The sequence below is a fragment of the Symphalangus syndactylus genome, chromosome 2 (assembly GCF_028878055.3).
Source record: "Symphalangus syndactylus isolate Jambi chromosome 2, NHGRI_mSymSyn1-v2.1_pri, whole genome shotgun sequence".
Lineage (NCBI taxonomy): Eukaryota > Metazoa > Chordata > Mammalia > Primates > Hylobatidae > Symphalangus > Symphalangus syndactylus.
In genome coordinates, this window is record NC_072424.2 from 78,234,259 (window position 1) to 79,387,691 (window position 1,153,433).

Sequence of the window (1,153,433 nt, forward strand, 5' to 3'; positions counted from 1 at the left end):
ACAAACGAATGTATAAAGAACAGGATACTAAACAGTATCTACATACACAGTAGGTAGGTAGATAGATGATAGATAGATAGATAGATGATAGATAGATAGAGATAGATAGATAGATAGATAGATAGATAGATAGATAGATAGATAGATAGATGATAGATTGCAATCCAGACAGATATATAGATAGATCCAGATAGATAGATAGATCTGTAGATCCAGATGGATGGATAAATAAATAGATATGTAGATAGGTAGATAGATCCATAAATTCCAGAAGGAAATATACAAAAATTATAATTGTTATCTCCGGACGATGGGATTGTGAATATTTCATAATTTCCTCTTTATTTCTAAACTTCTACAATGAAAATGCATTTTTAAGTCTGAAAAAAATATTATTGTAAAAGAAATAATTTCCTGCTAGTGCATAAAGCAACATTATTCATGCACATGGAACTTTTTCTTGGATCCTAGACAAAGGTTTGAATCAGACTCACTTGCCATGTAAAGTTTGTACAGCATTTGCCCTGCGCTAGGACATAGATGATCCATTAACTTGAACTAGAATATCCAAGTTCAAGTCCTAAACTTGTCACATGTGGGCTCTTCAGAAAATCATCTTATTTTTCTCTTGTTTTCTTCTTTATAAAATACAGATGGTGACATCTGCTCGGTCTTGAGAGGACAAACAAGATACATAAGAAAGGAGCTTGTAAATTTAAAATCATTATGTACATGCTTAGGTGGTATCATTTTTAGTTTAATTAGTGTTAACAATCCTCTTTCCAGAATTGCCTTGTGAATGGTGATTTTCCTCATCCTAGTCATTAGTACGATAACATGTTTTTCCATAACTTGGAAACATTATTTTTTAAAAAACCACTTGTTTCTTTCCTTTATAGATTGTCCTTATAGAAAAATCTTTGTTTCAAAATATTTACTAAATCAATCAAATCAGTTAGATAAGATTATGGGCAAGTATTTCTCCATTGTTGCAAAAAGAACCCAAAGACTAACTCAGATTCTGTGAAAGAGTCTAATTTCACAGACCCAGACCTTTCTCTTTTTTAAAAATTTGTATAAATTTGTGGGGTACAAATGTAATTTTGTTACATGGATAGGTTTCAAGGAAACACAAGGTTACAGTAAAGCCTGCCCTGGGCAAACTGAGATCTGTCTACATGAATATGACCTTTCTGAATATTTTCCCTCACCCATTTTTTCACTTACTATGTTTCTACTATATTTGCCATTTGCCTACTTCCATAACATATAATGTCCAATGAAAAAAACCATGAACTAGTTCCCACTAAGGCACAAATAAATAATGAGGCTATGGTTTCCTATTGTAAGAGACTGTCAGGAAGAAGTGTTAGAGTTTCAGTCTTCACAAACAGGTAGAAAGTCAGAAGGCCTGTCCAGACCATTGAAATCTTACTGTGTAGGCGCAATATTTACTTCTTACCTCTACCAATCTACACAATGTGCTAACACCCTAAAATTATTCCTTATTGCTTTTCTCTTCCATTCCACCAGCCCACATCTTACACCCACACTATACCCACACACACTGTCAGTGTTGATAATATTAGTTATAAATTTCCAAACAAATTTTAATGTTTGAGTGACTCGTATATTAGGCACATTTAAAAAACAGGAACTTTTCAATTCGAATAATTTTTTTCTTCTGTAAAATATATGACTGACATTGTTTGATATCATCAACAAACTCTCCCAGTTATCCCATACACCAGAAGTGTAAGTGGCAATTTAGTGCAATAATTAGAACGTGAGCTTAGGAGGCTCTGGGCCTTGCTTGGTTTCTATGGTGGTTCAGATTATCAGATCTGGAGTCAGAGCCTGTGTTTAAATCTCAGCCCCAGCACTAACTAGCAGTGAGAACTTCAGCAAATATGTTCCCGTGAATCAAGTACTATTATTATCTGCATTGTGCAGACCAAACCCTCAGTTGGCTTGGTCTATACAATTGGATAATAATAGTACTTGATTCACGGAGCACAGGTAAAGATCTGAGAAGATATTATATATAAAGTCCCCAGCACAGCACAGGGTTGGCCATGTAGTACACAGCTGATATTTGTTAATTATTATTATTATACAAGTAGAGGGTTAGGCTAAAAATCTCCTCCTGCACTAGGATGCTATGATATAATTAGGGTGACATGCCAATGTTATTTCTCCCTAAAAACAGTAATTTATTTCAAACATTTTTTATCCAGAATATGCAATGTGAATTCCTTTCTTCTACTCTCCGGAGGGCCTGATGTTTCCTTCTGAATGGGGCATAGTTCGCTACCTTTATTGAGGCACTAAGCAAGACAAAAGAACTTGTCCCTGATTCCCTCACATCATGTAAAAGGATGTGTGAAACTAAGGAAACTTTTCACTATTTCTCCTTACCCGTCTCCTCATCAAAAACCTCTCCCGCTGAAAGTGACTGCGTGCTCTTAGCACGGGCACTGAAGAGCATAGAAAGTTGGTGAAAGCAAAGAGAAATGAAGAGCCCAGTGGTGTAACCTTTCAAAAGGGGATTGGGCAGGACAGGATGACAGTGTCGCAAGCACTTCAGAAGTTCATGCTCATGTGCATCTTGAAAACAGCATCTCCGCTCTGAAACGTCTGGTCCTAATTCCACTTGGAGGCGTTGGCTTTGATACGAAGGAGCACAGCCAGCATCCAGGAGCTGGATCCTCATGTCGCCAGCCTCCTGGGGAGGGCTGGAGGCTGCTTCACTGAGGATCCTGTCCCTCCCCCAAAAACCCCAAGCGTAAGCAGAGCTCAAGCTTACAGGAAAGCCACACGGAGGATGGGCTTTTTTGCAATATGGGATAAACGAATAATGGATGGATTGCAAAAGAGGATTTTCAAATGTCCTTGGTTCTTTTTACTTTTCTCAGCTGGTGTTTGCCATGCAAAGGGTGAGAAGCTTGTTCTCTTTTTTGTACATTGAAGGGTATTAACGTTTTACGGAGAGGAGATGGATTGGTCTTTTTGAAGTGCTTGCTTTGCTATTATTGCTCAAAGAAAGAAATCAGTTCCGCATTAAGCTGCGGCTCTCATAGTAGCCTGGGAGGCCAGAGGGACATTGCTGTGTTTCCACTTTCTGAACTCAACACACACAGCTAAGAGAAAGTCGTGGGATTCCTCAGGTCTGCTTAGAGCCACTTGCAAATCATGTGGTTAAATTGGATCCAAACTACTCAGCTGTTGTTTGTTGCTAAATGGGCGCAGCAAGGAGAAGCCCCTTCTGTCCCCAGTGGGACTATCAGAGAGGGGAAATGCCTCAGCCAGATTGCAGATTAGACAACAGTGAGGCGATCTGTGATCTCTCAGCCTTAGGGAATCTGTATCTTATACTCCAATTTCCCCAATTGTGGTATAATGAGAAAACTTGGAAGCCCACTTCAAAAATGCACCCAGCCACTCAGAGTGAAATGAGAAAAGTGTCATCTTCCATTGGTCTTCCTCATCAACACACCTGAAAACTCTCTGGCCATCCATCCTACACCCCCAATGCCAATATCCTCATCATGGCAGTTTGGCAGCTTCTATTTGCTTTTGGGCACACAGCTCCTGTGGCAGTCCAGGTTTTCCCAACACATTTAAGAAGCAGGTGCCCACTACCCTGATATATGACCACAGCTTCATTCACCCATAACCAAATTGTGATATTTTATCTTTATTATAAATGAAAAGTCTGACTGGTGACCTAAGTGACCTAGAGTAAGTCGTTTAAAAATCTCCAAGCCTCATTTCCTCATCTGTCTAATGAAGATTAAGCATGAAAATGTATGGTAAATTTCCAGGCTTGTTGCAAGCCCTCTTCCCATTGTCTACTGCCATGGTGATTAACTTTATGTTCTGAGCACAATAAAGTACTTTGTACATGCTGGCAAAGTTATCCAAGAAGAAATCTATATAGCCATTAAGAATACCCCACCAAACCTCAGATATTTATATAAATTTAAATACTCAATTGTTCAGTTACAATCCCTAAAGCTTATGATTTCAGCAAGAGAATAATAAATAACATTAAGGTGGAAAATGGGTTGGAGATATGATTACCCCAAACTTCACCTCCTCTAAAGGATTTTATTCATTGTTACAGTCTGGATCAAAGAAGAAAGTGTTTTTTTACTAAAGGGAGAAGAGGAAGAAATAATAATGTGATCCACAGCCATTTTCCCATTTTTCTTTCAAAATGACTCCCTGTCCATCATTGGTAGAAGGCTACCTCTGGGACCCCATGCCAAATCATATCAGTAGAGTTCGAAAACAGTAAATTTCTTTTTCCTCTCTGGACATCAGAACAGCATATTTTATAGTGAGCTATAGATGCTAAATTATTTGAATCCTTGTTCAGATGTTCCTAATTTACATTGTCTGTGGCAAATAAAAAGATAAGTACAATCCATATTGCAAATGTATCATACTATGATAAATCTGTAGCCTTCTTTCTCTGAGTCTTCTTCACATCATGGAATTTATACTGCAGTCATAATAATGTCAGACCTGCACTATGAATATCTTCCTGCTAATTATGCCAAGTTTTTAAACAGTGCCCATTTATGAAGACAGTATTATGGCATCCTTGATTATACCCTAAATAATTCTGTAAACATAAAACATGCTTAATAATATTGGAATTCCACTAAAGAACTGCAATAAAAATAAAAATATGACATACATTCCAACGTTTTCTTTTTCCTTTTATAAAGAATGCTTTTGATGAGATGCAACATCCTTTAAAATCTCATGAACTAAAAAATACCCATATATATTCTGACTTCAGGTTATTCCTAGGAATAGAATTTAGGTCAAAGAACAATGTCAGAATAATAATTATAGTTATGATAGTACTGATCATAATATCTATTGAGTGATGAGCTAATTAAGTCCTGGGTTAAACTATGCTACCATGCTTTGAAGATATTACTTTAAATGCCCGTATCGATCCTTTAAAGTAGAAACTCTTCCCATTTTATGGTTGTGGATACTAAGACTTAGAGAGTTCAAGGACTTGTCACATTTAGGCTATATGATCTTATGAGTTTTCAGATTCCAAAATATCCAAAAGCAGAAATGGCAGAAAATTTCCAGTTGGACTTCCAGCCTATCCACATCATTTTTGGCAGGCAGGTATATAAGCTATAGAGACCTAGTAGGCAAACTTCCATTGGTGGGTCTTGTGGGCAGAATCCTCATAGCTATAGTAATTTTACAATGTAAGTGTCCAAGAATCGGGCTCTGATTCCAGGTCAGATGTGTTGCCACACAGACACAGTGGACAACGTATGAGACCTCTTGCTTATTGCTTTCCTCCCAATGCTCCTGACCACCCAGTCCTGCCTTATCTCACACCTATCTCTATGTTCACACCCTTTCTACTAGAAGAGTTTCTTAGAACAATGGCCACAACAACAGAGCCTACCCTTTTAAAACATGGTCTTACATGACTAAGGCATCTGATGGGACAGCTTCACTTTCCAAACTGTTTTTCTGACATTTTAAAACCTTGATTCCATGTCCAAAGTTTCATTCACATGCAATTTGGCCAAGTTTATAGTTCTGAAGAGCATGTCCAAATCTGCAGCATGTGACAGAGTCTGGGTGGCAATGGGGGATGGGATTGTTACTCCTCTGTCTGTGATGCCATCTGTACTTGCAACATGCACATGAATCTGGGATAGTCCCATGGGTAGTAGGACAGTGGAGAGCTGGGTTCAGAGCACTTGGGATAAAAAGAAATTCATTTTCATTCACATGAACTATCCTAAACATAGAGAACAAAGTTAATAGTCAAGATGTACCACATATGCTCAGGATGCTGAAATGTGATTGATTCACTTTGACATACAAAAATAGATAAATCAAATTTTTCTATAGTTTAAAATTTACAATCTAGTGCTGTAAAAAACGACAGACTAATAGCTTCATTAAAATCCACATTTCCCCCCACCCAACAAAATAGTCTCAAATCTTACTCAGTATAATAAAGTGATCTGGCAACTTCTATATAAAGCATCTTGAAATTGCATGAATAGCTTTTGTGTTACCCCACACCCTAGGACATCACCGCAAACAAAATTTCACACTTAGCAAAGAGAAAATGACTCCATGTGCCTTGGAGAAAATTGGAAACATTAGTAGGAATCTGTGCAAATGAATTTTTCCTGATCAATTATAATATATTAAATAGGACTTGGTTTGAGAAGAATATTACAAGGTTTGGGTACACTAATTTTTAAAATATTTAAAAGGTTTATATTCTTCACATCTTTCACAGATTTTTTTTTCTCCCAAGGATAAATAAAAAAGAAAATCCAGTTCAATTCATTTCCTTCAATATAGCACACTAGGACTTCCTCATTTAAACCACAGACAACGTCCCCTCTAGTCCCCTCCTCCCCTGAGCCTGAGTGGAGGGAGACTCTCTCAATGTATGCTCAGCCACCAGCTACCACAAGTCACTTAAGTAAACACAGAGGCACCTTGGTGAAAGCAATTGCATGGTCTGAATACTATCAACTGACACTTCTATTCAGTGACCCTCTCAGGTCTCAGAAATAGTCTTTTCAAATTCCGGGTCTTGAGGTATTGATTTCAATCAGCAGCTTTTCCTAAGAGCATCATTTCAAAAATAGCCCTGTCACAATTTCTACTATCTCATCTTAGTTTCATCTGGGCTTTGTATTCCTATTTGAAACCATTCAGCGAGATGACACCAGAGGGTTTTACTGACACATTGATTCAGCTTCATGCATAGGCAATAGAATGTATTCTCCTGTATATGAGAAAACATTAATATTTAAGTTTGGTGGAGAAAGGTTTCAGGTTTAAACAATCCAGGTATTATTTTTCTCTTCTTGTAAAAATAAAAAGTCCAAATTAGACCACTCTCATCATAAAATTCTCAAGCTTATTATTGAACTGGTTGGTGACTTAGTAAGTCAGTAGCAATCCTAGTCTTTCAGGGACATGTAAGAGATAGTCTAAAAGCAAAAGTGACAAAGATGTGTATGTATTTCTGTTCATGTCTGCATACATGTGGTTGAAGTAGGAAATATGAAGTAATGACCTATAATTTCAGTATAAATTTCTTACTAATCGACAGCGATATCTATACCATATTAAGGTCTTCTGAAGTTGTAATTATAGTCTGCCCAACAAATATTACTCGTTGACAGTGATCAAAAGAAGGCTGACATCCATTAGTTCATTTTGCAGTGGGAGAGTGAAGGTTTAGAGTCACTCATAATCTTACCTGCAAAGAAATTCTTGGATCACCCTGATAATCCTGCCATGACAGGTAAATCCAGGTTATTTTTCTATTTTAAAAGGAAAGAGAAGGGAGTTAACTTTAATTACTTTCACTGCTCTAAACACTGCCATAGATATTTTACATATGTTCTTCCATTTAATCTTTACATGGGTCCTTTGAGGAGGTAATATCCTATTTTACAAATGAAGAAACAGACACAGTGTCAAGTGACCTGCTCACATTTTTAGGAAGAGTTAGAATTGCGGGTTGAATCTAGGTCTGCAGAGCACAAAGACAAGGCATAGTTTTAGCATCTACTATGTGTTCCTAGAGTTATATGTGGTGTGGGGCATTTACAGCTGAATGATGTATGCTTCCTGTTTTCAAAAGACCCATATTTAAATAGGGACAAAAATAAGAAAATGAATTACAACGGAAAATACAGAAGAAAAGATTTGAAGTTAAACATTAGCACACAATACAGAAATTATATTAAAAGAATAATTTTACCAAGCAGGTTTTGGCTAGGAATTCAAGAACATGTCAACATTAGGAAAGAATATCTCAAATTAGGAAATTAAGGGGAAAAAAAGTACTGTCCTCTTGACTACCAAAAGGCAGTTGATAAAATCAAGCATGATATTGATTTTTTTAAGTATACTAATCTAAAACTCAAAAAAGAAATATTTAAATATTGAAAAATATTGTCTACATAGAAAATCCAGAGAAGGCCGGGCGCGGTGGCTCACGCTTGTAATCCCAGCACTTTGGGAGGCCGAGGCGGCCGGATCACGAGGTCAGGAGATCGAGACCACGGTGAAACCCCGTCTCTACTAAAAATACAAAAAAAAAAAAAAATTAGCCGGGCGTGGTGGCGGGCGCCTGTAGTCCCAGCTACTCGGAGAGGCTGAGGCAGGAGAATGGCGTGAACCCGGGAGGCCGAGCTTGCAGTGAGTCGAGATTGCGCCACTGCACTCCAGCCTGGGCGACAGAGAGAGACTCCTTCTCAAAAAAAAAAAAAAAAAAAAAAAAAAGAAAATCCAGAGAAATGAACTAAAAACTATCAGAAATGATGAAGTCAATGAAAGATTATTTGTATAAGGTAAATATGCAAAAATCAAATGCTTTCCTATACATTATATATTCCAAATGAGAAAAAAAGTTACAGAAAAAGATCCACTTGTTGATATTAATAGTTCAAAAAATTATTGAATACCCAAAAATCAAGTTAAGAAATACCTAAAACTTACGTGAAACAAATTATGAAACGTTATTAAAGGACAAGGGTATGGTCTCACATCCTGTTGAAGGGAGTGTCTACTTTTAGAATGTCTTTGAAGGGCAATTTGATAATACTTATCAAAATTGAAGATACTCTTTGAAGCAGCAGTTTTACTTCTAGGAATCCATTTTGCAAAGATGTTTATTGTACATATGTACATGATGTAAAATAATAAACAAAAATCGGAAAGAAGTAGATGTCTGTCAAAAAGACAGATTTCTATAAGTAAACTATAGCAAGTCCATACAATAAAATACTATAAAGATAATTGAGAGCTATATGAACTCATATAGAATGATGCCTATGATATATTATTGAATGAAAAAAAGAAGTTGCAAAATTGTATGTATTCTCTTTATTACTGTACACATTTGTGTATTACATCAATTTTTAACTAGTCCTTTATTTTTATAATTTTTTAAATCTTATAACTCATAGTACACTCAATAAATATGTAACAGAAATATGAACCATGCACTGTGGGAGCCAAGAAAGGAAGTGTAAAACTTGCCCAACGAGAACTAAACATCACATGAGAACTATGTGCCTTGAAGGGTGAAGAGGAATTTTCCCAATAAATAGTGGTTGTGAAACATTCCAACCAGAGAACAATGTGTGCCAAGGCCTGGGATAGTGAAAGGCATGGCATATTGCATGAAGAGGGAAAAACTCAATACAGTCAAAACCTAGGGTATCCAAGGTGACAGATGGAGATAAGGCTGAGGAGGTAGTTTAGGGCTCAGTTGTAAAGCACCCAATGTGACAGGCTAAGGGATTTAAATTTCATTCAGCTGCTATAGGGACATAAAAGGGCTTTCTAAGCAGATGAATGACATAAACTATTTGGGAAGAAGACCCTGTCGGCAGTGTGGAAGATGTATAGAACAGCAGAAAGGAAATCTGGGGGGATTTGAAGGAAGAAAGCGAGGAAGTTGAATTTGTGGTGGTATCTCACTCAGTAACGGAGTAAGATTTGGGAAAAGTGTTTTTTAAAATGGATTTGTGTCATGGAATACAATTTAGAAATATGGAATATGCATCACAAATGCAGAAAGAGATTTGGGGGTAAATTAGGGGAAAACGTAGATTTGAGAGGGAAGAAGAGGTGGAACACAATGGTGTTCAGTCACCATAAGCCAGAGACTGTGCCAACGTGTCTGATATATAATCTCCTTTACAATGCAAGTTGTAAGTAAAAATCATTAGCATGGATGAGACTCGGAATGATTTCTGTTCAGGTTTTAAAATCAGAATGTTGAAAACAACTTGCAATCCTCCATCTGCCCCCACAACAAAAAGAAAGAAAACATGAAGAAGCTGTAATCCTGTTTATACAAACCAGAGATTATTTGGGGTTGCATAAGCTACAGGAGGTTTTGTAATGCTGACTGAAGACCAGATGAAATAACCTGAAATACATGACGATTTGCAAGGCAGCACATAGTCGCTCACCCAGCATATTTATCATGTTTCTCTCCTGTGTCAGGTGCTGTTATAGAGGCTGGGGCTGAAGGTAACAGAAGGCACAGGGAACAGTCCCTGCATTGAAGGCCTCGCTGCTGGTGAAAGAGCCCACACAAACATACTAGAGAGCACAAGGAAACAGCTGGCAAGCTGGCCAGGAGCATTTGGAGTCAGAAAAAAAGTGCATCCCAAGGCAGTGCATAGGGGTCAGTCAAGGAGGGCGCCATGACAGGCAGGCTTCACAGGAAGGGCAGCATCTATGCAGGTGGAAAGGACTGAAGGGCATTTGAGATTATCCCTCACCACCTTCCCCAATTGTGAGCCTTGTGTGTCAGGGGCTACACGGATTTTTGTCTGTAGTGGCCTGGAACTAGCTGAATATCAGTCAGTACGTGGAGGCACTTGATAAATGTCAGTTAAGCACTGGCTGAATGATGAATGAAGGGGAAGTGCATTCTTGGAGAACTGTAACACTAATAGCTAACATCTATTGAGCACCTGCTGTATACTGAGGGTGCCACAAGCATTGCTTCCTTGAATGCTCACAAGGGTTTTTTGAGATATGAATCTTCTGCATCCCCATTTTACCAAGGAAAGAACCAAGCCAGAGTGTTCAAAGTTGCATCACTAGTAAGTAGCAGGGCTGAGATTCAAATCTAGGTTTGATTTAGCATGTAAGCACGTGCACACAGGCTACACTGCCAGCCTCTGAGAGACAAATGATGTGATATGGGACAACGAGTACACCTGTGTGTTGGGTGTAGACTAATTATGTAGGAGAGTAGTGGAAGATGATTTTGAAAGTGGTAGTAGAGCCACGTGCGATGGCTCACACTTGTGATCCTAGCACTTTGGGAGGCCGAGGTGGACAGATTGCTTGAGCTCAGGAGTTCGAGACCAGCTGGGCAACATGGTAAAACCCCCTCTCTACAAAAAATAGAAAAGTTGGCCATGTGTGGTGGCACAGGCCTTGAGCCCAGAAGGTCAAGGCTGCAGTGGACCATGATCACACCACTGCACTCTAGCCTGGGTGACAGAATGAGACCTTGTCTCAGAAAAAGAAAGAAAATGGCAGTAGAAACTAGATTGGAGGAAATCTTAAATACCAATAAAAGGGGTCAGGATACTATATGAAAGACAATGAAGAGCTGATGATGACTTGTGCACAAGGGAACCACAAAAGGGGAAAATTGTACCTTAAATTTTGGGAGTGTGTGTAAAATAGAAAGTAAGGAGTGTATCATGTCATCTAAGTACATAAATAAATAAACTTTTTTGTTGGTAATAGGAAAAGAGAGGATAGTTTCCAAAGGGCGATCCTTATTTTTGTTATTCTTGTTTTTTTTTAATTGAGGGACTGAAGCATATCTAGCGGAAACAAAGGAGTCAGTGAATAGAGAAAAGAAGGGAACAATTAGCAGTGTCACTGCATCAGTATTACAGGAAAAGGGGTTACTCTTGGAAAGGAAAATCACTTGTTTCATGAGATAAGCAGGCAGAAAAGAAGGGCAAAGATACAGACACATTTTGAAGTGTTGGAAAGAGATACTGAAACATTTCGGGAAGGCAGGACTATAAAGCACTCCGTCTTCACCTAAGATTCGGATTTAGGATGCTCTCAGAATGGAAAACAGCTGCTGTGAGGATTGAGCAGAGTAACCGAGCAGCTATGAGGCCTGTGGCCTGAAGACTGGGCCCATCTGGGAGTGTGTGCACATGTGTGTATGCATGTACGAAGTATGCGTTAAAAGAACACTGGCGTACCTAAATATCCCGGGAAGATGCTGAGAGGGGTCAAAAATGAGAGAAGAGGGAGAAGTGTGAGTAGACAAAGAGAGCTCTGGAAGCATCAAAGACAGAATGTCCAAAGGGAGGCATGAGGACCTTGAGACAGAAGGAAACAAATTCATGCCTGATCATAGCCTCCTTTCAAAAAGTGCCACATATTGGATGACAATAAGTTATTGTTAAGTTTGGTAGGTATGAGAGTGGCATAATGGTTATATATGTATTTTTAAGTCCTTATCATTTACAGATGGTCCCTGAAGTAAAATGACATGATGTCTGAAGGGTAAGGGGAGCTTGGGAAAAAAGTAAAAATTTGGAGCAATGGAATATGGCATAATATCTCTGATGAAGGAAACCTGGCAATAAACCAACTAAAGTGGGCATGAAAGGGTGGCAGAATTCTTAAGCCATTTTATTTCCATTACGAGAAGGAACAGCAGTGTCATGAAATAAAAATAAATTTCAAAAACAAGACATCCTGTGTCATTCATTACAAGGCATCTCTTATATATGTTTTAATTTTATGTAGAGAAACTAACAAGGTCAATTAGATAATAGACATGGGTATTTAAACAAGGAACCCGTGAACCTGGAAGGCGTATTTAAGCAGTGTAAAAGCCAGCCCGCTCATCTCTTTTATTCCCCACCCTGAAAAAAGTTTTCTTAGCTATCAGCAACCCTTAATTATGTAACAGAATTGCAAATGTGAATTAAAAACATGCCTCTGACCTTTTAAATTAAAAAATAGTTTTAGCATGCTACCATGGACAAGCCCTGTCTAGCCTAACTAATGGGGCATGTGACTCACACAAGGGCTGAAATTGGAAATTAGAAATGTAGAAATGCACTGAATAATGAGCCTCAATTATTGCCTGGATGATTTCTTCTTATGTTAGAACCCAATTGCCCATTTCCAAGTGAACCCTAGAGACTTCATCCACAAAGGGCTCCTCAGGTTCAGGCGTTTTTTGTTTGGTTGGTTTGGGTTTTTGTTGTTGATATATATATATATATATATATTCATATATATATTCATAAATATAGATAAGCAGGCATATCTATATGTATGAAAGAAACAGCCTATATAAAGAAAGCAGAATGAAGTTAGTAAAAAATAACTTTAACTTCATTTTGCTTTCTTTATATACATGCACACACACATATGCATATATACATACATACATATACATACATATATATATATATATGAAACATGTATTTTGTTAATTGAGAAAGGATGGCTGGGTGGGCCTGGAAGTCTGCCTCAGTTCCTAAAACCCATGGGTTGCATAATTACCATGGCAACCAGAGACAGACTGATCCCAGCAGGCTGATTTATTATATTAAATATTATATTATATTATATTACATATATAAAGAAAGCAGAATGAAGTTATGTAAAGTTTTAGAGTAAATCGTCCTGAGTTCAAATTTCATCTCACCGCTTACTAGCTCTGTGACTAAGTTACTCAAGTGAGACTTTGAGTTTCAGTTCCCTCATTAATCAAATGGAGCATATTGGTATCTTCCTCTGTGATGGTCTTTATTCAGACTTCTATGATGACCTGAGCTTGATTCAGTGCCTAGCACATGATAGTTCGATAAATGCTTGTTATTTTTATGATTATCTAAAGAATTTATACTTTCAAAGCACATAGAGAAAATCAAAGACCCCTTGTATGTACTTTCTTATTACACCCTGCAATAACAAAGATTCTTGGCGCCTATCCCATTTGGGACACATAATGGGTATTCAATAAAAGTTGTGCATTAAATTGGAAGTGCAGTTATTTTGGAGAATAAACTAGGTGAAAACAATTTTATTTGCAGAAGCAAAAGCCCTAAAACAAGTATTTCAAAGAATCATACTGGAAAAATCTGATAAATGCTGTAATATTAATAACAATGATATCTTGATATTTTGTTCAGCTCCATAAAAAATGCTTTATAAAATACAAACTATATTTCCATTGAATTAGACAGATATTGTGTAGGTTCATTAAATTGGCCAATAGTTGACAATTTCTGAATACTTCAGGGCAAATCAGAAATTCCCAGAGGAGAAAAAGAAAAGCATGTTGGGCATTATGAAAATGCTTAAAACAGAAAAAAATAGATTGCCAGGTAGAATAGATTGCTACCTGGCAATCTATTTTTGTTTGACCTTAATTCTTCATTCTGAATTTTTAAAATACTTTGGATTCCAAAACAAAAATTATTCAGAGAGTATTTTTAAATGACAACAAATTAAATAATCTCAATATTATAGGTTTTCTTTTCACTGAGACGTTAAAAATGTAATCTTTACTTTCAAATTTTCTGCTTTAACAAAGAAGTCCTGTGTAAGTTGTTCTAATGAAATGTTGAAAAACCATTCTCCAGTGTCTAATAAAAAACAGACCCATTATTTAATAGTTGCTGTACATATGTATATGCTTCTATTCCCAGGTCTCTTACAGTATGTGTGTGTACATATTTGTGTGTGTGTGTGTGTGTGTGTTTAGTGCTACCCATTCCAATAGAATCTAGAGCTAAAATGGTTCCTGTTTCTCTATAGTACTCCTTTAGTTGACAGTCCTTTTTGTCCTATAGAGACTTTTCCTTCAATGAATAGCCCAGACTCAAAGTGCATACTGGTAACTATATTTTAAACCAAAAAATTCCTCACATAATAAATACATTTTATGCACATTAACTTCAAATTTACTTCAGAAAGCTATTTACAATATAAATAATTATAAATGGGAACACTTTGCAAGATATCATTGACATAGCTAATATTTTCTACTTTACATTCCAAAGTAAAATTTCAAATTACAGCTTTATACTACAATGTCACTAAAAACTATACATTGCAAGATGGTATTTGAAATATTGGCAATCAGTATCTTTTCTCACGAATATAATCCTTTTTATAGCACATCAGTCAAAAAACAAATGTAAAATATTTTATCTTTTTTGGAGTGTCTACTCATAATGTTTCCTTTTTTGAAATATTTCCCTTTGGAAAAAAAAGAAAAAAACTTACAGTACTTCCAAAATTTTTTTCCAGGCCAATTTCATTTCTTTTGAAATGTAAACACATCAGGGTTATTGGGTATAAGTTTAACAGTGATTACATGTGTCCCAGGTCAGCAAATTAGGGCAAATTCCCCCCAACTCCATATCGATTTATGAAAGCGAAGTCCCATGCAGCAAAGTTGCAATAAACAAAACTACAAATGTTTGGTTTAAAATTAGCAATTAGGATTTCTTATGTGAACCATCATTTATTTATTTGTGTGTGTGTGTGTGTGTGTGTGTTATAATTGGATATGGCACATTTTCATGAATATGATATAAAAATCATATTTTTCTGTGTGTGTATGTGTGCATGTGTGTGTATGCTTTCTGCATACAGTCCTAGAGAAGGAACTCTGAGCAAACTCCTATTTGGCAATGACCACACTCTCACTTTTTGAGTTAAGCACTATCCATACAACCCTTGCAAGCAATTAGCACCACACAGAAATTTCCCCCAAGATTATTTTCTATGTCTGATACCTTTTGCATGTGTCCATAACTGTTCTGTCATTCATTTAAAATTTAGAATGATAACGAATGTTTTATCCACAATTAGTTCCACAGTAAGAACTAGTTAAATAGACTTTTCTGTCTTAGACATAAATCCCTATTCACAAAAACTTGACATTTACATAAAAGTTGAATCATTTATTTGGAGGACCATGGGATTTACGTTCTTTTTAAAATCATTATGAAAACAGGATGTATGTCTACATTTATGATTTGAGTGAACTAGGGAACCAAATCTGGGCATTCAAACATTTTAAATCAGAAAGACTGCGTTTGGTTGTATTAAAGTGTAAGCTATTCCACTAGGTCAGGTGAGTGACTCCAAAATGGTCAAATGCTCAACTTTCCAAATATCAGCATTCACTATGTCACTTCCAAATACTACTAGGACTGATAGATTGCACTGAATATCTTAGTAATATCCTACTCTTGAAAGAGAGAGCTATAAAAATCAAATGTGTATTCAGAAGGTTTCCTTATCTGTGCTGCCTTCCATCAAACTTACTTGGTTTAGATCTTGAGGGTGGAAGTCTTGTATTTCATTTTAAAATGTCTATGCATATTTTCCAAATGGTCTTGTATTATAATTGATCTCCACCATCCCCCATAAGAAGGAGAAATAAAAATTGGAGCACATTACCCTTTTCTAGAAGATCCCCTAAAGCTTATTTTAAGTGGGATTCTCTGCCCAGAGGCAGCATGTGACAACATGGTATAGAGTGAATTAAGAATAGTACCCGATGGAAACAATCTAGCCCTGTAAAATATAACCAAGAAAGAGCAAGTGGTTTTTCTGTGTAAATACTGAAGGCAATCATTTATTGCATCCTGTCTCATTTTGAAGGTCACCTCAGCACTGTCATATTATCTTTTATCAGGCAATTACAGTTTAGGTAAGCGAGCATAATATGACAAAAGACTTGTGGATCAAAGTACACCTAAATAGCTGACCTGTAGTGATTGTGACATTAATATTATGCATCCCAAAATAACACATCAAATCTATATATTCCCAATAACAATTTAAACAGAATTTTCCCAAGAAAGATTGCGGAAACATTCGTTTACTTCTTTGGTCATCCAAATTTTTAAAGTAGGTATGGCAGGTGAAATGGGCAATAAAGATACTTATTATCACTAGAAACCGGAATTCTACAAAACCATGAGCTATGTATCATCTAACGAATTGATACATATTATACCAGTAATTGGATAGAGCACATTTTTATGTATCCCCAAGGTGATATAAAAATCATACTTCTCTATCTATTTCAATCAAGTTTCATGTTTCTCAACATTTGGCGAAGTTATGGAAATCAAGAATTAAAACTAAAGCCAAATTAAGTTTAACTGATTAAATTATCAGGAATGTAATTATTTTATATACTATTTTTAAAAGACACAGATGACATCTTCATTATGAGGAAATATGTTCCTGCACAGAACAAAATAATGTAGATTATAAACATATTTTAACACATTCACATGTATATTAAGAGGGTACATTGTCATCAAATGTCTTAACTTACCTTGGGTCATTTTGAGATAATCATGCCATATTGCAAAAAATGTAAGCTATACAATACAGTGAGTCAATATGACATTTTATGTAATGTAATAAAACTGCTACTATAAAATTACTGACATTCAGTAAATTTTAAAATGGTTGTGTACTTAAAACTGGGTCAATCTACCAAAATTTTGAATCAAGATATAATTTAGTTAATTCTGTATTCTCTTAAAAATATTGGTCATGTCATTTTAAAGAGCAGTATTCCTTCTGATTACTCTCATCTGTGAAATTCATAATTTTTTCCTTTCACCAGTTAACTATCTTCCATATAAAAATTCCGCTGAAATTCCTTTAGTGACAGCCTTTTCTTTGATATCAGTTCATTTTCCCTGGTTCTTAAGTTTCCATTTCTTTTAGCTTCTGTCCCTGGCACATTTGGTAGAATGTATAGCCACCAGAAATACCCATCTGTGAAAATTACCTTTCCAAAATACACCATATTCATCAAATATTTTTGTCTTCCAAACATTTATCAATCTACAGAATTCTACAAAACCTTTAGCATTCTTAAGACATTACTTCATGTTGCAAATTGATCAAAACTCCATTTTATGTATTCCAGGATTGCTCATAAATAATTTTCTCAAAATTACTAAATACTCTTGTTTGTATAATTCAAAATTTAGTTTTTATTGTATGGTCACCCCTCGGTATAAACAGGGAGTTGGTTCCAGGACCACCCCCATATAACCAAATTCTCATATACTCAAGTCCTGCCGTTGGCCCTGTGGCACTCACTTATACAAAACATCAGCCCTCTGTATACTCAGGTTTCACATTTCTCCAAATACTGTGTTTTTTTATCTGCATTTGATTGGAAAAAAAAAAAACTACATATAAGTGAATCTGCACAGTTCAAACCCATGTTATTCAAGGGTCAACTGCACTTTGAATTTTTTGAAAATATATATAACCACTAACTTTCTCACTTACTTGCACTTCTTTGCATTTACAGCACAAATGTTAACATTATTTAATTTTATGTAGTCTCTCCTTTCATATACAAACAACCCAGTATTCATCTTTCATATTATCATTCAGATTGTCACCTACCTATGGACTGTGAAATAACTGTGTCAAATGATGAAAATATACTACTAATCCCTGAGTATTCAATTTCATGTTCTGTTTCCAAAATTATAAGTCAAGTTCTGCCAGTACATTCCCCTCCTTAAATATGTCAAGAGTTTTGGGCATGGGACTCCTAGGAAATATTATCTATGAAATTTCTCTAATCACTTATATCATTTTGCTTTAATTACTAGAGAATAGTGCATTAAATAAATCTTGCTATTTTTCTTCTCTGTCATAAATTTCTACCTTTTGGCTAAATCTAGAAAGTTAACTGTAACCTGCCTAAAGGAGCCCACACATCTGCTTAAGTCACAAAGCATCTAAACTTCTGTGTACAGAAAAACCAAAATGATCAGTTTTGACAACTCATAGCAGAGAGTTAATTAGTTAATAAGTTCAGTTCTGCTTTATCATAGAACATGAACGCTGGGGCTGCCTTACAAACCAGGAAACCAGAGCCCAGGCACGGTGAATGACACAACTGTGGTCACAAAATTAAGTTACAGGTAGGCCAAAATTAGAGTCCAGAGACCTAGTCAGCTGGCCTTTCTACTATGCCACACAGATGTAAGACCAAGTTTGTTGTTTACCAACAATAAGGAAAATAAACATTTTGCCTATTCCTTCAGAGTACTGCTCTTAGCTTTTAACTACTTGTCTATCAGCCTAAGCTTTTATCTTAGACTCTCTCCTGAGGCTTTCCACATGTTGTCACATTGGCACATATGTGCTTTGAAATGTTTTCAAACACACAGCTGTCGTGTGGCACTTCACAGGTTTTCCTTTTATTTTTGCACCTATTGGTCTTTTTTCTGGGTGAATTGGTTTGAATTTTTTATTTAGTTGGTTTTACAAGCAAACCCCAAATATGTTGTTTACTTATGCTGGGCCCTTAAATTGTGTTAAATTTTGAAATATCATTTTATTTCACTCTGCCTCTGGCCTTTCCACATTCATAGAACTACTTCCAATTGAGCACTCCAGGTTTTTGACGTGTGTCCCAACATCTCAGTGTTTTTACTTAGAAACACCCTTAGCGCCATGTCAGTGCAATCCTGGTTCTTGTCTAACTGAAAAGCAACGTGAAAAATTACCTCTTCCTGATTGTTTATAATGGATACCAGGTGAAAACTCATTTTTGCCCCATATCCAGAACCATTTCTCTAATTTATGCCTGAACCAAATGAGCTGGCTGATTTGAAACCACAAAGAAGTCAGTTTATAAGATATATCTCTCTCCTTTCTCAGTTATTTTGGGAATAGAAATTTCTTTAAGAAGTTTAGTGTGATAGAGTCAAAGAAAATTACCCATTTTTGATGTATTTACATTACATAGCCTATATTTCCATGTGTAAAATGTATACCGCAGTTTGTAAGTAATAGTTTGTGTGTATGAGGATCACTGGATAGTCACAATGCAATGTTGTCATTCATCAGTCCTCTCATGTAGTATATATGCACACTTGATCTACATGAATATTTTTCAAGTCAAAATTTATCTATTCTGGTTCCCATATAATTAGAGGGGAAATTTGTGTATTCAATTTAGCTCCCTTTTCTGTGTATAACCCTGAATGCTAGTGCTATGTTTTCTTTGATTTTATAGGAACACGTATCAAATACCCAGTAACTTAAGTTATGCTCTCTAACAATCCGTGGCATAGTAAATGCTGGTAATGGGGTATTAAACTATAAATATGATTCAGACATCCTTAAAGAACAAAATATTTCAGCAAAACATCAGCTTCCATTGGTTATTATAACAGATGTTCCCTTGTGTCCTTGTGCTGGGTCTGGTTGCATCCTTAGATGGGAAGTTACATCAAAGTGTGAGCCATTACAGCCCAAGGAATAGTTTCTAATGGTTTCACTGTCATATAAGTGCTCCAGGGCATATCCAGTTAATGTGTAAGCATGCTTATCAAAATACTGCCGGTGAGAGCCAAAGCAGTTTGGAGAGACAGTAGGGTGGTCTCCTGTTGTCTGATGAGGAGATATATCCGAATGCAGATAGTCTTTAGCTAGGATCAAACTGGATTTTGAAATGCGATCTGAATTGGGACTACTTATCCGAGATAGTGCGGTGGGACTGTTGTCATAGTCATTTTCATGAGGGCTCAACATTTTTCCCTCTCTCTGCTGGATGTGGTCACATGGTGAAGTGTTGGCAAGAGCAGAGCCGTGGCAGACTTCACCTGTTGGTGGGGGCTGTTGATAGTTTGCAAAACACAGGGAGTGTTTTTTCCCAGCCCCATTAATGGAAGCCAGTTGGTCTGAGGGGGCTTTCCTTAGCTGTAATCTGTTCTCTTCTTCTTTAATCATTTGCTGGGTGGCTCTTATAAGAGTTTCAATTTTGCTGGGTTCATGTGGGCTACTTTGATACTGCTCAGTACGATATCGGTCACCTGATTCGCTGGCCGACCCAGGGTCTGGAGAACTGACCACACTATCTTCATCCCAATGACCTCGCCCTAAAAATTTGAAAATGTCAAAAGTAAGTGATCTCAGAATTCACCCTCAAAATAAGTATATTTCCTTTACCTATTAAAATAAACTTTATATCTTTCATTTTTAATATATGCACCAATATTTGAAACAGGCTCACATGATAGACAGAGTGTCAACTCTCTGTACTGGAGTCATATAAAATCAGTGAATTTTAAATGCAGACCAAGTTTACAACAAGTTTTTAGAAGATAAACCTTGTTCACTGTGAATGACAATTAGCAAAATGGTAAAGTGTGTTTATACTTCTCCATGGATATATGTTATTAGACCTGTCTGACTGGAAATAAGAGAAGGATGCATAGAATTTGGTTTATGTTATTCTCTAGAGCAGTGCCATGTTAAATTGATGCTTGAAAAATGTTTTCAATTGGATTTGAGGGAAATAATGATACAGGCTGAACTATTCTCTCACTTCCAAATAAATAACCTAAAATGTTAGTATTGCTAAATACATCTTAAGTAGACTTAAAATAAAGCTGTAATATATCTTAAGTATGGTTACAATAAAGCTCTAATGTTCATTTTTAGAGTATTTGAAGGTTAAAAATATACCTCTATTCACATAGATATATATGTAAGCATGGATGGATATAACTGAAGATTATAGATATAGATACAATCTTCTCCAAATAAAAACATAAATATTATCAAATTTAGGGGTAAACATCTCAGCTTCACAGGTAATCATATAGTAACTCAGGTACCTTAGATTGTTTTTGCAGTAAGATAAAGAATAAGGCCGGGCATGGTGGCTCACACCTGTATTCCCAGCACTTTGGGAGGCCCAGGTGGATGGATTACCTGAGGTCAGGAGTTCAGTACCAGCCTGGCCAACATTGTGAAACCCCGTGTCTACTAAAAAATACAAAAATTAGCCTGGTGTGGTGGCAGGCACCTATAATCCCAGCTACTCAGGAGGCTGAGACAGGAGAATTGCTTGAACCCGGGAGGCAGAGGTTGCAGTGAGCCGAGATCGCGCCATTGCACTCCAGCCTAGGCGACAAGAGTGAAACTCTGTCTCAAAAAAAATTTTTTTAAACAATATGTATAATTTTAATAACAAACTGTTTGGAGCCAAGGAAAGAGATAAAATATGGAGAAGTAGTGCATCCAAAGTATATTCCATAAATCAAATTATTCTCAAAGCAGTCTGAAGTCAATATAAAAAGAGAGAAGAGAAACAAGTAGGAATATATGAAAGCTGTAAACTGCTTAATGCAGCAGAGAAAGCCTGGATCACACTATTTATTGCTTTCCTTTTATCTTTTCTTCTTGTTTTATTTCTAATATTTTCTTCCAGATCCTGTAGGTTAAGCCAGGATTTTCACTTAACTCTATTCTTTGGCAAGTAATTGCCCTTTGCTCTGGGTTTCCATTACCAGTCTACCAAACTAGAGATACTCAAAGTAAGATCAGAAAAACAGGAAAGAAGAATAGAAGCAGATTAAAATTACTCAGCTTCTGAGTGGTATTTGACAGGAAGGTTTATTAATGGAAACAATATTGTCTAGCACATGTCTCATTCTAAAGACAAGAGTAGTAGTATTGGGGCCTTAAGATCAATCAGAATGTCACTGACTTTTAATGAAATAGGGAGGATTCCAAAGACCGATCTGGACCCAAGCTTGGAATGGACGGAATGAGCGCTCCTTAACCAGTTTACTTTGAAATGAACAAAGGGAAGCATTAGCAACAATCAAAGCTTTAGCTATGGTGTCCTTTTCGACGTGTTTATAAAGCCATATAATTATCCCAAGGTGAAAATCCCAGTGCATTCTACGTATTGCTTCATCCTTTACTCACGAGATCATCATTGTGGGTTGTCATAATGATGGGGAAAGGGGAAGTTACTGGCATTTAACGCCCAGAAAGGTTAAACATCTGAGATATGTGTGACTGTCCATAAAACAAATACTGGCCGTCTCCAACATATCAACAGTGCCCTCATTGAGAAACACTGCTATGACCAAATGAGCCTACAGACTATTCAAGTCCACATTTGAAGCACGAAAATACAAAAGAAAATAATATATGAGGAATGTAAATGCTTACACACTACAGGTTCAATAGACATATTCAATAATAAACTACGTAATTTCTATACTTTCCGATGTTTAAAATAGGAATCGTTTTTATTCACTTGTCAAAACTAAATGTATTTAGCAAATACAAACAAAATTAATAACTGAGTGAACTTTTTTTAAAATCCCATTGGTTCTGATTTGTAAATCAAAGAAGATAACTATTTGGTCATTCACTCTAGTGTCACAATGTGATGAACCTGCCCAGGGCCTAATGCTTGGAGTTCGGGAACCCTTTCACCTGGTCTTACCATGGATCCTGTGGACTGAAGCGATGTGAGGCATGCTGTTTTCATAGGCTTCTCTGCTTTCTGGGGAGGCCTTTGTCAGGGGCAACGCTGCGCGAGAGCCCCACCAGGGCTCCCTCCCGGCCTGCGGCGTTCCCAGGAAGTACCTGCCTGCCTCACACCGGCCTCCTTCACAGGCCTGGGTATGGAAATGCCTCTCTTCCACCAGCCTCGAGTGGTCAAGCGCAAAGCCATAGCAGAGAGAGCTGCGGTCCGAAAACTGTCTGTAGGCGCACGATGCGTCGTGCTGGGAGCCAGGCCTGTCGGCGGGGTCCAGAAGCTGCGGAGAGGCCGTGTCGGTCAGGGGACTTCCGCCCCACTGGCTGTCATGATCAGATTCCGATCTTTCCGTGTGAAATCCCGAATACTGAAACCGCGTAGGGGAGAAAAGTCCATTTCAAAAATCAATCGATCAGTAAGCGAAAACAAACAAACAAACAAAAAACAGCCTTTATTTATTCTGCAAGCACCCTTAAGGTCTCATTGTCCTGAGGTCGTCAAAATAACCGTTGCTTTGGCATCATGGCTGTGCACACCTAACTTGGAATTACTTAATTCATTATGATGCTTCCAAAGAAAATCCTTTTGGTTGATGAAACCAGGAGATAAAAATAATAATGGCAACCATCGACTGAAGTACTAGGCGCTGAATGAAGTGCCTCATATGAACTATCCACTTAGCTCCTGTAGTAAACCTTTAATGGCGCTATTAGTATCCCCAGTTTATGGATAGAGAAGCTAACACTCAGAGAGAGAAAGTGATTTGCCCAAAGCCACAGTGTTAGCAGGTGACAGAACCAAGATTCAGGACCAGGTTCTTCATCTACCCTAACAGTATTGCCAAAGAGAGATTCCTAGTAAGTTCCATATTTTATTTCTATTTGCTTTCCACGTATTTTTTTGTTTTGACAGGGTCTGGCCCTGTCCCCCAGGCTGGAGTGCAGTGGCGTGATCATGGCTCACTGCAGCCTCCACCTCCTGGGCTCAAGCAATCCTCCCATCTCAGCCTCCTGAGTAGGTGGGATCACAGGTGTGCAACCATACACAGCTAATTTTTAAATTCTTTGGTAGAGACAGGGTCTTACTTTGTTGTCCAAGCTGGTCTTGAACTCTGGAGCTCAAGCAATTCTCCCACCTCAGCCTTTCAAAGTGCTGAGATTACAGGTATGAGCCACAACACCTAGCCTACATTTTTTCTTAATTAAAACAAACAAACAAAAACCTAAGGTTTAAGCACCAATGTCCTGAAACTTAATCTTCATTAACTCTGTTAACTCTCTGAAGGCCATGCTGGATAGATGGCAGAATAGTTAATAAGCGCTTACCTAATTCAATTGCAATGTAACTCTTAAGAAGTCTTATCCCATATAAGAGTTGGGCCTCTTCACTAGGATGTGCCTCTTGTTTAGAAGATAAAACTTGAAATATGCATAGGGTCACCAGAAAATAACAAGCCACAGGCATTGCTGTGCCTTGTTGGAATTAAATGGCTTACCTACTCCCAGACTATTTGGTCAGATTTTGAAAGAGAATATAAAATGCTTGATAGATCTCCCTAGGAAGTGTGCTCAGTTTCAAGGCCCTCACAAGCCACTAAAATCAGTAATATGACAATAATTTTTACCAGTTTTTGGTTGCCTAATGCCAAACAATTCTAGGTATTGTAAAGAGATTACCTACTATGATAATGATGGATGCCATTTATTCAGAGCTTACTATGTATTCGGCAATATTCCATATACATTCCATATACATTTTGTCATTTAATCATTCCATATACATTTTGTCATTTAATCCTCACAACCACCTAAACATAATATAGCTCCATTTAATAGAGAAAGAAAGGACATTACTACAAGTTTTAATAAGATGCCACAGCCACCTCACAGTCTATCTGGTCTCAAAGCCTGCACTTGAAACCATATTTTACATTTCAGATAAAACACTGCTAAGGAAAAAAGGAGAGAAAAAAAGATCCAATATTAGGGAGATTTGCAGTGAAGGGGCAGGAACTGTTTCACAGTCCCAGGAACCAAAATACAAGCCAATTTTAGACTTTTATTTCTTACCCCAGAATAAACAGGGGTGGGCATGTGTGGTGTTGTGGAGGGAAGAAGAAAAATTCCTAGGCTCCACTGCTGTTCCCTTGTCGCCCATGATAAGAACTTCACAGGACAAAATGAACTTTCCCCTCACCACTAGGCCCAACCTGTGGGAATAAGAATCCTGGCTCTTCCCATTTCAGTACAAAGAGGCAACTCAGCTGAGGGCTCTTGGGGACAGAGAGATGAACTACACAGGTTCCTCTGGGGAACCTCCAAAGTATCCAATGTAGCATGCTCAGAACAGAGTCCTGTGCAAATTCCAGGTTGAAATTTTTCCTTTGCCATTTCTAATTATTACTTTAATTATTTTCCACCTGCACATATGGACTATTAGCATATTCCATCAAGAAAAAAATTAGAAAATCCACCTTCTGTCCCTGCAGGTTTGTAGAATAAGAGACATCAAGGCATCCTGGGGCTCGGTACCTATATCATGCCTTCCACATGCCATCAACTTCTTCTTCCAGTGAACCCAGACTCTCTTTTCACAAGATACCACCTTCACTTTCACCAAAGCAGGGCTGGCACTTCCTCACCTTACCGAGTGGGGATCCAAGTGCTATACATGTGTTCCTTGAGAGTATCATCCATGTGCTTGCCTCAGAGAAACTCAGACCATCAGTGTTATTCCAAGCTAGGAGTTGCCCAGATTCTGCTTGTTTTTATAAAAGTATAAACCAGATCTATTTCTGAGGTACTCCAGTCAAGACTTTTGAGCCCTGTTAAGAGGGGGAAAAGCTTTCCCTGAGTGTGTATGGGAAAGTGCTTTTGGCGCAACAGAGAAGAACGTTCTGTCCTTCAATCACGATGAAAATTCAACAAGAGACAACCTGGGCATACAGGAGGTATACATTTCAAGAGCACCCAAAGAAGAATTTGAAGGATAAGCCTCTTGTCAATAGGCAGGAAACTACAACAATACCAAGAGCATTGCCCTGAGATATTCAAGCAGGTGGAAGTTGGGTGGTTCAGTTAGTCCAAGACCTCACACTGCTTAGGAGATACAGAGGAAAAGCCTCACAGTAAACTTTTGTTTTCAAGACCTATAAATTTGCACCAGTGGGCACCATCAAAACTTGAGCCACGTTCATCCCTTTAAAATGAACTGCACTTGATGTAAACTCTGTTGAGGACACTACAGCCGCATTACTTGATCCAAAATATTTCACGTATTCATTAAATATTTGAGAAAAGAGAGAAGGCAGAAAGAGAGGAAGGCAGCCAGCCAATATATGTAGTGTGTGCGGTGCAATGAATGAATGCTGCATAAAAATGCAGCAGTGGGTTAGATTAGACTTTATCTAACTTGTCTTTCAGCTCTAATACTCTGTACAATATAATAACTATTTGGAATCCTTTTTAGTTTTGAAATGTTTGATTCCTGTGCCTGTCCCTTACATCTCAGTTATTGGAAGAAAACAATTATTGAGAACAATAATCCAAGTCTACAAATTTTTATTGTCATAACTATAAAAAGAAAGTTATTGCGTAAATTATAATTTTACTATAAGGCCAATTTTCCCTCCAAGTATCCTGTTATGACACAATTTTATTAGGAATTACATGCTGCCTTTTGTTCAATAGATTATTACATTCTAGAGGCTTCTGAGTTTGAAGGATAATGGCAACCACTGTAATCTGGATCTGTCCACACATTCTGCCCTCAAGACCAATAAGGTTATTAAGAAGCACAAATTAAGTCACACATGACCCATATTATCAGCATTACTTGGAGGCAGAAAATGTGACAAACTTCAAATATGCTCAACTGATTTTTGACAATTCAGTGAAGGAAACATAAACTTCTCTACAAATGGTGCTACAGTAATTGGACATTCATAGGCAAAAATCAAATAAATCTCAACCTAAGTGTCACAGCCTATATAAAAAAAAAAAAACTCAAAAGATTCACAGACTTACTGTAAAACAAAATTATAAAGCTTTTAGAAAATAACATAAAAGAAAACCTTCAAGATCTAGGACTAGGTAAGGAGTTTTTAGACTTGACAACAAAAACACAATCCATAAAAGAAAAAAAAAGATAAATTGAACTAGATCAAAATTAAAAACTTTTGCTCCCAAAAAGGCCCCGTGAAGAGGATGAAAAGACAAGCTACAGGAAGGGATAAAGCATTTACAAACTACATATCTAACAAAAGACTAGCCTCTAGAATCTATACAGAACTCCCAAAACCCAACAACAAGAACAAAAAAGGGTGAAAGATATGAAGTGGCACTTCACTGGGTAGGATATACAGATGGCAAATAATCATATGAAAAGATGTTCAACATCATTAGTGACTAGGAAGATGCAAATTAAAACCACAATGAAATATCACAATACACCTATCAGGCTGGTTAAAATAAAAAATAATGCCAAAACCAATTGCTGGCAAAGATGTAGGAAAACTGGATCACTCATACAATGCTGATGGGAATATAAAATGGTGTACCTATTCTAGAAAACAGTTTGGCAGCTTCTTAAAAACTAAATGTGCAATTACTATATGTAATCCTAGACATTTATCCCAGAGGAATAAAAACTATATTCATATAAAACTTGCACACAAATATTTATAGCAGCTACCCCCCTCCACTTCCAAGTCCTCTTTAATTGTTTCCTTTCTTTTTCAATGTGGCAAAATACAAATAACATAAAATTTACTATCATCCATTTTTAAATATACAGTTCAGTGTCTTTAAGTACATTCTTGGTGCCGTGCAACCATCACTATCATTCATTTCCAGAACTCTTCATTTTACAAAACTGAACTCTGTACCCATTAAACAATAACTCCCCATTCCCTCTTCCCTTCAGTTCCTTAACAACCACCGTTCTAATTTCTGTCCCTATTACTTTAACTATTCTAGGTACCTCACATAAGTAAATTCGCAGAGTATTTGTCTCTTCGTGACTGGTTTATTTCACTTAGCATTAGGTTCTCAAGGTTCTTCCATGTTTAAACAGGTGTCAAAATTTCCATCCTTTTTAAAACTGGAGAGTATTCTATTGTATATACCACAGTTTGTTTATCTATTCACCCATTGATGACACTTGGGTTGCTTCTACCTTTTGGCTTTGAAGCTATGATGAACATGGGTGTACAAATATGTCTTTGAGACTCTGTTTTTAATCCTTTAGGGTATATTACCAGAAATGGGATTGCTACATCATATGGCAATTCTATTTTGAATTCTTTGAGGACCTGCCATGCTGTTTTTCATAGAAGCTGCACCATTTTACATTCCCATTAATAGTACAATGGGTTCAAATTTATCTACATCCTCACCAACACTTGTTATTGTGTGTGTGTTTGTGTGTGTGTGTGTAGTAGTAGTAGTGGTAGTAGTAGTAGCCATCCTAATGGGTGTGAGAGGTGCCTCATTGCAGTTTTGATTTGCATTTCTCTAATGATTAGTGATGTTGAGCATCCTTCCGCAGGCATATGGGTTATTTGTAAATCTTTGGAGAAATGTCTATTCAAGTCCTTTTCCCATTTTTGAATTGAGCACCTTTGTTGTTATTGAGTTGTTATAGCTTTATTTTTAATAACCAAAAACTGGAAACAACTCAGATTTCCTTCAAAAGATAAATGGTTAAACAAAATATGATATATTCATACCAGGCAATATTACTCAACAATAAAAAAGAATGAACCATTGATACATGCACCAATGTGGATGAATCTCCAGTGAATTATGCTGAGTGAAAAAAGTCTATCCAAAAGGCTATATGATTCCATTTCTACAACATTCTTGTAATGACAAATTAAAGATATGAAGAACAGATTAGTGCTTGCTAGGGTTAATGACAAAAGCAGGAGTAGGAGAGAAGTAGATGTGGTCGTAAAAAGGCAACATGAGGGATCCTTGTGGTAGTGAAATTGTCCTATATGATGATAGTAACAATGCAATATCCTGGTTATGATATTGTACTACAGCTTTGCAAGATGTTACCACTGGGGAAACAAGATAATGAGTAAATGGGCACTTTCTGTGATACCTACATTTTAATTTAGAAGTATATCAAAATTACAATTTGATTAAAAACAGAAAAATAGACAAATCAAGAAAACACATTAAATATAGCATAATGCATTCAGTAAATATTAAATAATATGACAGCATTGAGTCAAACATATCAACCCCATCAATAAATGTGAATTGGCTTAAATCACCAATTTTAAAAAAGAATTTTCTGATAATTTATAGAGCAAACCCAATTCTATACTGATCATGTGACATGCCTGAAACACAGTTTCAAAAGGCTAAAAATAAAGGGAAAGGCAAACATAAACAAGGCAAAAGTAGACAATAAGAAACCAAGAGTTTGGACTGTAAAACCAAGCAAAGTAGAACTCAGGCTTTAAAAAAAGCATTAAATAAAACAAACAAAACAAAAGACATTTTATGCTGCTAAAAGCCGGAATTCACAATGAAGATAGAAATGTTATGAATATTTATGCATCAAATAACATTGCAATGCCATCTATATGAAGCAAAAACTATAGGAGATACAAAGGAGATATAGAAACATCCTGACAAATAAAAGACTAACATACCACTCTCAGTAACAGAGTAAAGTAAATTTTAAAAATAATAACGACTACAGAAGACTTTTTAAAAAAAGAAAACCAATCACTTAAATTGTATGGCTATATATCACTTCACATACTGATAATAAAGAAGAAACCTTCTTGATGTAGATGCCCAATCATCAAAACGAAGCAAATATTAGGTCACAAAGAAAACCTCAGTAAATTTCATGGAGTAGAAATACAAAGAACACCCTCTGATCACAATGCATAAAAATGGAAATTAAAAACAAAATTTAAAAAAACCCTTCGACCTGAAAAAAAACTTTTAAATAACCCTTGGGGAAAATAGGCAAACACAAATTACGTAAATTAAATATAGAATTCTGGAGGTAAAAACTACATATCCAGACCTATGGGATACACAGCTTTGAATAGCTTTACATAGGAATGATAGGGACATGTCAACATGACACAGGAGCCAGCTTGAAGGAATTCCCTTGGGCCAAATACAGAAAAACCTAAGCAAAAGTAAATGACAGTAATGAATAAATTGTAACCCACTAAAGAAATCCATGGGTCCAAACTGATAAACACACTAGCTAATAAATGGGGAAACATAAAGGAATCTTCCTTACAGTAGAGTGCCAACTGATGAATATGGAGGGAGTAGTTAACTTAGAAAATATACTTGCAATCACTTCAATAAAGATTTATTTGGGCACAGATGATCATAGATGATAAATCTTGGGGAAAAACTGTTGAGAAATAGGCTATTTTTATGGTCTTAAAGGGTTTCCCCACAGATTGCTTTTTAATTAGAAGGAAAAAAAAACAGTTATACAGTAAAGAAACCAAATGACACTTTCACCAGGTGATCAAAATTAACATCACCAACCAACTCAGAACAGATGGACATCATGTGCCTCTGGATGTGACAGACACTCCGAAGACACAACCTCACTAATGAAGTATTCCAGTGGATAGTGGATAATGTATAACCAGAATCTAACCATGAAGAATAAGCACACAGACTCAAATTGAAGAACATTCTGTAAAATAACTGGGCTGTGTTCTTCAAAAATGCCAATAATATGAAAGAAAAGGCCAGGCTAAAGAACTATCCAGATTAAAGGAGATGAAAGAGGCATGAAAATTAAATGCAATATAGGCTCCTAGACTAAGTCTTGTACTAGAGAGAAAATAACAAATGCTATTATGGACGTTACTGGAGAAATCTTACATCTTACACCTGTAAGATTAGATAAAAAGCATCTTACGAATGTTAAATATTCTCATATCAATAATTGTGCTGTGGTTATATAAGAGAATATTCTTGTCCTTAGGAAATACACATCGATGTATTAAGGTTTAGGTACAGGCATAATATATGTAACCTACTCTAAAATGGTTCAAAAAAATAAATAATAATGAGGGCAGAGGGAAGGGAAAGAGAAAAAAATGATAAAGCAAATGTGGCAAATGCTAAGCACTGGTGAACCTAGTGTAGTTGCTAGTATTCTTGCAACTTTTCTTAAAGTATGTTATCATTTTAAAATAAATATTTGAACATCAGAAAAATCCCATATAGTAAACTTATGTCTCATTTTTATAGAATCATTTCAGACAAAGCCTTTTTTTAACAACATTTTTCTGAAGAAATGGAAACTTGTTTTAATAAAGCGATAATTTAATTGTTTAAATATCTTTGTTTTTATTTCTGACTATTAATATTTTGCATATGAAGATATAAAGTTATCAACTAGGAATTTCAGTACAAACAAACCTTGGATGACATGGGCGTGTCCTGATCTACTGCCATTTCATATGACTTGTGCGAAGGATCACTTTTCTTGGGCCTTGATTTTCCCATTTGTAGAACAGGAACTGACTACCTTATAGGATTGCAGTAAGAATCAAAAAAATAATACGTATAACAGCACTAAAAAATATAAATGGTACAGATATGTATGTGTCATGTAAAGGTCCTTGATTAATCACTTTCACTTAGGTAAACAGAAATGGTTACCATCTTGTAAAAATCATTTTCTGCTGTAGACTATATTGTCTAGAAAAACCATGTTTTCAGTACCATCTTATAGGCAGGTAAAAGATAAGATATATATGTTAAAGGACTAAAAAAAATTAATATTCCTAACTGCAGAAAGAAATCAGGCCACTAGCCAGTCATCTAAATAGTAGGGCCTTTTCTTCCAAATACTCCAGTTTTCAAAGCTGGAAGGTAGTTTGGTACCAACAGTTTTTATCATTTACACTTTGATTAAGAGCCTAAAGATGTGTTTTAAGAGTGGAAAGGAGGGTAGAATCATGGTCAATTAGGTTCATGCAAGCCTGTGGATGGTTCTCCTAGCCTTTGTTGGTATTGACACTATTTTCTTTTGTTTTTTTTTTGTTTGTTTGTTTGTTTTTTTTTTTTTTTTTTTTTTTTTTGAGACGGAGTCTCGCCCTGTTGCCCAGGCTGGAGTGCAGTGGCGCGATCTCGGCTCACTGCAAGCTCCGCCTCCCGGGTTCATGCCATTCTCCTGCCTCAGCCTCCCGAGTAGCTGGGACTACAGGCGCCCGCCACCACGCCCAGCTAATTTTTTGAATTTTTAGTAGAGACGGGGTTTCACCGTGTTAGCCAGGATGGTCTCGATCTCCTGACCTCGTGATCCGCCTGCCTCGGCCTCCCAAAGTGCTGGGATTACAGGCGTGAGCCACCGCGCCCAGCCGGTATTGACTGCTTTCAAGTAAAACAGTCATGCTCTATGAGCTAGAGAGTATTTGCTCTTCTTCCTTTGAAAAGATAACAATGTTTTCTCTTATATTTAAAGCTGAGAAACTGAATTATTCCGTTATTTTCATTAGATTATACCAATCAATTAAGAAAGTTCAGTGAAAATCTAGCTTTAATTTTGCTGAAACCTCTTTCTTCTTAGAAAATTTTTTGTCATTCTGAATACTATGCACCTTAATTTACCTCAATTTCATATTTAAGTTTTAATTTTCAAAACAAGCATTCATTTTGCAAATTAAAATATGAGTCAGATGATGGATGCCCTTGTTCTCATGAAACATGCAACCAAATGCCAGCCACCAAAGGTGGGCTGAGGCTGGCAGGCAAAAAGCTCAGATGACTGCCAAAACTGGATTTCAGATGACATCCACAGTCCCCCAGCTCTCCTCTGGAATTCAGCTTATAACAGAATCATTCCTTCTAGAAGAGACTGATAGTTCATCAGGTTAAAGGCCTGAGCCATCCCTTGGGGCTTAATATGCACCCAATGGGATCTATTTACAAAAATTCATTCTAACATTCATTCTAATATTTATTAAGTGCCTGCTTTGCAAGGCGGCATGCCAGGTAATAGGAGAAATACAGCCTCACCTTCAAGGTGTTCACATTAAGAGGGATATAAATAATGCACAGAATATAACTTTAATACACTTTAGAAAAGGCAAAGACCTGAATAGAGAGAAAAACAAAACAGGAGTTCAAAGAAACTTTAGTAAATAAGTTATTTAGGAAAAAGGAAAAGAACTGTGACTTATTAAGAAGCAACTTACTATATGATTTGCTTATGCTAACTAATACCCATTACAACAATAGTTACCATTATAAAACACTTGCTATGCATTAGTCACTATGCAGATTCCGTAGACATTGTTTTATTAAATGCTAACGACATCTTAAAAGTATTATTAATCCCTTTACAGACATAACAAATAAGGTTGAAAAAAATTTTTTGCCCAAAGTTGCATGATTACGACGTTTGAGGGGACATGTAATTCCAGAACCCTTACTCTTTTCACTGTCCCATACTTCGATATACTATACTTAGATAAGAAAGACAACAGTGTCCTACCCCCTACGCAGTAATAGATTTCAGGTCCCGAAGAATCTTTTTACAAAGGGGACTTTCTCCAGCCTCTACACCCCGTAAACCACCTCCACACACCCTTAGGTATGTCCTCTAATCACTCAAACAGTCTCGTACCACAAGTACACCCATAGGTATTCTTCTTTTGATTACAGTCATAAGATTAATTCCTGCTTCAACAGCATGTTCCAGACAGGTGCTCTGCATTCATCTGGATGTGGCAGCAACCACCCAGCCCAGGAAAAATGCCAGATGTTCCAATAATAGATGTCACAGTTATCTATTTTTATTCTGGCAGCTCATTGAGGTTTTTATCATTTATAGCTGTAAAATATATAAAGAGACCCTCTTCTGGTAAAGTCCTGTTTTTCATGAAAAACTTTCACTCTATCAGGCATGAGCAGCTTTCCTCTTGATTTGTGTCTGAACCATGAGAAAAGAAAAATCACAGATGCAGACTGCATTGTACTAAGAACATATGCATGCTTTTAAATCACTTTTATCTTTTTTTTTTTTTTTTACTAATGTAACCCTGAAACATAAAATATGTTCTTTTTTTTCATTCACTGTTATGGGAAGAACAGATGGTGAAAGGGTTAGATTAAAGTAATACAGCATGTCCATTAAAATAACCCCCACTTCTCGGGATGCTTCCCTCAAACAGGAGTCCTGTTTACTATAAAGAATGGCTTTGGCTTACACACATTGGAAATTGCCAGGAGTTTTCTCAAGGATAAACACAGGAGTAAGAGAAAAACTAATGTCAGAATCAAATGTATTTTTAAATGACAATAATGCAACTTATTTTGCTAATCTGAGAGGCTGATGGAAACCATGTGCCTGTGATAATGTAACTGAACAGCAAATAATAAAGTTCATTTCTAACTTGAAAAATTTTAGTACCTAGAAAACACAACTAAATAAAGCTGCAAAGAGAATATCAAGTAGAAATTATTTTCTACATTCCTGCACTCCTACAAATAATAGAAATTTTTGCTGCCATTTCATTTCTAATTTATTATCTTATTAATAAACAGCAAGAATAAATCTATATAATATATATTAATAAAAATCAAGTATAATATGATTTATAGACAAGTCTCACAAATTTTTAGCATTGGAAAAGAACCCTCCTGAGATATGTTTATGAAATTTAATTCAATTACATATAGTTCCTAAAGAATTAAGCTTTACAAAAACTTCAAGAAAAGTTGGAGAATATATTCTAAAAGAAAAATTAGATCAATCTTTAGTCACATTCCAGAGTTGAGGATAATTTTGCTAGAGGAACTGAGCAGTAAATATACTCATTTATACTATAAATAATTAGATGGTAAATACTGAATCAAAATTCAGTTAATAGAAGTTTTAAATATTTTGGCCATTTCTTCCTTTATTTTAAAGAATAATACGAATTATCAGCTTCCCAAAACCAATTTTAAAGTATTTATTCACAAGATTTGCCCCCATTATTTTATAATTTGATTCATTTATAGTTTAATCTATTATTTATTGTGATTTTTTACCTTTTATCCATATTTTAGTCATATTTAGCTCAAAAAAATATTCTGGCAAGAAATCTTTTATACCTGTAAATTCTCTGATATATTTCGTGAAGTAGAAACATGGGAAGCTTTAAAAATATGCCTCAAATGTGGTTTAAAATGTCATAGGCCTTCTCTTAATCCACCCCATCCCCCAAAAAAGTTACAAAAATGTTCCTGGGATTTAGTTCACTCATTTTTCTCACAGAAAAGTAACCATAGTCGACATCTCATTAGCTGTCAGGGTGATGTACAGCTGGAAGGGAATCAGTACGCAGGACCCAGCGCTGGGTTTCCTTCAATGTAATTCTATAAGGAATCTCCTATAGGATTCCATATGGAGAGAGTTGTTCCCAAACCATGAAATCTACAATCCATCCCTTTTGTAAATCCAAAGGTGACATCTTAAAGACTTGCAAGCGTTTTCATTGCACTGAAGATTTTAATCACAGCAAATTAGAATAAGTATTTAATTAAGTCCTTTATGTCATGGCATCCACAGCTGTAAATGATTAAGTATATCCCAACTTGCATAGATAATATAGAAATAGTTCTAGCCCACTGGGTAAAATCCTGGATTTCCAGAACCAGTAGCACTAATTTTAATTTAAAGTAGCCCATCTTCCATGATGGGCTTCAGGCATGTGCCAGAATCACTTTGATCCTTTCGCTGATGCTCTGACTCACTCTCTTGATTTTTCACATGTAAGTGGCAGATTAAATGGGTTTGAATTAGTTGGGTACAGGTGGTGCCACCTGCTCCAACCCCTTGTTGCAGCTTTGTTTGGTCTTCTACCGCTTTATTCTGTGTTTGGACAAAGCATGGACTGCCCAAGCTCTTCTTGGAAGTGTCCTAGAACTAGGCCAACAGATTGGCAGGCATATTACCAACCTTCTGCACGCTGAAAGATGAGGTCTATCAGATTTGTAATTTTGTAAAAAGAAATTGAAGCTTAAAGGCCCTCCACCAAGTTGAGCAACTGTGAGTGGAAGGATAAGTCTACCTTTTCTTCTTCTAAGTCAAGTACAGTAAAAATGAGGAAAACTAAAATAATATAAACTATATTAAACAATATACATCAGGACCTTTTCCTCAAGCTTTACTGCAGTATAATTGACTAATAAAATTGTATACATTTATGGCATACAGCACCATAAATTTAATATACTTATACATTGTGAAATGAATACCATAAACAAGTTTGTTACCACATTCGTCACCTCACGTTGTTACCTTTTGTCTGTGTGTGGTGTGAAAACTTAAGATTATTCTTAGCAACTTTCAAGTGTACAATACAATATTATTAACTATAGTCACCGTGCTCTACATTAGATCCCCAGAACACATCCACCTTATAACTGAAAGTTTGTACCCTTTTGATCAACGTCTCCCCACTTCCCCCACCCTCCAAGCCCTGACAACTATCATTCTCTGTTTCTATGAGTTTGATTTTTTTAGATTCTACATATAAGTGAAATCATGCAGTATTCATCTTTCTCTATGTGGCTTACTTCACTCAGCATGGTTATCCATTTTTTTGCAAATGGTAGAATTTCCTTCTTTTGTGGCTGAATAATATTTCATTGTATATATATATTTTTAATCCATTCATACAGTATTCCATATATAAGTAAAATCATACAGTATTCGTCTTTCTCTATCTGGCTTATTTCACTTAGCAGGTTCATTTATTTTGTTGCAAATGGCAGAATTTCCTTCTTTTATGGCTGAATAATATTTCACTGTACATAGATACATTTTTTAATCCACTCATTCATCAATGAACATTTAGGTTGTTTCCATGTCTTTATTTTGATTAACACTGCAACGAACATGGGAGTGCAGACATCTCCTCAACATACTGATTTTTTTTCCTTCAGGTATATAAGAAGTGAAGTTGCTGAATCATATCATAGTTCTATTTTTAATTTTTTGAAGAAATTTCATACCATTTTCCATAATGGCTGTACCAATTTACATTCCACTAACTGCCTGGGTTTCCCTTTTCTACACATCTTTGTCAACACTCAACTCTTATCTTTTTTAATAATAGCCATTCTAACAGGTACAAGGTGATATCTCATTGAGGCTTTGATTTGCATTTCTCTGATGATTAGTGATGTTGAGCACCTTTTCATGTACATGTTGACCATTTGTATGCCTTCTTCAGGAAAAGGTCTATTCAGGTCCTTTGCTCATTTTTAATCAAATATTTCCTTCTTCTTTTCTTTCTTTTTTCTGCTTTTCTCTTTTGTTTATTTTGCTATTGAGTTGTACAAGTTCCTTATATGTTTGCGATATTAACTCTTCATCAGATATATGATTTGCAAATATTTTCTCTCACTCCAAAGGCTGCATTTTCATTATATTGTTTCTTTTGCTATGCAGAAGCTTTTTAGTTTGATGTACTCCCACTGATTTATTTTTGCTTTTGTTGTCAGTGCTTTGGTGTCATGTCTGAAAAGTCATTATCAAAACCTATGTCAAGGAGCTTTTTCCCTATGTTTTTTTCTAGAAACTTTATAGTTTCAGTCCTTACATGTAGGTTTTTAATCCATTCAAGTTAATTTCATTCTTTGTATGTAGATATCTGGTTTTCCCAGCACAATTTATTGAAAAAAACTATCCTTTCCCCTTTTTGCATTCTTGGCATCTTTGTCAAATATTAGTTGATCATATATATGTGGGTTTATTTCTGGGCTCTCTGTTCTCTTCCACTGGGGTATATGTCTGTTTTAAGGCTGTTACTGTTATTGTATGGATTATCATAGCTTTGTATAATAATATTGTTTGAAGCCTGGAAGTGTGATGCATTCATCTTTGTTCTTCTTTCTCAAGAGGTGCTTTGGATATTCGGGGTCTTTTTGGCTCTATATGAATTTGAGAATTTTTTTTCTATTTCTCTCTTTTCTTATTCCTGGTCTCAGAGGGAAAGTTTTCAGCTTTTCACCATCGAGTATAATGTTAGCCTGCCCTATATAATCTTTATTATGCTGTGTTACATTTATTCTATACTAATTTGTTGAGAGTTTTTATCATGAAATGATGTTGAATTTTATCAAATGCTTTTTCAGCATCTATTGAGATGATCGCATGATTTTTATCCTTCATTCAGTTAATGTGGTATATAACATTTATTGATTTGTGGATGGAACCAACCTTGCATCCCAGGGATAAATCCCACTTGATCATGGTGTATGATCCTTTCAATATGTTGTTCAATTTTGTTTGCTAGTAATTTGTTGAGAATTTGGGTGTCTCTGTTCACCAGGGATACCGACATGTCATTTTCTTTTCTTGTGGTGTCCTTTTTGGCTTCAGTATCAGGGTAATGTTGGCCTTGTAAAATGAGTTTGGAAATGTTTCTTCTTCAATTTTTTGGAAGAGTTTTAGAAAGATTGGCATTAATTATTTAAGTGTTTGGTAGAATTCACCAGCGAAGTCATCTGATATCAGACTTTGTTTTGTTTAGGAGGGTTTTGATGATTGATTTAATCTCCTTACACATTACTGATGTGTTCAGATTTTCTTTTTTTTATATACTTTAAGTTTTAGGGTACATGTGCACAACATGCAGGTTAGTTACATATGTATACATGTGCCATGTTGGTGTGCTGCACCCATTAACTCGTCATTTAACATTAGGTATGATGTGTTCAGATTTTCTATGCCTTAATGATTCAGTCTTGGTAGGCTGTATGTTCTGGAAATTTATCCAGAAGAGTAAGTTATCCAATTTGTTAGCATATAATTGTTCATAGGGGTCTCTTATAATCATTGATATTTCTGTAGTATCAGCTATATTTCCTCTTCCATTTATAATTTTTTATTTGTGTCCCCTATCATTTTTTTTTGGTTAGTCTAGCTAAAGATTTGTCAATTATGTTGATCTTCTCAAAAAACCAACTCTTACTTCTGTTTATCTTTTCTATTGTTTTCCATTCTCTATTTCATTTACTCTTGCTCCAACCTTTATTAATTCCTTACTTCTGCTAAACTTCAGTCGAATTTGTTCTTTACCTTATAGTTCCTTTAGGTGTAAAGTTGGGTTATATGAGATCTTTATGTTTTTCTTAATGTAAGTGTTTATACACTTTCCTATTAAAACTACTTTTGCTGCAACCCAGACATTTTTATACGTTGTGTTCCCATTTTCATTCATCTCAAGATATTTTTTATTTCTTTTTTATTTATTCTCTGACTCATTGGTTGTTCAGGAGTTTGTTAATTTCCATGAAATTGCAAATTTTTCAATTCTCCTCCTGTTACTTATTGTTAGTTTCATACAACTGTAGTCATAAAAGATACTTGATATAAGTCCAACCTTCTTGAATTTATTAAGACTTGATTTGTGGACTAACATATGACCTATCTGGAAAATGTTCTGCATGAGCTTAAGAAAAACGTATATTCTGCATCAGAACCTTGACCTTATGGAAAAACAAAGCAATTCCATGCACTATAATACACTAAGGGAGTTTCCTAAAAAATCTGTCGAAGAAGGAAGAATTAAAGAAATCTATATTTCTTAGCTAAAGATATCCAAATTCAACTTCATTAACTCTAGAAGGGTCAAATCCCACCATAAACTGTCAAATGAGGCATTGCTCTCTTTAAATTTACTCTTTAGTTTTAATAATATTTTATTCTATAGATTTTGTTAAAATAAATTTCCCTAGATACATTTTGATAGTATATTCAGCCATTCTCCTCCTCTCTTCTTTTAAGCTGGGGAGCAGAATCGCAAATTGCAGCATCACTTCTATTAAGCCATAAGCAGAGGCTTCCCATTTGATTTAGCACAGTTGCTCCACCCGCTGCCTGATTTCTTTTTTGGCACTAACTCTTCCCCAGATCCAAACCACACTACACTATGGAATTGTGACATGCTGAACATAAATTATGATGTATATCCAGGAATCTGTAAGGATGAGAGACACAGCTGCAGCTGTGCTTTGATGGGTGGATAGGATTTGAGAAGCAAGTTATCCTCAGGCAGAGTAAACAGACTCTAGCTAGAGTGGAGTGCTGACACGGGGGCAGGGTTGGCAGGTGGACTGGAGTGGATAGAGTGAGGCAGGCAATGGGCCAGACTGGCAAGATTGGATGTCATACTCTAACCAATGAGGCGACTCTGTAGGTATTTAAGCAGATAAAGTAAGGCATAATGAAAATCATATTTCAGGAATCTTATCCTGGCAGGAATGATCAGAGACCAAAAGAACAATAAAGAGGCAGATGAAGTTCTCTAAATGTGATGTCCTCTTCCAGAGAGCCTGAAACCAGACAAAGACAGTGAGGAGGGAACAAGAGTCAAGAAACATTATGAATGAACATGACCCTCACAAGACCTTTTATGTCCAGAATATCAAAAACCAAGCCCAACAAACAGAAAATAGTTTAAGATATTTTCCCTTTATTGTGAAGAAAATCTATCTTTCATAAGCATAACACTATTAAAGATGTAGAACAAAAAAATGCATATAAACTATTAGAAGAATAAGAATGTAATCTAGAAAGAGACTAGGTATCATGAGAACTGAGCCCTGGAACTAGGGCTGAGCCCATAAACAAACATGGGTAACTGAGATGGAAGATAGGGTCAAATGGCATTTCCTACACAGCCGCTCAACTGCCAATGCAATTATTTTATTATCAAAACACACATACAAAGCAAATATCAGCTGTCACATATTTCTGTTTTGTACTGGAGATGACAGTGAGGACATGAAGACTAGAAAGCCAAGCTCAGGACTGGAAACCCTGGAGTATGAGACAGAGAGTGCTCATTCAAAGTTTTACTCTCAAAAGAACCCTTAGAGTCTACCACATCTAATTCCTCCTCAGTGCTCAGGTGTTTGATTTTTATTACATGATGTGGCATTTGTCAGACCATCCATAGGTTGTTTTGTCTCTTTACGGAGGTTATACATTTCTTAGTAGCAGTATGTTCCCCTCCTCTTGGGGTTTTTATATCTCCACAGACAATTAACAAAGTGTCCGCACACTTTTAAAATTTATTTATTTATTCATTCATTCCATTACCATTTAGTGAGTAAATACGTGGATGCTGGGGAATGGAGGGGGAGGGAGGTGGATATGAAAAAGACATGTCATTACTTTCAAAGAGATTACAGTCCAAGAGAGGAGATACGACATGTCTAGAAGGCAGTAGAAGGCAGATTATTCTAAATAGGGGTCCAAAGGAGAAATATAACTCAGCAATATTTTATGAAAGAGGTGGCACTCAATCTGGACCTTAAGCAGAATTTTGAAAAATAGGGGCAATGCATGCAGAAATAAATGCATAAGCACAAGCATAGGGGCAGAAAAAGACAAGGCATTCACCAAACGGTGAGTAGGCCAGTCTACCTAGATCACAAAGTTCAGGTAGGGGACCAACAAGAGAGAATGTGGGGAAGGTTATTTAGGGCCCAATTATAAATGACCTTGAGGAACAGCTAGGGCAGTGGTGGGTCTCCAAGCACTAACATGATCAGTGGTCTCTGATTCATGGTCTGGGAGACATGGCAGACTGGGGAGGAAAATTTTCCAAAATAGGGAGAAAATTAAGATGCTGTTACAATCATCCAGGCTGAGGGAGCTCCCAGGACACAGGCAATGGGGGAAAGAAGATCAAATGGGTGAAAGCATAGAAAATCACATCTTGGGCTGGGCATGGTAGCTTGCGCCTGTTATCCCAGCACTTTGGGTGGCCAAGGCAGGTGGATCGCCTGAGGTCAGGAGTTCAAGACCAGCCTGGCTAACATGGCGAAACCCCGTCTCTACTAAAAATACAAAAATTAGCCAGCTGTGGTGGTGGGCGCCTGTAATCCCAGCTACTAGGGAGACTGAGGCAGGAGAATGGCTTGAACCCAGGAGGCAGAGGTTACAGTGAGCTGAGACAGTGCCACTGTACTCGAGGCTGGGTGACAGAGCAAGACTCTGTCTCAAGAAAGAAAGAGAGAGAGAGAAGGAAGGAAGGAAGGGAAGGAAGGAAGGAAGGAAGGAAGGAAGGAAGGAAGGAAGGAAGGAAGGTCACAGCTGGGTGTTGAGAGTGATCATGAGTCTGGTCCTTGAAAGGGCACCCAAGCTACACCAGGAATTTATTAACTGTCATCTTGCAGCCCCTTTGCAAATCTTGTAAACAGGGATAAACCCAATCCTGCTGATAACTCCCCTTAACATGTGAGCTCTCTAAGCCTAGGGGCTACTGGTTCTCTCACTATCTGCTCCCAACTCCTGCCTCCAGATCATTGCTGGAAGGGCAGGTCAACTCCCAACACATACCACCACCACCACAGATACCACACTGACACCACCACGTTCCTTTATCTCATTCATACTACATGTGTTTTAACAACGTTTACATTTTAATCTTCCCCATTGAATCTGTAAGCTCTCTGGGGTGAGGACGGTATCCTCAGGACTTAACACGTCTCATCACTCACTCTCCTGCTTCTTTCTCCATCTACCCCATCACCTTGGTGGGAATCATCCATCCATTCACTCATGCACTCACTCAATATCTGCTAAGGACTTCTAGGTGGCCAAGGCAATCTGGTTACCAAGGGCAACATCTCCTATCCTCGTGAATCTTACCTTTACTGCTCCAAAATTTCTTCGTTTTACCATGTCATTGTTGCTAGGTCTAATTTCACCTTCCTCATTTATGCCACTTTTTCTCATTTTTTCTTCTTACTGGTCTTTTCTTATTCAATAATTCCTGCTGCCTTACTTAGAAAACTAATGTGACTAAATCTAGCCATCCATTTACTTAATTTTTGTGAGATTTGTCATCTTTAAATTCTCACTATTAGGAATGCATTCTAAATGCCATGTATCAGTGTGTATTATGATGTTATGATAATAAACATCAATAAAATATTATACCTAAGATATATACCCACTTAAGTAAACAAACAAAAAGGTATACAATCCTATATCTGATTCCATGTAACTAATTTATCTACCATAAATATCTATTTTATACTGTTGTGCTCCAAAGCAAGGTGAATGCCAAATAAGTTCTCTATAATGGCTTAGATAAACTGCATTGGAAACAACCACTTTTGCCTATCCCTACTGTTAGTTCCCTTCCATCTCTTTACCCTTCTGCACACTGTCTCCTAAAATGTACCCTTTCTCTGTGCCCCTTTACCATGCATATTCACTCAGCAAGATTATGTGTCCTTCATAGCAGACTTCACTATAACCTATTTGAAATAAGGCACCCTGGTTCCTCCTGAGACCCAGGATAGAAAAACAGGATGGTGACAAATACATTTGGGGTTCTAAGGAAGTTAATTAATGGAGAATAGTGTGAACAGAATGTGATTTCATAAAGCAATCATGGAGAAACCCTGTTTGTGAAAAGGGATGGATGGGCAGAAACCAACACTCCCTGGACACCACTGTCTGCCCCTTGACTCAGTCATATGCCAAGAGAATAAAAGGGTAGAAATTGTGGCCTTGAAGCCCTATGACCAACGACATCTTATAATTCTTCTCTAACAGGTTAGCTTTGCCTCCCCAACTAGACCCTAGTCGCTTAAGAATTCACCTGTATTGCTTTATTGCACATCATAGTATTTAACTAAATGCAAGAGTTAGTAAAAGCCAAACTACAGAGGCCTCACCCCATTGAGAAAAATGTTTTCTAAAATAATAATCTGAGATTCATTTATGAAAACCATCTAAAAAGATTATAAAGGTCTACTCTAATAATCTCCTATAATTTCAACAGGACAGGAAGACTAATCTCAAATTTATCCATGGACAGGAAATACAAATAAACCTATCTAATATAAGACTTTCTAGGAAGATAACCTAAATTTTTCTGGCAAAATGCATTAAAAATTTTTGTTGTTAATGGTCAAGGATTACATATTTGGGTGTTACATATAAAACATGAAATGAAGGAATAGCTATACCAATAGAAGTGCTATGTATAAAGGGATAACTATGCTTAAGAAATTATTGACCCTTCTGATATCTGTGACTTAAAAAGTCAGTCTCTCAGCATAGTAGTCACTGGTATATTTTTGAGACCAGAGAAAACCTTTGCAAAGGAAGAGTTTCTACCTTCACCAAAAGGAAGCCAGATTGCAGGCAATGAAAATTAAGAGGTTTCTGTGGGATTATTTAAGGTAACAGATGTGGAATAAAATCTGCAAGTGTTACAGTGTATCTGTAGCAAGTGATTAAATACTTTCAGATTTCAGAAGCATACAGTCTTCTTTAGGCACTGTTACTACTGAATTATATAGTGTATTGGTTATTACTGACTAGGGAAAAGGCAAGAGGAGGGCAGGATGATACGATAAAACAGGATGGCACGCACTTTCTGTAATAAATGTAACTATAAACATGCCAGTGAGAAGTTTAAAAGGAAACTCTGGAATGAGGAGGCAATTTATTCATAATTGACATGACGAAACCATGGCAAGATAACATCCAACTGGTGTTAATGTAGCTATAACTAGTTTTATTAAAATAGACAGAAAATATTGCAGCAATTTCTAGCAGATAAAGTCTTTGAAATAAATTCTATAAACTCAGTATTTCTAATTCAGCAGAACTATGAAAAATACATTGCTATTTTCATAAGCATAACAAATGTCATAATAATAAAATACAACTGTCATAATGGTAAGATTGCCACCATACAGCAGCACAGTAGCTATGGGCAGAATCTTGGAAATTAACTGTAATATTTCTTACAATTTTTCCAAAACCATTCCAAACAATTTTATTTTGACCTCTCCTGTCCCAAGTAATACCTTGGGTACAAAGGTACAGAGGTACAAAGGTAACTGAGTCATTCATTAAGTGGCCATAATATAATCAAGTCTAAAATCATTCCTAAGGGTATCTCATACCAGAAAGGGACCTAAAGTTTCATCTATTAATGCAGACAAACTGAGTGGTGGTTGACAGAGCAGGAGCACCATCATCTTGGACAAACACCGCCACTTTAAGTTCCAGCTCCTTTTCTAGCCTTATGCATTTCAAGGAAATCACTTTCCTTCTAACTACAAGCAGCCAGGAAGAGCAGACAGTAAAATACAGATAAGACAGCTTGGGCACAGAGGGAGGTGGTGGAAAAGTCTCTTGGGTAACTGCCAAACTTCACCCTCATACAATTGGCCCCAGTAAAACAGGGGGCCTTAATAAGCACATTCCTTTTCCTTCATGTTCACTAAGATAGGGAAGCTAAAAGCAGACTCAGGGGGATGCCTGCAGCTGCATGAAGATGTATGGGAACAGACACACAACTCTCCCTCACAGATAAGCACAACAAAGAGACACAGAAGCAGTCCAATCCTCTAATAAACTCTCTCACCCTGAATCCTTAAAAACTCTTAGTCTGTAAGACAGTGTGGCTCTGACCTAACTCAGCCGGAAGTCCCTCTCAGGTTCATTTTCTAAAATAAACCTGTCCTTGTTGACTGGAGAGCCACCCTTCATGTTTCTCTCCTCTTTCTTTAATTCTTACAGTGGTAGCAAATTACAATTTGGGCATGTCTTGAATATTCGTATAAGGATGCCTAAATAATTCCAAAAAGCAGTGTTACTGTCAGCCATTTGTTAGGCATCTGTTAGAAATCTAGATATGCCTAATACATACTAGAGCAAAAAGCCTAATGAATAATAGTGATAGAATCATTAAATCACTATTTATTTAAGTAGCTAAAGAGGCACAAGACATTACCCTATGAGTCCAATTTTGCTTTTGCTCTGGAAACTGCCTCTTGAAAATTTTGATGAGAATTTTCATGCCAAAAATATGTAAATATGTAGATAACAAAAAAGACTGTCACCTTATTTTTGAAAAAAATGGACAGAAATATTTAAAATTAAATACAATTAAAAGCTTTATCATTTAGTCACTAAAAAGGAATTTATTTTGCAGCTATTAACACAGAAAGGAGAATCTGATATGTGTGTCAATAACTACTAAAAGTAAGCTTTAAAAGTATAATTTCCAACTAAATCCATAATGATCAGAATATATTTATGACAAGAAAAGGTACAAGCAACAAAGGATAAAACATTCTATCCATTCTTCCTCTACAGTCCCTTTTATTTCAGGAGAGAACTTTAGTTTAGATCTTCACAGACTCACACCAGACTATTAAAATTAGTCCCCTAAATAGTTTTCCTTGCTTCGATCACATTAACCCTCTCATTTCCTGTCCAAAACCTTTACTAGTTCTCAAAAAAACAAACTCTAAACTCTTTGGCCTAGCATATCGTTGGTACCAATCTATGTTTCCAAACATATCGCTTCTTCTTTGCTTCTCATTAAAAGACACCAACTCTCCTCCACTCCACCTCCAGACCCAATCACATTAACAATTTATTCCTGCATTTCCTCATAATCTTAGGCTTCCTGAAGTCCCCTCTCCTCTCCCTTATGCTCATATACCTGAGTTCTACCCTCGATGCCAGGTCTTTCACAACACTTTCCTCCGCTAGGCCAGAGTCCATATTGCTTACACCACAAGCAATGTCTTTTTTATACACCATCTCCTAGATAATACTTATTCCAGTATATAATTTATGACTTCATCTGTACCGCAAAACTTAAGGATATTTCTTTTACCAATTCTTTATAGTCTAGCACTTTTTAATCCAACCCCTAACTACCAACTATTATGATGGCCAGAGAAGTATCTTTTTAATGCAGGTATTCAGCTAGCGTCAGTTAAGTCAAAGACACACAATAGCAATGATGCGTGAAAATTAAAAGTGAACTATTCCTTAACAATATACAAACAATTTGGACCAGATAAGATTTTTGAGAAGCTAATTTTTAAAAATTTTGAGAATTTAGAATTCAAGATGAAGGACTTCTAAGTTGCTTCTTCCAACAGAAACAGTGATTAGTTTGTCCTTGACATCATGGTTTTCCAGTGTGCCCCAGAGGAAACTCAGCCTATGACAATTCACTGTAAATGCCTGCTCGCTTGTCTGTATAACACCAAGGATAGCATGCTCCATTTCTGATCTCTAGGTTATCAACAACCCATGCAGCAGGAACTCAGTCAATGATTGATTTAGCACCATGATTAACTAAACACAATTAAAGAATAACTTTAACTAGGCACATAAATGTTAAGTAAACTTAATTTATGACTGTGCAATTTCAAATGAGACGTATGGTTGAAATTCTAAGGACTAGTTTATATAAGCATTAACCACAATAACAAATACACAAACTTCAAGATAAATCTTATGTGGACATATCTGTGTGCATGTGCATTTCATAGAACATTTCTAGAAGAAAGAACAATTTTGGAGAGAAAAAATGAAAAATGGGCACTTGGGAGGCCGACGCAGGAGGATGGCTTGAAGCCAGGAGTTCAAGACCAGCCTGGGCAACAAAGTGAGACTCCCATGTCTACAAAAAACAAAAAAAAAAATAAAAATTAATGGGGCACATTGTTGTGTGCCTGTAGTACCAGCTACTTAGAAAGCTGATACTACAGGGAAGTATTGCTTAAGCCTAGGAGTTCGAGGCTGCAGTGAGCTAGGATCTTGCCACTGCACTCCAGCCTGGGCAACAGACTGAGACCCTGTCTCCAAAAATAAATAAATAAATAAATAAATAAATAAATAAATAAATAAAATTTAAAAAATTTTCCATTTTTATCTCATCTGTGTTCCTTTTCTTTAAATCATAGAATGTGTATAACTTTCCAGTTAACTCCTTTCTGCCCACCCTCACCACATGGAAGGGATAGTCTAATGGTAGTTATAACACTTAGCGTCCTGTTAGAGTGAACTAATAGAAATGTTAGATGTTAAGAGCTGAGTATGAAAGAGAACAAAGACTAGAGAGTGAGGATTTGGGGGTCCAATAGGGAGATTTTATTTTTGTGGCTTAATTTCTATATAGCAATAGACAAACTCCTTCTACTTAGTACCTCCTAATTTAAATTCTTCTTTCATCTATGTGTCCAACACATCTATATATTAAAGGAGAGAACTACCCAAAGCCATAATCCATCTTTCCAACAGTAAAAAGAAACCATAAAACTCTCTTGCCAAGGTACAAGATAGCAATAAGAAAATCTTCTCGTTAGATGTTCCATAAAAAGAAGCAGCTCCTGGCCGAGCGTGGTGGCTCACATCTGTAATCCCAGCACTTTGGGAGGCCGAGGCAAGCGGATTTGCCTAAGGTCGGGAGTTCGAGACCAGCCTGGCCAGCATGGTGAAACCCCATCTCTACTAAAAATACAAAAATTAGACGGGCATGGTGGCAGCACCTGTAATACCAACTACTCGGGAAGCTAAGGCAGGAGAATCGCTTGAACCCAGGAGGCAGAGGTTATGGTGAGCTGAGACTGTGCCACTGCACTCCAGCCTGGGCAACAGAATGAGACTCCATCTCAAAAAAGAAAAAAGAAAAGCAGCAGCTTCTTCTCTGCAGTGACTTTGACTAAAATATATATTTTATAAGTTAAGTGCTCAGTACTTATAATGGAAGTTGTGCACTGAAAAACATCTGGGCATCACACGTCTACTCGCCTTTCTTTTGCCAGAGTAAAGAAACCTGATCTTCTGTGGAAGACTTCAAACCATGTGACATAAGTCTCTTAGAGGCAGAGACCATGTTGTACTCATCTTCATACACCAAGCCACTAAAATAATCTAGCAAATAGTAGCCTCTTAGTGACCACTGATTCAGTGAACAAGATTTTGTCAAATAGTATACACTTATAGATATCAACAGAATAACATAACTCTGACAAATAAGAAAACAATAGTTTCTATACCTACTGGATTGTCATTTTTACTTACAAAATATATTTGAAAATAAATGACAAAGCCCACCTTGATGAATAAGTGACTCAGAAACCAGTTTGTTTTTGTTTTTGAGACAGAGTCTCACTGTCGCCCAGCCTGGAGTGCAACGGTGCGATCTCGGCTCACTGCAACCTCTGTCGCCAAGGTTCAAGCCATTCTCCAGTCTCAGCCTCCTGAGTAGCTGGGACTACAGGCACATGCCACCACACCTGGCTAATTTTTGTATTTTTAGCAGAGACAGGGTTTCACCATGTTGGCCAGACTGGTCTTGAACCCCTGACCTCAAGTGATCTCCCACCTCAACCTCCCAAAGTGCTGGGATTACAGGCATGAACCACCGTGCCCAGCCTCCAGTTTGGTTTTAAACTAGTCCAGGAAGCATTTCCTGAGCTACTCTAGTGAACTGCAGGAGGTTTGACACGATGCTATTAAAAGAGAAGGAAGGAGGTGAGGTGGCCACAGGATATTGGGAGTGGGTAATTCTCAGTCCTGTCCTACTTCCTTCAGGCCAGGAGAGCTGTGTACACACCTTGACATAGTCTAGTTTATATGTCTGTGACTGAACAGAAAAATATTTTTTTTTCTTTCAAGAACCAGGAATCCTATTTGTACTTTGCAATGTTTCTAGAATACTTCTCGGGGTCTCATCTTCTCTCCACCTTGCAAAGACGAGAAGAATTTGCTTTTCCTACCATTCCTGCCATCTGGAAGACCCTCTTTATTTCATTCCTTCTAGTAAATAGCCAGTCTGTGTTGAAATTGCATGGGAACATGCATCCTTGATCCTTTGCCTCCCCCTCTTAATTTTCTTCTTCTTTAGTTCCTGTCCCAAGACACATTTTTCTACATCGAGCTCTTGTTTCCCGTATTCTGTTATGCTGGCTACATCATTCTGGTAACTCACTGGGTGGGAGGGAAATTCAGGATCAATCTCCTCAAAATCACAAAGAATTTATAGTTCTGACAACAACCAGACCCTCATGACCTTTATATTAATGCAGTAAACCACAAAATTATTTCAAATTTGTACTAGCAGTTATTTTAAAAGGAGGCAGATAGTTTAGAGAACCTTCCAGATTTATAGAAGTTTTAGTTATTAAAACTAGATAATTCATTCCAAACAGTTTTAATACTTTCTCAACTTCAAGTTCAAACCATGTCGCCAAAATAAAGTTGCAAAACAGCAGTGCACTTACCTGAGGGTATGGGGAAGTCCTGGATTTTGACTTTGAGCTGGAGAGCCGGGATTTGGCCCCCTTTCTATTGTCAGTCATGGTGGGGGTGGAGCTACTGGTATAGGAGAAGGCTGGTTTGGAGGCTGAGATCTGATCCAGGGAGAGCTGCAGCCCTTTGTATTCTGTGTCTCTGCAGGGTGGGAGGACAAAGCCCTTAATCAGCCACCATAGGAAATGGATTCATGCATACTCTCATCAGGAATGATAGTAATCCGAATTTGAAAAGAAGGCAAGCAAAAGTTAGCCCTATAACTAGCTTCCACAAGCACCTGGATTATTCTAGCAAGGCCTAACATTTAACTAGTGTGCTGATAATAATGTATTCATTTTTTTTTTAGTTAAGTGGAAAATAAACACATAATTCAAATTCTCTGAACTTCTGTGAGCTCTTTGATGAGATATGAATTAAACAACCTACTCTACAGGTTCCTTATGTGGGGTGGTCATCTGATGCTACCAGATTATTGGTAGCATGTCTACCACCAATATAAGGAGAATGTCTACTTTCAGCTGTTCTAAGATCAATCATTCTGGTAAACATTCAAAGCATTTTTAAAGTTAGCTAACTAGTTTAAGCAGGATTATAAATACTTAAAAATTCCTCTCAACAGGTTAATTCAGTTACTTTGCCACCGTTCTTTCCATTCCTTCCTTTATTCAATAAATACTTATTGAGTTCCTAATATACACCAGACTTTGTGCTACATGGGGATGTAAGAATAAATAAGATACCTATAAACCCTGCCCTTGTGTGGATTATAAAATATTGGGGAGAAGAAACAGTAAACAAATAAACATACATAATAACTGCAGACCGTGGTATGAAGCTTATCTTAGGAAGCTCATTGCAAAAGTATACTTGAGATATCTAGAGGCTGAAGACGACAGCCTTGGCCTGCCCATAGGTACAACCTCTGCTGGCTTCTAGACAGCAGTGAATCTCGTCGGACTCCTCAGTTTTCATAAGAGGATATCAACTCTTTCCACTAGCAACCAAAATAAAATGTTTTAGAGAGTCTTCTTTATGAAGACTCATGGGAGAATTTTCTCTCAGGTACCAGAACTCTCTGGGCTGCCCCTGGGTAATTGATTTATTTTGATCTCATGAACACTGTGAATCATATAGCTCCTCAGGTTTCCCTCTTTGCACTAAAAGTCAAAAGTCCCCAAGCCTTGAGTCTGATTTATAATCACTTCTAGCAAGTGTACAAAGTCCTCACGGCATGCACTTTGTGCAACAAACTCCACTGGCTTCTTTTATTTTTCTTATTTTTCACTTTCTCTGATTCTCTAATGGGTTTGCCTTTTAAAATTTTTTACATGCATTTTTAATAGTCTTTGGATTGAGAAACATATAAAAACTGATAATTTTTTTTTTTAAGACAGAGTCTCACTCTGTCACCCAGTCTGGAGTGCAGTGGCGTGATCTCAGTTCACTGCAGCCTCCACCTCTTGGGTTCAAGCGATTTCCTTGCCTCAGCCTCCCGAGTAGCTGGGATTATAGGAAGCCACCATAACACCTGGCTAATTTTTGTATTTTTAGTAAAGACAGGGTTTTGCCATGTTGGTCAGGCAGTCTCGAACTTCTGACCTCAGGTGATGCACCCACTTTGGCCTCCCAAAGTGCTGGGATTACAGGCGTAGGCCACTGCACCCAGCCTAAAACCCGACAAATTAATAAAATCATATACATAAAAGTGACCAGCACATTCCATGGATCAGCAAATATTCATTTATCTTCTTTTCTTTGTCCCTATTGGTTCTTCTATAGCAAGATCAGGCAAAAGCAAAAGTATAATTCAGTACTTGAAAATCACTCATAGAGTAGATTAAAAGTATTTTCACCACACACACACACGCACACACACACATAATGATGAGTATGTGAGGTAATGCACATGTTAAATAGTTTGATTTAGATTTTCCACAATGTATACATACATCGAAACATCATGTTGTACATCACAGATATACATTTTTTACTTGTCAATTTAAAATGGATAAAATATAATCGAGACAAGAAGTCTCTTAAGTAAGAATAGAAACCAGCTAAAACAGCTCCAACAATATCACTGCCATCAAACACAGGGCAGTGATGTATATCAGCAAATTACAATGGCTTCCTATCAAATAATCCATCCACTCAAGGCAAGCTTTCTTAAAAAAATGTTCTTTACATAAGCAGTAAAAATTTAGGAAGTGAACCTGCAATTTGTCTTTCAGGCTTGGGAAGTCTGATCCCATCACTGGTCTGCTTTTCAGCTCTAATCAACTCCTTCTAAGGATCATATAGACTCAGCACTCTGTCAGAAATGCAATATCCTCCAAAATGTGGCTCCCACTTATTTTTCTGATAATATTTCAAAATTTTCCTTCATCTACCCCTTGCTTCATCCAAACAGTTGTCCCTGAATTGACTTTAAACTCTCTTGGTTCTTCTTAGCCTATAAAGCTCTTCTTAACTCCCACTTGCCTCTATCAAGCCCTTCTTGACTGCTAAAGCTATTTATTCAATACATATTTACTGAGTGTCTCTTCTGTATGGGGCCCTGTTCTGGGGACAGGGAGACATCAATGAGCACAAGGACTAAGTTCCTACCCCTCATGAAGAAGTTACCAGGGCCAGTTCCTGAGTATTGTGGGGAAGGAAGCAAGAACTATCCTTTTCCACCTCTAGCCTTACTTTTCAAGTGATTATCTCTTGTCTTTCTCAGTGGATTCTAAGTCCCTAGAGGAGAAGAGTTAAGAGATATTTTATTACATTCCAATGGCCATTTGCACAGTATTTCACATAGAAGGAACAGGAGGAAGATAACAAGGATGAAACTAAGAAAGATTGTTTTTCCCAGTGACCACTAATAACTTGCAACCCAATATCCTTTCTGCATGAGAAAAAACTCAGATGGGCTGTGAGTCCTCTGACCTACCTGCCATTGGACATCAGTGAGCCAAGTTAACTGGAGTCTAACAGGAGGTAGAGCCTCCACCCTTGGGCATTTCATGTGTCAAATGCACTTCCGTTCATTGGACAATAGTCCAGTAGACATTTAGTTCCTGCTTGACAGGATCTAGACAGACAATAAGAATTGTGCACCCATGAAAGTTTGGCCAAATAACTTGGTAAACCCGTTCCTGATGCTGCATCTCAGCCCAGGGGTTTTATGGCTATAAGCAGGGAATAAGCAAGGATTTATTTCTCTCTTGCACACTTTCAGACCCCAGCCCCCTACCCACCCCCCGCCCAGGGTATGCATTTCACTGTTGAAAAAGTTTTACCAAAATTTTTGCATGGCTTCTAATAACAGAAACACTTCAAATTAAATAGATTAAAATAACATTTAAAACCAAGACATGGTTTTAAATTTCACATATTCACATGAAAACTAAAAAATATAAGAAGAGTTATACAAATACTCTTGATAAATTAATACAAATATTAATGCTTTGGTACACATCAAAAATACAAAAATAATCCACCAAAATTTAATGGAAGACCATGACAGCAGGTTGATCAGTGGTTTAAGCTAACCTCTGCCTCTATGTATAGGCCTCAATTTCTTTTTTGTAACTCATATGGATTTGGTGAATTTTTTTATTTTGTTCTGTTTTGTTTTGTTTGAGACAGGGTCTTGCTGTCTCATCCAAGTTGGAGTGCAGTGGTGCAATCTCAGCTCACTGCAGCTTCAGCCTCCCCAGCTCAAGCGATCCTCCCACCTCAGCCTCCCAAGTAGCTGGGACTATAGGCATGCACCACCATGCTCAACTGATTTCTTTTTATTTTTGGTAGACACGAGATCTCTCTATGTTACCCAGGTTGGTCTCATACTCCCAGGCTCAAGCAATCCTCCTGCCTTGGCCTCCCAAAATATTGGGATTACAGGGGTGAGCCACCATGACTAGCCTTGGATTTGGTGAAGTTTAGATGAAATATTCTATGAAAAACTCATAGCACAGTGCCTAGAACATAGTAAATGCTCAATAAATAGTATTATATCTTACCTTCCAAATTGTGTGACAATTTTTGGCACCTGCTCTCCCCAGAACAATAGTTTCACTTTGGTAGTGATTACAATACATTTCATTACAAAAACCTTTTACTGTATTTCTTTCCTTTCTATCCCTGATATGGTTTGGCTGTGTCCCCACCCAAATCTCAACTTGAATTGCATATCCCGGAATTCCCACATGTTGTGGGACGGTACCCAGTGGGAGGTAATTGAATCATGGGGGCCAGTCTTTCCCATGCTATTCTTCTGATAGTGAATAAGTCTCACGAGATCTGATGGGTTGATCAGGGATTTCTGCCTTTGCTTTTTCCTCATTTTCTCTTGCCACTGCCATGTGAGAAGTTCCTTTTACCTCCTACCATGATTCTGAGGCCTCCCCAGACATGTGGGACTCTAAGTCCAATTAAACCTCTTTTTTTTTTCCCAGTCTTGGGCATGTCTTTATCAGCAGTGTGAAAACAGACTAATACAATCCTAGACCATTTTAATTTACTCTGTTACTTTTTAGCCTCTAAAATCTATTGCAGTATGGCCAGAATACTTTTTAAGGTAAATTCTTTATTGCTAAGTCAGCAAATGGGGACCTTATGGCAACACAGTCACTCTGAGAGGAATTTGGCCTTCCTGCTTCTCTGTTCAAAACTCCAACAGCTCAAAAGATGTGCTAGGATTGAAAGCACAATAAAAAATACCCACTTAAAGCCATTTCAAATACGGTTGATGTGCTGCCAAGAGCAGCTCTGAATGGCAGATTCACTAAGAACAAAGCATTTGTTTTACTTTCAGAATTCTATTAAATTGAGCGTTTCATTTGTATAGCTTAAAGGGCTAGATGCTGATGGGAATCACATTATGAGCTCCATTTTCTTCTTCCTAACCCAGACACAAATTGTCTGGCCCTACCCTCTTCCTTTCATTTGGTGAGACACTTTCTGATATCGCATATGTGCTCAAAGTTACATGCATGCTCAGTAGAATCATGTATTTAATGCTTCCTCATGGAGTGGAACAAAATAAAAAGCTGCACAGAACTTAGACTCTTAAATCAGTGTGGTAAGAAATTTGACTTATCTGATTTTTCTAAATGAAGGACAGCACTGCTCTCCTTCTAAAGTTTTCTTGAAAAGTGCCACACAAACCCTGTTTGTGGCTCCATAAGGTAACTTTCTCAAGGGCAGTTCATGCTGTTCTCTCAGACATGATTGGCATATGGAAAGGAACTGTGGCACATGCCATTTGACATATCCTTCAAAAGGCTACTGAGGAAAATTTATTTTTTTCTCCCTTCAATGATTTGTAGAGACCTCCAGACATCTTCAGGTGCCTCAGCTCTGAAAGCAGTCTGAAATGGGAAATCTGCAATCACTAGGACTTGCAGCTTGTCAATCTCACCCATATTTACATAGACCAAAGTAATCCTCTTATTCCATTATGGGCAGTCAGAAATCATTCAATTTGCAGAATTAACCATCTGAGTCTACTTTAAACTTTATAATAGTCATGTACATATTTGAAATAACTCAAATTCCAATAGAGAAAATGGGGCCATTTTTGTATCATTGGGCTTCCTCAGCCTCCCCTTAAGCAATGCACCGTGACCACTCATGAGGCAAATGCCAACATGCCATATGGGAAGCTCAGCGTGACACCCTTGGAAAGCCAATAGAAGGTGTCTTCGCCACAAAAAGGCATTGTCAGTTTTAGAGAAATGCATTCACATTATTTCTATCATTTCAACTGGGAGAATGGCCTCCATAATACCAATAGCCAAACTAATTTACAAAGAAACGTGGAACTATTTACAATTTCAAGTGAGTTTGAATGAGTGTATAGAGAAAGCAATCAACAGTATTTTATCAGTTCTTGTTGATTCAAGATTATTTGCAAGAACTTTTCTCTTCCACCCCACCATATTCCACTTTCATTTTAGATTACTTTATTTTTGCTTCTGTCATGTCAGTTTGGAGTCTGCTGGCCAATCTGGAGCTTCTTTGTTGGCTTTATGTTGTGTGGCAATTCTTAAAAGAGGTTGCCAGATTTCCCGATTGAGCTGTTTTTTTAAACAGCTGAAGGTGATCAAATTACCAAGGAAAACGTGGAAACAAAGACATACAATTGATTTGGCTCCAAAGGCGCTGATTGAAATAAGCAAAGAATTGCATTAAACCGTGATCGGATTAGGTGGGAACGACTGCGCCTTACACTAAACTTTTTAATTGGATTCTAGAGTCACTGTTACACGAAGTGCATGACCTTCTTTATATTCTGGCAGAGTTACCGCCTGGCCACTGGGTAAACCTCCGCAGCAGAGAGAACTACTTTACGTTTCATTTTCAAGCTCCTATGGAGCCCAACAGAGAGAGCTGACAAGGAGCAATACTGCGAGGGGCTCACAGACTAAGACAATCTGCTGGGAAATTAGGCTAAGGCACCCTTGGAAATGTAATAGTCTCATACTAATAAGTGGATTTATGTTTGCTCCTTGTAGTTTTCTCCATTTGATCTGGTGATTTTAATAGTTTTCCCAAAGTCTTTGGTTTTACATAAACATACATTGCCTCTGCCTAGAAACCATCTTTCTTCTCCACTTTGAAGGTTTCATCCAACATGCTATGGAGTGGATGGCACCACAAGGGTAAGGAATGGTTCAGACACAAAGTTTGCTATCACACTGTAATTTCAAGAAGGAAAGACATGAGTGTAATCAACAGGCAAACAGTAACAGCCAAAAAGTAAGGCAAAAAAAATTGTGAAATGTTGATAAGATGTGGCAAAGTCAGCCAGCCTCATAACAGAGATTGTGTAATACCTTCATACCAACCCATGAAACAAGTGGAAATATAGCTAAGTCCAGACCTGCCATCACGCTACATCTAAATTTGTTTCCTCACCCCTCCAGGCCACAGTGATTTCTCCCAGCTCCCTCCTCTGAGTTCCTATACCATTCACTGCCTCAACCACTCATCTGGCATTTCTAATGTTCTGTCTTACAGTGTGGTGGCTTCATATCTTGATAACCTCCTTCTAAATTCCTTCTCTTATAACAGCCTTTATTTACTGTCTAGACAGTATCTCACATAGAACAGATGCTCACTTGCAAGAGATTAACAAAATAATTATCTTTTAATAAACTTTTGCTCATCTCAAATCCAAATGAATAAAAGTTCAGATACTGGTAAATATTTTTACCTAAATGAGAGACATCTACTAAGTGAGTTTATGTGAGAGATTCTTAAATTCTCAGATTATAATTAATAATGATCATTCTGAAGTTCTGTGAGGTCTTAAATTTAAAAAAAGCAAATCATGTTTTACTGTTATGCACATTAATAAAATGTACTTATTTTTATGAAATTATAATTCAGGCTCAGCATATGCGATACTTAGCCAAACTGGAATTTTAAATTAATTTCATCCTCAACCATTTATTTGGACTATTACAGTTGTATTGAAGGAGTTAGAAAGATAGTGTTTTAGACGCCCAGAGAAATAACTTCTGCAGATCAATAATAAATACAGTATATCTGCAATAGAAAAATAAGTAAAAGAGGCCGGGCGCGGTGGCTCATGCTTGTAATCCCAGCAATTTGGGAGGCCGAGGCGGGCGGATCACGAGGTCAGGAGATCGAGATCACGGTGAAACCCCGTCTCTACTAAAAACACAAAAAATTAACCAGACGTGGTGGCGGGCGCCTGTAGTCCCAGCTACTCGGAGAGGCTGAGGCAGGAGAATGGCGTGAACCCGGGAGGCGGAGCTTGCAGTGAGTCGAGATCGCGCCACTGCACTCCAGCCTGGGTGACAGAGCGAAACTCCGTCTCAAAAAAAAAAAGAAAAAGATATGACAATGCACAAATTGCTGGGAAACATTTTTTAAAGGTTTAACCTCATGAGTAAAATGAATTAAAGCAGCTATATGAATTAAAGCAGCTAATGGGTGCCATTTTTGCTTTCAAATTAGCAAAACATTTTAAATGACCATAAATCCAAATGAATATAAGGTGAAATGAATGGACATTCTTATATACTACTAGTAAGACAGTAAACTGGTAGTGTTTATCAAGAGTTTTTTGTTTGTTTGTTTGTTTGTTTGAGACGGAGTCTTGCTCTGTCGCCCAGGCTGGAGTGCAGTGGCGCAATCTCGGCTCACTGCAAGCTCCGCCTCCCGGGTTCACGCCATTCTCCTGCCTCAGCCTCTCCGAGTAGCTGGGACTACAGGCGCCCGCCACCATGCCCGGCTAATTTTTTTGTATTTTTAGTAGAGACGGGGTTTCACCGTGGTCTCGATCTCCTGACCTCGTGATTCGCCCGCCTCGGCCTCCCAAAGTGCTAGGATTACAAGCGTGAGCCACCGCGTCCGGCCTATCAAGAGTTTTAAGAATGTTCATACCTTAAATTCAGCACACTAGTCCCCCCTTATCCAAGTGAGTACATTCTAAGATCCCTAGTGGGTACCTGAAATCATGGATAGTGCCAAACCCTATACCTACATTATAGGAAATGTATATATAGGAAAACACACACACTTTATTATATACTTATAGTAAAGTTTAATTTTAAAATAGGGTATAATAAGAGATTAACAATAAAAATTGGTAATAAAATAGAACAATTATAACTACATGCTGTAATTGCATGTGAACAGGCTCTTTTTCCCTCTCTCTTAAAATATCTGATTTTATTGCACTCACTTATTGTTGGACTACAGTTGACCTCATATTACTGAAACCACAGAAAGCAAAACTGTGGATAAGGGGGGACTATGGGAATTCCACCTCTGGGAATATATCTTATAAAAATAATTGGAGATGAGTATCAAGAATCTGTATACAGGGCTGGGCGCGGTAGCTCACGCCTGTAATCCCAGCACTTTGGGAGGCCAAGGCGGGTGGATCACTTGAGGTCAGGAGTTTGAGACCAACTTGGCCAACATGGTGAAACCCTATCTCTACAAAAAATACAAAAAATTAGCCCGGCGTGGTGGCATATGCCTGTAGACCCAGCTACTCGAGAGGCTGAGGCAGGAGAATCGCTTGAACCCAGGGGCAGAGATTGCAGTGAGCCAAGATTGCACCACTGCACTCCAGCCTGGAGGACAGAGTGAGACTCCATCTCAAAAAAAAAAAAACACAAAACAAAACAAAACAAAACAAAAAAACGCTATATACAAGGGTGTTTATCACAGCATAATCTCTTAAGTTTAATTATAAATAATCGAATAAGAAGAACCAACAATAATAGAATTACTAAATTATGATATATCCATGTGATAAAATATTATGAAGTTATTAAATATTTTGACTCTAAGGACATAAAATATACCACAATAAAGTAAAAAATTATCTCTCTTTGACATGTACTGTATATGCATATTGAGAGATAATAAACTAAAATATTTAGTTGATGTTTGAAAATGGATTAAAGATGTCATCTTCTCTTTAAACATCTCTGCATTACATTAATTTTTTCTAGGATATATGACTTTTATAATCAGGAAAATATTTCTTTTTAAAAAAACACTAATTGAGGGAAATTTCAGGTACTTTCATTTCATATTAAAACTTTCTTTACATTTCCAGAATTACTTCTTTCTGTATATTAAATTACAAAAGAGAAAGCACTAGTAAATTTCTTTTTCTCAAGGTTCAGCTCCTCAGGTATACCATCTGTGATTTTAAAATATCCACATGCTGTCTCAGTGCCTGCATGTTTCACTCACTTTCTGATCTGTTTACCACCCTTCCTACCTTATAGAATGATCTGTCTCTGAAGCCTTTCATGTGAGCTATATGACTTTCTGTTTCCCTCTTAAGAGAATATAATTTAAATTATTACCATAATTGAAAAAAAAAGAAAGTCTTGTCATGTAGTTTCTTAAAACAATTTAGTGTCCTGTGGCTTATAAATGGTACATTTGTCATTGTTCAAATGAAGTAAACCCTAATGTGGGGGCCACATTTCTTGTTCTAAGGAACTTTATTATGCTCAGAAATTCATTCCATATTTAGCTACTAAAGGTTAAATATATTTGTGAATCCTTCAGGTTGAAGTTCTACATTCAAATGATCTTATATTTTTTCTGTTTCTTATTTTCTTGGAAGCTGGAGGAGGGTGTTGGTCTTTAAAAGTTAGATCTGAAAAAACACAAAATATGCTGCCTCTTTCAAATGAGGCATATATTTAAAATTGTCAGCCTCTTCTTCCACAATCTAAACCCCTAATTGTAGCCCACTTCTAGAAAAGAATCAAATATAAAGAAAAAGTAATATTAATATCATATTAGTACCAATCACGTTTGTATTAATTCTTTTATTTTCAAAAATAGGAAATGAAATACACATATGTTATTCTGGCCTCCTCTTTTCCATTATTTCCTACCTCCCCACCCTCTGTGTCCATCCCCCTCACCAGACCCTTCACTGTCATTTATTAAGCTAATGTTTTTCAAGTGTATGTTCCCTTTAGAAGTCTTCCAATACCTAAGAAGATAAGTAATGGAGGATCCCATTATTGAACACCTTATGGTTGAGGTTCTGTTATCACAGAAACAGCTTTCCTACCTAGTTCTTAGCAAAACTGATTGATTCCTAAACCCTGAAAGTATCCTCTGGTGGAGGGGTAAAAGGAGCATACCTCCTGTTTTCAGCTCCACACAAACTCCAGGAACAAAAAAAATACCTGTAATAATAAAATAATTTTCTACAACACTGGGAAATTTAGACTCCATACCCAAGGCCACAGAGTCCCCAAATTCCCCACAGGATCTCACGTGGGGAGACCCCATAAGGCCAAACCTCACAGCACGGTTGGAAGCTCTGCCCTTTTCTGTACAACACAAAGACACTGGCATTTCTGTAGATTATAGAAAAGTAGAGCCTCAGATTCTTAACTCCGCAGGAAATGACACTGCAAAAAATGATGGCATGATGCAATGTTTTCAAATGCACAAATCTTCATTTGTTTAACTTAAATATTTTAAAATACATCCTATACCATTTATTCTTGATTAAACCTCTTCTAGATAGTTAATCATTAATGGTTTCTTTACAGTTGCTGTGCAAACAGTTCATTCATACCTATGACATATCAAATCTCATAGACATGTTCTTTAATTGGATTCATTTATTTCTAATCTCCTTAAAGCCCTTACTACTGTAATGCTTGGCTAAATATACATTAAACTCTATTATTTAAATGACTAAAATAAATTTGAGGTTTGTTTTATGAATAAAAATTCACAATTCAACAAATGTCCTACCATTATTATTAGTATTATTCTGTGCTTCAGTATTCAGACATTATTTTAAACTGCCTGGTAGGTAAGTTGTATTTAAACAAAATAAGTTCTGAATATTTGCTAGAGATTTTGGATTGCCCACTAAAACACCAAAATTTTCATTGTCTCTATACTTGACGTCAGAGAACTTGTATAATACTACACAGAATACATAGTTATCAACACAGCCCATTACCAAAGACAGAATAGGCAGCAGCAGCCGGTTTTTATGGTTTACAGGGCTTGAGAAAGTTCCCTGGCCATCATGAAGATGTCTCAATAGTGGTCTAATAGCTGATGCTTAAAATTCGTTTATTCATATTTTAATCTATTTATCTTAAGCCGATGGCCCAGAAAGAGATAATAGTAGGGCTGGATGAGTGATGGTTCATTCATTGGCCAAAGTGGGAGGATTGCTTGAGGCCAGGAGTTCAAGAACAGCCTTGACAACATAGCAAGACCCCATCTCTACAAAAAATAAAAAACAATTAGCCAGCCATAGTGGTGCACATCTGTAATCCTAGCTACATGAGAGGCTGAGGCAGGAAGATTGATTGAGCCCAGCATTTTGAGGCTGCAGTGAGCTATGATCATGCCACTACACTCCAGCCTGGGTGACAGAGTAACACCCTGTCTCTTAAAAAGAGAGAGAGAGAGAGATAATAGTGTATGCCTCATTTGTTCTCATTTATTGATTTAGTTTATCAGCTACTTTCCTGAAAGCAGTAGTTCTAAAACTTCAGCACGCCTCAGAAGCACCTGAAGAGTGTGTTAACACAGCTTGCTGGGCTGTTTCCCTTAAAGTTTCTCATTTGTAGGTCTGGGGTTGAGCCCAACGATTTGCATTCTTAACAAGCTACTGGGTGGTGCTGATGCTGCAATCGGGGGCCGTCCAACACTATTAGTCTCTTAACGGCCTATCAAAATTAAAATGAAAAACTCTGTGTTGCATTTGGCTTGATCTGATAACAGGCAGCTCTTTGCCTGTCACTTATTTGGACACCAATATCAATTAATGGGAGGTATTGAAACAAGTGAAGCTCCTGGTTCAGTCACAAGAACACGTTACAGTCATTACAAGCACGGGAGTAAAATGAATGGCTGAAGGGCAGCCGCAAACCCGTAAGAATGCTCAGAACCAAGGATTCTACCTTTGTTAATGGTTTTCAGTAGGAAGAGGTGAAAGACAGCACATTCTAAGATTGCATTTTACCAGAGAATGTTGCTATTCTTGGAGAGATGTAAAAAGTGGCAAGGGACTTGGGTTTAAAAGCACAAACACAGAGAGAATCCCACCTTAATGGGTACCGTTATGATATCCAGTTCAATATAATGAGGCTATTTCTGCAATCTGCCCAGCAGCCCACATTAGCATGGCTTTACTGATGTGGATACAACAAATTTTGTTTGAACAAGAAATCCCTGGGTGGGGCGGGGGGCGGGGGGAGGATCCATTCACAGGCCCTATCCATTTAGCAATCAGTCAAAGAAAAAATATTCTTCTAGTAAAGACAGCAGCTCCCATTTGAATCCTGGTAAAATATTAAATGTTCTAAACAAAATAATTTTCTGTGGGTGATACGTCGATTGTTGTTTTGTGAAAACATCATGATTGTTGATGCTAAAATTAGTGAAGAAGAGATGGGCTCAGGATATTGACTGGCAATTGAGTAGGTCCCAAGTATACCCAAACTCTGAAGAAACTGAGTCACCTTGTTGAGACCTCATATTTAAAAAGAGGGTAAATTGTCCACAGACCATGCAAAGTATTGGCAAAATGTCATAAATAACTATATAGGTATTAGGTAGAATCATATGAAATTGCCAATATTGAACTGTTTTAATGTATAGAAGTGACAATTTCATATGGTTCACCCTAAAACAGCATTATCCACTTAAAGAAAGCATGCCAAAGAGGAAATCAGGTGGATGCTAGAGTCCAGACCCTGGGTTGGTATGCTCGCTGGACCACTCACTAGCTGTGTTGTATTGGCTGAGTCACTTAGCTTCTCCGACCTCTCACAAAAAGCAGCTGCCCTTCAAATGTGAGTCTGTCTTACTCCTCAGCCTTCCTAAGCATGTAATGAACAAAACAGCGTGCCACGCCTCTTTCAGCTTAGGGCTAACAACCACCTCCCAGTCTCTCCCAGACAGAGCAGCAATGCCTGAGAATTAACTCTTATGAAAGAAAAAAGAAGCGAAAAAATTACAAACATCTAAAACAATTGACAACATATTTCAAAATGTAATACATCTGCAAAGACTATTTTGAATCTAGAATGATTCTTTAATTTAAAAATTCACTGAGATTCATAAACCTATCAGAACTCAACCCCCAAAATTTTGAAAAATCCCATCTGCAGCAGGAGAAAACATCATTACAACAGGACAAAAATCAACACAACTTCTCTCTTTCCCTGAGGCAATGAGATAAACAGGGCCCACCCTGGACAATGTCCTTGAGAGAGTTAAAGTTGAACTCCTTAATCTGTAGCCAGTTACCTTGCTGCCAGTCATGAACTCCCTTACCATACACATCACACACACACACACACACACACACACCACACATCCCTCCCAAGGTGCCCAACTCCTCCTACTGTCTCTCCTCCCTTCTTACTATCTAGCCAGAAAGCAGTCTAACCATACCTGTGAGCTCATTCCTTAGGAGTGACCCAAACAGTGCCAAGGTGCTTTGGGCCCTCTTCCTTCTAATTGTGAGTGGACGCACTTTCCTCCATAAAGGCATCTCAGTTACCAGCAAGCCCACAGGGAAATCAGGCTAGGATACAGGCTAGGATATGCTTATTTCTTTTTCCTGCAGACACTGTCTTACTCATTTTGATGTCCTCTGAACTGTGCACAGTGCTTGACACATAATAGGTGTTCAATAAGCCTTTTATGAATGCTTGAAGGCCACTAGTCCTAACCAACTGAAGGAGGATCTTTCCAGATGCACCAAGATAATTACTGATTTCTTGTTCTTGGGCCACCCTCTGCCTTCCTAAGACTCATGCTTTCCCTCCATTGGTCCAAAGACTCACACACATTTATTTTGTGTTCATTGGCAGGACAAAAATTATTTTATTCAATTTCACTAAAATAACTACTGTAATAATTCACATGTGCTCAGTGTTACTTTGTGTTGGGCACAGGGCCACCAACCTTACACATGATCTCATTAAATGTTCCAGTTGACTCTGAGGTAGAACCTATTATTACCTGCATCTTACGGGGTTTTGTTGTTGTTGTTGTTTGTTTTTTGTTTTTGTTTTTGTTTTTGTTTTTGGGACGGCCTCTTGCTCTGGCACCAGGCTGGAGTGCAGTGGCGCGATCTTAGCTCACTGCAACCTCTGCCTCCCAGGTTCAAGAGATTCCCCTGCCTCAGCCTCCCGAGTAACTAGGACTACAGCCCGCACCACCACACCCGGTTAATTTTTTGAATTTTAGTAGAGACGGGGTTTCACCATGTTGGCCAGGATGGTCTCGATCTCCTGACTTCGTGATCCACCCACCTCAGCCTCCCAAAGTGCTGGGATTACAGGTGTGAGCCACCACACTCGGCCCATTTTACAGATTTTGTAAAAATAGAGAGATAGTGTAGTTAAGCAATTTGTCCATAGTCAGTGGGCTAATGAGTGGCAGTGCTAGGGAACAGACAATAGACTGTAGATTCTAGAGCCCAGCCTCCTAACTAATATGCCATGTCACAGGATAAAATATTATGATATCTATTTGATAACATATTTTTCAAATACCTTGTAATGCATTCCTATGTTTTTCAGAGTTTGAAACATCCAACTAAGAAGCCTAAGGTTTAGACTGCATCATATTCTAATAACAGCAGGATTATAATATCAAATGAGACTCTCTGACCCTGCAAATCTGGAACCAACTGTATAGGGACTTTGAACCTCCCTTTTCTCCAATCTGCTGGTGTTTGTCGTCCTAATATATACCTCATATTTTCTTTCTGAAAATAATTTTTAAAATATACCCATCATACATATGGTAGCACAGTGTATTCGTTTCAATAAGATTTACATTCAGAATATTGATATCAAAAAAAAATTTTTAATGGTGTTGTATGTCTAGATGCTAAAAAAAATTTATTACTAAAGCTGGGTGAACTTGATAATTATATATCAGTACCAATTTGGGAAAGGCAAGAGACTATGCCTCCCTGGCACAAAGAAGGTTCTCCATAAATGCTGACGTTTCTCCCTCTGCATGGAAATCTCCGCTCCCTTTAGAGTATCAATGACAACAGTGAAAAACAGAATGAGCCTGACCAAACTGCAGAAATCACCACATACAAACAGCACAAAGCTTGGAGGTTTGTGTGCTGTGGGACTGGGGAAGGGAGAGAAAATAAACACCTAAATTTGTGGGTTTGAGGATATAGAAAAAATAGTTTCCAGTCCTGATGAAACATGCTCAGTTCTGGATCACCGTATCTCACCTTGTACAAAAATCAACTCAAGATGGATCAAAGCCTTAAATCTAAGACATGAAATCATAAATTCTAGAAGATAACATTGGAAAAACTCTTCTGAACATGGATATAGGCAAAGAATTCATGGCTATGACCCCAAAAGCAAATGCAACAAAAATGAAAATAAATAAATGGGACCTGATTAAACTAAAAAGCTTCTGCATTGCAAAAGAAACAATCAGCAGAATAAACACAAAACACACAGATTGGAAGAAAATGTTTGCAAACTATGCATCTGACAAAGAACGAATATTCAAAATCTACAAGGATCTCCAACAAATCAACAAGAAAAAACAAATAATACCATCAAAAAGTAGGAAAAGAACATAAATAGACATTTCTCAAAAGAAGATATACAAACAGCCAACAAACATGAAGAAATGCTCGACATTACTAATCATCAGGGAAATGCAAACTAAAACCCCAGTGAGATACCACCTTACACCTGCAAGGATGGCCATAATTTAAAAATCAAAAAGCAATAGATATTGGTGTAAATGTGGTAAAAAGGGAACACTTTCACACTACTGATAGAAGTGTAAATTAGTACAATCACTATAGAAAACAGTATGGAAATTCCTTAAGGAACTAACAGTAGAGCTACCATTTGATCCAGCAATCCCACTACTGGGTATCTGCCCAAAGGAAAATAAGTCATTATATGAAAAAGACACATGCACATGCATGTTTATAGCAGCTCAATTTGCAATTGCAAAGATATGGAACCAATCTAAGTGCCCATCAACCAATGAGTGGATAAAGAAAATGTGGTATATATACACCGTGGAATACCACTCAGTCATAAAGAGGAACGAAATAATGTCTTTTGCAGCAACTTGGTTGGAACTGGAGGCCACTGTTCTAAGTGAAGTAACTCAGGAATGGAAAACCAAATATCATATGTTCTCACTTATAGATAGGAGCTAAGCTATGAAGACGCAAAGGCATAAGAATGGTATAATGGACTTTGGGGCTTCCAGGGAAAAGTTGTGTGGGGTGAGGAATAAAAGACTACATATTGGCCACAGTGTACCCTGCTTGGGTGACAGGTGCACTAAAATTTCATAAATCACCACTGAGGGATTTATCCATGTAATCAAAAACCACCTGTATCCCAAAAACTATTGAAATTTTTAAAAAAGAAACATGCTCAGTTTCAACAATGAAGTTCAAGGTAAAGAATGTAAAGAAAGAGAGAAAACCTAGCTTAAACAAGAGCAGTGAGACCATCAGTGTTTGAATCTAATTTGAAGAGTGATACTAATGGTGTTACGAGGAGTGCTTACTGGAAAAGAACAACATGACAAATGTATATAGGTCACTGACCCATCTCAAAACACCCTACTTCTGCCTCCAACCCTTAAAATTCCATCCTTTCCCTGATAGCTCCACTGTCACTTTGAACTCCTTTGTATTCTGTGTCCTTAGCAAATGGTGCAAGTATACTCTAACATTGCAAACTGAGCTAATCTGACTTCTCAAAGATTTCAATGGAACTCTTCTATTTCACCAACTAAATTGTCAACTGCTTGATAAATGCTAAGATTCCTACTTCATGTAATCATGCAATTAATCATTGCAATCTGCTATACTCTGTGAAACACTGGTATACAGCCACACTCAGTCCATGTAGAACAATGAGGAATATACAAAAGGCTCCACTGAACACCATCAGAAATGTCAGTGTTTGGTGTTTTATGCACGTTAAATTACAGCTACTAGCATTGGTAAAGTTGACAAAACACTGATTCCAACTAAATTACCCTAGATATTTGGTTAGTTTCTTATGATCTCTTTTTCCCCAAGAAACTAACCTATGTAAAACACCTTCCACACTCTCTAGCACAAAGAAAGTGCTCAGTAAATGCTGTGTTTTCTCCCTCCACATAGAAATCTCTACTCCCCTTAGAGTATCAAGACTACAGTGAAAAACAGTGTGAGCCTAAACAAACTGCAGAAATCACCATACACAAAGAGCACAAAACTTGGAGGTTTGTGTGTTGAGGGATTGGGGAGGGAAGGGAAAATAAACACCTAAATTTATGGATTTGAGGATACAGAAAGTCAAGTTAAGGAGAAAACTATTAATTCTCTTTCAAAGTGTTTTAGTTGACATTACATAATTGGCAAGAGCTAATAAAAACAGCTAAGAAATTCTAAGCACCTGCTTTCTGTCAGATACTGTGTTATATTCTTTCTATATATTATCTCATTTAATCCTCCATAAATCCCCAAAAGGTGGGTACAAATGTCCCCATTTCACATATGGGGCAACAGAGGGTCAAAGAGGTAGAGTGATCTGCTTAAGGCCTCACAGCTATTATGTAGTCAAGTCTTCGTTCTAACCCAGACCCATATGGCACTAAAGCCCATGCCTTTGTTTCACAGATTACTTGGAAAATGATACTGTGGGTCTTTATAAAAACAAAATCACAATCGTAGTGCAATACCTCTTTCTGGAGATGGCCCAGGCTCAGCAAGACCCCAAACATTGTCAGTGCCCTACAAAGTAACTTCTCCTTCCAGTTCCATGACCACCAAGGAGGAGCCCTCTTCCCCGCCAGGTCCCTGTCCTTGCAATGCCAAAGGCAGGAGAAAGGGAGATGGAGTCAGGGAGTTTACTCCCTCAGGCAAGACAGAATGTTAAATTCCTCTATTGACAGGTACTCAGGAATTCCAATTTTCATCTATACTCCAACCAATCCTTTTTTGCATGAAGGCTTAATTACAGACACTAGCATTTCAACTCCAGTGAATATTCTATGGTCACCTGCTCATCTGGAAAGACATCATAAGCCAAGAACAGAGAAGGAAGTATTGGTTAAGGTGAGAGCAGTGGCAGCCTTTTACTAAATTATGAAGATATGTATAATCCACCCCACCCCCCACCACACACACATCTTGTATCAAACATAACAGTGTTTCCCATGTGAGTAGACTAAGTCAGGAGACAAAAACATGTTTTTCTGGAGTTCAAGTAAAGCCTCCCTTGAATTTCTTCATCCATTCACAATAGCATGGATGGATGCCTGCCTACATATAAGGCCATGATCCGTATTTTTCTACAATGTGAGTCAAAGATCAAAACTCTTTTTTCCCAACAGCCAGACTAAGAGAAAGCCAGAGGAAAGTAGACAGGCTGGTCATTCAGTACACACCAACTGGCCTCTACCCAGGACCTAAAGGGAAACTCCTATGAATCAGTGTCCTTCAGGTCAGGGCAACAACAGTGGAAGGAGTGGAGGCCAGAGAGGGCTGGGGAGGGGGAAGCAGTTGGATAGTGGCAGTGCCAAGGGGCCAGAGAATGGCACAGCAGCCCCAAGAATACTAGGAAGTTCTCTATCCCAGGCCTCTGAATAGAACCCCCAGGGGGCCTCCCCTGCTGCCATATATCCCCTCCATTCTCTCTCAAAGGCAGAAAAGGGCCAATTCCTTCCTCCCATCCCATCCCCATGGGGATGTACACACACACACACACACACACACACACACACACACACACAGCATGTAAGAAATACACCCCTGCCACAGCAGGCAATTTGCATCACATCTGACTTGGTTTGCAAATCTACTGACATTTGGGTTAACTCTTTTGTTTAGCAAAAACATAAAATGTTAAATCTGGTTGCAGGAATAGAATAATTAGTAATAGCAATAATGTATAATCTAGAACCAAGCAATTCAGTAAAAAACTAAAATGTTTGCAGGCTACATTTTCTTCTTACAAAATGAAAATGTCCTTAGTGAAACTTGTTCGGAAAAAAATGAGACATTCTTAATTGAATGTCATTGAGAAGACAGAACAGCTAAATTTTAGCTAGGAAAATGTCAATATCTGCGCACCCTTGTGAAGCAACCACAAAAAGGCAGCTTCTTAATCTTCCATCATGAATTCAGATCAAAGCCTATCTTGAAGTTTTGTGGGCTGAACACTACAGGCCTCACTCATTCAAATCCATCCCTGTCTCCCAGACATCTTTCCCACAACCACCTTCCACTTCCACCCCTATACACAGAGAACAGCAGGATGCAGTAGGAATGACACACCAGCTTTTAATTCTGGCTTCACTACTTACTCAGCATATCTGAGCCTCAGTTTCCACACCTAAAAATACGAAAAGCAATCTCTGAGCCAACCACTGTGCAGAGCCATCAAAGAAGCAAGTCAGGTAACCAATGTGACAGCACTTTGAAACAGATATGCATTCAGCATCTGTTTAAAAAAATACAAAGTCTGTAAGTTCATAAAAGATGAATTCAAAACCAAATATAGATCCTTTTGATAAAATACTGTAATAAGGAAAAAATGTATGAAGAATAAGATTATTTAAGTGAGTATTTAACTGGTATTATGTATTTCAAAAGAGACTAAATCTCCCAGCTCTTCCTTTTAACTAAGTGTTTTGGTAGTTATAAAATTCGTATTACTACAAATATGTCTTCAATTTGTTTTTATAATCATTAAGTTACATGAAAGATCATCTGAAAAGAACAACTGTGACTCTGATGTTCAATATTATCTTAGTAAAGATTAAACACAATTAAGGATCAAATCTAATTTACGGGTATACATTAGTGCATGATTATTATTTTGGAAGATCTAAAGATTAAGGCTATACAAATGCTCCAGAGAGTAAATTATTTTATATTTTCTGTAGCTTGCTAAGTGAAAAGGTGTTTCATTTTATATTGTTTGTATTTATATTTTTGTAATATAAAAGTGATTTTGCTAACCAGGAAAATGAAATGTACTCAATAACTATATATGTTATTGGTCAAGTTTTTTTAAGGCATTCTCTAAAAACTCCTAGTAATAATAATAATATATCACTGGTCTTTAAATAAGTAATTTTTAAAAATTTGAAAACCCAAATTAACCCAGCACCAATAATGTACTTAAAAGAGGAAAGCAATATGAACATATTTTAATGTTTGCTACTTTATGGCAAGGATATGTCGGGTTTTATATTTACAGAGTATGTTAACATTTAAAATTCTTTTTAATTCTAAGAACTACAGTGGTTCTCATAATGGTAAATTGTTGTGGTTAACATACCATATGCAAACAACAATAAAAAGTATAGGATCTTCAGTAATTACAATATAGAGCCCCTTTTTTTTTCATTGACATGAAAGAAGTACTGTATGTCACCTTTGGTATTTGGCCTAACTTTTCTATGAATTCAAAAGGGGTATTTAGTAGACAGCAAATGTTACATACACTACCAATATAAATTGTCTCTATTTGTTCTGCTTTTAGTAACACAGAAATAGAAGTTTTAACACAGAAAACTACTTCCTCATATATGTTCAGTGAATCACTCTAAAACACCATAGGAGATTTTCTAGGAAAGCAATGTTCCATCCTAAACTTAGAAAATAAGTAAGCAGAGAAGCCATCTTTGCTAAGAAAAAGAAGTTGAGATGTTAAATCTGTCTGATTCCAAAATTTCCAAATTACTCCCTAAATCTATTCTCTCTCTTTTACTTTCCAGACATAATATCAGAATTGTATTAGCTTGCAAGTCTTATTAGAAAGCTAGTTTAAAATACAGTATCATTTAGAACTTTCTATCCTACGAAAGTCTCCTCACAAAATATCATCTATCAATCAGCCTAATTGAGATCACACACCAATGAGTACTTGACGAACATTAGTGGCAGATTGTTTTTAACGGCACCAGTAAACTAGCTCTCAACTATATTTTTGCAAGCTCTACACACAATAATTTTTAACATTTTAAATGTGTCATCATAAATGGTACAGTGGCTATGTAGGAAAATGCTATTCAAGGATGAAGCACCATGATATCTGTAGCTTACTTTGAAGTGACTTAGTAGGAAAAAAATACACATTAAAAATAGGCACACATATAGGTAGAGAGAGATATAAAGCAAATATAGGAAAATATTAACAGTTGTTGGATGTAGATGATGTGAATATGGATATTCATTTACTTCGCTTTCAACTTTTCTACTTGCAAAGTTTATGTCTTAAAATATTTTTAAATAGGAATTTTATACTCTAGTGGGTTATCTTTAAAAGTGGCAGAATATTTCTTATTTTAAAAATATATGTAGTCTAAAAACATAAATAGAACCAAGACTCTTAATTTTCTTAGAAATTGTTTTTCATAGTTTATTAGGTGTTCTACATTTTCAATTTTCTTTACATTAAAAACTAAAGCTTTCCATCTGAACTGGCTATGAATAATTAATAATACTAATTAAACTCAAGAAAATATGAACTCAAGAAAACTCACGTAGGTCTTTACACAGTATACTCCATATATTCTGGACTTTCCCCGACATCCTTGTTACTAGACACTAGTTCCATTCACCTACCCTCTTGAAAATAACCAAAGAGCAAGGCCTGTCATACTTAACACTTATTTCAAAGCCTGAGGATACTCATAACTTATAAGAAAAATCTTTTTTAAATATGTAAAGTTAACAGGGTATGTGTGTCTTACAGAAAATCATGAACTGATCAGTGTTTTGTTTAGTTTTCTTTTGTTTTGGAGCGAGGGTTTAATGAAGAGCTATAGAAGCTTCACTGAACCTCGGAGACCTAGAGAAACTAAGGGAATTTTCAGAATTTAATCATAGTATCTTCTCACTCTCCTCTCCAGATTTTCAGAACATATTGTGGGCATACAAAAGTCAGTAAAAAGCACCAAGGCATGTACCACCTGCCTCTAAAATCATCCAGTTTTCCTATATGCCCTATTGCAACTGCTTATTAAAACAAGGTTGCTAAATAACTCATTGTTGCTTTTGTTAGATAATAATAACTTATTTTCTAGGCATATTTTAACTTCAGCAATAAATCAGGAAATTAGAAAATCAATGAGCTTACGAATGTTTCCTCCGCCAAAACATCACAACCTCATTTGACCAAGGCTTATTTAAAAATCTCTACTTTCATGACATGAAAATCCCTTTAAAATGTACGCTATTGAAAAGTTTAAATTTGAAAAACATCTGGCATGTCAAACTATTTGGGAGCTTGTGGTTTTAAGTACTTTGTTTGAGGTGGTATATTTAGAAAGAACTCACTTGTCATTCTCAGGCTTCATAGGGAAGTAGCCCTAAAAAACAAATGTATGTGGTAGTTCACTACAACCATGGGGAATCAATAGCCATCTATTTAATTTGCTAAGACAATGTAAATTAGTAACTTCCAGCCAGATGTGTGATATGCACATCAAACAAACTGCAACCTGTTCATTATGAAAATTCTGTCAACACACACAGAGCCACTTGATGACATTTCATCTAAAGCAATTTCCACATTTGCAGCTATAAAAATTGTCATAAGAATTTTTCTACAAGAAATTGAAGCTGAGACTCATAAAAGGGTAATCAATTTCAGCTTTTCATCTTGTGTGCTGTGTATATATGCTTCTGTGTGTTTATTTCTATTTTCATTCAGAGGTATAAAATGTTTTAACAGTGTGCACCGTGCTCTTTTTCCTTCTATTAATCATTTATTTATCCTCATTACATCTTTTTAAATTTGATGTAAAGTTGATCATCTAATTATACAGTTCTGGAGGAGTATGTAAAGTCAGGAATGACAGAATCAACAGAAGAAAAAATGTACACCTATCTACTAGAAAACAAAACAGAATGTTTCAAAATGACTCCAAACATAAATTAAGTTTACCCATTGGGAGGTCTAACTTGCATTTGGATCATTTATATGGGTCTGTGTGAATATATACCCTGCTGTTTGATAAAAAATGATTACTAACCACAGGCACCCACCAGAGAACAGAGTGTATGTGTAATGCTTGTGATGTCTCAGACATACAAAGCACCTTCTTAAAGAATGTCCGTTTCCTTTCCATGGTAAGCAGACATAATTTTTCACTCTTTAATACTACTGCTTCACAGAGGGGCCTATTTTATGTATTATGTTTTGCTATTCTCTCTTACATTTATTTTAATAATATGAAGAACTGTATTCATAAAATTGATGGTTTCATGAAACCCAAAATATTGTTAAATTTTCTGTTTTGTATTAAAATACATGGCCTTCTTGATATTACAAGAACTATATAATATTAACACTGTTTACTAAGATAAAAAAATTAGAAGATTATTCTTAATTGCCAGCTACTATTCTTGAATGTTGAATCCTCATCTAAGCCAAATTCATTTTCTAAGTCTATTGAATTAAGTTTTCTTATTAAACAAGACACAGAATAAATAGTCTTACCGCCAAGCATAATATTTCCAACTACTACATTTTTAATTTGGCAATTTAAAACAACGTGAAACGAATCTAGTCCTTATCACCTATAGTATAGTCTGATTCCAAATAGCACCCCTTCACCAACTTCGTGATGTCTAAATAGCATTCTACTAAGTGCCTGGTGTGTCAACACTTCCAGCTTCCAAAGTAAACAACCCATGAGATCCCCTAAAATCACAAGAATTTCAACCTTTACCAAAAAAAGGGTGGGGAGAGCGCAACAGCACACACAAAAGAGTTCTTCATAAAGGCTTCAACCCTAAGCAATTCAACTTTCACAAACATTGTACAGAACACGCTTTCTTCACCAGCCACACACCAGGCCACGTGATCAGCCTGCAGGGCCACACTGGCAACCAGAAACAATAAGGCGCAAATGCAGGCCTCTGCAGCCTCCCTGTCATTCGCGCCCGCAGGTGGCACCCAGAGCTCCGCTCCTCACTCAGTGAAGCAATTACACCCCGCGCGGGGCCTGGGCGCCGGCCAAGACTTGCAGCGTTCGCTTGGGTCCCTTAGATCCTCCTGGTCACTTAAGCCCCCTTTGTGGTTCAGCGAGGAAACCACTCTCTCAGAACTCTTAACTTTGATTGGAGACTCTGGTTAAAATTAAGAACTTCAAACCCCAGATTTGAAAAAATGAAACAGATGTCCTGTTTGTTAACCATAAATGCCTCCGTACGTTGGATCCTTTCCTCTCTCTCTCTCTCTTTCTTTCTGCCGCATTAAGTTTTATTTAATGCAGAGTTCGCTTAAAAGGTTAAGAGAGAAAAAGAAAGAGAAGAAAGCAAATATGGACTGTGACGGAAAAACTCCTAAATCTTTCTCCAGAATATAACGAAGAAAGCCTCTTCAAAAAGATGAAAGTGTTCGACCTGCCTCCTCTTGGCGCAGCCAGCACTCGAGGGTCAAAATGGCATTCCCCGTGGCCCGAGCCTTGTCTAACCTGGCCGTGCCGCCATCCGCACCCTCGCAGAGAGCAGGGTCGCCTGGGGTGGGTGAAGGGGTCTCAGTCTTGCACTCACGTGAGGACATAGTTGACGCTGACGATACAGTGTGGCCTGGAGGAGCGACTGTTGTGCACGATGGTCGCGTAGCTCTGCACCCATACCCAGCCGCCGTGTTTCGCCAGGAATCTGTAGTACTTGGTGGTCACCTGTCCCTTCACCAGCACTGAAGGAGACACAGGAGGCAGATGGTGGTGAACCAGCCTGCCCGGGACTGGTCCCAAATGCAATCCCTGGTGGTGAGAATTGAGGGCCCCCTGTGGGCCCTAATAACCGCACCAGGCAGGAGAGAGAGACGACAGGCAAATTCCCAAAGAAACTGATTGTCCCGTTTTATTGCATCGAGCCCTCCGGTCACCCTTCTAGGGATAATACAGGGGTGGCTAGATGTCTTCACCATTAGCAAAGGGAGGAACACGTAGAGCTGGGGGATTTCCTCCAGATTCGCTTTTCTAACTGCGGAAGTAAGGCTCTGGGCAGCTGAGCTCTGGCGCTCACGATCCCTGCCCGGGAGATTACGCTCAAAGCAAAGCTGTATCAAAAGCCAGGCGAGTCAACGCAAGTGAGCGCCAGCCTTGGTTTTTGTTCATCTGTAGCGTGGTTCACAGATGGGAAAAAATACCAATAGGAGAGTAATATACCTTCGCCGGGGGAGGGGGATGTATTTCGCCCAGAAATGCTTCTTCCGCCTATATTAGCGGCCCGCGGATGTTAGAGAATTTAGGTGGGTCCAGTGTCGGAGCAGTCCCTCAGGAGGCCTCACACACCACCACCACCCGGCTCCCTGGGCTCCCACCTGTCCTCTTGCAAGGGACTTAAATCGTGGCTCCCCCACCCCCTAACCAGGGGGACGCGCCAAGGTTGCCTGGGTACTGGGCAGGGTGGCGCCTTACGCAAATGGTGCGCGCAGCGCAGGTGGAAGGTGTCGCAGCCGTGCACGTGGTGGTACAGAGTCTTCTCAATCAGGTCCTGAGGTTCGTACCCCGTCAGCTCCGCCACCCTGAGGAGAGCAATCCCTGCAGAATGAATGCAGGCGGGGGTGCAGGGATGTCCCCCCCCGCCCCACGCACCCTCTACAGCCGTCTGAGACCTAGCTGTCCGCCCTCACTTTCCAGGGCAGGTTCAGTCGCCTCATCTGCAAAATGGGCTCATAGGATAGACGGAAAGCTCTCAGTCACTAAGCAGGGCCGCCCTCAGGCTAGGAGAGGCCCTTTCCGGCCCTGCCCACCCACCTGGAGTCCAGAAAGATGAGCTTCATGTCCAGGCTGGCGCGGAACATAAACATATTGCTGTGTAGCTTGATCTCCGTGACGGCGCTGGGCGGCAGCGAGTGGCCCACGGCCACCAGGCCCACGTTTTGGTAGCAGCCGTCAAAGGGGGACATGTCCAGACTGTACTGGCGGATCTTCAAGTAGCCGCTGCAGTGGATGACCTGAGGCAGAGGGAGAAGGAGGGAGATTCAGCCACAGGTAGGAAGAGCCCCCAAAAGGTGGAGAAGGGGTTGAAACATGTTGAAACTCTACTTAGCCCCAAAGCCGTGCTGACCACGCCCATGCACTAAGGAATCCAAAGTTATTGGTGCTCTAAGGTGTCTTAAGAAAGTGACTGTACAGCCACACTGAACTCACCTGGGAGCGCGTAAAAAATGCAGAGGCCTGGCCCCACCAACCCTAACGCATCCGAATACCGAAGTAGGTCCCTGAAACCTGCTAATGACGTTCAACGACATTCAACGTGAGACCCATAGCTTCGAACTAAAGCTCTGGTTTCTAACCTCTTACGTAACGCTATGCATAAACTCTTAGGGATTCACCAAAGTTACCCGCCCCTTCAGAGGCCTTACGGACCCTAAAGGCCCATCTCTACGGGTCACAAGTTCATAGCCCCCGCGGCCACTCAGTATTGGGACCCAGTCAGACTTTGTCGTTAAGCATAGTCCCCAGCTGTTCACAAAGTTCCGTGGCCCTCGTGGAGAGTCCTGGCCTGCGGCTCCTCGACGCAAGCTGGGGGTGCCCTCGCGGGTAGTCCCAGAGGTAGGGACATTCCTCCCACGCCGCACGCTCCTCGCTTCCCGCCCTCTCTGACTCCACCCGGAGCAGATCTTCCAGCTACGCACCTTGTAGCCGCCACAGGTGAGGCCGGCGTTACGCTTGGCCAAGACGCACTTCATCCGCAGGAAGAAGGAGCGCTCGATCTCATACTCTGGGAGAGAGGAACGAAGGGAAGCTCAGGATGTGTGATATCGGCGGCTTGGGACGGCACGCGTCTCTGCCACAACTAATTGGGGAAAAATCACAAGCGGACTGCGATGGGCCTGAGCGTCGCAGGCACGTGTCTACCTTACCCTGCACGAAGTGAGAGTGGTAGGGTTGATGGGCGGTGAGCACCGCCGTCATCTCGTCGTGGTCTGCCGGGTGAATGTATTCATAAATGCTGTTTCCGGTCAGCTCTACCTGTGAAGAGGAGGATGTCGCCGCCCCCGTGGCGGTGCAATGCCCGGTGAAGGGACTGAAAGATTAGGTCAGGGGTTCTGCAGGACCATGAGGACAGCAGCCAGAATTCTGGAATTGGCCCTGAGTTCCAAAGCCAGCTCTGCTTCTTGCTACCTATTGCAGCCTATCTAAGATTCCGCTTCCTTGTCTATATAATAATAAAAGTAGCAGTAATAATGATGATAATGATAATAGTAGTAATAGTAGTAGTAGCAACAGCAGCAGCAGCTCCCTGGCAAAGTTCTGATAAAGATATCATGAAATAAGCATGTAACCTCCTCTCATGTGGTCTGGCTTGCCGTGGGACTCAAAAAAGTAGCCATTGTTTGGGCCTAGGGTGGAAGGTAAAGGAGAAGGCAAGTGGAGAAATGGAGAGACCCAGAACCATTTAAGAGTCTTCCTGCTAGCTGTGAGATGTCCAGCTCCAGGTTTAGAGAAGCACATCCAGCCCCCAACCCAGCCCCCTACCCCTGCTTCCAGCTCTGGCTGTAAACACTGCAGGTGGGATATGTGAACCACTCACCTACCTGAGAAAGACCCAAGTGGACCGAGGCTGTCTCCGAGATGTACATGATCTTCCCATCTGGGGCTACCACGAAGATGAAGCCATCCAGGGTCTGGGGAGGCACAAATCGAGAGAATAGAGAGCCCTCTGGGCCATCAGGAGAAATGGGAGCAGGAGGACAGAAGTTAGTGACTTTCAGCCAAAAGTGTAGAGAGATGGAGTGGAGCAGGTTTGGCAGGAAACAGGGCATAGAAAACTAGCCACATGAGCCCTTTTATTCATTCAAAATTTGTAAACATCTGGGGCATGCAGCCCAATGGGAAAGATCCAGAGTAATTGGTGGACAAGGCTAGTGCCCTGTAAGACTCAGGATCCACTGAAACGAACAAGGAAAATACATCCATAAAACACACACACTATCTCTCTCTCTCTCTCTCACACACACACACACACACACACACACACACACACACACACACACACACACAGTTCTAGGGGGAAAAATCACAGCCTATGTGTTCTATAATGGAAAGAGTAATAGCAGCGTTTGGGAATAGCAGTGCAGTAGGCATTGGTGCATCAATATTGGAAGGGCTGGCAGTCTAAAGTTTGTAGACAGAAGAAAGCTGGCCAGTGACTCTGGAAAGAGTCCAGGATAGGAGGCGTTTAGGAGATGAGAGGCTTTACAAGGAGCAAGTCCACAGAGTAGTGCCATAGGGTGTATGTGTGTGTAAGTTTACATTGATACATCAAACTGACAGGCTCTCCATGAAGGAGAGTCTTAAGACTTTCACTGTCTCTATCTCTGTGAATAAGGCCTCAGTCCAGGCAGAGACAAGACGAGTCAGACCCTGCTTTCAAGGAGCAGGAAGTCCAACAGGAGCAACTGGCCTAAAGACAGATATAATGACCACATAGCTGAACAGACAGTGCTGAATAGGCAGAGGGCCCACAGCCTGAGTGACCGGAGGCCTGGGGGACAATCAGGCCTTAGAGGAGCTGATGTTTGAGCAGAACCTTGAACAGGAAGCTTGGACTGGAGAAGAGAGAAAGAGCATTCTAGGCAGAAGGAATGAAGTGGCCAAGTCTGCTGGGTCTGGGGATAGGACCAATCTAGTGTATTCTGAGGTGATGAATTTGGTGTACCAGAGACTGCAGAGGAGCTACACTTGCAATAGATTTTGGAGCTTGAAATGTCAACTTGAGAAACCTGGAGTTGCTCTGTAAGCACTAGAGTTCTAACAAAGGTTTCTAAGCAGGAGAATAGCATGCTTAGATGTGGCATTTGTTTAATTTTATTTTGTTTTGCAGAATGCAGACAGTGATCTGAGGAGGAAGGGGAGGGGAAGAGGAGATCAGAGAAGGCAGCTGCAGCAGAGATGGTCAAGCCTGAAATGGGGTAGTCACAAGGGGAATATAGAAAGGAGAGAATCTAATTCAAAGATGGTTCTGGATATGGACTTCATTGGTAGAAGAGAGAGGTTTACTTCAAGGTTTCGGTGAAGGCACTAAGCAGAAGGTGACATCATTAACCAAGATTTAGTGAGATTTTGTATGAGTAGAATTCTGGAGGAGGGAGATAATGCCTCCTTGTTTTGGAGATGCTAAACTTCAAGTGTACGCAGATTTCCATTTAGATGTGTCCAGTTTGCAGTAGGAAACAAAAATCTGGAGCTCAGGAGGAGAGTCTAGACTACAGAACCAGTTGGTTTCATGTGGAGAAAGGAGTTGAGAGGCTGGTGTTGGGTGAGATTACCTGGGTGGCCTTGAAGCTGTGACAGGAGAAACAGAGCTGAAACCTTGGAGAAATTACAGCATTTGCAGGCCAACCAGTGGTGGGGAAATCAAAATGGAGCAGGCAGACAGAGAGAAGAATCTGGGAAATAGTGCTATTTTAGAAACTGAGGGAAGGAGAGAATGTTAAATCACCAGTGTCACCTCCTTCAAGTCTTAGTCCAAATGTCACCTTCTCAGTGCGGCCCTCTCCAATCATCTCTTATTTTAAAAGGCATTACTCTTTCTTCCTCTCCTCCTTATTTTTCTCCACGGCACCTATACCACCAGGTACACTATACAGTGTACCAGTGTGGGCTTGTAAAGCTGCTTTCCTTAGAATGTAAACTCCATGAGAGCAGGGCTTTCCATCTGGCATGCAATTGCCGCTCCTAAATTTGTGGAATGAATGAGCTCCATTAGGATAAGAGATGAGCATCTAATTCTTGCTATCAAAATGTGGTGAAGCCAGTGAAGAGCATGATGGGTGGGAGAGATGCCAGACTGCAGGGATGTGGGAGTGAATGGGGAGGGGGTGGGCCATTGAAATTGGGAATGTAAGTCAGTCCTGCCAGAAATGTGGCGTGAAGAAGAGGAAATAAATTGGCAAGAGCTAGAAAGTGTCAGGGACGTTTGGATTTTGTTTTCTTGTTTATGTTTCTGAGGAAAATTAGTTAGGAATATGAAAATATTGGGGGAAGGACACAGGGAGATCTGATAGAAGATGTCTTAGAGTTAAGTGCCTTTCTAGATAAATTCAAAGGTGTGAAGGCCAGGTCAGTGAGAGAATGCTTGCCCAACCCCTTTCTTTGTCCCACGAAACTAAAATCTTCTTGGTGTCTTGGAAGGAGAAAGGTATAGGGTAGTGGTAGGAAAAGAAGCTCCTGTCAAGAGATGTCCCTCATGCCAGCCCACAGGGAAAACTTGCTTGGATTCCCCAAATGCTGCTTAGGTTCAAGGCTCCCAGGACAGTAGCTCCCAGTGGGCTTGAATAATAATAATGATGATGATGTTGCAGGGTTGGGATAAGTGCAAAATCTAAAAAGGCCACCGGGGTTTTGCAATTTAAAATATTTGTTCTGTGACTTAAGTAGGCAAAGAGCAAGTTAAAACTGTGAGCACTACAAACCACAAGGTAATGGGAGCCTGGCATTGGTTGAACTCATTATCTGGGGGTGTGTATGTGCTTAAGCAAGGTCCTGCACGCAGCCTGGGCTGGCTTGGAGTGAAAGGCAATAGGAAGAGAAGAGGCAGCCTGGGCACTACAGGGACACAAAACCAGTTGCAGATGTAGCTGAATTGGAAAGATGTGGGCTTAAAGCACTGACAGGTCTTTTTACCAGATTCCAGTTATTTCCTTTGGAAATCCTTCATTTGGGATGGTTCTGTGGCGTTGCCTCTTCTGCCTGATCTGTGGTGTTCCAGTTCCCTCAGCCCAATGGAGACAAATGGTGCCCCCTCCCTTGGTTAGGGGCCTCACTGGGCCAGCTTCCAAACCCACCTTCTCACTTGTCACCTTGCCTCCCTCTCAGCCTCTTGAGGCATCATCTGCAAAAGCTAAAATTTTACTTTGCAGCAGCTATTGGGCTCTGAGAGGGCCACGTGCAGTCCAGGTCCCTGTTTTGGGGGAGGGGGTTATTTGTTTGTTTTTGTTTTTGTTTTCTGAGAAACTAAAAGCTCAACTCAGGGCCAAGCCCTCAGACCCTCAAAGCTTACGGGCTGCCGGAAGACCTGCACCTGTACCTGGAGCAGATGGGAGCCCAGTTCTCGGCCAACGTTGTCCAGGGGGCTGGTCCGACTTGAGTGGCCCCACGCCTCGCCGAGCCCTGTGGAGACACAGAAACATCCTGTAGCCACTGAACCCGGACCTGGCAGGCAGTTTGGGACCAAGTCCCGCGACTGTATTACCCAAGCGCCGGCCCTTTGACTGGATACCATAGGGGATCCCTCTCAACGTGGACAGCGGGGGATGGGAGCGTGTACATTTCAGTCCGTCCTCTCAGCTTCTCAGCAGAGGTTACATTTCCTCTTCTAAACTAAACCTGGTTTCTCAGGCCAAGGGCCCCCTGGCAGGACTCCAAGTGGCCCAGGCTTGGAAAAAGCCGCCAACATTGCACCCCACCGATAACTTTCATGTAGGTTCACCCGTGTGTTTACGGGGGTAAGGGCACTCTGCTTCTCGCCCAAAGTTTTCATCGTTATCCGTTTCCCGAGGCCGAGCTTGTCCCAATACCCAGTGAAAGCCACTGCCAGCCGGCAGCGTCCTGAGGCGACCGGCCAGGTCCAACCGGTCCTTGGCGGGCTTTCTGATTGGCTGCGGGGCTTCCAGCCACTCTCCTCCCCTTGGCCTCTGGCTTTAATCCCCTTCGGAAAAATTAGTTCCCTGGCGGATGATTTCCAGCCTGACGTTTACCAGCATCCCTGCTCATCCCATCTTCCTATTCCTTTCCCCTCCTAGCCCTCTGCCCTACACAGAACTCATGCCCCCTACCCACCCCCCTACCACCAAAACCCGCATGGGCTTTTTCTGAAGTCAGTTACTTTGGGTGCTGACAATCTTTTTGTAATATTTTCGTTCTCTTCTCGAATTGAGACTCATTCAACTTTTCTACTTTCCAGGTACTGTATTCTATTAACAAAGACCATCTCTTTCTCTCCTTGGTGTTTCCCCGTTAAGATCTTTGGAGGCTTTGCCGCAAACTTTCTCTGGTGATGCCTAAAAAAAATAAAACGCTCAGGACTCTTGTGGCCGAGTTTTAAAAATTTAATATGGAGTCTGCTAGAGTGCCCTTTGCGGAAAGAAAAAAAAAAGGAGGCAAAAAAACTCTCGAAGATCTGTGTTAAGCTATTTATGGGTATTATCTTCTTAATAGTGCTGCTGCTAAAATTATTTTAACTAGCTAGTTAAATCCTTTTACTCTTACACCATTAAACAAAGTTTGACATGACCTCCCCCACCCCATCCCTCAGAAAGGTGATTTACTGCGTTAAGGAGCAAATCACCAAGAAGTACACAATGATGAACACTCGCCTTGTAATATGAGGTTGGGGGCAGATCTTTCAAAATAAAACATGGAGTTGGATTTTTTAAAAGGTGTTGGCTAGGAGCTGCTTCCTAAACAAGCGATCAAAGCCTTGGTAAGGAGGAACCGTGAGCGCCCCTTAAGCTCAAATCCGGTCTTTCTGGTTGTTTGCACATCTAAATAAATCTAACGATTTCCCCACCACTCTGCAAACACTGATGCTCCCGCCCGCACTCGGGACTCCTCTACCTCTCTGGCTCCCGGTCAACTCCTCCCGACTCTTTAGCCCGCCCCAGGTTTCCTCCCCGGAGTGACTCCACTGCCCTGGTCCCTGGGGTCCTCCTGGACCGTTCTGGGAGGGCCCCCGCCACAGCCACCTGTACACACCCCTTCGCCTTATCACATTTATCGCTCTTCCCGTTTCAGCCAACCTATTCTCCTTCGTTTCTGTCACGACCTGCTCTTTTTTTTTTTAAATCCCGGCTCGGACATACCCACTCAGAAGGAGTGACAGGAGGGATTGGCTGCGAAGGCCACACGGGGGAAAGGAGAAAGGACCCTGTTGGGAAAGCCGAGGACGCCGGCGACCCTGGCCCTTGGGCGCTCTGGAGCCTACGGAGGCCTTAAACCCCAAAGCTTGGAGGGAAGGAAGGGCCGGGGCACTCGAGCGAGCCCGGAGCGGGCGGAGACTGCGTTGCGACTGGGGACAGGTCTCGCGCGGCTCCCGGAGGGTGAGAAGCCTGCGCTGAAGACCAACAAAACGTCTTTAAACTAACATTTTGAGGGCCTCCCAAAGCAGCTGGAAGACACCCCGAAGCGGCCTCCCAACCAGAATGATCTGAAAATCCCCCAGGCTGGGCTCGGGATAAATACCAGTTCTGAACTCCCGGCGCCAGCCTAGGCTGTTTGTTGTTGCGGGTTTCGGCCTCATTAGTATGCGCCTACGAGGGAAAATGAGACTTCCCCACAGGTTAATAAACAACCTGTCCGGCACAGGTTAACAGGAGCCTCCCTCGCCCTCTCCTGCCCCACCCCCCACCTTTTAAGGAACCTTTTGCTTTCCCGGAGGTTTGCCTTCTCTTTCTGTTCCCCGTAGAAATCTTACGATTGTGTCTGGGTTAATGTTTTATAAGGGACTGGCTACTCTCGTCTACCTGCCGGGCTTTCCCGATCTAATATCGAAGGAACCTCCCCAGGTCCTAGTAAGGGGTCCCCCTCCCTAAAGTCTCGAAGTGGGGTAGAGACCTTCTCCCTGGAGCCCCTCGCCTCCTGCCTTCGGTGACGCGCTCTGGCACACCCAATTTCAGTTGGCGAGGGGGTAAAGCTGAGATTTCGTTTCTGCACTTGACCTACCGCAGAAAATTCGCAAATCCTTTGATTGTCTGTTTAAAATGAGGAGGAAACCAGCTCCCTTTGCGGCGGGATTACAGTGGGAACAAGATCTAAAGATTCTCTTGTAATTCGGTGAGGCCGAGGGAACGGGGTTTTGCAAAGGAGAAAAGGAGCTCTGTGAGGGAGGCGATAACTAAATCGGGTTTTAAACAAAAGGATTTTCCTCAGCTAAAGTGGCCGAAGACAAAGGAAAACAGAATCTATTTTGGAAGATTTCCAAGAAATGCCACATTAACCTTAGCTGATAAATTTTGCTTCTCCCAGGCCCCCCTCTTCCCTTAAAGTCTGCTTTATCATATTTACATAAGTAGCATTAGAAGGGATGTATCTATTATGGATCTAAAGGGCTAGCTCACATTTCCTGTGAAACTCAGGCAAGTTTCACTGTGACTTTACCCTCCGTGCTCGGTTGAGCCATTTCCATTTAAATACCCCCTGACCCAAGGATTACCTCAATGGACTGACTGCACGGGTTTTGTAATTTCCTGAAAATGAGATTTCGATTTATAAAACAAGAAACCAATTAGTAACCAAATGAGGCGAAGTAGATCCACTAAAATTGACCTAATCCCACAGGCACCATTTAGGCCCGTTCTTGGCGAATGAATGATGAGCCCCAGTCTAGCGTGAGCTCAAAGCATCATCCAGCTGTGTTATTGCAAGCAGCAAAAATAAATTGATAGAGCTTTTCCTTCGGAATGAATTTCATACCCTTGACAAAATATAGATTACAGACCCGACATCATCACCGCCTTCACTCTGACAGGAAGAGGAGGAAGATAAGAGTGTGTTCTGTTTTTTAAAAAATTTTCTTTATTTTAATAAATAAACGCTACATCTCAATAGAAATGTATCCTCCTTGCAGTCCTTCCCGGGAACCTTCACCTCCCCAACTAATTGAGGTGCCTTTTAGGCAATGGCGGAGGGTGGCGGAGGCGCTGTTCCATGACCTGACCACGACTTGGTGACTGAGGAGGGGAAAGTCCTCCGAGGCCGAGGCCACTGCGGTTCCTGAACAGCTTGTCTCAACCAACTGTGTATCCCTTGAGAGTGTGTAGGAGAGTCTGGCCCAGGGGGTAATCCTGAAAACCCCAAATCCCATGTTATCCTGCCGGGCCTGCGCATCCTCGCTAAATGTGTACTGTCCAAGTCTTCCACGGGCTGAGGCGTCGAGTGGCCTTCATGTTCAGCCTCCGGGCGCCTCCGCGGCCGGGCTCTTTAGAGGAAAAAAGGGACGGCAAATGGGTGCAACCAGCCCGAATCAAGCTCCTAGAGCAGTCACTGGCAGGAGGTCGCTTCACGCACCAAGGCGCACCCGACCCCACCTCTGGCGCTGCTGCCCGCCCTGCCTGCGGCCTTCTCCGGCTAAGGAGCCTGTGTGGTTGACCTGAGGGCATCGGCGAGCGCGCCGGGCCAGGTCTTGTTCCACGCAGCAGCCTGAACCCCACAGTGTGTGCCTGCACTCGGCAGTGCCCTGATCTCTCCTGCCTGCTGATCCCGGGCCAGAGATACCGCGGCCGCGGCCAGGGAATCCACTAATGTTACTGTAAATGTGGGGTGGAGGCCGAAGGTCACACCGCTGTCTCTCTCTCTCTCTCTCTCTCTCTTTCTCTCTCTCTCTCTCTGCCTTCGCGGAGCTCCAGCCCCCGAGTTTGGGCTTTCTGTAGGGATCCAGCCTGTGGGCCAACCTGGCTGCCCGAGTTGGAGCCAGCCGCGAAAAGACTGCAGAAACCCAAGGAGGGCGGGATTCGGCCATACTAAAACTGGGGGCGAAATTCATGCAGCGTTCATGAGACAGTCCTGCGTGACGGCCGAAAAACGTCAATCGATATCGCCCTGGGACTCCGGGTCTTCGAATGCGGCCCAGCTTTGGCGATGCCACCTCCCTAGAAGCCAGCGCCGGCGCGGCCAAGCCCGAAGGCGCGGGCGAATCTCACGTTCTACTTGGCGCAGGGACTCGGACGATGGCACCTAACCCGCCTTCCCGGGAACTGTCCAAACAGACTGGATCTGGACCTAAGGTTTAGACGACTGCTTGCCCTTCGGGGACAGCGGCCGGGACGGCAGGAGGGGCTGCCGGCACACACCTGCACCGGCGGGACCTCTGATGCGGGCAGGGGGCTGCACCTGGGCCGGCCTGGGGAGTGAGGAGACTCTGTGCTGAGGCCACGAGCTAGGCCCTTGGCTGGGGCCACCGCGGACAGAGGATGGGACACACCGGGCAGACCTGGCTGACTGCGTGCTTCGGCCGGTGCGGGAGGCGCGACGGGGGCCTCGACATACTTGTCGCCTGTGGGCCCTGAGCCGCGAGGCCGAGTGACAAGGCGCAGGAACCGCCTATTCGGTGGGGCTACCAGCGGAAGGAAGTTTACTCTGCCGTGGACACTGTTTTAGCACTTTCAGAGTAGCAGGACCATTCCTAAATAATTGAGGTTTCCCCTCCTCCACACAAAATTTTAAAATTTCGCGGATCAGAGACTGGCAATGGGTGGCCCATTAAAATCATTAGGTGTTAGCAAGGTACAAGCCTCATTTTCCTGAGAAATACCTGGTGGGACGGAGAAATGCGGTGAGAATCTACAGGCTTTCATTCTGTGTCCACATTTGGGTCTGTAAAAGCTGGAAGCTGCCAAGATTTCTTAGAACTGGACAACAACTCCCCTAGAAATTAGATTTGTCCTTTAGAAATTCAGCCCCGTTTTATCATTAGAAGGGTGATTGCACCCTGCTTGAAAGCATCCCACCATAGCTTATAATACCAGTTTTTGTTGTTGTTTGTTGTTTTTATTAGGGATCCCTCCCTTTAAAGAAAAAAGTATTCTTTTTTTTATTGGTCTGATCTACAATTTCTAGCATATAAATCCGCCCAGCAAATGCTCTGCATGGAGTTTAGTTGTGCACTCCACATTTTAAGTCAACATCAAAACTGGAATTAAACACAGAAAACCAGCATGGAGATTAAACTGTGCTTAAAGGCCTTTAAATGAGAAAAACTTCTGTAAGAAAATAAACATGGAAACCTAATGCTCAATCATTTCCCCAAGAAGCAAGAAAAACAGCCTTAAATCACCGACCCACGCGGGACATGGGGCCCCTTTTTCTTTTTCAGTTCTCCGCCTCAAAAAAATATAACACCATTAAGAATTGCAATCTTGAGGTGAATATTATAGAAACCATCTGTGGAAGTTTGTTTAATCACCCTTGTAGAGACGATCTTTCCTGAGTAGTTACTAATTTCAACTCTGTGATTATTTTTATTTCTCCAAGACATCTTGTCAATGAAATGGCAATGTGATGTTACCAAGATTCTGAATAGCTATAGATTAGAAAATGTCTGATCCTTTCAAAGTTCATTATGAAAGCCACTACACCCCCAGCCAAAATTGCTTTATAGCTGGATAACAAATATATATTTCTTTCTAGTTGAATTTGTCCTATTTTGCACACAAATAAAGTCATGCTATTTTTTAGATCCTGCCCCTCTGGCTTTGATAATACCAAAGATTTACACATTTCTATATGGCTCAATTTTTTCTTTGCAAGGCTACTTTGGAATAGAATATGTCAGTAATTGGCAGACATGAAGTGTTAGTGATTTCTCAGTTATCTTTCCTAATTTTCTTTTTTTCTCTGAAATCTCCAATCTAATGCTTTATTCTTAATTATTCCAGGTACCCATATCCCATTTCTCTGTTCTCCCTCTCCCCCATTTTCACCTAAACAGTTTAATTTCATCTACTCAGGCAAATGAAAGCTGAAACTCACCCCCAGACAAGGAAGCTACTAGACTTGGAGAAAAAAAAAGTGTATTCGGGAAACGAGAAGGGAAGGAAATTGCCTGTATTTAAGGATATTTCTTCTTTCAAATATAATTATGAAATGATTTTTGTTTGTTCATTTAACTTACAGCCTTTTGGAATTACAGTGTGTTAGAGATGAAATAGTATATGAACAAAACTGAAGTTTTACAGCAATTTTATACCTATAGCTATGTCACCAGATTAATAATTATTTAGATTATATACCTTATAAAATCATTATATTACCCATGATAAGACATTTATACCTATCTTTATCTCATCCTTAAAGCTGTGTTGAGGACCTACTATGTACTAGGGTAGCTTCAAGATAGATGTAAAGATGAATTTCATCTTCCAACAAATTCCATTTAACGCCACTAGAAAAGATTACATCCATATAAAGTGATCAGTTTCCCCAACTGCCTTGGACCCCAATCTTGTCCACTCTCTGCCTTCAGTCAACACTGAAGCTAAATTTGGCACCCCCTACAGGTTGTGCCTGGTCTTGCGATTGTGACTATTTTATTCGTTTGAAAGCTATTGTGTTGTTGTTGTTGTTGTTGTTGTTCTTTAATATTTTAAAGAGCTGTGTTTGGGTTTTGGGTTTTTGAAGCTTGTCCACCGTCCAAATTAAAACCTCATCCCTAGGAGCCAGCTGTTCTGATGACCCTGTCTAGCTCACTGGGTGGAGGCTGAGGGTGAGTTATGAGCTCAACAGTAGCTAGAGAAACAAATGATGTGCCCAGAGTTCACACATCGTCCACCCCCTCCTCCCCATAAACTCACACTCACCCACAGAAGGGAGAGAAAGGAGGGGTCCGGGGCTCAGGGGAAGGTGAGGGGGCTGCAGAAAGCACAGTCGCTGTTAAAGTAGCCAGAGGGGACCGTTCTGGCCACCAAGAGGACTCCAGCGGGAGCCTTCATTGGCGCTCTCTTTAAAAATAACGAGAGGTTGGCTGTGAGAGTTTACTTTTTGTTCCTATTTATTTATAACGCGACTTATAATGTGTAGAGTTAGCACTTAATTAAGCAAAAAGGCTTGCTCTTTTAAAAACAAAAACAAAACAACAGCAGAAAACAGCCCGATACCCTCCCAGCTGCGCCTGCCCCGGGTCTGCACCAAGCCTACTAGCGTCCCTGGCCGGCGAGTCCCCGGGCTCTGCCGGCCGGCTCGGTGCCCGCCCCAGAACGCCGCCCTGCTATTCTTCTCCCGCGATTACTCGCAGCCCCACAAGCAGCACCATATGCTGCTTCTGATCAAACAGCGAGCGACATCGGCACCTATAATTGACGAGACCGGCTGGAAATCACGCAGAAAGGGAGCCCACTGAGACCGCAGGGGCTGACAAATCACTGCTAATAATCCTGTTAGGAACAGTGCGGCCAGCGGAGTTCGCGATAGCTTTATTTTTATAAAGTAGGCGCTGACAGTATAAAAGACAACGAGATCTCTTTTTTAAATAGAAGGCAGTGTGGTATAATGGTAATTATCCCATCAACAATTCATAGCACAGTTTGAATGGGAAATGTGGTTTTTAGTTTATAAGTTCCCCTCTTTTTCTTCTTTTCTTTCTTTTTTTTTTTTTTTTTTACTTTTCAGGTACTTTAGGCTTTGATTTCTTTTTTCCCCCGCGGTGTCCAGGGTCAGAGAAGACTGTTCAAGAAACTGCTTTAGGAGGGAACGACTAAAGCATCACTTGTAGTTTGAAGGTAGAACTGAACTATAATTTGAAAGTTTTCCTTTAGTTTGGAGCATGTTTTGCACGCTCCACTAATTTGGAGCATGTTTTGCAGGCTTTTTGACTTAGATAATAACTTTCATGTCATGATGAAGCAAAGTGAAACTGCAAACCCAATAATGACTGTTTCCTGCCCATCCATTCATTTAATGGAAAACCACAAACCCCAAACATCTAAAATCAACAACAACAAAAACCTCCAGGGGTCAAATCAGAAGTTCTCATTTGGAAATAAACACAATTCTTTCCGTTGAATTTTTGTTCGTTTGCTTGTTTAGTAATCCCTCTTTTACATTTCTGAATCCCCTTCACCCAGCAAAGACATATCTAAAATATTTTTTAAAATCCGTTTGTATTATTTGAATCCAAGTAAAGGAAAAGATGGACAAATAGAAAAGTGTCCTTTTCTAGTAAGTATAAATGGTTTTATACAGGACAGTGTTCTATGAAAGCTGCTCTGTCCTCACACAGTGAATCTTGATAATCTAAATACGAGTTTTAAATCATGTCAATAGCTCAGCTATTCTAACTTCTAGGCCTTATAAGACGATTTTCTCAGGATCTATTTGCCAACCTGCCACCCAGAAGATATTTTCTAAGCAGGCTAGCCATCTTAATTCAATGTTACGTATTTTAGGACTGGCCTATTATCTTACAGATAACATCAAGCCCACAGTTGCAAATCATCAAGCTCCAGAGTTAGTTTCAGAATCTGCGAATGTCTTGAAAACTCAGAATAAATTTGCTTAGAATTTATTTAAGAACCTGAGTAAATTCAGGCATACTTGTTTCACAAATATGCACGTTACTCATTTGCAAAGCTTTAGACATATAGAGAAATTATTATCTGGCCTATCTAGCTCCAGGTACATGGGTCTATCTACACCCGGCAAAAAATACAAAATTAGGCAGCGCTCCTGCTTTTTACTGGACAAAATTCTAACAAGAGGAGTAAAAAAGAAAGTCATGTTTGGATTAGTAGTCAATTGAACCTAGTATCTGAAGTGTTGACAAAAGGACTGTTGGGCTGCTTCCCAACCAAACATATCTGAGGGACTGAAGAGAAAGTATTGATGGGGAAGTAGAGGGAGCCTCAAAAAAGCGACAGAAATTCTGAGTTCAGTGAGGACCTTAGTGAAGCAGCCGAGCTAAACTTCCCTTTGCAGAATATATATGTAAATATGTATGCATTTCTCTGGTCACTGGTGTCGGCTCATTTCCTGGCAAATCCCCTGCCCCTTCTGCCTTTGAAATTCCATCTGGGCAAAGTCACTTACCTTCTGGGAACACCACTCTCATTTTGAGATAGCTGGTAGTGAGTCTGATTATGGATGCTTTGTCCAGCTGCGAGGTGATAGCCGAGGGCAAAGGCAGTAATTTCGCCAGTTCATAAAATTCACTGTTTTCCTTCTCCCTCCTAGTCCGGGCAGCATTTTTGGACTTTTCTTTCATTGTGTCTTGTTCCCCCTTTCTTCTCACAACTTAAGCTCCGCAGACTCATCCAAAACCAAAAATAAACTTTCAATTAGAGATCATATTTGGCAAAAACATAAAACATACTTTGAATAAAGAGGCTGAAGTATTTGCACCAAGAACAGTATATTGATGGCAGTAAAAGACCAACAGGGGTGAACGGAAAATATGTTCTTTGAAAATGCGGGATGCAGCATAGGAAAGTTGCCGATCCACGGAATTTGGGCAATCTTGGGGGTCGTCCGGGGTATCAAATGCCAGTGGGACCCCTGAGGAGCCAGTCTTTTCTTCTACTCCGAGCTGCGAACCCTGGTCCTCGGAAAATCGACATAATAATCCCTGACGTTTGCTCTTCAGTCTCGCGGCATTTAGGGTATCTCCGAGCCCCTTTGGGAAGAGCAGGAACCCCAGACAACTCTTTCAAGGCCCTGTGAAGACAACAGCATCAGAGCATAAGAGATCCGCGGCTCCACAAGTACTCACACACTAGTCCCAATTCCAAAAACACGGCCGGAAAGGGCCTCAGTGCGCCTAGCCAGGCGTTTTGGGTTTGTTTTTAAAGAAACGGGTAAATCGGCAGCGAGACAGTCCCCTGCAAATAATGCTGGCATTCCCTCACCCATGCCAGCCACATCCTCCAGACCCCTGGGAAGTTGCCCAAACAACAAAATGCATATTTTTGAAGACCCGCAAGGGATCTTCCGCCGCGGGTCCCCGAGCCCGCGCCCAGGCTGGGCGCACGCCCCAGGAAAGCAGGTTTCCGCAAATCAGAATTCCTCCACGGCGCAGCGGGGGCCTTTCAGCTCCCGACCTTGGCAGATCTGAACCTTGGCTACCTCTTTAACTTGGGTCTCAAGCCTGAGGGATTCCTCAAAAAGTGACACACACCAAGTCCCTCGGGACTCCCAAGGCGACCCAGGGCTCTGGCTGCCCAGCAGGGGCGGCAACAAGCGGGGCCCCGCAGCGCCAGGTTAACAGGTGGCGCGCTCGCGACAGCCCCTCGCAAGCTCTCCGGGGGTGGGAGGTGCCGCGGCCTCTCCCACACAACCACAGAGCTGCGGGGCTGCTGGGTGGGCGCGGGGTGTCTTCTGCTTCACCTACCTTCAGTCCCCACAAGCGGCAGAGGTTTCGGGGGCGCCCATCTCTTAACTGTTCTCATGCCTACCGTCCAACCCAGCGACTCCGCCGGCCTCTCCGCTTCCCACCGGAGCAGAGCATTCCCGGCTCCCTTTTCTGGATCATGGATTGGAGGAGGGGTGCGTGGCAGAAAGAGGAGGATGCAAGCTTTGGGACGAGTGAGGTGATTTTAGAATCCTGGTCCTCCGTAGTTGCTACCAAGCCAGTTCACTATTATTCCTAATTGGAAGCCGAAAACTGCCCCCCGTAACTTCTTTATAGCTTAAGGGTTTAGCTTCAACTTCACTCCCGGGCCTCCTCTCTCCCGCCCTCCCTCAATGCCACTCACAAGCCTCCTCGCCTCCCATTGGCCTGGCGCGGCCAGGGGCGAGGCGCTCATTGGCCAATAGGGCTGAGTGACACGAGTCGGCCCCGAGCCGCCCTCCGCGCGCCCAGGCTCCGGGCTCTGAATCTTACTACCCGCTCCGCCTCTGGGCTCCTAATGAGCCCAGGGTGCCGGGTCGGCGCTGTCCGGTTGCCGCCGCTGCTCGCGGCCTCCCTGTCCTTCCCGACGTCGTGCGCGACTCGCGCTCCTCTGGCTCCCTGGGGTCGGGTGGTTGAGCGCTCAGACCAGCGCAGCGGCCCAGCAGAGCCGGGGACGTCCGGAGGCAGCGGAGGTCGGGCGGGCGGGTTAGGTCTACTGGCGGAGGAGGCAGGGTTCGCCCAAACGCCCATCCCGCTGCAGTCGGTGGCCAACGGCGTGCGCGAGGCCGGTTTTGGGCTTTATTTTCTCTTTCTCGTTTCTCTGAAACCATGGCGACACGGAATTCATTGCCAGAGGAAATAAATACAGTAACTATCTTTAAATTAATCACAAAGAAGTACGTCTTTTTCGAAATGGCTTGGGTTTAGGGGCTGATTTTTTTCACCGTGGAAAGCTCGGCCGGGGAGTTTTCCTATGGGGAGCAGCGAGGGGAACACTAGGGGAAAAGCTTATTTCATTCTATTTCAGGGCAAAATAGAATGATTAATATATAGAGATGCATAGCTCACAACAGTCCGTTTTCTTAAACATTAGCCAACTCTTTGTCGGGTTTTGTTTCAGGAAACAAAAGTCTAACATGATTATTCCTTACAGGAAGGATAGTCTGCACGAATGAACTTAACGATGCTCACAGTTCCCTAACAGGAGCTGTTTAAACAAACGATCACCAGGACTCTTGCTGACTAATTACCTCTTAGAGACCCTGTAATTTGAAACGCCTTCTCTTTCTCTCATCTGAGAAAACACAACAGATAGCATCAAGAAAAAGTCAAATTGTCCCAAAAACAATTATTGTGCTCAAGAATCACCCCCTACAGACTCGACTCCTGGCTTGGTTTTGGTACTGCCGGTGACCAGATTCGGCTCCTGGAGGTGCGTTTGGAGGGAGTTGTTTCATCTGCCATAAAAATCAGTGAGAATACCAGTGACGGGACACTCATCCTCTCGTTTGTGGTGCTAATTGCCACTGAGAAAATAAACACTTTGAAGAGGGGTGTGTGCCAGTCTGCTGATATTCAGAACAACTTTAAGAGTGTTTGTTCAAAAATACTCTGCCACCTCCTTGCCCCCATGGCAGTAAGATAGTCGTAGGAGGACAACAGGAGCTTTCTGGCGTTATTCACACATCTGGGCAACACCTGACTGGAGGAGGTGAACGTTTTGGATAGAAAAAGAAAGAAGCACGGAGATTTTGTAGGTCTTTCAAAACTGGAATCCAGCTAATGGACTCTAATCTAGGAGGAGTCATTTCCCCAGTGGCTGTAGCCACTTAAATATCTGGTTCTGAGGGCCTTCCAACCACCCAATGATGCACTTTTAACAAGACAAGGCTGGAAGATAGCGAGAGATGCACTGTGGCTCACTTATACACAAGATTCCAGAAAGATCAGATAAGGTCAAGTTGGCTACTACATGTAAAGTCGGGGGTGGAGGGTGAGTGCGGAGAGGGGAAATAACCTTTCTTGACCCTCCTCTCCCCTCCAACCAGGTCACATATAGCTGCCAGGCGAAGAAATGACACTTAGGGTTAAGAGGAGGTTTTCTATTCGACTGTGTTCTAGAGAGGATTTCAGTTAAGACCGCGGTTACTCTAACCCTATCTCTACTTAAAACAACATGCCGGTGTGGAAATGCCTCTCAGGGGTCTGAAACCTGTGTCCACAGCAGGGACTTCCGGGGGTTGGGGGTAGAGAGTCAGGTAATGCTGGGTTTCCAGAAGAAGAAATGCAGTAATTTTGCCTTCAGAAGCAAGATGGGCAAAATGAGTAAGGAAGTCTTCGCACTTAAGGCTGACGTCCTGGGGGGCTGGGCGGGCTGTTCCAATGTCCCAGTGAAGCTCAGTTGTCAATGAGCCGAGTAGATGTCGTTTAATAAACAACGTGAATGCACGACCACGAGGTGACGGCCTCTCGCTAAGTCCTCAGCACACAACTGTCTGAGCCGCGTTTACCGAGAGAGTGAATTAGCATGACGACGTAACACCTGTTTTTCTAATCTTTGAACCTAGGTTGGAGCCGGAACGCTGCTCCTTCACTTCCCCGCCCGGGCCCAGGGACCCGGCTTTGCACCCTCCCCGCGACACCGCCTGCCAGCCCCCCACGTGCCCTGTAGCCGGAGGCGTGAACCGTGAACCGGAACCTCAGGTGCCTCCCACGTGTTCTGCAAATTTGCGTTCGCCTCTAGCATGGGGAATTTTAAATGAATTTCCTGAAGCTCAGAGACTAATCGTACTATCCGCTTTGCCAATATAAGGAGAAAAGCCCCAGAAAGGAAGAGACGGTCACAGGCGACCCACTAACCCCAAATAGAGATCCTTATAGAGTCTAGGCCGCCACCTCCTTGAGCCGGTGGCCTTAAAACCTGGCCTCTGGCACTCAGGCACCCAGAATGCGATCCTGATGTGGAAGAAAACCCAAGCGGGGCTGCAAAAAAAGTATCTCTCTCCTTCCCCCACCAAGCAGGGCGAGCAGCCTAGTGTGATGGCGACCCTGTTCCCCCAAGACTCCCTGCCACCTCTGGGGCAACCCAGGATGCTGCCCTCATGGAGTCTGCCCTGGACCGCGGAGGCCAGGACAGGCGTCCGTGACTCTACCCCAGTGATCGCGGGGAGCCAGCCCCGGTAGATTCTGGAACCAAAGCGCCTGTGTGAGCAAAGTCCAGCATGCCGTGCGCACCCGGAAAGAAGGGGGAGCGGGCATCTCAAGGGCCTTCTGACCCTCCCCTCAAAAGGCAAAATCAAGACTAGAGAAGGTGAACTTTCGGTTGTAAAAGAACGAGTGAACACATACTGGAATTCCGGTGCAAAAGGCCGAACCGGGCTTCAACGCCTCGGCCCCTGACCCTTGCTCTGGCACAGGACTCCACCCTGCCTTCCGAAAACTCCTCTAATGACTCTTCTTTGCTCCAGGCTGTTTGAGCATCTTATCAAAACTAGAATGATTTCTGTCCACCACCATTCTCTTTATTTTTTTCCAGACTGCTCGGGACGCACACATACACTTTTGCATGCTCGAACATCCCACATGCACAGTTGCACAAAGCACACAGATATGGATTTTGCTCAATGTCCAAGGTCAGGATGAAGGATATATTTATAACGAAGATACAAAATCTGAAGATGGTCACTCGAACATATCAGTATGTTATATCCAGATGTTCACTCTATCACTGAAAAGGACAAGTTATCCAGGGACATATTATTGTCTTAGGAAATACTAATATTTTCTACTTCCAAGTATATTAGTTAATGTAATCCTGTCCTATACATTTTTTTTTTTACCACATTTAGACATTTACATCTCTGCGAGTCGTTATGATGTTGAGGCAGAAACAAAGGCCGCTTGTAGCCTTGACCCCAAACAAATTGTAGAAGGAGCCCCCAAAATAGGGTCGTATTTGCTATGTTAGAAGTTATGGTAAATATTACTTGTCTGATGAGGACGTTTTGAAAAGTATATCTTATGTATATAAATATTAAAAAAACCTTTTCCTAGGTACTGCTTTTCAGTTGTCTCCCTAAATTGACCCTTGAAATACCCCCAAATTCACTTCAGTGGTTACACACTGGAAAAAAAAGAAAGAAAAAAAAATGCACCAAGTTGGAAAATGAGGTTGGCGAATACAAGTAAGGGTTTCAAATAGTTTCTCTAAATATTCTGGTTAATTTTCCAGATATTGGAAACCATGGTCTAATATATAACCTTGAATGGCCGCTGGGAAATAAGTGCTTCTTGAATTGTGCACCACTGTATTTGCAGACATAAATTTTAAGCTTTAAAGAATATAATTATTTTAAAATATAATTGCTAGCTGGAAAGAGGTCTGATTCTGTGCATTCTGAGGAGGGGATCAGGTGGGTGCCTGCCGCTCCAGGTGCCTGCGCTTTCACACTTTTCTTTTCCAGAAATCGAGCGGAGGACGCTGTGTGTACATAAATTTCAGCAACGCTGAATACAGGCACACAACCGAGGCGTTCTAACTCTGAAAATGAACACTATTTGGAAACTCGGGTTGAAAAACACTTTGATTCTGAAATCGGTTCCCGAATTTCAGACCAAACTCAGGGTCACTTGGGATGGAGGTGGGGGAGGAGGGCGGCTTTTAAATATAAACCCTAACGCCCCACCTTGATTTAGGAAAAGGAAATCCCTGTCCAAATCGGGAATTGGCATTCCGTAAGGGAGCGGAGGGCCTCAGGCCATTAGGCAGCTCCGAACGCGGGGAAGCGGGAGCAAGGATGAGCTCAGAGCGAGGGTTACCGGCGCCACCCCGGGCTGCGCAGTGAGGGGCCATGGACCCGCCCCGAGACGCAGCGACAGTCGCAGCTTAATCCAGTTGGGGGCGCCGCCCCGCCAAGGTGGTTGCGTCTCCAAGTCCTGAGCCTCCAATAGCTGCTCCCGCTTTCGCGTCGCAACCCCAGGATCCCGGGAAAGTACCACTGTGCTCGTCTGGGCCGGAGACCTGGTGCTTTGGGAGTCTGGGGCACATGCCTGGGTCCTACCCTAGATTCATCGCCTCTGGGCCCGAGATACGGGAATCTGCCCTTGAATATCTGGGCGCCTTTGCTCTTAGCGCGGTTTTGGAACTTGAGCGTGCATGGGAATTGATTGGAAGGCTGCTTAAAACACAGATTGCTGGGCCTCACTTCCATAGTTTATGATTCAGTAGATCTGGGTTGGAACCCAATAATTTATTTGCATTTCTAACAGGTTCCCAGGTGATGTTGCTGGTGAGGGAACTGCACTTTAAGAACCATTGCCTTAGTCTGCTTTTTCTCAGCCTACTTTTGCAGTAGAAGACTGTGAGGAGGGAAAATATTCCAAGCGATGGCCCTAGTATTGTGGGATCTTGAACATACAGCATAAAATGATAGGGCGGTCTAGTTGAGGCCCAGGAGTGAGGCTGTCCTCTCTGATAAGGATGGGGTCTCTGAAGATGGCTTATTCCTGCCTTCTTAGGAAAGTGGTTGGTCTCAAAAAGGGGAGATGAAGCCCGGGCCTTAGCCAGACCAAACTTTCGTGGGGAGTTTGGCTTCAGAAGAGCAGGGAAATACACAGGGTGCTCTCAGAATGTTCCAGTGTTCCAGGGTTCTCAGCTATGTTGCTGGAAATAAGTCCAGAGACTTTGATTCAGTCAACCAGGGGTGGGACACACTGGAAAGATAGCAGACAAGCATTGGTTCTCCTTTTGGCCTCAAACCTGTTCCCTCATTTTTCAAGACAACTTAGGCATAAAGGGCTCAAGGTGTGTGTGTGTGTGTGTGTGTGTGTGTGTGTGATGCTGGTGCAGGGGGAGTGGCCGCTAGAGGAGGGGGCCCTGCCTGGATGCACTGGGCCAGGGAGGTCTAGGCCTCCCCTCAAGTGGCAAGGGCTTCTTCTTGTGCAGGGTCAACGTTATGACATAGCTTTGTTGATCCTTAAGCACTTTTGTCATGTTTTTATGGCTCCATCCTGCATAAGAAAATATTTTAAAATTATATTTTGCAACTGCATTGGTAAACAGATGAGTGTAATTCAGATTGGTTTCATTATCATATATTCGTTATTCTTACATATTTATTTTTTTTCTTCTGATAGTAAAAGAAATAAACATTGAAACATTTTTCTCAGGCCGTAAAACTACATGGGCCCTATGCACTGTGACTATTGTGCGAAATGGATAAGTCAGTGCTGCTCCTAGGTACATCTGGGATGATGTGGATGCTGGGCATGCCTTTTCCCAGCAGTGGTTCCTAAGCCCCTTTCAGAAAACTGGAGAGAGGTTTGGGATGACGATCTGTATCCATGAACCACAGCTCCATTTCTGGAATGAAACTGTTCATCTCCTCAGGGCTCCCACTGCAGAGTCCCTCCACTCTAAAACCCAGTGGAAAATCCAGACAGATTAGACTACCAGCACCATTTCTTATCTTAACACCTGGCCTGCTTCACTTATTTTCCTTACCTAGAAATCCAGATTATTAAGTGAAATCCAATTTTAAAACACTATGCAAACCAAGCAAATGGATCTTGGGCTACCAATTTATGTCTGCAGCTATACAACTACTTAGCTTCTTATTACTCTTCCGGAGTTTCAAGCAAACATTAAGATTTATATTATACACACCTTTCTGCACCTTGAATTTTTTTCACTTTCCATGACAGTATACAGAAAGCTTCTTCATCCTTTCTTTCCTAAACATCTGTATAGCATTCCAGGAAATACCAGTGTAAATTATTTAACCTTTCACCCACTGAGGACATTTAGGTTTATCTCCCATTATTGCCTCACAAACAGTGCTGCAGTGGATAACTGTACACATGTCATTTACCTGTGTACAAGTACACCCACGGGACAAATTCCCAAAAATGGAGTTGCTATATCAAAGGATACATGGATTTGCACTCCTGATAAACATTGCTAAATTGCCCTCCGTGACAGTTTTGCCAATTGACACTCTCATCAGCAATGTGTGAGGGTGACTGTTTCCCTACAATCTTGGAATGAAGCACATTATTAACTTTTCTCCCAGTCTAATAGATGAAAATTGACTTTTAATTTTTTTCTGTTATTAGGGAGGTTTGGCATCTTTTCATATGCCTAAGTGCTGCTTGCATTTTTCTACTGTAAACTGTCAACACAAATGATTTGAGGGTGGGGGCTCTCTTGGCTCTGAGGTGGGTAAATCCTTGGGTAGGAAGATGAGGTGGGGTCTGGTTTTAAATACAGTTGAACCATTCTTGAATCCCTGGGGTGAGCTCACTGGTCAACACTGGGAAGTCGAGACAATGAGAAACACAGGTTCAAGGTTCTGGAGTCATCTACCAACACTTTTACTCACATGAAACATTTAATATTCTTTCATAGAAAATACAGAATAAGATAAATATGCAAATATAATTCTAATGTATCTTCATTCAACAGATCTCCTGTCTAATTATAATCAATTATATTGTACATATGTTAAAACAGTGGTTAATTTCTGGATTCTGTATGTTTTGAAATTCAATTGTCCCAAGTTGATATTTGATCAATCTGTTTCTGTATTTTACCTATAAACACATGGGAGACTTTACCACAGAAACAACTCAAGCATTAACATATGCCAGCCAATCACTTCTCGTGATTTGAAAAAATAACTTGGAGGAAACAAGGGGATAGACTCATCAGCAGTTTCACAGGAGGAAAAGCCATAATGGTCTGGTTAAGAATCTAAATAAAAATGATACGTAGGAGAAAACAGGGGAAAACAAGTGCACTGCAAAGGTGCAGCCCATCTCAGTTTAGATCTGCTTTGATATTTATTTTCACTCCTGGAGATCTGATAACTAGCTTGTGAAGATAAATCTTGTACCATAAGCCATTGTGTATTCTCCTTGAATAATCAATAGTCACAGAAAGGAAATCTTGATGGCAATGTGATTGTTTTACTCCAAGCCAAATAACAATATAAATGGGTATTAAAATTTTACATTAACTTTCCTTAAAACTTTTAATTTTCTATTCATTGTAGGGCCTCAGTGCTTTGGAATTATAACGTAGTTTTATATGAGATGGCACTCTCACTTTCTTTCTCCCCCAACCCCGTAAGAAAGATATGATAATGAGAAACTATTCCAGCAGGAGGAGCCGGTTTAGAAACAAATGGATTCCATGGCAACTCCTGACTCCACATGACTTCTAATAACTGGCATTTCAGTTGAAAATTGTCTGTCTGTTATTCTGCTCAATGCTGGTGCTTTATATGGGGTTTTCCCTAGTTTACGTCTCAGAAATGGAACATTAATCTCCAGTTTCATGAATAAGCAGCAGCAGCAGCAGCGGCAGCAATGTGTCACCACCTGTAACCACAATGTGGCCAGTGATTTGTCAAGTGTTTCTGGCTCCAATTTTCAGACTAGCTGACAGAGGTGAACACTAAATAGGAAATATTCAGAGCTGGTATCACATAGTGTAGAAAATCTGGAAGGTGTGTTCCACTGCAAATTGACGAAAGAGTCAAATGTTTTCATTCAACTCAAGACAATGCATGCGTCAGGCCCCTGACAGCGGGTTGTGAATGTTGGGCTTTGTTGAGTCAGAGACCACTGCACTGGAAGAGGAAAACTAAACAAGGATAAAAATATCTGGCGTACCCCTGTCTTACTTAAAACTCTCTGTTTTGTCCCAAAGCTGAGTGATCGGCTGATCTCCCAATGAGTACTGGCACCACTGTCATGATGATAAATAAGATGATAAATGTCATGATGATAAACAAGAAATGTGTACAGGACAGGTTTGCAAAACCTCATGTATAAGTGTTTTATAGATTTTTAGTCTAACACAGAAAAAAATTGGGTCACAAATGAGTCAAGTGATCACTCTTGGAATCACTATAAGTCAATGATGGATTTGGGTACAAAAGTGATGATGAGCTGAGTTTACTTTTGAGAGCTCCTTCCATAGCTTCTGGATCTTATTGAGGAGGTTGTGTCTCCTCCATGCAGGTAAGGACTGAAATTCAGCCCTGGCTCAGTCCTGTGTCCCATCCAGAAAAAGAGGGGAGTCTTTTTCTGATTTGCACAAAGGCACTGTATAGTCTAGCAACAGCCCTCCAATACTATCCTCCTTGCTGATTCAGGGCTCATGTGACACACTTCAAATAATGTTTGTCATGATGTATTGGAAATAATCTTGCAGTATTTTCAGTGCTTAATGGGTGACCAACAAATAACATTTCATTCCCAGGGAGTATAAGAATAGAGGTGACAGAGCGAATTTATTTAGTGAGGGCATAGCCCAGAGAAAATAGAGAAGGAAAAGAACTGCTACTGTAAGGAAGAAAAAGAGATGGACCCATGGAGGTGGGAAGCACCGAGGAGAAAATTTTACAAAAAGATTGACATCAACGTGTTTAAAATGGTTCCAAAATCTATTGACCAAATTCAGGGGGAAATGCTTTAAAAAGAGCCAAGTATGCTTATTTTGAAAATTGCATTAGAGAATTAGCTTGTGCATTTTAAAAAAGCAACTTAAATATTACTATAGCTTTGACTAATTGGAAATTTGAGAAGTATAAACCCAGTAAGAACTGTTGCTGTTTAGCAATATTATCAGCTATCAGTTCTTCACTGGTCAGCAAACTGACCTTCACATCTTTTTCGAATGAGCTGAAACCTGGCCAGTGAGACAGTGTATTTGAAGTGCCTGTGCAGTGACCAGAATGTGGTGGGTGCTCATTGGAGGAGAGTACTCACCTCACTTCCCACTTGCTCTATGATTTCAGCACGGAAGGAGTTAATTGGAACTTCTGTGAGTTTGTAACTCTCTACATTCCCATGAGGATGGGGACAGATGATATTCCCCCAAATTTCCAAAGGGAAGCCTGAAGAACAGAGAGCTGAGTAGCTTACCCAGAACCACATAAGAATAATGTTCACTCAAGTAAGTATTTTCGGGCTTTCCCTCGAAAAGTGAAAAAGACCAAATAAAAAGAAGGTAAAGTTAGATGTATTGGAAATAAGGAGAGTAACCCCAGAGGAAAACATCCCAATTGAAAGCTGGCCTGGATTTCTTCTTGAAACTTTTTTCTTAACTTTTTTTTTTATTTTTTTGAGATGGAGTCTTGCTCTGTCGCTCAGGCTGGAGTACAGTGGCGCGATCTCAGCTCACTGCAAGCTCCGCCTCCCGGGTTCACGCCATTCTCCTGCCTCAGCCTCCCGAGTAGCTGGGACTACAGGGGCCCACCACCTCACCCGGCTAATTTTTTGTATTTTTAGTAGAGATGGGGTTTTACGGTGTTAGCCAGGATGGTCTCGATCTCCTGACCTCATGATCCACCCGCCTCAGCCTCCCAAAGTGCTGGGATTACAGGCGTGAGCCATCGCCCCCTGCCCTTTATTTTTTCAATTTGAAAATAATTATGGATTTACAGGAAGTTGCAAAGAAATGTACAGGGAATTCTGGTGCACCCTTTACCTTGCCTGCCCAAGTAACATCTTGCATAACTACAGTATGTATAAATACCAAGAAAGTGACATTGGTACAATTAACAGAGCTCATTCAGGTTTCTCCAGTTACACTTGTACTCGTGTGTGTGCATGTGTGTGTGTCTGTGTGTGTGTATCCGTGTGTGTGTTCTCATAGACCTATGCAGTCTGATCACATGTGTAGCTTAGTGTACCATCACCACAATTAAGATACAGAATTGCACCATCACCACAAGACTCCCTTATATTACCCCTTTATAGCTACAGCTTTCTCTTTCCCTCCATCCCCATCTCTAAACCCTGGACACCACTAATCTCTTTTCCATTGATAATTTTGTTTCAGGAATGTTATGTAAATGGAATCGTATATAATGTAACATTTCAAGATTGGTGTTTTCACTCAGCACAACCTCTTGAGATCAGTTCATATTGTTACACGTATCAGTAGTTCATTCCTTTTTATTTCTGAGTAGTATTCAATGGTATGGATGTTCCACAATTTTTTTTAACCATTCACCCTGTTGAAGAGCATTTGGGTGGTTTCCAGTTTTTGTATATTATACATAAACCTGCTATGAGCATTGCTGTACAAGTTTCTGTATGAACGTAAGTCTGCATTTCTCTTGGACAGATGCCTGAAAGTACTAACTGCTGGGTGGTATGGGAAGTCCATTTTAGGTTTTAAAAGAAAAAGTAAAACCATATTTGTGACTGTATCACTTTACATCCTTACCACCATGTATGAGTGATCCGATTTCCCACATCCTCACTACCATTTTATTTATTTATTTTTTTGAAATTGTGTCTCTCTCTGTCACCCAGGCATGCTGCAGCCTCGACTTTCCAATCTCAAGTGATCCTCCCACCTCAGCTTCCCAAGTAGCTGGGACTACAGGCATGCACAGCCACGCTTGACAAATTTTTGTATTTTTTGTAGAGAAGGGGTGTCACAGGGTTACCCAGGCTGGTCCCAAACTCCTGGGCTCAAGCAATCCAGCCGCCTCGGCCTCCCTAAGGGCTAGGTTTACAGGTGTGAGTCACTGTGCCTGGCCGGCATTTGACATGATTTTTTTTATGTTAGCCATTCAGATAGGTCTGATATCATTGTGGTGTTTGTTAGTTTACATCTTCCTAATGGCAAATAGTGTTAGATATCTTCTCATGTACTTATTTGCCATCTCTGTATCCCCTTTGGTAATACGTCTGTTCTTGTTTTTGTTCATTTTCTAATTGAATTGCCTGTGTGTGGTATTTTTACAGTTGAGTTTTGAGATTATATATATTCTTTGTTTGATTTGTGATTTGCAAATATTTTCTCCCGGTTTGTAGTTTGTCTTTTCATCCCCTTTACAGAGTCTTTCACAAGCAAAAGTTTAAAATTTTGATGATGTCCAATTTTTCTATTTTTTTCTTTTTGAAACTTGTCTTTAAAAAGCAATAGGACAACATCATCCACAAGGGAATGACTCAGTGTCAAAACCACAGCTTTTTGAAGCTATTTCACCATTGCAACGGAGAGAGGAATGGCAACTCCAATGCAACAGATATTTATGAAAGATTTTTTCAGTGAACAAAACAGCAAAGATCCCCACCCATGTGGCATGGAAATTCAAATGGGAGAGGTAGGCAATGAACATAATAAAGTTAATTACATAGCAGGTAAGAGGGTTGTAAATGCTCTGGGAAAAGAAAAAGAAGTGCAAGGAGTATAGGATGCTGGTGGGGGATGTTTGCAGTATTGAATAAGGGTATTAGAAGGGCTTTACTGAGAAAGAGAAATTTGAGCCAACTTGAAGGAGGTGAAGGAGTTAGTCAAGTGGATATCAGGAAGGAGAGGACTGCTAAGACACTAATGTGGGGTGTGCCTGGAGGATTCATGGAGTAGCAAGAAGGTCAGTGTCCTTGGCAGAGTACAATGGAGAGGAGGAGAATGTAGAAGAGAATGTAGGTGCAGATCACATAGGCCCCTGGAGGTCATCATAAGGATTTTACAAAGTGAAGTGAGGATACGTTGCAGGATTTTGAGCTGAGGGGTGAAATGATCTGACTTGTTTAACAGGGTCACTCTGGCTGCTGTGTTGACAGTAGTTTGAAGGAGGGCAGAACAGAAGCAAGGAGATGCGTAGGAGACTACTACAGGGATCCAGTGGAGGGGTAATGGTGGCTTCAACCAAGTGATAGCAGAGTAGGTGGTGAGAAGTGGCTAGATTCTGGGTGTATTTGAAAGTAAATCCAACAGAGTTTTCGGTGAAATGAGTGTGGGTTAAGAGAAAGAGGGAGAAGGAAGACTTCAAGATTAAAGTTAAAACATAGGCCCAGGCACAGTTGTTTACACCTGTAATCCCAGCGCTTTGAGAAGCTGAGGTAGGAGGATCACTTGAGCCCAGGAGTTTGAGACCAGCCTAGGCAACATAGCAAGACCTTATCTCTACAAAAAATAATTTTGTAAAAATTAGCCGGGCATAGTGGTATGTGCCTATAGTCGCACCTACTCAGGAGGCTGAGGCAAGAGGATACCCTTGAGCCCAAGAGGTCAAGGGTGCAGTGAGCCATGATTACACTACTGCACTATAGGCTGAGTGACAGAGGGATACCATGTCTCAAAACAAAACAAAAGTTAAAACAGAATAAAAGTGGCCCAGAGTATAGGTTGTGAATAGAAAGTTAATGAGAGAGAGGTGGAGTCAATAAAAAGGCAGTTCAGCCTTTGTGGGAGTTAATTTAACAGTATTTTTTTAAAATTCAAAACGCATATCTATGCTTTGGTCCAACAACTTTTTTCTTTTAAGGAATTTATCCTTCAGAGATATTGTACATGTACACAGGTATATGTAAAAGGACTTAACTACAGACCTATTTGTAATAGTGAGAAACAGAAACAACTTAGACATCCACCAGTAGGGAAGGGAATGGTTTATATATTATGGTACATTCAAACTATAAACCCCATGCCACGTTAAACTGCATAACATATGTCTAGTTAAAGCTCTCCAAGTTATATTGTTAAATGAAAAAAGCAAGCAGCAGAGTACTATATGAATTGGGCAAAGAAAATTCTCTCTATATCCACACTTACCTATCTACATATATGTAAACACTTCAGGATAAGCCTGGGATGATACATAGGAAAATCTTCAAAGGAGCAAGGAATGCACGAAAAAACATATTATACCCTCTTTATACGTTTAAACAGGCACTCAATATCGTTTTAATTAAACACATTTAAATGTGTATACTGTATCAAAAGTTTTTAAAAGTAGGGTGGATAATTATTTCTTGCCGGGTGTGGTGGCTCACACCTGTAATCCCAGCACTTTGGGAGGCCAAAGTGGGCAGATCACCTGAGGTCGGGAGTTCCTGACCACCATGGAGAAACCCTATCTTTACTAAAAACACAAAACTAGCCAGGTATGGTGGTATATGCGTATAATCCCAGCTACTCGGGAGGCTGAGTCAGGAGAATCTCTTGAACCTGGGAGGCGGAGGTTGCAGTAAGCCGAGATCGTGCCACTGAACTCCAGCCTGGGCAACAAGAGCAAAACTCCGTCTCAAAAAAAAAAAAAAAAAAAAGAATTATTTCTCGTTAATAAAGTCTTTTTTTTTCACTCTGTCACCCAGGTTGAAGAACAGTGGCATGTAATCATAGCTCACGGCAGAGTCAAACTCCTGGGCTCAAGTGAACCTTCTACCTTAGCCTCACTAAGTAGCTGGAACTGCAGATGTGAGCCACCAAGCCTGGCCACTGTAAATTAAAGTCTTCACTACTTTTCTTAGAGTCCCCAGGGGATCCTGACCCTCACTCTGGGAAACAACCCCCCTTTCATGATTAGGGAGTAAGTGTTGGTTAGCCAGGGTGAAGGGCAGAAATGAGAGAGTCCAAGGTCATTCTATTTACAAAGTCTCTGAAAGAACCACTGGGGCTTTCCTGTGAGTGACATACCCCAAAGAATTAGTTATTCCTACCCCCCAATCCTGGATCACTTTGTCACTTTCTGCCTTACATTGAAGTAGCATAAAGTGGCAGACAGAGATAGTACCTGGACTCTAAGGAGCTGGGCTCCAGTCTGCCACTTCCTCGGTATCTTTGAGCTTCTGTTTTCTTATCTGTGACATCGGGACAACAGCAAAAGTCAGATGAGAGATGTTGCTGGAAGTACTTTGCGGGTGGAAGGCTCCCAGCTGTCAGCACTCTCAAGGCAGGGCTGTGTCTTTCCCACTCTAAACCAGGGTGTGCTATGTTGTAGGAACTCTGAAATGGATCCTGAATAAATGCATTTGGTGCAATTTCATGAGGTATTCTTGCAGATGAATCAAACTAAGTATCTTGTGAGATTATTATGTGTTTTTTTTCATTTAAAATTTTTGTGAGAAAGTTGTTTCTGGATCCATTTAGATTTCTTGTTTTCTTTCTTCAAATTTCACTTTCATCTCCATTCCCAGTGACATTTACTTGCAAGGGCACTCAAGGACAGAATGACAGCAGTACAAGTTTGCCACCTATAGGTGGACATTTTCATTACAAGTGTTTTTCTCTGACCCAGACAGTGGTCTAAAAACACAAACAAAACCCAAAATCTAACAAAAAAACAGTCATGCACAAAACACCCCCGTGACTTTCACTTCAACCTTACTCTTCACATGTTTGCTTTTATTATTCCCATAAGTGTTGGTATTAATTAGGGTCACCAGCGATGATTTTTGTAACTACAGTCCGGTATAACTTTTGCTCTATAAAGATTTGTCTTAAATATTTTATTATATTTTCCTGTCTGATCAAGGTAGATTGGATTTGACATAAATGTTCTATCTCTTCAGAAAATGAACAAAAAACAGATCTAGATCACTCTGCCTCACTGCATGTAATACAAGTAAAACCATGGGCCTGTGCAGGTATAAAATGTGACACAGACCCTTGAGTAGTGCTAGCCAGTGGCCGAAGGAGCACAGGTCTTGTTTTATATCTGAGTTCTACCACATTATGTCCTGACACCTGAGCATCCATTTGCTCATCTATAAATTAAGTGCTGGGACTGAATTTTCTATGCAGTTCCTTCTAGCTCTAATAAGCTAAACTCGATGGGCTGAAGTAATTATAATAACAATGATTTCTAGCATTTACTAAGGTCTTACTAGCTGTCAGGACTGGGCTAAGCATTATCTCATTTGATCTGCATGGTAAACCTATTAAATAAGTGACACTATTACAAGTAAGAAAAGTGAGACTGAGGGAAATTTAGTAACTTGCCCCAAATTATAAGAAAGTATGTGCTATGGTCAGAAGTTGACCAGTGACTACCTACTGTGCCCATCATGACTTTAGGCACTATCATATATATCCCAATAAGTGCCGTTCCCTTTCATATAGTCCCTTTGGAAGCCCACCCAGATATTCTAATAATATTGCCATTACTATGTTTGGATCACTGTTTTGGACATAAAGTAGCCCAAACTGGTGGGCTATTTTTTTTTTTCTAAGAGACAATATCTTGCTCTGTTGCCCAGGCATGGCATAATCTTGGCTCACCCCAGCCTCAGCCTACTGGGCCCAAGTGATCCTCCTGCCTCAGTCTCTTGAGAAGCTGGGACTACAGACACATACCACCATGCCCAGCTAATTTTTAAAATTTTTTGTGGAGACAGGATCTTGCTATGCTGCCCAGGCTGGTCTCTAACTCTTGGTCTCAAGCAATCCTCCCACTTTGCCCTCTCAAAATGCTGGGATTACAGGTGTGAGCCACCATGTCTGGCCAAGGTGAGCTAATTTGAATAAAACAAAAAAGCTGGCCTTACTGATGTTTGGCCATCTCCAAAATAAGCAAGTGATTAAGCCAACTAGTATTTTTCGATTTATCTACATCCAATGTATGCTGAGCACCTAATTCTTCATACAGATGGAGACAAAAGACACAGGGTCTGTAAGACAGGATGTGCTGTGGGATAAAGATGTGGGGACTACCAAAGGTCATAAAAGGGAGCTATCACCCAGGGCATAGTGTGCCTCAAAGGAGGAGTGGAGCATGGGCAAGTCAAGGCTTGGGGTATGGGAAAGTGGAAGAGCTGGGAGAGTGCAGGTAGGTTTAACCAGAGAAGAGAGTTGGTTGCTGGAATCAGTGAGAAAGAATGCTGAAGTCTGGGGCCCAGTGGAGGAGGGCCTTTTGTGCCAGGCTAGGCATTATGAAATGCCTTGAAATCCCTTGGTAATGAGGAAATGCTCAGTGCAGGGGTCTCGGATGGCCCTGCCTGAGTCTTCATCTCATCTCTGCCCAGTAAGTCCCCTGGGTGATGTCCTTTACCCTCAAGGTATTAGCCATCACCCTACTCCATGGTTGTAAATATTTCTTTCTGGCTTTGAGCCTCCAGATACTCCAGACCTGTGTTCACGTCGCATGCTAGACACATCCACTAAATGATTGTTTCCCTTAGGGCCCTCAGATTCAGCATAGGTGGGCACATAAAACTAATATGTCCCTCCTGGTTTTCCTATTTCAGTTCATGGCCTCAATGTGATCAAAGTCAACAGAATCAACCCCTGAATGACATCTTCAGATCTCCCGTTTTGCTCCTTTCCTAGACCCCACCGATCCCTGAGTCCAGTCATCGGTGCAGCTTCCCTGGCTAGAGCACGCAGATTTTGGAGTCATACAAGGAATTTGAATTTGAATTCTGACTCTATGTGGCCATATTATTAGCTGTGAGGCCTTTGCTAAGACATGTAATCGGACTGAGCCTCATTTCATCATCTCTAAAATGGGTAAGATGCCGATCTACAATTTAACCGTAGGAATTATATGAGATACCGATATAAAAGAACTCCTTCCCCTTCAGATTCATTCTCTACCCTTTCTACCCTGCTCTGTGCCACAGACACTGAACCCATGCAGGGACTCCAGAGGGAAGCGGGGTTTCCTTCAGCTTCTGGTTGGGTTTAACCAGTGGGTAACCATTGAGAGATGGGGGAGAGAAAAGCTGGAATGTTCATTGCATCATCCTCTTCCTGCCATGGCTTTTACAGTGATCATATTTTTCTAGGCCTTGACTTTGGTGGGCAGTCCCTCTTCTGTAGCTATGGCTCTCACCAGTTGAGGGAGTCCACCTTTCTCCCCTTAGCCTTTCAGACCTGGGGCAAGATCTTACTTTTGCTAGTCCCTCAGTATTTGGCATCCTTTGGTAATATCTGAATCCTGATCCACTTCTGTATACAGTTATTTTATTAAACTATTTTCAGTTAAATTTTGTGCATATGCCCATCTGTTCCTGCTGGAATCTGGCTATGACAAGGTGCAAAGGGCCTTTTGGAGAAAATGATTTGGCAGCAACCTGCAGGATGCAGGATGGATGGCAAGGATGAGTTCCATCTAGAGAAAGAGTACCAATGAAGGACTGGGCTATGAGGGGCAGCAAAGTGAGGGTGGAAATGAAGGGCAGGTGTAGATGTACTTTCTTTGCTGTAGAGTGCCTGCTCTTACCACAAGCTACCTTGTCTAGGTGACACGTCTGTTTATTATCTGCTTTCAAAGCCCAATGCTACTGTTAAGTAACCAAGAAACCAAAAAATAAATTTGAGGAATTGAACACCTGATGGGCTCTCATAGCTCCAACAAAGCTCTAAGCTTGTTTAGCCAGCTCCAGCCCTGTCCCAAGCCTGGTTGTAGCTGATCTTGTGTTTAATTAGTGCTATAGAAGCCTCTGTTTCTCTCCCACCAAAAGCAAATATTTACCTTTCATATTCCCATAACACTTCACAGAAACCCTGATTTAGAACTGACCATGTTGACTTTGAGGGCAAGGACAAACCATCTGGGTTTGGCTTTGGTCCCCTAGTCCTCGGCATGCAGAGCCGGCTTATTTTACCCCAGCTCTGTGGAAGTTCAGCTGAGTGTCTAGGTTGAAGAGTGGCTGGAGTAGGCATGGATGAGAATAAAGGGCAGTGAATTGCAAGCTGTGGCAAAACCCACGTCCATGGTACAGGAGGAACCTGGTAGACCTGCTTGCCCTTGTCAGAATGTCACAGCTCACAGGGCAGGAGGGAAGATGCCTTTCTCACCCCAGCTGCCTGTATGCTTCTTAGCCCTTAGCATAATTTTGACTCTGCAGAAGTGCACAATAAATGTTACATTGGTAAGTAAAAGACATCATCCACTGTTTATGCTCTTGAACTGGCCAAAAGATTGTTTCCAGAAGAGAGACATTGGAAGATTTTGTTCTGGAAAAACAGCTGTACAATTTTTGTTGTGTTATGTTTCGTTTTATTTTGTTTGAGACAAGGTCTCACTCTGTTGCTCAGGTGGAGTACAGTGGTGTGATCACAGCTCACTGCAGGCTTAAATTCTGGGCTCAAGCGATACTCCCACCTCAGCCCCCCAAATTGCTAGGACTACAGGTGTGTGCCACTATGCCTGCTAACTTTTTCACTTTTTGTAGAGACGGAAGTGTCCCTATATTGCCTGGGCTGGTCTTGAACTCTTGGCCTTGGGTGATCCTCCCACCTCAGCCTCCCAAAGTGCTGGGATTACAGGCATGAGCCACCATGCCAGGCCAGCTATACAGTTTTGAGTTTTATTTTCTTATCTAGTTTAGGGATTGTTAAGAATAATTAATAATATACACCTTTATTTGGGCAGGATCCATGATGGGTTCATCAATGTGTTTCCTTAGGGCTTAGGGTATAGTACACATTCATAAATTCTTGAATTTATTGTTGTTAATTCATTTCTTAGACTTGTCTACTCTTCCCCACCACCTGCAATAGAACATTTGCAGTTTTTCATTTGCCCTTTGAAGTACCTACCACAGATTCATTCCCCTGAGACATAAGGAGCTCATTGTAAGCCCCGAGATGTAGGTGGAATGGCTTAATCTAGGTCAACTGGAGAATTAGGTAACTCAGTCAGTACTGAGTGTCCATATCTCACCAACGATGTCAACCTATGGCAGGCACTTTTCCTATCACAAACTTGCAATTTGGCTTAAATGAGACTTTCCTAACTGAAGCATACTTTGCACTTCGTTCTCTTACTTCTGGCTTCATGTGCTTCCAACCCACTTTCTTCCTCTGTAGCAGAGAAAAAGCCTGCCCTGGAAAATGTGTGGCCACAGCAGGAGTCATCGGGCAGGACCCACCATTGCACGCTCCGCATCCAGCATGGATTTTCTCCTTTGTCTTTTCCCCTGGCTCTCACTGACTGCCTTTCAGGACTAGGAAATGCATTGTAAAGACTGTTCTAATTGATTCCTGGATTAAAAAGGATGGTCTGAGAATGCTGCAATAATCTCAAGAGGATAGTGAGACCCTGTCCCAAGTAAACACTTTCCTTTTTGTTTTTCATGTTTTGATCTTATGAGCCTTGACTAGTCTCAGTTAAAAACAGTGGCAGCCTCTTCAAAGGGGAATACCAAGCCCTTTGAATGGGCTAATTCTGCTCCAGGTTCCCGCCATCTACCCGCCCTTGACAAGCGCCAGTAGAAGTCAACAGGTGGTTGTCCAAATATAAATGAAAAGGCTTAACTCTAAAACATCGCTGTCTGAGGGGATTTTTAGAAGACTTTACTCTGTGGTTTTGGCAGTGACCGTGTGTTTCTTTGCCAGCACACAGAGAAATTTGACCTGTGTCTCTCAGGAGTTAGAGATTTTCATCACTGCTGTCCCCACAGACCTATCAACCCCTTCTCCACCACAACAAATCAGGAGACTCAAAGATGAATAGTGAGAAGAGAGAGAAAGAGAGAGAGGCTGAAGAAACAAGGGATGGGAAAGGGTACAGGAATGCTTAGTGAGTCTGTATTTTATTCCCTTATTAAATTCACATTTGTATGCGTCAAAAACAGGATATTTTGATGTGTGAGCAGAGTGGGAGGAGAGGTATTTTGCAAGCAGATTTCTCTCAATAGATTTTTCTTTGTGCTGACAATACAGTGACAAATTAGTAGAGTTATCTATATAAACAATGTGTATTTAAGTTACCACCAGCTTCTGAAGCAAAGATTGAGAAACAAGCAAAAGAGGAACAGAGGAGGGAAGGCCCACAGGGTGTGATCTTCCCAGTTATCCTGAGCCTTCCTTGGTACTTTCCCTTTCTTAGGCAGCCAACCACCAAAAAATACTGACTCCAGGCAAAACTCATTTTCCAGAGCAGATTCTGTTGTGTTTCAAAGTGGCAACAAACTTGCCAGTAGAATGTGCTATATACAAATATTATTGAGAACTTAGGGATTCAATTCAGAATCTAACTTTATATTCTCCAACTTCCTGAGCAAGTGATTCACTTGATACTAGTTTAGAAGAATAACTGTCTTCACTTTCCATTTTGATAAGCCATTCTGAGTGGTTAGTGATGTCAGATAACCACTGAAAGGGATAAATATGACACCTTTTTCTAATCTAGAGGCACAAAATTTTAATTATGTAAATAAAAGAATATAAATGTCAAACTCCATTTACATACATTAATAAATTATGTGAATTAAATAAAAATACCCAGGAAAGCATCAGTGACAAAGGTAAACACTCACATTAACAGTAGGTCAGCATGGCATCCATCATCCTCCTTGTTCATGGGGTGGAAAACCTCTACCCTGAATCCCAAAATATCGGGTTGGGTCAGTAGGTGGAACACTCACCCTTAGGAGCTGCCATCCAAAAGACTCTGTGCAGGCCGTTATCTGTGCCTCTTAACTTGGAGTTTTCTAAGATGTCTGAGGCTCCTCCTCTGAGTGTGCTCCTCCGTTATGGCCCAAGGGAACACACACCCTGTTTTAGCCTGATGCCAATTTCAGATGGGCTCATGACAGCTGACCTCTGTGGAACAGGCACCCCTGGTAGCCTCGGTAACTCCACTGTGTTCCCAAACACTCGGCTAGGATCCCATCTCAGCCTGCTGTGGCCTCAGCATGGAGCAGGGAAGATGCCCATGTACGTTCTACTCAACTGAATTTAAAAGGCAGGCTTGGACGATGAGGAGATGCACAGATGCTCCAAAGGAGTCCAGAGAGAACATCATTTCTAAATAACTGTATCCCTTTTCTTCCCAACATAGATCTTTCCCCAGAATATAGAGAAATTGCCACAGGAACTGAGCCAAAAGCATGCATAAACACTGTGGGTGTAGAAAAATTTTGTTCCTTGTCTCTTGTGATGACATGACAGAGATTAGCACTTGATAACCTTAGTGGTCATGCACTTTTGAAATAAGTAAAAGTCTCTTAATGAGCTCCTAAATTGGAGAAGAGAGGAGGACCAGCTAACCTCTACATGTATTGGAGTCAGAAACATGGTAAAGCTACAACTTAGCACTAATCTTAACAGCTTACAAATGCCAGAAAATATTGTAAACTAAAGAATAAGGCTGTCCAGCAAATCCACAGTGGCCTTTCTACTAGCTAATTAGTTCTGTAAGTTCTAAGAGAACTAATTTTCCACACTAGAAAAGAAAAAAATTACTGATCCCAGGTGAAAGGAGTAGTATCATCAAGTGATGAGTGTCTAATTAATAAAGTTTTTGAAAAGCAGCTAGCAAAAACGGAATACTGAGATTTAGGCTCAAAAAGAGAAGGGAAGCTTTTCATAAAGCTAAGTGAACACCATCATCTTGGGAAAGAAAACACCTATTTTAACAAGGCTACCATTGTGCAAAATACACTTTCAAACTTCTCTTTGGTAACTGGTTTTGAAATCAATGACTACAGAATCTCAGTCTCATCTTGTTATTTGACTAAAGCTGTTTTTACCTAAACTGATCACATCGGTTTTGGGCCATTTCCAAAAATTAAATTTTCTCTCAAAGAACAAACGTTTACCACTAATGAGGAGAAATATCCGTCAGGTTCTAAAAATAATTCTGAAACGGAGTTTTTAAAAAACTTGTGGCAATAATTGCTTTGGAGATGATTACATTGAAGGAAATAACAGCAATTTAAATGCAATTTTGGGGGTTTGCTAAAAGTCGGATTGTATTAGAATTATCCTTTGTAAATTTGAGTATCTATATAACCAAATTCAGGTAAGTCTTTTTAACTAAAGGAAGGTTGTTGAAATTTGTACAATTTCTTTTGAGATACAAGAGAAAAAGAAATCTTTTTTCCTTCTCCCTTTAAAACATACTGGCATGTTAAGAATTTTGCTTTCAGGTTCTTCATCTTCTTGAAAATAACTTATATTACCTGCTAAGTCTATAAGTGTTGGCCAAGAAAAATTATCTCCCTATACTTATTTTTCATTCTTTTTACTCTCTGTCTTCCACAGCCTGTTACTATCTTTGATTTATAAATTTTAGAGATTTTAACTGATTTTTTTCCTTGAAATAACTTTCTTGATCATAGTCCTTAAGCTGAGAAAGTAGGGCCCACTTGGCACAAACAGAGATAATAAGCCCTAAAAGGAATCGAGGAAAGTCTGAAGTTCTGTAAGAATTTCCCAGATACTTATCAATTGCAGTAATGTGGGAGCAGAATTGGCCTCAGCTGTAAATCATTGTTCCTTCATTCCTCCCAAACTTCCACACCATTGTCCTGTTTCTGAAAGTTACATTGACATCTCTGGAACCACTGGAAAATTTTCAGAGCCCCAAAGTTTTCCAAAGTGCTGACTTAGGAAGCTGGGTTGCTTGGTGTGCATTTATAGAACTTTTCCACGGATTTTCTATTCATGTGGTGAGGCAATCGATATGCATGAAGTGATTGTATAAAGCTCTGACCCTTGCCTCATTATGAAATAACCACACAGATCAATCATGCCTGGGACCTCACGGGGCATTTGGGAGAACCAACTGGGATGGGATAGGAAGATAAGTGGTGATGATTTCCTGGAAATAAATAAATAATACCTTCAAGGGATTTACACAATCTACTTAGAATCCAGTGGGGCAGAGGTAGCAGGGTAAGCAGGGAGATTCTTGGTGTCAGCACCGCCAGGGCATTGGGGTTCCAAGCAGGGACAGGGTCCTTGTGCAAGGCTACCTTGTTGCCTCATCCTCCCCTCCAAACTCACTTGCTTGAGCCCCAAAGGATGGCAGAGATGGATAAGACAGTGTGCTTAGTGCAGTCAGTTTTCAAGGTGAGAGTATGGGGTGGACAGCGGAGCCAAATTGAACACTTTGGGGGTCAGCGTTTTCAATCTTGCCCTTACCGTATGTTAGTTGCACATTCTTAGGAGACGTACATAGCTTCTCTGGGTGTCTAGGGCAGAATGGAGAGGAATGCCAGAGCTGACGACAGGACTCCAAACAGAAAGGAAGTAACATGTGTGAGCAGTTGCTTCATACCATTATAAACCACCCTCACGTTTAACCCCCGTGAAAGTAGGTGTTATGATTTCATTATACCACTGGGAACTGAGAGTCAGAGGGCCATGCCACACAGGCATTGCAGAATCACCAGGCCTGTCTGACTCCAAGTCTGGTGGCTTTTCTGCTACTCCATGGGTCTCAGTGCAAGTTAATTCCTCTTCAAGAAGATTCCTAAAAGCTAGAGGCAATGCGGGGCAATGGGGAGTCGGGTACTAAGGGAGGAGACAGACTCAGTAATGGTCTGTGGAAGGTGCTGGTGCTTTATGGGGACGTGCTGGCAAAGGAAAGATGTGTTTTCAAACCCATGTCCTTAATACCAGCCAAGGTCAACCCGAGAACAATTCGAAGTGGAAAATTACACCCGGCAAATTCTGTAGCCTGATCCTAATTAGGAGGTAACCTCTTTTATTAGGTGAACTTTTTCTTTATTCGTTCACTGTGGAGAATTGGCAGTAATTTGTTAATGAAATAGAATGCTAATATATGTAGTCCTATAATTTGTGGATAATCAAGAGAAAAATTTTTATTAGAAAAATAGGGCTTTTATTTCTACTTTTTTGTGCCCTCAAAATCATTAATTCTTTAAACGTGTTGTTTTGGTGTTAGAGAAGTGAGGAATGAAACCACCTACTTATCTCAGGGAATGCTTTCACATCTACCCATTTGTTTGGTCTCCATTGTTTTGGAGTTTCAATTCAGCAATCATTTATTCAGTTCCCAGAGGACACTGAATGGCACTGTCTGAGGTGGAGGTTACAGCCCCAAAGGAAAATTATGACTGAATGAAATCAATGCAGATGTACACGTAGACAAGTGAGAGACAATGGGAATAAAAATACCCCAGACAGATTTATAACCTACGTCTGATGCCATTCCTGGGGTCTCATTGACTGTTCTGGGCTCTTTTATCTCATGTGGCCTCTGAGTGGGGAGGAACAATTGCTGCAGAAGTGCTAGAAACACACTAGATGCCCTAGTTTCTCCTTGCTGTGTACTTCTTTTCTAGTCCACCACAAGACTGCTGAGATTCTGGGCCTTGTCTCTTAATTGGAGGTGATTAGAAATAGTGTGTCTCTCCTTAATGGTGTGCTACTGATGGTACTAAGAGGGCTGTTCTTCTCAGGAAAATTCATGGAGCATCTATGTGCTGGGCATTAAGAGTAAAAGATGAAGGAGACCTGGCACCTGCTCTGAGGGCTTGAGGGGGTGGTTGCCCTCCACTGAGCCATGCAGATCCATACATGCTTTCAGCATCATGGCAGGTGCAGCCATGAGGTACAGGCAGAACAAGGGAAGAGCAGGGAGTGAACGTTCAGCCAGCCTGAGGAGATGCCTGTGGGCTGACACTTGAGGATAAGCAAGAGGTCCACTGCCACAAAGGGGTGGAAGGTCTGCCAAGCACAGAGACTAACTGAGCTGGGCTAGAGGTGCAGGAAGCATGAGAGGACTAAGGGCAGTGAGGCAAAATACAAGGCACTGAATGAGGCAAGAGGCTGCAGGCACTGAGGCTTTGCAGGATTCACTGAGAGCCTCTGAAACATAGAAGTTACAGGGAAGGATTGATTGCATTAGTTTCCTAGTTTGCATTAAAAACTATCAAAAACTGAATGGCTTAGAACAACAGAAATGCATTGTGCTACAGTTCCAAGGGTTAGAAGTCTAAAATCAAGTTGTCAGTAGGGGGACCATACACCCTTGAAACCTGAAAGGCAGGGGTTCCAAAGCCCCAGGCCACAAACCAGTAGTGGTCCCTGGCCTGTTAGGAACCAGGCTGCACAGCAGGAGGTGAGCTGCAGGTGAGCCTTTGAAACTTCATCTGTGTTTACAGCTGCTCCCCATTGCTCGTGTTACCATCTGAGCTCTGCCTCCTGTCAGATCAACGGCGGCATTAGATTCACATACAAGCGTGAACCCTATTGTGAACTGTGCTTGCCAGGGATCTAGGTTGCACACTTTTTATGAGAATCTAATGCCTGATGATCTGTCACTGTCTCCCATCACCCCAAGATAGGGCTGTCTAGTTGCAGGAAAACAAGCACAGGGCTCCCACTGAATCTACATTATGGTGAGTTGTATAATTTATTTTATTATATATTACACTGGTAATAATAATAGATTTAAAGTGCACAATAAATATAATGCACTTGAATCATCCTGAAACCATTCCCCTCCCAGTCCGTGGAACAATTGCCTTCCAAGAAACTGGTCCCTGGTGCCAAATGGTTGGGGACTGCTGTTGTAGGGGAAGGATCTTCCTTTGCCTTTTCTGGCTTCTTGTAGCCCCACATGCTCCTTGACTCATGGCAGCGTAACTCCAATCTCAGCCTTCTTGTTCCAGTGGCATCCTCTCTGTGTCTCTTTGCATCATCTGCCTTCTATGTGTGTCTGTCCACACCTCCCCTTTTGATAAGGACGGCAGTCATGTTGGATTAAGGCCTATCCTAATGACCCCTTTTTAACTGTGGAAGGCACTGTAAAGACCCTATTTCCAAATAAGGTCACATTCTGAGGTCCTGGGAATTAGAACCTCAACATATATTTGGGGGGAACACAATTCAACCCAGAACAGGGGTGAAAGGAGAGAAATCACCTTGATATTTTTTATTTTTTGAGATGGAGACTCGCACTGTTGCCTGGGCTGGAGTGCAGTGGTGCAATCTTGGCTCACTGCAACCTCCGCCTCCTGGGTTCAAGCGATTCTCTTGTCTCAGCCTCCTGAGTAGCTGGGATTACAGGCGCCCACCACCATGCCCAGCTAATTTTTGTATTTTTAGTAGAGACGGGGTTTCACTATGTTGGCCAGGCTGGTCTCAAACTCCTGAGCTCATGATCCACCCGCCTCGGCTCCCAAAGTGCTGGGATTACAGGTGTGAGCCACCACGCCTGGCCGAGATTTTTTAAGTAGAAAATGCACAAAAATAAAACCCCTTTCCCAGAAATAATTCAGTTTTTCTCCCTAAAGCACAATACTGAATCTGACTTTGTTTTAATCATCCTTAAATACGGAGTCAGCCCTGGTGACCATCCACTCAGGTTAAAGTCATAGAAGACTTGAGGGCTTTGGACACAACTGTGACATCTCCATACCCTGCAAACCCTTCAGAGAACCTGTGTCTCCTCTTAGGAGGGTGTTTTCACATGTGTGAACAAGAAATAACCCCCTTTCCCCCAAAGCTGTCCTCGGCAGGAAATTAAAGCTTTCTCCTTAACTCTCTACGGAACTCTCAGATGTACAGCTAGTGAAGCAGCTTGTAAAGGAAACACTAAGTGCTATCTTTTGGTTTTGTTATGTTTGTTTGAGGCATATTGTGATTTTGAGTGTTTTTTTTTTTTTTAAATCAAACATTTTCAAACAACTATTTTTAATGGAAAAAACTGTGTAAGCATAAGGTTAAAAAAAAATCAAATGGTGCAAAACATTAAACATTAAGTCTCTCCCTGCAGTCCCTTCCTCAGAAGCCACTGCTCACAAATTCCTCTGATAGCCTTCCAGAATTATTCTATGGAGAGCATTGAGTTCTTTAGACAATGCACATTTAGTAACGAATGTGTTGTTAAATGAATAGCAGTCTGGGGCGGAGGCTGTAAAATATTCTCCAGCAGGGTCTGTTAGACGTCAGGGACTGGGTTTTACCGATGAACTCATTGCCTGAAAAATACCTTTAATTTCCTAGATTCTGTGCTTACTTTGCTCTCTTTCATATCAGCTTTGCCGCCACAGGAAGGCATTTGTCTGCCTAATGACCTGCAAGCAGGAAGGATATTCGGTAACCTCATTTTGTTCTGTTGACCTTCGCCGGAGACACCTCAACTGATCCTTTTAAAAGGAGATGGGACAATGAGCATAATGGGTGCTCAAGAAAACTTTGAGTTCATTTTTCTCTGTCAGTTGATTGTCTATTTTAATCCTTAAGCCTGTAAGTTTAAATTTGTATTTGTTCCACAGTCATCTTTCAAACACTTCTGATACACAAGGCTGTGTGCTATGCAGGTGAGGAGACAAAGTGAACTCGTGTCCTGAGAGAGGCTCTGCTGTGGGGGCAGGCTCCGGGGGAGGCCGCAGTGTGCAAGACCGAGGTGGAAGCTGCGCAGGACCAAAGGGCCAGGGAGACTGCCTATGGCCGATCTTTGTTGCCTCTTCTGTTCAGAAGCATCTGGATAACACAATTTTGGTTGCAGGTTTTGCTTACTATGTATTTCTTTTATTGATGCACATGAGTTGTGGTATATATTCTGAGAGAGATATGGATCGCTTCTAAAAATGATTCAAATAATGAAGGAATGTTATACATGATCTTTTTGATTTTTCTTGAATAAATCTTAGGTTGTGGTGAAATGGTTACTGAGGTGTTTTGACAAGCCTGACATCCCTTTAAATAGATCACCCATTCGGGTGTGCATCAAAATGACAGTCATTCAAGGCTGTTCATCGTGGGGGTGTAACTGTATTTGCATCTCTCATCAAAGCTGTCTTTTCTTTATTTAGCACTTTTATGTTTCAGCGAGGGTGGTAGTGGTGTTGAGGGTGCTTCGCTTCTATGGCTGTAGCTAAAACTGGGAGGTCATCATTTGCTAGTTTCTCTTTTCCTATCAATATATGATAGGAAATATAAAAACAGCAAGAAATATGTTTAATACAAATAACTGAGCCTGCTAAAATGATACCATTTTACCAAATACACTTTATGGGAGGAATAATATTTAATGTCTGCTTCAAAATCTGTAAATCAAAAATAGAAGAGAATCTTTTAAGACCTTTGTCACATCATGAAGCATGCAGGCACGCTTGTTAATTCATGATGACATTTTAACCAGTCCTGTTTTGCCAGGAGAGATCATGACAGGGCATGTTCCCATTTCTTAGGAGGTTTACAACTTCAGCTTCACCCCTGTAGTCTAAAGAGAGTAACAGGCATCTCAGGAGCCCCACTGTATAGCCGCCGGGCAGAGCCAGCCATTTCCTGGCTCAGGAGGGCAGTATGAGGAAGGGGCTCTGCATCTTGACTTTTCTTCATGTGACTACTAGAGAATGCACCTATGAGAAGTCTCCTACTGAGTCACAAAAGAGACATCTATTGGGAAATTCTGCAGTACATCTCAGCTTAGAACAGCAGAGAAGGAAAAGCATGCTAACTAGGTCAACTTTTTTCAAATCAGGGCTAATTATGAGAAACTGCTATCTGTGTGCCTCAGCTTTGGATTGGAATATGCTTCAATGGTCACCTTTATTCTACAGTTCCCATATCACCTACATAGATCAGTTTTTGTGGAGAAATCCGGGGCTTCACCTTGGTAGATTAAATATTGCCTTAAAAGTGTAAACATGTCATACTAGTGTAGACAAATCATAAATTCCTCGTGTCTAATTTATTTAGATTACTGAAGAATCTGAACTTGAATATTAGTTGGCTTTGTGATTTTTATGAAATTAAAAATGATTAGCTGAGAAGTGAGAAAAGTATTTGTTGCAGGAATTTTACTTGTAGTAGCATATATTGGAAACAAATATAAAAGCTCATGAACTTAAAAATGAGTGAATAAATTATGATATATTCATACATGTAGTTAAACTACAGCTGCATGTATCAACATTGATAAATCTCAACAACCATATTCAGTGAAAAAAGTTTACAAACATGCTAGACTCTGTCGTATTAGTTATCTATTGCAGTGTAACAAAATACTTCCAAATGTATCAGTTTAAAAGAATACATATTTATTTCATCATAGTTTCTGTGGGTCAAGGCTCCAGGGGTGGTTGAGCTGGTTCCTTCTGGCTCAGGATCTCTCATGAGGCTGCTTCCAGGCTATCTTCCATGGTTATTTGCAGGCCTCAGTAGATCTACTTCCACGTATACTTATGTGGGTCTTTCCCCAGGGCTGCCCCATGACAAAGTGAGACACAGCAGCTGGCTTCTTTTGTAAGTGATCAACCAAGAGAGAGCAAGTCAGAGAGTACCCAAATGGAAATTAGTCTTCTTATCACCTACATTTGGAAGTGACATCCCATTATGTATTCTAGTCATTAGAGGTGGATCTCTAAAGTCCAGCAGACACTCAAGGGGAAGGGATTGCCCACAGGTGTGAGCACAAGGAGGCATGGATCAATGGGTGCCATCTTGGAGGCTGCCCACCACAACTGCTGTATATTACTTTTGGATATACGGTATGTGAGAATAGTATAAAAACACAGAACAAAATTATGTGGTAATAGCAGTAATAGTTTAAAACATGTACATGAAAGATAATAATTCAGAATAAGGATCAGCTTTGGAATGCAAGAAGAGAACAGCATTGGAAAAGGGTATATCAGGACACCAACTATACATCTAATGTTTTATTTCTCTTTTATAAATTAAGTGTGGAAAATGTTGTAATTCAATAAATTTGGGAGACAATAGAGGGATGTCCATTTGTTAATTTCTCATTTTAGATAGGTTTGAAATATTTCATAAGAAAAAATAATAAGCAAATTACAGATAATTAAAACCCTTTTATGCTATTTCCTTTGGGCTTGAAAGGTTGGGTTCAACTGTTTGGCAAACAGTTGTTGGAAATGAGGGAGAAAGAAGACTTGGCTCTTTGGTTGCCAGTTTTGCTTGGGTTTCACTTTACTGGGGGCTTGGGTGTCACAAAGTGACTGCTACTCAACCAACCAATAGCTTTTTAGCATTGTCTTAGGCTGAGTGTCAGGGATGCTAACTCACCCTCATACTATGAGAAGACCTGACTCACCTAATTTGCGGGTGTGGGTTCTGGCAGAAAAAGGAGTAGCAAAGGATGCACGAATGAAAATTAGTTGCTCCACCCCATTTAATAAAATATCTAGAAACAATGATTTCCAGATCCAGCATTTAATAGATTATTGAAGTATGTTTTCAATGGGATAAACTGGTGAAATGGTCTGGTAAGCTTTCTGTTTAGAAAGTTTGCTTTTGCTTATATAGAACTCTGACTCCATACTGTATTATCCTGAACTTTTAAATAAACCTGTGGGTGCTGTATTAGTCTGTTCTCACACCGCTATAAAGACATACCCGAGACTGAGTAATTTATAAAGGAAAGAAGCTTAAGTGACTCACAGTTCCACATGGCTGGGGAGGCCTCAAAAAACAATCATGGTGGAAGGTGAAGGGGAAGCAAGGACCTTCTTCACATGGTGACAGGAGAGAGAAGTGCAAGCAGAGGAAATGCCAGATGCTTATAAAACCATTAGATCTCGTGAGAGCTCATTCACTATCATGAGAACAGCATGGGGGAAACTGTCTTCATGATCCAATCACCTCCCTCCCTTGACACGTGGGGATTATAGGTCCCTCCTTCCACACTTCCACATGTGGGGATCACAATCTGAGATGAGATTTGGGTGGGGACACACAGCCAAACCATATCAGGTGCCATTTGTTTTTCTTGTAATTTATCATCTTTGATTCAAAGTAGTTGACTTTTATTTTAGTGCACATTTTGTGTTAGGGTAAAAAATGTATATAACATAAAATTTACCACTTTAACCATTTTAAACTACATAGTTTAGTGGTATTAAGTGCCTTCATATTGCTGTGCAGCTACCACCACCATTTCCTGAACTCTTTTCATCTTGAAAAACTGAAACTCTTTATCCTTTAAACAATAACTCCCTATTTTCCTTCCTCCCAGGCCCTGGCACCACCATTTTACTTTCTGTCTCTGTAAATTTGACTACTCATATATATGAGGTAATTTATATCAGTGGAATCAAAGCATATTTTTCTTCTTGTGACTGATTTATTTCATTTAGTGTAATATCTCAAGGTGCATCCACTTCATATCATATGGCAGAATAATATTTCATTGTATGTATATACCACATTTGATTATTCATTCATCCTTTGAAAGACACTTGAGTTGCTTCTAAGGTTTGGGTATTGTGAACAATGCTGCTATGAACATGAGTATACAAATATCTCTTCAAAACCCTGCTGTCAATTTTTCTGGAATTGCTGGATCTTATGGTAATCCTATCTTTATTTCTTGAGGAACTGTCATACTGTTTTCCACAGTGGTTGTACCATTTTACATTCCTACCAACAGTGGATAAGGGTTCCAGTTTCTCCACATTATCACCAACGCTGGTTATTTCTTGTTTGTTTATTTTATTATTTTTTAGTTAGCCATCTTAGTAAGTATAAAGTGGTATCTCATTGTGGTTTTGATTCGCATTTCTCAAATGATCAGTGGTGTTAAGCATCTTGTCACATGCTTATTGGCCATTTGCATATCTTCTTTGGAAAAATGTCTATTTAAGACCTTTGTCAATTTGGGTATCAGGTTACTTTATTGTTGAGTTTTAGGAGTATTCTGGATATTATCTCTTATCAGATATATAATTTGTAAATATTTTCTCCCATCCTATGGGATATCTTTTTACTCTGTTAATAGTGTCTTTTGATGCACAAAAATTTTCAATTTCAATTGTAAAGACCATTGATAATGTGAAGAAACTGCATCAACTAACGGGCAAAACAACCAACTAGCATCATAATGACAGGATCACATTCATACATAACAATATTAACCTTAAATGTAAATGGGCTAAATACCCCAGTTAAAAGACACAGACTGGCAAATTGGATAGAGAGTTAACACCCATCAGTGTGCTGTATTCAGGAGACCTATCTCACATGCAAAGACACACATAGGCTCAACATAAAGGGATGGAGGAAGATTTACCAAGCAAATGGAAAGCAAAAAAAAAAAAAAAAAAAAAAAAGCAGGGGTTGCAATCCTAGTCTCTGATAAAACAGACTTTAAACCAACGAAGATCAAAAAAGACAAAGAAGGGCATTACGTAATGGTAAAGGGATCAGTGCAACAAGAAGAGCTAACTATTCTAAATATATATGCAGCCAATACAGGAGCACCCAGATGCATAAAGCAAGTTCTAAGAACCCTACAAAGAGACTTAGACTCCCACACAGTAATAGTGGGAGACTTTAACACCCCAATGTCAATATTAGATCCATGAGACAGAAAAATTAACAAGGATATTCAGGACTTGAACTCAGCTCTGGACCAAGCAGACCTAATAGACATCTACAGAACTCTCCACCCCAAATCAACAGAATATACATTCTTCTCAGCACCACATTGCACTTATTTTAAAATCAACCACATAATTGGAAGTAAAACACTCCTCAGCAAATGCAAAAGAACGGAACTCATAACAGTCTCTCAGATCACAGTGCAATCAAATTGGAACTCGGGATTAAGCAACTCATTGTTACATTATCTTTATCTGATTTTTTTAAAAAACATTTTTGTTCTGAAGAAGTTTTTCCAGGTTTTTTTATTGTTGTAATTGGTAATGTCTTTCTGCTTCCCTTTTTAGCTGTTTTCTGACAACTTAAAATCAAGCATTTCTGTTCTGATTGCCGATTCATGGATTCATTGAAATGCACCTGCAGATTGCATCTCTGTGAACAGTTAGTTATTTTAAATATGTCAGGATTGTCCCTAGAAGATTTCCTAAATAAAAGCTGATTCCAATCAATTTACTTAAATTCATTCTGAATTACCTCAGACTCTGTCTTTAACACATTCAATATTTATGCAATGCATCCTCATGAGTGTTTCAAATATATTGTTTGGGGATGGGATGAAGCATCAAAAAATAATTAACACAGTGGGCAAAGATAACGAAATGACAAAACTGAAATAGAAGATGCAGATGTACAATCATTTTCAGCATGAAAAGTAACAATCAATTGACAGTAAATCTTTCTGGGTTGGATTGCTGCAAACAGCAGTGGGTCTGATGCTATGAGTTGTAGCATTTTATAAGATGGACAGAAGCCAGGATTATCACTGTGGTATATTACATGATGTGGGTACAGTTATGTTTCTATAATTGATTAGAATTGTCCACGGAGAATGTTCTTTGCAGCAAAACAAGGACTTCTTCAATGTTTCAGTTTCTCCAAAGGCCACTTGTAGGGTAATGTGTTTTTAGAGGAATGCATTTTTCTAAAGGCTCAGGAAATAAGATTGAGATTTTACTAAGATGTCTATATTATTCTCTGTTTCTGGTAACAACAGCCCTATATTAGAAGCCAGTAGCATATTTTTTTTCTCCTTATTTTTTGGATAGAATTAGGCTTCAGAAGTTGAATAAATACTGTAAAAATGGTTGCTTCTGAAAGAAAAATCAGATATTTGCTTTTAAAAGGGAAGGGTTTAGGTTTTTATTGAATATATTTAAATTGATTTTCATGCTTATACAAGCATGAGAGCATCATGACTGCCAGGAAGATTGGACGGAATGGGTATTGCTTGCAATATTAAGGAAAGTACATTAATGCTTTTAAAGAACATTACAGAATTTGCTTAAAATTTTCATTTCACTCTGGGTGCAACATATCTTATGATCAAAACACTCAGAGTGTGAGTTGCCTCCACTCTTGCTCTCAAAAGTTGTTCTGCTTCCAGAGTGATCCATTTCTGATTATTTGGATATAAAAAATGGCCCTTAGCAAGATTCTAAACTTTGTCCTCAGAACCCAGAGGGGAAGTAATAAAGCAGTCAGACTTCATCTCCACTGTCTGGATATCCTAGGTGCCCTTTACTGTCCCATCAAAACATGTTCCCAAAAAGTGCTCTCAGAAGTAATTCACATTCCCATGTGAGTGCCGAGATACACCTGAAAGTGTACATGTATTTTGCATTTTGACAGGTGGGAATCCTGTAGCAAAAAAGGAATGGAGCACAAATCTCTCTCTGGGCACAACGATTTTTCTGTTTGGGGTGGGGGTAGAGATGGTGAGGTGGGGCTCTTAGCTTACCACCCCATTGACACACAAAATCAATCCTGAGGATAAGTTTGTTTGCTATTGATCATCTTAGACTTCCATTTACATTATAGTTACTCTTTATAGTTCTTTATCATTTTCTAAGCATTTTCACATAAATGATTCATTCAACAAAATTGAACACCTGCTATGTTCTAGGTACTGTGTGTACAGCAATGATGTTCACTGCCCTTCTTATCATGATGGAGCCAATGACTCTGACAGAAGCCTGGGCAGGTGTTACCTCTGTTTTTGGAGGTGAGGAAATGGCAACAGATAAAGTTGATCAGATACATTGTCCTAAATCTTACAAAATGTGGCCAGATCACCAAATATAGCACATGGTGAGGTAGCATTTCAGAACCTCATTAAAAAGCAAAAAACTAGCCAGGCATGGTGGCATGTGCCTGTTGTCCCAGCTACTCAGGAGTCTGAGGTGGGAGGATTGGTTGAGTGGGAGGTTGAGGCTGCAGTTAACTGTGACTGAGCCACTGCACTATTCCAGCCTGGGCAACAGAGCAAGACTCTGTCTGGAAAAAAAAAAAAAAAAAAGAAAAAGAAAAAGAAAAAAAAAGCCAAAACCCTAAAGTGCTTCTCTTGATACAGCTAACCTAGCTTAAAAACAAAACTTATTCTTTCCAGATCCCTGGTGAAATTGTGTTCTAATAGGCAAATATCATCTTTTCTGATAATAATTACCAGCTAAAGTAACACAGGTAGAGATGCACATTCCTGGTAGACAGACTGTAATTAGGCCACCTTTGTATGTACTTAAGTTTATTTGAAAGCTCATTTGAAGTTACTGGCATTCTTTGTTAAAATTACTATTAGACACTTCCATGCAATATCAGTTTCAGATATTTAAAGAAGTATGCAAGGATGGGCTTCGAGTGTGTCCAGGAGCCCATTGGAAAGAGACAGCTATGTTGAGGCAGATCATGTTTGATAAATGAAGATCTCCATTGGTAGCTTGCTTGTTCATTATTTTAAAATTGTGTTGTGAAGATTTTGTATTTTTTTCTCTCACTTCAATCCAAATTTTCTCTTCCATACTTTTAACGTACTTTATTTTTTTGGTGGTCCACTCTGGTGACATTTTTAAAAAAAGTAATAACCCACACATGCAATTTGACTAAAAAGCAATCACAAACCTAGAACTTACACATTCAAATAAATTGAGTCATTTTAGGTGAATAAACTTTCAGGTGAACTTTGGAGAATATGCACCAATCCTGGTGTATTGACATAAAGAACATTTTTAGAACCTTTTGACTGCAGTTAGTGTCATCATAGGAAAAGCAGTTTTGTTTTTTATGGTAGTCAGTATTATTCAGTGTTATTAGCTGTCTAATTCTCACGAATTATTTGGTTATTTCAGGATCTCCATTCATCCCTCAAAGGAATAATATTTGGCATCTTCTAGGCCTTTTGGAAAAATGAACTATCAGCCGCAGGTAGTTCCAAAACCAGCTAGAACAATCCTCTACATCCTGTGAAGTACAGTTCTCTGAGGCCAAGAGCCAGCCGCACTTGGGATGGAAGCTCACACATGAAATTCATCTCAGATCAGCTCTGCAATCCTCAAATCATTAAAAACTCCTTCCAATATAACTTGGAACCAAAAAGTATGATCATTCAAGGTGACTGTACTTGTTTTCAATGGTTAGGAGTGGCACCTACATGGCTTAGAAAGTTCCAGTAAAATCAAGGACACCCAAGTAATAAAAGTAACAAGTAAAGAAACGTGGGTTTGGGAGATTCAAAGAACTTTTAATTAGAAGTTGTGATTCTGCTCAACCAACATGGTTTGATCTACAGTCCATCATGTTCTTCAAGAAGTCTCTATGGAATGGTTAACAACTTACAGCCACAGTATTAGGAAACTTTAATCAGGTGCATTTTAAACAAATTCTCCAAATCATAGGGCAATTGAAGAATAACGATACAAATTTAAGTATCCATTCAAATGTGTCTGTCTTTTTAGCCAAAAGCTTGACCTTGGGTCAGCCTGGATCTAATATCTGAACAGCACCTCCACAAGATCTTTCTCAAATTGGAATGCAAAGTCTTGGGAAGAATATTCAAGCAAAATAGAATCCCCGAAACTTCATTTAAAGGCCTCATATTTGAACAACTTTATTTTTCAGAAATAGTACCTACTGAATGCTCCATGACGAAAAGTGGAAGGACTGAAGCTGAAATTGTGTGACTTAATCTTTCCAGAACTCATAATAGCTGTTCCTCCACTGCTTAAAAAACAGGCTTCCAGGGCAATCTGGAATCAGCATTCATTCTCGGCATTTTTGAGTACCTGAAAATAATATAACTAAAACTTATGAAACTCAAAATGTTTTTATCCCCTGTGTTGCTTAGACTTAGAATTTCTATTTCTGAAGCCAGAAAAAGAAAGCTAATCCAAGGGCTTAATCCACATCTCTGAAGCCAAGTTCTATATTCAGTAATATTCAATTGAAAGATGCACAACTTAATTCAGGTTTTTCTTTTAAGAAGCTAGCTGATGAAATAATTTCTGCCTACTTATTTTGGATTATTTCTAAAAACAGAAGGCCCAAAATTATTATCAATCTATATTCTTAACTATATGGAGATCCTATTTGGGGGTCTTTTCACTGTAAATAGCAGCAGTGATGGAGGGAAGGAAAGACCTGGTGAGAGAAGACAGAGAGCTAAAACTTCAGGTGAGAAAGATTCTATGATCATTGGAAATTTTAAAATATCTGTAATATCTAAGATCCATTACTACACGAAAACTCATTCTCCTCTTCCATAAGTTATAACAATCATCATCATAAAACTACCAATTAACTTAAGTATACCTTTCCTCTGTTGACAAAAGATACAAGACGATCAGTTAGTACCTTGCTTTTGGTGAGTGTGAGAGTACTTGTAATCTCTAGAAGAATAGATGGTTAACTGTATGTGTGGAGGCAGTGGTGGTGGTGGGGGCGGAGGTAGTTTAGAATTCCCATGTGCCTCTGTGTTCATTTAGTCATTCAGCAAGTATTTATCGAGCAACCGTATGCCAGGAAATGTAGATCCTTCTTTGTAGCAGTGAACAAAAGTGACAAAAATCCCTGCTTTCCTGAAACATAGTCAGAAGAGACTAATAATAAACCAACACATATTTTAATAGTGTTGATAAAACAATGGAGAAAAACAAAACAGGAGAGGGGGATAGGGAGGTTTTGTGGGTTTGCCATTTAAAATAAGATGGTGAGACATATGTAGATTAGGGGCAACAGTCATCCAAATGAGGGAGTAGAAATGGCAAGTTCAACAAGCAGGGAGGTGACTCCTGTGGTCGGTGTGTAGCGAGTAGGAGGGTCAGAGGGTAGTGAGGGGAGAAGGCAACACTGTGCAGGACTTTTGGTACTGTAAGGATTTTGGCTTTTATTCTGAGATGGAAAGGCACTGGAAGCTTTTGAGCAGCATGAACTCATGATCAGACCTATGTCTCAAAAACAAATTGTTGTGTAAAGACTGAAAAGGGGAAAGAGTAGCAGCAGAGAGGCCAGCCAGGAGGTGGAGTGGATAGGGTGGCAGTGGGGAAGGTGGCTGGATTTCAGATAGATTTCAAAGGTAGAGTTGAAAAGGTCTGCTGACAGGTTAGATGTAGGTTGAGGTTTTCTAATTACATTTCTATTAGATTAGGAAAGCAGAGTCAGTAGTGACTCCAAAGTTTTGGTCCTGAGCAACTGGACGTATGTGTGGAGCATATGCTTGGGAGGTGACACGTAATTTTCTAAGGCTATTGGATTAAATCGCGAGAAGGGGCAGTCAAAATTAGAGGGAGGGGGTCAATCTTGTATATTTGGACTTTGTTGTGTTGTTTGTATGTGTAAAGGGAAAAGAAGACAGATGATTTTTGGTGACTGAATATCCCACCCCTATATCCTCTTCCCATCAAAGCTAGCAGTGGAATTTTAAAGTACGAGAAGGGCTTCTTATTCACGTCAAGGAAATAGGTAGGTTCCCTCTTTAAATTTTCTTATTATTGGGGCTGAAGGATCCCCACACTTAAAGTCTCCTGTGTTTTGGTGTCAGGGGTTGTGGGGATGTGAAGGTTGTTTATGAAAGTTGAATTCCAGTTGTTTCTAAATGTAACAAGAAAGAGGAAGGCCTGTCAGCAAGGGAACTGGAATCCACCTTGACTTGAGTAAGATTAAGGACAACCCAAGTATTTTGGGAAATGTGTGAGGAGTTTTAGTTTTCAGCTTGATAGTGGTAATGACGGGGATGAGGGCAAATACATATATTTGTATGTGTTCAGGAATGGTGGTTGCAGGGGAGAACGTTGAAAGGAAACAAGCTGATTCTTAACAATTCCTGTCTGCTCTATCATCACCTTCTTCAATGCAGGTGATAACACTGGATCTTTGCTGAATGAAGCCTGTAGAATTACTTTCTTCATTCACTGCCTCTCCTTTCTCATTGCCCATTCTGGTCCTTACCTCCTGAAATCTCAGCTTCCTCTCTTCCTATTTAGCTAAACTTACTCTCTTAACAATCATTCATGATCCACCGCTCCCAAAGTCAGGACCCTTGACTTGGTTCTCACTTTCCTGACCTCTTGTCAGTATTTAGTACCCATCACCTACCACAGGCATGGACGCATGTCCTGCCAGGCTCCTGGCTGTCTCCTCTCTGCACTGGCTGGCTGTTTCACTCTCAGAATGTTCTTTGTCATAACCTTCTCTGGTCCTTCCTGATTCCTTACTACAGTTAGGTTTTGAATGTTGCTTCCTTGGCTTTTCTTGCTACACTTCCTTGCTTGGTCATATCATCTCTACATGTAGGCCAGATAAAGTTTCATAAAGAAAACTCCCACTTAGCCAAACCCTAACCTCTGGTGACTTGCCAATAAATTCCATTGTATTCACCTAAGAGTTATGGTCTTTACTCTCTAATTCACAGTCCCTTCACAGACTTTCCCCTTCTTCTTGCCTATTGATCCCTTTCATGTCTCTAAGAATGCAGACATAGCCACTCCAGGCTGGGCTAGCTCCAAACTTTGCTAATGCCATTCTACCTGGAATGTCCTCTTTCGTCTGTGCCTTCCCGATTCTAAGCATCTTAAAAACAGCCTAAATGTCACTTCATGATTTTTCTAAGTAATATTTTACCTCTGAACTCCCATAGCATTTCCCCCCATCACTAGTATTAGTGCAATTACTTTTTTATTATAATTATGACATCTTTTCATGCCCAGGCTACCCTTTTTGAAGGCAGGAATGTTTCTGATTCATGTGGGTATCAGAATACTCAACACAGTGCCTACAACAAATCCTTGACTGGAACTTCAATTATTTTGAGTTGATAAACTCCAGAGAAATACGAAATGACCTGCCATGAAAACAGAGTTGTATAGTGTAATAGCCAGCCCAGAGGTGCATGTTCTGAGATAAGTGGGCTGTGGGTACATCAGTTAAGAAAGCACTTTATAATACAGCCCTGAAACCTTTTTATCACAATATTTCTCTTCACGAAAACAAAACCCCCAAAGACACTTTAGAACAAATGCATTCTCTCAATAATCAGCATTTGGAATTATTTTAAACACTGGCAAAATTCTTGGCCACTAAAAAAGTTATGAGAAGTGAATGACTTGCAGATCTGTAAATAGTAGTACTAATCTGAATATGTTGACATATATTCTGTTATAAGACACATTTAACACTACAATTTTTGTTGAGTAATGAGCGTGGATAAAGTTATAGATAGTGTTGGTCACTCATTGGAATAAGATTAACTTAAATTTGTCACATTATTTCTCTTCTCTCTAAAGGGGACAACAGAAATAGTTTCTTATCGTTTCTATGTCCTGTGTCATATGTCCAGTGAAGGAGACTCCCCAAGTCGGCTTGCTCTCTAATAAAAAGGAATGATGTTGGTAAACATGGAATCAGTGAGATTGTTACCCCTCACGTTCCTGTATGGACTGGTGATTGTTATCTATATATAATCTTCATTTTCTTTTAATTCTACTAAAACAGTGGTTAAGATATAAATTCCAATTAGGTAATAAACTTTGCCAAAGAAAAAACAGAGAGAACTCTTTATATGAAGTAAATTTCTCAGACTGGAGTCCTTGGGACACCTCATTCTCACTATACTTGGTTTGCTCACAATAGTTATTTAGATTTAATTTTGGGAAGTGAATACCTGGTTCCCCTGCAACCTACTTTTATTTCTTCTTCTTTTTTATTTAAGCATGGAAAAGGATATATACAAGCAATATATTCCAATTCCAGAAACACTTAAATTCTAGTACTTGTAACAATGACATTGGAAAATGTTTTAAAATAATTCGTTTTAGGGCTAAGAAAACTGAAATTATTTCACAAAGGTAGAATTTCATTCCACTAGAATGCATATGTATGAACATTGAATTTTAACAAGTTTTTAGTTTGAAAAAGTATTGGACAAAATAATTTGTTTGGACATAGAGAAATTTTCATTATTACAGGTGAAAACCTACCCATAGGGGTGAAAAATTTTCTGTTGCAGATTTTTCCTGGAGAGCATAAAGACAAATAATTGTACTATATGATCTATAAGCGCTACAACATGAATTAGATTATACTTCTCTCCTTGTGTAAATAAATATGTCAGAAAGATAATGGAAATAAAGCCTTGAAGTAGAAGGGAAAGAAAAGAAGAACAGATGAGTAAGGGGATATTATTTAAAGGAAGCAGAAGAAAACATTGAGTCAGCTTGTTTTGAAGTGCCACTCTATATTTTATTTCCCAGTTAACCATATCTACATTTTCTAAGATCAATATATTCTGTTTTCTTTGTTATCATCATTAGGCTCCATGATATAATTTTATATTATATATTATTAAACATTTATGACTACAGGAAATTCTTGAAGCTACTTCTACATGTGATCATATCAAAGTATAAATTTTGCTAACAAGACACACTGTGTATCACCTTACAGATTTATATTTTTATGCGGCAGAGTTAGAAATCTGTGACAAGTCCTAACACTTGTCACACCTCAATGAGGTTTTCCTTAAAAAAGAAAAAGCAGCCAATATCTGTGTAGATAGTACATTGTGAGATGTAAAATTTGATTGATAGTTACTAAATATCATCCCAAATATACACAAATTAAAAGATTATTCTAAATGCTGCTTCATCTTACATATCAAGAAACTCATAAAGATAACATTATAAAAGGCAACATTTGTTAAAAGGCCACTGTGGTTAACTTTATGTCACTGGAGTCAATACTGCAGCCACTGTCAATTTCCTGGATGGTTGAGGTTAGAAGTTGATTCTTTCAAGGCAAACATCAAGTAATTCGATGTTGTCTAGATGACTGAACAGAGAGAATTCTTAGCCACTCCTTTCAAATGGATTGTTCAGGTCAAGTTACTTTAATGCCAGGTCAGTCAGGGAATCAGAGACCTTGGTGTTGACCTGTGCAGAAAGACTCGCTTGTGTTAACGTTGAGATAGATGTCATACTGCTGGTCCAGGCCAAGGTAGCAGTCACTCATGAAATATAATGTGTAGATATACCTAAAATATAAAAATAGAAGAAAAATGTAAAACCACTTTTGTAATCACAATCATATTTAATTCTTTCAGAACTTTGGTAGTAGGAGGCCAGGCGTGGTGGCTCACACCTGTAATCCCAGCACTTTGGGAGGCCGAGGCGGGCGGATCACGAGGTCAGGAGATGGAGACCACGGTGAAACCCCGTCTCTACTAAAAACACAAAAAATTAGCCGGGCACGGTGGCGAGCGCCTGTAGTCCCAGCTACTCATGAGGCTGAGGCAGGAGAGTGGCATGAACCCAGGAGGCGGAGCTTGCAGTGAGCCGAGATCGCGCCACTGCGCTCCAGCCTGGGCGACAGAGCGAGACTCCGTCTCAAAAAAAAAAGAACTTTGGTAGTAGGATTCTTCTTACCTCCCAGGTATTTCAGGGGTATAAAAAGAAAGGGAAGCAACATGATGATTTCGAATATATCCCACTCTTTTCAAAGCAATAAGTTCTCTCTTATCCACTTCTCCTAATATCAAAAACCATCCTTCATCTTTTGATTTGGGAAATCGAGGAGTAACTGCACAGCTCTCTGGCTTTCCCTGTAAACCAGAAAAAAAGATACAACATTAAAAATATCTAGACTTCCTATACCACTTGGTTGTGGTCAAGGCTACGTTGTCTTACTTGAAGGCCATACATCTACATAGTTCAGCATATCTATCTGAGATGTTTTAAATTTTCTTCCATTCTGGTTTGGTGTCTTTGATATGCAATTATTTAACTTACTTCAAGATTCTCAGAGCACATTATAGACACTAGTTCGTAGTTGTAACTATCAGAATATTCGGCCAGTTAGAATAAAAAACTCTGGATCTTGACATCAAATTAGCAAATTCTCATGCTATTCCTACAATTAACTTTAATACCACATTGGTAGATGAACAAATTGAGACATAACCATGTTAACCAAATCTTCCAAAACCTTATTCACAAAAAACGAATGCTTAAGAAAACAAACAAACAAACAAACAAACACACAAAGCCAATCAAGACTAGACTCTGGACCCCAAGATGATGAGTACTATATCAAATACATACTTTCTCCCTCATCCAAAAATAAAACTCACATAAAAAAGCACATATTCTAATAATGGTAATATTAAAGAGTCCCTTCTCTGAGAAATGGGCAATTTTAAGTCAAGCAATTTGTAAAATATATTAATCACCACAATCCAAAATTAGATATAAACATAATGATCACACTTGAGGTCTTTATTTTAGATCAATTTTTATAAAATGCAAGATTATTCTAATGATTCTTTAAGACAATGACTTTATGGCATAAAATATAGTAATAATGATATATTCTCAGACTTCACTCAGTATTCTAGAGGGAGATGTTTCACTTCCAGTATTTCAAAAGGGGGTCAGACAGTAATATATTTTTACAGCATCCAGAAACAAAAATTAAGAGATTTTCTGGCATGATAAATCTAAGCTTTAAGTAGAATATTAAGGTAAAAAAAATCAGTTTTCCCCCATGATTTTATCTTTATGATTATTGCTATTTATTATTATTACTATTATTAGTTTATAACTATTACTTTTTTTTATAAGTTAGAATACATTAAGTCATCTAAAAAATGCTCATATGGCCAGGTGCAGTGGGTCACGCCTGTAATCCCAACACTTTGGGAGGCCAAGACAGGTGGATCACCTGAGGTCAGGAGTTTGAGACCAGCCTGGCCAACATAATACAAAAAATTAGCTGGGTATGGTGGCAGGCACCTGTAATCCCAGTTACTCGGGATGCTGAGGCAGGAGAATTGCTTGAACCCGGGAGGCGGAGGTTGCAGGGAGCTGATGTTGCACCCTTGTACTCCAGCCTGGGTAACATAAGTGAAATTCTGTCTCAAACAAACAAACAAATGAAAGCTCATATTAAGGTTGGGTGTGGTGGCTCATGCCAGTAATCCCAGCACTTTGGGAGGCAGAGGCAGGTGGATCATTTGCGGTCAGGAGTTCGAGATGAGCTGGTCAACATGGTGAAACCCCATCTTTACTAAAAATACAAAAAATTCGTTGGGTGTAGTGGCACATGCCTGTAAAACCCAGCTATTTGGGAGGCTGAAGCAGGAGAAATGCTTGAACCCAGGAGGTGGAGGTTGCAGTGAGCCAAGTCTGGGTGACACAGTGAGACTTCGTATCAAATAAATAAATAAATAAATAAATAAATAAAGCTCATATTAAAGCCTCTGAAATGCCAGAGGCCAATCAGTTAATACTTACACTGACAGATTTTTTTAGAATTAGAAATCAAATGAGGTGAGACTTGAAGGTACAATACTGAAAGAACATCTTAAGAATAGAAAGTTACTGATCATTTTGTGTGTGAGAACAGAAGGGACAATACTAATGAACTACAGCTTCACCCCTGAGAGCTTAATCTAGATAGGGGAAAGCCCTGAATCCACTGGACCAAAAAGAAGACTAATTCTTTCTTATTTTAATTATTACAGCACTAAAAACCAATCTGCCCACCTGCTGTGTACTAATATTCTTAGAGGACCAGATAATCAGAGGCAACAGAAAAGAGCATAGTAATCTAAAATAAAAATACTGTACATTTTTGGCCTGTATGAACATTGACAAAGCTCTCCTATGCATTATAATGAAGGACGCAGGCAGATGTGGCAACTGAGGCTCAGAAAAGCTTAACATCTTATTCAAATTCATAGAGCTAAGTGGTAAAGCTTCAGTCTCATCTACATCTAGCCCACTGTGGTTCCTGTATACCAAAGTGCCTCTAGGGCAGTACTGCTCAAGCTTTAAGGCCCTTAAAAATCATCTGGGGCATTGAGCAAAGGTATAGATTTTGAGATTCCCCCCTCCTTGAGGTTCTGATTCAGCCAGTCTGGAGTGGGGCCAAGGAATCTGCACTTTAAGAGGCACTCCAGGAAATTCTGCTGGCCAGAGTCTGCATACCATACTTTGACAATAGTACTCTAGGCAATATATTCTTATGTAAGGTACATTTTCTGGGGCTGAAAAACGGCACACGAGGAGAACTCACGAATTGCAAAAGACTAACTCTCGCTGCTTAAGACCAGTTGAGAAAGCAGGATTTATGAATGACACGGGCACATTAGTCATATAACAGATATGTGTGGTGGCGCATGCTGGTATTTGGTGTGAAATATTTGAGAATGGAAACCAAACACTATACCTTGTGGAACCCAAAGTGGACTCTCTGCAAGCTGACTTGAAGCACATACTCTTGGTCAGCATGCAATTTGATCCATTTGTTGTCATCTCGTTTGTCTGCAGTCAGAGTTGAGACAGAGAGTTCATTATGTCCTTCAACTAAGTCATCCCACGAGCCTTTAACACTTATGCCAACATTTATCACTGGCAAGTGAGATAAGAAATTCCATGCCTAAATAAAAACAGAAAAGAAACATAATAAAGGAAGAGTTTCTGTGAAATGCAATGATCAATTAAGAAACAGTGTGCTTTTAGAAGAAAATTAACCTTTTAATGTTGAGATTAATTCTAGATCCAATGCAGTTGCAGGAAGTAATACAGAGACATTCTGTGGACCATTTAACCAGTTTCCTCCAAAGGTAGTATTTTTCAAAACTACAGTACTTATTACTACTAGGATATTGACATTACCATAATCCAGTGATTTTGTTCGGATTTCCCCAATTTTTCTTGTATTTGTGTCTATATGCATGTATGTGTAAAATATTGTGCTTTTAGCCTTTTTAATGTCTTTGTAAAAATAACTAAAAGAGGGCTTATCATTATTTAAACTTGTGATTCCTTTATTGTAAATCCCTCCTGATATTGAGCAGCTGTTGACTATACTAAAATAAAACAAGTTAAAAAATGTTTGTTGTCGAACTGGTTTGTTTTAGAGAAGCATCTATTCAGACATTCTCGTGGCTTCTAAGATGGAGAGCATTACTTGGGGATAAAAGGGCAACCTGAAAAAATTTTTGTAATTCAATTATTGATGTTAGAATCCTCCATTGACCACTTATTGTACATTTTTTGGTCCATATTTCAAATGTGCCCTATTTATTCAGAAAAAAATTGTTTATATTCTATATATCATAAGGAATTCTATAAGTTTAGGGTTCCTTCTAGAAACAAATATGAATTTTTGGCATTATCATACTGAGAATGCCAATTAAAATGACACATTAAAAGATATTTTACCTAACTTTATACTTGCTCTTGAAGTGGAAAGACATTTGTAAAAAATCAGTATTCAAATAGCAAGTGCTCACCAATAACGAATGAATGAATGCGAATACCTAGGTCTACAGAAAAGATATAACAAAAAACTTGAGGTCATCTTTTTCTAACATATACAATTATATGGCAATATCACCATCAATCAAGAAAACTTCTCAATACATTGGCTTTTTTTTTTTTTTTAAATCAGTTGTTAACTTCTAAGTTAGTTTTTTAAAGTACATGGTACTTTAATTTTGGTTTTCCTTTTATTCCTTTAATATATACTATAGATTTCCTTATAGGCTTTGATTTTGCTTAGTGCTGCTGAGTATACCTAATTGAAATGAAGTAGCCCTGATGAACCAAACTACCCCTTAGGAATTAAAAAAAATGTAAATTCAATGCAAATTTTCAATTGAACTCCAATCCTATAACCTGTCTTATGAATCTGAAATCATGTCTTGAACTGGATTTTGAAGTAGTAAAGCCACAGACTGTATTTCAATCTGTACAATCTGTACAAAGGATGGTCTACTGCCTGCTAGAACCTATAGTCACTAAGTATAGAAGCTGTACCACTAGATGTTCTTCTAGGACTGGCCAGTCTGGAAAAGGGGTTAAGGGGACTTAAAAACACAATTTCTGTAAAGCATTTGACTTTGTCAGACAGCACAAGTAACATTTACCCCATGAAGCAAGACTTGTTATGTTTCTTTACTTGTACCATTAAATTAGTCACCAATATAATGTTTTGTTATTAGTAACTCATTGGGATTTTACTTTACAAAGTCCCCAAATGTCATATCTGGCTTTCATATATATGTAATTTTTGTAGGACTTAATATTATTATTTTCAATCTACAATGTGTACACATAAATTTATTGGATATATATATATTTATGTATATAAAACATGAACTATTTTTAAAGAAACTGCTAAGACATTTCAATACCAGCCAAACATATTTATCTGAGGATTAATCTTCATCTATTGAATCAGGCAAGAGCACTACCATGCATACAATTATTTAATTAGCAGCCAAATCCTCTGCCAGTCAGCAGCCGTTCCAGGCATACTGATGGGGTAGAAGATGCAAATCTCACAGTCGTACTGCTTTTTCTCATTACTACTGCAATTAGCACTTAAATTGATGCTTTAAACATACTAATTTCTGGAATAATTCAGGATTTGTATGTTACCTGGGATCGCCTCACTGCAGAGCCGGCACCAGATTGCTCTGCAAATTGAAGCACTTTTGAGCCAAATAACCATCATCATATCAGACAGAGCCAATTTGCATTTGGTTTTAAAGATAACAGAATGGCAATTTATGCAAATAAATTAAGTAAGTTTACTTCTGAGTTCTCCCTGAACTAATTATAACAATGTTCTAATTTTTCATCGTATCTAAAACTTGGCTTGAAATCAATGTATGTTATGTTGGGAATCTGTTGTTGCTAACAGAAGCTTTGTTTTGATTTAAATATATTGTTTTTATTCATAATTTTGATGGTAATTTAGTTAGAAAGGTAGGCATTTATTATGAATATTTAAATAGTATTTTGTGCCAATCTTGGGTTCAACAGAAACTGAACAGTCAATCAGACGTTAATGCCTGTTATACTTTTTCCAAGTCTTGCTCAAAAATAAGTTCCACTTGGAAAAAAAAAGACATGGTTTAGAAGTTTCTTAATACCTGCATTTGCAAGTCAATATGTTAATTATGTTATAAATCCTGAACGTTTACTTTGACATGTTTAGGGTAAAACTGCTTAAGACTTAAAGTCTAGATAGCCAAATATTTCTGGCATTGTTCATTCATATTTTTGGTCTTCCTAAAGATTGTTTGGAGACATGATCCTTGTTGTTTTCCACAATACAGATTTAGCTTTCTATGTAAGTTATATGGTTCACACACACAAACACAGTTTATTTGAAAGGATACTTTTGAATCTAGAAGCAAAGTGATTATAATAAGAGAGGGGCATAAACAAATAACTGAGGGCATTGCATGAAAATATACCCAAGCATACAGAAGGAAACACTACCCTGAAGAGAGGGAGTAGAAGGCTAGGATAATGCAGACGAGTGATAGACAAGCTACATGAGGCTTTTCACAGCCAGCTTAGTAGCATTTATACTGAAACAACTTCTCATAATGCCAATACCACTATTAATTACTATTACTGTCATTATTTTTAGTATTCATTTACTGAGTTCTTACTCTATGTCAAGAACTGTATAAAGCAGTTTACATAAGAGTATCTTCCTTAATTTTCACAAGAACTTCTTGAGACATGTATGTTTTCATGTTCATAATCAGTAGTAAATGGCAGAGACAATTTAACTCAAGGTAGCCTGGTTCCAAAATCCATGCTCTAAGTTAGAAAACTCTTGGTACAGCTGGGCGCGGTGGCTCACGCTTGTAATCCCAGCACTTTGGGAGGCCGAGGCGGGCGGATCACGAGGTCAGGAGATCGAGACCACGGTGAAACCCCGTCTCTACTAAAAATACAAAAAAATTAGCCGGGCGTGGTGGCGGGCGCCTGTAGTGCCAGCTACTCAGAGAGGCTGAGGCAGGAGAATGGCGTGAACCCGGGAGGCGGAGCTTGCAGTGAGCCGAGATTGAGCCACTGCACTCCAGCCTGGGCAACAGAGCGAGACTCCGTCTCAAAAAAAAAAAAAAAAAAAGAAAACTCTTGGTACACCTTCTCAGAGTAGGGAAGCCTTCAAAACACTTAACAGATGGTCTTACCTGTTTTGTTTTTGCAGCATGTAGCTCACTTTCTACCATGGAGCTAAATACATGGTCTTTCCCTCCACAGGCATGGATCAGTTCAGGAAGGCACTCAATGGAGGTCCGACCCCTAGCATGTGGGCCCTTCATAATCGGCTTCCATTTCCTAGGAAATAATATCAAACCAACCAAATAATTGTTTCACAGCAAAAAGAAGATTTTCTGACAATGGTGGTTTATATAATGATAAGTTTTTTTGTTTTAATTAAGAAATAACATTTTAAGACCATTATGCTAAGTTTAAAAATTCAGCCAGCATTCTGTATAGGATAACAGCCCAAGGCAGTACTGTTATCACTGCATCAAATGTATTAATTATGTGTGAGCTCAGTAAATACTTAGGGTTCACAGACACTGGGTGTCTTTCCACAGGAAGGCACTAATGTGAAGTAATGCTTCCATGTAGATGAAGTACTGATCTGGACCCCTGACATGTGCTTAATGGGTGCAGCAAATGTCTTTAATATAATTACTTAAATAAAGTTTTAAATTATAAGTTGTTGGGAACATAAAGTTAAAAGTTCATTTTGAGAATTTTTGAGATTTACAGCATTAAGTAGTGCTAGATTCCAGAAACACAGGCCACATAAATTTTCCAGTAAGAAGAAAAATATAATTGAAATTATATTAATACAGCACTCTTAAGAGTGCTGTGAAAACTATCAAATCTCTTAGGCCCCAAGCAGCTACCATAGCAGACCTGCGTGCTATGTGTGGTAGTACCCTAATGTGCGTTCTTTACTGCTGAAACCCTACTCCCATAACTTTATACCATACTGGAAGGGCTCCTGAAACTGAGCTGCAGACACACAGAAGGTTATCTGCCTTTCTCCCCATGCCACCTGCTGCTGGTATGGCACACTCTCTGAGTGTCTTTTAGTTTCTAGGGACATCCCATGGTAAGAACCCAAGTACTATGGAGACAACTGCCCTGGAACCAAATATATTTGAGTCAAATTGAGGGACTTTCCTAAGGAGACTTTGCGTGTGCCTGAGGTTCTTGTTGGCATCTGTGTCTAGATGTCTCAAATAACTGCCACCCCTCATCTGGATGAACAGGAGTATGGAGTGCATGATGGCAAGCTACAGCCAGATTGTTTTCCTTGTCTACATGACTGTGAACCAATATTTTGGCTGCAAAGTATCTCTTAACTGGTGTGAAACACTGGTGTGAAAGAAACATTTCCAATTAAACATTGCCAACCCTGCTTGTATTAGACACTGTTCTTTTCCTTGCAAACATATTTCAGTCATGTACACGAGACTTATGGGTTAAATAATTGATGCTAACATAAACTCTTACGTATAGGTTATATTTTGAGCTCCTGATAGATATAACTACCTAGTTTGGGACATTTTGCAGATGCACAATTTACTTTTGACAATGGATTTCAGATATCTCTGATCTCCTCAACAATAACAGACATTGGTCATTTATTTTGCTTTAGATCACAAAGCATTTTAATGATGTCTTCTTAAATGAAGATTGATACTGTAAAAGAATAAACACAATTAACATAAAAATGTTTCCAATGCTTCAAATGGAAAATGATTTAGATAGGAGAAGTTTAAACTGTAGTTCAGCTTTGGGACTGATGATCAAATTCCAAACAAGAATGTTATGTCACTTGGCCATGTCTCACTCTGGGAAACAGGAGTATTTTCCATGTCAATAATCAGTATTCTCCATAACATAAAAGTTCAGTGACTACATATATAAAAAATATTTTTTTTTGAAATCAAAACAATTACATTGAAAAGTAAAACAATTACTTGAAAAGGTGAAGATGATGGTTTTCTATGTTTGGTAGTGTAAGAAGAGACGAGTCTTTTAACCACCGACCCTGGATCACCATCTGAATCAGGTTGGTGATATTCAGGACAGTCACCAGCCAGCCCTGGTTTGCAGCCACGTCCAGCATTGCCTGAACAGGGAAAATGCACATGTTACAAGAATTATATCATGGTACTCGCCCCCTCCACTGGGATTCTGATGTTAGCTTTAACAAAAAACAAAGAAACCAAGTATTATATCTCTAAATTACTATTCATCAACATAGAAACCAGAAAATAAATCACAGTTGGATTGCAGGGAACAAATCTGATCATAGCATTTACTGTACATTACTTCCTACAAAGGGCCAAATAATAAGTTTTGTTAGGGCAGCAGGGATAGCTACATAATATTGGTAGCTAGCATTAAAACAAAGATAAAAACAGTATACTTACTATGAGAGCAAATACTCATATAATTCACTGTATTAAGAACATTAGCAGCTGCATTTAAAGAATGAATCTTACGTAGTCTTTCAAATTTAAAATCAATAATGGTAAGGAGATAGTTTTTCTTGCCAAAAATTTATTTTTCTCCAAAGAACAGGCTAAAGATAGAGGCCTGGTTTTCAATGACAATAATACACCACACCACATACTAGCAAAGGGGGCAACTGCTAGTGGTACATGTGGAATGATGAGAAGCTATTCATATTAGTCTATACATTTAATCTAATGTTTTATGGACAAACAAAAGGCTGCATTTGCTTAAGGCAAAACTAAACAGTGAAATCTTATTTAAACAAAGGCAAAGTTTACACAGGCAAAGCTTTCAATTAAATTAGATTCTGGAGAATGCTGACTTAAAGACACATAAGTTAATATCATGATCTTAGGTAGCTATTTTATACAGTTTTAGTACTGTACTCTTGTTTTGAGAAATGAGGATATGAAGACAGGAGAAATTAGATATGCCTAGCAAATAATTAAAATGATACTTTAATAGCAAATATCTCAATGACAGCAAAATATTTGTAAAATGTATAGAATCTGTTGCTAGTGGACTTTTAGAAATAATTTTTAAGGCATATTATGTTGTAAAAATTAATTTGCTATACTACTTAGTACTGTTGATGGGGAAGCATTTTCCTTCTGACCGTTGACTATCCCACTCTGTTCTCTAATTTACAAAAAGTGAAAGTTTAGAAAACATCTGGCTAAATGAATCTGTGGTTTCCTTAGTATATTACAGAGAAATGGAACAAAATTTCTGGATATCATGATTCATGTGATGGCATGGTCAAATTGGTCTTTAGCATCCATTAACCTGCTAGATATACATCATAAAGACAGAATGTTGGTATAAACAGGTGTATTTATATATGTGTGTGTATATGAATGTGTATACATGTATGAATGTACTTATTTATAAATCTAGGGAAAATCCACTTATATTCTTCCTTTTTCTCTGTACAGCAGGATAATACACTTTGTCTTTCTTTGAAGTATATAAGACTACAAGTCATGATGAATGCTACTCATAGACAAAAAAAAGAGTAGTTCACAAGTCACAACTCTTGAGTCTTACTAAGGGAAGAGAAAAGGAAAAGAGAAATGAGTAATTATACCTAATGCAGTATTGTGATGATGTCAGAACTTGCAATGTGGAGTAACTATGGCAATTTTACTTGTGATTTTACATTGCAACTTGACTGGAAATAAATTCCAGATCAAAAGCTCACATACTAGAAGAGATAGATGGATGAACCATATGTTCTTAACTTTGAAGTTTTCATGATGAAGTTGAAAGACTTCATAAAACTTATGAGATTTCCCCACAATTTTTCACTGTAGGATCCAGAAGTGAAAATGTAAAAAAATCATGCTCACTACTTATATGAAATAAATAAAAAAGCCATATCATAAATAGAAAACTATTATTTAACTTGTTTAAATTTAGAGAAAAGGCAAGTGGGGAGACCAAGAATCTGTGATGGTAAAAAGTTTTGTGGCTCCTCAGCTGAGTTGAACCAAAATGTTGCTACATGTTTCTCTGCTCAATTACTCCTTAGTTGTCTTGTTCTCTTTGCCCCCACTGCTTTGGTGCAGACCCTCGTTTCTCTCCCGGAAAATTCTAATTATTCTTTATTCTCATCTAATTTCTTTTCAGTCTATATATTGTTACCGAAGTGAATTATAAGAAGGTAAGAGTGCTCATATCATTCCTCTGCTTACGTTTCTTTAATGGTTTTACACTGTATAGGGGATAAAAAAACTGACGCTTCTCTGAATGACAGTCAACATCCTCTGATCTGTCTGGTCCTTGCTTTTCACTCTGGCCATGTCCCCCTCTGTACTCTTAGTAGAGCAAAACGTAACTACTGATATTTTCCCACAATGAACCTTGCTTTAAATGTTTTCTTCTTCTTCTTCCTCCTCCTCTTCCTCCTTTCTCCTCCTCCTCTTCTTCTTCTTCTTCTTCTTCTTCTTCTTCTTCTTCTTCTTCCTCTTCCTCTTCTTCGTCTTCATCTTCTTCCTCTTCCTCCTCCTCCTCCTCCTTCTTCCTCTTTCTTCATTTCTTTTTTTAAACAAACACCATTCCTTCTACTTTGTCTCTCTGGGAAACTCCTATTCATCCAACAAGTCTCATTCAAATGCTACTTTTTACAATGAAGCTGCCACATAGTTGTAGGTACAGTCAAGCACCACATAATGATGTTTTGATCAATAACGAATGAACCTGCATATACAACAGTGGTCCCATAAGACTATACAACCATATACTCTGTAACTTTTCTATGTTTAAATATGTTTAGATATATGAATATCATTGTGTTACAATTTCCTACAGTATTCAGTATACTAACATGCTATACAGGTTCATAGCCTACGTGTGTAGTGGGCTATACCATCTAGGTCTGTGTAAGTACTCTCTATGATGTTCCCACATGAAGAAATTGCCTAAGGGCACGTTTCTCAGAACTCAACCCTGTTGTGCGATGCATGACAGTATTTTTCCTATGCCTCTGCTGTTCTTGACACACTCCACCATCATCCTTTTGTAATCCTCTGTTTACCCATCTGTCCTTTAAAGTATAGGCTTCTTGATGGCAAGAATCTGGAATCATTCCTTGTAATTCTAGCCCCAGCACACTGCACTCAAGAAATATTTATTAAATAATATAGGTAAAAATCTAATTACAATGATTATAACAACATTCGGTCTAAGTTATTGCACATCTACCAAAGACAGTATGGTACAGGAGAGAAAAACAAGTTTTAATGTCAGATAAACATAAAGTAATCCCCCCTTACCTGTGGGGAATATATTCTAAGACCCTAACTTTACTTAATAATGGCTCTAACGTATAAGACTAGTGATGCTGGTAATTTGAATACGCCAAAGGGAAGCTGTAAAGTGCTTCCTTTAAGTGAAAAGGTGAATGTTCTTGATTTAATAAGAAAACAAAAGAAATCATATGCTGAGGTTGCTAAGGTATACAATAAGGAAGGATAGTCTATCCATGAAATTGTGAAGAAAAAATAAATTCATGTTACTTTTGCTGTCACACCTCAAACTGCAGAAGTTATGCCTCAGTGCATGATACATGCTTAGTTAAGATTGGAAAGGCATGAAATGTATGGGTAGAAGACATGAACAGAAACATGTTCTAATTGATGGTAACCAGGTTCTGTACTATCCATGGTTTTAGGCATCCACCGGGGGTCTTGGAACTATGTTCTAAGGATAAGGGGGTACTGTTGTACAAGATGGCAGGGAACAAGGCCAAAGACAGATCCTGCAGCTCAGGCCAAACTGGAGGATGTGGGCCTGGTTTTCAGTTTGAGTGGGCAAGCCCATGTGAGTATTCACAGATCCAAACCTGATAGGGGCTAAGGCCAAGGGATGGTCCAGGCAAATGGATTGGAGAGTCCTGGTAGATTGCACTGATACACTTCATATGACTGAGCTTAGGATGAGTTCCTTGTGTCTCACTGCCTTTAACAGCAGTTTTCCTGGCAGATAAGGACTAATAGGTATATGCTCCTCCCCAGACTGGGGATGGCTTTGGTAACAACTGGAGAGCATGCCTGAGTTTCCCCAGTAACCCCCAAAGTCCTTTATAGGGATCTAATACTCAGCAATCTAAACAATAAAAGGTTGTTTTAGTACATGGAGGATAAATTATTAGCAGCTTAACATTAACATTAGGCAAATACTTAATACCCCTTTACCTCTTATCCACTTTCTACTTGGCACTCTATCTACCAGACAAAGCTAGGATGATTCTGAGTGTTGGGGAAACATGAATGGGGGCTGACTCTGTGTGTGAGACTTTCTTCTACTAAGTTGGAATCAATTTCAGTGAGTTGTTGATTTGGAATTCTTTGTCATCACCAGCCCTGGAAGAATGGAAATATGATTTCAAGCATTGTATTCACTTATAAAATTATACTACAACTAAAACCTTATTTTAGTTAGCAAAAACAATAGGGTTGTCATTTATTTAAGAGAGGTGAACTGGACAGGAGGTGATGAATTTAATTTTGAACACATTTTTTTTTTTTTTTTTTTTTGAGACGGAGTCTTGCTCTGTCGCCCAGGCTGGAGTGCAGTGGCGCAATCTCGGCTCACTGCAAGCTCCGCCTCCCGGGTTCATGCCATTCTCCTGCCTCAGCCTCTCCGAGTAGCTGGGACTACAGGCGCCCGCCACCATGCCCGGCTAATTTTTTGTATTTTTAGTAGAGACGGGGTTTCACCGTGGTCTCGATCTCCTGACCTCGTGATCCGCCCGCTTCGGCCTCCCAAAGTGCTGGGATTACAAGCGTGAGCCACCGCGCCCGGCTTGAACACATTTTAAGTGAGGTGCTACTGTGAAGCCAAGAAGTTCAGGTGAAAATGAGCTCTGGAGAAAGTGTATGGGCTAGAGCTGTGGACTTAGAAATCCCGGGCACAAAGTGCGCAGTCAAAAATAATTAAAATGAGCATGCATGGAACAGAGATAGGGGAAGCAGAGTGGGGTTTACCTGGAGATGACATCTGGAAAGGGAAGGGGAGGGCAGCTAAGGGAGTCTCACAGGCACTGCTGAAATAGTCGTGATTAGGATGGATGTTTGTTAAGCATCTACTATTTGTCAAACACTCTGTTTACCATTTAATGTAATTATTGAATTTAAACCATTTTTCAGATGAAGACACTGTGGTTTACAAAGGTAAAGAAAACTGCCTAAGGTTGCATAGCTCTGGTAAATGGGTACAGCTGGGACTCCAGTTCTGGGGAACCTGACTTCAAAGGGCTTCCTTTAACCAATACAGTATAATGCCTGTGAAGTTCAGGATGAGGAGGAAGGTGTATAGACTTTGCATGGGGCTCTAAATTAGAATTAAAGATTCTCTGAGGAATGTGTATACTAGATAAACTGAAACTTTGTGAAGTTTTCCTGACAAGACAGAATGTAAGCAAATAATAAGTTTGGATGAAGTGTAATCAGTATTATGATTCACGAATACATGATACTGGTTGAGAGGGGGTGTGGTATACTAGAAAATGGTTTGGCCTGAGAGTTTAGAGTATTGTGCCTTTAAATTAGCTGTAAGACCTTGGGCAAATCACTTAACCACTGGTATTCATTTTCCTCATCTGATAAATCAAGCAGTTTGATTAGGTGCTTTTTAATGGCTTCTATCTTCTGTAAGCTTTAGTTTTTCAACAATAAAATGCCAACATACTCATACTATATAGCTATTTGTTTTTACAGAGCTTACTTTCTATTTTTCCAGGTGGACTGTAATATCCCTGAGGTTAGGGGTAGCATATACTAAGCAGGAAATAAGCTGTACAGAGAAAAGACCCTTCTGGGGTCACAGGAAGATAAATTATCTGCTTCCAGGGTATGTGGGCAAGAACTCACAGAAAAGAGGGGCTTCTGCTGGTCTCCTCTAGAGTTTAGAAAATGGGCAGTCTCTGTAAGGAAATTTTTAAAGGTGTGGGGTTCCTGAAGCCAAAGGTATCCCTTATGACTTGGATACACCACATGTCCTCAACATCTATTTCGAATCAATTTTAAGAATTTCCAGCCGGGCGCGGTGGCTCACGCTTGTAATTCCAGCACTTTGGGAGGCCGAGGCGGGCGGATCGCGAGGTCAGCAGATCCAGACCACGGTGAAACCCCGTCTCTACTAAAAATACAAAAAAAATTAGCTGGGCGTGGTGGCGGGCGCCTGTAGTCCCAGCTACTCAGGAGGCTGAGGCAGGAGAATGGTGTGAACCCGGGAGGCAGAGCTTGCAGTGAGCCGAGATTGTGCCACTGCACTCCAGCCTGGGCGACAGAGCAAGACTCCGTCTCAAAAAAAAAAAAAAAAAGAATTTCCTAAGCATAACAGGCTTCGTCTTAGCATTTAAATTCAACCACATTTTTACAGTGGTGCAAGTATTTCTGCAAAGAACAGATTTATCCAAAACTATAGACACTTTTCTTCTTATCTTCCACAGTTGCAGATTATACTTTAAAAAGCTAACATTTTAAGCTTGACAACATATCTTCTACATTTCATATCAAGTAAATCCTATGAATTTATTGTGAAAAGCTCCAAACAGTGAATTATATAAAGTCAGACAGTGTAGAGAGTATGCAGTATGGTGTGATAAAAATATTTGTATACTATTGCACAGATTATACAACACTTTCACTAATAGCTCTCATCTAATACTTAAAAATACTATGAGGCAGGCATTAATATTACCCCCCTTCACAGAAAGGGGAACTTAAGCTTAAAGAAGTTTAGTGACTATGGTAAACAAGTGATGAAGTTAAGGCTGGATTTTGGTTTTCCAGTTTCATATATGTGCTCATTATTACACTGTATTCTATTATGTGTGCTGATTTCTGCATATTCTGTCTTGCTTCAAAAAGAATCTGAGGTGGCTTACATCTGACCTTGTTTCCCACATAGCTGAAAAATGTGAACTTCAGACAAAATTATTATGTATTTAATTCATTATTGTCTCTGTGGGTAAATTTTATCAACATATTTTTTGAAAATCTAAAATTTTAAAATTAATTTTAACCTACCATTTGGTTATAACTACATCTTAACATTTGATCTTCAGGCACTTATCTTTTGAAACACGACTGAATTCCGGATTTAAATAACCCAAAAGTAAAATAGGAACATTGAGCACTGTGATAAAATTATGTCAGTTGCATTGCAAGGAAATAGCATCACTGACCTAGGCTACTAAAAGAAAATCCGTATCATTAAATGTACACAAAGAGGTAGGTTAAAGGGTGGATAATAAAATCTAGCTCTAAGGCTCATTATTTTAAAAATTTCCCCTAAAATATAAACTTCAGTTTAAGAAATCTGTCAATTTAATCCTTAGTGTCCTCAAGTCTCTGTGGCTGTAGGGTGTATGCATGGAACTGGACAGATGGCTCCAGGCTCTCTCCCCTTCTTAGTATTCTTTAGACTTATATTCTCTCTTCCTCCTCCCTTTATCCTTCCTCCTCTTCAAGGAACCTTTCCTCCTTTTCCCCATATCTCTTGTCATCATCTTAATGTGTCTAGTGTTAGTACAGGGATTACAATAAATAGACGAAAATAAGATCACTGCCAGGAGCAGTGGCTCACGCCTGTAATCCCAGCACTTTCGGAGGCCAAGGCGGGACAATCGCTTAAACCCAGGAGTTCAAGACCAGCTTGGGAAACAGTGAGATCCCATTAAAAAAAAAATTGCCGGGTGTGGTGGTGTGTGCCTGTGGTCCTAGTTACGTGGAGCCTGAGGCGGAAGGATCGCTTGAGCCCAGGAGGTTGAGGCTACTATACTCCAGCATGGGTGACAGAGTGAGACCCTGTCTCAAAAAAAAAAAAGAAAGAAAAAGAAAAAAAAAAAGAGAAAATAAGATCACGACAAAGGTTGAAGTGAGGCATGTCTGTTCAAATTAAATGACATGGGGATGATATATTGTCATCAGAGTTTAAAAGAAAGAAATTTATTTATGCCAAAATGAGAAAAATTACATTAATTTATAAAAACCAAGTTGTTATTTATAAAGTATCACAAGAATGCAAAACACTATGGAAAGATCATCAAAAACAGGAAAGTCTGAGAAACTTTCAGAGCCAAGAGGAGCCTGAGAAATGACTACTGAATTTAAAGGGATATCCACAGTGAGACTCTAGAATAGAAAAGGGCATTAGTGATCATCACACACTGTATACCTGTATCAAAATGTTATATGTACCCTCAAAATAGGTACAAGTATTATATATCAAGAAAAAAATTTTAAAAAGAAAAAGGATATTAGGTAAAAAAGAATTGTGAATAAGTATAGACTTTAGTTAATAATTATTTGCCAAAATTGGCTTATTAATTGTAGCAAATGTACCTCACTAATATATTTAAGATGTCAATATTAGAGGAATAATAGGTTCTAGGTATATGGGAACTTTGTACTATCTTTGCAACTTTTCTGGAAATATAAAACTATTCTCAAACAAAAAGTTTATTTTAAAAAATTATGGAAATTGATCCTAGGCAGCTTGCTAAAACATTAGTTGTTAGACATCTGCTAGAAAATGCACTATATAGTTCAAGAGCTCCCAGAAGTTTTACAATGATGGGAAAACCTGAAAAAGCTTTCTTGACAGAAAAGCACACTCCTTTAAAGGTTCAGGTCACTTGCAAGTAATGATACAATATTTTGTCAATAATTAAAATGCTATAAGTACATTTATAAGAATCTTTTTCAATAGCAACAGTTGTTCATAGTAACTTTCTCCTGAACTTTTACCCCCAGAAGGTTAGCATTCAGGAAGCTCAGCTGCTGTCTAACAAACTTAATTAATCAAAAAGTCATTTCCGAGCTGTAACTATGAGTAAAAGCGCTTCAAGTGTGCTAGCAAGCCTACAAGTTAATCAAAATGCTAATGCAGTACAAATTAAAGTTGTGATTAACATTTCACAGTAGCTGCTTAAGTGAATTGATCACACAAATGGGTTAAGCATTACTCATTTCCTACAGCCCCAACCGGGAAAAGGGTTGTTATGTGGGTATAAGGAAAGGAGCAGGGGGTAGAAGGATCTTTCATAATAGCATCATATCATCAACAAACCACCACCAAATTGTTATACAAAAGCTTACAGGTAAAGTCACCCAGAGGGAAAACAGCCTTCCAAATTATATTATAGTCCTTGAAGGGAGATTGGCTATAAATCCACAAGAGTAAGTAAAGGTGTTTAACACCTCAAAATCCACACATTTGTGTTAGTTTTGGGAAAGCTAAATGCATCAGCTCTGTATCACTTCCCTAGTGGAGAATGGTGCTTTGTTTTAGGTGGTGTTTTGGGAGATAAAATATAGCTTTGACCATCTAGGACTAGGATTCGGCACCATTGTGAGGTCCTTTGCATTTGGAAGAATAATCACTCAGGATTAAGTTCATTTAGAATTATTTGTTTTTAAATAGTCATCCACTAATACAACTTCATCAGGTTTTTATGGCAGAATATGAACTCTGGGCAGTCTGGCCAGGAATGCAGCCTGAATTAGACTTCACCTTCATCTCTATGAATTTGATAAAGTCACACTAATATTTACAATAAGTAAACTACATTTGTTTGTGGATAATTCAGATTTGGCAGAAAACCTTAAAAACATTGTAAGACTCCACAAACAAAAAATCTTTTCCAGTCTTTCCTATAAAAGAACTAAAAAGAAAAAAGCGAAATATTTATTTACCTATGATATACTGAGATCTATATACCCCAAGCACTGTACTCAAGTCACCTTAACAGTCGGTGTCATTACAGTTGATAAGTTTCCAGCATACTTTAGATGATACAAAAGACCCCAAATGTATGCTTATAATATTAATGCTCATAGTTCCTTGAAACATATCCATAAATTATTTACTTATAATCTACTCACCTTTCTCTCAAAATGATTAGAAGAAGCTTTCTGAAGCTTCTTGCACAGTACTGTCTATTTAAAGAGAACGTTTTCTTGGTCTAATTATAAGCATTTAAAAATTTGAAAAGATTCTACAAAAATACACAAGACTTTATCTACCGTTTGCTATATCAAAACATTTCGCACAGGTATTGCATTAAGGGTTTGACCAAGTACTTCTATTGTTAAGCTTAGCAATACCTGGACTATTTTCACCACTAAATGTATTTAAACTCTGCAATTCTAAAACTCTTAAATGACACTGACATTCTTTAATACATCACCAACCCACTGAGCCTGAGCTTAGTGCATCTATACATAAACACTCTGCTCCATGGCAATTCTACCTCCTGGCATCATAAAATATTCCTATGCTTTTTAATCTATTACAAATGAGAATCATTTGTTAATTAAAGTATAGAACCAGCTTACAGTCATAATACCTTTCACTTAGAATAATTTTTAATGAAAAATACCCACGTTATATCTTCTTTTTCTTCCCTTATTCTTTCCTATTCTCAGACTCTACTGTGTGTATCCATAGATACACACACATCTATTTTTTTTTTTTTTTTTAAGATGGCATCTCGCCCTGTCACCCAGGCTGGAGTGCAGCAGCATGAATCATGGCTCACTGCAGCCTCAAACTCCTGGGCTCAAATGATCCTCCTTAGCCCCCCAAGCAGCTGGGTCTACAGGTGAGTGCCACCATGCCCAGCTAATTTTTTTATTTTTTGTAGATATGGGGTCTCACTTTGTTGTTGCCCAGGCTGTTCTCGAATTCCTGGCCTCAAGTGATCCTCCTGCCTCAGCCTCCCCCTGTTGGGATCACTGGCGTGAGATACTGCACTTGGCCCATACATATCTTAAGGTTATCTGCTAATATACTTAAAAAAATAGATTAAAGATAAAATGCATTTTCAGAATATCTGTGAATTATAGGAAAAATATAACACTAGCTATGTGAAATGTAACATACTTTTAGTTTATCAGAAGTTGTTACAGAGATTAAGAGGTCAAATTATTGTTTTGAAGTTTAGGCTAAACAACAATCCCACCAGTAAACTTGTAAAGATTTGTTTTTGCAAATAGAGGAAGGTTGTTTGAATGAAGAAAGGTATATCCATACAATTCATATACTTCTTCCCGTTAGTTATGCAGTTGATTAAAGTTATTTTTTTGGCTAGCACATATGACAATTGATAAAGCCTACTAGAACATTGTGACATTACTTGGAGTCTACATAGTATCTCACATGCAAAAGAGTAGAAAGACTGGAAACTCAGTAGATCAAAAAGACTTGTCTGCTCATCCTATGGAGTAGTCATTCTTTTATTCCTTTTCTTTCTTAATAAACTTGCTTTCACTAAAAGAAAAAAAAAATACTTGGGTGTTAAGGAAAATAATATAAAATGAAAGCTCCCCTATTAAAGTTAGAGCCAAGACTATACAAAACAATGGAAACTTATCCACCAGAACGTAACTCCTTAAAGGTCTTCCTTTCAGGCACACTGAATCACCTAGAATACCTTCAAAGCAGCTGTGCTGGCTACTTCCATTAGGGCAATGGAATATGAATTCAATCTATACTGACATTTACCTTGGAAGACAGATCTTTACATTCTTCCTCAATAGTAAAGAGGAGATATCTGCTATCTTTTGGGGGAATTGGTAGTTCCATATCTTGAGGCAAGGAACCTCTGAGATTTCCTATTACTTCTAGAAGTTTGAAGTTTTTCAAAAAGAACCAGTAGGTGGACAAAGCTTGCTATCCAGGTGGCCCCATCAGTGGTGGTGGTGGTGGTTAGACAGTGAAAGAAACCAAAAAGCTAACCTAAGGAGGCAAACCTTAAAATGACAGAGGAACATAAAATGTGTGTGTGTGTGTGTATGTGTTTATTGTAGTAAACCTATGCAGAAATTATTCTAGTGTGCATTTACCTTTTATTATAGGACTATCTTATAATTATGATGTTATTCTTCCTTCTCCGTATGGATCAACAATCTGATCTTTCTCTCATTATTTTCAATTATTGTAGCTTTATGGGAGAATGTGAGGAAACAAATGGTTAATTCATTAGTTTATATAGCATAATATAAAAACTTGAGAAGATGCATAAGCAGTTGATACAAAAAAGGCAAACACCCTACCAACTGGACACTGTAGAGTGATACAATAAAGCAGTTACAAATATTCAATCATAATACCAAGTCCCTCTTAGAAACTGGTTAAAGTAATTATAGGCAGACTGTTGAAAAGGGAATCTGAGTAATTAAAAGGAGCTGATTTAAGTATACATTGAAAAACAGGGATTAAAAATATTATTCATGGTCTAATGGGAATTCTTGGTTAAAAAATGTAGAAATTTTTGTGAAGTTCTCAAATTTTAAAACAAATTCTCACTAGATCATGGGTACAATTTAAAAATCCACCAATGTAGGACAAAGGAAACACAGTCAAATACATTTTTATGGTATATCCAACCTGTGCTGAAGGCTGTTTTTGCCTTCTGATGTGATTTTGGGAAAGTTACCTAGTCTTCATCTGTAAAACGAGAGTAATAATTGTACTGCTTCACTAGACTATTGTAGAAAATGGGTCAATTAAACGCAAAGCATGTACAACAGGGCCTGATAGAAAGAAAACCCTCAATAAATGTTCACCATTACCACTGCTGTCATGATGTTTGCCTTAGGGCCCATCATTAAATAGTGATTTTTGTTTTCTTTTTTGGTAGGAGGTACAGGGATGTTGTGCAGTTCTCCAAATATTCTGGTATAATTTGGTATTTAACATACATTAATTCCAATTTAAATTTGCAAGCATAGGTTTCTAGAAATCTTTCTAATCAGTGTACACTGTCACATTTCTCTATGTGCATGTGTGTGAGATGTGTTTTCTTTTCATGAATTAACATCATTTTTCTTGTAGTCTTTAAGAATATTGCTGCTCACTCGCTCAGAGCCACAGGAGGAGGGGAGAGGCCTGGAGGATATCAACAAGAACAGGTTGAAATCATCGCAGAAGGATAAAGTTTGTCACTTTATGATCTTCACACAATCTAGTGAAAAAAACCGCAGTAAGTTGTCTATCTCAAAATGACTGGAAGTTAGATGTTGCAGCAGATAATTTTTTCCAAAATCCTGAACTTTATATACGAGAGTGTAAAAGGATCACTGGAAAGGAAGAAGTTAGAACAACTGTACAATAGAGACAAAGATCCTCAAAATGAGAATAAAATTGGAATAGATGGTATATAGCAGTTCTGTGACGGCCTGGCACTCAATCCAGCCAGCATTAGTGTGTTGATTATTGCATGGATGTCCAGAGCAGCAACACAGTGTGACTTCTCCAAACAGGAGTTCATGGATGGTATGACAGAATTAGGATGTGACAGCACAGAAAAACTAAAGGCCCAGATACCCAAGATGGAACAAGAACTGAAAGAATCAGGACAATTTAAGGATTTTTACCAGTTTACTTTTAATTTTGAAAGAATCCAAGACCAAAAGGATTAGATCTAGAAGTGGCCATTGCCTACTGGAACTTAGTGCTTAATAGATTTAAATTCTTAGACTTATGGAATAAATTTTTGTTGGAACATCACAAACAATCAACATCAAAAGACACTTGGAATTTTCTTTTAGACTTCAGTACAGTGACTGTAGATCATGTGTCTAATTATGATGAAGAAGGAGCATGGCCTGTTCTTATTGATGATTTTGTGGAATTTGCACGCCCTCAAACTGCTGGGACATAAAGTACAACAGTGTAGCCCTAAAGGAATCTCCTAGAATGTACATAGTCTGTACAATAAATACAACAGAAAATTGCATAATTTCTGCTGGCTGGACTGAACTAAAGATCAATTCTCACAATTCAGACTGAGGGTTGAGACAAAACTTTAAGGATACATCTTGGACCATATTGTATTTCATTCTTCTAATGGTGGTTTGGGCTTGTCTTCTAGTCTGGGCTGCTCTAAACATTTATAATTCCAATACTGTGGATTTCATCTTATATCTGTGGACCATACTACTTTATTCTCCCATAAGTCCGAGAAGCTTTATGGTGATTATTTTGAGGTTTCCATTCTTGCATAAAGCACAATGCTGTCTTCATCAGAAAACAGTTGACATAAGAATTAAACATATGAACATCACAAAGCAATTTATAAGAACTTCTTAAACTACGCTTTGGGCTAGTTGCAAAGACTATGTTAACAGCACTTCCAGTAAGGGTGATATATTTAAGTATACTGGATCTGGAATGGTATTTTGGTTTGGGGGGAATTTTTTTTTTTTTCCTGGCAAATGACATGTGTTGTTGATGTGACTAGAGTATCTGATGAAAAAACAATGTCAGAATAACCAACATGAAAAATTTTTAGGATAACTTGGTGCCTACCTGAAAAATGTATTGTGTTTCAGACTCTTGATTTCAAAAGGTTCCACAGAACTAGTCTGCACTTACCTTACCCATGTATATATATAATTGTCCTATGGGGAGCTTTTATTTAGAAAATGTCCGCATAATGTAAGATTCTACTCCTGTCTACATTATGCACTACATAATTGGACTTAATTATGCTTTTGAAATGCTTATCTGCCTGTCACATAAGTTAAACTATTTAATGTGTTTTGAATGTTTTGGATTGCTACACAATACTCTAAGTTTAGGCATGAGGGTTTGTTTTTTGTTTTGTTTTTACTTTTTTTTTGTCATTGCACTATGGAACACAAATGAAATTATCTTAATTAATTAATTTCTTGGAATGATTAAAGATGTCTTTATAAAGTTTTTTTTGACTTCATTCTAAATACACAGAATAAAAAATGGTGTCAGCTCACTTGTAAGACACCAACCAGATTTTCCTTATACTGTCTCAAAATTTAAAGATCAATTTCCCCAGAGGGTGTGCAACGCATCATAAAATGTCCCTTTTTTGAGGGTGGGAGAGGAAGCGTCGGGCAGGATGGAATATTAAATTGTAACATGATAAACATGCAAGACTGTTATCCAATCTAGATAATTTATATACATTTTGATGACTTAGGAAAACAAAGCAATCATTTGTGACAAGCCTAAAAAGCTTGACATGTTTAACATACTTAGGAACTTTTTTTGTGTGGTAGGAATTCTCTAATTGTATCATGTGGGCCTTTTGAAAGTAACAAACAGAAGGCCAGTCTGTTGCAAGTTCGCTGCTGAACATCAGATTCCATCCTAAGAAAACACAAGGTGGATTGGATCGGGGGTGGATACCTTACCTTAGCACAGAAGGAAAGAGTATGTCAGTGCAAAGTACGGACTAAACTGCTTTCAGGAAAAAAGTTGTAAAAATTGATACAGGTTGGAAAAGGGAATTTTCCTTCCTGGCTTGGAGTCCTCCCAATTTAAGGCAGAACCCATCCACTCCAATTTCTGCAGTTTAAAACTTTCTCTACTTATTTAGTTTTCTCCTCTGAGTTCAACCGCTGCTGGATTCGTTTGGCATAACTTTGTGCCATGGAGTTAATGATAGATAGGATGAAGTAACACACCATGACAACGACCAACTTTTCAAACATCCAGGACAACCAGTTTTCTCCCTGTGGTGTGCCCATTTCGCTTTTGTGGTGAAGCTTCTGCCGTTGAGCCTCCAGGCACTCCTGAAATGGCTTCTGCAGAGATGGACCTATGCCGGGGACAGCACCACTGAAAGCCACCATTTGCTCCACTATGTGCTTGCTGAATGTTATTATAACAAAAATTTTCTGGATATGCATTTTATTATTGCTTTTCCAATTAGGGTTGCACCAAAGAAGGTCCAAAAAGGTACCAGAAAGTGTCCACACGTTATTCCAGCCAGATCAAATAAAGGATTTGGAATTGAAGCACAGGCCAAAATTCCAAAAAATCCAACTTTCTGTACTAGTTTTTGAACTGCCAGTTTGGCCAGGGAGGCAAAGTCTTGTGCAGACTCTGCATGTTCCAGCATCTCTTCAAATTCCTGATACTCTTCATCATCTGGTTCAGCACCTGAGAGGCGAGCTGCTCTGGCCATGAAATACGGAGGCAGCTCTCTGATTGCTGTACCGATACCCCACACGCAGGCCTCAATCCTAACTTTTGAGATGATACTCCACAAAGAAATGGTTCCTTCAGTGCCCCCTTCATCTGGACAAATAATCTAATCAGGATAGGGTGGTTCAGGAAAATTAACTGAATTGCATTCATAAGCAGCTAATGTAACTGAGGCTACATGTGGACCCAGATAAAGCAGAAAGGTGTGCAGCCAAGCCCAACAGAAGAAAAATTCCTAAGCCTATCCAGTAGGCATACAAAAGAAACCGTTTCTCTATACGTTGCACATACTGTTGATGTGCTCCTTCAACATAATATGTAGCTATAAGCACAGCAAGCAGCAGTAAAAAAGACACCACAATGCTTTGATGATGCCATAATTTTGAGGTCCATTTCTTCAAGATTACAAGGATTTCCAGAGAAAAATACTGCAAGGTAATGAGTGGCTGTCTCCACAGGACAATATTCTGCCTTTCTTCCCGCTCCCTCCTCTTCTTTTCATTCACTGAAGAGAGGTCTGTGAAATTTCCATTATGTTGTTCCTTGTTCATTGCTACACGTCTCTGGTCACAATTTTTTCCATTCTCTGCCATTTCATAGATCAGTAACTCTTGAGGAGCCGCTCCGGCCCCAGCTTCTCCGGATCTCCGAAATTCTCTTAATTTATAAGAAGATAGTAGGAGTTAAATTTTGAAAATGGTTGTGATGAGTCACGAAGTTCAATCTTTATAATATAGGTACTGCTCTTTCAGACAAACAGTCTATTTTTGATGACTTCTTATTTTGTTGAAATTGCTTTAATTGCTAATCACTGTGGTTGCCAAATATTTACTTCAGGAGCAAAGAGTTTCAAACAAGCATACACAATGCAAAACACCAATCTGTCTTCTAGTCTATTTGCTGTTTTTGTTTCACTCAGATTAGCTCAGTTTTCTCATCAAAGTAGAATGCTATCTTGTGTGTGTGTGTGTGTGTGTGTGTGTGTATTTTATTACAAGAGCCATGAGCTGCCTTTATGCTGAAAATGGTCATTTCTCTGTTCACTTACTGACACTCAAAGAAGGGTTTCTTGCTTTCTTAAACATTTCCGTAAGGCAGGCTAGAAATGTAATACTTCAAATGTTAGATGATTATGGTCTTTTGATAAGAATAGATTCTGCTTGGTATATCCAGGCACTCTCTAAGGTCTAGGGTTGATATTAACAAAGGAATGTACTTCAGAATAGCAGTACATTTTATGCAAATATGGAAATTATTTTAAGAAACAATGACATATTAAAACTGGTTTTCATTTACATGATTTTGAAATAGACTAGAAAGCTTTCCCTATAAACATATTAATATTCCAATCATAACTTTAATTCAAGAACGCAGTTTTACCAAAAGAAAAGTCTGAAAATTTATATTCAGCCTACTGGAATTGGTTATTAAAAGAAAAAGGAAAAAGAATCCTGCTGCTTTCAGTATTTCTTGATTTCATTTTTGTAAATATAAAGAAGAATTTCAATTATGAAACATTTTTAAAAGATACATATATCTCTATATATATGTACCGTTTTCTTTCCTGTTTTGAAGATTTTGAGTTATGGTTATTGTTTTCAGACTGATTAATTCACATATGCTGTGTTTTGAAATAAGATCCCATTAGCTGTTTTTTTTGTTTGTTTGTTTGTTTTCAATATAAAGTGTTTTCTTTAAAAGTCTGATATTGGTTTGTGGCCTAGTGCCTTGGATTTTACATATTTTTCTTTTTAAATGCAAAACCTCATCAACAGAATAGTGTTTGTCATCAGGTTGGTACTAAACATTTATAATTACTGTGTAATTATAAACAAAAATACATAAAGCTTTGAAGATAGTTATGTAGCATTGAAGTTAAGGTTGTTCACTACGATGGCATCTTAGAATTAAACAAAACTCTTACTAGGGCTGAAAAGAAAAGAATACTGCTGCTAGAATTCTTTAAAATAAATCTTAAAATACATACAAGTGTTTTGATGTAAAATAAATCTTAAAATACACACAACTGTTTTGATCTGTTAAAATGTAGGCTGCAGGCTTGATAACATGAGCTGAAGGGCAAATCGAGCCTCTATGACTTCTGAAAAAAAACTTTCCCAAACTAACTCAGTAAATTGACAGCACAATTAAACTTGGAAACACACAGTCCTCTGCTTCTCAGATCACTGAGTTCAGGCTCCATAAGCCATGGTTTCTCTTTTTGCATAACACATATGAAAGCTCAATTACTGGGAAGTTTTGAAGTAAATACCATATATAGGAAGTAGTGAGAGTGACCAAGATATAAACACATATTCTCATACTATTTGGCTTAGTATTGTATTTAGATGTTTTTCATTTAAATGAAGATTATTTTTTAATTTGCAGACTGGTGGCACATCTTAGAAAGGATCAGAGATATCAGAGCAAGAATAAAAGTCCTGGAATCTCCATTTGGTTTTAGCACAAATTGCCTCAACAAATCACCTTTAGCAGAGCTATTTAACTTCTCTGAAAACAACTGCTTTGTTCTTTGATAAAAAACAGTGCCAGGGCTGGGCGTGGTGGCTCACGCCTGTAGTCCTAGGAGTTTGAGACAAGACTGGGCAACGTGGCGAAACTCTGTCTCTACAAAAAATACAAACAATTAGCCAGGCATGGTGGCTTGCACCTGTAGTCCCAGCTACTCAGGAGGCTGAGGTGGGAGAATCCATTGAGCCCAGAAGTCAAGGGTGCAGTGAGCCAAGATGGTGTCACTGCACTCCAGCCTGGGAAACAGAGCAAGATCCTGTTGCCCAGGCAAAAACCAAAAACCAAAAATCAAAACCAACCAACCAAACAAAAAACACACAGAAAAGGCAGAGAGGTACTCAAAACACTAGACATTTATCATTAGTTCTGGTTTTGTCACCAAATTTGAAAATTTAGACAACTCACTTAAATTTTTGATACTTTTTACTTTAATTTTTCCATAAGAGCTAACATGAAGCTTTTCTTTGGCATATCCAGTACAGAAAGGCTGTCATATCACTTACTACATTTTACAAATACATTTTGCAGTTAATATGATCAAGAAGAGGATTTCAAAGATAAAGGGCAAAGACAACCAATTCCATAAATATGCAATTTACAAATTAGAATCTTCTAAACAGATTTTAAAAATTGAGATATGCATAGTAATTTTGACATCTATTTTTGTTAAGGGAGATAGCAAAGGAAATGCTATTAACAGTAAAATATTAAAAGGAACCATGACAAAAATATCTCAAACCAATAAATGACACAAATGCCCTTGATACATAATTTGAAATGGGATAGAAGAAGCAAAGGCAGGCTGTATTGTAGACTCTGACTTCAAGCCAGGAGGAATAATTCTACTACAACTATGTTTTTCTTTTGTGAAAGACTGCTCAGAACATGAGTAGTCAAGACTACAGAGTTTTCATAATCTGGATGATGGTGCAAATAAAAGGTATGCTTCTATAAAATAAAGGGAATAGTTAAATTACTATGATAAAGCAAGGAAATAAAAGAACTACTAAGAATGAAGATACTAAGACCTATTTCCAAGTCCTGAAATTGTTGTTTACTTTATAAACATTAACTAATGCACTACTCTTCTAAGGTGTTAGTTTTACTCAGATACCAGAGGTTAAGTGACTTGCCTATGGCCTTATACTAAAATGGCAGCAGAGGAGAATTTACAGTCAGAACTGGTGGCAGATTCCCATCCACAGTTCACAGGATCATGCTGATGTTCCATGAGAGCGGTAGTATAATTTTCAATCAGACAGCAGAGCTGTAAACTGCTTGAACCAGTACTTTCTAGGGCCAATAGTACCCGTGTATCAAATGAAAACAACAGGGCACAGAATTAGAACTGCCAATCAGTCATTTTCTCCAAGTCTCCCATTGGCAACTCTAATATTCTTTCCTCTTTCTGGCTTGTTTACTTTCATACAGTTTTGTAGAGAACTTCCAAGAGTGAGAGGATTTAGAATATGAAGCTGGTTTTCATTTTCTTTTTTTTTTTGAGACGGAGTCTTGCTCTGTCGCCCAGGCTAGAGTGCAGCAGCGCGATCTTGGCTCACTGCAACCTCTGCCTCCCGGGTTCAAGCAGTTCTCGGCCTCAGCCTCCCGAGTAGCTGGGATTACAGGCACCCACTACCACCCCCGGCTAATTTTTGTATTTTTAGTAGAGATGGGGTTTCACCATCTTGGCCAGGCTGGTCTTGAACTCCTGACCTCGTGATCCACCTGGCTTGGCCTCCCAAAGTGCTGGGATTATAGGCATGAGCCATGGCGCCCGGCAGAAGCTGGTTTTCATCTCTTTACAATGCAGTTTCTTTCCAGGTGGCTTCCGACAAGCCAAGCCAAACATTTAAGATGGTCAAAACGGATGCTTATAACTTAAAATAGAGGAAAACTGCATACACAAATGTCTAATAACAGATAACTCACTAAATAAGTTATGATATATTACATGAGGGAATATAGCGTGGCCATTAGAAATTATTCTTGAGAACAATATTTAATGCTATAAATTATTAGGCATATGTAAAATAACATAAGATATTTCTATAAGAAAAAAGTGTGTGTGTAAACATATCAAGAAAAAGTCTCCAAAGGTAAAAAAGAACTGTACACAACTACTGCATTTTAGTTAGCATCTGCTTTTTGCAAGAGTAAGGGTTAGTAATTCTAAAACTACATCACTGAATATTCTAGGATTGAGGAGCTAAATAAATATATCTTTATTAACAATAGTGTGATACCTTACAGGTAGAAAGAGGAGTTATTAATAAAAAAGGACGAAGACTAAGTGAACCCTTTGGTCTTAGATTGAAATAAGAGGTATAAGAATGACAAATATAGATGCTTTTACACACACATACATAACACGGGAGGTAAATGGACATGCAAATAAATGCAAATGTCTGTGTATACATACTTACATTTCCTTGCTTTGTACACAGAGGGCCTAGAAGCAAAGTCACCCAAGTAGCAATGGAATGCAGCAAGCACCCAGATTTTCTATTTTTGAGACAGGATCTCGCTCTGTCACCCGGGCTGGAGCACAGTGGCTTGATCATGGCTCACTGCAGCCTTGACCTGTTCAAGCAGTTCTCTCACCTTGGCACCCCCTACCGTCCATCACCACACCCAGATAATTTTTAATTTTTTCGTGGAGATGTGGTCTCACTATGCTGCCTAGGCTGGTTCTGAACTCCTGGCCTCAGTGATCCTCCCGTCTTGGCCTCCCAAAGTGCTGAGATTAAAGGTATGAACTACCATGCCCAGTCCAGATTTTAGTTTCTACAACCATTCTCTAATAAAAGGAACCAAGGTTCTTAAAAACAAAATGGCCAATTCCAAAGCTGGGGCAGGGACAGCACAAGATGCCAGAATGCAAGGTAGTATTCAAGAAACATTGGGGTGAGTCTATACTTATACAAATAAATAACTGAATAAAGTAAATAAGTGGGGGAGAAGGGAAGTTCTTCCTTATAGTATAATTCCAAGAATGACTAAAAAATAAAATCACAATAGTAATTGTTCTGGGCAAATATCACAAATGGATGCTGAAAATAATGTTAAAAACTATGACAAGAGGCCGGGCGCGGTGGCTCACGCTTGTAATCCCAGCACTTTGGGAGGCCGAGGCGGGCGGATCACGAGGTCAGGAGATCGAGACCACTGTGAAACCCCGTCTCTACTAAAAATACAAAAAATTAGCCGGGCGTGGTGGCGGGCGCCTGTAGTCCCAGCTACTCGGAGAGGCTGAGGCAGGAGAATGGCGTGAACCTGGGAGGCGGAGCTTGCAGTGAGCCGAGATTGCGCCACTGCACTCCAGGCTGGGCGACAGAATGAGACTCCATCACAAAAAAAAAAAAAAAAAAAAAAAAAAATTCCAAATTATCTACAATGAAGCATACTATTTTTATAATTAAAGAGAAAACGATTTATCTTTAGATGCTATTTAGAAGGATCAACAATATTTAAGAAATATAAATATTATCCCAGACACTGTATATAAGGATATATATATATAGATATATATACTGTATAAAAAATATCTAATAGAGGCTAAAAGTACCTGGCTGAATCCTTTTCCTTAAAAGTAAATTTAGAAACAGACTCCTTTAAGAAATTTCCTAGATTATTATACAGCTTTTGAATCATTATTGACTGAGTGCTAAAAATGAATCAATGAATTGATCACGCAATATAGGTTTTAGAAGTAATATATATATATAAATTATAATGTACAATCAATATATCTGCAAATATAAAAATTTAATTCATCTTGCCACTTCTCTTCAACCCTTTCTGACCCCAGAGTTCATTAACAAGTTGAGTGTTTGAGAGAGGAAAGGAAGTTATAGGAAACACAAATGAGTATCCAGGGCAACAGCTAAAACTTTAGGACCTTTAACCTTTGTGAAGTGTGACTAATAAGCAGTAGTAAATCACCTTCCTCAATAAGTAAACCATGTGTTAGTTACAAAAGAGTGTAAAAACGTGTTACATGTTTATTATAGCCTTACTTCCCTTCCAATTTTTGATAACTTGAGCTTACTCTATTTTTTTAATAATTCTTCAGTTTCTAAAACAATAAAATTGTTATTTTTGATAATAAAAATGTTTGAGGCTAATTTTAAAACCTTCAAACATTTAAGAACAGCATTAAGAAAAAAATTAAAAATCACCCCAATTCCTGCTACTCAGATACGGCTACTGTTAATCTTTTGGTGGACACCATTCTGGATCTCCTCTCTGGGTATATGTTCATATATAGATATGGACATTCTATACAAATGTAGAGTTCATAAATGGAATTGTAATATTTTGTAGTGTTCTAATAACCTGAGAGATACTTAGGTTATTTCCAAGCCTTAACTTTGCAAATCATTTCATAATGTATATTCTTGTACATATATTTATATAGACTAACTTACTTTACCTTTAAAGAACTTAAATCTTTTGAAAATTTAAAAAATGGGCTTTTATGAAAAAAAAGTTTAGAAACATGTCCAAAAAAGGTATAAAGTAGAAAATCAAAATCCTTTATAATTGCAATCCTTTAGGTATTCTTCCCCCACCAAAACTAGCTCTTCTGACAATCATCCCCCAGTAATGTCAGCTCCATGCTTCTAGTTGCTATGGAGAAAAGCCTTGAAATCATCTTTGGTTCCTTGTTTTCCCTAAAAACCCTTGTTCAATTCATTAGAAGAGTCTGTTAGTTCTCCTTAGAAAAATATTCAGTATCTGACCAGTTCTAATCAACCTCACCCCTACTAACCTGATCAAACCACCATCATTTATTGTCCAGCACTAGAGCACTTAAGGTGTAAAAAGATCATTGATATGGTTTCAGATTCCACATTGCAACTAATCTTCAAGAAATATCACTTGTTAGATTCTAGTGTAGCATTAAAGAAGAATACCCACAATTATCTGAAAAGGCTATAAAAATACTCTTCTCTTTTTAAACTGTTTACCTCTCTAGGTTGGATTTTTTTCATTTACTTCAACTAACACATCCTATGGCAATAGACATTTTATGTTGATTGTAAAAGAAGATATATAAATCTAGTTGGTCTCTTATGAGTTGGATATTAAAGATACTTGCAAAATGTAAAAACTGCCATACCTCTCACTTATTTTTTTATTGTTTTAACCATCGCTTTCGACCTTTTTTACAATAAGCCTCTTTGATATTCCTTGAATATACGAAGTAATTTCCTACATGCAAACTTTCTTAGTGTTTGAATACACACCTCCAGAGACCCTATGGTTCACTCTCTTCTTTGATTTTTAGTTAAATGTTACCTTACCAGTGACATAGTTCCTGAATACCATATTAAAAAATAGTACAAAACATTACCCTCTGTCTTTCTCTTTATTTTATCATTCTTTATTTTTTTAAGAAAATAGCAGTTATTTAAAAATGGCAGTTATTACCTATTAATTTATATATATATATTTTTATTATTATTATACTTTAAGTTTTAGGGTACATATGCACAATGTGCAGGTTTGTTACATAGGTATCCATGTGCCACACTGGTGTGCTGCACCCATTAACTCGTCATTTAACATTAGGTATATCTCCTAATGCTGTCCCTCCCCCCTCCCCCAACCCCACAACAGTCCCCGGAGTGTGATGTTCCCCTTCCTGTGTGCGTGTGTTCTCATTGTTCAATTCCCACCTATGAGTGAGAACATGCCGTCTTTGGTTTTTTGTCCATGCGATAGTTTACTGAGAATGATGGTTTCCAGTTTCATCCATGTGCCTACAAAGGACATGAACTCATCATTTTTTATGGCTGCATAGTATTCCATGGTATATATGTGCCACATTTTCTTAATCCAATCTATCGTTGTTGGACATTTGGGTTGGTTCCCAGTCTTTACTATTGTGAATAGTGCTGCAATAAACATACGTGTGCATGTGTCTTTATAGCAGCATGATTTATAGTCCTTTGGGTATATACCCATCCCATTATTACCCAGTAATGGGATGGCTGGGTCAAATGGTATTTCTAGTTCTAGATCCCTGAGGAATCGCCACACTGACTTCCACAATGGTTGAACTAGTTTACAGTCCCACCAACAGTGTAAAAGTGTTCCTATTTCTCCACATCCTCTCCAGCACCTGTTGTTTCCTGACTTTTTAACGATTGCCATTCTAACTGGTGTGAGATGGTATCTCATTGTGGTTTTGATTTGCATTTCTCTGACGGCCAGTGATGACGAGCATTTTTTCATGTGTTTTTTGGCTGTATAAATGTCTTCTTTTGAGAAGTGTCTGTTCATGTCCTTTGCCCACTTTTTGATGGGGTTGTTTGTTTTTTTCTTGTCAATTTGTTTGAGTTCATTGTAGATTCTGGATATTAGCCCTTTGTCAGATGAGTAGGTTGCAAATATTTTCTCCCATTTTGTACGTTGCCTGTTTACTCTGATGGTAGTTTCTTTTGCTGTGCAGAAGCTCTTTGGTTTAATTAGATCCCATTTGTCAATTTTGGCTTTTGTTGCCATTGCTTTTGGTGTTTTAGACATAAAGTCCTTGCCCATGCCTATGTCCTGAATGGTATTGCCTAGGTTTTCTTCTAGGGTTTTTATGGTTTTAGGTTTAACCTGTAAGTCTTTAATCCATCTTGAATTAATTTTTGTATAAGGTGTATGAAAGGGATCCAGTTTCAGCTTTCTACATATGGCTAGCCAGTTTTCCCAGCACCATTTATTAAATAGGGAATCCTTATCCCATTGCTTGTTTTTGTCAGGTTTGTCAAAGATCAGATAATTGTAGATATGCGGCATTATTTCTGAGGGCTCTGTTCTGTTCCATTGATCTATGTCTCTGTTTTCGTACCAGTACCATGATGTTTTGGTTACTGTAGCCTTGTAGTATAGTTTGAAGTCAGGTAGCGTGATGCCTCCAGCTTTGTTCTTTTGGCTTAGGATTGACTTGGCGATGTGGGCTCTTTTTTGGTTCCATATGAACTTTGAAGTAGTTTTTTCCAATTCTGTGAAGAAAGTCATTGGTAGCTTGATGAGGATGGCATTGAATCTATAAATTAGCTTGGGTAGTATGGCCATTTTCATGATATTGATTCTTCCAACCCATGAGCATGGAATATTCTTCCATTTGTTTGTATCCTCTTTTATTTCATTGAGCAGTGGTTTGTAGTTCTCCTTGAAGAGGTGCTTCACGTCCCTTGTAAGTTGGATTCCTAGGTATTTTATTCTATTTGAAGCAATTGTGAATGAGAGTTCACTCGTGATTTGGCTCTCTGTTTGTTATTGGTGTAGAAGAATGCTTGTGATTTTTGTACACTGATTTTGTATCCTGAGACTTTGCTGAAGTTGCTTATCAGCTTAAGGAGATTTTGGGCTGAGACAATGGGGTTTTCTAGATATACAATCATGTCATCTGCAAACAGGGACAATTTGACTTCCTCTTTTCCTAATTGAAAACCCTTTATTTCCTCCTCCTGCCTGATTGCCCTGGCCAGATCTTCCAGCACTATGTTGAATAGGAGTGGTGAGACACAGCATCCCTGTTTTGTGCCAGTTTTCAAAGGGAATGCTTCCAGTTTTTGCCCATTCAGTATGATATTGGCTGTGGGTTTGTCATAGATAGCTCTTATTATATTGAGATACGTCCCATCAATACCTAATTTATTGAGAGTTTTTAGCATGAAGGGCTGTTGAATTTTGTCAAAGGCCTTTTCTGCATCTATTGAGATAATCATGTGGTTTTTGTCTTTGGTTCTGTTTATATGCTGGATTACATCTATTGATTTGCGTATGTTGAACCAGCCTTGCATCCCAGGGATGAAGCCCACTTGATCATGGTGGATAAGTTTTTTGATGTGCTGCTGGATTCGGTTTGCCAGTATTTTATTGAGGATTTTTGTATCAATGTTCATCAAGGATATTGGTCTGAAATTCTCTTTTTTGGTTGTGTCTCTGCCAGGCTTTGGTATCAGGATGATGCTGGCCTCATAAAATGTGTTAGGGAGGATTCCCCCTTTTTCTATCAATTGGAATAGTTTCAGAAGGAATGGTACCAGTTCCTCCTTGTACCTCTGGTAGAATTCGGCTGTGAATCCATTCAGGTCCTGGACTCTTTTTGGTTGGTAAGCTATTGATTATTGCCACAATTTCAGAGCCTGTTATTGGTCTATTCAGAGATTCAACTTCTTCCTGGTTTAGTCTTGGGAGGGTGTATTTGTCGAGAAATTTATCCATTTCTTCTAGATTTTCTAGTTTATTTGCGTAGAGGTGTTTGTAGTATTCTCTGATGGTAGATTGTATTTCTGTGGGATCGGTGGTGATATCCCCTTTATCATTCTTTATTGCATCTATTTGATTCTTCTCTCTTTTCTTCTTTATTAGTCTTGCTAGTGGTCTATCAATTTTGTTATCTTTTCAAAAAACCAGCTCCTGGATTCATTAATTTTTTGAAGGGTTTTTTGTGTCTCTATTTCCTTCAGTTCTGCTCTGATTTTAGTTATTTCTTGCCTTCTGCTGGCTTTTGAATGTGTTTGCTCTTGCTTTTCTAGTTCTTTTAATTGTGATGTTAGGGTGTCAATTTTGGATCTTTCCTGCTTTCTCTTGTGGGCATTTAGTGCTATAAATTTCCCTCTACACACTGCTTTGAATGTGTCCCAGAGATTCCGGTATGTTGTGTCTTTGTTCCTCTGTTCTCGTTGGTTTCAAAGAACATCTTTATTTCTGCCTTCATTTCGTTATATACCCAGTAGTCATTCAGGAGCAGGTTGTTCAGTTTCCATGTAGTTGAGCGGTTTTGAGTGAGTTTCTTAATCCTGAGCTCTAGTTTGATTGCACTGTGGTCTGAGAGACTGTTATAATTTCTGTTCTTTTACATTTGCTGAGGAGAGCTTTACTTCCGGCTGAGTGGTCAGTTTTGGAATAGGTGTGGTGTGGTGCTGAAAAAAATGTATATTCTGTTGATTTGAGGTGGAGAGTTCTGTAGATGTCAATTAGGTCCGCTTGGTGCAGAGCTGAGTTCAATTCCTGGGTATCCTTGTTAACTTTCTGTCTCGTTGATCTGTCTAATGTTGACAGTGGGGTGTTAAAGTCTCCCATTATTATTGTGTGGGAGTCTAAGTCTCTTTGTAGGTCAGTCAGGACTTGCTTTATGAATCTGGGTGCTCCTGTATTGGGTGCATGTACCTTTAGGATAGTTAGCTCTTCTTGTTGAATTGATCCCTTTACCATTATGTAATGGCCTTCTTTGTCTCTTTTGATCTTTGTTGGTTTAAAGTCTATTTTACAAGAGACTAGGATTACAACCCCTGCCTTTTTTTGTTTTCCATTTGCTTGGTAGATCTTCCTCCATCCCTTTATTTTGAGTCTATGTGTGTCTCTGCACGTGAGATGGGTTTCCTGAATACAGCACAAATATATTTTAAATTGTCAGTCTTCCCCATCTTGAGTGAAAGTCCGTAACAGAAGGGACTCTTCTGTCTTGTTCATTATTATATGCTCAGTGCCTAGAAAAGTATCTGGCACGTAGTTTGCCTTCAATATGTTTTAGTAGAATGGGTGACTAAAACTGTCATCTTATTTCATTTATATTTGCTTGCACTTTGGAAATTCTTGATATGATCAACCAGTTGTTTCTCAACAATGCTACCATGAAGTTGTTAAATGCAAGTACATTTTATCCTAAAACTAGAAAAAAGCGGGCAGGAATGATGGGAGAAAACACACATAGGTATTAGAAATGACTTTCATACCTGACATACTCTGAGAGCTTGGTCCAAGACTGTTTTGGTATCAGTGTCATAATCTGGGCAGGGTAGCATGGCTCGGCTGAGATGTGCCTGTAGCAGGAGATGTGCTTTGGTGTGAGGGCTGTCGAATGAATGAGGATTTGATTCAATGGGAAGACATTTTGCCAGTTCACTATTCATATGATCTTCATTGTGTCTCACTGGCAAATCTGTATATTCTTCTGCATCCTGAAAAAACAAAAAAAAAGCCCCACATGGTTGGATCAAAGTATAATAATGTGCTTCTTAGCTTTACTGACATTTAAAACATGGCTCAGAAAAATCATACAATAACCATATCCTTTAGAATTTTGATTGTTCAATATTATCATTAATACACAAGCAATGTATTAATGACAGTGAATAATGTACAATCTGTGAAATTCATGAATGTTCCTTTGTATTTACAGTCAACAAAAATAACAGAGTATTTACTAGGCATCACATACTATGCATGACACTGGGGCCACAGCGGTGAACCAGAAACTGAGAGTCCATCAGGGAAGGTAGATAAAAAAATTATATAAAGTGTAATAAATGTTATGATATGGCAAAAGTACAGAGTGTTGAATGGAAATTCAGTTTGGGGGACCTTCTTATTTTAGAGGGTGAGGGAAAGCTTTCTGAAAAAGTGATGTTTAACTTAAGATCTTGTGAATGAATGGAAGAAATAAGACAGGGCTGGAGAAAGGGGCAAGGATAAGATTGGCAAGATGAGAAAAGGGTAAAGAGCAGAATTATTACTTACTATTTATTGTAACCAATTAGATCATACACAGAGTTAGATTGTTCTGGAATGTTTTGATTTTTCATCTTAGATTTTTTAGGGTATGGTAGTGAAAAGTAGTCTCCATGATATCAGTCAATAAGTGCCAATTGAACCTACAAGCGAAACTAGAACTGTTCTGTTAAAAAATAGACTGATCTATTTATTAGCGTTTGTTGTGAAACAAAAATCGTATTTTTCCAAACGTGTAGTTATTTGAGATTGTCCATGGATGTTGATATGAATCCTACATCAGACATAGCATTAATTGGATACGTTAATATTCAAACAGGGGCTGGATTTATCCTCCTACTGCGACTGCCCCTTCCTCCAAAAAAAAAAAAAAAAAAAAAAAAAAAAAAAAAAAAAAGACAAAAACCTATGAAACAGTGGTCTTCCAGATGCTGAACATAAAACTATGAAAGACAATGATCTCTGATATATAGAAAACAAACTAGGTGACCCTTAGCATTGCCTCAGCTTACTGCATGGAGAGTTACCATACTGTGGTGTAGTGAGAGAGAATCCAGGTACACCTGGAGGACTCCCTGTATTGAGGAGATGAAGACAACCTTGCCTGAGTAGTGGAGAATAATTAGCTCTACAACAAATATTACTCTAGACCTGCCCAGCAAATCAAAAAGCAACACCTAAAAGGATCAAACAGCTTCCAAGTAAATTAACTGCATTCCAGAACAGAGCTCAAGAAGATTTATAGGAATACAAAAAATATAGTACTCAAGAAGGTGAAAATCACAATGTATGTCATCCAATTAATGATTATCAACTATGCAAAAAAGCAGGAAAAGAGGATCTATAACAAGGAGAATAATCAATCAATGAAAACTTAGGACTGACATAGATCTTAGAATTAGCAGACAAAACAGTTGTTACAACTGTATTTTGCATATTTAAAAAGTTACGACTACTCAATTCAAATTTCTAGAGATGAAAATTACAATGTCTGAGATGAAAAATACACTGAACTTTATTAATGGAAGAATACACATTGAAGAAGAAATTTGTAAACTTAAAGACGTCAATAGACACTATTAAAAATGAAACACAAAGATAAAAAAGAATTAAAAAAATCAACACAACTTCAATGAGTTGTGAGACAACTTCAGGTGGCCTAATGCACAGTGTAGAAGGAAGGGCAGAAAAAGGTTTGAAGAAACAGTCACTGGAAAGGTCTAATTTGATATAAACTATAAATCTATAGATTCAAGAAATTCAACAAACCTCAACCAAAGAAAAATGAAGAAAATCATACAACCATAATTCATCACTACTGAATTGCTCAAAATCCCTCATAAATAGAAAATATGAAAAGCAGCCAGAGGAAACACTATGTTATGTACAGTGGAAGGAAGATAAGAAAGCAGGTTTCTCATCAGAAATAATGCCATAAGGCAACAGTGAAGCAACATGTTTAATTTACTGTAAGAAAAACAACTGTTGGGCCGGGCGTGGTGGCTCACGCCTGTAATCCCAGCACTTTGGGAGGCTGAGGCCTACAGATCATGAGGTCAAGAGATTGAGACCATTCTGGCCAACATGGTGAAACCCCATCTCTACTAAAAGTACAAAAATTGGCTAGGCATGGTGGCACGCACCTGTAGTCCCAGCTACTTGGGAGACTGAGGCAGGAGAATTGCTTGAACTCGGGAGGCGGAGGTTGCAGTGAGCTGAGATGGCGCCACTGCACTCCAGCCTGGAGACACAGCAAGACTCCGTCAAAAAAAAAAAAAAAAAAAAAAAAAAAAAAAAATAATAATAATAATAAAATAAAAAAAGAAAAAGAAAAACAACTGTCAATCTAGAATGCTAAATTCAGTGAAAATAAATCTTTCAAAAGTGAAGAATTTTCAAACATACAAAAGCTAAAATAATTCAGCTGACATGCTTAATGTTAAAGTCATTGTTCAGGCAGAAGACAAATTGTACCAGATGAAAATATGGATCTACACAAAGAAATGAAGAGCACTAAAAGTAATTTCATGGATAAATATGTAATAATTTGTTATTACTATTTTAATATCACTCAATACAAAATGATTGTTTGAACAAAAATAATAAATAATGCATTATGGAGTTTACAATACATGCAAAAGTAAGATATATGACACAATAGCATAACTTCTAGTAGGGGAGAAATGGAGGTATAATATTGTGAGGTTCTCTTATGATACATGAAGTCTTATAATATCATTGGAAGATAGACTGTGATATTAAAAAGGTACACCATCAATCCTAAAGCAATCACTAAAATAGCAAAACGCAAGAGTTACAGCTAGTAAGTCACCATAGAGGATAAGAAATAACTAAACTAAAAAAAAAGAAAAAAAAGAAATAACTAATCTACTCTCTAAGAACTAAAAATAGAACTACACCTTGACTGAGCAGCTCCAGAGGAAAAGAAATCATTATATCAAAAAGGTGTCTGTACTTGTATGTTTATTGTAGTACTATTCACAATAGCAATGTTATGTAATAAACCCAAGTGTCCATCAATGGATAACTGAATAGAGAAAAGGTGGTATACACCATGGAATACTAGGCAGCCATAAGAAGAATGAAATTATGTCTTCTGCAGCAATATGAATGGAGCTGGAGAACATGTAATTCCACATGTTCTCACATATAAGTGGGAGCTAGACAATGGGTACACATGGACATACATACACGCAGACTTAATGGACAATGGGGACTCCAAAAGGAAGAAGGGTGGGAGGGGGATAAGAGTTGAAAAATTACTTATGGGGTACAATGCTCACTATTTGGGTGACGGGTATAGTAGAAACCCAAACTCCACCACACAATATATCCATGTAACACACCTGCACAGGTACCACCCTGAATCTATAAAAATTTTTAAAAATAAATAATCCAAATGAAGATAAAAATAAAGAACAAAAATATAAAGAACATACTTCACATGGAGCAAATGAAGCATGTTTTCATACCATAATGAAATTAAATTAGGAATCAATAACAATCTCTAGAAAACAAATACGATTATATACTTAAACCTAAGCATATCAACAGTCACATTAAATGTAAATGGTCTAAACAACTCTAATCAAAGTCAGACATTATCTACATAATAAAGCATGACCCAACTACAGCTGTCCCTTAGTATCCATGGAGGATTGGTTCCAGGACCCCCTGTAGATACTTAAATCCAGATACTCAAGTCGCATATAAAATGTGTAGTATTTGCATATAACTTACACAGATCCTCCTGTATACTTTAAATCAGCTCTAGATTACTTATAATACCTAACACAACGTAAATGCTATGTACATAGTTGTCATACTGTATTGTTTGGGGAATAATGACAACAAAGAAAAGTCTACACATGTTCAGTACAAATGCAGCCTTTTTTTATGAATATTTTCGATCTGCAATTGATTGAATCTACGAATGCAGAACCCATAGACACAGAGGACCAACTATATATGTTTGCCTACTACCAAACACACACTAATATACATATATAAATACATGTATGTATGTGTAGATATGTATATATTAATGTATAGAGAGACAAATATGTCAAAAGTAAAGGAATAGAAAAAGACATACTATGCTAACAGTAGTTCAAAGAAAGGCAGAGTGGCTATATTAATTTCAGACAAAGTAGATTTCAGAGCAAAGATTATCATCATGGATAAAGACAGTAACTTCATAACTATAAAGGAGTCAATCAATCAGAAGGACATAACAATCTGAAACATTTATGTCCTGAAATAACAGCTTCGAAATCCATGAAAAAAAAAAACTTGTAGAAATACATGGAGAAATAGAAAAAAAATCAGAAGTATTGCTGAAGATTTCAATACCTATCTTTTAATAATCACTAAAACAAGTTGAAAAAATCAGCAAGAATATAGAATTGAACAACACTGTTAACTAAGCTGACTTGATTGACATTTATAAAACACACAACCCAATAACAGTTGAATATATTTATTCTCAAGAACACAGAGACTATTTACTGAGATCATATTAGGGGGCTATAAAAACAAATTTCAAGTGATACTTTGACTGCAAGAAAATGAAATGAGAAACCAATGACAGACAGATCTCTGGAAAATCCCAAATATTTAGAAACTAAGTAATACACCTCTAACTCATGATTGAAAGAAAAAATAAAACAGGAAATGAGAAGGTATTTTGCACTGAATGAAAATAAAAATATAATGTCTCAGATTTTGTGGGATATCACTGGAACAGTACTTAGGAGGGATTTATAAAACTAAACATCTATATTAGAATTGAAGAAAGGTCTCAAATCAGTGACTTTTGTTTCCACCTTAAAAAACTAGAAAAAGAACAGGAAATTAAGTCCAAATAAGCAAAAGAAAGGAAATAATGAAAATTAAAGTGAAAATCACTGAAATAGGAAACAAATACAATAGAGAAAACAAATGAGACCAAAAGCTGGTTCTTTAAGAAGATCAACAACACTGATACTCCTCCAGCAAACAGATCAGGGAAAAAGGAGAGAAGACACACACCAATATCAGGTATAAGAGGGGTGACATAACTACAGATTTTATAGATACTAAAATAATAATTAAAAAATAATATGAACAGCTATATGCCTTTACTTATAAAAACTAAGATGAAATAGATAAACTCCTTGAAAGACAAAAAAAAAAGAGAAGAAACAGAAAACACAAGAAGAAATAACCCGAAAATCTTTACACGTATTAAAGAAATTCAATCTGTAGTAAAAAATCTTCTGACAGCAAAAACTCCGTGCCAGCTTCCCTGGTGAATTCTATCAAACATTTAAGAAAGAATTAAAACCAATTCTATAAGAACTTTCCTGGAACATCAAAGAGAAAGAAATATTTCCCAACTAATTTGATGGCACAAGTTCTGTCCTTATGCCAAAACCAGACAATAACATTAAAGGACAAGAAAACCACAAAATATCTCTCATAAACGTAAAAATTCTAAACAAAATTTTAGCAAATTTAACAAAATATAAATAGAATAATACATCATGACCAAATGAAGTTTATTCTGGGAATGCAGGATTGGTTAAACACTCAAACATCAATAAATATAATTCATCTTATAAATAAACTTTAAAAGAAAAACCACATTATCATCTCAGTTATACAGAAAAAAGAAATCTGACGAAGTTCAACATCCATGCCTAACAAAAACTCTCAGCAAACTAAGAAAAGAAGGGTTACTTTCTCAACCTCATAAATGGCACTTCTTTTTTTTTTTTTTTTTTTTAGACGGTGTCTTGCTCTGTCTCCCAGGCTGGAGTGCAGTGGCACCACCTCGGCTCACCGCAACCTCCACCTCCCAGGTTCAAGCGATTCCCCTGCCCCAGCCTCCCAAGTAGGTGGGACTATAGGCGCGTGCCAGCACACCTGGCTAATTTTTTTTTTAGTAGAGATGGGGTTTCACCGTGTTAGCTAGGATGGTCTCAATCTCTTGACCTTGTGATCTGCACGCCTTGGCCTCCCAAAGTGCTGGGATTACAGGCGTGAGCCACAGCGCTGGCTATAAATGGCACTTCTGAGAAATCTATGGCTAACATCTAATAGTGACAGACTGAATGTTTCTCCCCTAAGATCTGTAACAAAACAGGGATTTCTGCTTTCACCACTAGTACTAATTATTCTCTTTTAAAAAAATAGAGATAGGGCCTCACTCTTGTCACCCAGGCTGAAATGTAGTGGCACAATCATAGCTCACTGCAGCCTCGAACTCCTGGGCTCGTTATCCTCTCACCTTAGCCTTCAGAGTAGGCATGCACCACCATGCTTGGCTAATTAAAAAAAAAATTTTTTTGTAGACTTGGGATCTTACTATGTTGCCGAGGCTGATCTCAAACTCCCTGCCTCAAGCAACTTCCTGCCTTAGTCTCCCAAAGCGCTAGGATTACATACGTGAACCACTATGCCTGGTCTGCTCTTACTATTTCTATCCAACATTGTACCACAGTTTCTAGTCAGTACAATCAGGCAAGAATAATAAATAAAGGCATCTAGATTGGAAAGGAAGAGGTACAACTATCTTTATTTGCAGTTGACATGGCCACCAATGTAGAAGTCCAATGATATTTACAAAATAAGTTTGGCAAGGGTGTAGGATACAAAATTAATACAGAAATAATGCCGCATATCTACAACTATCTGATCTTTGACAAACCTGACAAAAACAAGAAATGGGGAAAGGATTCCCTATTTAATAAATGGTGCTGGGAAAACTGGCTAGCCATATGTAGAAAGCTGAAACTGGATCCCTTCCTTACACCTTATACAAAAATTAATTCAAGATGGATTAAAGACTTAAATGTTAGACCTAAAACCATTAAAATCCTACAAGAAAACCTAGGCAATACCATTCAGGACATAGGCGTGGGCAAGGACTTCATGTCTAAAACACCAAAAGCAACAGCAACAAAAGCCAAAATTGACAAATGGGATCTAATTAAACTAAAGAGCTTCTGCACAACAAAAGAAACTACCATCAGAGTGAACAGGCAACCTACAGAATGGGAGAACATGTTTGCAACCTACTCATCTGACAAAGGGCTAATATCCAGAATCTACAATGAACTCAAACAAATTCACAAGAAAAAAACAAACAACCCCATCAAAAAGTGCGCGAAGGACATGAACAGACACTTCTCAAAAGAAGACATTTATGCAGCCAAAAAACATATGAAAAATGCTTATCATCACTGGCCATCAGAGAAATGCAAATCAAAACCACAGTGAGATACCATCTCACACCAGTTAGAATGGCCATCATTAAAAAGTCAGGAAACAACAGGTGCTGGAGAGGATGTGGAGAAATAGGAACACTTTTACACTGTTGGTGGGAGTGTAAACTAGTTCAACCATTGTGGAAGTCAGTGTGGCAATTCCTCAGGGATCTAGAACTAGAAATACCATTTGACCCAGCCATCCCATTACTGGGTATATACCCAAAGGACTATAAATCATGCTGCTCTAAAGACACATGCACATGTATGTTTATTGCGGCACTATTCACAATAGCAAAGAATTGGAACCAACCCAAATGTCCAACAACGATAGACTGGATTAAGAAAATGTGGCACATATACACCATGGAATACTATGCAGCCATAAAAAATGATGAGTTCATATCCTTTGTAGGGACATGGATGAAACTGGAAAACATCATTCTTAGTAAACTATCGCAAGGACAAAAAACCAAACACCGCATGTTCTCACTCATAGGTGGGAATTGAACAATGAGAACCATGAACACGGGAAGGGAAACATCATACTCCGGGGACTGTTGTGGGGTGGGGGGAGGGGGGAGGGACAGCATTAGGAGATATACCTAATGCTAAATGACGAGTTAATGGGTGCAGCAAAACAACATGGCACATGGATACATATGTAACAAATCTGCACATTGTGCACATGTACCCTAAAACCTAAAGTATAATAATAAAAAAAAGAAAAAAAAATACACAAAAATTGATTGTATTTTTCTGTATATTTGCAACCAACAATCAGAAATAAAAAAGGAATTCATGATAACACCATATATATGAAGTACACTTAGAGATGAATCTGATAAAAATATGAAAACCTGGATACTGAAAACAAAACAAAGAAAACACTGCTAGGAAAAAATAAAGAGGATCCAACTAAATGAAGAGTTATACCTTACTTCTCCCAAATTGATCTACAGATTTAATACAATTTCAGTTGAAGCTGTAGCAGGCCCTATTTTGTGTGTGTTAGAAATTGACAAGTTGATTCTAAAATTCATATGGAAATGTAAAGGACCTAGAATAGCCAAAAGCACTCAGGATAAAAAGACCCAAGTTGAAGAGCTAGCACCACATGATTTTCTTTTTTATAGTTTAATGTATTTTAATAGCAAACTTACAGGAACAGCACAGAAGACAGACAACATTAAAAACGTGCTTGCATGTAGGACAACTCAGAAAAATATAGTGAACGGATGGAATCTACTGTATGATAAAAATGCAACCAACATCATTTAGTTGCTGTCAATAAGAAATTTACTTGTTTTAAAAAAATCCAAATCCTGGCATTGTCCAGAAAAATTTAACAAGTTTATTTATAGTTATCATAAAGTTGAATTGCTGAAACTTGTTCACTGAAACATTTTGATTTGCATTAATGCTTTATGTTTCCACATTTATATTAAAAATTCACACACAAATAAAAATGGAAAAACTGCCAATACCTGATTTTTGTCCCCTATTTTTTCATTCGCAATCATATACTTAGGTACCTTTTGATCCCATGGAAAAAAATATCTAGTGTTCAGAACTACCACAACAGGAAGAAGATAATTTTTTTTTGAGAACGAAATATTTCCCATCATTATGGATTCTTAAGCATGTTCTCCATGAGCACTATGTGACTTATAAAGCTACACTAAGCAAAAAAGTATATATTGGAATGGAACAAGGAGTCCAAAAATAACCCACATATACATGGGCAACTAATTTTTGACCACGGCTCAAAGGCAAAGCAGGGGAGAATAGTCGTTTCAAGAAGTGGTAGTAGAATAACTGGGTATACATATGCCAAAAAAGAATCAACTTCAATCCTTATTTTATACGATAAGAAAATTCACTCAAAATGTATCATAGACCTAAATATAAAATCTAAAACTTTAAAGCTTCCAGAAGAAAACATAGAACATTTTTGTTACCTAGAATTAGGAAAAAATTTATTTGATGGGACAGTTAAAACATGACCCATACAAGAAAAAAAATGATCAACTGAACATCATCAAGATTTAAAAGATATTGTTAAAATACTAAAAATAAAAGCCACAGAGTGAAAGTATCTGCAAAGCAGATATCTGATCTAGGACTTGTATCCAGAATATATAAGTTTCTCTCAAAGCTCCAACAATGAGAAAACAAACAGCCCAGTAAAAGATGGGCAAAAGATTTTAACAGATACTTTATGTAAAGATGTCTTATATCACTAGTTTTAAGAAAAATATAAATTAGAATAGCCAAAATTAAAATAACTGTGACATAGCAAGTGTTGGAGAGAATGGGAAAGAAATGGAAATTTCATGCATAGCTGGTGGGAATGTAAGATGTTCCAATTTCTTTGGAAAAGAGTCTCACATTTTCTTAAAAAATTAAACATACACCCACCATGTGATCTAGCTATTCCATTCCTAGGGATTTACCCAAGAGAAAAGAAAGCATATGTCCATACAACAAAGACTTGTACACAGTAGTTGGCAGCAGCATTATTTGTAAAGTGAAAAAAAAAAATCAGAAAAAAACTTAAATGTCCATCAACAGGTGAGAAGGCAAACAACTGTGTCACATCCACATAATGGAATTTTAGCAATAAAAGGAATTAATGATTGATGTTTGCCAGAACATGAATATCAAAATAATTATGTTGAGTCAAAGAAGCCAGACCAAAAAAAAAATGGAATACATACACTAGGATTTCATTTATATCATACTCTAGAAAATGCAAACGAATCTATAGGAACAGCAAACAGATTACTAGCTATCGAGGGGAGTGGTCATGGTGGGAGGTGTGTTCATAGAGAAAAATAAGACAACTTTTCATTTGCACTCATGGATTCTTGTCTATGAAATAAGACTTAACGATGGAACCCCTTAGAGATTTTATTATTTAGAATGTAGTAATATGAAACAACTAGAATATTCTACTATCTATGCATAATGTCTGCATCTTTTTGTGCTTGACTGACAGTTTCAGAACCCCATGCCCATATTATATGCCAAGTATATACTACAAAAGCACTAAAAAATGGGGCAATGACGATAGTATCAAATCCTTATGAAAAGATTTAGACTATATTAATAGGAAACTTACTATATCAAAACTTTGTATGAAATAATTTAATAAATATTTTTGAGTATCTGCCATATGCCATTGTAGGTTCTTGGCACAGTCAAGCTCCCTAGTGTGACAGACAGACATTATTCAACCAATTACATACATAAATGCAAATTTGACATGGTGACAAGTGCTATGAGGAAGAGATACATGGAAACATGAGAGAGTTTAGTAAAGAAATTTGACCAAGTTAGGAAGGTTAGGAAGGCTTTCTGAAGGAAAAGACATTCAAACTAAGATACACAGGATGAGCAGATATTAACTAGATGAAAAGAGAAGTGAGGAGTGTTCTAGGAATAGTATACAGTAGTTCTCCCTTATCCACAGGGGATACATTCCAAGAACCCCAGTGGATACATGAAACTCCAGATAGTAACAAGCCTTATATATACTATGTTTTTTCTATATATACATACATACCTATGATAAAGTTTAATTGATAAATTAGGTAGAGTAAGAGATGAACAACAATAACTAATAATAACATAAAACAATTATAATAATATATTGTAATAGGAATTTCGTGAATGTTCTCTTTCTCTCTCAAAATACTTAGTGTAATGTAGGCACCTATTTTTGGATTGTGGTTGACCATGAGTAACTGAAACCTGGAAAGAAAAACTGCAAATAAGGGGGGACTGCTATGTACAAAAGCCCTCTAATGAGAGGAAAAATGGTGAGTCCAAGAGACTGAAAAATGCTGTGCAAAAATAGTTTCAACAGATTTAATACAGCAGGCTGAAAAAGTATCTTGAATATTATTTGGAACATTCTGTTTAACTGAATTGATAAATATTTGTTAATTATGTCCCTTGTTTTTCTTGGTAATAATAAAAAAGTTATGGCTATTCTACGCCGTTTTGAATACTGTCTTCACTATTTTGGACTATGTTATGGAAGAAGTATATGCTGACCCATTAGCAGTTGACAATGTTTATTTAACCCTGTGTGTCACCTTGGTTTTCTTCTTGTACGTCATGTTAGTTTTTTCCTTTTTTCTTTGAAGTCATTTGCCAAAAATGAGGGATCAGCTACATAAGACAGTGCTATTATTCTTGGATTTCAGGTGAATCAGGACTGAACTACTGTTACCTGCTGAATGACTCATTTCAACCTGTTTAAGCTCCATCAAAGTCCCCATCAGAAAGTTCACTTATTTTCCCAGCTTTGCCAACTGGTTTAAGAAAAACGTAATAACAAATAAGGAAACCTAAAAAAAAAAATTTTCCTTCAAGGAAATTAAAATAATATTTAGGGAAACAAATTATATAAATGAATAATTATTTTAAGTGAGGAATAAAACATTCTACAGAGAAGAGCACTGCAGAAAACTGGATATGCTGGAAAGTTTCCCAGAAGACATGGCATTTGTTCTAGGCTTAGAACAATTTGTAGAAGAGGAGAGAGGAGAGATTCCCTGCATTCCAGGCAAAGAAGATAGTGTGAGTAGATCCATGAAAACTGATAAGGAGCATCTAAGGTTTAAGCTTCAGGGATAAGAAGAATGATGATGCTATTAGTAGCAGAGAAGTTGGGAACATCCATGAGCAGGAGCTTTCTGTCAAGTATGCAAAATACACTTAAAGAAACAGCAAGAATCCAGATAGTTCGGTGGAGGTGGTGGAAGGAGAAGAAATCAGCTTTAATTCTGTTTCATAGTCTAAAACTTTATTCACATTTTATGTTTCTTTCTACTGTTTGTAAAATCCAATTCCTTCTGATCCTTCATCAGAAGAAAATTCAATAGCTATTTTAGTACTGCAACCTGCATCGGGTCTACAGATTTTGAATGAAAACACTAATTAATAGTATTATCTATTAATTAGATAATCTACTTTCTTCAGTACTATGTAGGTCAACTTAATTACATACACTATACACTCCCATTTTCTCCCGAGAAAGAGAAAACTCTGAAAGTGTGAACATCTTTCTAAATATGTTTCTAGTATTCAAAAGTATACATTTTTCATAAGGCTTGCCTTCTAAATGTAAGCAAACTACTTCATTTGGTGCTAAAGAAACAATGATCTGCTCCAACGCTAGAGGAAAACTTAGGAGTGCTGAACTCACAGAGAATCAGCATATCTGAACAGGGCTGACTATACTCGACCACGCTTGTACTTGTGGGGTTATTTGCAGGTAACTTTGATCATAAGTACTTTTAGTTGTATTTCCCTATGTTAGAATTTCAACTCTGTTAGAATTTCAACTCCATGTAAGATGTGACTCTACTGTTCTCTTCTAAACCATGCTAATTCTGTTATATTTATGTGATTTATTGCATTAATCCCCTTCTTTACTAGGACTGTGTATTTGACCCCTGCCAGTAGTATCAGTATCAGATGAGTCTGCTAACGGTTGAGTATATTTTGGGTTGGAAAGAATGCTCTGCAGTAGAGACATTTTTCTAAGTTTAATAAGGGGGTCATCAAACCTTTTATGTAGTTATCCAGACAGTCATCCTCCTAAAATGTTAACCCAGTGATGCCTTTTCTTACTGTATGAAGTAATCTTTCTTAATTAAGGGTTCCTTAATTTCTTTGCAAAAAACTATAATGCACTTCAATAAAAATTAAAAGTACTTCAATAACCACAAGGTCTTACTGTGCTGGGTAGCTTGTTTACCACGTATTTATTCAGAATATATTATTGACAGGTATACACAATGGTAAACAAAAAGAGACATGACTCTCTGCTTTTATGAAGCTCTGCAGTCTAGTGGGGGAGCCAGACCTTAATCAAAGTTAATCACAAATAAATGTAAAATGGCAACTGGACAAATACAATGAGGAAGAGGTACACATAATAATAGTGGGCATGTAGGTATCTGTGAAGAAGTTATGATTGAATTGAAAGACAATCAAAATGATTTTTTTAAAAGAAAAAGGAAGGAGGGAAGATAGGTTAAGGATCGAATCTGAATTGAAAAGGGGGGACTGGCACTTAATATAGTAACATACTCTTAAAAAGGCTTAATATTATTTTTCAAATATAAGTTACATCTACACTATACTTGATAGTGAGACATAATCCAAAAGTGTCTACACTGATTTTACAATTAAACACATGCTTTTGGTAAGTAGGACATTTTTCATTATCAAATTTGACACAGACAACACTTTTGAGATCTTCAAAGGAGCTGATATTTGGTTTATAAATGTTTATCAATTGTCAAATCAATATTAGTTTCTATATTTAAAAATTATAATTAACAGGTCTAATCAACAGCTATTACTTCCTTTGAGGGTTCTTCTTTTTCTGCTTCCAGTGTTTGAAATAAAGGGAATCCAAAGAATGCGGTAGTAAGTAATTCATTCCTTTAAAGATATTACAGATCTCTAGGGTGGGCATGGTGTTGGATGAGGAGGTGGTGGAGAGAATGTAAGATCTGGGAATTGATACAACAGGTGATCTTCAGCTCTGCCACTTCCAAGCTATATGACCTTCTGAGAGTAACTGTAACTCCCCAGGTCCCAAATTTCTTATCTTAAATTTGGGTTTGGTGTGAGAATTCAATATGATAGTGTTTATAAACCACTTAAACACGGTAAGATGTGCTATAAATGTTAGATATAATAATAATAAAAATAATAATAATGATAATCACATCTGATACTCTAAAGGATGTTAACTGAATTTTAAGAGTTAATTGAATTTTGTTCTACAGTTTTCAGATGTAAATCTTTGTTTATAATTATGTAAGTGTCCTTCACTATGTAAAATAAAATTTAATTAACCTACTTTTAAAAATATCATGATTCTTAAAATATTATTCAAATAAACAAGATTTTTAAAACTTACGCTTTACTAGTAGTTGTACATTCATTTTATTCAAGTAACCATACAATTTATATGTGATTGTATCATTGAAAATATTGGTTCTTTGAAAGACCAATATGTGCTTGTAATATAAGAGACAGTCAAATTCAAGATAAAATATTCAGAAATTGTATCCTCTTGAACTGCAGATTTGATACTGTGAGCTTTAGTCTCCAATCTCCAATTAGGTTTCTTTTAAATCCATATTAATTAAATGCTCACAAAAGGACATCAATATGTGATAAAGAAATATGCTCTTTCCAGTGCACCTCAGTGGAAGTAACTCAAAATAGTGTGGAAAGATAGGGAAAAAGAAGCATTAATACAGCTGGAATGCAACATTTCTGAAAAAAAAAAAAAAAAAAAAAAAAAAAAAAAAAAAAAAAAAAAAGCATTATGGAGTATATTACTCTTAAAAGTCAAGTGCTATGAACCACAAGAAAAAAATAGAAAATATCATTTATTTTAGATTGTTTGGAATGAATAGAAAATATTATAAGTTGTTTTTTTCTTTTCTTTTTGGAGATGATATTTTGATTATGGACTTGAAAAGAGATTTAAAACGAAGACAGACTGAAGACAACTGCTACTTAATCCTCAATTGCTCTGCCAGGCTCTCCTGTGAATACCATGGTCATGTACTCCTGAAATTCCAGTTCACAGTTTCTCTACGCTCTTTAGAATATGACATGCTTGCTTCACCACTTTACTTAGCTCTTACATCCCTCAAGTATTTTCTGCTGGGTGTTTCAGAATACTTATGGAAGAGGTTTTTTACTTAGTTAAGATTAATTAGAAAAGCAGCAATCTCAAGATCAGCAGAGTGAGCTAGTAAAATAATCACAATACCCGGTTAAAAACAAGCAAACAAAAACCCTTTCTAGCCACTGCTTCCTTAGTAGGACACTCTATTTACCTCCAAATTACTCCTCTAATTTTAAACAACTTGTCTAGCTAATTTCCTGTGTGATCACTGACTATCGGTAAGGTTCATTTTCTTATCTACATCATGTAGGTAATTAGAGGAAATTGAAAGTGGGTAGTGAAGCTTTTATGCAACTGGGATTGAAGTTGAATGGAGGGCAGCAAGGTCAGTGGAGTCCATTATATTTTTATGTGAGAGGCTGGTTTGTGTGCCCTATCCTTGTTTATTTAGTGTAGGCTGGACAGACTACTAACTGCAAATCTGTGTCTCTGATTTGCCCAGCTGTCCTTGAATAAAGACATCTTCCCCTGCAAATGTTAAATGACAGTGATCGACAACCTATGATGAACTCTGCTTGTAACCCCCTGCTACTGTTTTTAGATTGCAAAAGAAAAAAACAGAATAAGGAAACATCTTTCATAATCACATCAAATGGTCCCTGCTGTTCTCTCAATACTTTTCATTTTGTTTCCCTTTTCATTACAAATCTCAATCTGTTCTACAAATGCCATAAACTCAGCCACTCCACATAAAGCTAAAAAAGAAAAAAATGTTTAGCCTACTAAATTTTGCTTGTATGTTTATGCTGATTTTTAGTTTATTGGGAATATACACTATTACATAATGGTTTACTCACACCAATATGTCAGATAACTCACTTGCTTGTTCTCCTAAGAACAATATGGCAAAATCCATACAGCTAAATATGAGATATACCTTTCAGCAATTACCTGGCACTTGGGTTTAGTTAAAGCTCTGGTAGTTTTACTTCTATGTAAATCTTACATGTACTTGTGACCCTTAACAATATTGACTGTAACTTTACCTTTTAGATTTGTTAAAATAAGAAACAAATGATTAAATACTTATAATCTACTTTGACTTTTTCTTTACTGAAAGCATGTGAACAAATGAATGTTGGTTGTGTATTTTTAAACATACATATATATTTTTTCTTCCAGGTGCAGTAATTACTAGTGTCTGCTTTACCTAAGCAGATTATTGGGAATAGAGGGAAGACACCACCAGAATGGATTTGTACCTGGTTGCACGTAAACATTATGCAACAGTAAACTAATACTTTTATGTCACTGCACACATGGCTGCCTACACTGAACTCACTAAATCGCAGATAAGAGGGCACTTGTACAGTGGGGATGGCAGCCTGCTCGATGCGAGACTAAAGAAGCTTTATGCTATAACTTAATCTCTGTCATGGGAAAAGTAAAACTTACAAAGTTAATGAGTTCTAGACTTTAAGTAGCACTTGATTAATTTGTAACATTCTGAGGCGTTAAAAGAAACCAAAATTAGTTTCTCACATTCCACTGCTGTCTTTTGGCCACTGAAGCTTTAGAAAAAACATTTCAGTAAATTTCCCTGATAGGAATCCTGTTTAATTTCCGAAGTATTAAATTCATTGGGTATTCTGTATTTAATAATAATATTTGAAAAACAATCTGGCATTTACCACACTAGGTCCAGATATATCAAGGGATAAAAAAATATGCCTTATATTTTTATCTTTATTTATTTCTTCAGATATTATTGGATCATTAATCTATTAAAAACTAAGTGTGATATAACTTTTTTCTATATATTGTCAAATATATATAGTTAGTATTGTTTTCAACACTTATAATTTGGACTTTTATTAAACTTATCTATTCAAACTTAATAAATCATATATCATATCAAACAAAATAAACCTCTAAAATAAAAGACTATTATAAACTGGATTTACATGGTATTTATATTGACTGGAAAATTCACTGTAAGGTATACCAGGAATTAACATTCCAGGTTGAAAAAAGTAAAAAAAAAAAAAAAAAAAAAAATAGCCCTATGTTAGAAAACATTTATTGGAAATGATAAAACTAAAATCTAGCTAATTAAAAATTTTCTAATATGCACATAGTTTACTGCACTATAATAAAGTATCAAAATAACTTTTTCATGTAAATGGTAAAAATATAAGTACTAATGTCTATCATTGTAATTTCTCATAAAAATCTATGTATATTTCCTTTCAGGGCTCATGTGAATATATGTGTCTGACTTGTATCATTGTCTTATAAGTACTTATTGACATATGTTTGGCCCTCAACCAATTAGGACAAGCACATAAGCATTTGTCAAAAATAAATATGAAGAAGAAATGATACTTCATTTTTTCCATTATAAGGACCACCTGGTTGACAGCTGGAATTTAAGGGATCTTAAAATAGTGGGTACAAGCAGGCCTGTTGTATTTAAAATAATTTCAGTGGTAAGAATTCTATCAGGAGCATCTATTTCCCAGGATTTATAGCTAAGTCCTTAAAAAATTGCTCTTTGATGAAACTTGAAAAAATTCCTGTTTTAAAGGCTATAATAAAAATGCCTTACAGCTTAACAATGTTTAGATATTTTCCTTTTAAGAAATAAAAATCTCAAGGCTATCAGGTTTGAATCCTAAAAAGGGATACTGAGATTAACAGCAACATATCATTGTGTAAGATTCAGTGTCACACTCCGTAATCTATCTTAAAAAGCCAAATAGCCAATAGCTGGGTGTGGTGGCACAAGCCTGTGGTCCCAGCTACTCCAAAGGCTGAGGTGGGAGGATTGCTTGAGCCCAGGAGATGGAGGTTACAGTAAGCCGAGATAGAGCCACTGCACTCCAGCCTGGGTGACAGAGTGAAACCATGTCTCAAAAACAAACAAATGAAAAAGCCAAATAATCATTCTAATTACCTTGCTTCTACCTTTAAAACCATATATATTTATTAGAAGTGACTTTCTTTGTAATTTGCATTTCTACTGGGTATGAGAATATATCAAACTTAAACAAAAAGAACCCCACAAGAATTAAACCCAAAATGGAAAGGATTAAGGCATAGCATTAAAACCCTTCTAATGTGTTTAATATTTGCTTAATATTCTTGTTCTAGGAGTTAAGAAATACATATACAAAAAGTTAAATAAATCTAAAAATGAAATATCAAAACAGGCCAATATACAAGAAATATCACAATACAGGCACAATTGCCAAATAAATGAAATGAATGCTGGTGCTACAAATTTAGAAAAGGTAATAATCACTGAAGCTAAATTAAGGAAATGTTAAGAGGATGCCATACCATGTGGATGGATGAATGTCAGATACATTGTCCAGGTGGGAATCATGAGCAAATTCATGAAGTGAAATATGTACACAACATGATTAAAGGTGAGAGTAAGAATGTTAATCAGGAGAAAGGGGAAGAAGTAATTTATAACAGTCTAATGGAAGGTGTAGGTAGAAAACTAAGACTGTGGAGGACCTTGACAGCCAGACTAAGGAAATATTCTTTATTATGTACATAATTGTAGACTGTGGAGAGGAGAAATGATGCAAATGGTGGTTTAAAACAGATTAATTGGCAAGACTGTGTTGGGTGCATTAAGTATGTCAGAGAAACTAAAGTTGGAAGATCACTCAGGAGACTGTCAGCACAATTGTTTAGGAATAGGGTGATGAGAACCCAAATAGGAGCTAAAGAGTGAACATTTTTTTTTTAAGGGAGAAATTTGAAAAAAAAATAATAAAGAAAGGACTGAATAAAAGGCAGCTGGTTTAATATGTGAAATTGGGGAGCAGAGAGGGAGGAGCCAAAGATTACTCCAAAAAATACATCTTGGAAGTATGAAAGACTGTGAATGCAGCACACATAAAACAATGGTAGGACTCCTCAGTCTTCTGAGCATGACGAAGACAAGATTTTAGACATGTTGAGTATGTTCACAGAGGAACAGTGACATGGGAAAGTCTACTGAACAAGTAGAAGCAGACTAAGTTTTGTTGACTTATTCTACTCTCTTTATATTCTCTATTTCATTTATCTCTACATTTATTTTTATTACATGCTCCCTTGTGATTGCTCTTCTTTTTCCAGCTTTTTAAGGTGCAGGGTTAGGTCACTGATTTGAGATAGTTCTTTAATGCAGGCATATACAGTTACGAATTTCCCTTTAAGTATGCTTTAGCTGGATCTCATAAGTACTGTTATGTTGTGCTTTTATTTGAAAGTATTTTCTAACTTCTTTATTACTATTATTATTATTATACTTTAAGTTTTAGGGTACATGTGCACAATGTGCAGGTTTGTTACATATGTATCCATGTGCCATGTTGGTGTGCTGCACCCATTAACTCGTCATTTAGCATTAGGTATATCTCCTAATGCTGTCCCTCCCCCCTCCCTCCACCCCACAACAGTCCCCTTCCTGTGTCCAAGTGTTCTCTGTTCAATTCCCACTTATGAGTGAGAACATGCGGTGTTTGGTTTTTTGTCCTTGCGATAGTTTACTGAGAATGATGGTTTCCAGTTTCATCCATGTCCCTACAAAGGACATGAACTCATCATTTTTTATGGCTGCATAGAGTATTTTCTAACTTCTGTTGTGATTTCTCCCCTCAATTTCTGTCTGTTTTTGCTGCATGGATTTGGGACGTTGATTTTAGTATGGATATGTTTATAATTTGTATATCTTCCTAATAAACGGACTCATTATAATAAAATGTTTGCCTTGTCTCTATTAAAATGATTTTTTTTGTATAAAGTCTATTTTGATTGATATTAGTATAGCCACTGACATTAGTATGGTATAATTCAGCTTTTCCGGTTGCTGTTTACCTGGTATATCTTTTCCCAATCCTTCACTTTTAATCTAATTTTATCTTCAAATATAAAATGTGTCTCTTGCTGATAGTGTATAGTTAGGTTGTGTTATTTTCTACAGTTTAACAATCTCTGCCGTTTGATTGTACTGTTTAATTCATTCACATTTAATGTTATTATTGACATGACTGGATCACATCTGTCACCTTTATTTTTGTTTTATGTCTGTCTTTTTGTGCCTCTTTTCTGCCTTTACTGCTGTCTTTTACATTAACTGAATATTTTCCAGTGTAGCTTTTTAATTTCTTTCATGATTTTGCTGCCTTTTTTTTTTTTTAAATCAGAATCTTGTTCTTGTTGCCTAAGCTGGAGTGCACTGGCATGATCTTGGCTCACTGCAACCTCCACCTCCCAGGTTCAAGTGATCCTCCTGCCTCAGCCTCCCTAGTAGCTGGGATTACAGGCACCTAGATAATTTTTTGTATTTTTAGTAGAGACGGGGTTTCACCATGTTGGCCAGGCTGGTCTCAAACTCCTGACCTCAGGTGATCCACCTGCCTCGGCCTCCCAAAGTGCTGGGATTACAGGCCTGAGTCCCCACGCCCGGCCGATTTTGCTCCCTTTTTATTTTTTGTTTCCTTAATGGTTGTTTTAGGGCTAAAACATGCATCTTAACTTATTAAAATTCATTCCAGTTTTATACTAACCTAATTTCAGTGAGATATGAAAGCATTATTCATATACAGCTCTATTGCCTTCCCCCACCTGCTTTTTTTGTTTGTTTTTTTAAGATGGAGTTTAGCTCTGTTTCCAGGCTGGAGTTCAGTGGCGTGATCTGGGCTCACCGCAACCTCTGCCCCCCAGGTTCAAGCAATTCTCCTGCCTCAGCCTCCTGAGTAGCTAGGATTACAGGCACACATCACCACGCCCAGCTAATTTTTGTATTTTTAGTAGAGATGAGGTTTCACCTTGTTGGCCAGGATGGTCTTGATCTCTTTTTTTTTTTTTTTTTTTTTTTTTGGAGACGGAGTCTCGCTCTGCCGCCCAGGCTGGAGTGCAGTGGTGCGATCTCGGCTCACTGTAAGCTCCGCCTCCCGGGTTCACGCCATTCTCCTGCCTCAGCCTCTCCGAGTAGCTGGGACTACAGGCGCCCGCCACCACGCCCGGCTAATTTTTTGTATTTTTTTAGTAGAGACGGAGTTTCACCGTGGTCTCGATCTCCTGACCTCGTGATTCACCCGCCTCGGCCTCCCAAAGTGCTGGGATTACAAGCGTGAGCCACCGCGCCCGGCCAGGGTCTCGATCTCTTGACCTCATGATCTGCCCACCTTGGCCTCCCAAAGTGCTGGGATTACAGGCATGAGTGACTTTGCTCCGCTCCCCCACCTTTTTATTGCTATTGTTACATGTATTATACATGTTATAAACTAAAAAGTACATGTAATTATCAATTTAAATAATTTTAAGCATTCTACAGAAGTTGAGAGAAGGAAAAAGAACAGGTATAAATTTATATAAATTTGTATGTTAATGTTCTTAGGCATGAACTTCCACATCTTTTTCCAAATAAAGTCAGTTGCCTTAGCCAGAGCTGTGGAGTTCTTTCTTCTTATTGCCTATCTCTTCCCCTAAGCAGAACTTCTGTGCTACTGCGCAGAAGAAGCTGGAGGTGGGGTCAGTGGCCCACTTCTTCCAGACTGACAACCCTACTCTAAGAGTTGAGGTTTCTGGGCAGAGACAGTAGCTTCTGGTCTTCTCAGCTTGCCTCTCCCAGCACGAAACCTCCATCCTTTAAGTGAGCGAAGGTAGAGGTGATAGTATTCTTACTCTACCACAGGTGGAATAAAGCTTCTACCCTAGAAGCGGGGGCTAGGCAGGAGAAGGGAGACTGGTACTCTCGGTCAATACTGCTTGTATTAGAGCTCTAATAATACAAGGAGTTTGTATTAGGAGGAGTTGGGGGGAGTTGGGAAGGCAGTTGAGAGATGCTGGTTGCCTAACCAACCTGGGATGAAAACATAGTCTTTGGACAGGTAGCTCTATATTCTTGACCACAAATGCCTAAAACACAGCTTTTATCACCTTGAGCTAGGAGGTAGGGGTGTGAGTGGATTGTGGCTCAAATCCATAGACATTCACTCTTCTTATTCAGATTTAGTACATTATCTTGAATAGGTGTTTCTTCATTTGCTGCAAGTCCTTAGGACAACTTCCAAAGACTTTAAATATTTAAGAAATAACTTCTGAGCAGTTGAATGGATTTCCCTGTGGAGAGGGTCTGCTGTGCTCCTCACACTGCCATGCAGTTCATCTCCTCAGTATATTTTTAGATTACTACGATAAATCAAAAAAATATAGACCATACTTACCTAAGATTCCTCCCTCCCCCTCTCACTTTTCTTTAAAAAAAAATTGGAGAGAAGGATTATTGAATATTTTCTCCTATTTTGCTTATGGTGAAAGTAAGGTATACTTGCCCTGATTTTGAAATCAGACAGAACTGAGGTGAATGCTGATTCTGCCACTTATAACGTAGACTTTCTTAAACTTTCAGAGCCTCGGATGTCTCATCCATAAAACAGAATAAGTAATATGTACTCCCGAGAGTGCTGTTATGTCCTGAGAAGAAAATAAAATAGGCTCATGTCTGTAATCCCAGCATTTTGGAATGCCATTGTGAGAGGATCGCCTAAGGCTAGGAGTTGGAGACCAGCCTCAGCAACATAAAGAGAGAACCCTGTCTCAAAAAAAACAAAAACAAAAACAAACAAACAAACAAAAAAAGCTGGGTGTGGTGTGTGCCTGTAGTCCTGTAGTCCTAGCTGCCCGAGGGCCTGAAGCAAGGATATTGCTTGAGCATAGAGTTTGAGGCTGCAGTGAGCTATGACTGCACCACTGCATTCCAGTCTGGGCAACAGTGAGACCCTGCCAAAAGAAAGGAAGAAGGAAAGAAGAAAAGAATGAAGAAAAGAGAAAAAAAAAGAAAAGAAAAAACATAATATAGAGAGGGCACAGGAACTGATAGATTGTAGGCATTTTTTGTTTTGAACAAAAAAGGGTGCTCATTACTACCTGGAGTTAAGACTATTTCTGGGGAGTTGGAGCAGATAATTTGATAATAGAAAGTGCTTTCTTTTCAGTGCCTAGCATCACTCTCTATATATTAAGATGACTCATAAAAATCTGCTGAATAGATAACAAAAAAGCTTATTTTTCTTTTTCCAGGTAAAAATGAATTGAAGAATAATGGAGCTAGTGTTAAGCAAAAAATGCCATTTCATTTTATCTATATATTTATATTGATTTTTTCCTTAATCATTTTAATTGCAGTTTGCTTGCCTTCAGTGTGGCATAATAATATTTAAATGGTGCTTAACAGTTTGTCAAGTGCTTTAATCAATGTTATCATATATTAAAAGAGCAACTCTATGAAGCAAGATAGGTATCGTTTTTATTTTACTGGTAAAGAAACAAGCTCAGAGATAATAAGATAGTTATTACGACGATGGTTTGTAGTTGTACTAAATCAAAGTCATCTTCTATTATGAAGGGTGTCTTTGTCATCTGGGTATTCATTATGTAAGTTTCTACAACTACAAAGTTGTGTAAGAAAGCAAGAGTCATACATAACTACTCCTAAACGTGTCAGCCAATTAAATATTAGTTACCAAGCATTCCTCCCAATTTAACATTGTAATCTATCCGCAGCCATCAGTCAACCACTTTGTCAACCTCTAATTGTATGAAATCAATTGAACAATATAATGCAAAGCAATGAAAAATGATTAGAAAGGGTAACTAAAAATTTTGAAAGAGACACATTATTTCATTAAACCAATGAAAGTGTTGCTGGAGAGTGTTTGAATAACATGCAAATCCAGAATCAGGCAAATAAGAATCAGGTCGAGTCAGGCTGATTAACATTGAAAGAGTTTACAATAGTAAGTGGCAGAATTAGAATTCAACTGAGTTCTGTCTGATTCCGAAATTGGGGCATTTTCAAGTATACTTTATTGTCTCTATAAACAAAAAAAGGAGAAAATACTTGATAATCCCTCTCTTCTTTGAAAAAAAAAAAGGACAGGAAGAAAGGTTCATATTTTGGTTTATTATAGTAATATAAGAAGAAAACTACATAAGACTAATGATACTGTAAGTGCTCAAAAGAAAAGACTTGAATATCAAAGTATTAAAGGAGGATAATGAGAAAATTGATGATGTCCTGATATATATATTTCTGGAAAAAAATTTTTCTATATGAGTGTGTGCTAAAAGTTAAACCCAAAGTGAAAAGCATTGTACCCTGCTTTGATTAGGAAGAAATGGGTGTCCCTAAAATTTCTGAATAATTCTTATGAATATTCTAATTCTCTATTTTGATTTGTAAATACGTTGCTTAAAATTAAGTGATTTGTTCTTTCGAAACAATGTTCTTTATGACGATAGAGGGTCAAATGCTGCTACAGAATTAATCACATGGTTTGCAAGCCATATCTCAAAAAGACAACTTTGAAGAAGTCATGATGGAACATGTAAAATAAAGAAACTAGGGATTTGTGGGGTGTTTTTGTTCCTTATTTAGGCTAGGTACAGCATTTGAAGATACCATAGCTTTCTTCTGAGTGGGACAGATAGCTGACAACAAGAGATGGCTTATTTAGTATAGATTGGGAAAAAATTATTTCAATGTATTAGCAATCATTACTATCTCGACTTAACACTGCTCTAGGCTTCTTAACTCCTCAGTTACTTCTCCAGCCCCTCTTAGACTTGCTTGCTTTCATTCCATGTTATGTCCTCTGGCTATTTTATCATGATGAGAAAGCTTCCTGACACTTATGCATCTTGCATTTTTGTAGGAGCTCTTCCATGAAGTGTCAATCTTTGAATTCTACTTAGGGCTTTTAAAAATGTTTATCTTTTCTTGAGATATACATTGAGAATTGAGTATTGAGAATACTCTTGGTAAAACAAGATTTGGACTCAGTATTAACAAAAATCTGAAACTTAACTAAAATAAAGGTTTATATCATTATATAAGGTGTGAATAGAACCACAGGAGAAACTGATTTTAAATAAACATACCAGAACATTTGTATGTCATGTTAACCAAATACCTTGGGAGGTTATAAATGCATTTCAATAGGGCATTCACTACTCAACATACTGTGAAACTTCTTTTTTGGCATTGTAATCAGAATGACTTTAGGAACTACACATTATCTTGTAGTCAAACAAGATTTTTTACAACTCCAAATTACATTGCCTGATTTAACAAACTTACTCACTTGACTTGGCTTCAAATAACTTCCTGTTGTTTTCTCAAAACGAAAGTAAAGGTAACAAACTAAACAAAATAAAAAATCCACAAAAGAAAAATAACCATTAGTGGACCATATTTTGCTTCCCATATAATCAAAAGAATGTACAATAGGGCCTGAAAGAGTTAATATTTTTTTGTAATGGCAAAGCCTAATAAGAACAGCTTTTCAGATAAATAATCCTAAGGAGACAACAGTCATCGGAGGTACAAATTCTGTTACAGGGCTAGGCATGGTGGCTCACGCCTGTAATCCTAGCAATTTGGGAGGCTGAGGCGGGAGGATCACCTGAGGTCAGGAGTTTAAGACCAACCTGGTCAACATGGTGAAACCCCATCTCTACTAAAAATACAAATGTTATCCGGGTGTGGTGGTACCTGTAAACCCAACTACTTGGGAGGCTGAGGCAGGAGAATTGCTTGAACCTGGGAGGAGGAGGTTGCAGAGAGCTGAGATGGTGCCACTGCACTCCAACCAACCTGGGTCACAGAGCTAGACTCCATCTCAAAAAAAAAAAAAAAAAATTCTGTTACATTTGTTAAAAACATCACTTAATTCTATTTTGAAACCCATATTCATTACTCAAAAAGATAAACATATTGATAGATCATATAATAAGATATGGGAAACAGGTGTCACATGGAAATCTTAAACTGGGATAATAAAAATAAAACCATTAAAAATAGAATAGTTATACATTAGAAAACAAAATGACACCTGTCAATCAAATAGCTAATGCTATGTCTTTCTGGTAATATATGAAAGTGGATACACTTTGGACATCTAACTTAGTGTCTGTTTAGGCAGAGTTTTAGTTTTAGTTAATGTTTGCAAAATTTAGATGTTTGAAGTAATTAACTCATAAAATTAATCACTTCCTAATATTTAGAGATATCAATATTTTGGCTCCAGGGCAAACTTTCGAGAAGTTATATTTAAAGACAACAAAGAAAAATAGAGATTTTCAGTACCAGATGTCAGGGAAGATCCCATTTGGATTTGAGCTACTTAAATTTGCAATCATGTATTTATACATCTAACAGAGCTTCTGTTTCCCCCAGAATCAGAAAATTAACTAGCTTTGTAGCATCTTCCTTGATCTGCCACCCGTGCCCTGAGGATTAGAGACTCCACCTGAGCTTGTTTTACAAGCATAACAGAAAAAATTAATCTCTGCTGGCAGCACTCCCACTGGGATACTGATGAATAATGATATCCCTCTTTTGCTGCCCTCTCAGTCCACTAGAAAAGCCACTCTAACCCGGCAACGTGGAAACTGCTGAAACCATTCCAGCTGTGGATTAGCAGGCAGTCAAGCATCCATCTGCTCTGTGTGAATCAAGAGAAAGCAAACATGCATTCTTACGGCTAAAGTCATAGTCAAACCCCAAAACATCTTAGAAGAACACAAACACACACACACACACACACACACACACACACACATGCATGCACACACACATAATAGGCAAGCATATACTGTAGGCTAAATTAACCCAGTTCCTCAATTTAGTTTGCATTTCCTTGGTGCTTTTAACATTGGAAAACAAAGTATATATATGTTGAGGGGTTATAAAGTACAGCTCTTAAGTTTGGTATGCATATATGGGGCTGATTCACTGGATATTAAACTTCTAGGGTGTGATATGAGGATACATCAGGTATATATGCATTTCCAAATTCTCAAATACAGCAACCAACTACTTGTTTTATAAAATAAGACTGTTTACTCAGTGGCTTAACTTTACTGATACATTGATGTGGTGGATATCTGTGGATTTTTGTCTTCTCCAAAAAGAAAAAAAAAACATTGCTTTGGTCTACAAATAGCAAAATTGCATTTAACATGACTCTATCAGCTTCATATCAATGAGCTCTCTAGCACTTTAATATATCCATAATGTGCTGATGTTTATAATAATAGCCTCAGGACTTTGAAAGAGCCTTAGAGGTCTTCTGAATCATCAAAGAAATACATAAATGCACAGACATATATATTTTAACACAGTTCTAAATGTACCGTGTTAAAATTCCTTAAATTCTGAAATCCATATATATGTAGAAACTTCATTAACAAAAATACTTTAAATAACTATCACATCATATTGCCAGTCCATGATTTATAAAAAAAAAAACAACCCTGCTTTTAAGTTTCAGTTTGGTATTACCCATGTCACTTTGATGAGGGTCTCAAATGACAATTTATTCATCTTTTGTTTTTTCCCTGATTTTAGTTGCATTCACTGGTTATTTTGAGGTCTTAATTGATTCTTTCCTCTCTTTCTCTTTCCTTCCTTCTTCACTGGTTAAACTGGTTAAAAAAGTAAAAGTTCCAGGTTACAACCCTTTCTATGGTATTAGTTCAGCAAAGCAATACTGTCAGCTCAGTAACTGATTCTGAGCTGTTCATTTGCTGATCTGTCAGAAAAAGATGACACCTGTTTGGCATTTATCTTACAAATTTATGACACTGTTTAATAAATAACAGAAAATATTTAAAAAGATGATATAAAAGACCTAAATCTAATAAGTTGAAGCAAGTGTACATAGAAGAATAATTCTCTCTTACCAACAGAAATATTTGAAAACTGAGATTACAGTGCTTCTGCCAAATTGCATTATTCTTCTGAGTTACACACAAAACAATGAATAGAATGTAAGAAAGTATAACATTTTATGTATCCAAGGAAGATGATATTTGGAAAATCCCTCTTACACCTCGATTTCTTTTTAAAGCATAATGAGCTCTAACTTTCTGAAATAATCAAATTTCTGAGATATGCTTATATTCCATTGGACTGTCAGTTGGAAAACATTGTGAAATAAGTGGAATCCTTTTTCAGGAGAATATAATGTTAAAATAAAATACAGATTTTATTTTACAGTGAATACTACTATTGTAATAAAGACCATTTCCATGTATTTTATTTGGTAGTAACAACAACATTTTTCAGAAAACATAGTATGAGAATGAAGCATACCCATTTCTTTGGGTTTAGAAATCAAAAGATATCACCGGAAATTCCTCTAGGCTTCTGTCATAAATATTATAAACCAGCATAAAAATATTCATTTTAGCCTTCTCATGGTGGGAAGACTAGAGTCTGCTAAGAATTATTAATCAGCAGGTAGATTTTTTTTCTTGAAAGAGCTTTTCAAAACTATTCAGTTAATTAGTAAGTGATCTATTGTTTGACAAGCATAAATATATTAGAGTATGCATATAGGCCTGTATAAAAACAAACACTTTTTCCCACTGATTCCCTTTCAAGAACTTAAGTTTATGTTTTGATGGTTACAAATTATTTATTCTGAAGGAGAGATACTGGTCTTTATAGGAAAGTTTTCTAGTTCTTTTTTCTATTATAAATAATGCTGTGACGACCATTTGTGTACATTTGTGTACATACATTTTGACAGCACACTTAATTCCTTAGGATCAATTCCTAAAAATGCAATTGAAACACCATGTTTCAAATCTTTTAGAGATGTAAAATAAAAATTTTGATAGATATCAAATTTCCAGGTCAATGAAGACTGTTTAGCAGTGTTATAGAATGCCCAACTTACAGTGTTCTCATTATCAATATGTATTGTCCTTTTTGAGTCCCTGACAATTTCATAGGCTAAAAAGGTTGCCATTTTTTTTTCAATTTCTATTTCCTTTATCAGTGAGAAGGCTGAGTATTTTCTTTATATTTGTTAAAGATGAATTTCTTCTTTTGTAAGTTGTTACCAAATGCCTTCTTTTCATTTTACCACTGGAGTGTTAGTGGCTATTTTTTAAATATTATGATTACAAATTTTTAATATTACCTTTTCATCTTTCAGAATTATGACATATATTAATGCTTTTTAAATTTCATTTAAAGACATGCATATATTCTATATTTTTATGTAGGCAAATTTACCCATTTTCTTTTGCGATTTCTTCAACTCTTTTTTGTGCTTCTTCCCATCTTCCCCTTTTAGAATTTTAAAAGAGGGAAGAATATACAATTTTAACATTATGCTTGGCTTTAATTCTTAATCTAGCTGAAGTTTATTTTGGCATATACTATAGAATTAGAATCTAACTTGAATATTTTTCCTAAAAGTTATACGATTCACCTCCTATTTGTTGAACTAAACCATCCCTTAACCAATGATTTATGATGTTTCCTTTTTATTTGGTTAGTGTTTCACATGGATGATAAGTGAGGTGGGTCTTGACCAAAGTGTACAAACTGTCCTGGCTGTGGTGGGGAAGGAGGCATTCCTGGCACGTGGATTAGCATGAGCTTCATAAGGGAGTAAAAGGGGAAGAGCAGTTGAAGATGGGGGCTATTCTCACTCTGCACAATGCTGAAGCCAGACTCAGAACAATCCCATGTGTCAGGCTAAGGAATGTAAATTCATCTAAGGTTTTTTTGATTAGAACAGAATAATGATACTTGTTCTACGTAGAGATGATTTATATAAGTTATAATACATTGATAATCTAAATTTGCTATAAATATAAAAATATTAAAATTGCTGTCAATATTAAAATATTTTTACTAATGAAAGCTAGCAACAGCAGATATCATACGGTAGGTAATGTACTAAGGCTTTATACATATTATTTTATTTAATTCTCTCCTTTGTTTTATAGAGGAGCATGGATCTTAGAGAGGTTAAGTGACTAGTCCAAGGTCATACAGTTAGAAAATGGTGTAGTTATGCCTGTTTGACGCCAAAGCCCATGTTCTTTTTTTAATATTAACAAAATTTCCTGTTTTTTAAGGTGTTTCACTATGTTTTTATTTTTTCAGTTTTTACTTATGTATAATAGTTGTACATATTCATGGGGTACGTGTGTTTTTTTTTAATATGCGCATACAATGTAGAATGATAAAGTCAGGGTAACTGGGATATCTAAACACTCTAGGTCTTCTCTTCCAACTATTTGAAATATACTACAAATTCTTGTTAATAATAGTCACTCTATTGAGCTACTGAACACTAGAACTTATTCCTTCTATCTAACTGTGTTTGTACCCATTAACCCACCTCTCTTCATCCCTCATACTTCCAGTTCTAGTAACTACTATTCTACTCCCTACCTCCATGAGATCAATTTTATTTTAGCTCTCACACATGACTGCAAACATGTAATATGTGTCTTTCTATGCTCAGCTTATTTCACTTAACATAATGCTCTCCAGTTCCATCCATTAGAAAAGCCCATGTTCTTAATAAACAGAATTGCAGCATATTCCAGATATGCTGGTACCAGTTACACTTTCAAGACTGTTACTATCAAGTTATAATCACTTCTTAGACATAGGCCTGCTCCCTTCTTGAAAGCAGGAATCATATCTTAATTATCATGGTTCCTCTTGTATCTAACATAGTAGGTGCCATATAAATATACTTGTTGGACTGTTGAAGGTCTATGTTTAAGAATTATACATAGAATAGTAATAGGTGTAGAACAAATAATCTTCCAAATAGGAGAAAATGAAGGAGAAACAAGAGGAACTAACTAGGAGAGGTGGTCAGAAATAAGTTGTAGTAGAGGAAGGAAGAGATTACAAAAGTGTAGTACCTGTATAAAAGAATAAATGGACATTTAGTTCCTCATTAAAAACTAAAATGAAGTAATGCTTTGTGTAACAAAAATGCTTATTCTTGAAAACCTACATCTTATAAATACTTTGACTTTAAACATGGTTCCTTGCTGCCCAGTATCAAATAATGTAATATTTGCCTAATTATTCAGGAAGGTAAATACTAAACATCATAGTCCAACCAAATTAGAGTTGGCATTACTAAAGAACTAGATTAAATTGACCAGAGCTTTAACTGCAATTGAATCAACTGCATTTTTCCAGATGAATATATGCCTAATAAAATGGCCAATTTGATTTGCCTGATTTTTTTCTCAGCCAGGTTTCCAATGGGCTCCCGACTGTTTTGCAGATTACTGCTTAGTCCCAAAAGAACATTTTTCTTACAAATACAGCTTCCTCATAGCTTTCAAGCCCAAGTTCCTTATTCAAAGAAGTGCTAGTCCATTTGCAAAGCATCTTAGTGAAGGAGTAATGACCCAGTCATAATCAGTATTACTAATCATAATTACTTTATGATTTTTTCTAATTACAAAGTGGCTTTTAATAAATAAATAAATAAATAGATGAGCACTTGTAGGAGCACAGACGTTGGTCTGAAAGCCAGGGTAATGTCACATTAAAGAGCCTTACTGCTTTTTTATTTGGAGGTAGGATGATGTGGCAGTGAAGGTTCATTTTTTTTTTACAGACTGTCACTCCCCTGTGGTAGTCTAAACCCCAGAGCCATGGCTTTTAGTAAAATATTAACCTGGGGAGAGAGGATGAAGGGAACAAAGAAGTAGAGCAGAGGAACCAAAAAGAGAGAACTCAGAAAATGCCACCGAAGGGGTAACTATGAGAGAGGATGGATATGCTAATTTCCTTCACTACAGCAACCACTTTAAATCTCATAACATCATGTTGCAGAACTTAAATACATACATTGACATTTATTTTTTTAAATGCCTCTTAAGAGCAAAGATTACTTGGCAGCATAATAGTCACAAGACTGTGTATTTTTTTTTATTCCTCCAAGCTATTAATAATGAAATAAAATGTTTCTTAGTGAGTCCAATAGGGCTGCTCTTCTGATAGTTAGGGAGAGACTAAGTGTTCTGAATGCCTAAAAATGTAAAGGCGTCCAGAGTAAAGCAGCTTTGAATGCAAAAGAAAAGCAAAACATAAATAACAAACTTAAAGCAAAACACAGCACAACACAAAACAAAAAACCTGTCTAGAGTAAGGTCAGATATGTTCCAACATGTGTCCCTTAAATATGTATAATGTTTTATAAACATACACATACTAATTATCTAACTACCTTATTGGATACACACAGTAACCCTGTGAAGATGAATAGGGTAGGCATAATCACACATTTTTTAATGAATAAAGAAATTGAGGCTTAGAGGGATTAAATAGCTTGCCAGTTACACAAAGAGGTTAAAATGGTCATGCTGAGATTCGAACCCATGTTTCTGAAATGCAAATACCCGTATTAAATCCACCATACTATGGCCACCTCAATGTATTAACAGCTTTCACCTACATTTACAGGTCATTCCCCACCTCCTCAGTTTCAGCTGATGATCTTGCTTCTTAGTTTATGAAAAAATTAAAGCCAACAGAAGGGTATTACTTAATTATCCCACTATCCAACAGCAACCTCCTTATATCTGTACTCCAACACTGTATCTTCTATTACAATACATAAATTGTCTCTACTTATACCTAAGGCCAATTCTTCCATTTATGTATTGATTGCCATTTGTCTTTTGTTTTTTTTTTAAGGACATTGCTCCTTCCTGTATTATCTCCCCACCCCATCCCTGGGATCATTTCCATGAGCATATAAATATGCTGCAACAGCTTTAGAAAAAGAAAGAAATTTGATTCCATACCATCCCTGCCTCCCTAGCTCCATGTAAGGAAGGATACTCCTAGCTGTATTTGCTGTCTCTACTTTTTTAAAATTCATTCTCTCTTGAATCCTCTCAAATAAGTCTTTTGTCTTCAACCCTCCACTGAAATTACTCATTAAAGATGCCTAGGATTTCCATCTTATCAATTGAAAGAATATTCTCAGCTCCCATCTAACTCTGTATCTCAACAGTCTTTAACTCAGTTAATCACCAACCCCTTCTTTTTTTAGTGATTAGACAATAGGAAAATTTTTATCTAAAAATTAAAATAGCTTTTAAATATATCATTTACTTATTGAAAACATCAGACAATAAACACATAATCAAGAAAAAAATTCTTTAAAATTCCACCACTCAGAGATGACCTGTGTTAATATATTGGTGTACAGTCATCTAAATCTTTTACTATGCATATTTATGCATAGTAATATATATGGCTCAAGCTACATATACTGTTTGTACCTTAATTTTTTTTCCTTTCACTAAACAGTATGTTGTGGATGGCATTCCATGACTAGAGGCATAGGTGTACATCATTGGATTAATGGCTGCACAGTATTTCATTGCATAGATGTACCTTAATTAATTTCAACTTTTAGATTCAGTGGGTACATACACAGGTTTGTTACCTGGTATACTGTGTGATATTGAGGTTTGGGTATGAATGATTCTATCACCCAAGTACTGAACATAGTACCTAACAATTAGTTTTTCAACCCTTGTCCCTCATCCCCTCTAGCAGTCTCCAGTGTCTACAGTCATCTTTGTGTCCATGAGTACCCAATATTTAGCTCTCACCTATAGGTGAGAACCTGCAGAATTTGGTTTTCTGTTCTTGTGTTAATTTGCTTAGGATAATACTGCATCCATGTTGCTGCAAAGGACATGATTTCTTCTTTTTTTTGTGGTGTGTAGTATTCCATGGTGTATATGCACCACATTTTTTTATCCAATCCACTGTTCATGGGTACTTAGGTTGATTCGATGTCTTTGCTACTGTGAGTAATGCTGAGATAAACATGTGAGTGCATGTGTCTTTTTGGTAGAAGGATTTGTTTTCTTTTGGATCCCCAGTAATGGGATTGCTGGGTTGTATAGTAGTTGTTTCTAGTTCTTTGAGAAATCTCCAAACTGCTTTCCACAGTGGCTGAACTAATTTATATTCCCACCAACCGTTTGTAAGCATTCCCTTTTCCCCACATCCTTGCCAACATCTGTCATTTTTTGACTTTTAATAATAGCCATTCTGGGCTGGGCGTGGTGGCTCACAGCTGTAAACCTAGCACTTTGGGAGGCTGAGGTGGGAGGATGACCTGAGGTCAGGAGTTCGAGACCAGTCTGGCCAACATGGTGAAACCCCACCTCAACTAAAACTACAAAAATTAGCCAGGCATGGTGGTGGGCGCCTATAATCCCAGCTACTAGGGAGGCTGAGGCAAGAGAATCACTTGGAACTTGGAGGCAGAGATCGCAGTGAGCAGAGATCACACCACTGCACTCCAGCCTGGGTGACAAAGTGAGACTCTGTCTCAAAAAAAAAAAAAAAAAAGCCATTCTGACTGGTATGAGATAGTATCTCGTGGTTTTGATTTGCATTTCTCTAATGATTAGTGATGTGGAGCAATTTTTCATGTTTGCTGGTTGCATGTATGTCTTCTTTTGAGAAGTGTCTGTTCATGTCTTTTACCCATTTTTAAATAGAGTTATTTGGTTTTTTTTGCTTCTTCAATTGCTTAAGATTTGTATAGATTCTGGATACTAGACCTTTGTTGGACACATAGTTTGTGAATATTTTCTGTAGGTTGTCTGTTTGGTCTTTTAATAGTTTCTTTTGCTGTGCAGAAGCTCTTTAGTTTAATTAAGTCTCACTTGTCAATTTGTTTTTGTTGCAATTGCTTTTGAGGACTTAGTCATAAATTTTTTTTTTTTTTTTGAGACAGAGTCTCACTCTGTCGCCCAGGCTGGAGCGCAGTGGCACAATCTCGGCTCACTGTAAGCTCCTCCTCCCAGGTTCATGCCATTCTCCTGCCTCAGCCTCTTGAGTAACTGGGACTACAGGCACCTGCCACCACGCCCAGCTAATTTTTTTTTGTATTTTTAGTAGAGACAGGGTTTCACCACGTTAGCCAGGATGGTCTTGATCTCCTGACCTCGTGATCCGCCCGCCTAGGCCTAGTCATAAATTATTTTTTAAGGCTGATGTCCAGAATAGTGTTCCCTAGGTTTTCTTCTAGGATTCTTATAGTTTGAGGTCTTAAATTTAAATCTTTAATCCACCTTGAGCTAATTTTTTGTATATGGTAAAAGGTAGGAGTCCAGTGTCATTCTTCTGCATATGGGCTAGAAGTTTATTGAATAGGGAGTCCTTTCTGCATTGCTTATTTTTGTCGACTTTCTTGAAGATCGGGTGACTGTAGGTGTGTGGCTTTATTTCTGGGCTCTCTATTCTGTTCCACAGGTTTATGTGTCTGTTTTGTTATGAGTACCATGCTGTTTTGGTTACTGTAACCTTTTTTTATTTATTATTATTATTTTTTTGAGACAGAGTCGTGCTCTATCACCCAGGCTGGAGGGCAGTGGCATGATCTTGGCTCACTGCAAGCTCCGCCTCCCGGGTTCACACCATTCTCCTGCCTCAGCCTCCCGAGTAGCTGGAAATACAGGCCCCCGCCACAACGCCAGGCTAATTTTTTGTATTTTTTTAGTAGAGACGGGGTTTCACTGTGTTAGCCAGGATGGTCTCGATCTCCTGACCTCGTGATCCGCCCGTCTCAGCCTCCCAAAGTGCTGGGATTACAGGCGTGAGCCACCATGCCTGGCCAGTTACTGTAACCTTTTAATATAGTTTGAGGTCAGGTAATGTGATGCCTCTGGCTTTGTTCTTTTTGCTTAGAATTGCTTTGACTATTTGTCCTCTTTTTTGGTTCTACATGAATTTTAAAATAGGTTTTCCCAATTCTGTGAAAAATGACATTGGTAGTTTGACAGGAATAGCATTAAATCTGTAGATTGCTTTGGGTCATATGGCTATTTTAATGATACTGATTTTTGCAATCTATGAGTATGGAATGTTTTTCCACTTGTTTGTGTTATCTATGTTATCTTTTAACAGTATTTTGAAGTTCTCCTCATAGAGACCTTTCACCTCCTTGGTTAGATGTATTCCTAGGTATTTAATTTTGTTGTAGCTACTGTAAATAGGATTTCATTATTTATTTGGCTTTCAGATTGAACATTATTGGTGTAGAGAAATGTTACTGATTTTTGTACACTGAGTTTGTATCCTGGAACCTTGCTAAAATCGTTTGTTGGTTTTAATATTCTTTTGGTGAAGTCTTTAGGGTTTTCTACGTATATAATCATATTACCACCAAAGAGAATAGTTTGACTTCTTCTTTTCTTGTTTGGATGCCTTTTATTTCTTTCTCTTGCCTGATTGCTCTGGCTACCACTTCCAGTACTGTGTTAAATAGGAATGGTGAGAATGGGCATCCTTGCCTCTTTCCAGTTCTCAAGGGGAATGATTCCAGTTTCTGTTCAGCATGATGTTGGCTGTGGGTTTGTTGTATTATTTTGAGCTATGTTCCTTTGACACCTAGTTTCTTGAGACCATCCCCTTATTGAGATACAGTTTTCCACCTGGTTTCCAGGACAATGCACTCTACTGGATGTTTTCCTTTTTGCTTATTGTTCCTCACTCCTAGTTTTCTTTGTTGTCACACCTTCCCCTCCTTCTCTCCCCAACATCTACATGCTAGTGTTCTCAGAGCTCAACCTTTAGACCTCTGCTCGCCTAGATGATCTCAACCAATTCCATGACTTCGAAACTTGGAAAATAATCCATATGCCTGTCACAGTCCCCCCATTCCCCAAGACAAACACACCCTGCTCTTTATTCATTGCTTTTCATCTCAATTAATGGTATTCTCTCTCACCAAATTGTTCAGGCCCAAACCTAGGTAGCATCTTGCATTCTTTACTTACAATCAATCAATGATTAATTCCTGTTGGCTCAACCTTTAAAACATCCTGAGTCTGACTACTACTCACCATTTCAACCTCTAACCACTCTATCCAAGCCACCATCTTCTCTCATGTGGACTTTCTGCAACAGCCAGTTCTCTATAAAAAAGCTAGAATGGTCTTTTTCACTATCAATAACATCACATCACTTATCGGATCAAAATCCCACCGATGGCTCCTCTGAACACTTATGATAAAATCAACACTCCGTACTATGAACCTAGATGATGTCACCTCTGCCTCCTAGGCCCTCTCAGTGTGCACTCCACTTTAAGCATACTGGCTTTTCTGCTATTCTTTGAAATTTCCAAGCAGCTCCTGCTTCCTTTGCATTTGCTTTTCCCTCTGCCCGGGATTTCTTCCCCAAGGCTTTCTCATGACTTGTTCCTTCATGTTATTCAGTTCTTTGTTCAAATATCATCTTCTCAGAATGGCTTTCCTTTAGCATCATAAACTGTCCTATTAATAACAGCATCCTCTAATTATCTTCTGATTATTACCACATTTTCCTCATATCTCACTTATATTCACCTGAAATTACATGTGTGTTTATTCTTGACCAACTCCACTATAACTATAAGGTCCATGAGTGCTGGAACCATTAGCCTGGTTTTCTGCTGTATCCCCCATGGCTGGAATATAATACGTGGTCAATAAATATTATTATTAAATAATAGCTAATATTTACTGATCATTGCAAATAAGCAAAGAATTGTTCTATGCACTTCACCTATATAAACTAATGCAATCATTCCAACAACCTCATGAGGAAACTGAGGCTCAGTGGGTAAGTACCATTGTCCAAGGTCTAGAAAGTGGCAGAGATAGTATTTGAAACTGTTCAGGTTTGATTTCAGAACTCAGGCTCATAATAACTAAGCTTACATGATCAGAATTATAACTTTAGTGAACTGACTAGATGATAGATGAGCTAATATGCAAAATTTTCTTCACAGCAGCTTTGTTTGTAACTTCGTGGAATATGGGAGTCAGTGAAAGCTAGAGTTATCACCCACAGGCAGAAACTCTTTTATAATGTAATATTATAATGTGAAAAGTTAATGTGATGTGGCAATATACACAAATAGTGGTGATATCACAAAAGATATAGCTCTGGAATCTTTCTGCACATGGACTATTGACTCTTACAAGACTTGTGAGAAAATGATCAGGAGATATAAATCTCTATATAGATGATGCTATAAATTGAATATTTGTATCCCCCCATTAATATGTTAAACCTGAACTCCCAGTGTGATGGTGTTTGGAAGCGGGAGCTTTGGGAAGGGGGTGATTAGGTCATGAAAGCAGAACTCTCATGAATGGGGTTAGTGCCCTTATAAAGGAGACTCCAGAGAAATCTCTCACCACTTCTGCCATGTGAGGGCACAACTAGAAGATGGCCATGTATGCACCAGGAGAAAGGCCCTCACCAAACACTGAATCTGCTGATTCCTTGATTTGGGACTTCATAGCCTCTAGAAGTGTGAGAAATAAATATCTGTTATTAAAGCTATCCATTCTATGGTATTTTTGTTTGTAGCAGCCTGAATGCACCAAGACAGGCTAAATAATAGCTAAGGTATGAGGACTACTGGTGGTCTGATAACAATCAATGAAAAGGGAATAGGGCATAGGGAAATACTGGCAGAAATAACAAACAAACTAAGAAAGGGTAACTGTCCTGTTTTCAATTTTAAAAACTTATAAAAGTAGTATTATATATAAAATAGGATTCAATAAAGCAAGGAGATAAACATAATGATTTGTTTTTAAACACATTAGGATATACTTCACAAAAAATAATTTACAAAAATTTTTGTCCTAATCTGTGTTAACATAGTTGTTGTTATTATTATTGCTGTTGTTTTTTAAAGTACATAGTGAATGAACAAAAAAATGCTGAAATAATTATTTTGTTAGTAATTAAGATCTGTATGTAATACTTATAATTCTAGTTACAAGGTCATAGATAATTTTAAAAGTAACTCTGGTTCTTTATTTTTTAAAAGTATATATCTTACATGTCAATGCTTTAAATTTTTTTTCACATCTGGAATGAAACATTGTTACATAAATAAAAGGTCTGGCATTTTAGCTAACCTAAAACGCTGTCTGTCCCTCAGCATGAAGGGGTACTTTCTATGATTATTTTTTCCTTTTAAAATTCTATGTTTCCAAAATAACATAATATTGTAGGACTCTGCTTATAGTGGGTTGGATTGAATGTTGGTATGCTTAATTTTTCTTTTTCTCTGTTACATAAAAATGATACTGAAACATATTCAGAAGGCCTTATATATTGGAAATGATCACTCCTATTTACCTACAGGGCTGCTTTCTGAGGATAAAAAGTAGGATGATATGATTTTTAGTTTAAACAGCATTTTGGTATTATTTGTACTGAGAAGACATCTGGGACATGAATCATGAATCTTTTGGAAACAGTTCTAATCACAATTCATGGAGGAAGGAGGTCATATTGATTTCTGAATTGCCCCACCTGCTGGACCAAAGAGACCCTAACGATTTTAGAATACTTAAACTTTATTGGGATGAAATCAGAAACATTTAAGCAGAAGCCAATTTCTAGCATAAGAAAATTAGATTTTAATATTCTTAATATTAAAGTTTCCATATTTTTCACTTATTTAAAAAATCTGAACAATGCTCTACTTACTCAAAGTAGAGTGAGAGGTGGTTAAAATTTGGGGAAGACATTTTATTTTCAGTAAGATAATATGCTTCAGTGTTATTTTTATTTCTCCAACATGATTGCATGTGTAACGACAATTCAGTTATTATATCACTAAGCAGAAACTTACTACCGATAATTAAAAAATGTTCGAAACCAGATTAATAATAATTTATTTTGCCAAGTAATTCCTAATAAGGTTCTCTGGAAAGTAAAATACCATGGAAGTTTTATAAATATGACTTAACTTATATAAACCCAATCAAGATTATGTTTGCAATTTAAAAATGTTTACTTGGAGTACCCTTTGTAAATGTTCTTATATGCCCCCGGGAGCTTGGTGTTCCAATCTTGCCCATAGGACAGGCTGGTAACTCTTTGGGGGAGAACAATGTCAGCAACTCTTTTTGCCTTGAATGCTGAAGGTAGAACTAAACACTTGCCATGCTTAGATAAAGCTATATTGAGCAGCAGTGGCACACAGAGCTAGATACAAGCTTATCCCTTTGTTTTCATTAAGCTTTTAGGGCTCTAGTATAAATCTCCTTAAAAAATACGGATCTATCTTCTGTTTCTTTGGTATTCCCCCAAGTGCACTGACTATTGGATAGAATGCATAGCAAATTTTAATAAATGACAAGCTAAAAGTATCTTTTACAGATAGCTTTGGCAGAGAAGTTTATGGGTGCAACCTTTTTATGTACCTTACTTTGTAAATTTAGATAAAAGAGCAAAATAAGATGTAAAAAGAAGGAAAAAAGAAAAGTACAAAACAGAAATGGGAAAAGAGACAGGACATTCAAAAGGTTGCTGGGAGATATAAATTCTAACACTGCCCTTTCCCTGTTGGGAGCTGAGTTTTTATATTATTTTTCCATAGTAGTTGTGTCATCTTGGGCAAGGTTGGGCCATTTTCTATTTTAATGAGACAGTTAAACTAGTATATAATAAAATAAATATATTTTGTTATCTAAACACATTTCTTGAATAACTAAAACTCATTCCTAAATCTAAACTCATTTCCTATTTAATCACCAGCCTTTGGAATCCTGGTAATTGACAGTCCTTAATCTGTGGGACAGTTTAGGAAATGAAAAGTAATTAAGAAAAAAAAAGAATAAAAATTTAAAACAGGACAAATTCTAGATAGTATTACAAATATATTTTATGCTTGTCGGAACATAACAGCTTAAAAACCTATAATCTACTAAATCACAATAGATACATTTGAGATTGAGGACTTCTATTAGGAAAATATTTCATTTCTCTATGTTAAAGAAAGCTTATAAGTGCAGAAAGTTAGAAGTTAAGAAATAATGGACAATATGGAAGGTCTCAAGGGAAAGAGACCAAGAGAAGTAGAAAGATACCTTTTTTCAAGACAGTTGCCATCTGTGCCTCTCCAAAAGATGCCAGGCAGCTCCCCAGCCTGAGGGTTAAGGAAGCTCTTCTCGCAAACCCTGGAAGATATCCCATTAGGTTTCCCCACTAAGAAGATAAAGAGTAGCAGATGGGATCCTGTGATTGTCAGGAGGTTATTTGGAAATGGAAGGCCATGAGGTTGGTGGTGTTCACTGTTATTCAGTTAACCTTCCTTTCTTTCATTTTTCCTTTAACAAACTCTTTAATTTTTTTTTACATGCTGGGTCCCCCACCAATGCTATTCATAACTGGCTTGTCCTTTTTATTTAGTTTTAAATTTCTCCCTTATAAAAACGTTCTTGCTTATTTTTTCAACCTTATATATCTGAGAAAGATATTTTTGCAATTTTTCCTACAAAACAATTTGTAGTTGTGCCTCAAACACGATAAAATTCAAGTATTAAAAATGTTATATTACTGAAAATGTTCCATATACGGGCAGAGCAAAGAATCAGCATGCTTTTAAAGAGAACAGTACAGAGAACTGCTAAACCTAGACATTTATTGACACATAAAAATCCTATTGTTCTGGTACTTTTCTAAATTTGGCATAGTTCTATTTACATTTGGACATGAAGCTCATTCTTTTAGTCAATATCCAAGCTTGTGTGAAAATAAGAATTTCACTACTTTTAATTAAATATTTGATATATAAATAAAATCTCATTTCATGTTGTCATAAGAACCATAACAACCCAGTGTATGTTATACAAATTAATTGAAAATTATTCAGACATAAGACATTTGGGGCATATTTTGCTTTCTTTCAAAATTGTCAATATTATAGCAGCATATTCTGAAAAATCTGTTCAAAAAAATTTTCCCTAACTTTGAAGCTTTTCATTTCTATTCCGGTTTTAAAATAGACTACCTTCTAAAAGTCCACTGAACATACCAGATCATGATCCTGGTTTGCCACGATGACAGGCACTTTCTACTCTGGACTTCGGATTTCAGTGCCAACATCATTAAGAGATTCTTCAAATTACTTTCAAAATGTCCTTTTCCCTCAGGATTTTTACTTATATCTAATTAGACTACTTACTCCATGCCATGTAATCCCTGTTGCCAAAACTGCTAACTGCTTCAATAACTAGGAGGAGGGCATCAATGGAGCAAGACAGATGTAATGTCACTGGTTAACAGTAGAGGTGTGAAGCAGCTGCCTTAATTATGAAGCTTACTAATTCATGGTGTTAGAAAAAACTTGGCAAGGGTTCTTATAAAATACCTAACGTTTTCCAAAATAGCATCAGATTGTTTGAAACTTAAAATAATGTCTTCAATAAAAAAAATGCTGAAATAATTATTTCATTAGTAATTAAGATCTGTATTTTATACTTCTAGTTACAAGGTCATAAATAACTTTAAAAGTAACTCTGGTTCTTTATTTTTTAAAAGTATATATCTTACATGTCAATGCTTTAAAATTTTTTTACAGCTGGAATGAAATAATAGGATTAAGATAGAATATGTCTAAGAGGAAATAAGGTATAAGAAAAAATGTTCTAAGGAGCTACCTTCTATAGAACCTGTAACAACTTAATGAGATTAAAATTCAATTTCATTATTTATATATTAACACTTAACTTGAAGGGTTATTTGATGCTTATAAATAATGTATATAAACTGCCTAGCATGTAATGGGTTCTCAATAAAAAGTAATTATTATTTTTTAATGGCTGTATGGAAAAGACGGGATTAAAATAAATGGGTTTCTATTGTAGAAGGAGATTAGCAAAGAGAAATAGTTTCGATAGAATCTTTGCTTTACACCCAGACTAGAATATTTTACTATCATTTAAAGACGACGATATCTAAAAACATAAGCCAGAAACAGCTCAGCTTCTAGGAACTAAGAATTAATAAAAATAGAAGTCTCAAAAGAGATGTTACAGGAGAAAAAAAAATGAGTGGAAGTGTATTTTCCTTCTCACTGTTGACTGGAGTAGTTTCATATAATGGAATAATCATCAACAGGAATTAGTATCTGCAAGTATTAACAGACTGCCACATTAAAAAAAAAAAAAAAGCCCACAATACTCCGAAGAATAAAAATATTCCTAAAGTATCTAGAGCTCCCCAGAAAAAAATACATGCAAATGCCAGGCAGGTCCAATCCTGATCCCTACGTTGTAAAAAAAATCACCTATCACACCAAATATGACAAGCACAATTCCATTTTCTATTTTAGTTCTTTAGTAACTTTTAATAAATTTATCCCATCTCTTTTTGAATCTATAAATTTTTGGCCTATATTATATCTGTCAATTGAAGTAATAAATCAGATGGAGCCTCCTACTAACTGTGAAAAAGTTACTGTTTTCAAGATCCAAAGAGGGCCTCTATTCATGATTTCAATTTTGGTCCCATTGATTCAAAGCCTTTGCCTCTCTAGACCAAAGTGCTCTAATCACATGTCTTCTAACATTCGAGTAGCTCACTTTGGACACATTCAGACTTTCTCTCTGATGTCCTTTTGATCTGAGGCCACCGGAAATGTATATAGCAAGTCTTCTCCATATGGACGATTAACATAAAGGACAGAATACTATTTCCTGTTTTGTTTTTAGATATTCTTTTTGATAATGGGCAACATCTTCTGTCATCCTTAGAGCGTCACACTGAGCTGCTGACTTCAGTCAGTAACAACACCAAAGTGCAAGTGTCTTTCACGGTTTGCTACCATTGCCCATAATTTATCTGTGTGTGAACACACACACACCCACCCACCCACACACATACACATGCACACACACACACTCTCACACATACACATAGGAAGTTTGTCACTAATGTTCATTCTTCTGTATCTTGCCCTTAGAAAGTGCCTTACACGTTGTAGACACACAATAAATATATTTTTGATGAATCAATATATAGTCTATGGGTAGAATAGTGAACAACAAAATTGAGTATGAAAAAATGGAGAGTAATACTTAAAGTGTGCTATCCAAGATAGGCACACTGCAATATATTCTTAAAATATTTCTTTAGACAATTTCCTTTAGCTTAGCTCTATACTATTTGGAAGAATTCAGTTTCATCTGCAAACTCAGAAACTGTCTGTTGTCTCCATTCTTTGGTCAAAGGGTGATATTGTCAATATAATAGCATTCTGAAAACTACCAGGCTGATCCCAACCATTCTACATATAAAGAAAAGAACATAAAAGGCGAGAATTCAGAGGATAAGGTATAAACAGACATAACATATAGAATTTTTACCAATCCTGACAATCTTCTGCTAATCAATTAAGTAATTAATTAATTAAACTTTAATTTTAGGTTCAGGTACATGACCAAGTTTGTTACACAGGTAAATTGTGTGTTGTGGTGGTTTGGGGTACAGATTATTTTGTCACCCAGGTAATAAGCATAGTACTCAATAGGTAGTTTTTTGATCCTCTCCCTCCTCCCAGCCTCCACATTCAAGTAGGCCCTTGTGTCTGTTGTTCCCTTCTTCGTGTCCATGTGTTCTCAATGTTTAGCTCCCATTTATAAGTGAGAATATGTGGCATTTGGTTTTCTATCCCTGTGTTTCACATAGGATTATGGCCTCCAACTCCAACCATGTTTCTGCAAAGAATATGATTTCATTCTTTTTTTATGGCTGCATAGTTTTCCATGGTGTGTATGTACCACATTTTCTTTATCCAGTCTACTGTTGATGGGCATTTAGGTTGATTCCATAACTTTGAAATTGTGAATAGCACTGCAATAAACATATGTGTGCATGTGTCTTTCTGGCAGAACAATTTTTATTCCTTTGGGTATATACCCAATAATGGATTGCTGGGTCAAATGGTAGTTCTGTTTTAAGTTCTTTGAGAAATCAACACACTGCTTTCCACAATGGCTGAACTAATTTACATTTCTACCAGCAAGGTATTTTGAGAAATCGCCACACTGCTTTCCACAATGGCTGATTTACATTTCTACTAGCAGTGTGTAAATGATGCCTTTTCTCTGCATCCTCACCAGCATCTGTTATTTTTTGACTTTTAAAATAATAGTCATTCTGACTGGTGTGAGATGGTATCTCATTGTGGTTTTGGTTTGCATTTTTCTAATGATTAGTGACATTGAACATTTTTTCATATGCTTGTTGGCCACATGTATATCTTCTTTTGAAAAGTATCTGTTCATGTCCTTTGCCCACTTTTTAATGGGGTTGTTTGTTTTTTTTTTTTGCTTGTTAAGTTCCTTATAGTTTCTGAATATTAGACCTTTGTCAGAGGAATAGTTTGCAAATAATTTTCTCCCATTCTGTAGGCTGTCTGTTTATTCTACTGATAGTTTGCTTTATTATGCAGAAGCTCTTCAGTTTAACGTGGTCTCATTTGTCAACTTTTGTTTTTGTTGCAACTGCTTTTGGCATCTTTTTCATGAAATCTTTGCCAGGGCCTATGTCCAGAATGGTATTTCCTAGGTTATCTTCCAGAGTTTTTGAGGTTTTAGGCTTCACATTCAAGTCTTCAATCCATCTTGAGTTGACTTTTGTATACGGGTAAGGAAGGGGTCCTATTTCAATCTTCTGCATTTGGCTAGGCAATTATCCCAGCATCATTTATTGAATAGGGAGTCTTTTTCTCATTTTTTTTTTGTTAACAATTAGATGGTTGTAGGTGTGTGGCTTCACTTCTGGGCTCTCTATTCTGTTCCATTCATCTATGTCTGTTTTTGTGCTAGCACCATGCTGTTTTGGTTACTGTAGCCTTGTAGTATAGTTTGAAGTTAGGTAACATGATATCTCCAGCTTGGTTCCTTTTGTTTAGGATTGCCTTGGCTATTCAAGCTCTTTTTTGGGCCCATATAAAGTTTGAATAGTCTTTCCTAATTCTGTGAAGAATGTCACTGGTAGTTTGTTAGAGATAGCACTGAATGTATAAATTGCTTTGGGCAGTATGGCCATTTTAACAATATTGATTCTTCCTATCCATGAATATGAAATGTCTTTCCATTTGTTTGTGTCAATTCTGATTTTTTTGAGCAGTGTTTTGTAATTCTCGTTATAGAGATTTTTCATCTCTTTGGTCAGTTGTATTTCTAGGCATTTTATTCTTTTTGTTGCTATTGTGAATGGGATTGCATTCTTGACTTGGCTCTCAGCTTGAATGTTGTTGGTGTATAGAAATTCTACCGATGTGTGTACATTGATTTTGTATTCTGGAAATTCTAATTCTTATTTCAGAAAAGTTAATAGTAATATTCAAAATGACTACATAAAGGGTAAGAATTCTAACTCTTTTTTTAAAAAGAGAAAATCATATAGCTCGGTTCAAGATTATAAATACTTATATTCTCTAAAGGAAGAAAAGGTCCAAAAGAAGATACCATCAGTTAGGACTAGATACAATCAAGAGATCATCACTTGAAACTGTGTTTTGATGATAATTGAAGAGAAATAATGGGTTTATATATTTAGAAATGTTTGGTAAGAGTGAATAGATGTTTTAATATTCGTTTTTTTCCAATTTATGATTACCTTCTAGCTCGTTTTTTTTGTGCCCACAATCATCACACTGCAACATATTCAGAGGACCCAAAATAAAAATCTTAATGAACCTAATTTCTATACATTATTAATACCCCCAAATCCCGAAAACCAAAAGACAAATGTAATGGGTAGCTTAAGAAATAAAACTTTATTCACTAATAAAATTTAAGAAAATATTATGGTAAGTTCAAAGTAATACTCAAAAGAATACAAGTTTTTCAGTTGTAATGTTATCAGAAATACTAAAAATTTAAAAACTAAAGTTTAAAAATGACTTTAGAAACATCAATGAATGTATCTTAGTAAAAGGAAGCATTAACAACAAATGTTATATGAGTGAATTGTACAAAAACATAATATGACTTTCTTAAGTATTATAATAATGAAAGCAATGATAATGGAAACAGATGTTTGAAACACTAACGTTATCCCCACAGCTTTCCTCATCTTCTTATGCTATTATCATCCTGCTCCCTACAGCTTCGGTCTGACTACTACTTTCTCCTTATTTTAAAACCACAATGAGATTAATATGCATTTTTGGAGGTGAGAGTAGGGAGTATACTGAGTTCTGTGAGTCATTTGGTAGTCTTTCCATGGTTAAAAAAAAAAGTCATTTAAAGAAACTTAAGAAGAAGAAGGATTTCTGGAAATTACACCATAATTATACAATCTTGCTGTATTATTTAGCATTTTGCTGGTAGCTACACATAGTGTTCGTTAGTGAACAAAGAATAATTCCTAGGCAAGAAATTAAGAAAACAGTGTGATACCTACATATCTCCTTGTGAATGTGAGTCCTATGGCTCTTCATTCAGAATGAACCCTCATTGAGATAATACAGACTGAGACAATATCTAGCACAAGCTGAGTGTTCCTTGGACTAAACACCACGGGAGAAGAAGATATTCTTGCTGTGGAAATTTTTATGGGGTAGATCAAATCATATCTATGTAAATATTCCCTTACATAGCTTTCCTTACACATATTTTCAGATGGTCCCATTTATTTAGTTATTAACAGGAGAGCTGACTTTATTTTAACAAAAATATACCAGCATAACTGGTTTTATATAGTGTAATGCCAGAAAGAACAGGCTGCTCACAGGATGGGAACAGACCTTTTGTGATCAATACCTTTTCAAAGAGAAGACTAAAACAAACGTTTAATTCCCCTGGGATTGTAAGGGTTTTTTTTTTTTTTTTTTTTTTTTTTGGCTTTTTTAGTGGAGTAAACAGGGGTATAGAATGTAGTAGGCATACGATTTTCACAAACTTCCTTTACAGCATGTATCTAGTTTTAAGTTACTTTGTACCTCCCACCTCAGTGCCTTCCACCTAATTGTGTGCATGTGTGTATATGTGTATGACTTGAGAGGCAGTATAGTAGGATGGTTTCAGGGCCCATACTCTGGTGCTAGACCGCAAACCACTCACTTTGGACAAGATGGTTAATCTTTAAAATGGGAATAATGATGGGATGTTATTAATATCAAATAAGTGGTGGTTGTGGGGATTAAATTAGTTTATTAAAGTTCTTAATGTCTAGCTCATAAAAACTGCTCAAAGGTGTTAGCTGTTATCATACATGTTTCCAAGGCGGAAAAATATGCTTAAATATGAGATTAGATAAATATGAAATAAGTTATATTCTTAAATCTAACAGATACTAATTTAAGAGGCATGCCCAAATTTATTAACCATTATTTTGCTCCCTGTGCTAACAGTCTCTTCCCCAGAGAAATCCTATTTTTATGAATCTTTGGCTAGGAGCTGATATAAATCTCATTCTTAAGGATCTAAAAAATTCTTCATATTTTGTACTCTTCCATCAGAAATAAATTTTTAATTTCTTAAAATAATATTTTTCGGTAGCTGCTTTATATACTTTAGTCCTCTATTCTTTTCTACAGAGCAAACAATAGAAAACTGATTATTACAGGATCTACCTATCCTTCCATCTGTTCATTAATAAATATTTTCATCAATTCATTAATAAATATTTTCAAACTCACTAAAATGTACATGGCACTATGCTGGGCACAAAATTTACAAACTAGTTTACTGGAGGGGAAAAAACTGAGAAATTGAAAAACTGTGACTGGGATATTGAAGCTTATTGAGAATGATAAAGCAATAGGAGAGGAAGGAAAAAAGTTACTAAGTGAACTACCATAGAGTCAATGAATTTATAAGAGAAGGACTTTAAAGACAGAATGGTCCAATTGTTCTTAACTTTTTTAAAAAGCACCAACACATCTGAAGGATTAAGATAACAGTCAGAATATATGAATATCCTAACTAATGTGTTAACAAAGTTTTGTGGTAAATTATTACACTTAAAATCAACAAAGGGAAAAAAGCCAGAAGGGTACATTATGTAGAAGGAAAGCTGGACAAGATGCTTCTAATATTAATTTCTTAGCTATTTGGCAAAAAAAGGAAAAATGAACACAGTATAGTTTTTTACCATGTGATGTATCTGTGGTCATTTTTTTGGTAAGGATGTTTGTGGGGATGGGGGATAAACAGCTGTCCTGACATTAATTCTAAGAACTTAATTGTGTGGATGCTTATGAAAGAAACTTCAGTAGCATCACAGATAAGTATTCAATAGGAACTATCCAAAAAAGTAATATGAAAAGCTTTCAACCATAATTCAAAGAGGCTATTATATTTAAGGATAGGGTGATGACTTACCTTGCTCAGGACAGTCCAGTTTACATCTACTGTCCTGGCTTAAATATTAATAGGGCCTCATTCCATGATCAGAAGGATCCAAGTTTGGATGATAAATTATGTGGTCACCTTATCTATGGGCATCTTAGTCTAGATGTGTTGCTTTGTTTGACAGAGGAAAGGGCTTTATAAATGGTTTCTGTTAAATTTCAAGACAAACTAGGTGGCAAAACTTTAAGCCCTAAATTAAAAGAGAAGATATGAAATGTATGAAAAACTCACACTTAGAATTGAAAGCAATTCTTCAGTACTGCATTCAGGCTTCAAGCGGTCCTTGAACATTTTAACTGTTTGATGCTTCAAATAGTAATAGGAGGCAATTCGGCCATAAGTTAGAGGTTCAATGCTGCGATTATCCTATTTCAAAAGAATAACAAATGAAGAGTACGATGAAGTACATATCTTTATAAAATTAATAATTCAGACAGGTGCTTTCTTTGTTAAAAATTTTGACAGTATTAGAAGGAAAAGACCTGTCAAAAAGCTGGGCGACCTTTTCAATTTGAATGTACATGACTAAGTCGTACCTCTCCAATTTCAATACAGTAGGAAAGTTCCAATTCGATCAGGGACTTCTCAATCAGATGGGACAGAAACTTGTTCACAGAATCATGGCTCACATCACCCAAATTGTAGTAGCTAGAAAACAAGCAAGGTTATTATTATTTGTTTCAAGACATTTTCTACTAAAACTGTCACCTCAGTTTCACAGAATATATATAAATATAATCCCCTTTTATTATAAAACCTATCCTCAGTAACGTCACAAAACTCACAGAAATATTAATCTTGGGTGGTAGATGAGTTCTTTTAGGCAATTTAGTCAATTATTGTTACCCTAGTGCTTAGGGAATAAATGTCATCCTAATAACTAGAAGGGACATCATCAGGGTAAAAATAAAGCATTCTAACCAAGTCTCAATACAGGAAAAATACATAAGTCCAGCTCTGTATATTTTTCAAGCAAAAAGCCTAAAGACATACATTTCACGTGAATGTGCATCCCTGCAACACCGAGAAGTTCTTGGCAAAACCCTATGGCCACTAGGGATCTGTGCCTGGAAACAGACCTGAAGAGCAAGGGACTACACCCATAATCTTGGCAGTTCCCTAATTCCTACTAGGTGAACCCTATATCCTAGTCAGCATGGGTAATTTATATGCCCTACCTCCCTTTTCCCCATCCACATCAAAGAATGGCAGTGGAAAGTGGTCTTAGAGAACAGGTTCTCATCCCTAAGACCCCCTCATGATGGTTTTACATCTGTACAGGACTAGGAAGGGAATATTCATCGTCTGGGAAAAGGGTGCTAACAATTTCAAATGGGAGAGGACTAAAGAAAGCCACAACTTGAGAGCAATAGAGAACACTATCTAGATGACAATTTTTGTGATATTTATCATTCTTCAAAGGAAGAGACTTGGGGTCAGTAAATTATAAAAAAATTATTTAAAAATACACAAAGCAGGACTAATAATGTCAGGACATATTTTCATTAGAAAGAAAAGTTAGTGCAAATGGCTAGGTACACCCAAATATAAGAGGCCCCATTACATAAAAATTATTATAGTAAGAGACTATTGGAATTTATTTGGGAAAATTACTTCCATTAAAAAGGAATAGTTACTTTAATTTTGATCTATCGAAAAGTTATTGCTTTTTCTAGAAAAGCTCTTGGCATGGACCAAAATAAAGCAATATTAATTAAGAGATAAATAAGTACTGAACCTAGTGCTGTCATTAATTTAAACAAAATGTTCAAATTTATGTCTAAGCATATATGGAAGTGAAAAACCAAAATTATTAACCATTAGAAAAGATTTCTTTTCTTTTGGAAAATGACTAAGGAGGAGTAGTTAGAATAATGTCTTCTGCTTTACAGGTGAAAATAAAAATTCTGGACATTCAAGCCATATAAAAGATACAAATCTCCAAAGTTATTCCAAATTTTTAAAATATTTTTTCTCTTTCATTGTTTTCCAAGAAACGAAATTCATCAATCAGTCAAACTTTCTTTCTTTCTTTTTTTTTTTTTTTTTTTTTTGGAGACAGAGTCTCGCTCTGTCACTCAGGCGGAGTGCAGTGGTGCGATCTCGGCTCACTACAAGCTCCGCCTCCCGGGTTCACGCCATTCTCCTGCCTCAGCCTCTCCCAGTAGCTGGGACTACAGGCGTCCACCACCATGCCCAGCTAATTTTTTGTATTTTTAGTAGAGACAGGGTTTCACCACGGTCTCGATCTCCTGCCCTCGTGACCCGCCCGCCTCGGCCTCCCAAAGTGCTGGGATTACAAGCGTGAGCTACCATGCCCGGCCTCATCAGTCAAACTTTCTACAATATAAGTGCTTACTTTGTATTTCACATTCTTTTGGCTTGCTAAGCCTATAAATTTTCCAATACTATTTTTAGCTGTCAGGACTAATACATAGCTGATAAAGTTATTTCTAAATTCAAAACACTAGTCAAAATGTGCCCAGGATACTAAGTAGTGCAATTTGTAGAGTAAGAATCAAACTATTCTTTTTTTAAACCAAACTGTCTGCCTTGATCTTGGAACAAACAATTCTTTATGCAACTGACATTACAGAAAGAAGATATTTTGAAACTATTACTGTGAAATACAAAAAAATTAAAATTCTATTTTTATCTATACATTTACTAGGTCATTTGAAAACTAATGGATCCTGTTACGGATTACCATAAGCCATTGTCCTATATATAACTGGGATGTCAACTTTACCATTTTTATGCTTTAATGAATAAATTTAGTACACTTGCAAATAATATTTAAAACTATCAATGAAAAAAACTTTCCTTGAAAAAATCACAGGTTCTTTTAAATATTTATCTTATTTTATTTACTGTATTTGCTTTATTTTGTTTACCGTATTTACAAGGTATATTTCAATGGATTAACATCCCTTCTAAAGTCTGTTTATTTAAGCCTATTGGGACTTTTTAAAGACAAATTTGTGGTTTTCATCCAGATAAAATATAGTCAGGGTAAATATTTCTTAAACATTTAAAGTAAGTTGCCAAAGAAAAAATCAACCTAAATGATGCTTCTGAGATTACAATAAATTATATGATGATGCCACTAAAATATTATTTATAATCTAACTTGCTAAAAGTTCACATTTTTTCATGCAGAAAACATAAATGTTTCATTGTTATTTATTCTTAACACAGTTCTTTTTTTCTAAATGTGGTCACCAACATTCTTATTGACTTGCATAACAGAAGAAATACAAAATTCAATTCAAGTAAATTGAACTTCACTGATCTTTACCAAATACTATTCTTCGTCAATATTTGGACTGAGATTCTAAAGTCATTTAAAATATTTTCAAATCCTTATAAAAGTAAGATATTGTTACATCTTAATTAGATATACAATTTGTGAGACACTATAAAATAATTTAAATGTAAATGAAGTTTTTTAGGTTACGTAAAATTTTGGGAGTTAATATATTTTGAATTTTTCTGTGAATAAGGAATAGAGTACAGATTTATATGCTCTCCATTAGTAGCATAATATAGCCTTAACTTCTATGAGGTGAACTTTTTTTAGTTACTGTGCAACTTCTAGCCTGAACAATTATAAGCATTTAGCTTAAAACATTACATATCATTAATTTTAATAATCACTTTACTAACTTGAAAAAGCATGCAACAGCTAAGCAAAAAGGTCTGTTTTCATGTTGCACTCTCCACAGTACAACATTTTTAATTTACTGGTTATTTAAACACAAACATTTCACAACTGTTTAATTATGGGTAAAGGATAAAATGTAGTTTCATGTTCACTGCATTGAATCATCAAGTCATTATCTTCTCTCTGCCATAAACAGACAGCCTACCTTTTTGTCAGCATGCTATTTCATTTATTTCACAGAGAAACCCAGTTTCACAATAATTGACTTGTCAGAAGCTCTAATTTATGAGACTGAGCTCTGTAAGACTTCCCTATATTGGACTCAACTTGCACACAAGCAGGGTTGAATATTTACAATGCTGTTAACAGGTGCTGAGTTGTTTAATGATTCTAATAGCCAGAAGCGTACTGAGAAAGCCAGCAGGATCACAATTACAGGCTGTTTGAACACAACAATTACTAGTCCCCTGAGAGGTGTGAAAGTCAAAGGCAGTTTGATACTGACAGCATCTAGCACATGGGCTACACAAGCTAACTTCTATTAGCAGTCCATTGGGAAAAAGTCATAACAAACCTCTCCTTATCATAAAAATTTACAAAGTTCATAAAATTTAAAGAATCAAAAACTAAAAAACTTTTCAAAAATTATCTTTAAAAGATCTTATCAAAGGACAAACAAGAATACTACATATGAAATCTCAAGTTACTTTTTCGAATCTTAATACTGATGAAATTTCACCAGTTGAGAATGAAAGAGGTTTTATATTAATGTAAAACAAAATAAAGTTACACCAAACGGTTTGGATTTAATGTGAATAGTGGCAGCCATTTCCTGTTTGGTTTATGTAAACCTGGCCAGATATCTTGCTGGGAAATTTTTCATCAGTATTGAAATGCTGCTGCTATAACTGTCAGTAGTGGGAAGTCATTTGTTACAGCACCATGTTATTTTATGTTCAGATTATGCAGCAATAATAATGACACAAATAGTGAAAGTGGTTGCAGGAACAGCTGAAACTACCACAACATTTTTGCCTCAGATATATTTAAAAGCTTTCTCAGGGGAAAACAGAGTAAAACTGAACATACAAATTGAATCCAGAACTCAATTTGGAATATATTATATTTTATGAAAGCACCAGTACATGTGTTTATATTCATTTGAACAAGTTAACGTGTGTGTGTACGTTTTATATATATATATATGTGTGTGTTTACATATATAAACATAATTATCTTTATATGCATATATATTTGCACATATACATAATATACACACACACACAAGATTGTAAATAGACATATAGTGACCAACTCAGGAACAGTGGTTGAAATCTTTGTCAACACAAGTTTTACTTTTGGTGTGCTGTGGTGAGGACTTTATAGTAGTATGATTAACTGAAGGGAGCTGGAATATGAGGTTGTATTTCTTTACCTATATATGACTGTATTATAAAAATGGTCTTTCTTTTCTATTGTTAAGTAAACCTCAGTCTCTTTGTTACACACACGCAGATGAACAAGCATGCATACATATTCTTCCTTCCCAAGAAAAGTCAAATCTCAATTCATGGTACTAGATGATAAGGATTATTAAGGAAAAATTAAAACTATACATAAGTGTTTCATTAGAGACAATTACTTTAGCATTTTAAAAAATTTTATCAGATCTAAAAATAAGTGGGAAAAATTTACCAGCTTCCTGTGGCTTGGTTTGCTTCCAGCTTTTGGGAAAAGTGATTTTAAGACAGACAATAATAAAAAGATACAAGTGAGGGCCAATCACAAGAATGTGAAGAAAAGGGAATCCTTGCACATGGTTGCTGAGAATGTACATTAGCACAGCCTCTTTGGAAAACAGTATGGAAGTTCCTAAAAATCTAAAAATAGATCTAGCATATGATCCAGCAATCCCAGTTCTGGGTATACACCCAAAGGAATTGAAATCAGTATGTTGAAGAGACGTCTGCACTCCTATGTTCACTGCAGCATTATTCACAATAGCCAAGATATGGAAACAATATAAGTGCTCATCAATGGATATCCAAATGGATTTGAAAAACATGGTGTATATATACACAATGGAATACTTAAAAAAGAAGGAAATTCTACATTAGCAACAACATGGATGAATCTAGAGGGGGAGGAATCTAGAGGGCACTATGCCATTGAAATAAGGTAGGTAGTACAGAAAGACAAATACTGTATGATCTCACTTATATGTGGAATCTAAAAAAGTCAAACTCATAGAAGTAGTGGGTAGAATGTCAGTTATCAGAGGCCATAGGGGTTGGGAAAGCCATGCAAGCAAAGGGAGAGTTGGTCAAACGGCATGAAGTTTCGGTTAGACAGAAGGAATAAGTTCTGGTGATGCATTGCACAGCATGGTAACTATCGTTAATAATAATGTATTGTGTATTTCAAAATTACTAAAAAGAGTAGATGTTCTTGCTACAAAGAAATGATAAGCATGTGAAGTGATCGATGTTAATTAGCCTGATTTGTTCATTTCACAATGTATACATGTTTTGAAACAGTACATTGTACACCATAATATAATTATCAGTTAAAATTTTTTTTAAAAAAATTTATGTTCACACAAAATCTCACAAATATTTATAGCAGCATTATTTAAAAAAAGAGTCAATCAAAAAAGAAGGTGGCAGAGCTTGACTACAGTCAAGTAAAATATATAAATTGTCAAAATTTACTTAGGCACATTTTTCCACTTTTACCTAGATGTGAAGAAGGTTTATATATTAAAACTGACAGTTTGTTTATTGGGGGGCATCAAAAAAAAGGGTCATTTGAATGAGTATGGCAGAGTTTCCATAAATAACCCACTGTTCAGCATAGCACTGAAAAGAGAAGTGGACAGGGAATGTGGACCTGACAATGAGCACAGTGATGGAGAATGGGATGGAATCCCAGTGTTGCCTCTGTCACTTGGGAGCTGTCCTATTGGGAGCAAGTTGCTTATTCTCCCTGTGCTTCCTTTATTTATAAAATGGGGATCATAACAGTACTAAATGAGTTAAGCTCCAGAAACAGCATTTCAAATACAGTAGACACCCAATAAATATTATCAATGCAGAGTTTTATTTACAACTTTATTAATTCCAATTTTTATTTTTATAAATTTCTTTCTTATATTTACATTTTGCTATTGTTCTTTAGTTTTTTAAGATAAATGCTTATTTTATTTTTAAGCATTCACATTTTCTATTAGGTCTGTAAAGATATAAATATTCCTTAGAATTGTGCTTTGGTTTAAATTCATTGTCTTATTACATTACATTTGTATTTTTGTATAGCTGTGGTCTATACCTTTTGTTTTGATTTCATCTTTTACTAGAATAAAAGTTTTATAATCCCAAGCAGTTAAATTTTTTTGCCATCCCTTTTATTGTTTATTTCTGGTTTTATGATATTACACAATGAGAATGCAGCCTTATGATCTCTATGTTGAGATGTTCTTTGGGGTCTACTTCATGGTAAATTTTTCAAAACAAATCTTCCACTAGTGTTTGTAAGTAATGATATTTTGTTAGGGACATATGTACAAAGATACGATAGATACAAATTCAAGGATATTATTATTTAAATCCTCTTTTTTATGAAATACTTATCTTTTTGATGTGTTAAAGTCTCCTAACATGACTAATTTAGTTGGGCTATAATTTTAATTGAATTTCAGTTTTTGCTTTATATATCTGATGTTATTTTTAGTTCTCTAAAAATCTGTAAACTACCATAACTTTCTAGTGATTGTGTTTGTTACCAATATGATACATTCTCCTTTGTCCTTTGTATTTTTTTGCCTCGAATTTGGTTTTGTATGATTTTAATTCTGCAGCTGCTGTTTTCTCTTTATCATTCTCCTTTACATCTTCTTTCAATCCTTAATTTTCAGCTTTTCTATATCAATCACGTTTGAATGAATCTGAGAATTTCTCTTTTACAACAGGGAAGTTTAAATCATTTACAATATTTATTATTATAGTTGACCTGACTTACGGCATAAATAGATCCTGTCTGTCCCCTGCTCAAAACTCTGCAATGGTTCCTGTTTCATCCAGAATGAAAGTCAAAATCCTCACCATAGTTTCTAAGACCATCCATGCCCTATATCACCACTGGCCCTCCACATCCCCAACCTCATCTCCTGCTATTTTCCTGCTTTCACTTACTCTACTTCAGCCACATCTTTTCTTTGTTGTTCCTTGAATACACCAGGCACGCCAGCCTTAGAATCTCTCTTGTTCCCTTGGCCTGAAATGTTATTTCCTAGAAAGTGGTCAACTTTCTTACCTATGTCAACTTTTGGCTGAAATATCAGCACCCTTAATGAGGCCCATCCTGACTTTCTTTTGAATACAGTATTGTAATCTCCCATCTCCCCCAGGCCACATTCTGGCTCTCCCAATCTTCCTTATCCTGTTTTCCTTCTAAACATCTATTACCTTTTAATAATATTAAAATCTACCGTCTCTGCTAAAAGAACATGAGTGCCAGGATAGCAAAAGTTTTTGTTTAGTTTACTAATACATCTTCAAAGTGGCTAGAGTGGTGCCTGGAACATAGTAGGTACTCAATAAATGTTTACAGAATTAAGAAATAAAAAAATTAATTTTTAAATGCTTATACTTTATAATTTTAAGTAAATTTTAATGATTTTTGAGGATAGAAGTCATTATTTATGTTGCTACTACCTTCCAACAGAAGCTAAGAGTTGCTAATCATAGCTTTTTCTGAAAAACAAATTATTGCTGTATCTATTCTAGATTTATGAACTTACATGGCAACAGCTTGGGCATAGGGTTCTACTTCAGAATAATAATGACAGCCCAGCCAGGTATCTCAACATATGTATTGGTGGCTACTGAAGGAACTAGCACATAAAATATGAATGGTCAAGAGTGGATAAACTGGGCCGGGTGTGGTGGCTTATGCCTGCAGTCCCAGCACTTTGGGAGGCCGAGATGGGCGGATCACGAGGTCAGGAGATGGAGACCACCTTGGCTAACACAGTGAAACCCCGTCTCTACTGAAAATACAAAAAAAAAAAAAAAAAAAAAAAAATTAGCCAGGTGTGGTGGCAGGCGCCTTAGTCCCAGCTACTTGGGAGGCTGAGGCAGGAGAATGGTGTGAACCTGGGAGGCGCAGCTTGCAGTGAGCCGAGATAGCGCCACTGCACTCCAGCCTCGGCGACAGAGCGAGACTCCGTCTCAAAAAAAAAAAAAAAATGTGGATAAACTGTTACTTCTGAAAATCAGTTGAAGCTACATTTATCAACATTGACTGGACTTTTAAGACTGTTTTAAGACTTAGCTATAAGAGCTAAGGAGGGTACTGCAGGCAAGAAGAAGAGTGACAGCAAAAGCGCAAAAGTGAGAGGAACCTCTTATGTAGATGGTGTGGGTTAATATCTACACTAGCCCCTTTGGTGGTAGGCGGGAGATACTCAACCCTCTTTCTGGGGTAGCAAGATGGGAGGCAAAGCAGCTGCCACAACTACAAAGAGTTCTTAGTCAATGCATGAAGACAATTTACCCTTTTGACTTGCAGTCCCCAAATTTCCTACAGCTAAAGAGGTGTGAACTAAAGAATACTGATTTATTTACATGGACTACACTGACTACCACCACGTGTGAGCAGGAGACATCCTAAATTGCTAATACCCAAGAATACTCTGGATCAGAGGCTCACTATAATTTCTATAATTTATAAGCCTCTTAAGATGTCATCTTTTGTCTACTGTGATAAGTCTCCCCAAACTTCCTGTTCTGTCTTTCATTACTACTGTTTATTACAGTTTCATGTGGATTTTCTCACCATAATATTATAAAATAGAAGGCAGTTTGTAACCAGAGCAACATGGAGTCATACCTACCCAGCTCCCTGTGTGTGGGACCCCTGTTCTGACCCGTGTCTCCAACTGTACTCCTGGCTCATCTCACTCTCATGGTTGAAAAAAATGTAAACACTGGACAGTTTCCTACTCATTACCTTAAAGATTTACCGCATTCTGTGTCTGCTAACTAAACCTTATCTAGTTCCCACCCCCTATATAATACATTTAATTTCTGATCAATACTATCTGACAGTTTACAAAGTAGGCAAAATTGAAAGACAGACTAAAAGCAGGTTAAGCAGTTAGAGAACTATGGAAGCAAAGGAGAGGGAAGATCAAAAAGTAAATTTGGAGTTTTAAGTCAAGGTAAACAGATGCAGTGACAATATTAAGAAAAGTAAGAAAGTAGAGAAATATTTTGAGAGTTATATGATTAATTCAGTTTTGGACATGTTAAAGTGAAATGATGGTGGGAAGTCCACGTGGCAACATTCAGAAGGCTGGAGAAATAAAATTGTAACTTGACAGACAATAGATTATAGCCACATATTTTAGAGTCTTTCACATACAAGGTGATATTTTAAATATAGATAGGACCAGCAGAGAAGAACCTTTTCATATTATGTCCTGAGAAGAACACAATATCATTTCTGTAATATTCTTGCTGAATAACATAATTTGCATTTAGTGATGAGGAAACCAGCAAAAGCCAAATTGAAGGACATTCTACAAAACAATTGACCAGTTCTCCTCAAAAATGTCAAGGTTATGACAGACAAAGGAAGACTGAGGAAATATCACAGACTAGAGTGAACTAGACAGGGCAACTAAATGCAACTCAGGGTACTAAACTGGATCTTGGACAGAAAAGGGACATTAGTGGAACAACTGGCGAAATCTGAATAAAGCTTGTAGTACTGTATAAATGTTAATTTCCTGATTTTGATAACTATACATGGTCATGTAAGATGTTAACATGGGGAAGCTGGGTGAAGGGTATACAGTGCTTTGTACTATTTTTTCTTTTTGCAATTTAAAATAGAAAGTTCAACAATTAAAAAAATTTAAAAAGGAGATACACATACAAAGGGCAATGTATCTGTGGATTCAGTAAGGAACTACAATTTGCTAAAGTACTAAATTGGCCTCAGAGAATTATGTCTCTGTGTGCTAATTAGACAAACTGACTAAAATGACTAGGTTCTTAGTCTCTAAACTAGACTCTTTAGGATGGTACAGATCAGTAAAGCAACTGACAGTCCAGAACAACAGCTCAAAATCAACATTATATTCTTTATAATTAATACAGAATTAGAATGGCTTTAATTCATTTATTTAATTCTCAATATGACCCAGTGAGGGAGGGAGGCTATTCATTACTTTCCAGATGAAGAACATTTAGCTCAGAGAGGCAAAGTGACTCAGACTCACACCATTAGTAAAGGATAGTGAGGATATAAGAATCAGTGTGTTGATTCCAAGCCCAAAGCTCTTTCTGTCACACTAAATGCCTTGATTCTTATGTAATAGAAATGATAAATATATCTACAGTTACATGCCAACTCCCATCTACACACACATGCATGCGCACGCGCGCACACACACACACACACACACACACAGTTGTAGATTATGAGTCAGAAAACCTGACTTCGTAAGATCTGGCTTTATCAAAAGAGTGAGGCTTGTGAAGTTGTAGGTGGAAAAAAATTCCAACTGCATCTAAGTCAGTCACTATCATGTAGTTTAGCACATTTCTTAACGACTTCAGGTATCTCATGTCTCAATTATAGAGCAAACTCCTCAGGATGGCTTAAGGTAATTAAAATAGGATAAGTAACAAATGCATACGATTATTGATATTTTAATATACTGTGATACCAGAGATATCATCTGATTCTTTACACAAATTCATATACCTAGAATCTCCAAAGTTCTGCCTTTTTTCTATGTACCTTAATTTGGAATTTATTACTTTCAAATATGTCTTATTTCGGGGCAAAACAGAAAGGTGTATAACTGCCCTTGTACTTACCTGGGATTCATAATAAGGCGTCGGAAAAAGTAAGTCCAGGTGATATAATCCAATGCATCTTGCTTAGATGTAATTGTACCACCAGCAATCTCTGCATTTAAGTGGTCAGAGAGCACTCCTAATAAACTATATAGTGAACAAGACATGGGAAACATACAAGAGCATTAAACTAAAAACACTTAAATTTATCTCACATAGTCAAGATTCAGATTTTATGTTCTAAGATAAAAACAAATTTGTTTTATATAACTTAAATATTTAGTATATAATTTTGTATACTTTGTAAATAATTCATTCCAAATTATTTAGTGGGAATTTGGTTTCAACGTACTTTAACCATGAGTCTATAAATCACTTAGTATCATGAACTCAGGTGAACCCGTATTATTCACCAGTACATATATGTGTTCTCCTTTTCTTTTAAAGAAGTGTTATAATTTTCATTTAAATGTGAATAAAAAGTGCGTTAGTTAGAATGTCACAAAAGTGCTATTATAATAATATTTTTCCAGATTAAGTTAACAGTAGTAATAATTTGTTGAAAGCAATCACTAGTGCCTGTCACATGGTATGTACTCAATAAATGGTACTTATCACTACCAATCATTTTTGGAAAATAAATTGCTAGGCGTAAAATAATACAAGCTGACAAAAAGAAAACTGCTGACTTTCAGGAGATGAGGACAGCCACGAGAGGTAGAGTAAGAGCAGGCAACAGAAGAGATATCTTGCAGAGGAAGGAAGAGCACAGGTACAGGACATGGAGTAAGTATGGAATAAGTACTGAGGCAGATTAAAGGAGAGTTGACATGAAAGAGATGCTATTTAGAACAGAAGAGTGAGCAAATATATTCTCTTCATTAATTTGTAAATATTAAAGTCCCTAGTCATACAAGACATTATTTATCAGGTGTTGTGGAGTATACAAAGATAATCAGAGGTGTTGAAAGACTGGTATAACAAAATGTTCAGTTTAGTTTCTTATGTTAAATATAAAAAAGGAAGCAATGTTTAACAAAAGAAAAAGCTAAGTAAAACTACAATTCATGGAAAAATACGCAGGTATTAAAAATAGTTTTTGCAAAGGACATGAGAAAATAGTTATAAGTTGAATTGAAAAAACAGTTGCTATGTTACTCTCAGGTCACCAGCTGCAGACTACAAATTGGTCCAGTCAATTTTGAGATCAAATTCGTAATATCTATCTGAACAATCACTATGAACCAGCAATTTCACTTTTTCATTATGATCTGCTAGAGAAACATTTACATGTGAGAATAGGAAAGAAGATCTTTCACTGCAACGTTATACTTAAGAGGAGAAAACTGGAAATTCTCTAGGTGCACATTAATAGAGAAATGAATAAATAAACTATGAAATACTATATAATACATAAAATAATAACGGTCATATCAAAGTACAAAACAAAAAAAATTTAGTTAACTTTTATTGAAGTATACACAGATAAAATTACATAAATTATATAGGTACAACGCAATTAATTATTACAATGTGAACACAGTTGAGTAATCAACATCAACATCAAGCATTGAAAGTGTCCCAGAAGCCTTCCTGTTGTGCTTTTCTAGTCACTTTCTTCTCAAAAGAATATTTGGACTTCCATTTCTTTTTGTTACCTTACTGCAGTGGTTTGGGCCTGTAGCTCAATGCTTACTGGAAGAAGTGAGAGCAAAATCCCTGTATCATTCCCTATCTCAAAGGGAAAGCTTTCAATATCTTCTTATAAATTATGATGCTTGATACAGATTTTTTGTAGATATTATCAGATTAAGAATATTCCCTCAAACTCCTGTTTGCTAACAGTTTTATTATAAATAGGTATGGAATTTCATCAATTTTTTTACATCTATGAAATGATTATATAATTTTTCTCATTTTTGTTCATGTGGTGAATTATATTCATTCATCTTTCAAATAATCATCTTTGCATTTATAGAATAAACTGCATATGGTAGTAATATATTATCTTTTTATACAGTGATTTGATTAACTATTGTTTGTTTAGGATTTCTACATCTATATTAATGAGAGACGTCTGTTAACATTCCCTTCTTGTAAATTTTTTATCAGGTTTTGGTATCCAAGTTGTTCTGGTCTCATAAAACAAGCTGGTAAGTATTCTTCCCTTTTCCACTACTAGGAAGAGATTGCGTACGATTGATGCTATTTCACCCTTAAATGTTATGAAGAATTCACCATTGAAGCTTCTGGGTCAGAAGATTTCATTCTAAAAGATTTTAAATTTCAGATTCAATTGCTTTGATAGATGAGAGACTAGTTAGATTTTCTATCTTTTTGTGTCAGTTTTAGTAATTTTTAAAAGAAATTTTACTATTTGATACAAAATTTAAATATTATTTACATTAGGTTGTTAATATCCTATTATTATTCCAGTCTGTGGTATTTTTCCATTCCTGATATTTAGACTAAAAAGTTTATCAATTTTATTCATCCTTTTAAAAGAACCAACTTTCGGTGTTGTTGATTTTTCTCTAGTTATGTTTATTTTCAGTTTACTCTTACTCTTTATCTTTTTCTTTCTTTGAGTTCCATTTGCTATTTTTTTTTTCTAAATTCTTGAGATCAGTACTTAGACTACTAATTTTTTTTTCTTTTTCTTTTGTTTTTCTGCAGATAGTTTCACCCTGTTGCTCAAATTAGAGTGCAGTGGTGTTACGGCACACTGTACCTCAAACTCCTGGGCTCAAGCAATCCTCCTGCCGCCTCAGGACCACATGCATGAACCACTATGCCTGGCTAATTTTTTTATTTTTACTTTTTTGTAGAGACAGGATCTATCTATGTTACCCAGGCTGGTCTCAAACGCCTGGCCTCAAGCAATTCTGCCTCAGCCTTCCAAAGTGCTAGGATTACAGGTGAGAGCCACTGTGCCTGGCTGACTTTTTAAGTTTTTAAAATCAACATTATTAGCACTTATAAAAAATAAAAAGAACCAATAATTATATACAGGATAAATCAGGTGTTTTGTCTTCAATGCAGTTAGAATATGGTAAAGGAGATCCAATATATAGAAAAGGACTATGATAAAAGGTAGAAAGTGATAAGTGTTTATAAATGAAAAATACCTAAATCTGAGGGAAGAAAGGTTATTTCAGCTGAGAATACAAGAGAAGACTTTGAGAAAGGGGTAGTGGTTACTGGGTCCCAAAAGAGGTATAGGATGATTCTCAAATGAGCCAGCAGCCTAAATCATTAATTACATGCTCCCTTATTTTGGATATTTATTTATTAACTGTAAAACTGTACTATGAAAACCCTCACCAAACTAATACTTTATTAAATGTTTATTATGTGATAGACACTGTTTGAAGCACAATGCATTTGATAATTATTAATACTCTATGAGATAGCTGGTCTTGCTACCATGTCCATTTTACAATAGGTGCAATAAGGCAATGAGGTGTTAAGTAACTTGCTCAAGATCAACAAGTAAATGGTAGAGCTCAGATTTTCACCCAGGTCATCTGGCTTCATAGCCAATGCAACTGAACACTGTACTATACTGCTTATTTTAAAAAGTTATTTTTAACATTTAAATTATAATTGAATATTGTCATAAAGTGATAATTATATTGTTTCACATTATATTAAATTCTTTTAAGCTACCTGCTTTACTGATTTTTATATATAATAAAATATAACCAGAAAAACATCAACTTGTGATGAAACAAATCCATTTAAACTAATTTAAATAAGATTTACCTTGATTCTACTGGGAAAGGTTCATAAAGAAATTTTTTATAAAAGTCTTTCTTTATGTCATGAACTAGAATTACAGCTTTGCCTTGGTCATCAAACTGCGGCCTCCCAGCACGCCCCATCATCTGGAGGACATCTTTAAAAGAGAGAACAAAGAGGTATTCTACAATGTGACACATAGCACAAGGTATATTTACTGATTATGGCATGCTTCTATAATCAACCAAATAACAAAAGAAATAGAATATTGTGATAATATGTTTGCTATGTTGATGGCTACTACTACATTGAGTTCCCTATTACTATAATTAACTCAGAAAACAGATAATTGAATCAGCAAGTAACTATGATGAAAAACTGAGTCTTTGAAAGGGTCTTTCTTAACATTTATAGATGTAAGAAAGATGAAAATTCCCTTTAGTGGAATGCTTTAAAATGTTGTTTAATAGATATTATTTTAATTAAATAAGAAAAAGTAAAAAATAAAATATATATACAAAAATCTTTTCAGCAGAGTCATTTGATAATTTTCCCCGTGAATAATGAACCCATTTAGGCCTCGTCCTCCCTGCACCCCGGTATAAAATTTCTTTCTTTCAGCCTACATAAATCTCTGAGGTAACTAATGATTTAGAAATGATGTAGCTTTTACATGTATTCATTTAGTGGAAATATACATTGAATGTATTTCCCTTTTTGAACTCACTGAAAATGCTTTTATCATGTTTTAAAATATCTTAACAGAGTCTTCATGCATAAGTTGTAGCAATAAACATTGGCTCTGGAAATCCCATGGAGGTATCATTTCTAGTGAAACACATTTAAAATTAAGCAAAGCAATACTTAGTCATAATTTACTAAGGAAGTTCACTAATGGCGCCTAAGAAGTACTTTCATCTATTTATAAATTAGAAACCAACTTGGTTGGCTTAATAGTAACTACTTTAAGCCACTTACTTTTTCTTACTTTTGTGTAAGTAAAAGTAAATACAGCAGCAATATTTTGTATAATATTTTAACTGGAAACAAAAAGTCTATAATCACTTATCATCTGTTTAAATGTGACCAATTCTCAAAAGTTAAATTTGTGGAAATTCAAATGATTAATTATTCAAATTCAAATTTACTAAGGGTAAAATAGAGCTTCATGTACTTCTGTGAATTTAAGAAAATTACCTGTAATGGGAAAATCCACATAACGTCTTGTTTTTCCATCATAGTATTCTGTTCCCTTAATAATTACTAAATGAGCTGGAAAGTTTACACCCCAGGCTAATGTGCTTGTAGCAATAAGAACCTAAAAAGCAAAATAAAATATCTTACATCTAAGTAAAATATAACTTTTAAGTTACATTTAAATACGTGTTCATTGGAGAAAAAAAAGTACCTGAACTTTGCAGTTTACAAATAGTTCCTCTACTGTTTTTCGGTCCCTCTCATGTAGTCCAGCATGATGCATTCCTATTCCGAAAGCAAGTGTCAGCTTGAGGTTGGAATCTCTTACTGTTGCAATGATGTTCTCCATCTGCAAGTAAAAACATAATTACAAGATGTAGATGTATAACTTTAGAATTTTCATAAAATTTTCATGTTTCAAAAAACTATTTTGTTTTTATGTTATTATATGGACATAAAATATATGTCCCATATACAGTTATGATTAAAGTTCAATTAACTGAAAAGAATATCTACTGGTAAGAATAAATACTCTAAACACACTGAAGTTTAAATGTTATCCATCTTATTTTTATGCATCAAGAGAAAAAATCTGTAGATAAATGATATGTCCTTTAATGAGTAACAACCGTTAAAAACGATGCAATATTTCAGTGTATCTGTTCATCTCTTGTTATAAAAAACACTGTTTTTGAAGCTCAGTGCCAAAAATTTTAAAAATACAGACCAAAAAATAGTGGAAAAAAAAAACAGCCATAATCTTTGCAGACAGAAATTGTTCCAATTTATGCTTTCTTACAGAACTTATTGGCCCTGAACAAGTCACATAACCTCACTGAGCCTGTTTCTTTAACTGTAAATTTGAAATAATAACAGTAATCTTATATACGCATTTAATCTTCCCTAAAGCCCTGTAAGAGTAAATACTATTATTGATCCTATATGTAAATTTAGTAATGATAAAAGGATACATATACCTATTCAAAAATTGTTTTCCAGAGAGGCACACAGCTATAAACATATTAGCATCTGAATGTTACTGTATTCTCAAAACTCTGAATATTATTTAAAAAATCAAACTGGTGTATTTTTGTTTACTTCTTATCTTCGATCAACAGTACAGCTAAACACTTTATATTTATTGGCTGTTTTATAATTTACCTTTTAATTTTTAACTCGATATGATAGTCTTTTTTTTTTTCTAATTGGCTTGTGATTTTTTTTATATATTAACGATATTAACCCCTTGTCCATCATATGCTATAAAAAAAAATATATATATATATAATATATATATATATATTTTTTGAGGTGGAGTCTCCCTACGTTGCCCAGGCTGGAGTGCAGTGGCGCGATCTCAGCTCACTGCAAGCTCCGCCTCCCGGGTTCACGTCATTCTCCTGCCTCAGCCTCCCGAGTAGCTGGGACTACAGGCGCCCGCCAACACGACCGTCTAATTTTTTGTATTTTTAGTAGAGACGGGGTTTCACCATGTTAGCCAGGATGGTCTCTATCTCCTGAACTCGTGATCCGCCCGTCTTGGCCTCCCAAAGTGCTGGGATTACAGGCCTGAGCCACCGCGCCCGGCCTGCTATAAATATTTTTGCCTCCAGTTTTGTATTTGCACTTCATTTTATTTATGCTTTAACTTTATGGACCTAAAATTGTAAATCGGTCCCTTATGTTTTGTTGCTTAGAAAACTTTTCCTAAATATATACATACATTATTTCCCCATTTCTTCAACTTGTTATAGTTTTATTTTTTAAATTTAAATAATTATCTTGTAATTTATTTTTGTATAGAAACTACGGTAGAAATCTAAGTTTAGTTTTCCTAAATAATTAACCAATTATTCTAGCAATATAGGTTAAATAATTCCTTATCTTACTTTAAATGCTACATTTAGTATATTCACAATTTTTATATATTATAATTTTTACATTTTTAAACATTTCCAGCCTCAGTTTAGCTCACTAAACTGTCATATATCTAAATGGTTTTTGAAATTCATGTTGTATAAACACTCTCTGAATATTCTATCACTTTCCATTCTACATGGAAAATACTTAAGTAACACAAATTTTATGGGAAGAAAGGAAATCTTATTTTCTTACAAAATTTGTTGTAAAGAACTAAATAGTTGTGGCTGGGTGTGGTGGCTCAAACCTGTAACCCCAGCACTTCGGGAGGCGGAGGTGGGTGGATCATGTAAGGTTTGAGGTCAGGGGATCGAGACTAGCCTGGCCAACATGGAGAAACCTCATCTCTACTAAAAGTACAAAAATTAGCTGAGCATGGTGGTGCATGCCTGTAATCCCAGCTACTCAGGAGGTGAGACAGGAGAATTGCTTGAACCCGGGATGTAGAGGTTGCAGTAAGTTTAGATCATGCCAGTGCATTCCAGCCTGGGCAACAGAGCTAGATTCTGTCTCACAAAAAAAGAAGAAGAAAAAAAGAAAGTCCAGTTTCTTTGTTTCAGATAGTTCTCTGTCCTTGAAGCAGAGGATAACATAAGGCACAGCATAAGGAAGTTCTTTCTGGGAAGCTCCATGAGGAGAATAATGTTAAGACCAAGTGATTTGAGAAGACATGAGCACTGAAAAGAAGAATACATCTCTAAAGTTTCACCACCACATTCCAGCAGTAAGCAACAGGGGAGAAGTAACTTGGAAATAGTAAATGCATAATTTTTATATGCCTGAGATAGAAGTATAAAAAAGTGACAATTTCTTCAGATCTTATTTCCTTTGTTTCTTCTATTAGCAACCTCTAATATATATATGTATGCTTGTAATACACTTAGTATCTTGTTGGTGCATAAATCAGTAAGTAGATCACAAAATCCTCAGCTTGAGAAACTATCGCTGCTGCTGCAGTTTAGTAAAAATGTATGCCCAAAATATCCATATAATGAAACACTCCAACTGCTTTCTTGTTCATTTTATTTTCACTAGTCAGAAAAATTTTCTAAGTTTTTTTAATGTGGAAGCAAGCTGTTTTACACTTATAATAATCCATAAAATAGGACAATAAAGTTTAGCTTTATAATAATTACTAAGGTATTAAAAAAGCACTGTACAAACTAGGTGATATTTTAATGACATACACACAAGAAATGTTATTTATCAGCTTTCACTGAACTGAATGCAATGTCTAAATAGTTCATGTATAAATAGTTCATTCTGTTTGGCCACCCAGTATTCTTGTATTATTTAGTTTATGAACTGTTAAGCAGGAATATGGAAATGTATTGACATGAATCCACTTTACCTTAAAATTAGCACAGGATATGTAAGCACACTATAAGTGCATGATATAAGGAAAGGTGCTTGTCTTGTCTCATAAACTACATGTTAGATATTCTCATTAGACAACATTATCCATTTTTTGTTCAATAGTTCACAGCATAAAATGTCTTCAATTTACACTACAAGGAACTAATTCACTGGTGTCCTTGTTCTAATAATTAGTTTGAGAGATTTTTTTTTCACTTTTAAACTTACATAAGTATATATAACTTGTGTAATTTATAGTGCCCCATGGCAATGACAATCATACCCAAACAATAATGTATCATTTGCCACAGGAAAGCTAAAGAATCCTCTGGCAGAAGGTCTGGTGAGGCATTAATATCCTGTCTTTTGCAGCAGGGAAGGCTAACGGTTTCTCAATCGCCTAGACCCCACTTTCACAAAAATCAATGCAGTAAAGAGAACTGTTTGTTTATCTGAACTGGCAAAGACTTAACATCCTCATGAAGACAATTGCACACACAAAAAACTTCATTTATTACATGGTTTCTCTGGATGAATTTCAAATTATTTGAACATCATAAAAAGCAAAATTTATAGCTGTTAATCATTAAGCACAAAATACTACGAGGATGGCCTATACAAATTTGAAAATGTAATTTTTTGGATTATATACATCTTTGTTAATGTGTGTAAAAATAAGTTTCATCTTGATCAAAACATCGTAAGACAAGCAAAAGTATTCAGGAACTTAGGATAATGAAAGTTTAAAACATGGTAATAGATATAATTTGTTGAGTACTTATAATATGCCAGGCATTGTGTTTATCACTTTACAAAGATTATCACATTTAATCCTTTATATAAAGTAATATAGTCCTAATATAACACTCAATTAATTTATACAACCAAGTATATTTCAAATGGAAAGACCCAGTGATTTTGAATACTAAAGAGTATACTTAATTAGCCCTGGTTCCATGAGAGAATTAACCCCCATAAAAAAATACTTGGGTTACCATCTTCCCAATTTTTCCAGTGATAGCTAGTACTTTTCTAGATGGAGAGCAGACAAGTTTATTTTATACATGAAATGGATGCCTTAGTACATTAAGGCTTAATTCTTGTTAAGAAGGGTTGCTATAGAATTTAAAAAAAAAAAAACACACATGATAAATGAAGCACTGATAGAAGAAGTTTTACTTCCATAGTTCATTTTTTTCAACAAATTATTTGTTGTAATGTATAGGTATCTTTCCAATAAACAGCCTTTGAAGTATGTCTGACTACCTGATTGTTAAAAAAATTATTCAATATTATACATAACAGAAAAACAGATCTATGTTATTCTAGGTAGTGATCTTTTTCTTAAGGTTGGGGGGAGGAGGCACATATGTAAACTGTTGAACCATTTACTTTAACTTAATAGAATTTTTTTACATTTTATATTTATTATACTCAAAAAGCTTTTGTAGAAAGATAAGATTCCATTTAAGTAGATACATTACTCTGTGCCTGAAATACATTCCAGTCAGAATATAATTCAGTGAGTTGATGACAACGTTGGCTCCAAAAGAAAGGAGGAGACCAGATTGGACAAGAATGAGCTAACAGATTGTGCAGCCCAATTCTGTCCTTTTGAGTGTGATATATTGTTTCAAGATGCTAAAAACCCATACCTTCTCAAAGCATATCTGTTGTGCTGGTTTTCTCATTTTCACAGAATCCTCATTATCAGAACTCTATACTCTTTTCAAAGCATGTCAGACTCAGACCATATGCCACTGAATAATGCTTATCAATTGTCTGAAATGCTCAGTAAAAGATGTACCACAGAAGAATCATAAAAGTTCTGAAGAGTTTTTTTTTAAATAAAAATAATTAAATCTATCATATCTGGTACAGATGTTAAATGAAATTAAAACATTTCCTTATAATCACCAAATGTTAATTTCTTTTAATACAAGTCTGTATGATAAACCCCATACACCGAAGGAAGAAAAACAATGAAACATTTTAGAGCATTCTACTGATACACTGATAAAAAAGAATTCAAAAAATAAATAAATTAAAAAGAATAGTTTCTAAACTGTATCAATACTCCCAAAATTTATACTCCCTTGCTCTTTCTGATGCTCGAAGACAAGCACACCTCAAAATGATTTATCATACTTTCAATATATAAATATATTTATATGTGATTAAATTACATGTGAAGTAAATATGAGTGAAATATAAATTAAATGTACAAATGAAATACAAACAGTAACAGCTAAATCTTTGTTATTTTGCCAAATAAACACAATACTATTTTCAATGTTTGCTTTTTAGTTTGGCTTAATTCTTATTTTCTTTTTTTTTTTTTTTTTTCAGGAAGGCATGCTTACATTTGTCTTAAAATATTTTTTGAGGGCGGGGTACAAGCAGAATCTTATTACATATCTAGATTGCATAGTGGTCAAGTCAGGGCTTTTAGGGTACCCACTACTTGAATTGGGTACATTGTACCCATTAAGTAATTACTCATAGTCTACCTCCCTCCCACTCTGTCACCTTTCCAAGTCTCCATTGTATATTATTCCCCTCTCTACATCCATTTGTATAAATTAAAATTAAATTTTTTTACTTTTATTTTTTGTGGGTACATAGTCATGTGTATACATTTTTTAGCATCCACTTATGAGTGAGAACATGCAATATTTGGCTTTCTGTGTCTGGCTTGTTTCATTTATGATAATGACCTATAGTTCCATCCATGCTGATGCAAAAGACATGATTTCATTCTTTCTTATGGCTGAATAGTATTCTATTTTGTATATATACATTTTCTTTATCCAATCATTTATTGATGGATACTTAGGTTGATTCCGTATCTGCTATTGTGAATAGTGCTGCAATAAATATATGAGTGCAGGTATCTTTGATATACTGATTTCTTTTTCTTTGGGTAGACACCTAGTAGTAAAATTGCTGGGTGGAATGGTAATTCTATTTTTAGTTTTCTGAGAAATCTTCAGACTATTTTCCATAGAGGTTGTTCTAATTTACATTCTCACCAACTGCGTGTAAAGAGTTCCCTTTCCCCTGCATCCTCATAGATGATAATAGCCATTCTGACTGGGGTGAAATAATATCCCGTTGTGGTTTTAGTTTGCATTTTTCTGATGATTAGTAATGTTGAGCATTTTTTCATATACTTCTTGGCCATTTGTATGTCTTCTTTTGAAAAATGTCTATGTCCCTTGCACTTGGCCTAATTCTTAATAAAAGCAGTATCAAAACTGGGTTGTAGGGTAAGATATTAAAGATTTCTTCTTATTCATGTTTTTAATTTAATTTGCCACGCTATTGGTAGGATATCCCCGTGTAAGCACTTCATATTTATTTCTGACTATAACTTTTATCTTTATTTCCATTGTTGAATAATTCTGATTCTAACTCATATTTAGCATTTCCATATATTGAAAAACTTTAAAAATGCAGATAAAGGTAATGAAATGGACATTATAAAATTTTCGAAAGTAGTATATTGTTAAATGCGTAATTATATTAACATGAATTAAATTTGTGCAGGATCACAGCAGGCAAAAAGGTATAAATATAAGATCAGATTTTACCACAGCTCTCAACAAAAAGAACCTATTTATAAGGTATAATATCATGTTGCTACACAATCACAGTAATAACAGTTAATATTTATTAAACATTTAACTATGTTTCAGTATCTTAAACGTATTAACACATGTAATCCTCACAACATTCCTATGAGGATGGGTTTCTTATTATTCTCTTTTATAATTGAAGACATGGTGCTCAGAGATTAATCCTACCAAGGCCACATAGCTTGCAACAGGCAGTCAGTATTGACCAAGAAGTCTGGCTCCAGTCCATGCTCTCAAGCACAATGCCTCCCTCTAATCACTACATGAATAAGAGGGATATTTAGTTAACTACTGAAAGTAATATTATTAATCAGGCTTAAGGGTGAGCCCCATGGTTTTAGACTATATGCAGAAAACAAGTAAGATTTGAAATAATGAGTAATGTATTTGAAATAATGAGTAATGAAATAATGAGTAACTCTATGCAGATGATTTATAAATCTATTTCTTCTTTATTATTTGAGTATTTCCCACTTCTATGCCTAAAAATGAAGAATATCTAAAATTATTTTCTTTTTTAAACTAAAATATTACCTTTTTCAACTACCTTCATAATCGAGAATGGCACAGCTCCTGCTGTTTGCTCTTGTTTTATATTTCAGCTACTAATTTTTCTTTCTTTTTTTCTTTTCTTAAAAAAAAATTTTGAGATTGAGTCTTGCTCTATCGTCCAGGTTGGAGTGCAGTGGCGTGATCTTGGCTCACAGCACCCTCTGTCTCCCAGGTTCAGGTGATCCTCCTGCCTCAGCCTCTCGAGTAGCTGGGACTACAGGTGCGTGCCACCACACCCGGGCCAGGCTTGTCTTGAAATCCTGACCTCAGGTGATCCACCCACCTCGGCCTCCCAAAGTGCTGGGATTACAGGCATGAGCCACCGTGCTCAGCCCAGCTACTGATTTTTCTTGATTTTTATTGCACTTTTGTCCCCATCAAATTACTCCCACCCCCACCATGACTTTTCCATCTTTTCTATTCAATATTGTTATCACTGATTCCAATTACTGCATGGCAGATTAAAATAACACAGACTCTAGGTTAGCTACCCTGTTTTGAGTTCCTAAGCTGCCACTTGCTTGCTTGTGCTATCTGGACAATCACTTAATCCTTCTAATTTCAGTTTTTGCATCTATAAAACTGGGATAATAAAAACTACCCTTTGAAAATTCATGATAAAATGTGATAATATAAACTTTAATGAATTCTAAAGTACTCTATATAAATACATCACTTAATACTTAGCTTAGTAAAAGTAAACTACTATTAAGCTTAGCAATAATTGATATATTTTGCCTCCTTTTTCAATAGGATATGCATGCTACCAACTAAGGCAAAATAAAATAAAACAGCCTCCTATATTGTAACTCAAGGATACTGAATAGCTGCCCTAAATTGTAGAAATATTTCACAAGGCCCAACTGATTTCAAACATCCAATGCTCAGCAAATCTGTAGATAATGTCTGCTTGACACTCAATATTCTCAGCTTAATAGTTTATTTACTGGTCAGTCATTTAGAGGTATGAGGCTTGATAAAACAGAAAGCACTTGGGGTGGGAATTTTGTACCATGAGCTAAATTTATTTTAGTTCTATAAAAAACAGGCCCTTTGAGTTAGAAATGATGTTGTTATCCTGCATTAAATTCAGCTTAATTTCCGATTTAAAACAATTTCAAAATCCATCTTCAACGTCTAGTACTAAGTTCTTACCTACAAGAAGAGCCCAATATCTATTTATATGTTGAATGAACAGGCAAATTAATCAAATAAAACTACAGTAAAATGTCATTAGAATCCCCACCAAATCTGAACTCAGGATAATTTTGAGTAAAGCAAAATTATAGTTCAGTTCTGTAGGTCTACTAATATTTTACTTGTAATGAGATTAGGTGGATTATGTTTAGCTTAAAATGGTAAACTGCTCTAGCATCTAAAAACACTTTAGTATTAAGCATGTGAAAACACTATCAATCTTACTTTTCATGAAAGTGTTCTTCCTATGCACCTGCATTAGTTTTCATAAATTCACTATGAAGCACCATGTAAAATTATAATTGGCACATTCAAAAAATAATGTTCTGTATAATTTAGAAGAGACTTCTAGCCAATTAATTTGAATTTAAAAACATTAACTATACTGCTGTTCCTTGTTCCAGGGAACTCTTATTTCCCATACCCCTCTAATTTTCATATTACCTTTACCTGGATTTTTTCCATGGTTTGCTCCAGTCAGAAGGCTCTTACCTTTCCTGCTTCAGATTTTTTCCCCCACCTACCTTTGGATGATGTTGTAGACTTTAGAGCACAACTTAAAACATTCACGGCAAAAGGCCTTGCAGAATCCTAATTCATTTCTACTTGTAAGGACAAAAGTGAATAGCGAGTTCTTATTGTTGTATTCTTCTTTTAGCTACCTGGATCTTATTTAACAGTGTGGCAGAAGAAAAGGGCAGTCCTGCTGTTAACTGGCAAGATACACAGAGGAGTTGAGGGAAATAATCTAAGCAATACTAAAGAATGAAGTCTAATCTTCAGCCAGCGTCCTGCTTTCCCACCCCAGAAAAGGAATCTCATCTAAGGGCAGTATTCTGAACTTTGTCGTTGTTGCTGTTGTTGTTGTTGAGACAGAGTCTTGCTCTGTCACCCAGGTTGGAGTGCAGTGGTGCAATCTTGGCTCACTGCAATCTCTGCCTCCTGGGTTCAAATGATTCTCGTGCCTCAGCCTCCCGAGTAGCTGGGATTACAGGCACATGCCACCGTGCTCAGCTAATTTTTGTATTTTTTTAGTAGAGATGGGCTTTCACCATGTTGGCCAGGCTGGCCTTGAACTCCTGACCTCAAATGATCCGCCCGCCTTGGCCTCCCAAAGTGCTGGGATTACAGGCGTGAGCCATCGAACCTGGCCCAGTATTCTGAGCTTTCAATCCACAGACTCACTCAGAAGAAAAGGCCTTCCCTCTGTTCTTTTATCTGTTAGTGCTGGTTGGCAACTATCCAGATCGTAGCACTGTTTTCCTTGAAATACGGGACCAGACTGCAGAATACTGGGTGGAAGGTGACAGGTCATAGTTGCTAGATGTTAAATTATAATATTAATTAAATTACACAGTAAAACTTCTAGAAGTTGTATATGCTATTTGCTTCCATTTTCACCTCCTCGCCCCCCCTCATTTGCTCCTCAGTCCATTCAAAACTGCTTCTGTTCACATGTCACTGACTGCCAAGTTCATCCAGGACCTTCAAATGATAAACCCCATGGGTGTTTCCTCTGCTCTCCTCCACTCAACTCCCATTTACATTTGATATAGCCAAGCACTCCTTCCTTCACAGAACCCTCTCTTCTACGGTGTTTTAGGACACTGTCTTACCCTATTGGCATCACATTCTCAGTGACCTGTGCCAATTCCTCATTTTTCTATCTCAGCTCGCACTAAGGGAATCCCTCAGGGCCTGCCCTCTGTTTCTCCACACTCTGCCTGAGAGTCTCATGTGCTCACCTGGGTTTAAGGGTTGCCTCCATGCTGATGCGTCCATGTTCATATGTTCATTTCACAGTCTCTGTGGGTTTTACAGACTTGTATCTAATTGCCTTGAAATCTCCACTTGAAAGTCTTGGATATACAAACTAACATGTCCAAAATATAACTTCTTTTTTAAAAAAGGAATACTTGGGAGGAGGGAGGGATAGCATTAGGAGACATACCTAATATTAAATGATGAGCTAATGGGTGCCGCACACCAACATGGCACATGTATACATATGTAACAAACCTGCACGTTGTGTGCATGTACCCTAAAACTTAAAGTATAATAATAGAAAAAAATGAATACCTTACAGATTCTGAGAAGGGCTGCCTATGGCTTTGATTTAGAGGACTGCTATTTTTATGGATATTTCGGGGAAGTAGGAAGCGAAAGAAGACTGAGTGCCCAACTATGTGATACCAGGTGACCTTGCAATGAAAGCTGTTGATCATAAACTGAGTATTTCACTGTCACTTTACTGGAAAGTAGAGATGACGCAAGTTGATGATTCACATTTTGCTCTGAAGTTAACCGGATTAGCCAGATGGTAAGGAGCTTGGCAAGAGTATTACTGGAGGACAAGAAAGGCAGAAGTTTTAGGTGGATGAACTCTTAGAACAGTGCCAGAATAAAAGGCTACCTGTATTTCATGAAGATTCGTGACAAAAACTTAAAAGCATTGTGCAATATGCTGGTAATGATCAAATGGGCAAAATAACCACCTCTTAGGATATCGGACAGCCTCCTTCCCAGGCCACAGTGTTTTATGCAATAGGTTATGTACTCAGTGGCCAAAGTAAAAGAGATGAAAATTATGCATGGGTGAAATATAATCATCCTTTTCTTCACAAAGGCCAAGCTATTGCCACTGCTCAGTGCCTAATATGCCACCAGTGGAAACACTGGGCCCATAATAAAGTATCTTACCCCCGAAACCAGACAGTTATCTGGTGGTGAGAAGATTATACTGGACCTTCTCTATCACTGAGGAGACACGTATTCATCCCTGTAAGAACAGGCACTTACTTTGGATTTTAATTCTCTTTTCCTACCAAACATGGTTCTGCCAGTAGCCTCAAGGGTAGAATTACTGAATGCCTTATACCTCATGATGATACCCTGTATAATAACGTTTCTGTCTGAGGAACTCACTTCATAAAGGAAAAGGTAAGACAATGGGATGATGCCATTGAATGCACTGGTCTTATTATGTTCTCATTAATAGAAAGAGCTGGTTTTATAGATTAAAGATTCAGAATGGCAGCTGGGAGGCAATACCTGGGAAAGGTTGGGGTACTATCCTGTAGGATGAAGTGTAGCCTCTGAACTAGTAATCATCAATGATGCTATTTATTCTGTTGCCAGAATATACGGTTCCAGGAACCAAGTACTCAAGGTGTGTGGATGTCTTTTGAAATCATAGATAAAAAAGCACTTGAAAACTTTTGCTTCTCTTCCCTATAACTCTAGCTTTGCTAGTTTTGAGGCTTATTATCCAAAGGATTAACAGTTTACTTGGAAACTGAAACAGCCACATGACCACTTCAGGCTCTCAGGTTCTTGGATGAACCAAAAAAATGTGGTCTCAGTATAGTCTGGGAAATTGATCCTAATGAAAAAATTGGGCTATTGTTTTATAATAAGGGGAGAGAAATTTGGATAGAACGTAAATAAATCTGACACTACTGTATCCATTTGAAAAACTAATTAAAGATTTTACAATCCTATATATTAAACATATATAAAATTGCAATTTTCAATCTATCAGGAATGTATGCTTTTGGTCACTCCACTGGATAAAGAGTCTTGATTAGCTTAGTGACTGGTTGAAGAAAAAATGTACAGATGATGTATGGCAGAGAAAACGAATCATAAATATCTATTTGGCCCCCTGGCTAGTGCAGAAATACACAGTGGTCTCTAATCCTTTTCCCTTGCTGTCTTATGTATCAACATATTTTAACTAATATATTTTAACTAATTTTGTTTCTCTTTCCTCTTTCTATCCTCTTTTACTGTTGAATATGGCATTAGTTAGCTGTAACTTTATAATCTAGTCCGCTGACTAGAGAATATTGAGACAGGCTTGCAAAATAACTAGAGGGTGACTAGACACAAGCAAGAGATCTAGGACTAAGTGCTAAATGGAGTTGATGAAATTTTTACTTGTCTTTCCTTGGAGAGGAAAAAATATTTTTAATTAAGTGTAGGTATAGGAAAAATAGTGTATGTATGAGTTTGAGGGGTGAAAGGGCCATAGTGGACCTTTGTTGTTTATGGGCAGCCAGTATCTGAATGTCACTGCCTATGACAGAAGCCAAAGAAGGGAGGAGATTCCTTTTTTCTGCTGCATGCCAGAGATGGAAACTCAGGCATTCAACTCTTTCTGTCTTGACTTGAAGCTTGAGAGAATGATGCAAAGACCCAATAACAGCTTGAGGTTAGTGGCAGAAGTAGCAGAATTCAGGTTACATGGTAGCATATACCCACAAACTTTTGAAACCACTGCAATGAGGATTCCTAATGACAATATGGAAAGGTATTTCCTTTGGGGTTTCCTGATGCAGTATAACTTTACATCAATGATACACTTGAAGGTGTCTTTCTGCTTTCCTAATACTTTGAAACTATACTGGATTAAGAAGACAGATGAATAACTCTTTTTGCCTTTGCCAATAAATTAATGAGAACACATATACTCTTCTTAGTCATATTCTCTCTCTAGCCTCTTGTGATTTACCCTAGCTTTCTTTACTCTCCATGCCCCCAGCCTGAATATCGATAGACAGTTCTTGACTTAAGGTCACTCAACAGCAGAATAATTTGAATGCTCTTCTATGCCAGACACACTACTTCATAGTTGCCAGGATAACTGCTGCTGTGCTTCCTCTGAATGCTCAAGTTGTCAACACTAGAGTCTTAACCAATTACCCATGTCCTGCCACAGAACATCAATTTAACACTACACAAGGAGCAGCAATGGAAGCAACCACTAAGCTTCCAGCCCATAATATTACGGAAAGTAACCCACACGAAGACCAAAATGTTAAAAAGTTTTCCTATTAATTATTTAGGGCTAATTATCTAGGAGTTCAACAACTAAAACACCTGCTTTATAGTATGCTTCAGTATCATATTGAATTTACATAGTAATCAGTTGTAAAACTTCTGAAATTTTCATTTTAAAGGTGATTGCTTTTAGAGTCAGTAGTAAAGCACAGTTTGCCTCATTCTTGAGATGGGTGTGGTGAAACAAAATGTCTGGAAATGACATAATATTTCTAGTTGTCCTATTTTATAATACATTTAAATAAATAGTACATTTATAACAAATATTTATGTTAATAAATACAATAATAAAACTAACAGATTTAATTTCAGAGTCTACAAGGAACTTAAACAAATTTACAAGAAAAAAGAACCCCATTAAAAAGTGGGCAAAGGATATGAACAGATACTTCTCAAAAGAAGACAATGTGGCCAACAAACATATGAAAAAAGGCTCAGCATCACTGATCATTAGAGAAATGCAAAGCAAAACCATAGTGAGGTACCATCTCACATCAGTCAGAATGGCAATTATTAAAAAGTCCAAAACAATAGATGCAGGCAAGGTTGTGGAGAAAAAGTAACACTTTTACACTGTTGGTGGGAATGTAAATTAGTTCAATCATTGTGGAAGACAGTGTGGCAATTCCTCAAGGATCTAGAGGCAGAAATATCATCTGACCCAGAAATCCCATTACTGGGCATATACCCAAAGGAATAGAAATCGTTCTATTATAAAGATATGTGCACATGTATGTTCACTGTAGCACTATTCACAATAGCAAAGACATGGAATTAACCCAAATGCCCATCAGTGATAGACTGGATAAAGAAAATGTGGTACATATGTAACATGGAATACTATGCAGCCATGAAAAGAAATGAGATCATGTCCTTTGCAGGGGCATGGATGGAGCTGGAAGCTGTTACCCTCAGCAAACTAACACAGGAACAGAAAACCAAACACCCATGTTCTCACTTATATGTAGGAGCTGAACAATGAGAACACATGGACATATGGGGGGAACTACACTGGGGCCTGTCGGGGATGGTGGGAGGGAGAATATCAGGAAGAATAGCTAAAGGATGCTGGGCTTAATACCTAGGTGATAGGTTGATCTGTGCAGCAAACCACTATGGCACATATTTACCTATTGATATGGTTAGGCTTTGTGACCCTAACCCAAATCTCATCTTTAACTGTAATCCGCATAATCCCCATATGTCAAAGGAGAGACCAGGTGGAGGTAATTGCATCATGGGGGCCGTTTCCCCCACGCTATTCTCGTGATAGTGAGTGAGTTCTCACAAGATCTGACGGTTTTATACGGGGCTCTTCCCCTTTCGCTCAGCACTTCCACTACCTGCTGCCTTGTGAGGTAGGGGTCTTGCTTCCCCTTCCACCATGATTGTAAGTTTCCTGAAACCTCCCCAGCCATGCTGAACTGTGAGTCAATTAAACCTCTTTCCTTTATAAATTACCCAGTCTCGGGTAGTTCTTTATAGCAGTATGAAAACGGACTAATACACCTATGTAACAAACATGCACATCCTGTTTATATACCCTAGAACGTAAAATAAAAGTTGAAGAAAAAAATATGAAAATAATACAGTTATAACAAATATTTGTTAATAAATACAATAATAAATTTATAATAAACATTTTATACACATACAAAATAATGTTTTCTAGGTGTCCTATTTTAGCAGTGAAAAATCTACAACAGCAGAAACCACGAGTATATTCTATAGTTTCTACCTAGCCTTGTGAATAACGTTTTCTGCCGATAAAAAAAAATATGAAACAGAGAAGTAATTCTACACAATGTCTGAGCTATCTACAATTCTTTAGGTCTCATATATTAAAATTAAAAAAAAAGAAACAGTAGAAGTGTACTATACCTGATATGAGCACATGAGGTTCACATTTGAGGTTAATGTGAGTCACATATGTGCTAAATGCACAATGTCTATATACTCTAAGCAAACATCCCAAAGTGTGTTTAGTAGGTTTGTACATTGTATCTTAACTTCAAAGAAAAGTGTCCATTTGGAAGACTTTTAGGATAACATATAAAATAAAATTAAGCCTAGAGAGATACTGTACATAAACTGAGTCATCAATATTTTATATATCTATTTTTCATCATTTGCCTCCTAAGTTATGATACTGCCTTAGACACAACAGGTTGATTATTCAGATATCAATTAAATAATACAGGATAAAAAAATCTTTTAACAACATTATTTTGGACATAAATTATTTTCTTAAATATCTAGTATACCCATACAAGTAACAGTAAGTAAATAAAGATAAAATTTAAAAGATAAAATGATCGCTATTACTCTACTTCAAGCAGTCATTTGATAGCCTGCATATTAAGCTAATTTATGAGTCTGTTAGTGAATAAGGTCATCTATAGAACTAAGCAAAAACATTCTGAAATATCAGTTAACTATTACACAATAATGTAATATATACAGTACTATCTAACAGTCCTACTAACTCTAAAGGAGTCATGAGAAGTAGAAGGGGAGAAATATGCTAACTGTTAATCCCGGACACCAGTGGATTTGGAACATTGTTTTTTACTGATGCCGAACAGCACTGCTCTTCTTTAGCCTGCATGAGATCACAAAATGGGAACACTGAAGAGGGTAGGTGGAGAGATCACAATGCAACAATTATGCTACTGATGTCATCTGTTTTCATTGTAACTCAATTTAGGAAAATATTTTTCAAAACTGGAAAAGTGTAAGAAAGAACAATCACTATATATTAAATCTATAGAGAGGAGGAGGAATATCTATATTTAGATGTACTATAAAGGATCATACTAACAAACTGGATTACATAAAATGTAAAGTCTTCTATTTGTAAAAAGACACTATGATAAAAAGACAAGCAATAAACTAGCAAAGTTATCTAATACAGCAGGTGAAAGATTAATATGTATATATGTATAGAAATACATACATATGGAGAAAAGTAATATATAAAATTCTATATATGTACATATTTTTCTAAATTTGGCAAAGCTCTCACACAAATCTACAAAATAAATGCTGTACTGGAATAGATGAAAGACCAAAAGAAATGAAGAGACAACAAAGAAAAAAGAAGACAACTAGTAAATATATGAAAAAAAAAGTTCAACCAATCAAAAATCAAGGCATACATTAAGATAAGATAATAATTTATCTATAATATATCAATAAGTTGCAACAAATGAGGATGTAGTAAAACTCTTACTCTCATATACTTCTGATAATTCATACATCAGTGGTGATGACACCAATAAGTACAGTTCTTTTGGAAAGTAATTAGCAGTGTACCTGAAAACCTGTAAAAATATTCACATTATTTGACCCACTAATTTTATCTTTAGAACTCCATACTGAGAAAATAATTTTAAACAGAGAAAAACCTACAATAATAAAGATGCATGATTATTAAATTACAGGAGAAAACTACTATGAAATAGTTGCATAATGGAATATAACTGCATAGACACAAAAATTCTAATTTAAAATTTTACTGGTAGTTATTACTTAGGGAAAGGATAATAACAGATTTTAAATTTTTATATATTAGTGCCTCCTAAAATTAAAAAAGATTATTATATATTTTTTAAAACCCAAATTTTGCAAAACTGATTTTAACTTCAGTGAGGGCAGTGAATACTCAAAGAATATGAAAATGGTTGAATGTTACAATATACATAGGTGATAATGTTAAAGGAAAAATTTATAAATATGAATATAGAAAATAAATATTAAGTGGGCCTATACTAGAACAAACTATAACAGAATATTAATAGTGTGGTAAGGTGGCGGTATTATGAATTTCTTCTTTCCCTATAATATACTTACATATGTAATGTTCATTCTAATACAATATAACCTGAAACTTATAAGTAGTAGAAGATAAAAAATGTTGCTTACCTCTCTTTCATCCATGTTTAACCACTGCTTTGGATCTTCTTCAGTAGCCAGGAAGGCGATCAATTCCAAAGCAGTAAGACGAGTTTGACGTCTTGATGAGACAAATATCAAAACAGGTTTGGCTGGAGAATGGCTTCTAATTGCTGTTGAAAAGTTGTGGGAAGTAAAATGGAAAGCTACTTAACCCCAGAATATGAATTTCATTAGGATATCAAATGGATACATGAAAACTAATGATGTAAACAATTTAGGCATGAAATGTGGCATTATTGCAGGTACTACATGGATCTGGCAGCATATTAGACAGATAATAGGAAAAGAGAGGTTGATGGCCCTACCTAGAGAGTATATTGCCTGGGAGAGAAAAGATTTAATTATGCTGGGTCCCATTTCTATTCTGAGTTGCCAAGGAAGGAGAAACTTAAAGATTGAGACTCTCCATTAAGAGCTATACATGGACACTGAATCTTAAATCAAGTTTTCTGTGCTAAGTTGTGTTTCTCAGCTATTTGTGTTTGCCTAAGCAGTGATATTATGGAGTTAACTGGTCCTGGGGTCTGGTGAGAAAATCAAGTCCTGCCACGTGATGGAAAATGTCTAGAAAGACCACAAAAAGTTCCTTTTATTTTTGTTATCAGTGATAGAAAAATTAGGAGAGTTTGTACCAGTAAACAGGTTAAGAGATAAATCAGAAGAAAGTTTTCCCTCTGTTTTTCTAAAAGCATATGTGTGAGAAGGGCAGACAAGAGAATGTAGAAGAGGGCTGAAGAGAATACTATGCCTGAATGAGTATCTGAGTAATGGGACATGGTAGTCAACACAAAGAAGATGAGATGACTCTGGTCAACACAAACCAGAGTAACAAGACTGAAGGAAATTCTGTAAATCAAATCTTTAAAAATAATTAAAGAGCCATATAAATCATTTGGTTTATCTTGAAATGAGGTTTTTTTTTCTTTCTTTACATAGGTTCCAAAACCCTGATTAAGATGCCACGAGTAGAATATATATTTAGGTCCACACAACTCTCTTAAAACAGTCAGAGATATTTAAAAATTTTTTATAAAAAGTTCAACCTCTTTGTAATTTCTTGTTTGAAATGTGAGCTGCAGAATTTCTTTTTATGGGCTGGGAAACAAGGTTTATAATGGAAATGTTGACATGACCTTGACTTTATTTACATCCTAACTATGAGAAATAAAGCTATCACACAATCATGTTTCTAAACTCAAAGAAATATAGTAATCACTACAGGTATAATAAATAGTACATAAGTATAGCTGCTGTGCTGATACCATTTCTATGGAAGTGTAAGTACTTTAGTTATTTACTATTGATTTATATAACACAAAATGCTTCCTTTCCATCAATGGTATGCAGTCATTCCATATAGATATATGCAATTTCAACAATATATATTATGAAAAATAAATTCATTTATCTTATTTCTCTTTCTATTGTTTATCAGAATGTTACAGAATGTAAATGATAAAGCTTTGATAAATCATATTAGAGATACACCATGTAAAATACACATATTAGTACAATATTGGTATCATTTGGACACATAAATATAAATGGATCTCTGTCTTTCTTTAAACCTCAACATTTAATGGATTTTTGCTGCTGAAAGAACAGGTGTGGCTGAACAGCTCACGGCAGATTTATTGTTCATTAGTGATTTTGTACAATGCTTCTGTGGAGGTGTAAATAATCTGAACTGCCAAGATTGGTCTCTAGTTCACAATCAATACTTTGCTTCTGTCATAAGGCTAATTACAGCAGCTAAAAAGTCACCTCACAACTGTCACCACACAATCAACAGCAGTTCACATTTGAGGATTTATTTTTGAGGTTATTTTTAATTGATATAATAAATATTCTTTATGCAGCCCAAATAAAACATGTTTCAGTAAAATAGGAGTGCTATTCTTAAATCTTTCCTGTTTGCCTAATTTGGTAGAAGAGGAAAAACTAAAAACAGAAGCACTGTACTAAACTACTGAAATTTCTAAGTTTTATGATTTCTCATAAAAAGGATTATGAGATGTTTTTGACCTGTAGCTTCCATTTCTCATTTGTTCAAGCTACTATCATAAAAACACTTTGATTAATATTAAGAAAACTCTGATAACTTTTTTTAATTACATACTTTTATTCTACTACAAAGTCATTACCATTTGTGAAATGTCTCCAATTTTCAAAAGGTAATTTAACATATATTTGTATTCCTTAACAGTTGAGACAAACAGTTTTAGATATTTGTAGAAGCTGGACCAATATCATCCTTTCAAAGAAACCAACACCAATTAGAAGACATTTGATAGCTACCATAAACAATGGTTACTATTTTATTCCAAGAATCTGAAGCTTACCCTGAAATGCAGGCTTGTTCATACTAGCCATACGAGGACAGTAATGTTGACCTGGAAAGCCTTGAATGTGAACTTCCAGTGGAACTGGGCGTACTGATGGTCGGAAGTTAAACAAGCCCATCTAGAGTAAATATGAGAGAGAAACCATTTTCAATTTTTATATTGAATTTTATAATGTTATAACATCTCTTAAAAGGAATCATCAAAGTTACACTACTAAATAAATGCATAATTTATCAATCTTCTACATACCTGCTTAATATTGAGCCAGTCAGCAAGGTCTCTGGCATTAGCTAATGCAGTAGATAGTCCAACTATTCTAACAGGCTTTTCTGTGTGTGATGAGATAAAATTTGTTCGAGATACAATGACCTCTAGAACAGGGCCTCTTTCCTCCCCTAGAAAATAGGGAAAAATCAATGTTAATCATTTAACAAGTCTGTGCTGGCCATTGCAGCAACTACAAAAGGAAAAGTTCGTAGCTTCCTCAAAAAAAAAAACAACTAAAGATACAACTACCAAAGGATTCTGCAATCCCACTCCCAGTGCATGATGTCACTTGGATGTTGAATTAAAAAAAACTGACCTCATGGAAGTAAAGAGCAGAAATGTGGTTACCAGAGTCTAGGGGCACGGGTTGGAGTTACAAGAGAAGGGAATAGAGAGATGGTGGTCAAAGGGTACAATGTTTCAGTTGGACAGGAGAAATAAGTTTGTCAGATCAATTGTACAGCAGTGTGACAACAGTTAATAATAATATATTGTATATTTCAAAATTGCTAAATTGCAAAATTGCTAATTGCATGTTGAACTGTAATCTCCAATGTTGGAGGTGGGGCCTAGTAGGAGGTGATAGGATAATGGGGGCTGTTTCTCCTAAATGGCTTAGCACCGTCCTCTTGGTGCTATTCTCATGACAGTGAGTGAATTCTCATGAGATCTAGTTGTTTAAAAGCATGTAGCACCTCCCCCACCACCTTCCTCTCTTGTTCCTGCTCTTGCCATGTAAGAAGCTCTCTCCTGCTTTGCCTTCAGTCATGACTGAAAGCTTCCTGAGGCCTCCCCAGAAGCAGGAGCCACTATGTTTACTATACAGCCTATAGAATCTTGAGCCAATTAAACTTCTTTTTAAAAATAAATTACCCAGTCTCAGGTATTCCTTTATGGCAATGTGAGAACAGATTAATACAATAAGATAAAATTTTTTGTTTCACCACAATTTATACATAAGGTGATAGATGTTAATTATCTTGATTTAATAATTCCACATTATATACGTATATCAAAAAATCACATTGTGCCCCAGAAATATATATAAATATTACATGCAAATTAAAAATAATACTAATAATTTACAAAGTTAAAGTTTGTAAACTGGCTTTAGATACAGTGGTACCTACCAAGCAGATGGATCTCATCTATGATGAGAATAGTGACTTGCTGAACATAGTTCCTATTTTGCCAGCTTCTGCTGACTCCATCCCACTTCTCTGGCGTAGTGACGATAAGGTCAGCCTTGGCAATGGATTTCACATCAGGAGTCACATCCCCTGTTAGTTCAACAACTCTGGAGGGAAATATAAAAATGATCCCAGAACCTTTTCAAGTAACAAATGACCTTGGAAATGCAAAAACCTATCTCTTTTAAAATAAAATTTTATAAGGCTTAAAATTACTTTATCTACCTTTGATTTTTGAAATTTTCCAAGTTGAGTCCAAAATGTACATTTCTTAAAAACTCTAAGAAAATTTCTTGCCATAAAATGAAGGTCATATAAATTCCAATCACTGACATATCTAACTTTTAAACAGATATGCAAGGATATCAAACTTTGCTTTAATTATGTTTATAGAAACTCCATCCTAGGTGATTTTATAAAGTTGAACTCATACTTCCTTGTCCCTATGTTGGAATAAAGTTTTTTTTAATGAAGGAAAGTGTTACTTTATGGAGACAAAAAAAGGCATTCATTAAGAATATTTAGGATTATGTGTAAATTTAAAATTATGTGTAATTTAGATTGTGTGCAAACTCGTATCTTTCCTTAGATTGGAATTTTCTGTAGATTTTATAGCCAAAATGAAATGTATTAGGATGAAAACAAGATAAGCCAGAGCAAATATGTACCAACTCATGCTAAGCAGATCACAGTCATATAGCGAGAGAGAAGGAAAAGAAAAACCTATGCAGATCTAGAGGAATTACCTAAGAATTCCTAATTACATAGGATTAGCTCTAGGCCAACACCAAATTTTAAGTAATTACTAAAATAATTTCTTTTCTTTCTTTTTTTATTTTTTTTGAGACATAGTCTCATTTTGTCACCCAGGCTAGAGTGTAGTGGTTTGATCTCAGCTCACTGCAACCTCTACCTCCCGGGTTCAAGCGATTCTCCTGTTTCCAAGTAGCTGGGATTACAGGCATACACCACCACGTCCAGCTCCTTTTTTATTTTTAGTAGAGATGGGGTTTCACTATGTCGGCCAGGCTGGTCTCCAACTCCTTTTCTCAGGTGATCACCCGCCTCAGCCTCCCACAGTGCCAAGGTTACAGGCATGAGCCACCACGCCCAGCCTAATATTCCTAATCTGTGTTAAGACTTGGAAAATAAGAAAAAGGGCAAAACTGGTTCCTCTAAGCATAATGTTCACAAAGTATCTACTTATTCTTGTTTATTTTAAAGATTTACATTTTATATATTATTTTGAATATGGAATATATTCACATGGCTCAAAGAATATAGAGAATAGTCTCCATATCCTATAGACAGCTAGTTCTCATTCTGAAAAGAACCACATATTCATATTCTTTATCATTTTGAAAAAACATAAGCTAGGATACTTAAATTTTTTTTTTTTACATTATCTTTGGAGATCATTCTTTCCATATAAAAAGAACTCACATAGTTTATTTTTTAAAGAGTAATACAATATTTTACATTGTGTGAATGTACTATAATTTACTTACTGATGCTCTGTTGGAAATTCGTTTCTCTGTAATCTTTTGCTATTTAAAATAATACTGCAATGAATAACCTTGTAGTATATTAAATTATTAATTAAAAAAACCCCACATCATGTTTTTCAAAGAACTTCTGCTTTTTCATAAATAATTTACACGCAAAATGCCTTCTAAGCAGTCTCTGGAAGCTATTCTACATAATATGAAAAAAATAGAGAGACAGAACTTATTTTTGTTGTTTTAGAATGAAAATATTTTGAAAAAGTTATCCTGCCAAATAAAAGTACTCACGTTAAGTAATTTAGAAGATTTCATTTTCAATCTTAAAACAATGGGAATATTGATATTATTTTAATAGTAGGTACATATCTTTAAATAAAAGACTGAAAATCACTGTAAAACCATTCAGCAGTTAAATAAAAGACTATGAAAATCACTGTAAAACCATTCAGCAGTTTTATTCAACTCTTATTTCCTGGTCCTTTTAGTCAATTCAAAGTGTATCTTTTGAGTAAAAGTAAGAACTTACTTTTTACCAAGTTTTTCTTCTATTCTAACTTTCCAATCATCCATTCTTTCACGTACTAGGGCTTTTAGGGGTGCAATATATACCGCCTAAAAAGGGGAGAATAGCCAAAAATACTCATGAAAATAGTGATGGCATTTTCAAATAAAAGCAAACTCCAAAAACTTTGTCAAAATATGACAGTGTGGTTTTAAAATGTATCTTTTAATTCTGAATACTCAAATTTTTAAATCAATGGGAAAAAGTCATTAACTCAAACTACATTTATCCAAAATAAGACAGAAATGTAACACATCACAAACATTCTATTCATAAAAAATATTAATGTAGATGAATTTAAATTACTTTTAAAAAAGCATCAGAGGTATTTTCCTCAGGCATTTTACTTGAAATTATATTCTACATAATAAAAACAAATAAAACAAATTATGAGATACACATTATAAGAGAAAATTAGGGTTCTGATGAAAAAATTTTTTTCTATTATTATGATTAATATTTATTTGAGATGTATGTTACTCTTTCATGAATAAATGTACTGATGTTGAAGTTTTGAAGTGAAATAAACTTGTTCAAATTTTAATGCAGATTTTATGAAGATGCTAACAGTACACTTTAGGTTTCAAAAAAATAAATAAAAGCTGGTCTATAGTAATACAAACCTGTACAAAATGTATTCCCTTTATGTTTCTAATTTAGAGTAGAGCTCTACTGTTATATTAACATGTCTCTAGAGATCAATAACCACATATTAGAGAGACTGAAAAGTAGGAAAACTTAGGGTTAAGTAGGGAAGAAAAGCCACTAATTAGGAAACACTACAAAAGGATGTTAAGACATTTCTGAAATCATAAATGATGAAGAAACTAGCCCACAATTCCAATCACAACATCTCTGTGAATGTTTCTATTTTAGTGTGATGTACTCACAAAATTAAGAACAAGAAAATTCTAAATACTACATAAAAAACTGTTAGAATTAATAAATTCAACATGCTTGAAGGACACAAAGTCAACATATATAAACCAGTAGAATATATACTATTAGCAAACTGTCAAAAAAAAACAAGAAGACAGTTCCACTTACAATAGCACCAAAAAGAATAAAGTACTTAGGAATAAAGTTAACTAAAGAGGTAAAAAATTGTACACTGAAAACTATAAAACATTGAAGAGAAACTGAAGAAAACACAAATAAATGAGAAGATATCCCATGTTCATGGACTAGAATAATTAATATTGTTGAAACGGTCATACAACCCAAAGCAATCTTCAGTTTAAATGCAATCCTTATCAGAATTCCAATGGCATTTTTCACAGACATAGAAAAAAAAAATCCTAACATTCACATGGAAGCACAAAGACCTTGAACAGCCAAAGCAATTTTAAGGGAGAAAACCAGTCAGATGCGCCACATTTCCTGGTTTCAAATTATATTACAAAGCTACAGTAATCATAACAGTGTGGAAATATGGACCTGACATAAAAAGAGGCACACAGACCAGTGGAACAGAAAAGAGAGCCCAGAAATCAGACCACACATACAAGGTCAACTAATCTTCAACAAGGGCCTGAAGCATACATACAATAAGGAAAAGATAATCTCTTCAATAAATGATGTTGGGAAGACTGTATATTCACAAGTAAAAGAACTACTGCCATATACCATATACAAAAATTAACTCACAATGGATTAAATAATTAAATATAAGATCTCAAACCACAAAATTCTTAGAAGAAAACATAAGGAAAAAGCTCCTCGATGCTGGTCTTGGCGATGCTTTTTGGGACATAGCATCAAAAGCAAAAATAAACAAACAGGTGTACAACAAACTAAAAAGCTTCTACACGGAAAATAAATAAATAAATAAAATCAACAGACAATGCGAAATGAAAGAAATGACAAAACGAAAAAAAATATTTGCAAACCATATACATTAGTTCTGTCTTAGTGCCTTCCTTTCCACGCTTCCAATTACTTGTAGTCAACTGTGGTCCAAAAATGTTAAATGAAAAATTCTAGAAATAATTAATAAGTTTTAAATTATGTACCCTTCTAAGTAGCATGATGGAATCTCACACTGTCCCACTCAATTCAGCCTGGAACATGAATCATCCCTTTGTCCAGAGTATTCAGGCTGTAACCACTCCCCAACCATTAGTCACTTAGTAACTGTCTTGTTTACTAGAAAGACTGTGGCAGTATCACAGTGCTTTTGTTCAAGTAACCCTTACATTACTTAGTAATGGACCCAAAGCAGAAGAGTAGTGATGCTGGCAATTCGGATTTGCCAAAGAGAAGACAAAGTGTTTCAAGTGAAAAGATGAAAGTTCTTGACTTAATAAAAGAAAAAAAAATCATATGCTGAGACTGCTAAGATCTATGGTAAGAACAAACATTCTATCTGTGAAATCGTAAGAAGGAAATCATAAGAAATTTGTGCCAGGCCGGGTGCGGTTGCTCACGCCTGTAATCCCAGCACTTTGGGAGGCCAAGGTGGGTGGATCACCTAAGGTCAGGAGTTTCAGACCAGTCTGATCAACATGGAGAAACCCCGTCTCTACTAAAAAAAATACAAAAATTAGCCGGGCGTGGTGGCACATGCCTGTAATCCCAGCTACTCGGGAGGCTGAGGCAGGAGAATTGCTTGAATCCAGGAGGCAGAGGTTGCGGTGAGCAGAGATTGCGCCATTGCACTCCAGCCTGAGCAACGAGAGCAAAATTCCGTCTCAAAAAAAAAAAAAAAGAAAAGAAAAAAGAAATTTGTGCCAGTTTTGATGTTGAACCTCAAACTGCAAAAATTATGGCCACAGTACACGATAAATGCTTAGTTAAGATAGAAAAGGTATTAAATTTGTGGGTGGAAAACATGAATGAAAATCTTACAAATTTCTTACGATTTCCTTCTTACGATTTCACAGATAGAATGTTTGTTCTTACCATAGATCTTAGCAGTCTCAGCATATGATTTTTTTTTCTTTTATTAAGTCAAGAACTTTCATCTTTTCACTTGAAACACTTTGTCTTCTCTTTGGCAAATCCGAATTGCCAGCATCACTACTCTTCTGCTTTGGGTCCATTACTAAGTAATGTAAGGGTTACTTGAACAAAAGCACTGTGATACTGCCACAGTATTAAATTTTAATACACTTTTCTTAAGTACATATTTATAAAGGACATAGTACTGTACTACTATACCATTTCTTTTTTTACTTTTTATTTGTTTTTACTTGACACATAATAATTGCACATATTTATGGGTTACATAGTGATGTTTTGATACATATAATGTATAGTGATCAGATCAGGGTAATTAGCATATCCATCATCTCAAACATTTATCATTTCTTTGTGTTGGGAACCTTCAATATCCTTCTTCTAGCTATGTGAAACCATATTATATATTATTGTTAACTACAGTCCTTCTACAGTCGTATACAACACTAGAATTTATTCTTTCTATTCAGCTGTAATTTTGCATCCTTTAACAATTCTCTCCTTATCTCTCCCTTCCCGCTACCCAAATGGGTTCAATACCATCAGGCTGCAGGCATCCATCGGGGTTTTGGAATGTATCACCTGAGGATAAGCGGGGACTAAATATCTAATAAAAAGTTACAATCCAAAATAGAAACTTACACAACTCAATAGCAGATAAACCCAAATTATTCAATTAAAAATGGGCAAAATATCTGAATACACACTTTTTTCAAAAGAAAACACACAAATGGCCATTGGATACATGAAAAGGTGCTCAACATAACTAATCGTCAAGGAAACGCAAATTAAAATCACAATAAGACATCCATTTACACCTATTAAAATGGCTATTATCAAAAGACAAAAGACAGCCGGGCATGTGGCACAAACCTGTAGTCCCAGCTACTCAGGAGGCTGAGGCAGGAGGACTGCTTGAGCCCAGAAGTTCAAGGCCAGTCTGGGCAACACAGTGAGACCCCATCTCCTGAAAAAAAAAAAAAAAAAAAAAAAAAGAAAGAAAAAGAAAAGAAAAAAGAAAAAAAAACACACATGTAGGTGAGGATGTGGAGAAAAGGTAAATGTTACTGTACATGATTGGTGGTAATGTAAGCTGTACAGCCATTATGGAAGACAATCTGGAATTTCTTTAAAAATTAAGCATAGAACTATCCGGCAATCCCGCTTTTGGGTATATATCCAAAGGAAATGAGATCAGTATCTTAAAGAGATATCTGCACTCCCATGTTCATTGCAGCTTTACTTAGAATAGCCCAGATATGGAAACAATCTAAGTGCCTCAAGATAGATAAAGAAATTGTAATATATATATGTATTTATATATGTGATATATATGTACACACACACACACACAATGAAATATTATTCAGCTTTAAAGAAGAATGAAATCAGCCATTTTCAACAATATAGATGAACCCAAGGGACATTATGTTAAGTGAAATACGCCAGACATAGAAAGAAAAATACTGCATAATTTCACTTACACATGGAATTTTCAAAAGTTGGATTCATAGAAGGAAAGAGTAGGATATTGGTTACCAGGGGTGAGGAAGGGGGAATGAGAAGATACTGGTCAACAGGTATAAAGTTTCATTTATCATGAACGAATAAGTACTAGACACCTAATATACAGCATGGTGATTATAGTTAATAGTACTGCATTATATACTTGAAATTTGCTAAGAGAATAGATTTTATGTGTTCTCACCACAAAAAAGATAACTATTTGAAGTGATAGGTATGTTAATTAGCTTGACTGTAGTAATCACTTGACAATATATATCAAAACATCACATTGTATACCTTAAATATACATAATTTTTATTAAAAATAATAAATACTAGGAAAGAGTTAAAAAAATTATGCTTCAAGAAAGCTTTAAAGCAATACTTACTTGACTTGTAATGTTATTTGATATTAAATAATATGGCCATTTGTAGAAGTCATATAAAAGCTACTCTATATTTAATATGTATAATCAAACTATATTAAAGCACTAGCATTTTCTTCATACAGAAAAGATTTGATTATGAATTACTTTGTATTGTTTAACTTTGCTTATGAAGTGGGTTTCTCACAGTGAAATTATCTATGAATTGTAGAAATCTTACAATGAGGAAAGGATTTGTGTGTCACTATGTACATTAGAAATTCAACTGGAGGACTACAAAGTTTAAGGTAAAATTTCTTGCTGCAAATTATCTTAATATAGGCATAGCCCATTTTACTGCACTTTGCAGATTTTTTTTTACCAATTGGAGGTTTGTGGCAACCCCACATCAAGCAATTCTATCAATAGCAATTCTATTGATTTTTCCAACAGTATGTGCTCACTTCATTCCTCTGTTACATTTTGGTAATTCTACCAATATTTCTAACTTTTTCTGTATTATTATATCAGTTATGGTGATCTGTGGTCGGTGATCTTTTATGTTATCATTGTAATTGTTTTGTAGTGTTATGAACTACACCATATAAGATGACAAACTTAATTGATAATTGTGAGTGTTCTAACTTCTCCACTGACCAGCTGTTCTCCCATCTCTTTCCTTCTCCTCAGGCTTCCTTCTTCCCTAAGACAAAACAATACTGAAATTAGGTCAATTAATAACCCTACAATAGCCTCTAAATGTTCAAGTGAAAGGAAGAGTTGCACGTCTCTCACTTTAAATCAAAAGCTAGAAATGATTAAGCTTAGGGAGGAAGGCATGTCAAAAGCTGAGATAGGCCAAAAACTAGGCCTCTTAATACCAAGGAGTTAGCCAAGTTTTGAATGCAACGGACATGTTCTTGAAGGAAATGAAAAGTGCTACTTCATTGAACACAAGAATGACAAGAAAGTGAAAGTTTTATTCCTGATATGGAGAAAGCCTGAGTGGTGCAGACAGAAGATCAAATCAACCATGATATTTCTGTAACCTAAAGCCTACTCTAGAGCAAGCCCCAAATTCTCTTCGATTCTGTGAAGGCTGAGAGTGGTGAAGACGATCCAGAAGAAAAGTTTGAAGCTTGTTTCACAAGGTTTAAAGAAAGAATTCACCTCTATAAAGTGCCAGGTGAAGCAGCAAGTGCTGATGTAGAAGCTGCAGCAAGTTATCTGGAAAATATAGCTAAGAAAATTGATGAAGGTGGCTACAATAAACAAAAGAATTTTAATGTATACAAAATAGCCTAATATTGGAAGAAGATGTCATCAAGGACTTTCACAGGTACAGAGGAGAAGTCAATGCTTGGCTTCAAAGCTTCAAAGGAGAAGCTAACTTTTTTTTTTTTTGAGTCAGAGTCTGGCTCTGTCGCCCAGGCTGGAGTGCAGTGGCGCAATCTCAGCTCACTGCAAGCTCCGCCTCCCAGGTTCACGCCATTCTCCTGCCTCAGCCTCTCCGAGTAGCTGGGACTACAGGCGCCCGCCACCACGCCCGGCTAATTTTTTTGTATTTTTAGTAGAGACGGGGTTTCACAGTGGTCTCAATCTCCTGACCTCATGTTCTGCCCGCCTTGGCCTCCCAAAGTGCTGGGATTACAAGCGTGAGCCACCGCGCCCGGCTGAAGCTAACTTTCTTGTTAGGGACTAATGCAACTGGTAACTTGAAGTTGAAGCCAATGCTCATTTACCATTCTGAAAACCCTAGGGTCCTTAAGAATTATGCTAAATCACCCCTGCCTTTGCTCTATAAATGGAACAACAAAGCCTGGATGACAGCATATCTACTCAACAGCATGGTTTATTGAATATTTTAAGCCCACTGTTGAGATCTACTGCTTAGAAAAAAAGATTCCTTTCAAAATGTGACTGCTCATTGACAATGCATCTAATCACACTCCAAAGCTTTGACGGAAATGTACAAAGAGATGAATGTTATTTTCATGCCTGCTAACATAAGATCTATTCTGCACTCCAGGGATCTAGGGGTAATTTTGGCTTTCCTATCTTTTTACTTAAGAAATATGTTTCATAAGACCATAGAGAGTGATTCCTCTGATGGACGTGGGCAGAGTAAGTTGAAAATCTTCTGGAAAGAATTCACCATTCCAGATGCCATTAAGAACATTCATGATTCTTGGGAGGAGGTCAAAATATCAACATTAACAGGAGTTAGGAAGAAGTTGATTCCACCCTTCATGGATGACTGAGGGGTTCAAGACCTCAGTAGGGAAAGGCACTGCAGATGTGGTGGAAGCAGCAAGAGAACTAGAATTAGAAGTGGAGCCTGATGATATAACTGAATTGTTATAATCGCCTGATAAAATGAACAGATGAGGAGTTGCTTCTCATGGATGAGCAAAGAAAAGGTGTTTCTTGCGGTAGAATCTACTGATGACAAAGATACTGTGACCATTGCTGAAATGACAAAAAGGATTTAGAATATTACATAAACTTAGTTCAGAAAGCAGTGGCAGGGTTTGAGAGGGTTGACTCATTTTGAAAGACGTTCTATTGTGGGTAAAATGCTATCAGGCGGCATCACATGCTACAGAAAAATTTTTCATGAAAGGAAGAGTCAGTCAATGTGGCAAACTTCATTGTTGTCTTATTTTAAGAAATGGCCACAGCTACTCCAACCTTCAGTAGCCACAACCATGATCAGTCAGCAGCCATCAATATTGAGGCAAAACCCTTAACTAGCAAAAAGATTAAGACTCATTAAAGGCTGAGATGACTGATAGTATTTTTTAGTAATAAAGTATTTTCAAATTTAGCTATGTATATTTTTTAGACATAATGCTATTACACACTTAATAGGTTATGGTATAGTATAAACAGAATTTTTATATGCACTAGGAATCCAAAAAATTTGTGTGACTTGCTTTATTGTGACATTCACTATATTGTGGTAGAATATAACCAAACCCATGATATCTTCACGGTATACCTGTATTGATCTGGTCCCCTGAGAAATTCACTGAGAGTGACAAATCTATTCATTGGACCCTGCTAATACATTTAGAACTGTCTAATTTAGAGATTATGAACTGTCTTTTCTAATTAAATGTAAGTATGATTCTTTCAACAGACCTTTGAAGTAGGGTATTTGTTGAAGACTCTGAAAATGGCTAATTCAGCTGCAACAGTCTTTCCCGATCCAGTAGGTGCTCCAAGTAGGACATTACAATCCGTGTGATACAGTGTATGAAATATTTGTGTCTGTACAGGGTTAAAGTGGCTGAAGTTGTACAGGGCTTCATATGCTTTACATCCCAAAGCTGTGATTGGTAAAGGCTGAAGATCCAGTAATTCTGAAAAGACCCAACAGGATGGCTATACAATAATTGAAAAACATGCACAATACTGAATATTGTATTGTAAATAACAGATTATAGTAATCCTTAGTTCCTTAGACAAGGAGAAAAAGCTTAACACAAATTCTTATATAGCCATTACAGATCTGGCATTTCCACAAATATGTCACGCAAATAACCACATTTATCATATTGACATACTGGATGCTTTTCTGGGGGAGTGCCCTATAAGCCAAATATAATGCTATATCCTCTTTTTTCCAATCCGGAAAGTCATTTGAATAACAAGTATATGCATGTTATAGAACAAAACCTAAATCTGTCTCAATTGGTAAAAAAAATTAAAACCATTTGTGGACTTCAACACTGAAATGATTACTAACAACAAATTACTCTTGTTCTGTTAGACACTGACCAAACAAGAGTAGTTGAGTTAACTATTGTTGTCAACGGAAAGTAAAATGAATTTAGGGTAATTCCAGGTAGAAAATCGGGTGGGAGTTTTAAAGCAAAGCATGACTGAGTAAACAAAACCTGCCCTGAGAAAACCTAGAAATAAACTAGATTTAGTTGTTTCTTATTATGTGGATGGGAGGACTAGGGAATTAGAAACATAAAATGATTTAGAGAAACAGTTATACACCCTTGAATTCGATAGACCTTATATTTTCCATAATCCAGAAAGGTATCAGTTAGAAAACCAGAAGGCAACTTTACTCTCAAGATTATTTCATGAAAGATAAATCCAGTCATTTGAAATTCGAAGAAGAAGAAGAAATAATCCGTAAGGTAACATAGTAGTCTGTACTTTGAGTTAGATGTTCACGGTACTGTTTCAAAATGGAAGTATGGCAAATTTTCTTCTTAAAAAATATATTTAAAAGTCAAAAAGTTAATTTAAAAAATTATCCTTTCCCCACTGCTCTATTCAATTAATTACATAGGTAACTGAGGGCTAATGACATGCTTTCTATACCAGACTGTAGGTTTCTTAAATTTTCTGAAGCACTAAAAATTGAGGCCAGGCGCGGTGGCTCAAGCCTGTAATCCTAGCACTTTGGGAGGCTAAAGCGGATGGATCACCTGAGGTCACGAGTTTGAGAACAGCCTGGCCAACATGGCAAAACCCCGTCTCTACTAAAAACACAAAAATTAACTGGGCGTGGTGGCGGGCACCTGTAATCCCAGCTACTCGGGAGGCTGAGGCAGGAGAATCGCCTGAACTCGGAGAGTGGTGGTTGCAGTGAGCCCAGATCACCCCACTTCACTCCAGCCTGGGCCAAAGAGTGAAACTCCGTCTCACAAATAAAATAAAATGAATTTAAAAAATCGAGAAGGAAGGAGGGGAGGCATTGCAAGTTAATGCTTATAATGCTAATCAAAGCCGAGATATGTTCTTAAAAAGATTAAAAAAAAAATAAACTGCATATTGCATATTTACTAACGATGTTAAATTACAATGCTTTACATTAGTGAAAGATGAAGGTTTTTCTTGGCTCATTTGGGCTCAAATGGACTACATATTCAAATCATTGAGGTTACTTTGTATATGTCTAATATCAACTGAGATGTTATGGTGGTACATTTATTGTTTTTAAAAATGTAGTCAGAACTCAGCTAATTATATGAATAGGGTGATATGTTCTTGGTCATTTGGCAGACAAAAGATTAAATGAACATTGAAATAGAATGCTAACGCAAGTTAAGATCAAGTGCTGTACTCAAAGATTAATGATGTTTGAAGCATGTATTTTAAATTAAAGCACCAAACATTTTTTATATAATTTATTCTGAGATTCTAAATATTACATGTAAGCACATTTGATGAAAGAAGACTGGAAAGATTCCCTTCAATGAGTAGATCACTAGATACTATAATCTCATATTCTTCTATGTCGACAAGCCTTTTAGTTCTGTTCTGCCAAGACATCAAAGTGGAATTAAGCTGTAGTATAAAGTATCTCTCTTTAAGAATAAGGTAAGATAATGAATAAGGTACACATTTGACAAAAATGGCAAAGTTTAAAGTCACATTAAGACCTCTTTCAATTCCAAAAGGACTGCCAAATAATGAGTTCATTAAAAGTAGTGAGGACTACATTTTTATTCTGAAAATGACAAAGGGTTTCTCTTTGGAAGAATCATATGAGAAAAAATATGGACTTTCCTTTTTCTATAAATTAAGGCCCTCTTAAAATCAATATTCATCAATTATAATCCTGAAACAGAAGAAATAAACTTATTATACTAGTTAATTAACAAATTAGTTTAGGATTTTTTGAAATAGAGTATTTCATAGGGCACTTAAAAGTATCATTGTAAACATTTATTCCTGAAAAATCTGCTTCTATATTAAGTCAAAATAAAAAGGTATTTGTTCACGTCATCAAAATTTAAAATGGATTTTTGCAAGGTATGACAGTGAAAAACACTATTATGTGATGTTGAAGATTACCATGTACCCCTTTATAATGTTAGGGCAGAGGGATAAAACTAACATAAAGTGTTCCTATTTCTCCGTATCCTCTCCAGCACCTGTTGTTTACTGACTTTTTAATGATCGCCATTCTAACTGGTGTGAGATGGTATCTCACTGTGGTTTTGATTTGCATTTCTCTGATGGCCAGTGATGATGAGCATTTTTTCATGTGACTGTTGGCTGCATAAATGTCTTCTTTTGAGAAGTGTCTGTTCATATCCTTTGCCCACTTGTTGATGGGGTTGTTTGTTTTACACTGTTGGTGGGACTGTAAACTAGTTCAACCATTGTGGAAGTCAGTGTGGCGATTCCTCAGGGATCTAGAACTAGAAATACCATTTGACCCAGCCATCCCATTACTGCGTATATACCCAAAGGATTATAAATCATGCTGCTATAAAGACACATGCACATGTATGTTTATTGCGGCACTATTCACAATAGCAAAGACTTGGAACCAACCCAAATGTCCAACAATGATAGACTGGATTAAGAAAATGTGGCACATATACACCATGGAATACTATGCAGCCATAAAAAAGGATGAGTTCATGTCCTTTGTAGGGACATGGATGAAGCTGGAAACCATCATTCTCAGCAAACTATCACAAGGACAAAAAACCAAACACCGCATGTTCTCACTCATAGGTGGGAATTGAACAATGAGAACACATGGACACAGGAAGGGGGACATCACACACTGGGGCCTGTTGTGGGGTGGGGAGAGAGGGGAGGGACAGCATTAGAAGATTATACCTAATGTTAAATGACAAGTTAATGGGTACAGCACACCAACATGGCACATGTATATGTATGTAACAAACTTGCACATTGTGTACATGTACCGTAAAAGTTAAAGTATAAAAAAAAAAAAAAAAACTAATATAAAGCGTAGATGTTATTTGCAGGACACAAACTCACTTGAGGTATATGGAAATCCATTCCCTAGTGATACCATAATATGATTCCTTAATATTAGCTTTTTTGTTTTTGGTGTAGAAACACAAAAGATGGGGGAAAATTCCCCATAACTCACTGGTATGCTATTTAATTTAACATACTAGAAATAAGTTTAAGTAAACTGGAATAAATGCCAGGGAGAAAATAGAAGTTTTACAGAGAGAACAGATTAAATGATGAATGACAAACGAAATAAAAAGGGAGTTATAGAGAAGTTATAATGATTACAAGTAAAACTTTATAAGGCGTAGACATTTTTCAACATTAATTAAAACAATCATTTTGGAAAAATCAATAATTCAAACCAGCATTCACCATGTTACCTGTATGAGGTGGATGTCTCTCTGGTAGAATTAGATGTTGAAAGTTGATAATACATACTGCCTCAGCACCCAACCATCTATCAGACACTGCTCGGATGTAGTATTGGGAAGGCAAAGGCTCAAAAATAGGGATTGTAAATACCAGTAGTTGAGCTTCTTTACTAATGACCTAATATGAATTAAGTAAAAAATAAATATGGATATTCTTAATAGCATAAAGGCCTTGTTAGTCTATTGTTAAGATAACGGTATCTCTACAAGATATACTAAAGACAAAGTATCTTGAATTTCTAAATAGCAGAGATACTCAGAAACTTTAGAAACTTGTGCATGGTGCCCTTCTGAGGATACTTGATAGAAGGTAAAATTTTATGGCCAATTTATATTATTTACATATGCATATCATCATGTATTAACAAGTTACCAATTTGACTACCTGAACTTCCCAAACATCACTCATTCAATTACGTAACTTCATGATTTTTATCTTATCAAATTACCATATTATTTACTTAATATTTTTCGTTAAGTTCTATCAGTACCTAAAGTGGAATACTGGAATCACTTGGTACAAATAGAAGGTAACCGAGAAGACAAAAGCAATGAATACAAAACACTGCTATGAAATTCTACTGTTGCCTACCCAAGACTCTTACCTGAAGCTTGCTTTCTCTTTGATAAAAACAGAAATTATGAATGAGGCATCAGTTAAAGAACAATCAAATTGAGTCTTTGTCTTGTGATTTATAAAGAAATTTAGAAGAAATGCTCTTTTAATTCAATACTATTCAGTATTTTGTGCATGTGACCCTTAAGATTATTATTGATCCTACCTATTTTACATATTCCACACCTCTGGAACCCATGTCTTAAACCATGGTAAAGATTATCCAGTCATGCATTGCTTAACGACAGGAATGGTTCTGAAAAATGTGTCATTACGCAATTTTGTCTTAAGAACATCATAGTGTACGTAGACAAGCCAGATGGTATAGCCTCCTAAACATCTAGGCTACATGGCATAGTCTACTGCTCTTATACAGCATGTTACCATACAGCATGTTACTGTATTGAATATTTTAGGCAATTATAACACAGTGGTACTTACCTATCTACACATATTCAAACCTAGAAAAAGTAGGTGAAAATACAGTATTATAGTCTTATGGGACCACTATTGTACTGTTGTTGTGTATGTGGTCCCTTGTTCACTGAAATGTCACTATGTGGGGCATGACTGGTAACTGAATTTCTTAAACCATTATCACATTGAATATACCAATACTATAACATTTAATCACTGTATTCTTTTAAAACTAACAGAAAACTAAAACATAAAACAAAGTTTTAATTGTACTATAAAATTACAGAGAAATAAAAGCAGAAACTGTTAGTATACTTTTTTTTACAATAGCAAATAAGGATATATTCACATATATACACTTACTTGTTTTTTTAGAGCTAGAAAATATTCTGAATGATAAATATGATCATTTGTAGGATCTTCTACCCAAATCCACCAAGGTTCTCCCACTGTCCCATGTACCTAGAAGAAAAATAGCATCCTGCTACTATGCATATCATAACTCAAGTAAGGGATAGCATCCAATCTTCTCACTCAAGAAGCTTTTTTGATATATAATTTATATTACAAAGTTTACTCACTTAAACATTTCAAGTATACAGTTCAATGATTTTAATATATTTCCAAAGTTGTACAACCATCACCATAATGTAATTTTAGAACATTTTCACCACCTCAAAAAGAAATCTTGTACCCATTAGTAGTCACTACCTTTTCCTTACAGATTTGCCTATTCTGAAAATTTCAATTAAATACAATCATGTAATATGCAGTCTTTTGTGACTGGATTTCTTAATTTACCATGATGGTTTCATAGTTCATCTATGTTTTAGCATGCATCAATGCTTTCATTCCTTTTTATTGTCTAATAATATCCCATTGGATAGATATACTGTATTTTGCTTTATCCATTTCAATGTGTTTCTCTCTCTCTTACTCTCTCTCTCTCTCACTCTCTCTCTCTCTCGCTCTTCCTTGCAAAACCCAGTCTTGTTCAGCATGCATCTCGCCCTCATGTGACTCAAGAAAAAGTGACCACATCCCTTGGGATAATTTTGATTGGCATAAGTCAATCAGCTCATGGGATTCCCCTCCCAACTGCTGTGGTAAGGCGGAGACACATGACAAATACTGGCCCAATTAGACTGAAGAAAAGGTCTATGGTCCATGCTCTGGGCTGGAGAAGTGGGGATGTGTTTCCCATGCTCTGTTTAATGCAAACAAAAAAATCATGAAAACATTTGAAAAGTATCCAAAAGTGTCAGCAGAGCAAATGGGTGAAAAGTTCCTGGTCCTTGAATGACATCTTTAAACAGAAGACTCAACCATCCTTAGGGCCTATTCTACCTGTGGACCTTTCATTATGAAAGATAATATACTTTCATCCTTAACTCAGTTTGAGGCAAGTCAAGTTTTCCATTCTTGAAGCCAACAGCATTGTGCTTGACAGTGATAACTATTAAAATCATTAAGTACTCTGTCTTACTAATGAATTAAATCAAACTGCAGATTTATTACAGATATTGGTAGGAGACAATGTAAGAAATACAAAACTTCCACTTATTTCAAAAATAGTCTATTAAAAATAAAATTTCAAATATGAGTTTATGGGTAACTATAAATTTATATTTATGTGAAATTTTTTATCTATAGAAATATTAAATATAATTTTGTATCATCTAGTCCCAATGAAAATTCTGTAAAAAACATTATTATTATTATTATAATAATACATGGTTATAGCTGAGGAAACTAAAGGAATTAAAGATTTAGACACTTTTAAGACCAATGTAGAATTGGGTTAAAACCATGGTTGGGTAATTTTGGAGCACACTGTTAAAATTCATTCACATTAAAGATGTATAAACATTAGGTAATGCAGAAGATACTTACTTAATTAGAACTTTACAATAACATGTGAAATAGGCACTGTTATACTATAAATAGTGATTTCCTTGTTTTCCCTGATTGGCTTCTTGAAAGTAAGAACTGAGCCTAACTTGCCTTTGTACCTACAATCTCTAACATAGTAACTGGTACAAAAATAGATCTTTAAAAAATGTTGATTGAATAAAAAGAGAATCTGGTGTGTATCTTTATATACATAATAATATCTAAGCTATCAAAGGAGGAGAAAGAATTAAAACAGAAACAAAAACATGATGGGAATCAAGGATGGACATTTTGAAAAACTGTATAGTGTTAAATATTCAGAGAAGTAAAGAAAATAACTGAGAAAAATCTATTATGGCAAATCAGTCTTTGGAGATCATGGAGAAAGTAGTCTTAGCAGCAAAGAAACAGGTGACCGGGGGAAAATATAGAATACTTTTCTACAAGTCTAATGTTTCAAAAAACGAAAGAATATTAATTTAAGAGACATCAAGATGAAAAATGGCTCTTTTTACCATGAAAAATCTTGAATTTTTTGGAAGGCTAAAATGACAAAGTAGACATGGCAAAAATGAAGATAACATAGAGAAAATAAAAGAAGATAGAACTAATATAGCAAAGTCCCTATGGAGTTAAATCCACTAAACTGTTGTTCATTGTTGAAATTTAGGTTTCCTAAATGTTTTGAAGGAATCTCACTGGTTGACATATTACTAATATACCACGGTTTTCTTGAGGATGACAGTAAATACTGCTATAATTTATTATCATTATTATTATTATTATTATTTTTTGAGATGGAGTCTCGCTCTGTTGCCCAGGCTGGAGTGCAGTGGCACGGTCTTGGCTCATGCAAGCTCAGGCCTCCCAGGTTCATGCCATTCTCCTGCCTCAGCCTCCCGAGTAGCTGGGACTGCAGGCGCCTGCCACCATGCCCGGCTAATTGCTATAATTTTTAAAATAAATCCTCAATACATATTCCTTTTAGAGGATTTTGCATATGCCTTAGGAACAGATGTAGTTGAGCCTGTAGTACAGACATTTTTGTTTAACACAGATATAGGCGTTTTCCACTTCTACCTGGTCATTCCAAGTGAAATCAGGATAGATGCTGAGTGTCACTCGGAGGACAGTCCTTGTGATGGGCTGAATGGATGCTTCCATCATAACAGAAGGAATCTGATGAACACATTGTTTGACCTTCAGTCCAATATTCACATGATGCAAAATGTGACCTGCAAGAAAAATATCACATAGAAGAAATGTGTCCAGGCAGAAAAAAGCAATATAATCTGACTTGTAAATGGGATTTCAGAGAAGGTGATTTTATTGCTTGTTTTATGATTTGCTATGTAGAATAGCTGACATTCTTGACCTGGCATGTTTGAATATTTTGTAATAGTTAACTTGAATTAGCAATTCACAGTTTTTAAAGTCAGTATCAAGGTTTCTTTAGCTATTAATACGGTTCTTAAAACTACTGAGACTTGATAGTGTTTAAACTACTATAAACAGACTCACTTGAATATGAAGAGATTTTCGCTTGATTTTAGATAAATGAAAAAGATTTATAAATATGGTAAAATTTTTATTTTGATTAACGTGGAAATTCACAGTACCTTCTTTTACACCTAGCAACATATTTTATTTGCACAAAACAATACATTCAAACATATTTGCTTCCTTCTTACCTATTTCATCTTTCCTCATGTCTTTCAGCTTATCCACAGTAAGCTTTTTTTCTTCTAATCTTGTTAGGATGTGTGGTGGTAGGATTGAAAACTGTCTCAAAGGGCTAGCCCAACCCCAAAGCCTCTTGTCAATGACTTTACTAAGATTCAGGAGCCTGTAGGTCATGGCAGGCCAACGTTTCCTCAGAGCAATTTCAAAAAGAGCACGGACAATTCTAGCTGCATTCTAAAAAATAATAGGAGGAGATTGGTGGTTATACCCAATGTGCTTTTAAATTTGTCAATAAATTTATTATTCAAACTCAGTCTGAAAAGAAGTGCAAGTCAAGCTGCATCCTTGAATTGTGGGGCAATATCTTTTCTCATATAATCCTAATTATTCTTATTATTTCTACATAAGAATAATCCTATCGTTTATATGTGGATGCTACTTGCTTGCTCTCAGAGGCGAAGCCTTATTTCCAAATTCTTAGAAAGCTCTACCTTCTAAACAGGAATGAAGTAGGAAGAGACAAAAGGCATGCAAAATATTTAGGAGGCTGTTAAGGCATCTGACTATAAGAGACAAGGACGCCTCTTGGTGAATAGTGGAATGATTAAATTTACAAGGCTATTTAGAGGATTAAGGAAGATTGGGATCCAGTCAGGGGAAAAAAAAAATGAGAGAAGGGTGACAAATGAAATACAGGTTAGTGTAGCTACTCATATGAAAGGGCCATACTAATGGCTTCCTATAAACCAAACAATGTGTTAACTTGCTTTACATATATTGCCTCATTTAATTTTTACAAAAACTGCATTTAATTGATATTAATATTATGATTTTATAGATGAATATACTAGGGCTTAAAGAGGTAAAAAATTTGACCACGGTCACACTGCTAGTTGGTGTCAGAGCATCTACTCAAAGCCAGGACTAAAGGACTCCAAATATAACTGAGATTCTAGACTCAGTGGTCTGAGGATAACTTTATTAACAGACATATAGAAAGTTATAATGAATGCAGTCTTTTTTCTTCACATTTCTACAGCTAGCTCCCATTTATTTTGCCTCCACTCCTCTATCATTAACTTTGCAGATTGTTTTATTAAAGATTGTTTTTTAAATGAACTTAAAGATACCTTCCAAAATCCAGTAACATCTGTATTTGAAAATAAAGAATGTTCAATCTGGTTAAAATCCAAACAAGAGATACAAAACTGAAAAGATTTCAAATGGCAGACAAACAATCCAGCCTAAAATTATGAGGTCAAAAATGACAGATGAGTTAAAGGCTTTCATTTCACATTTCATATAAGATACGCGCTGTCTTTTGACAAATTTGACTATTTTGTTTCAGTATTAGAAACTAAAGTACAAAATGGTAAATAGAAGTATGAGGACAGTTCTGATATCCATTAAAAATGACTGAATGGGTCTTTATAAGGCCCAGAGAATAATAAATAAAATTTTGATTACTGTATCTATCAAATAGGTTTTCCTACCTCATTCCCACTTGTTCTTAAAAAAAAACTATCAGGCTAATTTTCCCAACTGTCTTTGAAAGTATGTCATTTTAATATTTCAAGATCTATAGTTGTCCCCTCAATGCTAAAAGAAGTAGGAGAAATTCCATATGACAAGATACAAACAGGACATGTTAATCTAGAATGATATAAATTGGTTCAAAATAATAAGTCTATAACATGGTACAGTCTAGAAAAGTTAAGCATAGGCCTTTAAATAAAATCCTAGAATATTTGAGCTATAGGTTTACCTTAGGGGCTGAGGAGAGACAGTTTAAAAAATATAGAAGAAAATACCATTTTACAGAGTTGAGAGAGTAGTTGTTCAATTACTGATAGCTTAAACTTAAAATGTAATAAAGTATAATTTATCTGATGCATTCAGGGATGCTAACTCCATAATGGCCGTTTAAGAAAAACCAGGGATGCTTTGAGATATTCTTAATCAGAAGTTGATTTCCTGGATACCAATCATGAAGAGAATTAAAGTGTTACATTGTAAGCAATTCTTATGTCAGTCTCTGATAATATCTTCATAATCTTGAAGCAAGCAGAAATGTTGCCAGATTATTCATCCAGAACCCAGTAAAACTTTACCTTTTATTTAAATGATTAACTATTTCAATATGAAATCATTAGAAAATATAAAATGACAATATTACATTACAGCAAAACAATAAAACAAAGGAGATTAGAAAGTTATTCCTATAGAAGCTATAGGGTTTAAAGAATGTATAAATATTTTCACTACATCTATATTAACTTTATATAATTTATGAAATCATCACGTGGTGTCTTGGTTACACTGATTAAATTACTACACGCATTCAAAATGTTTACCAATATGTCTTGGTTTGTGTTTGTAAATATTCCATGTTTAAAGGACTCCTGAGTACTCATGGCTATTAATAATGATTTACTTAACACAAACATTCTTTTTCTATATTTAGTCTTTGAACAAAATTACAAATAGAAGAATCATTTCCATATTTAAAATAAAATTAAGCTTTAATTTCTTCTTAATTTATAAAAGGAAGTACTCAATAAAATAAAATTAAAAAGCCTTGACATGTAAATAATTTTTTTAAAAAAGTATGTCTAGAAGGGAAATCTTTCATTTGAAGCATAAATAGGTTAAATATAACCTACTTTACTTTACATAAGGGCTTGAATATCAAAACACAAATATTTGAATATTTTATACCATGGTATTTTTTAAAAGTTATAAATTAAATGTGTAGTTTAGGGAATAATTTTCTTTCTGTCCTCAATGTTTAAGTTTCAACAGTAGAGAGGAGAGATTACTTTTGTAAAAACCAGAGACTTATCACACTGAACACATGGTAGGAAACATGTTTACTATGCCTTGTTTAATGATTAAAAATATTATTATTTCTAATATTTGGTAAAAACTAAAAAAGTTCCACAATCTTTTCTTTATGCTTGCAATACTCTTCAACTTTTCTCTTTATAAGTACTTCATATTCTTTTACTTTATAAGTAAAAGAAATGAAATTCATCATTTAAAGTAGAAAAAAATCAGGTATCATTTTAAAACTGTATAAGAAACATCAACACCACCAAAAAAAGCCAAATCAGTCACCAAATCTCATCCCCAGTCCTGTTTTATGAGCATAGATTACATAAAATATTTACAAATTAGCAGAACCAGTTCTAAGTAAAATGGTGGTTTGGTAGCATGTCACAAAGCAATGCATTCACAGCACAGCATGAATTAACACCTTGGTCCTCTAAATATATTCAAGGAAGAGAAAAGGGGAATAAGATTCTTACCTGTGCAACATATGCAGAATCTGATATAAGAGAGAAACTGTCGATTTCTCCTCGGCTGATATAAGTTTGAAGTAAGATGTTTATTTTCCCGTAACTATTCTCTACACCTCCAGGAGTGGAGAGTTCACAAAAATTGCTTAATAAAGTATCTAACTCCTCTATTTCCTCTTCTCTGACCTAGAAGAATCAATGTATTTATTGGAATTTGGGGGCTGACTTATTTAGATTTTTCACATTGAAATTAAATACACTGCATGTTTTTAGAGTTTCCATTTACTATAATGCAGCATTTTTCTTTCATAGAGTTAAATAACAGTGATTTTTCCACAGGTAGCTAAAAAACTGCAATATGAAATGATCTTGAGGCTGATACAATTACATTTCATTATTCATCACCAATATTAAATTTGCCATTGACATATAAAAATTTAATATGCCAAAAAATTAAATCTTCCGACCTCACCATCCTTGAATTGATGAGATTTCATATTTTATTTGACCATAGTAAAACCTCTGCCCAACTGGATTAGGGCAAACTTGAATTATCTTCAAATGCATTCATTATAGTCATATATTTTTATATGGTATAACGCATTCATAGCTTAAAGCCATGAAGTACTATGATTCAAAGTATTAAAGTTTTCACTGTTAATAAGATTAAATATTAATACAGGTACAGAAATACTCATATCTGAGGTTTGATTCATACAGGTACTTCTACATTTTCTTCAATGAGCCTTATATTGCAAGAAACCAAAATCTTCATACTACATTCTTTAACAGTTTCATTACTGCAAAACCAATTTAAATTATTTGATGTGGTGGATTCACAGCTGAATTCTACCAGAGGTACAAGGAGGAACTGGTACCATTCCTTCTGAAACTATTCCAATCGACAGAAAAAGAGGGAATCCTCCCTAACACATTTTATGAAGCCAGCATCGTCCTGATACCAAAGCCCGGCAGAGACATAACCAAAAAAGAGAATTTCAGACCAATATCCTTGATGAATATTGATGCAAAAATCCTCAATAAAATACTGGCAAACCGAATCCAGCAGCACATCAAAAAGCTTATCCACCATAATCAAGTGGGTTTCATCCCTGGGATGCAAGGCTGGTTCAACATATGCAAATCAATAAATGTAATCCAGCATATAAACAGAACCAAAGACAAAAACCACATGATTATCTCAATAGACGCAGAAAAGGCCTTTGACAAAATTCAACAACCCTTCATGCTAAAAACTCTCAATAAATTAGGTATTGATGGGACGTATCTCAAAATAATAAGAGCTATCTATGACAAACCCACAGCCAATATCATACTGAATGGGCAAAAACTGGAAGCATTCCCTTTGAAAACTGGCACAAGACAGGGATGCCCTCCCTCACCGCTCCTATTCAATATACTGCTGGAAGTTCTGGCCAGGGCAATCAGGCAGGAGAAGGAAACAAAGGGTATTCAATTAGGAAAAGAGGAAGTCAAATTATCCCTGTTTGCAGATGACATGATTGTGTATCTAGAAAACCCCATCGTCTCAGCCCAAAATCTCCTTAAGCTGATTAGCAACTTCAGCAAAGTCTCAGGATACAAAATCAATGTACAAAAATCACAAGCATTCTTGTACACCAATCACAGACAAACAGAAAGCCAAATCATGAGTGAACTCCCATTCACAATTGCTTCAAAGAGAATAAAATACCTAGGAATCCAACTTACAAGGGACGTGAAGGACCTCTTCAAGGAGAACTACAAACCACTGCTCCATGAAATAAAAGAGGATATAAACAAATGGAAGAACATTCCATGCTCATGGGTTGGAAGAATCAATATTGTGAAAATGGCCATACTGCCCAAGGTAATTTGTAGATTCAATGCCATCCCCATCAAGCCACCAATGACTTTCTTCACAGAATTGGAAAAAACTACTCTAAAGTTCATATGGAACCAAAAAAGAGCCCGCATCGCCAAGTCAATCCTAAGCCAAAAGAACAAAGCTGGAGGCATCACGCTACCTGACTTCAAACTATACTACAAGGCTACAGTAACCAAAACAGCATGGTACTGGTACCACAACAGAGACATAGATCAATGGAACAGAACAGAGCCCTCAGAAATGATGCCGCACATCTACAACTATCTGATCTTTGACAAACCTGACAAAAACAAGAAATGGGGAAAGGATTCCCTATTTAATAAATGGTGCTGGGAAAACTGGCTAGCCATATGTAGAAAGCTGAAACTGGATCCCTTCCTTACACCTTATACAAAAATTAATTCAAGATGGATTAAAGACTTAAATGTTAGAGCTAAAACCATTAAAATCCTACAAGAAAACCTAGGCAATACCATTCAGGACATAGGCGTGGGCAAGGACTTCATGTCTGAAACACCAAAAGCAATGGCAACGAAAGCCAAAATTGACAAATGGGATCTAATTAAACTAAAGAGCTTCTGTACAGCAAAAGAAACTACCATCAGAGTGAACAGGCAACCTACAGAATGGGAGAACATTTTTGCAACCTACTCATCTGACAAAGGGCTAATATCCAGAATCTACAATGAACTCAAACAAATTTACAAGAAAAAAACAAACAACCCCATCAAAAAGTGGGCAAAGGACATGAACAGACACTTCTCAAAAGAAGACACTTATGCAGCCAAAAAACACATGAAAAAATGCTCGTCATCACTGGCCATCAGAGAAATGCAAATCAAAACCACAGTGAGATACCATCTCACACCAGTTAGAATGGCCATCATTAAAAAATCAGGAAACAACAGGTGCTGGAGAGGATGTGGAGAAATAGGAACACTTTTACACTGTTGGTGGGACTGTAAACTAGTTCAACCATTGTGGAAGTCAGTGTGGCGATTCCTCAGGGATCTAGAACTAGAAATACCATTTGACCCAGCCATCCCATTACTGGGTATATACCCAAAGGACTATAAATCATGCTGCTATAAAGACACATGCACATGTATGTTTATTGCGGCACTATTCACAATAGCAAAGAGTTGGAACCAATCCAAATGTCCAACAACGATAGACTGGATTAAGAATATGTGGCACACATACACCATGGAATACTATGCAGCCATAAAAAATGATGAGTTCATGTCCTTTGTAGGGACGTGGATGAAACTGGAAAACATCATTCTCAGTAAACTATCGCAAGGACAAAAAACCAAACACCGCATGTTCTCACTTATAGGTGGGAACTGAACAATGAGAACTCATGGACACAGGAAGGGGAACATCACACTCCGAGGACTGTTGTGGGGTTGGGGGAGGGGTGAGGGACATCATTAGGAAATATACCTAATGCTAAATGACGAGTTAATGGGTGCAGGAAATCAACATGGCACATGGATACATATGTAACAAACCTGCACATTGTGCACATGTACCCTAAAACCTAAAGTATAATAAAAAAAAAAAAAAAAAAACTATGAGAAAAAAAAAAAAAGAACAAAGAATGATGTCAGGTATGATGTAATATTATAATCTAGGACAGTGGGTCTTATTGATAAATAAAGAACATTGCTGATATTCCACATGTGATGTGCCATACAGCTTATACGGTATTAATTAATGAGAACCTTTTATAAATGAATGAATGCATACATGTTGTATGCATTTGATTCAAATTTCAAGAAATCTTACCTTAATTTGATCAAATTCTTCAGCTTTGGAAACTATGGCAAAGATATCACCTTCTGTTTTGTGAGCATCAAAGAGTTCATTAAAGGTCTACCAAAGTAAGCGTTATATTTGATTAAAATCAAAATATTTAAAATATTTTAAATTAAAAATGTGACCATAAATTACACATTTTAAAAGAAATTTGAGCCCTAGACAGTGCAGTTACAATGTCTGTAACAGTATTTAAAGTCATTGCTTTATAAACATATTTATAAAACAAATTTATCAAAGACCAAAGAAAATTCCTAGAACATAATTAGCTAAGGAAGATCTTCAGCAGCAAAAAGATGGATGATGAATAAAAGTTAATAAAATCTACACTAGATACCTTTAAAAAGTTCATAAAATTCTGGTTTTTGCTTATTTTCAGCATGGCCATGTGGAAATCCGCACAGTTCACGAATTCTAAGCTGATCATATATCATAAAATTCAGAGATGTATATCTAGAAAATACGTAGTCTGAAAATTCTCAAAATATTACTAGTGAGGACATACAGAAAATCAGAAAACTGAGTTGAAAAAAATCAGTCAAAGGCCACGTAGATTGAAAACAAATGCTAAAGAAGGGCTAACGTTCCTGCAGAAGAACTGCAAACAGGTTTAGGATATAGAGTGGTAGCAACACACTAGCAAGTGAACAAATTTAAAAAGTTACTCTGACAAAATGAGTGGATGTGAATAGGTGATGGAAGGAATGAAAAGCTAGAGACAATGTGTTGGATTGATTTCAACCAGATCACAGTTCTGAGATAATATATGTTTAAAAGTTTTGAAGAAATCTAAAGTGCTATACAAATAGAAGGTTTATTTGGGGAAAGATGGGGAAAAGTTAGTAAGCACATGAGGTGTTTTCTGAAAACCGTTACATGTAAAAGCAAATGTGCCTTGACTTTTTAGGCTTGGGTGTGTTTATTGCTATAGGATGACAAGAGGTTCCTTAGTATCTGAAGTTTTATTTTTTTCTTGTCTTTACTGAGGGTATAGTGTTGAATTCATATAAGTTAAATGGATTTTGTTCTATTATTTGCTTTTGTTATTTTGCCTTAATAATATATTTTGAAGTCTAGAAAGTATTTGCATCTAAAATTAAACATATTTGCATTTGTATAATACCTCAATGGTGTTGTATTTAATATAGTAATGGCTGGCAGTTCTACCCAAATCAGTTGAGGAAAAATATCCAGTTCGCTCCTCAAAACGAATCATCTGAGCTTTGTCTAGTTTTCGTCCAACTTCAATGACCAACTGTTCTCGATGCTTTCTTAATGTTGGGTCAATCTATGGCAAAAAATATATAAACAGTTGAATACTGCTTTAGAGAGTAACTATTTGCAAACATATATTTATTTATGGAAATTAAAACTGTTCTTAATGTTTTAGTTAGACTTTTTAATTACAATTTTTAAAGTACATTTTTCTACATTTAGGAAATAATTGAAAATATTTTATGCCATTAAATAAAGGAAGCTTAAAAATTCATTAAAATTATCAATGTGCATATTCTTTTCAGATACCAGTTTTTTGGAATCTAAAATTCTTGTATGATCTTATGATCTTTAAAATCATAAAGTTTAAAAATCAAATTTTAAAAACTCAATAATTGTCTTCTTTCTCCCATACTAAAGTAAATAGAGATTTTAAATTATCAAATCATATTCCTACTTTATTATCAGTTATTTGGAGAAATGATAGCAAGAACGCTTTCCCTGTCAAAATCAAGATATATTTAGAACTGCAAAGTTATCCGGCTGGGCACAGTGGCTCACACCTGTAATCCCAGCACTTTGGGAGGCCACGGTGGGCGGATCACGAGGTCAGAAGTTTCAGACCAGCCTGACGAACATGGAGAAACCCCGTCTCTACTAAAAATAGAAAAATTAGCTGGGTACTGTGGTACGCGCCTGTGATCCCAGCTACTCAGGAGGCTGAGGTAGAGAATCACTTGAACCCAGGAGGCAGAGGTTGCAGTGAGCCAAGATCATGCCACTGCACTCCAACCAGGGCAACAGAGCGAGGTTGGAGGGCAGTGGCGTGATCTTGGCTCATTTTATTTACTTTTTACTTCTATTATTATTATATGCAGATGGGAGAACCCGTTCTAAAGTAAATAAAGTTGACAGTGAATTTTTGTATAGTTTTAAAATTATTACTTATCTAATACTTTTTCTAAGCAGAAATAATAAGACATAAGATATTAACAAATATTTTTGCTACTATAGTGTTGTGTATAAATATATGTATGTACACATGTCAATTATTGAGGAACACTCTGTAGTCATGAAGAGTAAAGTGAAATATGACCTTTAATGGAGTAGGGGGAGTATTAAAACAATTTAGAAATCAATTAATCAGTTAACGCTACTACCATTTGTTCTAACTTAGGTATTTATGGCAGCTTATTTATGTACAAAATATAGTTAAAATAAATTTTAAAAATCAGAAAAATGGAGCAAAAGAACATCAACTGCTGGGAAGTAAGATGGAGTCAAGAGTTACATCAGCAAATACAAAAAGTCTTAAATGTTTGCTATGAGTGATAATACATGTATCAGGTTCAACTTATAAAACTATTTTATTAATCACCTATTACTAAACCATTAAAAATATGTTAAACTATTTTATCTGTGTTAGTTCATAAGAGTTTTGTGGCCACAAATTTGTATTGAGTAATAACATTAAAACACACAAATCAAAAAAAAAAAACAGTCAAGATTCTCTGAAGTATAAAGGTACTAGGTATCCAAAAGGTCTTTATACTGGAAAATGATAGGCAAATGACTTTTGATTATAACCTAGGACTTTAAAATCAATTGATGTATTTATCTTGTTCCAAAATTTGAGATGGCTTAGACCGTAAAAATAAATTGTTCAGTTTTTGTTTTTCTTTACTCCTTCAAAACATTTTCATAGTGCCACTGACTCTTCTCAAAATGCCCATATTTGCGATGGGAATAACTAGTGCTGTATTCTTTAAATGTGTAAGGTTGCAGGTTATAATGCAGTTGTATTTTATAACAGAGCAATTTGGCTGTAAATGTAAATATTCATTTAAAGATTAGCACAAATTTCAACTGAGAAGAAGAAAAGTAGTTGAGTCCCATCTAGAGTAAATCTAAGTATAAAAACCTAATAATGGCTTTAGATTTAACAGCCTCAGAACTAATTGCTGCTGCTGCTTTTCCTATTTTTCTTCCCCCAAGCCTTAAGTTTCAATTTTCCCATGGTAAAATCTACTGCATAGGGAAAGAAAAAGAATAAAAGAAATAAAAATTAAAAAATTGGTAACTGCTTTGATAACATAATAGGATTTATATAAAAACTAAGTTATAGTAAATTAGGGGAAACTATAATTTTGAATAAAGTTCAACTTATTTACAAATTTTGACTTAATACTAGTTAATATCCATATGATCATTGTAGAATAATGTTTTCATTAGACAACAACTGGATTTTATCTGCAATTAGGACACATTTACAATATATGAAGCAGAGTTATAAAGGAAAGACAAGATTTCATAGAATCTATAAGCCCCACGGACCACACAATTGTAAAGTTCATAGGAAGAACTCCTATCAAATGCATCTAATTCTCAGTCTATGTATATGGACTTGAATAGTGGAACTGATTCCAGTCCTCAAACTGTTAAGATAGTAACTCCTTAATGGTATATTTAAATCCCAGAATAGGGATTAGAAGACACTTGATAAGAGGAAAAGATTGTATATAACCTAAGCTGACTATCAAATATGGTCTGTAAGTTTCCTCATGTCTAATTTATTCTAAAATGAAATTTCTCATGGTTTAAAAAAATCACACCAAAATATTAATATCAAATAGAAATATACTTGAATACATGGATAATAGTACAAAGATTAACATAAGTATTTGTAGAAAAAGATATTTAAATATAGCCTGCCTAATAACTACAGGGGCCTATATAATTTTTTGAAAAATATTAAAACTCTTGTTTTTCTTCTAGGTACCTCTTTTCAGATGAGGCAAGAGCAGCAAACAAATATCTATTCTCATATCATGAAAGAACCAAAAAGAAGGTCTGAATTTTTTTTTTAATAAATGAGTTTCCTACCTGATAAGCCTTGTGACTGATGCCATATGCTAATGGATTTGCTCTCATCCGTACATAAAGATAAGTGTAGCTTATCCACTTCACTGCTTCTTCCACATTAGTAACTGTTCCCAGAGCAATCTGCAAATCAAAAATATGACAAAAATTAAAGTAATGTATTAAAGTTGAACATAAACATTACATCAAAGGCCATTCTGTCAGAGATGAAGTTTTAAAAACACATCATTATGCAGTATTTTTAAAAAGGTAGGCACAGTGACTGGACACAACACTTTGCCCATTAATTAAAATCAGTCCTGCCTCATTTAATTGAGAATGATACATGAGAAATGCTATCTTTCAGAACTGAACTTCCTCAATATTATGGCAGATGATTATTTTTCTTTAAAAGGAGTTTAATTCTACATAGGATTAAGGACATTTGTTATTTTTTTTTCTTATTCAGTATACAACTTATTTTAGTTTCATTTTATGTGACTACACTGCTGAAAAATGTAAGTGTTAAGTGCATGAGAATAACAACAATGAAACATTGTTAATTCTATTCATTTTTATCCTAATTCTGTATACTGTCATCACCAAAACCACAGAGGTGATAACATTAGCTTTTACCTCTCAAGATATGCATTTGCAGGACTGCGAGTATGAAGATGTAATATGAATACAATAAAAAATTGACTTGTTTTGCACGAGACAAAGCAGATTTTGTTGTGATTTATACATATTAATAATACATACACTTTAACAAACTGATGTACAAGAACAGGGAGTGGTTTTTATCAGTAAACTTAATCTATGGAAAAAATATTCATGCATTTGAACCATAATAAACAGTGGATAATTCTTCAGATTATGTCTTGAAAGAAAATATTATTTTTAATATAGCATTTAATGTAGCTTTGTGATATATTAATTAAATGAAACCAAAGGTTAATAATTTAAAAACACAACAATAGCATATGAGCTGCATAACAAAGAGAAAAAAATTATTAGAAGATGATATTAACAAAGAATTTCAATGAAAAGTTTTTTAGAAATATATTTCCTTGGCCAATGGATCTATAGGTAGTAATTTTATTTTTACTTAACGTACTTATTTTACTTTAAAAATTTACCCACATTGTAAAACTTCATACTTGTTTTTTTTTTCCTGAATCCTTGACTGAAATTGTTTTTAACCTCCTAATACTTTAATTAAAGGAGAAGAGATGTTCCCTACCTAAATTATTAATTTTAGGAGAAAAAAAGGAAAAACAAACCCTCTCGATTTAGTCCTAATATTAAAGAAAGTAAAACCTTCATGTTTAACTCCTACATTGTAATTTTTATTATAATTCTGTATAACTAATTTCATGAAATAAATATGTGGATGGTTAATTGTCTTTAGTTAGTTGAAGATGAGATTTAGTAATGCATAATTTTCATTATAATATTATGATATACTATTTGTTACTAAAACAGAGAAATGACCAAAAGTTGAAATATAATACGGGAGATTCTGTCTACTAACTTTTAAATTTATACTACAAATGGCTAAGCCATCCATAATGTAGGTAAATATATATATTTAGTGTAAACTGTAAGGCTTTCCACCAAAATAAGAGTAGCAAGAACTAAAATTGAGCCAGTGTGGGAGTTGTGTAACAATTCATGAAGATTTACAACTAAAACAGTTAAACATTTTCTAGTCTACTTGGGTAAATGAAACTAGTTTGGTGATATGGCTAAAAATCTGAGAGTTTCTCCCCTTTGTGAATTCATTATTTGACAGACCAAATCGTATTAAACCATAGACATATAACCTATATTCCCGTCATGACTTTATGATGTTACTTTAAAATAATGACCTACATTCCCTATAACCTTAGAATATTACTTTAAAGTAACATCACACAACTCCTATGAGTAGAAAAATTTATAAGGGATAAAATAAGCTTGCTATTATTTTCAAAATCAGACAGTAAATTAACATTAAAAAATTACCTATTGCTACCAGTGATATGATTAAAGGAAAGGAAAAAGTAGGTAGCAAAGATCGGATCAACTAAAGCAAGTCTTGTAAATGTTCACTAAAAAGGACAAGACTACTCAGAAAAATGAAGGTAAATTTATGATGCTATACCTTATTTTGAGAGTAATATTTGAATGCCACCTAGTGACAAAAAATAAAAATGTATTTGTAAATATTTGCTGTCACCTAGTGGCTACTTAGTACAGGAACCTTTTATAAAACAGGAATTTTTTCATAGTGTGTCTTTGAAATTTATTCACTCATCTCAAAATCATATAGTAAGTCAGTAACAAGCCTGTGCTGAGTAAAGCACAATGGATATGGTAACAAATAGAGTATGCTCCCTGGCCTCAGGAAGTTCCAGGGTCACATGGAGGTGAGACATATGTAACTAACTACAATGACTTATATGAACCTACCATCCATTGTGCCTATCACATAATACCTATTCAAAATGCTTTTAGAGAAAAACATCTAACATGACATTTCTAAAAGTGGCATTAGTATATAGTGTGATAGTTTCATGTTCTGTTAAGTAGAAGAGAAAAATAAAATCCACCTACGAATTTGGTAATTTAGAAATAAGACTCAATATCACTTCATATCGAACTTTAGTATTTAAGGTTATCTCAATTGTTTATTTGAATATGTATTTTTAAAAAATGGTTGAAATCATATAAAAACTTAAGCTAATACTGTAATCACCATGAGTATGCACGCGTGTGTATATATGTATATATAAGCTAGTAAATACATATAAAAACTATGCTACTATATTCATTTATTTATTTAACTAAAATTTCAGTGCTGGCAATAAGTATGAATGAGGCTGAATATCAACAGACTATCGGAAAATGGTAAGTGACTCTAATCATTTACTGTAAACTACCTTGGCACAGGGGTTTCTTAAATTTCCACAACAATCCAGTGAGAGTATCTCTATTTACAAGTGAATAGAGTAACAACAGCTTGTCTAGGGCAGAAGATGTGTGTTGGAGAGTAATTGCAGCCAGAATTAGGAAGGTCGCTCAGATTGCGGAGGCCTTAAACCAAGGACAAGGTGTTTGCGTAACATTCTACAGAGATGGGATGAACTCTGTATAAAAAATGTATGTAGTATGTAAAGTGAAAGAAAGATTAACATAGTTTTGAAGAACAGACTATAGGGAGCTGGCACAGAGTATGTACTCAGTAATGTCTGATGAATAAATTTTAATAAGCCTCAGTATTTCTCTCAGTGTAAAGTTAAGTGACTTTATATATGGATGGGACTTGTGACCTTTCAGCATTAGGATTATTTAGTTAGTCTCATTACGCATCGATAAGCAAATGTGCCTCATAACATGTTTGCATTGAAATTATAACTTAATATAATAATTTCTCCAGTTCTCCCAAACTAATAGTCAGAATTGATACTCATGATATCAAAGATATTAATAGAGGCAACATTCTTAATCTAGCACGACTCTAATGTTGATTAGTGCAACTGTAGAGTCTTGCAATGATTTGGGGAATTTAAAGACTTAAAAATTCATTACCTAAAGAACAAAGCACATATTCATTTTATAAACCAATTTCACACTTGATTTCCACAGATAGCCAAATTTAATTTCACATTCAACAATAATTTAAGAGTTTGTTTCCTTAACAGGAAAATTTACTTTAATAGGGAACTATTCCAATAGATTAGAATATGAGCAAGCTAGTTCAACAATGGCTATACTTCACTATATGGGTGAAAAATGTCAAGATATATGTTATATTATTTAAATATCATTTACATCACTAAATGGAATTATGCTTATAGTTAGCTGACATTCCTGAAAATCACACATTTAGTAAGTACTTTATAAATATTTGATAAATTTATGGGCCCTAATTTATTTTTAATTTCTCAGGGCTTGATCAAATAGTTTTAGTGATGCTATTTTACAGTCCATAAGAAAAAGAGTTACTTGAAGAAAAAAGCAGTATTTTACTGACTTTGTGTCTTCTGTATAATATTGCCAACTTGTGTTTATTTTACCAATTACAAAAAGCTATTAAGGACATAAGTTTACTCAGATATAGTCTTCCTTGACATGCATTTTAAGATATCACTTCAAATCTAACTTTAGCATTTAAGTCTGTTCTTCAAAACTACGTTAATCTTTCTTTCACCTTACATACTACATACATTTTTTATACAGAGTTCATCCCATCTCTGTAGAATGTTATGCAAACATCTTGTCCTTGGATTTAAGGCCTCTACATTTGAAATACAGTCTTCTTTGACATGCATTTCATGATGTGCATGAAAGAACCATGCCTTTTACTGTAAGTCAGAAAAATTATGGCTACCATTTTGGAAAATGTTTTTAATACAGGCCTTAGAAGAGGGCAAATGCTATATATTAACATAAGGAAATATATTCACCTTTAACTTACTACATTTTATATAAAAGAAATCTAAGCTATAATGAAAAGTCTAGGTTTAGAGTTAAATAGATCTGAGTTTGAATACTAGTTCCAAAAATTATAACGTAGTGACCTTGGGTCAGTTACGTATCACTCTGAGGATAATATCTCCATAGCAGCAGTATTGAGAGAATAAGATAATGTACCTGAAGCACTGAGCAGAGTCTCTGGTATACAGCAGGTCCTCAGTTCACTGCCACTATCATTTTATACTAAGAGACTTTGTTCTATACATTAGACACTGTTAACCCAAGACCTAGTTATTTAAGCCACACAATTACAGTAGCCAGTAGGACTGAAATTGAGCTATCATAATATTTCCTTTGGATTCAAATTTTATTTCTCAGTTTTTAAAAATGTTCTTGTAATTTTGCTAATAGAAAATGAGGCCTTTCATGCTTTTCTTTCTAACCGTTATCTTCTAAAACTTGTCCATTCTTTGAATGACTGTCCCAATTCTGGCAGTGGATACTCTCTAACACAGATCTTCTGCACTAGACAAGCTGTTACTCCACTCACTTCACCTAAAAGTCCCAATCTTCTCATAAAATAAAGACACTCTCACTGGATCAAATTTTACCACATTCATGAACCACGACTTTCCTGATAGTCTCGGAGAAACCTATTTTCTCCTTCTGCTGAATCCTTCTACAGAACTGTCTTTCCAACATCATTGCACTGTGTTTTCATGTCTTTTTCTCCCCTTTTGGAATATACACTTCTTAATAGAGAAAATGAAATAGTAAGTGTGTTTTTCATTCTCTAAGTAGACATAAATAATATGAATGGAATGTTAAATAAAATTTCTATAAGCTCTTTAAGAAGTACCTAATATAGGACTTTGTACAAAATAAGTAGTATTTGATTACAAATATTTCAAAGTATTCATTTACTTAATATTTATATACTACCTACTTTCAAGTATTGTTTGAGTCAACTTTAAAGGTATGAAAGAATACTAAACTAGCAAAGTGTTGAATACCAAAGCAATAATTTAAAATGTCACAAAAACAGTCAAACCTGATTTGAATGTTCTATACATATACTCTAAATTTTAAGAATATTTATTTTCTTTACCAGTTAAGATGTTACCTAGGCTTCCAGGGTCTGCTATGTAAATCTTAACACAAAAGTCACACACACACACACAAACGCACACACACACAAACGCACACACACACAAACGCACACACACACGAAACAAATGATCATAATCTAGCTCAATCACATTGTGTATAACAAAGTTAATTAACTGACCTAATAGAGCTAAAGGAGTTTTATAAATTTTATTAAACCTTTAGTAAAAATTTCATTTAAAACTTTGTAAAAGTGCCATACAAATATTAATTATTATTGCTATTTCTGTTTCCATATTTTCTATAGTCTTTGTTAGATTTCTGGTCTCTAGCAAAGCCTCATAGTTTAAAAGTATGGTCTTTTAGCAGTAGATTTTTATCAGTTATCATTCTATAATCCTCTGAATTAATCAACAATAATGCCATTCAGCCTGTTTTGTCTTATAACTATATGGCATAGACTGTAATCCTAAACACTACAAAACAGCAACCAACTCAATCTTTATCTTTCTTGGTCATTCTTAAGGCTGATGATTCTATTCCAAACTTTTACTCATTAGATCTTACCTCTGCATTTAGGTTGTCTGCAAGGCTTTCCAGAAACTGACTCTCAATTGGGTTTCGTTGAGTGAGCAAAGTGAGGTAATGGCTGAGTTTATCATGCGTTGTTATAATGATTCCTTCCCCAAATTTGTCAAATTGTGGTCGTCCAGCTCGACCAAATATCTGCATGACATCTAAAATTCCAAGGTCAACAAAGGAGCCTCTTTTTGCAGCATATATTTGTGTTCCCTAGATGAGGAAAAGTTAACAAAAATTTACATAAACACACACAAATATAATCCTGATGAACTGAATACTGAAATTAGGCAAATATGGCAAGATCTCAAAAGTGTACTTTAACTAATCCTTTCATCATCTGTGATAGAGTTAAATTTTCACAATATAAACTAGATTCTTATTGGAGAAAATAATTCTGATCTTTTATAAATAACATTCAAAGTCAAGGAAACAGCCAAATTACAATATTTTTCTAAATAAGTCAACCGAGAGGCTTGCTTTAAGACACACACAAAATCCATATATCAAGGAAGGTAAGCTCTTACCTTAATAATAACAGCATGGGCGGGAAGATTGACACCCCAGGCTAATGTAGCTGTACACACTAGGACTTTGATATGCCCATTAGAAAACAAGTTTTCAACTAAATTTCTGTCCTGCCGAAGCATTCCTGCATGATGAATACTAAAACCATCTGGGAATAATTCTCGTACTTGCTTATTTCTCGACCTTTGTACCTAGATACCAAGAAAGCATAAGAGTATTATTTAGCATGTAAAAGCAATTGTTATTTAGCATTTCTGTTGTATGAGTTTATCAAAGAAACCAGAAAATTATTTTTAAGCATCTTAAGGTATTACTAAGTCTTAGTATATAATGCATTATATAAAATCATAAAAAATGTTACCTATCTTAAAAAATAGGTAATACCAAAATATATCACAAAATTCAAAAGGAAAGAGGTGAAAAGCAAGTGTCTCTTTCATCCAGATGTCCCTTTTTGCAATCAATCAGTATTACCTGTTTCTTAGCCTTCAAAATATATACTATTCAAAATAAAACTAAATCTCAGTGGCTTCTCAACTCCTTAAGAGTAAAGGCCAGAGTCATTACAATGCAAGGCTACGAAAATCAATCTCATCCCCTTACCTCACCCACACTAGCCACAATGGCTGGCTTTTCTGAGTATATTTTCCGACAAGTCCATATCTGCTTCAGAGCCTTTACACTTTTACTCCAGACCCACTGCCTTTGAGGCCTTCTCCCTTCTTACTGAGATCCCCATGATGCTTCCTCTATGATGTTCTTCATTGCAATAAGTCAATAAACCTAGCTTTGTTCACCTACAGCTGTGTTCTTGGTGATCTTTGATAGCAAAGCATTGACCATCTGTTTTAGCTCCTCAACTATACATGTCCATTGAATATAGAGTAGTCCTTCCTTATCTGTAGTTTTGCGGTGGTTTCCATTACCTGAGGTCAACTGTGGTCCAAAAATATTAAGTAGAATATTCCAGAAATAAACAAATCATGTTTTAAGTTACATGCTCTTCTGAGTAGCATGATGAAATCTCACACTGTCCTACTCCACCCAGCCCAGAAAATGAATCGTCCCTTTGTCCAGCATATATAAGCTGTAGACACTCCTCACCCATTAGTCACTTAGCAGTAGGCTTGGTTATCAGATTGACTGCTTAAGTATCACAGTGTTTGCAAGTCACCCTTATTTTACTTAATAATGGCCCTGAAGCGCAACATTAGTGATGCTGGCAACTTGAATTAGCAAGAGAGAAGCCATAAAGCGTTTCCTTTAAGTGAAAAGGTGAAAGTTTTCAACTTAAGGGAAGAAAAACGAAATTGTACGCTGAGGTTGCAACAAATCTTCTATTCGTGAAATTACAAAGAAGAAAAAAGAAATTTGTGTTAGTTTTGCTGTTGCACCTCAAATTGCAAAAGTTACAGCTACAGTGTGTGATACATACTTAGGATGAAAAAGGCATTAAATTTCTGGGTGGAAGACATGAAAACAAAAATGTACTTAATTGACACCAATCAAGTTAGTTCACTAGTATCTGTGGTTTCATATCTTGGATATATACCCCATGGATAAGGGGGGACTACTGTAATAATGTTACTTCTGGTTCTGTTCTTTGGCCTAATCTGAGCCCAGAGGTGAGATTCAGTATACTTATATGTCACCTGTGTAAGTGCTGTAGCAGAAGGTCTTAAAAGACTCACTGAAGATTCACTATATAATAGGCAGAATTTTTAAGAAAAATTAAAGACCTGGCCGGGCGCGGTGGCTCACGCTTGTAATCCCAGCACTTTGGGAGGCCGAGGCGGGCGGATCACGAGGTCAGGAGATCGAGACCACGGTGAAACCCCGTCTCTACTAAAAAATACAAAAAATTAGCCGGGCGTGGTGGCCGGCGCCTGTAGTCCCAGCTACTCGGAGAGGCTGAGGCAGGAGAATGGCGTGAACCCGGGAGGCGGAGCTTGCAGTGAGCCGAGATTGCGCCACTGCACTCCAGCCTGGGCGACAGAGCGAGACTCCGTCTCAAAAAAAAAAAAAAAAAAGAAAAATTAAAGACCTTAGATTAACATTTAAAGAAATGTTTATATAGTTAAAGCTTCTGTTTGGCCATCACATCATGTGTTTATTTGCTATTGGTCTCAAAAATCTCATTATCAATTCATAAGCTTCTTTTTGAACAGTTTTTTCCCTACACTTTTTACTTAAGGGCTGGATAATGGCAGGGAGTAAGATTTCAGGGGATTGGGGTTCCATTCTAGACTTCGCCATACTGATTATCTCTCAGGTCACTTAAAATTTTAAACTTCTAAGTTAATAATATTTAACTAATAAAATTATCTAACAAAATAACATTCCATGAAATCTGCTTCAATTATAAAACCAAAAGTAATGCATTAACAAACCACACCATCTAGTGGCCAGCCAAGTAAATAACAACTTACACATTTTGAGCCTCTTAAGGGTCCAAAACAAAATACATATATTAGCGTAACAAAAGAGGAGAGCTTCTTAAAGTTTCAAGGGGGATGTATTCTTATTTTATTCTTGTGCAGTGCAGTCAGCCTGTTAGAAATTATTTTATACATATACTTTACGACTAATTACACTTGGATCTCATTGCCTCAGCTTTCATCTTTTCAGACAAGCAATATTGTTACTGTAATCTTAAAGCAGCTCTTACGAATATGGAAAAAAGTCCAATTGTGGTGTATTTGCTAAGAGCTCCTTCAGAGGCTAAAGGTAGGGAGAGGAGAAACATTTCACTTACTTCATTTCTTCTCTAATATTCAAGAGTGGGTATTCAAAGCCAACAGAGGAAACTAAAACTATTGGTTGGAGGTGATATTCAAATCATATTGCTGGATTGTTGTTTGGTTTTAGGTGAAGTCTGCTATCTGTGGGCTCCCTGCATTGAAATGTTCTGCTGTCCTTCTTACAAATAGATTCCTTAGTCAAACCCCATTTGAGGGAAGACATGGCTAGGACTGCTGTGGCACCAATGACACAGTAAGATGTTAAACAAGGGAAGTATGTATCTGTGATAGAGATGTTTCTTATAAAGTAGCAGGTGGATCTTGGAATACTGACACAGTACCTCCCACTTGATCACATGGGTTTCACATTCAACCAGCACCAGTGGCCACCAACTGGGTATATCTCTCTGGTCTCTGTGAGGAACTAGGAGGAGGTAGGAGTCATTTCTATTTCTATTTTTGCATACTCCATGCATTTTTTTTATTGGTTCATTACAGACTTGAAGTGACAACAATCAAAATAAGTCTGGGTTTTTTATTCTTAACTATCTTTGAATCTGAATTTTCCATCTGTGGTCTGCCTTAGCTCACAACAAAAATGAACTGGATTCCGGCTGGGCACAGTGGCTCATGCCTATAATCCTAGCACTTTGGAAGGGTGAGGCAGGCAGATCACGAGAGGAGATCAAGAACATCCTGGCTAACATGGTGAAACTCCGTCTCTACTAACAACAACAACAACAACAAAAATAGCCGGGCATGGTGGCATGTGCCTGTAGTCCCAGTTACTCGGGAGGCTGAGGCAGGAGAATCACTTGAACCCTGGAGGTGGAGGCTGCAGTGAGCTGAGATCATGTCACTGAACTCCAGCCTGGGTGACAGAGTGAGACTCCGTCTCAAAAAACAAAAAACAAAAAAAAAAAGACAAAAAATGAACTGGGATCCCTGGAGATGAGGCCCAGGGATATTCCTCATCTGATTTTAAAATCTGATTTTAAAATCTGATTTTAAAAATCATCATAAAGCAAAACTATTTTTCCACTTTTAGTGTACACACCTAAGAATTTTAACACATATTTGTGTTAGATTTGTGTAGCTACCATCATAATCAAGAAGAGTTTCCCCACCTTAAAACAATCCCCTCATGCTATTTCTTTATATAGTTAAACTCTTCCCAACTACTACCACTGTACTAATCTGTACTCCAACCCTATAGTTTTGTCTCTCCAAGACCATTATATAAATTGAGTCAGAAAGCTTATAAACTTTTGAAATTGGTTTCTGTCACCCAGATTAATGGCTTTGAGATTCATCTAAGTTGTTGCATATATCAGTATCTCATTCCTTTTTATTGCTGAGTAGTATTCCACGGTACTACTGATGGGCACATTACAGTCTGTTAATCGGACCTCTCACTGAAGGACATGGGGTTTGTTTCCAGTTTTCACAATTATAAACAGAACATTTATAAATATTTATGTACAGTTTTTTGTATATATGACTATGATTTCATTCCTCCAAAGTAAATACCAGGCATGAAACTTACGGGTCACATGGTAAATGTATGCTTAATTTTATAAAAAATGCCAAAGCATTTCTGGCGAATTTTAACATTTTGCATTTGCATCAGCATTGTATGACAGTTCCAGTTGCTTCCCATACTTGCCAGCTTCCCATACGTTATATAATTATTATTTTTCATTTTAGCCATTGTAATAGGTGTGTGGTGGTATCTTATCATGGTTTTAACATAAGTTTCCTTAACAGTTAATGATGTTAAACATCTTCCATGTTCTTGGATGTGCATATCTAATCAGCTCCTCAAGTTATTCTACTGCACACAAAAGCACAAGCAGCGAGTTTTTTACAGAAGGATATTGGCAGTGATGTTTTTATCCACCTGTGTATAATACAGCTGTACAATTTGACCTCATGAGACTATTTAGTGCTAAGCAACTCATATTCGTTATTGTACTAAATTATTTACATTCCTAAGAAGAGTACCTCCTAACAAATTTATGAAACATGATAGTCACTAACAGACAAAAAAAAGCACTGTAAAGAATCAAAGAGAAGATCAATAAGAAACATGTATTTATCATATATTAGATCCTAGGACTTCAAAGAAATTTAAGACAAAATCTGAGCTTTGGATAATCTGCAGACTGGTAAGGAAGACAGACTCATACACAAATGATTTCTATTAAATATAATGTGTTTATGATACAGGAACATGGGCAAAAATGAAACTTTGTTATTTATGACACGATATTGTCATTTATGACAAAATTATGTCTTATTTACATTTGTATTGCTAACATTTGGCAGGGTACCTTCTTCATACTGATACTACACATTCCCTGAATGAATGAATCAGTGATCTGATAGTTTGATCAAAGAAATCTTTACAGAAAATGTGAAATGTGGGTCTTGAAGGACAAGGGATAGACTGCTAAATGGGGAAAGGTAGGCAGCAGGATATATAAGTACCTAAGCTGGGAATTATTAAAGAGCACACACAGTGTGTTTGGAGGGCATTCTGTTCAGAGGGTGTGGGGCAAAAATTAAGAAAATTAAACTAGAAAAAAGGATTGGGGTCAGGCTTTACATTGTCTCGAACATAGGTGGAAAAGGGGTCAATTCAAGTACTTAAGCAGTATCAGATTTGTTCTTTCGAGAGGTAACTTCACAGTTGTGCTAAGACCAGAGCAGGTATTGGCCACTACAGCAATCTGCAGAAGATGGAGGCAGGGGAAACAGAAACAACCAAAGTCAAGGTGAAAGTTGGCTAGAAAGTAACCAAGACTGGATGACTGTCTAGAAAGGGGGATGAACATGACATAAAAGAAAAGGAGTTAGAATTGTTTCAAGCTAATCCTTATCTTGGTGCACTGAATATATGATAAGGTAAACAGAATGAGGAGAGTCAATGATGTGCCTTAAACTAGGTACTAAGAAGGTCAGGAGGAAATTATGTTTTGCGCATGAGTTTGAAGTGATCCATGATAAAGACTTGGGCTTTTCTTCTAAATAAATGGAAAGCCACTGAAGATTTCTGAGAAGGAGAGAAATAAGGGAGACCAGTTAGGTAACACTGTAAGAATATTCAGAGTGAGATGAGATGACATGATCAGGTGTAAAATATATGAATAAAATAACACAGGCTGGGAGCAGGGGCTCATGCCTGTAATCCCAGCACTTTGGGAGGCTGAGGTGGGTGATCACCTGAGGTCAGGAGTTTGAGACTAGCCTGGCAAACATGGTGAAACCCCATCTATACTAAAAATACAAAAATTAGCCGGGCATGGTGGTGTGTGCCTGTAGTCCCAGCTACTCCGGAGGATGAGGCAGGAGAATCGCTTGAACCTGGGAGGCAGAGGTTGCAGTGAGCTGAGATCTGCCATTGCACTCCAGCCTGGGCAACAACAGCGAAACTCTGTCTCAAAAATAATAATAATAATAATAATAAATAACACACACACAGGCAATGCTCTGTATGTGTGTGTGTCTGTATATTTTGGCTTTCTTGAAAAACAAAGGAGAAATTAAAACTGCATAAGTCTAAAAATTAATCAAAACACTACATATCATAATAGGACAGAGTAAAGTTGTACTATGAAAAAACATCATACCTGCAATACTTACATAACTAAAGAATACAGTAAGTGAATTAAGCATCTAACTCAAGAATCTACAAAAATAAAAACATAACAAACCTAAGGTAATAAGAAGGAAAGCCCTAATAAAGTTTTAACTTTAAATCATTGGTAGAACCAACGATTTAAAGATTGTGAAATTGAGAAAAAAACTAACACTCTTACTTTAAAAGAAAAAAATCAAACAAAAATAGACAGTGGCCATTACTGACTAGAGAAGGAGCTGGGAAACTATGTGCCAACTACCTGTTTTTGTAAATAAAACTTATTGGAAAACAGCCATATCAATTTGTTACAGATTGTCTAAGGCTGCTTGAGCTACAACAGGAGGGCTGAATGAATAGTTGCGGCAGAGATCATATGTCTACAAGCTTAAAATGTTTACTACCTGGTCTTTAAAATAATCTGCATAGCTGTACACAAGTACAACAGCACAAGCACAAGACCCAATATCAGCAAAATGAAAATATCACAGTTTGAAAGAATATAAAAGAAATACATTACAATTTAAAAGAATCAGAAAAGAGCACTTTGTAAAATTCAGTGCATTTCACTCAAACTGTATGGAATGGATGAATTTTCTAGGAAAATATTGTTACTAATATTTAACCTAGAAGTGACAGAAAACTCTAAAATGATAAAAATAATGAAAGAAAATTGAACAGTTAAATTTAACAGCTGGGCTTTCAAATTTTTAAAGATGAATTAATTCTAATGCTATTAAGAGACTCTAGAGGACAGAAACAGAACACTTAAACTGATTCTACAAGTGAATATAATGGCACTGATATTAAAACCTGACAAAGCAGAAAAGTGAATACAATATCTCTCTTATAAATATTACTCTAAATAGTAAAGAACTTTAGAAAACAGAATTCATCAATGCATTAAAACAAAATGCCATAACTAAGTACTCTTCAACCCCAGAATGCAAGGGCATTGCACTTAATATGTTAACATATTTAATAATTCAAAAAAGAAAGAATATTATGATCGTGTGCAGACATTGAATTTTGACAAAAAGCTACATTCAGTCCTGATGGTTAGAGATGACAATATACACCTCAAACTATGCTTAATAGTAAACATACAGAGTATACTAATTAAAATTAGGGAGTAGGCAAGGTTGTTTGGAATCAGCCTATTGATGTTCTAGACAATACTAGACATGAGAAAATAATAAAGAATATAAATACTGAAAAGGTATAATTATAAATTAATTATTTGTTGTAGATAAAGTAAATGTTTATTTAGAAAACTGGGTACTGACTAAAATATACTAAATAAAATAAAAGAATTTGGAAAGATGATAGTCTCAAAAATTTAATATTTTTATAAAGGTATTTCTTTTATGAAAACATTTTTCTTTTCCTTATTATGTAAAATATTTTTATATTACATATTTTTAAAAATGTAAAGAAATATATTTTTCTTTTCTTCAATTTTAATATAAAATATTAATTTTTAATATAAAAACATTTTATAAAAGTTTTATAAAAAGACATATATATAGACTATATATATACACAGACAATAACTCATATAATGTGGAAAAAATCACTTTTATAACAGCAAAAACAGAAATAATAAGAGATAGCCAGGATCTACATAAAGTTTTATAATATTGCTGAAGAACATTCAAGAAATAATAGATTTAATTTTGAGATAGGAAAACTTGATTTGGCAAAAATATCATTTCTCATTAACTTAATGTGTAAAATCAATGCACTTACTCAACTAAAATATGAACATGATTTTCTGGAGGGAATACTAAAATTCATCCTGAAAAGTAAGACTGAAAATTTATCCAGGAGAAATTTTACAACTGAAGAATAATCAGGATGTTTAATCCAATCAGTTACTGAGAATTCTATGAAAACAAAATAACTAAAACAGTTTGATAAAAAAGAAGAAACAATAAGATCAATGACACAGAAGGGAAATTTCAGAAATGACTCAAGTAAATATGAGAATACTGTATATTAAATTTTTTAATCAACAGAAAAAACAGTATTTAGAAAAAGATGATGCACCCACTACTATCTGGAATAAGTTCCAGAAACATCAAGTATTTAATAATAAAAATAAAATATAAGGCTTGAAGAAATCACAGATGAAGTAGGTGTATGGCTTTTATATGCAACACATAAAACCCAGAGACCATAAATAAATTTACAGAATTTCTACATGGTAAAAAAATCATAAATAAACAAACAAAAATAAACATCAAGGGTTAAACAGAAAAAGTTTATGTAACATATATGTACTAAACATGCAGTTTAGTACACAATGGGCCAAGATTATGAACAATTTAAAGAATAGGAAATACAAATAGCCAATGTAAAAAATGCTCAGTTTCACTCAAAATTAAAGAAATGCCAATCAAAATAATAATGAAGTACTGTTTTTTGCCTGTTAATCTGTTATAAACTTAAAAACGTTAACACTACCCAATGCTGGCAAAGTTACGTGGGGTAAAGCACAGTCTTCATGTGCATACAGTATCCATGGGGGACTGATTCAACGAACACCTTCTCTTCCCCTGTGGACACCACAAACCACGGATGCTTAAGTCCCTTATATAAAATGGTGTGATATTTGCATATAATTTACACTGTCTGCCTGTATACTTTAAATCATCTCTAGATTACTTATAATACCTAATATAATGTAAGTGTTATATAAGTAGTTATACTGTATTGTTTAGGGAATAATGACAAGAAAAAGTCATCTGTGCATGTTCAGAACAGATACAACCATCTTTTTTTACCCCCCAAATTATTTTAATCCGGTTGGCTGAATTCATGGAACCCATGGACATGGAGGGCCATCTGTAACAACTGCTGGAGGAAGTATAAATTGGAACAATATCTCCAGTAGGCAGTTTAGGGCCACTCATCAAAATTTTAAATGCATGTAGTACATGACAGATAAATTTCACTGCTTGGAATTTTTCTAATGTATATCATTGCAAGAGCAGGAGCAAAAATGTGTACTGCAGCATTGTTAACAATAAAAGGTAACTGGAAACAACAAAAGTATCCATCAATACAGGATTCAGTAAGTGAATTACTGTAATATCCACATTGTGGCATATTATACAGTTGCAAAAAGAATGAAACCCATCTTTCTGAGTTGATTTGGGAAGACCTCCTTTTATATTACTAAATGAAAAAGAAAAAGACAAAAAGGTGTATATAACATGATGCAATTTTTTTGTATTAAAACATATACCCATGCACACAGGCAAACACACAATGGTTGTTGTACAAATCTTTCCTCAAAAGAAATATAAGAAGCTTTTTAAAAGAAGTTTTATTTGGAGAAATGAAGGGAGAAGAGATGGTTAAGACCATAAATTATGGAGCTAAACTTATTTACTATAAGATGCCTGCTGCTTTCTAAAGTATCAGAAAAATCACTGCTTTTTCTACTCGGTTCTCCAAAGCTAGCACTACATGGAGCCCAGGTTTTGCTACTGTCTGAATTACTACAGAGATATACTTTATCTTGTTCACATTTTGTGAACAGACGATTTGGATTCTCCACAGAAGCCATTTGAGATCCAATACTATACTCACTGGATAAAGTGTTTCTACACATGGAAATCCAGCACAAAAGAATACCAGCTGTGAAAAGGTAAAGGAAGTAAGGTATGTAGTTTCAGAACCATCTAAGTTTGGTTTCCTCTGACTTAATCTTTCCAGTTTTCACAAGTGAACTTTCCACACAGGGCTTTATAGTCAGTAAAATTCAAATGGAATGGGCAACTGCTAAGATAATCCATCAGCACAAGTAAGGCATTATATTCCTTTCCCCCAGTGAAAGCATGCAGAACTTCTTTCCACGACTTTACATAGCATTTTCCTACTCATGAGAGAAAAAACACAATGTAAATGCTTTTAAAACTAAGGTTAAAATGTGACTATTTCCCAACATTTACTTCTAAACTAACACAAATACATGATTAAATAACATGATTTTTTAAAAACTGGTAGGAAGCAACTGAGGGTATTACATCTGGTCCTTGCCTAGATTAGACTCATGCCACATAGTTGCCATCTGCCACTCCCTGTCACTCTTTATATTTTAGTCATTTTAATTTGTTTTTTCTTATTTGCTTCAATGTGTATTTTTTTTATGTCAGCCTTTTCTTTGAATTCTTGACTGTCCTCTTTTGCTTTGTCAACTTCTAGCCTTCAGATCAGCTTAAATGTCACTTTGTTGGCCAACACCATCCTCTAACACCATGGGTCTAGATCAGATTCTCTAACTCAATTTTTTGTTAGCACTTTATCCCTCTTTATTATTTCAAATGTAATTAAAATCAATTATTTAATTAGTTGTTTAATCTTTCTGTCCTTCCAGAATATAAGCTCCATAAGCGTAAAGGGGTGACTACTTTTTCCTCCCTAAAAATATTTCCACTTCCAATTAAAGCAAATAATATTAGTCTACATATAATATCTGGTCTTACCTCCTTCTAGGAGTCTTACTGTATTGCCTGGACCGGAATATAATTTCCCAGATCTCATGTAGTAAGGGTACTAGATGATAAAGTCCATTCTGCTAATTAAAAGCATTCAGGCAAGATCTGGATGATGGAAATGAAGAGATAACTATGTCTTGCTGTGTTTTTCTGGCAAGCAAGATTTTGGAGACAGAAGGGTTGAAAGTTTTAACAGATGTACTATACATTCAAAATTTGGTTTTCTAGTGTGTTCACGAATGTTGGAAGGCATCTGTAGTAATAGCTGTGGCTTTTAAACTGCTAATCACCATCATGTAACTGGTTGTTTAAATTCAAGAGTTGTAGTAGTAGCTCTGGACTTCTACTCCTCTGATTTTACCAAATTTCTAATAAGTACCTAATTTCTTATATAAATTCTTTTCTATTTAAAATGTACCTAGAATGGTTTCTGTTTCCTTTTACTAAATCATAACTGATACATGTGTCTACTTCAATTCACTATAAACATGTTGACAGCACTTTATTTATATTGATACCCATTGATCTATTAAAGTGACTGGTAACCAGCTTACACTGAGTAAATATTTGCTGAGTGACCACGACGAAAAACAGCTTAAGGCTCATGTGTATATAAACAAGTCACAATTACCCAGACTAGCCTAATCCCAATAACTAATTTCCATATGTTATTCTGACTGTGTTAATTATGCACTTTAACTTGGGAGAAAGAAAGTGCCATTTGCTCTGTTTCATGTCATATTCCTTGAAAGATGATCCTAGCTCCCATATGGGCTGTCCTGATTATTAATAGAAATAAGACGGCATTCCAGAGAGAGGACCCTAATTAGAAAAAGATAAATCTCATCTAAAATTGCATTATTTTAATTCATTTGGCCATCTGTAAATAAACAGAAAAATTAAAAAAATTAAATCACAACATGAAATATGTTTTTGATTTTAAATTTTATCATTACAAATCTCTCTACCCCTAGGAATTTCTAACATTATTTATTAATCTGATGTCTTTAGAGTGCTTCCTCTACTCAAGTATTTTCAAATGAGTGAAAACCAACATTCTAATTAACATATTTTTGTCAAAACAGCATGATTCCTTAACAAGATGTATTAATTTATTGTAAGAAATTTATTCTGTGCTTCTAAAATGCATCTTAAAGCACAGAAACAAAAATAGCTACAATCAAAATTTCCTTAAAAGTAATAAAAGAAACAAGGATAAAATTTCAATGCTATTTACTATGTTCTTTAAAAAGAGTCTCACTTATTCAAAGTGAACCATACGTTAGACTACACTGAAATGAACACATGGGCCACAACAATGTCCCTCGCTTGGAAGAAAGTGAATCCTACTTTTCAGTACGTGAATTTTGGTCACACAACTTGACTCTTCAACAATCTTCAATAGCTTCTCGCTGCATATAAAGTCTAAAAGCCTAGGCATGGAATTTAAAGTCTTCCATTGTTTGACCATGCCTAGACCTCCATGCACCTTACATTCCTGTGAATAGAGAACATTCTTATTCTCCAAAGAAACCCAGAGTTTTCCTTTGCCTGTGTTCTCTTTCTTCTCTAAAAGCCTTGGCTTGGCTTTTAAATCTATTATCAAAATGTTTTTTTAAAGTATTGAATTGATCAATACCACAGAAACTCTTCTCAAATCATCTTCAGAATTGGGTACTATTATGTTTAGATTTTGATAATACATTGATGAATATATGTTACGTAATTTTTTAAGAAATTTTTTGTCATCCAAAGTTTGTTTACCAACTTTCTTTTTTATGCTTATTTTCTTCCTGGAAACTTCATGTTTTAAGTTATTAAATTTAATAAGTGTACAAATAAAGATGTAGATATTAACTGGTCTGTTGTTGCTGTTCCTAATATCTCTTCTACCAACCTGCTTACTGCTTTTTACAATTCAATATTATTTTTTATTGTTCCAAAGCATTAAATTTAATTTTTGTCTCATCTATTATTGTTTTAAACTGTTATCTTCTTCCTCTTCAAAGCTCATGGGTAAACATTTACAGAATGTCTACCATATGTTAGGCAAGGTATATGTTACCTTATTTATTACAGAATTTTTTTTTTTTGAGACAGAGTCTCCCTCTGTCACCCAAGCTGGGGTGCAGTAGTGCGATCTTGGTTCACTGCAACCTCTGCCTCCCAAGTTCAAGCGATTCTCCTGCCTCAGCCTTCCCAAGTAGTTGGGACTACAGGTGTGTGCCACCACCCATGGCTTTTTTTGTATTTTTAGTAGAGATGGGGTTTTGCCATGTTGCCAGGCTGATCTCAAACTCCTGACCTCAGGTGAGCTGCCCGCCTCAGCCTGCCAAAGTGCTGGGATTACAGGTATGAGCCACTGCACCTGGCCACAAAAATCTTAAAATATAGGTATCATTGCCACTTTGTATGTGATGAAACGTGGCTTGAGGATGTTAAAAAGGCAGAGTGTGTGAATCAATGTTAAAACACAGATTTGCTTAGATCCAAAGTTTTTATTCTATATGAGGTTACCTCCCTTTGAAAACAGAAAAGTCATGCTCCCAAAAATGCAATTAAACAAACAGTTGTACTTTTTTAAAAATTTTGTTTGATTTTATTTAAAAAATACTAATAAACTTTTGACATCCTATGTGGTGGTAACTGACAGTAAAATTACTATATTAGCCTCCAAGAGGAAAAGAGGTTAAGATATGGCAGGGAAAGAATAAACTCTGTGAAGATGATATTTTGCATATATTTAAAGTAAAAAACAAAAGTAAGAGAAAGAGGGCTATTAACCATCCCTGCTACTACTAAGTCTGTTATGCCATCTTTAGTTAACAGATACCATCTTGGAAGAGAAGATTCTAATCTTGGCCATACTGGCACCGAAGCTGCTCATGCAAAATTAAAGCAAACTGTAATAGTATGCATCAGATAACTAATTCAAATTGGCATTGATTCCAGTTGCCATTGATTTAGGCAAAGACTAAAGCTGAACTTATAAAAACAAAGAAATGACTGACAGATCTACATAATAAAAAGTCAGAAAATTATACTTTAAAGCAGCTTGAGGGTACATATTACTATTGGATTCTTCCTAATTTTATAACTTGTTCAATAGATATTTTCAATAACTACAGACACAAGGCTTATTACATGATAGAAATTCTACCTAAAAGACAAACTCTTAAGATCACTGATATATGTAAAAATACTGAACTCACATCAGGGCCATAAATCAGAAATATACAGTAAAGGGATGGGTGGGAATACTCAATCCAGTATGAGAACAGTTAAAGTCTGTTAAAAATTTGTAACAGAAAAATTTGATTTGATTGAGATCTCAAGTAAAACAGAATCTGAAAATTCTAACTGAAGGATTCATTTAACTTAAAATTAAAATCACAGTGGAAAACAATGGCTTAATAATGAAAATATATGCATCTTTAATTATATACTTACTTTTATAAATATAAATTGCTGCTATTCCTTGAGGTATGTTCTATTTTATAGAAAACAGTGGTTTCTTAAGACACAATCTTTGAGGGGGACAGTATAAAAGTAATAAATATATGGAGTAAATTAAGAAAATTTTATCCATATTATTTATTATCCTTTTGCCATTTTAAAATTTAGTTACTAGTATGTATATTTTCTAAAAATAGATTTCTATGATAGGTAAAGTTTTGTCATTGTTCAGTTTCCAAAATAATTTCATAACATCATTCTATCTGTTTCTCATAGTAAATAACTAGAATAGGTATTATTTACTCCATTATTATTCCATTTGATAGAAGAGAAAGTACGTTTCAGAAATGTTTAGATGTCGAAGGCCACAAACCTTCTAGAGGTAAAATCACAACCAGACCTTTCTGTGAATGTGTCCTGTTGGTTTGGGCATCATTTGTATGTCCTGAGATATTCCTGTGCCCAGGGAGAGCCCCAAGCTCCATTTCTGAAGGTTAAACTACTCTTGGGAGACTATCCTTTCCTTTCCCTACGTTCTTGTTTCAGTGGACAAATCTGGAAATATAGGTAGTTTTTCCCTTGGGGGTGACTTTGATATTAAAGGTGAATATTATATGAGAAGTCCTGAAGTGTAACTGTTACTTACCAGAAAGAAAAGACTCATTTCGGTTGCAGCTAAGGCATAGAAATAGCCTTATTACATGCACATGTGTACACACACACACACACACACACACACACACACACACAGAAAAGGAGGATTTTCTTAATGGAGTTTTGTTGTTTATACAAATAAAAATATATTGTGTTAAATGAAACTGTAAAGAAGTGCTTTTAAAGATCTTAGTAAGTCAGGAATTCAGGTGATTACATTAAACGCTTAGGGGTAAGGCATCACTGTGGCACGGTAGGGATTTAGCCATATAACAGGAGGCATGAGGCTAAATTTCTATGTACTACTGTAGCAAATTTATCTTCTAACTAAATTTTAATGTTTTGGGTTCTTAATTTCCCATTTTTCAAAAACATGGGAAGAAATGTCTCCCACCATGATAATAGCTCCCTTGAAATTGCTAGAATGTTAATACCATTTAAGTTCAAAGGCACTTCAAGAAATATGAAGAAATGTACTACTAGCACTAGAAGAATACTCTTTTAAATTCTAGAGCTTTGAGAAAATATTGAGAAAGATGACCTTATCTTTTGTTATAATATGCACTGTGGAGGGTTTCACTCTTTAAAATCTCTCTTTAGAAGAAGTGAGGGATATAGTTAGGTTGAAGAAATGTTCTTCTATTTAAAAAAAAAAAAAAAGGACTCCATGCCCTAAGGTCTTCAGAAAGTCCCAGATTGGATTTGATCTGTTTGCTTTTGAACAAATAGGACACAGTGTAGTGAAAATGGTGGACTTTGGAGTCAGACTGGCTCAAATCACGGCCTCACTACTTAATATGAGATTCTCTGTGAAAATTATTTACTTTCTCAGTTTTCGTTTCCTTATCTGTAAAATGGGAATAAGTATCTTAAAGGACAGCACAATGGTACAGGTCAGATGAGAAAATTAAGGTGAAACATCTATTATAATGTCAGTCTCAGAGGAATAAAAGCTAAGAAAAAAAGTAATTCTGGGATACCTACCATCAGACAAATACTCTATGAAAGGCTGGGAATATAATGGTGAGTAGGACAATGTTCTTAATAAAGGTGTGTGCAATGCATTCTTCTTGGAAAAAAAAGTCCAATAATAGTTGGATCAGGATAAAAATCAAGTATAATAAAAATATAAAAAAAGCTATAATAAAAATGACTAGGGATTTTCAAGTCTACCCAATTGTATCAAAACTTTCCGTTTCTCTGTTATTTTTCTTCCAGCATAGTGATCTGTGAATAAGTGATTGGTGACATTGCCTTAAATAAACATCATTTAAAAATGTCTCCATATAAATTATTATAATATGCTCTAGAATATTTTATACTATATTTGATTTACACATATGCCATATCAAGGGATAATACCAGCAATACCATAGATTGTAAGGATTGAATGAGTTATATAAATAAAAACAATGCCTGACACCAGTGATCACTTAATAAATGTTAAGCTTTACAATAACAACAATTAAATAATAAACCTGCATTATTTAAATTAGCAATAGTTATCTGAATTGAGATGGATAAAGAAACCAGAAATCCACAAGGTGGCTCTCAAGGTTTGTCTTTTAAACAGCATAGAGTTGTTTTGTATATCCAAAGAAATGAAACAAGACTTATGAATACCAACTTGACTTTTCAAAGACTCATAAATTCAAGATTAATAAATAATTGGAAGGACACAAAGCTGTACAATCTGTACAATAAATGTTATGTAATAAAAGTAAAAAATAGAAAATGAATAAATTTTGTATTTCTAAATTGAAAGAGACTCTGATGTTCAAAACAAATGACATCAGCTTAACAGAATTTAAAATATCAATATAAAATGGTGAAATTTATAGTACAGTCACAAATATATTTTACTAGGATAATAAATATAAAAGGGCATAGCACAATGTCTGGCAGCTAGCAGCTGTTTGGTAACCAATCAGTTAAATCTTACATTGTGTGTTTATATATATATATATATATATATATATACACAAAATTTAAAGTGACTATCATTTTATGCCAACAGATTTTTTTATTTCATAATTTATTTTCATAGCTTTAAATCAGGAGTCAGCATACTTTTTCTGCAAAGAAACAGAAAGTAATTTACAGTAGCTATCACAACTACTCTATTTTTCTCCGGTAGTGCAAAAAAAGTCAGACAATAAAGAAATTGGTATGTTTACGTTCTGATAAAACTTTAATTACAAAATAGACGGACACCTTTGGCCTTTGGGCCATAATCTGCCCAATCTTCATCTAAATAATTATCTGATATAGTTAAATAATACTGATATAAATCTTAAGACACTACCAATACTCAAATTACCTAGAGGAGTGCTTCTTAAACTGTAATGTGTACAAAATCACTTGAGGATCTAGCTAAAATGTAGATTCTGGTTCGGTGAGTCTGGGTTGGGGCCTAAAGGTCTCCCTTTTTAAGAAGGATGCAGGTGACCCCAAGACCTTTTTTGTCCCTTGAGCATGTGTACACTGAGTAACAAGCTGTTTACAAACTTTTTGGCTCAGAATTCCTTTACATTGCTAAAAAAAAAAAAAAAAAAGCCTATTTAGGTTATATCTGTCAATATTAACCTTAAAAATCAAAACTGAGAAATTTTAAAAAAGTATTAATTCTTTAGAAGTACAGTAATAAGCCCATTAGATGTTAACATAGGATATGAAATTTAACTGCATTTTATATTTTAACTATATTTTAAAGAGCAGGACTAACCACTTCAACTATAACCATATAGAAAGGAATGATAAGTGTTACATCAAAGAATGAAACCTTTTAATAAAAGATCATTAAGTCAAGAAAAAAGTCAAGATTATAACATCATAAATCTGCAAAATTAACTTCTTGGAAATTGAGACCGTGGATCTTTCACATATAAAATACCCGGGATATGTGGCATGTTACATGCTTTAGTTCTTGTCCTCTTTGTTTCTTACCTGTTTTTCTGCAAGTACATAGTCATGTCCTTGGGTAGGAAAAAAGAAGGGAATATGGCCACAATTTTTTGCTCTTTCTATTAGAGACATAGCTGTTCTTACAGTGGCATTTCGAGCATGTACAAACACCATCACCTGGAAAAAAGGAAAGCAGTTTATTTAATATTCCAATTAATTAAATTACAGCTTAATAGTAGCCTGGATATCATTCCAAATAAACAACTATTAATTTCTCAAAACAAATCACAAATTTACAAATTCTCCAACATATCCCTATTTTAGAACAAAGTGTATATAGGAAAAAGGCAAGTTAAATGAAATTTAGCTTACAAGTTGATAGAAGTTTGTGGAGTCTATAAAATTTGGAGTTTAATTTGTATGTTTCTCTTTTGAATACATAATTCATTATCATAGTCATTTATTATAGAGACAGCATACAAAAATATTGAGAGCTTTCTCATTGGAAGATTACTACAATCAGTTAAATTTCCAGTTCCATAAAGATGTTTCAAGAAATTGAAAACAATAAAGAAAACTCTTCCTTGGACAAAATCATGTCTAAGAACAATCACTTAAAATACAAAGGTTAGGGGACTGCTGGAGATAAAAATGCTTCTGTAGAAGTACCTGGAATTCTCTGTGCAAACCTTCCTGTGGAATTATTCATGAAGTGACTGAGGATATCTGAACTAGGGGGAAGGTGTGTGTCTGAATGCTGTGTCAAGGAGAAGTGGGGAAAAAAATGCATCTTCAGGGACAGTCACCAGGCACAGTGTGAATACAACTGCAGAGAATAAGGGAGTGTTTAGCAGCCTGCCTTTGCTGCCTGTCAGTACTTGCCTTCTTTCCTCTGTAAGTTTCTTCTTTGGCCTCTACCTTACATCAGAATCAGCTCAACCCCAGCATTCCCAAAGAGCCATTAGTATGATAAAAATTATTTTCTCATATAGACTACTGCTCTTTTTCAATTTTATCTGGTGTGAATAAAAGCAACTTTACATTGTTAACAATCTGGAATATACAATCTAAAGATAGTAAGTGTGGGTGCAGCAAATGACTTAAAGACAAGTTCCCCTAGCCCTGCTTTCAACTAAATTCACACATCTAAATCTCTGGAATCACTAAGGTATTCTGCTTAGGCCTCAAGCAACTTGGATATCCTAATCTTTGCCCCTCTTCTCAATATCTCCCCTATACTCCTCTGTTAGTTACATTTTTCTGGAAGCTAAAACTTTGATGTTTTTTGCAGGCTATACATTTAGGAGAATATTCAAGAATTGTATCTAGTCAGGGAATTGATAGGCTCATGTGAGCTGACCTAAGTAAAAGAGAGGATCATTTTGTGGACTAACAGAAACGAAAAGGGGAACGAGGTCTGGGATTTGACCAGAAAGGAGACAGGGTGACACAAAGATATCTATACTTCTATAGAGGTATCTCTATATTTAAGCCATAGTAATCTTATGTCTATAAACTTCTCAAGGTAAGTGTTCCACATATGAGATGCTTATTAAAATTCACAGTAAAATCTCAGATAACAATCATTCAAGAAACTGGAATGCTTAAATAACTAATATTATTTTAGGCGAATTCAAAGTAAAGGAGAACAGACAATTTGTAGAAGATAGGAAGTTCCTCAAAACAAAACAAAACAAAACAAAAAAACCCAAAATGTTTACAGAAAAACAAAAAGCACTGCAAGTCATCAGGAGAAATTTAATCAGCTAATTACAGTTACCAAGGGCATAAATCTTGAGATTTCATACTTTATCAGAGCTCTAACTTATTTACTGATACTAACATGTTTTGAAAGGAAATATGATCATAAGAATATTTTAAGGCCGGGCGTGGTGGCTCACCCCTGTAATCCTGGCACTTTGGGAGGCAAAGGCGGGTGGATCACAAGGTCAAGAGATTGAGACCATCCTGGCCAACATGGTGAAACCCCGTCTCTACTAAAAATACAAAAATTAGCAGGGTGTGGTGGTGCATGCCTGTAATCTCAGCTATGCAGGAGGCTGAGGCAGGAGAATCGCTTGAACCCGGTAGGTGGAGGTTGCAGTGAGCCGGGATTACGCCACTGCACTCCAGCCTGGCAACAGAGTGAGACTCTGTCTCAAAAAAAAAAAAAAAAAAAAAGAATATTTTAAAAAGAGTACACTAATAGAATTTATTTCAGAAAGTTTTGCAGGTACTGGGACATTCTGTTTTCCTTATTTTTCAACTAAGGAAAACAAATCTTTTGATTTTTGATAGGCTCTCTAGCTTTCATGGGCAAACATCTTTACTTCATAGGATGTTAAGAACTGCCACGTAGGTTCAAATTGTGATATTTTCGTAATGACTGATAAACACTATTTAATGCTAAGATAGAAAATTCTCTTACAATAATGCCCTGCTGAAGATTCATCAGTTCAGAATTTGTCCAATTCTATCATTCTAGCTCTTGCAAATGGTAGGGACATTTCCATTGTAAGTTTCTTCTTAAAGAGCAAGGCAGATTTTTTTTCTCTTACATAAAAATAAATTTTACCACCCAGAAAACCTCATTAACCCCCAAATTAAATTTTAAGAAAATCAGAATTAAAATGAAGTTACTTTTTTGTTAATTTTTTTATTCATTCATTCATGTTTTTGAACATGCATTAACTACCAAGTCCTGATAAAACCGCCATGAAAACGAGAGACAAAGCTCCTGCCCTCATGAAGATGAGAATCTAGTATGATGAATTAAATAATCACAAAATATTTTTTACTTGATAAATATTTACTAGGCATGTATGTGTAAAATAGAGTTAAAAATAGAGATGAAAATAGACAAGCTGTGGTCCCTTCCATTAAAAACCTGTACAATTTAAGGAGAAAGATAAAATTGTACACATAACTTAGGCAGCTGAACCAAAGAGAAGATAACAAATGGATAACGTGGGAACCCTAAACATGGAGCTACTTGGTTTTCTGCATTCATCCATCCCAAGATATTTATGCAGTTCCTACTATGTGCCAAATACTGTACCAAGTGCTTAGTACAGCACCAGGGATACTATAACTATGTTTCAAAGCTCTAAATTCGTACATTACTGTTACGGGGAGAAAATCCTCTGATAATCATTCCTATCATTCCAAGATTAAAGTTGCATAAAGGAGGCTACAGTTGTATTTGGAATATTTAATTTTGTTATTTTTAGTGTGTTAGCTTGAAGGAGTACATTCTCTTCTAAGGTTTCTCACAGTGAGACCTAGGGACTATTACATCTGAATCACTGCCGCTGCTTGTTAAAATAGATTTAAAGCCAGCTGAGTAAGGATATCTAAGGGAGGGATCTAGAAATTGAATTATTAACAACTACTGAAATGATCATAGCATTACTGTGTGAAATTGGTTAATAATTCCTACCAACTTATTTCTCCCCTCTGAAGCTGAAAGAGGAATAAAAGGTAAAATAAATAAAACCACCACTACAAAGATGTTTTAAGAACTCCCCTAATAATATCTTTATTTACCTATACATATGAAATATCAGGAAATTTTAAGGTATTTTATATAACTAATAAGCCCCAACATTATTTCCCAGATGAGCCAGGGTTTTGTAATGCTACCAGATTTCTATTCTCCATAATTCAAATGCCACATTATGTAAATCCTGTTGAATTAACAGATATGGAGAACATAAGGGAAAATAAAATACGACCTAAATCTTCATTAATTATTTCACTCTTACTTGTCAACTTTTCATATTGCAAATCATTTTCTACTGCAGCCAAGAGAAATATGAGTTACAATTTAAAGTAACAATTTCTTTTTATTAAAGAATCCATTATGTCGTGTTAAGTAAAATAAACTTTTTTTTTCATTAAAAATTTAATGTGTTGAAGCTCCAACTGAAGTCATTACAAGGTTTTGGGTCTCTATAAACACACATGATTTTATGGTTTGCTAATTTGGTTAATTAACTTAAATAGACTCATATGAAAATTACAAGTAATAGGACAGCATTGTTTCATTTGACAGAAATAACTCCAAATTAATATTAGAAACACTTTTTGGTAACTGAGCAGCAGTTAAATTGGTGTGTGTCATTAAAATAAGAACAGAATAGTAAGATTAAGTCAACAATGATGGCAAATTTAGATTTTTATAAAACTTTATACTTTTATTTGAGTTTTTAGGTTATGCATTTAAAAATATTTTATATACTTATTTTTAGTTTCAAAAACCATTTTTTCATATTGTTTTATTTTTATTATGGAAAAGTTCACATAGAAACAAAAGTAGGCAGAATGTGGTCATAAACTGCAAAAGCCATTTATATTTAAAATATATGATGGAATCATTCCTGTACTTGGGGAAAAAAAGTACGTAAATTTGAGTTCTGGTCCTGTTATTTGACTTGTTAAAGTGAGAGTTCTTCACATGAGATGCTGATTAAAATTAATAAAGGAGTCAAAGCTCAGAAAATAATGATTCAAAAAACTGGAATGCTTAAGCAACACATACTGTTTCAGGGTGTATTCAAAGGAAAGAAGGACATATTATTTGAAAAAGATCTGAAAATTCTTCTTTGGAGTACTGCTAAATATCAGTGTGAGTTAGAATAAATTATTTAATCTCTTCAATTCTTATTTTCCCCAGAACACAGACAAAGAGTTACAATGTATCACAGGATTACTATAAGAATCAAAGGATATAATGTAAGGGAAAACACTGTGTTTAGTAAAATGGTGGCTCTAAAATTTTAGAAAGCTTCAAAATCACCTGGCAGGCTTGTTAAAAACACAGATTGCTGCTGTTTCCCCCAATCCCCTTCCTGACTATGTAGGTCTGGGGAAAGCCACAAAACTGCATTTCTAAAGAGTTCAAAGATGCTAATATTCTTGTCCAGGAACTTTGAGAACCTCTGTCATAGCTGGTAAGTATTAGCACCATTATTAGGGGAATAAACATAAAATTAATTTTGCCTAAAAGATTAAACAGACCAGTATACAATTGTTATACATTGACAACTATGCACCTATTTATTACTCAATTACATGCACATGTGCTTGTGTGTATGTGTATTTAACATCACACAAAACAATTTAAAACACTTCCCCTTTAGCAACCTTTGTAAGGGGGTTGTGAAAGATGAACTAGGAATAAAAAAATCGGTAGGAATATTTAATGTGAAATCTTGAATCAAACCCTTTTTTTTTTTTTTTTTGAGATGGAGTCTCGCTCTGTCGCCCAGGCTGGAGTGCAGTGGCGCAATCTCGGCTCACTGCAAGCTCCGCCTCCCGAGTTGACTCCATTCTCCTGCCTCAGCCTCCAGAGTAGCTGGGACTACAGGCTCCCGCCACCACGCCCAGCTAATTTTTTTGTATTTTTAGTAGAGACGGGGTTTCACCGTGTTAGCCAGGATGTTCTCGATCTCCTGACCTCGTGATCTGCCTGCCTTGGCCTCCCAAAGTGCTGGGATTAGAGGTGTGAGCCACCGTGCCCAGCCGAATCAAACCCTTTTTTCTAGGAATACTGCTAAGAAGTGAAAGAGAATGGATATATCTGAAAAAGATACAACAATACGGCAGATAGATGTCCCACAGAAAAATGTTGCTGAGAAATGATGTTTTACATTATGTGGCACATATGGCACTGGCTCTCGCAAAAGCTGAGGCTTGGGGTAGGGAGGGTCATGACCTGGCAGTTTATGTTTTCATTCTAACCATCACAGCCACTTATCTGTCTTGCTCTCAGTTCTTCTCAACTTTCTTAACCCAGGCTCTTCAAGAAAATTAAGCCCTGAAGACCTACATAAATAGTGATTTAAAAGTGTGTGGTTCCCTGATCAGCAGAATCAGCAGCAGCAGCAATGTCCCTGAGTCAGAAACTCTGAGGATGGGGCTCAGCCATCTGTTTTAACAAGCCCTCCAGGTTATTCTGATGCAAGTTAAAATAGGAGAATCCTGTATTAAGGCATCCATTATAAATTTAAAAAATTATTAGCTTTTCCTCTGTGCATTTACAATAGTTCTGGCAAATACCATCTTCTGAAGAAGTGGGAAAACAGTGTTGTATGGTCTGAATGGGAATGCCACTACAGATATATTTCAGATATATTTATTTATATCCCATGACAGCATGTAGGCACAGAATAGTTTCTGCTGCTGTGATTACATTACCACATTTGTATTATCAGGTAGATACAATTTTAGAAGGTTTCCTTGTGCATGCTGTAGATCCAAGAGTCATCCATAGTTAAACACTACAAGTCACTACAGAGTTTTTTTTAGATCACAGTGCTAGCCAGCTGAAGATGCTCATGTCATCTGATCACGTTCTTATTCTTCTAGTACTTCCTCTATCAAATAACTTTCCATATTTAGTTATCTGACTTCTCAATAGTGAGCAAAGCGCCTGGCATACAGCAAATACTCAATGTGTCTTAAGTAAATATAAGACATTGAGCCCAATCAAACACACTAGCCCATCACAGCTAATAATGGCAATTTCTGCTTTTTAAAAATAATTTTTGTCTTTTATGTATACTAAAAACATGGGGTTGTTGTGAGAAATGAGACAATATAAACAAAGCATTTACAATAGTGTATGGTACATAGTAAGTGATCAATAAATGTTAGCAGTTGTTTATTAGAATATAATTTTGCTCCTTATAAAATTTAATATACTGTATTAATTTTTTGATAGGGTAATATATTTACATAGTTCAAAATTAGAAAGTATAAAAATGTGCAGTGTCTCTACCACCCTTCCCCCTAACCACTATGTTTCTTGTGTGTCCTTTGAGAGTTTATGCACATATTTAAACAACTACAAATTCATAACTGTAACCCCTTTTCACCATATGGTAGTAGATTATACACACTGTCTTTCCTTTTTCACTGAACCATATTATCTTGAAGATCTCACATCAGTATAGTTTTCTCATTTATATTTTACAGTTGCATAGTATTCCATTACATAGAAACACCAAAACTTATTTATAATAACTAGTCCTTGTTTGATGGGCATTTATGTCGTTTCCAATCTTTTGTTATTAAAAGCAATGTAATAAATAACTCTGTACACAAGTCATTTTACATGTTTATGAATATATCTGTTGGATACATTCATACAAGTAGAATAGTTAAGTCAAAGTACATAAGACTATTTATTGAACTATGTCCCTATTCTGAATATAATCTGTTTAATTTGGGGGCTTTTTTCTTATCAACTTGTTGGTCCTTTTTGTATATGAAAGATAGTACACTTTGCTCCTTTTTCTGTCTTGTGAATATTGTGTCCTAGTCTGTGCTTTATCTTTTGATTTTTACTTTTGGTATCTCATTCAATACAGACATAGTTCATTTTTTCTGTACTTAAATCTCTCTCTCTCTCTCACACACACACACAGACCTGATCTCACACATACACACAGAGATGTCCATAATATACTGCTAAGTGAAAAAATATCAATTGAAGAAAAATTTCCATAATATTATCCTGAGTGTGCTGTTATATTCTATAGAGATGTATGTGAATGTATATGTTTGAAGACAGAGATATGGACACCCTCCAAATTAGTTATCTCACAAAATGAAAATGGGATTTGGTGGGGGATGGGGAAACAGAATTAAAAAAAAAACAATTTTTTCTTTGTATGTCTTGTATCATTTGTTTTACCCATTGAAGCAAATCTTTAATAGTTTTTTGTTTGTTTGTTTGTTTTTTGAGACGGTGTCTCGCTCTGTCGCCAGGCTGGAGTGCAGTGGTGTGACCTCAACCCACTGCAACCTCCACCTCCCGGGTTCAAGTGATTCTCCTGCCTCAGCCTCCTGAGTAGCTGAGACTACAGGTGCGCACCACCACGCCTGGCTAAATGGTTTTTATAATTAAATATATAAATTATTTTGAACAGGAGAAATAATTGATAACAATGAGGTTATAATAATATATTCATAATATATTATGGTAATAAGACAGTATATTTGCTATGGTTATTTGACTGCTATGGGTTTTATGGTAAAAAGCCTAAAAAAACACATATTTAACAATGCACTTAAAAGGGTGATGATAAAACTTGTGGTCTAAGTGGCAAATTTATATTTTAGTTTACCTGGAAATGCTTTAGGAAGAAAAAAGAGACATGACCTAGCAGAAGAAATTAACAGCAGTTCAAGGCAAAGTATCCATATGTTCAAACAGAGAAGACAGCAAATTCATATGGTGGTCAATACAGACTTTTTGTAGAAATGGACATGTGGACAAAAATAATACCACCTGAAAAGGTAAAACATAACCTCAAAAAATTATATACTAAGATAAAGGAAATCATTCATTTCAAGGCTCAGAAAAAAAAAAAAAAACCTGATACTACTAAAAGAAATACCTGAAAAATTATTTTTATGTTAGAGATTTTAAACTTAACAGAGAAAGGCCATCATGGTTTAAAACAATATTGATTTTAATAAAGGAATACATATCACATGGTCAAAAAATATGGCTTGAAGAAATATTTTTAAAAAGTACGCAAACCATGGAAAACACCTAAAGACAATCTTGGAATTGTAATTGATAGGACAGAAGACAGGATAATTTTAAAGTGGTGGAGTTATTAAAAAAAAAAACAACAACAGGAGCTCTTGATTCTTTTATTAAAAATGAAGATGAGCAAGAAAGCATTTAGATATGTATATCTGAGTAAACTTAGTATAAATATTTGAGATAGATCTTATGAAAAAATCTTAGATTTAAACATTTTAAAATACAGTTTTGTGGCTACTAAATTACCTGAAAAGTTTATACATTTTTCATAAAATTTCATTTAAGAAATAAAAAAGAAACTCTCATACCTACATGGAAGAGATGAATATTACTATTATGATTAAGTAGTTTTTCCTGGCTGCTTGCAGATACAAGTGCTGTGATGCCTTATCCTTTTGGGCATCCAAATAATTCAGATGCCTCTCTCTTAAGTGTTTATCACTGTCTATCTTTTATTTTTAATTATTTTTGTGCTTAGCTCCTCTGCTAGTCTGTGATCATCCAAAAATTATGTGACAGGCACTGCGGACATATAACGGGCTCACCTAGCACTGGTCCCTGTGCTTCTGGAGCTTATATCTAATTATATGGTGAAGGATTGGAGTCTAGGAAGATGATGAACACAGAAGCCACCATTCATTGCATGAACAACTATAGGAGGAAGTAACCAAAAATCAATAAATACAATAATGTAGAAATTAATTAGGATCCTCCCTCTCAAAGATGACAAAGTACTTGATTTTAAAGGTCACAACACTCTAAAGTTCTTCATTATTAGCCCTTTGGGTGTTATCTCTCTGAACTCTTCCTGTTGTTTAAAACCTTCTTGCATTTGTATATTTCCAGGACGTTAGCCATGTTTTTCACTTAGTCCTCCTGCCGACTGCATCTGTGTAAATTCTATAAACCTACAAAGCCCAGTTCTAGTGATCCTTCTCCAATCTTGCCAGGGAAAATTAATCACTCCCATCACACGTTGTTCATACTTGCACTCTGTGTAATCATAAGCTTACATAGCTCACCCCAATGTTAAGACTAATCATAAGACACCACTTACTGGGTCATACTATGTGCTAGGCCGATTACTAGGTACAATACACATGTTATCTTACTGTTAACCACATAGCGAGGTAGGTAATTGTATTAGTATTTTACAGAAGAGAAAACTAAAGCTCAGAGAATTTTAATAATTTGCCACTCATTCAGAAGCAGAATAGGGAGTTCATCTCAGATTTGCCATTCCAAAGCCTACTTTCTTTCCATCTAGTTATATCTCTTCCTTGAGTGCTGCCTGAGGGCAAGGCTTACATTTTGCTAATTTTGAGGTCTACCTACCACCCTTCCTGCTATCATCCGATCAGTGGATGCTCAGTAAATATTGCTGAAATTACAATGTTAAAAATGGTCAGTTTCAACAAAGACCACATATTTTTCAGCAGAGATTTGAATTTAAAAGTTTATAAATTATAATAGCTTGTAGGCTGAGTTAATACTTTCCATTCACACCTTTATTAAAATATGAGGTAACAAGCAAACTTCCAATTACTCAAATAATTTTCATGGATAGTTTTATTTAAATTTAACAGCAAACCTCCCATTGATATTTAATCAATTAAAATTGCTGCTGATTAGTTTTTTGATAGTGTTATAGAAATACATGTATGCATATTTTAGTGCTATTACAAGGTGTAAAATTTGTGATTTAAAAAAGAAATTACTTATAAGCTATTCTGAAAGATTAGCTTGTAAGAAAAAAAGATAAAAATTCTGGACTTTGAGGTCAAAATTGGTTTCTAAATCTAAGCTACCTACATTAAAAATTAATCAAATGTATTAACTAAAATACAGTCTTCCTTTGGTATCCATGGGAGACTGGTTTCAGGACTCCTTGTGGATACCAAATGCTTAAGACCCTTATATAACATGGTGTAGTATTTGCATTTAACCTATGCATATCCTTCTGTATACTTTATATCATATCTTGTAATACCTAATACAATGTAAATGCTTTGTAAATTATTATTATACTGTATCGTTTAGGGGATAATGACAAGAAAAAAAGTCTACGTGTCCAGTACAGATGCAACCATTCTTTTTTTCCTCAAATATTTTCCATGTGAAGTTGTTGAATCCACAAATGTAGAACCCATGGATATGGAGGGCCAACTGTAATGTACTACTGAAGAAGACTAAAGAATGCATCCTTACCTTGGATAAAGGTAAAAAAAATTGACACTACTACATTTGGATTACATCAATAAAACTATCATTTACTAATTATTAGTAAATGCACTTATTATTAGATATTCCTGGCAACCAATCAAATTACTAAAGCACATGAAGACATAGCTAAACATATATTAGATATGCCATGAAAATATAAGCTACCTCAAATAAGGTTAATTTATGCTGCCCTGGCTATATAAGACTGTATAATTCACTGACTAGTCTTCATTCATGAAGTTATGTAAATAAGCCAAGGAAAGTAATCCACAATAGTGAGATGTGGTTCCGCAGCTCCAAGCTATGTAATTAGATCCACACTTGGCAGTTCAGAGCCAGTTCAGGACTCTCATGCAGCTCTTCTCACGAAACCCAAGCTTTTAAGTGATAAATAGTTTCAGGTTATTAGTACTGAATTGTATACAGAACACTACTCTGACTGTGAAACATTCCTTATAAATTTCACTTAAAAATCATTTTAATATTTATCAGCTTGTATGTTTGAGTTGAGGAGAGCTTTAACTGCTATATTTTATTAAAAGAAATCAATAATACTTTACAACTCCTAAAATCTAAAAGATACCTCTTATTAAAAAGCATAATTTAAAAAATCAGAGGACTAAGTGTACATTATGTACCATGACAGCAAAAATACAAGTAGTCATATTTCTAAGCCAACTATAAAAAATATTACCTTATAATCAATTCACCAAGACATTGTACAATATATTTAGAAACATAAGACATATTTCAGCAGTCTCTGAAATACTAGGACCCCAGCAAATACAACAAAAAGTATAGTTTATTAAGTATAAAATTTTAAAACAGTAAATATTTTGAATGCATTTCTCCCTTACTGTGAATTTTTTCTTTAATGAAAACAATGTTTTCTTAAGCATATGTATTTTTTGGAGGTAATATAATTTACGTCATCCAACTGATACTTGAATAAATTTTCTATACATTCTTCATATGCATTAAATTAATCTAAGATATGAATTCATTTTTGCAACTTATATTTATAAAGATAAATACCTGAATACTATAATGCTATAAATAAATGTGTATTTCACACCTTAACATTTTCTTGAACATAGACTATGTTATAATTTTTATTTGGTATTTATAACATACAAAAGAAAATAAACATAATCATACATGTTAATTTTACTTGCTCATAATTACTTATACAAATTTAATATAAATCATTATAATCATATAATCATAATCATATAAATAAATTTTTTGTTTTCGAAAAATTTTTTTAGCAATCTAGATTGACTTATCAAATTTTTACCTGAGGCCAGACTAATCTATATAACATATAGACTTGTGCTGAATATCAGCAGTGTTTAAGAATCAAGCAGACCTATGTTCAAATCATAGCTCAGCATTTATATACTAGATAAAGTTGGGCAAGTTCACCTGCACTTCAATTTTTATCTGTAAGATGGAGATAACAGTACCTGCCTTACAAGGGTGTTGTGGGAACAACACACAATAATTACAAAGTACTAGGAAGAAGCCTGGCACATGCAGGTGATCTATTTGGTAGGACAATGTTTAGTTGTTTTACAGAAGTTTCTAACATTCAACCCAGATTTATTTGTTAAACTTCCCATTCACTGGGACCAAGACCAATACTGATCTATTTGTGGCAAGAGGAAAGCAAAACTGAACTTCTATTTACATATAACAATTCTTCAAATATTTGGAAACCGTGATCAGATCTCCAGTATGACTTTCTCTTTCTTGAACTTAACATCAGCAGTTCTCAATGCTGTTTTTCATAAATGATGGTTTTTCATGGTTTGACACTGTATGAGTTTTATTTACTTTATACTTCTTCAATACTAAAAAGTATATGTTCAAGCAAGATAATTTGCTGCAGAAATTTTTTAAAAAATTTATAAATGCTTCATGTCTAAAGTGTTCTTAGCTTGATTATACGGTTTAATATGATTATATTTTCAAAAATACATGAACTTGAACATCAACTCCAGTTAGAAACTTAAAAAAAATTTTAGTAACTTAAAATTATTATGAAACTACAGATCTTTCACCCACACTATTGAAAATTTCCTTAGGCCTCAGATTTTCTAGTTGGAATTTTAAAAATTATTCTTTTTTTCTTTTGTTCCAATTGGAATTTATAAACTTACTCTCTGAATTGTTTTCTCTCTTTAGGGCATTAAGTGGTTAAATGAAGATGTCAGTTTTGTGGTGGGAAAAAACTTTGAAATGGAAGTAAAGAAGCCAAAGTTCTAGTCTCAATTCCAAAGCATACGCATATCTCACTTTGGGCATAGTATTAGGCTTAATTTTCTCATCTGTAAATAAGCAGTTGGACTAGGTGAACTTGACGATGCTTTAGAAGATTTAATGACAAGATCAACATAATGATGATCTGTTAAATATCATCTTTGAAATACTTTTTTTATAAAATAAAATTATTAGGGACCTGATCAGAAGATGTTAAAAATATGATTTAATAAATATAACCTACAATTTAAGGAAAAAATTAGAATATTACCCATTTTAACTCTTAAGTAAGTAATATAACTCAACAGTATTTTTGGCAATGATTCCAATTATAAAGACAGAATCTTTATATAACATATGAATTTAAGATACATATATATGATGACTATAGAGTATATCTTCTTTATATCATATTTGATGGTAAGTTTTGATACACTCATAACTGTTATTTATGTTAAAATATTTAAATTGAAAACTTCCTTTCTTACGAGTTTTTATATAAAAAGCATTTAGCCAAACCAACAAACTGAGGTGTGCAAGTTTTGGTCTGTATAGTGAATATAGTATGAATTGTGAGAGTCTCTATATGCAAGGAGTCCACAATCAGTGAGAAAAAATAACAAAAACTGTAGGTGGAAAAGCTGTGGGAAAAAAAAAGCTTTCAAGCTCAGTGCTGGTTTGTAGAGTTGGGGCAGCATTTTCAGTTACAGGTCTGTCTTATTATATATGCAAATACTTGACTTTATACCTGATTTGAGAAAATGGAGGAATCACAGTTGTTCAATGAATAAAAGATATTATGTTTGAAACCATATAGTACACCCAATCAGTATTCACTTAGTATAGGCAATCAGTGTTCAAGCTGGGATTTTAGGACCAAAAGGGAAAACTACTGATTCGCTTGGTCCAATGCATACATGACAAAGTAGATGACCAAATTCCATTTCTGTAACAAAAATGAAATTGATACTCCATATGTGAAATATGTCTACTAAGTATCACCACAGAACAGAAATTACTAATCTTTACGTAAATTATGAAAAACTAATGCCATAAGGAAGTAGTTTAAAATTTTATTTTAGCTGTGGAATTCGTTCTTACAACAGACTCTTGTAGCAGCTCAATATATTAAACATAAATAAATAAACAAAAAGATTAAAGCAACTGAAACAGATCTGAGAGAAATCCACATCTCTTTTCTCACTTCCAAATAGCACACTTCTCCCTACTCCTAACCTCATGACAGCAATTCCTGTGACATCTCAGAGCAACTTGAAGCAGTTTAAATATTACAGGTATAGGAGGAAATCTTCTAGTGGAAAGGAATTGTGGAAAATTATATTTGCTCTTGGATAAAAGTTTGAAAATTATAAAATCTCATCATCCCTTTCATTTTCTTGAATAATATTTTTGGGAAAAAAATTGGTAAAAATTCCTATTTAAAAATAAAACAGTCCAGGTAGGTGGCTCATGCCTTTAATCCCAGCACTTTGGGAGGCCTAGGCTGGAGGGTCACTTGAGGTCAGGAGTTTGAGACTAGCCTGGGCAACAAAGGGAGACCCCATCTCTAGAATAAATTAAAAAAAAAAAAAAAGGCTGGGCACAGTGGCACATGTCTGTAGTCCCAGCTACTTGGGAGGCTGAGATGGGAAGTGGCTTGAAGCTCAGGAGTTTGAGACAGCAGTGAGCTATGATCACACTACTACAATCTAGCCTGGGTGACAGAGGAAGGCTCAATCTCAATCAATGAAAAAGAAAACAGTTTCATTGTTTCTAAAGAGTTTATGAAACCATTCCCTACTAAAGGGACTAGGTGTGTTTGCAGAAATAGTTAATTCCAAGTCTGAGAAGTGGAAAGTACAAAATTAGATCTTAGAAGATCCTATTGTGCAAAATGGTAAAAACCAGAAGCTAGTTTGAAGGTGCTTCCACTGGCCAAATTTGGGCCAATATTATTTTCAAAGTAAATTGTATAGTGATAGATTGTAACACTTTCAAGATGTCCACAGAGATGTAAATTATCAAAGTCCACAGAGATATACATTAATAAATAGGGGAGAGGAAGCTATTCCATACATATAGTGAGATGAAGGAAATGATGGAGTTAGAAAATCATCAAAAGATACTAAAATGAATGGGTAAAAGTTTGATGAGGGGCACTATATATTTAGTCACAAAAGTATCTCCTCCCTTATTAGAAACAAAGGGGAAAATAATAACTTTATACGGAGAAAATTAGAGGAAACAACCTTTAACAAGTGAGAAAAATGAATGTCAGCAATACTGGACAAATCCACTAACATTTACTACTTGGTGTGAAGTACTAAGACATAACCTCACTTCTGTTGTATTACTGTTACAAAACCAATAGGGCTTAATCATGAAGAAACTTTAGACAAACTCAAATTGGGAGTCATTTTACAAAATAACTGATATATGCTCTTTGAAAAATGTCAAAGTCAAATCCAGAAAGACAATATAAGGTCAAAGAACTGTTCTAAACTAAAGGAAACTAAACGGACATGATAAATTAATGCAATATGCAATCTTGGACAGGGATCTTGAACCAGAAAAAAAAAATCTATAAAAGATATTATTATTCCTTATTAATACAGATGCAAAAATCGTCAACAAAATACTAGCAAGTTTAGTAGACCCTGTGTGTCCCTTCCAGACACCTTGGGACTTGTTGGAAGATAATCCTCCCTGAAATTTCTGGTGTTCCTACTCATCCAGGGCCTTCTGAGTAATAGAAACTAAAGTGCTAAACAGACAGAGAATGTCTTCACTTCCCCAGAGCCATTTTCTCCAATTCAAAGGGTAACAAAAGGCTAGAGACTCCTTTCTTATCTGCCAAGGAGTCAACTGCTTACATTCCAAGATATAGGCCTTCCTTTCCTTCCTCAAGGGAGTCTGTGTAATAAAAGATAAGGTCTCTGCATGGCCAATTGGTCTACTTTTTTTCTCTCCTCTCTTTCTCTCTCCAGAGGAGAGGATGACCCGATGTGCCTATAGCTCCTATACAAGCTCAGAGTTTCATAATTTTAGAGTACCTCTCCTGTGGTGCAACCCATGCACATGCAGTAGCTGGCTCTCACCATGTAGACAGACCAGTGGGGAGTCAGGGAGAAGCAACACGGTCTGTACCCTGACCCAGGTGCCAATGTTAGCCTATGGCAGGCTACCTTTTAGTATGCAGGTAGGGCAACATCTTAGACACTTTACAGTTTCAGACTTATTTAACAGGTCTCTGACTGTATTTCTGGAGCAGTTACTAATTTAAATGCTGTGCTATTTAGAAATGCGCACTTTATTTACCATAATATAGTGATAGCTACATTTCTCATCTACTTATTTATAAAACAAAGAAAAAATGAGATGAGATCTAAGACTATTATGTTATTCTCTTAAAAACAGAACATTATTTTACAATATTAAATATAGACACACAATTTTTCTTTCCATCCCTTCTCAAATATGCTACTATGAAAACAAACAAAAAACTGATAAAAATGATAGCTACAGATAAAGACAGTACAAATGTACAATGGTTAACCATATTTGAATATTTATCTCCTTTTTTTCACATTGAGAAAATACGTGGATAATTGTACCAGATTTCCTTGGCACATAAAATTTCATATTCAGCTTTAGTAAAAAATACTATCTGTTCAATTTTATCAAATGATTTATCTAAAAATGTAGTCAACAAATGCTTATGGTAGTAACCTAACTTATTAACTATATTTACCAATGGCTTAAGTCCAAATATCAGGTGGAAAGCAGCTAATAAGGAGATTCAATACATCATTCTCTAGAATGAAATAAATAGCTGTCAAGTAAACTTCTAATAATACAACGTAAGATACTCCCAATGGATGTTTAGAGAATTTTCTACAACTTTATAAAGACCGAAAAATGACTGCAAGCAAACATTATTTTAGCATGACCGAAGTCTATATTTAAACAACAATAAAAACAATTCAAATAAATAGTATAAAATAAACATGTATACAAGTTAGGTTTCATTTTTGCCAAAATAAATAAAAATAACAAAAGTATGATGTATTTGACAGAAGTGAATATTTTAAAACAGGCTCAAAGGTCCTTTTATATTATTTAATTTGACAATTATATATGTGTATATATATTAAATTACACATATATGCCCACTGTAATACGACATTGTAATCACAAAATCACACAAATAAATTGCCAAATAATCTAATGCATTCAACTCCTAAACCAGAAATATTTGATTTAATTCAGCTTGATCTATGTTGAATCATTCAAAAACCAAAATTTTGAAACACATTTTATATAACAACTAACTTTACTTTTATGTAGCAAGTCAGAAAACATGCGTTTATGCATTGGCTACATGCACATAAAGCACATATATGCAGGGCCCAATAGTAATATTTGCTTTTATGCAAGATATTCTGGAGGTGTGAAACAAAACAAACTAAGATAAAAATTACAAAGTGCTATGGTAAAAAAATAGAACCTAGTTAACAAGGCAAAGCAACTTGTATTATCTTCACATTTTGCTGCTTGAGAGATAAAGATGGATAGTTAAAAAGGGGAATCAAAGAAGATTTAAAGAATGAAGAAATGGATGGAAAAGTTGGTAACTTCTACAAGCAATTTTGCTTCCGATTATTTCCAAAATTATGCACAGCATTTTCTTTTGATATTTTGGGTAAAACTTAAAATGAGAAGACAAGAATGAAAAAAGAACATTTATTGCATACTTACATACCTAGGATATCCAATTCCCATCAATATGACAATTGGAACTGAGGTGGCCAAGAGGTAAAAAGAAATAATTGCCATCAGCAAAAAGGCTGGTAACAGAAGGAATTTTTCCACGAAAATTTAAATCTGTCTTAAGAGATTGTATTAAAATTTCCCTAATCACATTCACTACTATCAACGAAGAAGTTGGGAATAGGTCTATGGCATGCACAAAGGCAGATCTAAGCTTAGTCTATATTTTCAAATTCCTAAACATCATTCGGAGACAAACTGTTCCACTGTGCTCTTTCAGTTTGTGCAGAAATTCCAGAAATCACTGATTAATGGTTTAAAAATCATTTAGAAAGCTCAAATGCCTAAATATAGGTATATTTGTAGATGTCTGTATTTGCAAGGAGGAAACTGAATACACTTCAAAGAAAGGAGTATTACATGTGGGGTGATGTCAGGGGAACTAACTCATTAGACTTTTCTTTTTATATCTTTGCATCCATTCACTTGTTACAAGTATGTATTAGTTCAGTGACATGAAAATCCTCAAAGACTTAGGAAAAAATTAATAGCAATGAAGAAAAATACAATACTAATATTCCTCATTAAAAAGTATTCCTTTGAAAATGAGAACAAAATAACAAGGTTAATTTTAAAAACTGTTGCATAAAATTTCAAAAATATAATGGAGTGCTCTTATGATAAGCTAGCTATATTTCAGAAAAATAAAAATTTTCTCTGCTCTAAAATCTAAATTTTTAAAAGGGCTCCAAATTTAATACTCAAGGGCTTAATGAATAGAAATTAAAAAAAGAAAAAAATACAAACTTAAAATAACTGGTGACAAAAATGAAAAGTCTGTATCATGAAAAAATAGTGAAGTTGGATGGACATCTTAAATTAGGAGAAATTAGATAATTTAATACTTCTAATAGAAAGATCTATAACTAGATGAAATAATAAGAGCAAATTTATGTAAAAAACAGTTTTAAGGAGAATACTGACATTCTTTCATTGATCTTTACAGACCACATTGATCTTTAATTTTTTTTTAATTTTTTATTTTTATTATTATTATACTTTAAGTTTTAGGGTACATGTGCACAATGTGCAGGTTTGTTACATATGTATACATGTGTCATGTTGGTGTGCTGCACTCATTAACTCATCATTTAGCATTAGGTATATCTCCTAATGCTATCCCTCCCCCCTACCCCCACACCACAACAGTCCCCGCAGTGTGATGTTCCCCTTCCTGTGTCCATGTGTTCTCACTGTTCAATTCCAACCTATGAGTGAGAACATGCGGTGTTTAGTTTTTTGTCCTTGCGATAGTTTACTGAGAATGATGATTTCCAGTTTCATCCATGTCCCTACAAAGGACATGAATTCATCATTTTTTATGGCTGCATAGTATTCCATGGTGTATATGTGCCACATTTTCTTAATCCAGTCTATCGTTGTTGGACATTTGGGTTGGTTCCAAGTCTTTGCTATTGTGAATAGTGCCGCAATAAACATACGTGTGCATGTGTCTTTATAGCAGCATGATTTACAGTCCTTTGGGTATATACCCAGTAATGGGATGGCTGGGTCAAATGGTATTTCTAGTTCTAGATCCCTGAGGAATTGCCACACTGACTTCCACAATGGTTGAACTAGTTTACAGTCCCACCAACAGTGTAAAAGTGTTCCTATTTCTCCACATCCTCTCCAGCACCTGCTGTTTCCTGACTTTTTAATGACGGCTATTCTAACTGGTGTGAGATGGTATCTCATTGTGGTTTTGATTTGCATTTCTCTGACGGCCAGTGATGATGAGCATTTTTTCATGTGTTTTTTGGCTGCATAAATGTCTTCTTTTGAGAAGTGTCTGTTCATGTCCTTCGCCCACTTTTTGATGGGGTTGTCTGTTTTTTTCTTGTAAATTTGTTTGAGTTCATTGTAGATTCTGGATATTAGCCCTTTGTCAGATGAGCAGGTTGTGAAAATTTTCTCCCATTTTGTAGGTTGCCTGTGCACTCTGATGGTAGTTTCTTTTGCTGTGCAGAAGCTCTTTAGTTTAATTAAATCCCATTTGTCAATTTGGGCTTTTGTTGCCATTGCTTTTGATGTTTTAGACATGAAGTCCTTGCCCATGCCTATGTCCTGAATGGTAATGCCTAGGTTTTCTTCTAGGGTTTTTATGGTTCTAGGTCTAACATGTAAGTCTTTAATCCATCTTGAATTAATTTTTGTATAAGGTGTAAGGAAGAGATCCAGTTTCAGCTTTCTACATATGGCTAGCCAGTTTTCCCAGCACCATTTATTAAATAGGGAATCCTTTCCCCATTGCTTGTTTTTGTCAGGTTTGTCAAAGATCAGATAGTTGTAGATATGCGGCATTATTTCTGAGGGCTCTATTCTGTTCCATTGATCTATATCTCTGTTTTGGTACCAGTACCATGCTGTTTTGGTTACTGTAGCCTTGTAGTATAGTTTGAAGTCAGGTAGCATGATGCCTCCAGCTTTGTTCTTTTGGTTTAGGATTGACTTGGCGATGCGGGCTCTTTTACAGACCACATTGATCTTTACAGACCACAGGGAGACTACCTTAAGAAGGTGGTCAAGGCCACCTTTGGTAGTGTTCCACATCTCAAAGTTGTTTTCCCCTATGCCTCTACTTTCAGCTTACCAAAGAACTAATAATTATCTTCTTGATTTTTCTTGAAGTTGTTTTGCCCCCTGATCTTATAAGATCAGACTTAAGAAGAATACTTTACCTATTCACTTATTCATCAAACACTGTCTGAGCACCAACTATATGCCAAGTTCTGATGAGGCCATGGGAATAGGGTCATGTGCTAAATAACTACATTTTGATCAACATTGGACAACATATATGACATTGGTCCCATATGACTATAAGGGCTATATCATATATAGCCTAGGTATGTGGTAGGCTATGCCATCTGGGTTTGTGAAAGTACACTCTACAATGTTTGCACAATGAAATAATGCCTGATATGGTTTGGCTGTGTACCCACCCAAACCTCATCTTGAATTGTAATGTAACTCCCACAGTTCCGATGTGTCGTGGGACTAACATGGTGGGAGGTAATTGAATCATGGAGGTAGGTCTTTCCTGTGCTGTTCTCGTGATAGTGAGTATCACAAGATCTGACAGTTTTAAACATGGGAGTTTCCCTGCACAAGCTCTCTCTTTTCCTGCCGCCATCCATGTAAGATATGACTTGCTCCTCCTTGCCTTCTGCCATGACTGTGAGGCCTCCCCAGCCATGTGGAACTGTAAGTATGTGAAATCTCTTTTTTTTGTAAATTGCCCAGTCTTAGGTAAGACTTTATCAGCAGTGTGAAAATGGACTAATACAGTAAATTTGTACCAGTAGACTGAAGTGCTACTGAAAAGATACCCAAAAATGTGGAAGTGACTTTGGAACTGGGTAGCAGGCAGAGGTCAGAACAGTTTGGAGGGCACAGAAGAAGACAGGAAGATATGGGAAAGTTTGGAACTCCCTAGAGACTTGTTGAATGGCTTTGACCAAAATGCTGATAATGACTGGACAATGAAATCCGGGCTAAGGTGGTCTTAGATGGAGATGAGGAACTGGAGCAAAGGTGACTCTTTAGCAAAGAGACTGGCGGCATTTTGCCCTTGACATAGAGATTTGTGGAACTTTGAACTTGAGAGAGATGATTTAGGGTATCTGCTGGAAGAAATTTCTAAGCAGCAAAACATTCAAGAGGTAACCTGGGTGCTGTTAAAAGCATTCAGTTTTAAAAGGGAAACAGAGCATAAAAGTTGGGAAAATGTGCAACCTAACAATGCAGTAGAAAAGAAAATCCTATTTTCTGAGGAGCAATTCAAGTCTGCTGCAGAAATTTGCATAAGAAACGAGAAGCCAAATGTTAGTCACCAAGACAATGGGGAAAGTGTCTCTGGGGCATGTCAGAGACCTTTGTGGCAGCGCAACCCATCACAGGCCCAGAGGCCTAGGAGGAAAAAGTGGTTTTGTGGGCTGGACCTAGGGTCCCCATGCTGTGTGCAGCCTAGGGACTTGGTGCCTTGCATCCCAGCTGCTCCAGCTATGGCCACAAGCCTTGGCAGCCTCCATGTGGTGTTGAGCCTGCAAGTGCACAGAAATCAAGAATTGAGGTTTGGGAACCTCTGCCTAGATTTCAGATGATGTATGAAAATGTCTAGATACCTAGGCAGAAGTTTGCTGTAGGGAGGGGGTCCTCACGGAGAAAGTCTGCTAGGAGTGCAGAAGGAAAATGTGGGGTGGGAGCCTCCACATAGAGTCCCTACTGGGGCACCACCTAGTAGAGCTATAAGAAGAGGGCCACCATCCTCCAGACCCCAAAATGGTAGATCCACTGAGAGCTTACACCAGGCACCTGGAAAGGCCACAGAAACTCAACACCAGCTCGTGAAAGCAGCTGGGAAGGAGGCTGTACCCTGCAAAGCCACAGGGGTGGAGCTGCTCAAGGCCATGGGAGCCCACCTCTTGCATTCAGCACGAACTGGATGTGAGACTTGGAGTCAAAGGAGATCATTTTGGAGGTTTAACATTTGACTGCCCACTGGAATTTGGACTTGCATGGGGCCTGCAGCCCCTTTGTTTTGGCTAATTTCTCCCATTTGGAATGCCGTATTTATCCAATGCCTGTACCCCATTGTATCTAGGAAGTAACTAACTTGCTTTTCATTTTACAAGCTCATAGGCAGAAGGGACTTGCCTTGTCTGGATAAGACTTTGGACTGTGGGCTTTTGAGTTAATGCTGAAATGAGTTAAGACTTTGGGGAACTGTTGGGAAGGCATGATTGGTTTTGAAATGTAAGGACATGAGATTTGGGAGGGGCCAGGGTGGAATGATATGGTTTGGCTATGTCCCCACCCTAATCTCATCTTCAATTGTAACTCCTACAATTCTCATGTTTCATGGGAGGAACCTGGTTGGAGGTACTTGCCAAATAAATTGCCAAATAATCTAATGCATTCAACTCCTAAACCAGAAATATTTGATTTAAATCAGCTTGATCTATGTTGAATCTTTCAAAAACCAAACATTTAAAACAAATTATACATAACAACTAACTTTACTTACTCCCACAATTCCTTTACTCATGGGGGTGGGTCTTCCCTGTGCTGTTGTCATGATAGGGAATAAGTCTCAAGATCTGATGGTTTTAAAAGCAGGAGTTTCCCTGCACAAGCTCTCTCTCTTTGCCTGCCACATCCGTGTAAGATGTGACTTGCTCCTCCTTGCCTTTTGCCATGATTGTGAGGCCTCCCCAGCCATGTGGAAATCTAAGTGCATAAAACCTTTTCCTTTTGTAAATTGCTCATTCTTTGGTATGTCTTTATCAGCAGTGTGAAAATGGACTAATACAATGCCTAACAGTGCATTTCTCAGAACGCATCCCCATGTATTAAGCAACGTACGTCACTACAAGGGTGAGCAAAACCAGAGACAGCCCTTTTTGTAATAGGAATTATGATCCTATAATAAAGGGTGACACTAATTTTAAAAAGCCGAAAAATGTAAAACTATAGCTGGAATTACGAATAAGATATACTCAGTGTTATTATAGCTTATAACAAGGAGGTGAAAGAGTCAGGGAAGTTTAAAAAAAAAAGGGTTTCTCTGAGAAAGATGAAGTCTGAAGAATTTGGCAGAGTACAACTAAGTGAAGAGAATAAGGATGTGTGAGTCATAGGGAATCAGTTGTACAAAAGCCCCAAGATAAGTAAAAGAGCATCACTATGATGAGGGATGAAAGAAGGCATGGGAGGTGGAAGTGAGAGAGAAAGTAAGAAAGAGAGAGAGAAATATGTAATGAAGAAGGAGGTAATGGCAAAACAATATGAGAATAACTGGGCCCTTATACAGGAACTTTAATCATTTAAATGTCATACTAGAACTGTGTTTTGAAAGACAGGTCTAGCTAGCTGCTGTGTACAGTCTGTCAATGAGAGGGACAGAATGAAGGCAGGCAGGGCAGTTAAGAAGTGGCTAGAGTAGTCCAGGAAAGACATGATCGTTGCTTGGTTTAGGTAGTGGTGGCAGAAAGAGGAGGAAATGGAGAGAAATGGGCAGACTTAAGAGATACTTAGGAGGTAAACTGGATAGGCATTGGTGAGGGTTTACAAATGAGACTGAGGGAGAGAGAGTTGACAAGAATGACGTTTTGGTTTCTGGCTTATGGAACTAAATCTATAGTCATGCCATTCACTAAGCCAAGGAATGACAGATTACTACCATTTTGTAGGGGAAGATTACAAATTTGGTTCAGATATACTGTATTTGAGATACCCAAGAGAAACGGCCAGCCACACAGGATCATATTAGTCTAGAGCTTAGAAAAGAGGTCTAGGTTTGGAGTATAAATATGTAAGTTAGTTCTATAAAGGTCACAATTGGGATGGGATAAAACCACAAGAAAGAGAGGTAAATTTATAAAGTGTCTAAGGCCACACCCGGTAGAGAAGGAAAATGCTATAAAGAATAAGGAATGGCCAAAGAGATTAGAGGATACAGAAAAACAGAGTTTTGTGTCAAAAAGAGTAAGAAGAGATAGGTAAAAGTTAAAATCAGCATTTTGCACATATTTCCACTTCTACAACCTCCACCTAGTCTCTTGATTATTTTATTCACAGTTGTGAGCTCTTATCATCAGGGAATTTTACCTTTTTGTAAAAACAACTTTTTATTGAGGGTGTATCAAGCTTTGAATTTTCCTTGATATTTAGTTAAAAAAGTGCTAATCACCTTTGGCTTTGGTTTTGGAAATGTGAATAGCAGAATGCGTAGGTCAACATAATTTTTCGTGTTCTTGAATTAGGCATGACCAATGATCATGTGATAATGTTTATTACCATAGTTTTGGACCAGTCTAATAGCATAATATAAACAAGACATGCAATCTGGATTTTTTTTTCTAAATATCACAAATGTTTTCTGTCATCTTGAAAATCAGTTCCATTCTCCATTGCTACTTCTAAATGAACTGTTCAAGAGCAGCTGCTTTTTCAAATAATTGTGTAGAATAAAAAGTAAACACAAAGTAACAGAAATTTAAAAACATAAGAGGACATTAATTTTCAACCCCTTTCTAAAAATATTTGGAAAACACTATATTTAAACACTTTACAAAGCTTCAGTTTGTAAGTTTGCTTAAATAAAACAGTACCATTTAGCAATGACCAAATCTTCAAGATTAGGAGAAGAAGAGACAAATACTTACTTAAGTAACTTATTATCAGAGAGAAAGAAAAGCTTAATAATTTGGTGACAGTAAATTAAGTCTTGCTCTTCTACTGGTCTCAGCGGAAAATGAGTATTTATTAGTATCCTCAATATATAGTAATATTAATGACAAGATTACTCTAGCAGCTGATGGTGCTAAGAAATTATTGCTTTTGAATTATAATGTCCAATTTTTTAAATCTAACTACTAAATTTATAATTATAATTAAATTCTCTTCGATAAATTTTCATTATATTCTACTAGAAATTCCTTCTATGATGGTGATATTTTCTTTTGGCCTTTACCTTAACCAAATGTTGATGTTAACTTTCAACTATCTGGGATTTGGCCCAAATAGGAAGTTAATGCACTTCCAACTCTATTCCAAACGCCTTACCAATAGAATGTCTATAACAAATGACTGTTAACAAAGGAATGAATAAATGGATAAATGAATAACCTCAATGTCTTATCCTCTTCACTCTATAAAAGGGCCACTGTTAATGAAAAGGTACATCAAGTATCAACTATTATTTTTATATAATATATTAGTTACATACAAATATATTAATGAAATTTTTATCTTATTATATATAGGAAAGTTTTAAATTCTAAGCAAATACTTGTAATATTAACGTAAAAGTAAAACAGAAAGCTCAACATTACCAAGAAGTATTTTTTTTTTTGCCTGTGAAATATGGATAGGGGAATTTCAATTTGATGGAAGACTCAACAGAGATTTTCACTTTTTTAAAAGTAGAGGTCCAGAAAATGATTCCTTTAGATTTTCTTGTACTTAAAAAACACCTGAAATATTTCTTTAGTAGTACTATCTTTAGTGGTAAAGATGAAGGAGAAATATCTTTAATTCCTGTGCTCCTAATTAAAATGTCTCCTTCAACTCTAGCTTTTATATTCCTTTGGAATTACGTCTCAGTTGAAAGTGGGAAGGGGAGTAAAGAAAGAAGCACTCAAATAATTCACAAATAAAAGTCATGCTAGGCAAATTAGATATAGTAGAAACACTAGTACTGAGAATTAGAGATGCTTGTTATATCAGGAGAATATAATCTTCATAGGCAAAGGGCCAATGGAAAGTTTCATTATTTAAGTTAGCATGATGGAATTTGTTTTGATTTTTACATAATTAAGAAATGATTAGAAATAAAAATAATTTTCTTCAGATAGTAATAAATTAATCTGTAATTATTAGTCAATTTTTAAAGGTGATTTCTTAGAAACAGAAATGTCTACTAACAACTTAGGAACAATGAGGAAAGAGAAAAGACACACATCTAAACAAAGGCTGATGTTCAGCATTAATCCAAGATGAAGAAGACTTTTTTTGTCTTTAATATCACAAGGCCTTTTATTCCTTAAAACTGAAGGTAGATTTTGAGTAAGAAGCTGCTAAGAATTTAACTTTTTTGACGATACGGAAAATAACCTAAATTAACTTACTAAATATGCGATAATCTCTGAGGAAGTTTCTAATTTCTTTTCCTATAACTGTAACAAAGTTTGTATAACAAGAAAAATCTCAATAGAGTTGAGGCATTAATTATTTTCCCATTCTGCAAGTTACACAGGAGGAGGGGAATTATTAACCGGAATGATAAAGCTGTACTTGCATTTGGTAACACAAAGAGAAGCTTACAAATGAGACGTCTCATTAGTTTGAGCAGATGGATCAAAATTAAAGGCTGAATCGCCAACTTTTGATTTCCCAATAGCCAAGAAGAGCTTGAAGTCTTGCAGAGTAGGACTGTTGAAAAGTCAACATGAAAAGATTTTCTCCATCTGTCATCACACATGCCTGAGTGGAACACAACTGCCTCCTACTGTTTTTAACACTTTTAAGGCAAAGCTGCACATAAAATCTATTAAGTACATGAGCACACAAGTTTAGATCACTGAAACCCATGGAATAGTATGATCAGAGAATATCAGCATGGTTTTTGAACGTGAAATTTGTTTTAATCCAAATAAGGAGAAACAAATTGAATTCATTTGTTTATTTAAGATAAAACTATTAATTTTTCGCCTAAAAAGTGTTTAGTTGCCTGAGAGTCATAGTTCTTTTGTTTTCGAATGGACATGTATTTCAGTCTTCTCACTAATGGTTTGAAACGTAGCTCCTCTGATAAAACCAAAGTACTTAAGGAAACCAAACCAGGGAGAAATCCAAGATACTGAACAACTTGAAGGCAAGAAAAAAGCAAATTCTGAAGAGTATTCGCTTTTTTTAACTGATTGTGGGGAAGAAGGAGCAGGCAGCATGAGGTAGTAGCAGGAAAAATTCAATTAGTTTACTTAGACTAGAATAGACTGCATATTTCTTTACTGCTGTGCACTGTATTACTATAACTGCTAAGATATATTTGAAAAGTAACAGTTTACGTACACAGCCCCACAAGAAATAATTTGATTTTCCTTAATAATAAAAAAGCATATTTATGAAATATGCAATTGTCTGCTTAATAATAATGCACTATCATTGAAAATTGTTATTGGTAATATTGTTACTAATCATGACCACTGTTAATAACAATGCACTAATGTGTAGTTAAACTACAACGAAATTACAGAAGCAAATCTCTCTCTCTCCATATATATATACACATGCACATAGTATACATATATAATTTACTGTACTTACATGTATAACAAAATATTTAAACAGAAAGAATCTCAGAATGACACACACATACAGTTAGACTTCTCAGTCATCAGAATTAGAATAATAAAATTGAAGAGTTGATTTTGCTGTCAGTTTTTTAGATAACGTGAAAAAAATTGTTGAATTATATTTTTTACATTTTCCGACAGATGGATACATACAAATCACCTATTTAAAGTTATCATTTAAAACCTTATACAAAGACGACCAGTGACTGGGATAACATTAACTTCAACCTCAATTATTATGAGTTAAAAAAAAAAAAACACAGAGGGGGTGGAGCCAAGATGGCCGAATAGGAACAGCTCCGGTCTACAGCTCCCAGTGTGAGTGGCACAGAAGACGGGTGACTTCTGCATTTCTGTTTGAGGTACCGGGTTCATCTCACTAGGGAGTGCCAAACAGTGGGTGCAGGACAGTTGGTGCAGCGCACTGTGCGTGAGCCGAAGCAGGGCAAGGCATTGCCTCACTCGGGAAGCACAAGGGGTCAGGGAGTTCCCTTTCCTAGTCAAAGAAAGGGGTAACAGACGGCACCTGGAAAATCGGGTCAGTCCCACCCTAATACTGCGCTTTTCCAACAGGCTTAGAAAACGGCATACTGCGAGATTTTGTCCCACACCTGGCTCAGAGGGTCCTATGCCCACGGAATCTCACAAACTGCTAGCACAGCAGTCTGAGATCAAGCTGCAAGGCGGCAGCCAGGCTGGGGGAGGGGCGCCCGCCATTGCCCAGGCTTGCTTAGGTAAACAAAGCAGCCAGGAAGCTCAAACTGGGTGGAGCCCACCACAGCTCAAGGAGGCCTGCCTGCCTCTGTAGGCTCCACCTCTGGAGGCAGGGCATAGACAAACAAAAAGTCAGCAGGAACCTCTGCAGACTTAAATGTCCCTGTCTGACAGCTTTGAAGAGAGTAGTGGTTCTCCCAGCACGCAGCTGGATATCTGAGAACAGACAGACTGCTTCCTAAAGTGGGTCCCTGAACCCAGAGCAGCCTAACTGGGAGGCACCCCCTAGTAGGGACAGACTGACACCTCACTCCGCCAGGTACTCCTCTGAGACAAAACTTCCAGAGGCACTATCAGACAGCTGAATTTGTGGTCTCATGAAAATCCACTGCTCTGCAGCCACCGCTGCTGACACTCAGCCAAACAGGGTCTGGAATGGACCTCTAGCAAACTCCAACAGAACTGCAGCTGAGGGTCCTGTCTGGTAGAAGGAAAACTAACAAACAGAAAGGACATCCACACTAAAAACCCATCTGTACATCACCATCATCAAAGACCAAAAGTAGATAAAACCACAAAGATGGGGAAAAAACAGAGCAGAAAAACTGGAAACTCTGAAAAGCAGAGCACCTCTCCTCCTCCAAAGGAATGCAGTTCCTCACCAGCAACGGAACAAAGCTGGATGGAGAATGACTTTGACGAGTTGAGAGAAGAAGGCTTCAAATGATCAAACTACTCCGAGCTACGGGAGGAAATTCAAAACAATAGCAAAGAAGTTAAAAACTTTGAAAAAAAATTAGACGAATGGATAACTAGAATAATCAATGGAGAGAAGGGCTTAAAGGAGCTGATGGAGCTGAAAGCCAAGTATCGAGAACTATGCGAAGACTGCAGAAGCCTCGGGAGCCGATGCGATCAACTGGAATAAAGGGTATCAGGGATGGAAGATGAAATGAATGAAATGAAGTGAGAAGGGAAGTTTAGAGAAAAAAGAATAAAAAGAAATGAAGAAAGCATCCAAGAAATTTGGGACTATGTGAAAAGACCAAACCTACGTCTGATTGGTGCACCTGAAAATGACGGGGAGAATGGAACCAAGTTGGAAAACACTCTGCAAGATATTATCCAGGAGAACTTCCCCAATCTAGCAAGGCAGGCCAACATTCAGATTCAGGAAATACAGAGAACGCCACAAAGATACTCCGCGAGAAGAGCAACTCCAAGACACATAATTGTCAGATTCACCAAAGTTGAAATGAAGGAAAAAATGTTAAGGACAGCCAGAGATAAAGGTCGGGTTACCCACAAAGAGAAGCCCATCAGACTAACAGCTGATTTCTCGGCAGAAACTCTACAAGCCAGAAGAGAGTGGGGGCTGATATTCAACATTCTTAGAGAAAAGAATTTTCAACCCAGAATTTCACATCCAGCCAAACTAAGCTTCATAAGTGAAGGAGAAATAAAATACTTTATAGACAAGCAAACGCTGAGTGATTTTGTCACCACCAGGCCTGCCCTAAAAGAGCTCCTGAAGGAAGCACTAAACATGGAAAGGAACAACCGGTACCAGCCACTGCAAAAACATGCCAAATTGTAAAGACCATCGAGGCTAGGAAGAAACTGCATCAACTAATGAGCAAAATAACCAACTAACATCATAATGACAGGATCAGATTCACACATAACAATATTAACGTTAAATGTAAATGGGCTAAATGCTCCAATTAAAAGACACAGACTGGCAAATTGGATAAGGAGTCAGGACCCATCAGGGTGCTGTATTCAGGAAACCCATCTCACGTGCAGAGACACACATAGACTCAAAATAAAGGGATGGAGGAAGATCTATCAAGAAAATGGAAAACAAAAAAAGGCAGGGGTTGCAATCCTAGTCTCTGATAAAATAGACTTTAAACCAACAAAGATCAAAAGAGACAAAGAAGGCCATTACATAATGGTAAAGGGATCAATTCAACAAGAAGAGATAACTATCCTAAATATATATGCACCCAACACAGGAGCACCTAGATTCATAAAGCAAGTCCTGAGTGACCTACAAAGGGACTTAAACTCCCACACAATAATAATGGGAGATTTTAACACCCCACTCTCAACATTAGACAGATCAACGAGACAGAAAGTTAACAAGGATACCCAGGAATTGAACTCAGCTCTGCACCAAGCGGACCTAATAGACATCTACAGAACTCTCCACCCCAAATCAACAGAATATACATTTTTTTCAGCACTACACCACATCTATTCCAAAATGGACCACATAGTTGGAAGTAAAGCTATCCTCAGCAAATGTAAAAGAACAGAAATTATAACAAACTGTCTCTCAGACCACAGTGCAATCAAACTAGAACTCAGGATTAAGAAACTCACTCAAAACCACTCAACTACATGGAAACTGAACAACCTGCTCCTGAATGACTACTGGGTACCTAATGAAATGAAGGCAGAAATAAAGATGTTCTTTGAAACCAATGAGAACAAAGACACAACATACCAGAATCTCTGGGACACATTCAAAGCAGTGTGTAGAGGGAAATTTATAGCACTAAATGCCCACAAGAGAAAGCAGGAAAGATCCAAAATTGACACCCTAACATCACAATTAAAACAACTAGAAAAGCAAGAGCAAACACATTCAAAAGCTAGCAGAAGGCTAGAAATAACTAAAATCAGAGCAGAACTGAAGGAAATAGAGACACAAAAATCACTTAAAAAAAATTAATGAATCCAGGAGCTGGTTTCTTGAAAAGATCAACAAAACTGATAGACCGCTAGCAAAACTAATAAAGAAGAAAAGAGAGAAGAATCAAATAGATGCAATAAAAAATGATAAAGGGGATATCACCACCGATCCTACAGAAATACAATCTACCATCAGAGAATACTACAAACACCTCTACACAAATAAACTAGAAAATCTAGAAGAAATGGATAAATTCCTCGACAAATACATCCTCCCAAGACTAAACCAGGAAGAAGTTGAATCTCTGAATAGGCCAATAACAGGTTCCGAAATTGTGGCAATAATCAATAGCTTACCAACCAAAAAGAGTCCAGGACCTGATGGATTCACAGCCAAATTCTACCAGAGGTACAAGGAGGAACTGGTACCATTCCTTCTGAAACTATTCCAATTGATAGAAAAAGAGGGAATCCTCCCTAAGACATTTTATGAGGCCAGCATCGTCCTGATACCAAAGCCTGGCAGAGACATAACCAAAAAAGAGAATTTCAGACCAATATCCTTGATGAATATTGATGCAAAAATCCTCAATAAAATACTGGCAAACCGAATCCAGCAGCACATCAAAAAGCTTATACACCACGATCAAGTGGGCTTCATCCCTGGGATGCAAGGCTGGTTCAACATACGCAAATCAATAAATGTAATCCAGCATATAAACAGAACCAAAGACAAAAACCACATGATTATCTCAATAGATGCAGAAAAGGCCTTTGACAAAATTCAACAACTCTTCATGCTAAAAACTCTCAATAAATTAGGTATTGATGGGACGTATCTCAAAATAATAAGAGCTATCTATGACAAACCCACAGCCAATATCATACTGAATGGGCAAAAACTGGAAGCATTCCCTTTGAAAACTGGCACAAGACAGGGATGCCCTCTCTCACCACTCCTCTTCAACATAGTGCTGGAAGTTCTGGCCAGGGCAATCAGGCAGGAAAAGGAAATAAAGGGTATTCAATTAGGAAAAGAGGAAGTCAAATTGTCCCTGTTTGCAGATGACATGATTATATATCTAGAAAACCCCATTATCTCAGCCCGAAATCTCCTTAAGCTGATTAGCAACTTCAGCAAAGTCTCAGGATACAAAATCAATGTACAAAAATCACAAGCATTCTTTTACACCAATCACAGACAAACAGCCAAATCTTGAGTGAACTCCCATTCACAATTGCTTCAAAGAGAATAAAATACCTAGGAATCCAACTTACAAGGGACGTGAAGGACCTCTTCAAGGAGAACTACAAACCACTGCTCAATTAAATAAAAGAGGATACAAACAAATGGAAGAACATTCCATGCTCATCGGTTGGAAGAATCAATATCGTGAAAGTGGCCATACTGCCCAAGGTAATTTATAGATTCAATGCCATCCCCATCAAGCTACCAATGACTTTCTTCACAGAATTGGAAAAAACTACTTTAAAGTTCATATGGAACCAAAAAAGAGCCCGCATCACCAAGTCAATCCTAAGCCAAAAGAACAAAGCTGGAGGCATCATGCTACCTGACTTCAAACTATACTACAAGGCTACAGTAACCAAAACAGCATGGTAGTGGTACCACAACAGAGATATAGATCAATGGAACAGAACAGAGCCCTCAGAAATAATACCACATATCTACAACTATCTGATTTTTGACATACCTGACAAAAACAAGCAATGGGGAGGGGATTCCCTATTTAATAAATGGTGCTGGGAAAACTGGCTAGCCATATGTAGAAAGCTGAAACTGGATCCCTTCCTTACACCTTATACAAAAATTAATTCAAGATGGATTAAAGACTTACAGGTTAGACCTAAAACCATAAAAACCCTAGAAGAAAACCTAGGCAATACCATTCAGGACATAGGCGTGGGCAAGGACTTCATGTATAAAACACCAAAAGCAATGGCAACAAAAGCCAAAATTGACAAATAGGATCTAATTAAACTAAAGAGCTTCTGCACAGCAAAAGAAACTACCATCAGAGTGAACAGGCAACCTACACAATGGGAGAAAATTTTCACAACCTGCTCATCTGACAAAGGGCTAATATCCAGAATCTACAATGAACTCAAACAAATTTACAAGAAAAAAACAAACAACCCCATCAAAAAGTGGGCGAAGGACATGAACAGACACTTCTCAAAAGAAGACATTTATGCAGCCAAAAAACACATGAAAAAATGCTCATCATCACTGGCCGTCAGAGAAATGCAAATCAAAACCACAATGAGATACCATCTCACACCAGTTAGAATGGCCATCATTAAAAAGTCAGGAAACAACAGGTGCTGGAGAGGATGTGGAGAAATAGGAACACTTTTACACTGTTGGTGGGACTGTAAACTCGTTCAACCATTGTGGAAGTCAGTGTGGCGATTCCTCAGGGATCTAGAACTAGAAATACCATTTGACCCAGCTGTCCCATTACTGGGTATATACCCAAAGGACTGTAAATCATGCTGCTATAAAGACACATGCACATGTATGTTTATTGCGGCACTATTCACAATAGCAAAGAGTTGGAACCAACCCAAATATCCAACAACGATAGACTGGATTAAGAAAATGTGGCATATATACACCATGGAATACTATGCAGCCATAAAAAATGATGAGTTCATGTCCTTTGTAGGGACATGGATGAAACTGGAAACCATCACTCTCAGTAAACTATGGCAAGGACAAAAAATCAAACACCACATGTTCTCACTCATAGGTGGGAATTGAACAATGAGAATTCATGGACACCAGAAGGGGAACATCACACTCCGGGGACTGTTGTGGGGTGGGGGTAGGAGGGAGGGACAGCATTAGGAGATATATCTAATACTAAATGACGAGTTAATGGGTGCAGCAATCCAACATGGCACATGGATACATATGTAACAAACCTGCACATTGTGCACATGTACCCTAAAACCTGAAGTATAATAAAAAAAAAAAACTACAATTCAAAAACTCTATTCTACTGGGAAGTTCTTTGTTGACCTTCTAATACAAGCAGAGGACAGAACACTACAGCTTAGTTAAGGTCTCTCTTCAAGGAGATGCAAAAAGAAAAAAATAATCCTTTACGGGGTTCCAAGTTCCTGAAAGCAAACCTCTAAATGAGTCTCAATAATCAATGACTACTATGAAGTACCAGTTCTTGTGTGATGGAATAAATCAAGGGTTGCCAACTTTGTTGAAATGGGTATATTTACCAAAATCAAAATGTTTAACAGTCGTGCTTTCCAAGTACCTACCCGGCAATTTTCTCTGCTGGACATAATACAAAGGCATTCAGCAGAAGCTGCCACATAGTAAGCTAACTGATTTTAGGCCAAATAATATTGGCAGATCAACCTGCAAATAGAAAACTTAAACAGAGCAAGCCTTTTCAGAAGACTGATACAGAGAGAGATTTCAGTTTTGGGCAACTTTTATATAGTTAAACATATAATGTAGTTACTTGCAAGAAATGCAAATGATAGAACTTTGTTCTTCACTTATGTTGCAAAAGGGCTCTTAAGTTGAGATGACTGCATTAATGTAAAAGACCATTGCCTTACCAGCTTAGTACTTAAAATCTGAAGGCATTGGCCTGGGCATCTGTAATACTAGCAACACTAGAAGCAAATTTCAACTAGTGGACCATAGTTCTGATGCGTTTCATATTTCCTATCATCCTCATCTCATTAAGTATGTTAAATCTTTGAAGACAAGGCAATTCATCAAAATCAAATCATATTTACCACAGACTTCCCATGCATACGATGATATACTGAGAACTAAATCAACAGTATTTCCTTATAACCCAGTCTTTTGTGGTAGGACCTGTCCTGCTGGGACACAAAAAGTAAAAGGACAACATTGTAGAAATCAGAAGAACTGATTAAAAATTTTAAATATAATCCCATTATCAAAGCATTTATTTACATTTTAATGCTATCATTTCTATTTATGGTTCTGTCATATTTTTGAATGAGAAAAATATAACAGATTAGATAAACTATAGGAATAAAAGAAAAAATTAAGGGAATAAAATGCATCAATAAAATGGAAGGACAAATACAAACAGAAGCTACCTCTGGTAGTGGAATTACCAGTGATTATTTTTTCCCCTTCATGTTTGGTTTATGGTATGCCTAAGGGTTAAACTCTAAACTATTTCTTTATTCAGTCTATTTTGTATTAATCTATTTATTTATTTGAGTACATTTTATTAAAAGATAAAAATTAAAGTTTACCTCTTTAATAGGGCAAAACAAAAGTGTGCCAGGCAGCTACTACTAAGAGAGTAGAATTATCATAAAATTGTCTACTTAAAATTAAGAATACTTTAGAGGTTCATGATGACTGTCCCAATGTAGACGACACTTTTTACAGTATCCTAGACAAAGCATTGTCTAGCTATGGTTAACAGAAGGGTAGCTCCTTTGCAATTCAGTCTATTTCACTGTAGAAAAATTGTAGTTGCTTATATCTAGCTCTCTAGAACTTCCACTCATTGGTTCTAATTCTCTTTGTGCAAAATAGAACATACCTTCCTTTCATATGACAGCCTTTCCAATACCACCACTTTCCCCCAAACCCCACCTGGATTTTCTCTCCTGCAATGTTAACATTCTGGTTTCTCTTGACCATTAACTCAAATTATATGTATTCCAAACTTCTCACAATCGTAATAACCTTCTCTTGAACCTCTATTCTCAAAATATGATACGAAATGACCACAGTACTTGGTAACAAGCCAAATTACAACGAAGTTTTCACCTTCCTGGATTTGAACTTTTTTCTCTCTGATAATGACATTTAAGATGTCATTAGTTTTTTAAAGTGTATATAATACTTGTTTGAATTAAAGTGAATTTATTCAACTAAAATTATTTTTTCCAAGGCAATGATTCTTTAATTTATACCTATGAAATTTATTATTTGAATTTAAAAGTAGGACTTTACATTTATCCATTAGAAATTTTAGTATGTTGAATTTGAATACTGCCCAGTTGAGATAAATTTATATCTTGGTTCTTTCTTACACGATGTCCTAATGTTCATCATTGGCACATTTTACACACATTTAGATGAAAATACATTCACTAGGAAAGATATCTCAGGGATGCCTCAAGAGACATCCTCTAAACAACACTTTTCAACCAGGGGCACTTATATACCCCAGGGAACATCTGGTAATGTCTGGAGACAGTTTGGGTTGTGATATTTGGAGCGGGGAAAGCCACTGGCATCTACTGGGTAGAGACCAGGGATGCTGCTAAACAACTTAACAATATACAGGACACAACCTCCATCCCCCAAAACACAATTATTCTGTCCAAAATGTCAATATTGCCAATGTCAACAGTCAAAATACATATCAACTGGCTAGGATATATATATTAATCCTATTTAAATCACATTAAAAAAAATTCAGGGGCTAAAAGACCACAGTGTCACAGTGTAAAACAAAAATGCAAGAAAGAATAGATTTTACTAATTGAAAATAAGTGTACACCCAAACCAATACATGAACAAATCATGTGCAATACATGCGTTATTGCAATCATGATTTAGCGGTAACAATTGCCAATTAAGAAAAAACTTCACTGGGACATCACTCTGTTTTCTATGCCTTAAGATCAAAAAAAAAAAAAAAATCCAAAATGGCAAACATATATTAGATCATAACCTTACATAGCACTACATTGATAACAGTATTCAGAAGAAATGGCCTATGTTTATAAAATCCTATGTAGGTCTCCTGTGACAACAAAATGTTTTAATTCATTGGGTATAAATTATGGTCATGTGGCAAGATCACAAAATGTGGCCATTTCTGCCAAAAGTCCATTTTAGGAAATTTATTTAAAGTAAATATTTAAACAAAAATAACAGGTAGAAAGATAATCACTACAGTAGCATAATCTTTAATAACAGAAAACTGCAAACATTTAACTTACTTAATAATGGAGGAATAACCAATAATAAACAACCAATATCAGCTTAATTTCAAAGGGCCAGTGTCAAGTTCTGAAGACATTATGGGTTTTATCAACACAAAGACCTGCATTTAAATCCTGGTGCCTCTCTTAACTAGCTCTGTGACCTTGGGAAGCTGCTTAACATGCCTTAGGTTCATTTCTCCCTTTAACAAAGAGAAATAATCATGTTATGTTAGAGGATTTGGAAGGTTAAAAGTCCAAAGAGACTTATATGGTATCTGAAAATTAGAACCTGAATAAAGATTCTTTTTTCTCTCTTGCAAACATTAAAATTGTGAAGACCATGTAGAAACATTAAAAAATGTTTATTATTCATTATGAAAAAGTGAATATAAAACTGTATATATGGTATAATTATAATTTAGTAATGTAGTATAACTAATAATTAACATTAAGTTTGAAGGAGCAAAATTAAAAGGCACATGTGTGAATGGATAAAAGACTAATGGAAAATGTATAAAACTGCAATTACAATGTTAAAATGGTAAAATAATAGAAAACTATAAACGATTTTAATATTGTCATTTTATTTTTATAGCTAACAAATAGTATAGGAGATATGTAGGTATTTCTATAAAACCTGAAGTCCCACTCTTATGGAAAATGAATGTCATCACTAATCATTCAAAAACAGAAACTGTGAGACCTGTATACTAAACCTTACTTCTTAGGGCATATATCTTAAAGAAGGATCATAGTTATCCTGCTCTAATTCTTGTTTGCAGTAAGGCACTAAAATACAAATCTGGACATGATCTCAGATCCAAAAGTTTGTTAGTAGACTCTTAAACTGCAATCATACTCTACACAATTACCCACAGGGCATTTTTAGCCAGACAAGAAAATAGCTTAGAAGTCACACATTCTTAAACAGCTCACGGATGGCAAAATATGCACACAGAAGATGGAGAGGTGATATTTATCTCTAAATTCTGCCTCAGCTGTGTGCATTCTCCATTCCTAGGTTCTTCATGCCCTAGAGCAACCAGCCCCTGGTAACCTGAAGACTTCTCTTGGGTATCCCATCCAAGTCTATCCTTTCTAACCATGCACAACTACTGTGAAACTAGCCCTCCAACTGACTTTGTCCTATCAGAATTTACCATAGTAAGAGCCTGCCCTCCTCAGTCATCTTTCGTTTTGAAAAGTAATGCAATGAATGGATTTACAATAAAAATAAAAAAGCTGGCAGTAAGATCTCATCTCTACTGACTAAACACCCCTAGCCAGCATCCAAGTTTTATAATTAATGATTCCTAAGGGGGCATCTTAATCCCTATTACAGTGAAGGAATTATAACAGAAGAGAGAGAGAGGAAAGTTCTCCTAGGATCCCCTATATTACAACATATATTTGGGTTTTTATCTACAATAGAAGATATAACTGCTACTTTTCCCAACATTTGGGGATAAAGCTGCATTTTATTTTTTAAATGAATATTTTAAAATGTAACATCATCTTAATAAAAAAGCTAAAGTTGTATAACAAATATGTTTCAATAATAATTATAAATAGTATGATAAAGGCTATAACCCTAAAAGGCTAAGCAACCCGTAGCTTCTAAAGCCTCAAAATAGCTGTGGTACTGGCAGTAATAGCATTATTAAGCTATTTACTCATATAAGCTTGAATTTACAATAGTCTATGTTTATTTATGTGTTTATACATGGCTACATTTATTTATCAATCTCAATAGGAAAAAATTTTCAAAAATTTCTATTTTTACTCTAAAAAAGTAACTTATTCTGATGAGAAGCAATCCTATGTTCCATACTAAAGTACCAGGTACCTCCTTACCTGGTCATTAAGTATTAACTATGACAGAAAAATAACAATTGCTTTAATTTCTAGGGGCAACACAATAACATTTCTATTAGTGGCCTCTTAAGATTTTTTCATAATGCATGCAAGTCTCATCAGTTACAAAAGATACTGTAAGATGTGGTAGGTATTTTCCTGACTAGATTAAGAAGATAAAATATCTACTATGTGTCCCACTGTAAAGTATTTATATTTTAATTTCCATTAATTAAAAAGAGAAGAAATATTTAAGAGTGCTCATTCATAATGAAATCTATAGGGCTGGGCATGGTGGCTCACGCCTGTAATCCCAGCACTTTGGGAGGCCGAGGTGGGTGGATTACCTGAGGTCGGGAGTTCGAGACTAGACTGACCAACATGGTGAAACACCGTCTCTACTAAAAATACAAAAAAAATTAGCCAGGTGTGGTGGCACATGCCTGTAATCCCAGCTACTTGGGAGGCTGAAGTAGGAGAATCACTTGAACCCGAGAGGTGGAGGTTGTGGTGAGCTGAGATTGTGCCATTGCACTCCAGCCTGGGCAACAAGAGTGAAACTCTGTCACAAAAAACAAAACAAAACAAAACAAAACAAAAAAACAAAAAAAACTATTATAGACTAGAAAAGGTTCTCTTGTGATGGAAGAAATGCCACCACAATTAAAAATTATGATGCAAAATGTTATTAATTCACAGTTCAAAATTAAATGGAGACCCAGAATAGCCAACACAATATTGCAAGAGAAAAATAAAGTCAGAGGAGAGACACTATCTGACTTTAAGACTTACAAACAGATTAATGAAACAGAACAGAGATCCCAGAAATAGACCCACATAAATACAGTTAACATATCTTTGACTAAGGAACAAGGAGTGAATATAGTCTTTCAATAAATGATGTTGAAACAACTGGCCATCAATATGCAAAAAAAATGAATCTAGACGCAGACCTCATACCTTTTACAAAATTAACTTCAAATGGATCAAAGAAGTAAATGTAAAACCACAAAATTATAAAAGTCCTAGAAGATAACATAAGAGAAAATCAAGGTGACCTTGGATATGGCAATAACTCTTTATATACAACACCAAAGACATAAAGGAAATAATTGACAAGCTGGACTTTATTAAAATTTATAACTGCTGAAAAACACTAAGAGAAATAAGAGGAAAGAGAATGAGAAGACAAGTAACAGACTGGAAGAAAATATTTCCAAAATATATACCTGATAAAGGACTGTTAACAAAATATACAAAGAACTCTTAAAACCCAAAAATAAGAAAATGAACCACCTGGTTAAAAATGGGCGAAAGACTTGAAAAGACATTTCACCAAAGAAGATGGACAAATGTCAAGCATATGAAAAGATGCTTAATATCACTTGTCATTAGAAAAATACAACTTAAAACAAGATACCATTACACACCTTTTAGAATGGCCAATATCCAAAATATTGACAAAACCAAATGCTGGCAAGGATGTGAGGATGCTGAACAACAGAAATTCTCTAATGGGCATGAAAAATGGTACAGGTATTTTGGAAGATAGTTTGTAGTTTTTTATAAAGCTAAACATACTCCTACCATATTACTCATTTTTTTTTGAGATGGAGTCTTGCTCTGTCACCCAGGCTGGAGCGCAGTGGCACCATCTCAGCTCACTGCAAGCCCCACCTCCCAGGTTCACGCCATTCTCCTGCCTCAGCCTCTGCAGCAGCTGGGACTACAGGCGCCCACCACCACGCCCGGCTGTTTTGTATTTTTAGTAGAGACAGGGTTTCACCGTGTTAGCCAGGATGGTCTCGATCTCCTGACCTCGTGATCCACCTGCCTCTGCCTCCCAAAGTGCTGGGATTACAGGCATGAGCCACCACGCCCAGTGCAATTATACTCTTTATTATTTACTGAAACGAGTTGATAACTTATGTCCATACAAAAACCTGCACATGGATTTTACAGCAACTTTATTTATAATTGCCAAATTTGGAAGCAACCAATATGTCCTTTGGCAGGTGAACAGATAAATAAATTAGCACACCAGGATAATGGCGTATTACTCAATACCAAAAAGAACTGAGCTATCAGGCCATGAAAAGACATGGGGAACCTAAAATACCTATCACTAAGTGAAAAAAGCTAATCTGAAAAGGCTACATGCTATGTGGTTCCAACTATAAGATGTTCCAGAAAAATCCAAAACTATGGAGAGAGTAAAAAGATCAGTAGTTAAGCGGGAGGAGAGAAAAACAGGCTTAACATAGAGGATGTTTAGGTCAGTGAAACAAATTTGTATGAAACTATAATAGCAAAAACATGTAATTATACATTTCTCAAAATTCATGGAATGTACAACACAAAGAGTTAACCTTAACGTAAACTGTGGACTTTGAGTAACATCTGCATGTCAATGTAGGTTCATTGATTGAATCAAATTATCCTTCTGGTACTGGGGACACTGTGCTTGTGTGGGAGTAGGGAGCATACGGAAACTCTACTTTCCATTCAATTTTACTGTGAACCTAAAACTTCTCTAAAAAATAAACTGTATTTTTAAAAAAACTAAATTGAGAAAACATTTAAATATTTACTGAATCTTTTTGATATTCCCTATACAAAAAGAGTTTACAGACTCCACAGGTACATTCCTTAGCTAACAATATAGTTTATATATTTTGTAATATAAAACTTGGAAATAAATGTGCATGGTGATAACATCTAGCTACTTACACTGAATTTATGATACTCTTGCAAAGAAGGCTATACAGGACATTCCATTAGAATCTTTTTTGAAATGCTTTCAAACGTTTCTCTAGATAGCATTTTGAGATCATCACACATTCACTGCAAATAAAATCTCATGAGGCAATCCAGAACAGAGGTGGCAAATTATAGCCAGCAAGCCAAATGCACCTGCTGCCTATTTTTGTAAATAAAGTTTTATTGGAACACAGTTGCACCCACTTGTTCAAATATTGTCCATAGCTGCTTTCATGCTAAATAGCAAAGTTGAAGTAGCTGCAACAGAAAACATAAGGCCCATAAAGCCTTAAATATTTACTATCTGACTCTTTACAGAAAAATTCTGCCAGCCTCTGACCTAGAACAAATTGTTTTTATTTAGTAGGATTTTTTTTAATTTAAAGAAAGAATATTGGCATTTTATATTTCTTTATTTTTAAAATGATAAATAATGCAACTCACAAAACAGTTTTTTATGAGGGTCAAAGGAGAACAATGACATAAAATAAATGCAAGGAAAGTGATATGTCACAATGGTTAGCAGCTCATGGCCTGGATCTGAAAGTGCACTAGCAGAATGATCTGAACATGTTACTTTATTTTGCAAAGAACTCCATTTTCTTCATCTGTCAAGTGAAGATAATAGTACCTGCCTCATAGGTTGCTGAGAAAATTCAATTAGCCAGTAAGTACAAGATAATCTTACCAGCTTCATACATTTATTAAGAACTAGAAAAGGTTAGCTACTATTATTATTGCTAGTATACAACTTAAAATACTTGTGATTTCTGAAAAAGTTACTCTTGGAAAACCAAGCACAGTCTCTACAGATTAGTTATGAACGTGATTTTAAAACTATTTCCTAAAAATAGAAAAAATGCCTCAAGAATGCTCAGTGTTCCAATGATTAAGGAGGCAGTGTCCCATGCACTCAAGTTAAAATCATCTTTGATTTATTTTATATACTGGAGTTGCAAACAAGATTTAGTCTGGGAAAAAAAGGTTTCACTACTCTTAAAAGGAATTTAACAACCTAAGGGCCAGGAAAACACTTTATATGTCATAAAAGGCTCACAATGTTTTAAGAAATGATATAATAAAGTTATTCAAAGAACCATGAACAATTGGCAAGTGGACAATTTTTATATAAGCAATTATTATCACTTCACTTTGTCTTTAACAATCTTGATGGGAGTATACTGAACGATGGAGAATTAAAAAATAAAAGTGCTTAATTTCTAAACACCATCAAACAATACAAAACTTTATTATATACATTACATTTCAATTTATATCGCTTCATGAATACTAAGAATGTAATATTTAAAATTAAAAATGGCAAACAAATAGCACGACCTATCAATATTGGGATGATTATATCTATGAATATTTTTATGACTTACCCATTGGGCTAAAGCAGTTATTAAGAAATAGAACCTCTGAGTCGTTGCCTCAGAATTAAAGAAAAATTTTCTTCTGAAGAGCCTAAATATTAATAATTTTTATCATTAAGCAATCTCTAAAAGCAGGATAAAATAAGTGTACCTGGTGTCCAGCCTTTACTTGCTTCAAAACATTTTCATAACATACTTCATCCATGTTATTCAACTGCTGCATCTTAAAGATTTTAAAACATAAAAAAAAAATCAGATGAAACAATTATAAACTTTCTAACTACAAATAAAATTTTGCCAATTACAATGCATTTTTTTAAACTTTCAGACTACCTAGAATGCAGAGGTAACAAATACCTCATAAACATATAACATATAACAATCCATTAAAAAATATGCAATGCAACTTAAAAGTACAAATAGAATAACTCAGATAATAGTTTCTGAGTACTAACTTTCTAAACCCACCAAGTTTTTAAAATACAATATCTTTAAGGATATTCTTGTTAGTTACAAATATTTTAGAATAATTTTTAAAGTTCTCTCTCCTTTTCCGAGAAGCCCATTCTCCAGGCTATTTTCCATATATTTCATTATATGAACCAAACAGCACACCTTTCCTGTATGATTCTCAATGTTGCGAGAACACTATGGATCAAGTATCAAATGGCACACAGAGTTGAAACATAAGGTAACACACTATTTCTGTAATGTATATTGACAGAGGTTGCTATTCAAAATGCTTCTACAGAAACATATTTCAGACTAATTGGAAATCTAATATAAAATTTATGAATTAAGAAAGGGTCTCTAAGTATTTAAGCTGATGGATATCCCAATTAAACTAATTTGATATTCAGTCAAATAGATTTGACTGAAGATTTTCATGTAAGTTAATACATTCATATAATTATCAATGTATTCATATAATTATGAATGTATTATATACACATATGCCCAGAAAATATGTAAATCTACTATGTATCAATTTAAAAAAATTTAAATGGGTCTCATATTCCTTATTAATGATAAGAAAGCTTCTAACCAAAAAGGTAAGGTGGCTAACCCAAAGGAGTAGGCATGTGACCCAGCCTATTATCTCTCCACTTAACATGTATTAGTAAGAGTTTAGAAGAGGATGAAAAGCCATCATGTACATCTAAAATGACAATGATTTGGATTTTTTGTTTCATTAATGTAAACATTTTAAAATATTGGAATTCTTATGACTTATAACAGCTAAGTAGGATGAGATGATCATAGGATAATTTACTCCCCACGAATAATTTAAAAACAATCCCCACCCTCTACAAAAGACAAAACTCCCAATAACTTTTTCAGTGTACTTTGGATTCATTTCTGGCCAAAGCCATTATTCCAAATTAGACACAACACTCACATCATTCTCCCATTCCTTTCATGATTATGATGGTAACGTACTGTAGTGAAATATACTTTGGATTTAATTAGCTTTAGGTGATTTACCAATTTGTATGATGCAACTGAAAGAAAATAAGGTTTAAGGTGGCTGACAGGCATGTGAAACAATTTTCTTCTCTTTATATCTCTCTGTGATAATCATCTGCTTATCTTCTAAATTATAAAGCTGAAAACATTCTAAAGCTATAAAAGAAGTTCTACATCTATCCTACTGATACGTCAAAAATGAACTAAATAATCAAATTATATTGAAACATAACTGAAAAAAACAAGCAGCAAATAATGCTGAAAAGCAGTACTTGAAACAATTATGAAGCTTAAAATATGCGTAATTGTATATCATAAACTCTCCCTTTGTGTACAAGTCTAAAATGACTCCCTAGAATTCTAAAGATACCTAACTTTCATGCAATGCAGTCCCAGGATATTAACTGTTGTATTATAGTAACAGTCACTTTGGATATTTTTAGGTGAATATTTTACTTATAATAGTACAAGGTAAAAATGGCTCTATTTTACTAATGAAATTGTTTTTAGACAAGAAGTGACTGTAATACATTAAAGACTAAGGTTGACATAGTAACATATGATTCTATCTTGTTCTCTTTTAGTAAAAATGTCAAAAGGCCTGTAAATATTTTCCTAAAACTATTTCTTCTACACAAAAAATAGGTGTTGAATAGGATGATAATTGTTTAAATTTTAAGCAATGTTTTCCTTCATATTATAAAATAAGCCTATCATAAGCACCCTAATAGTGTGAATAGTATAGGTAGTACTAATTTCAAAATTAGATAAACTTTTTAAAGCATAGAATTTTAGAAATGCCATTTATATATATAATAATAAATTATAGAACATTGTAAGTTACACGGAACAACTTCCTTGATGGTTGCTACTATGAAATTATTTTTCAATTGTGTATGAGGTACTATTATTTCTATTAAATGAATATCATCACAATATATATTGCTTGTTTAATTGAAGTTTTTATTATTCCACAATGCCCTTCAATCATTTCACGTCAAAATAACTTAAAACTTTTAACAGCTGAAAATATGTAACATACGTTGAAAACACCAATGCAAACTATGACAAGCTACTTTCTGTAGGAGGACTTACTCTACTACAAATAGTTGAGGAAGTATGCCTGATTTTGTCTAGGATATCACATCTGTAATGTGATTCAGTGTTCTGCAAAAGGCCATTTCAGTGGAGACCACAAAAGACTGAAATGGTCTTTTGGAGTCTCTAACCCCAAACAAGTATTCAATAATAAGTCAACAAAAATATTTTTAGATAAGAATTAAAATGAGTATTTACCTTATTTGCACATTTAATCCCCAAAAATGTCTGTCCAAGAGGTACTGGTCGAAAACGGCCATCAAAGAAGAAAAGTCCAATGTATGGATTAACATGTAAAAATGTGGCAACATCGAGGTAGTTAGGTAAAGTTGCAGACAGTCCGAGAATCCTTATCATACTCTGTGTGGATTCCACCTATATGGATTATTTTAATTCAATGTGGGTTATTTAAATTAATTTAACCAAAAAGCATTATAATCTGTCCTATTAATAGGACTTCTAAAAACTCTAGACAGAGATAAGTGTGGAGGTCAATTGAGGGTCCTATCATGAAAGACTTTATAGCCCATAATTCACAAGCTTGATTTAACAGATACAAAATAAAATTCCATACCCACTATAATTAAAAATACACATGAGGGGTGAGTGTGTTGGCTCATACCTGTAATCCCAGCACTTTGGGAAGCAAGGTGGGTGGCTCGCTTAAGCCTAGGAGTTTGAGACAAGCCTAGGCAAAACCCCATCTCTACCAAAAAAAAAAAAAAAAAAATAACTGGTGTGGTGGCACACATTTGTAGTCTCAACTACTCAGGAAGCTGAGGTGGGAGGATCACTCGAGCCCATATGATCGTGTCACTGAGCTCCAACATCGGTGACAGAGTAAAACTGTTTCAAAAATAAATAAATGAATAAAAATAAAAGTAAAAATGGGAATTAAGAACTTTGTGACAACTAAATGTATTTTTAGGTCACAAAAAACTCAGTAAATTCCAAAAACTAAAAATCATATAGGCCATTATTATCTGATTATGATGTAACATACCTAAAAAGATAAAACCAAAGGATGGCCAAAAACTTCCACTCATTTGGTAATTAAAATATATCAGTATGATTTTCTGAGTAATCTGTTAATAATTTTGCTCAGTCTAGGATACTCAATAGGTATAAGCAAAGTAGTCCAATGTGAATAATATTAATACTTTCAGAGTCATCCATCCATCAACACTGGGTTAGGACCTAATCTGTAGGCACTAGGGATGCAGTGCTGAATAAGACATAGATCCACACATGCAGAGACTATTTGCAGAAACATAACAAGGGAAGGATCAAAAAAGTAGAGATGGGTAAAAATTAAAGTACTAATACATATACAGTATCTTATTATAAATTTGTTTTCACTGAAGAAATCTTATAGATATTGGCAAAACCCCAAACCAAATCCCATCAAAAGGAAGGAACCCTAAATAAGGGGAAATAATCGCCAGACCTATTTTTAAAGAAACCTCTTTCACAACATACAGTAATTAGAATGATTAATTATCCCAGAGTTCTATGTAGTACTAGTGGGGATTTGGAAAGAAATGAAAGTGATATTTGGTTTTAAAATCATTTCTTAAGACACAATAGTTACAGAATATTTTTTTAAGGTTGTTTGATGTTAAAGACACAATACTCTGGCAAATACCAGACATTTTTCTGCTAAAAATCCATTTTAAAACAACCACATTTTTAAGTCTAAAAGTATAATTATAACATAGTTATTTAATATAGTTAAATCTATGTGAGAAATACTTTATTTAAAATAGAAATAATCTGGAATGTTAGGTCTTAAGCCAAACCTTCAAGTCTATACACTATACCTATTTACCTTAAAAGTATTAATTACTGACAATTACAAAAAATTAAAAATTTATGGCTTTCTCCCTATCATCAGCTCAAGATTAGACAGTATATTTCTATGATGTTTTCCTTCACATAAAATTTAGTTCTGATAAAGTCTCCCTACTTACTAAAAGTAGGTTAAGATAATTATTAGCTCATGTTGTTAAATAAAATAGATTTAAGATTTCTTATACTTTTATCTTTTCCAAATTTCTCCCAATCATGCCAAGTGTGTTATGAATTTAGTCCCTAATATCACCATGTAAGTTCAGAACCTGAACAAAATCTACACTGCCTTCCAATAGCTTCGGAAGGCGCTTCTACGTTAGTTACAAATGTTGAAGTGTGATATGATGTGCCATCTACTGGGAATATTTGGTAATCACAAGGAACAAATAAAAATAAGAGCTTTGTTCTGTAATAAAAATAACTATGAGCACTGTACCAATACTTTGAAAATATGAAAAGATTCACACAGACACATCTGTCAAGGAGGCTGAATTCTAGTGAGGCATTTAGATGAAGACAGAATTCACTATAGTAAGTTGTGAAATTACAAGGAAGATCATCATAAGCGTTAAAAATATGTAAAAATAAGGGAGTGCAAACAAAACACAAAAAAGGTGTAATTCATTCTGATTCAGTAACTAGGAAACACATCATAGAAGTGGCATTTGATGGATTCAAAAGAACAGTAAATTTTCCATAGACGGATGGGTGGAGTTACAAAAAAAGAAGGCATTATGTATTTTGGCATTTACAATCCTTATCTCACAACCAACAACACATTCTGCCCCAAGTTAGATTAGTTCCATTTTTGAAAGAGGGTCAATGGTATTTCAAAGGAAGCAGGGAAAAGATCAAATAGTTTTGTGTGGCTGGAACCTTTGGTAGCTGATGAAGATGTGGAAGTTAAAATTAGACAGACAGTGCTTTAATATTAATAGTCTTTAATGTCCAGCTAAACAATTTGACTATTTTTCTTAAGATAACAAACAGCAAGTCAGCAAAGGTATATGGGCAAAGTGGCACAAAACTATATAATTAGAATTTGATTACAATATACAGATGACAATGTGAAGATGAAATTATTATACATATATAATATATATGATATACACATATTGATATACTATATATTTATATAATAATATATTGCATATAATACATAATAAACCTATAATATAGTTTGATATAGTTTATAACATTTATAGATTTTATATAGAAACTATACAATTTACAATTAATTTATATTTTAAATAAAAAATTATACATTTATAAACAATTTACAAAATTATTTGTAAACTTTCTAATGTTATAATGCCTGCTCAAAAATATCATATGTAATGATATATCTATGTGTCTTTGTACATACATACAGAAAGGATTAGCACTAAGACTACAATCTGTTTTCTTTTTATACTGGGGATGCTCAGGAAAGAAAGATGTACTATAACAGTAAAATCCCTTGTAATTATGAATGACAGACCCCTTGGAAAATATACTAATGATATTTACTTGGCCTCTAATGTTCTATAGTTGAAGAAAGTCCTTATCTTTGCTGGATGGACATGGTCTCTGTAGGTGGCTCGCTGCAAATAAGTGTGGTGTATGGATTGTTATAGTATGGCTCCTTGAAAAACATCACTAAGTTAAGTATCAGGGCATAAAATCAAAACATTTCATAATCAAAATAGCTCTCCTTTGTGTAAATCATGACCTGCATGCTTCTTTTATGAGACCTCATGTATAACATGTGGGCCAGAGCACATGCCTTGTAGGAAGAATGGACCTGGAGAATAGAGATGGTAGTTTCGACTTCTCCATACTTCATCTGTGTCTGACTACCTGGCATTTTAAAAATTGCTCTTAAATTGGATTTTAGCTAAAACCTGGTTTTATAAATCAGCTTTGAAAATTTCAGACCTGTGTGTTTTCCATATGTGTGTGCATATACACATATTTTTAATTTATGTGGCAAAAAGTAAACAAGTCCCAAATATTTCTACAATTTCATTTCTACCGAAGAAACCACTTTTTAATTAGGTTCTACTTGTCAAATTTTGTTTTTGTTGCAGTTGCTATCTCCCACTTTTTAGTTTAATTAGGTCCCACCTGTCAACTTTTGGTTTTGTTACAGTTGCTTTTGGGGACTTAGCTAAAAATTCTTTGCCAAGGCCAATGTCAAGAATGGTGTTTCCTAGATTTTCTTGTAGGATTTTTACAGTTTGAGGTCTTACATTTAAATCTTTAATCCATCTTGAGTTAATTTTTGTATACAGTGAAAGGTAAAGGTCCATTTACATTCTTCTGCATATGGCTAACCAGTTACCTCAGCATTATTTATTGAATAGGGAGTCCTTTCCCCATTGCTTATTTTTGTCAGCCTTGTTGAAGATCAGATGGTTGTAGGTATGTGGCTTTATTTCTGAGTTTTCTCTTCTGTCTCATTTGGTCTATGTGTCTGTTTTTGTACCAGTACCATGCTGTTTTGGTTACTGTAGCTTTATAGTATAGTTTGAAGGTGGGTAGTGCGATGTCTCTTTTATTGTACTTTTTGCTTAGGAATGCTTTGGCTATTTGGGCTCTTTTTTTGGTTCCATATTAATTTTAGGATAGTTTTTTCTAATTCTATGAAGAATGACATCCAAACTTCAGCATCATGCAATATACCCATGTAACAAACTTGCACATGTACCCCTGTGTCTAAAATAATAGTTGAAATTGAAAAAGAAAGAAACCACTCTTCAACTTGTTGCATATCTTTTCATGTATATGCACCCAATTCTACACCAGCCTAAGATCTAAGTGTAAGCAAGAACTTTGTTTTGTTTATCACTATATCTGTAGCACTTAGAACTATGTAGCTGGTACATGTTTAGGTGCTTAATAAATGTTCATTAACTGAATGAATGAATGAATAAAAACATAAATATACTGCACGTTTTTCTTACGCAAATGGGATTGTGCTATACATACAGAACAGCTTGCTTTTTCAGTGAATAATATAACATCTTTTAGGCCTAGTTCACATAAATAAATGTGGAATGTATAGATTGTTGTGGTATAGCTCCCCGAATATAAAGAAGAGCACACAGTTCATTCTCACTTTTTTTAAAGGCTGCAAAGCAGCATTTCATTGCATAAATATACTATAATTCATTAAACAATTTCTTCTATTGTTGAATAGTCAAGGTATTACTAAAATATTTTGTACTAAAAAAAGAGCTTCAATGAATACTGGTATTGCTACATCTTTATAAATTTGTGCTATTATTTCCACAGTTTGATATATAGAAGTGAAAACACAGCATTGATTTTGCTGGATGCTTTCAAATTCCATTTCGTTTTTATTTTTGTTAATGTGATAGAACAGAAATGTCTCATAATGATTCATATTCTTTTAAAGCATCTTTTAGATATTGCTCAATAATTTTTTTCTACTGTAAAATGTTCCTTCCAGTTAAGATTATTTTTCTTATTTATAGAAACCTATTAAATATAAATAATATTAAAAAGTTGTTTTACATGTTGCAAATAATTTACTTGGTCTCACATTTAAAATTTTAGGGGTGTCTTACTGATCGGAATTTTAAAATATTTATGCATCCAAATGTGACACAGGTTTCATTTATAACTTCTTGAGCTTGCATATTGCATAGAATAACAAGATTATTTTTTAAAAAAAACTCTCCTATGTTTTCTTCATTGCACTGAGAGCTTTGTTTGAAACAATTAAATCATTAATCCATCTAGAATTTTATGGTGAATTTAGAACATGAAAAACAAACACTTTCGAACTTTTAAAAAATACATTATGTCACTTATTGTACCTACTTCTTTACATTTCCACACTTGAATCTGAATCAGAGGTATTTAGAAAAAAATATAAAGAATTGATATCTAATTAGATATTGGGATGGAAGAAAGTATTAAGGAAGAGGGAAAACCTGACTATGACTCCCAGGGTTTTGGCTTCGGAATCAAGTAGATTATGATACCATATCTAGGTATACAGGGAAGATGACAAGAGTTCTGACATGTTTATGGGCAAAAGATGTCTATGGGATATTAGAGTAGAAATATACAACTGGGTTTGGATATGGCCAGAAGTCAGTAGGGGATTTTATATATATATATACACACACACACACACATATATATATAATATATATATATATATATACACACATGCATACACATCATATACATATTATATATACATAATTTAGGTAAGATGGGCATAGAAGTGTTTTTCCCCACAGTAAATATTTAGAATAAAGAGAGAAGATGGCAAGTGACAGAGTCTTAGAGAACATAAACAATAAACATTTCCAGATTGAGAACAGGGAAGAAGCAAGGAAGGCTGAGAAAGAGTAGCTACAAAACAAACAAACAAACAAACAAAAAAACACAAGTGAAAGTAACCAGGACAGGGTGGCATCACAGAGTCAAAGAGCAAAGAGCTTCAAGACTGAGGAAACAATGAGTAGTATTAAGCATCAAAAATGAGTAGAATCAAAAGTTAAAAAAAAAAATAGGTTTGAGAACTGGTAACTGGTGATCTTGGTAAAAACATCTTATTACTTATGTTTGAGCAATGACCAGACTGCAGTGGTTTAGTCAAAAGGGAAATTGAATTGAGATTAATATTTCCAGACACTAGGTGGTGGTGAGGGATAGGTTTAAGGAAATTTTTTGGTAAAGACAGAAGGGACTTTGCAATCCTTTTAAGTCAAAAAGACAGTGCCCACTGAGAGAGAACTTAAAGACATAGGAGAAAGAAAAGGGGTAACTTACAGAATGAAAGAAATGGGGTCTAAGGCAAGGGGAGAAAGGACCTCTGAGAAACGCGTAAGGGGTGGAATGAAGGGTATGCTTGTGGTGGGAAGGGCTGGGCATCTTCCTGGTTAGGGAGAGGAGGGAAAAGGAATGGAAATTTAGAGAGTTCAAGCACAAGGGACTCTATTTCCATTTCAGTACAAAATACTATTGTATAAGAATAAGGCATGACAGGGTGATGAAGAGTGAAAAAGGAAACTGGTGAAGTTTGAAAAGGGTCACATTAGGGGCACAGAAGAAAAGCTGCTTAGAAGTTACAGGGTAATCCCAAGGATCCATATGAATGTAGTCTAGGAATGTCTACTCTAAATCACAGTCTATGAAGGTCTACTGATGCTAGTCAGCATCTCCAGCAGTCTTTCCCACTAGTAATCGGCAATCTGGCTGGAAGTACAGACATGGCTCAATTGATTCACTGTTGTAATTTTGTCAGGTGCTCAGGGGATAAGTAAGTTAAAGTTATTAAGAAGATGAGTAATTAATCATGGAATCTTAGCTATTTCAGAAGAAAATAAAGGCAAGAGAATATGAATAAAAGACAATAAATGAGGAGTCAAGAAACTAGAGTTCTTGATTAGGTCAAAAAATAAGTGTTCATCTATTTTCTATATACGTACAATCTATCAGAAAACATCAGTTAAAAACTCATGAATATTCTAAAATATCCTGTCCTTTCATTTAGTGAAAAGAACGGTTAACAGAAAATATCTTAAGACTCTTGGTATTAGGAATTTACCAATTTTGGTTTGGGCTATTTATGAATAGCTAGTGAGGTCTAAAACTAGGGACAACAGGTACATTCCCCCTTTTAAAAATATGAAGATTATGTCAATATTAGATTTAGCTTTGTAACACAGGTCTACAGTGAAAATGCTGCATTTTAAGTTGAAAAACATATTTATCCCTTCAAAATAAGCTTATAAATAACTTCCTCTTACCTGCCGTAAAGTACGGGCAACTATGCTTTCTAATACTGGTCCTCTATCTTCATGTAGCAAATGAACTTCATCAAGAATAAGGAGCTTTACAATCTGGGAAAGAGCTACATCCCCAACACTCTTTCTTGTCACTACATCCCATTTTTCCGGTGTGGTCACAAGCATCTATAAGATAAGACACATTTTAAAAGGGGAAAAGTTACATAGGTTATTTAACATTGAACTGTGATACTCAGAAAGAAATATTTTGGCCACCTCTATATAAATCAAATAAAAAGTGTTTAGAATAGCCTAGAATTATATCTAATTTACTATAGACAATAGTCATTTCAAGAAGAACTCTTTTTAAGCTGTGATACTAGGCAGTTTAAGCTCACTGAAGGTAATTTGCCAGTGAATTGTAGGGCAAGGTGTACAAAATACAAACGTTTTTTTAAAAAGTATCTTACAATGTAAAAAAAAAAAACAGTAAGAACACTATTTTCTAAAGTAGCATATACTGATAATGGTCTTTATTTGAAAAGGGACGAAAAAATGATGAAAGCATTAAAAGGAAAGAAAGAAAAATCAACAATTCACTCTACTGATAATCTACTTTGGATAATGACAGATTAAAAATAACCTGAGATATAGTATCATAAATATACCCAGAGATCACTTACTAACAATGCTTTTCATTGAAAAATATGCCCGTATGTTGTAAAACAAAAAGACACCATAATTCTCCTAAACTTTAAATTAATGGCACATTAAAATATAAAATAAAACTAGCTTGTTATTAGTAAATATTAGGAGAGGTACAAAGTAGATTATTAAATGACAATAATAAATACAAACGTGGCCATCTACCTCACCACCAACTTAGAATAGTATGCCAGCCCTTTCTTATTAATTTGCAGAGAAAAAATGTGGTAACAAATTATAAAATCAAAATTTTCAGATATCAGAAAGCATCCCTAATATGAAAATCCAAAATCCAAATGCTCCAATGAGTATTTTCTTGGAGCATCATGTCAGCACTCAGAAAGTTCTAGATTCTGAAGCATTTTGGATTTCAGATTTTCAAATCAGAGATGCTCAACCTGTACCACCAAATCTTAAAATCCTTTCTAGTATTTTGTTTTCTATGCTTTAATTTCAGCACAGTAAGAAGTGGCTTCATTTATAATACTATTTTACTACTTCAGTTCCCTGAACTAAAATGGCTAGAAAATAAAGTGTCACATTTGCTTAATGAATTGGAACTCATGCAAGACATTTCCATCTGCTCTTGCATTAGGGCCTGGGTTAACTGTCAATATTTTTACTGTCAACTTAAATTTCTCTCAGTACATGTACTTAATCCCTTGGCAGTATAAAAATCCATATTCTAAACTGTTCCAACTTTAGGCTGTCCACTGGGAAAATGGCATAGTTGAGATGCTTATAAACCATGATTATGCCAAACATTTGGTGTATTTAATTTTTAAATGCTCATTAATTTGACAGCAAAACCAAAGGACCTAAGACTTGCCAGAACCAATTCATCTTAAACGTTATTATTAAAAACTTTCCTTACGGCTGTATGTAGTAAAATTACACTATTTAGTTTTCTACAATTGTTTAATGACTACTCCATTATTCTTTATCCTAGGTAAAGTGTATTCCTCCTTGAGGAGGGGAAGAGAAGAGAAAAACACAGTAAAAATTTTAATCTGAACTTTTAATGATTATTTGCATAATCTACTAATTGAATACTACAACAAGCCCTATATCAAACACACCAGAGGGTAGTGCTTCACTGAATGAAGAACGTCACGCCCAAATCTGCGTATTCACAGACTTGTCCCAAAAGGAATTTTTTAAATTTTGAACTAAAGAATTATGAGAGAGATCATAAAATCTCTCGTGTAATAAAGCCTCCGAGAGGAATGAGTTTGTTCATTTTACATTTGGTTCTTTTTTCCCCCACAAATTACTAGATTGAACTAATCTAATGCTCCTTGAGAAACAGAAAATGCAAAGATTCAAGAAGGAACTTTTACTGTATCAGCCAGGCAGCAATTACAGGCAGATGACCAGCTCAGTGTTAGATCTCAGAGCTATGGGGCTATGGATCTGAACTTTCTGTTCTGGGTTTGTAACAACAACAACAACAACAACAAAAAGGGTCTAAATATATTTTATTCATTTACTCTACAAATAGTTATTAGAGACAAAGATTAAAAATGATTAATGTTATTAATGTGGCTTCACAAAGAACTGAGCCAGGATGAAGAGAAATAAATCAAAATAGTAGTTTGGAGGGGGAGGGGGGCCAGACAGAAAAGTGGCAGTAGGGATCATTCTAAGAAAAAAATTTTCTATACCTTCTTAAGAGTGTGGCTTACACATTTGCCAAAACACAGTGTATCTCTTCTATTTGACTGTAAGTCAAAGAAAGTCTAAAATAAATTTTTCTTCCCTAAAGATAAACATCTGCAAATATAACATTATTCTCTATGTGTCAAAAGTAACAATCAAATTGTCTAAGTAGACATAACAAATGCAATATGTGAGCTTGGGAATAAACATTAAGGTGCACATAAAAATGTAACTATAGTATATAACTATGCTATAGTGCTTAATATTCAGTTAACACATGAGCCAAAAAATTAATTGAAAATAATGAATATATATTTTTTCATATTTAATAAAAAACACACAAAAAAGGGGTGAAAGAGAGAGAGAGAGTGAGAGACAGATAGAGAGAAGTGACATCACTATACAACTACCATAAAAGTTAGAATGAATGATAGAAAATACTAGAGGATATGTTTACAGAGGATGTGGAGCAACTAGAACTCTCCTAAAGTAATGGTGGAATATAAACTTATATAACCACTTTGAAAAACTGCTTGGTAACATCTGGCAAAGCTGAAATATGCATGCATTGTGACCCAGCAATTCCATTTCCTAATATACTATATACTCAACAGAAACACACATATATGTGTACCCAAAGACGTGTATAAGAATTTTTATTGCTGTATAATTTATAATACTCCAAAATCAAAAACAAACCAAACGTCCATCAACAATAACATGGATAAATAATAAGTAATATATTTATACAGTGAGATAAAATATATACTATACAATAAAAATAAGTAAACTACTAAACTATGTGCAACAGCATGGAAAAAAATTCATAATATTAAGTATAATCACTTTTTACCTTCTCCTTTCCCACTCTCTCCTTTGCCAAGGAGTCTCTTCCAAAAAACGAAAGCATCCATAGCTGGGCATGGCCTATGATTAATCTCATATTCCATGCTTATGGGGGCATATGTTAGCATTTAGGGAAGAAAGCACACTTGGTGATAGCCTGAATACATCAGAAAAAGTCATGCCAATTCAACCTCATTTTCACATTGGATAAAGTCAACAAGAAGGTAGTGAAGAGAAAGCACTAGACGCAGTATATACATCGTTTTGTGTATATACTGAAACTTTTGACAAAGTTTGCCCATGATATATTTATGACTAAGACAAATCAGCTAAGGCTGTTAATACAACTATGGATGTCTGAACAATCTCACTGAAAGACTGGTACTTTAACAACAAGAGCAAAAAGTAAATCAAAATCAAAATAGCCATTATTTTAGAATGAAGGAGCTAGTTTAAGGGGGTAAATAAGAGAGGGAGAGGACTAGAGAAATTAAGAGGAAGAGAAAGAGATAAGGAGGGAGAGAGAATATGTGTGTGAACAGAGAAAGAAGGCAGAGAGAATGTGTGTGTGAACAGAGAAGGCATTTTATGGAAAGGTTTCAACTTCTTGAACAAACTTCTAGAAGAAGATCTTGAACAAAGATCTGACAAAGCAAATGTGTATTGGAAGCTATGCTTCAATTTTTCTTTAGTGAAGAACTCGCTAGGCAATGATGCACCTCAATCCTTAAAACCTTCCAATTTTAATTGTTTCATTATACATAAAATGGAATCCTAAGGTTTTTTTTTTTGTTTTTTTTTTTTTTTTACTATTGAGAATACATATCTGGCTTAAGACACAAAAATGTATGTGATGCATAAAAGTAGCCTGCTGCATGTTTAACTCATCTTGTTATATCTAATGTGAAGTTATGCAAGTCATATTGATATCATATTGAATTTTAAATAATTTATCATTTTGACTATTGGAACAGTTTGTTTCTTTGAAGCACATGGCTAAAAAGTAGATTTAAAATTTTGAATCAAAAGGAATACACAAATCTTAAAGATAAAAGTATACTTTCTTGTCTTTATAGCATTTAAAATTGATTTTGAAATTTTTAGTACTTAGACTGTAGAAAACTAGGAGCAAACTGTGTAATTACATACGTGAGTTTTTTAAAACCAGAATGATAAAATATCAAAACATAGCCACTAAAATTCAACAGTATATTATATATCATCAAATCTCAGGAACCATTGATTCCAGCTATACCATATTTTATTGTCACTAAGAAGGTGAAAAAATACCACTGGGCTGTGTGCAGTGGCTCACATCTGTAATCCCAGCACTTTGGGAGGCCAAAGTGGGAAGATGACTTGAGGTCAGGAGTTTGACAACAGCCTGTGCAGTATGGTGAGACCTTGCCTCTAGAAAAAAAAATTAACTGGATGTGGTTGCACATGCCTGTAGTCTTACAGGGGGCTGAAGTGGGAGGATTGCTTGAGCCCAGGAGTTCCAGGCTGCGCTGAGCTGTGATCATGCCACTGCACTCCAGCCTGGGACACAGGGCAAGACTCCATCTCTGAAAACAAAACAAAACAAAACAAAACAAAACAAAACAAAACAAAACAAAACAAAACAAAACAAAGCAAAACAAAACAAAACGAACACCACTACCAAGGATATTTTCAAAATGTATCTTACAATTGATAAAATATAGTACATTTAGTTGAAAAATGTTAGGAATCTATTAACTAAGCTAAAGAGCAACCTTCAAGAATGCTTGCCTAGTACATCTTCTGTGGTGAAAATAGCCTGGAATTGTTACAAATCACATTCTAACACTATAGGTGTAGACCAGGCAACAGCTTGCAAGATTTAAGAAATACTGTCTTCCTTTCTAAAATACATGATCACATACTCAGTCAACTGATAAGCTTATAAATTATATGAATGTTTTAATTTAAAGATTAAATCTAAGATGTCACATGGTTTACATTCCATAAACATACATATAATTAGTTATACTAACCTCTGATATACAAATGTCAGTTCTGATTGATGGCAACAGTCCCCATAATGGAATCTGACAGCTTGCAGATTATACCTGCCCCTTGGGACTCTACAACAAATCAGTTAGTTCCAGCCACTTCCTCTTCAACATTTTTTATGTTCCCTTCTCTCCCATCAATTCACATGCACGAATGCACACTCACACACATAAAGCATAGTCTCAAATATCGAGTTATATTTATGTCAAGGATGGTGGCTTTCAATTACAAAATAAAAATGTATTCAAGTACAAAAGTATTCTCACAGCATATTGTTTGTTGAAAAGTATAATATAATAAAGCTAAAGCACAAAGAGTGTCACCTGAAATATATCTCGGTATTTTCATATTAGGAAAAATAAATGATACTATTTTTAGCTAAAATTGCAAATTGACATTTACAAAAAAACAAAGTATAATTCAAGAAGAAACTCTAAAGCTTTTGAAGGAACACAGCAGGAAATGCTGGGAATTGGGGAGAGAAGTTCTCCTATTCAAAATTGAACATGTAAAAGAATACTTTCTAGACTATGTGTGTTTACATCTGAAACACAATTCTTTTTGCAGTTCATTCTCTTTGCAGTTCTTTTTGTTAAGACATTTTTCATCAATCTCAGAATATACATACTGAAGTCTAGCCTCATTAGCATAAGCTTGTAAAAAAAGGGACACAATACTTTGTTACCCTGAAACCTTAACTAATTACATATAATTGAGAAAAATACAAAATTGTTCATATTTCTGTTTATACAAACCATAAAGCCCTTGTTCATCACTCTAACTGCTTATCTGTAATACTCCAGGATTTCACTCTATTAACATCTCGTAGAGCAGGCGTCTGCTACAACTTAGATTGCCTCTTTATGTTCATAAAGACAGTTTGTTGTTCACATGTGACTAATTTGTGGTAGCAACTTGTCCTGTGGTGAGACCTAATCGTTACAATTGTGATATTCATAGAGAACAGGTTTCCTTCATTTATTGTAAAGTTGTGTTTTTCAAATCGGACTGGTTTGTGTGCTCTTTGAAAGCAAAACCAAACCAAACCAAAACAAAACACAACTTTGAACATTTGACAGTCACTACCTCTTACCTGCTACATTTGTAAAACCCAGTTTGAGGATCAATCTTTTACTAAAAAGAAACACTTTAAAATGTCATACTGCAGGTCAGGTGTGGTGGCTCATGCCTGTAATCCCAGCACTTTGGGAGGCCAAGGCGGGCAGATAACCGGAGGTCAGGAGTTCGAGAACAGCCTGACCAACATGGCAAACCCTGTCTCTACTAAAAATACAAAAATTAGCCAGGCATGGTGGTAGGCGCCTGTAATCCCAACTACTTGGGAGGCTGAGGCAGGAGAATCACTTGAACCCAGGAGGCGGGGGTTGCAGTGAGTGGAGATCACGCCATTGCACTCCAGCCTGGGCAACAAAGTGAGACTCCGTCTCAAAAAAAAAAAAAAAAAAAAAGAAGTCGTATTGCAATACCACACTACTACATCTTAAATGTGATGAACTAAATAAATGTATTCTGCAGTTCTCCACAAAAAGACTCAAAATAATAAAAATTTTATCTCTTCAAACTAATTCCAGTCAGTCAATATTAAGAGATTACATTTGGCCGGGCGCAGTGGCTCACGCTTGTAATCCCAGCACTTTGGGAGGCAGAGGCAGGTGGATCACGAGGTCAGGAGATCGAGACCATCCTGGCTAACACAGTGAAACCCCGTCTCTACTAAAAATACAAAAAAAAAAAAAAAAAAAAAAATTAGCCGGGCGAGGTGGCAGGAGCCTGTAGTCCCAGCTACTCGGGAGGCTGAGGCAGGAGAATGGTGGGGCAGAGCCTGCAGTGAGCCGAGATCGCGCCACTGCACTCCAGCCTGGGCGACAGCAAGACTCTGTCTCAAAAAAAAAAAAAAAAAAAAAAAAAAGAGATTACATTTATTCAAGAATAAGTAGTCAAAAGTTTGTTTGGGGTGTACTTTGGGAAAGGCAGACAGAGGAAAGGGGGAATCTAAAACCTTATCAACAAATTACAATAAGATAATGGCTCCTGAAAAAGACCGTTAATTAAGAAATAGATGTTTTTGTAGTTCCTTATTGTTTACCCATTTCAATTATTTAAATCATTTCTCTTTTAATTGGAAAAAGAACAAAGAACATGGGTACATCTATAAACTTAACCACAATTTATGTTTATCCAAAACCTTCCTGACAGAAATCTGTGACTAACTCACTCATTCAATGTCATTAGATGTGTGTCTATGGTTAGAATACAAAGATAACTAGAAGTTATACTTTGAGAAAATATAGCAAAACAGAGGAGAAATGTGGTCCAAACTCTCTCTCACACAATGTTATGAAATGCAATGGTCATCTATGTGGTACAGCTGTCCCAATTCGAGTAGCTGCCACTGCCACAACCTATACCTCAAGGTCCACATTACTAATACAGCACCAGTAGTGTAGTGTAGAGCCAAGTGAAATTATACATTTTCTGTATTTTCCCCTCCATTTCCCTTCCATTTCCTATAATTTAACAACATTGGAAAACTAACAACATTAGAAAAAAGATCAAGGAACAATTATTTGCTATTGGTTTTGAAGTGGCTTAACAGAAGTTCACATACACTAAAAATAAGGTTTAGTAAAGTGATAAAGGAGAAAAGCAAATATGACCAAAGTATACATAATATGTGATTATATATAAAACCTTGCTCTAAGCTTTTGACACTATATTGAGAAAGAAAAACTGGCACATAGCTTCAAATAGAGACAAAACAGAACCTCAATAAAAGTGTTATTCTGGCATCAAACTTTAAGAGCGGTTTCTTCTATAGAACACTATTCTGGAGACTGAACGACACAGTATGTTCACTCAGTGACCATCTTGTTCAGTGAAATTTGTTCCCCAATGTGGCAATATTGGTAGGTGGGGCCTCGTGGGTGGTGTTTGGGTCATGGCGTCAGATCCCTTATGAATAAATTAATGCCCTCCTTTGGGGGTGAGTGGATTTTCACTCTATTAGTTCCCAGAAGAACTGGCAGTCAAAAAGAGCCTGGAACCTACCCACCAACAAACCCCTGCACTGGCTCCCCTTTTGCTTTCCGCCAGTTAGCTCAAGCAGCCTGAGGCCCTCATCAGATGCCGATGCCCAATTTTGAACTTTCCAGCCACCAGAATTGTGAGCCAAATAAATACCTTTTCTTTATAAACTACCCTGTCTAAGGTATTCTGTTACAGCAACAATAAACAAACTAAGAAAACAATACTTTCAGAATAAATGCAATAGCAACCTCATGAGGCAATTACTTATAGTTCCTTCAGATAAAATCCAAAAGTTCAGCATTAAAACTCAACCTCTTGAAAGCAATTTTGTTCATTATTTCTTAAATTAGAAAATGCATGAGTTTGTAAAGCATTCAAATCACAGAGACTCTCCCATCTCCACTCCACTAGCTTGTTCTTCTCCCCTAAAACATAACCATTGCTTACTATATATATCCCTTTAAAAATGAACAAACAAAATATATATATGCTCTCAAATATTTTACACAAATGGGACAAAGGACACTGTACCCTGTCTTATGACAGTTCTTGTAGGAGCTACAATGATGTTGTCAGAGGGAGTTGTCCAATTTGATGCAAATTAGTAATCCCCAGAGAAATAATTCTCATTTTTCTTGTTCTGTTTATTTGGGCATAGGAGTGGTAAGTGGGGGCAAGGAAGCTTTTGTAACCACCATTAAGTAAAGCAGAGCCTCTGGGTGGCAGGAGAAGAATTTTTTACCACCATGTGATAATTATGAAGAGGATTCTCATTATTTGATGCACAATGGAAAACACTGACTGAAGATTAAATAGGTACTATGTATTTATATTATCTTCCTTAAATATAACTAATTTATTAAAATGAGTTTTTGATACGACATAAATATCAGATATTTCAACAAGACTCACAAGCACAAAACCTGAAGTCCTTTTTATTAACTATAGTAATATGATGTAATTATTATAAAAAGACTATAACATCAGACTGAGTAGTCTGAGTATCTGCCATGGTACTTATAGCAGTGTGACCTTGGGCAACTTAAACTCTCCCTGCTTCAATTTTCTCATCTGTAAAATGGAGATTAAAACAGCACTTACCTTTTAGGTTTGTTATGATTATGGGAATTATTTCATAAAAAAGATTATAGCACAAAGCACATACTAAGCTTATGTGTCTGCTATTACTATTGCTGTCCCTATCCCCAGTCCTGTACCACCATGACTACTACCACTATTTTGGCCTATTAACTGGTTAAGACACCTCAGGGAAACCACTAGGTGCCACATCAGGGAAAGAATAAAATCATAAGCAAGGTAGTAGCCCAAAGTGTCTATACTGGCTTAATTACAAAATATACTTATGTAACAAAACAAACTAAGCTACTTTGCAAAACTGGTTGATGATAGAAATGATGTAACAGAATATCACCTTTTACTTCTTCTAGATAATATATCTCTATTTCTGAGAACACATTGATTGATACCAGACCAATGTGGTAATAGGATTATTCAATCCTAATTAGAATAAAACCATAGAGCAGGGTATAAAAACTCTACTTTAAACAACCTAAAATCAATGAAAACATTGTATGTTATATATTAAGGAGAAAAGTGCTGCTAAAAGGCATCCTTTTTTATTTTAATGACATATAATTCTCAGCAAGGGTAAGAGCATAATAGAAAGGGCAAAATATCAGTGTATTTAATAGGAAAATTTTCCCCGAGTGATCTGATATTACAACTTAAGATGAATTTCTTGGACACCAAGACTCCAATATCCATTTTATTTTCAACTCTTTCTCACCACATTACCCTGATTTCATTTAAGGAAATCACTTGCCAAAATGATTTTACAACACTATCTGCAATGGTTGAGAGCTGAAATTACACTGTAGGTTTCCCTGCATGGGGTACTTTCATTATCTTTAACTACTACTTTATTATGAGAAAATAGCTTTGTACTTTAATAAGCATTTGTTTGATTGCTAGTGATGTTTAACATCTTTTTTTTTTTTTTGAAACTCTGCATTTTTCCCTTATGTGAAGAGTCCATTTGGTATTTCTATTATCCATTTGCATAAATTCTCCTTTTAATAGAGATATTAAGCATCAAAATAGAGCCATTTTAGATGGTAAATTTGGCAACATTTATCAAATTTAAAATGCACAAACCCTACATTTAGCAATCTTGCTTTCATAATTCCATCCTAGAAAAAGGCACAGACACAAATGAACATTCATAAGGTTCTTCTGAAGACAATAAGATCTCTACATACATACACAAAATTAAGTAAACAAGACAAAGTATTATGCATTTTATACAAACACACACACAAAGTATGATACAATTTTTATTAAAGTAAAATAAAACTACATATAAAAATGTTTCTCTACACCCTTCAGCTCCTGAGCTTACATATTTAGGTGGCTTTTCTCAAACCATATACCCTAGTAATATTTCCTTTTTATATGCTTCTGTGGCATCTCCATACCCTTATTTTCAATTTTAGCATTGACTACACTATATTGCTTGCTCCCTCAATACACCCACAAGTACAACAAAGGGAGGAACAGTAACTCTCGACTGCTGTATCCACAATGCCTGGAAGTGATCTGACAGATGGAACATACTCCAGTAACTGTTGATAAATTATACTTCTTGCAGGTAATAATTATCGATACCACAATATTAGTGATAACTATTCTTGTCTAATGAGAAAATAGAACAAAGTATATTTACATTTAATAATATATAATGTAAGCTCTACTATGTAGCTATGTAGGTTTAAAAAGTTCCTTTTCCTGAGAGGCCGAGGCAGGCGGATCATGAGGTCAGGAGATCGAGACCATCCTGGCCAACATGGTGAAATCCCATCTCTACTAAAAATACAAAATCAGCTGGGCGTGGTGGCGCGTGCCTGTAATCCCAGCTACTCAGGAAGCTGAGGCAAGAGAATCGCTTGAACAAGGGAGGCGGAGGTTTCAGTGAGCCGAGATATTGCCACTGCACTTCAGCCTGGGCAACAAGAGTAAAACTCCATTTCAAAAAAAAAAAAAAAAAGTTACTTTTAAGACACTGTCACATAATAGGATTTGTGACTTAGAGAAGTGTTCTCCTCCCTAATCTGTTTATATACACTTAACCACATTGAAAACTCTAAATGTGTATAAAAGCAAAGAAGCACATTTACTGCATCTTGCACAAAGGCACTAGTACCTCCACTGTCCAGCCCTTGGCCTAATGAGATGATACTTCCTGTGTCCAGATATCATTTCCCTGAGAATGAATGTTGTTAAGGAAAGGTGGGATCTTAATGGCTCCCCTTGGATCTAAGCTAAACTAAGTGGCCTGGATCCTCATTTTTTCAGGAAGACCTAAACTGTATTTCAAGGTATCATTAAAAGAGGAATGAGGCCAGGCACAGTGGCTCACATCTGTAATCCTAGGACTTTGGGAGGCTGAGGCAGGCAGACTGCTTGAGCTCAGGACTGCAAGACCAGCCTGGGCAACACAGTGAAACCCCATCTCTACTAAAATACAAAAACTAAGCCTGGCTGGTGGCGTGCGACCGTTGTCCCAGCTACTGGGAAAGTTGAGGCAGGAGAATTGCTTGAACCTGAGAGGTGGAGGATGCAGTGAGCCGAGATTGTGCCACTGCACTCCAGCCTGGGCAACAGAGTGAGACTCTATCTATTTAAAAAAAGGGGGGGTTGGGGAGTGAGGGTGGGGGTGGGTAGGGAATGAATATAAATTGAACATTCTATGATCAGGACTCATAGTTTTTTTATTTTTATTTTTAAGTACAGGGGTACATGTGCAAGATGTACAGGTTTATTACATAAGAAAACGTGTGCCATGGTGGTTTGCTGTGCAGATCATCCCATCACCTTAGGTATTAAGCCCAGCATCCCTTAGCTATTCCTCTTGATGCTCTCCCTCCCTCACCCCAACAGGCCCCAGTGTGTGTTGTTCCCCTACCTGTGCCTATGTGTTCTAATCATTCAGCTCTGACTTATAAGTGAGAACAGGTGGTGTTAGGTTTTCTGTTCCTGCATCAGGTCACTGAGGATAGTGGCTACCAACTCCATCCATGTCCTTGCAAAGGGTATGATCTCATTCTTTTTTATGGCTGCATGGTATTCCGTGGTGTACAGATACCACATTTTCTTTATCCAGTCTATTATTGATGGGCATTTAGGTTAATTCTATATCTTTGCTATTGTGAACAGTGCTGCAATGAACATACACGTACATGTATCTTTGTAACAGAATGAGTTACATTCCTTTTGTTATATACCCAGTAATGGGATTGCTGGCTCAAATGGTATTACTGCTCTAGGTCTTTGAGGAATCCCCACACTGTCTCCCACAATAGTTAAACTAATTTACACTTCCACCAACAGTGTAAAAGCATTCCTTTTTCTCAACAATCTCACCAGCATCTGTTGTTTACTGATTTTTTAGTAACAGCCATTCTGACAGGCATGAGATGGTATCTCTCTGTGGTTTTGATTTGCATTTCTCTAATGATCATTGATGTCGAGCTGTCTTTCATGTTTATTGGCTGAATGTATGTCTTCTCTGGAGAAGTGTCTGTTCATGTCCTTTGTCCACTTTTTAATAAGGTTTTTTTTTTCTTGTAAATTTGTTTGAGTTCCTTGTAGATGCTGAATATAAGACCTTTGTCAGATGGATAGACTGTGAAAGTTTTCCCCCATTCTGTAGGTTGTCCATTCACTCCAAAAATAGTTTATTTTGCTGTGCAGAAGCTCTTTAATTTAATTAGATAACATTTGTCAATTTTTGCTTTTGTTGCAATTGCGTTTGGCATTTTTGTCATGAAATATTTGCCTGTGCCTATGTCCTGAGTGGTACTGTCCAGATTTTCTTCTAGGGTTTTTATAGTTTGGGGTTTTACATTTAAGTTTTTAATCCATCTTGAGTTAATTTTTGCACTTGTGTAAGGAAGAGGTCCAGTTTCAATTTTCTGCATATGGCTAGCCAGTTCTCCCACCACTATTTATTAAATAGGGAATCCTTTCCCCATTGCTTGGGTTTGTCTGGTTTTTGAAGATCAGATGGTTGTAGGAGTGCAGTCTTATCTCTGAGTTCTCTGTTCTGTTCCACTGTTCTATATCTCTGTTCTTCTATCAGTACCATGCTGTTTTGGTTGCTGTAGCTTTGTAGTACAGTTTGAAGTCAGGTAGCATGATGCCTCCAGCTTTGTTCTTTTTGCTTTGGACTGTCTTGGCTATTTGGGCTTCTTTTTTGTTCCATATGAATTTTAAAATAGTTTTTATTTCTAATTCTGTGAAGAATGTCAATGCTAGCAATTTTTGCACATTGGTTTTTTATCCTGAGATATTGCTAAAGTTGCTTATCAGCTTAAGAAGCTTTTGGAATGAGACAATGGGATTTTCTAGATAAAGGATCATGTCATGTGCAAACAAAGATAATCTCATTTCCTCTCTTCCTATATGAATACCCTTTATTTCATTATCTTGCCTGATTGCCCTGGTGAAAACTTCCAATATTACGCTGAATAAGAGAGGTGAGAGGGCATCCTTGCCTTGTGCTGGTTTTCAAGGGGAATGCTTCCAGCTTTTGCCAATTCAGTATGATATTGGCCAGGGGTTTGTCATATATGGTTCTTATTATTTTGAGGTATGTTTCTTCAATACAGAGTTTATTGAGAGATTATAATAGGAAGCAATGTTGAATTTTTATCAAAGGCTTTTCTGCATCTATTGAGATATTCATGTGGTTTTTGTCTTTAGTTCGGTTTACACAATGAATCACATTTATTCATTTGCGTATGTTGAACCACCTTGCATCCTGATATGAAGCCAACTTAATCATAATCGATAAGCTTTTTGTTGTGCTGCCGGATTTGGTTTGTCAGTATTTTATTGAGGATTTTTGCATCGAAGCTCATCAAGGATATTGGCCTCATCTTTTGTTTTTTGTTGTTGGATCTTCCAGGTTTTGGCATCAGGATGATGCTGGCCTCACAGAATGAGTTAGGGAGGAGTCCCTCTTTTTCAATTTTTTGAAATAGTTTCAGTAGAAATGGTATCAGCTTTTTGCACCTCTGGTAGAATTCACCTGTGAATCCATCCGGTCCTCGGCTTTTTTTGGTAGGTAGGCTATGTATTACCACCTCTATTTCAGAACTCACTATTGATCTATTCAGGGATTCAATTTCTTCCTGATTCAGTTTTGGGAGGGTATATGTACCCAGGAACTTATCCGCTTCTTCTAGATTTTCTAGTTTATGTGCATAGAGGTGTTTATAGTATTCTGTGGTGGTTGGTTGTATTTCTGTGGGGTCAGTGGTGACATATTCCGTATCATTTCTGATTGTGTTCGATTATTCTCTCTTTTCTTCTTTATTAGTCTAGCTAGTGGTCTAACAATTTTGTTAACTTTTTTAAAAAAACAGCTCCTGGATTCATTGATTTTTTTGAAGGGTTATTCATGTCTCTATATCTTTTAGTCAGCTCTGATCTTGGTTATCTCTCATTTTCTGCTAGCTTTGGGGGTTGTTTTTGGTTCTCTTGTTCTTTCAGTTGACATATTAGGCTGTTAATCTGAGGTATTTCTAACTTTCTGATGTGAGCATTTAGTACTATAAATTTCCCTCTTGATACTGCTTGCACTGTGTCCCAGAGATTCTGGTACACTGTCTCTTTGTTCTCATAATTTTGAAAGAACTTCTTGATTTCTGCCTTAATTTCATTATTTAACTAAGATTCATTCAGGATCAAGTTGTTTAATTTCCATGTAGTTGTGTGGTTTTGACTGAATTTCTTAATCTTGAGTTCTAATTTGATTGCACTGTGGTCTGAAAGACTGTTGATTATGATTTCAGTTTTTACATATTTGCTGAAGAGTGTTTTACTTCCGATTATATGATCAATTTTAGAGTAAGTGCCACGCAGCAATGAAAGAAATGTATATTCTGTTGATTTTTGGGTGGAGAGTTCTGTAGATATCTATCTGGTCCACTTGATCCAAACCTGGGGGCAGGTCATGAATATCTTTGTAATTTTCAGTCTCAGTGATCTGTCTAAAATTGTCAGTGAGATTTTAAAGTCTCCCACTATTACTGTGTGTGAATCTAAGTCTCTCTGTAGGTCTCTAACAACTTACTTTATGAATCTGGGTGCTCCTGTATTGGACACATATATTTAGGTTAGTCAGCTCTTCTTGTTGAATTGCACCCTTTACCATTATGTAATATCCTTGTCTTCTTTTATCTTTGTTGGTTTAAAATCTGCATTGTCAGAAACTAGGATGGCAACCCCTGCTTTTTTCTGTGTTCCATTTGCTCCACTCTTTTGAGTTTATGTGTGTCTTTGCCTGTGATATGGGTCTCTTCAAAACAGCAGACTGATGGATCTTGGCACTTTATCCAGCTTGCCATTCTGCATCTTTTAATTGGGGCTTTTAGCCCATTTACATGTAACATTAATATTGTTACACATTAATTTGATCCTGTCATCATGATATTGGCTAGTTATGTGGTTGCTTCACAGTGTCACTGCTCTGTTTAATTCAATGTGTTTTTGTAGTGACTGGTAATGGTTTTTCCTTTCCAAATTTACTGCTTCCTTCAGGAGTTCTTGCAAGGCAGGCCTGGTAGTGATGAATTCCCTCAGCATTTGCTTCTCTGAAAAGGGTCTTCTTTCTCCTTTGCTTATGAAGCTTAGTTTGGCCAGATAGGAAATTATGGGTTGGAAATTCTTTTGTTTAATAATGTTGCATACTGGTGCACAATCTCTTCTGGCTTGTAGGTTTTCCACTAAGAGGTCTGCTGTTAGTCTGATGGGCTTCCCTTTGTAGGAGACTTGGCCTTTCTCTCTGGCTGCTCAACATTTTTTCTTTCATTTCAGCCTTGGAGAATCTGATGATCATGTGTCTTGGGATTGATCTTCTCATGGATTATCTTAGTAGGGTTCTCTGCATTTCCAGAATTTGAATGTTGGCCTGTCTTTTTAGGTTGGGGAAGTTCTCCTGGATGATATCCTGAAGTATGTTTTCCAACTTGGTTCCATTCTCCCCATCTCGTTTAGGTACCCCAATCAGTCATAGGTTCAGTTTCTACCTAATCAAATATTTATCAGAGCCTTTGATCACTTATTTTCATTCTTTTTTTTCTCTATTCTTCTCTGCCTGTCTTATTTCAGAAAGACAGTCTTCAAGCTCTGAGATGATTTTCTCTGGTTGGTCTCTTCTGCTACTGATACTTGTGATTGCATTGTGAAGTTCTCGTAGTGTTATTCAGCTCCATGAGGTTGGTTATGTTTATCTCTAAACTGGCTATTTTGGCTGTCAGCTCTTGTACTGTTTTATCTTGATTCTTAGCTTCTTTGCACTAGGCTACAACATGCTCCTTTAGCTCAGTGAAGTTTGTTATAGCCTACTTCTGTTAATTCAGCCATCTCAGGCTCAAACCAGTTTTATGTCCTTGCCGGAGAGGTGTTGTGGTCATTTGGAGAAGAGGCATTGGCTTTTTGAGTTTTCGGCATCTTTGTGTTGGTTCTTTCTCATCTTTGTGGGCTTATTTAGCTTCAATCTTTGAGGTTGCTGATCTCTGATTGGGGTTTTGTGGGGTCCTTTTGTCAATGTTGATATTGCTGTTTTCTGTTTGTTTTTCTCTTAACAGTCAAGCCACTCTTCTGTAGGACTGCTGTGATTTGCTGGAGGTCTGTTCCAGATCCTAGTTGGCTCAGTTTTTCTCATACCTGGAGGTATCACCAGCAGTGAAGGCTATGAAACAGCAAAGATGGCACCCTGCTCCTTCCTTTGGAAGCTCCATCCCAGGGGGTACTGACCTGTTGTTGACCTGAACGTGCCTGTAGGAGGTGGCTGAAGACCTCTGTTGGGAGGTCTCACCCAGTCAGGAGGAACAGAATCTGGGACTTGCTCAGAGATACATTCTGGCTGCTTTTTGGTTTACCAGGTGTGCTGCATTAGGGGGTACCCTTCCTCTTTTGGACTGTATGGACTCTCCAGAGGCAGGAGGCTGGAATGGCTGAACTGACTGAACCAAGAAATGGCAGCTGCCCCTAACTGCAGGAGCTCCATCCCAGGGAGAGATCAGAGCCCTGTCTGTATAACACTGGCTGGAGTGGCTGAAGCCCCCACAGGGAGGTACTGCCCAGTAAGGGCGAATGCATCCAAGTCCTGTTTAAAGAAGCAGTCTGGCCATGGTCTGGAAAAGCAGCAGTGCTGCTTTGGAGGGGACCTTTCTTCATCTAGACCATTTGGACTCTCCAAAGCTGGCAGGCTGGAGTGGCTGAGTTGACCAAACTGCAGAGATGGCAGCCCCCATCCTCCTCACTCTGGAAACTCCATCCTGTTTCAGGTAGACTCAAGCCTGTTGCCACTGGCTGGCTGGAATTCCAAGCCAGTGGATCTTATCTTGTCAGGTGTGGTGGAAGTGAGGCCTGCAGAACAATGCTGCTTGGCTTCCTGGATTCAGCCCCCTACCTAGGGGAATATACAGGTGGACTTCTCTCGCCTTGCCAGGAATCTCGAGGCCATAGTATGCAAAAGTCCTGGGTCTCTGTGTGTGCCTGAGTGGCTGCTCTGCCAAGACTCTACACAGCTCTGTGTATCAGACCCAAGGCTCTGGTAAAGTGGGTTCATGAGGAGATCTCCTGGTCCACAGGTTGCAAAGGTCTGTGGGAGAAGCGTGGTTTCCTGGGTGGGGTCACACAATAACTCACTTCTTCCCTTGGCCGGGGGTGGGGAGTCCTTTGGTTCTGTGCCACTCTTGGGTGGGCCATCATCCCACCCTGCTTTTCTTCATTATCCATGGGTTGAGTTGTTTGCCTAATCAGTCGCAATGTGAGAACCTGGATATTTCAGTTGAAGGTACTGTTATCACTTGCCCCTTTCATTCCTCTTCATGACTGCCACAGACTGCAGCTGCTTCTAATTGGCCATCTTCGATTTCGGCCATAAGCTGATTCTTGACTCATAGATTTTTATAATGCTCCTGTCTCATGACTTCCCCATCCCCTTCAGTCCTCAGTCTTCTCCCTCACCCCAGGCTTCACCTATCAAAATAGGCCACCTTTTACTCCCTTATCTCCCATAAGGCAACAACTGAGGTCTCCTGGCTTAATTTCCTCCAAAGCAAGAAAGCAGAGTGGGTGGTCCTATTAACATGGTTTCAATTCTATATTTGTATAAATAGTAATTTATTAACATTCTTAAATCTATATTCTTAGAGCCATGCCTCATTTATCAATATACTGTATCTGATATATTATAAAGGTTTAATGAAAACACATTCAATATCTTTCAGTCATGCATTTATCAAATATTTCTTATACACCTACTAGTACAAATCCTACAGTTCCCTACAATGTAAGATGAAAAGATAACAGTACCTACATATCATTGGATTATAATGAATATGAGACACATTAGTAATACTCACAAATCTTTAAAATAATGCTTGACAGATAGGCATCAACTGTGTTTTCTAACATCATCATTACCATCATGCAGGGTTTTTAAACTATTTTAAAAATTGTATTTATGCTTAAGTAGCTTATTAAACACTGGTTGTTAAATGATTAACATACTGAACTGATATATGAAAAAGATACACAGTACTTTATCGAGCTACATAAAGGATTTTACCCTGAATGTCCTTACTTATCCTTAGCAGAAGCTCAAACCTTCAGCAAATCCAGAAGCTGAAACAAATCCTTTTGTGCTGATAAAAATTTACATTGTGTATCATTTTACGTTCCCTTAGTTTTTGATTCCATATTTTATCAAGTAGCTTAAATTTATTTTATTTTTAGCTCGTTATACCAAATAGAGCACTGGGAAGGAGAATGGAGGAGTAGGGGCAAAGATTACTGATTATTATAGGTAGGTTATAAAACTGAACTATATTTTCCAGAGCAAAGTACAATCAACATAGTAACAACAATTTCTGTGCCTAAATATGTAATATAAAGAGACAAGGTCTAGAAGTCAAGCTGGTTTCTAATTTTCTATGAAGACTATAGGTAACTTGATAACGAAGTTTAACATCAAAATTAACTTCTATAATGATAAATTATGAAATGACAAACTAATAAAAATAGTATTTCCAGTTACTAATTTGAATGTGTTAAAATCCTGGAGTTGTACAGGGTCATTTTGCAGTCTTCAATGTTTTATTCAGGAGGCATGTCCATTTTTCAACTTACAGGGTTTTTACTAGCTATTATATACTATTTATTTTGTGGTATGTACTTTTAGGTAATCATATACACTCTGATTTTTCCAATGGGAAGAATTTGGAAATGCTATAAACAAATGCCCAAGGAAGAGTTAAATAAATATAAAATATTCATATGATGCAGAGAGCACTCTGCAAGACCCTAGGAAGCTAAGAGCAGAGAATTCTCACTGTATGTTTGAGAATTGTGTCAAAATTGGTTCAAGAATCAGGAAAGCATGACGTTTGTAAACATTCCCTTAAGCTAAAGCCAAGAGAATGTAAGCTTAACTTCTATAAAAGGGAAGTGGAGTGACTTAGTAACAATTGGCTTTTTTCTGAACTGTGGCAGGACCAAGCAACAGTGTGTCTCATAACGAAGGAAAGTGTGGGCCAGGTGCGGTGGCTCACGCCTGTAATCCCAGCACTTTGGGAGGCCGAGGCAGGCGGATCACAAGGTCAGGAGTTACAGACCAGCCTGAACAACACGATAAAAACCCATCTCTACTAAAAACACAAAAATTAGCCGAGCGTGTTGGTGCGTGCCTATAATCCCAGCTACTCAGGAGGCTGAGGCAAGAGAATCGCTTGAACCTGGGATGTGGAGGTTGCAGTGAGCCGAGATCGCACCATTGCACTCCAGCCTGGGTGACAGAGCGAGACTCCATCTCAAAAAAAAAAAAAAAAAAAAAAAAAAAAAAAAATTAGCCAGGCATGGTGGCAGGCGCCTGTAATTCCAGCTACTAGGGAGGCTGAGGCAGAGAACTGCTTGCATCCAGAAGGCAGAGGTTGCAGTGAGCCAAAATTGCGTCACAGCACTCCAGCCTGGGTTACAGAGTGAGACTTAGTCTCAAAAAAACAAAAAGAAAAACAAAAACAAAAAACAACAACAAGAAAATGTGATGCATGCACATACACTGCCTCTGCTCCTGTTCTGTATTGCCATCATGCTTTCTTTAAGCATATGTTTGCACTGTTGGAAGGGACTTTCTGTGATAATCGTAATGTTCTGTGTATCTGCATTATCCAAGTTGGTAGCCACTGGTAACTACTGAACAGTTGAAATCAGGCTAATTGCAAATGAGGAAAATAATTTTTAATTTTATTTAATTTTAATTTTAACAGTCATTTATGGCTAGTGGCTACTGTATTGAGCAGTACTGCTCTATTTCCTAGTTTAATAAATGAGGGATACGTGGCAGGTTTGTGTGTCTAGTCTTTTCCTCTCAATCAGTAACCTTTTAGTCTTTTCCCATCAATCAGTAACACATTTTGTCAATGTCATTAAATTTCTTTTAGATATATATCTATTGACATAGATAGGTGTTCATGGTATATTTTTAAATAATAAAAAAGCAGGATATAAAGCAGCTTATTTGTATAGCTTTATTAAAAGATAGCTAATACTTATTGAAAACTTATTGTGTGCCAAGAACTATTCCAAACACTTCACATGTATAAAATCAGTTAACTTTCAGGTAAAATCATCAATCCAACTTTTAACAGAACAATTTTTAAAATAAAGAAACTAAAACACATAGAATTTGAGTAACCTGACCAAAGACCTAAGTGGCTGAGGTAGGGTTTCAATCCCGGTGATCTACTCCATAGACTATTTTGCTTATGCCATACTGTCTCTAATTAAATATATTAATCTAATCTATCTTAGAACCAGTTAAATAGTATATGTACTTGTAATAACTTGTGGCTAGATATGTTAGTTTTGTTTCTTAATTTTTCTGTTAAAAAGAATATGCATTGAAATGAGATGGAAAACAAAATGAAAAGTGTTTAAAAAATTAAATATTTTAAAAGCATCACTATCCTAAGGGTTGTGGGTAATTTTTTCCTACTTTCTAAAACTTCAGATTCCTTTCACTCACTTAAGGTTGTGCTACCATTAATGCAATGTTTTCTGGGAGTTCAAGTTTTGCAAATGAATTAACAGCTAGAAGCCTCACTATTTGCACTTTTATAACATTCTTTGCTGTATCGTTACAAGTTAAATTATATAGTAATAGGTGGAAAAAGTTATCAAAAATCAGTGAAAACCATAAAGAATTCATATGGAAATGAGAAGACCTGAAATATTCAAAATAACTTTGAAAAAGAACAAGTTGGAAGACTTAACCTGATTTCAAAACTTAACATATAGTTATAACAATCATGAGTATGGTATTAGCATAAAGATAAATATATAAATTGATGCAAAGAAATAGAATCCAGAAATAAACCCACACATATACAGTCAACTTGTTTTCAATAGAGGTGCCAAGGCAATTTGATGCTGGAAGTTCAAAAGACACTGTTACAAACATCAAAAGGTAAACCTACTAGTTGGAAGGAAATACTTGCAAAACACGTATCCAACAAAGAGCTTGTATTCAGTCATACAACATCTTACAGCTCAATTGCAAGACAAACTACCCAGTTGAAATATTTTAGACAGGGCAAAAGGCTTGAATACACACATCACCAAAGGAAACATATAGTTGCAAAAAGAAAAAAAGATAAAAAGATGCTCAACATCATTAGTCGTTGGGGAAATACAAATGAAAATAACAAGATGATACTATACACCCACTAGAATAACTAAAATTACAAAGAGTACTCATACAAGTTTTGAAGAAGATATGGAGAAACTGGAACTTTCAATACTCGGCTGGTGGAGGGTATTGCTGCTTTGGAATACAGTTTGGTAGTTTCTCAAAAAAACATCTACTGTATGTCAGGCAATTCTACTCCTAGGTATTTATCCCAAAATGAATGCATACGTCCATACAAATACTTGTACATGAATGTTCATAGCAGCTTTATTTGTAACAGTCAAAAACCGGAAGCAAGCCATATGTCTGTAAAAATTAAAGGGATAAACAATCCATGGTACAACCAAGCAACTTGATATACTTAGCAGTACCAAAAAAATGAACTATTAATACATGCAACAACATGAATATCAACATAATAATGTGAGTGAAAGAAGCCAGATAAAAATGTATATACTGTGTGACTCCACATATATAAAATTTTAAAAATGTAAACAAATCTATAGTCACATTAAGCATTTCAATGGTTGTTTGAGGACAGCAGGAGGAAGAGAGAGGGATGAATTATTTTGATTGTGATGATGGTTCCACAGGTATACACACGTCAAAACTCATCAAATGGTATTTTTAAAATGTATATTTTGTGCACATTAGTTATACCTCAATAAAGCTGATATAAAATGTTTAAAGATCAACCAGTATACATGCATTAAATATATCACGTAGTATCTAGTGCTTTCCTTAGAATATAATTGATTACTATGTTCTTTTCTAATAAGAAAAGTCTGAAATTTAGGAATGAATAAATAGCTTTTATCCTCTTATTTAGAAAAAGGATAAAATTTAAAATAAGAGCCTTCTTTTAAATCAATTCTTCAAAAGGTTTTCTCCTAGGATCAATTCTATAGATTACTGTTCTGCCAAATGGGTAAGTCAAAGAGAAGTCTACTTACTTCCAAATAAGTACCACTCACATTTACTGTATTGCCATTTCTAAACAGGGAAGAAAATAATCTACTTTTTCTTTTCTCTATGGATTGTAGGAGCCAGGCCTAGTTTGAACAGTCAATGTAGCACAATCATCAAGTCAATACTTTGGGGCTATTTTTCATGAAGTATAGTAAGTTAGGGGGAGAAATTAAAAAAAAAATGAGGAAGCAGAAAGAAACTAATATTTGTTGAAAGCCAATTATGTACCAACCGTTATCCTCAAATTGTTTTTTATATATTGTATTAATAACAGTAAAACAAGATACTGTTTTTGAATATTTTAGTCTTCTATAACTTGAAGAAACAAGGCACTATCCACTGAAAATGTTTTTAAGGTAAATTGGAAAGACTACAGAGCACAGATATTATTCTTTCAGACCATTAGTTTTGGAGTTGGAGTTCTGGGCCTGCCTCAGACACAGTTGAATCCCCAACAAAAAGCACCACATCTTTCACACAATGTATTCATTTGCTCAATATTTCTTTAAAATATATGAAATACTTTACAATATATAAATTAAATAATAATGAGAACTGAAGTATTATATTTGAAAATAATCTTAATCTTATTTTTTAGACATAGCAGATCTAAGATTAGTTTTCATTCAGTTGTGCTTTCATGACTGGAGAAAAAGAAGAGTTCTACCTGGAACACCAAGAAGTGGATAACCCATAGACCATTCAATGAGTAAGTCTAGAGGAGTGCATTGTATACATGTCTATCATCCACCAGCAGAAAAGACAAAGAACACTTTAAGGGGACCAGACCCAACGAATCTTTGGGCTTAAAGAAATTTAAGCCTATGCTGATGGCTAAAACAGACATCTGTGGTAATGTGACTGATAAATATGAATGTGAGGAAATTTCCTTTTCCTGAAGTCCATGAAGAATCAACTTTAATACTAAAAGGGAACTATTTGTTCTCCTCCATATCAACTTAGTTTTTGAGATACTCTTTTTGTCTCTTCCCCGTCAAACAGTGTTCAATTTGCTGTAGGTGACTAAGCGAAAATCGTTATTCTTAATAAGTAAGTCATCAGAAGTACACAGTTAACTTGGTATATCTAAGATAGGAATACTCTGCAGCTATCAAATGTCACATAATATGAACTAGTATGTAATAATATGCAAAAATATTCCCTGGAAAAAGAATTTAACAAAACAATATACAATCAACTTTCGTTTTTAAATATTTTACTAGAAAAATGATTAAAAGGGTATATATTAAACATCTCTGTAATCTGCCTTTTTAAACTTTTCTACAATGAGAATATTATCCTTTTAGAATAAAAAAATTGTGGGGTATGGAAATACTAAAAATGAAAGTAACTTTTAATTTGAATTGATTTTTAAAAGTGCTACAAAGCCACAGAAATGTAAAACTATGCAACAACGTACCTTGAAAATGACCTTTAGGATTCAAAATGGTTTAAAATATATGATCTAAAATAATATTTATCATAAAGAGGAATGCCCTCTAATGTTCCGGTGACTTCAATTACCTAAGAACAATAGGTAGTAAATATGTCTATGTAATATATTCAACCAAGGTTAAAATCAATGACGAATCCAAGCACAATTAATTTCCTTTAGGAAACTATTTATGAGTATAATGGCACAAAGCTCTGAAAAATAAGATTACATATATTTCTAGTACTGATATATAGAAATAAATTTTATATAAAATCATGTCAAACAATTTTACATATAAAATTAATATTTAATGTGTAAAATAAAAATTCAAAATATAAATTCAAGAGAAACTAGGAAGTTACAGAAAATACAGCTCTCTACAATTCCTTTAATTAACCAGCTCAAAACTTTTATTTTAGGTTTACAGCAAATTTGCGGTTCTATTGCAGTGTTTGTGAGATAAGAGCCTTTTTGACAAAAACTGCCTGGAAAATTGACCAAAATAACTGCCCCCAAACAATAGAAAACTTGCTTCAGATCAAGAACTACTTGAAACTAAAAAAAATTGCCCCAAACTATCAAGCTTTCAGGATTCCAGGATCTCTGTACTTGCTTATCCATGTGACATCACAAGTGAAACTTAAACTTTTAGGCAGTTAATAAAATAACCTTAAAAATTTCAAAGGTATATGATGAGGACAAATAGACAATATGAGAAAATATCACAGATACTAATGGGTATGGAGAATGCCCTTATGTTTTTGTGGATGCCTTAGGAGAAGAAATCTGATGTGTCTGAATTATGAAGTTCCTGCTCTATCAGTAAAGTTTAATTTTTAGAGGAACTGATTGTTTAAAGAGTGAATTACGTCTGCCAAGACAATATAGTTTTCCTGGAACTGTCATGGAATTTCTAGCTACATACCAACATTTGTGAAAAATACAAGCTGTATTATAAGACTCATGAAATGCATTTACCCCAGCAACCTTAAAAACCATTCCTGTATAAGATTCTCACTAACCAGATCTACATCTCCTTGTAATTGCATAGTTTTTAAAGAATATAGTTTATGAAACCTTTTCATCTGCATCTGTGGCACTGAATACCTAGCAATATATACTTCACCATTCTTTTATAAAACATTAGATGCTTAACAAACAAAAGCAAACAAAGTGCCAGAATGTCACAGGTAAAATCTGTAGGGTCCTACTAATACTGTTGACCACTCAAGTGTGTAGAAATGTCAGTGGTTATCAAAGTCACTCCAGAATTGTAATTCCCAAATCAAATTACCCTTTCCTCTGATGGTCACCTTGGGGCAGGGTTTCTTCACCTTACAGGAATGAACCACTACAACAGACTGTGAGGAATTGTACATATTTGTGCTTATTTGCTCCCCTAATTCAAACTCTAGTGGGAGGGAAGTACCACTACTTACCAGATTTTCACTGGCTTATAATCCAGATAAACTGAATAGCCCTTAGACTATTCCCTCATGCTTGCATAAATCTAGATTTACTATATCAAAATCTTCCTCAAGGTAGTTAGACTCAATCACTCAATTCATATGGCTGAGAAATATTTCTGACCCCAGTTTCTTATACAAACTACATAAAATAAAAAGGGTTTTCAAAAATTATAATAAAATGAAATGTTTTTAAAAATGCAAATCCATTTTAACAGTAAAATGTAAGTATTTTACAATGTAAATATTACATATATAACCCATGTAAATGTTACATTACACTAACATATCTTTAGCATTAATGCTAGTTATAGAAAATAAAATTAAATGTCTATCATAAATGTATTTCAAGTCTTTGGAATTTCTGACAAATAGGGTCATAAATAAGGAAAGAGACCCCAGACCCCTACTACAGCTTACAAAAGTAACCAGAGGCAGTGCTATGTTTCTGGCTTCCCAGTGTGTGAATATAAATCTATTTTCCCATAGACATGTTATCATGCAGGTCCATAATTGTACATCCAATAAAAAAAAACAACACTCTAAAAGACAAATTATTTTTTATGCTTGATATAAACACCAAAAAGTTTCACTGTAAAAACATTAATGTGTTTGATTATAGGGAGCTGCCCAAGACCCCATTGTAAACATTTTTCCATTTACTGCTAACATCAAGTTGCAGGGTTTCAGCTTACCTGTTCATTTATATGGTCACACACTACCATGGAAAGCAAGGGCTGCCTATAATTTAACAGTAAGAACCTTAGCCAAGTGTGCTAAAGTCCTCAATACTAAACATTTGACCATGAGGAAATATGCCATATTACTAACTGACTGAAAGAGAAGGAAACACAGACTACCCTTGTACTTTATACAGGTCTATAGATTCCTAAACATCAGACCCATGTTTTTAAAAAAGGTCTATAAAATTTACCATAGCATCTATTAGAGAGATGTTTTTGAGAATTTCTTTCATTATATTACTGATTGTTCTTTTTACAGGAGTCCTTGGGAAATGTTTCTGCCTCTTACCCTTAAGAACAGCTGTGCTTTTCCAGATCAAATGGTCACTGTGATTTATAAACCTGTTTAGTTTTCCTGGACTTTATTACCTGCATTATTGCATCAGTATTGTTCTCAGTTTCTCATTTTAATCCAACTCATATTTCCCTTCTCCTTTCTTACCAATCTAAAGTTTACATTATCTTGCTGGTTTGTGTTTTTTTTTTTTAAACATCTCCATGTAAAAGAGATTAAATCATTTATGAAACAGGACGGCAAAGCTAATGAGATTCAGGAAATGCTAATCTCTAAGTACAGCACATTTAAAGCACATTTAAACAGATAGACTAGAAATTATATATGGAAACCCAAATAAAGTGGCATTACATTTTCAACTTACTCTAAAAATGTTTCCAGAATCCTTTTGAAGTAGTTTGCCCATCTAATTCAGTTTAATACCTTCAGCCATCTTCCTACTCAACATGTTTAAAACCAAACTCACTATTTAACAAGTTACTTTGTCATCCTATGTGCTCAGATTCAAAACTGCCTGCTAGGAAAGTTATCTTGGTATATGACATCTGTTTATCCTCCAACCTTTTAGAATGATGTCCACAACATTAAATGGGCTAAATTCTATTTTCATGAGCCAATCAAAATTTATGCTCCCAAAAACCACTGTATATATTTTGATCAAATTATAAGAACAATGCAACAGAGAGTTCAATACTGTACGTAAGAAGTCCTTAATAAAAAAGTTGTTTCATTCATAATTCAGATCTCTGCTTTAAAATTAAATGGAATAGTCTCAAATGTAGAAAAATATGAGAGTAAGTATGAAAAAAGGAAAGTAAATGATTCAACAAACCCAACATAAGAAATATAATTATTAAACGATTTATCTGCTTATTTTCCTTCTGTATAGTATAATTCTGTGCAGAGATAATTCTAAAGTGAATAGGCACCTTTCAGCGCACAGACATGAAGGGATTTCTAAAGCCAGGAGCTGGGCCAAATTATATGGCTCTAACCTGATTCTTATAAGCACCACACTCTTACCAATCAAAAACTTTGAAGATCATAGCTTATTCAAATTTCGCATTAATATACATCAAAATCCTAAGTAACGTGAACAAAATAAAGTTAACGATGTTTATATTTCATGTAAATTGAAATTAGAGAAAGAAGAGGTAAAAATTCTAATTAATATTTTAAATTTGACCAAGATCACTGGCAAGTAGATTTTTGCTAAAATATTCAATAGCAAAAAAAAAACCACTTATTTTTGACAATAGAATGGCTATCAGCTATCCTAAAATATCACCATTAAAATTAAAGTGATATTTATACTTTAGCATCCAATGAAAAAAAACTAAAGTGACATGATAAGGAGGAAGGTTGTATTAATGTCATCAGTAAAGGGCATGAAAAAATGGACAAATCAAATAGGTGCCCTTTTTTTGTTTTAAACAGTCTTGCTATTAATATGTTGCCTAAGCTGGAGTGCAGTGGCTAATCACAGATACAATTATGGTGCACTATAGCCTGAAATTCCCAGGCTTAAGTGATCCTCCTGCCTTAGCCACTCCAGTAGTTGGCACCACAGGCTCTTGCCACTGCGTCCTGCAAGGTGTCTTCTATCTAGAGGAGAAAATTAGAGTAGTGGCAGTGATCAAAGAATGTGCTGACATTTTGAAACAAGCAATCTTATCTGCAATATGGAGGGCAGTATATGCTAAGAGACAACTGTTTTTGTTATATTATTTGGGCAAAAAGAAACACTGCATAAAGACCCATAATCATTAGGCCTAAGGTAACAGGCTGAACATAAAATCAACTTGCTTTACCAATTTCAAAATATTTGATATTAATTACTAATATGGTCACTATATGACACTGCAATTTCTTAGTGTTTTAGAGAAGACCTAAAGAGCTCATCATCAATTTTAAACCATGACTAAATTCAAATTCCTACTATTTAACTATTCAATAATTGTGCTGAAAATGCACAGCCTTTTTATATGTAATGTATTTTAGCAATTTGTTTTAAGAAAACAGATATTTTGCAGGCTACTACTAACAATGGATATAATTTTATTAAATATCAATTGCGACATTATAAAGCAAAAAAAGTATAATTAGTCATAAAATATTCCAAGAAATTATAAGTGCTGACAAAAAAGTTTGGTTTAAAACAAATGTACTTTTACATAATCTGGTTTGGTCAAGACCAAATGCTTTAAAGGAAACTCCAATGCAACATAGAACATTGGCCTGTGTTAATTTCTTTTAATTTTTAATTTTGGTGGGTACACAGTAGGTATTTATGAGGTACATGAGATGTTTTGATACAGGCAAGCAATGAATAATAATCATATCAAGAAGAATGGGTTATTCATCCCCTCAACTGTTTGTGTTACAAACAATCCAATTATACTTTTACTTATTTTAAAATGTACAATTAAATTATTATTGACTAAAGTCAACCTGTTGTACTATCAAATAGTAGGTCTTATTCATTGTACCCTTTAATGTCGCCACCTCCCCATACCCACCCTACTACCGTTACCATACTCTAGTAACTATTGTACTACTCTTCTATTTCAATGATTTTCAATTCAATTGTTTTGAGTTTTAGATCAGTTGTTTTGATTTTTAGATCTGATATGGTTTGGCTGTGTCACCACCCAAATCTTATCTTGAATTGTAGCTCTCATAATCCCTATGTATTGTGTGAGGGACCCAGTGGGAGGTAACTGAATCACGTAAGTGGATTTTTCCCATGCTGTTCTCATAATAGTGAATAAGTCTCACGAGATTTGATGGTTTTATAAAGGGCAGTTCCTCTACATGCACTCTCTTGCCTGCTGTCATGTAAGACGTGTCTTTGCTCCTCCTTCACCTTCCACCGTGACTGTGAGGCCTCCACAGCCATGTGAAACTGTCAGTCCCTTAAACCTTTTTCTTTATAAATTACCCAGTCTCGGGTATTTCTTCATAGCAGTATGAAAATGGACTAATACGAGATCCAGCAAATAAGCGAGAACATGTGATGTCTGTCTTTCTGTACCTGGGTTTCTTAAAACTCTCAAAGGTAGAATTAACTCTTTCTCACTGGAACACTCTTTTGCTAATTCAGTAAAAATGTTCTGGAACAGCACTTCTCAAAGCAAGTTCTATTAATAATTGTTCTATGAAAGAATGGATCTGTGTTCAAGTAAGTTTGGAAAATGCTAAGTTTATAATGTTAAATAAATTAACCTTCCTGCAAAGCATTGTAATCTCTATTATATATATTTTTCCCCCAATGTGCTTCCTCTTTTTTTTTTTTTTCTTTTTTTGAGATGAGGTATTGCTCTATAAACCCAGGCTGTAGTGCAGTGGCACCATCACGCTCACTATAACCCCAACCTCTAGGGCTCAAGTGATCCTCCCACCTCAGCCTGCTGAGCAGCTGCACCCCCAGCTAATTTTGTTGTCTTTATTAAATTAACATGAATTATGAATAACTCTTAGAGATCAGATTACATGACCATCTGAGTATAGAATTCTGTCATTCATTTAGCAGCTCCCCAAAATATTGTTCTGCTACACACACACACACACACACACACACACACACTGGGCCAACCTGTTATAGAGTATAATAAAAGTTTAAATTTCAAATATTTCTATTATTTTCATTTTCACTCACAAAGTAAGAATACAGACAAAACAAAGACCTCCCAGAATCGTAAAATTAAATAAGCTTTTGCTTTTACCAAAAAGCTAACTACCGGACAAACTACATGTATCAAGATACTTTATATGGTACATTTCACAATATTAAAATTCAAATTTACTTAGAAAAGAACTTCCAAACTCTATAGAAGTAACAAATCTTTCTGTAAAAAAATAGTAAACTTTTTTTAGTTATGCATCTACCTGGAAAAATATCAAAAAATATATATTTATGTTAACAGATATCATTAGGAGATTTTTAAGATTCATATATGTAAAAATCTTGTTGCAATACAATACAAAAGTAATTTATCAAGAATTTTTCTATTAGGTCTGGAACTGCTATTAAACAAAAAACCACTAGTGATTTAAAAATTGGTTTGACTGAATGTTTATTTTCACTTGGCCAAAATTTTGTTATGACAAATGGTATTTCCAAATAATTAAAAAAAACTTCTTTGTACGACAAGTTAAAAATACAGGTAGAATACTTTTGTGCTTCTGAACTTTCTAGTACTTTTACATTTCTGTTTATCAATTTTCTTCCTTAGAGGTAACGTATGTTTCTCTATTTTCAACTTTTAATTTAATTTAATTTAATTTAATTCAGTAAAAGCTTGGAAGTTCGAGACTTATGAGAAAAAATAAACTTTCTTAATAATCTTTGAGATACAGCTTAATCACTATTCTGTGATTATTTTATCTGTTGTTCATTAGCATTAGAATAATAAAATTGTAACCTTCACTCAATAAAGTCAACTGGGCTTATGTAAACTCCCTTCTCTCAGTTCAAAAGTATAAAAAGACAAGGGAAAATATTTAAAATAGTAACGTTATACATGTATATACACTAAGGGAATCGAATGATGAAAACATCTGATTCTAAGGCTGGGCTTCTCTCAAAGTTTTGGTGTCAAACTGCTTTAATTTGCAGATTATGTCATTGCTTACATAGAAAGTCAAAGAGAATTTACAGATAATCTATAACTATTAGTAAGAATACTTAGCAGGGTTGTGGGATATAATATGAATAAAACCAAGTGTTCTTATACCCCAATGACAGCCATTACAAAATATAAATTTTTTTTTAAAATAGTGACAAATAATACAAGATATCTGGAAATTAATCTTTTAAAATGTACAAGACCTATGAGGAAATACATTTTTGAAGAGCTTTAAAAAAGACTTAAAGAGTGGAAAATATGCAATGCTCATAGATGGAGAAACATAATAAAGGTATCAACTTTGTTTAAAGTATTGCAGAAACATAATTCTAATAAAAACCCAAACAGATCTTTTGATGTAATGAAACAGTCTAATTTCAAAATTAAAATATTCAGTAAGTAGCTATGGCTATTCTAATATATGAGAATAAAATAATGAGGCTGAATGTGCTTTATAATCAAGACTTATTCTAAAATGATAGTAATTCAAACAGTGTAGTCCTCAAGGAGGGCCAGATACAGATACACACACACAAACACACACACACACCACCACCACCACCACCACCACCAACAACAACAAACACAGCTCAGTAATAGCCACAAGACAACACTAGAATTGAGAATATGGCAAAGATAATATTATAATTCACTAGAAAAGAAAATATTATAATTCACAAAGATAATATTATAATTTACTAGAAAAAATAATATTATAATTCACTAGAAAAAAGATAATATTATAATTCACTAGAAAAATATTATAATTCACTAGAAAAGGCTAGAGAGGTGATGACAAAATGGCTTTCTTTAGGTAAAGAAATAAAATAATAACCCTGCTCCTACCAAAATAACAATAAAAATCCAGAGAGACTTAAGACTTACATCTAAAAAATAAAACTTTAAATCATTCAAAAGAAAAATGTGGAAGAACTTCATACACTTGGGATAAACTAGGATTTTCAAAAAAACAATGAACAAAAAAGGCACAAACCACAAAAGAAGTTATAAATTTGACTATCTTATAATTTTAAGTCTATATGGCTGAACAAGATAGTGTAGAAATCTTTCGTCTTATTCTTGCTTATTACACCTAATAACCCTAGACAAAATGCATGAAACAGACATCAGAAGATTCCGAAAAGTGAAAAAAGAAGTAGGAATGGATAGGGACGTCAGGACTCAAGGAAAGAGCTGGCAGGGAGTTTCTGGAGTTTCTTTCTATGTATTCCAGACTGGTGAAGAATCCCACAACTCAGAAAGTCAATGGGTGCAGAACTAACTCCCCAAACAAACAAACAAAGTAAGACTTCTCTTTCTATACAAAGGACTGAGGGGGGCACCAAAGAGAAACAGAATCTTTTTGACAACACCAGCCAAACACCACAGAGAATGAAAATGCTCCTCTCCCAACTCACTGTGTGTGAAGACTGGCACTGATAGGTGGGAACATGTGTAAACAGAGTATCAGCTACCAACCCACCCAGGAGATTTAAATAGGGAGCACTCTGATATCATAATACTTAAAAAGTCCAGGATGCAACTGAAAATAACATGCCTACCAAGAGCCGCGAAAATATCAACTCAAATGAGAAGATACATATAGCAGATGCTAACTCTGAGATGACAAAGATGTTGGAATTATCTGACAAGATTGTTATTTTCATTTTATTTTTATTTTACTTTAAGTTCAGGGATATACGTGCAGAATGTGCAGGTTTGTTACACAGGTATACGTGAGCCATGGTGGTTTCCTGCACCTACTGACCCATCCTCTAAGTTCCCTCCCCTCACCCCCCAAACCCCAACAGGTCCCGGTGTGTGTTGTTCCCCTCCCTGTGTCCATGTGTTCTCCCTGTGTCCAATGTGTTCTCATTGTTCAATTCCCACTTCTGAGTGACAACATGCAGTGTTTGGTTTTCTGTTCCTGTGTTAGTCTGCTGAGGATGATGGTTTCCAGCTTCATCCATGTCCCTGCAAAGGACATAATCTCATTCCTTTTTATGGCTGCATAGTATTCTATGGTGTCCATATACCACATTTTCTTTATCCAGTCTACCATTGCTGGCATTTGGGTTGGTTTCCTATCTTTGCTATTGTAAATACTGCTGCAATAAAGATGCGTGTGTATGTGTCTTTATAGTAGAATGATTTCTGTTCTTTTGAGTATATACCCAGTATTGAGATTGCTGAGTCAAATGGTATTTCTGGTTTTAGATCCTTGAGGAATCATCACACTGTCTTCCACAATGGCTGAACTAATTTACATTCCCACCAACAGTGTAAAAGCATTCCTATTTCTCCACAGCCTTGCTAGCATCTATTGTTTCTTGGTTTTTTAATAATTGGCATTCTGACTGATGGGAGATGGTATCTCACGGTGGTTTTGATTTGCATTTCTCTAACAATCAGTGATTTTGAGCTGTTTTTCATATGTTTGTTGTCCACATAAATGTCTTCTTTTGAGAAGTGTCTGTTCATATTCTTTGCCCACTTTTTGATGGGGTTGTTTTTATATTGTAAATATGTTTAAGTTCCTTGTAGATTCTGGATATTAGACCTTTGTCAGATGGGTAGATTACAAAAATTTTCTCCCATTCTGTAGATTGCCTGTTTACTCTGATGACAGTTTCTTCTGCTGTGCATTTGATGAAATAATGAATGACCAAAAAGCTTTATTATATGCTAAGCCATTCTTATGGAATAGTTTGGAATACTAGTGCACTCATTTTAAGACCTATATATGTCCCCCCTCTTAAAATTAAACTCTGGTATTATTTATATCCTCATCCCCTACTGTTTTAAAAGAATAGCCTTACTGCCAATCGACTTGGAACCTAACAATATTTAAGATGCAATAAGAATTACAGGAGTTAGAAGGGATACCAGAAAACAAAGTACCAGCAAAAACTCTTTGTAGTACAGAGATAAGATGTGGTTACAAATAAAAGTTCATTATATTACGTTTGTATTATGTATTCTAGTTATTTAAGATATAGTCGTTTAACAATTTTCACAATTACCTAAAAAAAGAACGGTATTAAACAAAAAATCTAGGTAAACAACATACCTGAGTTCGTAAAATTTCACTTTTTGACAACTGCATGTCACCAGTCAATTCTTTCACAACGATGCCTAGTGGCTCTAGACGTCTGCTGAAGTAATTTGTCATTTCAGCTGCCAAGGCTTTCATTGGAGCAACATATACAATCTATACCAAAGGAACATTAGCTTGATTAATGAGCAAAAACTACCATGTCATTTGTCTTACAGTAGGCAATACAAGTCACAATTTATTGTGAAACATGTTTCTAACTACTTCCAGTGAAAAATCTTAATAGTGATATTTTAAAAGTCTTATCTTTGTGAGATACGTGTGTAGCTGTTTAAAGGACAATAGAATTTGTTTACACAGCTGCATCACTTTGAAAATTGTATAAATGTATTTTCATAGCTTCTTACATGGTAATATAATTTTCATAACACAAATAAGAACTGCCTTAATAGTAATGAAGTAAATCAAGCAGTATTACTTATCTGACTTCAAGTACAATATCTTTAAGAACTTTCAAATTTCATGCAATATTAAAACTGCAAATTTATTGTATTTCTTACCATTTAAAAAGCTGTTGTCTGATTTATTTACTTACCTTAAATTCATTCTTTTTGATAACACCTTGTTGAAAATGTTGGCGAATTTCATGCAAGACTGTAAGCATTGCAATGTTGGTTTTTCCAGCTCCTGTAGGGGCGCAAATCAGCATATTCTCATTGGTGTTGTAGGCAGTCTCAAACACTATTGACTGGATTCTATTGAGTCTCTTCATTCCTTTAAAAGCCAGCTGTCCGATCTAAAAAAAAAAAGGCATCACCCATTATAAATAGTAACAATGTGAAGGACCCATACAAATCATTATGTGTAAACATTTATTTCCTTTGTTTTTTAAAAAAAGACTAATTTGTAGTTTCACAATGTGTCTTTTATTTAAACGGAGGTATATGCAGTTGAGAATAACTGAAAAATATTGTACAATTTGAATATACTTGAAATGGCAACTCGATAAATTTGAAAAATACGATGACACTATACCTAAATTTTAGAACACAATTCTTTTTTTCTTTTTCCTTTTTTGAGATGGAGTCTCACTCTGTCGCCCTGGCTGGAGTGCACTGGCGTGATCTCGGCTCACTGCAAGCTCCGCCTCCCCAGTTCATGCCATTCTCCTGCCTCAGCCTCCCCAGTAGCTGAGACTACAGGCTCCCGTCACCATGCCCGGATATTTTTTTTTTTTTTTGCATATTTAGTAGAGACGGGGTTTCACCATGTTAGCCAGGATGGTCTCAATCTCCTGACCTCGTGATCTGCCCACCTCGGCCTCCCAAAGTGCTGAGATTACAGGCGTGAGCCACCGTGCCCAGCCAGAATACAATTCTTAAGTAAAATAGATGGTAAATTAATAATGTAAGAAAACAAAATTAAATACAGGTATTTTTTGAGTTCATATTCATTTACAAATATCATGATGATGTTCTAATTTATCTAGTCTAGATTAAAGATGACTAATGAAACAGCAAACAAGATACTTCTTGAAGATATAAATTAATAGCAAATTCTATTTCATGTGCTTATAAAAAAACCTTTTTTTAAAATGCAGCAGTAATAGTAGGAACAAAAGCCATAGACTACACTTACACAGAGTTTGCACTGCAACATGTGCAGGTGTAGAGTCTATGATATTATTTTGTTTAATCCTCAAAACAATTCTATGGTGTAGGTACTCTTATTACGTCCCACAGAGCAGTTAAATAATTTTTTCCTAAAATTTTCCTATATAACAGTCTTAGATGAAAAGTAAAAGGTCTGAGAGTAAACAAAACACTGGTTGGGATTACTGGCAGAAACTTGGAATGGCTATATTAATGTCAGAAAAAATAAATTTTGAAGCCAAGAATATTACCAGCAAAACAGAAAGCCATTTCATAATGACAAAGAGGTAAATTAATCAACACGATATAATAGTCCTAAACATTTGTATACCTAATAACAGATCTTCAAAATATATGAAGTAAAAACTGAAGACATGCAAAGGGAAATAGGCAAATCCACCATTATAGTCAAAGATTTCAATACTACTCTTCAAAATCTGTAGAACAAGGAGGCAAGAAAATCAGCAAGGCTACCACAGACTTGAACGGCACTATAAACCAACTTGACTTGACTGACACTTATTCATCTAACAATAGTAGAACACACATTCTCTTCCACTGCTCTTGAAACATTTAAGTTATACTATATTCTTGGTCAAAAAACAAGTCTTAATAAATTAAAAAGGAAGACAGTCATACAAAGCATATTCTCTGACTGCAATGGAATTAAATCAGGTACCCTTATTAGAAAGATACTTGGAAAATATCTAAATATTTGAAACAAAATAGCACACCTCCTTAAATAGCACACTTTCTACCACTGATGAAAGAAGAAATCAAAACAGAAAGTAGTAAGTATTCTTAACTGAAGGGAAATAAAAATTTATTATGTCAAAATTTGCACAGGCTGCTAAACCAATACTTAGGGGAAATTTTGTAGCACTAACTACTATATTAAAAAAGAAGATACCACATGACCTCACTCATATGTGGAATCTGAAAATGTTCATCTCATCGAAGTAGAGAGTATAGTAGTGGTTACCAGAAGCTACAGAGGACAGGGGGAAGAAAAGCATGGGGAAAGGTTGGTCAATGAGTTCAAAGTTATAGTTAGACAGGAAGATTAAGTTCTGGCATCTTATTACACAGAAGACTATAACAAATAATAATGTATATTTCAAGACAGCTAGAAGAAAAGATTTTGAATGTTATTATCACAAAGAAATAATAAATATTTAAAGTGACAGATATGCTAATTACCCTGATTTGATCATTGTGCACTATATACATGCATTAACATATCACATCCTATCTTTATTATTTGTCAATTACAAATAAAACTTTTTAAAATAATCAATTAAAAAAGAAAAAAAGGTTTCAAAAGAAAAACTTTATCCTCCAAAATGAAAAATTAGAAAAAGAAAATAAAAACCAAAGCAGAATAAAGGAAATAATTATAAAGATCAATGAAACAAAAAAACAGAAAAGGGTGATTCTTTGAAATTAATAAAATTGATTAACCTCTGGGCAGACTGATCAGGAAAAATAAGAGAAGACACCAATTATCAATATCAAGAGTGAGAAAAGTGGCATCACTAGAGATAATATAGATATTAAAAGAATAGTAAGAAAATATAATGAACAACTATATGCCAGTAAATCTGACAATTCAGATGAAATGGACAACTTTATTAAAAAACACAAATTGCCAAAGCTCACTCAAAAACAAATACACAACTTAACCCAATATCTAGTAAAGAAATTAAGAATGAGGTTAAAATTATTTCCACAAAAAAACCTCCAGGGCCAGAAAGATTCTCCAATGAATTCCACCTAAAATTTAAGATGGAAATAATATCAATTTTACATGGAGTTTTAAACTATTTCAAAAAAAAATGTAAAAAAAGGAATACTCCCCAAATCCTTCTATGAAGCTAGCACTGCCCCAATATAAAAGCCAAACAAAATAAAATCACAGACTAATACTCCTCAAAGAATAAATTTAAAAATTAGAAACAACATAATACATCATAGAAAAACTACACGCTCGTCTTAATAAATGCAGAAAAAGCATTTGACAAAATCGAACATCCATTTATTATTTATTTTTTTGTCTTAATCTTAGCAAACTAGAAGTAGAGGAGTATCCCTCAACCTGATAGAGGGCATCTACAAAAACGTCATAGCTGTTCCCATCATATTAACAGGGTAAGACTGAATGCTTTCCTCTAAAACCAGGAATAGGAAGGGTGTTACACTCACTCACCAATTAACATTGTATTGGAGGTTCTATCCACTTAACATTGTACTGGAGTGCAATCAGAAAAGGGGAAAAAGGAAAAAAAAGAAATAAAGTCATTAATATAAAAAAGGAAGAAAAAAATACCTGTATTTAGAGATGACCTGATTATCTATGTAAAAAATCAGATGGAATCTACAAAAGAGCTCCTAAAGCTAATGTGTGAATTCAGGAAGGCTGGAGGATGCAAGATCAATAACTAAAAAATTACATTTCTATATATCGGCAATGAAATATCTGAAAGCAATTTATTTAATCAGCAAAAATACGCTCTGTTATGAATTTCTTAAGGATAAATACGAAAAGAGATGGGAAAGACCTGTATACTGAAAACTATTCTATTTTGCTAAATGAAAGATAAAATTCTTAAGATTTTTTTTTTTTCCCCAAACTCATCTACAGATTCAATGCAATTCCAATCAAAATTCCACCAGGGTTTCCTATAGAAATTGACAAGCTGACTTTAAAATTCATATGGAAACACACAGGACCTAGAAGGAACAAAACAACTTTGAAAAAGAATAACAATGTTAGAGAGCTAAAACTACCTGATGTCAAAAATTATTAAAACACTAAAGAAATCAAAACAGCAAGGTATTTACATAAATACAAACAAATCAAGGAACTGAATAGAAAATCCAGAAATAAATCCACACATATTTGGACAACTGATTTTTGACAAGGGCTGAAAGGCAATGTAGATGACAAAGGTCAGCATTTTCAGTATATGATGCTAGAACAAATGGATATACACATGTTAAAAAAATGACTTGAATCCATACCTTGTGTCACATACAAAAATTAACTCAAAATGAATCACTGACTGAATGTAAAGCCTGACAGTATAAAACATGTAGAAGAAAACATGGAAGAAATTCTTTGTGGATGTGAGTTATGTCAAGATTTCTTAAATAAAATAAGATCTATGAACAAATCAGTAAATTTGACTTAAGCAAAATGGAAAGCCTATTATCTTTAAGATACTGTTAAGAAAATAAAAAGATAAGCCATAGAATGGGAGAAAAATCTTTGCAATACATATATCAGATAAAGTACTTACATGTAGAATATATTAAAAAAACCCAACACAACAATAAAGAAAACAAGCAATTTAATTTTAAGAGTACGTAAAGATTTGAAGAATCATTTCACCAAAGAAAATACACAGATGTCAAATAAGCACACATAAAAATGCTCAACATCATTAGTCATTAGGGAAATAAAAATTAAAATCACAATTATGAACCTTTTAAAATGGCTAACATTTAAAAAATTGGCAAAATGTTTAATAATTTAAATTTTTTTAATTGCAAGTATTGTTGAGGATGTAGGGAAAAAAGAATTCACACATACTGATAGCAGATAAACTACATGTACAATCACTTTAGTAAAACAATCTAGCAAGTTGTTTTTTTTTTTTTTTGAGATGGAATCTCTCACTCTGTCCCCCAGGCTGAGTTGTAGAGGCACGATCTCGGCTCACTGCAAGCTCTGCCTCCCAGGTTCACGCCATTCTCCTGCCTCAGCCTCCCGAGTAGCTGGGACTACAGGCGCCAGCCACCAGGCACGGCTAATTTTTTTTGTATTTTTAGTAGAGATAGGGTTTCACCATGTTAGCCAGGATGGTCTAGATCTCCTGACCTCATGATCCACCCACCTCAGCCTCCCAAAGTGCTGGGATTACAGGCATGAGCCACCGCACCCAGCCCAATCTAGCAAGTTTTTAAAAGTTAAACAAACATACACCTAAACTAAATGTACAATCACTTTACTAAACAATCTAGCAAGTTTTTAAAAGTTAAACCAACATACACCTAACATACCCCTTTGAGGCTCTACCCAAGAGAAAAAGAAGTATATGTACATACAAAAACGTGTGTATGAATGTTCACAGCAGCTTTACCTGTAATAGTCTAAAACAGGAAAACCACTCAAATGTCCATCAACAGATGAATGGATAAACAAAATGTTATATATATTCATACAATGGAATACTACATAGCATTGAAAAAGAATTGATTATTGAGACATGTAACAACATAGATGAGTTAGACAACATAGACTTATCTATTATACATTCGCTTATGCTTTCATTTGGACAAACCATAGAAGAGATCACAGTGGTATCTCTTAGGCCTAGAAGCTCTTAGGCAGGCCAATTAAACATCTGAGAGTACCACTGATACTTTCTTCACCAATTTCTCCTGATCACTTAGCCTCAGAAGGACAGTACAGCACATTTTTCAGGATACTGGGCTTACAGTCAGAGACCCAAGTTAAAATACTGGCTTTGCCACTATTTGCAATATAACTTTTAAGAAACTTAAGATCTCTAAATTCTATTTTCTCATCTGCAAGGTAATACTGCAAGTATGACCTACAGATAACTTAAGATCTCTAAATTCAATTTCCTCATCTGCAAGGTAATATTTCAAGTTAAAGGTGTTATCTTTATAACACAAGGAAGTTACAAAAATTAATTTTAAAATAGCTAACAATTATGGAGTGCTTACTATGGGCTAAGCACAGGAGTCCTTTACATAAAATATCCTAATTATTTCTATAGCCATACCAGAATATTTTATAGATGAGGAAACTGAAACTTGAGAAAGCTTGTTTAAGTTCACACAGCTATAAATGGTAGACCTAGTATATGAAGTCATATAGTATAACTTCAAAACCAGTCTTTAATTAGATAATATTTATAAACCATATACTATAAACCATACACAGAGATGGTACTTGTTAAATATGTTGAAATAAATTAATGGTAGCTATTATTATTACTGTCATATTTCATTTTTATATGAGGTTTACTAAAATAGTGCTATGAACGAATGCTATTTCCAGTTTTTATAGACTTATGACAAGAAACAGTATACTATTCCTAAACTACAAATCTGATCATCTCACATTCCAGCTTACAAAATGTTCCAAGACTTCTCATTGACTCTTCATTACCATTCAAGCTTAAGCTCAAAAGCAATTTCTGGTTCTCTCCAATTCCCTAAACAATTGTTATCTTTACTTCTTTGTGCTTCACCACATTTTAGAAGATTTAAGGAACTACCATAGCTTCTCTCAACAACTAGACACTCAGACAACCCTCTTTATATATTATTATTATGACCCTTAACCACAAATATTGAAATGAGTCCTTTATATGTATTTCTGACCCATTAGATTGAAACTAAGGATTCTGTTTTTTATTATGCTTTGTATTACTCTAGTACCTAATCAATTGCCAGGAACAGAATAGGCTGCTAAATAAATTTTTATTGAATGATTTTATGCTGGCTACTTGCAAAAAGAACTATAATTAAATGAGGGGAAAAGTTTAAAGATATACACTGCATACATAATGTCCTCCAAAGAAATACTAAATTGAATCTAGCCAACATATGTAGCATTTTAGCAAAAGCCCTATATTCAACTTTCAGTAAAAAATTTATTTCTTTGTTTTTGAAGGTTATAGTTCAAGAAATAAATAAAGTATCAGAAGAATATACTAACAAACAAAACCTATTACATATATAGAGGTTTATAACATTCTAATCAATTCAACAATCATTTACTGATTGTTATTATACTAAGGAGTTCTGTCAATACAAATATTTGTTTTCATAACAAAAGTTAGACAATGTTTAAAATGATCCTTAAAACTGACTAGTTTCTGGGTTTTGTTGTTGATTTCTGAGATAGCATCTTGCTCTGTCGCCCAGGCTGAAGTGCAGTGGAGCAATCATAGCTCGCTGCAACCTCAAACTTCTGGGGACAAGCAATCCTCCTGCCTCAACCTTCTGAGTACCTGGGACTACACGTGCATGTCACCACACCTAACTTTTTTTTTTCTTTTTTTTTTTGAGATAGAGTCTCGCTCTGTCCCCCAGTCTGGAGTGCAATGGCGCTATCTTGGCTCACGGCAACCTCTGCCTCCCAGGTTCAAGCAATTCTCCTGCCTCAGTCTCCTGAGTAGCTGAGACTACAGGTGCCCACCACCACACCTGGCTAATTTTTTGTATTTTTAGTAGAGGCAGGGTTTCACTATGTTAGCCAGGATGGTCTCGATCTCCTGACCTCGTGATCCACCCAGCTCGGCCTCCCAAAGTGCTGGGATTACAGGCGTGAGCCACTGCGCCCGGCCCTAATTTTTTTATTTTTAGTACAGACGAGGTCTTGCTGGTCTTGCTCAGACTGGTCTTTGAACTACTGGTTCAAGTTATCCTCCCACCTCAGCCTCCCAAAACACTGGGATAACAGTTGTGAGCTACCACACCTGGCCCTAGTTTCTCATTTAAAGGAAGAAAAAGGCATGTTTAAAATTAGATTACATCATTTAGGTTTCTATAAGAATATGAACTATATGCTGAGGTATGCGAGGGAGAGATAGTCACTAAGCATGCCATATCAGGTACAAGAAACAGTGTATTAGAAAAACACTTAGGGCTAGTGAAAAGGAGTAGCAAAGATGATGAAGATGGAAAAGTAGGCCAAGAGCAGACTACAAAAAGCCACATATGCCACACTGAAGGAGCTGACCTTTTCTTCACTCATTTACCAAGTTACTAAATGAGCACCAAATTACTGAATGAAATAGCCAGGGACTTTTTCAGCCACTAGGGATGTAACTGTGAGCAAAAGCGACACAGTTACTATTTAAGGTCTCTTTTAAGCAAGGAAAAAGCATATTATAGTTCTATTTGGAATATAATAAAAAAAGTTTAAAGCCATAGAAATAATAAATTTATCTTCTGAGAATAAGAAGGCTTAGATTTTAAATTATGAAAGAAAAATTCAATATAAAGAAAAGAAATTATAAAGACTCCTCTGGAAACATCTCTAAAAGATTATTTTAGAGACTACATGAAGAAATTATCAGAGGGAACTGAGGCCTAGAGAGGTTAAATAATTTACCCAAGTCCACACTGCTAATAAATTGTGGCCAAGACGGGACCTAAACTCAGTTTGCCCTGGCTCAAATACAAATTACCACCAAATTTGCTGTTTAAAATATGATGATTTATCTTGTTCGGTAAGTATCCTCTGCATTTATTTCAAAATAAACATCTCCAAAAAATCCTTACAATATTATTGCATATATATACATCACTATCAACAGAACATGCTGAATAGAAACAGCAAGTTAAAAAAGAAAAACCCTCCAAAACTTCCGAACATATTTAAAACAGCCCATGTTTTATACCACTCCCTATAAAGTTTCTTTTTATTTCTCATTTCAAATTAAAGAAAATGAACGAAATAATTTTCACCAATAAACTTGTTAGTAAAAATAAAAGGAATGTGCTCAGACAGCAACTGTGACAGCAGTTAAAAAAAAAATCACTAGAGGGCTCAGTGTACTTGATATTGCGAATTGTGTTTGTAAGCCATTGGAACATGAAATAATTAACATCCATTATGCATAGATTTCTTATATTTGAATAACATTCAAATTATATTAACAAATGCTTTAAGTTAAGAAAACAAATGATTAAAGAAGAAGAATAATGTAGGTTATACCAAAACTCTATTTTACTCAACTTCAGAACTACATGCTAATAATATTTATTGTTTTATTTATATTTCCTGCACACACAATACCTAATTAAATGCAGCTAATAATCTTTGCTTCCAAATATTTGACATTCTTCTAACTTAAAACATTTCATATTGATTTTATACATTAATGAATACATAAAGTTAAACTGAAATTATTTCTTAGCAAACCAGCATTTGCTTTTAAACAGAAAACTGAGAGTCTCATGATCATTTATCTTAAGTGCTTTATGTTTAATCCAGATAGTCATTCTAAGTATATACCATTTTCCCTTTTAACTGGTTCTAACTACTAGCCATTTTCAAAACATATCATAATTAGCAGACCAGAAACATTTTAAGTGTTACAAGCTTCATCCTACATCCACTTGTTTATACATATTTGGGACTCACCAGACTACTGATCTTACATACACTTGTCTTACATATTTGGGACTCACTAGACTACTGAAATAAGATGACTCATTTATGAAATTCCATAGAAAGTGTATGTTTTGGATATCCATTTATCAAATACTGGTAATACAGGCTACTCGTGAGTGCACACTCTATTTTTAAAAGTAAACTGGATGATAGTATTTAGCTGGAAGAACAAAAATATACAGTAAACATACCTCATTGTTTATAATAGTCATATATATTTATTTTGTCAGTTAATTAGAAAGCATTAACTAAGTATCTAGGATGAACCCAAGAACATGCTGTCCCTCCCAAACTAGTGTAAATATCATAAGCTTAAGTTTAAGATATTCACACAACAGACATTAAAATTTCAGCATATATTTATGATAAATCATATAGATACCAAGGACATACATTACATAATTTTCACAGTTTTTCTTCGGCTCCCTATAAGATGTGGCTTAGGCTCAAAATTTCAGAATTAGTGATGATAGCCACTCCACACAATCCGTCCAAGTTTTATATTCTGGAATCCCACCACTCTAATATTCCTCACAAACCTGGCTCCATGCTGTAATCTACGTAAAAGTCACGAGATTAAAAATCAAACAATTTACATGAATACCTTATTTAACATACTTGAGTATTCATTAGATCATCAGATGATTTTCTTTTAGATAACTGGATAAATTTTTTCATTTAAAGGTCTTCAAGTACTGACTACTTTACATGTGTGTGTATGCGTGAGTGTATAAAACTGTTTTCGATAATTACTCTAAAATAGATGACTTTGGGCTTTCCTAACAGGATACGTTTTAAAAAAACTCTGATCTTTCATTTATAGGTGGAATCATTCATTTATTTGGCAAATAGTTCTTGAATATCTCCTCTATGTGGCTTTAACTGTTCAAACACTCAATAAGGTAGACAAACTCTCTGCTGTCATGTAGCTTACATTCTAATTAGGGTGAAAGACAAAAAATCAACATGTTTACTAAGTTAAAAACTGTTTCAAATGCTCATATGAATACATTTTAATAGATGGTGTAATGGGGAGTGAGACGTAACAGTTACCATAAATTAGGTTTCTGGGAAGGTGCCTCAAGAGAGGTGATCTGAGTTGAGAATAATGAAGATCTAGAAGCAGACCACTAAATCAAGACTAAGTTGAAATGTTTAAGGAACTGTACAGAGATTAGAGTGGCTAAGTAAGTGGTCACACATGAGATGGGAAAGAAAGACAGTAATTGTAGGTAGGTCATAGCAAAGACCTTGGATTTTTATTCTCAATACAATTAAAATCTCTGCAGGATTTTAAGTAGAAGAATAATATAATACGATTTGTAATTTTTAAAGCTGTCTCTGGCTACCATGTGGAAAAAAGACTGAGAAGTAGCATAAAACTATGGCAGTAATACAAGTGAAAGGTGATGCTGGCGTGTCAGCAGAGAAAATGGAAAGAATTAGCAGAACCCAGGCTATCTCTTCGAGGTACAGCCAATGGATCTGATGATGACTTAAATGTAAGATGGTGGAAAAAAAAAAAAAGAGAGATAAATCAAAGATGACTTTTTTCTTGAGTGAAAAATAGTTTTTAGGATATGAAGAAGACTAAGATGACAGACTGAGAGAGAAAAATAAACACTCCATTTGAAGTACCTATTATACATCTAAGTAGAGATTTCAAACAGGCAATTACATCAGAATTTGAAAGTCATGGAAAGGTCAAGAATTTTTAAAAATTCATTTTCAGAAAGGTAGTGATTCTTCCAAAATTACATAGTAGCAGCAGATTCAAATTTCGAAAGTTTGCATTCTAGTAATCTTTCTAAATTCTGTCTAAAATAAGAAGTTAACAGACACTAGGTAAAGGTTTAGTGGATTCTTCGAGGAATAAAGTATATAAGGTTTTACATAATAACACTACATCTCTATTTTAGTTGTTAGAAATCTTCTTTTTGTCAATTAGGGTTTATCAGCTGTGTTTGTGGTCAATGGAATTTTGTAATATACTACTTAGACTAGATAAGCATTGTTATAAGTAACTAGTCACAAGATTAAACTTCAATCATCTTAATAAAAATACTTTTGATAGTTAACATAACTTAATAAACAAATTTTATTACTGAAAGGCTGTGTGACATACAACAATGCAGATTTTTTAATATTTAAAATCTAATCATGCAACAGCCTCTGAAAATTGAATAACTTGGTGTTCCAAATGTAATCAAAGTCTTGCTTAGGAAGAGTAAACCATATCCAATATAATGTCGTAGATCTCACATATTTGAGAAACGTTTGGCTATTCAATAAATATGAAATAAATATGAAATAAAATAAAAGTTAAGTTTAATATATTCTGATTATTTTACTTCAATAATTCATATGATTACTTGGGCAAAAGAATCATATACATTTTACCACATTAACAAATATATAATTAGTAATTATGTAGATAAAAATCTTTAAGGTAATTTTAAAAGATCAACATAAAAGATGAAGATTGCAAGATATACAGCTATGATAAGCTTTTGGCTTTCCTAATTACCAAGTGATTTCTCAAATTAGAGGAATAGTTAAGTAAATTATGATATACCTATTCAATGAAATAGTATGCATTCATTAAAATAGTAATCAAGGAGAATATGAAGCAACATGAAAAAATCCTACATACATTAAGTGAAAAAAATACAAAATTACATTTTATTTTATTTTTTGAGATGGAGTCTCGCTATGTTGCTCAAGTTGGTCTCAAACTCCTAGGCTCATGTGATCCTCCTGCCTTAGCCTCCCAAGTTGCTGGGACTGCCATCATGTGCCAGCATGCCTGGCTCCAAAATTATATTTATACTATGCTTACAACCATATTTTAAAAGACCACATTAAAAAACTAGAAGAAAATACTTGGCTGGCTCCACTCCTCTATTGTTACCATAGAGTCCCCTTTTCATCTCTCTGAGGATAAACCTAATTTACTGGTGAAAAAGCTTTCAGATAGCAGAAACTGATTCATATTTTACATGAGTGAGCCACCTTTTGCCCTATAATTCTCATCCTTTTTAAGTTTCAGGGGGTCTCTCAGTAATAGATTCAGATAAACAAGTGTAGAAAGTTCAGGACTTCAATTTAGGCCTTAAAGACCTTGGGACAGGTAGGTTTATGGATATGTTAAGTTCAGGTAAACTATGTTAACATACTAGGGAAAGTATCTTTATCTGACCAGTTTGTTTCCATAGAAAAATGCATTTGCGTTGTAAATAAACAACTTAGAAATCAAGGCTTAGACCATAATCTTTCATACTCTACTAAGAACAATAGAAGACAAAATATCAGCTGCCCTAATCATAGAGAAATCTTAAAGGTAGGGACTACATAGTAAGAAACAAACAAATTAATCCTACAAGTTGAAAATAAACAACTGAAAAATATTTAAAAACATTTTAAATATTCCTAGTCTAATTCATCACTGTCCAATGGAAGTATATTAAAAGCCATATAACATATACTTACATTTTCTAGCAGAAACATTAAAAACACACAAAAACATGTGAAATTAATTTTGTAATGTATTTTATTTAACTCAATGTATCTAAAATATCATCTTAATATGAAATTGTAAAATTAGTATATGTTACACTTAAAGCACATTGCAATCTAGACTAGCCATATTTCAATTGCTAAACACCCAGATGTGGTTAATGGCTACTATATCAAACAGTGCAGCTCTGGAGAGTGCCCAGCTAACTTATATAATGCTCATAAATTGATAAATATACTGTCCTAACACAGCAGATTACATTCAGGGAAAATCTCTTAGGGCAACATTCAAAAATCCTTAATGTGGTTGAAAAGACCCTGCCATAATATGAAGTTCATGAAATTCAGATAAAATATATTGCCAGGTACAGTGACTCATGCCAGCAATCTCACAACTTGGGAGGCTGAAATGGAAGGATTGCTTGAGGCCAAGAGTTTGAGGCTGCAGTGAGCCATAATCATGCCACCACACTCTGGCCTGGGTGACAAGGCAAGGTCTTGACTTAAAAAGAAAACAAAAAACTACATATTGAGGAGTCTTTAGGAAAGAGAAAGGACATTAGTTTTTTTCTTGATGTCTTATTCTCTATAGTTATCCTTGGTAAGCATAAAAACAAGAAAACAAGTAACCATTTGTTGAATGCGTTAAACAATGGAATTAATGTTCTTTTCCAAAATTGACTCAATCACTCATACTTATTTCTATATTCCAACCCAAGGTCTAAAACAGTGAGGTTGAAATGTCAACCACATATTACATTAGTGTCCCAACCTAAGCCTCATTACTCACCTTTATTAAAGGCTGACAAATACTTGACAAATACCTCACGTGATCTAATGAAATCACTTGTATTCCCTAAAGTGCTAAACAATAAATATAAGCATTTTCCTTTAAAATATAAGACTACTATGAGGCAGAAATTATGATTTTCAACTTCGTCTCTCTAATTCCTAGCATAGTAAATGGTGTAAAGCAAATACTCAGTGATGTTGTTTTTTCTTCTGTGCTTGCTTCAGCTGAGTCATTTTGATTAAATCATAATTATCAACTATGAACTGCATTGTTGATGAATGTTTATAAATCAACTAAGAGTTAAGATGCTCCATGTTAAGAATAAATTGTTCTACTCACATTATTTATTAAGTTCCACAAGTGTTTTTTATCATATATTATAAATATTAGTCAAATAATTTTTTTCTATACTTATTCACTGCAGTTGCCAATAAAACACCAAGTTAGCTTGGATTGCAACTGCTCCTGGTACACTTGTTTTTTTGTTTTGTTTTTGAGACAGAGTCTTGCTCTGTTGCCCAGGCTGGAATGCAGTGGTGCGATATCGGCTCACTGCAACCTCCACCTCCCAGGTTCAAGCGATTCTGCTGCCTCAGCCTCCTGAGTAACTGGGACTACAGGTACGTGCCACCACGCCTGGCTAATTTTTTTTTTTTTTTTTTAGTAGAGACGGGGTTTCACCATGTTAGCCAGGAAGGTCTCAATCTCCTGACCTCATGATCCGCCCGCCTCGGCCTCCCAAAGTGCTGGGATTACTGGCGTGAGCCACCACGCCCGGCTGGGACATTTGTTCTTAAAACCAAAAAAGGTAGTTTCAAAACATACTTTTAAAATATTTTTTAATCTTCCTGACACTAAGCACTAAAAACTCTAAACATAACCAGACATTTAGCATATCATGGAATTTCCCACATTAAAAATGCATACAAATTATGTATTACATAGGAAATATGTAACATTCTATTTTTTCTACTTATCCCTAAGAAACTGATTGACTGGTTTATATCCAATCCCAATTTACATATCTATATTTTTCTATATTTATATCTCTCTATATATATTATACCAACATATGCTATTATTTTAGAATATCATCCTTCTAGGTCCAAAGGTAACAAAATATTATTTCTAAGAGACTTTATAAAAATTACTAAAACCCATGCTTATTTGTTTGTTTGATCTGCAAAAGAATTATAGGGAATTCTTGGGAGACTGTATAGTCCAACTAGGGATCCTCCTCTACTATACATAACAGAGTTGGTCAACTAAACTCTAGATCAGTGTATTTCACAAAGAAGGTTATGCCTTACTAGTGAGTTATGAAATTAATTTAGTGGATTGTTATCAGTGCTTTTAAAGAACAGAAAAGAAAAAGGAAATACTAATGCATCACATGTGATAAGGATAAAACAATTTCATGAAAATTTTGTTTTAATTGTGTTTGAGTATATTGATTACAATGTAAAATATTTTTTAGATGAGCGCAATAAAAAAATTTGAAACCCAATGCCACAAATAAATACTTTCTAGTGAACACAAATGCATTCTTTCAAAATATAATCCTACTTCATTTTGGGAACACAAAAATATTTCACTCACAAATCAATGCCTATAACCTTCGGCCTATCTAGCAATTTCACTTTTTAAAAATGTATCCACAAATATACTTACACATGTGCAAAATTGTGTATGCATAAGATTATTTATCACAAATTATCTGTAATACCAAAAATTAGAAACAATCCAAATGTCCTCAATAGTGTACCACTGGAATAAATTATGGCATATCCACACAATGAAATTCTATGCCTTCATAAAACAGAATAAGAAAGTTGTCTGTTTTCTGAGATGAAAAGATCTTTTTTATGGCCAAAAAAAAAGCAAGTTGCAGAACAGTATTATAATATGCTATTTTATTGTCCAAATTTGAGGAGGGCAGGAAATAATAATTTATATTCACTTGCAGAAATTCTGAAAGAATACATAAAATTAAATACACTGCTTATTAATGAAAGAAGGCAGGGACCTGGGAAGATAAAAGACATAAATAAAAGGCTTTTCAGTATGTAAAGGTTGCTAGTTTTTGAAACCATATGATAATACCTATGCCAAAAAAAAAAGAAATATGACTGACATCTTTTAAGAAATGGAAAAACTAAAAACATGTCTGATTTAGTGGAAAAGCCTAAATGAGCTCTCATGTATTATATAAATATTTCATATTAAGTTCTTCTCATTATTCCTTGAATTCCACCCTTTAGAAACAAAATAGTAAGTTAAATTACTCTTCTCATGCCCCTTCAAATTATTCTACACCATATGTCCCCTACTCAGTGTTCTTCCCAGCATTCTCTTTTTTGGTCTTAACATGGCTAGTTCCTCAAAGGACTTGCCAATTAAAAGTTTGGGCACAGAAGAAAACAGCAAGTGTTCTTGCTACCTCCAATATTTGTGACATCAGACCTGTGGTCTCATCTAAACCTCAATGGCTTCACCAGAGGACCAGATCTGTTATTAAATGCAAGCCTAAATCACATCTTGCTGCTATCTAAAATGTATCCTCCTACTCCTTCATCATGTACTAAACGCTGCCTACCAAGTGTCAAGCTTTGAGGACATGGTCTGTCCTCAAGAACTCACATTGCAGCAGATGAATCTAGACTACCAGAAACCCATTTCATGAGCTCCAACTATAACTTTGTTTCCACATACCTCCACATTGTAACGTTTAAAGGAACCAGGGAAGATCTTACATACTACTTCACTAAATACACCAATTCCCAAACGACATAATTTGTGACAAGTCAGTAGACTAAACACAAAAACTACAATGTGATTTCTAATGCTCTTGAATTAAAGGTAAATACATAAGATAATATATTCCTTATTTAATTTGGCAAGTAAATTGTTCACTAATCTATTTAGCAACCATTTTTACGGAGCACGTACTAAATATGAGGTTTTGTTTTAAATGTTTTAAGCGCATTATTTCACTTAGCATCAAAAGAAAATTTATGAGGTAGGTCTTTTCATCATCTTTCTTTTAAAGAGGGGGGAAGTAGGGCATGGTGAGTTTAAAGAACTTAACCAGGATAAACAGCTAGTAAATTGCAGAGCAAAGATCGAAACTCAGGTATCTGACACCAAAGTCTAAATTAAAAGTCCAAGTTAAAGGCTTGTAAAACTTATTAATTTCATTACTTTACACTTTTATTTTTAAGGTTTTTTGATTCCTAAAACTGATTTTTAACCAAGTAACATAATTTATAAAACTAAATATGAAAACACAGTCAATGAAAATACTGACTTTACTAATAAATAAATGCAAAATAGAATAAGATACGATTTTATTAATGAGTGGTGAAGATTTTTTAAAAATCTATTGGTCTTCGTAATGTTTATACCTTCAAATATATTGCTTATATCCAATTCATATTACAAATGTGCATACATCATTTAACCTAACTCCCAGACAAAAAAGTATCCAAGTGAAATAACTGAACAAGAATGTCAGATATATAAATAAGCACAAAGATGCTTGCTTTAACATCATTTACAATAAGAAAAAAAAAAAAAAACAGACACAAGCTGAATATCTATAAATAGGGTATTGGAGTAAGTAATTCATGACACATTCTCCATGAATCACGGTAGATAAGAAGAATGAAGGTATATTTGCTTATAGAAAAATGTGTCTAAAAGAAAAAAAAAGTATGCCACAAAATAGTAGCTAATTAAATATATTAATACAAAAACATTCTGGAAAGATATATATCAAAGAATACTGCTAAAGTTGGGGCTATAAAGACATTTTCACTTTCTATTTTATATTATAAATGTAGATGTTATATTTTTGATATTATTTTGGTAATAGATAAATGTTATCATCAGCCCTACAGAAATCTTTTCTGTTTAGATAAAATAAACAAAAAGAGAAAGACCTATTCTGTATTGACTTAATGTATTAAAACAACAATATTTCTTTATAAATAGAAATATCTAACGCTTTTGTAGTAATACAAAATAACTGACTAAGCCTCTTTTTCATTCTGTAATAGAGTCCTACATCTTTACAAACACCAAATTTCTAATTTGTACCCCCTCTTATAAGTACACTGAAAAATTACTAAATTTTATTAAGAGATATGAAAGATAGTACATAGACACTGTTATTTTCTCTTTACTGAAGAGTCACGTGTTTTAATGCTTTATGATAAAAATATATTTTGAATCAGATGATCTGGGTAGAGGAAACTAAGTCTTAGTAACAAAGCACCTCAAAAGAGTAACCTAATATTAAATCTTTGAAAGAAATGAGATTGTTAGATTTTGTGAAAATCAAGTTACTTATTTTCTACAATGAAACTGAGCCAATTTGTATTACATATGAAGAAAGCAGTAAGAAATCCCACCTAAATTAATTAGAAATTGCAATGCATTATTCATATATTTTTATGTTACTTAACTGAGTGCATTTACACCATCCATTCACTCATTTAATCATTTATTAATTTAAAGACAGTGTCTTGTTCTGCTGCCCAGGCTGGAATGCAGTAGCATGATCATCGGCTCACTGCAATCTCAAACTCCTGGACTCAAGTGATCCTCCCACAGAAGCCTCCTGAGTACCTAGGACTACAGGCACGCAGCACCATGTCTGGCTAATTTTTTTAATTTTAAAAAATATGTTTAGAAATAGGGTCTCACCATGTTGCCCAGGCTGGTCTTGAACTCCTAGGCCCAAGTGATCCTCCTGCCTTGGCCTCCCAAAGTGCTAGGATTACAGGTGTGAGCCACCATGCCCAGCTCATTTACACTGTATAAAATACTGACGATACTCAATATGCCTGTGTCAGTTCCTAAAACTTCTCATACAGAAAAGTCTAAGAAGCATAACAAAAACAAATTTCAGCTAAATACAAATGGACCTTCTAAATATACTTCACAGCCTGATGGTAAAATGATAAATAGTAAGTTATTATTGGCCTTGAAGACAAAACACAGGAGAGAAAAAACAAATAATAGCAATACCATGTTTAACAAGAATTTCAGATATAATGGGAGTCAGAGAGGCATACCTTCTTCTTGGGAGGGTAAGAGGCCCTCCTAATTCCCAGGAGAGGTATGATTTGAGCAAAAGCTAAATGTTTAGGAAAACTGAAGAAAAAATACAAAGTTCTCAATGGGGGATTTTAAAAGAGAAACAAAACTTGGGCTGCACCATCGTAACAAGCTCTACTGACAAACCATCCAGATTGTACATCTGGGTTTTCACTAGCACACTCTTAACAATAACTCAACATGTCAGATGTCATTCTGAAACACCTTCTTTAGGGTGCTATGCCAATAGTTACATTCATACACATGCTCATGGTATATTATTATATTAAATTAAGTGTTAGATACAATGTGTGTGGAAATAATGTCTTCCAAAAATTCCCATTGAGGATTCTAATAATGAAATTCTCTTGTTTAAGGAGATGTACATTTAAAATGACATTCTTGCATTATTTAATCAGTTTGGAAAGTTTAAAGTCATATGAACTATAACAAATTTAAATTAAATAATTACCCTTGATTCAACATCTGTAATATTTTGTGGGCTTGACCATATAAGTGCCCAAATATTTTATCCTTTGCAAAGATTTTGAGCAAACTAGTAAAAGTAATTTAAAGGTTCAAGTCAGACCTGAAACCAATTATTATCATAAATACCAGCCAAGAATCTAAAAATGACATTTTCATTGTTGGATTCAACAATTTAACAGAGACTCTTTAGCTTCAGTTTTATTGCCATGATTAGAAGTGCAGCTGTTTATCAGAAGTTAGATCCTACAATCTCAGCCAAGACTGTCTGTAATACCAATTAAATAATTTTAGGCTACAACACTTTGAAACCGCACTTCAAATGATATACCAGAGGCCTACTTACACACACCTGATTCCTAACAGGGATGAAATTGAGTCTTAAAAATGGGTCAAAACGGTGCTAGAGTAACTGATTATCTATATTTAAAAAATGAATTTAAATCTTTATCTTACTTCATATTATCAGTAAGTATCAGTTTTCGATGGTTTGAAAATGTAAATGCAAAGTAAGATTTTAAGTGGCGGACAGACCCTAAGGTAAGCCCAAATAATCCCAGATGCCTGCCTCCTGGTGTTCATGCCCTAGTTTAATCCTTTCCCCTCAAGCGTAGTGGGACCTGTGACTTGTTTCTAACCAATAGAAGAATATGGCAGAGGCTGTCACTCCCATGATTATTTTATGTTATATATGACTCCATCTTGTTGGATTTGCCTTCTGACAAGAAACTGACACACTCTTGTATTTCTCTATACTTAATGAACAATTAGAGGCTGAATTTGAAACAGTTTTAAAATAATACCAGAAAACATAAAGATGAAATACATAGGTATAAATTTAACAAAACAGTTGTAAAACATATGCTAAAAATTATAAATTAATTATGAAAAAAATCAAAGAATACTTATATAAATGAAGAAGTATATAATCTTCGTGGTTTGGAAGGTTTGATATTAAGATTTAAATCGTCGGCCGGGCGTGGTGGCTCACGCTTGTAATCCCAGCACTTTGGGAGGCCGAGGCGGACGGATCACGAGGTCAGGAGATCGAGACCATGGTGAAACCCTGTCTCTACTAAAAAAAATTACAAAAAATTAGCCAGGCGTGGTGGCGGGCGCCTGTAGTCCCAGCTACTCGGAGAGGCTGAGGCAGGAGAATGGCGTGAACCCAGGAGGCGGAGGTTGCAGTGAGCCGAGATTGCGCCACTGCACTCCAGCCTGGGCCACAGAGCGAGACTCCATCTCAAAAAAAAAAAAAAAAAAAGATTTAAATCCTCATCAAATAATCGATAGATTCAATGGAATCCCAGTTAAAATCTCGCAGAAAATTTTGTAGAAAACAACACAATTCATATGGAAATAGAACAAATAGAATAACCAAATACTAACACCTGTTTTCAAGACTTAGTATAAAGCTTCAGTAATCCAGACAGCATAGCAAAGAATAGACATGCAGGGAATCAAAAATAAGCTCACCTGTATGTATATGGTCAACTGATTTTTAACAAACGTTTAAGAAACGTGCAAAAACAAATCAATGTAGAGAGAAATCTTTTTGATAAATGATGCCTACACAACTGGACAGCTATATGCAAAAACAAACAAAAACCTTGACCCTTACCTTTCACCATATATAAAAACCAATTAAAAATGGATTATATACCTAAATGTAAGAGCTCCAACTTTAAAACTTACAGAAGAAAATTACAAAGAAAATCTTAATAACTTCTCACGAGGCAAAAATTGCTTACATATGACCAAAAAGCATAATCGAGTTTTTTTGTTGTTTATAGAATGAAGTTCAAGGGTACTAATACATTTGCTCCACTGAAGACATTTTGTGAAAAAACAAGTCGCAAAATAGGAGAAAATATTACAAACATATATCTGAAAACGGACTGTATTCAGACTACACAAAGAAGTCTCAAAACTCATTAACAGGAAAACAAATCACCCAATTAAAAACTTGACAAATTATTTAAGCAGAAATCTCGCCAAAGAAGAATGACAAGTAAGGACACAAAAAGCTGCTCAACATTATTAGCCATTAAGGAAATGCAAACCAAAACCATAATGAGATACTACTACACAACTAAGTAAAATGTTTAAAAATTTTTAAACCGACAATATTATGTGCTGACAAAAATATAGGGTAAGTAGAATACTCATACATTGCTGGTGGAAATACAAAATTCTCCATTCACTTTGGAAAACAGTTTGCCAGTTTCTTACAAATATAAGTATATATTTACTATATAATGTATCAATTCCATTCCTATGTACCCTAGGAAAACAAAAATGTATGCTCAAGTAAATGCCTGTACATGAACAGTTTAAGTCATAATCAGCAAAATTTGCAAACAAGCTAAAAGTACTTCAAATGCAGAATGAACAAATTGAAGTACAGACACAAAATGTAGTATGTTTCAGCCATGAAAAAAAAACAAGTACTGAAACATAGAGCAATATGGATGAATGTCTAATATATTACATTAAGTGACAGAAACCAGATTCAAAATATTCATGACACTTACATGATATTATACAAGTAACTTATATGATGTATACATAAGCATTACACAAGGAATTGTATACTTATATGACATGTTGGAAAAGTAAAAACTATAGGGAAAATAAACAGACCAGTGGTCTGCAGGAACTGGGAGTGGTGGGAAAGAGTTTGTAAAAGAGGCAGTAGTAAAGTTTTTGACATGATGAAAATGTTGTTTTTGATCATGTTGATATTTACATGTTTTTGTTCGTGTTGATATTTACAAAATCTAGTACACTGTACCCCCAAAAGGGTGTATTTTATGGTAGTCAAATGATAACTTTAATACACCCGGCTTTCAAAAAAGACAACAAAAACAAAACAAAAAATAAAGCAATACAACAAAATGAGGGGAGGAAAGGAAAGGAGGAAGGAAGGGAGGGAGGGAGGACAGGAGGGAGGGCAGAGGAAAGAATTTGGTGGGGAGGCCATTTATATATATGATTGATCATCTTATCTTTAAATTTAGGGAAGTAACTTATAAATCCCATTGACTTTTATGTTTCTCTACATGAGATCTGAAGCTCAGAGTATAAGCTTTCCAAATACACTGAACCCACAATTCAAAAGAGTAGGGGAAGGACTTAGTCACAGACAACTGGAGACGACTCAAAGGAGGTACTGAGGAGGCCAGTGCTTTTAAAAACAGGTTCCTCATGCTCAGGTTAGGGGCTGCTGGTCAACACTTGAGATTTTCATTCATTTGCCGGGGGTAGGAAATAGTAATTTGTACATTTCTTAACAGCTCCCAGATGACTATTAAGTATAAGCAAAACTGACAATTATTATCAAACATCCTACCCATCCACAACACAGTGATTAAGTTTTCTGATTCATCTATGTTTAATAATTTAATACAATCTACTCTGGAAAGAACAAAGTACATTTTACTCAGAAAAATTTCTGTTAAAAACATGTAAGTTTAGAAGAAAGAGGTCCCTATAAGAAAAATATTTTGCTTGAAGTTCTTGTGTAATACGTAAAGATTTGAAGGGACAAGCAAAACATTTAGGGGAAGATATCATGAAAGCTGTGTAACAAAACATGATATTGTACCAATTGCTCAATAATTCATTGAAATCCCTTTATATACTGATTCCCTGGTACATTTAAAATTTACCAAAATTATATGCTTATTTTCGTATAACTCTGAAATTTACCAAGAACGTGAGACCTTATTGAGAATGCAAAATGAAGCAACCTATGTTTACTTAACTACTTTGATATTTGCACCACTGGGTCAAATTTAAACATGTCCTCTCTAAACCTCTTGCTGTCAGGGTTGATGTGGTGTGCCAGGGTTTATGTGATGTTTATGTGAAGGGTTCCCAGATAAAACAACAAAAGTCAGCTATCAATGTGAGAAATTAATTGAAGGGACAGTTTATATAAGCATTTCTTGAGCTGACAATTTACTGATTACCTAAAGTGTATCACAAAAACCGCTATACATTTTCTGTGTGCTAACTCAGGTAATCATCAAAATAAATAGTCTGGAAAGGAAACTGAAACTCAGAGGCATACTTGAACTTGATTCGTGTCACAAAATGTGCAAATGGTGAAGGGGGGAACTCCTATCAGTCCTACCTAACTGGATAGCAAGCTTCTTAAAGCCAGGATCATAGTTCTAAACCTCTGTGTATCCACCGTAACTCCTAGCACAATGCTTTGCATCAATCATGAGCTCAAGAAACTATTACTGATGACCAATAACCAATACACGTGTACTTTCAAACCAAGTAACAAGAAGAAAATCTATAAATAGCAACCTGTAAGTATCAAATATTTCTGTGTATTGTTGTAGGTCTGTGAAACCACAACACACGGATATATTGAAAGACATGGACTAAATCCAGTTCTAAAGCAATTTGAAATTTCCACAATATAACTTAAATTCATTAGATTTTCAGATTTCTGAATTCATTCAAGTTGAAAAGTTATCATTCTGGGACAGTTCAATGTCTTTAAGTTTTTAATCTTCTCCATTCTAATTTCCTGCTATAAAATCAATAAAGTGTAGGTTGTAAAGAAAATTATTTTGTTTGATTACTTTACTCCTAGTTAGAGGCAGATGTTAGTTATAATTTTTTCTGAAGTTTAGCAGGCATTTTTGAAGCAGCTGGTGCCCTTTTCATAGTTATCTGTTTGCAAGTGTTCCCAGTAGACTATACGGTACTGCAATCCTGAAAAGGTTTTGGGCATACAGACAAAATGAATTCTTATTTAGAAGAGAAAACATAGACACTATTTCCCCTCAAATAAGACTTGGGCATTTCATAGTTTTGAATGATAAAGCATTTTCATAACAAGTAAACATTATTTTTTAATAATTTAAATAATTGCTGAGAGTCAAAAATTGATAAAAAATCTCTTATTTATAATTTTATAAGGAAGATTATCCAATATATCATTTTTAAACATATTAAGCATCTATTGATAGCCCAAACAGAAAACAATAATTGTTAAAAGCATGTACCACACTGAATGTATCAAAAATCCCCAATTATTTTCAAGAATAAACTGAGAATTTTAAAAGTTTTTCCTTACGGTTTCCATAGTTGCACACTAAATAATACGCTAACACATAAAATCATGGCCTTCTTGACAGTGACCAAGTTTTTATAACAAAACTTAATTTTGAAGATTCTGTATAAAAGATGCCACAGATAAGACATAATCCCCAACATTTTATGCCAGGTCCACACAAAAGTTGCAACATGAAGTCAAGAACTATTCTTTTCTCTGTATACCCAAAACAGCTCTATTTAGGAAACAATTGTTTAGTTCATTATCACTGTTTCCAATGAAGATCAATGCCCACAGACTAAGCAGTCAAGAAGCAACTCAAGTGTCATGTTCTCCAAGAAGTCTTTATTAACAGCCATACTCTGCAATGATCCCAGTAACCTTGTTCTGACACATCCTATCACAGACAGCGTTAGCTGTCCACACACAATCACTGTTTCATTTTGTTTTTTCTAATGAAAACACTTTTTTATTCAGAAAATCTGGCCTCTTTGACAAAATCATGTGTTTCACTAAGCCAAACATGGCAAACTTGTTTCCCTTGAATCCTGGAAAATATTTCCTCATTCTTGAAATAGACATAGGAAAATGCAGTCCTCATTTCTTACTGGACTTTTTTTGCACAGTGACCCTGGAATAACAGCCATGATGAGAGTTAATTTGAGGAAAAGCCAAAAAAATGAGGATAGCAGAGTAGAAAGACATCAACAAGCTGGGTTCTGAATAACATCATTGAGCAAACAAATGGACGAACCTGGACTATTTGGCTTCCTATGTCTTTTTTGTTATTTATAACATAATAGTATATGTTTTTATGAGTTAGGTTTTCTGCAGTCTGAAGTATTCAAAGTGATAGAAAAACTAAATCTCAACAAGTAATCATCAAAATATAGTTCTGTACTTATCAGTTTTCCTAGTATTGTACTGTGGCTTAATCAGTTTAATATACCTAGAAACCAGTAATACTTCCTGTCAATACACTAAATCATACAAACAGTGCCAATATTTGGGTATATTTCATAAAGCAAATATTTTGCCATACAATACATCTGAATAATTTATTGAAAAGAGGTGGTAAAATTATGTCTATCTTTAAATGTATGAATTTTTTTTTGGTTAAAATATCTCTTCCCTAGCTTTGATATTCATTGCTCTAGAACTAGTAAAATCATCGTGGTCAATTAATTATTGCTAGTGCTATAAATTATTTTTGAAAAACTCCTTATATAGTCCAATTATTTATATGTCTGGAAAGAAGAGAAAATTTACATTTCCATTAAAGTACCCTATAATACCTTATTTAAGGTTCTTTCTAAGAATTTAATAGTTTCCTCCAATGTCGTTTTGTTCAGCATGTCCTAAACAAGTTCATCCAATTTAGAATGAAAAAAATGAGAAAAACTGTTTTTAAAATTGCACTAACAACTGACCTCAAGATACAGGCTAAAACAGAAACTTTAACTTGAGTTGCATGAGAAAATTAATAATTTGGCTTGGAGCAGGGTGGCAGTCCACAAACCAGGTAAGAAAATAAAATATGAAAGGGTTTTTTTCTTTCCATTTCTTAATTGTCACTTTGGAAATTACCTTTATGAAATAAATTATTTTTATGTTCATTTATGCTATTCAGCTACTCTTTCATTCCAAACCCATGTGTAGTAGTAGTGGATGCTATCATACAAGATCTGAAAAGCCTAGCAACATAGTCACCATAGCAAAACATCTTGAACTAGTTTCTAATTAACTGATAGAACTAAAGAAAGCAGTCATTATAATTACTGACATTTGTGGTTATCTTAAGACCGACAATTTGGAAAAAGCCAAATAGAGAAGGTATGAAGAAGTGTGACTTTTCCTTTGGCTTTACTTTGTTCAACATACTTTGATTCAATCAAATCATGAAGGCGAGAAAGTTAAAGAAGCATCCAGAAAAGTACTTCAGAATATGGATCCTTTTCGTGAGATCACTTTGAAGACAATGAAATGTCACTAAAACCTGCTCATACCCCAAATTAAAAAGTCTTTTTCTAAAGCATCCCACAAGGCTGTTTATTATACTGTCACACATGCCACCAATTTCATCAGAACCATGGCCTTGAAATCACAGCCTTTTTAAGAGGTCGTATCAAGAAATATTAACAAATTACGAAGTTTGAAACTGAAAATTGAATTTACCATTTTTTAAAATTTACAGACATCATAGCAAAGATGATTTCATAAATTTCAAGAGGAAGGAGGCTGGGCGCGGTGGCTCACGCCTGTAATCCCAGCACTTTGGGAGGCCGAGGCAGGCGGATCACGAGGTCAGGAGATCGAGACCACGGTGAAACCCCATCTCTACTAAAAATACAAAAAATTAGCCGGGCGTGGTGGTGGGCGCCTGTAGTCCCAGCTACTCAGGAGGCTCAGCCAGGAGAATGGTGTGAATCTGGAAAGTGGAGCTTGCAGTGAGCTGAGATCGCGCCACTGCACTCCAGCCTGGGCGACAGAGTAAGACTCTGACTCAAAAAAAAAAAAAAAAAAAAAAAAAAAAAAAATTCAAGAGGAAGGAAACGCAAATGTGGCACAAATTAAATGGAGCAAAAATTAAATTTCTAATATAATGTGGCAAATACTAAATTTCCTTGATACAAGCCTAGCCTCACCTGGCAATTTGAATCACGGGTTGCAGAAAGGTTAAGTAACTTGCCTAAAGTCTGGCAGATAGAATGTGGAATAGTGAAGACTGAAACTCAGCCTAGATTCAGGGGTCTTGCTCCTAACCAACATTGTATGCTCAACATGCACAAAAGTTTTTCCTATTTCCTATTCCTCACCTTAGTAAATGGTACTATCACTCACCAACACTGCTCAAAACAAAAAGCCTATATCTCATTCTAAATTATTCTCTCTGTCTCATCCCCTCCTATTTAATCAGTCATCAGGTCTTACATACACTAGCAGCTAAATTTCTCTCAGTTGTCCCCTGTATATATAGGCTGCCCCTTTCTTAATTTAGGCTCATAGCTTTTCTTCCTTGAATTATTGCAGCAGCTCTACTCTCAACCTTCAACTTCGTGTTGCAGCCAGAGTAATTCCTTTAAGTGAAAACACCTTATCATTTACTCTCCTATTTTTAAGAAGTAATATTTCCCACAATATTGAGTCTAAACCTCTTAGTATGGTTTTCAAAGCCCTTCATGTGCAGGCAATTGTCTTTTTCCAGACTCATTTCCTGGTGCTCTCCACATATGGCCTACATGCTAATAAGACTGAAGTGCTTGATGTCCAAAGGTAACAGCAATTTCATGCAACATCCTTCATTTGGCATACACCTCCACCTTCTTTGTCTATCTGGCAAAAGTGTATGCCTTCATATCCTTCACGAAAACTTCTTCCTTGATCTCTTCAGTCTGCCTTTTCTGCTGCCATAGAACTTTGTACAACATAACCCAACTGTACCACTTATTTCCATGAAAATGGAACAGATACACTACATTGAGTAACTTAAGATCAGAGATAATATCCTATTCATTTTCCCAGAACTCAGCCTAATAAGCACAGGATTCAAGAAGCTAGGCTCATAGAAAACTTAAATCTTAAATTCTTTACAATCAGATTTTATAGGACTCAATTTTCGTAAATTTTAAAATGAAATATTACATGCATCTTTTATATTACTTTTCTAAATCAAGTGTTATCTTTGGGCCAGTAGTCCATTTTTGCTGAATAACACCCTACTGACTCTTAAAAAATCTAAGTCCCAACTGTGGAAATAGACAGAAGTCAACATATTTAACACCAACAAAGAAGTAAACCTGAGTTTCTCACCAAAAATATCAAAGACATAGTTCTGTCTTCTTAGCATCTTTCTCATCCTACTTTTAAGGGTAATAATAGCACCTCCTTTCCTTTGGGAAACTCCCCTTTGACTCCTAGTGGCTCATGGGGAGCTGATAATAAGGATACACAAGTGAGCAGCCATGTGTCAGTAAGAACGCCATTCACATCACATCACGGGGAAAGGTTCTGTGATGAACTGGTTCCAAAATGAACTGGTGACCTAAGTCAGGAAAATCAGAGTTCATCCTAGGAGGTTTTTTTGTTTTCCTGGCAGAACTGGTTGGAAAAAAAAAAAAACATTGCTTCTGGGATTACAGTATGGGGAAACAGTTATGTTTACTGCTTCTGCTGCCATACATTTTTCCCTGGTTATATGGAGAACGCCTATCTGGGAATCAGGGGATGAAAAATAATAAGAGAAACACAAAAGGGGGTGGGTAAGAGAAAGGAGGAAAAGAGGGGAGGAAAAAGAAAAAAAGGAAATGGAGACAAAGAAAGAAAAAGAGATAAAGAGGAGAAAAAAATCTGATGACATCATTTGAGCCTATATGTCCAAGCTGGGCACATAGGCAGCTTTACTTCTGGACAATCCAGGTAGAAAAGCCATAAATTGTCACCCTTGCTTGCTTTGACTTAGATTTCTAAAAGTTCCAACTGAGTGACTCCTGACTAATCAAGAGATGCATCTACATTTTTTACATTGTTCCCTTTCCAAGAAAGTACAAAACCCATTTAATGACATTAATGGTATTTTTGCATGTACTAGAATTTTTAAATTCTCCTTAAGTTTTTAATCAAATTACAGAAGTTATTAAACTTATCCAATGTGACAGTCAGTAAAAGGACATAAAAGCATCTTAGGACAGTTAGGAATAGTATGCAATTATGATCTCAGTGAAAAACGACAGACCTTCATCTTCAACAGCACTTTCTCTGACACATAAAAGATCCTACCTGGTACAAAAAAGATCCAAGACAAAAGAAACATCTACTAAACTATCTCACATTCTGTTAATGTCTATTTTTTCTCCCAAGGTCTGTATTATTACTCAAGCTTAAGATGTCTGGCATGATCAATATCTACAGTGATATGATAGCAAATGGTTTACTGATTTATAATGACAAATTTCACTTAAATGTATTACTCCGCAATTATTATTAGCCACTAGAAAAGTACAAATTAAAACCACAATGAGAAATCACTACAATCAGATGGCTAAAATAAAAACAAAAACACTATATAAAAATATAAATATAAGTGGCTAAAATAAAAATAAAAAACAGTTACAACACCAAATGCTGGTTAGTATGTGGAGAAACTAGATTATATCAAATTGCTCATGGCTATGTTAAATGGTACAGTCACTCTAGAAAACAGTTTGGTAGTGTCTTAAAAACCTAAGCGTGCAGTTGCAATATGACCCAGCAAATACATTCCTGGACATTTATTAAACAGAATGAAAACTTATATTCACACAAAAACCTGCATACCAGGTTTATAACAGCTTTATCTGTGTTATGGAAAGAACTATGCCCTTCAACATTTGTATGCTGAAACCCTCACCCCTCAATGTGACTGTTTTAAAGACAGGACTTTTAGGGAGGTAATTATGGTTAAATGAAGTCATGAGAGTGGAGTCCTAACCTGATAGGGCTGGTGAACCTGAAAAAAGAGGAAGAAACACCAGCGGTCTCTCTTCATACACACACAGAGAAGAGGCTATGTGCAAACACAGGAAGAAGGCAGCAGGTAACTATCTGCAAGCCAGGAAGAAATCCTCACCAGAAACAGAATCTGCTAGCACCACCTGACCTGTGACTTTCAGCCTCCAGAGCTCTGAGAAAAGCAGTTTCTGCTCTTTAAGCCACCTGGTCTGTGGTCTTTTGTTATGGCAGACGAATATAGTTTCACCAAAAATTATCAATAAAATAAATGTCCTTCAGTAGGTGAATAGTTAAAAAAAAAAAAAAAAACTGTGGTCATCTACATCACGTGTGGTAGGCAGAATGATGCCCCCCAAAAATCTCCACATCCTAATCCACAGAGTCTATGAATATATTAGATTACATAAGATATGCATATTAAGGTGGCAGAGGAAATTAACCTACTCAGAAAAACTCTTTTACTCCAATAATCCAAATAAAAATGAACAAAATACTTATTTAGAAATAAGTATGACAGAAAAGTTAAAAAGCCTGTTTCACTCATTATTAATTTAAATAAATGTCAATGATGCTTTTTTAAAAATTTAAAGATTTAGACCGAGTGCGGTGGCTCACGCCTGTAATCTCAGCACTTTGGGAGGCCGAGGCGGGCGGATGACTTCAGCTCAGGAGTTCAAGACCAGCCTGGCCAACATGGCAAAACCCCGTCTTTACCAAAAATACAAAAATTAGCTGGGCACGGTGGCGCATGCCTGTAATCCCAGCTACTCAGGAGGCTGAGGCAGGAAAATTGCTTGAACCCTTGAACCCAGGAGGCAGAGGTTGCGGTGAGCTGAGATCGCACCATTGCACTCCAACCTGGGCAACAAGAGTGAAACTCCTTCTCAAAAAAAAAAAAAAAAATTAAAATTAAATATTTTATACATAAAACTTAATAAATCTTAATGATTATATTGCTTATAATGATTGATAAGGTTTATAACAATTGCATTATAATTGTTTAGTTTTATTGGCTGTCAGTCCTGGCTGTATTTTAGAATCACCCATAGAGCTTCAAAAAATCATTCCCAAAATATTGATACTTGGACCTCTTCGAAGAGATTAGGACTTAAATAGTAGCGAGGCACTTGGATTATAAAAATGTTCTATGAGTACTTCTGATATACAAGATATAACTAGAATTTTATTTTACTCTAAAAACTTATTGTAAAAGACAACTTAAAACTATAAGTTATTTTAGAATAAAGGCATAAAATGGAATAGTATGTAGTGATAAATTGATGCTGCAGAAATATGTTTACTGACATAGAAAGACACATGTAACTATATATACACACGCAAAACAGTATGTATGATGTAATTCCATTTTGTAAAAGAAAATACATATGGACACATATATATAGAAGGAAGTTCATTTTGGTTGGCTGTGAGTATTCTTTATGATGCTTTATGCTGCTGTTTTTGCTTGCCTGTACTATTTGTTATTTCTGAATGATTCTATAGAACATATATGAAAAACCACAGCAACTTAATTTTGATATGGAAAAGATTAACTTTCAACAATATGAATACTTTAACCTAAACTAAGGAATATTATATTTTGAAATAGAGCAAATGTGACAAAATTTTAACAAATGGTGAATCCAAGCAAAGGATATAAAGATAGTAATATTCATGCCAATTTTCCACAGGTCAAACATCATTCAAAATTTAAAAATTTAGAAAAAATAAATTCTTAAAGCTACTTTAGAGTTCGCCACCCCCTCAATGTATTCTATTTTATTATAGGTTGATCATTTGATATAATCAATACAATAAATAAATCCTTTAACATTTTATTTAAATCAGTTTACATAAGTTAAACCAAAATCTTAGCTGAAAAAAAAACATGGAACATATAAATATATGCACAAAAATACGCATATTTGTTTAATGTATGAAGAAATATACTGTATATATTTTTTAAACTCTCCTACTGTAATTGTCTAGTAATCAACTATATATGTCTGTACTGTATTTGCCAACTAATAATGTTTTAAAACAACTTTTCCAGTATAAATTCATTCATACCACATACCAAGCCTCAAAACTATCAACTCTATAAAAGGCTCATCTCACCTCATCTAAGTCTTGGATATAAACTGGCTTTTCCTCAAAGCTGAGTGGCATTGGTTCGCTGTAGGGAATCCTTACTTCTTCATAAAGCTTGTTATTCTCTCTTTGGATTCCTTCTGGCAAAATCATCTATAAACATCAACAATAAAAATCCAATAATAATAAAAAAATAAAACACTTGCTCTGGGAAATATTCTTAGAAAGAGAGAGAGAGAGAAAACACCACTGGTTTTATAACAAAGCACTAGTAAATAAACTTAGCTAATTTAAAAGAAAACAAACCCAAATAACACAAAAACAAATGCAAAAAACCACTCACACAAAGCATTAACATATCAGGTGTATTATATAACACACAGGGCACAGTATGTTGACAAATCTTAAAGTATACACTAATTAGACGGTATACCTGAATACAAATGTATTCATATAATTAGGAAAATGTACAACATACAGTATAAAGTTTAGCCAAGCAGCGATGCAACTGATAAAACTCAAAAATACAAATTGCAAAAATAATGAAAGGGAGGGAAACATATATGTTCTGAATATCTACTATATGTCAGGAGCTTTACATACACCACATTATGTCATTTTTCCCCAATACTTTAAAATAAAATTTAGCATAGTCAACTAGTGTTAGACTCACGAAGGAACAGGGAAAATCTACACATCATTTCTTTAGAATAGACATATTATTGAACAGTAGTTATATAACAATGACATACCTTTGCACCAGCAATAAATGCTGATGTTTTCATGGCTTCAGCCTGGGAATCATACACATGGGGATAATGCATTTTTTCAATGTCTGCGTCTCTCTGCCTGCTCAGAATTGGAACACTTCTAGCATTCAGAAGTGCCTGCTCTCTGTAAACATAAAAATAGGCCTAATTTGAAATGTTTATCTTGAAAGGTAATGCATACATTAAAACATATATTACTAAAACATATATTACTTCCACCATAAAAAGGAAGAAATTAAACTACACAAAGGAAGATTTTAGGAATCCTGAAATTTTCTGAGTGACAAAATAGGATTCAGTACATTTCTAGATATTATTTATAGATAACACCACCTGGTAAGTTTGATTTAATGCTCTTTCTAATTTTGTTTTTTCACAATTCAAATATGTTTACTTAACAAGGTATACATTTCTTTTTTGAAATGTGTTTCAATGTTTAAAGAATCAAGTACCATAATGCTTATATTTCATTTTTCTCCTTTCTACTTCCAAATAACAACATTTTTTAAAAGGTACATTAAGCACAGAAATAAAATGTATCTCAAATAAATGTACGTAAGCTATAAAAATCTTAACCTAGTGGTGTGTACACAGCACCTAAAAATAGCTTACCTCTATAATCTAAATCTCTTATCTACTTGGATGCGACCAAGAATATTCTAATTAAGCAGACCATTGCTTTCTTATCCCAGAAAATTAGGTATTCATAAAACAAACTTCTATGAAGAAAACGTGACTTGAAGTAAAAATCATCTATACTGCCAAGACTAAACTAAAAAATGATAATGATATGTAAAAGCAGCAATTACAACACAAGCATTTTTCAGCTCCTGGCTTTTATTACCTTTGTATCCGCAATTCCTTAGGATCAAAGCACACAAGTCCTTCTGAAACTTCTAAATCTTCTCCAGCCTTTTTTTCTCGTCTGGCAATTCTTTTTTCTTCACGGCGATATTGTTTCATTAGCTGCTTTTCTTGTTCAGACTGAATAGTGACTTGACAACCATAATTGGGTTTAGCATTTTCTCCTAAAATTTTTTTACAATTGTCTAAGAAGCAAATTTAAGAAACAATGTTTTATAAATCTGAATATGATTTAATCTTCATGAAAACCATTTCTTTCCTCCACCCCACAACATATAATGCTCTAATAATTCATTTTTTAAAACTGGCAAATTCAATTATATGTTTTAAGGTGAGTTTTTAAAAATCACAGTATCTAAATAAAATTACACGGTGGTTTAAGAAAAGCCAGTAGTATTTTCTTCCTACAGACTAAACAGTTCAATGTCACTCACATTAAAAATTCTTACATATAACATTAGGAAACTAAAACTTCAATTTTATCATTTGAAATAATTTGTTTATATAATTTCAATATATATAATAATTATCGATACTAATTAGCATTTACTGTTAATACAGTAATAAAATAAACTCTTTCCCTATTAGACATAAATTTTTACTATGTAATAGACCTTATGTGGTTAAGTTGCACATATGTTACTACTTAGTTATTTATAGATTACATACATTTTATTAGCAGTAGTTCAAGACATATTTGAGACAATTACTAAAGCAAATAAAGCAAAAGTATGGTCTACCTTTTTAAGGAAACACAGTTTTTTAAAAAATGGAAAAACCAAGTGAATTAAACCTCAATGTTTACAAAGTACACTTCAGGTCTGTGGTTTGTTCAACTCAATATTGAGAAAAAATTTTCTTCCAACAGGATTACCTTCTGTGTTTGTTTAAATCTTTATAAGCAACAGTATCTTCACTTACTGAAGCTCTAAAGGAACTAAAAGGAATGTAGTTGAAAGTAATCCAAGTCAATAAACATTTATTTATTTGAGGTCCTACTCAGTTCTAGCCACTGCAGCTAGGCTAGGAGGACAATGAAGAATGAGACTTGGTCCATACTCTGACAGAGCACAGTGCAAATTATTTTATCAAATTCCAACATCCAATGCAGAACAGAGAAGGAATTAAAAATAGCATCAAGATGGGAAAATTAGCTTTCTAATTCATTCTAAGTCAAATCTTCACAATTCTCAGACAACTGTTACTGCCCCATTACGATTCTGAATACAAGTCATTAAACTCTCAATCATAGGGAAAACTTGTATAATGGCTTTATAAGGCCTAAAAAGGAAAATATGTCTCAAAATTATGAAATAAAATAAAATCCCATCTATATTAGGAGTAAATTTTACAGTTCTGAAAAAAGCATTTTCCTAAGTATTTTATCTCTTATTTTCCAATTAAGTCTTACATACCTACTATAATAACAGAATTTATAATTAGTGTTCAGTATTAGAAAAAGAATGCAACATTCTGCCAGTTTTCACAGGTACTCTGAACTCTTCATAAAAGTTAACTTGTCTGCAAAATTACACAATCAGCAACACAGATATTAAGCAGAATGTTTAAAAATGTATTTATCAGAAACGAATGTGAGAGATTTTAAGTGTAAAACTGTAAATACTTTAGGTGACATACTAAATGCTATGCTAATGTCATTAACATTTTAAACAAATGTGACAGTAATAAAATATACATACTTATGATCATCCAAATAAAATTAAAATTATAAGAAGAAAATATGTCTACCTCATAGAAAGCTTAAAAGGTCTTAATTAGAACATACTGGAATCCTGTAAAGCTGAGTATAATAGGCAATTTCAAAAAATCAAGTTGTAAAGCAGTGAATGTTTAAATGTATGGTTCTCCTTGCTGGGTTAGGTTAACTGTAGAGACTGACATGCAAAAATGAAATGAATATCCTTAACAGTAATTCTAACACAAAGTTATTCTGAAGAACTACGTAGAGGCTTGTATCCTTTTAGAACGGTCGTTTAAAAGTGTGTAGAGCCTCCCCCTTGCTCTCATGCTCCTGCTCCTGATGTGTAAGATGCCTGCTCCCCTTTTGCCTTCTGCCATGTTTGGAAGCTTCCTAAGGCTTCCCCAGAAGCAAAAGCTGCTAATGCTTCATGTACATCCTGCAGAACTGTGAGCCAATTAAACCTCTTTTCTTTATAAATTACCCAGTCTCAGGTATTTCTTTATAGCAATGTGAGAATACACTGATACAAAAAGCTTACTGAGTCTAAGAAGCTATCCTAATATAATAAAATTTATGGAATCAACGTAATAAACATAAATAAAACTCATCTACAGTTTCCAAAAAATATGTAAAGCTAGACTTCTATTAAACTTTATTTTAATAAATTACCACTATTAAAAGCAGAATCAGGCTGGGCACTGTGGCTCACACCTGTAATCTAAACACTTTGGGAGGCTGAGGTGGGAGGACTGCTTGAGGCTAGTAGTTCAAGACTACCCTGGGCAACATGGGGAGATCTCATCTTTCCAAAAAAAAAAATTTTTTTAAATTAACCAGGCATGGTGGCACACACCTGTGGACCCATCTACTCGGGAGGCTGAGATGAGAGGATTGCTTGAGCACAGAAGGTTGAGGATGCAGTGATCCCTGATTGTGCCACTGCTCCCTAGCCTGAGCAAGAGTGCGAAGGCCTGTCTCAAAAACAAAAGCTAGAATCAGTAAATATCTCTTTATTAATATTTAGGAGACTGACAAAATGAAATACCAAATTCTCAGAATTTACAACATTGCAGGACTAGATATTTAAACTCATTTATTTTCCTTGGCAGACACCCATTTTAGATGCTCATAAACCTTGCTGGCTTACTGCAATTTCTGATTATATACTATTCAACAGGTGTGATATGGTTAGGCTTTGTGTCCCCACACAAATCTCATCTTGAATTGTAATCCCCATAATCCCCAGGTGTTGAGGGAGGAAACTTATGGGAGGTGACTGGATCACAGGGGCAGTTTCCCCCATACTGTTCTAGTGATAGTGATTGAGTTCTCAGGAGGTCTGATAGTTGTATAAGTGTTTGGCAAGTTCCTCCTGCACATACTTCTCTCTCCTGCCACCATGTGAAGTAGGTCCTTGCTTTCCCTTCACCTTCTGCCAAGTTGCCTGAGGCCTCCAGCCATGTGGAACTGTGAGCCAATTAAACCTCCTTTGTTTATAAATAACCCAGTCTCAGGTAGTATTTTTATAGCAGTGTGAGAACTGACTAATACAAGGTGGGAGCGCTCCTGGAGGAAGGCAGAGTAGAAGTGTTCAATACACTTAAAGAACAAAGAGATCTGCAGACAAAGTTGCTAAATTTATATTTTCCAAGTTTCTTACAATCTCAAAGGAACTTTAAGGCTCTGAGAACATTTATTAGTAATCAAGAGAATCTGTAAGAAACAGAAAATCTGTCAGAAATTTTAGGTTTAAATTATAGCTGTTTTTATCATTTCCTTTTAGTGCCATAATCATAAATATAAGAAAATGAGGACATAACTTGCAAGAAGGATAGATGTTGAATAGTTTGAAGACAGTTGTCAAATTTCTTACGCTCATATACTTTTTTAAAATCCAAAACCATCTGTAAGGCTGGCAAAAAACATTGTGGTAGAGGTAAAAAATTGTTTTCGTATTTATCACTTAAAACCTGAGTTTCGCATCAGCTATGTTTTAAGTCAAGCTTTTATAAAAATAATTTTTCTTCCCTAGCCAACTCTTAATTTTTCTGGGATTTAAAAATATGTGTAATACATGACACTATCAGTGTTCAATTTGCTCAGTGTGCTAACTGTATTGTGCTTAGACATGTGCTAAAGATTTTACAGGTAAAGTATCATGATGTCTAGAATTTCCTGTCATTGTTCAGCAAAAATTTAAAAAGTAGGTGTGTGTGTAAGTGGTCTAGGAAGAGCAAAATGTTAATGACTAATGAATCTATGTGAAGGGTAAACAGTGATCATTGTATTATTCTTGTAACTTTAAGTTTGAAAGTTCTCAAAATGAAAAGTTGGAGAGAAATTACACTACTACCTGGCCCATAGTAAGTATATATATATCTTCTTTTTAAAGGAAATTTGCTATGCAGACGCTCTTCAGTTTAATTAGGTCCCACTTGTCAACAGAGTAAATAGACAACCTATAGAACCATAGAAAATAACTGTATCCGACAAAGACCTAATATCCAGAATCTGTAAGGAACCTAAATCAACAAGCAAAAAATAACCACATTAAAAAATGGGCAAAGGACATTAACAGACACTTCTCGATAAAAGACATACAAGCAGCCAACAAATGCTCATCATCACTAATCATCAGAGAAATGCAAATTAAAACCACAATGAGATACCACCTCACACCAGCCAGAATGGCTATTGCTAAAAAGTCAAATAATAACAGATGTTGGCTCAGCCGCAGAAAACAGGGAACATTTATATACTGTTGGTGGGAATGTAAATTAGTCCAGCCACTATGAAAAGTAGTTTAGAGATTTCTCAAAGACCTTAAGACAGAGTTACCATTTGACCCAGCAATCCCATCACTAGGTATATACCCCCTACAAAATCAATCATTCTACCAAAAAGACATACGGACTCACATGTTCATCACTGTTGTGGGAAGTCAGGGACCCCAAACAGAGGGACCGTCCGGCTGAAGCCATGGCAGAAGAATGTGGATTGTGAAGATCTCATGGACATTTATTAGTTCCCCAAATTAATACTTTTATAATTTCTTATGTCTGTCTTTACTGCAATCTCTAAACATAAATTGTAAAGATTTCATGGATACTTATCACTTCCCCAATCAATACCCTTGTGATTTCCTATGCCTGTCTTTACTTTAATCTCTTAATCCTGTCAGCTGAGGAGGATGTATATCACCTCAGGACCCTGTAATAATTGCATTAACTGCACAAATTGTACAGCGTGTGTGTTTGAGCAATATGAAATTTGGGCACCTTGAAAAAAGAACAGGATAACAGCAATGTTTAGGAAACAAGAGAGATAACCTTAAACTCGACCGCTGGTGAGCTGGGCGGAACAGAGCCATATTTCTCTTCTTTCAAAAGCAAATGGGAGAAATATTGCTGAATTATTTTTCTCAGCAAGGAACATCCCTGAGAAAGAGAATGCACACCTGGGGGTGGGTCTCTGAACTGGCCCCCTGGGCGTGGCTGTCTCTTATGGTCGAGACTGTGGGGGTGAAATAGACCCCAGTCTCCCATAGCGCTCCCAGGCTTATTAGGAAGATGAAATCCCTGCCTAATAAATTTTGGTCAGACCAGTTGATCTCAAAACCCTGTCTCCTGATGAGATGTTATCAATGACAATGGTGCCCAAAACTTCATTAGCAATTTTAATTTTGCCTCCGTCCTGTGGTCCTGTGATCTCACCCTGCTGCCACTTGCCTTGTGATATTCTATTACTTTGTAAAGTACTTGATGTCTGTGATCCACACCTATTCACACACTCCCTCCCCTTTTGAAAATCCCTAATAAAAACTTGCTTGTTTTTGTGGCTTGTGGGGCATCACTAAACCTACTGACATGTGATGTCTCCCCCGGAGGCCCAGCTTTAAAATTTCTCTTTTGTACTCTGACCCTTTATTTCTCAAGCTGGCTGACGCTTAAGGAAAATAGAAAAGAACCTATGTGAATATCAGGGCAGGTTCCCGGATACATCACAGCACTATTCACAACAGGAAAGACACAGAATCAACCTAAGTGCCCATCAACAGTGGACTGGATAACGAAAATGCAGTACATATGCACCATGGAACACTATGTAGCCATAAAAAGAAGAAATTGTTCTGCTTCCTGAATTAAGTCCATAGTAATATTTTTCTTACAACTTACTACATAACAGCTGTCATTTTACAGTTAAAGAACCAATAGAATGTTCTAATTAATCATGACTACATGATGTCCTTTGCAACAACATGAATGCAGCTGGAGGCCATTATCCTAAGTGAATTAACATAGAAAACCAAATACCTCATGTTCTCACTTGTAAGTGAGAGCTAAACACTGCGTACACACAGACACAAAGATGGAAACAACAGACACTAGGGATTCCAAATGAGGAGCGAGAGGGAGTAGGGAAAGGGCTAAAAGACTACCTGTCAAGAACTATGTTCACCACTTGGGTGACAGAATCTATATCCCAAACCTTGGCATCAAGCAGTATACTCATGCAACAAACCTGCACATGTACCTCCTATATGCAAAATAAAAGAAGAAATTTGTGTATTCTAAGTAGTTTTAACTTTTACCAAAAACTGCCATACCCCAACACTGCCCTCCTATTTAAATCACTTACGTTTTTTCATAATATGCCATATCTAAAATCTATTTAACAGAGTAATATCAGTAAATTATATAACAGACCAAAAGATATTTAAAAATGTAATTACATTAAAAACATTTGCTAACCAATGAATATTTCCTTTAAATTACAATGACCGCTGCATACTTTCTTACCTTGAAGAGCCTGAAACCTATGATCATTTGAAGAATTAAGAAATCTATCCACAATTATAATTCTGTTCTGGAGGAGTTTCTCAATAAGTTCAAGTCCTTCAGGTCCCAGCAGTTCAAATAGCTTATAAAAAGAGAAAAAAGTAACAAACATCTGTTACCTCAAAATTTAACTTTTTCAAGTTATTAACAACCTATTCAACAGAGGTGTAAAGCCAAACTAATATAGAAATATTCAAAAACTAAGAAAAATGACTCTTCACATTGCCAAGAAACTTTAAAAAGGCTTTCTGCAATTATATAATTAAAAAACATTATTCAATTTTTAAAAATTAAGATTTGAATATATAACTCCAAATCACAGAATAACAAATTCTTAGTATAACCAAATGAAATTCTAAAATAATTTGCTCTTCAACATATCATTCTGGTTTTCCCAAACAGAGTCCAGAGTACTATTTTTCTTACAACTTACTATACAACAGCTGTCATTTTAGCGTTAAAGAACCATTAGAATGTTTTAATGAATCATGACATCATGCCAATTTTTTACATGTATTTTAAATGCTAAATAAATCTGAAATCTAAAACACAGTGCTGCAAGTGCTTTAAATAATTTTATGAAAATTTCCGAAGCATATCCCACTCTCCTATGCAGAGTAGTTACCAAAGATTAAGTTGATGTCAGAGTTAGAGAACCAGTGTTAGGATTCAGAGAGTTTCAACTACATAATTGCATGATATAACTGTTCTAGGAAGTGTCTAGGTTTCCGCAAGTATGATCTGGGAAGATACATACATACATATATATATATATATATATATTTCTTGTTTAGAAATATAATACTCTAATTTTGCATATGAAGATGTTATATTAACCAAATTCTAACCATTCTCAGAGAATCCACACAAATAAAACCATAAAATAAAAATTTACTTTGTGTATATGGACATTAAAAGTTTAATAAATATTTTCTTTTTGCTGTTTATTTTACTGAAGTTATGCACACAAAGGGACAACAAAAGAAACAAAATGAATTATTAAGAATAGTCCTGTCCAATCAATTTTAATTCTACTGGCCAGTACTTTTTATTGAACACATTATATGCCAGGTATTATGATAGGCATTTTGCTAATCCTATCAAGCAAATCTTCCTAATACTATTTTCAAATTAAGGTATTATTATTGTTATTTTTGGACTTAAAAATAAAGCTTTAGAAAATTTACACAAATTGACCAAAGTTACATAACTAATAGTAGGGTTTTCTAAAATGACATCTATCTGAATCCAAGCCTAAAGAACTTTCCACTGCACTACATTAACAATGTTGAATACTTTCCAGAAAAGTGTGACCCTGAAATGAATATGAAATATATTGTAATAAAAAAGATACCAAATTAGGTAATATAAAAGATATTAATTGAAGTTAAGAAACTTGTACAGGGAAACAGCAGAGGAAGCAGTAAAGAGGCAAGATAACAGGAAAATGGTCAAGAAATATGAAAGTAAATATACAACTTGTGACACCCACCCTCCCTCCCCTCAAAAAAAAGATATTAATAATATGTGGCAGAAAGGGTTTAGGACAGACAACGATAAAGGATGCTGGTAGACAAGACATAATGTCTGTGTTCCCTTACCCTCCATACTTCCTCAAAGAATTATCCATCAACAAAGTATGACATATGGAGTCCCAGACACTTAGGGGGCCCACGTGGTCAAAATTATTTTCATGATAATACTTAGCTATTATTTGCCTTTCTCATTCTGTTGACATTTGTACTGATGGTGCAAAAGCAATCGTGGGTAAAACTGCTGGTGCCTTAGCATAAATCAAGCTAATAGTGTCAAATGAATTAATAATTATTGTATTCTTCACTGTCATACAAGCACAAATACAAACAACAACAACACAAAGCCAACTTCACTTAAGAATGTCCTTAAGTAAAGCAATAAAAATTATTAGTTTTGTAAATTTCATATCATGAGTATGTATCTTTTTTAATATTCTGTGTGACAAAAGGGGAAGTATGTATAAAATTACTTCTACTATATATAGAATAAATGTATATATAAAAGTATTTTATAAAATTTTATAAAAGTATGTATAAAATTGCTAGTGAAGAGGTTTTCTATGTAACATCATTTTGATTTGAAAGAACGACTAAAAGCAAATTGATTATTCAGATTAGGATATCTGACAAACATTTTCTCGAAAATGAAAGTGAGCCTCCTACACAAAGGAAAACAACGGAATGTATTTGTTGCCAATGCTAAAATCTAAGTTTTCAAGAGAAAATTAGAATTTTGAAAAACTTGTATTCACCACTGTAAATCTGACCATTTCCCAATACTTAAGACTTTTCTGATGACACCAGTGATAACATTAATGAATGAATTCTTTTTATATTATACAATCAAATGCGTCAACATTTAGAAGATTTGGATAACTCACTCAATCAACTATTTTCCAAAAGACTCATATATGACGTTATAAAATTATACATGGGTAAAAAAATCCATTAAAAACGAGACCAATAGATTTTCACAAAACCTAGTATAAAAATTCATTGATATGCCAGATTTTCATTGTAACTAAACTGCAAGAAACTACTGCTTGTCAAGTTTTAATTTAGTATCAAAAAAGAATATTAAAAATTATTTGAAAAGGCTTTTAAAATATTATTCTCTTTTCTAACTGCATACCTATGTAAGCCTGGATTCCTTTGCATGCTTAAACCAAAAATATATATCATAGCAGATTGATTACAGAAGCAAGTATGAAAATCTGCTTTCTATTAAACCAGATATTAAAAAGATTGCAAAAATTTAAAATAATGCTACTTTTCTTTCTATATTTTACAGTTTTGGAAAATACAGTTAATTTTCATCAAGCTGTTAACTTCTATTATTATTGTTATTTTAAAATGAATAAATACATGCAGTCATGTGTCACTTAACAACACATATCCTGAGAAATGCACCAATAGGTGATTTTGTGGGAACATCATAGAGTGTAATTACACAAAGCTAGATGAGGCAGTATGCTACACAGCTAGACTATATGGTGTAGCCTATTTCTCTTAGGCTACCAACCTGTACACCATGCTACTATACTGAATACTGGAGTCCACTGAAACGCAATGGTAAGTATTGGTGTACCTAACCATATGTAAACATGGACAAGATACAGTAAAAACTACTGTACAAAAGATAAAAAAATGGTATAACTGTATACTTGAAAGAGCACTTACTATGAACAGAGCCTGAAGGATTGGAAATTACTCTAGTTGAGTCAGTGAGTGAGTAATGAGTGAATGTGAAGGCCTAGGATGTTACTGTACTACCGTAGACTTTATAAACACTATTCACTTTGGCTACACTACATTTATTTTTTCAAATAAAAACAGTCTTCACTAGTAAGTTGACCTTAGCTTACTGTAACTTTTTACTTCATAAACTTTACATTTAACTTTCTGACTCTTTTATAACACCACCTAGCTTAAAACACAAACACACTGTACAGCTGTACAAAAATATTGTCTGTCTTCATAACCTTATTCTATAAGCTTTTTTCTATTTTTAAAATTTTTATTTTTTCAACTTGTTAATTAAAACTTCACACAAAAATACACATTAGCTTAGGCCTACACAAAGTCAGGATAATCAAGATGTCACTGGTGATAGAAATTTTTCAGTTCTATTATAATCTTACAGCACCACTGTTGTATACAGTCTGTCAGTGACCAAACATCCTTATGCAGCACGTGACTGTACTTGAAGAGTTTCTCAGTTTTAGTTTCTGGTATAGTGAATACCAATAGACATAAACCACATAAACAAAATCTTGTAGAGTACTCAATAACTTTTAAGAGCATAAAGAGGTTCTGAGATCATAAAGTTTGATAACTGATGGCCAAGATTACTATAAAACATTTTTAAATGGTCACACTCTACTTACTTTATACCCACATTTCTATAGCTTTTTCATGTCATAGCACATTTGGAAAGTCATAATATTTGTAAAGTATATGAAGTAAATGGACAAGGCTACTCTGACCAAAAGAGACTAATTAAAAGCCCAAGTGATCCTTGGCCCAGACAACTGCCTTGAGTGTTAGTTAATAAGAATAGTACCCCAGCCCACCTACAACCCATTATGTCATATGCCCTGGTACACCAGAAGGAAACCTTTACTACACTAACACGCAAATCTGTTCATATAATACCATGGTTTAAAATCCTTCATAGCATCCTGATCCTTACAAAATAAAATCCAAACTTCTAAGTACCCCCACATGATCGATACCTTCTATTGGCTGGTCCCAATAAGCCAGTCTGGCATCACATTCTTGCTTTCCCCAACTCATAAGTCCTTATCATTGAATGACACCAATCCATCTGCTACTCTGAAGGCATGCTCTTTCACATGTCCATGTGTCTCTACATGCTGGTCCTACTAGGCAGAATGACCTTTCTAATCTCCTCAGCACAGTAACCTAATCTCCTCAGCACAGTAACCTCTCCTTTTAGCCTTCAAAATCCAGCTGAAATAATAACTCTTCTCCAAGGCTTTCTCTATCTTTACTACGTTTTATGGCAGTTAAACGGCATATAAAGCTTCCCCATTACTCTTTGTCTTCCTTCAAGGAAACTTTACTCTTTGTTTCTCCAAGAGTTAAAATACTGCAAGACAAATGGCAAGTGCTAATTAATTAAGATGTATCAAAGACATGTTGTATTCATAAGAATATTTTCTTTCAAATTTTAACCCTTAAATAAGTGTCTTATTTTTTCAAAGGGAATCTTTAGAAGCATATGTTTTGTTTACTAGATTAAACGCTTTCTAAATAAAAGTAAATATTGTCTATAAAAATAATTTCTAAACAGAAAGAATCCTAAGTAGGGTGCTTTTGACAACAAAAAAAAGTATTTTGCCAAACTCCAACCAATACAGGATGAAGATTAAGTTTTTGATCTTGTGTTGTTGTTGCTGTTTAATCTCCTTCAATTGCTAGTAGTTGCAAACACTTTAAGGCCCTCCTGCAACCTCAAAAACGGTTAACATACAACAAGTATAAGAGATGCCACTAACTCTACATTAAGATTCCTAAAAAACTGATAAGAAGTATTAACAGATCTGTGAAAAAATCAAAGTAAATAGTCTAGACAAAATAATAAACACAAGATCCACGTTTAATCCTCCTTTCTTATATCCTTCAGGCATGTGTAAAAGTACTGAAGATGTGGCTGGGCGGGGTGGCAAGAGGAGGATTTTTGTCCATGTTTACCCCCTCCCATACTAAAGTCACCTAGAAACAGTGTCCAACAACGTAAATATTTCTGGAGTTGAATCAAAAAATCACATAAGTGATGACCACAATGGAAATGAATGATAGGCCCATTTGTCCAACTCCAGTTTTTCCACAATTAATCTTGCACAGTCCTGCTCTTACAGTATTAACTCTGTATTTAAAATAACATATATTAGTTTTTATAAATGTTAACATTAAAGTGCTAAATTATAGCTCCAATAAGATCAAATATAGAAAAAAAACACAACTAAAGTTATCACCTCCTTTCTCAAATCTTCTTTCTCCCTTCATCACCAATTCTGTTAATAATACAACAATCCTTCAGTGAAATTCAAGTTCAAAATATTCTGATCAGAATTTATTCTTTATTCTAGTTACACTTAATATCAAATCATACTACAAGTGAAGTCATTGTTCTTATCAGAAAAGTAGAGAAACTTAAAAATATACAAAGGACAGTTTATAGAATGAAATTACAAATAGTCCTTACATATATCAAAACACACTAAAAAACACTCTTTTGTCTTTAACAAGATAAAAAAAACCTTGTTATAAAAAAAAACTTAAAATTACATTGATTTCTATTAACCTTTCATATTGCCAAAAATTCAAACACTCAACAGGGCAAAAATTTGAAGCCTAAGTACTCTATGAAAAACATCTAAGATTGTGGTGAACAACAACTAGAAAAAGATTCATAGACTGAAGGACTAGGTTGTATAGGAAGAGAGAACTGAGTAAAGAGACAACAGAGAGGAGCCCATTGGGTTCGGGATAAATGTCAACACTGACCTCTAAAATCATTCTTTCAAAGGGGCCACAAGCTTATTGGATTAGTTTGTAGAGAAATTTATGTCCCCATGTTGCTAATGATAAAGTAATAAGCTTGAGATTAGCAGTTTCAAAGCTAGTTATAATCAGTAAAAGGAGAAAGAGCCCTGCCAAAACCGTACCAAGGTAACTGTGGACATACCCAAGGATGCATCTCCATAACAAACAACATCAGAAGCTTAATACTGTGAAGTGAGAGGGGATGAAATCATCTCCACTAAAATAATTTAGCAAAGTGATTTAAAAAGAAAAATAAGCAAGCAGGCAACAATAACTAGCCCCAGTGGAAACATGGGACAAATATCCAGAGTATCCACAATATATTAACTAAAATGTTCATTTTCTAATGAAAAATTATAAGGCATGTAAAGTAATGGAGAGGTATGATCCATATACTAGAGGGAAGAAAGCAAGCAACAGATATTGCCTGTGAAGGTAACCACATGTCAAATTTAATAGAAAAATACTTCAAAGTAGGCATTGTAAACATGTTCAAAGAACTAAAGAGAACTGTGATTAAAGAATTAAACAATGACCAAATAAATAAACACAAGTCCAAATGAAATAGGAAACTGAGATAGCATTTAAAAAAATGAGAATTATGAAATTATACACTACAGTAACTGAAATTAAATATTAACTAGAAGGATTCAATAGTAGAGTCAAACTATCAGAAGAAATAATCAGCGAACTGGAAGACAGATGGATATTACTACATTTGAAGAACAAAAACAAGGCCAGGAATGGCAGCTCCTACCTGTGATCTCATCACTTTGAGAGGCTGAGGAGGGAGGATTGCTTGAGGCCAGTAGTTAGAGACCAGCCTGGGCAACATAGCAAGACTCCGTCTCTCCAAAATATAAAAGAATTAGCCAGGTGTGGTGGTGCATGCCTGTAGTCTCAGCTACTCGGAAAGCTGAGGTGGGAGGAATCCTCGAACCCAGGAGTTCAAGGCTGCCATGGGCTATGATCACACTACTGCTCTCCAGACTGCGCAAGAGAGCAACACCCTGTCTCAAAATTGAATGGGTGGATGGATGGATGGATGGACAGATAGACAGAAAGACAGATGAAGAAAAAATGAAGAAAAATTAAGAGAATCAGAAAAATGTGAAACACCATTAAGTGCACCAACATACACATAATGAGCATACCCAAAGGAAAGAGCAAAAAAATTTTGAAAAAATAATAGCTTAAATCTTCTGAAATTTATTGAAAAGCACACATCCAGGAAGCTTAACAAATTCCAAGTATGAGCCGGGCACGGTAGCTCACGCCTGTAATCCCAGCACTTTGAGAGGCCGAGACGGGCGGATTACGAGGTCAGGAGATCGAGACCATCCTGGCTAACACGGTGAAGCCCCGCCTCTACTACAAATACAAAAAATTAACAGGGCATGGTGGTGGGCGCCTGTAGTCCCAGCTACTTGGGAGGCTGAGGCAGGAGAATGGCATGAACCTGGGAGGCAGAGCTTGTAGTGAGCCGAGATCACGCCACTGCACTCCAGCCTGGGGGACAGAGCGAGCCTCCATCTCAAAAAAAAAAAAAAAAAAACAAACAAATTCCAAGTATGATAAATACAAAGAGATCCACAAACAGACACATAATAGTAAAAATGATGAAAGTTACAAACAAGGAAAAAAAATCTTTAAAGCAGCAAGAGAAAAATAATTCATCACTTAAAAGGAAACACCAATAAACTAACTGCTGACTTCTCAGCAGAAACAATGAAGGCCAGAAATTATGCGATAACATATTCAAAGTACTATAAAATAAGATTTTAAAAAACCCAAACCTGTCAGCCAGAAATCCTATATCCAGCAAAGCTACCATTCAAAAGTGACGGCAAATAAGGATGTTCCCAGATGAAAAGTAAGAGATAGGCCGGGTGCAGTGGCTTGCGCTTGTAATCCCAGCACTTTGGGAGGCCGAAGCAGGAGGATCACCTGAGTTCGGGAGTTCAAGACCAGGCTAACCAACATGGAGAACCCCTGTCTCTACTAAAAATACAAAAAATTTAGCCGGGCATGGTGGTACATGCTTATAATCCCCCACATGGGAGGCTGAGGCAGGAAAAGCACTTGAACCTGGGGAGGCAGAGGTTGCAGTGAGCTGAGGTCGTGCCATTGTACTCCAGCCCGGACAACAAGAGTGAAACTCCATCTTAAAAAACAACAACAACAAAAAAAAACAAACAAAAAAAACCTAACAGATTTTGTTGATAGCTGACATACCTTACAAGAAACATTAAAGGAAGTTTTTCAGGCTGAAAACAAGTAACTCCAGATGATAATTCAAATTCACAAATTACTTTACACATTATACAGGGTGTCTGTGTTTGTGTGTGTGTGTTTGTGTGTATAAGCAAAGTACCAAAATATATTAATTGAAACTGAAAAGGAATACAGAATGGAGAGATGAAAGATAAATAATTCAACAATAACAGTCGGAGGGTGCAATATCACACTTTCAATACTGGATATAAAACCAAGCAGAAGATTACTAAGAAAATACAAGAATTTTTATCAGCTTAAGGAGCTTTGGGAACACAACTATGGGGTTTTCTGGATATAAAATCGTGTTGTCTGCAAACAGAGACAGACTGACTTCCTCTCTTCCTGTTTTGATACCTGGTATTTCTTTCTCCTGCCTGACTGCTCTGGGTAGGATGTCCAATACTAATGTTGAAAAGGTGAGAGAGGGCATCCTTGTCTTGTGCCAGTTTTCAAGGGGAATGCTTCCAGATTTTGCCAATTTGGTATGATCTTGGCTGTGGATTTGTCATAGATGGCTCTTACTATTTTGAGGTATGTTCCTTCAATACCTAGTTTATAGAGGGTTTTTAACATTAGGGGAGGTTAAATTTCCTCAAAAGCCTTTTCTACATCTATTGAGATAAGCATGTGGTTTTTGTCTTTAGTTCTGTTTTTGTGATGAATCACATTTATTGATTTGCATATGCTGAAGCAACCTTGCATCCTAGGGATAAAGCCTACTTGGTCGTGATGGATACATTTTCTAATGTGTTGGCTGGAATCAGTTTGCCAGTATTTTGTGGAGAATTTTTGCAACGTTTGTCAAGGATACAGGCCTGAAGTTTTCTTTTTTGTTGTTGTGTCTCAGCCAGGTTTTGGTATCAGGATGATGCTGGCCTCATAGAATGTTAGGGAGGAGTCCCTCCTCCCCATTTTCTTGGAATGGTTTCAACAGAAATGGTACCAGCTCTTCTTTGTACCTCTAGTAGAATTCAGCTGTGAAACCATCCAGTCCTGAGCTTTTTTTAGTTGTACGGTATTTATCACTGATTGAATTTCAAAGCTCATTATCGGTCTGTCTAGGGAATCAGTGCCTTCCTGGTTCAGTCTTAGGAGGGTATACGTGTCCAGGAATTTATCCCTTTCTTCTAAATTTTCTAGTTTATGTGCACAGAGGTGTTCATAGTATTCTCTGATGGCTGTTTGTATTTCTGTGGGTTCAGTGGTGATATTCCCCTTATTCCTAATTGTGTTTATTTGGATCTTCTCTCTTTTCTTCTTCATTAGTCTAGCTAGCAGTCTATTTTATTAATTTTTTTTCAAAAAATCAACTGGAATTGTTGATCATTTGAATAGTTTTTCATGTCTCAACCTCCTTCAGATCAGCTCTGATTTTGATTATTTCTAGTATTCTCCTAGCTTTGGGGTTGGTTTACTCTTGGTTCTCTAGTTCTTTTAGTTGTGATGTTAGGTTGTTAAATTGAGATCTTTCTAACTTTTTGGTCAGGAAAGTCTCAGGATACAAAATAAACATACAAAAATAACTAGCATTCCTATACACCAACAACAGTCAAGCCAAGAGACAAATCGGGAATGTAATCCCACTCATAATTGCCAGAAAAATAAAATATCTAGAAATACAGCTAATGAGAGAGGTAACAGATCTCTACAAAAGGAACTACAAAACACTGCTCAAATAAATCAGAGATAACACAAATGAATGGAAGAACATTCCATGCTCATGGATTGGAAGAATCAATATCATTAAAATGGCCATACTGCCAAAACAATTTATAGATTCAATGCTATTCTTAGCAAAGTATGAATCGCATTCTTCATAGAACTAAAAAAAAACCAAAAACTATTCTAAAATTCACAGAGAACCAAAAAAGAGCTCAGATAGCCAAGGCAATCCTATGCAGAAAGAACAAAGCTGAAGACATCATGTTACCTGACTTCAAACTATACTACATGGTTACCATAACCAAAACAGCACGGTGTTGGTATAAAAACTGAGATATAGACAAATAGAACAGGTTAGAGAACCCATAAATAGGCCCACACACCCACAAACATCTGATCTTTGACATGGCCAACAAAAACAAGGAATGGGGAAAAGACTCCATATTCAATAAATGGTGCTAGAATAACTGACTAGCCATAGGCGGAAGACTGAAGCTGGAAGATTGAATCTTCCTTACATCATATAAAAAATGAATTCAAGACAGATTAAAGACTTAAATGTAAAACCTAAAACTATAAAAATCCTGAAAGACAACCTAGACAATACTATTCTGAACATAAGAATGAGCAAAGACTTCATGATAAAAATGCCAAAAGCAACTGCAAAAATTGATAAATGGGATCTAACTAAAAGAAAGTTTCTGTACAGCAAAAGAAACTATCAACAGGGTAAACAGATAACCTACAGAATGAGAGAAAATATTTGCAAACTATGCATCCAACAAAGGTCTAATATTCAATATCTACAAGGAACATAAATTAATAAGCAAAAGACAAACAATCCCATTAAGAAGTGGGTAAAGGACATGAACAGACACTTTTCAAAACAAGATACACTGTGGCCAACAAGCATATGAAAAAAAGGTCAACATCACTGATCATTAGAGAAATGCAAATCAAAACCACAATGAGATACCATCTCACATCAGACAGAATGGCTATTACTAAAAAGTCAAAAAATAACAGATGCTAGTGAGGTTATGGAGAAAAAGGCACACTTATATACTGCTGGTGGGACTGTAAATTAGTTCAACCATTTGTGGAAAGCAGTGTGGCAATTCCTCAAAGAGCTAAAAAAAGAACCACCACTCGACCCAGCAATTCTACCACTGGTTATATACCCAAAGGAATATAAATCATTCTATTATAAAGACACATGCACACATATGCTCACTGCAGCACTATTCACAATAGCAAAGATTTGCAGTCAACCTAAATCCCATCATTGGTAGACTGGACAAAAAAAATGTGGTACATATACATTATGGAATAGTATGCAGCCATAAAAAAAGAATGAGACTATCTTCTTTGCAGGAACATGGATGGTGCTGAAAGCCATTATCTTTAGCAAACCAGCACACCAACAGAAAATCAAATACCGCATGTTCTCACTTATAAGTGGGAGCTAATTGATGAGAACACATGAACACACAGAGAGGAACAACAGATACTGGGGCCTACCTGAGGGTAGAGGGTGGGAGGAGAGAGACAATCTGTAGAAATAACTAGTAAGTTCTAGGCTTACAACTTGGGTGACGAAATAATCTGTACAACAAACCCACATGACCTGAATTTACCTATATAACAAACCTGCATATGTACTCCTGAACTTAAAATAAAAGTTAAGAAATATAAAAAAAAATTTTAATTAAAAAAAAAGAAATATAGGAATGATCAACACTATAAACCATCTAAGCCTAACAGACATCTATAGAACACCTACCCATCAAAAGCAGAACATATATTCTTCCCTAGCACGCATGAAACTTCTCCAGGATAGATCATATAGCTGGCTATAAAACAAACCTCAATAATTTTAAAGGATAGAAATAATACAAAGTATGTTTTCCAACTACAATGGAATGAAACTAGAAATCAGTAACCAAAAACATTGGAAAACTTACAAATATGTGTTAAATAAACAAAACAAAAAGAACAAACTGAACAAAAAATCAATCAAAAGAGAAATCAGAAAACACATTGAGATGAATGAAAATAAAGATCCAACAGAGCAAAACTTACGGGATTCAGCTAAAGCAGTGAAAAGGGAAAAATTTATAGCTGTAAATGCATATATAAAGAAAAAGTAAGATCTCAAACCAATAACCTATCAACCTTAAGACACTGGAAAAGGAAGAGCAAAATAAACCTAAAGCAAGCAGAAGGAAGGAAATAATAAAGCTTAGAGCAAAAAGTAAATGAAATAAAAAATAGAAAAATAGAGAAAATAAAGGAAATCAAAGATGTTCTTTGAAAAGATTAACAAAATTAACAAAACTTTAGCTAGATTGACCACGAACAAAAGAGAGAAGACTCAAATTAGTAGGATGACATTTGTCAGGACTTCACTACTAAGCTGAAAGAAATAAAAAAGATTATACAGGAATACTATAAACAATTGTATATCAATATATTAGATACATTAGGTGAAAGGGAAAAATTCCTAGAAAGCTACACACTACCAAAACCAACTCAAGAAGTAATAGATAATCTGAACAGACCTATAACAAGTAGAAGATTGAATTAGTAATCAAGAAACAACCCACAAAGAAAAGGCCAGGTCCAGATGGCTTCACAGTTGAATTCCACTAAATATTTAAAGAAGTTAATACTAATTCCTCACACTCATTACAAAAACAGAAGAAAACACTTCCCAATTCATTTTAGGAGGCCAGTATTACTCTGACACCAAAACCAGATAGACACATCACCAGAAAACTATAAAGCAATATCTCTTAGGAATATGAACACAAAATTCCTCAATGAAATACAAGCAAACCAAAAGCATCAATATAGAAAACGAATTATAAACCATGATAGTGAGATTAATGTCAGGGACGCAAGGTTGGTTCAGCATTAGAAAATCAACTGATAGGCTACCTCATATCAACAGAATTTAAAAAACAAATCACATGATCAGCTCAACAGATGCAGAAAAAAGAACTGGAAAAAATCCCATACTCTTTCATAATAAAAACATTCAACAAAGTAGCTCTTGAAGGGATTTTCCACAATGTGATCAAGGGTATCTGTGAAAAATCCACAGCTGGCCAGGCACGGTTGTTCATGCTTGTAATCCCAGCACTTTGGGAGGCCAAGGCAGATGGATCACGAGGTCAGGAGTTTGAGACCAGCCTGGCCAAGATGGTGAAACCCCACCTCTACTAAAAATACAAAAATTAGCCGCGTGCAGTGGCGGGCACCTGTAATCCCAGCTACTCAAGAGGTTGAGGCAGGAGAACCGCTTGAACCCAGGAGGCAAAGTGGAGGTTGCCAAGAGCCAAGATCATGCCACTCTCTAGCCTGGGCGAAAGGGCAAGACTCTGTCTCAAAAAAAAAAAAAAAAAAAAAGAAGAAGAAGAAAAAAGAAGAAAAATCTGCAGCTAACACACATAGCAGCATTTCATAATGGTGAAAAACTGGATACTTAACCCACTAAGATTAGAAATAAGAAAAATAAGTCTGTGCTCACCACTCCTATTCAACACTGTACTGTAGGTTCTAGGCAGGGCAGTTAGGCAAAAGCAAAAAAAAAAAAAAAAAAAAAATATATATATATATATATGGCATCTAGATTAAAAAGCAGTAAAACTACACATAGAAAAAACCATTAGAAGTGATAAACAAGTTGAGCAAGGTTACAGGATAGAAGATCAATATACAAAAATCAATTGTCTATAATTAGCAATGAAAAATCTGAAAATGTCCATCAATGATAGACTGGATTAAGAAAATGTGGCACATATACACCACGGAATACTATGCAGCCATAAAAAAGTATGAGTTCATGTCCTTTGCAGGGACATGGATGAAGCTAGAAACCATCATTCTCAGCAAACTGTGACAAGGACAGAAAACCAAACACTGCATGTTCTCACTCACAGGTGGGAAATGAACAATGAGATCACTTGGACACAGGGTGGGGAACATCATACACCGGAGCCTGCTGGGGGCTAGGGGGCTGGGGGAGGGATAGCATTAGGAGAAATACCTAAGGCAAATGACAAGTTGATGGGTGCAGCAAACCAACATGGCACATGTATACCTATGTATCAAACCTGCACATTGTGCACATGTACCCTAGAACTTAAAGTATTAAAAAAAATTCCATTTACAATAGCATCAAAAACATTATGCATTAGTCTGGGTTCTCTAGAGGAACACGACTAATAGGATAGATGCATACATGAAAGGGAATTTATTAAGGCGTATCGACTCACACGATCACAAGGTGAAGTCCCACAACAGGCTGTCTGCAAGCTGAGAGCAAGGATGCCAGTCCGAGTCCCAAAACCTCAAAAGTAGGGAAGCTGACAGTGCAGCCTTCAATCTGTGGCAGAAGGCCCAGGAGCCCCTGGCAAGCCACTGGTGTAAGTCCAAGAGTCCAAAAGCTGAAGAACTTAAGAGTGTGATGTTCAAGGGCAGGAAGCATCCAGGAAGGAGGATGGGGGGAGATGAAGGCCAGAAGACTCGGCCAGTTTAGTCTTTCCATATTCTTCTGCCTGCTTTATTCTAGCCATGCTGGCAGCTGATTAGATTGCGCCCACCCAGACTGAGGGTGGATCTACCTCTCCCAGTCCACTGACTCAAATTTTAATTTCCTTTGGCAACACCCTCACAGACACACTCAGGAACAATATTTTGCATCCTTCAATCCAATCAAGTTTACACTCAATATTAACAATAATACATTACTGGGAAAAAAATCAAACAAAGGAAGTATAAGAGTTCTACACTGAAAACTACAAATATTGCTGAAAGAAATTTTAAAAGATCTAGATAAATGGAGAAACAGTCATGTTCATGAATCAGAAGACTATTGCTAGGATCATAATAAACGCCAATTTGCTCTACAGATTAAATCCAATTCCTATCAAAATCCCAGGTGACTTCTTCATAGAAATTAACAGGCTGATTCTAAAAATCAGATGGAATAGCAGAAAACTCAGAATAGTCAAAATAAACTTGAAGAGAACAAAGTTTAAGACTCACACTTTCACACTTCTAACTTACTACACAGCAACAGTAATTAAAAGAGTGTAGTACTGGCATGAGGATACACAGACAAATCAACAGAATAGAATTGAGAGTCCAGAAATAAACTCAAGCATCTACGGTCAACCAATTTTTTAAAACAATGCCAAGACTATTTAAAGGGAAAAGAAGAGACTTTTCAATAAATCATGATGGGACAACTGGCTAGTGATGTACAAAAAATTAAGCTGCACCTTTACTTCGTACCATATAAAAAATCGACTCAAATGAATAAATCACCTAAATGTAAGAGCTAAAATGATAAAACTCTTAGAACAAAACATAGGAATAAATCTTTATGGATGTACATATGGTAAAAAAAATTCCTAAATATGACATCAACAGAATGAGCAACAAAAGAAAACAGATAATTTAGATTTCATCAAAATAAAAAAACTATTTGTGCTTTAAAGGATACTACCATGAAAGTGAAAAGGTAACCCACAGAATAGGAAAAAATATTTGCAAATTATGTATCTATCTGATAAGGGATTTGTATCCAAAATATACAATGAACTCTTACAACTCAATAATAAAAAGAAAACCCAATATAAAAATGAGCAAAGGATCTGAACTTCTACATGGACTACACACAAATGACCAATAACCAGGATGATACTCAACATCATTAGTCATCAGAGAAATGCAAATCAAAATCACAATGAGATACTACTTACAACCCACTAGAAAGGCTACAAAAATGGAAAATAGCAAGTTTTGGCAAGGATGTGGAGAAAACAGTTTGCTGTTTCCTCAATAAGTTGTATTGTTGTTGTTGTTTTGTTTTGTTTTTTAAGTTGGGGTCTTGATCTGTCACCCAGGCTGGAGTACAGAGTACAATGGTACAATCATGGCTTGCTACAGCCTGGAATTCCTGGGCTCCTGTTTCAGCCTCCCAAGTAGCTGGGACTATAGGTGCAAACGAACACACTCAGCTAATTATTTTTTTTGTAGAGACAAGATCTCACTATGTTGCCCAGTTGAGTCTCAAACACCTGGCCTCAAGCAACCCTCCTGTCTCAGCCTCGCAAAGCACTAGGATTATAGGCATGAGCTACCACGTCCAGCCTCAACAAATTAGACACAGAGTCACTATATGGCCCAATTCCCTCTAGGTATACACCTAAGAGAACTGAAATATGTGTCCAGTCAAAAACATGTGCACAAGTTTGGCTATTCATAAAAATCAAAAAATAGAAACCCAAATGTTCATCAAATGATAAACTGATAAAGGAAATGTGATATATGCACAAAATGGAATATTATTCAGCTACAAAAAAAAAAATGAAGTAGTAGGAAGGGCGTGGTCGTTCACGCCTGTCATCCCAGCAGTTTGGGAGGCTGAGGTGGGTGGATCACGAGGTCAGGAGTTCGAGGCCAGCCTGGCTGACATGGTGAAACCCTGTCTCTACTAAAAATACAAAAGTTAGCCGGGCGTGGTGGCACAAGCCTGTAATCCCAGCTACTTAGAAGGCTGAGGCAAGAGAACTGCTTGAACCTAGGAGGCGGAGGTTGTAGTGAGCGGAGATCGTGCCACTGTACCCCACCTAGCCTGGATGACAGAGAGAGACTCTGACTAACCAAAAAATATAAAAAAATTTAAAAATGAAGTAATAAACAACATGAACTTTGAAAATGCTTTGCTAAGTAAAAAAAAAAAAAAGTCAAGAAAGACCATATTAGATGATTCCATTTGTAGAAAATGTCCAAAATGGAGAAATCTCCAGACACAGAAAGTAGATAATTGGTTCACTAAGGGTGGAGGGGGTAGGGAGAAGGAGAATGGAAGATGGCAGTTAAAGGTCAAGGACTTCTTTTTGAGGTGATGAAAATGCTCTAAAATTGACTGTGGTAATGACTGCCCTCATCTGTTAATATACTAAAAACAATCATTGATACACTTTCAATGGATGTCTTATATGTTATGTGAACTATGAATTAATTAAGCTACTCTTTAAAGCTTACAAACCAAAATGACTTATAATAGAAAATGTAACAAACAAAAATGCCAGGTGCAGTGGCTCACGCCTGTAATCCCAACACTTTGGGAGGCTGAGGCAGGCAGATCACTTGAGCTCAGGAGTTCAAGACCAACCTGGGCAACAAGGTAAGACTCCATCTCTCCAAAAAACACAAACATTAGCCAGTCATGGTGGCATATGCCTGTGGTCCCAGCTACTCAGGAGGTTGAGGTGGGAGGATGGCTTGAGCCTGGAAGATGGAGGTTGCAGTAATCCCAGATTGCGCCACTGCACTCCAGCCTGGGCGACAAGCAAGACTCCGTCTCAAAAAAAAAAAAAAAAAAAAAAAAAAAAAGATTACACATAATTTTCCCTAAAAGCATTTGAATGAGTGTCTTGAATTGCTGTTAGTGAGATACAAGCTCTGTGCTTAAGCTTAAGACCGGTATTAAAGAACCTTGAAAATTCAAACATAACTACAATACATACCTACATAGTTACTTTCTCCCACCTGACTTGAAACAAATAGGAAATGCTCTCTATATACAGCATGAACTGTCCTTCAAATCCTATCAACTCTCAAAAAATGTGTTAGTTCTGAAAATGACACCATTTCTTCCATAAAAAAATAATTTATCATAGCAGAGATATCCTTACATATCTTAGCTATTCAATCCAAAATGCAATGTTCATACATGATAAGTTCTAGTCAGAAATGTTTAGCCCAATATATACTTCTAGGAAACCACCAGCATATTTGGAAGATAACTTCTAGTGCAAAGTCCCAAGCATAGGATCACCGCACAAAAATGCACATTATTTTTTAAAAATAACACACCTAAGACCTAGCAAAAGAGACAAAAGGAGTGCTCTGCTCTTAATAGGATTTCCACAACTCCAAGATGAAGAATTCCCATCAGAATTCTGAGATCAGCTGCCATTAGATTTAAAGAAATCCCAAAATTATGCTTCCCATAACATTTGCCATTTTCATCCACATTGAGAGCAGGTGCAGTTCTCACTCAAGATTTGCACTACAAACTAATTTGGCACTCAGGATGACTGTTCATAAAAGTACAGCTGTCTGGATCACTGCTCTATGCACAGATACAAGTTCCTGAAGTTATCAAATTAAAAAAAAAAAACAGCGAGGAAGAAGTTAGCTGCGGGTATAGAAACAGATTTCTACTAAAGAGACTTTTAAAACAAAACATGAACGAATGCAGCTCTCCAACAATGAAAAGGCAAGTTTCACTATTCTGGCAATAAACTAAAGATATGAGATTTAAGGGAGACACAATAGGTATGGACGGGTAACATCCTTTTCCTGGTAGAAATTGTTAAAGTCATTATTATCTGTTAAGGTCTTTTCCAATAGACAAAGGTACTTACAGTTATTCTTATTAATATAAAGCCTTATTCTTAAAATTAAATTTTTAAGTAGTTCTTCATAAAATTCATGAATAGAAACAGTCAAAAGATCAACCAGGCCGGGCGCGGTGGCTCAAGCCTGTAATCCCAGCACTTTGGGAGGCTGAGGCGGGCGGATCACGAGGTCAGGAGATCGAGACCACGGTGAAACCCCGTCTCTACTAAAAATACAAAAAATTAGCCGGGCGCAGTGGCGGGCGCCTGTAGTCCCAGCTACTCAGGAGGCTGAGGCAGGAGAATGGCGTGAACCCGGGAGGCAGAGCTTGCAGTGAACCGAGATTGCGCCACTGCACTCCAGCCTGGGCGACAGAGCGAGACTCCGTCTCAAAAAAAAAAAAAAAAAAAAAAAAAGATCAACCAAAAGACTCAGTTGTTGAAATGACAAAAAAATTATTTCAGGGCATGCACAAACTAAAACAGCATTACTTCCTTTTTTCTTGACAATGCAACACATTTAATGAATGAATGCAGCTTTGAATCTCTCAAGAAAGGTAATCCTCATTTTCCACATACACAGAATTATATCACTGTTATTCCAACAGGAACAATGCTATAGTGTATGTTAAATTCCCAATACAATATCAAATGAATCACAGATATCACCACAAATACAAAATTAGAAGTAATGCTAAGCTTTTTAAATAATATACCGTGGAAAATTACATTATAAATCCTATAAAAATCAGCTTAAAAAAAGATATAATGAGCCTAAATATGAACCATAAATCTACAAACTGGGTTATGCAGAGGTAGACTGAGGGTTTGTGAAACCAAAGAATAAATACGACAAACCTAGTTCGATTATGGGTTTACTTAAAGATGTAGAAGCAAAATATTGTATCCAAGTAAAACACAATTCTTGCTATGTTATTGTGCTATTTAAACCCTGCTTCTCCAACTAAAGTGTTGAGGAAATAATTAAGTAAGCACTAAAACAGGCTTTAAAGCAAATAAAACTTACAAAAGGTTTGTCAGTTCCATTCTGTTTCCATCTAGTGACTATTAGAGAATTCATTAAAAGTCAAAAATAAGTCTACTTGGAGTTCCAAAAGACCTCATTCAAATGAGAAACCAACTATTTTCCACATAAATAGTCAACATTCTGAAAAATAGCTGATGATGCACAGTAGGCAGAATATCTTGAAGTGAATGAGACATCCTTGTCGCTTCTCAGCCTTTTGGCTAAGATCAAGAATCCTTTTGAATTAGAATATGGTCAGGCAGATTATGGAATTAATGTCAATAATGAGATCAGCCACTAAAGTTATTATTCAAGGATTGTTCATCGCTCTCCCCGTTCAATAATTTTATCAATGATATACAAACTAGAAGACATTAAATAACATAAATTAAGAGTATTGATATGGTACATGATAATATCAATATTTTCAAACTTTGTAAATAATCTGATATAATCTAAGAAGTAGTAGAGGTAAATATAAAACTCCACAATTAGATTTAAAAACTCATGTGTACTTGCATAAATAAGATGGAGAAAACTGGTACCATAAATACATTACACGAAAGCCTCGAAGGGTAAAGGATTAGTTTTTTGTTTGTTTTTTGTTTTTTTACAAGCTCAATGTGAATAAAAAATACAATAAAGGCTAGGAAAAAATTTAGTATCTCAATAGTAATACAGTATGTTAAACACCCCATGTACCATTCCAAAGGATGCTACAATGATTGAACCATATTTATTGAGTTTTGAATTAAATTATAATCTATACTTTTTAAGAAGACTACAATGAGAAATTGAAATACATTCTGAAAAAAGTAACCAGGATAGTGAAGAGCCTGTTTATAGGATATGTTTCTCAAGCTTGTCCAACCCGTGGCCTGTGGGCCGCATGTGGCCTAGGACAGTTTTGAATGAGTCCCAATACAAATTTGTAAACTTTCTGAAAACACTATGAGATTCATTTGTGATTTTTTTTTTTTTTAGCTCATCGGCTAAAAAAACAGATAATGTCAAGTAATATTCTAGGGATGCTACTCAAGTTTTTTTTCCCTAGGTAAAAATGCATCAACTTCTTACTACTACTCTTATAACTTGGTTTCTAATGATTCTTCATCTAAGTTCCTTTAGAAATGTCCCTTTTACGGAGCCTCTTAAAAAATCACATTCAGTCTGATGTGCTTCCCCTTGTGGGTAATCCCACCTTTCTCTCTGGCTGCCTTTAACAGTTTTTCCATCATTTCAAACTTGGTGAACCTGACGATTATGTGTCTTGGGGTTGCTCTTCTTGAGGAGTATCCTGTGGTGTTCTCTGTATTTCCTGAATTTGAATGTTGGCCTGTCTTGCTAGGTTGGGGAAGTTCTTCTGGATAATATCCTGAAGAGTGTTATCCAACTTGGTTCCATTTTCCCCATCACTTTCAGGTACACCAGTCAAATGTAGATTTGGTATTTTCACATAGTCCCATATTGCTTGGAGGCTTTGTTTGTTCGTTTTTATTCTTTTTTCTCTAATCTTGTCTTCTCACTTTATTTCATTAAGTTGATCTTCGATATCCTTTCTTCTGCTGGATTGATATCCTTTCTTCTGCTTGATTGATTTGGCTATTGATAGTTGCGCATTCATAACTGAACATAGTATTTCAAATATAAATTGATCATCACAGATCACAAAGATTATTACCAACCTTGGACTAGTATTAAGCTTCTCTGAACACAGCACAAAATGGTAATGACAACAAAATGTTGACTACAAACTCAATATGCAGTCAAACAAAAGCCTTAGGTTTTAATTTTTTTTCCACATGAACTTCTTTTAGGCTAAGTCTCCCACAAACTGTACTTCTTTTCGTTTTTTGAGACAGTCTCAATCTGTCACCCAGGCTGGAGTGCAGTGGCGCGATCTTGGCTCACTGCAACCTCTGCCTCCCGGATTCAAGCAATTCTCCTGCCTCAGCCTCCCGAGTAGCTGGGACTACAGGCGCCCACCACAACGCCCGGCTAATTTTTTGTATTTTTAGTAGAGACGGGGTTTCACCATATTGGCCAGGCTGGTCTCAAACTCCTGACCTTGTGATCTGCCTGCCTCGGCCTCCCAAAGTGCTGGTATTACAGGCGTGAGCCACTGCGCCTGGCCAAACTGTACTTTATATAATATTTTTTAAGTCTAAATGGATCCTTATACAGTTCACTTTCGTACTGTTTCCTCATTTTAGTCTTTTGGAAGCTACGTCCGCATTATGTCATCCATCATATAAGTAATACTATCAATGTTGAATCTGACCCTCACAAGTTTTAGACACCTTTATGCAGATTACTAATTGAACTGCTGAGGACAGAACCAAATTTAAAAACTGCAGGATAAAGAATGAAGGCCTGCTCCCACACTGGCAATGAATCAACATTCAGAGTAAGGTTTTTCAATAAAACTGCAGGATAAAGAATGAAGACCTGCTCCCAAACAGGCAATGAACCAATATTCAGAGTAAGGTTTTTCAATCAACTACTAATTCCATCTAAACTGTATTTTACCAATTTACATTTCTCTTTCTTCTGTCATTTAGATACTTCCTGTCTAATATTGTAGCTGCCAGCCACATGAGGCTACTTATATTCTACATAATTAAAATTAAATAAAATTTAAAATACAATTTCTAAGTCACATTAGCCACATTTTAAGCAATCAACAGCCACATGTGGCTACCGTCTACCATGTTGGAGAGCAAATAAAGAATACGTCAATCATCACAAAAAGACGGCATTAGTCTGGATTCTACTGTAAAATGTTCCGCCAAGATTTAGATGGAATATGTTTACATCACATCATTTATCTGTCTAGTTGTATCATACTTACTACCAATTAGTTTTTAGAAGTCCACAGTTTACACTGGGGTTCACATTTTGTGTTTTACATTCTACAAGTTTTAACAAATATGTAACTATTATAATGACAAGCAACCACCATTACAGTATCATTCAGAATCATTTCAGTATCACTCATTACCCTTAAAATCCTGTGTTCTACCTATTCCACCCTTTCTCCCTTTCCCCAAATCCCTGAAAACCATTTATTTTTTCATTGTCTCCATAGTTTTTGCCTTTTGCAGAAGATCAAACAGTTGGAATCACAGAATATGTAGCTTTTTTAGACTGGCTTCTTATACCTAACAATTTTCATTTAAGGTTCTTGTAATTTTTTGTGGCTTGATAGCTCATTTCTTTTTATCACTGAATCATATTCTATGAGATGCATTCACCACAGTGTTTACCCATTTACCTAATGAGGGATATCTCAGGTGCTTCCAAGTTTTGGCAATTAGGTCTTTTTTTATTTCAATAAATTTTGCTCTTTATAAATACTATAATGTCCAAAAAACAAGCAAACAAATCCTATACAGACAAACGCTAACAGGATACTACTATATTATACACTTTTCATTTTTCCTTTTTATGTTTTCCAACTCTTCTAAAATTATAAACATATCACAGAGAATTTTTTATTTTTAAACAATACAAACCAGATTTTATCATTTTTTTCACTTTGTGTCTACTAAGCATACACCATTAATTTAATTAAATGGATTTTCACATTTACTCTATTTAGAATGAACAACTAAAATTTTAAACAAAAATCCATTATCATGTAGACAAAGGCAGTTCAAAACTAATATACAAGGACTAATGATTAAACAACTAAAACCTTATTTCCTTTCAAAACTTATTTCTCATAAGAAAAATGTTTTTGTCAAACACAATTTAACCACTTGGATATCATGTTGACACACAGTATTTTCTTAAAAAAAAAAAAAAAAGCTTAACACTGAAAAAACAATTTAGTAATTCATATTAATAATTATTTCATAATAGCAACAAAACAAATCTTTAACAATGTAATCATTTTAGTTTAGCAAATTCTTTAGCCTAATATCTAACTGGAACTAGTTAAGAGGAAATGGGGATAAAAAAAGTACAAGGTATCTATTACAGTAGTTCCCCTTTATCCGATAGAAATGGGGATTAAAAAAAAGTACAAGGTATCTATTACAGTAGTTCCCCTTTATCTGCGGTGGGGAGATACATTCCAAGACTTCCAGTGGGTGTCTGAAAACTGCAGAAATATCAAACCCTATATATACTATGTTTTTTCCTATATATACATGATAAAGTATAATTTATAAATTAGCCACAGTAAGAGATTAACAACAATAATAAAAGAGAATAATTATAATAATATGGCAGCACCACTACTCTTGGCTTTGGGGGGCATTATTAAGTAGAATAAGGGTTAGTGAACACAGTCACTGTGATACTGCAACAGTCGATCTGATAACCAAGAAGAAAACAGCTAATATGATAATCAAGGAGGCTACTAAGTGTCTACAACCAGATGATTCATGTCCCAGGCAGAACAGAGCAAGACGGTACAAGACTACCCACAACGGCATGTAATTTAAAATCTTGTTGTTTATTTCTGAAACTTATAATTTAATATTTTCGGAATGTGGTTGACTGTCAGTAGCTGAAACCACAGAAAGCAAAACTTGGATAAGAGGGGACTACCACATATTCTTTTCAAGTAGAAGACATGGCATTTAGAGCAAAGCTAGTTAAGAAAAGGAATAGCAACTTATAGACAAAAAAACTAAAATTTTAACTGAGCATCTGAATGACCAGACATAAAATGTAGCAAATGGGAGAGGTATTTCTTTTCAAGTAAGCTCATTTGTTGTATATCAAGAAGAAATGAACATTTATCACAGAAAGCAATACCTAAAACCCACCACATAGATATAACATTTGTATGAGATATATTACATTTCATGGTAGACAATCAGTATATAAGCAATAATGTTTACTCTCTTTCCTTATGAATATGGACAATAAAAGAAAAATCACAGCATTTATATGTGTAGGTACCATCTGTACCTCTTTGTGTTGCCTTGCGGGAATTGGGGCTCCTGGAACAGGTACAAATGCTGATATTTAGGCTACTGCTATTGCTGCAAGTAATAAACTGTCCTTTGTCTTTTTAAAAAAACAAAAACGAAAACAAAGCATTTATCAAGGAATCAATCTTTCTACTTAAGGGATTGCAAGACATAAACTTGCTTCACAGAAATTCAATTCACAAGAATATTATATCACAAAGCACTTTTTCTGGGCATCAGGTGATACGTAAAATGCATAAGCAACTAAGTTATGGGAACCTATACTCATATAAAACTAAAAACGGGGTTAAAATTTTCACAGTAAAGCAAAATATAAATAAGACTAATATAAGTAAGTATGATTTCTTGGTTTTGTTTTGTTTTCCTCAGAATCATCAAAATACTTATAAAGGCTACAGTTAAGTTATTCTTATTAAAACCAACATAACATCATGATTAATTTTCTTTTACCTTGATCAAACTAGTTTTCAATTTTAACCCTAAGTAGAAAGGGTTTATTCTTCTGTTTTCAAGTTTTAGAATATTTATAAAAGACTAAAACAGTTTATCACGACAAAAACATGTGATCTTATAAACAATCATTTCTCTTTAACTAAAAACACTAAAATATATTTTACTTTTAAATTTCTTCTTAAAATTATCTTGAAAAACCCTTTCCCTTTTATGCTTGAGAGAAAAAGGAGGATGCCTGCTGAGAGAACTAGTATTATCAAATAAAATGATAAAGATGGCACAAAATTCAGACTTTAATTCAACTCTTCTGGTTAAAAAAAAAAAGAAAAAAAACAAAAAAGTATAATTTATAAATTATACTTTATCATGTATATATAGGAAAAAACATAGTATATATATTACACTAAAAAAGGTACACTTGAACTTAAAAATAAGACTAATATCTCCCTCAACCAGAAATTCAACAAAATAGGCAAAGCAATGAACACAGCTAAAAGTTGCAGTAAGCTCAGCTCCAGTTCTGGACAGCTAGGCCAGTAGTTTTGCTCCTGCTGGGTAACCTAGATAAAAATTGATCCATGCAAATGGGAACTAGAGCTAATCTTAATGGAAGCCAGGGATAGGCATGGAGCTTCTGTGTTCATGAAAAAAAAAGCTGAACTACCATCAAAATGATTCCTGGGGCCACAGCTAATATAGAAATTTAGGGCATGGAGTAAGGAGGAATGTGAAGGGGGAAGCTTCAAATTAAGATCAGTCTAAAAATTAAAATTCTGAACCATAAGAAATATTACACTAAAACTGGCAGTCAACAAAATCAGCAATGAAACATAAGAAAATAATATGAAACAATATGACAAAGACTTTGAAATAAGTATTATAAAGCTGAAAAGATAAAGCAGTTGCTGTATTAAAAAAGGAATTTATAAAACAAAATAAAAAAGTTAAAGAAGAACTGGTGGATATAAAAAGAGACATGCAGAAATCAAGAAATAAAAAATAATTACTAAAAATTCCTCAGATAATTCTGTGGAAATAGTACAAAGAATCCACCTTGAATGCAAGACAGAAGTAAATAGACTTAAAAAAAAATGTTAAGTATTGAAGAGATGGAAGATATAGAGTGAGAGGTTCCAATATATCTCTGATGGGATTTTTCAAAGACGAAGACTAGAGAGAATGACGGAAAGGCATTATTTTAAAAGATTATAGCCTGGAATGTTCTAGGATTATAGAAATACATGAATATTCAGAAAGAACACTTATAAAGGAATAACAAAAAGACTGCAAGTCTTTCATCAACCACAAATGATGCTGGAAGGAAGCGGGGTGATTAAGTGCTGAGAGAAAGATAATCTTCCTAGAATGTTATCTCCAACTAAACTACTATTATTCTTATTATTCAAGAACGAGAAAAAAATTTAAACACTTTAAGATATACAAAGACTAAAAACTTGGCACCCATTGAAGCTCTCTAAAAGAATTCTTAATGAAGTACTGTAGTAAGAAGAAAAATGAATCTAAAGGAAAATCATGAACATAAGGAAGAGCACACTCATAAAACATGCCAGTAAATTTAATTATACACTCAAATGAATAAATCATTTTTAACTTAAAAGAAAGAAAGCTCTCAAAAATAGTGAGATGGACAAAAGGAAGGTATTCAGCGGTTGGAAGAAGCACTCACAGCTACCCATTCATATTTAAAACAAATTTAAGAGTATGCACCAGACGTAAAATTCAATCTATTAGTTCCTAAACCAGAAAGAGAATAAAAGGGAATATAAAAATATTATCAATCCCACAGACAGTATAAAAGGGTAGGGGAAGAATGATAAACCCAAAAGCTTAGAAACTAAAAGATGTTCATCTAGTTTATGGATTACAATTAAACAATAAAAAGTACACAGCAAATGAAATACAGTTAAAGCACCACTTAGAAATTTTGAAGAGTGGAAATGAGAAAAGTGTTCACAAATAAATACAGCTGAGCTATACTAGAAAAACAAAGAAGGAAATAAAATATAAAACTTAATAAAATTAAAAATCTTATTTTTAATTGCCAACACTTAGAAGCAACCAACATATCCTTCAATAGGTGAATGAATAAATAAATTGTACTATATCTGTATAATGGAGTATTTTATTCAATGCTGAAAAAACACACAACTGTCAAGCCATGAAAAGGCATGGAGGAATCTTAAATGCATAATTCTAAGAAAAGAACCCAATCTGAAAAGGCGACATACTATATGATTTCAACTATATGACATCTGAATAAAGAAAAATATGGTAAGAGTAAAAAGATCTGTGGTTCTCAAGGCTACAGGGGAAGGGAGGAATGAAATGACAGAGCACAAAGGATGGTTTTTAGGGTGGTGAAACTATTCTGTATAATACTGTGATGGTAGATACATACCAGTATACATTTGTCAGGGCCCATACAATGTATAATACCAAGAGTGAATCCTTCTGTAATCCTATGGTAAACTATGGACTTCAACTAATAATAATGTGTAAATATTGGCTTATCAATCATAACAAATGTACCACTCTAATACAAGACGTTAGGAGAAAATAAGGGGAGTAGATATACAAGAACTCTATACGTTTCACTTATTTTTTCTATAAATGTAAAACTACTCCAAAAATTAGTTTATTAATTAAAAACAAAATATGGTATAAAATTCAAGAAAAAAATAATTGTAAAGCTATTATCAATGAAAATGATTATTCCCTTAATGCTGGTAAATGTTTGTAAAACTGAAGGATGTGTCATTCAGAGCGAAGGGCTGCAGTGAAAGGTGGCAGGACGCGCGCTTTTAAAGGCTGAAATCCTGGCGGCTCACGCCTGTCATCCCAGCACTTTGGTAGGCCCAGGAGCGTGGATCACTTGAGGTCAGGAGTTCGAGACCAGCATGGCCAACATGGCAAAACCCTGTCTTTACAAAAAATACAAAAATTAACCAGGCGTGGTGGTGCGTGCCTGTAATCCCAGTTACTGAAGGAGAGAATCGCTGGAACCCGGGAGGCAGAGGTTGCAGTGGGCCAAGATAGCACCACTACACCCCAGCCTGGGTGACAGTGCGAGTGAGTGTGGTTTAAACAAAAATTATCTAGCTAAATGTCTTATATATAAAAGATGCTTATCAAATCTTTGTGGAGAAAATGAATAAGTAATAAAAGGAGGGAATCAGTGACTAATACAAGGTTGTTTTCTATGAGTTTTTGTTATTAGGTCATAAAATATAAATCTCTTTTGGAATTTCACATTAGATTTTATTTTTCACGTACAATAAAAATGCTTAGAATATTTCAAATGTTAGCACAATTATTATTAATAGCATAAGAAAACAAGTATTTGTAAACAGTCTAACATTTTTAAAGAAACCCACTGTCATTGTGAAAGAAGTATATTTGTCATCACTGGGTTTAATTAGAAGACCTTTAGGCTTATCCCAACCTCTTCAGTATTTAAAAACTGGAAAACTGTCAGATATCTTATTATTTAAAAGGAACACATGCTGTATGATTAAATCCCAAAACATATGTGGGAAAAATAAAAAAAAGAAAAGAGCAACAAAAGCAAAAGCTGGTTTTCTGAAAACAAGGCAAACACTACGCTAGCAAAAAGGAGATAAGTATAGACAGATATAAGAAAGAGGCAATATAACTAAAAGCTAGCATAATTTTTTTAAAATAACAGCACATTATAAACAACTTTATAGCAAAAAGCTAAGTACTCAGAAGAAATGGCTAATTTCAAAAAAATATAATTATCAAACAACTTAGCAAGAGAAAGTCTGAATAAACAAATAACTACTGGAAAATTCAAACTGGTAATTGAAGTTGGTCCTCCAAAAGAGATCAGGCTGTATAATTTCAGAGGCATACTAGTATTAAATTTTCATGGATTGATAACTGCTTTCTTACAGAAACTTTTTCAAAAACAGAAGAGAAAGCTCCAGAAGTTTATTTTATGAAACTGGAATAATGTTAACTATTAACACAGAATAATTTACAAATTCTCAAATCTGGCTGAGTTTCTAGGTATAGTATAAGCATCTAAAAACCATATAATGCATCAGTGCCCACCCAATAAGCCTTCAAGGAAAAAAAAAAAGACATTCTGATTCTTACCAATTGAAGAAAACCCATACATTTCCTCTTTAATTACACAGAACATGCATTTTAAAAATTAGCGTTATTCTCAGAAATAGTTTGCAAATATTTTCTCCCATTCCTTAGGCTGTATTTTCATTCTGTTTATTGTTGCCTTTGATGTACAGATGCTTTTTAGATTGATGTAATACAATTTGTATATTTTTGCTTTTATTGCTTATGATTTGGGGGTCTTATCCAAAAAAAGCCTTACACAGATCATTGTCAAGAAGTATTTCTCTTATGTTGTTGTCTAGTAGATTTATCATTTCAGATATCAGTTAAGTCATTAAACTATTTCGAGTTGATTTTTGTACACTGTGATAAAGGTCTAGTTTCATTCTTCTGCACATGAATATCCAGCGTTTCCAACCCCACTTATTGAAGACACTGTCCTTTATCCATTGTGTCTTCTTGGGACATTTCTCAAAAATCAGTTGGCTATAAGCCCATGGATTTATTTCTGCATTCTCTATTCTGTTACATTGGTCTCTGTGTCTATTTTTATGCCAGTACCATGCTGTTTTGATTACTACAGTTCTGAAGTATATTTTGAGGTCTGGTAGTGTGATGCCTCAAGATTACTTTGGCTACTCAGGGTCTTCTGTGGTTCCATACAAATTTTAGGATTGTTTTTTCTATTTCTGTAAAGAATGTTACGGGTATTTTGACAGGGATTGAACTGCCTATAGATCACTTTAGGAGTATACACATGTTATCAACATTAATTCTTCCAATTCACCAGTACAAAATATCTTTCCATTTATTTGCATCTTCTTCAATTTATTTCATCAATGTTTTATGTTTTCAATGTAGAGATCTTTCCCATCCCTGATTAAATCTATTCTCAGGTATTCTGTCTATGTGTAGCTATTTTAAATGGAATTGTTTTCTTGATTTGTTTCTCAGATAGTTTGCTTTTAATGCATTAATATACAAATGATACTGATTTTTGTATGTTGATTTTATATCCTGGAACTTTACTAAATTTGTTTATTCTAACAGTTTTTTAAGAGTCTTTAGGGTCTCCTATACATAAGATTGGATCATGTTGTCTGCAAACGGAGACAATTTAACTCCTTCCTTTCCACATTGGATGTCTTTTATTTCTTTCTCTTGCCTACCTGCTCTGGCTAGGACTTCAAGTACTATGTTGAATAGAAGTGGCAAAAATGGGCATCCTCGTCTTATTCCAGATCTTAAAAGTTTTCAACTTTTCCCCATTCAATATCATGTTAGCTATAGGTTTGTCATATATTAGCTATGTTATGTTGAGGTACATTCCTTCTAATTTGTTGAGGGGTTTTAATCATGAAGTGGTGTTGAATTTTGCCAAGTGATTTTTCTGCATCTACTGAAATGATCATGAAGTTTTTGTCCTTCATTCTATTCATGTGATATATTATGTTTATTTATTTGCATATTTTGTACCATCCTTGCATCCCTGGGATGAATCCCACTTTGTCATGGTGAATGATCCCTTTAATGTGCTGTTGAATTTGGATTGCTAGTATTTTGTTGAGAATGTTTTACATCTATGTTTATCAGCAATACTGGCCTATAGTTTTCTTTTCTCGTTGTGTCCTTATCTGGTTTTGGTATCAGGATAGTGCTTAGCCTGTAGCATGACTTTGGAAGTATCCATTCCTCTTCAAGTTTTTGGAATAATTTGAGTAGAACCATTACAAGGCCTTTATTGGCAGAATTCAGAAGTAAAGCTATCAGATCCTGGAATTTTCTTTGATGGGAGACTTTTCATTACTGATTTCATCTCATTACTTGTTACTGGTCTGTTCAGATTTTCTGGTTCTTCATGATTCAATTTTGGTAGGGTTTATGTGTATAGGAAGGCTAATATCCAGAATAATAAGGAAATTAAACAACTCAATTGCAAAAGAATCTGACAAATAATCCATCAAAAATGAGCAAATAATCTGAATAGACATTTCTGACAACATACAAAAGGCCAACAGGTATAGGAAAAAAAATGCTCAATATCACTAATCATCAGGGAAATGCAAATCAAAACAACAATGACGTACCATTTCACTCCAATTAGAATTGCTGTTACCAAAAAGACAAAAACAAATGAACAAAAAACAACTGTTGGTGCAGATGTGAAGAAAAGGGACCTGTTATACACTGTCAGTAGAAATGTAAATTAGTACAACCATTATGAAAAACAGTATGAAGGTTTCTCAGAAAATTAAAAATACAACTATCATATGATCCAGCAATCCCACTACTGGGTATATATCCAAAGGAAAACAAATCAGTATGATGAAGAGATACCTGCACTCCCATATTTACTGCAGTACTATTCACAACAACCAAGATATGAATCAACCTAAGTGTCCAACAGATGAATAAATACATAGTATATACACAATGGAATACTATTCAGCTGTAAAAAGGAATGGAATCCTGTCTCTTGCAACAACATGGATGAACCTGGAGGACATTATGTTAAGTAAAATAAGCGGGGCACAGCAAGACAAATACTGTTTGATCTCACTCACATGTGGAATCTAAAAAAGCTGATCTCATAGAAGGAGAGAGTACAATAGTGATTACCAGAGGCTGGGGAGATTGGGGGTGGAGGGAGAATAAGGAGAGTGTGGTCAATGGGTACGAAGTTACAGTTAGAGAGGAGGAATAAGTTATGGCCTATCTAGTGCATAGTAGGATGACTAGGGCTAACAATATTGTGTTGTGTATTTCAAAAAAGCTGGAAAAGAGGATTTTTAACGTAACAAAGGAATGATAAATGTATGAGGTGATGGTTATGCTAAACACTCTGATTTGATTTTTAAACAATGTATACATGTATTGAAACATCACACTAGACCCCATAAAGAGGCATAATTATGCGTCCATTAGAAACAAAATTAAAAAAAATTTTAAAACATGGTAAATAGTGTGACCAAAAAAGTTTTTAAAAATTAAAGTTGTTCTATACATTAAAGTAATAAACAGCATACATTATAAATTACAGTAAGCATAGTATGCAAAGAAAAACTGTATGCAATTTAGGAAATGTCTTTCTTTGAGATATGAAGCAATTTTAGATTTGCATGTGAAATTTTAAAATGTGCATATTGAAAACTAACAATATGAAGTATAATAAGAGAAGAAAATGTTAAAACCTGAAAACAGTTTTGAATTGACGGTTCATATGGATCTGAATATGGATAATTATAAAAAGCCAATAATGTTATTTAAAACTTTATAAATTATTCTTACTCTGAATTGTGGCACAGAAAATTATTAAGTATTCATACATTATAAAATAAGGTCATAAATAACATAAGAAAATGACCATGAAAATTATGACAGCATTTATTTATCTCTTAAGAAGAATTTCTATGCAAACTGTGGCTGTTTGCAGAGAATTAGATAAATTATATTTACAGAATAACTAATGCTCATTATTTACAGGTACTTAATCTACATAACAATTTACAAAGCTAAAACCAAAGTCACTTACAACTTAATTAAGACAACTTGGAATGTGAACACTATTTATTCCCCACATACTATAATTAGCTGCATAGTAAATAAGTCAAAGCTAGGTACCACTACATATTTAAAAGCTTACTTTACATTTTCATGTATATGGCAAATTGACAGCTTCCTTGATTCTTAGAAGGATATTCTGATATTGTCTCAGAAGACAAGTTTCAACCATTATGTGTGTATGTATGTGTGTGCTCATGCATGCATACACATATATATAAAACAAAATTTATGTATTAAATCTTAAATATTTGAGTGAATGCTTACAGCAATTTCTAAATCTAATAACCATACTTATTTATGTTTACAAACTGATATTATCCAAAATGTTTTTATCTCAAATACGATTAACAGAAACATATCTTTGTTTTACTAATAAAATGCATTTTTCTTATTTCTTCCCCATATCAATATATTACATGTAACTCTCCATATATCTAATCCAAGTATCCATGTGCTTTTCCAAATCATTCCTAACAACATTCATTATATCACATACAACTTTCCAGCATTCTCTTCTTAAAAGTATGTATGAGGCCGGGCGCGGTGGCTCACGCCTGTAATCCCAGCACTTTGGGAGGCTGAGGCGGGCGGATCACGAGGTCAGGAGATCGAGACTATCCTGGCTAACACAGTGAAACCCCATCTCTACTAAAAATGCAAAAAACTAGCCAGGCGAGGTGGCGGGCGCCTGTAGTCCCAGCTACTCGGGAGGCTGAGGCAGGAGAATGGCGTGAGCCCCGGGGGGCGGAGCCTGCAGTGAGCCGAGATCACGCCATTGCACTCCAGCCTGGGCGACAGTGAAACTCTGTCTCAAAAAAAAAAAAAAAAAAAAAGTATGTATGAAAGATCCAAAAGGAGAGGACTTAAGAAAGCAGGATAATGGGAGGAGGTTGATTAAACTTTGTTAGATTACCTTTTATCTCCCCAAACTTAAAAGTACTTGGCACAGAGTACAGAATTAGTGACTGAATAAATGAATGAGTGAACAGTATCAAACAGAGAAGTAGTATGAAATTTGTCAAACTGTCTTACTCCTTGAGCAACCATTCCAATCAATAGCAAATTAGTTCAAAATCTGTTATTGCCATAAATTGGAAACATATATTTAAGCTCCTCATTGCGAGCTTAATATATTAATAATGCATTTTTACCCACATCTATAACAAGACAATATATGGCCTCGAAAATGCTTCAGGTTGGCAGGTATCTTAAAAGTCATAAAAATCCAACTTTCCACAAATCCCAATAAAAGTGACGATTCAGCATGTTTTTCTACATCTTCAATAACAAGTCTCACTGCTTGCCAAAAGAGGTTGGTATATTTAAAGGACTTTGAAAATTGAAAAGGTTTGACTGAGCTGAGATCTGTCCTCAGATATTTTTTACCCAGAAATCCTAGTTATAACCCTTGGACCACCCTTCTTCCATATACAGCTCTTCGAGTATTATGCTCATCTCTCTATCTCACTGGAGCTTTCTCTTTAAAAGGACTACCAACTGCAGTTTTTTTCTTAAAAAAAGCAACATACAACCAAGATCAACAAAATATATGGCTTGGGTTTTCCTAATACAGATTATAAAACTTAAAAGATCTGTAATAGCAGATAAATTACTTCAACTATGTTGACCTTTCCTAAACATTACAGTCAGCTAAAAGTAGAACACAGGATTCTTGAGTTTTCCTCATGAAAATTTTATCCCTTTTAAAGTAAAAATAGTAATGAATAACCTAAAATAGCAGACAATGTGGAAGTGAAAAGAAACGGGAGAAGATGGGCATATCACTTTAGAGTATACAGTATGAACATATTCAGATATATACCCATAAATTAAAGACAAACAAAAGATACATCTGATCCAAATAACTTTCCACCCAAAACCAGTGAGTACTTTTGTATGCAAAATTTTTAGTGATAGGAGTACATTCAAAAAGTTTATATACACATGAGTAAATATTTAGCATGAGTCTTTTTTTGTTTTTGACAGGCTCTCACTCTGTCACCAGCCTGGAGGGCAGTGGCACGGTCATGACTCACTAAAGCCTCAACCTCCCAGGCTCAAGCAATCCTCCCACCTCAGCCTCCCAAGTAGCTGGGACTATAGGCACGTGCCATGCCAGGCATTTTTTTTTTTTTTAGCGCAAGTCTTTATTGCAATGTTATTTTAGCGTAAGAGTCTTTATTGCAATGTTATTTATAATAACAAAAAACTAGATAAAACTTGAATCTTCAATAGCAAATAATACTACTACTCCGCAACCATTAAAAATTATTACATTATAGATTATTCTCATTGAAAATGTTAAGGAACATAAAAGCAGGTTCAAAATTATATATTCTGTGTGATCTAGTTTTTAAATGTTTTTATTTTAAAAGATATATACTCCAAAATAGTTGCAGTGATTATGACTGAAGAATGGTGGGTTCACAGATGATATAGTTCCTGCATTCTGCTTATACAAGACCTAAATTTTCTAAAATTATGGATATATTTTTCAAAATTAGAAAACGAGTTGTATAAAAAATGAGTGGCAATAAAAATTGAAATTTCCATCACTATACTGAAAATAAAAGAGAAAAAATTGATTGGTATCTAATAAAACACCATGGCTTCATTAGTAGCCATAAACTGAGAAAATTAGAGGGACATAACAGAAAAAATAGTGGCAAAATCACAATAAGAAACAAATAAAAAAAGTTCTTTCCCTCAGAAAGATAAAAGAGTCATTCTCTTACTACTCCTTTTGCTTGCATCTTCTCCTACAGAGAATATTAGCTTAAAACAGAAAAGAGCGGAGCAAAACCCATAAATATTGAATGCTAGCTACAGCAAAGGAGACAGTAGTAAGGAACATCCTTGCCCTTCAAATAAGTTCAGGTATGCAGACCCTGACAGAGCATATCACGAGGTTCAAGAACCACTTACACATTTGATCTCAGAATCACTGCTACCTCTTGAGAAATATTTTTTTTAAAAATAGTAAGTGTCAGATGAAGGCAAAAGTCCCCAATTTGAAAAAAGAAAAGATAAAAGTGATGGATTGTGACAACTACTTAATTGTAAGCTTAACATCAACGAATGGCAATGTGAATTTACAAAAAAAAGTCATGACAAAATAATCTTAATTCTTATGAGATTATTAGGTTAGCAGTCCTTAAATTGGCAAAGCAACTGGAAGTGTGACACCTTTGAAGATGATGGGAAAAAGCATTCTACATGTCAGTACTCTTAGAACACTAAACAGCTGTATCCAAATTGTGTTGATAATGGATTAATGTCAACATAGAAGAAAACTGAAGTTGTGCATATTAAAAAAAAAAAAGACTAAGGAATGAAAAACATGACCCATCATATGTCTAAAAGACAGTCACATAGGAGTTGATGCCTATGACTTTTTTGCCCCATTGCACACATATAGGACTGAATGGCAGTAGGAGTATCATCAGTTAGCAAAAGAAATAATTTACAAGATAACTACTCCAGAAAGAGATGGGATACCATTTGAATAAAAGAAGCTCTTCATTAGAATAAGTATACCTCATTACATGAGGATCACCATTTCCATAGAATTCCAAACACGCAGATATCACACTGGATGGAGAAGTTCCATGATTCTAAACATTCTTGTAAAGGATAATTTTCAATTCAGGCAGCGGGGTAGAGGCTCTCCTGATTATTTGGTGAAAAGACAACAAAAAACCAATACATATTGGTCCTCATAGCTGAAAGGACACTTTTAATTCCAATCTGGCTGATGTGGTATCATAGCTGAGCCGTACTAAGGCTACCAAAAACAATGTACAGCACCTAATGAATGCAGAACCTTTTCATAAAGCACTAATGTGAATCTTTCAGTACAGCAACATTTTAAATACCCTATTCTAGTTACAAAAAAACTACTATACCCTCTTTATCAAATTGTAATACACACATTAAATGAGAGGTCTCAAAGTGTGAGCCAGAATTTCTAAGATCCTTTCAGAAGATATATGAGGTGAAAATTGTTTTCATAATCATACTAAAATATTATTTTACTTTTTCATCCTCATGTTCCCATGAGTGTAATGTAGTGGACCTTTGCAGAGGCTACATAATGTAATATGTGCTATCAGAATATACTGAATGCAAAAGTATATATGGGAATCTAGCTGTCTTCTATTAAGCCAAACATTGAAATGATTTATAAAAATACAATACAATGCCACTCTTCATACTTTTTTTGAGTTTAGAAAATAGTTATTCTTCATAAAAATGTTATTTATACTATAGTAATATGATAGATTTACTATTATTATTTTAAATGACTTGGGGCTGGGTGCAGTGGCTCATGCCTGCAATCCCTGCACTTCAGGAGGCTGTGGCGACAGGATCACTTGAGGCCAGGAATTCATGACCGGTCAGGACAACATCACAGAACCCTGTCTCTACAAAACATTCTTTAAAAAATTAGTTGCGTGTGGTGATGCATCCTTGTAGTCCTAGCTACTAGGGAGTCTGAGGCAGGAGGATTGCTTGCGTCCAGGAGTTACAGGTTATAGTAAGCTATGATCATGCCACTACACTCCAGCCTGGGTGACAGAAAGAGACTCTGTCTCTGAAAGGATAATAAGACTAAAAAACAAATGATTTAATAGACATTTATTAAATTAATATAGTAAAAATTCAGTTTTAATTTCAAATATGGTAAATATCGATAGAGCCCAATAACATAAAGAAAAATTATATGAGGTTCTCAGTAATTTTTAAAAGTGCACAAGAGTTTTGAGGACAAAAAACTTGAGAATCATTGTATTAAAGCAAGCTAATTATTCTCCACCAAATTTTCAAAGGATGATAGAATCATTTCTGATGCAAATAAGTTCCAAAAAATACACAGTCTTCCCTCAGAAGACAATCTAACCAAATAACTCACACTGCTTGACATCAGACACATATCTGGAGGTTCAGAAATGAACTTGCATGGGTCAAGTAACGCCATCTGCATAGAGTCAAGAGATAATACTAACAGCAAATGTCAAATCACAAATGATATAAAGAAGCAGTCCATCTGCACAAAAGCAAACTACAGTTGTATCAATAAAACTCAAAACTCTCTTTTTCTAAAAACTGATTACACAGTAACTCTATCAATATTTACATCAGCATTAATAGCTTTGCAAATAGCATGTAATATTGAAATAATACTGAGATATGTATACTTCAATACATCTCCAATATGCTAGCCTTTCAGATCCCACTTTACATATTTCTCAAGTGTTTTTTTATTAACATCTTTTCCATCTTAACGAGAACTATTAATATCAGAACTCACTTGAAAAACTTAATCCAAAAGATTTTATTTAGGGTAGTCAGACATTAAAAAGCCAGGCAGGAAAAAAATAAAAATAACTAAATAATTCCCTGAATTAAGACCTCGCTTTTAAACATCATTTTATTATTTGAAACATCCATAGATAAGAAGGCATAGATAAAAATTTATTTACTGACATATAAAGTATACACCTAAATAAAAGTTTGATTGTGCAACTATATGGTGCAAACACTTGAGAACCTGGTCTGTGAAACATTATGTCTCATATATATTATCTCACCAATCCTCACAGCAACACTGTGCAGCAAATATTTCACAAATTAGAGAAATGGGGTTCACAGGAGCTTAGTAATTTGCCCATAGTCAATAAGACATAAACAAACAGAGACAAAATTTGGCCTGGCTTTATAAGAAAAGAAATTCCTTCAAAGAGCCTTGCCAGTTAATGTTTTTTTCTTCAAAACATCTGATGACATACTAGATAGATCTATACTAGGTAGATCTACACAGAGAAAAAAAGTCCCAGAATTTCTACCTCTCTCTTGCTTTGTGACTTTAGTAAACAACTGAGTGTCAGTTTTTTTCACCTTTTAGGAGGATATCACTCCTACACATTGCAGGACTGTGAAGAAGCTGGTTAGGTCAAAGAAGAAAGCCTGGTTCGGGTTCATACATAACAGGCACTTAAAACCTGGTAGCTTTACTGTTGTTAATACTACTACTTTCTAGGGGAAAATTTTCTGTTGAACGTCCATTAATTATACCATTCCAGTAGAACGAACCCTACTGCTACAATTCTGGTTCTGCAACAACAGCAGCAGGAAGATAATCTGTACCAATAATGGACAGGTTTTGATTAAGAAAATAACATGGAGTATTCAAGTCTTATTCACTTTCGGGTGTTAAAATGCACTTCTAAAAGTGAATAAAATTCAAGAACATAAAGAACCTTAAAGATTTCTAGCCAATCAAATTCTAAAGCTTAATCATAATGCCTACAGTCTTACCTGGAAAATTACAGAAGCCAAAAGAAGAAATGCTCTTAGAAGAAAGTAACATAGAGGCTCAAGGTAGGGAGGGAAAAGGGGATGATATTGGCAAAAGCTAAGAAGTGGGTTGTTTTATTAGTACAACACACAGGAGAACACAGATGTACTTTCTATGTAATGAATTTCCTGAGGAATAATTAAAACTCATCATAAACAGGTCTAAAACAGGAGAACATAGATGTACTTTCTATGTAATAAATTCCCTGAGGAATTATTAAAACTTATCTTAAACAGGGTCTAAAAGTTTCATCTTTTTATTTCAGCCAACTCCTTACTTGAAACTCTAAAAGAAAAAGATCTTGTTTCTAAAAAAATTGTGAATTAAGAGTAGATGTCAATAATTCCCCTACATAAATTTAAGATGCTTAGCTTCAAAACACAGGAATATGTACAAATCTACTTAAACTTCAGTGCACCCGTGTACTTTGTCAGAATGTCTGAATTTACATCCTGGATCCACTATCTACTCTGTAACTCCAGAAAAATTTCCCAACATCTCTAAACTCAATTTGCTAATCTATAAAATACCTGCCACCAGTGAGCAATAATCTATGGGATGGACAAAGCATTTACTTAAGGTACCAGCAAAGCAGACCAGGAAAGTTAGAAAAACTTCTCAAAATGGAACTTGATGTTTGAAAAAGACAACAACTTTGTCACCACGGTAATAAATGAAATTTTGTTAGATTTTCTTATGTTTGCTTTAGTATACTATTTTTAAAAAAATTTTAATCATATATGGGAGAGGAGGAGAAATGCCTCAGAGTGTAACCTTTTCAGTTCTTAGGGCTTCTAACATCTTAATCCAGCACTGCATATCTCAAAGCACTGCTGTAAAGATTAAATGAAGTCATGCACATAAAGCACTTAACATAATGCCTTATGTCATATATTAATGTCAGTTATTATTATTACTATTGTCATTAGTCTTATTCCTCTCCACGTTTCAGTCAGAAACCTCTCTTACACAGTCTTTGTGGTAAATGTAATCATATGAATATACTTTTTATTCCCATGTTTCTAACACTAGTTTAACAATAACATAAAGGTCTTTTTAAAAAAGACTTTTAATAGCTAGCCCTTAAAAATGGATTTATCATCAATTAGTCATTAGGTCAATTAACTATTCAGAGCTGGGAAACCACAGGTTGAGAGAATTTTAGCCATCAGCATAGAAGTAGCTTTATATGCTTTTCTTAGATTATATGTAAAAATATTCCCATGGTTCTGCTACATTTCTGGAGCAAGAGCACATAGCATGCTACGTAAATATTCCTATTTAAATAAAGAGTCAAGCAAAAGCTTAAAAAGAAATAGAAATTAACTGTTATCATATGAACTGATTGCCTTTTTAATTATCCTCTTTCCAGGCTTAAGTATTTAGAAGTAAATAGACAACACATAAGGTATAGCACACCCTAAAGTGAAAACAACACCGTTCAAGAACAATTGTAGTGAAACAACTGTAGGGAAACAATTATAGAAAACTACTGAAGCATCACTTGGAAATTATACTGAAAATTTGCAACAACAGAATATAACATGCAACAGCAAAGAATTGTATCTAAAATATAAAGCATGAATAACCTATACTGCATAACAAAAATTATGATAATGATTGTCTATTTTCATATACAAACAAGAAAGCCAAAACACTGACTACATAAAACCATACAGAACTACCACTCAAGCCACTGACAGGATGTGAAATATCAACTTACATGTTAAACTGTCCATTAACCTTGGTTGAAAAAAATCATTGAACCAGACTATGCAGGCTTCAGTGTGGCTTTTCATACACCTTAACAAGGTGCACAGCCCTCACCTCATTTGGCTCTTACCTATCTGCATACCCTTGTTTCTCAGCACTCCACCTTTGCATCTTGCATGCTTGCTGTACAGAGCTATGGCTCTCTGAAAACAGTGTTCAAGCCTGAAATATGCTCCTTACCTTTCTGGTCCACTTGAAAGAGTTAAATCTAGTCATATTTTAAGACTTGGTTCAAACTTAACCTTCTCTATGCATACTTTTCCTACCATACTAACACCTCGATAAAATCTATGACTTGTTCTTTTATGCACCCATTTTCTTTGCATGTAGTATTATAATACCTATGATATTTCAGTACAGTTACTTGTTGACATGTCTCCTCCTGCAAGACAATTAATTCTGAGAACAAGTTTGCTATCTTATTCATCCTTTTATGTTCAGTAAATAGCACGGTACCTAGCAATACAATAAGCATACAATAAATATATGACAAATGAAGCTATTATGAAAAAATCTAGAACAAATATTCCCCTTCCAACAAGCAGATTCAGTTACATACTTTAAAATTGTGGTGAAAGACTAAGAAATACAAACTTATTACAGATATTCAGAAGTGAAAGTAATGGTTTTATGGCTTACTAAGAAAATAAAATATCCATTAATGAGATATTTATAAGTTTCAGTTTATTATAATCATAATCGGATAACTGCTATGTATTCAATTATGATAAGCAAATATTAGAAAATTTTCTTCATAAATCACAATTTTTAAAACAATATTATGTTCAGCATGTTAGAGAAAATTTAATAGTGAGAACAGATCTGATAAAAATTAAACCAAGTGTAAAACATTCAAGGTAAATAAGACTGATCACAGAATTAATGATATAATATCTTACTTACAAACTAATGTTAGTTGGCATAACACCTATCACCACCATGGGTTAAGTCCTCCAATACCTATTTAGCTAATTCTCTAAATTAATTTTTATCTGAAAAATACAGCTAGTATTTTTTCTGTATTTCTGATACTCAATGTGATTTAAAAATTCTTAATTCCAATAATAACAAAAATAATCACAGCTACTACATAATGATTATTTAATATGTTACTTACCATTTTGCATATATCACATTCAATCCTTATAACAATTCTCTATCTTGATATTGGTGCCTCCTTGAGATAGCCCAACAAGAAAACTGAGCTTCTGAGAGATTAAGTTACCTAAAGTGTCACAACCAGTAAGTGGAAAGGGAAGAACAAACTGATTTCAAAGCCTGTCGTTTCTACAACAGTAGGCCATCCCTCTTAATCTTTCATGAAATATGTTACTCATTCAATTTGTCCAGTATTAAAATTAAGTTGACATCAAACCAGCACTGTCCCAGTAACCAGGGCATGTGGACACCCAATTATTGTCTGCTGACTCTCTGCTACACTCATTACGCTTTCAGACCTCCTGTAACTATCCACTGGGAACGTATATACAGGCCTGCTATGTGAAACCATTTGGCTATAGATTCAACTACTATACAGAACATTAAAGAACTTTCTTGTCTAACCACCCACGTTTAAAAACACTATTTCATTAAGATAGTTTACATAAATACAAAAAAATCAATCATTTCAACTATACCTCATCCTGAAGTTCATCACCACTTTTAATAGAAGCAAGCATATCATATAAAGTACAGCAAAGGTCTTCTACTCTTGGCACTTCAGTCATTTCCTTCAAAGTTGAATTTAAGTACTTTTCAACTTCACACCACAAAAAGGAGCCATTTGTTTTTTCCACAGGCTTGAGTTCTGGGGTGCAAGCCTCCTGGAGATGTTCATTCAGAAACTTCTTATAATCTAGGCTTATAGTTTTCTGAGTTTCACCATTTATTGGCAGTTCGTCAAAGTGGTCCAAATCATGCATGTCAAATGAAAATGCTAAATTTTTACCAAAAAAAACCCTATCGCCATGTTCTTTTTCTGTCATCTGCACAAGAGCAGTAAGATCATCTTGACTAAAATGAGAAATAATTCGATTAGTAGCATTACAAGCTGCAGTGGCAGATGATGATGGAAAGGGGCCAAACATCTGTTTGATAGCCTTTGTTTCCTTGTGACCAACAGAGTCCTTCAAGTGAAATGTCATGAAGAGAAATGCAGCCCCACTTTCAATCGCTTCTCTCCCATTATCAGTTCCAACTATACAAAGACAAAAGAAACAGTATTAGCTCGATTGAATCATGGTTCAAGTTACGATCTTCCAAAAAATTACCACAAATATTCTCCTGAGTAAATCTAACAGTCAAATCATAGCAATAAACCAGGTGTAATAGCTCCATATAATCCCCACACTCTGGAAGGTCAAGGCAGGAAGATCACTTGAGTCTAGGAGTTCAAGACCAGCCTGGGCAACATGGTGAGAACCATCTCTACAGAAATTTTTAAAAATTAGCCAGGCATGGTGGTGCGCACCTGTAGTCCCAGCTACTCAGGAGGCTGAGGTGGAAGGATTGCTCGAGCCTGGAAGGTTGGGGCTGCAGCGAGCCATGATTGCATCACTGTACTCAGCCTGGGCAACAGTGTGAGACCTTGTAAAAAAAAAACAACAAAAACATAGCAATAAAGATAGCCAATTTAAGGAGCAGGAACCAACCCATTCCTGAAGAACTATTTATTTCCCAAAGAACTACTTTAGGTGAATAAATCATCATCAGTAATTATTATGTATCTAAGTACAGAAACTACCTAGTAACAATCCTTACCGCTTCTTTCTAAAAACAACTTGAGACACTAGCTAAAACTCACTTTAAAACTAATTTTAAAGATTGATTTGATGAGCTAGTTAAGTAAACCAAAGTAAGGTACAGAAAACAATCTCAATTACAGACTTTTGGAGCTTCAAGGAAACCTCAAAAATCTATAATTTTCTTTCCAATTTCTACCATAAACCTGAGATGGCAAGAAATGCTTCTATAGTTCTCATTCAAAAACATTTAATACCATCAAGGATATTTATTAAGCTGAAGATAAAGTTAGTCATATTATAAAATAAAAAAGAAAGCTCCTGTTTAAATAAGGCTAGAAGTAAATATAAGAAGAATCAGCCTCTAATTTATTTAAGGCATTTTCTCATATCCAATTTTCTCAAATAAAAAAAGAAAAGAATCTGTATTTCTGACATGGGTTTCAAAGAATATTCATTTTTTTTTTTGAGACGGAGTCTCGCTCTGTCGCCCGGGCTGGAGTGCAGTGGTGCGATCTCGGCTCACTGCAAGCTCCGCCTCCCGGGTTTACGCCATTCTCCTGCCTCAGCCTCTCCGAGTAGCTGGGACTACAGGCGCCCGCCACCACGCCCGGCTAATTTTTTTGTATTTTTAGTAGAGACGGGGTTTCACTGTGGTCTCGATCTCCTGACCTCGTGATCCGCCCGCCTCTCAAAGAATATTCTTAAAGAAGAATTTAAATCTTCAAAAGGCCCCAAAAGCTATGTGACTTACCTAAATACTGGTAAAGTTAATAATGTAATGAATACTGGTATCTTTCTAAAAAACATGACTCTGCAGTTGCTCCTGCCTGTAATCCCAGCACTTTGGGAGGCCGAGGTGGGTGGATCACCTGAGGTCAGGAGTTCAAGACCAGCCTGGCCAACATGGCGAAATCCCGTCTTTACTAAAAATACAAAAATTAGCTGGGTGTGGTGCTGCACACCTGTAATCCCAGCTACTCAGGAGGCTGAGGCAGGAGGATTGCTTGAACCGAGGAGGCGGAGGTTGCAGTAAGAAGAGATAGCGTCGCTGTACTCCAGCCTGGGTGATAGAATTGAGACTCCATCAAAAAAAAAAAAAAAAAAAAGAAAAGAAGGAAACATGACTCCAGTATCATTATTCACAAATCTTCCACAACTTACTATAGCTTGATCCAAGCTCCTACACTGCCAGAAGCTGACCCCAGCATTTTATTTTCCAGTCTTATTGGCCATTATATATTTCCTGCTCCAGCCAAAAAGAATTTCTTAACCAAAAACCACATTCTACCCCACTCTATGCCTATTTCTATATCATACTGATTCTTCTTCAAGGCCTCTGATTGTTCAAATCCTACCCATGTTTCAGAATATAGCTCAACTGCCTCTTTCAAGATGAGTACAACGTTGAGTACATTGTACAAATACAACGGTATTGATGACAATACCACTGTAGTATTCCTCACTTACTTAGCCCCAAATAGGTAGCTCCACAAAGATTAGCTGATTTAAACTAGACCCAGGCCTCACTGACACCAGACTAGTATTTTTATTCTACATCAAACTGCCTCAGTCACTTTTTACTTTTTTTTTTTTTTTTTTTTTTTAGTAGAGATGGGGTTTCACCGTGGTCTCGATCTCCTGACCTCGTGATCCGCCCGCCTCGGCCTCCCAAAGTGCTGGGATTACAAGCGTGAGCCACCGTGCCCGGCCAGTCACTTTTTACTTTATCTGCTATTCAGTCATGTGTAGAAGATTAACAGTTTATATGTAGGAAAATAAGCAATTTTACAATGTATATTTCCAATTTGTTCAGGTATGAAGTCTACTTTTACTGTTATAATTTACACAATTATCTGACATACAATTATTCTTTCAGTATTTAAGAAAATATATGAAAATCTTCTATAAACAGTGCTTTTAAATTAATTCAATAGGATTTATGTACATTTATTTATTCATTCTATACATTTTACTTATAACTTGTAAAACAGGTTTTGGATAATTTGGGGATTATGGTACTTCTACAGATAATGTAAAAGGGCTGATAGAACTGATACTAAAGTCTGAGCAATAATGGGATTCACATTTACAAACATTATCTACCATTGTAAATATACATTTTTGGTAAAGATAGTATTGTTAACACTTTGCATCTTGGGACCTTTTTTTTAAATAATAATTTACTAAAAACTTTCACATAATTATCTCACTTTGTCCTAACAAAAGTATCTCCATTTTATAGATGTTAAATGGAAACAGAACTTGAATAATTAGGGAAAGATCAAACAGCTATTACGTCATTAAACAAGATTAACATTAGTCTTCTAACTCCTAAACAAGTTATTTCCCCTATGTCACACTGATTCCCTGTAAATTCCTAGAAAGTAGACTTATTTCTAATTCTTGTTTACAAAATAAATTTTAAAAATAAATAGGTCACCTTAAGAAATAAAATAGTGGAAGAACAGCCTTATTATGTAATGTAAAAGTGTAATTAACTTAAATATCCATTATTAGGTTACTGGTTGAATTCTGATACAGCCATATATTACATACCCTAAATATAGTGCAGCAGATTTATATATCTTGCCTTTAAAAAGTCCATTAATAGTGGGTGAAAAAATTATAAGCCCATGTTTGAAGAGAAAATAATTATAGACTCATAGAAACATCAACAAAGATCAAAGGCAACTTTTTTGGAGTTTCAAATTTTTAATAACCATTAACTTAAATCTATAATTTCAAAAATCACAAATATTTAAAAAAATTTAAACCTAGCTGGGTTGTGGTGTTTCATAAATGTTAATATTCTACCCTAATTACTAACTCTCCTTCTGCACAACCTATGCGAAACGGACACGTGTTCATACCACAGAGCAGTTTTTCAACAGAGAATCTCTATATGCCTTACTGTTCTGGGAGTTCCACTAGCCAACACTATTTGTTGACATGGATGGCTACACAACAGAAATAATGACTACAGCATTCTGAAAACAATGAACTTTTTCAGGGCACAAAAACATCAGTCGGTAACTTCCACTTCCACCACCTTCCTGCAACCACCCTGGCTTGTGTTCCCTAAGGGGCACCGACACGCTTTCCAGCACACTAGCCGCATGAGATGACGTATGGAGGCGTAAGAGACTGGCTGTTAGCACGCTGCCCGGATGACAGCTCGGATCAGATTGGAGCAGACGAAGGACCCCAGGTACTGCAGCCGCAAAGGATGCACCACAACTTGCTGGTACAGTCCACTCAATGTTTTTTGGGTGACTAAAATGTATGAAAAGTTTGTAAAATGTAGACAAAATAACTGAAGAAAATGATGCAGTCAGTTGTCTAATTAGCCAAAGCTATCCAAGGCCCAAATTATCCTCAACAAAAATGTAACTGGAAGGGAAACACTAAGCGATCCTCTATTAGCCGGCTGAACCACCACCCAATTGGCCACATCAGAAGGGGGAGATGGAACGGCTTTGCACAACGCGTGTGGTACACTTCTAAAGTAGAAAGGTGTTAGTCATGTTCTTGTTTTCTGACACTAAATCCAAAATTGAACATGTTACATTAACTGTGAGAATCCTGCTCCCAAATAGCCTTTTGTTCACTTCCCTTTATATTCTATATGTAATTTAAGTAATAATACAAACGATTAGGTTTATGATCTTTGGTAAGTTAACATTTGCACCCAATTCTTAAAGTTTTTTCTGTCTGCTTCATATCACTCACTATGGTCACCTTTCGAAGAGGAATCAGGATTTTAAGTTCAGATTTGGCCACAGATAAATTGATACACTAATCAACTGACGAAAAGTTTATATAAAACTTCAGATATAAAACTTAAGAACTCCAAACTTTTAAAGAAGCTACTCTAGAAACCTATGTACTTGGGTATCTAACTTTCTATCCATAAAACACTGAATAACATAAGCTGTAAACCGGAAAACTGGCTCTACCTACCTGGCACTTCAACTGTAATATATTTAAAACGATGCACTTAGAAGGTCCCTACAATACTTTTATTAAGAAATACTCACCCTACTTTGCAGTTATATTGAGAGGAAATGGGATATGAAATGCACAGTAAACTATAAGGCACTTCCCAGAATTTAAAAAAAAAAGTCAAAAGTGAAAGTCGCTTGCCAAAATTCACCATTAAGTAGCAGAGCATGATCAGAACTCAACTTGGCTGGCTGACTGGTGCTCTTTTATTATAAATAATCTTCAAATTAAAAAAAAAACCTTATATAGAACCTTACCATATAAAACGATATATTTGGTAGATTGTTACTATAAGATTATAAAATAATTTTTTAAAATCAGAGTTAAATGATGGTTACAATTGTCAATCATCCTCAACACACAATTTACATCTGTTTTCTGATTCAAAATATTAAGAATTAAGTGGTTGTAAGTTGTCACTTTTTTCTATAGCCTACTTTAATAGTTGAGGAATCTTGGAAAAAGGATGAGTAGAAATTTTTAACTAAAGATTGAATTAAAATATCAATCACTTGCATCCATAATTGATAAGTATTCTTTTCTTTTTTTTTTTTTTTTGAGACAGAGTCTTGCTCGGTCACCCAGGTTGGAGCGCAGTTTTGAGATGGAGTCTTGCTCTGTCACCCAGGCTGGAGTGCAGTGGCGCGATCTCAGCTCCCTGCAACCTTCGCCTCCTGGGCTCAAGTGATTCTCCAGTCTCAGCCTCCTGAGTAGCTGCGAGTACAGGCACGCGCCACTAGGCCTAGCTAATTTTTATATTTTTTTGTAGAGTCATTTCACAATGTGGCCCAGGCTGGTCTCAAACTCCTGAGTTCGGGTGATCTGCCTATCTTGGCCTCCCAAAGGGCTGGGATTACAGGTGTGAGCCACTGTACCCAGCCAATAAGTATTCAATTTAGAAGTTGTCAACAAATGAGTTATTTGACCAGTTAAATCCTCAGAGATTAGCTGATTTTTTTGAATCTGGCAAGTATGATGATGTTTTCTTTTACAAATATGTAAAATACAGGACTTTACCTATAACATTAGATACAACAAAGTACATTATTTAACAAAATACAAAAATGATTCAACTTGAATATAAAATATACCATGTCCCCATAATTTTTCCCTCTATATATTCCTGTTCATTTCCCATTAGTGTAATTATTAAACAAGTACAATATCTAAACTAGTCTCATGAATCTTGCTAGTATTTTCCTCAATTTTACAGAAAAACTCAGATACAAAGAGATTACATAACATACTGATGCTACAAGAACAAGCCAGGTACTTTTTTTTTTTTTTTTTTTTTTGAGGGGGAGAGTATTAAACCATCTTTCAAATGATCACAAAATTATCAAACTTTTGACATAACAGAGGTAGGCATTTTCCATGTGGCTTTTGGGGGAATAAAATGAACAATTTCTGTGATACAATTTTAAAATTGCCTAAGTAATGTAATTTAGTATAATAAGCCTCATGTATTTTAGAGTATATAACTCTTTCCGTGCATGAAAGCACCTTTAGCAATACCTTGCATTAAACAGGCAAAGTATTCAAGAAATGTTCAATATAGTGATTTGAAGGAGTTACTTAAATGTTAAAATTATTACTACATTTACATAAAAACTGTTGCCTTTGGGATGAGCAAATAAAGGAAAGCAAACAAAGATATCTGTTAGAAAAAAAGAGTAGTAGTACAAAAGATTAAAAATAGTTCAAGGCATTTCCCCATGTTTTAAAAACAGCCATTTAATTTTATGTACATTCATTACAAAATGTGAATACTCAACTTGCAACTTTAAGGCAGCAACCAGCCACTATATTACCTTTCCAGTAGTATAAAATCCTGCAGCAAATTACAATGTAACTTCCCAAGCAACCAAATAGCTAACATAAAAGTTTGAATTAGATTTCATATAAAAGCTTCCTATAATAAAACCATCATTTTGAGCATCACTAAGGAAATTAAAACAAATCATATAGCTCACTTGAGATTTAACTTCCATTTCAGATTGTTTTAACATCCAAGGAAAAACAAACAAAAAAGATTATTTTCACTTCAGTGCAATACTTCAGTATTGCATCAGTATATCAGATGCTTATTAATATTATACTCATAATACTACTTAAAAGTATCACTTTTAAAATGCCTCTACTAAGGAATGCAGTTTTAAATTTTCTTATATTTAAGGAATCATAATTTGTTAAGGAAAATGAATCTACTAATAAACTAAAGCAAATTGTCAAGAACCTTTTATTTTTTTTCTTTTTTAGAGACAGGGTCTGGCTCTGTCACCCAGTCTGGAGTGCAGTGGCACAATCTTGGCTCACTGCAGCCTCTGCCTCCTGGACTCAAGCCATCCTCCAAACTCAGCCTCCCGAGTAGCTGGGACTACAGACGTGCACTACCATGCCTGGCTAATTGTTTTTGTATTTTTTGTAGAGATGGGGTTTCACCATGTTGTCCAGGCTAGTCTCAAACTCCTGAGCTCAAGCAATCCACCCGCCTCGGCCTCCCAAAATTCTGGGATTACAGGTGTAAGCCACTGTACCCAGCCAGTATCCATTCTGTTTACAATTGTTTAGCTATATTCCCAGGTAATCTGAATTGCCTATTTAAACAGCTGATACATTTGCAAAGTCCTCTTGATTTTTATAAAGTTATCCAGCTTTTTAAAATTTCTCTTGTAAAATGGACATAAATATAACACCTCTGTCTTTGAAACATTCAAAACACAATATAATGCTGTCCAATGTTACCTTCTCTATGAATTCTTTCCTGACTTACCTAAGCAGTTTCCTGCCCTTTGAACGAGTACATCACTGGACAGATTACATCTGTCACAACATTTAACCCTTAGAAGCAACTATTTGTTTACTAATGGTTATTAGCACATCTAAGTTATAATAAAATTATTAATTGACACCCACTTATCAGTTTAAACCTAGGCACTTTATACTACTACTTAACATCACAACAACTACAGAGGGTGAGAACTGTTATCACCATATTATAGAAGAGAAAAGAGGTTTAGTAATATTAATTAGCCACCCACTAGTAACTGACAGAACTGAATTTGTACCCACATATATTAACTGATACTTTGAAATTATCCCAAACTATAAAAAAGTCAGGAACCTGAAAAGCAAATAAAGACAGTACAAGAAATATAGTTGCATCAAGTACACAGATATAATGCCTAGATGTGGAGCAGATATCTGGTGAATAAAAGGCAACAAATGTGAAGAAAAGGCCAAATCATTAGCACAGACTTGAGCCCTACCATTATCAAGCTGCTGACCTACATAGGGAACTTGTCAGATAAAACAAATTAACCCACTTGGTGTCTTTATCACTACAATAGGTTTTGATATTTGAGCTGAATATATTCCTAATACATATATTTATGGATGTATAAATATGTAACACAAATATAAAAACAGGCATGAGAATGAAAAACACCAATTTAATATACTTATGATACTGGTTACCAGGGCCTGAGCAGGGTACATAGGAGTTCTCCCCATGACAGCCAAACCTTAAGCTAAATAAATACACAAGCATGTGTTACTTATCAATCTGAAATATTTCATTTTTAATCTATGTAATATAAAAAGCACAGTCATTCTTTTTATTGAATATAACAATATACAGTACACATACAGCTCAAAGAATTATCAAAAAATGAACACACCTGTGTAATCTGGTTAACTACTTCAAGAATCAGAACATTATCAGCTCCCAGAAACTTCCCTCATATTCACTCCTAGTCACTACCTCCTTCCTCAAGAGTAGCCACTATCCTGACTTCTAAAACCAGAGACTGGTCATGCCTAGTTTTCAATTTCATATTAATGGAATCATAATGTGTTATATGGCTTCTTTTGTCAACATTACAAGATTCACTTACAATGTTATACATGGCTGTAATCCGTTACTGCTATAAGGCAGTCTACATACTACAACTTAAGCTTTTTAACAATGAACTGGGTTGTTTCTACATTAAGGCTATCACAAATAATGTTGCCATGAATGCACCTATTTTTGATATACATGTATGTACAAGCATTTTTATTGGATATTTATGTTCTAAGATTTAAAATTTCACTTGTCCAACCATAGTAGGTAATAGCAGACACTGTCAAACAGTTACTCAAAGTGGTTGTACCAATTGTAAACTCTAGCAGCAGTGGACAAAAATTCTAGTTTCACATTCTTGATCCTAACAATAGGTATGTCAGTCTTTTTCATTTTAACCATTCTAATGGGCATGCAGTGGCATCTCCTTGACTACCAATGAAGCTGAAGCCTTTTTCATGTTTACTGGTCAATTATCTCCTGTGAAGTCCTTGTTCAAAGCTCTTACTCATGTTTATATAGGATTATCTGTCCTTTCCTTATTGATTTGTAGGAGCTCATATTTAATCTGGATACAAGCTCTCTTTTTGGTTATATACCTTGAAGCTATATTCTCCCACTCTGTTTTGCCTTTTTACTCTTAATAAATAGAAGATACTAATTTTACTACAGTCCAACTTAATCATTCCCTTTGTACTTTTTGTTCTCTGTTTGATAAATTTTCGCACATACCAAGATCCTGAAGATACTCTTTTACATCTTTTAGAAGACGTATTGTTTTGTGTATCATGCTTAATTCTGTAGGCTGTTTAAAATTATTTATAAAATAGGTACTTTTTTTCCTCTGTATATGCAGTTGACTCAGCACCATACACTGAAAAAATAGCCTTGTCTCACTATTGTTTGGCCTTCATTATAAATCAAGTATACTTCTATCTGTAGGTTTGTTTCTGGGCTATATTCTGTCATAGTAGTCCATCTGCCTATTCTTGGACCAACACCACACTGTCTACTTATCTTTATAATAAGTTTTAATATCTACTAGAGGAAGTTAACTCTCTTCATTTTTCAAAGTTAACCAGGCTGCTTTTTGCCTTTGAATTTCCATATAACTTACATATTACGTTGTCAATTTCCATACATACACACACACACACACACACACACACACACACACACACACCCTCAAACATAAGACTGTGCCTGGGATAGCACTGAATCTACAGATCAATTTGGGTAAAACATATATCATTATAATAGTGAGTATTCCAATCCTTGGTATATCCCTCTGTTTATTTAGATCTTCTTGAAATTCTCTCAATATTTTAGTTTTCCATGAAGAAGTCTTGCTTATTTTTTGTTCAATTTACTCCTACGTATTTGATGTTTTTGATGCTTTTGTAAATGTAAAATAAATTAAAGTTTATAAAATTTAAGGTAAAATGTATTAAGTTACATAAAGATAAGTGTAATTTTTAATGTGCTTCTAGTAAGTAGAAATAAAATTGATTTTTATATTAACCTTGTTAAATTCATTTTCTACAGGTACAGTCATGTGAAAAATGGAAAAGTTTTTTTTCCAGTCTTTATGCCCTTACTTTTTCTTGCCATATTATGTTAGCAAGGATTTTTAATACAGTGAGAAACAGAAATGGTAATAGGCATTTGTGTCTAATTCTGTACCTCAGGAAAGCTTCTAGCTTTGTACCATTAAGTATGTTTATTCCAAGTTTTTTATAGCTACTGCTTATCAGATTAACAAAATCCCCTTCTATTCCTAGTTTGCTGAGATTTTTTTTCTCATAAGTAATGTTAGATAATCATAAAATGCTTTTTCTCTACTGAATAATCATGTAATTTTTAAACCTTTATTACTTTACAACAAATCACCCTATCTTCTCATATTTATTAATCCACTCATTATAAACATTTGATCACACACACACATCATGTGTATTTCTTTTGCTGACACATTTGACAGCACATTTTAATCTTCATGAGATATCACTATATATACTGTGGTATGCTTCTCCTGAGATTTAGGATATCCTCTTACATAGCCACAACACTATCACACCTGAGATCTAATATTACCTAATGATGTCCAGCCCATATTCAGATTTCTCCAATGGCCCCAAAAATATGTAATTTTTTTCTGATTCAAGAGTCAATCAAGGATCATACATTACATTTTGATTATTATATGCCTTTAACCTCTTTTAATGTACAATAGTACTCTCATACCTTTTTAAATGACATTATGACATTCTCCATTAAAGCCATCATAGCATATAGATTTCTTTGTAGTTAAGGTTTTTAATTACAGATTAAATTCCTTTAATAGTCAAATATTCAGATTTTCTATTTCTTCTTTTGTCCATTTTAGTCATTTTTGTCATCTGAGTCCTCTGAATCTGTCAGAAACACTGCTCATCTTCTGATTCTCCTCTTTTCCATCCAGCCTCCTCTTCTGGAATGGACAATCCACTTCTAGGAAAAAGTAGCCCAAATGCCAGGATCACATTTTCTAGGTTAGTTTCTGCTTCCACATCTTGGCCCCAAAAATCTTCACTGTTTTGATAACTTCTCCAATATAGTCAAACAAATTTTGTATTTTGCAGTTTTTCTAGGTATTCTCTGTAGACGGTTGTTCCACATTACCCTGTCTGCCACTTTGTGGGAAGTAAAACTCTTTGAACTCTTTTGCAATCTGCAATTTTCAAAATAACTGTCACAAATACTGCTATATCCCTTTAACAGGACTTTATAATTCTAAATGTCTACCATTATGTCCACACACAAAATTGCCAGATTCTGCTACTATCTTTTTATACTTCCTATTCCAGTCATTGCTTTATAAATGGCTTTCCACCCTAGATTTTGATTCCTCATTTTTTAACAGCAAAATCTTACTTCCTTGATAACTCACAAACTACAATGGATTCACAAATGCCCTAAACCATACTTTGTAAGCCACTCCTGTCCAACCTACCTTTTGATTCCTACTTTTCTTAAAGATGAAGTTATTAAAGGTAAGACACATAAAAGTCAAAACTCATATAAATCAGGGCTTATAAATTACAAAAAGCAAAACAAACAGGTCTTTGTATGACAAAATAAGTTGAATAGTGAAATAAACTAGTTCATTTCTGGCTGAGTCTTGATTTGCATCCATACTATAGTAAAATCATTAGATCAATGCACTCTGGGACAACTTCGAACATTCTGTTCTGGCTCTTGACGAGATATTCAGTTTGACAGTTAGAGAGCTGATTAGGGAATGGTAGGGTCTTTCTACCCACTTGTCCGCTACTCCTGGCCCCTATCTTAGTTTCTGTCTGCACTGTGCAAATCTTACTAGCCTCATGAAATAATTTAAATTCTTAAGTAACAGATATATGCCTAATACATATTGCATTTTATTGATTACTAGTCTCAATCTTGACTTCTTTATTTTAAAAAATGTTTATACTTAGAGCACATAAAATATACTGACAAAGTTTCATTGCCAACAGAATATAGACTATATCCTTCAACATTCATGAAGGAGACAGCTATGCCTACAATGAGTATTTGAATACACTAAGATTAAGGACCAAGAATACTATTTTTAAATAATTTATATATTTTCTCCATAAAACTAAATTTTATTATTAAAATAATCTTAAGAGAAGAATCAAACTGTAAAAAGGTATGGGACTATACCACATGTAAATTGCGGGGTTGGGGGTGAGAGGAGGAATACTTAAAAATAACAAAAAAGAGAAACTGCCACTTGTAAGACATCGTCAGCATTACAGGTAGTGAAGACCATAGAGAACTTTGAGTTGGATTCTCAATACTTCATTTGTTTATTGAACATCTACTGGATCCCTTGCAGCATATTAGGCAATGGAGTAGAAAGATGCTGTGATTCCTGTAATATCTGTTTCATTAAAGCATTCAGTCTATCAGAGACTTCACTACTGTCAAGGGAGAAGACAGGAAAATAATTATGAAACAACAAGTACTCTAAAAAAATATGTATAACAGAACACGATGGGGAAAGTTATTTTAACACACAAAAGAGAGAGGAAAAGCAATATGCACTGTTCAGGAAATTCAGACAGTAAACACTGCATATGTTGGCATAAAGGTTGCATGTGATTCAATGGCAAAGAGATAAAAAAGTAAATCGTGTCAACTCATAAAGGAGTTTTACGTATCATTCTAAAGAATCTGATCTAAAAGGTAAGCTGGGAATAAAAATGAGCTTTGCCTTTGACAAAGATCAGTCCAGTGACAGTGAAGAAGGTGGATGAGAAAGGAAGGCTAAAGCAAATGACTACTGAAGTAGTTCAGACATGAGGTGGTAAAAGGCTGAAATGGGGCAATGGTAAATATACAGAGTAAATTTAAGAACAGCTGAAAAGTAGACTTACTAGGATATGACCTCTAACTACAAGGAAAGGTAAAAATCTAGGATTTCTATCATATTTCTATTTCAGAATTTAGATCTAGGCCTACTTTCAACACATTCGAACCACAGGATTCACTTAACTTTAATGGGCCCTTTTTCTTCACATACAAAATGAAGGCATTAGACAAGATGTCCTCTGATATTTCCTCCAGCTTAATGTCAATTGTCCAGATTAAACAATACGCATAGCCTTAAGTGTCTCATAATATTATACTCAAGTGAAATATTTTTTCTTTATTCTCTTGCTTAACCTTTTTAATTCAATTATACCAAAATTATCTATGCTAGAAGATAAATATAAGAGAAATGACAGGGACATTTTCCACGAGACTAATCCTTTCAAAGCTGGTAGCTTTAATTACATTTCCAGTATCAGTATTTTCATCCAGAAGGGACAGCTGACTACTATTCAACTTAAATTTCACTAAGGCTAATAGTTATTCAACTTAAGCACAGCATTTAAAAATGGGTATAACAGATTTAGAATTTGCCTACATCCAACTTAAGATTTTATTTGTCTGAGAAATATTCTTTTGAGACATTAATCTCAAAATAATCCCTTAAATACACAGGCCAGGTGATCAGTCCCTAAGTATGAATCAGATATTTACTTCGCCACAGGTACAATCCCCAGAATTATGTTTAATGACTGGTGTTTAAAACAATCTTTTTTGACTTGTGGCCAGAGATATCTGGAGAAAGCAATCTAAAGGGTTTTCTTTTTTTTAATCTTAAATTCCACATCATTTATGTAAAGAAATAACTTAGTCATGGCATTGAATAAGCTCAGTATGTCATTACATTTTTACTCAGTACTCTGAGGCATTTTTATAATAGAACTAAAGAAGAGGAAGGACACTCTGTATAGTTTTTTAAAAGTACTTTAGTCAGATTCTGGAGGCCTCAACTTCTTACAAATGAAGATGTGATGAAGACCAGGAGGGTTAAGATCCTAGTCAAGGTGATGTGGAAGACTGTATTTTTGCCACTATTTTTCAAACAACCTGCCTCTGTATTCTTAAAATATAAAGTCTAATTCTATTCCAAATGCCATTACAAACCTCATCAAAGTGTGCTATATTGCCCCTAGGCTTAAGCAAACTCAATTTTTACTAATGTCCTTGAACTTCTGAAGATCTAACTGTACAAACATGAGACATTTTATACTTTCACAACTTAAAACAATGAGGACATTCAATTAAATATCATACTAGGTTATAGACCAATGATAGTTAAATGACATATTTTTTAAAGTTGACATATTTGAAAAAAAAAATTTGTAGATTTGATGACCATAAGAAAGTTTTCAAGTCTATGAGATGTAACAGAAACACAATCCAGAGCTGGTACACGGAATAAAATTGCCAACCAGCAAGCATATGGTAAGGTAAGGATCCAAATTCTCTCTCTACCAAGGAATCACCTGAGAACATTTCTTTCATTTATTTAACAAACAAATTTTTATTAAGACCCTAAAATATCCTGGGTTCTAGTATAAGCACTGGGGATGGAGAGTTTAACAAGAGTAAGATCCTATTCTCATGAAATTTACATCAGAGTGATAATAAACAAGTAAAATGTCAGACAATAATACCTCTGGAGAAAATGTACATTTGGAGAAAATAATAAATATGGAGAAAATGTTATGAATGATTATAAGATAAAGAGTGATTGGGGTAACAACTTACTGGCATGAAGACCTCATTAAGGAAGTAATTTTTTAGCTGAGTTTAGAATGACAAAAAGGGATCTACCGTCATTAAGATTAGAACAGAGCATTCCCAACACAGAGAGCAGCATGTGCGAAGACCCAAATCAGGTACTAGCTTGGTAGGTTTGAGGAAGTTGAAGACAGACATGTGTTTGACACAGTAATGAAGGCAAGAATAAAGTGAGGTCAGAGAGAGGGGAAGGCCAGATCATGTAAGACCAGAATAGGAGTATGGACATTTTATAGTTGCAAACCTGCTATATCTGGAAAATCTAGAACTATAATAGTGTTAATTATGCTTTTTAGTTATCAGAATTTGGAATATGATGAATTTCAATGTACAAACACAGGGATTTTACCAGTCATTTGTTTCATTTAGTTTGATTTTTTTTTTTTTGAGACGGAATCTCGCTCTTTCAACCAGGCTGGAGTGCAGTGGCGCGATCTCGGCTCACTGCAGGCTCCGCCCCCGGGGGTTCACGCCATTCTCCTGCCTCAGCCTCCCGCGTAGCTGGGACTACAGGTGCCCGCCACCTCTCCCGGCTAATTTTTTGTATTTTTACTAGAGATGGGGTTTCACCGTGTTAACCAGGATGGTCTCGATCTCCTGACCTCGTGATCCACTTTACTTTAACCTTGGGAAAGTAACCTGAGTTAGTATACAATATTATAATTTCAAATTACATTTTCCTTCAAATATAATCAATTGATAAGAATATTAGTGTGGGAAGGGAAGTGAAGCAGTCAAAGTATAGTTTAAGTGCTGTTATTCACTGTGTACTAGGTGGGCATCTATAATAAGCGACTGAGCTACATGGCTTTTAAGCTTCCTTAGAGCTACATTAAAATTTTAATTTACTTTATCCTTATTTTAATCAAGACGGTGGTTTTCAAACACTGAATTCCTACAAATCCTTCATGCTAGATAGTAATATAATTACTAATTTACTTCTGCCTATCCCCAGCCTGTCACCCTCTATCTGAAGCACGATCGCTGATAGATAAGGACTGTCTTTTTTTTTTCTGTTTGAGACAGGGTCTCACTCGAGTTGCCCAGACTGAAGTGCAGTGGCGTGATCTTGGCTTACCACAGCCTCAACCTCCCAGGCTCAGGTAATTTTCCCACATCAGCCTCCAGAGTAGCTGGGACCACAAGTGCGTACCACCACACCTAGCTAGTTTATTTTATTTGTATTTTTAGTAGAGACAGGGTTTTGCCATGTTGCCCAGGCTGGTCTCGAACTCCTGGACTCAAGCGTTCTGCCTGCCTCGACCTCCCAAGGCGCTGGGGTTACACGCATGAGCCACCGCGCCCGGCTAGGACTGTCTTTCATAATTATGAATACTTACGCCAGGAAATTTTAGCTTTCCTTTATATAGTATGTTGTTTACAAGGAATCTGTTTTTGAACCTTACTGGTTCTCTTTAAAAGAAAAAAGAAAACTATACCTATCTGTTTTGCAGCATGCAATATATCTTTTAAGTCTTCATTTATACTTTGCATTTTACTCTTCTCCAGTTTTTCATTCAAAAATTTTATTATCTTCTTCCATGTCAGGCCCAAATCTAAAACTTGTTCATGAAGTTTAGATCGCTTTATCTGAAATAGAGATCATACTGTAGAAAAATACTGCTTAAAGTTCTTCTCAACTCCAACACTGATTACATATATTTTGCATTACATTATACAACTTGGTACTACCCACAAGAATTCGAAGTTGTATCTATTCGTATGTAAACTGACTACTCACAAAACAATTTTACTTAAATGGGTTTTCATAGATTCTCATTTGTTTAAAAGATACATTTAATAAAAGCTTCTTTTTACAGTTTTAATTACACTGCATACTCATAAAATCATTTCATACAGCAAAGTAAAAAGTTCAACATCCAGATAATAACAATATTATTATTGTTATTGATAACATCACACGTCTTGCCATTTTTCTAACTGCTTGTTTTTAATATAGCTTAGACTATAGTATATATAAATAAGAGCTTTATGTCATGCTTTTTAATGAAACACATTTGTAGAAAATTAGACTCCCATGATAGGTTCAGATATATTCAAGTCAGCATTACTTTCTTAACCGTGATCCTAAACCAGGTGAGGCATTTGGAAGATTCTTTTCTATACACACTCTTTTCTATTAGGTGGCTTAAACAAGAGAAATTTATTTTCTCACAGTTCTGGAGCTACAAGTTCAAGATCAATGTGTTGGCAGGTTTGGGTTCTTCTGAGGTTTTTGTATATTTGAGACTACAAATCTTTCCACTCTCAAGAACTGACCACAGAACACAATAAAAATTTTATTTCAGATCTCTGGCTTTGATCCATAGAGAAAACTCATGAAGCTTTCAAACCAAATGAAAAAGTAGTGGGTCAGGTAGAAAGCAGTAATTTTACTGTTGGTTAGAATGAAGAAAATACATAATTCACCATTACTACCCTGCCTCCATTTTTTAATTTCAAATGTGACTAGTCAATCTGAGTTTGGAGAGAGGAGAATGGGCAAAGGTAGAGATGAAATAAGATTGGCCATAAAATGAATTAAGTTGTTACAATGGAGTCATAAGCACATTAAAGTTTATCTTATTTGTCTCTTTACTTTTGTATATGTTGAACAGCTTCTGACATAAAAAGTTATATTAAAATGAAGCTCATCATATATACCACTTTCCTTCCTCAGGGAAGAAAAAAATGTTTAAAAGTTTATAGGAATAAATAAGATGGGATAAGCTTGTAGTCCTTACACACTTTTAAATTTTAAAATCTTCTGTTGTATCTCTAATACAGAATAACTTGCAAAGGGCCTTGGGGAGGTGAGGAGAGGAAATAATTCAGGTTTAACATAGCAATATTAATACTCTTGTTTTAACTGCTGTGAACAATGTAAAACAGCTACCATTGTAAAGAAGGTTAATTGTTTTGTATCTAACCAAATTTTGTATCATTAGAGAAAAAAAAATCTATCGAAAACTCGTCACAAAACTCTTCTTTCCGGTATCAATCTTTGAGTGAAACTATTAGTTATAAAACTGCATAAGGACTTTTAGCAATAAAATTCTAATCTACTAGGAAACAATGTTATCATTCTACAATAGATTCAAATGAGTCAGCAATTAAAGTGAATGTTGTTTTTCAAAAAAATAGAAAAGGGCCAGTTACTTCATATACTATATTACGTGGTTCATTTCTTCATATGTTTAACTGATAGAGCTTCAGGCCTATAAAATTCACAACATTATGGCTAAGCTTCTAAAACATTTGCCCTTTCCCGGTGACATTTATATGAAACCTGTTATTATATTTTTTGCAAGTTTCAGCAACCTAGAGATAAATAATTTCATTTATTTATTTATTTATTTATTTATTTTTGAGATGGAGTCTCGCTCTGTCACCCAGGCTGGAGTCCAGTGGCACAATCTCAGCTCACTGAAACCTCTGTCTTCCAGGTGCAAGCAATTCTCCTGCCTCAGCCTCCTGAGTAGCTGGGATTACAGGTGCCCACCACCATGCCCGGCTAATTTTTGTATTTTTAGTAGAGATGGGGTTTCACCATGTTGGCCAGGCTGGTCACGAAGTCATGACCTCAAGTGATCCACCCGCCTAGGCCTTCCAAAGTGCTGGGATTACAGGCGTGAGCACCTGGCCCTAGAGATAAATAATTTCAAAGATGTCCAAAATACATTCAAATGACATCAATGGCTACAGCTTTTACTCTTTTGTTTCTTGTGCCTTTTGAAACAGAAGATTTATACACTTAAAAATCACATTCAGGAAGAAACTACAGTAATTTAAAGATTAAAAGTTCATTCGTTCATCATAGTAGTGAAATCATCACATCTACTAATTGATCAGAATCGGTATGTTATTGGCTGCATATATACCCTCAAAATTCATATGTGGATTCCCTAACCTTCAGTACCTCAGAATGTGACTATCTTTGAAAATCGGGCCTTAAAGGGGGTGATTAAGTTAAAATAAAGCCATTAGGGTGGGACTTAATTATCTGATGGATCTTGTAACAAAATTTAGACACATAAAGAGACACCAGAGATGTGCTTGTACAGAGGACAAATCATGTGAGGACAGAGCAGGAAGGCTGCCTCACCTGCAAGCCACACAGAGAAGCCTCAGAAGAAACCAAGCCTGCCAACACCGTGATCTTGGACTTCTAGCTCCAGAACTATGAGAAAATAAATCTTTGTTGCTTAAGCCACCTAATCTGTGGTATTTTGTTATTCTGTGCAAACTAATATACCACATTCAGAGACATTTCTAAGAATCTTTCCTTTAAGTATCTTATATGTCTAGAATTTTCTGGAAGTCTTGACATCATATACTTTTAATTTTTCCATAATATTAAACTTGTAACTATATATGTAATTTATTTTATACCTTTATAAGACTTATATAGGTTTATCCATCAGAAGAAATTACCTGCCAAACCTCATGCCCTAATTTGCGATTCAGAAAATGTAGTCATTGAACCTACACAGGAAAGACACTGAGGGAGGAGCCAAGAGGGCCAAATAAGAACAGCTCTGGTCTACAGCTCCCAGCATGAGCGACGCAGAAGACGGGTGATTTCTGCATTTCCAACTGAGGTACCGGGTTCATCTTACTGGGGAGTGCCAGACAGTAGATGCAGGACAGTGGGTGCAGCACACCGTGCGCAAGCCAAAGCAGGGCGAGGCATCACCTCACCTGGGAAGCGCAAGGGGTCAGGGAATTCCCTTTCCTAGTCAAAGAAAGGGGTGACAGACTGCACCTGGAAAATCGGGTAACTCCCACCCTAATACTGTGCTTTTCCAATGGGCTTAAAAAACGGCACACCAGGAGATTATATCCCGCACCTGGCTTGGAGGGTCCTATGCCCACGGAGTCTCACTCATTGCTAGCACAGCAGTCCCAGATCAAACTGAAAGGCGGCAGCGAGGCTGGGGGAGGGACGCCCACCATTGCCGAGTTAGTTGCTTGATTAGGTAAACAAAGCTGCCAGGAAGCTGGAACTGGGTGGAGTCCACCACAGCTCAAGGAGGCCTGCCTGTTTCTGTAGGCTCCACCACTGGGAGCAGGGCACAGACAAACAAAAAGACAGCAGTAACCTATGCAGACTTAAATGTCCCCGTCTGACAGCTTTGAAGAGTAGTGGTTCTCCCAGCACGCAACTGGAGATCTGAGAACGGGCAGACTGCCTCCTCAAGTGGGTCCCTGACCCCCGAGCAGCCTAACTGGGAGGCACCCCCTAGTAGGGGCAGACTGACACCTCACACGGACAGGTACTCCTCTGAGACAAAACTTCCAGAGGAACGATCAGGCAGCAGCATTTGCGGGTCACCAATATCCGCTGTTCTACAGCCATCACTGTTCTGCAGCCACCACTGCTGATACCCAGGCAAACAGGGTCTGGAGTGGACCTCTAGCCAACTCCAACAGACCTGCAGCTGAGGGTCCTGTCTGTTAGAAGGAAAACTAACAAACAGAAAGGACATCCACACCAAAAACCCATCTGTACGTCACCATCATCAAAGACCAAAGGTAGATAAAACCACAAAGATGGGAAAAAAACAGAGCAGAAAAACTGGAAACTCTAAAAATCAGAGTGCCTCTCCTCCAAAGGAACGCAGATCCTCACCAGCAACGAAACAAAGCTTGACGGAGAATGACTTTGACGAGTTGAGAGAAGAAGGCTTCAGATGATCAAACTACTCAAAGCTACAGGAGGAAATCTGAACCAATGGCAAAGAAGTTAAAAGCTTTGAAAAAAAATTAGACGAATGGATAACTAGAATAACCAATACAGAGAAGTCTTTAAAGGACCTGATGGAGCTGAAAACCAAGGCACGAGAGCTACGTGATGAATGCAGAAGCCTCAGGAGCCGATGTGATCAACTGCAAGAATGGGTATCAGTGATGGAAGATGAAATGAATGAAATGAAGCGAGAAGAGAAGTTTAGAGAAAAAAGAATAAAAAGAAATGAACAAAGCCTCCAAGAAATATGGGACTATGTGAAAAGACGAAATCTACATCTGATTGGTGTACCTGAAAGTGACAGGGAGAATGGAACCAAGTTGGAAAACACTCTGCAGGATAGTATCCAGGAGAACTTCCCCAATCTAGCAAGGCAGGCCAACATTCAAATTCAGGAAATACAGAGAACGCCACAAAGATAATCCTCGAGAAGAGCAACTCCAAGACACATAATTGTCAGACTCACCAAAGTTGAAATGAAGGAAAAAATGTTAAGGGCAGCCAGAGAGAAAGGTCAGGTTACCCACAAAGGGAAGCCCATCAGACTAACAGCTGATCTCTCGGCAGAAACCCTACAAGTCAGAAGAGAGTAGGGACCAATATTCAACATTCCTAAAGAAAAGAATTTTCAACCCATAATTTCATATCCAGCCAAACTAAGCTTCACAAGTGAAGGATAAATGAAATACTTTACAGACAAGCAAATGCTGAGAGATTTTGTCACCACCAGGCCTGCCCTAAAAGAGCTCCTGAAGGAAGCACTAAACATGGAAAGGAACAACTGGTACCAGCCACTGCAAAAACATGCCAAATAGTAAAGACCATCAAGGCTAGGAAGAAACTGCATCAACTAACGAGCTAAATAACCAGCTAACATCATAATGACGGGATCAAATTCACACATAACAATATTAACTTTAAATGTAAATGGGCTAAATGCTCCAATTAAAAGACACAGACTGGCAAATTGGATAAAGAGTCATCAGGGTGCTGTATTCAGGAAACCCATCTCACGTGCAGAGACACACACAGGCTCAAAATAAAGGGATGGAGGAAGATCTACCAAGCAAATGGAAAACAAAAAAAGGCAGGGATTGCAATCCTAGTCTCTGATAAAACAGACTTTAAACCAACAAAGATCAAAAGAAACAAAGAAGGCCATTACATAATGGTAAAGGGATCAATTCAACAAGAAGAGATAACTATCCTAAATAAATATGCACCCAATAGAGGAGCACCCAGATTCATAAAGCAAGTCCTGAGTGACCTACAAAGAGACTTAGACTCCCACACAATAATAATGGGAGACTTTAACACCCCACTGTCAACATTACACAGATCAACGAGACAGAAAGTTAACAAGGATACCCAGGAATTGAACTCAGCTCTGCACCAAGCGGACCTAATAGACATCTACAGAACTCTCCACCCCAAATCAACAGAATATACATTTTTTTCAGCACCTCACCACACCTACTGCAAAACTGACCACATAGTTGGAAGTAAAGCACTCCTCAGAAAATGTAAAAGAACAGAAATTATAACGAACTGTCTCTCAGACCACAGTGCAATCAAACTAGAACTCAGGATTAAGAAACTCACTCAAAACCGCTCAACTACATGGAAACTGAACAACCTGCTCCTGAATGATTACTGGGTAAATAATGAAATTAAGGCAGAAATAAACATGTTCTTTGAAACCAGCGAGAACAAAGACACAACATATCAGAATCTCTGGGACACATTCAAAGCAGTGTGTAGAGGGAAATTTATAGCACTAAATGCCCACAAGGAAAGACAAGACACTGAAGAAGTTCCCTTGATAAAACAAAAATGATCTTCCAAAGTGATAATTGCCCATTTTTGACCTAGTGAGATTTACCTATATTTGTAGGAAGGGTAACATTAGCATTATTTATTATAATATTAACTCATATGAGGAAACTTTTCCATACCATAATTACTAAAGCAGGGGTCAGTCTGTCAAAGCACTCCATGTACATTTAATTTTTGTTTCTTACTAAAATGTATTTCTGAAATTTTAGTCATAAAGTAGCTTTTAAAATAACAATGTTTCTTAAGTCTTAAACGCCTTTCTTACCAATTATAATGACAAATCAATTATGAGATCAGCCTCTGAGTTCAAGAGATTAATATTCATATTTCTCATAAGGTACAGACACTGCTTGTGTTCATTTGATAAGAATTTTACCAGAGACCTAAAAACTTACTCAGATAACCCAGAGGTAGATTACTGGATTAAGTTACAAACTAACTGTGGTAGGGAGCTGAACAAAAGAAAAATTAACAAAGGATTCAATTATCATAGTTGATTATTCCCCTTGACAATATGGTTTTAGGTGCTGAATGTAAGTATTCCCATAGTAAACAGCAGCATACACATTCTCCATCTTTGCCTCACACCAAACAAGATAAAACTTCCATGTTAACCACATAGAATGGAGAAAAAGAATGTCAAATAGTTGTCCATAGTCTGTGTTTATAATAATGTTCAACATTTCTACCTTTAACAAATCTACCTTTAAGTCAGCCACTTCTTCATTATAATTATCTTGCTTGGTGACATTTGAAAAGGAACGCAAGGCTCCTGTGAGACGAGGTAAAGCCATCTATTATTCAATCAGTGATCCATACAACAAGAAACCTGAAACTGAAACAAAACAAGATGATATTTATCTGTTCGGAAGAGGTGGCAACAAATTAGCCTGTACAAGAGAAAAAAGAAAAAAAAATTGTTAAAAAGCAATTGTTATCAGCATTGAAAAATTCTCCTGACATATTTTCTATCCATGAAGTTTTTTTGTTTGTTTTTATAAAGCATTAGCTAAGGTTGGAAAAAGGAAAAAGAAACAAACATTTCCTCAAAATTGGGTTCTGTAGATTCCCAAGTACAGGCATCAAATACTATATTACTACTGCCAATAATATTGAAGGAGATGAAACCACTTGTTCATCTTTTTCCCTAATTTTGTTTTATGCTCACTGATTTCAAATTACACCACTTTCCAGTGGTTTCCTCTGCTTGGAATGGTTTCCCTTGATGTTCGTATAGCTGGCTTCACACTGAACTCTTGGCTTAAAAGATGCCTCATAAGATGGAGCCTTTCCTGACCACCCCATCTAAAACAGACGATCCAGTCACTGTCTATCAAAGCCCAAAATTTTAATTCTCTTTATAGCACTCAGTAATATTTGACACTTTCTTGTTTATTTTCTAACATATGTGTTGTTTCACCCCACAAAAAGTAAGCTTCATGACAGAAGGACCTCTATTTTACTAATCTCCCCAGCAAATAGACAACAGAACCAGAATATTTTTGGTACTCAATAATTATCTGTTAATGAATAAATGGAAGAAAAGGCAAAAATGGTAAGAGACTGGACAACAGGCCAGAAAAGAAAACAGCTGATGAGGGGGAAGAACATACAGGGAAAGAGAGAATTCAGATGGCCTGGTCTAATCTCCTCCTTAACAGGCTGATGACTAAACAATTTCCAGGCAAAAAGATTAGTAATATTTACTATTAGGAGAGCCCTGATCTACGAAAGACTCTTGGAGGACTGTACTAGTTTAAGATTGCTTATTAGAACACTACTATCTACAGATTTATAAGGCACGGCTCCCTGAAGAATGTCACATAAGCTATTTAAGTCTTTAAAACATCCCAGCTAGGAATGATTTTGCCCCACATAGGACATCTGGCAATATTTTAGTTATTTTGGGTGTCACAACTATCAGGGAGGTGGAAGGGGACTACTGGTTTCTATTGGATAGAGGCCAATGATGCTACTAAACATACAATGTAGAGGACAGCTCCCCAACAACTAAGAATTATCTATGCCAAAATGTCCAACGTGGGAAGGAAAGAACTGGGAAAGGGAAGACATACAGAATGTCTCAAACTATTCTCTGCTTCTGCTGTTCCTCTTGATTACCGTATTCCTGAAGTTATCAAACAGGGTAATACTTGGAAAAAATCTATGACCTATATATTAGAATAATCAGATACAAAATACCTATCTATAACAACTATAATAGAATTTTTTAAATAATGAATAATAAAATACAAGTAGGATGATTTGAAAATATAACTTTTAGAAATAAAATTATATACTTGTTAAATTTAAAAACAATCAACAGATGAGTTAAGCAACAGCTAAAAATAAAAGTGATAACATGGAAAAGACTTGAAGAAATAACCCATGCATGCTGTCACCAACAGACTAAGTATAGATAATGCAGGATAAATAAAAACAAATTGAAATATATAAATAATCATAATAAATACAAATTAAACTTACCTCTCAAAAGATTGACAGGATGAACTGCAAAATAACAAAGAAGTAAAACACTAGTGCTACACCAAAAACATAGGAAAGGAAAGGCTGAAAGTATAGGATAAGATCTTCCTGCAAATAACCAAACGTAGCTTGTGGCTATATCAAAAATATCAGATCAGACAAAATTGGCTTCAAAACAAAAGGTATTAGGGAGAGATTTAAAAAAAACCTCTCTACATAATAATATAAGATAAAGCTCACTAAGAAGACAAAAGTTCTGAATTTGTATGCACTGCTAGGATAGTCTCAAAATAAAACAAATAGACCTCAAGGAGAAAGTAATGAGTCTAACATCAAAGTAAAAGTTTAAAGACTTCAATTATTGACAGGTCAAGCCAACCTTCCCTCCAAAATAAAAAATCAATAAACATATAGAGAACCTGAAGAGTACAATAACTAAGTCTCATTTAATGAACAAATACAGAAACCTGATTTTAAAAAATGCATACTCTTCTGAAGTACACTTGAACAGTTTCAAAAATCGTCTATGTATACTCGGCCATAAAGCAAGTCTCAACAAATTACAAAGAATAAGTGTCATATAAGTCAGAAGTTAGTAAACTTTTATGCAAAAACAGAGTAGTAAAAAATTTAGGTTTAGGCCGGGTGTGGTGGCTCATGCCTAATCCCCCCACTTTGGGAGGCCGAGGCGGGCAGATCAGCTGAGGTCAGGAGTTTGAGACCAACCTGGCCAACATGGCAAAACCCCATCTCTATAAAAATACAACAATTAGTCAGGCATGGTGGCAGGCACCTGTAATCCCAGCTACTCAGGAGGCTGATGCATGAGAATCGCTTGAACCCGGGAGGCAGAGGTAGCAGTGAGCCAAGATGGCGCCATTGCACTCCAGACAGGGTGACAGAGTGAGTGTCGGTCTCAAAAAGAAAAATTAGGTTTGGCAAGTGCAGTCTCTGCCATATATTTGTTCCTTTTTTAAAACATGACACTTTAGGAGTGTAAAACCCATTCTGGGGCTCAGGGTGACCAAATCTGTTAACTGATCCCTGATAGAGGTCACATTCTTTGAGCAAAATAGTTAAGATTACAAATCAAAACCAAAAAAATGAGGTATTAAAAACAAACATGATTGCACTGCAAATCAGTAAAGAATGGTATAATGACAGCTGGGGAAAAAACAGTTGGACTTTACATTGGAGAATTTTAAACAGAGAAGTCAAATGATCCAACTTACAAATAAACTTCTAAGTTAGCTGACTTCAGATTTCAACTACCTGTTGGGAGTGAATTCAGGAGAGCCTGGAAATAAGATGATTCAGGGAATCACATTTGGATTTTTCTAACACTAGATAACATACTTCCTGGAGCATTTAGAAGAAAAAAATGAAAGCAAGAGTCAGTGGACAGTACAGAGCAGAGATTCTCAAACTTTATTATATATTGAAACTACCTGGAGGGCTTCTTGAAAAACAAACTGGCTGAGCCCTACCTACCACCTTACTCTCTTCACCCCAATATTCCAATTCAGCAGATCGGATGGCACTGAGATGAGGTTTGAGAATTTACAATTCCAACAACTTTGTAGATGATGCAGCAGGTCAAGGATCATAGTTGAGAACCACTGTCTTAGAAATGATGTCTTTTATTTTTTTCTTTTGAGACAGAGTCTCACTTTGTCGCCAAGGGTGGAGTGCAGTGGCGTGATCTCGGCTCACTGCAACCTCCACCTCCCAGATTCAAGCAATTCTCCTGCCTCAGCCTCCCAAGTAGCTGGGATTACAGGTACGCAGCACTACGCCCGGCTAATTTTGGTATTTTTAGCAGAAATGGGGCTTCCCCATGTTAGTCAGGCTGGCTTCAAACTCCTTACCTCATGATCTGCCCACCTTGGCCTCCTAAAATGCTGGGATTACAGGTGTGAGCCACCGGGCCTAGCCAATGCCTTTTATTCTTAAATCACCACTTAATTTTGTCTCAAGCCAATAATGGCCAAGGAAGAAATTCATCTATTAAGAAATCCATGGACTGGGGGCCAGGCACAGTGGTTCACACCTGTAATCTCAGCACTTTGGGAAGCCAAGCCAGGTGGATCGCTTGAGGCCAGGAGTTTGAGACCAGCCTGGGCAACATAGTGAGACCCCCCAACTCTACAAAAAAATTTTTAAAAGCCAGGCAAGTGGCATGCGCCTGTAGTCCCAGCTAGTCAGGAGGCTGAGGTGGGAGAATTGCTTGAGCCCGGAAGGTAAAGGCTGCAGTAAGCCATGATCGTGCCATTGCAGTCAGCCTGGGTGACAGAAATCCATGGCCTGAATTCAGTGCATAGCCTGGCTCCTACCAGCCTGTCTCAACTGGGGTCTGTAAGAGAATACAACTCTCTTACTGAAAGTGACTTGACTTTTTCTCAATTCTCCCAAGAATTGTACACAGTATCTATGTATACTGTACATGTCATCCATAGAGACGAAGTAAGGTATACAATGGATGCCAAAGCATTGGGGTTTTTATTTTCTACCCACACTGAGACATTGCAAAAATGTATTCAAGACGACTAAATTTAGTCAAGTCTTTAAAGAAAGGCCCTGATAGTAAACTAAACATACTCTGCCTCAGAACCTACCTTTTACCACACAAGTTAGTGCTTTCAAAATGTAGCATCAGAACAAGAAACATGATGTGTTAATACTGTGCCTCAGGCATGGTCTTAACAAATTAATAGGGTACTTGGGACCACTACTTTCACCATTTTTATATACATCACAGTAATGTCCTGAATCCTCTGTGCCTTTCTTTTTTAAAAAGTAGAAAGCAAGACTTCATTTTTATTCTAACTCACAAACCTAGCAAATTCTAACAAGATAATACACTCAACCTCTAAGAAGAGATCTAATATTAGGATTCGGTAATGAGGTCACATTGTTACAAACTACAGTAACTGAAAACTTTAAAGCTCCCTGAGACCTGAGTAGAAAAAAAAAAAAGGGGGGGGGGTGGGGGATCATGGCAGACACGAAGCAGGACTAGACTGCAGCTCCCACTCTAACACAGCAGCGTGTGGAGTCTTGCATCGTAAACTCTCGCTCCAGAATGACGGCAGGAATAAATCAGGAAAGCTAAGAGAACCCACAGATCTTCTGAAGGAAGCAGATTGCTCCTGCAGGACCCAGGATACACCCCAAATACTGTGCTGGTATCCATGACTGAGAGACCCACAGACGGTTCACATCACAGGACTCTGTGTAGACAACCCCCAGTACCAGCCCAAAGCCTGGTAGACCTGCTGAGCGGCTAGATCCGTAAGAGAGATAACAATCACTACAGCTTAGCTCTCAGGAAGCCACATCCCTAGGAAAAGGGGAGAATATTACATCAAGGGAACACCTTGTGGGACAAAATAATCTGAACAATAGCCTTGAGTCCTAGACCTTCCCTCTGGCAGACTGTACCCAAATGAGAAGAACCAGAAAACTAACACTGGTAATATGACAAAACATGGTTCTTTAACACCCCCCAAGAAATCACACTAGCTCACCAACAATGGATCCAAACCAAGAAGAAATCCATGATTTACCTGAAAAAGAATTCAGAAGGCCAGTTATTAAGCTAATCAAGGAGGCAACAGAGAAAGGCAAGGCCCAATTTACGGAAATTAAAAAAAAAAAAAAAAAAAAAAAAGAAACAAGAAATGAAGGGAGAAATCTTCAGTGACACAGACAACATAAATAAGAAACGAAACTTCAGGAAAACAATGGAAACATTTATAGAAATGCAAAATCCTCTGGAAAGTCTCAGCAACAGAATTGAACAAGCAGATCTTCAGAGCTCGAAGACAAGGTTTTCTAATTAACCCAATCCAACGAAGGCAAATAAAAAAGAATAAGAAAATATGAACAAAGCCCTCAAGAGGTCTGGGATTACGTTACATTACCAAACCTAAGAATAATCAGTGTTCCTGAGGAAGAACAGAAATCTGAAAGTTTGGAAAACATATTTGGGGGAATAATCTAAGAAAACTTCGCCAGCCTTGCTAGAGACCTAGACATCCAAATACAAGACGCTCAAAGAATACCTGGGAAATTCATCACAAAAAGATCATCGCCTAGGCACACTGTCATCAGGTTATCTAAAGTTAAGATGAAGGAAGGAATCTTATGAGCTGTGAGGCAAAAGCACCAGGTAACTTATAAAGGAAAACCTATCACATTAACAGCAGATTTCTCAGCAGAAACTCTACAAGCTAGAAGGGATTGGAGCCCTATCTTCAGCCTCCTTAAACAAAACAATTATCAAGCCAAGAATTTAGTATCCAGCAAAACTAAGCTTCCTAAACGAAGGAATGGTACAGTCTTTTTTAGGCAAACAAATGCTCAGAACTCGCCACTACCAAGCCAGCACTACAAAAACTGCTAAAAAGAGCTCCAAATCTTGAAACAAATCCTGGAAACACATCAAATAAAGCTCCCTGAGATCTTATCAAAATAATCAGCATGAATTATGCTTGTCAAGGGAAAGAAGCAAAGCACATTACCAGATTTGCTATTTTTATTTGATGTGTTTTCTTCCTCAGGTTGAATGACCAACGCAAAAAATCTAACAGCTCATTAGCTCACTGTTACCTATAAATCATTTATACACAAATATTTGAGTTTCTCCTATCTACTAGAATCTGGGCTAGGCACTGGATGTTTATTATAAAGTTTACAGTTCCTCAAAACTCATTGTATTTTATACCAGGAAAAAGATTCCCTTTAAGTTGTATTTGAAATGTATAAAGGTCAAATTGAGAAAACAAATTTTAAATCTTATATTATTCATTTACTAAGCAAATATTTATAGATCACCCACCATATATTAGATATTTTATGAAGCCCTAGAGATTAAAAAAAGAAAAACATTTTGATATGATTGCACTTGCCCTCAATGATGAGTTTACAGTATGGTTGGAAAGAAAGAAAAATAGTTGCAATAATTATGCAGCTATAACTGTAGGAAGACAGGGAAGGAGCATCTAAAGGGGTAGGAGGGCACTAGATATAAAGGAAGGAAGCTGAGCTTGAGCTGAGACTTAAAGGACCTAGACAAGGTTATTACAAAGGGTAAACTATGAGGGGGAAAGCCAAAATAACAGACTTAATTACTTTTAAAACACCTACAGAATGTGCATTTGGAAACTGATGATATAAGACCTAAAAATGTAAGCAGAGACCAAACAACATGTCTCAAATTAAGCACTTTTCATTCTGATAATCAGAATCACTGAAAAAAATACCAACATGTTATAGAAAAATTACTCAGATTTACATGTGGTGCACTGTCAAGGTGGGGTCAAACAGGACACAGGCAAACCAGTTGGAAAGTTATTTCAATAAACCAATTGAAAGATAAAGAGGATAGAATTAAGCCAGGGAAATGCATAAAAGGATGGATTCAGGAGATCAGTATACTTGGAAGACAGAATCTATGTGGAATAGGATTTAAAGAAGGAGAAAGGAGTAGGACACTCAAATTTCTGGCTAAGGAAATGTTGAAGAGTGGAGGAGTCTATATGTATAGAGGGCATCAGGAAGAGGAATGATAATTCTGTTTTGGAAAACTTTAATTATGGGCTATCAAGTGGGGCATATGGTTTTGGATTTCCTATCAGAGGTCTGGGCTGGAAATCCAGAATTTCATGTTATCACTTCATCATAGTTAAGACCATGGATGAACATAATATTCATTTAAGTCAAATATACATAAGCCCATGGACCCTCTTCCTAAGAAAAAAGACATACATACATATAAACAACATTTTGTACTCCATTTCAAAAGCTGCATGAATGCCCATTCATGCACTCCACCCCTAAAGTCCTCTTGGAAGTAGACAGTAGAGAGTTAAGAACAGAGTTCTAAGAAAGTGATCTACAAATTAGTTGTCATATGGAAAGAGTGATATGACAAGAGAAAAGAGTTTCAAATGACATGATACAGTCCACTGTACTCAGCCACTCTGAGGTCCTAGATGACTAGCACACCTAGTTTCCAAAAATGGTAGAAGGTAAATCTCAGTGAGTTGAAGGATAAACGCAAAGGGAGAAAATGGGGGAAAAAAAAAACAACCCTACAAATGGGTACATGCTATTCTTTCAAGAAACTGAGAAAGAAAAGGAGAAAAAGCAGGAAATACTGAAATAATGTGGTTTAAGAGTTTCTGAAAATACAGGATAGAGTTGATCATGATTTTATCATAATCAGGGGAGAGCAAAGAGAGAAGGAAAAGTTGAGCAATCAGGAGAAAGACTATGATGGAGTAGGGTCTCTGAGAATGCAGGCAAGAATGACAACCAAAGCATAGGTGTAGAGAGACTTGGAGAGATGAAGGAGTATGGAAGGAAGGATGAGTGGAAGTGCATATGGTTATAACATGGTTAAGCAGAGGGTGAATGAGGAGAGAAAAACATGGTAAAAGGGAGTTCCACCAAAATGACTCCGATTTTATTTGAGATATGCTGAGACCGTTCAACAGGTGATGAGGTGGGATTTTTTCTAATACAGAAGCAAAAGTCTGAACTTACCACCCACAATAATAGAAGAAATATTTTTCAGGTAGCAATGAATGCTCAGCTCATACTGCAAACAATTTAAGGTGGCAATAATCTGGCATAGGAACAAAGGCTGGTGTGAACCAGGGTTAAGGTTTTGTAATACAGGGGCAGTGGGACAATGAAACCTAAATGATGAGGGTTATTAAGTGCTTAACTTTAGGCCTAGATGAAAGGAAAAGATGTTCAACTAGGAGGTCTTAAAGATGAATCATAACATTCATAGTTAAAATTTCTGGTAAGATCACAGTGAATAAGGATTAAGAAAAACTGGCCTACATATCAATTTTTACCACACTAATTTTTACTCCACATTTAATATGGCCCACTAAATGACAAATATATAAAAGAAAAATTCTGTTAATAATAAATATTTAATGCCCCAGAACAAATATAATTTCTAAAGGATTGAAACTCTAAAAGCCTATTTCTGTTCATCAGAAGTACTGGCTGTGGCTATCTGAACAAATCTTTAAATTATTAAACATACGTACAGGTAAAAAGAAAGTCTTGAAAGTTTAACTGCCCTTTTTTACATTCCAAATAAGGAGAAAACTAAACTAATAGTAGCATATTTCCTTTTGCGAGATGATATTAACCAATAATCAGTGAGCTAGAATTCCAGTACACACTATTCTGAAGTACTACATATAAAAATTGTAATGTTTATTCTTCTTAAACCAAACCTGTGTTTCTAAACTCTAAAGATGGTCTGACTGCTTGATAGCAACTTTAGGAAAAGACAGTTACTGTATTTTTTCATTATAGACAAATGAAAAAATCTAAACAGCCAAACAAACTATATTTCCTAATAAGTTTAAAGTCAGCAATTAGTTACTGGCAATTATGGATACTAGGGAATTATTAAAGGGACAAAAATAGTCAAAGTGATATAGTGCAGATTAAGGGATAAAAACACTGACATGAAGGAGTAGGTTGTAAATGGAGTAACATTAGAATTTAAGATTTCAATACTTAAAATAGAATCTTGTACCCACAAACCATACCTTGAAAAATGAACAGTGAATAAAGATTAAATAAACAGTGAATAAGAATATTTATATTTTATTGTGCCTTTTTTAAAAATTGAGTTGTGATATTGTTAACATTAGCAAGATCAGAACTCAGAAAATAGCCATCATCGACACATATTTATAATCCTCCATTATGCGACTTCAAAAGGGGGTGATTTTTTCATGGTAAATCCTAAAGATAATTTTAACCTTTTATTTCTTACTTGTATTAAAACTTATTACCATCAATTGGTTCATACAGCGAAGTCTAGGCACATTTAACTTTCTTGAATCTACCAAACACTGTAGGCCAAAAAAAGGAAGGCAGAGACAGACAAAAACAATAATTACTAGAGATTCTGCTTACCATTTCAGGTATTGAATACCTGCTCCAGAGTGAATGGGGGATGGCCAACAAGAATCTTGCTCTTTTAGTCTGTTTCAATCACCACATGCATCTCAAAATGTGAGCATCTTGCTGCATTGCATGACTCTAGTTTTTAACACTTTCTCTCTTTTTTAAAAAAACATACAAGGTGGTGACCAAACACAGACCAACTTTTTCACTGGGAGTTCATCTAAAGAAACTGTGATACATTCCAAGTCAGGATGAAAACCAGGGCTGTGTAGGACATGCTGAGAGACAGCATGTTATGCCAACTTGATGTCCTCTTAAGGGATTCTCAAAGGTAATCTTAGCTATTCACAGTTTCTACCTAACAAGTTCACTTTAGATGCTAACTCATTCTTAAGCAAGAAGCAATTGCTCTTGAACAGTTCCCAATCAAGTCAGGACACACATCTGAAGCATGCAGAATATGGAAAGCATGACAAAAATAATAAAATACATAAACACTTTTCACACAATACAAAATATATAATGGTTAAAGACAATAAAATTTCTATGGGGCTCTTATTCTCTAACTTATTCTCTAACTTGGTTTCCCATTCAAAGGTGGGGGAAAAAAAATCCTGGACAGGGTCATAACTATAAAGCAGATTAGCCTTTATATTCAAAATATACCCCCCAAAGTTGTGTTAATTTTACTTTTAGCACAGGATAAGGAAGGCTTTTCCTTTAAATGTCCTTGGGAAAACAAATAAAAAAAGTATTTTAGCACCAGATAAGGACAAGCATAGTCAAAAAGAAAATTCCAGAACATCCCACAAAGATGAAACGAGCACACCCATTACTCTCAAGAAAATGTGGAACAGACCCAGCACATATTAGGCAGTATATATTATAACTCTTCCCACAAAAGTCCAGTGGAAAAGGGCCTAGCACAGATTATGTCTGAAAGACAAAATTCTCATTCCACCCTAATCCATGGAGCTCTGGAAGGCAGACTCAAGGAATTTACGCCTGCCCTCTTGTGAGTGGAAAAAAAACCGTTTTTCCTCTGCTCTCACACCACAACCATCAACACAGAAGATGTCTGTGACAAAACGTGCATGAGTTTCTCCCCACGCACCAAGCAAGCAATCACTTCTGCAGCAGACATCATGTGGGGTTCTCCCATTCATTTCTGACACTATCTAGAGATACTGTCATATCCCACAGATTGAAGGCCCAGTCCCACAAGACTGCCCACCACCTCTGATGCCAATTACAAGCTCCAGGCTTTTTTATCTGTACTTCTGACTGACCAGCTATAAATTGGGGATTACATGACCCCCTCCTTGGGCTCGGTTAATTTGCTAGAGTGGTTCACAGAACTCAGGGAAACACGTTTACCAATTTATTATAAAGGATATTACAAAGGATACAGATGAATAGATACATAGGATAGGGTAATTTATAAGGGAAGGGAATTTCCATGCAGAACTTCCAAGTACTTCCCGGGCATACCACCTCAAGGAATCTCCACATGTTCAGCTTTCAGAAGCTCTCTGAACCCTGTCATTTTGAGTTTTTATGGAGGCTTCAGTACATAGGCATAATTGATTAAACCCGTTGGCCATTGGTGATCAACTTAATCTTCAGCCCCTCTCTCACCTCCCCAAGCAGTTAGGGGGTGGGGATGAAAGTCCCAACCTTCTAATAATTCCTTGATCTTTCTGGTAACCAGCCCCCATCCTGAGGCTACTAGGAGCAGCCAGCTAACAAAGACAAAATTCTTAGTCAATTCATTAGCATACAAAAAGGCAAAATGGGGCCTGTAATCCCAGCACTTTGGGAGGCCAATGCAGGGGCACTGCTTGAGCCTAGGAGTTCCAGAGATACACAGGAGATCAATCAGACCAATGTGAAGACTGGAAAGAAACTGATTTCTACCTCAAAAGAAAAAGCTTGGCCGGGCGCGGTGGCTCACGCCTGTAATCCCAGCACTTTCGGAAGCAGAAGTGGGTGGATCACGAGGTCAGGAGATCGAGACCATCCTAGCTAGCACGGTGAAACCCCGTCTCTACTAAAAATACAAAAAATTAGCCGGGCGCGGTGGCGGGCACCTGTAGTCCCAGCTACTTGGGAGGCTGCGGCAGGAGAATGGCATGAACCCAGGAGGTGGAGCTTGCAGTGAGCGGAGATGGCGCCACTGAACTCCAGCCTGGGCGACAGAGCGAGACTCCATCTCAAAAAAAAAAAAAAAAAACCAAAGAAAAAGCTTTTTATTTAATTATTTTTTTTGAGGTAGAAACTCAGGTAGAACTGTGAACTTTATATTTTAACCAGCTTTGCAAAAGAAAAACTTACTCTTCTGAAATGGCAAACCACTGGTACATATAATACTATCTTTTTGATCAAAGGCAGTATCAAATCATGCTGTTAAAGCAAGATCACCTGCTCCTCTTTCAATGCCAATTACATATATACATTGACAGTAACTTTTTATTTTAAAAGCTTTGGTTTGGTCAACTACAGATCCATGGCATGAGAAAGAACCCTAGTCAAGATTCTCTCTTAAAAGGAGGCTGCTGGATTATAGAAAGTTCATGAGCACAGAGATTGTCCCTCTCTTGTTCTCCTAGGCCTAGCCCAGCGTTTGACACATAGGAAGACTTGAATGAATGAATGACAAAAAACTGTTAAGCAGGGATCAAGAAAGCTGAACCATGAAAAATTAATTTACTCATATAAATAAGATTTAGCCTAAGCTTAACAGCATCTTTAAGGATCATTTTTCTCATGTAAGACTATTATAGCCATCATTAAAAAAAAGAGACAACATAAACTGGAACACAACCCATAGTAAAACCAAAAGCTGAATTCTCAACTTTTGAGAACTTTGAGAATCAGAAAAAGGATTTCAATCTATGAAACATAAAATCTGCTGATGGAGAAAATGGCTATCAATCTAACCTAACTTAGGGAAAGAAAGACATCGTAACCATGAGTTTGAATGCACAAGTGACAACACATGAAACTTTTACCAGCCCCTAGAATTATGCTTCTTTTAAACCAAAGAATAGCAAATACCATTAGCACACTGCATTCCATGAATAAGTTAATTTATGATAAGAAACCTATTTGAAATAACTGCCCAGTACTCATAAAACTTCCCTAGCACCCACATACACATGTATTTATTTCAAAATGAAATTCTAGGCTCCTTGATTGCGAAATTCACCCACAATCCACCACGGTCAGCTACCTATTTACTTTCCAGTGTGTTGGGGGAAAAATACGAGGAAGATTTCTTTCCCCAAATCTACGTGAAGAAAACGAAGTTATCAAGGCTTTGTAACAGAAAAAAAAGAAAGAAAACAAATTACCCATGCATGGGACAGAAAAACCACCTGATCTGGTCACGTTGTGGCTTAAAACTTGGACAATATGTGGCTTAGGTTAAGTTTTCTATCCCCAACCCCACCTACAAACTCTAAGAATGGGCGGTATTGTTGCGAGATCGCGGACTCCACCTCAAGCTACCGAAAAGGATGACAGGTCGGGACTTGCCCCGGAGGCAGGAAGAGAATCTCTGGCGGGTCGCGTAGCCCGCCCCGCCGTCCCCGCCTCCAGCTAGCTCCCCTGGCCGCGGCGACCGTTCTCGTCCTCCCACCTCCACCTCCTCACCTCTCGGCCCGGCTCACGCGTTTCCCATCACTCTGTCAGCTCCTGCCACCGCGCCTCCTTCCCTTTCGGTTTTACTTTAACTTCCCACGCCGGGTGAGGAGCTGAGCGCAGGGCCAAAGATGCGAGCGGGTAGATGTACCGCCGCGCCCCGTCCGCCCTCCACGCCGCGCTTGCCGGGGTCGCCCCCAGTCACAGGGAACCGCGTGCGAGGACCATCAGCCAGACAGACAGACGCACAGACACGGCGAGGAGGGACAGAGTGGAGCTGGCGCCGGCCTACACGTCACCGCCCCGCTGCAGCGCCAACGTCGGCACGTCGACTCGTCGACTCCTGGCCCTGCGCCCCGCCTGCGTGCGCGCGCCGCCCCGCCACCCGCCTCCAGCCTCTCGTCCGCTGGGCTCGGAGGAGCAGAGGCGGAAGGTCCGAGCGGCGGCGAGGATGCGCCCCTGGGCGGGAGCATGCGCCCCCGGGCGGGAGCGGGCGCGCGCCTGCGCGCGTGCCGGGACGCTCTGCTTTACCCTGGCTGCCCGCACCGGGCCAGGCCTGCCATGTCGACCTCTCTACCTGTGAGTTTTTCCCCTGCATTTACTTCAGTCGGCCGCGTCTTCTCCCCGCCCTTCTCCGTAAGGTAAATATGTGGAGGAAATAATTCCTATTAAAGGTAAAGGAAAGGAGAGCAATTTGAATGAAGAAACAGGTAGTTGCTGTCGTTGTCTTCAGCCAAAGCCCTCTGGCTGCTGGAGAGTATACATGGTTCTCTGGTGTCAAGGCCTGTTTTCCATAAGCTTTCTGGATTCTCAGCTTAGTTCCCTCAAAGTGATCTCTGCAAGTCGGCCCTTCGGTCAGAAGACCTCCTCCAAAAACAGAAAGCCCGAAGATTCCCTAACTCGATTGAAAAGATAGGAAGATACGAAGAAAAACTAACCTAAAGACCTGTGTGGTTTATCTGCAAAGAGTTCTAGACTAAAAACCAACAATGCAAAGATAGTATGAGTTAATGTGTTTGTTGGGGCTGTCTTCTGCCATTCCTGCTTCCTCATAAGGTAATGTGCCCCGATGCCTGGTAGAACTGTTTTGTAGAGGCAGCCAATAGTGATCCGGTTATTCTCTTTACTGGTCAGACACCTCTGAAGTGCTGTGTTCAGCATTTGAAGAAGACCTCAATCAAGTTGGCATTATATCAGGGAAGAGCTAAATGATGAAGAGAACTCAAAAACAGGGCAAGTGAAGAAGTATTAATTAAACCTTCCAGGACTCACCTAGAAGAGAGAAAACTACTGGACTCTCTCCAAATATGAAGTGACTTATCATGTGAAGTTGATTTGTTTCATGTGATGCAAACTTCAGGGAACAGATTTAAGATCCTGAAAAGAAGATGCCCTTGTAGCACAACCCAAAGAATTGCCTACCTTAGCATGTGTGAATACCTCAACCACAGAATTTTGCTTCAAGGAGATTCTGAAGCTCACTTAATAGGGACTTAGTACAGGGGAGCCACACATCAACAGAAGAATTAGTTGATGGTTTTGTTAAAGGTATTTCTAATCTTGAGATTACATGTGTCTTTGGTCCTGGACTTCATAGAGTTTACAAGTTAGTTCATAAGACAAGACAAATGCATCACAAAAATAAATAATGCAAGGAGGCCATGTGATAATGAGAGGTGCTGATAAGTGCTAGGAATTCACATGACAGATTATTCCCATCACAGTTCCAGAGGCTTAAGGGAGAAGAGAGGAACTGAAAATAGACTATCTAGGACTGCCCTATCCATTAGGGTAGCCACCAGCTAAATATGTCTCTTGACATTTGAAATGTGGCTTGTCCAAACTGAGACATGCAATGAGTTAAAAATGTACACCAGATTTCAAAGACTTAGAAAACAAATGTAAAATGTTGTAATTCTTATGTCGATTACATGTTGAAATAATATATAATGGATCAAATAAAATATGTTAAAATTAATTTCAACTGTTTATTTTTACTTTTTATGTGACTTCTAGAAAATTTTTAATTACATAGGTGGCTTGCATCATATTTCTATTAAATAGTCCTGGCCTGGAAGGAAATTCAGTTAGCCTTCTGTATCCATGGCTTCTGTATATGTGTCAACCAACTTTGGAACAAAAACAATTGAAAAAAAAAAAAAAATGGTTATGTCTGCACTGAACATGCACAGACTCTTTTTCTTGTCATTATTTCCTAAACAATATGGATGTAACAACTGTTTACATAGCACTTCCCGTTGTATTAGGTATTATAAGTAACCTAGAGATGGTTTAAAGTATATGGGACAATGTGCATAGGTTATATGCAAATACTATACCATTTTGTATAAGGACTTGAGCACCCTGGGGTTTTGGTATGTGGGAGTGTCCTGGAACAAATCCCCTGTGGACACTGAGGGATGGTCTTACTTCATTGAACTCTAAGAACTATCTTTGTCCTCTTTATAGTCCCCGGGGTTTCCTCAATTTTTTTTTCAAGAGATGGGGTCTTGCTGTATTACGCAAGCTGAAGTGCACTGGCTGTTCACAAGCATGAGCATTGTGCACAACAGCCCTGAACTCCTGGGCTCAATGATTCTTCTGCTTCACCCTCGCAAGTAGCTAGGACTACAGGTACCTGCCATCAAGCCCAGCTTCCCCAAATGTTAGTGGAAAGACAACCTAATGAAAATGCGCCCTGATGACAGGGAAAGACTGTCCAGAAAGTATGCCATGAGCAAAGCCAAGAAACAAGACTATAACTGCATTCTAGATAATGAGTAACCTATTTATCTGTAATGGAACATTGTTAATAGAAGATAGTGACAAAATTAAAATGTAAACAAACTAGTCTATAAGGAGACTCAATTTTAAATTTAAAGAATTGAGTATAATAGGCAGTCAGTGTTTGGCAGTCACAAAATGGGACTGGGAGATTATTTTGGCAATATTGGGTAGGATGGGTTGAAATTAGCGCATGGCTGGGAAACCAATTAAAACTTATTGCAGTGGGCTAGGCGCAGTGGCTCACACCTGTAATCCCAGTGCTTTGGGAAGCTGAGGCAGGAGGATCACTTAAAGCCAGAAGTTCAAAAGCAGCCTGGGCAACATAGGAAGACCCCCATCTCTACAAAAAATAGAAAAAAGTAGTCAGACTTGATGGCACATACCTGTAGTCCTAGTTACTAAGGAGACTGAATTTGGAGGCTCTCTTGAGGCCAGGAGTTTGAGGCTACAGTGAGCTATGATCATGCCATTCAGCTCCAGTCTGGGCAACAGAGCAAGACCCTATCTCTAATTGAAAAACAAAACAAAACTCCACATTGCATTTAAAAATATATCATATGGCTGGGTGTGGTGGCTCACAGCTGTAATCCCAGTACTTTGGGAGGCTGAAGCAGGTGAATTGCTTGAGCCCAGGAGTTTGAGACCAGCCTGCGCAACATTTATCCAAAAAAGGCTCAATATTGGATTGATTTAAATAAATTGTAATACATCTCTAAATATAGAGGCATTAAAAAAGTATAATGTGAATCTATATTGCTTGATATGGTAATATGTCCAAGATGTACAGTTGTATGAAAGAGCTTGCAACACAATCTATACATAATATGAACACATTTAGGTAAAATTATATATGTTTGTGTGTGTCTTATGTATGTGTGTAACATGATCATTCTGCAAAGAGTGCCTCAAATTATCTCTAAATTGTCTTAAAAACAGAAAATTTCAAGGTGGAAGTGTTTCCAACCTATTTCTTACAGCTCAACAAAATCATTCATGCTTTTGACTTTTTTCATTTCTATGTTTCATTATCCTTAGTATGTTAGCCTTTCATTCTCAGACTTGTCACTTCATGGATTGTGAGGATGGGCTGCCAAGTTTCAGAACCATTTCCAGCCCATCAGTCTCTGGATACCTCTTTCAGTATGTGTGTCCACTAGGTCTGCCTAGCTCACCAGTGTGCCATAGCCTCAGCTTCTAGACCTTTCTTGTTTTATCTATTGTCAGTCAGTTCTTCCCTGCCCTTTTTCACCCCTGCCTCATCCTGCAACACTGAGTCTTAAAATTCCGTCTTTACTGCACTCCAGTGCAGTTCCTGCTCTGAAGTTGATGCTTAACCTTTGGGGAATGCTGATTAATAAAAGACTGAATTCTAAAATGTTATTCCACTCTTTTTTTTTTTTTTTTTTGAGACGGAGTCTTGCTCTGTCACCCAGGCTGGAGTGCAGTGGCGCGATCTCGGCTCACTGCAAGCTCCGCCTCCCGGGTTCACGCCATTCTCCTGCCTCAGCCTCTCCGAGTAGCTGGGACTACAGGTGCCCGCCACCACGCCCGGCTAATTTTTTTTTGTATTTTTGGTAGAGACGGGGTTTCACCGTGGTCTCGATCTCCTGACCTCGTGATCCGCCCGCCTCGGCCTCCCAAAGTGCTGGGATTACAAGCGTGAGCCACCGCGCCCGGCCTATTCCACTCTTTTAAATAAATGATATTAGAAAAGAAAAAAGTTAGATTACTACCATGGCAGACACTGTTGTTTGCCTCCTCAACCACCATTTCTTTCCTCTTTCTTAACTAATAAGATGATTTTTTAAAAGTACCAAACAACTCAAAAAATGTGAGCTTCTCCCAGAGTAATTTCATTTCCCTTTGAATAAGAATGTTGTAGAGGTGGTCATGTGGGCCAAGGGACAATCAGCTTCGGAGAATCCTGCAATATGTTTTACCCAGGTTTCAAAATACATGCTTACAATATATAAAGGGTTTTTCTTGAATTACTGTTCAAGATGGTGAACTTCGCATATCATTTGCCTACTATCCTTTTCTACACACTATAGAAATAAAAATGAAGAAACAGAAAAAATGAAGAATAAGTAAAGGAATAAAGATGATGTGTGCCTGTATGCATGCACTTATATGAGTAGAAAAAAGTAGATGATGTCAAGAAAAGCAAATGAAATTTCAAAAATGTCTTGGGATACAAAGCAAATAGTAGTGATTTGACCAAAACCATAGCCTAAAAAATAGTGGAGAAGCTACACAGGATAGGGCAGAATTGAGAATAAGGGCTGAAAATGGGGATAAAATATGGCACAATTGAATCTATCACCACACATATTCCTCTTTCTCATCCATATAGACTGAGAGCAAGCAAAAGATACTAATATCTGCCACCAGACAAAAAGACCAAAACTGACCCCCCAAATCTTCTCCAAATTAATTGAATAACGAGTACAGAAAAGTGAAAACTTTTAGATTGATGACACAAAGGAAAAACATTCTCATTCTAGCATTCAGGGCCAGCATCCTGAGAGTAAGCTAATTGCCTACTCATCTAAAGTGAAACTTCATATTTGGCATTCCTGGCCCTGTCCTACCTAACCCAGCCATGTATTCACAATTCCTACATAGGAGAAAGAGAGAACTGGCAGATCTCTTACCTACAAAAAGAAAACTGCATCAACTACCAATTTTATATGTGTATATATATATATATATATATATGAACAAACTGAAGAATTAACAGGCAAATAAGGAAAATCAGCATCATGAGAGAAAAATACAAAGAAAAACATAGAAAAACTAACTCTAAAGAAGGCAAGGAAGCATAAATAAAAGATTTTAAAGAAGCACCCCAATTAATATGGAATTCAGAACATATTATGTCTACAAGATATGAATAAGATACTTTGAAAAATGAGCAATGATAGAGCAAAAAGAGCTACCAGACATTAAAAATTTGTTAACTTAAAAACTCAAGAGAAGTACTGGAGACTAAATCAAAGAAATCTTGTAAGAATATAGTATACATAGCAGAGAGAAAATAAGAAAGAAAACATAAGAATGTCATGGACAGCCAATCCAATAGGCTCAACCAGTATATGAGAAAGATTTTTTAAGAAAAAGGGGAGGGGGAGTGAGAAAATTAGAAGTTTTTTTTTTAGAGCAGAGAAGAAAATAACTTTTCAGATTTGAGTAGACTCAGGGTATTGAAAAATAGATTTTAAAAGACTCATGCCTGGAGACATTATCATGTAATGCCACAAATAAAAATTATGAAGAAGAAGAAATCTCCAAAGTTCCTAAACATATAAGACATATTATCAACAAAGGAATAGGGACTGGTGCTATCAACATCACTGCATACCTGAAGACAATGACAGAATATTTTCAAAATTATAATTGTAGATGTTTTTCAGTCTACAAGTCTATACTCATTCAAATTATCAATTAACTATGAGAGTAAAATAAAGATATTTTCAGACTCACAAGGATCTAGAATATTTTTCTCCTGGGTGATCTTTTGGAAAGTCACTAGGCCATACAATCCAACAAAATAAGGACAAAAAGTTATGCTGATGCTAGAGAAAGGCAAGGACAAATCTCTGCAAGATGGCTGTGCAGCAAGTCTAGAGAGCAAGCAGTATACATTGGAGAAGAGCATGGAGGATTCAAGAAGTGAGGTCACAAAAGAGAGAAAAAAAAAGAAGGAATTCAGTAGACTAGATGGTAAGATAGGAAATTTGAAAAACAAAAAAATGAAACTGTGGTATATATATACGATGGAATACTACTCAGCCATATAAAGGAATGAATTAATGACATTCACAGCAACCTGGATGAGATTGAAGACTATTATTCTAAGTGAAGTAACTCAGGAATGGAAAACCAAACATCATATATTCTCAACTCATAAGTGGGAGGTAAGCTATTAGGATGTAAAGGCATAAGAATGACACAGTGGACTTTGGGGACTCAGGGGGAAAGGGTGGGAAGGGGGTGAGGAATAAAAGACTACTAATTGCCTGCGGTGTATACTGCTCAGGTGATGGGTGCACCAAAATCTCACAAATCACCAGTAAAGAACTTACCCATGTAACCAAACACTACCTGTGTCCCAATAACCTATGAAAAGAAAAAATTTCAAATAATAATAATCAAAATTTAAAAAAAGGAAAACAAAAAATATAGTAGATATATTAGAAGATATAGTAAAAATATAGTAGATATATTAGAAGATATAGTAAACCAAATAGTGCCAGAATAAAAGGGAGGAAAGAGTAGTTCCTCAAAAGAAATTTTTAAAAAATATTACCATGGAAAGGGTAAAAAACAGTACATTAGAAGATATAGTAAACAGTACATTAGAAGATATAGTAAACCAAATAGTGCCAGAATAAAAGGGAGGAAAGAGTAGTTCCTCAAAAGAAATTTTTAAAAAATATTACCATGGAAAGGGTAAAAAACAGTACATATCCAGGAAAATTAGTACTGAAAGGAAGAAAGAGAGCCAATGAAGGAGAAAAAGAAAAAGTGGCTAAAGAGTTATAAGGTAAACAAAGAGTATATTTAAAAAGTTTTCTTCAATCACCAAGGTAATTCCTGTTTCAGAGTTAGGGAGGGTGAAGATTGAGTAAATGTCTTTGGAAATTTAAGTGATTGATGGTTTGAAGCAATTTAGTAACATGGTAGGGATGGCATTAGATGTCAAGTGTAAGAGAGTAAATGAGAAGTGAGAAAGTGAAAACAGTGTTGTTAATTGTTTTTGTGTAATAAATGAATGAAAAAAGCAGGGCAATACACAGAGGAAATATCAAGGTCCAGAAAAAAACTGTTACCTGCATGTTGTTTTTAGGATAGAAAAAAAAAAACAGATATAAATAGAAGGAAAGAACCTATAAGAAGTGAGTCAAGTAAGGAAATAATAAAGTAACGGCAGACAAGAATACATTCAAGTCTGTGGATGAAGCTATTCTTAACCTTGGTAGAGAGAAGTTTTCCTGGGACACAGGAGGGAAGAAGTAGAGGATGTTTGAATATACAGGGAATATTTAATGTGTTGAGGAATGTATAGCTACACAAATTTTGAAGTGAATATGCAATATGAAAGCCATGTTTCTTTTGGTGTCCTTGAAATTATGAATTGTTCATTGCAAAAATATTTTAAACTACTTCCAATAAGGTAGTGAGATATTAAATTTTTATAAAATATTATAAAATTTAGAAAAAATCCAATTTCAAGAATGCAGTCATAGGTTGTAAAAAGCAACATCATTCTCAGTCAATATAAACATATGAAATAAAAACTACAAGTCACAGTTGTCACTAGCTAATTTAACTTGGTGTCCAATTGGTTCCCTAAATGCCAGGTGATACCCCATGATAAATGTGGGTATGCCTATGACCATATGTTAGTGTGTGTGCATGGGACCTGGAGAAAAGAAAATTGGAAGTAATTAGCTTCAAAATAATGATTTTTATCTAGCCTTTAATATCTGAAACTAGATTTGACTTTCTTATACAAGCAAATAATCCACCAAAGTTTGGGGCTGAAATATATTTATCCTTAAAGCATTGTGTGAAAAGGGAAGAATCATTCCTTGCCAACTGTTGTCTTTCTATTATTCCTCCAAGAGATAAGTTAGGATATTAGTAAGACAGTATTTAATGAGACCCCAAACCAGCAACTTAATGGAGTTTTCTTCTCATATAATACTCTAGTGATGGGTACTCCTGAAATCGTGTGGTTGCTTTCTCAATTTAGTCAACCCAGGACGAGAGTACCTTCTTTCTTGTCATTTTGCCATTTCTAGAGTGTTGTTTTCATCTAATAGTTCAAAATGGCTCACAGTCACGATCATATATATTTCAAGCAGCAGTCTAAAGGAAGAGGAGAAGAAAAGGACATATCTTTGGGAACATGAGTTGAAAGTGCACCTGTTGAGGAGCCGCGCGCTGCTGGTGCTGTTGCCGCTGCTGCTCTCGCTGCGGTCACTCAAGCTGCGCCCGCTTCTTCAGGGCCCAGTCCCTTGGACCCATCGCTGCTTCTAGACCCTACTGCGGTCTTGGATATTGCCGGGAAAATGTCTGATGAATTTTCGTTGGCAGATGCACTACCTGAACACTCGCCTGCCAAAACCTCTGCTGTGAGCAATACAAAACCTGGCCAACCTCCTCAAAGCTGACCAGGCTCCAACCCTTGGAATAATCCGAGTGCTCCACCTTTGGTGCCATCTGGACTCCCACCAAGTGCAACACCCTCCACTGTGCCTTGTGCCTTTTGGACCAGTACCAACAGGAATATATCTCTCCGTGCCTCCCACCGGACCACCTCCAGGACCCCCAGCACCCTTTACTCCTTCTGGACCATCATGCCGCCCACCTGGTGGTCCTTATCCAGCCCCAACTGTGCCAGGCCCTGGCCCTATAGGGCCATATTCTACACCAAATATGCGCTTTCCAGAGCTACCCATACCATATGGTGCACCCACAGATCCAGCTGCAGCTGGTCCTTTAGGTCCATGGGAATCCATGTCTTCTGGACCTTGGGTGCCAGGAATGAGAGGGCAGTATCCTACCCCTAATATGCCGTATCCATCTCCAGGGCCATATCCTGTTCCTCCTCCCCGCCAAGCCTCTGGGGCAGCACCACCTGTTCCATGAGGCACCGTTCCACTAGGAGCCTGGGGACCACCAGCACCATATCCTGCCCCTACAGGATCATATCCCACACCAGGACTCTATCCTACTCCCAGTAATCCTTTCCAAGTGCCTTCAGGACCTTCTGGTACTCCATCCATGCCTGGTGGCCCCCATTCTTACCATTAAGTTAACAATGGACAAAGAGATGACGCTTTGCTTCTTGAAGTACATATATATGCACATGAATGCATATACAAAAATTGCTGGTTTCACTATTAGAGGGCATTCATGAAAGAACAACTCTTGCACCTCTCAGAGAAGATAACTGCCTCTTGTACTTGGATGTGTAGTACATCATATGTATACAATCAGATAAAAGCATAGAAGTAAATCATTCAGATGTGATTTTTATTTGGTTTTCTTAGAAAGTTAAAGTGATAAAGCATATTCACTAGCTCTTTGACAGAATTTGTTTAAACTATGAAACTACACACTTAAAAATCTAAGATGTGGATTATTATTAGAATCTGTGACTTCATTGGCAAATTATTTCAAGTATTTTTCTATCATCACTTTCCCCTTCTAAATAAATAAACTTTGAGAATAACCCATCATAATCCAAACAAATGATGCTTCAACATTTTGAGCTGCTCTGTCGGACAAATAAACCTAGTCCTCTTGAGGTTATATTTTGGATATCATTTTTAAACTGTCAGTAATTATTGTCGGATGTGGAGTTCAATAGCCAGCCAGTGTTCATTTTTATCCTTGAGCTTTTAGTAAAAACTTCCTGGTTTTATTTTTAGTCATTGGGTCATACAGCACTAAAGTCTGCTATTTATGGAAACTAACTTTTTTGTTTTTAATCCAGGCCAACATGTATGTAAATTAAATTTTTAGCTAATTGATTAAAAAAAAAAGTACACCTATCACTTACAGTCACATTTTATTTACCAGACTTAAGTCACATGGTGACACCCAGTTGCAAGGAAAGCTAGAACATACAGTCCTCATTTTAAGCAACTGTATACTTAGTTAAAAAACATGGGTTCTATTACTGTAAGAGATAAAGAGATACTTAGAGATAAATGTTTCACCCATAAAGTTTTTCCTCAGTTAAAGCAAACATACTGGTATTAAGCAGATAAGGGTAGCCTCTCTTCAGTTCTTATCAGAACTGAACCTCAGGGAACAGAATGGAATGGAATGTCAATAATAACTTTTATCTCTTTCAAGCATATGAAAATTGAACTAGTAGAAGATGGCTAAATAAAATGCTGGATATTAATTATTTTAAAAATTAATTTTTCCTGAAACTTAAACTATTCTTAAGCATTTTTATGATTAAGTGAAATTTTCATTCACTCTGCCCACAACTAATTAAGCATATATCTCATCATCCACACTTTGCTAAGCATTGTGAAACATTCCAAAGAAAAATATGATATGATCTCTATTCTCAAGGAATTTATAAGAACTTACAGTTTGGGTAGGAGACACATTTAAGATTCGCAAGACTTTTCAAGAACAATTAGGTGCTGAGTTGTGTGATACTTCTTTTATGAATACAAAAGGAGTCTAAATTAAAGATAGGACCCTGTTGGCTGCAGGAGATTAAAAGCCTTTGTGGAAAACTGAAATTTGAATTGATCATATAAGTATAGGTAGAATTTATTTATAAAACCTTTCATATGTAAACTCTTAAAAGGTGCATTTGTAGGATTCATTCTAGAGTATAAAGATACTGAATTTTAAAATTCTAATTTGTTGCTGGTGATAGTTTAAAGGATAAAAGTGGCTGATTCAGTGTATAAGCCAGTTTTATTTCTGTGTTTTTGCTTTAGGTTGTATCCACAAGTACCAGCAGAGTGCCTGACACATATTAGACATAAGTAAGTATTTGTTAAATAATTTTCTTTTTATAATAGTGTTTCCTTTATTGTTTGACCAAGAACTTTTAAAAATTGAGCTATAGCTTTTTTAAACATTGAAGTGTTCCACAGTATAGAAACCTTAAGTGAACAGTGCAATACACCACTTCATACAAGTGGTAGATGCAGGAGGACGATAAGAGAGGGTCCCGAGAGAAGCTCCCACTGGCCTGGGCATGGGGATGATGGGGTGGAGCCTCAGGAAATTCACACCATTTGCAGGGGGCAGGAGCCTGGGCTCATCAGTTCCTGTGTGGTGACCTGGAATTCAATCTGTGAGGCCTGTTAACAGGAACCCCTCTCGCTTTGCAAAGTATCTTTTTCCTTTTTGCCCAGTAAATTCCATTCCCCCTCACCCTGCAAAGTGTCTGCATGCCTAATTTTACCTGGTCACATGGCAATAACTTGGTTTTTTTTCTCAACAGTTTTGGCGCCCAGAACTTGGGACATGAAGAAGGGTGAGTGAAATGTGGACCGAAAACCTCTCACTTTCATTTCTGAGTATTTTGTTCCTATGACATTTTTCTTCTTTTTTTGAGGACAGTAACAGCACCTATCTTTCTTCTTTTCTTTTTTCTTTTCTTTTCTTTTCTTTTCTTTTCTTTTCTTTTCTTTTCTTTTCTTTTCTCTTCTCTTCTCTTCTCTTTTCTTTTTTCTTTTCTTTTCTTTTTTCTTTTCTTTTACAATATGGGAGGTGGTCCACACCCACCACAATAGCCACAAGCATACCTGTGGGATGGTTGGGCAAGCAGTGGCTCCCCACCTGCCTTCTCTCCCAGCTGGGTGGGGTGCATGGCCCTGACTGCCAAGTGTGTGCAGTGTCCAGCTGCATGGCAGGAATGAACCACAGCCACTACCCAGGCCCCAGGGCCGCCTTGGGGGCTTGGGCTCTGCATAGCTGGCTGGCCAGACTCCCGCTGGGTCCATGCCCAGGGGAAAGGAACCAATTTGCAAAAGAATATGAAGTTCTTCCCCCAGGCATCTTTCCAACCCTGCACTTTAACTTTTGTTTCCTTTTCTCTATCTAGTCAGCAGTTAATTTTTATGTGAGAGGTTTTTTTTTTTTTTTTTCTTTTTGGAAAACATTTTAACCAGGCCAGGACCCCAGTGATCACTGTTTATATTCTCTGTAAAGTTTTAGTTATGAAAAAGGATTTGTGAGATTGGTCTTAAGCGATAGCCAATCCGGTGTGCTTTGCATGACTTTCTGAATGATCAGCAACAAACTTTGCTACAGGCCTCCCTCTTGTTTTAGGTCCTTGAGGGCATGATGTGTAACCCCGTGGCAATGCTTTGTTTAGTGTCTGCACAGCCAAGATTCAATCCTGGCTTAAGAAATGACTCCTTTCTGCTTTGATATCTGTGCGACCTTTGTCATTTATTGATTCTCTTCCTCTACATGAACCACCTTGGATTTTCCTTTCCCTGAGCTTTCAGTAAAGTTTGAAAGCCAGAAATATTGGCTGCTTGGCACAGCTAAAGTCAGGTAATCAGGGTGTTAAAAGGATTTTCTTAAAGAGCATTCAGCTTAATTAAAAGTGGATATCCAAATTATAGGTATATTTAAAAGATCTTAATGTTTTTCTCTTCTGGGATCTTGTTTGGCTGGAAAAAGTGTTTTTTTGTTTTGTTTTGTTTTGTTTTGTTTTGAGACGGAGTCTCACTGTGTTGCCCAGGGTGAAGTACAGTGGCACGATCTCGGCTTACTGTAACCTTCGCCTCCCAGGTTCAAGTAATTCTCCTGCCTCAGCCTCCCAAGTAGCTGGAATTACAGGCACCTGCCCCTGCGCCCAGCTAATTTTTGTATTTTTAGTAGAGACGGGGTTTCACCATCTTGGCCAGGCTGGTCTTGAACTCCTGACCTTGTGATCCACCTGCCTCGGCCTCCCAGTGGAAAAAGTTTTATTCTCAGTGAATGGAATTCTTTTTCTCCATTTTGCCTTGCCACTTTCAATGCATGCATGAGAAAGGAGAGACCTCTGTTTTCCTAATGGAACCCCAGGAATTAAAAGTGGATAGAAATTCCTCTCAAAATCTGTTTTTGCCCCCAGTTATGCCTGTTTATTAGACCTTAGAGGCTATGTGTTTTCCTGTCCCTGTCTCTTAAAGGACTCCACCAGGAGGCCAATAATCCAAGTAGGAGACTGGCAAGCAAAAGATCTTATGGCAACTGTGTTTTCTTCTGCCTGCCTGTGTAGTTTTATGTATGTGTTGTGTTTGTGATGTCTATAAAAATAGCTCAAATTAATTGGCCTAAAGGAAGATGAGTGCTTGCATCAAATATTTTTCAAAGGGAAGATAAAAGCTGTGATACTTTTTAATTCATGTGACTTTAATCTTTGAGAAATAAAAACAGCCTTAAAGCTTATAGGGGCCAGGTGCGGTGGCTCATGCCTGTAATCCCAACATTTTGGGAGGCCGAGGCATGTGGATCACTTGAGGTCAGGAGTTCAAGACCAGCATGACCAACATAGTGAAACCCCATCTCTACTAAAAAAAATACAAAATTAGCTGGGTGTGGTGGTGCATGCCTGTAATCCCAACTACTTGGGAGACTGGGGCAGGACAATCACTTGAACCCGGGAGGAAGAGGTTGCAGTGAGCCAAGATCACACCATTGCACTCCAGACTGGGCAACAAGAGCTAAACTCCATCTCAAAAAAAAAAAGATTATTGGTAAAATCCCAGATGTCGTCAAAATGTAAGTGAACTAAATTATGCAGGTCTGATACTAGGTTTGCTAAATGTTTTAAAGTTATAACTGCTTTTTGGGTTTTAAGAACTCTTTGAATTGCCTGCTCCACAATTGGTAAGGCCCAGGGACATAGAAAATTGACTATGCCCTTAAGTATGCTGGAAGGAATCAAACCTTGGCTGCACCTACCACATAATTAAAGCTACTTGCTAGGTTTTATATTAAAGTTAAAAATTGCTGGGAGTTACCATTATACCATTATAACATTAAAACATGAAACTACTAGAAATAGATTTACATGTTTGGTGTGTAAGAACAGTAACTTTTTTTAGTAAAAGATTATAAAAAGGCATGGAAATGTAAATTCTTGCCTAGGGTTAAAGAATTGTTTTAAATCAGATAAGATAAAGCTAAAGTTCAAACAAGTGGTGGAAGCATTGTAAAAATTAATCTTGCAAAAATTCCAAGTGTGAACATATTGCCTAAATTCAAAAGGGTGTTATATGGTTTTTCTGTAAATTGAGCATTGAAATAAAAGCACAACAAGGTACTCTTAAGGCACTAATCTGCTCTTTAGCAAAATTTATGAAGAGTTATAAAAGGTTTTTACTTTTTTACATTTCTGAGTCATTTTGGTAAAATCAATAACTTATGGTAATCTGGAGTTTTGATTCATAACATCAAGTATTTTAAACCTCTTCATATTTAAAAGGCTTCCCAAAATCAAACTTCAGTTTCAAAATTGTCTTTGCTGATGCCTGGCTTTTGGATGCTACAGAGGGCCCCTGGAGTATTTAAAAGAGAGGTAAACAGGATTATTTGACATATTTAGCTGCATGGGATTGCCAGAATGGTGTTCAATCTTCTTTAGGTTATATTTTGGTGGATAATACTAATATATGTTCCAAAATTGTATGACATTTCTAAAGTTCTAATGTCTAAAGTATATGCTATCAATCATAATTAAGGTAGTTATGTTATTTTAAAACACAGAGATAATGAAACTTCTATGGACATTTTGTTATTCACAGACAATTGTCTTGTTTCAATCCTTTTCAAAAGATGGTTTATAATAAGCTATTGTACTCTGACAGGTGCTCTCCAATACAGGTTTCTGATAACTTTGGAAGTGTGACATTGGAATAAAGGAAAAATGCACAGGACTCATGAAAAGCCAAAATGTTTACTGATACCAAGCAACACAAGAGTTAACTAAATTGACTGAACTCATAGAAAACTAAAGCAATCTTTTTGACTTTTGCTTGGAATATTGCTGATCCTTGTTTTGTTTTTCAGAGTCAAGGAAATTTATTTTGAACTATTTACGGCCTTTAATAATTGAGTAAAGTATACTCCTCTGAACAAAATCTGGAGCATGTTTGTCTCTCTTTCTGCTTGGCTTTTCCAGAATATGGAAACTAGTTATGAGTATTCTTTTTTTTTTTTTTTTTTTTTTTTGAGTCAGAGTCTAACTCTAAGGCTGGAGTGTAATAGTGCAATCTTGGCTCACTGCAACCTCCACCTCCCGGGTTCAAGCAATTCTCCTGCCTCAGCCTCCTGAGTAGTTGGGATTACAGATGCGCACCACCGTGCCCGGCTAATTTTTATATATTTAGTAGAGATTGGGTTTCACCATGTTGGCCAGGCTGGTCTTGCACTCTGGACCTCAGGTGATCCTCCCACCTCAGCCTCCCAAAGTGCTGGGATTCCAGGCGTGAGCCACCATGCCCAGCTGTTATGACTATTCTTAACTCATGGCAATATAGTTGTTTACATCAGTGCAATAAGAATCTGTTTTCTTTTGCAACAGGATGCAATTGGAGAAACTGGTTGTTTTAACAAGGCTTTGACTGGAAGGGTATATTCTTTCCTTTAAGGAGTCAAGTTCAACTTGCAGAGCTGATAAAAGCCCCTTGGGAAAACTGGCCTCATACCCTTGTCTATGCAGTCCTTTTAGGTTTTCTGACATGTAGTAAGTAAAGAATGTCGCTTCCTGACAGGCCCAGGAGCTCCAAGTTTATCTTGGGACCTTAAGAGGAGAAGATTACCCAACTCACAGGTATTTGAGGGCACAAACCCATGGCTGGGCTTGGCTTTAAAAGGTCTTATCTGAGATTCCTTGTGGAACAGAGTTCCATCAAAGCCAATGTAAAAGCCCTGTTTCTAAAAGAAATAATTATTCTTGCTGCATTTTATGCAAATAATCAGGCCAAGTATAAGACTAAAATCTATTTTGCAAACTTGGTCCTATCATGATTTGTTTTCTTTACAAAACTGAGGATCCTCATGTTTCAAAACTTATCATACATTTGCCATTAGATTCTATACTCATTAGTTGTTTTTAAGACTTTGCCTACATTTTAGACTAACCCTTCTTGTTCCTGTGAACTGATCAGCAACCTCCAGCTGCAGTTCAGAAGGAACAAGAGGGATGGATAATGTAAAAATCTAGATCAATATTCTAGTTCTGAATAATTATCCTGCAAATCCTTCCAGGTCATGGAAATAAATAGGATATCTATCACTTGCAGGTTTCCTTTTTGGGAAAGTAAGACCAAGGGAGCTAACCAGAGCCAAGCACCATGCACCCAAATCTTAACAAGCATAACTATAGCGACAAGTTATCTGGGCACATCACAAGACATCTTTTTCCTTCCCTTGTTGGAGGGGTACTCCATTCCACAGCTATACCCTAGCATTTGGCTCATGATAAGGAGTCCATGCAACTCCCCCTGAGATACATTTTGTCCCAAATTCAATTCTAAGCTTTGGTTCAAAGCCCTAGAAAGAAAAAATGGATCTGAGGGATCCAGAGGCAAAGGATAACAGAAGTTAAAGGGCAGCCGGGCATGGTGGCTCACGCCTGTAATCCCAGCACTTTGGGAGGCCGAGGAGGGCGGACCACAAGGTCAGGAGATCGAGACTATCCTGGGTAACACGGTGAAACCCTGTCTCTACTAAAAATACAAAAAATTAGCCAGGTGTGGTGGCGGGCACCTGTAGTCCCAGCTACTTGGGAGGCTGAGGCAGGAGAATGGCGTGAACCTGGGAGGTGGAGCTTGCAGTGAGCCGAGATTGCGCCACTGCACTCCAGCCTGGGCGACAGAGCGAGACTCTGTCTCAAAAAAAAAAAAAAAAAGTTAAAAGGCATAGTTCAGGTGAGCATGACTAATTTCCTGCCAATTAGGCCAAGTCTCCTATTTCATGGATAAAGGTCATGCTAGTATCCATGGCATAAATGAGGTCTAGGGAATTCAAAGGCTACTGACAGCAGGGGAGATAGTGCGTAATTGGGTAAGAGCAGATACTTCCATTCCCTTCCCCCCCACCCTGTTAACATGGGTGAAAGCCACTTTGACACTCATGGGTGGCACCCTGTCGCAGTTGCCAGGACTTGGGGATACAATGACGGAGGAAAGAAAGAGCAATGCCTCACTTTCTCTCTCTCATGTACCCCAGTTATTTGCTAGGAAGAGATGTGAACCAGGGATGCCTGCTCCCCTCTTTCTAGATCATTAGGCATTCATCTTCAGTCTGTACCCCTTTCAAATGCATCCCGAACCCCTGGGGCTCCTTTGAAACAGGAGTCTTTTTTCCTTTTTCCTCCTCTGTCCTCTCTTAGATAGGTAATTGTGTCTCTGTACTACAGGACACTCTCCTCAGATGTGTACTCCAATCTTGCCAGAGTTAATTTCCCAAACCCTAGACTGGTTGGCTTAGGATTGGGCTCAGGGGAAGGGAACCCAGAAGCCTGACATGCCGGCAAAAGTAAGAGTTTTTTTTTTACCATCTGGGCTTTTGGCCTCCCTCTCCCTGTGCAAATTGGTAAAGGGCCTTGGGATTTGTGAGCTGTCCTTACTCCACCCTTGTTTCATTTCAATACATGTTTTCTAATAACTCGAATTGTCTCTTCTCCCTTTCAGGCCATCAGACTCTAAATGGTCATGCAACTGGGGCCTCGGACAATGGCTCTTTTTGCTAGGGACCCTTAGATAGTCCTCTGAGGGAGCTGTAACTGCTGTTTTCTCAAAACAGCACTCCCTGTCAACAGGAAGCAGTTAAGATCGGTCTTTGTCCTTATCTTTATCCTAACAGCACTTAGATGTACTTCTTTAGTGGAAGGAATGATAGAGGTGGGAGGAAGATAAGGGGGAGGGTCCCCAGAGAATCTCTGACCAGCCTGTGCGCTGGGGGGATGGAGTGGAGCCTTGTGAAGTTCATGCCATTTGCAGTGGGGAGAAACCTGGGCTCTTCAGTTCCTATGTGGTGACCTGGGATTCAGTCTGTGAGATGGGGGCGTGTTAACAGGAACCCCTCTGGCTTGCTGAGAGGTTTTTTCCTTTTCACCTAGTAAATTCCATTTCTCCTCATTCTTCAAACTGTTTGTGTGCCTAACTTCTCCTGTTCATGTGACAGGAACCCATTTTTTTCTACAACATAACCACCACCCAAATCAGGATTTATAACATTCCCAACAGTCCATATAACTCCCTTATGATTCCTCCTAGTCAGCACCTAAATCCCTACCCCACCTCACCCGCCCCAAATTAGCCACTATTCTGATCTCTATAAACATAGACTAGTATTCCTGATTTTGAACTTCTTATGAAGGAAATCATATGTCACTCACTATTTTTCAATTTGTTGCCATCCTGGCCTTAATTTGTGAGGCTTTTTGATACTTGAAAGAGGTATTTCCCACCCTCTATTTTAAAAGACTTTTCTTATGGGAGAACCTAATAACAGTGTGGGAAATGTTTTTTATTATACAGTTTTATACATTAAAGTTGTCATTGATCTTTAGACTTCAAAGACAGGTTGTGCTTACCTTAAGGATAAGCCAAAATCAGCATAACTTTTATCCTGCACCATTGTAGTACAGCTTGGTACTTCTAAAATGACAACCAAGTTAATTTGCTGTGATTTTTTTTTATTAAAACAAACTTGGAAATCCCCTGAGAAGTTTGGGCCAATTACAAACATAGAAGCACAGTACCCACCCTAATTTCTGAAGCCAACTGCAGGTTTAAAGAGTCCCCCAAACCAGATCAGTTTTGATAATTTGCTAGAAAGACTCAAAGAACTCACTGAAAGCTGTTATACTCATGGTTATGGTTTATTAAAGGGAAAGGGTACAGATTAAGATCAGCCAAAGAAACACACACATGGAACATTGTCCAGGAGAGTTTTAAATATGAAATTTCACTTGACTTCTAGCCATGAAATCAGGATATCACTGTTCTGTCATCTACGTATGACAGTATGCATATAGTATTGCAAATCAGGGAAGTTTACCTGAGTGTAGTGTCCAGTGGTTTTTTTGGGGGAGCTTCATCATATAGGCATAATTGATTGACTGTTGCCCATTTGGTTAATCTTAGAATCCAGGACCACTGATACTGTGACACTGTGTGACCCAAAGCTCCCCACTTAAGTTATATTGTTGGTATTTTTGGTTGTCTAGCCCCAAACATAAAACTGTATATGTGTGGCTAGTTCTCACTCTAAATCACATTGCTAGATACCTAGTTTGACCCAAGTCCCCCAGACAAACAGACAATCCTATAAGACTAGGCCTTCTCTTTGAGCAAGCCCAAATTCTTTACTTACTACATGCCTTCTGAATCTTCATTTCTCTATGTGGAAAATTTGTTGCTTTTAAACCCTAAAATTAAATTCTTTTTTCAAAATGTGTCTCCTCAATGATTAATTCCATGAGTTTTTATTTTTAAAAACTCTGAATGATCATGAAGCATCTCAACATATTTGACAAGAGAATTAATATCAAAGTAGGAGTACTAACATTTTCTTCCCCCCCAATTGTCTAATATATATAAGTATGAGAATTCTACCAAGATTACTAAATTTGAGCATTCCTTTTAAATTTGGGCAATAGTTACAAAATAAAATTGAGAGTTTCCCAGTAGACTGTAATGCCAGAACTGTCATGAATGGAAAACAAGGCTAAGTAGCAGCATTTCAGTGATTTTCAGGGTTGGGGATTGGGCAAATATACAACTCTCCCCCAAGAAAGAGTGAAACTCCTAAAGAGCTCTATAAGAAACAGTAAATTCCTCAAAAATTGTATCTAAATTTTGAAGAAAATTTTTTTTACATAAATATGTTGAAGAGTCATCACTATGGAACTATTACTATTATAGTAAAACTGAAATTAAAATATTTAAATGTTAAGGGGCTACTTAGTATTATTCATGTCAAGTTTCTGTTTAATTTTCAATGACTATTTTGATAGATTTAGCACCCTTCCAAGTTTAGATATGAGTTGCCAAGTTTTTTTCTTCTTGTTAAGATATTTAACAAGTTCTGTGTTTCTACAGAACTTAAATGGATGAAACAGGCTGGAGACTGAAAAGCCACCTTAGCAGCTCAAGCAGTACTGGGGAAATTGAAGTCAACCAAATTACAGGCCAGGCAGGCAGCTTTTACAGAATTATGGGTCAGGAAGGGCAAGGCTCAAGTCAGGCGTAAGATTCGGATTTCATAGGCTCAAGAGGCTGAAACTAAAAGATTTATTTAGCTAGTTCTCTTGGTTAATTTGAAGTTTCATCCATTCATTCAATTGATATATATAGAGCAACTACTATGAGTTGACAAAGTAACAAGACAAGAAAACAATGTTGCAGCATTTACAGATGATAGCTGACTTGCTGAACACTTACTTGCTGTTTGCCAGGCATTGTGCTATGCTCTTCTTTCTGATAGTTAAGTTTATTAATTATTATCTAGGTTAAACAAATAAGGAAATGGAGTCTCTGACACATTTACCATTTAGCTGAAAGAAAACATCTCAGAGCCACTTGGCCTATGCTCTAAAGTGGAAACTTCTTCCTGTCAAAGGCCCTTGCCAGTTGTGGTGGTCACAGTTTCTCAGTGTTAGAAAAAGTATCCTTATCTTCTCTATCACTTTCAGCTTCTGTGCTGGATACAGGAACCACATCTTTTGGCAAACTATGAAATTTCATAAAGAAGGGCAACCTCAGGACTGATGACAAACCAATTATGGGTTACTTTATTTTCTTCTTTATTAAAAAGGTTTTTTTTCCACTCAGGATATCAGTATTTTCTAGAAAAGGAGATGCTCTGTTTGGTTACAGCTCTATCACTTGTTGTTTATTTTGCCATTATGCAGAAGAAAGAAAAATAGGGATAATTTTAGCATATCAGTATTTAAACTATATATTCAAGGTTGCATTAAAATAAGATCTTCCCTAATAATGTGACAGTGGTTTCACTAATATCTCATTTTAAAATTTAAAATCTTAATACATTTAATTAATGAACAAAGTGAAAAATTGTCCTTGCCTGAACATAAAGTCTCAGATTTAAGTACTCTGCACAGACTTGGCTATTTAATGACTAAAGTGAATTTTTACAAATAATTGCTGACATATGTGCTCTTTGGGAGAATGTCTCCTTTTTTTAACTTTCACAAAGACACAGCAAGGACTTATAAATACATATATAAGCAAAACAAGATTAAGTGGCAATTTTATTATGTATGTAGCACTAATTATTGTTTTTTCTTTTATGAAAGCAGAAAGAATGTAATATCCTCTTGTAGTTTGAGACTCTGAAAGTGGACAACTATATTCTAGGAATAGCAAGTTTGTGTGTTGAGACAGCCTTCCACCTGATATGAATAGGGGTTACCAATACCCACAGCTGACATCAGTCTCAGAATTTTGTCTTTTTCTGTTTAGCTATCTTCTGACCTGATGGAACCAACTCGACTTGCCAGATGTCACAAGTTTAAAAAATAACATTTTAAAAAGCAATATTTACTAAAAATGTAAATGTACTTTTTATGTTGAGTAAGCATAGCTTTTGACATATCCAAAATTAAACTTTATTTTTTTCTCTTACAGTTTCTTTAAATTCTACTTGGTGCTGGAGGTGGGTGGAGTTGATTGGTGGGGATTTCCTGTACTTAGATGAAAACTCTGGTGGGATCTACGGCTTTGTTGTTGTTTGCTTTTAAGTAATATAACATTTCGTAATCGTTGTAGGTCACAAACACTATTCCAATTAGACTCTTGCAATTAGACTATAGTACTATGTAACAATAAAAATTCAGAATTGAATTTAGTATTAATTCTTTTCCTTTTCCCCCAGCATAAGCCTACTTGAGTCTGAGAGCCTGAACTGAGGAAGTAGAGTGGACCTTCTTCTCTCTCCTTTCTCCATATCGTGACTTCCTCCCACCCCACTTATCTCTGTCATTTCCAAGGCTACACATGTCCCTTAGTAGTTAGGGGATTGAGAGAAGATCAGGAAATCAGGAGATATAGGAAGCTTCTCTATATTTATTTATTTATTTAAGACAGAGTCTCACTCTGTTGCCGAGGCTGGAGTGCGCTGGTGTGATCTCGGCTCACTATAGCCTCTGCCACCTGGGCTCAAGCAATTCTCATGCCTCAGCCTCCCTAGTAGCTCAGATTACAGGCTTGCATCACCATGCCTGGCTAATTTTTGTATTTTTAGTAGAGAAGGGGTTTCGCCATGTTGGCCAAGCTAGTCTCAATCTCCTGGCCTCAAGTGATCCGCCTGCCTCTGCCTTCCACAAGTGCTGGGATTACAGGTGTGAGCCACTGTGTCCGGCCAGATATAGGAAATTTCTTACTTGGTTGCAAAGCCCAGAGGTCTCCCTCTCTGGATTTAAAGGCAAGGGTTCCTGGCAAGTTCCAGTAAAGGATTAAAACAAACTTTTTCTTGGGAAACACTTTTGAGGACTCTTTGAAGGTTCTCAACTAGACCCTCCCAACTCCTGCATTTCTCTGGCTGATGCATCTTTCCTTCCTCCACTCCTGGGAAATCTGCTATGCACCTACACTCTCTTTATTGAGGGGAATTCCTTACTCCTCCAGCTGGTTTTATTGGAGAGAACCTGTGATGGTTAATTTCACGTGTCAACTTGACTTGCCTAAGGCATGCCCAGATAGCTGGTAAAACATTATTTCTGGGTGTGTCTTTGGGGGTACCTCCAAAAGAGATTAGTATTTTTATTAGTAGACTGAGTAAAGAAGATCCACTCTTGACAATATGGGCAGGCATATCCAATGTGTAGACCTTCCTGATAGAACAAAAAGTCATAAGCAGAGCAAATTTGCTCTCTTCTAGAGCTGGGACACCAATCCTCTCCTCCTGTTGCACATCAGTGCTCCTGGTTTCTGGGCCTTGGACTCTGGGACTTACACCAGCACCCCACTCCCACCCCCACTTCTCCCAGTTTTTGGCCTCAGAGCAGGAGTTACACTATCGGCTTCCCTGGTCCTCAGGCCTTTGGACTCAGACTGAATCACACTACTGGCTTTTCTGGTTCTCCAGCTAGCAAACAGCATATTTTCGGACTAGACAGTATCCATAATCACATGAGCTAATTCCCATAACAAATCCCCTCACCTATATCTATGTCTGTATCACCCATATCTATCTATCTATCTATCTATCTATCTATCTATCTATCTATCTATCTATCTATCTATCATCTATCTATCTATCATCTATCTATCTAATCTATCAGTCATCTATCTATATTGACTCTGTTTCTCTGGAGATCTGAGAAACTTCACTAATATAGAACCCAGAATGACCCACACTAGCGATTTTATATTCAGAACAACTTAAATCTATATTCCTGGGAAATAATTTTAAAATATAAACAAAATTTAAACCAAAATAGAATGATCCACCCTAACTCTCCTTTTGGTGGCTTACATTCCTTGCCCTAATAAGCTTTAAGAATGAAGGCCAGTCTTAAAGCAACAGTACTCTCCTGGCTCTACCACCAAGCAGACAGTCATCCTCTTAGCCTCTAAATTACCTGAGGTTAGGTTAGACCCCAATCTGCAGTCCACTTTAGCTTTTTCTAGTGTCAGTGCAGCACTACTTCTTTGGGTTTTCTTTTTTTTTTTTAATTAATTTTTTTTTTAGAGACAGGGACTCATTATGTCTGGTCTCCAACTCCTCACCTCAAGCAATGTTCCCATGTCAGTCTCCCAAAGTGCTGGGATTACAGGCGTGAGCTACCACATCCTTGGGTTTTCTAATTGCATAAAACACATTTCAAAGCTTTGCTATAGTCCCCTTGTGATACCCCTTGCTTCCCTTGAGGTTAGAAGGTAATACTCACATATGCCTGTTCCCCAGAGGGGGTGGGTCCTCACAACACCGTAACAGCTCTCTCAAGAAGTTTCTCCTCTACTTCTCTGACACTTTTTAAAAAATATCTCCTCTACTCTGACACTTTTTAAAAAATATTTCCGGTTGAAGGCTCAAAGAATCATATAACAGTTTCTTGGACCCATTTCTTTAGTAAACCTGTATATGTAGGGAAGAATGTATCTCATACTCAGGTGTCTTATCATCTGTTGGTGCCTCAATAGAAACTAGGAAAGACAGAAAGAAGCCTGTTCTAAGATCCTTTTAAAAATATAGGCATGAATAAGCAGACACATTATAGAACCTAGGTGAAAGCAGCATTATTATATATCACACCAGGGTTTAAATATTTCTTAAATTTATGTCATTTCCCCCATCTATATTTACCCATATCTTTGTTCAAAAGTTCATAATCTGTAACAAGTACTGTTGAAGTCACTTGTCTCTGATTTGGGTTTTATCCCAGTTAAATCTGTTCTTCAAAATACCTTTGGATTTGTTGATCTGAAATGCAAATATTATCTTGTCACTTCTCTGCTTTAAATCTTTCAAAATTTCTCAATAGCGTTACCTCTTACTTTGAGAAGAGGCATGCTTCTCAAACTTTAGAGTGTATAAAATGATTCAGGAATCTTGTTAAAATGCAGATTTCTATTAGAATAACGTTTGGAGTGTGGCTCCTATCTTTGCATTTAAAAAAAAAACTCTGAGGTGATACTGATGCCAAAAACATAGAGAAGTTTTGACCCTTAGCTGTGCTATGTGAAGACCTAGTCTATATCTCTGATTTCATCTCTTATCCATGGCCACAATTCATGCTTTCTTAGCATTATGTTACCTTTAAAAATCATGCTGTTTCATGTCTTGTGACGGTTTCTTTTTTCCTTTTCTTTTTTTTTTTTTAAATTGATGATTTACATGTAGTAGTAACTGGCTGAGATCTTTTTTGCCCTTCAAGGTTTCTTCAGCTCAGAAAGCAGTACCTGTATTCACAAGCTGAGCTAACTGTTTTATATTTGTTTCTTTTAGCATCTGTAGCAAATTACTACAAACTGGATGATTTAAAACAACAGAAATGTATTCTCTCCCATCTCTGAAGGCCAGAAGCATGAAATCGAAGTATCAGGAGGGCAATGCTCCCTCTAATGGTTTTAAGGGAAAATCTGTTCCTTTCCTCTTCCATCTTCTGCTGCCTCCAGTAGTTCCTTGTCTTGTGGCCAAATCACTGCAGTCTCTGCCTCCGTGGTCATGTGGCTGTCTCATATGTCTTAAAACTCTCTGCCTAATATTTATTTTTTGGAAAAGCATATCATTGCATAAGGGCTCACCCAGATAATCCAGAATAAATTACTCCTTGCAAGACCCTTTACTTAATCACATCTTTCACCATATAAAGCAATATTCACAGATATGGAGATAAGGATGTGGCCTTTCTGCAGGCCCCCGTTCAGCCAACTACATGCCTCTTTTAGAGTGCATGGCATCACTACAATAATAGCTCCTATGTACTGGGGACCTATTATGTGCCAGCCTCTAATAGCCTTTTACTTATGTAATAAAAATGTGACTAAACCCTTTAAGCAGCCTTTTCTCTTGCACCCAGTCCACTTTGAGAACAGACTCAGAACTTCTGACATTCTCTGCAAAAGCAAGTCAAACTTCAAAAGCATTGGTCAGTAATGTAAATGTTGTGGAATTTTCTTGGGGAAACTTGTACACACAAAGCAAACTATAAGTAATCTTTATCAGATGTCTCTGTAAATTTAAATATATTTAAAATTATTTTTAAATAAATTTAAAAATATTTTGTGGAAGACAGTGTGGCGATTCCTCAAGGATCTAGAACCAGAAATACCATTTGACCCAGCAATCCTATTACTGGGTATATACCCAAAGGTGTATAAATCATTCTACTATAAAGACACATGCACACCTATGTTTATTGTGTCACTGTTCACAGTAGCAAAGACTTGGAACCAACTCAAATGTCCATCAGTGATAGACTGGATAAAGAAAATGTGGCACATATACACCATGGAATGCTGTACAGCCACAAAAAAATGAGTTAATGTCCTTTGCAGAGATATGGATGAAGCTGGAAATCATTATTCTCAGCAAACTAACACAAAAACAGAAAACCAAACACCACATGTTCTCACTCATAAGTGGAAGTTGACAATGAGAACACATGGACACAGGTAGGGGAACATCACACACTGGGGCCTGTCGGTGGGTAGGGGATTGGAGGAGGGAGAGCATTAGGAGAATTACCTAATGTAGATGACGGGTTGATGGGTGCAGCACACCAACATGGCACATGTATACCTATGTAACAAACCTACACATTTTGCACATGTACCCCAGAACTTAAAACATAATAAATTAAAAAAAAAAATTTTCTTCAGCCAGATGTGGTGGTGTGAGTCTGTAGTCCCAGCTACTCAAAGGATTGAGGAGGGAGGATCATTTGCAACCAGGAGTTCAAAGCCAGCATGGGCAACATAGTGAGGCCCCATTTCTAATTTGAAAAATCTTTTTCTTCATCCCTACAGGATCTCAAATCCCATTTTGTATTGAGGTATTTTGCCACAGTGCAACAGTAAAACAAAATTAGTAAGACAGTAAACTTTAGTTCATTCTTTTACACTTGTTAGCCCATGTATTTTAAACATCACAACTTTAGGTGGTAGCATTTTATAGAGATAGAAATAAACTAAATAACTTATCCAGTGTTACACAAGTAGTAAGTAGTAGTGCTAGATTCAAACCAAGATCGTCTAGTGCCCAAGTCTATGATTTTAACCATTTTATTTTTTTTTATTATACTTTAAGTTTTAGGGTACATGTGCACAACGTACAGGTTAGTTACATATGTATACATGTGCCATGTTGGTATGCTACACCCATTAACCTGTCATTTACATTAGGTATATCTCCTAATGCTATCCCTCCCCTCTGCCCCCACCCCACAACAGGCCTTGGTGTGTGATGTTCCCCTTCCGGTGTCCATGTGTTCTCATTGTTCAATTCCCACCTATGAGTGACAACATGCAGTGTTTGGTTTTTTGTCCTTACGATAGTTTGCTGAGAATGATGGTTTCCAGCTTCATCCATGTCCCTACAAAGGACATGAACTCATCATTTCTTATGGCTGCATAGTATTCCATGGTGTATATGTGCCACATTTTCTTAATCCAGTCTATCATTGTTGGACATTTGGGTTGGTTCCAAGTCTTCACTATTGTGAATAGTGCCACAATAAACATACCTGTGCATGTGTCTTTATAGCAGCATGTTTTATAATCCTTTGGGTATATACCCAGTAATGGGATGGCTGGGTCAAACAGTATTTCTAGTTCTAGATCCCTGAGGAATCACCACACTGACTTTCACAATGGTTGAACTAGTTTACAGTCCCACCAACAGTGTAAAAGTGTTCCTATTTCTCCACATCCTCTCCAGCACCTGTTGTCTCCTGACTTTTTAATGATCGCTATTCTAACTGGTGTGAGATGGTATCTCATTGTGGTTTTGATTTGCATTTCTCTGATGGCCAGTGATGATGAGCATTTTTTCATGTCTTTTTTGGCTGCATAAATGTCTTCTTTTGAGAACTGTTCATGTCCTTCGCCCACTTGTTGATGGGGTTGTTTTTTTCTTGTAAATTTGTTTGAGTTCATTGTAGATTCTGGATATTAGCCCTTTGTCAGATGAGTAGATTGCAAAAATTTTCTCCCATTCTGTAGGTTGGCTGTTCACTGTGATGGTAGTTTCTTTTGCTGTGCAGAAGCTCATTAGCTTAATTAGATCCCATTTGTCAGTTTTGGCTTTTGTTGCCATTGCTTTTGGTGTTTTAGACATGAAGTCCTTGCCCATTCCTATGTCCTGAATGATATTGCCTAGGTTTTCTTCTAGGGTTTTATGGTTTTAGATCTAACATTTAAGTCTGTAATCCATTTGAATTAATTTTTGTATAAGGTGTAAGGAAGGGATCCAGTTTCACCTTTCTACATATGGCTAGCCAGTTTTCCCAGTGTCATTTATTAAATAGGGAATCCTTTCCCCATTTCTTGTTTTTGTCAGGTTTGTCAAAGATCAGATAGTTGTAGATATGCGGCATTATTTCTGAGGGCTCTGTTCTGTTCCTTTGGTCTATATCTCTGTTTTGGTACCACTGCCATGCTGTTTTGGTTACTGTAGCCTTGTAGTATAGTTTGAAGTCAGGTAGCATAATGCCTCCAGCTGTGTTCTTTTGGCTTAAGATTGACCTGGCAATGCGGGCTCTCTTTTGGTTCTATATGAACTTTAAAGTAGTTTTTTCAATTCTGTAAAGAAAGTCATTGGTAGCTTGATGGGCATGGCATTGAATCTATAAATTACCTTGGGCAGTATGGCCATTTTCACGATATTGATTCTTCCTACTCATGAGCATGGAATGTTCTTCCATTTGTTTGTATCCTCTTTTATTTCGTTGAGCAGTGGTTTGTAGTTCTCCTTGAAGAGGTCCTTCACATCCCTTGTAAGTTGGATTCCTAGGTATTTTATTCTCTTTGAAGCAATTGTGAATGGGAGTTCACTCATGATTTGGCTCTCTGTTTGTCTGTTATTGGTGTATGAGAATGCTTGTGATTTTTGCACATTGATTTTGTATCCTGAGACTTTGCTGAAGTTGCTAATCAGCTTAAGGAGATTTTGGGCTGAGACGATGGATTTTTCTAGATATACATCATGTCATCTGCAAACAGGGACAACTTGACTTCCTCTTTTCCTAATTGAATACCCTTTATTTCCTTTTCCTGCCTGATTGCCCTGGCCAGAACTTCCAACACTATGTTGAATAGGAATGTTGAGAGAGGGCATCCTGTCTTGTGCCAGTTTTCAAAGGGAATGCTTCCAATTTTTGCCCATTTAGTATGATATTGGCTGTGGGTTTGTCATAAATAGCTCTTATTATTTTGAGATAAGTCCCATCAATACCTAATTTATTGAGAGTTTTTAGCACGAAGCATTGTTGAATTTTGTCAAAGGCCTTTTCTGCATCTATTGAGATAATCATGTGGTTTTTGTCATTGGTTCTGTTTATATGCTGGATTATGTTTATTGATTTGCGTATGTTGAACCAGCCTTGCATCCCAGGGATGAAGCCCATTTGATCATGGCAGATAAGCTTTTTGATGTGCTGCTGGATTTGGTTTGCCAGTATTTTATTGAGGATTTTTGCATCAATGTTCATCAAGGATATTGGTCTGAAATTCTCTTTTTTGGTTGTGTCTCTGCCAGGCTTTGGTATCAGGATGATGCTGGCCTCATAAAATGAGTTAGGGAGGATTCCCTCTTTTTCTATTGATTGCAATAGTTTCAGAAGGAATGGTACCAGTTCCTCCTTGTACCTCTGGTAGAATTCGGCTGTGAATCCATCTGGTCCAGGATTTTTTTTGGTTGGTAAGCTATTAATTATTGCCTCAATTTCAGAACCTGTCATTGATATATTCAGAGATTCAACTTCTTCCTGGTTTAGTCTTGGGAGGGCATATGTGTCGAGGAATTTATCCATTTCTTCTAGATTTTCTAGTTTATTTGCATAGAGGTGTTTATAGTATTCTCGGATGGTAGTTTGTATCTCTGTGGGATCAGTGGTGATATCCCCTTTTCATTTTTTATTGTGTCTTTTGATTCTTCTCTCTTTTCTTCTTTACTAGTCTTGCTAGCAGTCTATCAATTTTGTTGATCTTTCCAAAAAACCAGGACCTGGATTCATTGATTCCTTTGAAGGGTTTTTTGGGTCTCTATTTCCTTCAGTTCTGCTCTGATCTTAGTTATTTCTTGCCTTCTGCTAGCTTTTGAATGTGTTTGCTCTTGCTTCTCTACTTCTTTTAATTGTGATGTGAGGGTGTCAATTTTAGATCTTTCCTGCTTTCTCTTGTGGGCATTTAGTGCTGTAAATTTCCCTCTACACACTGCTTTGAATGTGTCCCAGAGATTCTGGTATGTTGTGTCTTTTTTCTCATTGGTTTCAAAGAACATTTTTATTTCTGACTTCATTTCGTTATGTACCCAGTAGTCATTCAGGAGCTGGTTGTTCAGTTTCCATGTAGTTGTGTGGTTTTGAGTGAGTTTCTTAATCCTGAGTTCTAGTTTGATTGCACTGTGGTATGAGAGACAGTTTGTTATAATTTCTGTTCTTTTACATTTGCTGAGGAGAGCTTTACTTCCAACTATGTGGTCAATTTTGGAGTAGGTGTGGTGTGGTGCTGTAAAGAATGTATATTCTGTTGATTTGCAGTGGAAAGTTCTGTAGATGTCTATTAGGTCCGCTTGGTGCAGAGCTGAGTTCAATTCCTGGATATCCTTGTTAACTTTCTGTCCCGTTGATCTGTCTAATGTTGACAGTGGGGTGTTACAGTCTCCCATTATTATTGTGTGGGAGTCTAAGTCTCTTTGTAGGTCTCTAAGGACTTGTTTTATGAATCTGGGTGCTCCTATATTGGGTGCATATGTATTTAGGATAGTTATCTCTTCTTGTTGAATTGATCCCTTTACCATTATGTAATGGCCTTCTTTGTCTCTTTTGATCTTTGTTGGTTTAAAGTCTGTTTTATCAGAGACTAGGATTGCAATCCCTGCCTTTTTTTGCTTTCCATTTGCTTGGTAGATCTTCCCCCATCCCTTTATTTTGAGCCTATGTGTGTCTCTGCACATGAGATGGGTTTCCTGAATACAGCACACTGATGGGTCTTGACTCTTTATCCAATTTGCCAGTCTGTGTCTTTTAATTGGAGCATTTAGCCCATTTTAACCATTATTTAAACATAGTGCTTTGACGTTGTATTGTATTATACTGTCAATTCTGTGCTTGGTCCTTAGGTGAATGTTGCCAAGGAGAAGTCTCTCATTCAGGATCACCTAAATGTATTAATGAATCAGAATCTTCTAGGAGTAGGGTCAGATTCCATATTTTTAACAACATCCTTGATAATTCTTATACAGATGAGCATTTAAGGGACCACTGTATTTGACTATAATCATGTCAGTAGTAAACCCTATGGCTTATTTATCTTTGTGGTTATTTATCTTATTACTAACTTGTACAGTGTCAAGCTTAGAGTGTGTATACAAATAAGTTTGTTGAGTTAAAGGAATCTGACTGAGGGATCCTTTTAATACCCTTCATAAATAATCCTTTCAGAATCTGAGGTGGAGATGAATATTTATATGAAGATTAAGTGGCTTTAGATGTAAGATTTAGAAGAAACCAGAACAGAAAACTTACAGGTAACTAGACTACTTGGAAATCTAGCAATGTCTTGCGCTTGCATGGTATTAAATCTAAGTGAACCTTCAGACAGCTTTAGAGCTTGGACCCTTGTGATATTTATGCTGTTGAATGACCCTGACTCCAGATAAAGATTTATCCAAAGGGCATTCACCTTCTTTTTCCACTAACAAATTACTTATAAGAGGATGGGTCTGCAGAAAAACTCTGGTCAAATGTTCTAGATGAGGAAACAAGAGTTTTCAGTAATTACCACTTCCATAGGAGAAAAATTAGTGATAAACTGACTGCATGGAGCCTCCTTGTGATGGTTAATTTTATGTCAACTTGACAGGGCCCAGATTAATTATTATTTCTGAGTGCTCAAATTATTATTTTTAATAATTATTATTTATTAATATTAATGTTAATTATTATTTCTGAGTACCCAGATTAATTATTATTTCTGGGTGCATCTGAAAGGATGCTTCCCTTTGAACCTACAAACTCTGTAAAGTAAGTGGTCCTCCCCTCTGTGAGCGGGCATCATCAAATCCATTGAGCACCTGAATAAAATAAAAAGGAGCAGAAGGAGGAATTACCTCCTTTTTTATTCCACCTCATTGCTGAGCTGGGACATCTCATATCTTTTCCTGCCATGGACTGGGATTTACACCATCAGCTCCCCTGGTTTTAGGCCTTTGGGACATGGACTGAATGACACCACTGGAACTCCTGTGCCTCCAGCTTGCAGGCGGCAGAAAATGAGACTTGTCAGTCTCCATAATTGGGTAAGCCAATTCCTCATAATAAACAAATAAGTAGTGAACAGTTTTCTCCTATTGATTCTGTTTTTCTGGAGAACCTTGGCTGATACACCCCTAAATTGTGGAATACAATTCATAATTCAAGAAATAACACATTTCATTGGGAAAGAACTTTAAGAAGCAGAGATAAATGAAGCATTTCAGGTTCAAGCTCTCCCCACTGCCACATCCCTTCTTCTAATAGAACATAACCTGCTCTGAATTCAATTATATTTCATAGTTTGGGATTGAGAATGAGTATGGGAAGACCCTCCAAACCTTCCATACAGTGATATACTCTTTTTTTAATTATTATTATACTTTAAGTTCTAAGATACATGTGCACAACGTGCAGGTTTGTTACATAGGTGTACATGTGCCATGTTTGTTTGCTGCACCCATCAACTTGTCATTTATATTAGGTATTTCTCCTAATGCTATCCCTCCCCCAGCCCCCCACCCCCTCAACAGGCCCTGGTGTGTGATGTTCCCTGCTCTGTGTCCATGTGTTCTGATTGTTCAACTCCCAGCTATAAGGGAGAACATGCAGTGTTTGGTTTTCTGTCCTTGTGACACTTTGCTTAGAATGATGGTTTCCAGCTTCATCCATGACCCTGCAAAAGACATGAACTCATCCTTTTTTATGGCTGCATAGTATTCCATGGTGTATATGTGCCATATTTTCTTAATCCAGTCTATCATTGATGAACATTTGGGTTGGTTCCAAGTCTTTGTTATTGTGAATAGGGCCACAATAAACATATGTGTGCATGTGTCTTTATAGTAACATGATTTATACTGCTTTGGGTATATAACCAGTAATGGGATGGCTGGGTCAGATGGTATTTCTAGTTCTAGATCCTTGAGGAATCATGACACTGTCTTCCACAACGTTTGAACTAGTTTACACTCCCACCAACAGTGTAAAAGCGTTTCTATTTCTCCACATCCTCTCCAGCATCTGTTGTTTCCTGATTTTTTAATGATCATCATTCTAACTGGTGTGAGATAGTATCTCATTGTGGTTTTGATTTGCATTTCTCTGATGACCAGTGATGATGAGCATTTTTTCATATGTCTGTTGGCTGCATAAATGTCATCTTTTGAGAAGTGTCTGTTCATATCCTTTGCTCACTTTTTGATGGGATCGTTTGTTTTCTTCTTGTAAATTTGTTTAAGTTCCTTTTAGATTCTGGATATTAGCCTTTTGTCAGATGGGTATATTGCAAAATTTTTTTCCCATTCTGTAGGTTGCCTGTTCACTCTGATGATAGTTTCTTTTGCTGTGCAGAAGCTCTTTAGTTTAATTAGATCCCATTTGTCTATTTTGGCTTTTGTTGCCATTGTTTTTGGTGTTTTACTCATGAAGTCTTTGCCCATGCCTGTGTCCTGAATGGTATTGCCTAGGTTTTCTTCTAGAGTTTTTATGGTGTTAGGTCTTACATTTAAGTCTTTAATCCATCTTGAGTTACTTTTTCTGTAAGGTGTAAGGAAGGGATCCAGTTTCAGCTTTCTACATATGGCTAGCCAGTTTTCCCAGTGTCATTTATTAAATAGGGAATCCTTTTCCCATTGCTTGTTTTTGTCAGGTTTGTCAAAGATCAGATGGTTGTAGGTGTGTGGTGTTATTTCTGAGGCCTCTGTTCTTTTTTTTTTTTTTTTTTTTTTTTTTTTTGAGGCGGAGTCTCGCTCTGCCGCCCAGGCTGGAGTGCAGTGGCGCAATCTCGGCTCACTGCAAGCTCCGCCTCCCGGGTTCACGCCATTCTCCTGCCTCAGCCTCTCCGAGTAGCTGGGACTACAGGCGCCCGCCACCACGCCCGGCTGATTTTTTTATATTTTTGGTAGAGACAGGGTTTCACCGTGGTCTCGATCTCCTGACCTCGTGATCCGCCCGCCTCGGCCTCCCAAAGTGCTGGGATTACAAGTGTGAGCCACCGCGCCCGGCCATTCTGAGGCCTCTGTTCTGTTCCATTGGTCTATATATCTGTTTTGGTACCAGTACCAGTGCCATGCTATTTTGGTTACTGTAGCCTTGTAGTATAGTTTGAAGTCAAGTAGCATAATGCCTCCAGCTTTGTTCTTTTCACTTGGGATTGTCTTGGCTATATGGGCTCTTTTTGTCTATTATTGGTGTATAGGAATGCTTGTGAGTTTTGCACGTTCATTTTGTATCCTGAGACTTTGCTGAAGTTGCTTATCAGCTTAAGGAGATTTTGGGCTGAGAAAATGAGGTTTTCTAAATATACAATCATGTCATCTGCAGAGACAATTTGACTTCCTCTTTTCCTAACTGAATACCCTTTATTTCTTTCTGTTGCCTGATTGCCGTAGCCAGAACTTCCAACACTATGTTGAATAGGAGTGGTGAGAGAGGGCGTCCTTGTCTTGTGTCAGTTTTCAAAGGGAATGCTTCCAGTTTTTGCCCATTCAGTATGATATTGGCTGTGGGTTAGTCATAAATAGCTCTTATTATTTTGAGATACGTTCCATTAATACCTAGTTTGTTGAGAGTTTTTAGCATGAAGGGCTATTGAATTTTGTCGATGGCCTTTTCTGCATCTTTGAGATTATCGTGTGGTTTTTCTTGTTGCTTCTGTTTATGTAGTGGATTACATTTATTGATTTGCATATGTTGAATCAGCCTTGCATCCCAGGGATGAAGCCGACTTGATCGTGGTGGTTAAGCTTTTTGATGTGCTGCTGGATTTGGTTTGCCAGTATTTCATTGAGGATTTTTGCATTGATGTTCATCAGGGATATTGGCCTAAAATTGCATTTTTTTGTTATGTCTCTACCAGGCTTTGGTATCAGGACGGTGCTGGCCTCATAAAATGAGTTAGGGAGGATTCCCTCTTTTTCTATTGATTGGAATACTTTCAGAAGGAAAGGTACCAGCTCCTCTTTGTAGCTCTGGTAGAATTTAGCTGTGAATCTGTCTGGTCCTGGACTTTTTTTGGTTGGTAGGCTATTAATTATTGCCTCAGTTTCAGAACCTGTTATTGGTATATTCAGAGTTTCAACTTCTTCCTGGTTTAGTCTTGGGAGGTTGTATGTGTCCAGGAATTTATCGATTTCTTCTAGATTTTCTAGTTTATTTGCACAGAGGTGTTTATAGTATTCTCTGATGGTAGTTTGTATTACTTTGGGATCAGTGGTGATATCTCCTTTATCATTTTTTATTGCATCTATTTGATTCTTCCCTCTTTTCTTCTTTATTAGTCTTGCTAGCAGTCTATTTTGTTGATCTTTTCAAAAAATCAGCTCCTGGATTCATTGATTTTTTTGAAGGGTTTTTTATGTCTCTATCTCCTTCAGTTCTGCTCTGATCTTAGTTATTTCTTGCCTTCTGCTAACTTTTGAATTTGTTTGCTCTTGCTTCTCTAGTTCTTTTAATTGTGATGTGAGGGTGTCAATTTTAGATCTTTCCTGCTTTCTCTTGTGGGCATTTAGTGCTATAAATTTCCCTCTACACACTGCTTTAAATGTGTCCCAGAGATTCTGGTATGTTGTGTCTTTGATCTCTTTGGTTTCAAAGAACATCTTTATTTTTGCCTTCATTTCGTTATTTACCCAGTAGTCATTCAGGAGTAAGTTTTTCAGTTTCCATGTAGTTGTGTGGTTTTCAGTGAGTTTCTTAATCCTGAATACTAATTTGATTGCACTATGGTCTGAGAGACAGTTTGTTGTGATTTCTGTTCTTTTACATTTGCTGAGGAGTGCTTTACTTCCAATTATGTGGTCAATTTTAGAATAAGTGTGATGTGGTGCTGAGAAGAATGTATATTCTGTTGATTTGGGGTAGAGATTTCTGTAAATGTCTATTAGGTCCACTTGGTCCAGAGCTGAGTTCAAGTCCTGGATATCCTTGTTAACCTTCTGTGTTGTTGATCTGTCTAATGTTGACAGTGGGGTATTAAAGTCTTCCATTATTATTGTGTGGGAGTCTAAGTCTCTTTTTAGGTCTCTCAGGACTTGTTTTATGAATCTGGGTGCCCCTGTATTGGGTGCATACATATTTAGGATAGTTAGTTCTTCTTGTTGAATTGATCCCTTTACCATTATGTAATGGCCTTCTTTGTCTCTTTTGATCTTTGTTGGTTTAAAGTCTGTTTTATCAGAGACTAGGATTGCAACCCCTTTTTTTTGCTTCCCATTTGCTTGGTAGATCTTCCTCCATCCGTTTATTTTGAGCCTATATGTGTCTTTGCATGTGAGATGGTTCTCCTGAACGAAGCAAACCGATGGGTCTTTACTCTTTATCCAATTTGCCAGTCTGTGTCTTTTAATCCAGGCATTTAGCCCATTTACATTTAAGGTGAATATTGTTATGTTTGAATTTGATTCTGTCATTATGATGTTAGCTGTTTATTTTGCCCATTAATTGATGCAGTTTCTTTGTAGCATTGATGGTCTTTGCCATTTAGTATGTTTTTGCTGTGGCTGGTACCAGTTGTTCCTTTCCATGTTTAGTGCTTTCTTCAGGAGCTCTTGTAAGGCAGTCCTGGTGGTGACAAAATCTCCCAGCATTTGCTTGTCTGTAAAGGATTTTATTTCTCCTTCACTTATGAAGCTTAGTTTGGCTGGATATGAGATTCTGGGTTGAAAATTCTTTTCTTTAAGAACGTTGAATATTGGCCCTACTCTCTTCTGGTTTGTAGGATTTCTGCTGAGAGATCCGCTGTTAGTCTGATGGGCTTCCCTTTTTGGGTAATCCGACCTTTGTCTCTGGCTGCCCTTAACATTTTTCCCTTCATTTCAACCTTGGTGAATCTGACAATTATGTGTCTTGGAGTTACTCTTCTTGAGGAGTATCTTTGTGGTGTTCTCTGTATTTCCTGAATTTGAATGCTGGACTGCCTTTCTAGGTTAGGGAAGTTCTGCTGGATAATATCCTGAAGAGTGTTTTCTAGCTTGGTTCCATTCTCCCCATCACCTTCCGGTACACCAATCAAATGTATATTTGGTATTTTCACATAGTCCTGTATTTCTTGGAGGCTTGTTTCTTTTCCCTCTTTTTTCTCTTATCTTGTCTTCTCTCTTTATTTCATTAATTTGATCTTCAATCACTGATATCCTTTCTTCCACTTGATTGAATTGGCTATTGGAGCTTTTGCATGGGTCACGAATTTCTCGTGCTATGGTTTTCAGCTCCATCAGATAATTTAAGGTCTTCTCTACACTGTTTATTCTAGTTAGCCATTGTTCTAACCTTTTTTCAAGGTTTTTAGCTTTTTTTGCAATGGGTTAGAACATGCTCCTATAGCTCGGAGAAGTTTGTTATTACCGACCTTATGAAGCCTACTTCTGTCAACTTGTTGAAGTCATTGTCCATCCAGTTTTGTTCTGTTGCTGGCAAGGAGCTGAGATCCTTTGGAGGAGAAGAGGCGCTCTGGTTTTTGGAATTTTCTGCTTTTCTGCTCTGGTTTCTCCCCATCTTTGTGGTCTTATCTACCTTTGGTCCTTGATGTTACTGACCTACAGATGGGGTTTTTGTGTGAATGTCATTTTTGTTGATGTTGATGCTATTCCTTTCTGTTTCTGAGTTTTCCTTCTAACAGTCAGGCCTCTCAGCTGCAGGTCTGTTGGAGTTTTCTGGAGGTCCACTCCAGACCCTATTTGCCTAGGTATCACCATTGGAGGCTACAGAACAGCAAATATTGCTGCCTGAGCCTTCCTCTGGAAGCTTTGTTCCAGAGGGGCACCCATCTGTTTGAGGTGTGTGTTGGCCCCTACTGGGAGGTGTCTCCCAGTCAGGCTACAGAGGGGTCAGGGACTCGCTTGAGGAGGCAGTCTGTGTGTTCTTGGAGCTCGAAAGCCATGCCAGGAGAACTACTGTTCTCTTCAGAGCTGTCAGACAGGGACGTTTAAGTCTGCAGAAGCTGTCTGCTGCCTTTTGTTCTGCTATGCCCTGCCCCCAGAGGTGGAATCTAGAGAGGCAGTAGGCCTTGCTGAGCTGCAGTGGGCTCTGCCAAGTTCGAGCTTCCTGGCTGCTTTGTTTACACTGTGAGCTACTCAATCCTCAGCAGTGGTGGAGGCCCCTCCCCGTGTCAAGCTGCAGCATTGCAGGTTGATCTGAGATTCCTGTGCTAGCAGTGAGCAAGGCTCTGTGGGCATGGGACCTGCCGAGCCAGTCACAGAATGGTATCTCCTGGTCTGCTGGTTGCTAAGACCATGGGAAAAGCGCAGCATTTGGGCAGGAGTGTACCATTTCTCCACGTACTGTCTGTCATGGCTTCCCTTGGCTAGGAAAGGGAAATCCCCCAACCCTTTGCACTTCCCGGGTGAGGTGATGCCCCGCCCTGCTTCAGCTCGCCTTCTGTTGGCTGCACCCACTGTCTAACCTGTCCCAATGAGATGAACCAGGTACCTCAGTTGGAAATGCAGAAATCACCCGTCTTCTGTGTCAATCTCGCTGGAAGCTGCGGACTGGAGCTGTTCCTATTCAGCCATCTTGCAAGTGACCGGGCAATGATATACTGTTTTAAGGTCTTTATTTTGGTTCATTATTTTACTGCTGGAGTTTAATATTTAAGTAAATTATGGTACATGGATGGTATATCTTCTGAACCTTTGAATTGCTAAATATTTTTAGTTGTTTTCAAATGAAATAACTTTCCTGAATTTTAAAGACATTGGTTTAAACAAATAAACAAACACCTTTAGTTTCCTTGTGTGACCAGTCTGATGCTTGCCTCCAGCTAAGACCATTTGTTTAGCTTCCTTTCCGTTCCCTATTCTGTTCCCCTCACTCCTTTTCTGAGAGCATTCACCAAATTAATCACTCCACATAGCTTAGATTATGACTTCTGTGGTCTATGATTTCAACCAGCTAAGAGAGACTGGCTCGCTTTCCTTAGTTGTAGTTTGAAAAACCTTACAAAAGACTTTTGGTGGCTGGCTTAGGTCAGACGTCTTTTCCTTCCTGGATTGGGCATCTATGGCAGGCAGTTGAGGGCTTGGTTATCTATCTATCTATCTATCTATCTATCTATCTATCTATCTATCTATTCATTTCATCCATCCATCATCACCTATCAATTATGTACACTTCATCTCACTGGATGGAGGATCTTATTGCTCTAAATATCATTTGTAAGTTGATGACCCCTAAACATTCCAGATCTAACCTGGCCCCAACTCCAGGATTTTATATCCAAATGTCTACAAATCATTTCTGTTTGAACATCTAATGGTGACTTAGGACAGACTAAGTAGCAATTAACTCCAAAATCTGGGTGGATTAACAAAATGTTTATTCATTTATGCAAAGTCAGCTATGGGTCTGTGCAATTCTTCAGAGCAATTCTATGACTTCAGCTCACAACTCATTAACCAAAATTGGTCTCATAGTCCCACATAAAGTGGTAGAGAAGTATAATCCTCCAGCATGTTTAAGGTAATAGAACCAGATACCAGTGAGCACTAGACATCTCTTTCACAGGAAGTCACTTCTTTAGTGAATCCTATTCCTAATACCTGTACCAGGTATTTCTTTTATTGGTTATCACAATAAATGAGGCCCATTCCTTTTCTCAAGCCAGAAATCTTGTAGTCTTCCTCAATTCCCTCAAAGCCCACATCAAATCCATTTGTATCAATATACAGTCCTGTCAGTTGGCTCACTTAAAAATGTATTCATAAAAGACCAAGAAAGTTTGTTGAAATGTTCCATATTAAAGGAACCTAAAGAGACATGCAACTAAATATAATACTGAATCCTGTACTAGAGGAAAGAAAAAGGACATTACTGGTTAACTGACAAGATTGGGACACAAATGGTAAATTACATGAAGGTATTTTATTATGTTAAATTTACCGGAGCTGATCATTATGCTGTGGTTATGTAAGAGATGATCCTTATTCTTAGGAAACACGGAAATACACACTGCTAAATTTAGAAGTAAAGGGTCATAATGTAAGATGAAAATAACTTACCTTCCAATAGCTAAAATGAAAGAAAAACACTATTTGTATATAAACTTATATATATTATATTACATATTATATATTTATATATTACATACTATATGATATATTAATATATTTGACATATTATTAATATGTTCTTTATATTTTATATTAATACATATTTATATAAATATAAGTTTATAAATATATACATATATATTGAAAGAGAGAAAGGAGGAACTGATAAAGCAGACAGGGTACAAGGTTAGCAGCAGGTGAAACTAGATAATGGGTCTGTCTGTAGGTGTGCACAGCTCCAGAATCTGACCGCACCTTATTACCCCGTACAAAACAACCTTTCTCAAGCCACCATCCTGATTCCACTCTTGCCCAATCTACAGTCTCTTCGCCACGCAGCAGCCAGACTGAGCCTTTGGATATGTAAATATAATCATGTCACTCCTGCTCAAAATCCCCAGACGGCTTACCATCAAACACGTGTAATAAAATCCAAAGACCTCTACAGAGCTATGTCCTGCCCTTTGGTTATCTTTTGATCTTATCTGCTATACTCACCCCCTCAATCTAACTCTTTGCTCCAACCATCCTGCCTCCTTGCTGTTGCTGAATATACCCAGCATGCTACTGCCTTACAGTTACCACCCCAAATTTATACTCACTAAAACTCAGTTTTTTCTAGTATGGTTGACATAAACATCCTTGGGGTTATTTAAACATTTCTTTCAGTATTTTGTATTTTGCCGTAAGATTAAAAAAAGCATAAAAACAAATGAAAACTAGGTCATAGCTAGCAGCCAAAACAATATAGTGGCAATGAGTTTGAAGATATAAACAATAAGCAACAGTTTTCATATAGAATCTTATTTCAGTTTAAGCTGCCACAAATTTTAATACTATTATAAAAATCCCTTTTACTTCATCTTTTTAGAACTGATTTTTAAGAAGTTCTTATGGGAACGGTTCATATTTTTAATAAGCATTTTTATTTCTTCACAATGAAAAGAGTCTATCCATATATTCAATATTATGCTATTGTATTTTATTGAAGTTATTTGTTGGAAGAATAAGTGTTTTCTCAAAGGAAACAAATTATATATTATGAATAGTAAAATAATCATATCTGAAAGTTTTCATTGAATGTATATTAATTTAGTAAAATTGCACATGTAAGCAGGCCTTTATCAAACTGCTACTATAAACTCAAAGGAAGGAAAACTACTTTTAAGAAATAAAAGGTAAGTGAATGTGCAATCAGAATTTAATTTTGTACAGGATTTAAGTGCATTTAAATTAGAAACAAAAAATGACATATCAGAAAGCAGATTAAGGGCCAAAAGTTAGTCTTTTGGTGTTTTCTGCAGGAATATTGAGGATTATAGACAAATTTCAAACCCCAAATATAAACAATGGCTCTTTGCTATTTCAGGAGGATGAGGAAAGTTAGAGTTGGGAAACAGGAGTAATCAGGGACTCAAAGATAGAGATTTACCTGGAACTCAATTCATTCTAATCTAACCATTTGAATGATGCCTTACTTTATCATATCTATCATGGATGAACTTTTTTTTTAGATACATAATGTTACGGTTTCATTTCCTAAAGATACTAGGTTATTTAAAATACTTTATTTTAAAAGTATCACAGCTGAACAGTGGAGCATTTTTAGGGTAGTAGCTCCATGAAATTGGCTGTATGTCCAGTGAGCTCATGCACCATTTTGATAAATATATAAAAGAATAAGAATATATGTGTGAAATATACATTTCATTTCAAGAAATGTAATTAATTGCCCAAGTAACATTATAATACCAAAAATATATATATAATTTACCATTCATCTTTCTTTCTGCATCCCTATGAACCGTATTTTTTTTATACTCTCTAAATATTTTTGCCTAGATGATTACAAAAATTTTACTTAGTTGTAGTCATGGGTTCAGATTTATATTTTCAAATGTAAGCATTTCTTTACCTGGCTTCTTAGCATTTTAAAATATCATTTTAATCAGTGCGTAGTATTTCATCAAGTGAATGCACAATAATTGCTGTTTCATCATTTGTGAATATTTAGGAGCATGTATATGCTTGATTTTTTTTTTGGAGTGTAGAGATTTTTAAAAAATTCAATTTGTGTGGTTTGGATTAATTGTAATTTTTAGTTTAGTGAATAAAATAAAGCAGTTTTATTTTATTATTAAAAATAATAAGGCAGAGTTGGAAATTCTATAGAGGGCTATTGAACCAAAGCAACAAAATAAATTGAATTTATATTCTTTTCATAGTGAAATATAAACCATTCAATTATTTAAAAAAATAAGAAAAATAAACGTTATTTAATAATTAAGAACAATATCTCAAAGTATACTTAGGTTATGTAAATCCTTTGAATATTAAGGAGCAAAGAAAAAGGAGAGGCAGGCAGGAGAGAGATGAGATAGTGAAACATGTGTAAGAAAATGGACACACTGGAAGAGAAATTTATACAGATAGGTATTGTAATCTCTGCTTGTTTTTCCTGTCTCTTCATAGCTGGAGGATTGTATACGTCACTGAGAGATTCTGACGTGTGTGACTGCTTGGAACATTTTGCCCTTTGGGCAGAGAGAATGGGAGGGACCTAAGTCATGAATTAGCTGGTATCACTTTGACTTTGCATCCCAGTTCTTGTCTCTGACATATTGTCTGGTTTCCCTGTGCATGAGTCTCTGCCTTGCATCTAAGACAGAGTAGTCTACCTCTTATGGAGCTTAGCTTCTTTTTTGTTTGCTTGTTTGTTTGTTCACCATTCAGTCCTTACCCCTATGAGGGTTTTCAATTATCAGCTTCTGGATCTTTTAAATGATGAGTATACTTCTGGTCCTTCTATTGCTATGTTTTGTACATCTACTGGAGATCTCACCTACTGTTGAACTTTCCTGATATTGTAACTGACATTGACCTTTGCTGACCATGTCTGAGTTGCACAGGTCTAGTCCACTCACTTGCCTTGCCTATGGATGGATATTTATTCAGTTCAGATGTAGGTCATCTCAGTTTGGTCCATCTGACTGGTGGTCAAAATCCAGGGACCACCCAACAAAACTTTGTAAATAGTAGTACTTAAAACTTTTAATTGACTATTCTAAATATTTTTAAAATGTTCAGCATGCAAATTTTTGAACTCCTTTTAGCAATGGCTTGATATATTAACCATATTGTTTAGCAGAAAGTCAGGTGCAAAAGCTCCAGGACTTGATAGGATAGTTCAATAACTAATTATAAATTATATACAAATGGCTTTCGACAAATGTTAAGAATCAAAGGAAGATGAAAGCAAGCTATGTATGAGAAAAGACTACAGGACTTACAATCTGACGAACAAAGTTGTAGACCCAGGTGTATCCCCTCTTGGATTTTTATTTGTTTGTTTTTGAGACAAAGTCTTGTTCTGTTGCACAGGCTGGAGTACAGTGGTGCAATCACAGCTCACTGCAACCTCAAACTCGTGGACTCAAGCCATCATCCCACCTCAGCCTCCCAAGTGGCTGGGACTACAGGCACACACCACCACACCTGGCTAATTTCTTATTTTTTAAAGAGACAAGGTCTCACATGTTGCCCAGGCTGATCTTGAACTCCTGGGCTAAAGTAATCCACTCACCTCAGCCTCCCAAAGTGTTGGAATTACAGGTATGAGCCATTGTGCCTAGCCTGTATCCCCTTGTTTACTATGACACTGGACAAGCTACTTAACATCTCTGAGCCTCAGTTTCCTCATTAGCAAATTAATGACAATAGCCATCTAAAGGTCTGAGGGAGAATTAAATTGAATAATATAAATGAAGGTATATAACATATAGGGGGCCCATAACTTTTTTTAATATAAGGTAATTGATTATTTTATATAAAATAAGATGTCTCCTATGTACAAAACCTGTGAAACAGTCCCAAGCATAGATGGAACATATTTTGAGTTTTCAGGTTGTAACCTAGTGACACATTCACTTATGCACTAAATATCTCTTAGCTTTTAAAAAATAAAGTCCCTATAGTCAAGTAGCTCATCATCTAGTAAACCCTGTTGTAGTAAACCTGGGCTATGAGGAAATCCTTATAAATGGGACCAGAGAGCAAAAGTGAACTATATCCTGAATGTCTTTACTTGTAAATGCTGCTTAAAGCATTGCTTTGGATCAGATGACAAATGAGATTCAAAAATTTGATATTAGCTATATGATCTTATTTGCTGTAGGCATTAAATCTGCAGAAATGTGGAAAGTAAGAGAGAAAGATCCAACTTCCAGGTATTGATTGTTCTGATCAAGAAAGGAAAAGGAAAACTGCCAGGAGAAGCAATTTTCTGCACCTAATTTGAAAGCCTAAGAAGCCAAAGAGATACTTCTCTATTCACTCAGCAAACATTTCTGAATGCCCACTCTTTGCCCTGTCTTGTTATAGGCTCCAGGAATTCAAAGGTGTAGTCTCAGTCCCCATGTCTAAATGGGAGCCACATATGGAAATCATTACAAGGTGCTAATCAAGATATGTACAAAGGCTGTGGAAGCACTGAACAAAGTGCAGTCCATTTTACTTATTTGGGTATGAAATCTATTCAGGGTCTTAAATATAATCTTGAAGTCACCAAATATCTAGGAATTTTCTAGACCATTAAGACTTAAGCAAAAACATAGGTGGAAAGAAATTACATGGCATATGTAGGAAAAGCGTAAGATACATGAGAGTGAGTGGAAAAGGATTGGAAGCTGAATTGGGGGACTTCAATCGTCTAATTGAGGGGTCAAAAAACAATGGCCGAGGGGCTGGCCCATCACCTGTTTTATTACATAAGGTTTTATTGAACACAGACACACCCATTCATTTAGGTATTACCCACGAATGCTTTCAAGCTGCAACAGTAGAATTGAGTAGCTGTGAAAGAGTTGCAAAACATGTTTATGATATGACCCTTTACATGAAAAGTTTGCTGAATTCTGGTCTAGGTTATAAATGACAAAGACCTGAACTAAGGAAGTAGTATGCATTGGAGGAAAAAGAATTTGTGAAGCATTTTAAAGAGAGTTTTTCCTTAAAGTATATTTAATTTTTTTGCTTTTTATTACTACATATCCCTATAAAAGTAATAGCTATTTATTGTAAACAATTTAAATAATGCAGTGTATATAAAATAGACAGTAAAAACTCAAATAGCAAAACTGTATTAATATAAAGAGAAGGTGAATGTTCTCAGAGGCAACCATTGTTAACAGTTTGAACATTTTTCAAGATGTTTTCAAGAAAATATATTTATTCATATTCGTTTGTTTTGTTTTATAAATGGGATCATTTTATTCAGACAATTCTATAATCTGTATTTATCACTTAACACTATAGCACAGACTTCTTTTCATGTCATGACATACAGATCTGTCTCATGCCCATTAACAGTTTTATGTTGTAGACTTTCCTTTGTAGGGAAGTTTAATTTAATTATTTATTTATTCTTCAGCTATTTATTGGGCAATGAAGTGCACATCTATGAAACTGTCTACCGAGTACCCCACCACACAAATCTTCTGAGGACTGCTATCCCCATCCATTTGTATACCATGATGGCCATCATACTAGTAGAATTTAATTCTGCTTCCTGGCCTCTATTCTTTGGTTCAAGTGTGGGGATTTAACACAAGTCAGCTATGCAGAAATGGCTAATCATCACTAAAATTTAGGCTTTCTGACAACCTACGCAATACCATCTTGCACATGGGAATGGACAATGATTTCTTGACAAAGACACCAAAAACAATTGCAACAAAAAGCAAAAATTGGCACGTGGGATCTAATTAAACCTAAGCACTTCTGCACAGCAAAAGTAACTATCAACAGAATAAACAACCTACAGAACAGGAGAAAGTATTTGCAAACTATACACCTGACAGCCGTCTAATATCCAGCATCTCTAAGGAAGTTAAACAAATTTACAAGAGAAAAACAAACAACCCCATTAAAAAGTGGGTAAAGAACATGAACAGACACTTCTCCAAACAGACATACAGGTGACCAACAAGCATATGAAAAAAGCTCAATATGACTTATCATTAGAGAAATGTAAATCAAAACTATAATGAGATTCCATCTCACATCAGTCAGAATTGATATTATTAAAAAGTCAAAAACATAACAGATGCTTGCAAGGCTGTGGAGAAGGGAACATTTATACACTGCAGGTGGGAGTGTAAATTAGTTTAGCTATTGTGGAAAACAGTATGGTGATTCCTCAAAGACCTAAAGGAATATAAATCATTCTACCATAAAAACACATCCACATGAATGTTCATTGCAGCATTGTTCACAATATAAAAGACATGAAATCAATCTAAATGCCCATCAGTAGTAGACTGCATGAAGAACATGTAGTATACATACACCATGGAAAACTATGCAGCCATAAAAAAGAATGAGAGCAAGTCTTTTGCAGGAACATGGATGGAGCTGGAGGCTATTATCCTTAGCAAACTGATGCAAGAACAGAAAACCAAATACCACATGTTCTCACTTATAAGTGGGCGCTAAATGATAAGAACTTATAAACACAAAGAAAGAAACAACTTTCTTGAGAGTGGAGGGTAGGAGGAGGGAGTCTACTTGAGAGTGGAGGGTAGCAGGAGGGAGAGGAGCAGAAAAGATAACTATTGTGTATGGGCTTAATACCTAGGTGATTCAATAATCTGTATATCAAACCTCTGTGATGTAAGTTTACGTATGTAATAAACCTTCACATGTACCCCTGAACCTAAAATAAAGGAGCAACTGAGGCACAGGTTAGCTAATGTCCAGATATTAGAATGTGTTTTGCAGATAATACCAGCTGTCTACCAAAAGCTTTTCTCCTTTTCTTACTGGGTATATGGCTAGCCTACATTTCTTACACTCTCTCGGTCATATGTGGTCCAAGTAAATTTTTACCAGTGAAATGTGAATGGAAGTAATGAATACCATTATGTTAGTTATCTCTTGATATACAAATGATAGCCTAAAATAACAATAAACATTATTTCATACAGTTTCTATGGAGTTGCAAATTCAGAATTGGCTTTGCTGAATGGTTCTAGATCACGGTCTTGGTTGTAGTCAAGATGGCAATGGGGCTGCAGTCATCTGAAGGCTTTGCTGGGACTTGAGATTTCACTTCCAAAATGACTTATTTACGTGGCCTTTGGCAGGATACCTCAGTTTTTTTTTTTTCTCCACATGCGTCTCCTGAAAATACTACCTGAGTGTCTTTATAACATGACAACTGTCTTTGCCCATAGCAAGTGACCCAAGAGAGGAAGGCAGAAGCTGCAGTATCTTTTGTGACCTGGCCTCAAAAGTTATATGTGGTCATTGCCACAATATCAGACAGGTTATACAGGTCAGCTCCTTTCAGTGTGGGAGAGTACTATAGAAGAAGTGTGGATACCCAGAGTTGGAATTCACTGGTGGTAGGGGTGCATCTTGGAGGCTGCCTACCACAGTCCTTTAAGAGAGAAGCTAGGCCTTTCCGACATTCTTTTTCTTCTTCTGATTGGAAACTGGATGTGGAACCTCATCCTACTTGTAGAGATAATGGGGCCCTAGGGCTTGCATGGCCATAAGATGGAATGAATGTATATATTTGAATCAGATTCCTCTACTCAAATTACAGGGTCCTGGACATCCTCTAAATAATAGTGGTCTTATGACATTGCCTCTTGATGTAGTAGCCAGATGGTTTTTTGAGTGACCTCCCCTGAGGACAGGAGTTTGTTGTGTTTATAATAGGATGTTTGGTATTTGGTGTTGGCAGACAATTCTCCATGAACATTTTCACATTTCTTTATGATTCATATCTTCAAAGCGAGGGGTAATGTCTGAATAGCAAAGGACTTGAAAGCTAGAAATTTAGAGATTTGTCTCCTCTGGAGACATTTGCTTACATTCCAAAATAATAAAGATAAAGATCTTCCCCTTCTTTCCTGGAGAGGATTTGTTTACATTTCAGAATAAAACATACTCTTTTTCTTTCGGGAAATGAAAATAGGCATATATACAGCAGTCCCTATATAAGCTCTGAACCTCATAAGTTTAGAATTCCTCTCCTTGGATGCATTTCTGTTACATGCACAAGTAATATCTCACTCTCAATCATGTTGGCCCATGGAGACTGGAGCTGGGGAAATTGTTCCAGAAAGCTTCTTTCTTTCCGGAAAGAAGCTGCTCTGGCTGTTTTTGCTGTAAACAATAACTTATTTGTCATATCCAAAAAACATTTTTTCTCCTGTCAAGGTAGCTAAATCTATATATCTATAAAACTGTGGCAGGCTAACTTACTGGCTTGCAAGCAGGATAAGATCTCTGACCTTTGACAGTTTCTGACTTAACAATTATGAACATTACACCAATAAATTAGACAACTCAGATCAAATGAACAAATTCCTTCAAAGACACAGACCACCAAGCTCATTAAAGAAGAAATAAACTGAATAGCCCTATGTCTATGAAAGACATAGAATTTGTAGTGAACAACCTTACTACAATGAAAACTTCAGTTCCAGCTGGTTTCATTGGTGAATACCAACAAACATTTAAGGAAGAAATAATACCAATTCCCCACAAACTCTTCCAGAAAATTGAAAATGGGGGATACTTCCTAATTCATTCTATGAGGCCAAAAGTACTCTTATACTCAAACAAAGAAAAAGATATTTAATTTTTGTTTGTGTATATGAGTACTTTGGGTATTAATACCTTTTTTTGTTGTTGTTGTTTAGGAATAAGAGTACTTTTTGGCCTTACAGAATAAATTAGGAAGCCTCTTTGGGAGGTTAAGGTGGGTAGATGGCTTGAATCCCAGAATTTGAGACCAGCCTGGGCAACATGGCAAAATCCCATCTCTACAAAAAATACAAAAAAAATGGGCGTGGTGGCATGCCCATGTAGGCTGACGTGGAAAGATCACCCAAGCTTGGGAGGTTGAGTTGCAGTGAGCTGAGCCATGATTGTGCAACTGCCCTCTGGGTGACAGAGTGAGACCCTGTCTTAATTAAAAAGACAAAAAAAAAAAAAAGATATTACAAGGAAATAAAACTACAGATCACTATTTCTTATATTCATACATAGCAATTGTTAAACAAAACTTTTTTTTTTTGCAAATCTAATAAAAACTATGTAAAAAAGATAATGCAGAATGACTAGGTGAGGTTTATTCCAGGAATGCAAGATAGAGTAAACATTTGAAAAATAATTGATGTAATTCACCACATTAACAAACTAAAAAGAAAAATTACATAATTCATCTAAATAGGCACAGAAAAATATAGGAGATAACACTGGGTTACCTAATACTTTCTTGGATATGACACCAAAATCACCATTCATTAACATAAATTGATAAATTGGACTTCATCAAAATTAACAACTTTTGCTCTGCAGAGGAAGCTGCTTGGAAAATGAAATACATGAATTGGGTAGACAATATTTCCAAATCATGTATTTGATACATGACTCTTGGCCAGAATATATAAAAATCTTTCAAAACTTAACAGTAAAAAAAAATTCCCAGAAATGAGCAAAAACATTTGAAAAGACACTTCACTAAAGAAGATATTCAAATGGCCAATAAGCACATGAAAAATGCTCAACATCATTAGTAATAAGGGATGCGCAAATTAAATTCACAACGTGATTCCATTACACATCTACTGGAATGGCTAAAATTTAAAAAGACTGATTTTGGCAAAGATGTTTAGGAAACGGAACTCATATACACTGTTGATGGGAATATAACATGGTATAACCACTTTTGACAGCAGTTTGACAGTTTCTTAAGAAGCTGAACATACATCCTTCATGTGATCCAACAATTTCATTTCTAGCTATTCACTCAAGAGAAATAGCCAAGCACGGTGGTGCAAGCCTGTAGTCCCAGCTACTTGGGAGGCTGAGGTGGGGGAATCACTTGAGCCATGGAGTTCCATAGTGTCATATGATTGTGCCTGTGAATGGCCACTGCCCTCTAGCCTGGGCAACATAGGGAGACCTTATCTCTTAAGAAAAGCAAGTGTCCACACAAATACAGGGACACAAATGTTTATAGTAGTGTTATTTGCAATAGATAAGACCTACAAACCACTCAAATGTCTATTAAAAGGCGAATGGATAAACAAATTATGGAAGATATTACAGTGGAATGCTTCTCAGTAATACACTTGAGATTACACTTGTTGATATCTCCTTCTAAAGCAGAGGAAGCTACAGGAGATAGTAGATAAAGACCTAGTACAAGACAGATAAACAAAATAAAACATCTTTTCAGAGCAGCTTATGCCCACAGAAGGTTTTGAGTAGCCCCAGGAGGCTACTCCTGTGGCACAGAGGGAGAATGCCAGTGGAGAGCCATGTAACTGAGACCAGGCTTTTACCATGAAATATACTTCCATTAAAAAATATGTGAAATTGAGCTTTGTTCATTTGGCAGAATTTTGACTACTGTCACTTTTCTATTGAATTTTATGTGGTGTTATTGGCTTTTCTTTTTTAAAAAAATAATAATCCCATGTTTCTATATTGTGGCCCCTGAGCTTACATTTAAGGAGTTTGTGGGGAGATTTGCCACTTTTTCAGGCGAGGACTTTAAAAGAGCGATACCCATTATCAGAAATTTAAGCCTTCAGTGGTGGAAATCAGTTGGAAATAAATAACTTTTTTTAAGTCACAGTTGACTATTTACTTGAGCTATGGGATTGTAAGTAAATAATCAAATATAACCTCTGTCTTTTGAATTTTGATTATATAATTAATCACTATTAATCATGCTTCAACTATTCCAATCTTTTTTTTTAACTTTTATTTTAGGTTTGGGGGTACATGTGAAGGTTTGTTACATAGGTAAACATGTGTCATTGGAGTTTGTTGTGTAGATTATTTCATAACCTGGGTATTAAGTCCAGTACACAATAGTTGTAGGTAAACTCGAGTTGTACAGATTATCTCATAACCCAGGCATTAAGTCCAGTACACAACAGTTATCTTTTCTGCCCCTCTCCCTCCTCCCACCCTTCACTGTCAACTAGATGCCAGTATCTGTTTCCTTCCTGGTGTTCATAAGTTCTTATCATTCAGCTCCCACTTATAAGTGAGAACATGTCATATTTGGTTTTCTGTTCCTGCAATAGTTTGCTAAGGTTAATGGTCTCCAGCTTCATCCATGTTCCTGCAAGACATGATCTCATTCTGTTTTATGGCTGCATAATATTCCATAGTGTATGTGCACCACATTTTCTTTCTCCAGTCTGTCATTGATGGGCATTTAGGTTGATTCTATGTTTTTGCTATTGTGAATATTGCTGCAAAGAACATTCATGTGGATATGTCTTTATGGTGGAATGATTTATATTTCTCTGACTATATACCCAGTCATGGGATATTGCTGGGTCAAATGATAGTTCTGCTTTTGGGTCTTTGAAGAATCGCCATACTGCTTTCCACAATGGCTGAACTAATTTACACTTCCACCAGCAATGTATAAGTGTTCCCTTTTCTCTGCAACCTCGCCAGCATCTGTTGTTTTTTTACTTTTTAAATAGCCAACAATCTTTTTTTTTTTTAATTATTATACTTTAAGTTTTAGGGTACACGTGCACAATGTGGAGGTTTGTTACATATGTATCCATGTGCCATGTTGGTGTGCTGCACCCCTTAACTTGTCATTTGTCATTTAGCATTAGGAATATCTCCTAATGCTGTCCCTCCTCCCTCCCCGCAACCCACAACAGTCCCCGGAGTGTGATGTTCCCCTTCCTGTGTCCATGTGTTCTCATTGTTCAGTTCCCACCTATGATTGAGAACATGTGGTGTTTGGTTTCCTGTCCTTGCGATAGTTTACTGAGAATGATGGTTTCCAGTTTCATCCACGTCCCTACAAAGGACATGAACTCATCATTTTTTATGGCTGCATAGTATTCCATGGTGTATATGTGCCACATTTTCTTAATCCAGTCTATCGTTGTTGGACATTTGGGTTGGTTCCAACTCTTTGCTATTGTGAATAGTGCCGCAATAAACATACGTGTGCATGTGTCTTTATAGCAGCATGATTTATAGTCCTTTGGGTATATACCCAGTAATGGGATGGCTGGGTCAAATGGTATTTCTAGTTCTAGATCCCTGAGGAATCGCCACACTGACTTCCACAATGGTTGAACTAGTTTACAGTCCCACCAACAGTGTAGAAGTGTTCCTATTTCTCCACATCCTCTCCAGCACCTGTTGTTTCCTGACTTTTTAATGATGGCCATTCTAACTGGTGTGAGATGGTATCTCATTGTGGTTTTGATTTGCATTTCTCTGATGGCCAGTGATGATGAGCATTTCTTCATGTGTTTTTTGGCTGCATAAATGTCTTCTTTTGAGAAGTGTCTGTTTATGTCCTTCGCCCACTTTTTGATGGGGTTGTTTGTTTTTTTCTTGTAAATTTGTTTGAGGTCATTGTAGATTCTGGATATTAGCCCTTTGTCAGATGAGTAGGTTGCGAAAATTTTCTCCCATTTTGTAGGTTGCCTGTTCACTCTGATGGTAGTTTCTTTTGCTGTGCAGAAGCTCTTTAGTTTAACTAGATCCCATTTGTCAATTTTGGCTTTTGTTGCCATTGCTTTTGGTGTTTTAGACATGAAGTCCTTGCCCATGCCTATGTCCTGAATGGTATTGCCTAGGTTTTCTTCTAGGGTTTTTATGGTTTTAGGTCTAACATGTAAGTCTTTAATCCATCTTGAATTAATTTTTGTATAAGGTGTAAGGAAGGGATCCAGTTTCAGCTTTCTACATATGGCTAGCCAGTTTTCCCAGCACCATTTATTAAATAGGGAATCCTTATCGCATTGCTTGTTTTTGTCAGGTTTGTCAAAGATCAGATAGTTGTAGATATGCAGCATTATTTCTGAGGGCTCTGTTCTGTTCCATTGATCTATGTCTCTGTTGTGGTACCAGTACCATGCTGTTTTGGTTACTGTAGCCTTGTAGTAGAGTTTGAAGTCAGGTAGCGTGCCTCCAGCTTTGGTCTTTTGGCTTAGGATTGACTTGGCGATGCGGGCTCTTTTTTGTTTCCATATGAGCTTTAAAGTAGTTTTTTCCAATTCTGTGAAGAAAGTCATTGGTAGCTTGATGGGGATGGCATTGAATCTATAAATTACCTTGGGCAGTATGGCCATTTTCACAATATTGATTCTTCCAACCCATGGGCATGGAATGTTCTTCCATTTGTTTGTATCCTCTTTTATTTCATTGAGCAGCGGTTTGTAGTTCTCCTTGAAGAGGTCCTTCACATCCCTTGCAAGTTGGATTCCTAGGTATTTTATTCTGTTTGAAGCAATTGTGAACGGGAGTTCACTCGTGATTTGGCTCTCTGTTTGTCTGTGATTGGTGTACAAGAATGCTTGTGATTTTTGTACATTGATTTTGTATCCTGAGACTTTGCTGAACAATCTTTAAATCTTAAAAATAAAACTCTGTTCTGAATGGGGCATGCTAACATCAAACACCAGAAACATTATTTTCTGGATATAGAGTGCTCTCACTGAGGTAACATAAAATCAAATGCAGATTATGGCTATGTGCCAGTTTTTAAAATTTTGGATTCAAGCATGACATTTATGAAGTAAATTTTTTATTTGGCATTTAATATCACACTTTTGGTTTCTTCTTGTCAAGCCAATTATCCACTTTTTTTCTCAGTACAAAAGATAAGAAAAACTCCAGACGGCCTAGACCTTTCTCATATTGACTACATTCAATGATCTTTCTCTTACCTTTCTGAGAAGTTAGGAAACGGGGACAAGTAATTGGGTTAATAATAGCATTCTGTAATATTTCTGGTATTCCTTTGTCAAGATTTCTGCTTGATTTTTGACCACTCACTTTGTTGCTGGCTTTCTAGTTGTCTGTATTCCTAGACCTGTTGGTTGGTACAATCTAATGTGACCTCTTGGTCTCTGGTATATCTCTTCCTCTGAAAACCTAGGCTATGGTCGTAATTCTAATTCAAAGACCTCTGCTCATTTCAGATTGTGAGAAAAACAAAGAAAACAGAGAAAAAAATTATGGACAAACATGTTGAAAATACATACAGTAGGTCACAGAGAATATCTGGTGCAGTTGCATGTAGTTCTTTGTAAACTATCATCATTAAAGAAGAGCAAATAAAAATCATGTCCTACTAAGTTTAGACCCATTGATGTCTTTCTGACAGAAGATTCAAAAGCAACCACAGGAACCTTCAGCAAAAGGACAATGTAACACTTTCTTACATGTTAAATTCAGGTTATAGCATTTCTTCTTTTCCTTTTCTCTTCTCTTCTCTTCTCTTCTCTTCTCTTCTCTTCTCTTCTCTTCTCTTCTCTTCTTTCTCTTCTCTTCTCTTCTCTTCTCTTCTCTTCTCTTCTCTTCTCTTCTCTTTTCTTCTCTTCTCTTCTCTACTCTTTACTTTTCTTTTTCTTTTCTTTTCGAGTTGTGGTCTTGCTATGTTACCCAGGCTGAACTGGAACTCCGGGATGCAAGCAATTCTGCCTCAGCCTCCTGAGCATCTGGTACTACAGGCATGCACCACAGCACCCAGCTACAAGCATATTATCTTTCATTTCTGGAGGTCAGAAGTCTGAAAATGGGTCCTATGGGGCTAAAGTCAAGGTGCCAGCAGGGCTAGTTCCTTCTGGAGGCTCTATGGGAGACTCTATTTCTGTCTTTTCCAGGTTCTAGAGGTTTCCCACATTCTCTGGTTTGTGGCTCCTTCCTCCATCTTCAAAGCTAGCAGCATAACCTCTTCAAATCATCTCCCTGTCTGACCCCTGCTTCTATCATCACATCTTGTCTGATTCTGGCTCTCCTGCTTCCCTCTTTCCCTTATAAATACTCTTATGTGGTGTGAGTACTCTTATATGGCCCAACTAAGTAATCTAGAATAATTTTTCCATCTGAAGATTCCTAAACACATATGCAAAGGCCCCTTTGACATGGAAGGCAATATACACAGGTTTTGGGGCATAGTGTGTGGACATCTTTGGAAGTCTACTATTCTGTCACTGCAAGGTCCCTGAGAGGGAGAATAGAGAATGCAGTGGAACAGTGTGATGATCTCTACAATGCACCATTTAGTGGAAGCAAGGAGCTTGAAGCCAGAGGGGGTTATGAGAATGTGCCTTTCACAGTTTTTGAGTAGTGCAATGATATAATAATATCTGTGCTTTAGGAAGATAATTTTGTGATAATATATAAGATGAATTATAGCATAAAATAAATATCAAAATAGTTAAGTAACAGCTCAAGAGAACAAAAGGTATGTCACAAAGCAGTACATGATTAATTGCTAAAAGAACTCTACAGACAATAATTTCTCTTATAATTTTTTAAAGTAAATTAGGATAATGATGATTAGTGAAACTGCTCTAAAGAGGCCAAGGACATGAATTTGATTTTTTTTTTTTTTTTGTGGGTCAGAATATTCCGGGTGTTAAACACTTAATCACAACTAATTATTTTGCAATTGGAAGGATAGAAGAGGTACAAAGAAAATCAAGAAAGACAGGTAGACTAGTACTAACATTTCATCTGTACTAAAACAATTTCAATGTTTATGTCCTTCTGATGATAGATTAGTACTTTATATATTAAATATGGTATTTTACTCGTATAATTAGACAAAATTAGGTTTTATAAAATGCATACGTTTGTGACAAGTACATTCAATTTTTAAAATCATAGGCATGCTTCTAAATATTTGTGTAAATAAAATTCATGTAAGTTTCCTAATATTTCAAATATATCTTTTAGAAACTATATAAAAAAGAGTATGCAATTTTATTTCCTAAAAACAAAATTTATATGGAAATTAGGATTATAATACAAAGTTTTCTTTTTTTCTATTTTTTAAAAACTTTTAGGTGCAAAAGGCCATGTGCAGGTTTGTTTTACAGGTACATTGCATGTCATTAGGATTTGGTGCACAGATTATTTCATTACCCAAGTAGCAAGTGTAGTATTCAATAGGTAGTTTCTCGGTCCTTATCCTCCTTCCACCCCGTACCCTCAAGTAGGTCCTGGTATCTATTGTTCCCTTCTTTGTGTCCATGTGTACTCAATGTTTAGCTCCAACTTATAAGTGAGAACTTGTGATATTTGGTTTTCTGTTCCTGCATTAGTTCACTTAGGATAATGGCCATCAGCTTCATCCATATGGCTCCAAAGGACATGATCTCATTGTTGTGTAGTATTCCATGGTGCATAGGTCCCATCAATTGTTGTGCATTTAGGTTGATTCCATGTCTCTGCCATTGTGAATAGTGCTGTGAGGAACATACACGTGCATGTGTCTTTATGGTAGAATGATTGATATTCCTTTGGGTATATATCCAATAAAGGGATTGCTGAGTTGAATGGTATTTCTGTTTTAAGTTTTTAAAAGAATTGCTACACTGCTTTTCACAATGACTAAACTAATTTACACCCTAACCAACAGTGTATGAACATTCTCTTTTCTCTGCAACTTCACCAGTATCTGTTATTTTTTTGACTTTTTAGTAATAGCCATTCTGACTGGTGTGAGATGGTATCTAACTGTGGTTTTGATTTGCATTTCTGTAATGATTAGTGATAATGAACATTATTTCATATGCTTGTTGGCCACATGTATGTCTTCTTTTGAAAAGTATCTGTTCATGTCCTTTGTCGAGTTTTTAATGGGATTTTGGTTGGCATTTACTGGTTAGTTTAAGTTCCTTATAGATTCTGGATATTAGACCTTTGTTAGATGTATAGTTTGCAAATATTTTCTTCCATTCTTTAGGTTGTCTGTATACTCTGATAATACATTATTTTTTAGCAGAAACTCTTTGGTTGAATTACATCCCATTTGTCAATTTTTGTTTTTGTTGCAATTGCTTTTGGTGTCTTCATTGTGAAATCTTTCCAGGGCCTACATCTAGATAATATTGCCTAGGTTATCTTTAAGGGTTTTTATAGTTTTAGGTTTTACACTTAAGTCTTTACTCCATCTTGAGTTGATTTTTGTATATGGTGTAAGGAAAGGATCCAGTTTCAATATGATGTTGGCTGTGGGTTTGTCATATATGGCTCTTATTATTTTGAGGTATGTTCCCTTAATGCCTAGTTGGGTGATCTTAGTGCTGTTTTCAATTTTTATTTTGCTGTGGTCCAAGAGTGTGGTTGGTAGGATTTTGCTTATTTTTAATTTGCTGCAAATTGTTTTATGACCAATAGTGTGGTCATTTTTAAAGTATGTGCCATGTGCTGGTAAGAATAATGTATATTCTGCTGTTTTGGGGTGGCGATTTCTGTTGGTCTCTGTTAGGTTCATTTGGTTAAGTGTCAAGTTAAGGTCCTGAGTATCTTTGTTAGTTTTCTACCTCAATGATCTGTCTAATTCTGTCAGTGGGGTGTTGAAATCTCCCACTATTATTGTGCGGGAGTCTCAGTCTCTTTGAAGGTCTCTAAGAACTTGGTTTATGAATTTGGGTGCTCCTGTGTTGTACGCATATGTATTTAAGATAGTTAGGCCTTCTTGTTGAATTGAACCCTCTACTAACATGTAATGCCCTTCTTTGTCTTTTGATCATTGTTGGTTTAAAGTCTGTTTTGTTTGAAATTAGAATAGCAACCTCTGCTTTTTTCTGTTTTCTATTTGCTTGGTAAATTTTTCTCCAGCCCTTTACTTTGAGGCTATGGGTGTCACTGCATGTGAAATGGGTGTCTTGAAGACAGCATACTGTTAGGTATTGCTTCTTCATCCAACTTGCGACTCAGTGCCTTTTAATTGGGGCATTTATTCCATTTACATTCGAGGTTCATATGAATGTGTGCATATTTGATCCACTCATTGCATTGTTAGCTGGTTATTATGCAGACTTGATTGTGTACGTACTTTATAGAGTCAATAGTCAATGTACTTAGCATATTTTCGTGATGGCCAGTAATAGTCTTTCCTTTCCATATTTTGCACTCCCTCAAGGACCTCTTGTAAAGCAGGTGTGGTGGTAACAAATTCCTTGCTTATCTGAAAAGGATCTTATTTCTCTTTTGCTTATAAGGCTAGTTTGGCTAGCTATAAAATTATTAGCTGGAATTTCTTTAAGAATGCTGAATATAGGCTCCCTAATGTCTTCTGGCTTTTTAGGTTTCTGCTGAAAATTTCATTGTTAGCCTGATAGGGTTGCTTTATTAGGTGATCTGCCCCTTATCTCTACCTGCATTTAACATTTTTTTGTTTCATTTGGATATTGGAGAATCTGATGACTATGTGTTTTGGAGATGGTCATCTTGTATACTATCTTAGGTTCTCAGCATTTTCTGAATTTAAATGTTTCCTCTCTAGTGAGGTTGGGGAAATTTTCATGGATGATATCTTCAAATATATTTGCCAAGTTGCTTGCTTTCTCTCTCTCTCTTAGGGATGCCAGTGAGTCATAGATTTGGTCTCCTTACATAATCTTATATTTCTCAGAGGCTTTACTTATTCTTCTTTCTTCTTTTTTCTTTTTTTTTTTGTCTGAATGAGTTATTTCAGAGAATTGTTCTTCAAGGTCTGAGATTCCTTTCTTAGCTTGGTTGATTCTGTTGTTAATACCTGTGATTGTATTATGAAATTCTTTAAGTTTGTTTTTCAGCTCTATTGGATCAGTTTGGTTGTTTCCTAAAGTGACTTTTTTGTCTTTCAGCTCCTGTATCATTTTATCGTATTTCTTGGATTCCTTGGATTGGGTTTTGACTTCTTCCTTAAGTTCAGTGATCTTCATTCCTATCCGTATTCTGAATTCTATGTTTGTCATTTCAGCCATTTCAGGCTGATTAAGACCATCACTGGGGAACTAGTGCAGTCATTTGAAGGCAAGAGGACACTCTGGCATTTTGAGTTGCCAGAGTTCTTGCACTGGTTCTTTCTCATCTGTGTGGGCTGATGTTCCTTCAGTGTTTGCATTCACTGTCCTTTAGATGGGTTTTATTGCTTTTATCTGCTTTGATTCCCGTCATTTGATTCCCTTGGGTTTGATTGTGGTATAAGGTGGGTTTAGTCAATTGGCTTAGTTTCTGGAAGATTTTAACGGGCCAAGGCTCAGCTCAGCACTGCTGGGCTATGTGCTATAACTCTGGGGGGCCTGGTACCAGCCTCCACTAGAGTTATAGTACATAGCCCAGAAGTACCCCTGGTACCCCCTCGTACCAAGCCTTTGTTCTCTGGCCCCTCAAGTTTAGAAACCTGCTGTGCTGGAGGGGCTGAGGTATTCCTGGTCCACTCACCACAACTCCCTGATGGGTGGCACTGGCCAAAGTGCTTCGTCAGGGCAGTCTCAGCAGGATCTGTGCTCACTCATGCATGCCTGCAGACATGGCAGTACTGCGGACTGGGGCAGGGCACCAGTAGGGCTACAACATTTTCTTGATGAGCATACATCTAGAGCAAGAAGAATTAGAAGACCTGTGTTGTAATATATAGAATATGGACTTTGGAATCTAACAGTGGATCTGAGTTTGAGCTCTGATTTTTATTAGTTGTGTGGTTTTAGGTAATTTAACTTCTCTGAGTCTCTAGTTCTGTTTTACAAAATATGTATAATAATGCCTACTTTTAGGATTGTTTTGAAGAGTAGAGATTGTATATGTATTGTTTGTACATTACAAATGGTACTTTTTTCAGAATCTATTTCCTAGGGAAACAAATGGTATTTTTGTTAGCTATTACCCTGATTCAAATGTTCAACATCAGTAACCTAATATAACTATCACTTTAACAGGGATATACCTGGTATTAGGACCAGATTTAAAATGTGATTACAGTTTTTCCCTTTCTTTTGTCTCTTCTGTTGTTGCTGTTAGGATATTATCTATCTGTCCAATTTTCTTTTCTTCATTGGTAACCTATCTTTTCTTTCTGGTTTCTAAGTGTAAATTACAAATGTTATGTAGGTAACCTGAACATTTACAAGTGTCATGGCTTTAACATGGTGAAAATAAACCAGTTGCCGATAAACGTACATGGATATCTTATGGACACAGAAAATATTTTCCCTGAGTCATTATAGAAAAGCATATAATAAACAAAATTCTCAATATTTACCTTTCTAACTACCCTAAAGTGGGCCTTCATCCTCCATCAGTATATTCCGTTACCCTCATTTAGAGTTTTTTAATTGGACCAACTGTTTCTTGACATTGAATTTTATATATATATATTTTCTGTTTTCTGACCAAAATGTTAGCCGTTCATGGAACTGCTTCACAGTGCACCACCACACCAACCATCTTGGATTTTTTTGTATCTTTATTCAAAATAACTTTTCTGAGTGTACTACTTTACTAGGGCTGCCATAACAAAATACCACAGAATGGGTGCCTTAAATGACAAAAATTAATTTTCTCTAAGTTCTGGAGGCTAGAAGTCCAAGAATGACGTGTTGAGAAGTGTGATTTTTCCTGAGGCCTCTCTCCTTGCCTTGCAGATGGCTTCCTTCTCACTGTGTCTTCACAAAGCCATTGTGCATGCACATGCCTCATTTCTCTTTCTCTTGTAAAAACACCAGTCATATTGGATTTGCATATCCTAAAGTCATATTTTAACAATTACCCCTTAAAGGCCCTATCTCTAAATATATTCACATCTGAGGTACTAACGTCAGGGCTTCAACATATGAGTTTGAAGGGGTGAGGCATGACTCAGTCAATAAACTAAAAATGGAGGTCTGATTGGCTTAGTTTAGGCCTCTAGACATAGAAGTAAGAAGAGTACTGAGGAAACAGGAACCCAGAAAACAGTAGAATAGGTTGAAGGTATTTTAAAAGCCTAATAGTTACCATGTGTTCCCTGAGGAGAACTTAAAAGGCAGCTATCTTATGTTGCTAGTTAATTGCAGAGACGGAACGTCTAGTTTTAGGTATTTTGTTTATTGTGGCAAAAAGTCCATAACAAAATTTACCATCATAAACATTTTAAGTATATAGTACAGTACCATTAACTATATGCCCACTGTTGTGCAACAGGCCTCTAGGCCATGTTTTTTTTTTTTTTTTTTTTTTTTTTTAATGGCTCCTTGTAGAGCAGGGCTAACCCACAGGCAGTATGCCCAGAGTTAGCCTATAATATTTTTTATCTTGTAAAACTAAAACTCTATACCTTTGAGCAACAACTCCCCTTCTCTTCCTCTGCTCAGCCCCTGGCGACCACCATTCTACTTTCAGCTCTGAGAGTTTGAGTACTTTCGATACCTCATGTAAGTGACATCATGTAGCATTTGTCTTTTTGTAACTAGCTTATTTCACTTGGCATCATATCCTCAGTATTATAGCATAGGTTTTTTAAAGTCCAAATAATTAGTTTCAGATATTTTTATAAAGGCAACAAAATATTTGCTCACCCTTACTTCATATTTCATGTACATGATTTTTTGAATTTGTTTCTCTTCTTACTCAAGTATTCAAAATTGTTTTCGAAGTATGCCTTAGCATAGCAAATACTGTGTTATTAACCACATATGAAATAGTGTCTCTGTTTTTGTGTTTTCATGAAACTTGATACTGGATTTACTTTAGGATTTCTTTTCTTCCTTCCTTTCTCACTCCCTTTCTCCCTCCCATTTTTCCTTCCTTTCTTCATTGTATGTTTATTGAGTGTCTGCCTTGTATCAGCTATGTGGTACTAACTGAGAATTCAAGAGAAAATCTAGAGCAGCAAAGCTTCTGAGATATTTGAGAGTACTTTATTATGTCTTCACATTTTAATAGCAATATGGAAAATTCTAGATTTTTGTTTTTCGACAGTGCCTTGCTTTGTCACCCAGGCTGGAGTGCAGTGGCTCACTGCAAGCTCTGCCTCTGGGTTCACGCCATTCTCCTGCCTCAGCCTCCTGAGTAGCTGGGACTACAGGTGCCCACCACCATGCCCGGCTAATTTTTTGTATTTTCAGTAGAGACGGGGTTTCACCGTGTTAGCCAGGATGGTCTTGATCTCCTGATCTCGTGATCTGCCCGCCTCAGCCTCCCAAAATGCTGGGATTATTGGCATGAGCCACTGCGCCCGGCCATGGAAAATTCTAGATTTTAAGTTCTTCAGTATTTTGAAGACTGCTCTATTGTATGCTTATATTGCTATTGAAAAATCTCAAATCAGTGTAATTCTATTTTTTTGTATGTGATCTGTTCTTTCTCCTTGTAAATAGCAAAAGAGGTTCTCTTTATCCTGTATATTCATAAATGCCACTGTAATGTGTCTCAGGGTGGGTTTTATCTTTATTTCTATGCTGGCACTTTTTGGGCCTTTTCAATCTAAAGTATTTTACATTTAAAACAATTCTGGAAAATATAACTTCATTCTTTCTTTAATTATTTCCTTCTATTCAAGGGCTTTGAGAGATGGTCAAGTAAATAGTGAGAAGTCATTGACCCTCACTCTTGGAATATTGTATTCACATGGTTCAATTTTATAGGCTAGACTTCCTTTTCCTTAAATTCAATCATACAGTGTGATTCTGTAATGAATAATAATGTAAATACTTTCTATTAGCTTTCAGTTTTCAGAATCAACTATAGGCAAAAAATGAAAGAACTAATCATTGTTAGAGAATAAAATGCAAATTCCATAATCATCGGCAGTAAAATAATAGTGTATCTGACTGAAATTGGGAAGTGGAAGGAGGAAGGAGATGTAGAATGAGGTACAGAAGAACTAATTCTTTCATATTTGTAGTGAAGAGTTAGAAAGTGCTATTTAAAGTTTAAAAAAATAAGTTTGAGATGGTGGATATGCTATTTACCATGACCTGATCACTATACATTATGATGTATCAAAACACTACTGTGTACCTTATGTATATGCACAATTATTTGTCAATTTAAAAAATAAAATTTAAAAAACCTGAAAAAACAGAAAAGTTAAAAATCAAGTTAAAATTATGTTTATGCATATTACTTGAAGTTTTAGAGTAATCTAACCAAAATAATAATGCAATAAAGATTGAATGGGGGGGCGGAGAGTGTCAGAGGAAATGAACTAATTTTTTTATCTTTTCTGGTAAAGAGGACAGCTGATAAAATAAATAGAAGTGTAAAGATTTAAGCATATTGTTTGTAGTCATAAAGATAACCTCAAGAAGAACTAAATCCGGAAATAGTAATAATAAAATGGTTATACATGAGGGTTAAAATTGGGCTTGGGAGACAAGAAGAAAGGCTTGTTTTTCATTTTAAACTTTTCTACCCTTTTAAAAGATTTGTTTCTGGCCGGGTGCGGTGGCTCACGCCTATAACCCAGCACTTTGGAAGGCCGAGGCGGGTGGATCACGAGGTCAGGAGATGGAGACCATCCTGGCTAACATGGTGAAACCCCGTCTCTACTAAAAAAATACAAAAATTTAGGCAGGCGTGGTGGTGGGCGCCTGTAGTCCCGGCTACTCGGGAGGCTGAGGCAGGAGAATGGCGTGAATCTGGGAGGCGGAGCTTGCAGTGAGCTGAGATCGCGCCACTGCACTCCAGCTTGGGCGGCTGATCGAGACTCCGTCTCAAAAAAAAAAAAAGATTTGTTTCTGTGTATATGTAACTATTACTCTTATGACACAAATAAAATAAAAAGTTTTTTTTTTTTTTTAAATTTCTGTCAGTCTGGAGAAAGATAAACATCATTATCTTCAGAATACTTGTCATGTTGTAGTTCTATATCCACATCCTTAAAATATCTGATTATCTTCAGATTACCCATTGTCTAATCATAAGAGAAGGCTTATTACTGTTTTTTAAAAAAAGAATGCTAGATTCATTTGCTCAATTAGGTTAGGGTTTTGTGAACATTTGTACTTTCTATCCAACCTATGGGTCTTAATTTAAATTTTCCATCTGAATTGCCCTGGAATATTACCATGAGGGACAGTTATGAAAGTTCAAAAATAAAATTTAATAGATCTTTATATTTTGAGCCCTCAAATAATAGTAGTGGGGATTTATTTTCAAGTGCCTTCTGTTAGGATATTTGCTTTTACCTTGGCTTCTTTTGCAATTTATCTTTTTTCATAGTGACTATTCAGTGCATTTACTTCTTGTAGCAGCACTCATCTAGACATACTTAAAACTAATTGCCTGAGTCTGGAGGTGAACAGTTTTTCTGTTCTATTTGTCCTTGTTCCAGCGAATGAATGTTAGATTGTTGTTTTTTAAGATAGTCCCTAGTCAGCAGGTTAATATGCTTAGGATAGTACTGATCCAAGTGTTTCCTTGGGCTGATATTAAAATAGAATGAATTTTCGAAGACAATTTTTGTCCTTAAGAGCTGAAGCAAGTTACATAAAGGAAGAAAATAACACAAGATTGTAAAATTCAAATAACGAATCATATGTGTACATAGTTATTTTCTCTCTAATCCTGAATCCCATTCCTTATTGTTTCCTGGTAGTGCTTATGATGATTTATATTTGTACTTATATTTTGGGCTGAGGCATTTAAATTAAATCACCAAAGAAAGGAGAAAGAATATTTGAAGACCATTACCTTCATATCTCAAATCTCAAATTATTCTACTGCTATAAGTCAAATTCACTCAAATCTTTGAGTATCAAAAGGCTACTCTATGTCCAGTTTAATGCAAAGTATTATGGGCAAGACAAAAGAAATAGTAGTTCCTGTCCTTGGAATGTGAGCTATCTAGCTGTGGAGACAGCATTCAGAGAAATGAACAAATGCAAGATAATAATTTGCAATATAATACCTATATTTCAGTGTTGAAAATGTACATATTCTAACAATTCCGAAATGACAAATATCAAGATGAATCAAAATTGTACAACTTGGTGATGGGTAAAGCATTTTTATCTCAGGCTTAAAGAGATTATAAGGTTTAGATTAATTATTGAGAAGGAAATGTGCATCCAGCAGAAAGCAAGAATTTGGACATTTGGAAAGAGAATGACTTCTTACTTGCTGTTTAGAGTACATGGTGATGCAAACACAGTTGTGTAATTAGCAGCTTCTGTGTGTGTGTGTTGAAAACTCATGGGCCCTACTTTTGTATGATATCCTGAAATGATGGTGATGGGTGATTGTAAGTTCCCTTATGTTTCCTTTCTGTTATCCCTGGTCCTTCAATAAAGATATGTTACAAATTTCCATTTCCTCTTTAGCTACAGAGCTGGGATGATGTGCTGTGGGGAATTAAAGAGAAGTATCTATCTAATCTTTATGAAAGACAATGAATGGGCAGGATTTGTTCTTCTGAAGCCAGATGGTGGTATCGGAAGCAGCCACTGAACAAGGACAATTATGGTCAGTGGTAGGACAATTGGTGGAGGGTTGTTAGCACAAAGGTAACAGTGCCAGGCTGAGGAAGAAGCTGATGCTAGAACATGAGAGCACATGGGAAGGAGTACTTGGTGACATTATCAGAAATCACTCAGGCACAGTTTGAAAGGGAGCTGCTTTCTAACAATAAATCCAGCAGAGCCTCATTCCAACATATTTGGGGCCACATTTGTGAATATCATTTATTATTCTACAGGTTTCCTTTGCATCCCTGCTTGCTTTTTTTTTCCCCACAACAAATGGGAAAGCTATTAGGTGTCTCAGGTCCCAGTGATATTCTGAGGAGTGGTTAGTATTTTGAATTTTGGGGATACAAAATATTAACTAGAATTAATATTTGAATGAATACATTAGTTAACTAATATATTCTTAAACATGAGAATAGTAGCAAGGGCTCAGATGGGCATCTACACAATGAGAAGATTAGACAAAACAACCTCTAATTTTCTTTCTTATAAAAATCTTAGCCTACCCTCACTTCGCCATATATGTTTTCCATCCATCCTCCAATGCTAAGGCAAGATCTTTGGTTCACTATACCTGTCTGCTCTGTATTCCTAAACTCAACTTTAAAAATGTATTCACAGCCAGGCGTGGTGTCTGATGCCTGTAATCCCAGCACTTTGGGAGGCCAAGGTGGGCAGATCACTTGAGCTCAGGAGTTTGTGACCAGCCTGAGCAACATGGTGAAACCCCATCTCTACAAAAAATACAAAAATTAGCTGGGTGTGGTGGTGTCTGCTGATAGTCCCAGCTACTGGGGAGGCTGAGCAGGGCAGATCACTTGAACCTGGGAAGCAGAGGTTGCAGTAAGCTGAGATTTGTGCCACTGCACTCTAGCCTGGGTGACAGAGTGAGACCCTGTCATTTAAAAAAAAAAAAAAAGTGTATTCACACGAAACTGGAAATTAAGTCACTTAACTCAGTTCTCTGGGAGAACATGCTGATTTGAGCTTACTATTCTTAATCTTTGTGTTAAAATGATTAATACAAATCAAGATTTACTTTCTGTTTTTTACTTTTTTTTATTATACTTGAAGTTCCAGGGTACATGTGCACAACGTGAAGGTTTGTTACAAAGGTATACATGTGCCATGTTGGTTTGCTGCATTCATCAGCTCTACATTTACATTAGGTATTTCTGCTAATGCTGTCCCTCCTCCAGCCAGCCCCGGTGTGTGATGTTCCCTGCCCTGTGTCCGTATGTTCTTATTGTTCAACTCCCACTTATGAGTGAGAATATGCGGTGTTTGGTTTTCTGTTCTTGTGATAATTTGCTGAGAATGACGGTTTCCAGCTTCATCCATGTCCCTGCAAAGGACATGAACTAATCCTTTGTTATGGCTGCATAGTATTCTATGGTGTATATGTGCCACATTTTCTTAATCCAGTCTATGATTGATGGACATTTGGGTTAGGTTCTAAGTCTTTGCTATTGTAAATAGTGCCACAATAAACATACGTGTGCATGTGTCTTTATCATAGAATGATTTATAATCCTTTGGGTATATGACCAGTAATGGGATTGCTCGGTCAAATGTATTTCTAGTTCTAGATCTTTGAGGAATTGTCACATTGTCTTCCACAATGGTTGAACTAGTTTACACTCCCACCAACAGTGTAAAAGCATTCCTATTTCTCCACATCTTCTCCAGCATCTGTTGTTTTTTGACTTTTTAATAATCGCCATTGTAACTGGCATAAGATGGTATCTCATTGTGGTTTTGATTTTCATATCTCTAGTGATGAATGATGATGAACATTTCTGCATATATCTGTTGGCTGCACAGATGTCTTCTTTTGAGAAGTGTTTGTTCATATCCTTTGCCCACTTTTAGATGGGGTTGTGTTTTTTTCTTGTAAATTTGTTTAAGTTCTTTGTAGTTTCTGGATATTAGTCATTTGTCAGATGGGTAGATTGCAAAAATTTTATTCCATTCTGTAGGTTGCCTGTTCACTCTGCTGATAGTTTCTTTTGCTGTGCAGAAGCTCTTTACTTAGATCCCGTTTGTCTATTTTAGCTTTTGTTGCCATTGCTTTCGATGTTTTAGTCATGAAGTCTTTGCCCATGCCTATGTCCTGAATGGTATTGCCTAGGTTTTCTTCTAGGGTTTTTATGGTGTTAGGTCTTACATTTAAGTCTTTAATCCATCTTGAGTTAATTTTTGTATACGATGTAAGGAAGGGATCCAGTTTAGCTTTCTACATATGGCTAGCCAGTTTTCTCAGCACCATTTGTTAAATAGGGAATCCTTTCCCCATTGCTTGTTTTTGTCAGGTTTGTCAAAGATCAGATGGTTGTAAATGTGTGGTGTTATTTCTGAGGGCTCTGTTCTTTTCCATTGGTTTATATATCTGTTTTGGTACCAGTACCATGTTGTTTTGGTTACTGTAGACTTGTAGTGTAATTTGAAGTCAGGTAGCTTGATGCCTCCAGCTTTGTTCTTTTTGCTTAGGATTGTCTTGGCTATGTGGCCTCTTTTTTGGTTTCATTTGAATTTTAAAGTAGTTTTTTGCAATTCTGTGAAGAAAGTCAGTGGTAGCTTGATGGGGATAGCACTGAATCTGTAAATTACTTTGGGCAGTATGGCCATTTTCACGATATTGATTCTTCCTATCCGTGAGCATGGAATGTTCTTCCATTTGTTTGTGTCCTCTTTTATTTTGTTGAGCAGTGTTTTGCAGTCCTCCTTGAAGAGATCCTTCACATCCCTTGTAAGTTGGATTCCTAGGTATTTCATTCTGTCTGTAGTAATTGTGAATGGGAGTTCACTCATGATTTGGCTCTCTCTTTGTCTATTATTGGTGTATTGGAATGTTTGTGATTTTTGCACATTGATTTTGTATCCTGAGACTTTGCTGAAGTTGCTTATCAGCTTAAGGAGATTTGAGGCTGAGATGATGGGGTTTTCTAAATATACAATCATGTCATCTGCAAACAGAGAAAATTTAACTTCCTCTTTTCCTAATTGAATACCCTTTATTTCTTTCTATTGCCTGATTGCCCTAGCCAGAACTTCCAACACTGTATTGAATAGGAGTGGTGAGAGAGGGCATCCTTGTCTTGTGCCGGTTTTCAAAGGGAATGCTTCCAGTTTTTGCCCATTCAGTATGACATTGGCTGTGGGTTAGTCATAAATAGCTCTTATTATTTTGAGATAGGTTCCATCAATACCTAGTTTATTGAGAGTTTTTAGCATGAAGGGCTGTTGAATTTTGTCAAAGGCCTTTTCTGCATCTATTGAGATAATCACGTGGCTTTTGTCTTTGGTTCTGTCTATGTGATGGATTACATTTATTGATTTGCATATGTTGAACCAGCCTTGCATCCCAGGGATGAAGCCGACTTGATTGTGGTGGACAAGCTTTTTGAGGTGCTGCTGGATTCAGTTTGCCAGTATTTTATTGAGGATTTTCCCATTGATGTTCATCAGGGATATTGGCCTAAAATTCTCTTTTCTGTGTGTGTCCCTACCAGGGTTTGGTATCAGGATGATGCTGGCCTCATAAAATGAGTTAGGGAGGATTCCCTCTTTTTCCACTGATTGGAATACTTTCAGAAGGAATGGTACCAGCTCATCTTTGTAGCTCTGGTAGAATTCAGCTGTGAATCTGTCTGGTCCTGGACTTTTTTTGGTTGGTACGCTATTAATTATTGCTTCAATTTCAGAACCTGTTATTGGCCTATTCAGAGATTCAAATTCTTGCTAGTTTAGTCTTGGGAGGGTGTATATGTGCAGGAATTTATCCATTTCTTCTATATTTTCTAGTTTATTTGCATATAGGTATTTATAGTATTCTCAGAAGATTTACAGTTTAATTTCATTTTTCCCTGTGAAAGTTGCTTTACTACTTAAAATAAATGAAACATTTATTTTCTCACATAAAAGAAATGTTTGTTTCTACAATGTTTATTTTTATAATGTTTTTAATAAAAAACATAGTAAAATAAAATATGGAGACAAAAACTGTCTACAATTTAAAAACATTACCCGGAATCTCATGTTTTTTAAGTAACAAGAGGTAACTTCTCTTTTACATTTCAGTCTTGATAGTTTCTTATGCTGAGGTAGATAGAGTATATTAACATCCTTAAAGAAATATGATCATTTTACTCAATATTAAAACTGAAGCATTTTCTCTGGTTAGGCAGAAGTTTTGGTGGCTGCTGTGTAATGTGTCTGTGTACCACATTTTATACAATAATTTTCCTATTATTGTGCTTTTAGTTATTTCCATTCTCTGCTATCATAAAAAACCTATAAAGAATATTTTTAAATATAGATATTTGACCACATATTTAATTATTTCCTTATTTTAGCTACACAAAAGGAAACTAAATGAGCCAAAAAAGTACGAACATGTTTAAAACTCTAGGATGAATCATGTGAGATTTTTGTTCTAGAATTTTTACCAGTTTATATTCCTACAAGAAAGTATGAGTGCGTGTCCTCACATGTTCTTGGAAACATGGAACAAAAACTTTGTCATTTGATGGTGAAAATATTATTTTATTGTAATTGTACTCTGCATTTCTTTGGTTATAGTTTTATATGTTTTGCCTATTTCCTAAAAATTGGACTGCTTTTCTTTATTATTACATTTTAAGAGTTCTTTATATATACTGAATATAAGTCCTTTATCAAATATGTGATTTGCAAGTGTTTTCCCAGTTTGTGGCTTTTCTTTTTATTCTTTTAATAGCACCTTTTGCAGAGGCTATTATTATACTATATTTGCTGCATTTGCATAACTTTAGTTAAAATTAAAAGGAGCAAGGGAGAGAATGAGAAAGAGAGAGAGAAAGAGGAAGAGAAGGAGGAAAGACAGAAAGAGAAAGAGAGAAGATAGGTAGGGAGACAGGGAGAGAAAGGGAAGGAGAGGTGAGGAGAGAAAAACCTATTCGTTTAGGTTGGGTTACGTGCTCATCTTTTGGCAGGTTAGGTGCTCATCAAAGACAGGGCACTTTGCTATTTTCACCAGAAAGATACAAAATGGGTGTTCCTCAAAAGAAACAAGAAAAGGGTAATGGTCATGTAGTTTTATCTGATGAAAGCTATGGATTCTTTACTAGAAAAGGTACAAATGCAATGCAAATGCATTTTGCATACAGATTTTTAAGAACATTTACAAACATGGTCAGGATGAGAACACTGGCTTGATAATTCTGAAAATACAACTCCATAGCCTATAAGTTGCTTTATTATAATTGAGAAATCTGACAGTATCCTAGCCTTCATGATTCTGAATTCTTTAGGCTGTGTCTTAAAATGACAGTGTGCTTTTTATTTTTACTTGAAGATATCCTAAGACCTTCCAGGTTTCAGGTTCTTTGTAGGAGTTTGGTCAGCTTGCTGGGAAAAATTATAAAAATTATAAGGAAAAGACATAAACCTTCCTGGAATGCTGGGAGGTTTTGCAAAAGCTTTGGGAAAGGATTTGGCTGAAGGCAGCTGAATTCTCTCAGAGTAGGTAACAAGGAAGAGTAAAGGAATTGATCTAGATAAGTTAGTTTACTTAGGCCTTGGAACAAGGCCTTTAATCATCTGCATGCAGGACTGCTCTCTGGGAAGGGGGTGGGGGGTGGCGTGACCATGTTAATTACCCACAATTGTGTTGACTCAAGGCCTTTGTCATTAAATCTGTACTGAATAAATGCCCACAGGGCTGGCTTTTCGAGGCTGCAGCCATTGTGACTCTTCATGGCATCCTCCTCCATGTCTGTGAGCAGCCCGGTTCCCTAGCTGCACGGCCAGGCAAAAAACCTGTGTCTGCATACATTTTTTCATCCATCACTTGACCACTGGGTCAGACCCAGCAGGTGGTCCCCCGTGTGAGGAATGCTGCAACGGATCACAACAGAACCCTCAAAAATGAAGAGACTGCTAAGTCAGTAAATCAGTAAGCCATTGGTACTCACTCGGGATTTCCAAGTTCAAGGGAATTGTTCAGGCTAGGGTTTCATCATGGGACAACAGTTATCAGCTCAAAGCAACAGTATATAAAAGTATTGAAACAGCACCTCAAAGCTACTGGAGCCTCGGTTTTGCAGGCTCAATTAAGGGACCTAATGCAAACTTGTTTCCCATAACTAATGGTTCCTGGAAGAAGGTACGCTAGACCTAGAGCTCTGGAAACAAGTGGAGAGAAATCTTAAACAACATCATGCACAAGGGTAACAGGACCCAGTAACATCTCTAATGTTATGGGCTCTAGTTAGGATGGATCTGGTCCCACTCTACACAGAAGAGCCTAAAAAGGGAAGGGAGGAGGAACCATCAGCTACCTTAGCACCTCCTCCTTCTCCCTCAGCCCTGCTGTTTCTGGGCAAAAATACCAAAGAGAAAATGGAGGTTTTGCCGGAGCCCCCTCTTCCAATAAGTTAGAAAAAAGACAAGAGATATGCTACATCTATGGGACCCTGTCTTAGGCAAGCGGCATTAGAAGGGGAGCTCTTAGCCTGCCCAGTAATGCAAGATTGACAAGGGAATCAGGTACATGAACCCATTTCCTTTTTTTTTTTTTTTTTTTTGAGACGGAGTCTCGCTCTGTCACCCAGGCTGGAGTGCAGTGGTATGATCTTGGCTCACTGCAAGCTCCGTCTCCTGGGTTCACGCCATTCTCCTGCCTCAGCCTCCCGAGTAGCTGGGACTACAGGCACCCGCCACCATGCCCAGCTAATTTTTTTGTGTTTTCAGTAGAGACAGGGTTTCGCTGTGTTAGCCAGGATGGTCTTGATCTCCTGACCTCGTGATCTGCCCGCCTCGGCCTCCCAAAGTGCTGGGATTACAGGCACGAGCCACTGTGCCTGGCCGACCTATTTCTTTTAACGCTTATAAAGAGCTAAGAAAGAGCATTACAGAAAACAGAGCTGCTAGCCCATTTATGAAAGGAATGATTAAGCCATGGCAGACAACTTCCGTATGACCCCATGGGACTGGTCAGTGCTAGCTAAAACAACTTTGGAGCCCAGCCAATACCTCCTTTGGAGGGCAGAATATGATGAGTTGTGTGAACAAGAAGCCAACCAGAATCAAGTGGCTGGGCAAGACATAACAGCTGCTATGCTCCAGGGGAGGGGTCCCCATTCTGATGTACAACAACAACTAAATTTTCATTCCCAGGCCTATGCACAAGTGTCTTCATGCTCTCTCAGGGCTTTGGACTGAATTCCCAAAAGCGGAGTTCAACAGTTTATAAACGTTCGACAAGGGCCTCAGGAGCCATTTGTTGAATTTATTAATCAGTTAACCCAGGCAATTAAGAGACAAATTAGTCATGCCAAGGCTGCTGATATCTTATTGTTGTAATTGGCTTATCAAAATGCTAATGTTGACTGCCAGCAAGTAATGCAGGCAATCAGAGGAAAGACAGCCACAGTTGGGGAACTTATATGAGCATGTCAACTGGTGGGGACTGAAACACACAAAGCCAAATTATTGGCTATGGCATTAAGGCCTCCTAAAGTGAAAAGGGAGAGAAACCCAAATTGTTTTCTATGCAGAGAGCCAGGTCATATGAAGAGGAAATACACCAATAATAGAGACCAACGTAACTCAGGGAAAGAACCCCCTTCTATATGCCCCCAGTGTAAAAAGGGGAAACATTGGGCAAATCAATGCAGGTCCAAATTTAATAAAAACAGCAATCCCATAAGTAACCAGGTAGGAAACTTCATGAGGGGGCCGGCCCCAGGCCCTGCTTCAAACTGGAGCAATGCCAGCAGCTTTCCTCGGTCAGATGGAAAGCCCATGGTCCTCTCTCTCAGAGCAGCCCACTGGGAGCACAGGACTGGACTTACTTTGCCCCAATGAATTAGTGCTAAAAGAAGGAGAAGACCCTAAAAGGGCTGCAACTGGTATCTGGAGCCCACTGCCTCCAGGAACAATGGGATTAGTCCTAGGGCGATCAAGCCTATCCAGTAAAGGAATTAATGTGATTATCAAGGTGAAATATTAGTTATGATGGAATGTAAAGGTCTGCATATTCTTCCCCCGGATCGAAGATAGCTCAATTACTACTTTTACCATACTGGGTCCCCAATGCTCATGGAAAGGAATGGGGAAAGGGAAGTTTTGGAAGCACAGGAGCCACAGGAGTATATTGGAATCAATTAATCACTGATCATGATCACCTTAAAAATTGGAAATAAGAATTTTACTGGCTATTGGACACAGGAGCAGATATTTTGATTATTAGTGATCAAAACTGGCCAGAAGCTTGGCCTTGGGTCACTCAGAAACAAAAAATTGTCAGCACTGGGGAAGTGCACACAGCCAAGCAGAACACGTGCCCCCTAACATGTTGTGATTCGGAGAGGAGAAAAACAGTTATACAACCTCTAATCATGCCCATCCCTGTTAATCTTTGGGGATGGGACCTATTAGCCCAATAGGGGGTCACTCTGCAACCCCTTTCTGGTAATGGCCACTGTTATTATCCCTCCCCTACCCCTGACATGGCTCTCTCAAGATCCAATCTGGGTAGAACAGTGGTCTTTAAAGGGAGCTAAATTACAAGGAGCCCATAAATTAGTTGAGGAGCAATTAAAAGCTGGCCATATAGAACCATCAAACAGCCCTTGGAATTTGCCCATTTTCATCATTCCCAAAAAGTCTGGTAAATGGAGACTTTTGCATGACTTATGTGCTATTAATGCTAATTTGCAACCTATGAGGCCCCTTCAATAGAGGCTCCCTTCCCCCGTGGTAATTCCTCAAGATTGACCTATAATCATTATTGACTTAAAAGACTGCTTTTATAATATTCCCCTTGCAGAACAAGACAGAGAAAAATTTGTGATTCCAATACCAGCTATTAATAATGAAAGGCCAGCTTACTGATTTCATTGGAAAGTCCTTTCTCAAGTGATGCTAAACAGTCCTACCATGTGTCAATATCATGTAAATCAGGCTTTATTCCCCAGTAGAAAATAATTTCCTAATTGTAAGATTATTCATTTTACAGATGATATTTTACTAGCAGCCCCAATGGAGCCAGTACTTTTAAGTTTATATGCCTCTGTTGTAAAGAATACACATTTAAGAGGTTTAATCATAGTACCTGAAAAAGTACAAATATCCTCTCCTTCGAAATGTCTTGGGTACATACTAACTTCCTGGTCAGTAAGACCTCAAAAAGTTAAATTAAATACTAGCAACTCACACACCTCAAATGATTATCAGAAATTACTAGGTGATATTAACTGGCTTCACCCCACCTTGGGCATAACTACTGATAAGTTACAGAACCTGTTTTCTGTCTTAAAAGGCAATGCTGCCCTAGACTCTCTGAGGTATTTAACTCCTGCAGCACAAAGGGAAATTGAGGAAGTAGAGCAAGCTATTTCTCAGAGGCAACTAGATTGCATAGATCAACGATATTCAGTTCAGTTGTTTGTCTTTCCCACTAAACACTCCCTTACAGGGTTAATAGGACAGATGGCCCCAGGCCTATGCTTCCTAGAATGGGAATTTTGCTCACATACCAGGACTAAAACACTCTCTCCCTATGTCCAGCTGGTTAGTAAAGTCATCTATTCAGGCCACAGACGATGCAATCAGTTGCTAGGTTAAGACCCTGATGTCATCAGAATTCCTTTGAGTATAAAGCAATACGAAGCAGTATTGCCCTTTAGGCCTGCAAATAGCACTCTCTGATTACACAAGCCATATAGAGCATGCCCTTCCTGTTGATAAACTACCTCAGTTCTTATCTCATACTTCTGTGGTTTTGCCTACAAAAATAGTTCACTCCCCCATACCTAAAGCTTTAACGCTGTTTACTGATGACTCTGGTATACACAGAAAAGCAGCTGTCTGGTAGAGATTACATAATTCCCTCACTCGTTCTGGATTTACTAGCACTCAGAGAGCTGAGGTTGGAGCCTTAATATTGGCCTTGGAAACTTTTTCCACTCAGCCCATCAATATTGTTAGTGACTCTGCTTATTCTGTTTATTATAGAACCTTGAGACAGCCCTCATTAAGTCCACTCTGGATCTCACCCTGTGTGCACTTTTTCTTCAACTTTAGCAATTGCTAGATCAATGTATACATCCTGTTTTTATTACACACATTTGGACCCACAGCTCACTGCCTGGCCCATTGGCTTATGGCAATGATCAAGCAGACCTACAGGTTATGACATCACTGCTTGACCAAGCCACCGAATTGCATCAATTTTTCCACCAAAACTGGAGAAACTTATCTAAACAATTTCAACTTACCCAGAGACTAGCTAAACAAATTATCCTGCAGTGCCCAGATTGCCAGCTCACAGGTACATCCCCTCCTTCAACAGGTATTAATCCTAGGGGACTAGAACCTAATCAGTTATGGCAAACAGATGTTACACATGTCCCTGAATTTGGAAAACTTAGATGTGTACGTGTATCCATTGATACCAATTCCCACTTAATTAGTGCTCATACCTTTCTTGAAGAGTCCATCTGATATGTCATTAGACATCTTTTAACATTTGCATTTATGGGGCAGCCCACAAAAATTAAAACTGATAATGGTCCGGCTTATGCCAGCTCACAATTTCAACAATTTTGTCACACATGGAACATCCAACATTCCACAGGCATCCCGTATAACCCCCAAGGACATGCCATAGTAGAACGTACCCAATCCATCCTTAAAAATATGCTCAGAAAACAAAAAAGTGGTAATGTGAGTAAGGACCCTGCATCACTACTAGCACAAGCCTTATTTACCCTTAATTTTTAAAATTTAGATGATAAATTTCAATCAGCTGTAGAAAAGCACTTTGCTAAAACCTCTCAAACATAAAACCTGCAGTTTTATGGAAAAATGCAAACAGTAATGTATGGTGTGGTCCAAATAAATTGTTAACGTGGGGAAGAGGATATGCTTGTGTTCACACCCCCTCAGATCCTCTTTGGATTCCAGCATGATGCATCAAACCTTACCATGCCGTGGCTAGGACCCCTTGCTTTGTCTGCAACCTGTACCTGCTACACTCTTTTGGGCTCATCTCTTAGATCCGCCTTTCTTCCACCCCGTCACCTGGGCAGACACCCCCTTCCCAGCCTCTAATAATATAACTGCTTGGCTGGGCGGGATAGATTTACCCCCAGTGGGATCCCTCATTAATGGCACACATTGGACTAAGGTGTTAGTAACACTACATATCACTCCACTATCCTCCCACTGTGTGTAAGTTATAAAAATTCTAACTTTTATTATGTACCTGCCCAAACATAATTATGGCTACATCATGGCAAAGGAAATGCTTTAGCAGTCTTAGTTGCAGGAATCCTCAAACTGGGCAATGCAATCAATGCTACTTTCCCAAACATTCCTTCCTGTGCTAAAGAACAAAGCTGGGAAAGCAATGGATTCCACTTTAGCTGGGAGGTCTCTCACAGGGGACATGCCTGTAGCCTCCAGCTAGGCAATTATAACATCTTAGACTGGAGCCCCCACAGCCATTTGCAGGGCGATCACACTGATGTCCGCACCTATTATGGCATCAATGATAGTTTCGTATCCATGTCCCATTCCCCTATAATTTGGGCAGATGGGGGATGGGATATCCCGGACCCCAAGTAGAGTCCATGCCACCCCAAGACATTTTATGGTAGCTGGGACTTCTTAGCACCCCCCTTAACACCTGGGATGGGACATATCATAATTCCAGTCACAATTATACTATGACTTTTTTCATAATCACACTGATCAGTGCCTGATTTGCACCACCCACTCATATGTTTTCCTTGTGGGGACCAATATTTCCATTACACCCCAAAACTCCATGTTTGTGGCCCAAGTTCAGGGACAGGCTTGGTACGCCTCTTATATCAGTAATTATAATATATCTAATTTAAATATTACTAGTGTCATGGTATTGAAGAGACAATCTGAGGCTTTCCTACCAGTCAATTTAACATGCGAATGGCAAGGCTCCTCTGCCCTTGCCACCTTAGAATGTGCCTTGTCCCAGGTCAGACACAAAAGATTCATAGTTACACTTACAGCCTTTATAGTCTCAGCCACAGTCATCCTAGCAACTGCCAGTGTTGCTGTAGCGTCTATTACTGAATCAGTACAAACAGCTACTTTCGTAGATAGTTTGGTCAGAAATGTGTCTAATGAACTTCTCTTACAGCGGGGTATAGATCAAAAGATTCTCACATGTCTGCAAGCCCTCAAGGCTGCCTTGGAATATGCAGGGGAGCAACGAGATGCACTGGCCTTCTGACAGCAATTAAACTGTGACTGGGAGCTTAAGCACATCTGTATCACCTCTCTACTTTGGAATCAATCAACACATAGTTGGGATAAGGTGAAACAACACCTCTGGGGATCCTTTCATGATAATTTAACAGCAGATGTAAAGTAACTTAAAACCAAAATTCTAGAATCCGTAAACGCCATAGATCTACATGCCCAACAAACAGGCATATGGAAGGGTGTGTGAGATCATCTCTCCTGGATAGACCCCTATTCCTGTAGGGGGGCGGGGGGGTCACTCCTTGATTGGAAAAGAATGTTGCTAATTATACTCATGTTTGTCTTATGTTATTTGCTAATTCTGGCCTGCAAAGCTGCAGTACGAGTTATAACCGCTGCACCTGACAAACCTGTTGTTTCACACATCTGCTCTCTTCAATCAACTAAACTTGATGCAAAAAACAGAAAAGGGGGAGATGTAGGAGTTCGGTCAGGGTTGTGGGAAAAGTTATAAAAATTATAAGGAAAAGACGCAAACCTTCTTGGAAGGCCGGGAGGTTTTGCAAAATCTTTGGGTAAGGATTTGGCTGAAGGCAACTGAATTCTGTCAGAGTAGATAACAAGGAAGTGTAAGGAAATTGATCTAGATAAGTTAGTTTACTTGGGCCTCAGAACCTGGCCTTTAATCATCCATGTGCAGGACTACTTTCTCCGGAAGGTGGGGGGGCGACCATGTTAATTACCCACAAGTGTGTTAACTCAAGGCCTTTGTCATTAAATTTATACTGCATAAATGCCCGCAGTGCCGGCTTGTCGAGGCTGCAGCCGCTGTGACTCTTTAAAGCATCCTCTTGGAAGTCTGTGAGTGGCCCTGTCCCCTAGCTACGCAGCCAGGCAAAAAACCTGTGTCTGCATACATTTTTTCATCTGTCACTCAACCAGGGTCTGCGAGTCAGACCCGGCAGTTCTTTAAAAAACATTTATAGGTATCATTGTTCAGTTTTATTTTTGATTCCATTAATTTTAAATTTGTACCATGTTATCTCTTTCATAAATCACATTCATATTCATTTTCTTCGTTATTCTATGTGTATTCCTCAAGTTTATCACTTGTTTCACTGATCAATTTTTTCTGTAATATTTCAATAATGTATTGCTTCTGTCCATTGAATAGTATTGAAAGATTTATATTATTCAAATAATGATTTAAATAGTTCTTCAGTTTATCTTTTCACTCTTACTTAATAGTTGCTAATATCACTGAGATCCACTCTAAAACTACTGGTTTGGATCTCTGGATATTGCAGAGAAAGACTTGACACAGCCAAATTTGAATAATTACTTACATACCTTAGGCTGTGCATATTGCTTTACAGCACTTCATCCTTATGTAACTGTAACTATATTGACCACCTCCTCTGAAGCTAGGACAAGGCTCAAAATCATATCTGGTTTTTCTTTCTATATAATATTTTTTTTAAACCAGCTTCTCTCTAAATACAGTTAGATCCCCAGCCAAAGGAAATTCCTCTGTCCACTTTTCTTCTCTTACTAGATGCAAAACTTCTCTTAAGAACATCATATGACTGTAAAACAAAATATTTATTTTCAAGGTATATGTGATGTTTAATTTTATGTGTCGACTTCATTAAGGGCTGCCCACATAGCTGGTAAAACCTTATTTCTGGCTGCTTGTGGTGGCTCCAGCACTTTGGGAGGCCAAGGTGGGCAGATCACTTGAGGTTAGGAGTTTGAGACCAGCCTGGCCAACATGACGAAACCCTGTCTCTACTAAAAATAGAAAAATTAGCCAAGCGTGATGGTGCATGCCTGTAATCCCAGGTACTCGGTGGCTGAGGCATGAGAATTGCTTGAACCTAGGTGGCAGAGGTTGCAGTGAGCTGAGATTGTGCCACTGAACCCTAGCCTGGGCAACAGAGCAAGTCTGTCTCAAAACAAACAAACAAACAAAAAAACCAAAACACCTTATTTCTGGGTGTGTCTGTGAGGGTGTTTGCTGAAGATATTAGCAATTGAATTGGTAAACTGAGTAAAGAAGATTCTCCCTCACCAAATCTGTTGAAGCCCTGGATAGGACAAAAAGGTGGAGAAACTGAATTTATTCTCTCTTCTTGAGGTGGGATATGCATCTCCTCCCTTTGATGCTGTTAGACAGCAGTGCTCCTGGTTCTTTGGCCTTTAAAGTGAATTATACCCCTGGCTTTCCTGGGTCTGCAGCCTGTAGACAGATCATGAGACTTAGCCTCCAGAATCATGTGAGTCAATACCTATAATAAATCCCCTCATGTTCTATGTATATACTATCAGTCCTGTTTCTTTGGAGAATCTTAATACATTATATTATATCTGTTATTACTCCTCTTATTCATCTAGTCCATTGGTCTTCACCATTTTGTGCAGTGCTGCATCATATCTGATCTTTTGTGTGCCACACTTAAAAGTTTCTTAAATTTTTCTGTTTTGCTTCTTCATTCTATGACACCTCAATAAGTAAAATGACAAAAGATTCTCCTTGATAAGAAGTAATATCTTCATATACTTGTAAGATCTATTCTGGGGTGAGATTTACTTCCCTCTTTTTACCTTCATCGTTTCCAATTTTCTCAATATTGTCATTTAATTATTATTTAAAAATATTTTTCTATATCTTATTCAGATTATTTACTGATCTGTGGAGAATTGGTCTTAGAGGATGCTGTTTTAAAAATCCTTTCCAGCTGACTTTTGCTTGCAGATTGCACTCTGAGTTACAAATACATCTCTTAAAATCATGTTGTTAAAGAACTGCTAGTCTGGGGAAGCTTTCATTTAGTTTGCCTAAATTATAAAAAGTGGATCAAGTTGGTTGGAATTCTCTTAAATGCACAATTTTAGTTTATATGGATCTTTCTTAGTTATGACCCATTAGAATTAGAGTCTGCAGAAAGTCCAAACTCTCTACTCTCGTAAGAGGCTTAAATATTCTTATTGTTAGTATTTTAGATTTTATTATAGATTTTTTCTTCTCTTGATGCTTTCATGATATTCTTTTATTAATTAATTTTACAAATTAAAATGTGAAAATGTTTTGGGGTGCAGTTTTAATGTTTTAATATACTTTTGAAAATGTTATCTTTGTGTTTAATATGAGAGTGCTGTGAACATGAATTAATTAATCTTTATTCAGTTTATTTTGCTTTCTAAAAATAAGACTGCAAACCAGAAATAATGTCAGTGTTTATTTCAGGATATTCCTGTAGGTCAGTTTTATCAGAAACAATAGTCTGCTTACCTGGGAAGAAACAGTTTGTTAAATAAGAGCTTACTTATCAAAGTTCATTTAAAAACGCTCACATTGGCCAGGTGCAGTGGCTCATGCCTGTAATCCCGGCACTTTGGGTGGCCCAGGTGGGCAGATCACTTGAGGTTAGGAGTTCAAGACCAGTCTGGCCAACATGGTGAAACCTGGTCTCTACTAAAAATACAAAAATTAGGCTGGGTGCGGTGACTCATGCCTGTAATCCCAGCACTTTGGGAGGCTGAGGTGGGTGGTTCATGAGGTCAAGAGATCGAGACCATCCTGGCCAACATGGTGAAACCCCGTCTCTACTAAAAATACAAAAATTAGCTCAGTGTGGTGGCATGCACCTGTAGTCCCAGCTACTTGGGAGGCTGAGGCAGGAGAATCGCTTGAACCCGGGAGGCAGAGGTTGCAGTAAGCTGAGATCACGCCATTGGACTCCAGCTTGGTGACAGAGCGAGACTCCTTCTCAAAAAACAAACAAACAAAAAACAAAAATTAATCGGGTGTGGTGGCAGGCACCTGTAATCCCAGCTACTAGGAAGGCTGAGGTAGGAAAATCACTTGAACCCGGGAGGCGAAGGTTGCAATGAGCTGAGATCTTGCCATTGCATTCCCACCTGGGTGACAGAGCGAGACTCCTTCTCAAAACAAAACGAAACAAAACAAAACCCCTCACATTGCTGTCTACCAAATTGAAACTATTCTATCACAAGCTATGTTCATTTTGAACCAATTTCCTGCCTCAAAAATCTTGCCCTAAACCACCTAATCCCAGAAACACTTTTGATTTCTCTTTTCTGAGACACTGCTAAGATTCTTTCAAAGGGATGCTTTCCCTATTATAGTGAGTTCAAATAAATTTAGTTGATTACCAAGTTGCTTGGTGAGATATTGGTGGGTTCAACAATCAGAAACAGTAATGTCTAACAGAACTTCATGCAATCGTAGAAACATCCAATATAGTAGTCGTTAGTCACATGTGCACTTAAAATATGACTAGTTAACTAAGGACCTCAGTTTTAATTTTATTTAATTTTAACTGCTTTAAATTTAAATTGAAATATACATACACAGCTAAGTTCTCTCATATTAGACAGAGCAGATCTGGAGGTTCCACTGACATTCAGTTGAGTTCTCACCTCACTGCTGTGGTTGAGATTTTTGAGTCAGAAACAGTACTTCCACTGAGCTTCTTTCTCCTTCCTGCTTAGTAATCTCGCTGACTGTGATGGGGGAGAGGAAGATTTTGATCTGTTTTTTTTTTCCTTTTGTCGTGAAATGCTAAGTTTATATTCCCTTCCAGGAAATACAATTTTGGAGGAGATTGTATAATGCTTTTATTATTTTCTGATCTGATTTGAAAGCTGTTATCTTTGTTGAAAAATCAGCTTTGTTATTTGTAACTCTATCTTTGTCCTTGCTCTGTGTGTGTGTGTGTGTTTGTGTCTGTGTGTGACTCTGTAAGAAGAAAGTGAATAAGCATAAGCCCCAATAAGTCTGTTTCTCAGAACAGACCCAGGGACTGAGGACTGCAGAAAGTTTTCACTTAAATCAGTTTCTTTTGGAGAAATTTTGCCTTACATTATTATCAATTAGTATCTTATGAGAATTTTCCTTAGTTTTGTCTTCTTTGCTTCCCATGAGAACTTGATTCTGGAAGATATCTCTCATCCAAAGTTTCCATCTACACAGACTTTGAAGTCTGTATAGTTGACTGATTCTAAGGGAGAGGTTGTGTGATGTAGCAGGGTAAAGGCCAACCATTTGAGGGCCCAAGACAAAAGGTGCATCAACAATACTGTTGATGGGTTGATGCTAGAATTCTCATGAGTTTATCTCATTTTAAACTAAGTCTGTGCCTCATTCTGGTCAATTCTCCTAACTCTTACATATTTTTACACATCAATTTCTGTAAATATCTTTCTAAATGACTTGATTTCACCTTGGATAATTTAGGTCATAGTGGTCACTTTGAGAAACTTTCGATATGAACAAAACTGTTTATTTGAGAAGCACTTTGGAACAGAAAGGGAAAAAAATCCCAAACATCCAATGGTGGACATTGATTTTATTGTTATAATGAAACTCCCAAAAGAAACTCTGATTCCAAAATTGCTTCCTTAAAAGTTTCTTTGGCTAATAAATGTGAAAAACTTGAAATTATCTTTCTTTTAGATAGTCCCAGTCAGAACTTGAACTTAATGGCTTTTGTCTTACTGTCTTGGTTCATCTTTTGCTTTTCCATTATACTCTACCGCTACTCCTCTTTCTGATCTGGTTTTCTTATATTTTGGGTGTCCAGAAACCCCCAAAGCTGACCCATCTGTGAAAGTTAAATTCCCTTTAGAAAAGGCAAATCTCTTCTGGTTGACTTTAAGCCCCAAGACTCATAAAAAGACTAGCATTAGATCCTTTTGTAATTTATAAGCATCATGGTTAGGATTTAATGCTCATATGTGAGCTGAGCCTCCCTCAAACATTGTTAGGACATCAACACAATACCAGTCTGATGGAAAAAAAAAGACTAGTATTAGATGAAAGCCATTGTCAAAGACTTTCATACCTGTAGATGAGATAGAAATTTACAAAAGCATTTAAAATAGCTTTAAAAACATAAAACCCAGGTTTCTGGATCAATATCAATTGGTTTATATGTTAAGAGTAATCTTATATACAAAAATTGGATTAAAAAAGGACTAAATGGGCCATAAGAATTACTACTTAAGAAGACCCTGAATTGCACAGGAAACTGGAAGGATTTACAAAAGCTGTGGAATTGCTAAATTAAAAATTCTCCCTTTTAGAGCAGTTTTATATTCACAGCAAAATTAAGGAGAAAGTAAAACAAACAAACAAAACTCTCCCAATTATCTTTTTCTTCAAGTCTTTCAGAATTCCCCTATTGATAATCAGATTATAGATTTTTAGCTAAACTAAACTTTGACTTTCCAGTATTTTTGTATCTACATGAAGCCCAGGTTGAAGATCTTCGTGCTGGATTCTTTATGGGCAAAAATTCTACTGATATTGGCAGAATTGTTGGGGATGAACTCGTTAAGTTTCAGATTGATCCAAGGCTTTTATAATATCCTCCAAAACCAGAAGCTACGAAAGTTCTCAAGTCAATAGGTAAAAGCCAAGTAGGCAAAGAATATTAGTCATACATTATACTGATCTTTGTACCACTCCAATTCATTTAGCCAAGAAAATGAATGGGTGAGGATATAGATTGTTCAGGACCTTAAGCCCAAATAAAAGTCAACCTCTGCTTTCCTGTGGTACCAAATCCCAATACTACTTAATCTTCAATGCCATCATTATAAACTTTGTTCTGCTTTCTTTAGTGTCCTTTTAGATTAAAAATAGTCAATACCTGTTTATTTGTTTGTTTTCTCCTAGGACAGTTGAAATATTTACCTGGGCAGTTGAAGGTTTATGGAGTCACCCTCCCATTTTTCCCAGGTGCTTAACAAGGAACTTCAGTATTGCAAATTTTTCTTAGTATGTTGACTAATTTTGCTATGTTCTAAAGACAAGTTGAGCTTGAAGGCTGACTTTGATTTACTTAATGTTCTAGCTCAGAATGGTTATATCATTTCCTGCCCCCCAAAATTACAATTTTGTCAAAACACAGTGCATTATCTGGGACACAATTTATCCTAAGGGGAGTACATTCTTCACCACTGATAGGTTACAAGCCACTCAAAATTTTCCTAGACTGATTACTAAGAAATAATTAAAAGGTTTTCTGCTTTTCACTGGCACCTGCAAGCAATGGATTCCTAGCTTTTAAAAAATCATCTCATCTTCATATTAATTATTTAGTCCTTGGTAGCTGAAACTGTTTTCTGGGAATCTAAATATGAACAGGCATTTTGTGACATAAAATTATCTCTTCAAAAGCCTCAGACTGTGGGCCTTTCTAATTATAAACTCTCTACCTATTTGTGTATGAATGCTCTGGGAAATCCCTTAGTGTTCTGATCCAAAGCCATGGGAATCATCACAGACAAATTACTTATTTCAGCCTTTCCCTAGATCCATAATCTTGTGTAAGCAGCAGCAGCAGCCAAACAAGTGGAGGCTTCACTGACTGGGTTTTAGGGTCTTCCTTAAGCTTGATGTTTTTTTCGTGCAGTGTAATCTGTGTTACTTACTGAAAATACATTCAATTTCTCAGCAAGCAGGCTTAACTCCTGAAATTTTATTACTTTCTCCTTCACCAATTCTGTCCATTTTTGTAATATTTTAAATCCTACTAACCTCTTTCATTACCCTAAGAAAGGTAATCCCACAATTGTTTAGCTTCTGTTCAATAACTGACTATGTTTGAACAGGTTTATTATAAATTGCCCTAGAATATTCTGATTCAGTAACGTTTGTTGATGGGTCATCTCTTACCTCTGAAACTGGAAAATGTCAGGCAGTGTATTCCATGACAAATATCAATTCACTCCTAAAATATACCTAATCAGAAGTAAATTTAGCCTTAATGGTAGAATTTTTTGCACTTGCCAGAGCTTGACAATAGCCAAAGACAAGGTTGATTTATAGCCTCAGAGCAGGTAAGCCACTGGATAATTCTACAATTTTGGAATGCTTTGGAAACAACATTTTAAAAATTGTAGTGTTCTGTCTATATATTACTCTATATCTGTATATATAACCGTGGCATTAAGTACACACACAATGTTGTGCAACAATTACCACTATCTATTTCTAGAACTTTGTCATCATCCCAAACAGGAACTCTGTACCCACTAACTGTTCCCCACTACTCCCAGCTCTTGTAACCTGTATTCTACTTTCTATCGCTATTAATTTCCTTATTCTAAGTAACTCATATAAGAGGAATTACGTGGCATTTGTTCTTTTGTGTTTGGCTTATCTCACTAAGCATAATGTTTTCAAGGTCACATGTATCAGAATTTCATTCTTTTTTTTTATGTCTGATTAGTATTTCATTATATGTCTATACAACATTTTGTTTATCCATTCCCCTGTTGATGGACACTTGGGTTGTTTCCACCTTTTGGCTATTGGGAATAATGTGGCCATGAACATTGGTGTACAAGTAACTGTTTGAGTCCCTACTTTCAATTCTTTGGAGCATATACCTTGGAGTGGAATTTCTGAGTCATATGGCAATTCTATGCTTAACTTTTTGAGGAACAGCCAAACAATTTTCCAGAGTGACAGCACCATTTACATTCCCACCAGCAATGCAAAGGGTTTCTAATTTCTCTACAACCCCACCAACACTTGTTATTTTCCATACTTTTGACAACAGCTATCCTAATGGGTGCAACGTATTAATAAATGTTTTTAATCTTAGCAATTAACCATCGCTATGGAATTGTGTCCCTCCAAAATTCAAATATTGAAGTTCCAATGCCTAATATGATGGTTTTTGGAGGTAGAGCCTTTGGGAGGAAATTACGTTTAGATGAGATCATGAGGGGGGAGACTTTTTGATGGGACTCATGCCCTTATAAAAAGAGACACCAGAGACCTTGCTCTCTCTTCTCCACTGAGGAAGGCCATGTGAGCACACAGTAATATGGCTCCATCAACATGCCAATAAAAGAGCTCTCACCAGAACCTGTCTATGCTGGCAGCCTGATTTTGGATTTCCAGGCTCCAGAACTGTGAGAAAATAAATTTCTATTGTTTAATCCACTTCGTCTGTGGTATTTTGTCATGGTAGCATGAGCTGACTAAGACCCCAGTTAGAAATGGTTAACAGATTACATAAATTTTAAATATTCTAGAACTTCCTAACAGTTGGCTATCATAAAAGTTGAAGCTATGCAAAAACATATAGCATGGAGTTAAAGGAAATGCCTACATAATCAGTATGGCAGGCAGATAGCCCTCACTAAGATTCTGGGCCCCATGATAATCCTAGAAACCAATTCTTTTGAAAGGCTGAAATAAGCTATTGTAGAATGCCAGTTATTGACCCCAGAAACTGAAAAGAGTTACTGGAAAAAATCTGGTTGTAAATTTCACAGGGATATTCTCTGACACTTTAGAGTAGATACTTGATGATACTAGAGGACCTCAACTGAAACCTTGCCAAAAATTTTACATGAAATCATCTACTACTACAAGGACAAATTGATCACTACAGTCAGTCAATGTGAGTGAAGAAATTTTTACTAGGATTGCGGAGGGTATCTCTGGTAGATGTCTGTAAATGTACGATATGGACAAGAACCCATACCAATATGGACAAGAACCTCCTGTCAACGTATTCAAAGAGTCTATATAACCTACTTTCTTCTATGGGTTTTGAATATGTCCTGATCAGTATTTGCTAATTCTTAGAGTGAGGTGAAGTATTTACTTGCTAGAGAGCTGTGGTTCTGAGAGTATCAAACACATTACTGTGTTCTCAACCTGGAATTCCAATCCCTCCAGTGATACAACACTCATCTTACTAGCACTGTTAGAAGATTTTGTAAAGCTTTGTACTTACTCAGAAACTCCATCGTGCCTATCACTCTCAATCCTTAGGTAAATTAGGTAGAGCTAATCATATTTTAAAACTCGAACTTGCAAAATTATCTGACATTTTTTGTCTTCCTTGCCCAAGGTTATTCACTCTGGCCCTTAAGACAATGAAGTTAACATCTCCCAGCACTCATTGCCTCTTACCACATGGGCTTTTAAAAGGTCATACTATGAGACTGGCTATTTCTTTACTAATTTTGGACTGTACTTCAGATACACATCTCAAGTTAATTAGACTCAGAAATCAGCTAGACTCAGAAAGGGAAAATGTGGAATGCATTTAATACCTGTCTCTCATGTTTACAGACTTTACCAACAAGGTTTACTATGTAGGTAAATCTTTGGATTCTTTATAAAATATAACATTTCATCTATTTCATGACATCCTTACTGCATGTTCTCCTATCTGGCACCTATTTATCTCTAAAGAGTGTCAAAACCATACAATACAACTTAGCATCAAAAAAGGGGTATTTTGGCCAAGAGCTTGTTATTTGGGAAGCCCCCTACCACAGGTATTGAATTTGTGGCACAAAAGTCTTTTGAATGTTATCAGTAACTTAGACAGGAACTTATGTTTGTAAATTAATGCTTGTTCAGGCTACTCAGGTAGTCTTTGCTATCACTCTGGCTACATTTTGATTGCTATTTTTCCTTCTCAGCAAAAAGGTAACTACATAGCTTTTTTCAAAGAAGAAAATAGCTATGTCTTTACTAAGATATGAAACTGTAACTACACAGGGAAATTATAGATGGTTTTCTTCTGCCTTCAAGCCTCTGTATATCACTTTCTAATAGAGGCATGGATGATGGGGAAAATATTAACATGTTATAGTTCAGATATTGAAAGGAGAGTTAGACAATGTCAGTAAGTTTATAGAAATCAATAGAACACCTTCTCTGTTCAAAAATAGAGTCCATAGACATACATGGACTGTAGAGGTATTATTTGTACCATTTTAGGAAAAAGAATATTCTTTTTACCCCCATAGATATTTCTGATAATTTTAATATTACTAAGAAGGTCCAGGAAACCAATAAGAACATTACAAAATTAGGTAATTTGACTAAAATGCCCGTATTTAGTCTATAGGCTTTTTGGTGGATGCAGTCTGTTTTCTTGATTTAGTTTAGTTTGGCCACCCTTGGCTCTTGGCTTAGGCGTAGATTACAGAATCTGATCATAGTATTCTTGGTATTTGACAGTGGTACTATAATGTTCAAATGTGTAATCTCTAGCATCTTAAATGCTTTTCATAACCACTGTTCCATCAAATGATAATTCAACAAAAAGAACAAGGAAACCTGGGTATGCAGTGGTTGAAATGACCACCAACAGAATTCAGATATGTAACGATGACTGTACAAACATCTATGTAATCATCTCCCCCATGTAATAACCATCTGTTTTCCAGATCAGGCTGAAGAATGTCCATGATGGAGAATTGAGAAACAAGACCATTTGCATCAACAGGAATTTGGTAAGATTTTAGACTATGTCGACCTGACCTAGTTGTTTATTCCAGGAAAATTTTGTCTGGGAGAGATAGAACTATAAACCAATATATAAATTCACTGTTTGTTTCAGAACTTTCCTACAGACCAATTTATTGGGCATAATCTGGTGACCTGGGAATCTGGTGACCTGGGAAAATTGCTCACATATCAAACAGGGGCTTATTTTTAAAGATTTGCTTCAAGACCCTCACTGTGCTATGTCTACCAATCCTAAATGAATATACCAAAACTTTTATCCAATTCTAATCAGTTCCCTGTCTTGAAAGACGTACCTTAAATCACCTGGGTTCAGACCTCACCATCTTATAACTATCTCAGTGCTGATAGCCTTCTTTTGAGATACGGCTAAAACTTTCTCAAGATGGTGTTCTCATTTAGTGCAGAAATTCCAAATAAAGTAGGTTTTGCTATATTAACAAGTTGTTGGGTGACATTTTTGGAAGTTTAGCAAAAATCTCTATAAACGTCTTTAGAAAAAATAACATTACCATTTCTTATAATGTTTAGATTTAATATGTTGAGATTACTTCAGAAGTTTAGAAAAAATACTGATTTTAGATATTGAAAAAAATTATTATTGAATTTTTAAAATTTCTCTTTAAAATTTATTCAAAAAGCAAGTATATTATGAAAGTTGAATAAACCAGAACTGTTGGCGTATGAGGGTTAAGTAGCATTGTTTGTAGTGGTAAGACGTTATTTCTATACATTAAAAAAGTTTCAAGTTGTAATTTAGGTGAAAAAAGAATCAATTGCTGTGGCTTATTCAATGCCCTAAATTTCCAAATGAAAAATAAGAAAAAATGTGCAAGCTATTGTTGACAATGTGAAGAGAGGTATTGGGAGCCAAATGAAAAGAACTTTAAAACATTGAGCATTAGAGAGCATTTAAAAGAAAGATAACATTTGGGAAAAGGTTTGATTGAGATAAAGTTGGTTAAGATTTGTCCTCTATCTGTCAAATTGAGTATTGATTTTGTGCATGTATATATTGTGCTGACTGAAATTAAAATGATGAAACTTAGAGATTTGGAAACTAGAATAGGTGAACAAAAGAGGGCTGTAGGGTGACCTAAATTTCAGTTAGATACTACTGACTGCAAGGAATAAAGGGACTATTTAGATTTCAAAGGAAAAATAAGAAATTTAGCTAGGTGAATTAATACTGTAACTGACTTTGAATCAAAAGAATATGGATTAGTTACATTGTACTTATTCTTATTTGAAATAGGAGTTATATAAACTTACCCTTTTATTTTGATTTTGTCTACGCTGTGCCATTCCAAATGTTCTGACTGTGTTAGGAAAGAAAATGATTCAGAGAAACTCTGATTGATTAAAGCAGCATTATGAGTAGATTTTGGGTGTTTTAGAAACTAAAACACATTAGTAAAACTTATTTTTTGAAAAAAATATAAATTTGGTCATTTACTGGCTTAGCAGTGATTTTCATTTTAGTGCAATTATGCTTATATTCTTCCTGAAAGATTATTGGGTATTATCATAACATACCACTTTTATAATCTCTGACTCTCAAAATATCTTTGAGATAGAGATAAAAACTTGCTACACTTTTAATGAAGTGATTATCATTGAAGTCAATAGGTTGTACATATTATACACAATAGAAGTGTTTTGCAAATCCCTCTCTGTATTTTCTTCATTGTTGATATATGTTATCAACAAGAGTATTATGCACCTGGAAAGCAAAATTCCTCTTTATAGATGCCACATTTTAGGGACTGTAAACAGAATCACAAATCAGTGGTACCATATGCTGACAATACTTCTTTGGTAGAAAGCATCTCTATTTGCCATGATTATGAAGAATCACACTTTTTATGTTTCAATACTTGAGAATAATTATAATAACCAGCAACTCAAGCTTTTTTAAAAAAAAAATGTTTGTTTATTCTGCCTTCTATCCTGTCATGTCATAGAATGGTTGCTTGATCCTAGTAGGGCCACATACTGCTTCATTCATGATCAATGTGACAGAAAGCCTTCCTTCCCACATCAGGATCAAAAGTCTTCCTTTTGAACCACTCAGATGAGTTGACACAGTGTGCTAATTGGCTTAGGCCTAGATAATCTGGTCCAGTGACTGTAGAATGAAGAATGGAATTACCAATTGACTGGGGCCAATGTAAGACTCATTCCTAGAACTGGGGTCATTAGCTCCTATCCATGGAGCTAATGGTGCCAGGAATGGATGTTGGGAGAACAATCACAACATAATACTGCCTGTCTCCAGACTGATGTCTGTGATGCTTCTCTATATTTAAATGTTGACCTTTCTCTTCTTTCTGTTTATTGAAATGCTTCTCATCTTGTAAGGATAAGTTAAAGATTTATTTTCTTGCTACAAGACACCTTCTTTGACTCTTAATCCTCATTATCTATTTTCTCTGTTGGACTTATATTTTACACCATATAATATACAGCTAGATTATATGCTGCCATTTAAAGTTGACTTAGCTAATTTTTGATAGGTTTAAGCCACAAATAAGTAACAAAGAATACTTTTATTTTTACCCTGCACTTGTTTCATGTGAGTACCTTTTGTTTTTCAAGCCAGGTTGTACACTCTGTCACAGATGTTTTTCCCTTGTTTTCTGCTGTGCCTCACAGAGTTAGGTTCAGAGTAGAAATGGCAGACTATTATTGTCTAATTCTTAATGATCCAAAACACAGAACTGCTAATGATTGCTATGTTGTTGGTCATTAAAATTTTAAAGCTTAATTTTATGGATTATATTTGGTTTTATCTTAAAATGATATCAATTTTAGTTTAAAAAACCATTAAAATTTTAATTTAATCACATAATAGTCTTAGCTTCTTATGTTTTAACTAAATATATATTACAGAGGAATGAAGACTATATATGAAATTATTTTAAATTGCAAAAAGATTCTCAGCTGTGCAAGAATTGTTACTCGGAGTCTCTTGAGTGCTTAATAAATATTTTGTCTTATTACTGTCTAGTTCATGTTTGCTTATCCATTGGAAAATTAAAATAAATCTCCTAACTTTCATAATGATTTTATATCAATCTTCTTTATAACTCCTCTGAGAAAGGATGGTCAATGAGGCATTCTGTAAAAGAAGGTTAAAGGTTTTGTTATTTTAAATCTGCATATTAAGCTCATAATTCGAAATGCTTATGCTTTTCTCAAGTTCCTTCTAATGGCTGTATTGTTTTATTTACTCTGCTTAATGTAACTTCTAAATAAATTATAGTTATCATAAGCTTTCTCTAAAATATGATGATTTTGAATCATAGAAAAATGATTGATGTGCTGTGAACTATCATTCTTAAGAGTAGGGATCTTTGGAGCCGCACAAACTGTGTTTGAATCCTAACTGAATGACATTAAACATTAATTGGATGACATTGGGCAAGTTACTTAACTTCTCTGGTGCTTCAGCTTTCTCATTTGTACAACAGTGATAATAATAGTACCTACATTATAGGGTTCTCATGAAGGTAAAAGTTTGGTTTAACTTTATTTCTGCATATGAGTTGTATGCAAAATGTCATCATAGAATTACAGAATTAGACATAGGAAAACCTATTTGCTCTTTATTGAAAGATGACTATTCTTAAGTACTACTTAAGTTAGCATAAGTAAAATGCCAAAGTTATAAGTATACAAGGGAATCCTTTTAGAATTCAGAGGAGAAAATACAGCTGCCGTTCACTAGGTCTGGAAGCAGGATTTGGAAAGCAGCAGAAATCAAGGCAGCTTCTCTCCCTCTCTTTCCCTCTTTATTGTGGGATGTAAGGACTCTCTGCTAAGCATCTTTCTTTGTAAGTCTGCTTTATGATTCTCTGTTTTTCCAGATACTCCTCCTCTTCTCCATTTGTTCATGAGCCTGACTTAGCTACCTCAACTTGGCACTGTATCCCTTAAGTGAACTGCCCATCAGAGATAAACTAGAGTTCTTGTATCCTTATAACTGATTTTGGGAGAAATCATAATTTGTCCGGCTAAGACCAGTTACCCACAATCATCTAGTAAACTATGCCAAGAGGAGGGATAAGACAGCCCCCTGTCCATTCAGAAGGGGGTTTGGGGCCCACTACTCCTAGGACAGGCATTGACTAACAGGGAAATTGACTAGCAAGTACTGGTTAACTCTGTTTTGAAGATGGACTTAAAAATTTAACAGAAGGAATGTAAAAACAAAGTAGAGAATACCTGTTAATTAATTTCCTAATCAATTTATTTTTAAAGTGATTTACACACATTTTCACTGATCATCTTTCCATGTGTCCCCTTAGCCTCATGTCTGGCACATGACATGGAGGATGGTGGCTCTCCTGTCTACTCCTTATATCATAGGGACAGGGGACGAGTAAAATGGAGGCCCAGATGTCTAAATATTTTAAGTTACAAATCAAACCAACAGATTGTTGAATAAAATATGTTTTATCCTATTTCTTTTACAAATTGACCTTCATAATTATTTGAATGGCCAGATTTAAAGTTAGGGATCTCAGACTCCATGAAGTTCTATGCTCAAATGTGGTGGCTTACCCATTTTTCTTTCTACTGCTGGCTCTGTGAGGGACTTATGTCCACATATGTGCTCAACTTGGTCCACCTGTCCAAACTCTTTCCACATCTCCTACAACCAGCCACCTCTTAGACCTATGAAATGCACACCTGCAGTACAATCTACCCTCAGGAGAATTGAACTGAGGCAGAGGCTTTTGCAGGCCTTAGAAACTGGCTCTACAAAGTGCAGAGCCCAGGTCAGTGTTCCTTCTTACCTGAGCCTAAAGACAGTTCGGGTGGTGAAAGGAAGTATGTATATCCATTAGATTATGATTCCAGGTGTCAATGAGATTTATCATTGAATGAAAATAAGGAGGGTATTTAATTTTCATAAAGTGGGAGGTTTATGTTATTAACTAAGAAAGGCCAGAGAACACTGATTGTTAAATATGGAGGTTTTACTTTTGCATTTAATAAATGGAAAATAGAGAAAAAATATTAATCATCTCTTTTTTAAAGAAGTCCAAAGCACAAGAAATGCAACAATTATACTTCTTGATATCAATGTTTAAGAAAAAGTTAATAAATTAGACAATGTAAAAAGTGGATTAGTATTTCATGGAAAACAGAAAAAAGCAGGGGTACAACCTTAGTTTCAGACAAAACAGACTTTACATCAACAAAGATAAAAAACGACAAAGAAGGGCATTACATAATGGTAAAGGGTTCAATTCAGCAAGAAGAGGTAACTTTCTTCAATATATACGTGTCCAATACAAAAACACCCAGATTCATAAAGCAAGTTCTTTGAGACCTTTGAAGAGACTTAGACTCTAACACAATAATAGTGAGAGACTTTAAATCCCCACTGACAATATTAGGCAGATCATCGAGATAGAAAACTAAAAAAGATATGCAGGAGCCAAACCCAGCTTTGGATCAAGTGGACCTGCTAGATATCTACAGAACGCTCCACCCAAAAACAACAGAATATACATTCCTGTCATCGCCACATGGCACTTACTCTAAAATTGATCACCTAATCGGAAGTAAAACACTCCTCAGGAAATGCATAAAAACTGAAATAATAATAAACAGGCTTTCAGACCACAGTGCAATCAAATTAGAACTCAAGATTAAGAAATTCACTCAAAACCACACAACTACATCGAAATTGGACAACCTGCTCCTGAATAAATCTCGGGTAAATAAGGCAGAAATCAAGAAGTTCTCTGAAAATTATGAGAACAAAGAGACAATGTACCTGAATCTCTGGGACATGGCAAAAGCAGTGTTATGAGGGAAATTTATAGCACTGAATGCCCATATCAAAAAGCTAGAAAAATCTCAAGTTTACAAGCTAATATCTCAACTAAAAGAGCTAGAGAACCAAGAGAAACAAACCCCAAAGCCAGCAGAAGACAAGAAATAACCAAGATCAGGGCTGAATTGAAGGTTGAGATGGAGACATATAAAACCCTTAAAAAGTGAATGAATCCAGAAGAGGTGTGGTAAGATGGCCGAATAGGAACAGCTCCAGTTTGCAGCTCCCAGCATGATTGATACAGAAGACAGGTGATTTCTGCATTTCCAACTGAGGTACCTGGTTCCTCTCATTGGGACTGGTTGGACAGTGGGTGCAGCCCACGGAGGGCAAGCTGAAGCAGGGTGGGGCGTTGCCTCACCTGGGAAGCACAAGGGGTCGGGGGATTTCCCTTTCCTAGCCAAGGGAAGCCGTGACAGACTACCTGGAACAAGGGGACACTTCTGCCCAAATACTGCACTTCTTTTCCTAAGGTCTTAGCAACTGGCAGACAAAGAGATTCTCTCCCTTGCTGGGCTCAGTGGATCCCACGCCCATGGAGCCTTGCTCACTGCTAGCACGGCAGTCTGAGATTGAACCGCTAGGTGGCAGCCTGGCTGGGGGAGGGGCGTCCACCATTGCTGAGTCTTAAGTAGGTAAACAAGCAGCTGGGGAAGCTCAAACTGGGTGGAGCCCACCGCAGCTCAACAAGGCCTGCTGTCTCAGGACTCCACCTCTGTGAGCAGGGCATAGCTAAACAAAAGACAGCAGACAACTTCTGCAGACTTAAACGTCCCTGTCTGACAGCTCTGAAGAGAGCAGTGGTTCTCCCAGCATGACATTTGTGCTCTGAGAATGGACAGACTGCCTCCTCAAGTGGGTTCCTGACCCCTGTGTAGCCTAACTGGGAGACACCTCCCAGTAGGGGCCAACAGACACCTCAAACAGGTGGGTGCCCCTCTGGAACAAAGCTTCCAGAGGAAGGATCAGGCAACAATATTTGCTGTTCTGCAACATTTGCTATTTTGCAGCCTCCGCTGTTGATACCCAGGCAAACAGGGCCTGGAGTGGACCTCCAGGAAACTCCAGTATACCTGCAGCTAAGAGACCTGACTGTTAGAAGGAAAACTAACAAGCAGAAAGGAATAGAATCAACATCAACAAAAAGGACATCCACACCAAAATCCCATCTGTAGGTCACCAATGTCAAAGACCAAAGGCAGATAAAAACCACAAAGAGGAGGAGAAACCAGAGCAGAAAAGCTGAAAATTCTAAAAATCAGAGTGCCTCTTCTCCTCCAAAGGATTGCAGCTCCACTCCAGCAATGGAACAAAGCCGGATGGAGAATGACTTTGACGAGGTGACAAAGGTAGGCTTCAGAAGGTCAGTAATAACAAACTTCTCCAAGCTAAAGGCGGATGTTTGAACTCATAGCCAGGAAGCTAAAAACCTTGAAAAAAGCTTAGATTAACTAGAATAAACAGTGTAGAGAAGACTTTAAAGACCTGAAGGAGCTGAAAACCATAGCACGAGAACTTCGTGAAGCATTCACAAGCTTCGATACCCGATTTTGATCAAGTGGAAGAAAGGGTATCAGTGACTGAAGATCAAATTAATGAAGTAAAGCAAGAAGACAAGGTTAGAGAAAAAAGAGTAAAAAGAAACAAACAAAGCCTCCAACAAATATGGGACTATGTGAACCAAATCTATGTTTGATTGGTGTACCTGAAAGTGATGGGGAGAATGGAACCAAGTTGGAAAACACTCTTCAGGATACTATCCAGGAGAACTTCCCCAACCTAGCAAGGCAGGCCAACATTCAAATTCAGGAAATACACAGAATGCCACAAAGATACTCCTTGAGAAGAGCAACTCTAAGACACATAATTGTCAGATTCCCCAAAGTTGAAACGAAGGAAAAAATGCTAAGTGCAGCCAGAAAGAAAGGTCGGGTTACCCACAAAGGGGAGCCCATCAGACTAACAGCAGATCTCTCGGCAGAAACCCTACAAGCCAGAAGAGAGTGGGGGCCGATATTCAACATTCTTAAAGAAAAGAATTTTCAACTCAGAATTTCATATCCAGCCAAACTAAGCTTCATACGTGAAGGAGAAATAAAAGCCTTTACAGACAAGCAAATACTGAGCGATTTTGTCACCACCAGGCCTGCCTTACAAGAGCTCCTGAAGGAAGCACTAAACATGGAAAGGAACAACTGATAACAGCCACTGCAAAAACATGCCAAATTGTAAAGACCACGGATGCTAGGAAGAAACTGCGTCAAGTAATGGACAAAATAACCAGCTAACATCATAATGACAGGATCAAATTCACACATAACAATATTAACGTTAAAAGTAAGGTTAATGTAATTGGGGCTAAATGCCCCAATTAAAAGACACAGATGGGCAAATTGGATAAAGAGTCAAGACCAATCAGTGTGCTGTGTTCAGGGGACTCATAGATGCACATAGGTAGAGATCCACATAGGCTCAAAATAAAGGGATGGAGGAAGATCTACCAAGCAATTAGAAAGCAAAAAAAAAAAAAAAAAAAAGAGGGGTTGCAATCCTAGTCTCTGATAAAACAGACTTTAAACCAACAAAGATCAAAAGAGACAAAGATGTGGAGAAATAGGAACACTTTTACACTGTTGGTGGTGGGACTGTAAACTAGTTCAACCATTGTGGAAGACAGTGTGGTGATTCCTCAGGGATCTAGAACTAGAAATACCATTTGACCCAGCCATCCCATTACTGGGTATATACCCAAAGGATTATAAATCATGCTGCTATAAAGACACATGCACATGTATGTTTATTGAGGCACTCATCACAATAGCAAAGGCTTGGAACCAATCCAAATGTCCAACAATGATAGACTGGATTAAGAAAATGTGGCACATATACTCCGTGGAATACTATGCAGTCATAAAAAATGATGAGTTCATGTCCTTTGTAGGGACATGGATGAAGCTGGAAATCATCATTCTCAGCAAACTATCGCAAGGACAAAAAACCAAACACCACATGTGCTCACTCATAGATGGGAATTGAACAATGAGAACACATGGACACAGGAAGGGGAACATCACACACCAAGGCCTGTTGTTGGGTGGGGGGAGTGGGGAGGGATAGCATTAGGAGATACACCTAATGTAAATGATGAGTTAATGGGTGCAGCACACCAACGTGGCACATGTATACATATGTAACAAACCTGCACATTGTGCATATGTACCCTAAAACTTAAAGTATAATTAAAAAAATAAAAAAAAAAGAGACAAAGAAGGCCATTACATCATGGTAAAGGGTTCAATTCAAAAAGAAAAGCTAACTATCCTAAATACATATGCATCCATTACAAGGGCACCCAGATTCATAAAGCAAGTCCTGAGAGACCTACAAAGAGACTTAGACTCCCACACAATAATAATGGGAGACTTTAACACCCCACTGTCAATATTAGACAGATCAACGAGACAGTAGATTAACAACGATATCCAGGACTTGAACTCAGATCTACACCAAGCAGACCTAATAGACATCTACAGAACTCTCCACCCCAACTCAACAGAATATACATTCTTCTCAGCACCACATCGCACTTATTCCAAAATTGACCACATAGTTGGAAGTAAAGCACTCCTCAGCAAATGTAAAAGAACAGAAATCACAACAAACTGTCTCTCAGACCACAGTGAAATCAAATTAGAACGCTTGATTAAGAAACTCACTCAAAACCACAAAACTACATGGAAACTGAACAACTTGCTCCTGAATAACTACTGGGTAAATAATGAAATGATGGCAGAAATAAAGATGCTCTTTGAAACCAAGGAGAAAAAAGACACAAGGTACCAGAATCTCTGGGACACATTTAAAGCAGTGTGTAGAGGGAAATTGATAGCACTAAATGCACACAAGAGAAATCAGGAAAGATCTAAAATTGCCACCCTAACATAATTAAAAGAACTAGAGAAGCAAGAGCAAACACATTCAAAAGCTAGCAGAAGGCAAGAAATAACTAAGATCAGAGCAGACCTTAAAGAGATAGAGACACAAAAAACCCTTCAAAAAAATCAATGAATTGAGGAGCTAGTTTTTTGAAAAGATCAGTAAAACAGATAGACCACTAGCAAGACTAATAAGGAATAAAATAGAGAAGAATCAAATAGACACAATAAAAAATGATAATGGGGATATTGCCACCAATCCCACAGAGATACAAACTATCATCAGAGAATACTATAAACACCTCTACGCAAATACACTAGAAAATCTAGAAAAAATGGGTAAATTTCTGGACACATACACCCTCCTAAGACTAAACCAGGAAGAAGTTGAATCTCTGAATAGACCAATAACAGGTTCTGAAATTGAGGCAATAATTAATAGCCTACCAAGTAAAAAAAGTGCAGGACCAGACGGTTTCACAGCCGAAGTCTACCAGAGGTAAAAAGAGGAGCTGGTACCATTCCTTCTGGAAGTATACCAATCAATAGAAAAAGAGGGAATCCTCCCTAACTAATTTTATGAGGCCAGCATCGTCCTGATACCAAAGCCTGGCAGAGACAAAACAAAAAAAGAGAATTTTAGACCAATATCCCTGATGAACATCGATGTGAAAATCCTCAATAAAATACTGGCAAACCAAATCCAGCAGCACCTCAAAAAGCTTATCCACCAAGATCAAGTTGGTTTCATCCCTTGGATGCAAGGCTGGTTCAACATATGCAAATCAATAAACGTAATCCATCACATAGACAGAACCAAAGACAAAAGCCACGTGATTATCTCAATAGATGCAGAAACGGCCTTCGGCAAAATTCAACAGCACTTCATGCTAAAAACTCTCAATAAACTAGGTATTGATGGAATGTATCTCAAAATAATAAGAGGTATTTGTGACAAACCCACAGCCAGTATCGTACTGAATGGGCAAAAACTGAAAGCATTCCCTTTGAAAACTGGCACAAGACAAGGATGCCCTCTCTCACCACTCCTATTCAACATAGTGTTGGAAGTTCTGGCCAGGGCAATCAGGCAACAGAAAGATATAAAGGGTATTCAATTAGGAAAAGAGGAAGTCAAATTGTCCCTGTTTGCAGATGACATGATTGTATACTTAGAAAACCCCATCATCTCAGCCCCAAATCTCCTTAAGCTGATAAGCAACTTCAGCAAAGTCTCAGGATACAAAATCAATGTGCAAAAATCACAAGCATTCTTACACACCAATAACAGACAAACAGAGAGCCAAATCATGAGTGAACTCCCATTCACAATTGCTACAAAGAGGAATCCAACTTACAAGGGATGTGAAGGACCTCTTCAAGGAGAACTACAAACCACTGCTCAATGAAATAAAAGAGGACACAAACAAATGGAAGAACATTCCACTCTCATGGGTAGGAAGAATCAATATCATGATAATGGCCATACTGCCCAAGGTAATTTATAGATCCAATGCCATCCCCATCAAGCTACCAATGACTTTCTTCACAGAATTGGAAAAAACTACTTTAAAGTTCATATGGAACCAAAAAAGAGCCTGCATTGCCAAGACAATCCTAAGCCAAAAGAACAAAGCTGGAGGCATCACGCTACCTGACTTCAAACTATACTACAAGGCTACAGTAACCAAAACAGCATGGTACTGGTACCACAACAGAGATATAGACCAATGGAACAGAACAGAGCCCTCAGAAATAATACCACATATCTACAACCATCTGATCTTTGACAAACCTGACAAAAACAAGAAATGGGGAAAGGATTCCCTATTTAATAAATGGTGCTGGGAAAACTGGCTAGCCATATGTAGAAAGCTGAACCTGGCTCCCTTCCTTACAGCTTATACAAAAATTAATTCAAGACGGATTAAAGACTTAAATGTTAGACCTAAAACCATAAAAACCCTAGAAGAAAACCTAGGCAATACCATTCAGGAGGTAGGCATGGACAGGGACTTCATGACTGGAACACCTAAAGCAATAGCAACAAAAGCCAAAGTAGACAAATGGGATCTAATTAAAGTAAAGAGCCTCTGCACAGCAAAAGGAACTATCATCGGAGTGAACAGGCAACCTACAGAATGGAAGAAAATTTTTACAATCTACCTATCTGACAACGGGCTAATATCCAAAATCTACAAAGAACTTAAACAAATTTACAAGAAAAAAATCAAACAACCCCATCAAAAAGTGGGCAAAGGATACAAGCAGACACTTTTCAAAAGAAGACATTTATGCAGCCAACAGACACATGAGAAAATGCTCATCATCACTGGTCATCAGAGAAATGCAAATCAAAACCACAATGAGATACCATCTCACACCAATTAGAATGGCGATCCTTAAAAAGTCAGGAAACAACAGGTGCTGGAGAGGATGTGGAGAAATATGAACGCTTTTACACTGTTGGTGGGAGTGTAAACTAGTTCAACCATTGTGGAAGACAGTGTGTAGATTCCTCAAGGATCTAGAACTAGAAATACCATTTGACCCAGCTATCCATTACTGGGTATATACCCAAAAGTTTATAAATCATACTAGTATAAAGACACCTGCACACATATGTTTATTGCGGCACTATTCACAATAGCAAAGACTTGGAACCAACCCAAATGTCCATCAATGATAGACTGGATTAAGAAAATGTGGCACATATACACCATGGAATACTATGCAGCCATAACAAAGGATGAGTTCATGTCCTTTGCAGGGACATGGATGAGGCTGGAAACCATCATTCTAAGCAAACTATCACAAGGACAGAAAACCAACACCACGTGTTCTCACTCATAAGTGGGAGTTGAACAATAAGAACATATGGACACAGGGCATATGGACAAGAGCCTGCATTGCCAAGACAATCCTAAGCCAAAAGAACAAATCTGGAGGCACATTTCTTAATGTGCCACCATTAAGAAAATGTGGCACATATACACTATGGAATACTATGCAGCCATAACAAAGGATGAGTTCATGTCCTTTGCAGGGACATGGATGAGGCTGGAAATCATCATTCTAAGCAAACTATCACAAGGACAGAAAACCAAACACCACGTGTTCTCACTCATAAGTGGGAGTTGAACAATAAGAACATATGGACACACTGGGGCTGGCTGGGGGAGGGATAGTATTAGCAGAAATATCTAATGCAAATGTCGAGTTGATGAATGCAGCAAACCAGCACAGCACATGTGTAAATATGTAACAAAACTGCACGTTTTGCACATGTACCCTAGAACTTAAAGTATAATAGTAAAAAAAGTAAAAAAAATTTGCAAATTAATAGATGTGATTCATCACATAAACAGAACTAAAGACAAAAACCACATGGTTATCTCAATAGATACAGAAAAGGACTTCGATAAAATTCGGCATCCTTTTGTGCTAAAAAGTCTTGGTAAACTAGATATTGAAAGAACACACCTAAAAATGATAAGAGCCAGATATGACAAACCCACAGCCAATATCATACAATGGGCAAAATCTGGAAGCATTCCCCATGAAAACCACCACAAGACAAGGATGCCCTAGCTCACCACTCCTATTCACCACAGTATTGAAAGTTCTGGCCAGGACAATCAGAGAAAGAAAGAAATAAAGTGTATTCAGACAGGAAGAGATGAAGTTAAATTATCATTGTTTGCAGATGACATGATCCTATATCTAGAAAACCCCATTGTCACCGCCTGAAACTTCTTAACGTCAGAAGCAACTTTCACAAAGTTTTAGGATACAAAATGAATGTGCGAAAGTCACTAGCATTCCTATACACCAACAATAGTCAAGCCAAGAGACAAATCAGGAATGAAATCCCATTCACAATTGTCACAAAAAGAATAAAATACCTAGAAACACAGGTGACAAGGGAAGTGAAGGAACTTTTCAAGGAGAACTGCAAACCACTGCTCAAATAAATCAGAGAGGGCATAAAGAAATAGAAAAATATTCCATGCTCATAGATAGGAAGAATCAATTCTGTGAAAATAGCCATACTGCCCAAAGCAATTTATAGATTTATTCCCATTAAACTCCCATTGACATTCTTCACAGAATTTTGAAAAACTATTTTAAAATTCATATGGAACCTGAAAAGAGCCTGAATAGCCAAGACAATCCTAAACACAAAGAAAGCTGAAGGCCTCACACTACTCGACTTCAAACTATACTACAAGGCTACAATAATCAAAATAGCATGCTACTGGTGCAAGAACAGACACATAGACCAATGGAACAGAATAGAACTGGAAATAAGACCACACATCTACAACCATCTGATCTCTGACAAACCTGACAAAAACAAGCAATGGGGAAAGGATTGCCTATTTAATAAATGGTGCTGGGAGAACTGTCTAGCCATATGCAGAAAATTGAAACTGGACCCCTTTCTTACACCATATAAAAAAATCAACTCCAGATGGATTAAAGACGTAAATGTAAAACCCAAAACTATAAAAACCCTCAACAACCTAGGCAATACGTTTCAGGACATAGGCACAGGCAAACATTTCATGATGAAGATGCCAAAAGCAACTGCGACAAAAGCAAAAATTGACAAATGGCATCTAATTAAACTAAAGAGCTTCTGCACAGGATAAAAAGCTATTGTCAGAGTAAATAGACATCTATAGAAAAGGAGAACATTTTTGCAATCTACCCATCTGACAAAGGTCTAATATCCAGCATTTACAAGGAACTTAAACAAATTATAAGAAATAAACAACCCCATTAAAAAGTGGGCAAAGGACATAAACAAATGCTTTGTAAAAGAAGAATACTTATGGCCAACAAACATGAAAAAAAGCTCACTATCACTGATCATTGGAGGAATGCAAACCAAAACCACAGTGAGATACCATCTCATACCAGTCAGAATGGCTATTACTAAAAAGTCAAAAAAAACAACAAATGCTGGTGAGATTGTGGAGAAAAAGAAATCCTTATACACTGTTGGTGGGAGTGTCAATTAGTTCAACCATTGTGGAAGACATTGTGCCGATTCCTTAAAGATCTAGAGGCAGTAATACCATTTGACACAGCAATCCCATTACTGGGTATATACCCAAAGGAATATAAATCATTCTATTATAAAGCTACATGCACACATATGTTCACTGAAGCACTATTCACAATAAGAAAAACATGGAATCAACCTAAATGCCCATCAATGATAGATTAGATAAAGAAAATGTGGTACATGTACACCATGGAATATTATGCAGCCATAAAAAGAAATGAGATAATCTCCTTTGCAGGGACATGGATGGAGTTGGAAGCCATTATTCTCAGCAAACTAGCACAGAAATAGAAAATCAAATAGTGCATGTTCTCACTGTTAAGTGGGAGCTGAATGATGAGAACATGTGTACACATCAGGGGAACGACATACACTGGAGTCTATCAGAGGGTGGGGTGTGGGAGGAGGGAGAGTATCAGGAAGAATAGCTAATGAATGCTGAGCTTAATACCTAGGAAATAGGATGATCTGTGCAGCTAATCACCATGGCACATGTTTACCTATGTATCAATCATGCACATCATGCACATGTACCCCTGAACTTAAAATAAAAGTTGGGAATAAACAAAAAAAAGTACATTTTGGAGAAGAGACCTTTTATTTCCATCTATCTTCAGATTTAAGACAGCTCTTTCTAAGAAATTATGTACCTTGAAAGTCTGTTTACCTCTGGAATAAATGAGTCTATATATTTCCTGGATATTGAAGACTTTAACAAATATAACAAAAAAATGAGTAAGTGATTTAGTATTTAGCTTTTTATTTTTAAAAGTATTCTTCAGAAAATTGCTAGAGGAAAAATATCTGGCCTAATTAAATAACAATTTCTATATACTCTCTACTTACTTTTCAGAGCTACAACAGAACTGTCTTTTTCAATGTCACATAAACACTCTCTCCACAGTCACTAAGAAATTAAGAAAACCTCATTTATTTTTCCAGGGCCCATTAACAAGTCCATATTTTATTTGTCTTTCTTCTTCATTTTCAGCTGCACTTTGCTAATAAGAAAAAGCTAACATTTTTTCTAGCAATCAAAATCTATTCACAATACTGATTTCCAATTATTTAAAGAATGAATTGCATTTTGCAATTTTGGCTGGTTTAAAAAGTGGATTCAGTAAATATCTTGCCTGGAAAAAGAGACAATAGGTTCATCATGGCTATTGTCCCTTAAGTCAGAGTTACACAACTGTAGTTTGTTTAATCCTTTTCTTTTTCTTGCCCTTGGTAAAGACATTTCATTAACATTTTAACTTATATGGAAATAAATTATTTTAGTTTGGAGCTTTAATAACTTACCTAGTGTGTATTTTCTGTGAGCCTGCATTTTTTTAATAAAAAAGATTCTAACAGGTTTTAACATTGGTTTTAATTTTGTATTCTTAATAGTGTCTACTGATCCACTGAAATTTTCAATACTGAGTTTGAGCCATATTTATATATTAAAGAAAGAGCAAACCATTAACTGCATGGACTCAGGTTATAATAGAAGCAGATTCGTGTACCAGGTTTTACTCTGATATAGTGAAATAATATCACTCAAATGCAATCTTGATCATGAGTATCCCTCAAATCACCCTTTTTTTAGGGAATTTGCCACGAAACACTGCCATTTCCTTTCTGTTGTGTAGGAAGGGTACATGCCTCTGTCATGCACAGGTTTACTGGGCGTCGGTCCTGAATTTAGTAATTAAAAAAAATTGATAATTAAAAAAATTGATAATTAAAAATAATAAGCAAATGGTCTTTTAGAATTCTCTTTGGACGCTTTCTTTAAAATTGGCTTTAAAAATAAAATATCTTAATTTACTAAATAGCCAAATTAAACATCAATGACATTACAATGTACAACAAAAAGGAATTTAGCTTTGCCCCTAGATGGAGAGAGCCACCTCAGCATTTGTCCCAGTGTGTTCATTGCTTGTTCTCCTCTTCCATCTTCCCACATCTTTTTTATATGAACTGGTCACTGTTTACTAAATGCTAGTTATGTAACTGGGGTTTGCTTTTCTGGATACAAATGTATTTATGTGTTCATTTTCCCTTTCTCCTGCAGTCACTCTAGTTGTTAATGTTCTCTTTTCTGCTCCACTTTTTCTCTTCTTTATTCTTTATGTTAAATGACTCACTCTCGCTCCCGAGCCCCATCATGCTGTGGCTTCTCCTTCTCCTTTTATCTGCACTCACCCTTTCAGAACCACTTTCACAAGCTCACCCTCATGCCTGTTGAGTTGCACAAATTTGCTTTGAGCTCTCTGGGCTTTCCCTCTGTGCTGTTCATCTGGGCCCAGAGGTCATATGCTTTGGGACCAGCTACCCTATAAGGAGAGAGCTTGTGTCACTTGTTCCGTAAAGGTGATGTTCTTATTTATGTTATCCACCACGTAACACTTCATGTTCCCTCTGCAGTTTAGGTAGGAGAACCTACTAGCCAGCAGACAGCCATGTCATTCTGGACGCTGCTCCAGTCGTTACATTATCCCATGGTCATTGATCCATATTTTCCTTTTTTGTCCTCTCTGAATGATATTATAGAAAGAACTATTTTCTCCCTTTAAGAAACTAAAATATTTGTAGAGAAGAATCTAGCTGTCAAGCGACTTCCTTGAACCAAACTATTACTTTATAATGCTTTCTGGTCTTCTCCCTACACGTCTTCATTGTAGCTAGGAAGCAGGTTTAAGGAATTATCTTTCAGAATTTTAAAAATTTAAATTACTTATTGCCCACTGCATGTAAGTTGCTAAACATCTAGAATTAATAAAGGCTTACTATAGGTTTCAGTGAGTGTGAAATTCAAATAAAATTTAAGTGAAAGCCTCAATTACTAAGAATGAACATAATCAGCTTGATTCATTCATTCGGTAAATATTTATTAAAAATTTGTAAGATAGTAGTTTAGATGCTGAATATATAGCAGTGAATGAAATAAACTCTTTGCCTTTGTGTTGTTTACATAATAGTCAGGGGGGACAAGTAAAAAACAAGTTAATATATAATGTAATGTCAACTGGTGAATATATGTGGAAGGAAGAAAAGGGTATCTTAATTAAAATAAGTAATATATCGAGGTCAAAATTTCTTTTTGCAACCTCACCATCAAATAAAACTTCTATAAGCTACTCCTAAAACATGAACATTGCTTTGTCATGTATTCTATAATGGAATTTTTAGATCATAAACTTCTTGCTAAAATATACCACGCATAGGAAGAACCATACACCAAATACAACTTCTTTTTTTTTTTTTTTTTTTTTTAATTTATTTATTATGCTTTAGGGTTTTAGGGTACATGTGCACAATGTGCAGGTTTGTTACATATGTATCCATGTGCCATGTTGATTTCCTGCACCCATTAACTCGTCATTTAGCATTAGGTGTATCTCCTAATGCTGTCCCTCCCCCCTCCCCCCACCCCACAACAGTCCCCGGAGTGTGATGTTCCCCTTCCTGTGTCCATGAGTTCTCATTGTTCAATTCCCACCTATGAGTGAGAACATGCGGTGTTTGGTTTTTTGTCCTTGCGATAGTTTACTGAGAATGATGTTTTCCAGTTTCATCCATGTCCCTACAAAGGACACGAACTCATCATTTTTTATGGCTGCATAGTATTCCATGGTGTATATGTGCCACATTTTCTTAATCCAGTCTATCATTGTTGGACATTTGGGTTGGTTCCAACTCTTTGCTATTGTGAATAGTGCCGCAATAAACATACGTGTGCATGTGTCTTTATAGCAGCATGATTTATAGTCCTTTGGGTATATACCCAGTAATGGGATGGCTGGGTCAAATGGTATTTCTAGTTCGAGATCCCTGAGGAATTGCCACACTGACTTCCACAATGGTTGAACTAGTTTACAGTCCCACCAACAGTGTAAAAGTGTTCCTATTTCTCCACATCCTCTCCAGCACCTGTTGTTTCCTGATTTTTTAATGATGGCCATTCTAACTGGTGTGAGATGGTATCTCACTGTGGTTTTGATTTGCATTTCTCTGATGGCCAGTGATGATGAGCATTTCTTCATGTGTTTTTTGGCTGCATAAATGTCTTCTTTTGAGAAGTGTCTGTTCATATCCTCTGCCCACTTTTTGATGGGGTTGTTTGTTTTTTTCTTGTAAATTTGTTTGAGTTCATTGTAGATTCTGGATATTAGCCCTTTGTCAGATGAGTAGGTTGCAAAAATTTTCTCCCATTCTGTAGGTTGCCTGTTCACTCTGATGGTAGTTTCTTTTGCTGTGCAGAAGCTCTTTAGTTTAATGAGATCCCATTTGTCGATTTTGGCTTTTGTTGCCATTGCTTTTGGTGTTTTAGACATGAAGTCCTTGCCCATGCCTATGTCCTGAATGGTATTGCCTAGGTTTTCTTGTAGGATTTTAATGGTTTTAGGTCTAACATGTAAGTCTTTAATCCATCTTGAATTAATTTTTGTATAAGGTGTAAGGAAGGGATCCAGTTTCAGCTTTCTACATATGGCTAGCCAGTTTTCCCAGCACCATTTATTAAATAGGGAATCCTTTCCCCATTTCTTGTTTTTGTCAGGTTTGTCAAAGATCAGATAGTTGTAGATATGCGGCATCATTTCTGAGGGCTCTGTTTTGTTCCATTGATCTATGTCTCTGTTGTGGTACCAGTACCATACTGTTTTGGTTACTGTAGCCTTGTAGTATAGTTTAAAGTCAGGTAGCGTGATGCCTCCAGCTTTGTTCTTTTGGCTTAGGATTGACTTGGCGATGCGGGCTCTTTTTTGGTTCCATATGAACTTTAAAGTAGTTTTTTCCAATTCTGTGAAGAAAGTCATTGGTAGCTTGATGGGGATGGCATTGAATCTATAAATTACCTTGGGCAGTATGGCCATTTTCACGATATTGATTCTTCCAACCCATGAGCACGGAATGGTCTTCCATTTGTTTGTATCCTCTTTTATTTCATTGAGCAGTGGTTTGTAGTTCTCCTTGAAGAGGTCCTTCACATCCCTTGTAAGTTGGATTCCTAGGTATTTTATTCTTTTTGAAGCAATTGTGAATGGGAGTTCACTCATGATTTGGCTCTCTGTTTCTCTGTTATTGGTGTACAAGAATGCTTGTGATTTTTGTACATTAATTTTGTATCCTGAGACTTTGCTGAAGTTGCTAATCAGCTTAAGGAGATTTTGGGCTGAGACAATGGGGTTTTCTAGATATACAATCATGTCATCTGCAAACAGGGACAATTTGACCTCCTCTTTTCCTAATTGAATACCCTTTATTTCCTTCTCCTGTCTGATTGCTCTGGCCAGAACTTCCAGCACTATGTTGAATAGGAGTGGTGAGAGAGGGCATCCCTGTCTTGTGCCAGTTTTCAGAGGGAATGCTTCCAGTTTTTGCCCATTCAGTATGATATTGGCTGTGGGTTTGTTGTAGATAGCTCTTATTATTTTGAGATATGTCCCATCAATACCTAATTTATTGAGAGTTTTTAGGGTGAAGGGCTGTTGAATTTTGTCAAAGGCCTTTTCTGCATCTATTGAGATAATCATGTGGTTTTTTTCTTTGGTTCTGTTTATATGCTGGATTACATTTATTGATTTGCGTATGTTGAACCAGCCTTGCATCCCAGGGATGAAGCCCACTTGATCATGGTGGATAAGCTTTTTGATGTGCTGGATTCGGTTTGCCAGTATTTTATTGAGGATTTTTGCATCAATGTTCATCAAGGATATTGGTCTGAAATTCTCTTTTTTGGTTATGTCTCTGCCAGGTTTTGGTATCAGGATGATGCTGGCTTCATAAAATGTGTTAGGGAGGATTCCCTGTTTTTCTATCGATTGGAATAGTTTCAGAAGGAATGGTACCAGTTCCTCCTTGTACCTCTGGTAGAATTCAGCTGTGAATCCATCAGGTCCTGGACTCTTTTTGGTTGGTAAGCTATTGATTATTGCCACAATTTCAGAACCTGTTATTGGTCTATTCAGAGATTCAACTTCTTCCTGGTTTAGTCTTGGGAGGGTGTATTTGTCGAGGAATTTATCCATTTCTTCTAGATTTTCTAGTTTATTTGCATAGAGGTGTTTGTAGTATTCTCTGATGGTAGATTGTATTTCTGTGGGGTCGGTGGTGATATCCCCTTTTTCGTTTTTTATTGCATCTATTTGATTCTTCTCTCTTTTCTTCTTTATTAGTCTTGCTAGCGGTCCATCAATTTTGTTGATCTTTTCAAAAAACCAGCTCCTGGATTCATTAATTTTTTGAAGGGTTTTTTGTGTCTCTATTTCCTTCAGTTCTGCTCTGATTTTAGTTATTTCTAGCCTTCTGCTAGCTTTTGAATGTGTTTGCTCTTGCTTTTCTAGTTCTTTTAATTGTGATGTTAAGGTGTCAATTTTGGATCTTTCCTGCTTTCTCTTGTGGGCATTTAGTGCTATAAATTTCCCTCTACACACTGCTTTGAACGTGTCCCAGAGATTCTGGTATGTTGTGTCTTTGTTCTCATTGGTTTCAAAGAACATCTTTATTTCTGCCTTCATTTCATTATGTACCCAATAGTCATTCAGGAGCAGGTTGTTCAGTTTCCATGTAGTTGAGCGGTTTTGAGTGAGTTTCTTAATCCTGAGTTCTAGTTTGATTGCACTGTGGTCTGAGAGACAGTTTGTTATAATTTCTGTTCTTTTACATTTGCTGAGGAGAGCTTTACTTCCAACTATGTGGTCAATTTTGGAATAGGTGTGGTGTGGTGCTGAAAAAAATGTATATTCTGTTGACTTGGGGTGGAGAGTTCTGTAGATGTCTATTAGGTCCACTTTATGTAGAGCTGAGTTCAATTCCTGGATATCCTTGTTAACTTTCTGTCTCGTTGATCTGTCTAATGTTGACAGTGGGGTGTTAAAATCTCCCATTATTATTGTGTGGGAGTTTAAGTCCCTTTGTAGGTCACTGAGGACTTGCTTTATGAATCTGGGTGGTCCTGTGTTGGGTGCATATATATTTAGGATAGTTAGCTCTTCTTGTTGAATTGATCCCTTTACCATTATGTAATGGCCTTCTTTGTCTCTTTTGATCTTTGTTGGTTTAAAGTCTATTTTATCAGAGACTAGGATTGCAACCCCTGCCTTTTTTTGTTTTCCAGTTGCTTGATAGATCTTCCTCCATCCCTTTATCTTGAGTCTATGTGTGTCTCTGCACGTGAGATGGGTTTCCTGAATACAGCACACTGATGGGTCCTGACTCCTTATCCAGTTTGCCAGTCTGTGTCTTTTGATTGGAGCATTTAGCCCATTTACATTTAACGTTAATATTGTTATGTGTGAATCTGATCCTGTCATCATGATGTTAGTTGGTTATTTTGCTCGTTAGTTGCTATAGTTTCTTCGTAGCCTCGATGGTCTTTACAATTTGGCATGTTTTTGCAGTGGCTGGTACCGGTTGTTCCTTTCCATGTTTAGTGCTTCCTTCAGGAGCTCTTTTAGGGCAGGCCTGGTGGTGACAAAATCACTCAGCGTTTGCTTGTCTGTAAAGTATTTTATTTCTCCTTCACTTATGAAGCTTAGTTTGGCGGGATAGGAAATTCTGGGTTGAAAATTCTTTTCTTTAAGAATGTTGAATATCGGCCCCCACTCTCTTCTGGCTTGTAGAGTTTCTGCTGAGAGATCAGCTGTTATTCTGATGGGCTTCCCTTTGTGGGTAACCCGACCTTTCTCTCTGGCTGCCCTTAACATTTTTTCCTTCATTTCAACTTTGGTGAATCTGACAATTATGTGTCTTGGAGTTGCTCTTCTCGAGGAGTATCTTTGTGGCGTTCTCTGTATTTCCTGAATCTGAATGCTGGCCTGCCTTGCTAGATTGGGGAAGTTCTCCTGGATAATATCTTGCAGAGTGTTTTCCAACTTGGTTCCATTCTCCCCATCATTTTCAGGTACACCAATCAGACGTAGGTTTGGTCTTTTCACATAGTCCCAAATTTCTTGGAGGCTTTGTTCATTTCTTTTTATTCTTTTTTCTGTAAACTTCCCTTCCCTCTTCATTTCATTCATTTCATCTTCCATCAGCGATACCCTTTCTTCCAGTTGATCGCATCTGCTACTGAGGCTTCTGCAATCTTCACGTAGTTCTCGAAACTTGGCTTTCAGCTCCATCAGCTCCTTTAAGCCCTTCTCTCCATTGGTTATTCTAGTTATCCATTCTTCTAATATTTTTTCAAAGTTTTTAACTTCTTTGCTATTGTTTTGAATTTCCTCTCATAGCTCAGAGTAGTTTGATCATCTGAAGCCTTCTTCTCTCAACTCATCAAAGTCATCCTCCATCCAGCTTTGTTCCGTTGCTGGTGAGGAACTGCGTTCCTTTGGAGGAGGAGAGGTGCTCTGTTTTTTGGGGTTTCCAGTTTTTTTGCTCTGTTTTTTCCCCATCTTTGTGGTTTTATCTACTTTTTGTCTTTGATGATGGTGATGTACAGATGGGTTTTTGGTGTGGATGTCCTTTCTGTTTGTTAGTTTTCCTTCTACCAGACAGGACCCTCAGCTGCAGGTCTGTTGGAGTTTACTAGAGGTCCACTCCAGACCCTGTTTGGCTGGGTGTCAGCAGCAGTGGCTGCAGAACAGCGGATTTTCGTGAGACCACAGATTCAGCTGTCTGATAGTTCCTCTGAAAGTTTTGACTCAGAGGAGTACCCGGTTGAATGACGTGTCAGTCTGTCCCTACTGGGGGGGGTGCCTCCCAGTTAGGCTGCTCAGGGGTGAGGGACCCACTTTAGGAGGCAGTCTGTCCGTTCTCAGATCTCCAGCTGCGTGCTGGGAGAACCACTACTCTCTTCAAAGCTGTCAGTCAGACAGGGACATTTAAGTCTGTGGAGGTTCTTGCTGAGTTTTTGTTTGTCTGTGCCCTGCCCCCAGAGGTGGAGCCTACAGAGGCAGGCAGGCCTCCTTGAGCTGTGGTGGGCTCCACCCAGTTCGAGCTTCCTGGCTGCTTTGTTTACCTAAGCAAGCCTGGGCAATGGCGGGCGCCCCTCCCCCAGCCTCGTTGCCGCCTTGCAGCGTGATCTCAGACTGCTGTGCTAGCAATCAGCAAGACTCTGTGGGCATAGGACCCTCCGAGCCAGGTGCGGGACACTATCTCCTGGTGTGCCGTTTTCCAGGCCCGTTGGAAAAGCGCAGTATTAGGATGGGACTGACCCGATATTCCAGGTGCCGTCTGTTTCCCCTTTCTTTGACTAGGAAAGGGAACTCCCTGACCCCTTGCGCTTCCCGAGTGAGGCAATGCCTCGCCCTGCTTCAGCTCGCGCACAGTGCGCTTCACCGACTGTCCTGCACCCACTGTTAGTCACTCCCTAGTGAGATGAAACCGGTACCTCAAGCAGAAATGCAGAAATCACCCGTCTTCTGTGTCGCTGGGGCTGGGAGCTGGAGACCGGAGCTGTTCCTATTCGGCCATCTTGGCTCCACCCACCAAATACAACTTCTATAAGCTACTCCTAAAACATGAACATTGCTTTGTCATGTGTTGTGTAATGGAATGTTTCTATCATAAACTTCATGCTAAAGTTTGCCATACATAGGAAGAGGGCACAAAGTATAAAAGTCCAGCTCAGTGAATTTTTTTCACTAATGAACACACTGGTGTAACCACTACTCAGATAAATAAACAGAATAATTACCAGTAGCTCTTCCCAGTCACTAACATCACCTCCCAAAAGCAACCACTATTTTTACTTCATGTCACTAATTAATTCTGTATGCTCTTAAACTTTAAATAGATGAAGTTGTATAGCCTGTGTTCTCTTGTGTTTGTTCTCTTTCTTTCATTGAGATTATCAGTGTTGTTGTGTGCAACAGTGTTTTTCATTCTTATTGCTACTTAGCTTTCCCTTGTATGAACACATTATAATTTATTAATCCATTCTACTGTTAAAAAACATTTGTATTGTTTTCAGTTTTTGAGTAATACAAATAGTGCTACAATAATATTCTTATAAACGTCTTTTTAAAAATTTTACTTTTTTTTCCTAGGGAAGATCACAGATGGCCATATAAATGTCTTTTGATGAACATATTTTTGCATCTTTGCAGTGTATATACATAGAAGTAGCAGTGCTTCATCATAGATTATGCATGTATCTAGCTTTAGTGGATATTGCCAAACTGTGATTATACTAAGTCACACTCTCAGAACAGGGTATGAGAGTTTAGTTATCCACATTCTGATGAACACTTGTTATGATTCTTTTCTATTTTATCTATTCTTGTGTTATCTCACAAGTTTTACTTTGCATTTCCATGAGGAGTAATAATTATGAGAACATACTCACATTTATTCTCCATTTTAGATCATCTTTTATGAAGTGTCCATTCGAGTCATTTGTCTATTTTTAAAACTGAATTATCCACTTTTTCCTTATTGTTTTATTTTATTTATTTTATTTTTAACTTTTATTTTAGGTTTGGGGATACATGTGAACCTTTGTTACATAGGTAAACTTGTGTCATGGGGGTTTGTTGTACAGATTATTTCAACACCCAGGTATTAACCCAGTACCCAATAGCTATCTTTTCTGTTCCTCTTCCTCCTCCCACCCTCCCTCTTCAAGTAGACCCCAGTGTCTGTTGTTTCCTTCTTTGTGTTCATAAGTTCTTATCATGTAGCTCCCACTTATAAGTGAGAACTTGTGGTATTTGGTTTTCTGTTCCTGCATTAGTTTGCTATATATTTTTTCTTACTGTTTTGTAGGAGCTTTAGGTACAAGTCCTTTGTTGGCCAGATAAATATAAAATGTTTTCTTTCATTCTTTTATTTATTTTTTTTTTTACTTTTTAAGGTGCCTTTTTTTGTTGTTCTTAATTTTAAGGTAGCTCAATTGATTAATCTTTTCCTTCATGGTTAGTGCTTTTGAGGTTCTGTTGAAAATAATATAATATAACATAGTACAATAAAATATAATATAAATTTCCTATGTTATTTTTTAGAGGCTTTTAGTGTTATACACTCCATTTAAACTTAAAATACATCTGGAAGAGATTTTCTTGATGGTGTAATGTAAAGGTCAAGATTTACATTTTTTCTCTTGTAGGGATGTCATGGCCTCAGCATCCTTTATTTAAAAATCACCCTTTTCTACTACATTTTAGTAGCTACAGTTTATTTAAAAAGCACCCTTTTCTACTATGTTGTACTACTACTACCTTGTAGTGGCCTTTGTCATAAATCAAGTGACTATATATGTTTTGTTTGTTTCTGTATTCTCTATTCTGTTGTATTGATCTATTTATCCATCCTTGGGTTCATATCACACTGTCTGCAGGAGCAAGTACTCCAATTTTGATCTTTTCAAAAATGAGTGTTTGCATTTAAATTTAAATACTAGTGAATATATGTATATATACACATGCACACACATGTACAGGCAGACAGACAGACACCCATGCACTCTAAAATTTTAATTACAATTGCATTTAGTCTATAAAATAATTTGAGAACAAACTGCATATTCACAATATTAAGCCTTCTAATCAACAAATAGGGTACTATTTAGACCTTTTTTCCAGTCTCAGTATTTTTTTGTTTTCTGTACAAACATCCTCCAAATCTTTCATGAGATTTTTTTCCTATGTCTTAAAGTTGTTTTTCAATGCTATTTTTGTAAAATATACTGTTTTAAAATTTTTATTTTCTATGTGTTTATTGCTATTGTACAAATTTCAATTGATTTTCTCATGCTGAACTGGCTTTATTTATTTATTTATTTAGAGACAGTCTTTCTCTCTCACTCAGGCTGGAGTGCAGTGATGCGACGTTGGCTCACTGTAACCTCCACCTCCTGGGTTCAAGTGATTCTCATGCCTCAGCCTTTCGAGTAGCTGGGATAACAGGCATGTGCCACCATGCCCAGCTAATGTTTGTTTTTTTTTTGTTCTGTGTTTTTGAGACATGGGTCTCACTCTGTCGTCTGGGCTGGAGTGCAGTGGCAGGATCTCAGCTCACTGCAACCTCTGCCTCCTGGGTTCCAGTGATTCACCAGCCTCAGCCTCCCAGGTAGCTGGGACTACAGACATGAGCTACCAACACCTGGCTAATTTTTGCATTTTTTGTAGACACAGGGTTTTGCTATGTTGGCTAGGCTTGTCTCCAGCTCCTGGTCTCAAGTGATCCACTATCCTTGCCCTCCTAAAGTGCTAGGATTACAGGTGTGACCTACTGGACCCAGCCTGGATTTTCTATATATAGTATTGTGCCATTTATGAATATAATCTCATTTCTTCCTTTCCAGTTCTTATTCCTTTTACACGTCTTATTGAGCATACTAGGCCCTTTAAAGTATGTAGTTATAGCCTTGTATTAGTCTGTTTTCACAATGCTATAAATAAATACCTGAGACTAAGTAATTTATAAAGGAAAGAGGTTTAATTGACTCAGTTCCCCATGGCTGGGGAGGCCTCGGGAAATTTACAATCATGGTGGAAGGTGAAGGGGAAGCAAGCGTGGGCCTTCTCACATGGCAGCAGGAGAGAGTGAATGAGTGCAGGAAAAACTGCCATTTATAAACCAACAGATCTTTTGAGAACTCACTTCCTATCAGGAGAACAGCATGGGGGAACCACTCCCATGATCCAGTAACCTTCCAGAAGGTCCCTTCCCCAACAGGTGGGGATTACAATTCAAGATGAGATTTGGGTGGGGACACAGAGCCAGACCATATCAACCCTGTAATATTTCACTGTTTAACATGATGTTTCCTTTAGGTTTCTTTAGAAGCATATAACCAGATAAAATTAATTTAGAACATTACCAAACTTTAAAGAAAAGATCTAGAAATGTTTTTTCAGCATTTATTGAGATAATCATATGTGATTGCACCTTCATTTTTCCCTCTTAATGTGGGGAATTACATTGATGTTTCAATGTAAAACCGAACTTTCATTCCTGAAATAAGTCTAACTTGCTCTCAATGTATTGTGCTTTTTGCATAATTTAGATTTGAATTGCTAATATTTTGTTAATGATATTTGCATCCATATTTATATGAGTGATAAAACTATGATTCTCCTTTCTTGTAATATCTTTGTCACATTTTGTAGGCAGTATGGATTTGGATATTGTTTTCATAATCCAGTCTGTCAATTTTAATCTTTTTGTGAGATTATTTAGTCTGTTTACATTTAATGTAATTACTGATATATTTGGATATACAAATATAAATATACATATATATGTACTCTCTTGCTATTTTTCATTTGTGCCATCTGTTCTCTGGTAAAACTCTACCTCCTGTTCTTGATCTTCTTGAGCATATTAATTACAATTATTTTATTTATTTATTTTTAAACATTTTAATTTTAGTTTTTTTTTGACACAGAGTCTTACTGTCTCCCAGGCTGGAGTACAGTGGAGCAATCTGGGCTCACTGCAACCTCTGCCTTCCGGGTTCAAACGATTCTGGTGTCTCAGCCTCCCGAGTAGCTGGGGTTACAAGGACATGCCATCATGCCAGGCTAATTGTTTTTGTAGTTCTAGTAGAGAGGGGGTTTCACCGTGTGTGCCAGGCTGGCCTTGAACTCCCAACCTCAAGTGATCTGCCTGCTCGGCCTCCCAAAGTGCTGTGATTACAGACATGAGCCACTGCACCTGACCATAATTATTTTAAATTCAATTATTAATAACTCCAAAATATGAATCAACTATGAATCCCTTTCTATTAAATTACTTTCCCTATTCTTTTGTCTTCCCTTTTGGTTCTGGTAATTTTTGATTGGCTGCTAGATTTTTTGCATTAAAATTTTAAAGGCCGGGCACAGTGGCTCACGCCTGTAATCCCAGCACTTTGGGAGGCAGAGGCGGGTGGATGACGAGGTCAAGAGATTGAGACCATCCTGGCCAACAAGGTGAAATCCTGTCCTACTAAAAATACAAAAATTAGCCGGGTGTGGTGGTGCGTGCTGTAGTCCCAGCTACTCGGGAGGCTGAGGCAGAAGAATTGCTTGAACCTGGGAGGCGGAGGTTGTAGTGAGCCGAGACTGTGCCACTGCACTCCAGCCTGGTGACAGAGCAAGACTCCATCTCAACAGAAAAAAAAAAAAGTAAAGATTTGGGTGATACTATATTTCTCTAAATAGGACTTAACTTGTCCTCTGGAAAACAGCTAGGTAAAAGCAAATCACCTCAATTTAATAAGAGAACAAGGTGTCTTAAGGTAAGTTCAACATTTGTAAAACTTTGTTTACTTCTGGGACGTATCTCTCTAGGGGTCCCCAGATAAAGTCTGTGATGTTCACTGGCCTTTCTTTCTTGGGCAATCTACAAAAAACTTTGCTCTAGTTTATGGTGATTTTCTACTTAGCTTTTTAGCTTCTTACCATGCACAGCTTAAGATTTGGCAAATATCTTCTTTTTTTTTTTTTTTTTTTTTGAGACTGAGTTTCGCTCTTGTTGCTCAGGCTAGAGTGCAATGGCGCGATCTGGGCTCACTGCAGCCTCTGCCTCCCGGGTTCAAGTGATTCTCCTGCCTCAGCCTCCGGAGTAGCTGGGATTACAAACATGTACCACCATGCCCGGCTAATTTTGTATTTTTAGTAGAGACAGGGTTTCTCCATGTTGGTCAGGCTGGTCTCGAATTCCCAACCTCAGGTGATCCGCCTGCCTTGGCCTTCCAAAGTGCTGGGATTACAGGCATGAACCACCATGCTCGGCCTAAGATTTGTCAGATATCTTGAGGGGAGAATTAGTGTAGCATGTGGGGCTCATTTCTTCTCCTCAGATTCTTGTTCTCTTAAGTCCTGGCTGCCTGATCAGGCCTAAACTCAAATTCTTTATTGCCCCACCTCCTTGAGACCATTGAAAACTTTACTCATCCACTAATGTTTTCTTCTTTTATTGACCAGCCCCAGTGTCCTAAAGATTTGGCAAATGCCTAAAGGGGAAAATTGATACACAAGATGTCAAGTTCATGAACACAAAGTACCAACAGACACTGGGGTCTACTTGAGGGTGAAGGGTGGGAGGAGGGAGAGGAGCAGAAAAAATAACTATTAGATATTAGGCTTCATACCTGAAATATGAAGTAATCTGTGCAATAAACCTCTATGACATGAGTTTACCTATGTAACAAACCTTCACATGTACCCCTAAACCTCAAATAAAAGTTAAAAAAATTTTTTTAAAAATGTCGAGTTCACTCTAAGAAGCTTCTTGTTTCTTTGGCTTATTGTCCCCTTGAGTCTTGGCTGATTTGAATCTCTCCAATACCTTGAAAATGGTTTTCATTTTATGTTTTATTCAGCTTTTCTAGTTGTTTTTGGTGTGAGTGTTGATTTGCTAGTAGCTACTTTGTCATAGCTAAAAATGGAAGTTGTAGTGGCATTTTCTTTATAGAAAAGTGATCTAATGACAGATGGTCATTAATCTAGTACTTAGAAAAAATACCAGAGAAATATCTTAATTAAATCTTAAACAAAATTAAAAATAAAGGATTGAATAGCTGAAGAAAGACTGAGATATTAAGCCAAAGAAAGTGTAATATAGGTCATAATTCACAAAAATATGGAGGAGATGAAGATTATATTCTTCCAATATGAGAATATTAGAGTGCTATCAAATATAAACATTAACAAAAGAGGTTGAGTAGTTTGTTAATGATCTAATCAAATTTAACAGACTTTTTTTTCCCGAAGTCTTTTGTGAGAAAGGCTTTCATTTTCTTGCTCTTGAACAAGAGCTACCAATTATGACTGTTGATTTTATTTTATTGGAAAAAAATCACAACTTTTTCTGTAGTGAGTTGTCAGGGGAATGCATGTTTATAACTGCAAGAAAAGCAAGAAAGTTCCTACTATAGAGTGTCCTGACACCAGTTTGGGTAACATGCTTTTTCAGACCTGTGAAGAATAGATAAAAATAAAATCACAACCTCAGTGAGGAGCAATGTAAGTTTGAGAGAAATTTGAGCAGGGTCAGCTGTTATAGCTCATATATATATATATATATATATAATGGAATAATACAGACTTACATAACAGAGAAACAGAAAATAGAAAACAATAATGTACATCAGGGCCAGCCTTCATAACCCCCAGACCATTTTACTCTCTGCTGGCTGTAGATACCCTGAGGCTGCATGTCCTACAGGCTTTGGGACTAAGAGGAGTTATGCTTTTGCAGGAGGGAGATGCCAGTAAGTCACCTAATTATGATAAGTATTTCTGCATGTAGCTTTTAATAGTATCTTTAAATACTGCTTTGTATATGCAGGGACTGAGATGCAAAGATATGTGAGACTGATTACCATCTAACAAGCATGTAAATATGGAGAGATTTTCTCCAGTCTGGTGGGTGACTTAAGCTAATAATAGATTATGATGAATGGAGGGGCCAATACAACCTGAAGTTTAAGAAAGGTGTTATCAATAAAAGATGGAGCATAATTTTCTAATCTACTATATCAATAGAGTCTTGTTCAGCAAACATCTATTGAGCATTTATTATGTACCAGATATTGTATTTTGTGCTGCATACAAAAACTAATAATTTATGGTTGGGTTTACCTTGAAGAATGGTTTCTCGGCCTCGATATTATTGAAACTTTGGGCCAAATATTTCTTTCTAGTGGGAGGCTGTCCAGAGCATTGTAAAATGTTGAGCAGCATCACAGGCCTCTACCCAGTAAATTCTAATAGCACTTTCCTGCTAGTTGTGACAACCAAAAGTATCTCTAGACATTGCCAAATGTGCCCCAGAGGGCAAAATAATCCTCGGTTGAGAACCATTGCCTTAAAGAAAGTTAAATCAAGCGGAAGACACTGAGGAGTAAACAAATAATTTAAATAATGCAAAAAGTGTGGTGAATGGGGAATGCAAATGTGCTTTGGGAGCGAAGAAGAGGGATAAAAAATAATTAACTGTTTTAGATCCAGGATGGAATGCAGAGAGGGTTATCGGAGGAGTATGAATTGATTTTGAAGTGTAAGAGAGATTTAGGTCTTTCACAAATGAGAATCAGTATACGTAACAAGAAGCAGAATGAAGCCTGAAATCAAACTATCTGGATTCAAACTCGGCTCCATTTCTAGCTGGATAAATTTGGACAAGTTACTTTTTCCCCTAATATTCCATCAGAAAATTAGAATATCTCCCTCAGAGTTTGTTGCACAAATGGAATTAAAGAACCATGTGATGTACTTAGCTCACCACGTGTAATGAGCACTCAATAGCTATTGAATAGATATTATTATTGTTGTTGTCATTGTTGTTAATAATCTTCCAGAAATTCTCTCAAAAAGATTTATTCTAAAAGGATATAGTAAATATCTGCTGCTATTGCACCCAAATCAAAATCGATGTTCAGATAAATCCCCAAGCTCAGTTGCATCGTCCTATTTAGGGTTGTGCCTGCATGCGTGTTTATGTTTTCAGCTGCGCAGTTTTTCCGAAGGAAAGCCATTTAGAAAGGAGCATTTGCCACAGAATTCAGCTGAGAATCCTAGCTACAGGCAAGAATCCTATAAGACTGACTGGAAAGGTTTTACATGTGAATTTGAAAGAAATGCTGTGTTGTTTTTATTGCATACTCCTTAAATAGAGGGATTAAAGAAGTATTCTAAAGAATCTGAAAATTACTAAATAGGGCTTGAATGCAAAATTGGAAGGAGAAATTCAGAGACTCAGCAAGCACATTTACTAAGTGAGACTTGACCATATGTTGCCTTCAGGACATTTACAATCACTGAGCCAGACAAAATTCACCTTGTACTCAGTTACCCAAAACAAGCTTTCTGAGTATTTCTGGTTTTGTCACTTTTAGCTGAAATGTGGCCAATTACTGTTTAAGGGACCAAAGGAGATACATCTTCCTTCTGTGATTAAGACCTGTGAATTACAGTGTGACTACACTGGGAATTACATTATGAATTACAGTGTGAATTACACTATGCAGACTATCTGGGAAAACTAAGTATTTTATATCACTGAGCAGCATGAAAAATCTGGAACCATAAACAAATGACATGGTATCTAATATGTGTAAGGTCTAGATATATATGCCCTTTGGCCTACTGGATTTTCTCAATGAGCAAGAGCTACTCCCTTTCTCTATTTATAGGTCTTAGATAGACTGCTATTTTACTACTAGGAATAAGGTAGGTGGATTATTTTCCAATAAATGACATGCTTTTATTAAATATGATTAATCCATTACAGAATGGATCTTTATCAGTTTGCATATTATTCCCATTTTGCATATTATGTCCTCCCATCTGGAGGCCAGTCAATGAAAGATTGAACAGTCTTGAAGTGGGTTGCTCCTGTTTATCTTATGGTCTAATTAAGCTCTTAGAAGAGCTACGAAAGGTGACAGACACATTAATTAATTGCTTTGGATATTACCAATATCTTTCTATGATGTGACAAGCAGGATTGCCTCAAAATAACCCTGGCAGATTATAAGTGACTATACCCAAACTCAGCTTTCTATGGTTAGGTTCCCAAGGGATTGATGACTTCTATCCCCAGCTTCCTATGAGCTGAAGGTCTCCAGCTTCGTGCTTTCTTAGACAACTGCATACACAGCTGGAACCTCCAATCTGGACTCCTGTGCTTCAGCCCTGTGCTGTTCAATATGGTAGCCACTAGCCACATATGACTGTAGAGCACTTGAACTGAAGCTAGTCTAAACTGAGATTGCTGAAAGTGTAAAATACACACTGTATTTCAAAGACTTTGCATGAAAAATATAAAGTATCTCAATAATTATTTAAAATTGGCTACATGTTAAAATGATTATATTTGAATATATTGGGTTAAATAAAATAGATTATTAAAATTAATTTTATCTTCTTTTAAAGTGTGGCTACTGGAAAATTTAAAGTCATGTTTGTGGCTTGTGTTAAGTTTCTATTGGATAGTGGTGCTATATGTAGTCTGTTTAGTTTTTATCAATAATATTGCTCTCACCTTGTCCTACAAGAAAAGAAAGCAATAGAAGTCACTGTCCTGAACACAGACCCATACTACATGTTCAGCAGAGAGCCTTGATAGAGGTAAGACTCTTTGAGTAAGATTTATGCCTTTGTCTTGTGTTTGCTTTTGCGGATCAGCTTACTCCTTTCAAGGTTTTTTTTTTTTTTTCCTCTTTATCGTTTTCTGAAGAGCAGATTGAAGGTAGCCTTTATGCTACAACTGGTTTAGCTCTACTACTAAGGCATCACTCTTCTGGAACCTTATCTAATCCTCTGGATGTTTAAAAACACTTCTCCACACTAACTGTTCGGAACTAGAATGTCTCCCAGCCCTGCCTGAGCCTTGAAACTTGTTCAGTTGGATCTTGATAGCTTTTTACATTACCCTATCCATGCACAGCTGGTTATTTAGTAGTGAACTCAAGGAATTCCTGTGCAGATTACTGGATCTCTTTTACGCAAATCTTTCTTCTCTATGGGAGTTTGTACTACAAATTCCAACCACCACACTCTCCTCAAACTCTGATTTCTAGATTCTCAATTCAGTGAGAAATCCATGCTCTGTTTGGTTAAATCATTCTTGTGTTGTAGCCTTGAAAATGACTCTACGTGGAAAGCTGTGGCAATAGTCAGTCCTATGTCATTTATTTTTCTTTCCCCTGGACTCACAGTCCTCTGTTGCCTTTATTCTAATCTCTGGAAACATCTGTTTCATAAAATTTGTCCAGGTTTCTAGTTGTTTTGTGGTAACAGGGAAAGTTCAGTACCTAATCCATCATGGTACAAGCAGAAGTTCAATTAAGAATTTTAATTCAATATTTCCTTGTTAATTGTTAGTTTTACATCCTTTTATTTTTCTTTAGTAGTTGCTATATATTTTATAGCCTGCAACCATGGCTTATAAAATACAATATAAATTTGTTGTTTTATTACTTCTCGGGAAATGCAAGAATCTTAGAACATTTAATGTAGTCTCTACTAGGCTTTTATGCTATTTCTATTCTGTGTTTATATAACACACATATGCACATACACAATGTCAAGACCTCATTTTTTAAAATACAGTCAACTTTTATTTAGATTTGTTTACATATTTACTTTTTCCATCAGTCTTCTTTTTTTTTATTGCCATGCTTCCATCTACGATTATGATTCTTCTGCCTGAAAACCTCATGTTGGTATCTCTTTAGTATAGGTCTGCTGGAGTATAATCCTCTGTTTTTATTTATTTGAATATGTTTTTATTTCACCTTCATTTTTTTGCATAAATTTTTGACTGGATATAGAAATTCTAGCTTGGCAGTTTTTTTTTCAACATTTTGAAGATATTTTTTGGCTTCTGCTTTTTTGTTGTTGTTGAGAAGCCAGCTTTCATTCAATCTTATTTTTGATTCTTTAGAAGTAATGCTTCTTTTGTCAGATGGACAGATTGCAAAAATTGTCTCCCATTCTGTAGGTTGCCTGTTCACTCTGAAGATAGTTTCTTTTGCTGTGCAGAAGCTCTTTGGTTTAATTAGATCCCATTTGTCAATTTTGGTTTTTGTTGCCATTGCTTTTGGTGTTTTAGTCCTGAAGTGTTTGCCCAAGCCTATGTCCTGAATGGTATTGCCTAGGTTTTCTTCTAGGGTTTTTATGGTTTTAGGTCTTATGTTTTAAGTCTTTAATCCATCTTGAGTTAACTTTTGTAAAAGGTGCAAGGAAGGGATCCAGTTTGAGTTTTCTGCATATGGCTAGCCAGTTTTCCCAACACCATTTATAAAATAAGGAATCCTTTCCCCATTGCTGTTTTTGTCAGGTTTGTCAAAGATCAGATGGTTGTAGATGTGTGGCATTATTTCTGAGGCCTCTGTTCTGTTCCATTGGTCTATATATCTGTTTTGGTACCAGTACCATGCTGTTTTAGTTACTTTAGCCTTGTAGTATAGTTTGAAGTCAGGTAGTGTGATGCCTCCAGCATTGTTCTTTGTGCTTGGCTATATGGGCTTTTTTTGGTTCCATATGAAATTTAAAGTAGTTTTTTTCTAATTCTGTGACGTTCAGAATCTACAAGGAACTTATACAATTTACAAGAACAAAACAACCCCATCAGAAAAGTGGGTGAAGGTTATGAACAGACACTTCTCAAAAGAAGACATTTATGTGGCCAACAAACATATGTGAAAAAGCTCATCATCACTGGTCATTAAAGAAATGCAAATCAAAATCACAATGAGATACCATTCTCATGCCAGTTAGAATGGAGATCATTAAAAAGTCAGGAAACAACAGATGCTGGAGAGGATGTGGAGAAATAGGAATGCTTTTACACTGTTGGTGGGAGTGTAAACTAGTTCAACCATTGTGGAAGACAGTATGGCGATTCCTCAAGGACCTAGAACCAGAAATACCATTTGACCCAGCAATCTCATTACTGGGTATATTTCTAAAGGATTATAAATCATTCTACTAGAAAGACACATGCACACATATGTTTCTTGCAGCACTGTTCACAATAGCAAAGACTTGGAACCAACCCAAATGCCCATCAATGATAGACTGGATTCAGAAAATGTGGCACATATGTATCATGGAATACTATGCAGCCATAAAAAAGATAAGTCCATGTCCTTTGCAGGGACATGGATAAAGCTGGAAACCATCATTCTCAGAAAACTAACACACGAACAGAAAACTGAACACCACATGTTCTCACTCATAAGTGGGAGTTGAACAATGAGAACACATGGACATAGGGAGGGGACACCACACACTGGGGCCTTTTGGGGGTTGGGGGCCTAGGGGAGGGATAGCATTAGGAGAAATACTTAATGTAGATGGTGGGTTGACGGGTGCAGCAAACCACCATGGCATGTGTATACCTATGTAACAAACTTGCACATTCTGCATATGTATCCCATGACTTGAAGCATTAAAAGACAAAAAGAAGAAGTAATACTTCCTATTCTCTCATGCTGTTTTAAAGATTGTCTCTTTATCTTTTATTTTTTACAGTTTTGTTACTGTATGTCTGGATGTGGTTTTCTTTGTATTTTTCCTGTTTGGGAATTACAGTGCATCTTGTACCTGTGCCTTAATATTTTTCATTAGTTTAGAAAACTTCTGGTCATTAGCTCTTAAAATATTGCTCTGCTCCATTCCTCACTCCTCTTGCTGAGATTTCAAGATATGTTAGACACTTTTACCAAGCCCCAAATGTTTCTTAAGCAATATCCTGTATTTTCCATTATTTGTTAGTTTTCTTCTTTAATATGGGTGCTTTCTTTTGACTTACATAGACTTCCATTGTGAATTACAATTTGTAGAGGTAACCTGAGGTTTGAAATGATGACCTCTTTCTCCTGAAAGAATTTACTTTTGCGTCTTGCAGGAAGTTAGGGTAGGATAGGGCATTTTAAACAGAGATCAAGTTGATTTAAAGCTGGAGTTTTGCCTTTGTGAACACTCTTTAGTCAGAGGTTGTTTTTTTGATTTTCCCACCTCAAGGTTTTCCTTTGGTCCTTTAGTTTTCCCAACTGAAGGACTTCAGTATTTTAACCTGTGTTTCTTCTTGGCAGGCCCTGAATGTAGTTTTTGTGTCTTTACCCCCTGTGAAACTGCTGAGTGCTCTGCTTAGCTTCTTTTTTTCTCATCTAAAGCTTTCAAACTAGCTAATGCCTGCAGGGTAAGAGAGGTTCCCAACATTTGCCTCACCTCTCTGGGCTTCGCTTTTTCTCTGGAATCATGTTTCTTTAGGTTGTAATTGCTTTGGTAGCTCTCCAGTGACTTCAAAGAGATGACTTTTATGTTTATTCTTGCCTTTCAGATTATTTTTGTTGAGTGTGTCATCTTGAACAGCTAGTTCATTACTGGCTGGGAAAAGAGATTCCCTATGGGTTGGAATTAGAAGGGTGATGTATAGAACCTGTCTTCTCCAAACAGAAAGGATGCTCCATGAGGGCTGCACTTCTGTCCTTCAGCTCTACTAGATTGTTAGCTGTTGTTCAGATTGGCCAGACTTTCTCCTGGCTCAGATCCATTGTATTTGCTATTTCCTATACCTGGAATGCTCTTGTTGTTTCTCTTCATTTAACAAACTCACACTCATCTTGCAGATCTTAGACTAAACATCATTTCATAGTGAAGCCTTCCTTCACCTCCCAGACTAGGTTAGATTCCCCTGAACTTTTCTCTTACAGTAATTGGCACACTTAGAATTATGAAATTAATTATAATTTAATGTCTGTCTTATCCAGACAGGAATTCAGTCTGCTTCTCAAGATTGTGCCAGCACAATGCCAGTCACGTAGTAGATGTTCCAAAAATAAATATAATCTGCACTGACATGCTTTAAGCTAGACTAATATTTTCTAAAATGTGTTCTATGACAAAGATGTTCTAAGTTGAGATAACCTTTGGAAAAACTTCATAGTATAACTGCCTTGGGGAAAATCACAATAGACAATAACATATATTTAAAACTTAGAAATTCCATATTAAACAAAGCTGCTTGACTTTGCTTATTCCTGAGTTTAACATTTAAAAGATAAATATTAATTCTGCAGAATATACTTCAAAAATCATTTGGTTAGATATTTTCTAGAAATGGAAACTCAGAGAATTTTTCAGTTTTAGGAAAAACAAACTTCATCCCAGAATAAGTCTATATATTACAAATTCTGGATGAGTGAAATCAAAATCAAAGAGGCTTGAAGGACAACTCCATTCTAGCAATATTTGCAGGACTAGAGTTAAGCTGACATGGACAAAAGATTTTCTGCCTCCAGTTTACTGCAATCTGTATAGCTCCGGAAATTGCACAAAACAGGAAGGTTTTAAGTACTGATTTCAAGGGACTGTCCTCATGAGCTGAAGTATTGTATAGTGAACAGCCTATTTCAGCTACATGCTCTTTTTTGCAGTCAGGTAGCCCCAGCAAATATGTTGCATTTGCCAGACTGATGTTGATAATTAACTAGCCCTTGCATCAAAGAAGAATGATATGAGAAGTAAAATTAGATGGAAGCAGCATTTCAACTGGTAAATAAAACAATTTTCTTTTCAGAGAATTCCCAGTAGCTAATAGTAAATTGAAAATTGTTTCATCATTAAGTAATAACTAATTTACATTAATTCCTATTGGCTTTCCCTCTTCTCTTTCTTTCCCTCTGGCTCTTTCCTTCATTTAATGAATTTGGAATTAATCACTAGGAATAAACCACGATTATACTCACATCTGTATAACTGTTCCTTCTCTAACCCTTCAGCTATTTTTCTTCTCCTTCAAAATATATTTGCCCCTTAAGATTTTATGCTAAATCTCCTCTCCTACCCTCTGTTTCTCTCTTCTATTTCATGCCTTCCTTGTCCCTTTCAATCCACATTGTTCTTTTCCTCTTTATTATAAATATCTCTTTGACTCCTACTTTTCAGAAATAGTATTAGCTTTTATGCATCATGGAATTGTGAGGGATGTAAACATGATGTGGGGCATAGTTGGAACAGTAAAATTAAGCCAAACACAAATAAAAAGTGTAATGGAATTAATTTGAACCTCACACTTTTTCCATTTTCTCCTGTTTATATAGACTATACCCTTTAGGATTTCTAACAATATCTGGCTTCAGCCTGCTCTTGGATGTTGACTCAGCCTTGCCCTATTATTGTATTTCCATTCAAGTATTTTCACACAGGGATTCTATGGCACCATTTATCAGCTGGTGGATGAATGTCAAATCTGTGTCTTCATCCATGACAACTGGATATCAGTCTAACCTATCTTTTGGATATGTTTACATAGTTATTCTAATAGTATCTCAAATTTATTATGTCCAAACTTTAAGTGAATATCCATAATACTTTCAGCTGAGTACTTGACAAGGTAGAGAATTCCAGTTCTCTTTCTTCTTACATCAAACATACTTGTTCCCACTATTGTCTTCATTATTTTGTGAATGATACCATTATTTTGTGAATGATACATGGTATCATTAATAAATAAATCCAGCATACAATTTGTATTTTTTCCCCATTTTTTTGAACAAATATTTAACTGCATCTTCTGTTTTAAGAAGAAATGTTGGGATTCTATACTTAGGGGGTCACAGTTATGCTCTCCATAACTTTTCTGTTTAGTGGAGATACTGGCAGAGAAACAAGTACTAGAGTAACAAAGGTTAGCACAGTGTACTATGGGAGCACAGAAGAGGACACTTACCCAGCGTGGGAGAGTCACAGAAGATTCCCTAGAGATGACTAGTATCTCTAGTATCTCAAGTTACAAAACACAAGTAAAAATTATTTCCAGAGAAAGTGAGGGCAGTGAATGGTGGCAAGAAGAGCTTTTCAAGGAGTAGGAGAAATATGTGAAGATCTGAATACAGCCCCACCCCACCCTTTCTTTAACAGGGAAAGAAGTGGGGACATGAACAGGGTACTGCACACATCAAGATAGTCCTTGTGTACCCAGTTAAAGAGTATACATCTTGAGGGAAGAACATCAGTGAATGGTTGGCATGAGGCAGGCCTGTGTGACTGGTTCTGGCCAATGGGCTTTGAGGGTGAGTGACAGTGAAAAGTCATTGACTATGCTATTTTTCAGTCTTTCTTCAACTGCCATATCAAGTAAGGATGTGGGTTTCAGATGGTACAGCTGCAGGAAGGTACAGACCCCACTGTCCTGTGCTGCTCAGTCACTGTACAAACATCAATTACCCTGGAGGGTGTCTGACATGGAGCAGACAGCCTTACTGAGATTTTGGGATCACTTATTACCAGAGCAGAATACTGACTGTCTAATTGATATTCATTCATAGAAAGATATTTCCTTATGCCCAATCTAAAATTGCTAGCCTCTTTTCAGTCATCATCATATAATTCAAAGCAATTATCACCATATGAAACAATCTTTCATTTGTTTATTTTTATTGTCTGCATTTATCTTCTATAATATGAACTCTGCAAAGTAATGAACTGTCTCTCTTGTATTCCAGAGCTTAGAACAATGTGTGGCACATAGCATAAAAAAAAGACCATTTCAAACTGAGGATACTTTTGCAGAAAAAATGAGAAAAGGATGTAGTACATAACCATTTTGTGAACTGCTTACAGAAAGAGAAATTTAATTTTATTTCTTACACAGTATGCAAAATATGGAAGGAGAGAGTGAAAGGCTTTATATAGATTATTTTAGTCAGAAACAGAGGCCTGGGCACCAATTTGGGTGTGAAGATAAGAATAAGGGAGTTCAAGCCGGGCGCGGTGGCTCACGCTTGTAATCCCAGCACTTTGGGAGGCCGAGGCGGGCGGATCATGAGGTCAGGAGATCGAGACCACGGTGAAACCCCGTCTCTACTAAAAATACAAAAAAATTAGCTGGGCGTGGTGGCGGGCGCCTGTAGTCCCAGCTACTCGGAGAGGCTGAGGCAGGAGAATGGCGTGAACCCGGGAGGCGGAGCTTGCAGTGAGCCGAGATTGCGCCACTGCACTCCAGCCTGGGCAACAGAGCGAGACTCCGTCTCAAAAAAAAAAAAAAAAAAAAAAAAAAAAAAGAATAAGGGAGTTCAGAATTCAATTAACTTGAATCATTGCTGTTGTCATTACTGATTTTACACCTTGTGATAGCAATAACTTATGGTGGCACATTTCAGAACTTCCCCTGGTATTTTACGGTTTGTGTGTATGTCTTTCAGAGGCCCTTCTGTTATTTGTTTCACACAATACATTTTCATTCCTGATTTCTGTTACTGATAGGAATACTGCCCTATTGCTGTTATTGATTTCCCCAAATTAAGATATAAAGTTACCATGACAGACAACAGCATCTTATAGCTTGAGAATAGATGATGCTGAATAAAGAAACATCCTAGTTTCTGAATCATGGATGATGAATTTTGGAACAAAATATAAGGTTGCTAAGCAAAACAAATTAGTGGCATGCCAATGATCACTAAGAGTATGATGAATACTCATTGAAACAGTCTATAAGATTTAGCCTTTAAAGTTTAACAAACTTAGAGTTCTCTTGCTGGTTTTCTATCATTATATGAATAAAGTGGAGGTTATAACAGCCTCAAAATCATAAGGTTCTAATGGGAGATTAAATGGATAACTCATCTGAAGCACTTAGCATGATGATTGGCACTTAGTAAGCACTCTTGGAAAGTCTTCATTTTCCCCTTTTATCTTCTTCTTTTACTTTTACTTTTGCCCAAGTCCCCACAGCTGGTGAAACAGCCTACGTTCTTATCTAGTATATTTTGAATCCAGACTCCTGTGCTTTTTGTATTGTGCAATTCTGCAGATTTGGTAACTTGTGTTACCAATTACAAACAAATAAGTGGACACTTTAAAAAATCTTATGAGGTGGCTTCATAATATTTTCATTGAAATATTGTATTAATGTTTTATTTTGTTGTATTTTTTTCTTCTCAGCATACTGTGTCAGCTTCTTCTAACAAGAGCATATCTCTTTTCTTTGAGAACCACTTCTTTCCCACAACCCATTATATTCGATCTGGTGGGACTGCCGGTTTCAGCATCTTGGCCCAATAGTCACGATGTGATCACGTGAGCATAAGATCTGTCATAGGGCTATGTCCTCCTGGATGCAGTGGTGATTCCAACAGTTGGATGTGTGACTCAAGTTGAGGTATTGTGATAAAGAGTTTGACTGCATGTTTTAGGTTTGTCTGTAACCACTTTTAAGCCTCACTCCTCTGTCTTCCCTTCTGCTTCTGGGAAAGCTGATCATGAAAAAGCCAGTATTCTCTCCTTTGGTGATGGTGGATGATTCAAGCCACATAAGCCCCTGCCCACGCTTGGGAATCCTCACCCAGACCCCCACCTCCTAACCACAATACAAGCCTTAGGTCGATTGCCTTTTCTTTTCTAAACCCAGCTTGGAAAGTCTATCCTGCTTTCCTAGAAAACTTCATTATAGTGAAGTTTTATGCCTTTTAATGCCTTCGTGGCACATGTGTGGTGTCATCAGTTTTGACATCTGATTCAAACTTTGAGTAAGGATCCATCCTGCTTCTGAAAAATGGCAATAATGGATATTATGTGGATCTCTTTTTTCACTTGAATTGTGAGCTCTAATGATATGACCCTGAGCTGCCGGTCACCATATCCCTCACAACATGAACAGGTCTGAGAGAACAGAGTCAACATTCAGAGAGAAGCAGAGTCAGTGAGAGTGTCTTGATGTCACGTGCCTGTTCTAGGGGCCACTCCACACTTCCCAGTTACAGGTGCCAAAAATTTCCCCTTCATAGCTTAAGGTAGTTTTCGTGGTTCCAGTAACTTTCAACAAAAAGAATCCAGACTTACAAGGAGATTAATTAGGAAAAATATCTTAACAGGCTTTAGAAATACAGGTGAGAGCCCAAGACTCTGAGCATTGAAGAAAGTTTTAGAAAAGAAGATTGAGTTGCTTTCTATGAGGCAAGGAAAGGCTTTTTTTTTTTTTTTGCTTTTGTCGCATTGGAATATTAAGAAAGACAAGGGAAGTATGCAACATAGGGGAGATGCCAAGAGATATGTGTGAGCACAGAGAGTGGAAGGGCCCTTGGAGGAAAGGAATGTCTAGAAAGGATCTTAAAATTGTTAGGTGACTCCTTCTCATGATCCTGACCTTCAGTAAGGTGTTCTATTCTTAATAATGCAGATGTTGCTTCTGTGGAAATGCAAGAAGTGGCTGTTGAAATTACATTTGTTTTGCTAAGAAGCAAAACAGAGACTCCACCTCTAAGAATGCAGAGGAGGCCTCCATTAGTTCACTGGCAACCTGAGGAAGGCTTTCAGCTTGCACATGCTGCGGAATAGAGGTGGGACTTTGGCGACAATTTTACTTAGAGTTTAAAGGGCAGAGATTTCATGCTGACATCTGAATTATATACAGTTTGGAGTGAATAAGAACAAATCTGATTTGTAGACAACATTATTCGAATAAGTCACTATGAAAACTGTACTTTTTTCCTCAAACCTTATGGGTACCATTTAGTAATTTATTACTGTGCATTAGTAGTAATGTGGTGACTTATAAAAGTTCATTTTCTTTATATGCCTAATTTATGTCCATGTCATAACCTAAGTACTGGGGAAAATTCACTCATTATATGCTCAAAAATAGATTTTTAAAAAGCAACACAGGCAAAATCTATTAAAAACAGAATTTTTAAAAAGCCCATAATTTTAGTTTTGTTTTAATTCATTGATATTGATCTAAACTAAAGGTTCATTAATTTAGCGTTGCCATATTTTTGCTAAGTAGAATATTATAGTACTTGTATTAACTCAGTATATCCCAAGAATTTTTCAGAGTTTTTAAATAAGTGATCATAGTTATTTATGTGGGTTTATAAATTAATGCTTTTTTAAAATTTTGAGTAAAAAGTACTCAATAAACATATAGAACTAGAATTCTAGAGCTGGAAGGGGCCTTAAATTTATATGTTCATTCTTAAATTTAAATTGTTCATTCTGTTCTCTTAATTTATACGTGACTAATTGAGACCCAGAAAAACTGAGTGGCTTGCTCAAACCATACATGTCGAATTGAAACCAGAACTTCAGACACTTGGTTCTTGGTCAAGTCTTGTTTCCAACATGGCATTTTCCCTACCTATAAAATGAAGGAGATGGACTACATAATTTTTATGGTTCTTTTCTCCTCTAATATTATCCAATTAAAAATCTAATGATTTAGGTGGTTTCTATATTTTTATGTAAACTTCCAAGTAACTGGGAACAAAAACTACTTATCAGAACACATGGAGCTGAAATGTGTCTCATGCATAGTGGCTCTCAACATGTTTATCAGAACACGTGGAGCTGAAATGTGTCTCGTGCATAGTGGCTCTCAACATGTTTATCAGAACACGTGGAGCTGAAATGTGTCTCGTGCATAGTGGCTCTCAACATGTTTATGCAATCTAGGAAACATCATGCAGCTGTTAGTCATTCCATTGCTTATTATGAAATAGAACACTTTGTCTAGTTGCTCTCACCTGCCATTATCTTGGCAGTTTGTGTAAGGGAACGCACTTAAGAAATAAACACTTTCCACATGAGAAAGGAGGTGTAAAATCAGGCTCCATAATCAAACACCAAGGTTTTATTGCACTCTTGCTGTATATATAGTATGGTGCCAGAGATAGGACTGGGTAAAAAAAAGTGTAAGGCACCACACTAAACAGCATCTTACCCCAGGGGAGGAGATAGAGCTATTTTATATATATTTTTAAAACCCAGAAAAATTATATGCTATGTTATGTGCTTCTGACTCCACGTGAAATAAGAATTCCAGGAAGAAAAAATAATCTTCTTTATAGCTCCCTATTTCTTTATACTTAAGCTATATTTTTCACACTTTGGAAGTAAAGTTTGGATAGTGGGCATGAGCTTAGGGTTTTAAAAACCAAGGTGAGGAATTCTGACCTGATGAGAAAAATAAAAGAAGCCACTAATATACGTCTGTATAGGCAGGTGAGGTGATGGAAATGCAGTTTTAAGATTAATGTCAGGCAGTGGGTATGCAAGCTGAACTGCAGATAGGAAGTTTGAATGAAGGAAATAAAAGCAGTTTCAGCAATCCTAGATGATGTAATGTGGATGTGTTAAGATATGTAATGCTGATTGCTGAAACAACTTCAAAAGTCAGTGGCTTAACACAATAAAGTATTATTCCTCTCTCATGTTGCAGTCCCATATGGATTAGTGGGAGGTTTGGTGCAATAAAATCACTTAGGATCTTATGTAATTTACAGACTGCTATTTTGACTTTTTTTTTTTTTGAGATGGAGTCTCCCTGTTGCTCAGGCTGGAGTGCAGTGGCTTGATCTCCGCTCACTGCAGGTTCTGCCTCCCGGGTTCAAGTGATTCTCCTGCCTCAACCTCCCAAGCAGCTGGGACTCCATGCTGGGCTAATTTTTTATTATTTTTAATAGATATGGGCTTTCACCATGCTGGTCAGGCTGGCCTTGAACTCCTGACCTCAAGTAATCCACCTGCCTCAGCCTCCCAAAGTGCTGGGATTACAGGCATGACCCACCGTGGCCAGCCTGTCTTGACATTTTTAACTTAGTTTTCAAGTTCACATTAGATTATATACCACCATCAAACTGGAGGGAGGGAGATGAAGAGAAATAAGAGATACTATTTCTGCTGACATGGTTAATCTCATAGGATCACCTAGAGCAAGTCCTGGGAATTGTAGTTTACTAGTGTGACTAGGAAAGGGAAACTGGCTTGGTAAACATCTAGCCAGCCTCCTTTCCAAGGATCTCTAGGAAAATAAATTTTGACAAATGTAAAAAAATGTAAATAACACTAACATTTACTGAATGGAATATGAACTATGCAGTATAGCAATAGTTCCTAAACTTGCGTGATGATCCTGATTATTTGGGAAACTTATTAAAAACATTCATTTTGAGCTGTGTACCTGGATCTCTGGAGGAAAGGTCTTGAAATCTGTGCTTTTAATGTTTTTCAGGTGATTTTGATCACTGGCAAGTTTCAGAAGCACTGTTTTACACAAATACAACATTTTGTGTAGGTGCTTTTTAATTTTCCATTTTACACACGAGGTTTTTGAGGTTAATTAACTTGCTCAAGGTCACAGAAATAGGGGGTGGCAGAAACAGAACTTGAATTTGATCCTGTCAGACCCTAAAGATGAACACTTAAACTTTCTTTTATCACTCCATGAGAATTGCAACTAATTACTAAGGAACTTACGGACCTCCACATATTTTTTATATATCTAATATACTTTTTAGTATTTTTATAAATGCTGTGATATTGGATTTTTTAATTTTTTATTTCTGAATAAGAAGGTATATTCATAAACTTAAAAACATGAAATTTTAGGACTAGACATACTCTCCACTTCAGATCAAGAGAAGTTCAACACAGATGTAATATATGCTCTTGGTTGCTATGATGTCATGAATTTCAGAAACTAAAAATAAATTGAGTAAGTTTGGCGGTGCCTCAAAAGATAGTTTTGGCCATTTGTAGGAAAAATATCCCATCATCTTCAAGGATAGACTGGGTGAGGCATAGGTCAACTGAATGGCCCAAGTCAGTCAGTGATGCTGCTCTAAAAACCAGGATAAACACAGATAAACATCCTGAGGCAGGAATATCTCACCTTGGTAATGACAAGTAATTCCTGGGGTAGAAATGTCAGTGAATAATCTTTAGTGATAAAAATTCAAAGCAACAAACTAGCAGAAAAAGAAATCAAGAAAGTAGTTCTATTTATAATAGCTAACAACAACAAATATCTAGGAATAAATTTAATCAAGGAGATAAGAGATCTCTACAAAGAAAACTATGAAACATGATGAAAGATATTGAATAGGACACAAATGTAAAGACATCCTATGTTTATGAATTAAAATAATTAATATTGTTAAAATGACCATATTACTCAAAAGACTGATTCAATGCAGTCCCTATCAAAATGCCAATGATATTCTTAACATAAATAGGAAACAAAATTCTGAAATTTGTATGGAATCATGAAAGACCTCAAATAGCCAAAGAAATCTTGAACAAAAAGAGCTGAAGGCATCACACCACCAAACTTCAAAATATCTTACAAAGCTATAATAACCAAAACAGCATGGTATTGGCATAAAAACAGACACATAGACCAATGGAACAGAATAGAGAATGCAGAAATAAATCTAAAATTAGTTGGCTATACTGACAGCCAAATGAATGTTTTGAGAAAGGTACTGACAGCATTCACTGGGAAAGGGACAGTCTCTTCAATATATGGTGCTGGGAAAACTGGATATCCTTATGCAAAAAAATAAAACTAGATTTTTATCTCTCACCATATATAAAAATCACTCAAAATGAATTAAATACTTAAATATAAGACCTGAAATTATAAAACTACTGAAGAAAACATAGGGGAAATGCTTCAGGACATTGGTCTGGGAAAAGATTTCATGGAGAAGACTTCAAAAGCACAGACAACAAAAGCAAAAGTGATCTCAAGGTTTTTTTCATATGCTTGTTGGCTGCCTGTATGCCTTCTTTTGAGAAGTGTCTGTTCATATCTTTGACCCACCTTTTTAATGGAGTTGCTTTTCTCTTGTAAATTTGTTTAAGTTTCTTAGAGATGCTGGATATTGGACTTTTGTCAGGTGCATAGTTTGCAAATATTTTCTCCCACTCTGTAGGTTGTCTGTTTACTCTATTGATAGTTTCTTTTGCTGTGCAGAAGCTCTTAAGTTTAATTAAATCCCATTTGTCAATTTTTGCTTTTGTGGTAATTGGTTTTGGTGTCTTTACCATGAATTCTTTGCTCATTCCTATGTCCAGGATGGTATTGCCTAGGTTGGCTTCCAGGGTTTTTATAGTTTTGGATTTTATATTTAAGTCTTTAATCCATCTTTAGTTGATTTTTGTATATGGTGGAAGGAAGGGGCCCAGCTTCAATCTTCTGCATATGCTTATAACCCAGCACCATTTATTGTATAGGGAGTCCTTTCCTCATTGCTTGTTTTTGTTAACTTTGTCGAAGATCAGGTGGTTGTAGACATGTGGCCTTATTTCTGAACTCTCTATTCTGTTACATTGGTCTATGTGCCTGTTTTTGTATCATGCTGTTTTGGTTACTGTAGCTTTGTAGTATATAGTCTGAAGTTGGGTACTGTGATGCTCCCAGCTTTGTTCTTTTTGCTTAGGATTGCCTTGGCTATTCGGGTCCTTTTTTGTTCCATGTAAATTTTAAAATACTTTTTTTCTAGTTCTGTGAAGAATGTCATTGGTAATTTGATAGGAATAGCATTGAATCTGTAAATTTCTTCAGTCATTTTAATGATACTGATTATTTCTATTCATGAGCATAGGATGTTTTTCGTTTGTTTGTGTCTTCTATGGTTTCTTTGAGGAGTGTTTTGTAATTCTTACTGTAGAGATCTTTCACCTCCCTGGTTAGCTGTATTCCTAGGTATTTTATTCTTTTTGTGGCAATTGTGAGTGGGATTGCCTTTCTGATTTGGTCCTTGGTTTGACTGTTGATGATGTATAGGAATGCTAGTGATTTTTGTACACTGATTTTGTATCCTGCAACTTTGCTGAAGTTGTTTATCAGCTGGAGGAGCTTTTGGGCCAAGACTATGGTGTTTTCTAGATATAGAATCATGTCATCTGCAAACAGAGATAGTTTGACTTCCTCTCTTCCTATATGGATGCTCTTTATTTCTTTCTCTTGTCTGATTGCTCTGGCTAAGACTTCCAATACTACGTTGAATAGAAGTGGTGAGAGAGGGCATCCTCGTCTTGTGTCAGTTTTCAAGGAGTGTACTTCCAGTTTTTGCCCATTCACTATAATATTGGCTGTGGGTTTGTCATAGATGATTTTTATTAGTTTGAGGTATGTTCCTTAAGTACTTAGTTTATTGAGAATTTTTTAACATGATGGGTGTTGAATTTTATTGAAAGCCTTTTCTGCATCTATTGAGATAATCATGTGGTTTTTGTTTTTAGTTCTATTTATGTGATGAATGACATTTATTGATTTATGTATGTTGAACCAACCTTGCATCCTATGCCCCCACAGCTCATGGGCTGTGCCTTCTGGTGGAGATGGCAATGTGTGGACACTGCCAAGATTTACCACCTGTGCCTTCCAGAGGGGAGGTCACTGCAGCCTTCAGCATACCTGGGGCAGCTGAGCAATATGGCACCAGAATGCAGGGAGTAGAACCTTGAGGCAGCACCTGGAAACAAGTGCAAAGGTCCCATGCAAGGAATAGGGGACAGAACTCTATCAAAGAGGTGTCCAAAGCCCCTCTTTGATAGCATTCTGTCCCCTATGCCTTGGCTCAATATCACTGATCATTAGAAAAATGCAAATCAAAACCACAGTGAGGTACTATCTCACACAAGTCAGAATGACTATTATTAAAAAGTAAAAAAATAACAGATGCTGGTGAGGTTGTAGAGAAACAGGAACACTTATACACTGTTGATGGGAGTGTAAATTAGTTCAACTATTGTGGAAAGCCGTATGGCAATTCCTCAAAGAGTTAAAATGCTGAATCGTTCGATTCACCAGTCAACCCCATTACAGCTGCCTCCACCTAGATTTCAAAAAATGGAGCTGCCAGGGGCCTCGGGCACATGACCCAGGGAGACAGTTGCCAGAAGGGCTGAGCCCTTTCAGTAAGCACACACTAGGGAAATGCCCAGTGGAGCCATGGGACAGGTATGGCCCTAAAACCCTGGAACTGTAGAGACACCAGTGTGCAATGCCAACCTAAAAGACCTCCGGTACCTGACTCCAAGCCGTGAGAGCTGTTGTGTGGGCTGTTCTCAGAAAAGCAATTGGTCTGGGACAGCCTGAAACTCTGGGGCCTATTCCCCACCCCAGTATCAACACAGCAACCGCTTTGTGGGCAAATTACGTTGATGAACGGTGGCTTGCCTATTTGAAAAGATGTTTTTCCTTCAGAAATTGTTATGGGTTGAATTGTGTAGCCCAAAAGTCATATTTTGTAGTTCTAATCCCTGATAGCTCAGAATGTGACCTTATTCAGAAATAAGGTTTTTACAAATGTAATTCATTAAGTTGAGGTCATACTGGAGTAGGATAGACTTCTAATCCTATATGACTGGAGCCCTTATAAAATAAAAGAAACTTGGACAAGAACACACATGCAGGAAGAACAGCATGTGAAGATGGAGACAGAGATCTTGGTGTCATAGCAGAAGCCAAGGAATACCCAAGCTTGCTAGGAAACCACCAGAAGCTAGGAGGGAGACCTGGAACAGATTTCCTCTTACAGCCCTCAGAAGGAACCAACCCTGCTAGCACCTTGATCTGGTTTCTAGCGTCCAGAACTGAGACAATAAATTTTTGTTATTCTAAGGCAGCAAATTTTGATACCTTGTCACAGCAGTCCTAGCAAACTAATACAGGGATTATAAATGACAATAAGAAACATAAAAATAAATATTCCTCCCTTGGGGCATTTTGAGAGTTGCAGAATACAGTTGGCAGTCTAGTATAAATGAAAAATCAGACAGGTCTGTATTGAAATCTTACCTATACCATGGTCTGGGTGGGTTTCTTTGACTGAGTTATCCAGATTCTCAGAGCCTCAATATCTTTATCTAAATAATGGAGAAATAGTATTTAATATTTTGGTTGTTGTTAATGACTGAATAATATCTGTACTATTTCAATTATTGTTTTGAAAATGTAATTGCTACCATTCCACTATGGTTTGAATGTGTCCTCCAAAGTTCATGCATTGGAAACTTTTTTCTCAATGCAACAGTGTTGAGAAATGAGACCTTTAAGAGGTGATTAGGTCATGAGAGCTCTGCCCTCATGAATGGATTAATGTAGTTATTGTAGAAGCAAGTTTGTTGTTGAGAGAGTGGATTTGTTATAAAAACAAGTTCAGCTGTCTCTCTCTCAACATGTCATGCCTTTTATCATGTTATGATGCAGGAAGAAGACCCTCACCAGATGTGACCCCTTGATCTTGGAATTCCCAGCCTCCAGAACTGTGAGGCACTAAATTTCTTTTCTTAATAAATCACCCAGTCTCATGTATACTGTTAGAATAGCACAAAACAGACTAAGACATATTCACTGCTTAATATGCATTATTTCACAATAAATCAATAAAGATATTACTGTATTACCTCCATTTAGGGAAAAGTGATTAGACTTATGCATGGGTCATACTCTTTTTAACAATAAACCTGTCATCTAAGGCAAAAGTCATAAACACTATACCTCTCACTTCTTGGATTATCTGCCTAGTGAAGAACATATGTCTGTTGCATTTGCTTTATATCATATCATATCATATCATCTGTGTGTGTGTGTGTGTGTGTGTGTGTACACATACATATTTGCAATATTCTGACTTCTATACAGGAGCTTGAACCAGAAGTATGGCTCCTTTATTTTTCAAGTATTTCTAGCAAAATTATAAAGTAATGATTAATGATTAACATGGCATTAAATCATAAAATGACCAGAATTATACCTAATGTAAAAATAATAAAACAAATGAGAAAATAATCCATCAATTATTTTTTACAGAAAATACTTTCTCTCTCATGCAATACAAGAAGTTGTGGTATTTTTGGCATCCCCCTATGATTTAAACTTTGATTTATGTTTATTTGTCATTTCACCATAATACTTGAGTATAATATTTTGGAGCTTGTACTTTAAAATAATTGCTAGTCTAAAGAAAAATATTATAAAAAGTCAAACAACTTTTGTGCTTCACTTAAAGAGATAATTATATATAACTTTCATGAAACTATGGTATTAATGATTTATCTGTAGATTATAATCTCTTTTCAAGATTGTTGTATACTCATTATTTCTCTTCGTGGAACCCAGAACAGGGGCTTGTACAAATTACATGCATAATAAGGTTTGCTCACGATAGTGTAGGTCACTCATACAACTTATTTAACTTGCAAGTATCTTTAAAAATGATGTATTTCTTTCATTGTTCTTGTAATTCTTATTTTGAATATGTAAATGTACTCTTCAGAAAACTGGAAAAAAATCCCAGTAGTTTTATTCTTACATGGTGATTATATATTAATACTAAAACTCCAAATTTATCTATACTAAGTAAAACTTATCCATTGCACAGGAAATGAATATTTCGTACTTTTTGAGAAGTTCTGAGAACTCAGCAAGTGTTGAACTAAATGGTATGATGGAATATGGATGATTATCTCCAGCTGTGGAATATCTGTTCCAATCCCAGGATATCAGGACCCTTTAAAAAGAAGAAGAGATGCATGAGCTTAACTGTTGGTTCCTCATTATTATATGAAATTCTATAAGATGTGGATTGGAAGTTTACACGATTGCATTTGGAAGCAGTTTGGTGAAATTTATCTATGATACGTGTTAGTGGTTCAGTTGTTAGCCTCATCTATCCTGTTTACAAGAGTACATTTGGAAGCAGTTCATTTGGTGAAATTTATCTAGGATGTGTTTCGGTGGTTCAGTTCTTAGCCTCGTATATCCTGCTGTGTTATACAAAATGCACATTGGGAATTTAAAGTCTGTTTAACATTCTGCTTTTAGAGTATGTGAGCCATGTCACTTGAACTGTGAATGACCATTTGGTGGTCTTTTAATTCCTGAGGATACTTCATTCCCTTGAAATAAGAAACAATCTTTTTTTTTTTTTTTTTTTTTTTTTGAGACAGAGTCTCGCTCTGTGTCCCAGGCTGGAGTGCAGTGGCGCAATCTCGGCTCACTGCAAGCTCCGCCTCCCGGGTTCACGCCATTCTCCTGCCTCAGCCTCTCCGAGTAGCTGGGACTACAGGCGCCCGCCACCACGTCCGGCTAATTTTTTCTATTTTTAGTAGAGACGGGGTTTCACCATGGTCTCGATCTCCTGACCTCATGATCCGCCCGCCTCGGCCTCCCAAAGTGCTGGGATTACAAGCGTGAGCCACCGCGCCTGGCCAAGAAACAATCTTTAAGAAGATAATTTCTTTGAGAAATAGTAGTAAGTGCACATGGTTGTAGTTTTCTATCATTCTGCTTCCTAAATGATTACCCTTAAAACCGATCATAAATCCTACCTAAGTGAGGGCAATGAGAAATAGCTCAGGAAGCTGATCAGGAAGGTGACTTTGGGAGTATGTGAGTTAACTGAGTGGTGCCAACATAGCATTACCACAAAGCACTCATCAGGTATTATTATATGGACTATGAGACAATTTTTCCTTATTTTTCAAAAGTGACTAACACCTAAGAAGAAAAGAGTATGAAATAAATTCTTGTCTTGAGAAAGCTACTCTCTGATAGTCACATCTTCAAATAATTCTATAGTCATAGTTATATTTGGGAAATCAACATTTGATAATAAAAGTTCTATCAATGGCTGAATAAATGGAATGTTGTATAAGAGGAAAAGAAGCCCTGGGATCTTCAAATGCTTTATTTTAAAGTTTACTTGGTAGCACATTTATGTGCAGCATTTTATAATACTTTATGAAGCTGTATCCTCCAGTCATCTTGGTTTTAAGGACCTGAGGAAAATTTTACTAATTTCTCTAGACCTTGAGTAGCAATTGTAGAAAATTAATTTACTCACTACCTTTATGATAATATAGCATAAGATTCAGAACACTGGCTATGAAGTTAGGCTGCCTAGGTTTGAATCTTTATTATCTTATTATTAGCTATATGACCTTATTAGGCATTTGCAAGTCACATAATCTCTTCTGTCACCTTATCTGTAAAATAAAGATATAATCAGTGCCTATTTCATAAATTTTATCAAGATTAAATGAGGATAAAGCATATAAGTAAAATTCTCGGGATAGTGTTTGGCATACAATAAGTGTTCAAACACGTAGGACACTCCTTTCAAGCCAAGGAGCATGAAAATGATCAAGATGCAAAGAGAGTAAGGAAGGCACCCTTTGGGATTTGTATTTCCCTTTGCTTCTCTCTTGCTCATCAATAGTTGAGGGAGCTTCTCAGGAAACCACAGCAGATATTACCAGAGATGTCATATAGAGCTGAAAGTGTATTCAGAAAAACCAGAGTGCTGCTTTTGTGTGTCAGTAACCACAAATGCAACACTGCGATTGTCTGCATAAAAATAGGTAATGTCAGGTAGGCTTCTCAGTAGTTAAATGATACAATTGGAAGAACTGTTGAACATACTTTTCACAAAATGGAAAAAAACTTCTTACAAGATGTAGCGGAGCTAAAATTTAAATACCCAGCTCGAGTTATGTGCTTCTAAATATAGCTCAGTTTCTTGTTATCTGCATGGCTCATCTTCCAGTATGAAGATTAGCATGTGCTTATATCCATAAAATTGGCAGGTATTTAATTTACGGTAACTGGGTTTTTAAATTTAAATGTTAGATTTAATAGGCTAGATAAAATGTAACAATTATGTATGAAAAAATTAACTGAGTCTGTTGTAATTCATTCAAGTAATGCTCACAATACAGGATAAATGGGAAGTAAATCTTTTAGAATCTGCCATTTTACCTTTTTTAGTAGTTGCACAGTTCTTCCGCACAGTTTTATGGCATAGTCCTTATTTAACAGACATACATATTTAAGCACCTTATGTAGAATATATCATAGGAAATACTTGAAAATCTAAGTTTGATAGGTGTTGAGATCTATCCTGTTTTGTTCCTTAAATACCAGAAAAGTATAATCAATTAATTCTTTAGACAAATCTTAAAAGGGTACTTCTTAACTCACACCCATATTGCTAAACTTTGGCTTCTCTCCTACAAAACTACTAAGCAAAAAACAAACTCACTTTAAAAAATTGCTATAGCAGATGCTTTTGGTGCCTGACATGGTTTGGATCTTTGTCCCCACTCAAACTGCATGTTGAATTACAATCTGCGATGTTGGAGGTGGGGCCTGGTGGGAGGTGATTGGATCATGGTGGTGGTTTCTCATGAATGGGTTAGCACCATCCGTTTGGTACTGTACCTGTGATAGAGTTCTCACAAGATCTAGTTGTTTAGAAGTATGTAGCGTCTCCTTCTCTCTCAGTCCTGCTCCTGCTTTGCTTTTGGCCATGAGTAAAAACTCCTTGAGGCCTCCCCAGAAGAAGATGCTGCCGTGCTTCCTGTACAGCCTGTGGAACTGTGAGCAAATTAAACCTCTTTTCTTTATTCTAAGATGTTTCCTAGAATAAAGAATTCTAAGATTTTTTTCAAGCTCCTGGCTCCTGGTATACACACTCTGTCTCACAATTATTTAATCAAACACTAACCTAGTTGCTGCTGTGAAGAGATTTTTCAGATGCAATTAAAGTCCTAATCTGTTCACCTTAAGATAGGAACACTGACCGAATTGCATGAACCCTTTAAAATCAGAGTTTTTTTTCCACTGTTGGCAGAAGAAGTCATCAAGATTCATCCTTACCGGCCTAAAAGAAAGCAAACATCCATTCTGTGAACTGCCTGGGGCCCTGGGAGGTGCAGGTGGGGAGAGGGCACCTGGCAAGGTAATGTGGGCAGTCTCAGTGGGAACTGAGAGCAGAACTGAAAGTGAAACTTGAGTCCTACAGCTATAGGATGAATTCTGCTAATAACCAATAAGCTTGGAAGGGAAAATCCAGATGAGAACCACAGTCCTGGCCAACACCTTCATTTTAGTCCAGTGAGACCCTGAGCAGAGAATCTATGCCACACCTGAACTTCTGACCTTCAGAAACTGAGCTAAAAAATGGGTGTTTTTTTAAAGCTGCTGCCTGTGGTAATTTATTGTGCAGCAATAAAAAAACTAATGCATTAATGTTCAACTGTTGCTAATAGTTCTGTGTGAGCTCAGACTCACCTCATACCAGCATCATCCTACCTTAAAGATTCACTATGTGTCCATCCTCTACCCCAGGGTCTTCTCCAATGAGTAGAAGCTTCTTTGGCTCTGTGCAGTCACAGCTTGGAAGTATAAGGGACTTGATACTCTACACCACTAATCTAATGGAGGGTAAGGTCAGTAGATGAAAGTTCCAGCCTAGTGCTCTTTGAGTGGACAATTCCACATGTTTCATAGAAGTGCTGGTAGAACTGAGCCTTGATTCCTAGAGCAGTGACCTCAACTGCTCACCATCTCAACATTTTATTAACTTATCCTTCTTGTCTCATTTTCTTTCTGCAATAAACTTTCCTGCATGCAAGTTCTTCTCTCAGATTCTGTTTTCAGGGAAATCCAAACTAAGAGAGTTGCAAGCCTTTTAAATGAACTAGATAAGAAGCAAGCGAATCTTCCCCTCCATGAGTGCTACATCTCTTGTGATTATTACCAAGAGATGCAGTATCGAAGATAAAAAGAAAATGTCTCTTCAGCAAATCATAAGAAGAAAATAATACTTTCAGATTGAAAGAGTCAAAATTAGATGATTGTGTGAAGTATATTCTGAAAAACTCTTGAATCAGCATATGTTGTCACTTGTGTCAACTCCCAAAACAATGATTGTTACAATTTCTTTCATGTGAAGAACGCTTCATATTTATAATGTACATTCATGTGTATTATTTCTTTTTATTCCCACAACAATCTGGATTATGCTTTTAGTATTCCAATGATCTTGGGATATTCTATAGCTTGAAGGGGGTTAAAATTATTTTTGAGCAATAGATATTATGTAGTTGTTAATTTGAAATTTTCTTCTTATGATTTAATAATGTCTTCCAAAGAATATCATTTAAGCCCTTCTTCATTTTACAACTGTTACATGTTTTGATACAGGTAAATTTTTTGTTATCTAGTCTGCCAATTCTATGGTGGTTAAAAATTCTTTCAATATATGGAAGAAACACATAACTTAGTGGAGAGTTATAACTTATTCTCTTTTTGTTTGTAGCCTCTTTATTTAGTATTTGTCTCATGTCTTCACTTACTAATACTCATTAATGTTTAAGAAATTAGTAGTTTTCATGATATTTCTGTTTGGAATAGTGAGATTCTTGAGAATTGTGATTTTTCTGAGCATTTGAAAAACTATTTATTGAATAAGTAATACATTCACATAGGTCAAAATTCTAAAGAACAAAACAACCTACAATACTGTTAATGCTATATGAAAACTGTGAGTTTTAAACGATTCCTGGGCCCTAAATTCTCTGCATTCTGAAACTTTGCTATTATTTCCAAGATAAATTCTGGCTGATTATATTCTGGGAAAGTGGTCTAACAGAACCCAGGAAATCTCTTTGGGAAAATCAGACATTCTCTGGAAGGTCCTTTCTGTCTCTATGTTATGTTCTCTGAATTTCTACTGCCTAGTTCTTTGCTAGTTCTTTTTTTTTTTTTTAAATTTGAGAAGCATTTCCTGCTGCTTTTTCGAATCTCAAAGAGTAGTCCTCTGTTTGAGGTATCACAGTTAGTTGTTACAGAAAAAGTTTTTTTATGTTACAATTGGAAGATTACGACTTCAGGAAGGTGAAAGTAGCAAAGGAAATAGAATCCAAACCAAAATCTTTAATGGAAAAAAATACAAGAAAACATGTAGAATTGGTCTCAAGTTTTCTATTATGTTTTAAAATTTCCCCATAAGCCATCATAACTCTTCAGAGGCATATTAAAATAGATGGCTTAGGGTGAACTCTTTTACCCTTACTATATTTTTATTTTTACCAATTCTAAGTTATTTTTCCCAACTCCTTTCTCATGATCTAACTTTCAGTAGTGCTAACAAAGATGATATTATTTTGTATTTTTGCTTTAAAAAATTAAGCAACCCATACCTATATATATTCATAATTGCCTTAGACAGTTGAAGGTGAAATTTTGGAGATCTTCATGGTTAATCTAGTGGCAACTCCTTTTCTCACTTATGCATTTATAATAAGCCAGTGTTTTCTAAAACTAGAACTATGACTACTGTGTTCCCAGGCAGCCAGCAGTTACCATGCCTTATAATTGACTGATCATACTCCTGGAAAAGCCCTTGTCAGAGCCTGAAGCCTTATGGCCTTAATCCTACATCTCACTAATGAATGAATCATGTTCATTCTCAGGTCTGTTATTTCTTAGCACGTGATCATTTTCTCATAGTCTGTGATCAATTTGGCTTCCTAAATCATTTAATGTTAGAATTTCCACCCTTGTTTGTATGATATTGTACATGTCTTTATGCTCACACAAATTATTCATACAGCCAGATTTAGATTGATGATTCAACATTCATCATTGTGGTCATCAATCAGTGTTCTTACACAAGCCTATTTTATTACTTTGAATAGTCTTCCTATGAAGACATGGAAAATAGTCTTCATGTCCCTCTACAAGGAATAATTACCAAAGTTGATCTGTACTTCTGAGGACTGTGGTAATGTGATAGTCACTGAAATGGATAGGGGGCAAGGGTCAAACTTAATCTGAGAATTGTAAATAGCATCATTAAAACCTTAAATATATATCGCCACATTAAAATGGGCCTAAATTATTAGGGAGCCATAATTCCTTAGACAGCCTACTTTAAAAAGGTAATGATTAGAGGCACCTTCCCTTAGAATGTTGGATTTGGGTTGGGGGAATATTTTGAAAGAGTCCAGAAATTTATTTATAACATATACATTTCTCATTGACATTTTTTTCTCTGCAAAGGACATTGTCTACTAACACAAACAAATAAAGAACGTTCACACTTCTAGACCAGATTACTTCAATATCTTGACGTTTCTTTTAAAATTTGCAGCGGTAATTACAGCTTTGTCAGGTAAGTAATCAATTAGGTAAAAGTTTAAGTGCAAAGTTTTATCTGACATGAGAAGATTAATATGTGCTTTGCTAATAACTACGTTTAGTAGGATGGATCTCTTTAGTAGTTCTATTTGTCTACTGTGCAAATTCATGATTACATTTCCCAATTACCTCAGATACTGCTGTCATTGTTTTTTTTCTCTAGAGGTGTTAATGCTTTAGTTCTTGGCATTAATTATATTGGAAATTACTTTATAAAAGAAATATGAAAAACAGTTTTTTACTTAGAAATAGCAACAGAGGTTGGGTGCTGTGACTCATTCACACCTGTAATTTCAGCACTTTGGGAGGCCAAGATGGTAGGATCACTTGAGGCCAGGAGTTTGAGGCCAGTCTGGGTGACATAGTAAGACCCTGGCTCTCCAAAAAAAATAATAATAATACATAAATAAATAAAATAAAAGAAAGAAAGGAGTAGCAACAGAATTTGGTGTTTCAGTGAACATCTTTTTCCCAGCTGAAACCAGTTCTCTTACCCAAAGTTTTGGAAAAACAAATATATTTTTGTCATATCTTGTTAAGCAGATAGAAAACTATTCACTATAATTCCACAAATATTTAGTGAACATTTGCTATGCACCATGTATATTGCTAAGTTGCATGGGTGCAAATGGATACAATATGGTCCTTTTTCTCAATTTTATCAAAAACGGGAAAAGGGAAAGGTACACAACTAAATACACTATGATAAAGACCTTGACAAAGTGGTTTTGAAGCTCAGAGGAGTGGGCATTTACTTCTATCTATAATATTTCTATCTAGTCTTCCTTGGGTATGTTAGATTTTTAGCTGGGTCTTGAAGGAGGAGTATGAGTTAGTCAGATGGAGAAAGAGGAAAAGCTTTGCCAGGCAGAAAAAATACCATAGATAAAGCAAGTATGGTAGTTTTCAAAAAAAGGAAATTATAGAGAAAGGATAACTGTATTAGAGGAGCCCATTCCCATCCTGCTAAAATCCTTACATGTCCAACAAGATAAATGGGGTAAGCAAATAACTCAAATAACCTTTGACAGCATTATCAACATAATACTGAAATTAATCTTAACCCAGCCCACTCCCCATCTGGACACCAAACTCAGAGGCAATTGTGCAATAGGCAGATCATGGACTTTGAGATCATATAGATTTTTTTTTTCAAAATGCAGATTTATCACTTGCTAGTTGGATAGGCTTGAGAAATCTGGACTTCTGTGTCACAAAAGTTTCAATCTATAATATGAGGATAACTACAACTTTACAGGGTTATTGTGAAGGTGTAAAGAGCAATATGTAAAGATCTTGGAACATTTTATGTATTCTATATATGTTGGCTTCCATTTCCTTTTCTGTTCTTGAACGCCTACGCAAAGCAGAAAAGTATGAAAATATACACTTATTTGCAGAGCGCTGTTTAGACTCCAGTGGCTAAGCTGTAGTATAGACAGCTTTGGAGGTCAGAGTATAAGACTGAAAATTAATATCAGGCTTCATGAACGGTCTTATTATCTTATGAGACAGTCATATTTTTCATATTGTGTGCGATGAGGAGTGTGTAAGTTATCTACTGCTGTATAATAAACAATCCCCAAAACATTGTGGCTTAAAATAATAACTGTTTAATAATACTCACAAGCCAAAGGGTGAGCTGGCTGGTAATGCAGATCTGGCTCAGGCTCAGCTGAACTTGGCTAGACTTGCTCCTTTTCAGTGGTTGGCTAGGTGGGATGGCTTTATTCACATGCCTGGTGCTTGGCTGCCAGTTAGGTGGAGTGATGAAGGCTATTGGACTGAGTGTCTCCTGTCATCCATCAGGTAAGCTTAGGCTTGTTCATAGATGGTGACAGTGTTTCCAGGAGTGAGAGGAATGAGACTCTACCTCATGATAAGAGAGCCAGCAACATCACATTGCAAAGGGACCTGAGTATAAACAAAAGTGGAGAGTTGTGGTTATTTTTTTGTAATTTACTGGAGAAAGCTACTTACATATGAATGAATGAATAAATGGCAGAATCAAATTTGTGTCTAGAGTAATCATTCTAACAGCAGTAGGAGAAATGGAAAGGAGATAGAGTGGACAAAAAGCAAGAGTAGCTGTGGACTTTGTAATTGTACTGGGAAAAATTATCATACCAATACTCTGAGTCTTTTCTTTACCACTTAGCAAGGAAAGAAGATACTAATCTTGTTTACTTATTTTCTTCTCTACCCATCACCTCTAAGATTTCTGCCATTTCCAGAGTCCCTCTGGGATGTTGTTAGGCAGAACAGGGAGAAGAGGGAAAGACTAGGGCTGAATGGGATTGGAAGAGTATATACAGAGTACGTTTTTACTGGTAGTTTGAGAGAGGGTGATATGGTAGGACTTGTGGTGTGAAAGAAAAGTTAATGGGAAAGAAAACAAAAAGAGTTTTATAAATGTTGGCATGGGCTACCACCTTTATGGTGTTCAAGAAACAGTGAAAAATGTCATGTGCCAAGTATCTTACATTTGCCCTTCCAAATTCACTCTTTACTTTTTTCTACTCTGCTCTTTTCTCCATGAGGCTGACCTAATATGGATTATATACACGGAAAACCTTGACCATTGCCTTCTGATAGGGCAATGAGAGCCTAGAAGGACATAAGAAGAAGTGAAGAAAAGGAGATTGGAGTATTTATTCTCTCAGCCAGCCAGCCAGCCAGCAAAGAATGTAGACGGTCATTATACACATTTGTTAGATGTTGCTCTTATTTCCAACTCAATTTTTTTTAATTCTAGGCAAATTGACTATAATTTGTTCAGGTTTTAAAATATATATTATTATGTTTAGTCCTTATAGAAACTCTTATGAGGAAGGTAATATTAGTTTTACTTTACAAGTCTGGAAACCAAAGTTCAGAGATAGATTAAATGAGTTACTTACCACCCAAGGTTTTATTTCCCCCTGAGGCTTTTAAAGCTGCTTTGGAAGAAAATAATTTTTTGTGTCTAGAATTAATTTTGGAGCCCTGTAACTTCTCAGTAGAATAGAGAGGAAGTGGTCAGGATTTAATTTTCTTTCTTAGTCTTCATTCCAAAGAATTAAGATTAAAATTATTCTTTAAACCTCTTAGTTACCATTCCTAAAAAGAAAGTTAGGTAAGAGAACAAATAGAGATAGTAGCAAACTATCTCATTTTATATCTAAAAAAGCAATACCAGTAATTTGTAATTTTTCTTCTTGATTGATTTACACAGGGAAATTGTATGTCCACAAACCAAGTTTGTTTGTTTGTTTGTTTGTTTTTTAAACTGGGGCAATAATAAACTTCCGTTTGTTTAGGAAAACTCTTTCTGTGACACCTAATTGTCAAATAATTTTCTAAGTACTCTGGAAATCCTTCCATAAATTCATGTAAGCAGCATCTAAAACACATTCTTGAGTGTTACTATTTAAACATAGTGTATATATGGTTTAGAAAAAAAATTCAGAACAAAAAAGTTTTACATGTCTCTTTTTTTCATATATAATCTAGGCCATCTAGTCTTCTTGATTTGTACCTAATAATATCATTTGTATCTATGTCTATATCTTTCCTAATAAATATTTAAACCTTTACTTAAAATTTTTCCTCTTGCCATTCCAGACTAGTATATGCTATTAACATTTGGAAAGCTCAAGGGGTAAATTGAGAACAGCTGTGGAATGATTAATATTGATACCTTGGGTACAATGTTCTGTCAGTCTTGTGAGTGGCAGTAAATCACCAGGAAAGTGGAACTGAACTGTATCTTTTCTCATCTTGTTACATGTATTAGCTGCCACAATGACCGACTGAAAAAGACACATCTCCCCCAACTCTCTGGCTAACAACTGCATGATTCTCCTTTATATAAGGTTATATTTGAGGATATATTTATATAGTTTGATATATAATGCATATTAATAATTCATTTAGCAATTGTCCATCATTGTGATTGGTTTGCAAATGACTTCGAATTCTTTCATCAAAGATGGAAACTAAGTAGTTTGTTTTAAAATTTGGTCATTTGATTTTATTTCAATTTGTTCTGTTTCAAAATGTCAGTGATCTTCAAAAAGGCACTTTACAGTTTTCAAAACAAAATGTCTTCTTTAGACTAGCATCAATGGCTACACTGACTTTACAGGTGAGAAACAATATCAAAGGCGGTCCATGTATTGCGCATGTTTTGTTCAGGCAGGGTTTAACCATGAGTAGTGTAGAAAACTACTCTCAAGGGTATTTCCCCAATCAAGAGATGAGTTCTTTAAAAAGGAGGTGATGCTTCATTTACGTAGCAATTATTGAGTTCTTAATGCTATTAGCATTCAAGTAATCACCCTTGTCTTCCTAATTTCACATCTTTAGAATAATATTCTATTTTATCCACTTATCTTCAATGGAGTGTTAGAAGCAGACAATTTGTTTTGGATGTTGGCAGGGGAAGAAATGGAAGACAAACTTTCCTCTTATCAGGTATTGGGCCTTAGCCTATTCAGTGCCCAATCAAGTCTCCTAATATTTTGCTCATGATAGCTTCCAGGAGTCATCTGTATCACCATATATTAGGATAAATCCTGGTATATTTTACAGTTAAGCAATTCCATACAAGTTTGCAAATTTTAATGTCTACAGCAAAAATTGTTCCTATGCGATATCAGAAAAACTTTCCGTCCTCTAGAGTACATAATTTTGAAAATAGTTTCCACACTGATCATTACAGGATCTCATGATGTACTAGAAATTTCTCTATTACTACAGAAGGAGAAAACAATTCAATGAGTTCCTCAGACTTGACCAGATTTTAATTGACCACTTTCTTACTCAATTTACAACCACCCTCATCCTGGGTTTATTCCAACACACGATTTCCAAGGGAAGTGTTCCATATGGATATGGAAGCAGTGTTACAGTAGCTTTCTGCAATAATTGGCATTTTGATGTGTGGTAGAATGGTTGTAAAAATGAGTATAATTATTTGTCCTTTTTGTATCTATGCCCTTTGCAGTATGATTTTGCAGCTTCTCACATTTAGAGGTGGAGTCTATTTCCACATCTCTTTAGACTGGGTAGGTCTTGTGCCTTGCTTTGGCCAGTATAATGTGATGAAATTGTGCCAGTTTCAAGCATTGGCCTCAAGGGGTCTTGAATGCTTCTACTTATCCTCTTGGTTTCCTGCCCCTCCACATGAACTAGCCCAGGCTAGCTTGCTAGATGACCAGAGACACATTATCATTGGAATATAGTAGGTGATTGCTAAAAATGTGTTTATAAATAAATGAATGGTATTCCACACGGTCTTTGCTCACTTTTGGCCATTTATCTTCTCTCTGGGTATGGTAGATTGTATGCCTCAGCTTCACCAATATCTGCTTTTCTTCCCCTTCTTGAGGAAGGATTATACCCTCCCATTCATTGAAGTCAGGCTTAGCCATGTGACTAGATTGAACAAAGAAACATGAGTGGAACTGGTTAGGGTCAGGATTAGGGTGTCACTTTCAGGCAGAAGCTTTAAAACTAGATTATGGTTTGCTACATTGTCTTTTTCCTTACTATTACAAAAGGCAAGTACTCCACATAGGGCCTGCTCTATCCTCCTGAGCTCATGAATGAAGATGAAATATGGTAGAGTTGGTTGGTTCAACCAACTCTTTATGGGCATGTTGCAAGAGCAGGAAGAAAAACTCTTATTATTATAAACCACTGACATCTTGGAATTGTTTGTTATTGCAGTATAATCTAGCCTATTATGACCAGTATGCTGGATGATCACTACCACTTACATACTGTTTTTATTACTACTTAAATACTTATGACAAATATATATCATTATTCATATATATTGCTGGTGGGCATTTAAGATGATACAGTCACTTAGTGAAAAAATTTGGCAGTATCTTAAAAAGTCAAACACACATATGATACAAATGGGCCATTCTACTTCTACATTTATACTGAAGGAAATGAAAGTAAAGCATGTTTGTACAAAGACTTTTGCAAATGTTCATCATAATAAAAAAAACATGGTCAAATGTCCCTCAACATGCTGGTGGGTAAACAAAATTAGTATATCTATTTACTGAATGCTACTCAGCAATAAAAAGGAAGAAACTACTGATGTATGCAGCAAAATGGGTGAACCTCAAAATCATTATTCTAAGTAAAAACAGCCAGACAAAAAAAGTATCTATTTTATATGATACCATGTCTGTGAAATTTCTAAATCCATAGAGACAGAATGTAAATCAGTGGTTGCATGGGATTGAGGGTGATACTTTTCTAAAGCTGGATTGTAGCAGTGCAACAATTTAAAAATTATTGAGCTATGCATTTACAATGAATGAATATATGGTTTGTAAATTCTACGTCAATAATACTGAAAAGAAAATTAGACCCATTTTTTTCTTGAGTTATAGATGTATATCTAACTAGTGACTAGCTACTTCTGCCTAGACAGCTCACAAGAGCGCTTCAAAATTACACAAAAATAGGCTGTAAATTTCCTTTGTGCATCTCTCCAAATTATATTTCAGCACCCTATTACCTATAGTATTACCACACAGAAAGTTGCTGAAGCCAAAGAACTTTTTTTAAGACTCCTTGCAACTATTTACCTCTCTATTCAAGTTGTCTACACACTATTAATCCTATCTTTTGCATACCTCAAACTCATCAGCTCCTCTTATTTTCATTCACTTGCTAACTTTTTTTGTCATCTTCAGCACTACTCTAATGCTCTTAATTCTAATATTGCCATATTTGGAATTTTTAAATTTTTTAATGTCTCTTGAATGGCCAGAGACTAAAGATGTTTTATAACAATGAGAATGAATATATCATAAGTTATTATATTCACTTTATAAGTATATGCTGACATGCCTTCCCTATCTATATTATTGAACAAAAATACATGAGAACATTCTAAAACCATTCAATACAATTAACTACTTAAAATACTAAGAAGTGATTAAGTTCCACAGTGATAGTCATTCTGGGTATTGTCAAGTGGTATAAAAACTCAGCTGGTCTGAAAGGGAAGTTTAGAATGGAATGCAGAGCTTCTGTGTTTCAAGTCTGAGTCAGCATTACCTTAGCATTCAACTTGAATTTTCATTTGTTCTAAGATAGTGATAAACAGCCCATAGCCCTTGGTCTCCCTCTATCCAGCCTAATTTCAAAACATGGTTTTGAGCTATTTTCAAGAGCAGTCTTTCAACTCATTCAAAATATTGAGTTTAAGGTGGAAAATGCTTACAGAAAAGTTCTGTTAGACAGTACAGGAATGGTCCAGGTTTGGGGAAAGGGATACTGCTCTCTGAGAGGAGAAAGGCTGCATCTCTTTCTAGGGCTAGAATAATATTACTGATTAAAACTATGAGAGATGTCTTACTGGAGGCACCTGGCACTCACCTACTCCACAAAGAAGGACCCAAACAGCAAATAGATAATCACACTTTAAATAGAGCATCTAAGAAAGAATACTGGAATTTGGCATGGAAGTGACAGGGAACATCTGAGGGACAGAAAGTAAAGGAAGTGAGGCACACAGCCTGGCTAGTGGATCTGCCAGGGGCCTAAGGATTGCCCCAACCTGCACAACACAGCTTGCACCTGTGCACATCATTAAGAGGCGGGAGAGGTTGGGGGAGGTGGTCTGAGGATTGGCTCACCTGATATGCTTTGGCTCTGTGTACTCACCTAAATCTCATCTGGAATTGTGATCCCCATGTGTGGAGGGAGGGACCTAGTGGGAGGTGATTGGATCATGGGGTTGTTTTCCCCCGTTGTGTTCTCGTGATAGTGAGGGAATTCTCATGAGATCTGATGGTTTAAAAGTGGCAGTTTCCCCTGCACATACTCTCTCTCCTGCTGCCTTGTGAAAAAGGTGCCTGCTTCCCCTTTGCCTTCCGCCATGATTGTAAGTTTCCTGAGGCCTCCCTAGCCATGTGGAACTGTGAGTCAATTAAACCTCTTTTGTTTATAAATTACCCAGTCTCAGGCAGTTCTTTATAGCAGTGCAAAAACTAATACAGACTATAGAAGTGTGAAAACAGACTAAAATAGTGTAAAACAGACTAGTACCACCCTACCTGGTACTGCTCCTACCAGTGCCTGAGCATGCCATATGGGCACCTGGGGATTGATTGACTAACCCTGAATGTCACCACCAGCATGTGTGTGCACCATCAGAAGGCTGAAAACTGACCCAGCACATCTGCTGCAAGGATCTGAGTGTGCTTTCTGGGGACCTGGGTTTAACCCACCCCACCTGCTGCCACTGGCACCCACATATAGCTTCCAGGGTCCTAAGGACAGGTCTGAATGCTGGTGCTTGTACCCGTCTGTTGGAGGCTGAGGGACCAACAAGCCCTACTACTGCAGCCTGTGCCTATGTGCACTACTGGAGGCCTGAGGACAGAACCACTTCACCTGGTGTCATTCCTGCCAGTTCCCAAGTGCATTCTTTGGGGGCCTGGGGAACTGCCCTGCATTCCACTGATGGCACCCACACATTCCTCCTGGGAGCCTGAAGATAGGCCTGCCCAGCCTGCCATCACCAATAACACTGGCATCCACCCACATACACCACCTAGGGGCCTGCAGACTGACCTGCCTAGCCTACTGCTGCCTGTATGTGCCACTTGAAAGCCTGAGGCTTGGCCTGCCATTACTACTGCCATCACTGATGCCATGCACACCACCTAGGGAATTGAGGACCTGCCTACCTACCTGACCCACTTCTGCCACTGGTGGCATCCAAACACATCACCTGGAGGCTCAAGGATCAGTCCACCTAGATTCACTAACACCATTGTCCATATATGCCACATGGGAGTCCAAGGACAAGCACATTTGGCCTTCTGCCACTGCCACTGGGGCCTGAGGATTAGCCTCAGCAATAAAGCCTCAACAAAGCTTCATCACAGCCTCTGTTAACAACCTAAACCTAAGCCACTTAGGAATTCGCAGACACCACTGATGTTGATTACAGCTGAAGAAGTCATACAGAGACTACATTACCACATGTACTCAGAATCAAAACTAAAGCACCCTATGCAACCAACACTATGGTTACAGCTATAGGAAAAAGTCTTTCCCTGTAAAAGCCAACTCAAAAAATGGAAAGAAGTAACTATTACACCAGATGTGTAGATATGAATGTAAGAACCCAAGAAACATGAAAAAGCAAGGAAATACGACACCACCAATGGAACACAAAATTTCTCTAGCAACGAATTTTTTCTTTTCTCCACGCTGTCAGCAGTTCACACAGCCCTGTGCTTTAAGCTGTTTTTTTTTTCTTTTCTTCGCCGGGAGTTAACTTTTACATGAAAGGCTTTTTTTATCGCTTTAGAAGATGTTTTACTAAGCCAGGACCCCAAATATCACTGTTGACATTCTCTGTAAAGTTTTAATTATGATAAAGGATTTGTGAGGTTTGTCTTAAGCTGTAGCAACTCTTTTATGATTTTCATGTCTTTCTGTATGGTTCCATCAGAAAGAGGGGTACCTTAGGATGAGATGTGGGCCTAGGATTTTATAAGCCCACTCTTCAAGCCAGCCTGGCAAATTGGTCAGTAGTAAACTTTGCTGCAGGCCTCCATCTTGTTTTATGTCATTAGGAGAACCACGTGGTAGTGGTTTGTTTTAACCTCTGCCATTTTACAGTGGTGGCCCAGGTTCAATCTGGCTTAGGGAATGAGTCGTTTCTGATTTGATGTCTGTGTGACCTTTGCCATTTGTTGATTCTCTCCTGCTCCATGAACTGCCTTGAATTTTCCTTTCTCTGAGCACCTGGGAGGTTATGTTTGGTAAAGTTCAAAAGCCAGGAATATTAGCCACTTGGTGTGGCTAAAGTCAGGTAATAAGGGATTTCTAAGGATTTTTCTTTAAGAGTGCTCAGCTTAATTAAAAGTGGATATCCAAATTACAGGTATATTTTAAAGGCCTTTATGCTTTTCTCTTATTGGATCTTGTTTTGCTACAAAAAAGTTTTTTTTTCCAGTCGACTGAATTTTCTCCCTTTTGTCTTGCCACCCTTAATCCATGCAGAAGAGGCTGTAAGATAATTTCTGATGGTCTAGGAGTCCTTGGGAAAAGCAGAAAAGGCCCCATGGATCCCATTTTGGGAGAGACCTCTGTTTTCCTCATGGAGCCCCAGGAATTAGAGGCAGATGGACACCTCTCAAAATTTGTTTTTGTCTTCCAGCTATACCTGTTTATTAGGTCCTAGAAACTCACATACTTTCCTAGCCTTGCTCTTAAAGGGCTCCACCCAGAGGCCAATAATTCAATTAGGAGCTTGGCAAACAAAAAATCTTACAGCTACTGGATCTTCTTCTGCCTGTCTGTGTAGTTCTATATGTGTTATGTGTGTGATTTCTATAAATAAGAGATCTAATTAATTGACTTGAAGGATAAGTGCTTGGATCAAACTTTTTTACAGGGAAGATAAAAGCTGTGGTACCTTTTAGTTCACATGACTTTAATCTTTGAAAAATAAAAACAGCCTTGAAGATTATTGGTAAAATGAAGATGTTGTCAAAATGTAAATTTTTGCCTATGGTTAAAGGATTGTTTTGAATTAGATAAGATAAAGCTAAAAGTTTAAACAAGTTGTGGAAGGATTATAAAAATTAATCTTGAAAAAAATTTGGTGAACATTGACTAAATTCAAAAGGGTTATAAAATGTTCCTTTTTAAAAATTTCTGAGTCATCATTTGACAAATAAATAAGGTAATCTGGAATTCTGTTTAATAACATCAAGTGTTTTAAACCTCTAATATGTTTAACAGACATCCCAAAACCAAACTTTAGTTTCAAAATTTTCTCTCCTGATTCCTAGCTTTTAGATGTTACAGAGGGCCCCTGAAGCATACAGAAGAGAAATAAACAGGATTATTTGACATATTTAGGTACATGGGATTGCTAAAATGATGTTTAATCTTCTTCAGGTTATATTTTAGTGAGTAATATTAATAATGTTCTGAATTTGTATGGGATTTCTAAAATTCTAATGTCTGAGTATATGCCATCAATCACAATTATGTTAAAGTTATAGTAAACCACAGAGATAACCAAATTGCTTTGATAATTGTGTTTCTGACTCTAACTAGCCTGGACATTTTGTTATTCAAGTGTTGTCTTGTTTTAATCCTCTTCAAAAGATGGTTTATAATCAGCTATGGAACTATGACAGGTGTTCTCAAATGCAATTTTTTTTTATAACTTTGGAGATTGTGACACTGTAATAAAGGGAAAATATACCAGATTCATGAAGAGCTGAAATGTTCACGAATATCAAGCAAAACAAGCGTTAACTGGGTCGACTGAACTAATAGAAAACTGAAGTGATCTTTTTGACTTTTGCTTGGAACATTACTGATCTTTGTTTCATTTGTCAGAGTCAACGAAACTTATTTTGAGCTATTTACAGCCTTTAACAATTGAGTAAGGTATACTCCTGTGAGCAAAATTTGGAGCATATTTGTCTCTCTCTGTCTGGCTTCTCCAGAATTTGGAAACTAGTTGTGAGTATTCTTTTTTTTTATTATTATTATATTTTAAGTTTTAGGGTACATGTGCACAATGTGCAGGTTTGTTACATATGTATCCATGTGCCATGTTGGTGTGCTGCACCCATTAACTTGTCATTTAGCATTAGGTATATCTCCTAATGCTACCCATACCTCATGCCCCCACCCCACAACAGTCCCCGGAGTGTGATGTTCCCCTTCGTGTGTCCATGTGTTCTCATTGTTCAATTCCCACCTATGAGTGAGAACATGCCATCTTTGGTTTTTTGTCCTTGCAATAGTTTGCTGAGAATAATGGTTTCCAGTTTCATCCATGTCCCTACAAAGGACGTGAACTCATCATTTTTTATGGCTGCATAGTATTCCATGGTGTGTATGTGCCACATTTTCTTAATCTAGTCTATCGTTGTTGGACATTTGGATTGGTTCCAAGTCTTTGCTATTGTGAATAGTGCTGCAATAAACATACGTGTGCATGTGTCGTTATAGCAGCATGATTTATAATCCTTTGGGTATATACCCAGTAATGGGATGGCTGGGTCAAATGGTATTTCTAGTTCTAGATCCCTGAGGAATCGCCACACTGATTTCCACAATGGTTGAACTAGTTTACAGTCCCACCAACAGTGTAAAAGTGTTCCTATTTCTCCACATCCTCTCCAGCACCTGTTGTTTCCTGACTTTTTAATGATGGCCATTCTAACTAGTGTGAGATGGTATCTCATTGTGGTTTTGATTTGCATTTCTCTGATGGCCAGTGATGATGAGCATTTTTTCATGTGTCTTTTGGCTGCATAAATGTTTTCTTTTGAGAAGTGTCTGTTCATGTCCTTCGCCCAGTTTTTGATGGGGTTGTTTGTTTTTTTTTCTTGTAAATTTGTTTGAGTTCATTGTAGATTCTGGATATTAGCCCTTTGTCAGATGAGTAGGTTGTGAAAATTTTCTCCCATTCTGTAGGTTGCCTGTTCACTCTGATGGTAGTTTCTTTTGCTGTGCAGAAGCTCTTTAGTTTAATTAGATCCCATTTGTCAATTTTGGCTTTTGTTGCCATTGCTTTTGGTGTTTCAGACATGAAGTCCTTGCCCATGTCTGTGACCTGAATGGTATTGCCTAGGTTTTCTTCTAGGGTTTTTATGGTTTTAGGTCTAACATGTAAGTTTTTAAACCATCTTGAATTAATTTTTGTATAAGGTGTAAGGAAGGGATCCAGTTTTAGCTTTCTACATATGGCTAGCAAGTTTTCCCAGCACCATTTATTAAATAGGGAATCCTTATCACATTGCTTGTTTTTGTCAGGTTTGTCAAAGATCAGATGGTTGTAGATATGTGGCATTATTTCTGAGGGCTCTGTTCTGTTCCATTGATCTATGTGTCTGTTGTGGTACCAGTACCATGCTGTTTGGTTACTGTAGCCTAGTAGTGTAGTTTGAAGTCAGGTAACGTGATGCCTCCGGCTTTGTTCTTTTGGCTTAGGATTGACTTGGCAATGCAGGCTCTTTTTGATTCCATATGAACTTTAAACTAGTTTTTTCCAATTCTGTGAAGAAGTCATTGGTAGCTTGATGGGGATGGCATTGAATCTATAAATTACCTTGGGCAATATGGCAATTTTCACAATATTGATTCTTCCTACCAATGAGCATGGAATGTTCTTCCATTTGTTTGTATCCTCTTTTATTTCATTGAGCAGTGGTTTGTAGTTCTCCTTGAAGAGGTCCTTCACATCCCTTGTAAGTTGGATTCCCAGGTATTTTATTCCCTTTGAAGCAATTGTGAATGGGAGTTCACCCACGATTTGGTTCTCTGTTTGTCTGTTATTGGTGTATAAGAATGCCTGTGATTTTTTTACATTGATTTTGTATCCTGTGACTTTGCTGAAGTTGCTTATCAGCTTAAGGAGATTTTGGGCTGAGACAATGGGGTTTTCTAGATATATAATCATGTCATCTGCAAACAGGGACAATTTGACTTCCTCTTTTCCTTATTGAATACCCTTTATTTCTTTCTATTGCCTGATTGCCCTGGCCAGAACTTCCAGCACTATGTTGAATAGGAGTGGTGAGAGAGGGCATCCTTGTCTTGTGCCAGTTTTCAAAGGGAATGCTTCCAGTTTTTGCCCATTCAGTATGATATTGGCTGTGGGTTTGTCATAGATAGCTCTTATTATTTTGAGATATGTCCCATCAATACCTAATTTATTGAGAGTTTTTAGGGTGAAGGGCTGTTGAATTTTGTCAAAGGCCTTTTCTGCATCTATTGAGATAATCATGTGGTTTTTGTCATTGCTTCTGTTTAAATGCTGGATTACGTTTACTGATTTGCATATGTTGAACCAGCCTTGCACCCCAGGGATGAAGCCTACTTGATCATGGTGGATAAGCTTTTTGATGTGCTGCTGGATTCACTTTGCCAGTATTTTACTGAGGATTTTTGCGCTGATGTTCATCAGGGATATTGGTCTAAAATTCTCTTTTTTTGTTTTGTCTGTGCCAGGCTTTGTTATCAGGATGATGCTGGCCTCATAAAATGAGTTAGAGAGGATTCCCTCTTTTTTTCTATTGATTGGAATAGTTTCAGAAGGGATGGTACCAGCTCGTCCTTGTACCTCTGGTAGAATTCGGCTGTGAATCCGTCTGGTCCTGGACGTTTTTTGGTTGGTAAGCTATTAATTATTGCCTTAATTTCAGAGCCTGTTATTGGTCTATTCAGAGATTCAACTTCTCCCTGGTTTAGTCTTGGGAGGGTGTATGTGTCCAGGAATTTATCCATTTCTTCTAGATTTTCTTATTTGCATAGAGGTGTTTATAGTATTCTCTGATGGCAGTTTGTGTTTCTGTGGGATCAGTGGTGATATCCCCTTTATCATTTTTTATTGTATCTTTTTGATTCTTCTCTCTTTTCTTCTTTGTTAGTCTTGCTAGCGGTCTATTAATTTTGTTGATCTTTTCAAAAAACCAGCTCCTGGATTAATTGATTTTTTCAAGGGTTTTTTGTGTCCTTATCTCCTTCAGTTGTGCTCTGATTTTAGTTATTTCTTTCCTTCTGCTAGCTTTTGAATGTGTTTGCTCTTTCTTCTCTAGTTCTTTTAATTGTGATGTGCGGGTGTCAATTTTAGATCTTTCCTGCTTTCTCTTGTGTGCATTTTAGTGCTATAAATTTCCCTCTACACACTGCTTTAAATATGTCCCAGAGATTCTGGTATGTTGTGTCTTTGCTCTCATTGGTTTCAAAGAACATCTTTATTTCTGCTTTCATTTCGTGATGTACCCCGTAGTCATTCAGGAGCGGGTTGTTCAGTTTCCATGTAGTTGAGTGGTTTTGAGTGAGTTTCTTAATCCTGAGTTCTAGTTTGATTTCACTGTGGTCTGAGAGACAGTTTGTTATAATTTCTGTTCTTTTACATTTGCTGTGGAGTGCTTTACTTCCAACTATTTGATCAGTTTTGGAATAAGTGTGGTGTGGTGCTGAGAAGAATGTATATTCTGTTGATTTGGGGTGGAGAGTTCTGTAGATGTCTATTAGGTCTGCTTGGTGCAGAGCTGAGTTCAATTCCTGGATATCCTTGTTAACTTTCTGTCTTGTTGATCTGCCTAATGTTGACAGTGGCTGTTAAAGTCTCCCTTTATTATTGTGTGGGAGTCTAAGTCTCTTTGTAGGTCATTAAGGACTTGCTTTATGAATCTGGGTGCTCCTGTATTGGGTGCATATATATTTAGGATAGTTATCTCTTCTTGTTGAATTGATCCCTTTACCATTATGTAATGGCCTTCTTTGTCTCTTTTGATCTTTGTTGGTTTAAATCTGTTTTATCAGAGACTAGGATTGCAACTCCTATCATTTTTTGTTTTCCATTTGCTTGGTAGATCTTCCTTCATCCCTTTACTTTGAGCCTATGTGTGTCTCTGCACTTGAGATGGGTTTCCTGAATACAGCACCCTGATGGGTCTTGACTCTTTATCCAATTTGCCAGTCTGTTTATTTTAATTAGAACATTTAGCCCATTTACATTTATGGTTAATATTGTTATGCGTGAATTTGATCCTGTCATTATGATGTTAGCTGGTTATTTTGCTCATTAGTTGATGCAGTTTCTTCTTAACATCGATGTTCTTTACAGTTTGGTATGTTTTTGCAGTACTGGTTGTTCCTTTCCATGTTTAGTGCTTCCTTCAGGAGCTCTTGTAGGGCAGGTCTGGTGGTGACAACATCTCTCGGCATTTGCTTGTCTGTAAAGTATTTCATTTCTCCATCACTTATGAAGCTTAGTTTGGCTGGATATGAAATTCTGGGTTCAAAATTCTTTCCTTTAAGAATGTTGAATATTGGTCCCCACTCTCTTCTGGCTTGTAGAGTTTCTGCCGAGAGAGCAGCTGTTACTCTGATGGGCTTCCCTTTGTGGGTAACCTGAGTTTTCTCTCTGGCTGCCCTTAACATTTTTTCCTTCATTTCAACTTTGGTGAATCTGACAATTATCTGTCTTGGAGTTACTCTTCTCAAGCAGTATCTTTGTGGCATTCTCTGTATTTCCTGAATTTGAATGTTGGCCTGCCTTGCTAGATTGGGGAAGTTCTCCTGGACAATATCTTGCAGAGTGTTTTCCAACTTGGTTCCATTCTCCCCGGCACTTTCAGGTACACCAATCAGATGTAGATTTGGTCTTTTCACATAGTCCCATATTTCTTGGAGACTTTGTTTGTTTTTATTCTTTTTTCTCTAAACTTCTCTTCTCGCTTCATTTCATTCATTTGATCTTCAATCAGTGATACCCTTTCTTCCAGTCGATCGAATTGGCTACTGAAGCTTGTGCATTCGTCACGTACTTCTCGTGCCATGGTTTTCAGCTCCATCAGGTCATTTAAGGACTTCTCTGCATTGGTTATTCTAGTCAGGCATTCGTCTAATCTTTTTCCAAGGTTTTTAACATCTTTGCGATGGGTTCGAACTTCCTCCTTTAGCTCGGAGAAGTTCGATCATCTGAAGCCTTCTCTCAACTCGTCAAAGTCATTCTCCATCCATCTTGTTTCATTGCTGGTGAGGAGCTGCGTTCCTTTGGAGGAGGAGAGTCACTCTGATTTTTAGAATTTTCAGTTTTTCTGTTCTGTTTGTTCCCCATCTTTGTGGTTTTATCTACCTTTGGTCTTTGATGATGGTGACATACAGATGGGTTTTTGGTGTGGATGTTCTTTCTGTTTGTTAGTTTTCCTTCTAACAGACAGGACCCTCAGCTGCAGGTCTGTTGGAGTTTGCTGGAGGTCCCCTCCAGACCCTGTTTGCCTGGGTATCAGCCGCAGAGGCTGCAGAACAGCGAATATTGCTGAACAGCAAATATTGCTCTCTGATCGTTCGTCTGGAGGTTTCATCTCAGAGGGGTACCCGGCTGTGTGAGGTGTCAGTCTGCCCTTACTGGGGGGTGCCTCCCAGTTAGGCTACTCAGTGGTCAGGGACCCACTTGTGGAGGCAATCTGTCCGTTCTCAGATCTCAAACTCCATGCTGGGAGAACCACTACTCTCTTCAAAGCTGTCATACAGGGAGATTTAAGTCTGCAGAGGTTTCTGCTGCCTTTTGTTTGGCTATGACCTGCCTCCAGAGGTGGAGTCTACAGAGGCAGGCAGGCCTCCTTGAGCTGCGGTGGGCTCCACCAGTTCGAGCTTCCCGGCCGCTTTGTTTACCTACTCAAGCCTCAGCTATGGCGGTCGCCCCCCCACCCAGGCTCGCTGCCACCTTGCAGGTCGATCTCAGACTGCTGTGCTAGCAAAGAGTGAGGCTCCATGGGCGTGGGACCCTCTGAGCCAGGCGCGGAATATAATATCCTGGTGTGCTGTTTGTTAAGACCATTGGAGAAGCATAGTATTAGGAGTGACCTGATTTTCCAGGTGCTGTCTGTCACAGATTTGCTGGGCTGGGAAAGGGAATTCCCTGACCCCTTGCACTTCCCAGGTGAGGCAATCCCTCACCCTGCTTCAGCTCACGCTCAGTGTGCTGCACCCACTGTCCTGCACCCACTGTCTGTCAAGCCCTAGTGAGATGAACCCGGTACCTCAGTTGGGAATGCAGAAATCATTTGTCTTCTGCATTGCTCATGCTGGGAGCTGTAGACTGGAGCTGTTTCTAGTCAGCCATCTTGGAACCACCCCCCTGAGACACATTTTTGTCTCAAACTAAATTTCAAGCTTTGGGTCAAAGTCCTAGGAAAAAAACAAAACAAAACAAAAACTGGATCTGAGGAATCCAGAGGCAGAAGATAACACAAGTTAAAAGGCACTGCACAGGTGAGCATGACTAATTCCTGCCAATTAAGCCAAGCCTCTCATTCCAGGGATAAAGGTCATGCTAGTATTCATGGAATAAATGAAGTCTAGGGAACTCAAAGGCTACTCACAGCAGGAGAGAGAGGTTGTTTGTAGGTAAGAGTGGGTATTCCCACCCCTAGGCTCTCCTTTTAACATTGGCGAAAGCCGCTTTGACACCCTTTTGCAGTTGCTGGGACTTAGGGATATAAGGACGGAAGAAAGAAAGGATGCCTCACTTTCTCTCCCTTACGTACTCCGGGCATTCACTAGGAAGAGAAAGGAACCCGGGATGCTTGCTACCCTCTTTCTAGATGAGTAGCCATTCATCTGCAGTCTTTACTCCTTTTGAATATATCCTGAACCCCTGAGATGCTTTTGAAAAAAAATGCCTTCTTTTTTCCTTTTCCTCCTCTGTCTTTTCTTCACAGATAGGTAATTGTGTCTCTGTACTATGGTACACTCCCCTCATATGCATCCTCGAAACTTGGAAAAGTTCATTTCCCAAACCTTAAACTGGTTGGCTTAGGATTGGACTTGGGGTAAGGGAAGCCAGAACCCTGACATGTCTGCAAAAAGGTAAATATTTTTTTTGTTTGTTTTTGTTTACCAGTCAGGCTTTTGGCCTCCCTCTCCCTGTGCAAACTGGTAAAGGCTTTGGGATTTTTGAGCTGTTCTTACCCCACCTTGTTTTGTTTTGATACATGTTTTCTAATAACTTGGTTTGTCTCTTCTTGCCTTTGGGCCATCAAACTCCAAACAGTCATGCAACCGGAGCCTTGGATGATGGCCCCTTTTGTTGGGGATGCTTAGATAGGCTTTTGAGGGAGCTCTGACTGCCACTTCCCCAAAACAGTGCCCCATGTCATCAAGAGGCAGTTAATATCAGTCTTTGTCCTTATCCTTATCCCTATTCTAATGGCAGTTAGATGTACTTCTTTAGAGGGGGGAATGATAGATGCAGGAGGCAGATAAGGGAGGGTACCCAGAGAATCTCTGACCCACCCCACAAGTGTATACATCAGATGTATACAGATGCTTTTGTGCCTTGCCTGGGCATGCCCTCAATGGACTGGGGGCCCACCTGCACACTGGGAGAGTGGGGTGGAACCACTGGGGATTTGCACCTTATGCAGGGGGGAGGAGCCTGGCCTCTTCAGCTTGTGCATGGTGGCCTGGTGTTCAATCTGTGAGGTGGGAGCCTATTGGCAGGACCCCTCTTTTTTTTTGCTGAGAGCTTTCTTTTAATAAATTTTGCCTTTCAATGTGTCTGTGTGCCTAATTATTCCTGGTCATTAGACAAGAAACTGGATTTTAGCAGAACTAAGGAACAAAAAAATCCCTCATTAGTATATCTAAACTTCTTCTTTTTACTTAGAAAATAAACATCATTTTGAAATATTTCAACAAAGGATCTGATGCAAGCCTGTTTTATTCTCTATTAGGGTTTAGATATAAACTCTATCTGATGCTTCTTTTATAATATTCTGAGTTGTAAGATATTTAATGTGACATTTAAAATTTTATCAAACATTCTAGAATTTGATCTTAAAGTTATTTTATTTCTTTTCGTTTGTAATAGACTCATAGACACATTATTTTGTTTTGTTTCCATAAACATAATGGAACTCGAAAGCACTGCTTTGTGGATGGCAAGATCTTTCCAGGGGAAGCATAAATCTAACAAAGCTGAAGGTACATCCCTAGTTTTCTCTGTCCTGAAAATGCACTATGCATTTTGGATCCCCTTTATGAGAAAACAGCTTCTTTTGAAAAGATGATATATAATGATTAACAACAGCAGGTTTCTTATTAAAATAAGCTTCTGGGCAAAATATCTATTTATTTTTTGATTTGCACTATTCAGTTGATTTCTACTGTTACAGAAAGTGATAATTTTCCTCCAAACATGTGACACAGGTATAAGTTTTAAAAGTTTAAAAACTTTGTTGTGAAATGTTTAAGGCAAATAAAAAGATGTAAAGAGCAAAAATTGCCCTTTGTATGTATTCTACAAAGAGTATACAGCAAAAGCACTAACTTGACACAAGAATATTTTTGTTGTTTAAATTTGTTTTTAATTTTTATGGACTACTTTTTATTTTTTATTTTCTTTTTTCAATATATAAAACATTTTCATGATTTCAAAGTATATAATAAGGTATATTGAAGAAATTCTTCATTCTTCCTTCTCCCATCTCTTCCTTTTTGTATAAGTTGGCATTTTTATTAGTTTTTATTTATCTTTCCAGTATTGTCTTTTCGCAAATATAAGAAAATGCACATGTCTGTTTGCATTTTCCTCCTTCCTTACACAAAAGAGTAATATACATTGTTCTCTATTTTCACTTAGCAATACATCTTCAAAATTACTTTAGATAAAAACATAGAGATTTTCCTCCTATTTATGGCTGCATAATACTTCATTTTAACGATGTACCATAGCTTATTCAAACTAGTTCCCTATTTATGGGTGATTACACTATTCCTAATATTTTGCTAATATAAATAGTAACAATAAATAACCTGGTACACATGAAATTTTGCAATTTTTCTAGTTAGGTAAGGGGAATAGCAGAATTGTTCCTGCATACTTTTTACTCAGTTATGTATGAAGGATTTCAAAAAGATGTCAATTTTGGAAAATGCTTCTGGCCATCTCAAATACTTGGCTTACATTTACTGTTTTTTAACTTGTTTTTTTCCTCATTCATTCCAACTCTTATTACTAAAATACTACATCAAAAGAAATTAAGGGAATCTACAAATGTATTTGAATAAGTGATTTTGCCATGTATACTGACCAGAGTCACACTTGCTCTCGCTCCAAAAACAAATCATTGCACTGCCTGAGAGGAAAATGGATTGATGGCCAAGAAGGTCTGATTGTTACTTCTCTATACCTCATGATTTCCTTTCTTTTTACTGCAGTTCTGAAATTTGGATGGCCGGGTCATTCAGCCCTGATCAGTCCCAGAGCAAAACCTACAGTCCCTAAGCTCATAAGAATGTAATGTGTATCAAAAAGTAAATATAGACCTATGAAATGAGATGATTGCTACAGATGCTGCTAATATTAATTTCGGCCATTCTGTGCATTTTTTTTTTTTTTTTTTTCTGTAAAGAAGTCTATTTTGGGGCCAGACATGGTGGCTCACGCCTGTAATCCCAGCAGTTTGGCGGGCCGAGGCTGGCAGATTACTTGAGGTCAGGAGTTCGAGACCACCCTGGCCAACATGGTGAAACCCCATTTCTACAAAAATACAAAAAAGTAGCTAGGCATGGTGGCTTGGACCTGTAATCCCAGCTATTTGGGAGGCTGAGGCAGGAGAATCCCTTGAACCTGGGAGGCGGAGGTTGCAGTGAGCCAAGATTGTGCCACTGCACTCCAGCTTGTGCAACAGAGCAAAACTCCATCTCAAAAGAAAAAAAGAAGTCTATTTGGGGAATTGCCGTTAGGTCAGACACCAGCTATATAAACTTGCAGCATCAGAGCTGTAGGAAGAAGACTTCTGATAAACATCCCTGACAGGACCTTCTGTCCAAGAGGCATCACTTTCCTGGTTCTATACACAGATGGCCCTCATTTCTCTCTAAATTCTTTGTCCATACGCAGTCTTCCTTACCCTCAGGGGGATACCTTCCAAGATCTCTAGTAGATTCCTGAAATCATGGACAGTATTGAACCACATATATATATATATATATATATATATATATAGATATATATATATATATGTATGTATTATGTATGTATATATATGTATATATATGTGTGTGTATATATATTTATATATATTTAAATATATATGCTTTTTTCTATACATTTAATAAAATTTAATTAAAAAATTAGGCACAGTAAGAGATGAACAACAATAACCAATAATAAAATAGAACAATTATAACCATATACTGTAATAAACATTGTGAATGTGATTTGCCTCTCAAAATATCTTATTGTATTGTACTCATCTGTTTTTGGATAGCAGTGGACCCTGGATAACTGAAACTGTGGGCAGCAAAACTGTGGATAAGGGAGACTACTGTATTATTTCTCTTTAACTTCTGATAATATCAAATTTCTTATAAAATTATTCCTGACAGCTTTAAAGACACAAAGCAAGCAGTTGAGACAAATAGCACTATAAAATCTCAGTCAAATAAAATAGTTTATGCTATTAGAAGATAAGGTTTTCTCCACGAACACCATTTATTTTGTTCAATAGTGATAGGTAAGAGGTAGATCCAAAAATTTCCTGTTCCTGAGCTACCTGTAAGAAAAACAAAACAAATAAACAACAACAACAACAACAAAAACCCCAGAAAATCCTATGATTGAGGGAGGAAGTCTAAACCATGGAAAAAAGTTCTTAATTAAACTCATGGAGGTTTTATGAATTTGGAAATAAATCATTTAGAGGAATCTGAAATAAAATTGTAGCAATTGATTTATGGCTTCTGTGAAGAATTTGTTTTCATTCTAAATAGTTGCTTGCATTTTTGATTCATCTTTGTTTACACTTATGACTGCAAAGCATCTATTTTGAATAGAGCTTGAAAGACTTATTTATTTGATTCACTCTTTCCTTTTTTCCTTCCTTCCCTCCCTCTTTCACTTCCTTCCTCTACAAATGTTTATGGAGTGATTACCAGGTGCCATACACTGTGCTAAGAACTGGGTATCTTTTCATTTTTCCTCTTCCCCCAAATAGTCTGGTCTTTATTAACAAAGGAAATATTGTCTAATCTTGTCAAAAGGGCATGTGCAAAGTACAATGATAAATACATGTAGTGCATAGTTATTTAATATATTTAACTAGTTTTAAACACATATGCTACCTACATAGGTCAGTAGGATTCCCATATCACATCTAAAGAAAATGAAATGAAGCAAGACCTTCTCTCTACAAAAAATAACAAAAATTAGCTAGACATGGTGGTGCACACCAGTGGTCCTAGCTACTTGGAAGGCTGAGAGGCAGGAGGATCACTGGAGCCCAGGAGTTCGAGACTGCAGTGAGCTATGATCACACCACTACAACATTGCACTCCAGCCTCAGCAACAGAGAGCAGAGTGAGACCCCAGCTGTGAAAAAAAGGAGAAAATGAATATTTACTGATAATGAGCATGGATCTCTCCACTTTGGGAAATACCATGTTATTGGTAAAAGGCTTGATTTTCTTTTGCATATTTTGTCATTTTAAAAAAAATTCTGTGCCTTAGAACAGTAATTAAAAAGTGTATTTGGAAATGTGTTTGGCACAAGACACTGAGTTTTTAGTTGAAGTTCATTATAAATAAATGTTCTTTTTTTTCAGCTTTTGAGTTCCATTTCCGACAAACTTCTCAAAACTATCTACCTTACCATCTGTGAGATGAATGGAGGCAAAAATTATATTACCTGTCCCTACACTTCCATAATTATGCTTTGGATTCTAATAGTACACAATTTTGTGAAGCATCAGTTTAGTAATTTCCCTTGATAGGAGAACTAAAAAACCTTTTTGAATTTCAATTGGAAAAGAAGAGATACTGTTAATTATATTTTTCTATTTAGAAAAGTGTCATATTTGCTTTACTTAACTGCTATAGTTCTTTGGTTATGTGAAGCCACTAAAGCACTAGATGCCTGTAAAAAGAGTTGAGTGGCAGTTAATTAATGCCTCATTTGAATTTTAACAACTATGTCAACAGAAGGTGCACTAAACAGCAAAAGGTGCCTAAGTGAATGAAATGAGTACATCCAGTGCTTTTAGATGACAGGCCAGGTGAAATGTTTCTCCAGTTCAGCAGCAAATTTCTATTTTGTTTAAGAAATATTAATTGATTACCAGCTTTATACAGGGTCGTAGTTGGGTGTTGCTAAGAGAAGATAGAAACTCTTCTAGGGACTTTTAATTAAACAGCGAGAAGGAATTACAAAAGTAACTGTTACATACCACAGAATACTGTTGGTATCAAAGAATTACAAAGATAGTGGAGAAGTCACTAAATGAAGAGATCTTTCCTGGATGGGAAAATGAGAAAAGGCTTAAAGCTGGGACCTTGAAGAAAGAGGAGGGTTCCAGAAGTTGATATATGGAGACGAATGTTTCCTCTAAAATGTGTTGAAATATAATACAATAAATCAAAGAGTGGAATATAAACAAAGACATTTAAATACAGGAAAGAACTTGGGAAATTTACCATTTATGCTCTTCTTCTAAAACAAAGTCATTCAGGACTCGTTCACAATCTTAAGTGAAAACATTCGGTGTTTTGTCACTAAGTATGATGTGAACTAATTTGTTTCAGATGCTTTTTATCAGTCTAAGAAAATTCCCTTCTATTACTAGTTTGTTAATAGGTCATGAATGAATGTTGAATTTTGTCAAATATCTTTCTGTATCAGTTGAGATGATCACATCGTTTTTCTTCTTTAAATCACCTGTAAATATGATGGATTACATTGATTGAGATTTGAATGTTTAGACAGCCTTGCATTTCCAGGACAAATTCCACTTGGTAGTAAGGTAGTATTCTTTTTACATGTTGCTAGACTCCCAATTTATGTCCAGAATATGGTCAGTTTTTGTAAATGTTTTCTAAGAGTTTGAAAAGAATATGTATTTTGTGTAAGTTTATTAAAATGATTTTATATATTCATTACATTTTTTGTTAATCACACTGATAAATCTTCTATCCTCTTAAAGATTTTTGTCTGATTTCTCAATGAGAGAGTTGAGTTAAAATTTTCTACCATGAGTGTGGGTTTGTTTACATATTTTTATAGGTCTGTCAATTTTTGAGTTGTATATTTTGAAGCCATTATAATTTTAAATGGATAAAATATAAAATTTCTAGGAGGCCGAGGTGGGCGGATCACCCGAGGTCAGGAGTTTGATACCTGCCTGACCAATATGGTGAAACCCTGTCTCTACTAAAAATACAAAAATTAGCCGGGTGTAGTGGCGTGCACTTGTAGTCCAAGCTACTCAGGAGGCTGAGACAGGAGAATTGCTTGAACCTGGGTTGGGGAGGTTGCAGTGAGCTGAGATTGTGCCATTGCATTCCAGCCTGGATGACAGAGCGAGACTCCGTGTCAAAAAAAAAAAAAAAAAAAAAAAAAATTATCCTGTTATCCAGTTTAACTCCAATAATGTTTTTAACTTTGAAGCCCATTTTGTCTGATATTTATATAGGTAACAGCAACTTTTAAAAAGAATTTTAATGATTTATCTTTTCCTGTCACTTAAATATTTGTATCATTTAAATATCAATATTATTTCGTATATATTTTGTATATAATAAATGCAGCACTAGCATACATCTTAATGGTCTTTGAAAAATGTATACTCCTGCGTAACTTTCACTACATCAAGACATAGAACACTTCCATCATTCCCCAACATTCGAGTCAATCCTCTGCCATTCCTATACCTAGACAAACACTGAATCATATTCTGTCATTATAGTTTTTGGCTTTTCTAGAGTTCATATAAGTGGAATCATACAGTATGTACTACTTTTGTGTCTAAAATCGCTTTTTTTTTTTTTTTGGCTCGGCATGTGCTTAAGATTATCCATGTTGTTGCATGTTTCAGTAAATTGTCCCATTTTTATTACTGAGTTCATGATATGGATATATCATTATGTATTTCAATTTGAATTTCAATTCATGGGCATTCAATGGGCATATCACACGTTATTTACTCATTTGCCTTTTGGTAGGCCTTTGAGTTCTCTCTAGCTTTTGGCAATAATGAATAAACCTTCTGTGAACATTCTTAAACAAGTCTTTGTGTAAGCATACATTTTCATTTCTCTATGAGTAAAATTACTAGGTCATATGGTAGGTGTATGCATGACTTTATGAGAACCAAAGTGGTTGTACAACTTAATGTTTTTATCAGCAATACATGAGAGTAACAGTTGCTCCAAAACCTCACCAAAACGTGGTATTTTTAGTTCAATTTTAGCCATTCTAGTGGGTGTGTCATGATATCTTGTTGGTCTTCCAACTTGCATTTCCCTAATGAATAAATGTTGGGCATCTTTTTGTGTGCTTATTAGCCATTCACATATCTTCTTTGATAAAGTATATATTCAAATATTTTGTCCATTTTAAAATTTAATTGTTTATCTTTTTATTATTGCGTTTAAAGAGTTTTTAAATATAATCTACATAAAAATTCCTTGGCATTTAAATGGTTAGCAAGTATTTTCTTCCAGTCATTGGCTTGACTTTTCATTTTATTAGTGGTGTCTTTCCAAGAGCAAAAGTTTTAAATATTGAAAAGTCAAATTTGCCAATTTTTTTCTTGTGATGGTTTATATTTTTGTGCCTATCTCAGACAATGTTGACTACTCAAAGATTATAAAGATTTTCTTCTATGCTGTGTTCTAGACATTGTATAATTTTAGCTTTTACATTTCTGTCAATGATTCATTTTAAGGTAAATTAAAATGAGTTTTTAATTTACTTATTTTTTTAAGAGAGGAGTTTTTAAAAGAGGACCTTTTCCCCCAAAGACACCTTGGTATAAATAGGGTACCTATATGTGTATTGCTCTTTTTCTGATTTCTGTCTTTCCATTAATCTGCAGTCTAGCTTTATACTAATTCTACACTGCCTTGATTCCTTAAGTCTTTCAACTTTATCTTATGTTTTGAAATAGTGCTTTTCTGGTTCTTTTGCATATCTGTATACAGTGTAAAATTAACTTGTCAATTTCCACCAAAAAAAAATCTTTCTAGAATTTTGTTTGTGATTACATTGAATCTATAGCTCAATTTAGAGAAAATTGACATCTTAACAATAATGAATCTTTCTATTAATGAGCATGGTGTATTCCTCTACTTATTTAGGTCTTAATTTTTCTCATTAATACATTGTAATTTTTGGCGTATATATCTTGTACATATTTTATTAAATTTTCCTTAATAATTTTACATGTTTGGTACTTAAAATTTTCAGTTTTCAAATTTTCATTGTGAGTATATAACAATACAATTGATTTTTGCATAGTGAGTGTATCATGTGATTTCCAAAATTTAATTATTGAGTCTAGTAATTTTTGGTATATTACCTAGAATTTTCTACATTATCATATCATTTGGAAATAATGACAGTTTACTATTTTGGTTACAACGTGTGTCACATTTATGTTTCTTGCCTTATTTTACTTGTGTGTCTGCTGGTGAAACCTATAAGACCAATTAATATATTCAGTTTTATGATTTAGGATCAGATAGTTGTGGGGAAACCAGAGTTAATGACTAACCTTTAAAATCATTTCATTTAGTAGCTGAGCACTTATTGATTCAAATCCTCTAACTTTTTTGATAAATTTAAGTTTACCCACTTTAGTCTGTGTTTGGTTTAAGTTCAAAGCTGTACAGAAGATGTACAATATATGTGCAGATGGCTTGTCAGAAACCTGCCTTCTTCTTCTTTTTGTCCTTCTCCTTTTCCTTCTTCCTCTTCCTCTTCCTCTCCTTCCTTCTTTCTCCTTCTTTCTTCTTTCTTCTTGCCTATTTGTTATGTACATGGCAATTTGAACCTTCTGGGTAGGTTCTTAGGCCTGATCCACCACTCATATACCTGAGTCTTTACTGTGTAGGATGACTTTGATTCCTTCCAGACAGAATGAATTATGTTGCATGGTTTATTTTCTTTTACTGTGTTGAGCTCACACTGGAGAAAATATTAATACTTTCAAAGCTTGTACCACAAAAAGGCTCAGTTTTGAATAAAAGATTAAATTCTATTAAACTGTTTCACAGTAGGTGAGGCATTTGCAGTAATAAGGTCTAGAAGAAATTATCTATAAATACAATGTGGGATTTGTAATTCTGATAACTTTGGACAATGAAAGCATACAGTAACTTCAAATGTCCTTCTTAATAAATATGTAAGGTTTATTCTATGTTTTGCTTTTCAAATTGAAAAATGAAAGGTAATTTTGAAAACAGAAGTCTGAATAGTTGATATGTAAATTTGTTAAAATATTTTATTGTAAAACCATGTTATTTTGATTTGGTGTTATAAGTATAGACTTTACTGATTAAAGATTTGTGTTTACAAGGAAGTAGACAAGACAAAAGTTAGTTTTAACATTTGAAACATACGCTTTTAAGGAAAAAACATAACTAAGGGGAGCTTTATTTATGAAGAATTTTTTCAAGATATTTGAAGATATTCTTGTGCATAATTATCTATTTGCATTCAAAAACTTACTTGTTTATACAAACAGGTTGATCCAATCCAAATTACTATGTACATTTTTTTTTTTTTTTGAGATGGAGTCTCGCTCTGTCGCCCAGGCTAGAGTGCAGTGTCGTGATCTCGGCTCATTGCAAGCTCCGCCTCCCGAGTTCACGCCATTCTCCTGCCTCAGCCTCCCGAGGAGCTGGGACTACAGGCGCCGCGCCCGGCTAATTTTTTATTTTTTTAGTAGAGACGGGTTTTCACCGTGTTAGCCATGATGGTCTCGATCTCCCGACCTTGTGATCCGCCAGGCTCAGCCTCCCAAAGTGCTGGGATTACAGGCGTGAGCCACCGCGCCTGGCACTATGTACATTTAAAACAGCAAACTTTCAACAAATTTGGAAATTCTTTCAGTGATACTATAAATTTAGTGTTATTTAATGTACACCTATTTAACAATGTTATATTTTCTTATGTTATTCACAAATTTTAAATTCGATATAGACTTTTTCCTCATAATTCCCTCATTGTGTGCTTGTGATTTTTAAAGCTTGATGAGAGTTATAAAATGATTTTGACTTGACTTTTTTTGGTTAATGTAAATGAAGCAATAGGTGTTTTTGCTTTTTATAAGCATTTAGGTGCTTCTCTACATGGGGTTGCAGTAGAAGTAGGAACAATCTTCAAGGGAGAATTGCAGGAATTCTGGAGTTTCCTAGATACCTGGTTGGCAATAGTCAGGGAAATGTGGGTAATTTTAATTCAGTAAGTTTAGCAATAAAATATCTACTGATAAAAGGGAGGAAATATGCACATAAATAAGACAATGTATTTAGTCTTTCAGTTGAATGTATCTTCTTTACCTGCATACTATGGGCCAATTATGGTTTAGGAGACCCTGGATGTTGTTAACCTCCTTATGTACAGTTAGTGAGTCTTCTAAAAATTGTTGAGGTTGAGAAGTGGGGCTAATCTAAACCTGTTAAGATCAGAGATAAGGTCTACTTTAGATGACTAACAAAACAAATGGATCAAATATTGCAAGATTCCAAGATTCAAAACTTTTCCTGAAAATAAAATCTTAAAAACAAAAAGCTATACAAAAAAGAAAATGTAACAAAAAATGCGTTGCATGGATCAGCTCTTTAGAACAATGCAAACGGAATAGTGATTTAAGAAAAAAACCATAATGATACTGGGGCAAAGGGTGCATGTGTGTGTTTGTGTTTTGTGTGGTGTGAGAGAGCCGTATCTTAGCTTTCTGTAATAGAAAATCAATAGTGAATGTAAACATTGAAAAATGGAAACTTGTACCTTAACCAAAAAGAAAAAAATCTTTACACTGGAATTCAGTGGAGTCATCATAGGCCTGTGAGGAGAAGCTGCCTTTTTTGACTGGCTAGCATGATAAATTCTTGGCTCATATTAAGGGCTCGGTAAATGTTGATTGAATGTTTAAATATTCAAGTTGTCTCATTTACCTAGTGATACCCTTTCCCACTGCATGTAGTCATTTTAGAACCATGGACTGTCACCACTCAAAACAGGTTACATGACTGATTGTTTGGTATCTACATGCAGGAAAGCATTGATCAAGTACTCCTTATCAACCGACATGCCAGGGGATCTTGAAATTGGTGGAGAATTATGAATTTATGTAAGATTATCAAAAAGAAAGAAGAATAAACTGGGAAAATCCTGGAAGATGGTGCTGAAGGGACAATGCAGACTGTATGTGGTGACATTAAGAGACCGCTCACACTGAGAACCAGGTGGAAAAAGCACACTGGAACTCCCAAGGGTTGGGGGCTGAAGTTGTAGTATTGGCCCTAGAGAAAATCCTGGATGGTTTCTATGTTGATAACTAGGGGCCACATGACCATAGGGAACTTTTGGGTGGCCTATGTTTAGAAATGAAGGGAGTTAACTTGGGGGATGTATCCCTGGATGTGCCTAGAGGCCCTATTCACTCAACTTCACTGCTATGTTTCACACAGATTGTGAGTGGCAGAGTGTGTATCATATATTTGTCATTCCTGGTCCAGAATCTGGGACATTGGTCAATTAAATGTCCAATTTAATTGGGATCAAGGCAGGGAAGGCTTAGGAATATACTTTCAGAAATTCAGCGATACAGAATTAAGGAATACTATTAGGTTGAACCATATGAATAGGAGTTTATTTGACCTTTTTCCAACATTCAATTATGAAAAGTTTCAAATATCTAATAAAGTTGAAAGAATTTTGAGGGGGAACAGAATTCAATTGTTTTTTTGACTGCAAAAACAGGAATTTCATTTTGTTTACTTTGGACACCTTGACCAGGTATGGTTAGGCTGAGGATGGAGGCAGTTTGTTCGTTGGCCTCCTAAGTACTACACACTCCAAGCACCATAGCTAGAACCTATGAATATAACTTGTTATGAAAAGTGCAGAGAATGGTTGTAGGTGAGATCTTGATGCATAACACAAAAAAGCTATCCAAATATATTTTATTCACTGTTGCTATAAACCCAGGTAATAAAAATGCTTCATAAACAACAAAATACAAACCAACAAAAAAGTTGATTGTTTTGAGTATGAATATATATTTGCTTATTCAGAAATTTTGATACTTTTATGAGAAAAGCCTTTAGCAGGTGATTAGTTCTTTTAAATATTTGCATAGACTGTATTTTCTCATTATTTTCACTTGTGAAAATGGAATTTCTGAAAGAAGCTATATGCAGACTAACAATGAAATGGTAATTGATTTGAAGGTAAAATAATCTCTTATGATTTCCCATGTTGGTAGATATGATTCAGATTGGAGATTTTGAGCCACAAAAATGTCTTTCATGTATCTCCCTAGTCTATTAATCTTTCACATTAGTCAGTATTCGTTAAATCAGTTGAAACATTTTTTATCCCTGCCTAAAGATGGCTTCTTGAAAACCATAACAGTAATTGAACTATGATAGATATCTTAATTAAAAAACAAAAATGAAAACAAAGAATAAAATCACCAAGGTCTAGGCCATGCTGTTGTTTTCTGTAAAATGAACTTGGGCATAACACAGGTAAGTCACTTTTTTTCCTGGAATATTATTAGGTGATTTAACATAATTACAGCAATATTTATGGGAAACCGTTAGCATTTCAAGTTTATGAAATGGCTTTTAAATGTGCACAGAATAGAGTACCTTTGTTTCTAAGGCTACAAGCATTGAACCAAAACAAATAACTGTAAGCTACCCAGTGCCACACCGGACAAATTGTGATTTGCTACATAACTTACTGTTTGGGCAGACTTGCATATACTAGAAAATGCATATATTTGTGTATGCACACACAAACACACACACCTCAATTTGATGTTTTTCTTTCAATTCATAGGAATTAACATTTTAGTCTTAAGGGTTAAAAGGAGGGGTATGAAAGATAGGCATTTTATAGAAAATTACAAATTACATATATAAAATACATATATGCACACATATATGTCTATACATATACATGTGATTTTTTACTGTGTATAAATTAATAATAGCTTGCAAAATTATTTTATAATTAATTATTTTACCTTGTGATCCCAAATTACAACATAAGATTTCATAGATTTCAAATGGACATTTTTGGGCACTCGTGAGGGAGGCAGAATACAACTCTGAAGGCCATTAATTTTAACTATGAACATGAAGATATGCTATTTATTAATCTTTTCTATCATTTTTCTTATCAAACTTACATTATCACAGAGTATAGGATAGATTTTTAAAAAATCTTTCTTTTGCTGTATGCACCAGGCAGGTGGCTGACTTTTGATCTCAAAATATGTGTCATCATTTGTGATGAGCAACTATTGAGGTTTTTTTTTTTTTGAGGTGTAATTGGAGATTTAGCACCTTCTTCCACAAAAGACTTTCTCAATATAGCACATACTTTTATCTACTTTAGAGCACTAGGCTGAAATCTGAGGGAAATAACAGCTTCCCCTCTGTTGAATTCTGTTTTTGATTGACGCTATAAGGTTCAACATTTTTGTTTTAGTTCTTCATAATATTGTTAGTATATGTACATTAGACCCCCCCATGCCTTATTCTTTACCTCAGTAAGAACCCTACAGATGTAAATTATATGAATCATGTCTTTCATGGGCTTTAAAAACATTTATAAAGAGAACAGGTTTAATTGGCTCATGGTTCTGCAGGCTGTATAGGAAGCGTGGCACCAGCATCTACTCCACTTCTGGGGAGGGCTCAGGGAGCTTACTCATAGTGGAAGGCAAAGGGAGAGCGTGGACATCACATGGTGGGAGCAGAAGCAAGTGAGTATTGGGGTGGAGGTGTCATATATATGTAATACTTTAAGTTCTGGGATACATGTGCAGAATGTGCAGGTTTGTTACATAGGCATACATGTGCCATGGTGGTTTGCTGAAGCCATCAACCCATCATCTACATTAGATATTTCTCCTAATGCTATCCCTCCCCTTTCCCCCAACCCCCTGACAGGCCCTGGTGTGTGATGTCCCTCTCCCTGTGCGCATATATTCTCATTTTTCATCACCCACTTGTGAGTGAGAACATGTGGTGTTTGGTTTTCTGTTCCTGTGTTAGTTTTCTGAGAATGATGGTTTCTAGCTTCATCCATGTCACTGCAAAGGACATGAACTAATCCTTTTTTATGGCTGCATAGTATTCCATGGTATATATGTGCCACATTTTCTTAATCCAGTCTATCATTGATGGGCATTTGGGTTGGTTTCAAGTCTTTGCTATTGTGAACAGTGCTGCAATGAACAAACGTGTGCGTGTGTCTTTATACTACAATGATTTATAATCCTTTGGTAATGGGATTGCTGGGTCAAATGGTATTTCTGGTTCTAGATCTTTGAGGAATCACCACACTGTCTTCCACAATGGTTGAACTAATTTACACTCCCACCAACAGTGTAAAAGCATTCCTATTTCTCCACATCCTCTTCAGCATCTGTTGTTTCCGGAATTTCTAATGATCACCATTCTAACTGGCATGAGATGGTATCTCATTGTGGTTTTTATTTTCATTTCTCTAATAACCAATGATGATGAGCTTTTTTTCATGTTTGTTGGCCTCATAAATGTCTTCTTTTGAGAAGTGTCTGTTCATATCCTTCACCCACTTTTTGATGGTCTTGTTTGTTTTTTTCTTGTAAATTTGTTTAAGTTCTTTCTAGATTCAGGATATTAGCCCTTTGTCAGATGGATAGATTGCAAAAATTTTCTCCCATTCTGTAGGTTGCCTGTTCACTCTGATGATAGTTTCTTTTGCTATGCAGAAGCTCTTTAGTTTAATTAGATTCCACTTGTCAATTTTGGCTTTTATTGTCATTGCTTTTGGTGTTTTAGTCATGAAGTTTTTGCCCATGCCTATGTCCTGAATGGTATTGCCTAGGTTTTCCTCTAGGGTGTTTATGGTTTTAGGTCTTATGTTTAAATCTTTAATCCATCTTGAGATAACTTTTGTATAAGGTGTAAGGAAGGGATCCAGTTTCAGTTTTCTGCATATGGCTAGCCAGTTTTCCCAATGCCATTTATAAAATAGGGAATCCTTTCCCTATTGCTTGTTTTTGTTGGTTTTGTCAAAGACCAGATGGTTTTAGATGTGTGGTGTTATTTCTGAGGCCTCTGTTTTGTTCCATTGGTCTACATATCTGTTTTGGCACCAGTACCATGCTGTTTTGGTTACTGTAATTTGTAGTATAGTTTGAAGTCAGGTAGCACGATGCCTCAGCCTTGTTCTTGTTGCTTGTGATTGTCTTGGCTATATGAGCTCTTTTTTGGTTTGACATGAAATTTAAAGTAGCTTTTTCTTTTTTATATAGCATACATATGTACACATATGTAAAGGCATGTCAATTACTCAATCTACACAAAATGCCAATATTTTTATAAATTCAAGAATCCTTTGTGATAAATTCAGGACTACCAGGAGCTCAAAAACTCCAAGTTTTGTTTGTTTGTTATTTTAAATTGGTGGGGGGTTTGTTTGTTTATTTTATTTTTAAATTCCTTCCTTCTTTTTTGAATTATACTTTATGTTCTGGGATACATCTGCAGAATGTGCAGGTTTGTTACATAGGGATACATGTGCCATGGTTGTTTGCTGCACCCATCAACCCATCATCTACATTAGGTATTTCTCCTAATGCTATCCCTCCCCTAGCCCCCCACGCCCCTGAGAAGCCCCAGTGTGTGATGTTCCTCTCCCTGTGTTTGTGTGTTCTATTGTTCATCTCCCACTTATGAGTGAGAACATACAGTGTTTGATTTTCTGTTCCCGTGTTAGTTTTCTGAGAATGATGGTTTCCAGCTTCATCCATGTCCCTGCAAAGGACATGAACTCATCCTTTTTTTTTTTTTTTTTGAAACAGAGTCTCACTCTGTTGATCTCTGCTAACTGCAAGCTCTGCCTCTTGGGTTCATGCCATTCTCCTGCCTCAGCCTCATGAGTAGCTGGGACTACAGGCGCCCACCACCACGCTCAGCTAATTTTTTGTATTTTTAGTAGAGATGGGGTTTCACCATGTTAGCCAGGATGGTCTCAATCTCCTGACCTTGTGATCTGCCCACCTTGGACTCCCAAAGCTCTGGGATTACAGGCGTGAGCCATCACACGTGGCCCAAACTCATCCTTTTTGATGGCAGCATAGTACTCCATATTGTATATGTGCCATATTTTCTTTATTCAGTCTATCATTGATGGGCATCTGGGTTGGTTCCAACTCTTTGCTATTGTGAACAGTGTTGCAATAAACATATATGTGCATGTGTCTTTATAGTAGAATGATTTATAATCATTTGGGGATATACCCAGTAATGGGATTGCTGGGTCAAATGGTATTTCTGGTGCTAGATCTTTGAGGAATTGCCACACTGTCTTCCACAATGGTTGAACTAATTTACACTCCCTCCAACAGTGTAAAAGCATTCCTATTTCTCCACATCCTCTCCAGCATCTGTTGTTTCCTGAATTTTTAATGAACTCCATTCTGACTGGTGTGAGATGGTATCTCATTGTGATTTTGATTTGCATTTCTCTAATGACCAGTGACGATGAGCTTTTTTTCATATGTTTTTTGGCTTCATAAATGTCTTCTTTTGAGAATTGTCTGTTCATATCCTTCACCCACTTTTTAGTGGGGTTGTTTCTTTTTTCTTGTAAATTTGTTTGAGTTCTTTCTAGATTCTGGATATTAGCCCTTTGTCAGATGGATAGATTGCCAAAATTTTCTCCCATTCTGTAGGTTGCCTGTTCACTCTGATGACGGTTTCTTTTGCTGTGCAGCAGCTCTTTAGTTTAATTAGAATCCATTTGTCAATTTTGGCTTTTGTTGCCATTGCTTTTGGTGTTTTAGTCATGAAGTTTTTGCCCATGCCTATGTCCTGAATTGTATTGCCTAGGTTTTCTTCTAGGGTTTTTGTGGTTTTAGGTCTTACATTTAAATCTTTAATCCATCTTGAGTTAACTTTTGTATAAGGTGTAAGGAAGGGGTCCAGTTTCAATTTTCTGCATATGGCTAGACAGTTTTCCCAACACCATTTATAAAATAGGGAATCCTTTCCTCATTGCTTGTTTTTGTCAGGATTGTCAAAGATCAGATGGTTGTAGATGTGTGGTGTTATTTCTGATGCCTCTGTTTTGTTCCATTGATCTATATATCTGTTTTTAGGTATATTTATAGCAATGATCCACTCCTTGTTACCAATTTTCTGTGTTAGGATCTTCTTGCATTGCTATAAAGAAATGGGTAATTCATAAGGAAAAGAGGTTTAATTGGCTTATGGTTCTACAGGCTGCACAGGAAGCATGGTGCCAGCATCTGCTTAGCTTCTGAGGAGGCCTTAGAGAGCTTTTACTCATGGCAGAAGGCAAAGTGGGAGCTTGCACATCAAATGGCAGGAGCAGGAACAAGAGGAACTTTAGTGAACTTTGTAATGAAATGTTTATTTACTAGAGAAACACATTTGTTTCCCTTTTACCAGATTATTTGAAATTGATGCTGTGAAGGACCCAGGTAATTTGTTTTTGGTTCACACTCTTTAAGATCCAGGATATTTATGGGAATTAGATATCATTAAGGGGGTCGTAGTTACCATGTGGCCCCCTAAGCATTCATGGCCAGTCTGAATATCTGTTTCAAGCCTCTTAAAGATACGCTCACTGATGTTTAAATGGGACAGATGGGAAAAAAAGTAAATGAAACAGATGGTTGAATTGTTCCTTTCTGAATGGTATTAACAGATCTCCTATTAAAGCAGACTGTTCTCAGTATGGTTCTGAAAAAGCATTTATCAGTAGCTAATATTTTATACAACATTGTTCTAAATAATACAGAAAATTATTAAACATTGACTCTGTCTTCTAGGATCTTCGTGATATCATTTCATAGGACCTCTCAGAGACGAAATCTTCTTCAATATGATTAGAGTCTTGTGGACAAAATCTGAGATGCCTTTAAGACCCTGTGTATTTCATAGTTGTTTCTAAAGACATTGTGAATTCATATTATAGGGAGGCTATTACATTATAGGTAGGCTAGAAGCCAATTCATACTTTTCTTAGATTATGGGGATCTTGGATTGTGGGGATCTCCTTTTTGTATGGGAATCTTGAGATTCCCTGGGATTCCTCTCTTGGAAGGAGATGAGGTTGGAAAAGTTGGTTGTCTTTGCCCTTTGCAAATGCTGTCTCTTAGTCTATATTTTTCTTATTCCTAGTTCTTCTCTTTTATTCCCCTTTGTTCCCCTTCATTTTGCCTCTCATTTTTTCTGTCTACTATAACTTGGGATATTAGGTGGGCAAATGCCAAATAGTCCATTATATCACTTCTATGAGTTGTTTTTATCATTGATACACTTCATTTAGAGATAATACAAATGAAACAATATTTCTAGTGAGTATAGCAAAGAAATCAAGTGAGCTGGTATAGGCACAGGCCTACTTTAAGAAATAGACATGAACTAACATGATCTTAGAACATTTGTACTAGAAGGACCACCAGAGTCTCCTCTAATAATTCATGTAATTTTACAAATTATGTATGGAGATTTGGGTCTGGTGTAAAATGACACAATGAATTAGTGGCAGAGGTAGAATCTGCACCTGAATATTCTGACTGACTCCTAGTCAGAAGTTATGTAAGTGCATAAATTCCCTTCTATTCACAAATGACAATCTAGAATGGGCCCACATCCAATTTTTAGATTCAAATCAGTGGTCACATCCTAATGAGCTAAACTGGATAGCTAAATCTCAAACCTGCTTTTGGACCAGCTAACTGGAAATAAGTACCAGGTAGCATAGTGGAATACTTTGTCCTCATATTACTCTCAGCCCATGTTTGTTTCAGTCATATTGGTAAGCATGAGAGGTATGTCTAAGGAAATGAATACATTATGAGATCAGTTCCTCAAAGCTACATAACACCTCATGATGAACTATGGAGCATGCAGACAAAGAAACAAGGACACATTAATTAATTTCTCTAATCAGAAAAGTATTACATAACTAATTGAATGAAAAATGGGGCTAGATGACTTCTACTGTCCTTTCCACTCAAGAATGTTCTATTAAACTTAGCCAACAATTTGCTGGGTCTATTACTTTTTAGTGCTGTGTAATAAATTACCACAAGTTTACCAGCTTAAAACAATGTAAATTATCTTTTTACAATTTCTGTGGGTTAGAAGTCCAAGTATGAGTTAAGGTCCCACCAAGTTGAAATCAAGGTATCATCTGGGGCTGTAATCTCATCTGAGCCTTGGAATCTTCTCCCAGGCTCATTCAGGCTGTTGGCAAAATCCAGTTGCTTGAGCTTGTAGGACTGAGGCCCTTCATTCTTAGAGGCTGGCTCTTTCCAAATGCAGTTTACAGCATGTCTGTCTGTTTCTCAAGGCCAGCTGGAGAGTGGTGGCTTTTATTATTATTATTTTTTGCTTCAAATCTCTCTGAAGTCTGTCTCTGATCTCTAAACCCCCTTCTTTTGAAAGGTCCTGCCTGATTATGTCAGGTGCACCTAAGATAATCTTCCTTTTAATTAACTTAAGTTTAAGTTATTAAAGACCTTAATTGCATCTGCAAAATCCCTTCACCTTTGCCATATAACATAATCTAATTACAGGAGTGATATCCTATAATATTCATAGATCCTGCCCACACTCAAAGGGAGGGGATTATACACAGTGTGTACAGAAAGGGGGATCATTTTAGCATTCTGCCTACCACATTGGGGAGCAGGAGAGTCCCATGTCTGTTAAAATATTGAGAATAGTAAATTTATAATATCCAGGAGAAAATATTTTTCTAGTTCAGTTTGCAAGGACTAACATTTTTTGAATAATTTTAAAATGACATATATTTTCCTTATATGAGATTAAGACATAGCCCCTACTTCAGAAATGGACAACAACAACAAAAGCCCCATAGCCAAATGAATTAGGCTTTCTCTGCATTGCGCTGGCTTGTCTGAAGGATTGTTTTTGAGAATGTTTCTTTTTCCAACCACAGTTAAAATACATAATAGATTTATCCTCCTAGTTCCAAAAAATTTACAACTTAACTCCTAAGTCACATTAGTAATAAAACAACACCTGTATCCCAGCACTTTGGGAGGCTGAGGTGGGTGGATCACTTGAGGCCAGGAGTTTGAGATCAGCCTGGCCAACATAAAGAAACTCTGTCTCTACTAAAAATTTAAAAAAATGGCCTGATTAAAAATAAAAGACAATAAAAAATATATTTTGTCCTGAAAAATAGAAACAATAAGGAATATATGAACGAAATCGATTTCAATCCTTCCTCCCCTACGCATAATTCAGTGATTTTGAGCATTAGTCCTGTTTTAGACCAGTATCTGTATGTGCTGGTGTTTTTTTCTGAGAATAGAAAAGGAGTCTTTTGTCCTTTTGATTTCCCCTTATAAAACTATTGCTAATACTTTGCTGTATGACTGGTATATGATTTTCTTTATGAGTATAGCTGAAGGTGGGTTCTTACTTAGGGAATTTGCTATTTACATTTTATTCCTAGGCTGCTAACTTCTAGTTCTCAACTCTACTGAAGGCAATGGTTAATTGAAAAAAAAAAAAAAAGAATTATTTGTCAGCAAATGCCTGTCACAAATACTCTTCGTAGCCCAATTCTATATGCCTATAAACTGAAGCTTTTATTTATATTTACGAATGTGCTTAATGAAACAACGAAAGTTTAAAAAATGCCAATTGTAGGTCTACAATTTATCTATATTTGATCTGATAAATTCTGGACTGTGTACTTCCCATAAACCTTGCTTTAAAATAGTTTTATGTTATTCCAACATCCAAACGCTTCATGTTTTAAGGACTGGCAAGTAGGTCACCCCATGGCGGGGCGGGGGCGTGCAGTGGTGAATGAGGACATGTAGGGTCAGTTTTAAAAAGCTGGCAGGGTCAGCTCCTTTTCTCCCCATTTAGCTGATGATAACACATGGATTTGGATATACCAAGCCAGGGGGGCAGCAGATGTCTCACCGACTCTCTGTAAACACTCTGGTCATATTGACCTATCATCTTTCCATCACTCACCTTTCTCAGCTCAGGCTGTCCACCTGACTCATCATAAGGGGCTCAGCGGCAAAACTGCAAACTTCACTAAGATGCTAACAATGTTTCTTTTTCTCTCAAAAACAGTGAGCTTGTTTCATTTTTGGGATTGTTCCAAGTCCTCCTCACAACCCAGTGTGAAAGAGCATCCACATTCAATTTACTCAGTACAGCATACTGACCTTCAATGTGTTTCTTATAAAAAATAAAGAAATTTTAATGAGGGCTCAAGGAGGTATGGGATTGCTTGAAGGCCATCTGCAGTAATAGCTTCACTTTTTAGGGCCATTTCTTTCTCATCTATGTTACAAGCTTTTAGCTTTTTAAAAATATATGTGCTGCTTCTTGGAGGAGATAGTGAAAAAAATCTTGCTCTTAAGAAAAGAGGTTTAAAAATTCAGCGGTTAAAAGAATATATATTTATGTTTTTTGACATGATATGACACTGATTAGTTACTTAGAATCTCACTTATTTAACAATGCTTCTTACTGGTAAATTTTAGTTAAATAAAATTGAAGCAGGAAGATCAGTGCTTAATATGTTCTCCCACTAAATGGAAAGATCATATATTCTACTATAACTGCCAGTTTGTTTTCCAAAAAGTTAGTAACAACTGAGACTTTTACCAACAGCATATGAAAATATCTGTTTTTCTGCAGCTTATCAATATTTTACATTTTTGTCAATTTTGTAGGCCACAAATGAGAACATTATTTGTAAAGGCTCAAAGATGTGAGGCAACACGGCACATTAATAGAATGTTGAGTTGCAGTTACAACATAAGGAGTATGTGGAGGTGACAGGAGATGAGGTTACATATGGGAAGAAACCAGATGGTTCTGGGTGGTGTGTGGTGTGTGTGCATGTACAATGCTGTGCCAAGGATTGGACCTTATCCTGGGGAAATAGGAAAACCGTGGAAGCATTTTACAGAATAGAGTTGTGTGATTAGATATCCTTTTGAGGCTAATTTTAGTAGGTTTTTTTTTTTCAGGTTGATTTCAGATTGCAGGCAGAAAGAACAATTAGGAAACTCTGATTATATTCCAGAGAGGAGATAATGAGGACTGGAATTGAATCAGTACTGTGGGGATGGAGAATAAGGCACAGTTGTTAGAGAGCTGAGGTAGACTACACTCATTGCCTTTGGGTGTTTTGTCTAAATAGTTTTCAGATTTGGGTGCCCGAGAAGCTGAGAAAATGATGATGCTGTTAATCGGGAGAAAATGCAAGAAGAGATAAGGGTTGAGGGAAAAGATAATAAATTCAATTTTAGACAGGTAAAGTTGGAGGGGGCACAAGGAATACTTCAACCAAGAGGCCTAGAAGATAGGACAATTGGGTATGGAACTCAGGAAAGAGCTCTTTCTAAAGATGTGGATTTAGGATATGGTCATATGTAGGCAGTAGTAAATACCATCTTCTGGATGAGATCAATGGGAGAATATAGCTACTGAGAAGAAAATATGACTGAGATTGGAACTCTGAGGGGTGTAACATTGAAGGGACAGATAGAAGAAAAATAGTCCACATAATGAATGCCTAGAAAATTGCTCATTTGAAAGATGGCAATGGAGATTATATGTAAAAGTTGGTACTGTAATGTTATATATAAAAAATATATATGCGTATGTATATACACATACATATATACGTATGTATGTGTATATATATATATATATATATACATACACATATATATGTATATAGTAAGTATTGGCTTCCTTCTAGATTCTGGACCCACCCATTTATTAGTTTATTCTCATACCAAAATCCTGAATGATTACAGTCCCAGTTAACATGACATTCTTGTTAGAAACAGAGTTACAAATCAGTCGCTTCCAAGATGGCCGAATAGGAATAGCTCTGGTCTGCAGCTCCCAGTGAGATCGACTCAGAAGATGGATGATTTCTGCATTTCCAACTGAGGTACCTGGTTCATCTCATTCGGACTGGTTGGATAGTAGGTGCAGCCCACAGAGGGTGAGCTGAAGCAGGGCAGGGTGTTGCCTCACCTGGGAAGCACAGGGGGTCGGGGGATTTCCCTTTCCTAGCCAAGGAAGCCATGACAGACTGTACCTGGAGAAATGGTACACTTCTGACCAAATACTGCACTTTTCCCACAGTCTTAGCAACTGGCAGACCAGGAGATACCCTCCCAAGCCTGGCTCGGCAGGTCCCACGCGCATGGAGCCTTGCTCACTGCTAGTGCCACAATCTGAGACCAACCTGCGATGCTGCAGCTTGACAGGGGGAGAGGTGTCCACCATTGCTGACACTTGACTAGCTCACAGTGTAAACAAAGCAGCCGGGAAGCTCAAACTGTGCAGAGCCCACTGCAGCTCAGCAAGGCCTACTGCCTCTATAGATTCCACCTCTGAGGGCATCTAGCAGGACAAAAGACATAGGAGAACAAAAGACAAAAGACATAGGAGAACAAAAGGCATAGCAGAACAAAAGACAGCAGACAGCTTCTGCAGACTTAAATGTCCCTGTCTGACAGCTCTGAAGAGAGCAGTGGTTCTCTCAGCACAGTGTTCGAGCTCTGAGAATGGACAGATTACCTCCTCAAGTGGGTCCCTGACTCCCATGTAGCCTGACTGGGAGACACCTCCCAGTAGGGGCCGACAGACACCTCATACAGGCGGGTGTCCCTCTGGGATGAAGCTTCCAGAGGAAGGATCAGGCAGCAATATTTGCTGTTCTGTAGCCTCTGCTGGTGATACCCAGGCAAACAGGGTCTGGAGTGGACCTCCAGCAAACTCCAACAGGCATGCAGCTGAGGGGCCTGACTGTTAGAAGGCAAACTAACAAACAGAAAGGAATAACCTCAACATAAACAAAAAGGACATCCACACCAAAACCCCATCCGTAGGTCACCAACATCTAAGACCGAAGGTAGATAAAACCACAAAGATGGGGAAAAACCAGAGCAAAAAAGCTGAAAATTCCAAAAACCAGAGCACCTCTTCTCCTCCAAAGGATCGCAGCTCCTCACCAGCAACAGAACAAAACTGGATAGAGAATCAGTTTGATGAGTTGACAGAAGTAGGCTTCAGAAGGTCGGTAATAATGAACTTCTCTGAGCTAAAGGAGCATGTTCTAACCAATTGCAAGGAAGCTAAATACCTTGAAAAAAGGTTAGACAAATGGCTAACTAGAATAAACAATGTAGAGAAGACCTTAAATGACCTGATGGGGCTGAAAACCACAGCATGAAAACTTCATGACGCATGCACAAGCTTCAGTAGCCGATTCGATCAAGTGGAAGAAAGGATATCAGTGATTGAAGATCAAATTAATGAAATAAAGTGAGAAGACAAGATTAGAGAAAAAAGAGGGAAAGAAATGAACAAAGCCTTCAAGAAATATGGGACTATGTGAAAAGATCAAATATACGTTTGATTGGTGTACCAGAAAGTGACGGGGAGAATAGAATCAAGTTAGAAAACACTCTTCAGGATATTATCCAGGAGAACTTCCCTAACCTGGCAAGGCAGGCCAACATTCAAATTCAGGAAATACAGAGAACACCACAAAGATACTCCTCGAGAAGAGCAACCCCAAGACACATAATTATCAGATTCACTAAGGTTAAAATGAAGGAAAAAAATGTTAAGCGCTGCCAAAGAGAAAGGTCGGGTTACCCACAAAGGGAAGCCCATCAGACTAACAGCAGATCTCTCAGTAGAAACCCATAAGCCAGAAGAGAGTGGGGGCCAATATTCAACCTTCTTGAAGAAAAGAATTTTCAACCCAGAATCTAATATTCAGCCAAACTAAGCTTTGTAAGTGAAAGATAAATAAAATCCTTTACAGACAAGCAAATGCTGAGAGATTTAGTCACCACCAGGCCTTCCTTACAAGAGCTCCTGAAGGAAGCACTAAACATGGAAAGGAACAACTGGTACCAGCCACTGCAAAAACATGCCAAATTGTAAAGACCATTGATGTTATGAAGAAACTGCATCAATTAATGGGCAAAATAACCAGCTAACATCATAATGACAGAATCAAATTCAAACATAACAATATTAACCTTAAATGTAAATGGGCTAAATGCCATAATTAAAAGACACAGGCTGGAAAATTGTGTAAAGAGTCAAGGCCCATCACTGTGCTGTATTCAGACCAATCTCATGTGCAAAGACGCACATAGGCTCAAAATAAAGGGATGGAGGAAGATCTACCAAGCAAATGGAAAGCAAAAAAAGCAGGGGTGGCAATCCTAGTCTCTGATAAAACAGACTTTAAACCAACAAAGATCAAAAGAGACAAAGAAGGCCACTACATAATGGCAAAGGAATCAACTCAATAAGAAGAGCTAACTATCCTAAATATATATGCACCCAATGCAGGAGCACCCAGATTCATAAAGCAAGTCCTTAGAGACCTACAAAGAGACTTGGACTCCCACACAATAATGATGGGAGACTTTAACACCACACTGTCAATATTAGGCAGATCAATGAGACAGAAAATTAACAAGGATATCCTGGACTTGAACTCAGCTCTGGACCAAGCAGACCTAATAGACATCTGCAGAACTCTCCACCCCAAGTCAACAGAATATACATTCTTCTCAGCACCACATTGTACTTATTCTAAAATTGCCACATAATTGGAAGTAAAACACTCTTCAGCAAATGTAAAATAACACAAATCATAACAAACTGTCTCTCAGACCAAAATGCAATCAAATTAGAACTCAGGATTAATAAACTCTCTCAAAACCGCACAACTACATGGAAACTGAGCAACCTGCTCCTGAATGACTACTGGGTAAACAACAAAATGAAGGCAGAAATAAACACAGTCTTTGAAACCAATGAGAACAAAGACATAATGTAGCATAATCTCTGGGACACATTTAAAGCAGTGTACAGAGGGAAATTTATAGCACTGAATGCCCACAAGAGAAATCAGGAAAGATCTAAAATCAACACCCTCACATCACAATTAAAAGAACTAGAGAAGCAAGAGCAAACAAATTCAAAAGTTAGCAGCAGGCAAGAAATAACTAAGATCAGAGCAGAATGGAAGGAGACAGAGACACAAAAAAACCCTTCAAAAAATCAATGAATCCAGGAGCTGATTTTTTGAAAAGATCAACAAAATTGATAGACGGCTAGCAAGACTAATAAAGAAGAAAAGAGAGAAGAATCAAATAGACACAATAAAGAATGATAAAGGGGATATTACCACTAATCCCAAAGAAATACAAACTACCATCAGAGAATACTATAAACACCTTTATGCAAATAAACTAGAAAATCTAGAAGAAGTGGATAAATTCCTGGACACATACATCCTCCCAAGACTAAACCAAGAAGTTGAATCTCTGAATAGACCAATAACAAGTTCTGAAATTGGGGCAATAATTAATAGCCTACCAACCAAAAAAAGTCCAGGACCAGAAGGATTCACAGCCAAATTCTACCAGAGGTACAAAGAGGAGCTGGTACCATTGCTTCTGAAAGTATTCGAATCAATAGAAAAAGAGGGCATCCTCCCTAACTCATTTTATGAGGCCAGCATCATCCTGATGTGTCTGGAATTGGTGGGTTCTTGGTCTCCCTGACTGCAGAAATGAAGCCACGGACACTCACGGTGAGTGTTACAGTTCTTAAAGATGGTGTGTCTGGAGTTTGTTCCTTCAGATGTTCAGATGTATCCGGAGTTTCTTCCTTCTGGTGGGTTCGTGGTCTCACTGACTTCAGGAGTGAAGCTGTAGACCTTCATGGTGAGTGTTACAGCTCTTAAAGGTGGCGTGTCCAGAGTTGTTCATTCCTTCCAGTGGGTTCGTGGTCTCACTGGCTTCAGGAGTGAAGCTGCAGACCTTTGCAGTGAGTGTTACAGCTCATAAAGATAGCGCGGACCCAAAGAGTGAGCAGCAGCAAGATTTATTGCGAAGAGCGAAAGAACAAAGCTTCCACAGCATGGAAGGGGACCCAAGCGGGTTGCCAGGGCTGGCTCGAGCAACCTGCTTTTATTCCCTTATCTGACCCCACCCACACCCTGCTGATTGGCCCATATTACAGAGAGCTTATTGGTCCCTTTTATAGGGTGCTGATTGGTGCATTTACAATCCCTGAGCTAGACACAGAGTGCTGATTGGTGTGTTTACAAACCTTAAGCTAGACACAGAGTGCTGATTGGTGTGTTCACAAACTTTAAGCTAGACACAGAGTGCTGATTGGTGTGTTTACAAACCTTGAGCTAGACACAGAATGCTGATTGGTGTATTTACAATCCTTTAGCTAGACATAAAAGTTCTCCAAGTCCCCACTATATTAGCTAGACACAGAGCACTGATTGATGCATTTACAAACCTTCAGCTAGACATGGGGTGCTGATTGGTGTGTTTATAAACCTTGAGCTAGACACAGAGTGCTGATTGGTGTATTTACAATCCTTTAGCTAGACATAAAAGTTCTCCAAGTCCCCGCCAGACTAGCTAGATACAGAGTGCTGATTGGTGCATCCATGAACCCCGAGCTAGACATAGAGTGCTGATTGGTGCATATACAATCCTCTGGCTAGATATAAAAGTTCTCCAAGTCCCCACCCAACTCAGGAACCCAGCTGGCTTCACCTAGTGGATCCCATGACAGGGCCATGGGCAGAGCTGCCCGCCAGTCCTGTGCCGTGCGCCTGCACTCCTCTGCCCTTTGGCGGTCGATGGGACTGGGCACCATGGAGCAGGGGACGGCGCCTGTCAGGGAGGGTTAGGGTTAGGGCCGCACAAGAGCCTACCATCGAGGAGCTCAGGCATGGCAGGCTGCACTGATACCAAAGCCTGGCAGAGACACAACAAAAAAAGAAAATTTTAAGCCAATATCCCTGGTGAACATCGATGTGAAAATCCTCAGTAAAATACTGGCAAACCAAATCCAGCATCACATTAAAAAACTTATCCACCACGATCAAGTCAGCTTCATCCCTAGGATGCAAGGCTGGTTCAACATACACAAATCAATATACGTAATCCATCACATAAACAGAATCAATGACAAAAACCACATGATTATGTCAATAGATGCAGAAAATGCCTTCGACAAAATTCAACAGCCCTTAATGCTAAAAACTCTCAGTAAACTAGGTATTGATGGAATGTATCTGAAAATAATAAGAGCTATTTATGACAAACCCACAGCCAATGTCATACTGAATGGACAAAAACTGGAAGCATTCCCTTTGAAAACTGGCACAAGACAAGGATGACCTCTCTCACCACTCCTATTCAACATACTGTTGGAAGTTCTGTCCAGGGCAATCAGGCAAGAGAAAGAAATAAAGGGTATTCAATTAGGAATAGAAGAAGTCAAATTGTCTCTGTTTGCAGATGACATGATTGTATATTTAGAAAACCCCATTGTCTCAGCCCAAAATCTCCTTAAGCTGATAAGCAACTTCAGCAAAGTCTCAGGATACAAAATCAATGTGCAAAAATCACAAGCATTCCTATAAACCAATAATAGACAAACAGACAGCCAATTCATGAGTGAACTTCCGTTCACAATTACTACAAACAGAATAAAATACCTAGGAATCCAACTTACAAGGGACGTGATGGACCTCTTTAAGCAAAACTACAAACCACTGCTCAATGAAATAAAAGAGGACACAAACAAATGGAATAACATTCCATGCTCATGGATAGGAAGAATCAATATCGTGAAAATGGCCATACTGCCCAAGGTAATTTATAGATTCAATGCTATCCCCATCAAGCTACCACTGATTTTCTTCACAGAACTGGAAAAAACTACTTTAAAGTTCATATGGAACCAAAAAAGAGCCCAAATTGCCAAGACAATCCTAAGCAAAAAGAACAAAGCTGGAGGCATCATGCTACCTGACTTCAAACTATACTACAAGGCTACAGTAACCAAAACAGCACGGTACTCATACTAAAACAGATACATAAAGGCCTCAGAAATACCACCACACATCTATAGCCATCTGATCTTTGACAAACCTGACAAAAGCAATAGGGAAAGGATTTCCTATTTAATAAATGGTGCTGGGAAAACTGGCTAGCTATATGTGGAAAGCTGAAACTGGATTCCTTCCTTACACCATATACAAAAATTAACTCGAGATGGATTAAAGACTTAAATGTAAGACTTAAAACCATAAAAACCCTAGAAGAAAATCTAGGCAATACCATTCAGGTCACAGGCATGGGCAAAGACTTCATGACTAAAACACCAAAAGCAATGGCAACAAAAACCAAAATTGACAAATGGGATCTAAGTAAAGTAAAGAGCTTCTGCACAGCAAAAGAAACTATCATCACAGTGAACAGGCAACCTACAGGAAGGGAGAAAATTTTTACAATCTACCCATCTGAAAAAGGGCTAATATCCAGAATCTAAAAGGAACTTAAACAAATTTACAAGAAAAAAACAACCCCATCAAAAAGTAGGCAAAGGATATGAAGAGACACTTCTCAAAAGAATACATTTATGCAGCCAACAGGCATGTGAAAAAAGGCTCATCGTCACTGGTCATCAGAGAAATGCAAATCAACATCACAGTGAGATACCATCTCGTGCCAGTTAGAATGGCGATCATTAAAAGTCAGGAAACAACAGATGCTGGAGAGGATGTAGAGAAATAGGAATGCTTTTACACTGTTGGTGGGAGTGTAAATTAGTTCAACCATTGTGGAAGACAGTGTGGCGATTCCTCAAGGATCTAGAACTAGAAATGCCATTTGACCCAGTAATCCCATTACTGGGTATATACCCAAAGGATTATAAATCATTTTACTATAAAGACACATGCACGTGCACACATATGTTTATTGTGGCACAATTCACAACAGCAAAACCTTGGAACCAACCCAAATGTCCATCAATGATAGACTGGATTAAGAAAATGTGGCACATATACACCATGGAATACTATGCAGCCATAAAAAAGGATGAGTTCATATCCTTTGCAGGGACATGGATGAAGCTGGAACCCCTCTTTCTAAGCAAACTATCACAAGGACAGAAAACCAAACACTGCATGTTCTCACTCATCGGTTGGAGTTGAACAATGAGAACACATGGACACAGGGTGGGGAACATTACATATCAGGGCCTGTTGGGGTGTGGGGGGCTGGGGGAGGGATAGCATTAGGAGAAATACCTAATGTAAATGACGAGTTGATGGGTGCAGCAAACCAACATGGCACATGCATACTTATGTAACAAACCTGCACATTGTGCACATGTACCCTAGAACTTAAAGTGTATATATATGTATATAAAAAAAGAACTTGTGTTACAAATCATAATTCATGATTAGGTCATTATGAGTCATTAAATAGCAAAAGCAAGCATCGTTATATGCAGAAAGTGCCTTCACTCCATGGTAAGATTCTTGCCAAAATTGAGACAGTGTTGTTGCAGGGCCCCATTTCCTTAGCACACACTGTGAATGATTTCCTCCCCCACCCCACTGCCTGGATTGGTGTGACACTGAGGCCTTGCTGGCTGCTGTCGATCTTTTTGTTCACCTTTCATGAAGAGGCTGGGGTAAATAATGGGAAGCCTGCATATGGACAGGAAAGAGTTTTCAGGACAGGACGGCAAAAATCATCTAAAGGGCATGCTTTTCTGATAGTGTTCCCATGTCCTAAGGATGGTAGCATAGTTAAACTATTTAGGCAGTCAAGGAAAAAGTGGTTCAGGGAAGAGTTGAATTAGCTTGGTGAAGCTAGGGCTAATTCTTCATGAAGAGCTTCATATATGTTTCCATGGAGGTTGGGTGGCTTGGAGAATGCCTTTTAAGCTTAAGCTCTTTTTTAAAAAAATTATTATTTTTTCGAGATGAAGTCTTGCTTTGTCGCCCAGGCTGGAGTGCAGTGGTGCAATCTCACCTCACTGCAACCTCCACTTTCCAGGTTTAAGTGATTCTTCTGCCTCAGCCTCTGGAGTAACTGGGACTACTGGCACGCACCACCATGCCCAGCTAATTTTTTTGTGTTTTTAATAGAGACAGGGTTTCAACATGTTGGCCAGGCTGGTCTCAAATTCTTGACCTCTGGTGATCCCCCTGCCTCAGCCTCCCAAAGTGCTAGTGAGAGGTGATGGTGTGCTGGCAGCCCTCACAGCCCTCGCTCACTCTTGGCACCTCCTCGGCCTTGGCGCCCACTCTGGCGGTGCTTGAGGAGCCCTTCAGCCCACTGCTGCACTGTGAGAGCCCCTCTCTGGGCTGGTCGAGGCCGGAGCCAGCTCCCTCTGCTTGCTGGGAGGTGTGGAGGGAGAGGCGCGGGTGGGAACCAGGGCTGTGCTCGGCGCTCGTGGGCCAGTGCAAGTTCCTGGTGGGTGTGGGCTTGGCGGGTCCCGCACTCAGAGCAGCCAGCCAGTGCCACCAGCCCCGAGCAGTGAGGGGCTTAGCACCCAGGCCAGCAGCTGCGGAGGGTGAGCCAGGTCCCCCAGCAGTGCCGGCCCACCGGGCACTCGAATTCTCGCCAGGCCTCAGCTGCCTCCCCACGGGGCAGGGCTTGGTACCTGCAGCCCACCCTGCCTGAGCCTCCCATGCACCGTGGGCTCCTGCATGGCCCGAGCCTCCCCGACAAGCACTGCCCCCTGCTCCGCGGTGCCCAGTCCCATTGACTGCCCAAGGGCTGAGGAGTGTGGGTGCACCGTGTGGGACCAGCGGGCAGCTCTGCCTGCGGCCCTGGTGCAGGATCCACTAGGTGAAGCCAGCTGGGCTCCTGAGTCTACTGGGGACTTGGAGAACCTTTATGTCTAGCTAAGACATAAAGCTCCACTGAACCCAGCCCAAAGCAGCAAAATTAGTCAACCCGTAAGACTACTGAGCACAAATGTTTATTGTTGTATGCTACTATGCTACTGAGATTTTGTGGTTGTTATTTTTATTTTACAGTTAGTAATATTTTTGTAAGTACAGATCAGAATAACAATTATAATAGTGTATTTCTTTTATGCTTTTGGAGGACCTTGGGCAATCTAACAGAATAACATGAAGCAGAGCCCAACAGTTCGCTTTCTGTGTTTCTGGCTATTCTGGCATCTAAGTGACGGAATATATTGAATATTTGCTTTGAAATAAAAATTATAATGACCATTGTTCAATATTCTTGAAAAAATTGCAAGCTAATCTATGCAATTAATTTTAAGGAACTCCATTTATTGTAAAAATCTGAATACATACATTCTAAATTTGAGGTTGCAAACTGATATGCCTGTGGAAGTTTGACATGCAATATAATTGAGACACTCACGTTTGGTATAAAATACTAGGCAGTAGGGGGGAATTGGCAGAGTGAAGGACACGTTTCCAATCCAAAGGAATTAAATTCAAATTTTTAAGAACATTGTGCAGGCCAAACAACACATATATGAGGGTCAGCTCAATCCATGGGTTGCCAGTTTACAACCTCTATTTCAAAATTTTGATTTCTGACCTATGTTCAAGCATTACCTCAAGTTTTATCTTTATCAGGTTTGGGGCTGAATTTTGCAATTAGAAGAGAATGAAAGAAGACTGAGACATTGTATGTCATTTGCCTCCTCCATCTGCCTTCAAGTACTACTCAGTATATATTAGATTGGTTCCAGCGTCTTTCTTTTTTATTTCCTGTCCAGGTATAATGAGACAGAATTTACTCTTCTAGAAAAGTAAAATATTCCCATTCCAGAAGACCTGTCTGTGGGATAGTATTTGGAAACAATGATTGTAACTGTGGTATACACACCTCCCCTTTGGTGTAAAGGAGAGGTTCACCAAGGCACCAACCTGGCACCAACTTGCAGTGCTTTATTACCAGATGTCACAGCTCACCTTGAAATGAGTCTTATAAGTAGGCCGAAAGCATTGGCTTTTCAAGATGTTCACACACACACACACACACACACAGAGTTTCGGGGTAGCTGCAGGACATATTTCTCCCTGAATATTAGGAGAGGTAAAACCAAACATCCATTAAAATGGCCTTTTGAGCATGGTTCAGAGATTCAGGCAGAGTGAATACCCAGCCGATTTAAAGTGAACTCATTAATAATATATTTCAGTCTCTACCAGCATTTTATTCTCTCTATTCCCCACTTTATCTCCTGTGTGCATATATGCATGTACGTGCACATCATAACTCTGACAGTAAGAGAGGTTTACGGAAAGAACATAAATAAAAATAACTACATTCTATATGAAACAGTTTTAGAGATCTAAAGAGGAAAGATGAAGAAAATACTGAAGAAGAAAATTATCTTGCAGTTTGATTATATAGTACTAGTAATTGTAGAATAAACTGAAGAGAGGAGCAGTGTTAGCCATAACACTTACTGATTTAAGTAAAGAACACGAATGTGTGCTTGTTTTCAAAAGCTCCCATGGTGTCTCATAATTTGCAGAGAAAAGCTGTTAACAGAGTGTAATAGCCACTCAGCAAATACTTGTTAAATGATTGACATGGTTGAAAATCTGTCACAAAATTTAGATATGACTTCTTTAAATTTTATCAACCCCATTAGGAGGAACATTCTTACTCTTTGCATTAGCGATACATACATGGAATAAAATGATCTCCACAACTAAGTTTATTACTTAAGATTTTTTAGTTGTATTTATTTATCTCTTCCTGGTAAGCACCTTTCAAATCTCCTGGCTGATTATGGTCATTTTATTCACTCAGTCATTCATTATTCACTCAAACAATAGTAATTGAGTATTTTAGGCATAGTCCTGGGCACTTGGATATAGTTATAATCAAGGGAGTCATGTTCTTGTTATCATGTAACTTATATTCTAATTGGGAAAGGCAGACAATTTTTTAAATAAAATCATTAATAAATACAAAAGTAACTAAACAGGATAATTTCGGATTGTGATAAATGCTCTAAAGGAAATCAGATAATATGAAGGAAAGTAAAGGAATGAAGATGAGGATGAATTTGATTATCCATGGTAAAATAAGGCCTCTCTGAACAGAGTAATATTTTTATAGTCATCTAATGCTTAAGAATAAGCCATCTTCCATCATTAAAAACTAAAAAAAAAAAAACAAAAAAAAAAAACCCACAGATGCTGGAGAGGTTGCCAAGAAAAGGGAATGCTTATTCACTGTTGGTGGGAATGTAAATTAGCTCAGCCACTGTAGAAAGCAGTTTGCAGATTTCTCAAAGAACTTAAAATATAGCTACCATTCAACCCAGCAATCCAATGAGTGTGTATGGATCCAAAAGAAAATAAATTATTCTGCAAGAAAGACACATACACCTGTATGTTCATCATAGTAGTATTCACAACAGCAAATTCTTGGAATCAACCTAGGTGTCCATAAGTGGTGAACTGGATAAAGAAAATGTGGTAGATATATACCATAGAATACTACACAGTCATAAAAAGAATGTAATCATGTCTTTTGTAGCAACATGGATGCAGCTGGAAGCCACTGTCCCAAGTGAATTAACAAAGGAAGAGAAAACCAAATAACACATGTTCTCACTTATAAGTAGGAGCTAAATATTGGGTACACATGGTCATAAAGACAGCAACAGCAGACACTGGGGACTACTAGAGGAGTAAGGGAGATAGAGAGGGAGACAAGAGTTGAAAAACTATTGAGTACTGTGCTCACTACCAGAGTGACAGGATCAGTAATACTCTAAACCTCAGCATCATGCAATATACACATGTAACAAACCTGCAGATGTGCCCCCTGAATCTAAAATAAAAGTTAAAATTAATAAAAAATAAAAAACAATAAATCATCCTGAGAGCAATTTTTAATAATGGCAGACTAGTTTGTTTCTGACCAACTCTGCCATGGAACAATTATAAAATTGGAATAAATATTAAAAATACATCTGATAACACCAGAGAAATATCAAGATAGTGAGGATATGTAAAAAAAAAACCACACACACACACTGAAATGATCCAATATTTGGTACCAATTTTTCCCTTGAGACATTTACTGATTCAAAAGGGGAAACTGAGAAACTGAAGTTAAAACCTTGGCTTAGAGGATAGGAGACTAAGCAAAGACTTCGGCAATTTCTAGGCACTGGGGGACAAAAATCAGAGTTTGGGGCTGTCTAAGGAGAAAGGATTTTGGTAAATACCTGAAATTTTCAGTTGGGACTCCAAAGGACTGAGCTCTAGGAGTAAGATTATGCTAGTAATAAACCATCCCTCGAAATGATACAGGCTTAGTTTTGAATTAGCTCAATCCCTGATTAGATATGGTGATCTTTTCCTCCTTAGCCTAGTTGCCTGCCAAGAGCAATTGTAAATCCTCTCTGATAGAAAAGAACATCATTCAGAGCTCACAAAATATTTGGCACCCAGTGTAAACAAATTAGATGTATAAAAAGATAAGAATTGAATGAGAGTTAAGAAAATAAAACCTAGACCAATAGAACACACAGAAGATTCAAATATTAGATTGATGGCAATATCAAACTTGGAATTTAAAGTAAAATAATTAGTATGTTTTATAAGTTAAACATGAAGGTGAAGATTTTGGTAAAGAAGTGGAAATTATACAAAAAGGATCAATAGAATTTCTAGAACTGAAAAGACTATAACTGAAATTAAGAATTCAATGAATTATTAGATTAGTCACAGCTGAGGAGAGAATTAGTGAACTGGAAAATAGGTCAAAAGAAAATATCCAGGCTGAAACACAGAAAAGTAAAAGAATGGAAAACACAGAAGAGAATATGTATGACATATGAATTCAACAGATGTATAATTGGAGTCTCAGAATGAGTGAAGAAAGACAATAGGTGGCAGAAACTACATTTGAAGAGATAATGGTTGAGAAAGACTTTGAAGCACATTCAGAAAGCTTGTACCAACCCCAAACAGGATGAATAGTTAAAAAAAAAAAAAAAACAAAAACATAGGCACAGCACAATTAAACTACAGAGAAAGACAAAAAGGCAATGTTATAAACAGAGGAAAAAGGTATATTATCTTCAAAAGAACAACAATTAGGCTAACATTGTAATAGCCTCTTTAAAGTGCCAAAAAAAACAACATCCAATCCATAATTTTATATTCAGCAAAAATATCCTTCAAAAATTTAGGTAAAATTAAGACTTTTTAAACAAAAAGTGGAAAAAAAAATTCTCTAGCAAATTCAAATGAAAGAAATACTATGAGAATTATTTAAGCAACGGAAATAATCACAGATGGAAGCATGAAGCTACAGAAAAGTATAAAGAACATTGGAAAGGGAAAATACATTAGTAAATGGATATTGATATGACAAAATATTGCTTTTGACAATACATATATGTACACATGTATGTGTATAATCACAATATACAATAACAAGTGTACAATTACAATGTGTGTACCAAAAATCTGTTCCAGTTGCAATGGCTGCATAATGAATTACTCTAAAACTTAGTGGCTTGAGATGATTACATTTATTTTGTTCACAATTTGGACAGGTGTTGGCAGAGATAGCTTATTTCTGCTTAAATTGGTATCAGCTGGAGTGGCTCAAAGGCTGAGGACTAGAAAAATCTGAAGGCTTGTTCACTTGTCTAGCAGTTAACACTGGCTGTTGGCCAAGACCAACATGTTGCAGCTGACTTCTAAGAGAAACTGCCAGACAGACAGAGAGGTAGGGAGGAGGGAGAGAGAGAGGAAGAAAATGAGCCAGCTGATTGAAGATTTTTCTAGGCAAAGAAACAGCAAGTACAAGTGTCCTCAGGTAGGAATTGTGCAATGTGTTCAAAAGATAGAAATAGAAAGAAAGGCAAGTGAGGCTGAGTGAGGGACCCATTGATATTAGATAATGTTAGAGATAGGCAGGTGAGAAAGGTAGAAGTGTTTCATGTTTCAATCAGTGAAACACTATTGTAGAAGATACTATATAATGTGCTGGCTTGAACATCTCTATATACATAAAGCATTTCCAACATAAGGATCCCCAGCAAGGGTAGATAGTGTATTGCATTTAGGAATACTCTGTGAACCTACTGTAGAAAATGATCATTAAAATTTGTCATCATGGACACTTTGATTTCTATAATTTTAAAATAGCTTTATGTTTAAGAATAAAGACATTTTATGGGTACACTATATCGGATAAATGTCTGCTATGGTCTAAATGTTTCCCCCAAAATAATGTGTTAAAAACTGAATCCCTAATGCAACTATATAGGGAGGTAGGGCTTTTGGGAGGTATTTAGGTGATGAGGGCTTTGTCCTCATGAATGGATTAATGCCACTATAAAAAGGGCTTGCAAGAGTGAGTTCACCCTCTCTTGCGCTTCTGCCTTCTGCCATGTGAGAACACAGGAAGAAGGCCCACAGCAGATGCTGGCACCTTAATCTTGGACTTCCTAGCCTCCAGAAGTGTGAGGAAATAAATTCCTGTTCTTTATAAATTACCCAGTCTGTGGTATCATGTTATAGTAGCACAAAATAAACTAAGAGAATACCCTAGTCCTTAATTTTACTAGTGGCATATAACTTCACATATCAAACACAGTTTACAGTCATCACTGAAGTTTCAGTAAGTGAGATCTTATTGGGCATGGTAAGTGGAGGATTCAAAAATAACCTGATATGCATACAAACCATGGGAGATTACTGAAAATTTGCTCAACGTGAAAGATTACTGAAAACTTTTTCACCATGGGAGATTGCTCAAAACTTGCTATTTTTTTCCAAAAAAATTTTTTAGAGACAGAGTCTTGCTCTGTCACCCAGATTGGAGTGCAGTTTCATAATCATATCTCATTGCAGCCTTGAACTCCTGGACTCAAGCAATCCTCCCACCTCAGCCTCCTGCGTAGCTGGGACTACAGTTACACTTCCCCATGCCTGGATAATTTACTTTTAGTTCTTGTAGACATGGGGTCTCCTTATGTTGTCCAGGCTGATCTCAAACTCCTAGCCTCAAGCGATCCTCCTGCCTTGACCTTCCAAAGTACTAGGATTATAGGCATAAGCCACCGCATCCAACCTGAAAACTTGCTATTAGTATCATTTGCCACTTTTTGTTTTTTTAAAATATATAATTCTGACTAAATAATAGCTAATCAAATGGTACTGGAGATAGCTTCCCTTCCTTCCCACTCTACTTCACCCTCATCTGACTGTTTATGCAGGCTAAATCACACAGAGAGATAAGACCATACTCTATTCAGCAAAGACTTGTAATATCAGTTTGGAACAAAAGAAAATATTTGGAACTAAAAGAAGAAAGTATTTTTTCCCTTCATAGGGCCTAACTCTGTAGCTTTTAACTGGATTACTAAAAGCAGAGACAAAGGCCCTTTAGCAACTTTCAAAGATCACTGACATAAACACTTTGTAATTTTGCTGCTTAAATGCCTTGCCTTAATGGCTTTAATAATAAATTCAGTTTTCTGGCAGGAGATATATTCCTTTGGAATGTTCCTCCAATCCAAATAAATGCAGAATTACTAGAGTGCCCTGATCCCATTATTTGATTTACAAACTGAAAATCATGTAGTCCTTTGGGGGATATTTGGTGTTAGAACAAGATAACGTTCTGCTTTTCCAGAGATTCCATGTTTTGGGGGGACCATCGTGCCCCTCCTCTGCTTGTAATCTCTGTTCCCCTCTTACATGCCAAGAGAACCCTATTCACCTGTAAAAAGACTCCACACATGGGTTACCTCCAGTGGTTTCTCAAATCCCCCAAGTAAATCACTCTCCACTCTGGATCCCCACAGCAAATAGGTCATAAAAAACTTTACATGCTTTTTAAAATTGATTATTATTTTTAACCTAAGCTGCTACCTTTTTAAGTACAAAGATTGTTGTTTATTCTTAACTTTTCTTGTGTACCACTAGCCATAGTCCCTGGTGCACACAGGACACCTGAAGTAAGCCTGCAGAGTGTATTGCCTTAAGTCCAACATGCACAGTCACCACATATCTTCACATATTCCAGGCTTTCTGTTACACAATATCTTTTATTAGCTATAAAATGATTCATAGAGTTGCAATGAGTATTTAGGAAAAGTACAGATTAATTATCTGACAGAGCAAAATGTCATGACACTTTCAAAATGATTCATTACAGACAAAAGTAGTCAGAATAAGTACTATAACTGAAATCCATTCTTTGCAGTGGATGTGTTGATGAAAAAAAGATACTGGATTTTCCCACAGCAGTAAAGCATATGTTATTTGATTTCCTGTCACAATTAGGGGAATTGATATGTGTAAAATTGCCCAACTTACATTCAACACAAGTAGTTGAAACTAATGAATAAATATATTATGACAGCAAATATTATTTGATGTATTCCAGCTATGAGAGATGCTTTGAGCTTCAAGTTAAAAATAAAAAAGACAAGTTGTTTATAGGCATCAGACTCTTGGGAACCAGTCTTCTGTATATTGATTCACCTAATTTTATGAGGATTAAAGCCAAGACTAAATAATAAAAGATCTCACAGGAACAGTCCTTATATTCATATGAATAAAGTAGAAGATGTAACAATCAAAATGATGACAAAAGGTGTTTCTTATTTGCAAAAAAGTATCTTTCTTATTTATTCAGAATAGAAATAAAAATTTTGTTTATAGTAGAACATTTCATTTATTAGTTTTTCCTCTGAATCTAGCCTTGCCTTTTCAATTATTTTTAAAAATTCTTTAAAAAGTCACTTTATTTATATTCTACCTTAATGTAGAAATAAATTGTAATGAAAACATTAAGGCAAAAAAAACCCCACTGGAAAAACGTAGAAAAATAAAGAATGAGTGAGCACAAAGAATGCAGCTATAATGGACTGAACAGTTGTCACAACGCCAACAGGAAGGGCAGAGGGCACTAAAATAAACAATTATTGGTTAATGCCCTTATTGTTAAGTTAAATTAAATGTATACAATTTGATGGAAATTTAATTCAGCTTATTACAATTTCATCTAACTGTATTTTTTATTAATTACATTATAGTGATGAGTACGTCAATGAAATACAAAGTATGTTTCTATGTCCTTTTAGAAGTCTAGTTAGAAATGGCTACTTCTGTTTTTCTGTTATTCTTATCTGAGAGGACAAGCTACATTTGTGAGAACATATTCTGCTATTTTGGGAATATTTGTAGGAGTGAAATTTCTGGGTCTTGGGATATGCACATATTCAGCTTTAGTAAAAAATGACTTTCAAACACATACCAAATTATACTCCCACCAGAATTGTATGAGAGTTTTGTCTATTCCACATTATTGACACACTTGGTGTATATACATACATATTTTAAAATTTTCATCTTGCTGGTGGGTGTATAGTGATACAGTATTGTACTTTCAATTTGTATTTTGTTTTAGAGAGATAGTTCTTACAGTAATATATTTTAGATTGGGGAGAGAACATAATGGATTTAGGCTTAATAGGACTTGGAGCCTTGATATGAGAGGGTGGTAACAAAATAACTCTGAGGTTGAGAACCTAGGTAACTGTAACAATGACAATGCCATTTGTAAAGATGGGGACATAGTCAAAGTAAAGGCTTTTGGGGAGAAGATGATGAATGCTCTTGAATTTAAGGTATAATTAGTACTTTACATAGGGTTGCCATGGTTTTGGACTTCTCAGAGGTTTGTCATTTTCAGATCATTAAAAACCATAGTTTTCTTTTTTCAAAGGGCAAGTTATATCTCTCACTAGCCATGTTGTGATAATGAATCAAAGCAGGCTTTTTAAAAAGGTACCAGAAACCAGTGAAGGGATTTTAAAAAGACATAGTTGCTAAAAGGCTATGTGTGTATGCTACTATGCAGTGTTTTGTAGCATGTTTTTACTCTCTTAATGGCAAATTTCAAAAGATCATACAAATTTTATGTAAAGCTAAAGTCATAAAGATGGGAAAATGGGTAAATTGTAATGTGGTTGGATACAAATGTTCTAAGGTAATTGTCTACTACAGAAATAGATATGTGGGCCGGATGCGGTGGCTCATGCCTGTAATCCCAGTGCTTTTGAAGGCCGAGGCGGGTGGAACATGAGGTCAAGAGTTCGAGACCAGCCTGACCAACATGGTGAAATCCCGTCTCTACTAAAAGTACAAAAATTAACCAGGCACGGTGGCACACGCCTGTAATCCCAGCTTTTCAGGAGGCTGAGGCAGGAGAATCACTTGAACCCGGGAGGCAGAGTTTGCAGTGAGCTGAAATTGTGCCATTGCACTCCAGCATGGGCAACAGAGTGAGACTCTGTCCTTGCTCTTCAAAAAAAAAAGGAATAGATACGTGGGCAAAGTTCTTAATATTTTCAAAAGACTTCTAGAGACTTTATTCACATTTTAACTGATTAAAACTTCTACAGATTAAAGAAGTATTGAAGTGTGTTAGGGAAAATGCCATTAATCAGCCCATTTTAAGTAAAATAAGTTTTACTTGCACAAATATGGGTCCTTAAATAGAGAAATTTTAAGCAATTTATTGACATATTGGCTCTAAATGTAAAAATTGAATTTTGTGTTTTTTTTCCTCCAACATTTATTCCTATATACAACTATTTCTGTTTTTTTCTGTGATAAAGATCTATTCACTGAGTTATGGGTAATTACTAGCTGTTGACAATAGACATTTTGTTCTAGATTTTACGGGGCTAAATAATTAAATTTAGAAATAACGTGGTGCTTGTAGTTGAAAATTACTGGAAATTTGTTTTTCAGGTTGAAAGGTGTTTGTCTTCCTTCTTTTGTACACTGTGTGAATTTCAGCGAGTTCTTTCAGGGTAAATTAGTTGGGAAAGGAGGGAGGTGGGTATAACTGAGTAACAAAAACCTCCCAAAGTTTTAGAGCTTGTTACACTGAAGGTTCATTACTCACTCACATTGCAAACCTGTGGGGTCGTTTGCAGGGATTTATTTCAAGTAGCTGGGACTTGTGAGATCGTGAGAAAAAATGAATGAAGTGCTTGGTATCTGGATGTATTTACACATCTTTAGAAGAATTCAGTCAACAACGGCTGTTGAGTGTCTTATTAGTCATAAGAAAAGCAAACAGGAAATTGTAGTCATTATATAAGAAAGATAAGTTCTTCTTGGGGTTTTGTGGCCATAAAACCAGCCATCTAGTACAATGGGCAATGTCCTCACTTCGTGACAGAGATTGGTTAAGATGGCCTTAATGTTCCTTTCAACTTGACTTTACACAGGTTTCTTCCTGACTCCAGGCCTGATCTTTACTCTTCTTAGGGAGTTTACTTTAGAAAACCTATAATTGTAAATTCTTTCTTTGCCCCATTGAGATGTAAATCTACACTTCCGTGAGGCTGGAGGAAGTGAGGGGCTGTCTTTCTGAAAAAAACTGGGAGTCATCCCTTTGAAATGAAATCATCAAGAAAGATAGTGTTTCTATCTCTCATTCTCTCTCAGAGGAAGGAGCCTGATTTCCAATGTAACAAACACAGATTGCCTAATGACATGGACTAACCTCACCCCTAAGGTCCTTCAATACTTTTTCACTAGCTCATTCCAGTGCCTAAGAACCCTTCTTTTGGTTCAGGGGAATTGAATTTAATCTCTGATCCATTTTGCATTAGTTTTAAATAAAGTCTTTCTTTTATGTTTTACTTAATCCAGTGCAATTTTTCTTTGTCGAGAGTAGCCAGTATATAATTCAAAAATAATATTCAATTAAAAGGCTTTTTAAAACACTGTTTCAATTACCCTACAAACTTTGTTCTTATGAGAGTTGTTCAGTATTTTGAGTATTTTTTTTTTTTGAAAATTTTGAAATCTAAAACCATGGAATAAATAATATTTTTAGACAACAAGGGACTTTTCATTCTAAAACCTTAACCATCATGTGTCTCAGGTGTTAAAGTTTTCCTTTTTTCAGTATTACAACTCAGTAGTAAGGAGATTTTCAAAATGCAGACAAAACTTTAATCAAAAGTATTCAAATTAAGGTGTTATTTCTAATTGCTAAATTATGTCACATCTAAGTCGCAGAAAAATACTGATGACATATGTTAAATAATAAGACAGGAATCAAATGTATAATCAGTACCAAAACATAATGAGTGGCTGTCTTTGGTTGGCTTATTATGGATAATTTTTATTTCCTTCTTTATATTTTTCTATAATTTAAAATTCAAAAACCATTTACTTATCAAATGATAAATATTATTTAAAAATATATCTTCATAAAACAATTTTAGTGACTCTCCAAGAACTTTGCTTTTCATGATCATAGGTTGAGAAAAAATGAATAATGCGTTGTAATTGGGAGTTTCAAAACACTTTCTCTCAGAATAAATGTTTTTCCAACTTGATATTTGAATGTATCTATACATTAATTTTCACAAGCTTTAGTATTTATTGTAATCATCTACCTTTAAAATTTATATTCTTGGATTTTTGAGAATTTTTATAGCTTTTTTCTGTAAGAATTTTTTTTTTGTATTATGAGTCAGATTCCAATGTGTAGGAAAATCTACTTTTTAAGTGACTCCAAATGAGCACTGTTTCTTATTCTGAAGATTTTTATTGTCATATTTGTTAATAGCTTAATTATACTTTACAAGCTGGAGCATCATATTTTTCCAGGACCAAGAGGAGAGAATGTCTCTTAACTTTTCTCGTATTTTAAGTTCAGCTTGAGTATTTTCCCATAAAGTTATTAAGTATAACTTCTGATAACACATAGAAGAGGTTATGAGCTTCCTTCACAGTCCAGATGGTTTATATCCTTGCCATTCTCTTCAGTGTTGGGGATAACACATTTTCTGATAGGTTTGGTTTTACTAACCCCTTTTATCATTCAGCCGTTCTCAGTGAGGCAAAGTTGTGGTCGAATAGATTAGGGTCAAGCTTGTTCTGGCTTTAAAAGAGTTTGTTTTTCCACCTGGAATGCGGCCCCTCTCATTTTTTGCAGGATTGTGGTTTGTGAAAGAATGAACTAACCAACACAAATAGGGTACTTAATCTTCATTTGTCAGAGCTGTAGGTGCTCTGCTTCTTTGATTTACATAATGAAAAGTTAAATTTCTGCAATATTCAATTTCCGCAAGTTTTGTATTTTTATGTTGTACAAATAAATTTTTATAACTTAGCTGGTAAACACAATAAGTAAGGAAAACAATTTAATGTTTATTTGAATTTGCTGTGGAATAACACTATTTGCCTTATTTATGTATTATTTTCCTTTCCAATTTAGTTGTAGTAATTACTAAAATATTTTAAATGGACATATCTAATTTTGTAAATATACAGATTCATGAGATGGAAAATATATGTTGTAGTTAAAGCCAATTGTTTAAGAAATTTTCTTAAAACACATATAAAGTTAATTTATTCCTTAAGAAAAGACTAAATGCTGTTCATTAGTAAACATATGCAGTTACTAGACTTGTATTTGATTAAAAATTGTGACCTCTTTTCTATATAGCTGCTTTATTCAATTTCACTGACTATTCCCGAAGGTGGTCCTAGAAATTTCAAAAGATTTTGAGTTCTTTTCTATTTGATTGATAATATGATTTTTTTTGTTAATTATTTTTTTCTTTTTGCCTCAGGTAATATTACTGAGGTAACTGGGATCATAAAATAATCACAGAAATTGCTTAGGTTAGATTTCACTGTATGAAACCAACAACCATTTGATGATTGCCCAATAAATGCACATTACTACAGTCATATCTAGAAATCAGGGGACTGTGATGCTTGATAGGTACCAAAGAAATATAATTTAGAGTCCTCTATGCTTGAGAAATGTGGTTACTTCTCAAAAGAACTGTTTCTCCCTAATAAGCTGGAATAGTGTATGAACAGATAATTCAAGTCTAGCAGGAAGAAAGCAGGGAAGAAAATTTTCTAAAGTAGTATTCTGCTTTATTACTTGTATCACTTAGGATCTCAGCAGGAAACGGAGTGGTTACTGTAGCTGAAGGAGAGGAGGACCAGAGAGGAGCTGTGAATTTAGGCTGAGGGATGTAGCTACTGCTAACCTGCACTTCACAGGGAGGAGTGCCCCATCTCTCTTTCCTTCCATTCTCTGATTGGCTACTAGTGCTTCTCGCTGGCAAAGCCAAATAGGATCACAAGGCATAGAGGTCAGCCTCCTGGGCACAGAGCAGAGCAGAGAAGGCTGGAGAGCATATCTGCAGCTTGTCCTTTCACTGTTGATTACTTCTTTTGAAGTGCATAAGCTTTTTAGTTTAGTATAGTTTCATTTATCTACTTTTGTTTTTGTTGCCTGTGCTTTTGAAGTCTTAACCATAAATTATTTGTCTAGATGACCAATGTCTAGGAGAGTTTTCCTTAGGTTTTTTTTTTTTTTTTTTGTAGTTTTATAGTTTTAGAGCTTACATCTAATCTTTAATCCATTTTGAGTTGATTTTTGTACACAGTGAGAGAAGGTTCCATTTTCATGTGGCTATTAAGTTTCTCCAGCATCATTTATTAAAGAGGGTGTCCTCTCCCCAAAGTAATTTCTTGTCAGCTTAGTCAAAGATTAGTTGACTGCAAATATGTGGATTTATTTCTGGGTTCTGTTTTCTATTCCATTAGTCTATATTTATTTTTAGACCAATACCATGCTGTTTTGGTTACTATAGCCTTGTAATAAATTTTGAAGGCAGGTAGTGTAATGCATAACGCCTTTTACTTTGCTTTTGTTCAGGGTTGCTTTGGCTCTCAGGATCTTTCTTCCTTTGTCACCCAGGCTGGAATGCAATGGCTTGATCTTGGCTCACTGCAACCTCTGCCTCCTGGGTTCAAGCGATTCTCCTGCCTCACCCTCCCAAGTAGCTGGGACTACAGGTGTGCGCCACCACGCCTGGCTAATTTTTTGTATTTTTAGTAGAGACGGGGTTTCACCATGTTGGCCAGGATGGTCTCTATCGCCTGATCTCGTGATCCGCCCGCCTCGGCCTCCCAAAGTGCTGGGATTACAGGAGTGAGCCACTGCACCTGGCCTCTTTCTTCATTTTACATGAATTTCATAATTGTTTTTTCTAATTTTATGAAGAATGACATTAGTATTTCATAGGAATCACATTGAATCGTAGATTCCTTTGGTCAATATGATCATTTTAATATTAATAATATTAATTCTTCTATTCCACAAGCATGGGATATCTTTCCATTTTGGGGGCATCCTCTTTAACTTTTTGTCGGTGTTTTGAAATTTTTCTTGTAGAGATCTTTAACCTTGGTTAAATTTTTTCCTAGGTATATTTTTGTAGCTATCATAAATATGTTTGCCTTCTTGATTGCTTTCTCAACTAGTTTATTATTGGTGTATAGAAATGCTACTGGTTTTCGTATATTGATTTTGTATTCTGCAGCTTTACTAAATTTATCAAATCTAGGAGTTTCTGGTGGAACCTTTAGGTTTTTCTACATAAAACATCATATCATCAGCAAAGAGGGACAATCTTACTTCTTCCTTTCCAATTTAAACCTCTTTTATTTTTCCTTTCTCTTGCCTAATTGTTCTGTTTAGAACTTCCAGTACTATGTTGAATAGGAATGGTAAAAATGGACAGGCTTGTTGTGTTCCAGATGTTAGAGGAAAGGATTTCAGCTTTTCCTCATTCACTATGATGTTAGCTGTAGGCTTGTCTTACTTAGTCTATTATTTTGAGGTATGTTCCTTCTATTTATAGTTTGTTGATGGTTTTTATCATGAAGCAATGTCGGATTTTATTAAAGGCTTTTTCTGCATCTATTGAGATGATCATGTCATTTTTATCCTTCATTCTGATGATGTGTTTCATGTCAGTTGTTTTGCACATTGAACCATTCTTGCATATCTGGGATAAATCCCACTTGATTATGGTGTTTTATGATGTGCTGGTGGATTTGGTTTGCTAGTATTTTGTTAAGAATTTTTGCATCTAGGGTCATCAGGTATATTGGCCTGTCATTTTCTTTATTTATGTGTCCTTGTCTGGTTTTGTTATCAGAATGATGCTGGCCTCATAAAATGAGTAGGAAAGAATTCACTTGTTTTTAATTTTTTGAAATAGCTTCAGGAGAATTAGTTATGTTTATCTTTTGTACATTTGGTCGCTATCAGCTGGGAACCCATCTGGTCTTCGTCTTTTCTTTGTTGGGAGATATCTTATTACTAACTCAATCTTGTTATTCATAATGGTCTGTTCAGGTTTTCGATTTCCTCCTGATTCAATCATGGTAGGTTGTGTTTCCAGGAATTTATTATCCATTTCCTTTAGAGTTTCAGTTTGTTAATAAATAGTTATTCATAATAGTTTCTGATTATCTTTTGTATTTCTGTGGTATATGTTGCAATGTCTCATTTTTCCTTTCTGATTTTGTTTGTTAAGGTTTTCTGCCTCTTTTTATTGGTTAATCTAGATAGTGATTTATGAGTTGTGTTTATATTTTTGAGGAACCAACTTTTTTGCTGATCCTTTGTAATTTTTTTTAGTCTTTATTTCATTTGATTTTACTCTGATTTTTATTTTTTCTTTCCTTCTGCAAATTTTGGGTTATGTTTATTCTTGCATTTCTGGTTCCTTGAGGTACATTGTTAGGTTATTTGAAATCTTTCTGCTTTTTTGATATAGGCAGGGGGTTATTAATATAAACTTTCCTCTTAGCACTGCTTTTGTTGTGTCCCTCAGGTTTTGGTATGTTATGTTTCCATTTTCAAGTGTTTTGGGAAATTTTTTGATTTCCATCTGTATGTCTTCATTGTTCAAATGGTCTTTGAGGACATGTTGTTTAATTCCCATGTATTTGTAGTTTCCAAAGTTAATCTTGGTATTAATTTATAGCTTTGTTTTATTGCGGTCTTAGAAGATACTTGATATTATTTAAAATTAAAAAAAATTGTTGAGACTAGTTTTGTGGCCTAACACATGGTCTATCTTGGAGAATGTTCTATGTGCTAATGAAAAGAGTATATATTCTGCAGTTTTTGGATAGAATTTTCTATAAACGTCCTTTAGTTCCTTTTGCTCTTAAGTCCAGTTTAAATCTCATTTGATTTTCTAGCTCTCTGTCTAGATGATCTGTCTGATGCAAAAGTGAGGTGTTGAATTTCCTTACTATTACTATATTGGAGGCTCTCTCTCTCTCTTTTAATCCAGTAATGTTTGCTTAATGAATCATTGTGGTCCTGTGTTGGGTGCATATATATTTAGAATTGTTATATCCTCTTGCTGGATTGTTCTTTCCCTTTATCGTTACATAGTGACCTTCTTTATCTTTTTTTTTTCACTTTTTTTTTTTAACCTAAAGTCTATTTTATTTTCTGTAAGTATAGCTACCCTTGCTCACTTTTTGTTTCCATTTGTGTGGAATATCTTTTTTATCCCTTTACTTTGAGTTTATATGTATTTTTATAGGTGAAGTATGTTTCTTTTAAGCAGCATAAAGTTGAATCACATTTTGTCATTCATTCAGCCAGTCTATATATTTTAAGTGGAGAGTTTAATCTTTTTTCATTCAAGATTATTATTGATATTTGAGGTTTTGGTAATGTCATACTGTTAATTATTTTCTGTTGTTTTGTATTTTCTTTGTTCCTTTTTTTTCTCTTATTGTTTGTCATTGTGGTTGGTGGTTTTCTATAGTGGCACCATTTGAGTTCATTGTCTTTCTCATTTGTGTGTTTGCTTTACCAGTGAGTTTTATACTTTTGTGTGTTGTCACGATGGTAAATGTTGTTCTTTCAAGTTTAGGAATCGCTTGAGTATTTCTCATAGGTCTGTTCTAGTGGTGATTCATCCCCCCAGCATTTGCTTGCCTGTGAATGACTTTATTTCTCCTTCATTCATGAAGAATAATCTTATTGGAAATAATATCCTTGGGTGACAAGTTTTTTTCTAGCACTTTCAGTATGTCATTTTATTCTCTACTGGGCTTTAAGGTTTCTTCTGAGAAATCTGCTTTTATTCTGATGATTTGTTGGAAAATAGATGACTAGATGCTTCTCTCTTGTTTGTAGAATCCTCTCTTTGAAGCTGTCTTTAGACAGGTTGACTATAATGTACTGTAGAGAAGACCTTTTTGCATTGCATCTTTTTAGGGATCTTTGTGCTTCCTGTATCTAAATATCTAAGTCTGTTGCTGGGCTTGGGAAGTTTTCATCTATTATTTTGTTAAATAGGTTTTCTAACACTTTTGTTCTCTCTTTGGGGACACTTATAATTCAAATATTCTATTGCTTTATGTTCTTCCAAATATCCTGAAGTCTTTACTCATTCTTTTTAATTCTTTTTTTTCCAAAAAACCTGCCTTCGTGTTCTGAAATTCTTTCTTCTGCTTGATTTAGTCTATTGAAGTTTTCAAATATATTTTGTGTTTCATTCGATAAATTTTTGTGTTCCAGGCTTTGTTTGGTTCATTTAAAAAACATCTATCTCTTTGGTAAACTTGTTATTCATATCCTGAATCGTTTTTCTGATTTCTCTGTATTGTTTTTCATATTTCTCTTGTATTTCACTGAGCTTCTATAAAATCAATATTTTTAATTCTTTATCTGAGAATTTGTGACTTTCCTTGTGATTGAAATCTGTTGGTGTAGAATTATTCTGTTCCTTTGGAGGTTTTATATTTTCTTCCCTTTTCATGTTCATTGTGTCCTTACTTTGATATCAGCACATCTGATGTAACAGTTGCATTCCAATTTTTAAAATTTGTTTTCATAGGGTATGACTTTTTCCTGAAGATGTATCTATGGTGTTCACTGGGTAGGGCACTTTGGCTTTGATTTTTAGTCATGCAGAAATATAGTCTCTATATGATTTCTTTGGATGTATATAGTTCAGTTATATCTGTGATTTCTTTAGTGGCTTAGGATGGGGTTATTCATGGTGGCTGTGGTGAAGTTCTGCTGGAGAGTAGGATGCTAGTTGGGTCAGTCTTTTGGCCCCTGTGGTGACAGCATTAAGCTGAATGTACCTGTTAATGATCCCCAGAAGAGAGTATGTTGGCTCTGGTGTTAGGGGTCCAGGTGGGCTGATTCTTGGGCCTCGAGGCAGCTTACCCAGATGCCAGTAGTGGCAGTGCTGGGCCAGGTGTGTGGGTGGGCTCTCTGGCCCCTAAGCCATGGGCATGATGTCAGCAATGGCAGTAGTTGCAGTGGGGCAACCCACTGAAACCCAAGCAATTGATGCTGATCTTGGCAGTGGCTGCAATGAGTTAAGTGGGGCAGTCTTCTGGCCCACAGGTAACTTGTGTAGGTGGGTTCCAGCTATGGTGGCATTGATAGTTTGGATCAGCCTGACCTCAGACTCCAGGAAGAGTGCTCAGGTTTCAATGGTGCCAGGCTGGATTGGGCAATTCCCAGGTGTCTGGATGTTGTGCTGAAGTACTAGGGAGACAGGACTGGGCTGGTGGATGTGTCCTCAGGCCTCTTGGTAGTGCTTCAAGTGTTGGACATGATAGGCAGGAGCAAGGTGGTCACCATGTCACTGGCAGTATGCTTAGGTGGGAGCAGCTGCAGCTGCACTGCAGACCAGCCACCAGAGAGGGTGTGGCCACTCTCAGTCAGACAGCATAGGAAGGTAGCTGTGGGGCATAGCTTGATCTGCTTGCACCTCGGTCCTACATACTAAAGCAGCAGCAGTGAAATTGGCAGCAGCAGAAGTGTTGGCCTCAGGGCATAACATAGTCCTCTTGGGACTAAGCTCTCCGAATGACACCATGTTGCAGTTGCTCAGGTCTTGGAAACCTGTGGGACTCACCATGAGTTCCCCCTCTGGATCAATGCCTTTGTGCAATGTTTAGCAGCTCCCTTTGTTAGTCTCAGAACCCATGAGGGTCAAGGGGCTCTCTCATAGCTAGGATTGTAAAAGTCCATGGTGGGAATGTGGAGCCTTTGAGGTCTCTCACTTACTGTCTTTACGTATCTGAGAGTTTCACCTGGCTCCCAGTGGATCGTGGCCAAGAAGGCTACCTCGTTTTCCTTTCTTTCTTTTTTTGCTTTTCATGCTTCTTGTAACTTTTCTGTTGAATTCAAGTGTTCTTTCATAGAAGGTCTATTCAAAATGTGAATATCCACTTGCCATTTTGGTTCCTATCCTTGGAAGCGGTGCATACTAGCTGCATCCAGTCAGCCATCTTGCCCCATGTCTCAGTAAACTTTCTAAAACAATTGCCTTTATATGAAGCAAATTCTAGTAAACCAGTCACTGCCATTGTCTGACTATTGGTATATAAGGTGAAAGTTCCATAGCCCTATGAACAGAAGCACCATCTGTTGTTTTCTGACTTGAACATTTTATGTTCCCCTTTCTTTATCCTTCTACCTTAAGAAATTCAGATGCATAATAATTTTAATGTGAAAATTCCAAACTACTTTATTAACTATTTAATAAAGCTAAATGTATGGAAAGATAAAATCTTACCATTCTAACATTCTTACTTACCTTTCAAAACCCAGTTAATTCCTTTAAACTGCCTCTATCCAATCATTCTATGACTTTTTACCCAGTCAAGTTACTATTTATTCATGTACTCTGTAAACATTTATTGATAAACCACTAACTTACCAGAAACTGAGCAAAACTCTGGGAACCCAAAATCTTTATACACAGAATTAAATACAGTTCTGTAGTCATAGTCCAGTGGTGGTGTTAGATATAAAGCTGGATAAATACAAGATCATGCTTCCAGAGCCATTACAGCAGCACAAATGAAAAACAGAGAGGTAAAATAAGGGATATAAACAGGTGAAAAAAGGTATCAACTCTATATTTGGAATCTAGGAAGGAAAAAGCCAAAGAATTCTTGAAATGGATTTTGAAGGATGAATAGGAGTTTTCCAAGCACAAAGAGTTATGAAGTACTTTCCAGGTAGGAAAACTCAAACTATTGTGTGAAATGTGAGGGAGCTGGGCTTGTTTGAGGAATAGCTTGAACTTGGCTAGGAGCATGGGATGAGTTGGAGTGCAGTGGGAGATTTTGATTGGAGGTGGAGGGTGGGCCCATTTATGAAATAAGGCAGTTGGGGAGAGAAAATTATCCTCTCATATTCCCTTTACTCCTGACTCTTCCAGTATCATTTAATCTTCCACAAATTGTCGTGGAAACTACATGTCAGAAGCTATGGGAAAAGCAAGATCATTTACACTAAAGAAATTAATGACTAATATTTACTTGACTCTTCTATAGGTATCTGAGAAATAAAAATTTCAGAGAGTCTATGGGTTACAGAAGGCATTTTTGAGGGACTATCATTCCATAAATCATGCTATGCAATCTACTTTTCTTAGATGCTTAAATTATAAAATGGAGATAATAAAACACAAAGTATTCTATTTGATCACACAGCAGAGGGACTATAGTCAATAATACCTTAATTGTACATTTTAAAATAATGAAAAAGTGTAATTCGATTATTTGTATAACAAAAAAGATATACGTTTGAGGGGATGGATACCCCATTCTCCACGATGTGATTATTTCACATTGCATGCCTGTAACAAAACATTTAACACACCCCACAAATACATACATCTACTATGTACACACAAATATTAAAAATAAAGAATGAAAAAATAAAACACATCTTACCAGGCTGTTGTAAATTTCAACTAAGATAATATATGTGAAAGTCTTTAGTAACCTGCAAAATGCTATCTACCAATAGAATTTTATCTAAATTGGCCCTGGATCCCAGCCTTCTATTACTTTCAGAACCAGCCACAAAAGTTTCTTTTTTCTTTCTATAACTGAGTCACTTTTAGGTCTTTTTTGCCTGTTTTTGCTGGATGAGGTGTTGTCATGGGGTGTCTGCAAATAGCTCTGAGATGGAAAGTTGAGTCAATTAAGAAAAAATTTGTTGCTTGGAAGAGTTCTCTGGAGATACCCCTGTATGGAAATGAGGAAGGCCTTTCAGAATTTTTTCCATTTGAGGAAACAGGCCAACTTTTGGCCTTTTATTAGCCAATTATCAGCTTGGAGCCACCTCTGGGTGAGGTGGTTCCTGGCCAAGGGCCTTTGCGTGTGAGCAGGCAGCTCTGAAGCATCAGTAGCAGATAGCCTCAGTTGGTAGGGGATGGGTACTTCCACCTGAAGATGGAATATAAGCAGACATCACAGCACCCACTACCCTTTCCCTTCCTTCACTGGATTCCAAGATGAAGTCTGAAGGTGAGCTACCCTTGTCAGTGAAAAGACAAGTTCAGATAGTTCCCACTGGAAAAGCAGGGAGGTCCTAATCTTGGGGACTCTCTGTGTTATGCATTCAGAGATTTCAGAGAGATTTTCATTGTCAAGTTGCCTCTTCACTACACACTTTTTCTCTTTGTTTTATTTATCTGAGCCCACAAATGCTGGTTTTGAGTGTGAAAAACTTTATGTAAACTACTGTCATTTATATCTAATGATGACTTAAATCTGTGTAGTATATTACTATATTAAAAAAAAACTTCTAACTCACTAAATATAGCATGACTCAAAATTTAAAAAGATATTTATGTGTATGCATGCATATAGAAGAAAAACTGCAAAGTTACACTCTGAAATAGTAATGATTATTGGATGATAGAATTATTTGTAACTTGAATTTTTTTCTTTTTTAAAAAATTTGCATTTCTTATTTTCTTTGACAAAATATTATTTTGCAATTATAAACAAGCAAGAAGTGTTTTGAATAATTATATAGTTCTTTATAATTTACAAAATGCTTTTATATACATTATTATATGTAATACATCTTGCATCTTACCATGTCAGATAATAGAAGGTCTTATGGGAATCATTTTATAGATGTGAAAACTGATCTTGAAAGAAGTTTACATAGAAGTTTATACAGCTATTAAGCCGTTAGAATCTCTCCTAGAAGTATGCAGGGCGCGGTGGCTCATGCCTGTAATCCCAGCACTTTGGGAGGGTGAGGCGGGCAGATCACGAGGTCAGGAGATCGAGACCATCCTGGCTAACATGGTGAAACCCCGTCTCTACTAAAAATACAAAAAATTAGCCGGGCATGGTGGCGGGCACCTGTAGTCCCAGCTACTGGGGAGGCTGAGGCAGGAGAATGGCGTGAACCTGGGAGGCGGAGCTTGAAGTGAGCCGAGATCCCGCCACTGCACTCCAGCCTGGGCGACAGAGCGAGATGCTGTCTCAAAAACCAAAAAAACAAAGCAAACAAACAAACAGAAATCACTCCTAAAAACTGGGTCTTAAAAGTCCAAATCTAGTGCTTTTTTTTGTCCTTATTTCTTCCAAACTATTAGGCATCTCTCTGGTATTCTGCTACTTGCTGGTTCTGCAAGTAGAAGATTGGGATCCTTGGCCACTTTAGATAAAATTCTACTGGAAGATAGCACTTTGCTTATTATTTCAACAATTAACTACATTCTTCATACATATACAGCCTCCTTGGTTTGTTTCACGTGTTGTGTAGCTATCTTCTCCCTCCTTAAAAAAATTTAAAGTGTCTATGATTATAGCAGCCAGCAGAAAATTTTCAGGCAAGAATATTCATTAAATTCAACTGACTCCTTTCTAAGTGACATACTCAAATGTAAGCCTAAGGGAAGTGTAAAGTTAAGCTTTTCCAAAAACCATAAGGTGTATTTCATGCCTCGCCTATTAGAATATTTTAGATATTACATCTTGCCCATAGTATAGCAATATGAAAGAATTTAAGAATCTCTACTTTAAAAGTATTCTGTATAAATTTTATATTACTTTAATACTTCTTATACATACATTATAATTTTATACTAAAATAATGTTTTATATTAAAATATGTATGTACACGAGAAATTTGGTTAATAAACTTGGTCCTTTAGTTTTCCTTAAAGGACTGTGCTTAAGGATATATTTCTCGGTAAAAGCTCAGGTAATTCACCTGGAGCAATATACAGTAGTAGGATTTCTATTTTATTTTATTTTAAGTTTTGGGATACATGTGCAGGATGTGCAGGTTTGTTACATAGGTAAACATGTGTCATGGTGGTTTGCTGCACCTATCAACCCATTACCTAGGTATTCAGCCCAGCGTGCATTAGCTATTTATTCTGATGTCCTCCCTCACTCCCCACCTCAACCAAGCCCCACATGCCCCAGTGTGTGTGGTTCACCTCCCTGTGTCCACGTATTCTCATTGTTCGGCTCCCACTTATAAGTGTGGTGTTTGCTTTTCTTTTCCTGCGTTAATTTGCTGAGGACAATGGCTATAAAATAATTTGATGGCATAATTTATGAAATACTGAATAATTGTCTTATTGCCACTTCAAGGGATTGGTGATAATATAATAGTATATTGAATGCAAAATAACTAGATATTTCTTTCTCTCTGAAGACAAGTGGGTACAAGCAATTCTCTGTGGTCATAAATAGACAAATATCTGCTTTGTAGTCAATACAGTCATGTCCTTTAAGAGAAGACCATGAGTTCTCTGGGCATTTTGAGGCTTTTAGAGGAGGAGCTGGTCAAAGACGTTTTAGTTGTTTTGTTTGAGTTTATAGCAGAAAGTGAGGAGAGTCTTTAAGGAGACATAACATTGAAATATGTGGAATGTCAGGGAAATAATTCCCAGGTGAGCAAACAGTGTGACCCAAAGACACAAATATAGAATTAACTCTGGGCTTTTGGTCAGATTTTGAGATTTAGGTTGTGGTGTGATATTGAAAAGTGCTGTACTTGCTCAGACAAGTATTGTGATGACTTATTGTATACCACATAATTAGTCTGGCAATAAAACCAGCTAGGTTTTGGTAATATAAACATGAAATTAGAAGACTTTGATTAGGCTACTAGTCTTAAAAATTACAAAGAAGGAATACACATAATATTTTTTAAATTTAGTAACGCTTTCATACAGTATAAAGACATAGGGTATAAAGCTTCATTGATAATTTGATTTCTAATTTACTTTAAACATTTTTAAAAATATGTGTTATAAAACAGAAAGAATTTAGACCCAGAAGGACTGGAGTGATAGTGGCTGTGTATTGTAGAAATGAGGGAACTGAGTCCTTAGAGAAGTGAACTTTTTGGTCCAGACTAATGCAGTGATGTAGTGGCAAGACCCTGGATTTTGTACCAGGAGGCTGGAGTTCAACCCTAGGTTTTGCCACTCACAGGCTTTGTGACCTCAGGCAAGCCTTTATATATATATATATAAAGGTAAATATATATATATAAACGTAAGTGTATATATATATATATAAAGGTAAGTGTATATATATATATATAAAGGTAAGTGTGTGTATATATATATATATATATATATATATATATAAAGGTAAGTATATATTTACCTGTGTTTACTCTTTTTTTTATTATTATACTTCAAGTTCTTGGATACATGTGCAGAACGTGCAGGTTTGTTACATAGGTATACACATGCCATTGTGTTTTGCTGCACCCATCAACCCGTCAACTACATTAGGTATTTCTTCTAATGCCGTCCCTCTCCTAGCCCCCGACCCCCAACAGGCCCCCATGTATGATGTTCCCCTCCCTGTGTCCATGTGTTCTCATTGTTCAACTCCCACTAATGAGTGAGAACATGTGGTGTTTGGTTTTCTGTTCCTGTGTTAGTTTGCTGAGAATGATAATTTCCAGCCTCATCCTTGTGCCTGCAAAGGACACAAACTCATCCTTTTTTACGGCTGCATAGTATTCCATGGTCTATATGTGCCACATTTTCTTTATCCAGTCTATCATTGATGGGCATTTGGGTTGGTTCCAAGTCTTTGCTATTGCGAACACTGCTGCACAAAACATACATGTGCATGTGTCTTTGTAGTGGCATGATTTATAATCCTTTAGGTATATACCCAGTAATGGGATTGTGGGGGCAAATGGCATTTCTGGTTCTAGATCCTTGAGGAATTGTCACTGTCGTCTACAATAGTTGAACTAATTTACACTCCCAACAGTGTAAAAGCATTCCTATTTCTCCACATCCTCTCCAGCATCTGTTGTTTCCTGACTTTTTAATGAACGCCATTCTAACAGGTGTGAGATGGTATCTTATTGTGGTTTTGATTTCCATTTCCAATGGGACAGAAGAGAGGCCTCAGAAATAACACTGCACATCTACAACCATCGGATCTTTGACAAACCTGACAAAAACAAGCAATGAGGAAAGGATTCCCTATTTAATATATGGTGTTGGGAAAACTGAGTAGCCATATGCAGAAAACTGAAACTGGACCCCTTCCTTACACCTTATAGAAAAACTAACTCACGATGTATTAAAGACTTATATGTAAGACTTAAAACCATAAAAACCCTAGAAGAAAACTGAGGCAATACCATTCAGAACATAGGCATGGGCAAAGACTTCATGAGTAAAAACACCAAAAGCAACGGCAACAAAAGCCAAAATTGACAAATGGGATCTAGTTAAACCAAAGAGCTTCTGCACAGAAAAAGAAACTATCATCAGAGTGAACAGGCCACCTACAGAATGGGAGAAATATTTTGCAATCTATCCATCTGACAAAGGGCGAATATCCAGAATCTACAAGGAACTTAAACAAATTTACAAGAAAAAAACAAAAAACCTCATCAAAAAGTGGGCAAAGGATATGACAGACACTTCTCAAAAGAAGATATTTATGCAGCCAATAAACATTTGAAAAAAGACTTTTAATCTCTAGAAAGATGGGCTTTCTTTTGTGCAACAAGTACAAATAGTAGCACCTTCCTGTCCATATGCAACCTCATGTGGCTAATGTGAGGATTAAGATGCTTTGCCAGTTGCACAGCTGTATGGTATGATGATGATCCATAGGCAGGCTGAACTAGAATTCAGGTCTCCATTATTCCCTGTGATCAAATTTTTTGTGCTTGCTTTACTTTTTGCACATGGATATATAAAGTTTGTTTCTGAAATCTGATAGCATGTCACATTCTTTATGGGAAAAAATCTCAGAGAAACTACTCTGTAGATCTTGTGTCCCCACAGGCCTCAATCCCAATTTTTGGAAATATTTTCAAAATTTTTCTGAGGATTTCTAATAGGCAATCCTATTACTTTCAAATAATGACACATTTGTCTTCTGCATTCCAATATATGTAACTCATTATTTAATATTTTTTAAAGAGAGAAACATCTTGTTTCATTCACTGGAATTTGTAGAAAAGTAAGGGTTATGGCAGGGATATGGTAGGCTTCCATTCTTGTTCCTGACTTTGAGAATGTCTCCTCTTCATTGTTTCACAGTTAAGTGATGTTGGCTTAGATGATCACATATCTTTTTAAATAGCCTTTAATTTTATTAAATAACATGCTGGCAGCTGTTAATATGACGGTACAATTTTTCTTCTTTGACTTATTAGTGTTTTATTAATTATGTCAAAATATCTTAACATAATGTTACATTAATTATTTTAATAGAGTTTCTTGTGTTGAAGCATCTTTACTGGAATCAGCTACTAGAATATGTTTTTTTCCTGGATTACTTTCCACTTTTTTTTTCTTTCCCTCTCAGTCTCCTTTTTTTCCTTTTTTTTTTTTTAACAATAGATGTTTTTAATGTATTCCTCCCATCTAACTGAAATTTTGTATCCTTTGATGAACATCTCTCCAATTTCTCTTTCCCTACCAGTCCCTGGTAACCGCCATTCCATTCTCTACTTCTATGAGTTCAACTTTTTACAATCCATGTATAAACAAGATCATGCATTATTTGTCTATTTGTGCCTGGTTTATTTCACTTAACATAATGTCTTCCAGGGTCATCCATGTTATTGCAAATGACACGATTTCCTTCTCTTTAAAGGCTGAATAGCATGCCATTAAATATAAATACTATATATAAAATGTATTTTCTTTGCCTATTCATCTGTTGATGAACATTTAGGTTGATTCCATATCATGGCTATTGAGTATAATGCTGCAATGAACATGGGAGTGGAGATGTCTCTTTGACATATTGATTTTATTTTCTTTGGATATATACCTAGTAGTGGGTTGGCTGGGTCATATGGTAGTTCTATTTTTTTTTGGAACCTCCCCACTGTTTTCCATAATGGCTATACTACTTTACTTTTCTACTAACAGTGTTCAAAGGTTTTCTTTTTTCCACATTCTCTCCAATACTTACCTTTTGTCTTTTTGATAATAGCCATTCTAACAAGTGTGAAGTGATATCTCATTGTTGTCTTAATTTGCATTTCTTTGATGATGAGTCATGTTGAGAATGTTTGCATATACCTTTTTGCCAGGTATATATCTTTCTTTGAGAAATGGCTGTTTAGACCCTTTGCCCATTTTTTAATCTGGTTATTTATTTTCTTACTATTGAGTTGTTTGTGTTCCTTATATTTTTTAGAAATTAACCCCTTATCAGATATATGACTTGCAAATATTCTTTCCCCTTTCATAAGTTGTCATTTCACTCCCTTGATTGTTTCCTTGACTGTGCAGAAGCTTTTTAATTTGATGCAGTCCCATTTGTCTATAGTTTCTTTTGTTGCCTGTGCTTTGGGTTCACATCAAAAAAATTATTGGCCAGACCAATGTTATGGAGTTTTCTCCTATTTTTTCTTCTAGTAGTTTTACAGTTTCAGGTCTTGCATTTCAGTCTTTAATCAATTTTGAGTTTATTTTTTGTATATGGTGTGAGATAAGTGTCTAATTTCATTCTTCTCCATGTGTATATCTAGTTATCCCAGCACAATTTACTGAAGAGGGTGTCCTTTCTTCATTGTGTGTTCTTGGCAACTTTGTTGAAAATTCATTGACTCTAAATGCGTGGATTTATTTCTGGGCTCTCTATTTTTGGTTTATCTCACTGGTTTAGTGTCTGCTTTTATGCCAGTGCCATGCTGTTTTGATTACTCTAGTTTTGTGTTATATTTTGAAGTCAGGTAGTCTGATGCTTTCAGCTTTGCTCTTTTTGCTCAAGATTTCTTTGGCTGCTCAAGATTTCTTTGGCTCTTCAAGATCTTTTGGAGTTTCAGACAAATTTTAGAAATTTTTTTCTATTTCTGTAAAAAATGTCTTTGGAATTTTGATAGGGATTGCCCTGTGCTAGTTTCTTCTCTCTATCCTTCCAGTATTCTGTCCCAAAGCTCAATCTTTGATCTGTCTTTTTCTATCCTTAAAATTATCTTATCTAATGGCTTTAAATACCATATATATACATATGTGCCGAAGACTTGCAAAAAGAGTCCAGTCCAGACTCTCCCAAACTTCAGATGTTTATCTAGCTGCCTACCTGACACCTCCTCTTGGAAGTCTAAATTCCTCTTAAATACAACATGTTCAGAACACTTCTTCATCTTCCTCTTCCAAATTTGTTTAACTTGCAGTCTTCCTAATTAGATTTGAGGTCAACTTCATCTTTCTGGTTGTTGAGGCAAAAAAATCAATGAAGTTATCCTTGCCTCTTCTCTCTCCAATTTATCAGCAACTCCCATTGGCTATTAATTCAAAATATATCCAAACTCTAACCACTTTTCTCCACCCCTGCAGCTACCACACTACTCTCCTTATCTAAGCTACTCACTTGCCTGCAATACACAAGAAACTCCTGTTTTCCCTCATCCCACCTTTTCCCCCTACAGTCAGCTCTCAACACAGTAGCCAGAGCAATTCATTTACAGTGTAGGTCATATATTTTACAGCTCTGCTCAACCCCCAGGGTCACCCCAGTTAAGTCAGAGTAAAAGCTGAAACCTTTATAATGTAACACTGAAGGATCTGGCCCCATTACTTCTCCAACCTGACTCCTCCTCCACCCCAGCTTCACTCTGTTCCCACTCCACTGACCTCTTTGCTGTTCTTTCAAATTTCTAGGCATAATTAGGCCATAATACTTTTGGCCTAGTTGTATCCTTTGTCTCAAGGAATCCACAAAACTAATTCCATCATTTTATTCATGTTTTTATTCAAATGCTAGCAACTCAGTGGAGGTCTATTCTTGAACTACATATTTAAAGTTGCAACCAACTCTCTATTCTCATCAGTTCTGTCTCTTTATCTAGCTCTAGTTTTTATTCTCCTGTATCACTCCTCATTCTCTATTGTGTAATTTATTTATTTATGATTCAAGTTATTTGTTGTCTTCATTCACCTGCTATAAAGTAATTTCCATGAGGCAGAGATCTTTGTTTTGTTTGCTGATATAACCTTAGTAATGAGAATTATGATTCACATTATAGATGCTTAATAAACATTTATTAAATGAATGAATGCATGCACAGAATCCCACTTAATCATGTCAGATCTTTCCTTTAATTCTTTATAGGATATGATTTACTTATGTTTTGTTTAGGATTTTTGCATTTAAATTAGTGAGGTTGCTATTTTAGTATTATTTTTTTGGTGACATATTCATCATGTTTTAGTATTATGATTGATAACTTCTTTAAAAGAACCAACAAAGTTTCAAGATTTTCCTTTATCAGAAGTGTTAAAATAGCCTAGGAATAACCTGTGTTGTGAAGAAAGATTTCTGTCGTAAAACTCAGCTTGGCCTCTTTGGACAACATTTTAAATTGCTTTTATCATTTTTTCTATAAAGTTCTTTCATCAATGATTCTAATTATTTTAGGTTTGAATTTTTAAAAATTTGTTTAATTGACAAATAATAGTTGTGCATATTCACATAGTGACGTACATAGTGACGTTTTGATACATATAATATATAGTGATCAGAACAGGGTAGTTAACATATTCATCATCTCAAACACTTATCATTTATTTGTGTTGGGAACATTCAATATCTTCCTAAGTAGCTATTTGAAACTATATATTATTTTTAACTATAGTCATCCTACAGTTGTAAAGAACACTAGAATTTATTCCTCCTACTAGTTATAATTTTGTAGCTTTTAAGAATCCTCAATAATTCTAATTTTAATGTTAACATAGTATTACTTATAATTTAAAGATCTCCCATATATCTGAAGTTCTATCTTCTTTCTCGTTATGTTGTGTATTAATATTATTGTTTTGATAAACTCATAGTTCACTTTCCCAGTTGTACATTAGAGTTCCAAAGTATAAAGTTATAACTCTTGGTTTCTTCTGAATATAATTTGTTTCAAAGTCTAAATGTAGCATTTTCCTAATTGAAAATATTGCAACAAACAGAAAATAAGTTTGATGTGTAAAGTGTTTTATGTCATCATTAAAAATAATAAAAGTGAGGTTTAAAGACATATATTGGTTTTTTTCATGCTGGAAAAGACTCTAGAAATAACATTGGCTAAAGGTCTAGGGCCTTATTATTTTTTTTTGGTGTGTAAGGAAACCAAAGCTTTAAATAAGTGATTTCCCCAGAATAACACACCTATTTGTTGTGGTTAATATAAAAAGAGGGCATTTTAATTTGTTTCCAAAAGTTGGAACTGTTTTTTAAAAATTAAGCATTCATCAAAATGTTATATAGATAAAATGATGATGGCGTCAGATGCAGCATTTTAACAGATGGTTGTTTTCTGATATAATGTTTTAGAAAAGTAACATGATGACAATCTGCATTTGCTAGAGCAGACAGGCAATTTTGCAAGATGTTAAGGCAGTTTATATTAAAGAAGACTGGAGAGCTGGGGATTCTGACGTCAGCCTAAGTTTGCCACTTAAATCCCTCAAATAAGTGTTCTTTATCATTGCTGGGGACATTTGGCAATACCTGTGGATATTTTTGGTTGTGATAATGGTGAAGGATGGGGGTGGAGGTGCTGGTATCTAGTGGGCAGAAGCCAGGGATACTGACAAACATTCTGCAATGCACTGGACATCCCCCTACCAACAATAAATTTTCTGGCTGCAAATGTCAATAGTGGTGAGATTAAGAAAACCTGACCTAAAGTGTTGACTCAAATTGAGTGCCCCAGTCCCGTATTTATGGTTACTTGCAATGATTTCAAAATAAATACTACTTGTGTTTTTAATGCATCTCCCAAAGTATGTGCAAGAAAACATTAGTTCTATCAGATATTCTTTGAGAAAAGGGTCAAATATGCTTGCAAAACAATGCATATTATGTTGCTTTCTTGAATGTCTACATTAAAACTAGCACATTAAAAGCTCTGAGAAGTCCTACAGTGAGAATCTACTTAACTTTGCTTAACCCAGCATATCCTATCTTTATTATACCATGGAACATTTTTGACATAGCCTCTATGAACATTTCTGAGAAGAGGCTTCAAGAAATGCAGTCACTTTGCTTTAGAGTTTTCAAAGCCCTTTCACTTTAATTTCATTGGATTCTAACAACCATTCCATAACATGTAATTCTAAAATAACCTCAGCATTTTCTCCCAAATAATTCACCTGTCTTAATTTATCCTTTCTTCTTCATTTACTAGAGCCAATAAGAAATTTTCTGTTAATTAATATGAATTTATTATAAAACATAGATTATTATTTAAAAAACATATAAAATGCAAATAAGTGAAATAAAAAATTTCCCACAACTGCTCCATTGTTCATACATTCTGATATTTTCAGATTTGATTCTGCCAATATATTTAAAAATAAAATTGTACTGTGATTTTATAAATGTGGGCTTTTGTTGGTTAACATATTTAATATATTAGAATTTTCATTTAATATGATTTTATTATATCATTATTACAGGAAATGAACATTCAAATGTCAGTTGGATAGTTAGTTGGGTATTTCATTACATGGCAACACGAAGCTTTACTTAAGGAGTCCCCATTAATGGATACTTAGTTTCCTTTTTCTTTTTTGGCTAATTTTTAGAATACTCTAATGAACAACTTTGTACATATATATTTTCACACATTATTAATTATTTCTTTCCCTAGAAAGTTCCTAGAAGTGGAATTGTATAAATAGGTGGGGAAAGATATGGAGACAGTAATGTGGTGTTGGTCGTGATAGTGCTGGTATATCTTAAGGCTTTGGTCCTGGAAAATTGCCTACTTACACGTACAAATTTACGGTTCCAACAGTAGTATATATAAGCATATATAAGGTCTTATACTGTATTCTTATACTGTTCGGATTTGCCTCTTTCTTTTCATTTTCCCTGCTATAGGTTAGGTCCAAACCCTTGATTTTTTGGCTTTCCGGTCGTCATACTGGCTGTTCTTTCCTCCACCTCTTTGCTCGTATGGGCTCAGTTCAAATTATTGTTTCTCTTAAAAGTCTTCTCTATCAAAGAGCACCAAACTCCACACTTCACAGTTTGAAATGGCCTTTTGTTGTATTTAATTGCTAATGTATATATTTTAGGTTTCTAACCAGCTCATAAGCACCACTAGAGCCCAACTCTGAATACTCACTCACTATGTCTCAGTCACTGTGCTAGGGCCTGAGGCTACTAGAATAAGGTAGACATGGTCCGTGCTCTTGAGCTGCATACAGTTTGTAGAGAAAATAGAGAAGAAGCAGACTATGAAAAGCGCTATGACAGCAGTAAATAGGGTACTATCAGAGTACAGACTGGGGATTTGGAGGGCGAGGGAAGGCCTCCTGGAGGAATCCTCTGAGGGGAGTTTTAAAAGGTGAAGAAAGGTTCTGAGTAGTGAAGAATGAGGAAAGAAAGTTTGTGTGTGGCACCATTGTGTGTGCATAACATGTCAGAGAAAGATGGACAAGAACATGAAGTATATGTGGCAAAGTTGCAAGAAATGAATCTGGAGAGACAGGCAGAGAAGACAAAGCCTGATGGGGCTGTAGGGACGATGCGAAGACATGTAGGCTTCATTCTGGTGATACTAGGAGTTAGGAAGGTGGGTTGGCTGAGGCAAAGGATGCTGGAGGCCATGGTTACAGTTCCTCTGCATACCTGCAGTGTGTTTTCAATCATCACTTTGCAACTGATATTTAAAGGATTATTGGATCTGTCATTTAATTTTCTTGGGCCTTTTCATCTCGATGATTATATTCACAATCATACTCTTACTAATGGACTTAATGAGGATGAGAATGAAGCATATTATTTAGTGAAAATGTGTCTGAAGTCGTAGGCAAGTTTTATAGTTGCTACTCTCCTATTTGGCCTACAACTGTAACTATGTTTATGATGCATTTGTGCCCTGCTACTTCTACCTCAAACTCATTTAATAAGGTTGTGATATTTAGGGCTGGTTTATTTAATCATTTGAGTTGCTTTGGGAGACTTTTTTTACTTGATTATATACAGGAGATTGATGAATAGAGTTAGGAAGACAGGAAAAACTTTTTGCAGAGTTGTATTTTTGTCAGGATATAAAAATAATTTTTAATCTACATAGAAAAGGAAACTTTGTTTATGATATTTAATTTTTAAAAATTTAATTACAGCTTTTAATATAAAGCTTTGGATTCTGAAAACATAATAGTAATAACGATAGAAACCATTGAATTCTTTTCCTTGAATGGGGATTTCTACTCAATTTAAGAACTCATTGTTTAACAACTAGGCTTAAAATCACTTTTATTTGCCACCTTACTCATATTTCGATCAAATAAAAGACATTGCCGCTTTATAGTGATTTTTTTGTGCAAAGTTAAGATGCTGACAGCAACTTTTCACACTTTGCTGGCTAGCTTTACCTAGTTACAGAATAATTTACTACACTGACAAAGAGTACTCAGTAGCTAATATTACTCAGGAGAAAAAAATTATTTAAATTCAAATTGCCATATTATAATTTACAGTGAATTGTATTGGCTGTCTTCAAAGAATCTTATTAAAAGCTTTAAGCAGGCTTGTCATCCCCATGACAAGCTTCTCACTTTATGGATGAAGAAATTGAAGTTAAATGATTTGCTTAGAGTCAAAGGAAATGGATATATGGAACCTGGTATTGAGAAAAGGTATTTTTTCTTAGAAAAGCTGCTGGGGCCTTACACCACTGGTCCAGAGCTATATCCCCTCTTCCTGCAGTGAGAATATGCCAATGGCACATATAGGCTGTCTAGGGGCAATCAGGCTAGTTTCAAAAAACCTATTCTTTGGTGCTTGATCTCAAGACTCTTTCAAGCAACTTGATATCCTAACAAATTCTAGATGATTTGCTACTCAGTGTATTTTGTTGTGACATTGTGAAGTGTCTCTCATGTGACAGAGAAACATTTGGGGAGGCACTGGATATTATCTTAAGGTGAACTATACTTATAAACCAGGGATTTATATCTAACATATCAAAAAGGAAGAAAACCTATTGTTATCTACTGGCATTTAAACATTAGAGACGCTCAATGGTTCATGTTTCCCTAGAGAACTAACATGGTTCATTAGCAGGAATGGGTTTTATGCCTATAAATAGACACATTAATTTATTGTTAAATTTTAGTAGAAGATAATTTCCATTGCATGCATTTATTTTGATATTTGTAGCATTTTATTTACCTTGTATTCTCTGCTACCCCAGGACTCATGCAGAAAAATGCATTTTTTATAAATATTTTGGAAATATTGTTGTATATGAAGAAAAATGGAGAAAAATGAACCATTTAATGCTTCAGTTACATTAATAATCATTACCAGCATGGTCTAACCTGGCAACTCTGACAGTAACAGTCTTCAGCAAGAATCTATGTCTTGATGAAATGTGCAAGTCTACCTCTCATACCCCTTAATGATCCTTGCATGACTAATACGCAGTGACATTTAAGGAGCACTCATCTAAAACCGTTCATATTCATTTCAAAAATATTCATCTGTGCCATATTCACCAGCAAGAAATGCAGCTGAAAAATCATTAACCCCTTCTTCATTGGTGTTCATAGAATGTTACAGGGATTTATTCTTTTAGATCACACTTTGCTAACACGACCAACACAATACCATATAGATTAAGGAGTTTGCAACATAATCAAAGACATTATTAGAAATACAATCTTTAAAATGATGAGGAGCTTTTGGGAGGCCTGTAAAATGTGGATCCCAGAGTGAAAAACAGTACAATAGAAAATAGTCTGAGGAGGACATTTAAAAATGATTAGAACAGTAACACAATGAAAGCCCTTAAATGAAAGCAGTCTGTGGAGCTAATTAGGCTGCTGTGTGACAGTTTATCACAGAATGATTGAAAATGTCCGCAGTGTTTGCGTGAGTTAATAGAACCACCACTAGTCTCATCATGAGAGTCTTATGTTATTTTAAGACAGTACATTTGGAAAGATTTTGCGAGTGAAATTGTTCCATTTCACTTCATTAATTTCACTACTGGTGATTTTCTTTTTAAAATTTCCAAGTCTATGTATTAAGTAGAGTTTTTCCTATATTTTTCTCTGTCTATATGGATATAATATGTGCATACAATATCTTTATCTACATACTTCTATTTTTAGCTCTCCATTTTGAGCTCTAGGATTGCAGAGGGGGAATAAGTGCTCAATATAGAGCTTTACCTTCACCTCCTGGTGAAGAACTTTTCAGCATCTCTGTCAGATGTGAACAGCTTCCTTTTTCTTGGGAAGGAAGCTCATTGCTCTTCAAAATAGCCCAACACATTTTTTGTCAATTAATTATTGCTATGTTCCTCCACATACTTAGTTTAATTCCACAATTCCTTCCTTCCCTCCTTCCCTCCTCCTTCCTTCCTTTCTTTCTTTCCTTTCTTTCTTTCTTTCTTTCTTTCTTTCTTTCTTTCTTTCTTTCTTTCTTTCTTTCTTTCTCTCTCTCTCTCTCTCTCTCTCTCTCTCTCTCCTTCCTTCCTTCCTTCCTTCCTTCCTTCCTTTTTTTCTTTTTTCTTTCTTTCCTGAGATGGAGTTTTGCTCTTGTCACCCAGACTGGAGTGCAATGGCGTGATCTCGGCTCACCACAGCCTCCATCTTACGGGTTCAAGCGATTCTCCTGCCTCAGCCTCCCTAGTAGCTGGGATTACAGGCACCTGCCACCATGCCTGGCTAATTTTTGTATTTTTAGTAGAGACAGGATTTCTCCATGTTGGCCGGGCTGCTCTTGCACTCCTAACTTTACATGATCTGCCCGTCTCAGCCTCCCAAGGTGCTAGGATTACAGGCGTGAGCTGCCACCACTAATTCCGCAATTTCTATCTCCTGGTTCCCAGCAAATTTTAGGGACCTATTCAAATACTCCCTCCTTTATATCATGTTTCTACCCAATGTACATCTCAATTTTTGAATGGTAGTACCATTATTTTGGTGTATTTATTTCTTCACTTGTCCTTGATGTTCTTAATCTCAGGGCTTTGCACCATGCCTGGGGCAGTTCAGGAAATCAAGAAGCATATGAGTGAATATTATTTTTCTGTCTGATCATGATTGTTTCTACTGCTAGTTTGTTGCATCCAGCTGGGTCTGAATTGAACTCAACTGCTGCATGAACCTGTGACCTGCCCAAACTGTACTTTGTACCAGAAACTTATTTCCCAGTCAAGTCTCCAACAGCTTGCTCTGTCCCATTTACAGTATGATGGAATCTATGGAGAAAGTTCAAGTGCCAGCTAACCAGAGATGTTACCTTCTAGCCCCAGCTTCAGGCCCTGAAAGAGTCTGACATCCTACAGACACATATTTGGGACCAGCTGACATATTAAGGGAGGTTGATAGCTGTCAAAAGATATTCCCATTCCTGACCGTATATATTTGTGCTTATTTATACATGTTTTAAGATTATGGATCTTCAAATATCCATTTTTTATTCTCTTAAAAATACCCTCTTTTTATAAATTAGGACCATAGCAAGGCATATGAAATATTAGTTTGCATGTTTATAGACTTTTTTTTAGACACTGAGACAATAAATAACAATGTGCCCTTCTAGTAGAGTGTCATATTTAGAAAGATATCTGCAGGAGGACATGCTGACCAGTAATTGTAGTCAAGAAAGCAAGAATTAGGACAAATTGGAGGACAGAGAACATAACAGAGATAAGCTACATTACTAAAAGTCTAGATATACTGTTTTTTATGATTAAAACAAAAATAAAGACAAGTGGGTGAGAATGAGTGAAAGCAAGAGAGAATGAGCTCATGTGCTGGATGAGAAAATATAGAAGATTTATTTGAAATCTCAAGCAAAGTTTTGGAATTGAGGAGAAGAGAAGATGTGGGATCAAATCTGAAAAGTAATTTAAAGTGCAATTGTTAAAACCATGAATTTAGTGCCATGAATAGAAAGAGAAAGGCGCAGCTGGGAGGGGGAAAATGAATGAGGAGGAAGTAAATTAGTCACAGATGTGAGTACTTAGGGAATTCAATACTTGTTGATTTGCTGTTTGGAATGATGGTAGATCCACAGGTTGAGCAATCAGTATTAGGGTTCAGAATCATGGAGGAAAGAAAGAGGTGGAGAGAAAGCTTACTTTGGAACAGTGGTTTTCAACTTTGGCTGCATACTGAAATAACCTGGGCAGCTCTAAAAAGTACTGATGCCAGGCCGGGCGCTGTGGCTCACGCCTGTAATCCCAGCACTTTGGGAGGCCGAGGCGGGCGGATCACGAGGTCAGGAGATCAAGACCATCCTGGCTAACATGGTGAAACCCCGTCTCTACTAAAAATACAAAAAATTAGCCAGGCGAGATGGCGGGCGCCTGTAGTCCCAGCTACTCGGGAGGCTGAGGCAGGAGAATGGCGTGAATCCGGGAGGTGGAGCTTGCAGTGAGCCGAGATCGTGCCACTGCACTCCAGCCTGGGCGACAGAGCCAGACTCCGTCTCAAAAAAAAAAAAAAAAAAAAAGTACTGATGCCTAGGTCTCACCCTCAGAGACTCTTAATTGATTGTTATGTTGCTAGTGAATTGAGTTTCAAAAGCTCTCCAGCTGATACTAATGTGCAGCTAAGATTGAAACCCTCTGCTCTACAGTTAAAAAAAGGCCAATATTGTTTTAGGAAAACAGGTGAAGAATATTAGTTAGAATTCTGCAACTTCTCAGGGTCCGAAATATACTTGAGTGAAGAAATGAAAACTTGTAGGGAAGAAAACAGGTTAGTACAAGAAGTTACTTAGACTTGGGCCAGCAGGTGGTATCATTTTTACAAGGTGAAGATGAGAAAAAAGAAGAATGAAATAGTTAAAAGAACATAAACCGGACCTGAAGGCAGAATCATAATTCAAAGTTCAGGTAAGGTTCCTTTATTCATTCATTTCACAACTACTTCCTGAGTGTCTACCATATCCCTGGCACTGAGCTTGGTATTGTGGTTACAGCAGTAAATAATAAAATCATAGATCTCGCAGAGCCAAAATTTTAGTGAAAAAGGAGACAGGAGAAGAGAGGAGAGGGGAAAAGGAGAGAAGGTATGCCTTGAAAGGATTATGGGTGTGGTAAATGGCACACAGAGCTAGCTGGAATCAAATAGATGAGAAGCAAACTTTTTGAAAGAGAGTTGTATACCAAAGAAATCACAGTGTGAACTAAATATGTTTGTGTTCCTTGGGTCCTCAAATATCTAAAGGTAGGAAGCAGGCTCAGTGCCCAAAGGGGTGGGAGGTGAGGGTTGGGAGGGCATTTTCTCCAATGACTATTTTAGAAGTGGCCATGTTGGATGATGAAAAAGAAAGATCTTCTCCAAGGGCAGAGCCAAGGTCATGACAAACAGTGGACTAGGGAATCTCTCTCCAGGAGAATTGGAGCCTAATCAAAGAACATTCTCCACCCCTGGGTAGAATTTCATAATTACAATGGAACATTGACTACTTTGGTCTTCCTCTCATTCTTTTGCTTTCTAAATGGGCATGTTTATTGCAGTTATCCTGACCCTGTTCCACTATTGTATTTTGGGTATATGTGTGGAAGTTTCTGTTTCTTTATAGTCTCCATATTAAGACAAGGCACACTAAGATAAGAACCCATCATATATCATCGAGAGATCTTGAACTTTGAACTTAATACAATGCAGGTTGTCTCTCTGGAGTAGGGGTAGTTATTGGGCCTGTGGGAAAGATGGTGAATGGAATATTTGACGACTAAAGGGGTAGACTTTGTAGTCACTAGTGCCAAATATTTCTAGTTCTTTTTCTTTCTTGGTCCCTCAGATTTTATGGTTGTTGGAGCATCATCTAATCTATCTTGACTGTACTTTTTTAGAGACCAAGTGAGACATAATGGTGACCATGAATATGATAATGACAGTAAAAATGGAGGAAATACTCTAATTCAAGATATATGCTAGATATAAAAATATACAGAATTGTTGAATGCTTGGATGTGGGAAAGAGAGGGAAGGAAGAATAAAAAATGATCACCAGGTTTTGTAGTGGTGCTGTGTACTGAGATTGGGAAGAGTGAAGCACAGGTTGAGAGGACAAAAAAATACTTAGCTTTGGACATAATAATATCGAGATGTGTGTGAAATATTTAAGTAAAGATGTTAGGTAGCTGAATATGTGAGTCGGGGCTCAAAGTAGAGATTCATGCTAGTTTCTGGGAGAAACATATTAATAGTATTTTCAGCCAGAATGCACACCATCCTCTAAGAGGAGAAGGGAAGTTGGGCCAAGACTGAGCATTGAGAATTGCCAATATTTATAGCTTTAGTATGGGGGCTAAGGAGCCTAGAAAGGAGAGTGACAAGGAATAACCAGAGAAGTAGGACGAAAACTCAGAATATAAAGTCCTGCCCTCAGTGGAAGGATGAAATTGTCAACTCTGATTAATGCTCCTGAGAGGTTAAGGACAAGAAGTGTTTGCCAGAGCAGTGGGGAGCAGGAACCAGAATGAAGGGGGAATGGGAGGTGAGAAAGTGGAGGCAGCACCAGTAATGCCTCTTGAGGAATCTGGCTCCGAAGGAGGGAACAGAAAATTCTGGGGTTGAGAGAGGTTTTTGCTTGTTTTTGATCTGGGATACTGTAGCATGTTTGTATAAAGATAGAACTGATGCAGCAGAGAAGGGAAAATTGCTGATGCAGAAAGGGGAGAGATTGACTAGTGAAGTCCTTGAGAAGGTGAGAGAGAAGGTGGGAGCTTGAGCATACATTCACAATGTAGGCTTTGATAGGAGGAAGGAAGAAGAAAAAATGGGTGTGGATGCTGGTAGGTTTAAAGGTTTAAGGTTGAGAATATAAAGTGGATCATTGAGTTTTTTATTTTCAAAGAGTAATGAGGTGAGACTGTTATATTAGAGTGAGGTTGAAGTATGTATAAAATAGTTCTTGCTGAGTTAGGAAGTTATACTACTTGAGAAACATAGCAGGATTGCCAGCCAGTAGTGAGTATCTACTTAAGGTTGGTAGTCATGACTTTAAAGTAAAACCAGTCAGGTGGGTTTACTAATTTTTCTTTAGGGATGTTTGACTGCTTAACTAGGCAAGGATAAGCGATATTAACTACGAGTGTGGTGGAAGGAGAAAAGAATGAGAGAATCAAGTATATTTTCAGAGCAGCAGATATAATATTAGACCTTGAGTATATGGGCTGGATAAGGAGGGCAATGAGTCCAGGTGGGGACTGACAGAAGGTGCAGAAAGTAAACGGGTTAATGGATTCGAGGTTTCACTGTGGCTGGTGGAATAGGTTAGTGGGTGTACTTGAGAGACTGAATAGGAGAAATATATGTGAGTGGGAGGTTTGAAGCTGAGTTTTCAGAAATGTTGCAGCTTCTGTTGATGACAAATGGGACAATGGCAGTAGGTGGCTGAGGTGGAGGGGAAGGCATTGGAGTTGAGGAGGTTGAAGAGCTGAGCAGCCATGGTTCATCAAGTGGATGTTGATGATACTGAAAACGATGATAGGGTGGGTCTAGAAAAAACTGTGAACAGGAGTTAAAATATTCAACAAATGGTTGTGAATGAGCAGGGATTTGTCAGATGATTGCAACAAGTATAGTGGGGATAGAGTGACACATCTGCTTAGCAGGAGCTCAAAGGAACAGAAATTTTTGTAAGAGGGAGATACAGATAAGCAATGGGAGGCAAGAACAGCAGCCATCATGGCAGGGTGTGAACAACAAATGAAAGAGCTTTTCCTCAGGTGGGTTTCAGGGCAGGTAGTATCCAACAGACTTCTTTTAAAACAAGAGGCAAAGAAAGTTCCAAGAAGAGGATAAGAAGAGCTTGCTGATTCCAGAGGGGAGATCCAGAGGGCACAGTGGGAGGGTTTAGGGGAAAGAGAGAGCAGAAGTGGGAGGGTGGGTCACCTTAGGGGCTTTTTCAGCTAAGAAAGTGCATAATAATATATAACTGGGAAGAATATTTAGTGGCAAAGGAATTGGAAAAGAATCTTTTTCTGTAGTCATCTAGTATATCTGCATTCTCGTTTCAAATTTGCCATCATCTTCTCTTTTCTGACCCTAATTTGCTACCCATCTTTCTTGTGTCCTGTCTTTTGCTATAGAAAGAAAAGCAGTTTTCCAGTATTGGCATTTCTTACCCACACTAGATGTCACTGTTGCTTGCCTCCTAATTTCAGTCCTATGGCTTATTCAATGTGACTGTTCAGTGGCAGTGATTCCTCCCGGCCACCCTTTGCCTTACCCACACAAAGACACACACACAAGATTTAATAAGACTGGTGCTTATAAAACCACTGAAGTGTTAAACAGCTTAGGGTTAAACAGAAATTCTTATGTATGTATTCTAAGAAGCTTATTAGTTTTTTTCTGCATTTAGGAATTAAAGGCTGAGTGAGAACTCAGACTGGAATTCTTAACAGAAAACACATCTATTTCCTCCTGTGAAAATATGGCATTTTATACTTAAATTCAAACTTGGTTAATGAGCTGCCCCCTCATCCTCTGTTGTTGGGAGCAGGAAGCCTGGTGTGAAATCGCACTTGGTTACCTTCATTACCTTGATGTGTGGTGAGTAAATTTCCTGTCCTGAGCCTGGGTGTGGTGTTACCATATGAGGTTGTCTTCTGTGGTCTAATTTAGGTGCACAGTCCTGGGTGATTCCTTAGTCTGGGGAGCGTGAGAGACCCTGCTAGCAAAGGGAAACTGGCAGAGGCTACAAACAATGTATGTCCCTTGTACTGGCAGAACCAGAAGTTGTCGGGGGCTGCAGAGCCTTTCTTTCTCTCTTACTGGCAGAATCCTACTCAGGAAAGGGGAGAAACTTTCAGAAAAGGGAGTGAGGGGTGGGTTTCTACCACCCACCCCTCACTCCCTTTTCTATGTATCTTTTGAATACATAGAGTCAATTAGTCATACATTCAGTCAATTAGTCAGGTAACAAATATTTATTGAACTACCATGTGTCAAGTATTGTTTAAGGCACTGGGGACACACTGGTAAACAAACCTGAAATGGTCCTGCATGCATAGAGCTTAACTCCATTGGGGAATGGGAAAGAAATAAATATGCAGCATTTTTTTTCAGAAAACTGCTCTACGGAAAATAAAAGTGATGAGATAGACAGTACTTGGGTGGTGGTGACATCTAAGTGGGGTCCTGTCTGCTAGGATACAACAAAGAAATGATCTGGGGGAAGGAGGTAAGTCATGCAGAGGGAAGTCTGACATGGAAGTCCTACTTGGAGAAGTCTTCAGCTTGTTCACACAATAGGCAAGGGTAAAGGCATTCAAGATGGAAGTTGAAGTAGAGTATGTGGGACCTTGTGTGTCACATGGACGGGGCTTAGATTTTATTCTAAGTGCAGAGGGAGATGAATGAAAGTTTCGTGAGATGCAATGAGGTGATTTGATGTATGCTTTTAAAAGATCACTCAGGATGATGACTAGAGAATGGGTGGGAGCCAGTGTGAAGAGCAGGGAGATCCCTTAGGAGGCATGAGCAGTGGGTCAGGGGAGAGAATGATGGGTTGCGCTAGGTTGCTGGAGGTAAAGATTTGCGATCACTCCTTTAATGATGAGCAACTTTTATACATTAACCCAACTTCTTATAGTCTGTAACTTGGAAGTTTCAGAATTCTTTTTCCGTGGATCAATTATTAGTCAAAGGTGAGGAAGGGCGTGAAGAGCTAATCTTAAAGGAAAAAAGAATTCAATAGTACTTCCCTAATGGCTGTTTTCATTGTCTAAATCATCAGCATTTTTTATTCTAGAGCGAACTTGCTAATATTATTCGCAGTATAAAGTTGTTGGCTTTTTTGTTTTTGTTTTTCTCTCATTAAATGTGACATAGAGCAGAAAACAACAATACCAGCACTATGGCACCTGGAGTTCCCTAGTGGCTGAGGCAGGGAAAGGATAGTTTCCTTTAATGAAATCCCTGAGGGACCAGGGAAGAGACAGAATGCTAATATGAGCTGTGTTAACCTTCCCAACATAAATCCCAACAAATCAATATGCAGGAACCTAGGAAAAGCTGGGAGTGGTATTGGTGTGTGAGTGCAACAGACTTACCTGGCAGATGGGCCTCCATCATGTATAAGCTCTCACTGTGTGTTAGTACTGTGCTCACAAATTTATATCAGTATCCCGATTAATTCTCACTTTAGCCCTGTGAACTAAATGGTATCAGCATAAACAGTTGACAGATGTGGAAGGTAAGATGTAGAATGGTTAAAATCACATGGCTAGTCAGTGGCAAATCTGAACTGGAACTCTTAGTCTTAATAAATTTGCTATGTTGCCTCCCAAAGTCTTTTGCTGGTTATATATTGTTAAGTTACATTTTTACTTATACAGAGATGGACATTCCTTACATAATTTTTCTTTCAATAGCTGCATTCTGTTAGTTTTAGTGACCAATCCTTTGTTGTGCCTATTATGTGACGTAACACACCCACAATAAAAATCTTTAATTCTGACTATTCTAATCTGTCTCTGAAACAATATTTTTTATCAGGTGAATCCTTAGAATTATGAGGATTTCATTATATAGAGAGATGTGTGGAAGAGTGGGTATATTTCCATCAAGTATTATTATTCATTTCATACATAGAACAAAACATATTAGAGCAGTGCTGACAACACTTTACAATAAGAAAACCCTCTATGTGTCAGTCAGAGTTCTTTGTTGCAAGCATCAGACACTGATTCTTGTTAACTTCAGCAAAAGAGAGATCTGCTGGCAGAATATCAGGAAGCTCAGTTGTTTGCGGAGAAGCCTGGAGACCCTATAAACTGGCAAAAATGCAGGCAGGTTCCGCAGCAAGAACCACAGCCAAGGTCATGCTGCAGGAACAGCCTGGTTGGGGTGCCCCGCCCGGCTCTGCTGCTGTCACACTACCCTCGGCCTCCACCCTGGGCAGCGCTGCACTTCCCACTGCAAGATGCCTCATGAAATGAATTCCAAACTGTCCCTGCTCCTTTCTGTCACTTGCTCACAGTTCAAAGTGGCAGGAAGGATCATCAGATTGACCAAGCCTGGATCACCTGATCTACCTGTCAGGGGGAGGGAGAGGTAGTCTCTGACCCCCTTTGATTTTCAGAGAAATGAAAACTAGCCTTTCACCAAATAGGAAAGGGTTTCAGATGCTGGACAGCTACAGAAACAGCAAATCTCTATTAAACTGTAAAAGTAAAATATTTTTAGCCATTAAGTACTCACATGGAATTTTTAAGGTATCATGAAAAGGCAACATAGTCTTTGAAAGAAACTACTTTCCTGTAGTATAGACTTCAATTATCTCAAAATAGCTATTGAGCTGGGGAGGGTCACTTACTCTACATTTGCATACAGATGATCTTGCCAGCCATTTGGTTTTGTGTTGAGAATTCCAATATGACATTCGGCAGTTACTGGAACAAAGACCGAGTTTGCATCTTCCTTCCATTTATTTCATTTATCTCTGATAGGCTTTGTGGGAATCGTTGTCTCTAATCCAAGCTATCAGAAAGCCTTTTACACATTCCTTCTGGCAATGCCTAATTTTCAGTGTGCTTGGAGTAATCAGTTTGCATTTTTTTATTGAGCTCGTTTAAAAGCAACTCCTCCCCACAAAGGAATGTTATGTTTCTGAATTTTATTGTTCTGCTCAGAGATTAAGCATTTGTATCACCATAATATGAAATGTATTCTGCCAGTCTATTAGTACTACAATAAAACTGATGTGGCAAAGTTTTAATTCATGCACTATTTATAGTGTTTATCCCTAGCTTTAAAAGCAGAGATCAGAGTACATTCAAGAGACCATATGAGATCTTTAACATAGCATGTTTATTTTATTATACTGGTATTGTATCTTCATATGATAGAAGGCTAATCAAATTGGGTATGTTAAAGATGAATAAAATGGCATTATTACAAATGCAGCCAAAATAAAATTAACAGTGCTAAATGTCATGGAGACTGCAACTGTCAGCCTAAGGCATGAGAGGAACTGTAGTATAATTTTTTTAAAAAACTGCTTAAAGCAACAAACTGTTAATCTTGTCCTAAAAGGGGCACTCAGTATAGTCTTAATATAGTGAGACTTGATTCACAAATCATTATTCACTTGCAAAATCCATGATATTTATTTGATCCTTAAAAAATAGATACATATTATTTAACACCCCTCAGAACTTCTTTCCCAAAACATACATGAAAATCCTAAGTTCATTTTTATAGTTTAAGTATGCTGTACAAAGAATCTGAAGAGTCAGCCTCAAACAGACTTTCTTTAAAAAAGGATCAAATTACAGTACAAATTAGAGAAAAAAATACAGGATTAATGTCTATAAAGAACTGAGTAAAAGACTCAAGCAAAGAAATTCTTAGTTGTGCATGTTTTAGGAAGAAAAAAAGTTTCATTTGAAAGAAAGTTAAAAAGGGTTAAATATTTAGTACTCTTTGAATTGTAATCTCCGGTGGTAGAGGTGGGGCCTTGTGGAAGGTTTTGAATCATGGGGGCAAATCTCTTCTGGCTTGGTGCTGTGTTTGTGATAGTTCTTGTGACATCCGGTCATTTAAAAATGTTCCTTCCAACCACTCTCTCTCTGACTTGCTCCTGCTTTCATCATGTGATGTGCCTGCTCCCTTCACCTTCTGCCATGATTGAAAGCTTCCTGAGGGTTCCCCAGGAGCAGATGCCACTATGATTCCAGTATCACCTCCAGAACTGTGAGCCAATTAAACCTCTTTTCTCATAAATTATCCAGTCTCAGATATTTCTTTATAGCAGCGCAAGAACAGCCTAATACACTAGTTATTGGTTCTTAGCATAATACTAACCCTCCTCTTTTGACTACTTTTCATGTGTGAAGCACTGTGCTAAGCATTTTCATATCTTATTCAACTTAATCTTTTTTTTTTTTTTTTTTTTTTTGAGATGGAGTTTCGTTCTTGTTGCCCAGGCTGGAGTTCAATGGTGCGTTCTCAGCACACCACAACCTCAGCCTCCTGGGTTCAAGTGATTCTCCTGCCTCAGCCTCCTGAGTAGCTGGGATTACAGGCATGCACCACCGTGCCAGGCTAATTTTTTGTATTTTTAATAGATACGGGGTTTCTCCATGTTGGTCAGGCTGGTCTTGAACTCCCGACATCAGGTGATCCGCCCGCCTTAGCCTCCCAAAGGATTACAGGCATGAGCCACTGCATCCGGCCAACTTAATCTTTTAATAGCCCCATGTGGTAAATATTATTAGCACCATTTTATGGGTACAGAAGCTGAGGCTTAGAAACAATGAAGCATTTGAACCTTACCTTGGCTTCAGTGTCTGTACTCTATCCCTATGTTGCACTTCTGCCTTTGAGTATTCCACTTCCTTTAATATTGGTGAAGCAAAGCCAGGCTATGTCTTATCATGCTATTTGATATGAGAAATCATATACCAATGTTTTATACACCATGCTTATCTAGGACAGTGTCTCAGAGCCTCTCAGAAAACAGTTGAAATTATAAAGTTACTGACTTCTCCAACCTCACAATAAACTTCTAATAATAACCCTTGGAGTTTCTCTACAATGAAGTTTAGGCATGCATACTATCAGATTTGGGGCTGAACTTCAAAGTTATCCTGCTTAGGCAACCTCAGTAGGGAGAGGGTGGACATTTTGGTGGGCTCAAAATCATGACTAAGGAAAAAAGGCCTGCAGAGGTCATACTTGAGACCCTTCCCCATAGGATAAGAGAGTATTCCACCAGAGGTGCTGCACTGCTTTCTAAAATGTTAAAAATTTGGCGTCCAATGAGAACACATATAACCAAATTCAATATCATTGAGAGTTGTCAGTGGAATGTGAAAAAAGAATTGATGCTAAGCTGATAGGGTTTTTTCTCCCTAGTATACTTTACTCTTAACCTAGATTCTGTTAGTCTTTCTTTTCTAGTCTGCACCAGGTACTTCGACTTCACTATAGGAATGAGTTGCTTCCCTTGTTTTAACTTTCATAAAATCTTAAATATTTAGAATTAATAAAAACCCATATTCTCACTATCCAGCTTTCTCAATATGTTTGCCTTAAAAAGTCCAAAAATTCAGTTCTCGAAAAAATTATTAATTTTTCAACGACAAATATTCTTAATGAGAAAAGGCTATTTTTATAGAGGCACAATATGTCTTTTTCTCATGAAGTTTTAGAAACATATAGTACAAATAGTTTGTATTATATATATAATGATACACTTAGGTCATTAACGAATCAGGGCTGGAGTTGTTACAGGGACCCCGTTATTGTATTATATTGTCTTTCATACACTCTGGTATTGTTTGAGGACATTACATTACGTCATATTACATTATTAAATTGTTTAAAAATGTTTTGAGGAGATGAAATAATCTTGCCAAGAAAAAAGGGCTGTATAAAAAAGCTTAGCACTTAAGGTATCTGTATTCAAAGTTGAATGTGAACAATCACATTCACTGTTTTCCTATTTCAAATACTTCATCTGGCATGAAGCATCTGCATTACATATCAATGGCATCAGTTGAAGTTTTATTTTGAGCCAGGGTAAAGCCTGCTTGAGGAAAATTTTCTTGTTTATATTAATATAGTTGAATGTATTTCTTTATTTCAATAACAGATTAAATATTGTATCTTGTATTGGAGGGCTATTTTTGGTGGCATTTAGATTAAGGGAGCATATATGTGTGGGGGCATCACGTTATTTTATATGGGATTATTTCGGTGCCACAATTCAAAAAAATATTTATCAAACACCTATGTTTATGCACATGACATGATACAGTGCAGGCATATGATGATAAAGCAACATTGTCATTGCCCTACAGTAATGCATGAAATGAAGTTATCATAAATTTCTGTTTAATGGGGAATTTATTGATTACATATTCATGTTATTATCAAAATGGACAGGTGGGACTTCTACCTAACCTGAAGATCCACAGGGTCTTCTTGGAAATCTGAGCCAAGTCTCAAAGGATTTTAAGGGGAGCTTTCTTCAACAAAGATGATTATTATGGTTCCATGCCATTTTATCATATCTATTCTGTGTGAATTAGGGGTGGTATTTTATTTGCTTTACTTATCCATTATTTGTTCTCATTTCAATAAAATACCCAGGCACAATTGAATTAGCTTTTTCCCTGCAGAAGCACAGAATGCTGGTGACTCCTAGTGATGTTCAGTTCTCAGAACTAGTGTAAATATCCCTATGTTTCAGAGCATAACACAACGGATAGAGACGGGAGTTCTTTATTTTCTAAAACTGAGCTTGAAAAATAGTTATCAAAGTGGGAAACCAGAAGAATATGGGTGTGGGAAGGACACCGGGCAAGACATTTCTGCCTAATACCATTCCTGTTGTTTCTTTCCAAGTTCAATCATTATAAGGCTTTCTGTGTATTTCTTAATGTCAACTTCCTCATAGTGCATTATTTTCTGTACTGTTCTTTTCTCACCTGAGGGACTTTAAACCTTAAATCCATCTAAGTCTGAAAGTTGCTGAGACATGCTTATTAAATGGCCTAATTCTAGCAAGAAAAATAAATCTAGGTAATCTTGTATTTGCTCCCCTTTTCTACTATCATTATGTTTATGTATGACAGTCTACTGCCAATAATCTATATTAAAATCCATCCCTCTCACCAACCTTTTAAAATTTCTTTTTTATTAATTTGTTTCTAATTGACAAATAATTTTACATATATGGAATATGATGTGGTGTATACATTGATCTCTGTATACATTGTAGAGTCAATCAAACTAATTAACATTCCCATTACCTCATCAGCTTTTTGTTTGTGATGAGGACATTAAAAATCTATTCTTTTAGCAGTTTTGAAATATAAAATATAATTAACTGTGGTTCCTAGGCAGTGCAATAAATTACTAAAACTTATTGCTCCAGTCTAACTGAAACTTTGTACCCTTTGATCCATATTTCTCTCTCTTTCTACAACATTGTGGTTAGGATTAAAGGAAACCAACAATGGATGGTAAAAGACTCTTGGGTAACAACAACAGTAAGCCTCTGCCACCTCTAAGCCTTAAAGTACGGGAGAAGGCAGTTACTGTAACCTGGCCACCAAACAAGACTTGTCATCTTAAGTTTAGGAATGCAGCCATTGCCAAATTGTGGGATAGAGTGAAGGAGCTATGTGAATAAGTATCCTTATTCTTTCTTTTCTGATCAACTTATTTCCTGCTATTGCTAGAGATTTGCGGAGATCCAGAAAGTCTTACTATTGTAGTCTATTTAGATAAGCTTCCTGAGATACAGAACAGAGTGGAGAAGTCAGGAGAGTAGATCTGGAGGAAATGTGAAATATTTTTCATACTCATTTGATCTTCAAAACAATCTTCAATAAGTACTATATTCGTATTATTTTTAGATGAGGAAACTGAGGCACAGAGGGGTTAAGTCACTTTTGCAGGGTCATATAGAAAAGTGATAAAACTAATTGCATGTTTACTTCATTAATTTTTAAACTTTCTTCTTTACTAATACAAATGTTTATGATTATAAATAATGCTTCCAATGCATTCTACCCAATTTAATATGTGGTATGTTCACTATCTTTCAGTTGAAAATATTTTCTTATTTTCCTTGTGGTTTCTTTTTTTATCTCCTTGATTATTTAGATATTTCTTAATATCCAAATATATGGAGATTTTAATGGTTATATTTTCATTATTGATTTCTTATAAAGTTATTAAGATCAGAAAATGTGATGGTTATACTAGCCCTTTAAAATTTGTTGAGATTCGCTATACATTTATCTGATGAATTTTATAATGTTCTCTGTGAGTTTGAAAACAATGTGTATTCTGCAATTGTTGGATCCAGTTATTTATATATTTTTATGTATGTAAAGCTTGTTAAGTGCACCCATTAAATATATAACTTACTGATGTAACAATAATTTTTGTTTGCTTAGGTTGACTTCTTCCTGTAATTCTCGATTGTTGCTATTTATACTTAAAAGTCTGCTATATAAGTAGAGGCTTAGGATTTTTATATATTTCTGAAACTTTTATTAAATATGTAGTAATATTTTTATCTGTAATAATCCATTTTTCCCTTCAAGTCTATTTTGTCTGATACCATTAGTGTGACACCAGTTTCGTTTGATTGATAAATCTTTTTCCATCATTTTACTTTTAATATTTCTGAATCCTATGTCTTAGATGTATATTTTATAAATTGCTTTTTAAAAAGAAATCTGACAGAATCCAATAAATTAATCATAATCTTTATTTTTTAAATTTTTTTGTATTTACATTTATTGGAATTACTGATATATTTGAAATTGTTTCTACAGTCATAGTTTGTGTTTTTGACTATCTTGCTTCTATGTTTCATTGTTCTCTGTTCTTGCCTTCTTTTGGATTATTTTTCTTATTTAAATTTTTCTTCTGTCAGTTTGAAAATATAGATTTTTAAATGTATTTTTAATGGTTATTCTATCAAATTTAACATGAATATTTTTTGAAGTCTAAATTTAATCAATATTTTCCGTCTCTTTCAAAACAATATAATTTAATGTCTTTAAATCCAATTATTTCTCTTCTAAATATGTTTTATTGTCATGCATTGTAGTTTTATCTTTTGTATCCCAGAATACATGGTTATTGTTTAATGCAGTCAATATATATTTAGATGTATTTAAATATTAACCAATGACTTTCCTAGTTCTAGCTTAGAAATGTTTTACATTCTCAGCTTGAGGTTTTCAGATTAAACAAGTAGCATGAGTTCAAATAAAAACCATGTGAAGCCTGGATTTTGTTTACAAATTCTCAAAGGAGTTCTCCTTCACAAAGAGCCAAGGGGTTCCCTTTATGGTCACTTTTTGAGAGGTGGGTGGTTGAATGAATTATTTTAAACTCTCACCTTTTCACTGAGATTGTAGTACTTGAGGTCCAGTCCAGTTTATGAGGGAAGGACATTTCATATTCTTTTCCTTTTACTTCTCAGATTTTCCATAAGAATCATTTTCCTTTTGCCTGAGGCATATAATTTAGAGGTCATTTTAGCGATGGTCTACTGGTGAGCAAACCCTCAGGTTTTCATTGCATAAAAATATATTGTATTATCTTTTTCTTAAAAGATATTTTTCTTGGTATAGAATTTAGATAAACAATTTTTTTCTGAACACATTGAAAATATTCCACTTGCATCTGGTTTGCATTGATACCACTGAAAAGTCTGCTGTCAGTATAATTGTTGTTTCTTTAAAGGTAAACCTATCATTTTCTTCTGTTTTAAGATATTCCTTATTAGTTGTAGTTTTATAGTGATTTGATTAGGGAATTTTTTTAATTCATCTTGCTTGATAATTTTCAAAACATAGACACTTTAACTGATTAAAATTTTTAGACCTTATTCTCTCTTTCGTATGTCTTAACATTTCATTTATGTTGTTTACATCTTTGTTTTTTTGTGTTGAAGTTTTCAGATCTAACTTACTGTTTAATAAAACTTTATTAAATTCACTATTTGAGTTTCTAGCTTTAATTGTTACATTTTTTTTGCCAAAAATCGCTTGGTTACTTTTCAAATATGACTGGCCATTTTTAGTTTCTTGATCTTTATACTATTGATCCTTCCTATTTTAAAAAACATAAACATTTATTTTATAGTTTGATAGTTTGAATATTTTAAACTGTTTGCCTGTCTAATTCTGTTTTCTTTTTTTTCTACTATACTTAGTGACATATTTTTGTGTTTTGTAATTTTGACTGAGTAAATATTTCTTGGAGCGTGAGACCTAGAAGAAAGTTAAGTTTATACAAAGAAGATTTGCATTTTCTTCTACTAGTTCTAGTCTAGAAATGTTTTACATTCTCAGCTTGAGGTTTTCAGATTAAATAGGTAGCATAAGTAGCATGAGTTAATGTAAAACCCATGTGAAGCCTGGATTTTGTTTATAAATTCTCAAGGGAGTTCTCCTTCAACAGGAGCCAAGGTGTTTTTCTTTGTAGTCTTTTTTTTTTTTTGAGAGGTGAGTGGTTGGATGAATTATTTCATGCTCGCTCTCACCTTTCCACTGAGATTGTAGTTCTTTGAGGTCCAGTTTTATGAGGGAAGGTCTTTTCATATTCTGCAAGTTAGGAGACCTTGGACTTCCCCCACCCCTATATAACCCCTGACAGGTTCCAAAGTCATAAAAACAGAAGTAAAAATGTATCAGAATTTGGCAAATGCTCACAAGGTGAAAGCCAATTTTAATGCTTCCCATGTCTTTTTGTTTTTTTCCATTAACTCAGTATTTCTTATTTTCTTGCCAACTCATATATAAATTTAAGCTTTTTAAAAGACATTTGATTCAACATTTACTCTTCTGTTTTTCTAGGAGTTTCACTCAAGGGACTTAGGTTACATATTCTGGGACATGAGTTGGCAATATCACTGACTAATGGGGAATCTTGACACAAGTATTTCAGAGTGTTGGTAGATGATTTGGTAGTAGGGTAAGGAGGGAATGGACAGCAAGGCTATTTGGTGGTAGGGAAATGAGGTGGCTGCTGTTCTATGTCTACACCCATCCCAGTTCCCTTCCTTCTTTCTTCTATTCACAGAGTCGAAATCTCAATACTCTACCAAGCTGGGAGCCACAGTATCTACAATTTTAGTTTTTATTTATTATAGATTTAAACACTATAGGCATCATAGAGTTCAAGGAAACCAAATTCTATTCTGTTAAAGTTTCAGAGCCAAGTAATAAATACTTTTTATGGGCCGGGCGCGGTGGCTCACGCTTGTAATCCCAGCACTTTGGGAGGCCAAGGCAGGCGGATCATGAGGTCAGGAGATCGAGACCACGGTGAAACCCCGTCTCTACTAAAAATACAAAAAATTAGCCGGGCGCAGTGGCGGGCGCCTGTAGTCCCAGCTACTCGGAGAGGCTGAGGCAGGAGAATGGCGTGAACCCGGGAGGCGGAGCTTGCAGTGAGCCGAGATCGCGCCACTGCACTCCAGCCTGGGCGACAGAGCGAGACTCCGTCTCAAAAAAAAAAATTCAAATAAATACTTTTTATGATTTATCAATTTCACTGATTACTAAAATACTGCAATATTTTCCCCTAACATTCCATTATTTATTTTATTATATTCTTACAATACGTTGTGACCTCACTGTCAATCTTGGGTCTCTTTGGACTGAACTGGCCTTTTTGGAAGCAGTTCAACCTCTGACAAGTGATGCCATTTCCAGATATGTGGATTCAGCATAGCTGAATGGAACAGGCAGCCCAGCAGGAGCAGCAGCAAACCGTAAAATCCACAATTTTAAAGTGTCAGGATAAGTATTTCATGGACTCATCCTGTTACTGTGAAATCAGATCAACTGGGAACATATATTCCAGCCAAATTTTGACAGGTGCAACTACTGCCACGGCTCTGCTATTCTTTCTCTAATCTACCCATCTGCTCTCAGGATTCCTCTGATTCTTTTTGAAATATTCAATCTTCTGCTTTCCTTATCCTCAAATATTCCACTTTGTCCTTTAAGACAAGGTCCACACAAACAAGTCAAAGCAGAGAGGAGCAGAGCTATTATATGTAATTAGAGCAGTAAAGGCAACCGGTCTAAATAATTTCATCTTCCAAATTGGTTTTCTTGGCTATGTTAGTCTAATTGTTTAATATTCTCTGCATTTTTAAAGGATTTTTCTGTCTATACATAAGCAAGTAAGATAGCTAGTTGTTAGTAACGGATAAAATGTTGAAATGGATTCATTCATACAAAAGATTTTCATGAGCATCTTGTAAATGTTAAACACTATTATTTTCATGGCAGTTCACAAAACATTTCTTGTTTTCAAGAGATTATAAAATATAATATTTTTAGTGATATCTTTATTAGTATTAAATTTTGGCATGAATCATTTTGTTTACTTTTTAATAAGGATCAGAAGAAAAAGTTGTCACGTTTCTGATTATGTTGTGTGCCTTGCAGACTAGAAATAGCTCACAAGCTGTATAAAAATAGGAAGTAGGCTGGATTTGGCCCATGTGCCAGAATTTGCTAATCTTTGCCTTAGAACAATCAAATAAAAATGATTTATTATTTTCGTTTTTCAGAAAGAACTAGGATAACTTAGGTCAAAGTAGCAGAGCTTTGAATATATTTCTAGAATTCTTTCTCATATTTCTCAAAAGCCTGTGTGACTCTCCCTTTCTCTGTTGTGTAAGTTTCTAGGAGAGGCAGGGTAAGAGTTACAGTGTTGAATGAAAAATTGGGAGAGTTGGGGACTCATGAGGCTGGTACCCCCTACCTCCTCCCTGAAAGCATGTATGGTTAGCCTGATTCCATTCCCGATTCTGAGAAAAATAATAAAATGGATCAGGTGTGTCTCCCACCCCTTTCTCTTCTTAGTCACAGTCCCTTAGGGTGGTAGATTCTTCACACTCTTCCTAATATCCTGGGAAACCCATACTCAAGGAGAAATCCAATATAGTTATACCATATTGTTAATGAATGATGAGGCTAGAGATATTATCCTTACCAAGGATTTGCATTTTGACTGGGGGCAATGCCCTGTGCCAAAATATTTAATATCTTGTTGCTATTTCAGTCATCTATGAATAATACAGATGAGGATAATATTTTTGAGGTTCTAATAAACAGATGTCCATTTTCCTATCTGTCCATGAAGATGATTTTAAGTCAATGTTTCTGAATTTTAAAGTATTACTCAGTTTACTGTTAGTCTTACCTGTCTTACGAGTGTCTTTTATTTTTTAAACACTAAAAGAGGAAGATAGGGACTAAATATTTTTATACGTAAATGTTTAGATGAAATAATATTTTATACTTTAGTATGCATCATATTTTCTAGGTAGTTTTATACCACAGTTCAGTAAATTTGTATTTGTGAAGTATTCATAAGGTTTATAGAAGTGCAACCAAAAAGACAGCAATATCAATGATTCACACAATATAGGGAAATATGGCTTAGACATTTTGTAACCTTTTCTTTCAGTGTCAAGAGCAGATAATACGTGAAAATATGTTGGCAGAGAATAGTATGTATACACACAGGCGCTTGTGTGTGTAAAAAAAAAAAAAAAAAGTGTATCAGTTATTTATTTTTGGTAACAGGCTACCCGAAGACCTAATGACTAAGGTAACAGCCATTTATATGCTGATGATTCTGTGATTTGGGCTGTGTTCAGCTGGTGGTTCTTTTGTTGATATTTCCTGTAGTCACTCCTGTGTCTATAGTCCTTTTATGGTTCAACTGGAGCTGGATAGTCCACAATAACATTACTTACATGTCTGAGAGTTATCTGTAGATATTGGCCAATGTGCATGGGTTCTCCATGTAGTTTTTCCAGCAGGATACCACCAAGGTTATGGCAGTATTCCAAAAGAACATCCCCCTCGATGTGTTAGCATCTTTCAAGCCTCTACTTCTGTCATATTTGCTTACGTCCTACTGCCAAAGCAAGGCATGCTCCACACTTACAGCCACTGTGAGAGAGAACTACAGAAAGATGTGGATACAAGAAGATGTGACACACTAGGAGTGTTATTATGGCCAGAAGATCCCTATCTAAAATAGTTTGTTGAAAGTTGATTTCTTTTTTTACTATCACAGAATAAACACATTCATAATCTATATTATATAACTCTATATAGCTGATTTCAAATACTACTATATTTAATATTCTGTGTTAGGACAATTTAAATAATTGCAATTGTTTTTATAAGGTGTTGTGACCTCGCATGGGGTGGGGGGAACATGCAGTGAAGCTACATTTCAGTTCAGAGGCAATACCACCCGTGCTTTATAGTACTTAAGAGAATTTCGGTTAAAAACATAGACTTTAATTGCCAACTCTCCCATTTGTTATCTTGGGCAAATTCTAAACCTGTGTAAGTCTCAATTTCCTCAACTAAAGTAGTTGATAATAAGAGTGTGGAGGACATTATGGATTGCATGAAAGTGTTTCTCCCAGTGACTGCCTCATATTAAACCATGAAAAATATGGTCTACTACTATTAAATAGAAGTACAGAAAATTTTCTCTGTGTACTCTTCCTAGATATTTCAATGACTATCTAAATATTAGCTAGCTCAGCCTTTTCCTTACTAATCTAAAACTCACTGAAATTTTGTGATATATTATATTGAGTTACCACTACCACAAAAGGGAACAGACAGTATTCCCAGTTGGCCTCATCTTCAACTGGATCTTCTGGCATGAATACATGTCACTTTCCTTCTGAAATGAATACATTCACTCCCTCCTGAAATAAGTGTATATTAATTGGGAATCAAAAAACTTTTGTAGTTATTTGTACATTTCTATTTCTATCTATCCTACCTTTTGTAAAGCCTAAGGTGGCAGACTTAGTAAAAACAACTAAGTATTTGAGATCAGAGAGATCTGCATGGAAATTTCACCTCTGTTACTTATAACTGCATGACTCACAGTTTCAATTTTTCATCTGTAAAATGGATGGTTCTGATAATTCAAAGAAATAATGTTTGCAAATTGTCCAGCACATATAGCCAGGCTGAATAAACAGGAGTCCTTGTAATAAATGTAAAGGTACTTTTGCAGGATTATATGGATTCATCGTCTAATCGCAGTCTAAAAAACAAGCGTTATGACATCTTGGTGTATAAGAATATTTCTGCTGCCAAAGCTATCACTGTAAATTTTAATCAAACATTCCAGATAACTGTGATTACTTTACATTTCTGTGTCAAGATTGCCTTAGGACATATCCAAGAACAAATAGCCTACTGTCTGATGGAAATATGGAAACAGACTTTGGAACACTAGCATGCAGCTAGCTCACCATGACTGTTTCTGAAACACTGCAAAGCTACTTCAAAAACCATAAAAGACAGAAGGAAACATCAGGGAATATTTATGGAAAATAATCAAGAGAAGATAAATTAATTAGCTTCAGAAACTTCCTATAATAATAGGATTTTCAACTTATATGCCTTTCCAAATGAATATATTATTTTTAGAATTTCAAGAAAAACTATATATAGTAAGACAGATATCTGAGCACAAATTGAACAAAACCTCATCTTTTCCCCCACCCTAAATACATGGTCTGATTATGTTTAGCCTATTCAAAAGTGACATTAACTCTTTAAAGCCTTCAGGTTACTATTTAGTAAACAATATCCTCATTCCAATTAATGGTATCTTAGTAGACCAATAGCATTCAAGATCTTTCAAGAAATATCAGGATTTTGGAGGGTCATAATGTATTGGGGGTTGAAAGACAAAATATCTACCTAACCAACTCATTTCGGGTTTCTTGTTTCCCTTTATTTCCAAGGTAGCTGACCTAGGAATGCAGCCTGAAGAAATCAGCACCTCCTAGATACAGAATGAACAGAAGGGCTCAGAAGAAATATGAGGACAAATAGGTAAGCTAAGGACTGACATAAGAGACCAGATCCCTGGAGTCTTATATTCTACCACAAGGAGATAGATGATCAGCAGTAAACTTACTAATTAAATTATTACATAGCATGTTAGAAGACTGCATGCAACAGTAAACTAAAAAGGAAAGGCAGGCAAGGGGGATCTAGAATGCTGGGTGGCAAGAAGGGGGAAGGTTGCAAAATTAAATAGAATGATCAAGGTAGGCTTTATTGAGAAGGCAAGCAAAAACTTAAAGGAGGAGAGGAAACCAACTAAATAGGTATCTAGGGGCAGAGAGGTCCAGAGAGAAGGAGCAGTAAGTACAAAGTTCCTAAGGAGGACTGTGCTTAGCAAGTTCAGGGATCAGCAGGGAGGCCAGTGTGGCTGGAGCAGAGTGACTGAGGAGTTGGTGGTAAAAGAAAGGGTCAGCGCAGTGGCTCACGCTTGTAATCCCAGCACTTTGGGAGGCCCAGGCGGGCGGATCACGAGGTCAGGAGATCAAGACCATGGTGAAACCCTGTGTCTACTAAAAGTACAAAAAAATTAGCCGGGCGGGGTGGCGGGCCACTGTAGTCCCAGCTACTCGGAGAGGCTGAGGCAGGAGAATGGCGTGAACCCGGGAGGCGGAGCTTGCAGCGAGCCGAGATCGCGCCACTGCACTCCAGCCTGGGTGAGAGAGCGAGACTCCGTCTCAAAAAAAAAAAAAAAAAAGGAAGGGTCAGATGGCCAGCAGGGAGCTGTGCCATGTAGAGTTTATGGGCCATTCTAAAGGTTTGGCTTTTACTGTGTGAGGTTTTAATCTGTTGCAAGGTTTTGAAGAAAGTCACAGTGCAGAACTTAAGTTTCTAAAAGGTCAATCTGTCTGCTGAATTGGGAAAAAATTATGGTGACGAGGTAAGGGAGATGAGGGTAGAAGTCCAAAACCAATTAGGAAGCATCTGCAGTAATCCTGGCAGGAGATGGTGGTGATTCACTCCAGGATACAGTTAGATGGTCAGAACTGTTGTACTCTGAATACATTTTGAATGTAGAGCCATCAGGAATTTTTAATGGAAACCATCAAGGACTTTTTGGCATGTCAACCTCATTTCAGTGTTGTCCATCACTGACTCCAAGTTTCTAATAATCAGCTGAGAAAACAATTATAATCCTTCTCAGCTGCTCAAGGCAGTACACTGAAAAATTCTTTAATGTATTTGACCTTACAGGTATGCTAGACTGAGGCAGAAGAGGCTTGAATATTGACTTCCTCTTTTAAGATAACTCCCCGGGTAAGACATGATTCCAAGCAATGGAGGAAGAACTTCATCAGACAATGAAGTAGTGAATATGTCAGCTGACAAGGGAAGGACACAGAAGTGTGAGTAAGAGGTTGGAGTTTAAAGTATTTTGTGTCTTTTGAAGCCTTTTATTTATACTTGTTCTAATTTATGGGGTCTTACTTTTTCTTCATCAATACCGTAATTTTTATATAAAAGATCGTGGTGAAGCTATAACTTCCGTGGACATAATTCAACAAATTACTGCTGGATGCAGTGGCTCACGCACTTTGGGAGGCCAAGGCAGGAGGATCACTTGAGTCTAGGAGTTTGAGACCAGCCCAGGCAACATAGCAAGACTCTATCTCTACAAAAAAAAAAAAAAAAAAAAATTAGCTGGACATGGTGGCATGCACCTGTAGTCTCAGCTACTCAGGAGGCTGGGGCGAGAGGATCACTTGAGCCTGGGTGGTTGAGTCTGCAGCGAGCCATGATCATGCCACTGCACTCCAATCTGGACAACATAGTGAGACCTTGTCTTAAAAAACAAAAGATAAAAAAACCCACACAAATTGTGTGCCCACCCGCAAAGTTTGGGCTTTTTGCCACCTCCGCCCTGAAGTTTAACAGTGAAGCAATTCTTTAGTACCTTCAGAGAAAGCCTCTGGGTATCAGTTTGTTCTTTAAGCCCAACATTTGAGGATATGAGCTTATCATGTCCTCACTTATCTACTTAATGCCACTGAAAGAAGCACCACCCCAGGTCTTCATGTTTTCATACTTTCTTTGTTACAGTGTGGCCTTCTACATCTTGCCTTCAATGCTGTGGCCCCTCCTTAGGACCAATTTTTGTTTTTCGACTTTTCTAGTCACAAGCAACAAAACTAAACCAAATTTAAGCTGGAAATGAGTTGATTGGAAGAGAAATTATAGAAGCAATAGAAATGCTGAAGAATTAAGCTTAGAAATGACAAGAGGTAAGGCCACTTGCAGTGGTAAACAGCCTAGATCTTGCTTTAGAACAGCCTGAGTACTGCTTGAGGCTTCCTAGTCTCTGTTTGCTTATTGGAGGTGACATGGTTTTGGTCTAGGCCTCCACCATAGATTTCAGCCATTGAATGTTTGCATTACTCCTGCAGGACTGGAAGTGCCTAGTAGAAACATCCAATTGACAGATCTTAGGTCATATATCTTTGATTTGACTCTCTGAGGGCAAGGACGGAGTTCCTGGGCCCTTCAGCCTATGCAATCAGAGCCCTCACAACATATGATGAGGGATTTTCTCCAACCAGAAAATTTTGGGGTGCAGAGTAGGAAAACATGATAATAAAATAATGCAACTAGAAACATTTAAAAGAAAAACATTTGTATAGAAATGCCTAATGGTTTGCACCTGTGTTGCATTTGGCCTAATGGACTCACTCCATGCTCTATCTTCAGATACTTTTCTACTTAAAATGTTATTACTGTTGACTTAGAAATTGTTATGCACTGAATGTTTATGTCTCCCCAGATGTATATGCACTGAATGTTTATGTCTCCCCAAAATTCATATGTTGGGATTTCATATGAAATCTCAATCCCCATTGTGATCGTATTAGGAGGTAGAGAGGTAATTTGGTCATGGATCTGGAGTCCTCTTAAATAGGTTTAGTGCCCTTACAAAAGGGACCCCAGAGAGCTCTCTAGTCCTCTTCCTACCATGTGAGGATACAACACGATGATGGCAGTCCTGCAGCCTGGAAGAGAGCCTTCACCAGAAACCGACCATGCTGGCACCTTGATATGAAACATCTGGCCTTCAGATCTTTGGGAGATAAATTTCTGTTGTTTGTAAGCCACCCAGTCTATGGTACTTTGTTATAGCAGCTGAACTAAGATGGAAATTTTGTAAAAATTAATTTTTATAAATCACAATAATCTTTTCCCCCTTTCTTGCTCAATTTTCATTACTTCCAGTGCATAAACATCTATATTTTTCTTTTCCTCTCCTTTTTGGCTTCTTATTGACTTTCTATCATGTTTCTAAATACTTATTTTATCTAAAACATCATGTAGATATTGTTTTCCTTTCTTTTCCTATCACAAAAAAATGCACTGGTGAGAATGTAAGTGAAGTCATGTATGATTTACTTATTTATTTATTTATTTATTTATTTATTTATTTATTTTTGAGACAGAGTCTCGCTCTGTCACCCAGGCTGGAGAGCAATGGCACGATCTCGGCTCACTGCAACCTCCGCCCCCGGCGTTCAAACGATTCTTCTGCCTCAGCCTCCTGAGTAGCTGGCATTACAGGTGCCTGCCACTGCGTCCAGCTAATTTTTTTTTTTGTATTTTTAGTAGAGATGGGATTTCACCATGTTGGCCAGGCTGGTCTCAAACTCCTGACCTCATGATCTGCCCTCCTCAGCCTCCCAGAGTGCTGGGATTACAGGTGTGAGCCACCACGCCTGGCTGTACGTTTTATTTTGAATCCTACCTCTTCACCAACCCCTCTACCCAATCCCCTTAGCTTTACCACCACCACTTTTAACATTTTACCCCTCCCAGGTGTCCAGGGGGTTCCATGTATGTTGGAGATAGCAATGAACCTCAGAAAGGCTATGCAATACAATGGCTCCAAATGTGTTATCTGGAGTCAAACTACTGTTATCAATTGTAGAATGTAATAAAAATACCTTCTTCATCTTATTGTTAAGAAGCTTACATGAGTTATTGCTTGTTATGTATTTAGAACAGTGTCTGTAACATAGTAAACCCAGTATAGGTGTAAAGCTCTTATTATTATTAATTAGTGTTATCAAGGAACACTAAATTAATTAGTGTTCCTTGCCCCATTATTCTAGGGCCTTTTGTATAATTTCTAAAGTATTAAGATGATGGAAATTATCATAATATGTTCATGGATTTAAATGGCTTAAGATCTTATTCCAATCCAGGCAATGTATCTCTATTGCAACATGAGAGCTATAAAGTCATTTAACCAAAAGAGATGTACGTATATTTTGCCACTCTGGTGAAGATATTTTTTAAGAAAATGGGCCTTTGAGTTTTTTGATACTCAGTTGAGGTGACCACTCCACATTTAATGTCTAGAGTTTTTTTTCTAATTAGATATTTCAGTCAGGTATCTTTCCTACCCCCAGATGGCAACATTTTATTTTGAAAGTTTTTAAACACACAACGAAATTGAACAATTTTATAGTGAATGCCCTTATTCCTACCATTCCTACTATAGAGTCCTATAATTTACACTTTCATTTGTTTCCTTTCCTACTACAAATAATAGTGTACGTTGTTGTGTATATCACTAGATTTAGTTGTAGCAGGGAAGGAAGCAAAGAACACAGGCTTTGCCTTCAGAGACCCATATCGGAGTCCCTTTTCTTGGCTTCCAGTGATATTCCTTGGGTTAATTTTTTAGCCTACTAGAGTTTAGTTTCCTTGTCTGCAAAATTTGAGCAATAATATTGACTTTAAAGTGTTGCTGTGATGATTTAGCTTAATTGCATAATAGACACTTGGCAGATGTTACGACTCTTCTTTTTTGTATTTTTGCGTTATTTATTGTAGTCATTTTTGAAATAATTACATTCCAGATTAATGGCTTTTCTTTAGTGTTTTCCGTCTACTACATTCATAAAAAAATTGACACAAGTGATTCAAACAACCACGTGGGAAACTAGATTTTGTGGTAACTTATTGTGGCTTGATTCATTTTGATCATATACTTTTATGACCTTCATGTATTCTGCTTAGCCTTTTGGATCCTTCTCTGCCATTTTAAGTGAGAATATTTTATTGAGATAGTAATGTCTTCAAACACCTCTATTTTATTTTCTTGGCATGAAATTGACATTTCTTTTTTTGCTTCAATGTTTGAATCATATTACCTTTTAATATATTAAGTTTTGGTATATTCTTTCTTTGTAACCTTTTCCAAATCTTATTTTTTTCTGCTTAAATATTTTTCTCTCATTTCTATATGTGTAATATGAGCTTGACATTACCTGAATGCCTATTTTCCTCCAATTCCGATGGCTCATTTTTGTTCCATCAATTCTTTGCAATGTTTCTTGATCTTATTTGTGATTTTTACAATTAGGAAACATTTAAGCTACTTTTCCGCCTGGCTCCTTTTTCCATTTGAAAAGACACAGGCATTTCTTTCTTCAATCAAGCTAATCCGTATGCATTTTTATATATTTCTTCCTCTTGATTTTGTGGCACTTGGTACCATTCTTTTTTTTCCAACTCCTTCCATGTTTTCAAGCTACATTATTGAAATATGCTTATATTCACCAAAGTGCTTTCCCCCTTTATAGTTCTTTATTTTTATTGTATTTGTATGCTCCTCATTTATCCAGTCTAGTGTTAACCTTAACTAATCTACTTTAAATTTTAATTTTTCTCTATAAAACCACATTTCAGAAACAAAGAATTGAATTTAAACAACTGTTCAATAAGACATCATTATTAATAAGTTGTTATTTTCAATTTAACTTTTAATAAGTTCCTTTAAAAATGACTTGCTGTTTGATGAGTTCTAATTCATATGGTAGCTTATACTTTCACTTTTCCTTATGTACCTTATAAAAATTTTAATAGTACCCAATGATAGATAGATGTTTGGCTTGTACTTGTCAACCAAATTAGTATAGTTAACATTTCAATTATTTGGCATCGTTAATTATAAGAAACAGCTGTGAATCCAACAGTAATTAATAAAACCCAAGTTTGAGAAATGCAAAAAATATTCTATAAGATGTAAAGACGAAAACCTACTATGTCCAACAAAGCCCTCTCACACTAATATCCGTATGAAACCCCATTATGTTCCTTGAGGTAAAACTCACAATGGTTGAGGGTGGGTAGGGTCCTAAGACTATGGCCAGAAGGAGTTTCTCACTTTCATACTAATCTGCTCTAAATTTCCAGTAATTAGTAAAAAAATTACCACTTAAGTATCCTTACCAGTTTATGGTTCAGTGGATTCTGTTTCATGTAAAAAGATCTTGCTGCTATTGTCTATATTCACCCATCTCTCCAGATTTCAGGGGTGGCAGTTTGCCCTGCAGCCTCAATTCTCTGCTAGGTCCAGAAAAGTCATCAACTTTTGAGTTCATCCAGCCTCTTTTCTTGTTATAAGGTTTGGAGTGCTCACTTCTAAGCTTTCTGCATGTTGAACCTGAAACTGGAAGTCCAGGATGTTTTCCAGCAAAGATGCTAGAAGGGGACAGCTATATGAAACAAAAACCTTGATCCATACCTTGCATCATTTCCAAAAATCAACTAAAAATGGATCATAGACCTTAATGTAAAACCTAAAACTATAAAACTTCTGGAAGAAATACAGCAGAAAATCCTTGTGACATCAGGTTGGGCAAAGTTTTCTTAGAAATGATATCAAAAACACGATCCATAAAAGAAAATTAGATCAATTTCACTTTATTAAAATAAAAAAAAACACTTTTCTTCTTAAGACATATGCAGTTTAGAAAAATCAAGAGAAGCCATAGCCTGAGTAAAATATTTTCAAATCACATGTCTTATAAATGACTAGTATCCAGCTATAAGAATAGCTCTCAAAATACAATAATAAAAAATTGAACTAACTGACTTACACCAAAAAGAGATGTGGATGGCAAATAAGCACATACAACAATTCTAAATATGATTTGTTATCAAGAAAGTGCAATTTAAATTCACAACAAGATGTCACTATATACCTATTAGAATGGTTAAAATACAGAGAGAAAACTGGCAGTACCAAGCTCTACCTGAGATATGGGGCAACTGGAGCTCTTGTACATTGCTGATGGGAATGCAAAATAGTACAGCTACTGTGGAGAAAGTTGGAGGTTTTTTATGAAGGTAAATGTATGTTTATCATAATGTTCAGCATTCCCACTCTTAGGTAATTTATTCAAGAGAAATTATAAAAATGTACACTAATGTTTATAGCAGCTTTATTTGTAATGGCCCCAAACAGGAAACAACCCAAATATCCTTTAGCTGGTGGATGGATACACAAACTGCAGTCCATTCATAAAATGGAATGCTACTCAGCAATGAGATAAAAAATGGACTATAGATATATGTAATGATATGAATGAATCTCAGACTTCTTTAGAACTGTATTTTACTCAAAATAATCAACACTTTTGATCAGTTAAATCATCATTTTGACAGATTTTGTTTGTAACAATGGGACAGAATCAGAACAGTGGCTGTCAGATAACGGGAGTAGAGGAAGAATTTGACCACAAAGAGACACAAGGAGATTTTATGAGGTGATGGGCCTGTTTCGTATGTTGGTTTGGTGAGGGTTACAGAATTCTATGCATTTATCGAGATTCATAGAACTGATGGTAGAAATTTATAATTAAAAAGTGTACATTTTAAGTAAATTATATTTTAATAAATGTGACTGAGAAAAATCATAGACTATAATCTTTTAATTTATAAGAATCTATAAATTAAAAATAAACTATAAAATTAAAATCAAGAAGTAGCAAAAAATATAAGTATAAAATACACATCATTTCCTACTTCTCATCTTCTTAATTTTCTGTTATCTGTAGGGCAAAATATTTGGTACAGGTAATTCATGAGAATTTCTCTCCCTTTTCTAATGTCAGCAACCTTCATAGTTAAGATATAATATTTATTAAAGGACTATTAATATAGCATTTTGTAAAACTCCTTTTTATTGAGATTTTCAGTATCTTTTAGTAGATATCCTCTGCTGTATTTTATTGTATCTGAACAATATAATGATGGCCTTACATGATTCTCAAGGCTTATAATTTTAAATTAACCATAAAACTGGACATGCCTTATTCTCTATGCTCACTATCTGCTATTTGGAGAATGTACATCCACTTCTTTTGTCTCTGCTATTTTATTCATGAAGCATCACTTTGGTGGTTCACATGTAGAATCTTTCAATCATGGCTGTTACCTAAGGATTTAGAAAGGCACTATAGAAACTGGTTGGGCTTTTAACATTTAATTATTTGACTCTCAAAATTTGTCATCCACTGGTGTATCTTTCTTTAGGAAAAGAAAAATACATGTATCTGTTTAGTAGTTAAAGATTTATCAGTTGATTTTGAGTGCTTTGATCATTGAACAATTCCTTACCTATAGGTTTTGATGTAAAGAGCGACTGATTATCCTTACAATGTACTTGATCAGTTCTCATGAATTTCCTATCATGAGAGGGAGGCTCGCAGTAAACAAGCTAGAGTAATTTATTAATCTAATCGAGTTTTTACAGTCCCATTGTATTAGTTTCTAGTACAATAAACTGAGCAATTTAAATAACAGAAATTTGTTGTCTCATAGTTCTGGAGGGTAGAAGTCCAAGATCAGGGGTTGGCAGAGCCACACTCCCTCTGAAGGCACAAGGGAAGAATTAGTACGATGCCTCTTTCCTAGCCTCTTGGTTTGTGGCAGCAGAACTCCGATCTTCACGTGGTGGGCTCCCAGTTTCCATGTGTGTCTAAGTCTCCACTTTTTATAATGACACCAGATATACCTTAGTCAAGTAATACTTCACTTTAAATAATTATATCTGCAAAGATCCTACTTTCAATTAAGGTCACATTCTAAGGTGCTGGGAGTTAGGACTTCAACATATGAACTTCATGGCAGAACTGAATCCATGACATCTGTATTTACATATGTGAATTGATGTTTGATGTCAGAGATAGAGGCTTCAGCCAAGACCAGCCGCCTTTTCTGACATGATTTCTATAGCAGGGTTGTATACCACTGTAAAAACTAATGAAAGAACATTAGAAGCAGACCACCCCACTGATTATAGTGTTTAGAGGAGGTCTTCACACTTACTTTGTGATTTTATCCACTTAACAAATAAAACCCTTTGATTTTTGTCACTAATATATTTCTGTTTCTTTTTTAATTAAGCGGTTTTTTTTTTTTTTGAGACGGAGTCGTGTACTCTCACCAGGCTGGAGTGCAGTGGTGCCATCTCGGCTCACTGCAACCTTGCCTCCCAGGTTCAAGCCGTTCTTCTTGCCTCAGCCTCCCAAGCAGTTGGGATTACAGGTGCCCGCCACCATGCCTGGCTAATTTTTTTGTATTTTTAGTAGAGACGGGGTTTCACTGTGTTGACCAGGCTTGTCTCGAACTTCTGACCTCATGATCAGCCTGCCTCAGCCTCCCAAAGTGCTGGGATTACAGGTGTGAGCCACTGCTCCTGGCCACTGTTCTTTAAGCAATGAAGGACAGATGTTTATCATGAAAGATTATCAGCCAATAATATATTTCAACTTTTTCTTTATTCCAATTAAATGGTAAAAAGGATGAATTTATACCTTTAGAGAAGTATTCTGTAATAAAATAGTTTACTTTGTCCAAACCCCTTATCTTGCCATGCTGTTATTATTAGTAACTTCTGCTCCTTAACTACTTTCTCTATTTTCACAGCGTGTTATAGCCTTGGTCCTTAATTGCAAGAATTTGATAAAAACACATAGGAAAAGAAATTTAGGAAAGCTAACTTGCTAGATATAAAATGTCAACCAAACTTCTGCACTCCTGCTTTGGTTGGCATTGCACTTTATTTCACTGCTTTATTTTCCTTTGCTTTATATATTCTTAAATCTAGTAGACATTATTTCTCTTTATTCTCCTTGAATATAATATTTACAAATACCATTGTTTGTCTATACTCATTTTTCTTTACTCTGAACAATTAGTTTTAAAAAATATTTTCTTTGTTTTCTGAACACATATGTTGCAATTATCTGCACATCTGTCTTTTCTTTTTCTTTCAAAGTTTTGAAATCAGCAGGTAAAACCGAACACTGCTTTTGGTGACATTGTAACTTCATAGATAGGAATGAGTACTCTCCATGTTAGATCAAAACTGAGGGTTCAGGTAAGCTATTCTCAGAAGCGAGACACAAACGGGATCTTTTGCTGTTTCAGGTCTGGCCCTCAGGCAGCCAGAAAGTCACTGAAGCTCATTCAACTGAAATAGAAACCTCTCTGGGGAGTCACTGCTCCTGACATTCAATTAGGTCATTCAGGGTTACCCCCAGCAAAGGGAAGCTTTGTATTACTTCTGTGTAAAACAGAAAAAGTAAATGAAAGCGAGTCTGCTTGAGGATTCTGAGGTTTTTAATCAAAGACCAAAATTGGTCTCTAGTCTTCTGGAGAACAAGAACCAGGCAATTTTTAATCTGATATGCTACCTAGTCCATTGTACTGTGAGCATTCTGTAAGGACCAGATCAAAAAATTAACCATTGCTACTTGAGTTCATATCCTTCAGGATTATTGAATGCCTCATTCACATAAATCTTCTAGAAATCTACTATGGAGTTCTTTATTCAGGATCCTTACTAGCTTATGTATTGTAGTTTATCTGCCAAGAAAGTGTTGATTAAGACGTCCTATAGTCATGAAGAAGAGGTAGCGTTCCTACTCTCAAGAGGATATTACTGAAGTGATCAAAAATGCATGTTGGGGTTGGTGGAACAGGTTTTCAGATCATGCTTTTGGAAACACAATGACTCCCTGGAGATGTTTCAGGATAGTGAAACAGCAAAGTACTTTCCACCTAACAATTAAGATTTTAATTACCCAAGGACCTCATTCAGCATTTTATGATTTTATATAATGCTGTATATTTTTGTACATCACTTATCATTTTATATAGTGGGATTCTGTATAATATATTATTTGAAAAAATAGCTGTTAAGATTATTTCAAACCACTTGGGTGGTGAAAGGGCAGGATGTCAGCAGGGTTCTGGTGTCAGCCATTCCCTCACCAGCTAAATAACCTCAGCTCTTATTACTGAAAGGTTAGGTTCAGAAATGGGTCTAAGTTACGGAGAACAGTGATTTAGAAGAAAGAAGGAAACGTGTAGGCAATAATATAAATGTTTATATCATATATATGCTTTAATATTTTGGTTATTACAACAAAAAGTGAGTAGAGGTGAGAAAAAAGTCTTCTAAACTTTTTTTTGTAAAAGAAAGAGGTTGAACTCTGTGCCTTCCCAACTATATTGTGAGTTCCCTGAAGCATTTCTTTATTATTTGTGTTACTTTATTTCTTTATCGTTTGCTGGTTCCCCATAGGTGGCACACTGTAAGCACTCCACAAACTCTTATTTAATGAGTAATTGAATGAATTGGTGAATGAGCCAATGAAAAGACAAGCTCACCTTCTTATCTCTAAGACCCTCCCATAGTCTGTTTTGTTTTGTCAAATTGGCCATCAACAATCTGACTTTGGACAACATGGCTAATGTGAAAATGAAAGAGCTACACTGCAGTTTAGCTGAATGCAGATTTTTTCCTTTCCTGTTAGAAAGTTGAAAGTTCTGTTCTTTCTCTGTCCTGGATTTTGAGCAGCACTGACCTGCTATATACATGAAGTAGCAAGTAGGCCAGCAGATACTACCCTTTTATCTTGAGTCGTAAAAGTGGACAGTTTGGATTTTTGACAGTTAGTTTAGGCTTTGTGACAGAACTCCATCTCTAGCTTTCTACATGACATGTGGAAGAAAATTTAGTACATCAAAGTCCCATATGTACTTGATTCCTTGCTGCATGTGATGTGCAGTAATAAAATGGATGAGGAAATTCTTTTTTACTAGACCTAGAGGCAAAATTACAAATACCGACATAGAGAATGATACAAGTATGCGACTTCCAAAATTATATATGTTATATCAAGAGCCAGGGTCAAAAATATAGATGGATGCCTTTATATAATGTAGGTGATCACATTTTCCATAATTTTTGGCCAGTAGCCCAAAGGCTTAGAAATACATGAGTAGCTTCTGACAATAACATTAAAATTGAACTTTCCATTTAATGTCTCTTTAACAGAGCACTATGTACAAGATGGTTATATAAAAATGGGGCAAGATATAGGCTTCACCCTCAAGAAGTTTATGAATCAATAGTGGGGTGAAGATAAGAACACAAATAATTGTAATAAAAAAGTAAGAAAAGTACGATTTTTTTGAAATTTTAGGTTTAGGGGTACATGTGTAGGTTTGTTGTATAGCTAAACTGAGTGTTATGAGGATTTGGTATGTAGATTATTTCATCACCCAGGTAATGAGCATGGTACTTAATAGGTATTTTTTGGATCCTCTCCCTCCTCCCATCCTCCACCATCAAGAGTGTCCTGGTGTCTGTTGTTCCCCTCTTTGTGTTCATGTGTTCTCGTTGTTTAGTTCCCACTTACAATTGAGAACATATAGCATTTGGTATTTTGTTCTTGTGTTAGTTAGCTTAGGATATTCCAGCTGCATCCATGTTGCTGCAAAGGACATGATCTCATTGTTTTTATGGCTGTGTCGAATTTCGTGGTGTATATGTACCACATTTTCTTTATCCAGGCTACCATTGATGGGCATTTAGGTTGATTCCATGTCTTTACTATTGGGAATATTGCTGCAATAAACATATGTGTGCATGCGTCTTTATGGTACAGTGAATTATATTTCTTTGGATATATACCCAGTAATGGGATTGCTGGGTTGAATGGTATTTCTGTTTTTATTTATTTGAGAAATTGCCACACTGCTTTCCACAGAGGCTGAACTAATTCACACTTCCATCAGATAAATTTATTTTATCTGCAACCTTATCAGCATCTGTTATTTTTTGACATTTCAATAATGGCCATTCTGACTGGTGTGAGATGGCATCTCATTGTGGTTTTGATTTGTACTTCCTCTAATGATTAGTGATGTTGAGCATTTTTTCATATGCTTTTTGGCCACTAGTATGTCATCTTTTGAAAAGTGTGTGTTCCTGTCTTCTGCTCACTTTTTAATGGAGTTGTTTGCTTTTCGCTTGTAAATTTGTTTAAGGTCCTTATAGATTCTGGCTGTTAAACCTTTGTCAGGTACATAGTTTGCAGATATTTTGTTCCATTCTGTAGGTTGTCTGTTTACTATGTTGATAGTTTCTTTTGCTGTGCAGAAGCTCTTTAATTAGATCCCATTTATCAATTTTTGCTTTTGTTGCAATTGCTTTTGACATCTTCATCATAAAATCTTTGCCAGGTCCTATGTCCAGAATGCTATTTCCTAGGTTTCCTTCCAGGGTTTTTATAGTTTTAGGTTTTACATTTAAGTCTTGTAATCCATCTTGAGTTGATTAGTGTACATGATATAAGGAAGGGGTCCAGTTCAATCTTCTGCATATGGCTAGCCAGTTATCCCAGCACCACTTATTGAATAGGGAATCTTTTTTCCATTGCTTTTCTTTGTGAACTTTGTTAAAGATTAGATGATTGTAGGTGTGTGGCATTATTTCTGGGTTCTCTGTTATGTTCCATTGGTATATGTGTCTGTTTTTGTACCAAACTAGTTAAAGTAATTGAGATTTGTGAAAAGGATGGCATTAAGATGGGCATAAGGGATGGGATTTTGATTGGTGAGAAGTACAGGGGTGGAAGCACAAAGAGTGTGAGGAAAGCTAAATGGTGGGAACATGGTCCATATTTTGAAGGAATAGGGAGTAGTTGAAGGTAACTGAGATCTAAAGTACAGTTGGAGACTTGGTGGAAAATGAAATTAGGATGACACTTGCAGAAGGGTCTAAATATTAGGTGAAATATCCAGACTTAATTTCATTGGAAGTAGAGAGCCATTGAAAGTATTTGAGGAAAAGAAGAGTAGGTTTGGTGCTATAGTTAAAGAAACATGGTCTGGCAGAAATTAGGCTAGATTGAGATTAGAGGAGAGAAGATAAACGGTAAAGTTATTGCAATATTTTAGTACCTAGATTACTTAGAAAGGAGTAGGATTGCAGAGTAGAGATGTAAGAATTGTTACATAGGGTTCAAACAGAAAACAAGTGGTATACTCAATTTGGGTAATTTGGGAAAAGTTTAATAAAGGAATTGTTTTTACAGCTGTGAACAGCATGGGAAAATTACTGGGGATAGATGATGCAGTTCCTTGGATGAATTAGAGCAGGTAGCATCACCACCCCTATGTCTGAAGTGGTAAGAAAGAAGCATTATCAGAACCCAGAAGGAAAGAATTGTGTGGGACAAAAAACCCTTTGCAGAGGGAGGCAGCTGGTTTATTGCAACTTCAGGAAAAATAGCCTGACTTTATTCTCTTCCCTCCTTTTTGTTTCTTGCTGGGACTTCCCTTGGCCAGGCAAACTGGAAACCAGAGGGTAAGAGGACTGTTGATGTCATGCACTTAGGTCAGCCTCCCAGGGTGCAGAGTAGGGTGAAAGGTGGAGAATGATCTGGAGGGCTCATGAAAGCTATCCTGTGCAGTTATGGATCAATGCAGGGCACTTCAGTTGAGATGCTAGGCAGAGTTGAAAATGCAGATTTAGAGCAGAGAGGAACGCTGGGCTATGGGTGAGGAGGTTTAAACTGTTGAGGCTATGATAATGGATGAGATTGTGGGGAAAGAGGCTATAGAGAAAGAATAAGTTCCTAACATAGAGTTTTGAGGAAATGCTACATTTAGAAGACAGAGAAATGAAGAGGAAGGAAGATAAGGAAGAATGGAAGAAAATGAAACTTGGAGCAGGCAATTTAATGGAAATCAAAGGGAAAATTGGCATTAAGGAGGAGAAGGAGGCAATAGACAAGATAAAGAAGCCCAAGGCAGAAAACGTTTTTGAGAATAGATGGAGTAAAAATGTTGTTACTAGCTTTTTGACAACTGAGGATAAGCAGTTGATTTTACCAGTGCTGACTTGGACTTCTGTTAGGGCTGTGTTCTGGAGTTGGGGAGATAGGAAAGAGATAGAAAATGATGATGATTATAGTGAAGAAAGTAAGATGAGGAACAAGTAATTATAACCTCACTATTTCATTTAGTACTATTCCACCCCATCCTCCTGTCTTCTTCCTCTTTCTTTTCTTCTTACTCCTTCACATTTACTAAGCATCCAGAATATTCCAGACAACTTACCTATATACAGCATCTCACTTATTCCTCAAAACAACCCAGTGAAGTAGGTATTATGCTCATCTTATCAAAGAAGATTGTAGAGAGGTCATGGATCTTGCCCATAGTCACACATTTAATAAGGAGTAGGCTCATTTTAAAAACCAGGACCAGGTCAGGCACAGTGGCTCTAGCCTGTAATCCCAGGGCTTTAGGAGGCCAAGGCGGGTGGATCACCTGAGGTCAGGAGTTTGAGACCAGCCTGCTGGTCAACATAGTCACTACTAAAAATAAAAAAAAATTACCCGGGTGTGGTGGCATGCACCTGTAATCCCAGCTACTTGGGAGCCTGAGGCAGGAGAATCGCTTGAACCTGGGAGGTGGAGGTTGCAGTGAGCCGAGATCACACCATTGCACTCCAGCCTGGGCAACAAGAGCGAAACTCCGTCTCAAAACAAATAAACAAACAAAAAAACCCAGGACCTTCAGACTCTAAGCTCTGCATTATTTTAACAGTATCAAGCACTGTATCTGACCCATAGTAATTATTTATCAGGTAACTGAAGAAAAAATGAAGTGTAGCATAGAATGCTACATCAGAGACAGGCAATCTGGGTTCCAGTGCTAGCCTTGTTATCAAATACAATGTAATCTCCCTGTTAATAAAACTTGCTTTTAACTGCTGTGAGAATAATTAGGCCATTAAAACACTCTCCTTAAAGTTGTTGTATAAATATTAGATGAATCATGAATATTTTCTATAATGCAAAAGTTGGGGTCAAATTAAATATCTTCTTTGTAAGGTCCTTACAGTAAAATATCTTCATCATGTTATCCATACTGATTTTGCCCCAAGAAAATGGATGACATAATTCTAGATGTTTTATGATGTGCCATATTCTTTGTTCAATTTATGAAATGTAAATCAAAATATTGTCAGTTACTCACAATGTGATCATAGAAAGTTGTTGTGAAATCAGTGACATCAAAGAGTTCAGGCCAGAAGAGAAAGCGGAATCTTGTGTAGTAAGGAATGATGGGAGCCCTCTGACCAATGCCCTCCCCAAAAAGGGAAAATCACTGAATAGCATTCATTGTTCATTCTCTTTGTAGTTGAAGAATTAGAACTGAGCAATCTGATCTGCTCTTAAAATGTATGCCTTAAATAGGAAATGTCCATAGTTTTTTAAGCATCCTTGCCAACACAAATAACACAGCCTTCCATTCATGAACTCTTGCTATAATGTTAAGAGGGGATAATCTGTCTACCATGTAACATTTAGTAATAATTGTACATGATTTTTATATCAAATGCGTTAGAATTGCAGAAATTGTATAATAAATATATTGGCCATTTTTTAAAAACTTGCAACTTAGCCAGTACACAGATTTTCTCATCTTTCCCCTTTAGCTCATTTTTCTTTAGATGATTCTTTCAGTTCTGTGTAGCTCTACATAGTGCTGTTCTTAGGCTACTAGGTAAATGTTGCACATAATTAACATCTACTCACACTTATAAGGTAGAAAAGTCACACGTTTCATTACTCTCATGGTACAATCAGAAAAATGATACCGAGAAATGTTAGTTGATTTGTTTAACATTGAGACAAATGCAAAATTACCAGAGCCACAGAGAGACCCAGTGTCCAAATAACAAATTGAGGATTCTAGAATATACCAGTTTGTCAGATTGTGTTCAGAGAACTGAACTCTCTAGTTATAGAAATAAAATAATCTCCAAACCCACCTTTTGATATACCAATGCATGTGATAAAATTGACATGGCTATGAAGTTGAAAAGTGAAAAGTCTGAGGTTGTCTTGGTCTCTAATCTCATTTTTGCACTCATTTACAGACATTCTCAAAGGTAAATTTTAATTATCTTCTGTTTCTCCTATTGCAAATCTCTTACTATCTTCAAATAAGTTTCTTCAGGGGAAGGATGAAGTGCTTCTTACATATTGCTAAAAACAAATAATTCAACATTACTTTAGAACTTTTGTTATGACAGATTTTGAGAGAAACATCAGGGAGTCAAATGAAAGTGAGTTTTTCAAGCCAGCAATGGTCATATATGATTAAAAGATGAAAATATAAAGAAAGTCTAAATGATTATGACAAAGTTAACGCAGTATTAAAATATCAAGGAAGGGGGAAAATTCTCTTTTGAATTAGTAGACCCTAAATTCATTTCATGACAAAGGAATGCATTGACTTGATCAGAAATGTTAATGTAAACATTTAATAATTTATTAAATGTTTGTTTTCTCCTGACTTCATAGTCTTCTAAATTCTCAACATGAATAACTTCTGTTATCAACTAACTTATTTATTCAGCAAAAATTTTTAAAGGGTTTGTGTTAGAAGATTTTTTACTATCAAAATCCACAATTAATTAGCATAGTATACCAAAAGAGGTATGGTCAATTGAGTGGTTATTTGGGATCTAGATAAAAATAAATTTAATCCTAAAAATATAAAAATAAACTCTAAGATAAGCATAGTGATATTACTTTTATTTCTGGGTGAGTCAATATCATTTTCTTAATATATCAAGCTCATTATATGTAAAAGTAAACTGAATTAAAAAGGGAATGATTTCTCTCAGCTGTCATGCATTGTTTGAAAATAATCACAATTACCTGTTTGTTTGAAGCTGTTATTTGATGTGTTAAAAAGCAATTAAGTGCCATGTCCAATCACCTCATTATGCACTAGGATTCAATTCATGGGACCAGTTTCTGTGAGCTAACAATCTATGAAGTTTTTGTGGAAAAGATGCAGTCCTATGTAGATCTTGGTAAAAAGGACAGTGGAATTGTAAAAAAAAAAAAAAAGTCAGTGAATACTGAGATATCTAATTTTATCTGCAAGTTTCTTAATTTTGACTCTTAGAAAAGACACTACCTTGGGAGGACAGAGAGTCACAGATAAATTACTAATTACTTGTGGAACCTCAGGCTAGTCTGAATTTCTTTGGGCATCAACTTTGCAAATCTCTAAAATAAGAAGTTGAGTGAGATTTCTAAATTTCTATTTGACTTTAAAATGTCATATTGGGTTATATTTTCACTTGGAGTCAGTGATGTTGGACATTTTGATTATACCAGAAGCATCATTGTCTTATGCCTAATAATAAATCAGAAACACAGTCTAGGAAGCATTGATTAGATTCAGGACATACCCAGGTCTTGGGAAAGAAGAATGTCATTTAAACATATGAAGAAAGATAAACGCTGGTAACCTAGGACTTCTAGCACATAGGTATATGACCACTCTTGAGATAAATGAAATTACTCTTGCAAGTAAGATTCCTGGAACATCATGAACTAAATTTACTTTCTCAGAATAAAGCTCCCACAGATTAAAAAAGAATTATCCATTCTTTGTAGAAACTGACAGTATTATCTGTCTGAATGTTTATCTCCTCTACTAGATCTGTATACTCCTGGAAAGACACGCCAGTATCAAACATAACTTTGCGTTCTATGTAATAAATGCCTTCTCTACTGCCTTCCACATAATAGGTACTCAATAAATGCTACTGAATGAATGATGCTAATACACGCAGTTTTAAAATTTGCATGAAGGAAAATTAGTGGGCTGGTGTTATCATTAAGCTCAACCATCAACTGATATCCATTGGCTCAGTCTGTCTACTATAAATATCAGCAGCTTAAATTAAATGCTGAAAATTTGGAAAAGGTGAAAAAAAAAAGAAGATTAATTTCAACCTTGAAGGAATAGGCCTTGGGCTTACTAACCCAAAAGAAAATGTTATTTGAAGAAATAGGTCAAGGCTATATTCAATTATGTATGAAGGTGGGCTATTATATGGACAAAGTTAAAATGTGGTTTATGTTAAACATTTTTGGAAATATTTGAGTTTCATACCATATATTAACTAGATTAAGTTGAAAATGTCTTACTAAAATCATGTGTTTTCAGCTCACAACATGCCTTTATATATAGTATTTCATTTGTTCTCATTTAACTCCTACAAATATCCGAAGAGGCAGGTAGATTAGATATTATTTTGATTTCAAGGAGAACAAATTGCAGCTCAGAGAGGTTAAGCACTCCTCCTGGGAATGCATGATCATTAAGTAAAACAAAGGTTTTCTGGCTTCCACTGTGGTGTCCTTTACAATAGGCCATCTTGCCTGAGAGGTAGAAATAAAATCACTCCCAGTCAAAAATTCTAGGTTCTCAAACAATATGTAATACGTCCTTCAAACACAATTCAATATTGTAACTGAATTAGACTTTTGGATCATATGTAGTTAGTATTAACTATATTTTATATTTCTATGAACACATTAAAGGTACAAAACACATTTATAGCCATAATTATGAGGTCTCTTTATCTGAATTCATTTGTCTAGAGTTCACTTGATTCTGAACTTTCAAGGATAAAATTGTGGCAACAGTACACATTGTTATGCTGATGGGTTAATTCCCTCCTTCTGCCTTTAAATGCTTTAAATTTGTCAAGGAAAGGCACTTTCTCTCCCTAGTATGCCTCCTAACTTTAAAAGAGGAGGCAGGAGCTCATTGAGAGAGGTGGCTTGGCTGCACAGCGTGAGCTGTCCAAGCTAGCTGGAAACAGTAGCTCAGGCAAAAAGAAAAACTGAGAATTTCAATTGCCAGCATGATCCTCCAAATGGAATTAACAAGAAACAGATAAAGAACTATAGGCCGTAATTATATTCTGTCAAAAGGATCTGTAGCTGCAGAATTTTCCTGAACTTCTAATCAAAAGAGAAGGAAACAACTAATAGTGTAATTTTCCCCATATCATTTTTTTTTTTTTGCCAATTTAGTAATTAGAAGAATTTGAGTGCACAAAGAAAATTACCTACTAGGACAATGAAAACCAGCTTCTGTCTACAAAGAGGAGGTGATGTAGATGGATTTTCCCCTTTCTAATTATACAATAATCCTTAAAGGGCATCTTACTAAAATAATTCACATAAGTAAAAAACTTCAGTGAATATTTTTGCAGTTCTTCCAATGTACAAGGCACTGATTGGGTGATCCAGTCCTGTCTCCAAAGAGTTTGCAGTCTGGTGGAGCATGCACATAATAAGTATTTATAATGATAGAAAATGACAAGCTTCATTACAGAGGTATAGGAAAGAAAGGATGGGAAGTCAAAAGCAAGAGAGATATTTCTAGTTGGAAGAAATTAAAGCACTTCTTATAGGAATTAGATTTTGACTAGGTTTAAATGATCATACAATTTGAATATGTGGACATGGTGGAGGCATTAAAATACTTTAGGTGGAGGAAACAATGTGAAAACAGGATCCAGTGTGTGGCACAAAAATGATAAAAATGTCATGGAATGTACATAGTTTAGTTTGACCAGAGCATAGTGCATGTGAAGAACAGTGGGAAAGTAAGAATGAAAATATGGAAAGGTCAGCTACAGGCCAAAAGGAATTTGGATTTTATTATGTGGACAATGGAAAATTACTTGAGTTTCTCGAGCTGGGAATGAAATGATCAGAGCTGTGCTCCGGAAGATTAATCTGGTAGTGAATTGTAAAGTGTGCCAAAGGGAGAAGAGACTGGGAGGGGGAAATTCTAGTTAGGAGGTTATTGCAGTAGCCTAGAAAAATGATAATGCATGCCTGATTTAGGAGAGGTAGTAGGAATGGAAATAAGTGGATGAGTAAAATGTGCTGTTCATCTATTCAGCTATTAGGTATTGGATACCCTGTGCTCTGCTAGGTTTTGAAATAATATTGGTGAGCAAAGTAGAAATGGGCTTTGCTTTCAGAACGTTTATAATATAGTAGTGGGGAAAGAGATTATTTAAATAATCTCATAATTGCATCACTGTAAACAGAGAATGGGCTATGAACGGAAGACATTTGGTGCTGGAAGAATATGTAGTGGAAGATCTGATGCAGGCTTGTGGAGATATAGGGAAGGCTTCCCTGAGAAATGACATTTGCTAGGAAATCAGAATGGGTAAAAATCAAATACGAAAGAGGGAGAGGGAGTTGTGGAACAGCATTCTAGGCAGAAGAATAAGCATATCAAAAGCCTCAAGGTGAGCAAGAATCTGGTATTAAGTTCAAGGAACTTGGAGGAGATCAGTGAGGTTGAGTCAAAGAAAACAGGAGGGGGAGAGCAATGTGATATGAGAGTGAAGCTGTAAATAGGGTCAAAATCATTCAAGGTCTGGTAGGTCAAATTAAGCCTACATTAGTCTTAGAATATTGGACTTAAAACATGGGAGAGATATTTTTACTGTTGAGTTCTTTGATGAATGGATAAAGAAAATGTGGTATATATACACAATGGTATAGAATTTGGTCATGAAAAAGAATGAAATCATGTTATTTCCAACAACATGGATGGAACTGGAGGTCATTATGTTAAGTGAAATAAGCCAGGTACAGAAAGACAAATATCACAAGTTCTCACTCATATGTAGGAGCTTTAAAAGTTGATCGATGGAGATAGAGAAAAGAATGAGAGATACCGGAGGCTGAGAAGGGCCTGTGTATGGTGAGGGAGTGGGTAAAGAGAGAGTGGTTAATGGGTACAAAAATATAGTTACATTGAAATAAGTTATAATGTTTGATAGCAGACTATAGTTAATAACAATGTTTTATACATTCAAAATAGCTAGAAGAGAGGACTTGAAATGTTATCAGCACATACAAATGATAAGGTGATAGATACCCTAAACATCATGACTACACCATTACACATTTTATGCATGTAGCAAATTATCACATGTACCCCACAAATATGTATAAATATCATGTATCAATAAAAAACGTGGGAGAGATAGTTGATTGTATTCAAACTGATTACTCTGACATATATGGAAAATGATTTTGAGACAGGCAAAATTTGATCTTGGGAGACCAATTAAGAGGCTGCTACAGTGGTCCAGGTGGGAGGTAATAGTAGGTTGAACTAAATTAGCTGCAGGGGAAGAGAGAAGTAAATTATGTAAGATTTATTGAAAGACTGGTTGTAGAATTAGAGAAAGTGACTCCTTTGGTTCCTTTGTTGATTCATGAAACCATTAAAAACTTATGGGGGAAATGATTATTTTGGTTTTAAGAAAACTGAACTTAAAATTGGCTTTGAGACACCTAAGTTGAGAAATCTGGTAGGCAGTTGAATATACAGGTCTGGAGATGGAGATAATTTGGAAATCATCAGATGCATTATAACATGAGCAAGATAAAATCCCAGGCAGATCTATACATGTCTAATGTATCTATAGAGTACAAAGAGAAGAGGGACTAAGCCTGATACTTGAAAATATCAATATTTAATGGCCAACTTAGGGAGAGTGAGCCAGTAAAGAAGCTAGATAAGGAAGAGCCAGAGACTTTTGAAGAGAAACTAAGTGAGGGGCATCATGGGAGCAAAGGAAGGAGAATGTTTCAAAGGGAAAGGAGTGATCCACGGTGGTAAGTACTGTGTGTGGTCAAGTACACAGAGGTCAAATAAGAAAAACACTGAAAATATCCATTGGATTAGGTACTCAGATGCCATTGGTGACCTTAGAGTGAGACACTTCAGTGATGTGATTGGATCACAGTGGAGCAAATTTGGATTGAAGAGGTTTGATGAGAAATGAAGTCAACAGTGAGCATGGAAAGCAAAGTTTGAGTATGAAGTAGATGAGATAAGGTGGTACTAGAAAGAGAAATGAAACAAAGATTCTTTAAAATAGAGTTGCCTCCTTCAGAAAATAATGAGTCACTTTGTGATAAATGTTTTAAATGTATGATAATGTCTAAACATAGAAAAGTAAATCTTGTACAAGCAAAGGAAGCAAATAGCCGATTTATGAGGGATGAGGTAGTCAATATAATTGAAGATTAAATTTTATTCAGGACTTTCTGGAAGCCAATACAAATAAGGAAAGACTGTGGGTCATATAAGCCTCATTATTCAATATAATGCCTCCATATATCCATATAAGCCTCATTATCCAATAATAATAATCAAACTAATCAATATTAATGAATATTACACATGTAGAATCTCATTTAGTCCTCATTAAAGCTCATTAAGTAGTTATTACTGTAACTTTAATTTCCCAAATGGAGACACCTGGGCTAAATAGGGTAAGTAGCTTGGCTAAGAACACTAAGGTAATAAGTGGCAGAGGGATGCTTAGAACAAACTGGGCACTCTGGCTCAGAGCCCACACTCTCACAACTATGCTACACTGCCTTCATTTATACTGCTTCTTTAGGGAAGACAAAGTTCCTTCTGGCGCTAAATTCCAAAAGGAATTGGTCATATGGGATCTTATGTAAGGGACATTGAACAACATGATGGAGATTGTCTATATGCTTTGAGCGGCTGCATTAGCCATTGACTTTTTTTGATATCAATGAATGTCCCAGGTGGGTTGGAACTTTTAGCAGCTACTTCCTGCTTCATGCCTGAAGAACCAGATGATGGCAGCTGCAGCTCCCCTCTGTCCTACTAAGGGAGTTTGTATAGGTTCTGCTTCCCACCCTCAACTTTAAAGCCCTTGATCACCTGTTGGTAGGATTTTCAGCCTGGTCTCCTATAAACTCCTATAAAATGCTTCCACTCTGCCAAGCTTCTTAGAATTATTTTTCTATTGAGATGGTCGGAATGTCTTTTTTTGCTTTTATAAATTACAAAAGTAATATATGTTTGTTATATAAAATTTGGACAATTCAGACAAATAAAAAAAATCAAAGATATTTGTAATCCTTTTACCCCTACATAACCATTGGTAGCATTAAACGTTCTTACTGTATTTGTTTTCTGGATTTACATATGTTTGACAAGTGTCTTTTAATTTAGGCTCTGGGCTACATTCTTGTCAATATTTACACAAATAAAATAACATTATAATGTTTTATAAGATGCTTTTTTGCTTATATATTTTGAATAATTTTCTATGTCATTAAATATTTCTCTACAATATATTTTGAAAAAGCTTAATAATATTTCATTAGAAAGGCAAACATTCTTATTTACCTAATTCTACATTGTTGAACATTTAGGTTTTCTTCTTGTTTTAGCAGTTATAGATAATGCTTTTATGAACAAAATTATACATAACTTTCTGTGCATAGATCTAATTTTTTTTTCTTAGGAAAATTCCTAGAAGGTAGGTTGCTGTGTTAAAATTAATTAAAAATTGGCTTTTCTTCAGAGTACTGTGTCTTAGATTAAATGTAAATGCATATAGTAAATAGCACAGTGCTTTGCACTTAATAGATGCTCAGTAAATGATGATGATTATTATTTAAGAAAAGCAAACCAAAATTTGTTATTGAGGTTATGGGGGACATTAATATCAAATGGGAATAATTTTTTTAAGTAATATCTTTACTACCTAATTTTCTTACACAATTTCCCTGTTTCTTTATGGTATTCCCATTTGAAACTAATAATGAAGAACACTTTTTGGAGCTTTTTAATTTGGCAAGCACTGAACCAAGCATTTTTCTGTGCAGCACGTCATTCATTTTTATGCACTAGGCAGTTATCATACCCGTTTTATAGATGAGGAAATTGAGACTGGCAGATGGTATTTATGTCCAAAGTTACATAGATTGTAACTGGCAGAGCCAGGCTTCAAAGCAGGCACTCTAATGCTAGAGTCTGCCCATTTTACCACTGCTCTGAGATGAGAGAGAAGGAAAGTAATATGAATATAAGATAATAATTTGTAAATTTATTTCCTGTTAACTGAAAAACCCAATGTTGACTTCAAAGTTAGGCAGTAACAGTTTATCTATGACATGCCAAGTAATCTTTCTGTGTTTTCTCCTCTAACCTCACCTTTTAAAAAATCCATCCCTAGCTTTCTCACATTTTTCCTCCATTACTGCTAACAAATCTATTCTTATGAATGGGTCTAATAAGTCATTTAAAATTTGCATGTGTTTTCAATTGTATTTTAATAGGACCTAACATTTTAAATTCACTCATACAAGTCTGATTAAGACATTTTAAACCTTAGTAAACTTGTGGGAAAGGAAATTTAAGGGGCAGGAGAGACTTTCTGAAAGGACAGTAGTTGGCAACCATAAACACTGCCTACTCAGAACACCAGCCTTTAATCTTGGGCTCATTTCTCTCTCTCTTTCTTCCCCTTCTTCCCTGACTTCTTCCCTCAGCTATTTCTTGAGAGCAATTTAGAGAAAGTATCTTTAGGAAAGTAATAAAAATGAATGCATCAGTGCTTTTGGAAGGCAGTAAAGTGACTGAAAGTGATGTTTATGTTCATTACTTTCTGTTCCTTCAAACTTTTGGTTTTTAGCTTCAGACTTTTGATCCACAGGAAAGGCATTCTGCTAGACTGGTTCAAGTGAGGAATAATGGAGACAGGCAATAGCAATGGGAGCGCAGGGGCAAAGCAGCTACAAGTATTAGTAATCTTCACAATGTGTTAGTCTTAACTCTATGCTGGCACATTGTGATTCACATGTAGACTATTCTTAATGGAAGGATCGCCTTGAAATAAAGGAGAATGTTTAAGAAAATGATGGATATACAAGATTTCTTCCCTCCTGCCAGCTGTGAAACTGATTGATCTTAAAGCTTTTGCCATGGTTATTATCTCAAGGAGAGAGGAATGCGTGTAGGAGTGGAAATTATTCAAGGATATCATCTTTCTTGATTTTCTCATTTCCTTCTCAAGTGGGTGGAAGATAATTTTGTGAGGTTCAAAGATATGCGAGTGAATCCTTGGTAATGTCAAAAAACATCCATGGACCATCTAAACCAACTTTTGAATTCTAGTATAACCAATCGTCCAATGAACCCAAGGAGCTTCACTGGACAGAGGGGTCAAGCTGACAGTTTTGAAATGTTATCAGTAAAAGTTTTCTACAAAATATTATAAACAAATAACTGCAGTTTACTCTGCAGTTATTAGATTAGGCTCTGCAATAACATAAACAGCATGATACATTTATGAACATATGTTGAAATTCACTATTTCTGAGCTATATTTTGAGATCATGGATCTAACCAACTGAGCTAATTGGTCCAGGCTCATCACTGATTTTTCAGGGAAGAAGGTGGTTGTTAAAGAGAGGCTAAATTAAATTCTTGTTTCTGTTCTTTACCCTTTACAAGGGTACTATATTCCACTTAGAGCCTCACTTTTGTACATTAGTTTGTAGAATTGGAGAACTTAGGGGGGAAGTAGACTTGCTTCCTTTTTTCAGCTCCTTAACAGATGAACCAAGAGGAAGTAAAGTTCTTTCAATTCCAACTGTATAGTGTTTATATTCCCATTTTGAACAACCATGTTCACTTCTGAAGAACGTAAATCAAAAGGAGTGAAGTGATTGGCATCTCTAAAACGTGAATAGCAAAGCTTGCTCTTACAGCTTTACAAGTGATCTTCCAGGTGTAAAGTCTACCACCTCCATTCACTCCCACCCTCTGAAACCTGTAATTACAGTTGCCCTAAAGAAGCACTCCATTCTTAATCTCATTATCACAGTGGGGCTGGGATTGATGATCGGCTTATACAAAATAGTGAGGCCTAATATGAGCCTTAGAGTCAAGAAATCCTTTCAGTTCTCTGATATGGTTTTATTAGGCAGGCTTTGGGGAATTTTTGAAAAGATACGAAATTTCAGGGAAACAAAGCTTCTAGAACAAAGTATTTGCATGCAAAAAAAGTATAGTGTAAAACAAAAGAAAATTTAAAATGGTGTAGAAATGAAGATCTTCCAAGTTCGGTTAAGCTGTTTGAGGCTCCTCTACTAACACCCACATAGATCCTTGACTCTTGAGTGTATCCATCCATGTCCCAGCCCGGACACATGGAGATATGTTTGTAAATTCTTGCCAAGCAAAAGCAGGAGAAGAGAGCCATCTGGTGTGGGAGGTGCATACCGGTTAAGTGTAACAGGAAGCAGGTGGCTGAGCTGCAGGAGGTTTCCAGGCTGAGAACTAGAAAAACTGCAGACTTCATTGGTGTGATGGACACTGAGGCATCAAAACAAGAGAAAGAAGCTTACTGAACTGGGAGAAAGAATTTAAGAAGGAGAAACGGCTCCTTTTGCTCGGTTTTCACTTTGGCTAGCATTCAATTCCATTCTGCAAGCATTTATTGAGTGCCTACCACATATAAGACACTGTGTCTTTTGGGAAATAAATAAGAAGAAATGTCATGGAAGAGAAGGAAGAGTAATTCTTTAGGGAAGAAACAATTCTAATGGGCATGGTACCTCATAACTCCCTAAATACCTGTGAGACCACGGCAGGCTCTGTGCAAAGTCATTTCGAAACTGTTTTTCTTCTCTTCCAGGAGGTAACAGTGTAAATACAAGACTCAAACTACATTGCAGGATTGTTTTAGAAAGATGGATATTCACTGTATTTTCAACACATATGTATTCTCTCAGGCATGAACTCTCTAACTCCCTATCTCTCTCTCTGTCACACATCCCTCCTTCTCAAATATGATTTATTTTAACCTTTTAAAATTTTGTTACTGAAGGCCTGTGAAAGGTAAGGTTACAACAACAGCACAGGATAAATATAGAAAATTTGTAAGTTTATATTTTTCTATAACTAGAGAAAAAATTAATTGGAATTGGAAATCCCTTTATTTAATGAATGAGGAAGTCGAAGTTCAGAGAAATTAAATGACTTCCCCAAGGTCATACAACTCAGTAGAGGTAAAATTGGGGAAAATTATTTCACATGCTCTTTAATCTAGAGGTTGTAAAATGACAATATATTGCCTCTTGAATATGAGAAAACAAAATACATTTTATTGGAACATGTGGCTGAACTCCATCTCACTAAGGCTCGACCTATTCCATTCTTGCCGGCATTGTTGCCCTTCTGCTATACATATGCTTTTCATAAATTAATCATTATTTTTGAAAATATGTGTGACTTTTATTCAATAGTTATTCAGTGAAGCTTTAGCTTGTTTTTTGTTTGTTGTTTCACATTCTGCTATTAGATTAATTTTTTGATTATTTTCTAAATCAGCTATTTACAGCTAAGCTTTCTTAAAGTACATTTTGGCTGAGCCTGTAACATTAGGATTATTACAGGTTAGTGTGAAAATACCTTGTGATAGATTATCTTTGCACAGTATTCTCCAAAAATATAGCATCATGCCTTAGCTCCAAATCGCTTAATTCCTAGGCTATCTCACACAATGAGTTATCCTCAGCTCTTGGGAAGTGCTACTTTAAAGGAAATCAGAAGGAAATAGTATTCTCAACTATGTTTCTCAGGAAAGAATCTCCTCTATTCAAATCTGTATTTTTTTAGTGTAGAAGCTTCAAATTTTTTTAAATGATTTATGTGTGGTGAGCTGGGGGGAGTTACTAGAGGACCTACGTTTTTATGTGATGGAGAAAATATTTATACTTGGTTTTGAAGATGATTGTAAAATATGTTTTTTCTTCTTACAATAGTAGAGTTTTATTAGCAAAATGTGACAGAAACCCTAAGGAGATGTAATCAATATTTCAAGAAATATTTAATTAATTATAACTTAGAGAATATCTGCTCTTGCTTTGTATTTTATTTATAACTTGTTCTTACAAAGACACATTAGAAGAAACAGTCCTTTCTGGCAAAACGCTGGGTAACTGTAATGATATGGACACTGTCTTCCTGATATGATATATTAATAAAGGGTATGTAGTGCCCCAGTGAAAATAATGAAGTTTGTTTCGGTTGCCTAACCCTTCCTGTTCTTTTGCTCTGTTCATTACAACTTTGCTTTGGGTCTACCAACCAAAGGCTAGAATTCTTTATACATAGGTACTTTTATACTAGAGTTAAGGTTTTACAAACAATTCTGTGAAATATTTTCTCCGCTCCTCTAATGGCTAACATTCATTGAATGCTTGTTATAGTCAAGGCACTGTGCTAAGTGCCTTATAGCATAATATCATTTATAATCCTCCCAACCACCTAGAAGACATTACTTTTATTATCTCCATTTTACAGATGAGAAACCTGACACTCAGAGAGATGAAGTTAATTGCCAAAGTTACCCAACCAGTAAGTGGGAAAATTGAAAGTTGAGTCCAGATCCGTCATACTCAGAGGTTATGTTCTCTGTCCCTGTGCTCTGGTGCTGCAGCAGAGATTCAGACTCTTTATGTTAGCTCCCTGACTAGTAAATTGGGAACCAGCAATGCTCTTCATGATTGGTCTCCATTGTCAATGGGGCACATAAAGATGGATGTTAAGTAGCAGAAGGAAGATAAAATTTCACACAAGCACAGAAGAGACATTTAGCTCATCAAGTGGCTTGACTAAAGGTGGTAAGCAGACCAGCAACGTTAGCATCCCCTGGGGGCTTGTTAGAAATGCAGGCTCTTTGCCCTATCCCTGGGTTCATCAATCAGAATCTAGCTTGATAGTTTACACATACATGAACCAAAGAGCCATAGATGTCTCAACCAGGGTCTTTTAGGACTGCGGAGAGCCTGAAATGTTCAATGAGAGCAGTTCAGATTTGATGTTTTTTTCTTTCATTGTGAGCTTTCGCTAAATCTAACACTCCAATAGTTCATTTGATATATAAATTTTGCTGCTTAAAAAAAGCTGAAAACCATGGATCTATATCTGATCATGAAGTTTATCCATGAGGAAGGTGAAGTTCAATGAATGATTTGCCCAAAGCATATTCTTGACATATCTAAAACTATAACCTAGACCTCAGCTTTCTTGCTTTTTGATTAAAAACATTTGAGCACCATGTTATATAACAATGGGGAAATGAGTTTAGCATCGGGAGACCAAGGTTCTAATCCTGGATCTGTTTAGAATCAGCTGGGTCACCCAAAATAAACAATTTAATTTCTCTGTGATTAAGTTTCTGTGGCTATAGAAATTAGAGTGGTGGTATGTATAATCTTTGTTTTTTTTCTAACTTTTATATTTGGCGATGTATATGTTGTTACCCAATTCCTATTTTTTTTTTTTTTTTTTTGAGACAGGGTCTTGCTTTGTCACTTGGGCTGGTGTACAGTGTGGCACAATCCTGGCTCACTGCAGCCTTGAACTTCTGGGCTCCAGTGATCCTCCTACCTCAGCCTCTCATGTAACAGGGACTACAGGTGTGTGCCACCATGCTCAGTTAATTAAAAAAAAAATGTATAGAGATGAGTCTCACTATGTTGCCCAGCCCTAAAATATCTTATTTTTAAAACAAGATTAAAACTAATATAAAAATAATGCCATGGTAACAATAAATTAATTATAGCAGAAGGGTCTAATGAAAAATTAAAAATCTCCTCTTTCCTGTTTCTACCACTGGCCTGTGCCACATAAGCAAGCATTAATGGTTTCTGGTTTTCACTTCTCGTGATTACTATTCAAATAGTATCTTGTCACTCAATTTCTAGGTTTACTACTAGGTAATATGGATGTCCTTTATAAAAGATGAAGAATTGATTCCATTTATACCACCAGCAAATCCTTCTCATTTTTTAAGTTATGTCTTATTTTTAGCTTTTCCAGTAGTTATCTTTATGACTTTAAGTAACACACTCTCCTTTTTTTTTTTTTATTCAGTCACTTTAGAATATATCTTTGGTATTTTCCAACTCTCCTACTGTTATCAACTGTATAATAGTTATAACGGAAGGGGGCAGAGAAGTGCTGAGAAGAGAATTCTTGGGCAGGTCCCTGGCTAGGGCTCCACCCCCAGGTTTGTGCTCATGGGCCTGGGTGAGGACATGCACGCCTATCTTAGTGCCCAAATTTTGCATTTCCCAAGACCACCCGAGCCTGTGATGCCGTCATCCTGTGCTTATAAAAACCCCGAAACCCTAGCAGGCAAACACACAAGTGGCTGGATATTGAGAGAAACACATCGGCGGAGGAACACACAAGTGGCTGGCTGTCGAGAGGACATCGGGAGCACCCTGACAGACGCTGGCACTGGTGGAACGAGGTGGAGTTTGGCCAGGGCAGTTGGAGGAGAGCCGGGGCTACCCAGTGGCCTGACTCCAGGGGAAAACCATCTCCCTTCTGGCACCCCCATCTGCTGAGATCTATTTCCACTCAATTAAACCTTGCACTCATTCTCCAAGCCCACATGTGATCCAATTCTTTTGGTACACCAAGGCAAGAACCCCGGGATACAGGAAGCCCTCCTCCTTGGGATAAGGCAGGGGTCTAATTGAGCTGACTAATACAAGCTGCCTATGGACGGCTAAACTAAAAGAGCTTCCTGTAACACACACCCATTGGGGCTTCAGCTGTAAACATTCACCCCTAGACACTGCCTCACAGTGGTTCAGAGCCCCACAATCTGTCTGTCCGTATGCTCCCCTAGAGGTATGAGCAGCAGGGTACTGAAGAAGCGAGCTACACCGCCATTGCATGCCCTGTGTGGGGGACAAGAGAACTTTTCCCGTTTCCATAGCTGTTATTAACTCTGTACATTGTAGGTTTATTCTAAAAATTGAAAAGCTAAAAATAGCATTTATAGTCATATGTTGGCATAAATATTGTTCATATATGTGACAGACAGACACCAGGGTGGCGCCCATGTTTATGCTGTCTCCTTGAGTATGAGTGGGACCTTTGATTTCCTTATAACCAATAGAATATGGCAAAGGTAATGGGATGTTACTCCCATGATAACATTATAGGTGTGTGTATGTGTGTGTGCATGCATACTTATGTGTGTGGGCACGCATGCTGTGTGGGCCCTGTCTGACAGCCATCAAGAAAATAGAAACCTCAATCTTACATCCACAAGAAGATGAATTCTGACAACAACCTGAATGAGCTTGGAAAGTGATTCTTCCCCAGTCCAGCCTCTAGATGAGAATGCGGCTTAGCTAACACCTGGATTGCAGCCTTGTAAGACTCTAAGCAGAGGACCAAGCTAAGCTGTGCCCAAACTCTTGGTCCACAAAACCTGAAATAATAAATGCATGCGGTTTTAAGATGTCATGACTTGCTATATAGTAATAGAAAACTAATACGATATAGATCTAAATAAAATTGTTTTATCCATAGAGAAGAAAATATAATTTTATGTCACTAAATTTGTGTCAACAGAGAAGGAACTTTCAAACATTAAGGTGTGTCCTTCTTAATTAATTACTTTATTTACTTTTAGTAGGACCTTAGATGCAGTGGGTTGAGTTAATACAACAGCTCAATTTTTGGCAGATTATTGTTCTTAGTCTGTACATAATCTTCCTCTTATTTATTTATTGCTTTCTTCCCTCTCTTTTCACTCCCAGTCTCTCCCTACGTTGGGTAACCATTCCAATGTGTTCAATGTGTAGCCATTTGTTTACATGTGTTCCATATACATTCACCCAAAACTTAGGTTTTCTCCCATTCTGTGGGCTGTCTCTACACTTTGTTGATTGTATCTTTTGCTGTGCAGAAGACTTTTTAACACATAGAGAGTAGAAGAATGGTTATCAGAGGCTGAGAAGGGTAGTGGGGGACTGGGAGGAAGGTGGGGTTGGTTAATGGGTACAAATAACTAGAAAAAATGATGACCTACTATGTGATAGCAAAATAGGGTGACTATAATACTTGTACATTTTAAAATAAAGAGTGTATTTGGATTGTTTGCAACTCAATAGATAAATGCCTGAGGGGATGGGTACCCCATTCTTCATAATGTGCCTATTTCACATTGCATACCTGTATCAAAACCTCTCATGTACCCCAAAACATATACACCTACTATGTACTCACAAAATTAAAAGAATATACATTCACCCCAAACAACTTTTTTTATATTTTATAACTTCATAATGCATTGAGTTATATATCTCATTTTCTCTTACTTTTTTTCTTGCAGCACTGAGTATTTAAGTTCCACCATATTTTTATGTGTACATCAAGTCCCAGGTTTCAAAAATCCATATAGTAATACTCCATGATAAGCATTTAATTTGCTGTCTTACAAAGGGACATCCAGAGCTTCTTCAAATTCCTAACCTTATAAAAATCGTATTTGTTAGATTTTATTCTTCCACAAAAATAATTATTGATTGAATATTGAACTGGAATTTTGATTTAAATTATGATGAATTTAGAGATTAATATGGGAAAACCAGTATTTTTATACTATTAGGATGTGCCTTCTAAAGCATGGAAATACTCTTCATTTATTTATGTAATCTTTTATTTTATTTATCAGAATTTTCAAGTGTTCCTCATGCAAGGCTTATATATTTTGTGTGTGAGAATACCCAGATTATCTTCCCTCCTTTTGTCCCTCCCTCCCTTCCTTCCTCTATCCTTCATTTTTTCCCTTCTTTCATGTAGTCTCTCCGTTTTTGTTTATCTGGGAAAAACTCTCTCTCCTTCGTATTTGAACAGATCAGTATCTTTTCAAATTATTATTATTGAACCTACTATTGTTGTTGTGCAGTCTATGACTTCCTTTAGCTCTATTAATGTCTGCCTTATATACTTGGGAGCTGCAGTGTTGGGTGCATAGATATCTTAAAATTTTCATAACTTCTTGCTGTATTGATCCCTTTATTATTATAGTGACCTTCTTTGTCTGTTTTATAACCATAGATTTGTAGTCTTTTTAATCTTATATAAATATGGTTCTTCCTGCTCCTTTTTGGTTTCCAATTGAATAAATTATCTTTTTTCAGCTCTTGCCTTTCAGTTTATGTATATGTTTATAGGAGAAGTGGTTTTCTTGAAGGCAGCATATACTTGGGTCTTGTTTTTTTATCCATTCTATCGGAGGAATCCACCCCCAATATGTCAATGTAGGTTCTTTCTGTTTTCCATAAGTGTCAGCCAGTTGAGAAATAAAGAGAAAGAGTACAAAGAGAGGAATTTTACAGCTGGGCTGTTGGGGGTGACATCACATATTGGTAGGACCATGATGCCCACCTGAGCCTCAAAACCAGCAAGTTTTTATTAAGGATTTCAAAAGGGGAGGGGGTGTACACACAGGGAGTAGGTACAAAGATCACATGCTTCAAAGGGCAAAAAGCAGAACTACTAATAAGGGCCTAACAAAGATCACAAGGCAAAGGGCAAAAACAGAACTACTGATAAGGGTCCGACAAAGATCACAAGGCAAAGGGAAAAGCAGCACTACTAATAAGGGTCTATGTTCAGCAGTGCACGTATTGTCTTGATAAACATCTCAAACAACAGAAAACAGGGTTTGAGAGCAGAGAACTGGTCTGACCACTAATTTACCAGGGCGGGTTTTTTCCCCACCCTAGTAAGCCCGAGGGTACTGCAGGAGACCAGGGCGTATCTCAGTCCTCATCTCAACTGCATAAGACAGACATTCCCAGAGCAGCTGTTTATAGACCTCCCCCCAGGAATGCATTCCTTTCCCAGGGTATTAATATTAATATTCCTTGCTAGGAAAAGAATTTAGTGATATCTTCCCTACTTGCATGTCCATTTATAGGCTCTCTGCAAGAAGAAAAATATGGCTCTTTTTGCCCTACCCCACAGGCAGTCAGACCTTATGGTTGTCTTTCCTTGTTCCCTAAAAATCACCATTATTCTGTTCTTTTTCAAGGTGCACTGATTTCATATTGTTCAAACACACATGTTTTACAATCAATTTTTACAGTTAACACAATTATCACAGTGGTCCTGAGGTGATGTACATCCTCAGCTTATGAAGATAATAGGATTAAGAGATGAAAGTAAGATGGGCATAAGAAATTATAAAAGTATTATTTGGGAACTGATAAATGACCATATTCAAATGAAATCTTCACAATTTATGTTCCTCTGCTGTGGCTCCAGCCGGTCCTTCCATTCAGGGTCCCTGACTTCCTGCAACGCCATTCAGCTACTTTCAATCCTTTAATTGAAAAAAATGAGACCATTTACATTCAATGTTATTGTTTTGTAAGGACTCACTACTGCCATTTTGTTGCCTGTTTTCTAATTGTTTTGAGAATCCTCTCTATCTTCTTACTGTCTTCCTTTGTGGTTAGTGATTTTCTCTGGTAGTGTGTTTTAATTTGTTGCTATTTATTTTTAGTGAATATATTAAAGGTTTTTGTGTTGTGGTTACCCATGAGGCTTATAAGAATATCTTATAGGAATAAAACGTTATTTTAAAGAGATGACAACTTATCTTAGAACCCAAACAAAGGAATAGAAACAAAGACCAAAACACACAAAAATTCTATACTTTAACTTCACTCCCCCCGTTTTGACTTAGTTGTGTCAATGTACATATTTTTACATTACCTATGTCTTAACTGGTTGCTGTAGTTATTGTTCTTGACAGGTTTGTCTTTTGAATTTCATACTAGGGTTATGAATGAATTGTACTCCATGATTACAGTAATAGAATATTCTGGGTTTGTCCATGTACTTAATTTTACCAGTGGGTTTTATACATTGAAAAGTTTTCTTTTTGCATGTTAGTGTTTTCTTCTTTCAGATGGAAGATTTCCATTTGGCATTTCTTGTAAGATGGGTCTGGTGGTGGTGAATTATCTCAGCTTTTGCTTGGGATCTTTTCTTCATATTTAAAGAATTTTTTTCTGTATACAATGTTCTTGGGGGAAAGGCCAATACTCTCACCATCTGCTCTGAGTATTTTACTATTCTGTGGCCCCAGGATCTGTCTCATCCTCTTATTTGAGTTCTGGATTGTTTCTGCTGAAAAGCTTAGTGCTGTGCATTTGTTTTAGGTTTTCAGTTGGAGAGAGTAGAGCCAGCTTGCTTCCATACTGTCATTTAAAAATCGAAACTATCATTATAGTTTTAATTTGCATTTCCCTAATTACTTAATTATATTATCTTTTTATATACAAATGGATCATTTGTCATTCATATATATTATTTGGATAAATGTTTGCTTAAATATCTTGCATGTTTGAGTTTTGTTTTTTATTGAGTAGTTTTGTGAGTTTTAAATAACATACTGATATAGGTATTTCTTCAGATATTTGATTTTAAGATATTTTCTCTCAGTCTATAACTTTAATTCTTTTCCAAGAGTTGTTCAAAGAGCAGAGGGTTTTAATTTTAACAAAATCCAGTTTATTCATCTGTTCTTTTATAGATTATGCTTTTGGTGTATCTAAGAAATCATTACCTAATTGAGCATCATGAACATTTTCTCCTTTGCTTTCTTCTAGAAGTTTTATAGTTTTGGACTTTGCATTTAGGCCTATGATTTATTTGGAATTAATTTTTATTTACATTGGTAGTTGTAGATGGAAGTTTATCATTTTGTATGTGGATTCCAAATAGTTCCAGTACTATTTGTTGAAAGATTATCCTTTTTTTTTTACTGTAATGGTTTGCATTTTTTTTTTTTTGAAAATCAACTGATCACATATACATAGGCCCATTTTTGGACCCTTTACTCAGTCTGATTTATCTATTTCTCTGTTTTTATGTCAATACCACATTTTGGATTAATGTAGCTTTAATGTTAAGTCTGGAACTTAGGTAATATAAATCTTCCAACTTTGTGCTTTTTCAAAGTTACTCTGGCTATTCTATGTCCTCTGCATTTTGCATGAATTTTAGAATCAGTATGCCAAATTCTAAAAGAAAGAATTCCAGAATTTTAATGGAATGACATTTAATATATAGGTCAATTTATAATAAGTGACATTGTAACAAGATTGAGAGTTTCAATCCATGAACACAGTATAGCTTTCATTTTTGTAGGTCTTTATTTCTTTCAATAGTGTTTTATAATTTTTATTGTATAGCCCTTATATACCTTTAGTCCAGTCTTTCTCTAAGTATTTTATTTTTTCTGATGCTATTTCAAAATATTCAGTTTCTAATTGTTAATTACTAATGCACAAGAAATATGATTGACTTATATGTACTGACATTGAATCCCATACATTGCTAAACTCACGCCTTAGTTCTAGGCATTTTCTTGTAGACTCCGTAAGATTTTCTTCATACACTGTCATGTTGTATGTAAATAAAGACAGTTTAACTTCTTGTTTTCCAATCTAGCTACCATTTTTTTTCTGTTTCTTGCCTAATTTAACTCTCTAGAACTTCCAGTACAATGTTGAATAAAAGTGGTAAGAGAATGGATGTCCTTGCCTTGTTTCTAATCTCAGGTTGCATGTAGGGGGAGTGCTTGCTGCCACAGTCATGTCTTTCTCAATTTCTCCTATCCATGACCAATGATCAGGCCTGAACACAATGAAGTACTTATAAATAAAATTCCCCTTTTTTTCCCCAGCAGTATTAATAAAATTTTAGGTTTAGCTCAAGTAGAATTACTACATGCACTGTATTGCTAGATATAATTATATATAAATATATATAATACACATATTTTAATTGGGAACTGGAACATATTTTTTTTCCATGAGGTATAGCAAACCTTTAAGTTCAAATCTTTACTATGTACATGTAATCTATATATATGATGTATAAAAATATTAAAGTTTATACAACATATATATATAGAAATGGAGTTTTGCTCTTGTTGCCCAGGCTGGAGTGCAATGGTTTGATCTCTGCTCACTGCAACCTTTGCCTCCTGGATTCAAGCAATTCTGGTGCCTCAGCCTCCCGAATAGCAGGATTTTTTTTTGTTTGTTTTTTTTTTGTAGAGACAGGGTTTCACCATGTTGGCCTGGCTGGTCTCGAACTCCTAACCTCAGGTAATCCACCTGCCTTGGCCTTCCATAGTGCTGGGATTACAGGCATGAGCCACCGTACCTAGCTAAAAACATCTTAACTGGTTACCACAATCTCAGCACTGGATGGATCCTTTGGTTATCATGCTAGGTAAAGCAGAGATTCTGTAAGGTGCAGAACCCCCTAGGCACACTAGAAAGATAGATGATACTTTGTTGTCTTGGAGGAGTTTTTCTTCATTTTACTCTAATCTAGGTTTCTCTACTTCAAATAATTTTTCCAAGTGACAGTAAAGGAACCCTCACCCCAGTCTGTGGTGAAGATGAGTAAGGGAATGTAATCAATAAAGTCATTAAGTAGAGGTTTCAGGGGCCAGATCAGGTCCTTTTGTCCATCTGAGTCCTGGAATCTGCCCGACATGGTGGCTTTAGTGTAGGGTCAGATGGAGGGCTTAATAAATGTCCTTGCCTTTAGTAAACTTTTATTTTTAAAAAATTGCTTTAGTAATATATCTGGATAATGATTACCAATGGATACCAAAACAATTAGGTGAAAGGTTGAAGGGGGAGCTTTTTTATGGTAGCATCAGCCAGTATCTCCATGCACCCACAGTTAACTGAATCCTGGGAACAGAGACCTGGACCAAATCATGTCTTTGCCATTAAGAACTTTATAAACTTGGGAGGAGGTGGAGGTGGATATAGTTTGGGAAGACATATAATTAGATATGTGCAGTAAATGATAATTGGCATTTTGAATAAAATTGTATGTGGTATAAGAGTGAAGGGAAAAGGAGAGGATTACCAGATATCCTAGTGAGGACGAGATAACTCAGAGAGCTTATGGGATGTCTGGGTTGAATGTTGAGAAGCATGCAGAGCCCCGTAGGCAGCCAAGCATAATCTTGATTGCACACTTTCATGACACACTGTACTTTTCTTCTGTAGCACTAACAGATTGTAATATTTTATATTTGTAAAAAAATTTGGCTTATTATTGTTTTTCCTACTTGAGAATATAAATACTTGTGGGGCTCTTGTTTGCCATTGTATAAAAAGAGTCCTGCAGCTTTTCCCCCACTATAGCCTTTCAGCTTTTACATTTTATTATGTAAAATTTCAAAGATACACAAAAGTAGAGAATGTTGTTTAATAAACCTTCATATACCTATCAGCAACCTCAATAATTACCATTGTTTTGTCAATCTTATTTCAACTATCATCTAATCCCTTATTTTTTTTTTTTGCCTAAGTATTTTAAAACAAATTCCGTGTCATTTCACTTAATAGGAATCTCTAATTGAAAAGTATGTTTTTTACGTAAATGCCATCTTCCAGTCCACATTCAAATTTCTCAAATTGTCTCAAATATGTCTTTTTATAATCAGGACCAAAAAAAGGTCCACCAGTTATGCTTGGTTGTTATGTCTCTTCAGTATATTTTATTCTATAATTATCTACCTAACCTTATGTTTTCTTAAAAAAAATTCCACTAATATATCCTGGAGAATGCCCCACATTCTGGATTTGGCTAAGTGCTTCTTTGGGGTGTCATTTAACTGTTTCTTCTATTCCATATGCCTCTTATAAACTACTTGTTATATTGAGGAGTTTTAGTAGATGAAAGTTCTAATCTTTTCCTAATACTATTTTGTAAATGAGGTAGGTATTTCCTACTGTATCACATGCGCATCATGAAGCACATAATTATCCCTATTATCCCATCTTTAATGTCCCACCATAGTTAGGAAAAGCTTCATTGAAGAAGTGGTATTTGAACAGGGTCTTGAAAAACGCTTGCCAATTGGTCAATGACGGTGGTGCAGAGGGAGGAGCAGGCACAGAGGCAAATAATCATACATACCAGGGGATGATGTGAAAACCAGCAAGTTTAGTTCTTCTTTTTATCAAATTTAGAATAGATAATGCACTTTGAAAATTGCATTAAACCCAATTTTATTCACCATTACTTTTAGGATAATTACTTTTGAGACTGGAATGTTTTATACTCTGGCTAAAGATAGGTTTTGCTATTTAAGTCACTCTTACCAATCAAGTTTTTTTTTTTTTTTCTGCCCTACTGAAGAAAGTTTACTGTTTTTATCTTGAGATATATTGTGGCCTGTAGTAAGAATGTCAAATCTGGAAAGAGTCCTTTTAGTTTAATAACATTGCTTGATCACATTGTGGCATATAAATAAATAAATGGAATTTGCTAAAATTTTATTCAATTAAATCACAGGCTTTGTTTCATGAAATACTTGACTCTGTGGGTCAAGAGCTATTTTATTGAATGCAGAACACTGTAGAATTCATCAGGTACATCCTAGAATAATGTTATATCTATTTTATTGAATGATTTAAATTGACATTTGGTTAATAGGAAACAATAGGACCTGATTAAAAAAATTTAATGATGGCAAGAATAGGAAAGACTATCACTCAATTAGTGTTTTCCAGGGATGCATAGAGTTTAGTTATATAGATAAAGTACACCTTGGAAAGCTGGGGACTGATTATAGGAGGTAGGATCGTTTTATATAGAGGAGGTAGGTAGAGCCCCATAAGAAAGATCTCCTTTCTGGAATATCTCCTCATAATCTTTTTTGCTAATGAGTGAGATTTTTCCATTAATAAATAATTGTTCATTACTAGAATGGAGCAACTTTAGGTCTGGTTTTATAATAAGCTTTACTAGCTTTAGCACCTTGATGTGTATTAGCTCTGATAGAGTAGTCTGTCCTTGAGAGAATAAGTAGGTGTCAGTAGAGCAATGACATTGAGCAGGTCAAGATGAAGTAAAAGGGAACTTCCAAGGGAGATGAGGCTCACGAGTGGACATATGACTGGAGGAGTTGTGCTGTGAAGTCACTGGCTTGGGTTAGGGTCTGCTAATCTTATAACAACAGCAAGGTCACAGCTGGGTGTGTGTGTGCATGTATGTGTGTATGTGTATATATATATATATACACACGTACAGTTTTATGGTTATGATACTTAGTTAATGAAATTGGCTAAAGGTGAGTGTTGAAAGGATGCATCTGATATAACTATTTGGTTGATAATTTGTCATATAGAGGAAGTCTGTGGTTAACATAATCTATTAATGCATTAATACATGCGTGATTTGTATGGAGTATTCCCTTGTAAGTCAAAATATCATATGAATTATTTCTGCAAGGTGGTGAAACTTCCCCCCGCCTCCAGGGTGGTATATGGACCCAAAGGTTCTGTTGGTGGGTAGAAATAAAAGGGCTTTGTTTATAGCAGTATTTTGTCAAAATGGAGAGATGAAGCCGTAAACAGGGGAATAGCCAAGTCAGAAATAGGATTAACAGGATTGTGTGTCAAACCAAGGTGTTAGCCAGTTCAGGAGTCAGCTGAAAAGGACTTGCATTTGTATGCCCCTGCGTGTGCTAACTGGCATGTGCTCTTGCAGTGGGCACACTTGTGCTAAGGGGTCATCATGGGGCGTGTCCAGTAATGTGAGCAGTGCTTCTTCATGCTTGCATCCAGGAGATTCCCATGCTGGTGTGTTAAATAGTAAACTTCATGTGAATGTCACCTGAAGAAAACAGAAATTCACAAGGTCATGTAAATGCTCAATTTAAAGTGTAACTGTGTTTAAGTAATGACTTAGTCTGTGTTCTGTTCTGAATTGGTGTTTGGGGACATGAAAACATCCCAAACAAATAGCCACTGAATACATTTTGTAGTAGATGAAGAAGACTTATCTCTACGTATTGGGATTTGAGCCAGTATTTTTTTAATTATAAACATAAAATGTGACTAGAATACATTCCCAACCTATTCCACAATCAAATAGGTGCAATGAGTTTGTGAGCTGTGCAAGTAAATAAAGTAAATGTGATTCTGAATGTACGAATCTCTGATACAGGGGTCAAACTGAGCTGCTCATAAAGCAAACAGGGAAAGAAGAGTGAGGCATGAATGTACTGGTGGGGCATGGATGTCCTAGCCTCTAATGGTATCATTTCAGAAGCTAATATAATATTTCAAGAAAGAGTTTTAGGTTTCAGCAGTGACTGAAATATAAAGTTTACGAAGAAACCTTTCACTTAGCACAAGGAAGCTTTTGTTCGGAATCTCATAAAAGTCAAATGGCAAAGACAGTACATAAAAGACAAGGGCCCTCTCAAACCATGCTGCTTCTCTGCTGCTCCATATGTGGCAATCACTGACACATAACTTCCTCTGTGTGATAACTTCCTGACATTTCTGTATCATGCTTAGTTGTGCTTCCCTCTCACTAAATAGCTGCACAGTCATTTATTCATTCAGTAAACATCTATCATCAGCCTTTTATATGCCACATACTGTGCAATGGGCTGAGGATAAAGATATAAAAAAGACACAGGCTTTGTTCTCCAGGAGTTCACAGCTTAGAAAGCTGGTTTATAGCAGTCTTTAGAAGGGCTACTGCTTGATGTTGCCTATTTCAGATAAAAATAGAAAATATGCTATTCCTTCTCTCTCTTTTTCTCTCCTGTCTCCCTATGATGCCAAACTTCCAATCAGCAATAGTTACATTTCTAAGCTTCTATCACAGACCATTTCTATTTTTATTCTGGCCAAGGCAACCACCCTACTCAGTTCCTCTCTTGTTTCTTCCTTTGCCCTCCTAATCATTATCTCCTAAAGATAAAATTGTTTTCTTTACTGAAGCAAGTAGACCACTGATTTCAAAGTTACTTTTTTCTTCCTACCCTTCAAACACATTTTAAATATAAAAACTACATTTTATAAAAAAGCATGATTTTCTAAATACTTTATAAACCATATTCGCCAATTATATAGATCAGAGGGACCTGATTTTCTGAAAAAGATGTGTGGGCTTGTGTACTTTTACTTGATTAAAGCTAAGGAGTCACCTTTTCCTGAAACTGATCACATTTAGAACAGTTTTGAAAGTTTTTACTATGGCTGCCTCATACAAATGAAATGAATCGACAAAAAATAAATTCACATTCTTAGAGATTTGGTGACTTTCTCAAAGGCCATTGGGTCAAACCTGAAAAGGAGAGCACATACCGTAGTCCACCCAACTTTCCCCAGAGGAAAACAAGGTGGATGAGCTACTTCCCAAAGTGGTAGACATCTGTTCACTAAGTCTTAAGTCTATAATTTGTAATTGGTAAGAATCACCACCTCTGTGCTGAGATTTCAACTGATGCTCTCTGAATTGTGTGTTTCCTTTTGTTGTGTTTGAATCTGCTTCATGAAAGCACTTTTTAGCTTTCTGCTACATTTTAGGAAAACAACTTTTAAAAATCCAATAGAAAATGTATTTTAAGAAGCAGGAGAGCCTACTATTTTCCTTCTTTTGAGAGCCTGCATTCTTGTGAATTCTTCATTTACTCTGCTTGGTTGTAATGACTTATGACAAGATCTTGTTGTTTGAACACCCGGTCCCCAAGTGCAGACTGAATATCTACAGTGACCCCCTTTAGGGTCTAGCAAGTGTCCCTGGACCCTTTCAACATTCTATTAATGAAGATGTAATTCATTTTCACTATATCACTACCATTGTGCTTAATTAGTAAATATATCTGAAAGCTTCCATTTAACAAATTGAAACAAAACCTCCTAGATTTTTCTTGTAAATTAGTTATTTATAATTGGATAGTCTTTCAGTCTTTTCTGCTAATGGATCAATTTTCTTCTTTTGATGGTGTGACTTTTTCCCTACTCAGTCATCTAGAGGTCATGGATCAGTATTTCAACAACTATCACTGCTTTTTATATTTTATCCTCCAAAAATATGTCTTATGTGCTCATTTTCAACAGAGGAGGAATAAAAAAAATTCAGTATTCTATTCTTACATGTACTCATACTCTGCAATTTTAAGAACAACACATTTCTCTTTTAAAACTTGGAATTATAGATAGATATTTAAAAATATATTTATCATAACAATGTGCTATCAAACCTTTTTTAAAGCGCACAAGTATTTCAAACTTAAACAATGTGTTACCAAAGTAAAAGTTATAAAAAGATGCTTGGTAAAGTAAGCTAGAAGAAAAACACTTTCAAGTACACTTAGACAAAAATTTTAATAGAATGCATATCAGAGAATTATGAAGAACAAATAACATTTGAGACACACTAACTTTTTATTTTATTGAAAGTATAAATTGAGACTATTTATCAATTGAAATAGAATCCTTAGATAATGCTATACCCCTTTTTGTGGTAAACTCAGGGAAAGGAGCACATAGAATGTATTCTTGAATTTTGGAGTACTTCTTTTGGAGGAATGACTCAAAATATTTATGTCTTAGCCAGGACTCTCCAGAAAACATAGCCCGAAGCGGAACTTTCCATGATAATACTTCACTGGGAAGCATAATCCCAGGATGGCAATAGCGAGGGAAAAATGATGGGGAGGCAGAGAAGGAGGGACAGCCAATACGAGGTGGCTCATTACCAAACTGGCATGACTTCATGAAAAAACACAGCCAGCTTGATCATGTAGATGAGAAAAGCTGTACAGAATCACGGCACTTTGGCACAGTCTAGCAGAGGGAGGAGAAGAGGGGAATCTGTTAGCTTCTCACTGTCCTCTCTGACACTTCTGGATTTTGTCACCTGATCCCTTTGGACAGTCCGTGGAGAAGCCAGATCCTACATCCCTTGGTATGGCACTTCATCTGAGTATAGAAGAGTGGGAGAAGCCAGAATCCTGAGTTGGGCTTGGGGTCTGGAACTGTGGCAGCTCCTTCCTCAGTGGGTATAATAGCGGCTGGCACAGCCTACCCAAATGCTGAGAAATGGCAGAGACAGCTGGTAGTGTTAGAAGGTAAGGCAACAAGTTTCCCCTAACAGCCAAGGGATCAGAAGGCAGTTGAGTCTGTGCAAATCTGGGAAAACGCATAAATTGGGTCTTGTATAGTCCTCCCCTTGCAGCATTCAGATTAGCTCATACTCTCTTGTGATAGTTTAGAGTGGGGCCTCCATCTTTGTAAGAACAAGGTATTCTCATTTCACCCTCAAAAGGGAGGTATAAATCCAGCCAATCATAAATCATCTTTTAAGATGGTGGCCTATTGCAATCTTTGAAAAACAATAATCTCTAAGTTGGACTACAGTGCCCTCTGTTGTTTCTTATCTTGCTGCTATAATTGATATTCAACATCTTTCTCAAGGGTTTCTTAAAGGTCTGACTTCTTAATTGCATTTCCTTTGTTAGGATATGTTTACGGCTTGCCCACAGACAGTTGTACTGGGCATGAAAGTATTAAGAGAACACAGTGAATTCCCTAGGTTTTAGACACTCTCCTCCCTGCCCCATTGTGTTACAATCCTAGCTTGCTATTGTAATTAGGGTTGATTAGCTCATAAAGTGCTATAACTCTTTTTTTTTCTGCCCTGCTTGTCCACTGACATGAAGACTTCAATGTGGTCGGGTGGTTGCCACAGCTTACAAATCAGTGGACACAATATGTCCTCTGGGAGAAGTAGTAACCACCCCATTCGTGGTCCCAGAATTTTTAACCTCGAGATCTTAGGTTTTTAGCATGTGAAAGCATATATTTTTGTAAGTGGGTCACTGGGAATGGTGGTGCAGAGTGTCACCTAATTCCCAAGCATTCCACCTGTTGAGAAGATAGTACCATGTATTGGTCCTTGTTTAAATGTAGGTACTGCATCCGGAAAGACAGTGCTACAATCCTGAGATGGGTTTGCCCCAAGCTAGTGCTCTAGTTGAGCTTTTAAGAGACTATCTCACTTTTATCAGGCGATACTTCTAGCAATGCGCTCATAGTCATGAACCCATTGTCTTACATACACACACACACAGACAGACACAAACACACACACATATATGTTTTAAATCTTGTAGTCTGAAGAGATGTTGTGGGGATGCCATGTTGAAGAATCAGGGATTCTGTGAACCGATTGGATGTTAGCGCCGGTGGGGGATGGATTCCATGTGCCACACAAAGACGTTTCAACTGAGTCCAGAAATGGTTAGAGGAGCACAAGCCTCTTTGGTTCCAATTCGGTAGAGTGTGAGAGTTGGAGATGCTGTAGCTCTTGCTACACTGGGCACGTGGAGGACTAGCCAGAGCCTGCTCCTTTTTCAGGGGGAGACTGAAACACTGACAATGCTCAGAAGTTAGGCAATGGTGGTAGGTGTTGAAGCTCTACATTGAGCACGTGGCAGAAGATCTAGGAGGACGGCAGAGCCAAGCAAATTTCTGGGGTTGGAGGACACAGAAATTGCATTTGATATACATTCTAAAAACATTTTCACTAATTATAATCCTACGTAACTGTGCGAAGTGGGCAAGAGTCAAGTAGACACATGTCTTTGGTTGCAGACTCCTCAGCAGAAGCAGCATGCAATCTAAGTAAGATTGATAGCAGGTTGCAGAGCCAAATTCTTTCACCTCCTCCTCATTCCTATTCCCCAAGAATGGTAGTGGGGTTTGGTGGTACCCTGGGAAGCACGTAAGTTTAGGTATTAGGAAATCTGGTTCTAGTCTAAAACCTGTCACGAGCTAGCCGTGTGACCTTGCATACCTCTCTTCAGCCCTTCTGGCTTTAGAGTCTTGACCTAATATGATGAATAGCTAAGTTATTTCAGTTCCAAATCTTATGAGCTGTCACTAAAATCATATTGTATTGGCAAGAAATGCCCCTTTTAGGCTTATTACTGGCTTCAGGCTGGTTTCTACATATTGAAGTAACTGATGCAAGGTGAAGAAGGCACTTTGTGGTGGAATGTCAATTGAGCCTTACAAGTTGAAAGATGGAAACATATTAAGGGCAGACAGAGGTAAACAAAAAAAAAAATAGATCTTATGGAATGAATACTATTAAGACTCTGCTACATGAAGCTGATAAATAAGAACATATTAAAACAGCAATATTTAAAAGAAACAAAAAGTAAGGCTCAACTTAGTATCTTTTCAATACCTCTTATTCTTGCTGTCTTTCAATTAACTGTGATAAAGCAATAATTCTGGAACTACTTTTCTTACGAGCTGCAATATTCAGGGGTCAGTTGCAATGGACACCTCTGCCGTTGTTTGGCAGCTGAGTACCTTCGCCTAGAATCCCTGTAGCCTTTCTCCCTCAACTGCTGCCTCATTATGAAGGAAGCTGTCACTTCAACCCTCAGGTTCTGTCCTTTGAAACAGCCACTGAGGGGACAGAATAGGTTTAGTTCATTGCTCATTACATATTTATGTTGAGGGGAGTCTTTAAATTATCTTTTAGCTTGTCATTATCATTTATTATTTCCTACTTCCAAGTTAAGTCAGGTTAGAAAGATGGAGAAAAATTATGCAGGGGCTCTCTTGTCTCTTTCTTTTGCTAAAATTCCTTGAGTTCATCTTCCAAGCAGAGAGAGATACAGGAATGATAAAATAACGGCCTAAAGTTGTTACAGTGATTCTCTCCTTGGTTGGTTTTCGCTGTTTAAGCTTCCATGTTTCCCAGTTTTTAGTGAAAGAGATTCTTTAACATTAAGCCAGATTGTTGCTAAACCATGAAATTTTTTGATTTTTAATAGTTTATACCTGTTCTCACAACTCTCAGCAGTTTTGCACCTCTGATCCACTGAATTTTTAACATTTAAGTATGCATATTTTCATGTTCCTTCTTTTTCTTTGATTGTTCCTTTTTAATTGAAACATATTCCTGATTTCTGGGTGTAACTTACTCTAGGAAATATATATGTGTATATATTTATAATATATATGTATAATTGTATGTACATGTGTATAATGTAGATGTATAACTATTAGACTATTTACATATATAAATAAGACACATCTCTTATTTAATTGAACTGTCTTTGTATCTAACAGGGTTTTGAGTCTTCATGGTGAACACTGTGGTGTGATACCTAGATCTCTTTCAAGGAAGAGCAAGACATTCTAATTGTGAGAATATTGTCGACATTTAAATTATAGGGATATTATTCTCTAAGATATATTCATGGTAAATATTGTTCCTTAGAGCCCCCTGAGTCAGTCTTCCTCTTAGTGATTTTATAATTTAAAAAAAAAATTCATTTACAGAATTCTAGTACCTCTATGTCTACTACTACTGGCTAGCATTTATTAAGCACTTATCATGTGCTAGAATCTGTTCAAAGTACTTTATATACGTCAACCAATTTAAGATCCACAACCACACTATTGGGTAGGTATCATCCGTATCTCCAGTTTTGTGGATGAGGAAACTAGGGCTTAGGCACATTAGGAAACTTTTCCAAGGTCACAGAGTCAAACATAGTGAGGGCTGGAAATGGATCCTAGAAGATGTGATTCCAAGTACACATTTTTAACCATATCACATTATTCCTCTTAATACTAGGGGATGGAATTATATTCCAAAAAAAGTTTTGTAGGTTTTTTTGGGTGGCAGAGGGATGAGAGTTGTATACTATAGTCATGTATACTATAGTTGTATACTGCAGTCATGTGGATACATTCTTAGAAATGTGCTGTTAGACAGTTACCTTGTTATGCAAAAATCATGGAGTGTACTTACACAAACCTAGATGGTATCGCCTACTACACCCTAAGCTATCTGGTATAGCCTATTGCTCCTAGGCTACAAATCTGTGTAGAATGTTACCGTACTGAATACTGTAGGCGACTGTAACACGATGGTAAATATTTGTGTGTCTAAATATATCAAGATAAAAGATGGAAACTTGGATAGGGCCCTTATCATGAATGGAGTTTGCAGGAAAACTGTAAGTTGCTATGGGTAAGTCAGTGAGTGAGTAGTAAGTAAATGAGAAGGCCTAGGACATTACTATACACTAAGGTAGACTTTTTTGTTTTTTGAGATGGAGTCTCGCTCTGTCACCCAGGCTGGAGTGCAGTGGCGTGATCTTGACTCACTGAAACCTCCACCTCCCGGGTTCAAGCAATTCTGCAGCCTCAGCCTCCCAAGTAGCTGGGATTATAGGCACCTGCCACCATGCCCAGATAATTTTTGTATTTTTAGTAGACACAGAGTCTCACCATACTGGTCAGGCTGGTCTTGAACTCCTGATCTCAGGTGATCCACGCACCTTGGCCTCCCAAAGTGCTGGGATTACAGGCATGAGCCACCACACCCAGCCACTAATGCAGACTTTATAAACACTGTGTGCTTAGGCTATACTACATTTATATATATTTTTTCTTTTTTCAATAATAAACTTAACTTACTGTAACTCTTCTGCTTTGTGAAATGTTATCTTTTTAACTTTTTGACTCTTGTCATTATACTTAGCTTAAAACATGAACATATTGTAAAACTTGGACAAAAATATTTTTTCTTTATATTTTTATTATATAAACTTTTTTCTATTTAAAATTTTCTATTTTATTTATTTATTTATTTTTGACTTGTTAAACTTCTTTTGTCAAAAACTAAGACATGGATGAACACTCCAGAAGATGGCCAAATAGGAACAGCTCCAGTCTACAGCTCCCAGCATGAGTGATGCAGAAGACGGGTGATTTCTGCATTTCCAACTGAGGCACTGGGTTCTTCTCACTGGGGCTTGTCGGACAGTGGGTGCAGGACAGTGGGTGCAGCTCACGGACCGTGAGCCAAAGCAGGGCGAGGCATTGCCTCGCCCAGGAAGTGCAAGGGGCTGGGGAATTCCCTTTCCTAGCCAAGGGAAGCCGTGACAGATGGCACCTGGAAAATCGGGTCACTCCCACCCTAATACTGCACTTTTCCAACTGTCTTACCAAATGGTACACCAGGAGATTATATTCTGTGCCTGGTTAGGAGGGTCCCACGCCCATGGAGCCTGGCTCACTGACAGCACAGCAGTCTGAGATCGAACTGCAAGGTGGCAGCGAGGCTGGGGGAGGGGCACCTGCCATTGCTGAGATTTGAGTAGGTAAACAAAGCGGCCAGGAAGCTCGAACTGGGTGGATCCCACCGCAGCTCAAGGAGGCCTGCCTGTCTCTGTAGACTCCACCCCTGGGGGCAGGGCATAGCTGAACAAAAGGCAGCAGAAACTTCTGCAGACTTAAACATCCCTGTCTGACAACTTTGAAGTGAGTAGTGGTTCTCCCAGCATGGAGTATGAGATCTGAGAACAGACAGACTGCCTCCTCAAGTGGGTCCCTGACTCCCGAGTAGCCTAACTGGGAGGCATCTCCAAGTAGGGGCCATCTGACACCTCATACAGCCGGGTGCCTCTCTGAGATGAAGCTTCCAGAGGAACGATCAGGCAGCAACATTTGCTGTTCTGCAATATTTGTGGTTCTGCAGCCTCCGCTGGTGATACCCAGGCAAACAGGGTCTGGAGTGGACCTCCAGCAAACTCCAACAGACCTGCAGCTGAGGGTCCTGACTGTTAGAAGGAAAACTAACAAACAGAAAGGACATCCACACCAAAACCTCATGTGTATGTCACCACCATCAAAGACGAAAGGTAGATAAAACCACAAAGATGGGGAGAAACCAGAGCAGAAAAGCTGAAAATTCTAAAAATCAGAGCACCTCTTCTCCTCCAAGGGAATGCATCTTCTCATCAGCAATGGAACAAAGCTGGATGGAGAATGACTTTGACGAGTTGAGAGAAGAAGTCTTCAGAAGATCAGTAATATCAAACTCCTTCGAGCTAAAGGAGGATGATCGAACCCATCACAAAGAAGCTAAAAATCTTGAAAAGAAGATCAAACGAATGGCTAACAAGAATACACAGGGTAGAGAAGACCTTAAATGACCTGAATGAGCTGAAAAGCATGGCACAAGAACTATATGACGCATGCACAAGCTTCAGTAGCTGATTCGATCAACTGGAAGAAAGGGTATCAGTGATTGAAGATCAAATGAATGAAATGAAGCAAGAAGAGAAGTTTAGAGAAAAAAGAGTAAAAAGAAATGAACAAAGCCTCCAAGAAATATAGGACTATGTGAAAAGACCAAATCTACATCTGATTGGTGTACCTGAAAGTGACGGGGAGAATGGAACAAAGTTGGAAAACACTCTGCAGGTTATTATCCAGGAGAACTTCCCCAAACTAGTAAGGCAGGCCAACATTCAAATTCAGGAAATACAGAGAACACCACAAAGATACTCCTTGAGAAGAGCAACTCTAAGACACGTAATTGTCCGATTCACCAAAGTTGAAATGAAGGAAAATCTGTTAAGGGCAGCCAGAGAGAAAGGTCGAGTTACCCACAAATGGAAACCCATCAGACTAACAGCAGATCTGTTGGCAGAAACTCTACAAGCCAGAAGAGAGTGGGGACCAATAATCAACATTCTTAAAGAAAATAATTTTCAACCCAGAATTTCATATCCAGCCAAACTAAGCTTCATACATGAAGGAGAAATAAAATCCTTTCCAGACAAGCAAATACTGAGAGATTTTGTCACCACCAGGCCTGGCCTGCCTTACAAGAGCTCCTGAAGGAAGCACTAAACATGGAAAGGAACAACTGGTACCAGCCAATGCAAAAACGTGCCAAATTGTAAAGACCATCGATGCTAAGAAGAAACGGCATCAACTAACGAGCGAAATAACCAGCTAACATCATAATGATAGGATCAAATTCACACATAACAATATTAACCGTTAATGTAAATGGGCTTAATGCTCCAGTTGAAAGACACAGACTGGCAAATTGGATAAAGACTCAAGACCCATCAGTGTGCTATATTCAGGAAACCCATCTCACATGCAGAGACACACACAGGCTCAAAATAAAGGGATGGAGGAAGATCTACCAAGCAAATGGAAAACAAAAAAAGGCAGGGGTTTCCATCCTAGTCTCTGATAAAACAGACTTTAAACCAACAAAGATCAAAAGAGACAAAGAAGGCCATTACATAATGGTAAAGAGATCAATTCAACAAGAGCTAACTATCCTAAATATATATGCACCCAATACAGGAGCACCCAGATTCATAAAGCAAGTCCTTAGAGACCTACAAAGAGACTTAGACTCCCACTCAATAATAATGGGAGACATTAACACCCCACTGTCAACATTACACAGATCAACGAGACAGAAAGTTAACAAAGATATCTAGGAATTGAACTCAGCTCTGCACCAAGCGGACCTAATAGACATCTACAGAACTCTTCACCCCAAATCAACAGATTATACATTTTTCTCAGCACCACATCACACTTATTCCAAAATTGACCACATAGTTGGAAGTAAAGCACTCCTCAGCAAATGTAAAAGAACAGAAATTATAACAAACTGTCTCTCAGACCACAGTGCAATCAAACTAGAACTCAGGATTAAGAAACTCACTCAAAACCACTCAACTACATGGAAACTGAACAACCTGCTCCTGATTGACTACTGGGTACATAACGAAATGAAGGCAGAAATAAAGATGTTCTTTGAAATCAATTGGAACAAAGATACAATATACCAGAATCTCTGGGACACATTTAAAGCAGTGTGTAGAAGGAAATTTATAGCACTAAATGCCCACAAGAGAAAGCAGATCTAAAATTGACACCCTAACATCACAAGTAAAAGAACTAGAGAAGCAAGAGCAAACACATTCAAAAGCTAGCAGAAGGCAAGAAATAACTAAGATCAGAGCAGAACTGAAGAAGATAGGGACACAAAAAATCCTTCAAAAAATCAATGAATCCAGGAGCTTGTTTTTTGAAAAGGTCAACAAAATTGATAGACCGCTAGCAAGTCTAATAAAGTAGAAAAGAGAGAAGAATCAAATAGACGCAATAAAAAATGATAAAGGTGACATCACCACCAATCCCACAGAGATACAAACTACCATCAGAGAATACTGTAAACACCTCTACGCAAATAAACTAGAAAATCTAGAAGAAATGGATAAATTCCTCGACACATACACTCTCCCAAGACTAAACCAGGAGGAAGTTGAATCCCTGCATAGACCAATTAATAGGCTCTGAAATTGAGGCAATAATTGATAGCTTACCAACCAAAAAAAGTCCAGGGCCAGATGGATTCACAGACGAATTCTACCAGAGGTACAAAGAGGAGCTGGTACCATTCCTTCTGAAACTATTCCAATCAATAGAAAAAGAGGGAATCCTCCCTGACTCATTTTATGAGGCCAGCATCATCCTAATACCAAAGCCTGGCAGAGACACAGCAAAAAAAGAGAATTTTATACCAATATCCCTGATGAATATTGATACAAAAATCCTGAATAAAATACTGGCAAACCTTATCCAGCATCACATCAAAAAGCTTATCCACCATGATCAAGTGGGCTTCATCCCTGGGATGCAAGGCTGGTTCAGCATATGCAAATCAATAAATGTAATCCATCATATGAACAGAACCAAAGACAAAAACCACATGATTATCTCAACAGATGCAGAAAAAGCCTTCAACAAATTCAGCAGCCCTTCATGCTAAAAATTCTCAATAAATTAGGTATTGATGGGACATATCTCAAAATAAGAAGAGCTATTTATGACAAACCCACAGCCAATATCATACTGAATGGGCAAAAATTGGAAGCATTCCCTTTGAAAACTGGCACAAGACAGGGATGCCCTCTCTCACCACTCGTATTTAACATAGTGTTGGAAGTTCTGGCCAGGGCAATTAGGCAGGAGAAGGAAATAAAGGGTACTCAATTAGGAAAAGAGGAAGTCAAATTGTCCCTGTTTGCAGATGACATGATTGTATATCTAGAAAACCCCATTGTCTCAGCCCAAAATCTCCTTAAGCTGATAAACAACCTCAGCAAAGTCTCAGGATACAAAATCAATGTGCAAAAATCACAAGCATTCCTATACACCGATAACAGACAGAGAGCCAAATCATGAGTGAACTCCCATTCACAATTGCTTCAAAGAGAATAAAATACCTAGGAATCCAACTTACAAGAGATGTGAAGGACCTCTTCAAGGAGAACTACAAACCACTGCTCAACGAAATAAAAGAGGACACAAAACAAATGGAAGAACATTCCCTGCTCATGGGTTGGAAGAATCAATATTGTGAAAATGGCCATACTGCCCAAGGTAATTTATAGATTCAATGCCATCCCCATCAAGCTATCAATGACTTTCTTCACAGAATTGGAAAAAACTACTTTAAAGTTCATATGGAACCAAAAAAGAGCCCCCATTGCCAAGTGAATCCTAAGCCCAAAGAACAAAGCTGGAGGCATCATGCTACCTGACTTCAAACTATACTACAAGTCTACAGTAACCAAAACAGCATGGTACTTGTACCAAAACAGAGATATAGACCAATGGAACAGAACAGAGCCCTCAGAAATAATACTACACATCTACAACTATCTGATCTTTGACAAACCTGACAAAAACAAGAAATGTGGAAAGGATTCCCTATTTAATAAATGGTGCTGGAAAAACTGGCTAGCCATATGTAGAAAGCTGAAACTGGATCCCTTCCTTACACCTTATACAAAAATTAATTCAAGATGGATTAAAGACTTAAATGTTAGACTTAAAACCATAAAAACCCTAGAAGAAAACCTAGGCAATACCATTCAGGATATAGGCATGGGCAAGGACTTCATGTCTAAAAGACCAAAAGCAACAGCAACAAGAGCCAAAATTGACAAATGGGATCTAATTAACTAAAGAGCTTCTGCACAGCAAAAGAGATTACCATCAGAGTGAACAGGCAACCTAGAGAATGGGAGAAAATTTTTGCAATCTACTCATCTGACAAAGGGCTAATATCCAGAATCTACAAAGAATTTAAACAAATTTACAAGAAAAAATCAAACAACCCCATCAAAAAGTGGGCAAATTATATGAACAGACACTTCTCAAAAGAAGACATTTATGCAGCCAAGAGACATGAAAAAATGCTCATCATCACAGGCCATCAGAGAAATGCAAATCAAAACCACAATGAGATACCATCTCACACCAGTTAGAATGGTGATCATTAAAAAGTCAACAGGTGCTGGAGAAGATGTGGAGAAATAGGAACACTTTTACACTGTTTGTGGGACTGTAAACTAGTTCAACCATTGCAGAAGTCAATGTCGTGATTCCTCAAGCATCTAGAACTAGAAATGCCATTTGACCCAGCCATCCCATTGCTGGGTATATACCCAAAGGATTATAAATCATGCTGCTATAAAGACACATGCACATGTATGTTTATTGTGGCACTATTCACAATAGCAAAGACTTGGAACCACCCCAAATGCCCATCAACGACAGACTGGATTAAGAAAATATGGCACATATACACCATGGAATACTATGCAGCCATAAAAAAGGATGAGCTTATGTCCTTTGTAGGGACATGGATGAAGCTGGAAACCATCATTCTCAGCAAACTATCGCAAGAACAGGAAACCAAACACCGCATGTTCTCACTCATAGGTGGGAATTGAACAATGAGAACACTTGGCCGGGTGCAGTGGCTCATGCCTGTAATCCCAGCACTTTGGGGGGCCGAGGCATGCAGATCACGAGGTCAGGAGATCGAGACCATCCTGGCTAACACTGTGAAACCCTGTCTGTAGTAAAAATACAAAAAATTCGCCGGGCGTGGTGGCAGGAACCTGTAGTCTCAGCTACTCAGGAGGCTGAGGCAGGAGAATGGCATGAACCTGGGAGGCAGAGCTTGCAGTGAGCCGAGATGGCGCCGCTGCACTCCAGCCTGGGCGACAGAGCGAGACTCTGTCTCAAATAAATAAATAAATAAATAAATACATAAATACATAAATAATAATGAGAACACTTGTACACAAGGTAGAGAACATCACACACCAGGGCCTCTCATGGGGTTGGGGAAGGGGGGAGGGGTAGCATTAGGAGATATACCTAATGTAAATGACGAGTTAATGGGTGCAGCACACCAACATGGCACATGTATACATATGTAACAAACCTGCATGTTGTGCACATGTACCCTAGAACTTAAAGTATAATAAAAAAATAGAAAAATAAAACACTAGGACACAAACACACGCATTAGCCTACACAGGGTCAGGATCACCAATATCACTCATTGTCTCCCACTTTCACATTTTCTTCCACTGGAAGGTCTTTAGAGGCAATAATGTTCATGAAATTATCATCTCTTGTGATAACAATGCCTTCTTCTGGAATACCTCCTACCTGAGGTGTTTTTGCAGTTAACTTTTTGTTTTTAATAAGTAGAAGGGGTACACTCTAGAATAATGATAAAAAGTATGGTAAGTAAATAAACCAGTAACATAGGCATTTATTATCAAGAATTATGTACTGTACATAACTGTGTGTGCTATAGATTTATGTAACTGGTAGTGCAGTAGTTTTGTTTATACAAGCATTATCACAAACACATAAATAATGCATTGTGCTATGACATTATGATGGCTACGACATCACTAGGCAATAGGGATTTTTCAGTTCTGTTATAATCTTATGGGACTACCATCATATATGCAGCCCATCACACAACTGTATTTTGGTTTATCTATGATTCTGATTTACTTCATTAATAGGGAAAATAATAGCTAATTAAACCAGACACAGAAAGGAGAGCTATGTAATTATTGGAATACTCAGATAATATGCTATATATTTAGAAGACATGACTGCTAGAAAAAATGTGTTCAAAATTTAACTTTTATCTGTAAATAGCTGCAAAGTTGTCATTTGTGTGAGTGCGTGTGTGTGTGTGTGGTGTGTGTGTATGTGTTTTATAGAACTAGAAGTGTTAAAATTTCGTTTCTCCATGACTTGCTTTTTAGAAAAGTTAGATATGTGGAATCAGTCTCATTAAAACAAATAAAAAGAGCACTATAAACAGTTTTAAGTACCTTATATTTCAAAAACATTAGGTTCAAATCCCAACTGATATGGCATTTTTATTAAAAATGTCTCAATGCTTTGTTTTCATGGTCAAATGGATGACTAAGCATTCAAGATTTATTTTCATCCCAGATTCCTTCTATTTAAGGAAAATCTTTTTAAAGAAATTTAAAGAATGTTTGCAGTGGAAGAGATTCTGATTGCTTTGTCCCTATGTGTCCTTTTAAAACATAACTTTGAAAAGCAGATGGTTAGATGCAGACAACATAGGTTTTAGTTCATTCCTTTGTCATTGCTCATAGCTTGAAATTTAGAAGACCTATATTCAGGAAAAGAAGGAAGGTAATCAGTTCATAGTAAGTTTTATTTCACATTTCCCCCTGCATGTGAGTAGGAGTAGCCATGTCTTTATTCTGTTGCGATGCATTTTACATCTTTTCTAGGCATATGTAATGTTTTGGATTAGGTTGTTGGCCTGCCCTCAAACTCCTGCATACTTCCCCAGCTGCTTTGACTTCAGAGAAGCTCAATAAGCTATAATTTTAAAAAATGGAAATGAGGGAATGGTTTAAAGTATTTACCATTTCTTCTAGGTTTGTCAGTCAATTATGTTTATTCTAAAACCATTCTGTGCAAAGAGATTTTCTTGGTGGTATAGGATGTTGAAAGGGGAAAGTGGATAATGGTATTTTCATTGAATATTACTGCGGCATACAGAATACGCAATGGGGTCTACTATTGTGTTTTCCTTTCTGGATCAGGTGGAAAAGAGACAGTAAATATCAGTTTTTGATAATATCTGTAAAATCTCACTTCTGTGAATTTTTTCTCCAATTAAGAAACAGAAATGACACATTCATTCTTGACTCAATGCTTCTCACATATGGAAAGAAAAGAAAGCGAAATGAAAAACAAAATGTAAGACAGAAATCCATGTTATTGCAAGTATTTTTTGTTGCAGTTTTTGAATTTGGTGTGACATTGTTTTCTGGACTATTGTATAATTAATAGACTATTTTCATATTCCTTGATATATATTTATTTTAATTTGTCTTTGTCTTTTTAAAAATATTACAAACTCCTGCAATGAGGAACTAGATATCCTTCTTCTTCTTTCTAATACATTGTTTCCATCTAGCATCAATGCTATTTTAAAATGATAAATTTGCAGTATAATACTTATACAATCTAGAGATTTAAAATTTTGTTCAAGTAATTCTTATCAACTTTAAACATTAATTATGGAGTCCTTTAGTTCAACGTAGTGTGCTAAATACCCACTTTCATCTCTTCTTTTCTCCAAAGTATTATGCAAATGACATAAAGTAAATATCAAAAGAATGAAGTCATAACTGTGCTGCAAGAAAAGAAAGAGCAACATCAACAAGTCAGGGATATTAAGGGCCTCATGGAAGATACAAAGCAGAGAGGTTGGAACTGATAGGGAAACTAGAGAGACCAACAATGAAAATAAAAGCTGTGAATAGTTTTTCCCAAGTGAGCCCCAGGAGATTCTAAGACAGGATCAATAATTACAAAAAGAGAAACTGGGCCATAGATAAGTAGAATAATTAAGAATTGCCTTCTGTATAGCTGAATCTTACCTATTTATTTTTTCTGCCTTTATTTCCTTCATTTCATTTAATAAAAATCTATTGGTGACCTATTATGTGCTAGGCACTTTTAGTTTTAAAACATGCTAAGTTTTAAGTGTTTTCAAGACATTAAGTAAGACTCTCTTGATATTTCTCTTCAAATATTGTTCTTTTCCCCAGTCTTTCACGTCTTTTTAGTTGGTGTCTTTGTCTGTTTTGTGCAGTTATAATAGAATACCTGAGACTAGGTAATTTATAATGAACAAAATGTATTGGCTAACAGTTCTGGAGTCTAGGAAGTCCCTTCCTGTGTCATCTCACAGTGGAAGATGATAGGGTGAGAGAGGTCAAGAGGGGTTCAAATTCATCCTTTTATAAAGGCACCAATTCCACTAATGAGGGTGGATCCCTCATGGCCTAATCACCTCTTAAAGGTCTCACCTTTTAATACTGTTAAAATGGCAATTAAATTTCAACATGAATTTTAGAAGGGACAAACATTCAAACCATAGCAGTTGGCTTCATCATTCTCCCGGATTTCTAAGACAATAATCTAACAGTCATCCTTGATTCTGCTTCTATTTTTGCAATCTGGTATCCAATCCCACACCAAGGCCATCAATTTAACCTTCAAAATATATCTAGGTCTGACTACTGACAATGTCTACCTCTCCCATTTTAGACTGGACCAGTACAATATCTTTCTAATTGGAATTCTTGTTTTACCATCTATTTTCCAAACAGTCACAGTTATCCTTTAAAATTGTATATCAGGGCCTGATGTGGTGGCTCACGCCTATAATCCCAGCACTCTGGGAGGCTGAGGCAGGTGGATCACCTGAGGTCAGGAGTTTGAGACCACCATGGCAAAACCGCGTCTCTACTAAAAATACAAAAATTAGCCAGGTATGGTGGGACACACCTTTAGTCCTAGCTACTCCAGAGGCTGAGACAGGAGAATCGCTTGAGCCTGGGAGGCAGAGGTTTCAGTGAGCTGAGATCATTCCACTGCACTCCAGCCTGGGCGACAGACCAAGACTCCATCTCTAAATAAATAAAAAATATAAATAAAAATGTAAATCAGAAATTCTAACTTCACAACTCAACTGGTGAATCATCACACTTACCAGAGTCTCCCAGGCCATACAGGAAAGATGAAATAGGATACAATAAATAAAGGCAGTTAAAGAAACTCTTCAGAAGATCTACATGCATAGGTGTTTCTTTCTTTTAAGAGGAAGAAAAATATTTAACTTCAGGTCTGGTCACACTACTTACTATTATTATAAATAGTTAAAAGTTAATAATGTCTTACAATGGTGAATCAAGAATTTGAGGGTTCAGTACATTATTTAAACTTAAAAGGGAGACCATTAGAACAACTACGTGTAATAATATAACTAAATAAAATGAGGAAGTGGCTGATAAAACATAGTCAAAGTAGTCCTCTTTCATAAGAGATGTCAACAAATACAATCCAAATTGATAAACTGGAAAAAAGCTCATTTATATTATTTAGAATTGTAATGGCAGTCCCTAAAGATCAAAAACCACATACTTTAAAGTGATCATTTTTGGGAGCTAGAAATCGGGGATACAGTATGGGAGATATTACATATATTCTACTTTGTAATTACTCTTTTCAAATAATATGTAGAAATTATTTCCATAATATTAAATCTAATCTAAAAATACTTATATTAATAGTGAATTAGTTAAATAGATTGTAGTATATCCACATATTAGAATAGTATTCAACATTTGGTTTAAAAAATGTATGAGGGTAGTAACAAAACAACTGCAGGTCTAAAGCCTATAATACAATACTCTATCAATTGGATTTAATGTAAAAATGTAGAAACTGACCAAGGTAACCTTCACAAAATACTTACATTTATCATAGAATTATTTAACGCAACAGATTATTTAGTATAAAATTATGTAATCTGTATAAACACTTTTCAGGAAGAGAGACAGTATGGGCAGGAGGCCACAGTTCCTGTCTTATGTCAGTTTCTCTGGGAAACAGATCTGGGACAGAGATTTGCATGTAGGTAATGTATTGGGAGTGCTTTGGGGAACACCTGTGAGGGAGAGAGGGCTGCCAGATTGGGCAGTGGAAAAGCTGAACTGTGTTGCTGTTGGAATACTTAGTTGACCCCATGGGGATCTCTGGGGCTGGGATGGACTTTCAAAGTTGTCATAAATGGAGGCAAGAGTGTTGAGTCTTTGTACCCTCACATTGACCAGTCTTTGAATATAGGTTGTCCCTGTGGAGGGTACAAGTGTAGGTGAAGGAAGTTTCTTTGCTTGAGGCCAATTCCTGTAGTGGGATTGAGCTATGAAGCATGGTTGGCAAACATTCCTGGCAGCTGGGGCAATGAGTGCCCTGGTCCTAAATGGAGAATCTGAGTGGAATACCGTAGCCTCCATTACAGTAGCATCTAGGTGGTATCTGTGATTGTTCCTTAGTTGCCTTGTAGTGTTCCTCTCCCCCTGGTGGCTGCCTAGATCATCACTGTGGATAGGATTCAGTACAAGGATCTTTTGTCAGAGCAAAGTCCAGAGCTTGTGGCCAGAGACTCAACCTTCCAGCGTTGGAACAGTGGAAGAGCAACAGACAGTCCTGCAGAGGAAGCAGGTGTCATGAAGCAGGGTCAAAGCCCTAATATGTTGGTTCTAAATGGGCATAGCGAACATTTGACTCTGCTACAACCTCTTATCTGACTTTAGATTTTACAAATATGTAAATTAGATATTCTTCCTGGTCACAGGTAATTCTTACAGTGTTGATAAATTGTGATAAGTTGCCATAACCAGAACTTAGTTTCAATCCATACACATAAATTCTCAACAGTGATAAATGTTGTAAAGCTATGGAAGTAGTATGTATGCATAATTATAAGGAAATATTGTTTTCCAAAAATTATTCCTCAAAAAAGATACAATTACTTTATGTTTGAGACCTCTTAAAATCATATTACAGGATGTTATCTCAATTATCCTGTTTGAAGCAAGAAACGCTGTTTGGAGGATATAGCTTTCAATAATTTTAATCAATGCCATTTATGCTCTCTTGTTAAGCTCACCTGATGTAATCGATAAAATAGTTTCAAAGAAGTCCAAGTAGTAGAGAAGTAGAAGTAGAGTTAGTTATTTATTCGCGTGTATACACATTCACAAATAAAAGTGTTTGAAACTGTTTATAAAGTTTAAAAATATTAATTTTTAAAGCAGTGCAATAAGTATGTTATGGAAAATGGAAATAAATATCTACTGTAGAGTTTCTCAAACTTCAGTGTGCAACAGAAGCATCTGGAGGGTTTGTTAAAATACAGATTCCTTGGCCCCACCCTCTCAAAGTTTCTAATTCATAGGTCAGATAAATGCCAGGCCTGGCATTTTGCATTTTTGGGAAGTTTCCAGGTGATGCTGATGCTGCTGGCTCAGAATCACACTTCAATAACTGCTGGTCTATTAGATAAATGGAAATAATCCTCATAATAAAAAATTATTGTTTTAGTAGTTTGTGAGTGAGTTCTTATGGTTTGGAATACATTTGCTATAGTGGCATTTCCAACAATTAGATGGAGTTGAAGATAAAACACTTCAAAAAGTTAAGTTACAAGACTCCAAAACTAGCTCTGATGATCACAAATATTTATGTTCAACATACATCTGAAATGTTTCAGTTTCATGAAATTAGAGAGTGGGAACAAAGTGGTATTTCATACAATGTTTCATTTAAAGCATGTATCATTCCAAAATTAAGTCAACATTATAAGCAGACATTGGCTATTTTATATACATCTCTAAATGTCTGTACACTAAAGCTAGCCACCTTCCAAAAATATTGGATCCACTTACTGGGAAAGTAAAAATTTACCTTATATTTGCAGTAAATTTCTATTTGATGTGCACATGGTATTATAGAGCAAAGCAATAAGTATAACACAATAAGTTTCCTACTATTTATATAATAATAAATTTGTGTATCTTTGTATTTGAGTTCTCAGAAGTATGCTGGTTTATAACATGGATAAAGTTCTGGAAAAATACACTCGAATTTTAAGATTGAGGAGTGACACATGGGAAGATTTTCCACACGCTTTCATACTACCTACACTTCTAGATTGACTATTTCATGATAAGTTGTAGTACTTTTATAATTTAAATCAATTTTGAAGTGGCAATCAAGATTTATTTAAATAAAAGGAAATGGAACATACTTCTAAAACTAAAAGCAATAACAATTACAGATTTTTTTTTTTGGCATGGAGATGTAGAAGAACATCGAGATAAATAGTCGTGGGGGAGGGCATTAAAGAATTCACCCCAGGACTGGGGAATCACATCCTTCAGCAAAGTTGAAGATCACATCTCACTGGGATGCCACATCTCAGTGGCATCTGTGTCTAGCATGTGTCCTACTTTGGTGTAAAGGGATTCCAGGAGAGTTTAATGCAGGAGGAATGAAAAATGCAAGTTCTCTTCAGCTCATGTGTGGTAGGAATTGCCCAAACCATGAACGTAGGCCTGAATTTCTGGCACAGACAGAAGAATGAGAAATCAAGGCAGAAGTTTTTAATTCTAGTTTCAAGAACTCCCTGAAACGACATGCAGTATTTTATGTGTATTTGCATACGGAAATTTGGGGCAGGGCTCAAAGCAATTGTTAAAAGTGTCAATGATGCAAAACAAGTTAGGAATCTCTTTATTAATTTGGCTCAAGACTGTGTCCAGAAGCATCAGTGTCTTTCCTTGTAATTCTTCTCTTAAGGAACATTTCCTGTAATAAATCTTAAAAATGCTCCTTAAATCATTTTATATATTTTTTGTTGTTTTGAATTTGAAAGATGCCCAGAACTAATTTTTGATTAAATTTATATAGCTCTTCCTGGCTTAGGTTTTATGATACAATTATCTTCTACCTTTTATTATTAAATTCTTTTTCTCTGATTTACTTTAATGGCTTTATTATATATTTGTCTATTTCTTTAAGCTCCTTTATTTCTGAAATTAGTTGGCATACAGACAATAAAGTAATAAGTGTTGATTATAATAGGCATGAGTGAAGATCAGATCTTTCATAAACATTTTAGATTTTTACTTTATGGTTTATGTAGAATATGCTATTGCATGTATGCATAATAACTAAAGACCATTAAGTCTGAAAAGGATTGCAGAGAGAACCTGGTGCTACGTTCTTATTGTAGACCTTCATTCTTAATCCAGTGATCCAGAGAGAGGGTTACGTGACTCACTCCCAGGCACATAGTCACCTACTGTTTGAAGTAGGAGTTGCAGTTATGGAAGGTGCCATCACAGTTGGTGCAAATCTATATTTAAATCTCAACAACCCCATCAGTTCTCTGTGATTTAAGTCACCTGCTCTTCTGGATCTCAATTGCTTATAAAATTAAAGTTTTACGTCTGTGTGTTGGGTAATGGCTAATTAATTATCTAATTATGCATTTTTTGGATCATGATGTGGCCCTTTTCTTCATGTGTAGCATGATACCATATTTCAACAATTCTGAGATTACCATATTTTTCACATTTAACATCTTTGAAATTAGAATGTGGCATACAATTGATGGTATGTCATAGTTTAATGTCATAGTTCAGTTATCAGGTTTTTAAAAACTTTTTTAGTGGTATATAAAATAATGATGTGTCTTATAATTGATAGTGTCTATGATTCAATGAAGTACCAGGGAGTTGATAAATAGAAAACAGAAAACCATAACCACCTAACTTCTCTATCAATCAATCTTCTCTACTTTATTTCAGAAATGATAGGAGAAAGCTTATTATTTAATCGATTATTGGCTTTTTATGCTACCAAAGAGGAGTAATTGCAACAATACAATGAATCACGGATGGCAACCAAAAGAACTGTGACTACCTAAGTGTAGCAAAAAGAAAATATTACTACCTGTTAATTTACATCCCATGAAGTTAAGCACATATGTCATCGTTTGATGATGTCATCCTCTCTAAAATTTATGCTGAAACTTAATCCTCAATGCAACAGTATTAAGAGGTATGACCTTTGAGAGGTTATTAAGTCACAAGGGTTCCACCCTCATAAATGGGAGTTGCATTCTTGTAAACAGGCTCAAGGTTGAAAGGAGAGTTCTCTGGCCCTTCATCCCTTCCATCATGTGAGGACACACGGTTAGTTCTCTCTGGAGGATGTAGCAACAAGACTCCATCTTGGAAGCAGAGAGCAATTTTCACCAAACATGCAACAGGCCAGTGCCTTGATCATGGACTACCCAGCCTCCAGAACTGTGAGAAATAAATTTCTGTCTTTTATAAATTGCCCAATTTAAAGTATTTTGTTACAGCAGCAAAAACACACTAAGACAGCATGCATCAGCTCAATTATATATTGAATATTATGAAAGACTAGTTTAAATTTCAGCTCTCTCTTCTTAAATACATTTTTAGCTTTCATTATTCTATGTTTTCAATTCCTGTGGGTTAATGTAATTTTGGTTAGATTCTTGATTACTCGTTGGAACTATATCTGGATTTAGGATGTAAAAACAATAACTTTAATATTCCCAAGGAAACTGCTGAAATATGCTGTGTATATATAGGATCAGGGCTATCTTTTTCCTTCGTCTACCACTTGTCATCAATCTTTTGCAAGTAGTAAGTGAAAATGGAAGCTGTCATCAAGGCCTCAGCATTTGCTTTGGAGCCTTCAGGCATCACATTTCTGTTCACTTCTTTTAAGCACTGAGCTTCAGCCTGTTCTTTGTTGATAATCAGAACTTGACTTTATCTGCACCTGTCACTCCAGCCAGTACATAGATTTGCTCATTACACTTGTCTTCCACATCATTTAAAAGACCTAGCATAAAAGACTTAGCTATGATTACAGATTGCTTTCAAAAATGCTTCCTTCTGGTAGTAGCCGTATGTCTTCCCATACATAAACATATGTAGGCATGAAGACTCTATAGCAACAGAAAGAGTTCCTATAAAATGCTGAGGATGTAGTCTGGTGTTCGTGCACCAATTCAAGGTATGATAATATAGGTGCAGCTTCAACTTCAAGACTACCTTTATGTCCTTGTACCTAGGAATTGAGAACAGTCTGTTAAGTAATGCATGTGCAGCAGTAATTTGTATAAAGAGATTTATGAGAAATGTGCCCTCTGAGTTTTTTGGTCTAATGATGAATGTGATCCAATCAAACCATTAAAATGACTTAAGTGCAGCCAAATGTCATTTGTTGCTTGCCATAGTATTTTAAGAAAAAATAGCCATTACAAACTCTTGAAAATGTCTTAATTGCTTTATAAGCTATGACAGCTCTGGATGACTAGTAATAGCCATTTGACTTTTGTGGAAATTGTGAACTATGAAGGCCTAAATGTCATGTCTGCATGGGGACGTAAAAAGTGTTTATTCTTTTTTTGTTATATCTTATAATTATCTAGAAAAAATAAAAGAAGTTGGAACTTGAAATAGCCTAATGGCTTATTTCAGTCAGTAGGGTCTCCTGTACTATGACCTAATTCAGGACATTTTAGTTTAGTTATTGCTGACCAAATAAATTAAAGTGGTCTTAGATTTCTCATCTTCTGGATTAAAATAGCTTTTATTGAGGAGGAAAGACCCCAATCTACAAATTTGTTACTTCTAATTAAATACATATACAAATATTTAAATTGCAGACTAGTATTTCATAGGTTAGAAAAGAGAACAGTAATAACAAAATCATGAAAAATGCAGTCATCCCTCCATATCCATGGGGGATTGGTTCTAGGATACCCCATAGATAACAAAATCTGAGGGTGGTCAAATCCCTTATATAATATGGCATAGTATTTATATATAACCTATGGACATCCTCCTATGTACTTTAAATCATGTCTAGGTTACTTATAATACCTAAACAATGTAAATGCTACAAAAATAGTTGTTTTGGGGTATTTTATTTATATTATTATTATTTTTAATTTTTAAATATTTCAGATCTCCAGTTGGTTGAATGTGTGCACGTAGAACCCGTAGATACAGAGGGTGGGCTACGCTATGTAGCATTAAGTAAACCTTTACCATCTTATTAAACGTCTGTAATTCAACTACAATTTAGTGAGTGGAAAGGAAGACTGATTTTCTTTATCATTTGTTCAGTTTCAATAAATGTTTAGTGAACCACTACTATGTTTAAGATGTTAGAATGTGGTTTTTGAATGTTTGTGGTTATAATAGTTTTTTTTTTAACTGAGTTACCATTTACACAATTATTTATGACTCCTGATATTTTCCTAAGTTTTCCCTCAGATAGGTGGGGGTAAAGGCAGGTTAGGATTTTTTTTTTTTCCTGAACCTGGTTATTTTTGTGAGCAATGAGCATCAAGGAGCTGACAGAGGAGGGCACCTGTATTCAACGACGCTTAGTGAGGATAGGGTCAGAGGATTAATGTGATACTTAATGCAGGAAAGGAGAGAGATAGCACAGCTGTGAAATTTTCAGAAGGAGTTGGGTCAAAAGAGAGTAACTGACACTGTCAGGGCGTATATGGCCCTGAAGCCTTGAAATGTTATATGTTCCAAAGTAAGTTTTATCTTAGGTCTTGCACTACACTAGTCATTTTGTCAAGCAATTAAAATTTTTGTCACCATTATATTTAGGATTCTCGCTGTTAACAAAACTTGTCCTAAATTGCAAAGAAGTCCAAAATAAGAAGAACATCAGGAGTGGGTATGGTGGAGTTCAGGGGAGAACACATGTATACCAAATCTGCTACCAAAGAATTGCCATAGACTTAAAACTTATGCTTTAAATTGTGAAATCTAAGTCATATTCTAATACACGAGTTGTCAAAAAGCATATTTCTCCATCATAATAGAAAACAAAAATAAAGAAAAACATGAGTCATTTGGCATCCCTCAACTGATGTTGCTTTTTCATCATGACAGTTGAAAGCTGGTTGATATCAGTCCTTCTCATTTGCTGATGTCACTCCTGCCTTTACTCTGGATTTCTTGATGGACACATTTCTTACTCCACATCAGTCATATGATATTTTGGACAAGGACTATTATGGTCTGAATCTTTGAAGGTGTTATTTTAACTACTTGAAATTGATGCCATAATAATGTCTAGAACATTTTCTGGCATGTTGAAAGCATTCATGTTTGTTGACTCAGTGAAAAAAAGATTCTCTTTTTTCCTCTCTGGAAAACTTGCAGGGACTCTGCCTGCCTCTCTAAAGCACCAGGCATTCGTTCTCCCTCTGCTCTATCTTTTCCCTTCACTATTTCTCGACTCTCCTACTTTGGAATTCTCTTGAGAGCTGGAGATGTGATACAAGTGATCAGTGTCCCAAGAATGGGAAAGAGTGGTTCAGGCCTCTGGATAATTATACATAGATGGCACTCTGCCCTTTGTTTTATTTAGCCTGGGACTCTACTGTTTTTTTTTTTAATTGATTTAATGGTGTAAACTGTTGTTTCAATAATGAATTTAATTTTGTCTAGTTTCAAGAAAAGTTAGTATTTTGTCTTGGTCATTGAGATATAGGCAAATAAAACAGGTGAGTTTAGTTTGGTTTCTTGGATTAAATGCAAAATTTGTTAAATTCATCCATAATTACAGAAATTTACTGTGTCTCACTAAGATCAAGGATAGATTTTAAAGCTAGTTAAATATTTAGCTTAAAAGGTTTAGTTTTACTATGAATATTATCTAAAGTGATAGCAAAAAAGTCTTCCATTAATATGAATGTTTTCACTGCTGTATTAATAAGGTTGCTTATTTTTACATGTTCTGCCAGAGCAAAAACAAAAATATGAATTAAAAAATGTTCATAGGGTCAGTATTCTAAACATATACCTCATTATAGTATGATCATGTTTTCACTAAACTCTTTATATCTCATTATTGGGGTGCTATTATAGAATCTCAGAGAGCATTTTTTTTGCTACATTATTTAAGGAAAGCATGTTATTGGATATCTTATTAAATAATTCTAATAAAATGTGGCAATTTATTAAAAATATAGAATATGTACAAGATAGATTCCAAGTACCTCATAGTGAAAAAATATGCTATAAAGTGGTCTGCACACTAGAAAAAAAATTATAAATGAAGAAAACAAGGATTAATGGGAAAGAGAAAGGGCTCATATGTTTCTTCCTCTTTTCCCCCCAACTTTCATCTACCAATAGGCAGAGCGTATCATATGAAAGACAGTTCCCCTCCCTACAATATGAGCTCCACAACTGCCTGCATCCATCAATTAGAGATTAATTTGTTTAACAAGTTCAATACCTCTGGGAAATTACCACTTGGAAGATTTTATTCTTTCCAGTTTATAAACCAAAGGCACCTGCTTCAAACGTTGCAGAACCCATATAGAATATAATTAAAGTTTTAAGCTAAAAGAAGCAACTGGGGAGGGATTCCTGACCTTAACACTATCAAGAGTCTCTCTCTGAATTTTGACCTTCAGCTCTTGCTTACATGTTCAATTTTATCAGCTCAACAGGTAGAATTTAATTATATGAACTCCCAGGTCTGAGTGTATTCCTTTTAATAAAACAGAGGCAATTTTAATCCCTGCAAAGTATAGACTATTGACTTACTGAACAATCTGCCCAAAATGTGTGGCATTCTTTTGCCTAATATGTTACAGGCCTGAATTTATTGGTCAGTATTCCACGCAAGACACATAATTGTTATGGTGGTGATAGGTTGTCAATGCCTGTGATGTTTCAGTACTGTGTTGGTTGAGATTGCTATGATTCCTGCCCTCAGAGCTTACAGTCTAGCAGGGAGATTATACATGAAATGTCTCATTACATAAGTATTTAACTACTGGGGCATAAAGAACCATGATGCAAAGAGTATGGACCCATTAACTGACTTAGTTATTCCATCTAAACAGTTTAAAGTTACTTGCCCTGATTACTTCAAGGAGATGAGATGGACTTCTATGCAGGTTTATGTATGCTTGTAAGGAGCTTCAGTGTCCCATTCTCTTCTTTGAATATTGCTACACTCAGGGTACATCGAGAAAGTATTATATTAATATTAATTCCATGCTGCTCAACATCTATCAAAGTTCTTGTTGACAGAAATTTAAGGAAGATTGACTTTAAAAATATGCCATTCATCTTCCTTCAGGTACTCTGTCTCTGGATAAAACCAGTACAATAGGGAGCTGCCTGTGTGAACTCTATTTTATTGCTCCTGTACCCTGTGGAGTTTGTATTGACTTGCACTTTGACACAATGACATTAACTTAGGTTGAAGGATATTGCAGGAAGCAGCCTGACGAAATGCATTGCTGCGCATACCATAAGGGTGTTGTGCATTACATTTACACCTTGTTCTCCAAGAGAACCTGTGGAGAAACTCCCTGCTGGGGTCAACACACAAATATTTGTGTTTTTTTCCTTAGCAACCAGTTTGTATTTATCTTATGGTCTATGTGAAGTAAGTAACTAACGCTTTCTGGATGCTAGAAAGTTAAAATAAAGTTTATGGCTCATGTCCAGCAAGTATATAATATATTAATGCATGCATTAAAAATTAACCTCTCTCCTTTTGTCTTTATCTTTCTCTTATTTCATTTCTCCCATCTTAAATTTGCCTTATCTTGCTGTGTGATACATATTAAGGCATCTTAAAACATTTCTGTAACAAAGAGGGGTATAAAATATAAATCTCATGAATAGCTAAGCAATTGGCCTAACAGAATTTATTGAAAAATTTTTATTCTGCACGAATCCATTATGTCTTTATTACATATTTAATTTTTTACATATACTAAGCTCTGTTTTGGAGCAGTTTTTTTTTTCCTTTTTTTTCTTTTCTTTCTTTTTTTTTTTTTTTTTTGCTCATTCATAATACTACATTGACTCAGAAACTCAACTGCCTGACATTCATCCTAAGAAAATAATTAAGGATCATCACAAAGATTTGACTACATAATACTTACTGTGTAACTTTTTTATAGTAGTGAAAATTGGAAAACAATCTAAACCTCTAAATACAGAAGATAAATTGAGCAAATTGAAGTGCAGTAACACAATCAAATACTTATGTGATAAGATATTGTAGTTTATTTACTTATATGTTCAAATTTATTAAGTGCAATAAAACAATGAGTGTGTACATCTGATTATATATATGTAAATATGTATTTAAGTGAGATTCTTTGCTTAATTGCTTAGGGAGCATATAACGGCTTTTCAGTAGTACCTAAAGCACAGCACTAGAGCACCTTCCTACAAAGACTGGTGGAATGTTTTTCTCTCCTTGAGGCCCTTCTTCAGAGATATTTCCAAGAACACCTTTGGCTGCTTTCTCATGTCCAAAGGACCTATTCTGGTTTTCTTAGCCATGTTGCAAGAGTCAGAATTCAGAAGCTCTCCCTTGAGGCTGAATGACTGCACATTACCACTGAGTGCCAGTTGCTCCATAATAAATCACCGTACCCCTTAGATTTCTAACAAGACTGGAAGTGAATATTGCCCTTGTAATTTATTGGCATGAAAAGTGGGTTTAGTGTCCCTTCTGCTGATACACATTTCTGTCCAGTGCAACCCTCTCCTTAGGGTGTGAGGGAAAAATGTCTTTTCTTTTGTGTTTTCCTTGACCGACCGAAGATACTCAACACCAAGATTGCTTATACTCTAAAACTTATGGTTGTTGGAGTGTTCACTCATAGCCCTGCTTTCCAAGGCAAATCTACAGTGACTCAGTCCAGAGCATTTTCGAAGTTGTCACAAACTGACGGTAGAATCAGCTCAGAGGACTTAGTCCGGCTCCCAGTTCCTCTCTCTCAGAATAAATATTTCTTTCAGTGGAAACATCCACTTTGTTTTGCACACACATACACAGAAAAAGGTTTGAAATGGTGTATACCACAATGATATTGTCGTGTGATTTTTTTACGTCTTAATTTTGCTTATCTATATTTTTAAATTTTTCTCCATGATTATGTGTTACTAAAGTGTCTTAGTAATCTGAGTCTCATGCACTTTTTATTAAAATTTTAAAATCTTTTTGTTTTAGAAACTTTCAAATATATGGAAAATGGAGACCATAATAGTGCAGAGTGAACTTGTGTACGCATCACTCACAGCCAACAATCAACACTTTTTTTTTATTACTCACTATTACCCATAGCATTTTGTTTTGCTGCAATATTTTAAGGCAAATCTTTGATATTATGTCATTTTACCTATAAATACTTTCATATTCATTTCTCACTGCAAAGTCATTTTTTAACATACTCATTGTGCCATTGTCTTAACTGATTGAATTAATAGCAATTGCTTTGTGTTCTCCCCAGTTTATAGTCATATTTGCCTCACTGTCTCTCAATAACGTATTTTTTACACTTGGTTTATTCAAACCAGGAATCAAATGTGCTTTAAAAATTTTCTTTAATTTATGTCTCTTATGTCCCTCTTCTTCTTCACCCTTTTTATTTATTGATTTATTAGAACACTGATCATTTGTCCTTTAGAATGTCCAACATTTTGAAATTTGGTTGATTGTTTTCTTCTTCTGTTGTTCAGTTTGTTTTAATTTTTTTATTCCATGTATTTCCAATAAACTGGTTGTTAGAATATAAATGTTTGATTACAGTTAGCTTCTTTTAAGACAAAAATAATTCATAGTCATTGGCATCAACTGTTATTGTATTTCATTATTAGGAGATAATGCCTAACTTTTGGTGATGCTAGAGCCGGTCATTGAGTGTATCTTGGCACTGTACACATATACTTACTTTTTATAAAAGTAGAACATGCACACGGTTAAAATATACAGTTGCACAGGGGTCTTATATGGCTCCAGCCTCCTTGTCCTCCGCTCCACCCTGCTCCCAGTTCCAAATTTAACGATTTTCATTTTTAGTTCTTATGGTCATTATGTTTAGCCTTCCAATAAGATGCTTATACCCCTCTTTCTTGATTGGTGAACTCTTGGACATAATCTATCCTAGACATACTCCATCCAGGATGTGAATAGCAAGGACTTGTTTATACTGCTTCTTCATCTCATGTTGCCCATATTCCTAATACTGTTTTATTATTTTCAGTTTATCTGTTTCTTGTGTGTTACTGTGAAAAAATCATTTCACTTACTATCCTTGTTCTATGAATTTCAGACAGAATTGCTCATTCTCCACCTTGAAAAATGAAGATACTAGCTTTTTATTGTTTCCTCTACCTGTCCTTCTTTACTTGGAGTTTCTTCATTTTTCACCTTCCTCATCTGATGAGGAGAAATGCCATTTTCCTTGAAAAGGACTAGCACTTGCTTCAGGTAGAAAGTGCAGTGCCCCCAGTCAGCTGTGGAACATCACCTTTAAGGCTGTGGAACAAGGTAAAGATGGCTAGGGAAGGAGGGCTGTTCCAGACAACTTTATGGACTGAACCCTCTCTGAAGAAGGGTCAACTTCAGATCTCGGCCTCACTCTCAGCCTGGGCCCTTTCTGAGGAGACCAGGGAAGACTGTATTCAAACTCAGATCCCTGGAGCATTTGAATGTCAGCAGAGTGAGGTTTTTGGTCACAGTTGCATTTATTTATTTATTTCTATGTATTTCTCTTTCATTGCTATGGGTACAGTAGCAGTCTATTCAGGAGTTTGATGCTAGTTAGCTATTCTGGGGACTTGCTTAAAATTCGATGGGAAAAAATACTAACTGATTTTTTTGAAAAAGCATTAGAAATAAATGACAATTTTACCTCGTGGAGGTAGAAAATATCTTCTTAACAATACTGAAACCCAAGATGCCATGAAACTACAATGTATTTCAGTCCTTAAGTAATGAAAAATGTCTAATAATATATAAAAATAACACATGACAGAGGTTTAAAATTCTTAATATTTAAAATTATTCTCCCACATCATAAGTAAAAGATGAATAACAAACAGAAAAAAACAACAAAAGAAGAGAAAATACTTGATAGAAGAAATGCAACAGTCCTAAAATTCTAAAATTCAGACATTTCTAGATACATGTAAAAATGATGTTTAAACTATCGCAAAATTGAATTAGAGATTAACATCTAACTAGAAAAATAAGAAAACAGCATAATTTTGTAATGTTAATTAACCCACAAACAATCATTACAATAAAATGCACCTAAATATGACTCACTGTGGGAAAGTTAAGCATGTAGAAATAATTTGTTGCTATACCAGCCTTTTCTATAAGGATATATTCTGCTTTTCTGTGTTTTGGATAAAAGAAAGCCCATAGTGATTTTAACAAGAAAAATATTCATTGAAAAGGAAAAGAAAAAAAAAACAAGAAGAAGAAAGAAGAAAATATAATGCTTAATGCTGTTTCTCTACACAGAATGTCCTTCTGAGCTTCCTCACCTCAGTAAATTACTACATGGCATTTCCTGAACTAATAGTAATAATTAAACTGTGTTTTCACTTGTCTTTTAAGTTTAAATTGATAATTGTGCTGGAAGCTCAGAAAAAAGATCATTAGCATATTCCACAGCAAAAACCAAAGATAAACTCTTCCTTAGTTGATATTAAATATATTGTTACATACAACTAAGAATGCTTTTTTAGTCTGGAATGTGTATACATTAGAAGCGTTTTAGATTTTGCTGGGCATCGCAGCTTGGCTGTGCTTGGAAAGAGCTATCATTTCAGTTTGATATGTGGCTTGATTGCATTTGCCTGAGGAACAGATAGTTGATTGATTGATAGATCGATTGACAGAGAAAGTGCCCAAGCTAATTGTCATTGCATTTTCAGCATTTTAACAGCCTTTTGTTTTTCCTTTGCTTTTCCTCTATGTTCCTAAATGTTTATGGTGGTAAGCATTTTATTATTTACACATGCAGTAAAAAATTGATGTTCTGATTTCCCCTAACTGCCACACCCCACCTTGTCCTTCATAATTTTTTTAATACAGAATAACCATGAAAGATTCACGAATACAGAGATAAAATCAGGCAAGAAAGTCATGGCATGATATGGTTATAATACTGAAACTGAATCAGTACAGAAGTGTTTGAATTCTAACCAGGAAGGTCTCAGCCTCTACCAATATCTAGAATGAAATTTTAAAAAAATATTTCCTATTTTGTCTGGTGGTTTTTATTAAGTCATCAGTTTGTGGGTAGAACATAACAAAAATACCTGTTCTTTTTATTTTTAGCATTTATCGTATTTTGCAAGGATATCCCATCTATCTGTTCACAGGTGTAAAACCTCTTTTACTGTAAAAGAACTCCATGATGGGAGGGTTTAAGCCTGTTGTGTGCACCCCTGAATTTATAACACTTGACACATAAAGGTGTTTATTAAATACTGACTAATAAAGAAAGAAATAAGAGGAAATCCTACTACTAATTGTGTGTGAAGGTTAGTGTCTTTTACCAGCTACTGAATGTCATTTCTTAACTAATCCTCCCCATTTTGGTTGCAGAGAAACTGACTGGGAGATATCAGAGATCAAGTCCTGCTAAACTTTCTGTCACTTCATTCTAATAGCTTGCTAGCAGGAGAAAGATGGGTTCTTGCATCTGAATGAGAAGTTAAAAAAGAAAGAAGTTGGAAATTGGGGCAGAAAATTGGAATTTATTTAAACAAAATCTATTGCATAAAAAAGGTTATATTAAAAACAGGAAAAGGTTTTACATTTCTAGTATGCTGAAGGAGGCTATAGTAAAAAAAGTAAGAAAGCAACTATATGATTTGAAAATTATAAAAATGTTTTTTATTATAGTTAAGATATGAATATTTATTAGCAATAATTATTTTAATGTTTTCTAAGACATTCCAAGATATGGATGCACCATTTCGCTCAGAGAATCAATATTGAGCACACATTTACTTAAAAGTCAAATTTACCATTTAAAAAATAGAACTAATGACCTCAAACATTATAAAGTGATTTTTATTGGTTTGAAGATATGATAAGATCTCATTAATTCATATTCTACATAATTTGGAATTTTTGATTGTTTGCCAAGGCTGACATTTCCTTTTGCATTATCTTGAAGAACGTTTTAACTGAATAGATGAATAGTTTAAAGAAGATGGTTGAAGATATTTAACCTTTATAAAAGAGACAACATAATTTAGAAGGGTTTAGAACATTGTATGCAAATAGATGCTTTTATTTATGAATTGATTTTTGTCTATTAATTAAGGCAAGCTTAGAATAATTTGTTTTTACAAATATAGTTTTAGTTACTCTAGTATACTTATAATAATTCCAAATAATTATTAAAGATAGTACACTGGAGGTGCATATTATTCATTTATTTACTAAACAAGTATTTACTGAGGGGTAATCATCTAATAGCAGAAATATTTGACAATGCACCATTGATATATGTATATTTACCTATAAATAACATGCATGTACTATTTTACTAATATATGAAGCACATTAAAAAACTAATTCAAGAATAAATCATGACAGGGTAAGATAAAAGGAAACATGAATTAAAGTTTTCGTAATAAATTTTCAGGTGTGTTTCCTGGGTCGCCTGCTACCCACGTAGGAAGCTCTGCCTAGTAAACGAGATAGGCATTGAATCAGTAGAGAGAAAAATGTTTATATACTTATAAACATAATAAATTCTATAAAAAGTATAGTGACGAGAGAGAGGAAAAAAAAAGGTGAGAAAGAGAAAGGAGACACAAATTATACAGTGAGGTTGAAAGATCTTCTGAGGAGGTGCCATTTGAGCTATGTCTGAATTAACCAAAACAAGTACGGTGGGAAGAGCATTCCAGGGAGAGAGTATATCATGCTCAGAGTTCCTGTGGTGGAAAAGAGTTTGGTACATTTGAGGAGCTGAAAGAAGGCCCATATGGCTGGAATGTACTAAGAGGATCTGTGGCAAAAATCTAGGTTGAAGAGTCAGGGAGGGCCTGTGCTAAGAAATTTGGATTTTTTTTTTTCTGATTTCACTGACAAACAATTGAAGGATTTTAAGCAGAGAATTGCCATAATCTGATTTACATTTTAGAAATAAATATTGGTGACACTGAGGTTTTGACCTTGAGAAACTCAGTGGTTGTTGCTATACTTACTGAGATGGGAATGATTGGGGGAGAAATATGTTGGGGGAATGGAGTTGTATTTTGGACATGTTATATTTGAGATGTATTTGTTAGGCTAATGTTAGCTGCCATAGCAACTAAACCCCAAATTTCAGTGGTTTACCAAAAGAGAAGTTTGGTTTCCTGATTAGTGGCTGGCTTTTGTCAATATATCGATTCAAGGATTCAAGTTCTTTCTACCCTGAGTTTCCCCAGGCACTAAGGGAACAAAGCCCTCTGAATCCAGCAGGTAGAAGAGGAAAGAGAGTATGCAGAATGCCCACTTGCTTCTTATTCTAGGAGCAGACTGACACATATATATTCCATTTATATTTTGTTAGGGGAAAATCAGTCATATGGTCCCACCAAGATGCAAAAGGGTAACCACCATTTTACTCTCTACTTTTAAGAGATCAACTTTTTAATATTCTACATATGAGTAAGACAGGCAGTATTTGTCTTTCTCTGCCTGTATTAGTTCCCTTTACTTAATGTCTCACAAGGCAATGAGGTAGAGGTTTAGGGGAGTTTGTGGAAATGTTGGCCAAAGAATATAAAATTTTCATTAGAGAGAAGGAATAAATTCAAGAGATCTCATTGTGTAACATGTTGACTATAGTTAACAATCATATACTGTGTTCTTGAAAAATGCTGAAAGTGGATGTTAAATGTTCTCACCACAAAGTTGATAATGGCGAGATAATGCATATAACAGTAGTGAGATTTAGTCATTCTACAATGTATATATACTTCAAAACATCACATTGTACATGATAAATACATACAATTTTATCTGTCAAATTTAAAAATAAAATAAGATGAAAAAGAATCTGGGAAATATCATCCCCTCACAGCAAGAGTAGCCACTTTCCAGAAGAAACTCTGAACTGCGAAAGAAGCTTTCATTTTGGTCAATGGCTATGCATTGCCACAGGCATCTATTAAATGTTCCGCTGGATACATTAAGTAAAAAGTTGACTATAGAAATGTGTATCTCAAAAGAGTGGTCTACTCTGATTATAAAAATGTAATTGTCATCTGTGTGTCTTTGTAGAAAGATTAGAAGAGATGTCTTACTAGAACCAAACCCCAGAGCACACTGACATTGGTGGTCAGGTAAGGATTATACAATGAAAACTGAAAATGTCATCAGGGATGCAGAAGAAAATAATCAAGAGTTGGTGGCATCATAGGAACTATGAGAATTTTTTCAGAAACATCTAAAATTCTCACTAGTTCAAGTTTTTATTGAATATTGAATTGATATTTTTCTGTCACAATTTGTCTAAGTAGACATACTTTTCTACATACTATGAAATACAGTTTTCTGACTGCTGTATAAACTACCTTTAAAATCTTTCTTTTTCTTTTTCTTTTTGTTTTTTGGGACAGGATCTCGCTCTATCACCCAAGCTTCAGTGAACTGGTGCTACTTCCACTCACTGAAACCTCTGCCTCCTGGGTTCAAGTGATTCTCATGCCTCAGTCTCCCTAGTAGCTGGGATTACAGGTGTGCACCACCACACCCAGCTAATTTTTGTATTATTAGTAGAGATAGGGTTTTGCCATCTTGCCCAGTCTGGTCTGGAACTCCTGGCCTCAAGCAATCCACCTGCCTTGGCCTCCCAAGGTGCCCCCTCAAAGGCGTGAGCCACCGCGCCTGGCCATAACATTTTATCTTTTAAAAAGAGCTTTAACATTTATTGTAAAGCAATAAGCATGACATTTTTAAATTTTAATTTTAAAATTAATAACATTTTAGTTTTTAGTATTGTAAAAAATTCTCTTGATTTTAGTTATAAATTTCTGCCCAAATTTATGAGATTTGGGGACTAACAAGTCAATTCATAAGCTAATGTAATCTGTAGTGACATAGAGAAAAATAAAAAAACTTCATTAAACCATCACTTCACTTTAATTTTGTAAAATGCCAATACTTTAATTTGTTAAAATATGGATTATACTGAGATAAATTTAGAGCAGATGTTGGCAAACTCTAGCTTCTGGGTCAAATCTAGTCGGACACCTGTCTGTGTACAGCTGTCAAGAGAAGAATAATATTTACATTTTAAAATAGTTTTAAAAAATCAAAGGAATAATGATATTTTTGACACATAAATATATATAAAACTCTAACTTCAGTCTTAATAAATAAAATTTTATTTGGAACACAGATACTTCACCCTTTTATGTAACGTATATAGCTACTTTTATGTTACAGCAACAGAGTTAGCAATTGAGACAGATCCCTGCAAAGTCTAAGATATTTACTATTTAGCCCTTTATGGAAAAGAAAATGCCAACCCTTCATTTAGAGTATAGAAAGGAGGACAACTGGTGTTTAAGATGATATTTGCAATGCACTGAAAATAGAGACAAACACAGAGCAAGCATTTAATATGTTACTTTTTCATCTTTTCCCCCATTGTTTTTCAGGTTATGAAGTCAGTTCAGGAGAATTTAAAATATTCAGAGTACATCCATACTGTTAAACTAAAATACAATTACTTATTAGAATAGTTTTATATATTTGAATTTATACTGGAATCACAGTTTTTTTTGTTAAAGATCTTCAATATACATTAGTTAGTTAAAGTGTTTTAAGTCAGATTGTTGTAAATGTATGTTAACTGTAACAGGTATTGAATAGCAATATTATATAAAGGTGGCATATTTAGTTCATTGAATTTTCTTTGCAATTTACTGTTTTTGAAAATCCAAGTGTTTGAAGTAAATAGGGAATGTAAACTTTGTCTTGTATCTGTTTTTATTTAATATTTAGAACTGTGGTATGGTGATTAGGTTAGTTGAATATCTATTCAGTTAAGTAAATCAAGTATAAATTCTTATGTTGTTAAACGTAATAGACCAAGTACATAAAATAATAATTATCCATATCATAAATTCAGAAACTATTTCTTTTAATTTTTTATATTCTTCATTCAACAGAACAAAAGTGTTTCAGTTTGTATAATGCAACTGGTGGTTAGATTAAAATTTTCAAATTGAATCAAACATCCATTTTTGACGAAACATTTGATCTGGTTTTTCCATTTAGATAGAAATTAATATGATTTCTGCCTATTTAAATTTCCTATAAATTTATGTTACTATAAAGTATAAGACCAGGAGTTTAGAAATTTGAATCTAATTATTACCTTCAAATTAAAAATCATTGCTATCCCAGCAATCGTATATATTTTTTCTCTTCCTATTTTTTTCTTCTCACCTCTGCATTTCTCAATTTCTAGTATTGCTTCTATCCCTAAATACTTTGAGGTAAATATTTTTTCATAGTATGAAAAGCACTATTTAAAATGCCATACAAGTGTAAAAGTGTAAAGAAAATAAATCTCTGCATTTGTACATTGTAATAAAAAAGAATAAACTCCTTTCCCTCAGGTGTTGCCCAAAATATTATTTCCTTTGTAACTTTAGATTCAAATATTACATGAGAAATACTTTTATGCTGGTAGAAGAAAACATAACTAGTCAAGAAATTAAAAACTTTTTGTATATATAAGCTGTATATTTATATATATATACACATATATATAGTTTCCTTTGTTAAAATTGCACATATATATGTAATTTTAACTAGCTCTGTAGGTGGTAAAATACACAACGTCAGTCTTCTTCACAATATTAAATATAATTTTCCTGAGTGTGGGAATGAGATTATGGGTATAGACTTCTCCAAGGCTGTTGAAAACAGTTGTTTGTAGGAAGAACATACATAAGAGAGGATGTGGTTGAGAGACGAACTTTTAATCATGTCTAGAGTTCTCCAGTTGAACCAAAAAGAACATTAATCTTGAATGTTGGTGTAGTCATAAGTCCTGGTTTGTCAAGCCCTAAGTCTTGTGATGAGTATTTGTTGTCACTAATAACTTCTTTCTTTTCATCTTTGCCCTTTGTAAAGGACATGAAGAATCTCACCCTGTTTTTGTTTTGTTTTGTTTTTTTAACAAGTATTGCCCATTATTTTTCTTACTGTTTTGAGGCTTGAGGTAGTTCTAAGTCTACTTCTCAGATGCAGCTAAGATTTTGTGTGCTCACTCTTATGTTACTGGCACTAAATAAGAAGATATACTGAGCATTTCTTAATTGTGAGTGAATATCTAGACAGCTTCAGGAATGTGCAAACAGATTTTAATGGCATCATAAATGTTATCAATATTTACTTATAACAAGATATGTATTTTTGGTTAAAGCAATTATAATTTACAATAAAAAAAGAATAGGCAAATAGATAAAATTTATAAAAACGGAAACTGTCTCCATTGGAAAATAACAATGTATTCAAAGAGGTAATTGATATCCCACCTGACAGTCAATTGACACTCTCATTCTTCTGAGAGAATGCTTTCTGTCTCCCCAGGATTATCTTGCTCATGAACATTACTGTTTGGACCAACTAGGTCAAATCTGTTCTTTCTCGTATAAAAGCACCTTCTTGGCAAAAAACAAACAAAAAACCCACATAACAACACCAAAAAAATCACCTCTCTCTGTGCAGGTAAACTTCTTTTCTGCTTCCTTAAAGTGTCAGCATAATACCCTTTCTTTCCTAGTAGACCTTTTTTTCTACTTGTCTAGCTCTTGCATTTCACAAAGTAGCCTCATGTTCCTAAGGCTAGGATATCATTTTTTGCCTATAAGGTGCACAAAATTAATAAAACTTAAAAGAAACTAGATTTTTACAAAAATGGATATGTACTTACTGAATAGAAAATAATTTGAGCTGATCCTCAAAGGAAGAAAATACCGTTGGGACATTTAAATTAATTAAGAAAATTTTGAAATAGAATTTAAAGTCTGAGGATTTATTTTATTGATCTTAGAAATCAAGGGTACCCTTCAGTAATCATATTTCTAAAATAAATAAATTCTTTTGATAGATTAGGTAACAATGTCAATCAGTGATAGACAGGTAAATGGCTTTCCTCTCCCCCCAATAAACTGCCCAAGTATTTAATTACACTTTATTTTAAAAATGAATTTTTCTTAGTTTTCTTTTTTTGTGTTATTAATAGTAATGATCTTTTTGAAAATGGACTCAACATTTTTTATTTTGCATTTATAAGTTAAGATAACTTTTCTTTTTAGTCGCCTAATTTTTATATCTGAGATTTAAAGTCACATATTAACCAGAAATAGCAAAGTATAAAATAGAATGTAAAAGAAATTTCATAATAGGTTCTCACTTTCTGGAGGATCGGGTGATAATATTTATTTATTTTGTAGCTTCTATCACAAAACTGAATATTTACAGCTTAAATTTCTATAATACTTCAAAAACAAATTTCCATACGAATTCTTTAAGGTGCATTGTTATTGGATCCAATTTATAGATGAGGAAACAAGATTCAGGGAGTATAGAAGATACTGTCAGTACTCCAGCCATACTCTTTCTGCATTTATCATTTCTGTGCATGCTGGCTTGCTTTCAAACTGCCAGTAAATGTGACCTTTTGCTTTTCCAGTGCCACAATCAGAGGGCCCACAAAGTGTTTGATTTATCCTAATGGAAATCCACAAGATATTGCTTCACTAAGGGAACTACTTACAAGGATGGAGGTTCAACAGCAGACACATGACCTCAGGGCCATTAGCTCTACCTTTATATGCATGACCCAGAAGCTGCTGGACTGATGAAGTGCTACCTATTTCTTTTGTGTGTGTTTTATTTATATATCACAGTTGTGCATATTTTTGGGGTACTTGTGATATTTTGACTCATGTATACAATATGTAATGATCAAATCAGGGTAATTGGGATATCCATCACCTCAAACATTTATTTTTTTAAGGTGTGTTGGGGACATTACAATTCTTTTCTTGCTATTTTGAAACCTACAATAAATTATTGTTAACTAAAACTTCCCTAATGTAGTATAAAATACTAGAACTTATTCCTTCTATCTAACCATTTTTGTACTAAGTAACCAACTCCTAATTCCTCCCTCCCCCTCCTGCTTCCCTTCCCATCCTATGGTAACCAGCATTCTACTCTCTAGCTCTAGGAGATCCACTTTTTTTAGCTCCCACGTATGAGTGAGAATATGTAATATCTGTCTTTCTGTGCCTGATTTATGTCACTTAACATAATGACCTAAATTCCACCCATGTGGCACCAAAGGACAGGATTTCATTCTTTTTTATGGCCAAATAGTACTCCATTGTATATATATGCCACATTTTCTTTATCCATTTATCCATTAATGGGTACTTAGATTGGTTCCATATCTTGTCTATTGTGAATAGTGCTGGAATATACATTGGAGTACAGATATCTCTTCTGTATATTGATTTCCTTTATGTTTTTGGATATATACCCAGCAGTGGGGTTGCTGGATCATATGTTAGTCCTATTTTTAAGTTTTTGAGGCGCCTCCATACCGTTTTCGGTAACAGCTCTACTACTTACATTCCCACCAACAGTGTATGAGTGTTGGTGGGAATATAACTGCATCTTTGTCAACATTTGTTATTCTTTGTGTTTTTGATAAAAGCCAGTTTAACTGGGGTGAAATGATATCTCATTGTGGTTTTGATTTGCATATCTCTGATGGTTAGTGTTGTTGAGCATTTTTCTTTTTATCTTTTTTTTTTTTTTTTTTTGAGATGGAGTTTTGCCCTTGTTGCCCAGGCTAGAGTGCAATGGTGTGATTTGGCTTCAGTGACAGCATACAGGGTTACCACTGTATATCCTGCACACATCTCTCCTTGTGGGTTGACCAAGCTGCTCCCGTCCACATACAGCTCCCAGTCTGCTAATGTCCAAGGATGGTCTCAGAGGTTGGGCCTGCTAGAATAAACTGAGTCCAACACCTCTACACAGTTATGTTCAACTGGGCTCTCTAATACCGGGAGTAAGGTGGCAGGGTTCAAGGTGTTACAAACTTCAATGGTTATGCAGGGATTTTCACAGAGCAAGCTTTGGTACCTAGTTAGTCTAGCATTGGTTAGCCGATGATGTCCTTTGGTATTCATTAAAGTCACCACAGCATGGGGGGCCTTTATGTTCAGATTTTGCCCAAGAGTCAGCTTATCTGCTTCTTGTGCTAACAGGGCAGTTTCTGCCAAGGTCCTCAAATATGGGGGCCAACCTTTAGAAACCCCATCTAGTTGTTTAGAGAGGTAGGCCACCAGCCTCGGCCAAGGCCCCATGGTCTGGGTCAAAACTCCAACTGCCATCTTTTCTTTCTCTGCCACATATAGTGTAAATGGCTTTGTCAGGTCAGGCAGCCCCAGGACTGGGGCCGATATGAGTTTCTCTTTTAACTCATGAGAAGCTCATTGCTGTTGGGACCCCCATTCAAAAAGTTCCTTGTCACCCCACTTTGTGACTCCATACATGGGCTTGGCTAGTACTGCAAAGTTTAGGATCCATAACCTGCAGAACCCCACAGCTCCTAAGAATTCTCTCACCTGCCTTTTGGTCTTAGGCTCTGATAGGTTGCAAATGACCTGCTTTCTTTCTGATCCCAAGTTGCGCTCCGCCTGTTGGATAGTAAATCCCAGGTAGCATACCTGCTGTCTGCAGATCTGAGCTTTCTTCTTGGACACCTTTTACCAACAGTCCTCCAGGTGGCGGAGCAGGGTATCCGTTCCCTTGGCACACCCGACTGCTGTGGGGTGTCCCAGCAGGAGGTCGTCGATGTACTGGAGCAACATGCAGCCTAGGTCTCTGGTGGGAAACTTTTGGAGGTCTCAAGCCAGCGCTTCCCTGAAGATAGTGGGGCAGTTCTTGAACCCTTGGGGAAGCCGGGTCCAAGTGTACTGAGTGGTGACATCTGACCCCAGATCCTCCCACTGAAAGGCAAACAATTTCTGGCTCTCAGGGGCTAGTGTGATGCTAAGGAAAGCATCCCTGAAGGATGAACCAGGTGAATCAGGCAGGTGAACCAGCTGTCCTCTGCTGGCAGCAACCCCAACAATGTGTATGGGTTAGGTACCGTTGGGTGCAAAGTCACTGTAGCTTGGTTGACCAAGCGCAAATCCTATACTGGCCTGTAGTCCTTGGCTTGGGAACAGGCAGGAGGGGAGTGTTCCATGGAGACTGACAAGGGACTATAATTCCAAAGGCCCTCAGCTGCTTGAGATGGACCTGGATACTTTCAAGAGTTTCTCTGGGGACCAGGCACTTTTTTGTCTGTCAGCTGGGCCCCAGGCTTAACTTCTATGAGTACGGGGGCCTGGTTGATTGCCAACCCTGAAGGATTGTCTTCTGCCCACACCTTTGGCCACCGCTTAGCCAGAGCTGATCCTATCCCTTGGCCTGGCCCAGTTAAGAAGAGTCTCCATTCCTCCTCCTGAGGAACCGTAAGGGCCATGATGACTCCTGTTCCAAGTAGCTTTAGCTGTAAAGAGCTGTGCTTTGTAAAAGAGATGGTGGCTGTCAGCTTGCTAAGTAGGTCCCTTCCTAGCAAAGGCAAGGGGCAGTCAGGCATGTATAGGAACTGGTGAATCACTTCATGCCCCCCCACAGTGCAGGTCCAGGGCAAACAGAAAGCTTGCTTTGCTGAAACCCCTGTGGCTCTGATTATATCAATTGTCTTTCTGGATAAGGGGGTGACCGGGGTGGTTACTACTGAATGTTCAGCACCAGTATTGACAAGAAACTCAATGTCCTTGCCCCAACTGTCTTCCTGACCATGGGCTCTTGGGGACACATGAACCTGGTCTCCCTCAGTCCAGTAACCCTTCTGCCAGATTGAACAAAGCCCCTTCTTCCTTCTCTGAGGCCTCCTGCTCAGAGTCACCTTGTTTCCCTTTCAACTGGGGACACTTGTCCTTCCAATGTCCTATTTCCTTACAGTAAGCACACTGGTTACACTGCAAGCATGGACAGCCAGACTGGGTATTTTTCCTGGTGCCCCCCCTTCTCTCACCCCTTCAGGGGGACCCCTCTCATAGCTGCAGCTAGCAGGTCAGCATTTCACCAGGCTTGGCTTTCACTCTCTCTGCAATTCTCTCTGCGGCTTACTGCATCTCTATTCACAAACACCTCGTTGGCTATCTCCAATAACTGTGAAGTATTCATGCCTGCAAACCCAGCCTGTTTCTGCAATTTTCTTCTAATGTCTCCTGCACTTTGACTAACTAAAGCCATGTTAATCATGTGCTGATTTTCAGGGCTATTGGGATCAAAGAGAGTATACATGTGATAGGCCTCACATAGTCTCTTGTAGAATTGTGCCGGGCTCTCATCTTTCCCTTGAATGACCTCAGAGACTTTGTTAACATTTGTGGCCTTCTAAGCTCCCTACTTTAACCCTTCCAGAAGGGCTTCCCTGCGCTAGTTTAGCCTTTGCATACCCTGTCTTTCATTTGGGTCCCACTGGGGGTCTGTTCCTGGTAATTGGATCCTCACATACTCTTGTGGGTTTTGGTAATCAGCTGGAACATTTTCTTCCAGGCACTTAGTTGCTGCTTGGAGCACCCTCCTCCTTTCATCTGTGTTAAAGAGGTACATGAACAACTGGTGGCAATCAGTCCAGTTGGGGTTATGGGTCTGGATAATAGTTTGGAGCAAATCAATTATAGCTTGAGGCTTTTCGGGATAGGATGGGGTATTGTTTTTCCAATTGAGGAGATTGGCAGAGGTGAAGGGTTGGTACACAAAGGCGTGCCTTTCTACCATATGTCCATCTTCGTCTATCCCAGTATACCATTGCTCTCTCAGGGGCATTTGTATCCCAGTTCTAGGCCTCAAATGAGCTGCCAAGGGAGGGGTTTCTCCCAAGGTCTCGCATCCTTCCTTTTCTACTCTAGGTAGCCTAGGGGTATGTAGGCCTTGTGGAAGCTCGGGCGCAGTGGGCTCAGGAGTGGGAGGCCTTCCTCCCTGGTGAAAGGGTGGGGGGCACTGGTGCCATTTCTTGCCATGAATCCTCTGATGTTGGGTGGGACAAGACTTTAGGAGCCAACTCCCCTTGGCAGGTGGAGCGGGATTCTTCCTTGGCTGTCTGTCCCTTTGCCACTAGTACTACTGCTGCCTGTCCTATTAACTACTGTGGGGGGTCTAAAACCAGCTGAAACCAAGTGTCTGTGTATGGAAACTGGTCTGGGTGTCCTGGCTTACCAGTTACCTTGTGCCATACCTTTGAAACAACAGACCTGTCTAGGCTTCCTACTGATGGCCAACCCACTTCTAATGTTGGCCAGTCTATCCCACACAAAGTTCGAACTTTTCCTGGTGTCATAGTAACTCCATAGTCTCTATTAAATCCTTTCTTGAAATTTTTCAACATAGTTCCTAGCAGAGTTGGCTTACTTTGCGTTCCACTCATCTTCCTCCCAAGACAAAACAACACTCACTCCACAAGAAGGAAAGGGTAAAGGGGTCACTCACTCACCTTGCCCCTCTCAAACTCAAGCACTCACTTTCACTTTTCTTTTTGCAAACAAGTCAAGCCAAATCAAAATCAATACTGAGACCAGAGTGCCAATAAGGGCACACTGTGGATGATCAGGCCATGCTTCTACTCAAATGGAGTGGGCAAGTTCCAAAGACCGGTCCTACAGTACCAGATGTCCAGATTCCAAGCGCTGGTTCCTTCCCGGTGTTCAGCTGCTGTGTTGATCCTCCGCAGGGGCCTGCCATGCACTGCTCTGATGAGGCGTTCCACCAGGGCAAATGCCTACCCGGGAGTTAGTCTCTGCATCATTCAAGCTGGCCAGATGCTCCACAGGGCAGGGCTGAACCTCCTAAGGGGCTGCCTTGACCATCCGTTAATCACCTCAATTCCCAGTCAGGGGCCGGGCGCGGTGGCTCACGCTTGTAATCCCAGCACTTTGGGAGGCCGAGGCGGGCGGATCACGAGGTCAGGAGATCGAGACCACGGTGACACCCCGTCTCTACTAAAAAATACAAAAAATTAGCCGGGCGCGGTGGCGGGCGCCTGTAGTCCCAGCCACTCGGAGGCTGAGGCAGGAGAATGGCGTGAACCCGGGAGGCGGAGCTTGCAGTGAGCCGAGATTGCGCCACTGCACTCCAGCCCGGGCGACAGAGCGAGACTCTGTCTCAAAAAAAAAAAAAAAAAAAATTCCCAGTCAGGGAACCAAGAAATGGAGCAGGACGAGCCACAGACAAAACCCCTCAGACACTGGGTTAAAGAAGGAAGAGGCTTTATTCGGCCGGTAGTGTCGGCAGACTTGCATCTCAAGAACTTAGCTCTCCGAAGAAAGAGTTCCTGGCCCTTTTAAGGGCTTACAACTCTAACGGGTCCACGTGAAAGGGTTGTGATAGATTGAGATCTATAGATAGCACATGTGGTTAGAGTCGGGGTGGGGGTTAATCTTTTAACCTCAGGCCTGGTCAGTGGCACTGGTTGGTCTTGCCGCTGACTTCATTCCTGTTGTTTTTCAGCTTTTAATTCCTCCTTCTCTTCAGTGACAGGAGACAGTAAGAGAAATGGCCTTTCCCCCTCATGATGATAACTAAATGGGCACTGCAGCAGCCACATCTGTTAAGAGTACAGTAACTAGGTGCTCAGACCTTTCAAGGCTGAGAGTCTGAGTCACCCTACCAGGAAAGCAACCTAGAGAAGCTGAATCACTAGTTGAGGATTCTTTTGCAAAAAAGCTAGCATGGGGATGATAAAAGGAGACAGTGCAATACCAGTTATGGCTTCAGGAGCAACTGAACCTGTGAGCGCTGTAGTTTATTTCACCAATATTACTAACCTAATTTTACAAAAGAAATTGTGCATCAGTGATGGGATGGAATGACCTTCATACAGGTTATGAGTAAATCTGAGTCTCACAAGGGGAGGAAGTAGCAAGACATGCAAGTGCCCTACCTGTGGAATCGGTGTATTTACTATTTTCCTGTATCTTGACACCTCTTCCGACTCATAGGACGTGTGACTCTGAGTGCTCACTCTGATCAACAGATCCTTCTCTGTCTGTTCTAAAGGCAGGCTCGAATTAATCTCCACCCTCCACCACACACACACACACACACACACACACACACGCTCTCAACCAACACTTGATAGGGGTTGCTATGTAAATACATAGCTTCCTCATCTTGGAGTGGAATAACTTGGTGATGTATCTTCTATACCATTTCCCGAGTTCTCTAGCAAAATCAATCTCCAGTTGCCCATGGTGATAATTCATAATACATTTATTATTAATTTTTTTCCTTTTTCTGTTCCATTTTTCTGTTCAAATACTGGTGTTGTTGGAATCACCTTCCAAGTCAACTACTTATACTGAAATACTTGAATTAGAATTTGTTTCTGAGTAACCCATACTAAGATAGCAAGGGACTTGTTAAATGCCAGTGGTAGTGCAGATATTTAATTCCAGGTTTTCTAAGTCTTATACCAGTTTTCTTTTTACTGTTGCATTCTGGAAATGTTCTGTATATACTAGACTTAAGATTGGTATTAACTCTCGACATTTATGTACACATCAGAAAAGTAGAAATAAAGTCAGAAAATATTCCTTCCAGCTCTTTTTCATGCAGATGTGGATTTGAACTTTTTCAAAAGAAAGTATAAGTATTTACCATATTCATATATGCTTTCTCACTCTTGTGCTCCCTTCAAAGGAGGGAGGATTCTATCCTGCCTGGGATAGGTCAGTTCATAGGCCTTCTTTCTTTGTTTACAGTTTGGGTGATGTGCTGATTCTTGTGAGGGCAATATATTACACTATACCTCTTTCTTCTGCACAGTGGGGTGTCTCAAGAATAGAGAATTTGGGCTTCCGAGTGGGGCGTGGTGTGGATGGAGTGATGGCATAAGCATGCAGGAAGGAAAATAGAAAACCACTGTGTCGCAAAGGTTGGTTCACTGATGAACTAAAGAAGGAGTGCCTTTAGCCATTGACATGACAGAGAGAACATATGGCAAGTGAGAAGAGCCATGTGGGTTGAGTTTTTGTAAGGATCTCCATCTGTATAGAGAATATGAGTGGCAGTGATAGCTAAAAAGGATTTTAAAGATATTTTACTATGTCTTGTGGGGTTTCTAAAGAGATGAGTGAAGATTTGAAGTAAATTGTATTTAATTTTGCTTTACTGTTTCTTTGATTGTACTACCATGCCTGGCTGGATCACAGCAGACCCCTATAATTTTCAGGTTAGAAGTCATTACATATGCTAGAGCCATTATAAGTTTAAATACAGTTACTGCTAAATTTAGCTTGTAGATCTTCTTTTACCTGCATTAGAGGCTTGTATTTCTGATAAGGCAGCATGACGGCTCCTAGGATAAGAAGTAAAGGAAGAACAAAGAATGAGGACAGCAACACAGATTTAATTTAGGGATGAAATCCAGAGAAAAGAGCCAGAACTCCTAAAACAGTTTTTAGTGCTTCAGTCTTTCAATCGAAGGCTAATGACTCAAGTAGGTCAGGTGTTGGAGGAGTCAAGGGAAAGCAACAGAATAGTATGTGCTCATGCTATTGTGATCCTTGTGGAGAAGGAAAGACTCTTTCTGGGAGAGCCACAGTGGGCGAAGTTTACCTGAGATGACCTCTCAGTGGTATTCCTGAGCTCAGACCAAGCCCATTGTCCATGTCTAGGCCAAATGCAAATGTGGACTTTGAAAAAGAGGGACCATACTAAGAAGCTGAGTTAGTGTGGAAAAGAGAAACAGAAGAAGAAGGAAAAGAAAAGCAAACTAAGCCTGTTGGTTTAGATATTTTGTGTTTTTTAAGGATTAACTTAGGGAGGAGCTTAAAAGTAGCCATGAAAGAACTTGTTTAGTCTCTAAAAGAATAGGAGGGCTGCAGGTGGTGCCTTCAAGGGGAGAATCACAGTGAAGATTTGTCACAGGAGGCTGAAAAGAGTTGTTCAGCCAGGTAACGCAGGTTAGAAACTCAGCTGGATTGAACACAAGAGACATGTTTGAGATAATTAAATTCCATGTTAATAATAAATTTGCTGTAATCTTCATATTGGGCAAAAAGAAGTAGACTCAACTTTGGAGAATACATAATATGAAAAAGGAGGCCAAGACTCTTGAGATTATTTTAGTAATTCTTCTGAATATGCCAAAACTAAAGAATATCAGGAAAAAAGCAAGGGTCAGAAAAGGAGTGGCTAATAGATATTGTGACTTTGATAGTGGTAAAAATAAAGATGCTATAGCAGAAGTGGAAATATAAGATAGGAGAAAAACTTAATCGGTAAACAAAGTGAGTCAGAATGACAGTAGGACAAGAAGTATTTCAAAGGAGATCTTGAGAGAATAACTAATGCAAATATGTTTAACAAAACTGCAGCAGAAAATACTATGGAGTAGGACAGCATCGAATTCTGATTGGCAGGAGATACTTGAAGAGACATCCCAGGAAACTACAGTCCTCCTGGAAGCTGGAGGGCAAGATAAAAAGTTATTGGTTAGTAAAATCTGGGAAAAGAAAGATGGTAAAGGGAGAAAGCAAAGTAAGATTTTAGTCCTCTTAAAATATTGGAGAAGATCTACAGCAGAAACACTTTGGAGAGTCTCCCCTAGAGAGCAGGGAAAGCCAACTGCTGAGGTCCGTAATCTACATACATAAGCAGAAGATACCCAGAGGGTCGCATTATTTCCAGCATATCATTGTGTGGTCTGTACTATATTAGCCTCCAGGAAGGTTGTCTAGGGCTTATGTGATTTAAGCAAAATAAACAAAAATTTACAAGCCTGCTCACCAAGTGAGGTGACAATAGAAGAATCAGAAGATTAACATAAGGGGAAAGATATATTTGCGAGATCCTACACCAAAAAATTATGTGTTAGCAATTTGTTTCTTTAAAGTATGAAGATAATACATAGTAATGTCCCCAAATACTGTTTCTTGGGCTGTATAAGAGTTAGGGGTATCGGGATACAAGAGGAAGAAGAGGAGAGAAGTAAATGAGATATATTAAGTTCTAACTTCAAATAAAAGAGATATTTTCTATCAAAAACATATTTTAAATTTTATTTATTGCCATAGCATATTGCAAACTTAAAATTTCTGATTATTCTTAAAAGTTGCAGATTTAAATATTTAAATTAGAAAGACAGAGTTATGCATTTTGAAGGCACTTTGGATTAACACATGTTCAAATAATACACATGTTATTAACACATGTTATTAACACATGTTCAAATATCTTTATATTATACTCCTTTCTTGGAAAGTCCCTAAGGATTGACTACTGGGGCCATGTATTCTTTATATTTATAGCAGCATCTGAGGTAGAAATAAGTGGATATTTTGAGATGCATTTCATAGATAGAAATAATAGGCAGAGCTTACCTAAATTAAATTTAAGGGGATAAAAAGAAAAGAGACGAGCCAATGGTAAGGCTATGATTTTAGTTTAGTCTAACAGGAAAGATGATGGTGCCATTTAATGAAATGAGAAGATTTTAAGAGGAACTGAGGGGTTTATATTAAGAGGGTGATTTAGAACATGTCAAGTATGAGATGCCTATTGGAGATCTTGGTAGAGATGTAAAGCAGAAACTGGCTATACAGGAGTGGAGCTTGGTGCCAGGGATAAGATTTTGGAAGTCAGTTCAAAAGCAGCAATTCTATCCATGAAACTGGAAGAGATTACACACAGAGAGATTACTTACAGAAAGATGAAAGCAAACATCTCAGAACAGAGCCCTTAGGCTCCCCGATATTGTTATCAACTGAATGTATCCCCCTTCCCCACCAAATTCATATGTCGAAATCTTACCTCTCAGTGTGATAGGATTAGAAGGTGGGACCATTGGGAGGTAATTAGGTCATGAAGGTGGATCTCTCATGAATGGGATTAGTGCCTTTATCAAAGGTACCCCAGAGAATCTCTTACCTTCTTTCCACCATATGAGGATATAAGGAGAAGACAGAATAGGGTCCTTACCAGAACCTGACCGTGTTGATACCCTGATCTTAGACTCTAGCCTCCAGAACTTTGAGAAATAAATTTCTGTTGTACATAAATCACCCTGTCCATGGCATTCTGTTTTAGCAGTCCAAACTAAGAAAAATATTAATAAGTCAGAGAGGAGGATAGTCTAGCAAAGGAGATGGAAGATAGACGAAAAGGAAAATCAGGACTATGTGACACCATGGAAGTGAAGGGAAAAATACTTCAGAAAAAGTGAGTGCTCTGTTAATGCTTCTTAGAGGCCAAGGCAGAGAAAACCAGTGAAGTAGATATGAACTTAACAAAATGATAGTTTTTTGATTGTTATAGATAGAGGCATTTTGATTCAAAAGTGAAGGAAGCCTGAGTGTGAATGGAAAGTAAGAAAGTGAAGAACATGAGAACATTTATTTCTTTTTTTATTGTTTCAGTTTTCCTGTGAAGGGCATGAGAGATGGAATAGTAACTGAGGGATTTGGAACCGAGGATGATTTATATTTTAAGGAGAGTAGATCTTAGAACCTGTCATTAGCAGATAGTAATGGCATGGTAGAGAAGAAGGAATAAATAATGCAGGAGAGACAGGAATGACCGTGGAATAAAAGCCCCAGAGAAGGTGAGTGGAAACAGGATCAGGAGCACAAGTGAAAAGTTGGCAGGACATACTTTCCACTAATGCAAAAGGGAAAGCAGAGAATGAGGGTTAGGATAGAGCGAAGTCCACCAGTTTGGTGGTTGGCAGACAAAGGAATTCCTATCTGGGCAAAGAAGGAGGAAGCTGTGTGTGACAAATCTATTTGTTCAGGACCAGAGCAAATGTTATTCTTTTGATGACACTAGCTAAGAGATATATCAGTTTCTCACTGATGAAGAGGTAAACTAGAGCTGCCATTCACACCATGTAATAAAACTTAGGTAGTTTCCTTTACGTAGAGTAGATTCAGTCATTGCTAACAAATCCTTTTATCATTGCCGGAAAATCTCCCAAGGAAGAATTCCTCCAGGGGTTATTAAAAATAGATCTAAGAATTTGAAGGACCCCATCTTTCTACCAGGTCACAGTTATGGTGCCCTTCATGGAAGGCCAAGGAATCTGGCTTGCCTCAAGAAGCTCTTGCATTTGAAATAATATTAATAATAAGCCAGGTGCAGTGGCTCATGCCTGTAATTTCAGCACTTTGGGAGGCCGAGGTGTGTGGATCACTTGAGGTCAGAAGTTTGAGACCAGCTTGATCAACATGGTGAAACCCCATCTCTACTAAAACTACAAAATTAGCCGAGTGTGGTGGCACATGCCCGTAATCCAGCTACTTGGGAGGTTGAGGCAGGAGAATCACTTGAACCTGGGAGGCAGAGGTTGCAGTGAGTGGAGATCATGTCGTTGCACTCCAGCCTGGGCAACAAGAGTGAAACTCCATCTTTAATAATAATAATAATAATGAGAAAGAGGAGGAAAACAGCTGGACAATTACTGAAGACCTACTATATGCCTATGCTGTATTGAGTGCTATACATTAATTACCTGTGCAGTCCTCATAACAGAGCTCTGAGGTAGAGATATTACCTTCTTTTCACATTTGAGGAAATGCAGGTTTAGAGAGGGAAGTGACTTTTTCACAAGTATAGTCATGTGCCTCATAACAACAGTTTGGTCAATGACCTGCCATATATATAATAGTGGTACCATAAGATTATAATGTATCTGAACAATTACCTTTAGCCATTGTAACAATACAGCACAACACTTACTAATGTGTTCGTGGTGATGCTGGTAAACAATCCTACTGCACTGCTAGCACATAACATTATGTATAGTACATAATTCTTGATAATAATGGTAAGTGACTATGTTATTGGTGTATGTGTTTACTATACTGTGTACTGTGCTTTTTATCATTGTTTTAGAGTGTACTCCTTCTACTTACAGAGAAAGTTAAGTGTAAAACAGCCTGAGGCAGGTCCTTCAAGAGGTATTCTAGGAGAAGGCAGTATTATAATAGGAGGTGGCAGCTCTATGTGTGTTACTGCCCTTGACGATCTTGAAGTGGGACAAGACATAGAGGTGAAAAACAGTGATATTGATTATCCTGACCCAGTATATGTCCAGGTGAATGTGTGTGTTGCATCTTAGTTTTTAATAAAACAGTTTAAAAAGTTAAAAAATAAAAAGTAGAAAAGTGCTTACAGAATAAGAATATAAAGAAAATATTTTTGTACCTCTGTACAATGTGTTTGTATTATAAGATATAAGATATTTGTATACAATGTATATAAGGTATTTACAAGACCAAAAATGTTTTAAAAATTAAAAAGACAAATTTAAGCTAAGGTTAATTTATTACTGAAGAAAAAAGTTATTATAAATTTAGTGTAGCTTAAGTGTCCAGTGTTTGTAAAGTTTACAGTAGTGTGTGGTGATGTCCTAGGCCTTCACATGCACTCACCAATTACTCACTGATTCATCCAAAGCAACTTTCAGTCCTTCAAGCTTCACTCATGGTAAGCGCTCTATACAGGTGTACTGCATTTTATCTTTTATACCACATTTTTACTCTACCTTTCTATGTTTAGATACACAAATGCTTATTATAATTGTGTTCCAATTACCTACAGTATTCAGTACAGTCACATGATATACAGGATTGCACTATAGGAGCACACCATATAGCTTAGGTGTGTAGTAGTGATACCATCTAGGTCACTGTAAGTACACTCTATGATGTTTGCACAATGACAGCATCACATCACAGCAAATTTTTCTCAGGACATAATTCCATCATTAAGTGATACATGACTGTATATAGTTAGAGTTTGAACTTAGACCACTATGATTCCAAAGGCAGCAGTGTGTGTGTGTGTGTGTGTGTGTGTATTCACATGTGCATATGCTCGTGAACTGTTGGGTAGTTTACCAGATGTTGCCAGGTTTAAAATGTACAGAGCAGGATATTGATAAATTTTATACTCTGATTTCTCTAGAGTTCAGACCAAAAACGAGACAGAAATCAGTAAAATAAAGTACAAGTGAAAGCCAGAATAAGAACAATAAGTAACATAATATTGCAGAATTTAGAACTGGAAACTGAGAGAAAAAGTTTGATTCTAATTTAATGCAAGAAACAGATTGAATACAACAGGAAAATAGCTAGCTTGCTAGACATAGATATAATATAAATATAGATATAGATATTGTTACTGGTTCTTAGAATTATAGAATTTCCAGCACTAGATGCAACCTCACAAAACATTCCAACCAATCTTCCCATTTACAAGTGAAAAAAAGGAGGCCTGTAGAGGAGCAGTAGTTTGTCCAAGGTTAGAGGAAGAGTTAATGTACCGATATTAACCAAATACTTCTTTCCTGTTTAATGCTTCCCCACTATATCATGGGGCCTCTTATAAGCACAGATAGAAAAAAAGCAAGAGAGAAAATTAAAATATAAATAACTAAGAGAACAAAAGAAAAAATATGATAAAGATGGGAGAAAAGAGAATTAAAAACAAAAAAGTGGGTACATTTTACATATATTAAAACATTCAAGAAAAGCATGTTGAATGATTTAAGAGAACTGTGATCAGATTTAGATGAGTGTGATGAAGAAGAGAAGAATTGAAAAATATTCTATGAAATGAGTTCAGATATCATGAAAGAAACAGGAATTAGGAAAAGAATGCCAAATAGCCTGTGGAAATCAAAGCAGGGATGAAGAAACAAAAGCTTGGAAAGAAAAGTTACATATATTTTGGTGGGTCTGAGAGCCATAGAGCTGAATTAAAGACATTTGAACATGTTCTCATCAACCTCTGACAACAGTATTCAATGATGTATGGAAAAGTGTCAAATGACTACAATATTGCAATAAGGTGCTAGTCATGTTTTTTAAAAGAATATGGGAAAAGAGAGGCCCTTGACATGGTTAAACACAGTTTCAAGTTGCTGTTTCCCCCCGGTAATCCTGCTGCAACTGTTCTCATGAATAGTTATTGGATGACACTTGCAGTGCAGTGGTGTGCCATAAATCAGAAGGAAATGGCCAGTGAACTTGAAATTACAAAATATGCTATGAGGAAGGTAGGGAGAATAGTTTAGAGGGACAGTGTTTTTCTCTTCAGGAGCATGCTGGGATATATAAGCACAAAGCATCCAAATGAACCTAGGATGCCCATACTCAGTGGAGGTGGGAAAAGATAAAATGACAGATGGAATGAAACAACGTATCTGTATTATGTAAGTTGTCCTGTGTTCTTCTTCATAAGGAAATGTGACAAATCTATACCAAGTTAAGAATATAATTGGAGGCTTCCAAATTAAAAAGAAGTATATGGGCCTTGCTTGTTAAATGATATTGTCTGAGCCGTAACAGGATGCTGGAAGACACAGGACAAATTATAGCAGTAAGGATAATATTAAAGATGAAAATTTGCAGAAGAGTAGGCAAAAAATCTTTAAAAAGATATTTTTATAGTGTTTTGTAAGACTTGCAACCCTTATTCTCTGTAATGTGTTTTGTCATTGTAATGTGGTGTGATAAAACCTTGAACTATTGGTTTGTAGTATGCATAATTACAGAATTTTTTTAACTTGAAGAAAAACCTAAAAAGTATGCCATTAATGGCAATGCACTTTATAACATGCCAAGTATTTTTCTCTGTAGTAAAATGTGCTAATTTTATAAGTCATAAAATTGGATTGATGGACTTGAAGCTAGACAGAGTACATTCAAATATTTTATTTCTAAGGAAGGTAAATAAAACAAGGAAAATAAAAACATGAAAATAGTATCTATCTCATATTTGCAATTATGATAAGAAAGTTATTGAAATATGTTTGTAATTGTATTGCATTTTCTGCCATTTCAATAAAAATTCTTTTGTTAGGGAATTAAAGCTTGTGTTTTGTTTTGTTAAAGTATAGTCTAATTAAGATTTTTTCCCATGTTCTAGGAATATTTAAATTTTTATCATGCAATTGTATAGGGAGTCATAATTTTAATATTCTAGTTTATAGCTAACCACAAATTATAGATAGTAGGGTATTCCAAGGGGATTATTTTTAAAATGTTATCTGCAGTACCCACAATCTAAAACACTTTTATTCTTTGCTTTTCATTCACTCTCTACAAGATAAAAGTATTGTGAGGAACACTCAGCATTGTTCCTACTCTGTCTTATCCTGTCCCCTGTTTTGCTGGGGCCAGAATTCTGGGCACTGAATTCTCTAGAGTCCCTTGGTCATATAGTTTCTACCAAGAGACAACTGATGACATTTGGAAGTTGTAAGGAAAGTGGGGAATGTTATTCCTCCTCCAGTAGTGGTAGATAGTTGTGTGGGTTCCAGAAAATATGACTTAAAACAACAACAACAACAACAAAAACCCAATGTACCCTGTAAAATGCATTATTATTAAGTTTACAGCTTGGTGAATATTGACATATGCATGTGTCTATGTGACCAACACCCTGATAAAGACACAAAACATTTTCAGCATCCCAGAGGTTTTCTTCATGGCATTTGTCAATCAATAACCACCTGAGGTAACCACAATTGTGATTTCTAACAGATTAGCTTTGCCTGCTTTTGGAATTCATATAAATTGTCTCACACAGTTATGTATGGTTTTTGCATTGTTTGGCCTCTTTTACTCAGTATGTTGTCTGTAAGACTTATCCATGTTGCTGTATGTGGCAATATTTCATTTTTTAATTCTTGTGTAGTAGCCCATTATATGACCATGCCATACTTTATTATCTATTGCACTCTTAATGGGCATTTGTATTGTTACAAGTTTTTGGCTCTTAAAAGTAAGCTGATTCAAACATTTAAATATATATATGCCTTTAATGGTCATATGTGAAGATGGGAAACTTGCATCAGCCTCCAACTGGGCCTCTTTAGAGAGCTCCCGCAGGAATTATCTCCTTGGTGTTGTAGGTAGCCATGGGCATTGCAACTGGTTTCCTGCAGTTCCTGACATGAGAAGATTTTCCTGAAATCTAATGGCAAACTTAAGAGGTAGAAGGAGGCTTCCCTGTTATTTTTCCCCCTTCTGACATTTGCAAGCCTAGAATTCCCTTTATTCAATTCCATTCTGCTTGAAATACCTAGAATGATTTCTCTGGTACCAAAAGTGTGTCTAGGATATAGAATGTCAAAGACAAAGACCTGAAATTATCTTATCTATGGTTGCCAGAGAAGGTACAGAATTCTCAGTCACATTTGAATTTCAGATAAACGAAGAATTATGTTTTATTATATCTATGGTTCATGCAATATTTGTATTTCTATTTACTAAACTTGTGAACTCTATTCAGACATGGTTAAGACAAAGGCAGTGATGATGCATTTCCCCTACCTTCCAAAAGCTAGCAGATATTGCAGATATCTGCTAGTTTTTGGAAGGTAGGGAAAATGCAGTCACAGTAATGCAGCCTGTGGTTGCCAGGAATAAAGCCAAATGCAATGAAGGCAGGGCTTTGGGAGATCAAGTAATACTTTGCTAATTATGTCAAGTCTCAACTTTTTAATGTGATTGATATAATTTTGAATGATAATTTACCTCAGAGAATAATATTAAAAAGACAATTTACATTATTGTTTCTGTTTCATCTGACGGAGAATACAATCTAAAAGAAGTTGCCCAAAGATTAGGTTTAATCACATATTTAACTAAAAAGTGCTGGGGTATATCTGACTTCCAGCCTAGCTGTATTCAATATGCTACCCAGACCCTGGTCATTTCTTGTCTCGGCTTGCTTTATGTTTTTGTTTTTTATTTTTACTTAGCATAATTATTTTAAAATTTATCCAAGTTGTTTTGTATATTAATAGTTAATTCTTATTTATTGGTGAATATTATTTCATTGTATGGATACATCACAACTTGTTTATCCACTTACCAGTTGGTTTATGCTTGGGTGGTACCCATTTTTGGTCCATTGCAAAAAAAGCTACTATAGGCCCTCATATACAAGATTTTGTATAGACATATACTTCCATTTCTCTTAGGAAATTACATGTGATATAGATATATTTTTAACTTCTTAATAAAGTTCCAAACTGTTTCCCAATATGGTTGTATTATTTCACATTTTCACCAGCAGTGTATGTGAGTTCTAGTTCCCCCACCCCATCACTAACACTTGGTGTGGTAAATATTTTTAATTTTAGTCATTTTAGTAGGTATGTAGCATTATCTCATTGTAATTATCTTGATTATATTTTCTTATGACTATTTGCCATTAGTATCTCCTCTTCCATTTTTGAAAAAATAGAGTTGTTTTCTTATTATTCAGTTTAACATGTCTTTATATATCGTAAATACCAATCCTGTATCAGATATATGATTTTTAAATATTTTCTTTGGTCTGTGGTTTGTTTTTGAATTCTTATAACAGAGTCTCTCAAAAAGCAAACGTTTTTAATTTTGCAAAGGTCCATGTATTTTTTGAGGGACTAGACTTTTGATATGTTATCTTGTCTTTTGTCTAAGGATACAAAAGTGTTTTGTTTTATTCTAGAGATTTATGTTTAATGTATTATATCTGGATCTATAATCCACTTTAAGCTAACTTCTATATATGGTGCAAATTATAGATAAAAGCTCAGTTTTTTGCATATGGATATTCAATAGTTTCAGCACCATTTGTTGAAAAGACTTATCCTTTCTCTAAGGACGTGCCTTTGAACCTTTGTTCAATACCAGTTATCTGTATATATGTTCAAGTCTATTTCTGAACTCTCTATTCTGTTCCATTCTTCTTTTTCTCTATCTTTATACCAAATCATACTGTTTGGATTATTGTAGATTTAAGTATTCAAATTAGGTAGTGTTAGTCATCCAACATTTTTTTCTAAATCAAAGTTGTTTTGCTTATTGTACATCCTTTGTTTTTCTTTATGATGTTAGATTTCAGAATTTAGCTTGCCAATTTTTAAAACAACATCTACAAGAATTTTAATTTGAATGACATCAAATCCAAATTTGAATTGACATCGTAAAAATATTGGGTCTTATGACCCGTCAAACAGTGTATAATTCCATTTATTTTGGTCTGCTTTGATGTCTCTTAGCAGTGTATTTTAGTTTTCAGTGTATAGGCATTGCACATCTTTTGTTAGATGCATCCCTATTTATTTCACTTTTTGATGCTATTGTATTATTTTTCCATTTCAATTATTTTCTAACTTCATCTCTTTTATTATGAACTATGAATTTTCAGTTTTAATACTGATAACATAATTTTTTCTTTTTGAGTTTTTGAATATACCTTGCATTCTTGGGATATATCCCACTTGGACAAAATGTATTCATTTTCTATATTGTTGAGTTTTGTTTGTTAAAATTTTATTAATAATTTTGCATTTGTATTTGGGAGGGGCATTATTTTCTAGTTTTATTTGCTTGTAATGTTTTTATTTTGCTTTCAGGCCAATGATGGCTTCATAGAAGAGTTGGTAAGTATTTTGTGCTTTTTGGTTTCCTGAAAAAAATAAACTAGGAAGCTACTTGAGATTGCAGTTTTCTCAGTGGAAAGATTTCTAACTACAAATTCAATTTCTTTAATAGATATGGGGCTATCCAGATCCTGTTAGTGAGCTTTGGTAGTTTACATCTTTCAAAAAATTTATCTATTTATTTAGATTGTCAGACTCATTGGCATAAAGTTATGCATAATGTTGCTTTAGTATCTTCTTAATATCCATAGATTCTGTAATGATGCATACCTTACCTCTCATTACTAATATTGGTAATTTGTATGTGTTTGTTTTTTAAAAATTGATCATTATGGATGATTAAATGTATTGATCTTCTCAAATAACCAGCTCTTGGTTTCATTGATTTCCTTTGTATTTTCTTGTTTTCTATTTTATTGATTTTTTCTTTAATTTTAATTTTATTTTATTCTTTCCTCTGCTTACTTTGGGTTTAATTTACTTGTATTTTTTAGTTTTGTAAGGCAGAACCTACATTTATTTAAGATTTTCATCTAATATAGGCATCTAGTGCTACAGATTTTATGCAAAGTGCTACTTTACCTTTATCCCACAAATTTTGTATGTTGCTTCATTTTTACTCACTTCAAAATATTTATAATTTACCTTTCGACATTTTGACCAATGAGTTCCTTCTATGTGTTACTTATATTTTTTTAATTAGGGGATATTCCAGAAATATTTCTGTTATTGGTTTCTAATTTATTTCCAAAGGGAACACAGTATGATTTGGATACTTGAAAATTTATTGAAATTTTGGTTTCCTTTTTTTTTTTGCCCCAGAATAAGATCTATCTTGTTAAATGTTTCACATACACTTGAAAGTATTTGTAGTCTTCTGTTGTTGCATGGAGTCTTCACTGAACACCTATTAAGTGACATTGGTTAATGGTGTTGTTTATGTCTACTGTAATACTTCTTTCTACTTGTTCTCTTAGATAGAGAGAGGGGTGTTAAAATCACTGATGATAGTTATGTGTTTGTCAATTCCTTCATACAGTTCTATTAGTTATTGGTTAATATATTTTAAAGCTGTTATTAGGTGGGATTGTTATACCTTATTGAGGAATTGACCTTTTTATCATCACAAAATAACTTTATCCAAGGTAATATTCTTTGCTCTGATATTGACTAATATTAATATAACCACTCCAGCGTTTCCATAATTAGTATTAGCATAGTATAACTTTCCTCAATTCCTTTGCTTTTAGCATATATTTTTCTATATTTAAAAGCCATTTTTTTTTGCATCGGTAGGTAGCACACAGTTGATTCTCGCTTTTTTAAATTATTATTATACTTTAAGTTTTAGGATACATGTGCATAATGTGCAGGTTTGTTACATATATATACATGTGTCATGTTAGTGTGCTGCACCCATTAACTTGTCATTTAGCATTAGGTATATCTCCTAATGCTATCCCTCCCCGCTCCTCCCACCCCACAACAGGCCCTGGTGTGTGATGTTCCCCTTCCTGTGTCCATGTGTTCTCATTGTTTAATTCCCACCTATGAGTGAGAACATGCTGTGTTTGGTTTTTTGTCCTTGCGATAGTTTGCTGAGAATGATGGTTTCCAGCTTCATCCATGTCCCTACAAAGGACACGAACTCATCGTTTTTTATGGCTGCATAATATTCCATGGTGTATATGTGCCACATTTTCTTAATCCAGTCTATCGTTGTTGGACATTTGGGTTGGTTCCAAGTCTTTGCTATTGTGAATAGTGCCACCATAAACATACGTGTGCATATGTCTTTATAGCAGCATGATTTATAATCCTTTGGGTATATACGCAGTAATGGGATGGCTGGGTCAAATGGTATTTCTAGTTCTAGATCCCTGAGGAATCACCACACCGACTTCCACAATGGTTGAACTAGTTTACAGTCCCACCAACAGTGTAAAAGTGTTCCTATTTCTCCACATCCTCTCCAGCACCTGTTGTTTCCTGACTTTTTAGTGATTGATCACCATTCTAACTGGTGTGAGATGTTATCTCATTGTGGTTTTGATTTGCATTTTTCTGATGGCCAGTGATGATGAGCATTTTTTCATGTGTTTTTTGGCCGCATAAATGTCTTCTTTTGAGAAGTGCCTGTTCATATCCTTTGCCCACTTTTTGATGGGGTTGTTTTTTTCTTGTAAATTTGTTTGAGTTCATTGTAGATTCTGGATATTAGCCCTTTGTCAGATGAGTAGGTTGCAAAAATTTTCTCCCATTTTGTAGGTTGCCTGTTCACTCTGATGGTGGTTTCTTTTGCTGTGCAGAAGCTCTTTAGTTTAATTAGATCCCATTTGTCAATTTTTGCTTGTGTTGCCATTGCTTTTGGTGTTTTGGACATGAAGTCCTTGCCCATGCCTATGTCCTGAATGGTATTGCCTAGGTTTTCTTGTAGGATTATAATGGTTTTAGGTCTAACATTTAAGTCTTTAATCCATCTTGAATTAATTTTTGTATAAGGTGTAAGGAAGGGATCCAGTTTCAGCTTTCTACATATGGCTAGCCAGTTTTCCCAGCACCATTTATTAAATAGGGAATCCTTTCCCCATTTCTTGTTTTTGTCAGGTTTGTCAAAGATCAGATAGTTGTAGATATGTGGCATTATTTCTGAGGGCTCTGTTCTGTTGCATTGGTCTATATCTCTGTTTTGGTACCAGTACCATGCTGTTTTGATTACTGTAGCCTTGTAGTATAGTTTGAAGTCAGGTAGCATGATGCCTCCAGCTTTGTTCTTTTGGCTTAGGATTGACTTGGCAATGCGGGCTCTTTTTTGGTTCCATATGAACTTTAAAGTAGTTTTTTCTAATTCTGTGAAGAACGTCATTGGTAGCTTGATAGGGATGGCATTGAATCTATAAATTACCTTGGGCAGTATGGCCATTTTCATGATATTGATTCTTCCTATCCATGAGCATGGAATATTCTTCCATTTGTTTGTGTCCTCTTTTATTTCATTGAGCAGTGGTTTGTAGTTCTCTTTGAAGAGGTCCTTCATATCCCTTGTAAGTTGGATTCCTAGGTATTTTATTCTCTTTGAAGCAATTATGAATGGGAGTTTGCTCATGATTTGGCTCTCTGTTTGTCTGTTATTAGTGTATAAGAATGCTTGTGATTTTTGCACATTGATTTTGTATCCTGAGACTTTGCTGAAGTTGCTTCTCAGCTTAAGGAGATTTTGGGCTGAGACAATGGGGTTTTCTAGATATACAATCATGTTGTCTGCAAACAGGGACAATTTGACTTCCTCTTTTCCTAATTGAATACCCTTTATTTCCTTCTCCTGCCTGATTGCCCTGGCCAGAACTTCCAACACTATATTGAATAGGAGTAGTGAGAGAGGGCATCCCTGTCTTGTGCCAGTTTTCAAAGGGAATGCTTCCAGTTTTTGTCCATTCAGGATGATATTGGCTGTGGGTTTGTCATAAATAGCTCTTATTATTTTGAGATACATCCCATCAACATTGGCTGTGGGTTTGTCATAAATAGCTCTTATTATTTTGAGATACATCCCATCAATACCTAATTTATTGAGAGATTTTAGCATGAAGTGCTGTTGAATTTTGCCGAAGGCCTTTTCTGCATCTATTGAGAAAACCATGTGGTTTTGGTCTTTGGTTCTGTTTATATGCTGGATTACGTTTATTGATTTGCATATGTTGAACCAGCCTTGCATCCCAGGGATGAAGCCCACTTGAACATGGTGGATCAGTTTTTTGATGTGCTGCTGGATTTGGCTTGCCAGTATTTTATTGAGGATTTTTGCATCAATGTTCACCGAGGATATTGGTCTAAAATTCTCTTTTTTTGTTGTGTCTCTGCCAGGCTTCGGTATCAGGATGATGCTAGCCTCATAAAACGAGTTAGGGAGGATTCCCTCTTTTTCTATTGATTGGAATAGTTTCAGAAGGAATGGTACCAGCTCCTCCTTGTACCTCTGGTAGAATTAGGCTGTGAATCCATCTGGCCCTGGACTTTTTTGGTTGGTAAGCTATTAATTATTGCCTCAATTTCAGAGCCTGTTATTGGCCTATTCAGAGATTCCACTTCTTCCTGGTTTAGTCTTGGGAGAGTGTATGTGTCGAGGAATTTATCCATTTCTTCTAGATTTTCTAGTTTATTTGCATAGAGGTGTATATAGTATTCTCTGATAGTAGTTTGTATTTCTGTGGGATCGGTGGTGTTATTCCCTTGTCATTTTTTATTGTGTCTATTTTATTCTTCTCTCTTTTCTCCTTTATTAGTCTTGCTAGATTCTCGCTTTTTATTTAATCTGAAAATCTCTGCATTTTCACCACGTTCATTCATGTTATTGCAAATGACAGAATTACCTTTGTTTTGTTTTGTTTTTTTGAGATGGAGTCTCGCTGTGTTTCCAGGCTGGAGTGCAGTGGCATGATCTCGGCTCACTGCAACCTCTGTGTCCCGGGTTCAAGCTATTCTCCTGCCTCAGCCTCCTGAGTAGCTGAGACTGCAGGCACCCTCCACCGTGCCTGGCTAATTTTTGTATTTTTAGTAGAGACGGGGTTTCACCTTGTTGGCCAGGATTGTCTTGATTGCTTGACTTTGTGATCTGCCCTCCTTGGCCTCCCAAAATGCTGGGATTACAGGTGTGAGCCACTGCACCCAGCCCAGAACTTCCTTTTTAAAAATGCTGAATAGTATCCCAGTTTCTATATACAGCACATTGTCTTTATTAATCTGTTGATGTATAAATAGGTTGACTGGCTATTATGAATAATGCTGCTATGAGCATGGGAGTGCAGATATCTGACATACTGATTTTATTATTTTTGGATATATACCCAGCAGTGGTATTGCTGGATCACATGGCATTCTGTTTTTAATTTTTTGAGGAACTTTCATACTGTTTTTCAAAATAACGTACTAATTTACATTCCCACCAAGAGTATGAAAGTATTATAAATCCTAGAAGTAAAAAATATAGTAACTGACTGAAAAACTCATTAGAAAGATTCAACAGCAGACTTGCTCAAACAGAGAAAAGAATGGGCAAGTTTGAAGACAGAATATAAAAAGTCACCCAATTAGAAGCACAAAAAGAATTAAAAAAAAAAAAGATTAAAGAAGGCCTATGAGGACTGTGGACCACCATCAAGTGAACTAATCTCTGCATGATTGGACTTCCCAAAGGAGACAAGAGAGATATTTAAGCAAATAAAGGCTGAAAATTTCCCAAGTCTGGAGAAAGATGACAGCATCAAGGTATAGGAAGCTCAGAGGTTGCCAATCAAATTCAACTTAAAGAAGAATTCCTCAAGGCACATCACAATCACTTTAGTAAAAATTGAAACAAAGAAAGACTATTCAAGCAGCAAGAGAAAAAGAACATATTACATTCAATGGAGTGCCAATACAGCTTTCAGTGGATTTCTCAGTAGAAACTCTGCAGCCCAAGAGAGAGCAGGATGCTATATTCAAAGCACTTAAGAAACATAACTGACAACCAAGAATACTGTATCCAGGAAAGGTATCCTTAAACATAAAAAAAAGATAAAGACTTTCCCAGGCAAACAAAAGCTGAGGAAATTCATCAACACCAGACCTATCTTAAAGGGAATGCTAAAAGGAGTTCTGTGAAAGAAATGGATATTAACCTGTAATAAGTAAACATTTAAAAGTATAAAACTTACTGGCAAAAGTAAGAAAACTGACAAAATTAGAATACTGATATCTTCTTTTGAGAAATGTATATTTAAGTTCTTGTCCATTTCTTATTCAGCTTATTGTTTTCTTACTATTGAGTTGTTTGAGCTCTTTATACATATTGCATATGTATCAGATGTATATGTGTCAGATGTATGTGTCAAAAGGTGAAATTACAACAATTTTAGCTTAAATATCTAATTGGTTTCTATCTCCAATTCTAAAATCAGGCAACACCTCATTCTACACAATAGAATGAGTGTTTTCATTAACTGAGCAGGGTAGGTTGGTTTTCTAGGCAAAAGAAAAGGCTGAAAAAAGCAGAAACAGATAACAAAAGTTGATTTGTCATTTCAAAGTTACTTTCCTTATAGGATTAAAATTAAGGGGACTTATTACACTGATTTAGGCTAATTGGAATCACTTGTTTTTTAAAGAAAACTATCCCATTTTAAAGTTTAGTTTGATTACATAAAACTTAGTACAAATGAGTCTATTCTTGCTTGATCTGCAACCTCAAAAGACCCCAAAAGTCACAGAAATCTTGAGCATAAAAGAAAAGCTGGAGGCAGCATACTATCTGACTTATATTATAAAGCTATAGTAATCAAAACAGCATGCTACTGGCATAAAAACAAACCCAGAGACCAGTGGAACAAAATAGAGAGCCTGGAAGTTAATCCATGCATTATGGTCAATTGATTTTTGACAAAGGTGCCAAATACATACAACAGGATAAGAACAGTTATTTTTAAAATAGTGTTGGAACAACTGGATATTCACATGCAAAATAGTGAAATTAGACTCTGGTCTCACATCATATATAAAAATCAACTCAAAATGGATTAAATAAAGTAAAATCTGAAACTGTAAAACTACTAGTAGAAAATATGGAGAAAAAGCTCCATGACATTGGTCTGGGAAATGAGTTTTTGGATATCACCCCAAAAGCAGAGACAATAAAAGCAAAAATACACAAATGAGATCACAACCAACTAAAAAGCTTCTGCACAACCAAGAAAACAATCAACAGAGTAAGAAGACAACCTATAGAATGAGTGAAAATCTTTGAACATCACTTGTGAAACAAAGCTTCTGGGAGATTGAGCTAGCTTTCTGCATTAGACCCCAGCAGATCAGACCAAACCAGAATGAAGTTACTTGTGCAAAGTGTTCCATTATCCAACTAAACTTTAAAGTGGTACAATTTTTCTATAAAAGAAGAGATTCTGCTAAACCTGTTTTAGTGTAATAAAGAAGTCCCTTCTCTTTTAACCATGTAAGGAAAATAATATTACCTTATTTATGCTGGATGTTTTGTATTACTATTAATATTTTTGAATTTTGTTCCATAATGTTAAGTTTCTTGGAAACAATTTCATTTTTTAGTCTTGCTTTTAAGATTTCTTATGTAAGGACACAATACTGTTTTGTCTAGAGCAAGTTATTTCACTCTGAGGGAGTACTCTTCTAATAACTCCACCCAATACCTGTGAATTATAGGAATTTCCAAACGGCTTAGGGGATCATTCACTAATTCTGACCCTGACTGAGGTACCACTTCCTTTATTTCTTTCAGATGGTTCTTCCCTAGACTCAAGAGTTTCTAGTGTGTATACACCAATCAGTACTTTGCTGAATACTTGAGGAAAACCCTCTTCAGCACTCTGGGGTTCTTTTTCTTTGCAGCTACACCATCCCTGTTTCTCTTCCCTGAGAACTCTAACTGCCTTGGTCTCCATGGCCTCTGAGCTTCCTCTCTTCAATTATGGACTCTTCCATCCCATGCCCATGTTCCTCTCCTTAGGTCACAGCCTGGAAACTTACTCAAGGCAGTGGTTTGGGGACAATAGTAGGGATTACCTCATTTTTTTTCTGTCTCTTAGGAATCACTGTATTTCATATCTGTTTTTAGATATCACTTGTCTGATATCTGTTTTTTCATTGTTTCAAGTGACTGGGTAAATCTGGTCTCTATATTTTCACATAGGCCAGAAGTGAAATCTGTGACCAGTTTTTTTTTTTTTTTTTTACGGAGTTTTGCTCTTGTTGCCCAGGCTGGAGTGCAATGGCACAATCTTGGCTCACTGCAACTTCTGCCTCCTCGGCTCAAGTGATTCTCCTGCCTCAGCCTCCCAAGTTGCTGGGATTACAGCTGCCAGACACCACACCCAGCTAATTTTTTGTATTTCTAGTAGAGATGGGGTTTCACCATGTTGGCCAGGCTGGTCTTGAACTCCTGACTTCAGGTGATCCACCCACCTCGGCCTCCCAAAGTGCTGGCATTACAGGTGTGAGCCACTGCACTCAGCCATCTGTGACCAGTTTTTAACAAAGTATATTTAACTCATTGAAGGAGGCTTGGAGTCTCCAATGTCAACACTGAGTGAATGCTTACTTTTAAATTTTAAGTGAATTTAGGCCAGGCACAGTGCCTCACACCTGTAATCCCAGCACTTTGGGAGGCCAAGGTGAGTTGATCACTTGAAGGGAGGAGTTTGAGAGCAGCCTGGACAACATGGTGAAACCCCATCCCTACTAAAAATACAAAAATTATCTGGGTGTGGTGGGAGGGGTACCTGTAATCCCAGCTACTTGGAAGGCTGATGGAGAAGAACTGCTTAAACTCAGAGGGTGGAGGTTTCAGCGAGCCAAGATTGCACCACTCCAGTCCAGCGTGGGTGACAGAGCAAGACTCCATCTCAAAAAAAAAAAAAAAAAAGTGCGTAGCCACCCATCAATATTTTAATAGCCTGCCATTTTACAACATGCTAAATGATGGGTTCATGTCACAAATCAATATATTCATTTTGAGTTTATTTGTTAGTTTCTGAGCAGCAGCTACTCACTTAAATGACACTATGATGGGATAAAGTGAATAAGAAAAGTTGGTAAAAATATCTTGAAAAAATCAAATCACATCATGAAGCCATCTAAGAGAAACTGAAACACAAAAATGCTAATCGTTTCACCAACTGTCATTCTGACTGATTGTTTTTATAAATGTAGACAGGGAGAGTCCTAAAATTAAGAACTCTTCTTGGACTTTTTGACAAAAGTTTTATGTAGTTTTAAAATGTGTGTAGAGGCATATCAACACTATCCAATCATGATAAGAAATAAAAAATAAAACCATACAGATTGCATTGATGTAGTCCTCAGGAAAAAAAGGATTGTTTAATCTAACTTAATGAGTTGCTGTATCATTTTTTCTCAAAGAACTAACATTTTAGGAAAATAATAAAGGAAAAATGGACAGCTTAAGCATTTCTGAAGTGAATACATTGATGCATACTCAAGAAATGTCATTCAAACTTTAGATTATTGTACCTGTCTGCAATTAGAGGTGATTTGTGAAGAGAAGTAGCCAGGTGTAAATTAAATGTATCCAATGGGTCGACTCCCAGCTAGTATTTCCTGGTAGGCATTTCATTGTTCTGAAGAGTAGGCAGATATAACTTTATTTATGTCACAAAACTTTTATTTAAAGAAATCTCAGTCCAACAGTTCTATAAGTTTTTAAATGAATTTCATGCCATCTTGAACAGCTGGAGTTAGAAGATGGAAATTATTCTAATATAAGGTGCATGATTACTTGTTACATTAAAAAATGAAAGATGTATTAAATAACACTTTTTAGTTATATTTTAATGATGATCCTACTTTTAAGGAGACTCTAGAAAATGTGGGAAAGTTCATTGAAAAAAATTAGTAATATGTAATTTGATAATAATGTTGATGTCTTTCCTAGGATGTATCTACCTATTCACAAGTCATTTAGAAATATAAATGAGGGAGGAAAGAGTACATTTCCGCCTCACCCCATTTGTTTTACTCACAAGAAGCAGTGTGAAAACCATTGGCCAGCAAAGAATCAGTAACTTTATTTAAACTAATTTAGAACAAGATAAAAATTTGAAAGTCCTTACTAACAATGAATCTGTGTTTGCATATTCCTAATCTTTAATATAAAATAAACCATGAAAATCTTTATATTACAGAATTGAAAACAGATAACTTGAGAAGTTAACTAATTGGAAAAATGATGCAAATATTTGATGTAGAAAAGAGATAAAGCAGAAGCTTACTATTATTTTAAATAGTCTTTTCTGTAATGAAAATATCTTATTAATAAAAGTGTATTTCATTTATGATCTTGAACAGAGAATATCTATAATGTTGGGACCAAAACATTAATTTAGCTGAACTGAATTAATATAAAACTGTAACAGTTAATTAAATGATTTAAAAGTGAAACAAAGAGACAACAAAACAAAACGACCTAAAATTTTTTAATTGAATGAATAAAGTAAGTTTTATTTATCTTCTGGTTCTGGAGTTGACAGAGATGCATGCTGATCCCAGCAGAACACAGCACCCCCACAAGCCACAATGATTGCTTCAGTATATACACCTGACTGATGTCCAGCCAGTCAAGTTTAATCAGTACCAACTTGGAAATTTTTACTTCAGCAACCAGGAAAGGAGTTGAGATCTTTTCTTTTGGGAGTGGAGCTATGAAGATATATGTCTGGAACTGCTGATAGTTGTCATAAAATCCTGAGTAAAGATATCTTCTGACAATATAAGCTTTCCAAAAGAAAACAGAACAGAGGGGGACTTCTGGTTTGTGACAAGAAACAGGCACCGATTTATCCTCTCATAAGAAACAGCAACAAAAAACTGGACTCCATATGTAAAACAATGATTTTCAAGACACTGGACATTGGGCAATGACGAGACTCCGTCTCAAAAAAAAAAAAAAAAAAAAAAAGAAATGAGAAACAAACAAGGTGTGCCCCAAGACTGTCCTAGGTCTGAAAATATTTCCGGCTCTGGGCTCAGGGAGAGGAGACAAAATTTGAGCCTGGCAGACCTCTGATTGAAGGAGACCAAGAAGGTTTAAATTCGTAGGAGAGAGTACCAGAGACAGATCTGTACAGACCACCCAGAGATTTTGGATTTCCCCTTGAGTTTTCAGCAGTATACTGATCAGTGCAAGCACACAAGGCAAGAGTCTAAGACTGTGGAAAGAACCATATAAAATTGTTAGAGGGACGGTTCCCAGTGATCACCTCAGGATTGGGAATAGACCTACAAGCCAGTCAAGAAAACCACATAAATTACAGAGCAGTGGATAGAGTACCCAGAGGTGTCTTGATTCAATAGAGGGAAATAATTAGCTGTAGACTAAATACTACTCTGGCCCTGCCTTAAATATTTTAAAAAGCAAGACCTGAAAGGATCAAACTGTTGCCAAGCAACTTAACTGCATTCCAGAAAAAAAGCTCAAGAATATTTATACAAATACAAAAATACTTAATACCCAACAAGGTAAAATGCACAATGTATGATATCCAATGAAAAATTATCAGGCATACAAAAAAGTGGGAAAACACAATTCATAATGAGGAGAAATATATCAATATAAAATGACTCAGAAATGACATGTTATAATTAGCAGACAAATATATTGAGCAATTATTTTCACTGTATATCTTTAAATGCTTAAGTAGAAATGTGAAAGATATTTTAAAAGACTCAAAATGGACCTCTAGAAATGAAAACTACAATGTCTGAGATGAAAAATACACTATGTGTGAATAATAGACTGAGATAAAAATACAAATATTAGACACTGAAGAATATGAGATATATGTATTTACACACTCCACAACACAAACTATCCAAAATAAAACTAAAAATGGAAAAAATTAAAAGGGCATCAGTGAGCTATAGAATCTACAAAAGAGTAACTAAAATTTACAAAAAATAACTAGTAAAAAATGAGAAGACTTATAAAGATTGCAGATAACCAATTGATAGATAAACATCAATTCTTTTTCTGTGTACTAGCAATGAACAATCAGAGTTAAAATTGGAAAACAATATAGTAGCAAAAAATATATACTTAGAGATAACCCTAAGAAAAGCTGTGCAGGCCTAAATACTGAAAACTACAGTGCATTGTTGAGAGAAATTAAAGAAGACTTAACTAAATATATGCTGTGTCAGTGGGTCAGAAGACTCAAAATTATCAAGATGTCAGTTCTTCACAAACTGTTATATAGATTCAATGAAATCCCAATCAAAATCCCAGTAGTCTTTTATTAATTGACATGCTAATTCCAAAATTCATACAGAAATGCAAAGAACATAGAATAAGAAAAACAAGTTTGATAAAAAGCAAAGTTATAGGGTTGACACTACATGATTTTAAGACTTACTATAAAGCTACAGCTGTCAAGATGGCATGGCACTGGGACAAAGATAGACAACTAGATTTATGGAAGACAATAGAGAAATAGACCCACACATGTGTAGACAATGTATTTTTAATAAGAGTGCAATGGAGAAAGAGTAGTCTGTTCAATAAATGATGCTGAAATAATTAGGCATCTATTTGCAAAAAAAGAACTTAGATCTGTATCTTACACTATATACAAAAAACCCTCAAAATCAATCATATGTATACATTTAAAACATAAATATATAAAACATCTAGAAGAAAATATAGCAAGAACTAATGACTTTAGATTTGGCAAACATTTTTTAAACAGGATGCAAAAATTGTGAACTTTTAAGGAAAAAGTAAAAATTCAACTGTATCAAAATTAAATTTTTTACTCTTTGAAAGACACTATTATGAACATAAAAAGATAAACTATTTTGTAAATAAGTACTTGGAAAACATACATCCAACAAAGGCCTTGTAACTAGATTATATATGGAACTTTTTCAACTCAATAAGAAGAAAAGCCAACCAATTAAAAAATTTCCAACAGGGTCAAAAGAATAGACACATCACCAGAGAAGATTTATACATGGAAAATAAAGACATGAAAATGTAGTCAAAATCATTAATTATTAGCAAAATGCAAATCAAAATCACAATCAAGTGATATGATATACCTACAAGAATGGAAAAAGTAAAAAGGTGAATTACGTCAAGTACTGGTGAGGATATGAAGAAATGGGTACTCTCACACACTGCTGGTGAGAATGAAAAATGGTGCAACTATTTTATAAAATCATTAGGAATTTTCTTAAAAAGTTAAACATATATCTATAATTTAATCTAGCTATTCCACTCGTAAGTATTTATATGAGAGAATGAAAAATGTGTCTATATTTATTTATATATCCTTATAGGACATATGAAGTTACTGGATTATAGACAGATTAATTATTTACTCAGAGACTATCTTCCTGCCATTTCTCCACACTTCAATACTCCATGGGATGACACAGTGTGTGGAGGAGAGTTTGCACCATAGGAAAGGAATTCCAAAATTATTAATTACATAGTTTATATAGAGCTGTTGGCCAATATACCCCTTCTGGGTTGAGAGAGAAAGAAAGAGAAAAAGAGAGAGAGAGAGTGAAGAGAGATTTGCTCTGGAGTATAGGGAATGCCAGCAGATCCTCTCTGGGGAGAAGGAACGTCTCCAGGTCAATTACTCTTGCAAATGGAATTAAATGATGGCCTTCAGGACAGATGAGACTATATCTTATATCTCCTTATAGAATTCTGTCTTTAGAGTTGCTGTTTATTCATTTCCTAGTCTAAGAGCCAGTGTCCTTTGCTCAGAAAGCCTTGACCATTCAGAAAAGCAAAAATATGTATAGAGGATTGTTTCCTGATATTATGCAAACAAAACTTGTCCAAGAATGTTCATAGTAACTTTATTTTCAGTACCCCAAACTGGATAAAACACAAATGTCTCAAGTCAATTAATGAACAATTGTGATATATCCACACAATTGAATAGCATTCAGCAATAAAAGGAAATAAACTATTGAAATATACAACTACAGGGACAAATCTCAAAAAGCTGTGCTGAATTAAAAATGTCAGACCAAAAAACATACTTGATCACTTCATTTATATAGAATTTTAGAAAATGCAAGTTAATTCAGAGCAGGGGTTGCCAACCCCTATACCAGCCTATGGCCTGTTAGGAACCAAGCCACACAGCAGGAGGTGAGCAAGCGAGCAAAGCTTCATCTGTATTTACAGTTCCTCCTCATCATTTGCATTACCACCTGAGCACTGCCTCCTGTCAGATCAGCAGTGGCATTAGATTCTCATAGGAGTATGAACCCTATTGTGAAATGTGCATGTGAGGGATCTAGATTGTGCTCTGCTTATGAGAATCTAATGCCTGATGATCTGAGGTGGAGCTGAGGTGGTGATGCTAGCACTGGGGAGTGGCCACAAGTACAGATTAACATTAGCAGAGAGGTTTGCACAGAGACCATAATAAATCAATTTCTTGCAGACTCCTATCAAAACCCTATTAGTGAGTGGCAGTGACAAGCTGCATCTGGTGGCAGCCTTTATAGTGGCAAGCAATGTATTTCAATTGTACAGATGCATCCGGTGACAGGCTTTAAGTCAGAATCTGACAGTTATTTTAGTCTGCACATGGTCTGTCCATTATTTTATTTACCACTTCTGTTCATGCCTCTTTCCTGCACTGTGCACTTGACTCAGTCACAGTTTTAGTAAGCCCACAAGCTAACCCTAGCCAAATGAGTAAAAAACAAATGTTACTGAAGAGCTTCTTTGGAAAGGGGGAAAGACTCAATGATGAGGCAGCCAAAGACTCTAAGACTCCCAACAAAAAGAAAGCTGCATTTAAAAGAAAATACCAAGAGTCCTATCTAATTTACAGGTTCATCACAACAGGTGATTCACATTCTCCAAACCAAATTTGTATTATATGTGATGACTGGTTATCCAACAAAGCCATGAAACCTTCAAAACTCCTTCGTTACATGGAGACCAAGCACCCTGCATTAAAAGACAAGCCTTTGGAGTTTTTCAAAAGAAAAAAAAGTCTGAACATGAAGAACGGAAGCAATTATTGAAGGCCCTCACTTCATCAAATGTGTCTGCACTGAAAACATCATTCTTAGTGGCTAACTGCATTGCTAAAGCTGAGAAGCCCTTTATTATTGGTGAAGAGTTGATCCTACCTGCTGTTAAGGACGTTTGTCGAGAACTTTTAGGAGAGGCTGCAGTTCAAAAGGTGGCACGTGTGCCTCTTTTGGCAAGCAACATAACTAGACAAATTGATGAAATAGTAGAGGATATTGAGGCACAACTTTTAGAGAGGATTAATGAGTCACTGTGGTATGCAATCCAGGTTGACGAGTCTACCAATGTTGACAACAAAGCAACAATGCTTGTTTATGCGTGATGTATTTTTCAGGAGGATGTGCATGAGGATATGTTATGTGCACTGTTGTTGCCAACCAACACCACGTCTGCAGAACTATTCAAATCTTTGAATGATTACATATCAGGAAAACTGAATTGGTTATTTTGTGTTAGTATGCATAGACAGAGCAGCTGCCATGACTGGACAGCTTTCTAGTTTCACTATTCAAGTCAAAGAGGCGACTTCTGAATGTGATTCCATGCACTTCTGAGTGTGGATAGATGTGAATCTATGCCACTTCTGAATGTGAATCTATGTGTCATCCATAGAGAAATGCTGGCTAGCCAAAAAATGTCACCTGAGTGTAACAATGTTTTGCAGGATGTGATTAAAATAATTAACCACACTAAAGTACATGCCCTTAACTCGCATCTGTTCCCCCACTTCTGTGAGGAGATGGATGCAGAGCACACACGTCTTGTCTCATACTCAGAAGTGAGATGGCTTTGTAAAGATGGCGAGAGTTTTTAGTTGTGAGAGCTGCTCCAGAGGTTTCTTTTAGAAAAGCAGTCACGACTGGCAGCACATTCCAGTGACACAGAATGGGTCACAAAACTTGCTTACTTTTGTAACATATCCAACCTGCTCAATGAACTTAATATGTCACTTCAAGGGAGAATGACAACTATGTTCAAGTCAGCAGATAAAGTGGCTGCATTCAAAGCCAAACTGGAATTATGAGAGCGATGAGTGGACATTGAGATTTTTGACATGTTTCAAACATTAGCAGAGATTTTGAAAGAGACTGAGCCAGGGCCTTCTTTCTCCCAGCTGGGGCATGATCACCTATCCCAGCTTTCAGAAGAGTTTGAGCATTACTTCCCAACCATAAAAGACTGCCAAACTGGGAAGGAATGGATCTGTTGGGACCCATCTGTGAGTAAGCCTGGTGAATCAACTTTGTCTGTGCTAGAAGAGGATCAACTGCTTGAGATCACAAGTGACAGTGACCTTAAAAGTATGTTCGAGACAACTTCAGATCTCCATATGTTCTGGATTAAAGTCAAAGAAGGATATCCTGAGATTGCCACAAAAGCACTGAAAAGCATGCTTCCATATCCAACATCTTATCTTTGTGAAGCAGGGTCTTCTGCAGTGACAGCAACTAAAACGAGATTAAGAAGTAGACCAGACATAAGCAACACAGTTTGGGTGTCACTGTCTCCAATCACCTCCAGATGGGACCATCTAGTTGCAGGAAAACTCAGGGATCCCACTGATTCTACATTATGATGAGTTGTATAATTATTTCATTGTATATTACAATGTAATAATAATAGAAATAAAGTGCACATTATATGTAATGTGCTTGAATCATCCCCGAGCCATTCCCCCGCCCCCCTCCACCCCACCACCAGTCCATGGAAAAATTGTTTTCCACAAAACCGGTCCCTAGTGCCAAAAAGGTTGGGCACCACTGATTCAGAGTGACAAAAAGCAGATCAATGGGTATCTGGAAACAGTGGATGAGTAGAAGGATTGGGATGGATGGGAGGGAAGGATTATAAAAGAGTGTAGTAAAACTTTTGTGTGTAATGGATATATTCATTATCTTGATTAAGGTGATGTTTCCATGTATTTATATATATGTCAAAACCTGTCAAGTTGTATGATTTAAATACTTGTAATTTATTTTATATCAGTTATACCATGATAAACCTGTTTAAAATCATAAGAATCAGCCAGTTCCTCTAGACTTTAATACATATTTATTTGATTTTAATGGTTTAGAGTTATGTAAGAAGAGAAAAGGACAAGAATAGATTTTCTTACTGTTAGAAAGATTAAAGGCCACCGTTCTCAAGTTCCTTAGACCTACCCTTAACCGGGGGTCTGTAGCTATACTAAAGTGCCCTCACCTGGGGACTAGTGGAGCTTGGGGTAGGAGAATTTCATGGGATTGACTGAGCCATAACTTTTGATGAGACTCTACTGACCTTGTATAGTGGGAAGTAGAAAGCAGAAAATTCAAATTCACTTAAAAGTCCATGGTTTATTTTTGATTTTATATAAGTCACTTAACTTTTTATTATAAAGTTTTAAAAAATTTTATATTCTAATTTTTAAGTAAGAAGTGAATAAATTACTATGCATTTATGCAATGGTTTTGGCAACTTCGCATCTAATTTTATCCTTTTATCTTAATATTTAATTCTCAAAACAGTGTTACTAGGTATCATTGTCACCATTTATACCTTAATTAGTGATATCCTGCTTTGTGACAGGAACCTCCTCACTGTGCCCATCTCTTTAAACTATGTGTTTATTTGTTTATTTTTGAGACAGAGTTTCACTCTGTCTCCCAGGCTGGAGTGCAGTGGCATAATCTCTGCTCACTGCAACCTCTGCCTCCCAGGTTCAAGCGATTCTCTTGCCTCAGCCTCCCGAGTAGCTGGGATTACAGGCATGTGCCATGATGCCAGCTAAGTTTTTTGTATTTTTAGTAGAGATGGGGTTTCATCATGTTGGCCAGGCTGGTCTCAAACTCCTGATCTCAAGTGATCCACCCGCCTCAGCCTCCCAAAGTGCTGGGATTGCAGGCTTGAGCCACCGCGCCTGCTCCCTCCCCTGCATCTCTTTAAACTATGAATGCATATTAGCAGCCTTATTACCTCTTTTTTTGTTAGGACTACCTTGTTCTATCCTGACGTCTACTCTCCTGCTGCTGCTTCCCACTGGCTAAACCCAACTGCAAGCCAGAGGATAATAGAGCCCTGGTAGCACAGTCCTCAGAGATCAGGGCCCAAAGCATGGGATGGAGGGACAAACAGGGAATAACAAGTCCATTTTGCCTGCTCATAGTTGCAATCCTAGACACATCTACAAACTTACTAGTAGAAGCTAATTTTCCTTATAACATTGTCCCTTAAACCAATGTTGGCCTTACACTCTTGATTGGAAAGAAATTTCCCTTGCATTGTAAGAGCAGGTTTGAATAATGGTTTCATCACTTTGTACTGTGTTCTTGGGCATGCTATCCTCTGATTTTTATTTTCTCCCTCTGTAAAAAGGGAGTACTGAATTGCCTGATAGATAATAGTGGATTTAATAAATTTTAGCTTTCTTTTTTTCCTTCCCCTTAGATTCTTAAATCTGGCGCATGGTAAATGTATATGTTTTTCTTTTTCAACTTACTTTGTTTTCTACTTCTGGTTGTTAGTTTTTTTTTTTTTTTCTTGAGACGGAGTCTCGCTCTGTCGCCCAGGCTGGAGCGCAGTGGCGCAATCTCGGCTCACTGCAAGCTCCGCCTCCCGGGTTCACGCCATTCTCCTGCCTCAGCCTCTCCGAGTAGCTGGGACTACAGGCGCCCGCCACCACGCCCGGCTAATTTTTTGTATTTTTAGTAGAGACGGGGTTTCACCGTGGTCTCGATCTCCTGACCTCATGATCCGCCCGCCTCGGCCTCCCAAAGTGCTGGGATTACAAGCGTGAGCCACCGCGCCCGGCCGGTTGTTAGTTTTTAAAGCTTTTTTGACAAACTGTATTAAGTGTCGTGTTACTTCATTAACAGGTAAGTTCATTGCAAGAGAACCAAAATTGGAATGAATATTAGTTCTGTGACATTATGCTGACCATGTATTAGGACCTTCTGGTTGATTTTGATTTTCCAATTTATGGTAAATTAGCATATAGGTAACAATGACTTTTAAAAATGTAAAAGAAGGCAAATCCTGTGGTGAGTGAGCAATATGTTAGAACCAAGACTAGATATTCTCAGTTCTTCCAGTGCTCTATTTTGCTCCAGAGCTTTCTGCCACACTGATGTAATTCTGTCAGTCCCGCTCCCAAAACACAAGCTCACAATTTTTATTTGTGACTTGCATTTGTCCTTGTTATTTGCAAATTCAGTATTTGTGAATTCATCTACTTGATAAAATTTATTTCTAACCCTCAAATTAATACGCTTGTGCTTTTGTGGTCTTTTGTAAACATGCAGAACTGCTAAAAATGTGAGGCACCTGCCTGACCCACACATTCTAGCTGAGGTTGAACAAAGTGAGACTCTGCCTTCTTGTTTCAGTTCTCATGCTGTATATAAGTGACCTTTTCCAGATCTATTGAATGCCCTGTTTTTTGCATTTGGGGGCTTTTTGTTTGTGATTTCACTTTTTAAAATGGCCCCCAAGTGTAATGCTAAAGTGCTATCTGGTGTTCCAAAGCACAAGTTTACTGTAATATTCTTTATAGAGACAACTATGGGCATTAGATAAGCTTCATTCAGGTATGGGTATAGTGGGGTTGGTCATCAGTTCAGTATTAATAATCAATAATACTGTATATCTAGAAAAGGGAAGAATAAATTCTTTGATATCTATGTGAGGCCACTCCATAAAGTACTAAAGTAACATCTATGGTGTGTGATAAAGCTATGGGAAAATGGCTATATTTGTGGATTCATGAGATGACAACTGATTTTTAAAATGTAGTGAATAGTGTTGCTGTGAGGCTGAAAGCCAAAGAAAGTTACCCAGCATCAGAAAAATGTTAAACCATTCTTAGCAAATGCCAGCTGACTCACATATTGCAAAAGGCCATATAGTATGAAAAATATTTAGCTTTCAGATAAAGTGGGTTCTGTAGATTAGGATACTGGAGAATAATTTTTAAAAATAACTATTAAGTGCTATACAAGAAAAGAGTTATGTGAAAGAACAGGTTTTCAACGCTGATGAGAATGGCTTGTTGAACATGGACACTAGCAAAATAACTTAGATAGTGTTTTGGTTGATAAAAATTTTGTGACTAGAGACTTCTAGGAACTTAACCTTGTATTTCCCCTAAGAACAACAGTTCAGAGTTCTAGTTTATAAAACATAACCACCAAGAATAACAGGAATCAACACTGTGTTTAATTACGATTTTGTTCTCTACGAAATTGAATTCCTTTGCTACATTTGTATCAGTGAGTAATCTTCTTTGTAACTATTAGATATTTCCCTCAACAATGCAATTAATTGCATGCAACTCTTTCTTCTTCCATGTATAAAAATTTTAAAATGGACATTTTAGAACTCTCTGTATAAAAAAAAAAGTAGACTGTAAATAGTTAAAAATTGAAATACCTGTTTCCTATGGACATATCACAATCCATTTGGAAAATTTTCAAGTGAACACATGAGCCTGGCTTAGAGGGGGCAGGGTTGTTTTCTCTTTTCTTTTCTTGTCTTCTTTTCTTTTCTTTTCTTTTCTTTTCTTTTCTTTTCTTTCTTTCTTTCTTTCTCTCTTTCTTTCTCTCTCTCTCTTTCTTTGTTTTTTGACGGAGTCTTGCTCTGTCACCCAGGCTGGAGTGCAGTGGTGCAATCTCAGCTCACTGTAAGATCCACCTCCCAGGTTCAAGGTTCATGCCATTCTCCTGCCTCAGCCTCCTGAGTAGCTGGGACTACAGGTGCCCGCCACTATGCCTGGCTAATTTTTTGTATTTTTTAGTAGAGACGGGTTTTCATGTTGTTAGCCAGGATGGTCTTGATCTTCTGATCTCATGATCTGCCTGTCTTGGCCTCCCAAAGTGCTGGGATTACAGGCGTGAGCCACCGCACCTGGCTGGAACAAGGGTTGTTTTAGTTTAGAAATTTCATTAGTTTTTGAAGGCATAGGACTCTATCATAAATCTCCAGGTCTCGGGGACCCAGAAAAATTAACACTAATGTTTGAGCTGGCATTAGAGTAAGAGTTACACGTGCAAGACATGGTGGACATTATTTAGTAGAACTTACAACAAGGTAATTAGATTAGTGTTTTACTATACTTTTATTTGAAGACTTTATGGAATAAACAACTGTTATTACTCTTGTAGTAAATTGTTATTTTTTTTACTTCCTTTTCTTATATTTAACAAATATATTCTGTTATTTTGGTTATTTTGCCATAATTAAAGCAATGTACACTACAGAAAGATAAAGCAGTAATTTAAAAGGTAAATAAGATCACGTGGTATATTAAGATGCTAACAAATTTTATTTTAGTTTTTCAAACAGTATTAACCATCTGCTAAGTTATAGCTGCAAAACTAGCCATATGTTGAAGACATTTCTCTAATCCAATGTATACAGTTTTTTTAAAAAAGCCTTCAGCTGCTATTGTCCAAATATCCTGTAAAATACATCACAAAATTTTTTTTTAAATTAACACAGGCAATTTATTTTGAGGGAGTTTGGTTATAGTGATCAACAAAGAAATATTTCTCTGTGTCACACTGAACAATTTTAAAGCAATGGCTTTATATCTGTTTTTAGTTTTTAATTATTCAAAGCATTTAGTAAAATTTAGAGGTTTTTACATATATAATGTATGTAAAAGTGAAGCATATTATTTTCAATTTCTAAAAGTTTCTTCTAATTATATATTTGGCAAGTATATGATTTTTCATGTTGAACTTGGTAAAGGCTGTTAAGCTGACTATTTTTACTTTATGTGGAAACTTTTATTATTCTATTGCCAAAAACATAATGTTTGATTTATTGGTTTCTAGTTTTGCTAACTTTCAATATAATTATTATTTATAACTACTAAGAAAAATAATTTTCAAATTTCATATGAACACATCCATATTCATAATAGTATTATTCACAATAGCTAAAAGTATATGCAAACCAAGTATCTGTCAACGAATGAATGGATAAACAAAATGAGGTATATACATACAATGAAGTATTCAGCCTTAAAAAGAAAGAATTCTGATACATGTTAAAATATGGATGAACCATGGTTTGAGGACATTATGCCAAGTGAAATAAGCCATACCCTCAAAATCAAATACTGTATGATTCCACTTATATGAAGTATCTAATGTAGTCAAACACATGAAAACAGGAAATAGAATGGCAGTTGTCAAGGGCTGAGGGGAGGAGGAAATGGGGAGTTTTTATTTGATGTGGTAAAGAGTTTTAGTTTTTCAAGATGAAAAAGGTCTGGAGATTGGTTGTAAAACAAAGTGAATACACTTAACCCTGGTGAACTGTACACTTAAAAATTGTTAAGATGGTAAATTTATGTCGTGTGTATTTTATCACAATTAAAACATTTTTAAAATTTTGTTTGAAGGAATTATTGAAATTATCAGTTTACCACTTTAACAGAATATAGTATTGCTTTTAAATAAATGTTAAAGTAAAATATTTTTCTAGCATTGAAGTATTAGGAAGAGATAAATATACTTTTCCAATTATATAAGTTTGCTATGTGTGTGTTTGTGTTTGTGTGTGTGTGGGGGGATTATTTTCTAATCCCACAAATATTTGTGATACTTGTTTAAAAGAAAAATCTTTGCTTAGGAAATGTTCATAGTAAAATTTTCATTTCTAATTTATTAAATAAAAAGTCCACTGCACGTGATCCTAAAGCCAGTTTGTTATCATGTGATCTGTGTATTATCCTCAATGTTGATGCTGGAACTTGGGCAAATTATTCCTCTTAAAGGATTATTAAGGATTATAAATTACAATGAGTAGCATTTGATAATTGATTAGCCCAATCTTTATAAATCCTTTCTTTTCTCTTCTCCCACAATGCATTATCCTGATAGTCTCTGATGTCTCAAAATATTCTTTTTATTGCCCCCTCTGTTCTCTGATCCCTATTTTCTCCTACTCTGCTTTTCTCTACCCAAAGAATGCCTCCAGATATATACATTTTGCAATGTTCACTCCTTAGATTTTTGCTGTTCTTGAAAGAGGCTTTTTTCCCCTTAAAATAATTCATTTATTCTCATAATTGTAATTCCTGTACTTGGAGAAAGGCTTTTTCTATCAACTCAAGGTTAAAAGATTTCAAAGTATCAATAAAAGGAAACAATTGTATTCTTTTTCATTGATTTATTTAATAAACATTTCTTGAGTACCTAGTATATGTAGTAGAAGCTAAGGATAGAAAATCTATGAGAAATTTAAGATTTAGAAAGAGAGAGGCAAACAAATCAATGATTTTAGGACAGTGAGATAATATAGTATTTATGACAATATAATTCCTGGGGAATATAAAAACATGGGAAAGAAAAACTCAGCATGGGTTGGTAAATGTTCAACAACTAGTTCTTTGGAAGAAAAAAAAAAGCAATTTGAGGCAGGTGTCCATTCCCCTGGTGTAAATACCTCTACTATGGATAATTTAGGGCATCAATATGATGCCACTGAATATAGAGGTGGGAGGGAACCTGCACAATAGATTCTCAGGAGCCTGTTTGAACCAGCTCCAGCTAAACTAACTTTAAGTCAGATTAGATGTGTTATAAGGAAAGTTTCCTGAAGAAAACAACATGTAAGATGAAACTGATAAACGAGGAGGAGTTATCTGGATGAAGCTGATGAGTGGGGCAGAAAAATTGATTTCTATTAGCAGAAACAGCATGTGTATGATATGTACTTTTGCAACAAAGTGATATGTTTGTGTGAACTTAAATGGTTATGCTTAGATATAGCAAAGTGTTGGCACCAGGGGAGAGTAGCAGGTAAATCTGGAGAGAAGGGTTTTGTGTGATAAGATGAGTATTGAACTCTGAAAAGGAGCTACATGAGGTAGAACTGGATATAACAAACCAAAAGGCCATGATTTCTATCAATGTAGGTTTTATACACTTTGTTGAATATCTACTATAGGCCAGGTACTATGTTAAGCACTTGGCATATAAAGATAAATAAAATACAGCAATTTGTGCTCTTGAGGAAATTTCAGTTGAGTTGGAAGCTTGTTAGATGGTGGACAGGTCCCTGGTAACTTAATTAATTGATAATGTCTTTTGTAGACATTTGCATCTAATCTTCACTCTTTAGTTAACATCTGTATTTTCTGTCATTTATGCATACCCAAGTTTCCACGTTATACTTATTTATAGATCTAAATGCCTAACATTGACTACAACTCTGAGCTCAAGCCTTATATTTTTAAATTCCTACTCTATCTTTCTGATTAATATTCTGCCACCATATCAAAATTAACATATCTTAAACAAACTCAGCTTTCACTAAACCAAGTCATTTTGTACTCTTCCCACTTCTAAATTCTCAGGCTTAAAAAAAATAGATCAAAATGACTGACTAGAGGCACCTAGCACTTACTTACTCCACAAAAAAGATCAAAACATCAACTGGATAACCACACATTAAATGGACCGTCTAAGGGAGAACACTGGAATGAAACAAGGGAGTGACAAAAACCCCCATGAGGCATGAAAACTCAGGATGGCAGTATATAGACAGAAATAAAGAAGTCAGCCAGGATTGGTTTGGAGTCAAGAGGGTGTCTCCATTGAAGAGAAAAGATACGTGAGAGATACCCAGAAGTCAACATTCCTACTACAGATGGCTGCAATCTTAGCTACAGGAGATCCCCAGAGCACTTACAGTCCTGAGCCCAGCAAAGGACATTGCCTGGAGTCCATGTGACTGCATTATTTCAGAGAGGAAATTCGTGCTGAATCATCCCCCCTCCAGAGCTCAGGGCAACAGAACCCAGGCTGCTGCAGCATGGCATCATATTTAGAGTGGAGCCAACAACAGAGTAAATCCTGCCTAGAGGTCCAATAGCCCCTCTATTTCCACATCACTGGGGTCCCTCTGACATCTTGCCACACCCGACCAATGGTCTACAGCATCACAACACCAGCCAGACCCAACAGTGAGGCTGTGACCCTTGGCACCTGAGTCCACACATCACCCTATAGTCCTGGAAACAAACAGTCCAGCATAGCAGGGAAATTCTTCCAGGAAAGAGGGAGCTAACATGCACATACTGCAAAGCCTGAGAGCTGCCTATCTGGACCCACTACAACCCCCAGTGTGGACCCCACCATCTCCAGTGGAAGGGTCACCCCACATTCACATGTACTGCCTAGGGGCTTGAAGACTGTCCAACTTGGGTCTACTGTTGTCCCCACCCCTCCACAAGTAACAGCATCCTAGGCCACTGAGGCACCTGTAGACACTGCTGACATTGATTAAAGAAGAAAAAATCATGAAGATTACATTACTGTGCCCACTCAGAACAAAGCCAAAGGATCCTGTTCAACTGAAACTATAGGACACATCTACAGGAAAAAGTCTTTCCTTATGAAAGGTAGTACACTAAATTGAAAGAAGCAACTATTCCATCAGATATGTAGATATTAACATAGAAACACAAGAAACAAAAAAGCCAAGGCAACATGATGTCTCCAGTGGAACACAATAATTCTCCAGTAACATATCCCCCCAAGAAGGAAATCTATGAAGCGCCTGAAAATGAATTCAAAGTAATAATATTATGGAAAGTTGGTAAGATATAAGAGAATACAGGTAAATAATTCAGTGATATCAGAAACACAGTTCATGATCTGAATAAGAAATGTAACAAAGAAATAGATATCATAAAAAAGAACAACAAAAAAAACAACTTGGAACCGGAGTATTCAATGAGTAAATAAAAAATGCAACTGAGAGCTTCAAAAATAGATTAGATTAAAAAGAAGAAAAAATTTTAAACTTGAAGAAAGCTATTTTGAAATAACTAAGTCTGGCAAAAAAAAAATAAAGAAGAAATCCTATGTGACATTAGGCACCATTAAGCAAACATTTACAATACGGAAGTTTCAGAACAACAGGAGAAAAATACATAGAAAACCTACTTAATAAAATAATAGCTGAAAACTTTCAAAGTCTTGTGAGAAATATGGACATTCAGATACAGGAAGCTCAAAACTCCCCATATAGATTCAATCCAAAAAGGTTTTCTCTGAGGCACATTATAATCAAACTGTCAGAATTCACAGACAAAGACAGAATTCTAAAAAGAGCAAGGGAAAAGTGTTAAAATCACATATAAGGGAATCCCCATCAGACTAACAGCATATTTCTCAACAGAAACTCACAGGCCAGGAGAGAATTGGATGATATTTTTAAAGTGCTAAAACAAAAAAACCTTTAAGTAAATACTACTATACCTGGAAAAGCTATCCTTTAAAAATGAGGGAGAAATAAAGTCTCTCAGACAAGCAAAAACTTGAAGAATTCATCTCTACTAGATCAGCGAATAAGAAATGTGTAAGGGAGTCCTACATTTATAAGCTATCATGTTTATCATTTTTTAAAAAAACACCTTATTATTTTATTCATTTTTTTGTGTTTGTGTGTCCATTTTATTTAGTTATATTTGTATCTATTTTATTTAGTTCTGTTTGTATCTATTTCATTTAGATAATAAGTACATCATGAAAACATACAAAAGTATAAAGCTCACTAGTAAAGCAGACACAAAATTGAGAAAGAGAAAGGACTCAAATATTATCACTACAGAAAAACCACCAAACCACAGTGATAATGAGAAAAAAGGAACAAAAGATATTCAAAATAACCAGACAATAATTAACAAATTGACAGAAAAAAACCTCATCTATCAATAATAACCTTGAATGTAATTAGATTAAATTATCCACTTAAGAAATATAGACTTGCTGATGGACTTAAAAGAAGATCAAATTATATGCTAAAACTCACTTTCATTATTCATGAAATTCACTTCAGCTGTAAAGATCCCCATCAGAAAAACAGACTTTAAGTCAAAAAACATATGAAGAGACAAAGGAGATCAATATACAGTGATGACGGGATAAATTCAGCAAGAGACTATAACAATTATAAATATATATGCCCTCAACACTGGAGCACCCAGACATATGATGCAAATATTATTAGAATTAAAGAGATAGACACAAATACAATAATAGTTGGGGACTTCACTACCCAATCACAGCGTTGAATAAATGATCTAGATAGAAGATCAACAAAGAAGCTTAAGACTTGCAGAAACTGCACCATAGACAAAAATAGGACTAACAGATATCTACCGAATATTTCATTCAACAGCTTCAGAATACATATTCTTCTCATCACATAGAACATTCTCCACGATGACCCATGTTAGGCCACTAAACAAGTCTCAACAAATTTTTAAACATTGAAATCATATTAAGTATCTTCTTAAATCACAGTGAAATAAAACTAAAAATGACAAGGGGAACTTTGGAAACTGTACAAATACAGGGAAATTAAATGTCATGCTCTTGAATGACCAATGGGTCAATGAAGAAATCAAGAAAGAAGTTTAAAACATTTTTTAAAAAAATGAAAATTGAAACACAACATGCCAAAACCTTTGGGATACAACAAAAGCAGTAAAAAGGAGGAAGTTTTCACCAATAAACACCAACATTTAAAAACTAGAAAAATTCAAATAAGCGACCTAGTGATGCACCTCAAGGAATTAGAAAAGTAGGAACCCCAAATTAGAAAAAGAAAAGAAAGAATAAAGATGAGAGCAGAACTAAATGAAATAGAGACAAAAAAGTACAAAAGATCAGTGAAACAAAAGTATTTTTTTGAAAAGATAAACAAAATTGACAAACCATTAGCTAGACTAAAAAAAAAAGGAAGACACAACTAAATGAAAAGATTAATAAAAAAGATCTTCCAACTGATACCAAAGAAATACTAAGAATTAGCAGAGACTACTTTCAACAACTACCTGTCAACAAATTGGAAAACCTACAGGAAATGGATTAATTTCTGGACACGTACAACCTACTAGGATGGAGCTAGAATGAAATGGAAAACATGAAGAGGACAATAATGAGTAATAAGATATAATCAGTAATAAAAAGTTTCTAATGAAGAAAAGCTCAAGACTGGATGGCTTTAATGCTGAATTCTACCAAACTATCAAAAACTAACACCAATGCTTGTCAATTTTTTTTTTTTTTTTGACAGAGTCTTGCTCTGTCACCCAGGCTGGAATGCAATGGCACAATCTTGGCTCACTGTAACCTCTGCCTTCTGGGGTCAGGCGATTCTTCTGCCTCAGCCTCTCAAGTAGCTGGGATTACAGGCACACACCACCACACCCGGCTAATTTTTGTATTTTTAGTAGAGATGGGGTTTCACCATGTTGGTCAGGCTGGTCTCAAACTCCTGACCTCGTGATCCACCCTCTTTGGCCTCCCAAAGTGCTGGGATTACAGGTGTGAGCCACGGAGCCTGGCCATCAAACTATTTTTAAAAACTGAAGAACTATATATTCTTCCTAACTGTTCTATGAGTATTGCCCTGATACCAAAACCAGACATGGACACAACAATGAAAAAACTACTGGCTAATATCCATGATGAACAAAAATGCAAAAATCCTCAATAAAATATTAGCCAGCTGAATTCCAGAACACATCAATAAGATAATATACCATGATCAAGTGGGATTTATCCCATAGGTAGAAGTATGGTTGAACATATGAAAAATCAATAAATCTGATACATCACATCAACAGAATGAATGATATAAAACATATAATCATCTCAATAGATGCAGAAAAAGCATTTGATAAAATTTAACATCTTTTTATAACAAAAGCTCTCAATAAATTAGATATGGAAAGAACATACCTCAATACAATAAAGACCTTATATTAACTAATATTATGCTAAATGGTCAAAAACTGAAAGCTCTTTTTCTAAAAATCAAAGAACAGGACAAGACAAAGATGCCTACTTTCATCACTGTTGTTCAACATAGTATTGGAAGTTCTAGCCAGAAAAATTAGACAAAAGAATGAAATAAAAGGCATTCAAACAGGAAAAGAGAAAGTCAAATTTTTTTTTCTTTGCAGACAACATGATTTTATATATAGAGAAACCTAATAACTCCATCAAAACCTAGTAGAACTAAGAAACAAATTTAGTAATTTCAGGGTACAGAATCAACATACAAAATCAGTAATGTTTCCATACACCAATAATAAAATAACTAAAAAAGAAATTAATAAGGTAATCCCATTTATAATAGCTATAAAAATAAAATTTCCAGGAATAAATTTATCCAAGGAAGTAAAAGATCTCTACAATGAAAACTATAAAAGGGTGATGAAAGAAATTGAAAAGTACATGAAAAATATAGACATTCCATTCTCATGGATTGGAAGAATCAATATTGTTAAAATGACCGTAATACCAATAGCAATCTAAAAATTCAATGCAATCCAAATTGAAATACTAATTAAATTATTCACAGAAATAAAACAAAATTCTTAAATTTGTATGAAACCACAAAAGAATTAAAATAACGAAAGCAATACTGAGCAAATAGAACAAACTGGAGGCATCACATTGCCTGACTTCAAGATATTATACAAAGATATAGTAACCAAAACAGCATGGTATTGGTATAAAAATGAACACATAGATCAATGGAACAGAATAGAGTACGCAGCAATAAATTCACATATTTACAGCCAACTGATTTTCAACAAAGGAACTGAAGGGGAAAGGACAGCCTCTTCAATAAATGGTACTGGAAAAACTACATATTCAGAATGTTTTATTGAGAATGCTGTCTCTTACCAAATACAAAAATCAATGCAAAATGAATTAAAGACTTCAATTTAAGGTCTAAAAATATGAACTACTCAATGAAAACATAAAGAAAATATTTCAGGGCATTAGTCCATGCAAAGATTTTATGGATAGGATTTCAAAAGCACAAGCAAGAAAAGCAGAAATAGGGCATTCAAATAGGAAAAGAGAAAGTAAAAAATTTCTGCATAGCCGTAAAAACAATCAACAGAGTGAAAAGACAACATATAAAATGGGAGAAAATATTTGCAGACTATTCATTTTTCAAAGGACTAATATCCAGAATATATAAAACAGTCAACAGCAAAAATAATAATCTGATTTTAAAATGAGGAAAGCATCTGAATAGACATTTCTCAAGAGACATACAAATGGCTAACATGTATATAAAAATGCCCAACATCACTAATCGTCAGAGAAATGCAAATCAAACCACAGTGAAATATTATCTCACTCCAGTTAGAATGACTGTTATCAAAAAGACAAATGATAATATTTTTTATTTTCTGGTGATGTTCTTCAAAACACTGAATATAGAACTGCCATATGATCCAGCAATCCCACTAGTAGGTATTTATCCAAAAGAAAGAAAATCAGTACATTGAAAAAATATCTTCATCCCCCCCATGTTTATTGCAGCACTATTCACAATAGTCAAGATAGATAATCCATCTAAGTGTCCATCAACAGATGAATGGATAAAGAAATGTGGTATCTATACACATGGAATACTATTCAGCCACAAAACAGAATGAAATCTTATCATTATGACAATATGGATGATCCTGTAGAAGATTATGCTAGGTAAAATAAGTCAAGCACAGAAGCTAAATAAGTTGATTTCATAAAAGTGGAGTGTAGAATAACGGTTACTAGAAGTTGGGAATGGTAGTGAGGAGGACAGGGTGGGGAGAGTTCGGTCAATGGATACAAAATTACAGCTAGATAGGAGGAATAAGTTCTAGAGCTTTATAGCACTATAGGGTGACTGTAGTTAACAATAATTTATTGTATATTTTAAAGTTACTATTATATTCAAGTGGAATTGGAATGTTCCTAACAAAAAGAAATGGTAAATATTTGGGTCAATTTATGTGTATGTGTCTATATATGTGCATATGAGTGTGTGTGTGTGTGTGTATCATTTTTTACTAGAGAGGGAGTCTAAAAGTCATTTTTAGTCAAAGTCCAAAAGCAATTAATGAATTATAGGAAGTAATAGTTAAGTAGATAAATCATACTTTGAAATATTGTTTTCAATTTTCTCTACAAATATTTTAATATTAGATGTGCAATTTATTGATTAATATTTGGGAGAATTTAAATAAATATAATTTCTTTGTTATACACTAATTCTCCTGCCTTCTGACTAGTCCAATCCCCTGCAGAACTAAGTAAAAACACTGACCCTGCTCATTATCAAGTCATCTGCTTCAGGGCTTGAGATTTACTAAGCTGCTGTAATGTGTTACAATATACAGCCTTGCTTTAAAGGAGGTTTCATCAACTTTTAGTAGGCTTACTGTTCATGTTTGGCTAATCCCATAAGAGTTGAAAGATCTCAGAATTTTTACTCTTCATGCAGAAATAAAAGGTCGAAAAGACCTGTTTGGTGGCGTGGTCCTGTGCCAAAAAAAGATTACCTTCTCAGCAGCTTTGTGTGTAATTTTCTGTTTGATTTTTGAAGTTTTAAATTACTGAACTTGAACCACTTGCTTTAGAAGACCATTTCAGAGAACAAATAACTGCTTGGGCTTATCCTAGTTATATATTTAAATTATGATAGAAAGTGTCCTAAGTACTAAAGGTTAGATAAATCCTGATAAATGGCAGCAGTTCAGATTATCTTTGCGAAGAACATGTTACTGATCGGCTTACTGTTAAAATTTCCATTTCAAAAATAGTGAACATTTTTTTCTCTATGTGAAAGGAATACACATGTATTTACAAGAAAATAAAGGCTTCTTAACTTGATAAAATTGGGCTTGAGAGTCTCCCTTCAGCTGCCCATAATTGGTGGCAAAATTTATACTTGAGCACAAAGCAGACCATGATAATGTTGATTTTGTTGTAGTAAAGAAAATAAAAGAAGCCTAATTTTAAAATCTACGTTGGATGCAATATCCTCTGTATGGACAACTAAACTTTGATCTTTTCCTCTTGGAATTGGTTTGGTATGGAAAGCAAAAATTGTAGAGCCACTTTAGTTTGTATTTTATTTATTGCTATTGATCACTATCTTCTTTTTTTGGCTACCACTTTTCTGACATCTCCTGCTTCTAATCATTTCTAGTTACATGAACAAAATGGTATGTTGCAGGTCTGTGAGCAAAACTTGAAAGCTCTTATCTTTCTGTAAGTGTGAATCTCAATGTGTCACTTGTCCTTGTGCTTTATAAGCTTTATATTATTGCCTTTTCTTTGTCTTGTTTTCTCCTTGACTTTCAGCAGTCTAGCTTCTGGTTCATTAAAATCATGTCCTTATTACCAATTTTAAGTGTATGATCTCATTACTTATCCTTTCAGATTGCATTATTTCCTCCTTGAAATCACACTTCAGATTCCAGCAGTATAGTCACCCTATTCCCCATTCTTAATCTTTGTAAGTCTCAATTATCATTATTTTCTAAGAGTTTGTTTTCTTAAGACTGGTGCCAATTGCTCTATATTTTCCTATTTTTAATTGAGAAAATTTGTCAGGAGATAGCATGTAATTATAAAGGCTACGTCTTAGAGATAGATTACTATGTCCAGCTCCACACAGAAATATTTCAGTGAGATCAGTTTACATCTAAACTTGCCTAGAAAGGCATCTTTTTTCCTTGTTAGTGCTTGTATTGACATTGTGGATGCTTGCCTCTGTGGCAATCATTTTTTGTGCTCATATAGCTGAACAACCTTCTTTTGAATGAAATGTTCTTTGCTCAGTTGTATCTGTAATATTAATTTGGTTATGATCAATTTTTGCTGGCCAAAGGATATGCCTTTATATCTACTGTGTTTACTTTCTTGGTTGAATTATTTGAAGAAAATTCTAGCCATCCTTGTTTTTCTTATGTGCTTCTAGGACTTTGGTAATCATCCATTTGATTACATATAAACATACTTTTAAATTCATGTCATACTATATCAAGACTAAAAATAATATGACAAAACTATATATGTGCTTCCAATTTCTCTCCTAGCTACTTCTAAGCACTTGGCAAAATGTCCTTTCCTATTTCATTTTGACATCTTTTTTTTTTTCCAGCTGCGTAGGTATTCTCTGTACATTGGAGAAACCAGTCAATATACTTTAGGAAAACTATAGGTTGAAATCAAAGTCTGAAGTCACATCATTTGTAGTGAATTATGAAATATATTTTTAGAAACAAGACATAGCAGACACTGTGCTAGAAGAGATGAGCATGTTATCATATTTGTCTCTAGTCACTCAAAGTATCATGAGAGTGGCAGATATAGAAATGAGTTATTTTAATACAGAGGAATGTATTGGAGGTGGATAGATTGGGTCCATTGCTGTGTCTGGGGGGGTAAGGGCTTTCAAAAAGTAGTATTTGAGTTTTGCGAAGAGTGAATAGGTTCTCCTGATGAGCCAGGGGAGCACACTGCTAATTGTATTTAGGGAAGCTGAGTTTGGCTGTGGATTGCAAAGCAAGAGGTGAGTGGGGGTAAGTTTGGAAAGATAAGCTATTTGTGATCCCAAAGGACCTTCACTGTCCTGATTGGGAATCTTAACTTCTTCCGGTAGGTAAATGAAAGCCATGAAGCCTTTTAAGCAAAGGAGCAATATAACTTATTGTTACATATGTGTTTGGCTTTGGGAATAGTTATCTGGACACTAAAGAAGGTAGCCTGAAGAAGAGTCAATCTGGTAGCAGGAAGGCCAGTTATAAGAGTGTTGGGTGGATTAGGTCAGTGATGAGTGTTTAAGTTATAACAGTGGTGAAGAAAACGCATCGGATTTAAGGTATATTTCTAGAAAAAACTGTATGAGACTCAGTGACAAATTTGCTATAAATAAAAAGAAAGATGGAATAATTATGAATTCCATAACTTAGGAAACTAGTAAGTGGAGATGTCTTTAACAAGATAGAAGAAAACTGTGAGGTGGACACAGTGAAAGTATATCTCTTCCTTTTGCTAACAGGGAAACAGTAGACAAGTCAGATTTAATCACTGTTTTTCAGTATGACCACATTGTGCCATTCAGGAGGCAATTGCAAATGTAGGGTTAGAACTTAGGAGAAAGATAAAAGCTGGAGACATAGATTTGAGAGAGATCATAGCCCTCTGAAGCTGACTTCAACCAGAGAAAGAGAGCCTGTCGATAAAGAGAAGAGGTTCAGGAACAGTAAGAATACTGTTCTTGGTATGACAAAAGGGGTTTTGTTTGGGAATGAATTGAGAGATTTAAAGACATTCCATGGATATTAGGGAACATTTATGAAACTAGCCATTTTAGAAATTTCTGGACATGTCCTGCTGTATGGTTGAGACCAATCAGTAAAGGGAACTCCACCCCCATCCCCTGTCACTTCTTGACCTTGGTCTTGCATTCCTCAGTCAAGCAGTGTGGTTATTTTATTTGTGAAAATTGTCATGAGAGTTATTAATCCATCATACCCTCTGACCACTGACACTCATTTACTTTTACTATTTCTAAATTTTGCCACTTAGTTTTTGAATTTTAAGCCTTGTGTTTCTTAATTTCTTTAGTCTAATAATAAACTTTCTTTTCCATCAACTTCTTCTAACTCCTCTGCTCTTTCTCTTTTGACACCACTTTGAAAATGATCCTCACCCTTTATAGTTTTCACATGTCCATCTGTTGCTCTTTGCAGCAGATTCCTTTCCTGGCTTCAGAGTACTCTTTCAACATCCTTCTGTATATCTTTATATATCCTTTGTCCTTTCCCTTGACTCCATCTGAACAGCCATTCTCTGTTTGTTTGCTTCATCTGTTAAAGTCTTGCCTAAACTTTATCCCACTGTCCCCTTTTGTTAGAATAATTTACTGGTCTTTCTCAACCGCCTTTTAATTTAAACACCCTTTTTAAAAAGTTATTCCTTAATTTGTCTCATAGCACACCTTCATTTACCCAAGGTACTGCTTCTGAGAAAGGAACTATCACATTTGAAAATTTGACCAGCATAGGGTGTACACTTCTTGAAGAAAAGGATTTTTTAAATATTTATATGTCCTTCTTATATTTTGGATTTTTAAAATCGTTTAATCTATAATGAATAGAATTTTAATTGAGAAAGATTTAAAACTGATGTTTCTATAATTCTATAAGTTCTGGTACCCCACCATAAATGTATGCATATGCATTTTTCTTATGGAGATGATTTATAATTTTAGCTAATTCTTAAGGGTGTCCAAGATGACAATAAGCATGCCTATGTAAGGATTTAAAGATCAAGATCTTACCTTCAACTTACACAAGGAATAAATATGGTTAGATTTTTATATGAACTTGAAATAATCCATGTATAATTAATATCATTACTTTTCTTCCTTAACCTGTCTGGTTTGTGTTAATATTACATTTTATTAATTTACTTATCATATTCAATGAGACCCAGTGCTTATAGACTATCTTTTTATAATGTTAGCTGTTTTGTAAAGATTTTGAATGTAGCTCTACTTAAAGTTGTTCTTTGGGAAACCTTTTTAAATTTTTTCCAAAGAACAAAATCTGAAACAGGGAAACAGGAGCTTCTGGCAGTGTAGAAGTAAAGCATGTAATTTTCTAGCCATTCAGCTGCTACCTATCCTGCCACCAGAGATTCAGTCTAATTATACTCACTGATCTGAGCTAGCCACAGAGAGAGACATGATGTATGTGAAAGGGGAGGTCCTTTGAAGAGTTAAAGCAATCTTTCTTTAAAAGCTAGCTCTGTCTTTGCCTTGATGCATGCTTTAACTGCTCCTTCCTGCCCACGATGCAAACCCAGATTCCATAAAAGTAGGTGACAGAGTGGAAGCTGAAGGTACTAACATTAATCAAAAGGAAGTCTAATTTTTCTATCCTTCAGTTCCACCAAGTGACAGGGTGATTTTTACTTTTCTCTTCAAGAATTCTAATATGCTGGGTGACTTTTAGGCTTCGCCTTTTTTTCGAAGTATCCCAGGGTCATACCGACAAATGATCATATAATCTGCAAGATGCCAGGATTTGAATCATATATGCACATCTGGTTAAATTTTTTTCCAGTGTAGGGACACTGGACCCAGTGTCCACCTGACTCAGGTGGTATGGGGCTAGTGTGCTTTTTATTGACCCTATGAAATTAGGTAGTGATTCTGTATTTCTGAATAAGTGTCAAAGGCTCCCATGGTAATCAACTTTTCTGACATTGATATAGATACTAAATGTTCATTTTTGTGGATTTTACCTGTTTTCTCACTCCTTATTTTAGTTTGTATAAATACAATATTGAGAAAGTGATGTTACATGTATTTAGATAAAATGAATGTTTTTTGGGTAATTGGTTATGATTTTGGGGCAGTTACAATAGCTTAGTTGAAGTTCCTTTTTAGAATAGAAATAAATTTGAATTGTAGAAATGCTTCTTGTGCTCCAGGCCTCGAGTAGTCCCTCTGCAAGTGAAGCCATAACATAGCTAAGTTCATATCTTAATTGTATGTGCAAGTGTCTTTTAGCACAAATGGTGGTGTCATTGCTTTATAAAACAATGCTTTTTTTTATTATTCTTTGAATTAAGTTTGAAAACTTTCTTCTTATTAGAAATTGTTCTACTAAAAATATAAAAAAATCAGCCGGGCGTGGTGGCAGGCGCCTGTAGTCCCAGCTACTCGGAGAGGCTGAGGCAGGAGAATGGCGTGAACCCGGGAGGCGGAGCTTGCAGTGAGCCGAGATTGCGCCACTGCACTCCAGCCTGGGCGGCAGAGCAGGACTCCGCCTCAAAAAAAAAAAAAAAAAAAAAAGAAATTGTTTGATTTACTTGCTGAATGCAGAAAATCTTCCTGTAACCTCCAAATTTAGGGCCCAGATTGTTTGAATCTAGAGACTTGAGTCAACACTCACCACTGCTCCCTGCTTTTTGCCTCTTTTCATTATGCCAACTTGAGCAAATCATCTCTCTTCCTTCAAAGTATTTCTGACCTCCCCCACCACACACTATTTCCTACATTACTTTTATTATATAAATATACTCTTTAGACTTTTCCTAAACCAAAAGGAGTTATGGTAGGCAGTGTTAGAGGTGTATTAATTCCCCAATGCTGTGTAACAAATGACCACAAACAGTGGCTTTGAAACAACATGCATTTATTGGCTCACAGTTCTGTTGGTCAGAAGTTCTACACAGCATGGCTACTTTTTAGGTCAGCTTCTCTCAGACTTGAAGTCCAGATATCAGCTAAAATGAATTCATATCTACAGACTTTGCTGAGAAAAGGGCGGGAGGAAGCTCACTTTTATTGGTATTCAATTCCTTGAGGTTGTAGGCCTGAGGTCCCTATTTCCTTGCTTGCTGTCAGCTAAGGGATATTCAAAACTCCTAGAGGTTCCCACATTCCTTGCCATGCAGCCTCTTCCTTCTTTAAGGATCAAGGGTGCCTTGGAATCACCTTGGCTTCTCTGCCACTGACATCTAGATTAATATTTAAAGGGCTCTGTGATTAGGTTAGATTCTCCCAGATAATCTCCCTATGTTAAACTCAAGTGATTGTGGTCCTTAATTATATCTGAAAAAAATCCCTTCACATCAGTACTTATATTAGAGTTTGAGTGTGTAAGTGGGAGAAGGTATGTGTAAACCAGAAGCTGTCAGAATTCTGCCTATCACAGATGACTTGCCCATTAGCCACTCCTAATCCATTTCTTCCATGCCATACCAAGTATAGAAATTGAAAGCTGCATATCCTGTTTTCCAGCCTCCCTTCCATGTAGGGTGACTGGTTGACCCAGTTTTGACCAATAAGGTATTAAGAAGAAACTGACTAGGAGTCAACTGAGAAACCTGTTTTCCTGATAAAATGAACAGATACCCCTGGAGATTTTCTTCCTCACTTCTTACTGTATGAAATTTGGGTTTGATACTGGAGCTGCACTGGTCATCTGGTGACCATGAAGTGATACACATGTATACAATGCAATCTTGGTAACAGCTGTACACATTTCTCATGGGGCAATTGGTGATGTTCTTGTTTGATGAAACAATGCTGTGGGAAAAAAGCTAGGAAGAGAGCCCTCACTATAATCTGACCATGCTTCACCCTGATCTTGGACTTCCAGTCTCCAAAACTATAGGAAAATAAATTTCTATTGCTTATGCTACCCAGCCTATGGTATTTTGTTATGGAAGCATGACCTCATTAAGACACTTTATTAAAAATGGGATATATAGCATAACAGCACTGAAATATTGATGTTAAAATAGAATTCTGCAATGAGAAATTTTCCTTGCAGATGCTAGAATCTTGATTGAAATATTCTGATAGTATCCCCTCACCCCAGACATACTAACATTTAGAAATGTATTGTAACTTTGGATTCATAAACATAAGAAAAGATGGAGAGTTATTAAAGCCATATTAGAGAACTAGAACGATACACACTGAGTATGCAACACATTATATAAAATGCATTAAAGTTCTCACACACGCTTCCAGTTCAGCTTTAAGAGGTACAGTAAAATTCCTCTGTGTGTGCTGAGGAGAACAGTCACAATTATGATTCAAACCGGGTTTCCCATATCTTGTTCAAGCTCAGCTGCTCATCTGTGGTTTGTGATACTGTGTCCGGAATTGGTGGGTTCTCGGTCTCACTGACTTCAAGAATGAAGCCTCGGACCCTCGCAGTGAGTGTTACAGCTCTTAAGGTGGCGCGTCTGGAGTTGTTCGTTCCTTCCGATGTTCGGATGTGTTCAGAGTTTCTTCCTTCTGGTGGGTTCGTGGTCTCGCTGGCTCAGGAGTGAAGCTGCAGACCTTCGCGGTGAGTGTTACAACTCTTAAGGCGGCATGTCTGGAGTTGTTCGTTCCTGCCGGTGGGCTCGTGGTCTCGCTGGCTTCAGGAGTTAAGCTGCAGACCTTTGCGGTGAATGTTACAGCTTATAAAAGCAGCATGGACCCAAAGGGTGAGCAGTAGCAAGATTTATTGCAAAGAGAGAAAGAACAAAGCTTCCACAGTGTGAAAGGGGACCCGAGCGGGTTGCCACTGCTGGCTGGGGGAGCCTGCTTTTATTCTCTTATCTGGCCCCACCCATGTCCTGCTGACTGGTAGAGCCCAGTGGTCTGTTTTGACAGGGCGCTGATTGGTGCGTTTACAATCCCTGAGCTAGACGTAAAGGTTCTCCACGTCCCCATCAGATCAGTTAGATACAGAGTATCCACACAAAGGTTCTCCAAGGCCCCACCAGAGCAGCTAGATACAGAGTGTCCATTGGTGCATTCACAGACCCTGAGCTAGACACAGGGTGCTGATTGGTGTATTTATAATCCCTGAGCTAGACATAAAGGTCCTCCACATCTCCACCAGACTCAGGAGCCCAGCTGGCTTCACCCAGTGGATCCTGCACCGGGGCTGCAGGTGGAGCTGCCTACCAGTCCCGCGCCGTGCGCTCGCACTCCTCAGCCTTTGGGTGGTCGATGGGACTGGGCGCCATGGAGCAGGGGGTGGCGCTCGTCAGGGAGGCTAGGGCCGCCCAGGAGCCCATGGAGGGGGTGGGAGGCTCAGGCATGGCGGGCTGCAGGTCCGGAGCCCTGCCCCGTGGGAAGGCAGCTAAGGCCCGGTGAGAAATAGAGCGCAGTGGACTGGCACTGCTGGGGGACCCAGTACACCCTCTGCAGCCGCTGGCCTGGGTGCTAAGCCCCTCATTGCCCGGGGCCGGCAGGGCCGGCCAGCTGGCTGCTGTGAGTGGGGGGCCCACCAAGCCCACGCCCACCCGGAACACCAGCCGGCCCGCAAGCGCTGCGCGCAGCACCGGTTCCTGCTCGCGCCTCTCCCTCCACACTCCCTGCAAGCTGAGGGAGCCGGCTCCGCCTTGGCCAGCCCAGAAACGAGCTCCCACAGTGCAGCGGTGGGCTGAAGGGCTCCTCAAGTGCCACCAAAGTGGGAGCCCAGGCAGAGGAGGCGCGGAGAGCGAGCGAGGGCTGTGAGGACTGCCGGCATGCTGTCACCTCTCACACCTCTCAATACCATGATTGTATTATACCTGTAAACCCAGGATGGTCACTTTTTTTTTTTTTTGTCGCCCAGGCTGGAGTGCAGTGGCACGATCTCGGCTCACTGCAAGCTCTGCCTCCTGGGTTCACGCCATTCTCCTGCCTCAGCCTCCGGAGTAGCTGGGACTACAGGTGCCCGCCACCACGCCCGGCTAATTTTTTGTATTTTTTAGTAGAGCTAGGGTTTCACCGTGTTAGCCAGGATGGGCTTGATCTCCTGCTCCTCGTGATCCGCCCGTCTCGGCCTCCCAAAGTGCTACTTGTTTGTTTTAAATGCTGTTTTGTTTCTCTATTAAAAAAAAAAAAAAAAAAGACACCTGGGGAGATGGTCAAGATGGCCGACTAGAAGCAGCTAGTGTATGTGGCTCTCATGGAGAGAAATGGAAGGGGTGAGTAAATACAGAATCTTCAATTGAAATACTCACATTGGGACTAATCAGGAAAAAACTCGACCTACGGACAACAGAGAAAAGCAAGCCAGGACAACGGCCCACCCAGGGAACAACACAGAGCCAAGGGAACTTCCCCTGCACAGGGAAGTGGTGAGTGAATGTACGACCCCTCCCCCCACACTTCTCCCATAGATCTTTGCAACTCTCAGGTCAGGAGATCCCCTCATGAACCCACTCCACCAGGGTCTTCAGTCTGACACACAGAGCTACATGGAGTCTCGCCAGAGCAGCGGCTCAGGCAGGCACAGAGGCCCAGGAGATACTTGGGCTTTCCAGGCTTCTCAGCAAAAGCAGCTGCAACTCTGGCTACATGGGAGGTTAGACACCCCATACACACCCCTGGAAAGGAGGCTGAATCCAGGGGGCCAAGCAGCCACAGTCTGCAGGCCCCACTTCTGTGGCACCTCCCAGGATAAGTCCCACTGGCCTGGGATTCCAGCCAGTCGTCACCAGCAGCAGTGTTACATCTCCCTGAAACAAAGCTCCCATGGGGAGAAGTGGACTGCCATCTTTGCTGTTTGGGTGACTTAGCCATTCCAGCCTTTAGACCTTGTGAAGTCCACGCTGACCGAGGGCAAAAGCAGTACCCAGCACATGACAGCTGTGCTATGAAAACATGGCCAGACTACTTCTTTAAATGGGTTCCTGATCCCATTCCTTTTCACTAGGTGGGACCTCCCAACTGGGGTTTCTTGCCACCCCTGCCAGTGTTCTTTGGCTGACAGAGATTTGAAAACTCCCCAAGACAGAGCTCCCAGAAGGAGGGGCAGGTCACCATCTTTGCTGGGTAGGTGACTTAGCAGTTCCAGGCTTTGGGCTTTGGAGAGTCCAAGCTGACTGGAGGCAGAGGTGGTCCCCTAAAACAGCCATAGCTGTCCTGAGAAAATGTGGCCAGACTGCTTTTTAAATGGGTCCCCGATCCTATTCCTCCTCACTGAGCAGGACCTCCCAACCGGGGTCTCCAGCCACCCCCACCAGTATTCTCTAGCTGACAAAGTTTTCAAACCTCCCTGAAACCGAGCTCCCAGACAGAGGGGCGAGCCACTATCTTTGCTGTTTGGGTGACTTAGCGGTTCCAGCCTTTGGGCTTTGGAAAGTCCAAGCCAACCAGGGGCATAAGTGGTACCCTAGCACAGCCCTACAAAAACATGGCCAGACTACTTTTTAAAGTAGTTTCCAGATCCAGTTGCTCATCACCAGGCGGAGCCTCCTAATTGGGGTCTCCAGCACTGAGGCCTTCAGTTGCCCCTAGAAGTTCTGTCCAGGGAGTTGCCAAGTTGCTACTGGCTCAATAGCTCTGTCAGGGCCTCTCTGCCACTGCTTCTGCTGTGGAACCGTCCTTGGTACCCTCAGGCTAAGAAAGAAGCAAAGACCCCTAGTACCTTATCCACACCTCCAACAAGCTGAAGTTGACCCAAGAAGAGGAGGCCAGTGAATCGTCCATAATTCCCACACTCTGCCACTGCTCATCCCCAGACAGGGAACACCTGGCTTGGGCCCACAGCACAGACCCTCGACCTTGGGCTGATTGTACTGAGTAATTGCTGACCTCCATCTCTCTGGGATGGCACCCCCAGGAGACAAAATGGTGAAGCAGCAAGGCAGCTGGTGTGGAGCCCAGTGGGTTTGGTGCAGGAGCATCTGTAGCAGAGCACGACCAGGGACAGCCATCCCTCTAGGCTTTAGCTCTTATGAAAGCAAGTAGAGCCTAGAGGGATGGCTACATCTGCTACAGATGTTACAGCAGAGCAGCCGGCCTTCCTGGCCATGCTCTGCTATAGGGGAATTGTTGCACCTGATCTCTGCAGGGTGGTCCTGCACATCAGACACGGCTGGTTCGACCTGAGCACTCCTTGGTCTGCTGGCCTCTACTAGGGCCCCAGCCTGGCCATGCCCACTTAAAAAGCAGTGTCAGCTGCTCTGGATATCCACACTATAGCTTGGTCCCATAAGTCTTCCTCATTAGAAAGCACTCTTACCTGAACCTCTGCAACTTCACCTTACATGGGAATAAATGAAGTGAGCCCTTCAGAGAAAATGGAAGCAAGCTTCCCCAATAAGAATGGTTGCATTCGGCCAGGCGCGGTGGCTCACGCCTGTAATCCCAGCACTTTGGGAAGCCGAGGTGGGCAGATCACCTGAGGTTGGGAGTTTGAGGCCAGCCTGACCAACATGGAGAAACCTCTGTCCCTACTAAAAATACAACAATTAGCCAGGGGTGGTGGTAGGTGCCTGTAATCCCAGCTACTCAGGAGGCTGAGGCAGGAGAATTGGTTGAACCCAGGAGGCGGAGGTTGCAGAGAGCAGAGAATGCACCACTGCACTCCAGCCTGGGTGACAGTGCGAGACTCTGTCTCAAAAAAAAAAAAAAAAAAAATACAAAATTAGCTGCGCATGGTGGCACATGCCTGTAATCCCAGCTACTTGGGAGGCTGAGTCAGGAGAATTGCGTGAACCCGGGAGGTGGAGGTTGCAGTGAGCCGAGGTCTTGCCATTGCACTCCAGCCTGGGCAACAAGAGCGAAATTCCATCTCAAAAAAAAAAAAAAAAAAGAAAGAATGATTGCATCCATGTTCAGTATATAATTCCACATACTAAAAGCTACACTTCCACATAGTCTGGCCTCATTGTCTCCTCAGAACTATAGTTTGTCTTTGTCTTCAAGAGGAGTTCAGGGGGTATAAATGAGGATAGAAGAAAAACTTGAACTTACACTTCTACAATGCTTTTCAAATCTTTAGCTGCATAACCCTTTATTTTAATAAAACCTTACCTGAGATCTGAATTATGTAAATCTAATAAATACGGGAATTCTGTGATTAAATTAAGGAACAGGGAGCAGCCTAGACACTGGAGCACTGTTGAAAACAACTAACCTAAAGATGAGAAGAGGCGACCAACAACACTTGGTCCAGGCCCGTACTCCCAAAATGTAGGCAGAAAATGGGCTTTTAAAAAGGAGGGAAGACTGGGACTATGGTTTGGCAGGTCCATGACTCTATCTTTTGTCTTGTTCACTTTGGTAGATTTGGCATGTACCAAACATGGGGAAAGGCTAAGTCTTACTAAGCTGGTAGGTAAATCCTTTCCCCTCTGCATAGAATTACTTGGTTCAAGAGCTTCTGTGGTATCCAGACAGCACTTCTTTCCTGCTTCAGTCATTGGCAAAGGAAAAAGATGTGTGAGATACTCCAAGTATGCTCCTACTTATGTCTAGACTATACCCTCCTGCATACAATAAGGAGAACCAAATTTAAGGCATTCTTTTAGAATCAGAATTTCGAAATGTCTTACTGTGGGTTTTTTAAGACCACAAAACTTTTCTAATGCCTAGGGCCAGAGGATGGAGAGACCAATGTTATCTGCTCAATTCATTTCCAGGTTTCTTTTACAACCTCTGAGGATCTGTTGATTTTCTTGCTACCAGTTCTGTTTCTGTACATGAGTAATTGGGGGCAGAGACTGACCCCGCTGTTGTATAAAAGTAATTGACGGCAGTAAATTCAGCCCTTTGTGTTGCTCAGGTATAGAAAGTCCTTTATTTCACACCACATCATAAATTATCCACCCACAGCCAGGTTCTGAAATTGTCTTTCCTAACTCCAGTTAAAGTTCATGGAGTTTGATGTGTGGATTTACTATAGAATTAATTTCAGAGCCATGACCTTAGACCTTCTTACTCGTGGGTATTTTGTGTATGGCATTTCCTATTAAGATCAAATCTGATTAGAACATAGTTATTTACTCCTTCAGAGGTGTTGGTTGCAGCAGCAGTTCTCAAATGCATGTCTCAATTACTACTGTGTCCCCTCTCTACAAAGCCCTATTGATATGGGCTGTTTTTGCTATGCTCCTTTAATTATTATTTATTTAACTTTGATTTTCATGCCACTTTATATTTAACCAGCCATATGCAAACATGTAAGTGAAAGGAGCCACATGAAAATATGCCAAAGATGAATGGAAAAACCCCACATTTAGAGCTGTGAATTGGAAGAAAGAATATATAGAGCTAGTATTTATTTAAATTTCTATCAGAGTGATTGACTTATTTCTAAACTAGTCCGTAAACATTGAGCCGAATCTCAAATTGAATTGCCTGACAAACAATAGATTCTTATTGCACAAATTAAGAAATGCTGACAATATACAGAACACCGCATTGAAGGGTGAACACCTAAAGCAATACTATATCCCATAGTCCCTTCTTCCCAGGCCAGGATTCATAATTCCCAGGAACATAGGCTAGTTTTGACCACCCCAGCTCAGTTTTTTCATATTGACCTTACCACTGCAGGCATTGACTATAAGTCTAATTGCTATCTCTGGTTAGAAAATTTGTGTGCCAGTCATTCTTTTGCTTGTCATTATGTTTTTGTGGACATAGTGAAAAGAAGAAACTGTTTGGGCTCCAGATCTATAACCACAAACGTATTTGTCTCATTTAGACTCTAGTAGTGTGAATGTTTGTGTATATGCCAAGCACGGGAGCCAAAGCAGAAAATTGGATGCCGAGGTTACCTGAGAGACATTTCTTACTATTTGAAATACTCTTAATAAAAGAGTTATGAGAAAGCAAAATAGATTAGAACAGGAAAGACCATAATGCCATTTATTATTACTAATTGTGATGGGAATATTAAAATTTTCAAAAGAGAAACTACACATTGATCACTAAATTAGAATTTCCAATTTATATATTAATAACCTCATCTTATGTACAAAAGAGATTATAAATTTAGTTACAATGTGCTATGGATGCCAGGAAAGCAGTAGTCAGTGACAGAGAATAGAGGATGAATATTGGGTGAGAAAAGCATAATATTACCAAGAAGTACCAAAATAAACAAAGAGTAAAGGAAATGTACATGTTCCAAGGACTTAGAGACCTATGGGAAAGATCTGTGAAACCATGACAGGTCATCAAGGTCATAATGACCCAGAAGGGAAAGGGAAAGTTGAAATCAAGATTATTACAGATTTCAAATCCTCTGTGACATGAGCAAAATTTTGGGTGAAAATGAAGTGAAACAAAACTATGAGGTAGTTACATTCATACTTCAGTGGCATAACTTCCAGAAAGCAAATGACCAAACAGGGCTGCATTGTGTATCCCAGTAGACATCACAGCATTGGGCTTATGCTTTAAATAAAACATTCTGGACTCTCTCTGCTGCCTTGTACTTACCAAAAGTCCTTCAACTTGTAGTCCCTGAGACTATCCATTTCTTTACCTGTAAAACAGAAATAAAACTGGTACCCTGTCTCACAGGGTTATTTGAGAATTAAAAAAGTTAATGCATGTGAAGTTCATTACACAGTGCCTGGCCCATGCATATGTTCTATAAAAGCGGGATCATATTATTAGCAATTATTATTGTAATTAGTCTCATACCAAACTTTGAGATCAATCCTACAACAAGGCTCTGTCACTCGCATCAAATTCAGCAGTCTTACTGCCGGTTCTGCTTGTATTCTTTTGTTCATTCATGATTGTATTCATTCAAGATACTTATTGAGTCTGTATCCTTGAGGAACTTCTATTCTAGTAGGGAGTATTATCAACAAATAAGATAACTTCATAGAATGGCAAGTGCTATGAAGAAAAAATAAAGGGAGCAAGGGTGGCTGGGGTGAGGAGACTGTGTTGGATTATGAGGTCAGGGAAGGCTTTTTTCAGCAGGTGGTGTTTTAGCAAAGATCTGAATGAAGATGTGGAGCCATCCAGGAAGACATTTTAGAAAAGCATTGTAAGTACAGGAGATGGTGGAGATAAAACAATAGACACAGGAAAGACTTTGGCATTTGAGTTTCAGGGAGTCAGAATTAATACTGGTATATTTGAATTGATACTGATCCAGATGCTTCGAAGATGAGAAGGGGTAGGCAAGGCTGGGAGAGTAGATCATAGAGGCTCTAAAGGCTGTGGTAAGGAGTTTGGGTGATCTATATCCAACTCCGTTATTAACTTTGTGGCTTGACCACCCCAAAATCAACTCGAACTAGGTACTATCTCTAAACATGCCTTTAACAATATTTTTAGGGAGGTAAAAACTGGAATACCATTGCCTTAATATGGGGCTTTCATTATTTAGTGCATTCAATAACCTACTGTATTAGATGGTAGCAAATTTAGTAGCAGTAATAGTTTCCTGGAATTCCTGTTATCTCCCCTAAGGGGCCAGTGCCTTGGCCTCTTCCCTCCAAATCTTTGAAACCTGGCCTAACTGTGATATCGAACTATCAGCACCTTTCTCCTGAGCCACAGAAGCTACTGCTGCTCTGTTGGTTCACCGGTCACACAGGTCATCTGGAGATTTTACTCAAGCTGCAGACATAGGCCTGAGTTAACTCCTGATGCCAGAAGGATTTCTATTATTAACAAGATAATTGCCCTCAGTTTCAGACATTCCCCTCACCTCCCCAAAATGAGTTTAACTTACATATTCTGATCCTAAGGACGGAGATCCAATAAATCATCTTAAAGGAGCATTTAACTACTCTAATAAAGAAATACAATGATGAAAAAGTATTATTTATAGACCAGAATAGCTCAAGTGTGAGTTTAAATTGGAGTTAGCTATTGCATTTAGTTTGTACTCAGGGGCCTTGTATTGCATTCTTTAGAGGTCCTGTTGACTGAGATGCAGGACACAGTCTCAGGCCCTCCTAAGATCCAGTAGTACTCTTAGACTCACCACTTAACTCTGAGAAGACTGTAAGCCAAGAATATCATTCCTTTTCATTCAACACACATTTACTTGGTGAGTGCTATGCACCAGATGCTGTATTAGATGTTTCTGTTACAGCAATTAACAATATAACCATAGACCTGGTTGTCCCTATACTGAAATAGAAGGAAACTTTCAAAAATCAGGAATCTGAAAATGCTGTGAGAGCATAGAGTAGCATGTTCAACATTGACAGTTTTGTTTATGCTGGGATTTGTACAAAGAGTAAGATTCAGCCAGGTAAAAGGTATTATATTGGGAGGGACCAGAAATTAATAAAAGTTTATATAATTCTATGTTGCAATAAGATGTTGATTGATGACTGAATAAATCTTTCTGTATATTATTTGAGTAATTATGTTTTTTTCCATTTTGATAAGGATATTTCTCTTTACTAAGTAAATTTTATCTTTACTAAGTAGATTTATCTTTAGATAAAGATACTTATCTTTACTTAAGGATAAGTAAAGAAAAAACAATCTATGAAGTGACTGAAAGTCAACTTCGTTGTCTCCTGTAAAGTTAACCTCAATATCTTGAAGGTGCTTATGGTAGATTGTGTAATTGGCCCCAATTATTCACCACTTCCTGTACCTATGGCTTTTGTCATGTGACATTGCTATCCTTTCTACTACACGTGGAGTGAACTCCCCACCTTCAATTTGTATGCAACCATGTGACTTGCTTTGGCCAATGGAATGTTAGCATATATGATGCAAAGAAAGGCTTGAAATGGACTAACTTGGTTGGGCTTCCCCTCTTGCAGTTTTGCTCTCACCATGAGAATAGCTTGCCCTGGGTAGATGCTGTTTGTTTACACTGGACCCCAGAATGAACACACATGGCGCTGACCTGAATCCAACCCACAGTGAGGATAAGCCTAAACACAACAAAAACTTGAAACACAGCTGGCCAGCTTGACCTAGAGTAGATGGGTAAACCACCTCTCCCTACCCTAGCTGAACCACAGATGCCTGAGTTGCCATTTTAAGCCAGTAAATTTGGGGCCATTTGTTACATAATATCATGTGGTAATAGCTAACAGATGTGAACACAACAACTAAAAAGTTGGCACTAATAATAGCCCTAAGGTTTAGTGTTAGGATTTCCGCCTTATTATTTTGTTTATCAAGAACTATATTTTCTGGTTTATGTCTTGGTTTCCCAATACTTGTGACTGAATCCATTCATCCTCAGTGACAATAAGCTCTTTGCCTTTGCCTTTTAAACCTTCACATTTTTTGATTACTTTTTGCCTGGTCAGCAGTGTGGTAAATAAGTGACCTAGGTCATTGACTGAATCCTGTGAACTAATGCTATCCTCATGACCTCTCTCTGACTTCTCCTCCTTATGGATTTGGACCTACCTTCAACTTCCATCTCTGTTTATTTTTAGGGGAAATGGGTTGAGAGCTCTCACTGAAGTTAGGTATTGGAGGTTTTGCTAGGAACTGGAAATACATAAGTCACTAAGACAGATCTTGACTCAAAGTATTGTGACCTAGTTGTTATATGCTGAATTGTTTCCTCCAACATTCATATACTGAAGTTCCAACTGCCAGTACCCAGAATGTGACTATATTTGGTGATAGAGTCTTTAGATAGGTAATTAAATTAAAATGAGAATGTTGGGGTGGGACCTAATTCAATATGACCAGTGTCCTTTTAAGTAGAGGAGCTTATGACACAGATATCTTCAGAGAGAAGACCATGTACAGACACAGGGTAAAGGTGGCCATCTACTAGCCAAGAGAGAAGCCTCAGAAGAAACCAACCATGCTGACATCTTGATCTGACACTTTTAGCTTCCATAATTGTGAGAAAATGAATTTCTGTTGTTTAAGCCATATGTTGTTATGGCAGCGCCAGCAAACTAATACACTAGTCAGGTAGATAAAGTTGGACGAGTGCATTTTAAAAATAAGATTTTTGAAGTACTACAAAAGCACAAATAAGAGATCAGATAATGTTAGGGGTTGGGGAAATAAGAAAAAATCTTCATAGAAGTGGTAACATTGAAGTTTCAATGATGAATAGGATGATATTATGTGGAAAATTAGGAGAAGAATATTTCAGGTAAAGTAAAAAGTGTGTGCAAATATAGGAAGATGTGATAAATCATAGAATATTTAGGTAAATGCAAGTTGTTTGGTAGAGTTGGATATGTTTGTGTATGTGTGTTTCCACGTGTGTTACTGGATAGGGGTATGAAGAGCAAGCAGGGAGATAGGTGAGGAGTTGAGACCATGAAATCAGGCAGCTTTCAGATTATGAAGCATCTTTTATGCAATGATAATGCATTTAGACTTTATTACATAGGTTAGTTATTCTCAATCAGAGTGAAAGATATCAGACCCCTCTCTGGGTCTTTTACAAACTACACTTGCCCAACTTTGCCCATTTGCTCTTAAAGTTTTAAAATCATTATTACAATGGACAATAATGAAAAATTACTACGATATTAAGATGGATGTCTACAGAGGAAAAATATTAAGACAACTAATAAAACAATTATTGCTGCTGGACACTTGTTGTAATATTAAGATATATGAACATACAAAGCAAAAAATTAAAAACAACTGGAAAAGTGAGAGCCAAGCAGAAGAGTGACATGATCAGAGTTAACTCTGGTAGCCAAAAAAAAGTGGACTGGGGAGAGGCAAGCCTAAATGCAAAAAGAAGTTAATTGGTTATAGCAATATCCCCATGAAATATAATAAAATCTTGACCTAAAACAATAGAAGTGGTGATGACAGAAGGGAAAAATTTGGAAACAAAGTCAACAAGACCTAGTATGTTAGTCTGTTCTCACAATGCTATAAAGATACTTCCTGAGACTGGGTAATTTACAAATAAAAGAGTTTTAATTGACTCAGAGTTCTGTATGGCTGGGGAGGCCTCAAGAAACTTACAATCATGACAGAAGATGAAGGAGAAGTAAGCATCTTCTTCACAAGGCAGGAGAGAGAGAGTGCATGCAGGGGAAGCTGCACTTTTAAACCATCAGATCTTGTGGGAACTCCCTATCATGAGAACAGCATGGGAGAAACTGCTCCCATGATCCAGTCACCTTCCACTATGTCCCTCCCTTGACAAATAGGGATTACAATTTGAGATGAGATTTGGGCAGGACACAGAGCCAAACCATATTACTCCACCCTGGCCCCTCCCAAATCTCATGACCTTTTCACATTTCAAAACCAATTATGCCTTCCCAACAGTCCCCCAAAGCCATAACTAATTCCAGCATTAACCCAAAAGTCCAAGTCCAAAGTCTCATCTGAGACAAGGCAAGTCTCTTTCACCTATGAGCTTGTAAAAACAAAAGCAAGTTAGTTACTGCCAAGATATAATGGGGGTACATACAGGCACTGGGTAAATGTTCCTGTTTCAGATGGGAGAAATTGGCCAAAACAAAGAGGCCACAGGCCCCATGCAAGTTGGGAACCCAGCTGGGCAGTCATTAAATCTTAAAGCTTTAAAATTTCCTTTGACTCCATGTCTCACATTCAGGGCACACTAATGCAAGGGGTGGGCTCCCATGGTCTTGGGTTGCTTTGCCTCTGTGGTTCTGCAGGGTACAGTGCCTGCCACTGCTTTCACAGGCTGGCATTGAGTGCCTTCAGCTTTTCCAGGCACATGGTACAACCTGTCAGTGGATGTATCTTTCTGGGGTCTGAAGTACGGTAACTCTCTTCTCACAGCACTACTAGGCAGTGCCCCACTGGGGACTCTGTGTGGGGGCTCCAAACCCACATTTTCCTTTTGTACTGCCCTAGCAGAAGTTCTCCATGTGGGCTCCACCCCTGCAGCAAACTTCTGCCTGGACATCCAGGTGTTCCTGGACATCCTCTAAAATCTAAGCAGAGGTTGCCAAACCTCAATTCTTTTCTTCTGCACAGGCACAGACCCAACACCATGTAGAAGCTGCCAAGGCTTAGTGCTTGCATACTCTGAAGCCACAGCCCAAGCTGTACCTTGGCCCCTTTTAGCCATGGCTGGAGCTGGATTAGCTGGGACACAGAGCACCATGTCCTGAGGCTGCACAGAGCAGTGGGGTCCTGGGTCTGACCCCTGAAACCATTTTTCCCTCCTAAGCCTCCAGGCCTTTAATGGGAGGGGTTGCCTTGAAGATCTCTGAGATGCCATGAAGACATTTCCCCCTTTGTCTCAGCTATTAACATTCAGCTTCTCATTACTTATGCAAATTTCTGCAGCTGGCTTGAGTTTCTCCCCAGAATATGTTTTTTTTTTTTTCTACCACATGGTCAGGCTGCAAATTTTCCAAACTTTTACACTCTGCTTTTTCTTTAAACATATGTTCCAATTTCAAACCATCTCTTTGTGAGCATATATACCTGTACACTTTCAAAAGCCAAGTCACCTTTTGAATGTTTTGCTGCTTAGAAATTTCTTCTACCAGATACCCTAAATCATCGCTCTCAAGTTCAAAGTTTCACAGATCTCTAGGACAGGGGCAAAATGCCACCAGTCTCTTTGCTAAAGCACAGCAAGAGTAACTTTTGCTCCAATTCCCAACAAGTTCCTCATCTTCGTCTGAGAGCACCTCAGCCTGAACTTCATCATCTACATCACTACTCACATTTTGGCCAAAACTATTCAACAAGTCTCCAGGAAGTTTCAAACTTTCCCACATCTTCCTGTCTTTTTCTGAGCCTTCCAAACTGTTTCAACCTCTGCCTGTTTCAAAGTTGCTTCCACATTTTCAGGCTATCTTTTACTAGTACCCCATTCTGCTGGTACCAATTATCTGTATTAGTTCATTTTCACATTGTTATAAAGATACTACATGAGTCTGGGCAATTTATAAACAAAAGAGGTTTTTAGTTGACTCACAGTTCCCCATGGCTGGGGAGACCTCAGGAATCTTACAATCATGGTGAAAAGCAAAGGAGAAGCAAGCACCTTCTTCATAAGGTGGCAGGAGAGAGAGTCCATGCAGAGGAAACTGCCACTTTTAAACCATCAGATCTGTGACAACTTTTTCACTATCATGAGAACAGCATGGGGGAACTGCCCCCATGATCCAATCGCCTCTCATTGAGTCCTTCCCTCGACACATGGGGATTACAATTTCAGATGATATTTGGGTGGGGACACAGCGCCAAGCCATATCACCTAGTAAACCAGGAAATATAGAGAAGTCAAGGGTGGATCATGTACCTTTAACTCAGACAACTTGAGAGAATGGTGGTTGCATTCTTGTGGCTGGGAAATTGAGTAGAAGAAATAAATTTTAGGAAGGAGATTTGTTTTCTTTTGGACACGTTGACTGTGAGGCACTGAAGAAAAATTCAGGTAATGTTCAGACACAACCCTGTGAGTCATTGGACTCTTGGTGTCAGTCACCCATAATGGGAAGTCAAGTCTTTAATATCTAACTTTTATCAGCCCAAGATAAATCAAGGTTAGAATTGTTAACATAGAACAAAACAAATAAAATGGCCAAAAAACAACAAAAAAAAAGCAAAACAAAAATCCTTGATAGCTCCCCAAATACTTTTTGCTTATAGTAAAAAAAAATCTCTAGGTATTTTCATGTTTTCCATTTTCCAGGAACTTGAAGGAAATATGGTTTCTAGAGTCTCTGCTGGTAGTTTCTATTAAGCTTCAGATCATAGAATAGCATGGAAATAGATTAAATGCTGGATTGTAACACTTTACTATAAAGGTTCCATTTGTACTTCCAGTTTATCTGATTTCACTTCTCTCTGCGGCGAAGCAAGAAGAAAGGGGGTAATTAGTCAGAGACTGAAGTCTCTCGACTTCTCAATAAAATCCTGTCATTTTTAAATATGATTATATAAGATAGTTTGCCTGAGAACTGGTTATTAAATCACTTTTTTTTATTAAGCTTAAAGTTAAGATGATTGTATTCATGAAATTTATGTTTGACTTTGTATTGGTGAGGATGGGTTAATAATACACTAAAAAAAACCTTCTCAAATCTCAGTGCTTAATAAAAGTTTCTCACTTAGTCTATATGTCTGAAGTGACTTGGCAGCAAAACATCTACTCATTGTAGTTATTTAGAGACCCTGGTTGATGGTAGCTCCTTCTATACATGTGCTTTCAGGGTCACTTCATCAGTGGGAAGGAAATGTAGTAAATCACATACTGGCTTTGAAATCTTTCACGTGGACATAGCATATGTCACTTGCACTCAAATTTTATTAGCCAAAGCAAGTCACATAGTTGCAAAGATCAATCACATCCTGTGTCTGGAAATGGGGAGAATAGGTAATAGTTGGGGATTAGCAAAAATTACAACCACAGACATCTTATGCTGATAGCTCATACTTAAAGCATATATGCTCTTGTCCTAGAACATATAAATCTACCTCCCATAAAAAATAATTTTTGTAATAAGAGTGATTTCTTAATAATCTATTCCAATTGTATCTCTACTGTCAAATTGAGTGAGATTAAAAATATCTTGATAGCTTGATTCCAATATCTAGCTGCAAAGATTTTTGAGGGAAAGTGATATTCCTGGATTTTTATCAGTGTATTTTTACCACTAAATAATCATTGCACCAAATGCTCTTTCATTTTATAGGCTAACTAGCTTCCAAATATAAAGCTCTGAATTAGTTACAGAGGTCGCAAAATCAGAGAACCTGGTTACTATTTACTGTCATATTGAACCAGAATAATATATATATATTTTTGTTTTAGAATGGCTGAGAATCTTATAATTGTTTCAAGATGTACAGATGAGAGTGAGAAGAGTGACTAAAACATTGAGCTTGTGAAAGAAAGAAGATGTGTGAATTTCTCTTATTGGGCTTCTCTCCAGAATGAGTCATCTGGCGAGTTGGCAAAGACAAAATCAAACAGCCATGTGCCAGATGTGCACGGCTGTTGTTAGGCCATCTGCAGCTTGCTTTTATGCCATATGCCACTTTTACATTTGGTCGGCTGGGATATCAGAGGCAAAATTCACAGGGCAATTGCTTTTGTATTATTCTTGTAAATTTAATCAGAAAAAATTAATTGATAACCAGCTTTGGTAGGGAGTGAATACAGAATAGTTGATGAAGGAGATAGTACTGTCAGTATTGCTTAGATCCTAAATCAAGAGCTAGAAACAACCTTTGGGTACACTTTGAGAAAACAAATGACAAAGTGGTGCTATGATCCTGACTCTTGGATGCCCTTGCTAACTTCAGTCACGTCTGAGGCAATCTTTTTCTTTTTCTTTTTTTCCTTCTTAACTTGTTCCACTTTATCTTTCCTCTGATCTGTGGAAAGCAAGGCTACTATTCAAATAAAAACCTAGCCAATTATTTACTTTCTGTTGAAAATGGGCAGCGGTAGTGGTTTTATATTTCTGAATTGTTGGGCCTACTTGGCATGGTATAACATAATCAAAGAAAGATTGCTTTGTAATTTGAGTTCCATAGGCAATATAATAATACCACTGACAGGGTATGAGCAGATGAAAAATGGATTATAGTATGCTTACACTTTATATCCAGAACATAATTTCTTGATTTTTTACCAGATTTTGCTAAGGCTGTCAGTCATTATTGATCACATATTAATACATTTGCTTTTTGCCAGTTTGGAATCTAGTTGAGGCTGAATTGCAGTCAATATTTTTCTGAATCAAAGCCTAGAGTTTTAATTAACCTAACAAATAACTATACCTCTTAACTGAAGTGGTCATGACATTCTGCTGTTTCCTGCTGCTGGTATTCTTGTTTTGAATATAGCATGTTTATGCTCTGTAACAAACAGTGTATAAAACAACAGCATGCCTATAAAACCAGAGTGGCCTGTTCTTTTTAAAGATTTTGTGACTATTCCATTATTATGCTAAAGTTTACATAAATAAGTAAGCCTAGGGGGCCTTAAAAAGGTATAAATAGTAGGTGTGAGGAAGATAAATTTATAGGAGGCAGCATGGAAAATATATTAAGATCTATATTGCTAACTTAATGTTTTAGCTCTATTTTAGGGATCTTTCCTTTAAATATTTTAATAAATGTTCCTCATAACTTAATTATTATGAAATGGCTACAGTTGGTAATGTTTATTAAGTTCTAACATAACATCAGTCTAAATTAACACTGATGTTAAATTTTATTTTAAACTCTAAATTACCACAGAAAGGCCCTCTTAGACCTTCTGGCATTTAAAGTTTGAGTTAAGATGAATTAGCTCTATAAGAAAATCTGTGGATTTGTAGACCATGATTCTAAGGTGGGTAAGGTGGGATGGTAAAGCATTCTCTATTAGTGGCTCTATTCAGTTTCCTGATTTGAAAAAATGTAGTAGGCTGAAATAATTATTACCTATATTCAGCTGTGACAATATATGACTATCACTTGCAGCATTTGGTTTCCCATCCTGTGCATATCTTCACTAACACAGAAAATTGAATCCAGATTATCCTAATGGTCAGCATCATCCGTGGAGAATTGAGAGAAATATAAGGGAACATTATTGTGTGTTGACTATATTCCAGGAAGTATGTTGGAGGCTCTTCACAGATTATCTCTGTATTTCCCTCACCATACATATAAGAGTTAATTATTTGATTAAACCACATGAACTTGCCTTCTCTGTAGGTAAAAAACGAATATCAGCAATTTCATGTGGATCATCCTAAACGTTACTCTCTTTAGCTTGCAAATCAGAACATTGAGGCTCAGAGAAGATAAGTAATTTGCCTATATTGCAGCTATTAAGTGGCCAATCTGGAATTTAAACCTAGTCCACTCTTTTCAATATTTCATAACACATTGCTTCTGTAAACTGGATTAAGAAGTAGTTTATTGTAGCTATTTCTATTTGCATATAAATAATACATCAAAGACTTTTCAAATTATATTTTTAATGGGTTAAATGTGCCCCTACCATATATTTTTCTTACTAGAAGGCCCCCATTTTTTTCTGTTTAATATACTATACATTAACTCTTGATAAAGAACTATAGAAATATAACTACTGTACATAAAATGCACAAGTTTGCATTTTAATAAGAGTATCTTGTAGATAGAGGCCACAGTTGGTGCCAATTTTTTCAATTTACTATATTCTTAAGCAAAGTTTTGATTATGGTCCTTTATTAGAGATTTTTTGGTTTCATGTGTATGTATAGGGAGGTGGGGTATAGTAAGCTTTTGGAAACATAATCTTTCTTTATGATTAGTTTCTTACAAATTGTTTCTGTTGTTTCACATAAATAGTTTGTCTTACCTATGGTCAGCAAGTGTTGGGTGCAGTTTCACAGGTGGCCAAATTAGGCACACTCTAACAGATTAAAAATATGTGTATTTGGTCTATATTTAAAGCAATTTGATGTGTAATAATTTGAGTTTGATGGGCTTTGACGTAATGATCCTAGCCTGTTATATTAAATAGAGGCCAATATACAGGAGCCATCTTGATCCATTTATTTAACACTGTGTTATCCAGGTATACAGCTGTCTAGAAAGGAAACACAGCAAAGCCTCCACTGATGATGGTCAATGATCAATGCCTGTCTGGAAACTAAGGGAAAAGGACATTCCTCAGAAGTCATGAGCAGACCCTTTGATAATTGCCTCTCTGTTTGCTTGTGATTCCATAAGATGAAATCCATGCCCTTCTTTTGAGTGCTAGTATGTTGCATGCACGATGCTCAATTATTCATGTAACTAGAACACTTCTTGGAATGTAACAGGTACTCAATAAATATTTTTGAGTGAATGAATAATCTCTAATTTACACAACAATATTAGAAGGTAGATATTGTTAAACCTCTTTCACAGATTACAAATAACCTCTTTGGTCTTCAGTATCAGAACTTGTAAAATGGGACCAATAATATACATCTTACAGTGTAGTTTTCAGAATGAGATAAAAGAATATATCTCAAGCATCTAGCAGAAGATTTGTCTCATAGTTAAATGCTCAACAAATGTTAGTTTCTGTCCCTACTTTTTGAGCCTACATTTTCTGCATTAAGTCTTCCCCTCAATGATCGTTTTACTATGACTTTTCCAGTATAGAATGTTCAGGGTGGGGGCACTTGAAGAAGGTAATTCACTCTTCCCTAATCTCCTTTCCTTTACCCAGGCATGTTTCTAGAGGAGAATTTAACTTTGCAATTTCCTCAAAAATTATTGTTAATGTATAACAATAAATGAATCTGAATGCTGGTTTATCCTTCTAATTGGGAAACACAACAGAAGCTGGACAAAAGCTGACATGGGAGTAGTCCTATAGTCCCTGCCCATGCATACGTGGAGACCCAGGAAGTGCTAGTCATTTCTTCATGTGACGTAAGCAGGTTGCTATTGGGGTGAGTGAGTAGCTGGGCATAAGATAAGGTGCTTCCTTTCAATGAAATTATGCTTTCTATGAGAAGGTGTGACTTGGTAGAGCTTTTGGCTCTGGAAGAATATATACCAGATATCTTTATCCTCTGTTAGAAAGTACTTGTAATATAATGCATATTAATATTTATTTATTCATTTAGAGAAATGTTTTGCTCTTTGTTTTTATATTTTTGGATGCTACATTTATCTTTTCTCTTTGAAAATTCTAATGACCATCTGCAGTACTGGGAACTAGAGAAGTTATTATGACACTATGTTTCAGATTCAGTTAAGATTACTGGTAAATTGCATGCATTAGCTTTTAAAAATTTGGGGCAGATTCTAAACACCTATATGCTAGCTTTTAAAACAAAATGTGTCCCTCTTAAACACTGGAAAAATCTCAAAAAAGAAAAGAACATAAAATCTGTTCTGCATGTTTCTCTGAGACTATTTTTCAGCATGTAAAAGCTTAACTTCATTTAATTAACTTCGGTTGAAAGCAAACCAATTTACCAATTTTTTCTTCCTGCAGTAGCTGATTTCCTTCTTGATTCTATAACCACTGACTCTAATGGCCAACCCATTCTTCTGGAAACTCTTCTTTCCCAACTTGGATCCCCTATCCTAGAATGACTGTTTCGCTATTCTCTACTTCTTTTTTTCTCTGTTTTTGTTGTTGTTGTTGTTGTTCTTGTTTTGATGTTCTCTCCCACAAATGAGTTTATTACCATAAATATATTGATGAGGTCCAAGACACAACTTGTAAGACATTTTAAGTTACACAGGTATCATCAGTTAACAGGCAATATTTACTATCTAGAGTTGTGATTCTGTTGACATCCAGAGTCGAATTACACCTCCATCAAACCCCTAATCACCAGTGCATTCCCAGCACACACAATCCAAATGATTAAAGAAGGTAACGATTTCTCCAAAATAACCACAAAATGCCCAAAGTATTTAATTCACTCTACCTCACACCTCTTGCTATTCTAATTATCATTGCTTTTGGCATTTGTTTTCTCCTTTATCCTCGTCCAGAAATTTAGCTTCCTAATCTTAGTTCTATTTTCTTTCTATATCCTCTGCTACTTCATGAGCTCACATATTCCCATGGCTTTAAAAATTACTCCTAAGGAGATGATTTTTAAATGTCACTCTCAAATAACAACCATGTTTTCGAGCTCTATTTCACATTTCTGACTCTTTTACAACACCCAGAAATCCCAATGGCATCAAATTAAACCATTTTTCTCATTATGACTTCCAAATTTTTGATACTGGCATCAAGAAATAAAACTAAAAATCTCGAGTCCATGTTTGATTACTTCCTTTTCCATTCTATCTTCAGCAATTCGTGTATCAAATTCTGTCAAGACTTTTAATTTCTTCTTCCTTTTCATTAAACCATTAAAACATATTTCATCAATTCTAACATGCATATTTGTTCAAATGTTAATGTCTGAAACTGGCACATGTCTTAAAATCAGTGGTGTATTAGGATTGTGTCAAAGTTTAATTATCAGGGCTTTACATTTTTTCATGATGGTACATAAAATAAGGATGCATGTTACAACTGATAGTATCTTAGACCTGATATCTCATTCTATGTAAATTCCTAATTAACCTTCTCTTGAATTATGGTCATTGGTTGGCCAAGTACCAATTGTACTTTTCATTATTACCAGAATACTCTTCTCTGTTTATAATTCTGAACAATCATTTTCTTGGTCAAGAATTTTTACTTCTACCCATTAGCTGTCATGTGAATTTGAAATTCTATGTCTTAGGATTTAAAGCTCTCTGTGATCTAATCCCAATCTGCCTTTATGGTCATCTTTCACAGCTCTTATAATTTCCTACTCCAATATACAAACTGGAATAGCTGTAAAGCATACCTTGTAATTTCTTACCTATGTTCATTTGCTGAAGAAAACATTCTCCTTCAAATGCTACATTCTTCCTTCTGTTACTTGCCTTGCAAAACGATAACAGTGAAAGAAATCTAACACAGCTGACTCCATCTTGCTTCTAACCTCAGAAGCTGTCTTTGCTCATATTTACATGTAGGCTAGACCAACTATAGGAGGTATTTAGTTTATTGTTTAAAGCAAGAATGGTAATAGTCACTTCTCAAAACGAAACCTCTCCTTTCTTGGGGGTTAAAATCACCTTTGTAAAACTAATGAAAAACCACAGAGGTTAGAATTATGGTAGGGGCCAGAATTCTGCTAAGATGTAGGCATAGTTTAACCAGTCATTGTTTCTTTTGCTAAGATGTAGGTATGTGATATGGTTTGGCTTTGTGTCCCCACCCAAATCTCATCTCTAATTGTAATCCCCATGTATTGGGGGAGGGGCCTGGTGGGAGGTGATTGAATCATGGAGGCAGACTTCCAACTTGCCGTTCTTGTGATGGTGTGTGAGTTCTCATGATATCTGGTTGTTTGAAAGTGTGTGACACTTCCTCCTTCACTCTCTCTCTTTCTGCCACTGTATAAGATGTGCCTTGCTTCCCCTTCTGCCATGATTGGATGTTCCCTGAGGCCTTCTCAGCCATATGGAACTGTGAGTCAATTAAACCTCTTTTCTTTACAAATTATCCAGTCTCAGGTAGTTCTTTATAGCAATGTGAAACAGACTAATACAGTAGAGTTAAACTCTAACCAGTCATAGTTTTATAACTTGCCTTTTTGTAACTGCTTACTGCTCAGGATTGCATAGCCAATGGTCACAAGATGTATAACCTCCATGTCCCTAAATTCCCCTATAGATGACATTGCTATTGTAAAACCTAAGATTGGTGTTTGAAATATTTTTTAGACCTTACATTTTGATAGAACAACTGATGGCACCTGGACTAGTGACCCATACCTGGAAACTGACTCAGCTGGTCCTGTGGCCCCCACCCAGGAACTGACTCAGTGTGACTCAGTGCCTGAAGATAGTTTTGACAAGCATATTATTTCATCCCTGACCCAGCCAATTAGCAGTATCTATTCCTTAGCCTGCTGCCCATCAAATTGTCCTTAAAAACCCTCGCCTCCAATATCTCAAGCAGGTGGGTTTGAGAATTATCTCCCATCTTCATTGCACAGCTGCTCTGTGATTATTAAACTTTCTCTGCTGCAATTCCCTACTGTTTCAGAGCATTGGCTTTTTCTAGGTAGTGGGCAAGAAGAACACAACTGGACTGTAACACTTTCATCTCTTTGTGACCTACCTGTGAATCAAGGAACAGTTGAAATATCACTTTCTCTATTAAGACTTACTGACATGCCCAACCTCTATGGTTTCTCTCTCACTCGTGAAAGGGACTATTATGATTCTCATTATTATCCTATTCTTTATTTTAATAGAGAAGGGAATTTAGGATCAGAGAGTTGTGACTTAAGGGTCAGGGTAAGTGACAAAGTCAGGATTTGAACATAGATCTTTCTTACCTGAAATAATATACTCTGTTTAGTTACAGATGAAATGTAAGAAATGGGCTGAGGAGAACAACAAGATAAAAATCCAAGTGAGGTAGATTAGATATGGTGGTCATAGCCTCCCCTTTAGGGGCAAAACTTGCCTAATAAATGGAGAAATAAGCCACATGACAATGCACAAATTGCATCCTGGGCTTGTGGTTAGAACATCCTGCAGCAAGGAGGAAGAAGAGCAGAAGAGAAAATCCCCAAACTCACACAAGTGCAGAAACTCATGATCAATGTCTTTGGGATGACCTATACTCATCACAATAGTAAACCCTCGGTGGAAATTTAAGATACTAATGAGGCATGCGATGTATATACCAGCATGTAGAGCCGCTGTGCATGCAGGCTGAAGAAGCCACCTGTAATATGCTTAATATCAACACCCCTTCCCACCCTTTCATGAATAATCATGTAATACTCCCATAAAGGGAATTTCCCCAGTATCAGTCAGTGCTATCTCACCTTTGAGCAGCTCGCTCTGATCCGCTGTCAGAGTATACTTTGGCTTTACAGTAACTTTTACTTTGGACTCTCTCTCACATTCTTTTGTGCAGTAAAGTCAAGAACTGAACCAGCCCGCCAGCAACAAAAGCATCTGCTTTCTGTGTTTTTGAAGTAGAAGCCTGATAATAACTTTATCTTACCCTAATATCTACTTATAATGAAATAACTTAATAAATTCTATTTTCAACTGGGTAATTTATTATTTATTATGAGGAGAACTTAGAACTCTCAGATTTAGTATTTTTACATGTGTGAACACCATAGTTATCAGTATAGTATAGAAAACTACATTCAACAATGATGCCAGCTACAGGTACTGCTAATTAAAAAGTAAATAAAGGACATACTAAAAGGATAAAATGAAAAATAATACAAAGATGAAATAAGACATAAGAGAAATATACATATATACACAAAGGATACAAGTGTGATGTACAGTCCTATTTTTCCATAGGAAAATATAGAACCCTTTGAATTGAAACAACTTCAAACAGTCAATTTTCTTTCTACAACTCCATACAAAAAATCAGGCACCATATAGAGATCCCTGAGGGAGGAGGCCTCCAAGCAAGTTCCTGAGTCTTATGCTAAAAGTTTGGACGTTTTCTGCCCAATTTTGAAATGATGTTTGGTGAGAAGAAGTCATGAGCCTCATTTTGAATCAGCTGAATGCTTTGCATTCAAGCATCCAAATCTAAAATCTAGTGATGTGTCTACTCAGAATCTACTCTGTAAAATATCTGAGTGCAAACCAAGTCCCCATAAAAAGTCCATCACTTGCAAACAGCATCATCAACATCTCCAATATAAATGATCAGCTTCATATGCACACTGAAAATCCTAAGGAATCTACAAAAAGCTATTATAATTCATAAGTAAATTGGCAGAGTAATGAGTAAATCACAGGATATCAGGAAACTATTTTAAACATCAATTGCATTTGTATATACTGTCAATAAAAAATAGAACTTAAAATTTTAATATTTACTCTTTAAATTTATCCTAACAAGCATTTATCATTTCCTGTGTTAGAAACCTTCCAATTCCACTTTTCTAGTTATTTTGAAGCACACAATATGTTATTGTTAACTATAGTCACCCTATTGGACTACAGAACACGATATTATTCATTCTATTTACCTATATTTTTGGACCTATTAACCAACCCCGCTTGATCTCTCCCTCTCCACTAAGCACCAATCTACTCTCTATCTTCGTGAGATTCACTTTTTTGGCTTCCACGTAGAAGTGAAAATATGATATTTGTTTTTCTGTGCCTGGCTTAGTTAACGTAGTGTCCTTCAGGTCCATCCATATTGTTGCAAATGACAGAATTCATTCTTTTTATAGCAAATAATATTCCATTGTGTATATATGCCACATTTTTTATCCATTCACTCATTATGAATGTTTTCATTGATTACCTATCTTAGCTATTGTGAATAGTGATACAATAAACACAGTGCAGATAACTCTTTGCAATACTGATTTCCTTTCTTTTGGGTATAGACCCAGCATTGAGACTGCTGAGTCATATGGTAGTTCTATTTTTAGTTTTTTGAGGAACTTCTATACTGGTCACCATAATGACTGTACTAATTTACATTCCTGCTAACAATGCAGGAGGATTCTTTCTTCTCATCCTCACCAGCACCTGTTATTGCCTGTCTTTTGGATAAAAGACTTTTAACTGGGGTGAGATAATATCTCATTGTAGTTTTGGTTTGCATTTCTTTGATAATTAGTGACATTGAACATTTTTTCATATACTTGTTGGTCGTTTGTATGTCTTCTTTTGAGAAATATGTATTCAGATCTTTTGCCAATTTTACATTAATTGTTTTGCTTTTGAGTTAGTTGAGCTCCTTATATATTCTGGTTATTAATCCTTTTTCTTTTTTTTTTTTTTTTTTTTTGAGACAGAGTCTCGCCCTCTCACCCAGGCTGGAGTGCAGTGGCGAAATCTCGGCTCACTGCAGGCTCCGCCCCCCAGGGTTCACGCCATTCTCCTGCCTCAGCCTCCTGCGTAGCTGGGACTACAGGCGCCAGCCACCTCGCCCGGCTAATTTTTTGTATTTTTAGTAGAGACGGGGTTTCACCGTGTTAGCCAGGATGGTCTCGATCTCTTGACCTCGTGATCCGCCCGCCTCGGCCTCCCAAAATGCTGGGATTACAGGCGTGAGCCACCGCACCCGGCCTATTAATCCTTTTTCAAATGGATAGGCTGCAAACATTTTTTCTCATTCTGTGGGTTGTCTCTTCACTTTGTTGATTGTTTCCTTTGCTGTGCAGAAGCTTTTTAGCTTGATGTGGTCCTATTTGTTCAGTTTTGCTTTGGTTGCCTGTGCTTTTGAGGTCTTACTCAAGAAATCTTTGCCCAGATCAGTGTGCTAGGGTATCTCCCAGAATATTTCCCCATCATCAAGTGATGAATTACTGTATATGCAATATCTGGCAGTCTGTGTCTGTGGCTGGCCTTCATATTTTCTTAACAGTGTCTTTTGAAAATAAAATATTTTTAATTTTGATGAAGTCCAGTTTATCATATTTTATTATCTAAGAAATATTTGCCTACTCGAAGATCATAAAATTTTCTCCTCTATTTCTTCTAGAATTTTTTAAGGTTTAGTTTTTACATTTAGAGATATTTTAGTTACATTTATTTAATTTTCATGTATGTTATGGAGTAAAGGTTCAGGTTTGTATTTTTTCTATATGGTTATTCAGTTTTCCATTAAAATATTTGCTGAAAGTATTCATGCCACCACTAAATTACCATGCCTTTTTATTATGAAATAATGTCCTTTACAGCAACACGTCTACAGCTAGAGGCTATTATCCTAAGGGAATTAATGCAGGGACATAAAACCAAATTTCACATATTGTCACTTATAAATGGGAGCTAAACATTGGGTATACATGGACATAAAGATGGCAGCAATAGACACTGGGGACTCCTAGAGCAAGGATGGATGGTAGGGAGTGTGGGTTGAAAAACTACCTGTACAGTACTGTGCTTATTACTTGAGTGACCGAATAATCCATACATCAAAGCTCAACAACATGCAATTTACTCATGAGGGAAACCTGCACATGTACCTGCTGAATCCAAAATAAAAGTAAAAAAGAAGAAAATTATTTGGTATCATGTTAGTAAATCAATTTCTGAATTCTGTATTCTGTTTCATTATTCTATATATTTATCCTTATGACAATATCACACTTGATATTTCTAGTTTTATAGTAAATCTTCAACTTTAATCTCATGCTATAAAACTTTTTTTTTGCATATAGACCTGCCATTCTTCAGTTCCTCCTCTTCTTGGTTGCCAGAGTTAACATTGTTTGTTTATTTATTAATTTTTGTTTTTGGAGACAGTGTCTTGCTCTGTTGCCCAGGCTGGAGTGCAGTGGTATGATCATGGCTCACTGTAGCCTTGACTTCCCAACCTCAAGCAATCCTTCTGCCTCAGCGTGTTGAGTAGCTGGGGCTATAGGCACATGCCACCACGCCTAGCTAGCTTTTTGTATTTCTTTTTGGTAGAGATGGGGTCTCACTGTGTTGTCCAGGCTGATCTTGAATTCCTGGGCTTGAGCATTTCTCCTGTCTCTGCCTTCCACAGTTCTGGGGTTACAGGTATGAGTCACTGTATCTGGCCACCAGAGCTAACTTTTTTTTTTTAATCAGAATTACACATTTTTATTTACTTGATGAAAGGGAAGGTAGATTAAGTTCATGAATAAAAAAACAAAGCAGCTTGTGATTCATGATGTTTAGGATTTCTTTTGAAATTTGTTTCCTTAGGAAGTTTATAATCCGATCATTTTCTTCTCTTGGCATCATTGATCCAAACTTTGAATAGGACACTCCTCTGTTTGGGTTTTATAGGTTCTTTCATTTCAATGTAAATTTTAGGGTCACTGCATTAATTTCTACAAGTTTCCTGGGGTTTTGATTGAAATTATGTTGAATATGTAGACTAATTTTGGTATCAGTTACATCTTAACAATGTTACATCTTCTGACTCATGATTATGGCATAACTTTCCACAAATTAGATATTTAATTTTTCTCAAGACTATTTTGTAGTTTATAGTCTAGAGGTCTGGAATGTATTTTATTACATTCAGCCCTAGTTATTTCATGTTAGAATAAATTTAAAAAGTAAACAGTAAAATTTTAAGTTCTAATTTTTAAATTTGTGGTATATGCAAATGCAATTGATTTTTAAAATAGTTTCCTTGTATACTGTGATTTACTCATTACTTTGTTAATTTACTTATGAATTATAATAGCTTTTTGTAGATTTCCTTTCTTTTCTTTGAGATAGAGTTTTCCTCTTGTTGCCCATGCTGGAGTGCGATGGCATGATCTCGGCTCACTGCAAACTCCACTTGCCAGGTTTAAGTGATTCTCCTGCCTCAGCCTCCTGAATAGCTGGAATTATGGGCTACCACCACCATGCCTGGGTAATTTTTGTATTTTTAGTAGAGATGGGGTTTTGCCATGTTGGCCAGGCTGGTCTTGAACTCCTGATTTCAGGTTATCTGCCTGTCTAGGCCTCCCAAAGTGCTGGGATTACACACATGAGTCACCACTCACAGTGGCTTTTTGTAGATTTCTTAAGATTTTCAATGCGCAGATTATGTTGTCTTAGAATAAAGACGGTTTTGAAAATAGGTTTTTGTCCTATCTTCATGCCTTTGTTTCTTTTTTTCTTTTCTTTCTTTTTTTTGCCTTACTAAACTTGCTACTTGTTTCATTGCAATGTGTAATACAAGTAGTGTTAGCAAACATCCTCTTTTTGTTTCTAGTCTTAGGAAAAAAGCATTCACTCTTTAATAATTGAGCATGATGTTAGCTGTAAGTATTTTATAGACATTATTAAATTGAGGAAGTTCATTTCTATCACTAATTTTCTGAGAATTTTATAAGTGGATGTCAAATTTTGTTAAGTGTTCTTGCATACCTACTGAGATAAGTATGTGGTTTCCTTTTTTTCTGTGTGTGTGTGTCTGTGTTAGAGAGTGTATATGTGTGTGTGTGTATATATATACACATATATATATATATATACATATATATATATATATATATGATATCTTGAACCACTCTTACATTCTCAGGGGAAAAATATAGTTGGTCATTGTGTAATAGTACTTTTAGATATTGTTGGATTTGATTTGATAATATTTTGCTGAGGCAAAATTTTTCATGGCTGCATTTATAAAAGATTATTGTAATATCTGTGTCTTATTTTGGTATCAGAGAAATGCTAACATCACAAAATAAGTTGGGAAGTAGTCTAACATTCTTTACTTTCTGAAAAAGTTTTGGACATTTTGGTATTATTTCCTCACTTAATGATTGATAGAATTCACTATTGAAGTCATTTGGGCCTTGGATTTTGTTGTAACTGGTAACTGAAAAACTTTAATAGATATGGAGTTATTCAGGTTTTCTATTTTTTTCTTAAATCTGTTTTTGTTTTTTGTCTTTCAAGTAGTTTACCTATTTGATCTGTTACCAAATTTATTGGCATAAATGTACTTCTTGTATTTTTATTACGCTTTTAATACCTTTTGAGCCTGTAGAAATACTCTCGTTCATACCTGATAATGATAATTATATTCTGTGTATCTCTCGCTCTCTCTTTCTTCTTGTATCTCTTTCTCTGGATGTCTCTCAGTAAGCCTAGAGTTTATCCATTTCATTGTGTTTTTATAGAACTATAGCTCTTGGTTTTATTGATTTTTCCTTTTATTCACTTTTTAAGTTTACCGAATGCATAAATGCAACTATAACAAAATGACTAAGAAAAGTTAAAAAATAAAAAATATGCATGAAGGTGTTCCAGACAATTCAAACAATCAAAAGAGTCTAGCTTACTGTTTTAGTATCAGATAAGGTTTAATACAGAAAAAAAGGCCTAAATGAGACAAAAAAATCTTTATTATGATGATAATTCACAATGAATATTTAACAATCATGTATAATGTGCCAAATAAAATAGATGCAAAACATAGAACATATGATATGATACAGACAGAATTTGGTAGCAAGACATTTTAATGTACTTCTGTCAGACAATATGAATTTAAAAGGATGAAAAATAAGTGAATACACAGAAAAATAAAACAATAATAAGTTAAATCTAGTTAAGTATAAATATCAAACCATATTCAAAGAAAATAGAGCATATTTCTTTTCAAAAAGTATATTATATACATAGTACATTATGCATATAATGTATTTAATGTACTATGCATAAATATATAGTACATTAATAATGACTATATTAGGCACAACCAAAATGAAATGAATTAAAAAAATAGAAGCAGTAAAGGCAAAATACTCTGCTCAGAGAAAAATAAAAGTAGAAAATAAAATCCTGTCTCCTAAAAATTAAAAACAGTCTTAAAACACTCTTATGATTATAGGAATCCACAATCAAAATTTTGAAATATCTAGAAAATAATAATAATTATAATAGTACCTAGCAGAACCAATTGTATCCAACTAAAATAGTACTCAGAGAAAATATTTTCTTTGTTGTAACAATCAACTGAAAAACTTTGATATAAGTTACTCAGGTATTCTATTTTTTCTTAAATCTATTTTCTTTTGTCTTTTAAGTAGTTTATGTATTATCTGTTATGAATTTTATTGGCATAAATGTAGTTCTAATTTTAAAAAGTATAAATACATATACTTAAAAATACATATAAATAAAATAATCTTCTAATATAAAAAGTATAAAGACATTCTTAAAAACATAAAAGTATAATACATATAAATAAAAACATACTTAAAAAAGCATAATGCTTATACTTTAAGAAACATAATACACATACATAAAAATGTATGTACTTAAAATGTGTAATACATACACTTAAAAATAGTGTAATACATATACTTAAAAACTCATATTAAAAAAGCATAATACATATACTTATAAAAGTATAAATACATACACTAAAAAACTTGTAAAAATAAAATAAGGATAAAAATATTCTAGTTTTAAAGAATATAAATACATAAACTTAAAAATTTATCTAAATAAAAAATTAAGAATAAAACTAAATTAAGCATTCAACTCAAGAAGTTATAAAAACAAAAACATAGTTACATTGTAGCAGAAGAAAGAAAATGACAAAAATAGTCAGAAGACTAAAAATTAGGAAACAAGGTTGGGCATGATGGCTCATGCCTATAATCCCAGTGCTTTGAGAGGCTGAGGCAGGAGGAGCACTTGAGGCCAGGAGTTGGAGACCAGCCTGGGCAACATAGTGAGGCCCCATCTTTACAAAAAACTTAGCAATTAGCTAGGTGTGATGGTGCATGCCTGTAGTCCTAGCTACTTGGGAGGCTGAGGCAGGAGAATCCCTTAACCCCAGGAGTTTGAGGCTGCAGTGAGCCGTGGATTGCATTACTCACTACAGTGTAAGTGACAGAGCAAGATCTTATCTCTAAAACAAAACAAAACAAAAAAAGAGAAAAACAATATCAAAAAAGTTCCATAATGAAATAAATCCCAGAGCTGTTTTAGTAACAAAGACAATATCAGTAATATTAACAAGAAGAAAATAAGAGATCACATATTAGCCAACCTAATCAATAAATAAAAATAGGCAAGTAACCATGCATTTGAAAGAAACTGAAAAGTCAGAAGAGACTATAATGAATAAGAGATTAAATATGAAAATATAATAGAAAAAATATTAATATGATTTTGAATAGAATATAAATATTTATGATTATAAATTACTGAAAACAACTTTGGAAAGATGGAAATACTAAACAAATCATTTACCATGGCAGAAAGAGAAAAGGTTATTTAAGAACATCGTTTTAATAGCTGTCTTTACACAGGTGCAAAATAATCTGTGAGTAAAGATATTTACTTCAGTATATTTACAACTGCAAAAGGGTGGAAATAACCTATTTTTCCAACAGTAATGCACTACTTATTTTAATTATGAAATATCCATGTGGTCACTAAAAGGATGAGGATATATTATATGTATTGATGTAGAATAATCTCTAAGATAAGTTGCTATTACATTGTATAATTATGACATAACCTACTGAATAATGCATACAATATGCCACATTTTTCACGGTGAATGGGAAAGTACTTTTCTCTGTATACCCCTTTATATATTAAATTTTGTAGGATTTTGATTTTTACAACATGTGATTCATTTTATCTATAAAATATAGGTAGAATATAGTTAAAATATATTTAATTTAAGTACATTAAAAGAACACCTGATTGATGACGATGATGATGATTATAGCTACCATATGTTGAGTGCCTGTGACAGGGACAGGCCTTTCATATATTGTCTTGAACACTCACAATAACTCAAAGCAGGAAATTAGGTTCAAAGAGCCTAATTAATGTATCCAATATTACAGGATTAGTATGCCACTTACCACCTGGATATCGGATACAATTTCAAAATCGATGATAACCAAGGTTTACCCAAGTTCAACTGACCATTGTAGTTAACTAAATAGACATAAACTATTTCTTCAGCACACTGAGCCACATAACACAACCTTTTCTTTTTAAGTGCCAAGTTTGATATAAATTAGCTAACTTTATTACTATAGTTTGGATTTTATATAAATGAAATCTTGTTTTCCTAAAAGATCCAATTAAGATTGCATAAAGGTTTACAACAGTCCTGTTGTATAAATAATTCAACATTCCCACAACAAACTAGATAAACATTTTGCCAATCACTAATTAAAAAGCTGGCTCTAAGTACAATAACCTGGAGTCAGTTTGCATTCACATTTCTATTAAAGGCTAATGAATACACAGCTAAACTAATTTAGTCAAATTGTTTCTTCATTGTGTTCAAACTTAAAACTAACAATTCAGCTTTAGCCGTGAGTCTTTTAAATTATTTTTTTCTCCCCTATTGAATAAAAGTCTAATTAAAACCTTTTAGTCTTTCACATTGTGCAGGCTGCTAAGTGATATTGTTTAGTCCACAGGGATTCCATTATTACTTGGCTTTAAAATATACAATTCTACAAGGATTTTTTTAACCCACTTTGCCCAGAAGGTTTTGTGTTTTAAAATTTAATCTGGTAAGATTTTAAATTGTGAAACAAAAGAAAAATTTTAATTATTTGTTGTAAGATTTTAATTCAGCCCTAAAACTTATTGGCTATTTATAATAGGTAAGTTTCAAGTCAGGTAGTGTGGAGATGTCAAAAATGTTCAAAACTCTATGTAGTACATGTAGGTTTCACTCTGCATACTTGCACACAGCAGTGACTATATAATTTACAAGGCCTAGTACAAAGTGAAAATGCAGGGCTTCTTGTTCAAAAACTATTATGAATTTCAATATGTCGACAACAGAGCATGAAATCAATCACAAGGCCTTTCTGACTATGGCATTGTGCAGCCACACAGGTTGCAATGCCCATGGATTCAGCCCTGTTGAGAAGTATGGTGTGTAGAAATGTCACATTATATTAGTATTACCTTTTACATTAAACTGATTCCCCAAATCCCATTGTACTAGACTGCCATAAATTTCACATTTTTTGGAGCTCTCCAGCTTGGTGGCGTAGGAGACTTTCAGACACTGAAGACTTCTGGTCTTCCTGCTACTGAAATGCTCCTCATCCAAGCTCATTGTTCTGCATCTGCTGCTGAAGCTACTTTGCTGGACTGGAAACTTGGTACCTAGGAGTTAACCTTTCTAGCCACACCAAGTTTTAATCCATATCAATATATTTTGAGAATGAAAGGGGGCATACTGACCTAACTGGCCTACAAAAGGAGTGTCCAGGACAACTGGGCTGAGTAGTTACCTTCGCGTAGCCATTTACTCCTGAAGTTCAGCGGCTCCATCCTTAGCAGAACACACACACCTCCAGGATCCCTGTGGAAGAGTGTGCAAGCCTTCTGTCTGCCACCTGGTATGGACAGCCCTGGCATGCAGAAGACAATACGTATTAGTCTGAAATGACTATTATTTTCTCCCTTTCTCCTGTTACTAAAGTGATCAGAGATATTAACAGTTTCTCACTTTGGTTCTTCTAGCTCTTTAGCTTTTCAGAGGGACAGTTAGGTAGCCAGAACTTTTAAACACTGCAAAACTTTTAAACGAATATTACTAAGGAATGGGATATTTCTTAAAGTGTTTTTTTTTCACATAACAAATGTATGAACTTAAAAACAAACTAAAAAATATAAAAATATTTTTGAAGAAAATGTTTCTTAACAAACATATCTATTTCTCTGCCTTCAAAAAGCAAGTTCAGTGCATGTAATAGATTTGTTCCTTGATTATGCAGAGTGGTCATATGAATTAAAGTAGAATAATTAAAAATACATGCTCTGGAGTTACATTGCCTGGGTAGAAGTCTTTGCTTAGCTGTGAGACCTTGAACAAAGTTCTTAAATTCTCCATGTCTCAGTTCCTTTATCTGTAAAATAGAGATACTAACAGTTTCCACATTATAGTGTTGTGGTGACTATAAATGCCAATATATTTATAAAGTACTATGAACAGTACACTAGTCAATAAATGTGAATAACTACAACAAATTTTATTTTTTTGATAAGTTATTTTATTGATAAAATAACTCAGAAGCATTTGTGCCACGAATAAACGCTCCCATTTTGAGCTTCTAAGTCTGCTTTAAAATAAAAATATGTTAGCGTTTCAAATATCAGACCACTGCCTCTCAATGTGTCCATCAATAACACGTTGCTCCTTTTCCCCATACCTCTTCTAGTTGGTTTTCTACTCAGTTATGATTCATTTTCTTAGAGTTATACCTCAAGTGAGCATAGGGTTAGGTACAGAGCAAAACTGAATGACTCTCTTAATAGTAGATCAGACAAATTTTAATATATGGCCTTTCCAGACCTTGATTTGAGCTGATTAATTTTTTAATTCTCTCCAGATACTTGATCAGGCTGTCAATAATTGATATGGCCAACTAATGGGCTACAAGTTAAGTGAGCATTATAATATCTCACAGGTTTGTTGTGAAGATGAAATAATATATAAATATAACACATGAAAATTTTTGTAGACACTTCAGTGATATATGCATTCTGTTTTAATATTTCTGACTCACATGCTAATATTATTAGATACAGTACTTTAAGAAATATAAAACCAGTTTATGTAAAATTGGGATGATTATTCCTTTACTACAACTCCTAAGTCCAGTGTCCAATCTATGAGTTTTCTCTGAGGAGAGGAATACAATTCCCTAGGTAATAGCCTTGCAAAGTGAAGAATGAAAGATTGTCTCTGCAGCTGCAGGAAGCAGAGGACTAGCAGCGCCTTGAAAGTTGAGGCACCTTAACTGGTTTCATTCTCTCTTGACTTAAAAAAATAATTTTAAGGTGAAAAAGAATCTCTTAAAAATGTTTTTATGATATAGACTTGGCCTATGTATTCTTGAAAATTTTGTAATGAGTCTTAGGATATTTGTTATTTATTCAATCATCCTGCTTTTTCATGAGATTTAGCATTTGAAAGATTTATTTTTCCCATGTGAACTGACTCTTCTGACCCTCATTGTCATAATTCAAATATAAATCAAAGTGCATCTTGGAAATTACCAAGTCAGAGAAATCCGGGTTATTGGAAATTGTATAAAATATCTTCAGGTTGTTCTCTCTTACCCACTCCATTCCCTATTCAGTTTCCTCGATCCAACCTTTCTTTTTCTTTCTTTTTTTTTTTTTTTTGAGATGGAGTCTCCCTCTTTTGCCCAGGCTGGGGTGCAGTGGCGGGATCTCGGCTCACTGCAAGCTCCGCCTCCCGGGTTCACGCCATTCTCCTGCCTCAGCCTCTCCGAGTAGCTGGGACTACAGGCGCCCGCCACCACGCCCGGCTAATTTTTTGTATTTTTAGTAGAGACAGGATTTCACCATTTACAGGATGGTCTCCATCTCCTGACCTCGTGATCCGTCCACCTCAGCCTCCCAAAGTGCTGGGATTACAGGCGTGAGCCACCACGCCCAGCCAAGCTTTCTTTTTCTTAATTTCTTCTTCAACCTTTCTCAAAAATCTTAATTATATGAAGAAAGCCATACATTCTTAATTTTACATTGTGCACATAATTTACAATCTATTCACCACATTTTACATGAGCATAATAAATTCCATGAAGATCTTGTCGTCTCTTTAAGATGGTTGCAGAAAACTCAGTCCCCAGCCTGAGAGGAATCCCTTCCTCTTAAGAGTTTGCAAGTCCTCAGACAACAACTTATACAACCCTGTTTTCAATATAAAGTCCTAATCACTCATGTTTCTCATTTAAAGCTTGTAATTATAGTAATTAGGAAAAAATGACTTTATTGTTTCCCTATCATTGCTAATGCTACCTTAACCAAATTTTCTTAGAAGAAAAACAGAGAATCCTATAATTTACTCTTATGGGAATTTTTACACAAACTTAGTTTCACGTTCAATAAGATGCAACATTCAGATGGAAACCTTTAGGGAATAGTTAATGGCCCAAATAAATCCCGCTTATTACCACCACTAAATTATCTACTTGCTAGCATAAAACTATCTCAATAACAGTTAAATTAAAAATATAATTGAATGAGATTTCAGTACAGAGGAACACACTGGTGAAACTTTCCATTTAAACTCAACTTTCAATAGTCAGCCAAGTCCTTAAGTCTTCAGAGAGCTATTCTTTTAGCAAAAAAGATCATATTCATGATTGTCTACTTGTCAGTACCCATTTGTATCACTTTAGTCCCTTGAAAGAACTTTGTCTTAAGCAGTCATTTTCTGTTTTCATGTCAGCCTCGTTTTCTCTTGATAATCGCCTTTTCAAAGTGCTCTCCTATCCCACAAGATTCATGGCACCATTTGGAGTTCTGAGATAGAGTCCACAGTAATAATGTCAGAGGCAGGGACTCCATGAATATTAGAACATTTTTCCAGAGCCATTCTTCCTCTTATTATTTTTACGAATTTGAAATCCAAAAGGTCCTAGAAAATTTTCATTAGCTCACAAAGTGGCCAGTTAAATTAATTGACTCGTTTAAAGTTCTGTCTCAGTCAGAGGCAGAGCAGAAACCAGAACCCAGGTCTCTACCACTGTTTTTATTAAGCCACTGTAAGGTTACTGATGGCTAATTTTGTATTTGTAATTTCATGAATTTTTGTTTTCTTTTCTCGTTGTTCCTTCTCTATGCACTTGTTTTTCTTTTTCTTTTTCTTTTTTTTTTTTTTGAGAAGGAGTCTCGCTCTGTCGCCCAGGCTGGAGTGCAGTGGCATGATCCCTGCTCGCTGCAAGCTCCACTCCCCATGTTCATGCCATTCTCCTGCTTCAGCCTCCTGAGTAGCTGGGACTACAGGCGCCCGCCACCACGCCTGGCTAATTTTTTTGTGTTTTTAGTAGAGATGGGGTTTCACCATGTTAGCCAGGATGGTCTTGATCTCCTGACCTCATGATCTGCCTGCCTCGGCCTCCCAAACTGCTGGGATTACAGGCGTGAGCCACCGTGCCTGGCCTTGTTTTTCTTTAATCCATCAAGACCGATTATTTCTTATTTCATTTACATTCATGTTGCTGGTTTTTGTTTGTTTTTCTCTTTCAAGCCTTTCGGTACTTCCATTTCAAAATATCTAAGTGAATGAGTGAATTGAATGAATAAATAAACTAGAGCAGAATAGCAGAGGTAGTACAGGGTTTAGAAATATTTATGTAATACTTTATCTACTGGTATCTTTTTCATGGTGCTCAGTTATACATTATGTAAGGGTTAAACTCACTGTTTCTAAACATTTTTAAATTTAAAGCTATTTTCCAGTTGGGCAAAATTACAATTGTCTCCTGTAACAAATTACCACAAAATGAATGGTTTAAAAGAACACAAATTTATTATCCCACAGTTCTATAAGTCAGAAGTCTGGATGGAGTCAGCTTGGTCCTCTGCAATGGGTGTCTTGAAGCTGAAATCAAGGTGTTGGTGGCCCTGCACTGTTACCTGGAGGCTGTAGGGGAGAACCTGCTTTCATGCTAATTCAGGTTATTGCCAGAATTCAGGTCTGTGCAATTGTAAGACTGAGGTCCCTCTTTCCTTACTGAATGTCAGTGGGGAGCCTCCCTTACCTCCTTAAGGCTGCCTACACTCCTTGGCATCTTGGCCCTTCCATGACATTAGATTGAATTCACTCAACAATCCAGGATAATTTCTCCATATTACAGCCTGTAACCTACTTACATCTAAATCCTTTTTGCCATACAATGTAACATATTCCTATGTTCCAGGGATTAGGATGGGGATATCTTTGATGAACCATTCTGCCTACCACTGCCCCCGAATTTGAGTTCTTATAAGGAATACTCCTCAATCATGTTTAATTTGCATATCATTGAGAATAATTAGTAAGCCTCTGAAAGCATGAAACTTTAAAATTCTTGTCAATAACCTAGAATCTATATTTGGGAAAAATATAATTTTTAAAAAATTTGCATATACTAAGCTTCATTCTTTCTGTGATAAAATTCTATAGATACATGCATAATGCCATATATCTATCATTACAGTATCATACAGAATCATTTCACCTTTGTGCTTTGCTTATTTCTTCTGCCCTTTTCATACTCCCATAGTAACCACTGATTTTTTTACTGTCTCTATAATTTTGCATTTTCCAGAATGTCATATAATTGGAATCATACAATATGTAGCCTTTTCATATTGACTTCCTTCACTTAGCAATGTGCACTCAAGGTTTCTCCATATCATTTCATGATATGATAGTTCATGTCTTTTTATTGCTGAATAGTATTCCATTGTACGATGGTACCACAGTTTTTTCACCTATTTAAGAGCATCTTTATTGCTTCTAGTTTTTAGTAATTATGAATAGAGATGCTTTAAGTGTTCATGCACAAATATTTTATGGACATAATCTTTCAACTCAATTGTGTAAATAACTATGAGCATGATTGTTGGATTGTATAAGACTATGTTTAACTTTGTAAGACTATGTTTAACTTTGTAAGACTATGTTTAACTTTATAAGACTATGTTTAACTTTATAAGACTTTGTTTAACTTTGTAAGAAATAGCTAAACTGTCTTCTAAGGTGTTTGTATCAGTTTGCATTCCCACAAGCAATAAATGAAAGTTTCTGTTGCTCCATGTCTTTGCTAGGATTTGGTATTGTCAGTTGTTTGTATTTCAGCTATTCTAAGATATGTATAGTGGTATCTCATTGTTTTGATTTGCATTTTTTTAACGACAAATGATGTTGAACAACTTTTTTTTTTTTTTTTTTTTTTTTTTTGAGACAGAGTCTCACTCTGTCACCCAGGCTGGAGTGCAGTGGCGCGATCTCGGCTCACTGAAAGCTCCGCCTCCCGGGTTCACGCCATTCTCCTGCCTCAGCCTCTCCCAGTAGCTGGGACTACAGGCGCCCGCCACCAAGCCCGGCTAATTTTTTTGTATTTTTTTAGTAGAGACAGGGTTTCACCGTGGTCTCGATCTCCTGACCTCGTGATCCGCCCGCCTCGGCCTCCCAAAGTGCTGGGATTATAAGCATGAGCCACCGCGCCCGGCTGAACAACTTTTTATGTACCTATTTTTTCATCTACATATCTTCTTTTGTGAGGTTTTTTTTTGGATGTTTGTCCCACTTTTGTTTTTTATTTGTTTTCTTATTGTAGAGTTTTGTGTTTTGTATATTTTGAATAGAATACATTTATCAGATACGTTTACATATATTCTGCTTAATCTGTGTCTTATCTTTTCATTCTCTGAAAACTGTCTTTTGCAGAGCTGAAGCTTTTAATTTTAGTAAATTCCAACTTATCAATGTTTTCTTTCATGCATTTTACTTTTGGTGTTGTATCTAGAAACTTATCAAGCCCAAGACCACCTAGATTTCTCCCCTGTTTTCTGTAGAAGTTTTATAGTTTTAATTTTACATTGAGTTAACTTATGTGAAAAGTGTAATAAAGTCTGTGTGTAGATTCTTGTTAGATGGATGTCTAATTGTTTCAGCATCATTTGTTGAAAAGACAGCTCTTTCTCCATTGAGTTTCCTTTGCTCCTTTTGTTAAAGAGTAGTTGACTATATTTGTGTGGATTTATTTCTGAACTCTTTATTCTGTTCCATTGTTCTATGTGTATATTCTTTTGCCAATGCTGTATTGTCTTGATCATTGTAGCAGTATAGTAAATTTTGAAGAAGGCGTTGTCAATCCTCCAACTTTATTCTTCTTCAGTGTTTTGTTAGCCATTATGCACTTTTTTTGCATTTTCATATGAACTTTATAATCACTTTAGCAATGTCCATGAAATATCTTGCTTGTATGTTGACTAGATTTTGACTTAGATTATAGATTAAGTTAGAAAGAATGAACATCTTAACAATACTGAGTACTTTAATTCATAAACACAGAATATATCTCTATTTATTTAGATTTTCTCTGATTTCATTTGTCAGAGTTTTGTAGTTTTCTGCATATAGATTATAAACATATTTTGTTAATACTTAAGTATTTAACTTTTGATGCTAATGTAAATGATTTTTTAAAAATTTCAAACTCCAATTCATTGTTATATAAAGAAAAACCATTAACTTTGGATATTTGCCTTGTATCCTGTGCTCTTGCTAAAATTACTTATTAATTCTGGGATTTTTTTGTTGATTATTTGGGATTTTCTGTTAATACACAAACAGTCATGTAATCTATGAGAAAGGTAGTTTTATTTATTTCTTCCCAATTTGTGTGTTTTATTTCTTTCTCTTATCTTAAAGCACTATCTACTATGTCCAGTATAATATCAAATAGGAGAAGTAAAAGGGAACATGTTCACTTTTTCCCAATCTTGGAAAACAAAGCTTCTAGTTTCTCACAATTATGATGTTTTTATTAGGTTGTTTTATAGATATCTTTTATTAAGTGAGGAAATTTTCCTCAATTTGTCATTTGCTGAAAATTTTAATCATGTATGGGTATTAGATTTTGTCAAATGCTTTTACTACATCAATTGATATAATCATGTAATTTTTCTTCTTTACCCTGTTGATATGGTGGTTTACATTAATTAATTTTCAGATCTTGAACCAGCCATGCATACTTAACATAAATCTGGAATTGGTCATGGTATAAAATTCCTTTATACTTCATTGTATTCAACTTACTAATATTTTATTGAAGATTTTCACAACTTGGTTCATAATATATATTGTCTATAATTTTCCTTTTTGTAAAGTCTTTGGTTTGGCCTCAATACTTTTTATTGTGGCAAAATATACACAATATTTATAATTTTAACCATTCTTAAGTGTATGTTTTAATGGCATTAAGTGCATTCACATTGTAGTATAGCTATCACCACTATTGATACCCAACATGTTTTCATCAACCTAAACAAAAGCTCTGTATCCATTAAACCACAGCATTCCTCTCCCCATCTCCCCATCCTCTGGTAACTTCTGTTCTACTTCCTTTCTCTACAAATTTGCCTTTTCGAAGAACCTCATATTTGTACTTCTGTATATTTTTACATATGCTATTTGTCCTTCTGTGTTTGGATTATTTCACCCAGCATAATATTTTCAAGGTCCATCCATGTTGTAGCACATATCAAACATTTTATTTCTTTTCGTGGCTAAATATTTTGTTGTATACACATATACCACATTTTCTTTATCCATTCATCTGTTGATGGATATTTCTGTTGTTTTTACCTTTTTGCTGTTGTGAACTGTGCTGCTACGAACATAGATATAAAAAATTTTGTTGAACTCTCTGCTTTCAATTCTTAGGGATATATATATATATATATCCAAAAAGAGTGAAATTGCTATTTTATATGGTAGATCTATTTTTAATTTTTTAGGAAAGCTTCACACTATTTTCCATAATGGTTATACCAATTTACATTTCCACCAATGATGCACAAAGGATCCCTTTTCTTAACATCCTCAGCAACACATTTGTCTTTTTGATAGTAGCCATTTAAATAGGTATAAGATAATATCTCATAGTGGTTTTGATTTGCATTTCCCTGCTGCTTGGTGATGTTTAGTATTTTTTAGTTCATTTTTCAAATGCGTATTGTGTTTTTTCGCTATTTAGTTGTTTGAGTTCCTTATATATTTTAGATATTAATCGTTTATCAGATGGTTTGCAAATATATTATTCCATAGGAGAAAATTGTAGGTTTTCTCTTAACTTTGTTGCATTTTTTTTATTATACTTTAGGTTTTAGGGTACGTTTTTTAAATTAGCTGTGCTGTGCAAAAATATTTTAGTTTTGATGCAATGCCATTTGTCTGTTTTTGCTTTTGTTGTCTGGGCTATTAAGGTTATATTCAAAAAATCATCGCCCAGAGCAATGTCAAGAACCTTTCCCCCTATGTTCTCTTCTGTTAGTTTTATAGTTTCCAATCTTATGTTTAAGTCTTTAATCTATTTTGAGTTGATTTTTTTTTCTTTTAGAGATGGAGTCTTGCTGTGTCACCCAGGCTGGAGTGCAGTGGCACGATCTTGGCTCATTGCAACCTCTGCCTCCCGGGTTCAAGCAATTCTCCTGCCTCAGCCTCTGGAGTAGCTGGGACTATAGGCATGCAACTCCACGCTCAGCTAATTTTTTTTGTATTTTAGTAGACACAGGGTTTCACCACGTTTCCCAGGCTGGTCTTGAACTCCTGAGCTTCAGCCTCCCAAAGTGCTAGAATTGCAGGCATGAGCCACCACACCCAGCCGAGTTGATTTTTTGTGATATGAGATATGAGATAGGGTTCACTTTTATCTGTCTGTATGTGTATATGCAGTTATCCCAACACAGTTTTTTGAAGATATTACCCCTTCCTGATTGTGTGTTCTTGGTACATTTTTCAAAAATCAATTGACTGTAAATATGTAGATGATTTCTGCCTTAATTTCATTATTTACTCAAAAGTCATTCAGGAGCAGGTTGTTCAATTTCCATGTAGTTGTGTGGATTTGAGTAAATTTCTTAGTCTTGAGTCCTAATTTCATTGTACTATGGATCAAGAGACTGTTATGATTTCAGTTTTTTTGTATTTGCTAAGGAGTGTTTTACTTCTGATTATGTGATTGATTTTAGAGTGTGTGCTATGTGTTGATGAGAAAAATGTATAGTCTGTTGGTTTTGGGTGAAAGGATCTGTAGATCTCTATCAGGTCCATTTGATCTAGGGCTGAGTTCAGGTCCTGAATATCTTTGGTAATTTTCTGTCTCGGTGATCTGTCTAGTATTGTCAGTGGGGTGTTAAAGTTTCCTACCATTATTGTGTGGGAGTCTATGTTTCTTTGCAGGTCTCTAAGAGCTTGCTTATGAGTCTGTGTGCTCCTGTACTGGGTTCATATATATTTAGGATATTTAGATCTTCTTGTTGAATTGAACCCTTTACCATTATGTAATGCCCTTCTTTTGTTTTTTGGTCTTTGTTTGTTTAAAGTCTGTTTTGTCAGAAACTGGGATTGTGACTCCTGCTTTTTTCTGTTTTCCATTTGCTTGATAGAATTTTCTCCATCCCTTTATTTTGAGCCTACGTGTGTTGATGGTGCTGAGATAACTAGCTAGCCACATGCAGAAAATTGAAACTGGACCTTTTCCTTACACTATGTAGAAAAATTAGCTCAAGATAATGACTTAAATGTAAAACTCAAAACTATAAAAACTCTGGAAAATAACTTAGGCAATATCATTCAGGGCATAGGCACAGGCAACGATTTCATGATGAAGACACCAAAAGCAATTGGAACAAAAGCAAAAATTGACAAATGGGATCTAATTAAACTAAAGACCTTCTACACAGCAAAGGAAACTATCAACAGAATAAACAGACAACCGACAAAATAGAACATTTTTCCAAACTAAGCTTCTGACAAAGGTCTAATATCCAGTATCTATAAGAAACTTAAATTTACGAGAGAAAAAAACCCATTAAAAGGTGACAAAAGGACATGAACAGACACTTCTCAGAAGAAGACATTTGTACAGCCAACAAACATATGAAAAAAAGCTCAACATCCCTGTCATTAGAGAAATGCAAATCAAAACCACAATGAGATACCATCTTGATACCAGTCAGAATGGCTATTATTAAAAAGTCAAAAAAAATAAAAGATGCTGGCAAGGTTGTAGAGAACAAGGAACACTTATACACTGTTGGTGGGAATGTAAATTATTTCAACCATTGTGGAAGACGGCGTGGGGATTCCTCAAAGACCTAGAGGCAGAAATACCATTTGATCCTGCAACCTCATTACTGCATATATACCCAAAGGAATAGAAATCATTCTATTATAAAGGTGCATGCACACTTACATCCATTGCAGCACTATTCACGATAGCAAAGACATGGAATTAACCTAAATGCCCATCAATGATAGACTGCATAAGGAAAATGTGATTCATATACACCATGGAGTACATACTAGGCAATTGTAAAAAAAAAAAAAAATTAAGATTATGTCCTTTGCAGGGACATGGATGGGGCTGGAGGCCATTTTCCTTAGGAAACTAATGCAGGAACAGAAAATCAAATACTGTATGTTCTCAGTTATAAGTGGGAGCTAAACAATGAGAACACATGGACACATAGAGGGGAACAACACACACTCAGGCCTATTGCAGAGTGGAGGGTGGGAAGAAGGAGAGGATTAGGAAAAGTAACTAATGGGTACCAGGTTTAATATGAGTAATGAAAGAATGTGTACAACAAACTCCCATAAAACACATTTACCTATGTAACAAACCTGCACATGTACCCCTGAATTTAAAATAAAAGTCAGAAAAAACAAAATCAATTGACTGTATATATGAGAGTTTATTTCTGACCTCTCTCTTTAATTCTACTGGTATGTATATCTGTTCTTAAACCAATATCAGTTTCTCTTGATTATTGTAGCTTTTTAGTAAGTTTCAAAGTCAGGAAGTGTGAGTTCTTTAAATTTATTCTTCTTTTTCAATATTGTTTTGGTTTTTCAGGAACCCTTGCAATTTTATGTCAGTTTAAAGATTAGCATTTCCATTTTTGCATGAAAAATCTGTGGCAATTTTGATAGGCATTGTGTTAAATCTATAAATTGCTCTGGGTAGTAGTGACATCTTAACAACGTCAAATTTTCTTCCATGAGTACAAGATGTCTTTCCACTTTTCAAGATCTTTAATTACTTTTGGCAGTGTTTTATAATTTTGAGTGTACAAGGCTTTTACTTTCTAGATTAAATTTATTTCTGTGTATTTAATTATTTTAGTCGCATTGTACAAGGTATTTATCCACAATTTCTTTTGGGGGTTGTTTGTAGATAGTGTATATTAAAAACAACTGATTTTTGTGTGTTGATCTTGTATCCTGCAACTTTAAAGAATTTTTTATAAATTAATTGTACAAAATACATAATTATTACTCTAGTAGCTTTATTGTAGATTATTTGAAGTTTTGAATATTTGGGATTTGGTCACTTATAAATATAGTTTTCTTTCTTCCTTTCCAGTTTGGATGCTTTCTATTTCTTTTCTCTTTATTTCTATTTCTAATAGTTCTGTTTAAAACTTAAGAGTACAATGTTGAACAGCAATGTTGAAACATTCTTGTCATGTTTCTGATTTTAGGAAGAATGCTTTTAATCTTTCATCACTGAATATGATGTTAATTGTGGGCTTTTCATAAATACCATTTATAAAATTTGAACTCACAGAAGCAAAGAATAGAGACTGGGACTGGAGGAGGATAGGGAGATGTTCAAAGATTGCAGAGTTTTAGTTAGAATGAATAAGTTTGGAGATCTATGTACAGCATGGTGATTATAGTTAATAACAATGCTTTGTATATTTAAACATTGCTAAGATTTGATTAAATGTTCTCACCGCAAACTGATACATACGTAAGGTGTTGATATGTTAATTGGCTTGATGTAATCATTTTACATTATATATGTCTATACAAATCATCACGTTAGAAACTACAAATACATACCATTTTTATTTATTAATGTTACCTAAATAAAGCTGGAGGAAAATAAAAAAATACCCTTTATTATTTAGAGGAATTTCTCCTAAATTTCTACTTGTCTAAGAGTTTTTAATCATAAAATGGTGTTGAATTTTGTCAAATGCCTTTCTGCATCAAATGAGATGATCACGTAATTTTTTTCTTCATTCTCTTAATGTGATATAATTATATTGATTTACTCTCTTATTTTGAACCACTCTTGCATTTTTGAGATAAATCCCACTTGGTCTTTGTGAATAATTCCTTTAATATGCTGGTGGATTCGACTAATATTTTGTTTAGAAGGTTTACACGCATACTTATAAGAAATGTTAATCTGTTATTTTCTTTCTTGTAACATCTTTATCTGATTTCCGTATTGGAGTAATGTTAGCCTCATATAATGAATTAGGAGGTGTTTTCTTTTTCTTCAACTTTTTGGAAGAGATTGAGAAAGATTGATATTAATTCTTCTTTAAATGTTCAGTATAATTCAGTGGTGAAGCCATCTAATCCAGAACTTTTCTCTGTTGGAAAGTGTTTGTTTGCTTATTCAGTCTCTTACTTACTATAAATCTATTGAGTTTTTTTTTTATTTTTCCTTGAGTTAGTTTAGGTAATTTGTATGTTTCAAAGAATGTGTCTTTTTAGGTTATCTAATTTGTTAATATACATTTTTCATAGTATTCATAATTCTTTTTATCTCTGTAAGGTTGGTAGTAATGTTTCCACTTTCCTTCTTAATTTAGTTTTTGCATATTCTCTCTTCTGTTCCTTGTCAGTCTAACTTAAGGTTTGTCGATTCTGTTTATATTTTCAAAGAGCCAACTTTTAGTTATATTAATATTTCTCTATTGTTTTTCTATTCTCTTTTTTGTTTATCTTTGCTCTATTCTTTATTATTTTCTTCCTTCTGCTAACTTTGGGTTTGACTTGCTCATCTTTTGCTACTTTTTTAAAATATAAACTTAGGTGTAGGCTTGGGGTCTTTCTTCTTTTTTAATATAGATATTTACAGCTATAAATTCCACTCCTTTTGCTGAGTCCCATAAGCTTTAGTATGTTGTGCTTTGTTTTCATTTGCCTTTATGTATTTTCTAATTTTCTTTGGGGTTTATTCTTTGACCCATTGTTTGTTTAAGAGTGTGTTGTTCCAATCCACATTTTTGTGTGAATTTTTCTGTTTTTCTTTCTGTTATTGATTTCTAACTTCATTCCATTGAGCTCTGGAAAGACACTGTGTAATTTAAATATTTTTAAAATGTACTAAGACTTGTTTTGTGGCCTTATATATGGTCTATCTGGAAAATACTCTACATGCACTTGAGTAGAATATGTATTCTGTTGTTGGGTGGAGTGTTCCGTATATGTCTGTTAGGTCTAGTTTTTTTTTTTTTCTTTCTTTTTTTTCTTTTTTGGTCCTGTTGTCATTCAAGTCCTGGATTTACTTTGCTTATCTTTAGTCTGATCTATCCAGCATTGAGTGTAGGGTTGAATTTAAACTTCTTTGAAAAGCTTTGTAGATGATTGTTATGTGAAACCAGGTTTGAGAACAGCTACAGTTTTTGAATAATTTGCAAGTGTAGTTAGGGGGAAAAATCCTTCTTATGGAATGATGTTTCTTGTCACTTGATTTTGTCCACAATGGAAAGTTTTCTTATTTAGATGTTGCAGTTACTGATTGGTATATTTATATGATAGTACACTCTTTAGGGATTAACTTTATAAGTGGGTAATATTTTACTAGTATTTATTAAATAGGCAACTGGACTAATTGATGTATAGTTTCCTAGAGAAATAGATTCATGAATTAAAAGACAGTAGATACATTTTTAGAATCAAACAACCTGAGCTGGCAGTCTCAGGGATATATTATAATTGTTTCAGCATGAGGAGAATTGTATTTTGGCCTTTGGTCTTCCAAAGAAATTGTTTTGTTTTGTTTGTCAACCATTTCCCTGTAATCCCTTATATTTTGGCTTTTTCCTCTTATTTTCTACTAGGTCTGATTCTCTTACCATTGCCTTCTTTGTATGAATTAATATTAATAATATTTTACAGATTTTATAACCTTATGACATAAAGTCATAAGGAAAGTATAAGTTTCGAATTTATAAGATTTCCCATATCTGTGCTGACCTTAGTAAGTCATTTAATCTCTCAGTTTATGTCTAATAAACCCAAAATTTTCTTCATGTTAAACATGAATGACTAGGTGTTTTAGCTGTCAATGACTAAGTTCTTATTTTCAAAGATGAAACTAAAGCTATATATTTTTATTTCACCTGAGGAGATTCCTACACAGAGACTGTAGTCATATAAATAAAATTGTAACTAATTGCTTCTCCTGCTACTTTTTGACCCAGGAAAGAAAAACGAGGGTGCCTGGCCTAGGGAAGTGTAAGGATTACTATTTTCTCTTCTCTAGGCAGAGCATGAACAGAAACTTGCAGCCATTGTCCTAACAGCAGGCAGGTACCCAAAGAGCATTGGGTCAAATTCTGGGGGGAGAGAGATGTAAATTTTATAAGTGGATGTTGGTAGGTACCATTCATCTAAATGCGGGGATAGGAGTCTGTGCCTTCCTACCTCAGGCTGTTCCAGAGAATGTACAAGAGCATTAATTACTGTATGGCATCCCTTGATAATTATGACTCTTACTGAGAATGACATTCATCATGACCAATCACTAAATAACCTCCCCAAGTAACCTCACTTAAAATAAATTTCAAGCTTTTCATCTCAACATAGCTTTTAGAACTAAATTCAAACAAAAAAAGGTGAAAATATGTCCTCCTTATTCTAGCGAATGAATTTTCCTTCAGGAAAAATAATTTCAATTTATTGTTTGGTCACATCAGCCTAGCTGGACTCTCTAAATCAGTATTGAATATCTACAATAGGTTCTCTAGTCTCAGATTTATAAAAGAAATCTTTGCATTCTAAATATATATGGTCATTCCTGAGAATGAGAATGCCTATTCTTCCCCTCATGACTAGTTTATCATTCAAGAGAAGATGTTTGCGTTTCTAAATATTCAGTACAGTTTATTCAGTCTGCAATATAAATTGAAGAAGATGAGAACTGTACATTTGCAATTTAGGAAATATGTTGAATCAGGTAAAAATAAGAGTTCTTGTGTAAGTAAGAAAATGTAAATAAAATGTGAATATTTATTTTCTCCATTATTTAGCTCTTAATTCTACTAATATTTAGTAAAAATTTTATTTACTTGTATAATCTCCAAATCAGACACCTGAAAAATGAATTTGCTTTTTTTTTCTTAAATCACAATAGTTTGGAAAAATAGGATATCTTTTGGGCTTATTTTACATTTTACTTCTAAATCTTAACTTAAGCCTGGAATATTTTATGCATGGAATAAACACTTATGGTCAGAAATATTTCATAATAACTGAGGGCTGGAACAGAGTCATGCCAGGGTGGGACTAGAATGTACATTTTATAGTGTACTATGAGGTTGCGAGTTCAGGGACAGGGAAATTCATGGATTGGAGCAGATCAAATTATTGGCAATCACTGGAAAATAACGCACAGTAAAGTCTGAGGGCAGGAAATAGCAGCAGAAATGAATCTGTTCCCAGGAGAATAGGACCAGTGTTATAGGTATCGTTAGAGATATTTTCTGAAGTCTGAATACATTGAATGAAGTAGTATTGGAAATACATGTTGATAGGTCTATCACAATTTGATAGGCATAGGAAATCTTGCAAATTCAAATTTATGAAGATATACATCAACTTTTTCTGAGAGTTTCATACATGGGGATTTTATATTTAGCTCTTTATTCTATTTTGAGTTAATTTTTATATATGGTAGGAGGCCCTAATTTATTCTTTTGCATGTGGATATTTAGTTGCCCAGCACCATTTGCTGAAAGACTACTCTTTCTCTGTTGAATGGCAATGGTACCCTTGTCCAAAATCAGTTGATCTTATTGTATGGCCTTATTTCTGGACTTTCAATACTATTCTTTGGTCTATAAGTCAGTTCTTCTGCCAATACCACACTCTCTTTATTATTGTGGTTTTGTACTAGCTTTTTAAATTGTGAGATGTGAGTCTCTCAACTTCATTCTTCTTTTCTAATATTGTTTTAGCTGTTTGGGGCCCCTGGCATTTCCATATGAATTTTAAGATTAGCTTTCTATTTACCAAAAAAGGCAGTTAGAATTTTGATGATTGCATTGAATCTGTAGCTCAGTCTGGGAGATATTGCCTTCTTAACAATATTCAATCTTTCAATCAATAAACACAAAATGCTTTCCATTTATTTAGATCATTCAAAATTTATTTGAATAATATTTTATAGTTGTCAGTGTATAAAGCTTATACTTTTTTGGTTGATGGTAGAATTATTTTATTAATTTCATTTTCAGATTGTTTATTGCTAGAGGATAGAAATTCAATTGCCTTTTGTCTATTGGTTTTGTATCCTGCAAATTTGCTGGACTTGCTTATTAGTTCGTGTGTGTGTATATATGTGTATTTTTATAGGTTTTGTATATATAATATCATGTCATCTTCATATAAAAATAATTTCACATTTTTTCCAATATGGATGCCTTTAATTTCTTTTTCTTGTAAAATTTCCCGACTAGAACTTTCAGTACAATGTTGAATAGAAGTGGCGAGAATAGGCATCCTTGTCTTGTCCTTGAACTTAGGGGGAAAGATTTCAGTTTTTCACTATTAAGTTAGTTGTGGGTATTTTTTTTTTAAATAAATGCTCTTTAACAGATTGTAGGAGCTCTCTTCTATTCTTATTTTGTTGTGTGTCCTTGTCATGAAAGGTTGTCAGATTATGTCAAATGTTTTTTCTGTGTCTATTGAGATAATCATGTAATTTTTCCCTTTTATTCCATTAACACGGTATACTACATAGACTGATTTTCATATATTGAGCTAACTTTCTATTCCTGGGATAATTCAAACTAGGTCATAATGTATCATATTTTTATTTGTTGCTGGATTTGGTTTGCCAGTATTTTGTTGAGAATTTTTGTATCTATATTTCTAAGGAATTTTAATCTGTAGTTATCTTTTCTAATAATATCTTTGGCCTTGGAATTAGGGTCATACTGTCCTCATAATATTCCTATAAAAGTGCTCCTTATCTATTTTTCTAATAGAGTTTTTGAAGGATTGGTATTAATTTTTATTTAAACATTTGATAAAATTTATCATTGAAGCTATCTGGTCCTGTACTTTTCTTTGTGGGAATATTTTCGTTGTTATTACTAACTATTAAAGCAAAAAAATGTACTGGATAAGATGAGCAGACAGACAACAGTTGTTTTTATTCTGATACTAGTGCCAGCATAGAGCAGAGGTCACAGAACACATCTGGATACCTGGTTCCTTCAAGACAAAGGGCTGGAAATGTTTTAAGTGCTGGAGATGGTCAGGGAGATTATAGGCCATCAGTGTTTGCTAATTGGTTTTTCCCAGAGAAAAAGTAAACCTTCTCCTGTCTTTATAACAGAAAGTAGCTTCACAATTTGGAACAAGGTATCCTACCTACTTCTACCCTCCCCCAGTAACTGGGAGATAGGAACACTTTTTTATTGGATGATTACGTTTCAGAGAGATGGCTCCCAGGTCCTTGAGAAAGATATTCCTGAAATGTAAAACTGGCAAGAGGTTGGAAAAAAATTTACATCTTCAAAGAGGCAGATAAAGAATTTATAATTACAAGTTTTCTGAATAAAATTTATAAGAAAAGGAAGCTCAGGGGCATATAATGAGAAAGAAGTTTATTTAAAGTTTAGTGAAGCTGCGGGTAATGTTAAGGCCAACTTGATCATCATTCCAACTCTTTGTTACCAGTCTATTCAGATTCTCTGTTTTCTTTTTCTTTTCTTTTTTTTTTTTTTTTTTCTCTTTTGAGACGGAGTCTCGCTCTGTCGCCCCAGGCTGGAGTGCAGTGGCGCAACCTCTGCTCACTGCAAGTTCCACCTCCCGGGTTCACAACATTCTCCTGCCTCAGCCTCGCGAGTAGCTGGGACTACAAGCACCCACTACCATGCCTGGCTAATTTTTTGTATCTTTAGTAGAGACGGGGTTTCATCGTGTTAGCCAGGATGGTCTCAATCTCCTGACCTCGTGATCCGCCCGCCTTGGCCTCCCAAAGTGCTGGGATTACAGGCATGAGCCACCGCGTCCAGCCCAGATTTTCTGTTTTCTTGAGTCAGTTTTGGTAGTTTCTGTCTTTCTATGCATTTTTTTTTTTTAATTGTAGTGATGTAGTCTTGCTATGTTGCCCAGGCTGGTCTCAAACTCCTGGCCTCAAGCAATCCTCTCAACTCAGCCTTCCAAAGTGCTGGGATTATAGCCATGAGCTACCACATCTGGCCCAAAATTAGCCCATTTCATTTGAATTTTGAGATATAATTGTTCATTGTACTTTCTTCTTATTATTTTTATATCTCCAATATCCATATTAATTCCCTTTTATTTCTGATTTTACTAATTTGATTGCAAAATTTATAAAGAGCCCCTACAACCCATAATAAAATGAGAAACAACACACAATAAATGAGCAAGGACTTGAAAAATATGCCATAAAAGGACATATGAATGATCAAACAAGCTTTTTAGGTTTGTGTCCTCAGAGAAATTTATCCATTTCCCCTAAGTTGTCAGATATAATGGCATAAAGTTATTTATAATATTTTTTATTATCCTTTTAATATTTGTCGAAACTATAGTGATGTGACTTCTCTCATTCCTGATACTGATACTTTGTTTTTTCTCTTTCATGATTCCCAATTAACCTGGCTAGAGCATATCAATTTTTGTAATTATTTAACAGCAGCTTTTGGTTTTGCTGATTTTCTGTGTTGTTATGTTTCTATTTAGTCCATTTCAGCTGTGATTTTTATTATTATTTCCTTCTCTTTACTTTTCATTTAATTTGCTCTTCTTTTTCTCTTTTCTGAAGGAGAAGCTAAAATCAGTACTTGAGATTTGTCTTCCTTTCTAATATAGACCTCTCTAAATTATACTCCAGCTGCATCCCACAAATTTTTATTTCATTTTTCATTTTTATTCAGTTCAAATACATTCTAATTTCTCTTCTGATTTCTTCTTTGACCTATGAGTTATTTAGAAAAGTGTTATTTCGTTTCTGAGCATTTGGGGATTATCCAGATATCCTTCTATTGTTGATTTCTAATTAAATTTCATTGTGGTCAGAGAACCCACTTTGTAAACTTGACTCTTTTTAAATTCATTGAGAATTTACCCAGAATGTCTTTCTTGGTAAACATTCTGTGTGCACTTGAAAATATGTTTAATCTTCTATTAAGTGGACTGTTCTATAAATGTCAATTAGATGTTGTTAGTTGATAGTACTTCCAGAGTTGTGTATTCTTACTGATTTTCATCTGCCTTTAAAATCAATTATTGAAGTAGGAGTGCTAAAATATCCATGCATAATTGCAGAGTTTTCTATTTCTTCTTTTTTCTATCAGTTCTTACTTCATGTATATTAAAGCTCTGTTGTTTGATTAATAAATGTTTAGAATTGTAATCTTTTCATGATGAATTTAACCGTTTATTATTATAAAATAATCCTCTATTTTTGATAATATTCTTTGGTCTTAAATCTACTTAGCCTGATACGTAACCACTGCAAGTCTACTTAGTCTGACGTGTAACCACTGCAAATGTCTTTTGATTAGTGTTTTTGTTGCATATCTTTCTCCATCCTTTTACTCTTAGCTTATTTGTTTCTTTACACATGAAATTTGTTTCTCATGGACAGCATGTAGTTGGGTCTTATTTTACCCAGTTTGAGAAGTTCCAAACTTAAATTGATGTAGTTAGATTATTTACATTTAAAAACAATATTGATATGGTTAGATTTAAATTTATCATCTTATATCTATTCCTGTCTCATCATCCATGGCTCTTCTTTTCCTTCTTCTCTGCATTCCTTTAGATCAATTGCATTTTGTGGTTTCTTTTATTTCCTTTCTTGGTTTATTAGCTGTAAGTGTTTTATTGATTGCTTTAAAGGTTTTTAGTACACATCTTTAACTTATCACAGTCAATTCCAAGTGTTATTTGTTAGGTCTTAAATTTTATTTTATCCTACTTAAAAGCTAATAAATAAATTATCCTGTTATTGTTTCATAGATGCTGAAAGGAGGTATGAGACTCTGAGGTCAGAGGTGATGGACTATTAACTTATGGCACAGCGGGCAGCATGAGCATCAACATGTTTGTGTTGGTTCCTTTTACCTCCCAGGTCTCACAGGGGCCAGTCAGGTTGACATGAATGCATGCACAGTCAGTGGTTCGCATTATAGGAGAAGAATATTTAACTTGGGGAACACAGTATTTTATAGCAAGCAATAAACAAGACAACCCTTCCTCCCAGAGGAATACTTTACCTCATTCCTCAACATTGCTTGCTGCGAACACCATAATAACCTGGGAAGAAAGTGATTAGAACTTTGCATTCTTGGCAAAGCCCAAAAATGTGTAGAAGCATGAAAGATCGATAGAATATCATCTCTACCAATAATATTTTACTACTTCATCTATGATATAATAACCTTATAAAGGTATACTTCCATTTCTCCCTTTCTTGACAGTGTTACTGTTGCTCTCATACATTTTATATACACTTAGATTTAAAAATATTATAAACCCCATAAAACATTTTTGTTTAAATAGTCAATTACCTTTTAAAGAAAATTAAGTAATAGCAAAATATTTTTATTTATCATGTAGTTAGCATTTATGGTACTCTTTATTCCTTCATGAGGATCCAAGTTTCCTCTGTTACCATTTTTCTTCTGCTTGAAGAACTTTTATTTAGAAACATATTTTATAGTGCAGGTCTGCTGGTGATGAATTATTTCAGCTTTTTTATGTCTGTAACATACATTTGAAAGGTAGTTTTGCTGGGTAAAAAATTCTAGTTTGACAGTTTTTTTCTTTAGCTACTTTAAAGATGTTCTATTTTATTCTAGCCTTTATGGTTTCTGATAAAAAACTAATGATATCTCTTAATATTTGTTTCTCTGTACCTAATTGATTTCCTTTCTGCCAGATTTTATGATTAGTTTGATCAAATTTGGAAAAATTTCAATCATTATTTTATTTTTAATTTTTAATTTTTGTGGGAACATATTTATGGGATACATCAGATGTTTGATACAGGCATGCAATGTGAAATAAGGTCATCATGGAGAATGGGATATCTATCCCCTCAAGCATTTATTCTTAGAGTGACACACAATCCAATTACACTCTTTATTTAAAAATGTACAATTAGGTTATTATTGGCTTTAGTTACCCTATTGTGCTATTAAATATTAGGTTTTATTCATCCTTTCCAGCTTTTTATGGACCCATTAACCATCCTTACTTCCCCCCAAATCCCCATTACCTTCCCCAGACTCTGCTAACCATCCTTCTACTCTCTATGTCAGTAAGTTTAATTGTTTTGATTTTTAGATCTCACAAATAAGTGAGAACATGCAACATTTATCTTTCTGTGCCTGGCTTATTTCACTTAACATAACGATCTCCAGTTCCATACATATTGTTGCAAATGACTGGACCTCATTCTTTTTTATGACTGAATAGTATTTCATTGTGTATATGTATCATATTTTCTTTATCCATTCATTTGTTGGTGGACACTTAGGTTGCTTACAAATCTTAGCTATTGTAAACAATGCTTCAACAAACATAGGAGTACAGATATCTCTTCAATATACTGATTTCCTTTCTTTGGGTATATACCCAGCTGTTGGATTGCTGGATCATATGGTACCTCTATTTTCAGTTTCTTCAGGAACCTCCAAACTTTTCTCCATAGTGGCTGTACTAATTTACATTTCCATGAACAGTGTACAATGGCTCCCTTGTCTTGACATCCTCACCAGCATTTGTTATTGCCTGTCTTTTGGATAAAAGACATTTTTAACTGGGGTGAGATGGTATCTCACTGTAGTTTTGATTTGCATTTCTTTGATGATCAGTGATGTTGAGCACCTTTTCATATGCCTGTTTACCATTGGTATGTCTTCTTTTGAGAAATGCTCATTCAAATCTTTTGCCCATTTTTTTATCAGATTATAAGATTTTTTTCCTATAGAGTTGAGCTCCTTATATATACTGGTTGTTAATTTGTTGTCAGACGAATAGTTTGCAAATATTTTTTCTACCATTCTGTAGGTTGTCTCTTCACTTTGTTGATTGTGTCGTTTGCTGTGCAGAAGCTTTTTAACTTGATGTAATCCCATTTGTCCATTTTTGCTTTGGTTGCCTATCCTTATGGGGTATTACTCAAGAAATTTTTGCTCATACCAATCCCCTGGAGATTTTCTAGTAGTAGGTTCATTGTCTGAGGTCTTAGATTTAAGTCTTTAATACATTTTTTTTTTTTTTTTTTTGAGACGGATTCTTTCTCTGTCCCCCAGGCTGCAGTGCAGTGGCGCGATCCTGGCTCACTGCAAGCTCTGCCTCCCGGATTCATGCCATTCTCCTGCCTCAGCCTCCCGAGTAGCTGGGACTACAGGCACCCGCCAACACGCCCGGCTAATTTTTTGTATTTTTAGTAGAGATGGGGTTTCACCATGTTAGCCAGGATGGTCTCCTCCTGACCTTGTGATCCGCCCACCTCGGCCTCCCAAAGTGCTGGGATTACAGGCTTGAGAAGTCTTTAATACATTTTTATTTGATTCTTGTATATAGTGAGAGATAGAGGTCTGGTTTCATTGTTCTGCTCATGGATATCCAGTTTTCCCAACACCATTTATTGAAATGACTGCCTATTCCCCAGTGTATGTTCTTGGCTTCTTTGTTGAAAATCATTTCACTGTAGGTGTGTGGATTTGTTTCTAGGTTCTCTATTCTGTTCCATTGGCTGATGTGTCTGTTTCTATGCCAGTACCATGCTGTTTTGATTACTATAGCTCTGTAGTACAATTTGAAGTAGGTAGTGTGGTTCCTCTAGTTTTGTTCTTTCTGCTTAGGATAGTCTTGGCTATTCTGGGGCTTTTGTGGTTTCATATAAACTTCAGGATTTTCTTTTTCTATTTATGTAAATAATGTCATTGGTATTTTGATAGGGATTGCATTGAATCTGTAGATTGCTTTGGGCAATATGGACATTTTAACAATATTGATTCTTCCAATCCATGAACATAGGATACTTTTCCATTTTTTGGTGTTCTCTTAAATTTCTTTCATCAATGTTTTATAATTTTCAATATAGAGATTTTTTTAATTCTTTAGTTAATTCCTGGGTATTTAATTTTATTTGTGGCTATTGTGAATGAGGTTACTTTTAAATTTATTTTTCAGATTGTTCACTGTTGGCATATAGAAATGCTGCTGATTTTTATTTGTTGGTTTTGCATCCTGCAACTTAACTGAATTTATTTATCAGTTTTAATAGTTTTTTGGTGGAGTCTTTAGGTTTTTCCAAATATAAGATCATATCATTTACAAGCAAGGATAATTTGCAAATTATCCTTTCCAACCTGGATGCCCTTTATATTTTTATCTTGTCTGATTGCTCTAGCAAAGACTTCTAGTACCATGTTGAATAACAGTGATGACAGCAGGCATTCTTGTCACAGTCCAGATCTTAGAGGAAAGACTTCCAGTTTTTCCCCATTTAGTATACTAGCTGTGCATCTGTTGTATATGGCTTTTATTATGTTGAAGTATGTTGCTTCTATCCTCAGTTTTTTTTAGGGTTTTTATCATGATGGGATGTTGAATTTTATCAAATGCTTTTTCAGCATCAATTGAAATAATCATATGGTTTTTATCCTTCATTCTGTTGATATGATATATCATGTTGATTGATCTGTACATATTTAACCATCCTTGCATCCCAGGGATAAATCACACTTGGTCATGATAAATGATTGCTCTAATGTATTGTTGAATTCAGTTTGCTAGTACCTTGTTGAGGATTTTTACATCAATATTCATCAGAGATATTGGACTATAGTTTTCTTTTTCTTGATGTGTCATTATCTGTTTATGGTATCGGGGTAACATTGGCTTTGTAGAATGAGTTTGGAAGTATTTCCTCTTCTGTTTTTCAAAATAGTTTGAGTAGGATTGGTATCAGTTTTTCTTTAAATGTTTGGTAGAATTCGGCAGTGAAGCCATCAGATTCCGGCCTTTTCTTTACTCTGAGACTTTATTATAGCTTTAATCTCATTACTTGTTATTGGTCTGTTCAGATTTTTGGATTTCTTCCTGGTTCAATTTTGGTAAGTTGTATGTAACTTGGAATTTGTCCATTTCTTCTAGATTTTCTAATTTATTGGCATATAGTTGCTTATAGTAGCTACTAATGATCCTTTGAATTTCTGCAGTATAAGTTGTAGTGTCTTCCTTTTCATTTCTGATTTTTTTATTTGGATCTTCTCTCTTCATTTTTTAGTCTAAAGTTTGTCAATTTTAATTAGCTTTTCAAAAAACCAACTTTTGGTCTCATTAATCTTTTATATTGCTTTCCTAATTTTAATTTCATTTATTTATGCTCGAATCTTTATTACTTCTTTTCTCCTACAAATTTGGGGTTTGTTTGCTCTTGCTTTTCTAGTTCTTTAAGATACATCATTAAGTTTTTTATTTGATGTTTTTCCTCTTTTTGTTATAGGCGCTTATAGCTATAAACTTCCCTCTTAGTACGGCTTTTGCTGTATCCCATAGGTTTTGACATGTTGTGCTTCCATTATGATTTGTTTCGAGAAATTTTTTAATTTTCTTCTTAATTTCTTCATTGACCCACTGGTCATTCAGGAGCATATTGTTGAATTTCCATGTATTTGTATAGTTTCCAAAATTCCTGTTATTAATTTCTAGTTTTATTTAATTGTGATCAGAGAAGATGTTTGATATTATTTCAATTTTTTGAATGCTTTAAGATTTGTTTTGACATCTAACATATAATCTATCTTTAAGAATAATCCATGTGCTGAGGAAAAGAATGTGTACACTGCAGCCCTCGGATGAAATGTTCCGTACATATCTATTAGATCCATTTGGTCCATAGTGCAGATCAAGTCAGATGTTTCCTTGTTTACTTTTTGTCTGGAAGATCTGTGTAATGCTGAAAGTGGGGTGTTAAAAAAAAAACTTGGATTTGCCCTCTTGAGCCTGTTTTCTAGATCCTGTAGTCATGCTTCATTGTTTTTAATTCTTGTTTCTTTTGTCTCTTCTTACTGTGTATTTTCAAATAGCCTGCCTTCAAGCTCACTAATTCTTCTGCTTGATCTGTTCTGCTATTAAAGGACTATGATGCATTCTTCAGTATGCCAATTGCATTTTTCAGCTCCAGAATTTCATCTTCATTCTTTTCAATTGTTTCAATCTACTTGTTAAATGTATCTGACAGAATTCTGAATTTCTTCTCTGTGAATTTTTTTGAGTTTCCTCAACACAGCTCTTTTGAATTCTCTGCCTCAAAGCTCACATATATCGGTCCTTCAGAATTGGTCCCTGGTGCCTATTTAGTTCATTTGGTGAGGTCATGTTTTCCTGTATGATATTGATGCTAGTAGATTTTTTTTAGTGTTTGGGTATTGAAGAGTTAGGTATTCATTGTAATATTCATTGTCTGGACTTATTTTTACCCATACTTCTTGGGAAAGCTTTCCAGATATATGAAAGTACTTGGGTGTTGTCCTCTAAGCCCCAAGCCCAGGAACACTGTGGTTCTTGTAGACTCATAGAGGCACTGCCTCATTATCTTGAACAAGACTTGGGAGAATTCTCTGAATTACCAGACAGAGACTCTTGTTCTCTTCCCTTACTTTCTCCCAAACATACACAGTCTGTCTCTCTGTTCTGAGCCACCTGAACCTGGAGATGGAGTGACACAAACACCCCTGTGGCCACTACCACTGTGACTGTGCTAGGTCAGACTTGAAGCCAGCACAGTGCTGGGTGTCACCCAAGGCCTGCTGTAACCACTCCCTGGCTACTACTTATGTTCATTCATGGCCCTCAGGCTCTACAATCAGCAGGTGGCAAAGCCAGTCAGGCCTGTGTCCTTCCCTTCAGGGCACTGAGGTTCCCCTGACCCCACGTGGGTCTAGAAGTGTAGTCCAGGAGTCAGGGACTAGAGTCAAAACCCTTAGAAGTTGGCTTGATGTTCTATTGTATTGAGGCTGAGCTGGCAGTCAAACCACAAGATGCAGTCCTTCCCACTCTTCCTTCCCCTTTCAAAAGGCAGAGGAGCCCCTACCACCCCAGGCCATGAGGAGTACTACCAGATTACCTCTGATGTTCCCTTAAGGCCCAACATCTCTTTTTTTTTTTTTTTTTTTGAGATGGAGTCTCACTCTGTTGCCCAGGCTGGAGTGGAGTGCAGTGGCGAGATCTCAGCTCACTGCAGGCTCCACCTCCTGGGTTCATGCCATTCTCCTGCCTCAGCCTCCGGAGTAGCTGGGACTACAGGCACCTGCCACCACGCCCAGCTAATGTTTTGTTCACCGCGTTAGCCAGGATGGTCTCTATCTCCTGACCTCGTGATCCGCCCACCTCTGCTTCCCAAATTGCTGGGATTACAGGCGTGAGCCACCGCACCCAACCTGGCCCAACGTCCCTTAAGTCAGCTTGTCGCGAGTGCTGCCTGGCCTGGGACTTACCCTTCAGGGCGGTGGGCTCCCCTCTGGCCCACAGCAGGTCGAGACATGCCATCCAACAGGCAAATCCTAGAATTGGGAACCCCAAGAGCCCTCTCGGTGCCCTGCCTCCCTGTAGCCATGCTGGTACCTGAGGTACAAGACAAAGTCCCTTTTACTTTCCCCCCTGCTTTTCTCAAGAGGAAGTTTTGCCCAGCAGCCACCATAGCTGAGAATGTGCTGAGTCTCACCTGAAGCCAACAATTCTCAGAGGCTCACCCAAGGCCCTAGACATAGTACCTGGGTATTGCTGCTGGTTATTCAGAGTCCAAGGGCTCTTCATGTAGCAATAAATGCTGCCGGGACTGAGTCCTTCCCTTCAAGGCAGTGGTTTCCTTCTGGCCCAGGGTGTGTCCAGAAATGTCATCTGGGAGCCAGGGCCTGGTAAAGGGCCTCATGACTCTGACTGGTGCCCTATCCTGCTGTGGCTGAGCTGGTATCATAGATGCAAGACAAAGTCCTCCACACTCTTGACCTTCCTCTTTTCAAGTGGAAGAAAGGGGTCTCTTTTGGAGCTGTGAGCTGTGCAGCCTGGGGTTAGGGGAGTGGTGATGCTAGCACTTCTTTGGCTGCCCCAGCTGGCATCTTAGTCTGTTGTGTGCCTCCCCAGTCCACTGTCTCTGGCCCTAGTTCAGCACTAGGACATAAGAATTGCAATCCTTACAGCCTAGACTGCCTTTCAAGTTTACTTGGAGACACAGAGCCAGTGTAGCTCTTGGTGGCAAGGCTTGCAGGCACTCAAGTTCAGAGTGCTAGGATCCAGGATTCCCCTCTGGCTAGGGCTGGTTTAAATGTTCCCTCGACAGGCAGGTGTCAGTTGAGTTTGGTCTGGTTTTCCTTTCTGCTCCAAGACAGCACTGAGTTCAATGCCTCACAAGTGCTGTGTTCTTTCTTCCCCCAGTGCTCAGAGACACTGTACTATGTTACCACTACCAGGGTTGAGGAGGAGTGGCATCTACCACTCAGGACTGTTTTTTCTCTCTTCAATGCCTCTTTCAGCAATATGAAGTTAAAACCAGGTAATATGAGTACTCGCTGGCGTTTTGGTTCTTATGACGGTGTTTTTTCTGTGCAAATAGTTGTTAACTTAGTGTCCTTGCAGAGGGAGAGTGGGGATGACTGGTGGATCTTTCTATTCTGCCATCTTGCTCCATCTCCTCCCTCAGCCATTATTTCTTAAAATACTCTTTCTGGGCTCACCCTCTTGGACATTCAACTACAAGTACATTGGACTGTTTTAGGTTGTTCCACAGCGTAAATCTTGTCAATTTGGGACGGTGGGGGTTCTGTATATTTTATTTTGGATAGTTGCTATTGCTATGTCTCTGTATTTGGTTTTAAAAGTTTTATTTTAAAGACAGGGTCTCGCTCTGTTGCCCAGGCTGGTCTCAAACTCCTGGCTTCAAGCGTTTCTCTCACCTCAGCCTCCCAAAGCACTGGGATTATAGGTATGAGCCACTGTGCCCCACCTCTATTGCTGTTTTAGAAGTAATTAATCTTCTGTTTTACAGCATGCAATCTGCCTTTAATCTGACCAAGTGTATTTTTAATCTTGAACATTGTATGATTTATCTTTAGGAATTTGGCTTGGGTCTTTTTACATTATCCATGCATATTCAACCTTTGCCCTAGCTTCTTGAACATGTGAATTCAGTTGCAAATAACTTTTAATGTCCTTATCTACTAGTTTTATAATCTGTGTCATTTCTCTGTCAGTTTTTATTTTTCTTCTCATTATTGGCTATATTTTTCAGCTTCTTTGCATCCCTGATAATTTTTATTTGGGTGCCAGACTTTGAAATTTGTTCTGGGAAGCAGGTAAATTACTTTGGAATAGCTTAATCCTCTTAGGTTATGCTCTTAAGATATGTTAGGCAGGACCAGAACAGCAGTAGTTAGTCTATGATTAATTTAACCTTGCTACTGGGGCAAGACCTTTCTTTAATTGATGCCCTGAGAATTCTAAGATTTTCCACTTTGGCACCTGGGAAGACTTTATTATTCTCTGCTCTGCGTGAGTCTAAAGCACTATTCTTTGTAATCTGTTTATGTGGTTTTCCACCTTGATTTGGATAGTTTGCTTACTTTCACGCATGCACTGATCATAAACTAAATATTCAAGGGGGAACCTCTGCAGGTCTCTGGGGTTTCCATATAGGTCTCTTCTCTATCTTACTCCTCACTTCAAACTCTAGACACCTTGGTATCCAAGGACTCCAAGCTGTATCTTCCTGACTCGGGCAGACTGCTGTGCTATGACTGAGTGTTCCCTCCCTGCAGTGTGACCTGGAAACTTTGTCTTGGCAGTCAACTAGGCCAATCATAGAGCTCAGGACAATGTCTTGCATGTTATTGTTCAATAACTCTGTCCTGTTTTGTTGTTGTTGTTTTCGGAAATAGGGTAAATCTGGTCTCTGTTTCTCTCAGAGCTGAAGTTGACAAATTTTTAATGACTGATGTAATGTTGTTACTGTAGCTTCATTCATGTTTTCTATTTCATTTTGACACACCTTTAATAAGTTATTTTTCTAGAAAACTGTTTTGTTCAAAATTTTACACTTGTTAGTATAAGGTCATTAGTAATATTCTTTTATCATATTTAAAATTTCTGCTTTATCTGTAGTTATGATTATTTTATCATTGCAAATATTATTTTTCTTGATAATTCTTGTCATAAATGTGTCTACTCTCTTAGACTTTTCAAAGACCCATAATTTAAATTAATTGATTCTGTCTTTGCTTTCTATTTAATAATGTTTAATATTATACCGAATAATGTTTAGTATTATACTTATTTCATTCTTTCTACTTTCTACTTTGAATTTAATCTATTGCTATTTTCTAATTTCATAAGTATAACCTTTAACTCATTATTTTTATTCAACTTTTTTTCTCTAAGCAGTTAAGGTTGTAGGTAACCCACTAAGTAACACTTAACCAGCATATCATAAGTTTTGTCATATTGTAAGCTTTTCCAAGTATTTTCTAATTTTCAGTACAATTTCTTTTTTCCTTTTGTTCATCAATTATTTAGGAGGGCTATTATTTTTAAATTTCCTATATCTTTTTCATCTGATAATTGCTATTCACTTTTTTCTCTAAGTTTATTCCTCTGATGAAAGTCTTTTCTCTCTACAGAATTAGATATTGAACTATTATACTATCATTGGTCTCCAGGTCATCTCTGTAGTTTCTCCAGTTTAAACAGTTTTGCACAGTTGTTAAGACCTATGTTCATGTACAAACACGTTCTTATCATCCCCTGTGCCTCAGTGCTTGATTCCCCCTCTTCACTCTCCAATCTATTATCATTACTGGTTTCCAACCTCTGCTCAGGTGCCATTTCATGCTCTTTCTAGACATTTGAGTATGAAGGGAAATTTTTCCTCCATATTCTCCAATGAGCATAGGTTATTTTCTTATATCCCAGTCTAACTCATCTTCTTCCCTATGAAATAGTCCTATGATTTTCTACCAATGGATAGGAGGCTGGCTTGCCTTGGTCAGCTATTATCATTTTTCCAGAAGTTTTCCAGCTCTCTGGGTTTTCTTTCTTTGAGGTCTTCTCACCTTAACTTTGGCCTCACTGTGTTGCTTATTCCAGCCTGGTAGAATGAAAAGCAGTAGTGACTCTCCTAACTTTCCTTTGCATTAGCCAACTATTAAGTGGGATACTGAACACTGATTTCAGTGTTGTCTTGACTCCTTTGTCTCTCTCCAAAGCAGTTAAGATTTATCTTTATAGTGTACTAAAAAAATTACATACTGGATTCTTTGTCTCCTTTACTCACACATACATTTCTTCATTATATTTAACAGAATTCAGCTACAGCTCTCTATTGGAGAGATTACCTTGCAAATAATAAAGAGCTAGTCCTTGATTTCTTCACTCCAGCTAGTTGTAGTAATTTTGATGCAAACAGCTCTTCACTCCTGATGAGAGACCATATGCTGAGAATTAGCTCATGGAATAAAGCCCTTGACTCTTCCTTTAGTTAAGTATCAATCTATTGGGTTTACCCCTGGACTCCCTCACTTGTAGAGGAGATATTGACTTGTCTCGTGTCCTGTGTTTATGTTACCCAAGGCTCTTCCTTGGCAAGAGAACTGAGGCTAACTCTGTGTCATAATTCCTTCAGGGATGTATTCTACCCCAAATCCTGCTGAACTCCTTCAGGGGAATACTTTAATGACCTATAAATAAAGCAACAGGAAAGGACTTTTGAATCTTTGTTGCTGAGACTTACTGTGTGATAAAACAGGGAAACTCGTATGGCCACCCAACATTCCCACTTGCCATATAACATTTGATTCCAGTATTCAGGTTAATGAGTAGATAATGGTCATCCATTTGCATTTTCCTTGTCAGTGATACTATTTTTAGCCCAGTGACCCAAACTTGTGAGTAGGATACAGGCTTTCCCTTTCAGTCAGATGGGCTCACAGATGACCTTTATTTATTTTTCTTTGTCTTAATATAGTTCAGTCTCTACAGCCACAAAGCCAGCACTTCAGTGAATAAGAAATTGTGTAGCATGGTCAGCAGAGCAAGGCTCACACTGGATCATGTATCAGGCCCTGAAGGTTTGCTCACCGTGTCTACACTGAGCTCTAGGAAAACATGAAAGCCTGGTGGTCAATTGTGCTTGGAATCCAGCTGTCTTTTGATTTTCTTGGCCTTCCCCAGTTGTATACTTATAAAAGAGAATTAGATCATTGAGCAGTTAAGTAATTTAGAAACAGTTCTTCAAAAAACTATCATAACCTTTGGACCTCCTCTGATGATTTTCATTTCTCTACAATTGGTGGGGCATTGTCAACTGGTGTTTTCTGGTAACTTTCTGGTACTGATGCTCACTCTGTGCTTCAACACTCTGTGCCCAACATATTTGAAAAAGAATGGGAAGAAATAGGAACAACTAATTCCAAATTAGTCCTCCTCAAACTGTTCAGTAGTTTAAGAAGTGGTTATTCATGTTTTTCCCAAGCCCTGCACAGAAGCTTAACACCAGTATGTTTATAAATTAGGTTTACTTGATTCTTGGTAAGCAATAGGTGAATTGCCAATTCCTAATATTTATGTATTTCTCAACTGACTGGTAATTTAGTTAGCTCTAACTATCAGTGATTCAGTGATGACAGAAATAAGTTCTTGTTTTGTCTATTACATTCACATTTTATTAAGATATATCCATCCTAAGTCACAATTTCTGGGATCAACTTGGCAATATCTATTAAAGTTGAAAATGCAAATATTCATAAACCAACAATTCTGCTTCTATGCATATACTCTAGAGAAACACTTGCATATGTGCAAAGGACACAGATACAAGTATACTCAATGTAGTAGTATTAGCAAGAGCAAAAATCTGGGGAAAGTTTTACTATCTATCAATAAGAAAATGATTAAACACATTGTATATTTACAAAATGACATGTATAGTAGTTCAGGTGAATGAACCAGATCATTACATACCAATATGGACTCATCTCAAAAGCATTATATTGAGTCGAAAAAACAAGTTACATACTGATATAACTTATTTAAACTTTTAAAATGCACAAAAAATACCTGCATTATTTTTGCATTATTGAATATGTAAAAAGTATTTAAAATAAGAAATTCAGAAGGATAAGATAGAGAACAATTCTATCACGAAAGAGAAGAAAATGCAACTATAGATTGAATATTAAGGGATCTTCAACTGTTTCAGAAATTTTTTGTTAAATTAAAATTAAAAATATTTGTGGTGCCAGGTACAGAGGCTCAGGTATGTAATCCCAGGACTTTGGGAGGCCAAGGCAGGCAGATTTCGTGAGCTCAGGAGTTCTAGACCAGCCTGGCTAACATAGGGAAACCCTGTCTGTACTAAAAGTACAAAAAAGTTAGCCAGGTGTGGTGGCTCATGCCTGTAATCTCAGCTACTGAGGTGACTGAGACAGGAGAATAGCTTGAACCCGAGAGGGAGAGGTCACAGTGAGTCAAGATCACACCACTGGACTCCAGCTTGGGCAACAGAGCAAGGCTCCATCTCTAAAAACAAATAAACAAAAATTGTGGCAAATAAAATGTCAACATTTGTTATTTTTTATTATTTCTGGATAGTGTTATACATTTGGTGTTTGTTATAAATATTCCCTGCCCTTTAGTTTAAAATTTTATAAGATTTTTTTTAAAAAGTGATTTCTCCTCCCCATTCTCCTATACCAATTCTGTACAAGATTTCTAGTCATTCTTTAAATCTTTCTTTCTTTTGTTGAATATATATTGAGCATCTTCTATGCATTATGATTCAGGAGGCTTAAAACCTCCTTTGCTAAATATACATGTAGACAAATAACATGAGATACAATCACTTGCAGAAGAGGCTGACTCCATGCGGTGTGTGTGGTGAGGAGGTGTCAAAGGGTAGATTTAATATCACTGGGTATTCAGGAAGGCTTCTCAGAGGTGGAGATACCTTCTCATTTGTGTCACATTTGTGTATGGGATTTAGTGACATCCCATTTGCCTTCAGGTTAGGTATTCCAGGATAAAAAACCAGGGACCAGAGACACAAAACTGCATAATGCACTCAGAGAGCAATAAGGCATTATGCCTAGAATCAGCAGAGGAGAAAATTTCTAGGACAGGATGTTAATGTCAAATGTTTTATGACTTTAAGATGGATGATGTCTCAGCTTATGATTTCCAAGGAAGCAGCTTCAGTCTAGTGATGAGAGAGGAAGCCAGGCTATAAGATGCTGATTAAAGGAGACCTACTTCTCATTATAGAACTATGATGGTAAAGAGAAGGAAAGATGGAATAGTAGCTTTAGAAGTAAGAAAATTGATGCACAAATGTATCTGAAGTTTATTTTCAGATCTATTACATAATATATGACTTTCAAATATATAACATACAGACTATCAGGCTTATAATAAGAATGGTTATTTGAGAGCTTTTAATGAAGGAAAGTATGACAGAGTTCTGACTTTTAGCAAAAGCAAAAGATCTATGAACTATCTTGTTATGAATTATGCCGTTCATTTCATTTATCACTTATACCCTAATACTGTACTGAAAGAAGCTTTCATAAGCAATTCTATAAGAGTGAAGTTCCACGGTTTGTAGAACAAAAAACACAGCATTTTTAGACAAGGGTATCTTTTTGTTTTTTCTCCCTGAATGCGGTTTCCACAGCTTAAGGAAGAGGAGTCATGTTTTGGTTAACTCTTTTGGGAAGACAAAAAGGGGTGTTAATGAGAATTCTGTCTACAAAGGCCTTATAATACATAATAGGAATAAACAGAAGACTGGCAGTCCAAGGAAAGTACTGATTCAATTGCATGTTGTGGAGGAGTGCTTGGGTACTTCAGAGATGGTCAGGAATAGAACTGTTCCTCAAACTTTCTAGGCAGACCAGGTGCTACCCAAATACAGGGACTAGGTTTTCTCTGTGCACAGCTGGCTGTGGGTGGAAGAGTTGCATCCACCCGAGCTGTGAATTGAAAGCCAATTTCTTTGAAATTGTCTTAATTTGAATGTATTCTCTTCCTCCTTTCATTCACCAGGTAGCCCTGAGCACTGGATGTTTGTCAGTTTCTTGAACTAGTGAGGGCAACAAGGATCTACCTGATCCATCCTCACATTTATAATATTTTACATTTTATGAAACACATTCATTTAAGCCTGGCACAGGTATTCCAGTCTGTTTTACGTGAGACAAAAGGCTAAAAAGGGTTGAATGAGTTATCTTAACTGCTGAGAGATAGTGGGGGAACTCAGCCCTTAGGGAAGGTTTTCCTGCTTTATTCTTTCAGTTTGGGAGTGCAAATGAGAACTATTTGGGTCCCTCCAACACACCCCCTTTTAGTCCTTTTACTCAGGAAAAAAGAACATAGCATTCTTGTCAAAGTTTGGAGCACCCCTTGGTTTTATACAAATGGTAAGTTTTCTGTGCCCCATGGGCAGAAAAAAGCTTTCCATTTTCCTCTTGGACTTCTAGTTTCTCACAAGGTGTATTCTTTCTTTGTCTCTTGCCATAAATGCATCTTGGTGAGTGGAGCAGGCTAGTCATTTCCACCTCCCACTGCAAAGACTATGTGTGTGTGACAGTTAAAGGCATGGGTTCTAGAGTTTATAGCACCTGTATGATTCAACTTTGAATTATAGTTCAAATCCCAAATTTTCACTTACTCTTCTGAAGTTCTTCTGTTCATGTCTTCTAAATTGTTATGTGGGCTGGTGATGGTGGCTCACACTTGTAATCCCAGTGCTTTGGAAGGCTGAAGCGGGAGGATCACTTGAGCCCAGGAATTGAGACCAGCCTAGGCAACATAGCAAAACTTATCTCTATAAAAAACAAAAACTTAGGTGGGCATGGTGGCACACCTATAGTCCCAGCTACTCAGGAGGCTGAAGAGGGAGGTGTTTGAGCCCAGGAGTTTGAGTCTGCAGTAAGCTATGATCGCACCACTGCACTCCAGCCTGGGCAAGAATGAGACCCTGTTTCTAAAATATAAATAAATAAATAAATAAATAAATAAAGTTATGTGTAAAAACCCAGATAAGAGCTACCACACACTCTGCAGTAGTCTTCAGAGTGCTGTGCTCCCTGGGGTGTAAAAGGGCATTCACCAGAGCAAACAAAAAATAATTAGAGCTTCTCTTTATATTACTTTTTATGTAAAATATTAAGCTTTGCTCTTAATCAATATATGGATTAACACTGGTTCCTGCACTCATTGGCATCGTAGACAGCAAGCCAGGCCCTTGAGACATCCTGAAGGACAAACGGAAGTTTCTCAAAGTGGAGGTGTTGACAATGCTGGTCTTACTCATTTGATTTTAGTGTCTTGTAACAAAGGTATAGTTTACATGCCATTGATTGCCACTGAGGTAATTATTTTTATAAGTGGACAACCAAGAAATTTTTCTTTTTTAAATATTTTGTAATGAGAAGTGAAGTAACATTGAAATTTCACACAGAGGTTTGCCATTTATCTTTCAACAAAATATTAAAAACAGTTGTTAAAATTTACATGTTAAATATTTCTATTTTATAAAAAGATACATATTTTAAGTTTGCTAAATTTTTGTGAAGGAAATGACTTCCAGCAGTATGCTATCTGAAATATGCATACATATATATATATACATATATGTGTCTGTATATATTTACATATATGTGTCTCTATATATATATATACACACACACACATACACATTAAATGTCTCTCTCAAACAAAAGGGTGAAATTTAAAAAATAAGTGAGAAAGTAAAAGGTACTTTTTAAAAAATCTCTCTATTCAGACAGCATTTCAGAAATGGATGTTTAGAAGTTTTCATTGCTTTGTAATTTTATTGCTGAAAGTTTATTGCTTTGTAATTTATTGCTGAAAATAATTTGTCACATGTAAAATCTCTTGTACCTACAAAACTGGATGTACTTACAAAATTGAAAAACTAAATTTTCTCACTTGTTTAAAAATCTTCCAGATGATTTTGTTCAGTGAGTTTGAACCCATTTGTTTAAAAATAACATCAGAAAACTATCACATTCCAATTTGTTTGTTAAGGGCAACTGATTAATAGCAGAGAAGATGAAAATTTGCTATCTGAATTTCAGCAGAAATTTTTGTGTAATTGGTAGATGAGATTGAAAAATGAGTTTCATGATTTAGTAAACATAGCTAGTATATACTTCTGTTTGAAACTATGTATGTTTTTGAGCTAGCCTTTCTTTTTTGGTTGTTGTTGTTCTTGTTGTTTGTTTTGAGATGGAGTTTTGGTCTTGTCGCCCAGGCTGGAGTGCAGTGGTGCGATCTCGGCTCACTGCAACCTCTGCCTCCTGATTTGAAGGGATTCGCCTGCCTCAGCCTCCCAAGTAATTGAGATTGCAGGTGCCTGCCACCACGCCCGGCTAATTTTTGTAGTTTTAGTAGAGACGGGGTTTCACCATGCTGGCCAGGCTGGTCTGGAATTCCTGACCTCATGATCCACCTGCCTTGGCCTCCCAAAGTGCTGGGATTACAGGCGTGAGCCACCGCGCCTGGCCGAGTTAGCCTTTCAACTATGACAGCAAGTAAAATCAAATATTGAAATAAACTGGACTTAAAATCAGACCTTCAAATATCTGAATCACAAAATTTAAGCCAAAATCTCACAAAATAAGACATTATCTACCACATTTACTATAAACAATATTGTGGAAGGAGTCAAAAGAGTTTGTCCTATTAATTTAAAAAGAATATTTAAAATTACGGTGAATTTAGTTCTTATGCTTTTAAATGTGTTCTGTAATGTAACAAATACTTAAAATTCTGAATACTTTAGTAGTGTGTTATGAAGAAGTAAATACACATGTATTGAAGGTGCATGGCTCAAAACCCTTTTACTGTTGGGTAAACCAAATCAGAAAGCTTCCTCTGTTCTCCTAGAAAAGGCTGTATGCAGGCTCTGGTTACACTGGGGATGTGTTCCTGGAAGTGGTAATTCAAATGAGATCATTTCTATACAGAATTATTATTGTGTAACCCTGTTGAGTCTTGCTTCCAGACACAAGTTAGTACTTGTAACTCTTCCAGATACAAAGAGTTAGTAATCACCCTTTCTTCTCCTTAAATCCGTGACGTTGTGATGCACTTCCAAATATTTTTTCTTCCAGCTACTAACCATACATTTGTGGGTGGTTACTCCCAATTACAATAATTACACGAGGCCCTTAGTAATGTTAGACTTCCTCCAATACCTATATGGCTGTTGATCTTCACTACATATTTCTTTGACTATGATCTTGATGGTGCCTCAAACTGCTCTAAAATTTGCACCTTAAGGTGTACTATCATAATCCTCTCTTGTGTCTTAACAGCAGTTTTAGCAGTATTACTTGTCTACCTTTTAATAACCGTATTAAATCAAAAAATTGTTCGCCAGTAAAAGAAAGAAAAGACAGGAACAGGGATAACAGCAAAGAAACAGTGTAGGTTATAGAACTCACTCTGTGTAGGATAGACCATAGAGAGTTCACTGGCTAAGTCCATAGTTCAAGAGAACATGGAACAATCTGCCACTCTATTTTTCACTGACTATAAAAACCCTTTTTATTAACATGTATTCAAAACTAGAAAAGTCAATTGAACTGATCCAGCCTGCCACTGAATTGCACTCTTCATACAAAATCCCTTTGACTAAGCTCTACTTCCTGTCCACCCAGAGCAGGGGACAATCCTTCTTACAATCAGCAGACTAACTCTAGGTTTAGACGCCTCAACTAATCTGTAAGTTTTTTTAGGGTAGGCAGCCATCTCACAGGTCACAGTTTTTTTTTTTTTAAATGCATCCCCTACAGTCATAGCTAGAGAGGTTAATTGTACAATAGAGCTCTAAGAGATATTTGTTAAACTGTGTGCTGGAGTGGCTGGTGAAATGAAACAATGAAGCTTGTAAAGTAGGTCACAAATACTGACTCCCAAGTAATGTTGTTTTTGGTTTTGAACATGAATGTATCTCACACTTCCATGACACATACATTTTAAGAATACATATTGAATCATTCTGTGAAAACACAATTCAAATGGACTTGGAAAAAAAAAAAAAAACTACATCCATTTCTTACCCTCAGTGCTTTTAAGAGGATTTACCCTCTCTTGTTTCCTCTCAGTGCTGAGGAAAAGAGTTCTCTAAAGCTGAAGCTAGTGTAATTTGAGCAACGCTATCTAAATTCTAGCTGATTTACTGATTTCTCTGGGAGGAAAGACATTGAAATCTGTCCCTCCTCTTTTTTCCCTACTGCTTCTCTCTCTTTTTTATTAGAGCTTGAATACTTTTGAGAATTTTGGAAAGATTGCTTTCCTTCCCTTTCAGCTCCTGCCGAAATGCATAAAGCAACTAAATAAACATCCACTGAAGAAGTCAACAGTGATTATAACATATAGACTCCAAAGTCTATATTTATATGAAATTGGAGTACCCTAGAAAATTTAGTTAGAAGTCATGATAACTGATGCTCTGGACTAACATCTTTTTTCTCAGCTCCCCCTGGTTACCTTTTGGTTTTAAGCACTAGGTCGAGAGGGTTCAATCAACTCTTGTTTAACTTTGTGGAGGCTCCAAAGGCCCTGGTGCATTTTTTTATACTAATGTCACCCAACTTAAAAAACAAAAATCTCTCAGTGCTTTTTTTTTTTTTTTTTTTTTTTTTTTTTTTTTTTGTCTATTTCCCCATTTTAAAAAAGGTGGGAGATTCTCTTCCCTCTCAGCCACATCTTTCCTCCAGAGGGCACCAGGTGAAGGGAAGGGGGTTGTATGATTAATGCCCTTGAATGCTAAAGATAGCACATGGCACCTTTATTACATTCCCTTTAAAGAAAATACTCATGTGTCTTACCTGTTAAAGAATATTATTTTCTAGACTATTTTTTCCAATTATTTTCAATGTCTATACATAATCCTGAATTTCATTTAAAGAGAGGCAAGAATTGACATATTTTTAGTTAATAGTCTAAACATGTCAATTTAAATAGAGTTCAGAGACCAAGGTTTTTTATTACACTTTTTGGGAAGAGAAATTGTGCTGATAAGATTTCAGGAGCCTACAGGAAGAAGGCTGCTTCAGACATGCACATACAGGCTGAGCACTGTTAGTAAATGAAGCCAAAATGCACTGGAAAGATTTAATAACATTTTTATTAAAAGCAGCAGAAAGAAAATATGCAAAATATGATACACTGAATCAGCCTTTTTTTCCCCTCATAAAAGGATATAAAATGAGAATATGCTAGTGGTACATACTACAAACTTAACTTGGAAATAAATTTTGAGAGTGCATTGGCTGGGTTCATTTTAACTCTCATCTAAAGATACATTTCTCATCATTTCCTTGGTTTCTCACTGTCTTCCTTTTCCCTATCTGTGAAGCACCGTGTTTTCTATGGTTCCCTTGCAAAAATTGATTTGAAAGGCTCTCTCCAAAGAACATTCCACTACTTTAGGAGAATATGAATTGAGAGTTCATAATAATAGTTTTAAAAAATAGTTCTCAACTTGGGAGAGTCCAGGAACAATTTCTGAGGAAATTGACATCTTTGGAAATTGGGAGAATTTTTATTGGCTTAATTAAGATAGATTTTAAGCGTTAATGGTTTATTCACATAGTGGAGAAAGATTGACTTCAGTCTGTATTTGTCCTTTCTCTCTGTGTGTGTGTGTATGTGTGTGTGTGCATGTGCGCGCGCACACACCTTATAAGGCAATACTCTGCTAGCTCCCTATGTCCTTAGCTTACTTGGTGTTCCATTACATAATAAGGAATATACCATATGAGTGTGCTCATTTAAATGTGTTTATCTAATTAAAGACAGTAAGTTCCAAATAATTTTTTTCAATTCTTGAGTGTTGGATATTACATTTGTTTATCTACTTTACTCAACATGCACACAATATATAGTAGCAACACCACGAAGTTTTTCCAAAGCTACGATTATATATCTCTAGTGAAGTGAGGCTCAGAAGACCTTCTTCACACAGATTTCAACAAACTGCTGCCCTTATACCAATTGCTCTCTTTCTTGAACTTGCAAGATCACAGCTGGGTCTCCTTATGAAAAGAGAGCAGATAATAATTGCACTAAATATGCATTAAATTACTTTGCAAAATGATAGTGGCATTCATTATAAATCCTGTGTTTGAGGAGTTTAATCAGCTATTTAAATTTTCATCAGGATGCAAGTCGACATGTGAGTTCTTGGCCAAAGGCATTCTATTTACCACATAAATATTTGTTGATTAAGAAAAGCACAGGCCCCTACATTTTCCTAGGGTTTCAGAGGCACACAAGCATTTCTCAGGAGCAATAAATAAAAACATGAAATTTTTAAAAATCAAACTTGAATTTTGATACATTGTTTAGTTGGCAACTATGTTTCCTATGAATAATATGCCACTTCACAGTGATTTAATATTAATACTCATTAGGAAATCAAGTTTAGGAAAGTGGAATTGGAGAACATAGAAAATGATAGTAAATTGTATTATAGAAAAGCAACTAATAAATGCAAAGCAAATGATTTGCTGATTGTATCACAAGGTTTTATTTTAGTTTCTTCTATGTTAAATCTTGTATACACCAGAGTACTTAAACCAAAATGAAAATGGAGTAATTGAGGTTATAGTATTTTATTTTCCCATTTGCCTGTCCTGAATTCCATATAAAGTTTGGACCTATATTGATTAGCTTCAGAAAACAAAGTTGGTACATTTTCAATCTGCTGGACTCCAGGAAGGGGATTAAGGGGAAAATGACTTCTGGTCTTCATCACAGCAAGTGATTCATTTATGAAGGCCTGGGTGTCATGCAAGTGCTGGCAAGAAGAAAAGGAGGGAGGGAAGGAGAGGAGAGAAATGAACTGAGATCAACTTGAATTGGCTGGGACTGACTGGTTTCTAGATAACTAAATGAGATTTTAAAAACTTTTTCCTGTAATAGTTTAGCATTCTGAGTGAAGGGTAGTAATAGTGAATGTTTGTAAAAAGTATAAATGAGACTGCTCAAGGGGAAAAGGGAGAAAGAAACATATCCGGATATTGTGGTTTTGCTCTTTGAATGAGAGTTTGTAACACAGTGGATGTTTACATTTTCATTTATTATTACACTTTTAATATCCGCTATTACTCTGACTGGTATAAAATAACACGACTGGAAAGGACATTAGAAAATTATTTAGACAAATCTCCCATTCCCTTTGCAGGAGATAGTTTAAACTATAAATGTGCAGCCTCATGAAAGGTATGTGATTATTTTGTGCACTCTGTTGTATCCACCAGAATTGAAGTTCAATAATAAGAAGGACTTTTCTGTTCTATTTGTCACTGTATTTACTCCTTTAACCTAGAATGGTATCTAGAACACAGTAGATGCACAACAATTATTTTTTGAATGAGAAGGTGAAGAAATAAATGCATGTGTCCTTAGGAGACTAATGAAATGAAATGGGGGCAAATGGCTTTTTAAGTCAGGAAGTACACTATATTTTCAGGGGTTTTCTCTGAGTAGAGTGAAGCTACAAATTGAACTCTTAGGGCTACTTTACCCCTAAGAGAAGGGGTAAAGATGATAGTGCTTTTTAAAGTTTGTGTGTGTGTGTGTGTGTATCTCTCTTCTTCAAAGGTGTCATTACTAGCGAGATGGATATCTTTATAATTGAAAGGAATTTTAAAAAATGATTGGCAGCCAATACTTTTTAAAATTATTCATGTATACGGACATTCCCTTGTTTTCTAACTGCAAGTCTTTTGAGGGCATTGGCTAGAAAATTGCCTCTGACAATGAGTGTCATTCAAAACCTTGGCTTCAAAAGTCTGAAATGCTGGTCTACCTGCCATTGCTAATCAGACATATAACCCTCCCCTCCCAGGCAAATATCTTTACTTCACTGGACCTCAATTACTCCATCTAAGGATTGCAATTTAGGTTGTTTTGGGAGCGCTCCAAGGTTCTCTCCAGCATAGTAGCCTATGAATTTGCATTCTAAGATCTACTTTGACTACTGGTTGCAGCTTAGAATGTATTATTATGTAATACTTCTGTGCATTTTTAAAGTGTGCCTCCTTCTTTTCTTTGCTCTTAGTTGTCACACTTCAATTGACCAAGTGATACCATCATGTCTCTGCTCCTCTTCCACTGGGAAGTTGAGTTGGGTAGAACTTCCATGTGGACAATGTTTCGGGCACACATACTGCAATCACTGAGGCCAGCTGGTGAGACAACTTGACTATGGGATTAATGTCTCTGCCTTTCCAACCAGTGTTAATAGGACTCAGAAGTCAGTCATGTCAGTCATAACAGTAACAAGAAGTTAGAAGTAAGATATCTCTAAGTTCATACCTCAAAGCAATGTGGGAGATAAGTCCCTCCTTTTCCTCTCTGTCTCTCTCTGTCTCTCTGTCTCCCTGTCTCTCTCTCTCTCTCTCTCTTTGTGTGTGTGTGTGTGTATACCTGAATGGGTGCATGCATGTGAGCCTCCACCAGCACAAAGGAAAAGAAGATATAGTCCTAAAACAGAAAACCATCAATCCTTTCATAAATATAAACATTCTTATAAGCAAAATGAGAGCAAAATTTTTCAGCACCACAATAGTACCAACTAGTTCACAAAGTATCTCACTAGTTGTATAGGAAAAAATTAACTTCAAACTTTAGTCTGTTCTCTAGGGCAATGAGAAGTTTTGTCTATTCACAATATCTTTAATCCTCCTATCTGCTTCTATGTACTTCAGGATAATGGCTCTGCTACCAAAATCTTTCCTGATTTTGAGCCTCATTTCCTTTTTCTTTCTTCCATTCATTTGGTTTTAATCGTACACTTTTTTTTTTTTTTTTTGAGACAGAGTCTTGCTCTGTCGCCCAGGCTGGAGTGCAGTGGCACGATCTTGGCTCACTACAAGCTCCACTTCCCGGGTTCATGCCATTCTCCTGCCTCAGCCTCCTGAGTAGCTGGGACTACAGGCACCTGCCACCACGCCTGGCTAATTTTTTTGTATTTTTAGTAGAGACGGGGTTTCACCGTGTTAGCCAGCATGGTCTCGATCTCCTGACCTCGTCATGATCCACCCGCCTCAGCCTCCCAAAGTAATCGTACACTTTTAAAGCCTCTTAAAATTTTCTCTTTTCAATGTATTTAATCACTTTTTCTATAAGTACATGAAAGATGATTTTTTAAAACTTCACTCATTTAAATAATTTTAAGTTAATCATACTGATCGTGTTCTCACTCACTCCTCTCTCATAATATTGAGGATTGTGAGATTCCCTTGGCAAGGATTAAATGTTGATGTGGTTAATCGGAACAGCTGTTTATCTGATATTTGGAAACTCACTGGAGCAATATCTGGTTTTCAAGGTAAATAAATTTACCCCTTCCCCTCAAAATTGTTGAACATTTTGAATTTTCAAATGCCTGCCAGCTCTCCTGGTTCTGTCTTATAAACTCACCATCAGTCATCTGCAAATCTTTATCAATAGCCCTTGTGCCAGGTTCCTGGAAAATAAAGGGCAAAGAGATTACTATCTCAGACTCAGGGGAGAGAGAGATCATAAACATAAATATATTTTTAAAACTATACACTAGTAGCATATTCTAAATATTCAACATAAGTGAGGGAAATAAAAATTACTACAGGGGTTAAGAAGTCAAAGCTGGGGCACACGACTAACTCCCCAGAGAAGTAGAGCAATGGTTTTCTAGGCTTTAAACATGTATCTGGAGATCCAGCTATTTGTGAAAGTGATCCATGCACCCCTAAAGGATTCACAGATGGACTTCATAAACATCAAGAATTTTTTGAAATCGCATGGAAATTTTTGTTTTTATGTTCTTATTTTTTCCTGAGGGAGTCTGTTTTTCAGTTCTGTTTATGCCTGAGGTTCCTGACTCTCTATGTGGGATAACTTCTGACCAAGAACTTTGCCCATTCTGGTTGTTAGGCTATTCGTCTCCACTCTGACCTAAGCACTACATTCATTATCTGAGTTTTTGTTTTATAAATCTGTGAGTAAATTCTTACCTTATGCCTCAAATTCACAGTAACTAAACTTCTGTTTGGCTTATATAAATGAGTTTCTCTCTGAACCACCACTTTTACCTACTAGATCTCCCAGAAAATGAATTTTCTGTCCCTGAACCAACTTCTCAGAACTGGTTTTCTGATATCATCTACTAGGTTTCCAAATGCTAGCCACCTGTCTTATTGTTCTTTTTGTTAATAGCCAATGACCCTGGCTTGAACATATGCCTTGAATCTTAGATAAGATATAGGACTTTTGGTTAGTCATGTTTTAGTCCAGCCTATCTTTTTCCCCTGATTAACTAATCTGTAAATTTCAGATCTGCCTTTGGACACATGATCTAATATTTTAAGCTATTAAGGTCTTTAATCTTTGACATTGTTATCCAACCCTTTAGTGTCCTAGATAGAAATTGTATGTAATCCTAGATTTTCTTAACCCTCACGCCTTAAACAAGGTCTTCAAAGTAATTGACCTAATACAAATTGAGGTGGGTAATAGAGCACTATTGAGAAGTACAGAAAACACTCCAGTAGGAGGTAGGGGAAGCAATTTAAGCAAATTAGAGAGGTAGAAATCCTATAGCATGTTCAGGAAGGAACAAATAGTTATGTGAAATAATAAATATTTGAATTATATAGTGGTTTTGATTGGACTAAGGAGTTGATATTTTTGTTTACAATATCCTCTGGAATAGAGCTTCTTAAATTAAAAATTGCACAAAATCTTAAGATATTGTAGGCAATATTGGTGCCTAAGAGTCATTATTTAACGCTTTTAATGAGTTTCTTTTGTAGATGATTCAAAATTCAGTATATCTATTATGCAAGTACAATCTTTATGGTACTTAGCTTCCGATGGGTTCTCGCACTGTTTTTACCATCACATTATATTTTAGAGCTACCATATGGTGGTAAAATGCCAAGATTCCAAACTAAACTTCGTTTTCTGAAATAACATACATTGGTAATACTCCATAATTGTTACACCAGTGATTTTCTACAATGCTGTAAAGTATCAGAAAGAATCCATTTTATTTGGCAGTTTTATAATTCTAAATGTGTTATTATTATTTTAAATATGGATATTTTAATTTTGAGTTACTGTACCATGGGATGTTTTTGTTTTATAAAATTGTTTAACAGCATAAGCTCTGACTTTTAATTTAGGGTAGGTTTAGCTTGTAATTTTTAAAGTACTTTTATGACTAGAAGCCATTTTTCAGTGATAATTAAAGTTATATTAAGCGAATCTTGTAAAATGTAACACCATAAACTGTTACAGTGGTGCTAATCTGATAAATTGCAAAAGCAGTGAATGTCATTAGCACTTTAAACACATGGAAAACAAACATAAAGGAAGATATAGAAGCAAACATAATGGTAACCCTTAAAATTTGAAATGATTAGCAGTGATGCTAGCTTACAGGCTTAGTGTCTTCTGAGATTCTTGCAAGGAGGTTAGCTGTCTCAAATATATGTTGGTCTATTTATTAGAAGAGGAAAAATACCAAATATATTTCACTAAATATTTGCCTTTGAAGAAAAATGAAGCTATGACTTGGTTAACTGAGCATTTACCTGCGAACAGAGAAGGATAGAAAAAATTGTGTGGGAAACACAGTAGGTCTCTGATAAATGTATATTATTTGTGTGAACTATAATATTATTATTGGAGCCATCCCACTAATTCTCCAGACCTTCTCTAAGCTTCCCTAGGAATTCCTTTATAGATCTGTATTGGGTACTATGGTCCAAAGAACGCCTAACACATGAAAATAGGATTGAATTCCTTTGAGGCCCAGAGTTCCCCTTGAAGAGGAACAGCTAAGGAACTCCTTAGTGGTGGTTAGTTTAGCAGCATAGATCAGGACTGTATACGAATATTCTACAATAGTCCACACCTCTGTAGAGTCGGGAATGAGGTCCAGCCCCAAAGGAGGCCACTTCTCGAACATGCTTGTCTTTACCAAATTATGTCTGAAAAAGTTTGTGACATGCAAGCTACGAAACTTTCTATCCAAAATAATATTTTTTCTTTAAAATCAAAACAGGAAATTATTTATATATCCTTGCCCTTTCAAACACAATATGAAAAATAATCCATCATAATTTTGAAGTCTTCTTAAAGCGAGGGAAAGACAAATGCTTCTATTTGAGTAGAACCGTTAAATTTTCTTATTAATGCACTTAGTACTATATGTTCAATGCAAAATATACCCTAATGGATTTTTGATTTGCAATTTCTTAATTTGGTCTATCAAATACTTTTTCTTCCCTTGATAATTTGTTTTAAAAAGTTCTTCCTCAACATGGAAGATTGCAGTTTTAGTAGATATGGATTTTGAGACAATCTTCTGGTGGAAAATTGGGAATATGTGTGAGAAGTGATACTTCAGAGAGAAAAGGAACCCTGGTGAAATGCAGAGAAGAAATAACAGATGAAGCATGGTCCTGTTGCTTCTCCCTGAAATCACGGTATAGTGTCCCAGGTTTCTAAAAGAAATAAAAAATGGTAAATCTTAGAAATGTAATTGTTCACAGTACATTATACTATGAAAGATAAGTCATCATCCTGGAAGAATGTAAATTTGTTTCCCTTTTTTGTCTTCTTTTCTTATTTATTTATTTACTGGTTAAGGCAGAAGATAAAAACAGATTGAGTAGTCCATGATCTTATGGACACAGCTAACATCACTTCTTGAGAAGAAAGCATCTTTTCCAACTTTCTTGCATAAAGATAAATAAAGCACTGGTGGTCAGCAATGCATGGTGGTGGATTTCACAGGTTGCCTTAAGACTGAGATAGGAAGATGATGCAAATAACCCCAAGCCTTCTCTGTTAGATGCAAAGCAGTTAAAAGTGTCAGAGATTTTCACAAAGTCTGGCCCAGACCTTCTTCTGTATTCTAATTTATGCTGGCATTGGTTAGGTTCATGCATGAAGCTAATTCTGAATAACTAACTGTCTCTTTGTTTTGGGGCATGTTTGTTGGGTGGGATTAGGCCTTCATAAAATCTACTCCTCTGTAATACACTGAAGAAGTTACAAGACTACCCACAATATTATTGTTGCTGTTGCATTTTTCTCCTTTATCTCAATATATAAAGTGCATATATTATTTTGGTTTTGTTGGGTGATCAATTCCTAAACCCATGTCATAGTCCTAAATTCCTCAAGAGAGAATTTGCTCACAGCAGGGTGTTTCAATAACATACTAGAACTTAGAGAAGGACTACTATTTTATTCCTGAAGTGTTATTTCTAAGATTAAAAGAGGCCCATACTCTGACTTTTTTACTGGAAAAGGGGGAAGTATTTTAACCGATACATCCAGCCTCTTTCATCTCATCTTCTCTTATTTCCAAGAGGTAGATAGGCACATGTGGATTTGGATCACACTGCTAACGGATGTCAGGAACATGGTGTTCAACCAACTGAACTTAAGTCCCATACAATAATATTCGTGAGTTAACATACATCAGATGGTATTAAGGAATACATCCTGTCAGTATTACCTGCTGTATTCTTTGTTTTCTGATGTCATCAGGTCTTATGATTTATTTTTACATACTGCAGCCATTTAAGAATATAGTACGCTCCATGCCAATTTGTTATTCATAATTAGCGATGCCATGTAGGGAACAGCCAACAGTTCCATATCTTAGTTTCTTTCTTAGCTCTATCCACCAGCCACCCTCACACCCATGCAGATGTGAGAGAGAATTGCTACTCTGAGAGGTCAAACTCCTAAACCATATGCCTGGTAAGCAGGGGTAATGTGGCTTAAAAATTCATTAACACTTCATATTTTATTTTCTTCCTCTGTTGCTGAATTCAGCTTTGAATAAAGTCAGTTTTGCCTTGAGGGACAATCTGCTGATTAATAATAATAAATATATATAGACCACTTTAATACAGCTATCATTCTTTTTTGAGGATGGAGAGCAAAAACAGCAGTAACTTTTATCAGTATGGGCCCAAATTAAAAAGATGTGGTACTTTGATTTTCGTATTTAATGTTTCTTTGAGTTTAAATTCATGTGTTATCCTAACACTGTGAATGTGACTGTGAAGTAGAGCTGTTTGTCAACTCTTGTATAATATTTACCCTGAGCAAGAAATGAACTTTTATTGGTTTTAAACCACTAACAATTGGAATTGCTAATTATCATAGGAATGCTGAAGCATAGCCCTTTCCTTTCTTATTGCATAGCTTTGATTGCTATTTGGTTTTCCTTCCACACTGCCCATTGTATCTCCCTTAGTTTTATCTTAAGTTATGTATTAGCCATAGTCCCCAAATCCTCCCCTTTAACTATTAGCAGACAATTTTGGGTCTGGTTTTCAGTCATTGGAAGTTCATCCAGGAATTAAGATAATTGTGTGCTTTCCTCATCATCCCACGGTGACCTACATTAGTGTGTCTAGTTTTAACATAGAAGCCTGGTCTTAGACTTTTTGTATTCAAGCTGAGGGAACAGAAAGGCATTAGTAGGTAATTTTATTGTCAACACTGGATACACCTTAGAATCATCTGGAAAGCTTTCAAAAATATATTTATGCCCAGCTCCTACCCAATACTACTTCATCAGGTAGGGATGGGTGAGCAAGCATGGGTATTCGAAAAGCTGATGCTTCTACTGTGCAGGTAGAGTTGAGAACCCTCTTCCTGGAAGTAAAGAGAGGTATGCATTATCCTGAAACCTGTCAAGAAAAATCTCTCTGTGTGTTCTGAGAAACACTGCTTAAACTTTATAATTAATGAATGACATGTGTCTTTTTTTTTTGGACGGAGTCTCGCTCTGTCACCCAGGCTGGAATGCAGTGGCACGATCTTGGCTCACTGCAACCTCTCCCTCCCAGGTTCAAGCAATTCTCCTGTCTCAGCCTCCAGAGTAACTAGGACTACAGGTGCATGCCACCATGCCCAGCTAGTTTTTGTATTTTTAGTAGAAACAAGGTTTCACCATATTGGTCAGGCTCGTCTCAAACTCCTAACCTCAGGTGATCCACCTACCTCAGCCTTCCAAAGTGCTGGGACTGCAAATGTGAGCCACTGCGCCCAGCCAACATGTATCTTATATTGCAGCATTCTGGCTGGTGAAAAATGATCAATACCATTTGGATATCAATTTTATAAATTATTCATTATATTATTTACTTGCTTTGTTTCTTGATTAGTATTTGTCTCCTCGACAAAACTGTAGGTCGTACAAGATCAAGGGTATCGTCTTTGTTTGAGAAAACTGGCTTTTTTCCTCAGGGCTTAGAGCAATGACCAACATATAGTTTATATTCAATAAATACTTGCTAGATGAATAAAGTATCAATGGAAACCAAAATGAAAGATGAATAGCAATTGTGAGAAAAAAAAGTTTCCAAAACATAACAAAGGTCTGTGTAATAAAATGATACCATAATAAAACACAGATACTATAATAAAAAATGATGGCTAAAAAATGTATACAGAAAATTCAACAATTCACAGAAGAAATACATAATGATGAGTGATTAACTACTAAAAAAACCTGCTGTAAGCAAAGATTTTCAAATTAATATGTTAGTTATGTACTGTTTTATGTATCAGATTAGCAAAGATTACTTAAACGTGTTTTTCAATGCTGAATAGGGTATAGTTTGACCAGGACCCTCAAACCCTACCAGTAGAAGTGCAAATTAGGATAACCTTCTGGAAAAGCAATTGGGAGCTATATATGAAGAACCCTAAGGATGTTAATTCCTATTGACCAATAAATCTCATTCATGGGATATATTCTGAGGAAATAAAAATCAATTTTTAGTCCAATATTTGCATACAAAGTTATTTATCTTAGCATTTTTCAAATAGCAAAGAATGGAAATAGTCTTTCTTAAACAATAGAAGAATTTAAATATATCACAATATATCCTCATGTGAGAGAATGTAATAATACCATTAAAACCAATGTTGAAAATACTAATGGCAGGGGAATTGCTCCCATTATAATATCAAGGGAAGTAGGTATGAGAAAATACTAAAAATTTTGCTTTTAAACATATAAATTTGTGAAACATTAATTTGGGTGTCTGTTAATTTTTTTATAGTCAGTTGTGTACTTGCAAAATTTTCTATCTCATTTTACCTTGTATAATCTGACCATTAACAATAACAGATGTTTACATAGATCATGTTCCATGTGAGAGGCACTATTCTAAGCACTTTCTTTTTAAAACTTACTAAATACGCATGGTTATTATCCTCATTTTACAGATGAGGATCTGTAAGCAAGGAGTGATTAAGTAACTTGACCAAGGTCACCGACTCATAAGCTCAGAATCTGTGCTTTTACACTATTTTTTTTTAAGTCAAAGAAAGTCAGCCTAGGAAATACTTGTAGGTTCTGAGGATGTCTGTATTAGACTCCACACATTGGACAGGGCTTACCCAAGGACTGGAAGAATTTAAGTTTTGTGGTAGTAGAGGGCTTTTATAGATCAAGTTGAATCTCCTCCCTTTTTGATGAATAAAAATTTACATCTGCTTTGTTTAAGGGCAGAAACAGAGACACAGCCCACTCCTTCTGACCACATCTCTTGTAGCCACTGACAGTTTACTAGAAGCTTCCCTGACTACCTGTTATGGATGAGATGAGGCTGCTACCCCTATTCTGGGCAAGGCAACTTTGGAAATAGCACATGCAGTCTTCATTGAACCTCAAAACCATGAGCTCTGCTGTGACTTGCTGACTGTGGCTGCTTGTAACTAGAATAGGGAAAACCAACCCCAGTTCATGAACTGTTTCTGCACTGCTGAGTACCCTGTTCTCTTTCCACATTTATTCTATTACAAGTATCAGAGAAACATTAGGTAGAAGAGAAAAGGGCTGGTGAGAATTAAATCACACCTCTCGGTTGAGCAGACTGAAGAGTTAGAAATTGTATTAGGTTGGTGCAAAAGTCATTGCGGTTTTTGCCATTAAAAGTAATGACAAAAAACGCAATGACTTTTGCACCAACCTAATATGAAGTGTCATGTAGCAGGTTTACATCTGGTTTTCCAAAGACTGTCACTCAAAGATTTTATCAACAAAAAGGCTGACATCCAAATCCACTGTTAAGCTATCAGCTCAGGCCAGGCCCTTGCCCTTACTCTCAGTGCAAATAAGTTACTCTGTATAAATCTAAACTTATATTGTGATGGTGCTAAGATTTGCTGGCTTTAGATATTTCTGAACCTTTTAGGGTACATTTTTTCTCTTTTCCTGAAATAAAATTGTTTTTGATATTTTTATTTAAAAACATATCGTTAGAAACCTTTCCTAAGGTGATGGTGAGATTTTCTTCATAGTGGCTTCAGTTAATAAAGCATTTGGGGATAATGAAGGATGAAAATCCACAGTAGAAATATAAAAATCTTTATATTAATGAAGCATAACGTATTATTGGATCCTTCATGGAATTTTCCATTGCCAAATCAAGGCTTATTATTCTGCACCTGAGCACCACAATCCCTAGAGTTCCATGGCATGTTTTAACAATAAGACAAATGTCTCATTTTGTTTTATGAAACCTTATTTTCCCTTTCTGACAGCCTTTTTCTCGCCAGCTTTTACTGTGGTCTCAGAGATTTGTGCCTTCAAATAAAAATTCCCTTAAGTCATGTATTTTTCAATTGCATGGGTTGAAGCAGGGTAGGGACGTTGCCATCATATGAGAAATAGTTTAGTAAGTCTTGCTAGAAAATCTTCATTGGAAGATTTTCCAATGTGTAATAAAATAGTTCTTACTTTGGGTTTATGATGAAAACCATGACATCTATAGCAAAAACTTCATGGCATTTTGAGACCTGATTTATTTAACAGTTCTTGTCCTTCCTGATCTCAGTTGTGAACAGACATCTTGAGCAATATGTATTGAAGATCCTGTTAGAGAAAAGGCAATGGTTTCCTATTGCCTTCACTGATCCTCCTCTCAGAAATAATTTCTCCCTACTGTATTCTCTAACCAGACTTTTTATGTGACCCTCTGTTTTTTGTTTGTAATTGTGCACAACTCTCTTGCTCACTAAATCATAGTAGGTGAGAAAAAATGAGTTACGGCTCATTTATGATTCTACCCCGCATGTCTAACACAGAGCCTGAAACAGTATAAGGGCTCAGTTGGTTTGCTTGAATGGAATTAATTGAATCTATAGGATCAATGCATTAATACCAAGTAGTGATTTTAGTTTAGTTCTATGAAGGACAAAGATTCTTATCAGTTCACAGAAAGAGTGTTAAAGTATTTTGAATAAATTTCAAATGCCAAATTAAGGTTTACTATTAAGTGTAAATCTATCAAAATTTTAAAAGAATTTCATATTGACCATAAATATAAGCCTTATAGTTTTTAAGAAATTAAAGCAATGTAATCAATATTTTTGACAAAATTCATTAAAATAGCAGAGATTAAAACAAAAAAAAACTGAAACCATTTTTTAAAAAAGAACAACAAATCTCTCTTCTACATAACTTTTAGATCAAAGAAGAGATCAAAACAAATTATAGAATTTCTAGTAAATAAAGGTACAGCATTGTAAATTCAAAAGCCATAGGATATGGGTAAATTCTGTGTGGTCAATAAAAATATTGTGTTATTTTTAATAATTTCTGATTAATAATTATTAATAATTTCTGAAACTACCTTTCAGTAAATCATTTAGTTCTTTATTTCAGTGTTTTATTTCTTTTGTTACTGAGTTTCCCTTTCAATAATGAATGATGTGACCAACCAAGGAGAATTTTTTACTCTGTACTAAAATAATAGCTTACGGTTAGGAATTATAAAAACCAAGAGAGCATCTTTAAATTTTTTGTTTGTTTGTTTAAGTAATGTCTTCCATCTAAAGTAAGAATAATTCTCTTAGAAGGTCCTTGTGGTGTCATGTCACTTGCTGTCTGTGGCAACCTTACATTGCCACACTTGGGTAGTGAAAATCAATGAAATGAAACTTCATCGTCTCCCCCCAAAAAAAGAATAAAAATGAATCACTTAAATATTAAGCTCAAGGCGTTAGGATGGGAAAACAAACTAAGAATACAGAGGAAAAATAGAAATGTAAATTAATGAATTGGAGAAAAAATAACATGAATTCAGAGCTGCTTTCTTAAAAAAATTCTTGAAAAAATTTACTAGTTCACTTAATGAAAGAAAAAGGGAAATGGTGTGTAAATAAGAACCAAAAAAAGCAGCACCTGTGGATTTAGGGGAACTATACATTTTAAATGTTAAGATGTCTTTGTACCTTTCCATAGCTACAAATTTGGGAAAAGTGCCAGAAAACACAAATGTTTTTAAATGTAGGAATGATTAGAATTTACATTAAAAAAGACAGCTTAATGAGTAAATAAGAATGAAAGAAATTGAGATTTTCAAAAATCCACACCCACCTCTAGCTACCAACAAACAAACCAACAAAATAAAGGATACCAGTTAAAAAGTCCTTCCGATGCAGAGAGTGATTGAAGAGCCCTATACAAGGTGGATGCTCCTGGCATTTCCCATATGCCTTATCTCTTTGTCCTTTCCCTCTAGCTCTCTCCTCTTCAGTGACACTTGTTCCTTGCTGTTCCTTGAATACTCCAGGTGTACTCTCCCTAGAGCCTTTGTACTAGATACTTTGAATTCCTGGAACATTGCTTCCCTTAAATATCTATATATTTTATACAAAAATAAAGTTGCCATTTATATTACTGGAGTAATATTTAATATTTAATAGATGACAGTAGAATATTTAGCTTTTGGGGGCAGTTGAGTTATGCATTTTATGTCACTCTTTATATTAAGTAAATTTCATATGAATCGAAGACTTAAATATACACTTTTAAGCCATAAAAGAATTAAAAGAAGACAGATGAATGCAGGACTGATATTCAGTTTTAACAAAACAGTACAGGCATACTAGTAGCATGGAATATATTGCTTATCTATTTCTCTGTATCTATATGTCTGTCTATCTATCTATCTATCATCTATCTATCTATCTATCTAGTCTGTCTATCTAACTATCCATCCATCTATCTGTATCTATCATTTACCTATCTCTAGCTTGCTAGCTAGCTGTCATCTATCTATCTCTCTACCATTTTAGTATATAAATTTAAACCCAAGCTGGGATAGTGCTAAATATTTTGAGGCTATTCTTCTATATTTTAGTAAATTTATATTATATATATTTATATGTGGAGAAGATCTTACTAAGTATGCACAAAACAAACATCTCTGTGGCAAAAAATATAAATATCATAACCAATTTCAAAAATAAACAACAGCCTGAAAAGAATATTTACAACAATAAAACAGTCCAAAGGCATATATCCCTAATATGCAAGGATACAAGGAGTTTTTAAATAATCCATAAAAATAACCTTTGTATTGGCAAAGGTGTAATGAAGTATATTCTCATTTATATTGGTAAAAGTGTAAATGAATATGATCATTTTCTAGAGAAATTTGGCTTTTAAATTTTTGTAAATACATATTTTTGACCCAGAAATTGTATTTTTGGAAAATTCACCCTAAAAAATACACAAGAATTATCTAAATGCAGAAGTGTCCACTTATAAAAGGCAAAAAAAGGTAAAACTTATATATCTTCCAATCTGGTATTGCATAAATATTTTATAGTATAGCCATAAAATATTGTGCTGTTTTTACAAAATTAGATTTCTATGTTTGTAGTAATATGGGAAAGTTTATAAGATATATTGTTAGATGAAAAGAAAAAGTATCAGCACACTACATTTGATATGATTATGTTTCTGTAAAAATATATCCACTTAGCTATCTGTCTAAATGTACACCACACACATACATATATTAGTCAATGCAAAGTAAAAAATATGAAGAATATTCATTACCTGCCAAGAGTCATCACTTTTTGGATGTAGGTATTTTTAAGTTCTAAGCCATACATTTTGTTAATGTTTGCATTTTTTAACAACGAGTGTGTATTTTTTAAAACAGAAGTAAAACATGGAGTTTTCAAAAAATTAAAAGGAAGCAGAAAGTGTAAAGACATCCCTAAACCATATTTTCGGTCTGTGCTTCATCTCATAGAGATTCAGGACTGCAAGTCAAGCTGAAAAATGTATACGGGTTCTCTAAACGTAGCTTCTGTAAGACAAAAATGATTGATTATTTCTGGGTAATAGATAGCAAAATGTTCAATCTGATCTCTGCTATGAGTTTTGAACCATATTGCCTTGAAGGAGATTAACTCCATGCAGTGTTTTACTTATTAACTCTGTCAATGAGTATGCTAAACAAAAAGGCAACTTTTTCTAATCTTTGTGATTTTCCTTATTTTATCTTTTGAAACATTTTATTTCTACTAATGTTTGAGAAATGTTCTCAGAGTAAACTGAGTATAAGGAGTTTTCTAAAAAATAGTTTAGTTAATGTATCTTTTAGAAATGCTAATCCTTGGACCACTTAAAAATGTCCAGCTCACATCACTTTCTTGGTTACACTGAATAAATTGGAACATTTGCACGTAGCTAGTTACCTTCCTTGAGGAGGAATCTTATCAAGGAACTCTTTTTCTTAACTATGCCCAAGCAGCTCTATATGTTCTAAAATATTCAGTATAATTAAAAGCAACATCATATAATAAAATCTTATTTCTGAAAATAACAGCACATTATTTGAGGAAATACTTTGAGAGACTGAGACAAGTCTGAACATATGAAGAGATCAATTGCAGAGACTCTCTCCTGCAAAAAGACTTGCTCTGCCAGAGAGAAGAATAATAGACTTTCTCCATGAGTAAAACTGGAAATACAACACATTCATTTAATGCTACAGAAAGACTTTCAGTACCCATCATGTGCCCACCACTATTCTAGATGCTGGAGATGTTGTAGCGAACAAAACAGACAAAAATACCCTCTGGAGTCTACAATCCTGAAAATGAAACCATGTCAATACTGATTTCTAGACTGTAAATTAATTTTATATTTAGATAACTGGGTATGGGCTAGGTTTGTCCTTTTTAGCTTAGAAATGGCCTTCTATTAAAGTTACACATTAATAAACCTGGAGCAGAGTAGTGTTTAACTACACTGAAATTAAAGTTTCCTGAATGTTTTAGAAGCACACATTAACAAGCATTTTATGACCTTGAGTATAATATATAGGAAATTAATCCTATAATTAAAAACATAACTAGCATAAATTATGGATATGAGGTTAGTTGAGATTTTAGTTATTTTGTATATATTTGAAAATAATTGCAAAATTCACACCTAAACAATACTCTATATTCAGATTTGCTTTTCCTCAAATGTGATTAATATATTGAGTTTTTACATCAAGTTTGAAATTTGAGACTCAAAGGAATTTAGGATACAGGCTTATTTGTTTTCTAACATGTCATGTCAATAGTTGTCAAATTATTGTATGTAAATTTAACTATATTTCTCATAGGTTTCTATGATAAACTTTCCTTTACATTTTTAAATTTCCTTTTCATAATCCTACTAAAACAAGTTAATAGAGTAGTAAAGTAATAGCTCTAGAACAAAATTTACATTTGTAAATTTTATAAGCAGAACTTTAGAATAAAATTATATAATAGAGAGTCATAGTCTTCTTACTACTTGTTTAACATCCTCAATTAGCCACAAATCTTTTTAACATAGAATCATGTCTTTAGGAGATTGAACAGCCTAAGCTCTTTTCCTTTCTTTTTCTATCTTTTCCCAGGCGATTGCTAATGGTTGTCTTTAAGTTCAAAGTACTTGACATATATAGTCTGTGAAGCATTAAATATTTTAGATGCACATTTGGGGCTTGAAATCCTTCTACATTTAAACCTATTTATATTAAGCACATTCTGAATTCCCTAATGTGCATTAAAAGAAAGAAAAGCTTGATAAAAATGAATCTGTTTACCAGGCTTTAAAAAATTAACCATTCATGTTTATCTTTTTCAAGATTTGGCTTTCAGTTTTGGAGAAAATTTTCAATGGCATGTCTAAATTGTTTTATTCTTTGAGGAAAAGATTGTTTTATTGTTTACTATTCAAGAATTCAGGTAAATCTGCAATTCAAACAACGATTACAGTTTGTGACTCTATCCCTCAATTTGGTGGAGATTTTTATTTTAATTTTTTTCCAAGATCTTTGCTCAACACAAACCACAACTCCTTATCGGCAATAGTCAGTTTCATTGATCTGCCCTTGTCATTGTACAATGGTCTATTTGTTTGCAGCCCTTTAAAAGAGTAGGGGCTCGGCTTGATTAGACAATTTATCTGTTCTACGTCAAAAGTATAGATAGGTTGACAACAATAAACACTGATTTGATGACAGTATGGTTTAAGTACATACTTTTATAATGATTATGTATGTATATAAAATTCTGATACATATATTCTGCATCATCACGCATGAGATTGTAATAGGCATTGTCAGAGCATAGAGGAGGTGGTTCAGGATAAAGCAAAGAATAGGATGAGATTTTTTTCACCCCCAACGAATATGTGGAATCCAATTTTATCTCTGCAGATAGGTGAACCATGTGTGAAACAGGTAGGATATTTCATGTCTCTGACAAGTAGCGTATCTGCAGTTAGGTTAGTGGAATTAAAAATCACTTGTAAGGAAAAGCAAGACATTCTACTGAAACATGTGAAGTGTTTTTGAACATACATGTATATATATGTATATGTTTTAAAAATACTTTACCGTGCTAATTACTAAACACTGATAAAAATCTACTTCTTTGATGAAATTACAAAACCTAACATTTTGATCTGTAGTATTTTTGCACATTTTCTCTTTTGATTAATTTTATATAGTTTTATGATAAAATTCATAGTAACTTTCTAACTATGCAATTGAGGTACACTCTTTAGATCATGGGTTACTATCAGCACCAACAAAGATGTTGTCTACTTTAGACTGTAAGTGCCTAAAGGGCAAGGGCTCCACCTGATTTCACCCCATCAGCCAATGTAATTAAAAATGAATTCAGCAAGATACACCAAATAATTGCAGGAAGACAGTTTTACTTTTCTACATACTACTTTGAGCATGTAGATACAAGCTTGCTGGAAACTACTTTGTTCCGTATCAAAATTACATCTTGCATCACATACATATTTATTGATTTTATGGTGCTATTTCCTTGGAACTTATTTTTACCAATATGGCATAGAAAAAGGATGTTTGTAATAGAAAATGTGCTAGCTAGTTCCACTTTGTCTTTTCTGGATTCTCTTTTTCTTCTGTGTAATTTTTATATGCCAGAAATTTCTCTTTGGCTGTTAATTTATCACTATTAATACTTTTTAATAATTTGTATGGCCTTTATTATCAAGAGGAGTAGCATTCTGCTCCAATAATATGCAGTTTAAAAATCATTTTATAGCCTTTCTCTAGTGTTTTAATATGTCATGGTCTTGCATTTTAATTGTGAGCATCATAATATACTCCAAATATCAGTGGAACTACATGTGTGGGCTCCAAGCTGGCACTATCACCACCTACTGTGTGATCTTAAATTGTACCACCTCTCTGGAACCCAGGTGCTGCGCAGAAATTTGGACTCTGACACTTGGCTATTTTGAATTTTATATGATGTGTTTTGCTATTAATTTGTTTCTAATGGTGGATAGTGCTAAATTTGCCAAGGACTTACATTTTATTTTAGGGTTGTTATATTTAGCATAATATCATGCACAATCATTTTTACTCCTATATGTTAATTTTGAGCGGGAGAGAAAAGGGTAGATTTGTAGCTTATGTGCCAGGAATAAACTTACAGAGTAGTTTATGCTTATAAGTATCATCTCATATGTGGATTCAGAAAAAAAGAGGTTGGGAATTTCAGGGTCAAGTTCAGATGGTCACTAAGGCTTTATGCTTTAACTTTTAACATTCTGTGATCCCATTATTCTACTACTGATGTTCTCCATTCTCCACATCAGGAATCAAAGAGATCCACAATTTCCTGTAAGTTACTTCATCAACTACACTGAGAGTCAAATTTTCTTTCATTTTATGAGTTTAATGACAACTTGAGTATTATATATTCAAAATATTTGTTTTCTCTAGAACAGCAACATCCCTACTTATTTGTGATCACAGCTTTGATCAACCACAAATCCATTTTTTTTTTTTTGAGACATATTTTCACTCTGTCGCCCAGGCTGGAATGCAGTGGAGCAATCTCGGCGCACTGCAACCTCCGCCTCCCATGTTCCAGCAATTCTCCTGCCTCAGCCTCCTGAGTAGCTGGGACTACAGGTGCGTGCCACCACGACTGGCTAATTGTTTTGTATTTTTAATAGAGACAGTGTCTCACCATGTTAGCCAGGATGGTCTGGATTTTCTGACCTTGTGATCCACCCGCCTTGGCCTCCCAAAGTGCTGGGATTACAGGCGTGAGCCACTGCGCCAGGCCCAAATCCAAATTTTAAAATAAATATTTATATATGTATATATTCTAAGTCTGAACAGTGGAAAAATTCCTGAAATGAACCACAGGAAAAAAGATTAAGAGGTAATCGCAAATGTGGTGTAATTATTTAGTTCATCAACCTGAAGAAAGGAACACTCTCGCTGGATGTTATATATAATAACCTAAATCTTAGTAAGATTAAAGATGATTGAGGCAGAGTAAAATAGCAACAGCAGGAAAAAATGATACTAAAAGTACCTTTGGGAATTAAAAATGGTGATGGGATAACTTTCTGACACCTGAACAATGGTGGAAGTATCTGTAGACAACGATGGAGAAGAGAGAGAGAAGCATCCATTAGAACACTAAAATATTCTGAGGACATTTAGTGTAAGGATAAGTTAAGTTCTGCATAGCTCAATAACCCTCTAGGGATTCTTAGTGCCAATTTAAGAATAAAGCTCACCAATTAGAACAGTTCTGTATTCTGAAATTATACAGTGTTGGGAAAAGTAATATTTCATATTCCAAAATGCAAAAAATAGCAATATATTACTGCATAGTTCAATTTGTGAATTCAAAAAACCTTTTTGATTCATCAAGAAAATTTTAAAGTATTTTGAGAAACATATTTTATAAAGCAGAGAACTAAGTGTGATATTTTCAAGACATTATTGACAAAAAGAACACTTTTTGTAGAATCTAAAGACGTAGGTTCTGGTATTGTATCTTCCACTCAAAAGATAAATGACTTTGAAAAAGTCATTTAACTTCTCTGAGCTTTCTGTTTTTCTTTCCTCTGTTCAGTGAAAATACCTGTTCTACATACTTGGCAGAGTGTAGAGGAGGATTAAAATCAGATTAAAATAACCTATGTTCTTTGAGTCATTGAAATACATAAAAGATATTTGTAAGCTTATGTTACTATTATTCAAATTTTTAAGGTTTGACTATACAGTTGAAGGGCTCTAGAATCCTCCTTTTTCCAAAATACCTCATTTCTCATGCCTGGGAACTAAAGCAACACTGAAGGATAAATCAGTTAGTATCGATTTCAAGGACCAGAATTATTCTGAAGAAAAAGGAACTGAGTAAGTAAACAAACAGTAGTGTGGCTTTATTAACATTTTGGGAGTGGAATTGACTTGTGCTGTAATTAGCTAAATTTTATAAGATTTCTGTTTTATGCATATTGCAAGGTACCTTCTAAATGAATGCAATTATTCAACCTCTTAAAAGCATACAGAAGTCTAATTGATGTGCTGTGATATTAGCTTTAAGCATGATTTTATAAAAGATCAAATTTGCATTTAATGAAAACTTAACACTGACATATACTTGTCAAAGATATGAAGAAGTTGGCAATTTTATACATACAGATTCTGCTTAAAAGAAGTGCTTCTAAACAGGAGCTCAAGAGAACCTCAGCCATGTTGGCTAGTACTTGGTTCCTTAAGGTAGTTATGTCAGTTTCACCACTCTGCAATTCTTACCTCCAGTTATGTAAAAACATATTCATTGCACATCTTTATATATACCTTCCTTTACCTACCTAAATGATTTTAGTTTCATAAATATAGTGAATATCTTATCAGCTTTGTCAGTGCTAAGCAGTGAGTTGTAGTAAGGTAATAAATCTCTTCGAATAAATTGGTTATGGTAGATAAACAGCATGATACATGAGGAAACATTGACTATTCATGTTTTCTTGCAGAATGAGATTTGTATCAAAATGAATAACTTCTACACCAAAGTTATGTTCTGTTAAAAAAAATGAAAGGGAATTATGCCTTTGTGAATGCAGACAAAACAGGATGAATTTAGGTCATATCTTAACAGGCTTTCAAACCTCACAATTTTCGATGGAAGGACAGACCAGAAAATTCGTACATTCTTTTAGAAATGGATAGGGACAATGAAGAGTTATTTATTTCCAGTTTTTTTTTTTTTTTTTGTTATGGGATTTGCTCCAAAGCAAAAATAGGAAAAAGCAAGAGAGGAAACCTGTATACTTGGATACTTTCCACAACAGGTTTTGAAATATTTTCTTTGCCACTGAAAGACTATTTTCACTGTTTTACTGAGGAGAACAAAGCTGTCTTCAAAGATAAAAGAACAGTAGGTGGATGGCATTGGGTTATGTGACTCCATGATTTTGGCTGCAAGCTCTATCAGTTTGTCAGGTGGTGAAGGGAACAGAGCAGCAACAGCCTGTGTGCACTGTGAGCTCTCCCACCCATTGCACCCAAGGGAGATTCACTGGAGTCAGTGAGTTATAATGTTTTAGAAGAAGGTTTAGGCTTTCTGTTCATTCATCAGTTCCCATAAATTGTTTTAAGATCTGTTTTAGTGAATGGTCATTTTCATGGGAGCATAGTGGAGAGAAGACGAAAAGAGGTAAAGGAAACTGTGTCTCTGGAGACATGTGTTCAAATATATTGTCTCCATTGTTTAAACTCTATGCCTGTTATATATAATAGACTTCTACTTCATTTTGGATTATAGAAACCTAGGGGGAAACTCTCAGATTTCAAAGCTGTGATTGCTAAAATTTTCTACCTTGGGCAAACACTGCTGACTGGTAGTGGTAGGCTGAGCCTGGTTGGGACGGTCATGAAACGGTGGCTCTGCGTGGATGATGGCAGCAGACATTGAGGCCGTTTGAATACTCAAGGGACCAGCTTCTTGTGTTCACCTAGACTGGAAGGTGAGCCCATCTTAAAATAGTAGTGGGGGCAGTAGTTATATTTCAAAGAGATGAAGAAGGCGGAAAGGGATGAGTCATGTGCTAGAGGAGGATTTTGTTGCAAGAAGGAAGTACCCTGGGGGAGGAATCTACAGGCACAGGTCCCTGGCTCTCAAATGGCAAAGAAGACATCTGCAGAGTTAGTGTGAAATGGCTTGCAGGAGGGATATTTGGAGTCATATAGAAAAGGTGTTTCCAAAGGTCAGGATGGCTGTGGAGCTGAAATGGAGCAAAGCTATGGCACGATGTGGTTCCCAGGCCTGAAAGTGGGCAAGGAAAAATGTTTAGAAGAGAACCTTAGAATGCCTCCAAAACTAAGAACAATGGCAACTCAAATCCACATCAGGCTGGTGTACAAGGAGTCTTGTTTCGTGCCCAATAAGACAGGAATGAAATGAGAAGCTGGAACATACCTGAATCAAAACACAAAGATTTCTAGATTTTATCTTCTGTGTCTAAGCTTTTGCATTTTTATTGGGCATGCTGTCTTCCAGTTTTCCTCACAACTCTCACTTATAAAAACTGTAATACTGACTGTATAGAGATTGCATGAAAGAAGCACACCCCCAACTTTTCAACCTAGCATCTAATAATATTAGAAGAAGGAAACTGAAGGAGGACCTGGGGCATATCCTACAGTGGCAGAATAATACACCTGGGAATTTGTTGAAGTTCTGTGTTTGTTTATATTCGTATACACTTGACATTGTATTATATTAAGTAGCCATGTATGCTCATTATATCATAAAATAGTGTATCAAATTTCTTGTTAGTTATAACCCCAACATACCCTCATATTTGTCTGGCTGAATGGATCATAGTTCCAGAAGCATGGGTTAAAATTTTGTGTCTCATCCTTGCTGGTTTCATGACCTTAGTCAACTTAGTTACCATATCTGTATCCTGCATAGAAAAAAGAGAGAGAGGACACTTAGGAAGTTTGCTCTAAGTATTAAGTGAGAGAATGCGCCCAACACTTACTAAACCCTCAATACACTGTGCTGGTACAAGCTGTTGAAGTTGGTATTTTGATAAATTGTAATAATAGTTGCCTGTAGGAGAAGACCTCTTGAAAGAGCAGAGTGCCGGTTCAATTTTCCCTGCTCACAAGCAGATGCAAAGCTGGGGAGAGTGATGGCAAGCAAACCCTCACAGGTTTAATGATATAATGTCTACATAATAGGCTACTTAGTCAATATGATTCCTAACCTCTGCCTTTGCCATGAATGGTCCTTCTGCTACCCTTCCTTCTTTATTTGAGGTCTTCAGATTTCCTTCTTTTAATGCCCTTGAAAATGTTGAGATTCTCCTTTAATTGATTGAGTTCATTTTTAGTTTCTATTATTGCTATTCTCATCTTAGGCATCATGTCAAAAAATAATTTCAGAGTTTTATTTTTTTTTTCGTGAGACTAGCAAAGGTACAGGTAGTGCTTGCATTACTTTGTGCATGTGTATTGCTTTATAGAGGCAGGATCTTTACCTCAAATCCTTTTCCCCAGTCCCTGACCACAGAGTCAGGAAGGACATGAGCAACCTTTATCAGGGCCTTTCAGAAGGCCTCCGTGTGCCATTACCTGGGCCATGTCACCAGAGTCTGATCATTGCCCCTTGAGTGAAGATGAAAATGAAAACATAACACTAGGGCAACTTTTCAGCATAGATCAAAATGATGAGGATGTGTTACCCTGGAAATAAGAGTCAGAATAAGTGGGGAATGGCTATAATGAATGTGGAATTCCTCAGAAAATTCCAGAATAGGACAACCAGAGGGAACTCTTCTTTGAAGTGGTTTTAATGACAGAGTTTTAAAACAAATAAAGAGCATCCTTTTTATCCGTATTTTGTCTGTTTTCCTTTGCATTTTTACCTAACAGAATGGCTGAGGGGACTTGTGAGTATATCCACCACATTAATGACCTTCATAATTATAAATTTTTATATCTTTTATACTAAAAAATAAATATTCATCCAAAGTAACATAGTGCTCATTCACAATGCTATTTGGATTGTAGACATTTAAGTACTTTATCTTGGCTTCAGCTATTTCTTCTGCACCTAGTGAAATGTTTCAATGCATTTGGCTGCAGAGCAAAGATAGAAAGACCTTGAAGTTTACAAGGATTGAAGGGTACAGTCAACATCTACCACATCCAATTTTAGGTTGGATATTAGGGGCCTTGGTTCAGGAGAAGCTAGACCTGGCAGCTATCACCTATGTTAGTTTGACTGGGCTGCCATAACAAAATATCATAGACTGGGTGTCTTAAACAAAAGACATTTATTTTCACAGTTCTTGACACTGGAAGTCTGAGTTCAGGGTGCCAGCATGGTTAGATTCTGGTGAGGGCTCTCCTCCTGGCTTGCAGATGGCTACCTTCTCAGGGTGTCCTCACATGGTAGAGAAAGATATTGAGAAAGCCCTCTGGTGTCTCTTCTCATAAGGACACTAATCCCATTTTTAGGGTCTCAGCCTCATGACCTCATCTAAACCTAATTATTTCCTGAAGGCCCCATCTCCAAATACTATCGCACTGGGGGTCAGGGGTTTAACATATACATTGGGGAGTGGGAAGACACATTTCAACCCATAACATCACCCAACTCTAGGTTCAATGTTGTCTCATTATTTTAAAATTTGAGTCTGTCCCTAGACAACAAGGCCAGTTTTGACTCCTTTTTGATTGATGTTCTGGGTTATTACTAAAACAGTCTTGCTGGTAATTCTGCTCTAACTTTGATGGTACCATTTTTTTTTTAACAAACTTTATTTCAGAGCAGTTTTAGGTTCACAGCAAAATCGAGAGGAAAGTGGAGAGAGTGCCCATATACCTCCTGTCCCCAACAACACACACATAGCTTCACCTCTCCTGCTGTCAACTTCCTGCATCAGAATTGTACAGTTGTTACAATTGATGAACCTACATTGAAACATTATTGTCACCTAAAGTCCATAGTTTCCATTAGGGTCGATGCTTGTTCCTGTACATTCTATGGGTTTTGACAAATGTATAAAGACATGTATCCACCATTACAGTGTCACACCTAGTAGTTTCACTGCCCTAAGAATCTTCTGTGCTCTTCCTATTCATCCCTCCCTCCCTCCTAGCCTGTGACAATCACTAATCTTTTTACTGTCTTCCTAGTTTTGCTTTTTCCAGAATGTCATATAGTTGGAATCTTACAGTAGATAGCCTTTCAGATCTAATGGCTTTTTTTCACTAAGTAATATGCATTTAAGATTTCTCCATGTCTTTTTATGATTTGGTAGCTTATTTCCTTTTTCCACTAAACATGGTGCCATCTTCAATTATCTGAATTCCTGCCCTTGACTCCAAGTCTCTTAGTGCCTAGGTTTGGCTCCACATGCTGTCTATTTAAGTGTCTAAGTCTCCATCTCTGCTGCTTAGATTTTGATCTTCAGCTTCTGGATCTTGAATTCTGCCGGACTTCCTTCTCAGATTCATTCCTCCTTCATCTTAGATCTGTGTTCCTTTATGCTGCATAGCTTATTATGTCATTGGTAGCTGTCTTTTGTGCCAGTCCCTAGCTTCTGCTCAACCCCACATGTTTTGCTTGGCCTTCTCTTAAGTGATATCCAATCCTTCCCTGAGCCCTGGAATAGCTGTTGACAGGCAGGGAGCAGCAGTAGTGCTATAGAAGTATTTATGCATATGTTTCTTGCTAACTTAAGCCTGTTCCAGCAGTACACTAGAATCTTGCTTCTGACAAGAGAATCCTGCAATGGCAACATGAATACTATTTTAAAGATCATACACACACACACACACACACACACCCCTAACAAACCATTAAAATAGTAATTGAGATTAATTATTAAAATATATTTTTTCTTATGTTCTTTTCAAAATGGAATTGGCATTAAAGATATTTGAAATGTATCAGTTAACACTGCTTTTCTTTATAAAGCAAATGATTCATACTTAAAATATATTACTCTACCTTCTGCCCCTCCTGCAGCCTACCAATCTGGAGGTTAAATAGGTAGAAAATTCAAATAGTGGAGAAGAATGTTGGTAGCCTCAAGGATGTTCAAAGTGTAGCAAGGTAGAGAGAATCTGACAGCTGAAGCTTAACTCAATATCACTAATATGATCCAGGCTTATTTGGCTCACCTCCTTTATCACCATATATAACTGTATTTTCTTTCTGCACAGAGAAATAAAATGGCATGATGCAGAAAGAACTCAGTTAAAAGCATTGGAACATTAACCTTTCTTGGTTTCTCTCTCCTCATTTAAATGACATAATTGCATATTGTGTTTGAATCCACGTGGGAAGTCTAAAGGGATGTTGTGAGAATTCATCTGCAAGTTGTTAAACCTCTATGAAAATATGAAAAAACACTGTAATGGGAAAACTCTGCAACAATAACAAAACACACTGTTGTTTTACTATAGCAGATGCAAATAAAATGGATGGGGAAACCAGGCTTGACAAAACATAGTGATGGGTCAGGAAGATGAGATGGTTGTCATCTTTAGTATCTAAAAGACTCTCTTTGCATGCTCTTTGATGAGAATGGAGACAATGCCAGGCATTATTAATGTATGTCATAATTATATTCAACTACATTCACAATGACCTGTTCTTGACCCATATCTGAGAACAATTTGGTGGTTGTTTCCTTTCTGATGGGATGGTTGAAATCTCTTCTGTTTCTCTTTAAGCGAATGGCTAAATTCATCGTTACAGAACTACAGATGATTTAATTTAACATGAAATGAATAAAAAATAAACCTAATCCCACCTTGATTGCTGTCAGCATTTTAATAGTAGAAGTGCCTTTTTATGCCTGGCATTGGACAAGATCTGAGGGAGAAAAGGTTTAGAATGCAGGGCTGAAGAAGCATCATGCTGTCTGTCCCCGGGGAGAAAAGAAATGTGTCCTCATTTTTGAAATAGCTCTTGGCTATGGCTCAGAAACACTCAATGGGCAGCTTTGGAAATTGTAGCACTTTCTTTGACAAAAAGAAAAACCACTGTATGTCTGTGTACTGTTAAGGGAGATAGAGGAGGTTAAGAAGTAGATACAGAAAGTATTATGTACAAGCATCCATATTATGAAATATTCTTTTTTATTAGAAAAAGGTATGCATTCTTACATAAATCTAATTTTAAAATTTTTTGAAAAGTTTCTGATTTTAATTATTTTGTTCTATATTCAGGTCATATGTTTGTATTCTGCAATAAGGAGTATAAAAGATATATATATATATATAAATTAATACACATTCGAGAGAACTTGCACTACAGTCATAATTTTTTTCGTCAGTATTCTGCAATCTTCAAAAATCTCTTTAGCTAAGGTGGATAGTCCTTATTTTGCAGTGGAGGTGAGCTGAAATACATGTCTGCTGGTTTCTATCAATTATATCTTCTTTTCCCACACTCGATGGTCTAATCTTAGGTTTCCCTCACCTTTATATTGCAGGCAATAGAAACTGCCAAACTTAAAATCGGTTTTGAACTTGAAGAGTTTACATAGGGTCAATGGAGTTGGAAGTTAGGATTCTTTTCCATTTAAAAGACATTTCAGCTAGGGAAAAAAATCAACAATTTTTTGTTGTCTGTCTGAAACAGTATAAGAAAACTGACATATAAATGAGACATTTCAACAATATTCTGAGATAAAGCCCTGAAAATTAGCTTACTCTCAAGCTGTTTTGGAGTTGCCCTTCCGGAACGAAACAACTTTTATACAAAAGAGGGGAACACTATTGTGAAGATTTCTTGATGGTGTTGATGTGAACACCAAACATATAATCAAAATATGTATATGCTCAGCCAGAGGGCTGCCTGTCTAAGTCAATCGATTTCATTTTTAAAATGGTATTATTTTTGTTATCAGAGTCATTCCCAGGGACTAATGTGAAAAACAAAACAAAACAAAACAACAACAACAGAAACATGAACGATGCTTAACAACCACCGAGTAGCCTGAGGATCTGAAGACCCTTCAAAACCCACTCTTCATTTCTTCTTTGAAAGATTCTTTTAGGAGGGTCGAGTGATCTAAAATGCGCAAAATACCTAATAGAATATCTGCATATAACAGTTATTCAGTAAAGATGTTTTTCTTCTTCTATATTCAAAGGGGCAAAAAGACCCAGAAAAAAAAATACTTACAGTTATCTATTTTATCTTTTCTCCTCTCTTGTTAGATTTTATGAGAGAAAGTTGAATATGGATCACCTATCAGAGCCTTGAACAGCCACATGTAAGTAATCTTGGGGAAGAAGAGAAATAATTAGAATATACAGATGTCTCAATAATTTTGCTTTGGTGACAGTAAAGGGGCCAATGAACTGCTGGAAGATGCACTGAAAGCCTTGGCCCTTCTGAGTGCAATTGGGTGGAATTGCTGTCTTCTGGAATTGTTGTTTAAGGACCAGCAACACAGAACTTTTCCTCTAGCAATTTGTCATCTGCAGTGATAACTATTCCTTTTGTCTAACCATTAAGCTCTTTCTCTGAAATACAAGAAAAAAAAAATAGGTTTAAATTTCCAAAGTTGGAGAAATATTTCTGTGATATTTTAACTAAAAATTATGAATGGACATAAAAATATAGGATAAACATCATCTTTGTGAGTAAACTTGTTATATTTTGCATAGTACTCATGGGATAATAAGTCTTTACCAACTTATTTTCTGCCAGGCCCTGGGAATAGAGTACTAAATAAGAAAACATGGCCCCACTCTTAAGTGTTTAGTGGAGAAAGTAACCATGGAACAAAGACCTGAAAGATGAGAATAACTCAACTACATGAAGGTTTACTGTGAGAGCACTCTCAACAGAGGGAACAGGAAAGCTAGCATAGAGAACACATGAATGCAAAGGCTATGAGGCTGGAAGAAGCATAGCATATTCAGAGAAAAGGAGTAAGAGCCAATGTAACTAGACCATTGTGAGAGAGGGTGAGATTGGTAAGAAATGAAGTTAGAGAGGTCAAGCACAGTGGCTCACACCTGTAATCACAGCACTTTGGAAGGCCAAGGTGGGCGGATCACCTGAGGTCGGGAGTTCGAGACTAGCCTGACCAACATGGAGAAACCTCATCTGTACTAAAAATACAAAATTAGCCAGGCGTAGTGGTGCATGCCTGTAATCCCAGCTACTCGGGAGGCTGAGGGAGGAGAATCGCTTGAACCCGAGAGGCAGAGGTTGCGGTGAGCTGAGATCATGTCACTGCATCACTCCAGCCTGGGCAACAAGAGCAAAACTCTGTGTCAAATAAATAAATAAATAAATAAATAAATAAATAAATAAATAAATAAAGTTAGATGAGTAGCCTTTGTAGGATCATTTTAAAAGTTAAGCATTACAAAAATTCATTGAATGGGGCAAGTATCAGAGGATTTTAAGCAGAAAGATGTAATAATGGAAGGTCACTTTGATGCTCATGGAGAATGAATCACAGGGGCAAAAGGAGAAGCAATAATACAATTTAATATAGCAGTGGCATAGGTTGAGATGATAGTGACATGGGCCAAGGTTATGATAAACATGACAAGATGGGCAGATTTTGGATATATTTTGGAGGGATAGCTAGAAGGATTTGGTGATGAATTGGTGATGGGGGTAGTAGTGAGACAAAGAAAAGGATCACGAGTGACTCAGAATTTTGACTTGGACTATGGCATAGATGTTGCTGCTGCTTACTAATATAGGGCAGACTAAAAGCAAAAGTTTGGTGTGGAGCTGTAGTTCTGCTTGGAACATGGTCCTATTAGACCTTCAAATGAAACTGAGTATAAGAGCTGGAGCTCATGAGAGAGGTAAAAACCGGAAATACGTCTTTAGCATATAGACAGTATTTAAAAGCCATGACGCTAAATTAGTCCACTTGGGAGTATGAAAGATCTAAAACTGGATCACTCCAACATTTAGACATCAGCAAGCCGAGAAAAAGCCCACGAAGGAGACTGAAAAGGAACAACAGAAAATTATGATACAATAAATATTAAATAGTAATTATAAAAGCATTTCAAAAAAGTGAAGTTGGTCTACAGATGTGAAATGCCCTTTATGAGTGTAGAAGGTAAAGACACAAACAGGAACAAAGGATTTGGCAACACAAAGGAGGCTGGTGATCTTGCAAGAGCAGTTTTGGTGAAATAGAGGAGATAGATGCTCAAGTGGCATGTGTGAAAAAAATGAGGTAGGAAAATAGAAACAAGGTCAGAGGACTCAAGAACTTTTACTGTGAAGGTGAGTAAAGAAATGGGGCTATAGCTGAAGAGAGACATGGGATGGAAACTTATTTTCTTCTTTTCTTAAGAAGATGCTATATGACAGGATTAGAATGCTTGAGGGTGTGAGAGAGTATAGAATCCAGAACACAAGTTCAAAAAAGAAAGCAGAGTCATGCCATCTTTTGGAAGATCAAGTATGTATGTGTCATGCTATAGGAATAGATGTCAACAGAGCAATGCACTTGCCTTTGGCCAGATGATACATGATACAACAGGAATTTGTTGTCTCACAGTTTTGGAGGCCAAAAGTCCAAAATCAAGTTGTTGGCAAATTGGTTGCATCTGGGGGCTCTGAGGGAAAAATTGTCTAAACTCGTCTTAGCTTCTGGTGGTTTCTGGCAACCCTGATGTTCTCTGATTTGTAGATGCATCATTCCTATCCCTATCCCTATTCCACCTTCACATGGCATTCCTCCTATATTTGCCAGTGTCTAAATTTTCCTCTTATTATAAGGACACAAGTTATATTGGGTTTACAGCTCACCTAATTTAGTATACCCTCTCCTTAACTTGATTACATCAGCATAAATTCTTTTTCCAAATAAGATCTCATTCACATTCATAGGTTCTAAACAGACAAGAATTTAGGGGAGACACTCACTGTTCAGCCCCATACAGCCCAGTTGTTTAATTTTCTCTAGAAATGTTCAGCTGCTTGGTCCAAATACTGAGTAAGTGAATGATTGAGTTTCATCAAAGAATGTTTATAAAAATCATTATGGTATTGCTTCTTTATACATTAACTAACTTTAGGCACAAAATGATTAAATTAGTATTTTTAGTGTTTTTTTGCTAAGTGAACAAAACTTATCACTTCTTTTGTAGGAAGATTTATTTTTAAGTTAGATTGTGAGTTTTGCATGTTTCCGATGACTTTGCATGAAGGATAAAAGCAAAGACCTATGTATCTTCTGTAGCTCAGCTCTTGATTTCAGATGTGTTTTATCATCAAGTTTGTGGTGAAAGTCCAGAGGCCTGAGTTCTACCCTTGTTCTACCGGTGACTATAATGTGATACTTGTTCTGCCAAGAAATCGTTACTTTTGTAAATTACAGGGACCTCATAGATTTCAAAGTAAATTCTTGCTCCAGATTTTACAAGTGAGAAAACAAAAGCATAAGAGAATTAACTGACTTACCAAAGATACTACATTTAAATACATGTTCAGTTAATGGAACTTTTAGTCCGGTGTTGTTTTTGCTATGCCATAAAATTATTCTGTACTTTTTTTTCTTCATTTATAAAACGAGGATAATATATACACCTCTTGACAGTTTTTAGTTATACATATAAAATGGGAGAAATAAGTGAAAAATATTTGTAAATTCTAGATTCTACCCCCTTATAGCTGAGACTAACTTCCATGATTCTGGCTTTTGACAATTGGAGCTCGAGACCTAATTTCTTTATTGTAGTGTTATAAATATAGTGAAATGCATATAAGTATAAAACCTATGTACTGTTTTAAATGAGTGAATATTGAAACATAATATAGAAATTACTATGTTTCTTCTGATTTATCCACCAAAATATCAGTTTCTAATTATCATATATTATTACTTTCCATATTATAGATTATTTTCTCCTATTTTCCTAATTATGTATGTATCTGGTTTTGTAGAAATAGCTCTAAAATTATCAATCTGTTGGCTTAGAAGAGTAAATGAAGCATCAGGGACAGTGTGTTTGACTACATTTCTAGTTTGTAAACAAGTCTTGGTTGGATAACTCTGTTTATGAAGTGGAAATGTGGTCAACAAACCCTTAGTCCCTACAGTCCACAGAGAAGGCTAAATCTGCTTCTGATTTTTATATGATCAACTACATAAAATATTGATGCAGTTAAGTGATGCATTGCAATTGTCCATCTCTCTGTACTCAAATTTAACATGTGTTTACAAAGGGATGCTGATCTGGAAGCAGATTGAAACAGTTATGTATTAAAAGTTTGTTAGGACAACAGATTGCAAAATAAAAATTTATTTTCTGATTTTCTCACTTTTCATTATCATACAGAGTGTGGGCCTACATTTTTATTCTAGCTTCCTCTCTGTTCATTTTCCTCTCATTTTAAACTTATTGCCTCATCCATTAATTTGCAGAATTAAAAACCATAACTGAATTCCATTACCTCTGTTGTGTGCTGTCCAACAGTGCACATCCACACCAGGCCATAGCAACCTTGATAGAGCAGCCTGTGTGATCCTTCTGTAGGAAGGAATATGAAATGCAGGTGGTTAGCAGAGTGTCCATATCCTTAATGAATGTCAGCCCTTGAAGCTGAGCTCACCTGCAATAAGTTTGAAAACTTTTCTAATTTGAGTCAGTACATTAAATTAGAGGAAGAAAATCTATTGACACCCTGGTCAGTTCTAAAGGCCCTCCATAGTAGCTTTCTACAACATGGATGACCCCTCCAGGAAAAACTTTTAAGGAAACGGTCTTAATTCTGTATCAAAATGACTTCTTCTGTGGTGAACTGAATCAATCACAATTTGCTGAGACTAGATCTTAAGTTTTCTCGTTACTAAAGAAAGAAAGAAGGAAAGAAAGAAAGAAATAAAAAACCTAACTGTGTAAGGGATGAGTATCTTAATTAGCTGACTGTAGTAAAATTTTCACTACGTATATGTATATCAAAACATCATGTTGTACAGCTTAAATAAATAGAAATGAAAATGAATATAAATCTTGGTTTGACATTCTGAACCAGTTTACAAAGTTGGTTTGAATCCTTTTACATATCCGATGAATTCTATACTGTTATTGGAACAATCCATGAACACAACACTCTTAGAAATTGTCTCCAGTGTCTATTTTGCCCGCCTCCACTGGACAGTTACATAGTCAATTTTAGTAACTAATAAGCATAGGTTGTCTCATGGAAGGAATGACTAAGAAGACATTATATTTGTGGATGAAGGGTTGTTACCAGAAGTGATTTTGTCTTCAGTTCTCGCTTACTGCAAAAAATGCTGTTGGCATGTGGTATCATTTAGGATCCGTTGAAAACACTCTTAGGGGATCAGTTCAAGTTTTGGGAGTTTGCTTGAACTCTGATAAAAGCTGAAAGCAAGATCTCTCCACTTACTTTTAAGCTGGTTTTCTCTAAGGGAAAGATTCTTCTGATTTCTGGCTCCAAAGCCTTTTCTCAGGGGGTTACTGAGGGGGGAAATTCTACTCAATCTGAGCTGCTCCGTATTCTCTAGCCCTTCATATTCTCAGTATAATTCATAGAGATTTATCTCTTGCATCTTAGAAACAACATCTGAAATGCTTTCTGATTTGAAACAGAGAGCTGTCATAGATATGACTTTTTCCCACTTACCTTATCTGATGTACCAGAAACAGCAATAAACTACAGAGTTGAATACTAGCTCTATCTTCACTAGCTGCACATCCATGGGCAAATTACATGACCTCTTTCTGTTTTAGTTTACTCATCTTTAAAATGAGAATTTTGCATTTGATAAGACCATTCAAATAATAAAATGTAGTATTTTATGCAAAAGTATGCCTGCCTAGAATATGGTAGATTTTAGACAAATAATAATTTGTTTCTCCCTGAATCCTTGCATTAAGCTCCCCGAAAAAAAGTAGACAGCAAAGGTGGGTAGAGAACAGTCCTGAGGATATATATTTGGGAGTTTCCTTATTATTTGACAAATCAGATCCTGTGCTTTGAGAAAATGTATACTTCTGCCCCTGCATGCCTTCCCATTTCTGTCCACTTTTCCATACTCCTAATGATAACTGCTTCTTTACTTCTTCTTTGGAGGTAGGGTGGGGAGTCTAGCACAAAATATTTTCTGGTACAACACACCTCTCTAAGAGATGCCACTTGTGTATGTTCTGCTGATACATTCCTCATTTTCTATTAGTGCTTTCTAAAGAAGTGAAAGCAAGAATGTCACAATCTTGCTAACAAAAGTTACCTTGTGGCTTTAGAAATATCATAGAAGGTGTATTGTCTCAATTTTTTTTTTCTCATTGTTGTGTCTTCATTTCCCTGGAACATAGTTGGTACTCAATAAATACTTGCTAAAAGAATAAGTTATGGCCGGGCGTGGTGGCTCATGCCTGTAATCCTAGCATTTGGGGAGGCCGAGGTGGGTGTATTGCCTGAGCTCAGGAGTTCAAGACCAGCCTGGGGAACAGGGTGAAACCCTGTGTCTACTAAAAATACAAAAAATTAGCCTGGTGTGGCAGTGGGCACCTGTAATCCCAGCTACTTGGGAGGCTGAGGCAGGAAAATCTCTTGAACCTAGGAGGCAGAGGTTGCAGTGAGCTGAGATCGTGCCATTGCACTCCAGCCTGAGCAAGAGAGCGAGATTGTGTCTCAAAAAAAAAAAAAGTAAGTTATTAAAAACTGGAATTACTTTTGCATCGATCTTATAATTAGCTACTTCAATTGTTTTGAAGTAGGACTTGGAGATTTAGGAATTGGTAAGGGAAGAGGTAACAGTGGTGGAGTAGATGAGGGGAGATAATGCCAAGTATTGTAACCTCAAGAGCCTAAGATTTATACTGGTAGAAAGGAACAATGAGAGTTCTTGAAATGTTCAAAGATTTGTAAGTCATCAAGGTAGAATGGCCCTGACTGTTGGACAACTATCCAACTACATTTTATTATCCTTTCACACTTCCATGCTCCTGATAAAAATGCCACATTTTCTCCATTCTCCTTAAACATCTATTACTTTCTCCCTACTCAAGACTCTCAGCTTGCTTTTTACTTTTATGTCATGAAGAAAATACAAAGAACAACAACAGGACCTCGTATCCTCTTTCTGTTCCTGTTCTTCTTCTCCTTCCCTTCCCTTACTGAAAAATTCAGTATTAAATTATTTAAGTGAGACCAAGCAAAACAGCCATCTGCATGAGAGTTCGGACAGTGGAAGGCAGAGAGTGGTAAGGAAGGTGTCTATAGAGCAAAGTAGTCTAGCACAGGGATTTCGAGCTCATGTAGGAAAAATAGACTCTCAATACCACACTTAAAAACTAATTGACATCTGCATTGTATACTCTGCCTCCCTTCCTATTACTGGGGTTTATTGGTCCTTCTATTCCAAGGTAAACCCCTCTTCTTGTACTAGGTCCCATCCTTTCTTCACTAATCAAGGACATCCGTTCATTTCTTCTGCAGCATGTTTATGTCCAATTATGGCTAAAATTACCTGAGGGAATGGGAATAGGTGGGAAGCAAGACACCAGGTCTCTAGTCCTAGAACTGTTTTTAACCCACTCTGTGACTCTTAAGTTCTCATTGTCTAGATTTTCTCACCTCTAAAATCACATTGTTGGAATAGATTGGTGGTTCTCAGCTTAGGGTGTAGAGGCTCCTCACCAGCCCATGATGGCCTTCAAGGCATCTGTGCATCTCCTACTATTGCATGTAAAATTTTGAAGTCATTGCACATGTGTTCATTTTGTTTTCAGATAAGAGAAAAGGTCTGTGAAAACTAAACTAGAGTAGATTTCCTTGAAATGTCTTTAAGTCTTGACTTCATATAAGTCTAAGTTTTGAAAGAGACTACAAGAGACAGCCTGATGCTGTTCTGCACAGTTAGAAGGCAGTCTCAGTTCTGCCACATCCTGAGTATGTCACTCCTTTTCTCTCACTTTGGTTTTTACTATCTATAAAATGAAGGTGTTTAATGAGATGATCCAAAATAATACTTTTCAATTTTACATTCAGTTCAACAAAATCAAGCCAAAGCAAACAAACACATCCTGGTAGTTAGCTTGAATTCAGACTGGTCTTTGCTGTGTCTTCAGAAATTGAAATCTTGAGCTGCTAATGTTCTAAGAGCACTTTGAGAGCGAAGAAAGAGAGGGTGGGAGCCGGGCGAGAGAGAGTAAGGATATGGTTCCTGCATAAGACTGTAGCTGAAGGACTTAGCAACCTTCTAAATTTTAGAAGATTAAACCTTAAGGGTGACTAGAAATAGGAAGAAAAAAAAGCTTCACGGTTGCCCAAGAAGATACTTGAGATCTCATTCCTTAAATGTTTAACTTCTTAAATCCTAAAATAAATCACGAAAAATATCTCTTTATAGCATTGGATTATTTTTGAAGGGTTAAATAGATTGTGTAGTGTCTAATGCTCCCTTGTTAGTCTGTTTTTCTCATTGGAATCTAGATAATATTTTGCTATTGAGCAAATTAATTTGTCACAGCATGCATAATTTTGATTTGTTCTACACTTCCAGCTCTCTCCTATTTTCTCCTATGCTGTTGTTGGGACTTGTTATTTCTCTCTTTACAAGTGTGTCCTGTTTGCTTCAAAAAAATAGATCCGTGACAAGGCTCTCAAATCATACACTGCACTAACAGGAAGTTGTTAGTAAGCCTCTCCTTTCCCAAGTACAACGTGGGTCTGGGGGCAACAGTGTGGAAAGCAGAAGGTCTATCCCAGTACCATTCTTTATCCAGCACCTACTGCATGCCAGACTCTATGCTAAACACTTAATGTCAAATTAGACACACTCTGTTCTACACTCTCAGAGTTATCACAAAAGAGCTGGGTGCCTTCACTCAGGGATTTCCACTGGAATCTGTTCGTGCTGGTGTTTTACTCCTTTCTCCCTGAAAGTGGGTGGATGTAATCATGACAAGGAGAGAGTCTTTAGCCAGTAGACAAGTTGTCTTCCTTACTCCCATGGAGGATTGGGATAGAATGGGGGATTTTTTCGGAGCCTGGCCCAAACTCGGCTGTGCCTCAAGGGCCCATTAGGCTGCAGGTCACAGCAGCTGGAGCCCAGGCGCCCAGAACCGGTCACGCGTCTGTGCTGCCCGCTCCAGGATGCACAATAGAGTCATTGACTATTTATTTACTGGGTAGAACAAGGCTGCTGTTGACTTAATTAAGGGAGCCTCCCAGCCACCCCTGGGATCTTCAAATGACTAACGGACTCTCCATTGCCACTAACTCATCTCTCCTTAACATAAGTCCCCAGTCCCCCTCCTCCCCACCCTGCCCCACCCAAGAATGCTCAGTAGGCATGTTGTGGGGACGGGGGCGCAGAGAGTCCTGGGTGGTGACCAAGAGGGAAAGACTGGCGGTTTTGGCAGGACTGAATTTCTGTGTTTCTGAGCTATTCTGAGCCAGGCGCTAGCCTCAGGGTGTGGAACATGGCCCTGCTGCGCCAGGGTCCGGAGAGGGCTTAACTTTACTAGGGCTGCAGTGACGGAGGAAGCAAAAGGGCAAGTTCTGGTCTCCAGCTCAGACAACGGGTCCCTGGGGACTCAGAGCCTCTCTACTTCCCGGACCTCGGTATTAGATAGATAGTGGAGAGCCACCAGGGCCTGGAACTGCTAGGGGACTGCAGAGCCGTGGAATCCCACCTGGTCCCTTCTTTAGGCAGCCCGTTTGAAATGGTCTCTTGAGCCCAGTGCGCCTGGCCTGTTCCCGCTTAGCCTCTCTTAAATCTCCTCGCGAATCTCAGCTCGCCAACTTCCTCTGGGGGAAACTGCTAAACTCAGCTCCAGTTAATATTGTAGGGCTGAGGATAAAATAGCAACGGTATTGAATAGATGTTGACTTTTCCGACCCAGAGGAGCGGAACTCAGGGATTGTTTGCAAAAGCTAATCGTTTCCACCGTGAAGCGGGGAGAGCCTGGTGCGCTCACAGCCGCCAGCCCCTCCCTGGAAGCCAAGCTGCGGGAAGACTCTGGGACTCAGGTGCCCCTCCCCATCTCTGGCCTTTAAAAGAGTCCTCCCGAGAACTTGGACGGGTGGCAGCCAAACCAGGGCTGCTCCCCAGACTCCTGTCTCCAATCTTGGAGTCTGCGACCTCAGGTTCGGCGCCCACTAGATCTCGAATCCAACTTGTTTCTGAAATGTGTTTAGGTTGAGAGTTCCGGGGCCTGGGCGGGAGTTTGGTGGGGAGAGGGGAGTCTGCTATTTAAGGCGCCGGACATATACAGAGACAGCCCGCCCGACCTCCTAACACTCAGGAAAAGTCCGTTTCCAAGCATCTGTTCTCAGCAATGGTGGCAGGGAGCAGGGCACTGTGACTCCCGGCATCTGAGGGAATACCGGCACAGCGCTACCAGAGCGCATTTGCTGTGTGCGCTGGAGGTCGGGGTGGGAGGGTGCGCAGATCAAGATCTTTTTTTGCAAACCTCAGGGAAATGACCGTAGTTGGACTAAGAGGTCCACTTTGGAGACTACCAGCTGCCCTCCAAGCCCTGGCAGTGGAGAAGTTTCGTTGCTATGGTTTCGGAGAGGCATATAAGCCATCACCCAGAAGCAAATGTGTTTGGGCTCCTTATACGTGTTGTCACCACCCAAGGCTAGGCAAATTCCTCGGCGCTTTACATGCATCACTCACTCCCTGACAGAGCATCTCGGCCTTAGTCTCCCCATCCCAGAAGGCGGGTGTGCGCTAAGAGAGCGAAGTCCAGCCGGAGGCTTCGTAACATCCAAGTCTAGGGACGCCAGGAATTCTCTCGCTCTAGCTCCTGTGGTCCAGGGGTGGGAGGTGCCCCTGAGTGGCCGCGGCGGCCAGGAGCGGGCAGGGGCCGCAGGGAAAGGAGCGCGGCGCCTTTAAAGCAAGAGGCGAGGAATCCCCGCCAGGAGGCGTGTCTGTCTCTGCCGCCGCCGCCGCCGCCGCCACTGCTGCTCCTCGGTCACCGTCTTCGCGGCTGCCGTCACTCGCGCTCGGCGCCGGCGGCTGCGCTGGTCGGTCTGGGAGCCGAGGACTTTTCCGCCCGACCTCCTCCCGCTACTCCTCCCCGAGGACCACCCCACCCCCTCCCCGCCCACCTCACCCCTAGCTCCAGGTAAGGACTCCCTGACGGTGGCCTGCACTCCGGGCTCCTTCACGAGGTGTTTGTTTTCAAGAGGACGGGAGGGACTGCGGGTGGGCGAGGGGCATTTTCCACCTGGAGAGAAGGAAGAAGGCGAACAGCAGCGCTGCGGACGTCCGTGCGCTCGGGGCACCCGCTGGACCGATTCACTGCGAGTGTCTTTGTGGGGCTCGTCTCAGCCAATTCCCGTCAAGCATGCAAGTGGCTCTGTTAGCTGCAGTCACCTATGTTCTCCACATAAAATGATTTAAGAAGTGGACGTGTCAGGAAGTGGCCTCAGCTACGGGGACTCACGCGAGGCGAAGAGAATGAGACAGATGGCAAGAAGCTGTGTGTCTGCCGGCGGGTCTGAGGAAATCCCCATCCCTCCTTCTGTCCACCCATCCTTCCATTTACCCTACTCCTTAGTTCTGCGCTGAGGAAGTACATTTATTTTAACCGGCACCCGTATTAAGAGCTTCTGAAAAAACTTGGAGGGCGTCCCATTAGGGTAAGGAGGGGGCAGTGTCACCAGGGTGGATCATAAACCTCAAGAACTTTTAACGAACCACATCCTCTGATATTTTTACCTTTAAAGAGATAGAGTTTCTTTACCAAGCAACACGACCGAGCTGAGGCTCCTTAGAGAATAATTTCCAATTTAGGCAATGGGAAATATTGGAAAACTTACTATTAGTAGCCTTTTGGTAATGCACAGATTATCTTCTATCATTTATCATCTCCATACTGTAAGTATTCTGTCATCAGAAATTATCTTATGGATTGATGATTATTTTCATTTCACGAGAGATGATTGGTTCATTTGAGTCTTAATTAGTCAGTTTAGTTGCTGGAAGAAATGCAATTGTATTTCAATCTTAATTTGTCTTAGTTCATTACTTTCTAACTTTATAGAGTCTATTCCTGTAACCACCAAGGCAGCCTATCAACTTCCAGTGGCCTTAAAAACTTTTGAGTCAAACAAACAACAAAAAATTGAAATGCACAAGAGCAAGGTGATAGAGAATTGAGCAATGTTTGGGAGTCTTATCTGTTTGTTTTCTCCTATTTAAACCCATTGAAAATCACACAGGCTGAAATTTAAAAAAAAAGTTCTGGGATATGTAAATTTATTCCACTTCAATTTGTTAATTAAGATACACTTATTTTAGTATCTAAAAATTAATCAAAACTCTAAATGTCATTAATCATCAGTGCAGCAGAATGTTGCTGGAACAGCTGATAATGTGTTCAGAATCATAAGGGATACCATAGCATGCATAGTTAAGAAGAGTGAGTTGCAAGTATGCAACAGTGTGATTTCAACTGAAACCTGACCCAGTCCTGACTTTATTCTCTGAGATCTTTAATGCCATGTATAAACAGGCTGTTTGTTTTAGCTAAGTTGCAATGCAACAGGCCACTTGCATGGAATAACAGGTTAGGTGTTACTATAAGATGAGGTTTTTCAAATGTCACATAACAGCAGGACTTCCGTGACAAGTCAAGTGGAATCCTTAGTAAGAATTCCATGTGAAAAATTTAAACATAGCTATGGCATGTAAGAACCTTTGAAATATCTTTGAAATTCAGGTTGTTCTGGGATATGTATCTGCTATTTCCAGCCAAAGGTATAGGCATTGTCTTTTTAAATGTTGTGCTATAAAGATTATTACACATTTTCTCATACCCCAGCAGGTGGCAGCTAACTAGAATAAGATTCATTTTCACTGGCAGAATAGGAAACTAAGATTGCTTCTCAAGTAATAGAGCCCAAGAATAAGAGGTCATTAGTATCTTCAAATATAAAAATATAGTGAAAGATGAAGCTAGTGGTTTTTGTTGTTATTGTTGTTGGAAGAAGCTTTGCATTAACATGATTTGCATTTTCTTCTTTGTCAATTTACCATAGGTTTGATATTTGTGTCAGCCTTCTATGATTTTTTTGAGGTATACTTCTAAATACAGCTTCTCTCTGTGTGTGCGTGTATGTGTGTGTTTGCAGTTTGTTATCTCTGCTTTGACCTTGGAACCTACAGAGCTTTGGCTCCTAGAAATAAAGAGTGCCATATGGTTAAAATGAGGAAAAAAATGAGACCATAGAATAAAATATATACATCTTACTATTACTAAGTATATATAATTGCGTGATATCCAATAGCAGTAGTTTTCTTTTTCCTTTAAGGAAGGAGCAAATTACAGAACTGACACAATTTTTAAAAGGGTTAAATCTAGTCAGTGAAATACTGTATAAGGAATTTATTAATCCTTCATATAACCTCAGAACTATGATGTGTGGTATCAGTATTGGGGAGAAACTTGTAATAACTTCAAAATTGCCACACGTTAAGGCATCAACTATGCCACCAAATCATTTTATTGTAGTATAGGGAGGTAAATTTAGCATTTTCCCCCCTTGGAAGTGAGTGAGTTTAATGAGAAAGAACAAGAATTAATCTAATTACCCTAGTAACAGATGGAAATCTGGAGGTGGAGAATTGAAAGTGATAACTAATTGTACATTTAAAAAATGTCTTTAGCCACTGAATATTGACAGCATGTTATTTGGCATTCTGAATTGTGGTCTTCCTAGCAATTTTTTTTGTACTGACAAAAAAGTAGTTTAGTGTTCATGAGGAATCTCACAATTAATGTAAGTGGTTTTTTTAATAGTATGCCCTATTACAAAAAAGATGACTACATCTTGAGCTTATCAAGCAATTGCACTGAAAAATATACACAACACAGTTGATAAAATAGTCCTCTTGATAATGTGAACAATGCAATAATTCCAATTCCTTTACTCTGTGTAGTAGAAATTTACACATTGTCACTCAAATATCATGTTAGTCATTTATTGTACTACCTTCAGTGTACTACTCCAGAATAAATAATGCCAGGAGCGCTGTCCGTGGTCCTGAAGAAAGGTCGTCTCTAGTCTTGTAGAAGTTCAATTGGACAGGTGGAATTGCTGTCTGTTGTGTTAAAGCCTTTCAACTGAGTTGATGGATATAAATGAATCTAATTTACCATATGTGCAAAGTTGGTTCTTTGGGGATCAATTAATAGTGAAAAAATTACAATCTTTTAACTGTTTAATTTATTGTGTAATAACTTCATGAATATAGAAGCTTGATCTTTCACTTTTCCAACTAGACATCCAAATAACCCCAAAATAAATCGTTTAGAATACTAGTTTCAAGTGGAAAAGTTGCAACCATAATGTAAAATGTCATTATATTAATGGAATACATGAACAAAGAGATATGGTACATTTTGTTTTCTCAGATTCCAATAACACTGCGAAATTTCAGTATTTTGATTAGTCACAGTAAAACATGCTATTTTCAGGTAGTACATATCAGATATATTGGCAGATAAGAATGTGAAGAATTATTTTTTTCCCCTGGCAGTCATTATTATCTCTGCTAGGATCAAAAAGAAAATGAACAAACAGAATGGAATAAATGAGACAGCAAATACAAGACAGAACATGTTGAGCTGTGTATGTGTTTTATAAGAGATATTTTACACATGGACTGAAGGAGTCGCTAGATACCCTTGGTTTTAGCACTAGGTGTTCCTTTTAAGGTGCTCAAATAGTCAAATTATTTGATTGAATTGCCTGCTAGACTGCAGAACTAGCCATTCATGATACTTATTTTTGACACTGCAGTTATTGCCTCCATCTTAAAAAAAATCAATGCCACTTAATGCCTTTGCAAAATGTAGATTTCTCTTTAAATCAGCACTTTATAATATCTTAAGAAAATTTAAATTAAAAAATCATTGTAAGGAAATGAAAACATTATAGTGTTTTCTTGCTGTTTGGAGGAAAAATAGCAAGTCAAGTATTCATATCACTCATATCACTCCTTATTTAAAAATTAGCCTTCAGATAGGATAATTTTTTGTAAGATTTAACCTATGCCCTGTTAGTTGGTTATGAAAAATAGATTAATTATAAGATATAGGTCCAACAGTTTGCCTTTTGTGATGTTTAATCGTTTAAAAATGTTGACAATAATATATTTATTATACATGTTAGTTTTTAGTGTAAAATATTAGCATTGTATATTTTTAATAAGTAGACAGAATATTACTTATTTTAATAATAAAGATGTATTTTTATTTTGAAAGAAATTCTATTTCTGTACTTTATTTCTTGAATAAACTCCTAATGAAAGCCAAGAGAGTCACTACCTGGTGACTCTAAATATTTCCACCAGAAAACTAGCAAATGATAACACAGTTTTAGAGGAATCTGTAACACTCAATGTCACTCAAGCTGTGATCTCATATTCTGCCTCTTTAGGAAAAAGAATGTTCAAAAAACCAAAATGCGAAGAAATTTGGGCATAAATTATTGAAGGCTTTAGAGTTTGCTGCACCTATTCAAACATCATTGTTTTTATGTATGCACAGTTATTTTCTTTGAGTTTAAAAATGGGTGGAAAATGTAACTTCTCCATTTTAATTTGAGATTTCTCCCATAAAAGTTCACTGAAGAAATTTCTCCTACTTCTGGGTAGCAATCAAGGAATACCCCAGTCAAGTTTTTAAAGAGTGGATTTACCTCTCCAATTGCATTCCAATCTATATTCATTCCTGGCCAAAATAAAAAAGTATAAATAAGACTGTTTCAACCTAACCACAAGTTAGATTTGCAGTAAATTCCTCCGTCTTAGATCACTTTCTTTTTTACAGTTCCCAGAAAAACTGACTTTGATTTAGCTAGTAATTTAATGAAATTCATCAATTGATTGTAAGAAGTCCACTTACATACACCAGTCATTCTCTCAGCAAAGACTCATGGAAAATAAAAGCAATGTTCTCCCCATAAATAAATCCTACTTCTTTCTTGCAACTCAAGGCGGGCTGTCAGATCTGTTGCATAATAGATATTGGGGAGCTCACTGGCCGGGAGCCTTAAGAGGAAAGCAGCTATCTCAGTCTTTCTCACTTAATCTTGGCTTCACGTCAGAAGCTGTGCAGCAGTGCAGTAGAATAGGGCCTGGCAAAACCTTTGCGAGCCAAGCGCCTTTTGTGCCGGGCTGTGGCTCGCTATCGATATCTCGTCCGTTACCAAGGCTGGATTTCCTATTGATTTCCCTCCTCCTCTGCTTCCACAGGCTCGCGCGGCCGGACATTGTGGGTGTGCGTGCTGGATTTCTCCCGGATGCTCTCCGACTAACATGGATGTCCCACCATTCCTTGCAGTGGAAGGTTGTTCCTTGGCGCAGTGAGTGAAGAACATGCAGCGATTGCTAATGGGTTTGGGAAGCGGAGACTCCTTCCTCTCTCTGTGACCATGCCGTGATCGTGTCTGCGGTCACCACTCGACGCATCCTCATTTTTACCCGAACCCGGGAGCCGAACGCTAGATCGGGGAAGTGGGTGCCGTGCGTGTGGGCACAGAAACACCATGAAGATTATTTTCCCGATTCTAAGTAATCCAGTCTTCAGACGCACCGTTAAACTCCTGCTCTGTTTACTGTGGATTGGATATTCTCAAGGAACCACACATGTATTAAGATTTGGTAAGATTCCCCATCCCTCTCGGTTGCCTAGTATCCGCTCCGAGGCAGCCGGATGTAAACAGGCGGGTTCGCTCTGCCTGGCGGTGGGCTCCGTGGATTCTGATCTGCTCACTGCTCTGTCGTCTCCTGGGGCTTTTAAAGAACTCCTTGTGCTTTCATTTATTCTCTTCTTTATTTTTATTTTTAGCCGCGGGAGGGTGAAGGGAGGGCCAATGTGTGGTAGTGGTCTCTGCATTGCCTCCCCACAGTAGCTTGCCACGGAGATGATGATGACGCTGGAGGCACGGTCAGCCGCCACTCCCGCCTGTCTCCCCCGGAGCCCTGCGAGCTTGGAGGGGTGCGCGGTCCGCGCAAAAGTGCGCGCCGGGGTTGCACGCCTCTCAGCTTGCGGGGCTGGTGAGTTAACACCTGGTAACTCTTTGGCGAGTTGCGCCTGTCCGCTTCCGCCAGTGACCAGGGCAGTTCTCACGTGCAAATGAAAGGTACTAACCCTTTTGATTTCTTTTTCCAGAGAGCCTTTTCGATTGTTTTCACCGCTTTTCCAGTCCCTGGTGCCCTTACTGGGATGCAGAGCTTTAAAAAATGTTGTAAGATTCGAGGTTCTACTTAACACAGGGAGGCTGCTACTTAGCTGGAACGAAATAGCGTCAATATTAGAACGGCTTTTTGTTTGTTTTTAACTTGCTGAGTCCCCCTCTCACAGCTTTCTGGACGTTATGGACTAATTAATGAAGGATAGTGTCTGGGGGCGGTGGGGAAGAGTAGTTGTTTAAGGAGGGGTGACTAAGTCTGCATCTTTATTTCACTTTGGCAAGACGAAAGACGTTGGGTAGTTACATTTTTTTTATGAAATGTATTGCTTTTCTAAGAATCAGGGTTTCTTTGGAGCTTGAAGGAAAATCTAAACGTGGGATTCCAGTGGAAACCCTGGTCAGAGGGTCAGAGTGATTGCTTGGAGAAAAGGAAGCGTGGGCGACGCTCAGGTTCTCTGGATGGCCAAAGGAGTTTTAGTAGGAGCAGAACTAGTCAGGGAAAGTTCCCTAAAGTAGATAAGAGGAAGAAAGCAGAAAGCCAACAGGATAAATGCTCCCATTGTAGGCACTTCCTCTGACAGTTCAAGTGGATTCAGACCAAAGAGTGCAGGACACCATGTAATCCTGAGCATGTGTCTTTGAGATAAAAGCAGACACATTAAGTCACTCCGTCAAATTTAAACAGAAGAGTGATTGCCTGCATCTTCTATCATGCCAACAGCATCTCCTGTCTTTCCATTTTCCCATATGTGTGTTTTTCCCCCCAATGATAAAATTCACCATCTCTCCTAGGCTTTGTAGAACCAAGGTAGGGATGTTTCACATACATTAAAAAAGGGAACGTCACCCGACGACACATACACGTAGATGCCCACAGTCAAAAAGCCTGCTGATGACAAAAGAGGCACTGGGTTATAGCTGGATTCCTACTGTAGTAGTTTTCATGCTTTGTTCATGCATTTAGATGGTACTTAAGCACGTTGCTCTTAGCAACAAGCATCCGCAGGAATGATTGTTTCTGTGGGCAGGATTAAACAGGTCCCTATACCATTGGAAATGTGTGTGTACGCACACGCGTGTGTGTGCATGTGTTTCTTGTGTGTGTTTTCAGCAGTTAGGCTTCAAATATGGTAAGTGCTACAGTATGGTAGTTTGCCCAATGTTTCGAGTATTTCATCCTAATTATATGGAATCCTGAGGAATTCTGATGTGTGTTTGTGAATGAGTGTGCGTTACTAAGTGTGTTTGCCGACTAGATGGAAAAAAGAAGACTTGGAGCCGGAAAACTGCCACCAGTACTCTAAGGATTTAATTATTGCCGCTCTGGTCTTGCAGCACAATATTTGCTGAATCATTAGATTGTTAAACTCGCTGATCATTTCATATCTTCATATTAAAAATCTTGGCGACTGTAGCAGAGTGCGTAGCAGCTTTCCAAAAGAGCTCTCTCTGTCTCTCACACACACACACACACACGCACACACACACACACGCAAACAAGCTTTCTTAGACCAATGCTTACTAAAAATGTCTTTAAGAAATACGGTAGTAGGCAAAGATCTCCACACTAGTCCCTTGATAACCCTAAACCAACAGTCCAGCTTCTAGATAACCTGCTGTTTTCTACATTCATTTGAAACATCTTCCACGTGGAGATGCATTTCTTCCGATTTCTGACCTGAGTTGTGGGGAAGAAGGACTGTGTACATTGTTACTGGAACATTTCCCTGTTGGGGCTATTTTGATGTAATGGTGGGAGTTTTATTTTCTTCTGGGATAAACATGTTCTGAGTGGATTGGATGGTTGGTTGAGCACGTATAAGCCACTCTTGAGAATGATTATTTTCAACTTTGGCTCAAAAGTCGAGCCAGTGCCTCATCCCTGGCCCCGTGCCTTGGAAGAGAAGAGTTTGGAGTTGCACATGGGGCAGCTGCCCCAGTGGTGTAGAGACCCGCCGCCTCTGCTGGGGAGGCAGCATCCAGTGTCCCTTCCATCCCCCACCCTTGGCGTGGCTAGGCGCCGGCAGCCGCCAGGCGCCTCCGCGGCGGCGCTATGGCAACGGCTGAGCCCGCCCAGGCGGCCACCCCAGCCCCCCTTCCCTGCTAGTTAAGGCTCTGTGTTATCCTTCCCCTTGCTCCCACTAGGACTGTGATTCGACCCAGCGTCCTCCTGTCACCTCCTGCGAGGTGAGGGGCAGCCCCCGCTTAGAGTGCTGAACCCTTGCCACGTCCCTCGCCTCTCCCGCCCGTCTTCAGCGTGCGCAACCCTCTTCCCCGCGCTTCCCTCTCCCTCTCTGTATGGCACACACAATAACACACACTCAAACATAGACACGCGCTCGCGCGCACTAAGACACATGCGCCCTCCGGATGCAAGCCTCAGACTTTGGCCCAGTGACGTCTCTCTAGTGCTCAAGAAAACTTTGCAGTTACACCCAGGAGCGCCTCTGTCCTGTTTCCCCCTTAACCTCCAGCCTCAGCCGACTCCCGCTTGGCTGCACAGGCTGGCCTGCTCCTCTGCAGCCGCTCAGCAAACATCTCTGAGAAAAGGTATCCAGAGCACCGACCCTAGGGTGCTGCCCCGAGGCTCTATGGCAGCGACCTGAGGGTCAGCGAAGGGTCACCTCCAGGCAGGCGGGCGAGCCCCTGACGTTGAGTCTTGGTTGTTACCCCGCCTTTGATCCTGTGTTGAGACAACTTGGGTTTTCCTGGGTGCCCACCCGTCGGGCAAGGTGCATTTCAGAGAGTCAGTTCTCCTGCCCTAGGTCGGGCCAGATGTTCTCTGGCCGGCTTTTCTGGGCGCAGAGCCTGCGACTCTCCCAGGCAGGCGTCTCCAGAGCGCTGGCCCAGCAGGCACAGGGCATCCAGCGCGTCCCAGCGTGTGTAAATGAGGCATCTTTGTTTCGCCGCAGCTGCGTCCCGGCCTTGCCTGCCCCGGGATAGGGTGAAGGCGGGACTCTTCCGTCCGCGGGGGTGTGACCAATTCCACGGCCTCTAAGCCGAACTGCGGCGGCGGAGGTACTTGAACCTTTCTTTTGTTACTTTAGCCGGTCCTTCTCTTCCGGGCATGCAGTGACCCCTGCCCGTACGGAGGAGCGAGGGAGCTCAAAAGCCAGCTCCCGGCTGTGTGCTCCGGCTGGCCTAGGGTTCACCGTTCGGGAGCCCTCGCATGTTTAAGCATCTTCTTTAAGAAATCACTCCCCAAGCTATCACTTGTTTCCGATCTTCGAGGTCAGGTTGTCATTCGAAATCTTTACCTGAACTGGAATTTAGAGCGCCAGTAGCAAAGACATCAACCCAAACTTAGGCTTCTGGGCACCATCTCCAAGGTTTCCTTGCCGAATTGCTGAGCATATGGTAGGCCATGTCTTCCTTTCTGATGTTTCGACCTAACTTTTCTCTTAAACAAGGCGGTGGAACTGCTCTCTTAAAAGTTTCCTAGCAGAAGTCTTCCCTCCTAGACGCGCTGAGGTCTCTTTGGCATTGCGCACTGACCACCTGTTTGTGGGACAGCACACAGTCACCTCCTGGCGTACACGCAGAAGGTGAACACAGCCAGTTTAAGGGACCGCCTATACGTTGTGGGATAAAATCTACAACGTGAGAGAGAACAGAAAGGGTTCCTATGGAAATCCCGTTATTTTGCTGGGCATCCCATTTGCTCACAGATACAATAATTAGTAGCAGATGTACTGCAACATCGAAAAGTGAGAGTGAATTGACTGAGCTTACAAGCTGCCACTCTACAAATTCTTTGAAAGAGATTTTTCCTCCTTTGAGAGGTGAGGTGGGCGGGAGGGAGGAGTGGCCTTACATCTGGAAGCAGGAAAACTGACTCTTGGGAGGCGGGGATGGGGGAGTAATAGCGGCTACTATCTGCAACAGATAAAGCCTGAACACCTGCTTAGCTGAGCTGTGGAATGCAAGGGAGAGAAATCGTTCCAAGAATCGCCAACACAACGACCACACTTTAAAAAAATCAGTTTTTCTCATAAGTTCTCACTCTTAAAGCTTCAAAGAATAACTTGATGTGATCCATCAACAGAGGCACAATCATTTCAGAAAATGACTTTGAAAAATGATCTTTTTGTCTTCTAGAAATTGCACGCTTTCTCTACCCAGATACATGAAATTCAACATATTTTCTGGCTTTGTGAGGTTGCCCTTCAGAAGCGAACATGGTTTATATGTCAGTAGACATTTCTTCAGACTAGCTTTGCTTTTTGGTTTAATGCAAGTGATCATTACGGTATGTTCATTCCTTGAATTCTCAAATGACACTCTTTCAACATTTACTCAGCACGGGAAAGTTAATGTGAATTCCTCTCACACGAAGAAGGAAAATACCATAGATCAAACGATGGTGTATCATTGATTACCAGAGCCTTTTCAAGTTTCCTCACCATTACATAAAGTGTTGTCTATGATAACAATGACATAATCTTTCATGCCATTTAGTTATCATAATTTCTGATAAAGAAAATGCCTTGCTCTTTTGTGGTAGAAATTTAACGTTCAAGTGAGAGAAATTACTTTGTCCTTCAGTTCTTAAGATTTGACTTTGTTATGGTGGCCCCAATTACATTTATTGCTTGGAAATTGTCAATGCACATTTTTGCACATCAGAGTAGAAACTAGTTTACTGTCTTTAAAATGTAACATACTTAAATTATTAATCTAGTGCATGCATGATACTTAGGGCTTGCGGGAGATCCTTGATTTTCCTCAGTAGGATGGTATGATATATTGAAATTCAAGTGTTGATTGTTTTTCATTTGGGTAGTGAAGGTTTATCTTCAAAGGGCTTTCAATTTGTAGTCCAGTTATCAAAGTGTTAGAAGTGCTTCAAATGAATCTTCTACCCTAAATCTTAGCATGAAAAGTAAGGTCAGAAACCTCTGAAAGGGAGGGAAGTAGGTGCACATCATCATTATTGACTAGTCTAGATTAAACACTGAAGAGGAAGATTTTAATCTGATAACGTCATAGGGCTTCCTGTTTTTCTTTGCTGCTTCTGCTGACAATTTTGTAAGGTAATTAAATTGGCTGATTGAAGTCACAGTGGTCATGGGGCGATAAAGACCATTTGGATTTAATGGAATTTAAAACAACAGAGCACTGAACACAACTCTTACCGAACAAGAATTTTAATGGCCCATTCAGGGTGCTGACTAAATAGAACGCCCTTAACAAGTTTAATTGAAAGGGCAAGGCAGATTAGCACTATATAGTCTTTATGGTTGAAGATTGGGGAATTAAAATTATCCCTTTAAAAGACTCATTAATGCATTATCAAGATTTAATGTAAGTTAAATAAGCTTTCTTTAAACCTTTATCATATACTGTGAACCTAGGTTTAGGACCAAGTTTCAATAATAAAACATTTTTAAGAGCTGATTTAATAAATGGAATTATAGATCTGCCTCATTTGAAAAACAAAAGGCATTTAAAATTGTTTGAGCATATACAGTGTGTTGAAGGGTAAGTGTTCATAAATTCTCTATGTTCTATAACTGAAAGAAAATTTGACTTTTCTTTTAAAATTTGATTATTGGTATTTTTTCTTATAAAGAAAGCTTGTCAGTAGTAGAGAAACCACAGAGACAATAAAGGAATGTTCTCTTTCTGCAGTTTCAATAGAGTAATAGTTATTTGATCTATTTTAGGTTGTTTTTAAAATCCTGACCTTTTTTCTTGCTGAAACTTCTATATTCAGATTATTAAACTTCAGTGTATTCACGTCCCTTCTGCCCCTGAAGAAATGGTAGATCATTGCTTAACATTGGGAACATTGAAGTACAATCAGTCCCAAGGTGAAAGTCAAGCCTCAGTTACATATGAGATCACTCACTCCACCTGTTTCTTGCCATGTGGCATTGCCTACTCAGAGTTAGATATTTCTAGAAAAACATGAAACCAAATTTTTCTATAAAAATCTCCCAAATTTTAATTGTATGCATTTTTGAAAAAGCCATTTAAACTTCAGATTTGTAAACACCAAAAGCATATAGCAGGTGAGGGCGGATGTGGTCCCATTTTTACCTTCTGGCCCATTCACATTCCACAGTTCCTCTAAGGCACACCTGCTTCCCTCACATCTCTTTGATCACCAATTAAGTAAGGTTTATTTGTCTCTTGCCTCACACCCTTAAAGCCAACTATGTTATATTTTTGTATTTTCAAAGTGACAGTTACCTAACCTGATAAAACTAATTTGTGCTAAAGTGAGTGGGGAGGCTGGAAAAGACTCTAAACACTTTTCTGTAGTATTTATTTTTTAATTTTTAATTTTACTTTTGCATTTGGGCTTTGCGAATCCTCTTCAGAGATAGCAGCATTCAGATATAGTATTTGGTTTTTAGGTTTCTGCCTATAGATCAATTTAAACTCTTTATTTTCTTAGCTAAAAACTGAATATTCGTTTCTGGATTTAGTAGAAAGGTCACTAGACAGCAGGGCCATTTGTGAGGATCTGAAAGGGTTTGGGGAGGTTATATCTTTTAGTTATTTTTTCTACTGATACATATACTTCTATCAGTCTTTCTTTTTGGTTAAGTATTGCCCTGTTCCATGGCCTTATTTTAAGACAAGTATATTCTGGAAGAGGGAACACGTAGTCTCAAGATTGTAGAGTTAGGATGAGATTATTAGGATCGATCGATACTGTCTGTGACAGAGATGCTCAGATACAAAAGAAAATACTGGGTGCCTAAGGGAGTGCTGAGTGATTAGCATGGGTGTGGAAGGGACGCTGAGTAAAGAGAGAAGTTAAATGACATTTGATACGCAGTCTTTTTAAAATTTACTGCCAGACACCCCAATGCTTTGTAAATTGATATTTTGCTGGTATTAATCCAAATCTTTTAGCATAAGTGATTATTTAAAATAAGATGTAAATTATATTCTTACATTGACATTTTCTCCAATCAAAATGATTTTTAATGCTTTTTACCTCCTTTTCAATCAATTAGCTACTTTGAACTAAAGCAAGAATTTGGAAGATGTTGCCTCTAGCTCTCATTTCTGTCTCCAGCTCAGTCTCAGTCTAAGTCCTTGACCTAGCACAATGAGAATATTGCTCAGCTAACATGATCAAATAAACAAAACAAATATTAAAGAAATGTTCTGCTTCTGAAATTTCAGTATATTAATCTATTTTATGTTGTCATTTAATCCTTCCTTTCTTACCTCTCCCTTTACTTTCTGAAGCTTCCTGCATTCAATTTATCGTAGGTTTTAGTGCATTCGGGTCCTTCCTTCCCCAGAAGAAATGAAATAGGAACTCTCTCAAAATGAATGAAAACTATAGAATCCTGGATTATCTAAGCTAAAGGGGAATTCAAAGGTCACCACGTTTAGAGTCCTAAGTTTAGAGGTGAATTGCCAAGGACAGTTAAATAGCTTGTTCTAAATTGCAATTAATGTCAGATTTTATACCAAAATATGATTACCCTGGCTGCCAATCTAGTGAATTTTTTTTACTGAATTTTGCTGTCTTTTTTTTCAGTGTAGCCTCTGACTCCCTGTGCTTTGAATCCATTTTAGAAAGAAATCTGGTAGCTCCCCTACAAATGTGTCTACTTTGTTTCCTTTACCTTTTCTTTCCTAGTACTTTATCTCATAGGTTATTGCTCTTTTCTCTTTATTTTTCCTTAATGTGTAGCTCTATCAGCCTCTTGCATACCTGCTTACTTGTTCCTTTACTCAGTGTCAAAGCTTTTGCTGCATCCATTCATTCAACAATATTAAAGTGAGCACATATTATGTGGCAGGCATTTGGAAAACAGAATTCTAAGACTTAGCTTCTGATATTAAGGATTGTGTAATCCAATTAAAGAGAAAAGATATGTACATATTAAAGTACCAATTGTATGGTACAGAAAATATTTACAATAGTTGTTTAAATGAGATTATTACGGGCTTAAGTTTTTCCAGAAGAGATAGGATTCTGGCTGGTGCCTGGAAACATTGTGTGATAGAAAGAAGGGGGAAATGTATTATTGGTGGAAGACTCAGCACAAGAAAAGGAATTTAGGCATAAATTAAGAAAATGAGTGTTGGGGCAGATAATGGGCTAGCCCTGAAGGGGCATAGGTAAGGCCTTGATTTTTCAGAGCTTTAATATTTAGGTTACAGGGTTTAGACTCCTGTGTGTAGCCACTGGAAAGCAATTGAAAATAGAGGATGGGCTTGACTTGGTCTGCAATAAGCAGTCAAATGATTTTGCAGTCTGTCACTTGCATTTTATGAAGAATAAGTGGATCTTCTTTCTCTTACTGAAATGAACGCAAAAGACACATCTTTGTCCTTGATCGCCGAAACCTTTAAGAAGTTCTTGAGCTCAGATCAAAGATTATGTTAGTCAAAGTTCTCCAGAGAAATAGAAAACACACATACACACACGTGCAGGGAGGAAGTAAGAGAGAGAGAGAAGAGGAGGGTGTGGATATTTATTACAAGTAATTGGCTTACACGATTATGGTATTATGGATGCTAACAAGTCCTAAGATCTGTAGTTGGAAAGCTAGAGACCCAGTGGTATAATTCTAGCCTGAAGACCAGCAGACTTGAGGTCCAGGAAGATTCAATGTTTCATTTTGAACCCAAAGGTTCTGAAGAAAAAAAGAAAAAGAAAACCCAGGCTTGAAGGCAGTGAAGCAGGAGGAATTCCCTTTTTTGCTTAGGAGGGTCAGTCTTTTCACTTTATTCAGGCATTCAACTGAGTGGATGAAACCCACCCACATTACGGAGGGCAGTCTTCTTTGCTCCATCTACTGGTTTACTGATTCAGATGCTAATTTCATACCAGAACACCCTCACAGACACACCCAAATTGTTTGGCCAAATGGCTGGGCACCCCACGGCCTAATCACGTTGACATATAAAATTAAACATCATCCAGATAATTCCTAAGCAAAATTCTGAAAGGAAATAAAGGAATGTCTTCTTAAGACATGACCAGATCAGATGATTAAGAAAGGAAAAGTTACCAATTAATCTCAAGGAAAATGCATTAGAGAACAATTTACAAGTACTGTATACTTCTTTGAGGGATATAGTAAATTGCCTCCAAGGAATTCTCAATGTTTTATGTTTAGTTCCAAGACATCTCTATTACCTGAAACATTGTGTGTGTGTGTGTGTGTGTGTGTGTGTGTAGTTAATAAGTATAGATATCATTACATTCATTTCTGCCTAATAGTGTTGTAGTCAGTGATGGACTGCATATGCAACACTGATCCCATAAGATTATAATACCATATTTTTACTGTATATTTTCTTTGTAGAAATGTTTAGATACACAAATACTTACCATTGTGTTCTGATTGCCTGCCATATCCAGCAGAGTAACATGCTATACAGGTTTGCAGCCTAGGAGCAATTGGCTGTAACATATAGCCTAGGTATATAGTAGGCTATACCATTTAGGTTTGGGTAAGTACACTCTGTGATATTCACACAATGATGAAATCACCTAACGATGCATTTCTAAGAATGTATTCCTGTTGTTAAGCAACTTATGAATGTATATACGTAATATGTATATCAATTACTTAAAATCAGAATTTAAAATAAATTGAATTAAAAGTTAAGACAATTTTAGTAGAATAGATTTATTTTTAGTAATATTTTCTAATTCTATACAAACTCAGGGCATTAGACCCTGAATTTAGTTTTTTGAGTCATGAATTTTACTCTTGATTTTGTCATCTAATATTCATAAATTAGGAAAAATAAGTAAACCTTTCTGGCCCTTGACTTTCCTTTCTGAAGAATGAGTATTATCTGCTACCTGTTTAACTTCCAAGGATAATGGATAATGTTGGATTTAATAGGAAAATGTGTAGAGCTCTGAGTTTATTAGCAGAAAAGGCCTTTTGGAGTTGAAAAAATAATTGTTTATTTACTGTGTATGTATGGAATAAAATAATGTTTATTATCACTCATGAATATTGTATTTAACTTCTTAAACTGTGTATATTTAAGAAAATCTGCTTTTCCAAATTATTCATTGATAATCTTCCTTGAAATGTACCTCAACTATTACAAATAGATTGGTAAGGATTTATTAACTAATAGAACAAACTTCTGATTTGGTTACTTGATAGAAGGGCAAGTCCGTAGTTTCTTTTTCTTCTTTAAACATCATGACTTTGATTGGTATTCTCAAATACATACAATATGCAGAAGAAACAAACCAAAACTGAAAACAAATAATGAACAAAGAAATCATGCCAAGTTTTGTGGTTTAAATTTTTTTCACTTTTTCACAAGCATATTTTTCGAGTTTACCTACACAAGTATTTTCTGATTTTTATGTATACATCATTCTTTATGCATCTGCCTATGATGAACTTTTAGTTATTTCAAGGTTTGCAAACATATAAACAACTGTCTTTGATCCATTTGTGTTGATTCAGGAAAGTTTCATAAACATTTGGATTTGCTACAATTGTTTGAGATGGATATATGGGACTTTCCAGTTGTTATATTGACTGCTTAGGCAATTTTTCTGGTGCTTACTTTTTAAGGTAGAACAGATTTTGGTACCACCCCTAGACCACTAACCTCAGCATTCTTCCTTAAGTGTCCTCTAAACCGACTTTAAAAAAAAATCTAGCCCGGTGTTGGGGGATCAGCATAGAAGTGTCTAGGGAGAGATAAGAGAGGACAACCTACACCTCTTCAACCAGTGGTACCATGCCAGAGAATCCACAGGACCATTTGAAAACATGTATTGAACTTAAATACAATTTTATATTTGGAAAATTAAAAAATTTTAAACTTCGAAGTATAAATAAATACTCTGTACACAAAATCCCAGCGACATGCAATTTACCTATATTACAAACCTGCACATGTACCCCTGAACCTAAAGTCAAAGTTAAAAAAATGTAAAGTTTATTGGAAAAATTGCCTGGCTGTTGAAGATACTTAGTTTTCAGTCAGTAATTTGCAACTGTCAAGGGTAAGGTGGAGCAGAGGCAGTCTCAAGATTTTTATATTTATCTGAAGGGGAACTAGACTAAGCACAGTTTGCAAAACAATCTCCTAGATTAAGCTTAAGTCTAGTTTTTGTGTTTCTGGAAACAGCCTTCCCATGATGCAGAGCGGATGTTGGAATATATGAAGAATATTTTTGAATTTTTGCCTCCAATGGGTGAAGGTGTCCCATTCTTTCATCTTTCCCTAAGGATTCTGGGTTGATCACTCAGGAGCCCTTCCTGGAGATTAGGGGTGATGTTCCAATGATTCATCTTCAGCTTGTTCCCTTAAATTCATTTCTCTTTCTTTTGCTCTTCCATATATCAACTATCTTTCAAAATCTAATGCAAGTTTTGCCTCCTGCAAAGATATGTTTTAGATAGGCATTCTGCAGAATAAATTCAAACATTGACAAGATAATTTGATCTGATCAGTGGTTCTCAAACTTTATATCAGAGGAAAGGGGCTTTACATAGTTTAAATGTCTGGTCCCCAAGCTTAGAAATTCTGTAGTTTAATATGTTACTAGATTTAGTTAGCATGTTACAAGTGCATAACTGCATAGTTCTATGTGGTGGTTCTTAGTCCCTTTATTTATTTTACAAAACACCTAAGTAACTGTACTTAAACAAAATAAAACAAAGATCTCACACAGTATGCTAGATAATCCTAAGAAGTTTTTGACCTTTAAGTTTATGATTCTTCTATTTATAATGAGCAGCGGCATCAGCTTTCGGAATTGGCAGTTGATAATCATGTCTAGATGATGAAAAACAATGAGTAAATGTTGTAGATGACAGTTGGGGCTTAGATATTTTGTAATTCTTCACAGAACGCAGAGTGTTGGACTCTCAGAACACCACTCAATGGCTAATTCTTTAAAACCTAATCATTTAGAATATATTCATATCCACACGACCAACCCCATAGCCCAAAGGGATCTTAAACAGGTGTTGTTTTATAAATAATGTCTAATATGATGTAAGGTTGTGAGACTTTCCTCTCTCAATCTCCCACTAAAGGAGCCCCTAATAGATCATTTTAAAACTTTGTTTTCCCAGACTTAGAAAACGAATTCCAGCAGACATTTGCCCTAGTTGAGAGGATTCCAACTTTTCAGTTGCTGTGAATACATCCTAATGGCCCAGAATCTAGGCTGAAAATAATGTCCAGCCTAGATGATATTTATTAGAAAACATGGAAATCTCTTGGACAATACCATGGCACCCCCATTCCCATCCCTAATGCTCTGATTATACTCTCTGCATCTTTGTTATGTCATGGTGCTGAGACATAAAATGTGGACACTACATTTGGAATTAAACCAGAATATTCTTATGTATTTGTTTTAGGTAGATAAATTATTAATAATTGCACATACTGATTTAGTATTGAAATAAAAATGGTTTTTATCTGTCTAAATTATTGATATCTAAGTGTTTTCTGTATTGATTGCCTCCTCAGTGAAACACATACGTTTATTAAATATATTCCTATAATTAAACTTGCCATCTAGATACAGACTTGTGTATAGGAGACACTTTACTGACAGTATAATTTAAAAGTTGCATGATTATAGATTGGATAGAGATTCCAAAGTATTAAAATCATGATAATCACATGCTAATGGAAATTTTAAGGTAAATATTGAAGAAAAAACTCAACTTCATTATTTCTCAGAAGCTTTCTTTTTGGACTCAGCTATGTTTAGCAATATGTGTCTAAATATTTTCAATTCTTTTAATAATAAATGATTCATAGGTGATTTAGCAATTGAGAGCATGTAAATATGTAATTTCAAGAAAATGCATCCAGTGGTGTGCAGTTCTCTGGAGGACAAACTATGAAAAATCCTTCTACATGGTGTGAATTTCACAGTAGCTTACATTCATATATATTCATCTAATTACGGTTCTAGGATTACTATACCTTTGACCTTTCTATTTGTACAGGATAAATTTATATACATATATGTAGAATGTGAAAAAAAATTCACAACAGAGAATAATAATTCATTTATTGTCTTTAGGTAAGAGTCTGACTTTACTAAACCTGATAGACACAAGTAAACGTTAATGGAAAGGATTTCCCAAGGTTCTTTGAATTTCATACATGTTTTAATTCCTGGCAGGTAGCCAGACTATATCAGCATTTAAAATATAAAACTAGGATAGGATTTTACCTATTTCAAGGTACTATAGTTTGTAAGTAAACTGTGGAGATAATTTTAACCTTTAAATTTGTTTATTTTTTCTCTGTACTATGTATAAGATGACTAAAGTTGAATACAAAAAATAGCTATATATTAATAACAGACCCCCATTTAAACCCCTATTTGGTATAATTTCTCTCTCTCTCACCCCTCCCTCACTTCCTCTCTTTGTGTGTTGGGGGTGTTATTCTTCAAGAAAGAAAGATGAAGTTAAATTTATTTACTAGACAACAAACAAATGCTTTATGTGTTGATTGTGAAGGAAGATGCTGAAAGTTTCCTATTAACTCTTTCAATTTCATTTACATTTTCAATTTAAATTGCCATTCAGTTCACCAAATATTTATTCAGCATTGGTGTCTTGTCTGGTTCTTTAATTATTTGCATAACAAAGTAATTGAAAAAGCAAGATATAATTAAAACTTTCAGTAAATATAAAAATTTATCTAAAACATGCTTGATTATTTTTAGAAATACATTACATGGGGGATCCTAATGAGATCCTGATTGTTTTGGTTCTGAAGGGCATCAAGATGTATATGTTTCAGTTTCATTCTATAGGTTCTGTTTCAGTATTTCAATTCAATTTCTTATTATAATTGAAGGATTATCTTAGTAACCTTAAAGAAATCCACAATTAATTTAATGTAATTTATCAATATGTATTTATGTTTAAAGATGATTATTGTCTAACATTTAGAGTTTATACTATGATATATACACAACTATTATATTTTCAAGTCTTTATTTATACAAGCAACCAGTCATACAATTTGTTATTTTTTCAAGTCTTTACTTTTACAAGCAACCACTCATAAAATTTGCTATTTGTTCATTTATTTATTCTTTCAATCATTCATTTAACAAATGTTTAACTGCTTACCCATGTGCCAGACACTTGACTGAGCAATAGGACATCAATAATTTGAAAATAAAAAGAACTGGTCTCTGCATCAAGGATATCATATTCTATAGACATAGGTAACCACATAAATACAAAACAGTGTGACAAGTGCACACAATAATATGGAAATATTCTAACATGAAGGGAGGCATCTAGCTGTTCTTACAATATTTCTAAACCTGTTGTTTGCATCTTGTGCTAAGACTTGGATCCACTGAGGACCTCATTCAGAAGTTTTATTCTTGCTATCAGATTAGAATGACCATGCATTTGTGCTCCTTTTCTCCACTGCCCCTAGCACCAGAAACCCTCAACTAGACCTCTAGTATCAAATCATAGTGATGCCATTAATTTATTTCTTCTGTATTTTTATATGATTATATATATGAAATTATTTTTAAAACTAGTCCAAATTATTTTAAGTGTATTTGTCAGGATGTAGATTTGGTGACATATCACAGATACTCCCTGGAAGTCCCCAAAGCAAAAACAAAAGGTAGTTGTTCACTTCTCATGTCTCTCTGCAGATTTGGGTATTTCAGGGATGGTATGCTGGATCTATAAGTTTCTGGGGTCTATGCTGTTTCCAGCTCTCTATTCTGCATCTTTAAGGAATGTTGTTTTGCATGATCTAAAAGGATGCTGTAGTGATCACAGATACCCTCCCAGCAGCAGGACGGACATGTTTTAGATGTTGCACACGTCATTTTACCTCACATCCCATTAGTCACATAGCTATTTCCTGGTGCACAGAAGGCTGGGAATTGAGTTCCTCATAGGGGAAATGTACCCAGCTGAAACATCTCAGAGTCTATTCTTGTGGAAGACATGGGATATGCACATTGAACGACCACTGGTAGTCTCTGCCACAAGCATCTGACTAAACATTTCAGAAAAAAGCTCTGTAGAGTTTTAAACTTGTGTGTGTGTGTGTGTGTGTGTGTGTGTGTATGTGTGTGTGTGGTGTGGTGTGTGTGTGTGTGTTGTTATAAAGTAATGCATTGTAGCTTATTTGGAAAATATGAAGTGTGAAAGTGAAAATAAAACCTCCCATAATTACACCATGCAGCTATAATCACTGTTATCGTTTTGTTTCTATTAATTCTTGTTAAAAATTAAAACAAATATTTTGGTTGATTTAAAAAGTAATACATGTTTATTGTAGAAAATAGAAAATATATAGAAAATTATAAATAAATATCACCCATTATCTCACCATAAGTAATATTTTATATTTATCCTTGATCTTACTGTACATGTTTTGTTAATTTTTTTCATTTAACCCTTTATTGTGGACATTTTTCTGTCGTCAAGTATTTTTCCATAACTTTTTTTTTTTTTTTTTGAGACGGAGTCTCGCTCTGTCACCCAGGCTGAAGTGCAGTGGCGTGATCTCGGCTCACTGCAAGCTCCGCCCCCTGGGTTCACACCATTCTCCTGCCTCAGCCTCCCAAGTAGCTGGGAATACAGGCGCCCACCACCACGCCCGGCTAATTTTTTGTATATTTAGTAGAGATGGGGTTTCACCATGTTAGCCAGGATGGTCTCCATCTCCTGACCTCGTGATCCACCCGCCTCAGCCTCCCAAAGTGCTGGGATTACAGGCTTGAGCCACCTCGCTTGGCCGTATTTTTCCATAACTATTTTTAAGTGTCTGAATTTCTATTACAGAGGCGCTTATAATTTATTTGCCAATCCCTCTGTTGCTTGGGTTTTAGAATCATATATACCTGAATTTGAAACTGGATTTCTGGCTTTTGAGCAATATGATTAGAATATGCTGATGAATCTTCCTAAATTTTAGTTTCCTTACCTATAAAATGGGAATGATAATATTATCTACCCTTTAAAGGTATTCCTTGGAATTAAAATAGATAAAATAGATAAAATGCACAAAGTACTTAGTAAAGTGCGCGGCACCTAAGTCCCTAATAAGTGCTAGCATAACCAGTCAGTCAATCAATCATTTAATTAATTTCACCCCAGAAAGTACTTGATTTCTGTAATTGTTTCAGCTAATTTAGATCTGATGCTTCCAGGTCTTATCCTGTCTCTTCAAAGGTGGTTGGACCCCTGCAGAAGTCCTGTGAAGTGTTTTAGGCCAGTGAGGTGGCCTTTCGGAACACAAAGGGCCAGTTTGTCAACTAGGAGCCTTGTGATCTGTGGAGACAGGAAACAGACATTTAGATGGGAACTTACAGGATAACGTAAGAATATCTGTAGTTCTCTACAATTGCAGGCTAGGCGTGATCCGTGTTAGAGGGGGGAAGAAGGAGCTTTTAATTCCTTAACATGTGCTGGTCTGAGGCTGAGGAGTGTGGCCTGCCTCTCCCTGCTTGCTTCCTGGGATGTCTCCTTAGTGTCAGTACTGATGAGGCTGGGGCAGGGGAGGAGCAGCAGCAGTTTTAACATCAGACTTCTCTTTGCTTTTTGATTTGTTAAGCAAATTCCAGGTGTCTCACTTGCTAATCACATTGTCATCTCTGATGCTTAATTATTTTCTTTAGGGAAATGAAGTTGTTTGGGGCTTTCAGGAAATTAAATTGAACTTCAAAAACCACTTCCACATAACAACTAACATTTTGAAATGGATAATTCCTCAGGGTTTGTTGCTAGGTGAGTTTACCCAGTTTTTCCTTTAAGAGGTATTCTTTATAATAGTGGATTTGTTATTTTAATTATAGTTCATATTTTTAAAAATTGGACACATTAAACATCCATAAGTCCCTAGTAAGATGATATAAAAATGTGTGGCTATTGCCTTTGAGACAAACTAATGTTGTCATCTATGGAGTAGGAAATTGGTGGTGATTATCTCTTGGGCTCTGTATTTGGGAGAAGCCTACATCATTGGAAGGAGTTACATCTTGGCCTGCTCAGAAAAAAAGGAAGTAGTTTTAATGTTAGTGCGGCAAAAATGCCTAAAGGTGACTGTGTTAGCCTGTTCTCATGCTGCTAATAAAGACATACCCAAGACTGGGTAATTTATAAAGGAAAGAGGTTTAATTGACTCACAGTTCGACATGGCTAGGGAGGCCTCACAATCATGGCAGAAGTTGAAGGAGGAGCAAAGCTACTGGCGGCAGGCACGAGAATGTGTACGGAGGAACTGCCCTTTATGAAATCATCAGATCTCATGAGACTTATTCACTATCATGAGAACTGCATGGGAAAAACATGCCACCATGATTCAATCGCCTCTGACCAGGTCCCTCCCACAACATGTGGGGATTATGGGAGCTACAATTCAAGATGAGATTTGGTTGGGGACACAGCCAAACCATATCAGTGACTCACATGTATGTAAGAAGGTGAAGTTCCATGTGGCTTGTGGGCATCATTCCCATCTTCTAATGGAGTCTATACAACCTCAGCACAAATGTTTTCAGTCCCATTTGAATAAGACAGAGATTCTAGAAATTCTAGGTGTTGCTGCTCTGTGCCCTCCTAAACATGCCTCCTCTCGTCAATCAGATGTGTTCTTAACACATTTAGGCTGCCTTTAAGTTCTGCATTTTCTACTTTGCCTGCACACAGATATAATCACAGTGGAATCCTAAATCTTAATCACTCCACCTCCCCCTAAAAGGATGTGGGCATAGAATTACTTAAATATTGCCGTATGTTAGCCTTTGAGAGGCTTTTGCAAGTTATGAGAACCCAACCAGTTGCTAATAACCTACTATTGCTTCTGGCAATAGTAGGATCTGATCTAGAAAAGGCATGGAAAATGTGGTCAGAAAGATTGGGATTCTAGGGGAAATTCCGCCACTTACAAAGTGTGTAACCTTAGTCAAGTTACTCAACATTTGAATCTCACTTTTCTTATTTGAGAAATAAAGTCCTTGCATGTAGAAAACATCCAAAAACTTCCCTTTCTTTTTTGTTATCCTGAAAATCTGGGTGTGGAAGAACTGTTGAACAATAGGTTAGCTCTATATTCTACAACAGACTGTCTCTCAAATGCAGAGTTCTGTGTGTTTATTGACTACAAGCGTCAGCTTCTGTGCAGCTGAGATACAAATTCAGCCCTAGGCTTTTATCCACAGATCTGAGAGGAGGAAGGCAGGCAGGCACCTGTAATTATAGCAGCAGTAATGCATTGCAGCTGAGTTGCATAGTATGTTAAGGCTTTTCTGTGCTGGTTGGCTTGGGTATTAGTATAGTGATTCTGGGAGTAACAGACAGTATTTTAGCAAGTGTTTGTCTTTCTATTATCCATTTAAACATAATCCTAGAATCTCCACAGACATACAGGAGTTCTTTTGTTGCTTTCTGGCAGTGGATAAAAGTGTCCATTTTTATTAAGTGCTCAGTGCAGAGTTTAACAGCCCTTTTATGGACTGGTACTAGCTTACATATCGAGGAGTGGGGTGAAGATAGTTTTTCTATCAACATTTGTAATACCTTAGAGTTGGGTTTCCATGAACCAGAATACTACTCTACAGATGTCAAAGACTCTAAATGTTGCAAACGATTGTCTTTTGTTTCTTCATTTTCCTTTTTCCAGGTTGCTTGGTCACAAAAGGCATCTGTCCACCTGATCTTTCCAAAGGAGTATGATGGGGGTAGTTGGGGCTTTCTGTGAGGGTGATAGTTAGGCAGGGGAAGGAAGGTGGGAGAGGAGACCACTTTGCTTTTTCTGCAAACTGCTTTTATCAATTACTCTATTTGTTCCTTTCCCCCTAAACTCTCCTAAAAGAAGGATCAATTCTCTCAACATCAATTGATTGAACGATAGCAATTTGAACAGCATCTGCAAAGTGACATGTATAAAATCCAAAATAAAATGAGTCCTCAAACTCATGTAATTTTCAATTTTCTCTCATTTATTTGAAAGCCCCAGTAGCAGGGTCACTATGACATGGCGAGAGGATTTAAAATCTTTATCAGAATTTATTGAGTAGGTTGTTAATATTTTTAATATAATGTCTACATGACTTCCCTGGCCTTTAAGAGTAGAGGTGTATCTTAACTATGCCAAAATAGGAAAGAAGAAAGACTCTTACACATCCTTCACTAATCTTCCTCTTAATTACCCTTATCTGACTCTTTCTTTTTCTGGGGTAGACAGCTGTGATGCCTTTTTGTTTTTCTTTTTTCTCAACTGAGGCACGAGCAGGTTTTATTTACTTTTCTTACTTTTTTGTCACATGATCTATTCTCCCCATGGATGTAGGACCTATTCCTGACACCTTTCACCTTTCCAGGAGCCATTTACAGTTCTTTCTACCTACAACCACCCTTTTCTCAGTGTAGCTCTTTCCTTGTGTAGCCAGTAGCTTCATTCAATAATTAAAAGCTCATTCAGGCCTGTGCAAAGAGGCTAGGGAGGGGTGGAGGTATTTGGGCCTCTTGGGAACATACAAAGGTGGCTGAGGTCCTGAGAGAGAGATTCTCTACAGCTACAAGTGGACATATTTTATAGACCACATATTACCACACAGTTCTGACATGTGAGGGTGGATTTAGAGGGACAGAGCAATAGTGTGGCTGAAACTGAGACTGTCTCACTACACAAGTAAGTAATAATTGTATAGTGCTTTGCATTTTATATGCATTTACACACACAGTATTTATTAGTCCCTATCATAAGCCTAGAAAGTGGGTGCCGTTAATTCCCTTTCACAGAGGAAGAAACAGGCTGAGAGAGGTTAAGTAATTTGTTCCAAATGTCCTAAATATTGAGGAATTTGAAGTTGCTTTAGGCTTCTGACACTGCCTTATGTTCCTCTCACTTCAACAACTTGAATGTAGTTGAATTTCACTACTGTTTGTTTGGGATGTGAGATTCTCCAATCACACTGTCAGACCAAAGCAGGTGTTGCATGCTGTAACAAAAACGTTTTCCTTGGCAGAATGAGACATTGCTCTTCTGAGACAACCCTCAAGCAGCCTTTCCTAATTCCGGTTCACTTCATCCCCAAATAAAACACATAAAAGAATATGCTGTATTCTAACCTCTAGAGTGCAGCCCAATGTGAAGATAATAATAATGGTGAAATTAATAATGATGGTGGTTACTCTGTTGAATATCTGACAGATAGCAGGTACAATGCAAGTGTTTTTCAAACATTATATTATCCAATCCTCAGAGCAACTTGATCACCCTCATTTTAGAGGTCAGAAAACTGAGGATACAGAAAGGTAAGTTATTTACCTGGGGCTTCCCATCTAGTAAATTTCAGAGTAAGAATTCAAATGTAGATCAGTCTGGCTCCTAAGCCCATGCTATCTAGTCTTCCATGTACACTTTTGCTTGCTTTTGAATAGGAGTAAGCTCAAGAAAGAATATGAATACCTACATTATATTTAACCATTTGTTCATAAATATTAACTCATAAACATATGAGGTTGAACCATATGAAATTGCTAATATTTGGACATTGTGGACCAAGAAAAAATGGTCATTTCATGTGGCTTAACACAAAAGTTCTTAAAATGTGGCCTCTGGACCAGCATCATCAGTACTACCAGGGAAGTTGTTAGATATGCAGATTCTCAGATCCCATCCCAGATTTCATAAAAAAGAAACTAGGGATGGGCTCAGCAATCTGTGGCCGAACAGGACCTTTAGGTGAATCTCATACCCACCAAAGCTGGAGAACCCCTAGTTATCCTAATATATTTGTTAAACAGCAACTCTGTGTCAGGTGCTGTGTTAGCCACTGGGTTTTCAGGAAGAGCAGAAATGGACATGCTTCTTACCCTCAGAGAGCTTACTCTTTACTGGCAAAGTTCCACTATGTGCAAATATGAAGGTTTTTTTAGAGGTATTTATATTGTATTAGAGTTTCTAGGTCTCTACCAAAAGAATGAAATGTTTAGAGGCACAATTAGAGGGGAAAAAGGGTTAACATTTCATCACAGAGATGGATACCAACCAAGGGAGACACACTGATCCAGGGACTGGCGTGCAGGCAAAGACAAGGGGCCAGTGCTCCGGACTCAGTGCTCAGGACACAGCGCTGTCAAACCCTACATCTTGGATTCCTTTTCTTCCCCTTCTGTCATCTTTTTTTTTTATTTTTTTATTTTATTTTATTATTATACTTCAGGTTTTAGGGTACATGTGCACAATGTGCAGGTTTGTTACATATGTATCCATGTGCAATGTTGTTTTGCTGCACCCATTAACTCGTCATTTAGCATTAGGTATATCTCCCAAGGCTGTCCCTCCTCCTTCCCCCCACCCCACAACAGTCCCCAGAGTGTGATGTTCCCCTTCCTGTGTCCATGAGTTCTCATTGTTCAATTCCCACCTATGAGTGAGAACATGCGGTGTTTGGCTTTTTGTCCTTGCGATAGTTTACTGAGAATGATGTTTTCCAGTTTCATCCGTGTCCCTACAAAGGATATGAACTCATCATTTTTTATGGCTGCATAGTATTCCATGGTGTATATGTGCCACATTTTCTTAATCCAGTCTATCGTTGTTGGACATTTGGGTTGGTTCCAACTCTTTGCTATTGTGAATAGTGCCATAATAAACATATGTGTGCATGTGTCTTTATAGCAGCATGATTTATAGTCCTTTGGGTATATACCCAGTAATGGGATGGCTGGGTCAAATGGTATTTTTAGTTCTAGATCCCTGAGGAATCGCCACACTGACTTCCACAATGGTTGAACTAGTTTACAGTCTCACCAACAGTGTAAAAGTGTTCCTATTTCTCCACATCCTCTCCAGCACCTGTTGTTTCCTGACTTTTTAATGATGGCCATTCTAACTGGTGTGAGATGGTATCTCACTTTGGTTTTGATTTGCATTTCTCTGATGGCCAGTGATGATGAGCGTTTTTTCATGTGTTTTTTGGCTGCATAAATGTCTTCCGTTAAGAAGTGTCTGTTCATATCCTTTGCCCACTTTTTAATGGGGTTGTTTGTTTTTTTTCTTGTAGATTTGTTTGAGTTCATTGTAGATTCTGGATATTAGCCCTTTGTCAGATGAGTAGGTTGCAAAAATTTTCTCCCATTCTGTAGGTTGCCTGTTCACTCTGATGGTAGTTTCTTTTGCTGTGCAGAAGCTCTTTAGTTTAATTAGATCCCATTTGTCAATTTTGGCTTTTGTTGCCATTGCTTTTGGTGTTTTAGACATGAAGTCCTTGCCCACGCCTATGTCCTGAATGGTATTGCCTAGGTTTTCTTGTAGGATTTTAATGGTTTTAGGTCTAACATTTAAGTCTTTAATCCATCTTGAATTAATTTTTGTATAAGGTGTAAGGAAGGGATTCAGTTTCAGCTTTCTACATATGGCTAGCCAGTTTTCCCAGCACCATTTATTAAATAGGGAATCCTTTCCCCATTTCTTGTTTTTGTCAGGTTTGTCAAATATCAGATAGTTGTAGATATGCGGCATTATTTCTGAGGGCTCTGTTCTGTTCCATTGAACTATGTCTCTGTTGTGGTACCAGTACCATGCTGTTTTGGTTACTGTAGCCTCATAGTATAGCTTGAAGTCAGGTAGCGTGATGCCTCCAGCTTTGTTCTTTTGGCTTAGGATTGACTTGGCGATGCCGGCTCTTTTTTGGTTCCATATGAACTTTAAAGTAGTTTTTTCCAGTTCTGTGAGGAAAGCCATTGGTAGCTTGATGAGGATGGCATTGAATCTATAAATTACCTTGGGCAGTATGGCCATTTTCACAATATTGATTCTTCCAACCCATGAGCATGGAATGTTCTTCCATTTGTTTGTATCCTCTTTTATTTCATTGAGCAGTGGTTAGTAGTTCTCCTTGAAGAAGTCCTTCACATCCCTTGTAAGTTGGATTCCTAGGTATTTTATTCCCTTTGAAGCAATTGTGAATGGGAGTTCACTCATGATTTGGCTCTCTGTTTGTCTGTGATTGGTGTACAAGAATGCTTGTGATTTTTGTACATTGATTTTGTATCCTGAGACTTTGCTGAAGTTGCTAATCAGCTTAAGGAGATTTTGGGCTGAGACAATGGGGTTTTCTAGATATACAATCATGTCATCTGCAAACAGGGACAATTTGACTTCCTCTTTTCCTAGTTGAATACCCTTTATTTCCTTTTCCTGCCTGATTGCCCTGGCCAGAACTTCCAGCACTATGTTGAATAGGAATGGTGAGAGAGGGCATCCCTGTCTTTGCCAGTTTTCAGAGGGAATGCTTCCAGTTTTTGCCCATTCAGTATGATATTGGCTGTGGGCTTGTCATAGATAGCTCTTATTATTTTGAGATACGTCCCATCAATACCTAATTTATTGAGAGTTTTTAGCATGAAGTGTTGTTGAATTTTGTCAAAGGCCTTTTCTGCATCTATTGAGATAATCATGTGGTTTTTGTCTTTGGTTCTGTTTATATGCTGGATTACATCTATTGATTTGCGTATGTTGAACCAGCCTTGCATCCCAGGGATGAAGCCCACTTGATCATGGTATATAAGCTTTTTGATGTGCTGCTGGATTTGGTTTTCCAGTATTTTATTGAGGATTTTTGCATCAATGTTCATCAAGGATATTGGTCTGAAATTCACTTTTTTGGTTATGTCTCTGCCAGGCTTTGGTATCAGGACGATGCTGGCCTCAGAAAATGTGTTAGGGAGGATTCCCTCTTTTTCTATCGATTGGAATAGTTTCAGAAGAAATGGTACCAGTTCCTCCTTGTACCTCTAGTAGAATTCGGCTGTGAATCCATCAGGTCCTGGACTCTGTTTGGTTGGTAAGCTATTGATTATTGCCACAATTCAGAGCTTGTTATTGCTCTATTCAGAGATTCACCTTCTTCCTGGTTTAGTCTTGGGTTTTTGGTGTGGATGTCCTTTCTGTTTGTTAGTTTTCCTTCTACCAGACAGGACCCTCAGCTGCAGGTCTGTTGGAGTTTGCTAGAGGTCCACTCCAGACCCTGTTTGGCTGGGTGTCAGCAGCAGTGGCTGCAGAACAGCGGATTTTCGTGAGACCACAAATTCAGCTGTCTGATAGTTCCTCTGGAAGTTTTGTCTCAGAGGAGTACCTGGCCGAGTGAGGTGTCAGTCTGTCCCTACTGGGGAGTGCGTCCCAGTTAGGCTGCTCAGGGGTCGGGGGCCCACTTTAGGAGGCAGACTGTCCGTTCTCAGATCTCCAGCTGCGTGCTGGGAGAACCACTACTCTCTTCAAAGCTGTCAGTTAGACAGGGACATTTAAGTCTGCAGAGGTTCCTGCTGAATTTTTGTTTGTCTGTGCCCTGCCCCCAGACGTGGAGCCTACAGAGGCAGGCAGGCCTCCTTGAGCTGTGGTGGGCTCCACCCAGTTCGAGCTTCCTGGCTGCTTTGTTTACCTAAGCAAGCCTGGGCAATGGCGGGCACCCCTCCCCCAGCCTCGCTGCCGCCTTGCAGTTTGATCTCAGACTGCTGTGCTAGCAATCAGCGAGACTCCATGGGCATTGGACCCTCCAACCCAGGTGCGGGACACAATCTCCTGGTGTGCCGTTTTCCAGGCCCATTGGAAAAGCGCAGTATTAGGGTGGGACTGACCCGATTTTCCAGGTGCCGTCTGTTACCCCTTTCTTTTACTAGGAAAGGGAACTCCCTGACCCCTTGCACTTCCCGAGTGAGGCAATGCCTTGCCCTGCTTCGGCTCGTGCAGGGTGTGCTGCACCAACTGTCCTGCACCCACTGTTTGGCACTCCCTAGTGAGATGAACCCGGTACCTCAAACAGAAGTGCAGAAATCACCCGTCTTCTGTGTCACTCAGGCTGGGAGCTGTAGACCGGCGCTGTTCCTATTTGGCCATCTTCGCTCCACCCCTCCCCCTTCTGTCATCTTATCTCCAAGGATAGCTCTGTTCACTTTGAGGCCATGTTTGGATGGGAAGAGTACACTAAGTCCACTTCTCAGCATGGGACAACTCGGGATGTCTAAGGTAGGGCTTGGTCCGCCTCCACCAGCTGGCCAAGTAGACACTGATCTGCTGTTACCTTCTGCTCTGAGGAGCTCCATTTTGTGGGCAGATGGCAAGGTCTCAGGAAAGGCTTTATTCCAGAACTTTGCCTTTCTCTCTTCTGTAAGCTATGCAGCATGACATGGAAGATGGCACTGCCTTTAGCAGCCTAGAGGTTGGCTTAGGGTTTACTCGCATGGAAGAAAGAAGAGGAAGCAGGGGTCAGTGGGAGGTCAGTGGGAATGAAGGCAATGTGGGACCTTCCAGTTGTCTGCATCTCCGCAAGCCTGAGAAATGGTGCTCCTTAATATATGTTCATTAATCCTTTGTCATTCCAAAGGGAGAAAGGGAGACATTCCTAATAATCTTCCATTTACTAAGACAGTTTTCAGTCCTGAAAGGTTAAAGAACATTACTTTATTAAGTAATGTCTTAAAGTCAGATCATCTTGGGTTCATATTTTCTTAATTTTTTAAAAGGAAAGCTTTTTTTTTTTTTTTTCCAAAATAACATCTAAGTACAAATAAGGCAGGTTGAATAAATCCCTGCTTTTTTGGAAGCATCGCAAGGTTATTTGTTCCACCAAGTTTCCAAAGAAAAGGGAATAAACATCTGTTGTATGATCTCTTAGAAAAACAACAACAATAGAATTTTTAAGCAATCTCAAGTACATGAGCATCAAATATCACTTGAATTTCATCCCTTCCATTGGTAACATGTTAGAAAATAATTTGATGGAAAATTTCATGGTGAGATTAGAATTTGAAGGTATTTAGGGAGAAGAATGCTTTGTGACAATTTACCTTTTAAGTTACCAATGACACTTTTGTATGACATTAAAAATGTTGCTCCTATTATTAATACTTAATTTGAATTAAATTCCCAACTCTTATTCTGGCCTTGTTATAGGAGAAATAATTCACATACACAAATAGCAGCAGTTGTGTACTTAAAGGTAAGCCAAATGCATATCATGCATCAGAAATGGAAGTACCACCTCTGAGAATTCAGGAGTGTTCACATAATCAGCACAGGTTTTTACCCAATTGATTAAATTACATTTCCTCTGCTTTAACTGAGGGGGAGAAATTCTAAAGGTTATAAAATCAATGCAAGCTGCTCTTGGATTGTATTATTTACTTGAATTTAGGATCCAGATTCTTCTCATCACCTGAAAGACAAATCATATTTTTCTCCTGGAGTCTTTCAGAAATTCCCAGAGTAGGCTCAAGTATTACATGAATAATTCATTTTACTCACTGTACATTACAGCACTTAACAAAGGCTGCGGCCAGAGTCTCCTCCTTGGGGAAGCTAATTTGGAGCATCATTATGGTTCTGATTCCCAATGTTTAGCAGCTTTGTGACCTACCTGATGAAGTCCTTTTTGTTCAGATCTGTTAGAGAAACTTCAAGTTTAAATTTTCATTGAGAATATTATTAGAAGGAAATACTCCCAGGCTTTCACATTTACTCCACCCTTGCCTTTGAGTAAAAAGATTAAAAAGAAAAAAAGAAGAAGAAACAAAGAGACACTTTTGAATATAAATTCAATCTACTGCCCCCAAATATTTTCTTGACATTGAAAAATCAAATGACATGATTTAAATATCATGCATATATTTCCCATATATATTGGAACTCAACCAGAAAAAACTCAACCAGAAAAAATAATTATGTGAATATAGATGTGGACATCACTTAGAACTCTGTATGGAGTTCTGTATATTTTCCTTGGTTTACAGTGCATTTTTTTCTTATGGCTCTTATGGGAATTCATCTGAACTTTCATGTTGCCATAACACTTCAGTGTTCTCTCAGTTATAATTCATTACCACATGGGATGCAGATGGGCTGTGCACTTTAGCACATGCCGAAATATAAAAGTCTGAAGGCACTGCTGACTATTTAGCTGACTCTACCAATGACCAATATAGAGATTCCGGTCTTTGCATGTTACTCTATGTCTCTATCCGTCCACTCCCATTCAGACAAACCCTTGGATAAATTGAACACTCTTAGATACCAAAGGTTAGAAATAGTGAATTCTTCAGTGACTCTAATGAGCTCATAGCTGAGTATATTTTCCAGACTAACTTATAGTTTTGAATATCAAGAGAGACCCCCATTTTTTTCATGTGAGTAGGGAAGATAAACTTGTTCTTAGGTATACTTTAAAAAGCTCTATTTTTAAAATTTGGATAGACTTCCCTAGTGTTTTCCATAGCGACAGCACCATTTTACAGTCCTGACAACAGTATACAAGTGTTCCAATTTTCCACATTCTCGACAGAACTTGTTTTCTTATGTATTTGTTTTTGAAAGTAGACTAACAGATATGAAGTGATATCATTCATTGTAGTGTTGATTTGCAATTTCCTGATGAGTTGTTTTGTTGAGCATCTTTTCATTTACCAGTTGGCCCTCTGTATATCTTCTTTGGTGAAATGTCTATTCATGTCTTTGCCCACTTTAAAATCAGGTTATTTGTTTTTGATATTTTTGCTATTGGGTTGTAGGAACTTCTTATACAGTTTTGATATTAATCCCTTATAGAACTACCTTATAATCAGTCAATCCAACTTCCGAGCATTTATTCAAAACTTTTGATACTAATCCCATATTGAACTACCTTAAGATCAGTCAACCCAACTTCTGAGCATTTATTCAGAAGCACTGAAATCAGAATCATGAAGAGATAGCTGCACTCTCATGTTCATTGCAGCATTATTCACAATAGCCAAGATATGGAAACAACCTAAATGTTCATGGATAGATGAATAAAGAAATTATATGGAATGTAAGGTAGCTGTGGGAGTGGTAAATGTCTACAGCCAGAGTAAAGATTATAATGATTACTCATGAGGATTTGATTTCTCCTATGGAAAATATATGTATTTGGAGGTTGTTACTATTTTCTGCAAAGAAACAGGAGATTCAACTTGCAATAAAATTCATAACAAGTGCTATGAATCTTGCTCTATCCAAATCTTTTTTCTTCAGAATTATTATTTTTATTTTTATTTTTTATTATACTTTAAGTTTTGGGGTACATGTGCCCAACATGCAGGTTTGTTACATATGTATACATGTGCCATGTTGGTGTGCTGCACCCATTAACTCATCATTCAGCATTACGCATATCTCCTAATGCTCTCCCTCCCCGCTCCCCCCACCCCACAACAGGCCCTGGTGTGTGATGTTCCCCTTCCTGTGTCCATGTGTTCTCATTGTTGAGTTCCCACCTATGAGTGAGAACACGCGGTGTTTGGTTTTTTGTCCTTGTGATAGTTTGCTGAGAATGATGGTTTCCAACTTCATCCATGTCCCTACAAAGGACATGAACTCATCATTTTTTTATGGCTGCATAGTATTCCATGGTGTATATGTGCCACATTTTCTTAATCCAGTCTATCATTGTTGGACATTTGGGTTGGTTCCAAGTCTTTGCTATTGTGAATAGTGCCACAATAAACATATGTGTGCATGTGTCTTTATAGCAGCATGTTTTATAATCCTCTGGGTATATACCTAGTAATGGGATGGCTGGGTCAAATGGTATTTCTAGTTCTAGATCCCTGACAAATCACCACACTGACTTCCACAATGGTTGAACTAGTTTATCCAAATTTTTATAGGTAAGCATAAATCTAGTAGAGACATTAGATTTAATAAATACTGTAGAACAATTAGTCATACTAATGTTGACTAGCACTCTGTTGTACCAGTGTAATTATATTTTAACAAGTATATTTTATTATATAATTTCTATAATTATATTGCATAAAACATGGAAAATTGAGAGAGTAAGACATCACTCACAAGAGCAACTTCATTCAACTGCTGATAGTATTTCAGCGTATTCCATTTCATTTTTTTCCAAAATGCATCTTTTTTCCCAAATTTTTACCATAACTGTATACAATGTTATCCTACATTTTTCACTTTGTATTAAAGTTTTAAAGACAGCAAAGCATATTTATTTTTGAACAATTGAATTTTCTTGCAATCAATCTCATGTATCACATGCCAATTCAAATTTATGATAGACTAATTTTTACTGGCTTTGTTTGCTCTTTTCCTAGACCTTTAAAATCTAAATTTCTCTGAGAATTGTCATCTCTGCTGTCTGCATGCCCAGCATTCCCCTGGCTTCTACTAACACTCCTTTTGCATTATTCCTGAGGAGAGTTCTGTCCTGTCTTCTGAGCATCAGTTTTCCTCTCCAGGATTTGAAGGGCATACTGATTGGCAAGTCTCACTAGCACTGAGGCCATCTATTATTCACAAGTTAGCTTTTCCTCGTGAATTTCCCCTTTGTTGTTGTTGATGGACTTTTCATTCTTTCAGACTTGAAAGCTTGGAGGCATCTTTGATTTCTCTTTTTCTTCTTTACCCACATCTATTGAGAGGTGACCATATTGTGATCATTACATCTTTTCGCTAAGCATTCAAATTCCTAATTCCAGTCTTTATTAATAATCTTCCACTTTATGTATTGAGACAGAGTACAACACTGTGCTTAAGGTGATGGGCTCTGGAGCCAGATCTCTGGGGGTAAAACCTCAGCTTTGTTATGTATGTATTAGCTGTGTGACCTGTGGCAGGATTCTTAATGTCTCTCCTTGTCTCTGTTGTGTAAGATGAGTAATATTATAGTACTTAACCAACATGGTTATGGTGAAGATTACAGACTGTCTTCTAGCTATTTTGAAATATACTATAAATTCTTAACTATAGTCACCCTGCCACGCTATTGAACACTAGAACTTATTTCTTCTATCTAACTGTATTTTTGTACCAATTAACCAACCTCTCTTCATCCCCCCTACTCCCTACACTTCCCAGCCTTCGGTAGCCACCATTCTATTCATTACTCTCAGAATATCACATGTATGCCATAAACATATACAACTATTATGTATCAATACAAAAATATTAATAGTATCAGGAAAAATAAAAGTATCAAATATTAAAAAGATTACAGAGGATCTACTATATACAGGCACTCAAAGAGTGTAGCCCCTGTCATATTTGTGCCTGCCTCTCTCTTTCTAATCTATCCTATGCACTACTGCCAGATTGATTTTCCTAAAACATGGTCTTACTCCTACTGAATCCTTCCCTTTTAGTCCCTTTCACCCTTCAGCTTCAATAATACTGCTTGCTAAATGAAATTCAAACTGCTTGGCCTGGCATTTAAAGTCCTACATAATCAGATTTTTAAGACCCCTTTCCAGCGGTCCTCTGTGCTCTAGACAATCCAAACAATATGCTATGTTTTCTTTAAAGACCTAGTTTAAGGGTGATATATAATATGCTTAATATCCTGTAAAGCACAGACACATACCCAATCTGGAGTCAGGTCTTAGGGAGCCAGCCATGCCTTAAAATGTTAGTTGTTTAACTGTGAGAGGCCCAATGAGAGGGGCCTGTGGAGCTTGGATGGCAGGAAGGCCTTGGGGAAGGTTGGGGCAGAAGCCAATTACCACATGGTATGGAAGTATCTCTATATATTAACAACTTCTACAGCTGAACCAAGGCATGACAACTGAATGTCAGCATTGGCCAGGTGCCTACTTCTTGACACCGCTCCTCCCACTCATTGAACTTTTTGTTGAAATTTCCTCCACATTCAATAAAACCTTTATAAAGTGCCACCCCCATTCTCATTGCTCTGCTTTTCTGAAATCCCGTGGTTCATCTAAATAATCCTGTTTTGGAAGTTACATATTTGTCTTCCCTTTTCATAGTTAACTTTATCCATGAATATATTTAGTTACATATGGTTACCTAAGTAGCTGGAAAATGTGCTTGAAGGCAGGGACTATATACTTTTCATCTCGGCATCCATACCCTGGTGCTGTTATCATAAACTGCAGCCAGTCAATATTTGCTGAATGAACAACTAAGCTAGCACAATTCAGTACTTTATTATTTTTCTAGCAAAGAATGTACCTGTGCTCCCCGGTAATTTTGAATATGGATTACAAATTACCAGATTTGAATTATGGCAAAACTTTGTATCTGTAAATTTGGTGTACATGAAAATATAAAATTTTGAGCAGAATTAAATGATTCATTTAGGTGAATTGGTTATTCAGTCAGCCAGTGGGGTCATTCTATGTTTAGTCAGTCTGTTAGTCAGTCAGTTTGTCTGCCATTTATCCATTCATTTATTCATTCACTTAATAAATGCTAGCAGTTCACAGCTAAAAGATGTTGGTGGTCTCTGTGATGTAAAATTTCTGGGATGCTTTGATGGATCACAGAGGCAATGGGTAATATTTTTGGGAATTTTAAATGCTTTGCTAATTTCTAACCTTCAGATGTATGTACTCAGAAAGTAGTTCTGGAGTCATCTTTTGCTTAACACATCCTGCTATGAGATTTTCTTTAATTAGCTCATTAGGAATTAATATCTGTGTTTGAATTACAAATCTACATTTTATCATCTGTGAACAAAAATGTCAGCTATTTTGTTTCATATGAACCAGACCAACACACAGTAATTATTTCTGAATATGAAACACGTTAAAAATAAAACAAAAATCTGGAGTTCCCTTGAGCTTGACAATTACCTTGTTGTCTACTCTGTTTGCTAGTTAGGCATGAAAATTCTTTAATACAGCTTTGATTTGTTAATATGCAGTTTTTAAAAATGCTGCCTTCCTTGTTGAAGTCAGGGAAATGCATTTCTACTGGTTACAGATATTTTTACAGAATTAAATGAGAGGAACAAAAATGAATGGATTTTGTCAGTCAGTTGCCAACACAGAATATAAGGCCTAAGGCTTTTGTCATTTAACATTTGTGATATAATTTTAAAAATCTTAGTAGGATTAAAGAATATCACATTCTATTATTTCTAATTCGATTTTAGAAGACCTATGGAAATGTTGATTTAAAAAACTATATTGAAATAAAAAATGGTTCTTGCAGTTACATAAGGAAATTATTAACATTATTAAACAATATAGAATCCTTAACTTTGACAAAGAACCAAGTTTGAATGAAAATACATGTATTAGTTTAAAAATATGTAATGAGAATCTATAAAATCATAGAGTTTAAAAGCAAAGGACATCTTAAACATTGATATGTTCAGTAGCCTTGTTTCCTCTCCTAAGGAACGTAAGTATTGAAGTAGTTAGTGTTAGTCTGCAGGTGGGTGGCAGGGGTTAGACTTCTGCTCACATCCCTGTCTTCCTGCTCTTCTACTGCATCACATTGTCATTCTTTTAAATATGTTTTATCATTGTTCTTTCTCCCTTTCAAATTCTTAGGTTTCTTATTAGACTTGCTGCATTAGAATTCTAAGACAAAGACTTTGAAAAATTGAATATCTTTTTAATTAACTACAACTTTAAAATGCTGACATTTGCACCTCAACCTGAGTCCAACTTACTAAATGTTGTGTGTTTTCCAATCTAATTATATGTTCTCTTGGGAATAGCAAAGTCATAGTGACCTCAGTGTCCCCAGCATACCTACTGGGAATGGCACATATGAACTGAACCGGATCTTCAGTCAAAATACTTTACAAGCAGCTATTTACTTGTTATTCCTAATACAAGAACCACAAGGTCCTCAGTTTTGTAAGTGGCACATTCAGAAGGGAATCAAATTGCAGATGAATGAGAGAATTTCCATAGGACTAGGAGACATGATACCCTTATTGCTCCTTAGTGTTTCATTAACACTTAACTAGAGAGAGATGTAGTGCACACCCTAACTACGTATGCACTGTCCTTCTTCCTTTATATTTTCAGCAGGGTAATTCACAGCTGTGAGTCAGAATGATAGCATAAGGGCTTCAGAGCTCTGATCACAGACCAAGAATTATCTTGGCAGAGAAATGAGGAGCAGTTAGTACCAAGAGCCTAAAAAGAAAGTGCTAAGTAGATAATTAACATCTTTTCTCTCAGTGGCAACCTGGAAAAGTTCTTGGTCGGGAGCCATAAAGAGGTCTCCGGCCTACAAGAAGGAAGAAAAATGTAACAGACTTCCTGAAAAAAATGGAGAGGGTATTTTTTCTTTTTTCTGTTTTCTTTTTTTCCAATTATAGCAGCACTTTATTTTTCCTTACACAATGACGTGTTGCTGGGGCCTAATGTTCTCACATAACAGTAGAAAGCCAAAATTTGTTGTCATTTCTTAAAGAATTGAGAATAGTGTGCAAAAATACCTTACACAAATTAAAAGGATGAATAAATTTACAGGTATTAATGCAAAGAACTTTCACCTCCAGGCAAGTAACAGCCCACGGTGTCCTGGAAGGAAAACGCCAGGTAAGAAAGGAAACTGGGTCCTAACGCTTGGACTTCTCTAACCTTTATAGACCAGCAAGACAGCAACAACTGGTTCAGGAGCTCTTGCCAGCCTCTAGAGAAATCCTGGAACACTGAGCTCTGACACATTAATACCTCCACAGATCAACAGACTGCTGGTCACACAGACTCACCAAACCACGGACTTTTCTTCCACAATCATGTTCTCACCTCAGCCACTGAGTGACCGAGCTACATGTACTAAGGGTTTAAGTCCAAGATACATGCAGGGTATTAAACAAATACCAAGGGAACAGTTAAGTTCAATACAGTCAACATCAGCAGCAAGTTTTATAATCCAGTGCTGATAATCAGATACAAGCTTCTGGGACAAATTTCTTTTCAAAGGCTTACTTTAGTTTCATGAGGCTAGCATGAGGTGTTCTGAATTAACCCATGCAGCAAATGCTACACATCTGCTCACAGTCTATCCTGCTGGGTGATCCACATCTGCTGGAAGGTGGAAAGGGAGGCCAGCATGGAACTTCTGATCCACACCGTGTATTTGAGCTCAGTGGGGGTGATGATCTTGATCTTCGTGGTGTTGGGTGTCCGGGCAGTGATCCCCTTCTGTATCCTGTCAGTGATGCCCAGGTATGCGGTTGTGCCTCCAGATAGCACTGTGTCAGCATATAGGTCCTTGTGAATGTGCACGCCACACTTCATGACAGAGTTGAAGGTGGTCCCAAGGATGCCTCAAGATTCCATTCTCAGGAAAAAGGAACAGCGCCTCTGGACACCAGAACCTCTCACTGTCGATGGTGATGACCTAGCCGTAAAGCAGCAACTAGCTCCTTTCCAGGGAGGAAGACGATGCCATGGTGGCCATCGCCTGCTCAAAGTCTAGGGCAGCATAGCACAGCTTCTCCTTGATGTTGCACACTATCTCCCACTAGGCAGTGGTGGTGAAGCTGTAGCCACACTATGTGAGGATCTTCATGAGGTCCAGGTGCAGGATGGCCTAGGGAAAGGCATAGCCCTCAAAGATAGTACTGTGTAAGTGACCCCATCTCCAGAGTCCATGACAATACCAGTGGTACTACCGGAGGTGTACAGGGACTGCATGGCCCTGGGTGCCACATACCTGGCAGGGGTATCGAAGGTCTCAAACGTGATCTGAGTCGACTTCTCTCTGCTGGCCTTGGGGTTCAGAGGAGCCTTGGGCAGCAGCACTGGGTGCTCCTCAGGAACCACATGCAGCTCTTTGCAGAGGGTGTGATGCCAGATCTTCTCCATGTTGTGTTAGCTGGAAATAATGCTGTGCTTGAAGGAGTAGTTCAGTGTCAGAATGCCACCCTTGCTCTGGGCCTCTTCACCCATGTGGGAGTCCTTCTGGCTCAGTTCCAGTAATATTTATTGGAACCTTATGCTATCTCTGATGCTGTCCTGTGTGCTTACTAGAAAGACAAGTCTTTACTCTGACAGAGTTTATATTCTGGTGCTGGGGGCGCCCAACAATGGAGGGGAATATGGCTCGGGGGCGTCATCCCCAGCAAAGCCGGCTTAGCACATGTGGCGCCATTGTCAACGACGAGTGCTGTCAGGCTCTTCTTTCATTGTGATCCGTGGAGAGTGGGTTGGCAGTGGCAAGTGAAAAAAAAAGGAAGGTTTTACCTGATGTGTGTGTGCTTGGTGTATTTCTGTATGTATAGAAGAGAATGTGTGACCAAAGCAAAGTTAACTTACGGTATTACTTATTACTTGTTTTTAGCATCAATTTGGCCATTTGAAAAATGGAATACTGGTTATCACTTTGTTACTTGGCCTGCATGGATACTTTACAACTACTGATTTAATAGTATTAGAAAAGGGGAGACATTTCCAACACTGATGTGGTTCAAGGGGCATAAAGCTTTCTGCCCATGATAACATCGCCTGTTTAGTGTAGACTCACATGCACTTTTTTTTCAGGCATGGATAGCTGGCATGGGGAATCATCTAACACTCCATGAGACATGTTCCCAACAAAATATAATGCCTCATTAGAAAGCAGACTCTGTATTGTTTTTTACTGTCCACATACAAGCAGCTAATAATCCACTTTGAGCAATTTTTAAAGAAATTAATACTCTTACACAAAATTAAGAATCCTGTGGCTATTTAATTGTTGCTCTTCTCATTAGACACTTTCCTGCTCCCTGCAGATACCTCATGCTCTCATATTTGTTCCCTCTTGCCAGGACCTTCTCCTGGGGCTGCCTGCCTATAATTTAATCAAGTCCCTTGTCCATACTTTATATTTTACATATTTTTCTGCCACCCCTAGAAAGAGTTGCTTCCTGAATCATTAATTGAACTAGTATTTACTGTAACCTTATGCTGTCTCTGACTCTGTCCTATGTGCTTACTAGAAAGATGAGTCTTTGCTCTTATGGAATTTATACTCTAGTGTCTTAATCCTTTGGAGTATTCTTGAGTTATTTTGATAAACTAATTTATACTATAATATCAGTTGCAAACATTGGATTAAATATTTACTCCCCAGATAAAACCCAATGACAATCCAGTAAGTAAACATTTATTGAACGCCTAACATGGTGTAGGAATACAAAGATGAATAGGGTTCTGTCCCATATTCTCGTAGTCTACAGGAGGAGATTGGTACCTACATATTGAAAGTGATATTTAAATACAAATATGCACTTCTATTTTGTCTTTTTTTGGAAGAAAAATTCATTTTAATCTATCTAGGCATTCATCTGCTTAGGGTGAGAGGAGGGCATGATGAATTTGTTATGCAAAACATCATGATAATATTGTTTCTGTCACATAAGACTAGGATTAAAGAGCACAATAGTGACCATAAAAGCTAGGCTATTTTCTTGAGAAGGGATCATCTAAATATTTTTTCTTCTTTTTTGGCAAATCAACAAAGAACAAATAAGTGTGGAAGAGTGAACATTCTCCACTATTAAAACATTATACATATAAAACAGAGGACGAAAGATCTACCCCCTTTCCAGACTCTGTAATTTTAAGGAGGAGGAAGAGAAGGGAATGAAACTGACATAAGGTGGTCAGGCCAAAAGAGACTCAGAGGTTGAGTGTTTGAGACACAGACGCTGAGTTGAGATCTGTTGGCCTCTCATGGCACCTCACCCTGAGGCTTTAGAACTGGCATAAAATCCCAAGAGTTTTTTTTTCTGTAACATGAAGGTAATAATAACTACTCTTGTTGCAGTTTGAGAATTATACACACCAAAAGGTATGTAAAGTATCCAATAAAGTGCTCGGCATCTAGAAAACACTTGAGAAATGCAAGTTACCTCCATTTCTTTTCAATTTACCTTCTGGCAGGACTGAACCAACTAACTTCTTCAAGGCTGAAAAGCCCAGAATGAAGACTGGCTTGACTTGCTGCTTTTATACCTGTGTGACCTGCAGCAAATTGCTTAACCTTAATTTCTTCATCTATAAAAATGAGGATAATATTAGCAACTAATTCTTAGGATGGTTATGAGTATTAAAAGAGATAGCAGATGTAATGGCCTCAGCTCAGTGCATTGCAAGTGGTAGGAGTGCAATAAATATTTATTATTGTTTATGTTTTTGTTCCTTTTATGTTGTCTGATGTGTCTAAAAATTATCTTTTTTTCTTCATTGAAAAGCTCCTCCTACCTTAGGCACTATTCTTTTTTTTTCTTACGTATTGTTTTAACTGTATTTTCTTTATGCTGAAGAGGAAGATATATAGCTTTGCATTTAAAATTCCAAAACAGAGCAATGGCCCGTACAGATGAGAACATTTTTAGTCTGAATCTAGAAGTGAACAGTTTGATTAAAAGAGAAAACTCTACATTTATTTATCCCCTATTTGCCTATATTTGCAGTCACCCAATTAATGATCACTAGTTGCTTATGTAAATTACTCTCAAGAGTAGCTTAAGGAACATTTTATGAGTCGTATAGGCCAGGAATAGATCTTAAAATAGTGACTAGAGAGTTGAAGTCCGCCTGTACTATGCTAGAATTAATAGTGCATGACCTGTCACTGCAACGAGGTGGCCCCAAATTTTACTGTAGCCCGCTGACACAGGGGTATGGATGTGACTTAAAGGTCACCCTTAAATATAGAAAAGCAAGTGGCATGGGGTGTTTCAGACACTAACAAGCAAATAACGCAGAAGTGGGCTTCCTGCTTGCTACTTATTCCTGTGCGTGAGTTGGGACTAACGGTAGCAGAATTCTAGAGGCCTTCAGCAGATGCTCCATTTGGAGGTGAGGAAGAGATGATGCAATGGGATACGTATCTTGGGACCATTTGTGAGGAAAGTCTCTGTAATCAAGCCTAAAGAGTGACATGGCCTAACTCAATGCCTGAGAGATGAGTTCTCATATAAGTCTCTCTCTTCTCAGGCAAACTCGTAGTGGAATCTCAGAGCTAGAAGGGATCTTCGATGACAAAGTCTTAGTCCACACTTTCACATACTTTGTGGGTGTCTGATTCAGTGAACAGAATTTCTGACATGCAGACTTTCCTCACTAATTTGAATATTTTTTTATTAGAAGAAGAAGAAAAATTTGTTGTTTATACATTTTTCCATCAGAGAAATTTGTGAATCTTGGGTAAAATTTTATAGCTCTATCAAGTTTAACAGTTTGAATATTAACCTTCTGGATGTGAAGATTTAATATATTTTCTTTTCCTACTACTTTCTGGAATGAGACCAAGCCTTTTACATGTTAGGGGGATTTTCCTAGCCTTTCTGTGGTTATCCAATACGTCACACACCCGGTCCCTCATGGTGGTCTGCCCTTTGTTCTTGAGGTCAGACATGTCAGTGGTGGTACCACTGTAAATGGGGCACTTCTCTCCCCAGCTGGTCACCATAATTCCTGAAAGGGAAACAAAAACCAAAGGAAATAAATAATGTTTTGCTTATTTCTCTGCAGCTGCCCCGTGAGGACCCTGGGTACTTGGCAAATCTGTTTTTGCTCCTGAGGAAGAGCCTAAGGAGAAAAGAAAATTCTATCCATAGAGATTTAGGTTGCACAAACTGAGCCTGCACTTTCAAAGAAAATAATAGATCACATAGTCCCACTCTTAGAGTTATTATTTTTTTCTTTTTCATTGACTCCATTTTTCCGTGCTATACAACAGTTTCTAAATCAGAGTTTTTGAGTGCTTTCATTCAGAACCAATGAGTGTACTTTTCTGCTCTTCTTTTTTTTAATATAGTGTGACTCAGCAGTGGTAACAATGTCTTGCACTTAATTCCCCAGAAGCTACTGTGAACCATGGAATAATCCTTACCTTTGTCTGATGTGGCACTTTCTGCTATTCAGAACTGACATCACTCCCTTCAGGACTCAATCTTTGTCCTGGTTGAACCATGCCAAGAATTAGACAATTCTCCCAATTAACTACATTGTGAAGGCACACAGTGATTTTTTTTGGCAATAAAAGAAAGTTTAAAACAGACATTTTTCCCCTCAATCCCCTCCTCCAAATAAGCCACTTTTCCAGTTTTGTCATTGTGGTTCAGAAGTTGTTTTTCCCCCCGTTTGTTGGTGACACCTCCAGGCGTCTCCCTTTTCCATGATCTCCACGCCAGTGGCTTAGTAAATTTCCTTTGCACACATGATTTCTAAATCACTATTTCTAGTTGTGTCCTCTTTCCATGCCATTAAAATTTCCTTTGATATCTCAAGATCCATGTGCCCAAGGATCATTGTTTTGTTCTTTTCAGAACCCAGTTTCTATTCTGATTAATGCCATTGACATTCTCCATCTGACACTTGGACTCAGAATCTTAGATTTGTCTTTGACTTTTTTCTTCCCTTACTTCTCAAGTTTAATCATTTTTTCAGGACTTGGAGACTTTTCAGTATCAAAGCTTCCTGGATCTAGCTTGTCTTTACATACATAGACAGGTACTCATTACTTTTACACATGAATAATTGCAGTAGCCTCCTAATTTGTTTCTTTATCTTTATTCTTCCCTTCTTTTATTTCATATGGAAATATTAAAATGTGCACATATATATTTTTAAAAAGTTATATTCTTTAGCCTTTTCAAAATTCAAGCTAAGATTCTCTGTTAGTGTAATCTTGCCTATAGCATTTGAAACAAGATTTGGTTAATAAACTTCCTGTCTATTCAGAGTACAGTTTTTCAGGATTAAAACATTTGAATAAGTTGATGTACATATGTATATACTTAAATATTAATATAGCTACATTTTACTAATTATTCATTTTTATGAGATAAATAGGCAGTAAGTTCAAGTTTTTTTTTCAAATTCTGTTTTCAAAAGTTCATGTATATTTTATTCCTACAATATGTTTTTTGAGTGACTCAGGATAGTGCACAAAACAGAAAGCTTGACTGAAAAGATAATGATTTTTTTTATACTGAACTCTCAGTGACATAGTTAAAAAAATTTTTTTAGCTGCAAGGCTATGTACTGAGACATTTAGCATTTGCCTTGTAAGAAAAATGTTCTGTAGCAAAACTTGAATAGAGTGGGGGTGTGGTAGATAATTAGGTTTCTTCCACATTTAGATCCTATGATTTATGTTACCCCCGCTCTTACTGGAGCAAGATTTTTATGTGGGAGCAAGAACTAGTCTGGATAGAGAATATGTAATTTGGGGAATTGGTATCTTCTGCAAATTTTCAGATTCTTCTCAGTTCATTTTATGTACAAATTTTCTGTAGAACTAAATCACCAGATTTAAGACCTTTTAGTTTTCCTTTCTTATTTTATAGAGTTTTGGGGAGGGTTTGGTAAAAGTCAATAATGATTTAAAGTTTATTATTTGTTTTTTATTATTATACTTTAAGTTCTAGGGTACATGTGCACAACGTGCAGGTTTGTTACATATGTATACTTAAAAGTCCTATATAATTTAAAATTATATTGTAAATTTCCTCTAAATTAAGATTAAAATGGCTCAAATCATCATATTTAAGGTACAGATCTTGATCTAGTTTACAATTATATATTGCATAAATTTTAAAAATAATTTTAGAGTTCAATACATATATGGATATATATATATATTTCTACTATTTTGTAAACAAATTAAAATATTAAAACTCACAGTGTCCTTACTATAGCCAATGGTTGGCAAAGAAAATGCCTAAATTTAGAGGCATTCTATCACTTGATGCAAGCAAGCAACAATAGACCACATGGCTGACTTATTTCTATACTGAGAAAAATCCTGTTTTCCATTCTCACAAACAGAATGAAAGGCATTAGCAAAAATGTCCTCCTGCATTCCTTCATGAGACCTATTTAGTTAATGGAAATCTTAGCAAATATGTTCTTTTTCCCTTTATTGATAATGTTCTAGCTACATAATAGAAGCATAATGTGGTGAGCATCTAATGTACCTCACAACTGCCAACAACGGTGTGAATTAGGACAAAAAGGATTGCTCTATTTCCATTTACTTCAAAGATCCTTTGAATATTCTTTGTTGCTGTAGACTAAATATTGTGATTAAAATTTCCTTCTCTATTTCTTCATTATTATGCTTTTAACAACTTGTAATTTCACAAGACATTTCTTAGGAATAAGAAAGTGTTGTAAATAAATGGGGATACATTCTTAATACCTTAGGGAGTGGGGGCAATAGTAGCATATTGATTCACTTACAGTACATACAGTGTAATACTACTTATTTTCCCAAAGTGGCCATCTGTCCAGCTTGCCATCTATGTGGCCTTGAGCAGCTATCATCATTCCTCTGAGCCTGTAAAATAGGGAGAGATACACGGTTATTGTGACAAGTAGAATAAATGACACACAAAGCATTCTAATAGAGTGCCTGGTACTTCCTTTATATACCCTTCCAAGATCACTCCACACTCCACCCTTGTTCCCTCGATGATCTTATGCTTTAATTGTGAGAGGCAAAAACAAATACAAAAGGAAATAAAGGATGAAGCAGTGGGCGGATAATGTAGACTGTAGTGGAAATAAACTCGACAGGAAGCCTCCTAAATTCTAGTAGTCCTAGTTTTGTTGCCAAACAGCTATGATACCTTGCTTGGATCACAAAGTCTTTCTATATCTACATATTATCCATCAAATGAAGGTTTAATGGGGGTATTTATTAAGTGCCACATTTGTTATATAGACAGTAAGTCTCATTGTAATTCTAGTATGTTAGTAGTCCTTGTGGGTTAAAGTAAGTGATTAGGAAATATATGGAAGAAGTGGGACGTGAAATGGGCTTTAGAAGTTGATTAGGATTTGGTTAGCTCAAGGGAAGACATTTATTTGCTGTTGTTTTTGTTGTCTTGATCTTAGCCAACTGAAATGTTTTAAGTTTTCATAGAATGACGTAATTGACCAGAATGATACGTTCTGAAGTGACACTGGCCATTAACTTTATTGCTTTAATTCTTTAGATGAATTTTATTTGAGAGATTTAAAATTATAAAAGATAATGCCTCCCGTAAATAGCTCCACTATTGTACTTATCAGTAAATATGTGTGGAACTCCTAAATGGAATACATACTGGAAACTCTTTCCAATACAGAGTCCTTTAGAAAGACCAAAATAATGTAGCCACATTGTGAGATTGCCATCAAGAAATGTGCTCAACATCGTTCTGGCACACTCTTTTAATGAGTCCATATTTGTGATTAATAAATGTGTGAAATCATTACTTTCCAGTAAATATATATAAGGTAAGATTTCAAAGTGACATGTCAAGTATGATTAGTATTTCTTTGCATTAAACTGATAAGGAACAGTGTGCTTTAAAATCAAAGTCACAGACTGGGGGATTTTAAGAGCCATTGCCACACAGATGACAATTGAATTCCTGAGAACAGATTAGATTGCCTAGAAAGGACAAATTTGTTAAAAGGCAACATGCACTTTTGTAAACTGCATTGATTTTTGTGCTAATAATAACAATGGTTATTGAGGTTGTTGATAAGTGTATAGAACTAATTAGGTTTGGTATATTTTAGGTCAACTTGGTTTCTGTTACTTTCAGTCCCAATTTTATCTCAGAACTTCTAAACCTGAGATGTAAAATAGGCTACATAGATATCTTAAACAATTGCTCAGCTGCTTTCAATGTATAGCTGAAGCTCCGTGACCATCTGTCTGGTGTGCTGAGTATTCTAAATCCTAAAAGTGTATCTCATTGGGTCTATATATGTTTATATCATATGGATTATTCTTACTGTTCATTGTTCCATGGGACTGTAGTTTGGGCACTAATCCCTTACCCAGTTTATTTTGTCCTGGGAAGCAGAGGTGGTTTCACTGGATGCCCATGGTTCAAAGTAACAGCTTTATGCATAAAGAGCATCTTGAGGCCTTTAGCCTCAGAAAGCAGGCATAGTTGCAACAGCCATGTAGTATTTCAAAGGCTTCATTACACAAGTATTATCTCATCTAATCCTCACAGCAACCCTATGAGAAAATTATCTATCCCCAGTCTTATCTTTTAGATGAACTACATTTTACAGCTAACTAGGATACCCAAATTCACAAAATTAGGGACTTAAAGCATGATTTTCTGATTCTAAAGACATGGGACTTTTCCATTATGCAGTATTGACTTCAATAAATATTCCTCTCCTTTTCAACTTCCTTAATGAGAGCCATCATTATACATGTAAATATGTATATTGATAATTACTTCAAAAATGGAAATGCATTGTAGTTGAAATAACAAAAACAAGAAAATACCTATATAAGATATAGGTATTATAAGTAGCTATCTTACCTATTATGTAATTATTTTTAAGTGGACTTCTGGTTTAGAATTTTGGGCTACATAGGCATACCTAGTTATCTTGAACTTAAATACAATTTATGAAAAATAAATAATGTTTTCTCTTTGAGAGAGTCTTGTGAAAAGAAGATTCCTGAAAAGATTCCTGAGAAAATATTCATTTGTTATTGTTAGTGAGAATCTGGGTTTAAAAACTGCAACTATGGCAATAATGTTCTTATTGGCAGATGACCACTTCGGTGAGATTATGACCAAATGGTTATGAAATTAAAAAAAAAAGTAAGTGCCAATGGAAGACATAACACAATTTCCAAGAAATATATGTAAGATCATAATATGCAGTTGTAGAATAAATGATAGGGTATCAAAGAAAAAATATTTCCATGGAAAAGTGCTTGAAAAAGAATCTACTAAAACAATCAAACACTAGGAAATAGGGTGAAATTAGGTGGAGAAAAAATTCAACAGAATTAGGTATAAGACACAGCTTGGGCCAATCTTATTTGACAAGCGTCAATTGACATTAACAAAAACTGGACAGAAAAAACAGATTTTATTAAGAAATGAACAAAGTCATAATTTAGCTCAGTGCATTAAGTTAATCAATTATTAAGATAATCCTGCTGAGGCACTTGAATCTTTATTTCCTTACCCAATGGGTCAGAGCCACAAGAACCCTAGTTCAAATGCTTCTGCAGTCAATCTGGCTAATCAACTAATTCTAAGACTGATCAACTTTGAAGGAAAATCATTTGAGGAAGATTATTATGCCCAGTTGGAAGTAATTGGACTAAGGAACTGAAAGCTGTGCATCTTTCTGTCTGTGTGATAGAACCTGCACCCATGCAGTTGTCCAACAACTATACTTTCTAGTTCTTTTCAGTTAAAAATAAACGCCGGGCGCGGTGGCTCACGCTTGTAATCCCAGCACTTTGGGAGGCCGAGGCGGGCGGATCACGAGGTCAGGAGATCGAGACCACGGTGAAACCCCGTCTCTACTAAAAAATACAAAAAATTAGCCGGGCGCGGTGGCGGGCGCCTGTAGTCCCAGCTACTCGGAGGCTGAGGCAGGAGAATGGCGTGAACCCGGGAGGCGGAGCTTGCAGTGAGCCGAGATTGCGCCACTGCACTCCAGCCCGGGGGACAGAGCGAGACTCTGTCTCAAAAAAACAAAACAAACAAACAAAAAAATAATAAACTAAAATTGATGAATGGATTCCAACAGAGGGCCCTTCTCTGCCCTAAAACGTGTTGACACATTTACTCATATTTCTGTTTGAGGGTTTAGAGCAGCTCAAAGTTTGTAACTTCCTGTGTTTGTCTGCGCCCTTCCTCCTAAATGTGCAAGGGCCTTTAGGACCAAAAACTCCTCAGCTTCCTTGTCAGATTTCACGAGAAAGAAACGCTTTTTTGGTTTTTTTGTTTGTTTGTTTGCTTACTGAAGATTACAGAAAGGAGAGTGTTAGATGGGCTATCTTCTGTCTTGCAGGCCTTATTTTTATTTATTTATTTATTTTTTAAGACAGGATCTTATTCTGTCTTGCTGCTCAGGACAGATTGCAGTGTTGCAATCATAGCTCACTGCAGCCTTGAACTTCTGGGCTCAAGTGATCTTCCTGCCTCAAGCCTCCTAGAGCACTGGGATTACAGGCGTGAGCCACTACACCCAGCCCAGGCCTTCAGACTTTTGTGTTCTCTTCCAGCTCAGCTCTTTCCAAAAGCCAGTAACCCCATGCAGGTTGGTCCTCACTGTGAGATTCTTTCTGAGTAGTCTACTCTCTGTCCCTTGTCATCCACAGTATTCTTGCTTTTGAGGGAATAGGCCCTACCAGACCAGTCAGAATCTCCTCAAATGTTGGTGAATAAAATTTTGTTTTGATACCACAGTGTTAGTAAACCAACAAACAAATAAAAAGCAGTCATGATTTCCAGTTTTTCTAGAAGATCTCAAGTTGTTTTTCATGCATATAGTGAGAGAAGAAGTTTTTTGTTTTTCTTTTATCTTAAAACTGGATACGCTTGTGCTACCCAGAAGATGGTATTATGCAGTTAAGGAGATTCTTTACATGCTTGACGCAGTCAAACATCAATAGTTCTACCTTGATAGACTTTCAGGTCTGGAAAAAACTTAATGAAGTAAGGAGTCTTTATGGCCTCATTTTTTTCTTTTCAACTGTTAGTTTAGGTTCTAGGGGTACGTGTGCAGTGTTTGTTATATGAGTAAACATGTATGGGGTTTGGTGTAGAGACAATTTTGTCATCCAGGAATCAGCATAATACCCGATAGGTAGTTTTCCAGTTCTCCCCTTCCTTCAACCTTTTACCCTCAAATAGGCCCTAATGTCTGTTGTTCCCTTCTTTGTGTCCATGTGTGCTCAATGTTTAGCTTCCACTTTATTTTATTTTACTTTGCCAAAGCTACAGAGTACAAGAAAGTAGTCTAGGAAACTTCTTATAGTGAAAGGATATGTATACTTGTCTTTTGGGAGATACAAAAAAAAAAGGAGGTGAACAGGGCAGAATTTTTCCAATTCTTGGGAGAGGGAAAACTCCAAGAGATAAGAGTGGGTGGAGGTAATTTTAAAAAGAGAAGAAACATTAATTGAGATTTGAAGGTTTGCTGGATGGCAGAAAAGGATAGCATGAAACCCCGGCTTTGGCCACAGATGTGTCTGAAAATGTTGTAGGACTGTCTCCTTAGTTCAGCGAAAAACCAGGTTCTTGTCACAGGACCAGGAAAAGATTAGGCTCACAGACACTTTGAAGGGTGAGGAGGACGGAGTTTGTTGGGAGAAAAGGAAAAAGGAAAAACAATACAGCAAAGTGAGATGGGGTCCTGCTAACAGGCTCTCCACCTCACCGACTGAATCCCAGGTTACCACCCAGGAACAGGAGAGGCCAGGCTCCTTCCCCCTGCAAACAGCAGGAACTTCCCAAGGCTTCACCCTATCCTCCCAGTGTGCAGGCTGGTTGGAGATTCTCTGGGGAGCCCTTTTTACTTGGCTGTCTCAGAACCTTTATACTTGCCTGACATGCTGCCAGATTTCTTGAAAGACACGCTACAAACTTAAGTTTTTTACAGTTGACATAGGGTTTAGAGGGAAGTATAAAACACAAGGAGTGATGGAGGGGACAGATCAATGGAGAACCACTTTGAACCTAGACATGGAGTTGGCTGACTTTTTCTGTGCAGGACCAGCTAGTAAATATTTACATGATTTCTGTAGCAACTACTCAACCCTACCTTTATAGCATGAAAGTAGCCATAGCCAATACATAAATGATTGGTCCCTGTTGGGATTCAATATAACTATTCACAGAAGTAGAGAGTAGGCAGATTTGGCCTGAGGGTGACAGTTTTTGCCCCGTCTGGACTGTTTTCCCAGATTTCTTTGCATTAGCGTATTTACTACTTCTCCTGTTAGCAAGTCTTGAGTGAATCAGCAAATAAATAACATAAGATTCTATTCCAGTTTTACTCTTTCTTTTCCTATAATGTTTACAATAGAATTGTGCATGAATAATTTTGATTCTACCACTACCTCTATTTGCATCACACTCTTTCATTTTTCTCATTATTCTCAGTGTAATAGAATGCATCACAGAATGATCACCTTGGGATTGTCAAGATGTCACTATTTCTAAAAATTCAAAGTATGAAAGGGGTCTTTAAGGAAACGCACCTGGGATAAGAGGCACATAGTTACTTAAGGAACAAGGGGAGCTAATAAACATCCTATGTATAGGTAAATAAAGTGAGTAAAGTACAGTATTACTCTTAAGAATCAAACAGCTTACTTGAAATAAAATAAAGGGCAAACTGTCTCTAAATGTGGAAAATAAGTATCTCGAAACTAAATAATTTAATTCTAATTTACAAAAAGAAATACTGTGATACAGAAAAGCACTAAAAATACCTAGTGATTGATAGAAAAAGCAGAATACATTAAACATCAAAATAAATTATTTGGCAGTATTGTGATGATTCATCAGGGCAAACAAGTGGATACAGGTTTCTGAGTTTTAATCAAGGAATTCAATTTTGTTCAACCATATCTTCTGAGGCAACAATAAAGCTAAAGTGGGGCAAGTTCATTTCAGATGCAAGAAAATATTCAAATGAATCATTTAAAAATTGATTCATATTATATATCAATGAAAATTATTTCTGAAACTTTTAGTAGGATACATCTTTTGAATATGTGCATATATTTGGGAGATTTTGAACTGAATCAAGGTAATAGTTTTCCCTTTTCCTTGATTACTTACTCTAGAAATAAGAATACTACCTGAAAACATTTGCCCTATATCTAATGTAATTTGCCATACTTCAATTTTAAATTGTATTTATTCTTTTAAAATTTTTACTTTATTCTTATTTTAAAATTTATTTTATTTTTTATTTTTTTCAAGATGGGATCTCACTCTGTCTTCTAGGCTGGAGTGTAATGGCCCAATTATGACTCCTTGTAGCCTCTACCTCCTGGGCTCAAGGGGTGTTACCATCTCAGCCTCCCAATTGGCTTAGACTACAGGTGTGCACCACCACGCCCAGCCCAGCTAATTTTCTGTTTTTTTTTTTTTTTTTTTTTTTTTTTTGAGACGGGGTCTTGCTCTGTTGCCTAGGTTGGTCTTGAACTCCTGGACTCAACTGATCCTCCTACCTCAGCCTCCCAAAGTGCTGACATTACAGGCATGTGCCACCACATCCAACTTATCTTAAATTGTATTTATTCTTAAATTATTTTCTTTTTTTCTCAAGGTAGAATTTTTCCTATATGCTGAGATAAAGTCTGGGTGGAAGTTGCTCTTGTATTTATTCATATAGCTATTACTTTAATACTTTAAAAATATTTTAGATTTATATTAAGTAATATATTCAATTTGGTCAACATGTTTTATCTCTAAGCCTTGGCAATGTAGAATATGTTTTTAAAAATGCTATTTGTAAAATGTATTAAAGTTTCCAAATTAAGAATGAAAACATGGTGTTATAATAGCCTTTGGTGGCTGTTGGCTTCTAGTTTTCTTTTAAAGGTGTAATGATTCAAGTTCATAAAATTCCTTCAATTTATATGCAAAGTTCTCCTTAATTGCATTTTCTTATACGACTATACTATTTGTTTATTAAGTAAAAATTTTCAATTCAGGAATTGCAATCCTTCTTTCTTATTGAAAATCTGTACTGTTTCAGATTAGGAAAAAAGACCCACATGGTTGATGGTACTAAATGCTTCTTCATTAACTACTCTCTGTCCACTCACTACTCCTTGCCTCATTACTGAATCATGATCATTTCTCCCCCTTAGATAAAAGCTTCTCTGTTTTACCGGCATATCCCTCTATTTTCTTATCTTTGCCAGTTCTTTCCTGGGGCCAGTCTACCACATCTGCTATATATTAATTTCCCCTAATTTGCTGCTGCATGTCTCATTCTATTGGGAGCAATCTAATATTAGATTAAAATTTTTTCTCAGACATTTCTTCTTCCTTCTTATATACCCAGTATGTAACAGCATCCCTGGCATTCCTTTCCTGTTCAGGCTGCTTCTCTATCAATTCCCTGAGAATCTTGGAACTGAGAGGCAGGCTCAGAATACTCCTTGATCTGCACTATCTTACTCTCCTTTTCCTCATAACTTAAGGACTTGGTTTAGTCTTCCTCAATGGCTTTCTCTTGCCATTGTATTTAGAGACTTAGTACTCATATTGATGACCATTGATGACCCTGCTCTCTCATGGTTTCCACCTCCTAAAAGCTGGTGGTGGTTGTCTCTATTAAGCCTCAGCCAATCTGAGCTTCCTATCATTGTGATTACACTCTCATTACTCGAACATATTCCATATCCAAGAACTATAACTCAGCATACTTTCTGTGAACACAACATCTTACTCCAACTTCCATAATGAACTTCTCATTTATCTCCTCCCCCGAGTCCTTCTGTCCTTCTCATATGTCCTCTTACATCTCATTCATTCTGGTTTGCCTGCTTAAATGTTCAGCTTGTACTCCAGGGACAGCCATTTCCAAAGTGCATTTGTAACCATTTTAGAATCTATTGTCCCTTTGATCTTCTACCAATTTTCTTTCATCTTTCCATTGCCCTAGTTATTCTCCTGTGTCTTTTGTAATGGGCAAATTCTGTTAACGTGGGCTATGGACCCAAATGAGTGCTGCCTGACTAACTACAGCAAATTCTTGCAGTTTTACAGCACTTGGGATCTAGCCACTTTTCCCATCTGTAGTTGACTCATTCACTAATGTGGTCCAGGATTTTTCCTTTCATGGCACACATAGAAACTATTTTTATGCAACTTTTTACCTATGAATGAGGCCAAAATACTTGCCTTGTTTACACTAATGGACATTGCAAATACTTAGTAAGATAATGTGTGTTAAAATACAGTTTTACATCTATAAGGCCCTAATATTATAATCATTCCACAGGCACGTCTCATGCTTTACCATCTCTGTGTCTTATTCCTTCTGATCTCTGCCTGTGCTATCCCTCCTCAACTTTTAAGACTTAGCTTAAATACCACTATCTTCTGTGTTACCTCTATCCACTCAGCACCTGGCCTGTTCCTGTTGGCCTTGGTAACCAGAAATCTTTATTTTTAATAATCCTGACTATATAAGATTCTATGGTCTTGGTATCCCAGGTAGTACTTAGTCCAGTGCTCTGTATCTAGTTAGGCAGAATAAATTTGTGAGGCACCAAATTAAATTGAATGATAAATTTTGCAAATTTAGAAGTATACTCCTGATAGCAAAGGTTTGAGTGAGTTTATGGGTTATTCACAGGACTTTTATGAATTTTTCATTCTTTTTATCTATGCAGCTCATCAGTTCATTATTATACTTCATTATAAAGAATACACTCCTTACTACAAGGATAATAAAATGATATTTTTTGTTACAATGAATAGATATAAAGCAGCATTGATTCCTCTCCTCTTCAGTGATAGTTTTTTTATACACTAAGTTTTATACACTAAGAATCTTATGGTTTTAGTAGCATAAAATTGTCATCTTGTAAAAGAGCTTGATTACATCAGATAATCAAGCTCTTGCTAGTAAGACATATTTCTGAACAAGCCCTCGGAAAGGAAAATATATTGATAGATCACTTTACCATCACCTGTTTGAAAGAATAACTTCGAACTAACTGTATATTTTCAATATTGCCCTTAAAAATCCTGTACTTTGAAGGATAACTGGATTAAATGCCAAAACAATTTTCAAAACACTCTATACACATTGTTTTATTGTATTATTTGTGAGAGAATTTATGGAAATACTACCTATGGCTTACTAGAGCCACTTCAATCACCCTTTCTTTTTGCTTTGACTATGATATATTGAGTGTGGAAAATACTTTATACATGTATATGTAATATATATTTTTATATGTGTGTATATATGTTTATATATTTATATATTATTTATATGTTTATATATGTGTGTATGTATGTATTTTTATATATTTTTATATATTTATATATTATATATATTTTATATGTGTGTGTATATATATATATATATATTACAGTAGCCCTTTACTTTTTTTCTTTTCTCAACACAGCTGAAGGATATTAACATTTACTTTAATAATAATAGCTTTCTAAAGCATTAATATCTCATTGCAGTGGGAAAAGGCCAAGAATCTTAGAAGCAGAATCTTAGAGACTTGGAGGGAAATTGTTGGAAAAAGGTACCTAAGGTTTATAAATATGTCCTCCTAGGAAGTTTTGCTTCTTTCCACAAATTTCCATGGGGAACCTTAAGTTATAAATTTGACTTCTTCTCAGGCATTTGATAGAATCTGACCCAGTAATTCTAAGTCTACATATTTGCCCTTTGGATAACATTGGTTTCAAAAATAGAGAACTCTATATTTGCTTTCTTGATATATTTAGAACAACAGTTCTCTCAGGAATTTTGATTATAAATAGTATAAACAGATAAATGGGAAGCTGTAATCAGCCAGTTATTGGTTACCTAACATATTAGGATATTTATGACATATGTAGAAATGTAAGTTTTACTGATTTCTGGAAATATATAGATTTCTATGTATGTCAGGGAACATTAGAAGGAGTGTAGCTCCTGTGTAGTTCAGTTCTGACATCTTTACAATATCTCTCACAGATTGATTTTTATTTATGACAATCTTGAACTATTGATGAGACATTATGTACTTCAAAGTCCATTATTTTTTGGGGCAATTCATATTGTTAGAAAATCCTTCCCTAAATCCCTAAATCGACATTTGGCCAAATAGAACTAATGTCAATTTCATGTGAATAGCTGTACTTAAGATTTTTAACTTAAGCCATTCTATAGTGTAGTTACCAGACCTTTTATCACCCTGTCTCCTTCCCTGATTCTCTTGTCATTGTCCCAATTACAAATGTACTTCTTAGAAGTGAACTCAATCATCTAGCACAGAGTATGAGCATGACCATAATGTGAGCATTACTTTATATGCTATAATTCAGGCTTAATTAACATGTAGGCAGCCAGATCAATCATTGGCTCACTGAATTTTTGATTAATTAGAGGCATCAATCCTTTCATAATATGTACTGTTTTAGAGTTAGTCTACCTAACATAAGATATTGTGTTGTTTTTATGTTTTACATAGGTTTTCCTCAAATTTCTTAACAAGAGTTTGGACAGTGATATCTTTATTTCCAAAATCCATGTATTATACATATGTTAAGATATTTGTCAAGTATACTTTTGATTTCAAACATTAAACTGTCCATATATCTGAGCACCAAAATAAGTTGATAAATATATTTTGCAAGTACATTTAAGTCTGAGATCTGAAACACACTGTAAGAAGTTATTTATGGGGGAAAAATCTAAATATCACACATATTTAGTCAATCAAACTGTGCAAATTATTTTCCCAAATTTGAACTAACCATAAGTTACTGGGCAGTAAAGCGATTATAGGGAAATCAGTTCATTTCTCTGGGCCTCAGTTTCTTTATTTATATAATCATATGATTGGACACAAAATTTATATATTAACAAAATACTTGCAACATATATTTAGTCATATATATGCATTTCTAACAAAAATGATGTTTCTGGTTGATGAGCCATTTTGAAGCATGAGAATGAAAGGAAAGAAGTGGGTTTTATAGACAGCAACAAAAAGGTTGGCAAGAAGTCACAGATATAGCCTGAGAGAAGGGAGCAGATACACTGTGTTTCTTCCGAACACAGAAACACACATCAATTAAAAATACAAGCATTAGAACTAAAGTCCATAGCTTGGACTTTGGGTAGAAGTATATGGCTAGAAAGTCCTTTATAATCTCAAGGAGCTCTAAGTTTTAGAAAAACAATTAACATAGAAGAAAGATTACATCATCCATTTAGTAATGAAAAGAAGACTAGTTCATTACATTATTGTTCATGGGATATTTGAACACTATTAAAAGATAAAAAGAAAGCAGAGAATATACTGGAAAGAAATACATCCATTACCATTATGTTTAGTTTTCTTATGAGTTTATAAGGAAAGTCTTTAAATATTAGTAAATAAAATTGACAAAAGAAATGAAGAGAAATAATTCACATACCAAGAAATACAAATTCTCTTAATAAAAATGGTATTGATTTACCAAAATTTTAACCTCATTTGTAATCAAATAAATGTCAATAACAAAAGTAAAATATTTAACTGCCAAAATATTAACAAGTATCTCTCTCATTTGTAAGAATATAAAATGATTTTATCTATTTCATATTATTCTGAATTTTTAATTTTTAAAAAAAATTATAGCTGAAATCAACACAAAACACATTGGCCTAGGCTTCCTGAAAGCCAGGCCAGTGTGAAGCACTCAGCAATATGTATAATATAGGCTGAGGCACCTGTGACAAAAGACAGATTAAGAAGGGAAAAACATGCTAATTTATTTAATATAAATTCTACACAGGGAGGATTTGGGAATGAAAACCCAAGGAAACAAGTAAACTCGTGTACTTTCATGCTTAGGTTTGATGAAGAAGTGGATCGTTGTGAATTATGATCGGACAAAGAGAGTATGATCTAATGATAATAAACTGGTGGAATTTAGCAAATCCTGTTTATTCAGATTCTCCTTTGTGTCTCTGTGTCTCCAGAGTATTCTGCATAGTATTCTTTGACACTGCATTTAAAAATCTATATAGCTTGGTGTCGATGGTAGAATACTTCGAATCTATTTGTTAATCAAATAATACTTTATAGATATTTCAGATGCCTTTAATATTTTGACACACAAAGGGAGAAATATCTGATAGGGAGACTTTGTATGTGATTTTCTTGGAGTGTAGAGACTATTAATTCAAAGATAAAACATTGGGAAAAAGCTGGAAAATGGGAAAATTCTCCAATTTGGAAAAAGCTAAAGAAAATTAGAGAACATCATGACTTGTTCACTCTTTATCCATTTTTTGTTCTTTATAAATTATTCTAGTAAGTTTATTAATCAATACATTGACTACTTGACTCCAAAATATTACTGAGTCTGTTGAAAGTCATTCTGCAACTCAGGAAAATTATGTAACTGCCCTCAAGGTTACTAGTTCTTAGCCTTCTATCATAGATAGCAAGAGAAATCTAGGAAATCATTCACAAATCACATATCACATCCAGATGGCTTGAAATTTTGTAGCTCTCGTAATAATAGATTTAATTAGTAATAATAGATTTAATAATAGAGAGTGACTATAAACAAGACAAGAGCCATTATAGATTTTTTTAAATGAATCCAAAATAAGTTGAGGAATGAACCTTATTACAATATTGTACTATGTTATCATAACATTGATCTCTTTGTTGCTAAGTTATTGAATCCTTGGGAGTTTAAGAAATATGGCAGATTGAAAGTCACTGAACATGCCAGAAATTTGGAAGTCTCAAGACCTCCTCAAGGATGTGATTCTGTGCCAGGGATAATTTTAGTATCAGCTTTAGAACTTCTGGTCCAGACCCCACCTGGCTTAATAGCTGATGTACACCAGAGAACATGTATTTTGCAAGTAACTGGTTCCTTTGAGTGTGGCAGTAACTACTTGGTGTTTCCTGTTGCCTACATAGTTTAGTTCATCCTTTTTATCCTGCTATTAAATGTACTTTCATATGGTGTAACAAAAATACCCTTCCAATCCCCCAAAGAAAGAAAATGACATGAAGGAAAAAGAAAAAAGGAATAAAATAGAGAAGTAAAGAAAAGAAGGAAAAAGGTGGGAGAGAGGAAGAAATGGTAGGGGAAGAAACTGACGGACTAGAGTAAGAGATTTATCTTTTGTGTGTGTTTAGCTCTGGCAGTTATTACTGTTGTGATATTTGGTGAAACATTAAATATCCTTGGGCTTCAGTTTCCTCAGAGTAAAAGTGGAGGATTCCATTTGATAAACTTTTACATAGCTTTCAGGTCTTTTGATTTTGATCCCATGACAATGTTTGAATCTCCTTTCCCACTCTATTTTTTCATGTGTTCTGTACTTCAGCCAGATCCCTTTACTTAACAGTCTCTAAATCATTCTTCCTCCTTTTTAGATTAATCATTGCACAGTCTTCTCAAACTCCTTATCCTGCGGAAATTCTACTTAATCTTTATGTTTGAGCTCAATTGTCATTCCATAGCCTCCTTGATTTCTGATGTGGACTTGAGCTTTATGTTTGAGCTCAATTGTCATTCCGTAGCCTCCTTGATTTCTGATGTGGAAATTCGTTTCTCTTCCCTATGAGATGCTATATAGTACTCTTTGCTTTATATCTCTCTTATAGCTCTTAACAATCTATTATCAATTATTATTTGTATTTAATATCTTTGAAGACAGGGGCCATATGGTTATTCTTATGTCTTTCATAGCTACTAGCAGTCATTTATTATATTAGGCAGTCAATAAATTGGTTGAATAAAACTAGACTAATTATGTAGAATTTCTTTTGAGATATTTGTTTCTGTTGTCTTATGGAAAATTAACCATACAAAAGCCACCCTTCATGAAGACAGCATGGAATGGTAGAAAAAAAAGTAAAAGGTAAATCTGGATTTGCACCCCATTTTTAAATTTAATTATTTTGTGAACCTGAACAAATTACTAACTTTTCTGAGAGTCCATTATTTATCTCTGAGGGGGGTGCCAAATACCTCCCACTTTTGTTTTTTTAAGAAAGGTGAAATAATATATTTAATGTGACTGGCCAGAAGATGTGCCTGCCAAAGTCAGTTTCCTTTTCATCACTCTTTTAGTGAAAGTTAGAGACTTTATTTTGTGCTACTTATTTTATGTTATTTCACTTTCCTATGGAGACACTTTGGATATCCAACATTAAGGTATATTCACACCTATTCAAGGGTAAAACAGTATTCACTAGTACTCAAACTAATAGCCAATACTTTATCCCAATAAATAGCTTCCCTTTCATTATGGCTTGAAATATTTTATTAATTTAAAATCATGCTATATATATTTAATACCTTTCTATTAATCAATTCACAAAACATGGAGGACATGTTTCTTATGAAAGGGACACAAAGGCTAAAATAGTATTTTCAATAACATACATAGAAGCTGAGCATATGGGTATCTAAGAGAAGCATACGGATCTCCATATGTTAAACACTTTCTTCAAGAAACATGGCTATAGTATTGATAATCAGCATAGTATGGTTCCTTGATTTAATTAAAGACTAGAGTCCTTTATGTAGCCATAGTAAAAACCCTAACAACACTTTAAGAATAACTTACCCAATGGTTCTCAAGCTTGGCTGCATATTAAAATCATGGGGGGACTTTAAAAAATAATAATGCCTGAGGTTTCACCCAAATACATCACTGTTTAATTGCTCTGTGCTTGCAGTGTGTGAAATTTTTTTTTTCATTTTTTTAAAAGTTCTCCAGCATGTAGCCAGGGTTGAGAACTATTGCTCTCAAAATACCAAATAAGGCACTGCTTTCAAGTTCCTCCAGAACTACTTGACACTATGATATTTTATTTTCCTAAAAAGGTGGCAATGATACATACAAAGATATGTTTGCTCAATGCTTAAGTCAGTCTTAGGCATCAAAAATTGAAATGCCTTCAAGCAAAAACTAAATAATGCAAAGTCTGTTTTTATTGGAGAGTCAGTTGGGGGATTCCATCTCAATGTGTTTCTTTATTGCTTTCTCGTGTTTTAAAAAAACTCCAACGACGACAGTATTACATTTCTAAAGTACACCAAAATGGGTTAAGGGAGTAGTGAAGCATTGAGAATACTATCTGAATGTTGTCCATAGAAATATTCCACCATTTAATAGTCTCAGTCTCTACAAGTAATCAAAATTCAAACCATGTGATTAATAGCAATACAATAAAATGGCAGTTTTATTTTTTCAGTAACTTTGCATATTTCAGTTACTATAAAAATGCAGTTTCCTGCAGCATGATAGTTCTAAAAAAATCCTTTCTGCTAAGAGTATTACTTGTGAAAATGATGTACTGACTCTTTACATATTAAAGTTTTCAAAATGGAATTCCCTCCCTACATTTCAGTGATCTCCAATAGATAATGTTATTATTCAACCGTATCCTGCTATGAAGATCAGAATAAGATTTAGATTTAGATTTAGATTTAGCAGCTTTAGATTTCCCATCCTTTTTTTTTTGTTTCTGTTCCCTTCCCAGTAGTTTCTTTTTTTTCATTCATCTTCAGATTTATCCATCCCTGGCAATTTCAAGCTAGAAGAAACAAATTAAGAAAAAAATTAATTGACTTTATTTGCTTTAATGCTGCCAGCCCATATTATCTGCTTTCTTAAGTGAGTTTGGAATTGCCAGCTTTGAGGGTATTATACTACATTTTGGGTTGCTGCCAGCATAGCCTGAACAAATATATTTAAATCAAAGCTAAGCTGCTTAAATATTCATGTTATGCTCTTATTACGGTTTAGAGAAATGTGAAACCATTTAAGATTTGCAAACGTGTTACATGGCCAAAAAATGTGCTTGAACTGTCAGAAATATATTTTAAATTGATAGTGCTAACCTAGTTTAATAAGGAAAAGTTTCCACCGTCTTCTTAGTAGTGATACATTTAAATGCTTAACTTTTTTGTGATTTTTCAGTCACTAGGGCAATATGAATGTAACCTTTTCTTGAAATGTCAATTAGAAATGACCCCCCAGGATGTAATGTTATGAAGTATGTAGACTATCAGATTCCATGTGCTTTATATCTGTACCTTGATTTTGTAAGCACCCTTTTATCACATATACAATATATTTTATTATATTATTTTTAACGCTGACTTCATTGGCATGTTTCTTCAAAATGCACAATTGCTAAATTTTATATAAAACATGTTCTTAATTTCCAGTGACAGACTTTGAGGATTCCCAATTGTTTGAACAAAGCAGAAGATATAAAAAAGGGAATAACCCAGAAAAGCCCAACACCAATCACCATTACATGAAACAAAGGAAGTAAAGAAGGAGAAGCTGAATTCACACCCTTTGAAGAAGGGGGACGATTGAGTAATTCCTACCGTAGACTGAAGGAAGAAGGCCGATTTTCCTGTTGACTCCTCTCTTTCCTGTTCTCTTTTTCTTCCTCCTTAGTTTTCTTTGATTGGTAGCATCATCAACTGACCATTTGGAGCATCTGATTTTGTATAAAACAAGTTTGTTCTTTTTACTTTCCGTCGAGACAAAGAAACAATTCAGAATGTTTAAATTCCAGAATTCCAAAAGCTCTTTGTTTATAATCATAGATTCTAGTGATACTAGAATGATCTGTGATTTATGGCATGGAGCATTTTCAAAGCAGTCTGAGCAATTCAATATAAATTTATGAGATACCAGTGAGAATTGCCACTGTTTCATTCCTGCCCCTCACATGAGTATAGACAAACATGCTAGACCTTCCCATCAGGGGAAAACCCATTAAGCCAGTTCAGCGGTCTCAAGTCACTGGTGCTGTTTTATGCCCTTCAGTTAAATGCTCAGATTTCAACATAGGAGATTAACTGGTTATAGCAATAGGTCCAGCCATGAGACTGCTTGTCCTATACTGAGATCTTTTTTTATTTCTAAAACTAAACCTTTGCTCAGTCCAAACCATTAGCTTTTACTGAATTCTGCTCTATATGTTGTTGTGTTAGAGGAAAGTTCCAATAGCTTTCTCTGTGGGAAACCATAAAGTTGTTTTTTGCTTCAGTGAGGCATAAACCTTACTGGGGCAGAGCCTGCAAGGACTACATGAGCATTGGTTTCAGTGCTCTGCTAAGAGAAGGAACTTAAGCTTATTGGTATAAGCCTGGTAGATTTTCAAGATTTTCAGACATTTTCCATGACCGTTTACAAAATTCACATACCCAAGTATTCACAAATTTTGTATGCAGCTTTAACAGTGTTGTTTCTTTAATGTTTTAAAAAACATAATCCTGAATTTTAACAGCAGCTTGAAATAATTTTTAAGACAATAATTTATAAAAGTCTTCTACATTTTACCTACTGGATTTGGTTATGACAGGACTAAAACTATTATTTTGGGGAGTCTGTATGTATAGGGGTAGTGGGTCATGGGGATTAGTGGCGCCTGGCAGGCTGAGGCAGGGAAAGGAAACTGACTTTCTGGCCAAGTGGACTGATTTGTTTTTGCTACAGCATTTTGTGCATCTAAAAGAGAAGAAATTAAAAGTGGGTAATGTGTTTTGAAATGTTGGTTCTATTTTTTTTATGAGTTTAGCAATATGTTGTATATTGAGTCTCCTCTCTCCAAGCAAAATGCCATAATTCAAAACAATGCTTCTTAAGTGACTAGAGTGGGAAGAGGGAAAAATTCTTCTAAGGATATTGGGGTTGGGAGTGGGATGATAACCTTTTTAAACTTATTTTCTAATTTCCTCAATTCTTTGCTGAATTGTTCCTATCACCCTGCTTCTAGAATGCCATGGAGCAGGCTACATTATTAATAGTGTTATAGGAGCCATGCCTTAAAATCATTAGACCTAGGTTAAAAATATGCTTCCCAAGTTAATTAAAAAAAAAATGTGACTATTTTGGGGAGTCCTTATAAATTGAGTGTCCAGTAATTTTTCTGTATTTTTATTTAGTGGTCCATTTACTTGGGTAATATAGGTAGATAATGGTTTGATTTGGGAAGCATCATATGAACATGACATAAAACCAAATTAATGCTGCGTCTCTATTTAAATATGTTACAGATTTAGTAATCAGGTTTAGTAGGAGAGAAAATAATGGTATTTATGACTCGATGAGATAACTTGTTTTATGGCTGAATGGGATCTGATTGTACTATAGTATCTCCGATGGTAGATGTCATCAGAACGAGAATTACATTTCCATAAGCACAAGTTCTGCTTAATATATAATTGAATTAAACAGCTAGTAGTTTTTCCAGAATTGAGAGGTAAAAACTCAAAAGACTAACATGGCATGTTTGATTCATGAACTTGATCTAGAACACAAAAAGCTTCTAATAATGGGCAGGTCTTGGGGGTCCTCGTTACCTTTAGGTTGTTGGACATTAGCAGGAATTGGGACAGATTTTTTTTTAAAAAAAGAGAAGGATGCTGAAAGGCATATGTGCATGTAAGAAACCTCTAATGGAAAACTTCACTAACATCATAATTTTGGTGACATATGGCCCTGAAATAATAAGAAAAAATATTATGAAGTCCTAGGACCCAGAAATTAGGTCTGAAATGCTTAAGTGGAATCCAGAATTAGGTACTGACACATTTTCAATTTGAGGAGGAATATTTTCCTTGGGATAATTTACATTCAATGTTGCTTGGCTGAATATTGTTTATCCAGGAAGCTACTTGGAGGTAGAGAGTGAGGAGAGGAGGGCCATGGTGTCCACTAGTGAGAGTTATCCTGAAAACCAAATTCTAAAAAGGAGAGTGGTAATTTAGTAAAACAACCAGTAATTATCTGAAATAAACAATTTATATATCCATTGTACCTACAGAATAATACATGGCACATAAGTAAATGCTCAAAAAGTTTTGTTGAAAGAATTAAAATAACAGGCTGGGCGCAGTGGCTCACGCTTGTAATCCCAGCACTTTGGGAGGCCGAGGCCGGCGGATCACGAGGTCAGCAGATCGAGACCACGGTGAAACCCTGTCTCTACTAAATATACAAAAAATTAGCCGGGCGTGGTGGCGGGCGCCTGTAGTCCCAGCTACTCGGAGAGGCTGAGGCAGGAGAATGGCGTGAACCCGGGAGGCGGAGCTTGCAGTGAGCCGAGATCGCGCCACTGCACTCCAGCCTGGGTGACAGAGCGAGATTCCGTCTCAAAAAAAAAAGAATTAAAATAACATTATTCAACTGAACTTCAAATGTGTATTTGGTATATGTGCAGGTATGCTTTTGTGTGTGAATACAAGCTTCATTTGGAAAAAAACAACAACCATAGAGTTTAAAAAAGAATGTAAACTATGTTCTGTAGTTCCTATTTTATACATCTTGGATTATTTCATTAAGACTTTTCATTTGTAGCTGTGTGCATTTTTATCTAAATATTAAGAGTTTTAAATCTTTTCGGACTTATTTTAGTTGGGCAGGAAAAAATATGATTTTCCTAGATAAAGTCATATCAAGACAAACAATACTACAGGACAAATCTAGAGTACAGATGATTATTTCTGGATTCTTTGGGAGGCTGCCTAAACAGAGGGAAGTTAGTTGCCCAACTTAAGTACGCCATAGCAAAAAGTCTTATTTTGTTTAGTTGAATCATTGGATTGATTCCTAAACAATTCTAAAAGGAACACCATGGCCTTTTGCATATATGCTTATGCTTAGGCAAAGCTATGACTGTAAGTAAAAATGACATGCTTGTTAAGCTGCAGATATGTAACTGTCAGTAATCAAGCCATTGCGTAGGAATTTATGAACACATTCAGTGTGTATGTTTTTCCTTGTGTACATAATTTTAATATCAACATCAATATTATAAACTAGGTAACTGTAAGAGGGTATGGTAAACTTGGTGAGGGATAAGCATATGTTGATAAATTTGCACCTCTCGAGGTCACTTATTGATTACAAAGCTTGTTATCTTTCAGGTGTATTTAGTGGTGTAATTGCTTTTGAAAATTATGGCAGGATGATACCAAATGCAAATTAATAATATGGCACTTGACATACCTGAGATTTCAGCAATTTTTTTTCACATCTGTATGTAATCTTTATTGGCCAAGATAGTCTATCCACATTTTGCTCTGATGGAATATTTAATTTTTTTTCATGGCTAAACCTGCGTTAATTAACATTTTGACTTTTTCACCTCTAAAAACAAATGTTCATTTTTGCTTTCTAAATATAATCTACAGCCTATTGAAATTATACTTACTTGCTAAAAGCTCTAGTGGGTCCTTTCATCTTCTTTTATTAGATTTTAACTACATTAAAATTTAGAGTTTTGGTGCTTCACAGTTTACTTCTTTGAATTTTCTTTCAAACAAGGTTGACCTGGAATTAGAAATTACAAGTAGCCATGCTTGATTAAACAGTCACTCCCTAGATGCCACAAAATCCTGTGGCTACTACCCTGAAAGCAAAGGTAAGGAGCATTCAATGTGTCAGGAAAATATTTTACAGTAGATTTACAACCATTAAATCTTTCCATAATAATTTTATTTAAAATGATAAAATATTATATTTAGACTTGGAAAGTAAATTACTTTAAAAAGCAGAAAGCAAAAGCACTTAAGCCATCATTTCTAAAGACTCTTGTTGAAAAATAAGTATTCTCATGAAAACACACTGTGCATATTTGAAAAATATTATGAGATAGATTTGTGTTCTGTAAGTAGTAGATAGTATTATTATTGCTATGATGCTGGATTAAAATATTTTTGTTGCATATTATATATACTTTTTCCTTCTGAGAGGGAATCTTTTTTTAAAAGGACGTTTCCAGAAAAATCCTCACATTAAAAAAGTATTATCCATATTATTATTTTAAGAATTTTATGCAACTGATTTATTTCATCACAATATGTTTGTGAAAAGCCATGAACCAATCTCTTTTTGACCAGTTTGTTAGATATTTCTTTGATGGGAATACACATTCTTTTAATTTAATGCTCCAAATATTTTTCAAATTTGGGTATACAGAAAATAATCAGATTTCCGTGGCCTGCTTAGATAAACTGAAGGACTCTGGCTGCTGGCCCAGGGCTGGGGCTGTCCCAGCCTCCTGCAATGCACCCTCCAATGGTGCACTGGTTGAGAGGCTTTGATGTAACTGACACTCACTGACTCAGTCTGTGTTCCAGGCACTGCAGATACAAAACTCCATCTGGGGTCAGGATCTTTTCCATACTATCTGCCTGGCACAAAAGAGTGCTGGCAAACCCAGTCCACCTCTGCTAGACAGTCGTATCTGGTACTAGGACGGCAGCCTCTTCAGCAAGAAGGGGGTACATTGGCCAATTCCTATGAATTGGGCACCTCGTGAAGAACTCATTTATCCACATGGAGTATGTATTACCACGTGAAATTTTTCTCAAAATACAGGACCTCTCATTTCATGAGGCCAAAGATTTCTTGATTTTAAACTGACTTTTAATCCATGAGAATATGGCTCATATTAATTTAAAAAGTAAAAGGGTTCACACTGTGATTGAATCTTTTTTGTGATTATGACCGCAAATTCATGTGACTTCAATATTTTCAGAAACCACAAAAATTTGATGCATCCAAATTTTTGTTTTTAAAAAAGTTGGAGTAATAATGGGGGAAAAATTCTCTGCTGCTTTCTGCTTCTGTGTTAGTCAGGCACTAAAGCTAAGGTCCCCAGAACACCATTTTTTTTTTTTAATGTGGTCTTCTTGACCAGAAGCAGAAAGTGTCAGCTCACATGTAATGAAAACTATCCATGCATGATTTCTAGCCTAATTTGGCAGATTCCAAAGGTCCTTTGAAAGGCAGCTGACATTTCTGATGATTACCTAAATTGAATTGAACCTTTGAATGTTGTCATTTTAAAACATGTTAGACTCAGTCCAAAGAGGAAAAAGAGTAATAGCCATATGTTACAATTTCTGATGTGAGGAAACCATTTAGTCTTCCATTTATAAGGCACAAATATATTTGCCATGCATCTTAAGGAAATCCATCATAATATACTCTTACTGAAATTGCTTTCCCAGTCTTTGTTAGCATATTCACAGTATAGTTCTAGTCATAGACAGAGGCTATGCATTTTTTTAGAAGGTACAGCTTACTTGGAAATGGTAGGGGTGATTCTTCCTAAAGGTTGATTGACCTTAACTATGCAAACAAACTAACAAATAAATGAAAAAAGAAAAAAAAAACCCTCAACTTTATAGGAAGTTCTAGGCTAACATTTTTTCAACAATATTGGACCATTCATGGTGGCTAACGAATGAGTACCAAAATACAAAGGCTCACCCTGGAGTGTCCTCATGCATGCCTCATTTTATTGTACTCTGCTCTGGACCATAGAAATTACACATCTCTTGCTTTTTTTTTTTTTTTTTTTTTTTAGACAGAGTTCCACTCTTGTTGCCCAGGCTGGAGTGCAATGGCACTTTGCCTCCCAGGTTCAAGTGATTCTCCTGCCTCAGCCTCTCAAGTAGCTGGCATTACAGGCACCCACCACCACACCCAGCTAATTTTTTATATTTTCAGTAGAGATAGGGTTTCACCACTTTGGTCAGGCTGGTCTCGAACTTCCAATCTCAGGTGATCTGCCCACCTTGGCCTCTCAAAGTGCTAGAATTACAAGCATGAGCCACCGGGCCCGGCTGCACATCTCTTGCTCTTATCCACAACTTCCAAATTCTGCCTCTGCTTCTCCTGTTACTCCCTTTTTTCTCTCCCAGGTGTCTAGTTGTGCCATGGCAGTGTCAAAGCCACAATTGAGTATCACCTCCCTTGTGAAACCTTTTCTGGCTTTTACCCAGCTTTTTACTCCTCAAATCTCTCAAGCAGTGTGTCATTGTATTTTCTCTGGGGCCATTTAGCTCTGTTTATACAAGGACAAGTGTTCAAAGGAGAAAAAGCATCCCTCTAGAGTAACTATTTTATAAATCTAAGAGTCAGTGTACCACATTCTGATGAAATTATATAGACACTAGGTGTTATTTCTGAATTGGGAAGTTTGTTTCTTCTTAAATAGAAGAGTAGACCTTAAAATAAACTTGTATTGGTAATGTAACACAAGTTGAAAATCTAATTTGTGGCAACATACATTCTTAGCATTAACAGGAACTGTTGCAAATTAGCTAGAATAGTCCTTTGCAGTTTGGATTACTTTTCTAATATAGTAAGAGTGATACAGCACATTAACACTTTGGCTTATTTTGAATAGATAGATATTTGCAACCTCATCCTGGAGAAATTTGCATTCAATCTTTGAACAGTAGGGGGCTATCTCCATATAGAGAATCTTCAATTTTCACAACGTATTTCCTTAATTTTCTCTGGAAAGACACTTGCAAGAATTAAACATGGGCTCTCTAACATCAAATTTTGTGTCCTTAGAAGCCTGAGGGAAAGCAGAGGACATTCACAATCAGTCATTTTTTTTCTTTGATGAAAAGTCATCTGTCTTTTAAATTTTGGTTTGATAACAAATTGACTCCTTATAATGAAATTTATGTAGGTGGTCATTTTGTGATGAAAGTTAGAGGTAAAATATAAGTATCTTAACAGCATACTTTTAGTATCCATGTGTGTGTCATTATCGTAGACATCACCAATTAGGAAGATAACAGGATGATATGCTGTGGAGATAAAGCGATAATTCTTTTAATATTCTTTAATTAAAACAGAAGAGTTAACTAATTTCCTAGTTGCTAAATACTGGAGATGAAACCATGTGGACATTTACAAATGTTGCTTCTGGGTGCACATATTAGTTTTCTTTTGCTGATGTAACAATTACTACAACTTAATGGTTTAAAACAACACAAATTTATCTTGCTGTTCTGTAGGTCAGAAGTTGGGTACAGGTCTCACAGGGGTAAAATTAAGGTATAATCAGGACTGCATTCCTTTGAGAGACTCTAGGGGAGATAATGTTTTCTGCTTATTCTAGTTGTTAGTGGCATTCCGTTCATCGTGGTTGTAGTATTGATATCCTAGTTACTTGTTGTTTGCAGCTAAAGGTTGTTCCAAGGTTCTAGATGCCACCACATTCCTTACCTTATGGCCCACTTCCCCATCTTCAAAACCAATAATGGCCAGTCTAGTTCTCGCATTGCATTTCTCTGATTCAGCCAGGAAAAGTTCTCCACTCTTAAGGGTTCATTTGATTAGATGGAACCATCCAGATAATCCATGATGGTTTCCACATTTTCAGGTTTAACTCTTCATCACATCTGCAATATTCCTTTTATTATGTAAGGTAACATATTCACAGGTTCCAGGGATTAAGACGTGAACATATTTGGGAGGCCATTTTTCTGCCTACCCCATGCTGAAAAAAGTGAGTTTAATAGCTCTCCATTACCAGCACTCATTAGGGATTTTCAGGAAAATATCAGTTGGGTTAAATAGGGATAAATAACTGAGAAAAACTTTGTTTTGTACGTCCTAAAGCCCAATTCTTGCCACTTCTAATAGTTATTCTACAAAACCAGCATGTTGGAGTGTTATATTCCCTGACATTCCTAGCTATTCTTAAGATATATGAAGCTGAGAATTGATTCACAAGGCTGCCTGGTTTTGAATCTCAGTTCTGATTTACTTAGTTCTGGATACTTTAGTGTGATCTTGGGGAATTTATGTAACCTATCTGTGCTTAATTTTGCTCAAGTGAAATAGACACACTAATATACCTCTTTCAGGGTGTTAAATGTTAATATGTTAATGTGTTGTTTGGTTAGAATTATTAGGGCCTAACACTGTATAAGAGTTGTAGATGATTATGGCAGAACTATACATTGCTACTGACTGCGCCAGTGTCCCTCACTTAATACATATTTTTCTGATATAGCAATGTGCTCCATCTGAACGTAGACCCAAGCAGTTTTTAAAAATTGATGACTGACCATGGGGAGTGTTATAAGAAATGGTTATTTGAAAGTTGACAGCATATTTTCTGTTTCTCAGGAGAAGGTTGAATTCACTTAGGGCAGAATGTCCCTTTGGTTTTAGAGAAAATGTCACTGAGCTTTTTCTTGCAGCAAAAATAGAGTCAAGATACTACTCTAAAAAAGACCAGAAAGATCTTGGGGGACACAATTTCTCTGTTTTATAGTATAAAATGTTATTTTTCTTAGAAAAAATTATAGGTACAAGGGCATCTTAAAAATTATATTTCCTGTTAGGATCATTACACACACTGATCTGCTTTTATCTGTGCTCCTGGGAGTTAAAGTCAGGCCTGTGCCTGTGTTTGTAACGAATTTTTAAAGAGAAAGTTAGTGTAGCCCAAGTAAAGCGAGAATGAAGAAATGAGAGGTGGTGTGCAGAAAAGCAGGGCTGCTGTCCAAGGGAACTGGTAACGTTCAGCCCTGATTGCTCATCCCACATGAGATAAACAGGTAAACATCCCACATGGAATCCTGAAACTGGGTTGGGGGTGGGGGTTAGTGAAAGGAGGGAATGGGTTTGGATGACTGCTGAGTAGGTCTGCTAGGAAAGAATACTTCCATCTAATTGGAACATCTGAGTTATACTGAGAAAAATCTTTCTTATGTAAGGAAGAGATATAATGTCGAAGATTCTTGTGTTTAAAAAGCCTATATATATTTTTATTGATGCATTAAAACACCATAAATCAATGGTTAGCTATCTTAAATATTTCAGACACTTATCTTTTTGACAAATCATCTATCAAAGTGTTTTGCTTGAAATTTGAATTGAGTGGAGCAATATGACAAATTATTTTAAACAGTATTCTGCTAACATTATATAATAGCATAGAGATATTTTACAGGCAGTGTTTTAGAGACAGTATCCATAGTCTGCAAGACACACAAAATGTATGAGTTAAAAAAAGAAACTGTAGTCTATACCTAAATATCTTTGAATAATATTTGTTTAGCACAATATTACTTAATAAATGCCTTATGATTGCAATGGTTGTTATTATTTCTTTAGAGAAATCTATGGTGAAAAAAGTAATTTTGGTTTTCTAATCAAGAGAGTTATTGACTGTCTTGATGCTAGACATAATGGTTGGAATGAAAGGAACTGAAATAGGAAGAATATAAATTGTATTTTATGTTCTATTAACACATTGTTTGTCTTTACATCAAAGTAGATAACTCAGTTGGATTGTGGCAACGTACTGCCTGGTCTTTTGGGGAAGTTCTTAAAATCAATTTTAACAAAAAAATACCATAACTCTTTCTCAGTAAACCACTTTATGTACACCTGTTTCCTGGCAGACACCTCCAAGACTTTGCCTCTATCCAAGGATGACTCCAGGGCTCTAATATCTATCACACAGGTAGAATCAGATCAGTGACACAAGGCAAAGAGACTCCAACATGCATGGAAAGTAGTATTTCCCAAGATCAATTTTGAAGAGCACTAGTGAACATCGTATTGGTAATTAAAAAAAAAAGTTTCACTTTGTGTGATGGTTAATATTGAGTGTCAACTTGATTGGATTAAAGGATGCAAAGTATTGTTCCTGGGTATGTCTGCGAGCGTGGATTATAATATATTATAGATTTTTCCTTACTGCAAGAATTCCCTGGTCCTTCAATGCATAGTGTGAATAGTAAATCTCCAAAATAAAAAATATATATAAGATACATAACCTTTCCTCGAATTGCTTGATTACAATACCCTCTATTTTTGCTGCATATTGTTTTTATTACTTGAAACTCACTTACATGAAGTGTGTATGAATAAGAATAACCAAAGAGCACATGTGGAACAGAGCATCAGCACAGGTTTCGAAGCTAGCAATTAAGGCAACTAGCAAAATGCAGAATATCTGGAAGATTAGATATCCTACACAAGCTTAGCCTAAGGGGAGGGTCCATGGCTTTGACAATGATAGCATTCAGTTAGTGATGTACAGCAGAGGTGCATGAAGCAGGTTGAAGAAAATATGATTAATAAAACCACTTTCTACTTCATATTTTAGGCATTTTTTATAGTACCTCTTGAGCAGGAGCCAATTGCAGTGAAAGAGGCATAAACTTTGCCTGTCATTATAAGTCACTGCATTGTGCTTCATTATAATTTTTACCTTTTTTTTTTTTTTTTTTTTTGAGATAGAGTCTCACTCTTTGGCCAGGCTGGAGTGCAGGGGCGCGATCTCGGCTCGCAGCACGCCATTCTCCCATCTCAGCCTCCCGAGTAGCTGGGACTACAGGCACTCGCCACCATGCCTGGCTAATTTTGTTTTTGTATTTTAGTAGAGACGGTTTCACTGTGTTAGCCAGGATGGTCTCGATCTCCTGACCTCGTGATCTGCCTGCCTCAGCCTCCCAAAGTGCTGGGAATACAGGTGTGAGCCACCGCGCCCGGCCCCAAACATTCTTATAAAAAGACTTTGTGGTGAATTCTTCGAGGAAGAACAGCACAGGCCTTTTAAAGGGCTTATACCTGGCAGAGACTAAGTATATGGGGGAATTGAATTAGATTAATATTCTTTCTAAGTCAATCTTGATAACAGGACTCCTGAGCTCTTCCTTCACTATTTTATCATCTGCACCACTCCCTTTAATAGTTCAAAAAATATAATATGGCTAAGAGGATAATATCTGAAAGCAATGGATCTTGACTTTCCTTCGATAATTTTTTTTGCCTGCTGACTCTTTTAATTTTTATTTATTTTTAATTTATACACATAACGGGTACAAGTGTAGTTGTATTACACGAATATATCATGTAGTAGTGAAGTCTGAACTTTTAGTCTAACCATCACCCAAATAATATACATTGTACCCATTAAGTAATTTCTCATCTCTTCCTCCTCAAACCTTCCCATCCTTCCAAGTCTCCAATTTCTGTTATTCCGCCCTTGATGTCCACGTATATACATCATTTAGCTCCCAGTTACAAGTGAGGACATGTGGTATTTCACCTTCTGTTTCTGAGTTTTTTCACTGAAGATAATGGCCTCCAGTTCCATCCATGTTGCTGCAAAAAACATATTTTCATTTTTTTTAAAATGACCGAATAGTATTCTGTTGTATGTATGTTCCACTTTCTTAATCCAATCACCCATGATAGACATTTAGGTTAATTCCATATCTTTGTTATTGTGGAGAACTTATTATAGAAGCATGTTTTTAGACCTTAGATCTAGAGAGTCTCACCCAGTAGATCTGCGGTGAAATCCAGGGCTCTCCATTCTTGTTGAGCTGCCTAGATGATCTGAAGTTAAAAGGCCCAGGTCCCACTCTGACGAGACTCTTCCTAAAACCTTTGCAGTTGCAAAAATATTACTCTTCTAGCTGAGACATATCAAGCAGGACACTGATGTTATTTATTTAAATCAAGGCAATCCACATATAATGAGATTCCAGTCAGGTCAAGTATTTGGTAGCATTTCTGAGAAAGAAAATTATCTTTAACATGGAGAATAAGATTAAGTTAATTCAAGTCTTATGGGGGTTGAGTGCTGTTTTGATTAGAGGGAGGCAATGTCTAAAAGCATGAGGTAAGATTGTCTTCCCACATGAGCTGAAAAACAAGAACAAGAACAACAATAAATCAAAGACAGTTTTATTTGAGTCTTGGCCTCCAGTCAATGTTGTTGTCATTGACACTCTAGGCTGATATGGTTCACACTTATTCAGTTGTTTCCAAAATATTTCCTTCTGTCATTGCCAGTGTTGTGGTAACGTCAAAGTGTTTCTTTCTGGGTCATGGTCTCTTCACCTTGAAAGTCTTTAAACTTCATTCTTCCACTGAAACTAAAATTATGTGTTAAATTAATTTTATTCACCTCCAAGAAGCACAGTTGTAGTTTATGAATGCGTGAGATTTGATACACTATTCATTAATATAATTCTATTTTATTTTTTATTGTATATAAATAAAAAGCTAACATGCAATTTGTGACATTTTCATAACTTGATTAATATTGTTATATTACTATTGTCAGGAACATTTCAATGAGCTGAACAGCCCTACAAATGACCAATACTCAATAGGAGATTCCTTGTAGCATATATTTACTTCACAATTAGTAGTCAGTTGCTATGTAAATTAAACTATTCTATTTTTGCATTAGTGAAAACATATTTCTTAGCTACTTTGAAATATTAACAACAAAGCTGGCACTCTTTAAAAAGCTGCTTTTTTCTAAAAAAAAGAAAAAAAAAGCTTTTTCTGTGTTCACATTTGTCATGTAGCATATATCGTCTTTCATTCATTCTTTTTTCAGGATATAAATAACTTTCTCCAGATGTCAACCTTTATGGAGAGGAAAAGAGGCATCAGCAATTTCAGGCAACCACAAAAGCTCTGATGTATTTTGAAGGAGTTTGTGTGCTTTCAAGAGTTTTAGCAGGAAACTCCTGCAGATGATGAAGGTAGAAATCTAGAAATGTTTGTTGTTGTCTATATAAAGTATGGAATTATAAACATTCACTTTGTGACTGATGAGACTTAAAAGGATGGATGAATTTTAAAGATGTTCATTTATTGCTTCTAAATAACTTGTAAAAATAATTTTCTTTCTTCTGAGATTTGATCTAAGCACCCGCTAATATACATGATAGTAGCTGTGTTAGATGACACAAGAAAATGAAATGTCTATTCATTCATTTTTGGTTTGGCCAATCTCATACCACAAGACAAATTTTATACCCTTTTCCAGCAACAGAAATATGTTTTTATTGTATAATTTAAAGCCATTTTCTTTGTAAAATTTTAAACCGATTGGAAATTTGTTGAAATTGAATTGTTTCTGGACCAGAGAAAGCACTATGAATGGAGACTACATATAAATAATTTAAAAGTGAATAAGAGAAAAAGCCAAGAATTCATTTGCATTTTTGAATAAAGCCAAACTTTCATTTAATTATATGGTAGTAGGCTTTAAAACATATATTCTTAGTCAAGTTTGTAAAACTGCCAGATGCTAAAGTAACATAGATAGGCCAATTATGGATTGTTTCATTAATATAATCAGAGATCTTATAAAAGATACAAAGCTTTCAAGGTTTGGATCTGAGACAAAGTTTCCAGAGCCTCTATGTAGCCTGGTAAAAATGCACAATGATTCAAATGCAAGCTTAAGGTAAGCTAAAGTCTTTCATTCTTATTTTTAATAGCAAACCCAGAGCTCTACCTTCCATTATTCAATATTGCTGTTACTGCTATAGTGGGAAGAAAAGAGGGCAAAAATTTGTGTTAGAACACTTACAGGGAAATATTTTTTACACTCCGAGTGATTATATTTTAAGATGTCTGTCTACTCTATTCCCACCTTCTTGTATTATTCAAGTTTAGCAATACAGTGAGACATATACATACAAACTTATGCTACACTTCAGTTCAAATGATGAATACACATATAGAACCTCTATGGTGAAAAGCAATCTAGATTTTTATTTCATTTATAAATACCCAGTGTGGGCTGCTTTTATAGTCCTTCCTCATTTTTTTTTTTTTTTTTTGAGGTTTCGTTTTTTGCACACCCACGATTTTTTTTTTTAACATGGCAAGGATGTAGGAGTGCCTCTCAGGGTACGAGAAGAGAACCACTTCAAGTCTGCCAGCACTCTACCCAACAGATCTATCCGTCATTAAGGAGATCCCAGAAAGTAGGAGCTATGGAACTGCCTGAGGCAGAGCTAATGTGAGATAGAGGAAGAAATCATATCCAGCCAGATGTCTTTTGCCAAGGGACTGCCCAGTGGGAAGGACCCACAGAGCCTCTTAAGAACTTGCATGTGTCCCACACCAGCTACACAGAGGGCATCAGGTCCCAGGTAGTGGTAGCCAAAAAATCACTGACCACCGACAGAAAGAACTATAACAGCAATGAGGTAAATGGAGAGGGCTCATCAGTTCAGGTTTACTTTTCATTCTTTCACTAATGCTTATCTTCACATGAATACATTCAGTTTTTTAAAGAGTTTATACTAGGGGACTAGAGCAAATAGAAATCAAAGTTTCAATTCCAGTTAGCTGGCATGTCTTTTTATAGTAAGTTTTCACTTTGGCATGGACCAAAAGCTTTAGCAGTTATCCATGGGAATTACAATGGAAATTCCAGGCAGATTTTAGTTAGGTTAAAAAAAAAAGTTGAAAATGTTGTTCTAGGCCAAGGACTTGTAAAATGTGGATGGCTGCCTCTTGTAGTTTTTAGTTTGCTTTTGAAACAGTTACAAGAACCATTCCTCTTTGAAACAGGTACCATATAGGCCACATTTTCCTGTACAACTGGCCTTACTGGATCCTCCTATAACTTAACAAGATGTAGGAGTTTTTCTTAAGCCGTGATAATCCAGTAAACCACAGAATGAAGTAATAGTTTACTTAAAATCCAATCAAGAGAGAAAACTTCAATATGTGTTATAAGGTTCCTCATGATAATAACACCATGTCTTCCTATGTACTCCTTCCTTCTACCTGCCCCCTCCCACCTGTCATACCAACACATATCACTTACATTCATTTTGTTGGACAACAGTGAATGCAGACCCAAAGGTTGAAAAATGAGTAGCCCAGAATACCGCTTCAGTTCTAGTGAAGACATTGGGACGGCATCCACCGGAAATACTAAAAACGCGTTTGGGTGGTCATCTTTCAATAAGGTTGAAGGGAAAATTCTCAGCCTGAATGAGGATTTCACTATGTATTCTTTAATATCCACCAACTAGAAAATTGTGTGGTTACAAACCCACAATAGAGAAAACAAGGTGGTTTGTTCAAAAATATCAGAGCTAATATTTTTAAAGTAACTGATCTGGATCAATGATCTAAACTATTTTAACACGTAAGATACTATTTATTGTAAAATTAAAACATCATGCAAATGAAAAAAGGAAAACCTGTTACTGGCATGCAAGAGAAGACAGCTACCTTTCCCACACTTCTTAATACAAGACCCATGCTAGTGAAAGGAAATTATTTGAAATAGACAATATGATTTCTTTTCTTCTTTCTTCTAGAAAATGTTAACCCACTGGGCCTGTTTAAATTAATATACTGTCCAAATAAAATTTCTGTTATTACTGATGATGAAATGATATAATTGATATCTAATATTTACTTGTTTTCTAATGTTTAAAATCAATGAGTTAAACATTTGTAAAGGCAGTTTAATTTACCTCTATAAATTTAGTACATGGTGGGATATAAAACTCTAACTGGCCTCATTCTTCTCCAGTCAATGTTTTAACCCTTGCTGTATTGAGTATTCTCTTTTCTTCCTTTAATAATATCATGAACAGATTCTGTAACTTTATAGTCACTTTAATTCCTAAAGCCATCCAGTTTAATATCTCACTTCTATTTTACCCTGTGCCATCCTCAAATTGCAGGCCTGTGGGAAGCGGGGCATGATTTCTTGAACTGATACAGATGTTGGGGATTTAATCTTCATCTAGATAGGCCTCTTTCTTTCTCTTCAAGACTTGGCTCCTTCCTGTTGTCGAAAAGCAAGAGGTGAGGGCAGGAACCCTCTCCACTTATGTCATAGCTTTTGTAGTTCTTTCTGTTGTTGGTCAATGATTTTTTGGCTTCCACTACCTGGGAGCTGATTTCCTCTATGTATCTGGTGTGGGGCACATACAGGTTCTTAAGTGGCTCTGTGGGGCCTTCCTATTGGACAGTCCCTTGACAAAAGACAACTGGCTGAATGTGAAACTTCCCTTCAACCTTTCTGAAAGATGATCACCCAAACTCTTTTCAAATGTTTCCAATGAATTCTGTCCCAGTGGCTTCACTGGAACTGAAGCAGTACTCTGGACTACCCACTTTAGCAGCTCCACAACCCCTAGTTTCTGGGATCTCCTTAATGGTGGATAGCTTTTGGTAGAGTTCTAGCTGACTTGAATTGGCTCTCTTTCACTTGCGCTGAGAGACACTCTTATATTCTTGCCATGGCAATTTGTGGGAGGGCAAGCTGCTTTATTGTGGCCTCTTTTGCTTCAGTATGACATCTCTTTCCAATTTCTTTGCTCAGTTATATAGTGGGAGAATCAGTAAGTTTGTTGCCAAAACAGATCTCCAAATGAGGAGCAAAATGCCTGTCTCCCCTTCTGAGCGAATCCTTCAATGTGATAATTTTTCTTTCTTTTTTCAGAAGCCTTCTCACTAGGCTGATTCTGAAAACTCTCTCTCTTCCTTCCTAGCCCTCTCCTTTTACATCCTGGGGATGGGGGAAGAGTAGGGTGATGGTTCAAGCCCTGCAGGAGGATCATTATACTCAGACTTTGTGAGTCTTTGTCCTCAGTCTGTAAGCTGCCACCAATTTCTTAGAAACAGGAAATGCCCTATTCACTACCCTCTGACACATTGATATTACAATCAATGCAAGAAATAATCAATACAAGGAAAATGTGAAGAAAACAGTCCATCAAATTTTTAGCTAACTTTTCACAACGAAATAGCAAATATTCTACATCGAATGTATATTTTTGAAAACATTTAGTGGACTGCACGATCTATAGTACAACCATGATGTTATAAATACCAGTATGCATTTGAGGACAAGTATTAAGTTGAATATAATAACTCAAATATAAATATTCTTACCTTTCAATACTCTTTTTGTGTCATTATGCAAAATAATAACTATGGTTTTATCAGTTCCACATTTTCACTTTTTTCTCTTAATGTGTAACTAACATTTTTTATTTGCATACACATCAGAAAGAGTCCTGGACTTGACATCAGAAAATCCACATTCAAATCTAGGCTCTTTTCAGTGACTGCACTAATAGGTGACTTTGGACAATTCCTTTACATTCTCTGAAGTTTATTTAGTAGCCCTATCTATAACACTTTGGTAGATTACATGATCTCTCATATTATACCTAATACTAATGCTAAGTTTTAAGAAAATGCTATTGAGTCAATAATTTAGTGTGTTTGATCAATGTTCGTCATGTGCCACCTAATTTCACTATATCCCCAATAGCCTATTACTTCACTATGATTGTTGTCTATAACTTTTATGCAGCTCTGTTAAAGGAGACCTTTACATGTTTTTGAGTTAATTATTTTGACTACTGGAATCTAATTATTTACAGGAACAGTGATAAACATATCTTACAGCTAAACACCAGAGCCATGAAAATGACTTTAAACATTTTTATAAATAGTAGTTAACATGAAACTGAGATACTTTGATTTCTGTGCGATATTTATCTCTTTAAAATTAAGGTTGACATTGATGTTTCACTTTCATAGTTATCATTTAAGAAGTCTTTAAAATGTGATACATTTATTTAAAATCTTTAGTTTCTTGGTCTATTAACTGGATGGCTTAAAAATCAATAAACCTTTAAGCATGTATATGTTAACAAAGCATAAGCATATCTGCAAGTTGGCAATAATTTGAGAGAAATCTTCCCCTTTAGTATGATTCTTTCATTAATAGCCCAAGTTTAGTTTATTATGTATATACGTGAACAGAAAAGAGGTCAATACGTTAAGCATTCAAGATGAGCTATATGTCCAATAAAAGTCATGGTGTCCGTAAATTTTTTTCTTCATTAAAGAATGATTTTTTTTTTGCCATACCACATTTGAAATCTTGTATTTCTCACAAGAACTTGAGTGTTTCATTTGTATTGCTAAACATTTTTATGGTTATTTAACCTGGATTATTCAGTTATAGCATTTATTTGCCATAGAGCAATAATTTATCTAAAAAACGTGTCATTACAGGTTATCTTTTATTTTTTTCAGATGACATGCTTGTGATTGAAGGTATCTGGATTTTTTGTAAAGCTTCTCTTTTGGGATAGCTTTCTTTTTGGAAATTTCAATGCCAAAAATATTGCATTTTCAAAGATGTCGTTTCCTTTATGTCTTATTTTTTGTTTGAATTTGTTTTCCCTGTAGAGATATAATACCGTTTGGAAAAAGTGCTACAGATTGCCTTTTGTTCTGGTATTTTTCCAAATATGCAGAGTTATTTATTTTGACCTCAGTATTTAATGTGGAGTCCTAAGAGAAACATCATAGATTTCCCATACTGAATATATGCATTTAAAATAAATATATTCAAAACATATTTACAGAAATACAAATGTACCATGTGGTTTTTTTCTTTAAAATCAGGAAAGCCTCCCCTCCCATGGCTTGAAAGATATTACATACAGCCTACATACTATTCAAAATTCATGAAGTTTGTGAAGACCGAAATTTATTTTTAAGTGTGTGAATAAACAATTTCCATTTCAGGTTCTTTTTGAGTAGGCACAATACATAATTACAATTAGCTGATTGGCAGCCATTCCTTCTTGTGATTTCAAATCATTATGCAGTTTGCTACACTGTCCGCTTTCAAAGTTCTTTGATTGCTAATTTTAAAGACTGATAATCATTTCAGAATAAGAAATGTTATATATTCAGAATTTGGAAAGCAACAAATTGTATTTATTTTCAATTTTTTTGATTTAATAGAAACTTCAGAATAGATATGAAGAGGAAAGGAAAAGAGGTTTGAAAACTAAGGTTGAGACTGTTTCTATATGTTCATGTCTTGTGTCTACTTAGCCCATTTGAAGGAAATTCTCTCATTTCTGTATGATTTCTTACGTTGTAAGAAATAATATATATATTATTACACCTCTAATAGAGGTTCAGGCAGAAAAACAATGAATCCTAAGTTTTCCTTCCTTCCTTCCTTCCTTCCTTCCTTCCTTCCTTCCTTCCTTCCTTCTTCCCTCCATCCCTCCCTCCCTTCCTTCCCTCCCTCCCTCTCTTCTTCCCTTTCTTCCTTCCTTCCTTCTTTCCTTCCTTCCTTCCTTCCTTCCTTCCTTCCCTCCCTCCCTCGCTCCTTCCTTCCTTCCTTCTTTCCTTCCTTTTTTCTTTCTTCCCTCCTTCCCTCGCTCCTTCTGTCCTTCCTTCCTTCCTTCCTTCCTTCCTTCCTTCCTTCCTTCCTTCCTTCTTTCCTTCCTTCTTGTTGTATTTATTTTTTTAAAGCTCCTTGTTTGCAATTTAGAATATGGTACACTACTTTAAGAATGTGGATTAAATGATTTATTTTAGCTTTGAGGTTGTATTTACTCATTGCTTCTTTTAAGAATTTTAGTAATTTTTAGATTTTTAGGACAAATGGTACCCGAGTTTTTCTTATATGTTTCCCTATTTGCCACATGGATTTTGTAAACAATTAGAATGTCGTTCTTTATTATTGAACAACATAAATAATAGTCATGTAAAAAATTCTGTTGGACTTAATTTACCAAGCTAGTCTTATATGCTTTATTTAGTTTGACACTATGTATTAGGAAACACGTATTTTTTCCAGCAACTAAAAATAAATTTTAAATTGAACTAAATATTCCAATGACCAATTCTGATATATTATTTTTCCCACTTCTGAGATAGCTTGTACTTTTTGTTCCAGGGCCAAATAATAACTGAATCAGTTGGTTCTGCTGCTAGTTATGGGACTGTTTTTGCCCATATTTTCAACATACTGGATGCCCTTAGGTTTGTAACATATTTTATTTATCTGCTCTGTCATAAAGTAAAACACATTCATAGCTTTGAGGAATAGATGTGGTGATCGATCACTAAATAGAAGGCACAGAAAATGAACAGCAGATGTTGCTTTTTCGTATTTTTTGCTATTTTACACATTGCAAATTAAACTCATGTAAAATTTTGTAGGAATATTGGACAGTGCATACTCTCACTGTCATACGATTTTTGAAAAACCTGCTGCCTAGTTTTTTCTAACTCATCAGCCACATGTCTCATTACCTAGTTCTTTTTAAGCCTCCTCTCCCTTACACTGACCTACCAAGGAATCCCATATTAATGCTCTCAGAGGAGGTGGTTGTAAATTGATTTGGAGTGAAGAGACAGAAAAGCAGTAGCAAAACTCTCCTCTGTTAGGTCAATGTCTTCACTCACCCCAAAGAACTTTGATAATTTAGTGCTAAGTCAAGTGTTACTATTATTCGATCATTTAAAATAATTGAACTGAGTAAATTATAATAAAATATTATTGAACTATATATCTTTAAAATTTCTTTACAGTTAGAAAGAAATGTTGTATTCATTTGGAATCGAAGATTTAAAACAGCCAGGGCATTATTTCTTAAAGTGCACAGAGTATTTAATGGTGTGCTTCTTTGAGGAGGATCAAGATGGCCAAAATACAGGGAAAAGCTTTAACACATATTTCTTACTTAGTATTGTATTGTTCATTTTAATTATAATAAATGTTCTGAATATTTATCTGACCAATTAAAATAGTTGACTTATTATGAGAAGTTCAGGCTTGAATATTATACTTTGCATTTTTGCTTTAGCTTTTTCTAGTAATATATAATAAAGGCACTATTCCTGTAAAATCTTATTTCTATGATAATCATGTTCCAAGTCCCTTATCCTTTATGAGCTGTATCACTGTTGTATCTAAATCAGTGAAATAAGATTCCACAGGAGAAAAATGGGAGAGTGGCAGGCTTTTTTTTTTTACTTTCTTAGCTACCCGAGTCATATCATGCAAATTAGATATTAGATATCTTTTATAAGTAATGTAATTAATTTGATTATATACCATAGTTCCTGTTTAAAAGAAGCTCACATAATAATACTGTTAATCACAATATCTTGAATTATACACTTGTAGTAAAATCTAAAATGTAAATCTTTACATCAGTGATTTTTTTTACTCATGCAACTGACAGATTTTTCTTCTTCCCATAGTCCCATCCAACCAAACACTTGAGTGCTTCATTACATGGATCATTTGTGTTTCCGAAATAACCAGAAGGTGTAACTCTTGTGTTGATCCATTATAGGAGACTTCCCTGAGGCCTTAGAGTTCTTGAAAGAAATTCTTATCTGCTTTCCCTGACTCTCTCTGATGACTGATAACATATCTAAAGGCTAATATGTATTAGAAACTTACACACATTTAGAGAAGGTGTATTGTGCCCTAGAGATCTGATGCTTTCCTTCACTGACTGAATTCTATCATCCTCTTGTGTCTAGTAAATTTAAAAAAGTCAACTTGGTGAGCAAGCACATCACTGAATTTATTTTTGACATTGCAAATATTGTATTTGTCAGAGTCCATCAAAATGATGGATAAAAATATATATTAACATTGTACAAGAAATGTGTTGTAGAGGATGTAGTTTAAAAGGAAACTACTTTAAAAAGTTGTTTAGTAGACTCTAATTTTCAGCCAGTTTAAAAGTTGGATCAAATTTAAGAAATGTATCAATTATAAAGAGCTATTTTTTCACTTTAATGTCTTTCTCTTTATTGCAAACTTGTTTCTGTTTTTTTTGTGTGTGTTTGTTTTGTTTCTGTATCTGCTAGACTTCAATGTTGCACTTTTTGAAGAGCTCACTGTAAACTGTAACTCTTCTCTTTTCATAACCAAAAGGAAGAAAAATAAGTTATTCAATAATCTTATGTTTATATATAGTACTATTGGGTAGCATATGAAATGCCTTAATGACATAAAGTTCATACAGCCTCAGAATTTAAATCTAAAAAAGGCAATATTTGTGTGGCTGAGTGGAATGTAAGAAGATATACCACTGATACCTACTAAAACATACAAAAATTTTATAGTTTGTACAGCTCAACAGTAGAAGAGTAGTTGATTATTAGAGGAGCATTATAAAGAATAAATACTTTTAGATGCTAGGTAAATATATACAAAAGAGTCAAGGTAATACCCCCATTTGATGTGCTTAATCTGGGAAAATTTTGTGGAAGGACAAAGTGGATATGGGTATGTCAAAAACTGAAACATTTCAATTTTTTTTTTGTTTTAGTGAGGGGCATTGACAAATTTTAATTAAGAATGTTGTGCCATCTTTTTCTTTTATTTATCAAATGCACAACTAATCTCAGGAATACCATATGATTAATTTAGTATATAACTGTAAATGGATTCAGCTATTATGTGTTCTCTAGTACAATCAGATTGAACTATTTGGAGAACAAGTGGTTATCTATGTGGCTGTATTGTCTTCACACATCTTCCCTATGAAATGTTTCACTACTAGAGAAATATTTCTTTCCCCACCAATCTTCTATTATTTTTACTTTTATTTTTATTCATTTTGGGAGGAACAGATGTGAAAAAATGCACATATTCTCAGGATAAGAAGCCAGCTCTTTAAGGAGAGTTCATTGGTGGGAACCTTTCAAATGGACAGCTAGCTGAGAAAGAGTTGATAGACAGTATATTGGAGTAATTAAAGCGAAAGGCTTTGGAGATTATGAGCATCATAACTGTATGATCTTAGGTTTTTTTCCCATTTATAAAAGTGAATAATTATAGTACCTACCTTATAGGATTGTTGGGAAAAACTCATATAAAAAGCTTGGCACATAGAAAGATTTCACTGTATTTTACCTATATGATAATTATATTTTTGTAGGGTAAAGAAGGAAAGAAAATGTTTAACTTTTGACGTTCATTTTGACGGTCTATTAAAAATCATATGTTCTGCCTCATCTGGTTAACCCACTGAGATGACCAGATGTTAAACATGTACTATTCCATCCACACTATGTTCAACCAAGTGATGTCAAGCTAAGCACTATGAATTAATTTCTTGCAATAGTTCAGGCAGAGAAAGCAGTGGGATCTTGGGTTAGCACCCAAGGCACAGTAGCATGGCCAACCTAAAAGCACCTATACTATTAAAATATTCGAGTCTTAAGCAATGGTTTACCATATCAGAGTAGCAAACTATGGTTAATTTAAATATTAATTGTAGAGGTTTTAGAGGTTTTAAAGGTTTTGTGCATTTTTAAACTCTCTATGGCCTAAAGTACCCTAAGATTCTACCTAGTTTATGTTTTTATATATTTAAGAAACTGTATAAAATAAACTAAAACTAGAGGGTCTGTGAAATTGTATTTCTTTAAGTGGGTTGCATACAGTCCTTAAGTTTTAAAAGATACCTCAAGACATGGAACATACACTTACAGGGACAGTTTTGGGTAGTATGCCCAGAACAATGTTTAAGTATCACTCATCCCTGGGCTCTGAGTTAAGGAAAAGGGGTTAGTATGTTGGTGTTAGGGAGAAGAGCAGCAAGGCATCATCAGAACGGTAAGGGACATTGACAGGTCAATGTTTCATTTTTCAGAATTTGCCCACCGTGGCCCTTCTTGAGAGCTTAGCCCACCAAACAATTTGTCAAATTATGTTTCTTATCCATTTTGATCTCCTTTCCTCTGTAGCTGTTCTTTGATTGGGTGGCTACGATGAAACATGGGAGTCAGGGCAGAATTCAAGCAAGTTGGCTACTTTTCAGTCCATTCTGTTGGCAAGATGTGGATCTTAACCATATGGTGAGGCAGGGTACTTACGTTCATTCTAGAGGTTTATTCATATCTGCATGCTGCAGGAAATTAGCACTGTTCACACTTGTTTAGCCGTAATAAAAATCTTTTTAGCTGAAGCACAGGGATAAGGTCACCATCTGCCACATAGAAATACCAATATCAAATGAGCAACAGAAGGGAGGTATGTTTCATTCTTAGGGACTTTTAGAAAGAACTTCAAATAGATTAAGCACTAATTGATTCCCCTCTTTACTAGTTTAGACTGTAATTTACATTTATATTGCGAATTGCATCATAATAGCAGTGAAATCTGTCAGTATGTCCTGCTTGCCATTCTTAGAAATAGCACTAGAGGTAGCTTTTAAAAATATGAATGCCTTTAAGCTGAAATGTATACTGTCTGTGCCAGACACTGCATGAAACAAGTTGAGATGGCTCCATGAGTATCTTTGAGTTTTTATGAAAAGGCTGATAGATTATGGACTACCAATTACCTTTACCAAAAAGTACATTTTTGAATAAGAGTGTATAATGTTAATGGAATTTATGATTAATACATTTATTAACAATTAGGAAAAGTTAATGAAACAATGTTTAATCCTGAATTTTAGCATGACTAGGTTTTTGTGAGTCCTTGAAAATTATTAGGTACTTCAAAAATCTGGTTCTACCAACAGAATTTTAGTTTCGAAAAGACAAACAAAATCTTAAAATAACACTTTATTGTTAGATCTTTGGGTCCTGTGTATTATAGTGAAGGTTTACTTTCCTTTGTTTTCTATGTTCTATAAACAAATCGTAATTAATGATAACTAGATTAAGAAATTAAAAGAATTTAAAATGGTTATAAATATAACCAAATGTGGAAACTTTTTATAAGTTACATTATATACGAAGGAACAAACTTGTTCTTTTACTTCTGTTTTTTTTTTTTATTTTTTTATTTTTTTTTGAGATGGAGTCTCGCTCTGTTGCCCAGCTGGCGTGCAGTGGCGCGATCTCAGCTCACTGCAACCTCCGCCTCCCGGGTTCATGCCATTCTCCTGACTCAGCCTCCCAAGTAGGTAGGACTACAGGCGCCTGCCACCACACCTGGCTAATTTTTTTTTTTTTGTAGTTTTAGTAAAGACGGGGTTTCACCATGTTAGCCAGGATGGTCTCGATCTCCTGACCTCATGATCTGCTCGCCTTGGCCTCCCAAAGTGCAGTAGTGTTAAAAACTGAGGCCTGAGACTAATTTTAATGAATTTAACATCCATTTTGCCTCATTCCACCATCTTTACATTCTTTGGTCATATTTAGCCTTTTGTATGTTATTTGTGGCAGCATACCCTTAATTTTCAGACATGTATTGGCATTTTTATTGAAATAGATTTTCATACTGATCGTAGCTACAAAACCAGCAGACCTTTTTCATTGAGAAAATGAAACACAACTGGCATGTGGAAAACAAACCAAAAAATGTGTAGTCATGAACCAGAAAGTTGACAGCTTGTTCTCATTTTATTTTGGTTTTAAAAACTTGGTTTTACACAATTATACAAATCAGAGAGGAAATGTCTAGACATGTCCAAGCTCTCATTTCTGTTGCTACAGTCACTAATCTCATTTCTTTGGCGTAATTTTTCTCTGTAACCTTTACTTTTTAGCAGTCTGTACCATTTAGTCTAACTTTATTAGCATTGATCATGAGAATATCTTATTTTAACACGGCTGTAAGTGATATTTGTTAGATGGTTATATCATTTAAATATTACCTTATCAGTGAGGGATAATTTTTTTACTTATATTTTAAGATTAATATGAGTATGGCATGTTGAAAAACCAGCCTAATCATTTATTATCATGGCTATATACTATATATGTTTATAAATAGTCCTGCATACCAATTAGGTGACAAAACTTTAATTTGAGGTCTATAAAACAGTAATTTAATTTTAAAAACTAATATTAGTATTTCTGAGTTTTCTAAAAGCTTTTACTGATTAAATTATTATTTGCAATTTCAGCGTGGTTTTTCAAGGGCTAAGTTCAACTCTTCTCTTGCTTACTAGAACAATAAGTAGATTATCGATATGAATGTGCAACTTATCTATTTAATGAATTAGGTTTTGTTATTGGGGATTTGTGAATACCATTTGTTAAAGGTTAGTGCTTACATGTCTTTTTAACCTTTACCTGTAAAAACTGACAAATACTTCACTCTTGCAAATTAAATGTAAACATTTGTCATTTTCAATGTTTCTTGATCCTTTGAATTATTTTATTATGACAATATTTTAATTTCCTTAAAACAGGTTTTTTATTTGAAAATACTACAATTTTGATAGGCAAAAATCACATTATATTTAATAGGGAGAAGAGTGGGACTCGTCAACTCCCATAAATCTATAAAGCAACTCACATATGAGCAGAAAATTCAGATAACGTTGTTTTAGCCTCCCCTACCATACTGCATGGTAGTCCAATTCCTTCCCTGAGATTTCTGCAAATTTACAAAGGAACATGGTGAGTAGGGAAAGGTTATATGCTCAAGTTCATTCTATCAAAGCATTTCTGCTTATTCTGGAGAGGTTTCTGTTATGGATCACTTCAACTCAGAGAGGAAATCAAGTCTCTTCATCAATGCTCACAAATCGACCATTTACACCAATTATTCTCAAGAGCAGTAAACTTTCCTGATGATGGTAGGAGAGACAAGAGAGGAGGGTTATATCACATCAATTCAAATGACTGAAATTGGAAGTTAGTCAATCCTGCTATTAAAATATCTGTCAGGATTTCAGTTGGCCTAAACTTCATAGCATTCCTCTGGCTTCTCTCCCTTTTTCCTCTCTTAGCATCCTTTCTCTTTTGTCAGGAGAAAAAAAAATCTCATTTTTCTACTACAAAGGAAATTTTGTTTTTCTACTTCCTACAAAGCCTCACTGTTGCTTTGTTGCTTTGGCTTTCACCTCTGCCAAAATATTGCTTTCTATAGGTTGGTAAGGCAATTTTCCAGACAAAGAAAATTTCCTCCCTAATGGAAATCCTTGTGCCAGCTGTTAAGTATTAAGATAGAACTTTTATTTTAGTGTGTTACCAAGATTTTTCTTTGTAGATTGCCAACTCAAGATTGTACTAGATGCTAAAAAAAGAAAAAAAAAAAAAACTAGGATAAATGCAAAGTGCCTTATTCAGTGGCTTTGCCTCTTCTTCAGTCTTTTTTGTTATTGGTCCTGGAAATATTAACCTATTAAAAAAGGCAGGTCTGTTTTATAAGGACAAATATTGGTAAAGAAACATGGGATCAATTTTTGAGAAATTGAAAGCAGTAAAAAACCTGAGCATAGAGTAACCATGTAATGTAAGCAAAATGGGGAGTCATGAATAGAGTGTTGACAAATGAGAGTGATATTGGCAAACATGAAATTAAAATGTTTCGTGTTTGACAAGCCTATCCCTAAACCTGAGGATACTTTTGATGTAAAAACAACTGTGGTCCTGACTGATTTTACTCTAAAGTTCATGTAATTAAAAAACATCCTTGGTGACACATTGACATTGATTTCCTTTAATGTAACTGAGGCCATATACTGTTCTGATATTTTTCAGAAACTCTTTTCAGTTGGGATTAGAAGCTAATAGTATTATTTTTGAAACCTGTTTTTTTGTTTTAAATGGAATATATAGGCTGTTTTTGGTATATGAAATCAATGCAGAAGGCTATTCTACTTCAGCCAGTGCACTCTAAGCAAATCCAAAAGGAACCCTCATATTTTGCTATAATTAGAGTGACCATTATCAATTAACAATTAAATAGTTCCCACTCTACATGTGGAAGTGTGGAGTGTACCCATGGACATATAGAAGTAATGCTCTAGCTATTGATAATACCATATTTAGAAGACATTACTTCTAACACAGCATTGTTTATATAAAACTATGCTTTATTATAATTTATTTTTAAAGTTTTTTTTAAATTTCCTCTTCAGTTAAAGTTTGTATTTATTTTTACCAATTGAAATGGTAATTTCAGATTATTTTGAGTATTAAATACTTAATACTTTCTGATAAATACAATTTAATTTTTTGAACTACAGTAACCAAGGTTAACCCTAGAAGTATTTTAAATATATTTTGCCATGTAGAAGTGCTTGGTGTTTTATTTAATCAGTGAATGATATGGTTTGGCTGTGTCCTCACCCAAAATCTCTTCTTGAATTGCAATCCCAATAATCCCCACGTGTCAAGGGGAGGCCAGGTGGAGGTCATTGAATCATAGAGGCAGTTTCCCCCAGGCCGTTCTCATTATAGTGATTGAGTTCTCACGAGATCTGATGATTTTATACGTGTTTGGTAGTTCCTCCTACGTTCATTTTCCTTCCTGCTGCCCTGTGAAGAAGATTCCTTGTTTTCTCTTCACCTTGCACCACGATTATAAGTTTCCTGCGGTGTCCCCAGCTATGTGGAACTGTGAGTCAATTAAACCTCTTTCCTTTATAAATTAGCCAGTTTCTTTATAGCAGTGTGAAAATGGACTAATACAGTGAATGACAGCAGAAATATGTCATTGGTTATTATACACACTAGTGAAGTCAAAGTCTAATAATTTTATTCCTCTCAGTTAAGTAACTTTCTCACTTAGATTCATTCCGGCAACAAATATTTATTGAGCATCTACTATTGTCAGGTTTATGCTTAGCACTGGAAACGTAAAATGAGTCATGCTCCCTCTTAGTTGATTTACCTGCTTTATCGACAGGCCAAACAGGGATTATCAGTGATACATCTTTGATAGCAGTATGCTGCCTTGAGTGAAATGGGTTGCAAAAGATGGGGATCCACAACACACTGGGCGGTTTGGCTTTCCCAGAGAAGGTTATACCAGCTCGGTGTTAAATAATATGCTCTCGTGAGTGAGACAAAAAGCGACAAGCATTTTTATGCAGAGAAAACACTGTGAGCAGAGGATTGGAGATAGGATGCAGCCCTGTGTTATCAGAGCAAATCAAGTGGGAAAATTACTCTGGAAGTTATGGAAATGTAAAATGTGTGTGTAGAGTAGGAGAGTTTAAGTAGATTTGAGGCACAGAGAAAAAAAGACAGACATGTTAACAGACTATTAGACTAATATAGATAAGAAATAGGGGGCCTGAATTGAGGTGGTGGAAGCAGGAAGGAGGAAGAAGTAACGAATGAGATCATTGACTCAGTATGACTTAGGATCTAGTGGAAGTGAGAAATGATGGGAAAGCAGAACTCTAAAATTATCTGCTTCGTTTTCCACAACTTGTATACAGCTGTTTTTCAATGTGCGTGGGAGGGTGTTGCTTCTTGTTATTTTAACAAATTGTACAATATGAAACTAAAATTTATTTTGTATTTGGTAATATTAATAAACAATTATTTACATCCAATGTGTAATTATTTGTATTCAATGTGTACTTTTATATATTAGCTGTGCAATTTAAAGATGTTTAAAAACTTTACAAATACAAAGCAACAACTTTACAAATGCATTGTGGCAGTCTTACATTATTTTTTTAATCAGATATCTTTCTAAAGCAGTGGTCGCAATTTCTAAATTTTGTTTCTTCATAGATTTGAAGGAATACAGAGCTTATTGTGGGGCATTCAATAACTTATGGAATTCTACTCTCTGAAACCTGTCTTCAGAATTTTCACTGTGACAGAGGGAGTGCAAGGCAAGGGACAATGCCATCTCTCATAGTGATTTTTACTAGCAAAGAATGTTGATTAAATAAGCAACTTCCATTCCTTTTGGATTATCTGTAGTATGATTAGTAGTGGGTTGAGAAATGCCACTTCTGTAGCTCTTGAGTTGCCACCCTAGATGTTTTCTGAACCATATTCTTGCTTATTTATGTCCTTTAAACAGAATGTGTATTGTTAATTATAATCCCCTTTAAAACTTAACTAACTGAAAAAATTTTTTAACTGTTTCTTCTATTTCCTTGTGTTAGTTTTTATTTCATTTTATTTATCTATGTATTTATTTGAGATAGAGTCTTGCTCTGTTGCCTAGGCTGGAGTGCAGTGGCACGATCTGGGCTCACTGCAACCTCTGCCTCCCCGGTTCAAGCAATTCTCCCTGCCTCAGCCTCCTGAGTAGCTGGGATTACAGGTGCCCACCACCATGCTCAGCTAATTTTTTTGTATTTTTAGTAGAGACGAGGTTTCACCATGTTGGCCAGGCTGGTCTCTAACTCCTGACCTCAGCCTGCCTCGGCCTCCCAAAGTGCTGGGATTACAGGCGTGAGCCACGGCACCCGGACCCTGTTAGTTTTTATTGATTACTTTCCCTTTCTCCTCAACAAAAGAGTTATATAAAGTAGGGCATTAATATGAATATTTTGCCAACGTAAGATTATGTTAAAAGATATTGGGCAGCCAGTTAGAGTGCTGTATAGACTTTCCTAAGCATATGGAAATATGTCAGCATTGGTTTATAACCTGAATGTTTTTTCTTTTTTTTAACTTTGTAGTCAACCTTATCTTCATTTACAACAGATAGTTTTGAGTCTACTGATTGCAAAAGACAACAAAGAATAAAATGAGAATTTTAGTAGAGTAGATACTAGTCCCAGTTACTTGGCTCTTTTGATAGCACATATGAATAATTCACCATCCATATTTAATAGCATATGTTATACTCCTTAATACATTTATAATCATCTCCTTCCAAAGGGAAAACTATCCTGCTGTTTGTGGTTTGTTTAGTTTTTCAATGAAAGCTGAAGAGAATGTTGAATATTTCCCCCAAGACCTACTACAGCCTGAATATTACTACTTTAGCATATTATCCTCCATCGTATCTTCTGAAAAGATTTCCTTGGGAATGCTATCAGAGTTTGTAAAAATGATTTTTAAAACATTTTATTTTTAAATATTGCTAATTGATTCTTACACTGTATTTTTATAAATTTAAAATGTATATATGTAACTACACACACACACACACACACATATATATATATAGGATATGCTAAGTTGGTATTTATGTCTGATACGAGGAAATGTCTAGGTAGGTAATGTTAAGATAATATTGAAGCAAGCGTCTCAAAGGGCAGTGAAAGCTTCATGATTTATCATTATTGTGAGTTATTGGGATTTTCCTCTGGTGTCAGAGAAATTTGAGGTAAAGTACATTTTTTAACCTAGAAAGCCTACTAGATTTTTTTCAATGATTCCTGTTTTATTTCAATGCTTAGGTACATTATATATTTTAGACAAATATGAAATTATAGGTACAGAATTTATAAGTTCAAAATGCTTCTATTATTGACAAATAACTTAATCACTGGAAACATTTATCACTTTTATTGGCATACCTGACAGACAGCAGACTGCTCCTGTCTTGAAGGAATAAGGATGCAGAGGCATATCATAATTCAATTGAAACACATTTCTCCTATCAGGAAAACTAAATAGCATCAAATACCCTTGACTTTACATAGTACAATGACAACAACCTTGACTAAACACAGATCATTTGCTTCAGCAAAAGGAATAGGTCTAAGTATACTAAATCCTATATCTTACTCCAAATGATGTAAACTAGTTATAGATTTAGAATAATATATTGTGCAGGGAATTCAGCAAAGAGATAACTCAGTTTCTTCACTTTATAGATGAGAATATTTAAGTCCCATAGAGGTTAAATTATTTTCCTCACATGAAGCAGCTGGCTAGTGGCTGAGTGGGGCTATAGCACAAGACCTGTGATTCCAGTCCAGTCCAGCATTTCTTTTTTTTTTTATTTTGAGATGGAGTCTCGATCTGTCACCCAGGCTGGAGTGCAGTGGTGCGATCTTGGCTCACTGCAAGCTCCGCCTCCCGGGTTCACGCCATTCTCCTGCCTCAGCCTCCCGAGTAGCTGGGACTACAGGTGCCCGCCACCACGCCCAGCTAATTTTTTTGTATTTTTAGTAGAGACGGGGTTTCACCGTGGTCTCGATCTCCTGACCTCGTGATCCGCCCGCCTCGGCCTCCCAAAGTGCTGGGATTACAGGCGTGAGCCACCGCGCTGGGCCCAGTCCAGCATTTCTTTTGCATTGCATTATAATTATTTTTAGGCATAATAAATTAACTTTAATAATTTTTCTTTAACCTTCCAACCATAAACATTTTTCTTTATAGGAACTTTGTTTCACTTTTAAGAACTGCCAAATCAGTAAGTACAAAACATTTGTGACAATTTTGGGGAACTTTAATATTTATATAAAATATGTTGATAACCTTGTATGTTAGTCATTTGTTTCAGTCATTAATTCTGAAAAGTAACTCTTAACAGAATTTAGAAAAGGATTTGCACCATAAATATTAGTAGAGTTGATTACAACAGTCAGGGAAGTTTTATAGGGATAAGAGCAATTATATTGAAATATGCTTGGATGATAAAACATGAATATAAAATGAGTCTTTAATATGAATATTTCTTTTACAAAAATACAATTATAGCAATATTTCTGCATAACAGGCAAAGAAAAGTGATAGTTCTTTTGAACTATGATATATGATCCAAAAGAGCTTTATATTTTCAATTTATGCTGCAATTTTTCTGGTTGGTATAAAACGTAATTAGCAGGCATAGTTGCACAGTTGTGCTTTTTTTTTTTCAGTAAGACAGATTTACTTTTTTAAGAGACAGCTGGTGGTATGTCTATAAAGCATTATGATATTAAACCTATGGATTTCTAGTTATGCTGTTTTATAATTACATGAAATTCAATCAGTCAACCTTTTAGTGATGGAACTGATGAGTATCAGTGAGCCTTAGTCTCATGTCAAGATTTTCCCTGGGAGAAGAACTGACTGAGGAATACCATTCCCTGGTGTTTTCAGTCTCCTCTCCCTAGAATATTTAACAAGAACAACTTAAGTAAAATAAAAGCCCCAAGTGGCAGGAGAAGTGATATCTCCAAGGGAAATAGGCAGTTTGAGAGGATTTGAAGGAAAGAAGTCTGTGAATCAGTAACTGAGTATTTGTGAGGCCAGCTTTCCATGGGATTATTGTCAGATCAGCATGTCTGGAGCCGAACTTTGAAAAGCGGCAGGTAAGGTTGGGGGGTGGGGGTGAGGAAAAAAAGCTAAGTAGATTACAGAAAGTCTGCCACATTAAGGGGTTTTCCTTCTGAGCTCTTTATGAGAAGAAGCCATTAAGGCATTTGAGCAAGGAATTATTGTAAGGTAGAGCATCTAGAAGATATATTTGTGTTTACTTTAAGCATTAGGACCACTTTAACCAATTCTTTGGTGGGTGAAGGGAGACCAAATTGGAGGGGGGAGCCCTTAATGATCTTTTGTTTATTGAAACTAAAAGTAGGCTTCAAAAATCAATTTTATCAAATCTGTTTCCACTTTTCAACATCAATAAATCAGTGGAGCTCTCTGTTAGGTATATAATAATCAATAATTTAGGCTTAGGTAATCAACTTGTAATACTTGCACTTGTAAGATTCTCTGCAGCAACTGTGAGGTATTTTGATTTACAAGTGTCTCTCTCAGTAACAAAGTATATGAAATAGCACCAAGTCCTGACAAGAATGTAGTTATGTGGAACAAGATTAAGTCTCTAAATACCCTGTACAAATATTTGGTTATAGCATACTAGGCTTTGAAATCAGGAACTATGGACAGCACTATTATCAGGCAATACTTGTCTTTAACTTATGCCTTCACCCCTTTTCAGGCAGTTTCATAGATCAGGGAGAATTTAAGGGGAATAAAGGCTGGTACTGTCCCTCAATTCATACCACACAGATAACTACTTACTGTGCCTTTGTGTAGAGTCAGTCTTACATTCTGACAGGGTGATATTTTGTCCCAAATGTTGAGTAATAAGTAATGCTTTAGTATATTAATTTTAATCATGTAACATTTATTGTTTAATAATGTTTTTGCTAGTATGGGAGTAAAATAGCCCAAGCTATTTTTCTTATGAACCATGAGGAAACCAGTGTTTCATGGAAATAAACACTGGTCTAAAAGTTCAAAGACACTGACCATTCTAGGACTGATTGCTTCTCACCAGCCTTACAAATGTGTGCAAATTTCTTCATCTCCTGAGCCTCAGCACTACATTTTAAAACTGGAGGTAATATTAGTCCCATCTCCACCACAGTGTTATTGTAAAGATAAAATGAGATCATATGCGTGAATGTAAGTCATTATTTTTCACTTTTATGAGGACACTTGTTTTCTTTTGACAAAGAACCTTGACAGCCATCTTTTAAGATATGAAAATCACCAATATGTATAAAACAAACTACTGGAAAAATACAATGTGACTTGCATATACAGTAGTACACAAAATATAATATGACTTACACATGGTAACACACATAATGTGACTTACACATAGTAGCCCCTCTTTTGTATCATTCATTTGTCCACTCAACAAATATTTATCAATACTATGTAGTAATTATAGCTTTTGTGTTCTAGTGTTATGGATACAGCATTAAATTTAAAAAGACAAAACTATTGGTCTTCATGGAACTTGTCTTTTTGTAGGGGAAAATCAGACTTAGAATATATATTTTTAAGAATCACATAGAAAATCACACATTAACCCTGAGTAAATGTTATTTTATTTTATTAGTCAGGAGAAAAAACACTATCCACTGTGGGAAAAAAAAAATCTGTATTTTTACCTTCTTAAGTACCGAGGATGTATAATGAGTCTAATTTCACTAAAGCTACAAAATGAAAACTGTTTCTTCTTGATTTTTGGTTCAGATGTATGTCAGCTATAAAGGTACGAGTCTTCATCTTTTTCCTTCTGTTTAGATTGTATTTGAAAATTGAACATAAAGAGGCTCTAAGTAGACATGATCAAGTCTTAAAATATTTTAGGCATCATTAATGCTTCTAATAATAATTTTATAGTAACTTCTAGTCTCCTTATAATCATCCTGCCTTGTATTTAATGAAATTATTCTGTCTCGTTTAACTGTTATTAAAGAATATAAAGAATGCTTATGAAAAGCTTTAAAAGTCCTCTCTAGTAGTAGAAGTATAACTTCCATAGTTTATGACTCACAAAGTCAATGCAATGTCTTCATAGGTTACATAGGCAGAGAATGTGAAAGAAGTCATGAGTTGTGGTTTTTTAAAACCTCTGATGTTTCATTGTGTAGGAAAATATCTTTATCAGAAGAAGAAAACAGTGTTGTTATAATGTAAGCTTGTTAAAGGTTTTCATGTAAAAGTGGAAGATGAATTTTGTGTGAGGCTTATCTGAGAGATCATCAAGAGAATTATTTTCACTTTTGGAGATTGTTCCAGTTAATATATTGATCGATAGATGGATGTCTTCATTAGTTTTGCAGGAACCTGATTTCCAATTTTGCTTTTGCCATAAGTGACTTAGGCCACTTTTCCTCTCTGGGCTTGTGTTTCCTCATCTACAACAAACTGGTCAGCCCAAATCATGTCTAAATTATTTTATTTAGGTTCTCATGTTCACAAATACACACTTTCTGTAATGCTTCTTTTTTTTTTTTTTCATTTTGGTCACGTTATTAAATGACATTAAATACTTTAAGTTTCAACTACTAAACAGCACTTTGAATGGTAAAAACACAGTATATTGTCATACTTGAATGCTTCTCTTTAGAAACACAATTCCAGTCCTTATACATATTACAAAACAGCCTTAAAGGAAGAAGTGACATCTTTTCTACAGTACTTAAGATACTCAATACAGAACTGAAAAGCAGTCTAACAGAAACAAAGGCAAGTCTTCACAGCTGTGTGATTTCAGCAGCCAAAGCTGGATGATGGACTGAAACATTACTATACAACTGGGACAAAACATACACAATATCACAATACTAAGCAAAAACACTTTACACCCAAAGGAATAAAACAGGTTACAAAATGTGGAGGATTTAGCAGGCAAAACTGTATAACAAGCAACATTTTAAATCATCATTTTTAATCCATTGCAACTATTTAAAACATCTAAAACAAATATAAAAATGAGCCTTTTAGTATTTTACTGACGTGTTTTTTTGTCTTTAAATATTTGTTAAAACTTGATGTTATACTCAAAGTACATATTATATAGCTAAAATGTCAAGTCAGAAGAGTGTATACAAAGTGGTCCAAGTTTTATTTCAAACTCTGATTTCCAGTTAATCCTTCTAAGTATTATTCTTTAAGTTATAGTTTCATCCATGGTGAAAAAGATTTAGAAGGTTGCCTAAAATTTTCACATCTATGTCTTTGAGTAAATAATTAGACCATGTTGAAAATTCCCAGGTCTGGTAAATCAGGTTTAAAATATTCTGAACTTGTAGAAATACCAACTGGTAACAGTTGGCCAGAGTGTACTGCCTTTAATATTTCTCATAAATCTTGTCTTTTTCATTTTTTCTAAAGTAAATACACACCTGCCCCACCCAATTAAATAAATCTGATTATATTGCTAGCATAATATCTAAATATACAGAATTTATTAGTGATATTTCATCATGGGAAGGTGAGGGGGGAGGGGCATAGATTCACCAAACCTCACAAATTCTGTATCACAATCCTAGTGCTCTTGGATGTTTTACCACTAGTTCTTCCAAGATAAAAACGGCAATCTCTTAATCATCCAAACAACTCAAAGCAGTTTTAGCTAATGTTAAACTCATTTGAATCCAGTGATGCCTAAAGCAAAGCCTATACCCAGTTTTCTTTTTCTTTTTTTTTTCTGGAATTCTTAAGCTGTTTCACTACCTGTTATATCATCATCTCAAAAATGGTTTTGCAAAAACAATGTTTTCTTTGAGAATTCAAGTAACCAAAATTGTACATGAATAAATTTATAGGTCATTTTTACAGAACTGGATTAAGAAAAAATAAAATGTAATACATTTTCTAGTAAAACTTCTGGTAAAGGAGTATTGGATGAATTAATTTTGATTTAATAATTGCCTCACAATCCTAAATTAAAAAAAACTCTGAAACAATTTAAAAAATGTAAGGAAACTGAGGTAAAAGAACATGATGATAAGAGAAAAGAAGCACATAGAAGCCAGTGATTCTTATCTTTCAGAGGAATTATTTCACAATACTGATAGTACTGGGAATTGTTAAAGTACATTCCTCATGTGAACATAAAGTCAGCAATGGTTCTGCCATTTTGATGTTGTTTATAAAACAGGGTGTGAACCTAACAACCACAACTTCAGTGTTAACCTACTAAAATGCTAGAACTTGATTTTCTAAGTCCACATCCCACTGCCAGCAACAGGATGAAGCATTAGCACTGGCACCATGTAGTTAAGAGATGTGCTTTATATTCGTGCAAGGAGAGAGAAAATTCATGTGTGGAAGATAATCCACAACCCTGAAATTTTACCAGTAATTATTTCAGCACATATAACTGAAAATAAAAAATGGCAGAAGGACTAAAGAAGAAAAAGGAATTCTTTCTTAGGCTATACTTAAAGCTGTTTATACAATGCTAAGATAACTGCAAGACTTCTCCAACATTTAGAGCAGTAGTATTTAAGAATATTGCACACAATTCTGTGTCAAAGATAACCCTCAGTTTCTAACTTTCAGTCACAGAGACAATAAAGCAGGAGGCCAGTTTCATACTTCAGTCAAAAGAACATTAAAACCATTTCAATCACTTTAATCAAGAAATGGATTAAGTACAAAAGTATTTCATAACTTGAGGAATCAACTCTATTTAACTTTCAAAGTTTTTTTTGTTATTGCATTTCTGATATGGATGACTTTGTAAAAAGATAGTAGATGAGGTTGAAAAAAGACCACAGGGGATGAATGTACAAAAAGCATGTAAATAAAACTACTGAAGTTTTCTTTATAATGCTGAGGGTCTAAGGAGGATCTTGCAAGTTATAAGCAAGAGAAGCTGCATAGTGTTTTCAGAGATGATTAATATTTAGAAAAATTCAATTCTGATTAAAATAGATTTATTTAAAATAATGACAGTTGACTATATTTTAATGGAAAATTTTAAAATGTTAATCTTCTGATGTGCAGAAGGTCTTTAGTTTAATTAGATCCCATTTGTCAATTTTAACTTTTGTTGCCATTGCTTTTGGTGTTTTAGACATGAAGTCCTTGCCCATGCCTGTGTCCTGAATGGTATTGCCTAGGTTTTCTTCTAGGGTTTTTATGGTTTTTAGGTCTAACATTTAAGTCTTTAATCCATCTTGAATTAATTTTTGTATAAGGTGTAAGGAAGGGATCCAGTTTTGGCTTTCTACATATGGCTAGCCAGTTTTCCCAGCACCATTTATTAAATAGGGAATCCTTTCCCCATTTCTTGTTTTTTGTCAGGTTTGTCAAAGATCAGATGGTTGTAGATGTGTGGTATTATTTCTGAGGGCTCTGTTCTGTTCCATTGGTCTATATCTCTGTTTTGGTACCAGTACCATGCTGTTTTGGTTACTGTAGCCTTGTAGTATAGTTTGAAGTCAGGTAGTGTGATATATATATATATATATGAAGGAAAATTATAATTTCTTGATTAGAGATTGTTAATATTTTGATATATGCTGTTCAGACTTTTGCTATTATATCAATTATGTTCTCTATAATATATAAACTAATATATTTGCATATATTCTATATTGTGTATGTATCTATCATCTACCCACTTACCTATCTACAAGTCTATTTATCTAAATTCTCAGGTATTAATTCTCTCATTTAGCCTTTAAGATGCAGATAAAGGCCAGGCGCAGTGGCTCACACCTGTAATCCCAGCACTTTGGGAGGCCGAGGTGGGCAGATCACGAGGTCAGGAGATCAAGACCATCCTGGCTAACATGGTGAAACCCCGTCTCTACTAAAAATACAAAACAATTAGCTGGGTGTGGTGGCGGGCGCCTGTAGTCCCAGCTACTTGGGAGGCTGAGGCAGGAGAATGACGTGAACCCGGGAGGCAGAGCTGGCAGTGAGCCGAGATCTCGCCACCGCACTCTAGCCTGGGTGACAGAGCGAGACTCCATCTCAAAATAAATAAATAAATAAGATGCAGTTAAAATTGGATTAGTTTCCATACATTCTGCAAAGTTCGTTGACTTCCCCAAGATGGCTCTTAATTCTTGGTCATGTGAATTTCTGATTATCTTCTTATGACAAATATCTTAATGTGGAATTACTGAATAAATGTTACAAATGTTTTTAAGGCTTCTGATTCATGTCAAGTTATAAAGGTTGTTATCAGTTAATACCTCAAACAGGGTATATTGGAGATGTGCGTTTTACTTACCAATGTTGGGTTCTGTTATACAAATACACCTTTTTTTTAACGTAAGATTTTTCTAAGTAAAATTAAACTGATTTTATTTTCTTTCCTAAATCATATACTGACTACAAAAGCATATGAGCGGAGAAAGGAAGGATGTGTGCTGGTATTTTACATATCTGAACTTTTCTTTTCTTTTTTTTTAGATGGAGTGTCACTCTGTCACTCAGGCTGGAATGCAGTGGCGCTATGTTGGCTCACTGTAACCTCTGCCTCCTGGGTTCAAGCGATTCTTGTGCCTCAGCCTCCCAAGTAGCTGGGATTACAGGTGCACACCACCACACCTGGCTAATTTTTTGTATTTTTAGTAGAGACGGGGTTTTACCATGTTGGCCAGGCTGATCTCGAACTCCTGACCTCAGGTGATCCGCTTGTCTCGGCCTCCCAAAGTGCTGGGGTTACAGGCATGAGCCACCATGCCTGGCCCTGGGCTTTTCCTAAAGAAAAAAAAATAACAGTATGCCTACATGACCAAAAATTTTCAACCTGATAATAAAGCGTTTTTAGGAGCAGTGATGTGACACGATGCCTGTGATTTACTTTGGAAGTATACCTATAACTGCCATTAGTAACAATGAAAGTTAATGACATGCCTTATGGGATCAGACAATGGTCTTCAATATTTGTAACTACTTGCCAGGGTAGAAACTATTCTAAACTGTCAGTGGGTGTCAGTTTGTAATTATAGATTGCACAAACACTGTGCATGGTATATATTTTGTCAACAATGATTAACTTGGCATTTAGAAAAATGTTTCATTTTCAGTGCCCAAGATAAACAAAATCTGTACCTTTTAAAGTAATAAGGTTGGAGAGTAAGCACCCATGAAATATAACTTATAGCTTTCAAACAAATCACGGACAAACATGTATTTTTGGGTTTTGTAATGTTTAAGTGATTATTTACTAACTAGAGTTAGCTTTCAAATTTTAAAAAGATCTGTATTTATCCCGAGCTTGAAAGTCACTTATGTTTCAGACCCAAATATAACTCACTCAATTTTGCTGAAAACCTAAGGATTTAAAGGCTGATCAAATAAACCTTTGAAATAGTTTTTATCATGGTTTGAGAAATAACGTTGTTGCTTGATGACCCCTGGTTTTATATTTGGTAAAAGGGGCTAAGTAGGCTGAAAAATAATTAAAGTAAAAGATATACAACTTTCAAGAGCTAAATAGATCTAATTCACCCCGTCTCCTCTAATGTTCTGCTCGCTCACTCTGGTTTTTCCAAGCATCCTAAATTCCTTTCCACACCCCAAGGTACTCTCTTTTTCATTTTCCAATAATCTGCTTCATTAAGCAAGCCAATTTTAAGGACACTATCCCATCTATTTTTCTTCTCCTCCCACCTTTCATTTTGCTTCCTTCATAGATTTTACCACAGCATTGGAATTCTGTATTCACCCTTCCATTTGCTTATTCAGTTTGAACCTCCTACATTGGATGATGAACTCCATAATGTCAGGGATAATGTCTAACTTTCCAACTTTCTGTGTTTAATACCTGCCATAGTACTGGGCACATAGCATGTGCTCAATAAATATTTTGTTGATTTAATGCAATAATGAATGACCAAAGGAATGAGTCAGAAATATATACAAGTGTAGGTCTTTAGTTTGATCTATTCACTCTTATTGAGTTTTGTGGAAATATGACATTTTGCAGTTTTGATTGTCACATTTTAAATAAGGTGATAACATTTTTGTTCCACCAGATGGGAGGATAAAGCTGAAAAAAAATGCTGAACCTACTACACATCTTGTTATTGCTTATTCTTTTTGTTTATATACCTAAGATATTAAAATTTCATACTTAGTACTAGAGGTATATTTCTTATTTAAAAAGTATCATATGCTTACATTCATAGGTAATTTAAGGTTAACTTTTAAGTTCTGAATTTTAAAGTGTTATGAAATATCACTTTAAAATAAGAAATAGAAATTTATGGCTAAAATGTTTTAAATATGCTTATTGAATATTCCAAATTAATGTTAAGCATTCACTATTTTACAACCTTATTTTTTATTAATACTGTTATAAATACTGTAAGATAGGTGTGTTCACAAAAGACTTTGATATGTGATGATGAAGTCTGATTTAGGAAAAGTTGATAATATTTAAAATAGCATTGCTATTTTCTTTTGCTTACCAAATACAAATGCCTTGGTGAATCTAAAATATGTTAGTGAAAGAAAAAGTACTCTTTTTTCTAGGGAACTTTGTTTTTTTTATTGATATGTTAGTACATTTTATAGCTGTCATAACATAAGGCTTTGTTTTAGAACATTGAATTAGTTCTGCAGCAAATAAAGCTTAGGACTATACTGGTTTATAAAAGTGGCAATGATATTTAAGTACTTTTTAATGTGCTTTGATTTTATGATTCTTAAATTTCCTACCTTTTTATTTTATCCTATTTTGTTTCCTTTTGGAGAAAGTTAAGTTTCCAGAAATCATTGCTAATTTGTAATATTTAACATTTAACATTTTTTCTGATTTCTGCCATTAAATTTGTTGTTTTCAAATTGGAGTATTTTATTTGTGTTAGATTTAAGTCATAGTATATACTATGCCTAATATAGTGTAACTTATATACTATGTTAGGTTTATTAGCTTAGTATAAGTGTATACTCTGTTGTAAGATCCATTAGGGTGGGGACTGTCCCAGAAAGCCTACAGCAGTGCTTGGCAATCAGTTAGTTCCCAGTGAATATTTGTTTACTTTCTTAATCAGTTAATGGATGATAGGACGAAAGTGAACTGATATTTTAAGCAGCAGAAAGGGCCAGATTGGCTATCCTTGTTTTTTATGATATTATAGGTATCATTTATGTTATAAGTAGCATAACATTTATATAATGTGTACTTTCTGGCTCTTGGATTTGCTGTAATTTTATCCTCACATATGCATATAAGAACTTGAAACACTATAAAGTGAAATGCTTTGACACAGGAGTTAATTTACATAATAGTAAATTCTGGATTAAAGGCCTTAAAGTAAGTTCTATCTTCTGTCAAAATGTCAGTATTGATTATGTATACATAGAAAAGTTGTGTTTTTTCCCAAAGAAAACCAATTGTTGTGTGTTAAATTTTTAAAAACCAAATGAGTTTAGGGATTCAAGATTCTCAGCTAAGTGTAGGTCTATAATCATAATGATAAGTTAGAATTTATGACTCATAGATATGTGGGATTTACGTAAATAAGATATTTTTTAAAATATTGCTGAGATTTAGAGTGATCTATAGGTTTTCTAGATAACTATGCTGTTCTTTTATAGAACTAAATTTAATGGAGCAGAGAGTTAACTAACTTTTAAGTGAAGGTGACTTTGCAGATAACTACTTTTGGTGAACGATTTTCAACATGATCATGATGAGTTTTAATATACTCAAAGTTTTCTGTCTCTAATTATTAATAAACTTAAATAGGTCAACTAGATGTTAGAAGAAAAAATGTGAACTTGTTTTTTCTTGGTAGTACCCTTGTCCTCCATAATTGATGGAAGGAAAGTACATACTAAAAATGCAACTATATAAGACTAAAATTATTGTTTGGAGATTATTATCCTTCAAAGACTTGTATTTATGTTTATTGCCTTCATGTTATTAATATTTCACAACCAGGGTTTAGATTCCAACTCAGCTCTATGACCTGATCAGATTGAATATATCTGTAAATTCAGTTTACCAATATTTACCTTGCAAGGTTTTAGTATAAAGGAATATATTATTCCAAATGTTTGGTTCACTGCCTGTGCTTTATGCTATTTATTATTATAATTAGTCTTATTAGTATTTATTATTAACAGTACTTCAAAACTTCTGATAACTTTCTTCAAATTGTTCTTTTCTCAAAAATGGGGATTACCACATATCTTGAGATAATTATAATGCTGAATTACTTTTGAATATTAATGACAGACTTTTTTCTCAGCTTGAGAACCAAATCCCTTGACAAGCATATAAGAACCATCTACAACAAAATAAGTATCTGAGGAAAGCTCTCAGCTACTTCAATGTGTATTTCAGCATTAATGTGTGATTCTATGCAAACAAATTTGGGAGCGGCTTTTAAAAATTCCACTAAATAGGGAGAACTTTTCTAAACATCTCATTTTAGACAATTTTCAAAACTACCAAGGGATCTTGAAGACTGAAACCAGTTTCATTTTTCTATGCTATGTTATTAATAAAAATTCAAAGATCAATTAATATAATGCATATTATGTGAACTTTGAAATCATTATAGTAAGCATTTTTTGTCAAATTACTTATACCAGTTATCTTGCTTGTGACTGCAGATTGCATAATTGCTGCACAGATACTTAAATGGCAACATATGTCACATTTATCCACTCAGTGGCCACACTTCATTGTGTATAGATGTATTCCGATGGGCTTTACATTCAAATTGACAAGTGAGGCAATTACCAGTCAACATGTCCTACAGGTTCTGCATCTGGCTTATCCATTTGTACTTTTTTTTTTTTTAAAGCAACAGGATCTGTAGAAAGAACTATAATAACCTGATTTGAAACCTGACTCTAATGCTGATTAGCTGTGTGACCATGGGAAAGTTCCTTAGCATGTTTTTGCTTTGTTTTGTTCTGTTTTCCAAGACAGGGTCTCACTTTATCACTTAGGCTGGAGTGCACTGGCGTGATCTCTGCTCACTGCAACCTCTGTCTCCTGGGTTCAAGCGATCCTCCCACCTCAGCCTCCTGAGTAGCTGGGACTACAGATGTGTGCCACCATGCCCTGCTAATTGTTTTGTGTTTTTAGTAGAGATGAGGTTTCACAATATTGGTTTCACCTCAAGTGTTCTGCCCACCTCGGCCTCCCAAAGTGCTGGGATTACATGCAAGAGCCACTGTGCTGGCCAGTTCCTTAGCATCTTTGAATTTTAGTTTTCTTATCTGTAATATTGTGATAATGACTGATAAGGAAATATTACATGCTTGTAATTTTGCGAAATTAATGAAATTGATATAGGGAAGCAGGTACTCTCCTACACTGTTGGTAAAAATATTCATTATTAAAACATATCTATGAAGCAATTTGGTGCCACCTAATACATATTGAAAGGTACATTCCTGTTGAGTCAGCAATATCATTTCTGGGAATATATGCTACAGAAATGTATTGGTACAAATATATATATATATACACACACACACACACACACAAAGATGTTCATTTGAGCATTATTTATAATAGTTAACTTAATAGGTACACTTAAATATCCATCATTAGGGAGAAATTAAATGAATCTTGGTGTAGTCATGCAATATGAATGTGAATGCACTGAAATAAAAAGACTTCTGAGACATAGGAAATAAAAAATGAAAATAAGTGATTTAAACAAGATATTGAAAGTATTACATTATGTAAAAGTATAAGAATATACATGTAATTAATATGTAATTGCATATTATATATTCATTAATTAATGCATTTTATAATTCCTATGTATTATCATAATTACTTTGAAGAGCAGTAAAGTGATACGTGCTCAGTTATTAAGTGATTCCTTTTGGGAAGAGATTGATAGGATATCTAGCTGTCAGGTATTGGTGAATGCATTCCAATTCAATGTGTGAACTGAAACACTAAAGACCAAATAAACAATTACAGTTTTTCAATGGCAATAAACTTTCTTTCTACTATTATTAATCCCCTTGCCATCATTCTAGTTCAGGGTTTTCCTCATCTCACTCAAAGTGGAAGATTGCAGGATACTCTAGAGTATAAATAAATTCTTTGGAGGACTTCAGGACTTTTTCAAGCTACATTTGCCATCTCCCTCCCCAGCTCCTATTCTCATTCTCTTCCCCGACACACAGGATGGCTGCTCTACTGAGGAATAACAGATGGAGGTGGAGGTTGTGTGCTGTAGGTGATAAGAAGTAAGGAGTTAAACAAATAGGGGAAAACCAGGAGACTACTGTGGCATTATTGGTGCCTCGGAAAGACAAAGTTTAAGAAGAAAGAGGGTGGTCAATCATGTCAAACTCTGCAGAGAAGTCAAATACCTTAAGTGTTTTTTGGTTTTGTTTTTAATGAGCATTTGTTTTGTTTAGCATAGAGATAAATACTTATTGATCTTGCTGACAACAGTTACAATGCAGGTGTGAGGAAAATGTATAAATAAACTGATGAGCAGGAGATGAGAGAACAGATATTGTAGACTACTCCTTTTCAAGACATTTGGCTATGAATGGAAAGGAGGAAGAAGGGGGGAAGAGGCACTATCCTACATTTTGTTGCATATTATTGATTTTTAAAGACAATTTTAAATAATATGTCAACCTATCCAAAGTCATCATTTTTGGTAGACATCCCAGCTTCAAGTGATTAACCAAAAAAAGCAAATCAATTCCATTCCTTAGGCATACATTTTATAATTAGTTTTTCCTGACAGGCTTCCAAAAAAGCTATGTTGCTCTAGTTTCGACATTCTTCTGGATGTTTTGCTGAGATGTGTGATGGTCAAAAGTGGTAACTTTGTAAATTTCACAGTTTACATTTATTACATTCATGATTTATGTAAATTTTAGAGTGTTTCTGTCTTCTCTTTCTATGGCTTAAACAAAATTCCTCATGTTCTTTTAACACTTTTCCCTGTTTCTTAATTAGTAAAAGTTTGATCTTGCTTAGGACCTTTTTGCCAACCAAACTCTATGCCTTCTTCCATGCTAGAACACTAGGATAGATTGTAGAAGCAAATAAGACATTTTGTTTTTCCTCTGAAAAATGGAGCAAAAGTAGTGGAGATCTCTAATCATTCCCATAAGAAACGTTTTTTTAAAAAGCTAAATACATTAAAAGTCAATCTTAAAACATGCAAAAAGTCTTTAAATTTGGATCGAATATATTGTTAGTAGGCATAGATTAACAAATTGCAAGTAAATAATCAAAATATAAATCTTTTTGAGTACTCATTATGAGCTGACATTGTTACATGTGCTTTGCAATAAATTAACCAATTTAATCCTTGCTTTCAATGAAATATGTAGAATAATTATTCTCATTTTACAAATGAGGTCTAAGCTCATTTGCAAAGCTGGGGTCTAAGCCCAGGGAGTCTGGCTTTAACATCTACTAGCTGAACTCCTTCACTGGGCTGCTCTTAAGTTAAAAACACTGTTCATGTGTTTTAGGACTAGATTCAACTAGTGGGACTTTTTTTCTTCCAAGTAAAGGAAGTTGGACTAAATATTTTCTTTTTGAAAAATCTTAATCTCATATTAAAATTCAAAAATCCATATCTTCCTCACTGCCTTAATCCTTTAATATAATATTGAACCCTATAGAATATTTGTTCTTGCCTAAATGATGCCAAACATATTTAATTTAAATGGTTTTTAAAATAGTGAAAGTATGGATATTTCTAAATATATGATTTCAGGACAGAATTTTTAAACTTCTACTCATGGATTTGACTTTATGTATAGCAGATGAATATATATTTTGTCAATGATCAGAGTTCCATGAAAATGAAATTAAAATGGTCACTTACAGGTGTTTTTACTTTCATTTCTTAACTGCGTAGACTAATGACATATAGATCAAGAGAACTTTGCTTTCTAATTTTAAAGGCAGCTGTTAATACTGTTAGCTCATGATGTATTTTAAATAACTAATAGTTTTATGTATTCAGCTATGCATAAACCTATATGCATATTTTGTGGGATCTGTGAATTGGGTAAAGATTTGCGGGCTGCCGGGCACGGTGGCTCACGCTTGTAATCCCAGCACTTTGGGAGGCCGAGGCGGGCGGATCACGAGGTCAGGAGATCGAGACCACGGTGAAACCCCGTCTCTACTAAAAATACAAAAATTTAGCTGGGCGTGGTGGTGGGCGCCTGTAGTCCCAGCTACTCGGAGAGGCTGAGGCAGGAGAATGGCGTGAATCCGGGAGGCGGAGCTTGCAGTGAGCCGAGATTGTGCCACTGCACTCCAGCCTGGGCGACAGAGCGAGACTCTGTTTCAAAAAAAAAAAAAAGATTTGAGGGAAAGTTTGCAGAAATGAGTATGCTACAAAGTGAATTTTAGGGTTTTATATCAACTTAACCATTGTGCAAATTTGAGTTTTATCTAAATCAAGCTAGAATGATTCACTGAAAACTCTGTTTTTAGTATCATTAAAGCAATGTTCACTTGCGTTATTCAGACCACTCTCTGGAGAAAGTAGAAAGTAGAGCCTGTGACATCCCATGAACTTTGGAGGCAGTTAAGACCACTGCGTTTACCTGAACTCTTTTCTATGTTTAATTAAACATAGCTGTTAGATATTTCCTTTTCCATGGACTTTGGAAAATTTATAACTGATTTGACTATTTTAGGAATCTTGAAATCATACAATCCCTCATAGAACCTCATTCAGAAAATCACTTTACATATGCCATTGCTATTAGTTTGGAATATCTGTTAGTTAAAAATGTTTTTATATTAACCAAAAATATAGCTACTTTAATTTAGAGCACTTGATTTTAATAGATGTGCTAATCAATGGAGCAGAAGAGTTAACTGAGTTCAGAGACATAATTTGGGTATTGCCTTAGAGGTGTATCTATTTGTTGTATGTATGCTTAAAAATACCCATGATATTATTCTATTCATACATTAGAAATATTTCCTACTATAAATTTTTCTCAGAATTTTTCCACAGGGACTCAGGCTACGTTTCTTTTGAAATGTCAGTGATTGAGAACTTAGGTTTAAAAAACACTACCTAAATCTTTAAAGTTAAAAAAGAACATATATCTTTATTCATACAATGAAACATTATTTGGTGGACATACATTTGAATAGATTGTAGTTAAAATAAAGATGAATTAGAGGATTATAACATGGAGAGAAAAATGCAGGTTGTAGAAGACAGCATAGAGTATGGTTCCATTTTTGTAAAGCTCAAATAGAATAAAAACTAAGCTATGTTTTATTTAGCAATATACAAATAGGTTGTAAAGCTACTTTTAAAGAGGAGGCAAGAAGAATGGTAAACACAAAATCAGGATCATGCCCCCAGAAGGGAGGCAAGGGGCCAATGTTGGGGAGAAAGTAGGTAATGGCAATATTCTAGGATTCAAACTGGATCACAAGAGTTAGTGTTATCATTATATTTCATAGCTTACATAAACATTTATTTTGGATGCATCAAATACTATATAATAGAAAAAAGTAGAAGACAATAGTTAATTTTCTGCCTGTTTGTCATTGTATATGCTTTAAAAGAAAGTAATGAAGTAGGAAATTTAGACAATTAAGTGGTTGTTATGTCTACATGAGACCAAATAATAGCCTTACTGATTATTTTTTTTTTGTTGGAAGGACTAACTAATCCTGTTTTAAAGATTCATGTTTTAAGTTTCACTACTTAATTTTTATTTCAGTGACAGGACCACTTCAGACCAGGTTAAAGTTTATAAGAGAAAAATAAATATAACAAATGTTTATTGACTTCCCACACTATCTGTCAGGTAGTATATTGGGTGTTGCTAAGGTATCACAGTAAATAAGATAAGTTTCTGCTCTTTGAGATCTTTAAGTTCAGTGAAGACAAGAGGATAAATGTGTCTATTAATCCAATTAGTACAAATTCTGAAAGCACAAAATGTTAAATAAATTAAGGATGTTCCTGAGACTAAGTCATCCCTCAATATTATTAGAAACTGTGATAAAGCAAAGCTTAATATGACAGATTATATAGAAAATATTGATTTTTTTGTTAATTTTATCTAATTTCTCTTTGCTTTATTTCATAAGCTTATATATTATCCCACCCTTAGGAGTTTTCTTGTCGAGATACTAAGATGTTAAGGCAAATGCATCAATTCCATGAAGTAACTGTTACATAGCTTATTACAGAGAAATCTTTATGCTTATGCAGAGATCCTTGGCCTGGATAACATCATAATTATTTTTATTTAATCCTTCTCCTTCCTCGGAATCAGTTTGATATGTTGAAAAGAGTGTCATATTTTAGAGAAACTTTGTTTGAATTCCATTTCTGACATGTTTCATTCCATCTTTAGGACTTTAGGTAAATTAGTTAACTTTGCCAAGTGTGAATTTTCCATCTATAAAATGGTGTTGGTAGGCTGGGCATGGTGGCTCAGGCCTGTAATCTCAGCACTTTGGGAGGCTGAGGTGGGTGGATCACGAGGGCAGGAGATCGAGACCATCCTGGCTAACACGGTGAAACCCTGTCTCTACTAAGAAAATACAAAAAAATAAGCTGGGCGTGGTGGTGGGTGCCTGTAGTCCCAGCTACTCAGGAGGCTGAGGCAGGAGAATGGCGTCAACCCAGGAGGCAGAGCTTCCAGTGAGCCGAGATGGTGCCACTGCACTCCAGCCTGGGCGACGGAGCAAGACTCTGTCTCAAAACAAATAAACAAACAAAAAAAATGGAGTTAATAATATTGTCCAGATAGAACTGTGTGGATTAAATTTTATGAATTTTATGATGTACACAGACACCTTACCAACTTGACCACAGTAGCTATTATGTGTCTAAATCCAGGATAGTGCTAAATAGGATTTAAGGCCACTTAAAGTTAAGGCCTTCAGTGTATGCAAATTGGATTTCTTTTACTGAGCAATTAATTTCCTAGTCCTAGAACATTGTGTGTGCTGAGTTACTGAATTTTTAAATTAATTGACTATTAAAACCTGAAGGTCGAAAGTGTTTCAAGACAGCTCTCTAATTCAACTCATAGAAAATATCTTTTGAAACAAAATGTGCTGCCATCTTCTTATCCTGAATTGAAAGCTTAGGAAGAAATTGTGGAGACACTCAGAAGTCTGCCTTGTTTCTCTAGTCTGGGATGGAATTTCTACCTGGAAATTTTCCAGGTGGAAGATGAAGAATCTGGAAAATTTTCCATCTGTGTCTGAGTTAGATATTAATGTTGGCTTTGTTATTTAGTTCAAAGTCCTGCTTGTAAATTCCAAAACATCAAGGGTATTCATAATCAAATAGAAAGCAATGCATGGATTCCAAATGATATTTGGATTATTCACAAATTGGTATTTTCTGCTCTCTTACTTTGCTTTCTTAGTATGAATCACGGGAGTTGACTGTAGAAATGTCACTATTGTATGCAGAACACATTTCAATCTCTTCCTCTCATCTATTCTGTTCAAAATTTTTCAAAAAAGAACCAAATATTCATAAAGTATTTTAAATTTATGTAGTTTGATTTTTTGCTACTTGTTTAAGAAATAAATGTGAATTTCTTTGAAATATGCATTCATTAATTAACTGGCTAAATTTTTCTGTCATTTAAAGTATACTTCTAAATTTTTTAAAATTCTACTTAGAAGATTTCAATTTTTGAAGAGGTATAGGTAAACATTTCAATGACATTAAAGTGCTTATTTCTTAAGCAAAGGATTGGAATGTTTTGGTTCTACTGAGCAAACATCTCCATAAAAAGTGGCTTTTGTTTTTGGTAGGAGAGTGAGGGCTCTTCCACAGGTTTACCGAAGTGTTGTTAAGGATTCAGCTATGGAAAGAGATGGGAGGCTTATCGTGCAAGGATGCACTAGAGTGCGTATGATGGCGATTTTCTCAGGCTTCTGGTGGTCATGGTTGAAATGTTGCTGTAGCACTTCCAATCCCATCATCTTAAGGTTTTCTGAAACTGCCTTTGTTCCCACATTCTCAGCAAAAGTGTAATTGTATTGTATTGGCTCACAATCATTTTGTTTGGCTATGTCAGATCATGATCCCAATTGGGGAGATTTTTTTTTTTTTTTTTAAGATTGAGTCTCACACTGTAGGCTGGGCTGGAATGCAGTGGCTTGATCTCAGCTTAATGCAACCTCTTCCTCCTGGGTTCAAGTGATTCTCCTGCCTCAGCCTCCCAAGTAGCTGGGATCACAGGCACCTGCCACCACGCTCAGCTAATTTATTGTATTTTTAGTAGAGACGGGGATTCACCATGTTGGCCAGGCTGCTCTTGAACTCCTGGCCTCCTGATTCACCTGCCTCAGCCTCCGAAAGTGCTGGGATTACAGGCATGAACCACCGTGCCTGGCCAGGAGGAGATCTTTAAACAAAAAAAACAGGGCTTCTATTACTAAAAACAAAAGTAGAGTGGATACCAGGCAAGCAATAAATAATATCCAATAGGCTAGGATATATAAAAAAGAACAAAATGATCGGCCAAAAGATGAGATGTTATGCTTTCTGTAACACAAATCATGGGGAGACTATCAAATCAGATGTTGCATTAAGTGGTAACATTACAGGAAACTTGTAGGACTTTTTACAAACATCCAGTTATCTGGGCTTTAGGGAAGTTGCTCTAGTGCCAGGTATCTTTTGGAACTGGGAATTCTGATGGTAAGTACCTTACAACAAAATAAATACTTGAGGAATTTATCCTTGGAAATTCTCTATCCCAATAATAAATCATTACACTTTAATTTGACCATAGATCTCATCCATTTATGCAGTTTAATGGGAAAGTACTGGATAAGATTTACATGACTAGGCTTCTTGACATTTAACAACCAACTTTCTTGGTCTTGGCTTCCTTGTTCGTTAGGTGAGGCTGTCAGGGAAGATCTTTAAGATGCCTTACAGTTCTGTAAAATATTATAATTAGCTTGCTCTGAGTGGCACAAATAAAATTAAGGTTTAGCACAGTAAAATCTAGAGAGAGGTAAAGTTTATTTAATCTTTATTTAAAATGTATATATACATCTCATATATCTCAATATATTAAGCATTTTGGACACCTAAATGTATAAAATATATGAATAATATTAGAAAAACAAATATAAAAAGATTATTGTCAACATTTCTCTGTGAGGAAATTAACAAAACTCAAATCGAAAATGGTGGTTTTATTGCTTCTCAGCCTATTGGCTAAGATCAAGTGAAAATGGTAGTTCTGATTTCTAAGATCATTTTTAATTATAGTTATATGATAAAACAACATTCAAGATAATTTAGATAATCTCGTATATGATTATATAGATGTATATATATGATTATATATGGTTATATAGATGTTTTTATGTTGGTTAAAATGATTAGTTTGGAAAATGGTTCAGATTAGTGTGGAATTTTTTATGAACTCACCTATGATCAATGACTGAATTTGAATTGAGTTTATAGCACGATTACTGGTATTTTGAACTAAGTATTGGTTGCACAGTAAAGCAGAGCTAGTGAGATACCCAGTGGAAACAGCATCTAAAAAGTTGGTCTCCAGAAGTATCATTTATACCAATACTCTTCTAAAAGCTTTATCATTAAATACCTCTATTTGTTAAAAAAAAAAATACATATATATATACATACATACATACATACATACATGAATAATTAAAATATCTTTAAGGATACTGCCATTATATTCATTTATTAATTATAAGCCTGTTCTATATTATATGCATTATAAAATATGTAAGGTATAAAATTAAAAGAATAAGATAAAGATTACATAATAAATTTAGTTTCATTCATGGTATGTTTATATGGTATGGTATATGTATATACAGTATGGTATTTTTGTTTTGGCTAAAACAGAAATAGGTAATGCAATTGAGTATGAATCATTTTATTTTATTTTATTATTATATATTAGGTTTTAGGATACATATGCACAATGTGCAGGTTTGTTACATATGTATCCATGTGCCATGTTGGTGTGCTGTACCCATTAACTAGTTATTTAGCATTAGGTATATCTCCTAATGCTGTCCCTCCCCCCTCCCCCCACCCCACAACAGTCCCCGGAGTGTGATGTTCCCCTTCCTGTGTCCATGAGTTCTCATTGTTCAATTCCCACCTATGAGTGAGAACATGTGGTGTTTGGTTTTTTGTCCTTGCGACAGTTTGCTGAGAATGATGGTTTCCAGTTTCATCCATGTGCCTGCAAAGGACATGAACTCATCATTTTTTATGGCTACATAGTATTCCATGGTGTATATGTGCCAGATTTTCTGTCTGTCGTTGTTGGACATTAGGGTTGGTTCCAAGTCTTTGCTATTGTGAATAGTGCCGCAATAAACATACGTGTGCATGTGTCTTTATAGCAGCATGATTTATAGTCCTTTGGGTATATACCCAGTAATGGGATGGCTGGGTCGAAGGTATTTCTAGTTCTAGATCCCTGAGGAATCGCCACACTGACTTCCACAATGGTTGAACTAGTTTACAGTCCCACCAACAGTGTAAAAGTGTTCCTATTTCTCCACGTCCTCTCCGGCACCTGTTGTTTCCTGACTTTTTAATGATGGCCATTCTGACTGGTGTGAGATGGTATCTCATTGTGGTTTTGATTTGCATTTCTCTGATGGCCAGTGATGATGAGCATTTTTTCATGTGTGTTTTGGCTGCATAAATGTCTTCTTTTGAGAAGTGTCTGTTCATGTCCTTTGCCCACTTTTTGATGGGGTTGTTTGTTTTTTCTTGTATATTTGTTTGAGTTCATTGTAGATTCTGGATATTAGCCCTTTGTCAGATGAGTAGGTTGCAAAAATTTTCTCCCATTCTGTAGGTTGCCTGTTCACTCTGATGGTAGTTTCTTTTGCTGTGCAGAAGCTCTTTAGTTTAATTAGATCCCATTTGTCAATTTTGGCTTTTGTTGCCATTGCTTTTCATGTTTTAGACATGAAGTCCTTGCCCATGCCTGTGTCCTGAATGGTATTGCCTAGGTTTTCTTCTAGGGTTTTTATGGTTTTAGGTCTAACTTGTAAGTCTTTAATCGATCTCAAATTAATTTTTGTATAAGGTGTAAGGAAGGGATCCAGTTTTGGCTTTCTACATATGGCTAGCCAGTTTTCCCAGCACCATTTATTAAATAGGGAATCCTTTCCCTATTGCTTGTTTTACTCGGGTTTGTCAAAGATCAGATAGTTGTAGATATATGGCATTATTTCTGAGGACCCTGTTCTGTTCCATTGATCTATGTCTCTGTTGTGGTACCAGTACCATGCTGTTTTGGTTACTGTAGCCTTGTAATATAGTTTGAAGTCAGGTAGCATGATGCCTCCAGCTTTGTTCTTTTGGCTTAGGATTGACTTGGCGATGTGGGCTCCTTTTTGGTTCCATATGAACTTTAAAGTAGTTTTTTCCAGTTCTGTGAAGAAAGTCATTGGTAGCTTGATGGGGATGGCATTGAATCTATAAATTACCTTGGGCAGTATGGCCATTTTCACGATATTGATTCTTCCAACCCATGAGCATGGAATGTTCTTCCATTTGTTTGTATCCTCTTTTATTTCATTGAGCAGTGGTTTGTAGTTCTCCTTGAAGAGGTCCTTCACATCCCTTGTAAGTTGGATTCCTAGGTATTTTATTCTCTTTGAAGCAATTGTGAATGGGAGTTCACTCATGATTTGGCTCTCTGTTTGTCTGTTATTGGTGTACAAGAATGCTTGTGATTTTTGTACATTGATTTTGTATCCTGAGACTTTGCTGAAGTTGCTAATCAGCTTAAGGAGATTTTGGGCTGAGACAATGGGGTTTTCTAGATATACAATCATGTCATCTGCAAACAGGGACAATTTGACTTCCTCATTTCCTAATTGAATACCCTTTATTTCCTTCTGCCTGATTGCCCTGGCCAGAACTTCCAGCACTATGTTGAATAAGAGCGGTGAGAGAGGGCATCCCTGTCTTGTGCCAGTTTTCAAAGGGAATGCTTCCAGTTTTTGCCCATTCAGTATGATATTGGCTGTGGGTTTGTCATAGATAGCTCTTATTATTTTGAGATACGTCCCATCAATACCTAATTTATTGAGAGTTTTTAGCATGAAGGGTTGTTGAATTTTGTCAAAGGCCTTTTCTGCATCTATTGAGATAATCATGTGGTTTTTGTCTTTGGTTCTGTTTATATGCTGGATTACATTTATTGATTTGCGTATGTTGAACTAGCCTTGCATCCCAGGGATGAAGCCCACTTGATCGTGGTGGATAAGCTTTTTGATGTGATGCTGGATTCAGTTTTCCAGTATTTTATTGAGGATTTTTGCATCAATGTTCATCAAGGATATTGATCTGAAATTCTCTTTTTTGGTTATGTCTCTGCCAGGCTTTGGTATAAGGACGATGCTGGCCTCATAAAATGTGTTAGGGAGAATTCTCTCTTTTTCTATTGATTGGAATAGTTTCAGAAGGGATGGTACCAGTTCCTCCTTGTACCTCTGGTAAAATTTGGCTGTGAATCCATCAGGTCCTGGACTCTTTCTGGTTGGTAAGCTATTGATTATTGCCACAATTTCAGAGCCTGTTATTGGTCTATTCAGAGATTCACCTTCTTCCTGGTTTAGTCTTGGGATTGTGTATGTGTCAAGGAATTTATCCATTTCTTCTAGATTTTCTAGTTTATTTGCGTAAAGGTGTTTGTAGTATTCTTTGATGGTAGATTGTATTTCTGTGGGATCAGTGGTGATATCCCCTTTTTCATTTTTTATTGCATCTATTTGATTCTTCTCTCTTTTCTTCTTTATTAGTCTTGCTAGCGGTCTATCAATTTTGTTGATCTTTTCAAAAAACCAGCTCCTGGATTCATTAATTTTTTGAAGGGTTTTTTTGTGTCTCTATCTCCTCCAGTTCTGCTTGGATTTTAGTTATTTCTAGCCTTCTGCTAGCTTTTGAATGTGCTTGCCCTTGCATTTCTAGTTCTTTTAGTTGTGATGTTAGGTTGTCAGTTTTGGATCTTTCCTGCTTTCTCTTGTGGGCATTTAGTGCTGTAAATTTCCCTCTACACACTGCTTTGAATGTGTCCCAGAGATTCTGGTATGTTGTGTCTTTGTTCTCGTTGGTTTCAAAGAACATCTTTATTTCTGCCTTCATTTCGTTATGTACCCAGTAGTCATTCAGGAGCAGGTTGTTCAGTTTCCATGTAGTTGAGCGGTTTTGAGTGAGTTTCTTAATCCTGAGTTCTAGTTTGATTGCACTGTGGTATGAGAGACAGTTTGTTATAATTTCTGTTCTTTTAAATTTGCTGAGGAGAGCTTTACTTCCAACTATGTGGTCAATTTTGGAATAGATGTGGTGTGGTGCTGAAAAAAATGTATATTCTGTGGATTTGGGGTGCAGAGTTCTGTAGATGTCTATTAGGTCCACTTTGTGCAGAGCTGAGTTCAATTCCTGGATATCCTTGTTAACTTTCTGTCTCGTTGATCTGTCTAATGTTGACAGTGGGGTGTTAAAATCTCCCATTATTATTGTGTGGGAGTTTAAGTCCCTTTGTAGGTCACTGAGGACTTGCTTTATGAATCTGGGTGCTCCTGTGTTGGGTGCATATATATTTAGGATAGTTAGCTCTTCTTGTTGAATTGATCCCTTTACCATTATGTAATGGCCTTCTTTGTCTCTTTTGATCTTTGTTGGTTTAAAGTCTATTTTATCAGAGACTAGGATTGCAACCCCTGCCGTTTTTTGTTTTCCATTTGCTTGATAGATCTTCCTCCATTCCTTTATTTTGAGTCTATGTGTGTCTCTGCACGTGAGATGGGTTTCCTGAATACAGCACACTGATGGGTCTTGACTCCTTATCCAGTTTGCCAGTCTGTGTCTTTTAATTGGAGCATTTAGCCTATTTACATTTAAAGTTAATATTGTTATGTGTGAATCTGATCCTGTCATTATGATGTTAGTTGGTTATTTTGCTCGTTAGTTGATGCAGTTTCTTCCTAGCCTCGATGGTCTTTACAATTTGGCATGTTTTTGCAGTGGCTGGTACCGGTTGTTCCTTTCCATGTTTAGTGCTTCCTTCAGGAGCTCTTTTAGGGCAGGCCTGGTGGTGACAAAATTACTCAGCATTTGCTTGTCTGTGAAGTATTTTATTTCTCCTTCACTTATGAAGCTTAGTTTGGCTGGATATGAAATTCTGGGTTGAAAATTCTTTTCTTTAAGAATGTTGAATATCGGCTCCCACTCTCTTCTGGCTTGTAGAGTTTCTGCCAAGAGATCAGCTGTTAGTCTGATGGGCTTCCCTTTGTGGGTAACCCGACCTTTCCCTCTGGCTGCCCTTAACGTTTTTTCCTTCATTTCAACTTTGGTGAATCTGACAATTATGTGTCTTGGAGTTGCTCTTCTCGAGGAGAATCTATGTGGCGTTCTCTGTATTTCCTGAATGTGAATGTTGGCCTGTCTTGCTAGACAGGGGAAGTTCTCCTGGGTAATATCTTGCAGAGTGTTTTCCAACTTGGTTCCATTCTCCCCATCATTTTCAGGTACACCAATCAGACGTAGGTTTGGTCTTTTCACATAGTCCCAAATTTCTTGGAGGCTTTGTTCATTTCTTTTTATTGTTTTTTGTCTAAACTTCCCTTCTCGCTTCGTTGCATTCATTTCATCTTCCATCACTGATACCCTTTCTTCCGGTTGATCGCATCTGCTACTGAGGCTTCTGCAATCTTCGTGTAGTTCTCGAAACTTGGCTTTCAGCTCCATCAGCCCCCTTAAGCCCCTTTCTTCATTGGTTATTCTAGTTATCCATTCGTCTAATCTTTTTTCAAAGTTTTTAACTTCTTTGCTATTGTTTTGAATTTCCTCCCGTAGCTTGGAGTAGTTTGATCGTCTAAAGCCTTCTTCTCTCAGCTCGTCAAAGTCATTCTCCATCCAGCTTTGTTCTGTTGCTGGTGAGGAACTGCATTCCTTTAGAGGAGGGAGAGGTGCTCTGCTTTTTAGAGTTTCCAGTTTTTCTGCTCTGTTTTTTCCCCATCTTTATGGTTTTATCTACTTTTGGTCTTTGATGATGGTGATGTACAGATGGGTTTTTGGTGTGGATATCCTTTCTGTTTGTTAGTTTTCCTTCTACCAGACAGGACCCTCAGCTGCAGGTCTGTTGGAGTTTGGTAGAGGTCCACTCCAGACCCTGTTTGGCTGGGTGTCAGCAGCAGTGGCTGCAGAACAGCAGATTTTCGTGAGACCACAAATTCAGCTGTCTGATAGTTCCTCTGGAAGTTTTGTCCCAGAGGAGTACCTGGCTGAGTGAGGTGTCAGTCTGTCCCTACTGGGGGGTGCCTCCCAGTTAGGCTGCTCGGGGGTCAGGGACCCACTTTAGGAGGCAGTCTGTCCGTTCTCAGATCTCCAGCTGTGTGCTGGGAGAACCACTACTCTCTTCAAAGCTATCAGACAGGGACATTTAAGTCTGCAGAGGTTCCTGCTGACTTTTTGTTTGTCTATGCCCTGCTCCCAGTGGTGGAGCCTACAGAGGCAGGCAGGCCTCCTTGAGCTGTGGTGGGCTCCACCCAGTTCGAGCTTCCTGGCTGCTTTGTTTACCTAAGCAAGCCTGGGCAATGGCGGGCGCCCCTCCCCCAGCCTCGCTGCCGCCTTGCAGTTTGATCTCAGACTGCTGTGCTAGCAATCAGTGAGACTCTGTGGGCATAGGACCCTCCGAGCCAGGTGCGGGACTCAATCTCCTGGTGTGCCGTTTTCCAGGCGCATTGGAAAAGTGCAGTATTAGGGTGGGACTGACCCAATTTTCCAGGTGCTGTCTGTTACCTCTTTCTTTGACTAGGAAAGGGAACTCCCTGACCCCTCACGCTTCCCGAGTGAAGCAATGCCTCGCCCTGCTTCAGCTTGCGCACAGTGCGCTGCACCCACTCTCCTGCAGCCACTGTCCTTCACCCACTGTTTGGCACTCCCTAGTGAGATGAACCCAGTACCTCAAACGGAAATTCAGAAATCACCCATCTTCTGTGTTGCTCAGGCTGGGAGCTGTAGACCAGAGCTGTTCCTATTTGGCCATCTCTGAATCATTATGTTTTAAAAATTTGTTAAACATTTTGAATTGTAGAAGATCTGATTCTATAGTTTGATTTATTGATTTTAATGGCTGTATGACTGAAAAATTCTTCCTCACAAAAATATATAGATCTAACTGGAAAACAAATTGTTGGCTAAAAATTATGCCAACATCTTTACTGAAATTTAACTGGTGCATTTCCATCTCACTTGACGTTAATCAGTTATTCTTATAAAGTAGCCACATGATGCTAAACTTAAACATTTCTGGCAAATGTGTTCAAAATGCTGTGAAATATGTCAATAATTAAAATATTTCTAAACATCCACTGTTACAACATTCTCTTCATAGTGTTAGCTTTTTTCCAATCAGCAACTTTTTTTTTCTTTTTGCCATAAAATAATCAGCAAAGCTCTGTGTGGCATAAATGGCATTTACGATCACCTACATCTCAATACAAAGTATTACAAAGATTCACTATATTTTCAATGTTGTTTTCAAGAAATTCACTCCATTAATAACATTGTCACACTTAAGAAAATTTCTAGCTTCAAGTTTTGTCACAATATCTTGCCTATGATTACTGTAAATAATTACTTTCATGTGTCTAGTACTATTACTGTTTTCTTGCTTTGCTCTTTTTTTCTTGTCTGACACCCTGTCACTTGTTATAGTCTTTCCATTAAATATTATTATTTTATTTTATTTTTATTTTAATATTTGAAGAGATTTATTCTAAGCCAATATGAGTGACCGTGGCCCATGACACAGCCTCCAGGAAGTCTTGAGAACATGTACCCCAAGTGGTTGGGGTGCAGCTTGGTTTTATACACTTTAGAGAGGCATGAGACATCAATCAAATACATTTAAGAAATATATTGGTTTGGTCCAGAAAGGCGGAACAACTCAAAGGGGTGTGGGAGTTTCCAGGCTATGGTGAGTTTAAATATTTTCTGGTTGACAATTGATTGAGTTTTTCTAAAGACCCACGATTGATAGAAAGGTAATGTTCAGCTTAAAAATAAAGATTGTGCAGCCCAAAGTTCTTTTGAAGTCTTATAGTGGCTGTCGTTAAAGACAATAGGATGACAGATGTTTTTTCTATTCAGATTTTAGGTAATCTCTTTAGTATTGGGAGTGTTTGGAAGAAAAAGATCTAGCTATGTTAATACAGATTCTTCATAGATGCAAATTTTTCCCCACAAAGAACAGCTTTGCAGAGCCGTTTCAAAATATGACTAAGAAGCATGTTTTTGGGTAAAATATTTTGATTTTCTTCTTTGTCTTGTAATGTTATGCCAGAGTCAGGTTGGAAAGTAAATAATGATATATAGGGTTAAATAAAACCCAACCTATCTCATGCGAATTTGTGATTTGTAGGCCATGACTCCCCAGACACCTTAGAGAGGAGTAAGTCCTTAATTATATCCCAGAATTTGTGAGATATGATTAAAGGAGTGCTGTGAGAGAAATGTATATCCTTAATAACTTATATTAGCAATAAAAGTATGATCATTGGTCAGATAAGTATTTATCTTAAAACATTATTAATTGAACAGGAGAGTAAATACAATGAATTAAAAAGGAAGAAATAATACAAATGAAAGTGAAAGTTAGTACAATAGGGAAGAAATGATAAGGTAGAGATCAACAAATCAAAAAATTTGTTCTTTGGAAACAAATCAACAAAATAGACAAATTGCAAGACTGATCAATAGAAGAAAAGAGATCACAGAAATAAACAATTTTATGAATGAAAAGTTGAGCACAGCTCTAAGTACAGATTACAAGATAACCAAAGGTAATTATAAGATGCATAGGTAGTTCAATTGGGGAAGGATAATCTTTTCAACAAGTAGTGCTGAAACAACTGAATATCTGTATTTTTTAAAAAGAAAACTTTGATTCTTATATCATACCCTGCATAAAAGTTAACTCCAGATGAATCATAGACACAAGTGATATGGCTCCAATGAGTGGAGGAACACCAGGGTTCTTGGTCCTCATGCCGGTTTAGATAAAACCACACGGACACACATGGAGTGGTTTTAAGAAGCAGAGAGTTTAATAGCCAAGAAGGAAGAAGAAAGCAAAAGGAAGAGGCTCCCCCATATAGAGACAGGGAGGGGAGGGGGGGCTCCAGAGCCGAAAGGGGAGGTCCCCCTTAAATATTATTTTTTAAACAACTCATTTAATGTTAAACTTATAATTTCTCCAGTATAGTTTTCCTTTTAGGGTTAATAATAAGCAAAATATCACATATTTCCTTATTTAAAAATCGAATATCCCAATCTAAACTATATAGAAACACTGGTGTTTTGAGCTAGCTGTGTAGCAATTCTACCATTTATGAAAGAATAAAAGTGGAATAGAACAAGATCATAATGTTAAATTACCCCTTCAACAAAGATATGCGCTGTGGAAATGTATAAAGTGATGATAACATGTCTCTTTAAGTTTTTTTGAGAATAAAGTAAGGTCACTGTTTTATGTAGACTCATAGATATATTGAAATTCTAAAATGACATGTATAATTTTTGAAGACATCTTGAAATCTTCAGTTCCTGAAAGAGGGTGGAACAGAGGATGTTTTTATTTTATTTTTCCAGAGGTTATTGGGGTACAGGTGGTACTTGGTTACATGAGCAAGTTTTTTAATGGTGATTTGCAAGATTTTGGTGCACCCATCACCCAAACTGTATATACTGCATCATATTCGTAGTCTTTTATCCTTCACCTCCCTCCCACTCTTCCCCCCAAGTCCCCTGTATTATCGTTATGCCTTTGCATCCTCATAGCTTAGCTCCCACATATTAGTGAGAACATACAATGTTTGGTTTTTCCTTTCCTGACTTACATCACTTAGAATAATAGTCTCCAATCTCATCCAGCTCACTGTAAATGCTGTTAATTCATTCCTTTTTATGGCTGTATAGGATTCCATCAAATATCTATACACACACATACACACACCACAGTTTCTTTATCCACTGGTTGATTGATGGGCATTTGGGTTGGTTCCACAATTTTGCAATTGTGAATTGTGCTGCTATAAACATGTATGTACAACTATCTTTTAAGAATAATGATGTCTTTTCTTCTGGGTAGATACCCAGTAGTGGGATTGCTGGATTAAACAGTAGTTCTACTTTTAATTCTTTAAGGAATCTCCATACTGTTTTCCATAGTGGCTGTACTAGTTTACATTCCCACCAGCAGTGTAGAAGTGTTCCCTGTACAC

General features: G+C 36.4%; 4 protein-coding genes, 1 non-coding gene and 3 pseudogenes across 21 annotated transcripts in view; 5 read left to right on the forward strand and 3 right to left on the reverse strand.

Moving 5' to 3' along the window:
* Positions 1-14,434: 14,434 nt before the first annotated feature.
* Positions 14,435-92,663, reverse strand: SIM1 (SIM bHLH transcription factor 1). Of its 2 annotated transcripts, none has more exons than XM_055259761.2 (12): positions 92,364-92,663; positions 91,067-91,690; positions 81,579-81,661; positions 78,085-78,174; positions 77,410-77,518; positions 77,182-77,267; positions 76,298-76,497; positions 75,959-76,065; positions 75,084-75,231; positions 49,987-50,155; positions 22,874-23,276; positions 14,435-20,504 (listed from the first exon to the last, which is right to left on the reverse strand). In XM_055259761.2, exons 2-12 carry the CDS (start codon positions 91,239-91,241, stop codon positions 19,774-19,776), a joined length of 2,301 nt encoding a protein of 766 aa, XP_055115736.1. In that variant the 5' UTR covers positions 91,242-91,690; positions 92,364-92,663; the 3' UTR covers positions 14,435-19,773. The 2 variants fall into 2 exon arrangements, with proteins under 2 accessions (XP_055115736.1, XP_055115726.1); XM_055259751.2 differs by having other exon boundaries at positions 14,803-20,504; positions 77,410-77,514; positions 78,081-78,174; positions 92,364-92,556.
* A 41,049-nt stretch (positions 92,664-133,712) lies between these two features.
* ASCC3 (activating signal cointegrator 1 complex subunit 3) lies at positions 133,713-522,583 on the reverse strand. Of its 7 annotated transcripts, none has more exons than XM_063619900.1 (42): positions 520,632-522,583; positions 507,248-507,372; positions 500,398-500,548; positions 483,826-484,385; positions 441,447-441,567; positions 434,926-435,130; positions 434,064-434,205; positions 433,339-433,464; positions 401,487-401,687; positions 400,907-401,047; positions 366,250-366,414; positions 358,826-359,002; positions 356,214-356,285; positions 312,984-313,118; positions 295,041-295,232; positions 294,502-294,726; positions 288,391-288,510; positions 285,416-285,580; positions 284,263-284,349; positions 280,593-280,769; positions 277,293-277,518; positions 276,682-276,836; positions 274,072-274,170; positions 272,625-272,793; positions 268,639-268,859; positions 260,631-260,716; positions 258,540-258,706; positions 257,392-257,537; positions 257,140-257,260; positions 254,765-254,907; positions 237,547-237,684; positions 237,336-237,456; positions 236,163-236,295; positions 232,419-232,544; positions 221,402-221,513; positions 221,097-221,231; positions 171,602-171,826; positions 143,309-143,460; positions 141,494-141,641; positions 137,719-137,928; positions 134,916-135,091; positions 133,713-134,524 (listed from the first exon to the last, which is right to left on the reverse strand). In XM_063619900.1, the coding sequence occupies exons 2-42, from the start codon at positions 507,335-507,337 to the stop codon at positions 134,404-134,406; spliced, it is 6,582 nt and encodes a 2,193-aa protein (XP_063475970.1). In that variant the 5' UTR covers positions 507,338-507,372; positions 520,632-522,583; the 3' UTR covers positions 133,713-134,403. The 7 variants fall into 7 exon arrangements, with proteins under 7 accessions (XP_063475970.1, XP_055115746.2, XP_063475978.1 ...); XM_055259771.2 differs by having other exon boundaries at positions 507,248-507,378; XM_063619908.1 differs by lacking the exon at positions 366,250-366,414.
* On the forward strand, positions 156,238-157,038 carry LOC129471346 (DCN1-like protein 1; annotated as a pseudogene).
* On the reverse strand, positions 156,976-160,002 carry LOC129471339 (vacuole membrane protein 1-like; annotated as a pseudogene).
* Positions 520,444-660,951, forward strand: LOC134733784 (uncharacterized). The gene is made up of 6 exons (XM_063624470.1): positions 520,444-520,543; positions 520,738-521,260; positions 531,887-531,934; positions 532,399-532,431; positions 609,607-609,667; positions 660,910-660,951. The coding sequence occupies exons 1-6, from the start codon at positions 520,444-520,446 to the stop codon at positions 660,931-660,933; spliced, it is 789 nt and encodes a 262-aa protein (XP_063480540.1). The 3' UTR covers positions 660,934-660,951.
* On the forward strand, positions 529,349-530,436 carry LOC129471357 (MAPK-interacting and spindle-stabilizing protein-like; annotated as a pseudogene).
* LOC129478193 (small nucleolar RNA U13) lies at positions 604,079-604,182 on the forward strand. The gene has a single exon (XR_008656346.1). It is a non-coding gene; the product is annotated as a small nucleolar RNA U13 (small nucleolar RNA).
* A 366,531-nt stretch (positions 660,952-1,027,482) lies between the features above and the next one.
* The window catches only part of GRIK2 (glutamate ionotropic receptor kainate type subunit 2), a 677,547-nt gene continuing 551,596 nt past the window's right edge, over positions 1,027,483-1,153,433 (forward strand). For 5 of the 10 annotated variants that reach the window (XM_055259892.2, XM_055259897.2, XM_055259905.2 and 2 more), the window contains exons 1-2: positions 1,027,483-1,027,639; positions 1,032,778-1,033,185. In XM_055259892.2, the coding sequence (XP_055115867.1) occupies positions 1,033,071-1,033,185 (115 nt within the window). In that variant the 5' untranslated portion in view covers positions 1,027,483-1,027,639; positions 1,032,778-1,033,070. Of the gene's footprint in view, positions 1,027,640-1,027,893; positions 1,028,157-1,029,806; positions 1,033,186-1,153,433 lie in introns of those variants that run through there. The other 5 variants (XM_055259887.2, XM_063619929.1, XM_055259866.2 and 2 more) reach the window with 5 other exon arrangements.

What these genes read in the sequence shown, in the direction of transcription:
- SIM1 (XM_055259761.2), bottom strand. Translation starts at nt 91,241, where the DNA reads ATGAAAGAAAAGTCCAAAAATGCTGCCCGGACTAGGAGGGAGAAGGAA. An exon ending in GCGCTGCGCGCACCATTTGC is followed by an intron (nt 75,232 to 75,958) that starts GTAAGGCGCCAC and finishes TGTCTCCTTCAG; the next exon opens with TGCTGGTGAAGGGACAGGTG. An exon ending in TTCAGTCCACAGGATCCATG is followed by an intron (nt 20,505 to 22,873) that starts GTAAGACCAGGT and finishes TCAAATTTTTAG; the next exon opens with GGCGAGGTCATTGGGATGAA.
- ASCC3 (XM_063619900.1), bottom strand. Translation starts at nt 507,337, where the DNA reads ATGGCTTTACCTCGTCTCACAGGAGCCTTGCGTTCCTTTTCAAATGTC. An exon ending in TAAACATGGATGAAAGAGAG is followed by an intron (nt 237,685 to 254,764) that starts GTAAGCAACATT and finishes TTTTACTTGCAG; the next exon opens with ATGGAGAACATCATTGCAAC. An exon ending in TCCACTTTGGGTTCCACAAG is followed by an intron (nt 135,092 to 137,718) that starts GTATAGTGTTTG and finishes TCTGGTTTACAG; the next exon opens with GGAAAGCCAGAGAGCTGTGC.
- LOC134733784 (XM_063624470.1), top strand. Translation starts at nt 520,444, where the DNA reads ATGGGCGGTATTGTTGCGAGATCGCGGACTCCACCTCAAGCTACCGAA. An exon ending in TCCCCGCCCTTCTCCGTAAG is followed by an intron (nt 521,261 to 531,886) that starts GTAAATATGTGG and finishes TTTTTGCTTTAG; the next exon opens with GTTGTATCCACAAGTACCAG. An exon ending in TTTGCATCAACAGGAATTTG is followed by an intron (nt 609,668 to 660,909) that starts GTAAGATTTTAG and finishes GTTATGATGCAG; the next exon opens with GAAGAAGACCCTCACCAGAT.